At 38.9% G+C, this 1,153,433-nt stretch overlaps 12 protein-coding genes and 2 long non-coding RNA genes across 21 annotated transcripts; 6 read left to right on the forward strand and 8 right to left on the reverse strand.

The window, feature by feature from the left end:
• Positions 1-1,387: 1,387 nt before the first annotated feature.
• On the reverse strand, positions 1,388-60,579 carry UGT8 (UDP glycosyltransferase 8; the record flags this gene model as incomplete). The annotated part of the gene is made up of 6 exons (XM_083367978.1): positions 60,518-60,579; positions 26,947-27,770; positions 15,521-15,663; positions 5,658-5,734; positions 2,537-2,756; positions 1,388-1,751 (listed from the first exon to the last, which is right to left on the reverse strand). The coding sequence occupies exons 2-6, from the start codon at positions 27,766-27,768 to the stop codon at positions 1,388-1,390; spliced, it is 1,626 nt and encodes a 541-aa protein (XP_083224104.1). The 5' UTR covers positions 27,769-27,770; positions 60,518-60,579.
• Positions 60,580-182,658: 122,079 nt separating this feature from the next.
• LOC310642976 lies at positions 182,659-183,320 on the reverse strand. Its single transcript, XR_014492999.1, has 2 exons — positions 183,230-183,320; positions 182,659-183,051 (listed from the first exon to the last, which is right to left on the reverse strand). It is a non-coding gene; the product is annotated as an uncharacterized lncRNA (long non-coding RNA).
• A 9-nt stretch (positions 183,321-183,329) lies between these two features.
• LOC310643029 (general transcription factor II-I repeat domain-containing protein 2A-like) lies at positions 183,330-184,550 on the reverse strand (the record flags this gene model as incomplete). The annotated part of the gene is made up of 1 exon (XM_083367056.1): positions 183,330-184,550. The coding sequence occupies one exon, from the start codon at positions 184,548-184,550 to the stop codon at positions 183,330-183,332; it is 1,221 nt and encodes a 406-aa protein (XP_083223182.1).
• A 91,462-nt stretch (positions 184,551-276,012) lies between these two features.
• ARSJ (arylsulfatase family member J) lies at positions 276,013-303,704 on the forward strand. The gene is made up of 2 exons (XM_083367050.1): positions 276,013-276,634; positions 301,803-303,704. Exons 1-2 carry the CDS (start codon positions 276,327-276,329, stop codon positions 303,184-303,186), a joined length of 1,692 nt encoding a protein of 563 aa, XP_083223176.1. The 5' UTR covers positions 276,013-276,326; the 3' UTR covers positions 303,187-303,704.
• A 2,886-nt stretch (positions 303,705-306,590) lies between these two features.
• On the forward strand, positions 306,591-312,559 carry LOC310642905. Its single transcript, XR_014492985.1, has 3 exons — positions 306,591-307,063; positions 309,075-309,215; positions 312,303-312,559. It is a non-coding gene; the product is annotated as an uncharacterized lncRNA (long non-coding RNA).
• Positions 312,560-328,670: 16,111 nt separating this feature from the next.
• On the forward strand, positions 328,671-497,252 carry CAMK2D (calcium/calmodulin dependent protein kinase II delta; the record flags this gene model as incomplete). Of its 4 annotated transcripts, none has more annotated exons than XM_083367087.1 (19): positions 328,672-329,388; positions 330,853-330,947; positions 393,903-393,962; positions 406,996-407,050; positions 409,288-409,353; positions 411,571-411,643; positions 417,932-418,034; positions 419,424-419,507; positions 425,430-425,524; positions 427,808-427,930; positions 428,873-428,956; positions 429,734-429,776; positions 439,333-439,370; positions 441,462-441,494; positions 451,303-451,351; positions 465,065-465,140; positions 468,430-468,524; positions 471,264-471,492; positions 496,971-497,252. In XM_083367087.1, the coding sequence occupies exons 1-19, from the start codon at positions 329,324-329,326 to the stop codon at positions 496,987-496,989; spliced, it is 1,485 nt and encodes a 494-aa protein (XP_083223213.1). In that variant the 5' UTR covers positions 328,672-329,323. The 4 variants fall into 4 exon arrangements, with proteins under 4 accessions (XP_083223216.1, XP_083223213.1, XP_083223215.1 ...); XM_083367088.1 differs by lacking the exon at positions 496,971-497,252 and adding an exon at positions 473,218-475,273 and having other exon boundaries at positions 328,673-329,388; XM_083367090.1 differs by lacking the exons at positions 411,571-411,643; positions 496,971-497,252 and adding an exon at positions 412,638-412,710 and having other exon boundaries at positions 328,671-329,388; positions 471,264-471,496.
• A 465-nt stretch (positions 497,253-497,717) lies between these two features.
• ANK2 (ankyrin 2) lies at positions 497,718-832,082 on the reverse strand. The gene is made up of 49 exons (XM_083367958.1): positions 831,460-832,082; positions 649,537-649,638; positions 642,259-642,357; positions 640,906-641,007; positions 629,064-629,162; positions 624,084-624,269; positions 623,435-623,458; positions 622,359-622,457; positions 610,222-610,320; positions 603,718-603,816; positions 602,929-603,126; positions 598,335-598,433; positions 598,089-598,187; positions 597,068-597,166; positions 596,636-596,833; positions 595,055-595,153; positions 588,979-589,077; positions 588,013-588,210; positions 587,050-587,148; positions 586,857-586,955; positions 583,545-583,643; positions 582,360-582,458; positions 580,915-580,987; positions 575,258-575,402; positions 566,913-567,015; positions 566,348-566,451; positions 562,498-562,539; positions 561,311-561,346; positions 557,095-557,319; positions 553,835-553,989; positions 551,771-551,982; positions 549,309-549,513; positions 547,358-547,454; positions 545,760-545,988; positions 543,200-543,325; positions 537,491-537,613; positions 535,450-535,482; positions 532,497-532,518; positions 522,511-522,585; positions 519,224-519,355; positions 517,630-517,770; positions 515,250-515,529; positions 513,980-514,271; positions 511,395-511,487; positions 510,819-510,902; positions 509,638-509,802; positions 508,361-508,543; positions 506,728-506,819; positions 497,718-500,115 (listed from the first exon to the last, which is right to left on the reverse strand). The coding sequence occupies exons 1-49, from the start codon at positions 831,532-831,534 to the stop codon at positions 499,932-499,934; spliced, it is 6,120 nt and encodes a 2,039-aa protein (XP_083224084.1). The 5' UTR covers positions 831,535-832,082; the 3' UTR covers positions 497,718-499,931.
• Positions 832,083-840,686: 8,604 nt separating this feature from the next.
• Positions 840,687-862,124, reverse strand: LARP7 (La ribonucleoprotein 7, transcriptional regulator). Of its 3 annotated transcripts, none has more exons than XM_083367975.1 (13): positions 861,780-862,124; positions 860,783-860,998; positions 859,817-859,917; positions 859,644-859,727; positions 857,656-857,820; positions 853,569-853,677; positions 852,733-853,092; positions 851,877-852,015; positions 849,600-849,757; positions 847,078-847,199; positions 845,730-845,889; positions 844,065-844,156; positions 840,687-840,823 (listed from the first exon to the last, which is right to left on the reverse strand). In XM_083367975.1, the coding sequence occupies exons 2-13, from the start codon at positions 860,979-860,981 to the stop codon at positions 840,743-840,745; spliced, it is 1,770 nt and encodes a 589-aa protein (XP_083224101.1). In that variant the 5' UTR covers positions 860,982-860,998; positions 861,780-862,124; the 3' UTR covers positions 840,687-840,742. The 3 variants fall into 3 exon arrangements, with proteins under 3 accessions (XP_083224101.1, XP_083224102.1, XP_083224103.1); XM_083367976.1 differs by lacking the exon at positions 861,780-862,124 and adding an exon at positions 861,743-861,760; XM_083367977.1 differs by lacking the exon at positions 861,780-862,124 and adding an exon at positions 861,535-861,686.
• On the forward strand, positions 861,912-898,891 carry ZGRF1 (zinc finger GRF-type containing 1). Its single transcript, XM_083367963.1, has 26 exons — positions 861,912-861,993; positions 865,449-865,519; positions 865,643-865,723; positions 865,842-865,898; positions 867,031-867,204; positions 869,818-871,159; positions 873,872-873,948; positions 875,351-875,536; positions 875,903-876,008; positions 876,088-876,185; positions 879,047-879,179; positions 879,760-879,935; positions 881,101-881,288; positions 881,696-881,835; positions 885,472-885,618; positions 886,416-886,530; positions 886,677-886,933; positions 887,673-887,832; positions 888,817-888,894; positions 890,020-890,167; positions 892,375-892,502; positions 894,023-894,146; positions 896,163-896,339; positions 896,597-896,731; positions 897,128-897,389; positions 897,942-898,891. The coding sequence occupies exons 2-26, from the start codon at positions 865,499-865,501 to the stop codon at positions 898,091-898,093; spliced, it is 4,662 nt and encodes a 1,553-aa protein (XP_083224089.1). The 5' UTR covers positions 861,912-861,993; positions 865,449-865,498; the 3' UTR covers positions 898,094-898,891.
• A 13,413-nt stretch (positions 898,892-912,304) lies between these two features.
• On the forward strand, positions 912,305-913,126 carry NEUROG2 (neurogenin 2; the record flags this gene model as incomplete). The annotated part of the gene is made up of 1 exon (XM_083368030.1): positions 912,305-913,126. The coding sequence occupies one exon, from the start codon at positions 912,305-912,307 to the stop codon at positions 913,124-913,126; it is 822 nt and encodes a 273-aa protein (XP_083224156.1).
• A 26,480-nt stretch (positions 913,127-939,606) lies between these two features.
• On the reverse strand, positions 939,607-1,006,794 carry ALPK1 (alpha kinase 1). 2 transcript variants are annotated; one of them, XM_083367964.1, is made up of 18 exons: positions 1,006,546-1,006,794; positions 987,561-987,624; positions 986,796-986,897; positions 982,890-982,995; positions 982,405-982,521; positions 973,836-974,016; positions 969,859-970,013; positions 956,704-956,902; positions 955,040-955,099; positions 954,413-954,499; positions 953,367-953,443; positions 949,237-949,332; positions 947,732-947,836; positions 944,786-946,856; positions 943,374-943,527; positions 942,068-942,230; positions 941,755-941,941; positions 939,607-940,099 (listed from the first exon to the last, which is right to left on the reverse strand). In XM_083367964.1, the coding sequence occupies exons 6-18, from the start codon at positions 973,948-973,950 to the stop codon at positions 939,900-939,902; spliced, it is 3,669 nt and encodes a 1,222-aa protein (XP_083224090.1). In that variant the 5' UTR covers positions 973,951-974,016; positions 982,405-982,521; positions 982,890-982,995; positions 986,796-986,897; positions 987,561-987,624; positions 1,006,546-1,006,794; the 3' UTR covers positions 939,607-939,899. The 2 variants fall into 2 exon arrangements, with proteins under 2 accessions (XP_083224090.1, XP_083224091.1); XM_083367965.1 differs by lacking the exons at positions 982,405-982,521; positions 982,890-982,995; positions 986,796-986,897; positions 987,561-987,624.
• TIFA (TRAF interacting protein with forkhead associated domain) lies at positions 1,006,136-1,009,372 on the forward strand. 2 transcript variants are annotated; one of them, XM_083367982.1, is made up of 2 exons: positions 1,006,136-1,006,316; positions 1,008,392-1,009,372. In XM_083367982.1, exon 2 carries the CDS (start codon positions 1,008,414-1,008,416, stop codon positions 1,008,951-1,008,953), a length of 540 nt encoding a protein of 179 aa, XP_083224108.1. In that variant the 5' UTR covers positions 1,006,136-1,006,316; positions 1,008,392-1,008,413; the 3' UTR covers positions 1,008,954-1,009,372. The 2 variants fall into 2 exon arrangements, with proteins under 2 accessions (XP_083224108.1, XP_083224109.1); XM_083367983.1 differs by having other exon boundaries at positions 1,006,315-1,006,527.
• An 810-nt stretch (positions 1,009,373-1,010,182) lies between these two features.
• On the reverse strand, positions 1,010,183-1,031,749 carry AP1AR (adaptor related protein complex 1 associated regulatory protein). The gene is made up of 10 exons (XM_083367979.1): positions 1,031,429-1,031,749; positions 1,026,878-1,026,926; positions 1,024,366-1,024,392; positions 1,023,126-1,023,151; positions 1,021,470-1,021,566; positions 1,020,047-1,020,145; positions 1,017,369-1,017,421; positions 1,016,930-1,017,003; positions 1,015,263-1,015,391; positions 1,010,183-1,013,060 (listed from the first exon to the last, which is right to left on the reverse strand). Exons 1-10 carry the CDS (start codon positions 1,031,506-1,031,508, stop codon positions 1,012,795-1,012,797), a joined length of 900 nt encoding a protein of 299 aa, XP_083224105.1. The 5' UTR covers positions 1,031,509-1,031,749; the 3' UTR covers positions 1,010,183-1,012,794.
• A 25,971-nt stretch (positions 1,031,750-1,057,720) lies between these two features.
• Positions 1,057,721-1,067,799, reverse strand: FAM241A (family with sequence similarity 241 member A). The gene is made up of 2 exons (XM_083367984.1): positions 1,066,386-1,067,799; positions 1,057,721-1,060,541 (listed from the first exon to the last, which is right to left on the reverse strand). The coding sequence occupies exons 1-2, from the start codon at positions 1,066,572-1,066,574 to the stop codon at positions 1,060,296-1,060,298; spliced, it is 435 nt and encodes a 144-aa protein (XP_083224110.1). The 5' UTR covers positions 1,066,575-1,067,799; the 3' UTR covers positions 1,057,721-1,060,295.
• Positions 1,067,800-1,153,433: the final 85,634 nt, after the last annotated feature.

Here is a 1,153,433-nt window from a genome sequence, read left to right on the forward strand (position 1 = left end):
TGTTTTTATTCCTAACGCTGTCAGACATGGGATTTCAAACTGCAAATAAATATACACCCACAACATGTGCAGTGCAAATTCCAAGTAAACAGAATGACAAGGAAATTTAATAAACATATAGTTGCCAACACTGGTTTAACGGGACAGTCCTAATATTTTTAATGCCCTGTATTCCCATTCTGTTTAAAAACAGATACCTATATTGTTTGCAGTGATTGAAAAAGCATTGTGCAGAAAGATAATGCTATGAATGTAGGCAGAGGCACAGAGTTCAACTAGTTTATAGGTTTAATGTCATGCATGATATCAAACCTCTACAAAAACAGTGTAACTAACCAAAACATAGCCTCCTTTAGATTCATATAAATGATGTTGGCAACTAGATAACATGGATTACATGGACCAGATTACTCTAAAGATTATAGATAGAACTAAATGAACCTCTGAACCATTATGGTTTGGGGAGACAAAAACTTAATTGCAGTAATATAATAGTTAAGACATTCAACTTTATAACAAACCAGAAATGGTTTGATTCTGCATCGCTGAAGGGACAAGAACAATCCTTTTCCAAAGAGCAGTGCAGAATATTTATCTCTCTGCTTCATTTATTTTTATATTGATTTATTATATCCACATAGCCCTTGTAGTTATTGAAAGAGAACAACTTTACTATGGCATAAATGACGAATCTAGGGAAAGGTAAAGCACATAACTAAAATTTACATAAATATAAAATTACACCTTATGGTACTCTTGTGCAATTTCCTTTTCTTTAAAGAAATGAAAGAAAATGGAAAAGTTATGTAGTATATCAAAACTATGGTGTATCAGCATATTCTTCAATGCCTTTTAAGAATATGATTTTTATGGCTGCATTATAATTCTGGTTTGTTTATTGCTATGTACTGAACACTATGAAAGATGACTTTAATTAACATCATTGCCAGATAACAAATTAAACCTTAGATAAATAGAACCAAGATTTCTTTGCTAAAATATAAATGTGCATGAAAAAAGGGAAGAACCATTGTAAGTAAAGGAAAACCATTCCTTTTCTGAGACACACATATTATTCGCAAATTGAGCAGACATGAATATACCTAATGAATTACCTCAGAGAATTAAGGCTTCTAGAAAACTTCAGTGCCAGAATGACCTTTCTCCATCAGTATTAAGAATAAAATACATTTTGTATTTTAGGTTGTGCTTCATTTTTCTAAACATTTTTCTTAGTTCTGCACAATTTAATTGCATAAGATTACATACTGTAGGGGAGCATTAGAACTGTTTATTGTTTTACTTTAAGTAGGTGTTAGACTATGTTACAGCTATAAAATTTAATTATAGTACTGATTCGTTGCTAATGTACATTTGAGTAGTTGGCTCATTTCACCTTTTTTTCGTGTTTAATGTGACCATTTCTTCTATACTTGCCATTTGGTATCCCATTTTGGTAGTGTCCATTGATAGTAATATGTTCATCAGTGGACCAAAAATGTTTGCTTTGCTTGCAAATAAATTTTGCTATCCTGGCCAAAATGTAGCAGAGTAAGGCAGTACCCAGCAGCACAACAAAGGCAATATCCAATAAGAAATACTGATATAAAGAGACAGTGTAAACTGCAGATTGTAAATGCTGTGCTCCATTATGATGAAGGATGTAATTAATCCAGTAGACTGTTCGATTAACAGGATGAGCTGGTTGGTCTTTATGGATTTCAGACAGCTTCCGGGCCTGTCGCCTGTAGCTATGAAATAATAATAAAATAACAAGAACATTGCAGCATTTTCAGTTCTAGCATTCCCATACTATTTTATAATAATTAAACTTAATTTATTATACAGGTAATCCTCAACCTATGACCACAGCAAAGCAGTCATTCAATGAGATATTCCATGATTGTTTTGTTGAACAATTGCAATCCTGGCATTCCCAGTTGTAGTAATTAAGCAATCTCACAAGTCACTGAGAAAACAGAACCTCAGATAAGGAGCATGGGGTGACTAAGGGGGAGGCGGGGATTCTGGGAGATTCCACTCAGGAGCTGAAAATCCTCCCTAACCCTAACCCTGAATGGGGAGATACTTCCAAGTTGCCTGTACCTATCCTCCCAGGGCCTCCCCCTCCCCTGCGGCACCCCGACACTCTTTTTCTTACTGCTCTGCTTCTCCATTCATGAGCTGAAATTTTTCTCTGCCAAAATCTACTCAGCAGGCAGCATCAACTTGCAACCTTCTGTGTCAGCTTCTCCACTGATTTTCTGGAAAAGCTGGTAGAGAAGATTGTAAATGGCACATGATTGTGGAGTGCTTAGTAACCAATCATGAGTACAAACAGGTTGCTAAACTCCCAAATCGCAATCATGTGATTACAGGAGTGGCAATGCAACATTTTGTGAGAGTTAGAAGTACTTTACAAACCATAAAACACCCTTTCCAATACCATCATAATTCCAGACCTCCATTAAATTTATAAACTTTTATTTTACTAAAAATTTAGCAAGTTTTTTTTTTAAAAAAAGACAACTCTTACCTGGGATCATTAATAACTTTCACCAGTGCATTATATAACTCATCCTCTGTAAGAGTCTTCCAAGTTAGTAGTATACCCATGCCCTTGGCCTGCACTCGAGTCATGGTGTCATAATGATCTCCAAAAAGAGGAATTCCCACCACAGGAACACCATGGTACATGGTTTCAAAAATGCTGTTCAGACCACCATGACTAAGGAAGGCCTTAATATTAGAGTGACCTACAGTAGCAAAAGGTAAGGTACAGGAAACAAAAGTGTTTAATCATAATAGAGAACAAAACCCATGCATCTAAAATTGGTATGTGTATTAAATGTAATACTGGAATAAGCAGCCCACTCAGATTCCTTTGACTTTTTTTCTTATGGATGGTAAGCACATATGGAATTTCTCACTGCAGTTACCATAGATAGGATACAGAAAATTAAATAACTGTACTCATTTTGTTAGACTACAAATGAGATCAAAAACAAACTGACAAAAATGGCTTCACTTTCTTAATGACTATAGAGTTGACAATAATATATATTGCACAAAAAATCCATTCTGATTAAGATATTATATATTTATATTTATTAAACTTATATACCGCCCTTCTCCCGTAGGACCCAGGGCGGTTCACAAGGCAATTAAAACAACATTACAATACAAAAATTAATAGCAATTAAAATAGATTAAATTTTCCTTAATTAAAATCTAAACCTGTATATCTCTGATTAAAAACCCAATTACAATAAGTTAAAAAATTAAAAAATCCTCAGTCCTGGCCGGAAAGCTCAAAGAGCCAGGTCTTATCTTAATAAATAACTAATAATAAATAATAATAATATATAATAATAATTTATAATAAATAATAAATTATCTTAATAAATAACATTAATATATCTGAATTTAACAATCTTGCAAGCATTGTTTGAAACCAAGAGGTATTTTTCATTCTAGTAATTTATATTAATACTACATGCAAACTCAGGGAATATATTTTTACAATCAGACATTTTATTTATCTAAACCTGAGAATAAATTTAAGAAGAAATGTGAATCCTTAAATGCTATTTCTCCACAATGATTGGTTTTATGTTAATAAACTATTGTTTTTTAATTAAAAGTTAAATTGTTAGACTAGGATTAGGAAGATCCAGGTTCATGTTCACCTCAGCCATGGAGGTTCATTAGGTGACTTTTCACCTATCACTGTCTCAATGTAACTATCTCATAGGGTTGTGGAGGAAAATTAAATGAGTAGTATATACACTGCTTTGAGCTTCTGGAGGAAAGGCAGAATCTATAACTATCATAATATACTGTACATATAGTACTCAACAACTTTTATTGCCAGGGTGATGACAAAACTTCCTAAGATGATGTAATAGAATGTGAGGATGAGCTCAGTTCATGAAAAGAGATGCTGTTTAGGGAATGATCAGATAAGGAGAGAAGGGTGCCCACATCTGAATAACAGAAAGAGAAAGAAACTTGGAAAGGATTTGCTTTAATTTATCAGGCTGTACAAAGTGACAACAGGAGCTTGATACTTTTAGATTTGCAGAGTCTGTTAATATAGCCCTACAATAAAACAGAATTAGCTCATCCGGTTGTGTTTCCTGTCTGGTCTACTTGGGTGGCTAACATATGTGTACATCATCTTAAATATTTAATAGACTAGATATTAGTTCTCCTATAATACAGGTAATCTTCATTCAGTGATTGCAGTTAGTTCTGGCAAAAAGGTCACTAAATCTCAGTCGCTAACTAAGAGATTCATGTAATTTAGAGAGGGAGAGAGGCTGAAAATTGCTGATGGCTGCCATTTTATTCAGATAAAGTTTTATCATACAATGTCCTGTGCCTGATCCTTTGTTTGCACCCTCCCATGGTGGAGATTGGTTAAACAAGCTAAGCTCTGTGACCTTAATTAGTTGATTAGAATACTCATAGCTGCTATCTGAAATTGACTAGCCCTTAATCAGTTTTACAGTGAAGGCTTTTGATGTTGTAAATGTGTGCATTGGTCAGAAAATGAATCCTTTGTTACTATCAAATTTGCAAACAGTCACTATCTGAGGCAGTTCTAAATAAAGACTACCAGTACTTCAATATGAATATACTGCATAAAAATCTAAAGGTCTTTTGAATGTTCAATTGACACAGTATTTCAAATGTAATTTGTGTTTATTGTCTATCATAAAAAATAGACAGTTTAATCTGTAGCAACCTGTAATTTGGCTTCATTTCATGTAACTTGAATTTCAAAAGCTTTCTGAAAAAGATCACTTGAGACCTCTAGAAAGAATTACTTCTCTCTTCCTGGTAGTCTGTTGCTTCAAACATAGAAATGGGTGTCAGGAAGTGAAGTGGGGAAAAGGCTACATCAGAGAGAATAATCTGGCTCAAGACATTTGTGATTTCATTCCCATCTACCTCACACATTACCTCTGAGGGAATGTAAATCTTGATACAAAAAAACCGTTCAGCTCTAATCTAAAGCTAATACAAATGATCAGCTATCTAATTATCCATGTTAATGATATTCCTATACAGATTTAGAGTAAAATACAGGTAATCCTTGACTTCCAACCATTCATTTAGTGACTGTTCAAAGTTACAATGTCACTGAAAAAGGTGACTTATGACCACTTTCCACATGCAGCATTCTTGTGGTCACATGATCAAAATCCGAATGCTTGACAACTGGCTTACATGTATGATGGCTGCAGTGTCCTGGGATCAAGTAATTACTTTTTGTGATCTTCTGACAAGCAAAGTCAATGGGGAAGTCAGATTCCCTTAAGTGTGTTAGTAACGTGACAATGCAGTGATTCACTTAACAACTGTGGCAAGAAAGGTTTAAGGTAAATAGTAATAAGACCAAGATATTGTCTAAGAATATGTCTATGAGTGGGGATGTTTTGTAAAAAAATTTTTTGTAAAACTCTAATAAAAAAAAAGTAATTACTTTTTGTGATCTTCTGACAAGCAAAGTCAATGGGGAAGTCAGATTCCCTTAAGTGTGTTAGTAACATGACAAATGCAGTGATTCACTTAACAACTGTGGCAAGAAAGGTTATAAAATGGGCAAAACAAAAGGGTAAATTTAAATGATAACTTCCAACAATACTTACCTAATAAATCATTTTGTGGTAACCATTCTATAAGTTTTGTATTGTTACCTAAATTCCTGGGATTTTTACCTGAAAATCTAAAACACAAAAAAATTGAAACTTAAAACCACATTCCAAAAAAGAATACATTAATGTAGTGTTAGTTTTCAACATACAATTTATCAATAAAAAGAGTATATAACAAAATACTGGGATGTTTCTTGGATCCTCCATACTAGGACACAGCATGGGAGTGGGGAGAAGGAAAGCGCAATAGCTCTTTTTTTTGGCATATTGATTGTGGGGGAGTGGGTACCATAGCAGCTGTGTGAGAACAGGCTTGTTTCAGGTGTTTATTTATTCATCTTAATCCACTTGACTGACTATATATATATATATATATATATATATATATATGTGTGTGTGTGTGTGTGTGTGTGTGTGTGTGTGTGTGTGTGTGTGTACATATACACATACTGGGTCCATTAGTCATCTGGGACGAGGTGTTCAAATAGGCCCAACCTCCTTATGGAGAGTGGTGGCACCAAAGAATTGAAGATTACCACGGAGTGATATGACCATGACAGGGGAGAAATCAAATCAGTGCCTGCTGGCTGTCTTACCCTGCAAGATGACTTCACCCAGGACAGCGGCGCTCACCGCCTCCTGTGCAAACACCCAGGGGTTGGGCAGAAGCGGTGGGGCAGCCCCTCGCTGGTTCCAGGGCTGCCCTATGGATCTGGCTTTGATGGACACAACCAGGTTGTAGATCAGCGCCACCCTCCCTCCCACCAGGACCTCCATGGCCCTAGCCTTGCAGCCATGAGGCTTCCCTTTCACCAGGACCACCCCCGCCCACGTGGGATAGCAGCATGGCCACCGGCAGCGCTGGCAATCACCCCCCACACATCAGAAAGGAAAGGGATGGGAATGAGAAGTAGAGGAGGAAGGAAGGAAGGAAGGAAGGAAGGAAGGAAGGAAGGAAGGAAGGAAGGAAGGAAGGAAGGAAGGAAGGAAGGAAGGAGATGGAAATGTAAAGGAGGGAGGCAGTGAAGGAGGGAAGGAGAGAAAGAGGAAGGAAGGAAGGAAGGAGAGGCAACTTTTTTGAAGATGCCCCAGTTCACGCAGTTCTGCTTCAATCCTGGATCCATTGAGACTTGGGTTCAAAGGAGAAAGCAATTTTGTGTTTTATTTTGTCACAGACAGGACTTTGTTGGCAATCCAACTTAACATTGGTATTCTTGAATTGTGAGCTCTTAGGAAAGTATCCCCTCCTTGTGTGTTGCAAACAGCCAGTTCTAGTAGGAAAAACAGGACAAAGCAGAGTGGGCGAAAATATTTTCTTTTGTTATATTTCCAGTCTAAATTAGACCATAGCAGGGTCCCTACAGGAGAACCCTTTTAAGGATTATGTATTAATAGAAAAGCAACTAACTTACCTCTGTTCCTAAATGCTAAAGCTTTTGCACATAAAAACCAGAGGAGCTCTGATCAACTATCACAGCCACCATTTTGACAGTTTTGCTGTACTGTTGTCTGTGGATGCCCCCACTAAATGCAAACACGGGATAAAGTGAGCCTGGTTTGTTCTCAGTCTTTTAAGTGGCCACAGAGCACTAGCAAAAGTGGCATTTGATCACAAGGCAAGGAGGCATCGAGAAATGTTTCCCCTTTTGCATTTGAGCATCCAAGAAGGAAAGGAGAAAGGGAAAGAGGAAAGAAAAAGAAAAAGAAGGAAAGAGGGGAAGGAAGAAGAAAGAAAGGAGAATAAAGAGGGAAGGAAAAAGAAGAAAAGGGGGAAAGGAAGATTATAATGAGAGGGAGGGTCTGAGGGAAGTCCTGCCTTAACACTTGGCCATGAGCAGCCCTGCTGCCCTTTTGCCATCCCCTTGTCCCCTCCTCCTGACCTCTCCTGGTGGTCTCCCATCCTATCACTGAGGATGCTTTGGTTAAAAAGCTGGGTCTCCTCACAGAAAGAGGGAGTGGGCCTCCCTCTGACCCACACATTTTTCCCTCCCTCACATACCATGAGCAACTTGGCCAAGGAGAGCGAGTCAATCAGCAGCAGCCTTGAGGAGGAGGTAAGTGCAGCTGGGTGACCCCTTGGGAAAGGCTGGACTGGGTGCTTGCCCTCCACTGTCAAGGGTTCTGGGCAACCTGCATCACTGGGGGTACTCCGCATGGTCTGAGAGGGACAGCAAGGCTCCTCTGGTAGACAAGGATATGGTGCTTGCCCTGGTCTCACCTTTCTTGGCTGGAGACGATGGATCCCCCCAGCCCCGTCTGGGCCACCACAGATGCCCCCTGATACAAGTGATGTTGAGCTGGCCATGCCCACCCATTATGCCCACCCTGGCCACGTCTCCCTGCCCCCCGAGGTCAAGCACAACCCTGATGCGGCCCTCAATGAAATTGAGTTTGACACCCCTGTCTTAGCCCATTGTTCCCTTCCTCTCTCACACCATTCAACTAATCAAGGATTCTTAATGTCAGTGGCACTTTTGCCTAGCACTCAGCACCTCTAGGCAATTAATTTTAGTCATTCCAATATCAACTTTCCAGTACCCCCAGCTAATCTCCTCTCATTAGACTGCTATAGTATAACAACTACTCCATTAATCAATCAAAAATCTTCCGCCTGATGTTAAATCCACCCTATCCAGTCATTTTACAAGGCTTTCTTAATTGCATGAGTTTCCACTGAGATAATCCATGCAGAGAGCCTCAAAATGCCAGCCAGATGCAACTTGAGTGGAGGTAAAATAGCTATCAATCTAATGGGGGTAATAGTGCAGCCACATGGGTCTCAGTGGCCACAGCCAACCTAATCCATAGCAACTCTCTGTTTCCCTCCCCACAATGATAACAAATACGTAGCCATCTCTCATACCTCGACTGTTCTGCCACCTTCTTCCCTGGTACAGTCTTTGAAAGTCAGTGGAAGCCTTTTCTCTCCCACCCCTGGATTTCTCATCCCTGTGCTAGGCAATGCCACTGCCACCACAATTATCAGCATCAACCATCATCAGTCCAACGCAGCCGCCTTCACCACCAGCTCCAATCTTCCAGGCCCACCTCAGCAGTTAAGAGAAAAGGACTGTCATGCCACATACACTCCCCCCAAGCCACCAGACTGCCAAATCAAAATTGTTACTTGTTACATGTTCAGGCCAGATAATTCCCACTGCTTGGGAAATGATCTCCAGGGATTTTGTCACAGCTTCAAACACAACACACCCCACACCAAGCACGACATTTTAAAATTATCTGCTAATGCTTCTTTTCTACATATCCAGATTCAGTGTCATGATAGGAGGGGGGGGGGAAACCAACAGCAGCACTAAGGAGGGTAATTTCTGAAACCCTCCCCAAACCTAAAGCCATTCAGTTTTCCTAGGTTGAGCTGAAGCTTGATATTCCCCATCCAAACTCCCAAAACAGCTTCCAAACATCAAGAAGGACCTCAATAGCATCACTTAACTCACCAGATGTGGAGATGTACAGCTGGATATCAGCAGTATACTAAAACCTTGGACCATGGCAACAGATGAACCCACCCACAGCAACTTCATGTAAATGTTAAATAGGAGAACTGAACTCTGCATAACCCCACAAAACAGGGCTAAGGGTGGACCCTCTCACTCCTGATCAACACTACTGGAACCAACCACCGAGGAAGGAAGAAAAACAATGCAATACAATGCTGTCCATCCCCAACCCCTGCAACTGGTCAGTATTGAAGGCAGCCAAGAGATAAAGTAATGAGAGGATGGATGCACTACAGTTGGACTACACCAATCTTGCTCCTGCCACAGATCATCCAAAAGCACAGCCAATAGTGTTTCAGTCTCATGCCAAGTCTGAAAGCTGAATGAAAGTGATTGGCAAGCACTTATAAAGAAAGATTTTTTACTAGAAACCAGTATGTATTTGTTAAAAATAAGTACTGCCGGACCAATGTTACTGCTTTTTTTGACAAAGCAACTGGATTAAAGGACCTGGGGAATACTGTACAATAGTATACCAAAACTTTATGTGGCATTTGATTAACTGGATGGTATTGCTACTAGATGGATTTCCAATTGGTTGAATAACCATACTAAATGGTCCTTAATGAGGAAGAGATATGCTGTAGGGTACCTAAGGTTCTATCCTGGCCCCAATATTATTTATTTATTTGTATGTATGTACTGTATATATATTTAAATGAGGGAACAGAAAGGATGCTCAACAGATGACAGAAAACTGGGGTGAAATGGAATGTTGCTAGCGCCTCAGAAGTCAGGCTCATGGTTCAAAATAATCTTAATAGACTTGAACATTGGGCCTTTACTAACACAATCATTTTTATTTCCTAGGTACAGAATCCTAGATTTTACTGGCAAGAAAATTTCTGCACCTAAGAAATAAAAAAGAAAATATACAAGTATAAGAGAGGTGAGCCTGATTCAGTCATAGTACTTGTGAGAAATATCTTGGTGTCCTGACAGGTCATAGATTAAGCATAAGGTAAATATGAGAACTGATAATTCCATTTCACACTGTATTTGTCAGACCACACCTAGAATATTTTGTCCAGTTTTGGTCTTCCCAATGTAAGGATACTGGAAAGACTGGAGGCACCAAAGATGGCGAGGGGTTTGGAAGCTAAATCCTATGAAGAATAGATTTTTTAAAATTGGTATGTTTAGCACAGTGATGGCAAACCTATGACGTATGTCAAAGTTGGCATGCCATGATGTTTTGGAGGAGCCATCAGCATTCACCAACACCTAACAACTATTCTCAAAAACACACTCCATTCTCTAATTTTTGAAGGCTAAGGAAGTTGTGTGAGGTGTGCTCTCATGCAGCCTCTGGATCCACAGAAATTGCACAAGAGACTCAAGCTCTTCTTGCCATCCCTGGAGCCTTGAAAAACTGTGCAAGAATGGGGTATACTTTCTATTTCACACGTTTTTAAAAGCTACAGAGGCCACAAAACAGTATTCTCTGAAGCTTCCTCAAGAACAAAGGCCTTGTGTAATATGGAACAGCCTTGTGTAGCCTGCAAGGGCCTGTGAACAGAAAAAGAACACCACCTAAAAGTTAAGTGGCATGCTGCGGATCCTGGAGAGTGCTACACCATGGGACAACTGCACCATTCCCCAAGGCTCGCATACCTTGGGGAACAGCATGAGGTGGTCTTTTTCAGTGGCCTGGGGGTTGCTGGGGTTGAAGTTGAGTCCAGGGTCTCTACTTTGGGCCCAACCTTGGCGTTGCTGCTGAGTGTTGTTGTTCAGAGTGGCCTAGATAGAAGGGAGATGGAGAATTGTTTCCCTTTTGTTGGGAGGTGAGGGAATTCAAGTTAGCCTAAAAGTTCACCATTGCTGGTTCAGCATAAAACAAGAAGCTAATGGGAGATATAACAGTTTTTCTATACTTGAATGACTGTCACATGGAAGAAGATAAAGACTTATTTTCCACAGTGCCTGAGGATAGGACAAAAAACAATAAGTGGAAGCTTTAAAGAGAGGTATCCTAATTTGAAATTAATAGGAATTTCCTGATTGTGCGAGCTATAAAACATAGACTAGCTTGCCTACTTAATTATGGATGTCCATTATTGGAGGTTTTCAAACAAAGATTAAAACAAAGATTGCTTACTTTAGTTCAGCAGCTGGGATAGTTTTCATGGTGACCATGAATTATACTCCTGACATACAGTCCTGGCATTACTCCTTAATCACTTCTAATAATACCCCCAACAATGATAAGGCACCATTAGAAGATGAACTAATTTACATTAAAACAAAAATAGTGCTGAATCAACTGCAAAGGCAGCTCATTTCAGATACCTGCTTTATATTCACCAATTTTTAATTTTGAATGTTAACAGATACATATAAATGATATAATATATACACATTACATTTTCAGAAATATATTTTGTTTAACCTTGCATTATATTGTATCAATTTCTATTCACTTAGAGATTAAATGAACTATACAATTTGACCAGAAACATCCAAATATTACTATACTGTATATTGACTGACCTGGATTATGGCATTGATTTGTTCCAGCAGTCTTTCCATTAACAATATCACACTCAGCAAATGCACTAGGCATTATTAAAATCCAGCAAAATAATTGTTCGGGTAGACTACTTCATGAAGCAAAAGGAGCCAATATCTCCCTTGCCTCTTACTGACTCTAACCTGATGGAATGGGTGAGTACTGCATCTTACCCAGATGTCAATGCTGCTAACATCGGATGTTCTTACTTTGACAACATATGGGGATGCAGCCTTTTTCTTTCCTATGATTTACTTTTAGAATTAGATGATACTGGGGGAGGAGGAGGAATGTGATGGGAGTTAGTTAGACATAACGATATAGTAATATTGTGTGAAAGCAGGAGCTTTTGAAATAAGAGATGATAAGAAATGGCGGGTTGGAGAACAGGAGGGAAAACCTGCATTTCAAACTAATTGGAGAATGTGATTTACTGTATGACTGTTAATTAGAGGAGGGAATTGTGTTTGATACTATGTGCTAAGGGGAGGAGAATTCAGATTTTGGCTTTGACCATATACGTGCCAATGCCATGCTAACTGAATAAAGATTCTTTAAGGTAAACAATGCCTCAAAATTCTTTGAAGAGTTTCATCTGTCAGAACCATGACATTAAGCCAAAATCTACAAACTTTCCAAACTTTCTAGGGGTCCCAAGCCCCAGTCGCTGTCCCTAGACTTGAGGGATATGCTGACGAAGATTCGGAGAAGATTTCATCATGAAGAGAGACAAATTGCTTGAAGCCAGCACCTCGGCAGCAGCTGCTACCCAGTGGGGGAAGCGACAGCCAGCGCACAGGTGGAGAAGGAGCTTTTTCAAGTCTCCCAGCTGGGGAGAGCCACCAGATCGTCTGCCACTGAAGACTCAGTGAGTGGAAATACCTGTGTATAGCTCGTAGTCAGTCAGTGGAAAGATTTGAAGAGCTAGAGGTGAGAAGCAGAAATCAACTCCAGCCTCCAGCGAGAGAGACAACTCCAGTCTCCGGGACAGCCAATCCCCAGACCGGTGTGCATATCAATCACCTAGTCTGGGCCCCCTGCAGCAATAGGGAATATGGCAGCCCCCACAGGTGGAAAGTCAACAATCCTTGAGCTTGCAGCAGCTAACAGAGGCCTTACAACAGCTTGGGGTGGTGCAGAAGCCAGGAGATCAGCAACTGGTGGGAGGACGACCAGAGCAAGGAGGTTGGACACTGCCCCCAAACGTACAGCAACCGCTGAGGGGCCTGCAAATGAGGGAGATCCAGCAGCAACCCCCACCTATCCAACAACCATTGAGGAGCCTACAGCAGCAGAGGGCGCCACAACTCCAATCGGACACTAGCAAGGTGGCAGTCAGAGCAAAAGAACAAAAGTGGGGTCCTGCAACCCTGCACCTACACCTCTAAAAAAATTACTGAAAGCGAAAGGAGATGGACAGTCTGGGAGAAGGAGGCCTTCACAATTAGGTGAGGGCTATTAAACTGGTGACGCTATCTAGAAGGGAGCAAGGTGTCTTTTGAAGTATGGACAGATCACAAAAATCTAGAAGCACTGAAAACTCCCCTCAAATTGTCCCCAAAGCAAGTGTGATGGGCACAGTACTTTAACCGTTTCAACTTCACTCTAAAGTACATACCAGGAGGAAAAAACTTCCTAGCTGATGCGCTATCGCGATTGCCCCAGTACAAAAGCGAACGTGAAGAGGTTAATGAGGCAACTATCTCCAATCCACAAACTGCTGCTCAACTCACGCCCCTCAGAACCCCTAATCCTGATGACCCTGGGGCAAAGAAGATAAAACAAGAGCTCCTCAACGATCAATGATTCAAAGACAATTAAACCTCCCTAACATGCAGGGATGGTTTGGCTTACAAGGGGGGGGGAAACTGTATTTGCCCAAAGCCCTCTGTCTTAATGCTCTCAAACACAGCCATGATGTAAAACAGGCTGGACACTTTGGATATTTAAAAACTCTATACCTCATCTGCCGGCAATTTTGGTGGCCGGGGCTAAAATGAGATATGGAAAACTATGTCAGGAGTTGTACTGTATGTGCCACCATGAAAAGAATTTCAGGGAAACCCCCCTGGGTTACTGCAGCTGGTGGCAGACCCTTCTCAACCATGGGAAAAAATAGCTATGGACTTTATAGTAGACCTACCTGAAAGTAGAGGAATACTGTCATCTGGACTGCGATAGACCTGTTTTTGAAGCAGCCTCATTTCATTGCCTGCAAAGGACTCCCATCTGCCCAACGACTGACTAAATTTTTCTTGAAACATATCTACCGGCTGATGGCGCCCTTAAACGAATAATTTTGGACAGAGGGGCGCAGTTCACAGCGAAATTTGGAGGAGCCCTCCAAATTAATTGGATCATCTCAAGGCTTATCATCTGCTTTTCATCCGGCTACCAATGGGGCTGCAGAATCCGCTAACAAAATGGTGGAGCAATATCTCAGAAGCTATGTTTCCTACCAGCAAACAAACTGGATTGACCTCCTCCCTTTCGCAGAGGTGGCCTACAATAATTTTGTTCACAGCAGCACCGGCTACATGCGTTTCAAAGTAGCCACAAGAAAAGAATACCCTCAGATGCCCTCTGCTTCCCAGACACTTGATCAATGGGTGAGGGGGTGGGAAGAAGTTTGGAGAAACACAAAAACTGCTTTTAAAAAGATTCCCAAGAACTATAAAAAGCAGGCTGATAAAAAGAGGGCTCCCCAAAGAACATTCCAAGTTGGAGAAAAGGTTTATCTGTCGACTAAATATTTACGCCTCAAATTACCCAGTAAGAAATTAGGACCGAAATTCTTGGGGCTTTTCCCCATTGTAAGGATCATCAATCTGGTCACAGTAGAATTGAAACTCCCTAGGCTTTCAGGGAGAATTCACCCTGTCTTCCATTGCAGCTTGTTGAAACCTTTTCAGGGCTGCACTTTAAGACCTCCCTCTAAGAAGGCACCCGGGCCCCTCGTAGTGGCAGAACAGACTCACTATGAAGTGAAACATATTCTTGACTCTAGAACTTTTAAAGGGAAATTGCAGTATCTAGTACAATGGAAGGGATACTTGTTGTCTGAAGCCAGTTGGGTGAAATCCAGCAATGTGAAAGCCGACAGACTCATCAAAAGGTTCTATGAGAAACACCCTAACAAACCGAGAGACAGTCCCTAACATACACTTTTGTATGCGCTACAGGGTCTGTCCATTTTGTAAGGGGCCCCCGGATGTCAACGCTGCTAACATCGGATGTTCTTGCTTTGACAACATATGGAGATGCAGCCTTTTTCTTTCCTATGATTTACTTTTAGAATTAGATGATACTGGGGGAGGAGGAGGAATGTGATGGGAGTTAGTTAGACATAACAATATGGTAATAGTGTGTGAAAGCAGGAGCTTTTGAAATAAGAGATGATAAGAAATGGTGGGTTGGAGAACAGGAGGGAAAACCTGCATTTCAAATTAATTGGAGAATGTGATTTATGACTGTTAATTAGAGGAGGGAATTGTGTTTGATACTATATGCTAAGGGTAGGAGAATTCAGATTTTGGCTTCGACCATATACCTGCCAATGCGATGCTAATTGAATAAATATTCTTTAAGGTAAACAATGCCTCAAAGTTCTTTGAAGAGTTTTATCTGTCGGAACCATGACATCAAGATTTCACACTGCTTTTGAAATTGAAACTGTGAATGTTTTTCAAGAACGAGACAGAAACTTTTATGTACAAGTGAGAAAAGCAATAGACCCCAGGCTTTGGGATCCACAGGTTTCCATAAAACAAAAACATTCATCAATCTACTTTATTTATATTTTAAATAATGATATTAATATAACTTACCTCCAAATTACTCTTTGAGGAAGTCTAGCCAGAGCATGTGCCAATTTATCTGCTATTTCTTCAGGTAAGTATTTCACTCCAGCTCCAAATGATACAAGGACAAAGCCATTTTCATTAGCACCATTCACCCATGTTTGCAGATCCTATGGACATAATAGGCTTGCTATCAACAAACTTACTACTGGAAACACATCCAATAAGAGTGTGATGTCATAACAATAATATAGTATTTAATTGAAGATTCATCAATCAATAAATTGTTCAATTACTGTTTAAGATGCTCTTATCCTATGCTCAAAATGGCTTGACTTGGACAGAAAATAAGAAAATAAGCGAAATATCAAAGCTGAGCTACTGTCCCTTGAAGAATAAGTAGATTTTATGAACTCACAGGTGACTTGTAGAACTTCAATTATAGTCAAGTACCCAATTAGTCTTCAGTGTGGTATCTGATTCAGACATAAGAGTAACAAACTAGAAATATGGGTGAAATCTGGAAAATACTAAGGGATAACACTATATACCCAAAGATTGCAAAGTGGAATCTGATGTCTAGACAGAAATGGCTAATGAAAGTAAAAAGTTATCTTCAGATTGCTATATGTGAAATATCCCTCAATAGCACACCTGGCACTGAAACAATTATTAGTGATTGATCTGTCTAATGTGTGCAGATACCCAATTGCTAGGGATGTATTTTCAGATAGTAACAGAGCCTATTAGTAACCACTATTTTGACAGCTACTTGCACTTGCATTGTTTAATATGGAAGCCTATCCTTCCAGAATGAACAATAGACCTAACATATATCACCTACATATGAGTTGTAGAGGGCTTAAGGAAGAAATTACCGTAGGTAGAATTTGATCCTGCATAGATGAAAGCTCAAGACTACCTTAATAATAAAAAATGAACTATCTCAAAGAACTAAATACATAGTAAGTTTATCAATAAAGACAGTCTACTGTTCTGTCAAGCTGATGTGAACACCACTAAGAGACTATTTTCCAAGCAATCAAGAACAATTTGCATCTAGTGTGGTTTAAGGTGCGGGTTGTTACCTATAGACTTACAAGGCAGACAACCAGGTTACTTGTGGAGCCACCTCTCTCTCACAACATCTGCTTGGCTGATTGATCCTGCACGGTTAACATGTTCCCTGTTCCTTCAATTAAACAATGGTCATCAATTGAGAAGCTTATCAGTAGTAGCACCTGCAATCTGGAATGAAGTTTCCCCAAGGTCCAAATGACCCCATTCCGCTGTTATTTAGAAGAATTGTGAAGAGCTGGCTCTTTCCCCAGGGAAAGTGAAAGTAAGACATGTTATGTTATCATGCTGAGTATCTTTTATATTTATCTTTTATTATTTTACTATAATTTCTCTGACAGTTGTAAGCCATCCAGAATCACTGCAAGTTGAGCTGCATAAATGTTTAATAATTAATAAATTATAAAGTATAATAAAGTATAAAGTATAATAAAATATAATCACTTTCATGGAGAAAGTACTGAAACAAACTGAAAAATGAATGGCCATGATGTTGTTGTTAGCTGCGAAGTCGTGTCCGACCCATCACGACCCTATGGACAACGTTCCTCCAGGCCTTCCTGTCTTCTACCATCTTCTGGAGTCCATTTAAGCTCACGCCTACTGCTTCAGTGACTCCATCCAGCCACCTCCTTCTCTGTCGTCCCCTTCTTCTCTTGCCCTCAATCTTTTCCAGCATTAGGCTCTTCTCCAGTGAGTCCTTCCTTCTCATTAGGTGGCCAAAGTTACAGCTCTATATGGGATACATTTAGGTTTAGCAAACCTAGCAGAGTTATGAGAACACGCTGTCATCTTAAATAACGTTTTGACCAGCTTGGCAATCAAGCTGCAACATAACTAGACACTGGTGTCTGCAAATGAATTCAGACCATGCCACCATCCACTGAAATATTGAACACAGTGTTGCCATGGATTGCAAAATATTTATTTCTTGTATCTCCTATGTACAAAAGAGGCTACTAAGAACCAATTACTGTAATTAATTGACGCAGCTAGGAACATATGCCAGCACAGTCTTTCTCTGCAAGATGAATAGCCATAAGAATCAGGTGACACACAACCCCACAGCCTCAGCCAGAGGTTGAGTAAAGAGGGCAATTTCATGCCACTCTTCTTGTTTATGCACTCCACTAGTATAGAACTATCAAAGAGAAACTTCACAATTTGAGTGGTTGACTGAAAATGTGCAGCAGTCTGAATATTGTAAACAATTCGTTATTAGTATTATTTCTCCACTGGATTTGTATATGTATGCTCTAATAGTGGGCTTCCCAAAATGTTATATACAACTATACTCAACAAAAAACAGCAAATCTCAGTCTCAGAAAGAATGCACCACCAGTTCAGAAAGATGGAAAGTATGAAAAACAGAGCACACTAATTACAGAACTACAGTACCTACATTTGCAAAGGCACTCAGGTAGCTGTCGTCACAGGACGCAACTACAAAACTAGTAAGAATAATATCCAGCCAGGATATCCAAGAATGAATAATTGAATGCATGTGGTGACTAAACTCAACAATTTTTGTTTCTTCCTCTCTGATCATCTGGCAGACAATTAAGGTAGGATACTACTTTGTCATGTTGATATGTTACATGGCAAGTTAAGTAATTCACCACTCAAAGAGAAAACTCTAGATCAAGGGTGTCAAACCCAATTGCATCGTGGGCCATATCGTGACGTTTTGCCCTTGAGGGGCTGGGGTGGGGCATGGCCTGCATGGGCCATATCTGGCCCGCGGGCTGTGTGTTTGACATACCTGCTCTAGAGGAATAAAGTTTGCTACCATCATATCCAGCAAGTCTCTAGAGGGCAATACTGATATTTGTATCATGATGATTCTGCATTGACATGTCTATTGCTGTAACTGTGGAATCTTGGAATTGTATGGACCAGAATCATCTTGACCAGAACTATTTTAATGCTCAATTTTCTCATGATTCATAGGTAGAATTGCCAGAAATTCTGCTAGCAGAGCCTATGATGATATACAGTGACATTCCTGGGGGACTGAGGGTCTCTCTCTCTCACACACACATTTTGCTAAGTACTATCTGAAAAAGAAATGATGGACTAATTTTAGCTCACCAAAGATCCACTTCTGTTTTTCAGTGGTCCAAAAAACTCCCGAGTATTATGATGAATAATGCATCTTCTGAGACTGATTCAATAAACTGTAATCTAGTTAGGACATCCTCTTAGGCAGAGGTCCCCAACATTTTGGGCACCAGGGACTGGTTCTGTGGAGAGAGGTTTTTCTGCAGACTGGAGGGTGCATGGTTTTGTGTGCTGCCTGCATCTCGTAGATGGGGCTTTGCTTGTTTGTGAGGACCAGTTGCTGGCATGCCACGGCCCGGTACTGGTCCACGCACCAGGGGTTGGGGATCCCTGCTCTTAGGTTTTACACTTGAAGGCTAGGAATAGATAACAAAAGCAGCGGGATAGGGGGGCATAAGAATTGTAGGTTGCAACAGTGTGAGCACTGATGATGGCAATTGATACAAACAGAGGAAATCTTGTAACTAATATTTTCTAGCTTTCATATGACCTTCCTTTTTTGGAGTTTATGGGCCTCAACACTATTTTATCCAGATCCTCAAAATATTAAATGATTTGGCAAAATTAAGGCATCCTACCAAGCCGCTGCATAAAATAATTTGGAAAATGTTTTTCCAAATTTTCCATGGACTAGTTTCAGCACAGCTCAGCAATATCAGAATACAAAATTATTAAATAGGCTTAGTTGAAGTTTCTGAGATTTCTAAAGTGACATGTGAGGTGCTCAGAACATCTTCCCAGAGAATACCTATCAAATAGTCATAAAAGTCCTATAATTTAGCTTTGTTCTAATGAGCTGGGACTCCTAAATATATAAAATGGAGAATGAATAGCCAGTTGGGTGAAGTGGTTAAGGCATCAGGCTAGAAAACAGGAGGCAGTGAATTCTAGTCCTGCCTTAAGCATCAGATATGGCTGGGTGACTTTGGGCCAATCACTCTCTCTCAGTGAACTTACCTCACAGATGTTGTTGTGGAAAAAACAGTAGAAAAAACAAATATTGAATATATTCACAGCCTTTATTTATACAAATAATAAAAGATTAAAAAAGAAAAAAAGTATCAGATAAATAACAAAGAATTTATAAATGTGATTAAGTTATGTTCTGCCATATTTATTAGTGATTAAAGATACTTTGATATCTTCATTCTACAAGCCTCTGTTAAACTCTATGCAGAACATTAATATTAGAAAATGACAAGTAATATAATATGGTTCATACAATAAAATTATGAAATTATAAGTTGCAAAGATGTTTGGCTGAGAATTCTGGGTGTTGAAGTCCACCCATCTTTAAAGTTGTCCAGGTTGAGAAACATTGCGTAGAACACATTCTACCAATAAAGTACTGGTACAAGAACTATGAAAAACTAGGTGTCATCCACAATTCATAGACTTTTTAACAGCAAACTCTATGTTAAAAGGACTATGAGTATCACTAAAGTTTTTTTGAAAAAAGTAAAATATCACTACAAGATATCACTGAAATGAATATAGTCTGCTTGTTGAAAACAGTTCTGAAGGAGTTTGTGTATTCCTAAAAATAAATATGTAAAATGAAATGAAATGAAATGAAAACTTATACAAAATTATATTCTAGAAGTAAAAGGATGAAGTGGGTGAATGTGTTTAACTGAAGTTGTCGCTACTATTAGATGCTGCTCAGTGTTTTCACTATTTTAGTATTTTAAAATACATGATTACAAGACAGATATGGTATTGTACTTACGCTACTGAGTGTTCTTTGTCCTCCTTTTTTTGTAATTAGCTATTCTTTGCAGGCATAAATGCTAAATGCACAGCTGTGACTATATAGTGTGAGGTCCCAGCTGGCAGTAACCAGTGGTGCCTAATACTGAGCTTTGTTTCAGATAAACAACACACGCAAATACAAACATAACTGAGCTTCAATGTCTAAAACACTCTCTTGTTCAGCTCTTGGAATCAGATATGTAGAAGCATCAGTGACTATTTCCTAATACTTTTGTGACAAATCATTTATAGAAAAAGATACTTGCAATTCATATATAATTTAGAAAATAAACTGAAAATATTAAGTACGATTATAGATTTATATTATCTCCTTTAAAATGTACAAATAGCTACAATTTAAAATATGCTTGATTTTTCTATGGTTTTCTGGATTTATTAATGAAGCCCCGAGTATTCACCGCCCTGAGTCCCTAGGGAGAAGGGCGGTATACAAATTAAATAAATAAATAAATAAATAAATAATTTGTAGAGGTATATTTTTATACAAATTGATTCTGATTCATTGTTCATAAAAGGTAAAGGTTCCCCCCGCACATGCGTGCTATTCGTTTCCGACTCTAGGGGCCGGTGCTCATCTGTTTCAAAGCTGAAGAGCCAGCGCTTGTCCAAGGACATCTCCGTGGTCATGTGGCCGGCATGACTAGACGCCAAAGGCGCACGGAACGCTATTACCTTCCCACCGTAGTGGTCCCTATTTTTCTACTTGCATTTTTACGTGTTTTCGAACTGCTAGGTTGGCAGAAGCTGGGACGAGTAACAGGCGCTCACTCTGTTACGCGGCACTCGGGATTCGACCCGCCAAACTGCCGACCTTCTGATCGACAAGCTCATTGTGCATATAAATACATAAATTATGAAAATAAAGTCTAAAATCAAATTGAAAATTTAGATCAAATCAAACTTTTATTAAAATCCATTATCATGTCTCCATGCCTAGATCAATTATATACTGCTCAAAAAAATAAAGGGAACACAAGATAAGACATCCTACTATTAAATACAGTACATTGTGTTGTTTAAGTGTTCCCTTTATTTTTTTGAGCAGTATATATCAAACCCCTCACAAGATCATGGCATGAGTGCTGCTAAATTCGGTAAGATATCCTATGAAAATTAGTGCTTGTGGCTCATGGATGCTTCTGTTACAAGACTTAGAAATATTACAGTACATTATTACAGAAGGATTTTTTCATTATCTGTTTCCATGGAAATCTCACAGCGGAATATAGTGAACTATATATATATATATATATATATATATATATATATATATATATATATATATATATATATATATATATATATATATATATATATATATATATATATAAACCAGGACAAAGAATGCTGGTACCTGTAGTTGAGACCACATAGGTTCTCAAACTTGTATTATTTGGTATCATTTTTGATTCTGAAGTGCTATGCTTATTATTCCCATTAATGCAGCAAAATAGTGTGCTAATACATACACCGCAGAGAGACAGACAAATATAATGAATTGGCTTGCAAACAAAACATTTGCCATTCATTTTTGAAGCCATCTCATCTCACCCCACCCCACCCCTCCCCAATCCAATCTTTCCATTTAATTCTACACTACTCATATAGCAGAGCAAAATGCAAGATGAAGCTAAGAGGAGAGGCAAGTGATTCCGCTCTTCCCTCCTCACCTCCCGACAAGATTAAAAAAAAAATATGACTATTGGGAGTAGGCTAGAAGCATGTCAGCATTTTTGATTTTTTTTCCTAATAAAGTTTATAATCCTGCTCAAGCCCCCAAATAAAGTATGCCTTGTAAGTAAACTTCAATGAAAAATAACAGAATATCAGAGTTGGAAGGGACCTTGGAGGTCTTTTAATCCAACACCCTGCTGAAGCAGGAAACCTTATACCATTTCAGGTAAGTGGTTGTCAAATCTCTTAAAAACCTCTGGAGACAAGTCATTCCACTGATTGTTCTAACTGTCAGGAAATGTATCCTTAGCTCTACGTATCTGTTTTCCCTATATTCTGAAAAAGCAGTATTTATTCATGGCATAACTACAGTTTACTAGCCACTACAAGTTATAATAAATAACCATCCGCCCATAGAAACTATGAGGGTTTGTCTCTGAAGGGGTCTGTCTCTGACCAAAATTTAGTAACTGTCTAGCAATGCTGTAAATCAGACATGTCAAACACAAGGCCCAGGGGCCGGATCCGGCCCGCGAAGTGGTTTCATGTGGCCCGCGAAGCCATCCTGGAAACAGTGAGGGAACGGGTCCCACTGCATTGGCCCTGGCCCAGAGACCCTCCTTCTGCCAGAGACCCTCAGATCTGTCCCACTCCTCCCCAGGCCCCCATAGGCACCCTTGATGCGATGTAGAGCTGGCCATGCCCACCCAATAGGCCATACGCACTCTAGCCACGCCCACCCAGTAGGCCACACCCACCCTGGCCATACTCACCCGGCCCCTTGAGGGCAACCGCAATGCTGATGCGGCCCTCAATGAAATTGAGTTTGACACCCCTGCTGTAAATTTTCCTCAAAGTGTCACTTAACAGATCCCCTGGCTCCTCCTTATCTAGGAGGGATCTGGCCATCTGGAATAGGGATATCTGCAGCTCAATATTATCTGAGTACCCGTTTGGAATTTTTTTTATAAATGCCCACTTTACTTCTTTTTCAGATGCATGTAGTGGAGAAAAGACCTTAACAATTATATATGAGATATGTGCCTTGAGATATTTTAAATCCAATCTGTTCAGAATTGGCAGTCAGCATTAAAAACTTCATTTTTGGTTCAGAAAATATTTGTCAGCTATTATTCATTACATCAAAACTCACGAGAAAATCAAAACACAGATGAGAAAATAAATCACTGAATGTTTTCTTACAAAACCAATTCTTAGAGAAAACTGCAATGTTAAAAAGTAAGCTGAGATGGAAACCACTTGAACTACCAGTTTTCTGGGTATATTGATGTCTGTGGGAGAGGTGTTCTGTATTTCAAAAAACATTTTCTCCATATCTAAAACTGGCAATTCTATTATAACCCATGCTTGCAGTGAATTCTGGGAACTGTTCTACCAAGACAAATTGAAAGAATCAAGTTAGAAAAAGCTAAGCTTCACTGAGCTTGAAAAAATAGATGCTTCTCATACCTTGAGGGGATGGTGCAACAATATAAACTGAATAAATAAAATAAGTTAGTGCAGGTTTGCATCCCACCAGGCACAAGGTTGACTCAGCCTTCCAGCCTTCCGAGGTAGGTAAAATGAGGATCCAGATTGTTGGGGGCAATAAGCTGACTTTGTAATAATGCCGCTTGGGGGGCCCCAAAAGCCCTAATAAGCAGGCATATACATAGAATGAAGGCTATTGCTAAGCACATTGGTTTGTGCTTAAAATTGTAAGCCGCCCTGAGTCTTCGGAGAAGGGTGGGATATAAATGGGATTTTAAAAAAAAGTAAAACCCCTTGTACACAAGAAGTAAATATGAAAATAATATTGTCATTTTTCTATAATATCAACTTTCAAATATGAAATCATCCAGATTTTTTTTTGCCTTAAAACTGCCAACAAGCTGAACTGGTTTCATATGCACAATTTTTTACAGGTGAGAGTGGTGAAATAAATTAATGGGGATGACCAGCCAAAAACTAATCAATACAATATTCAATTCCTAAAAATTCCAAGCAGTTTTCCTCACTTTTGCTAACTTACTCAAAAGCACTACCTTATCAAGCACTCTTCAAACTTAATTATGTAGGTTCAGAGAAACACACCTGGATAACTATCAAGACATCTATAAAACTGCATTTAAAAAAATCAGCCTGATACAATTCTTATTATTAATCAAAGCACAGTATAAATGTTTATATAATTCTTGCATATTTGTTTTTCACTGACAGAAAGACATTGCCAGTCTCCTGATTTCATTTGACAAATGGTAACAATCCATGTGTCCTAGTAACAAACTACAGTTTTTGTGTTCATCACTGAACTTTATTCAAACCATTAGTTGGAGTAAGATTTTCACAGAGGGATATTTGTGTAAATATGTAATTTTATTGTTAACTTCCTGTAAAATAATAAGCAGACTATTCTTTTTTCTATAGCTAAGTAGTGATTTCTATCACTTCCAGTTTGGTGCTGAAGAAAACAGCATCTTCTTAGCAATGTCACTTTCTAAAAACTTGGGTTTTATGCAAAGAAAACAAGAAAAGAACGAAAAGAAAATATCTCCTTAATACACAGCTTTTTCCAAAAGCACAGTATGCTTAGTAAGGAGGAGTGCACTTGCAGACAGGCAAATAAAGAGCCTTTACAATATTTTATTCTCCATTTTTATTTTAAGCCTTGATCATCTCATGGCATTTGTTTTATTTGCTAGTATTTGATCCTCTGCTGCTATTGATGGAAAATTCTCAAGTACCCTAGCCCTTTGCATCACACTGAAATGTCAATATTTTGGAATTGTCCAACAGATTCATTAGTGCTAAAGGTAATAGCTATCACAACCATGTTCCTTTGGAGAGGGAAGGTGTTTGTTTCTAAGACAGGCAGGAGTATGCATATGAATAGTTCTGCATGTTTACAGACGTCATTTGTGATTTAACTTCCCTGGCTAAAAATATTACCCATGGATTATACTACAGCAATACATACAAGACAAACATTTATATCACACACACACACACACACACACACACACACAAACACACACAAATTCTATGTGATTCAATCAGGCTGTTTTTTCAGTGATTTCTAAAATGTTCTTATATATTCATCCATATTAATAACTTGTAATGATAAAAAGAAATGAATTCATGGCAGATGAATTGTACTAGATTTGAAATTAATATTAAGACTTTTTCCAAATTCAGATCTGACCAGGGATGTGGAAGACCCATCTCACAAGATTCATTCTCACAAAAATATTAGCAAAAGAAGAATATTCTGACAAATTTAATTTGACAAAGTGCTGCTTCCCCTTGTTCCATATGTTCAAACTCAGCTTAGTAAAATAAATTAACTATTTTATTAAGTGTGCATCAATCTTACTGAAAATCCTGTTGCCTTTAATTAGTTGTTTTATTATTACACAAAAAACAGGTGCTCTGCAAGCCACATGAATCCCTTAGCTCAATTTGCAGTCTAAATCCCTCTGACTTTGAACATTCTGGCTGTATATTTGCAATCACTGTATCATTCTGTCATAATCCTCTGTCAGTTAAAAAAAAAGAAAGACATTTTAAAAATATAACTGAAAGGCTGAAAAAATATTGACTTTCTCTTAATTTAGAAAATGTATAATCTTTAAATAAGTACTAATTTACAGTGAAACCTCAATTCAATGGAGTTTGCATTGTTTAATTTTTTCCAAACTTTTCCCCTTATATTCATATGCTCCATATTACTAGGTTTAAAAACAGAATTTAATTTATTTAAATTGTGATATTTTTTTTATTTTAGGATTCTGATATTTACTTATTATAATTTGGACTTCACCACTTTTAGATTGAAGAAAAAAATATCAGAACATTCAGTAACAATGGCAAAGTAGGGGGATTGAAGTATTTATTTCTCTTTCTCAATTTAGCACGAAGAATGAAGAGCAAGCACATCAGCAGCTGCTATTCACAACGGATGAAAGAGAAAATATTTGCAAGTGGGTTAAATGCAAAAAACAGGTACAGTAGGAAATGGCAAGAAAGGTATGATGGATAACTGCTAAACAGCAAGATTGCACTGATATAATTGTCAGAATTTTCTGGAGTTTATAAAAACTATTTTTTATATTATGTGACTATTTACCTCTAAAAGATGACTAAGAAAAATGCTTGTTTGCACCCTTAGACTGAAATGTTTTTCAGAAGTAGTCACATTATTATTTAAAAAGCATATACTACTGCAATTGCAAACAATGTCTCAAAGGGGACTCACACATCATTTTAAAAATATAAGATTCTTTTCTGACACAAACAAAAAAGCAGATCCAAAAAGCAAACAAATCCTTGTGACTTATATCATTCAAATTACAACTTACTGCACTATTTTGTTTAAGAGAGCTATATCTCTTAATGACAAATAGATACAGCATATATTTAAACAATCTTAAACTCCCCTTTCATAGATTTAGTGAACACCAATTAATTTTTACTAACTTTGCTTGAAGCTCCTTTGCTTTCTAAACTTACTGAAATAAGTTATTAAAATATCAAACAGTGTGACCTATCAGGTATTGATTAATACATTTGAAATTTGATGTTTCTTGACTTCATGTGTAAATAAGGTAAATAGCTGATTGAACAATGTATAACATAAAAGGTCTGTTCATTAGTTTCCTGATGTCTTGAATGTCATCTTCCTCCAAATCAAAATCCCTCAGATTCTCTGGAGCTGTTTACAAGAGGACCACAGAGGAAAGAAGGAATGTATAAGAAACAAAATAAAGTAGCATGCTAATAACACGATCCTGAGAATATGTATGAAAACTATTCACATATAATATTCAAGTTGTACAATCTTTCTAACAATAAAATTTAGCAAACCTTACTTCTGGTAGAGGACTGGCTGGTTTGGTCAGTATTCCTCCCACGTAAACAACATTTGGTAAAGTAGGTCTTGGAAACTCTAGTGCTACATCAGTACATAGCATCCACAGGCTGGATTCATGGACCAATTCATACATGGACCTTGCTGGCTGTACATTATACTTCTGCATTATCCTTTCATATTTTGGCAGAATAAAAAAGCTGACTCCAAATCTTGAAACCAGATAAACAATAGTGTTCTTAAATCTTTGTAGGAAATTCATATGGTCTGTGAGAAGTGAATTAAATTCAGGAACATATGCTAAGGGTGCAGGTGCACCTACTTCTGCTGGATACCAAAGGCCAGTAGAAAAAACAGCATATTTAATTCCTAAAAGATGGGCAATAACAAATCCACACATCTCATTAGGATCTACTAGTAGAAGGTCAAATTTTTCCTGTTTCAGGGCATGCAGAAGCTTCTTGTTGCCCACAACCATGTCACAATTCTTGGAATAGTGATCCAGAATATCAAACAGCTCCAGTGCCGTTAGTCTCCCAGAAAAGATATTCCTCATTTTGGATTGAAGAAATTCATCTGAGGTGGTTGTATTAAAGAGCCCTGGGTATCGCTGTAGTCTGTAATGACTTGATGGAGGGATTTCTCTGCCCTCAGACAGAAGGAGAACAGCCTGATGGCCATGTTCATACAAGGCAGAAGCCAGGGTCTTGAAAATATATAGATGGCTTTCAAACAAAATTGGCGGCACAATAACTATTTTGGCAGCCTTTGAAATTCCAACAGCACTCCACAGAAGAACGAAAAATGGAATGTAAGACTTCATAGCTGAAATGATAAATAAAAACGTTATTCAATACAACTAAAATGCCATTTAAATATTTTAAGAGCCATTACAATTGGACATTTTAAGCCAGTCTTTTCCAACCCAGAACTACGTATTCAGTTGTGTAACAATTCCCATAATTCAAGATGTTTTATTGAAGATGTATTGCAACATATCTGGAGGGCATCAGGTTTGGGAAAATTGTTTTAAACTCTAACAAATTGTCACTGAAAATGATTTTACTGACAATCAAAGAAAAAAATCTTTTAAATATACCTTTAGATGAAATTTTACGCAAAAAAACTATTATTTTCCTAGGAGCAAAATTATTATAGAAAAACCATGCTAGAAAGAGACTAAGCTATATAAAAATAAGGAACTAGAAATCATTGAAAGATATAGGCACATGCCAGAAATACATAATAGCTGTTACCTAATTTTTTCAAATCACATTTCAAGCTACAGCTTCATCTAGGAAACTTGCCAGTTGTTCATTAGCTTACAATATATTTACCTTTAACAAAGATCTTCAGATATTAATAAGGTGTGCTATTTATCTCCATGTCATAGTAACCTTCTCCAGCTGATATCTTAATATTTAATTATCATTAAAGGTAGATAGGGTGACCAGACCACTTTTTCCTATCACCCTCTCAATCGATCTTACTTCATTCCATAAATCCTAATGATGTATGAAGGTTCCAATGTGATACTCTGTAATCCAGTGCCCGGAATAGCATGCAAAACACTTCTCTTTCAGGCATTAAAGTAGTGACATTTTTCCCCCAAACTATGCACACAGAGAAAGCCAGGACGAACTTATGAAACTGTCACATGAACCTGGAAAAAGATGCCACTGTTTTAATTATTCAGAGAAGGGATTCATATGCACTTCTCCTTTTTGCAAAGCACCTCTTTTGGAAGATTTGCATACTGTAACTCTAATAAATAATGTACCATGAAGAAGAGATGGGACAGAGTTGTATACAAACAAATTGTTCAGCAACCATTCCAAGTTACAACAGCACTGAACCTATGGTATTTATACCTGGTCCTCAAATTATCACTTTTGGAGCAGCCCTATGGTCATATGATCAAACTTCAGATGCTTGGCAGCCTGTCTACATTGATGACAACCCCTATGTCCCCCATCTTTGTCTTTATGTCACCCTGCACTCCACCACCTTCAGCTAATCTTTGCCATCTTCTAGCTCCTACTGTTGATCAAGCATGCCTGGCCTGGCATTTTGTGAACAGCTGTTGGCCACACAAGGCTTTCCAGTTGTTTCCTCACAAGACCAGAAGAAGGCCTCACATGACTAGCAGCTGCCTCACAAACTATGTTATTATATGAAATAGCTAAACACATATTTAAAACCAGTAAATCACCAGCTAATGGAATATGTGAACCCTTATATCAAACAAACCTCTTAATCTATTTTAGCTCTCATTACAGTTCTAATAATTACAGTTAATAAACAACATTCTAATATAAATAGAAAAATTACATGTCAGAATTCTACTCTTGCTATATTCCACATTATGTTTTTGTGACATCAAATGACATCAACAACAACTTTATTGATTAGCCCTTGGGCCATATCAAAGTACAAAGTTCCAGCAACAAACCGTCACCAAAACTAGATAAAAGCAATTCGAAATGGAATTTGATAAAATACAATTTAAAATGGAATTAAAATACAATTTAAGTTAAAATAGTAATAAAATACAAATTTAAGATATAGATAAAATATGGTAACATTATATTTCGGAGTCGCCCTTACAATCTACCCCAATCAGTCCCACATATGCAGATCTTAACTGGATCATTTTGTTCAAATACTGTGCTACGTTGAATGTTATTTTCAAGTTCTGGCCGGACATAAGGTAAGTTATTTTAATATGGGGATCCCAATGGGTCATTCGTTTGGTATATAGACCAAGATACCTGTCTCTCACCCTCTTATACAAACAACAGTCAAATAGGATGTGAGCCAGGTCCTCTACCTCTGCCGCTCCGCAAATGCAGAGACGCTCACTGTACGGTATAGTTGTTTTTGTGATACTTTCCATAAAAATATAACAAAAAGATTTCTTGGTTTGTTACTCCATTATCAGAAATTTTAGTCCCAGGTGATAAAACTTGGTTTAATTTGCTTTGGTGGCTATTAAATACTAATAAATATTTTTCAGGATTAACCAGTGTTAATATAGAGTTGTGCACTTCATGCTTTAACAGGAGCCTGAAACATATATAAAATGCTGTGGTTCTAAAGAATCCTCTTGGTAACGTTAATGTAACTCTTAATGCAATAGCACTTGGGAAGGTGGGGAATTCAAACCCAAAATTATAAACGTTGGATTTTTTAAACACAACAAAAAGTACTGCACTCCCAAACCATTCTCAAGTATGCAGGGTCTTAATCCATTATAGAGATTTTGTATTCTATTTTGTGTAACATTTCTGGTAATTTTAACCACTGTTTAAATAATAATGATATAGTTTAAAAAATTATAATGAATTGTTAAATTATTTATTAGGAATTAGACAAGAATGAAGATAAATGCATATGTTAAATCAAACTCTTTTAAGAGATATTTTTAATAAAAAGAAAGGTTAAGAAATTAATAAGATACTGTCTTCTATCATTCTTATTCTTGTATTAAGACAACTTGAAAAATGGGTGTAGAATGAAAAATCAAAATAGTTAATTGTGATGTGAAATGATGTGAAAGAGAATACTTTGGAAGATGTATATGATAAAGAATTGAAACAAATCTCATCTGATGCAGAAATATTAGAATATAAAGAAATCGTTTAAAAATGTGGATTATAAAATAAGATGATAGTGAAAATAGAAATGACAACCCAAGAGACTGACCTGGATAATGACTATTACTTGATTTACAAGAGGCTTCCTAAAGCCTCAACAAAAAGCCTTTTAAGATAGGAGAAAGAAAAACTGAAGAGAGATCAATTCCTATGGCATACAAATGAATTAAACATAAAGACTGCTAGGGGCAAAAGGAAGGAGTGGAAAGTTGGTTGGTTTGACCAAGGTTAAACAAAGTTTCTATAAAATTCTGGGAACCTTTGTGGAATTTTTGCTGACACCAGAACTAAAGTATTAGTAATTTCTAGATCTGCATATGGGTAAGGGCCATAAGGTTAAGACGAAATGGAAGCAAGCTTATATATCTTGTCCAATTTCTTCAATGACCATTCAAAATTAAGATGGGGCTGAATGGAGGGACTTAGGACTCCTGCCTGAAGTTCTGACCTTTGTAATGCCCCCATGGTTACATGATCAAAATCCAGGCCCTTCATTGCGCATCTCCACACTCTTATGACAGAGAGACTCTGCAACGCCCACCACCACTGTGTGCCTCATCCAGCTAGGCCCACTGGTGAATGTGCCTCTTGCCTGCAACCCTCCTCCAGCACTCCCAAGAGGCATGGGCCTTCTCTCTGCCCCATCACACTCAAAAGGCCTTGGCTGACTTGGCCCATCAGTATGCAGAAATCCTGCTGGCTGATTTCCTGTTTCTGGCTAGCCTTGAGGAAGATTGCTGAGCCTTGCAATGGCTGGGTGCACCTATCAGCAGTACATAGAAAGAGAAAGGTAAGTGGAGCAAGTCATAGGGGGCAACGAGAAGGCTCAGACCTCTCAGAAGTGGCTGGGGGAAATAGGAGATCTCTGTGCTAGTGTACCCAGTTAGCTGGGCCTTCCAGTCCACAGTAGGTTTCACATGTTGGTGGCCCTAACTGGTTGAGGTCTTCCAGATGTGGTGGGCCAAATCAAAAGCCCACACCTCATGGGAGAGGCAGGGAGAGGGAGGAGACCGATGACCTAGTGGCCTTAGCAAGCTGAGGCCTTCTGGGGTCAGTGGAGCAGGCAGTCCCAGGCTTCTCGGGACTGGCAAGTGGGAGAAACATGGCACATATACTGGTTGACCTAGCCAGCTGAAGCCTCGCAACCTATAACTGGTGGGTACTATGCCTCCCAAGTCCTCCCACACCCCTTGAGGCACTCCTGCACAGTCATTTAATGACAGCAACAAAAAGAAATGGGATTATGGTCATTGAGTGAGGCAGTCATTAATGACAACAACTACTTGCAACTGCAAATTTCAGGCTCAATTGTGGTCATACATCGAGGAGTATCTGTACAGTATTTTATATTGGTTATTTTATAACAATATCCTGAGTGTCATAGTAAACTGAACATACCTTTTGTTTCTCTTAGATTTCTCAATGAGCTTTCCACTTCTACCTTAATCAGTTTCAATAAGAAGTATAAGGAGCTGTCACATCTGTGGTTATTTCCATATGGGATGTCACAGAGCTTGGCTCCTTCCCTATAGCTATTTAAAATCTTAATCTCTGGGAGAGGTCATACACTGATTTGAAGAGATGTATAATCAGTATATTAATAAACATATGCTAACAGAAAGTATGAAAAAGGACACTTGGTAAAATGCTAAAATAAAAGAGGCTACAGTTTAGAAAAATGCTGCAAAAATAGGGTGAGAGAAAGGTACTGAATAATGTACATGTAGAGAAAGATATAATAGCAAAGAATGTACTGAGAAAGGTTAAGATTAAAAAATTACACTTGGTGTCAGGTAAATGGATAAAATGACACAAAGCCTCCAGTAGATTTAACATAATTTAAAAAAGGAATGAATTATTTGGGATGGAATTAAAGAAAGAGAATGCTGGAAATATTTTTTAAATTTGTATGGGAACATTAATACGTTTAAGAATTGAAATAATTGCTACACAAGTTAGTATTCAAGAAAAAATAGATTAAAAGTAATTATATATTATTATTTGATGTATTCTATCTTCATTTTGTACAACTCAAATACAAATGCTGTGAGAATGTTGAAAAATGGTAAACTCTTGGGAATATTGAAAAATAATACAGCTTTAGGTGTATATGGTGATATCTAAGCAAATGTTAAAATATGGTTATGGTTCCTTATGGAATAGTTGACTTGTTTAACATGTGAAGATTGCACCAGTCCCTGATAATCAGAATCTTGTGATTATAGTTCCCTTGAAAAAATGGAAAGAAAACAAGGGCCAAACCGGTGCACTGGAAAATGAAAGGAAGAATTCAGATTGAAAGTGATATATAAAGTGAATAGGTGAAGTATGGAACCTTTAGGAGGGAGTAGATGGTCTGCTGCAATGTATGACTGTTTTAATAGTAGAGAATGGGTGTTCCTCTGATTTATATGTCTGGTACATTGTCTGTATAATGTTCCTGCAATGGATTCCTTTGTTAATCTTATGGTTCAAAATTCATTTGATTAACAGAACATACAAAAACCGAATTTCCCAGACTCATGGAATGTACCATCTTTGTCTCACCATTTATTTCCAATTCCATGGACAAATGTTCAAACAAGTCTGAGGAACTACCCTGGGATTACCCATCTCATTCAGAGCTAACAAGGAATAGTTTTCACCCATACAAAACCCCCTCATTAATCCATTATGCATGAATTTATATAATACTATAATAAGAAAGGAACAATTACAGAAAGTACAGGACACATACAACACTCTAAGGGAGTATGTACTATAGAAAACAGGTTACCCTTCCTAGATATCCTTATCAGCAGAGAAAACAATGGCGAATTACAAACACCATACTAAGCAACAACCCAAACTCCGAGAAGTGGAACTGCACAAGAACATTATTCAGACAAGCAAAAAGCACACTCCCATATCCCAGAACTCCAAAAAGAGAAAATAAGCTCCTGTACAGCACCTTCCAGTGCAACCACACCCACGTAACATTATAGAAAAGTGCTCAGTTATAGAAGTTATCGCAACCACAACCAACACAACCTATGAAAAGGATAACTCTCTTATACATTAAGAATATATCTGAGACAACCCCAGCCTACTACAACCTATTGGGATTATTGTAGCACAAAAAGCAGCAAAAGCTCTCCAAAACATCTTAAGCATACTGAAAGACTCACCAACAGGAAAAATATGAATCATCCACAACACCCAACATAAGGAAGGTAACAGTCACTACATAGAAGGCTGCTGAATATATCCATAAATATCAACTGGCAATCAGAAAAGATTATGAAAATTCTTTTAATTTCACAACACATTTACAAATTCAATCACAATTTCACAATTTCCATAACTACACTTCACTCAAGATTGTTTATAAATAGTAGCAGCAAAATTCAATCTCCCGTGTAACGATGTTATCTAGCCTGAATTAAAACATCTGCAGAAAACGAACAAGATTAGAGCATGACAGAAAAAGCAAAAAGGGTGTAAAGTGCCTTGACAAACTAGGTATGTCAGGAGAAATATAAAGGTAAACTGGATGCAAGATTTAAAAAGGTCATGGTGAAACAAGAATAGATAAATATCAAAAATGACTAAGTGCTGAATGAATGTATATTGAATTCAAAATTGACCAGTGAAAAAGCATTTTGGTCATTGAGATAATTAATATGGATTAAATATCCAAGCAAATACATGAAAACTTTAATGAAAAGAGAAATTCTAAGGAAGCTTTGATTGAATTGATTTGACCTGATCCTCAAAGAAAGGGAAGAAAGTTAAAAAAGAAGGCAACATGTTGAGCTATACAGATATAATAAAGGCAAGCAAGGTATGGGGATACACAATGTATGCTGTTTGCTTAATTTATCTGCATTTCCATTTTTTTCTTTATCTAATATTTTATTTTGTTTATAACACTGCTTACCCTGAAAGGGAAGTGTGATATATAGGTAGGTAGGTAAATAGGTCTCAATGCCAAAAATTATACTTTTTGCTTTTTTTCAAATTAAGATCTTTATTGTAGGAAAAGAAGAGGCAGAGCTTGGGGGCGAGGTCAAGAGAGGAATCAATCTGGATTCGTTACATTGGCACAAGCGATTTAAGTCAAGGTTCCTCTTCAATTCTGTTGACTCTTGTCTAGAGCCAGTTCAGTACTGACTATTGACTAGATTCCTATGTTGTGGTCTCCTGGTTTCTAACTTAGTGTGTGATCCTGATTCTTTGCACCTAGCAGTGATAAAAGCTTGGCATTTTGTGAAGTATCAGGTATTTGTCTATGGTTTTTCAATGGGATTATCCATGAAAGCCCAAATACATTCTTGCCAAATCATAAGATGAAATGAGATGAAATATTGCATAATCCAGCAATTGTGCAAAAAATGTTGCTTAAAACCAACCAGATCTGCACTGGTGTTAAAGGAATAAGATACTAAAATATTTCATGAGATACAACAACTTCAGTGTAAACTAAGATCATTTGCTGCTTTTAAAAATAATTGAAAATTTTTGAGGAAATCTAAGAAACCAAAATATAGCATAGTCAGTTTATAGATATTTCTAAAGAAAACATATTTTGTCATTTACCTTCAACTGAGAGAATTCTTAGTTGATAGCACTCTTAATAAAGCAAAAACATGGTTACATGATTACATGAACTAAATATATAAGCATATCTTATTGTCAGGTGTACAACTATGATCTATTTGAAATGAGGAAAATACATATAACCCTTATGTTACTGTAGCTAATCCCCTTCTTTTCCAAACATTGCCATTTCTAATATTATAGTTCAGCAAAAGAGAAAAGTGTATCAAGATAAGTTGGGACAATTCCTAAACTCTGCACAGTGGCTTTTAATAGTCAGTTAAATTTTTGATTTGAACAATTCCATTTTTTAATATAAAATTACAATAGTTGCTGTTTTGAATGAAAGGATTAAAAAACCCCAAGACATTATTAATGAAATGATATAAAACAGTTTTACAAGCTTTTTGTTTTTAAAGTATTATTAGGTGAATTTCCTTTCCCCTAGAAGCAGTGCTATTAAGTCTACCACATTATTTCCTAATTTTCTCTTTCCTAACTTTCCTAAAATCACCACCAGATGGATCTGTAGCTGGCTAACAAACTGTACTCAATGAGTAGCCCTCAATGGCACCACATCCACATGGAGAGAAGTAAGCAGAGGGGTACCACAAGGTTCCGTCTTAGGCCCAGTACTCTTCAATATCTTCATGACTTAGATGAGGGAATTAAAAAGGAACTCATCACATTTGCAGATGACACCAAACTGACAGGAGTAGCCAACATCCCAGAAAACAAACTCAGGATCCAAAAAGATCTTGGCAAACTTGAACAATGGGTCCTATCCAACAAAATGAGTTTCAATGAGGAGAAAAGCAAAGTCTTACATTTAGGTAGGAAAAACCAAAGGTACAAATACAGATTGGGCGAGACCTGGCTTAAAAACAGTAACTGTGAGAGGGACCTTGGAGTCCTAGTGGATGATCAATTGACTATGAGCCAGCAGTGTGCAGCAGCAACCAAAAAAGCTAATACAATCCTGGGTTGTATAAACAGAGGCATAGAATCAAGATCATGCGAAGTATTATTACCGCTTTATAAAACCCTAGTAAGACCACACCTGGAATATTGCAGCCAATTTTGGTTACCTTATCACAAAAAAGATGTTGAGAGTATTGAAAAAATTAAGAGAAGAGCAACTAAGATGATCAAAGGCCTGGAGAGTAAAACATATGAAGAACGGCTACGGGACTTGGGTTTGGCTAGTCTAAAGAAAAAAAGAAATAGGGGAGACATGATAGCAGTGTTCCAGTATCTGAGGGGCTACCACAAGGCAGAGGGGCGCAGGTTGTTCTCCAAAGCATCAGAGAGAAGGACGAGAAACAATGGTTGGAGACTGATCAAAGAGAGAAGCAACCTGGAATTAAGGAGAAACTTCCTCGCTTGCCGCTCCACTCACTGTTCCTCTAAAAACAGGCCGGTCTGCCCCTTTTATATTTTTTCTTCTCTTCGCCCTCCACCTTTTCTCTTCCGGGTGCACTGGAAGCTCCAATTAGCATGTCGCCACAGATCCTGGGGATGCTGGCAAGCTCTGCAGCTCCAGCTGATCTCCAGGTCTGTGTGACTGTTTTGACTTGTTCCCTCCCCCACTGTAATTAGCTAGGCTGGGCTCGCGTGCCACCAGCCAGGGGCTCGCATAACACTGGTGGTACGCGTACCACCGACTGAAAAGCCCTGATCTAACATACACCCAATATTTAAATAGCTAGCTTCTACCTAATAAACATTGTTTATTTCATATCCTAATACATCACAAGTTACCAATCGGAGGGTCTATATTTATCAATCTACTTCTACTTATACATAACCAAAATTTTAACATCAAACGTAGGATCCATAAGCCAAATTTCCATTATATCAATATATAAATTTATAACATTTGAAATAAGCTTAGTAAATACTTAAACACATTTTAATTCTATCTCATGAATATTTTCTATTTCAGATCCTAGTAAGTCACTAATTACTAACAAAATGACCTACGATAATTCTCTAGGAATTCATACTTTAAATCTAACTCTAGCTTTCTTTTTTTGCCAGTTGGGTTTCCAGACCCAGGGCTTTAAATTGCCAAGTAGGTCTTCATTTGCTCGCATGTATATTATTTGCACCAGAGGCGGCCATCCAACCATTAGCAATAAACAAAGGTTGAACCATTTATAGTCATTATATTGTTGCCATGTTAATTCCACTCTCTTTATTTGCTCTGACATCTTTGTCTGCGGTTCAGTCTGGATTCCTCTTCCATCTGGGTTAGTCTGTTTTGAGTAGAAAATCTTACCCAGTTTTATAGTTAGTAATTGACTGTCCAAGCTTTCCACAGGTTGTCTTTTTTGGTCTTTGGCTTCCTCTATATTGGCATCACTATCTTGGATGTAGTGTAGTTCCACTTCTTCTGTTATATTCTGTGCAGTTGGTTCTTTAATTGTAGTCAGAGTTTGAATTTGTACACCTGGGCTGACATCTTGTTCTTTTCTGTAGCCTCTTAATTCATCAGTAGCTGTAAGAATAGTTTTAATAAGTGCTCTCATAAAAAAAAAGAGTCTGTTCCTGGTCTTCATCCATGTTTTGGTAATAGTACGTAGAATTAAAAGCTTTACAGTCAGAAAAAAAGAGTAGTTTTATCAGTGTGTATAGATCACAGCTGGGCTTCTCAAAGCTAGTATCTTCCAAGTTTACAGGAGTCTTATCTATAGTCTGGGCTGCAAGCCAAGTCTCTGTTAAGCAATAACAAATTGTAATTTCTGGTTTAGCCACAAGGTGTTACCCATATCACTTAGGAATTGTACTTCTTTTTGTAGATAAAAACCCAAATCTTCAATAAAAATAGAGTAAAAAATGAATCTTTTAATCCTCAAACTTTAGGAAAATAAAAGTCCAGTTAAAATCAGTTAAAATCAGTTTATTCTTTCAATGTTTTAAACTCCCCTGGATAGTCAGTTGCCACTGTTATGAGAGGGTGGGATAGGATTTCCCTTCCCTCTGTCCACAAAGGGGAAAGTACTTTAGGCAGCTTATGCAGATAAAAAAGATAGTTGAATTTAAGAGAGATCTCACCCAGTCTCATCCACACTGCTTTGTAGGTCCCTGGTGGTAAATGTGACTTTGGCTGTCTGCAGCCTAGTGACGAGCCATATTTCTATGGCCAGTCTTTCATCCGCCAGTTTGGAGGGCTGCGCCGGGTCTAGTGGAAGAGCTACCGCTCACCCGTGATCCAGCGGGAGCCCCCCCTTGCTGGTCGCCCATACAGGGTGACTTTCGACCCTTTCCAGGGTCCCCCAGCGATGCGAAACTGGAAGTGGAAGACAAAGCTTGTCCTCCAAGTGTCCATGGTGGCCGCGTTGGCAAACCGGAAGTACCCCCCTGTGGAATATGCTTCTATACATGCACATACAGATATATAACTGTGATAATCACTATCACTATGTATTTTCAATAGATGTAATACATTGGAAAATAGAAATGTGACAATTATTTCTCATGGAAATAAATGAAAACAATATAAACAGACTGATATTACCTCACATCTTCCAATTTCTTTGTTCAGTTCACTGCTCTCTTTCTGATCACCTTAATCTTCATCAAGAAGAGTATCCGTAGCTATAAATATGCTCTTCTAACTAGTGAACAGCATTACAGGGTCACCAGTTGAGTAATCATTGCAACTTCAGTTTGTACCTCTCATGTTATCAGGAGGTTTTAAATTGCTTAGCTGTTATATTATTAAGAGATATTAAAACAGGGTAGAAATCGCAGCACTGTATTTACTTAACTCTCCTGAAACCATATATTCATTTACTAATGAGCACTTAATTAGCACTTAGTGTAGTGACACTGTATCATAGTAAGAAAAGATTGTAGAGTTGAAATATCCCCTAAAAATCTAGCTTGTCAGAGGTAGGACCTGCAAAATTATAGAAACTATTCTCCCTACCCCTGAGACCCACAACAGTAGGTTTATTTTCTCTTAGTTTACTTTTACTTTCCTTCTGCTTATCCAGCTCCCTTCAGCTAGCAGTCTATTCCTTTATGTATATGATGGAATTTCAGTTAGAATGTGGTGGTTTGAAATCAGAAAAAAACATTTCTGAAGAGTTCCAGCCAATAGGCTTCTGCTGTTCAGTTAGGTCAGAGACAGGGGAGATTATTAGGGCAAATATGTCACCTATGATGCTCAAGAGTCTTTATGATCTCAGGAAAGAATTTCAAATGTAGCTAAAGAAATATATTGTTGTGCCATATTTGTCTTGCCTTCAAGAGTGTCTGCTTACCCCACCTTATCAAGTAGGGAGAACATGCTTCAGGTCTCTTCCATCAAGCAGTGACATCTTTTTGAACTCAGGACTATCAGGTAGTATCTGCTCTGTAAACAGCATATCAAACTCCAGATAGCCCCAAATCTGTTACTTTTTTGTAAGGAATTGAAGACCTAACTATTCCCCCAAGCATTTGGATCAGCCAATTGGACAAGCTGTTTAAAAAAACCAAAACAGGGGCTATTGTTTTAACCTTGGACAATGTGGGTTTGGATTGTGGGATTGTTGCTGTTTAATTCTGTATGTTGCCCAGAGTTACTGCTGTAATATAAACAGTCACTGAAATAATTTAAATAAATAAAGTAAGTAAGTAGGACAAAACATTTTTGGAATACAAGTACTCTTTTGTAAAAGTATTGAATTATGCAAGTTTGGACATTTATGTGCATATATGTATGCATGTGTAATGTGTGTGTATACTCCTGATAACTTCCTGGACAAATATCTGCAGTTTTCTTAGCAAGATTTCAAAAATTATTTCCCATTGCCTCCTTCCTAGGGCTGAGAATGAACGACTGGCCAGTTGACTTTATGCTTAAGGAAGGACTAAAATTAAGGCAGTTTCTAGCCTGGTGCTTTAACCACTACACCAAACTAGCTCCCCCTATTTAACAATTTAAGAATAAATTAACTCATATTATTCTGACTCCGACTGTTGTGGGTGATATATCCCCTTGCTGAGACCCTTGTGCCTGGCCTGTATAATTGGATACTATCACTGCTGACAGCCTTTGCCAGATAGCAGAACTCATGAAATTACCTTTTTATCATCCACAAGGACCTTTATTTGCATGCAGAGAAGATTACAGCAGACAAGATGTAGTAGATGATGAAATGGATGGTATTTCAAGGTCAAAGACAGTAATGGTCCTACCCAGGGCTTTTTTTCCAAAAAAAAAAAAAAGGTGCCGGAACTCTCATATTGTTAATCTTCTATTTATATAATTTTATTTATATATTTATTTATATAATTACACAATTATATATTCAATCCTTAACATACATTTAATTTATTGTATTTAAGGCAAATGTTCATAGAAAATTCCAAACTTTTGTCCAATTCTCGTCTGGCAAATCTTCTTGACTCCTTTCCTTGCTCTTAGTATCTATGGCCAAATGTCGTCCTGTGAGTAACCACAGATCAACGTACTTTGAAGGATCGAAAAGTCTCAGAGGTGGTCTGACAAGTTGGATGAACAAAGTGCTGAAATTGTCTTAGTCTTTAACAAAGCTCCTGTTGGGGTGGCAATTAGATTCATCTGTGAAAACCCACATTCACATTCACTTGAAGAAATAGGAATGGTATTCAGAGTCCGTATCAAATGCAACAGTTTTTTCTGGATATGTCTTTTTGAGAATGTATTCACGGAATCCACAAATCATTTCTCTTTCATTTAGTTGCAGTCTGATTGATAAGTTTCTAATTTTCACTTCTCCAAATGTCATTTGAGTATTAACATCTTCAGGCCAATGTTTTTGATCAAGTACGTGAGACCAATACGCCAACTCATCGTCTTTGCTATCAAGTAATCTTTTTTCAATTGACTCTTTCAATTTTGTATAAAATATACTTGGGTCAATGGAAGGATTCTTTTTTGAATCTCTTTTGTGAAGTAAAACTCCACGAAAGCAAAGATCACTTACAGCAGCAACAGCACATTTATAATAGGGCCCAAAGTTCTGTCTTCTTTCTTCAAAAACTTGTACCAGTATTTTTATTTTCTTATTTGCCTTATACAAGTCGATGTTGAGGTCCTGTAGATCCAAACTTAAATCTGACAATTCTTGGAGAGCGTCACACATCAATCCTAGGTCCAATAAAAATTCTGTAGATGTTATTTTTCTTTTCAAGCCATCATAAGTGCATTTATCATTTTTATCTCTTGTAGGATCATGCATTGCTTGTTCAAAATGATACACAAGGGATTCAAAATTATTTCAGACAGCCAAAACTGTATGCAAACTAGTTGACACCCATCGGGTACTTAAAATTCTTCCAGTTTTCAGCAGCTCAGTCCCCAGCAATTCTGCACATGAATGCAACTCTCTGATATTCTTTGGTGAAGCATGGTATATGACATATAGTTTATCAATAAATGATTGTAATCTATTTATTCCTGAAGTTTCCTTGGCAGCATCACTTTCACATATTGTAATCCAAAATTCAAATTCTACAACTGATTTTTTTATTAATTTCAAACCAATCAAATCAGAACTCTTTGTTTAGCAATGGGGAATAGAACCTTTCAAAACAGACCAGGTCTGTTTTTCTTTAGCCTAGGTAAGACGCTTCTGACATTGTTTGTTGTTCAGGAGCGGCTTGACAAGAGGAATACGACATTTGAAGCCCATGTCCAGGATCCGTCTGTGTATGGTGGCTCTTGATGCACTGACTCCAGCCTCAGTCCACTCCTTGTGAAAGTCCCCAATACTTTTGAATGGCCTTTTCCTGACAATCCTCTCCAGGCTGCGGTCATCCCTGCTGCTTGTGCACCTTTTTCTTCCACACTTTTCCCTTCCACATAACTTTCTATTAATGTGCTTTGATACAGCACTTTGGGAACATCCGACTTCTTTTCCAATTACCTTTTGAGGCTTTCCCTCCTTATGGAGGGTGTCAATGATGGTTTTCTGCACAACTGTCAGGTCAGCAGTCTTCCCCATGATTGTGATTCCTACTGAACCAGACTGAGAGACCATTTAAAGGCTCAGGATCCCTTTGCAGGTGTTATGGCTTAATTAGCTGATTAGAGTGGGAAACTTTGAGCCTAGAATAGTGCACCTTTTCACAATATTCTAATTTTCTGAGATTGTGGATTTGGGGTTTTCATGAGCTGTAAGCCATAATCATCACAGTTATGACAAATCACGGCTTGAACTATCTTACTTTGCATGTAATGAGTCTATCTCATATATTAGTTTTCCCTTTTAAGTTGCATTACTGAAATAAATGAACTTTTGCACGATATTCTAATTTTTCGAGTTTCACCTGTACTTTATGGCTGATGTAATTAGCACACATATATTAATCATGAAGCAAAGAATGTTTCAGATTGCTTTTCACTAGTACATACTAATGCATATTAACTTTCACAGAATGACTGGTAGGACCTATCGAAACACCTGGCATGTTATTAGGAAAAAACCCTCCTTCAAGAAGAAATATATATACATTTATAGTCATTCAGATATTTATTAATAATTTGGAGTTAATGTTAAAGATCTGACTAAAAAAATAAATTAATTACCTCTTACCCTCATTATTTTTGAATCCCAACTGAGATATATGTATCATCAGTTAAGGATCCTGAGATACAGACAGGCATAACTCAGCAATAATTTGACTTAACAAAGGGCACGTTCTTACTTTCACATATTGCAATCCAAAATTCAAATTCTACAACTGATTTTTTTATTAATTTCAAACCAATCAAAATGGTATAATAATAATAATAATAATAATAATAATAATAATAATAATAATAACAATAATAATAATAATAAACCTTTATTGTCAAAGTACAACATGTGTATATTGAGATCAGCTGAGCCTCCCCCGTGCTCTCTCCCCCCAACACACAGTGACAACAAACCCTCCATCCCACCACACTATGTGAACCAACTACACCACACACTGGCCTCCCAAGTCAATTCTGCATAAGATTATGTTCCATTTAAAAGCCTAACAGCCCATGGATAAAAGCTATTTTTCAGCCTGTTGGTACGGCTGGCTATATTCCTATATCTCCTACCGGATGGAAAAATTCTTCAGAACTCTTTGTTTAGCAATGGGGTATAGAACCTTTCAAAAAAGATGCCAATTATTTTGGTAACATTTGTATTTTAGGTTCAGCCCGAAGACAAAAATGTGGATTTAATAAATATATTAATTATATAGGTGTGTGTGTTTATGTATATATACACACATATGGATATTATAATTAGTTACTAGAGTTCATCTAGGTCTCTAAGAAAAGAAATAAATAGCTGATTTTTATGTGTGATTTTAATCCTTGATTAAATCTTGATGAAAAATCTTAAAACTATTTTAAAATCTTAAGTGATCTGGTTTTTGACTAGGGAACCATTCGCTCTATTGGTTAAGGCACCTGGTTAGAAACCAGGAGATGATGAATTATAGTCCTGCCTTAAGCAGAAAAACTGATTGAGTGACTGGGTCTGTCAGTCTTTCTCAGCCCAACTCACATCACAGGTTTGTTGTTTCAGGGAAAATAGGAACAGAAAGGAGTATTAGTTATGTTTACCACCTTGAGTTATTTATAAAAATAATAAAGGTGGGATTAAAAAACCCTCTTTAAACAGTCTTCTCTAAAAGTTAATATTATATCTAGGACAGCTGCACCTTTGTGCCTTCCTCCAATCTCTAAAGAGAAACTTGACAGCCAGACAATTCAATAACTTCTTGAAAGAACCACGCTTAGCAAACATTGTTTTCCAAGTCATCTTGGGTAATTTAAGCCTTCCATAAGTAGTACTTCATAGCTTGGTGTTTGCATGCTGCCACATTGCTGGGAAGAAATAGAAATGAACATGCACAGAGACAATTGGGAGCAGACTCCACAGCAACAATATGAGACTTGAAAAGGCTGAGTCTATTTTAATATTTGAAAATAATCATTATCCTATAATAAGAAGCACTATTTAGTACATTGCATAGTCCAAACAAATAACAAATAATGTCTGTGTTTGTTATATTGTGTATGAAAAAGACAGAAAATGGATTTTTAATTTTCATGTTCATTAATAAATGCTCACAATCATTTCTAATTTAAGTGGTATAATATAAATTGAGGATTGAAGTACGCTTTCACATGATAAAGACATATATCAGTCCATGCAAATATTGCTAGTCATAAAGGGTAGTTAAGCAAACATAGCTTAGTGCAAAAATCACTTGCATAAAACTAGGAAAAGCTGTTTCATTAGATCAGCAGACAAATCTTTACATATTTCTCCAAAGAAGAGAAACAGTTGTACAGCAAAATTACCTTTACCTTATCACCTTCATGACATAGCTGTTGATTATTACAACTTATTCCACAATATATCTATTAACCTGTTTCACAAATTTTGGAGGGGAAGGGAGATATTTTTAAAATACTGCTTTTGCAAAGTAGAAATAAGAAATATATCCTGCACTGGCTTGACTTGAGGGCCTGACTAGGCTCTTCCAACTCTATGATTCTGTGATTATCAGAACTCAGCATAATAGTATTTTATACATTACTTCAAAATAATTAGTCAGCCACTATCAAACCTTTCTCTTAATCACAATCATCAGCTAATATAAGGTTAACTGCCATCTGTTCTAATAAACTGAGTCTATTTAGTTCACTACTATCATTTGTTAAGAGCAAAGCAAATAATACTATATCAGAAGAAAGACACCATAAGAGCACAACCATATTTTTTACCTGCTGAGTCCTGCAGTGTGCTACTAACAATGCAGCACTAACAAAATGGAAGTACTTCCTAATATGAAATCCCTCCAAAAGAAAAATTGGTAGAGAGAAGAAGCAAGCAGTAGAATCATCTAGAGACTCTCAGAAATCCACCAAGCAAAATTATGAGAGAAACTGAAACCCAATCATCTACTTGTGCTGAGGATTTGAGAACAAAGATATAAATAAGGAGATCAAGGCCTATCAGAAGGCTTTAAACATGAGACCTCCATTCTAGAGCATCAAGATGCCATATTGAAAGGAGAAAAGAAACTCATAAAACCAAACAGGTTTTGTCTCCCTCTGGAGGACAGAAGGACAAATGGCCCAAATTATAATTTAAAGTAAGAGTCTGTTTCTCTGTCTGTATTATAATGCTCCATCAAGTTCTTTGTTATATAACACATTTCTCAAAATGCACACGCTGTTGAGAGCTTTACAGAAGCCATTTTCAAGTCTACCCAAGACTTAACTAATAATTTATAGGACAGAAGTCAATGGTATTTCAGTAAGATTCCATGCAATACAAACAGTAGAAGCATTAATGAATTTTCTCAAATGTTATATTTTTGTTAGAATAAGCAAAAAACATGGTATGTTTTGTACGAACTTTACTGCAGTCTGTCAAGCCCCTGCGGGGTTTGACACTAACTGGGGGGGGGGTCTGTTGGTGGATGGAGCAACAGAAGCAATGGCGAAAGCCTTCAGTGGGATGCTGGGAACTCAGCTTGGCAGTGGAGGCCCAAGAGCCAGCTGCCGCCCAGCCAACATGCAGGATGATGGGGGACGCCTGGACCTTCCTGTTTTGCCAGTTCAGCTGATCGGTGGAGAAAACTGCAGGGGTTTTTGAGTCTGCTCCTGGTCCTTCTCTTTCCTTGCTGCCAGGCTTGTAATCTGCAAAACTGAGTTCCGGACAGGCTGCTTGCTAGACGAAGAAGAACGCTGCTGTGAGATGATTGCTCCTAATTGTTGCTTCGGATGGTGGTTATTTGGGTGGCGGCAGGTCCAGGCAGGGCACAGTACCTGTCTATTTAGGGTACTGGGAGGCAGTAGTTCCCAGCACTGACTTTACTTTGCTACTGCTGGTTAACGCTTCCTAAGCCAAAGTGTGCCTTTACTTTCCCAGCGTGAATAAACCAAGTTTTCCTTGGTCCCAGAGTGACTGTATTTCTGTTGGGCTCAGGTCTGGGCTTGGGACCTTTGACAGAGTCATTCCTGATTGAAAGCCAAGATTAGTGTCTTGGGACAGTCCATTTTAACGTTTATTTATTTATTTATTTATTTATTGATGGGATTTATATCCCGCCCTATCTCCCGAAGGACTCAGGGCGGCTAACAATAAAACATATAATAATTACATAAATCAAGATAAAATGAAATTGAGAACATCAGTGCAATAAAAATTAGAGAATTTAAAAATGAATTAAAAATACTAAATATAAATTAATTAAAATGCCTGTCAGTCTAGGTCAGCTTGGTGGAACAGGTGTGTTTTGAGGCCGCGGCGAAAGGATTGGAGGTTTTGGGCTATCTGAAGCTCAGGGGGGAGCTGATTCCATAGGGTTGGTGCTCCCACAGAGAAGGCCCTCCCCCTGGGGGTCGCCAGCCGACATTGCCTAGCTGACGGTACCCTGAGGAGGCCTTCTCTGTGTGAGCGTACTGGACGATGGGAATTTGTTCCCGGCAGCAGATGGTCCTGCAAGTATCCCGGACCTAAGCCATGTAGGGCTTTAAAGGTAAGTACCAGTATATATTAATGTATATGGTGTTTTGTATTTATTGGTGTGATTATCCACTGGTTGACCTGCTTTCTTAAACAGAGATGATAGCAATAGATGGAGGGCAGAACATGTCCACTAAGGGAATAGACAAGACCATGATACCAGGCTACTTAGGAATGCTTTTAGTGTAGGAATGTTATTGGTAAGGTAAAGGCAGGCATATACATAGAATGAAGGCTACTGCTAAGCTTGTGAGCCGCCCTGAGTCTTCGGAGAAGGGCGGGATATAAATGGAATTAAAATAAAATAAATAAATAAATGCCTTGTAACTTTTGGTTGGGATATGTTACTATGACTACTGAAATATAGGCAAGATCTTGATTTTCAGTATTGATTTAGAGTGATGTATGCACCCATGACTGGTTCATGGCAATGTACACTTTTCAAACCATATAAAAGGGGGAGGGCTCCACTTCAAGTGGGAGTGTAGCTCTTTGGGAACTTGTTTCTGGGCAACCTTTTATTTGCAGTTAAAAATCTTATTTCTTTCCACGTATCTTGTGTGGTTCATTGAGCTCGCATGGCCCAGGCAAGCCAAAACATTGGACACCCATATGCTAGATGAGAGCCACACTAACTTTTGTAGATTATTAGAACCACAAAGATAACTATTATGAAATCCTTGAATTCTATCAATGATGTGTTAGAAACAATAAAATGGGCAATAGTTGCTCAAGAAAAAACTTATGCCATCAAGCGGAAACACTGTTTCTTCATTCTGCATAGAGCAATACCATCATACACCCAACAATTCCTGTGGAAGCTTAATAAAATGTTTTCAGAATGTGGAGTGCAATGGGAAAAACCAAAAAGGAGAAAGTGTTGGGACAGCCCATTTTAATGTATTTTATGTTTAATTATTAATTAGCATACAGCAATAGCTTTTGGGGATGATGCTTTGTATCTATTGGTATGGTTATCCACTGGACAGCCTGCTTTATTAGACAGAGATGACAGAAATAGATGGAGGCCAGATCATCAGCTTTTCTGCTCCAGAATGCCTTTCTATTAAGATAGACAAGACTCTGGTACCAAGTTTTTAGTGTAGGAATGTTATTGGAAAGATAAACGTTAAGAAATACCAAGCCTGGAAGGGAGGTGGGGTCAACTGTGGGATTAGTCTGGAATCTGGAGTCACTGCACAACCACAAAAGGACTAGGACTGACACACACACCCAAGTTCCTCGGAGCCTTATCTAATTGTTTCCAGGACTAGGCTGTCAAACTGGGGACATTCGTGTATTACAGGTGGAACAGGGCTTTTCAACCTTTTCACCCATTGTACCACTTTTAGGATATGGCAACATCTGAGTACCACCAGTCACTAGCAAGGTGTCAAAAACCTGATGACCCAAAAAAAGGAAAAAAATGATGAAGTACAGGTAGTCCTCAACTTACAACAGTTCACTTAGTGATTATTCGAAGTTACAATGGTACTGAAAAAAGTGCCCCGCAAGCCACAGCCAAGCAAGACCACCTGCCCGGCGGTGCTTTTCCTCCTATCCGAGGTTTTCATTGTTGTGAGCATTTCTGTTGAGGATTGGTAGTGGGATGGGGTGGGGTATTTGGTTTTTATTCCCCCCATCTGCTGGGTGGTTGCAGCATGTTTTGGTCACTTCACATGACCCTGGGACACTGACCATCATAAATATGAATCAGTTGCCAAGCATGTGAATGTAAATCACAAGACCCAGCTGATCGGCGCTTCTTCTGAGCTCAGCAGAAGCGCCAGGATCAGCGCCGGGCTCCTGACAGCCCTGCAGCTCCAGCCATCTCTCACTCAGGCTTGTGTGGTGCTGCCACCAGTTCAGCTCATTCCCCTCCCCTGCTACCACTTTTCTACGATGGTCGCGTACCACCTGCCAGGTGCCAATGTACCACAGGTGGTACCCGTACCACTGGTTGAAAAGCCCTGAGGTAGAACATAATAAGATAGTTAGCTGAAACTTTGCACCTGTAGGCCTAGTTGTTTGCACCTGAAAATAAAGGTCTTAGCATACCTTGTAATCTTTGGTTGAACTATTTTATTATTACTACTGAAATGTAGGGAATATCTTGATTTTCATTATTGGTTTAGAGTGATATATGTTGCCATGATTGGTTTATGGCAATGTACACTTTTCAAAACTGTGTAAAAGGGGCCTTCACTCCGAACAGGAGTGGGCCCATTTTGGAACTTGCTTCTGGACAGCCTTTTATTTGCAGATAATTTTATTTGCAGTGTTATTCCTTTCCACCTATCTGGTGTGGTTCATTGGGCTGGCATGCCAGGTAAAAGGACCCAAGCTTTCTGGGACAAAAAAGAAAATCATTTTTACTCAATTATGGATAATTTACCAGTGTTTGACGATTCCTGAACTGAATTCTAGAAACATTAAGCAAAATGTGTAGCTTATTCTAATTTTAGCTTTTGATTAAATTGCTCTCATTCTGTAATTCGTGTTTCATAGAAAAACAAAGAAGAGGAAATGTAAATAAATGCAAATTGAGAAAAGAGAAAAAGCTACACAATTCTGAAGAACCCTTAAATCACTGGTGCGTACTTTGGCATTTGGCTGAAAAAATAACTTTTCCAAGATGATTCCTGCAAAAAATACTTCAGTAAGATTGATTGATAAGAAAGGGAAGGGGTGACGAACCAGTAACTTAAATTCTTCCCCACTTAAAAATCAGTATATCCAAAAGTACACTAGGGCACAACCTTTTTTATCTTTCTACTAACAGCTTTTCTGTCAACCTGCAAAGTGAAGGGTTTCTTCATTGGTAATACAGAAAGTTACAGCTTACAGAACTGTCTTCTGAAACTTTATCAGTTCAAGAAGTAACTGTTACAGCAAAGAACCTGTACAGTTCATGCAGATGGCACTTGGGACATGTTGCAAAGAAAGTATAATTGTAGTGTGGGAAGTCAGCCCCGCGGAGAAGGAAATATTAAAATGACAGAAAAATATATTTCCTCAAAGGATCTTAAAGAGGCAGAAAAAGCATGCTCAGTTTTTTTTAATATCACCAAGTCTGTCTCCCCCAAGCAAAAAACCAGCTCTGTAGAAAAGCAGATGTAAACCATTCAGGAAGGTTGAAGCTAGAAGATTAACAAGACAAAGACATCTAACATCTACATACCCCACCCAAACTCTAGGACAGGACATAATAGGATTAGCCCACAGATGACAAATGGCACACTCAGCCTAAAGTCAAAATACATGACACAGGAAATACAAAGCCTCAAACAGGAACAGGAAACAACCTCGAGAGCCCCAGAGGGTATAAAAACCCACTCCCTACATTTGCTCTCTCTTTTTCCTTTCAGAGCCATCTTTCTGTCTGGCTCTTCTCTTCAATAAACTGCAGCCTTCTTTCTAAAGCAGTCGTCATGTTGTTTATTCCCAGCTTGGACTGAACCATGATGAAGACTTTTCCTTCAACAGTAGTACACAAAAGGAAAATCATAATTAGAGGAATGTTTCTTTTTCTTACATTTCCTATAATTTACAAAAAAGAAAACCCCAACCTATTTGGAAACAGGGTATTTCTGGGGAGATGGGACAACTTGTCACAGCCAACTTGCTGTGGCCCCATTTCTGGAACTTTTCATAGGGGAAAAATGTGCTATAAATGTTCTGTACCAGCCTGCTACCGGCCCTGCAGATAAGGCAGGGACAACCCCTTTTACAAGAAGGCAAGAGGCTGGAACTAAGCCTGCCAAATTTATTAACATAAAAACATAAACAGAGCAAAGAGAGCAAAGAGAGCAAACACGAACCATGAAACAGGAACTATTCAAACGGTTGCCTTTAGCAAACCAGCCCTCCCACGCATTCCCCTTTTATACAGTTCAGGGCGTGGCTTCTCTCTGCCTCCTTCCGAGGTGCCCCATTGCCTTCCTCTGTTTACTCCTGATTGACTGCCTCCTGCGTCGGGCGTCCTTGAACAGGGCCAGCTGTGGGTCATCTTCATCCACGTTGTCAGGTTCACACAGCTGGGTCTGCGTCGTGACCAGGTGGGAGGGGCCTGGCTTGAGGGCTCTCATCAGCAAGCTCTCCAACCCCCTCAGCAAGCTCTTCAACACCCCCCTCCTCCTCTGAGTCGTCCGACCCAACTGCCGAACCCACAGGCTGACCCTGAATCACAACAGAAGCTAGGATTCATGCAGAAAGATAATAAAACCCTAGCACGTAACAGGATGTCCTGTAATAAACTTGAAGCTCCTCCCACTGGCTAGATAAGCTATAGTGACTAACTAACAACTAGACTACATTTCTCAGAAGCCATCTCTTAAGGAAACAGCATTAACCCTGTAAATGCTACATGTTCTTACATACAATTCTCTCAATGTTACAACATTAACAGTGTAAATGCTAAATACTCTAACGCAGTTCTTAACTCCTAAGCTGGCTACAATCTGGTCCAGCACAGTAGCTATTGAAAGCCCTATCCTATACAGTTAAACAGCTATATTTCAATAGCTGATAATTATTTATGGTATTTTATGGAGATAAATAGCAACATATTAAGCATAATTATAGAATAGAATAGAATAGAATAGAAGAGAAGAGAAGAGAAGAGAAGAGAAGAGAAGAGAAGAGAAGAGAAGAGAAGAGAAGAGTTGGAAGGAACCTTGGAGGTCTTCTAGTTCAATCCCCTGCTTAGGCAGGAAACCCTATACCATTTCAGATAAGTGGTTGTCAAAACTCTTAAAAACCTCCAGTGTTGGAGTTGAAGATAGAATGTCTCTCAGGAGGAAATCTATGAGTATCTTGCTGTAACAAATCCTTGGCTAAATACCCCTTTAGAGGGATGCAGCATAGCATATCATTTGTATTTGATTAGTGGTCATTATCCAAAGTCTCCAGCAGAGATTTTTCTAGTTCTCATACATGAGATCTTTTCAATTGGAATTGTGATCTTGTTCAAAATCAGTTTTGTCCTCTTTCCAAATCAGTAACCTCATTGATGCAGAAACAGGCATTTATTTGCCCTATTCTTGTCTCCGGGCCAAAGAGGTTTTGCAAAAATTTTAACCATTGCATTAGTATGTAAGGGCAGAGACAACAATGGGATGGTCATAAACAACACAAGCAATCATGCTATTTCTTACAAAACTAAATGATTATAAAGAAACATAGTTTTGTACAGTGCTTTTTTGTAAAAGAAAAAAGTGCCAGAACTCACACATGTCATACAACCTGCCTTGCCTACCCTACAAGGTTCCATCCAAAAAACGGTGCCAGAACTCCATTCTGAGCATTCTATGAGAAAAAAAGCCCTGGTTTTGTAGACAAAGCAGGAGGACAGCTATGTTAGTCTATGATAGCCAGAGAATCAAGAAAAGTTTGGAAGGACCTTTTCCAACTAATGTTTTTTGTTTAAAAGGCATAAGTTTGGATGAGCACAGCTTTAAAGATCTGGAAGGCTTTGAAAAAAATTAAAATGTTTGTGTTGATGAAATTCTATTGCAAAGTTTTAAGTTGCTATTGAATTTTTCATAAAATAACAAATGAGGCAAATTTTGAAGGCAATTTTAAAAAGAAATTTTAAAAGACAAAACCTATCAAACAAGATACAGTAAAGATTTTTTAAAACTCAAATAAATCATTCCTGACAGTTAGAACAATTAACCAGTGGAACAACCTGCCTCCAGAAGCGGTGAATGCTCCAACACAGGAAGTTTTTCAGAAGAGACTGGACAGCCATTTGCCTGAAATGGTATAGGGTTTCCTGCCTGAGCAGGGGGTTGGACTAGATGACCTCCAAGGTCCCTTCCAACTACTACTAACTACTACTACTACTACTACTACTACGTCTTCTTCTTCTTCTTCTATTATTATTATTATTATTATTATTATTATTATTATTATTATTATTATTATTATTATTATAGTATATCTGATTAATAAACATTCTGGCACATTTGTTTCTGAATATATAAAAAATTTGGTTAAGAGTCAAAGATAAGTTTGAATCTTCTGGGATGATCAGTGATTAGAGATACCATTTGCACTTCTGTTGTTTTCAGATTTCTTGTTATCTGAAACTCTTATGTATAACTGCATAGACTTCAGAAGCAACCAGATTCAAACCATCTTACCATCTCCATGTTTTATCTTCCCTACATTTATTATTTATTTTATTTATATCCCACCTGTATTGTTTTTATAAGCAAGGGAAACTTCCCCCTTCTTCTGTTGTCTCCACAACAACAACAACAACAACATTATGAGGTGAATTGGACTGAGAGATAATGACTGGCCCAAAGTCACCTAGCTGGCTTTCATAGCTAGGCCTAGATCACAGCCTTCCGGTTTTGGGCCTGGTGCCTTAACCAGAAGACCAAACTGGCTAGTTCAGTTAAATTTTTGCTCAGTTTTGTTATGCATACAAGAATTGCTAGATTTTACTCTGAATAAAGAAGTTCTATTTAAAAATAATGGAACTTAAGAATGGAAACAATTTTCAGCAAGACATTGAAGGTACGTTTCTGCTTATTTGAATGCAACAAATAAGAGAACCATGAACATCTGTTGTGATTATATTAATAATAATTATGAAATGTAACAAGTAAGGTCAGATGTACCCTCAACTATATTTAGCCATGACTGAAATGTATATCTTTAAAATCTCATCCAAGATACTATATACCAATTCTTTTTTAACTGGGTCTGAAGAGCTGTGTATTTTTCAAATTTATAAGTGACCAGAATCATAAAAATAACTCATTGGAATCATAAAAATCCTCTTGATGATACTCAATACTAAATAATAATACCAAAGACAAATGCCTTTCCTGCCTGAGCAGGGGGTTGGACTAGATGACCTCCAAGGTCCCTTCCAACTTTATTATTATTATTATTATTATTATTATTATTATTATTATTATTATTATTATTATTATTATTATTATTATTAAAAAGAACACATAAAAGCCTTCAGAAAAGCTATTTTCAACTGTTTTTTCAGGAAGCAGATAGCATTGTTAATCTGAGCTGCTTAAATTCTAGAATGCCAGCCCTTTCATAGGAAAAACCAATTTGCTGTAGTGGGTAAAGCACTAAGCTACAAACCAGGGGACTTGAGATGTAGCCCTGTTTTAGGCATGGAACTTGGCTGCATGATTTTTTCCAGTCACTCTTTCTCAGCCCAACTCACCACACTGGCTTGTTGTTATGGAGAAAATAGGAGAAGGAAGGACTATAAGGTATGATTGCCACCTTGAGTTATTTATAAAAGTGTCATAAAATAATTATAATAATACAAATATGGGATGAAAATAATCTTAAAAAATAATAAAAGAAAACCATCCTTCTAGGCTTCAACCTAATCTCCCACAAGTCAGAGCTAACCAACTGCTTTTCTTGGCATGATCAAAGTTGTAGGACAACTCTAATGGGAAGGTGTGGTCCTACAGATAATAATCCAGCAGGCAGACATCAAGGCCTTTATAGGTTAAAACTAGCACTTTAAGTTGCACCTAGACGCTGACAGAAAGTCAGTATACAGGCCCAAGACAGGCATAATAGTGCCCACAGTAAACATTTTTTACCAATTAAAACTTCCAGGGAGCCTTTAAAGGCAGGCCCACACATAGTATGATCCAGAAATCCAATTAGACAGACATGAGGGGGTAAGCACTGTAGTCAGATCTTACCATATCAGCCAAAACTGGGCAAAGCCCTCAGCCCCAGCCATGGCTTCCACCTGATGATGAAGTCCAGAGTCCAGACATCACAGATATACTTTTGTGGCAGTACAACCCCATCCAAGACAAAACAGGGAACATAAAAGAATTCATGTACTAACACCTTGCTAGGGAACAATTTAAGCTGTTCTCTCCCATCCAGACCCTCATAGTCTCCAGACATTGGAAAAAGTCTTTAATAGCATTTCCAACATACAACTGGTCATAATTATGATACCAATCTCATATTGCCCATTGTGGCTTCATGTGAATGTTCAATAACTAAGGGGAATGTGGGACAGATCTTGCTAACATTCCACATTAGAGCAATCATCAGCCCAAACCCTACACCAAAACACCTCTGACTTGAACCAGCCTCTGATGAAGGAGCAGAACCATGCAAATCAAGTTCCCAAATCCTCAGTCAGTCCAGAAAAATATCATGTTTGGTGTTCTGAAGGCTGCTGATAGATCCAGAGATCAGGACAGGCACAGTAGTTCTGTAATGGTCCCGACATACATCATCAATCAACTAATACCCATACCTAGTTCTGAATCCTGACAGATGAGGGTCAAGATAATCTGCTTCTTTTACAGCAAACCACTATTTCAATAAACTTTGTTAAGAAGAGAAAGGTAGATATTAGACACTTGTTATCTAACACAGGGCTTTTCAACCTTTTCACCCATTGTACCACTTTTAGGATATGGCAACATCTGAGTAGCAAGATGTCAAAAACTTGACCAAAAAAAAAGAGGAAAAAAGTGATGATGTACAGGTAGTCCTCATCTTGCACTGAGGCTTTCACAGCCTCCAAGATCTAGAGAACAACCTGCACAACTCCCACCCCTAGCTTTCTAAAGAAGCCAAGAGGCGCAAGGATCCAAGGACATCTTAGATCAGGGCTTGAGCTACAGGGTGTCACGGCTCAGTGGAAGTGCCAGGATCAGCGCCAGGCTCCAGTTGGAGCTCAGCACTGATCCTGGCACTTCTGCTGAGCCCAGAAGAAGCGCTGATCAGCTGGAATGTTGCAGCATCTCCAGGGTCTTGTGATCTACACCCAGCAGATGGGGGGAATAAAAACCAAACACCCGCCCACCCCACCCCCGCCGCCAATCCTCCACAGCAATGCTCACAACAATGAAAACCTTGGACATGAGGAAGAGGGCCGCCGGGTGGGCAGGCAGGTGTCTTGCTCAGCTGTGGCTTGGGCACTTTTTTCTGTGCCATTGTAACTTCGAACAGTCACTAAGCAAACTGTTGTAAGTCGAGGACTAGTTGTACATCATCACTTTTTTCCTTTTTTTTTTGGTCAAGTTTTTGACATCTTGCTAGGCGACTGGTGGTACTCAGATGTTGCCATATCCTAAAAGTGGTACAATGGGTGAAAAGGTTGAAAAGCCCTGTCTTAGAGAATATGCTATTCACTTTCTCAGGTGTAACAGGCCAAAAGAAAATGCAGGTAACCTGGCAAAATGCCTCAATAAATCCCAAATATAATCAAAATTAAAGCAAAACATTGAGCAAACTAGTTACAGAGGACAGATGGTGGCCACTTTCTAAAAGGGAATTAACCACCCACAAAAGGCTACCAAATGATAATCAGCCAAAGCAGTAAAAAAGTAGAAACAGGTATGCCCTAGAGTATGCTTAAATGTGGACATACACTCATGCTTAGTAAAATTTAGTCTACTTTGTTTTCTACCTATGCACCAGATATTGCTTCTGCCATTTCATGTCATGGAAGTTCTCAGTAAACAAGGGATTGGCCAGCAGGAAGAATGCATCTAAATGGGTTAGGCCCTGGCATCTAGATCAGTAAGTGATCTGTCCATGACAAAGGGCAGACAATAGTAACATCCATATCCAAATTACAGAATTGCTCAGATGTCAAACCTACGTGTAACACATGATGTCTATATGCATCAGAGCCAATATGACCTAGGATAGGCTCTTGGTTGTCATGGAAGCCATGAAATTCCTAGTATCACAAGACTCAGCCCCATCCACCTGGAGACTGAAGTTTCCCTCTATGGGAAGGGGTGAATCTATTTCCAGACTAGCAACCAGATCTAGTCACTTAGGAAGGGATCCTAAGGAAGTGCAAGGCAACTGGTACAACAAAAGGACACCTAGCTTGTCCTACTACTTAACTGAACAAGTAGACATCCACATCCACTCACATTTGGAATAGCAATCCTTGCTTCAGATAAGGCATCACAGTTGATCAATACTATCCCAGCCTTGACAATGAAGTTACTACAGGCCTGAAATCTGGCTGAATAGATTCCTGAGAAGACAACGGTGTTTTCTCTCAACTGGGCCTCAGTGATACAATCCAAATTGCCCATTTGTTCCCTACCAAATCACTGATAGATGCAGTCTAATTACAGCTGGTACTGGTATTAACTAGCACCAGCTTGAAGCCAGGTACCCAAAAATCTGGCTTCAAGATCCCAGATAGGAGCAACTACTTTTTGCCCTAAGGCTGTCCTATGACATCTCTCTTAGCCCAACAAGACCAGGATAGTGCAGTGTTTCTCCTCCACTGCACAGCTAGCTTTAATCTTATACATTATGGAAACTTTCACCACATTCCTCTCTTTTTCCACACTTCCTTGCTTCAGTCAGACATGTTCTACATTTTAGTATTTCAGCATTATGAACAAAGACACTATATGTATTAAGTAGGGTATGCAGGGTTTTTTTCTTAGCCTAAACTATTTAAGAAAATGGAAAGTGAAGAACACTATATCTTTGTCCCTTGGAAATAAAACATAACACACATACAAAACAATTATAACACTGTGACTGGTATTGCCAATTGACCATTAGCATACATTCAGGCTAATGTTCAATTGGCAATACTAGCCATAGTGATGATCTATTTATTTCTAGGCACTGTTGCTAAACAGAATTTGATGTGCGTGTTTCAAAGCAAAGTGAATAATGTGATGACCTAAAGCAAAAGTGCTAAAGAACACCAGACTGAGAGATGGACAGCATATAAATTTAATAAATAAAATAAACCAGACATTCTTAGAAAACAATAATGTTAAGTAACAGCAGTACTTTTTTTGAATAGTGCCTGGAACATAAAAAAGGTAAGTTGGGTCACTGAGGAGAATCTAAGTGGGATATAAGGGGGTGGGCTGGGAGACTAACAATGTTTGTATTTTTTCTGGTAAATTATTTTGTGCATTGGTAACTTTTCTCATGACTGCCCTTTATGAATATCTCCATATCATGTTCTCAATATTTCACATGTACTTATGGATTATTCCATCCTCTTTAACACAATTTGAGTTGGTACTATATCAGAGGGCAACTTCACCACACAATTTTTTTAATATGTCTAAATGGCTGCCTAAGCAGGCTATAACTATGTACATACAATTCACTTATGTCTGTTTTGTTATTTGATTTATTCTATATGTTGTTGCAATTAGCATATACTAGGTGCTGACATTTCACTATTCATGTTAGAATCATAACTATAACTAATTTCTCTCCACACAATTAGTTTAAAATTGTGATTAAAAGGGAAAGGCAGAGTTATTATTTTTTATCTCAGCCTGAAAATCTATTAGGAAAGTAATAAAGACCTTGCGTGACAAGTATTCTGAGAAGCACAAAAGGTGTTAAGACTCAGTAGCAATAAGAAGAAACAGATAGTAAGGAAATGATTACTGCAGTAGCACAGCAAAGTCAAACTGCACCTGACATTTCATCTTCCTAAAGTCACAAGGCCTTGATATTGCCTGATCCATTTCAGTATGTGTACAAATATATGGCCTTCCATTATCATTTTGTCCAAGGACCAGAACCAATTCCTGCATTATTAAGTACCAAATATAGCTCCTATATTTCACTGTAATTATATTTAATTTCTGGCATTAATAATTTCATATTCTGCTCCTTTTCTGCTATTCCAGACAGAAAAACAATACCTTTCAATGATCTTTCAAGGCTTGTAATTTCACACACGATTTTTAGGTTTAACTTTTGCCTGGCTTTAAGAAAGCAAACTTTGGGTGCTTCCTGCTTAAAACTATTTTTCTTTCAGCTCCCCATCTGACCCACTATTACACAGCTAGGCAACTTTCTCATTTTTCTTCTTCTTCCTTTAGCGACCTTAGTTTAGCATGGCCAGACTTATTAGGAATCGCCTATTTTCCCGTCCTATTTCTCCGAAATTCAAAGACGGGGTTTCATTTCTTCCTGAAATAACCACCATACATAAAAACCAACTTGCTCTTTAACGCCAAGGCAATACCGTGTATCCTCTTTCTGAAGCCCCGTTTCGACCAGGGGCTGGGTCGGCGTATTACTATATTGTTTACCTTGAATAACCTTGCCCTCCAGCGTCCTCATCTATTTTTTTTTTCTGTCGCCGAAGAAGCTAAGTTTCGCCTCAGCACCCCAAGCCCCAGAATAAGATTTTCTCCATTCTCCAGTTCTGCACTCCCAATCACCCTACAGTTTTCCTGACAAGAAGCCCTCACTCCCACCACCCCACCGGAGATCTCGGCCCTCAGTCCACTCCGCTATCGGCTGCAGCCTCCACCCGCGAAGCAGACTGCCCCCTGCAGGGCGTAAAACCCGGCCTGCGAAGGGACGGGCGCTTGGACTCGGCAAGGCAGGGGACGAAGCTCCGGGGAAGAGGAAGAAAAGGCCTCCCCGAAGGCTCAGTTCAGAGCACTTCTGGCTCTACCTCCGCGCCCAAGGCCGCCCAGTCCAAGTGACTTGCCAGCTGCGATTTAGGAAAGGAGAGGGCAGATGCGCTCGCGCAACCCGCACCGTGAAGAGGATATGCGCCTCTCCATATCACTCTCGCCCCCTAAGGCAGGGGTAGGCAACCTCGGCTCTTTGATGACTCCTGGACTTGAACTCTCTGAATTCCTGAGTATGCTGACTCAGGAATTCTGGGAGTTGTTGTTGTTGTTGTTGTTGTTGTTGTTGTTATTATTATTATTATTATTATTATTATTATTATTATTATTATTATTATTATTATTATTATTAATTCGGTTTATATACCGCCCTACTCCCAAAGGACTCAGGGCGGTTTACAAGGCAAAATTTAAAAACAATACAATATAAAATTAAAATTACATTAAATTAAGTCTAGCCCCCCCCCCCAAAAAAAATCACGATTTAAAAACATTCAAGTTGAAGTCCAAGAGTCAGCACGGTTACTGGTGGGACAATATTGGAAAAAGGATAGTTTGCCCACTGTAGAAGAATGGGTGTTTAAAGTTTCGAATCTTGCAGAAATGTCTAAGATTTCTGCTTATTTGAAGGATCATTCACAGGAAAGATATATTTCAGTTTGGAGGAGATGGATAAATTATATTCAAAACAAATATGGGACTAAAAAGTTCCATTTAGCGTATATGAGTAGATTTTAGTGGGATATTGTTATTGGTACGTTGTTTGTAGTTATGTTAAAAGAGAGTTAAAGCGCATTATGAATTTGGTTAATTGTATATTATGCATAATTTTTATTTAGAATATGATTATTGTAACTGTAATCCTGTATTTAGCTCTGGGAAGTGGGGGGGGGGAAGTGGGTGGGTTTGGGGTGGGAGGGATTTGGGGATATATTGTAAAATTTTGTTTTTGTAAAACTCTTTAATAATAAAAAAAAGAAGTCCAAGAGTCATAAAAGAGCCGAGGTTGCCTACCCCTGCCCTAGGGTGACCAGACCTCCGGCGTCCTTCGCTCCTCTCCCTAACCATACGTTCCCCCCTCATCACTCCCCACACCTTTCAGCCAATTCCTACTTCCACCCCAACCTCCCTGGGCTTCCCGCCCCCGCGAAGTCAAGTTTCTAGCCAACTGCCTTCTCCAGTCGGCCCACCTGGTTTCGGCGCGCGCCTAACTCCGCTTCCCCCCTCCCGCTTTCCTTTTTTTTGCACCTTTCGCACAGGCGCGCGCATCCTCTTCCAACTTTCTCACTTGCCCGACTTCCGCCCACCCCTCTTTCAGCGCCAATTACACCTTCGGCAACTCTCTCTTCGCTTTCTCGCGCGCGCGCTCGTCAGAGCAAAAGGTATCGCTGCTCTCTCTCCAGAGCCTTGCATTGGTCTGCTGCGCTTACCTAGGGTTCAAATCTGCTTCCCAAGCGTTGGATGGGTTTTTTCTGCAGCTAGAAGTCTTTATGTATTTATTTTTCTTCTGTTCCCGCGGCGATCGAGGGATTTTTCTCGTTCTTTTTAAACGAAGCGGGTGTTCTCGGCGCGCGTTCTCGTTTATCTTTCCAGGTCCGCTGCGGCGGGAGCGGCGCAAGGAGCGAAGAAGGTCTTCTCTTAAGTCGCTGCACCTGCTTGCGAGATTTCGCAATCGCCTCAGGCTCCGGGTAAAACGAGGCTTTCGGGTTTCGTACGACTTCTCATTCCCTGCAGTCGTCTACTGACTTCAGAATTGGCTTCTTGGCATCGGGCTCTGCCCGTGGACCGCTATGACATTGAGTTGGGGAGACGTTCGCCTCAGTCTCGCGCGCTGCCACAGCAAAAGTCCCCCGAGAGAGAGATGAGATCGGGCGGCGGTGAAATCTGTTTCCTTCCACCTCCCGTGCCGAAAGTGGCTCCCAGAAATCCCCGGACGCCTTCTGACCGCTAGCACTGGCCGGGCTGTCTAGATCATTCCGTGGGGCAATCCCCATCTCCACCTCCCGGCAGGCGGGACTGAGCCTCCCTCCCTCCAAGCCGCTTGGCCACTGAGAGAGTCTCTCAGGCGGGAGGGGTCTTCTGAGAGGCGACTTGCGACTGTGACACAAAGCAGCCTTCGGGAAAGGAAAAAAAAAAAGGTTAACGCGAAAACGGCACGTGGCTGCCAATGGGCGGGGACGTCCTGGATAGCGTCCAGGACTCCCAACACCATGACAACGGAGATGAGATTTACAGTAGCACCTTGAAGAGCAAAAGAAGGGGAAGATGGTGGCGATAGTTTAAGGTCTTGGTGAAACTAATTCTCATTTCTATACTTTACTGAACCTCGGCCATCCAAGCAAAATTTGCTGCAATACTAGGCAAGCTCTGCATCCTTCCACTTCCAGCTGCTCTTTTCCTCTGTAGTGTCCAAAGTGACACTTCAATACAAACAGTGTGCACTCATTTATATTTGTTCATGTCTAGGAGGTGAAGATATCTAGAAAATCAATTTAAAAGTACATTTGATTCCAAGATTGCTTTCTATCCCACATTTAATCTATTTAATTTATTCTTTTTAATCTCTTTTAATTTGTTTTAACGTTTGTATTGACTGTTTTTTAAATGCCCTGTAAACCGCCCTGAGTCCTTCGGGAAAGGGCGGTATATAAATCTAAATAAAATAAAATAAATAAATAGTTTACATTCACATGGGCAATTACTGAACTGGATGATTTCAGTACTTTCTATGAAAATCCCTGATTTTATAAGAAAATGCCCACTTCCAAGCAGGACCCAGGTAATTTTTAGACAGCTTATTTCTTTTTAATCTCTTAATTTGTTTTAACGTTTGTATTGACTGTTTTTTAAATGCCCTGTAAACCGCCCTGAGTCCTTCGGGAAAGGGCGGTATATAAATCTAAATAAAATAAAATAAATAAATAGTTTACATTCACATGGGCAATTACTGAACTGGATGCTTTTTGTACTTTCTATGAAAATCCCTGATTTTATAAGAAAACGCCCACTTCCAAGCAGGACACAGGTAATCTTTAGACAGCTTATTACGTCTAGGACAGGGGTAGGCAACCTTGTCTCTTTTATGACTGGTGGAATTCTGGGAGTTGAAGTCCACGAGTCATAAAAGAGCCAAGGTTGCCTACCCCTGGTCTAAGACATTTCCTAAACCTGGTTTGTAATTTTCTATTGCGATGGTTCCTCAGTCAAGAAGTTTTCTTTCATATTAGCAATTAATCTCATCTTGCTAAATCTGATGTCTAGCATCATATCTAATAATCATTGGTTAATTATAATTTTGAATACTACGTTTAATTAGACTCTTACAGAACAGCATTCTGGAATTTTACAGGCACTGGTAATATTTATCCAATGTTTTTATGAATTATAAACAACCGTAGGTGGCACCAATTAGACATCTATGATGAACTAGCAAATGATATGAATTATCATATATAACAACACTTTGTTCTTTAACGCCAAGGCTATATCTTCTTTCTTATGCTCCAATTCAACCAAGGGTTGGGGTGGTGTGTTACTGTACTATGCTATTTATCCTCAAGGCTTGGTTTTCTGCCCTCTCTATGCTTGGTTTATTTTAAACATGCCATTTGTGAGATAAATATAAGGTACCTGTTTATTTTGATATCATCATGGCTTGTCCTTGACATTGCTGGAATTACTCACTGTCTTAAGATTGAGAGCAGGATATAAACATTGTAAGAAATATAATGGAGATTGAAGATAAGAATATAAAATCTGTCTGGATCAAATTGAAAATAAAATCAGGCAGGCAATCTGAACAGGGGAAGAAAAATAAAATTGTTCCATCCTAAATTAATGTATGGGCTTGATATTATCGCCAATACTGATTCTGTTATTCCATTATCACATAAAGAATAACATCACCCACTTTGATCATTTTTGTACATCTATTATACCCACTTTATTTATGTTTGTTTTTAATGTTTGCTATTAATTCCTCTTTTCCAACTTATATCATTTATATCATATTCATAAATGGAATGTTTCAAACATTATCCCATGGATTCTGTCATCTCCCGAAGAGAAGAGGATAGATGTGTATTGAACCGGCAATAGGCATTTCAAAGGAAAGGAGAAGCCTTTTGAACTGGGGAAACAAAAGGGGGGGTTAGCATCTGGGTTTTGTCACGGTAGACAGCAATAAACAAAAGGGTCCTAACTTCCTCTTTCCCACGAGATGGATGATACGAGAGGAAGGATGGGGGGGACTGACCAAATGGGGATTAAGGGGGGTTAAACCGGGAACTCTTTATAAGGGTTTACATCGTGGAAATATTGAGCCCTGTCTCATTTCCTACAACCGAGCATGCCATAGTAAAGATTTCTTTTGGACTAAAATCCTGACTCCAAGAGTTTTTGTCTTCCTAAGACGTGGTTTGGGGTGGGTCCTGACATTAGACAGGGCTTGCAATGAAAGTCAACCCGGGAAGAAGAACCTTACCGGGGGACTTTGCAAATAAATATGATGTCTGACGATGAAGCAAGAAGGGAAAAAAGCCCCACGGAGAAGGAGCCTTCCCCCCAGCCGAACTCCCAGAAACATTGGGAAACTGAGGCATCATATTCCTCCTGGGAGGAAACGGCGGAGCAGCACGAACAAAAACCCCGGTGGTCGATGGGCGTTGGAAGGAAAAGTGAGTGGAAAAAGGCTTCGAGAGAAGTGACCCTGAGACGGAGCGACCACCAACCGGAATGGAAACAAGAGATGGAGAACTCCCTGCACGCCAGTGAGGAAGAGCGGATTCTGGAAAAAGCTATTGACTTGATGAAAACAACCCTGAGCTCACTAAGGGAGGAGAGAGCTGGAAACCACAACACCTGGGGTCGCAACTGGAGGGGTAACGGAAGGGACCCAACACCTGAAACCCCAGGGCTGTCCAATGGAACAGGAGCCGCTGACTCAGCGGTACCCCCCCCCAGACCCACAGATGGGGATCGAGATGAGGAGCGATACACTCCGCGGCGCAGACAACGATCCAGCCAAAGATTCCCACCCCTGGAAGCAAAATTCAAGGGGGAGCCATCACGACTGGGATTTTTCCTAACCCAAGTCCTCAGCTACATGGAAGAGTACGGACGGGACATCCCCAGTGACAAAACACGCATCCGAATTGTGCAATCTGCCCTGGACGGGACGGCCACAGACTGGGTGGTGAACCTGCATGACTCCAACGCCCCAGAACTCAACGACTTCAACCGATTCATGTCATCCTTGAGGCGACGATTTGAGGACCCTTTGGCTGACCGGAAGGCCCGGGAGAGAATCAAGACGGTGAGGCAGGGCAGGAGAACAGTGGCCGAATATACCCAAGAATTCCGAGCCATCGCCAGCAAGCTGAACTGGCCAGAAGACATCCTCCTCAGCCATTTCAAAGACGGTCTAAACTACGACCTGTATGAGGCTTGCCTGCCTCGGGGAGACCCCTACCATCTCGATGACTGGTATGTCCTGGCAGAGGAAGTGGAAATAGACCTATTAAAAAGACAACGCAGAGGAAAACCATGGGGCCGCCCGCCACTCGAGCAAACACGTGAGGGGGAAAACCCACCGGCCACGGCTAAAAAATCAAAGGGATGTTTCAATTGCGGGAGAGAGGGCCACCGTGCTGCAGAATGTCGTTCGAAAGCCCCTCCACGCAAAACAGAGGCACCATCTTCCAAAAAGCTGGGGAAGTCTCAAGGCAACCCAAAAGAATCTTCCATGAAGGGGACAGAGGCTGTAGAGTCCACAATTTCTGCCAAAACCTGGGATTGGACTCCGGCCTACACTGCAGGGGCGGTGGACACCTCGGAAGACAGCTCAGAGGGAGAACCTTTGGTAAGTGGACCTCTTCCACCCATACTTAAGACAGTAACTATATTAGCTTCTTCTGCACCAAAAGCAAATGAAATAAAAGCTTTGATAGACTCTGGCTGCATCCGCTGCCTCATCAGCCCAACACTGGTGGAGGAACTGAGCATCCCAGTGAGGAGGCTAAAACAACCAATCTCCTTCAGTCAATTAGACGGGTCTATAGCAGGGGGGGGACCAGCTACCCTAGCCACTCTACCACTCCACATGTCCCTGGGGTCCCATGAGGAAGACATAACATTTATAGTGGCCCCAGGCATGGCATGCCCAATGATTTTAGGACTGGAATGGCTGAAGAAATGGAACCCCGGGATAAACTGGAGGACTGCAGAACTCAACTTCCCAAAAGGGGAACAGGAAAACGTAAAACCCCCAAACACCCCCCCAACCCAGAGGGAGGAAAAAGCAGCAGTGGGGGAAGAGAAGGGGCTAACAGAGATACCGGAGGAATACAGGGACCTGGCTGAGGTTTTCAGTGAGGAAAGAGCAGATGAGCTCCCCCCCCACCGCCCCACAGACTGCACCATAGAATTCAAACCTGGGGCAAAACTCCCAAAACCCAGGATGTATGCCATGAGCCCAAGGGAAATGGCAGAAATGGAAAGATTCATAAAGAAAAACTTAGAAAGAGGATTTATTGAGCCCGCCAAACCCAAAGTAGCCGCCCCGGTTCTGTTCAGGGAGAAGAAGGATGGTTCCTTTCGTTTGGTTGTAGATTACCGGAACCTAAATACAATTAGTGAATGTAATCTATACCCCCTTCCCCTAATGAAGGATATGCTATCCCACCTATCGAAAGGAAAGATCTTTACCAAACTAGACCTGAGGGAAGCATACTACCGTATTAGGATTAAGGAAGGAGACGAATGGAAAACTGCATTCAACTGCCCAATGGGGTGCTATCAATTCAAAGTATTGCCATTTGGACTGCAAGGGGCCCCCGCAGTCTTTATGCAATTAATTAATGACGTACTGAGAGAGCACCTATATAAGGGGGTCCTGGTTTACCTCGATGACATCCTTATCTTCACAGAAACCAAAGAGGAACATATCAAACTAGTCAGAGCAGTCCTGAAGAAATTGCGAGCTGCCCATTTATATGCTAAATTATCGAAGTGTGAATTTCATAAGGAAAAAATCGACTACCTGGGATATCGCATATCCCCAGAGGGCATCGAAATGGACCCAGAGATGGTCAGGGCAGTACTAGAGTGGGCACCCCCCCGCACACGGAAGCAATTGCAAAGTTTCCTGGGGTTTGCAAATTTCTACCGCCAATTCATCCCTGCATTTGGCCAAATAGCCATGCCCCTCACAAATTTGTTGAAAACGAAGGGGGGGTCACCCGTGAAACCCAGCCAGCCTCTGAAATGGTCAATGGAATGTCAAGCAGCATTTGAGAGGCTAAAGAGACTCTTTTCTGCGGAACCTGTACTTAAACACCCAGATCCCAACAAACCTTTTGTAATACAGGCAGATGCGAGCGACGTAGCAGTCGGAGCCGTATTACTACAAGAAAATGATGAGGGGGCGTTGCAACCTTGCGCATATACATCCAGGAAACTTACAGAAACTGAACAACGATGACCAATATGGGAGAAGGAAGCATTCTCATTAAGGTGGTCATTATTAACTTGGCGTCAATTTTTGGAAGGAAATAAAATACCTTTCCAAGTCTGGACTGACCACAAAAATTTAGAAGCACTAAAAACGCCCAGGAAGCTCACTCCTAAGCAAGCCCGCTGGTCCCAACACTTTCACCGATTCAATTTCACTCTCAAACACTTACCGGGGGGAAAGAACTTCCTGGCAGATGCATTATCCCGCATGCCCCAATATAACAGCACAAGAGTTACTGACTTTAAACCACTTGTACCGGAACAACAACTGGCAGCACCAGTCACCACCAGGGCACAAGAAAAAATGAAACCGAAGGTAGATAGCCAAACTGGAATAGAATTCAGGAAATCTTTGGAAAGTGATGAATGGTTCCAGAAAAATAAACATGTGTGCACAATTAAAGATGGACTGCCGTGGGTGGGGGAGAAGCTATATATACCTGCCACACAGAGAATCAATTTCATGCAACTGTGCCATGATACAAAATCAGCAGGACACTTTGGCTTTGTAAAAACCTTACACTTAACTAAAAGGCAATTTTGGTGGCCATCTATGAAAAAGGACATAGAAAGCTATGTGGGTAGCTGTCAAATTTGCGCAATGGCCAAGAGGTTACAAGGGAAATCGCCAGGACTGTTACAACCAGTGGCGAATCCCTCAGCCCCATGGAAAGAAATAGCCATGGATTTTATTGTGGAACTACCAGAAAGCAACGGAAACACCGTTATCTGGACTGTTACTGATCTGTTCTCTAAGCAAGTCCATTTCATACCTTGCCCTAAAATTCCTACTGCAAAAACATTAGCAAAACTTTTTGTACAACATATTTACAGATTGCATGGAGCACCACTACGCATCATATCTGACAGGGGGGTGCAATTTACCTCAGCATTCTGGAAGGAATTTTTATCTCTGTTAGGAACCACCCAAGGACTGACATCTAGTCATCACCCTCAGGGTAATGGGCAAGCAGAAAAGGCTAACTCTGTACTTGAACAATATTTAAGATGTTATGTACATTTTCAGCAGAACAATTGGACAGACCTTTCGCAGAAGTGGCATATAACAACGCAATTCACTCCAGCACAGGTTACACTCCTTTTCAAGTAGCCACAGGCCAGAGCTTCAACCCCATACCTGACCTAACCCCAAAAGAACCGGTAATTGCAGAACTAAAGGAATGGATTGCTCAGTTACAATACACCTGGCCTATTGTCAGAAAAGCATTAACAGAGGCTAGATTAGCACACAAGACACAGGCAGACAAGAAAAGATCTGATCCCACACCGTTCAAGGTGGGAGAGATGGTATATCTGTCTACAAAATACCTTAAGTCTCTCCAACCCTGTAAAAAACTAGGACCAAAATACATTGGACCTTTTCCAATTAAAAGAATCATAAACCCAGTAACAGTTGAATTAGAACTACCTAAAAATCTTAGACGAATACACCCAATCTTTCACTGCAGTCTAATAAAGAGAGAACAACAATCTCCCCTACGAACAAAAATTCCACCACCACCACCTCCCATCATGGTGGAAGGAGAACAACATTTCGAGGTGAAGGAAATTCTGGATTCCAGGAGACATCATGGAACAACTCAATATCTAGTGGCTTGGAAACACCTCCCCTCCTCAGAAAATGAATGGGTCAGCAAACACCACGTTAAAGCACCAAAGCTGCTTAAGAGATTTCATACAGAATATCCAAACAAACCGAGTTAACATTTACACATGTTATTTTTTCTTCTCTTTTCTTTTCTCCCCCTACAGATGGACACATCCTTCTTCTAAGGAGAGCGGACTGTCAGAATCCATTTATATCATATTCATAAATGGAATGTTTCAAACATTATCCCATGGATTCTGTCATCTCCCGAAGAGAAGAGGATAGATGTGTATTGAACCGGCAATAGGCATTTCAAAGGAAAGGAGAAGCCTTTTGAACTGGGGAAACAAAAGGGGGGGTTAGCATCTGGGTTTTGTCACGGTAGACAGCAATAAACAAAAGGGTCCTAACTTCCTCTTTCCCACGAGATGGATGATACGAGAGGAAGGATGGGGGGGGGGACTGACCAAATGGGGATTAAGGGGGGTTAAACCGGGAACTCTTTATAAGGGTTTACATCGTGGAAATATTAAGCCCTGTCTCATTTCCTACAACCGAGCACGCCATAGTAAAGATTTCTTTTGGACTAAAATCCTGACTCCAAGAGTTTTTGTCTTCCTAAGACGTGGTTTGGGGTGGGTCCTGACACTTAGAATCTTTTAGCATAGAAACTATTATACTTGGTATTCATCTTGGTTTATGCATTTTCCCAAGATTCTTTTCCTGTTCTGGTATGCATATTTCTGTTTGTATAATCTAAAACGGGTGTCAAACTGCCGGCCCGCGGGCCAGAGCGTCACGGAGAAACCGCGCCATCCCATTGCCGGCAATGGGAAAAAGTTCCGATACATCGCACGACGTCACGAGTTTGACATGTCTGATCTAAAACATGTTTATGCTCTTCTCATAAGAATGGGTGATATGCACAAGAAGTACCAGGATTAATTTGTTAGAAGCACTGTTAGCCAATCTGGGTAACATGTGAAATTAAAAACCTGCACACAAGGCAGGGAAATACTCATGCAGTTTACACCCTTATAAAGCTATTTTTAATAACTAAATCTGTTGCAAGTGCACTTTGTAGGGTTTACTTTGCAAGTAAACAACAGATCAGGGTTTTTGTATTTTGAATATTAAACACTCATATGTCATACAACTATTGATTTAATGATTTCATATATCATGAAACTTGATTTAATGAAAAAATGACGGACTATGATGAATACTGGAATTTTCACTAATAAATTGGAGTATGTTGACCTTTGCAAGACTATAAGAAACCGTATCCAAGAAAAAATGTGTCAGTTTAACAGGAAGCTTGTGAAAAAGGCAATTGAAGAAAACAAAGGGATTAATAAATGCCTTCCCCTTCATGGATTACTGCCTTGTCGTGGTGAAGGGGCTTGCGTAATTCAATGAAGCTATGAGCTATGCAGGGCCACCCAAGACGGAAAGGTCATAGCAGAGAGTTCTGACAAAACATGATCCACTGGAGAAGGAAATGGCAACCCACTCCAGTATCTTTGCCATGAAAACCCTATAGACAGTACCAAAAGGCAAAACAATATGATGCTGGAAGATGAGCCTCTCAGGTCGGAAGGCGTCCAATATGCTACTGGGGAAGAGCAGAGGGCTAGTACTAGTAGCGCCAGAAAGAATGAAGCAACTGGGCCAAAGCTGAAAGGATGCTCAGCTGTGGATGTGTCTGGTGGTGAAAGGAAAGTACAATGCTGTAAAGATTTTTTTCTCCATAGGAACCTGGAATGTAAGATCCATGAATCAAGGCAAGCTGGACATGGTCAAACAAGAGATGACAAGACTGAACATCGACATCTTAGGAATCAGCGAACTAAAATGGACAGGAATGGGTGAATTTAATTCAGATGACCATCAGGTATACTACTGCGGGCAAGAATCCCTCAGAAGAAATGGAGTAGCCTTCATAGTCAATAAAAGAGTAGGAAAAGCAATACTGGGATACAGTACTGAGCAACAACAAAGCCAGTGGAGGTGACAGTATTCCAGCTGAGCTATTCAAAATCTTAAAAGACGACAGGGCTTTTTTTCTCATAGAACGCTCAGAACGGCATTCCGGCACCTTTTTTTTTTAAAACAACAAACCTTTTGCACAAGCTGTGCTGCTATTGGCTTAAGCCTATTGCAGGCTTTGCTCTTTTATGACTCATGGACTTCAATTCCCAGAATTCCTGAGTCAGCTATGCTATTGGCTTTCACAACTTGGCACATGAACCAAGCCCTGAGTTCAAAGATCAAACACTTTATTGCTCAGTCATTGGGTCGCTGCTATATATTAGTAGTTGGACTAGACCCGACATTGCACTTAGTGTTAATCTCCTATCACGACATGTAGGCAAGGCAAAACAGTTTCATTGGACATGTGTTAAGAAACTATTAAGATACCTAAAACACACTAAAAGCATGAAGTTATTGTTAGAATCCACACATACTGACTATGCAGAGTTATGCTGTTATGCAGATTCAGATTGGGCAAGTGATAAGAAATCACGTAAAAGTACTTCAGGTTATATGATGTTTTTAAATGGATGTCCTGTTTACTGGCATGTGCGTAAAGAGGATTTTGTTTCTTGTTCATCTGCTGAAGCTGAATATGCTTGTGTTTCAGATGCGTGTAATTCTCTAACGTGGTTTGATGCTTTAGTCACAGATATCTGGACACCTCCGATTCGACCAATCACTGTGATGGAAGACAAAGAATTTGTGTTTTATATATCTGAGAATCGCTTTACAGGTACCAGATCTAAACATATTGACATCCGTTACCAAAATCTAAGACAAGTAGTTAAACAAGGTTTTGTTAAATTGCAGTACGTGCCTACACATGACCAGATTGTTGATATGCTGAACAAACCACTTCCTACAGCCCAACACGAGTATCTGCGCAAAAAGATGTACCTTATCTGGTTTTCTGCTTCAGTGACAAAAGAAGGGGATGTCACTGCATGGTTTTTTTTAGTTTTGCCAGCTTCGCTCATTTCTGTTTGTACATTTTCCCCTGCTCTCTGCACCTGTGCTATTATCTTATCATGTAACCATAGTGAATCTCACATGTCCAGCTATGTTATGGTTTCAGACTGTTTTGTGCGCATGTCTAGAAAAAGTTTCTCACTTTAGTTTCTCCTCACTTTTGCTTTGTTGTCTGCCTGATGAGAGAATGTAGTCAGTTTAGGTCTTTTGTTTTCTCCTTAAAATGTTTTACAGTAGAATATGCTTCGGCTTTCTTTTTTTGATGTTCACCATGCATCAGATGAGCCACGGTCCATCCTCCTCTGATAGGAAGTTTAATTCTTCCGTGACATTGCTGAGCTTGCCAAAAGACCCGGCAGGCAAATGTTGCACAGGCAAGAAGGCAGGAACTTTGCTCCCCCACTACACCATCTCAACTAGGTAAGTAAGATATTATTTGCAAATAGAATATCCAAGTATGACTCGAAATTTTCCCTGCATGGAGGGAGTAGTGGTTTGTTTCATTTTGTTTTACTTTTCAAATTGCTGTAGGGAAAAAATGATGATTAGAAAAAAGGCAGGAAGTTATTTTTATTAGGAAGAATTCATTTATCCCATGCTAGATCTTTGGGAGCTTAGTACCACCAGCACAGAACATTTGCTTTTGTGAAACTTCATTCAAATTCAATTCCTGATAGGGGCATTTGAAAAAAATGTTATTTATTCAATTTAAATGCTGACTATCTCACCAGGATGACTCTGAAGTCAAGGAGAGGATTTGCAACTTCTGTTTGTAGTTATCCACGTTTCTGCACACTGAGATAATTGGCCATTAGAGCCTATCATGCTTTTATATTTATATGGAACAGATACATTATCTGAAATTTTTGGAATGTGTAAAAAATTTGAACCATCCCAGAAACTCATTTCCCATTGTTTGTGTATATAGAAAGTAAACCCTGAAATAGATTTGGAAAGAGCAAGGACTTTGATTAAATGGAAATGTTGCTAAGCATAGAACTGTTGAGTTAATTTGCAGCTGTTTCTGCTGTTTTCTTTTTATGTGCTTATGATTTTACATTACATTTTAAAATCAGCCAAATTGAATAGGAATAAGATTGTGACTGAAAGAATACTAATTCTGAAATATAGTAAATATCTTTAACAAGTAATGTTAAATTTAGCTTTAGTGTAATTTGCTTGTTTACTGTAGCTAAAACTGGAAATCATATTTCTAAAGCATTAGTTTGGATCATTGGAAAGAAAAAAGATTTAATATTTATGATTCAAAATATAAATATGTGAGAAACATGTTTTTAAAGACCTTTGCAGCTTGTTCTCATATATACCCTGCCACAAAGGAATAAGTAAAATTATGAAATTTAGAATCTACCAAGCTTCCCTCCCATGGAGAGAAGACAATCCATGGGAAATGTGAATCCATAATCCATAGCTTCAGCAGCAATAATAAATCTAATTATGCTATGTATATTATGTAAGTTAGCCAAACCCTGGAGCAGTAGTAGCAATCTTCTATCACAATGGCAAGCCTTTTAAGATTATATATTAATTAATCATATAAGTTAATCATATAAGTGAAGAAATGAGGAAAACTGTGGTTAAAGAAATTGTTTGATCCAATAATAAAATTTCATTGATAATTGATGAATCAACCACAATAAGCAAAAAACTACCCTCATAGTGTTTGTTCGATGCTGTATCAAAGGTATGGGAATGAATTCACCAGTAAATTTGTTTTTGGACTTGATAGAACTTGAAAAAGTAACAGCAGAAGGAATATTTGATTCCTTACTCCAATGTCTTTACTCTTATGGGATGACAGAAGATTATTTGAAAAAATATTTGATTTCTCTGGCATGTGATGGCACCGCTGTCATGATGGGATGTAAAAGTGGAGTGAAAAAATTGCTGTCAGAACGTTTTCCTTCTATTATAGTTTGGCATTGTGGTAATCACAGACTAGAATTATCAGTAGGTGATGCTGCCAAGGAAACTTCAGGAATAAATAGATTCCAATCATTTATTGATAAACTGTATGTCATATCCCATGCTTCACCAAAGAATAGCAGAGAGTTGCATTCATGTGCAGAATTACTGGGGACTGAGCTGCTGAAAATTGGAAGAATTTTAAGTACCCGATGGGTGTCATCTAGTTTGCGTACACTTTTGGTTGCATGGAATAATTTTGAATCCCTTGTGTATCATTTTGAACAAGCAATGCATGATCCTACAAGAGATGATAAATTTATTTATTTATTTATTTATTTATTTTTATTTTAATCCCATTTATATCCCGCCCTTCTCCGAAGACTCAGGGCAGCTTACAATCTAAGCACAAATCAATGTGCTTAGCAATAGCCTTCATTCTATGTATATGCCTGCTTATTAGGGCTTTCGGGGGGCCCCCAAGCAACATTATTAAAAAGTCAGCTTATTGCCCCCAACAATCTGGGTCCTCATTTTACTTACCTCTGAAGGATGGAAGGCTGAGTCAACCTTGAGCCTGGTTGGATGCGAACCTACACTAATTGCAGGCAGCTGGTGTTACTTAAGGAGGCATTAGCCCACTGCTCCACCAAGGCTCTTATGATGGCTTGAAAAGAAAAATAACATCTACAGAATTTTTATTGCTTTTTTCTACATTTGAAAAGAAGGAACATTAAGGTAAGATCTTTATTGGTCTGATTTTATAAATTAATCAATTTCTCTACGGTCATCTTCTTTTCCACTACTACTATCATCTCTCCAATAGTTTAGAGTCCCTGCCACCTAACATTTTAATTAAATCCCAAGAGAAAATATTATATGGAAACTCTTCCTATTGGACTTCTTCAAATCCGGCTGCCAGAAATGACAGCAAGGTGGAGCCCATTCCACTAAGAGGAACTGCAAGGTCTGTCATTGTTTAACAGTCAAACTCAAAATCAGCAATTCAAATGAATTCAAAAGAAGTTCTCAAGAGCCCTATGAACGAGATGGAAAACTGAAACCTCTTTACAAAAGAAGACTTTTAAAAATAAAATTAGAGGAGAGATTTCAGCAGGATATTTAAAAAAATGTTTTATAACTGGTAGATAAGCTATTGAAACGATGAATACATTTACCAGTTTCCTTTCTTCATGAATTGTATTATTATTACTTAAATGACTAAACACAAATGCACTAACAAAGACACATAATAAAATAATTCTGTTCCATAAGGTAGCTCTCTGCTTCTGTCTTCATGAACTCATTGCCCTGATTAACTGAATTTAGCTTGGTAGCTCATTAAATTCCCTGTGCAGTTTCACATTTCTATCAGAGGTCATGTTTGCAAAAGAGAGATGCCCTCTAGATAAGCTTGCAAAGCTTATAAAAGGCTTTGAATGTCATCAAAGGGACCTTACACAGGATTCTGTTAAATGGAAACATACACTGAAGATAGCAGTATTTAGTTTTGTCCATAGTGACATGGTTATTAAGCAGATGTGGTATCTTTTCTTTCTTTAAAGATGTAGCTTTGTCCTGGACTTAAACTGAGCTTTATGATACATGTCCCAGTCTGAGTTTTGCATAGGTTTGACTGAAACTCTATTACTTTGCATCACAAATTGCGGTGGCTCAGTGTGTTAGGACGCTGAGCTTGTCGATCAGATGGTTGGCAGTTTGGCGGGTCGAATCCTGAGTGCCGCATAACAGAGTGAGCGCCTGTTACTCGTCCCAGCTTCTGCCAACCTAGCAGTTCGAAAGCACGTAAAAATGCAAGTAGAAAAATAGGGACCACTTCGGTGGGAAGGTAACAGCGTTCCGTGCGCCTTTGGCATCTAGTCATGCCAGCCACATGACCACGGAGATGTCCTCAGACAAACGCTGGCTCTTCGGCTTTGAAACGGAGGTGAACACCGGCCCCTAGAGTTGGAAACGACTAGCATGCATGTGCGGGTGAACCTTTACCTTTACCTTTATAAGGGGATACCTCAGGTCAGCTGAATCTTGGTTTCTATCCAAATTAGCTGAAAGATGCTAAAAAAAAACCTTTGTAGCTTCAAAGTTCTCTTCATATGCTTTTGATGCATATAACATATATATATATATATACTTCCAAACATGTCATAGAATCATCTTCCTGCATATTTATTGGAAATAATTAATTTAGGCCAGTTGACTACTGTGAAAGGATGATGGAAAGAGAATTAAACTTGGAAAATAATCAGGTGATACAAAGGATATCTCTGTGCCAGAGAGAGTCTAAATTCTCAAAGTGTCCACATGTTCTTTAAAGGACTACGTTTGGACCTTAGAAACCTCAAGACAAAGCAAGATAACCCATCTTTTCTCTTTTTATTTTTTTGTCTTTCTGTCATTTCTTTCCTACACTAAAAATGAAGAGGCCTTCTTTACAGAGCATTTTTGTTTTGAGAGAACAAATAGCTACATCTTTAAAGGAATTTGGACTCTACCTAGGAAATTGATGCCCTTGCCTATTCTGCAATTGCTTTACCTTTTAATTTCCCTTTAACCTTTCTTTAACAATAGGAAAGTGTATGGAAATAGCTGGCTCTTAATAATAGAAATTGGAAATATTTTTTAGATCAATTTATTATTTTATTTATTTTTATTTTTATTCCATTTATATCCCGCCCTTCTCCGAAGACTCAGGGCGGTTTACAAGCTTAGCAGTAGCCTTCATTCTATGTATATGCCTGCTTATTAGGGCTTTCACACACACCCCAAGTGGCATTATTACAAAGTCAGCTTAATTGCCCCCAACAATCTGGGTCCTCATTTTACCTACCTCGGAAGGATGGAAGGCTGAGTCAACCTTGAGCCTGGTGGGATGCGAACCTGCACTAATTGCAGGCAGCTGGTGTTACTTAAGGAGGCATTAGCCCACTGATTATTGATTATCCAGAATATTTACATTTGTATTCATATTCTGATAAATAACTGAAATACAATAATAAGGTTTAGCTTTTGAAAATCACACCCTCTCAAACTACACATTATACCATATATTGGCAGCTCATAGTTCTCAGCTTTAAACCATACTTCATGTCTTGTGCAAAGCTGTTGAATGCTTCTGTTTTCCCCCCACTAACAAATGATTGACTTAATTTTCAGTTCCTAATGGCAGCATTGCTTTCTCCCCTTCAGCTACTTTCATTAAGATTGAAAAAGCAAATTATGAGTTCATTAGAAATAATGACATAGTCTGGCACATAGTCTAGGCACATTTGTTTTACAGGGGTAAATATGTGTTCTTGTATATTTACCCCTGTAAAGCAAATACCTGTGGATGAGAGAGACCAAGAAACCTGGATTAGAACAATTCTATAGGCAAAAATGTTAACACTGCCTGCAACTGGGCAGTGATTCAAATACCCCAGCTGCTTTCACCCTTTTAAATGAGTAAAAGGACATGTCAGTGATTTGATTAGCTTTGCCTTTACAGAGAACCAAGCTTTTACCAGAGATTTACAAGCTGGTGAAGTACACTGAAATAATTCATTTTGCTTTTATGATCATTGGTTTGATAAAAGTTAAATCTTGTAAATAGATTGCATTTAAGAAAGAGAAGGTTGAAGGATCATTTATGGCTAGTACATCGTTTCACTGAATTAAATATAAGTGCTATGTTGCTAAGGAAGCTAAATTGTTTGTTGCCATATAAAAGAACATTTTGAATATTCTGAAATTTCAAAAGATAAGCTATGGGTAGACTGTCTACCTAGGAATGTTTTATTCTTAAAGCTGCATGTGAAAGGAATAAAAATGAAGTCTTATTTTTGAGTCTGGAAGAAGTGAAGTATCTTTGGGCACAATATGGATACAGTAGGTTTTAGGATGCTTCTTTGAATGTCTTAGATACACCTCTGATCAATATGTTTTTAAATAAAAGCAAATACTATAAAATATCAATACATTTTCAAACCCCTCTATAAAAACTGAGCTCCTGAAATTTCTTTTAATTCACATGTAGTATCTTAAGGAAAGGACGAAGAGAAATACAAAGTTTAGCCCTCTTTTTGATAGCAGCCTTTTTATATCCAAGATTTGCAGAAGGAATATTTTGGAAAGCTACAATGGTGGCTTTTTTTTTAACTCTGTGATATGAAATGCTTAAACAAAAGGCTATGCTATAACAAAACAGTCATTTGACCAAATTCTGTTTTGTGGTCCATCAATGCTTCTTTGTTAGGGTGACATCTCTAAAATATGCCTTTGTCCTGAGTGGAATGTTTCTAGAGGCGTTCAACATAAGTAGCTTGGTAGGCAGTTGGTAGTCTCAGGATGAAATATGCAATCAAATCATTTAAAATCTAATTTTAAAATTGTGTATTTTCTGTACCATATCCAGTTCTTTACCTTACTGAAACTTAAGCCTGAACAGTACAGACTAAACTCTGTAACTCAAGACTTTCAAAGTATTTTACACATAACTTTATTGTCTTGCAAAGTATGAAAGAAAGGAGTATTCATCTTTTTCTTTTTCAGTATAACAAGTTATGTATTTGTTTGTCAGTTCCTTTTGGACTTTGTTTAGCTCCTTTTGGACTTCGATGTCTCTGTTCAGATATGGAAGTATTGTGAGAACTATACCTAGGAACTAAATTTGGAATCTGTTATGTATGGGGGGTTAAGCAACAGCTCGGCAAATACCACCAGGTGGCGCTGTACCATTACCGTATTGGCTGGTCAGCTTTCGGCGGGAGATTCAGACGAACGGATTGGCCAAGAGTGTACCTGGCTAGGTATATAAGGGGTACAGGTAACCCCCTTTGTTCAGTACAGTTCTACCCACAATAAAGAGCTGATGCTGTACTCATCTGCCTGCTGTCTTCCATGCGGTCCAGAACCCACTACACAATAGTGGCGATGAAGGTGGGATGCTGCTTCACTCAGAGCTGAAATCACTAGCTGAAATCACTAGTTGAAGTCACTAGGGAAAGGAGGAAAGGGGTATCTTTTCTCCGATTCCTTCCCTTTCGAAGCAGCATCTACAGGACCGGACACAGCATGGCAAAACTTGGTCAGATCCGCGAATTTGACGTCAACCATCCCAAATGCTGGGAATCACATCTGGGCCAGGTCAAGGGATACCTGCTGGTCAACCAGATCACGGAAGACCGATTTAAAGCGGCGGCTCTGCTGTGCGTTAGCGGGCCAGCCGTTTACGATATAGCCGTCGGGTTGTGCTCACCAGCAGCTATCGGAACTGTTTCCTACAGTGATCTCACGGCCAAACTAAACAAGCATTTCATGCCGCTGAGGTCCGAAATGTTCTGGCATTTCAGGTTCGTTCAGCAAATCCAGTTACCGGGCAAACCGATGGCCGATTTTATAGCGGTCGTGCGACAGGCCGCCTGTCTCTGTAAGTTTCCTGATTTAGAAGAGCGGCTTCGCGACCGGATCATTTTTGGTCTAAGTGAACAGCGGCTACGACAGGCACAATTCCTGTTAGCACAACACACCACACCTTGCATGGCTACGGGGAAGAGCCCAGCAGAACTTTGTTGGGGCCAGCGCCTCATCACCAAATTGGACAGGCTACCCCCTGACAGAGTGGCGGCAGAGACTGAGCAACCCAAGCCCATTAGAGAACTTCTCACCAATGACCTGGTTTGGGCACGGAACTATGGGCTGGGACATGCCTGGATTCCAGGGGTGGTAGTTGACAGGACTGGGCCCTTGTCCTACATTGTAGGGGTGGAGGAGGACCGTCAGATCAGATGACACATAGATCAAATCAGGAAGCGAGTTCCTGAAAGGTCACTGATCGATCAACCCCAACAACCGATATCAACAGGACGGGAGGAGAGCCGGTCCTTACAACAACAATGCCCTGGACAATCATGTCAGCATGGCTGCAAGGGCTGACCCTCATGACAGCATGGCTGCAAGGGCTGACCCTGGAATGCGTCAACCTGGAACTCTGAGCCAGGACTCAACCTCTGCTGTCCCAGATGGAGGGCAAACTCTGAGGCCGTCTTCCAGAGCTCACAGGCCACCTGCTTATCTTGCAGACTACGTTCAATCTTGAGGGAGGGACAGGCCAGAGTCAAGTCTTGGTTTGCCATTAACCATTGTAACAGCAGGAAAATATTATGTATAATGTTTTGTATTAGATATATTGTTTGTTCTTTTAAGGGGGAAGGGGTGTTATGTATGGGGGTTTAAGCAACAGCTCGGCAAATACCACCAGGTGGCGCTGTACCATTACCGTATTGGCTGGTCAGCTTTCGACAGGAGATTCAGATGAAAGGATTGGCGAGAGTATACCTGGCTAGGTACATAAGGGGTACAGGTTACCCCCTTTGTTCAGTACAGTCCTACCCACAATAAAGAGCTGATGCTGTACTCATCTGCCTGCTGTCTTCCATGCGGTCCAGAACCCACTACACAATAGAATCATGTAAGATTTGTCTTGTCCTTTGATGAAATTAGACAAGTGCTTTAACCAGTAGATATTTGAAGAATATTGAAATACAACAAATTGTTATGTATATGGTTTATGTATATTATTATTTAATAGCAGCAATAGGAAGAAGGATAATTTGGATCAGTTACCAAATACTTTTAGTCATTGTTACGCATTAAGATATATGAAGGCTTAAGCACCAATGTTTCACATGTCCCATTCTCCACATGTGACCAGATGGCATGGAAAAAGAACTTGATCTGCCAATAAACTTGAGCAGATCTCTGCAATTGATAGATGAAAATCATCTGATATCTCACTGCATATTGAAAGCACCTATCCACTAGCCTCATAACTCATCCATAATTAGAACAATTAGGGCTCTTTTGTTATATATTATAGAGCCACTTAGGTTTAGCTGTACCAACAGAAAGAATAGAGAAGAATTGCAGAGCTATTGTGTGAGAAATCAATAGTCTCACCTGGTTCCAGAAACAGTAACAGATCTACCCTTGGATGTAAATAATTGAAAAAATAAATGGCAGCTAGTTCATGTCCTGATTCTGAACCAGAAACACTGCATGGACAAGCAAGCATGATGATATAACAGTTAAACCTCATTATTTTTCAACAACGTCCTACACTACAGTACAACTTGTGCAATTCAACATGATCAGGTTATACATTGTCATGTTTCGAGAATCTGAAGAAATTACAGTAAAATGAGATAACCATGACTTTGAATAGATCTTTTGGAACTGTGTATTAGACAGAAAAAAACTTTCTCATAGATCAGGGGTGTCAAACTCAATTTCATTGAGGGCCGCATCAGCATTGCGGTTGCCCTCAGAGGGCCGGGTGGGCGTGGCCAGGGTGGGCGTGGCTAGAGTGCGTATGGCCTAATGGGTGGGCGTGGCCAGCTCTACATCGTTCGCATCAAGGGTGCCTATGGGGGCCTGGGCAGGAGTGGGACAGATCTGAGGGTCTCTGGCAGATGGAGGGTCTCTGGGCCAGGGCCAAGGCAGTGGGGGCCATTCCCTCACTGTTTCCAGGATGGCTTCGCGGGCCACATGAAACCACTTCGCGGGCCGGATCCGGCCCCCGGGCCTTGTGTTTGACATGTCTGTCATAGATAAATGGTCTAAAAGTGTATGTATGTGTGTGTATCTATATCTATATCTTTATCTACATCTACATCTACACACACACACACATGCGCGCACGCACACACGTGCACACACACACACACACACACACACACACACACACAGAGTATATGTATGTATGTATATATCAACTAACTTGACATGAAAAACCACTTGGAGAACATTATAACTCATTCCTGAGTTCTCAAGTATTCCCTATTCCTTATCGTAGTACACCAGTAAAGCTTTGTTGCCTATTTAGACATTAATGATAGCACACCAGAACAGGATAAATATAACTGTCAGTTGATTAGCATCAATAACCCATATTATAAATCGTCCACATTTTTTTTAAAAAAAGAAACAGTTCAATATTGCTCCTCTTATTTTGAAGAAAATGCATTTATAGGTCTCAGTTTAAATTAATCAAACTGAATCTTTTTTAAAAAAAACAACAACATTCTCCTCCTACAGATATTTTCCTGAACAGGGCCTGAACTGAGAATTTACTGAAACTGGAATAGAAAATAAGTTTAGAAATGAGCTAAACTGGTTTCTGCATTAAGATCACAATTATCCAAAATTCACTTTTCCTTTGAGAAACTCTAAAGGAAAATGTCCTTCACTAAACTGAAGGAGAATTGTGAGGAAAAGCTATGCCTGACATCACTGTTAATACTGATGTGTGAACAGGGTTAACAATCAGAGAATGTACACCGGTATTGTTGCCTGTCCAAAAAAACTACAGTGTTTCTCCAAAAGTAAGACCCACCCAGAAAATAAGCTCAAGCATGATTTTTTAGTATGTGCCTAATATAAGCTCTACCCCCAAAATAAACTTTAGTTAAGAGCCCGCCCATTACATCCCACCATCTGGCTACTCATTGCTGCAATGGGGCAGGAGGCTGCACAGCATGCTGGTGCTGCCACGAGTTGAGGCAAGGCAGGTGGTGGTGGGGGTATATGGAGCTGCCCCATGCACCCCATATCCGCTTACCTCATGGCCCCTGCAGCCAGGACACTCCCCGCTCAGCGAACTCCCCTGCCCGTTCAATTACCAGACTGCCCACCTGCCTCTTCCATCCCCTCCTGAGCCAAACTGCCATACAATGGAGGATGGGCGGGGGAGGCTCGGTCGCCTTATCCGGTCCCCCTCCATTGTTTTGGAGCCAGGGGAGAGTGATGGTGAAAGGCCTCTGCCGCCACTGTGCATCAGCCGCGGTCACCACTGGAGGAGCTTCGGTCCCTGCTGACCCCGCCTCACCTGCCCCACAGATCACCTGCCACCTCCTCTTCCACCACCTGCTGCTTGGGTCCTGCAGCGCTATGTTGCACTACCTGCTGCCCGTTCACCACCTGTATTGTGTGGTTTCAATGGCGGAAGCTCTGGAGGCCAGTGGTAGGCTCTCTGCATCATCCCTGGGCTGGCAATTTCAGCCACCGCCCCCCTTCATGGTTCTGCCCACTCAGCCACAGGAGAGTTGGTGGCTGGAGTCATGGCAGCAGGGTCTTCAGAGTGCCCCCATCACCAGCCTGGGTATAACTCTCCCATGGCTGTGTGGGCCAAGATGTGAAGGGGGCCAAGGGGCTGAAACCACCAGCTCAGGGATGATGCAGAGAGCCTATCACCATCCTCCAAAGCTGCTGCTATTGAAACCATAAAATACAGGCGGTGAATGGGGAAAGGGTAGCATGATACAGCGAAGCAGGACCCAAGCGGCAGGCAGAGGAGAAGGCAGCTGCCAGTGCCAGCAGGTGATCTGCAGGGCAGGGCAGGGATGGTGGGGACCAAAGAAAGCCCCTCCAGTAGCAATTGTGGCTGATGTGCAGCGATAGTGACCTTTCACCATCAGTCACCCCTGGCTTCAAAACATCTGAGGAAGACTAGGTAAGGCGACTGAACCTCCCCTACCCATCTTCTGTAGCATGGCCATTTCTCTTGGGAGGGGAGTGAAAGATGAGGAACTCATCAAATTTGCAGATGACACCAAGCTGGCAGGAATAGCTAACACTCCAGAAGACAGGCTTAAGATACAGGAGGATCTGGACAGACTTGAACACTGGGCGCTATCTAACAAAATGAAATTCAATTGTGAGAAAAGTAAGGTTCTACTTTTAGGCAAGAAAAATCAAATGTACAGGTATAGTATAGGTAGTACCTTGCTCAATAGTAGTAACTGTGAGAGTAGACAATCACATAAATATGAGCCAGCAGTGTGCTGCAGCTGCCAAAAAAGCCAACACAGTGCTAGGCTGCATTAACAGAGGGATAGAATCAAGATCATGTAAAGTATTAATACCACTTTACAGTACCTTGGTAAGGCCACACGTGGAATACTGCATCCAGTTTTGGTCACCATGATGTAAAAAAGATGTTGAGACTCTAGAAAGAGTACACAGAAAAGCAACAAAGATGATTAGGGGACTGGAGGCTAAAACATATAAGGAATGCTTGCTGGAATTGGGTATGTCTAGTTTAATGAAGAGAAGGGCAAGGATTGACATGATAGCAGTGTTCCAATATCTCAGGGTTTGCCTCAAAGAAGAGGAAGTCAAGCTATTCTCCAAAGCACCTGAAGGCAGGACAAGAAGCAACGCATGGAAACTAGTCAAGGAGAGAAGCAACCTAGAACTAAGAAGAAACTTCCTGACAGAACAATTAACCAGTGGAACAACCTGCCTCCAGAAGCAGTGAATGCTCCAACACTAGAAGTTTTTAAGAAGAGACTGGCCAGCAATTTGTCTGAAATGGTATAGGGTTTCCTGCCTGAGCAAGGGGTTGGAATTGTTGTTGTTGTTATTATCATCAGGGAAACATGCAGGGGAATTCATGCAGGGGAATTCACTGGAGAAAAAAAGTATGTTTGGAAGAATTATCAGTTAAAGGAAACCAGGCTGTCAAAGAACTGGATAGCTGGACACTATCAAAGCTGATACCAGTCAAAGCCAGTAGTGGGATTCAGCTGGTTCGCACCACTTCGGCAGAACCAGTAGCTAATTTTTTGTTGCCCAGGCCCAGAATGGACTTCCGGAAGCAGCATCCATACAGAGAACCAGTTGTTCACATATTTGAATCCCGCCACTGGCCAAAGCATAGAAAACCTGGCCCACAGAATTGCCAAGAATTGGACTTGACTGAATGGATAACATCACCATCAGTTAGGAAAACAAAAACACAAAGATGCATAAATGTTAATCATAGTGTGAATAAACTACAAAGTCAGACTGATTCTGATTAAGTAGGAACCCAATTAATTGATTGGAAACTGGGATCTTCTGGATACATTATGCAAACTTTCGAAGTTCTGAGTACTGCAGAAAGGCAAGCCATAAAATGCTAGACTTAACCTTGAATTTTTATTTCTCTTTAGAATTTCAGGATGGGATGTGGAGAAGACAGAAAAAAATAGATTGAATTTTAAAGTTCTGAATTAGATTTTAAAACCCAATAAATTAAAAAAATGATTTGATTTTATACATAAATGAAAATCTTCATGGGTAATACACAATGAAGTAAAATAATATCAACAAATTTCATCTAATGGTGTCAAACAAGCAAAATATTTTTAAACAACATAGTATTTGAAGATGCTAAGAATCTCCACATTTATTTCTCTGAAACAAGACAGATATATTAATAGATCTATACAAATTTATATCAGTTGTAACAATTAAACTATAAAGAGCCATAATGAGTCTTAAGAATTCCTGTTTTGTGAAGACATACATAAAACATAGTTTTGCATTGAATAGGTAATTATACTACCATATGCAGCCACATCCTATCTTTCTTTCTTTCTTATTTTTAGGGATGCATGGCAAAACAAAGAATATGGTCAGCTTCCCCAAACCATTGTGCTATTGCTGTGGACTACAAATAACTCCAATTGTCCAAGAACAACAGAGTTGCAGGGCCTTATTTTCTTTGGGAAAACAAACAGGTGGACTTGTGTTAAAGAAAATAAATATTGGGTAAAATTCACATTTTAATATAGAAGATCTTAAACTGAATATAAAAATTGAAGCAGAGAACTTTATTTTAGGCTTAATGAACAGAGTTTTAAAAGAAAATAAAAATCTGGGAATCTTGATTTATGCACAAAATCAACAGATACTTTGATCCCCACAACAGACAAATCACTGAAAAAAGTGATGGCTAAATTGACTGCTCTAATCGAAGTAAAGAACACATCCAACTTTATCTCTACTTGGAAACCACTTCTGGATTTTGTGGGAGAGATAGAAAAAATGCAATATTGACTTTGTGTTTTGCTGATTAGATAAGTTTGTTGTTAGAGAAATGACAAGGACATGTTACGTATGTAAAAAGACAAAGTTGAGGCTGTAATGTTATTGTGTTATTTTTCTGTACTAAAAAGAGTCAGAAGGTAAGGCTTTTCTTTGTTTTTTTCTCCTTTACTGTACACCTCTTTTTTCCCCCTTTTCCTCCCTCATTTTCCCACTATTTTCATTTTCATTGGTATTTTCTACTTTGATAAGTTTAATAAAAGCAATTAATTAGAAAAAAAAAATCAAACAATTGTTAAAGAACTTAATTCCAAGAAATAGCCTCTGCATTTTTGTTTCTCTTTTTTAAATGTAATAATGTTATTAAATTACATATAACTATTTAATAATTATAGTTACATTATTTATAGCAATTTAAATTTAAACAAACTTCTACAAATTAAAAAAGAAAAAATAGAATGGGCTAAAAAAGCAAATAGAAAAATATGTATATAGTAAAGAGAAAAAAAGAAGAAATGTTTAAAAAAACTACTTCCCCTTTCATCAGAAGTATGAACAATTTTAGTATAATTTATCACCTTTTCTTAAAATATAATTAAGGAGCTCTTTTTCCCATATCTCATCTGTTATGTATAAACCAATCCTTAAAACCTTTTCATTCAGTTCTGAGAGTAAAAATCCATTAAGAATTGGGTTTTTAACAACATTTAACTTTGATCAAGTAAATCAATTTTAATTCTTTTCCTTTACTTTTACCTATAGTAATCATAATTAGATATGTTTGTTGTTAGAGAAATGACAAGGACATGTTAAGTATGTAATTTTTTTTGCCCAAGATGGCGGCGGCTGCAGTTTGAGCTACGTGCGCTCCACAAGGGCTCTAAATGGGTCAGTTTAGGGAGGCCCAGCCGTGGCACGGTATGGTGGGGCGATTCCGGGGTGTGTGTGGATGCAGAGACGGCTGCTGGGTGCTGTTTTTGGTGGCGCTGAGCCCCCCCTTTGGATAGCGGTGCTTCGGATGTCGCCGGCCTGCTGGCCTGCCGGCCTGAAGAACAATGCTGTAGTGCTGCGGGCGTCCTTTTCCTGTCTTCTCATCGTGGATACCCTCTGCTTGTACGGAGGGGCAGCAGCGACGATTCCACCGGCTGGAGATTTGATCGGGAGTTAGGATTGTTATCAGCTGGCAGGCGCCGTTTTTGGCGGCGTGGAGCCCTCCCTCTCCTTCTGGATGGCGGCAGTGGATTGTGGGCCTGGACATCGGCCTCAGTGGATTTGTTGGGGAATGCCTGGATATTAGATTGCTGCCGGGAATGCCTTTGCTCGCTGCTGGATCATCATTTGTACTGGCGGGTGGATGCTTGGGGGAGAGGATGTTTTTTGCCCTCCCCCCCAGACTGGCGGCAGTGGCCGGCGGCCCAAAGATCGGCAGCGGCCTGGCTTGCTTCCTGTGCTGGCAGGCAGGTATTATGGCTATCTCAATGCCCGGCTGGAATCAAGACCTCCCCATTGACAGTCCGGTTTGGCCTTGGGACCTGACCGTGGTGGGAGGACGGTCTTGGACTGGTTATCGACCACCTCACTGGTGTGAGAGACCAGTTGGGGTGGGCTTGGCCCAGGACTCCCTTTTCTCTCCACCCCAGATTGGACTCCTCAGCCGGAGTAAGAGGACGGCTGGGGCTTCCTTTTTGATTACCATCTCAGGTGAGAGCTGAGCTGGTCTAGTGGATCGAGAGACATGCCTACCAGACACAATATCACTTCATCTGAATATCAATACTCCATCGAACTACCCATTGGAAATATTTGTAACATCTGCCCTATGTGGACATTTTATTGCTGCATGGTCTGTTTCCATTACTCTGGAGCTGATCTGTATGCCCTCAGGGGGGTTTCTCCCTCCTGGGCACAACCAGCCGCCTGTTTCCACACTCCCCTTAATGACGAGCCCAATTGTTGGGACTCCGAGAGGTGGCTGGGCTTCGATAGGGGCCTCGAGACGCGCTAAGAGGCCCCTGATACATTTTTTAACCGGTTATTTTAAAAGGTTAGGGAGGGGGAGGGATAGGAGGGTGGGGAGGGAATCATTAACCGGCACTCAGTCTGGGCCTGTTAGGGGTCCTGACGGGACGGGGTTGGGGGAGGTGGTTGCTGATTCTGTGAATGTTGGGGTGGGGCTTTATGCCCGCGGGAGACCACCATCGTCCAGATGGCCGGGAGTGAATCCCTCCTCCTGAGATGTGGCCCTCAGGCTCAGTTGGGCTTGTTGCTCACATATCTGGTGCCCAGCTGTGTGGCAACATCCCTGCCCGAGCTGCTCAACACTCTCTCAGGGTTGGCGGTGGAGTTCCCCAGGCTTATAGTTCTGGGTGACTTCAACCTGCCTTCACTGGGAGGGTCATCTGAGTTAGCTCGGGAGTTCATGGCCTCCATGACGGCCATGGGCCTGACCCAAGTAATTGAGGGCCCGACTCATGTGGGGGATCATACTCTTGACCTGGTGTTCCTGTCTGGACAGTGGTTGGATGATCTAGGAGGGGGTTCATCAACTATTGTTCCCCTGTCATGGTCAGATCATCATCTCCTGCGGCTGGTCTTCTGTTATGCCACCCCCCGCTGCTGGGCTGCGGAACCGACCAGGTGGTTCCACCCCAGGCACCTAATGGATCCGGAACGGTTCCAGATGGCGCTTGGGTATATACCCATTGCCCTCACGCACAGCCCAGTCGATGCCCTGGTGGATGCCTGGGAAAGGGCGGCCGCCGGGGCACTTGACTGTGTTGTACCCTTGCGACCTCTGACCCGGCACAGATCCCGTTGGGCTCCGTGGTTCTCTGCAGAGCTCCGGGAGATGAAGCGTCGGAGACGGGGTCTAGAGAGCGGTTGGAGGTCCAGCCGATCCGAATCTGACCGATTGCAGTTAAGAACCTTTATAAGGTCTTATCTTGCGGCGATAAAGACGGCGAAGTCTAACTACTTTGCTGCCCTCATCGCGTCCGCAGATAATCGCCCGGCCGCCCTGTTTAAGGTAACTCGCTCCCTCCTTAATCAGGAGGTGAGGGAGGATCCCTTACGGGGACGAGCCGAGGAGTTTAGTCATCATCTGGCGGACAAAATCCCTCAGATCCGGACCGGTCTGGACTCTGACTGGGCAGAGTCTGACATGGAGGAATCAGACGGTCTTGAGCATGTTATCTGGACTGAGTTCGATCCTGTTTCCCCTGATGATGTGGACAGGATCATGGGGAGGCTGAGCACCACCACCTGTTTGTTGGATCCGTGCCCCTCCTGGCTAGTTTATGCAGCCCGGGAGGAGACACGAGGCTGGTTCCAGGCAGTAATAACTGTTTCTTTGAAAGAGGGTGTCTTCCCTGCCGCCTTGAAGGAGGCGGTGGTGAAACCCCTCCTCAAAAAGCCTGCCCTGGACCCAGCTGTTTTAAATAACTATCATCCAGTCTCCAACCTTCGCTTTTTGGCGAAGGTTGTTGAGAGTGTGGTGGCGCATCAGTTTCCTCTGTTCCTGGATGAAACTGATTATCTGGACCCGTACCAATTGGGTTTCAGGCCCGGATACAGCATGAAGACGGCATTGGTCGCGCTGGTGAATGATTTCTGGCAGGCTCAGGACAGGGGTTGCTCCTCTGTCCTGGTCCTATTAGATCTCTCAGCGGCTTTTGATACCATCGACCATGGTATCCTACTGCGGCGTCTCAGGGGGTTGGGAGTGGGAGGCACCGTTTTACGGTGGTTCTCCTCCTATCTCCTGGGCCATTCGCAGTCGGTGTTGACGGGAGGGCAGAGATCCGCCCCGAGGCCTCTCATTTGTGGAGTTCCTCAGGGGTCAGTTCTCTCGCCCCTCCTGTTCAACATCTATATGAAGCCACTGGGTGAGATCATTCGTGGTTTCGGGGTGGGGTATCATCAGTACGCTGATGATACCCAACTTTTTCTTTCCACCCCGAACCAACCCAGCGATGCCCTCGCCGTGATGTCCCGTTGCCTGGAGGCGGTCCAGGTCTGGATGGGGAGAAACAGGCTTCGTCTCAATCCCGCCAAGACTGAGTGGCTGTGCATATCGGCATCTCGGGTTAACCAGACTATTCTATCTCTAACGATGGGGGGTGAGGTGTTACCCCCCGTTGATAGGGCTCGCAACTTGGGCGTCCTCCTGGATTCACGACTCAATTTTGAAGACCATATAGGAGCCGTGATCAGGGGGGCTTTTGCCCAGGTTCACCTGGTGTGCCAGTTGCGACCCTATCTGGACCAAGATGCCCTACGCACAGTCACTCATGCACTTGTGACCTCCCGTTTAGACTACTGCAACGCTCTCTATATGGGGCTGCCCTTGAGGACCACTCCGAGGCTTCAGATGGTGCAGAATGCAGCCGCGCGAGTTGTGATGGGGGTCTCCCGATACTCCCATGTAACACCTCTACTCCGCGAGCTGCATTGGCTCCCTGTTGCCCTCCGGGTGAGATTCAAGATGCTGGTGATGACCTATAAAGCCCTAAATGGCTTGGGTCCAGGATATCTGAGGGAACACCTGCTGCCGGCATCAAGCTCCCTTCGTCCTGTGCGCTCCCACAGGGAGGGTCTTCTCAGGGTGCCACCGGTAAGAGATTGCCGGAGGATGACACCCAGGGATAGGGCCTTCTCAGTGGGTGCGCCTGCCCTTTGGAACCAGCTGCCAGTGGAGCTTAGGATTGCCCCCAACCTCCGTTCATTCTGCCGGGACCTGAAGACCTGGCTCTTCGAGCTCTCTGGCCCAGGCTGAGAATTTTAATTTTAGTTTTAATTTTAATTTTAACTGGGGTTTTACTTATGCAGGGACGAATATAATTTTTTTTAATTTGTTTTTAACTTTTGTATTTTTGTTTTTAATCACCCTGTAAACCGCCCTGAGTCCTTCAGGAAAGGGCGGTATATAAATGTAATAAAATAAATAAATAAATAATAATAATCATCCCCCAGTGAGGAACTACCTTGACGTGGTTGTGGGGCTTGTGTACTCTGAGGAAGATGAGAGCTATGCCAGAGATTCAACCATACTGGACAGGTCTCATCAGAGGAGTCAGACAAAGCGTGTCTCTCCCATAAAAAATATGGTGAGACATAAATTTCGGAATGCCATACTGGCTCAGATGCCGCCTGAGTTAACAAGGTCCATGCTAGATGTTGGAGTTCCTGGATATCTGGTGAAAAATGGGTTACAGGACTGTTGGCTGAGCAACCAGGGCCAGCAACTGCAGAACTACTGGAAGAAAAGGTGTTTACCCGTCACAAATACACAGTGATTGAAAACTAAGAAATAATGATCTGTTATTACAGATAAAGTCCAACAAGAAGAGGATATCTAAAATGAATGCACCAGTTCTGGAAAGAACAACATCCAGAATCAGAAATAACAGAACAGAGACTAGCAGATCAACGCCGATTTATAATACAAAATAAAGTATTCACAGAAACAGAATTGGACGAACTGCAAAGGTTTACCCAGGGCAAAGAAATCAAAGCCTTGCCAGAAGTAATTCAAAATGTAGAGGCAAGCCAGGGGGAGTTGGCAGTGAAAGAATCCAACAGAGATATACAACTGTTCTCATTTGGAAACCAGGCACCTCTTCCTCAGGAAGACCAAAGCCCTCTAAAGAAATAAAAGAATTGAAACAAAGAATAACTGAGCATCTAGAACAGCACAAAAACAACAGAATAAGGCTGCCTGCATTGAAGCTTGTTCCAAAGAAACAGCTAGCACAAGCATTAAAAGATGCAAATACTGCAATATCAGGTATAAGCACCAATTCACTGCAAGAAACAAACCAACTAATGTACAGCACAGCTGCAGTTATAACTGAATACCTGGGATCCAAAATCAACAAAGAAGAAAAACAAACAAACAGTGCACCACAAAAATGGAAGGTTAGACTAGAAAATAAGATCAGCAAGTTAAGATCACACCTAAGCAAGCTAGAACAGATGAAAGAAAAGAAGCTGAAGAACAAGAAGACCAAAGAATACCTAATCAAGAAATACCACTTATTAACAAGGAAGATCAAGGAAGCACTGGAAATAATAAAGCAGCAAATAACAGCTATAGTCAGGAAAATCAGTAGATACGAAGCTCAAATTGCAAATTATAGGCAGAACCTCGAATTTCAATCCAATCAGAAACATTTCTACCAATCCATCAATGGAGAAACTGCAAAGAATCAATCAGTACCTGACATGGAAGAAACAGTGCAATTCTGGAAGCAGATATGGGATAACCCAAAGAAACCCAACAAGGATGCGGCTTGGTTAAAAGAGGTGGACACAAATAAAACAGCAGTTGAAATGAAAGAACTAGTAATAACAACAAAAATGGAAGAAAAAAGAGCAAGAAAAATCAAAAATTGGTCAGCACCAGGTGAAGATGAACAGAAGGTACCACCAGGTGGTGCTGTGCTGTGGCTGGATTGGCTGAAGGGTTTTGGGCAGGAGATTCGGATGGATGGATTGGCCAGAGTGATACCTGGCTAGGTATATAAGGGGTCCAGGTAACCCCCTTTGTTCTGTACACACCTACTACTAATAAAGAGCTGTCATACGGTACTCATCCGTTTCTTCCTTGCCATGCGGTCCAGAACCCACTACACAATACCCATGTTGGCTTTTAGCAATGAAGGTACTAAAGATTACAATTAAAGAAGACCACTTAAGTCATTACATGAAGGACATCCAGGAATAGTCAGAATGAAAGTGTTAGCAAGAAGTTATCTGTGGTGGCCCGGTCTTGATAAGGCTATTGAGGAACAGGTTAACAGTTGTTATGACTGCCAAAGATCCAGACCTGAGATGCCCCATGCACCAGTACTCAAATGTGAAGAGACACACACTCCATGGTCCAGAGTACACATTGATTACGCAGGCCCCTTCCAGGGACAGTTGTTCTTGGTGGTGGTAGACAGCCACTCTAAGTGGTTAGAAGTGATACCAGTCACTAGCATGACCTCAGCCAAAACCATCCAAGTGCTCAGGGGGCTCTTTGCCACAAACGGCCTGCCAGACGTATTAGTCTCAGATAATGCACCTCAATTCACCTCTGCTGAATTCCAGGCATTCACCAGGGCCAACTTGGTTAGGCATGTTACAACGGCACCCTTCCACCCGTCGACTAATGGATTAGTAGAATGCATGGTAAGAACAACCAAAGCAGCATTGCGGCACATCATCAATGGCGACTGGCATCAACGGTTGGCACAGTTCCTGTTAGCGCAACACACCACACCCTGCACTGCCACAGGAGAGTCCAGCGGAATTTCCTGTTCTAATTACATTTTTCTGTTTATTAAAAATGTTTAAGTTCTTGAACTTGTATTTAAATTTTTTTGCTAAGTATTGAAAGAAACATCCAGTGCTATAAATCCTGTCAATCCAAAGGTTCATAATAGCTAAAATGCAGTTAACAAGCAATTTCTGAAAGTAATTAGGAAAGGAAGTATGTGGATCCAGTGTCCGTAAAGGCATCAACAACACTTTGAGCGAAGCTGTCTTTCCCTTATCTTCCAGAACTCTAAAACCAACAGAGATCACTGTCTAGTGGTCTCTTTGTGAGGAGCAACTGACTGAAGCATTTGTGGGCAATCTCAGGTTCTCTCTTTATCTGAAGAAGAATTACAAAGAATCAGTCTACTTGAAGGCTCTTCTTTCCACTACTGTTGGCTCCACTTTTACAGAGCTGTCTTCTGCTTACCATTTCTTCCCCAGAAGTCTGGGGAAATTGGTTTTTCTTTAATTGGGAGGATACAGAGATAAATTTTAGAAGCACTCATTGGCCCAGCAACTTAATCCTACTCTGTCAATATTTCTTTGTTGTTGTTGTTGTTGTTATTATTACAGTACTTTGTGATTTTCTGATGCTAATCAGTGGGAAGTGCAAATCTCATTTCAAAGTTGACCTCTAAGTTTAGTCAGGCAATTTTATTGCATTAAAGTAGGCTAGGTTCTAAAACAACAGACCAGAATACAACTCCTGTAGTCAATGTATATCATTAGTGTTATCTAATAAAGCCTTAGTTGTAGGAAATAGCAGGAAGAACTGGAAGGCAGAGTTAAACATATTATCCCCCTTGAATTTCATTGGCCCTTATCTATCTAGCACAGATTCTTGTGTATAGGTGTGAGCAATAAAGCTTTCTGAGCTACAGCTCAACCCATGGTCCTGAGCCTTTGTGCCTGACAGTTGGCAATTTAGTACTGCACTATCTTAAGGGTTTTTTCTCTTTTTCTTGAGAACATTTTTCAATATCTAAATCCTTGCTTGGCTATTGCTAACACACTTCTACTTTAATTTATTATGGCAGTAAAGACCAATAGAAAGTTACAGTCTAAAATTTGGCACTAGATAAAATGGTTAAACAATTTAATAAATTATTTGATAAATATTACATAAAACACTTAAAATACCTATTAATTAATGCCTTTAAAGACCTTGCTTTTATAGCCATAGTTAAAAAGCTGGGTTGTTACATTTGTACTTTTATGATTTTTATTTGCAAGTAAAATGCTGACATATTCTAAAGTGTGGCTTCCTGTTTTTGATTTTTATAATAAGCCAGGTAACATCCTACTGAAGAATTTTATAAAATTCACAAAACAATAAAATAGGATCTGCCTTTTCAAGATCATTATCGTTATAGGGACAAAATGTTCGAGTGATGGGGAATTTTTCCAATCTACTATATAGAATATTTGATGTTGCTACCATAGTTGATGTATACTGATTCCTTCCATCTCCTAAAGAAACACAATTGCCCACTTAATAGTAACATAAAGTGAGAAGCTGTTGAGAAATGTAGCTCCAAATTCAGTACTTCTATTAAAATTGAAATGCATCTTGCTACTTCCAAAGACTATTCTAAAGGGGAGCACATGTCTTAGATTATTCTTGGTGATTGATCAGAGGACAGCAAGTGGGAATGTTCCCCGAATGACTATGCATGCTGATCCATGGATGATGATGATATTATTTATTCAGTCATTTCCAACTCTTGGCGATTCTATGGGCCAGGTCTCTCCACATATTCTGATCTTAACACTACTTCGAGTTGTTGTATGCTCTGACTGGTCAGCATTGCACAATAGAACTTATTTTGGAATAGACGTGTTTAAAATTGAACTCTAAATATACACTGCTCAAAAAAATAAAGGGAACACTTAAACAACACAATGTACTGTATTTAATAGTAGGATGTCTTATCTTGTGTTCCCTTTATTTTTTTGAACAGTATACAATGAAAAATCTAAACTTTCTAACACCAAGTTAGCAAATTCAGAATGATCTTATATTCTGCATACAGTAAGACTCTTAAGATTATGCATTGAGCTACATTATAAGAACAGTCTCAACACCAATAGTACAGGTGAAAATCAAAAAATTAGAATATCGTGCAAAAGTTTATTTCAGTGATGCAACTTAAAAGGGGAAACTAATATATTAGATAGACTCATTACATGCAAAGCAAGATAGTTCAAGCCATGATTTGTCATAATTGTGATGAATATGGCGTACAGCTCATGAAAACCCCAAATCCACACTCTCAGAAAATTAGAATATTACATGCAATCAATAAAACAAGGAGTGTACATAGAACAATATCAGACCTCTGAAAAGTATAAGCATGCATATGTACTCAGTACTTGGTTTGGGCCCCTTTTGCAGCAATTACTGCCTCAATGCGGCGTGGCATGGAAGCTATCAGCCTGTGGCACTGCTGAGGTGTTATGGAAGACCAGGATGCTTCAATAGCAGCCTTCAGCTCTTCTGCATTGTTTGGTCTCATGTCTCTCATCTTTCTCTTGGCAATGCCCCATAGATTCTCTATGGGATTCAAGTCAGGCGAGTTTGCTGGCCAATCAAGCACAGTAATCCCACGGTCATTGAACCAGGTTTTGGTGCTTTTGGCAGTGTGGGCAGGTGCCAAGTCCTGCTGGAAAATAAAGTCAGCATCCCCATAAAGCTTGTCTGCGGAAGGAAGCATGAAGTGCTCCAAAATCTCCTGGTAGACGGCTGCGTTGACCCTGGATTTAATGAAGCACAGTGGACCAACACCAGCAGATGACATGGCTCCCCAAATCAACACAGACTGTGGAAACCTCACACTGGACTTCAAGCATTTTGCAGTGTGTGCCTCTCCATTCTTCCTCCAGACTCTGGGTCCTTGGTTTCCAAATTAGATGCAAAAGTTGCTCTCATCAGAAAAGAGGACTTTGGACCACTGAGCAACAGACCAGGTCTGTTTTTCTTTAGCCCAGGTAAGACGCTTCTGATGTTGTTTGTTGTTCAGGAACGGCTTGACAAGAGGAATACGACATTTGAAGCCCATGTCCAGGATCCGTCTGTGTGTGGTGGCTCTTGATGCACTGACTCCAGCCTCAGTCCACTCCTTGTGAAAGTCCCCAACACTTGAATGGCCTTTTCCTGACAATCCTCTCCAGGCTGCGGTCATCCCTGCTGCTTGTGCACCTTTTTGTTCCACACTTTCCCCTTCCACATAACTTTCTATTAATGTGCTTTGATACAGCACTTTGGGAACATCCGACTTCTTTTCCAATTACCTTTTGAGGCTTTCCCTCCTTATGGAGGGTGTCAATGATGGTTTTCTGCACAACTGTCAGGTCAGCAGTCTTCCCCATGATTGTGATTCCTACTGAACCAGACTGAGAGACCACTTAAAGGCTCAGGAACCCTTTGCAGGTGTTATGGCTTAATTAGTTGATTAGAGTGGGACACTTTGAGCCTAGAATATTGCACCTTTTCACAATATTCTAATTTTCTGAGATTGTGGATTTGGGGTTTTCATGAGCTGTAAGCCATAATCACAATTATGACAAATCACGGCTTGAACTATCTTGCTTTGCATGTAATGAGTCTATCTCATATATTAGTCTCCCCTTTTAAGTTGCATTACTGAAATAAATGAACTTTTGCACGATATTCTAATTTTTTGAGTTTCACCTGTATATCTAGTCTTAAAGTTTTATTAAAAGACAGTCATTTTATTTCTCAAATACAGACTGTTTGTATGTTTGTAAAAGCTCCCCTCCAAACAAGTTAATGATTTAAGAACTATAGCAGTTAGCTACACTTTGTTGCCTTTTAAAAGTTTTTTTAACATTGTTTGTACTATTCCAGGCTTATACAGTACAATTATACAATTGTATAAGCCTGGAATAGTACAATTTAAGTCAATGAAGACTTATATTCTTCTGTAGGAATAGTATCAGCCTGAACAGTTGAAAGTATTTGGCCTATTTTAACCAAGCAATTCCTGGGAATTGGTTTATATTCATTTATATCAAATTACATCTTAGGTATGTACTCTACATAGAGAGAGATTTTTGCAACAGGTTTGGAAATTTTCATTTAGGAAGAGCTAATGTCCTCAAAAAGAAGCTTTTCCTAATTAAGATTTATTCTACATACTTGTCTAAGCTAGTGTAGCAGAATTCATCCTTTGATCTATTTACCTACCTCAATATCATATTAACAGTTTTTATGATGTATGGCATTATATCACTGAGGGGGAATCTGCTTGGGGGGGGAGTTGTTTTGAGATATTGGTCACAATGGCTGCAAAATCATAAACTCCCAAATCTCTTAACCGAAACTATTCTGTTCTCAGTTTCACAAACCAGTGGAGTTCATCTGAATTCTTCAAGGTGAACATATGAACCTGTTGCATATCACAGCCCATCGAATTTCACCATAACATCTCAAAACAGATGACTCATGAAAGCAACTGCTTGAGCCTTTGATTACTAGGAATGTATTCTTTGTTGTGTCATTAGTGTCATTCTTAGAATAAAATAGAGGTTACCACCTTGTGTCAGTGTGTTCACAGTCACCTTATCATAGCTTATTATTTTCCCTGCCCTACTTTCAAAAAAGTTAGCAGTTACAAACTAAAACACTGTTTTTTAGCATCACTGTTTACCAGTATATTACAGCATACATAAAATTTAGAGAAAATAGAAATGGTGACTGTAGAATGTCAACAGTTTTCAATTTTGTTTAGAAGTTTGCCTAGCTACCTGAGAAAATAGAAAAGAAAGGAGTTTGTTGGGATGGCAGGGTGCTCTATAGGAATTAGAAGAGATGGCAGGCATTTCTCTAATAATTCTGCATATTATTTATTTATTAAACATATTTTATGATGCCCAGTTCATGAAGACTTTGGGCAGCATACATCAATAAGCAGTCACAATTTTTAAAGCACAGAAGAGTTTATTATTGCTATCTTAACAACAACAACAACAACAGCAACAGCAACAACAACAACAACAACAATAATAATAATAATAATAATAATAATAATAATAATAATAATAATAATAATGAAGTTGGAAGGGACCTTGGAGGTCATCTAGTCCAACCCCTTGCTCAGGCAGGAAACCCTATACCATTTCAGACAAATGGCTGGCCAGTCTCTTCTTAAAAACTTCCAGTGTTGGAGCATTCACCGCTTCTGGAAGCAGGTTGTTCCACTGGTTAATTGTTCCAACTGTCAGGAAATTTCTCCTTAGTTCTAGGTTGCTTCTCTCCTTGACTAGTTTGCATCCATTGCTTCTTGTCCTGCCTTCAGGTGCTTTGGAGAATAGCTTGACTCCCTCTTCTTTGTGGCAGACCCTGAGATATTGGAACACTGCTATCATGTCACCCCTCACCCTTCTCTTCTTTAAACTACACATACCCAATTCCAGCAACCGTTCCTTATATGTTTTAGCCTCCAGTCCACTAATCATCTTTGTTGCTTTTCTCTGCACTCTTTCTAGAGTCTCAAGATCTTTTTACATCATGGTGACCAAAACTGGATGCAGTGTTCCAAGTGTGGCCTTACCAAGGTATTGTAAAGTGGTATTAATACTTTACATGATCTTGATTTTATCCCTCTGTTAATTCAGCCTAGCACTGTGTTGGCTTTTTTGGCAGCTGCAGCACACTGCTGGCTCATTTTTAAGTGATTGTCCACTAGGACTCCGAGATCCCTCTCACAGTTACTACTATAGAGCAAGGTACCACCTATACTATACCTGTGCATTTGGTTTTTCCTGCCTAAATGTAGAGCTTTACTTTTTTCACCATTGAATTTCATTTTGTTAGATAGCCCAGTGTTCGAGTCTGTCCAGATCCTCCTGTATCTTAAGCCTGTCTTCTGGAGTGTTGGCTATTCCTGCCAGCTTGGTGTTGTCTGCAAATTTGATGAGTTCCCCATCTATCCCCTCATCCCAATCATTGATGAAGATGTTGAAGAGCACTGGGCCCAGAACAGAGCCCTGGGGCACCCCACTACACACTTCCTTCCATGTAGATACAGTTCCATTGAGGACCACACACTGAGTACGCCTGTCAGCCAGCTACGAATCCATCTGGTGGTGATGCTATCTAACCCACATTTTTCTATCTTATCAAGTAGTAGGTTGTGATCTACTTTATCAAATGCCTTACTGAAGTCCAAGTAAATTATATCTACAGCATTCCTCTGGTCCACTAATTTTGTCACTTGGTCAAAAAATGCAATAAGATTTATCTGACATGATCTGTTTTTGACAAACCCATGTTGGCTTTTAGTGATGACTTTGTTTGCATCAAGATGTTTACTGATTTGTTGTTTGATTATCTTTTCCAGAATCTTCCCAGGTATTGAGGTCAGGCTGATAGGTCTGTAGTTTCTTGGATGTATTTTTTTCCCCTTTTTTGAAGATGGGAACTACATCAGCTCTCTTCCAGTCCTCTGGTAGTTCCCCAGTGCTCCAGGATCTTTGAAAAATATAGTTCAGTGGTTCTGAGATCATGTCTGCCAGTTCCTTGAGAACCTTGGGGTGTAATCCATCTGGTCCTGGTGATTTGAACTCGTCTAGGCTGGATAGGTGCTCACTTACCATTTTCTTGCCTAACTTAACTTGCATTTCTATTCTGTTTTTTATGGCACTGTTTTGGGTAGGTTGGACTGTTTTTTCCCTTTGTGTAAAGACAGATGCAAAAAACGAGTTAAATAGTTCTGCTTTCTCCCTGTTGCTTGTCACCTTCTTGCCACTTTCCCCCACTAATGGACCAATCATTTTCTTAACCTTTTTCTTGTTTTTTATATGTTGAAAGAAGCTTTTTTTGTTATTTTTGTCTTTGGTCGCAAGCCTTAGTTCATTTTGAGCCTTAGCTTCCCTCACTTCATCTTTGCAGGCACGGGCTGTTTGCTGATATTCTGCCTTAGTTATGTGCCCCTCTTTCCACTTCTTATACTTGTCCTTTTTATCTTTCAGTTTATCAGAGAGTTCTTTATGCAGCCATGCTGGTTTCTTTTGAGAGCTGTTATTTTTCTTCTTTGTTGGTATTGTGCTATACTGGGCTTTTATTATCTCACTTTTCAAAATTTCCCAAGCTTCTTGAGTTGTTTTCCCCTTTAGGATTCTCATCCATGGAATTCTTCCCAAGGTCTCTCTAAGTTTATTGAAATTAGCTTTTTTAAAGTCCAAGACTCTAGTTTGGCTGTGTTCTATTGCTTGTGCTTCCAGAATGTTGAATTCCAATATTGCATGATCACTTCCCCCCAAGGTTCCTGTGGCTTCAACACTTTCTATCATTTCATCTCTGTTAGTGAGAATTAAATCCAATATGGCTAATCCCCTAGTTCCCTTCTCTACTTTTTGGGAGACAAAGTTGTCTGCTAGGTTTGTCAGGAATCTGTTAGATCTTCCACTTGGTGCAGAGTTTGTCTCCCAGTTGATATCAGGGTAATTAAAGTCCCCCATTACTATTGTGATGCGCTTCCTACATACCTTAGTTAGCTGACTAGCAAAAAGTTCAACTATTTCCTCTGCTTGGTTGGGCAGCCTATAGTATACACCTATGGCAATGTCATTTTCCCCTTTTATATTGACCCCAATGCATTCAAGTTTACAGTTTTCGCCATTGTTGTGCTCTATTTCTGTAGAGATAAAGTTATTTCTTATATAGAGAGCAACTCCACCTCCTCTTTTGTTTAGTCTGTTTCTTTTAAATAATTTAAATCCCTCTAGCTGTGTGTTCCATTTGTGGGTTTCATCCCACCATGTTTCTGTAATGGCAACAATATCATATCCGCCCTCATTTACCTGAATTTCTAGTTCACCCTGCTTACTGTTCATACTCTGTGCATTGGTGTACAGACATTTGAGTCCTTTATGACTGAACCTGTGTTTACTTGCTACATAACTTGTGTGGTGCCTGAGTTCCCCTATTTTCTTAGATTGCCAGGGACAGTGATGTTCTGTATCAATTAACTCACTGTCCCTGTTGTTTAGTTTAAATATTCCTCCAGAAAAGCTGTGAATTTATTGCCAAGTAACTCAGTCCCTTTCTTGAATGGATGCAGACTATCTCTTTTATACATTTTTTTCATTGGACCAGCTACAGACATCGTGACTAATATAACCAAAGCCTTCTCCTTTACATCACTCCTTTAGCCACATATTAAATTCTGCTATACGCTGGCCTTTTCCATTTTGCTCCTTATACACTGGTAAGACCTCTGAAAAAGTGAGCCTACAGCCTATTCTGCTGAGTGCCTGCCCTAAGCTCTGGAAATCATTCTGCACAGAGAGTACATCCTTTTGGGACAGATCTTTAGTGCCAAGATGTACAATAGCATCCACATCACAGTCTTTGCTGGCATTGTTGACTATTTTGAAAATACGCTTCTTGTCCCTACTGGCAGTAGCACCTGGAAGACACCTGACCTCTTTTGAAACCTCTGTATCCTTTCCTAAATTTACATCCCTTATAATTGAATCACCAACCAGAAGGTACATCTTTTTGGATGCCTTTCTTTTCTCGCATGACTGATGTGTAATACCTGATTCGCACTTCTCCCTGTCAAAAACAAGTTCATCTCAGACCATGGTCCCCTGCTTATTTGAGTTATCATCACATTATTTATTAATAGTATTATTTTACTACTGTAGCATTGGGCTTAAGTGCAATTGTTAGGAGTTTAAGCCAAGGCATCTTTAGAATGCTTCTGTCAAAACTCGTCCTGCAACAAGCAGGGCAGGTGCCGAACACAGGAACGAGAGACTTCTGCTGCAGTCTAGAAGCACTTTATTCTTCAGAGCAACAGCCGCAACAAGAAACAAAGCCAGCGTTGGCCGCTATCCGCAGCCAACGCTATTATATACACACCTGAAACCCCCACCCATACTCCACCCAAACACGCCCACGCCCTCCCATTCCTTATAACTTCCCCACCTCACCCCTACAAGTCCCTTTGCCCGTCGCCCAACCAGGTAAGCCTCCTCCCGTGCGTTGCCGTCACCGTGCTCCACCCCCTCACCACCTCCCTGCCGTGCCCAACTCTGAAACCCCCTGTGGTCATCCACACCCGCAGCTCCTAGCCACCCAGGCACCGCGGCGGGAAGGGGCTTGTCTCCCAACGAACCCGCCGTAGGTCCTGAACCCCCCCAGTCCGCCGTGAGTGGGGCCGAACCTCCGCCGGTCAGCTGTGCGGAAGAAGACGACCGGGGCGGCGGCGCAGCCTCCCGAGCTCTCCAGGCCGCCGACGCGCCGCCAGGCAAAGTCAGCTGTTGTGCGGCGGGGAAGGAGGACGGCTGAAGCGGCGGCGTGGCCTCCCGAGCCTTCCGGGCCGCCGACGCGCCGCCAGGCGCAGTCAGCTGTTGTGCGGCGACGGACGAGGGCGGTCGAAGCGGCGGCGCGGCCCCTGGAGTCTCCCGGGCTGCTACAGAGCTGGCCCCAACCGGCACGATCCCAGGAGCCTCGCAGTCCGCCGGGGAGGCAGGCAGGTCGAGCGGGCGGCAGGCGGGGGTTGCCGGGGAGGTGGAGGGACCCCCCCTCGAGTGTCGGGCTCCCGAGGCCCGACATGCTGCCCCTTCTACCAAGGGCCCACCTGGAATGCAAGGAGAGAGAGGTGAGCAGTCTGTAACATGATCAGCTGTTCCCCCCTGGGTCTCCCCCGGCTTCCCCGGGTGTTTCCGGTGGAAAGCACGGAGAAGGCGTGGTGCACACACATCCCCATCCCGTACCCAGGTGGCCTCCTCCATGGGGTACCCCCTCCAGAGCACCAAGTATTGCACCCGCCCCCTCCGTTTCCGGGAGTCCAGGATCTCCTGTACCTCATAGTGGTCGCCGTGCACAGGCCCTGGGCCGCCCTCCCCCGCCGCCACAGAGGCAGTTGTAGCAGGCTTCAGCAGGCTACTGTGGAAGACGGGGTGTATCTTTCCAAGTAGGGGAGGTAGCCGAAGTCTGACGGTGACAGGATTTACTACCTGTATAACCCGGAAGGGTCCGAGATATTTGGGCCCTAGCTTTTTACATGGCACTTGTAGCCGAAGGTATTTCGTGGAGAGGTAGACAAGATCACCTACTTTAGGAGGTGCAAACGGCCGTCTCTTCCTGTCTGCTTGCTCTTTGTAAGACCCTGCAGCTCGCTCTAACGCTTTCTTAGCTATCCCCCACACCTCCTCCAACCGGTGCACCCACTCCCCAGGTGTGCAGGATGCCGGGGCCCCCTGGTCGCACCCCGCGATAGGAACGAACTCGTAACCAGAGACCACTTTAAAGGGGGAGAACCCGGTGCTGCTATGTACTGCGTTGTTGTAGGCTACTTCCGCGAAGGATAACAGGTCCACCCATTCGGACTGTTGGTATGATACATAACAACGCAGGTATCGCTCCACCGCCGCGTTTGCACGTTCCGCAGCTCCATTTGTGCTTGGGTGGTATGCCGAGCTCAGGCCCTGTGTTGCTCCAATATAACGCACGAAATCCCTCCAGAACCGGGCCGTGAACTGCACCCCACGGTCGGAGATGATACGTCGTGGCACCCCGTGGAGACGATATATATGTTGGACAAACAGCCAGGCCAGCCGACGGGCTGAAGGCAACCCCTTGCAGGGGATAAAGTGGGCTTGTTTCGAGAACAAATCTACTACTGTCCACAAAACGTTATATCCCCTGCTTTCCGGTAGCTTGACCACAAAGTCCATAGCAATGTCCTGCCAAGGTCGTACGGGGTCTGCCACCTGTTGCAGAAGGCCTGCCGGTTTATTAGTAGAGGGCTTAGTGGTTGCGCAAATGCGGCACTTCTGCACGTAGCTTTCAATGTCTCGTCTCATGGTCGGCCACCAGAACTGGCGGCGGGCCAGATGCAGGGTTTTCACGAACCCGTAATGACCTGCCTGCCTAGCGTCATGGCATTGATAGAGCGCTTGATCCCGTGCCGCTGCAGGCACATACAGCCTGGCCCTGTGCCAGGCTAAGCCGTCCCGCAACGAGAGGGTGTCGGGGTGCGCCTGCACCCATTCATCAGTCGCCAGTGCTCCCTTACAGGTCCGCAGGAAACCGTCTGTCACGGCGTTGGCCCTGTGCTCCGTCTCCTCCACCGGGCGGGGCGGCGGTACCAATGCCTGTACTACCTCCTCTTTCCGACAATCGTATTGTGGTAGCCGAGACAAGGCATCCGCCTGGAAATTTCTTCCCCCGGGCACATACTTGAGGCGGAACCGGAAGCGTTGAAAGTATTGGGCCCACCGTACGTGTTTCGGGGACAGACGGCGGGGTGTTTGCAGGGCTTCCAAGTTTTTATGGTCCGTCCAAACCTCGAACTCCTGGCTAGCCCCCTCCAGAAGGTGTCTCCAAGTCCCCAAGGCCCAGCGGACCGCGAAGGCCTCTTTCTCCCAGATGGCCCAAGCCCTCTCCGCGGTCGTTAGCTTCTTAGAGGCGTAAGCGCAGGGCCGCAATCCTCCCATTGCATGCCGTTGCAGAAGGACAGCTCCAACAGCCACGTCGCTCGCATCAGCCTGTACTACGTAGGGCAGGTCAGGGTTTGGGTGTTGCAGGACGGGCTCCTTAGCGAATTGCGCCTTGAGCGCCTCAAAGGCCCGCTGGCAAGTAGTGGTCCATGCAAGCTTCTGCCCTGGCCGCGGCAATGTTGCCATCTGTTTAGTGCGCAGTAGATCCGTGAGCAGCAGGGCCATGGAAGCGAAATGTGGAATAAATTGTCGATAGAAGTTAGCGAAGCCCAGAAAGCTCTGCAGCTGTTTCTGGGTCCGCGGGGCCTGCCACTGTTGGATAGCCTCCACCTTCCCCGGGTCCATCTCCACCCCGTTGGAGGACACCCGATATCCCAAATAGTCCAGTCGGGGCTTGTGAAACTCACATTTGGAGAGCTTCACATATAACTGGGCGTCCCTCAGCTTGGTCAGCACACTCCGAACTAAGACGACATGCTCCTCCAGCGTGGGCGTATATATGAGGATGTCATCAAGATAGACAAGGACCCCCCGGTACAAATGGTCATGCAGGACTTGGTTAATCAACTGCATGAAGACCGCGGGGGCTCCCTGCAGTCCAAACGGCATGACCCTAAACTGAAAGCTCCCCAACGGGCAGTTGAAAGCCATCTTCCATTCATCACCAGCTTTAATCCGGACACGGTAGTACGCCTCCCTGAGGTCTAACTTGGTGAATACCCGGCCCGTAGCCAAATGAGCTAAAAGGTCCTTCACCAAAGGGAGGGGGTACAAGTGCTCTACACATACCGCGTTAACCCCTCGATAATCAACGCACAGTCTTAGGGTCCCGTCTTTCTTCTCCCTGAACAAGACAGGGGCTGCCATCTTAGATCGAGCGGGCTGGATGAACCCCCTCCGCAGGTTCTTATCTATGTATTGACGAAGCTCCTGCATCTCCCGGGGTGCCATTGCGTACATGCGGGGTTTCGGCAGTTTTGCCCCTGGCTCCAGTTCAATAGCGCAGTCCGTGGGGCGGTGGGGTGGCAAGGCATCACACTCCTTCTCGTCGAAGACATCTGCGAGATCGCTGTACTCCCGTGGCACCTGTGTCTCAAGCCCAGTACCCACCCCTGCGGCCCCCTCTGGCCCACCAATCTCCTCCGGGCCCATGAAGGAATGCTTTTCAGGAGGCTGGGGCCCTGTCCCGAGGCGGAGATGTCGGCAACCCCCCTCCCACCAAACTGTGGGGCCCCACCTGTCCAACCACGTAAGCCCCAGAATGACCGCCTCCGTCATAGACGGCACCACGACAAACCGGAGAGTCTCCCAGTGTGTACCCAATTCCATTCTCACCGGTGCCGTTACATGCGTAATGGGTGCTCCGCCCAAAAGGGACCCGTCTACCTGCTGAAATCGGATAGGTTTGGGGAGCCGCTGAAGGGGGATACCGGCCTCCCTTGCCATCACCAGGCTAATAAGGCAGCGCGTGCTGCCTGTATCAACCAAAGCCTTACACTCCCTCCTCTCACCTGTTTGTGGGCTTATCAATACCACAGGCAGCACAAAAGGGCACACCGGAGCGCTTACCATCGGGTCCTCCTCGTACTCGTGATCCTCAGACCCATCGGATGTGTCAGTCCGTCCATCCGCTGGGCCCACTGGATGCACCGGTGTCGATGTTCGGGGTGTCTTGTCGGCCACCTGGTACGCTGTTCTGGAGCGTTCTGCAGCTCTCCTGGGGGTCGGGACCCGCGCCACCGGAGGGTTGGGCCCCGGTCGTGGCGGAGGTAGTGGGCAGTCCACTGCCCGATGGCCCGGTTGGTCGCAGCGGAAGCAGCGGATTGTTGGACGGGGCGCCGGTAGGGGGCCGGGTTGTGTCGCCGCCGGCTCGGGCTTCTGGCTCTCGGTCTTCGGTCCCTCCGGGGTCCTCCAGGCTCCAGGGCCCACTACCGGCCTGCCCCGGGTGTCCTGCAACCCAATGTCTAGCTCCACCGCCACCCGGAACCAATCCTGAAGCACCAACAAGCGCTCGGGCCACGAGCGTAACCTGCCCGCAACCCTTCGGAATTCGAGCACATACTCCTCTGCCGGTCGTCCTCGCTGCCTGATGGCTAACACTTCAGCTTCCGCACGATGTAAGCGGGATACGTCCTCGAAGCGGACGCGCAGGGCTTCCAGGAACAGCCCCACGTCCCCGAGCTCACGGGTGTGGTCACTGTAGAGGTCCGCTGCCCAGGTTGCAGCCTCTCCCTGAAGGCACGCGGTGACCGCCACCACCATCGCCCACTGTGATGGATAGGCATGGGCATACCCGTCCAGATGGTTAATCACCTGCCCTAGGAACATGGCCAGGCGGTCGGGATGCCCATCATAGGTTGTGGTGAGCGGTGGGGGTCCCCACACCACACCCGGACCCCAATGCCCAACAGGTGGACGAGTCTGAGCCTGGGACACCCCCACTGTCCTGGGTGCCGGACGCCCAGGGCCTCGGTCAGGTGTTGGCCAAGCATCACGCCCTCCTTGTGCTCGTGTGGATGGGCCCCGAACGCCTCCCTCCCCAGGCACCTTGAACTTTGGGCTGGCCAGTCGGAAACGGGACGTTGCTGACTGACTGGGTGCCCCCCCCAAGAGACCACTGTCCCATGTCTTCTTCAGGGCCCATGGCCACACAGGAACCGCCGTCACGTGCCCCGACTTCTCCGAACCTGTCGCGCAGCACGTCCATAGTCTGGCTCCCGGGTGCGGTTGAATAGCTGTATTCCTCGCCGTCGTCATCGGTCAGCCGACGCTCCCTCCAACCCAGTGGAGCCCCACCGGGCCGGCCCGTTCATCCTTGCTCGAGCCCCGTGCGCCCCAGGATCGAGCTCAGCCACCACTCCCCCCCCTGGGTCTGGCTACTAGCACCCTGGGACTCCACCGCAGGGTCAGTTGGTGGCACTTCCCGCACTTTAGGCCTTACAGCAGGCTGGACGTCCTCCACGTCCCTCTCCGCAGGGGTTGTCGCCTCCGCCCCGGCCACGCCAGCCTCCTCCGATGCAGTCTCCAAAGCGGCCCCTTGCACACCCTCTGCCATGGCGCACAAACGGAACACAGCAGAAAGGCAGTAAGGCCGCAATGCTAAGAAAACGCTGGCTTTCTGTCAAAACTCGTCCTGCAACAAGCAGGGCAGGTGCCGAACACAGGAACGAGAGACTTCTGCTGCAGTCTAGAAGCACTTTATTCTTCAGAGCAACAGCCGCAACAAGAAACAAAGCCAGCGTTGGCCGCTATCCGCAGCCAACGCTATTATATACACACCTGAAACCCCCACCCATACTCCACCCAAACACGCCCACGCCCTCCCATTCCCTATAACTTCCCCACCTCACCCCTACAAGTCCCTTTGCCCGTCGCCCAACCAGGTAAGCCTCCTCCCGTGCGTTGCCGTCACCGTGCTCCACCCCCTCACCACCTCCCTGCCGTGCCCAACTCTGAAACCCCCTGTGGTCATCCACACCCGCAGCTCCTAGCCACCCAGGCACCGCGGCGGGAAGGGGCTTGTCTCCCAACGAACCCGCCGTAGGTCCTGAACCCCCCCAGTCCGCCGTGAGTGGGGCCGAACCTCCGCCGGTCAGCTGTGCGGAAGAAGACGACCGGGGCGGCGGCGCGGCCTCCCGAGCTCTCCGGGCCGCCGACGCGCCGCCAGGCAAAGTCAGCTGTTGTGCGGCGGGGAAGGAGGACGGCTGAAGCGGCGGCGCAGCCTCCCGAGCCTTCCGGGCCGCCACCGCGCCGCCAGGCAAAGTCAGCTGTTTTGCGGCGGGGGAGGAGAACGGCTGAAGCGGCGGCGCGGCCTCCCGAGCCTTCCGGGCCGCCGACGCACTGCCAGGCGCAGTCAGCTGTTGTGCGGCGACGGACGAGGGCGGTCGAAGCGGTGGCGCGGCCCCTGGAGTCTCCCGGGCTGCTACAGAGCCGGCCCCAACCGGCATGATCCCAGGAGCCTCGCAGTCCGCCGGGGAGGCAGGCAGGTCGAGCGGGCGGCAGGCGGGGGTTGCCGGGGAGGTGGAGGGACCCCCCCTCGAGTGTCGGGCTCCCGAGGCCCGACAGCTTCCCTCACCCTTATTTTCCATTAGAACATACATTGATCTGTTGCTATCCCTTGGCTACTGCTGTATTTTCTGTATCTGCTCACCAACCTCACATATAACTTTAACTGCATGACCTCAATTCCTTTAGCCTGGGGCAATATGTTAATTAAAAAGAAAATAAGGAGAGTTCATTAAACTGCTGTTGTTTTTTTAAATCTTAATCTATTAACTTATTTATGTTCACTGTACTTGATTTTCTTCTTCAGACAACTCATCACCAGATGCAGTCTGACTGTAAACCTGACAATTCAACCCTCAGCTACAAATATTTTCCAGAGCTGAGACCTTCATTTCATGCACACTGCTGTTGAATCAATTTCCTCTTCAAGGCAGGAGGTCCTCCTTGGATTTCTGAGAATGAATTTCAGTTAGTATATAAACATACATGGGCTTATTTTGTAAATATTTCCTAATCAAGGTTCGTGCATTTGGGATTGAATAGGGGCTGTTTTCTTCCATTCCAGTATTTAAAGGTTGATTCTCTCCTAACTCACTCACCTCTTTTTGGCAATCTAGTGCTGGTTGGCTGCTAAAAAACAATGCAGTTTCTGTCAGGTAGAAAGAAAAGAAATTGGATGTCAATATATTAAAAAAAGAAAATAAGGAAGAACACCCTATCATGTTCTTTTTTTCTTGCTAATTGGGTACCTTTTAAAGTGCCTTTAAAGCTAAAGACTTATTATATTTATAAAAGTACCCGTATATACTTGAGTATAAGCCGACTCGAGTATAAGCCGAGACCCCAAATTTCACCCCCAAAAACTGGAAAAAGTTGTTGACTCGAGTATAAGCCGATCCGCCGTTCTGCAAGCCTCTGCCGCCAGCAGAGGCTCGATCCGCCATTTTGCAAGCCTGAATACACAGTCGCCGGGTCTCCGTTCCTCTGTGCCCTGCCTGCCTGCTTCTTTCCACAGCGGAAAGAAGCAGGCAGGCAGGGGGCGGAGGAACGGAGACCCGGCGACGTTTGGGGAGGTTTGGGCGCCTCTCCAAATATCCCCAAACGTCGCCGGGTCTCCGTTCCTCTGTGCCCTGCCTGCCTGCTTCTTTCCACATATCCCCAGGGCGCCGAAGTTTGGGGAGGTTTGGGGAGGTGCGCGCGCACCTCCCCAAACCTCCCCAAACGAAGCCGGGTCTCCGTTCCTCTGCGCCCTGCCTGCCTGCTTCTTTCCACAGCGGAAAGAAGCAGGCAGGCAGGGCTCGGAGGAACGGAGACCCGGCGACGTTTGGGGAGGTTTGGGCGCCTCTCCAAATATCCCCAAACGTCGCCGGGTCTCCGTTCCTCTGCGCCCTGCCTGCCTGCTTCTTTCCACAGCGGAAAGAAGCAGGCAGGCAGGGGGCGGAGGAACGGAGACCCGGCGACGTTTGGGGAGGTTTGGGCGCCTCTCCAAATATCCCCAAACGTCGCCGGGTCTCCGTTCCTCTGCGCCCTGCCTGCCTGCTTCTTTCCACAGCGGAAAGAAGCAGGCAGGCAGGGGGCGGAGGAACGGAGACCCGGCGACGTTTGGGGAGGTTTGGGCGCCTCTCCAAATATCCCCAAACGTCGCCGGGTCTCCGTTCCTCCGCCCCCTGCCTGCCTGCTTCTTTCCGCTGTGGAAAGAAGCAGGCAGGCAGGGCACAGAGGAACGGAGACCCGGCGACGTTTGGGGATATTTGGAGAGGCGCCCAAACCTCCCCAAACGTCGCCGGGTCTCCGTTCCTCCGCCCCCTGCCTGCCTGCTTCTTTCCGCTGTGGAAAGAAGCAGGCAGGCAGGGCGCAGAGGAACGGAGACCCGGCGACGTTTGGGGATATTTGGAGAGGCGCCCAAACCTCCCCAAACGTCGCCGGGTCTCCGTTCCTCCGCCCCCTGCCTGCCTGCTTCTTTCCGCTGTGGAAAGAAGCAGGCAGGCAGGGCGCAGAGGAACGGAGACCCGGCGACGTTTGGGGATATTTGGAGAGGCGCCCAAACCTCCCCAAACGTCGCCGGGTCTCCGTTCCTCCGCCCCCTGCCTGCCTGCTTCTTTCCGCTGTGGAAAGAAGCAGGCAGGCAGGGCACAGAGGAACGGAGACCCGGCGACGTTTGGGGATATTTGGAGAGGCGCCCAAACCTCCCCAAACGTCGCCGGGTCTCCGTTCCTCCGCCCCCTGCCTGCCTGCTTCTTTCCGCTGTGGAAAGAAGCAGGCAGGCAGGGCGCAGAGGAACGGAGACCCGGCGACGTTTGGGGATATTTGGAGAGGCGCCCAAACCTCCCCAAACGTCGCCGGGTCTCCGTTCCTCCGCCCCCTGCCTGCCTGCTTCTTTCCGCTGTGGAAAGAAGCAGGCAGGCAGGGCGCAGAGGAACGGAGACCCGGCGACGTTTGGGGATATTTGGAGAGGCGCCCAAACCTCCCCAAACGTCGCCGGGTCTCCGTTCCTCCGAGCCCTGCCTGCCTGCTTCTTTCCGCTGTGGAAAGAAGCAGGCAGGCAGGGCGCAGAGGAACGGAGACCCGGCTTCGTTTGGGGAGGTTTGGGGAGGTGCGCGCGCACCTCCCCAAACCTCCCCAAACTTCGGCGCCCTGGGGATATGTGGAAAGAAGCAGGCAGGCAGGGCACAGAGGAACGGAGACCCGGCGACGTTTGGGGATATTTGGAGAGGCGCCCAAACCTCCCCAAACGTCGCCGGGTCTCCGTTCCTCCGAGCCCTGCCTGCCTGCTTCTTTCCGCTGTGGAAAGAAGCAGGCAGGCAGGGCGCAGAGGAACGGAGACCCGGCTTCGTTTGGGGAGGTTTGGGGAGGTGCGCGCGCACCTCCCCAAACCTCCCCAAACTTCGGCAGGTCTCCGGACGGCGGTGGCTTGGGAGAGGTGAGCGCGATCCCGGAAGCTCCAAAGCCTCGGCCGCGCACAAGTCCTTGGTAAGTTTTTTTGTTGACTGGAGTATAAGCCGAAGTGGAATTTTTCAGCCCAAAAAGTGGGCTGAAAAATTCGGCTTATACTCAAGTATATACGGTATCCTGAATCTAAAATCAGCCAGAGTCAAAAGCATGCAGAATGCATGCCCACTATTAAGCTCAGCAGGCCATTCAGTTCAGTAACATATGAATATTTTGTGAATTTACGTTCCATTTACTTACTTGTGTAGATTATTTGCATGTACAAATTCACACATAAAGTTCAGCTATTTAGAGGATTTTTTTTAACAAAAAGCAATGCCTTACATTTTAGGCAGTCAGGCAATAGCATGATCAGTGGATGAACAGACAATGTTCTGTTAGAATATTTTTCTTCTGTGTTTAAAAATTGATAGGGAGTAATCATTTTATAAAAGGAAAAGGCTGTGTCTTAACATCTGAGACAAATGGGCACATCAGATAGCAAAATCCATGCAGACCTATGTAAAGGAAGACATATATCTTAAAAGTAAAGGTAAAGGTTCCCCCGCACATGTGTGCTAGTCGTTTCCAACTCTAGGGGCCAGTGCTCATCTCCGTTTCAAAGCCAAAGAGCCAGCGCTTGTACGAGGATGTCTCCGTGGTCATGCAGCCGGCATGACTAGACGCCAAAGGCGCATGGAACGCTGTTACCTTCCCACCGTAGTGGTCCCTATTTTTCTACTTGCATTTTTATGTGCTTTCAAACTGCTAGGTTGACAGAAGCTGGGTTGAGTAACAGGCGCTCACTCTGTTACGCAGCACTCGGGATTCGACCCACCAAACTGCCAACCTTCTGATTGACAAGCTCAGCATCCTAACCCACTGAGCCACCGCGTCCCTTCTACAGTAGATACAATGTCTTTAATTGGTATCTTTCATGAAGATAAACGATTATGACAGAGACATCTTTGGTATGAGAGCTGTCAGAATTTGAATTTAATCTGCAAAAAAACCTTTGAAATGCAGTTGAAGTACTCATCTAGAAAAAATTAAAACAGCGTTATCTTTTCACAAGATCTTGCAGCAGCTATGTCTGAGACAGGTGTCTCAAAGGAGCTTTTTTTTCTTCAAAAGGCAATTAGACTGGGTTTTTCCCGTTGAGGAAGAAGAAGAAAACATTTTGCTTCTCATCCAAGAAATTTCAGCAGTACTGGTGATGGGGGGATGGAAGACATGTGAGACAGGTGATACATGCACCGTCTAAAGCAGGGGTGTCAAACTCAATTTCATTGAGGGCCGCATCAGCATTGTGGTTGCCCTCAGGGGGCCGGGTGGATATGGCCAGGGTGGGTGTGGCCTACTGGGTGGGAGTGGCTAGAGTGCATGTGGCCTACTGGGTGGGCATGGCCAGCTCTACATTGTTCGCATCAAGGGTGCCTATGGGGGCCTGGGCAGGAGTGGGACAGATCTGAGGGTCTCTGGCAGGAGGAAGGTCTCTGGGCCAGGGCCAAGGCAGTGGGGGCCGTTCCCTCACTGTTTCCAGGATGGCTTCGCAGGCCACATGAAACCACTTCACGAGCCGGATCTGGCTGTGTTTGACATGTCTGATCTAAAGCAATCCTTGCCAATTACATCTGAAGTTTGTATTGCCCTATATTGCCCTCAGTCCTAACCCACTGAGCCACCGCGTCCCTACATATACTTTAGGCACAGAAAAACATATTATTTCTATTAATTCCATTTGCTTTTCAATAGTCATACTGTTTGTTAACATCATTGTCTTTTATTTATTAATTTTAAAGCCAACTAATATCCCAAAGTCTGTTATTTTTTCCATTAATATTTTTATTCTTTCCAGAGGGTCTTCCAAAGTTATTATCAAGTCATCAGTAAATGCTTGTAATTTATAAATTTCCCTTTTAATCTTCACTCTAGCAATTTTCTCACCTTGTCTTATATCAATACTTTAATACTTCAAAAACCATAATAAATATCAATGGTGGCAAAATCCTTCTCCAGTCTCCTCACAAGTTTTTGTTAATTTCTCATTCATAATTATCCATGCCTTTTGTGGAATGTAAATTGATTTTACCTATTTGATAAAATTCTTACCAAATTCCCTATCATCCAAAATTTTAAAGAAAAAAAATCGGTTCAAATTGTCAAAGACCTTTTCTGCATCAAGAAAAATCAATGCTGCTTGTTTCTCATTATGTTGTTCCAAGTATTCCAAAATATCCAATACATTTCTAATATTATCTAGTTCTAACCTATCTTTTAGGTAAAAACCCAAGCTGATCTTCATAAATAAAATCCTTTAAAATCATATTTATTCTCTCACCTAAAATTATCATAAATAATTTATAATCATTATTCAATAATTATATTGAGTGGTAATAATTTTTGATGAGGCAAAATCTTGACTTTCTTTAGCTACTAATGTTATATTAGTCTCTATCCAACTGTCCAATATCTTTCCAGTCTGTAAAATAGAGATCACCATGTGTTGCAATAGTTGTAGTAGTTTGTCTTTGAAATGTTTATAATAAGCCCTATGATGGAACCATGAATTAAAATGCTTTATAATTCTGATCCAGATAGCATAAACTATCAAGCTGCTTTAATATTAGGTAGGCAGCTAGCAGTTGAATATCAGCCAAAACTTCAAGGAGAGGAAGTACAGAAATAAAGTTAAAATGCTTGTCCTATGGTACCAGGAACTGGGTCATGGTTCACACATGGCAGCAGAGAAACCTAGAAAAAGGGAAAGTAAACTTGTAAAGTAAGGGGGGGGGGAAATCTGTTATTCCAGGTCTATTTTGTTTGTGTCTGTGAGGTTTAGGACACTGTTAGGGTCTCTACAAGAAATCCACATGTTGAAGGATACAATGTTGGACTACTGCAAAGTTTTCATCAATGCTTTCTCAGACTGTCATTCATGGGAGACCAGTGTAAGTCATGCCAGTGGCAAGCAGCCCTGCTCCTATCACAATATCCTCCCCTCCCTCTCCTTCTACCTTCTTCCCCTTTCCCTGTTCCCACCTATAAAGATTTTGTTTGAGATATTTCAGCTTCCCTGAGGAGCGCTCCACCCAAGGAACCACTACATCTTTGTTATGCCTTGAAGACTGGTATATCATGTGAGATGGTCTCATGAGGTCGATGGATCATTAAGGTGCTTCCAAGTGAAAAGCAGAACACAGAGATGCAATCATATGATCTTTATTTATCGATAGATTAGAGAGAAAGAATTACTTGGCATGGAGGCATCCATGCCTGCATGTGAGAGAGAACAAAAGAACAGAGAGCAAGCTAGCATAGCATAACTAGAACAGAACAAGAAGCAGAAGCAGAACAAAGAACAAAGAGCAGCCCCTTGAGCAGAGGTATTTATGGGGGGGTCTCAGGCCCTCCCTAACCATAAAACTCTCTCGCCAATGGGGTTGCAGGGGCCTGGGACCCCTGACTCATCAGTGGAAGCAAAGAAGCCTCTTTGCTCCCATCTGATGACCTTTTTGGGTAACTGCCATGGCTGGCACAAAAACATCTAACAATTCCCCTTCTTGCCAGCCAATGACAGGGACCAGTGAATGTGTGTGAGGGGGCGAGCAGGTGTCATAGACATGTATAAAAACGTTCAGAAGACCAAACACAAACGCTTACACAGAAGGTTGTTCCGGTCAATGGGAACAGGTTTGGTGAACAGATCAACTATCTGGTCAGTTGCGTTACAATGCTCAACATGTATAAAACCCTCTTTGGCAAGCTGCCTGACATTTTTATAGCGTATGTCTATGTGGCGGGACCTAGAGCCCACAGCATATGCCCCCGAGATTGCAATTGCGGCTGTGTTATCCTCTTGAATTTGGATGGGCAGAGGAGGAGATACCCAGATGCTCGTTATCAGATCATTGAACCAAATCAAATCATTGGCCGTGTCTGACAGGCTGGCATATTCAGCCTTGGCCGTGGAGCAAGAAACAAATTTTTGCTGCCTAACATGCCAATGGACAGGGCAGCCATTTAGCAATATGAGGAAACCAGAGGTGCTCTGTCTACTCTTGGTGTCACCAGCCCAGTCTGTGTCTGAGTAAGCGGAGAGCTGGGCCGTCTTCCCCTTCTCTGGTTCTAGCACAAGGAGAGCATCGGTCATGCCCCGGAGGTACCTAAGTACCCTCTTAACAGCAGTCCAGTGGAATTCCTTTGGGTGTTCCACGTGCCTGGACAATAGATTCACAGCTAAAGCTATGTCAGGCCTGCTCCAATTGCTGATGTATAGCAAGGAGCCAATCACAGATCTGTAAAGCTTATTATCTGTGAACTCAGGACCGTCCTTGTGAGTGTGATTGTAATAGTCACTTTGCTATGCGTTGGGTTAGATTCTGCCATTTTGCATTTGGCCAATAACTCCTCTATCTTTTCTTTTTGAGATAGAGCGAACCCCCCCCCCTTAGTGGCCAAGATGTGCACACCTAAGTACTTGTCAACTCACCCCAAAGACTTCAGAGTAAACTTTTCTTCCAGGGCCTTGGCAAATTCATCACACCCTTCCTTGTCAGGCCCTACATATAATAGGTCGTCCACATAAACTAACACCCGTTCTGTGGTACCCTTGGAGTTGCGTGTGAAGACACATTCATCTGCATGGGATGCAGTGAAACCAACTCGTTCTAAACTTTTTCTAAGGCAGTCATACCATAATTTCCCCGACTGCTTGAGGCCATATAACCCTTTGTGGAGCAACCATGTATTTCCCCCTTCTTGCTGGTAGCCAGGAGGGGCCCTCACGTAGATCTGCCAGTCCAAGTTGGCGTGGAGGTAAGCCGTCTGGATGTCGAATTGGAAGACTTCCTCCCCCAGAGCGGCTGCAGTTACGAGGGCGGCCTTGACGCTCTCTGCCCGGATGGTTGGAGAGTAGGTCTCCCCGTAGTCTTCCATGTAGCGTTGAGCGAATCCCTGAGCTACCAAACGGGCCTTATACAGGTAGAGGCCATTGGCAAGTGGTTTGGCCTTGTAAACCCACCTTGTGCCAATGACTTTTCTCTCCTTTGGTGGTTGCTGGGGGGTGAAGACCTTGAGTTTCCTTAGGCTCTGCATCGCCTTCTCCATCGCGAGCTGCCATTTCTCCTGTTCTTTGATGGGCAGCTCCTGGATGTCAGAGAAGGATTTTGGGGTGACCACAACACTGTTGACAGACGCGATGTGCCCAATGTCAATTCTCTTTGGCGGGATCCCTTTGTTGGACCGCTTTGACCTCCTTACCTTCTGCCACTCACCGCCCTTTTCTTCCGCGGGTCTTTGAGGCATCCCTGGGGGTGAAGACGGCGTGTCTTCCTCCATGGGACTGGATGCATCTTCGTCTTGTTCCTCACTTTCGTCGGTGGCAGGGTATGTGGTCGTCTCAGGTGATGTCGTGGTCGGTGTGTCCTGCTGGGTCGGTTGACATATGGGCTCAGATCATTCGAGTGGATCTGGGTCCAATTGGAGTCCTCTTCGAAAGAGGCAGATTGGGAAGTCACAGGCCTGCCCCCTTCTCCCAGGAAATGATAGGCCTTGGAGCCAGGAGCATAGCCCAAGAACCTCAGTCTCTGGGAGACAGATCTCCCCTTCTTCCGCAGCTGCTTGGGGATGTGCACCCATGCGTAAGAGCCAAAAACACGTAAATGTCCCAGACTTGGTTTCTTACCGTGGACCAGGAAATATGGGGTCTGGTTCACAACACTGCTCCAGGTGTGGTTTAAGGTGTAATTGGTGTAGTGCACTGCCTCTGCCCAGTATGATTCTGCGACCCCAGTGTCTGCAATCAGACTACACATCATAGTTTGCAGGATTCCATTTCTTTTCTCTGCTACCCCATTTTGAGCAGGGGTGAATGGTGCAGTAAGAAAATGGCGGATGCCTTTATGCCTTACCCAGTCCTGGAATTTTCGGGACATGGACTCAGCCCCGCGATCGCTCTGCAGTTGTGCAATCTTGGTCTTCTACTGGGTCTCTACAAAGTTGTACAGTGACTTTATGGCATCAAAGGCTTCGGATTTTTCTGTGAGGGTATACACGTGGCCGTATCATGAAAAATCATCAACGGCAGTGAGAAAATACTGTCTTTTCCCTAGGGATGGTGTGAAAGGCCCAACCAAATCAACATGGACTAGTTGGTACGGGTATTGGGCCTTACGCAGTGACATCTTAGGGATGGGGGCAGCCTTCCTCTTTGTCTTCTTACAAATGGCACAGTCCAGGAACACATCACAATCCTTGAGCTGGACTCCCTCAGCAAACTCTCCCATCTTTTTAACTACAGGGAAGCTCGCATGACCTAATCTTCTGTGTAAGAGATGGGCACACTTATCGTGGAGCGGCTTCCCCACTGACACCCTCTTGGCTCTAGTTGCCTTGGGTGGTGCTGTAGGTGCCTGCTGAGATTCGGGTTTCTTGCCCACATTGCCCTTGGAAAGCCTTGGGGCAGGCTGTGGGGGATTGGGTGCAACCGCTTCGGCCTTGCGCTCCTTAAACAGCCTTGGGGCTGGCTGTGAGGCTGGAATGCTGGAGAACAAGTTCCCATCCAGTGAGCTCAGCAGAGTGGTGTATGCTTGTCTGTGACGCCACTCTTCTCGGGGTCCCCAGGGGAGAGGTGGTGGGTTCTGAACCATCTCTAGAGTCCCATCCTTTAATAGACATACCTGCACATCTCTATTCCAACTGTTGTAATTCTCCCCCCAAGTTGGAGTTTTTTAAAGTCATTCGGGAGGTTAGAGGCAGGTGAAAAACAATTCTTGTCAGTCCCACTTGCAAACATTTGAGAGCTGTCCATTGAGATGAATGGTAGAGGAATCCCCCTGGTGGTAGTTAGTGGGATTTTTCTCTGATTATTGGATAGCTCCATCTGGGCATGCCCGGAAATCATGTGATCTGGGGGTGGGCGTTGCCCAAGTGTGCCAGCCGGCAGAAGCCCTGGAGATTTTTCCTGAGGATTGCAAGATGGAGGCTGGATGGCACATGGATTGCCCGGATTGCCTGAATTGCCTTGAGAAGCCCATCGCTGGTCCTGAAGACCTGAAGAGAAGGTGGAAGGCCCCGGGGGTTCATAGTTGGGAGGCTCCAGGCTGGACCCCTCCCGGCAGTTAGGCCCCGGGGAGAGGACAGGAGGTCTTGGGTGGTGAGGGAGGCTGGCTACCCCCGATGTTGGAGCTGCTGTCCTTTTGGCTTCCAGGGCTGCAACCAGGACCTGGATGGCTGCTTCAAGCCCTGCTGTAGCAGTTTAGGCTGGACAGGCTTTACTGCCATCATAGGACTTGAGGCTTTCTGGTGGGGAGGACCCAGGGGTTTACATGCCGCTTCGGCTGGATGCCATGGATTGCTGGGCCTCCAGGCTTAGTTGAGGCCTCTCTTTATTAGAACATGTGGGTGTTCTGGGGGCCGCCATGTTGTTTCCAGTATCGGGCCATGTGGTCATCCTGGGGGCCGCCATCTTGCTTCCGGTTGCCCCAGGAAGCTGTAGGTCACAGTTTGGCGGGAAATTTTGCACCAAAAGCTCTGGGGTCCCGGGGTCACTCAGGGTGGCGGGCGCCATATTAGGGGGCCTCGTGGGCGCTGGGGGAGGGCTTACCCAGCATCCAGAGTCCCTCTGCGCTGGGATCCCCCGTGGAGAGGCTTGTGGCGTCTTTTGTGTTGCAAGGAACTTTAGAAGCAGCTCTTCGTGTTCCTGTTCAGTCATCTGGCTCACGCGGCATTTGGCTTGAGCCAGGGCAGTTTCTGCTGCATCTGGGGAGTCTTGGACAGACTGCAAGCCTTCCATGCTACCCTCCGTGACGTACAGTTGTAGGGAGGCATGCGAAGGAGTCCCTGGTGCTCTGCTGGATCCTCTAGGGGAATGGAGGTCATCTGTGCTCTCACCTGGAGCGGAGTTCGCATCAGGGGCTGGATGCAGGGTTGCTGATCTTGATTGAAGACTTCTGGTCACAATCGGGGATCTCCTGCCATCCATTTTAAATGGGTTTGTGCTGGAACTCCCAGACATCTTGTAGTAGCCGCTGGCTTGGAAGCGTTGCCTTAAACCATCCTCTTGCTTCCAACTTGTGAGATGGTCTCACGAGGTTGATGAATCGTTAAGGTGCTTCCAAGTGAAAAGCAGAACGCAGAGATGCAATCATATGATCTTTATTTATCGATAGATTAGAGAGAAAGAATTACTTGGCATGGAGGCATCCATGCCTGCATGTGAGAGAGAACAAAAGAACAGAGAGCAAGCTAGCATAGCATAACTAGAACAGAACAAGAAGCAGAAGCAGAAGCAGAACAAAGAACAAAGAGCAGCCCCTTGAGCAGAGGTATTTATGGGGGGTCTCAGGCCCTCCCTAACCATAAAACTCTCTCGCCAATGGGGCTGCAGGGGCCTGGGACCCCTGACTCATCAGTGGAAGCAAAGAAGCCTCTTTGCTCCCATCTGATGAACTTTTTGGGTAACTGCCATGGCTGGCACAAAAACATCTAACAGATCAGGTTCTGACTAAAGTATTTCAGCAAGAATTGTTTAGCTCCCCGTTGAAAAGGACCGTTCCAGATTCTATTGACCACCGATACTGCTGTGAAGTATCACGATCGGGCTTCCTGGATGAAAGTACCAGCCCCAAGTGAGGAAGATATCAAACCCCAATCACCTGACTGCACCTAGGCAAAGATTGAAGCTTTGCCCAAAAGGAGAGCAAGTGCTAGTAACCTCTGCTCCCCACCAGCATGTAATCTCCAGCCCAGACAGCACCAACACCAAGTGAACTCTGATTTGCCATCCTCAGACAATTGAAAAACTTCACACCACCTTTTCCAACACAATGGCAGTCCAGAGGCACATGAAGGAAATGATCTGCATCAGGAAATACCTCATGCCTGCTGTATGGACTATAGTTGTGTTGTTGTTTATTGGCATTTGTATTTTCTTATTATGAGTCTTAAACCTACTGAGGTTGTATGTGTTTCCCAGTGAAATATCTTATTTAAATATCCCACTGGAACTATTGTGGACCCTTTACCCCAGAATCCCTCTAATCTGATCTTTTTGCTTATGTTTTGTGTTGTCCTTACGGACAAGAAGTGGGGACTGTGGGAGATGAAAATATATCCCCCTCCTCATATAACAAGATGAGTCTGGAGCAAACCTGTGATAAGCCCCACAGTAGTGATTTAAAACAAAGCTTTGAGTTGAACTTTATATTATTTCACAATACGAACGTACTATTTCTAATTGCTGAGGTTGTGCAATATGAAATTGTTTTTGTGTTTTTGTGCCTCACAGTGTAGCAGCAGCCTATTTTCACACCTTGAAGTGCAGCGGTGGCCCGTTTTTGCACCCTGTGGCATGGTGCATCCCATTTTCATGCCCCACAGTGCTGTGTTCTGTTTTTGCACCCCACAGCCATGGTGCAAGCATAAGTGGGGGAGTGCTACCAGGCCATGGCCCACAGGTTGGGGACCCCTGCAGTAGTGATTCCACTTGCAAAAGCTGCCTTTCTAGCCAGCAAAAGCCAGCAAGGCATCAGCTTGCCACGGCACTTTCAGGAAGTCTGAAAAGAGTTCCATATAGCAGTCTTAAGCTGTTTGTCCCACTGCTGATTCTGGCTAGAAATGAATAAATTGGGTGAAGAAATTGCTGTTCAGATATCAAGTTTCTCAATGATGCTGGCCAATATTTTCTCAGATAAATGGTTATCGTGGCCTCTACTGATGGATTCCCACCACCATCACCACCACTCAACTTGCACCAGGAAAGCAAGCACCAATTTCATTCCCTTCCTTCAATAGGTCTTTAAGGGCACATTAGTTTCTACTTGAGAGAAGTAAACAACATCTAGTACTCAGAGGATCTGAAACTCCAAAACCCTGTTCAGTGCCAAAGTTACTTATTGTAAGCATCTCCCCAGTCCATTGATGGGGCAGTGGGAACCATCTTTCCATCATTGTTGCTGTCACTTTCTAGAATGGGAAGCTGGAAAACTCTTATCAGTTTAGCTCTTGTCCTTCTATTAAAGTTTCACTATTTCTCAGTCCAGCAGCCCAGACAAAAAAGGCATGACTACCTCATCACACAGTAGCCAATTGGAGTAGATAGAAGAATTGCAGACAAAAAAATAAAGTATGGCACACAGATCACATAGCACCAAAGTGCTTGGCAGAGGCTGGCAGCAATTACATTTGAAGCAGATAAGACAAATAGAAGTTGCCTTTATAGCAGGCAAGTATAAGTTAAGGATATCATGCTATCTCTACACCAGATCAAGCAGGAAATGCAGATAAGTCTTTTATGAGCTTGATTGCAGGAAACTAGACATGACAACCTTTTACACCATAATAATAAATGATGCCTAAAGCATTTTGACATGAAAATGTTCCAACCTACCAAGAGCTGTTTTTAGTATGAAACAAAACATATGGATTTTTAAAAGTTTTAACAAAGAAACAAAATATGTTCTGTTCTAACTTCAAGAACAAAACAGCTGCTTTTAGTGTTGCTGTAATAAATGTTTTGGGTTGCCATTTTGTTGTTTATAATAAATTTGTTTCTTTAAAACTCTTTTTCAGTCTGGTCAATACAGTATCAGGATCAATCATGTCTCTGGTACTGTTATCTTAGACTGAACAGAATAATGTAGGAGTGGAAAGCTGGAAGCAGCTTACTTAATAAGTTACTATTGCTTTAAAAACACAGACACAAAAAAACAAAATACAAACCTCTGAAATAGGGAAGTTAGAATTCATGAGAGTGGTGAGGTGAGATGCAAATATATTGTGCCCGGCTTTATTTTCAAGGTAATTAATACAAAGGTTTATGCATTTGCATGCCCAAATATGCTTGACAGATAAATTTACTGATTTGTCAAAATTATACGGCCATCCATGGCACATGTTGTGACTTTGGGCAGCATACAATAAAACCAACATTTAAAACATTCTATAAAGCTGGTTAAAAATAATGAACATAAATAAAAAAGATCATGAGAGGGGAGATATTGCATATAATACAGCCAGTGCCCAGGCTTCTTATAACTAGGACATGGGTCGGCAACCCGCGGCTCCGGAGCCGCATGCGGCTCTTTGAGCCGTCTCCTGCAGCTCCCAGTCGCCCGGTGCGCACGCACCACTCCGAACGGGAGGAGGTGTGCGTGCACCACTCCAAAGGTTTGGAGAGCTGCACGTGCACCTCTCTCGCACCTCCGCCCGAACACTTGTGTCGAGACCTGCTGGTGTTCGGGCGGAGGTGCGGTTTGGAGACCTGCTGGTGCCGGTTTAGAAAGCTGCCGCGGCCTGCAGCAGCTTTCTAAATGGGCACCAGCAGGTCTCCAAACCGCTGTTCAGGCAGAGCTGCGCGCGCAGCTCTCCAAACCTTTGGAGAGGTGCGCGCGCAGCTCCACCCGAACACTTGTGTCGAGACCTGCTGGTGTTCGGGCGGAGATGCGGTTTGGAGACCTGCTGGTGCCGGTTTAGAAAGCTGCCGCGGCCCGCATCAGCTTTCTAAACCAGCACCAGCAGGTCTCCAAACCGCTGTTCGGGCGGAGCTGCGCGTGCACCTCTCCAAAGGTTTGGAGAGCTGCGCGCGCAGCTCCGCCTGAACACCCGTGTCAAGACCTGCTGGCATTCGGGCGGAGGTGTGGTTTGGAGACCTGCTGGTGCCCAGCACCAGCAGGTCTCCAAACGTGTGTTCGGGCGGCAGTTTGGAGGTCCCGGGGGTGGCTCCAGCGACGCCTGGCCTGAAGGCGGCACCGCAACCCAGCGCCCATCACCACGGAGACCCGTCGCCGCTGGCGTGCAGGTGCGTCCACATAAAAAAAGTGGAACCGCACGCGTGTATCCACGCATGCGCATGCGCAAAAAACAACATTTTGCGCATGCACAAAACATTTTGTTTTATGCACATGCGCGTGCGTGGATGCATGCGCGCGGCTCCCACTTTTTTTTTTATTAAAGAGTTTTACAAAAACAAAATTGCCTTTCTTTCCTTACCTGACTTCCAGCCCATGCCGTTGCTCCTTTGCGATCCACTGCCACTGCCGTGTGCAAGGAAACAAAGGAAGGTTTTTTGGGGGAAAAACAGGTCAATCAATCAATTCCAACTTCTCATGAAAAATAGTGAAGTTGGAATTGATTGACTTTTTCCCCCCCAAAAAACTTCCTTTGTTTCCTTGTACACAGTGGGGGTGGATTGCAAAGGAGAAGTGGCATGGGGCTGGGAGTCAGGTAAGGAAAGAAAGGCAGTTTCTTGGGGGAGCAGGGATTTCTTTCCTTACCTGCCCCACTTGTTCTGAGGCCGCTTTCTGCTCAGATGCATTGCTCTTTTGCCAATGGCTTGACCATCTACTTCAGCACCCTCCTGATGCTTTGGTGGCTCTGTGGGCAAAGCTGTAAAGATCTCTGACAGAGAAGTTCTGCCTATGGAGCCACCAAACAGCAGGTGCTGGGGCCGGGCTGCGGAGGGCCCAAATTTGCCCCCCAGGGGCTGTCCCAGAAATTGCAAGGGACTGGCCCCTTCTGCCCCAGCCCTGGCTCACCCCAACCTGGCTGGGCACCCTCCCAGTGCATGCACAGGAAACGGCGAGCACTCGGGGGCTGGTGGTATGCAGCAGCAGCTGCAGCTCATTTGCCTCACCCTGCCCCACCCCACCCCTCCCAGCCTCGCCCATCACACCTGGCCATTCCCCACTTTGCCGGGCCTCTTCTCGTCCAATTCTGCTGCACCACATCTTTCCTCCCTTGGGCCTTGGCGTTCTGTAAGCCTAGCGCCCCAGGGCACGCCCGGCCTGTGGGATTAAAGGCACGGAGATGGGAACACACAGTGGCACAAGCTGAGCATCAGCCGGCTCCCATTCACCCTCTCCGCCATTCGCCCTCTCCGTTGGAACTGCTGGCGGCCGGCAGTGTGTGGTGGCTGGAGAGAAAGGGTGAGAAGGAAGAGAAAGCAGGAAGGGTTTCTCTCTCTCTCTCTCTCTCTCTCTCTCTCTCTCTCTCTCTCTCTCTCTCTCTCTGTGTGTGTGTGTGTGTGTGTGTGTGTGTGTGTGTGTGTGTGTGTGTGTAGAGAAAGCCAGGAAGGGAGAAGGAGGAAGCCGAGGTGTTACAACAAAGGGGAGCCTCCCCCTTTCTTCCCCCCTTCTTTTTTTTTAACCTCCTCCCACTCCGTTCAAGTGCAGCTGGAGGAAAAGGGGGAGAAGGGGGAGAAAGCAGGAGGAGTTTTTGTGTGTGAGGGAGAGAGAGACAAAGAGAGATTGAGCCAGCAGGGAAGTGAAAAGTGTGGGGAAAGGAAAGTGTAAAGTCGCGTGCTTCACATAGAGACGGACACAGAGCTGGGGTAAAGATGAGTTTATTCTGAACAGAACGAACTGGAGAAACAGCGGAAACATGGCGTCTATTTGTACCTGCCCAGGTGGATAGCATCCAATCAGTTCAAACCTGGGCTTTATGCCAGTGCAGGTGACAATGGGTGTAGATCCTGGCTTCCCACCAGGCTGACCATGCCTGGGGCTGTCAACAGCTTAACTCATTAGGCTTATCCTGAGTGAGTGTTATCGCCCAGAGCTGTCCAACCCCTCTGCTGATCTGCACCATCAGCCTCCTGCTGTGCTGTCCTTTGTGTATGCTGGGAGGCATACACTGCAGAAAGCATAAGCAAACGTACAAAAAGGGGATCTGCCGGCAGTTCCATGCTGCCTTTCTTTATCTGGCATGAATGCTGCATCCCCCTCTCCAGTCCTACCAAGCGACGCTTGGCTTGTGCCTCCATGCTCTCCCATCTCCCTGTCTTTCATCCCACAGTAGCCTTGAGGAGGAGGTAAATGCAGCTGGGCACCCCCTCAGGGAAATGCAGGCAGGGTAGGCAGGGCTGTGGGGTCCTGGTGCTGTGGAAGCTCAAGGGCCGGGCTGAGCGCTTGACCTCTGCTACCCAGGGCTCCAGGCAGTCTGTGCCACTGTCCAGGGGCCCCTTGCATGGCCTGAGGCTCAGTGAGGTTGCTCCAGCAGACCATGCGCCAAGGATCATCCTGGTCCCACCCGCCCCTCTGCTGGAGACCCTCAGATCTGCCCCAGTCCTACCCAGGCCCGCACAAGTGCTCCTGATGTGAGTAATGCCGAGCTGGCCACACCCACCCAGTAGGCCACGTCCACACAGCAGCTATCCCATCCAGCACATGACGATAAATAAATGGGATTTGGGTTGCAGTTTGGGCACTCGGTCTCTAAAAGGTTCGTCATCACTGGCCTAGTTTAATGAAGAGAAAGACGAGAGGGTACATGATAGCAGTGTTCCAATATCTCAGGGGCTGACACAAAGAAGAGGGACTCAAGCTATTCTCCAAAGCGCCCAAAGGCAGGACAAGAAGCAACGGATGGAAACTAGACAAGGAGAGAAGCAACCTATAACTAAGGAGAAATTTCCTGACTGTTAGAACAATTAATCAGTGGAACCACCTGCCTCCAGAAGCTGTAAATGCTCCAACACTGGAAGTTTTTAAGAAGAGACTGGACAGCCATTTGTCTGAAATAGTATAGGGTTTCCTGCCTGAGCAGGGGGTTGGACTAGATGACCTCTAAGGTATTATTATTATTGTTGTTGTTGTTGTTGTTGTTGTTTACTGTTCCTAATATTCTTTTTGCTATTATCTTAGTGAAAATATTGTTATTATCTTGGTGAAAACCTTGCAGATATCTGAAAGGAGGCTTATTGAGCAACAGTTCATTAAATCATCTTGGGCCGCTTTCTTTTGTATAAGAATTAGTTCAGTGTTTTTCCATATGTCTGGTGTTTTTTCTTCTTTGAGGCATCTCAAGTATGGTTTTGCTAGTATCTTGTGTAAACTATGATCCCAAGCTTTCAGCATTTCAACTGTAACAGTCATGAAGATTTGCCATTTTTCATTAATTTTATGGTACTTGATACTTCCTCCGCTAGAATATCTGGCATTTCTCCTTTTGGGGTGTTGTTACTTTTGAGTGATCTTCATCTTTGTATAGGTGTAATAAAATTTTCCAATCATTTCTAACATTTCCCATCTTCATGTTTTAATGCAAAATACTTCTGTCTTGTATTTATAAGCTTGCATTTTGAATGATGATGATGATGATGATGATGATAACGATAACAATAACAATAACATCATCATCATCAGAAGAAGAAGAAGAAGAAGAAGAAGAAGAAGAAGAAGTTGGAAGGGATCTTGGAGGTCATCTAGTCCAATCCCCTACTCAGGCAGGAAATCCTATGCCATTTCAGACAAATGGCTGGCCAGTCTCTTCTTAAAAACTTCCAGTGTTGGAGCATTCACCACTTCTGGAGACAGGTTGTTCCACTAGTTAATTTTCTAACTGTCAGGAAGTTTCTCCTTAGTTCTAGGTTGCTTCTCTCCTTGACTAGTTTCCATCTGTTGCTTCTTGTCCTGCTTTCAGGTGCTTTGGAGAATAGCTTGACTCCCTCTTCTTTGTGTAAGCCCCTGAGATATTGGAACACTGCTATCATGTCACCCCTCACCCTTCTCTTCGTTAAACTACACATACCCAATTCCAGCAACTGTTCCCTATATGTTTTAGCCTCCAGTCCCCCAATCATCTTTGTTGCTCTTCTCTGTACTCTTTCTAGAGTCTCAACATCTTTTTTACATCCTGGTGACCAAAACTGGATGCAGTATTCCAGGTGTGGCCTTACCAAGGCATTGTAAAGTGGTATTAATACTTCATGTGATCTTGATTCTATTCCTCTGTTAATGCAGCCTAGCACTGTGTTGGCTTTTTTGGCAGCTGCAGCACACTGCTGGCTCATATTTAAGTGATTGTCCACTACGACGCCAAGATCCCTCTCACAGTCACTACTATTGAGCAAGGTACCACCTATGCTATACCTGTGAATTTGATTTTTCTTGCCTAAATGTAGAACCTTACTTTTTTCACCATTGAATTTCATTTTGTTAGATAGTGCCCAGTGTTCGAGTCTGTCCAGATCCTCCTGTATTTTAAGCCTATCTTCTGGAGTATTGGCTATTCCTGCCAGCTTGGTGTCATCTGCAAATTTGGTGAGTTCCCCATCTATCCCCTCATCCAAATCATTGATGAAGATGTTGAAGAGCACTGGGCCCAGAACAGAGCCCTGGGGTACCCCACTACACACTTCCTTCCATGTAGATGCAGTTCCATTGAGGCCCACATGCTGAGTATGGCCTGTCAGCCAGCTATGAATCCATTTGGTGGTGATGCTATCTAACCCACATTTTTCTATCTTATCAAGTAGTAGGTTGTGATCTACTTTATCAAATGCCTTACTGAAGTCCAAGTAAATTATATCTACAGCATTCCTCTGGTCCACTAATTTTGTCACTTGGTCAAAGAATGCAATAAGATTTGTCTGGGATGGCATGAAGACAAATCTTATTGCATTCTTTGACCAAGTGACAAAATTAGTGGACCAGAGGATTGCTGTAGATATAATTTACTTGGACTTCAATAAGGCATTTTGTTGTTGTTAGCTGTGAAGTTGTGTCCGACCCATCGCAACCCTATGGACAACGTTCCTCCAGGCCTTCCTGTCCTCTACCATCTTCTGGAGTCCATTTAAGATCACGCCTACTGTTTCAGTGACTCCATCCAGCCACCTCATTCTCTGTCGTCCCCTTCTTCTATTCCCCTCAATCTTTCCCAGCATTAGGCTCTTCTCCAGTGAGTCCTTCCTTCTTATTAGGTGGCTTCAGGATCTGGCCTTCTAAAGAGCAGTCAGGGTTGATCTCCTCTAGGACTGACCAGTTTGATCACCTTGCAGTCCAAGGGACTCGCAGGAGTCTTCTCCAGCACCACAGTTCAAAGGCCTCAATTCTTTTGGCGCTCAGCCTCTTTTATGGTCCAACTTTCACTGCCATACATTGCAACTGGGAAGACCATAGCCTTGACTATACGCACTTTTGTTGACAGGGTGATGTCTCTGCTTTTTAGTGTGTTATCTAGATTTGCCATGGCTTTCCTCCCGAGGAGCAAGCGTCTTTTAATTTTTTGGCTACAGTTCCCATCTGCAGTGATCTTGGAGCCCAGGAAAATAAAATATGTCACTACCTCCACTTCTTCCCCATCTATTTGCCAGGAATTGAGAGGGCTGGATGCCATGATCTTGGTTTTCTTAATGTTAAGTTTCAACCCATGTTTTGCACTCTCCTTCTTCACCAGCAACAAGAGGCTCTTTAGTTCTTCTTCACTTTCTGCCATTAGAGTGGTATCATCTGCATATCTTAGGTTGTTGGTATTTCTTCCGGCAATCTTAATTCCAACTTTTGATTCATCTAGCCCTGTCTTTCTCATGAAGTGCTCTGCATATAAGTTAAATAGGCAGGGCGACAGTATACAGCCTTGCCAGACTCCTTTCCCAAGTGGTTCCATGTCCAGTTCTCACTGTTGCTTCTTGGCCCACATATAGGTTTCTCAAGAGACAAATAAGATGGTCTGGCATGCCCATGTCTTTAAGAACTTGCTATATTTTCCTCTAATCAAATAAGTGAAATTTTCCATTTCTGCATGTTATGCCATCTTTAACAATTATTCTTCTATTGTGGGTATTTCAGTCTCTTTTCATTTTTCCTTATGCAAGAGTCTTACAGTAGTAAACATATGTTTGACTGTCCATAAATCCCAGCAAGAAAAGTTCTAGTTTCAATTGAATGTTGATCTTGAATATTTTCTATATCATTAGATGTATTGAATTCAGAAATTTCTGGCTTTTTTGACAGGTACATTAGGCATGATTAAAGGACTGCATTGTCCACATTTCCAACATAAACTTGAAGTACATTTATACATTAGACAATGTTTCTGGAGTCATATACCATCCATTTTTGTATAAATTCTCTTTTAGATCATAACATGATACATGTCTACGGACATTCTCAGTCATCCAGGTCATAGTTGTCTCAAAGGTGATTTTTCAAAGAGCAACTGGACTGTTTTTGAGGAAGAAGATGTTTCGCTTCTCATCAGTTGTGACTGGATGGTGGGGGGATGCAAGGATAGGTTCTGACAGGATTGGCCAGGGGGATGGAAGGATTGTATTTCTTTTCAGTCATCTGGTTGTTAGCACTCTCTCTGAGAGCCATTGAGGCCACTTGGGGGTTTACCTGTGCCCTCAGAGTCACATGAATCAAAGTGAAATGATTGTGGAATCTTCTTGGAACTGTTAAAAGGATTGTGTTCTAGATGTGAGAGAGGTGGTGTCGAATTCCTCCCCTCTGTTGAGGGGGGTTCAATTCTAACACAGATGGACTCTTTTATCCCTCTTTTGAACCAATAATCCTTTCTATCCAAAATGTGCACTAGGCTGTCTTCAAAACAGTGACTTTAGCTTTTTTTAAATATAATGAATGTGACTGTGCCATGGGTTTACCTGTGTCCCTCATTGTGGCCAATCTCTACATGGAAGAAACCAACGTCCTTCACAGGATTTCAGCCCACACACTGGTATAGGTATTTGAACAATATGTGGGTCAAGATTAAAACACAGGAGGTGGAATCTTTTACTAAACACATCAACTCTGTGGATAGATACACTAAGTTCACAGGGGAAGATGTTAAGGAAAGCAGTTTGGCTTTCCTAGGTTGTGCAGTGCAAATTAAGGAAGACAGAAGCCTTAACACTGAGGTTTACAGAAAACCCACACACAGAGATCAGTGTTTACATTTTGATTCTCACCACCCCACTGGAGCACAAAATGGGAGGGATCAGAACTCTACATCAGTGTTTTTCAACCACTGTTCCGCGGCACACTAGTGTGCCGCGAGATGTTGCCTGGTGTGCCGTGGGAAAAATTGAAAAAACACTGACCTAGGAGACAGTGGTGAGAGGAGGAGGAGGAGGAGGAGGAACAGCCGTGGGCGGAGCGGCGCTGCAAGACTCTCTGGCGGGGAGCGCTGGGCACCGGAGCCTTGGCTAAGCTGACAGCCCTACTTCGCTGGAAGCAAAAGCCCGGGAAAAGAAGTGGGCTCGACCTCTCTAGGCACCAGGGCTCCACGGCAGCGTAGCTCCGCCCCCTTCTCTGACTTCGGAGGGTCTCTTGCTGAAGAGAGAGAAGCTGGGGAGAGGCGACCGGCTCGCTTATCGGAAGAGGACGGACGGGCGGCCAGCCTGGCTCGCCTGAGCTGTCGCGTGGTTGGTTGCCTGCAACTTTCGAAAAAGCTCTTCTTCCCCAGCACGCGCCACTTACTCCTTACTCCCCGCGCGGCTGAGGATGCGAGACTCCTGCCTGGTCGGCTGCCTGGCTCTGCTTTCTTTGCTTGCCGTGATCCCTCGCCCCAGCCCAAAATAGAGGGATCTGACCGCTTCGCTCTTGGAGGCTTCGCTTGCGTCTGAAAAATTACATGGCTGATTTTTTTTTAACCTGTCCTTTTGAAACGTTGCGTAATAAAATGTCCTTTGGACCAAAGCAATTAAAAACCTTTGGGGTTCCCCCCCTCTGGAGTGAAGTGCTTTTGATGGTAAAGGTGAGAAAGAAAGAAAAAAGGAAGAGAAAAAAGGAGAAAGGGGGAAGGGGAAAAGGGAGGGAGAAAGAAAAAAAAGGAGAATAGAAAAGAAAGAGAGAGAGAGAGAGGAAGGAAGGAAGGAAAAAAGCAGGAAGAAAAATTAAAAAGAAATGCAAGTAGCTTCCAGTTTCCACAACAAGTAGAAAGCAAGAAATTGAGAGAGGGAGGGAAAGAAAGTGGGAGAGAGAAAGGAAGTAAAGAAAGGAAGGAAGATAGAAAGAAAGAAAGAGAAAAGAAAGAGAGAAAGAAAGAAAGAAAGAAAGAAAGAAAGAAAGAAAGAAAGAAAGAAAGAAAGAAAGAAAGAAAGAAAAATAAATGAAGGAGAAAAATGCAGAAAGAAAAATTAAAAAGAAATGCAAGTAGCTTCCAATTTCCACAACAAGTAGAAAGCAAGAAATTGAGAGAGGGAGGGAAAGAAAGTGGGAGAGAGAAAGGAAGGAAGGAAGGAAGATAAAGAAAGAAAAGAGAGGGAGGGAAGAGAGGGAAGGAAGGAAGGAAGAAAGAAAAGAAGAGAAAAAAGAAAATTCAGAAAGATAAATTAAAAAGAAATGCAAGCTTTCCTTTTCCTTCACAGCAAAAACAAACAAAAGCCCCAAAATAAAATAAAATAAAATAAAGAGGCTAATAATAATAATAATAATAATAATAATAATAATAATAATAAGAAGTTGGAAGGGACCTTGGAGGTCATCTAGTCCAACCCCTTGACAACACAGGCCATCCTCGACTTACGACCGTTCGTGTAGCAACCGTGGGGAGGTCCAACGGTGCGGAAAACGGTGGAGTGCCTCGTGATTTTTTTCATGAAACAAGTGTGCCTTTGCCCAAAAAAGGTTGAAAAACACTGCTCTACATCACCGGGCTGAAAGTTTGCTTACCAGTAAAGAGAGAAAAGAAAAAGAACTAAAATACAACAATAAAATCCTCACTACTTGTAGTTGTTCTAACTGAGCCTTCATCAAATCCAAAAAAAGACCCAGCAGGAGTTCCTCCATTACAAACAACGAAGAGATGACAAATGAAGCAATGTTGGCATTCCATACATTGGAGGAATATCTGAAAAACTCAGAAAGATTTTCAACCAACACAACATACAGTACATATAAATTTTAAATCCAAGACGTTTGTTCATCTCAAGGATAAAACACCCAGACACAAACTAAGCAATGTGATACATACAATGCAGTGAGACATGTGCAGATTTGTACATTGGAGAAACAAAATAACCATTTCACAAATGTATGGCACAACTTAGGAGAACAAACCTATCAGGACATGATTCAGTGGTCCATCTGGATTTGAAAGACAAAGGTCACTCTTTTGAAGACAACATAGTGCACATTTTGGATAGAAAGGATCGTTGGTTTGAAGAACTAAACATCCTCCCTTAATAGAGGGAGAGGAATATGACACCCCTCATCTCCCATTAGCAACACAGTCCTTTCAGCAGTTCCAAGAAGATTCCACAACCATTTTCACTCTGTTTCAGGTTACCCTGAAGGCATAGATAATACCCCCCCAGTGGCCTATCCTTCCATTACCACAACTTCCAGTCACAACTGATAAAGCTTCTTGGATGAGATGCAAAAACTTCTGCTTCCTCAAAAAAATAAAATAAAATAAAATAAAATAAAATAAAATAAAATAAAATAAAATAAAATAAAATAAAATAAAATAAAATAAAATAAAATAAAATAAAATAAAATAAAATAAAATAAAATAATAAAATAAAATAAAATAAAATAAAATAAAATAATAAAATAAAATAATAAAATAAAATAAAATAAAATAAAATAAAATAAAATAAAATAAAATAAAATAAAATAAAGGTCAGGTTGCCTTTTGAAAAAGCACCTTTGAGATAACATGTTATACTTTTCAATCCTTTTGACCACATATTTCAACTGTTCCACCAGTATGTTGTCTCCAAAGTTCTTTGCCCATTTTGTCATACAGTCTTTCACTTGTTCTTCTTTTGTTTCAAATTTTGTTAAGTTTACATATTTTATCAATTACATGTTCATTGCTTTATTTCAAATTCTGTCTTCTGCTGCTCAATTCTAATTGTCTTATTATCTGGCTTAAAGTTTTCTCTTAACTGTGCACATGAAAATCATTGAAAACTAAATCCCTCTGCAGCCAGTTGCTCTTTTAATTTTATATTGTCCATGGTCCTGTTCTAATAATTCTTACTAAATTAACCATTTTTCTTTACCTATTATTCCTTTCCTTTTAAATGCTTCTTGTGCTGAAAGCCTAAAGGCAATCTGGGTTTGTTCTAAATTCTCAGTATGGCATTTCTAATATAGTAATTCTTAAAATCTGCATTAACTTCATTGTATAAAACTATACCATCCAGAGCTCAGTTCATGCCCTTCTAATTCGAAAATTTGCAAGTTATATTTGTAACTTTTTCCACCTTAACATGTCCTTCTTAATTTCATTCCATGTCATAAATATTAATTATTGTGGTATAATGTACAATTCATGTTAGTCATATCAATACCCAAGTATTCATTTTTTTGTCAATTTTAAAACCATTTCCCCATCATATCCAATGTTTTTTCACTTCTATATTCTTTATTAATATCTTCATATTTTGTTTATAAATTTTAAAACCAGCTAACACCACCAAAATCCTTTAGTTTTTTTATTAGTATTGCTATTCCTTTCAGAAGAATTACCAGGTCATCAATAAATGCCCATAATTTATATGTTTCTCACTTAATCTTCACTCCAACTATTGTTTTATCTCATCTTATATCTCTGTTCAATATTTCCAACGCTAAAATAAGTATTAATGGTGACAAAGGATGTTTTTGTCCTCTTTTGTATTTTACAGGGTTTTGTTAATTCTTCATTCACAATTATCTGTGTCTTTTGTGAAGTATAGATTTTACACATCCAAGAAAATGAGAAGGAACAAGATGGCTGCAGTCATGCTCATTCTAAAGATGACAAATGCTTTTGAAAATATTGAAATATCATGATGGAAATATTGTAACTAAGCAGCGTTGTTATTTGGCCCTTTGAGGGATTGTCTTGGGTTGGGTTGTATTCCTTGAATAAGCCTGAAGGAAGCATCAAGGCTATTGTAATAATTAATATCTTGGCTCTGATTGTTTTCTAGGTATCATTTCTGAATAATTTGACACTATACTCCATTCAGTCTTGACCTCAGATCAGTTCTGAGATGAGTGGGAAGTGGAATAGCAGCTTATAATTCTCAGTGATGCAAACTGCATTAATAGTTCTGTTGTGAATCGTTTTTTCTGATATTATATGGATGTAATGGGATTGGCTCCCTCTAACTGACTTGTTTACATTTCCTGTGCATGTTTCTTTGGCTTGATAAACGCCTACTGAATCAGCTTTGATGTGTTTTAATTTCTCTAATCAATCATTTTTCCTTTGATCTAGAACTCCTTTAATGTTCCTCTTATATGTTGTTGATTGAGCTGTTCCTGAGGTTGACCTAGAATTTGTGGCTAGTGTAAACACTACGGCTAGAGAGATTTATCACAAATATATTTGAAGTATTGTGTTGAGTTGCAATTTCTTATGAATATGTGATAATATGTAACGCCTATGCAGCTTAGTACTTAGTACTTAGCTTAGTACTTAGTACTTAGCTATTTAACAAAGTATCTTTGTCATAGACACCTACCTTTCAGCTACCTCCCTTGTCCCACATAGCTGTTGTTTTTACAGCCAGTATAATAAACCATAACTGACAGACACCCTACAGGTAGTCTTCATTTAGTGGCTGCTTCTGTATTATATGTAAGATCGTTAATGTTATTAGTTAAACAATTGTATTATTCGTGAGGTAAACACCATGACAGCCGAACACGCGGGAGTTTTGACAACTGTAAAAACCTCCCCAGCGAAGGCGCAGGCGCAGCCAGTTGACAGCTCTCCGCTGTCAACACAAGCACAGAACCACGCACGCGCCCAGCCACGCGGACGAAGGAGCTGTCAAACACAGCTGACAGTGGATTGGCTCTGGAATCCCGGCGGGAGAAGAACGGCCGCTGATTGGACTAGCCGGCCGGCTGCCGGCTATAAAAGTACGAACCCCTAACACCTGTTTGTCCGATTCCCAAATAAACTAGTTGACGTTAGCCTGCTGTCTCTGAGTGGTCTGTCAGCCACTTCAGCTTCATTTAGTGACCTTTACATTTCTAGTGGTGGGGAAAGTAATTTAACAACTTTCAACCAATTCTCTCATTTACGACCTTTGTAAGTCTATAAATCAAAGAAAAACCAAAGCAAAATCATAAGCATGGTGACAGTTCCACTTAGTGACCACTTAATAATTCAATAACTGAGTTAATTGTGATTGTTAAAGGAGAACTACCTGTACTTCTTTTTGTCCAGCTGATTTTTTGCAACAGTATGTCACAAAGATCTGACTGAAAGATCTGTAGAAATTAAATGCTTGCACATTTTTTGTAACTTTTGAGTTAACACAACAATGCATTGCCCTTTGTGGATTTGAGGGAAAGGAAACTTACTTTTAACTGCTTAAAGAAAGTGTTGAGTTTGCCAATGCAAGGGGTGGACCCTAAAAAGAGCAGCTTGCTACAGGAGAGCCTTACAGATGATCTTCCAGAACTACACTGGAAATGAGCATCTTCAGAATGCTAGCTCCATATCCAGAAAACAAATGGTGGAACTGTAACAATTGAGGTTTTCTTGCTCTGACCATCCACCACGATTTACATGATGAAACACAATTATGTTTCTGTAACACGGAAACACACATGCTTGTTTCAAGAAGCTTATTCTAAGAAAATAAATATCCAGGATCAAGCCTGAATTCAGATTTTGGGGTACAAAAGCATAACAGTTCATAATTTATGATACCTGCCAATTTAAAAAAGTATATAGTCGGGGGGAAAGCCAAAGTGTTGGGAGAAAAACCCATAAAACCCTATAATTACTTCATGGCATAAACTATCCAGGAGGTAAGATATCTGTAATTAGACAGCTGGGTTAGATAGGAAATTAGAATGAAATGGCTTGAATTCATCTTAGAAAAAAATGTCATTCCAAATGTCATTTGATTCATACTATTTTTTTTAATTGCAAGAGCTAATCTAATGATCAGTAGCATGCTGAAAAAGTACGCTGTATATACCTTTTTCTTCTTAGGAGTTATTCAATTTATAAAAAACAACTCCTTTTAGAAATTATTTATAAAAAGAAAGAAAATAAACCTGAATGCCTTATGTTTTTGTTGCACAATTATCTGTCCACTTTTCCCGACTCCCCAATCTTCTATTAAAACCCCAGAGAAAACCTCATGAAGAAACTTTTTGAGTGAGCGGCCAGAGAGAGATTAGTGTAATAGAAACATATGTAATCAAAAACAACAAAAGGGACAGTATATTTTCAGGTAACACCAGTATAAAGTAAGCCCAAAAGTTCTTTCAGAAATTCTGCCACCAAAAAAGAAACACCTTCCAAATGCTAACTTAAGGAAATATAGTTTATCCTCCCCAAAATGATCTTTCAGTGAGGCTCTGAAGGCTTACCACAACTATCCAGGGTTATTAAGCCGCTATCACAAATTGGACTGAGAAGTGTGCAACAAGTCTGAAGCATATTTTATTATTACAGTATTTAGTATCTAATCTGCAGAACAGAAGACTGCACAATAGTTAGTGGCTCACAACAACCCTAAATCATAGCTCCGCTTATACTATTGTAAAACAGTGATGATTCCCATAGAGACTAGAAATACTATTAATATGTTCAAAACCAATTTAATTCATTTTGAATGACAAATTAATTACTATTACCATATTTAATAGTAATATATTATTAATGATGTGTTACTTTTCTTCATAGGATTTGTTTATTTATTTACTGGTTATTATTATTATTTCCTTGTTTTAGTTATTTTGAACTGCCATAGCTAGTTGAGAATCAGATGGCATACAAATCTGAAAATTTTCAGCTTTTACACATACAAAGAAAGATATTTTACAACATTTATTTATTGAATGTTAATACCAGTGCTTTTTTTGTAAAAGAAAAAGGTGCCGGAACCCACACATGTCATACAACCCGCCTTGCCTACCCTACAAGGTTCCATCCAAAAAAGGTGCCGGAACCCCGTTCTGAGCGTTCTATGAGAAAAAAAGCCCTGGTTAATACTGAAAATTCTTAGTAGAATTCAAGATTCATAGCTGGCTGACAGGCGGTACTCAGCATGTGGTCCTCAATGGAACTGCATCTACATGGAAGGAAGTGTGTAGTGGGGTGCCCCAGGGCTCTGTTCTGGGCCCAGTGCTCTTCAACATCTTCATCAACGATTTGGATGAGGGGATAGATGGGCAACTCATCAAATTTGCAGACGACACCAAGCTGGCAGGAATAGCCAATACTCCAGAAGATAGGCTTAAAATACAGAAGGATCTGGACAGACTCGAACACTGGGCACTATCTAACAAAATGAAATTCAATTGTGAAAAAAGTAAGGTTCTACATTTAGGCAGGAAAAATCAAATGCACAGGTATAGTTTAATAATAATAATAATAATAATTTTATTTATTTTAGGTGGTACCTTGCTCAATAGTAGTAACTGTGAGAGAGATCTCAGAGTCCTAGTGGACAATCACTTAAATATGAGCCAGCAGTGTGTTGCAGCTGCCAAAAAAGCCAACACAGTGCAAGGCTGCATTAACAGAGGGATAGAATCAAGATCACGTGAAGTACTAATACCACTTTAGAATGCCTTGGTAAGGCCACACCTGGAATACTGCATCTAGGTTTGGTCACCACGATGTAAAAAAGATGTCGAGACTCTAGAAAGAGTATAGAGAAGAGCAACAAAGATGATTGGGGGACTGGAGGCTAAAACGTATAGGGAACGGCTGCTGGAATTGGGTATGTGTAGTTTAATGAAGAGAAGGGTGAGGGGTGACATGATAGCAGTGTTCCAATATCTCAGGGGCTGCCACAAAGAAGAGGGAGCCAAGCTATTCTCCAAAGCACCTGAAAGCAGGACAAGAAGCAATGGATGGAAACTAGTCAAGGAGAGAAGCAACCTAGAACTAAGGAGAAACTTCCTGACAGTTAGAACAACTAACCAGTGGAACAACCTGCCTCCAGAAGTGGTGAATGCTCCAACACTGGAAGTTTTTAAGAAGAGACTGGCCAGCCGTTTGTCTGAAATGGTATAGGGTTTCCTGCTTGAGCAGGGGGTTGGACTAGATGACCTCCAAGGTCCCTTCCAACATTATTATTAGTAGTATTATTAAGATATGTTGACAACAGAATTAAACCATTCAAGTAGGAACCATCAAAATATGGTTATTCAGCTTTGATACTATTTATCAAAGCATCTGCTTTTATAATTACTACATGTATAGTAGCATATAGGGATGCAACATGAATACTATTAAACTCTCAAAATTCCTACATATCTGGTATGCCCCAAGCTGAGCTACTCTGCTTTAGGCTTTTAAGGCTGCTTTCTTTTTCCCAGGAATCCCAAGGTTCATTTATTCATTGTACACATACCTCCATTTTCTCTTGTAAAGCTCCCGGAGGTACACTCGGTGCTATCTCCATTAAAGATAAAAACATTAAGACTACAAAACATTCCAAAATGAGAGACCTCTGAATAGAAATGCTGAAAATAATTTGCTTTCAATAGAAAAATCACAAGTTGAACTGATATCTTTTTTTTAAAAATGTACGTTATGTTTCCCTGGAGGGATGGTGGTTACTATTACTATTTTTGCTTTTGTTGCCGCCCAGAGTCAAAATTAGGAGATAGATAGCTATATAAATCTAAATACATTGGTATTGTTGTTGTTATTATTTTTTTTTATTGAAAAGTTTTAGAGTACATTTTATCTTTAACAATCCCCCCAATTTGTTGTTGTTATTATTATTCATAGTAATAGTGGTAGTTGTAGTAGTAGTCTGTCTGGAAGGAGATAAAATTTTATGTTTTCATGTTGTTAATGTATTGGGAATGCAGAAATTCTTGCCAAACTAGGAGGAGAACTCTTCCACCCATGCTACAAATTTTTCTCCCTTTCTCAATTTACTTGGTTATTCAACTTTAAAAATGTGAATATTTCATTGGTTGGAGGCGTATTGAGTGCATTCAAGTATCTGTATTACCGTAGTTCCTGGTGCTTCCTTGTAGCAGGGTTAGGGGGCATTGTTCTAATTTTGCCAAATATTTAAATTCTAAGTATGCCAAGAAGCCTATGATACATTTAATCTCAAAAGTACTTATAATCTGGTCAAACCTGGATAAGGTCTTTATTAATGGCCAATGCATTAGAGCAAGTAAAAGTCTTTAGGAAGAAAGGGGACAATTGTTATAGAAAGGCCAGGCAGTGTGTAAACAATAAGTCCTATTATTTATTTTCTTTGGTAGAAATGTTTGAATAAAGTGTATTGTGATAGTGCTGGCTTCCAGTGCCTGGTTGCATGCTCGCCTTGACCTTCAGTGTAGACAAATAAAACTTGACATTCTAAAAACAGGATTATATTATACATATATTATAAAAAAGCATATAAAAACCAATCAATTAAAATAAAAATGGAAGGGACCTTGGAGGTCTTCTAGTCCAAACCCCCTGCTCAAGCAGAAGACCCTATACCATTTCAGACAAGTAGCTGTCCAGTCTTTTCTTAAAAACCTCCAGTGATGAAGCACCTACAACTTCTAAAGGCAAACCGTTCCACTGGTTAATTGTTCTCACCGTTAGGAAGTTTCTTCTTAATTCCAGGTTGCTTCCCTCCTTGGTTAGTTTCCATCCATGGTTTCTTGTCTTGCCATCAGGTGCTTTGGAAAATAAGTTGACCCCCTCTTCTTTGTGATAGCCCCTCAGATACTGAAATACTGCTATCATATCACCTCTAGTCCTTTTCTCTAGACTGGCCTATTAAAAGAATATAGGTAGTGCTGTTGTATAAACTATTTGGAAAAAAGAAAAAGATAAATAAGTGCAGCATAGAATATAATTCATGGCTTATCATAAGATAATCACACCAGAGAATTTCTATTTTCATTCATTAAACATACAGAACTATACATGAAAATGAATTTTATTCTGAGTCCTAAAATTGGATTTCCTGAGAACCCTTCTATCATATCCACCTCTAGTCCTTCTTTTCTCTAGACTGCCTATAAAAAGTATATAAGTACTGCTGTTGAATAAACTATTTGATGTAGTGATTAAGGTGCTGGCCTAGAAACCAGGACACTGTGAGTTGTAGTCCTGCCTTTGGCATGAAACTTGGCCCTGTCACTTTGATCTTGGGCCAGTCAGCCCCGCTCACCTCACAGAGTTGTTATTGTAGGGAAATAGGAGGAGGTTTGCCATCTTGAAATATATAAAGTAATAAAGGCAGGATAAAAATGTAACACAAATAATAAAACAATGTAAAAGTCTCTATTGTAGAAATATATATATATATATATCAACAGGAAATGTCATAGGCTTTAGAGCCATTATTGTGGAACAGATGTATGACACTTGCCTCAAAAACTTCATTTTGGATAAAATTAAAATTATACTTTCCAAAAACAAATTCCAGAAAAATTGGAAAGATTGAAGTAATGACAGTTTGAGGGAGGGGTAACTGTGACTTCTTGAATGTTCCTAAAAATAAGAACAAATTATCCTGAGGCAGCAAGTTTTCTTCAATATATATGAGTGCTTTAATTTGATTCCTGGATAGTATTCATTGAATTTAACGAGCCTTCTAAACCTATTTTTTATTTACTTTATTTAATTAAATTTATATGCTGCCCATCTCTTTATAAACTTTTATATACAAAGCACTGCAGGCAGAATATAGCATAGTGACATATATCAAGTCAGTCTATTTATCCATCTACTCAAAGACTGTCTAGAAAAAAATATCTAATCACAAACTATGACCTTCAGCATATACATCCATCACTGTAATCCCTTTCATTAATAGAAAATTAACAATTAGTAAAACTTTTTTTTAAAAAAATAGCACAAGTTTTTTTTAAAAAAAAATAGCACAAGAAAGAACAATGAGCAAAAAACAAAACTAAACCTCTGGCACCAGTGTCTGATCCAGATTGGATCTTGCAACATTTTCCTGAGACACATGTATTTGCCTTCATTTATAAAAAATGAATACTTAGTAAAGACACACTACATAGTTTGGGAGTATAATATTGTTACTCTTAAGAAAAAACAGAAAATGTGAAACATCCATATACAATTACAGATAATCCATATACAATTACAGTTATGATAGCAATTGGGACTGGAACAGCCATCACTGAGCAATATGCTCATAAAGCTCAACATCACATGACTGCATTGTTTAATGACAGCACTCCCCATTTTTATTGTAAACCAAATTTCACAGGTTGTTAGGCAAGCACCAGCCCGATCCAAACCATTCCTGGTTTGGTCCTTCTTAGCCCTGAGCCTCAGTTCTTTCAAAGTAAGGAATGCCTCCCCTTCAACTCCCACCCAATTGCCTATTCCCCCCCCCCCATCTCTGCCCTTTTGACTACCTTCTACCCTGCCTTGCAAGGTAGCAAGCAACCCCAAGAATCACACAGCTCTGGAACTGCTTTCCAAAATGTGGTTCCGTGGTTTCTTAGTGTATCATGGCTCTGGGGCTGCAAGACGCCTTGAGCCATAATGCCCTGCACTCAGACGCCTCTGTCACCCTGCACTCCACCATCCCAGCTGATCTTCACCATCTTCTTGCTGTTACTGCTGGCAAATCATGCCTATCCTGGCCCTTTGTGAGACAGCTGCTGGCCATTTGAGGCCTTCTTCCCCAGGTCTCATAATGAAACTGCAATGCACAACCTCAGGAAGAAAGCCTTGTGTGATCAGCAATGTGATGGGTCAGCAGTGAGAGAAAGAAGACGGCAATGGTTAGTTGTGTAGCAGAATAGAGGACAGCATGAGCTGTGGCATGCAGGGGGCCAAAAGGGCAAAGAGGCCAGGAGATTAGGCAGGGGAAAGAGTTGAAGTGTCACTGGGGTAGTAAGTGTGGGCCAGCTGCCAAGTGCCCAAAATTTGATCATGTGTCCATGGGAGTGCTGCAATGGCTGCAATTTCAGGGATGAGGCATAAATACCATTTATTCAACACCACTGCAACTCTGAACAGTCACTGAACAAATGACTGTAACTCGAGGTCTCTCTGTATCTAAAAAGATAGTGATATAGCTCAAGGTAATCAATTGGCTATTATTTTTTATTAATACATCAATTAGAATGGAAGTAAAGCATCAGTAAAACAATCTTCATAGGATTTTTCAAGTTTCTTTAATATTGTGCTGATTTTTCAATATATGCTGTTCCGAACACTTTAAATACATGCAATAATAATCTGGTGACTAATAATAACATTAATTTAATTTCTTGGTTGTTTCATTGCCTTTAGTCTTTTTTAGACCTCTTTTTTCAGGACCCAACACACACCAGGAGAATGTGGCAAGGAATCCAGGCCATTACAGATTACAAGGTGACTCCATTGAGATGCAAGGATGATACAGACTTCATACACAAACTGAATGCATTTTTTGGTAGATTTGAGGCATCAAATAGCACTCCTGCTAGGAAAGCTGTGCCCCATTCTGACAAGAAAGTGCTAAGCTTTGATGTCACCTCTGTCTGGAAAACAGAAAGTTAACATTTGCAAAGCTGCAGGCCCAGATAACATCCCTGAACATGTCCTTAAGGAATGCATAGATGAGCTGGCTTGTGTTCTCACAGATATTTTCAGTCTCTCATTGCAGTAGACAGTGGTCCCATCATGTTTTAAGATGGCCATCATCTTGCCAGTACCAAAAAAATCCACATTTACAGGCCTCAACGATTACCGTCCGGTTGCACTGACATCCACCATTATGAAATGCTTTGAGAAGCTGATAAAGGACAATATTGTATCTAGCCTCCCACCAACATTTGACCTGCTTCAGTTTACCTACCGACCAAATCGCTCTACGGAGGATACTATTTCTTCTGCTCTCCATCTGAGCTTGAAGCACTTAGAGAAAAGAAATACTCATGTGTGTTTGTTGTTTGTCGACTTCAGTTCAGCATTTAACACAATCATTCCCCAGCATCTAGTAGACAAACTGGGCCTTTTAGGCTTAAACACTCCTTTGTGCAACTGGATTCTTGATTTTCTTACCAGTTGGAACAAATACCTCTAATACCATTTTCTTGAGCACAGGTTCTCCTCAGGGCTGTGTCCTAAGTCTGCTGCTGTTCACCCTGTTGACCCATGACTGTTGTGTTAGGTTTGCCACCAACCATATTGTGAAGTTTGCAGATGATACAACAGTAGTGGGCCTTATTCATGATGACAATGAGGGTGCTTACTGCAAGGAGGTTGAGGTGAACTGGTTTAAGGAGAACAGCCTAGTTTTAAATACCGGAAAAACAAAAGTAATCATTGTTGATTTCAGAAAAGGCAGGCACAGCCACACTTCTCTGTGCATTAATGATTTACCTGTGGAAATGGTTACCAGCATTAAATTCCTGGGTGTGCAGTTAACAAGTAGGCTGGCTTGGTTGCTCAATTGTGAGACATTGGTGAAGCGGGCACAGCAGCGCCTGCATTTTCTGCATTGCACAAGAAAAACACATCTTCCTTCCCCTATCCTTACCACTTTCTACAGGGGGACGATCGAGAGCATCCTGTCATATAGCATCATAGTCTGGTTTGGGAGCATCACTGCTTCAGACAGGAAGGTGGTGCAGAGAGTGGTGAGGATGGTTGAAAAGATCATTGGCAGTTCCCTCCCTCCCATCTAGGACAGAGCACAGAAGCATTGCTTGAGCAGGGTCTGTAAGATTATCTGGGACACTACACATCCTCTTCACAACCTGTTTTCCTTGTTACCTTCTGGGAGAAAGCTTCATGGTATCCGTAGCAGAACATCCAGATTCAGCCATAGTTTCATTCCATACAGCATTAACCTTGTGAACTCTCAAGCTTCCTCCTTCCATTATATATTCAAGATAGACAGTGTTTAATATTTCTTATGTATATGTAGGGGTGTGGGTCTATACATATGTTGTGTATAGTATGTTTAGATGTGTGTCATGTATGTGTTCACTTTGAGTACTCAAAAATAACCTGTCAAAGCAATTAAACAGTTTTGTCATCAAAAATTTCAGTATCAGCTGGTCTCTGGAACTAGAAAGATTTTTACATTGTTTTATCACCATTTTAATTTTTAATGAGTTTTTTCCATAAATTACAAATTGTTAGGTTATTAAAGTAATGTATGTTGAGTATGTGATAATAAAATATCACCTACCAGTTATTTTTATACTACTAATTAAATTGCCTCATGTTACTTATTCTTACTTATTCTTTTTCTATTTTAAATAGTATTTAATTACTACTATTAATGGCATAAAGGATAAAGGTAAAGGAGTCCCTGTGGATTTTACTCTGTAGTTGTTGCTGACTAAAGGGGGCAATGCTCATCTCCATTTCAAGGCCATTGAGCCAGTGCTGTCTGAAGACATTTCCATGGAACTATGGCCAGCATGACATCACAAAGCACTGTTACCTTGCCACTGAAGTGCTACATATTTATTTACTCGCATTTGCATGCTTTCAAACTTCTAGGTTGGCAGCAGCTGGGGCAAGAACGGGAGCTTATCCTGTTGCATGGCGCTCAGGCTTTGAACCTGGGCTGCCAGCCCAGCATCTTAGCCGCTAAGCCATTGCACCACCCATTAATGGCATAAGTATATAATAAGAGAATTCCTTACTCCAAAGTACCTCAATTGCAACAAACCTTTTGAATCTTTTGAATATAGATTCCTTCCCTTAGGCCTTTTGAGAGCTATATAACAGTGATTTTTAAAACCAATTGATCTATATTGCTCAAGTGAACTTAGATTTCAAATAAGTAATTTGGAATACAGAATCAGAGAATCCAAATAAATGACCTCAAAGTTTGAGAAATGTCAAATATGCTTCTTGTTATTTAAAAACTTGGTTGTATTTTTGGGTTATATTGGGCTCCTTGAAAATGTTTAAAGAAAGTTAACTATCATATTTTCTGTGCTGGAAATGCAATACTGTACAATGCTCAAAAATCTTAGAGATTTTTGATTACAGATAATATTGTTGTGAATTAGATGCTTGGAGTAAACTAAACTTCAAAGATAATGATACTGCTAAACTTGTAAGCCGCCCTGAGTCTTTGGAGAAGGGCGGGAGATAAATGGAATTAAAATAAAAAAATAAATAAAATATTCCAAATATTTAGCATTTGTCCATGTAGGACAAGAGCTATATCAGTAGCAAAAATAATGTTGCATTCTTAGAAAGAATTTTAAAGTTGTTTAATTATATATGTCGTTTCTCAGCCTATGAAGTGGTCTTGTATTGATGGAGAGGCAAGAATATGATTCTGTGTGGTCTAACTTTAACTTATGTTCAAAACTGAATAAAACAATATACATTTTTATAGGCAATCGTTATTTATGGGTTCCATATTTGCAGATTCACCTACTGACTAAAATTAATTCATTCAAGAGGTAGTTACGTAACTTTATAGCACCAACAGTGCCAAAATGCCTTAAGGAATATCTCAATCATACTAATCTGTTCCTGGATTACATCTGCTCTCGTATTACATTTTTTGTTTTAAGTATGAATTATAAAATGAAGTGGATGTTTCTATAATATATATATAATTAACACAAAATATATTATACAAAGGAGCAAAATATGATTCATTTTTCATCTAAATATGTTATCAATAATAAGAAATCAGAACATTTTGTTTGCATCCTAATGCATATAGAAACTTTCCAGGCTAAAAGGACATTGATATATTTCATGAATGTATGAATTAATCAATATTCAATTACAAAACTAGTTCTTTCAGTTACTGTTTGAAATCCTGAGAAGAAGAAAGAAAAAAGGAATGTTTGGAGTATTTTGATGAGAATTTTATTTTAAAAATAAATAAATTCAAATACTCACTTGAGATTCCAGGAACAGTTTTATTGAGATTTAAAACTTTTGCAAAAGTTGGTGGTCTTAGTCTCTCACAGGAGATCAAGCCACACCAATAATAGTTAAAATCACATATTTATACCCTTTTCATGATGCTGGTTTCCCACCACCCCTATCGCACTCAAGCCCACCTGCTTCAATCAGCTAATCTGGAGCGTTTAAACATAATAAATTTTGTTCATATCCTCCCATTAAAAAGGCCCTTTGCGCCTGTTGTACATGCATCGTTTAACCATTTAACCATGACCTTTAGCTTAGCATAAACTCTATCTTTATTCTTGTGTTTCCTCTGCTTGCGGTTCTGCCTACCTTCTGTTAACCTACTTATGTAAACCACAACAGCTCATCTTGCATGTAGCCCCTAAAGTTAAAAGCCTAAGTTACTCCATTTTATAATTGGTAAATTCACTCCTGAAATTTTAGTTAAGATTATTAAGATTAAGCGTCATTAAGCAATTTCTAATCTATATATTTGTATATATACTTTTACCTCTTACAGGAGGAAGAAGAAATAGCAGAAGGAAATAAGTAGAAAAGAGATAGGGCAAGGCAAGTATTACATGGCCAGTACCTAAAAAATCTAGCATGCAAAGCAGATAACAAGGTCTAGCAATAGTTAAGAGAAGGAAAGCTGAAGAAAGAGACCAAGGGTTTAATTCTGGTTGCACAAGACCAAATGCATATAAAGCCAAAACTGAGAAGACAGCAACAGACCGCAAATTGCTAAGCACATTGATTTGTGCTTTAAATTGTAAGCCGCCCTGAGTCTTCGGAGAAGGGCGGGATACAAATGGGATTAAAAAAAAGCCAATTCTGCAAAGAAACTGGAGAAACAGCAGTCTATCTAATTAGCTGGTGCAGGTTCACACAGTCTGATTACAAACAATGACATGACAAAGTAACAATAATCATGCTTTGGAATATTGGCAAGAAATACCAGTTGCCTATGAGCAAAACAGACAAAACGACAGAAAAAGAAGTTCCGTGCTCAGAGTTTAGAATTCAAACAGATGATCACCAAACTTAACAAGGGTGTTAATTTTTCCAGGAAGAGATTTTTGATACAAACACAGAGACACTTATTTTTCTGAGCAGTATTTATTACCTTGAAGTTGTTTAATTTCAGAAGTTTGATTCCTTGGGAAAATAGCTTGCACACTTCCCAAAGAGGCAAAGCTGATGTAACTGCCTGACCATTATCACCAAGTATAGATTGGATGCAGCACAGCATTAGGGTGGAAGTATGGTAATACATATTCACCTGGCTTTGAAGATGGTAGAGATGCAATCTCTGAAACCTAAAGTTTCCCAGGAATTCACTAAATTTAATAACATTTAGTTGCCTTTTTTCATTTCAATATAAAGGATGAATTTCTACGTTAAGCCCCCCCTCCCCCAAAACTGCTGTGAATCACTGATTTGGAGACCAATTGGGAGGTTTTTAAGCATGGGAATGGAGGCAAGACATCTCTTGGAGATTTCTACTTCTACTGCTCAAGCCAAACAAATGCCTAAAAAGTCAATCCAAACATAATGATTTAAGACAGATTTGATGAGTTCAAATGGTGTGAATGGTCAGCAGATTGTTTGCCATGCTTTTATCCACATCCACCTCTGAAAGGGTGTCCAAGATGATTTAACATATTTCAGTCTTATTCTTTTCTGATGTCATTTGTCAGAAAATGGCTGCCACCCATTTTTATGTAATGCTTTCTTTGGATGTCTTTTTATTATCATATGAAACTAAAGACCTAGATAAACCCCTGGACATCCTGGTGTCAAACATTAAATAATTAATCTGAGAACTGATGTTATTTATGAAATGAAGAATTAATCCTGTGGCTACCTCAGACAAGGAATGTGAACTCCCATCAATTCCTATATGGAGAAGAGGAAGTATTCAGAATACAAATTAGAGCAAGACACAAAATGGGTAGGCTTTGTTGAAGGTTTCAGTGGGAGTGAAATTGAAACTATGGTAAACTAAGTCCAATTTATGAAACCCACATGCCTAATCTATTAGGTTAGAATTAAGAATTATTATGAACTGTACCCAGTGGGAAACCACCACAATTTCAGTGCAATTGCCTTTGTTGAAAGAAAAATCTTCATCAGGGTCTAGTCCAAGCTGGGAATAAACAATATGGAGACTACTTTAGAAAGAAGGTTGTAGTTTATTGAAGAGGAGAGCCAGACAGAAAGCCAAATGGAGCAGAGTGGTGGGCTTTTTTACCTTCTGGGGCTCTTGAGGTTGTTTCCTGTTCCTGTCTGAGGCTGTCATGTACTCTGACCTGAGTCTGAGTGTGCCCTTTTGGTATTGGTGGGTTAATCCTATTAATTTAATTTAATTTAATTTTAATTTAATTTTAATTTATTGAGATTTTTATACCGCCCTTCTCCCAAGGGGACTCAGGGCGGTTCACAGGGCATAAATATAAATAACAATACAAACATTAAAAACAATTAAATCAATGCCCAAGTTAAAACCAATAATAAAACAAGCCTATATAAAAAAAACCCATGTACCCCCATCAGGCCAGACCCGCTAGTTCAAATAAATGGGTCTTCAACCCGCGACGGAAGGATCGGAGGTCTGATGCCATCCGGAGCTCTACCGGCAGTTGGTTCCATAATGCCGGAGCACCCACAGAGAAGGCCCTCCCCCTGGGGGCCACCAGTCGACATTCCTTGACAGGAGGCACCATGAGGAGGCCCTCTCTGTGGGCGCGCACAGGGCGGAGGGGAGTCGACGCCGGCAGCAGGTGGTCCTCGAGGTATCGCGGACCCATGCCATGTAGGGACTTAAAGATCATAACCAAAACCTTGAACCTTACCCGGAAGACAACTGGCAACCAATGCAGCTCACGGAGCAAAGGTGTAACATGGGAGTACCGGGAAACTCCCAAGACAACTCTCACGGCCGCATTCTGTACCAGTTGGAGCCTCCGAGTAGTCTTCAAGGGAAGTCCCATGTAGAGAGCGTTACAGTAGTCTAGGCGAGAGGTCACGAGCGCATGAGTGACCGTACATAAGGCCTCCCGGTCCAGATAGGGTCGCGACTGGCGCACCAGGCGAACCTGGGCGAAAGCCCCCCTAGTCACGGCCACTATGTGATCCTCCAGAGTGAGTCGTGAATCTAGGAGGACTCCCAAGTTGCGAGCCCTATCCACAGGGGGTAAAAGCTCACCCCCCATAGAAAGAGGTGGAACGTCCCAGGTGTCCCGGGAAGCCGGAATGTACAGCCACTCAGTATTATGTCTCCTGTCCTTAGAATTTGGGTGGGGGTATGTAGATTTTAGGTGTCTTTGTCTTCCTAATTTTTAGCTTCTTGGCTACAACCTTCCTGCATGGATTATTACATCTGCATTTCTAAAAGCTGGTTTCTGCTGAGTTGTCTGGGGGCGGGGCGGGTGGAAGAAGTTTCTGCCTTTTTAAAGATCTCCATTATTCCTTTGGGAAAATATATTCTGCCTTTTTAATATTCCCCAAAATATTTCTTTCTCTGGATTCTTCCCACACATTATTTGCATTGTTCTTTGTTCTGATTCCTTTAACTCTGAGCGGTCCATGGTGCTTTGTGAGCTGGTTGTTTTCTTGCAGATATTTTATTATTCAAACATCACCATGCTGATGATGTTACCTAGTTTGGGTAATGAAACATATGCAAGAAAACAACCGAATGCAGATAGCACCAAGGACTCCTCATTTTAACCTTGTGCTACAAATATTCTCCTTGATTGGTCTTTTATAATTCTGCTTCCAAACTCTTGCCCTTAACTTTTAATTTATTTGTTCCTTTGTAACTACTCTTTGTCATAAATTGCCTATGGAAGTGCTTGTTCACTAGCGGTTGGAAGTCGCTATTGTATTAGTAATCTAATTACTAATGGGCATGATTTTAGATTCATACTGCCCGGAATTTGTTCCCCTGCTGATCAGTACATCCTAGATGATTAATCTAGTTTATATAATTCATACTACATATACATCCATGCACATACACATACAATATATGGTTTAGAAAAATAGAGATTGCTGAATCACCCATTTATAAGGGAGCATATAGCTATAAGATCCTTCAGAATTTATAAATACAATAACAATAAAAAACTTACATAACAGAATTGATGAAGAGAAAGTGAATGAGAGAATCTTTCTCACTCTCTTACTCTGTGTGTGTGAAAGAGAAGCTTTTAATAAAACCCACCCATTTTGCATAACATTCACTGTCACATTCTTAGAACTGTTAGACAAAAATTTACACATTATGGATAATAATAGACCTATGGATTACTAAGAGTAAAGAAATATTCCAATCATCACCTCCACTTGACAGTTGGCTTATCAGGGGTGAGATTAATATGGCTTGTAAATCTCCATACAATTACAGTATGGTAGATGTGTCATATATCTTCTATAGCTCGAGGATCACATGGCAAAGGTGTTCATAGTAGATGAATCTTTTATTGTAAAAAGATCATGATTGTAGTTATCTGAAGGAAAATTTTCTGAGTCTGTGTTATCAATCATAATCTCTCTGTTAACAATTAGAAGCAGTTAATAAACTCATAGATTTAAAAATAGTTGTAATAGAAAAGAGTTGAATATATCCTTTTCAAGGGGAAATTTAAATTAATATTATATACAATACTTTATAATATTAATTTGAAAAGGGATGGTGAAGCCTAGAAATGCACACAATGGCAAATTTAGGAAATTTTAACAGGTTGTTGGAAGTTTTCTTTCATTGTCCTTCTGTTGTAAAGAAAATCCCACCTAATCTGTATGTTGATAAATGTGATATAAATTATCCTTCTAATTTTGTTTAATAATGGCTCTTGTCTCAATATATTATAAAGATATTATGCTTAGCCTTTCAAGTTCCCACCGAGATTATTGCCATGGCTCACGTGTGAAATATTGCAGTGTTTGGGACCCTAATAGAGAAGGAAGAAAAAGGAGTATTCAGTCAATGTCAATGTTTAGTGACCACGTAGATAGATTTTCTCAGGAAGATCTGCCCCATATGTAGTCCTTCAGTTCTTTCAGTGTTTTAATACTCTTCAGACAAATGAATGGTACAATGTAGGCCCATAGTATATGTTATTGTAAAAAAAAGTGTTATGTATGCAGGCACCTGTATAGCAACAGCGACCAGGGGGTGTTGGCCTGAATGGTTTTTGGCGGGAAACCCAGTTTTGGCAGGAAACCTAGGGCCAACCCCATTGGCTGTCCGCTAGGTATTTAAGGAGGCCAGGTAACCCTCATTCCCCAGTTGGCCATCCCCTCCAATAAAGAGCTGAACTCACACTCTGGCTGGCGTCTCTTCCTTGCGTCGGACCCACTACACAATAAAAAGACTAGGTTTTTTTGTAGAACAGTAAGAACTATCATGTTTGATCTACATGCCTGAATATTTAGTGGAAAAGAAGGGAAGATATTGTCTCTGCTATCAGTGGGAAGTTGTGAGCAAAATTAAGCAATTTTAGGCTTGGTATAGATTATGTTTCTGATTAGTGTCTCCAAACACTAGTTTGGCGATTACTCATACAGTAAATGTACTTGGGGGGAGGGGAATGTTCTAATCCTATGCCACGTGGTTAATCACTGATCCTCACTTGGAAAGTATTAAGTTGCTCAAGTGTTTAGTTGAAGAAAACAAATTCTTTATTGGATTTAATTCCTCTTTCCAAAGAAGCAGTAATAACTGCTTCTTTGAAGGAGGGTGTCTTCCCTGCCGCCTTGAAGGAGGCGGTGGTGAGACCCCTCCTCAAGAAGCCTGCCTTGGACCCGGCTGTTTTAAATAACTATCGTCCAGTCTCCAACCTTGGCTTTTTGGCGAAGGTTGTTGAGAGTGTGGTGGCGCATCAGCTTCCTCTGTTCCTGGAGGAAACTGATTATCTGGACCCATACCAATCGGGTTTCAGACCCGGATACAGCACGGAGACGGCATTGGTCGCGCTGGTGAATGATCTCTGGAGGGCTAGGGATAGGGGTTGCTCCTCTGTCCTGGTCCTATTAGATCTCTCAGCGGCTTTTGATACCATTGACCATGGTATCCTGCTGCGGCTTCTCAGGGGGTTGGGAGTGGGAGGCACCGTTTTACGGTGGTTATCCTCCTATCTCCTGGGCCGCTCGCAGTCGGTGTTGACAGGAGGGCAGAGATCCGCCCCGAGACCTCTCATTTGTGGAGTTCCTCAGGGGTCGGTTCTCTCGCCCCTCCTGTTCAACATCTATATGAAGCCGCTGGGTGAGATCATTCATGGTTTCGGGGTGGGCTATCATCAGTACACTGATGATACCCAACTTTTTCTTTCCACCACGAACCAACCCAGCGATGCCCTCGCTGTGATGTCCCGGTGCCTGGAGGCGGTCCAGGTCTGGATGGGGAGAAACAGGCTTCGTCTCAATCCCGCCAAGACTGAGTGGCTGTGCATATCGGCATCTCGGGTCAACCAGACTATTCCATCTCTTATGATGGGGGGTGAGGTGTTACCCCCCGTTGATAGGGCTCGCAACTTGGGCGTCCTCCTGGATTCACGACTCAATTTTGAAGACCATATATTCTCAGGGTCCCACCGGTAAGAGATTGCCGGCGGGTAACACCCAGGGATAGGGCCTTCTCAGTGGGGGCGCCTGCCCTTTGGAACCAGCTGCCAGTGGAGCTGAGGACTGCCCCCGACCTCCGTTCATTCCGCCGGGGCCTGAAGACCTGGCTCTTTGAGCTCTCTGGCCCAGGCTGAGGATTAATTTATTTTAATTGGGGTTTTATTTATACAGGGATAAATTTAATCTTTTTTAAACTTGGTTTTTAACTTTTGTATTTTTGGTTTTTAATTACCCTGTAAACCGCCCTGAGTCCTTCGGGAAAGGGCGGTATATAAATGTAATAAAATAAATAAATAAATAAATAAATAAATAAATAAATAAATAAATAAATAAATACATCAAAAATCATGGTCACCTGCTCATAGGACACTGTAAAAAGCTGTAAAGGTGAGCTGATTGCTAAAAAGAAATCATGTAATCAAACAGGAAGTACAGCCAGTGTAACTTCAAAATCAGGTCATAAATAGCTTTGGGGATGTCTTGTACAGTCATAAGTTACAGGTCATAAGTCAAGGAGCACCTGTTTTGTAAGTTTTCTTAAAAATGTCTTTGTAGGGGCTTCTTTGTTCCACTTGGAGTGGTATCTGTTTTGGAGCAGAAGAACCTTAACAAATCAAAATTCTTCAGTATTTACAATACTATAAGGTTTCATTGAGGTACAAGTATTTTTCCCCTCTTAATTATTAAAACCAATTCAAATACAATTACTTTAGGAACTGTTTAGAAGTGATTGAAGTACACAATCTTTATAAGAGGATTCAAGTGCTGAAATATCCATACTAAAATGCATTGTTTTTTTCTTTGTTGTTGTTAGCTGCGAAGTCATGTCTGACCCATCGCGACCCTATGGACAATGTTCCTCCAGGCCTTCCTGTCCTCTACCATCTTCTGGAGTCCATTTAAGCTCACGCCACCTCATTCTCTGTCGCCCCCTTCTTCTCTTGCCCTCAATCTTTCCCACCATTAGGCTCTTCTCCAGTGAGTCCTTCCCTCATTAGGTGGCCAAAGTATTTGAGTTTTAGCTTCAGGATCTGGCATTCTAAAGAGCAGTCAGGGTTGATCTCCTCTAGGACTGACCGGTTTGATCGCCTTGCAGTCCAAGGGACTCGTAGGAGTCTTCTCCAGCACCACAGTTCAAAGGCCTCAGTTCTTTGGCGCTCAGCCTTTTTTATGGTCCAGCTTTCACTGCCATACATTGCAACTGGGAAGACCATAGCCTTGACTATACGCACTTTTGTTGACAGGGTGATGTCTCTGCTTTTTAGTGTGCTGTCTAGATTTGCCATGGCTTTCCTCCTGAGGAGCAAGCGTCTTTTAATTTCTTGGCTACAGTCCCCATATGCAATGATCTTGGAGCCCAGGAAAATAAAATCTGTCACTACCTCCATTTCTTCCCCATCTATTTCCCAGGAATTGAGATGGCCGGATGCCATGATCTTGGTTTTCTTAATGTTAAGTTTCAACCCAAGTTTTGCACTCTCCTTCTTCACCCGCAACAAGAGGCTCTTTAGTTCTTCTTCACTTTCTGCCATTAGAGTGGTATCATCTGCATATGTTAGGTTGTTGATATTTCTTCCGGCAATCTTAATTCCAACTTTTGATTCATCTAGCCCTGCCTTTCTCATGATGTGCTCTGCATATAAGTTAAATAGGCAGGGCGACAGTATACAGCCTTGCCGTACTCCTTTCCCAATTTTGAACCAATCAGTGGTTTCGTGGCCAGTTCTCACTGTTGCTTCTTGGCCCGCATATAAGTTTCTCAAGAGACAAAATAAGATGGTCTGGTATGTCCATCTCTTTAAGAACTTGCCACAGTTTGTTATGATCCACACAATCAAAGGCTTTAGCATAGTCAATGAAGCAGAAGTATCATTGAATTATGCAAGCCCCTTCGCCACGACAAGGCAGTAATCCCTGAAGGGGTTTTTCTTTTTACAATTTTAAAAATTCTCCAGAACTTTTCTGCTCCATATTCTCATTGCTGATATTTCTGCCTCTGCTTTATATTTACAGCTATTCTTCACTGGAGCTGAGACTGTAAAGAGAAACCATAAATGCTGGCAATATAGGAATATGCCTGTAAGATATCAGGTGTGCCATTTGAGCTGGTTATCAATTGTTAATTGCCTAGAGATCCTTAAACTAGATACCTAAATGGAAAAGACTGCTATCAGCAGCATATGCAAATTATATATATCCTGTAGGTCAGGGGTGTCAAACTGTCAACGTAACGTGACATGTCACAATGTATCGCGACTTTTTTTCCATTGCCGGCAATGGGATGGGCGCAGTTTCACCATGACGCATCCAGTCCATGGGCCTGCAGTTTGACACCCCTGCTGTAGGTGTTCAGGGCTTTAAAGGCAAGTGGGTTACTAAATTTTTGTTGCTTTTCTTTGCTGCTTCAATCTCACTTTTTCTCTTTGGTTAGAAAACTCACACTAAACTAGGGAAATAGTGCAATACAGTAAATACATTTCCTGTATTTTCATACCAAATGCAAATGCAACCAAATCCAATGTATGGAACCAACTTCCCACGGAACTTAGGACTGCCCCCGACCTTCGCTCATTTCGCCGGGACCTGAAAACTTGGCTCTTTGAGCTGTCTGGCCCAGGCTGAGGGGTTTTAATTTTTTATTGGGTTTTAGTTTTAAATTTCGGGGACTTGAATTAATTAATTGTTTTAACTGATTTTAATTTTTGTATGTTATGTTTTTAATTTTTCCTGTAAACCACCCTGAGTCCTATGGGAATAGAGCGGTATATAAATTTAATAAAATAAAAATAAATAAAATAAATAAATAAATAAATATAAGACAATAATTGTGATTTATGGCACAGGCTTGAATTATTTAAAACTGAAACTAGGATTCATTTATGATGAGTGACAAAGTGTATTCTACAAAATCTCTGCGTGTCAAATATTCGTGATAAATTACAGTTCTTAGGAATAATTAGAAATGAGAATTTAAGAAAAAAATTCTGTGCAGTTTAAAATGGCATAAATTTGTTGAAAGAAAAATCTTCATCAGGATCCAGTCCAAGCCAGGAATAAAGAAAATGGAGACTGGTTTAGAAAGAAGGTTGTAGTTTATTGAAAAGCAGAGCCAGAAAGAAATGTGGTTCTGGGAAAAGCTGACTACATGTTGCTGGGAGTGGTTAGTTTTTACACCTTCTTGGGCTTTTGTGTTTGAAGTTTTTCCTATGGCATGAACTTTGACCTGAGGTTCAGTGTACCTTTTTAGTATTCTGATGGTGGTGGGTTAATCCTATTATGTCTTAAAGGTCATATCCTGCTTCCCTGGGGCTGTAGCTGATGACTATGTCTTGTGTTGGTTTTTTGAGTGAGAGGTTGTTGCTTCAAGGGATCTTTGTCTTTCTAATCCCATCAGCTCTAAACTTCCTGGCTCCTGTCTTTCTGAAAGGTTTATCAAATGTGCATTTCTAAAAGCTGGCCTGCTTGGTTTCTTCTTGTGGGAGGGAGACTTGGCGCTGTCTTTGCCTAAGATTTTTTATTATTCCTTTGGGGAAATATAATATTCTGTCCTTTTTAATATTCCCCCAAATATTTCCTTCTCTAGAAGGGTGGGTGCTGACTTCCAACAAATTGAAATTATTAAATGTGAAAATATGATAGCTGTTCTGTAAAATCACCAATATTAGTATATGTTCTTCCTTCCACTATAAAAACAGATGTGTGCAGGACAACAACAGGAAAAAGAAAACACACACAATAGCTCAAGAATTTTCAAAATGGCCATAAACTCCTTTCAAAATTCACTGCAAATTTAGCAAAGTGCAAAAATACTCTTTTATGGATAATCAATATTACTGTCTTAACAGTAATAACCCAGTCCAGAAAATATACAAGCTTTAGTTATGTGCTTATGTATGTATACCAATCAATATACATGCTTTATTTATGTGCTTATGTATGGATACCAATCAATTTTTAAGCCACCACAATCACAATGTAACCTTACATGAAATATAAAACATTGAAAACATTAAAACAAGACAAGAAAAACAATGAAAGTAAAATAACCAACCTTAAATTACCATATTGAAAATGGAAAGCATTATAAAAATATTAAAATAATATTCCAATATCTGTGGTTCACAAATCACCTTGTCCTGAGCCTGGTGAACAAAGAAACATCTTTCAAGGCTTTATTAAAAGCAGGGTTAGGGCTGTGTGCACGTCAGAGGCAGATGCTTCTCCATAAGGCAGGAACAGCTATTGAAAAGGCACATCTTCAACATCCCATAAGATGACCTAATTTTAGCAATGGGACCTGGAGTATAAGTTAGATTTCTATAGCTGAGAATAAACTTGAACCTTAGTCTACCTACTTTGCTTCAACACTGTAATCTCTATACACTACACTGTCATTCAGAAGGACAATGGATTTCAGCAGAATGATGGACTGCTTTTCTCCAGTAGGCAAGGGCAAAATATTTCATTGGTCAAAAGACAGACAACCTACTGGACTTAATTGTTTTGTCATGAGGCAAAGGGTAATAAAGATGAAGTTTCAGAACTGCTGACAGATTTACCTCCTATCATTCATTTAATCTGAAAAGAACTGAATCAACAGAATAAAGATCCCACAAAAACTTCACTGCAATCAACAATGGCCTTCAGAGTGATACTTTTGTCCTTTGAGGGTCATTCAGGTGCTTTAGAAAAATGATAGCTTAAGGCCTTAAGCATTAAAAATAGCAGAAAACATGCAAAGGAGAAGAGAAGGCCATTGTTCACATAAAATAATATATTGCACAGCTTTCTTTTTTTCCCTTTCTGCCTCTTTATTGTGTTATGTTTTGTTTTATAGTAATTATAACCAAAGTCTGATTAAAGAGTAAATGAAAAGGATTTTCTCTGGTACCAGAAGCAATGTCTGTTCTTCTACATCACTAGTAAAAGTGAATTGCTAACTTTAGGTATTACTCACTACAGCTCTCAGCATCCCTCATTATTGGGTATGTGACTTGAACTGATTAATATGTGATTATTTCATAAGAAAAGAAAGCTTTAACACTGATTAAACTTCACATTTAAAAAGTGCATAAATGCTACATATCACCTTTGTAAAAGTAATTTCAGTCAATATCACTACATACTGTACTTTTCTAAAGCATTTTAGTAGCTGACAGGACTACTGTTACATGTAAATTAAATAAATTAAATATAAATGATATTACATCTAAATTAAATAAATGGCTTATGAGCTTCCCAATTTACTGCTTTTATTATTTGTTTAATGCATACATGATTTAGATCACTTATAATTCACTCTCAAAGTTTTGCTTCTTGAAAAACCTTTGGGAATTATTATAGACCCCTTCAAATTGAACACATATAATTTCAGAAATAATAATAATAATAATAATAATAATAATAATAATTAATAATAATAATAATAATAATAATAATAATAATAATAATAATAATAATAATTTTATTTGTATACCGCCCTTCTCCCAAAGGACTCAGGGCGGTGAACAGGGCAAACATATAAAAAATACAAGAGTACAAACATTAAAAGAGATTAAACAGGTGCCCAGAAACTAAGAACAATGAATTAAAATACATTAAAACAATATTAAAATCTAAACCCATCACCCATCAGGCCAGGCCGGCTTGTTCGAACAAGTAGGTCTTCAGATCACGTCGGAAGGAGCGAAGATCGGGCGCCATCCAGAGCTCAACCGGCAAACAGTTCCACAAGTCCAGCGCGCCCACAGAGAAGGACCTCCCCCTGGGGGCCACCAGGCGACATTCTCTGACCGGTGGCACCCTGAGGAGGCCCTCTCTGTGTGAGCACACAGGGCGGAGGAAAGTTGATGCCGGCAGCAGGTGATCCCTAAGGTACTCCAGACCCATGCCATGTAGGGCTTTAAAGACCATTACCATCACCTTGAATCTCACCCGCAAGGCAACTGGTAGCCAATGCAGCTCACGGAGCAAAGGTGTAACGTGGGAGTATCGGGAGACTCCCATCACGACTCTCGCAGCTGCATTCTGACTGTATCATGTAGCAGTCTTGAGAAATATGAAACTAATCTTTAATAACAACAATCTATTTCATTACATAATGTATCTGATATACTACATGAGTTCAAAAGGGCTAAAAGTATTTTGCTGCTGATTTGTACTCAGTGCACAATGCATCTCACTGCAGCGTCCAACAATAGTCAGCCAGCATTGATGCCCAGTTGCCCTGATAACTGTTTTTCCATTATGGCAATACCCTGATGAAAACTTTCAGGTTCATCAGTTTATCAGTGCTTTACAGGTGACTTTTCTCTGGTCCTACTAACAGATCTTCAAACCTTTTGTCATTGATAATATACCTGATCTATGGACCACCAAAAATGCCTTCCTTAATCTTGACATTAGTTATTCTTGTAAACATCTCTTCTAAGTACAGAGAAGAGCAGCAAAGATTATCAGGGGACTGGAGGCTAAAATATATAAGGAATGGTTGCTGGAATTGGGTATGTCTAGTTTAATGAATAGAAGGATGAGGGCTGACATGATAGCAATGTTCCAATATCTCAGGGGCTGCCACAAAGAAGAGGGAGTCGAGCTATTCTCCAAAGCACCTGAAGGCAGGACAAGAAACAATGGATGGAAACTAGTCAAGGAGAGAAGCAACCTAGAACTAAGGAGAAATTTTCTGACAGTTAAAACATTTAACCAGTGGAACAACCTGCCTCCAGAAACTGCGAATGCTCCAATACTGGAAGTTTTTAAGAAGAGACAGCCATTTGTCTGAAATAGTATAGGGCAGGGGTCGGCAACTTGAAACAGCAAAAGAGCCACTCGGAACCGGTTCCGTCACACACACACAAAAGTGGGAGCTGCAAAATGTGCGCACACATGCGTGCACACACGCGCATGCGCAGAACAAGGCAAAACGTGCACCAGCCCTACCCCCGACCACCTCTAGTATGGATGGTTCTGCTGTCCTGGCTTTTCCTCCCTCAGAAAAAACTGCTCTCCCCATGCCTTGCGCGCTCTCTCTCTGGGACTTTTTTCTTTCCGCCTTTTGTGAAGGTTCCAAAGAACCGGAGGAGAGGCTTTGCGAAAGAGGGAGGCAGTGGTGGGATTAAAATAAAACGGGAGGGGGGAGGTTGAGGATGTATGCTTGTCAGGTTTGAAAGCCTCCGTTTAAGTCTGTGCATGTGCACAGACATAGGCTGGTCTCCTTGTTTCCTGCCCTTGCTGCCTCTCTTGTCTCTACCACTTAAAGCCATCCTGCACTTAAAGCCAGACACCCTCCTTCTTTTCCCTTCTCTCTCTCTCTCTCTCTCTCTGTGTGTGTGTGTGTGTGTGTGTGTGTGTGTGTGTGTGAGAGAGAGAGAGAGAGAGAGAGAGAGAGAGAGAGAGAGAGAGAGAGAGAGAGAGAATGCCCAGCTCTTGAGGCACTGCTCACAGTAGAGCAGCCGCTCGGCACCTCTTGCCACATGGTGCCTTCCGCGGACAGCCCCCTCCGCTTTCCTCCGGCCAGGCAGAGCGGTTTCCCAGGATCACCACCTTTCGGTAGCGCACAAACGGCATTGCCCAGCAGCGGCTCCAAGGCCAACCGAATGCAGGGGGAGAAGGGTAGTAGTCAGGGGGAAGGAAAGGGTGGGTTACCGCAAAACAGGTGGGCCGAGCAACAAAAAGCCCACCCAGGGACACCGTAATTGCAAAGGGAGTGTGTGGGTTCCAAACATAAAACTGAGCGTAAGCGCACGCCCTGGGCACACTTTATTTTGCTTCTCGGTCAGAGGAAAAGGCATCGGAGGTGGTTCAGAATGGGGCGGCGGAGGCTTGCAGAGCTGCTGCTTCATTCAGGCAAGCCAGCTGAGAGAAGGAGACGGCCAAAAGGTGGGGTCCAACAGGGGAAGCTTCTGAGACCCCTGATGGGACCCCCCCCCTGAGGCTAGCAGAGGTGGCAGCAGAGCAGGGCAAGGGGAGACCTGCCGGGCAGGGAAGAGGCAGGCCCGGGGCACCCCGAGACTGGCCTCCCCCATCCGCGCAGCAGGTAGAAAAAGGGCCCACTCACCTTTCCAGTTCTCCCGTCTCTTCCTCCGCTGCCGCCCTTTGCAGTCCGAAGAAGCAAAGAGGTTTGTGGGCAGTCCCACAAATGGCTTGAGAAGTTCAACCAATCAATTCAAACTTCGGGAGATTTTTTTTGTGAGCATTTTGAATTGATTGATTGAACTTTTTTTACTCCCACTTTTTTTCAGAATTGCACATGGCAGAGGAGGAGTGGGAGCTGCAGGAGACAGCTTAAAGAGCCGCATGTGGCTCCGGAGCCACGGTTTGCCGACCCGTGGATAGGGTTTCCTGTCTGAGCAGGGGGTTGGACTAGATGACCTCCAAGGTCCCTTCCAACATTATTATTATTATTATATTATCATCATCATCAACAACAACAAAAACCTTCACCTTCCTCATTCATTGCTTTCACAAAATCTTTCATCAACCCATGTTTTCTTTGAAATGGAGGCAAAAATATCTTTGTTGGGTCAACCAGTGTTTCATATGCCACATTTTTTCTTCATTTTTTTTTTCAGAGTGGCCACCTCTTTTTAATGTACTGTGATTCTCTTCCATGGCTGTTGAATTTGCACATAATACAACAGTACTTAGTATATCCAAGCTACATTTCAGCAGCATAGTTGTTACTGTTAGATATCTCCAGATATTCTGCTTGGTGTACTGGATGTGCTTCAATAACAATTCTATGTTTCTATATGTTTCTTTCATGTGTGTAGCATAGACAACAGGTACTGAAGGGTGTAAATTGCTATTGTGTAAAAACTGAAGATTTCTATAAAATGGTACATGATAGATTACATTACAGGTTATTTTCCGGATTAGCAGCCCAAACTCTAGAAGATATATGCAAAAGTGTTCAGGAAGTAAAATCTTTGTTGTCCAGTGTAATTATAAAAGGTAAAGTTGGAAGGAATCTTAGAGTTCATGTTATCTGTCCCACTGCCCAAGAACACCTACTAAAGCATTTTCCCCAATGTAGGCCATTCAATCTCAATTTAAAGTCTTCTAAGGAAAATTTATCACCTCCCATGATATTTCCACTGTTGAATAACTGATTGACTTGGAAATCTTTCCTGATATCCTGCTGAATTCTGCTTCCTTATATTTTAAACAAACTCTCATGTTTAAATGACAGTCTTTCAGATACTTAAAAAATAGACATTTCCCCTGCAGTCTTCTGATTGCCACGCTAAAAATATGTAGTGTTTTCCACTATTCTTTGTAAGATCTTTCTTACAAGCCTTTTACCATCTTGGTTGCTCTTTCTCCACTTTATCAATATTCTTCCTAAGGTGTAATACCCAGGTATGGACACAATAATATTCTAAATATGGTCTGACCAATATGAATAGAGAAGAATAGTTACATCTCTTAATCTTGACTCATCTACTGTTGATGCACCCTAGGATTATATCCATGGGCTGTCAGGCTCTTGAACAGGAAATAACTTTATGTATGATTGACTTGTGAGGCTGGTGTTTGTGCAATTAGCTCACATGGTGTAACAAAGTGGTGGCTTTGTTGTCAGTGTGAGTTGGGGGGGACACGAGGGGAGGCTCAGCCAATCTCAATGTATACATAGTTGTACTTTGACAATAAAAGGTTCATTCATTCATTCATATTATTTGTAATGTATTGGGCCTAGTTTAACTTGAGTTGTACCACGTGGGTTTGGTTGCTGTGAGATTGCTTAAGCAGAGAGCTGGGTAACAGTCGCCAGCTCCTCAGACAGTCAGTCTCCAGGACCACCATTGGTTGGCTCTAGGGCGGCAATAGGTTGCTTTAAACCTATTGGCCGCCACCTAGTGGCCAGAGTATAAATAGCTGCATTGCAGCCCTGGTTCTCAGTTCAGTTCCTGGATTCAAATAAAGCATGTTCCTGCCTGAACTCTCTTGCTTCAAGGAAAGAACCCAGTATACAACACTGGAGACGAAGCTGGGATGCTGCTCCTTCCAAAGAGCTGAGAGTCACTAGGGGGTGAGGCCAGCAAGTGCCTGGCAGGGAAAGCAATTTCCCCCCTTGGTCTGCCTAGCACAGCCACACTAGCGACCACAAGCCCTGTGGACCAGTCCCTGGGCCTACAAAGGAGCAGGACAAGGAAGAAGACGAGCCCCAGCCGTGAAGACTTCCCAAGATGGCGAAGGTCGGAAAGCTGGAAAGATGGTCTTCATACATCTCGAGGGTCAAAAACTACCTCAGCGCCAACCAAGTTGACGAAGACAGCCTGAAGCTCCTGTGCATCTGCGGCCCAGCATCATTCGACATCGCAGAGAATTTGGTTGCACCAGCACAGCTGGAGTCCCTAACATTCGTGGACTTGAAGAAACGGCTCAGTGACCATTTCCAGCCCAATCTTTCGGTAATAGCTTGGAGGCATGCATTTGAACAGAGTGTTCAGCAGCCGGGTGAAACAGCCACCGAATTCATCGTGGCTTTGAGGCAAGCTTCACGCCTTGCCAGTTCACCGATTTAGAAGAGAGGCTTCAAGACCGACTCATCTGTGGCCTTCAGAGCAGAGAGCTGCAGCAGAAGGTCTTTGCCGAAGAGACTCTATCGTTCCAAGATGTGTTGAAGGACATCATGGTGGACGAAACTGCCACCAGGGCTCTAAAAGCCATGTGGCCTGCCAAAAGCACACAGCACAAGGAGGCCATCCACCACGAGGACACTGAACTCACAAAAGACACTGAAAGTAGCCACAAAATGGACAAACTTCAATGGCACAATGACCAATGATGGCGCAACGACCAACAACCGGGGACTACTTACAAGGCAAGTCCCTTCTCTCGATGTCCGGGTTGTGGCGGCCACCACCAACGCATAGACTGCAGGTTCTGGACAGCCATGTGTTGGGCCTGCGGAAAGACTGGCCACATCCCTTCAGTCTGCAGAGGTCACCAGAGGGACCACCAATCGGACCAAATCAGACATTCCAATCAGGAGAGGTACTGAGGCCCCAGAACAGTTTAGCATTGGGTTTTGCTCCAACCGCTGAAGCATTTGCCGCACGGGAGCTTGTCGCCCCCTTAAGCCAAAATTTCGACTTCAGGTTGAGCTGCAAGGCATCCCTTGCAGGATGGAACTGGACATTGGGTCAGCCGTGTCCATCATTTCGCTTGAAACATTCTGGTTCATCTGCAACCGCAGCAAGAGGTGGGCCAAGCTTAGACCATCCAACATCATCCTGACCGACTTCCAGTACACTCGAGTCGCCGTCAAGGGCGAGGCCACACTGGCCGTCAAATTCAAGGGGTTTTCAGGGCTTCTGGACGTTACTGTAGTGGAGGGTCAGTGAACGAGCCTGATAGGACTCGATTGGTTTGATGCATTAGGCATCCAGGTCACTGGAATCAACAGGAAACAAATGGCGAACTTAGCATCAGTATGCGAGGAGTTCGCAGATGTTTTTGACACTAGCCTTGGAACATACAAGGGCCCTCCGATAGCCTTTAAACTTGATCCTGCTGTAATGCCTATCAGGATCAAGCCCCGCAGAGTGCCATTTGCACTTAAACACAAGATAGATGCTGAGTTGGACAAGCTAGTTGAACAGGGGGTACTACAGCCCGTAGATGGGGGTGAACAGGAAACCCCAATTGTCACGCCACTTAAGGCCAATGGGGAGGTCAGGATTTGCACTGATTATTTAATTCGGCACTTAAGCAGCACGCGTACCCGGTGCCAGTCATGAGCCACATCCTGGCATCACTGCAGGGGGGTACGGTTTTCGCAAAATTAGATTTGGCACAGGCTTATCAACAGCTACCTGTGGACAAGGCCACAGCTGCTGCACAGACTATTGTAACACACAGGGGGGCTTTTAAGGTAAAGCACCTCCAATTTGGGGTTAGCGTAGCCCCTGGCATTTTTCAAGGTATTATGGAGCGTACACTCAAGGGCATTCCGGGTGTCTGTCCCTACTTCAACGATGTAATCGCCGGTGAGTCCACTGAGGTGCTTGTAAGGAGGCTCAAGGCCGTCCTTCAATGGTTCCGTGAAGTGGGCCTCAAACTGAAAAAGAACACATGTAGCATAGGGGTCCCCTCAACTGAGTTCCTGGGTTTCTGTATTGATGCCAACGGCATCCACCCTGCCAAGTCCAAGCTGAAGGCCATTCAGATGGCATCTAGCCCCAGGTCAAAGGGAGAGCTCCAGGCATTCCTGGGCCTCCTCAATTTTTACATGCATTCCTTCCTAACAAGGCTGCATTGGCAAAGCTGTTACACCAGCTCTCAGATAAAAACACCCCATGGAAGTGGACCAGGGTCCACGAAAGCAGTTTTAAGGCAGTAAAGTTACTACTGTCTTCCAATTCAGTGCTCACTCACTTTAAAGAGTCATTGCCAGTACGCCTTGCGTGTCATGCATCCCCTTATGGGGTAGGGGCTGTTTTAAGTCATTTGGAGAGTGATGGGTCTCAAGTCCAAATTGCTTATTACTCTAGGACATTGTCCACTACTGAGCGCAATTATGCTCAAATTGAGAAAGAGTTTTTGGCCATTGTGGCTGGGGTGAAGAAATTCCATGATTACTTGTATGGCAGGGAATTCACCATCTTCACAGACCATAAGCCACTACTGGGGTTATTTACTACAGATAGGCAGACACCCCAAATCTTGTCCCCTGGGATGTTAAAATGGTCCGTTTTCTTGTCAGCCTACACCTTCAGGCTGGTTCACAAACCCGGCCAAGACATGGGCCACGCAGAAGGCCTCAGGCAGTTGCCATTGCCACAGACCGAGCCAGATCTGGCTCCAGCAGCTCGTATTTTGTCCATTCAGGATTTGCCTGAGTTTCCCCTCCATGCAGGGGATGTGGCTGCAGAAACTGCTGCAGACAAGGTTTTAAGCAGGGTGCTATCCTGGATTCACACAGAGTGGCTAGAAAACAGTCCTGGACCCGAGTTTCAGAGCTACTTCACATGTAGACACAAGCTTTCAGCTCACAAGGGTTGTATTTTATGGGGGAGCAGGGTCATTGTCCCCACTTCACTAAGATACAGGGTACTTCAATCTCTACATGAGGGACATCCGGGCATTGTCTGGATGAAGGCATTGGCACGAAGCTACCTATGGTGGCCTGGGCTAGATAAGGCTATCGAGGCTCAAATACATGGGTGTTACAAGTGTCAACAGTCCAAGCCAGAAATGCTGCATGTTCCTGTTCACAGATGGGAGGAGACTCACATTCCCTGGTCAAGGATTCACATTGACTTCACTGGGTCCTTTCGGGGATAGCTCTTTTTTATAGTGGTCGGCAGCCACTCTAAATGGCTGGAAGTTATTCCAATCGCAAGTATGACTACTGCTAGGACCATCCAGGTGCTTAGAAAGCTTTTTGCAACACATGGGCTGCCAGACGTTGTAGTGTCCGATAACGGGGCCCAGTTCACAGCGGCAGAGTTTCAAGCCTTCTTGAGGACTAACCTCATAAGGCATGCTATATCGGCTCCCTTCCACCCTTCGACTAACAGGCAGGCCAAACGGATGGTGCACACCACAAAGGAGTCACTCAAGCACATAGTGACTGGGGATTGGCACCACAGGCTGGCTGATTTTTTGCTTTGCCAGCACACCACGCCTTGCACAGTGACAGGTAAGAGCCCAGCAGAGCTTTGCTGGGGGAAAAGGCTTATCAGTAAACTGGACAGGCTGCACCCAGACTGGGTGGCAGCAGACACCTCTCGCCCTAAGCTCCGAGGGGGTTGAAAGTGGGTGATGGGGTGTGGGCCCAGAACTATGGGCATGGGAACTTGTGGGTGCCAGGCAAAATTGCTAAACTCTTGGGCCCTCTCTCATACAAGGTGACTCAGGATGGCGGGCAAGTCGTTCGCTGCCATATTGATCAGCTGTGGAAACAGTTCCCAGAACGGCCACAAAGCGAGGACCTCGCCACAGGTCCGCTCCTAGAGCCAGAAACTGGCAGCCAAGCGGGACAATTCACATGCCCTGAGGATTTTAGCAGTCAGAACAATGGGGAGGTGGTCGTAGATGGACAAAGCCAGGGAGTGTAACATGGGTCCCCCAACGGGGAAAGTCAACCTGACCAAGACAGCCACTGTGCTAACTCTGCTCCAACAATGGACATTGGCTTGGGCCAACCCAGAATGGCCAGCCAGAGGGACTCGAGTCAGTCTGACTCTTGTGGACTCAAGAGTCCTGGTCTACCCAGCCTGGCGGGCAAGCTGGTAGACTGGGAGTTGCCTGGGTCCCCCAGGTGATCTACAAGGTCACATAAGCCTCCAGCTTATTTGCAGGATTTTGTCCTGAAATAATTGTACTATTGTTAATGATGTGTGACTGCTGTAATTGCTTCCTGTTCGGGAAAGTATCTGTATTATTGAAACCAATTGTACACTGATGTACTTATTTCTATTACTGTTTATACTATTGGAACTCTGTAAACTGCTGTACTTATTTTTCTTATGCTATTGTTTTATTATAATGTGTGTACATTCTAGGGGGGAGGGGTGTAATGTATTGGGCCTAGTTTAACTTGAGTTGTACCACATGGGTTTGTTTGCTGTGAGATTGCTGTAAGATTGCTTTAGCAGGGAGCTGGGTAACGGTCACCAGCTCCTCAGACAGTCAGTCTCCAGGACCACCATTGGTTGGCTCTAGGGTGGCAATAGGTTGCTTTAAACCTATTGGCCGCCGCCTAGTGGCCAGAGTATAAATAGCTGCATTGCAGCTCTGGTTCTCAGTTCAGTTCCTGCATTCAAATAAAGCATGTTCCTGCCGGAACTCTCTCGCCTCATGTCTTGCTTCAAGGAAAGAACCCAGTACACAACATTATTTATTTATTTCTTCTCTCTCTCCCTCTCCCTATCCTTCTGCAACTACATTACACTGTTGTTTCATGTTCACTTTTTTATCCATGAAGACACCTAGCTCTTTATGACATATACAATTATTCAGTATATTGCCTCCCATCCCTTCTAATTTTTCCTACCCAAAATTAAGATTCTGCATAGGCCTTTATGAAAATTGATCTTGCTAGTTGTTTCTCATTATTCTAATTTAACAAGAATCTTAATCTTGGCAATCTGTTGAATTTTAATATCATCTTTTGTTTACTAGCCACTTATCTATCATATCTAATCCTTTATCTGAGTCATATGCAAGGATGTTGAATATCATAGCTCAAGATTTTCAGATATAATTGGTATACTCCTGAAAACCTAATCACGGATTATGATCAGGCATTACTTTTTTTTTACTATTTTATTTTATTCAAACGGTTAAAATGCAAAATACAAAAGAAAAAATTAAACAGAAACAAAACAAAAATAAACAAAAACATTGAAAATAATGTGAATAAAAAAAGATACAAACATATATTATTTCCCCCTAGTTAAACACTGACAAATCGGTTGCAACAATAATAGCTTCCCCTCTCTTGCAAAGCAGGTCCAAAATTTATCTTGTATATCTATTTGTAACCAAGTGACCTGTCATACGTTACATATATGAAAGAAAAAATAGTTAACAGGTTAAACAACAGCGAAGTTAAAATTCAAAGCACTCTGTTAACAGTCTGTTATTGTAATTAAGTGATAGAAAGTCTACATGGAAAAAGAGAAAATATGTAATGGAAATAAAAATAAAAAGATGAATTTAGTAATATTTAGTGAACCACATACCTACTGAATTTACAGTTGATGGAGAAGAAGTGAAGAGAGTAGATCATTTGGTTCCCTTAGATTCAAACTGGAAAGGTTGGTGGTGGGGGGGGAGAAGCAGAAATTCTGGAAAAAAATGTTATTGACAATCTTTGCCTTTTCCTGAATATGACCTGGTGTTGCTTCTGTAGCACATTCCTTGAAAGAGCCACTGGCAATCAGGCCCTTTTATCCCTCTCCCAGGTGACCAGCCTGACCTGGCCCAGGAACACCAACACACCTTGGAAAGAGTTACAGGCTTTAATTAAAAATAATGGCCATTGACATAAATCATTTTAAACAACACAATAATATAAAACATTAAATATTATGATGAACAATGTTGCTCAAACTAAAAAACGTGCCAAAGATTGTCTGTCTTTGGCCAATTGGCCCCTCCCTAATCTGTTGTCTCATAAAAAGATTTCTCTAGCAATATTCTCCAAGGTCCTTTTCTGTCCCAATTCCAGGGCAAAGTCCCAAACAGGGAATGCTGATAATGGAGCAAGCCACATTTCTAAACTTTCAAAGGCACACATGAAATAGATTTCTCCTATCTGGAAAAAAAAAACCAAACATAAAAAAGATAAATAGGTACAAGGGACTTAAACTGATACAATATGTTCCCCAAATGAGTGCCTGGAATTGGTCTACTAGGAATCCTTGCAGTGAATTATGGTTTCATAATAGGTGAAGTAGAATGCTGCCCTACCGTATTCTTTCTGTTATCTATTGATACTCCTAAATCTTTCTGCATCTTATCTTCTTTAGTTCTGGAGAATAAAATGGTTTTAGTAGGTTTGTCTCTTTTGTTATTTTTACTTGCTGTTTTAACCTTAATATATAAGAAAGGTATAGAAAACTAATTAAATAAATAAATAAATATAAGCTGCCTACAGTTATTTCAGTGGCAAACAAGTTGTTAATGAATAAAAATTGTCTCCATATTTTTATCCTAAAATAAGATAGAAAAATGAGCCAGTTTGGTGTGTAGTAGTTGAGGTATCATAGAAAACAGAGACAATGTGTTTTGTGGCCTTAGGCACAAAGACAGCTGGATGACTTGAGCCAGACACCTTCTCTGAGCCCTAGGGAGGAGGCAATGGCATATCACTTCTGAAATTTTGTGGCAGGGACTTGTCTTAAGTAGTTGCCAAGAGTCAACACTTACTTTAAGGTGCATATGCGCACATATACACACACAACAGGAACGCACTTTATTTTGCTTGATTTATTATGATATATTATTAATATTGGCACATGCAATATGGCCAGGATATATTGTTCCGAGCAATTCAGTAAGTTCATCAACTAAGATTTTGTTAAAACAAGCCCCACCCCAAAAAAACCCAAAATCCCCAACCCAGTTTGTAAATACATAAACCAGAATATAACAATGCATCTGCTTGAACACAGCCTATTATGCAGTATTAATGGTTATTCTTTGGTTATTTATTTCTACTTGAAAGTATACAAGTGATCCAGAGTCATGTATGTGAGACAGGACACTATACAAATTGAACAATAATTCCTTTTATTCCTCAATACAGACATGTTCAAATATTTTCCAAATGACAGTTAATTTACATTCGTCTTTACTCCATCAGTTACCAGGACCTGTATCCTATAACCTGTGCTCATGCAGTCAATAGCCAAGGCTCAGCTACCTCTCCTCATGATCCCTTTGCCCTCCCTTCCAGGAGGTAGATAATTTTAACTTCAGCATCGAGTCTGACAATTGGCTGGCTATAGAAGGCTGAATTATTTAAGTTTGTGTTTAAGCCGGATTCCTAAATTTTAACCTGATTGTGATCTTCTGTTAAATTTATGCATGCGTGACTTCCCTGAAAGATGTTTTAAAAGATACCACATGAAAATGGTGCTAAATCACTTTTTGTTGCCAGGAAAACTGTCTGAATGCCTCAGTGAAATTTCCAGGAATAAATATTTTTTTAACCTTTTTATCCTTGATGCTTGCTGTCCCTTCTACTCTAGGCCAGGGGTCCTCAACCCCTAGTCCATGGACCGGTACCAGGCCGTGCATGCCAGCAACTGGTCCACACAAACAAACGGTGCCTCAAATATTGGAACATTGCTATCATGTCACTCCAATTATTCTTTTCATTAAATTAGACATTCCAAATTCCTGCAACTGTTCTTCGTATGCTTTAGCCTCCAGTCCCCGAATCACCTTTGTTGCTTTTCTTTGCACTCTTTCTAGAGTCTCAACATCTTTTTTACATCGTGGTGACCAAAACTGGATGCAGTATTTCAAGTGTGGCCTTATCAAGCCATTGTAAAGTGGTATTAATACTTCACATGATATTGATTAACTCTCTGTTAATGCAACCTAGGACTGTTTTGGCAGCTGCAGCACACTGCTGGCTCATATTTAAGCGATTGTCCACTGGGACTCCAAGATCCCTCTCACAATTACTACTAGCCAGGGACCATCTATTCTATTCCTGTGCATTTGATTTTTATTGCCTAATGAAAATAATAATTTTATAATTTTCTCATCATTGAATTTCATTTTGTTAGATAATGCCCAGTGTTTGATTCTGTCAAGATCGTTCTGTACCTTGAGCCTATCTTTTGGAGTCTTGGCTATACCTGCCAGCCTGGTGTCATCTGCAACTTTGATTAGTTTTCCTTTGTCTAAGTCCAAGTAAATTATTTTGTCACTTTGACAAATATGCAATACAATTTGTCTGGCATTATCTGTTTTTGAGAAACCCATGTTGACTTTTGGTTATGACTTTGGTTGCAGTTACTGTTGAAATTGCTCAAAAGTAAATACTGTTGCAAAAGGTAACCATACATAGGAAGTCCAAATGAAATGTAATCCTCCCACATTCCTAGGACTAAACTACCTGCAACAACCAATAAATGAAATATCTTCTGATACAAGTTCTGCCCTCTTATTTATAGTAATAGAACATAACATGAAGGAGATTTTGAAATTGCACATAAAGTAATGTGAAGGAAATTTGGAACTGTTCTTTCAAAATATACTGTTCAAAAAAATAAAGGGAACACTTAAACAACATAATGTACTGTATTTAATAGTAGGATGTCTTATTTCTGTTCCCTTTATTTTTTTGAGCAGTATATTTCAGAGAAACTTTGACATTGGATAGGCATTGCTTCCTTAACTATATTGCTGGTTGTTCTTAGGATTTTCAAACTCTTGACATTTATTGCAATAAGTAAAAGCCATGTATGAATGTTGTCCTATAACAGGTTTATTCCTCTTAGGAGGTTCCCATCTTTTTCTTCAGCATCATATATTTGACATGGGCCAACACGTTCTTCATGTATCTGTTTCCCTTTGCTGCCTAATGGGCATGCCACACAATAAATTCAATGTCTGTAAATAATAGTCCAAAAATGAATTAGGAATGACAACCTAATAATCTTAATGTGTTTTTAGATGTAAAGGATGATGACTACCAACTTTCAAAATGAATTCATATCAGTAAACTTTTTTTTGAGGTCTGTTGTAATCTGGTTCTTCTTAGTGGCAATCAAAATATCCAAACTTCTCCTGGAATTTTTTAATCAAATTTAACAATACCATGCAAATGATTAAACCGTAATCTTGTCTCTGAATTCAATCTGATTTAAAACATACCTGGCGTTCCTTGGTGTATTTGACAATCCAAGGCATAACAATAGGCTGTGCAAGTTAAAGAATTTTTTTACTTTGTTATAAAGGTGATAACTTATGTAATTTCATATTCATTGCACATTGGCATGTCCTAGAATGCATCCAGATACTTGAGCATGAAACCTTTTTAACATAAAACCCCTTTATTCAAACTTTATCTCAATAAGGTCAGCCATTTTTTTTTTGGTCTTCCCCCTCTTCTCAGCTCATCTACTTTTCCTTCATATATTTGTTTTGCAATTAAATCCTCATTCATTTTCTTTATATGACCATATCATCTTAATGTACACATGTTTGTATTCAGTCCATTTTGAGTATTATTTATTTATTTTTATTTATTTTAATTCCATTTATATCCCGCCCTTCTCCGAAGACTCAGGGCGGCTTACAAGCTTAGCAGTATTATATTCAGTCCACTTTGCATTATTGACCTGATTTTGTTTTACCAGACTTATTCTTAAATTACTCATTCCTCCTATTGTATGATTTCATAACTTTTCGCTAATTATGGTTATTAGACAAAAAAAGACAAAAAAAAATTAACATTGTTGTGTTTTTAAATTAAAATATTCCTTAGCTTTGTTCTCCATATACGGTTTTAAAAATATTTGAGCAGCACCTAGTTTTTGAGATGTTTAATTAGAAATTTAGTGACAGTTTCTTTTGGCTTTCTCACCTCAGATTTCATACAAATGCTACTTCACTGGTTCCATCAAATACTGTGAATACTGACTGAAGGTCAGGATAAGTAGTGGGATCTTATGGATGGATGGTGGGTGGAACATCTCCCACTCAGTGAGATAGAATTGGTGTGGTTGTTTTGGATATGATAATTTGTGTGTAAGAGGAAATTCTGTGTCGGTGTGTGTGTGTGTGTGTGTGTGTGTGTGTGTGTTAATTAGGGGTTTTTAGAGATGCTGAGATGTGCAAGCTGAAGGACCTTGGTATTCACAGTTGCCTTTCCTTGTTGTAGGATATGATGGCAATTAGTATGGAGTGTGGATCCCCTACTGGATAGGCTTTCTTAGAGATGAGGGTGGCTGATGAATGAAATGCTGGGAGATCTGGGATTGGCCAGATATCTCTGTGGTAATTGCTATGGGCAATTATGATGGGAGAAAAAAGGCAATTTGCTCTCAGGCAATGCATCCCCTGTGTTTACCAGTGCTATGCTCCAGCCTTCTGTGTTCAGTCCTGATTCCCAGTCATCATTAATTCCATCAGTGGCCCTGGCTTCCGGTTATTATTAATGAATGCCAAATCAATCTGTAAGGAACCCTCCCATATCAATGACTTGAGGGCTGACCTGGCATGTATCACCAAAACTGGTTGGATCCTGAGGGGTGGTCTCCAACAGTGTATCCAAATGTCCTGGTATTGATTTGTGACAGAAATATTAATTATGTTACATTTAATTGTCTTAATTGAAAGGCCAAAGCAATCTTCTGCCTGAGGAAATTTGTGTGTGTCTGTAGATTAGCAGATGGTTAATAGGTTTTTTTAAATCTCTTTCAAAAATAGCTTTTGATATGGCTACTTCTAATTTGGAACCACATGGGAAACGGTAGCCCAATTTTGCAAAATATTTAAAAATGATCCTATGATTCAAAAATATGATGTTTATTATATTTGTGAAATTTAATTTTGCCTATTCTATTTATACAGTAAGCTGTCTAGAGGCTGATTTCCATAAAACTCAAACAGTGCGTGGTATAATGTTTTGCATGTGGGTTTTGTGTCTGTGTGCATTTTTGTGTCTACTAACCAGAGTAGAGTGGGAGGAATGTATAGTCAAAAGTTTTAGATTAATCTGTATAGAATTTATGTTGTATTCTATTCTCATTAGCTAATGCAAAGAATGCTTCACATATTTTCATGATAACCACATTTATTGTACTTCATGCAAGTATTGTACTTCATGCAATGCATACCATGAGATGTTACTTGAAGTTACCAAAATTGTTGGCTTTGAGTGAATTCAATAAATTCAGCACTGGAGACGTGCAGATATACCTTTTGCAATGAATTTACTGCTTATTTGGTCAAAGGATTAAATTTTCTCCAGTAGGAGCAGTAAAGCAGGAGTCTAGTTCTACCATATAAGCAATCTGGATTCAGAAGTTTTTATTTGATGCCTGCCTCTAGACTTTCCTGATGTCCCAGTTAGTGTTCTACTAGCTACTTAGAACACTTGGTTGACCATACCAAAGTAGCCAGGGTTATCCAAGTAGCCAGTTCTGATATTTGTTGTATGATTGGAAACATAATCAATAAAAGCTTGAATATTCCTGGAGGTATAGTATGTCATTTGCTAATCATGAAAGTCTTTCTGTATTTTATCTGAAATCTCAAAGGTTTTTGTAATGAAGAAACCTTTCTCTTCATGTATACTGTAAATATGGGAAAGAACTTTTCAGTGGGCTAAACTGGAATTTTGCAAGCTAATGAATCTTGTCTGCTTGATATTCCAAGCAGGCCATCTATTTAGCACTGCAAAAGCAAAGTTACTTCCTTTGATGCTAAGCAATTAGATGATCTTAGTATCCAAAAATTGTTCCCAACAGCTGTGGAGGCTAAAAAATATGAAGAAATGTTGCAGGAATTGGTTATATCTAATTTCATGAAAAGAAGGACTAGGAGTGACATGATAGCAGTGTTCCAATATCTAATGGGAAGATGGGTCAATCTATTTTCCAAAACATCTGAGGGCAGGACAAGAAGCAATGGATGGAAACTAATCAAAGAGAGAAGCAACCTAGAATAAGGAGTAATTTCCTGTCAGTGAGAACAATTAATCAATGACACGACTTGCTTCCAGGAGCTTTGGAAACTCCAATATTGATCCAACAGAGATTGGACAACTGTTTGTCTGAAATTGTTATAGGGTTTCTTGCTTGAACAGAGAATTAGAAGACCTCCAAGATCCCTTCCAACTGTGTTATTTGGAAAAGTCTTTAGAACATACAAAATTGATATTTGCTGATGAATCCCTCTTTAATCCATTTAAAATAAAGAAAAATAAGTGTTTCCAGCTCTGTGTGATTTTATTTATTTATTTATTTGTAATATACAGCAAAGGGGGACTATAGTGTTGTTTTAGTTTTTAAATGCTAAGATTTGGAAGAAATTGATTTAAAGAAAGATGTGGAAGTGAACTAAAAATATCCTCTCTTGTGGGACAGAATGTCTGTGTTGATAAATTTGAACGCTACCCATTAAAAAACACCAGATGGCCTCCTTAGAGAAAATTTACAGCCAATGACCTTAAAGAATTGTGTGAGTTACTTAATCCTGCACTGCAACCAAAAAAAAGAAAAGCTCCTTTAAATAAAATTGAAAACGATATTATAGAGGACTCTGTGATCCCTAAGAAAGAGATGGAAATATTAGATCTACAAATGAACCTAGAGGACTACTTAAAAACAATAGAGATATGCAAATAAGATACCAAAAGAATGATGTTGACTATATCACTTGAAAAATGAGAGCTTTGTTTGAGAAGCTACATTGAAAGTACAAATTTAATTTTATGAAATGCAAAGAGTTTTGAGGACAATCATTCTCTCTCGGGTCAACCTATTTCACATGGATAAAATTGTAGTGGAAAATAGTGGATATTACCTATTTGACTTATGAGCACAACTGAGCTCAAAATTTCTGTTTCTAAGTGAGACTGTTGCTAAGTGAGTTTTCCCCCATGTCACAACCTTTCTTGCCTCAGGTGTTAAGTGAATCATGGTTATTAAGTTAGAACATGTTTGTTACATGAATCTGGCTTCCCCACTGACTTTGCTCATCGGAAAATTACAAAAGCTGATCGTATAACCTTAGGACACTGGAACCATTATAAATATGAATCAGTTGCAAAGCATCTGAATTTAGATCATATGACCAGTGGTCATAAATTTGAAGTGTGAAGTCATGTGCCATTGTAACTCCAGTTACTAAATGAACTATTTTAAATTAAGGACTATCTTACTAGTGTAAAAAAGAAATATCCAAGAACAATAGAAGAAAAATAGAACTCACAATAGGTATTTATGAGCTGAAATCTGTAAGCCTAAAGCCAACTAGATTTCATTGATTTTTCTTCCTTCATTCAGAGACTAACATTTCCCATTGTCTTCCCTTGCAAGATGCAGGCAAACAGGTACAGCCCAGATTAGCGTTTGATTAATTTTCAACTGGGAACATCCCAATTATTGGCATTTCTGAGGGCTGAAATTGCTACATGTGAACTTCATTCCAAAATATTTTCTGCATTATCCAGCAACCTAGACTTTTTCCAGACTGAATCATACCCAAGAAGGCCAAAGTATATCCTCTTCTAGCATTTTTCTGTTCCAAAGGCAGCCTGTTACTTACGAACCCTGTGAAACATATTTTCCTAATTCCTTGGATTCAGGAAAAAGTAATTCTGTTCTGAATTTAAAAATATGGTATTATTGGTGGAAAATCTCAAAATTAGGCCCTGTAGAAAATGTGGTGAGCAGATTAGTTAATTTATACAGAAATAGTTTTCATTCCCATCAATACACCATATACACTCCCACCCTATGATTATATAACATCCAATGGCATCAAGAAAATTAGCACGCCATCTTATATGCACCTGTAATTCAGACATTTAACCTCAAATAGAGCCTAACTCATCTGCCTAAAGCTACAATTTATTCCAGAATCTATCAGCCTTTTTATTGGATAGAAAAGATTCCATCTCACACTTTCTTTTTCTTCTCCAAACATCGGTTCTGGCTGCCAAATCTGGAGCCTGTCCTTCTCATCCTGTCAAAGAGGAATAAAATGACACTTGAGTAACAATTGCCCAGTATAGAAACAATGACAAAAACTCTATTTGTATTTTTTATTAAATTTATACCTTGCCTATGTGTTGTAGCTGCCATAATTCACTAAGCTAAAGCAAGCCTGAAATCATTGATCCAAGCCTTGAAACTCAAAATTATCTCCGTAATTGTCAGGTGTCTTAGCTCTCTTTTGAATTTGTAATATTTTCTTGGGTCATGTCCTCACTAGCTAGGTAAATACATTCTTGGATTATATAAGGCACCAGAGCAGAAAACAGCACACAGTGAGTTCTAGTCATGCTTAAGGCATGAAAGCCAGCTGAGGGACTTTCAGCAAGTTTCTCTTTCTCAGCTCACCTCAGCTCTCTTTATTCCACAGAAACATTGTTGTGAGGAAAATTGGAAAAGGAAGGAGTGTTAAATAAGTTTGCTGCCTTTAGTTATTTATAAAAATAATAAAGGTGAGATAAAAAATAATAAAAATCATAATGACATATTAATATTGCTGCAATGATGGCTATAAACGAGTAGGACAAAAATGTCCTCTGTATCTTAAAAATGCCATAGAATCAAAATTGATTGCCATTTGAGTCAAAGCTCATTTAAATAAACAACCAGATTGGATACAAGTTAAATATTTATGTTATTATATTTAGAAGGTTTTTGCATTGCACTGCATTGCATAGCATAGCATATAAAAATTCAAAAATTCAGTACTTGAAACCTAAAAGAGCAAATGGGCTAGCACAAAATAATCTCACAGGAATGCCTACTTTTCTTCACTAGCCTTTGATATCTAGTCAATGAAAATCTTTGCCTAGCTCTAATTTTTGTAATTAGAGAAGCTGTTCATGAATTGTTACAGGACTGTTTATTCCTATTTCTCAATTAGTATTTTGCAACCCTTTAGAACAAAATAATGCACGAAGATGAATTCCACCACCCAAACCTACTGGATTACCAAACACAGTCACACTATGTGTGATCAATCAAAGTTGGCATTTCTGCTTGCAGCATCCTAAAATGATATGAAACTTGTCCACAGTTGTGTTCTGTCAGCATACAAGGAGGAGTAGGAATGCTAAAATCTGCTGTGATTCACTAGTTTCAAATCCTGCCATAGTTGAAATAATGTAGGTTAATCTTGGCCAGGGGTGTCAAACTGCCAGCGTGTGGGCTGAATGTGTCATGGTGAAACCGTGCCCATCCCATTTCCGGCAATGGGAAAAAAGTTGTGGTACATCATGACATGTCATATGATGTTGCGAGTTTGACACCCCTGATCTAGGCAACTATTGTTGGCTGTGGCATTACAGGTTGTGAGTAAATCCATTGCAAGACTCTTTTACAAAGACGTGTCTATTGTCTGATACAGCAAGAAACAAGCCATAATGCTGAATGCTGCAATGTAGAAAAAGCATGAACAACATGTGTCATTGCACAGACTATTCCTAGACACCAGAATCAAATGGCCTTCATTTGATGGAACGTCAAAGCCTAGATGTAAGTTGTTTTTTTCAGTGCCACTGAATGAATGGATATTAGCCAACAACTACCTATAGAGATAGATACAGGAGTCCTCAACTTATGACAGAATTTACATCACTAGGCAATGCTGACAAAGCATGACTAAATTGTTCAGTAGTGGCAATCCCTGCAGTCACAACTGCTATTGTTAACTGAATCCCATGATACTTAAGAGAGGCAACCTCCTGCCAACTTTCCATAACCAAGTCAGTTGTAATTACCATTCATTCAACACCATTGTAACTTTGAATGCTCACTGAATGAATGGTCAGATATTGAGGACTATCTGTAACGAAAATTGTTGTTATTAAGTCTTCTGTCCTTTTTACTTCTTTCATGTCTTTCTCCCTTTTATCTGCCCTTTATTCCATTTTACAAGTTAACGGTTTTTATGTTTGCTGATACTTAATAAGCACAAAACTATATTTTTGCTAGCTGTAGTGAGTGGTATACTGTTATGTAGCAGGTTCTTCGCACAGGAAAGGAGACGAGGCAAGTGAATTCAACAAAGCTCATGGTTTATTGCTTGCAGGGTCTGAACTGAGAATTGGGCTGCAACTAGCAGCAATTTATAGCCTAGCCCCTAGGTGGCAGCCAATAGGTTTAAAGCAACCATTGCCGCCTAGGGACAGCCAATAGCAGCACTGGAGACCTGGAGTCTGGGTTGCTGGAGAGCCATTAGCTGCTCCAGCTAACCACGTGGTATAACAATTGAGCCCAATACATAACACCCCTCCCCTCTTAGATCAGACAACATCAAAGCAATAGTTGGCCTTAATATAATTAACAAGACTTAACAGCATAGCAACCTTAAATAAAAAACAATACAAGTTACAAGGGTTAACATTATAGCATCTGAATGAATAAGCTTTCATTGACAGCACACTAGACAGTTATCATAGCATCTGAATGAATAGGCTTTCATTGACAGTACACTAGACAGTTAACATCATAATTCCAATTTTCAGTACAGCAACGAGTTACAGTACAGACAACATTATAGTTCCTTATTTTACAACGTAATCAGCAAGATAAGAAGGAGGCTTGCGTGCCGTTGTGGAATGCCACGGAGTTCCAGTCACTTTGTGGTCTACCAGCTTACCCATTGGGCCAGGTAGACCATTGTCCTTTGATGCACCTGAGTCAAAGGAATTAGATGCTCTCTGGCTGGCCTCTCAAGGTTGGCCCACCCCAGAGTCAGACTGATCAGCAGAGTAGGCACAGTGGTTGTTGAAGTCTGGTTGGCTTGCTCCTTCAAGGGATCCATGTGGCATTTCTGGACTCCCCTCTTCTACGCCCAGTTCCTCATTGGTTATGAAGGAAGAGTCTTGAGGGTCCATGTATGGGCTGGCTTGACTGCAAGTTTGGGGACCTTGGGAGGAACCCATGATGCAATCCTCGCTTATTGGCCATTCTGGAAACCATTTTCTGAGTTGATTAATGTGGCATCTGACAACTCGCCCTCCCTCCAGCCCCACTTCATAATGATGATTTGGTAATTTTACCAGCAACCCACAGATTCCCATGTCCATAGTTTCTGGCCCATACCCAGTCACCCATTTGCAGCCCCCTAGGGGGTTTTGGTCGAGAGGCTTCTGCTGCCACTCTATCTGAATGCAACTTGTCCAGTTTAGTAATCAGATGCCTCCCCCAACGCAGTTCTGCAGGACTTTTGCCTGTAGCAGGGCAGGGTGTAGAATGCTGGCAGAGTAGAAAATCTGCCAATCTGTGATGCCAGTCACCTGTTACAATGTGCTTGAGTGATTTCTTTGTTGTCTTCATCATACGTTCAGCTTGACCATTAGTGGACGGGTGAAAGGGGGCAGACGTTGCATGTCTGATAAGATTTGCTCTGAGGAAAGCCTGAAATTCAGCAGCAGTGAATTAGGCCCCATTGTCTGAAACTAAGACATCTGGCAACCCATAGTCTATGTCAGGGGTAGGCAACCTTGGTTATTTTATGACTCATGGACTTCAACTCCCAGAATTCCTGAGTCAGCTATGCTGACTCAGGAATTCTGGAAGTCCATGAGTCATAAAAGAGACGAGGTTGCCTACCCCTGGTCTATGTGAATTCTAGACCAGGGAGTGTGCATTTCCTCCCACCTGTGAACTGGGGCATGTGGCATCTCAGGCCTAGATTGCTGGCATGTATAACTGTCACTGCATGTTTTTTTTTAAGTGTTTATCAGCTACGCACGTCTCACTCTGTTTTTCTGCCAGGTGCATAGTAATCTTATCAATGTAACCAAAGTGATTGTCACATGTCCAGCCATGTTATGGTTTCATGCCTAGAACTGCTATTAAGTACGCATGTCTAAAAAAGTTTTCTCACTTTACTTTTTTTCTCTTCTCTTTGTATTCTGTCTGATGAGAGGATGTAGTCAGTTAAGTTCTTTCTTTGTTTTTCCAATTAAAGTTTTATATACAGTAGAATATGCCTCAGGTTTCTTTATTTTTACCTGATGTTTACCATGCGTCAAAAGAACCATGGTTCATCACCCTCTGATAGGGAAGTATTGATTTATTTCTCTGACAATAACAACCATAGACTTGTGCCTCAATGTCCTTGTCAAGGCCAGGCCACCAAAGGTAGCTTCTTGCTAAAGCTTTCATTCTGACAATGTCTGGATGGCCTTCATGTAATGACTGTAAAACCCTGTCTCTCAGGAAGAGGGAATTATGACTGTTTCCCCATAATATGCACCCCTTGTGGACTGATAGCTCATGCCTTCTGACAAAGTAATTCTGAAACTCAGAACCTGGGCTTTTATCCAACCACCCCGTGTGTACCCAAGAAAGCACTCTACTAAGTGTTCTATCTGTACCTGTTTCTGCAGCAATGTCCCCAGCATGGAGGGGAAATTCAGGCAGGTCCTGTATGGACAGAATTCTGGCTGCAAGAGCCAGGTCTGGTTCCATTAGTGGCAGTGGAAGTCTGCTGAGGCCATCAGCATGGCCCATTTCTTTACCAGGTTTGTGAACCAATTTAAAAGTGTATGCAGATAAGAAAATAGACCATCTCAGCATTCTTGGGGAAAGTATGTGGGGGGTTTGTTTGTCTGTTGTGAAAAGTCCCAGCAGAGGTTTGTGGTCTGTAAAGACCATGAAGTCCCTGCCATATAAATAGTCATGGATTTTTTTTTATTCCAGCAACAATGGCTAGGGCCTCTTTGTCAATTTGAGCATAGTTACGCTCAGCAGAGGACAGTGTCCATGAATAAAATGCTATAGGGACCTGTGTTCCATTCTTTTCTAAATGACTAAAAACTGCCCCCACCGTGTAAGGAGATGCATCACATGCTAAACAGATTGGTTTAGATTCTCTAAAATGAGTTACAGTGGATTTATCTGACAGGAGTGCCTTTAAGTCCTGGAAGCTTTTTTCATGAATGCCGGTCCATTTCCATGGAGCTTTCTTATCTAAGAGCCTGTGAAGAGGCTCTGCCAATGCAGTCTTGTTAGGCAGAAAGGCATGGTAGAAATTGAGGAGGCCCAAGAATGCTTGTAGCTCTCCTTTGGATTTAGGACTAGGAGCCATTTTAATGGCCTTCACTTTGGATTCAGCAGGGTGAATACCGTTAGCATCAATTCGAAATCCCAGAAATTCTGTTGAAGGGACCCCAATACTACATTTGCTCTTTTTTTAATTTGAGGCCTGCTTCGCGAAGCCTCTGTAGGACAGTTCTGAGCCTGCTGGCTAACACTTCTGTAGATTCCCCAGCAATAAGAACATCATCAAAATAAGGGCAGATGCCCTGAATGCCTTTAAGTGTGCATTCCATGATCCCCTGGAAAATGCCTGGGGCAACGCTGACTCTAAACTGTAAATGCTTTACTTTGAAAGCCCCCCTGTAAATCATGATCGTCTGAGCCACGGGTGTGGCCTCATCAACCAGCACTTGCTGATAAGCCTGTGCTAAATCTAATTTAACGAAAATAGTACCCCTTACAAGGAAGCTAAAATGTGGTTGACCACTGGGACAGGGTAAGCGTGTTGCTTAAGGGCTTTATTAATTGTACATTTATAGTCTGCACATATCCTAATTTCCCCGTTGGCCTTAAGCGGGGTGACTATAGGAGTTTCCCACTCCCCACCATCAACTGGTTGTAAAACACCCTGTTCTACAAGCTTGTCTATTTCTGAGTCAATTTTATGTTTGAGGGCAAAATGGACCCTTCATGGCTTAACCCTAATGGGAACTATGTTGGGGTCTAGCTTGAATGAGATAGGCGGGCCTGTGTATGTTCCTAGGGCTGAATCAAAAACGTCTGCAAAGTCTTCACAAACTGACGAAAGGTTTGCAGCTTGTGTCTGGTTGATACCAGTAATCTGAATGCCTAAGGCAGGGGTGTCAAACTCAATTTCATCGAGGGCCACATCAGCATTATGGCTGCCCTCGGGGGGCCGGGTGGGTGTGACCAAGTGGGCGTGACCAAGTGGGTGTGGCCAAGTGGGCGTGGCCAAGTGGGCGTGGCCATCTCAATGCTGCTCACTCAGCGCAGCTGACTCGAGATACCTGGATCAGGAGAGAACAAGTTGCACCGGCTAATTTGATGTGGGGACATGTCATTGCCCCACAAGCTCTTCACCTCCCCAAACTTCTGCAGCCAAGCATGTGCACATACACACGCACTATATTCCACGTTTAGGGGCTTTTATCCACAGAGGATGGAAAGGGCCTTCTTCCCAAGCCCAGGCATGATTGGTAGTTTGTTAGCTCAGATATAGATAGCCTCCTAGTCTCCAAGCTTGAAGTGTGTGTGTGTGTGTGTGTGTTTGTGTGTGTGTGTGTGGGGGGGGTTTCCTTCTTCTGCCTTGACAGATCTCTGGAGAGCAAGAGGAGGCAGGGGAGCAGCACTTCCCAGTCCTGCATGCTCCTCTCCAGAGATCTTTCAAGGCAGAAGAAGTTGGAGGAAACTGCTTCCTGGAAACTTTCACCACATCAAGCATCATGGTTGCCTTCAAAGGGCCAGTTGCATGTAGGACCATTGTATCATATTAGTTCAGAAGTGTATTATGCCTAAGAGTGGGGCAAAAAGGAATAAAATTTCAAATATGAACAAATAAATTATTTATTTCAAATAAATCTGCAAAAACACATTTAAAACAAAGAAAAAAACAAGCTTTTTAGTTCTCATGCCATTTTGTCCGAACTGGATGTTTGGCATCTTTTCCTGGCTACAAGTTCATCCACGTTTGGGGATAGGTTTTGAGTGGTGGATACTCTCAGGATAGAGTGGAGGTGTGCATCCGTGAGCTGACTTCTGTGTGCGCTTTTGTTCACCCTCATGACAGAGAAAAGTTGCTCACAGAGGTATGTACTCCCAAACATGGAGAGCATTCGAGCAGCTTGTAGGCGGAGTTGGGGCATTGTTTCAGGGATGAACCTGGTGAACTGTGCGGGTCCTACAGAATCGTACTTTCCCTTCAGTGTGCTGTTACATTGGAGTTCTATCAACTCCATCTGGATATTTACAGGAGCACTCTCCACTTCAACTGAAAATGGATTGCTGAGCAGTCCAAAACTGAATTTCTGTTTTTCAAAATCAGCAAAGCGACGTGTAAACTCCATTTGAAGTGTGCTCAGTTTATTAGCAAACTCAGCATTTGAGAAGGCAGTGGTGGAGACCTGGTTTTTTATTGTTTGGCAACTGGGAAAGTGACTCAAGTTTCCTTGCTGCATGTGAGTCTCCCACAGTCGCAGCTTTACTTGAAAAGCTTTCACAGCATCATACATGTCTGATCACACGGTCCCGTCCCTGAAGCTGTAGGTTTAGTGCACTGAGATAATTAGTAATGTCACATAGAAATGCTAATTCACACAGCCACTTTTCATCCTTCAATTCTGTGCAGTCTTTTCCTTTGCTTTCAAGAAACTGACAAATTTCCATGCGTAATTCAAAAAATCTGTTGAGCACTTTCCCTCGACTTAGCCATCGCACCTCTGTGTGATAAGGGAGATCACCAAGTTCAGAATTTATTTCTTCAAGAAAAGTCTTAAATTGACGGTGATTTAAACCTTTGGCTCTTATAAAGTTAACTGTCTTTGTTACAGTGTGCATTACATGGTCCATTTTCAGGGCTTTGCCACATAGTGTTTCTTGATGTATAATGCAGTGATATGCTGTCAGCTCACCTGTGCAATTCTCACTCTTCATTTTGTCTCGCATCCTTCCTACTAGTCCACTCTTTTCCCCGCACATTGAAGGTGCTCCATCTGTTGTGAGTCCTATAAGTTTGTCCCAGGGTAGTTTCATGTCATGTATACTTTTGGATACTGCTTCAAATATGTCCTTCCCTGTGGTAGTGCCATGCAGTGATGTTATATCCAGAAGCTCCTCCATAATGCATAAACCTGAGTCCACTCCACGGATGAAGATTGTCAGCTGTGCTGTGTCAGAGACGTCAGTGCTCTCATCCACAGCAAGGGAATAAGCAATAAATTCTTTTCCCTTTTCAACCAATTGTCCTTGCAAATCAGTGGCAAGCTCACATATCCGATCAACAACAGTATTTCTGCTTAGGCTTATGTTTGAAAAAGCTTGCTTTTGGTCTGGACACATGACTTCGCACACTTTAATCATGCAGTGCTTCAAAAACTCCCCCTCTGTAAATGGCCGGGCTGATTTGGCTATCTCTTCTGCTACTATAAAACTAGCTTTCACAGCAGCTTCACTTTGTGATTTTGCTTTTCTGAACATATGCTGCCGTGACATCAGGCTCTTTTTCAACTCTTCCACCTTCTGTGCTTTCTGCTCCATGTTCAAGTTTTTGTACTTGTCCTGATGCTTCGTCTCATAGTGCCGTCTCAAGTTATACTCTTTAAATACAGCCACAGTAGCTCCACAAACAAGGCACACAGCCTTATCTTCAATGTCAACAAACAGGTACTCTGGCTCCCACCTCTTTTGAAAGCATCTTTTTTCAAAGTCCACTTTCCGTTTGGCCATTTTGGGAGATTTAAATATTGGCACGCAGGTCTTCTTCCCTGCAGATAAATTTATGGATGAGACTGGACAGAAAGCTCAAAGTCTCAGGTACTGTGTGAGGCAAGCAGTTGTGAGCACACTAGGTAGGTATCCTAAGATGCTGCAAGTCCAGATGTTTGGAGTAGGTTTAGCAACATAACAGCATCTGTGGAGAGAAAGCAAGAAAGCAGCCCTCTTTGATACAATTGAAATTATATGTTTTATGCAAGAGATCCTGTATGGATGGAGGAAAAAATCAGCAATCCACCATCACTCAGAAGCTGGTCTAGCAGCCACAAGGACTACTCAGCCTCCATTTCTGATCAGATTCTGATATTTGCAAGGGGTGGGAATCAAGACACATCCAGCTTTCCCAAATAGGAAACAAGGAACCACTTGCTCCATTTTTCCCCAACAACTCTCCTATGTCCATGAAGCCCAGAAATAGAGTTCAAAATCCCTGAAATATCTATCCAAAATTTAGCTTTTGCAAGCAATGCTGGTTAGTTCTCTCAAGGTCTGTCAGTCTGTCCTTTGGGGGAAACCCAAAGCACCCCTCCATTGATTTCAACTTATTTTCCACCAAGAGACTGAGCATAATGAGGTTTGGGGACCCAGGGGGCAAGGGGATGGGGCTCATGGGGGCACTGGCAGGGATGGTCCGCGGAAAAGGAGGCCAGTGACATGTGATTCAGGCTGGGAACATGCAGGGGAGGGGGAGAAGCAACTCCAGGAAAGAGGGATGGAGCCAGTCTGGGCACTGCCCAAGATTGCAGGAGGGCGGCTGCTGCTTCACTCTTGTGGCTCCGCAGAAGTGGCTCCGCTCCTAGGGGCGCGCGCGTCTGGGCTGGGGCGCTGCAGGATCGGGCCGGGCGCCTCGCCTCGCCCTCCGCAGCGCCCGAATGGAGAAATTAACAGCTCAGCTCCCCTCCCGCAGGCGTGTCTGGGCTGGGGCGCTGCAGGATCGGGCCGGGCGCCTCGCCTCGCCCTCCGCAGCGCCGGAACGGGGAAAGAAACAGCTCGGCTCCCCTCCCGCAGGCGTGTCTGGGCTGGGGCGCTGCAGGATCGGGCCGGGCGCCTCGCCTCGCCCTCCGCAGCGCCCGAACGGGGAAATTAACCGCTGAGCTCGGCTCCCCTCCCGCAGGCGTGTCTGGGCTGGGGCACTGCAGGATCAGGCCCGGTGCCTCACCTCGCCCTCCGCAGCGCCCGAACGGGGAAATTAACAGCTCAGCTCGGCTCCCCTCCCGCAGGCGTGTCTGGGCTGGGGCGCTGCAGGATCGGGCCGGGCGCCTCGCCTCGCCCTCCGCAGCGCCCGAACGGGGAAATTAACCGCTGAGCTCGGCTCCCCTCCCGCAGGCGTGTCTGGGCTGGGGCACTGCAGGATCAGGCCCGGTGCCTCACCTCGCCCTCCGCAGCGCCCGAACGGGGAAATTAACAGCTCAGCTCGGCTCCCCTCCCGCAGGCGTGTCTGGGCTGGGGCGCTGCAGGATCGGGCCGGGCGCCTCGCCTCGCCCTCCGCAGCGCCCGAACGGGGAAATTAACCGCTGAGCTCGGCTCCCCTCCCGCAGGCGTGTCTGGGCTGGGGTGCTGCAGGATCGGGCCCGGCGCCTCACCTCGCCCTCCGCAGCGCCCGAACGGGGAAATTAACCGCTGAGCTCGGCTCCCCTCCCGCAGGCGTGTCTGGGCTGGGGTGCTGCAGGATCGGGCCCGGTGCCTCACCTCGCCCTCCGCAGCGCCCGAACGGGGAAATTAACAGCTCAGCTCGGCTCCCCTCCCGCAGGCGTGTCTGGGCTGGGGCGCTGCAGGATCGGGCCGGGCGCCTCACCTCGCCCTCCGCAGCGCCCGAACGGGGAAATTAACCGCTGAGCTCGGCTCCCCTCCCGCAGGCGTGTCTGGGCTGGGACGCTGCAGGATCGGGCCGGGCGCCTCGCCTCACCTCGCCCTCCGCAGCGCCCAAACGGGGAAAGGAACAGCTGAGCTCGGCTCCCCTCCCGCAGGCGTGTCTGGGCTGGGGCGCTGCAGGATCGGGCCCGGCGCCTCACCTCGCCCTCCGCAGCGCCCGAACGGGGAAATTAACCGCTGAGCTCGGCTCCCCTCCCGCAGGCGTGTCTGGGCTGGGGCGCTGCAGGATCGGGCCGGGCGCCTCGCCTCACCTCGCCCTCCGCAGCGCCCGAACGGGGAAATTAACCGCTGAGCTCGGCTCCCCTCCCGCAGGCGTGTCTGGGCTGGGGCGCTGCAGGATTGGGCCCGGTGCCTCACCTCGCCCTCCGCAGCGCCCGAACGGGGAAATTAACAGCTCAGCTCGGCTCCCCTCCCGCAGGCGTGTCTGGGCTGGGGCGCTGCAGGATCGGGCCGGGCGCCTCGCCTCGCCCTCCGCAGCGCCCGAACGGGGAAAGAAACAGCTGAGCTCGGCTCCCCTCCCGCAGGCATGTCTGGGCTGGGGCGCTGCAGGATCGGGCCGGGCGCCTCGCTTCGCCTCGCCCTCCGCAGCGCCCGAACGGGGAAAGAAACAGCTGAGCTCGGCTCCCCTCCCGCAGGCGTGTCTGGGCTGGGGCGCTGCAGGATCGGGCCCGGCGCCTCGCCTCGCCCTCCGCAGCGCCCGAACGGGGAAATTAACAGCTCAGCTCGGCTCCCCTCCCGCAGGCGTGTCTGGGCTGGGGCGCTGCAGGATCGGGCCCGGCGCCTCACCTCGCCCTCCGCAGCGCCCAAACGGGGAAATTAACCGCTGAGCTCGGCTCCCCTCCCGCAGGCGTGTCTGGGCTGGGGCGCTGCAGGATCGGGCCGGGCGCCTCGCCTCTCCTCGCCCTCCGCAGCGCCCGAACGAGGAGATGAAACGCCAAAGCGTGCCGGCAGAAGTAACAGAGCTCTTTCTCTGGCCTCCTCAAGTCCGCCTTTCTTCCTGGGCGCCTCATCCCCTCACCAGAGACTGTCCACCCCCACCCGGACAGCAAGTAGAAAAAGGTCCCACTCACCTTTCCACTCCTCCTGTTTCTTCCTCCGTTGACTCCACGTGCAGTCCAAAGAAGCAAAGAAGTTTGGCAGTCCCACAAACCAAAGAAGTTCATTCAATCAATTCGAACTTTGAGAGTTGTTTTTTTTTTTGTGAGCAGTTTGAATTGATCGATTGAATTTTTTTAGTCCCACTTTTTTTTTGGAACTGGGAGGAGGCTGCCTGGGCTCTGGCCAATGAGCTGTCGAGGGGCTAACGAGCTGCAAATGTTGCTGGGCTCCACCAGCCCACGTGCACTTGCCTCCTACTGAGCAGGTGCTCAGCCGGGCCGGCGCCAAGGTGGTGGGGGCCGGACCTTTGTAATTTCTGGGAGAGTTGTGCGGGCCGGATTCAATCATATGGCGGGCCGTTTGTGGCCCGCGGGCCTTGTGTTTGACATGTCTGGCCTAAGGCATCAAACCAATAGAGTCCAATGAGACTCGTTCTCTGGCCCCCTACTACTAGGTACCCATAAAACCCCTTAAATTTTACAGTCATGGTGGCTTCTCCCTTAACTTTAACTTGAGAATTTTGAAAGTTAGTTAAAATTATGTCTGAGGGCCTCAGCTTGGCCCATTTGTTACTGCGCCTGCACACAAAATTGAAGGTGTCCTGGGAAATAATGGAGACAGCAGAGTCAGAGTCCAACTCCATTTTACATGGGACTCCTTGCAGCTTTACCAGCAGTTTGAGTTTAGATTTGAGGGGGTGTCGGGCCCCAGTGTCGCACACGCTTCTACGGCTTCTGCAAAACCCCACACTAAATGGACCCTGGGCCCTGGTACCTCTCCTGGTCGGATCTTCTGACTGGTGTTTGGGTGGCCGGTCCCTCTGGTAAGCTCTGCAGACCACTGTGATGTGGCCTGTCTTGCCCCAGGCCCTGCATGTGACTGACTGGAATTTGCAATTGGCGCAAAAATGATTGCTGCCGCACCCTTTACATCTAGGTAAGAGAACTGCCTTGTAAGTGTTCTCTTGCTGTTTTCTGCTGTGTTGCTGTGCATTGGTTTACTTGTGAAGCTTGTTGACTTCAGGATCTTCTTCCTCCAAAGATTCCTCTAAGCGCTTGGCAGCCTTGTGGTGGACTATTTCTTCATGTTTCATCGTTTTGGCAGGTTGGACTGTTTGGACTGCACCCCCAGCAGCTTCGTCTGCCATAACTTTGTCTTGAGCTTCTGAAAATGTTAATTTCAGTCTGACAAAAAGTTTTTGTTGGAGCGTTCAGTTCCACAGGCCACAGACAAGCCGGTCTCGCAGTCGCTCCTCAAGGCTCGAAAATTTACAGAGGCGTGCGGCCTGCCTCAAGGCCACGATAAATTCTGATGCTGTTTCACCAGGTTGCTGTACTCGCTGATCAAACATGAAGCACCAGGCAATCTCTGACATCTTTGGCTGAAAATGTTCTCCCAGCTTCTTCTTGAGGTCCACGTAGGAAATCGATTCTAGCAGTGTCAGAGGGAATAGGTTTTTGGCCAGGTCGAAGGTGGCTGGGCCGCACATGCAGAGCAACATGGCGGCCTACAGCCCCTCTTCTGCGATTTGGTTTGCCCTCTGGATGCTTGACGTCGAATTCACGAAGTCTTCCAACCTTCGGCATTCTGTCTTCGGCTGGTTCCTGTGGTTTCTGATCCTGCTTCCCAAGGCCTAGGAAATGAATCCACTGAGCGTGTGGTTTCTAGCATGGCTTGCTAGCCAACCGTGGGGGGGGGGGAATGCCTTTTCCCTCCAGGCATGAGCTGCCTCTCCCCTAGTGGGCTTCAGCTCTTTTTGGGAAGCAGGATCCCACCTTCATCACCAGTGTTATGTAGTGGGTTCTTCACGCAGGAAAGGAGACGAGGCAAGTAAATTCAACAAAGCTCATGGTTTATTGCTTGCAGGATCTGAACTGAGAATTGGGCTGCAATTAGCAGCAATTTATAGCCTAGCCCCTAGGCAGCAGCCAATAGGTTTAAAGCAACCATTGCTGCCTAGAGACAGCCAATAGCAGCACTGGAGACCTGGAGTCTGGGTTGCTGGAGAGCAGTTAGCTGCTCCAGCTAACCACGTGGTATAACAATTGAGCCCAATACATAACATACTTGCTCTGCCCTGGGTATATGAATTGATTAAGAACCTGCTAGGCGCAGTCTAAACTGAATATTACCCACTGAAACTTTCCAATGATTAATTGATCATCCTGATTTGTAAAAACCTCATAGAAGACATTTTCTCAAAACTGAATGCAAAATTATAGAAACACTGGTGTCTGTTGATAAAATATGTGACATCCCATAAATACCTTCTAAGAAGGCTTTGTCTACCATGACTTCCTATCTCACTTCACCTATTGTGGGAACCCCCAAAGAAGGTATTCAAAGAAGACTAGGTTGTTTAAATGTTGACTACTGTAAGAATAGGATGTTGACCTCAGTCATTCTCAATCACTCTCAAGGGAGGATGGTGGGTTTTGGTTTGATGTTGTTTGTTTGTTTGTTTGTTTTGGGTGTTGTTGTTTTTTGCTACATTGGATAGACATAACTTTCTTCTTCATTAGAATCAAGCACTACTTACTGAGGAATGGCATGGGAACAAAACACATTTGAGTAACTCCCCTGCTTGAAATATAATTTAATTTTAATTAAAAAGTTCAATTTTACAGACATATCTTGAAAACAATAAGCAATAAGCTTCCAACTCTGTTCCCCTTGATTTCCCGTACATTAAAATAAAGGATATATTAGAGGAGGATATATAGTACATGGACACTATATATCTTCACTTTCTGCTCCCAGATATTGTGATAAATATGCTTTATCAGCCATCTGCAAGCTGCAGGGCTATGCCAGAGTCCATGAAAAGAAAGTGGTATAGGCCTTGTAGTTTGGAAGTGGATAATGAAATGTAAGCATTTCTTTACTTAGTAATTGTAAACTCCTTTGCAAACTCAAATGCTTTGCTGGCATCTAAGCCTTCCATTTCACCTTTAACCTCTCCAAAGGATTCCATTTTTATCCACTTAGATGGCACTTAATATGTTGCACAAAGACTGATTCAGGTCTCAAGATGGTAGATGTTATGCACACTAGAAATTGGTAAGAGGATAAGAGAGGAAGAATGAAAGAAAGGGATTGGAAGAAGAGACCAGAAGGGGAAAAATACAGCACTGGAGAGAAGTAGAAACTGGAGATATTACAGTATCTAGGAGCTTCTTTTGACTCTCCTCTCCCTGAAAAGCAGAAATCATGGCAGAGAGGAGACAGATCTTTTTTTTTAAAGAAAATGTTATTGGTTTTCTAGTTTTACATTTAAATATTGGAAAATATTGGAAAAGCAATGTGGTAGTTGAGTTGGTCAATAATTCAATAACATACAAATATATTTAGTACAGATCTCAAACTATTACATTAAATGTTTCCCCTCTTTTCCCCTTAGTATTTACTGTCTCATCTTTAAATTAATACAATTTTTATTATATCAATTAAATAGAAAATACTGTAACTTTCTTGCATTTTGCAATAATTTTTAGTTTATACATATCCTAGTTGTTTTAACATTTAATCTTTTTAGACAATCAATGTCCTGGTTAATTTTTCCCAATTTTTGGTTTCCCATTAATATTTATATTTAATGTTTGATATTTATAATTTCCAAGTTTTAAATAACCCCAATTCCCTTTATCACAATTTATCACAAGATCTAATGTTCACAGTACACATTTTATCTATTTGAGTTCTCACCATCTTACATCAACTAATTAGTAATACAATATAATATTCTTATTTTCTGGTAATTTCTAGATATCTTAAATTTAGTAACCAAAATTCCTCCTATTTCAACGTTTAATACTTCCTGTCTTTTTCTCTTAATATCTACTATCTCATATTTAAGCTAATAATTTTTATTATTACTGCTAAGTAAAAAAAATTATTACATTCATTGACTGATTTTTAGCTTATATATATCTTAATTACCTTTACATTTAACCTTTATAAGCAAATCAATGTTCAAATTTAACTATTAATATTTATACTTCTAAGTTATAACCAAAGTTTTCTTTATCTCATCTCATAACAATATCTAATATTTCAAAGTACATGTCTTATCTATTTGAGTATATTCTATTTTAATTCGCACAAGTAAGTCAAAACACCAATTTTCTTCAGTCTTATTCTAACTTACTTTCTTTGCCAAATCATCTTCCATGTCCATGCTTTAGAGTCATTAAACAAATCTCCTTGTATTGTTATATAGATTGTTTGTCACAGAAAAAAACCATCTGGTCGCCATTTTTTTGAGAGGACTAACAAATTGTCTCTTTATTTTTTCATCTCAACGTAGTTGTCCTGAACTATTTATCTTCTCTTCAATCTGTTCTTCTTCTTGATCCTCAGGTTCTTTTTGATTTATGTAGAAAGTCTTTTCCTTTTTCCATATTGTCAGTCTCTTTTCTGGGTTTTCCATTAACTGTATTTGTTGATCAGTTGAATCTTCTGCCATAATCTTTAATTGTTTCACCTTTCCTGTTATATTCTGTGTAGTTGATTTTTTAGATGTAATCAAAGTCTGAGTTTGTATATCTGGGCTGACATTTTGTTCTTTTCTGTAATCTCTTATTTCAGCAGTAGCTGTAAGAATAGTTTGATGAATTGCTTTCAACATAGAGAGAATCTGTTCCTGATCTTCATCCATATTCTCTTAATAATGTATTAGGTTAAAAGCTTTACAATCAGAGAATGCAAAAAAAAAAAGATTTTGTCACTGAATAAGGAACACAGCTGGGCTTCTCTCAGCTGATGTCTCAAGGTTGCATAAGTCTTATCTATTGTCTGAGCTGCTGGCCAAGTCTCTTTTAAACAATAACAAATTGTAGTATCAGGTTTAGCCACAAGATGTCACCCATACCCTTAAAAGTTTTCTTTTAAATCCAAAGTTTTTATAATCTTTTCAGTTTTGCTTCTTTCTTATAAGTAAAAACCGCAATCTTCAATAAGCATAGAAAATCTTTTAGCCCACAAACTTTAAAAAATAGAATTCCAATTAGGATCAATTTATTCTTTCAATGTTTTAAACTTCCCTAGATAGTCAGTCACCGCTGTTTCTAGAGGGAGGGGTAAAATCTCCCTTCCCTCTCCACAGGGGGGAAGTACTTAAGGCAGCTTATGCAGGTAAAGAACATAGTTAGGATTTAAGAGAGGTAGATTAGACCCAATCTCATTCACGTGCTTTAAAATTGCCTGGTGGTAATGTGACTTTGGCTGTCTGCAGCTAGTGATCACCCATATTACTATGGCTGGTTTTTTGTCTGCTGGTTGGAGGGCTGCTCTGGATCAAGCGGAAGAGCTACCACCCTCACACGATCCAACGGGGACCCCCTCCTTGCTGGTCACTTCTATAGCATGATTTTCAACCCTTTCCAGGGTCCCCCAGTGAAGTGAAACTGAATGCAGAAGAAGGATCTTGCCTTCCAGACGTCCATGGCAGCTGCCTTGGCAAACCAGAAGCCAGGAGACAGATCTTCTCAAGGTGAGTCCGGGGCAGCAGGAAGAGAGGAGGAAGCAGTTGTGGGGGAGCACGGGGAGGGTACAGTGAATGTTGCAGAGCCTCTGCAGTCATTTGTAAGGGTGAACAACTGCCATGGTGCTGCAACATTTGTAAATTTGGGATTTTCTCATAAGGGGGCGCTTATCACATAACTTCAAATGAGTGTTAAGTGAACACTCGTAACTCAGGAATTACCTGTATTGAAGTTTACCTTTATATTGAAGTTATCTAGCAATGGGGGATATTTTGTGGTACCTCACACTTAAAAACCATTAAGTTGTAACAATTCTTGTTGTAAGTTGTTGAGAGCTTGACTGATTTAGTAGCATACAGATTTAATAGTGATAAAAATCAGACCCAACTATTTTCACCCTAATTCCCTTTAAAACAATGAATAACCTCCTCAGCAATCTTCTACTTAAATAAGCAGAGCATATACAACAAATATAACTTTTCTGGTTGCCCCACAGCTCTTTGCTGCAACTATCAGAAAAGTCTGCAAAGTAAACGTAATTTCCCCATTTGCACAGCCACTACTAATTATACCTTCTTTAATGACTTCCATACACCAATAAATAATCACCTAAAGTAACCTAAAAATCAAATTCTCCCCTCACAACTCTTTTCAGTTCTTCAAATGCCACATATAATGTTCTTCATATCCAGAAGCAATGTCCATGCACTTTCCTTGAATTTCAAGTTCGTATTATTTCTTCCTAGACCTGTTCACTTCTTTCATATTCTGTCACCCAGAATTTATGTCCTTCACTGAATAAGTAGAATACCTCTGTTAATAATTAACAATGGTAGATTACTGAGGTCAATAATTAGCTACAGTTCCTTTCCACCATAAACACAATACTTCCCTACGCCCATTTCCTACAAGCTAGTTACAGTTTATGATTTTCACAACTTTCCTAGTTCTTTTTTCCTTGTCCACCCACCCTTGACTTCACATTTATAATCTTCAATCTTTTCCCTGGTTCCCATCCTTCTTTGTTTCTTTTCCCTTTCCTTTCTCTCTTCATATACTATACACAAGATATACTTCCAGCAATTTCTAAAATTGCAGCAATTTCTAAAATCATACCAAATTCCAAAATAGCATTCAGAAAACTGCCCTGGCCATCTTCATATCTTCTAACAGGCAACCACAGTTCTTATTAAAAGAAAAAAGTATGCTTTTCCCACAAATGGCAATATGCATAAAATCTGATGTGCTTTGCTGTCCATTCTACTAGTGATGAGATCAGATGACTAACCAGGAACTTACTGGTCACTTTAAGTTGCTATGGACATTCTCCCTCTCTTCCTCCAACACCATTTTATTCCCTACCAAATGGTACCATTTTTCATAAAAGGCATATTCCATGAATCTAGGATGCTCTTCTCCCTCTGCCAAATGTTGGGGGCCTTGTTTTTTGTGACCCTTCATCCCTATTTTTTATACTGTACGGTAGATGCAAACAGGGCAATTAGTCGAATTGCAATTGTCTAAAACTTACCTTATAAATACTGATGTAAGGCTGCAGCTGCTGTGGCTGTTGTTGCATAAAGTAAAATTGCATAATGGTACAAGTGCTGCATTTTTCCTGCTTTTCTCGTGAGCGGTGTGTGTCGGTAGAAGTGAGGGAGAGAGAGAGGGAGAGAGATGATCCTATTCCCTTTTCAGTGTTTAATCTTTATTTATCAACAGAAAAGGCCCATGTCATTGTCACGACTGATGGAGGCTTTCCCACTTATTGTTGATATTCAAAGGGAAAAGCTCTGAAATTGCAGAATCAGAACTCCTACTCATAAGGAATTAGGAAAAAAAGACTTTTAGGATCCAAAACGAGAGAACAAATGCTGTGCAAGTACTGTAGTTTTCTGTCAATTCAAGAAAAGCTAGCTCTGCCGTAGAGAAAAATCCTTAGCAATTTGTGTCCTTGATTTCTTTCTTTCTTTCACCACTTTACAAGTGAGGACATACTTTCAAAAATGTAATGATTTTATTCTTTTCTAGGAGTTCATAAGGAAAATCATGCTAAATGTTTAAGGGACATTATTCACCGAATTGACTGGTCAAACTGGTTATATCCCACCATTGTACTCTTGTTCAGAGAAACACCCTTCTTTAAGGTTTGGTCATATCAGAACTTGGGGTCGCCTGTAGACTCACTGCTGGTCAAGCAGTGACCTCTACTGGTGTTGGATAGGAAGATACCTTAAAAACCTGGAAAGCTAAAATTGTTCCTTCACATTAAGTCCCATTTATAGATTTCTGACTCAACAGTTATGGATGAATAACATTAAAGGAACTTAAGTCGAATCTACCCTATATATGTCAGCATCCACAGCTTTCTTGTCCAATGCTTTATACATCCTTTAACAGATAAAAGTAGAAAAAAAATAAGCTTGACTTACTATGCTTAGATTCAGAAATGAACATACCAAAAAGCTTAAGAATTATTTCTCCAAATTGGGAAAGCACTTTCATCTTTTTTACTTTCAGTTTTAAATTGGGGAAGCTGTATCAAATGATGTTGAAGTCACTAGGGGGAAAAAGATTTTCAGTTCTTTTTACATTTGAGGGAGGGAATTGGGAATGTTTAAGATACAAACAGAGGCATCAAGGTGACTGTCAAAAAAATGGGCATGTTCTAGGGCTATGAAATAGGGCACTGGTTACAATATGTAGCAGAGGATTTGCTTCTCCTGTATAAGGAAAATACACACAAGAATGCAAATGAAGCTCTTGCAACACGTTTCACAGAATAAATGAATTTAGATGACAGACTTGAATGAAGCTGAGGTAGTGGAAGTTCTTATTTTTGTTATTAAGTTTTTAGTTGCATCCAGCTCTTTGTGACATGATGAAGATCAATTTGCCAGAATTGTCTGTCACTGAGTACTTCACTGAGTTGTTGTAAGGTCATGTTTTTGTCACCAATCATAGAATCTGGCCTCTGGCTTTTTGTCAGCCTCTTTTTCAATTACCTTCAATTTTTCAAAACATCAGGGTTTCCTCAAATAACTCTTCCAAACTACTTAATCTTTAATGTCATTATTATTGCTTCAAGTGAGTAATCTAAAGAAATGACATAAGTCTGTAAACCCGCATCTAATAATATCCAAGATGTTTCAGATACTATATTTGTAAAGTTGAACTTAAGTTTATTCTCAAATCTAAGGATCCAGGTTCAGTATATTTGGAGACCTAAATTTTGCAATGGGCCAGAGTATTTTCTTCAAACAGTTGCTTCCAACACAATGTGAACAATTATCTGAAGATCAGCTATGTTCAGCAGTAGTAGCAGAATAGAAGGTTCACAAAACATAAATCTATAAGTTGATTAATTGCATGTTTTAAAGCATTTATTTCTATTTCATTAGCTAATATATTCTCTCTCTCCCTTCCTCCCTCCCTCCTTCTCTCCCTCCCTCCCTCCCTTCCTTCTTCTGAATCCTTGTCGGCAACTTAATGCCATTGATACTCTGGCCAGCTGTTTTAAGGGATTTTCTCAAAGTATTGCTCTAAAAGAAATATTGTCCAAGCAACACTTTTGGGGCAGTAGACAAGATGGCAAGATGATTTAGAGAGCTCAGAGATCATACTGTAGGTGCAATAAAGCAAATTCTCCAGGAAGCATATCCAGAAAACAGTATGTGCAAGTTTGGATTTAAAGCAGGTGGGGTCAGGAGAACTCCAATCTTTCTTTTTAAAAAACTATTTTTTCTTTATACTGATAAAATTAACATGATCACATTTACTGAACCAAGCACTGTCTTATCTCAGTATGGGTGCTCTTTTTAGAATTATAAAGAGAAATAGTTCTGTTATATCATGCAAACTATTTCTTGATCAAAGGTTAATCTTAAAGGCCATTATCTGGAACCTTAGGTAATGCCACACACTTAAAGCTGAAGATGTTACACAGATGTGAACAGACAATGCTATAAAAAAATAATTGCCCCTTTGTTCTGAGTAAGGATTCATTCTATGTACCACTGAATGCACAATAAGTCAGCACTTGTAGGGCAATTTTCATCCTGAGGAGACGTAGTTGCCTATCTTGGGAATATCCCTTTATAAATGAATTTAAGAATAAATACAAACAATATTCAAACCTTTCCTATTTATTCTCCAAACAGATAACACTTGTAGTGAGAAATAGAAACTGGCTAAGGACCAAAACTAAAGTATGAAGATATAGGGTGCATTATAGGTTCAAGTTTTCCCAGGGCTTGAAGGAAAGTATAAGGGGATATTTTTTACATGTAGAGTCAGGCTCTTATCAATTTATTTCCACTGAAGTCAATTTAAGATACTACAGAACTGAATGTGATCTGAAAGATCTCAATGAAGGAGAGCTCTACACCCATCAGCTAAAAAAGTACCATGCATCTCATCTAACATTTAGATAAAATATTTATTTTCTTGGCTTCCTAAGCAACAACAAAAACTTTCATGCCATCTTTATTCAACAGTGAATCCTGAAAGATTTAAAATATCCAGTAGATGACACTTCAACTGCAGAGATTTATCTACATGATTTTTAACTGTTTGAATTTGGATTTATTTATTTAAATGTATATTAGCGCCAATGGATTTATAAAACAACAAAGTGACATAATAAAACCATAATTAAGTACCTTAATTTTTTAGCCGTGAGCACAAGGTTTAGGATGTTTTTCTAAGTGTGATTCAAGGATAAATCAATTTTAGACTGGTGGTACCATAAACCTTTGTAGTGGTGGCAGATAGATTATAGCTAGTCTTTGAGTTACAATTGAAGTTACCATAGACCCCAAATACCTAAAGATAAACTTATATTAAAATTATATTTCTACAGGCATCTGAATGGGTTCTTACCCAATTACACTTTTTGAATTGTCTTGGTAAATAATATTAGAATGATTAATGTCAGAAACTGTTTGAATCTACCAGTTCTTCTGGATTTCTTTGCAATTTTCTATTGAGCAAGGCAATTCTCTGGATTCTCTGTTAACGACAGGCCTTGTTGACAGTATTTTGGTTTCTATCCTTCCTAAAAAAATCACTTAGGTGATGATTCTAGGGAGCTACTGTTTTACACCTAAGACTGTGATATCCTGGGATATTTATCCTGCCCTTTATATTATTCTAATATCTACAAGAAACTGCTAGTTAAGCTATTTGACATTTTGAAGTAAGATTCTGGCATCAGCATGTGCCTTTGTTCTATTGTGCTGATTTGGAGAAATAAATCAGCACCCTTGAATGTTACTTAATTGTATGGGGTCTAGATAAGGGGGAGAAGGCTAACACTGAATCCAGGTACAATACAGGCACATTCTGTGAAAGCATTCCATGGAGACTGAAATGAAGCCCATTTAGATGTGGCAGCAGATTCACAGTTGGGAGCTGCCCCTTGATACCGTTGAATTGGCAAGGGATGACTATGACTGGTCTTAGGCTAGATTCATGGAAATTTAAACAGCCCAGTTAAAGATCTCTGGCTGCATTTAAATAATATTTGAAATGTGATTAATATTAATCTTTCTAACATACCCTTTTTCTTTTCTTTTCTTTTTGATAACTAGGTAACTTGTGCAAATATAATTTATGATAGCTGACTATGGATTCAGTTTCTATATGTTTCAGATCCAGAAACTGGATTAATTTAATTAAACATATTGTATCAAAAGTGCACTATAACTATGCACTTTTAACATTTTTTAATCCCAAAGTGCAATTTCATTGATTAATTTTGAGATGTTATACTACCCCTCTTCAGAATCCACAAGTTTTCTGGTAGACGTTCACAGTTATATAGAGCGCAATAGCAACATTCAAATTTGGATGGGAATTCAAGGTGACAGACATGGGAGCTGTTAAATAGTGGGCTCTGGACCACATGGCCAAGATGGACGACTCAGGACATCAGGGTTCAGCATAATCACTCTTTATTGATGTAGCACAGACTGGGCAAACAAAGGGGCAACTGCCCCACTTATATACCTAGCCAGGTATACTAGGAACCAATCCCATTATCTGGATTTCCCGCCAAAGACTACCCTGCCAATCCGGACAGGGCACCCTGCCACCTGGTGGTGTCAGTGGCTTATGTCTGTGTAACATCCCCTATATACATAACACCCCTTCCCCCATACAAAACAACAACAACAACAATGGAAAACAATAAACATATTGTTTACTAATGAAGAAAAACACCTGCAGTGTGGAGCTTGCTTATCACATATAACCCTAGCCTCAAGACCTTACATAGTCCTTGAGGTACGCTGGTGGCCTATGGATTCTTGCTGACTGTTTCACCGTTTGCCCCGTGTTCTGGCTGTCCGGGTCTGCCAGGTCTGCAATGGAGTCATCAATTGGGTCTCCAACTGGGCTTTGATTCCAAGCCCTATCCACCCCTATGTCATTGTGCTTCCCAGCCAGATGTTGCTCTGGAATCACAGTTTGTGGGTTTTCGGGGTGTCTCTTCCTCAACTGGTCAATATGTCTTCTGACCTCACGACCCTCCTCCACCTCTACAATGTATGATAGAGGCCCCATTTTGTCAACTACCACCCCCTGAATCCAGGTTTGCCATAGTTCCGGGCCCAAACCATTTCACCTATGTGAAGTTCTCTGGAGGTGTCCAATTGGGGTTGATCCACTTGTGTTGTCACTCTGTCAGGGTGTAGTCTGTCCAATTTAGTAATGAGTCGCTGACCCCAACGTAACTCAGCAGGACTCTTGCCTGTCGCTGCGCATGGTGTGGTATGTTGTGCCAACAGAAATTGAGCCAACCTTTGATGCCAGTCTCCACTGAAGATGCGCCTCAATGCGTCCTTTGTTGTCCTCACCATTTGTTCTGCCAAACTATTAGACGACGGATGGAAAGGCGCTGATGTGACGTGCCTAATCGAGTTGGCCCTGGTGAATGCCTGGAAATCAGCAGATGTGAATTGTGGGCCATTAACGGAGACCAACACATCAGGCAACCCATGAATGGCAAATAGTCCCCAGAGCACTTGAACTGTCTTTGCAGTGGTCATGCTAGATACTGGGACTACTTCTAGCCATTTAGAGTTACTGTCAACTACTACCAGGAACAATTGTCCCTGAAAAGGGCCTGCGAAGTCAATATGCAACCTAGACCATGGGGTGTGAGTTGCTTCCCATTTGTGAATGGGAGCCTGTGGCTGTTCTGGCCTTGATCTCTGACAAGTGTAGCATCCCGCTACCTGCTCCTCTATGGCTTTGTCAAGACCAGGCCACCATAAGTAGCTCCTAGCTAATGCCTTCATCCTGACAATGCCTGGATGACCCTCGTGTAGTGACTGCAAGACCCTTTCCCTCAACTTCTCCGGAATAATAACTCTAGTACCCCACAACAGGCATCCTTTATGAGAAGACAACTCATGCCTCCTCATGAAATATGCCTGGAATTCCGGTCCTGGGCTCTTTTCCTGCCACCCAGAAGCTACCCATGTGATGACCCTGCTCAGTACCTTGTGCGCTGTGGTGCCAGCAGCAATGTCTTTCACCTGGAGGGGGCAGTCTGGAAGATCTTGGATGAGTAGGATCTGCTCCGCCGGTGCTGGGTCAGGATCAGTGCTCATTAATGGCAATCTGCTTAATGCATCTGCATGGCCCATGTCCTTTCCCGGTTTATGGACCAGTTTGCAAGCATAGGCGGATAGAAAAATGGACCACCTAAGCATTCTTGGGGATAGAATTTGTGGTGTTTGTTTATCAGTTGTGAATAACCCCAACAAGGGTTTGTGATCAGTAAAATTGGTAAACTCCCTGCCATACAGGTAATTATGGAATTTTTTGACTCCTGACACAGTTGCCAGGGCTTCCTTGTCAATTTGTGCATAATTCCTTTCTGCCTTTGACAATGTCCGGGAGTAGTATGCAATGGGCCTTTGCTCCCCATTGTCCTCTATGTGACTTAATACAGTGCCCACCCCATAAGGGGATGCATCACACGTGATGCAGATGGGCTTGTTTTCTATAAAATGGGTGATGGTTGAGTCACTGGATAAAAGTTGTTTGAGATTTCTAAAACTCTGTTCATGGACCTTAGTCCATTTCCATGGAGTTTTCTTATCTAGCAGTCTGTGTGAGGGTTCTGCAATTGCTGCTTTGTGAGGTAAAAACGCGTGATAGAAGTTAAGTAACCCCAGAAAAGCTTGCAATTCAGCCTTATTTGTTGGGGTTGGAGCCAACTTAATTGCTTTTACCTTAGAGTCAGTGGGGTGAATTCCTTTGGCATCAATCCTGAACCCTAAGAACTCAGTGGATGCCACACCAATACTGCACTTACTTTTTTTGAGTTTAAGCCCAGCAGGGCGGAATCTGCTTAAAACAGCTTGCAGTCTGTCAGCCAAGATCTCTTCAGATTCCCCAGCAATAAGGACATCATCAAAATAAGGACATACACCAGGAATGCCTTTCAGAGTCCTTTCCATGACTTCTTGGAAAATTCCAGGAGCTACTGAAATACCAAACTGTAACCGGTTAACTTTGAAAGCTCCTGTGTGTGTCACTATTGTCTGAGCGTCAGCTGTTTCTTTAGTAACTGTGAGCTGCTGATACACCTGCGCCAAGTCAAGTTTTGCAAAACAAGCACCACCTTGGACAGCAGAGAGTACCTGCCGGACTGTCGGGACCGGGTAAGCATGCAGATTTAAGGCTCAGTTAACCATGGCCTTATAATCTGCACAAATTCTAATTTCCCCATTTGCCTTTAACGGTGTCACAATAGGGGTTTCCCAGTCTCCCCCGTCCATGGGCTCTAACACCCCTTGTTCCACCAGCTTGTCCAGTTCGCTCTCAATCTTATGCTTGAGAGCGAATGGAACTCTCCGGGGCTTGATGCGAACTAGTGGAACAGTCGGGTTTAGTTTAAATGTGATGGGGGGCGTGTACTTTCCCAGCCTGTCATCGAATACATCTGCAAATTCATTGCAGATGCATTCAAGATGTTTGGGCAGGATGTTATTTACTCCCCCCAACCAAATGCCCAGGGCATCAAACCAATCCAACCCTACTAGACTAGTTCTCCGCCCATCCATCACCAAGATGTCCAAGGGACCCTGGAATGCCTTAAATCCCACAAACACGGTGGCCTTTCTCCTGATTTTAATGGGGGGGGTGCTGGAAATCTGATAACTATAATTTGGTGGGCTTTAATGGGACCCTCTGCCTGCTCCAATCACAAATTCCTTTAAATGTCTTGTAGGAAATTATCGAGACTGCAGAACCGAAGTCCAGCTCCATTGTGCAAGGTACCCCTTGCAGATGGACCTGTATTGTTATTTTTGGTTTGAGCAACTGATGGATCTCCGTGTGAGACATGGTCCACCTGCTCTTTCCAGGGATGGAGGGTTTGTGCCGAGGTTTATGCCAAAGAAGAACAATACCTTCGAGTGCAGATGCCATAACTTGTAATTCATTCAGGCTGTCCTGGCTTCGATTCCGGCAGACAGCTGTGATGTGCCCCATCTTGCCGCAGGAGCGGCACTTCGCGGATTGGAACCTGCAGGTCGCTCGTGGATGATTTCCCCCACAGCTGGCACATTTCTGGTTGGATGAATTGGCTCCCCTCTGTTCCTTGCAGCTGCAACTGCACACTGTGCTTTTGCTGGCTGATGTGTATCTTCGGTGGCTTCCGTCATTGTCCCGCCGCGATGGCTGCTTCCTGGGTCTTTGCTGTACCTCATCTATCTCTGCCTCTCCGTCCGTGTTGCCGCTTCCACCGCTCGAAGCACATTTGTGATGAATGGTCGCTCCTGAGTTGATGCTAGGGTGGTGTGTGGGTTTGCCAGAGTCGTTGGCTGCTTCGTAAGCCATCACCTCATCTAAAACCTCTCGCAGATTCATCGGCAGCTTGGTGAGGATCTTTTGTTGGCACTGCTGGTCTCTCAGTCCGAACACCACCCAGTCTCTGATTCTGTCTTTGAGATCAGGGAATTTACACAGGTGGGCAGCCTGTCTCAGCACCGTGACGAACTGCGAAGTTGGCTCACCTGGTAGCTGGCTGCGCTGAATGAATTGGTACCGCCAATTCACTGGGGCTCTCGCTGGCATGAAATGCTCAACCAACTTCTCTTTGAGATGAGCATAAGAGACATTTGTGACAGGAGTTGGTGAGCACAGTCCCACGGCCACATCATACACGTCCTGACCGCTTAGGCACAAAAGCGCCGCTGCTTTCATTTTGTCTTCTGTGATCTTGTTGATCATCAGGAACCCTTCGATTCTTCCCAGATGCGCTCTGGTTCGTCAATGTTGAAACGGAATTCACTGGTCACTCTGAACTTAGCCATGTTGCACCGGTCCTTAAATGCTGCTTTGTTAGGAAGGTTTCAAAAAGTTTACCTTACCTGCTTCTGAGCATCTTCAGCATTAGGAAGGTTTCCTTGAGAAAGATTTGCCTTTCCTCCTTCCTTGTGACTTCAGCTCTGTTTGAAACAGCATCCCATCCTCGTCGCCAGTGTTAAATAGTGGGCTCTGGACCGTATGGCCAAGATGGACGACTCAGGACATCAGGGTTCAGCATAATCACTCTTTATTGATGTAGCACAGACTGGGCAAACAAAGGGGCAACTGCCCCACTTATATACCTAGCCAGGTATACTAGGAACCAATCCCATTATCTGGATTTCCCGCCAAAGACTACCCTACCAATCCGGACAGGGCACCCTGCCACCTGGTGGTGTCAGTGGCTTATATCTGTGTAACATCCCCTATGTACATAACAGGAGCTACTCTTTATTTTTATATCCCTGAGACACAGAGTGAAAATAGTTAAGAGGGACTGACTGCAGGAAATCCATTCAGCTCCAAGGTCAAATGTTATATGGCTATGAGATCTATACTTTTCTTGGCAATAAACCAGCAGTCTTAAGATAAGCAGCAACAAACAAATATAAACAGTCAACGCAGCATGGCAAGCTACAAATGCATAATTATTTGTAGCCAGGATCTTTTGGCATTAGATACAAAATTAAAGATAGCAATTGTAAGCAACTCCAGAAAGAAGCAATAAGGTTGTTTATATCTTCCAGTTTTTCAAGGATCCCTGCTGGTTTCAACCAATCACTTTACCTTAATTCCTTAATTCCTTCCTTTAGGACCTGAAGGAAGCACAAATTCTAACAGCTCTTCTTTTTTCCAACTGTTCCTGCTTTAAGAGTATTTGATTCTTTATCCTCCTATAATTCTGAAGCAGCATCACTTGCCCTTTTTTCTGTATTATTGTTATTTTATATAATTTTATTGTACTGTATATCTACTTTTTAATTTTATTAATTATGGATTTTTGTATTTTATTATAGTGCTTTCTGATCTAAAGGCCATAATAAAGTTTTTGATTTTTAATCTGACAATTCTATAACCTTATAAGGTCCAATAAATACATTTATGAATAGAAAATATTGTATTAATTTGGGAAAATAATATCCATCCTCCAAAGATACATTGCTTGACTTTTCACTGAAAAGTCACATTTTCACATTTCATCGTATTTCACAAATATATGTTTATTTGTTAGTTTATACCCCGCTTTTATTAATTTCACAAATAACTCAAGATAGAACATTCACATTTCATCTTTGACAGTGAATTTGGTCAAAATCCTGCCCTCTTTGGAGTTTGAAATGTTCTTACTCTATCTTAATCAAACTTGCTTTTAGTAAAATTACTTTCAAAATCAATACTTTCTAGATTCCATATTATTGCCAATACAGATTTCATAGTTTAAAGATCAGGCCATTCCATCACCGCTAACCCTACCATTTTGCTGAATATCCAGCAATGAAAAAAGTTCTACAGACATTATGGCAGTTCTTATTAAAGAAATTGCCTTAAGTAATATAAAGGATGCCAGTTTTTTGTTGGCAGCCCTTAAGGCTCACATTGCTTTTTTTCATTTTGAATGTTGTTGTGCAGCATTTTATCTCAGAAACTTGCTCCAGGGGTAGAGGGGGGAAATGATTGCTGAAAATTTGATATTGCAAAACTGCTTCAGGCATTGTTGAAACTGATACTTTTCTCTCCAATTTGCCTGTTCTTTTTCTAAGCTGTTACACCGATATATTGTGTAAAGGTACTAGTGGGTTGTCATTGCTGTTGGATCATGGAACAATGGTAAAATACCAGACATTGTGTTACATTCCAGTTTGCAATTGACATCATCAATATCATTCTTACTGTAAATCACTCAATTCAGAAAAAGTAGGGGTTATTAGCAAGGCATTTTCAGTGGCTCTATTATTAGAAATTGTAGATATAAATTCCTTTAGCTGCTTGTTTTATAGAAAATAGGAGTAAACAACCTGGTATCCAAAGACTTTTTTTGACAATTTCCACCATGCTGTTGCTTTTATGGACTTTTACTGTTTTTATTCTTTAAAAATATATCAATAATAAGTAAGCAGAATTTTCCCAGAATTATCATGGATTCTAAAGAGACCCAACTTATTGACTTAAAATGTTTATTTACCTCTGAGTTACGTGGATTGTATTTTTGTCCACTTCCAAAGTGTCCATTATCTAAAGATAATATATAGTATGATTAGTGTCATAGCACTGAAAGAACGTTAGCCTTCAGTCCAGGGATAATACCCAAAGAACCAGGACAATTATAGCAACAGTGCAATCCTAAATTGCTATGAGACAAAACTGAGGTAAGACTCTGGGCAAATGTCTTCAAATTACCCTGGCAGATTGGAGAAGATAGTTAAAACATGAATATTTGACGAGAAACAATGGATGAAAATTAATCAAGGAGAGAAGCAAGCTAGAAATAAGGAGAAATTTCCTAACAGTGAGAACAATTAACCAGTGGAATGGCTTGCTTTCAAAAGTTGTGGGTGCTCCATCACTGGAGGTTTTAAGAAGAAACTGGACAGCCACTTGTCTGAAATGGTATAGGATCTCCTGCCTCTACAAAGGATTGGACTAGAAGACCTCCAAGGTCCCTTCCAATTCTGTTATTCTGTTACTTCTGTTAAATGTAGAGAACAATGTTTTAAATTTGGTCTTTAAAAAACTGTATGGTCTAAAAACCCAACTATTCCAATTACAACTTGAGGTTCCATCTACAACATGAATTAGTTAGACAAACATTAATATGAAACAAGACACAAATAGGGTATAAAACTTACTTCAAATTACTAGAAAAAGTTACTAACAAGGTAATAAATGACTCATATCTCAAGGCGCAAAATCATTCTGAATTTTTTGCTTTAATGGCCATTTCATCTTAATAGTTTAATCAAAAGGAAAGCAAACTTGGCTACTAAATTTCAGTGGCCCACATCCAGCTTTGGCTTTCCGGGTGACCTAGCACTAATTCTCAGCCAAATCAAGATGTTTGCACAGCATGACTGAATTAATGCTATGAACAATCTAATAGTTACCAGAAATCCTCTGAATCTGAAGATGGAGAACAAACTTCCTACTAAGGTAGCTAATTCAGCGCTGCATTGTCTTTGACATCTTTCTAATTATGAAAAAGTAATGAAAACTAAAAGTGAAGATCTAAAAAATATCAGTGTTCCATTTCTAATAGCAATAGCAATAGCACTTAGACTTACATACTGCTCCATAGTGCTTTACAGGACTCGCTGAGTGGTTTACATTATCAGCATGTTTCCCCCAACAATCTGGGTCCTCATTTTACTGACCTCAGAAAAATGGAAGTCTGAGTCAACTTCAGCATTGAACTTCAGACTGTGGCCACCAGTGGTTAGAATGCAATGTAAATGGCCCAGGTATAAAATCTTCCCTTTTTTAAAAAAAAAATATTTTTCTTTCAGATGCACTAGAAAAAAAAACCTCAAAAGAATCTTCTCTACCCTTTTGTATCATTTTAGCTTAGACTATTCGGTAATGCTACAAAATGATTTATTTTAAACATTGAACATTTTTTATCCTACATAGCTTTATCTGGAACAGATTTAACTAAAATTAATCAGACTTACTTCTAAACAAAAGGCATCTGGGATGTGGGTAGAAATTATGAAAAAAAATACTTGATTGGTCTTGATTCATGCATAGGAATTCTGATTTAGAGTTTGGTGCAACATATTATTAAGGTGTAGTCCTTGCTTTCCCATCAAAGCTAAAAGGTTTTTTAAGAAAACAAAAAGAAGACTTCTACAATTAAAGGTATCTAATAAGCTCATTTCTTCTCTTTGTTCTCACTTGGTCCCTTTCAAAGCCAGTTGCCTTGGTAACTAGTTTCTGTTAGGTCATTTGTTGGTCTTCTCTGGAAATAAGTATGCAAGTTACCTGGATTGGGAATATGTCTTTCCCCTTTTCTCTAGTGTGGGTATACCTAACTTCAACACAGTTCAGCACAGATGTTCTTCTAATTTCTTAAACCCAAACTCACTTTGAACATCACAGAAACTGTGGTCTATAAAACTAAAAGATGCTAAGAATACAGAAAAAGACTTCTTCAGATGTATTTAACATTAAATTTTAAAATGCTGAGTAAAAGATAACAGAGAAAGAACAGAGCTACTCAAGTGTTATTCTCAGTGTTCTCTAAAAATAAGGTATGCACTCAATTAGGTAATTTTAAGAATTAGGGAGCAGATTCATACCTTGAATCTGATAGACATAGGCCTTTTGTAGAACACTATTTTTTTACCACTTCAATCACTGAAGTAATTCTAGGTGGCTTACATAGCAGAGTTAAGACCATCATAAAACCAATATAAATAACAAAAAAGAGTATACCACATAACCACACATCATTAGAAGAGTGAAGTAAGCAGTCAGTCTAGCAGCAATGTCTGGAAAGATTACAATCAGATTATAATGTGTTCAATATATAAGCACTTTGAAAATAATATAGTGATTACTAGAGGGCTGTTTATCATGAAACTTTATCAGTCTAATCTTATTTCAGTGGATTGTGGGAATGCTATGCATTTTATCCTGATCTTAGCAAAAATTTGATAAAATACCCATGATATGCTTTTTTAAAAATTGGGCTCTAATAACATATTAGATGGACACCCTGTTGACTTGAAAATGATATTTAAAGAGTTCTCATCAACTGTTTTTCATCTTCTAGGATAGATATAAAATGGGATGCCACAAGCCATTATTGTGAAACAATTTTATTAATGATTTGACATATAAAGGGGGAAATGTGTCAGATATGTACAGCACACAAAATTGAATGAGACAGTTAACAGTTTAGAAAATCAAAAATATCTTGCCACTTCAAAGAAGCAAGTTAAAAATAGCAATTTAAATACAGGCATGTGCAATTCCTTTTGCTTTATGCAAAATAAATAAAATGCACAGGTACCAACATTGCTGGGGATATGTGGCTTCCTAATAGTATACATGAAAAGTATCTTGAATTACAGTTGAAACTGAATATGAATTAGCATTTTAATTAGAATTTTAAGCTCCATAAACTCCAGTTCCTGGAGTCTGGATATCACATGTTTAATAACAATTCAGAGAAACTATTTCAGATACAAAGAAGGAGAAAAGGGATGATTAGGAAACTAGACATTAAATCTTCAACCCAAACTAGTTGCTAACTATGCCAAAGAAAATGATTTTTAAACCATGCTAATTATGAATGAAGGCAAATATACATGTCCCAGAATACTGTTGCAGGATTCAATCTGGGTCGGCCACAGGGACCAGAGGTTTAGTTTTCTGAGCTTTCAGATTCATGCTGGAGCCCATCCTGAAGGAAATGTCTATATAGATTCTCAGTCATCTAGGTCATGGTTGTCCCAAAGGTTTTTTTCCAAATGGCAATTGGACTTTCTTTGTCTTTCCTTGAAGACATTTCACTTCTCATCCAAGAAGATCCTTCAGTTCTGGCTAAGTGGTGGAGAATGGAAGGATTTATATTGATTGCAGTTGTCTGCTCATTAGCACTCTCTGAGAGTCTTTGAGGCCACTTGGAGGTTTATCTGTGCCCTCAGGGTCACCTGTACTGTATAGTGCAAATGAGTGTGGAACCTTCTTGGAATTGCTGAAAGGACTATATTGTAGATAGGTAGTGTCATATCCCTCCCCCTCTGTGGAGAGAGGGCTGTTCAATTTTAATGTAGATGGCCTCTTTGACCCCTCTTTCAAAGCAGTGGTCCTTTCTACACCGAATGTGGACTTTGCTGTCTTCAAAAGTGTGACCTGTGTCTTTCAAATGCAGATGGACCCCTGAATCTTGTCCTGATGGGTTTGTTCTCCTATGTTGTGCCATGCATTTGAAGTGGTTGTTTTGTTTCTCCAATGTGCAGATCTGCATTGTACTGCATATGTCACATTTCTCAGTTTGTCTGAGTGTTTTATCTTTGGGGTGGACAAGCTTCTGCCTTAGTGTATTTTGGGGTGTAAAGTGTGCATGTATATTGTATTGGTTGAAAATCCTCCTGAGATTTTCAGATTTTCCTGCAATGTATGGAATGACTTTGTTTGTTGTTCTCTTCTTTGTTGTGGAGGAGCTCTTGCTGGGTCATTTTATGGATTTGATGAAGGCTCATTTGGGATAGCTACAAGTTCTGAGGGCTTCCTTGATGTGTTTTAGTTCTTTTTCTTTTCCATCTTTGCTAGTAGTCAAATCTTCAGCCCAATGGTGTAGGGTTCTGATCACTCCCATTTTGTACTCCAGTGAGAATCAAAACATAAATACTAATCTCTCTGTGTGGGTTTTCTGTAAGCTTCAATGTTAAAGTTTCTGTCTTACACATTAAGAGCACATTAAGGAAGAATCCCTCTGTGAAGAAGATGGGTGGTTCAAAAATGTGATAAATAAAAAGAAACATATTTGCCAAATATATGAAATATACAATGTATAGTGTATTCAGAAATATGAAAACATTTCATGAGAAATATGTAAGAATAATATTGGAGCAAAGTAAAGGAGAAAAATATATATAAAACAGCTGTAGTCTTAATACTCTTTTAGTAGTAAATTTAAGTAGTAAGAGTTGTACGCTTAATAGGCTTGGTAGAGGAGCCAAATTCCTTGTGTGTCTAATCACACTTGGCCAATAAATTTCTTTTTTATTCTATTCTATTCTATTCTATTCTATTCTATTCTATTCTATTCTATTCTATTCTATTCTATTCTATTCTATTCTATTCTATTCTATTCTATTCTATTCTATTCTTGTCTTTAAAAAACACAAAAAATTGGGGAGGGGTAGCAGTTATTTTTTTCTTCTTTCTTTTGGAGACAGTATGTCTCCAAAATTAAAAATATAGGAAAAATGCTTTGGACCGCTTAATTTGTTTCCTCAATTGGGATTTTATTAAATTAGATTATTTTTCTTTTTTCTGTTTCTGCTCTCATTATGAACCCCAAATTAGACAAAAAAAACCAATTATACTTATGTCTGGGAAGGTTGTAGGATGCGATGTGGTCCTAAACTTCTTATTTGCTGTGTCCAAAAAACTGCTCTTTTACCTCGACAGAAGTACAAATTAAAAGACTTTTATGTATTTCTGTTTGATCTGCTTGGACTATATTATACTGAAATTGTGTATTTAATGTATGTTCTCCAGTCTTCCTGTACAAAAATGGTTGTATGTGTTAATGAATGAGCCATAATGTATTCCTTGCTTGTGAGTAATTATAGCAATCAAAATTACCTTTACCTTTACATATATCTTCTGACTCATAAATCTAAATGAAGATCTCTCATGTCTGACAAAAAAACAGAAATAAGAAAAAAGAAGTGGGGATTTTACCAACACACAGTAAATTAGCAGTACACCTGGAAAAGGGAAGCCAAGCCTCCCAGATTTCTTATTGTTATTTGCACAATTTTCTTGTGCTTCTTATTCCGAACAGTTTTTTATTGAGAAAAGGACATGGTGCAAATTCAAACCAGTTTCCAGGATGGCATTAATTCACTAAATGCTCTTTAGATGATCATTATTTAGGAATAATTTTTATTATACCCATAAAATCTCAAAATCTCAATAGGAGTAGCCAGTGCTTTTTTGTAAAAGAAAAAGGTGCCGGAACTCACACATGTCATACAACCCGCCTTGCCTACCCTACAAGGTTCCATCCAAAAAAGGTGCCGGAAATCCGTTCTGAGCGTTCTATGAGAAAAAAAAGCCCTGGGAATAGCTATGTTTTCAGGAGAGGAGTACATGTGTGATTTTCCATCGAACATACATTGATTATAGTTCTTGCACCAAAATATATTTCTGCACCCATAACAGGGAAAGTGTTTTACCTGTAAAAAGAAAAAAATTTGATAAGATATCCATATTTTATTCATTCAAAGCAAACAACAGCTATGAGGTTTTCTAAGTTCTAAATTAATAATAATAATAATAATAATAATAATAATAATAATAATAATAATAATAATAATAATAATAATAATAATAATAATTTTATTTGTATACTGCCCTTCTCCCGAAGGACTCAGGGCGGTGAACAGGGCAATAAATACTAAAATACAAAAGTACAAATATTAAGAAAAGATTAAACAAAGTGCCCAGTGCATTACAACAATAAGTTAAAATACGGTAAAGCAGTAATAAAACCCAAACCCATCAGGCCAGGCTGGCTTGTTCAAACAAATAGGTCTTTAGATCCCGTTGGAAGGAGCGAAGGTCGGGCGCCATCCGGAGCTCAACCGATAAACGGTTACGCAAATCCGGCGCACCCACAGAGAAGGACCTCCCCCTGGGGGCCACCAGACGACATTCTCTGACCGGAGGCACTCTAAGGAGGCCCTCTCTGTGGGAGCGCACTGGGCAGAGGGAAGTTGATGCCGGCAGCAGGTGCTCCCTAAGGTACTCTGGACCCATGCCATGTAGGGCTTTAAAGGTCATTACCAACACCTTGAATCTCACCCGGAAGACAACTGGAAGCCAATGCAACTCACGGAGCAAAGGTGTAACATGGGAGTATCGGGAGACTCCCAAAACAACTCTCGCGGATGCATTCTGTACCAGTTGGAGCCTCCGAGTGGTCCTCAAGGGCAGCCCCATGTAGAGAGCGTTGCAGTAGTCTAAACGAGAGGTGACCATACGCAAGGCATCCCGGTCTAGATAGGGCCGCAACTGGCGCACCAGGCGAACCTGGGCGAAGGCCCCCCTAGTAACAGTTACTATATGATCTTCTAAAGAAAGCTGTGAATCTAGGAGGACTCCCAAGTTGCGAGCCCTATCTACGGGGGGTAATAACACCCCCCATAGAAAGGGATGGAATATTCTGAATATCCCGAGATGCCGGTACGCACAGCCACTCAGTCTTGTCAGGGTTGACTCGAAGCCTGTTCCTCTCCATCCAGACCCGAACCGCCTCCAGGCAATGGGACATCATGTCGAGGGCATCACTGGGGTGGTTTGGGGTCGAAATAAAAAGCTGGGTATCATCAGCATACTGATGATACCCAACTCCAAAACCACGAATGATCTCACCCAGTGGTTTCATGTAGATGTTGAACAGGAGAGGCGAGAGGACCGACCCCTGAGGAACTCCACAAACGAGAGGCCTCGAGGTCGACCTCTGCCCCCCTGCAAACACCGACTGCAAACGTCCCAGGAGATAGGAGGAGAACCACTGAAGAACCGTGCCTCCCACTCCCAATCCCCTGGGACGCCACAGCAGGATACCATGGTCGATGGTATTGAAAGCCGCTGAAAGGTCTAATAGGACTAGGACAGAGGAATATCCCCTGTCCCGAGCCCTCCAGAGATCATTCACCAGAGCGACCAATGCCATCTCCGTGCTGTACCCGGGCCTGAAGCCTGATTGGTACAGGTCTAGATAATCCGCTTCATCCAGAACCAGAGGGAGCTGATGCACCACCATGCTCTCAACAACCTTCGCAAGAAAGCGAAGGTTGGAGACCGGACGAAAGTTGTTTAACACAGCTGGGTCCAAGGCAGGCTGCTTGAGGAGAGGTCTCACCACCGCCTCCTTCAAGATGGCGGGGAAACTACCCTCACTCAAAGATGCAGATATAACCGCCTGGAACCAGCCTCGTGTCCCCTCCTGAGCTGCATAAACCAGCCAGGAAGGGCACGGGTCCAATAAGCACGTGGTGGAGCTCAGCCTCCCCATAATCCCGTCCACTTCCTCCGGAGTCACAGGATCGAACTCCTCCCAGATAACATTGACAAGACCACCCATGTCCTGATCGTCAGACTCTGCCCAGTTGGAGTCCAAACCGGTCTGAATCCGAGCAATTGTGTCCGACAGATGTTGGCTAAACTCCTCGGCACGACCCTGCAAGGGTTCCTCTCTCACCTCCTGATTAAGGAGGGAGCAGGTTACCCTAAACAGGGCGGCCGGGCGATTATCTGCGGACGCGATGAGGGTAGTGAAGTGATTAGACCTCGCCACCCTTATCGCCGCGAGATAAGACCTAATACAGGTTCTTAGTCGCAATCGGTCAGATTCAGACCGGCTGGATCTCCAACAGCTCTCTAGGCCCCGTCTCTGATGCTTCATCTCCCGGAGCTCCATGGAAAACCATGGAGCCCGCTGGGATCTGCACCGGGTCAGGGGCCGCAAGGGTACAACTCGGTCAAGTGCCTCCGTGGCTGCCCTTTCCCAGGCTTCCACTAAGGCATCCACCGAGCTGTGAGCAAAGGAGGCAGGTGGGGACCCCAGTGCTGCCTGGAACCTCTCAGGGTCCATTAAGTGCCTGGGACGGAACCATCTAGTTGGTTCAACACGCCCACAGTGGGGAGTGGCAAAACGGAAGACCAGCCGCAGGAGATGATGATCGGTCCATGACAGGGGCGTAACAATTGGGAAACCCCCACCAAGATCATCTAACCACCGTCCAGATAGAAAAACCAAATCAAGGGTGTGGCCCCCTATATGAGTCGGTCCATGAATTACATGCATCAGGTCCATGGCCGTCATGGAAGCCATGAACTCCCGAGCTAACTCAGATGATCCTCCCAGGGGAACTCAAGTTTGGGGAACTCAATCACCAGCCCTGAGAGGATATCGAGAAGCTCAGGCAGGGCTGCTGCTGCGCGACTAGGCGAAAGGTACACCAGCAGCAAGCCCAACTGCGCCCTAGGACCACATCTCAGGAGGAGAGAGTCACACCCAACTATCTGGAGAATGGTGGCCTCCTGCGGACACAAGGTCTCCCTCATAACTACCGCCACTCCCCCACCCCTACCCTGAGCCCGAGGCCGGTGCAGCATCCGGAAACCTGGTGGTCAAAGATCAACCAGAGGAATACCCCCCTCTGGGCCCAACCAGGTCTCCGTGATGCAAGCCAGGTCCGCTTGCTCACCCTCAACCAGATCCCAGATGAGCGGAGCCTTGTTGACAATGGACCTGGCATTCAAGTACACCAGCCGGAGCTCAGGTGGCTGCACATCCTCGCTCCCAGAACCTCGGGGCGAAAACAGAGGGTCGGAGCGCCTCACCTCTTGGAGATAGTGGAGATGCACTCCCGAATGTCGATACGGCCCTCTGTTCATACACCTGCTGCCATTCCCTAACGTCGTGGGAATAGGTAATCCCATGACCCGCTCCAGAGCTCCGGAGGCAACTGACCCCCGCTCCCCCCCCATGTGATCAATCCCGGACCTGGCCTGAACAACGGTTGGTGGACTCCCCCCATTTCCAACCAACCACAAAATCCCACCCCCCTCCCTAACCCCACAAAAAATTTAACTAAAAAAGTAACCAGGAACCTCTTATTAAATTTGTACCGGAGGCCCCTGTCCCTGCCCAGCCATCTCTCAGGGTCCCAACAATCGGGCCCTTCATCAAGATGAGAGGTGGAGAGAAAGGCGGGTCGCACCCAGGAAGGGGGGCACGCCTGAGGGCGAACAAATCCGTGCTGGTATAGCAAAGGCGAGTCATGATTGTCCAAGCAAGTCCAGCAAAAGGCAGTCCCATAATTAATCAGGAGGATCTAAGACAGAAGGTAAGTGGGTATCCAGACCGCCAACCCAGCTCCACTGCCACTCAAGCTGGGTGAACCTCCAGAACAGGTCAACCACCATCCTCTCACGACGGTCGCAGCTCTGATCCAGGGAGTGGCCTGGAGCACAAGCCCAGGGTAAGGCATACCCCATAGATCTCTCACCTCTAGGGGGGACAGCAGATGTCAGTCTAAGCCACTCTCTCACCGTGACTTTATACCCGGGTCCTTCTGAATCCTTTGGGGGCACAGCAGACAAAAGAATTAAGCAGCTATACGTCCAAGGCATAAAAGCCTGATGAATCATAAAGTAGCAAAATATTCCGGCTGCAAATGTTCTTCTCCGTGGGAGGAAAGGGTCAGGCAATAAGTAGGCAAACAGGGGAGGAAACCAAGATCCCCGCCGATCTTCCGCTAGGCCGCAAACTCAATCCAACCAGCCTCCCAGAGCATGAGCGACGTAAACATGGTCTGTACCGCCCAACCGTCCGCAAAACGAACCGGCCGCACTCCATCACTGGGCCGCAGGTCTCCACGTCTGAGCGGCCACAGCACTCCAGCTACCTCCACACCAGCCGCTCCAGACGCCACCGCAATTCCTCCACCGCTCCACCATTCCAAACGCTGTTCCCAGCCATGGCTCCATAGGCTCCGAACATCAGCTGATCGGCACCTTCCAGAGCGTGGCTCCTCCGGGCCTTCCAGGCTCTTCCAGGCTCCACTGGGCTCCATCGGCACCAATAAACTGCTGCTGATAGGTGCCTCACAGAGCGCAGCTTTTCCGGGCTCCTCCGGCTCCTCCGGTCCGACCAGGCTCTCCTAGGCTTCACCGGGCTCACCCAAGGCCCTTCTGAAGGTCACCGGGACTCACAGAGCTGACGGAGGACTGCGCCGCCGCCGAAAACACTGTCAAAAATGCTGCTGCTGCTGAAAAACACCGCCGCCGCTGCCGCCGCTGCCACTGCCCCTGCCGAAAACGGCAAACTGACAGCCCCTTTTTCTGCCTCTCCTCACCCACCAACACAGAGGGCATAAAGCACCTCTGTGGGACTCCTGTGGGGACGCCAAGCAGCTGGAGCTCGCGAAGCTCAGCCAAGCACGTCCGCCATCTTGGGCATGCTCAGAAGAGACCTTGCAGGTCTCTTGTAGGTTCTCTCATTATCTCATTACTGCATATAAAATGTTTGATTTGTATCCTATCTGATATTTCTCCATCAAATCTGATTTACCACAAAAGAATTACTGATAATTTCTAGGAATCCAGAAATTTGTTCTCAATCAGTACTCAATGTTCTGTTATTAGTACTGCTTTTTTGTTGGCTAAATATAATAAAACATGACAACAAATGTTTGGAGATAGTGTGTAAAGAAACACATGGGAGGTTTGCATCCAAGCGTATGCGTAAATAAAAAAACATGCAGTGTTTCTAAAAATTGAAGTGTGGTTTTCATTAACTGATTCTTTTTTCTCATTTTGAGACCTTGAGCAATGAAAGTTGGCAATTTTCAATCTGTTTCTTTCTTACTTTGTAGCACTGAAAATAGAATTATATGGTTCAGAAGCTATACACATTTTAGCTTAAATATGTACCGTATATTTTGCAAATTTATACACAGGAAAAATTGTTTCATGCTCTCATGTAACATGGGCTGCTAATATCAGACAAATGCCTGAATAGAGTGGTTTATGAATTGGGCATAATTCTATCTATCAATGTGCTATTCATTGTTGTTGTTGTTAGCTGCGAAGTCGTGTCCGACCCATCGCGACCCTATGGACAACGTTCTTCCAGGCCTTCCTGTCCTCTACTATCTTCTGGAGTCCATTTAAGCTCACGCCTACAGCTTCAGTGACTCCATCCAGCCACCTCATTCTCTGTAACCCTAACCCTAACCCTAACCCTTCTTCTATTCCCCTCAATCTTTCCCAGCATTAGGCTCTTCTCCAGTGAGTCCTTCCTTCTCATTAGGTGGCCAAAGTATTTGAGTTTCAACTTAAGGATATGGCCTTCTAAAGAGCAGTCAGGGTTGATCTCCTCTAGGACTGACTGGTTTGAATGCCTTGCAGTCCAAGGGACTTGCAGGAGTCTTCTCCAGCACCACAGTTCAAAGGCCTCAATTCTTTGGCGCTCAGTCTTTCTTATGGTCCAAATTTCACTGCCATACATTGCAACTGGGAAAACCATGGCCTTGCCTATACACACTTTTGTTGGCAGGGTGATGTCTCTGCTTTTTAGTATGCTGTCTAGATATCCCATAGCTTTTCTCCCCAGGAGCAAGTGTCTTAATTTCTTGGCTGCAGTCCCTATCTGTGGTGATCTTGGAGCCCAGGAAAATAAAATCTGTCACTACCTCCATTTCTTCCCCATCTATTTGCCAGGAATTGAAAGGGCTGGATGCCATGATCTTGGTTTTCTTAATGTTGAGTTTCAAGCCCACTTTTGCACTCTCCTTCTTCACCCGCATCAAGAGGCTCTTTAGTTCCTCTTCACTTTCTGCCATTAGAGTGGTATCATCTGCATATCTGAGGTTGTTGATATTTCTCCCGGCAATCTTAATTCCAACTTTTGATTCATCTAGCCCTGCCTTTCTCATGATGTGTTTTGCATATAAATTAAATAGGCAGGGCAACAGTATACAACCTTGCTGGACTTCTTTCCCAATTTTGAACCAATCAGTGGTTCCGTATCCAGTTCTCACTGTTGCTTCTTGACCAACTTATAGGTTTCTCAAGAGACAAATAAGATGGTCTGGTATTCCCATCTCTTTAAGAACTTGCCACACAGTCAAAGGCTTTAGCATAGTCAATGAAGCAGAAGTAGATGTTTTTCTGGAACTCCCTAGCTTTCTCTATGATCCAGCATAAATTGGCAATTTGATCTCTAGTTCCTATGCCTCTTCGAAATCCTGACTGTATTTCTGGTAGTTCTTGATACACATACTGCTGGAGTCTAGCTTGTAATATTTTAAGCATAACTTTACTAGCATGTGAAATGAGTGCAATGGTGCGATAGTTTGAACATTCTTTGGCATTGTCTTTCTTTGGAATTGGAATGTAAACTGACCTTTTCCAATCCTGTGGCCACTACCGAGTTTTCCAAATTTGCTGGCAAATTGAGTATAGCACTTTTACTGCACCGTCTTTTAAGATTTTGAATAGCTCAGCTGGAATACTGTCACCTCCACTAGCTTTGCTGTTGCTCAGATTTCTTAAGGCCCATTTCACTTCACATTCTAGGATGTCTGGCTCAGGGTCAGTGACCACCCAATTGAGGATATCTGGGATATTAATCTTTTATTTTCTTTTATTTTCTTTTATTATTTTATTTTATTTTATTTTTTATTATTTTTTATTTTAATTCCATTTATATCCCGCCCTTCTCCGAACACTCAGGGCGGCTTACAAACTTAGCAGTACAAGCTCATTCTTGTATAGTTCTCCTGTGTAGTTTTGCCAGCTCTTCTTAATCTCTTCTGCCTCTGTTAGGTCCCTGCCTTTATCATGCCCATCTTTGCATGAAATGTTCCCTTCATCTCTCCAATTTTCTTGAATAGATCTCTGGTCCTCCCTATTCTATTGTTTTGTTCTATTTCTTTGCACTGTTCATTTAAGAAGGCATTCTTATCTCTTCTAGCTATTCTCTGGAATTCTACATTCAATTGGGTATATCTTTCTTTTTCTCCCTTGCCTTTTGCTTCCCTTCTTACCTCAGCTATTTGCAAAGCTTCCTCAGACAATCATTTTGCTTTCTTGCATTTCTTTTTCTTTGGGATGGTTTCAGTTGCTACCTCTTGTACAATGTTGTGAACCTCCATCCATAATTTTTCAGGCACTCTGTCTATCAGATCTAATTCCTTAAATCTATTTGTCACCTCTACTGTGTATTCATCAGGGATATGATTTAGTTCATATCTGAGTGTCCTAGTGCTTTTCCCTACTTTCTTCAGTTTAAGCCTAAACGTTGCAACGAGAAGCTCCTGGTCTGAGCCACAGTCAGCTCCTGGTCTTGTTTTTATTGACTGTATAGAGCTTCTCCATCTTTGGCTGCAGAGGACATAGTCAATCTGATTTCTGTATTGGCCATCTGGTGATGTCCTTGTGTAGAGCTGTCTTTTGGGTTGTTGGAAAAAAGTGTTTGCTATAACCATCATATTCTCTTGATAAAATTCTGTCAGCCTGTGCCCTGCTTCATTTTGTACTCTAAGGCCAAACTTGCCTGTTAATCCAGTTATCTTTTGGCTTCCTAGTTTAGCATTCCAATCACCCATGATGATAAGGATATCATTTTTTGGTGTTAGTTCTATAAGGAGCTGTAGGGTTTCATAGGACCAGTCAATTTCATCCTCTTCGGCACCAGTGGTTGGGGCATAGAGATGAACTACAGTGATATTTGTTTTGATCATATTGATCATTCTGTCATTTTCGGGATTGTATCCCAGTATTGCTTTTCCTACTCTTTTATTGACTGTGAAGGGTACTCCATTTCTTCTGAGGGATTCTTGCCTGCAGTAGTATACCTGATGGTCATCTGAATTAAATTCACCCATTCCTGTCCATTTTAGTTCGCTGATTCCTAAGATGTCGATGTTCAGTCTTGTCATCTCTTGTTTGACCACATCCAGCTTGCCTTGATTCATGGATCTTACATTCCAGGTTTCTATGGAGAATAAATCTTTACAGCATCGGACTTTCCTTTCACCACCAGATACATCCACAGCTGAGCGTCCTTTTGGCTTTGGTCCAGTCACTTCATTCTTTCTGGCACTACTAGTACTAGCCCTCTGCTCTTCCCCAGTAGCATATTGGACACCTTCCGACCTGAGGGGCTCATTTTCCAGCGTCATATCATTTTGCCTTTTGGTACTGTCTATAGAGTTTTCATGGCAAAGGTTTCCTTCTCCAGTGGATCACATTTTGTCAGATCTCTCTGCTATGACCTGTCCATCTTGGGTGGCCATGCACAGTATAGCTCATAGCTTCATTGAGTTATGCAAGCCCCTTCGCCACGACAAGGCAGTAATCCATAAAGGGGACTGGGCACTAGTTTAATGAAATATCAACCAAATGAGGAAGATTAAAAACTACAGTCACAGAATTTTCAAACATGTACTGTGAGGTGATCTCACGATGGACCGTTAAAGGTGCTTCCAAGTAAAAGCATCACGCAGAGATGCAATCATATTAGCTTTATTCAATGATAGATCAAAGAGAAAGAAATACTTGGCATGAAAGCATTCATGCCTGCATGTGAGAGAGAAATAAAATAAAAGCAAGCTAGCATTACATAACTAAAACAGAAGAAGGACTAGGAGCTAGGAGTAGAGGTAGAACTGGAAGGAGAAGAGGAGCAAAAAGCAGCCCCTCGTGAAGAGGTATTTATGGGGGGTCTTGGTCCCTCCCTGACCATAAAACTCTCTCGCCAATGGGGCTGTCGGGTCTGAGACCCTTGGCTCATCAGTGGAAGCAAAGAAGCCTCTTTGCTCCCATCTGATGACCTTTTTGGGGAACTGCCAATGGCTGGCACAAAACATTTAACATGTACAGTGTTCCTATCTTAAGGCTGCTGAAGTATATAATCTTTCATAATTTGCTTAATCAATATAATGATTTAAATGTTACTGATTTCTAATTTTTCTATTAGCAATTGTAATTAAATTCCTAACAACATTTTTATTAATACTGCTTTTAGCTTACATATTCTCAGTTAAGACATAGGAAGCACTTGCTTTATAAGCAACTTTTAATATTAGGCTTTGATGCTTAAAATTGTTTGCCAAATCAAAATCATTACTAAATGCTATTCAGTTATTCAGTAGTGATAGTATAATGTAATTTGGACTTGATAAATGTGTTACCAAAAAATCCTAACTGACAATAATGCATTCAACTTGTAAATGATAACTTGTAAATGAATTGAAAAATCTAGCATCTGAGCAAGTTAAATATTTGGGAATCTTGGAAACATCAGAATTTGCACAGCCAAATAAAGAGAAAATTTAGCTCAGAATATTTCAAGCAGTTAAGGAAAATTCTAGAGTCCAACCTAAATGATGGAAAACAGATCTGTTGAATCAAAGGAGATACCAATAATTCAATATACTTGAGGAATAATTGATAGGATACAGATAGTTCTTGCAAACCAGAAAATTGATGCCTATGAATAATATCATACAATTTATAGTTATCTTGTTAGATGATATCTTTGAAACAAGACTGGTGGGTACAGAGGTAAAACAAACTGTGGAGGAAGATAAATGACAATTTAATGATTATATTAAGACCACGGAAGAAAATTTTATTGAAACAATTTCATTTGTATTTGCTGAATTGTAATGTAAACATATTATAAAACAATCATTTAATATGAGATTAGAATTGGTAATCAAAGTATTTCATGAGCATTTTTAAAGAAAGTGCAGAAAATCATATTACACTAGAACATATTGCATCACACTCAGGTGAGGTGCTTCTTGATTGAAAGGATTTGCTGGTGAATCAGTGTTGCCCAGGTGATGCCCAGTTGGAGGTCCCTTTCATGTCCCTGGCAGGAGCTGGAGTGAATGACAGGAGCTCACCCCGTCCTACCACAGCAGTTGGATCTTGAATACAGGCTTGCTCCTTGTCAACCCAGTGTCCTAACCATGGGAGTCCCTGTGCTCCTTACTAGAACACATAATAGCTTAAGAATAATATGTTAAAAAAGAAAACAGGTTTTTTTGTTGCCTAAGAACATGCTACATGCTTGATGCCAATGTCATCAAGTCAAAGGTGCCATGATAAGGATGAAATAATGGATTATATAATAATAATGAATACAGCAAAATCTGACTGATTACACATGCACGCATACACACACACACAAAGAGGCATGATTGATTTGAGAAAATATACTGGTAAGGCTGAGGAGAGGCAATAGTGAAGGGGCAAGCTATACTGAATCTGTGCAGATTATTAAATCAATTTTTCTTTTCACGACCATTCTTATTTTCCTAGGAAAAATGCCATGTGGAAATTAATAATACACATGCTTAAAAAACAGCATTCCATTCTCTAGGTTAATCTAAATCAGGGGTAGGCAACCTTGGCTCTTTGATGACTCATGGACTTCAACTCCCAGAATTCCTGAACCAGCATGGCTGGCTCAGGAATTCTGGGAGTTGAAGCCCATGAGTCATCAAAGAGCCAAGGTTGCCTACCCCTGGTCTAGATCTCCCATATTCTCCATTTCTACATTTATTAGTAGAAATGGATGTACAAAAATGGATGTACAAAAAAGTCCTATAGGTATGGATGTACAAAAATAAATTTCTATATGCAAAGTGTATAAAGTGACATTAACCACTAGGAAGCACCGCTCCATTTTTATTGAAACTCTTCAAAGACAGGTAGCCAGATGTTACTCAGAGTCGTCTATCAGGAATGTGCAAATCTTCATGGTTTTGATGACTGTACAGTATATAGCACATATGTTTTAGGAGCTATATAGGCATTGTTGCTCAGTGGTTTCTAGAAGAAAGATCTAAAAGCACTTTAGAATGATATATATATTTCACCTTCTCTTGAGTACTCAAAAAAGACAGATACCAATGTCACATTATGTTATGCTGGCATTCAAGGGGTTGAAGTCATATAAAACCTATATATGGGAACATGACATAATGTAACATTTTTATCTATTTCCTTCTTAAGGTAAACTACATATATATCAATTCATAGGACTTCCATCACACTAATTTGAGGTGTTGTAATTAGTTACTCACTGAAGCAGTAGGCGTGAGCTTAAATGGACTCCAGAAGATGGTAGAGGACAGGAAGGCCTGGAGGAACATTGTCCATAGGGTCGCGATGGGTCGCAACTAACAACAACAAAAAATTAGTTACTGTTCTGTTTTGCAAAATGGAAACATCGACAGTCCAAGGTGCCCCATAATGGAAAACAGATAATTTGATTTACACAGAAGTCTAGCTTCTGTATTGAAACCAAATAGCACTTCATACTCTTGAGTAGTAAAGACATTCACCAATGACTGTATATGTTCTTTAGGCAAGATGAGCAATCTTTTAATCTCCAGACAGATTGATTGATTTTCCTGGCATAGTATGTAGACTGAATGACTTTCGTTTGTGCCTAGCACAATATAATTAAAAAAGAATAAATTTGCTCACACCAGCGGATTTTAGAGGGAAAATTTGCTTCATGAAAATAATGCATAGTTGCCAATTTCCTCAAGCAAAAGTCTAAGTTAGCCAAGCATCTATGTTACAAAACTGGGTGACTAAATATAACATATTGCAAGTTCTTCTTGTTCTATTCAAAATCTATTAAATTCAATACACTCAAAATATACTAAGAAAATATAACTAGTGAGAAAGAAGTAAATGTACTATTTAGTTGTCATTGCTATTTTTCAAAAACTGAAAGAACATTTAATCATTTATTTGTATGAAAATTGAAAGGCCATCTTTCTAATGCATACATAACATTCTGGATGGATAAGAATCATTGAAATAGTTTAAAATTAAAATCATTTAAAATAAGAACAAGATAAAACCACTTCAAAAATACTGAGAGAAATTATCTCATAAATGCAAACTGATGCAGCAGATAACATATGCAAATAATTTGTACAATATCTAAGAAATAAATGCTTTTAAAATTAGGAAGGCCTTCTCTGAAAGGAAATTCTATAGTTAAATCTGTGCCATCAGCAAGACCCTTCCTCTTTAAATAAACAATTACATTATAACAATGGGAGAACTGATGGAAAATTCAATAAAATTAACAGAAGCTATAATTATGGGGGGAGAGGTCATGTAGAAAACTTCAAAAGTACTGGAAAAAACCACACAGAATTAATTAAAAGGTTAAAAAAAATTGAACTGAAACCTCAGGATTTTTTTTCTACCAGAAAACTTTTCAGAAGAGTGATATTGTTGTTGAATGTCAAAATTTAATATGACATATACCAAACCGGGCCGTTTTATGGCCTGCAGGCCACATCCAGCCTGTATCGGGGTGGATTGAGAGAGGGCAGGGTGGTGGTGCAGCATCATAGGTGAAGTGGGGGCATCAGCAGCATTGGGAATGAGGTGCTTGCAGGGGCAGAGTGTTGGTATAGCGGCATTGATGGGTGGCATTAGCAGAGACAGCATCAACACTGGACAGGGTGTCGACATAATGTCAGTGGTGGGGGCAGGGCATTGACGGCAGCCCTCCACATCAGTCCCAGTTTCTCATGTGGTCACTTGGGAAAATTAATTGCCCACCCCTGATGTATAATTGGATGAGCAGGAGGGCAAATTTGGCGCAACAATGGAAAAGAGAAATGTGTCGATAATATCAGACTGGAAAACTAAATTTGAGGAATATGCAGCAATGACAAAATTAACAGTATGTATTCACAATGGAAGTTGACTAAATTTAAGCAACAACAACTTCCCCATATATTACACATCACACAACAAGGCTAGCCTGTAAGAATTAGCAGTGCCAATAAGCTTGCATCATTGCTGTGCAGTTATGGTTAATAGAGCACTCACCACTCATGTGCTATATAGCTTAGAATTTGGCGTAGTTCTACTGTCACATCAGTGAATTGCATCAGCTGGAATAATCATAACATTTGCCAGTAACAGTTCACATGGGTTCCAGATGTTTTCACAACATGTTTGATTCAGGTGTAACTGCTGTATTATGTTATCAATGCAGTATTTAATTAAGATCTTGGTGAGGTTGGTGGAAGTTCTTTCTTTGGCATCTGCATGACCTGTCCATCACATCAAAAGAGAAAGAAACAATACAGCAAAAATCTGGTTTGTCTGTCAATTCATTTAATGCCTGTTTTGGCAAATGGATATCTAATAATGAGATGAGCTCTGTGTGCTGAGATGTCTGAAAACCTGCAATTCATTTGCAAGATGTGGCTGTCTGGGGAAATGCTGAGTATTAGAAACAGACGTCTGCCTTTCCTTCTTTGGATAATATATTTTAGCAGAAAGTATTCAAAACAACAGACATTAAGCCGGTTGTAATTTTCAGTTAGTTTAACACTGTATATCCACTTTATTTTTTATTTTTTTATTAGTTTTCCAATATTGCAATAGTACGGTATCTTTAAAAAGTGTCTGGGTTAAAACAGTTCCATTTCAGACAAATACATATTATTACAAATCTCCAAATTGTTGTAACCAATACTTCCTCTCTCTTTTTTCCTTTAATACAGTACATACTATCTCTTATCTAAATTAACATACTTCTCATTGCTATCCAACAGTCATTTAATAGTTTTCTTATATTTATCAATACTTTAGTATATTTTATATTTTAACATTCCATCTTTAAAACATCAAACACCTTATATATTTTTCTAGCTTTAATTTTACATTGATATTAAAATTAAACGTTTAAAATTTCTCATTTTCATATTGCTAAATAACCTCCTTTCCCTTTACACATTTTTCTCCAATACCTAGTAATATAATACACTTCTTATTTATCTCATTTCCATATCAATATTAGTAGTACAATATTAGAATAGTAGTCATTAGAATACCAATTGCAAGGAGGAGAAAGAGGAGGACAATATAATATTCTTGTTTCTCATTTATAGTTTCCACATATTAAAAATTAACCAATTTTTTTTCCGTTTCAACATTTAATACATCCTGTCATGTCACTACATCCAAGTATATTTGTTACATTCTATCGTTTTTAACATAGGTAAAGGTAAAGGTTCCCCCGCACATGCGTGCTAGTCGTTTCCGACTCTAGGGGCCGGTGCTCATCTCCGTTTCAAAGCCGAAGAGCCAGCGCTTGTCCGAGGACGTCTCCATGGTCATGTGGCCGGCATGACTAGACACCAAAGGCGCACGGAACGCTGTTACCTTCCCACCGTAGTGGTCCCTATTTTTCTACTTGCATTTTTACATGCTTTCAAACTGCTAGGTTGGCAGAAGCTGGGACGAGTAACAGGCGCTCACTCTGTTACACGGCACTCGGGATTCGACCCGCCAAACTGCCGACCTTCTGATTGACAAGCTCAGCGTCCTAACCCACTGAGCCACCGCGTCCCTTGTTTTTAACATATATACATCCTAATACATATCATTTAAGGAACTCAATAGTTCAATGTTAGTATTCATACATCTGTGTTTTATTTTTATTTTTTTTAATTAGTCAGTATTTTTATCTAATCAAAACAATCTCTCGTAATCCAAGTACAATCCCATCTATTTTGGTATTATATATTTCAGGCCTCTTAAGAATGTTCATATTTCTTCAATCTTATTCTTGCTTTCTTCCTTTGCCATGTCATTTTTCGCTTCTTTGCCTCAGGATCATCAAAGCATTCTTGTGTTGTTATATCATATTGAAGTGGCCCTCCAATCTCCACTTTTGAAGGATTGAGGAGTCTGTTAACAGCACCAAATCTTCTCATTATTTTTGCCTCTTGATATAATTGTCCTGGTCTGAATAGATTTTTCCCCCACCTTTTTTCCATTATAATCTTCAAAAATCCTAAAATGAAGAACATAGAAATATGTCCTCACAAAGCTACCTTACCCAGCCCACCCTAACCTCAGTGCATTCTTTGAATATTTTAAGGAGAAAGGATTGAGAAAAGGTGAAGCAAGAATCTGTATAGCTTCTTTAAACCTTTAGCTAAAGGTTATTTTTTTTCCCTCAGGGCCTTGCACCATCAATCCTCCAAGATAAATTCTGTTCATGGATCAAGGCTATTGAGTCCAATCTTGTCAAACTAGGCTTTTCTCCCTGCTCAATACTCAAAATGGACTGTGAGCAGGTAAAACAAACCCTGAGACAAAGGGTAGATGATGTTTAGAGAGGCAAGCAGACTTAGAGAAAGCTCCATTGTTTCTGGCTCCCAATTCTACCAAATATACTGTCAGTTATCTTAGCCAGTAGACATAGCAAATCATTGGAAAGCCTTTTCACTTGCACAATGCCATGCCCTTCTATCAGCCGTCCTGGGCAGCAAATATAAAGGGATACCACTGGCTAAAAGGCTCTATCCCTGTGATTCTGGAGAGGTGAAAATCTATGGACATGTTCTTCTTTGCTGTTCTTTTTATAGAGACATTTGAACAAAATTTATCATGGTATAATTTATCTTATCTAATTAATAGGTATCCTGGCCATTCCAACACCATTATCTTCAGCAGCTGCTTAAAGAGGAATGGATCGTAGTCACAGTGTGGGTAGCTAGATTCTGTGCAGCTGCACTAAAGATTCGTCAGAACCTGATGAATAATTCATTATATCTATTTTGCACAATTAATGCATTAGGTCTTTTGGTATTATCACCTGGTTGCATTTTAGTATCTAACGAGCATAGGCCTTCACAATTTAAGGACTAATATTAGATTGTAGCTTAGGCTATGTTCTTGTTTATATACAACCAACAGAGAGGATGCCAAATTATGATTTTAACATAGATTTTATTTGTTATTGTTATTATTTTATTCTAGAATTTTTAACTACATCCTAGTTGAATTAATACACTCAAGCTCTTTTCTGCCAGTAGCACATAACACATTATGTTTGGTGTGTCACACTACATCCTGTAATTATTTTACCATATTGTGCCATAACAGAGGCTGGAAGACTACGATTTGTGTCCTCACTCTTTTGGATGAATTTTTTGAAATCTGTTACACTATAATTGGGAATTAGGACACAGTGTGATGATACGAGTAAACTCCTGTTAAGACCATGTATTGATGGACTCTGTTTAGGACATCATTTCAGTGTTATTTGTGAAGAGAATAAATTCACAGGGGACTGGGGAAGTCTATTTTGGTCTCCTGCTGCCAACCCAGATCTACTAGTGGTCACAATGACTTTTTCTAGGTAAATAATGCCATTCTTTAAGATATCTAATTTAGAGATAGATGTACAATTTCCTCGGGACAAAGGTATTTTCTTTTAAAATTCAGCTTCATATATACAGATTTTGCCTAGAATACAGAAAATAATGGCCAGAAATGCTAGCACCATTACAGATTCAAGCAAAAGGCATACCTGAAATAGCATAATTTTTGCCAGACTCTGCAAAACTGGCCTTAATAACATGTGCCTTAATTATTATGAAAAAGAATTTAAGAGGGCAAAGATGAAATCTGTTATTTAAATTAAACACACTGGTTTTGTAGTTGTGTTACCTAAAGGTAATAATAAGGTTTTTGTCATGTTAGATGTTCAAATGAGAGGTAATCAAACTGTCTTTTAAAAATAGTTGTATTATTTCATCAAGATTTAAACATACACGTATGCACACTGAATCACAACAATGCCAATAGACATTGGTATTCTCCAAATGTGACATAAACCGCTAACATTTCAAATAGGATTTATCTTTATGACCTTGATAACAGAAAGTCAGCAACTGGTTGTGAATAATATGTATAGTTCAACTTGTTAAATTGAATCTCTTGAGAAATGCATTGGTTTTGGAATGTAAGACCATCAGAAAAAGAATATTCCATATAAAGAATATTGTTGTAGATTGTGATGTTAAAGAAACCAATTTGATGTTGAATTTGATAACAGCAGCACGGTTACTGGTGGGACAATACTGGAAGAAGGATAGTTTGCCTACCATAGAAGAATGGGTGTTTAAAGTATCGAATCTCGCAGAAATGTCTAAGATTTCTGCTTATTTGAAGGATCATTCACAAGAAAGATATATTTCAGTTTGGAGGAGATGGATAGATTATATTCAGAATAAATATGGGACTAAAAAGTTCCATTTAGCTTATGAGTAGATTTTAGAGGGATATTGTTATTAATTTTAGTGTTAGTACCTTGTATGTATCTATGTTAAAGGGGAGTTAAAGCACATTATGAATTTGGTTAATTTTATATTATGGATAATTTTTAGTTAGAATATGATTATTATATCTATAACCCTGTATTTAGCTCTGGGAAGTGGGGGGGAAGGGGAGTGGTTTGGGGTGGGTGGGTTTTGGGGATATGTACTGTAAAATGTTTTTTTGTAAAACTCTTTAATAAAAAAAAGAATACAGGTAGTCCTCAACTTACAACCACAATTGAGCCCCAAATTTATGTGGTTAAGTGAGAAATTTGTTAAGTGAGTTTTGCCCCATTTTATGACTTTTCTCACCACATTTGTTAAGTGAATCACTGCAGTTCTTAAATTAGAAACATGGTTGTTAAGTGAATCTGGCTTCCCCATTGACTTTGCTTATCAGAAGATCACAAAAGGGGTGACATGACTCTGGGACACTGCAACCATCATAAAAGTGAGTCAGTTGTCAAACATCCAAATGCAAATCACATGACCAAGGGGATGCTGCAATGGTCATAAGTGTGAAAAATGGTTATAAGTCACTTTTTTCAGTGGCATTGTAACTTCAAATGGTCACTAAATGACCTATTGTAAAGATAAAACTATAACTATAAAACTATAAAAAATCACCATAGAAGCCATAGAATTGCAGTGTGATAGATATAATCTGATATCTCAGGAAGCTAATTATCAAACTGCTTCTGATGCGGTTGTGATGGTACCCACTTAAGAAGCTTTGCCTTAGTTCAGGCATGACCTGTCCTGATTCTATTCAGGTGGTTCTATATTTTTCGGGGCAACTGCATTTCTACAAATTGTTTTATTAAGTGGTTGCTTAATAAGAAATGTTTAGAAAATGTGTTCCTACTTGCTTTATTCAGAGAACTGAAAACACAAAGAGGAAAGGCTTGTTATCCTTGTCCCAAAGGTGCTTTTTCAAAAGGCAACTGGACTTTGTTTTTTGTTTGCAAAAAATAAAGTCCAGTTGCCTTTTGAAAAAATACCTTTGGAACAGCCATGTTCTGGGTGATTGAGAATCTCCATAGATATTTGTTATCCTTCAAGTATGGATGGTGAATATATAAATACTTAGATTTAGTTCCTTACTTTAACCCCTTTTAATATTGTTGATATGTTTAAATAATTAAAGTAATCTTATTATGGCTTTTATAGTTAAAAAGTATTTGCTATCCAAAATATATCAGCATTTCTGTGTATAAATCTAATAAATAAAATTAAATAAATAAATAAATAATGTAATATAATTGTGTGTTGAGAGAAATTTTCATCTTTTAACTGTATTTATGTAGCCTGAATTATAACACTGGAGCTAATACCGAGTTCAAGAGATGAATCACCGAGATATTTTCCAAGTAATTTCTTTTAGTTCCTATAAATTTTATTCTCATCAAACTTACTGCTGCACCCCTTTCTACCAATGGGGGCGATCTAGAGAGAAGCTTTGCTTCTTGCAGTAGAAAAGAATATTTCACTTCTGTGAACATTTAGAGTATTTGTTCATATAATTAGGAAAAATCACACAGGTAAATGAGCAGTATACATATGTGTACAATTAAGAACTTTAAGGTATTAAATGAAAAGTCCACTATCCAAACACCAGCCAACTGCTGAGTCAGTGATGCCCAAAGAGTGGTGGACCACCACCACTGTAAGGTAATAGGAGTGGGCTACTAGAAGTAATGACATCTCAGTTAGGCAAGGGACTCAGCTGAATTAAACCATAGCAAAAGAAAGGCTGCCTAAGGGTTGAAAGAATGTTTGTTATAAATATTTGATAGCTTTCTTTTTCTTGGGGGAAAATGTCAGCAGATGATACTGTGAAAAAGACAACATTTGAAATAAGAAAACTTAGATTAAATAATTTTAGAATAAATATTTGAAATCTGTCTTCATAAATATAGTACAGTAATATATTCTCAATTCTAGGACTTCCTTGTCAGCATTCATATCGTTTCAAAATATTATACTTAATGATTTAACGATATTGAAAGCATAAAAGAGGTAAATTTTGCAGCTAATTATTATTGCACATTTAGATAGCAGCATTAAATATTTGACATATTTCATATAAGTGAACAAGGAGAAAAAGACCCATGTTCTACCAGCAGATGTTGCTACAGCAAGCTAGAAGTGAATTATGCAGGCACCCATCAATTCTTTCGCTGGATGTGTTAGCCAGTGCTGTCTCTCTCTTGACTTCTGACACTGTCTTTAAGTACTCATGCAAGTGAAATTGCTTCAAAAAATCACATTTATCTTACTATCACTTTTGGTAGAAAAGTATTCCAGGACAGGATTTTTTTACTCTTTCTTTCTAAACTTTCTAAAATGACAAAAGCTTTGCAACTATGAAAAAAAATGGTCATGGATATATTTAGAGGGAAATTATTGATCTTGGCCTCATATATGAATGGTGTCCCTCAGAAAGTTGGATTCTGTTTTTAAAATATCCACATCAAGCAATGCACCCATTAATAGCTATTAAGCTATTTAGTTGAATATAATCCCAATAGTTATTTCAATATTTGGATTTCCCCATGAGTCCTATTTACCAAGCTATTGACTTAACAACTGAACAACAAAATCACAAGGATACAGTGAAATGAAAATGTATACAAGGCTTTTGAAATTAATATTCTGTTTCATATCACTGAGTTTTAAGAAAGAACAGAAATACCAGTTATTTCTCTTTAAAGCAGATATTTAAAACCAGGAAGTCTCTTTCGCACAGACTTCACACAAAAATCTGCTGGAAATAATATTCCTGTGAGCAAAATCTACTGAGAAAATAAGGCATATAAAGTATTCCAGACATTCTATAGAGCATAGATTCCTAGGAGAATGATAAACTAATTATATTGGCAGGATAAAAATGCAGTATAGGATTAAATAATTTGAAATAAAGGTAGTCCTCTATTTACAACAGTTCATTTAGTGACAGTTTGAAGTTACATCACTGAAAAAAGTGACTTGTGACCATTTTTCACACAATCTTCGCAGCATCTCCATGGTCACATGATCAAATTTCAGATGCTTGGCAACTGGCTCATATTTATGACCATTGCTGTGTCTCAAAGTCATGTGATCACCTTTTGCGACCTTCTGACAAGGAAAGTCAATGGGAAAGCCAGATTCACTTTACAACTGTGTTACTAACTTAACAACTGCAGTGATTCACTAAACAATTGGGGCTGGAAATATCATAAAATGGGGAAAAATTCACTTAACAAAGATCTCACTTAGCAACAGCATTTTACGCTCAGTTGTGGTCATAAGTCGAGGACTACCTGTAATTTGAATCAATAGATTCTGCTCAATTTTTAGCTGTCTCACACACATAAGTAGTAGAATTTTTCTCTGGTTTGCTTTCCTGATGTTTGTGCACAGTTTTGTAATTCAGCTACCTTATTTCACATTCTGAGCCATACTACATTCTTGCTGATGAAGTATACCAACAAATTATTGCAAAAATATCTCTATTACTTACAAGAAAATATCTCATGTATTGATTGATTACTCCCTGCATTGGATACTGTATTCAAAGTATCCAAATGCTCTTCTGTAACAGTGCAGACAGAAAAAAAAATAGTACCGTACGTGCTATTTAGACAGCTGTTCAGATTCTGCTTCTTGCCTCAACATTTTTGCTTTCTGAATACACTTCCAGCTGGCGCAAACATAGTCTGGAGTGGAATGAAGCCTCAGCCAAATAAATGTTGCCTGTGAAGTTCAGCAGAAGTAAAGAAGAGAATAGAAATGCATGCACAAGATAGAAGTGAAATAACGTCATCCAGCATCTGCTTTTTTCCCCTAAATAAAACTATAATTTTAACAAATATTTTAACATTTGGTGGACATTACAGGATTACTTACATAAAACTTGCAGATATTAGGAATCACCACTAGGGATTTTATAAAACATTGTGCCAAGGATGGTCATTGGGAGTAATCTCAGGCATTTCATTTACAGTGGATCCATGATAAGATGAAAGCTAATAGAAACAAACTCTGGTTCCTATGGTGATTTATGAGAAAGATTGGACTAATGAACTTACTTTTTAAATGTGAGAAATGCAACCTCTCTTGTGGTGCAGAGACAATAATTTGGCTCTCAACACAACTAAGACCAAGGGGCTTATAGTACAGGGGTGTCAAACTGCCGGCCTATAGGCCGGTTGCATCCTGCAGAAGCCATGCCCACCCCAGCTCTGGCAATGGGAAAAAAATCGTGATATGTCACGACACGTCACGTGACATGGCGAGTTGGACATCCCTGTTATAATAGATTACAGAAGGAATAGATTAGACATTCAGCCCCTGATGATCAGCAGAGACTGTGTGCAGCAGGTGGCAAGCTTTAGGATTCTGGGTGTTACCATAAAGGAGGACCAGACCTGGAGTGCTCATGTTGTAGCAGTGATTAAGAAGGCCCAGCAGAGATTATATTTCTTGAGACTTCTCAGGAAACAACAACTGAATGAAAAACTGCTGGTGACCTCCTACCATTGCTCCATGGAGAGCATTCTAACCTACTGCATTTGTGTGTGGTTTGATTGCTGCACAGTAACAGATAGGAAAGTGCTCCAGAGGGTCATTACCATCGCCCAGAGGATTATTGGCTGCTCTCTCCTCCCCCCCACCCCGGATGAACTGTACAGTTCCCACTGTCTTAGGAAAGCTCAAAATATTCTTAAAAACTCATCTCATCTCAGACATTCTTTTTTGAACTATTACCATCTGACAGATGGTACAGGATAATAAAAACTAAGACAAAAAGGCTGAAAAATAGTTTTTATCTCAGAGTTGTAACCATATTAAATATCACTGTAATTGTGCAACATTGAAGTGCAATATTAGGGGAAGCACGATGGTGAATAAAATGTGAAGGATGTGTGTGTATGTTCTTATTTGTGGTTTTTTACTTGTGTGTAGTGTGCACTGTGGACAGCACTTAATTTTGTTGGGAGTTACACCATGACAATAAAGATTATTCTATTCTATTCTATTCTATTCTATTCTATTCTATTCTATTCTATTCTATTCTATTCTATTCTATTCTATTCTATTCTATTCTATATCTTTCATCTTCTGTTTTCACACTATAAATTATCCTGCGTCTCTTACAACGGAACAAGATTTTTGACCCAAACTTCTGACTTTACTTTCTGGATTCAATGATAACACAATTGAATATAAAGGAAATTGGCTTACTAAGCCACTGGTTCTTGATATTTTTTTCCTGATTGATTCCAATTGAAGAACCATGGTGGCGCAGTGGTTAGAAGGCAGTATTGCAGGTTAATTCTGCTGACTGCAAGCAGTTCAATTCTCACCGGCTCAAGGTTGACTCAACCTTCCATTCTTCCAAGATTGGTAAAATGAGGATGCAAATTGTTGGGGGCAATATGCTGACTCAGTAAACTGCTTAGAGAGGGCTGTAAAGCACTGTGAAGTGATATGTAAGTGCTATTGCAATTTCTATTCTTCTATTCTTGCTCTCACGGTCAATTCAGGTTGCTGAATGTTTTCTTACAAACTGTCTTCTTAAGGAGTTCACAGGTGCTGGGGGCATGGTATCTCAGAGGTTTGGTAGTGAAGGCAGCTCACCTGTGTAGGAGGGGGTATAACACAATGTAGATTTAAAAGGCAAAAGCCTGCTCCCAAAAGCAGACACATAAATGGAGTGTATTTACTCTGGTTCACTTTACACTAGACATTATAAGAAAAGGTATATTTGCCATGTTTTTCCTAACCATTTGAAATCATTCTTTTAAATTTTAAATTGCCTCTTTTTAAATTTAGCATTTATTTATTGTCTGAATATCAATTAAGCTATCAAAACCAGAATAAAAATAGCTTCTTGTGTCTCTGCCTTTTTTGTTATGAATTTGTGCTTGTCCTTTGCTGTGCAACATTGAATGGACTGAGTTGTAAGTTGTCCAGTTTACAAAATGTGGAAAGGATATGCTTTGGCTGGAAATAGCAGATGGGGATTTTTTTATGTAGGATTTTATTTTTCTTGATCTTTTAATACCTCGTTTAACATATATTCTTCCTATATATTTAGAGGTGAATAGTCTGTAGCTTGATCTAATCCTGAAAACACACATACCAATTTCTATCACTTCTCTTAAATTTATCAGAGTTGGAGATAATAGATGTGGCAATAATTCTAGCAATGGATATAATGCTCCCATCCATATCCAAGCACTTGGAAGACTGGCTTACCTAATTAAGAGCTGAGCTAAGGGATCAGACAGGAGGGTGGAGATACATCCATTTCCATGGAACAGGACAATAGGAAGCTGAAAATTTGGCAGATATATTCATAGATGCCTTTCTTCAACTTGAGTCTGGGATATCTGTAGCAGCAATTTGCAACATTAGTCTCTAAAACAGGGGTGTCAAACTGCCGGCCTACAGGCCGGTTGCATCATACAGAGACCGCACCCACCCCAGCTCCGGCAATGCAAAAAATGTCGTGATACGTTGCGACACATCACGTGGTGTGGCGAGTTTGACACCTATGCTCTAAACAAACAAGTTACTAAATGGTTAATAAAACAGCTACTTTAGATTTACTAATTGATATTATGTAGTAAGTTAGTAATTTGTTAATTTATTTTAAATGGCGGCAATGGATAATTAATTGCTATGGTATGCCCACAAAGGATTTTTAAAGCTCTCTGGAGAAACTATTAATTTTACTAAGTGATATATGAAGTGGTGAGTGAGAGACATCCAAATGGTTTAGAAAATAAAATAAAATATGAAATACATCCACAATTTCCTGTTACGACAAAAGCTACTGAAATGTAGCTGCTTTTCTGCTTTGGATACTTGGTTATTCATGCAGAGCAAAGGAGATATTTTTGCAGAATATATACATTTAGAAGTGAATTTATGGATATGCATTCATCAGGAATTCAAGGTAGCTCTTTAATCTCTATGAATTTCTGATTTAAGAAATCCTTAGGCAAGACATAATCATATTTGTTCTTTTTCATTTGTTTTATACTGTCAAATGCACATCACAAGAGTAGCTAGAAAATGTTATTCCTATTGTCCATTCCTTTAATCTAAGATAAGATAATCTTTATTGTCATTTTTTTTACTGTGGGCACAATGGCGTACATCAAAAATGAAATTTAGTTGCCCGCTCTCAAAGTGAGACACATACACGACACCCCGCCAAAACATACTACATACAACCTATGTATAGACCCACACCCCTACATATACATAACAATAAAATATTAAATACTGTCCAACTTGAATATATAACAGAATATATAACCTTTGCTATTGGGAGGTGTGTTTTTAATGAGAAATTCTTTTAGTGAGGTAGGTTTTTAATCAATGCTGTCACTGTATACATCCATATTTACACTTTTCTGAGTTAATATTAAAACTGGATTCACAATTCTGACATGTTTTTTCTATTTACCACAGGATGTTTTTAGCCCTACATCCTCTTCTATGAAACTGAACTTCTAATAATAACATACATATAACAATATTGTACTTACTTACATTCTTCAATCCATAATCCAGAATTCTAGTTTGACAGAAATCACAGAGAACAATTTCGACAGGGAGAGATGCTAAGTAATAAATATGGGCAGGAAAAATCAGAGGCACAATTATTAGAGGTGGAGGGACCTGATTGGACAGCAGAATATATTGAAAGTACCTGCATGCAAACATAGAAATAAATATATTGGTGATATTGACATTGATAATACCTCCCTATTCTTTATTAATCAGCTGTTTATTTGACTGCATTATTAACCAGCAATATTTTGTAGCCAACACAATGGACAGTATTTTCAAAGGCAGGAATGAAGAGATGTGGCAATAGCACAATTTTACCAAAGAAGCAGAAGTGGAATTTTTTTTACCTTTTTTCACAATTTTAGAGCTTTTGATATATATTTTTTTAGAAAAAAAGTTTTTCTGCAAAAAAAAATTGAGGAGACCACTGGTTAGCCACTATTCTAGAGTTTACAAAGCTTTGAGGAAGTGCAAAAATGCTATTTCTAGAAACAGAAACACAATATTTAGATTATTCAGGCAGTACAATGAAAAGCTTCTTTTAAAAGAGAAGCTGGGAAAATATTGTTTCAGAGAACAATATAGACCAGGTTAATATATTATTGTGTCTGCCACAGTAGGTCAATCTTTTAACTGCATTCGCATCTTAGTCTGCTAGAATTAGTTCATTTTCCAACAGTTTCCAAACAGTTTCCTATTTATGGAAGAGCAGGGAATAAATGTCTTATTTATTAGACTTGATACAGGTAGTCCTTGACTTGCAACCATAACTGAGACTTGAATTTCTGTTGTTAAACAAGGCAGTTGTTAAATAAGTCATGCCAAATTTTATTACCTTTTTGCCATGGTTGTTAAGCAAATCACTGCAGTTGTTAAGTCATTACTTAATTGTTAAGCAAATCTGATTCCTTCATTGACTTTGCTTGTCATAAGTCAGCTGGGAAGGTTGCAAATGCGATCACATGACTCTGGATGCTGAAACCCATCATAAATACATTAAAATAAATGTTGGTCATGTGACAGTGGGGATGCTGCAATGGTTGTAAATATGAAGACCGATGCCTTTTTCAGTGCCTTATAACTTTGAATGGTTGCTAAAGGAATGGTTGTTAGTTGAGAACTACCTATAATTGATGCTATGGTGCTCAAGAATGTAGAATCCTTCATTCTGTTCTAAAACTGTTTTTATAGTGTTCCAATGGGTTAATATCCTGAAACTTCTAGGAGTGATATAAAGACAAAAAACTATAATGACCCTACCTCACAGCTTTTTTCTGGGGTCCAAAGTTTTCTTATAGACTTATGTCCACTGGAATCATTCTCTCTCTCTCCCCACCCCCCACTTCTATTTTGATCAGACACTCATGCTATATAACAAAGTGCTTTAAAATATTTGTGCATGTGTGTGCTTAAGAAACCAGAGGGAGCTTTTTGAGAAATGTAAGCTAAAATTTCCATCATTAACTTTACAGTACTTTAGATCCCAGCTTGTAACAGTAGAGGCAAATTTCAGCAGCAAGCTGCCAACATAAACCCACCCTTCTTTTTATATAATTCTTCTTTAAAAGATATTTCTTCAGTGAAATATTCTGGTTATGCAAGTATGCATTCCACATCTGAATAGCTACCACAATAAAAATGCACTTGAGAGTATTCTAAGAATATTTTATATCCATGCAAGAGGAGATAATTTTAAATAAGAATTAGTAAATATTGGCATGGAACCTAAATGTCTTTATTTTCATGCTTAAGCAATGCTTCATCTCATGATCATAATCTATGAATTAAAAATAAAGGAACAAAAATGAGAATGTAATGAGAAAAACAGATTTATTATGGCTTCAGCAGTTTGATGTCTCCACTTTAAAGGAATCATCTTTGGACGTGAATGATCAGGTATTCTTTCTACTGTGATAATTTTAATAAAGCATGGACTGACATTTTTTAACATTCCCTATTAGAAATTTAAAAAATCAAGACTTGTCAGTAATCATATACTATTGAAAACAATGGCTTTGCATGGATGAGGAATATTGGGCTAAATTTGAGCCTTTCAGAAAACATTTGAAATATTTTCAAAGATACTTCTCATTTCCTGTATACAATGAAGCATTATATCAATAGACAGGGAGAAATTCTTCCCCATCATTCAACATCAGATTTATTTAAATTACTTCTATCATCAGAAAGTTTGTATTACTGTTTGCTTTGTTCAAGACTGTGGCAGAAACTCATTTTTATGATGGTGCTGTAGCCAAGTTCTAAGATACTCTATTCTGGCAAAGGATAAATGCCCCTAAGCAGGCATAGGAAACCATTTGAAGATCATGTTTTTAAAAAGTAAGATTAAAACTAACTCATTAACTTATATTTCCCCTGTAAGATGGAAAGCTTATGTTGTGATTATTTCTTGAGGATTTAGCAAGGTTGATATTTAAAGAGGGCAGGAGTGCAGTCATATTTTGTATTAGTAGTCAATAATATATGACTGTTAACAGTGCTTTTTTTGTAAAAGAAAAAGGTGCCGGAACTCACACATGTCATACAACCCGCCTTGCCTACCCTACAAGGTTCCATCCAAAAAAGGTGCCAGAACTCCGTTCTGAGCGTTCTATGAGAAAAAAAGCCCTGACTGTTAATAAGAAGTGCTGATATCTCTAGTTATTGTAAATTTTAAAAATGTAGGAGATAACAGATCAATTGAGATAGATAGATAGACAGACAGACAGACAGACAGAAACTTTTAAGATTTATGTATATCTAGCCAATCTCCCAGCATATCAAAATCAGACCAGAATGGAGTAGCTGTGCTATGCTTCCAAATTAAAATATATCTAACCATTCAATTATAATATTTATAGTGGCCGAACCAGTTATAAATTTATATTTTTCCACCTAATCTATTTTGCAACTAACTTTTATTTTATTACTGTTTCTTATATTTCATGCTGTCTTTATTTCCAATATCACATTATAGCCTAGCTCAGACATGTCAAACTCGCAACGTCACGTGACATCACGCAATGTATCGGGACGGTTTTGCCATTGCTGGAAATGGGGTGGACGCGGCTTCTGTATGACACATCCGGCCCGTGGGCTGGCAGTTTGACACCCCTGGCCTAGCTATGTCCTTGCTTGAAGCAGGGAAGGAAGGAAGGAAGGAAGGAAGGAAGGAAGGAAGGAAGGAAGGAAGGAAGGAAGGAGAAGGCAGAGAAAGGGAAGGGAAGGAGAGAAGGGAAGGGAAGGGGAAGGAAGGAAGGGGTTTAAAAATTGTTTTTAAAAATTAATGCACCCCATGGTGCAAAATTGAGATATATACAATTTCTTACCAAGCTTTTGAAACACAGCTGTAGCACAACTTAATAGAACTTCTTCTTTTAAGAGCAAATATTTTGAGAGGTTTACTATAGCATGAATCAGAAAATTTTGAGAGCTAATTCCATTTCCTAATGAGAAGTTTAAACAGAAATTATACAACTGAAATATGAGGTGTTGCCACAGTATCCACTAATTGGTTCTCTCCTCCTAAAATTTCACTTCCTTCTGAATAGCTATTCTGTGTCTTAAGAGGGATGCTTGGAGGAAGTGTAAACTCCAGTGTAAAACTTCAATAGTATAATATTCAAGCAGCCAGATGCCTACTGAAATACGCTTTCAGAAAAATTGCCCTTTTTGCTTTCACAAAACCTCTAGCTATTTCCATTTACTCTTCATTTCTCCACCCAGTCTCAAACTTTTTTTCTCATTTAGTCATAGGGACAAGATACTAGGCTCCCAATTCTGCCTGAATGTACTTGATGCTGTTATTTCCATGAACAAAGTTAAAAATTATACACTGGCAGATTCATTTAGCACCTAAAGCACGGCAGTCTGGTATTAAAATATACAAATATGGAGAGAATGCCAATTTGATTGACTAATGATAAGATGATGTATATTTTGAAAATGACAAGATATATCACAAAAGGGAATAATTAAAGAATGAAGAATGGCAGCTGTTTGGCAAAACCTATAAAAGAAAGCCTATTCATTAAGCAAAATTCTAACAACACCAGAATGGTGTACCAGAATAAAACTAGGAGAAAACTACAGTAAAATAATTAGAAAGGCAATATTATTTTGAGAGTATGTACTATAATCACAGTACCTATGGTGCCCTGGAGACTACAACTAGAAAGATCAATTCTAAAAGAATCCCTGTCAGCAAATAATGGAAGGACCTTATCAGGCAGTAATACTGCCAACTGGTGGATCACACACTTGGGGAAGGGACGGTTGTATTCCTGTTCCCCACACTTTTTATATAGCACACTGCTTTTTTTTTTTTTTGCAATCTCTATACCCAAATCAGTTTCAGATGCACTTGAGGCTGCTTTACATTGCAGCCAGCAAGTAAAATAAAAAAGAATCCAAATTTATAGAACAAGTTAAATGTGGCATGGAGTCTCATTCATATCCCATATTAGACTCTAAAAAATGTCAAAGCCAGAACACTATTTCTTTGCTATTATCTAGTAGAGCAATACATACTTAGAATTCAGTGCTGTCCAATACCTGTATTTCTTTGGCAAATGGTCATAACAGAATTCTGAAAAGAATTTCAACACATTCTTAAAATGTTTGCCTTTGGAACTGTATTGCATAAACATAAATGGACTTCTTAGTTATCAATAATGTTTGTGTTTTTCAGGAAACTTAAAAATAAAACCAACAATGCACAGCTATTGGAATGGTGACATAGGACAATCTACATATTCTTGTTGTTAGTTGCAAAGTCGTGTCCAACCCATCGTGACCCCATGGACAATGTTCCGCCAGGCGTTCCTGTCCTCTACCATCTTTTGGAGTCCATTTAAGCTCACACCTACTGCTTCAGTGACTCCATCCAGCCACCTCATTCTCTGTTGTCCCATTCTTCTCTTGCCCTCAATCTTTCCCAGCATTAGGCTCTTCTCCAGTGAGTCCTTCCTTCTCATTAGGTGGCTGAAGTATTTGAGTTTCAATTTCAGGATCTGGCCTTCTAAAGAGCAGTCAGGGTTGATCTCCTCTAGGACCGACCGGTTTGATTGCCTTGCAGTCCAAGGGACTTGCAGGAGTCTTCTTCAGCACCATAGTTCAAAGGCCTCAATTCTTTGGCGCTCAGCCTTTATTATGGTCCAACTTTCACAGCTATATACTTCATGTCAATTGTTACTGTTACTGTAATGTATTGGGGTTTTGTCTTACTAACATGGGGTTAATTGCTGGAAGGTTGTTTAAGCAGGGAAGCTGACTAATGTCTCCCAGCTCCTCAGACAACCCGTTCCCAGCGCGGCCATTGGCTGCCTCTAGGGCGGCAATAGGTTGCTTTAAACCTATTGGCCACCATCTAGAGGCCAGGGTATAAATAGCTGCATTCGCAGCCCTGTTTCCCAGTTCAGTTCCTGCAACCAAATAAAGGATTCTTGCTGAACTCACTCGCCTCTTCTCATCAATCAAGCAATGAACCCAGTATATAACACTGGCGACGAAGATGGGATCCTGCTTATCCAACAGAGTGGAGAGTCACTAGGGGAGAGGCTGAAGGCACCTGGCAGGAAAAGCAATTTCCCCCCCCCCTATGGTTGGCCTAGCACAGCCATGCCAGCAACCACACGCCCAGAGGACCAGTCCCTGAGCATACAGAGGAGCAGGATAAGAAGATGTCGAGCCCCAGCTGCGAAGACCAGCAGAAATGGCAAAGGTTGGAAAGCTGGAAGAATTTGATATAGCTCACCCAGAAAGATGGTATTCATATCTATCCAGGGTTGAGAACTATCTACGCACGAATCAAGTCTCTGAGGACAGCCTGAAGGCTGCTACACTCCTGTGTGTGTGCAGCCCAGCCATGTTCGACATCGCGGAGAACTTGTTTGTGCCAACGCCATTGGAGTCCATAACGTTCACGGACTTGAAGAAACGGCTCGGCGACCATTTCCAGCCCAAGCTGTCAGTAATCGCTTGGTGCCACACATTCGAACAGAGGGTTCAGCAACAAGGTGAAACAGTGTCCGAATTCATTGCGGCCTTGAGGCAGGCCGCACGCCTGTGCCAATTCTCTGACGTAGAGGACAGGCTCCAAGACCAACTTGTCTGCAGTCTCCGGAATCGAGAGTTACAGCAAAAACTCTTCGCCAAAGAGACTCTGTCGTTCCCAGATGCGCTGAAAGAGATCATGGTGGACGAAGCCACCGGCGGGGTCGTACGAGCCATGCGGCCCGCCAAAACAGCACAGCACAAGGAAGCTGTCCACCATGAGGACGCCGAACACACGGAAGACCCCTAAGACAACACGGAAGTTGACAAGCTACAAAAACACAACAACCAAAAGTGTCACAGTGACAAGCAACAAGGGGCGACTTACAAGGCAGATCTCTTCCTTAGGTGCCCAGGGTGTAGGTTCCGCACAGCTATGTGCTGGGCCTGCGGGAAGACCAGCCATATCGCGTCCGTCTGCAGAGATCGCCAGAGGGACCGGCAATCAAATCGCCAGTTGGACATTCTGATTAGGAGAGGTACCGGGGCCCAGGGGCAGTATACTGTAGGGTTTTTCTCCAGCCGCAGAAGCATTTGCTGCACGGGAGCTCACCGCTCTATTAAGCCAAAGTTTAGACTTCAGGTGGAACTGCAAGGGGTCCCTTGCAAGATGGAGCTGGACACAGGCTCAGCTGTATCCATTATTTCACTTGAGACATTTAATTTCATCTGCAATCGCAGTAAGAGATGGGCCAAGCTGAGGCCATATGACATTATACTGACCGTCATTCAGAATGCCAGAGTCGCAGTCAAGGGTGAAGCCATATTGGCCGTCAAATTTAAGGGGTTTTCTGGGCACCTGGATGTTGTCATAGTAGGGGGTCAGTGAACAAGCCTGATCGGGCTCGACTGGTTTGATGCACTAGGCATCCAAGTAACCGGAATCAACCGGACGCAAGTTGCGAGTCTAGCGACAGTATGCGAGGAATTCGCAGATATGTTTGACTCAGGTCTGAGGGTGTACACAGGCCCGCCAATGACATTTAAACTAGATCCTACTGTAGTGCCGGTCAGGATTAAACCTCGTAGAGTGCCATTTGCTCTTAAACACAAGATAGACGCTGAGTTAGATAAACTTGTAGAACAGGGAGTACTTCAACCCGTAGATGGGGGTGAATGGGAGACCTCAATCATCACACCACTAAAAGCCAATGGGGAGGTCAGAATCTGTGCTGATGACAAATGCACAATTAATCGTGCATTCAAACAGCATGGGTACCCTGTACCAGTAGTAAGCCACATCCTGGCGTCCTTGCAAGGTGGTACAATTTTTGCAAAAAATTTAGATTTGGCTCAGGCCTACCAACAGCTTCCTGTAGATGAGGCCACAGCCACGGCACAGACAATTGTAACCCACAGGGGGGCATTAAAAGTAAAACGCCTGCAATTTGGGGTCAGCGAAGCCCCTAGCATTTTTCAAGGCATCATGGAGCGAACGCTCAAAGGCATTCCGGGGGTTTGCCCCTATTTCAACAACGTGCTCATCGCTGGTGAGTCCACTGAGATGCTGGCAAGGAGGCTCAGAGCCGTCCTTCAAAGGCTGCGCGAAGCAGGCCTCAAGCTTAAGAAGAATAAGTGTAGTATTGGAGTCCCTTCAACTGAATTCTTGGGTTTCCGTATCGATGCTGTCGGCATCCACCCTGCTGAGTCAAAAGTGAAAGCCATTCAGATGGCACCCAGCCCCAAAACAAAGGGAGATCTTCAGGCATTCCTAGGCCTCCTAAATTTTTACCATGCGTTCCTTCCTAACAAGGCCGCAGTGGCAGAGCTGTTACACTGGCTCTTGGACAAAAATACTGTGTGGAAGTGGACTAGTGTTCACGAAAGAAGCTTTCAGGAATTGAAGGCTCTACTATCTGTCAGTTCAACGATCATTCATTTCAAGGAATTGATGCCAGTATGCCTTGCATGTGACACATCCCCATACGAGGTGGGGGCTGTCCTAAGTCACTTGGAGAGCGATGGGACTCAAGTCCTGATTGCTTTTTATTCCATAACACTGTCCTCCGCAGAATGTAATTATGCACAAATTCATAAGGAGGCATTGGCCATAGTAGCTGGAGTAAAAAAATTCCACGACTACTTATACAGCAGGGACTTCATGGTCTTCACAGACCATAAACCGCTATTGGAGTTATTCACTACAGACAGACAGACACCCCACATCTTATCCCCTAGAATGTTAAGATGGTCCATTTTTAATTGGCTTACAGTTTTAAGCTAATTCACAAACCCGGCAAGGATATGGGCCATGCAGATGGCCTGAGCAGGCTTCCACTTCCTCAAATCGAGCCAGATCCAGCCCCAGCAGCCCATGTTTTGTCCATTCAGGACTTGCTGGAGTTTCCCCTACACGCAGGACCTAGCTGCAGAAATGGCAGCAGACAAGACTCTAAGCAGAGTGCTATCTTGGGTCCACACGGGGTGGCTAGAGAAAAGCCCAGGTCCTGAGTTTCAGAGCTACTTCACAAGGAGACACGAACACTCAGCTCATAAGGGTTGTATTCTATGGGGGAACAGGGTCATTGTTCCCACCTCATTAAGGGACAGGGTATTGCAATCGCTTCATGAAGGTCATCCAGGTATTGTTTGCATGAAAGCTTTGGTATGAAGCTATTTATGGTGGCCAGGATTAGATAAAGCCATTGAAGCTCATGTACACGGGTGTTACACGTGTCAGCAGTCTAGGCCTGAAATGCCGCATGCTCCTGTGCATAGATGGGAGGAGACACACACACCCTGGTCAAGGATTCATATAGACTTCGCTGGGCCCTTTCAGGGACAGTTATTTCTTATAGTGATCAACAGCCACTCTAAATCACTAGAAGTTATACCAATCACAAATATGACTACTGCTAGGACCATCCAGCTGCTTTGGAAACTTTTTGCAATGCATGGGCTACCGGACGTCGTAGTGTCCAATAATGGGGCCCAATTTACTGTGGCAGAATTTCAGGCTTTCCTGAGGGCAAACCTCATTAGGCATGCGACATTGGCTCCATTTCATCCATCTAGTGATGGGCAAGCCGAATGAATGGTGCGCACCACGAAAGAATCACTGAAGTGCATAGTGACTGGCCAACTTTTTGCTCTGCCAACATTCCACACTGTGCATGGCAACGGGCAAAAGACCAGCAGAGCTGCGCTGGGGGAGGCGACTAATCATGAAACTGGACAGGTTGCACCCAGACTGGGTGGCAGCAGAGGTGTCTTGCCAAAGACCCCTGAGGGGGTTGCAAGTGGGCAACGGGGTGTGGGCCCGGAACTATGGGCATGGGAACTTGTGGGTGCCAGGGAAAATCACCAAAACATCGGGCCCTCTCTCATACAAAGTGGGCCTAGAGGGCGGGTGAGTCATTCGTTGCCATATCGATCAGCTTAGGAAGCATTTTCCAGAACGGCCACAAAGTGAGGACTTCATCCCAGGTCCCATCCATGGACCTCAAACTGGCAGCCAGGCCAATCAATCCATATGCTCTGAGGTCCCAAGCAGTCAAAGCAACATGGAGGTGGTTGTAGAGGGGCAAAGCCCGGGAGTGCAACATGGGGCCCCTGATGGAGAAAGTCAACCAGAACACTACAGCCGCTGTGCTAACTCTGCGGAAGGATTAGACTCTGAGGTGGGCCGACCTGGAATGGCTAGCCAGAGAATTCCGAGTCAGCCAGACTCGCTTGAACTTATGGACCCTGGTCTACCCAGCCCGGCAGGCAAGCTGGTAGACCAGGGAGTGCCCAGCTGTCCCAGGCGTTCCACAAGGGTTCGCAAGCCTCCTGCATATTTACAAGATTTTGTTCCAAAATAACTGAGCTATAATGTTGTGTGATTGAATTGCTACTAGCCAGGAGAGTCTCTGTATTAGCAAATGGAAAAGGTGTACTTTGCATACTTCTTTTGTATCTCTGTAAAACTTTTAATTGCTGTAATCATCCCTTTTGTTATTATAATGTGTGTACATTCTAGGGAGGAGGGGTGTAATGTATTGGGTTTTTGTCTTACTAAAGAGTATCACATGGGGTCAATTGCTGGAAGGTTGTTTAAGCAGGGAAGCTGGCTAACGGCTCCCAGCTCCTCAGACAACCCATCTGCAGCGCCACCATTGGCTGCCTCTAGGGCGGCAATAGGTTGCTTTAAACCTATTGGCCACCACCTAGAGGCCAGGGTATAAATAGCTGCATTCACAGCCCTGTTTCTCAGTTCAGTTCCTGCAACCAAATAAAGGATGATTCTTGCTGAACTCACTCGCCTTGTCTCATCAATCAAGCAACGAACCCAGTATATAACAGTTACTATGTTGATTGAGGTTGTGTGTTCTATAAAATTATCTGGAGGTACTATGTTGAAGAATGTAGTGATTAGTTGCAAGCTTATTTCCAATCTTCAACAAGTTATGAAACTTGAAAGAGGTCATGATAATATTTCATTTTTATTTTAGCATTTAAATATATTTGCCAATGACATGAAAACATAGGGTGGAAAATCTGATTTCAAAATTAAAATTTAAAAGCAAATAGATCTGCTGAGGAAAAAAGATCTGTCTTGCTATCTGTCAATTATTTTCCTATAATATACAGTATTTCATAATCTTCTTAGGTGATTTCCAATGTGGAAAGATAATTTTAAGATAGTTGTAAGATAATTTTGGGTGGAAATGATACATGATAGTATAAGTCAGTTTGGAGAATATTTACTTTCTTTTTAAAAAAATACTTGTAACCATCCTCTTCTGATTCAGGGATGAACTCTTTCAGTATTTTCATCTCACTGAATAGTCCTGAACTTCCATTCTTAAAAGGCAGAGAAAATTTGCAGACTGGACTTTAGCTTGTTGTGGAAACAAGATCATCCTATTGTTTTAAGAGAACTCAGCTAACTCATTTGGGATTGTCCATCAACATATTTCCCTAAGCTTTCTGCAGAGGTGCCCTTTTGCTTTAATTAATCAAGAAACCACCCAAGGAGGAAATCACCATACACACACCAAAACGGGCAGGAAATAATGGAACTGACCCACCTGACCCATGCTGGCAGAGAAAGCATGCTGTGGAACCCATCAGTCAGGGAATTCCAGCTGGCAGGATCCAGGAAAAGGGCCTTCTCTGTTGTGGCTCCTGCAATTTGGAATATTTGCACCCTCAGGCGAGATTGGCTCCTGCCCACCAATCTTCCATAGGGGTCTGAAGACCTGGCTCTGTCAGTTGGCTTAGAGCCTCAATGGGGAAGTATGGTGGAGGTGGTGGATGTATCAATAGCAGATCCCACCTCCCCACTCATATGTTCTTCCTTCCTCCCCAACTTTTAGTCATAATCTGTATTTTTATTGTGAAAATATTATATATATATATATATATATATATATATATATATATATATATATATATATATATATATATATATGTATATATGTGTGTGTTAATTGTTAAGTATTTAGAATACCTTGCTAGGCCCCAAACTCGGGACAAATCTTATTTCCTGTTTCAGACTAACCTAAGGCCATCCACAGGCAGTAGTCACAACAGTTGACAGCTCATATTTGTGTAAATTTTTGGGGGGGGATTCCCTTTAATTCTTTGTTAGCAATCAAAAAAAAATTACATACACACACACACACACACACACACACACACACACCCACACACACACACAGACACACAAACATATATATATATATATATATATATATATATATATATATATATATATATATATATATATATATATATATATATATATATATATATATATATATATATATATATATATAATGATTTTATTGTTTTCAGTGTTGTAAGTTGCCCAGAGTCACATTGTGGCAAGATAGGCAGCAAACAAATTTCATAAATAAGTAAATAAATATAAACAGGTTGTCAAAGACTCATCCTGACGTGAGCGGCACAACAGCTCTTGCAGCAGGAAACGAGGACGACTTACAAAGGAAGCAGGAACAAATGCGCTTTATTCTCCAACACAGCAATCCAAAGCAAGAATCAAGTCAGCGTTGGCTGCTCGGAGCACCCAACGCTGCTTATATACATAACACAAATCACCACATCCTGCACCACGCCTTACAATTAACACCACACCCTCCAGACTGACATCCGCCCGCCCTCCTATAAATCCCGTTCCCTCCCGTGTGTCCTCTTCCCTACCCCAGCTATCCGGCGTCCCCTGTGTTCCTGTGCCAGGTATCTTTCCCCTCAATCCATCCCCTACCCAAGAAGCTCCTCTCTGCAACTGTGACCAGGGATACCGGCAGAACAAAGGGGCACACCGGAGCACTCACCATCGGGTTCTCATCATGGTCTTGATCCTCGGAGCTGTCATTGGATTCAGGTCCCCCGTCCGCCAGCAACTCTGGGCGCAAAGGGGCTGAAACCCTGGGTGCCTCGGTGGCCACTTGATGTGCTGTCCTGGAGCGCTCTGCAGTCCTCCTGGGAGTCAGGACCCACATCGCCTGAGGGGCAGGTGCTGCCCGGGATGGTGGCAGCAAGCACTCTGCTGCCCGGTGTCCTGGCTGATCCCACCGGAAGCAGCGGAACAATGTCTGTGGCGGCTGCACGGGGGTATGTGGTGCTGCTTTCATGGACCTCCGTTCCTCCGCTCTCGCCCTCTCGGTGATTCCTCGACTGCTGGAACCCACCTCTGGCTTCCCCTGTACCTCCTGTAAACCGATATCCAGTTCCACGGCCACCCGGAACCAGTCTTGTAATCGAGCGGGTATACCACGCACCACACAGGCTCTACGGAGAACCCTGTCGAACCCGGCCTTAAAATGGTGCACCATGAGACGCTCTGGCCAGGAATGTAGCTTGCCGGCTATGCTGCGGAAGTCGCTTATGTACTCCACCACTGGTCTGCCCCGCTGGCGGACGTTGAGGACCTCGGCTTCGGCACGATGCACCCGCAAAACGTCCTCAAACCGGACTTGTAGGGAATCCAGGAAAAGCCCGACATCACCCAGCTTGCGGGCATGCTCGCTATAGAGGTCCGCAGCCCAGGTCGCAGCCTCCCCCTGAAGGCAAGCGGTCACCGCCACCACCATTTCCCATTGGGACACGTAGGCCTGGGCATACCCATCCAAATGATTAATGACTTGCCCCAAGAACATGGCCAGGCAATCGGAGTGGCCATCATACGTCACCGCCAAGGGTGGTGGTCCCCACACCACACCCGGGCCCCAGTAGCTGACCTGGAGGCTGGGGCCTCGGGCACTCCCAGGTGGCCTTGGTGCTTGCCGCCGAGGTCCCCAATCCGGTGATGGCCATGGCTCTGGGCCACACGGCACCGATGTCATTGAGGGTTGTGCTGCGGAGACCCCTGGGTGAGATGTGCTCATTTTGGATGGCCCCTTGAACCTTGGGCTGGCTGGCCTAAAATGGGATGTTCCTGTCCGCAAGGAGGGGGTGCCCGCGAGAGTCCACCACCCCGTGTCTGGCTCAGGGCCTGTGGCAACCCAAGAGGCAGGCTCCTGGCTGCCAACTTCTCCAAACCTGTCCCGTAAAATGTCCAAGGTCTGGCTGCCAGGGGCGGTGGAGTAGCTCCATTCTTCGCCTTCGTCAACGCTGACTTACTGTCAAAGACTCGTCCTGACATGAGTGGCACAACAGCTCTTGCAGCAGGAAACGAGGATGACTTACAAAGGAAGCAGGAACAAATGTGCTTTATTCTCCAACACAGCAATCCAAAGCAAGAATCAAGTCAGCGTTGGCTGCTTGGAGCACCCAACGCTGCTTATATACATAACACAAATCACCACGCCCTGCACCACGCCTTACAATTAACACCACACCCTCCAGACTGACATCCGCCCGCCCTCCTATAAATCCCGTTCCCTCCTGTGTGTCCTCTTCCCTACCCCAGCTATCCGGCGTCCCCCGTGTTCCTGTGCCAGGTGTCTTTCCCCTCAATCCATCCCCTACCCAAGAAGCTCCTCTCTGCAACTGTGCTCCCATGGCTCCAGCGTTCCCCATGGACCCTTCACCCCAGCGCAGCCAGACGGCCCCAGCAGCCCACCATGCGCATGCCTTTCCCCCTTTGCCTGCCCAGCGATAGGCCCCTGCCTCCTGTTCAGGACGTCTGTCCGTTGATGCGAAGGGGGCTCCCAGTCCATAAGCTGCAGGCTGAGCGAGCGCAGCACTGGCTGTGTCAGTAGGGCCACTCTGTGCAGCCTCGGCAACGGTGGCAGGCTGCACGTCCTGCCGGGGTCGGGAGCGTTGGCGCGGCTGAAGCCCTGTACCTCCCAGGCCGGCAGGGCTGCTCTGCGCAGGCGCGGCAACGACGGTGAGCCGAGCGTCCCGCCAGGCTTGTCGGCGAGGCCTCCGTTGCGGTGCCGTAGCCCCAGGGCCTGAGCACGTAGGCCATTCCTCTGGGCGGGGCTGGGAACCGGTGGGACGCTTGTGGGCGTTGGCGATCACCGGTCCGTCTCCCCGGCCGCTGGAGCCACCGGTCAGCTGGGTAGGAGAAACGCGGTAGCGGGAGGGGTGTGGTGTGCCACCCCTCGTTGATTGTCGAGCCTGCGGGGCTCAACACAGGCAACCAATACCACACTCACTCACACTGATGAAGTTATCTAATGAAATGTTTGCAAGCTAACAACCAAGTTCAGCGAATATCAAGAACTCCACACATCAGTTGCAGTTGTTGCTATTATTTTTGTATACTGCCCAACTCCCAACAACTCTGGGTAGTTTGCAAGTATTTTTTTAAAAAAAATATAATAAAATAATACAGCAAAGGATAAGAATAAAAGATGACAAGATGGACAAGAGCCAAAAATAACTTGCACTTCCCAAGAAGGACTTCAATCATCCTTGCCAAAGGTCTGGGCAAAGACCCATGTCTTCAAGGTCCATTGAAACACCAGGAGGGGGAGGCCATCCAGATTTCAGAGAGAACCTCATTTCAGAGGGAAGGTGCAGAGACAGGGACAATTCTGCAGGCCTGAGAACATTCTGCTGACATAAATCCCAGGCAAAACTGTTATATTCAAACAAGCATTCTTTTAATTGTCATCTGCTTCAGCATATTTGTCTTTAAAAGAAATCTAAACATTTGTCCACATATTAGCTTAAACTAAGGAATGTGCTTAAGTATAACAACTCTTATAAAACACAGAACTTCCTATTTTTCATGTAATAATTACTTGATAAAAAAACACAAGTTCATGCAGCTTGTATGCATTCCAAGTTAATGAGGCATAGTGAATTGGTATGTGACTTTAGAAAATGGCATAGTTATAAAGAAAACACATGAACTTGGTTGCTGACACCCTGCTACCATAAGTAAAGCAGCAGTATTTCAAATATATTTTTCTCCTCCATTTCTCCCAATCTTGGCTGCAGTAAGTGTCCTATTAGTTAAATGATGATGTTTAATTTTGCATATCATGAATATGAAAGGCCAGGCCTATTTTGTTATGCATTGGATTCCACATGCTATGCAGGTAGAATTTATTACCGTACACAAAAGTTTTCTCTGCTGAAAGTTATATAGGCTATACCAGGGATCCCCAACCCCTGGTGCGTGGACCAGTACCAGGCCGCAGCATGCCAGCAACTGGTCTGCACAAACAAGCAAAGCCCCATCTGCAGGATGCAGGCAGCACACAAAACTGTGCCCCCTCCAGTCCACAGAAAAACTTCTCTCTACGTAACTGGCCCCTGGTGCCCAAAAGGTGGGGACCTCTGGACTATACCATTACATATAGCTCTCACATAACGTCTATTTCTTCAGTGACCATTCAAAGGTATGACAGTGCTGAATGGACAAACTTGCTACCCGTCCTCGAGATTCTGGCTGCTGCAGCTGCTCGTGGTCACATGAACAAAATTCAGGTCCACTCTGGCCCACTCATATTTATGCCCCACTTTTGGCTGCCTGTCTACCCATTGTACCACCTGCCCTCCCCCTCCTCTTAGGCCTGCCTGCTGCTGTCACTGCCCCAGTATGCAAACCTATTGCATTGGCTGGGGCCACTTTTCATATCACCTTCTTTTGCACCAATTTCGTTTGTGCCTTGCTTAGAGCCTCCATTTGTATGCCAGACAGATCTCCATTCATAGCCTGCCCAAGGTCTTCATTTATGAAAGAAGCCCGGCATGTGAAAGAACACTTCTACCAGTAGTTCTCTACTTAGGCAGGCCACATGCAAGTTTGGGGGTACTGAAGTGCAGCACGAACGTAGGGAGACTGGGGAAGGAAGTCTCTCTGGCTTAGGGGTTCTTGGCATGCCATGGCTCTGGGCTACAAGAACTCCCTGACCCACATGCAGCATGAAGCTATGGATTTATGTTACCAGCTAAAGCTAGTAATAAAATGTTTACTCTAAAAATGTTTCTGCCTCAGAGGTAAGTTTTTAATTTAAGAATTGTTCTTTCTGATTGAGCCTTTCAGTCTGTTGGTGATATCTCAAAATTAAACCATAAAATTGTATTTTTGATAGAACTGCCTATTGCCATGGAAATAATAATATTCATTCTTTGTCTTCACTAGGGAATCCAAACAAACCTATATGTTCTGTATAAAGATGAATTCATTTAATCTCACGTCATCCATGAGCACAAGGCTAGGATTTTACAGATGGGAAGTATTAAATACAGAGGAAGTCTGTGGCTGAATGGGGAATAGACTCACAGTGGTTTGCCTCTCTGACTTCTTCTTTAATCACCAAATTGTTGACTTATTATCCTACAAATTTAAAAGTCATGTTAATGGAGACTGAACATGAGAGCATGATGCTTGCCATCTCTGGACTAAAAATCAAAGGTGAGATCATTTTTAAAAGATGTGCTTGAATTTATTCACACATTTTCATCCTCAGAATGCTATTTATGATTTACAGTATGACAGCAATTATCAGTGGGATACTACAATTTGTAACTTTATTCCTCATTTTAGTTTCTAAAATCAGTTATCATTTATATTGGAGTTATTCATTGTGCTGATCTATAAGAATTTATTTTAGGCTCAATAAGCAGACAGTGCCTTACCACTTTCATAATTACTTTCAAACTTTACAAAATTGACCATTTCTTATTAGTAAGTTTGCAGAGGAAATTCACAAGTATAATTTTTCAAACTTTCCACTAAACTGTGGGTCTTCCAACCTTTCCAGCTTTGAGGAACAGCAGAGAGGGAGAAGAGATGGTTCTGCACGAGCAGCCAGTATGCAGGCAAGTGCAGGTCCATTTTCACAAGTGGTGGGTGCGTCTGCCCACAGCTCACACAAATGGAGCTTTGCTCGCAAGTGCCAGCACCTGCCAGTCATGCAAATGGACCTTGCTGCACAAGCACCCATCCCTCACATGAATGGAGCTTGCTCAGCCAACAATCAGAGCCAACAGCTGCAGGACTACTGGAAGAAACATTGTTTATTTGTCACAAATATATGAAGACTGAAAACAAAAAAAATGATGATCTGCTTTTACAAATCAAGTCGAACAAGAAAAGGATATCTGAAGAGATGCATAGTACTGGAAAGAACAATATCCAGAATTAAAAATAACAGAGCTAGGAAATCCATGTTGATTTATAATATGAAATAAAGAATTCACAAAAGTAAAATTAGAAGAATTACAAAGATCTTTCCAGCTGAAACAGCTGAAAACAAAAAGCTCCTAGTTGAGAAGATGATTTTGGAAAACTGCAAAAGATAAAAAGATCAACTTGAATGTGGCATGGATTGATTACAAGACATTTGACTCTCTGCCACATGATTGGATAATCAAATGCCTAGAAATAATAGGATTCAGGGGAAACATCAGAAACTTTGTGCAAAGATTGATGGCATATTGGAAGATACAGTTGCTGGTCAATGGTGATTGACTGCAGGAGGAGGAGGAGGAGGTGGAGGTGGTTACAGGAATGCTGTCTGTGTGAGGCATGAAAAAACTCCAACCTGTGTATAAAAATAATCATAAACGTTGATTTTGGCTTCAGTACAAGCTACAGTCTGTTAGTCATTCTAGAAGGATGTGGATATTTTCCTAGAATAGAATAGAATAGAATAAGACTGAGACTATCCAAAAATTGGGAGTATAATAATATCTGTGTATCATGTCAAAAATCTGAGAATGTAAATGTCTGTAGGGGAAAAATTCTTCTTGGAGAGATCATAGTTTACAATGACTTAATCTAAGAAAAATCTAAGAGCCATATGTTCTCTTGGCCTGGTTTTTATTTCATTGAATGCTTTTAGAATACTAATATCCTTGGAAGAACTGACTCTGAGCATATGACTGCAAAAATTCCTCTTCCTATATTTTATTTTATTTGTGCTAATAGTTATTTATTCACATCAACCATATGCTGGGAGCCAGATATAATGTCCCTGCAGACAGAGGACCTAATAATACAATGGGGGGAGGGGGGGGAAACACACACAATATTGGAGGATCCACTGTCACACATACAGACTCACACATTTCAAACCAATCCCCTACAATTTGCTTTTTTTTAAAAAAAAAAGCTGATTAGATATTATGTGCTTAAAATCTGAGATCAGAAAAAGAATATAAGATCTGAAGTCTGTTTTAAAGTATAATGATAAATATACTTCTTTGCTCCTTAACACATATGAGGAGATGACTCAAAAATGATTGTTACGGTAGTATGAGGGTCAACAACAGAAATATATTTTCAAATAAGTTTCCCCAAATTGGTTTCTGCAAATGTGCTGAATAATATACCAGTTTGGAGAAAGCTGACCTAAAGTTTACAGAGCAGACATGATTCATCAACCATGTTATCTAATCCTAAAAAAAAACAACTTCTACACAATGCTTGGTTTTTAAATACTTCTTCTAATGGCATGTGAAAATGAGCTTGGGGAGAAGAGATGCAGCCAAGGGAATGGTCAGATAAAAGGCAGCTCATCGCAGAAGGAACTTTCCCTAGGTTCTTGGGCTGTAAAGGAGACAGGGAGAGAAATATAGTTTCAGATTTGTAAGATTCTGTTAATATAACCTCATAATAAAGTAGAATTAGTTCATTCTGATTGGGTTTCCTGTCTGGTCAATTTCACAAGGCTGGCACTTGTTTAAATTTACATCAATTCATGATTACAAGAAATCTGTTTTCTGGCAGGATGTGCCTGTAACTTCAAAACCTAGATTACTGACTCATGTGCATAGGTTAATTCTGTACAATACCCAGCAAGATAAAAACAGTAGACAGACATAGTTCCTAAGCTGTGTCACAACATAGAGAAGTATTAAATCTAATATAAAAGGGGGGGAAATGACATTGCCATAGGTGTATACTATAGGCCGCCCAACCAAGCAGAGGAAATAGATGAACTTTTTGCTAGTCAGCTAACTAAGGTATGTAAGAAGCACATCACAATAGTAATGGGGGACTTTAATTACCCTGATATCAACTGGGAGACAAACTCTGCACCAAGTGGAAGATCTAACAGATTCCTGTCAAACCTAGCAGACAACTTTCTCTCCCAAAAAGTAGAGAAGAGAACTAGGAGATTAGCCATATTGGATTTAATTCTCACAAAAAGAGATGAAATGATAGAAGTTGTCGAAGCCACAGGAACTTTGGGGGGAAGTGATCATGCAATATTGGAATTCAACATTCTGGAGGCACAAGCAATAGAATACAGCCAAACTAGAGTCTTGGACTTTAAAAGAGCTAATTTCAATAAACTTAGAGAGACCTTGGGAAGAATTCCATGGATGAGAATCCTAAAGGGGAAAACAACTCAAGAAGCTTGGGAAATTTTGAAAAGTGAGATAATAAAGGCCCAGTCTAGTACAATACCAACAAAGAAGAAAAATAACAGCTCTCAAAAGAAACCAGCATGACTGCATAAAGAACTCTCTGATAAATTGAAAGATAAAAAGGACAAGTATAAGAATTGGAAAGCGGGGCACATAACTAAGTCAGAATATCAGCAAATAGCCTGTGCCTGCAAAGATAAAGTGAGGAAAGCTAAGGCTCAAAATGAACTAAGGCTTGCGACCAAAGTCAAAAATAACAAAAAATGCTTCTTTCAACATATAAAAAACAAGAAAAAAAGTTAAGGAAATGATTGGTCCATTAGTGGGGGAAAGTGGCAAGAAGGTGACAAGCAATAGGGAGAAAGCAGAACTATTTAATTCGGGTTTTTTTTTGCATCTGTCTTTACACAAAGGGAAAAAACAGTCCAACCTACCCAAACCAGTGCCATATAAAACAGAATAGAAACGCAAGTTAAGATAGGCAAGAAAATGGTAAGTGAGCACCTGTCCAGCCTAGACGAGTTCAAATCACCAGGACCAGATGGATTACACCCTAAGGTTCTGAAGGAACTGGAAGACGTGATCTCAGAACCACTGAACTATATTTTTCAAAGATCCTGGAGCACTGGGGAACTACCAAAGGACTGGAAGAGAGCTGATGTAGTTCCCATCTTCAAAAAAGGGAAAAATACATCCAAGAAACTACAGACCTATCAGCCTGACCTCAATACCTGGGAAGATTCTGGAAAAGATAATCAAACAACAAATCAGCAAACACCTTGATGCAAACAAAGTCATCACTAAAAGTCAACATGGGTTTGTCAAAAACAGATCATGCCAGACAAATCTTATTACATTCTTTGACCAAGTGACAAAACTAGTGGACCAGAGGAATGCTGTAGATATAATTTACTTGGACTTCAGTAAGGCATTTGATAAAGTAGATCACAACCTACTACTTGATAAGATAGAAAAATGTGGGTTAGATAGCATTACCACCAGATGGATTCGTAGCTGGCTGACAGGCCGTACTCAGCGTGTGGTCCTCAATGGAACCGCATCTACATGGAAGGAAGTGTGTAGTGGGGTGCCCCAGGGCTCTGTTCTGGGCCCAGTGCTCTTCAATATCTTCATTAACGATTAGGATGAGGGGATAGATGGGGAACTCATCAAATTTGCAGACGACACCAAGCTGGCAGGAATAGCCAATACTCCAGAAGATAGGCTTAAGATACAGAAGGATCTGGACAGACTTGAACACTGGGCACTATCTAACAAAATGAAATTCAATGGTGAAAAAAGTAAGGTTTTACATTTAGGCAGGAAAAATCAAATGCATAGGTATAGTATAGGTGGTATCTTGCTCAATAGTAGTAACTGTGAGAGGGATCTCAGAGTCTTAGTAGACAATCACTTCAATATGAGCCAGCAGTGTGCTGCAGCTGCCAAAAAAGCCAACACAGTGTTAGGCTGCATTAACAGAGGGATAGAATCAAGATCACGTGAAGTACTAATACCACTTTACAATGCTTTGGTAAGGCCACACCTGGAATACTGCATCCAGTTTTGGTTACCACGATGTAAAAAAGATGTCGAGACTCTAGAAAGGGTACAGAGAAGAGCAACAAAGATGATTAGGGGCCTGGAGGCTAAAACATATAGGGAACGGTTCCTGGAATTGGGTATGTGTAGTTTAATGAAGAGAAGGGTGAGGGGTGACAAAGATTCACAAAGATTTACTTTTTAAACTCTCCTATACTTGTCCTATTTCAAAATGTCCTTAAGGAAGAAATGGTTGACTGTCAGTCTTTTTACTGCAGTGTGAGAAAAATTTCTGATTACTACCGATTATTGTATTGTATTGAAACATTTTAGCTATGTTGAATTGTTAGCCATTTAGATAAAAGTGTACTTTTGTGTGTGTGTTCTGTTCCATTTCAGGATTGGCAAGGATTGCCATTTGTTCTGAAGGTTTCATTAACACCATTTGCCTAGGGCCTTCTGTCTTTGAATTAAAATTACTTCTTTCCTTTTCTAAATTAGAACAATTCATGAAAGTAGGGTGTGGTGCATCATTTCCTGGCTGGCAAAAACGAGAGAACTACCTGCCTGGGAGCAGTTGGCTACAGGCCTGCTTTTCAAACAATCATAAAGAAACTAGATAGAAAAAAAATGGCAGGCAAAGAGATTGCAACTTAGATTACGCCTCTCTTTATTTGACCTGCAGCAGTTGAAGGGGATGCATAATAATTTTTTTCCGGCCACCCACCCATCCTGCCTGCCTCCTTGCCTGCCTGCCTGCCTGCCATAATGGAATGGGCCAAAAGTCCAGCTAGTTTAATATCCTGTTCTTACAATAGCCATCCAAATGGAGATTCCACAGTACATCTCTACTTGTTTGTTTCTGGTACTCAGAACAATGGCAAATGGTGATAATATTTTCTAGGAGGAGAAACAGATATGTTAGGAAGTAACAGGCATAAAGCTGCAGCTGCTACATGTTTCTTACTATTGCTAGAGTTAGATAATGTAAGAATTGAGGCTCATAGTCAATGTTTATGCTGTAGTTTTTAATGTTATTTTTATGTACAGTTTTATTTTCAGGTAGCGAGTCATTACAATTTCTGTAGTCAGGCCACAGATACATTTAATGAATGGATAAATAAATAATAAGCACAAATGAATGTCAATACAGCACATGAGGGTGGCCATTATTATTTGATTTTTTCTCCATCTCTCCATTGTTATCCTACTCCGGCCCCAACAGTGAATCATTCTAAAAAGTTTCTGCTAAAGTAAATGAATATGCTCCAAAAAGCCTCTTAAGTCAAATTTTTGAAATGCTGCCTAATGAAAAGTATTATTCAGTTTTCAGTTACAACAAATAGTAATTTCTAAAGCTGCCAATTCTAACAGGAGGATTTAAAGGACCTTTTTGATAACTTTAAAGAAAAGCTGCAGCTACTGCTTTGTATTTCTTTCTGTGGCCCAAATTGTACCAGTATTTACATACACAAGGAATTTCACCATAAAGCATGTATTGCTATCTAATATAAGGACAACTTCTTAAGAATATTATTTCATCCCATCCATGACTGAATGATTGAATCCAACAAGATTTGTACTTTTAAGCATAAAAGTTATAAGTAAAATGCTCCCTTGCCCCCAAATGGTAAAATTAGATATGTGGTTTTATTCATTTTATAACATATTTTAAGGCATATCAATACTTTATTAATCCTAGTAGCCTACTTACATAAGGTTTCTACAATATTTAAGATGGGGAAAGATATTTCTAGAGTCAACAAAATACGTGTGTAGATATGAGGCAGCAATCGCTTTTATTACTACTGAACATAGCAGTCACATAGTTTTCCTCATAGAAAAGGTATTCTTTGTGTACTGGGCAGTAGACAGACTCAAGAAGGAGAACTCAGAAGGGGTTTTACAACAGTATTATAGATGAGTGGAGTACCTTTCTGAACAACCCAGTTCACAGAGACCTTAAAGAAGTATGGCAACTTCATAATTTGTAGCAAGAAGGGCCAACTTACACAGCCTCATAATCCCCTTGTATTCCTCTGTACGTTCTTTCAGCACAATATATGGGATAACAGTAGGCATCAACTGGGGATTATAAGGCTTGTAGAAACCACAATTGGTTCCTTTTCTTGAAATCTCTTAGGAACAGCTACTTTGAGATGGCAAAATCTGAGCATAAACATGGGTACAAGTAAGCTTTTGGTTCAGTTATGATCACAATCCAGATATTTAAATCAGTTGTTTTCACTCATGGTTTTCAACTCCCACAATCTTCAGTTCCTGAAGACATTATGTTGGGGGATGCTATTATAAACTTTAGGTAAAGGAACAAGAAAAGCAATGAGAGGTGGTTCCTCTAGATTACATGTCCTAGCAAGCACAAATAATAACAGTAATTGCCATATTCAGATATATATGCACTTTCTAATAACAGAAGCTTTTGAAGTTTTGCTTACTGAGTGTTTTCACACTATGAATAATTTTGCTGATTTAAAGCATCATTATTCAGAGTGTAAAGGGATTTATCTCTAGTGTACTTAACTTAATGTTTGCATCAGAAATACAGAGTTGGCAGTGAAGTATCTATTTGATAATAATTCCAAGACAGGAAACAAGACAACATGTAGTTTTCACTTCCCTTACTGCCAATCCTTACTAAGGAAATACTATCCCACAAAAGCTATCATATGCTTTTATTGTGTAATCAATGTCTATCTAACATGTTCTAGGATTCATCTTATATATAAGTAACTAATCTGTAGTGTTGAAATGTGGAGATAAATCTGTAATAAAGCAAAGGTCACAAAACCTCCTGGTATGGACAAGGAAATAACAGTTATCCACTGATATGTTCCAAGGTAATTTAATTGGAGGGGAGAGAAGGATGTTTACCAAATATACAGCAATTTAATCAGAATTACTTTTTTCACTATGATTATACAAAAACGCAAGAATCTTCGAATTACTTCAAATGAATGGGGAGAGGACTAACTTTATTCAGAGAACCCTATGAGATTTCCCATATTTGCCTAATCATATCTTCTTTTTTTCTTAACACATAAATTATATAAATAGAGAAAAACAGAAACGCTTTATCCAGTCCCTTGGTTGTTTAGTGTTGTGTCATGCAGAAGCACTTTCAACTACAAGCATAGTGTAAAAGAAGTTTTGATTGTTTCCCTCTTAAAAAACCTCTCATTGTGTACGATTCTTTGGGCATTTAAGAAAAAATCAGATAAATTGTTCATGGCATAATATAATGTGATAAAAATATTTTTAATAGAAACAGGTATATAAACTGAGGCCTGCAGGAATTCTGCTTTCCATCTAACCAAATAGAGCTTGTTGAGAGTCTGACTCTTTATTTAAATTCTGGGCTCGAAACATTCAAGATTGTGGTATACTACACTAAAAATATAGAGTGGCCTCTAAACATTGCGAACAACATGTTTGACCTTCTCACCATCCATTCTGAATGCTAAGAAGCTAGCTAACTAATCCTTTTATAGGTTAATGAAAAACAATCAGGATGGAGAGTAGCAATAAGCATTTTGGAAGGAATTATAGCCAAATGATAGCTTACTTCATAACTGGGTAATACTTTTAACAGAACTAGTCAAAATAAAAGAAAGTGCCAGGTTTTTTTTATTTCTCCAGAACCCTGATTTCTCCTGAACTGTGTAAATTAAATTGTTACATGGGGCTTTAGAAGAAGCAAGAAAGTCTATTTATTAGGCTAGATTAATGTTTCTCAAGCTTGGCAGATTTAAGATAGTTGGACACTCCCAGTGAAGCAAGGTTTGCTAGGGGATTCTGGAAGTCGAAGGCCACCCATCTCAAAGTTGCTAAGACTGAGAAGTAATAGCCCAGATGTTTCTACACATGGCAGTGCTGGATTTAGGCACAAAGCTAAACAAACTACAATTTAGGGCTTCACAAAATTTCAGATTTAGTGGGTAGGTGTAGCTTTTAGAATTTGATGTAGCTATTATGTGTAATGTAGTTTTTAAAATCTTATGTATCAAATTTTTATGTGCAGTTTTAAAATGGTTTTATATGTAATTAAAAGACTCTTTGGCCTGACTTATCTGCTTGAACTTTCTTAGTACTTTCTCAGCTTTTGCCAAATACTCAGCCTTTAGATTCAAAAAATCACTGGTGACAATAACCCGATGACAGATGTAAACAGTTTCAAATATTTGGGAAGCGTTGTCTCAAGTGATAGGCCTTTGAATAAAGAAACTAACTCCAAGATCAGAAGGCCACTGGGGCAGCTGCATACTAGTTGTTTGTTTGCTCAACAAACACAATATCTCTATCTCCATAAAGCTAAACATTTACAGAGCTGTGGTTATCCCTTCCCTCCTATAAGGATTCGAGTCCTGAGTTCTGTACCAAAAGCACATCAAACAACTGGAGAAGTTTCACATTGCACTCTCCACTCCATCCTTGGTATTTTTTTGCAAAACCGTGTCAGAACTGCTATCTTAGCTTTATTCATTTTCATTGCAGATACTGCTGCAATGCTAATTTTTGCCAGAGGAAGTCTTTGCATGATATTGGGACTCTGCAGCATCCAGATTGTTGTTCACGTGGAAACATGCATGCATAAAAGTCTTTCTTTACAGAGAGTAAGGAAAGTCACCTTGACAGAGATATGCATGAACCATTTCTTAAGCAAAAGGGGTTGAAATGTTTTTTTTAAAAAAATCTAGAACATTGAGATGATATTTAGGAATCTATCAGGTGAGGCTGATATTTTCGTCTGTAGGTATCAGTGCTATAGTATCAGACCTCAAGACATTTGAGCAATTTCAATGCTGATGACATATACTGGTGCCTACCATGATGAGTGCATCTTTGCAGAGAGTTAAGGCTCTTTCATTAATCTATTATGCATGTATTTATTTTATTAATTTACTAACATTTATATTCCCCTTCATGGATTACTGCCGTGTCGTGGCAAAGGGGCTTGCGTAATTCAATGAACCTATGAGCTATGCCGTGCAGGGCCACCCAAGATAGAGGTTCGCAACACTGTACGAGAGGTAGCAACTAAAACCATCCCAAAGAAAAAGAAATGCAAGAAAGCAAAATGGCTGTCTGAGGAAGCTTTGCAAATAGCTGAGGAAAGGAGGGAAGCGAAAGGCAAGGGAGAAAAAGAAAGATACGCCCAATTGAATGCAGAATTCCAGAGAATAGCTAGAAGAGATAAGAATGCCTTCTTAAATGAACAGTGCAAAGAAATAGAAGAAAACAATAGAATAAGGAGGACCAGAGATCTCTTCAAGAAAATTGGAGAGATGAAGGGAACGTTTCATGCAAAAATGGGCATGATAAAGGACCAAAATGGCAGGGACCTAACAGAGGCAGAAAAAATTAAGAAGAGGTGGCAAAATTACATAGAAGAACTATACAAGAACGAGGTTAACATTCCTGATAACCACGATGAGGTGGTCACTGACCTTGAGCCAGATATCCTAGAATGTGAAGTGAAGTGGGCCTTAGAAAAGCTGAGCAACAACAAAGCTAGTGGAGGTGACAGTATTCCAGCTGAGCTATTCAAAATCTTAAAAGACGGTGCAGTAAAAGTGCTATACTCAATTTGCCAGCAAATTTGGAAAACTCAGCAGTGGCCACAGGATTGGAAAAGATCAGTTTACATTCCAATTCGAAAGAAAGGCAGTGCCAAAGAATGTTTAAACTATCACACCATTGCACTCATTTCACATGCTAGTAACGTTATGCTTAAAATCCTATAACCTAGGCTCCAGCAGTATGTGGATCAAGAACTACCAGAAGTACAGGCAGGATTTCAAAGAGGCAGAGGAACTACAGATCAAATTGCCAACATACGCTGGATCATGGAGAAAGCTAGAGAGTTCCAGAAAAACATCTACTTCTGCTTCATTGACTATGCTAAAGCCTTTGATTGTGTGAATCACAAAAAAATGTAGCAAGTTCTTAAAGAGATGGACATACCAGACCATCTTATTTGTCTCTTGAGAAACCTATATGCAGGTCAAGAAGCAACAGTGAGAACTGGACACGGAACCACTGATTGGTTCAAAATTGGGAAAGGAGTCCGGCAAGGCTGTACTATACTGTCGCCCTGCCTATTTAACTTACATGCAGAGCACATCATGAGAAACGCAGGGCTAGATGAATCAAAAGTTGGAATTAAGATTGCCAGGAGAAATATCAACCACCTCAGATATGCAGATGATACCATTCTAATGGTAGAAAGTGAAGAGAAACTAAAGAGCCTCTTGTTGCGGGTGAAGAAGTAGAGTGCAAAAGATGGGTTGAAACTTAACATTAAGAAAATTAAGATCATGGCATCCAGCCCTCTCAATTCCTGGAAAATAGATGGGGAAGAAATGGAGGTAGTGACAGATTTCATTTTCCTGTGCTCCAAGATCACCGCAGATAGGGACTGCAGCCAAGAAATTAAAAGACGCTTGCTCCTCGGGAGGAAAGCCATGGCAAATATAGACAGCACACTAAAAAGCAGAGACATCACCCTGCCAACAAAAGTGCGTATAGTCAAGGCTATGCTCTTCCCAGTTGCAATGTATGGCAGTGAAATTTAGACCATAAGAAAGGCTGAGCACCAAAGAATTGAGGCCTTTGAACTATTGTGCTGGAGAGGACTCCTGCGAGTCCCTTGGATTGCAAGGCGATCAAACCGGTCAGTCCTAGAGGAGATCAACCCTGACTGCTCTTTAGAAGGCCAGATCCTGAAGTTGAAACTCAAATACTTTGGCCACCTAATGAGAAGGAAGGACTCACTGGAGAAGAGCCTAATGCTGGGAAAGATTGAGGGCAATAGAAGAAGGGGACGACAGAAAATGAGGTGGGTGGATGGAGTCACTGAAGCAGTAGGTGTTATGTATTCACATATTATTCACATTGTTATGTATGCATTATGCACATTGTTATGTATTCACATATAGAGAATAACAGGGCTGAGGTAAAAGCCACGGCAGCTTTTGACAGCTGTCAAAAGCTGCCGGGCAGAACTGCGCAGGCGCAACCGACTGACAGTTCTGCACGCGCCACCACTGACAGCTCCGAGCTGTCAAAAACAGCCGGCTCCGATTGGAGGAGACGAACGGCGCGGGAACCAGCTCAGCCCTGATTGGCTAACCTGTTGACAGCTGCCAGTATAAATAAGAGTCATGTTCTTCTGTTGTTTGCCTGGTTCGGAATAAAAGTTAAATCGTTCAACTTGCTGTCTCGCCTGCTTCTTGTTAAAGCACTGGCGACGAAGGTGGGATGCCTGCTTGCCTAAGCTGAAGTCACTACCTAAGGGGAGAAGAGATTTTTTCCCTTAGCCCGAGCTAGTCACTCGCTGAAGTCACTCGGAAGCCGAACTTCCGTACAACGCAAGCAGCTGCACCCACGGCTTACAGACAGCATGACGAACCATGGCCACATTCGAGAGTTCAACACCCGCCACCCAGAAGGCTGGGAATCTCATCTGGGCCAGGTAGAAGGATACCTGGTGGTAAAGAAGATTACGGACGACCGGGCCAAGGCAGCCGCCCTCCTCTGGCTCAGCGGGCCCACTGTCTATGATGCTGCTGTGGGAATCTTCACTCCTGAACCGATCGCCACTATCCCCTACACAGGCTATTAGATAAAGGCAAACCCTGGAACTGGTCATCTGAGCATGATAAAAGTTTTAATCTACTAAAAAACTTACTCACCAGCAATGCAACGGTAGCCCTGTTTAACGAACAGCTGCCCTTATGTCTGGCTTGTGATGCCTCCCCCTATGGCATCGGAGCGGTCCTAAGCCACTTAACTAAGGAACGCAGACCCCTGTAGCGTTCTATTCCAGAACGCTGTCAAAACCTGAGCGTAATTACGCTCAGATTGATAAAGAGGCTTTAGCTATAGTGGCTAGCGTAAAAAAGTTTCATGACTACCTATACGGCCGACCCTTTACCATTTTCACGGACCATAAGCCCCTATTAGGACTCTTTACAGTAAACAAACTAACCCCACAAATATTATCTCCCCGCATCCTGAGATGGTCTACCTTTCTGTCAGCCTATTCATACAACTTAGAATACAAGCCAGGGAAATCCATGGGCCATGCTGATGGGCTTAGCAGACTGCCCCAACCAATAGTCGACCCAGACCCAGCGCCAGCTGGAAAGATACTGGCTATCTCAGACCTGCCAGAATGCCCATTATCTGTTAAAGACATCTCTGCAGCCACAGCTGCAGACAAAATATTAGGCAGAGTCTTAGGCTATGTCACGTCTGGCTGGCAATGCACACCCCCAGACCCAGAATTCCAACCTTATATTTTAAAGCAAAAGGAATTATCCACCCATCAGGGGTGTCTATTATGGGGCAGCAGGGTAATCATACCTGACAAACACAGACTCAAAGTGTTAGAGAGCCTCCACGAAGGTCACCCTGGGACCGTCAAAATGAAGGCTCTGGCCAGAAGCTATGTCTGGTGGCCAGGATTAGACAAGCAAATTGAAACACATGTAGCCGGCTGCTATTCCTGCCAACTTGTTAGAGCCGCCCAGCCACAGGCTCCCATACACAGATGGGAAACTACAAAGACACCCTGGTCTCGTATCCACATAGACTATGCAGGTCCATTCCAGGGACAATCATTCCTAATAGTCGTGGATAGCTGGAGGTGGCACCAGTGACTAGCACAACTTCAGCAGCCACAATACAAGTTCTAAGGGGGTTGTTCGCAACACATGGGCTTCCAGATGTAATAGTCTCCGATAACGGCCCCCAATTTACTTCCTACGAATTCCAGAGTTTCACAACGGCAAACTCTATTAGGCACACCACCACGGCTCCGTTTCACCCATCCTCGAACGGCTTGGCAGAGGTGATGGTGAAATCAACCAAAGAGGCACTGCGGAAAATCATCTCCGGCAACTGGCACCGCAGACTGGCCCAATTCTTTTATCACAACACACCACCCCATGCACAACTACGGGGAAGTCTCCAGCAGAGCTCCGCTGGGGCAAAAGACTAACTACCAGACTGGACCGTCTACATCCTGACAGATCCCCTCCAGACCCAGAACTGCCCCTCCAGCAGAGAACTCTCAGCACAGGGCAAGCTGTCTGGGCAAGGAACTACGGGGGGGCAACAAATGGACACAGGGGGTTGTCATTGAACAAACGGGTCCCCTATCATACATCATAGACACGGGACACAATTCCCACATCCGCAGACACATCGACCAACTCCGGCGTCGCAGCCCACAAAATATAGGGGAAAGGGGGAACGACAAAATGCAGGCAGAAGCCCCACCGCAAACACTTTCACGTCACAACCCCCCCGATCAGAATGCACCACTTCAAGACCCCACCCCAAACAACGCTGAAACGACGGAACCATGCCCCACGACCCCTGAACCAGTCTACGACATGCCTGGGGAAAAGGAACAACCAGCCGAGACGACCCCCCGGCGCTCCGAAAGGATAAAAAGACCCCCCGCCTACTTACAAGACTTCGAATGGGGAAACCCAAAAAAGAAACAGTTGGGGAAAAATCAACTCAATCAGAGGGAGGGGTAAGGGGTGTTATGTATTCACATATTATTCACATTGTTATGTATGCATTATGCACATTGTTATGTATTCACATATAGAGAATAACAGGGCTGAGGTAAAAGCCGCGGCAGCTTTTGACAGCTGTCAAAAGCTGCCGGGCAGAACTGCGCAGGCGCAACCGACTGACAGTTCTGCACGCGCCACCACTGACAGCTCCGAGCTGTCAAAAACAGCCGGCTCCGATTGGAGGAGACGAACGGCGCGGGAACCAGCTCAGCCCTGATTGGCTAACCTGTTGACAGCTGCCAGTATAAATAAGAGTCATGTTCTTCTGTTGTTTGCCTGGTTCGGAATAAAAGTTAAATCGTTCAACTTGCTGTCTCGCCTGCTTCTTGTTAAAGCAGTAGGCATGAGCTTAAATGGACTCCAGAAGATGGTAGAGGACAGGAAGGCCCCGAGGAACGTTGTCCATGGGGTTGCGATGGGTCGGACACAACTTCGCAGCTAACAATAACAACATCAATATTTATATTGCACTTTCCCCCAAAAGCTCTGAGTTGTTAATATTAAATAAGAAAATCATAACACTTCCAAGAGTAATAATAATCAAAAAGCATAACAACAATAAGAACAATGACAACACATCTCAAAGGACATAAGGGCTAAAAACAAATCCATTGCATCTCCTCTAATTTTCAAATTTTTAAAAAGTAGGTTTTTAGTTGCTTTGCATTGCAACATTACAGATTGCCAGAGGCAGCATATTCCATAGGGACAGGACAGCTATATAATAAGCCTATTTTTATATCCATACTCCCTTTACATTCCCAGGAGGGAGAACTCAGAGCTCATGAGCTAATTGAACATAGAAGACTACTTACCTTTGGAGCTAGCAGTTTGATTGTGGTTCATAATTTCATGGTTCACTAACATGTGAATCACATTTGCCCCCTATTGCAAATGTTTCTTGTGTTCAGTACAGTACAGTAAGACTTTGAAAGTTCTAAGGTTTTAATCCTGCAATCCTCTTTACTTAGAAAATAAATTTTAAGTAAGCAACAACAGAAAAGAGAAGCAGAAATTAGCAGGTATATTAACTAGAATCCATAGAATGTGTCAGAGCTGGCTTCCCTCTGGAGTGAAAGGAAGCTGCCTCTCTTGTCTTTCTACCAGCTTCTGAAAACTGTTTCCAGAGCAGATATCTTGAAAGCCTAAACATAATAGACTGCCTTGTCATGCTTCTATCTAGCAATCCTGTTTCAAAGTTCTAATGGTCTATCTGTGAGGTTGACAGAAATTGTTTCATTTTCTGTGGCTCTCAGCACAATGAAGACTAGCCCTGACACAGGTCTGGTCCCAGTGTCCTGCTGACTAGCTTTGCAGCTGCTGCCTTAGTAGCAAAGCAAAAGGGAAGGGAAAAAAAAACACTGTCTCATTGTCAATAACAAACCATTTGCTTTTTTTCATGTAGTTGCTATGATTTGAACTATCTTCCCAAATTTTCAACAGAAAATTCATAGCAGCCATATTTCATCTCAATACAGCAGTGAATGATTACGGTACTCCAATAATTGTTACTGGGACACATGGACTACAACAGAGAAGGAAGAGATTAAATAAATTCACTCTTGGGCAGGGTTTTCTTATGCTTACTTGCTGTTTTTAAGCAATTTTGCATTCTGGTGGTAGGTTCAGGATTTCAGCAATGAAAGTACTAAAAGATCTGATCACTACTTCCAGTTAAAGGGAGGTTTAGACTCTCTTAATGAGAGAAAATGGGCTACTATAATTAATGTTCCCTTAGCAAACAGAACAACATGTGCATACAGATAAAGCAACCAAGGCTGCTTCTGTATAATTAGTTCTTACAAACCAATAATCAAGAGCTAATTGCTTTTATTTCTGTTCTAACAGCTCACTAAATGGCTCTTTCCCTGCCTACTTCCAACCCTCTAATTTATTTTTAAAATGCTTAATTATTTTATCATTTTATAAGTAGGAGATTGAGTAGATATATATTCAAGTTCAGAGCTGAGGATAGTGGAATTTCTTTATCATGAAGAACAGAGGTTTCATTGATTTCAATGAGTCTTCTAAACATGGAATTTAGACTGGAACAGAAAACTTTACATTCTTATGTTTATTGCACTGATTTTTTTTTAAAACCTTGGTTGCCCTATTATGCCTTCTATTCATTATAAATTTAGGATTCAAATACATTCTTTAAAAAAAATCCCACTCCTACAATTGATTCTTATACTTATATTTCCAATTAAGCCTAAAAAGCTAGAGATAAGAAGTTTTATACTATAATTATGGTGTAATCAGTAATTAGCATGGTTTTAAGATGGGAGGAACAAATATTAATATCTCTCTTATGGTAATACTATCCTAACAGCCAAAAATGCAAAGGATGTGCAAACTCTAGCAATAAAAGTCAAGAAGGAAAGTGAGAAAACGGACTATAATAAATAAAATAAAATAAAGTTCAAACTATTGACAACATGTAGATTAACCATTCTTAACATTAACAACAAAGATATCAAAGTTGTGCGTGCCTTCTGTCTTTTACGATCAATCATCAACAGTAAAGGAACAAGTGATTACAAAATACACCCAGACTAGCATTTGGTAGGATTGTGATACTCTTTTGACATTCTTTGGAAGAGAAAGTTAGACTCTGAAGAAGAAAACAGGATGAATATTACTGCTTTTGAACTTTGGTGTTGGAGAAGATTCCTGAGAACATCATGGACAGCCAAGAAAACAAACCAATGAATCATCAAGCAAGAGTTTTTACTCAAGCCACAACAAGGCTGACTTTATCCAACTTTGGATACATTATATGAAGATCTAGCTCTTTGGAGAAGGCTAATGCTGGGATATGTAGAAAGAAAGAGGGCATGAAGATGACCAGCAACAAAGTGGATGGATTCAGTTACAATGGTGGTGACCACACTGTAACTTGAAAGACCAGGCTAGGGACAAGTTGTCATGAAGAAAATATCTATCTGGTCATTAAGAGTGAACACTAATGGCACATAATCAATCCATCAATCAATGATTAAATTGTTTGTTTATAACTGTCACATGTGATCTTTCCTACTTTTTAAATTTCAGTTTGCAGGAATTCTGAAAAAATACCTGCCAGGTAAAACTGATGTAGGAAAAGATATAAGTTACTTGGAAGTATTTCTGTTGACTCATTCAGAAACCAACTGTTATGTTAATTTAGAATGAGTATTTATATGATTCAGAATCTAAATCAGTTTTCATTGTTTTTGTGAGTCTAAAACTGTTTAATTATAAGAGGAGTGCTTCACATATTCAGCAAATGAGCCCTTTAACTTCACACAGTTATAAGAGGAGCTGTTGGATCCATCTTTCTGTCTGGCTTTCCTCTGCAATAAACTACAACCTTCTTCCCATAGCAGTTGCCATGTTTATTCCCCGCTTAGAGGAACCATGATGAAGATTTTTCTTCCAACAGATAAGAATACAAATGAATGAATCAAAATAATTTCCACTTCATTGTATTTCGCATGTAGGCCAGGCCAAGTCTATATTTTTCATTTACTGTTTCCTGATAAACTGAAATTTGAAATTCCAGTTATTTAAAGCAGCAGAATTCATCATTTATAGCTCTGATCATGCCAGACCTTTTAAAACTGTGTTCCTTTTTTTCAGACAAAGTGGTAGATGTTATAATTCTTGTTTATTACAAGATAAGACAATTATGTTTCTACCTGTTGAATATACTGGTGTGTGTGTATGTGTGTGTGTGTGTGTGTGAGGGCAGAACCAAGTTGTTAGCCAGACTTCAGTGATATGATATCTTTATTACAAACTAGCCCCTGTATCCAGAATTCAATCCATAAAGAGCGTAAGAGAGAACCCAATGTCCTTATATTCTCAGTTAACTAATTTAGTTGCTGTTTTGTAACAGTTGCTGTTATCCTGGAGTAGGAGAAATGACTTTGGAAAGACTGGATATGAAACAGAGGTTACATGATGTCAGGCTGTAGAGTCTTTCCTGATAATTTTTAAATATTTTGCACCTTAGTCAGGATAGAGGACCCTGGAACTTGAAGAATGAGAACAATATATTGCATCTTTTTATCTTTTCTAATTGAAAGCGTCTTTGGAGGTTGATGCTTCCTTAAAAGTGAAATGTAATAAATAGACTGACTATAATCCTGCTAGAAATTTACATCAGACTGACAGCTTGGTACTAAAATAAATTTTGTATCATTAAATATAGGAAAAAATCTTAATGTTAATTTCCATTTTAGAGATATAGAGGCAAATCCAGCAACTCATATTTGTCCATATTCATGTCTCCTATGAAAACTTGTATCAAAATATAGCCTAAAAAGGTAAAGGTAAAGGTTTCCCCGCACACGCGTGCTAGTCGTTTCCGACTCTAGGGGGCGGTGCTCATCTCCGTTTCAAAGCCGAAGAGCCAGTGCTTGTCCGAGGATGTCTCTGTGGTCATGTGGCTGGCATGACTAGACGCCAAAGGCGCATGGAACGCTGTTCCCACCATAGTGGTCCCTATTTTTCTACTTGCATTTTTACATGCTTTTGAACTGCTAGGTTGGCAGAAGCTGGGACAAGTAACAGGCACTTATTCTGTTACGCGGCACTCGGGATTCGACCCACCAAACTGCCGACCATCTGATCGACAAGCTCAGCATCCTAACCCACTGAGCCACCGCGTCCCTTAAATATAGCCTACTGACTATATATTTTAATAGAATCTGTTTTAAAAATTCAGTGTATAGTTGTACTAAAATAATTGGATCAATGTAGTCATTTCATCGGTATCTTTTTATGAATTAATAATCAGCTTTAGCAATTATAGCACAAGCAATAAAGTCACTCCCATGAGTGTAAAAAATTATCAGTTTTTATTCATACTTCAGATGCATTTGCTTTGCAACAACTGCTTCATAGAAACCATAGTATACAGTTGGGAAATATACTTCTTATTAAGGTTTAATTTATGTAAACTTTATAAAGCAAAATTAAAATAGAGAGCACTGATAAAAAACTAGCAAAAATGGAGTAAGAGAAATCTTCCTAATTTTTTCTATATTTTTAATCTTTCCTAAGCATTATAATTAGGAAATAATCACTAAATATTATTGCTGCACAATATTCATTGAAACTTCAGTGAACTGTGACTGAAATCAAAAAGGTGTAGTTTTCCCTTTTAAGAGACATCTACCATAGGAGCTCATAGTTGTCTTACTAAGTATTCTAGTTCAGCCAGAGAGATCCTCCAGATTTCTTTGTTTCCTGGGAATTATTGACCTTATAGTGCCATCAAGTTGATTCCATGTTTTTCCTTCTTATTAGCGTTAAAAAATTCACCTTTGTTTAGATGATAATATGCTGTGTGTATGAAGGACTATCACCCAAAAGAAAGCCACAGCATTGTTCAGGACATGAAATTATAATCAGGAAAATAAAAGCCAGTTGATAATGGATACATTGGGAAAACAATGGGATCTCTTTTATTGCATATGATAGTCTGAGAATCTAATAGACATTGATCAGACATTTTAATTTAAATTCCTGCTCTGAGCAGAGGTTTGGAGCCTAAGACCTAACTAGCTTCCTTCAGCTCTATAAGATATGCTCATTTCATTTAACAAATAAATATATCAGGAAATATAAGCCACAGTTATTCTATCATATTAAAAAATCTACAGAGTAAATCTACATTAAATTATTGTATGCATACATTAAAATGAAATCCAGGTGGTATTATTTTAAACTTATATTTTGCAGGCATACTCTTCTATGGTACCACAATGGTGGCAATCAATCACATTACACTAGTATATAGTTGACAATAAATACTTTGTATTCACATTTTCTGTATCTGAAGCATTGAAAACAGTATTTTTGTAGTGAAATAAATTTCTACAAAAGGATGCTATAAAGGCTTTTCAAGACATACAGCACCATTACCAAGCACAAAGTAGACTAAAGAAAAACAAACTGAGTATGAATGTTTGGAAATGGGAAATAGTGATGGGAAAGTAGGAATAATAAACATGTCTTTCAAAATTAGAGACATGTGCAGTACCAGCAATACATACATGTTTAGTTAAAAGCAAATAACACTGAAAAAATTAAAGTAACAAGCATGAAGAATATTGTAAAACCACTTGCAAGTCTAGGAAAAGGATGAAAGTACAGTGGTGGTTATTATTGTGTAGTGGGTCCGACGCAAGGAAGAGATGCCAGCCGGTGTGTGAGTTCAGCTCTTTATTGAAGGGGGTAGTGAACTGGGGAATGTGGGCTACCTGGCCTCCTTATATACCTGGCCAGGTAAGCTAACAGCCAATGGGGTTGGCCCTAGGTTTCCCGCCGAAACTGGGTTTCCCGCCGAAACCGTCCAGGCCAACGCCCCCTGGTGGCTGTTGCTATGCAGGTGCCTGCATACATAACAGTTATCTCAATCAGTTCAAGAGGAAAACTAGTAAAACCATTCCCAAAATTGTGATTTATATCACTGTTTCCAAAAGTCTACATTTCCTTCCTTTCCTTTTCTTCTTTACCATCCCTTTCTCAGGTTTGTTCTCCACCACCATCTAACACTCTCACACACATTTGTCTTTCAAGACACTGATCAATTACTCTGTAATCCAAGAAAGTTTAATGGACACTAAATTTATTGTTTTTTAAGCTGATGCTGCCTTCAATTCCTGAATAAAAGCTTAAATATAAATCTAACAAACAAATAATTAATTGCAATAATGTTTTCAATGCACATTTGGTTTTCAAACATTCCTACTACAGGAAAGACAAATGCAAAGGATAGATAAAACTCTTGCACAATTTGCTGCTGAGCCAAAGGAAAAATTGCAACAGATGTAACTATTCTCACCCCTGAACTATAAATGATACTTGCCAAAAAAGCTTCTTCCAAATAGCTTCCTTCAGAGTTGAGAATTACAGATATTGGCTGCATCCACACATCATATTAAACTTCGTTATTTTTAAGCTTATCCAACTCCCTGGAGTTCTACAGCAGATTGCACCACAAATTAAACACATTACAGTATCTTAAGTTCAAACAAGATGCAAAAATATAAATCCTAGCCAAATTAGTTGAGAATGTTGGCCAAACCACAGCTGCACAAATCGCTCTATTCCTATCTAATGGTTGTTTCATTAAGTAGCATTAGAACAGGCATGTCAAACTGTCGGATGCATCATACTGAAACCACGCCCACCCCATTGCCGGCAAAGGGGGAAAAGTCACGATACGTCACACGATGTCATGTGTCGTCACGAGTTGGACATGTCTGAATTAGAATATTATTTTTCTGGTTTTGGGATTATACTAAGAAGCCATATAGGTTTCTAATGTATCTCTTGTTTCTAGCTGGTACATTAATAAAGTAATGTTTGCTTTATGCTTAGCTTTTGACATATTATATGAATTCTGTCATATACTATTTAACACTCCTTTGAAATCAGTAGGGGAGCACATGACACATATCCAAGGAGAGTCTGACACATATCTGACCTCTCTTTTTTAAGATGTACAGATGAGGCAATGGAAGGCTAGACCACAAAAAAAAAAGGCAGAGACAAGAAAATTTTTGTCTGTGAATTTGTGAAGGAGAAAGTCTTGTCAATTCCTTGGACCATAAGATGACATTACAATAGTCTGCTCACTGGTCTGTTAAAGCTTGAATAATCTGAACACGTAAAAAGAAAGCAAGGGATGCTGGAGAAGGCTCTTATGCTTGGGAAAAAACCCAGAGCAACAGAAAAACAGGCAACAACAACGCTGCATAATTCCTCTTCCACCTATGAATACAGGCAGTCCTTGACTTATGACCACAATTCAACCCAAAATTGATGTTGCTAAGTGAAACATTTGTTAAGTGAGTTTTGCCCCATTTCATGACCTTTCTTGCCACAGTTGCTAAGTGAATCTTTGCAGTTGTTAAGTTAGTAACACATTTGTTAAGTAAATCTAGCTTTCCCATTGGCTTGGTTTGTCAGGTGGCAAAAGGGGATCACGTGACCCTGTGACACTGCAACTGTCTTAACTATGAGTTGCCAAGCATCCGAATTTTGATCACCTGACCAAGGGGATGCTGCAACAGTCCTAAGTGTGAAAAATGTCCATAGGTCACTTTTTTCCAGTGCCGTTGTAACTTTGAACCGCGTCACTAAATGAACCGTTGTAAGTCGATGACTAACCGTACCTGTAATGCAGTCGTTCAAGAATTCCCCAACCCCTTAGTAAACGGAGTAAATTGATTCGATTCTAGTTTCAACCGTTTGAGTTGTATATCTCGTTCTCTTGGAAAAAAAAAGAAAAGAATTATTTTGGGATAGGCCCGGCGCTACTTCTTGGCTAAGCCGGCAATTCTCCCTTCGGTCACTTCTAGCAGGCGGAGGAAGGCGTGCGCGCGCCCGGGCCGAGGCAGGGAGGCGGCCGCTCGGTTGGCCTTTCCTCGCCAAGGGCGGGGCGGGAGCGAGGGAGGGAGGCGGAAAGGAAACGAAGCGGGAGTTCTTCGCCGGCGCTCCGGCTGGCAGCGAAGACCTGGCGGGTCGCTGCTTCTTCGCTCTCTTGAGAGGGAGAGAAACCCAATTTGGCTGGAAGCGATTCTTCCCTGGAGAAATCCAGGAAGTCGACCCAGCGAGCTTAGCGGGTGCGCGCGGGAGTTTTCCCCGAGCCTGTCCCGCCAGCTGTGGGACCGGGGCAGGCGGCGAGCTCCCAGTTTGCCTGCAGCAGGCTGGCAAGAGCTCCGCTGCAGCCTTCTTCCCAGGTTGCTGAGCCAGGTTAGGATGAAGCAGGGAGCGGTCGGTATGGGCGGCTGAAAGCTGCCGAGCGCGCCGTCGATGGCTGGAGATCGCCGGGACCGCCTCGACGACTCCTCTCCTATCCCCACCCTGGACACTCCCGAGCCTTGGCCGGGTGACGTCTGCCATGGGCTCGCCCTTCCTCTTTGGGAAGACTCCTTGAGTCCTAATTTCTCTCAACGCCGCAGGGAGCTTCTCTCCTAGGGAAGTGGAAGGGACGAGCGACGCTGAACCCGGCTCTGCCGAGGGAAAATGCGAGCCGGGTGGTTGCTGGCCGGTTTCTCCGTGCTCAGCCTCCTCACTCGAGGTTACCTGGCTGGGGCGACGGCAGAAGACTCGGAGGGATCGAACGGGACGGCCAAGTTGGAAGAACTTTCCCCTTTCCAGCCCCACCTCATATTCATTCTGGCGGACGACCAGGGCTTCAGAGACGTTGGTTATCACGGCTCGGAGATCCGGACTCCTACTCTGGATAAACTAGCCGCGGAAGGAGTTAAGCTAGAGAATTACTATGTCCAACCAATGTGCACCCCGTCCAGAAGTCAGTTCATCACTGGGAGGTAGGTGATGATATATATGGGTGTGTGTGTGTGATCATTAACTTGATCTCAGTGACCTTGTCTGAAAAAAAGATTTTTATTTTATTTAATGAATAGATTAGTCTTTTTTTAAAAAAAATAGTTTTTTATTTTTATTTTTTAATCCCATTTATATCCCGCCCTTCTCCGAAGACACAGGGCGGTTTACAATCTAAGCCAGGGGTCGGCAACCTCGGCTCTTTTATGACTCGTGGACTTCAACTCCCAGAATTCCTGAGCCAGCTGTGCTGGCTCAGGAATTCTGGGAGTTGAAGTCCACGAGTCATAAAAGAGCCGAGGTTGCCGACCCCTGACACAAATCAATGTGCTTAGCAATAGCCTTCATTCTATGTATATGCCTGCTTATTAGGGCTTTGGGGGGGGGAAGCGGCATTTGGTGTGCTTATGTCCTCTTTTATTTCCCAAGTGCTCTTTGACAACACCACACAAATTTGAGGACATTCTAAACATCAACTTAGCATAATTCTAAATATGACCGCTCAGAATTAAGTCTCATTAGATTTAGTGGGTGGGCTTACTTCAGGTAAACTGAGAATCTTATTTTGCTGATGAGAGAATCTTATGAGGTCGTTTTCTTTTTAAGGCATCACAACTCCACATTGTTTGTTACAGACTAACCTATCACACCTGGAAATGGGGACTTATTGGAAGCCCAAATCAATACCTGTACTTCATTAAATCCATTCTTTCTTAGGTAGATGTAACTTAAAATTACTGATTTCATAATATTTCGATAGCACCTAATTTATATAATTCCATGTTTTCGTCACTCTGTCCATGTCAGTAGTATCAGATAGCCCAGTTTATTTTTCTTAAACAGTATTCATTTTTAGAAAGTATAAAATTTAAGTAGTATATAACAAAAATACATAATAAAATAATAAAAAATATCAAATTAAACAATCCATACTATCAAAAAAGAAAGGAATGGAATGAAACAGAAAAAAAACTACCTTATATATTAAACTCACAATCATTACCTTACAAAAAAATTGACATAATCTTAATGGAAAACATTATTGTATAATATCATAAAACCTATGCCAAAGAAGGACATATCAATTCATTCTTTGATAAGTATGAAATAGATGTTATACATTTTCAAAGGCAGTCTTTACTATCTGGAATAATATCTCTTTTCCAATTTTTCAGTGGTACAATCATACTTCCTCGTGGACAGTTATTCCAGAGCTGTGGTATATAATTGAATATCACATCAATATCTTTAATATTTAAAAATTTCCCCATAAAACCACTTGCATACAAAAAATATAATTCCTCCCAAAGTGTGGAAAGATTCACAGGATCTTTCTTATTATTCAGCTGGTATCAATACCATTTAAATACATTTAAATACCAATACCATTTAAACATGTTTAAGAACATGAATCTATTGATGGGACAATATTGAAGATTTCAATTCTGTAGCCCAGGGGTCTCCAAACTTGGTAATTTTAAGACTTGTGGACTCCCAGAATAGGAAAGCATCACATATGCTTCTGAAGCAGCCAAAATTTCTGGCCAGAATGAGCCATTAAATGTGTTTAAGTTGAAAATATGGCCACTGTTGTGAGTTCAGATGACCCAATTCTCTTTAAAGTCAGGAAAAATCCTTAAAAATAGTCTTATATAAGAATTTACTAAAGTTGTTATCCAGGCCCCCACCCATACTTTCCAATAAAATATTTATCACCTAATTTTAAAGTAGAATTTTTCCAAAGAGTTAGATTCATGATCAGAACCCAGTCTACACAACAATATAGCCCAAGGATTTCTCCCAGCCTGTAGTCCTGGAAATAAGACTCCTTTCCCACTAGATCACAGGTCTGCAACCCGCGGCTCCGGAGCCGCATGTGGCTCTTTCAGCCGTCTCCTGCGGCTCCCAGTCTTCTGCTACGTGTAGTCCAAAAAAAAAAAAGTGGGACTAAAAAAGTTCAACCAATCAATTCAAATATGCAGGGTAGGTGCATATCTCGCCTTGGCTCCACTCTTCAGTCAAATCCTGTTCTGCGCATGTACACGCATGCACACACATTTTTTGTGGCTCCCAGTTTTTCCTTTTGTGAGGGAACCGGTTCTGAGTGGCTCTTTCGCTGTTTCAGGTTGCTGACCCCTGCACTAGATGTTCTAAGAACTTATATCATGATTGCCAAAGGTATAAATAATAATTTTCCAATGAAGGCCATGATGCACTAAATTTTGATTTACATATTTATGACTGATATAATTTAAGTGTAATGATATTTTTGCAAATCAGATAAATTAAACCATCTTTCCTCAAATTGTAAGTAGTTCACCTAATGAAAGCGTTGGTGGACTACCATCCCAAATAAATTTCCTAAGTAACCTATCAACCTGAATTTTTTTTTTGCTATTAATGCTTCTAAGATACTTCTAGATACTTCTAAGATCATACATCAAATAAGGGAAAATATACATTTTAATAAAATTATTGTTACTCTCAGACACAATGGAATTTTAATACATCAATTTACAGTTAATATTTTTTTTAAAGTTTCAACATATTTTTACCTATTTAGAAATCTTTTGGGGGAATATGCCATCCCAATTAATGAATATAATCAGTGGAACTCACAAAACTCAGATCTTTATACTCTTTACATACTGCAATGATCTGCTGAACAGGGGTCTTCAAACTTGGCTCTTTTATGACTTATGGACTTCAACTCCCAGAATTCCTCAGCCAGCATGCCTGGCTGAGGAATTCTGGGAGTTGAAGTCCACAAGTCATAAAAGGGCCAAGATTGAAGGCCCTGTGCTAGAGACTGAGGAAAATAAGCAAGATTTATCCCAGTTAATTTTATAGCCAGAAAATTTTCTAAACCACTGTACTACCTATATAAATTATGCTGTGTATTTATTGCAAAATATCATTGGGCTATAAAAATAATACCCCACCAAAGCAAAATCCACATTGCCCAAAGGTTCCCATATAATCCTAGCTAAAGGATCAAGGATTAAATTGGAAAGCAAGGATGGAGCGGCAGCCTGCCAGATACCACACTGTTGTGGTTTCTGATACTCTAATGTAGCATGGCAAATAATACATCTTAATCCAATGAACAAAACCCCTTAGAAAACCAGCAGAGCTAATTACTTGCTTCGAAAATTTAATCTGAACTAAATCAAAGGGCTTTTCTGAAACTATAGATATTAGTAAACTGAAGTCCCTTCTGTCTTCAGCTATATCTGATCAATTAATAAATATAAATTGCCTGTGGGAGGGAATTTTCTGAGGAATGGTAACGTGTAAATAGAATGGAAACATACAGTAAAAGAATGTAGCCTTGGAGTGTCCAGCTCACAGAAGTGTATCACAATATGCCTATGATAACCCACAGACATGTTTCTTTTTTATTAAGATATTTTTTAAAGATAGTAACAGTGCAAAGGAGAGAAATAACTTGAGATCTATTACTTAATTAATATGTATGCTTATATCATCTGAGTCTTCGGAGAAGGGTGGGATATAAATGGAATATATATATATATATATATATATATATATATATATATATATATATATATATATATATATATATATATATATATATATCTGTTACCTCTGCATATGTATGCCTGCATCATTTTCTTTCCTTTCTGAAATATATAAATATCAGGGCATCTCTTTGCAGTGACTTTCACTCTTCTTTTGTTAGACCCCCTTCAGTACATACTGTCGAAAAACCACTATAATGATCCTTGATTGTTTGCCTTGGGTTCTGCATTTAATGCTTGTTGATTTTTTTACAAGCCTTGACTGGGAGAGTTGATTGTCTTCTGTAACCACCTAACCAATAAAGCAGTTAAAATCATACTATCCATATTATTTAATGAAATAGACCTATCACTTATGTATAACTTAATATCTTTACATAGTTTTAAAATCAGCCTTAGATATACCCCATAGAACAACAGCATCATTCTTGACCTGATTTTATTTATCCTGCCTGTCTTCCTGGGAAGGAAGCATAAATCAAGGCCTTTGTGCACCATGAGGTTTTCACCTGCAAAATTAAAGTTTCAAGTGGATAAATGAAAGCTAAGATCATTTCGTTTGTTGCCATCTTGAAATCTTAACTCCTTTTTGTGGCATTATTTATGGATTATCTAATCGGAAATGTGTCATCTGAAAGATATATAATTTTGCCAAATTTCAAATCCAACAAAACTTGGTACAGGGGGAACACATCAAAATACAGTTTTAACATACTTGGCATTCTTTTCCTCAGGTTAAGTTCATTCCATAATGGTTATGGTTCTCTATCAACGAGGTTCAGGATTTCAAAGCAATTCCTGATGTTCTCCTTGAATTTCTGAAAATATACCTTTAGGTTTCTTTCTAAAGTATTTCATTTTGAACCAATTTCAAGGGTCATGTTTGCTCTTAAGATAATACATCATTGGAGATGAACTTATTAACTTTAATTTCTGATGATATTTTAAGTTGTAGAACATCTCCAAAGAGATTTTGCTTGAACAAGTCCAGAAAAGACCATAAGCATCTTCTAAAAATGTTTAAATATGCTTACTATCAAAATGTTATCTTCTATATAAACATCTATTTATTTACTTACGTATGTTAAAAGTAGTTCTGGTCTCAGTTGTAGAGAAAAAATATCAAAGTTTGACTACTTTTCTGTGATGTTCTCAGATCTTTGAAGAATGCTAGAGGGCATGCTTAAATATTCTCTTCATGTAATTAATATTACTGCCAGTCTTACACACAGATCTGTTGGAGTTTCTAATGCTTTCAATGTCATATACTACAATTTCAAATGCTTATTAGATTTATTACTAAGAAATGTATTCCCATATAATTGTTAAATTATAGTTGTAGATATCATTACAATCTCAAGGAGCTGCCTACTGATATGTATGTATAAATGTGTGTATTTATATTTAAAAAAGAGATTTCCTTTATTAAGATTCATTTAAATTTCTCATTCTGTGCCTACGTTTCTCCACCATACTCTTAACTATTTGGGTTAATGCCATTTCAGTGAGTTCTCATTACAACATTGTGCTCAGGTTCACCTTACCTGACCTCTCTTCATTTATTGTAATTCACAGATGGAACAAAAATATAAAAGAAATAGATTTATTAGCAGAGAAACATTTAGATGTATAACAATTGAGAAAGTCACTTAATGATACAAAAAGATTTAAGAATAATTATCTAAGAGCATAAAATCTATTGTAGTAATTGGATAACAAAGTAAGAAAAAAATGAGAAAATTGATGTTTCTTACATGAGATCTCTGTATCAGAATTGTGTGATTTAACGATTCATGAGCGAGCGAAATGTAAATGGCTCTTGAAATGTCAGCAAATATTCATAGCTGTAATATTCAAAGCAAACAGAAAATCCAGAATTTTAGTCAAAAGATGTTAGTGGAAATAAAATGATAGATGGACTCCAACCTAAGTCAATACAAAATAAGAAATGATGGGGCAAAACCAATAAACACTCCTGATTTTAGCCATAACAATGTTAAATTATAGGTGAGTTATAACAATGTTAAATTATTGGTGAGTTATTGGAGGGAGTTTTAAATTGGTTGGTTGTTTGATTGGTTATGCTCCATCAAGTCAGTATCTGTTCTTAGTGATCAAAAAGGTAAATTTTTATTGAGGAGGATGTGTTTCCAATATGATCATTCAGGTCTTCTAGTGATGCACCAGTCACTGTTGTAACTGAGCTCATCTTGCTGCTGCTTGTCCTCCCTATTTTTTTATTACTTTTTCCAAGGTTTATAGACACCTCTAAGAGGAGAAGTCTTCTCATATTATATTCAAAACATAATTTTCAGACTGGCTATTTGTGCCTGAAGTGAGAATTCTGGACTGAATTGGATTTTTTTCCCTTTGGTTGTCCATGATATTCTCTGGAGTCTTCTTGAACACCAAATTTCAAAAGTGTCAATGCTCTTTTTATTCTGCTTCTTCAAAGTCCAACTTTTGCTAGCATAGACCATTGCCTGCATGACTACTATTTGTAGGTATCGACACATTTCAGCATCTTGGTATCTTTCCCAAGGCCTTCAGGTCTGCTCTACCAAATAGTAGTTTGTGATGTATTTTTGATTGCTGGTTGATAGTTAATCCTAAAAGGCAATAAATCTCTCTCTCATACACTTTTAGTGCCTCCAATTAGTTCGATATTTATATTTAATCTACTCCCACTTTTTCAATGTACTCCATGGCTTTTTCTACTACTGCATTTCTCAAGAATGTTCATTTTATAGCACTTGGCAGAACACATTTTTCTCTGCTGGAAGTATACAATATTATGTCAAATGACAATTGTTAGTGCAAAATATGTGTTCACTTTCACATTACTTCCAAAATAGCTACAATTGAGTACCCTTTTGTAAGAATACCTCTGCTTACTTATAGCAAGAATAATTCATGCCTATCTTTTTTTGTCAGATGAAAAGTCTAACTTGACCATTTAACTTATTATTTTTATTTTATTTTTATTTTAATTCCATTTATATCCCGCCCTTCTCCGAAGACTCAGGGCGGCTTACAAGCTTAGCAGTAGCCATTATGAATAATGGACATTCAGATTTTTTTATAACAACATGCAATATAGTAGAAGTTCCACCCATTCTTCAGTTCCTAAGAAGTGTCAGTCATACAGTATTTGTAACGTTACAATTGTTGTTGTTGTTGTTAGTTGCGAAGTCGTGTCCAACCCATCGCGACCCTATGGACAACGTTCCTCCAGGCCTTCCTGTCCTCTACCATCTTCTGGAGTCCATCTAAGCTCACGCCTACTGCTTCAGTGACTCCATCCAGCCACCTCATTCTCTGTCATCCCCTTCTTCTATTGCCCTCAATCTTTCCCAGCATTAGGCTCTTCTCCAGTGAGTCCTTCCTTCTCATTTGGTGGCCAAAGTATTTGAGGTTTAGCTTCAGGATCTGGCCTTCTAAAGAGCAGTCAGGGTTGATCTCCTCTAGGACTTACCGGTTTGATCGCCTTGCAGTCCAAGGGACTCGCAGGAGTCTTCTCCAGCACCATAGTTCAAAGGCCTCAATTCTTTGGCGCTCAGCCTTTCTTATGGTCCAACTTTCACGTTACAATGGGTCCTTCCAATTCCTCTCATTTCTTTGAAGATGGGTGTCTTATAGTATTACCATGAATGGAATACTTGACAAAGTTCATTGGTTCTTCAGTTGTTGAAAATAAGGTGTCCTAATCAATTTCATGTTAAAATATCCCTATATATTTTCCTCTTCAATTTAGAAGTCTTCTCTTTAACCTGTCGTATATCATTTTGTCATTTTGTTTTCAGTTCCATTCCAGGTCACTGAATAACTCAAAATAGCTTTAGTATCTTAGCAATGTTCTCTTTTTTTCCTGACAGGTTTTTTTTTTATTATGAATACCGCAGAATATTTACTAGACTAGATTAGTTTAGTAATCTTATCTTGACAGTCTTTTTAATTGACTGACAGTCTGACATTTCAAAGGTCTTCAGAAAGCAGAAGTTTGAGTCACAGATACTGTATCTTATATTCAGATATGTTTATTTAGGTAGTTTTGTTGGACTTGGCTTGTTATACATGAGCAAGGTTCCATTAAACAGGGTGGAACGTGTCCATTTTATAGTACCAGAGCCATTTAAACTTACCATTGAACTCCTTTCTTCCTATACTTGTGAACTTTCCACCATGTGAAGCAAATTGTATTGCATAGAAGGGAACCAGATGTGTGTTGGATTGTGAGCCAAAGATAGTGTGCTTTCTGGATATAGCATATTTAAAATATAGTGCTTTATTTCAGATTTTTACTTTAAAAGGCTAGAAGATGTGTTAAATACAATTTCAGTATTCCATTGCATTAAAAAAATAATCCATGAACAAAAAACCACAAAAACCTAGTGGTAATATGTCAAGAAACAGGGAGATTAAAGAAATACAAAATACATTGTGAGCTTTGTTTTACAACTTGGGCACAAAAAGATATTTTTTCAACATACAATATCTGTTATTATGTACATCTCTCAACAGAATGGGAGAATAATTGGGAAGCATTCTTTTTCCATCTTTCCTCTGTCTACAACAGGGGTGTCAAACTCAATTTCATTGAGGGCCACGTCAGCATTGCGGTTGCCCTCAAGGGGCCGGGTGGGTATGGCCTAGGTGGGCGTGGCCTACTGGGTGGGCGTGGCTAGAGTGCATATGGCCTACTGGGTGGGCATGGCCAGCTCAACATCATTCGCATCAAGGGTGCCTATGGGGGCCTGGGCAGGAGTGGGACAGATCTGAGGGTCTCTGGCAGGAGGAGGGTCTCTGGGCCAGGGCCAAGGCAGTGGGGGCCGTTCCCTCAGTGTTTCCAGGATGGCTTCGCGGGCCGCATGAAACCACTTCGCAGGCCGGATCTGGCCCCCGGGCCTTGTGTTTGACATGTCCGGTCTACAACAAAAGTAAATCAATGTTTCAGCGGAGTTAATGATGGCAGTTGTCTCAGGACACACATAGGCTCCTTCCACCATTCTCAGGTAGGAACACCTCTTATAATTTCCAACAGAGCCTTGGGGCTCCCAGCAACCCTAGGAAAGTTGAGTGGATTAGTTCTGCATATTTATAAGCTCAGCTATTTCTCCAAAGGAAATATTGCATAACAGTTTTGGAATGTTCTTTTGGGAGATGCTGGGTAATGTAGCTTCCCATTGATGGGGAAGCTTGCCTTGCCTTTTTTTCCTGTAGGATTTCCTACCCACTTCCTGCAAGAGCCAAGACATTATGCTGCTTCTCATCCACCTCAACTGAACAGCTTTGCCACTTCCACAATAAGAGCGAATATGGTAGCTATTTTTATTTTGTACCCTACAAAAGACTAACGTAAACAGGTAAAGAGTAGAATTGGGATGCTGTCTGTCTCTTGTTTTTCCTTTGCAGAACAGTAATGGTTGCTGTTGTATCATCTTAAGAAATTACAGGTAGTCCTCAACTTACAACAGTTCATTTAGTGACCATTCAAAGTTACAAGGGCACTGAAAAAAAGTGACTTATGACCATTTTTCACACTTATGACCCTTACAACATTCCCAGAGTCACATGAATAAAATTCAGATGCTTGGCAACTGACTCATATTTATGACGGTTGCAGTGTCCCGGATCCCCTTTTTCGACCTTCTGACAAGCAAAATCAATGGGGAAATCAGATTCACTTAACAACTGTGTTAATAATTTAACAACTGCGGTGATTCACTTAACAAATGTGGCAAGAAAAGTCGTAAAATGGGGCAAAACTCACAACCAATCTCTCTCTTCACAACCTAAATTTTGGGCTCAGTTGTGGTTATATATGAAAGACTGCCTGTACTATCAACAAATTCCAGATGATTGCAGGTGGATATGAGCTGTTTTTAAAAGAAGTTTTCAATTTTAAAAAGAAGTTCTGATAAAATCAGTCTGACATCAATTGCATGAAAAGATTTCAGAGCAGATCATAAAGGGAGTGATTTGTAAACACCTTGAAAAAGTGTCGTAATTACCAGAAGTCAATCAGCATAGATTTCTTAGAAATCTTGCCAGACTAATTTTTTTCTCTTGTTTTTAAACAGCTGTTTGGGAATGCTGTAGACCTAATATAACTTGACCTTTACAAAATATTTGACAAAGTACTCCACAACCTGTTGATAAGAAAGCTTTGATTTTCAGATAACATAACACAGCTAATAGCCTAAAGATGGAAAGAATATTCAAAATAATCTTAATAGGTTAGAGAAATGGGCTAAAAGTAACTAAGTGAAATTTAATAAAGACAATTCAAACACAGAGATATGGGATAGATATATCCGGCTTGTGTTTTTTTGTGGGTTCAGTTTCTTTGGAATTGTTTAAGTGGAGGCTAGAAAATCATTTCTTTGGGATGCAAGCAATTATTTCTTGCATTCATCAGGGGATTGACCTCTATCAACTAAATTCTAATTTTAAATTTTAACTAAATTTTATACTAAATTTTAATTCACATACATACATACAATGGTTTATTACATTGCTTTGGGGAGGAATTGTTTAAGTGGAGGCTAGAAAACCATTTCTTTGGGATGCAAGCATTTATTTCTTGCATTCATCAGGGGATTGACCTCTATCAACTAAATTCTAATTTTAAATTTTAACTAAATTTTATACTAAATTTTAATTCACATACATACATACAATGGTTTATTACATTGCTTTGGGGACCGGAGAGAGACAGATATCTCATCTATATCCATATCATGAATGTATCTACATGAACTCCTACATGTGACCATGTAGGCTTCATCTATTCCCACCTTTTCTGCTGGATTTTTCAGCCATGGTGCTGAATGGCTGTATGCATTGATACAGTCATAGAGGTGATACTTCAAGAAACACCATTTTTCCAAGAATTCATATTGATATCAGGAGAAACATAAATTTGTAACAATTCTGACCATTCAGAAGTACTGGAAAGGAATATATCAAAATATTCAGGGAATTGCAAAAATAAAATTTCAGTTTAAAAGACTTTGTAACCATTTATTACAAATGATTCATGAGTATGAATGAAAAGTATCACAATTTATTGAAATAAATGCTGATAGCAGAAAGAAAGTGGAAAAACAAGAATCTTGCCAATCATATGATACTGAGGCAAAATTGGAGAATTTTGTATTGGAAGAGGAATGGGAGGGAAGAAAGGAGAGGAGAGAGGGAAGAGAGTAGAGGAGGGGGAAGGAAGTAGGAAGGTTGGAGGGAAAGAGGAGAAGTGGGGAGAAACGGGAGGGGAGTGGTGAGGGAAAGAGGAGAGGAAGAAGAGGGAAGTAGGAAAGAAAGGAGAAAGGGAGAAAGAAAGAAGAGAAGAAGGAAGAGAGAGAAGGAGGATGGATACAGTGAAAGGGGAAATGGACAAGCAACACCCAAACCTACGTGTATGTATTTATGTATGGTGATATATTTGTTGACTTGCTTGTGTAAGAAATGGGAAAATAAAATTGAATATTAAAAAAAATATGAGGTAATGGTGAAAGTGACAGTATATATTTATAACTGAAGACTAACCAAATTCAATAGGAATGGCTCCCTTTTAGACAACATATTACAGACCAAGGCAAGCTAAAACATATAAACATAGCTTTTGAACATAAGAAAGAAATTAACAAACAACTAAAAGACTTAAACAGACATAAACACCATCATTACAAGTTTAAAGACAGTATAGATATCTAAATAACAATTGGTGGTAGGGAAAAATAAAAGGAAGAGGGTGAAAATATTATTCATTTATTTAATTTCTATATTTGCTCATCTCAACAATTGACTGTGGGTAGTATCCATCATAAGACATTAAAATAATTAAAACAAGTCAGTACCAATGGTGAATGCTCCAACACTGGAAGTTTTTAAGAAGAGACTGGACAGCCATTTGTCTGAAATGGTATAGGGTTTCCTTAGCAGGGGGTTGGACTAGATGACCTCCAAGGTCCCTTCCAACTACTTCTTCTTCTTCTTCTTCTTCTTCCTCTTCTTCTTCTTCTTCTTCTTCTTCTTATTATTATTATTATTATTATTATTATTATTATTATTATTATTATTAAAAATATAAATGGCACCAAGTAAAACTCTTATCAGTAATAAGTCTATGAAACAGGGCCCTTAACACAGAGAAGTTGAATATTACTTTTTTACAATGTCCTTTTTTATTATACTATATCTTCTTACATATCTATTTTTTATTTCCCACTTCACTACAATATTTAAGCAATAATAGCACTAATAAAAGGCTTTTTATTTTTATATTTTTAGAGAAATTATGAAGCTCTTGCTGCTCTCTGAGCTTTGTTGTTTGCTTGCAGATATTTCATTACCTGGCTAAGTAATGTCATCAGTGCAACACTGATAAAGTTTGTTAGTTCAACCCTGAGTTTTATATATTCTGCCCTATTGAAAGAAAAGAGAGCAGAACTCTGTGTACAAAGAGCTCAAAGCTGCAAAGGTGATTCTTTTACCATCTGCATCTCCTTTCCTTCATCTTCATTCCTGAAATATTCTATTTTATTCCCCATTCGCAAGGGAAGTAGTTCTGTGCAAAAGCTGCTCTTTCTTAGCAAATATTGTATGTGTGTCTTTGAGAGTGCTTTATCTTTGGGAAATTCTCCCACTTTGCTATGGCAGGAAAGCTAAAAAAGGAAATCTTGGCTTGCTTCTTTCTTTCTCTTTCTTTTTCTTCCTACAACTGAACATTGCATAAAAGGAATCGCTGTCCACAGCCTTTGCCTTGCCACTCTCTTTGAACTACTGCTTTGTTGTTTCTTCACTCCGACTCTCTGAATTCCATCTGTCGCTGAAATGAATGTGCTAAAATCATCATAGATTGTCTGCTTATTATCTGATTGCTTGGAATACTACTACTTCAAGTATTATTTCAAATATTGTATCAATTGCCAACTATAATTTTATTTTTGACTTCTAAAACATGTCATCCAGTTTAATAACCTAAAGAGATCAAAGTCCCAAAAGAATTGGCACTACAAAAGACTCTAGTTCAGTGATGGAAATTTTTTGGGCTCAGCATGTCAAAAATTCAGGAAATGCCTAACTTGACTCTGCAGGTATGTCAACCCCCACTGAACAAAATGGAAGCAATTGTCTATCTCTTGTGGGACTTCCGGAGGGCCTGAAGGCCATGTGAGAGCACATCTGATTTTCACATGGCCTCCACAGCCTCCAAACATCACATGAAACAGGGCATGTTGTTAAAATAGTTGTTGTCAGGTCTTAATGAATACTGGCATGTCACCTAAAGTTTAATGGTGTGTTTCCTTTAACATGTGTTTCATAAATTCACATCAGTGTTCTAGATTACAGTATAGTATCCTAGATAGTAGAGCTACTGGGGCTTTATATTAATTCCTTTTTGCTAGCTCCATCTTTGTCAGATGTCTGGAAACCTTATTTATCAGACTCTTTCTTACCTTTCTCCCTGCCTTGGTTGTGTAGAACTGTGTGAAACAAAGTGCTTAGAACTCAGTTTCTCCTTGCTTGATTCTCTGTCCAAGAACATCATTCTTGTTGGATGAGCTTAAGAACTCATTTAATTTGCTTTGGCAACTGGCTTTGGAACTGTTCGATCATACTGAATATTCTATAGTGGTATCTGAATTGACTTCTCTCAACCATCAATCTTTGCTAACAGTGCAAAACTGTTTTATGCAGCTTTTTAAAAATAATGCTAAGAGTGGAGTTAGCAGTTCTGCAGCATGAGCTTTATTTTTTGGACTCTTTGTCAGGACCCACCCCAATTCACATCTTAGGAAATAAGGGCTCTTGGAGCCGAGTTGTCCAAAAGGGGAAAAATTTACTAAGGATAAGATTGGTTGTGGAGATATGAGACAGGATCTGGTCTTGAGTCACATTTCAAATCTATATAAGCATTCCCGGTTCAACCCACTCCCCTCAAAACTCCATTTGGTTAGGATCCCATCAATTTGGTTGTCAGGTCCTTCCATGGGAAGAAAGGAACTTTGTGCATTCCTTTGTTGATTGCCTTTTTCCTACAGCCCCAACAGACAGATCACTCCCCCCCCCTTTGTTCCCCCAGATCAAAGGTTCTTTGAAAGCAGCTACAGATAGACTGAATAAACCATCCCCCCCCTCCTTTTACCAGTATGGCAGAATCCTGGTAGGCACAATATTTTAACCATACATTTATGAATGTGATATCAATGGATTCTGACACTCTTTTTTATGCGATTGCTGTTTGATGACTGTAGAGAATATAATGAGTCTTAACACAAATGACACAACCCAGGAAGTAGGAAGTCTTGACTCACTCTTGGTATCAAAAAATGCAATTCACAGAATATTTATGCGCTGCTCAAAATGTGGAAAATGAAAGCTCACATGACTTATCAGAAAGCTGCCAAGTCTATATAAAATACAAATTTTTATTTCATATCAGCTATACAGTGATCTCTGCAATGTCTCTATCACAATTTATGAATATATTTAATAAGAATTTACATTGTGTCACCTATAAAGTTATAGACTAAGTATCTCACATATATAGACAGCTGGACAGAGCTAAGTATAAATATTCTGCCTGGAAAAAATACATATAACGCAAAGGTAAATTTTGTTTAATGACATCATGGGAAAATGAGCAGGGAAAAAGTTTAATTGAAGGCTAACTATGATGTCATTGAATTAAGAGGTGAGTATCTAATATTTATTAGATTAACATCTTTAATATTACTATTGTTCTTTATTGTCCAGGGATACACAACTCTTGCTTACTAAAAGCACACTTGCTTTTTTCTCCTTCTTAAATGCAAAATTAAGAGTGGAGGAGAAACTGAATAGACTTTTTAACTGATTTAGTAAAATGCCTGCCAAGTGATCTACTCACTGAGTTGTTAGAGTAAGGTGCCGTAATAACAAACAATGGTAGCTAGTCTGAGAGAATAGAAGGAAATATAATTGCATTTGCAAAAATTGTCGCAGTCCTAAGATTCATTTGGATGTTTGGATATTAAAGCCAAAAACCATTTATCTATCTTTCAACTGCTAGATTAATCAATATTTATTCGGTCAGTGACCAGAAAAGTTTAAAAGAACAAAAATAGAGCAAATCAATATAATAATACATGAACAACTAGAAAAGTAAATCATATTATAACTCTTTGATGTTCTATTACTATTTAATGCAATTCCACGGGTGGATATAAATCTAAAACATTGATCGGTATAAAATAGAAAACTGCTAGAGTTGAAAATCTAGTTTCCAAAACATTTGCAAAGCAAATAAAAAAGGAATTTCCAATTAATTTAATCTGTTTACCTTGTCCCTCCAAGAAACAATCCTCAATATAATTTGAAGGAGTATATCAGTCTGTTTGGGTAATGTACGGTAAATGCATACAAAACTGGGTCAGATGATTCAAGTACTTAGTCTTTAATGTCATGATACATTTCAGCTGACTTATTTCAATCCTTGTTCTATAATGATGTATTCAAAAAGGAAATAGATATTTCCAAAAAGTCAGTTTACTCTTTCTCTTTCTCTCTCTCAAACACACAAATACATATATAAATAAGTATATTTAATATTTTATTTATTAAAAAAATATGGCTGCACAACTTAAGGTGACTCCAGGAGGCTTACAAAAGTTAAATTCCAGTACAAAACCCAATATATGATACATTTAAAATTAATGTTGAGCTTGTTCTTGGAAATGAAGCTAATCTCCTCTGAGATAAAGTAATTTCATCTTGCATGCGTACATCGTGTTTGGACATTTGTGTTTTCAATAACAGAAAGCACCTTCTTTTATTATACCTGAAAATAAAAAGAAATTAGGTGTAAATCATAATCTTGTCCGCATATCACTTTTATTTTGTGATAATACTTTCCTAGCTTGGAATGCATCCTTACCCAAGAAATTGATTTCACAAATATTTCAAAAGCACATTGACCTAAATAGCTAATTCTACCACTGTTTCATGATCTAAATCAGGGGTAGGCAACCTCGGCTCTTTTATGACTCCTGGATTTCAACTCCCAGGGCTGAGACAGGAATTCTGGGAATTGAACTCCATGAGTCATAAAAGAGCCAAGGTTGCCTACCCCTGATCTAAATGAACCTGCCCACTCCCCATCTAATATTTTCTATTGGATTGCAACTCTCATCAATTTCTGCTAGCATTAATTATCCAGTTTTTCAGTTAGAAAATTCTGGACTTTAGAATAGTAGAGAATAGTTGTTTCATCAAAAAAAGGCAGGAGATAACCCTTGGAAATAAGGCCTTTTCTTGTCTTTACAATTCTTTTCCCATGATCTTTGGAACAGTCTCCAACAACTCCAGGAATGAGCAGAAAAAATATTGTCCCTGAATTCCTGTAGACTTGCAATTTATCAGTTTTGACAGCAGTAGGTTAGATGACTTGAGAATCTGACTTAGAAGGAAACGATCTCCCAAATGTCTTTTTTATAGCTTTTCAATTTTTTTTATTTTTAATATATCAGTTAACAATTATTTTATTTAAGAAAATAAATATTGGTTTCTTTTTATTTAAAAATGTTTAGCACTATTATGAATTTAATTGGTTGTTATATATTTTTTAAAAAGGCAATGTATTTTTATAAAATGTAAACAACTGCCATACATTGGTCAGGACCTAGAAAGTCAGTACTGCTAGAACAATTTAAAATGCACGATGATCTGGAACAAATTAGGAAATAGGTAAGAAACACCCCTGAACAAGATCATGTTGCCCAGGTAAGTTTCAGACAGAATAAGAAACCTTTCAATATCTGTTCAGAAAGTGGTAATTCACTGCAAGCAAAATTTTTCAACTTAATGCTACATTTGATAGGCCAGAATAAAAGTTTCTCCATCTAGCCTGAACAGTTTCTGATGAATATATATTGCAAATATTTCTTATAGTGCTAGTGGTTCTATAATGGAATACAGAGCTAATAGAATTAGCTGAATGATAGCTAATTATTAACCCATACAAAAGGTTGTTTCATGCTAAATCACACAACTAATTTAGCCCAGGTTCAGCTGTTTTTTGACAGTGGCTTTCCAAAATTCTGCTACGTTATAGTTGGCATTCACTGAACAACTTTCCCCAATTTGTTATTGGTCAGATGCACTGCCTACAGCCCTCATAATTGAAATTTAACTTAGCCATTTGCTGGAGGACATAATGTTGTGGAATTTTATGTGCAATGGAAAGGCTTTTAAACAGATTTTTTAATCAATTTGTAGTCGTCCAGTCTTTAAAACTTTAATCTTGATAATATGCTGTTGTTTTTCCTGGAGGAGCACTGAGCAGTTTAAAATTTTAATGAAGCCTACCCAAGGGATATTTCAGCAGAACATTCATATGTGCGTATAATAATTGCTTTTATTCTATCCATATTATGAAATTGTCACAAATAACATTTTTTCATTTGTAATATCTCGAGAGACCGTTATTATTTTAAATGTCTAAATGATTTTTAAAAATACTCTGATAACAGCTAACAGATAACAGCTAGTGATATATAATATGTGATTCAGCAATGGGAAACATGCTTAATGAGATATTAAAATAGCTGGCGGAGTCGTCCTTGCAGATTAGAATAAATTCCCAAATTAGACACTCTCTCTGAAGAGTATTCCTTCAGAAGATTTGTGCCCAGGAGATAACAGAACAGGGAAGAAAAACAGCAGCTGGAGTGATTAGGGCACCAGAACAGATCACCTGAAAAAATGTTACAGTATTTGGGGTGGTCTTTAATTAAAGGAAACACAGTAAAAGTGTACAGGCACAGGTAGTCCTCAACTTATGACTACTTGCTTAGCAGTTGTTTGAAGTTACGATCTACCTGAAAAAGGGCACTTACAACCCAGATCCAAAGTTTTGATAGCACTTTGGACACTCAGCAGCACAGCTGCCTTCATGGCCATTTGAAGTGTCCCACGATTACGTGCTTGCATTTTCTGCCAGTTTTGCTGAAGATCGGCACTGCCCAAAACCCATAGCAAACAATGGGGTCGCACTTATGGTGTCATTTTCATTTAAAAACCACAGCATTCACACTTATAAACACGTTTGCTGAACAACCACTACAGAAAACATTGTAAAAAGGGGTCGGTCACACATGACTGAACTGTTTTACAACTATCATGATATATGACCATAATGGGCAGGCTCAATTATAGTTGCACCTTGAGGACTATCTGTTGTCCTCCCTTAACGAACAATTCACAATAATTGTTTGAAAATGCAACAACCCTGGAAGGGGGCTTTATAGTCTATAAAGCACTTCCCCCATCACAGAGTGTCATGATACCCACTTTGGGCACTTATAACCAGCTCACATTTACAAGTGGTTGCAGCATCCGACAGCCACATAACTATGATTAATTATGGTCTTATTGTTGTTTTTCGAGAAAAAAAAACGGGGAAAAAAGTCCATTGGCTCTGCTGGATTTGGTTGCAAAATTAAGTCAGGACAAGTAATGACCACCTCAGCTTACAAGCTAAATTTCAGGCCCAATTGTGGTTATACGTCAAGGACCCCCTGTATGCAGGTCAGGTCTGGAATTAAAAATACAAACACATAGTTTTTGTCCCTTGTTTTCAGTGCTAGAATAGAGAGTCGAACGTTGAAAACAAGTGTGGGGAAATTTGGGGGCATAGTTAAATTTTGGGATGTGCTGCCATCATATTTGATGGCAAACAATTTAAACTAGCCAAATCCATGGGTATAATTATGCTATTTTTAAGTATAAAGGTTCTTTTTTGCCTCCTGAGTCTCAGGCAACAAACTTTTACCGTCCGCTGATGGAAATTATCAATGGAAGGTTACCATCCAGGGCACAGTGCTGCCCATGTTTTGTGAAATTCCTGAATGCATTTAATTCTTTTATTTAATGGTAAACAATAATAGACCCAAATTCTACATATCCTGTAAAGTTTTGTTTATGACTGGGAGGCAAATGGAACCATTACAGTCCTTAAATTACTGTTGCTTCCATTAGCTCATTATATCACATGAGTTATTACTCTTTAAAATATTTCAGTGCTCCAAGTACTCAAGCTGTTGCATATGAACTCAGAATAGAGTTTAGCTAGATTTGGTGTTGATAGGTAGGAGCACCTGGTGTTTTTTTTGTTTGTTTTTGATATACAGAGATTCAATACAATACAGCTGTAAAATTCCAGGAAAGATCAAGAATATATTACAGCAGTCCTCTTAAGACTGCTGCAAGAATTCCTTTAACCTTTTCAAATATTTATTTTTGACAAATACGTCATCTTATGTAAAAGATATCCATTTAAAATAACAAGATTACACAAATGGACTGCAGGACAGCCTTAGAGGAAAGAAATAACATAAATGACTTTTCAAAGCAAGACAGTAGATTTAAATCACTGCTTCTGCAACTTTTTGAAAATGTGGACTATTAAATACATTCAGAAAATGTGGGCCCTGCCTCCCCCTACTTTTATCTTTAAGAGCACGGACTTCATGCTTTTCAGTGAATGTGTTTGTATATTCCTTCCATTTTCAAAATGTTTATCAGGCCCCGTCCGACGAATCGCCCAAAGAGAGAAACCGGAACGGGAGCTGGTTCTTCCACGCTGTGTTTATTATCCGCATAAACGTTCGCTCAAAGACAAATGAAGTCAGCGTTGACTTTACAGCACAGTCAACGCTGTTAAATAACCGACAAGGCTAACTCCCACCACCACACCCTTAATTACAGCACCACGCCCCCACCCTACTTACACCCCACCTCCCATGGTTCCCTCCTTTTGGCTCCTGTCCCACCACCAATGCAGCCGGTAAGTTACCCCCCAGCCTAACCCTCCCTCCTTTTCCCCGGAGTTCTGCCTTGACTCTACGTTCCCCGCACCACCTCAGATCGCCGCGAGCTGCTCGCTAAACCCCTTCCCGGCCCACCGGTTGTCTCCAGCACCCCCTGACCCACCCAGGCACTCATTCGTGCCCTGCGGCTCGGGCGCTGGGCAGCCACCGCCTCGTTCTTCGCACGGCCCCTTCCCGGCCTGTAAGTAGCTTCTGGAGCCCGGCTGGCTGGTCCGCGGCCTCCCCAGCTGACAGGCGGCCCGCCGCTGCGCCGTTCTTCTCACTGTCCCTGTTCCCGATCCGTTGGAGCAGCGTGGGCGTGGCCAACCGTCACTGGAAGCTGGCAGCATGGCGACGAGACGAGGAGGCCTGTGAACGACCCTGCGGCCTGGTACGTTGCTCCGGGCGGTTACCGGGTCGCTGGGAAGGGCTGCGTGCTGACCCGGCCCTCCGGATGACGACGGGCGACGGCGGGAGGCTTCGGGGCCTGACAGGGTGTTTCCGGAGTGCTGGGGAGGGCCGAGTGCCGTCCCGGCCCTCCGGGAGACGACGGCCGCCGGCGGGAGGCTTCGGGGCCTGACGGGGCGTTTCCGGAGCGCTGGGGAGGGTCGGATGCTGTCCTGGCCCTCCGGGAGACGACGGCCGCCGGCAGGAGGCTCCGGGGCCTGACGGGGTGCTTCCGGAGTGCTGGGGAGGGCCGAATGCCTTCGGGGCCTGACGGGGTGCTCTGTGGGGGCCTGGCGGCCTGGTGAGCCACCCCGCGGCCCGTCCGAATGTCGGGCGTGCTCGGCCCGACATGCCGCCCCCCCTACCAAGGGTCCTCCTGCGGATGCAGAAAACAGGGTTATAGCATCATTCACTGTGCACACACCCCCATGACCCCCACCCCCCGGCCTGCCAGGGTGGGCTCGATGGAATGCCCGGATCAAACGTGGAGCATGGACATCTTCCCGCGACACCCACGTCGCCTCTTCCACCGGGTACCCCTTCCACCGAAGGAGATATTGTAGGGCGCCCCTCCGCACTCTGGAGTCCAAGACCTCCTGTACCTCATATTGATCGGCGTGAACCGGTCCGGGACCCTCCTCCCCTGCTGCCGCGGTAGCCGCCGGAGCAGGTTTCAGCAAGCTACTATGGAACACCGGGTGGACCTTACCCAAAAACTTAGGCAACCGCAGCCGTACCGTCACCGGGTTTATTACCTGCACCACCCGGAACGGCCCGAGGTATTTGGGTCCTAGCTTACGGCACGGAACCTGTAACCGTAAATACTTGGTGGACAAGTAAACCAGGTCCCCCACCCGCGGCGTAGCAAAGGGTTTTCGTTTCTTGTCTGCCTGTGCTTTGGATGCTACGGCAGACCGATCCAACGCTTCTTTCGCTGCCCCCCAGACAGCCGTGATCTGATGCATCCAGTCAGGCGGTGAGCTCGGAGATCCGTCGTCCTGGGGACACTCAGTGAAGGGAACGAACTCGTGACCGGTGACCACCCGGAATGGAGAGAAGCCAGTACTACTGTGAACTGCGTTATTGTATGCAACCTCAGCAAGCGCTAACAGGTCTACCCAGTCTGTCTGCCGAAAAGAAACATAGCTTCGTAAATAGCGTTCAACAGCAGCGTTGGCTCGTTCTGCGGCCCCGTTGGTACTGGGGTGATAAGCGGTACTCAATCCCTGGGACGAGCCAATATGTCGCAAGAACTCTCTCCAAAACCGGGCCGTGAACTGCACCCCTCTATCCGAAATCACACGCCGCGGTACTCCATGCAGTCGGTATATTTGTGTGAGGAACAACCAAGCTAGGCGCCGGGCTGATGGCAACCCCTTACACGGGACAAAGTGCGCCTGTTTAGAAAACAGGTCAACTACTGTCCAGATAACGGTGTGACCCTTACTCTCTGGGAGGTCCACAACGAAGTCCATGGCGATGTCCTGCCAAGGCCGAGTTGGGTCAGCTACCTGTTGCAATAACCCCAAAGGCTTCCCAACCTGGGGTTTTGTAGTGGCACAAATATGGCAACGCCGTACGTACTGCTCGATGTCACTTTTCATGCGAGGCCACCAGAATTGACGACGTGCCAGATGTAAGGTTTTCACAAACCCGAAATGTCCCGCCTGTTTGGCGTCGTGACACCCATGCAGAACGCGTGGCCGCACGGTTTCGGGCACATACAGTCGTGTTCCATGCCACGCTAAACCGTCCCGCATTGTCAAGAGTCCCGGATTACTCCGCAACCAGGCATCCTCCTGCAATGTCCTTTGGATGGCCTGGTTCAAAGTCTCCTCCGATACCTGCCTAGCACTCTCCGAACCAATCCCTCCGGTTGCCAGTGCCGGGATGAGTGCCTGCACCACCTCCTCCCTCTTGCTGTCAAACTGAGGCATGCGCGACAAGGCATCTGCCAGAAAGTTCCGACCCCCCGGCACATACTTCAGTACAAAACGGAAACGACGGAAGTATAAGGCCCATCGGACATGTTTAGGCGACAAGCGACGAGGGGTTTGTAGGGCTTCCAGGTTTTTATGGTCCGCCCACAGTTCGAACGGATGGGAGGCCCCCTCCAGCAGATGTCGCCAGGTTTCCAAAGCCCAACGGACCGCATACGCCTCCTTCTCCCACACCGCCCAGGCCCGTTCGGTGGGAGTCAATTTCTTAGAAGTATAAGCACATGGCTGCAGGACCCCGGCACTGTTCCGCTGAAGGAGGACGGCCCCAAGAGCAACATCGCTCGCATCCGCCTGCACGACATAAGCCAGTGTGGGGTCGGGATGTCTCAAAACGGGCTCTTTAGCAAAGAGGGACTTCAGTCCCTCAAACGCCCGCTGACACGCGATGGACCACTCCAATTTCAACCCCGGACGCGGGCGTGTCTTCAACTGTCCCCGTTCCCGAGTCGACCAAAGTCAACGCTGACTTACTATCAGGCCCCGTCCGACGAATCGCCCAAAGAGAGAAACCGGAACGGGAGCTGGTTCTTCCAAGCTGTGTTTATTATCCGCATAAACGTTCACTCAAAGACAAATGAAGTCAGCGTTGACTTTACAGCACAGTCAACGCTGTTAAATAACCGACAAGGCTAACTCCCACCACCACACCCTTAATTACAGCACCACGCCCCCACCCTACTTACACCCCACCTCCCATGGTTCCCTCCTTTTGGCTCCCGTCCCACCACCAATGCAGCCGGTAAGTTACCCCCCAGCCTAACCCTCCCTCCTTTTCCCCGGAGTTCTGCCTTGACTCTACGTTCCCCGCACCACCCCAGATCGCCGCGAGCTGCTCGCTAAACCCCTTCCCGGCCCACCGGTTGTCTCCAGCACCCCCTGACCCACCCAGGCACTCATTCGTGCCCTGCGGCTCGGGCGCTGGGCAGCCACCGCCTCGTTCTTCGCACGGCCCCTTCCCGGCCTGTAAGTAGCTTCTGGAGCCCGGCTGGCTGGTCCGCGGCCTCCCCAGCTGACAGGCGGCCCGCCGCTGCGCCGTTCTTCTCACTGTCCCCGTTCCCGATCCGTTGGAGCAGCGTGGGCGTGGCCAACCGTCACTGGAAGCTGGCAGCATGGCGACGAGACGAGGAGGCCTGTGAACGACCCTGCGGCCTGGTACGTTGCTCCGGGCGGTTACCGGGTCGCTGGGAAGGGCTGCGTGCTGACCCGGCCCTCCGGATGACGACGGGCGACGGCGGGAGGCTTCGGGGCCTGACAGGGTGTTTCCGGAGTGCTGGGGAGGGCCGAGTGCCGTCCCGGCCCTCCGGGAGACGACGGCCGCCGGCGGGAGGCTTCGGGGCCTGACGGGGCGTTTCCGGAGCGCTGGGGAGGGTCGGATGCTGTCCTGGCCCTCCGGGAGACGACGGCCGCCGGCAGGAGGCTCCGGGGCCTGACGGGGTGCTTCCGGAGTGCTGGGGAGGGCCGAATGCCTTCGGGGCCTGACGGGGTGCTCTGTGGGGGCCTGGCGGCCTGGTGAGCCACCCCGCGGCCCGTCCGAATGTCGGGCGTGCTCGGCCCGACAATGTTATTCAGTCATCCATTTGCATCTGTGACTTGTTCGAAATAATTTCACTTGTTTTTTTAAGTTTGTCCTTGTGTCATTGTATTGTCACCTCTTTTTTGCAAGCCTTTCATTTTTCTATGTATTCTCCCTTGACTTTTCCCTTTACATTATGCATTCAAAATACCGTATTTAACCTTTAGTTTCATTATTAATGCTTCTAGTGAGCATCCTAGTACTGAATAATTGGTCTTTCTAGCAGTCCAAGGTGATCTCAGACATTTTCTCCACCATCACAATTCAAAAGCATTATTTTACATTTTGTGTAACTTGTAACCAAAAATGCAATTGCTACATTGTCATCTGGGTGACATAGTGCTTATTCCATACAAAATAAACATGAGGATTCCTTGCATATGTTCCATATATTAGTTGGAATGATAACTGGGCTGTTTTTGATTAAAGATATAATGTATATTTATGCATGTGAATAATTAAAAACTCTGGAAGTTTTTTTTTTAAATCTAAATATTCCAAGCTTATTTTTATAGTTTTTTTTGGCAGTGGTATTTGTACAACTAGCTCATAAGTGAGCATATTCTTTCTCCGATTGCTTTGCTGGGGTTGGATGGACAGGAAGATCTGCTTTTATTTAAAGCTCTCATTCTACAGGAAATGAGCATGACAAGTCAGCATCAAATTCCATCCAGCTTTCCTTTCTAGTGTTCATATAGATGCCTATCTTCTGTAAATATAGTTTTTTTGTGTATTTGAAGATCCCATAATTATTTAGACTAATAAATGAAGTCACAGGGATTATTTCTTTTAATCCACCCAGTAAACAAAATGGTCTGCATGGATTACTATTATTTAAAATATTACAAAAATGTAAACACTGTAATAAATAAATAAAAACAATAAAATGCAAATTATACAGTAAGGTACAATTTTTAGCATAGGAAACAAAATGGCCACTATTCCAGTTAGATCTTAAAATCTTAAACCCATATTGGTTTTAAAACTGTAAAAATGCCTGAGAGAAGAGAACTGGCTTTGCCTGGTGTCTGAAAGACATTATGCCAAGCATACCATCTTGGAAAAAGCACAATATTGGTGAGGTTCCATAACTGAGAAGGTCTCGTATCTACCCTCCATGTTACTTGGCAAAGAGCCTTCAGAGGATAAAGAAGGAATACCTTTCTTGGCTAAAGTGTTTCAGCAAGAATGACTCTTCACACAACAGATCCAAAATCTCAGATCTGGAACCCAGTATTTAGCTTGAGAATCATAAGGAATGTATGTGGGCTTGCTTCCAGGTAAAGATGGATAGAACTGTGCTCCTAGCTCCATTGTGCATTCCATCCTGTTTATGATACCTGTTTACATTGTGTCTCCTTTATCTAAGGCAGACATGTCAAACACAAGGCCTGGGGGCTGGATCCGGCCCACGAAGTGGTTTCATGTGGCCCGTGAAACCATCCTGTAAACAGTGAGGGAATGACCCCCACTGCCTTGGCCCTGGCCCAGAGACCCTCAGATCTGTCCCACTCCTGCCCAAGCCCCCATAGGCACCCTTGATGCGAACGATGTAGAGCTGGCCATGCCCACCCAGTAGGCCCTATGCACTCTAGCTTCGCCCACCCAGAAGGCCACGCCCACCCTGGCCATACCCACCCGGCCCCCTGAGGGCAACCGCAATGCTGATGTGGCCCTCAATGAAATTGAGTTTGACACCCCTGATCTAAGGTGTATTTTCTTTCTTTCTTTCTTTCTTTCAGGTATCAAATCCATACAGGTCTTCAGCATTCTGTCATACGGCCCACCCAGCCAAACTGCCTGCCTTTGGACAATGTGACACTACCTCAAAAACTCAAAGAAGCAGGTTATTCAACCCACATGATTGGCAAATGGCACTTGGGCTTTTATCGCAAAGAATGTATGCCAACTCAACGGGGGTTTGATACCTTTTTTGGCTCTCTTTTGGGTAGTGGTGATTATTACACTCATTACAAATGTGACAGCCCTCGAATGTGTGGCTATGACTTATATGAAAATGACAATGTTGCTTGGGATCACGACAATGGAATGTATTCTACACAGATGTACACTCAAAGAGTGGAACAAATCTTAGCCTCCCATAACCCCAGAGAACCTATATTCTTATACCTTGCATACCAAGCTGTTCACTCACCACTTCAGGCCCCGGGCAAGTATTATGAACGTTATAGATCAATTAATAATATCAATCGGCGCAGATATGCTGCTATGCTGGCATGCTTGGATGAAGCTATCAACAATGTGACCCATGCATTAAAGCGATATGGTTATTATAGCAACAGTGTTATAATTTACTCTTCAGACAATGGAGGCCAGCCAACAGCTGGTGGAAATAACTGGCCTCTCAGAGGAAGCAAGGGTACTTACTGGGAGGGAGGGATTCGAGCCATTGGCTTTGTTCATAGCCCTTTACTTAAAATAAAGGGAAGTATATGCAAGGAGCTTATACATATAACTGACTGGTTTCCAACACTTATTACCTTAGCGGAAGGGCAGATTGATGAAGATATACAACTGGATGGCTATGATGTGTGGGAGACCATCAGCGAAGGCAGGCGGTCTCCAAGAATAGATATTTTACACAATATTGATCCCATATACACAAAAGCCAAAAATGGTTCTTGGGCAGCTGGCTTTGGAATATGGAACACTGCCATTCAGTCAGCCATACGTGTAAACCACTGGAAACTACTAACAGGAAATCCAGGATATGGTGACTGGGTCCCTCCTCAATCTTTTAGTAATGTTGGCCCCAATCGCTGGCACAATGAACGGGTTTCATGGACAGCTGGTAAAACTGTGTGGTTGTTCAATATCACGGCTGATCCTTATGAACGAGAGGATCTTTCTAAGAAATATCCAAGTATAGTCAAGCAGCTGCTGCGAAGGCTTTCCCAGTTCAATAAGACAGCCGTTCCTGTTCGCTACCCACCTAAAGACCCCAGGAGCAACCCAAATTTTAATGGAGGAGTCTGGGGCCCATGGTTTAAGGAGGATAAAAACAAGATATTAAATAAAAATAAACTGGGTAAAAAGCAAAAGAAAACCAAGAAGAAATCTAATAGGCAGCAAGGACATTCCTTGAATTGCCTTATAAATCAATGATTTCAGCTGGAGTTTTATGCTGCAATTCTTATCATACTTACCTTCGTCAAAAGCATTATAGGCTGACTTCCAGGTAAAGGTGTGTAGCCTCAGGATGTCACTACTGACATGAAAGTGAAATGTTCTCCAATATTTGTAATTGAAATATCAACACTAAAATGTCATTTTTGCATTCCTGCAGTTTTTGTTTAGGCTTTAATTGGAACAGAATAATCCATATGTAAGATGTGGTTAACATCAACACTTATGCAGAGAATTATAAAGTCTTAAGGACAAGTGATATGTTTTGCACTCATGACTAAATCAACCCCAATTTCCAGGACACTTGACTATAGGGTCTTGAACTCAGACCCATCTGCACATTTAATTAGATGTGTAAAATCTCCATTGGATTAAAGAAAATAGACCAAAATGAAAAAGATAAAATGTTAAAAAAGAGTTTGGGTTTATCTCCTAATTTTGACTGGATGAAGCAGATTCAGACATTGCTACCAAAGTAACTTAAATAAGTTGTAAAAAGGCTGCTTTAGATTTTACCTGGCTTTCAACTGGAAAAGAATTTTTTTCTTTTCTAGAATGTGCCAGGCTATAATTCCTTCCAATAAAAATAAAATATACACAAAACTTCGTATAAATGGTTATAATTACAAAAAGATGTAAACTGAAATCCTGGATTAGATGATGGGTGCATGAGTACACTCAAATTACTACATTATCCACAAATAACTTGGCAAAGAATGGCAGTCATATAATACACCAAGTACTGCTAAGGAATATCCTCTATGTAAACTGAATACACATGATGTCTGAGATCACTATTAGAGAAATCTGAGCATGTTTTCACTGAAATGTATGATTCAAGATTTAAATACAAGATTCTACTTGAATCTGTTAGACATTTAATTCAATAACCACACAGGCATCTAGTAATAACCACAACATAATAAAAAAAACTTACATTGTGATATTACAATGTAACTCCAGCCTTCCATAGTTGGTATCCCTACATGTAAGTCATGTGATTTGCACTGCATTATCACAACATATTATCGTTTACCTTCATGCAGATGTGTCTTTTGTCATGGAGAAAATCTAAGTCAGGGGTTTTCAAACTTGGCCCTTTTATGACTTGTGGACTTCAATTCCCAGAATTCCTCAGCCAGGCTGGCTGAGGAATTCTGGGAGTTGAAGTCCACAAGTCATAAAAGGACCAAGTTTGAAGACCCCTGATCTAAGTGGTTGCTAAGAATCAACACTGATTTGATAGACATTGTCCATTAATCTATGTGTCTACTCAGTAATAAACTCTTAAGGGGCAAGCATCAAAATGCCAGCATTTTGTTCAAACTATAAAATCAAATGAAAATCTGTGGATTCAAGGTTTCACCCAAATAAATCCTTGAGATATTTATATATATATCTTTAAGTCCCAAAGTAAAATGATAGCATCATACTCTCTCCATTGTCTATCAAAGAACATATAGATAACTATTTATATATTTATTATTGATTTATTGATAATTTTTCTTTCTACAGTTGTGAATATTTAAAATAGTTAAACTGTATTTATTTTAGATTTTTTTTAAAAAAAAATCCTACTTTTATTATTTTTATAAATAACTCAAGGTGGCAAACAGGTGGCCTAATAGTCCTTCCTCCTCCTATTTTCCACACACCAACAACTCTACAAGGTGAATTGGACTGAGAGAAAGTCACCTAGCTGGCTTTCATGCCTAAGGCAAAACTAGAACTCACAGTCTCCTGGCTTTCTAGCCTGCTACCTTAACCATTAGATCAAACTGGCCTATATTTAATAAAAAATAAATATTTGAGGCAACATTGCTAGTCCAACATTGTTTTTAAAATAGAAATATATCATAATTTCATATATAATGCACTACAATGTAACATTTACAATGACATAAAAATAGTTTGGATATATATGCATCCTAGAGTTCAAGCTGTAAACTCGGTCACTTTAGACTGAGCTAGGACAAGATATAGGAAATACAGGCAACAGCAGAAAAAAGATTTTATGTTGACTTTTGACTATAAATCAATAAATGTTTTAATCTGAGGGGAAAGTAGAAAAAGTAAGAGCATACAAACTGGATACAAAGCTGGGTTGGATTATACTACAAAATAGATTTGTCTGATAAATGGTATGATGTAATAAAAGGAATATAATGTAAATTTAGGGAAACATTGGAGGATCAAAAAGGTCATAGTAAAACTGATAAAAGGAGCAGAATAAATCCGAATCTCCCTTTCAACAAACCTTCCTAATGAATTCTATCAGAAGAGGGAAACAGACAAGGATAGCAAGGCAATTAAAATAATTGGCTTGCTACTCATCTCACTATCAGTTCATCACACCATTCAGCTTCTCTTTTCAGCTTTGAAAAACTGCAAGGGTGTTTGAAGATCTTACAAAGCCAAAATTTTCATTAACTCTCCTACACCCTTTAAAATCACTCTTGGCTGATTTGAAGAGACTGTTTCCCAGCCGTTTCAATAAATCTCATAGATTCAACATAAGCCAAGAAAGCCTGCAGCTAGGAGACCTTTATACTAGTTTTATAGTCATCATGTGAATTCATTTGGCAGAATTTAGCCACAAATATATCTTACTAACATATAAGGGAATTGCTTGTATGTAAGGGCAGTGGCTAAAAGCTAAACTCTCATGAACCAATATGCAATCCAGATCCAGGCTTTCTTGGTACTTCTTTATGTCTTGCTGGTTTTCAATATCTTGGAATTGTTTTGGAGAGTTGGGAATGAGAGACTATGCTTCAGTGGTTCTCCTTTCCTTTCTATTTGGTGCTGGGAAGGAAATAATAAACCTGAAGTCTTTGCTTTGTGGGATATTTCACAGTTGTCACTTACCCTGCTCTTTGTTAACATCTACCAAAAGCTGCTGTACATGATCATTGGCCAGCATGAGATCAGATAACAATATACTAAGTGATACAAATATGTGACACAATATGCTAAGTGATACAAATCCTATTCTGGATCAGTCACTGGGTGTGATTGGGGTCTAGAATTGGAGGAAATGGTTTAGATCTAACTAACAAAACTAGATCAGGGCTTTTCAACCAGTGGTACGGGTACCACCTGTGGTACATTGGCACCTGGCAGGTGGTACGTGACCATCCTAGAAAAGTGGTAGTGGGGGAGGGGAATGAGCTGAACCGGTGGCAGCACCAAACAAGCCTGAGCGAGAGATGGGTGGAGCTGCAGGGCTGTCAGGGCTCAGTGGAAGCGCTAGATCAGCACTTCTTCAGGGCTGTCAGGGCTCAGTGGAAGCACCAGGATCACCGCCAGGCTCCAGCTGGAGCTTGGCGCTGATACTGGCGCTTCTGAGCCCAGAAGAAGCACCGATCAGCTGGAATATTGCAGCACCTCCAGGGTCGTGATTTACATTCAGATGTTTGGCAACTGATTCATTTTTTCAGAGCCATTGGAACTTTGAACAGTCACTAAGCGAACTGTTGTAAGTCGAGGACTACCTGTACTTCATCACTTTTTTCTTTTTTGTTGGTCATCAAGTTTTTGACACCTTGCTAGGTAACTAGTGGTACTCGGATGTTGCCATATCCTAAAAGTGGTACAATGGGTGAAAAAGTTGAAAAGCCCTGAACTAGATGACTTTGGATTTAGGGATTCTTCATTAAGAATTCAGTAAGTACAGCTTACTGGCATGCAGTTTTGATGTCCTACCTAGAGTCCTACTGTGAGCAAATGGCAGCTGCAGCTGGAAAAAACTCTTCCACAGATTTATCTCCTGTAGTAATTGCACTCTTTTCCTGTATCAGAAGATCCTATTTCAACAGTCTACATGAGGTTGCCCTTCCTGGTTCTGGATCCAGAAGTATGAGCAGTTATTTCAGTATATCTTTACAGCAAGCCTTACCATTTAGATTTCACTTGCCATTCAAAGTGCTGATTGTTATCTAAAAAAAGCCCTCGATAGCTTAGGCTCTGTATATTACAGGATAACCTTTCTCCAATTGTTTCTACCTGTCCTACAAGAATTGGCAGGGTAAACATGCTCCAGCTCCCATCTAGACACCCTCCTCCTAATGAACCTTGGATTCTCAATAGCTTCTCTATACCTTCTATCCCTGGACCAGCATTATCCCATTGTCCATACAGTCTTTATCCTGAAGAAAGTTTTTTAAAAATTGTAATGTTTTTGATATTCTTTGTATACTACTTTAAAGGATTTGCAAAGTGGTCAAACAAACAAAAAGAAATAAACAAGACACCCAAATATTAAAGGTAGGTTTGCTTTTCTAATTGCTGCCATCAGCCTACTGCAGAACCATAATGCCTCTTGAGAGCTAAGCTCCATCCCATCAGTCTCTCACCTGTTATGGAGCTAATTCTCAAGTATGTTCTGATGTTACAAGGAGCTCACCAAGATAAGCCTGAATGAAGAGTTGTATAGTTTGCAAAAATAAGAAAAGAGAAGCAGACTGCCTCTTGCAGTACAAGCATGACATAATTAATTGTGTGACACAAGTCCAAATATTTTGGCTTGTACTTTATGGGTGGTTAGTTTGTTACTCCATTGCTATTCCTAAGAGAATGCTGTTTCATGTAGCTGTAAATCAGAAAGACCTCTGGGGAAAAAACTTACTCAGGTGCATCTCTTCACTATGTGCTTGCCTCCCTTGTTTTCAAGGTAATGATTGGACTGTGTAACCAATTACTCTATTTTCTTGGGAAAAAGAAGAAAAAGCTATGTGACTATATTGTATATATCTGTTAAAATAGTTTATTTTTATGAAAAGTTATACTCTGTTATGGCATTGACTTTTCAAATTTAAAAAAATATATATGTTGAGATGGCTTTATAAAATATGGTAAAAGAACAGCCCAGAAAAGCAAAAAATCCACATGGCTCCAATCGTCTTGTTGTAGCTGCTCCGCTACTCCAGAACGTGGTCCTGAGAAAGAAGAAAATGCCCTTAGCCACGGAAGAATAACCTACCCATGACTTAAGTCTTTTGGCAGGAGAAATGTTAACAAGTGTATGAAATGTGCAGTTACATGTACCGGTGGTAGTACAAGTTACTAGTTACTACTAACTGCCTGTTGTGCATCTTATACATTCTGCACAAAAGTTGCTTGCGTTAATTATAGAAATCCACACATACATTCTCTCTTGCTCTCCATACACACACATACGTGCACACTCATACATGAATACAAAGGAAATCTGTTGAAGAGTAACAATTGGCATAGCCTTCCCTAATAATGGGGAGGATTTCTGGACTACATAGTCTCAATATTGAAAGGTATGAGAGCAGAAAACACCACGGCCATAAGGAGTAGGGCTGGAAGTGGGAGAGACCCTATATTATACTAGATTTCTATACTAGGATTTCCATTTTTGTAAAATCATTGATGCTATTGTTCCTGTTGACACATTAAGGTTAAATCACTTATGCAGACAGATGCAATTATGTATGAGTAATGATATGAATGAATAACTAGAAAAATGTTCACAGAAAAGACTGAAATTAACCATGATCAGACTAGAAGACCTCCAAGGTCTCTTCCAATTCTGTTATTCTGTTATTCTAGTCTATTTTAACAAGCATCCATGCACAGGGAAGAGTCTCCATAAACAGAGCATACATATTCAAGGGGCCACAAAGACAGGAGGCAGCCTTCCCAATACAGGACTGTTGGATGCATTGGATCTGCATGATCCAGAAATCCTAGCCAATGTGGCTTGGAATTGTTTTACTGAAAACCGACTGTCCACAGTTACAAATGCCCATACTGTATGAGAGGGATGAAAATGCAATTTAAAACTGAATTTAAACAGTTTAGAACCAGCTCATTTGAAATATGATCTTTTCTTTTACAAGGAAAATAAAGAGCTTCATTTGACAATTTCCACGTTGTGGCACAACCACTATCACCACCTCTTTCCTCTAAAAAGACAAATTGTCCTTTAGGGAATCATTTTAAGAGGATTGAGATGCATTATGGATTCATGCTGAGCAGAGGTAAATTTAATATTTCTGCAAACTGTTTTGTTTACATTTTAGCATTCTTACTAAATACAAAAAGATATTTGGGCTCTAACATTTCTTCGGTCCTTCAGATTCCTTTGAAATAATTTTGTCAATATCTACAGGTATATCTTCATTGTCTTAATCCTTGAAAGATCCTAAAAAGAATCTGATTCTCAATAAATCAGCAGCTATTTATTGCCTATTAATATAATGTATAATAAATAATGCAGATGGCATTGCCAAAACAGGTGAAAAATACAGGTAGTCCTCCACTTACGGCCACAACTGAGACCAAAATTTATTTTACTAAGTAAGACATCAGTTAACTGAGATTTGCTCCATTTTACGACCTTTCTTACCACAATTGTTAAGTGAATAACTGCACTTGTTAAATTAGCAACACAGTTGTTAAATGAATCTGACTTTGCTTGTCAAAAGGTCACAAAAGGTGATCACACAAATCCAGGATACTGCAACCACCATAAATATGAGTCAGTTGCCAAGCACCCAAAGTTTGATCACATGACCACAGGGATGCTACAATGGTCCTAAGTGTGAAAAATGTCGTAAGTCACTTTTTCCAGTGCTGTTATAATTTTGAATAGTCACCAAACAAATTGTTGTAAGTTGAGGACTACCTATATTGGCCCAAACTTCTTTCACACAAAGGTATCAATTTCCCCTAGGCTGAGGTTCCTGTCCAAAATGTACCACATAAAACTTTGATTTACAGACTCCATATATACTGTTGCTAAGACTACATATATACATACATACACACACACACACACACACACACACACACACACACATGGCATTCAGAAAGTATTCAGACCCTCTTCACTTTTGTCAATTTTGTTATGCTGCAACCTGATTTTACAGTTGTTGAAATTCATTTTTTTCTCATTAATCTACACTGTTTCCCATACTGACAAAGTGAAAACAGAATTTTAGAAACATCTGTAAATTTATAAACAAGAATAAGATGATTTCATAACAAAAATAATAAGATATATATTGACTGCTTTAGCAATGCACACTTACCTTTGGGGACCATGATAACCTTCAATTTGGGATTAATCTTAATAGACAAATTCTGTTGAATCTACAGCCTCCCCTGCTGTTTGAGTATAGGAATTTCAGGAGGGAGGTTGCAAATCACACATCCTAAATATGATTTCTAAATTAGCAATCTCTGGAAGATCACATATCCCCTATTAATAAGAAGCAGCAATTCATATTGCTTCTTCAGTATAGATCCATATATGTTACCAAAAAGAAAAAAAAATATTGTTTTAAACTGCTGTGGGAAAATGTTTTATTTATCTTTTCTGAATGAAATAAACATTTGCATTAGACTGGAAAGTTGAAGAAACATTCTGGAAAAAGGCATTGGCAAACCACTTCCACAATGCTGCCAAGAAAACTGTGTGGATGTAATCATCTGGAATCGAGCTTGACTCAAGGATGTCTTTACTATTCATGCCAAAGCAGCAAAACAGAATTAGATGTTGGATATGGTGGATTTATTATGTTTCACGTTGGACCCACTTCAGCATAAAACTCTTGTTATATTTTGCTTGGGGGGGGGATCCAAAGGTGCTTTTTCAAGAGGCAACTGGACTTTGTTTTTCCAAACTGAAGAAGCTTCTTGGATGAGAAGCGAAGCATTTTCACAGAAAAACAAGAATGTCCAAGTTGCCTCTTGAAAAAGCACCTTTGGGACAACCATGACCTGGATGACTGAGAATCTCCATAGACTTGGGGTGGGGGGGACTTTCTCAGCATGTAAATTAATAAATAGCGAACATATAGGACTATACAGGTGTGGTGAAGGGCAAGCCAACACTTTGGTAGGCTGAAAATCATATTACAGCCTACTAAACTCAAACTTATTTTTAAGAAGAAGAAGGTAAGAAACAAAGAGTACAGCTTGATTCTTATCTTAGTTAGAACAGCAAGTAAATTTGTGGCATAAACAGTTGACTTCTCTGGAATTTTTGTGCAAGGAAGGAATGTAAATCCTTAATCATGTGTGATGGGCTAGCAAAAAGAAACCAAGATTCTTACAGATTCCCAGCACATAAAAGGTAAAAGTTTTTCCATTTGGTCATGTCCAACTCTAGGGGGCACTGAGGGAGTCAATGTTGTCAGAAGACATTTTCTGAAATTATGTGGCCAGCATGTCTGTATGCTCAGGGACATGGAGCACTGTTATTTTCTCTCCCAATGTAGACAAAGGCTGTTCTTAAGGAGGGTGGGGGAAAAAATCCCTTCCCTCTCTCCTCCCAGGGGGAAGCAAATTCAAGAAGCTTTTGACAGGGAAAGTAGACAATTAGGAAAACAAGGAGGCAATTCTCACCCAGTTTTCAAGTGCTTTCAAGTGCTTTGTTGCTGATTATTGATTATTTTAATACTATAGGAGAGGGGTATCCTAGTCTTTAATGCTGCTGCTGTAGGAATGATCCAGTCCAATCAAAAAAGGAACACAGAATTACTTTTCGAAGTGAGAGGGGCAGAATATAAATTTAATAAATAATACTGGATACATTCCATTTGGTTTTCCTAAGAACTGACCTAGTTAGAAGAACATGAAACAACAAAACCAGAATTTAGTTCCGCAGAGCCTTATTCCAAAATGAAAATTGCACTGACTTCTTTATAAATCCATTACTATATAGCCCTCGACATACAGCCTCAACTGAGCCCAAAATTTCTGGTGTTCAGCAAGACATTTGTTAAGTCAGTTTTGCCCACTTTATGACCTTTCTTGTCACAGTTAAGTGTAGGACTGCACTTGTTAAATTAGTAACATAGCAGTTAAGTGAATCTGGCTTCCCCATTGACTTTGTCAGATCACAAAAGGTGATCCCATGACCCTGGGACACTGCAACTGTCATATCAGTTGCCAAATGTCTGAATTTTGATCACATGACCATGGGAATGTCGTAATGGTTGTTAAGTGTGAAAAATGATCATAAGACACTATTTCAGTGGTGTTGTAAATTCAGCCACTAAACAAACTGTTGTAATTCGAGGACTACTTACATTCTTGTAATCTTCCCTTTTTTTCTCTAGTCCTGCCCATGTTATGCCAATAAGACAGATCCTGTGACCATCTAAAGAAATTTCCTTTTTCTCCTGAACAGTGCAACAGCAACAGTAGACAATTGAAATATTTTACACCTATGCTCTTATGTACCACTGTGTTCTGGATGGTGAAGGGAAGAATCATACAACTTAGGTTTCCATCTAGAAAAGAATGCTGACAGACCAACAGGAAAAGCTCTCCTGATGAGTCTCAGCAGCTGTCAGTCAAGCAGCAGGTTGACTATCTAGCACACAGGTCTGCAACCCGCGGCTCCGGAGCCGCATGCGGCTCTTTCAGCCGTCTCCTGCAGCTCCCAGTCCTCTGCCATGTGCAGTCCCCCCCAAAAAAAGTGGGAGTAAAAAAGTTCAACCAATCAATTCAAATATGCAGGGTAGGTGCATATCTCGCCTTGGCTCCACTCTTCAGTCAAACCCTGTTCTGCGCATGCGCACATGTACGTGCAGTTTTTCCTTTTGTGAGGGAACCGGTTCTGAATGGCTCTTTCATTGTTTCAGGTTGCTGACCCCTGATCTAGAATGTAAGGAATGGCTTACTCCTAAACAGTACTGAAGTTTTCTTTAAGAGACGCACCTGGTCCCTGCTAATAAAATGTGAATGATCTTTTCAAAATAAGGAAGTAGAACTTGTTGATCTTTGCTTTGACAGATTTGTATAATATGTGAAAATACTTAGAGCCAGGTACTATCCCTCCCACAAAACATGCCAATGATGGGCATTGGCAAAATGACTGTTGTATTTTTTTCCTTTTAAATGTTCATTAGGATACATGAGAGTGATGTGAACTTAAGTATGTGTGTAACTTTGGTGGCAAAAGTTTCCAAAATTCAGAGTTTTCCCCTACACGCAAAAGATGGGATTTTACATTTTCTATTGATATCTATTACGGGTAGTCCTTGACTTACAACCATGGTTGAGCCCAGAAGGTCGCGAAAGATGTCACATGATCCCAGGACACTGCGAATATGATAAATATGAACCAGTTGACAAGCATCCAAAGGTAAATCATGTGACTCTGGGGGGTGTGTGTGCTGCAACGGTCACAAGTGTGAAAAAAGGTCATTAATCACTTTTTTCAGTGCTGTTGTAACTCTGAACAATCACTAAGCAAACTGTTGTAAATCAAGGATTACCTGTATTTGCTCTGGATACCATTCTGTTTTATAGTTGCTTTTTGTTCCTTCCTTTCTTTTCCCTCTTGCATAAACATAAACAGAACTACCTAGGTCCAAAAGTAAAATTATTCCAGAATAATCTACCAAAGACATTTGGGATTTAAAAATTACTTTATGACTATAGTGGGCCTGAATGAATATGGTTATGACTGGTCCTCAGAGTTCTGGCTGCCCCAGCACCCCACTGGTCACATGATCACAATTTAGGCACGTGGCAACCTGTTCACACTTATGACATATTGCAGCACCTCATGATCACATTATCACTGTTTGCAGCCTTTCCTGCCAGCTCCCTCAGAGAGTCAATGACAAGCGGAAAGGAAATATAATATTCTGCCTTTTTTAATATCCCTCAAACTATTTCCTTCTTGGGGGGGGGACTGACTTCCTACAATTGCTTATCAACTATGGCTTAAGCAGATGGAAAAATTTTGTTAGTTTGCTTGCCAAGTGAGGTTAAAAAATTAAAATTCATGTTCTCACTTTAATATGCTTCTTAACAAATCTTGATGTCATGTCTTGCACTGAGTATCTATCAAAGCCTGAGAATCCACAGGTTGCTCCAATCACAGTCTTTATCTTAATACAGTCTGGAGGATTTCCATTTAAATCTTCATTATTACTTAATTCTGCCCCAAACAGAAACCAGCACTGTAGAAATGCAGATTTGATAATCCTATTCAGGAAGACTGGAGCCAGGAACCTTGGAGCTGATGGGATTAGAAAGACAAAACCCCCTAAAATCTACATCCCCTACCCAAAATCTAAAGACATGACCTTTAGGACATACTAGGATTAACCCACCACCATTAGAATACCAATAGGGCACACTGAACCTCAGGTCAAAGTTCATTGCAGGAACAGGAACAACCTCAAACAGGAACAACAACAACCCAAGAAGGTTTAAAAACCCACCACTCCCAGCTCCATTTTGTCAGCTTTCCCAGAACTGCATGCTGGTGTTGTTCAGTTCTTCAGTAAACTGAAACTTCTTTCCTAAGCAGCTTCCATTTTGTTTATTCCCAGCTTGGACTGGACCTAAAGATTTTTCTTTCAACACAATTTAATTTGCAAATTGAGAACATTTAGGTGATTTTATTCAAGACAGCCTAAAGCATAATTCTACAAGTGCATATTTTCAGATTATGATGTGAGCTTAACTTTATCCCTACATCATATCCCTACATCATCCTAGTTTTAGAGTTAAGAAAGGATTTTCAGAGATTAGTTGTAGGTTGCTTTCTCATGCTGGCAACTGGCCCTACTTTCTCTAGTTGGAAAACCTTTGATTTCTTTTTCTTCCAATTCTCTTCAACTTCACAAAGAATCTTTTGCCTGCAGTAAAGAAGTCCCTATAGCAGTTCCTCCTCTTCACATCTTCAGAACACTTTTCAGGATTGTACCCAACAACTCATTTCAGCAAACCTCTCCAGCACTCTCTCAGACCAACAATCCTTCAGCATGAAACATAGCCCATCCAACTTGAATTTACCAGCACATTTTGTTCTTTATTAAAGCTACATGTTTTCAAAAGCCAGAGATGTCAACTCCATTTTAGTTCCAAGGCATTATCTCCATACTAGTTCTCTTCCTTTCTTCTTCCCAAAAAAGAAGAAAAGGTGGCCTTTAAAAAAGGCTTCTCTATTCTCCTCCCAAAGCTTTTGTTGATGTTTACATTAAATATAGATAACAGATAAACTGACAAAAAGTTATGGTAATTGTAGGCATATCACAAGGTAAGTTTTCCAGTGTTAGAAGGTAACACATGCATTTTGGAGCTACTAAAGCCGTTGCTGGAAGTAAGTCACTCCTAAAATGCCTTCCAAATAAGACAAACCCCACAAACATTTGTCATCATGACTACTGATGATGTTAGCTGGGAAACAACTGGAGCCAAATTGCAGCAAGTTGTAAATGACAACAAAGTAGGATAAAAGGTAAAGGTAAAGGTTTCCCCGCACATGCATGCTAGTCGTTTCCGACTCTAGGGGCCGGTGCTCATCTCCGTTTCAAAGCCGAAGAGCCAGCGCTTGTCCGAGGACGTCTCCGTGGTCATGTGGCTGGCATGACTAGACGCCAAAGGCACACAGAACGCTGTTACCTTCCCACCGTAGTGGTCCCTATTTTTCTACTTGCATTTTTACGTGCTTTCAAACTGCTAGGTTGGCAGAAGCTGGGACGAGTAACAGGCGCTCACTCTGTTACGCGGCACTTGGGATTCGACCCGCCAAACTGCCGACCTTCTGATCGACAAGCTCAGCGTCCTAACCCAGTGAGCCACCGCGTCTAAAGCAATATTTTTGAATCAGTAGACACAAATGAAAATTTGTCATGGGTGACCTCACAAATTGGCTGCCCATCATTGGACATGACCAACACCCTACCCCAGCAACTATAAGTTCAGGAAGTCATTATATATGGCAGCCATAAAACTCCCCAAGATCAGCGCAAGAATGTGAGAGCACATACACATAAAATAAGCAAGCTTATTTCAGAAGCTGAAATTCCAGGCAGACAAATTGAAGATACAGGCAATAAAGATCAGCTAGGAAAAGAGAAATGGCACAGGAAATCAGGTTCAAGATGAGAAAGATTTGTGCCAACAAAAGTGTGACTCCCAAGCTCTTTTTATATGGCCCTGCCTCAAGCATGTCTATTTTACTGAATCGTCCCTATTCCTTTTAAGGAACTTCATTTAACATCTTTATTCTACTTGCTTGATCTTTCTGTGGGTCAAGGACTAAGATCTTTTCTTCCTCAGTCTCTGGAACTGCCAACTTAGCTTGTTGCTTGGTTTCTACAACAGGTAGCTAATTGTCTGATTGCACCAGAGTTGCAGGCTCATGTTCCGCAGATCCTAATCTTTCTAAGCTCCATCTAGAGAGAACTGGCTTCTGAGTTGCAAGGTTAGAACCTCTTAAGCTCTGCTCCTCCAGTTCAGTGTGTGACTCATCTGAAAGCCAAACAAGCTGAGTGATTCCCAGCTGTACTGTCTAAACATTCTAATAGCCTCTCTATCATTTGTTATAAATTTGTCTTTTTTATTGACAAGTGGCACTTTACCAAACAAAGCACTGGGTTACAAACACACATCATTTTTAATCTAAGAATGATTATTGGCCTATATGACACCTAAAGAATTTTTGCAGATAAAGATGCTGCTAAAATCTGGCACTTTACATTGCTATAGGTCAACCAACACTTGATTATGTTTACATTTAAAACATCTTTTGTTTAAAAAAATGAAATCATGTGAATGTGGGAACCTGCTGAGAATCAAGGGATCAACCCCTGCTGTAGAGTACGCTAAACTATTTTGCATGCTTATGCAGGATTTTATAAATCATAGGTAGTCCTCCTTATGTGCGTACATAAAAAGACAATATTTTAAACATAGGTTTTATTTTATCATGACACTCCCATGATTGCTGAAAACTAATTACATGGATAAATGTAGCTACTACGTCTCATACATTAGAAAAGGAACCTAAGGCGCTCCAGACCCATAACAATAATATGCAGACTATATTCTCAAAACTCTATGGGTCAAATACCTCAAGTGAACTATCACAGCTGAGAGTTGCAGTATCCACTAGGATGCCAGGTACAGGTTTTATCTAAACAGGTTCCAAAGACAGTAGCTTTTGTTTTAATAGAAACTAGAACTAACTTAGTTGTAATGTCATGGTTCCGACAGATGAATCTCTTCAAAAGAACTTCGAGGTATTGTTTTCCTTAAAGAATCTTTTATTCGAGAAACAAAGTATTGGCACTATATAGTTGAAGCCAAAAACTGAATTCCCCTCCCCTGGCACAAAGAAGCAAAGCACAATTCCCTCCTCCAATTAACAGTCATAAATCACATTCCCCAATTAACTTGAAGCGTGGGCTTTCTCCACATCTCTCCTGCCCGCCAAATTTCTATCAACTCTGGACCTAATAACCTTGAGTTCCCACGGCTGAGTTATTATTGTTATGACTAGCTGGACTCTCATCCACATTCCCCCTCCCAGCATCAATGAACTCTAAAAGCAATAGAGAAAAGATGGCTATGTTTCCATCTGTTGCCAAAACAAGAACATCCGATGTTAGCAGCATTGACATTTATCTGGAGTACACATGTGGAATGCAGGCCTTCAAAAGATGTTTGTTAACCTAGGCATGAATTCTATGTATTACAAACAGCTTTAAGATCTAGAATATTTTTATCAGTTTGGCAATGCTTATATATCATGTGCTTAGAGGAAGGGGAAGAGACTTAATTTAATTTAATTTATTAATATTTCTATACCGCCCTTCTCCCGAAGGACTCAGGGCGGTGTACAGGGCAAGAATAAAACACAGAGATTTACAAAAGATAAAAGGTAATTAAATACATGCCCAATTAAAAATACAGTTAATACATACTAAAAAACCCCAATAAAAATAGTAAAAAACCCCACCAATCCCCCCTCAGGCCAGGCCGGCTTGCTCAAACAAGTATGTTTTCAGATCGCGGCGAAAGGAGCGAAGATCGGGCGCCGTCCGGAGCTCAACCGGTAACTCCATAGCTCCGGGGTGCCCACAGAGAAGGATCTCCCCCTGGGGGCCACCAGTCGACATTCTCTGACCGGTGGCACCCTGAGGAGGCCCTCTCTGTGGGAACGCACAGGGCGGAGGGAAGTAGACGCCGGCAGCAGGTGTTCCCTAAGGTACTCCGGACCCCTGCCATGTAGGGCTTTAAACACCATTACTAGCACCTTGAATCTCACCCGGAAGACAACTGGTAACCAATGCAGCTCACGGAGCAGAGGTGTGACATGGGAGTATCGGGAGACTCCCAACACAGCTCTCGCGGCTGCATTCTGTACCAGTTGGAGCCTCCGGGTGGTCCTCAAGGGAAGCCCCATGTAGAGAGCGTTGCAGTAGTCTAGACGAGAGGTCACGAGCGTGTGCGTGACCGTGCATAAATCATCCCGGCTTGGATAGGGCTGCAACTGGCGCACCAGACGAACCTGGGCGAAAGCCCCCCTAGTCACAGCCACCATGTGATCTTCCAAGGTGAGCCGTGAATCTAGGAGGACTCCCAAGTTGCGAGCCCTATCTAGGGGGGGTAATAATTCACCCCCCATAGAGAGAGATGGAATATCCGGAAAGACCCGGGATGAAGGTATGCAAAGCCATTCGGTCTTGTCGGGGTTGAGTTGAAGTCTGTTCCTCCCCATCCAGACCCGAACCGCCTCCAGGCAACGGGACATCACGTTGAGGGCATCACTGGGGTGGTTTGGGGTCAAAAGAAAAAGCTGGGTATCACCAGCATACTGATGATACCCAACTCCAAAGCCACGAATGATCTCACCCAGCGGTTTCATGTAGATGTTGAACAGGAGAGGCGAGAGGACCGACCCCTGAGGAACTCCACAAACGAGAGACCTCGCAGTCGACCTCTGCCCTCCTGTCAACACCGACTGCGAGCGTCCCTGGAGATAGGAGGAGAACCACTGTAAAACCGTGCCTCCCACTCCCAATCCCCTGAGACGCCGCAGCAGGATACCATGGTCGATGGTATCGAAAGCCGCTGAGAGGTCTAATAGGACTAGAACAGAGGAATGACCCCTGTCCCGAGCCCTCCAGAGATCATTCACCAGCGCGACCAATGCCGTCTCCGTGCTGTGCCCGGGCCTGAAGCCCGATTGGTACGGTTCTAGATAATCCGCTTCATCCAGGACCAAAAGGAGCTGATGCGCCACACTCTCAACAACCTTCGCAAGAAAGCGAAGGTTGGAGACCGGACGAAAGTTGTTCAATACAGCTGGGTCCAAGGCAGGCTTCTTGAGGAGAGGCCTCACCACCGCCTCTTTCAAGACGGCAGGGAAGCTACCCTCACTCAAAGAAGCTGATATAACTGCTTGGAACCAGCTGCGTGTCCTCTCCCGGGCTGCATAAACCAGCCAGGAAGGGCACGGGTCCAATAAACATGTGGTGGAGCTCAGCCTCCCCATAATCCTGTCCACTTCCTCCGGAGTCACAGAATCAAACTCCTCCCAGGTGATATCGACAAGACCGCCCGTGTCCTGATCGCCAGACTCTGCCCAGTCAGAGTCCAGACCGGTCCGAATCCGAGCGATTTTGTCCGACAGATAATGGTTAAACTCCTCGGCACGACCCTGCAAGGGTTCCTCCCTCACCTCTTGATTAAGGAGGGAGCAAGTCACCCTAAACAGGGCGGCCAGGCGATTATCTGCGGACGCGATAAGGGTAGCGAAGTGATTAGACCTCGCCACCCTGATCGCAGCGAGATAAGACCTAATATAGGTTCTTAGTCGCAATCGGTCGGATTCGGATCGGCTGGACCTCCAACCGCTCTCTTGACTTCCCTTTTCTAAATTTCCATTACCACCCTGAGTTTTTGGTCTTTCTTTTTGTATCACACTTAGCAGGCATCCAGAACAAGTGCTCTGCAACAATCCCCTAACAGAAGCGCAAATCTAGAAGGCTACCTGACATGTGGTAGCTTACAACATTAAAACTTCTATATATAACCCAATACATAAGGCATGTAAACTAAGTCTAGAACATCATCAACACTAGGGTATTAAAATATACTTTCCAATTCCATTCTTTCAATTCTATTACATTTGTGCTTATGATGTACCATGGCAAGACAGCTGTACTGCCTAAGGAAATAAAGGGAAAGGGGGTCTTATAAATTTTCCAAATGACTGTAAGGCCAAGTTCTGTGTATGGTTTTAATATTCTTCCTTCTCTTTTTCCCAAGATGTGCCTCCCATACATGTTATTGGATTCTTGGCTTGTTTTTCCATTTTGTGGAATATCTTGCTTTCATTATTGTTTTCCTTGTGAGACAGTTAATGGCCTCCCCGCTGAACAAAATTCTATCCGTTTGGCTGACATCAAGGTGGCTAAAGAAAAAATGCTAAAATGCATTTCTGAGCCAGGAAAAGGTACAGACATTTGATGAATCTGGATGCAACACAGATAAAAGCCTGTGATTTTGATTTTGTTATAAATTTCATCAGGGGTGGAATCAGTCCAACATAAAAAGGCCTTTTGCACAACAATTGAAGAGCTGGCAGGCAAGTAGGAACATATTGCTAAAATCAATGGTGTCCTTCAAGAAAGAAGAAGCAACATAAAAATACTTCATTTCATTCTTCCATTCTTTTGCTAAACCCCATAATCCGTAGGCATCAACCATACTGGACACTGTAGTAGTTCCACTCAGTCAAACAGCATCTAGTTGAAGGAAAATAGTTTTAATTATTTGGTGTTATAAAACCCAACTTAAAAACAAAACAGGATAACCTTAGAGAAATGGGATTAAATAGTACCCAGATATGCTACATAAATATGTCAGCTCCTATAGCTAGCTTTGAAAGAGATTGTTGCTAGGGCAGATTAATATTAGCATTAGGATTACTAAGGATTTGGAGAATCATTGCAGGCTTTCCTTAAACTTGGTTAAATGGCACTCAGTGCCAAAGGTAGTGTCACATCTATATTTCTTTCAGAAATATTGTTGGTAATAGCCTCTGAAGTATGCCAGGTCTAAATTGGAAGAAATATTACATGGAGGCTACAGCATTTCTTATATGGCTACACAACAGAAAATCTACTAACCAGGAGCAATTTATTTAGGGGCAGCTTTGTACGTTCAAGCTAATCACAACCATTTTTCATCCTTCCAGTGTAGCTTTTAGACTTCTCGTCATTAGTTTTCTCTGCAGTGGCTTTCTACTTTGAGGCAATTTTAGGCCTCTTGAGATTCTATGCTCAGTATATTGAGCCATTGCTTTGCCTGATTCACATACACAGGAAGGGATAAATTCTGAGTTGGACTTCTTTCATCTATAATCTTTTTAGATTTTCTTTCTGCCAACTTCCTACTTTTTTTGTTCTGTATCACAGAAAATGTGTTACACAAGGAAGGATGTGGTGCAATGGCTTTTAATTGGTAGTCACTCGACAGCCGAGTGGCATACAAATTTAATCAATAAATAAATCACTCCAGAAGCTACTAGTATAATGCACTTGTTAATGTGCTGAACAACCAGTGGAATCATTAAGAAACTTGACAATCAAGCTCACTTGGTGATTTTGTGACCATCCCTCTTTCTGAGCCTGGCTGCCAGCCCTACACTAGGAAAAGTCTGGAAAAAGGCTCAACAAGTTTGCCAGGCTTAAACCATGTTTGCAAAGTTTCTCCAAGGCTCTCTATACCAAGCCATCAGATAATTGTAGTGGGGCTAACATTAGAAGAGCGCTTCCCATATATTATCTTGAGCAAGACTAGTTTTTAAACTAAAACCTTAATTTGCAGGGAAATCTGTTTTGTACCCAGTTCAGTATTAAGAGTCATCTTTCTCTTCTGTATAAACTTTCTTTCTAAAGCCTGCAGTTTGCATTACTTATCTAGGCTAGTCAGTCATCCATAAATGGAAAACATTTTCCAAAGGTTGAAATGACATGATTTTCATTATGCAATACTTCTCCCAACTCAACTGTTAAGATTGGAAGCTGCAAACATACTCATATTTCATCAATCCCTTTATGAAGAACTCCTTATTTCCAGCCTCAGGAAGCACAGAACGTGGCCCATAAAGAAAAAAGGCTGAGCAATTGTGGAGCTTTAAAAAAAAAACTAGTTCTTTTGTGAAGAAACTTTTGCTAAATTGAGCAAAATAAGGAGCAAATTTGCTTTCCATGATAAAGCAAGCAATAAACTACCTCTTTTGTTAATAAATCACTGACATTTTTGGAAAGATAGCCATACTAGTTCTTTGCCTCCTTGTCATGCTACATTAATTACATAGATTAATTATGTATTATCTAATACATAAATAAAAACAGACCTGCTGTGTCAAAGGAATCATGGTATTTTATGCCGTGCTAGTTCATGTGAGACTGGTCTTTTAAGTCCATAGTAGCATCTCTCAAATTAATTAGCTCTGTATTTTCCCTTAATTTGCCTTTCCCATGCCATCTTCCCATGACAATAGGTGCATGATGGCAGAGGTTTCTATCACGCTAAGGACTTCATGTGCAGAGGGAATTCTGCAGCATCCTAAGAACTTGAGAATTACAGGGTTGAGTATATGCAAAAGATAAATGAATTCAGAAATCAGTCAAATGAATACAGGATTTAATAACTGAAATGGAATGTATGTTCTTGTTTCTTGATTTCACTCCCTTATTTTGGGAATCCTATACTTATTAAGTGTTGTTTTATTAATGTATTTAAATTGATATCTTATGTGTCCATACTAATTGAAAAATTACAAATAACTTTCCAACTATAATTATGATCATGTATTAGGTAAAGGTTCCCCCGCACATGCGTGCTAGTCGTTTCCAACTCTAAGGGCCGGTGCTCATCTCTGTTTCAAAGCTGAAGAGCCAGTGCTTGTCCGAGGACATCTCCGTGGTCATGTGACCAGCATGACTAGACGCCAAAGGCGCATGGAACACTGTTACCTTCCCACCGTCGTGGTCCCTATTTTTCTACTTGCATTTTTTACGTGCTTTCGAACTGCTAGGTTGGCAGAAGCTGGGACGAGTAACAGGCGCTCACTCTGTTACGCGGCACTCGGGATTCGACCCGCCAAACTGCCGACCTTCTGATCGACAAGCTCATGTATTAACCATTACCAAAAAACTAAATTATTATACTGCTATGAAACAGATAATTAAAACTGAGGTCCTAAACTTATCTGCCAACTATATAGAAAAATAAGGATTTTTTTTAATCCTTGTGTCAACTGTCTAATAATGCCTAGGATATATCACAGCTATACTATAGAATGAAATACTACAGGAAGCTAGCCTTCCTTCCTAACATCAAGCATTAAATCACAAGCATTTTGCTTCTTTCTTTGTGATAAGCATTTTTCATTTTGGTAATTAGAAGGGGGAAAAAGGACAAGAAAGGCAGGCTAAGCACAATTTTGTGATATGTTTAAAGAGAAAAGGCAAGCAAGTGCACATACGTGACACTGATATAAGCAGTGCTGCTGGGATTATTTGGAAACATCATGAGTCATACTGATTTAATATTCATAAACTCCATTCAGCTTTATTATAGCTTGACCACCACCAAGGGATTTTAAGAAACAGGCAATAAGTGCTACATGTCATCTTGACCATTTGGATAGACAGCTTGCAGCTACCCACACCAATTAGATGGTAAATGGGCATCTTTAGGTTTGGATTATGTCCAGTAATATATGCCCAATAGCCCACTGTTCAAGAGGGGATAACTCAGAATGTATCATGGGCATGCCTTGCACATCTGTCTCTAGGAGGAATGCTATCCACACAATCTAGACTCATGACTGTTTATCAAGCCTTGTGATACTATTATGATCAGTGGCAATGTGTGAACATTAGACTAAAGACCTAGATATGATGGGGCACTTATCACCTCTGTCCTGCTGTTCTGGAACAGATATAGCATTGCATTTGCACATAACTCTCTAGATGCCACAATTATGTTAACATACCACATACATCAGGCTATATTTCTGTGTGATATGATGTTTGATGAAAGCTCATAATTTGCATTGTTTGTGTGATGACAACATCAGGCATTATCCACTGCTACCTGACTCCCCATATAACTGTTGCTTGCATTTGTGAACAAGTCAACTTCTGGCATACCCAATTCCATCATTATGGAAGAGCCGTGGTGATGCAGTAATTAGAATACATTTTAGGCTAATTCTGTCCACTGCCAGAAGTTTGATTCTGACTGGCTCAAAGTTGACTCATTCTTCCATCCTTCTGAGGTCAGTAAAATGAGAAGCCGGATTGTTGGGGGAAATATGCTGACTCTGTAAACCATTTAGAGAGCATTGCAAAGCACTATGATGGGGTATATAAAGTGCTATTGCCATTATTTGTTAGGAGATGTCTTCCTCTTCAAGTTCCTGAATTTGGAGCCTCCTTTAGGGTTTACCTGGATTCCCAATGAAAAGTTATTCATACACATTAACAAATGATACTCTAGCGCAGTGATGGCGAACCTTTTAGAAACCAAAGTGCCCAAACCACAACTCAAAACCCACTTATTTATTGCAAAATGCCAGGGGCGCATCAGGGAGGGTGGGGTGTGTGGCCCACTGTGGTTCCCTCAGGGAGGGTGGGATGTGTGGGCAGGGTGGTCACAGCAGACTGGGTGAGTGTGGCCAGCTAGGCGTGGCCACCTCGATGCTCTAACACCTCTACTTGAGCTTGCTAGCTGGCCATTTTGCCTGCTTTGTGCTGGGCAGGGCTGTTGCTCCAGGTGGCAACAGCAGCGCCCTAAGGGACCTGCGTGAGCTGCTAGTGGTGGCAGTGTGCATGCCCACAAAGAGAGCTCTGTGTGCCACCTCTGGCACGCGTGCCATAGATTCGCCACCACTGCTCTAGCACATCCAATGCCAAACAGATCATTCTTAGTTTTATTTTATTTTGAGATTATAAAACCTGGATTAACTTCATAAAATGAGATTCCTAGCTTTACAGAGAGATGTCGATGGTGATCTAAACTTTGACCAATCCCCAAGATTGTATGTACTACTAATATAGTAATTGTATCCTTTTCTCCAATATTTTCAACCAGATATGTATGTTACAATTACGGAATTGGTAGAAAGTGCAAATTAGTCTAAAAAAAATCAACCTATGGCCACTGCCATACAGCACTTGCTTATCTGAAATTGATAAAGCTAGAATGATCAATCAAATCTAATGACTCCCTAAGATAACTTTGGGTCTAAAATTATTTTTTTAAACATATGGTTATCGTGTTCAATACATTACAAAAATATTTACGAACACTAGCGTTTGCTATTTGACACTCCCAATTGTAGAAATTTACCCTTAAAAGTGTACAGGAGAAGCAGAAACATTAAAATGATAATGATTTAATACAGCCACCCACTTCTTTGACATGTTAGTCAATGCCAGAATTTATGATGCTACATAAAGGACAAGAAACTTCCTAAAAGGCATAAACCTAGTATAGGTTAATATTCATAAATCATTTGTAAATAGTGCCATAAATATTAAACAGTTGTTAATCCCAGAGATAACAAGCAGTAAAAGTTAAAGGATTTTTTAAACCTATGCCACCAAACTGGTAATTTCTGTAATTTAGTGCCCTTGAAATCTATTATATGTTGACATGACTTTTAGGGTCATACAAACTTAAGATAATTAAAGATTGCAGGTGTATTTCCAGACACAAGTCTGGAAAGTCTTCATAAGAATAAAGCCCAGAAATAAAATGTTGGTGCTTAGTCATAAAACACGTAGAATACATAAATCTTTGGAAGGGTTTGTTCTGGATACATACTTTAAAAACTGAATATTTTAATTGTAGTATTCTGAGAACTGGGGTTATTTTCACATTCAGTCAACACTCAATTATGATTGCAATTATATTGTTTCATTTTAAATTATAGTGAGAAGTAAAGATTTGAGGCCACTGAGGAGGCATTTAAAAAGCTTCTCACTTAACCAGTGCCAAAGTTTCTTTGAGATATTTCAAAACATTTCATCTCCTTCACATTATATTCTACTACCATCCTCAGAGAATGGTAGAGACTTAGCAGAAGGCATTTCATACCACAACTATTGCAAGCAATTTAGTTCTCAGGATTTGGGGGGGCTTTATTTTAAGAACTCCTTTCCCACCAGTTCACCTCCCGATGACCCTGATGTGATGTAACCTCCCCACAAGACCCATCACAAGCCTCTCACTGATGATTCACATCTGAACCTCACAAGACCCTCACTCGACATACCCACACCTGAAGCCCTTATAAACAGAAGAACACTGACACTGACATCCCCTATACTCAGCTGAAGATGTTACCTAGCCTGGTAACAAAACATTTGGAAACCAACCCTCAAGCTCAGAGAAGGAACTTTCATTCTCATTCCTCACTGGAGCTAGATATTCGCCACTATTGCAAACTTTATTTAAACATTTTATGCATGCTTATTTTTTTGCAACAGTATTTCCCATTTATATTTATTCTAGAGTTTTTGTTTTTGTTTATACTGCATCATCAGATACTTTATTTAAATTCTCTTAAATAACTCTCTGGATTTGGCTGGATCCATTTGACAATAAAAATAAGATCTAGCAAATGCTATCAACTTTAGTCTGGTAGATGTTGCTAAAAACATTCCTGGCAAAGCTTTTCTTTCTAAGCATTTATGGATTGTGTCTTCCCTTTAGTAACCATTTATACTAATGACTAAGAAGAGACAAAACATTTGCAAAATAAAATTATAATAAGCCTGAATGTCCTTTGCCAATTAACACAAATTATTCAAAAGTCATGGCCATTTAAGGCTACAGAAATAAGACTGTAGCTTAATGGTTTGCAATATTTTTAATCTATATATTTTCCTATATTTTAATTATAAGCACACATATAATTTACCACAATATTGAACAATGTCTCATACAAGCCCTAAAATTATCAAGCTGATGATTAGTCTCATAATTTGGTAATTAATACTCATTCTTTTTGTCATTATAGACATTCTAAAAATAAGTTCTGTATAAAACAGACACACTGTGTGAAACAATAACATTATAGTATGCTGCACTGAAATGGAAGTTTTCTTATAATTTCATATTTATTGGTGTTATTTTTGTGTTTTTGTAAATAAAATGTTCCTTTGATATCATCAGCTTGACATCATAAGCTGATGTCATTGGCTTTATTTGAACCTATGTGTAGAATCTACAAAGTATTTTTTAATTTTAAGAAGCGGTTCTTGCTTTGTATCAATGAAAGGCTTGACTTCAGTGCCAAAAGGAAGAGTTGCCATAATTCATGAAAATATGCACACCTCCCAACAGGAATGAAACCAGCAAGCTGCAAGTATAGATTTTTAAAAATCTTAATTAGCTACACAGTCATAATCACTCAAAGGCAATTCCCACAAATTAAATAACTCCAATAGCATATTCCTTATTCACACATGATGGCGTCAGTTGGAAAGAGAATGAATGGATGAGGCTGAGGAATTTCTATGTGAATTTTTGAAACGTAGAATACATTTGACTGAGCTCCGCTTCCTTAGCGAATAGCAGACATTGCAACTTTGAAAAGCATTACAGTATCTTAAATCAGGCTGACCAATATATAATTGTGTAAGCCCAAACCACATGTATAGGTAAATGGAAGGGCACTGGAATCCCCTATCTTTGTTCAAAGGACCCCGCTTTGTCCCTTACTCTCATAGACTTCAGCGAGATACCCCCACAATTACCTGCACCGTCGTTTGCACGGATTATGCGGAAAGCTTTTACAGTGTCACGTCTAAAAGCACACAGTGCCGGGATCACAGCCTTCTAATCTCATCTTAAAGACGTGACTCAGAATCCTTTCGAGTGGGAGGTGAGTGTTGTGTGCTTACCCTGACATGCTCTTATTCCTGTAAAGTATAATACATAACTTATTTTTTTTTTAAAAAAATACAATTAAGACTTCCAATTAAAAAAAAACCGCAGCAGCCGAGCATCCTCCCTAAACGTTCCCCAGAACCCAACCGCCCCCTCCATAAAATAGGCTGGGCTGTCTCGCGAGAATTGGAGAAGCGACGCTCGGCTTCCTCTCCTGCCTTTTTGTTTCCCAAACGGAGAGTGGCCGGATGGAGCGCACGAGGTTTCGTGTCGGTTGTGACGCCAAGGAATGGAAGGCGGAGGAGAAGGACGGGGCGGGGAGGCTTTCGCTCCTACAGCCTGGGAGCGGAACCTGCTTGGCTTCGGCTGCCTCTAAAGCTGGGCGATTTGGGCCGGAAGTCGTTCTAAAGCAGAAGCCCTGCGGTAAAGGCAGCCGTGCAAAAGATATCCGTGACCCGGCATTCTTTCTTAGCGCCCTCGCATCGCCAAATCTTTCCTTTCAGACGATCTGCTTAGAAAGCTTTACACGTTCGGCACATTCACACGTAGAGAAGGAAGGAAGGAGGGAGGGGCCCTCATGGAACTGGCCACAAAACCTGTTAGGGCGCTACATTCCGCAATCGGGCTAGAGACTTAAAGGAAAAGCCGGGAAGATCGGGGGGCTGCTTTGCTCCGCTCTGCCCAGCCAGGCAACGGGGCTCGTCCAGCCGTCGCTAGAGGGAGGTGTGGTATAGAGAGAAAGGAAACAGCCGGGAGACTCGCCAAGGCGACGGCTGCTGGAGAGCGAGCAGGAAGGACAAGCTGCCGATCGGGCTTCCCTCGCCTTGAATCGAGCGCAAGAGTCCCCGGAGGCGCCGCTGGCGAGGCAGCCCTCGGGAAAGGGGCGCTTCGGGGGACTCCCGGTAGAAAGAGGCGGTCCTAAGAAGGGGCGGAATATGAGGTTGCCCGAGCAGGGGCAAGGGTGTCATCCTCCCCCGCCTCTGCTTCGTCCCGTTCCCTCCTGCTAAAGCTGCCCGAGGGCTGCTGCTTCTCCCGCGTAAGCGCAGGCTCTGCTCGGCGGCTTGGGGTTTCCATTTTGGATGGGAGCGTTTCCGTAGCCAGCTCTACCCGGAGAGAGACCCCCGAAGCGTGCGCGCCGAGAGAGAGAGAGAAGTTCGCGGAGAAGCCCGCCCCTGCCTCCCCTCCGGCTCCCCTCCCAAACAAACAAGCCAGCCGGAAAGTCTCGAGAAGCTGCCAAGAAGGAGCGTGGCTGAGAGACTCGCCCGGAGGAAAAGAGGAGGCGGAGGAGGAGAAAAAGAAGCGCCTTTGCCCTCCCATCTTCCGTCCTGACCGCCTCCCTTTTGCTGAATCCACCTTCCCTCAGTCCTCTCCTTCCTCAGAAGCGCCAGGGGCTGCGAGAGCCGGACTAAGCATGGCTTCAACCGCAACCTGCACCAGGTTTACCGACGAGTATCAGCTCTTTGAGGAGCTTGGAAAGTAAGTGGCCGAAAAGCCGCGGAGCGGGGCTCGCCTTGCTAGCGGCCACCGGAGGGCTTTGGGCGGCGGGGCGGGGAGGAAGGAGCTTTGACAGCTGGGAGGAATGGCGCGCCAGCGAGGAGCTGCGCTCGGTCTAGCCCTGCCCTGAGGTCGCTCCTCGCGAAGGGGACAGCGCGCTTGTTCAGCGGCTCCTCCTCGCCGCCTTCGGGGCCAGCAGCCGGAGCTGCGGGAGGCTGAGCTGGGCTGATGGCTGGGCGGAGGGAGGGGAACGCAGGTGCTCGGATAAAGACCATCCGCTTCCCTCGCCTGTTTTGCTCGGCGTGAAGCTTCCGACCGTCAACTGCCGCGTTTATCGACGCGTAAAGTTCAGCCCGGGCTGCAGGGCGTGTTTCTGTGTTTGTGTGTGTCAGGTCTTCCCGCTCTGGTCTTGGTTTTTTACGCGGGCTGTAAGCTCTTGCAGCGGTCGGTCTTGTCGGGAACAAGATCCTGACGCGGGATTTTCCACCCTGCCCGCCTCTCGTAAAGTGGAGGGGGACACATGATCCTGGGAGAACCACCGATGACGAAATTGGCCCTTGGGCAGCGTGGGTGGCTTGCCTTCGGGCGTCCGTTCGAACGACGGCAATCGAAAAGAAATGTGGGCGGCAGGAGGCTTGACCTACGTTTAAGTACCGGGATATGTAACGCAAAGGTGCATTGCTAAGCACATTGGTTTGTGCTTAAATTGTAAGCCGCCCTGAGTCTTTGGAGAAGGGCGGGATATAAATGGGATTAAAATAAAAAAATAAATAAATTTTCTTCAGCGAAGATTGTAATTCAGAGTTAAATCATCGGGCTCCTCCTCTTGCTTCTTTTTATTACTGTATTTCCTTACCAAACAAACAAACAATCAATTCAGTCCCGTGTTAAGTCTGTTATATAAACGACTTGAAAATGCTTGACCAGTGGCAGGCAGAGTATTAGCGTTGGGAGCCTGTCGTAAAGAATAGCCTAATTTCCGTGCTCGCTCTGCAAGGGAATTGCACATGAATGCTCGTGCTTAAAACTGCAGGTAGTGAGATTTATGGCATCCAAGCCACTCCATGCAGGGTTGAGCTTAAATAGAATGGGTGTTTTGGTTGGTATATCTGAGAAGAGGAAAACGGATAAAATGTAAGAACATTATTCCCTGCAAAAAAAAAATATTCGCTCATATCTTTGAATCAAAGCATAGTAAAAACACAAAATGGGTGTGAAAAATTTACACAATTCTGGTGTTAAGGTAGCAACAGTACGTGCATGCATTCAATATATTTGAAGAAGATACCTTTTCCTTACAGTTTAAAACCATTGCTGCAAACCCAAATTAAGGCAGTATTTTTTTAGAAAAAAAATGTCTTGTTCTTGACACTGTTCAGATTATTAGATGGTTAAGTAGCCTAACCAAAATTGGCATTTATGTTACTCTTGTTTATTGATTTCCAGGGGAGCTTTCTCAGTGGTGAGAAGATGCATGAAAATCACTACAGGACAAGAATATGCTGCCAAAATTATCAACACTAAAAAGCTGTCAGCAAGGGGTGGGTACTCTTAAACTATTGTGAAATATACTTGTAGTAATGCAGATAGACATGAAGTAACTAGATGGGAATGAAAACAAAGATGTTTGCTTTTTTGTTTTAGAAAGCCATATATATTCTAATGTATTTTATGGGAAAATTTAAGAGTGCTTCCAGTGCTATTTAAATTAACTATTTAGATCTGTAATTTTGGAATTAGCTATTATATTTAGGTTTTCTGCTTTTCTTTGCTTTCATTGGAGAAATGGAGGACCAGTGTTAATTTACTAACACCCTTTTATCTACACACCCAAGTCAATTCAGTGTGGCATTAAAAAACAAAACATGTGGCATGCTTCTCTGTTAAAACATACATGGTTTAAAGTAAAACTGATAGTTGTCTTTCTCCATGCTGTAAATTAAATATTTTCAGCTTGGTTCAGTCAAATTTCCCCCCTTTACATATAACTTTAAGATTTGCAGTCTTCAATGCATCAGGATTATGCAAATTCAATTTTAACGTGTCTGGGGCACTCTCCAAAATATTACAAGTAAAATTTATTTTTCCAAAAAACCTCTGCTAAGTTGGTTGGAAGTTGCGTAGAGCAAGCTTTTCTCTGGAGCTTCAGTGTTATTATGTAGGAAAGGCTTCCAATGGATTATGCTCTCTCTGTGTATGTGAGATTGTCTCCTTAAATTTGTTTGCTCGTTCATGGTAAAGCCATATTGATGTACTTCCATGGAATATTGAGATTATGGATTATTTTCTGATGACATATATCAGAATAATGTATAACTTTTTCATGAGTATGTAAATAAATGGAGCCTTTTAGTATACAAACCCATAATGTATAGCTTAACAACAAAAGCTATGGGATTGGAACACAACATTTATCATGTATTTATCATTGATAATGAACTGTTTCTGTACATTTGTTTTTACACATATATTAAACTATAATATTTAGAAGATTATTAATGGTAAATTGGCAGGCAGTTTTTGTCTGAAGGATGTTTGCTTAAAATTGATACAACAGGTTTTAATAGAATATATGGCCTAATCCCTATGTATGTTTATTTTGAAATGTTACAGATACCTGGAAAATAGCAGTCCTAAATTTAAGGCAATCTTTTCTTTAAAAAAAGCAAGATTAAATGAAAATAAATAATTTGTATAACGTATACTAAATATTCTTTCTCATTGTTTCCTTTAGTATTACATCCCTAGCCTTTTGCCATCTGGAGTTTGAAGTGATACACTGCAGTAGCATTTATTTGTTTGCTTGTTTGTTTGTTTGTTTGTTTTTTCTATTAACCACCAGAGCTATCTTGTAAACTGAAAAAGATTTAATGTATTTTAATATTTTGCAGCTCACAAACATTTCAGCCAGATTTTTCATTTCATTATAAATTCAGTAATTAGGATTTGATGGACCAAATTGTTAAATATTGTGCAGTTGCTTTGTAGATAGTTAATTGCATATTTTTAAAACTGTGCTGACTTTAGTATTTTCCGTATATGGAGGAAATAAAAAATAATTTAAATAGACCTTTGGGAATTGTGGAAATGCCTAAAATAATCAACTATTATACTGGCTGTAGAAAATAAGTAATACAGACTTTTAAATGTTCCATATTTAATTTAGATGTGAATGAGGTGAGCTTTAACTCTCCACCTTAGCTATTTCCATTGTCCTCCCAGATTAATATAAGAATGGCTTAAATTTTTAAAAAAACATTTTTATCTGAGATAACTCTAAAGAAGTATTTTTCCCATCTGTGGTTTGAAAGGGACTTCTTTATATGTTATTGTTATGAAATATGAAAGTTCAGGTGTGAACAACACTGAATTTTATAAGTATACAGATTAGTGCTCTTAGGAACATTTAGCTTGAGAATATTAATATTATTTTGAATACCTACATTGTGTATCTAAATGTCCTTTGACATCATTTTAAGACTGTTTTATACAATATGCTATTCATTGGTGGACTTTCACTTTTGAGCATATTTATGTTGCTAACAGTTTGCTGTGATCCTGAAATGCTTTTTGTTATGAAAGAGAATTGTAACGAAGCAAAGGAAATAGGACCTATGATTCTTGTCACCCCGAGGGCATCCTTTCTGGAATACTAAGTGACTAAGAGGCTATTTTAGAAATAAAATGGATAAAGCGGTATTGTGAATCTGTTTACGCTTCTGTAGTCTAACTTGGGAACTTCAGACATCAATAAGTGATTTTATAACTCCTGGATTGTAACTGGAAGTGATGTTCAGTGCTTCTAGTTTATAACCTTGTTGGTCCAGTGCTTTCAGTCTGAAAATCAATCTTTTTCAATTCTTTATTTTCTTTGAAACTTTTTGTAAAACTGCAGTCAATTTTTGTATCTTTCAACACAGATACCAGTACTGTTTAATTTGTAATTTGAAAGGAAAAAAATAAGAACACATAGGGATGATTTCCTTAAGGTTAATATGGTTAAAAATCTTACTTTGGGGGGCTTAATGCATTAAATATGATTTACAAATCAAACATACAATATTGTTAAGCAGAAAAGACAAATTCCATGCACATCATAGTCTATTTTTTCCCTCTTTCTCATCTTTTAAATCCATTACTGCTGCTGTTTGATGTGTTGTAGCATCACCCTCTCCTCATTTCTTTTCCTCTTGTTTTGTTTTTGGAAAATGTCTTAATGCCTCTTTAGTAGTAATGCAAGAAGAATAGTAAGAATGAAAACAATGTTAGTTTTTTAATTTTTTCTAACTAAAATTAAAAAGCTAAAATTTTAGTTTAGTTTGTAGATAAGTGGTTGTCCCTGTTGTTTCAGAAGTAAGGGCTGGCCAAATCAATTCAGTTTTGTCTTCCTGGTATGATTGATGTGGAGCATAACCCATAGTGGTGCACTGGTTAGAATACAGTATAGCAGGTTAATTCTGCCGATTGCCAGCAGTTTGATTCTCACCAGCTCAAGGTTGACTCAGCCTTCTATCCTTCCGAGGTCGGTAAAATGAGGACCCAGATTGTTGGGGACAATATGTGACTCTGTAAACTGTTTAGAGAGGGCGGTAAAGCACTTTGAAGTAGTATATAAGTCTAAGTGCTATTGCTATCATTATAGGCAAAGAGGAAGACACCACAGGATGTACTTCCTCTGAGAGTAAACTAAACATCTGCTTAACTTTGAAGAAGTTTTACTATTCTTCTGTGTATCGATGTGAATGTATAGAGAAAGAGAAAATGAGACCTGCTGGATTATGTTCATCTAGTTCAGTTTCTTATTTTCACACTGAATAGCTAGATACAAATAGAAGGCTAGGAAGAACTGCAAGCTATGGCATTTAACATGTAGTACCTTTCAATATATAGATTCCAGACAGTTATTATGGTTTAGAAATGTCAACAAAGCTGTTACCATTTCATTTGTCTATTCTCAGTTTGTTTGGGCTTAAGGAATGCAATACAAGAAGCTTGTTAATTTTCTTTGAACTAAAAACTAATATCCACTTTGTGTTCTTTATTTTTTAATTATCACAATATGGTATATAATACATTTATTGTATAAATGCAAAGTCAATCTATGATGGTTTGGAGCTTTAACAGATTGGAATAGTCCTTGTTTTCCCTTGTGTACTAGTTCTTATGAAGTGTGTGCTTTGCTTTGTCTCAGAACTAGAACCATTGTCTGTGGTCTCATTCTAGTCCAAGTACAGGATGGAAGAAAGGGTTGAAAGGAAGAAGAATTTGCTAAGAAAATTGAAATAAAGCAATTGGAAGTAGTTATTTAGTCTAATACCTACTCAGTATAAACCTCCAAATTAAAGCATCCACAGCAAAGGTGTGCCAACTTCTGCTTCATGATACTGTATTTCCTGCATAGGATGCTATAATTTCCTTTGGTAATTGATTCTGCTATTTAGCTCTTCTTATTCATAAAACATTTTTCCATCCCTGAACTAAAAGCTGTTTTCTTGTAATTTAAGACTATTTAAAAACTGTTTTCTTGTAGTTTAAGACTATTTTTCCATGTCTTTGCTCTGGGATAATAAAGAGTAAGTTGTGGTTGTCTCTGGTGCCCCTCCAAGGTACTTGAAAAGTGCTATCATATTTTCACTTGGTCTTTTCTTCTTGGGGATAAGCATTTCCAGTTTCCTCATTCTGTTTCAACTTTTAGTCCCTTGTTTACTTTCATTTCCCTCTTCCAAATTGCTAAATCCTTTTTAGAGCATGGTGGCCAGAACCGCACATAGCATGAGAAGCAGAATCTGATAGTGTGGAAAGTTACTACAGGTAGTCCTCAATCTAACAACAGTTCATTTAGTGACAGTTCAAAGTTACAATGACACTGGAAAAAAGTGACTTACGACTGTTTTTCACACTTAAATAACCATTGCAGCAACCCCATGGTCATATGATCGAAATTCAGATGCTTGGCAACTGACTCATATTTATGACAGTTGCGAAGTCCTGGAGTCATGTGATCCCCTTTTGCAACCTTCTGACAAGCAAAGTCAGTAGGGAAGCCAGATTCATTAAACAACCGTGTTACTAGCTTAACAACTATAGTGATTCACTTAACAACTGTGGCAAGGAAAGTCGTAAAACAGGGCAAAACTCACTTTACAAATATCTCAGTAACAGAAATTTGGGACTCAAGTGTGTTCATAATTGGAGGACCAACTGTGTATAACTATACCCTGCTTGGCAGATTATCCCATATTGTTAATCCTTATTCAACCTGTGATCATTTAAAATTCTAAGATCCTTTTCACATATGCTATTATCCAATCAGGCATATTGCATTCCTCTGCCTGAAGTGAAGGCTATGCTGAAATATGTTTAAACCTCATGTTTTCCTAATTTGGCCATTGTGATTTGAGCCCTGGAAATGTTCGTCTGCTTCCTAAAAGCTTCTACAACAAGGGGTGGAAAAAAAAGAGCCATCTATTCCATCTGTATAACAGACAGCAATGAATAGGACCCATTTCTGTTCCAAAGTTCCTACAGTTTAGCTGTCAACAGGAAAGAAGGCATGGGACAACACGTGCTTTTGCACACATACACTTAATTATGAAACACAATTCTTTCTACAAGCCGGTCTCCAAGGAGAACGCAGTTTGTACCTAGCAGAATGTTTTGGTATATAGAATAATATGATGCAGAAAAGGATATTCCTGACTACGGCCTTTTGTTCTTATATAAACCAGGAGAGAGGAACACTGTGCTGTTACACTTTAATAATAAGTTTGGAATATGAAATCCCAGTTTTTAATATATGAATGAGTTAGAAAGCACTCATCTTTCCCTAAAACTGAATTTCAAGGTCATTCATTCAAACTGAGAATATTGCAGTTTGCTGTTCCTTCTGTTTTGGGCTTATATGCCTTACATTTCTTGAGTGAATGAAGGAAAGGACTTAGAGGTCAGTGGCTGTTTTTGGCATATATTCATTGAGTGCTGATATTGCCTTCAGCTTTTATGTAATTTTAATGAGTATAACTGGATGTCAACATCTGGGTCAAAAACTAAGCAGGGCTAGGCCAGTTTAATGTTTGGATGGGAGACTTAGAAATAATACTGGGTGGACTCTATGGTAGGCTTCAAAGCTGAAAAAGTCCTGGAAGAAGATAATAGCAAAACATATTGCTGCCAAATCTCAACCCGTCAGAATCTACACAGAGATGACTATGAAGTCAGTCAGAGTTAGGCTTGACTTGAGGCACTTTAAATTTTTTTTGCAGAACCAAAAGATAAGAAAGGCAAACTGAAAGCCTTTCTAGTGCAATGTCTTACTTTCCTACAATGGCTGCTACATGCATCAAAAAAGCCAATCAACAACCACAATTAAGAATGAAAACTAATATTAAGTTTTGGTATTACAAGTTAGTATGGTTTATGATATCAACCCTTGAGGTTAAACTAGGTTAAACATGAAGCAGAAAGCTCAAGAAATCCAGGAATGCTATTTGATTGCTGTAGGATATCAACAGAATATTGAGTGGAGTTTCCCTCTGCCTATGTTATACCAAACAGTGTCAAAGTGGGGTCCTTTTGAATTTCTTATTTCTTCCCTAGGACTGAGTTATCTTTTATTTTCTTTAATTTCTCTTGTATACCTTCATCAAGATTATATCCACATTCCTCTATGAATAACAAGCCAATAATGCAGACCACCCATCTCTTGTATTTGTCATGCACGGTGCAGACTTTGTGCCTTTTTCCAGACTATACACTCATTTTATCCCCTTTCCTCCTATTATTGGGAACCTACTCGATTCTTAACCTGGATCTGGCTTTCCTTGCTGGCAAATTGGTGAAAAATAGAAGGTCAGAGAGGTCAAAAATTATTACCCTCTTCTTTGCTTCCTCTTGCGAGGTAAACTAAACTTTTGCCACTGCCGCCAATGGTCCAGCTGCTGTGCATCCTCAGGGATAAGAGTCACGTTTAAAGCTGGAACAACATTGGTCAGGGCAAGCTGGGGTCACAGAGGATATGGAGAGGATGAAAAAGTGTCTCATGCATTTATCTAGCCCTGGGTTCTTTCTCTGTGCTCTGCTTACTAAGTGGCAGTGTGAGTGCAATTTGAAAAGGCCTGCAATAATTGCACACATAATCATTGAGAATTTCAGTGGACAATTTATGTACTTCAAGTGCTTCTGCATGTCACCATCCACTTTACATTCATGTTGAGGAGAGTTTGTTCCTCTTCATAGGATATCTCCACCACTACTCTTTACTTATTATATGCCTTATGGGCTGGAGCTAGCTATTGGACACCGTTAAATGTATTGCTGCAAATGTTAGTTAAAATTAATTATTTGTAATATATTAAATTAAATCTGAATGGTGTTCGTGGCAGCTACAGAAAAATTGTACACTGAAAATACTCTAATTTCTGTAGTCTATATTTATTCATCATAGTAAAATGATACATTTGTGGCATATAGGATCACCTCTTTAAAGTCATTCCACATACAGCCTTCCCAAAATGAGCTACACTATTTTTCTAAAATCAAAGGAGCTCCTTTTTCTACAATATATTAAAAATATTCTAGTTTCTTATTTTAAGCAAATCAGCAAACTTTCCTTCTTTTGTTAGATGTTCTTTCTTTTGTTCTTTTGCTTAGGAAGGCACATGAAACTGTTTCAGAAGTAGACTTAATTTTCCAGGCAGTCCATACAATGTTTTTAAAGTAAATCTTTAAGCCTAGCATAATATTTTAATAAGCCAAATGTTCAGGGATTTGAGATTTTAATCAGTTTTGATTCATGAAATAGTTCATAGTTATTAGTTTTTATTAATATTTAGTTACATAAGAAGAACAATTACTCAGTAGAATAGCTTGCCTATTGGAGTTGTCGATGCTCCATCACTGGAGATTTTCAACCATTTGACCGAGATGGTATAAGGTCTCTTAGTTTGAGCAGGGGATTGAGCTAGATGACCTCCAAGGTCCCTTCCAACCCTTTGATTCTTTGCCAACAGAAAGGAACCTAAGTTGTTGCTAGAGCAAACTAATATTTATGGAAGGGAACATGAGTGTATTTGAAACAAATGCATATATATACAAATTGTATATGTATGCATACATGTATAAGTATTCATACATATTCATAAGTAATGGATTTAGCTGGTTTGATAGAATATAAATATTTGAAAAGAGCTAAATTATATACATTTTTATTATTGAAAACCCTGATGTGTACTGAATGACAGTAACAACCTGAATAAACTGTCCAGAGAGAAATATCAGGACGGGATGAGAAAGGGGCATGTAAGTGCAAGACCTGACCCTTTTGTGTGTCTGAACATCTATCATTCTGTTAATATTAGCCATGTTATTTACTAAATCTACTTTGTTATATTCAATAGTACCCTTCTCTAAAATTTAGAAGCCTCATGTAGACATGTCAAACTCATGACATCACATTACGTCATGAGACGTATCGGGATTGTTTTGCCATTGCCGGCAATGGGGTGGGCGTGGCTTCTGGATGACATGTCCGGCCCGTGAGCCGGCAGTTTGACATCCCTGCAATGCAGTATTATAAAAATATCCCAGATCCTTAAGAGATGACACCCATCAACTTGCTCCCACCAATACCAATCCTACCAAGACAGTGGTATGACTAGTCTGCTTTAATTGAAAGACTATAGTGTTTTGAAATCTGTTGTAGTATTTAACATCTAACTAGCTTGAATATGTAAATCTAAATATATGTTCTTTTGCTCCGAATCTAAAATAAGGAATGGAAGCTTTCTAAGGTCATTTCTCCCTTATACAAAATTATTGCTTGTTGAGGTTATGAGAAGCTACACACAATACTTCCAGATTTTTCTTATTAATTCATTTCTGATGTCTTGGAAACTGTGGTGTGTGGTTGATGGTTCATGTATTCAGGTCAACGTTTTTTAGAAGCTATTCGGATATTTAAAATACCGTGTTTAAACTGCAGAAGCAGCCATCATAAAAGGGGGACAAAGTTCTTGCAGAATTAGACGTGGTGGGTTAAGACACTGAGCTTGTCGATCAGAAGGTCGGCAGTTTGGTGGGTCGAATCCCGAGTGCCGCATAACAGAGTGAGCACCTGTTACTCGTCCCAGCTTCTGCCCACCTAGCAGTTGGAAAGCATGTAAAAATGCAAATAGAAAAATAGGGACCACTACGGTGGGAAGGTAACAGAGTTCCGTGCGCTTTTGGCGTCTAGTCATGCCGGCCACATGACCATGGAGATGTCCTTGGACAAGCGCTGGCTGTTCGGCTTTGAAACGGAGATGAGCACCAGCCCCTAGAGTCAGAAATGACTAGCACGCATGTGTGGGGGAAACTTTACCTTTACCTTTTTATACCTAATTATGCATTGGAATTAAAGAATTTACACCACAGCTAACCAACATAAAGGTAACAGGAAGTTAGAATGCTGTTTATATGGTGGTACTAAATTACACATACAGAACACACAGAATACACATATTAAAAAAGGAAAATAAAATCTTATCCAAACTAAAATAAAGTAAAAATAAATAAATAATGAAAAAGTTAAGATGATACTGTTTTACAACAGTTGTAAGTACAAATATGAGATTCAAGGTGCTGTTGATGACCTATAAAGCCCTTAATGGCTTGGGTCCGGGTTATCTGAGGGAACACCTGCTGCCGGCATCAAGCTCCCTTCGTCCCGTGCGCTCCCACAGGGAGGGCCTTCTCAGGATACCGCCGGTTAAGGAATGTCGGCAGGTTATTCCTAGGGGAAGAGCGTTCTCTGTGGGCGCACCTGCCCTCTGGAATGATTTACCCGTGGAACTTAGGACCGCCCCCGATCTGCGTTCATTTCGCCGGGACCTGAAAACCTGTTTTTTGATCGATCAGGCCTGGACTGAAGGGGTTTTAGCTTTTTAATTAATTGGGCTTAATTAATTTAATGTATTTTAATTTTATATTATCTTTTATATTGTATTTTATGCTGCCTTGTAAACCGCCCTGAGTCCTTCGGGAATAGGGCGGTATAGAAATTTAATTAAATAAATAAATAAATATAAATTTACTTCTTGCTCTATGGTTATAGCATGACTCTCTTCCTTTATAGTCTATCCTGTCTAATCATCAAAACCATAGATCATAAGTTCATTTTTTTCTGTTTTACACAAAAAGTTTCTTGTCAGCCAATCAAAATTCTCCAATATACCATGAGCAATAAAAATGAAATGTATGAATTAATTTCTCATCACTAGGGGGAAACAGTAAACAGCAAGTTAGAAATGACTTTTCCAGATGTTTTTTTGTTTTACAGATTTATTGTTATTTTAGTATTATTTCACCGACTTCCCAGTTCTTTTGTTGTCATTCGTTGGAAGACAGATTCTCAAGAAAATGAAAACCACAAACTCTTCCGCTAACCAGGCAGCACCTGCTGGGTTCGCAGTCTGGTAAACTAGACAGATGGCCAAAAATATTTTTTTAAAAAAAATATTAATAATAACCCCTACCAACGAGTTTTGATATTTGCATATAAAAATATTACAGAGGAAAATTTATGTCAGTAATTGACCTATTTCTGGCTATGAACTTGTTCAAGTACACAACCTTTCAGGTCCTTTCCCTGAAATCTAGTTGGACGTTGGAAGTGTGCCTTTTCCATGGCTGTCCCCACCTTATGGAATATTCCCTCCCCTTGGAGATTTGGCAGACTTTTTTAGCCTTTCAGAAGACCATCAAGTCTCGCATTTTAGCCAGGTGCTGGGACAGAATGATGACATTCGAAGCTGCTTGCAGGCATCTTGAGATGACTAAGGCACCATTTTATGACGTTGATGATGATTTTATAGTTGTTGGTTTGATTGTTTGTGAACTTCCAAAGTTGTGTTCAAAATAGATTTAAATTTTTTAAGTAAAAAAATAAGCCTTCGTGCATTTACTATAGGTAGACTTTGTATCAATAATAGAAGGATTTTTTAAAAAAGTAATTCTACAGAAGAGCCATCGTTTTTTGGATCTATTAATTGCAACATGCAGAATTCAGATTCTTTCAGCAAGTAAGAACCTCTTTATAACTATTTTATTCTAGATTAATCATGTTTGAAGTTGAATGAAACATCTGCTTTGAGTCAGAAGGCCCCATCAGTCCAACTGTCAGTTCGCATTAGGAAATATAGCAAACCACCCTTGTGTTTATATTTAGGTATATATTTATAACTTTCTTCCTCTTCATGCAGTTGCAGTGTTACTGAAAATGCTTTTATGTTTGTTTACATCCTTTGCCACTTTGCCCTATCTATACAATAATTCAGTATCTGGTTTTATATTTTTCTCTTTTGTTGTCCCTCCTCCTCTTTTACTTGTGCTGCTTCTGCTACTTTTACCACCACCACAATTTACAAAGATTTAATGACAACTCACCGCAGCCAACTTGCCACGGCTTACTTGTCATGGTCAACTCACCATGGCCAACCATGGGACAAGAGTTACACTAATATAAAAGAAATAATCCAATAGAATCATTAAAGAAAGGATACCAAAGGAGGGACAAAATAAAATGTGAATGATAAAAATTAAAATATTTTTTAAATTATTTTAATTAAGTTGAACTGTTGAATTGTACTGCAGTGAGTTGTCCTGTGGTGAGTTGGCCATGACGAATTGTCCTGCAGCGAGTTGGCCTCAGTGAATTGGCCATGCTGAGTTGACTATGACAAATTGGCCGTGGCGAATTGGCTGTGCCAAGTTGTCCCATTCCACTTTACAAATGCCTTACCCAGAAACTGTTTGTAACTACTCTTGAAAGAGGTTGATTACAGAAAGCTGATTCGAACTAATGATTTTAATCTTACAGGTAGGAATGTCCCTATTAAGATGTAACTAAGTAGTTTAGATCATATTCCCAAATCTTTTTCAGATCCAAAGCCATACTTCTCCATTGAGTAACATGCTGGATATGCATTAAAAAATGGGCACAGTTACGAAAAATAAATGGTGGGGCCAGGACAAAAACTAAGCTTGATTTAATTTAACATTTAAAGGTGTAATTTAATATCCATTTGTACAATTATTTCTCAGGTTTTTAATAGTTTCCCTCATCTGTCACATTAAAATGTATAATTTGGTGAGAACCTTTTATGAAACTTGGGGAGGAGATAAAGGCTATGTACCTCTTCTCTCTACCCAACTGCAACTTTATTCTAATTGCAGATTTATTTATTGAAGAAATTCTCTAGACAGATGAGCAGTTTGCTTTTTCCTGCTAATGTTTTCATAAAATTTATTTTTGTTTTTCTCCTATGAGCTTGTATCCTGACCATCACAGTTGCATGTACAAAGGTTCCTTAGTAAACAAATCCTTGCTGAATATGCAGACATATTTGTAGACCACATGGCATTAGTGATCAGGTTCTTCTCCAGCACTCACTTAAAGTGTGTCTACTTTTATGTCTTTGTTCTTGGTCATATACAAAATTTACAAGCAGGTTTCTACTCACTAAACTGACTTTTTGAGATCATTTTCAGAGTAGTGCGTTGAATTGTAGATAGGCACCTTGTTTGCTGGGCATATATTCTGATGGTATGTGGAGCTTGACCCCTCCAAAAGCATCCATTAATCAAACAATCAACAGTCTCTAAGATGGTCTCTGCCATCTTAATGGAATTTTTGTGAAAAAGGCATTGCTTTAGATCAATAGGTTGATGGATTAAGACTGATGCTGTATGTTACAGCATGCCAACTCACTATTTATTTAAGTAAAAGACTCTTTTAAGCAGGAATATGGAACATATAGCTTGGATAGCAACAAGGGTGATATCTATGTAACCTCTAAGCTTTAAAACTCATTTTCTGATCCCAGTGAATAACAGTTACCCTGCAAACATAGTTTATATTATATAAGGCCACCACTTTCGAGTAATATTTCATGCCTTTAGCTAAATAGATTCTTCCAGATTAGAGATCCTAGCTTGCATAGAATAGTATGATCTGAGAACTCCCTATATATGAAAGAATATATGATTTTTTTATATTAGAAAAAATGTTTTGCCCAGAAGCATAGCATGCTAGTTTACTATGTATAGATTTTTTTATATGTATAATGTTTTTATGGATAAACATTAAGTTAACCCCAATGTGTGATCAGGAGTGATACAGAGGCATAAGTAGAATAATCTGGGGTGAAGTATCCATGGCCCGTATGAAATTCTGATGTCCCTGTTCTGTACATATCAGATGTCACCAAATTCAGCAGCAAAATATTGGTGTTGCTTGAGGATGGGAGCAGTTCTTGAATAATCTAAGCAAGTCTAGTTTATGGAAAGATAAGTATGGTGTACCTATTTTGATTGGTTTACTCTTTGAATTGAGACACTCTGGCTGTACTTCCTTCCTTGATGAAGCGGCTTACTAGTTCTTGCTATCATTACTTGTCCTGCAGAGGCATCCTTGTTTGTTTGACATTCTCAATCTTAACCCAGGTGAGTGAAATAAATAGGGATACTAGATCTTATATATTTTGTCAAGTAATAAAAGGATTAAAAAACAACTGATAAATTCTATAGTGCAAATTCCTGGCTCTGAACCTTGTGACTAAGGAAATCAGTCTCCTCTTGTTAATGAGTTAGCTCAATCTCAAGGGCTATAATTATACCGTAATCATCCTTTATATGTTTAAAAAGAAAAGAGCAAAGGTAAAAATTCCTTTGAAAGCTGTCACACTCAAAACAGTGGTGAAGGAGATATGATTGTTCACAGCATAAATTGCTTTTGAAAAGGAAAGATACAAGATTCTGAGCAGATCATGACATAGAATTACTCCTCATTTAGAAAAAAACTGTTCAGTTGTGCAAAACACACAGGAGTACTGAGTTAAGCATAAAGAAAATAAACATCAGAGACAATAATAGTAGAGCTTTATCACATCCTCATAGCTGATATCTTGCCCTTTTTTTTAACCACCCCTGGGTTGAGCCTGTGTTATGCTTATGAAGATCCTACTTGAGACATGATTTTGTTTTGAAGAAGAGTAATCTGTATAAGAGACAGCTGACTGTCTATTCTCTTGTCAAAGACAGTAGACAATAGTCCAAATTGCATGGCCCTGAAAAGAGACCACAATAATAATGAGTTTTGATCCTAATCATTTGAAACCAACTTGCTGTTAAAAAAAACACTTCGTTTTGTGATAGATATCTTCATATTTGTATTTGTACAGTGTTGAGATTTACCAATTCATTGTCTAATAATAGCTTTGATTTGATTCCATAGAAGATAATGCATTTTATCATTCTTACAAATCAAAATATGATGCTTGATTGAGAATATTTTTAGAAAACCTGCATTTCAGAGAAGATTCGTATTATTCTACTAGATTAACTTGATTGATCCTGCCACAAGAGGTGCCTTTCCATGAACCCTAATGATGATTCAGCCCAATTTCAGGAACCTAACAACATTTCCATTTAACTTGTTAAGGTAGGGAGAAGTTATGGAATCATCTTTAATGAATAAGAACCATGGATGACAATATATATTGACAATATATATATATATGAATAAGAACCATGGATGACTACTGCAATTCTCCCTACATGGGGCTGCCCTTGAGGACCACTCGGAGGCTTCAGCTGGTGCAGAATGGGCCGTGCAAGTTGTGATGGGAGTCTCCCAATACTCCCATGTAACACCTCTCCTCTGCGACCTGCATTGGCTTCTGGTTGCCCTCCAGGTGAGATTCAAGGTGCTGGTGATGACCTATAAAGCCCTAAATGGCATGGGTCCGGATTATCTTAGGGAGCACCTGCTGCCAGCATCAATTTCCCATCGTCCTGTGCGCTCCCACAGGGAGGGCCTCCTTAGGGTACCGCTGGTCAGGGAGTGCCAGCGGGTGATCCCCAGGGGAAGGGCCTTCACTGTGGGTGCGCCTGCCCTGTGGAACGATTTGCCTGTGGAACTCCAGACTGCCCCCGACCTTCTTTTGTTTCGCCGGGACCTAAAAACTTGGTTATTTGATTTATCTGGCCTGGACTCTGAGGGGTTTTAATTTTTAAACTTTTAAATTTTAAACTTTGGGCTACTAATTGTTATTTAATCTTATTTTAATTCTATTTTAACTCTTATTTTGTCTTTTAATTTTGCCCTGTAAACCGCCCTGAGTCCTTCGGGAATAGGGCGGTATATAAAACTAATTAAATAAATAAATAAATAAATAAATCATTGCATATTTGTACTCTATACCCTCTAAAGTTTATGTTGCCTACTTGAAAGCAAATTTTTCTTTTAAGTTTAGAGAAACTCAATATAGCAGTCAAATCAATACTATTTGTTTTGTTTTTTCTCTTTGCTGGTATATAAGGAATCAAGAAGCACTTCATTTATCAGCAGAGTACAAAACAGATTAAATAACCATGGCTTAGGCTTAGCAATGCAGTGTTTTATTTGATTACATGGGGTGAAAAGTACCTATCAGGAGCTTATAAAGTCCTAAAATGTGGTTGCATTTAAAACAAATTAAAAGCCACAAAATGTAGACTTTCAAATTCATCTTCGTAAAAAAACTATTGTTTTTTGTACATGCTAGGCATCATAATATTTAAGATCTAGCCTGTGACAGTTTGCTTTGAAACTTGGATTTGGTTATGGTTTTAACTTTTAAACACATTTTTTAAAAAATCTTGTATCAGTGGAAGTGAATTGTATGTTTCATTTTACTGTTTGGTTGTGATCTGGTTGTAGGTTTATTGTGACATTTATTTATTTATTGCTATTATTCGTATTCCTTTTTCCAGGATCAAAATTGTTTCTAAACAATTGTAATAAATACATTTTTTAAAAAAATAACATCAACAAAGTCCTGGGTTCTTTCCTACCAGCAATTGCTGGTTATGCTCTTTGGGTGAAAGAGGGAAGTGTCCTTTGAGCAGTCTTCTGGGATGGCCAGAAGTGTAGCCATCAGAAACAGAAAATACATGTTGGGGAGGCTATGGGGGACATGCCATACCTCCTGGTCCCCCATTAGCAGAAGCTGTGCTTTCTAGGTCTACATGATTGCTGTGCAGTCCCTGGAGAATACATGAAAGGAGACACTAACAGGGTACTACAAAAGGATTTGTAGCAAGCCTGGTCATTATGCTTTTTATGATATAGTTTGCAGAGGATGGTTGTCACAGTATTTTTGTGGAGGAGGCTGCAGTGAGCAAAATGACCATGGAAATTGGGCAAAGCACTGTTACAGATAGAAGTGGGACAGTGATTTTAGATTTAGAAGAGATTTCTTAATTTAAATAATAAGGTTATTTAACTAGGATGCAGTTTAAGTTTGGGGTCACGTCGTGCATGAATGATTTCTGCTTTCCTGGGATAATAGGCTAGTCAAATGGAATGAACTGTTCTCTTCCTCAGCATTCTGTAAATATTTTAAAGTATGAAGTTGGATCAATTTCATGAATAAGCAATTTAATTATAGAAAAAATAGAGCAATGCAATATGGTGCAGTGCTGATTATGATAAAATTATTGGAACAGTGTGGAGTTCCTATGATAGTAGCTTGGGAGTTCTTTTTACAGTTCACAGAGAGGGAATAGATTGGAAACTATTCATTAATGTAGTATGCAAATATTAAGTGGCCAAAAGCATTAAAATGAGTTATTTTTTTACAATAATTCTAACAGAATTGAAGCGGATGGATTGATGGACAGATGGCTGGATAGGAGAGATGGGGAGAAAGAGATATTATATGTCATCAAATCAATGTTGATTCTTAAGATCCACATAGATAGATTTTCTCAAGGATGATTTGTCACCATCCTGGTCCTTCAGATATTCCAACTGTGTACTCATTGCTGCTGTAATTGAGTCCATTCACCTTGAAGTATTTCTGCTTGTCCTCTTCTTCTCTTTCTTTCCAATGTTCCCAGTGCTATGGACCTCTCCAGAGAGTAGGGCTTTCACATAATGTGCGTGAACTATGATAATATACTGTAAGCCTGGCTATTTGTGCCATCAGTGAAAACCTGGAGTGGCCACCCATAGTATTCTCAGCAGTCTTCTCCAATTCAAAAGGTCAAAAGCATCAATGATGTTTCTGTGCTGTGACTTCAAAGTCCAACTTTCACTTCCATAGAGTGATACAAGAAAACCATTATCCACTTCTGATCTTTATAGGTGTAGACATATCCTGGCATCTTAACCTTTTACAAGGCCTTCATGGCTACTCTTAACAAGTGCTAGTCTGCAGTGTATTGTGTGATGGTTCCTTTATTGATTATAATAAATTCTAAAAGGCAGTATCTTCATTGTCAATTCTAAAGCTGATTGCTGTGGTCATTTGGTTTCCTTTAAATAAACTTAGTCCCATTTTCTCATTATGCTCCTTGACTTTCATTACTATAGCTTGCAGATCATTTACATTTTCAGCTATCAAAGTAGCATCATCAGCATAGCACAAGTTATTGACCCTTCCTCCAGTTTTAAAACCATGCTTATCTTCCAGTCCAGCTTCTCTCAATATGTATTCAGCATACTGGTTGAATAAGTAAAAGGAAGGTATACAGTCTTGAATAAATAAGGGGAGAGTATACAGCCTTTTGACCTGTGAATAGGTTTCATCTGGGATGAAAAGGTGTTCAGGGATTCTCACTTTTCTAAGCATATTCCACAGCTCGATGTGACCATATCAATTGAAAGCTTTTCTATAATCAATGAACTATTTTTTTTGTATTCTTTAATTTTTTCTCAATTATCCAGCATGCATTGGCAATAATGTCTCATTTCCTTGGCTATTTCTAAAGCTAGTTTGAACATTTGACTTTTCTTTTTCAATGTAATGCTCTGATCTGCGGTGCATGATCCTAAGCTTTATTTTGCTTGCATGTGAAATTACGAATATTGTATGATAGTTTACACACTGTTACTTTCCTTATTCTTGGTCTGTATGTTGACCCCTTCAAATCTGCTCTGTCATTCTCCAGATTTCCTGCCATAGCAAATAATGGAAGTGGCATTATGGAAAGTGGCTGTTTCTGGCTTTCTATTTTTTTTGAAGCTGTTTCTATGACCAAGATAGGTCCCATAGATGTTAGAAAACTGAAATAGTGCAGCCTAGTTTATTGATTGGCAATGTCATCTGGTTCTGAAGAAAAGATGCAAAAATGGGAGTAGTAACAATAATAGATGATCACTAGGGAAACTGGCATCGTTGAAAATGAAAACATCAAACACTTTGAAGGCAAGAAGATAAAAGGTGAGTACGTCGTGAACATGATGTTAAAATCCAAGCTCAGTGGGGATAGACCATCAAGCAATTAATACATGGACAATTCAACAGCTGGAATAGTGGACTGGACCAAAGCAGAACTAAAAGCCCTGTATAGTAAGACCAGAAAAATAATAACAATGTATCATGCTCTTCATCCACACAAAAATATTGACAGACTCTACTTACTAAGGAAAATGGACACTGGACAGTTGAAGAAAAAAAAGGCATTGGAAGAATATCTGAACGACAGTGAAAAAGATGCAGTGAAACTAGTATACCATGAAGGCTTACTAGGTACCGGAGTGATTAAGTGGCCTGTAAGAAAAAGACCAAGTGAAGAACAGAAAAGAGATATGCCGAGACAAAGTAATACATAACCAGTACATTAAAAAATGCAGGCAAAGCAGAAAACAACCTGGCAATGGTGAAGAGCAGGGGAATTGAAGAAAGAGACAGAGGCGCTAATTCTGACTGCGCAAGACCAGCCTTAAGAACAAATACATGCAAGGCGAGAATTGAGAAGAGAGCAATAGAAAGCAGATAAAATAGGGTAAAATTCACTTAACAACTGTTTTGCTTTGCAATGGGCTCAATTGTGCTTGTAAATCAAGGATTATCTGTACTGTACAACTGGATTCCATTGTTCATTTCCAGGGACTTTGAAGAATATCTCTTCTTCTCAGTTCACTGCATGCACTAATATTTTCCTTTCTCATTTTAAATGCACCCCTCTCCTCAAGCACCATCCTATTTCAATTAACCTTATTAAATAACTGCTATAGATTTTAAGACACAGAGAGAGAATACAGCATGAAAGGGTTTTACACAATACTGCAAGGTCCTGGAGAAATAAAAGGAGAGTCTCAGATTTCTGCAGCTGGCTGGGCATGTTGCTGCCAATACTAGATGACTGGCACAGTAAGGAAACATTTGTAATTGGACGCAGGTTTGAAATAATATGCTGCAGAAAGAGAAAAAGATTTCAGGCATAATAGGCTGCATCTACAAAACACTTGAATTATAAAATTTTAGTGCAGACAGGCTACTGATAATTATCAATTTTTTTTGGCAAAAGTGGTCTTTGCCAATTTGGTCCTCTCCATATCTCCTGGACCACTCTAATAATCCCTAAACAGATTGTCTGGGGATTATATGAAGTTGTTTGACATATCTGGAGGACACCAGCCTAGAAAAGGCTAAAGGAAGTGGTAGGTCTGCTGCTTGTATCACCTTTTCCAGTTGTGGCTTAAAATGGCCAGTAAACTTCAAAGAGGTTAATCTGAATTCTGGCATGGATAATTGGTGAATTGCAACTGCATTAGATTCATCAGGAAAAATGTAAACATTGCACTACAGATAGATGATATTTTAAAATTTAATGGCTGAATCCCTAAAATACTTGTGTTACCTAATACAGGTAGTTCTTGACTTACCAACACTACTGACCCCAAAATTTCTGTTTCTAAGCAAGCTAGTTGGTAAGTGAGTTTTGCCCCATTTTTACGACTTTTCTTACCACAGTTGTTAAGTGAATCACTATAGTTGTTAAGTTAGTAACACGGTTGTTAAGTGAATCTGACTTCCCCTTTGGCTTTGCTAGTCAGAAGATCGCAAAAGGGATCACATGACCCAGCATACTGCATCTCATAAATACATGCCAGTTGCCAAATTTTGATCATGTGACCACAGGGATGTTGCAACAATCATAAGTGTGAAAAATAATCATGTCACTTTTTTCAGTGCCATTGTAACTTTGAATGATCATTAAACAAATGGCTGTAAGTTGAAGATTTACACTGCTATTGGCAGAAGTAGTATAGATTGTGAAAGAATGTCTGCCTTCTTCCTACAGTTTTTCAGCACTTATTTGAAAAGCAATTGTGAGGGAACTGAGGGACAGAAGAAACAATAGATCCCATTACATTAGTTTAAATTCAGTAGGTGAACGTTAAATATTCTAAATTTTAATGTAAATAGATGTAAATATATTATATGCAACCTATCTCATTTTCTTATGGACTTCATGGTATCATACAATGAATTCTCAGGTGATTTCTGTAGCTGTGCATTTCTATGTAGCTTCTGCAAGCTCTGCAACTATAACAGTAACAGTATTGTTCTCTGCGAAATAAAACCCGGAAGCCATATCCATGCTACCTTGAGTTGTTCAAACTATGTGTCAAGCGCAGGGGAAATCAAGAAATCTGGGCAGTTCAAATGAATATAAAGATTTATTGCAAGTTTAAGCTCTCTACAACAATGGTCCCCAACCTTTGCTGCTTGGTGGCCCAGCTGTGTGTGTGGGAGAAAAGGGAACTGGGCCATATGTGTGATGGGCCGATGCGCACGCACATGCACATGCAGCTCTACAAGTTGAGTGCATGCATGTGCACCATCCTGCTGCTCGTACGAGTCAAGCTGTGTGCGTGTATGCTGGCCCACCACTTGCATGGCCCACGTGCATAGGCCATGGCCCGGTAGTCAGCCACGCCCTGGGGTTTGGGGACCCCTGCTCTACAAGAATCTGGACTACTAACAGTCAAAGCAAATTGGCGGCAGATAAGAGTTAATGGAATTCAAAATGGGCTGGACTTAGATATCTTGGTGGCATGAAGGGACTCATAACTGATAACACATTTGACTCCTCCCTTGAGCTCAGCCTGGTCGTCTCCAACACTATAGAGAGGGGGGAAGAGATGGAGGAGGATGTGGAGGACAAAGATGAGGATAATTTTATACATGCAGTTAATATAATAGTTGCCATTTTATTGATGGTTACCTAATTTAGACATGCTTTTAGTTATAACAGCTTGTATATTATGTGCTGTGAAAAAGATGTTGTATTTATAGATATGTCCACCAGGAATGTTCTACTATTATAATGTATGCCTATTAAAGCATATTTATATTTAAGTATTAATTAATATAAGAAAAGTTTGCATAGTAAAACTTCATTTTAGACAGTATCAGCTTAAGTAATGTAATGATAGTGTAATTATTTTTAAATAATTGTATTTTAAAATATGCTTATTACATTTTTATGCAAAAATATATTCTTCATTTCTACTTTCTTTGCATTACTGAAAAATACTTGGAAAAAATTAAATGTTAAGTTAAAGAAATATTAAAATGTTTTACAACCGCAGTACTATCAGTAAAGCTTAGCTTTACAAAAAAGAGCCAACTGTTTTAACAGGCAACTTCTGCTATATAAATTGTATTTTTTTGCCAGTTAGTAAAGAGATGGAGGCATCTGGAATTACATATAAGAAAGAGAAAAAAATTGCAGGTTTGGTACAGCTAGATAAATAGCTTTATACCAGCCAAAGAACTGCAAATAAATGATCAAGGAAGATTACAAAAGCCACACGTTAATACATTAGCAAAGGCCATCAGAAGCATGTTAGATTCATCAGAGCAGAATGTATTTTCAACCTATTTCCTGATGTTTCATTAACACAATCCATCACAGTTTATATGATAGCCTTCAAAAAGCCAATTAGTGCTACATGAGTGGGTGACTGTGTATAGGTTTTGTCTTACAAATTTGAGGTACTGTTTTCAAAGGTTCTCTTTCCCTTCCTGAGAGATATTACTTAGCAACAAAATACTTATTCTTTACAAGGTATTTCACAATTCCATCAATAGATAAATATATTGTGCTGGAAGAGCAAATCATATTCTTTTATGCAGCTTCTAAGGAAACCGGCACAGGCTGTGATTGCTTAAGAATGGATAATTCTTGGATCCTTCACTAATTTATCCTATTTTTCTATTTTCTAAATGGGAGGTATGTGTGTGAAGATACTTGAATGCCAGAAATATTAATGTTGGAAGATACAGACCTAGGTTCAAGGTCTTTTCTGGGCTTGGCAATTTTAATGTAGTTACATATTGCATTTACATTGTATTTTCAAGATTCAGTTGCTTAGAATTTCTTGTATTCAATAACAAAATTATTTTGTCAATTAGTCATTTATCCATATCAAGAATATAAACAGCAGCAAGAAAAAGGTAAAAACTCTAAGCAATGCATCTCATTCCATCCTACGGTGTTTTTCTGCAAAACAGATTCCATGAAACTTATTGTACTTTGCCTTAGAACTGAGTTGCCATTGCTAGAGTAAATGTTTTGTAAATTCTAAATGCTTTTTTATCTGGAAAACAGATATATGTTGTGCCAGACTTTTCAAGGACTTAGCACATTCAAGAGATGTGAGGTCATCTTAGGCAGTAATATCCAAATTTGTTTGAAACCTTATTTTACTTCCCTGTTTGAACTGGGAATGAAACTGAATCCATTATAAAATTGTAGAATTTGAACAGCCAACCTGTGAGAGGACTTTTTGAAGCTTTGCTCTTCAAAGCATAGCTTTAGTAATATAATTGAGTCCATTGATAGAATCTTCAAGTAGTAATTAAATTCTATAATTACATTAGGCTTAGGAGTATTCCTAAATCTATCCTAAATGCAGATGCTGGAGTGGATTTATCCAACATACACACAGACACATATACACAGAGCAATCTGTAATTTTAATTGTGTGAGGAATGACTGATTTACTGATTTACTCCTTGGACAATTTTACAACTTAAATTTTATTGAAATCTTTGCAGATCTGCCTACAATTTCAGTGGTCAGTGGTCAAAACGTTTTTGATAAACAAGTGCTTTGGCATTCTTCTCATTGCTTCTTTGTTATAATGATTGTGTTTATTTTATTTATTTATTTATTTTATTTATTTATTTCGATTTATATACCGCCCTTTTCCAAAGGGACTCAGGGCAGTTTACAGGGCAGGTTAAAACAATACAATATACAAGTTAAAATAAAAATTAAATTAGATAGCCCCAAAAAATAAAAATAAAACTTTAAAAACCTTAAAAACCCTCAGTCCAGGCCGGCAAGCTCGAATAGCCAAGTCTTTAGGTCCCGGCGAAACGATCGAAAGTCGGGGGCCATCCGGAGTTCCACCGGCAGCTGATTCCAAAGGGCAGGCGCGCCCACGGAGAATGCTCTCCCCCTGGGGGCTGCCAGCCAGCACTCCCTGACCAGCGGCACCCTGAGGAGACCCTCCCTGTGGGAGCGCACAGGACGATGGGAAATTGATGCTGGCTGCAGGAGCTCCCAAAGATAGTCCGGACCCATGCCATTTAGGGTTTTATAGGTCATCACCAGCACCTTGAAACTCACCCGGAGGGCAACCGGAAGCCAATGCAGCTCGCGGAGAAGAGGTGTTGCATGGGAGTATCGAGAAACCCCTATCACAACTCGCGCGGCCGCATTCTGCACCAGCTGAAGCCTCCGAGTGGTCCTCAAGGGCAGCCCCATGTAGAGAGCGTTGCAGTAGTCTATCCGGGAGGTCACAAGCGCATGAGTGACTTTACGTAGGGCATCTCGGTCCAGGTAGGGCCGCACCTGGCAAACCTGGGTAAAAGCCCCTGGTCACTGCTCCTATATGATCTTCCAAACTGAGCCGCGAGTCCAGGAGGACACCCAAGTTGCAGGCCCTATCTACGGGGGGTAACACCTCACCCCCCATAATTAACGATGTAATAGAATGGTCAATCTGAGATGCCGGTATGCACAGACACTCAGTCTTGGGGTTAAGTCGAAGACTGTTTCTCCCCATCCAGACCCGGACCGCGTCCAGGCAATGGGATATCACATCGAGGGCATCACTGGGTTGGTTCGGGGTGGAGAGAAAAAGCTGGGTATCATCAGCATACTGATGATACCCCACCCCCAAACCACGAATGATCTCACCCAGCGGCTTCATATAGATGTTGAACAGGAGGGGAGAGATACATCATTGATGTATCCATTTTTCATACATTGTAAGATTTAATGGAATGTCATTCAGGCCATTTGCTTTTCTGTGATGATCAAGTATTATTTCAAGGCCAATTTACTCTCTGGGAATTTAGTTATTACTCTTTTTAACTACCAGTAGCAACACAGAGAAGTTGGATGTATAATTTAATTAAGCTGCAGTTGATTTTTAAGGACATAGAATGTTAATACTTAAGAAGAAAGCTTTTTTCTAAATTTTGTTCATAGCAATGTAGCGTTGGAAGGAATTTATATATAGGGTTAGGGATAGTTTATATGTATAGTGCAATATTTTGACTTTTCAAGAATTGATAGTTGTAGTCTCTCTATTATTGTTATTATCTATAGTGCTGGTTATGGTAGAAGCCTCTTACTATCCTACTTTTCTGTGTTAATAATCAACTGTTATTTGGTTATGGATTATAGAAACAGCCTGCATCTTATCTACATGAAGAAGATAAGAACAACCAAAGGTTGATTTTTTTCTGGATTATAAAATTATATTATTTTCAAAATAGTGCATTTTTATCTAAACATTATGTTATTGTCTGTTGTTAATCTTTCCTAAAACACATATTCAGAGGTCTGTATTGAAGGTTGCTTGAGATTTATGGTGGAGCTCAGTCTATTACAAAATTTGAGAAGCTCTTATGCAAGAAATGACAACAATAGGCTTAAAGATCTATTTCATCCCTTAAGTGACTCTTTGCAGTTGTGATATACTGATAATTTTTGCCATTTCAGGTTTAACATGCTGTAATCTGGTGAAGTGATTCATAGTCCTCTCATTTTGTTACTCAAAGTGAAAGCAATGTTTAACTTATAAATAGATACTTCTTGTAAATCATGCAAATACATTTAGAAAGGGAAAACATATTGATGTGTGAATAATTTAGTCTGTTAAATTCATATAATGGCTGTTTAGCATAAACTGTGAATGATATTTAATTTTGCTGAAACACTAACATCCATTCCATATGATGCATAATAACTGCCTCCCCCCTAAAATTTTGGTATTCTGTCTTAAGTTATCAGAACTAAAACTGCTGTGCCATACTGGTGTAATATTTTTGTTTAATTAAGTGCTAACAAAACTGGTAAAGTACTTTGCCTTACAAATATGCATCTATATCAAATATTAAGTGTAGGATTGTATTAATTTTTCCCTTCATACTGAAATTATATCAACTTCTTTCTATTAATTGGTGAAGTGATTAATTTCTATGCTACTGCAGTTTTAAGATTGCTGGCAGTACACAACATAATCCAAAATAGTAAGGCAGTCAAGATAATAATTAATAGGAATAAAATCAGCATCCATTTTAAAATGAATGAAACACCAGTGAATGTGTGTATCTTAAACGGGAAGATTGATGTATGATGTTTATATGATAATGTCATTCGTTTAATCTATAAAGAAACTATAGAAGAACTCTTAACTGACTTCTAGACAGCATTTGGCACTAGGGAAAGTCTACCCTCTAAGGCAGGGCTGTCCAACCTTAGAAACTTTAAGACTTGTGGATTGCAACTCCCAGACTATCAGCAGTTTTTTTCCTGGTTATGCATATTAGACAGTTAATTATGGTTGGATAAGTGTTGTACGTTAAGACCCGCACTTTAAATTCATTGACAATCCCTTGTAACACCCATTGCTCAAGTATGATATGTTCCTGGGACCTTACACTAGTTAATAATCAGGCTGCTACAAGTTATAGCAAGACTGCCAATTTGTCCACCAGTTCTGCTCATCCACCAACAACTTGAGAAGAAGCAAAGTCTTACTATAAGCAGATTGGTGTTTACCACCAACAATTTGAAGCCAGTGAAATAGCCAGTGAAATAGCCAGTAGAGTCTCAACTTCAAGTTGAGAGAGCCATCAGATTGTGGATTTATCTTCTCTTCAGCTCATTCTCTTTCTGGCCCAGGGGGGCATATACTGCTTATTGCTACTATTCTGGACCTCTCTCTTGACATCTACATGGACAATAGAAAATCCTTGCAATCTTCCAAAATCATCCAGCCAATGGATGTGCTTACTGCTATCTTCAGAGATGATCCACCACTCTTGCTTTATTTGGCTGCTTGTATTCTTGGTACCAGCTTCAACATGAGCAAAATTGATCTGTATCAACAGCAGCTGTCAGGCCACATTCTTCACATTCCATTGACCATATTGACATAAACAGTTCACAAGCCTGCCACAAGGCCAACAGTTCTGACTTTAAATCTCATTTTAGAAGTGTGACACTTGCTGCAAAGCTTCTAAAACCACTAGTGGGCCCAACACAAAACTCAACACAAACTATGTCCATAAATCTTTGTTTCTGTTGCCCTCTTCCCCTACTATCTTCTGTAATCTAGCTTTCTACATATATACCAAGGAGGTAAATTGCCATCTCTGGTATATATAACCATCCAAAAACCATTAAAATATATATTTACAAATTACAAATCTGTCTTTCTAAAAACAGATGGTCCTTCATGGACAGATTTTTAATCCAATAGATATCTATTTTAATTTTTGGTGATTATCCCTTGTTATCTCATGCATTGTTGTTAAAGGATATCCAAATTATCTAAAATAGATTTTGTGGGAATATAGAGGATAGCAGGGTACATTAGTTAAAATCATTTTCCCTTTCCCATTTTCTTTGAGAATGTAAAATTTCACTTACACCCAAAGTGGGCAATTCGTAGCTGATTACATGAGATTTTCTGGAGCTGTTTTTTTTTCCTTTGAATATATTAGCGTGCAAAATTTTAGTGTGCTGGCATAAGAAATCCAGTTCAGTTTGACAATTCATAAAGCTATCTTGATTTAGGTGTTAGATTTGAGTAATCAGATTGATTCTGATTTTTTGACCCTATAAAAAGAAACATCCAAATCATTTGAATCAATTGAAAAATATTCTGTTCAGTTTAGATATTCAGTTCCGGGTTGTAATTTGACACAGCAGATTTATTTAACTTGGACATTGGTCAAATCAGCTTTCATCACAGTTGAATATCTGAAATGGAGCCTTAGAAAATACAACCTATTTAATAGCTTTTCAATCTTCCATGACAGGCAGTCACCTTATTTGATTTTATGATGCTGCTAGCCTTGCTTCAGTAACAGTTGCCAGATGATGTAGTGACAACTTGGTATTCCTAGGGGTGAAGAAAGGCATTGCTGATCAGGCAGACTTTTGAGTCTCAGTCTTGCCGCTTTTAGATTTTTTTCAAAAAATGTATGTTTACAAATATCTTTGTTAAAAATAAGCTAACTACCTTCCTTTCCCCCCTTCTTGCATTTCATAATTCATAACTTTAGTAAAAGATCAAACTTTATTACATTTTCATTGGACCTTAATCTTCTTTATGAAGTTTGAATTAATAATAATTAGTTGCGTGAAAATAGGGTTGAATATTTGGGGGTTTGTTGGGATCTTTTAAGTACCCTCCTTCAGATTTTGGTTAGAACAATATCTTAATCACCTAGTCAATTAAAAAAAATGAGCAGTTTAGGGATTTGAAATTTTAAGTATCTTGAAGTGCTCAAAATTGTGTAGTGTTACAAATTGTTTACATGATATGACCGTGTGCTCCAGTGCCTCCCTATTGGACAGAATTTGTTTCCCACATTAGATTTTTCTGAAAGACTTATTGGCTTTTATAGACACACTCTCAGCCCTAATCTTGCCAGGAAAACTGTAGGGCTTCAGTCCAGGTAATTGTCAAGAGTCAATATTGACTCAAAAGCATTATTTTTTTTTTTTAAATCAGAATAGTGTACTGCAGCTGTTTGCTTAGTTCTGTTCCTCCTTAGATGAAGAAGTCTGTCTTTGGAGAATTAAAGACTCCTCCTTTTCTGGACATTAAGTGCCTGAATTTTCCACCTGTAGTGCTTGCTATTTATTTTAATGAAATGTACTGACTAATAACAATAATGCCTTAGTAGAGCTTTTTATCCATGCATGCTATTCTGTGGAAAGAGAAAAAAAATCCAATCTTTGATTACAATTATTGCTTAGAGCTGAATGTTTTTTCCTGCATTCTGAATGGAAACATGTAGTTTTTGTATGGCATGGAACACATTTAAAAGTTGACACAAAGAATACATGGAACAGGAGTAGAGCCAAAATTAAAGCCTCATAATTTTCTGCTTCTTGATTAGGTTAAGAGGAAGATTTTTGTATAGTTTACTTCTACCTTCTTGGCAAAAATCCCTTTCCCAAGGATAAATGTTTATGTACTAGAGTACTGTAAATATTTGGCCACTTATACAGATATTTGAGCAGTGGAGAGAGGTCTCTTTCATAATAGATTGATGTGGATTTCATTTGCATAGCTTATTTGTGAAAATCTGTCTATAGAAACTAATCTAGAAAAGGTAAAGGCTTTTATAAAAAAAAAATTAAAATTGTTGTCATGGTAATGTGTTCCTGCACAGACAAAATTAAGATGCCAGAATAGGTTCTGGGTAGCTGATTACAGGTAGAGGATCACATGTCTAAATGAGTCCTCAAAAAGACAAAATGGACTTTCAAATTTCCATATATTATAAATATTTATAATAAACTCCTCTCTCTGGCAGATTTATGCAGGTAATCTTCGACTTACGACCACCACTGAGTCCAATTTTTTTTTTTAATCCCATTTATATCCCGCCCTTCTCCGAAGACTCAGGGCGGCTTACAATTCTAAAGCACAAATCAATGAGCTTAGCAATAGCCTTCATTCTGTTGCTAAGTGAAACATTAAGTGATTTCTGCCCCCCCATTGTACTACTCTTCTTGCCACAGTTGTTAAGTGAATCACTGCAGTTAGTAAGTTAGTAACATGGTTGTTAAGTGAAGCAGGCTTTTCCATTGACTTTGCTTGCCAAAGGGAATCACATGACCTAGTCCTAGGTCATAAATATGAACCAGCTGCCAAGCATCCAGATTTTGATCACATGTCTATGGGGATGCTGCAGTGGTTGTATAAGTGTGAAAAACAGTCGTAAGTCACTTTTTTTCAATGCCGTTTTAACTTTGAACAGTCACTAAATGAACTGTTGTAAGTCAATGATTATCTGTATCTGTTTTCTACACAGTCCAGTAATCTTTCTTATTACTGTTTTGTTTTTACTGCTAATGATACTCAATTATCCTCACTAAAACCTTTTGACTTTTTTTAAGTAGGTGATTTTTAAGTTCAGTGTCTGTTTGAGACATAATTGTCAGAATAGACCTTTGGGGGTTACGGTATATTTATTTATTTATTTATTTATTGATGGGATTTATATCCCGCCCTATCTCCTGAAGGACTCAGGGCGGCTCACAATAAAACATATAATAAGTACATAAATCAAGATAAAATGAAAATTGAGAACATCAGTGCAATAAAAAATTAGAGAATTTTAAAATGAATTAAAAATACTAAATATAAATTAATTAAAATGCCTGTCAGTCTAGGTCAGCTTGGTGGAACAGGTGTGTTTTGAGGCCGCGGCGAAAGGATTGGAGATTTTGGGCTATCCGAAGCTCAGGGGGGAGCTGATTCCATAGGGTTGGTGCTCCCACAGAGAAGGCCCTCCCCCTGGGGGTCGCCAGCCGACATTGCCTAGCTGACGGTACCCTGAGGAGGCCTTCTCTGTGTGAGCGTACTGGACGATGGGAATTTGTTCCCGGCAGCAGATGGTCCTGCAAGTATCCCGGACCTAAGCCATGTAGGGCTTTAAAGGTAAGTACCAGCACCTTAAATCTCACCCGGAGGGCAACTGGTAGCCAATGCAGCTCACGCAGGAGGGGTGTAATATGGGAGTATCGGGAAGCTCCCATCACAACCCGTGCAGCTGCATTCTGCACCAGCTGAAGCCTCCGGGTGGTCTTCAAGGGCAGCCCCATGTAGAGAGCATTACAGTAATCAATACGGGAGGTAACGAGTGCGTGGGTGACTGTACGTAGGGCATCTCGGTCCAAAAAGGGGCGCAATTGGTATATAAGACGAATCTGGGCAAATGCCCCCCTAGCCACAGTTCCAATGTGATCTTCAAAACTGAGTCGTGAATCTAGGAGGACGCCCAGATTGCGTGCTTTATCAATGGGAGGTAACATCTCTCCTCCTATAGTCAGAGATGGAACCTCTTGGACTAAACGAGATGACGGTATGTACAGCCACTCAGTCTTGGCCGGGTTGAGTCGAAGCCTGTTTTCTCCCATCCAAATCTGTACCGCTTCCAGACAACGGGACATCACATCAAGGGCATCACTGGGTTGGTTCGGGGTGGAGATGAATAGCTGGGTATCATCAGCATATTGATGATATTTCACCCCGAAGCTACGGATGATCTCTCCCAGCGGCTTCATATAGATGTTGAACAGGAGGGGCGAGAGCACCGAACCCTGAGGCACTCCACAATTAAGAGGCCTAGGGCTTGACCTCTGCCCTCCTGCCAACACCGTCTGTGAACGGTCCGAGAGGTAGGAGGAGAACCAACGCAGAACGGTGCCTCCCACTCCCAGCCCCTCAAGACGACGCAGTAAGATACCATGGTCGATGGTATCAAAAGCCGCTGATAGATCTAATAGGACCAGGACAGAAGAATAACCTCTATCTCGGGCCCGCCAGAGATCATTCACCAGCGCGACCAATGCCGTCTCCGTGCTGTGCCCCGGTCTGAAACCCGATTGGTACGGATCTAGATATTCAGCTTCCTCCGTAGACTGGGTGCAAAAGAATTTGTAGCTTACTTTGGGGAAAGAATGAGTGACCTGTTAAAGAGGGATTTGATAAAAAGATTACAGTCTTCAGACTGAAGAAGCTTAAAACAATTCTGTTTTGTTTAGTAGAAGGTGGGACTGAAAACCACACAAGGTTTCAAAAATTCTATATCTTATAGCAATAAAATAGTACTCCTGGAATTCCTGCCTTAACTTTCAAAATTCTAATTTTTAAGCTCTTGATATGTTATTTGTTAATTTTTGTTAGACTTTTAACAATAGGTCTCCAAGTTTACAAGAAACTAGTAAAATGCACATATTCAAATGAAAATAAAGTCCAGTGGAAACAATGGAATCTTTAGGAAATCAAGAAATAGTCTGTCATGGTTCCGACAGATGAAACTCTTCAAAAGAACTTCGAGGCACTGTTTACCTTGAATCTTTTATTCGAGAAGCATGATATCGGCACTACATAATTGAAGCCAAAAACTGAATTCCCCTCCCCTTGGCACAAAGTAGCAAAGCACAATTCCCTCCTCCAACTAACAGTCATAAATCACATTCCCCAATTAGCTTGAAACGTGGGCTCTCTCCACAGCTCTCCAGCCCGCCAAATTGTCTTTAGAGTGCATATTTTAAGACAGGCATTGTTGAGGGTTTGAAAGAAGTACAGACATAAATTAGATTGTAAGATACCATTGTGGGCAATCCCAAAACACGCAATAGAAAATATAAATGTTGGTTTTAAACATGATGTGACTACGTACAAGGAGATTTTAAGCTTGGAAAGAAATGTCTGGTGTTTGAAACCATATAGTCTCTTGCGAGATGAGAAGATTGTTCAGACTTGGTTTCAATATACTCAGCTACGGGCCAGGTGGAAAGAAGATCAGAAAAATGGTTTTACAATGACTGATGAAAATCTGATAAAGCAAATCAGAAATCAGGGTCCAGCACATATTAAACGGATATATCTTGCCTTGATAGAAATTGACTCAGAAACAGAACTCGTTAAGGATTGTATGATTAAATGGGCCCAAAATATCCAAGAAGTTATTACAATGGACACATGGGAAAGGATTTGGGTGAGGAATGTAAAATTCACACAAGCTCAAAATCTAAGAGAAAATTTTTATAAAATGTTTTACAGATGGCATTTAGATCCTAAAAAGCTGGCAAGTATGTATCCGAACTATCAGCCTAAATGCTGGAGGTGTGGTGAAGAAGATGCAACATATTTTCATATATGGTGGACTTGTAAAAAGGTTAAGGCTTTTTGGATAAAAATTTGGTGGAATATGCAGAAGATTTTTAAGCAAAGGATAAAGTTTTGTCCGCAATTGTTTTTGTTGGGAATAATTACAGACGTTACGGTTGTGGACACTAAGCTGATGTTGAATTTAATTACGGCAGCAAGACTCTTAGTAGGTCAATACTGGAAGAAGGAGGAACTGCCGACTATAGAAGAATGGACTTTAAAGGTTTCTGACCTGGCAGAGATGGCAAAGATTTCGGCTTATTTGAAAGATCACTCGCAAGAACGTTATGTTATGGAGTGGAGAAAATGGATTGAGTATATCCAGAACAAATATGGGACTAAGAAGTTTCATGTAGCATTTGAATAAGTCTTCCTTTTTTTTCTCCTCTTTTTTTTCTTTTCTTTTCTTATATATCTTATATTAATAGTGTTTGTAGTTATCCTATATGAGCTAGAGAGAGATGGATCTCAGAGTTTATGGTTGTTAGCATATGAATGTTTATGATTGGGGTTTTTTTGGTTTTTTATACCTTGTACTTAGCTCTGGGAAGTCGGGGGGGTAGGGGTAGGTAGGGAGGGATAGGGGAGGGCTAGGGGGGATTGTTAAAGATAAAATGTATGATAAAACTTTTCAATTAAAAAAAATTGTTGTTATGACTAACTGGACTCCCATCCACATCCCCCCCTCCCAGCATCAATCAACTCTAAAAGCGAAAGAGAAAAATGAATGCATTTCCATCTGTTGTCAAAGCAATAATACCTGAAGTTAGCAGCATCGACTTTGTCAGTATAACAAGACAAGTATCTTAATTTAAAAGGCAATATTTAGGAATGAATGATTCTTTAGATAGCACTTGTAACTCAAACAACCCTAAGGAACATCATCAAAATATATTAGCCCATGCTTAATTTCATCCTCTAGTTTCCTCTTTAAGAACCCAGAATATTAAAAATCTGAAAGAAACAACATAAAAATATGATAGACCGATTTGTGCTGGTAAGAACAGACAACACAGATGGAAAAGTTTACAAGAACAATCAAAGAATTCCAGCATAAGATCAAGAGCCTGGGCTCAGGAATATCTTTAGCCAGCTGAGACCTAACAAATGCATACTGAACCTCTAGACCTGGACTACAGGAATGAATTTGTCCAGTCAAATAGATTCAGAGGAATGATAAAAAAAACTCTTGATGCATAACGTGATTTCTTTGCCTTTTAAAAAACAATTCTGTTCCATTTTGCATCAGTTTATTAAGCAAAAGTCACAAGAGATATTACTCTTTGAAAGAACTCCCCTACACTTTGCATTCTGTTTCACTGTTTCCAAGTACCTATAGCAAATTGCCCATATGTCTTACAGATTGTTTACATTCTACCTGCCTGAAATACTGTCCCATTTAGATTTCCTGTAACTAATGATCTTGAGACAGACTGAACAGAAAAAAACCTGATCAGGTGTCATTATTACTATCTTGGTATCCAGAAAGCTATACCAAAGAAGGTGTTATTTGTTCTGTGCCTGAACCTAGAAAAGGACTCCTTATCTAGCAGTATTTCTGCTCTCTGAATTTGTACAAGAGACCTAATTTTGTCTTAAGTCAATCATATTTTAAGCCGTTGTGATTTAAATAGAATTCATATCTGCATGGTAGGCAAAGCATTAAAGAAATTTCTCACAGTGTAACTCTGCAAAGGAAAATTTGACATTTTCATTTGGAAATGAAATAATACAACATGATGAAAAAGAAATCACAATAGGTTTTCCAATTAGTTGATGAATCAGTGACTTCTTACAGGGATCTAAACTTCTAAATTAAATTGTATAATGAAAAATGTGGCTGTTGTATTGCTACCTTTGGTATAGAGAGGATTTAGATTTTGGTATCTCAGGGCTGATATTTTATAATGTTGGGATTCAGATCATAGCTCAGAAATGAAAATATAATTATACATACTAAACGGATAAATATTTAAGCAGAGAAAAAAGCAACAAAGAATATAGTATTGAATACCTTATTGTATTAGGAGTAATGTTAATTAATTGGTTTAAAGGGAAAGCTGTACTTAAAAAGGCACCAATTGATAATGTAAGATGATTTTTTTTCCAGAATACATTCCTTGTGATTACATTATTGTCTGGCTAAAAGTTAACAATAAAACAGGATATTGAACTATTTTATTTTCTGCCCAAAATGTCTGTGCTCACAGAACTAGAGCCTTCTCTATTTTGATGTATAAATTTTATTGCTTTAAAATACTGTTGACATATTTCAACTCAGCATCATTTAGTCTTTTTTTGCCATGTTTGTTTTTGTGAAAAAAGGATTCAGAATCTTTATATACAGTAGTTGGATAGATTAGCTATACTGGTAGTCTTCAGGTTATGACTGTTTGTTCAATGACTATTCAAAATTACAAACAGGATGAATTAATGGTACTTAGTTACAGCTGCTGCAGCATCCTCCTAGTCATGTTATAATGATCCCTGTGCCCTGGTCCACCTTGCAATTATGTTACAATAAGCTATAGTCACATGGTTACATTTTCTGACATTTCCTGGTGGCTTCTTTCAAACAAAGTTAATAGGAAACCTGATAGGAAGTCAAAAGGTCACACGTGGTCCTTACTTAACAACCCACACAGTCTTTTAATCATACTAAAGGAATTGCTGTTGCTAGGTGATGTGGTCACATAATGTCATGTTACAACAGCATTGGTTGCCATTGTAAGTTGAAGATTACCTATAGCGGGTGTCAAACTTGCAATGTCACGTGACGTGTCGCGACGTATCGTGACTTTTTTTCCATTACCAGCAATGGGGTGTGTGCAGTTTTGCTATGACGCATCCGGCCTGTGGGCCGGCAGTTTGACACCCCTGACCTATATCCTTCTAAGCAGGTCAGAAGTTGAAGGGTCGTAGAGAGGATATTAAAAGTTTTTCAGATGGTTGTCACTTACAGCAGATTTAGAATCCTAAACAGTGTTTCCCCCTTTCAGTTTGACCATCATTTCAATATTACTGGAAAGTAAAAGGTATTAGCTCAACTGTACCTAGAAGACATCAATTTACAGAAGCAATAGCACTTAGGCTTATATATCACTTCATAGTGCTTTACAGCCCTCTCTAAGCAGTTTGCTGAGTCAATATATTGTCCCCCAACAATCTGGGTCCTCATTTTACCAACTTTGTAAGGATGGAAGGCTGAGTCAACTTTCAGCCAGTCAGGATCGAATTCCTGGCAATGGGCAGAGTCAGCCTGCAGTACTGCATTCTAACCACTGTTAGGTAAGTTAAGAAGGTGGGTTAGCTAAATTAGATAGATAGATAGATAGATAGATAGATAGATAGATAGATAGATAGATAGATAGATAGATAGATAGATGATAGATAGATACACACACACACACATACATACATTTGAAAAATTGCAAGAAGGTTGCAATTTAGAAGAGCTTTAATGTTATTATGAGATTTAGGTTTGAGCTGAATGAAATCACAACTTGATCTTTCTATAATAAATAAACAGAGATTGAGGAAATGGTAGAATGGACAAGCTTAGTCTACCAAATTCATTATTTTATATATATGCAACTACCTATATTTCAGTGAGGTTCTGTCTCTTTTGCTAGCAACTTGGGAGTTTATATCTATATTAGTCCCAGAAATAAATCAATTTCCTTGAAGATTCAAACTCAGAAGGACAGAAATGAATCATTTTTAATATATAATATTTTGAAACTGATGGCTGATCTCAAAAATATGATAGACATTTTGGATTATACACTTGGAAATTAAACCCTAATATTACAAAATACTACATGTTACCTGCTGTATTCTTAAAAAGAAAGTGTAGGTAAGCACTTAAACATTTTATCTCAAGTGGAATCAAATACACAAATCAGTAAAATCTCTGCTTTTGCTCTACTTATTATGAAAGAGTAAAGCTTTCAATATTAAATGAGAACAAATTTGTAAATATTAATAAAAAGTTGTCAGACCCATGACCTATTTAACATTGTGTTGACTCTGGGCAGTAGCTAAATGTGATTTTTGTTTATGTCCTATACTGTGGCTGAGATCAGAGGTAACAGATAAGCCACAATGAGTATAGTGTAGAAAATCCTCTTTTGTATTTTCACTGTGATATATTGAATATATCACTTTGTTTTTCAGATACGTTTACAGATTTCTTCCTTCAGGAAGGCCTGGCTTCCTTTGTCCTGTAAAGCATGTTTCTTTTCAAATGTTGAAACAGAGCAGAAATGTGGATAGAATTCTTAATTGAGATTTGCTCCCTTGGAATTACTATATCTGACAGAGCTGTGTCTGTTGATAGTAACATGTAAAGACTTTGTGGAAAGCTTAAAGCTATTTGGGGATCTTACTTTCCACTAAGGCAGGATGGGTAATTAATTAGCTGAAGGAACCTGATAAAGCTCCAGTTGCTTAACAACATAAAAGCAAACAAGATCTGCCACTTGTTTTCTCACTAAGTTCATTTATATCTAACATTGCATATTGCATGTCAACTGGGGAGGACAGATAAATATAATTCAGATAAATTATAGAGTTAAGTAATGTTAGATTGAAATCAGGTGTTGTGTATATTTTCCAATTTATGTTTTGGAATATGAGTTATGTGTTTGCAAGGTTATGAGGAAGCTTTTATTTACACGGACTATTCTAGAAAAAGTAAAAATGAAAGGCAAATTTATTTTGGAAATACAATGGGTAGATACTTTTAAGAGAGTTGGATATTTTATAGGGTAGTAAGTCGGTTTGGTGTTGTTAAAGCGCCAGGCTAGAAATGGGGACATTATAAGTTCTAACCCTGCCTTAGGTTCAAAGCCAACTGGGTGACCTTAGTCTGGTTGCTGTCTCTCAGCCCTAGAAAGTGGAAAACCATTTCTGAAATTTTGTCAAGAAACCTGAAGGGACTTGTCCAGGTGGTCACCAGGAGTCAACATTAACTTAAAGGCACACACCCACACAAAAGTAATTCTAGGATTGCCATTAAGGTTTGACAAAAAGTTATTACTTTTCCTGGATTCCCAAAAAGTCTTTTTGAATGATATGTCAGTGCATTTTTAGGTATAGACTTCAAGCACAAAAAGGCACTTGAGTACCGTACTTTCTTTGTTGCAAAATTGCACACCCATTTTGTTTAAAACCACTTTTCATGATTTCCCCTCATTTATCCACATTGCAAAATGCCTAAAAACAACTTTTTAAAAATTGTACTACTTTTTTTCTAAAACTTACACGCCAAAGCATGTGAGCTTATAAAAATGCAGTAATATGAACAGATTTAGGCTGATTTATGTTAAATGCTATGTATGGTATTAAGGAATACAGTACACATACAATGTAATCCATGAATATTTCTACAATTTTCACTTATTTTTATTTATTTTATTTATTTATTTTTATTACATTTATATCCCGCCCTTCTCCGAAAACTCAGGGCGGCTTACAAGCTTAGCAGTAGCCTTCATTCTATGTATATGCCTGCTTATTAGGGCTTTCATACACCCCTCAAGCGGCATTATTACAAAGTCAGCTTATTGCCCCCAACAATCTGGGTCCTCATTTTACCTACCTCGGAAGGATGGAAGGCTGAGTCAACCTTGAGCCTGGTGGGATGCGAACCTGCACTAATTGCAGGCAGCTGGTGTTACTTAAGGAGGCATTAGCCCACTGCTCCACTTATGGCTACAATGCTTTGTTTCTTTCTTGTATTAATGACACTTAAGCCATTGTCTATAGACCTCACAGATATTCTTCACATTTGTTTTTACCCTTACTTTCTTTGAAAAAAAATGATGGTTTAAGAATGTATTAAACAATATATGCTAATGGATAATTGCAAAATGCAGTGGGTGAATAATTTTGAGGATTCTTTTTTCTGTGTGCACAAAATATAAACATCTCTATTCATGTATCATGTTAAACTATTTTTTGTAAAGGAGTCATTGAGACCAATAGACATCTTTTATTATAATCCCCTTGAACTGCTAATCTTCTCTAATTTTATTTAAAACTTTTACTTTCAGATTCAAATGACTCAGTTTCCTTAAGTGGGGCCAAATTTTGTCATGTAACATGTAAGATGGCCAGTCGTTTGTCTGATTGACATATTTACCTAATTAGTTACTGAGTATCATTTTTATGTACATAAGATGTTTTATGGACACTTCATTAACTACAGTGTTCTTCTTTTTGGTAGTATATAGAAACTTATACAAAATTGGACTCAAAACTGTTTTTCAGCTTCTTCTGATTGAGACCTTAATGGTTTTTAACCTAAGTACTGTAATTTTTTCAGGAAGAGAAATTTTCATCATGCATAATTCTCCACATCATATTGGTATGCAGGTGTTATTTCTATAGGTACAAAAATGTATCTATAGATACAAAAATGAAATTCAGTGCTGAAAAAAGCAAGGTTCTACGTTTAGACAAGAAAACCCAAATGCACAGGTACAGTATAGGTGGTACCTCACTTAATAGTAGTAACTGTGAGAGGGATCTTGGAGTCCTAGTGGACAATCACTTAAAATATGAGCCAGCAGTGTGCTACAGCTGCCAAAAAAGCCAGCACAGTGCTAGGCTGTGTTAACAGAGGGATAGAATCAAGATCATGTGAAGTGTTAATACCACTTTATAATGTCTTGGTAAGGCCACACTTGGAATATTGCATCCAGCTTTGGTCACCACGATATAAAAAAGATGTTGAGACTGTAGAAAGAATGCAGAGAAGAGCAACAAAGATGATCAGGTAACTGGAGGATAAAACATGTGAAGAATGATTGCTGGAATTGGGTATGTCTAGTTTAATGAAGAGAAGGGTGAGGGGTGACATGATAGCAGTGTTCCAATATCTCAGGGGTTGCCACAAAGAAGAGGGAGTCAAGCTATTCTCCAAAGCACCTGAAGACAGGTCAAGAAGCAATGGATGGGAATTAATCAAGGACAGAAACAACCTAGAACTAAGGAGAAATTTCCTGACAGAACAATTAATCAGTTGAACAACCTGCCTCCAGAAGTTGTGAATGCTCGAACATTGGAAATTTTAAAGAAGAGTTTAGACAACCATTTCTCTGAAATGGTATAGGCCAGAGCTCCCCAACCTTTTGGGCACTAGGGACTGGTTCCATGAAGAGAGGTTTTTCCGTGGACCGGAGGGTGCATGATTTCATATGCTGCCTGCATCCCGCAGATGGGCCTTTACTTATTTATGCGGACAGGTTGCTGGCATGCTGCAACCTGGTACTGGTCCATGGACCGGGGGTTGGGGGGCCCTGGTATAGGGTTTCCTGCCTAAGCAGGGGGTTGGACTAGAAGATCTCAAAGGTCCCTTCCAACTCTGTTATTCTATTCTACTCTAAATATAATTAAAAACTTGGCTGTAGTTTAATTTTAAAAATGCTGAAAATTCTGATGTATATACAAAAATATACCAATAAAGCATAACATCTTATCTTTTATAGAAAATAATAAACAAGAGAGGATAAAGAAGAGCTTGCTCCCTTACAGGAAGATAGAGTATGCTGGATATCATGTACAGGAAATATTTTTAAATTATGTCCTTGGGAGCAGCGATTAAAATACGACATTTCCTGTTTAAAATCCATAAAATCCATAATTTTAAATCATTTCTTTTAATTCGGTAATATTTATCAGAGGCTTTGGTTTTTACCTGGTTTGAGCTTTCAAAGCTAAAATGTTGAGTCAAAGGTTCAACTCAACTTACAATAGTTCATTTAGTGACTGTTCAAAGTTACAATAGCACTGAAGAATGTGACTTAAGACCATTTTTCACACTTACGACCATTGCAGCATCCCCAGGGTCACATGATCAAAATTCAAATGCTTGGCAACTGATTATAACAATTGCAGTGTACCAGGCTTATGTGATCACTTTTTGCGATCTGCTGACAAGCAAAGTCAGTGGGAAAGCCAGATTCACTTAACAACCGTGTTACCAACTTAACACCTGCAGTGATTCACTTAACAACTGTGGGAAAAAGGTCATAAAATGGGGCATATTTTACTTAACAAATATTTCTCTTAGCAATAGAAATTTTGAGTTCAATTCTCTTAAGTCGTGGACTACCTGTATTGATAAATATAATAACCATAATGTAATTTTCTTTTTTAAAGTGATGGCAGAAAACATTTCACATAATAATAGCTTTCAGTGCAACACATAAGCTTTTTTTTCTTCTTTGGCTTTTGCCTAATGAATCCATATGATGTGTATCTCCTAACTAGTGTTATGTGTTAGAGATGTAAATGTAGAGTCTCTTAAAAATTCTCATTAGTATTGAAATCTGGGAGGGAAAAAAATCATGAAATACCTTACTATATGATAGAAGCTTCATTTTCTATTCAATGTGATTATAATAATTTTTATTAAATTGTAGATACTTAGAAACAGTACCTTGTAGTGCTGTCTTTAATATACAGTAATATTAATGCAGCAAAAAGCTTCCCTTTTATTAGAGTTGGATGAGGAATATCTACATATATATGCAGAACAGACATAATCTGAATTCATTTCATAATATCGAATGTTAATTGGTAATCATTAACCAGACTTATATAAAACCTGTACAAATGCTATTCTGGCAATCCATGGAAAAGACTTCATAAAATGCATATTCATTTTATTTTAAAATTTTAGAAGCTAAGCTTAAATTTTGCTTGAATCAGGCATTGTGATATCTTGAAAATTTCATTGGTATCCAAAATCAAAAATAAAATGTTTTATCACCCAGTGATTTTATTCCTGTAAGAGAAGAAGACCAAGAGGAAAATTCTTCTTTTATATGCAAGTTGTACACCAGTACAGGGCAACAGTTACAGAGCAGTTCATAATTAGGTATTTGCATTTATCCAGCTATTTTTATCATCTGAATGCTTGCAAGCAATCGGGGCCCATAACAAGCTACCGTCACTTTTGTAAAAATGGGTTGTTTTTTTGAAGAGAAATTGGTGTTCTTTTTTTCCATATATTTTATTGAATTTTTAAAACATAAATCACTTAATAGCTGGTAAAGTGTGTGTTTTCTGGGTTTACATTTGTAAAGAAAAATCATTAACAATTGGTTTCTATAATCCATAATCCACATAGTACATTTAGTTGATTTCCCCTTTTGCCCAAAATATCTTCTTTGCCAACCTTGAAATAATACAGTTCTTATTATTTTGATAAATAACAGTTATATATATGACTTTTTCCCAATATTCCGAGAAATAATGATCACATCAATATAATATTTCTTTTCTATCTAATCATTCTGTTTGCCTCATCTTATATCCTGTTACAGTCCTTATTTAGATTTGTTTATCCCATAAAGTTCAAAGTATTCTTGCTGGTTAAGATTTTCTCAACAGTTAATTATACTTAAAGATTTAAATCCATTTTCCCATATAAACCATCTCAACACTTTTACATTTCTTAAAGAATAGGTAAACACAGTAAACAAAAGGGAAAGAGAGCAAGAGTAAAGAAACATAAAAAGTAAAATACTATTTAAAATATATATTCCTCCTAAGCTAATATATATTCATTCCCAAAATTTCTTATTCTCTTTAACCATAATTAAAAATATATTTTATTTTTAAATATTACATTTAATGTGACTAGTCATCTAATCCTTTAACTCTTATTCAAAACATTTTTTCTCTTATACATTATAATTTCCCTAAATTCAAACACATTAAATTATCTAAAACATTTCCTAAGCCATTTCAACAGTATTATACCAAGAAATAAAATGGAAAAGGGAAAAACATACAGTATTATTTAAGTAATTCGTCCCTCTTAGAATGACATATGTATTCAGAATCTTTTCTATTTCTTTAACCATATTCAAACAAATGTTTCTTTTTAAAATATTCTCTGGTAGATCCCATCATCTATTTTCTTAATTTTCACTTTGATCTTTTTCCTTTGACCAGTATCTTTCTTGATCAATGTGTTTTGCTGAATCAAAAAGTTTTTCCATATGTTCATGACTTGCTGTAGGTATAAGAAGTAAATCAAATAAAATGTCTTTATATGAGGTTTTTGCCTTTCCATGTTTCTTGAAAATCTTTTTCTTTTTCTCCTTCTTTCCTTTCTCTCTGATGTTTTCAACATCTCCACATTCCATTTTATCCAATCTGTTTTTATGTCAGATTTATTTTGTAGTCTTAAGGGATGAGTTGTTTTTTCCATTTCTTGTAAATTTTTCCCCACTAGGATTAAATCATGTTTTCTTGCTTTGTTAAGTTCCGTCTTTGAGTATTTTCAATTTTATGTCCACTTATTTGTTTTGTCTGCTCCTTCTCTGTTGTTTTTTCCTGGAAGTTTTTTTGTTGTAGAGTTAACTTAGAAATAGATTGATTTATATTTTCAAAGTTATTTTGGATTTCATTGTGATTTAAACTCAGTGTTATTTGAATTAATTGCAGTACACTATGTAACTCCTCCTGAGAGGTATTTATGTTTTCTTGGTGTATTCTATATACATGTCTCTGATCCATGATGGCCAAAAGTGGAAGTTTTCCTTCTTATCTGCAAATAGCTTTAGAGTCCCAATTAAATAGATATTTATACTCCAAAGAGTTCAAAAAAGATTTTTTTTCTAAAGTTTATAATTCTTTCTTTCTCTGCAGCGCAGATTGTTGTCTTTTTTTGTCACAGCTGTTCTTTGTTACTAAAGCTTTGAAGGTCACAAACACAGATTAGTTTTTCCCAGGTTTTGGCAAGTTCTCTATGGAAATCATAACTGTCATAATCTTCATCCACCACTAGGTGTCAGCATCTATTTAGTTTTCAATATGAACAATGGTCTTTAAAATGAGAGTCTTAACCATTCAACAATTTTAAACTTGTCCAAAGTTAAATTTTAGCTTTCAAGTTTATAAATTTATTTCACTACCATATATTTTGATCCTCAATGGAAATTTTAATTCACTGCTTCCGTTAGTATAATGGTGGAGCAGAAGTCCCCCTCCTTCACTTTCAGAGGTATTTTGCTTCTTGGGGATCTTTTCCAGGAAATTAAGTATAGAATAGAAAAGGGAAAATCAGATTCCTTACCTAGTTTCAAGCACGCTATTTACTGTTATGCTGGTTAGTTCTTTTGGACTTTGGTTGCAAGTAGCTTGGGCTGATCGATGAAATACAGCCTTTCTCTTTTCTGGTTAGAAGGCTTTCCCCAAGATAAATGAAGCGACCGCCATCATTCCAGAGTCATTGGGGCACCCTTCTTTCTTCGCTGCCTCTCCGGGGTGGCTGAGATCCATTAGGGTCTCCAGGCAGGATGAAAATTAGCTGCGGAGATGTGGCAGTTAACAAGCCCACAACCAGTCACTACCACACAAGATCGGAAGTTCCAGAAATTGGTGTTCTTTTCCTTCTTTAAGGTGAACCAGGAATCTCATCTTGAAGAATCAATTGAAGGTTCCATAGATGCAGAATGGCTGAGCAAGCTTCTTCCCTTACATTGTTTTATACTCTACATTTTCTGAAAAAGGGATGGGTTGAATACCTCCTGCTTTGAATATCAGAGCCCAATTTTAAATAGGCTGTTATGCTCTATATAGCAGGTTATTGGGAAAGAGTTGGTTTACTTTGGAAGAGCAAACTAAAGAAGATTATTAACTGTTTACATTTGTCCAGGCAGGGGAAAGAAAGGAGAGGAGGCTAAAAGTTAGATCAGATTATATATTGCTCATTTATAAAGGCTGACATTAATTCCAAGTAAATTTCTATAGAAAGAGAGTTGTGCATTATTTTGGTATTCGGCACTTTGATTCGTTCGGCAGCAGGAAGGTAATAACCCCCTAATCTCTTGGTCTCCCACAAAGGGTCACAACATGGCTCTGAGGCCTTGCATGGGGGAGCACAGAGGACTCCGCAACCATAAGTCTGGCTAGTCGCTTCTGAGACCTCCCCCCATGTAATAAAATAATGTTAAATGGCCATCTTAAGATTCCCCCCCCCTTTTTTAAATTCCATTTATATCCCGCCCTTCTCCGAAGACTCAGGGCGGCTTACATGCTTAGCAGTAGCCTTCATTCTATGTATATGCCTGCTTATTAGGGCTTTCACACACACACCCCAAGCGGCATTATTACAAAGTCAGTTTAATTATCATTATTCTATAATTTTTTAAAAAATAACCCTAATTTTAATGTTATTTTTCATATGTTGATTTGTTTATTGGTTATATTATATTATACACCACCCAGAGCCCCTCTTTGAGAGAAATGTGCTGTTTGGAAATATGATAGATAGACAGACAGACAGACAAGGAGCACACACCATTTGGAAAGATACTCACCATTATGACTTTTATCCTTTGTTTTTCACCTCAGCATACCCAGCCCACACCCTTGATTCCTTATCAGTAAAGTGAGAGCAATTAGTAGCACAGTCATTGAAAGATGTAAAAACTGTTGGATGTGTATTTTTCAAACTATATTTTCTAAAGCTGCTTTCTGATTTTTCATTTGTTCTTCTTCATATTGTAAAAAAAACCCAGCATTTTGTTGGATTTGTTTTCCCAACATTCAATCACATTGCGATGCTCTGTATTGGTTTCTTAGTTTGGTTTAGTTCCACACAAGTGGAATCTGTAACTATTTCAACCTCCATGGTAATACACTCTGATTAAGGACTCCAGCCAACATAAAATAGCAGTTCTTATGTGGAAATATTTCTTAAGAGGAAAAGCGGGAACAGACAACAGTTCTGTTTCCTGTCTTCTTATTTTCCCCAATATGCTGGAATGTAATAGGTCCCAAGTCTCCAATAAAGAGTCCATAGTTGTCACGCTGACATCTCCCTTGGTTTTTGCCTAGCTTTATGCTCTTGAGGAAGCCATGAGGAAGCTGCAAAGAAAACAAATCAGCCTTCAGCATCACTTTTCTTTAGAGATATTTCTGAGCACTACTACCCAGACCCTTGATATATATGGGCTCCTTTTAGTGCCAGGTATCATACTTAATGTTTTTTTAGACAAGTTTTATTGATTTTTTTAAATATTTACATATACATGTATTTGTGAAACAATATGGTGGTTGGGTAGTTAAAATAAGAAATAACCAGTTGTAAATAGTTCAGGTTACACCAACAGAGATGCCCTCTCTACTTCCCTTAGTTATTACATAATCAAAATAGGCAAGTTAGTACATTTCTAGTTGTAATCTAGTCAATCAACAAAACTTAAAATATATTTTCAGTAATACATATCAATATCCTGTTTTTAAATTTTATCTAATTGCAATAGGATATTCTAGAGTGGCCTATAGTATATAGGAAAAAGCTTAATTTTTGGGTAACCCACAATTCTCTATTTCAATAAAGAATAATTCTTTTGTGTACAAAACTTATATTGTTCATTACAAAGCATTCTTATGCTTTACCATTAAAATCTAATTTTCATCTTAACAAATCACCAGTTATTAGAAATATGTTTTTGCCTTAACCATTCAACAATTATTAAAATACTATCTTTTATATATAAAATTCTAGGTTCTATACTATGATTCAAAAGTGACCACTGAATATTCTATAAGTCATTTGACCATACATCAATTATTAAAATATGTCATTCCAAGTTCTAAGATATAGTTCGGAGTTATATTCTAAAAGCTTACATTTGTTTACCTTTACAGATCTAAAAGCTAAATGTAAAATCAGTTATATTTTTTAGGGATTTCCCTTAATCCATAAAAAAGATATTTTTATAGTCTATCTTTAGGAATCCCAAAAGAGAAACAAGTTCAGTTTTTTTTTAAAAAATCTAACTCTTGCCTTCTTTTTCTGCCAATCATGCTTCCCTCTTGGCATCTTTAAAATCTCAAATGTATCTTCCTTTCTTCCTATACCCCTTATTTGAATCCAGGGAGCATATCCAAACGTCAATTTTGCAAGGAAGATGTCCCCTTTGTAACCATTGTATTTTTTATAATTCAGTTTTTGATGGTTGATATAATATAGTTGTCATTAAATCAGTCAAATCTTTTTGTTCTTCCAATTCTATCTGGGTTAGGTAGAAAGTAGTAGCTGGTATTATGATTGTCCTTTGATTAACTGAGTTCTCAATATATTGTATTTGAAGGCCTTTAGTGTCTTCACGCTTGGTGTTGTTTTTTCAGGTGCTGCTGCTTTTTGGGTTGCAAGTTTTGTAGTTGCCATTAAAGTTTGGACTTTAAGGCCTTCTGTAGGTTGCTTTTGTTGTTCTTTGAAATCTCCTATTTTAGTGTTAGTTTCCACTTCTATTTGATTTTAGGTTATCTTTTCCTCATTTAAAATCAAAATTTGATTTGGTGGCTTTAAGTTGTCAGATTTTTCTTGCAATTTGGCTTTAATTTGCTCTGTCATTGCCAAAATCGTGTCTAATATCAGTTTATAATCAAGTGGTGGGATGTATTTATCCATTTTGTTGTTGTTTGAGGTTAAATCTTCCATGGAGGCTGTTTTAATAATAGTCAAAGATTTTCCACCTCCTGGAGAGTTATATTCAGTGCCAGGTGTTCCCACCCTTATCTTAGTGTCAAGGACAGCTCTATTATTCAGTGAGCTCTCACAAGAAAAAAAGGAAATTTACTTGCTCTACCAGGTTTTGCCACAAGATGTCATCAGTAACATATAACATGCAATGTAGGAATTTTCTTTTCTTTTTCCAAATTAATATAGAACTTTTGTAGGATTAGTCCAAATATTTTCCTTAATTCATACCTTAGAGAAAAGATAGGGTAGTGGATTCCTAGCAACAAATAGAAGCTTTTTTAGTAAATACAGATGAAATTACTTAATTTCTTTGCTGAATTAATTAAAGTTCTTTTGTAGCTTTGAGGCTTTAAGATTTGTTCCCAGAGTAGATATTCGCCGTTTTCTCAAAAAATGAGGAAGGAGGTTTTCAGGAAAGTCCCACAGGAAGATGGTTAGGGAATAAGAAAGGTAAAAAGCTCACACAGGTCCTCCAGGTTGCTTCTTAGTGCTAGGTAGTGCATTGGCTTTCAGCAGGGAGCGGCTTAATGATCGGCCATCATTATGGCCGGTCTCTACTTCTTCGGGCCAAAGGAGATGAGTCTGGATTCCAGCGGAGGGCTGCCAAAGGAGATGATTCTGGATTCCAGCGGAGGGCTGCCGCCCTTCCACGATCACAGGAAAGTCCTCATCTCGGTAATTGCCCCTCCAGGGCGATTTTTTACCCTTTTCAGGGTCTTCCAAAAAAGAAAAACGCACAGCAGGAAGCAGGCTGTTCCTGCACATCTGGAAGCGCCACGCGCGCAAACTGGAAGCCCATACTTAATGTTTCAATTATGCAAAATGAGTAAGGCAATGCTACATGATGTGCTCCAAGATTTTCTGTACATCTACTTTTGTTTGAGTTTTCTTTTTTTTAAAAAGTAAAGCTGTTTTAGTATTTATATTTGTGTGTGTGTGTCTGTGTGTGTGTTTCCTGTTTAGAATAATGGGTCACTATGTTGCCAGGTTTTGGCAGTTGCAGACCAAGAAGGGTCTGGAGGCCACGTAAATGGGATTTGGAGGCCATGTGTGTATTTGCAAAATGCACATTGTGCATCCTAAGCAATGAAATTTGGCTGAATTCATTAGGGTGATCCATTTTCCTTCTATATTTTCCTTGCTTTTTTCCCAATAGAATTTCTCTTCTGTTATTATTCAGAAAGGATCTATGTGTACATGCAAATGTTTTCTAGTATGATTTTTAGGCTAAATTATTTCAAGTATTGTACAATAATATGGTGTTTTGGAGCATTCCTACTTGTTAACTGGATAAATGATTGCAACGTTTTCTTTCCCAAAAATATTTTCACATATTCAGGTATTAAATTTGTTTTTCTCCCCTCCTTCCTAGGTTGCAAATTGACGGGGTACAGTTACAGAAGATCGGTTACAGTTTTAATGTAATGGCCATTAAAAAATCCTATAACTTTTACCATTTTGGTGGATTCAGTTATTTTCTGTGGTGACTTCATAAATACTAAATTTCTTTTAAAATTACCTACAAAATCAGCTCTTGAATTGTGGCACAACTTGCAGAAATGAAGACTAGCTAGGAATCTTATATTATAATCTCTAAATGAAAAGCAGGACAAAATAAATATAAAGAGTGAAATCCAAGAGGAATATTTGCACCACAGAATTATTCTGTCATCCTAACCAGGCATATTTCTTTATCTCCTGAAACTGCCTCAACATACTTTGAAAATCTGCCCTGAAGGGCCTCAAATCCTCCAAAGCAGATTTTAAGAATTATAGGCAGGAATAGGCAGAAAATAGGCAGAAAAGCCAGAGTCATGAAGAGAAGCCTGTTATTGTGACATCAGATTTTATCAGACGAAAACTACAACACAATATGTCTATATTATAAGTAGGGATATTGAGTTATGTAGATCCTGTCTGCAATTCTTTAAGACCAAATGCATCTTTTCCTGAGTTTGTGTTAAATGACACAGCCAAGCAATCCCTACCTATAAAATATACAGGGAGTTGGAGACAGATGTTTAAACTATTTCCACATGTTTAAAATCTGAAGCACTCCACAGCCTTAGTTATTAGAAATGATTATCATGTTTTTCCTTTGGATTGTAGGCTTTTTCCTTCACCACGAGTTAGCTGAAGGCTAAATAAGAGGATTTTGATTAAGCAGAGAATTTCTTTTAAAAGACTTAGGAACAGCAAGTCAAAATAATTTTTAAAAAGTATGTCTGCAATTTTATTCCAACCTTGGTAACCTTCAAAAATCCATAATAATTAGGAGAAGCTTTCAGGCAGGTATTTAGCTCAATTAACAATTATGTCCAAGTAGAAGAAAATGAGTCCCAGTTTTGTGAGATAAAAGGTTAACCATCTTCAGTTCTTTGTACTTGGGACTGTCGGACCTGCCAATAGGTGCTAACAAGTTTTGTGAAAATGAAACTCAATTCTATTTAGGTTTTCCTCCAGACTATTTAGAAGTGAAGTGAGGGGAAATCTGCAGATCCAATGTAAACCTTGTGTATGAATCTATTCCTTTTATTTTGTTTATTATACAACAGCTTTGTCTAAGCTCAGTAAATTTAATAGCTGGGAGTTTTAAATAAAGTTTAAAGAAATGATAAGGTTGGCTATTTTACAAAGGATGTAGTTCCAGACCTAGGCACTTGGTGTTCGCCAGATGTTTTACAGCTCCCCTAATCTGATCAATAAACCTAATGTCTGGAATTTATGGAAATTATCATTTAAGACATCTGGAGGTGCCAGTTTGTCTCCACAATGTAACCAGTGGTGGGATCCAAATATGTGAACAACCGGTTCTCTGTGTGGATGCCACTTCTGGAAGTCCATTCTGGGCCTGGGCAACCAAAAATTAGCTACTGGTTCTGCAAAAGTGTTGTGAACTGGCTGAATCCCACCACTGAATGTAACCCCTAAGAAATTTACTAGCATTTTAAAACACCTACAATTCCTTAGTAATTGTGCTTAGGCTGAAATTATAGTAATTTCAACAAGCATTTATAATAATATAATGACATTATACTAAATTCATTTTATACTTGAATATAGATTATTTACAGGGAAATTATTTTTCCCTGAAAGAAAATAGACATCTCAGAGTCATTTATATGCTGTTTTTGGAAACCACTTTGTATTTCTGAGTCATTTCTTGAATGTACTGAAGTGCTACTGGCCAAAATTTAGAAGGTTGGAATATTTAGGCAACAAAAAAGCAACAGAGCAAAGCTTCAAACATGACTCACCATTTATAAGCTATGAACTTTACTTCTCAATGGAACTTTTTGAGGATGAGGTCTAATGTCAAAAAGGAGACATGTCAGAAAGATGATTTAAATAGGACTTATTTTTATTCTAATACGTGATACTGAATGAAAGTTTGTCCACATTGTATATGCATTAGTGTTCAAAGAAGTCTATACCTCTTGACATAATGATTTCTTATGTGAGGGAAGATGCCTGAATGTTTTGAGATTCTAGTCAGAGGTCTTAATTCTAAAAATTATGTTGCCTCTTATTCATCCAATCTGTCCTTAGGATTCTCTGGTCCAAAGAAATCATTGTTATTCTTTGCAACTTAAGACATAAGAGAGTAAATGGCCCAATAGTGAAAAATTAATTTTGTTTAGTCAAACATGGTTAAAGAAAATTTGATCCATTTCCTTATCTGAAAGTTGAAAACAAACTGTCTTGACCTTTGTGCCCATTTGTATATGGGTGATTAGGAACTGTCTTGATGCTTTCTTCCCAATTTAGCACCTCTTTTTGGAGATATTTAAGGTTCTAAATGAGTAGCCATTTAATATATAAAGGATATGTATACATTTTACAGTATACCCCTTAAACAATATTTAAACAGTTTACACCAGTGGTGGTGGAACCTATGGCACTCAGAGCCCTCTCTGTGGGCATACATGCTGTCACCTCAGCCCTGCCTTCCCCCACAACCCCCTCCTCACCAGCAGCTCCCCCGGAGGAGACTGGGCAGCAGGGACAAGCACAAGGAGCCGGGCAGCAGGGACAAGACTCCTCCCTCGCACTCCATTGCGCACAGATGCTCCTGCAGGGTGTGGGCAGAGGGCATGGCCGCCTTGGCACTGCTGGGCCACCTGGGCAATCTACGGTGGGTTGTGGAGGCGGTGAGTGGCCCTGCGGACGGGCGGGGTGGGGGTGGAGCAGGCTGGGAGTGAGGTGGAGTGGGTGGGATGGAGTGGAGCAGGGTGGGGGTGGGTTTTGGGCACTCAGTCTCTAAAACCATCACTGGTTTACACCTTAAACAATTTTTTTAAAAAATAAGCCAGATGACTAGTAAGGAGTATGTTATTGAGCCTTACTTGAGTCTATCCCCTATCATGAAAATAATTTAGGGTAGCCTCAGTTTGAGATAGATGTAGCTTCTGTTTGTGGAACGAACCTTGAGTTAACTGCATTGCCTTCACATTTCTGAATTGTTCCTCCTGAACTGAAGGCATATTCCAGACTCTTGATAGTTAAGTGAAACTTAGTTTTATTTTGGGGAATATTATCTTTTCCCTTTCATAAAGTAGGATTACAATCTTAATTGCAAAAATTTGGATGACTGTTAGATGAGTATAAAGCGGTAGTCTGTCTCTTTGCTTCCATCTAGTGGTTCCCTGTAATTTTGCAACCCAGGACTGAGAATTCTGCATGAAATAAAGAGTAGCGGATGCAACATCAGTCTTCAACATTTCCATCCTAATTATAATGTTTTTTCCACAGTTATCTTTAATAAAATATTTACATTTTTAAAAATCCTTATCCTACTTCGTCACTTCCATCAACACAGGCTCAGAATTTTGTAAACCTATCTATAATATGTGGGGAGGGGAGAAAAAGATATTTCCCATGCTCTCAATAGCCACAACTTCATTGGAAGATATATTTTGTCTGGTGTAATCGTGAAACGTTAAGCTGAAGAGTTGTATCATTGTCAATAGAGACCACTAGACAATAGCAGAAATATAATCTAATCTAGGAATTTGAGGGGGTGGTGGTTGAATCCCATAAGAAGACAAGGGCAAACTGCTTTCCTGTTGCCTTCATGAAAAAAAACTATGAATTTTAAAAAGCAGTTGCTATTAATTGTCACCTACAGGCAAAAATACTGTTTTTTGCAGAGTTAGTTTTGGAAAGGTTACTTCACTAAAACCAATGATTGACAAGATTATCAAGATAATATTTTGGGTCACGTACTCCCATCTCAGGCAGTTATCAGGGAAACCTTAGCAAATGAGCCTGTTTGTCTAACTGTACTTTTCCTATCTCGTCCCCTTTACTTTCTTGGTTGAGACTTTTGCTCTGAAGTATATATAGCAAATTAACTATAAGGGAAACTTTTAATAAATAAGTATATAATGATCACTAATTTTCATTTTACTTAGACATGATCTGCTGCTTTCTATACACCTTTGGCTTTCTTACGGAATCAGTCCAGGGATGATATAAAAATATGGAAAGCACTTGATCACCAATAACTACAGCAAGATCCTCTCTTTCAAGAGATTTATTTCTAATAATTTAAACTACTGGAGAAAAAGTCATCTTCCTGTATATAAATTAGAGACCTATGAATCTTTGATCATGCTTGCCCTAACATCAGCCAAAAGCATGATCTTCAACTCTGCAAAGAAGTGATCACCTTCCATATACCAATAGATTGACAAATTGTATTTCCAGTTATCATCATAACATGCAGACAGTACATCAAATAATACAAATACACAGTGCTTTTTTTTGTAAAAGAAAAAGGTGCCGGAACTCACAAATGTCATACAATCCGCCTTGCCTACCCTACAAGGTTCCATCCAAAAAAGGTGCCGGAACTCCGTTCTGAGCGTTCTATGAGAAAAAAAGCCCTGCAAATACAAGATAATTGGCCAGGTATCTGAGAGCTATTTTTTTTTAGACAGAGTAAATACCTCCCTCCCACAGAGTATGAAAATTGAGAACTGTGAAAAACAGATCACAAGCCTGCACTCACACTGAAATACATTTCCATTTTCAGTTATGAAATACATCTTCAGTCTTGACTATTCTTTTTAGCCTTTTCTGAGATCTGAACCAGTTAATACTTGAAACTTTAAAGATTAGTTATTGGGAATGCTGTAATTGTTGGATATTCTTACATTAGTTGTTGGTCTTTTTTCTGCACAGGGGAGCAAAATAGATTTGTGTCTGTTGCTGGGGGAGATAAAATACAGATAAAAATCTCATTTGCTAAGGTTTTCATGTGCATACAGGTAGTCCTCGACTTAGAACAGTACATTTAGTGACCAAAGTTACAATGGCACTGAAAAAAGTGACATGACCATTTTTCATATGTACAACCGTTGCAGCATCCCCATGGTCACATGATCAAAATTCAGATGGTTGGCAAATGGTTCATATTTATCTATGATGTCCTGTCATCATGTGGTCAGTTTTGTGACCTTCTGACAAGCAAAGTCAATGGGGAAGCCAGATTCACTTAGCAACCACGTTACTAACTTAACAAATGCAATTATTCACTTAACAACTGTGGCAAAAAGTCAAAATGAGGCAAATTCATTTCACAAATGTTTCACTTAGTAATAGAAATTTTGGTCTCAATTGTGGATGTAACTCAAGAATTACTTGCATTTACTAAGATTGTCGCATCCTTATGAGAAAAATGTGAATAGTAGGATATTTTTCTTTACATAACTCTTTTTTTCCTCCCATCGTCTTCTTTTTTCCTTTCTTCATCCCTTCATTCCTGATACAGTGTTACGTATCAGATCTCAAGTTATTAATATGTAGGTACTACAGAATGCTCCTGTAGTAACCATATAGTTCCTAGATACACAACTGTGATATGGATTTTTTTTTTCTGCCAAGGCAGCTCTAAGCATTTCTCTTTTTTCATATTATCTTTTGCTGTTGCATACAAAAGTTTTTCATCTTTATTTTCCTATTTTCCTAAAAAGGAAATATTCATATAAGATATTAAAATAAATATATTAAGTGGTAGTTGTAACATTTACAACTTCATTAAGATTTTCATTTTCTTTTAAATATTAAATTGAAATAAGCTATAGTTTCAGTAACTAGTACCAGTCAAGAATCATTTTTTTTCCAATTGTAATACTATATGCCATGGGCAAAACCACAGAATTTGCATGTATGTGTTTCTGTGTGTTTTAATAGGCCAAAGGGAGTAAGTACAGAGCTTTTCATGTATGTAAGTCTCATTTTTAGAACCATTTTTTTAAACATAGATATTATTTCTGGAATTGAAAATTACATTAGTGTTTTTGAATTAGAATCTGAGTCTTCCTTAGAATGTGAATATGAAGATGTTGAATTACAGTTGAAAGCTATAATTAAAGTAGTAATTAAAAAGAAACAAAAGGATAACTCAGGTAAAAAAATATTAGGAACATAAAATAATGAAAATATGAGTGGATGCATTGTTAGCTAGATATGAATTCATAGGATGACTATTAATTTGGCATTCTGCTGTTGAAAAGAATGACTACTGTCCACATTGCTGCCCATACAATGAGATTGAAATTGAGTAGTCAAATTTATACTGTGAACATTGTAGACCTTCACAGTGATTAGAACTTTGGGGAAATGAGAATTCTAATCATAGGAGGACCTAGGTCAGCGATGGCGAACCTTTTAGACACCGAGTGCCCAAACTGCAACCCAAAACCCACTTATCTATCGCCAGGTGCCAGGTGGGTGTGGCCCACTGGGTGGGCGTGGCTTTGGTGATGGCAGATTGGGTGGATGTGGCCAAGGTGGGCATGGTCACATCAATGTTACTCGTGGTGAGGGACGCCTGTGGGGAGTGGGCAGGGATGGAGGAGATCCAGGAGTTATCTGGCAGGCAGGGCGGTAGGCAGGAGGCTTGTCCTGCGGGGTGAAGCGAGACAGGGCATGGGCGCCATAGCCATGGGGCAAAGCAAGGGCCGGGGCGGCTGCTGTTTGACACCATCAGCCCCTGCACACAGAGCCCAGCAAGCAGACGGGGGCCCTTGACTGGCACACTCTGGGGCTCTGCAGCCCACCATCAGCAGTTCAGAGAAGCTGCCTCTGAGCTGGATGCCCGGCTGACAGCTGAGGAGGCGATGCAGTGGGTTTTGCCCAGGAAAAGGAGAGCATGCGAGGCCAGGAGGGACGGGATGGAGGGTGGAGGGAAACCAGCCATGCCGGGATGCATCCAGCCACGTGGGACCTCAGCGAGTTAGCGGGCAGCTGCTTGAAGAGTGACGGTTGCCATCTCCGGGGCATGGTGAGCATGCCCACAGAGAGGGCTTTGAGTGCCGCCTCTGGCACACGTGTCATAGGTTCGCCACCACTGCTCTACCCTATCATTAGGCTCACCAGATGTCCAGCAAAAGAAGGCTACTATGTCTTTTTAGTTTGATGAGCTCCATCTGGCAAGCATAGCTTTAAAGTTAAATACTATCCGTCTTTTTGGGTATCTCTTCGAGCAGCTTTTCTTCAGGTTTTAGCACTTCTTTAATATTAACCATAAGTGAACAAGCTCAGCTCTGTGACTTCCATTATTTGATTAGTACCCTCTCAAGGGCTTAAGCTACAGTCTGAAATTGGCAAAATCTTAATCAATTACATGCTTTCGCCCCCTAACCCCGTGGTGGCGAACCTATGGCACACGTGCCGCAGGTGGCACACAGAGCCCTCTCTGTGGGCACACGTGCCGTCGTCCCAATCCTAGGCCTTCAGCTGGGTTTTATAAAATCTTTTTGCTTTAGGCCTCCTGTGCAAAAAAAAAAGGTTCAATCAATCAATTTCAACTTCTCACAGGAAAAAAAAAAGATCTCGCAAAGTTGGAATTGATTGATTGAACTTTTTAATCCTACCCAGTCTGCCGTTACCACCACAGCCATGCCCACCCAATGGGCCACACCCACCCAATGGGCCATGCCCACCCAGCACCCGAAGATACATAAGTGGGCTTTGGGTTGCAGTTTGGGCACTTGGTCTCTAAAAGGTTTGCCATCACTGCCCTAACCACTTCTCACACATCCCTTCAATTGAAGAGCCAGTCTTTCTGATAATGGAAATAGTAATATACGTGGGGGCCTATGTACTTTTTTCTTTTCTTTTCACAGTTTTTGTAGTTTGTACTTTTTGTCATGGATGCCAACAAAGTCCAACAGTCCTCTTTTACTTATTTGTCCTCTTTCCCAAGTGTCCGTGTCCTTCTTTGCCCTATTCAGATATTTGGTTACCCTATCTATCCCCCATTTGTATCAGTCGTTACAAAGTGTGTCAGATTAATTGAATATGTTTTGCCTAATCTTATGCAGAAGACTGAAGGAATGGCAGTGCCCATGCAAACAAATAACTTTAGGCATATTGTGTGTCCTCATTTAGTTTCCTTTCATCCAACAGGCCTTTAAAAATAATTGGCTCTTTTTATGGCATTGCCTACAAGAATCCATTATACTTTTGTAATCTCTGTGAGAGTTGTCTTGGCAATCATGGCTACCTGACAAGTATGTAAAAATAGGAAATATTAGTAAGACTGGGCTCTGCTGAAAGAGAAAAATACTTTTGCCATTGAAGTCTGTGATATATTAGAACCGGATCTTATTTGGGGGAACACCAGATAGCACTCCAGAGAAGTCATGAATAGAGAAGATAAATTCAAATGTTACCCTTGGAGAAGATTATGTTTCCTAAAGGATTTGGTTGGGGGAAGTAGGTTACTTTGAAAAGTCCAGAAACTAGCTCTGGCTTTAGAGAATTTTAGATGGATAGGGACCAAGGATTGTGTTCTTTCTCTTCAAAACTATTTGAACAGAATGGCTTCCTGGACAAGAAAGCCATGTACGATGTGACAAGAATAAGCAAGCTGTTTTTGAATTGTCTAGGTTTGGAAATCCACGTCTTGTGAAAAATAGCAGTTCTATAAAATGTCCTTGATTCTGAAAGAGAAAAATTAGAGTAGTTTCGGAAATGTTTGCAGTCTGGCATGTTTTGCTTGGATGTACTATTCAAATAAAAACAATTAGAAAACTTCCTTGAATACATACTAATTCTTAAGCATGTCCAAAATAAATTCTGGATGATAGCCTCAACACTTTAAATAAAAATACTGGCTTGTGGTATAATCTGTTGCTGCTTGAATGGATTGCATCAAATTATGTTCAATGGAAATGAAAAGGAAAGATTTTTTATTAAAAAAAACAATTGGTAGCAATAGAAATTATCAGAAGTCCGACATAGTTTACATTAGACATTGTTTTAATTCTTTTCACAAAAAAATGGAAAGATGTATTTTATTTCCAAAGTTCTCCATCTGCTATCCACAAAATTTGGTATCCCCAATGTTCTGCCATATTTAAGCAAATATGTATTTTCCATTTTTTCTATTGAAGGTATGGGGGTGGTAGAAACATCCATCAACATGCAGAAAAGAAAAGGCTGTTACTTATCGCCACAGTTCTGCTTCTACCCCACACAGAGAGGAAAATCTGTTCCCCTTTTAATCAATCAGTGTTACGCTCATCTGCAGATACTGTCAATATTTCAACTCTTGTATGAAGAAACCCAAAGATGAGATCCCTCTCATATATAACCTGTCCCAGTTTTATGTCTTGGCTAAGGGACTGCATCAGGTCTTAGCCTCAACTCTTAGCCAGCTCTTGTCCAGCTTCTGCCATCAGGCCACTTAGTGCTTGATGCAAGTGAAAGACTGTTGGTTGATAAAATCCATTTTAGGCTATATTCCTATGGAAAATTTTAGACATCCAGGTCATGGTTGTCTCAAAGGTGCTTTTTCAAAAGGCAACTAGATTATGTTTTTTTAAAATTATATATTCTTTACTATCTGCCTGATTCCATACTTGAAATACTTTCTTTTTCTTGTTTCCTGTGATGGTGGGCAGTGCAACGTCCCCTGACTCCTTTTACTTTATATTTCTATTTGGTTTAAATCCAATGTTAACCTAATTAGTTGCACTTTTGCTTAGATTAACTTGAAAATTAAGATCAGATGACACACTGTAACAGGATAAATAGCAGTGCTCTTTTTTAATATAAAGATTTACATTTCAATTGACTGTGTAAAAATAGAGAAATATACTTCCTGTTATATTACTTTTTATTATACCATTCAAGATATCATCATCAAATCTTCATAATAGTCAAAAATCAGCAAAATCAGATGATAACTGGAGTGTTTTCTCTGCCATAATACCTGTTTTGTTTACTGTTCATTATCAAGGAATATTTTAACAGCTTGGCATTAATGATTAGTATTGTGTAAAATGAGATAAATTATTAAGTGTGGTATAAAGTCCATTAGGTTGAGTAAACTTCATTTTAATTTATTTAGCGACTCTATAAGAAATTAAAATGTTTCACTTTTATATATGTCATTATGCAGGTGTTAAAATGTTTTGCTCATCATGGGTAGCCAGACTAATTGAAAACACCAGCTAAAACATCAGAATAATTCATTTTATTTTATTTACTTCCTTAAGTGTTCAGCCATGTCATATTTGTATGGTTATTCTTCTATTCAGTATGAGTAGTGATTCGTTATGAGATTAACACATATTCAAAGTTTTCAGGGCAAGGCTGTTAGGAACTGCAACATAGGGCTGACTATCTCTTCAGTTTCAAAGGCTGAAATACATTCTGGGGTGGACCATGGCATTTGTAAGAGCCAAATATGTCTTTTACTGGAATTGTGCAACAATGAGGGATCCTGGAGGGAAAAGTGCAGCTGCTTTAAGAAATTGCAGAAGGATGGTATGCTCACATCCTGTATGTGCAGAAGCATCTCTTCCCTTTGTATTCAAGTCCTACACAGCCCTATTTATCCCAATTATATTATAATAGTTGTCTTAGAAATTCAGTTCCAAACCTGGCCACTTTTTAGGAGCATTGCAAGATACTTTGTAGAATGTACAGTATTGTTTTGTTTGCCTCATGACTCAAGTTTCCAAAATACTCTATTGTATATTATATTTATACAGATACAACATCTGATTGCATACCTGCCTCACATACCTGCGAGAATTTGACTTATATAGTCCATCTGTCATGGTTCCAATTAATGAGACAGATCAAAGAACACTGCATGATTGTTTATTCCAAAAAAGTCTATAATAATGAGAATGGAGCATCGGCAGTCATGGATGGATGCCAGAATCTGAATTTTCCTCCCCTTAACCCATCATATCATACAGAATCTCCCTCCCTTAATTACACGTCATGAATCACATTCACCAATTAGTTTAACACACAAAGTTTCACTTCCCTTCTGAAGCGCACTCTTACCTTCTCAAAACATCCAGCTTGAATTCCTCCCACACTTTAGTGATTCAAAGCCAAATAGTTAAAGCAAAAGGATGCCTCTTGTATTGTCAGTGCAGAAATATGTCAGTGTTTGCAGCATTGACATCCAGCCCCCCTTACAAAAAGGACAGATCCTGTAATGTAAACAAAACACAAGTTAAGAGCTGGCTTTTGGTTTGTTGGGGTGTTTCTCATAAAATTTTTTGATAAGTCTGTCAGCTTTCACATCGCTAGATTTCACCCAAATGGCTTCAGACAATGGGTATCCCTTCCAATGTACTAAGTACTGTAATTTTCCCTTAAAGATTCTAGAGTCAAGAATACGTTTCACTTCATAATGGGTCTGACCCGCTACTACAAGGGGTCCAGGTGCCTTCTTAGGGGGAGGTCTTAAAGTGGAGGCCCAAAAAGTTTTCAGTAAGCTACAATGGAAAACCGGGTGAATTTTTCCCAAAAGTCTTGGGAGTTTCAATTTTACTGTGACTGGGTTAATGATTCTCACAATGGGGAAAGGCCCCAAGAATTTCAGTCCTAATTTCTTGCTGGGTAATTTGAGGCATAAATATTTAGTTGACAGATTAACCTTTTCCCCAACTTGGAATGTTCTTTGGGGATTCCTCTTTTTATCAGCCTGTCTCAGAAGTCTTTTTTAATGCCATTTTCGTGTTTTTCCAAACCTCTTTCCACCCCCTCACCCATTGATCAAGTATCTGGGAAGCAGGGGGCATCTGAGGGTAGTCAGGCATTGGGCTGAACTCTTTGCACCATTGACACCATCATTGTATATTCCACTGCCATATAAAAACCTCATTCAGAACACTTACCTACTACTAAAACTGAACGGTTGCTCAGTGGCAGGTTAACTCAGGCAAAACTATGAACTCTTCTCAAAGAAGCAGAAAATTAGATTAAAGTTCATGAAATAATTGGCTTATAAATTATTTGCTCCATTGCTAGTAATAGCAGCACTCCTTGAGGCCTCCTATAATAAGCCCAGCTTGGGGTTATGATCCAATGATGCTCAGTTTCAGCTGCCTGTGTTAGCTTTCTACATACAAACATTTTTAGCCTCAAAAGTTTTAATGTTAAAAATTATATTGCTCAATTTTTAGTTATACTTTGTTAGCAAAAATGATTATCAGTAGTAAATACTAATTGCTTTCCTTATCCATATAGGCACAGAGATCCTTTTTTTGGGTATATATTTTATTGGTATTTTTTTAACATAACATAAATCATTCAGTAATTTGTAAACAGTATGTTGTCTGGGTAACATTCATAAGACAATCTTTAACAATTGATTTCTGTAATCTATATTCCATATGTTAATTTCAGTTGATTTCCCCTTTCCCCAAAGTATCTTTCTTTGCAAACATTAGATTAAAACAATTCTCATTATTTTAATAAACAACAATTAAGTATATAATTTTTCCAATATTCCTATTTGTCATTTTAGTTGCCTTATCGTAAATCCTGTTACCGTGCTTATTTCAGCTTAATTCTCCCCCCAAATTCTAAATATTCTTAGTAATGACAATTTTCTCAACAATTAACTACATTTACATTTGGTGGATTTAATTCTATTTTTTCCATATAAGCCCTCTCAGACTTTTATATTTCTTAATCAATAGGTAAAAAAGTAAAAAGAGAAAAGAAAAGAGGAGAGAGACAAAAAAAGAAGAGGAAAAACAAGAAAGAAAAAAAGACAAAAGCACTGAAATACAAAAATAAACATACTACTTAAAATATATATCCCTCCTAATTTAATATATATTTATTCCCTCAATTTCTTATTCTTTTTTACCATAGCTGAGAGTGTATTTAATTTATTTAAACTTTAAGCATTCCATTCAATAGATCTAATCATCTAATCCAGGGGTGTCAAACTCAATTTCATTGAGGGCCGCATCAGCATTGCAGTTGCCCTCAGGGGGCCGGGTGGGTATGGCCAGGGTGGGCATGGCCTACTGGGTGGGCGTGGCTAGAGTGCATATGGCCTACTGGGTGGGTGTGGCCAGCTCTACATCGTTCATATCAAGGGTGCCTATGGGGGCCTGGGCAGGAGTGGGACAGATCTGAGGGTCTCTGGCAGAAGGAGGGTCTCTGGGCCAGGGCCAAGGCAGTAGGGGCCGTTCCCTCACTGTTTCCAGGATGGCTTCGCGGGCCGCATGAAACCACTTCGCGGGACGAATCCGGCCCCCGGGCCTTGTGTTTGACATGTCTGATCTAATCCTTTAACTCATTCAAAACACATTTTTATGCTTTTCTTATCGTCACATTTAAATAACTAAAACGTTTGCTTTGTTTAAATCATTTCAACTTTTTTTTACAGAAAGAAAAAAAAAAGCATATTGTATTAGTTAAAAAAATATTCATCCCTCTAAAAGTAATGTATTCCAAAGTTTTTCCATTTCTTTAGCCATATTCAAACAAATGTTTCTTATTGTATTAGTTAACAAAAAAAATCATCTCTCTAAGAGTAATATATTCCAAAGTTTTTCCATTTTTAACCATATTCAAACAAATGTTTCTTTTTTAAGTATTCTCTCTGATAAGTCCCATCATCTATTTTCTTGATTTCCATTTTAATCTTTTTTCTCTGGCCATTGTCTTTCTTAATCAGTATGTTTTGCTACATCATTCGTTTCCCTGTAAAGTATTTTTTCCTAATACAAAGTGGATAAGCCTAGCATGAACTGTATTTGTCTGTCTGTCTGGGTTATATTTTTGGTAAAAAAAATAGGGGAAGTAACATAATTAAATCTGGGTTTTACTGTATTATGGACTTGGATATTTTTTCCCTTAAATATACATAGTCCTTGACTTACAACCATTCATTTAGCAACTATTTCAACTTTCAATGGCACTAAAAAAGTGACTTATGACTGCTTGATACACTTACAACCATTGTAGTATCCCAGTGGTCACATGATTAAAATCTGGATGTTTAGCAACTGGCATGTATTTATGACAATTGCATTGTCCCGGGGCATGTGATCACCATTTGTAACTTTCCAGCTGGCTGGAAATCAACGGGGGAAGCTAGATTCACTTAACAACTGCAATGATTTGCTTAACAACTGTGACAAAAAAGCTCATAAAATGGGGTAAACAGTGAAAATGTTGGGCTCATTGGTGGTCGTAAGTCAAGGAGTACCTGTAAACTAGGAGTTATTTGGATTAAGGGAGTGAAGTTGAAGAAGTTAGGCATATCTAGGTGGCAAATACTGGAGAACCATAGAGGGCAACAATCGAAGCTTTATGTACATCATCTGGTGGGCATCTAGATTTTTGCCATCAAGATATGGTATACCTACCTCTTCATCTGCCTTCTCCGAATACATTTCTCTCCACTCATTAATTATGGTTATCATTCACTGAAATTCCAAAACTGGAAGTGATTTGTGTAAAACATAATTTCTGAAAGGTATTAATGATACTGTTCTGTTCCCCCCCTCCCGGGGTACAAACAGACAGACAAGCAGGCACGACTAGCAAGGGTTAATTCCTCAGGCTTTAGTAATTGCCTTCTGATAAGGCCTTGGCAGTCAGAAGCAGCTGCTGGAATGAGATAACTTCCAAACAATTACTCAAAATGAGTCCAAGCAAACAAGCAAACAGTCCAGAAACAAAAGTCCAGAAGCGTTGTCAAGAATTCAGGCCAGGGTTTCAAACAGGTAGTAAATCCGACAGAATTCCGAAGATGTGACCAGAAGTTAATTAAATTATTGTTCATCACAAAGTCCTGAGAGCAGCCACACCCCCTTTTGTACCTTGTGGGGTGTGGCTCAGTGACTCAGCTAATCCCTGAACCTCCTACTCTTCCTACGCTGCTGTAAATGCTTGGCTCTGTGCCGTTCTTGGGGATCTAGCCATGATTCATCTCTGTTACTCTCCATCTGCTGCAGCTGCTATGGCTCACTCCCAGCCTGGCTAATCTCAGGCTGCTCCTGTCGGCCTTCAGATGGAGATGGAGGCCTTGCCAGAGGGGAGGGTCCCGGAGAGGGAAGCCTTGCCAGTTCCTCCCCATCGTCCTCAGAGTCCTCTTCCTCGGGTAGGACAGGCTCGGGGGTCGGGGCCACAACAGACACTGTTAAGCTTTTGTAGAAGAAGAGCAGGCCTATCTATTCTCTGATTGGAGTCTCTTCATTAAAGTTGTTCACAGTTATAGTGAAAGCTTATGCTCATATAATATATTTTCTCCTAATTGTTATACTTTCAAATATCTCCCTTAGGAAAGGGAAGAAGAATAAAGAAAAAGGGAGAGAATCAAATTAGGAGGTAGAACTAGAGGACATGGAAAACGCTGCTTTATTGTCCATGTCCACAATTTCTGACTTGCTTTTCCTTGTCAAAGCCAGAGTTTTATACTGAAAACTGAACAGGATATGAAAGTGAAATTTTATACTTTCAATTTTTGACTTGAGTAGGTGTGATGATCGTTTCTTGTTTTCTTTCTGACAGGAAAACATCTACCTGGAATACAGAATTATTGCAATTTAAATTACACAAAGTGAATTATATATTGTATGCTCAGGTTATAATTTGTTTTGCCTCTGTTAAATCAAAAAAATATTTTTGTAAAATTATGTATATTTTCATTTCTTACAGATCACCAGAAATTAGAGAGAGAAGCTAGAATCTGTCGCCTTTTGAAGCACCCTAATATTGGTAAGGAAGGATACCTCCATTGAGAATCTTAGTAGCGCAATTATCTTGAAGATAGTTCCATAAAAGTAAGAGGGGAAGCAATAATATTTTTACTCTGGTGTAGTACTGTTGTCAGACATACTGTAAGTTCCTTTCAGATGAGGATATTGTAATAAATGGTGGTCAAGCCTAGCATCTCTATCTCACCTTTAGAACTCAATCTCTTCCTTTTATGCCCAAAATGAGGAACTTGAAGAATTGATGGTAATTAGTGTCTTCTACAAACTCTAAACTTGTTTTAGATAAACAAGTTTCATAAACTATGGTTTGCAGTTGGGTTGTTCAAAAATTGTAGTTATGATAAACAAGACTTTTGGTTGAAGCAGTATTATTTTAAAGTGGAGATGAAAACTTATAGTCTTCAGGGTTGTCCAAGAGGAAAAATGATTCCTTTTTATGACTAGGTTTGGAATCTGGCCTAGGAAAGCATTCTGTTTTCTCACAATGTGCTGTATATTTTTGGATATGCAAATATTTCCCAGTTTCACAGAATTTCCCTTTGCCATTCAGAGACAATGATATGGCATTTTACTATACCTTGAACAAGGGACAATGGGGAAGGTCTTGCTAGATTTGACCTCATTCTTTGCTATAAAGTTGAAAAAATTATAGCAAGTCAGATTCAGTTCTACACATTGTACAGGTAGTCCTTGACTTATAATCACTATTGTGACCAGCATTTCAGTTGTTAAGCAGTGTGGTCATAAGCATGATGTTGTATGACTGCATTGCTTAGCAATGGCAATCTTGACATTTGCTGTTGCTGTCATTAAGCAAAGTAGGCAAGAACCCACCCCAATCCAAGCCATTCCAGGTTTGAGCTGTCCCAGCCCTAAGATTTGGTTCTTCCAAGATAAGGAAATGCCTCCCCTTCAATTCCCCCAAGTACTTCTTCATTCCATCTCTTCCCTGGGAAACTCCCAAGAGCGTGATGCAAAGCCACAGCTTTACAGGAAGTATCCCAATCCAGTCCCAGCCATTGTTGCTCTCACCACTATGAACTCTGAGGCCCCTGCTGCTCCATCTAATCTTCATCTTATTCCTTTTGCTGCTGACAAGGTGTTTCTACCCTGTCTCTTCAGTAGGGCCACCTGAAGCCATATCCCCCTGGTCTTGAGAGAAGACCATTGTGCATGACCTTGGGAAGAAAGTCTCATGCAGCTACCAGTTACCTCAGGAACGGCCAGGCTAGCCAGGCTTATTCAAGACTGGGAACAAAAGGACAGTGAAGGTCAGCTAAAGTGGCAGAGGCCCTGGAGTACAGGGGGCCAGAAGGGCATATCTGGGGTGGAGAGAGTTGAAGTGCCCCTGTAGTCATAAGTGCAGGCAGCACCCATATTTTGATAATGTGACCACACGGGCATAGCATTGGTTTATAACTTCGGCGACCATTTCTGACTCCCTTTGTTCATTGCCACTGTAACAATCACTAAACAAATAGTTGTAAGTCGAGGACTACCTATACAGCTTAGCCATTCTTACATATGGTTGCAGTACTGCTCTGTTGCATTGTCCTGTCTAAACTGATGTTTTGGTGGTTCCTGTCAGTTTGAATATATTTATGGACATAGAAAAGCTATTGCTTGTCTTTGGGCCTCTGGCATAGAGTTCAGCAGTTTTTTTCTATAGTGAAATTCTGAGTTTCTTGGGCCTTACCATGCACCTCTGAAAAATACAGAATGTTAACATTATATAAGATTTGGCTATTTGGTCTGAGAAAATAATACCCACTTTCATAATGGTGAAATAAAAATGGTTTATTTTTCATTCTATATTATACTGTAGAAGAGAAAAATATGAAATAGGCAATTCCAGTGTGGCAGAGTTAGAAAAGACTTGAAGCCAAAAGATTATATTTTGTTTCTTGCATCAAAATGTTGGAGGTAATTTTCTCCTTGAGTTGCTACTCTTTGGGGAGGAAGGAAGTCAGAGACCAGAGTATTTCAAGGATAAAGGGCTTTCTGCCCGTTCCAGAATATATATCTCAGTATAATTAGTCTTGTAATTTTATCTTGCTTGAAACACTTGGTTTCCTTTTGTAATCACTAAAATTCAGTGTAATGCCTTTAATTATTTAGAAGACATGCATTTTAAAAAAGGGTTAAACGTATTAATCTTTAAATAGAATGACTTAAAACTGCAATTATATGCACATACACATTTTATATATATATCTTGATCAGTTTGGAAATTTATCTGCCTGCTCTGTTCTTCATTTTTAATGTGTAACTTGAAATTAGACACTCCACTCAAAGCATATCTGTCTTGATTTTTTAAATATATTCATTTTCAGACACAACTGTCTTGGTTTCTGATACCTTCATTTTCAGTTCAAGTGGTATGTTGCATCATTCAATCCATTTAGGATTTGCTGAAAATAATTTGGTTTTTCAGCCGAGACATAATCTGCATAAAAAAGTACACACGTTTAAATTCCAACCAACAAACCTCTGCCATCACCATGCACATTTGTTATACATTTAAGTATAAATACAGTAAACAACCAAGAAGAAATCACACATTCTAGGCTTCTGTCTTGAACCATTTGCCAAACATTGAATTTATTCTCCCACATATATTGCATTTAACAACTATCATTATTATCTCATTCAGCAACAATCTTTCATCTTGTAGATTTCTGACTTTTTTGCTCATCCTCCACCTTTCTCTTCATTGAGTACAGTTTATGTGTTTTCATTCATGCACTTTACCAGTTACCTCTTACATTTCAAGTCAAGTCAATCTTCCAAATACACTGACTTCAAGTCACGTTCATCTTCCAAATACATGAACCATACTAGGTAAGCCCCAATATATTCATTGTAGCCATTCATCATAGCTTTGGTAAATTATTTTCTTGTAACACAATTTGGCAAGCTGGAGGAGGAAGAGATAGGTTGCCACCCTTAAATATTTCATACAAAATTTCCTTTCAGTAATAAGGATTGAACTATAATACATTTTGACCAGTGTGTTATAAAGATAATCAAGGTCCAAATTTATTCCATGCACGAACACACTGTTTTCTAATCTAGATGCTATTGATTGCATCCCACCAATTTGGATATATTATGCATGGAATGTAGTGGCACATCCTCAGGATATAAAATACTGTACTAGGTAGATAATGATGTCGATCATTAGTTTCATTTGAGAATTGTAAGATGAAATTGATATATATGAATAAGTTATTTATAAGTACTATATTACTTTTATGTACATATTTGTGTCTCTGTACACAGATGCATAAAGAGAGAGAGATTATAGTATAAAACCTCAGTGTCTTTCTGACTGTTTTCTACCCATGTACAATAAATACATGAAAGCTGGATGATGTTTACGTATACAGACCCGGTGTGAATTTTTCTATACATAAAATCTGTACAAATAGAAAAGGAGATTGTTCCTATTCCTGCCATAGGCAGAAACCCAGCTGGGTAACCTTGGGCCAGTCATTGTCTCTCAGCTCTGGGAAGGAGGCAGTGGCAAACCACTTCCATAAAACTTTGCAAGAATGTTACAGGGACTTCTCCAGCCAGTCTCCAGGATCAAAAACTGATTCAAGGGTGCATATGCACCACCACAATATGCACACATTAAGAATGTGTTTCTTAACTTCTAGGCATCTTTGCACTGATTATACTAATGAGGAACTATGGAGACCACTATATAGGACTAGACAGAGAGAACCTGTCCATTATATACAATGAGCATAGCATATAGAAACGGTGGTAGTGGAGGTAGGCATATTAAATATATGGTTGTTACGTTTCACTTGTTTCTTGCGGTGCGTTTTCCATTTGTGTACAAACTACACATGTCATTGTGAAGATTCTCAATTGATAGCTAACAATTGGATTTGTTAGGAGAATGGCAACAATTCTAGGCATCATTGTAATAAACCTGCTAAAGTTTTCATTGATCAAATAAACATTCTTAAATCTTGGTGTCTGTCTGGGAAATTATTGGCACTTTAATTACCAGAGGAAGCATGTAAATCTTCAGAGGAACCATATGAAAGTATCAGTAAAGCAGTCATTGTTCCACATGCTTTTTAGAATGTCATTTGGTTCTAGAAGAAAATAGAGAAACAGCATTTAAAAATCCAAGAAAAATACAAAAAGCAACCCAGTTTTAAGTCTTCTGAAACGTCTTCCTTGTGTGTAGCTGGATGGCCACATGAAAAGGGCAATTGTGTCTGTGAAATGAATGGAATTTATGTAAGAGAGAAAGAGAGTTCGAACTTAGTTAAGGCTTCTTATGTAAGTTCTATTGAATAGCGCCAAATTTCCTTGGAAGTCAAAGGAAATGGTAGTGTGTGAGAAGAATCTGGGTCGTGAGGAAAATAGGGTCTGTCTGTCTTATCTGTCATTGCACACGTTTCCTGACAGCTTCTTTTTCTTTTGAATCAAGATCAGAGAATTTTCAGAAACTGATTTTATGAAGCTTTAGTCCATTGGCATGTTTTTTTAATGAAATTAATTATTTATGTAAAATGTTTTTATCCCACTTTTCTACATCAAAAAGCACTTAAAGCTTCATTTAACATGAGATTAAATATTTTTACTTCAACTTTTCAACTTCTGAACAAGTTAAATAAATATTTCAACTGCCATAGTTGACCAGGAAATATACTTCTCCCAAATTATTATTAATGAAAACCTTTGTATCTTTGGAGAATTTGGGAGAATTAAAACTTATTCTTTAAAATGCAATTAAAATATAATCTTCTGCCATGATTATCTATTCAAATAATTGGTACTGGTAAATATGTGCCATTCACCACTAGATGTATCTATAAAATTATTTCATCTGAAGAATATTTTATTAAAAAGAAACCTTTTAAAAACAACATTTCATGGTAAAAATAAATTATCTGTTTGGATTTTCTCTTTCATTTTTGAAAAAAGAAAATATAATTTTAAAAGTCAGTTGGATGTTTACAGAAAGGAGTCACAAAACCAGTATCTAATTCTCATCTAAAATATTATGAACTACTATTTAGAAGGAAAATATCATTACAGAACATTGCTGGGCAGGACATGAAATGCACATTACATTTTTCAAAGTAAATTTGTTTTTGAGGAGAATACTGTATGTTAATATATCATCTCTTTGTTGGTAGTTGCCTTATATGTGCAACTAACTAATTTTTAACTATTTCTAATGAGAAATGGCAGTATCACAAAATAATTATAAATACGGCTTTGTAGATGAATATGGAGATCATGTTTAACTTTTTAAATATTTTTAATCATTTAAACCTATACAAATAATAACAAAGATAATACAACAGTAAAAATTGCAAACAGAATTACTAAATTTCAGGTAAAATATTATACAAGAACTGGAGCCAGTTTGGTGATGGTTAAGGCATCAGCTAGAAATTAGGACACTGAGTTTCACATTAGGCACAAAGCCAGCTGGTTGATCTTGGGCCAATCATTTGCTGTCTGCCCTGTCAAGAAGGCAATGGCAAACTAGAAACTTTGCCAAAAATCTTGTAGGGACTTGTTCAATCAGCCACAAGGAGTCAAAAACTCAATATGGGACACTAAATAAATAATATACAACAACTACAGTATATGATAAAAACAAACTATAGAAGTATAAAAACAAAAAAAGAAAGGTTTCAAAATAATAATAATGAAATATACTATATAGCATTGTGTGCCTGTTATGCAGTGTCCTAATTCTGTTAGTGGGGCTGTTTTGCAAAATGTTGACTTGTAATTTTCACCAATCTATGTGTTATTGTTTATGTTGTAAGGGTAAGATAGTTGAGTAATTGCATAATTTGGAAAATGCACATTCTTAACACACTTTCGTGTATAAATTTGGAAATTGTAAAGAATTCAATCCTTTTTTGTGAGAGACTGAAAGAAATGAAGTTGGTTTGATAATTAGAATTATATCGGAACTATGGAAATAATGCATACAAATTTTAGAGTAAAAGTTTTTACTTGTATCTATAACAAAGAAAATTGGAAGTCAGTCTTTTTCTATTATTTTTCTTTTTTGTACCTTTACTTATTTTCTTCTCGGCCTTTTATTTTTTTCAATTTTTTTCTATTTGTCTTATCTTTTAACTTTGTATTTTTTTGAAAATCAATAGATATAGAGGGAGAGAGAGAGAGAGAGAGAGAGAAAGGGTTTCACCCATTTAAATAATAGCTTTATTGTAAACTAATAGTCACATATATGCAGATGATTATAAAATATAGGATTTCCAATATTAATGAGTGTGTGTAGGGGTAAGTGTGTCTGTCTGTGTGTGTGTGTCTGTGTGTGTGTGTGTATAGGTAGACTTTGACTTACAACAGTTCATTTAATGACCATTCTAAGCCACAACAGCAATGAAAAACAGTTGCTTATTACCATTTTTTGCACTTATGACTGTTGCAGCATCCCCATTGTCACATGATCAAAATTCATATGCATGGCAACTGACTCATACATATGATGGTTGCAGTGTCCAGAGGTCATGTGATCATCTTTTGCGGCCATCTGACAAAGTCAATGGAGAAGCCAGATTCACTTAACAACTGTGTTACTAATTTAACAACTGCAGTGATTAACTTAACAACTGTGGCAAGAAAGTTAATAAAATGAGGCAAAACTCACTTAACAAATATTTCACTTAACAACAGGTTTTGGGCTCAGTTGTAGTTGTAAGTCGAGGATTACCTGTATACATGTATGCCAACTCAAGGGTTTAAATCCTAGAGTCTTTCTGGCTCTCTTTTTGCTGTTCTTTTCTTAGAATACGAGACGGTGACACATTACAGTTTTTTCATAACAGGGTTGGTCTACAGCTCTTTCCTTCTGGCCTTGCAGGTTTTAGCCATCAAATTTTACAAAACCTGCAAGCTATGGTTATTTAACACACCTTGCTTAAATAAGATATCATAAGAGCCCTGGTGGTGCATTGGTTACAATGAAGTACTGCAGGCTGTTTCTGCTGATTCCCGGCTGCCAGCAGTTCAGCAATTTGAGTCTTACCGGCTCAAGGTTAACTCAGCCCTTCCATCCTTCTGAGGTTGGTAAAAAAGATTGTTGGGGGCAATATGCTGACTGTAACCGCTTAGAGAGGGCCGTAAAGCACCGTGAAGCAGTATATAAGTCTAAGTGCTAAGTGCTATTCACAATATGGTTGCAATTTTTATCTTTTCCTCATCTGGCTTTTTGATTTGATGGAGATTGACTTTTGGCAAATATATTTTTGTATATATACATATCTACATCTTCAAACCACTTATACATTTTTTAATCTATCTTTAAATATCTATGAACAAATATTTACTTTGAAGGGTAAAATATCTACTACTGGTGTCTGTTAGAGTGGGCAGCCCCAAATTGACAATGCAGAGTTTTGTTTTTTCCGCATTCCATCTACTATTCTTATAGAATATAGAGGAAAGTTGTTGTATACCCAGGATTGTATTCCTTTAGGTAACTATATTAAAGTATCGTTGTGATAATTCATTTCTCATAAGTTAAAAGAGTAATGAAAAGATTGAAAGCTATACCATTATTTCTGTGTGCACATAGAATTCAAGGCCACATATCTCAAGTGAAGGAACTGTTAGACACAATTCGATATATGTAATTGGAGAATAACGTATCATTTTTGTGGCTACAATAAGATTGCTTTTCTTGGATTCTATTTCCAGTGCAATTTACCTGCCTGTGTAGTTCAGGTAAAAATGTACATGATACTGCTAGAATTTTGCCTTTGCTGGTGCTTGAAATTACTCTTTAATTAAGCAATATATGAATCAGGATTAGTATCCATCAAATAAAGCTTTTAAGACCAATGACTCGTGATGTAATGTAACTCAATGACTGATGATATTTGGGCCCTTTAAGTTGACTATCCAGCTTTAATTTTGGATGGAGTTGAATAAGATTGGTGTTCAGTCTGGGGATAGTCTTAGACTCAGAGTTCGTGCTTGAAGAACATGTGACAGCTATGGCATGAAGACCTTTGTAAAGTTCTAGTTAATATGTATGTCCATGGATTGGGAGGCTCACTAGATAGTCATTCAAGATTTAATCACCATATCAGAATCATTCTGATTTCAAGCAGCCTTTAAATCTATCATCTGTCTGTCTAGCTATCTATTCTCTATCTGTCATCTATTTATTTACTATCTATATCTACACACACACACACACACACACACACACACACACACAATACATATATTTCTTTTAGAATCTCCTGTTTCAACCTGCTTGCATTTGGCTATACTGTACTATATTCTTACATTTATATCTTATCTGAAATACTGTCAAATAATAATAGGTTATTTGTTTTTGAAACTCGTCAGCCTGAGGAATTTTGTTGTGAAATTCAGATAGCTAGATGTTTGCATTAATAAGGCATTCAGAAGTTGTCTTTGTTTTCATCTCTGACTAAGTAAAAAAGATTTAGTGAGGAACCAGAAGATGGTAAAACTGATTAAATCAATTTAGAAATAAATATACCATGTTTCCAATAAATGTGTTAATTAGGGAAATGTAAATTTAGACAGAGTGCATATTCTTTGTTTTGAGGGATAACACAGTGATGAATCATGAATTGATCAGTAGACAGAATGGAAAATGCAGAATTGGGAGGTGCCAAATAAAAGTCAAATTTCATGTCTACCTGTGTTTTATTAATCAAAATTGAAATAGCTCCTGCCAGCCATCAGTTTGATTGATTTTAGGAACCTGGCTAAAATATTGAAACATTTCTGTTTCTAACAAAGTTGTGTGGAACTTGACTGCACAGACTTGACAACTGGAAGTGTAGTGCCAAATATAGCAGCAATGATTTCCTTCCCTTTCATTTCAAATGTTGTTTCTTCTGACCTCCTTCCCCTTTTCTTTCTCTCTCTCTCTGACATCTAAATGTATTTAATATAGTAAAGCAATTGCAGGCAATATGGAATGTGTAGGCAGTAGCATGACTATTTACCCAGTTGTCTAACCTGAATGAATGTTTAAAAGCTTCTTTTAATTATATAAAGCAGGGGTCCCCAACCTATGGTCCACAGCCTGGGACTAGGCCATGGGCTCTTGGCCAACGGGCCACAGAAAGGGCTGGCCAGTGCATGCATGCGTGGGTGCGCATTCCCCCCCACTTGTGTTAGTGCCCGCAGCCCTGTTTGCGCATGCATGCAAGCGCGAACAGGAATGCTAGTGGGGACAGGTGTTCGCAGCCCATTTGCTCATGTGCTGCTAGGCGCCATGGGGTTCTAGTTTCGCACCAGTGTGCATGCTCTCCTTTCCTCTGGTCCTCGAGCCCAGAAAGGTTGTAGACTTCTGATATAAAGCAAATAAAAAGGAAGCAGCATTCAACGAGGCAAAAAACTGTAGACTCCATCATATTACAACTTTTTTTTTAACAAAAGCCTCTGGGTCTAATAAGCATCTTTTAAAAAACAGATAAGATAGTTGGTTATAGCCCAATGTTAGAGAAATCTCATTTGTAAACACACTGCACAACAATTTAGGACAGGAAGAATTTCAGAACTGAATTTTGTCATTGCCTGTACATTATCATTTATAGCCATGCTTCTTCTTTTTTTTAAAAAAGTTTTTACTATTACCCTTTGCTTAGTTACACTAATAATATAAATTATGTCATTAGCTACTTTAAAATGGAATGCTCGTAGAGAAGGCCCAAGCTCTTATTTTGGTATATATTTATACCAAGAGCCGTGGTGGCGCAGTGTTTAGAATGCAGTATTGCAGGCTACTTCTGCTGATTGCTGGCTCCAGCAGTTTTCAGTTCTCACTGGCTCAAGGTTCCATCCTTCCGAGGTCAGTAAAATGAGGACCCAGATTGTTGGAGGCAATATGCTGACTCTGTAAACCACTTAGAGAGGGCTGTAAAGCACTGTGAAGCGGAATATAAGTCTTAAGTGTTATTGCTATTTCTTAATCATAATGAGCACAAAAAAGGAAAATAAATTTTAAAGCTTAATGAAATGTAAAACATTAGTTTACACAAGAGCAAATTGTTCTTGTTCTGAAATATTCCGAAGACAAAAAATGCTAATAGTTTTGTCATTGTTTTAAAATTTTCATAGTCTTAAGTTTTATTACCATGAAATAAAGCTGTATAGGCTAGTAGAAAAAAAATAGGGAAGATACCATTAATATTGATGCAAGGGCTACAGGAAGCACTAGCATCAGTCACAGTTAACATAATGGAGTGGTAATGAATTGATTTTGCATTTGCACACAAGGATGGAAAATAAATATTAGAAGCATGTCACTAATATAACAGCGCTCTTGGATTCAACTTAGATACATTTTTAAGGGGCCCCTTTAAAACTTCCATAACAGAAAAATAAACACAGTATTGATTTCTTTATTTATTAATCAAATTTGCATAGCAGACCATCTAACCAAAGGCGAGTCTATGTGTTTTGTTTTCATATGTTCATAGAATCATGCAGTCACTGAGGAGGTAATTTACGCTATTGATTCAAAACCTGTTTCAGTACTGAAATCTCAATAAAAACATGTTGAATGGATAGCTGTCTAGCATTCACTCATCCAGTCTAGAGGAAGTTATCACTGTCTTCATAGCTGGTTCCTCTATCAAACTGATCTACTGTTACAGATTTTTATTTCCTTAAAGGGTCAACGTATGCTGTTTCCTCAGACTCACCCTATAAAATTTAGTTTAGTAATCTGGTTATCCTTATTTCCTTTCTCTATACCTGCTCTTTCCTGAATCTGTGTTAAAATGCATTAACAAGAAAACATTAGTCAAATATTGCATAAAATTCCGAGTAACAAGCTAGTTAAGTTGGAAAGAGATAATTTAGACATTAGTCACATACAAAACTAGCTTAGAAATTATAGTGAAAGAAGCTAAGTAGTTCATAATATGATGCAAAGAAGCTTAATTTTCCTTACAGTCATGTGATTAAGGGAATATAGTATTTGGACTGCTGGAGACAGTAAAATGCCTGTATTCAAGACAGGATTTCAGTTGGGGACATAAAAGATAATTCAAAGTGACGGGTGAAAGGAAAGACATCCAGCCTACATTGCTTGCCACAGCATATTTCTTCCTTCTCCTTTTTTAGAAATATGTATAGTTGGGAGAGGGTGGTTAAATATAAGTTACAGGTTCTCAGAGTTTTATTTTTACTTTTAAAATACAGTGCTATTTTCTGAAACAAAATAGTACCTGTTCTGAAATAAGAATTTGGATAACTGAAGAGGTGATAATGATGGTGGTGGTGGTGGTGGTTAAAAGATCATCAGGTGCAGGATCTGAAGCTGGCAGTTATCAGTGGCCAAATGTTATTTATTGAAGAATCATTCACTATGGGAAGGTATGGCTATGAATGCATTGTGGGTCCAGCTTTCAAGAAACCAAAATGATTTTTTGTTAGTCCATAAATTCCACTGATCATAAAGAAGTAAAAGAGGTTTTTGCAAGTGAAATGTATGCATTTCTACTTAGGAGTCAAATGAATACATAATACAATTAGTTGTTCACTTACAACAGTGGCCCCCAACCTTTAGGGCACCAAGGATCGTTTCCGTTGAGAGAGGTTTTTCTGCGGGCCAGGGGCAGAATGGTTTAGTGTACTGCCTGAATCCTATGGATGGGGCTTCATTTGTTTGTGTGGTCCGGTTTCTGGCATGCCGTGGACCAGTGCTGGTCCACGGACCGGGGGTTGGGGACCCCTGACTTAGAAGGTCAGGCTACTGGTTTCAGCTATCAAAAATATGTTTTGAATCAAGGGTTATGTCATTTCAAGCTTGAACTTGAAAAATAGAAATATATGGTTAAACTAAACTACCTTTCTGTACAATAGATCTTCTGTCAGTATAAACTACCATGCCCTGACTGTAAAACAAAATATTTTGAGTTCCGTATCTATTCCTGTCTAGCTAGAACAAAGTGTTTTTGATAGATTGACTATGAACTATGAATGCAGCCGCGAGAGTTGTACTGGGAGTCTCCCGATACTCCCATGTCACACCTTTGCTCCGCGAGCTGCATTGGTTGCCAGTTGTCTTCCGGGTGAGGTTCAAGGTGTTGGTAATGACCTACAAAGCCCTTCATGGCATGGGTCCAGAATACCTTGGGGAGCACCTGCAGCCGGCGTCAACTTCCCTCCGCCCAGTACGCTCCCACAGAGAGGGCCTCCTCAGGGTGCCACCGGTCAAAGAATGCCAACTGGTGGCCCCCAGGGGGAGAGCGTTCTCTGTGGGTGCACCGGATTTATGGAACCATCTTCCGGTTGAGCTCCGGATGGCGCCCGATCTCCGCTCCTTCCGGCGCGATCTTAAAACCCATCTCTTTAAACAAGCTGGCCTGGCCTGATGGGACGGGGTGGGATTTTTATAAATGACTTCAATTTTAAATTTGTATTATTTATGGGCATTGTTTAATCACGTTTTAATAATTTTAATTTTTGTATCTAATTTTTATGTATTGCCCTGTTCACCGCCCTGAGTCTCTTGAGAGAAGGGCGGTATATAAATTAAATAAATAAATAAATAAGTGTGTGAAAGAATGAGCCTTGATTATTGTATTATATATCATTTGCATATTTTCATTTTTAAAGTAATGATTGATCAGCTTATTCTGTTTGCTACCCAGTATTTGCTGACACTTGAAACATTGTATGTGCTGATTTTTATTTAATGGATTCAAGAAAAAAACATTTTCTTTCTCTTAATGGATAGATTTCCTTACTCAGAGCCTGCATATAGCTATCAAAACTGAAATTTAATTTGCAAACATTTATGAATGTAAAAGAATATATTAACTGTTAATCTATAATATTTACAGAATTATGCTAAGATACTGTAAATGTATCTGTTTTGTATGACAGCATTGTTTTCAACTGAAGAAGTAATCCAAGGAAAAGAGTAGAATATTATATATTAACAGAAGGGTAGAAGGAAAGGATAATAAAATTATGAGTACCTAAGAAAAAATAGACAATTTTTTCTCTTCTTTCAACAGTGCGACTTCATGACAGCATATCAGAAGAAGGATTTCATTACTTAGTCTTTGATTTGTAAGTTGACTTGCTTGATTAGTTTGTCCTACATCATGTAATATATAAAATGAATGACTATGTCATATGATCCAGATAAAAAACAAAGAGAGCAGAGATTTCCAGAGGACCCCATAAACAAATCTCTAAACATATTTTTATATATTTAGCCCCAATAAGTTGTTGTTTTTGGCGTACAAAGAACCAGTAGCCATCTTCTATCTGCAAGGGAAGCCAGTGCCTTCCAGGCAAGTGTGGTTCACCATTTCCAGACAGTATCACTGTGAAATCCATGTTTATAACTACTGAAAACTATTTATGGAATAGAAAGATTTTGATGGACTTTCTTAGGGGGATTCTAAGAATGAAAAAAGAATTGTGAAAAACAACCCAAATTATCTAAGCATAGCACATAATATTGATGCTCGGCAATCATTATTCTAATAAAGAATAAAAGGAAGCTGTAGTCTGTACATTCTGATCAGTTCTTGATTTCTAGCTGGAGGTAAACTAGAATTTCCAGGTTAACAAAGCCAGGATGTTGTTTTCTGCAGCAACATTGATGCTATTTTGAAGAGAAATTAGAAGAAAACATATACAACTAACACAAAATTAGAACAGAAATAGTCTGTGGTATGTTTTAAATTGTTTTTGTTGCTTGGTATGAATTTCTCATTTTATCAAGACAGATATTTCAAATAAACAAAATTATTACAATTTAAGCAGAAATGATGAAAAATAAATAAACTGGAAATAATTCAAAATCTGTAAGATTTGTCAGAAAAAATGGGTACATTTTTGTACTGCAAACCTGTTTAGTTTTTCAGGCAACCTGATTTACTAAAAACATAATAAAGATAACTAAGCAAAAATATATAATTGCTGTTAAGTAAATGTAGTCAATAAATATAAAACATCTTGCCCCCAGGGGTAAGGTGGGCGCCCCTACTCTTATGGTCTTCCACATGAGCATTAAGACCACCTTTGCCAACTGGCATGGGCATTTAAGAAGGATATGCCACCTTGGGAGTGGTTTGTACCTTAAGAGCGCTCCCTCTGCCTCTTTAACTTTTTAACCTTTTAATTTTTAACATTTTAAAATTCTGTTTCTAACTCTGATTTTAATTACGCTTCTGCAGCAATGTGTGGTTTTTATTTGTAAACCACCTAGAGTTATTCAGGTGAAATGGGCAGTCTAGAAATTTGACAATAAATAAAAATAAAGCGTCCTTTCACCCAGTTATATCCAGCATTTAAGAATATTTTTTATAAAGAATTTGTCTTTTGTTTATGAAGCACATTTCTTTTTGCTGAAAACACTATTGGGTGAAATGTAAAGGTCATTAAGTGGGCTTGTTGTTGCCTGAACATTTCTCGTTCAGACTTCACAGAACGATGTGTTTTGAACTAAATAAAAAAAATGAAATGAAAAGCCTCATTTTATATAAATTGTTTTCTCTCGATTCTTTATTGGATGCTTTATTTGGACTTTGTTTAAAAAATTAGCTAAATGTTGAAAATTTTCAGTATTTAAATAATGAGGAATAAAAGATAAAGACTATATAAAATTCATCAAAATCATTAAAAAAAATAATGTGATTTGAGCAGATGAGCAGAATTATACTCTGTTTGCAATGACGTCATTGGAACGCAATCCTCCTTTTTATGTTGGAAAACCATCAAGTTAAGTGTTGAAGAATAGCCAAATAGAACTGGTATCTCATCCAAAGTGAAAGAGTGGCAGTTTGAAATGGTATAAGTCCTTGGAAGATAATCCTTTGCTATTTTATCAGCTTAAAATAGTGTCATTGGACAGTGCAATAAATTGTGCAGTTGATTTATGCATTATATTGTAAAGGTCCAACAACGAAATATACCTACTCATTCCTGGTTTTTCATGCAGTTTTGGAAAAAAAAAGAGTAAAATAAGCCTTAATTTGAGGACTATATGATTCAGGCCAGAACAGTGAATGGCTGAAAGACCATAATACTAAAAGAAGTTTCATACTTTATGTAGGCAAAACTTCACCTGTGCAGCATGTTTAGAAGTCAGTAATTTTTTTAAAAAAATGTGTACATCCAATAAATATGTATTTATTAAGGATATACAAATTATCTGTATGCAGAACCGAGTCTTGTTGCAGATCCTTCATTATATGAAGCAGCCATATAATTTAGCATTTGCAAAAAAGTTGGGTAAAAAATAAATTTCCAACTTCGTTTTTTTTAACTGTAAAAATGTTTTATATCATTACTAGAGTTACTGGAGGTGAATTATTTGAGGACATTGTTGCAAGAGAATATTACAGTGAAGCAGATGCAAGGTCAGTGGTATTTTTTATTTATTTTTAAAAAAATCATCTGGGTGGTCTTTAAATTTAATAAAATAAAAATAAATTTAGCCGATACCCTGCAACAAATTACAGTAACTTTTCTTAAATCTCAATCTTGGAAAACAGTATTCATTTAGCATATTGGGATTCCACCTGTTTGCCTTTACAGAGTCTATTTTTAGATATTTCTTTCCACAATGCACGTCTCATTGGAATATTACCATATGAGAATTTAGTTCTACAAAGAAAATGTGCCATTATTATTCTATGGGTTGTATCAATACTACTTTCCTCTTATATTACCTTTCCTCTGTCATTAGACTAGAGCAACATGATGGTAGTCAAGTACGGTTTTTCTTTCTTCAAATACCACCCAAAATATCATATTCAACTATTCCTGAGGGGAAAAAAGGAAAAATAGGTATGGCAGTGATTGATTTGCTCATGTAGAAAGTTTCATACTAGAGTTTTAAAAAGGAAAAGGGTGATACTTGTCTAAATAATTTGTGCCCATTAAAATCAAGGAAGCCAGCAAATTCTAAAAGATTCCAAAACTAAGGAGTTCCAACACCCCTAACTAGCCTATATCTGGAACCCAAACCATCAGCTTTTTTTTTCGTCCTTTTCCACTGCAGACAATAAAAAACAGTTCATGTGGCTTTATTCTTTGCCTGCCACTGTAGTGGTGATATCAGAATAATGTTCAGTCTTTTAATCATTGACATCAATAAAAAAGTTCGTCTGTTGCTGTAAAAGCAAAGAATTAGTCTTTACTTTCTTTAGTACTGAACTCAAGGCATCTAAAGGCCTATCTTTATAATTTAGTATCTATTTTTTCCATATTTAGCAAGTGTGTAATAAATATAATGGCTGAGGTAGAGAGAAAGATAAATAAATGAATGGGTTGAAGGGTGTGTCATCTCTAACACCAGAAAAGTAACGGTTCATAAGCAGTGTTATCTCTGCTGGAGAAAAGAAGTTATTTTTGCTGACTCTGCTTTCTCTAAAACATCATGGAGCACCTTATCAACTTCTGTGAAAGAGCACTGCAGGCATCTTTAGCAGAAGAGGAAGAAAAAAGAGATACCTCTTCTCAGTGCTTTTTTTGTAAAAGAAAAAGGTGCCGGAACTCACACATGTCATACAAACCGCCTTGCCTACCCTACAAGGTTCCATCCAAAAAAGGTGCCGGAACCCCGTTCTGAGCGTTCTATGAGAAAAAAAGCCCTGCCTCTTCTTCTTCAATGAGGTTATCTACTGAATTTTCCCCCTAGGATCCTACTAAATTAATTCCAGAGACTCCCTATTGTTTTTTTTAAAGATGACTGCTAGTAACTGACTGCTTCAAATGCACCTTTCAATTACACAAACTGATTCCCCCCCCCACCGTTTCCTGTTCTATTAAACTGTTTGGTTTTCAAGAAGCTTTGTGCTTTTTTTAATTTGCTTTGTTTTACTTGTTTCCTTATGCACCTATATAAAAATGTTGTATATATGTTGGAGTTAAACATGAAAGAATAATGCACATAAAAATAGGCATTATGCCATTTATTAATATGTGGAAAGCATGCATATATTAGAAGGATTTGCATTGTATTTGTTTGTTGTTCAACTAATATGCACTCTCTGCTCTCTTAGTCCCACTACAGAATAGAATATAACCTACACTGGTTAGCAAATATTCATGCTCTTCAGGTTGTAAAATACCCATAATTTCATATTTTTCAGCATCATTCCAAACACACTGACTAGTCATTGAGCAAAATTCTTTGTAGGTCGCTATGCATATTCTTGACAATCATGACCAGTGGTTACACAAGTTCTCTGTGCTACTTATGTTGTTGTTTACATTGCACAATAAGCTAGAATAAGCTTGTATTATTTACTATAGATCTATCACCTAGTATATATTTAACTTTTCCTCTCACATTTCAGCAAATATTCCACCAAAAGTTTATATCTAGCAGCATTATATGTTATATGTTAAATGTCATTTCTTTTGAGTCTCTTGACAGTTTTTCCAAAGAGAAGGAGAAAAATGCTGTGTTTGAGTTCTGTGTGTAATTAAAACCTGTCCAAAATGTGATTTGATTATTTTAAGTTATTGCTATTTTAAGTTATTTCATTATTATTAAATTATTTTCTGTAATGTGATTCTGTGCCTTAAAATGTTTTCCCCCCTCCCATTCTGCCCTTGTATCTTTGCAGTCATTGTATACAGCAGATTCTAGAAAGTGTTAATCATTGTCACCTAAATGGCATAGTGCACAGAGACCTCAAGGTCAGTATCTGATGCCCCGTAGGTTTGCTAAGACGTTTTTATTATTTTTTTTGTTTTTGTCTCTCTTCTGTCTCTTTTCTTTTTTTCTTCCTGGCTTGAGTTTTAAGGGTGGGTCGGCTGAGAAGTTCCCTTGGCTATCCTCCTCACCCTTAATATGAGAGATGGGTAATGCATGATGCTGCTTTCCACTCTGCAAGTGTCACAGGTTTAATGTCCATCACAGAAAAAGGTAGAATATGTACGGCTAATACAGGGACCTTCCAAGAGGTGTGGTAGGTACCATAGGTATCAGGAACTGTTTTGGAAGGAAATTTCCTCAGTCCTGTAGCCTGTATCTGTAACTGACCTTTGTCTGTGATAGATGTTAGCCTGCAGGTTTAAAACACCACTTCTGTTCGGAGACAATGGGTTATTGTAGCAGAATGACTGGTTATGCATTGCTCTGCTAGAGTAGGATAGATCCCTCAGGCAACAGTGATCAAATAATTGTTCGACTAAATGAAACCATGAAGGGTGAATAACTCATCTCAAATACAAAACTACTTAAAGTAAATTTACTTTCAGGGTTGCTGGTGCAAAAAGGCCTCCAAGGCGAGTAAGGGAGAGAAGGAACAAACTGCACCAGATATTTAACCCAACCATATCAAAGCAATGATATGCTCTCATTGTCTTCTTTTCAATATATTATGTATATGCCCAAGAATATTGCCTTCAACCCTTTCGTTGAGGTTGAGCCCAAACATATCCCTATCCCTCCCATAATGCCCTACATAAAAGTGGGCTAAAGCATGTGTGTAATTGCAGTGCACATTCACAGTGTTTGAGGAAATAGCTGTTCTAGCAGAGGAATGCAGGTCCCTACATTTTTAAGAGGTTGTGAATCACGATCTCAGCTTGTTCATCATTTTGCACTTTAACCCAGTCTCACTGAGGTTATACAGACAGTGAGTGTACAGCTTCGAACTAATATACGCCCCCTGGTGTTTGCATGCAGTCATTGCATTCAGCAGATCCTGGAGGCTGTGCTACACTGCCATCAGATGGGCGTAGTCCATCGGGACTTGAAGGTGAGTAATGCTGTGGGGGAAGATAATCATATATCACAGATTCAAAGCACTACATAGCTGCATTTTTGCATCTAGAAGCAAAGAGGCATCCACTGATTATTTTGCAAGTTGTTCATGGTGGCAAAAACTTTTTTCCTTGCAGATTTAGGATTCTTGTGATGCTTTGCTTACTTTATTCCCAGCTCTCTCTATATATATTAATTCAGTTATGCAAATATGGCTAAGGTTAATCAGCTTTCACATATGATTAGTTTTGTCAGTTTTTTCCTAATGTAACATTACTGACTAGCAGTTCCAACTGATTTTTTAAATCTTATTTCTACAATTAAAAAAATCTTTAGACCTAAAATATATAGTTAGCAAATGTAGAACAGTAGTAATGAATATGAGCAAATGGTTTGTCATTCTTTTGAAACTTAATTCAGAACTTACATGCACTTACACATAAATGCACATTTTCTTTTCATAAATTTAGAACAACATATTTTCTATTATGTTTTACAAATTGTAACAATAATTTCTAAATAACCCAATCTGAAAACTAAGCAGAATCTCATAGATAGAACATTTTAAAACAATTTCTTTCAGTTGCTTCCTGTTTGGAAGAGATCTGTACTGTAATAAATTATAGAACTGGCTGTTATTGTTGCAACACATTTTCAGAAGGAAGAGACTCAGTGGGGTCTCCGGAATTTAGTAATATATTTCATACTATGAACATTCATCAGAGCAAATCTGCATGGCTCACTTTAGATAACAGTAGTTCCTCTTAACAGTTATTTGGAATGATTTATTCCCAAACTAGATCATATTCTGCAGTCATTTATCCTCTGTATGTTACAGTATGTTGATGTATTTATTGCAATATCTTCATTGGCTAACCATAACAAATGTCCAACAGTACCTTACACTGGGTGAGGATAATTGGGGAGGTTGAGTGTGCATATATCCCTGTACATTATTTCTAATAATAGTCCTAAATATGCTTAAGGGACGTGGTGGCTCAGTGGGTTAAGACGCTGAGCTTGTCGATTTGGCCAAATACCATTTTTCCAGAAGAATCATAGAGAAATTACCCCTTGTGACTTGTGATTTTTTTTATTTTTTTTTTGCCAGCTAGGTTATCAAGTATGTGGTGGTAAAATATAAATTTAGATTTGTAATATTCTTTTAGGATACCATTTATACATACAGGTAAAACTTGAAAAATTAGAATATCGTGTAAAAGTTCATTTATTTCAGTAATGCAACTTAAAAGGGGAAACTAATATATGAGATCAGTGCTTTTTTTGTAAAAAAAAAAAAGGTGCCGGAACTCACACATATCATACAACCCACCTTGCCTACCCTACAAGGTTCCATCCAAAAAAGGTGCCGGAACTCCGTTCTGAGCATTCTATGAGAAAAAAAGCCCTGTATGAGATAGACTCATTACATGTAAAGCAAGATAGTTCAAGCCATGATTTGTCATAATTGTGATTATTATGGCGTACAGCTCATGAAAACCCCAAATCCACAATCTCAGAAAATTAGAATGTTGTGAAAAGGTGCAATATTCTAAGCTCAAAGTGTCCCACTGTAATCAGCTAATTAAGCCATAACACCTGCAAAGGGTTCCTGAGCCTTTAAATCAGGGATTCCTCAGCCAATATGCCTGGCTGAGGAATTTTGGGAGTTGAAGTCCACAAGTCATAAAAGGGCCAGGTTTGAAGACCCCTGCTTTAAATGGTCTCTCAGTCTGGTTCAGTAGGAATCACAATCATGGGGAAGACTGCTGACTTGACAGTTGTGCAGAAAACCATCATTGACACCCTCCATAAGGAGGGAAAGCCTCAAAAGGTAATTGCAAAAGAAGTTGGATGTTCCCAAAGTGCTGTATCAAAGCACATTAATAGCAAGTTATGTGGAAGGGGAAAGTGTGGAAGAAAAAGGTGCACAAGCAACAGGGATGACTGCAGCCTGGAGAGGATTGTCAAGAAAAGGCCATTCAAAAGTATTGGGGACTTTCACAAGGAGTGGACTGAGGCTGGAGTCAGTGCATCAAGAGCCACCACACATAGACAGATCCTGGACATGGGCTTCAAATGTCGTATTCCTCTTGCCAAGCTGCTCCTAAACAACAAACAATGTCAGAAGCGTCTTACCTGGGCTAAAGAAAAACAGACCTGGTTTGTTGCTCAGTGGTCCAAAGTCCTCTTTTCTGATGAGAGCAACTTTTGCATCTCATTTGGAAACCAAGGACCCAGAGTCTGGAGGAAGAATGGAGAGGCACACACTGCAAGATGCTTGAAGTCCAGTGTGAAGTTTCCACAGTCTGTGTTGATTTGGGGAGCCATGTCATCTGCTGGTGTTGGTCCACTGTGCTTCATTAAGTCCAGGGTTAGTGCAGCCGTCTACCAAGAGATTTTGGAGCACTTCATGCTTCCTTCTGCAGACGAGCTTTATGGGGATGCTGACTTCATTTTCCAGCAGGACTTGGCACCTGCCCACACTGCCAAAAGCACCAAAATCTGGTTCAAAGACCGTGGGATTACTGTGCTTGATTGGCCAGCAAACTTGCCTGACCTGAACCCTATAGAGAATGTATGGGGCATTGCCAAGAGAAAGATGAGAGACATGAGACCGAACAATGCAGAAGAGCTGAAGGCCGCTATTGAAGCATCCTGGTCTTCCATAACACCTCAGCAGTACCACAGGCTGATAGCTTCCATGCCACGCCGCATTGAGGCAGTAATTGCTGCAAAAGGGGCCCAAACCAAGTACTGAGTCCATATGCATGCTTATACTTTTCAGAGGTCTGATATTGTTCTATGTACACTCCTTGTTTTATTGATTGCATGTAATATTCTAATTTTCTGAGATTGTGGATTTGGGGTTTTCATGAGCTGTACGCCATAATAATCACAATTATGACAAATCACGGCTTGAACTATCTTGCTTTACATGTAATGCGTCTATCTCATATATTAATTTCCCCTTTTAAGTTGCATTACTGAAATAGATGAACTTTTGCACGATATTCTAATTTTTTGAGTTTCACCTGTACAGTTTAGTTATTAACACAAAATATGTTGTATGCTTCTTTTAACAGTATTTTAATAAGCTCAAAAATAATTGTTTTCTGTCTACTATATGCACATCTGCAGCTAAAGTGCAACTTTGTGATCCACACACTGACTTGTTCCTTTCTTGGATGGAGTCTCCAGATTCCATCAAATCCCCCATATTTTTGTCCAGTTGTGTTCATTTGCCCCAACCTATTCAGAACTCATGCATGACAAATCTATTGACATTTACATCATCCTGAAATGGCTGATGCATGTTTTTAAGGGCATAGTCAGTTGCCCAGAAGTCAGATGAGCTTGCTATTGAATGTATGGCTGTTTTGTAATTATTCGACCATATTTCTTTCCTTATGACTGCAATATTTGCTTCACATATTTATGTCCAAAGTTACTTGTTTACAATATTCAGTGTTTCTCATGGAGTGAAGAAGATTAGGTTGTTATCCCAGTTTTGTGTTGTGCAAGACCTAGGTATTTGCCTATCGAAATGTAGAAATGTAATACAATGTGCTCTAAATTGACTTTATGAGAATTTTTGAAATTCCATTCCCAGCCATCCAAAAAGTGCGAGTTTAGACAGAAGCTGGTTTAACATGACAGCTCTTGCATAGGAAAGTCATAGATAGAAAGCATTGATAATCTTACTAAGAACTAAGCTTTAGTAACTTTTTTCCTGCCTCAAAAAACTTTACAGATTAATTAGCCCGGCAAATTATTTGTAAAATTGATGACACTTCTTATAATACTTGTTATAAACAATCTTTTTTTTAAAAAAGTTTAGATTCCAAAATACAAAAATACAGGTAGTTTTTGACTTACAACAGTTCATTTAGTGACCATTCAAAGTTACAATGGCAATGAAAAAAGTGACATGACCATTTTGTAGCATTCCCCACGATCATGCGATCAAAATTCAGATGCTTGGCAACTGACTCAAGAGCCTTGGTGAAGCAGTGGGCTAATGCCTCCTTAAGTAACACCAGCTGCCTGCAATTAGTGCAGGTTCGCATCCTACCAGGCTCAAGGTTGACTCAGCCTTCCATCCTTCCGAGGTAGGTAAAATGAGGACCCAGATTGTTGGGGGCAATTAAGCTGACTTTGTAATAATGCCACTTGGGGTGTGTGTGAAAGCCCTAACAAGCAGGCATATACATAGAATGAAGGCTACTGCTAAGCTTGTAAGCCGCCCTGAGTCTTCGGAGAAGGGCGGGATATAAATGGAATTAAAATAAAAAAATAAAATAAAAATTATTACCGTTGCTATTTCCCAAAATAATGTGGTCACTTTTTGTGATCTTTTGACGAGCAAAATCAGTGGGGAAGCCAGATTCACTTAACAACTATAGCAAGAAAGGTCGTAAAATGGGACAAATCTCACTTAACAGAAATTTTGGACTCAATTGTGGTTGTAAGTTGAGGACTACCTGTAGTGTTGAGTATGTTTAGATATAATGGAATGTTGACATTTTAAGATGATCTTAATAATAATATAAGCTAAATCCTAGGACTATCATAACTGAATTGCAAGAAAGTTTTATTTGTATCTAGCAGTCATATAGATTTTGACAAGACAGATATAGGTAACATGTCTAGGTAATATTTCCTTTTTGTAATAAACTATGTTTATGATATATCTATTTTTAGCAAGGAAAAATATTTGAGGGTTGATCTCATATCAGTAATTGGTTATATGATACCTACAAGAGGAATGCTTTGAAGAGGTGGTTCTGTGGGCCACCTAATGTTCTCCAGAAGTGTTAAAGAGCTTGGAATTCTGGGAATTTCAGGCCAACTAATTTGATGGGCTTCAAGTTGGAGAAAGTTAATAATTCTATTATTGGGGGAAACTTCAGATTCCCGAATAAAATTTGTAAATACTTGACAGACCAGTTTTAGAGGCTTCTAAAAGGGTTTCTAAAGAGAACAGAGGGTTTAAAAATGTAACAGAATAAAACAGCCCTACTCTAAATAATTTGTGGATTTTGGATCCATTTAAAATTTCTTAGAATCAAACATTTATTAGTTATCTTTGAAAACAGGAAAAGCATGTTGTCTCTGTCTCCAACGTAATCTACATAAAGTAAGTACTGAATTAGAAATGCTGACTTATCTTCTACTTTCTTTTTCCTTCCCCCCCACTTCTACCCTACATAAAGCCTGAGAACTTGCTTCTAGCAAGCAAGTCAAAAGGAGCAGCTGTAAAACTGGCAGATTTTGGATTAGCAATTGAAGTGCAAGGTGAACAACAGGCCTGGTTTGGTAAGAAAACATTTTCAGTTTGTATTATGCCTTCCCATTTATCCCAACATCGCTACACCATATTAAATTTGTGTGCCTGCAAGTGGGACATTAAAGAAATCTACTACAGATTTGCAAAGGTTGTCTTAATTATCATTGTATTAATAAACCAAGCTGTTCTAGCATCCATTTTTGTCCAGTTAGAAATCTACATTAACCCTTGCTCCCAAATTAGTATAAAATGCATGCCTTTTTTTAAAAAAAAATCTGAAAGTTACAAAACTGACTATCTGTACCTATAAGCTTACTTTGGAGAAATATTTTTTTTAAACCTGCGTAAAAAGATTTTGAAAAAGTTCTCATATTTATATAGGTGATATTAAAAATATTTTTATAATTATACAAAATGAACAAAAATTCAGATGATGGAGATGTTAAAAGGGATGTGGTCATGCCAGAGGTCTTATTTACTATTGAAAAAGGGAATCATTAATTGGCTGCCCTTTTCTGTTTTCCAAAATATTCAAAAATCCCTAGAGCGGTGTCTCTCAACCTTGGCTGCTATAAGATATGTGGACCATCTCCCACTGTGCTGGCTGGGGAATTTTGGGAGTTGAAGTCCAACATCTTAAAGCAGCCAAAGTTGAGAGACACTGCCCTAAAGCATAAAACAAGTGGTAAAATGGTAAAAAAAAGGAAGGGTTAAAAAAACCCACATTGGTATAGGTTTGGAAATAATTCACAAATGTTTCTACAAGTAGTCCTCGATGTATGGCCACAATTGGGGCCAGAATTCCCATTGTTAAATAAGGTGACTGTTAAGTGAGTTGCACCTCTTATTACAACCTTTTTTGCCATGGTTGTTAAGCAAATCACTGCAGTTGTTAAGTAACAACTTTATTGATTAGCCCTTGGCCCATATCGAAGTGCAAAGTTCCAGCACAAATTGTTACTAAAATTTGATAAAAGCAATTTAAAATGGAATTAGAATAAAATACGATTTAAAATGAAATGGTAATAAAACACAATCTAAACTGAAATTGTAATAATGTACAATAATTTAAGATAAAGATAAAATATGATAAAATTATATTTCGGAGTCGCCCTTGCAATCTACCCCAATCAGCCCCACATATGCGGATCTCAACTGGACCATTTTGCAGTTGTTAAGTGAATCGGGCTTCCCCCAATAACCCCAGGACACTGTAATTGTAAATACATGCTGGTTGTCAAGCACCCAAATTTTGATCATGTAACTGTGGAGATGCTGTAACTCTCATAAGCATGAGGATAGCTAAGGTAGAATAGATGGTGACAATGTAGCCTAAACACAGCTACTTAAAAAGGGATTTTAGTATTTGCTTTCTTCCGAATAGCTTACTATAGCCACTAAGCAGACTTACTTTTCAGGTTTTGCTGGTACACCAGGATACCTTTCCCCTGAGGTGCTACGAAAAGATCCATATGGGAAGCCGGTAGACATGTGGGCCTGTGGTAAGCCAGTTATGACTTTGTAGGATGGGGAGATAAGATTTGAGAATGCATACATATCATTAAAGCAGGCAACTTTGTTGTCCTTCTCTGTATATTATTGCTAAGCACATTGATTTGTGCTTCTTAGATTGTAAGCCGCCCTGAGTCTTCGGAGAAGGGCAGGATATAAACAAAGTTGGCTGTTATATATGTGTGTGTGTGTGTGTGTGTCTATATATATATATATATATATATATAGAACTCATCTGACTACCATACCAAATTATCCAACCTACTCCGAGACTCCACATACAAACTCCTCAAGACAGACCCCACCACCTACCTGGAAAAAACCACAAAATCCAAAATAAAAGCCACCCCCATCAGTGAAGAGATCCAGAAAACAATCATTCCCAGAGAAAAATCATCCAGATGTCCCAAGCTCTATGGTCTGCCCAAGATACACAAAGAAGGAACCCCTCAAACCCAAACTCTGGCTCAGATACGTAGATGACACCTTCGTAATCTGGCCACATGGCAAAGAAAAACTGGATGACTTCCTCACACACCTCAATAGCCTGCACCCCAAAATACAATTCACCATGGAAACAGAAGCTAACAACCAACTTCCCTTCCTTGATGTTTTAGTCTACAAGAAATCCAACGGCTCCCTAGGACACACTATCTACCATAAAAAAACGCACACAAACCGCTATCTGAATGCACTCTCACACCACCACCCAGCACAGATCAACTCCGTAGCCAAGACACTCATCTCCAGAACAAAACAACTAGCTGACAAACAACACCTAAAAACCGAACTACACAACCTCACTAATGTACTAACAGCCAATGGATTCCAAAGAAACATGATTACCAACTTAATCCGAAGAGAGACACCCACAAAAACCCAAGACAGAGAACAAGAAAAAGGCAAAGCCCTCCTCCCATACTTAAAAGGGACCACAGACAGAATCAGCAAAGTCCTCCAAAAACACAACATCAAAACAGCATTCTACACAGACAGAAAAGTATCCACCATCCTAAGAAACCCCAAGGACATAATTGGGTTAGAAAACCAAGGAGTATACGAAATCCCATGCACCACCTGCCCCACCACATACATCGGACAGACCAACAGAAGAATAAGTGCACACATTGAAGAGCACAAAAACTCACTCAGAAAGGGAGAACAAACTTCATCCCTGGTCCAACACTTTGAAGCCACCGGACATGAAATTGATTTTAAAAAAAACCAAAACTATCGCCAAAATTGAACATTTTAACAACAGAATAATCAGAGAAGCCATTGAGATAGAAAAACGCCCCCACAGCATGAACAAACGAGATGATACCTCTCGCCTACCAGCTATTTGGAAACCCGCCTTGATTGACAGACGAGTCTCAACCACCAAGAATGATACCAGACCCAAACTCATGATAACATCACATGACATCACCACCACACAACTATTCAAAAAGCAAATCCGAACCCACAATGATAAAGAGGCACAACCACAAAACAGAAACCTAACTACAGCTGCAACATCAGCCACTTTAAACCCCTCCAAACCACATAATAAGCAAACTGACACCCACTATAAAAACATGGCACCACCACAAACACGAAGGCAAACAAAAACAGCACAACTCACCAGCTCAGGTCTAAGGCTGGCAGCTGAGACCAGCCCATCCACTCAAAACACACCCCCACCCAATCAGAACACCCCCACCATTCAAAACACACTCCCATCCAATCAGAACACACATAATCCCCACCCATATACATATATACACACATATATATATATATACATATATACATATATATATATACATATATATATATATATATATATATATATATATATATATATATATATATATATATATATATATATATATATATATATATATATATATGTATATATATATATATATATATATATGTATATATATATATGTATATATATATGTGTATATATATATGTGTATATATATATATATATATATATATATATATATATATATATATATATATATATATATATATATATATATATATATATAATGTTTGTTAAGTATTCAGAATACACTTGCTTAGTCCCAGACACAGGACAAATCTTATTTCCTGTTTCAGCCTAGCCCAAGGCCATCTACAGGCAGTAGCCACAGCAGTGGCAGCTCATATTTGTGTACATTTTTTGGCTTGCTAACAAAGAATAAAGGGAGACCGATATGATCATTTCAAACTTATTTGTTCTCATCAGTCAGCCATACCCTTCTGAGATTCAAACCTGGGCCGACTGCGTCTTAAGCAGTTGTTTTAACCCCTAGGCCACAGGCTCTCTCTCTCTCTGTTAGCTGAGAAGCAAGGAAGATATGTGTTAAATGTTTGTTAAGCATTCAGAATACACTTGCTTAGTCCCAGACACAGGACAAATCTTATTTCCTGTTTCAGCCTAGCCGAAGGCCATCTACAGGCAGTAGTCACAGCAGTGGCAGCTCATATTTTGTTGTCCTTCTCTCTCTCTCTCTCTCTCTCTCTCTCTCTCTCTCTCTCTCTCTCTCTCTCTCTGTGTGTGTGTGTGTGTGTGTGTGTGTGTGTAAACAAAAAAAGGACTATATATATTTCATAATTAGGCCTACTCTTTTCCATTTTGTTTTCTATCTTCTATTATTTTCTATCTTCTATCACCATGAAAATTTTGGCAACCCATGAGAGATTATAAAGAAACTGGGAAAGGAATGCAGTGGACATAATCAAGGGATAGTAGGCCTATCAGCTAACAGCTGATTGCCCAAAGAGCAATTTAAGCCATATAGGAAAAAAATGGGAAGATATCTTTCAGATCATTCAAAGACAGTTTGTCTTAACTCAGTACAAATGAGGGATGGAAATTCCTCTTACTGTTTCTGTCCTTCTGGCTTGGCTAGTAACCAAGAGACTGTGAATTCTAGTCCCACCTAAGACACAAAGCCTAGCTGGTGACTGTGGCCTTGTCACTCTTTCTCAGCCATTGGAGGAAAGCAATGACAAACCACTTCCTCCAAAGAAAACTGCAGAGACTTGTCCAGGCAGTGCAAGGAGTGAACACTGACCACCCCCAAAAAGTATTAAAATACCTTGTTGAAATATCTGTAGTTTTTGTTGATCTTCCCCAACTGTATGAAGCTTGATATTTATTAGTTTGTTTGTTTATTTATTTCCCACTTTAATTTTTTTTGGAAATAACTCAAGGTGGTGAACATACCCAATACTCCTTTTTCCCATGGCAATGAACTTGTGGATTGGACTGAGAGAGTGTGGCTGGTCCAAAGTCATCCAGCCAACTTTCATGCTTAAAGTGTGATTAGGACACCCAGTCTTCTGGTTTCTCATCTCGTGCCTTAATCACTAGACCAAACTGGCTCTCATACCCCTTGGGCAACCTTGGCTTACTCAGGAATTCTGGGAGTTGAAGTCCACAAGTCATAAAAGAGCCAAGGTTGCCTACTCCTGTGGGGCAATACATGCTAATAAGCATTATTATTCATTGATATAATTAATATATTGCTTTCTATCAACAAGCATTGGTCAGTTGCAAATTTTAGTGGTCTTGTGTGTATCCACCTTCAATTCGCACCTTAACTTGAAAACAATCTATCAGAATTAAAAAACAAGATAAGAGCAGTTGCAAAAAGAAAACCTACAAAATTTGTTGTAATATACTTTATTTAATTCATATACATTTGTATTTCATTAGTTTTCTGTAATATCAAGTGAAACCCTATAAACAGGTCAGAATGCTTATCAGATTCATGAAAATAGTTTACATTTCACACCAATGATGCTTTACATTTAAAAAGCTAAAAAATATAGTTAGAACAACATTAGGAATTCAGGGGACACATATTTCAATCTACTATAAGGATCAACATGATCTGAAGATATCAAGGCATCCATGGCATCCATGACACTTCTAGATAGTGTTCATGGAGAAATGGTTGCCAAATCTCCCATTTTTTGCACAGATATTTCAAGGTCTTAGGTTGGACAAACTCAACCTTGCAAGATTTCAGGTGAGATTATTTGGGAGGATGTAAGTTATTATATCACAGACGTTACTTGATGCCTGAAAAGTTTGCTAACCTCAGTGTAGCTTTTAAGGAAAGACATTGTCTCTCCATTGTCTCCTGAAGTGATTATATTTGTAGATTTTCCAATGTGCAAATTATATCATGTATCCTCTAAATTTCATGACAATACCAGCTTAGATGTTTGCTTGCACACAAGTTTTCTCTGCACACATCAACTTGTCAGTAAAAGGGAAGAATTAGTGTAACATGAGGCTATTGAGTAAGGTCATTCGTTTAGCCTCTCTCCTTTTATACGTGAAGAAATTGGTAACCCTAATGTTGTTTATTCTGTTTCAGACTGTGTGTGGGTAAATATTTTTCATATTCTTCATATCTTTTCTTTCTATCTATTTGCAGGCTCTACTTTGGGGCTCTAAACAAAAACATTTACTGTTTTCAGCAATTCCATTATAACACTGGGTGCAACTCAATTTGATATTGTAGATAACTACAAAAAAGAGTGGGGCAAGTTTTAAAACCAACTCTGATAAATAAAAAAAACCCTACTCTGCTGTGGCTGAATTGCAAAAATATACTTGAGGTTTGCACAACTGAGCAAAGGGAAAAAAATATCAGTCAAAGGAAACTATTTCTACAGGAAAATAGTTCCACCAGTCTATACTACAGGTAATCTCCGAGTTGCGAATGTTCCCTTAGCGAACATTCGAAGTTACGCAATAAGCGCCTCCTAGTGCTTACAAGCAAGTCCCAAAATTATGAATGTTGCTGCACCATGGCAGCCGTTCACACTTACGAACAACCACAGTGGCACTGCAACATTCACCCTGATTATTCTCTCCACCTCCACCCCGGGTCTCCATAGGCACTTAGGCCTTCAATACTCACCCTGCAAAGATCAAGATCCTTCACTTTCTTGGCTGCTCCAGGCCTTCATTGCATTCACAGAGAATGAGGCCTAAAGTAATGCAAGATCATGTGTGATCTCATGGTACTTTAGGCCTCTGTTCTCTGCAACAAAAAATGGAACTGAAACAGGGGGACACCTCCACAGCCCTCTGGAGGCTGGATCCAGGCGTCGGTGGCCTTTTCCAGGCCGCTGCCACCCAGAAATGGGCCTATAGAGGCATGCAGAAGCATCCCCCGGCCTCAGATTCAGGCGGCAGTGGCCTGGAAAAGGCCACCGACGCCTGGATCCAGCCTCCAGAGGCATGGAGAAGCATCCCCCAGCCTCAGATCCAGCCGGCAGCAGGAACCACAGTAGAGAGGAGACAGATCTTTTCAAGGTGAGTCCGGCATGGCAGGAAGATAGGGGGAAGCATGAGGTATCTTAGTGGATCAGGGAGGCCTTGGGGGCTTGTTCCATCACTAGGCCCTCCATGACCTTCCCCATGCTGTGATACCTCATGTGCAGTTAATGAACTGCACATTCGTCCATGCATTTGATTAGTGAATGCGTGGGCGAAAGCAGGGAGTGAATCGCGTTCAAGGTACGAGATTCACTTCCACGAATTTTTGAGTAACGAATGTAATGAGTAGGCTCCATTACATTTGTAACTCAAGGACTACCTGTAATAGTTTCCCTCTTCCACTTCTCATAGATCTGAAATTCAAGTCTGCCCCTAATTTCTGTGGCCAGGATGCTTATGGAACATGTATGCACCTGCATTTGGGTCCCTATATTCAGGAAAAGGAAGGTTTAGTGAAAGAAAATGCTGCTGATCTTTCTTCAGCATGCTAGTCTGATTAAAATTAGTATCCATGTGCCTTATGCGCTAGGAGATCTCATGGATTTCCCATGTATCTTCTCCCTCAGTTATTCTTTACGTGAGCTACTTTTACTTATTAGGTTAATACCATTTGCAGGTGTTATACTCTATATCCTCTTGGTCGGCTACCCTCCCTTTTGGGATGAAGATCAACATAGACTCTATCAACAGATCAAAGCTGGTGCTTATGATGTAAGTAACATAGGTCTCAATTTATGTTTGTTTTTATCATAATTATTTATTATCTCCAAAAACATAACACAATTAAGTATTTGTGATTCTGGCATTCTCCCTCCCTCCCAACCTCTGAAATTGTTCTGATGATTTATTTTTTTCCTTTGTAGTATTTTTTCTTCTATGTAGTATAACCCACTACTAGTTGGTACTCAAATAATTGTGCAGACTTGAGTATTTACAATATGTGCTTTCAAGAAGCACAATAAGAGTAAATTGATGCATGGTGATTGGCATGTAGTCCTATGTAGTAATATAATTTGATTTCTTTTAAAAGCAAAGTCAAAAATCTATTTTAGAAACAATAAATAAAGAATTTCTCACATAAGTATCTACGCAGCTATAGTTACATTTTTGGAATCAGGCATAGAGATAGCTAGTTTGCTGTAGTGGTTAAGACACCACGTTAAACCAGGAGATTGTGAGTTCTAGTCCCTTTGTAGTTAAAAAGCTAGCTGGCTGATCTTAGAGCAGTCACTCTCAGCCGTAGGAAGAAGACAATGGGAAGTCACTTCTTCGGAACTCTGTAGGAACTTGTCCAGGCAGTGTACAGGAGTCAACACTGACTCAAAGGCACGCATGCATGCACACACACACACACACACACACACACACACACGAGAAGTAGCTACAATTTTAAAAAAAGGATTAGACAAATTCATGGCCATTAATCTTCCAGGCAGCAAGCCTTAAATATCAATTGCTAAAGAGTGAGCATTGAAGTCTATCACCCCCCTGTTACCACTTGTGGGTTGCAGGAATGGGGGTGGTTTACCACTGTGTAATGCAACATGCTATAAACCACATAGGTCCCTGGTTAAGCTGACTGATCTCTTACATTTTAAAATCAACCTTCCAGAGCTCTGGCTATCCATATATTTCCCATTTTCCCTTTGAGATACGTACGTGCTCAAGTAAAAGCAGGACAGCCATCTGTTCATGAAGCATTTACTTCGATTCCTTGCTTGAGCACAAGGTTGAATTAGGAGGTCTGAATTGACCTGTCCAGCTTGAGGAATCTATTTTTCTAACCCACAGCCCTCCAGTACTGTTAGACTGCAGCTTTCATCATGCCAACCACAGTTAATGGGAGGTGTAGTCCAAAAGAGCTAGAAGGTAGCTAGTGATGCTGATGTAAATAAACATTGTCAGTATAGTTTTTCTGCCATCATATTGTGCCCATCCCTGACACATCACTCATTGACCACAGTTTATTACAGATTCCCACACCTGCAATCTGTATTGATATTTTTACAAGTTTGTGTATGTAGATCTGAGACAGAAAGATGTGAAATGAGCCATGAAGAACTGGTGCCGCCCACAATGTTTCCATCCTATTTTCTCACCACTCATAATTTTCAAGTCCAGCAATTGCAGCCACAAGAATCATTTTTTAAAAAAATGATAGGTTTTCCTCCCACCCTGCCTTTTAAGCACTGATGCCTATTGGAATGTATTTCCAAATAGACAAATATCTCTTCTGCAGCATGATTATCCTTCTTGCTATCTCAGAGGAGTCCATCATATAAATTGCTTTTCATAAAATAATAGCTTGCTTTCAGGAGGACAGCCAGTCTTACAGGCTTCAGCCATGCTGAAATGTACGTGAGTGATGGCTTTCCATAATCAACAGGCAAGAATCAGTGGCATGCAGTGGTCAATTCAAGAGTTGATTATCTTTCCCAATTATCTGAACCTATTACAGCTATATCCCTCTTCATATCTCATACAATTGAGTTTTCTTTTATCTAGTCTTGACTCAGGTTTTCTGTGTCTCAGTTCAATATTAATTAACTTGTTTGTTTTGATTAGTGCTACGCTATTCCATTCACCTTGTTTTTAATTGGTCAATTTGTGACAATGGGAAGAATTCGAAGTGAAGTGAATGGTGGAAATAGCTGTACAAATGCTGTTGTAAGTTCATAGGAAGAGAGGGAAGATTGCCATATTTGAGAGAGGGAGAAAAGTCTCATCATTCACCCGCCCACATTAAGACAACCTCAAAGTCTGTGCAAAATTATTTATTCCGTAGAAAAGAGGCAAAACAATCCTTGCCTTGTTTTCAAGGAGTAAAGATCTCTACAAAAGCTGCAGCTCTACTTCAGAATATGGCTAAAAGACATACTCATTTACTTGGTGTTTTATCAAAAGCCTTCTTATCGTAATTCACAAATTAAGACAGTTCACTTCCATCTTGGTTGCTATATTGGTTTAATTTTACCTGAATTTGTGTTTTTCAAGTTTCCTTCCCCAGAATGGGATACGGTGACCCCAGAAGCAAAAGATCTTATCAACAAAATGCTTACAATCAATCCTGCCAAACGCATCCATGCGTCAGAGGCCCTCAAACACCCATGGATCTGTGTAAGCAGTATTTACTTCATTAATCAGGTTTTGCCCAGCAGTCATGTGGTTGGAGGCAAAATGCAAGGTTAGGTATTTGGTTACACATGCACATATACATACACACCTTCTCTATTCATTTTACTATTTTGCAGCCTATTAACTTCCTCCTATAAAATCTTAACTCAGTATTGTAGCTTACCCTCAGACACACAGAATTTATACCACAGTGGTAGAAGAGATTGGACAATCATTTGTCTGAAATGATAAAGGATTTCCTGCTTTGAGTCGGGAGCTGGACTTGCGAGGCCCCTTCCAACTCTGCTATTCTGTTAGCTGTGTTTTTTCCTTTGTTCTCCAGAGTACTGGGTGTTCTGTAGTGCCAATACATGAGGTTTCTGTTAAAGGGACGTCTAAGATAACAGCTATAGGTTATCCTCATATAGCAACTGCCTCATTTAGTGACCATTCATAATTACAACAGTGATGAAAAAGTATATTTGTGTTCAATCATATTTACAACCTTCACATAACTGTAAGCAAAGGAAAGCTGAAGTGAGATTGTAAGTATTGTTGCATTTTCACTTAGTGACTGCTTCACTTAATGACCAAGTTGCCAGGTCCAATTGTAGTCACTAAATCAGGAATACCTGTACTTTTAATTAAGCAACTAAATTAAACTTACAAAGCAGAAGATATAAAAGCAGGATCTGAATAATATCTTGGAATTGATAATCTGTGATCAACTTAAAGACAAAAAGGGTTTAAAGATCAAAAAGTCCCATATGTAGCGGCAACACAAATTAAATTGATCTTAAGTAGTGGGAAGGAACATTGTTATTCTGACTGGGAACTCGAATTGTCACTGACTTCTGGATGCATCTCCAAAAAAAGAGTTATATTAAATAACAGTGTAGATAAAGCTGCTTGCATTGAAACATATACTCTGTTCTTGTCTTTCAGCAACGCTCTACTGTTGCTTCTATGATGCATCGGCAGGAAACTGTAGATTGTTTGAAGAAGTTCAACGCAAGAAGGAAACTCAAGGTAAGAGGGCAATTTTTTTACAAATCCTTTTGTTTTCTTTATTTATTGTTCTTTAAATAGCTGGCTGGGAAAATAGCATTCCAAAAATATATTCTAACTAATCCGTACTAATTAATTTTATATGTAAAAGTATCCAATTTACATGGATATCAGCTTTTATTCTTCTTCTTTGTGCAGATTTTGTATTGCCTTGTGGCAGAATTTGATGTCAGTACTCCTTTGTTTTAATATTCAAACTAATAAAATAAAGCCAGTTTCCCAATTTGTATGTGCAAATTCTTGCTCTCTGTGTGTGGGAGTACAGCATTCTCAAAATACTGAAGATAATGTAGCAGATACTGATTATCTGAAACCACATTTACATTGAGCCCTAGAGAGATTTCTCCTTTAATATTCCTTTTCCTCTCTTTTCTGTGTGGGGCTGAATGTGTGTTTAAATATGTGTACTTTGGAAGGGTGGAGGGAAATTTGTGTTCATGAGTGAAATTGAAAATAAATTGCAAGCATAACTCCCTTTTTAATATGATATTGTGATGCTTTTTTTTTAAAAAAAAGTACCAAGTATTGTCAGTTTATGTTTTTAATTGAGAATACAACTGACACATACTTTTACCATATTTGAAAACAAAACTTCAACAAATGCAAGAAGAAAAGTATACTGTCTATAAATACTATATATTATGATGAATAGATTTAGGAATCTATTTTGTATTTGATATTTAAAAAAAATCATAAGGTTTTATCTTCTAAAATATTGGCATTATGTTGGATTTTCAGGGAGCCATTTTAACAACAATGTTGGCTACAAGAAATTTCTCAGGTATGTGCAGTTCACTTCTGTGTCTCTGTATTGTTAACTGTAGATATGCATTCATGATTTTAAAAAATCATCAATTTGTTCACATACTATTTTGTTTGTTTTGCCAAATATATTTTTTTATTTATGCATTCTCCAGTTATAAATGGAATGGGATGAAATAACCATTTCTTATCATTTCATTCTTTCTACAATGTTTTTTCTAGCTTCTTTTGATATTACAGCTGAATATTCCGCAAGATTTGAAAGCATTTATTAAAATACACAAACTTGAGATTCACAACAAATCCTTTCCTAAATTTTGTTTTATATTTATATTGGAAAAGAATTCTATAATTAATTCTTGATAGACTTTATTAAAATATTTCTGTCAATTGTTGAGTTACGTTTTCCTTTTAAATGTGTTTGGAGGAATATTTGGGTACATGATACGAAGGATTTTTCTTCAGTATTCAGTCAGTCCTCCTTCTGTATTAGATTACATCCTTGCCATATGCAGTATGTGATGAAAAACCGCTTGTTCAAAATGTATGGTAGTTGTCTGCTAGACTCCTATGCTAGGTATATCAGTTTCTTCCATAATCTCTTCATTGTGCCAAAAATATAATTTGAGCAGAAGTTCTGTGATTGTAAGCTTAAAATGCTTCTGATATTTAAGTTTACTTATATTGTTCTAGATAAGACTTTTCCAGCTAGCATGAGAAATGACAGTAGGCAGTATTACAGGATTGTAATAAGTCAGCCAGATCTTTAGATTGGAGTTGACATTTTTGTCCACCTATCAAGTACCTTATACAGGCAGATGTTATTGTTTCGTAATATTAAAGGCATTCTCCTAGAATAATATAAGCTGTTCCAAACATCTGGCTGCCTTTTGCAATTGACTTATGGCAGTTTTGTCAATGTGAACGATGCACGAGTGATGCTATAGATTGTTTGGAATTACACCCAAGGTGCCGATTACTGTTGGTACTATCTTTGCTGTCTTTTGCCATAGTCTTTCTAAATTTTCTTTGCAGGTCTTTGCTATTTTGTGTTATGGTTGGTCTCACAGTCGGATGTTTAAAACTGGTTTTGGCATTTTTGTCCACCTATCAAGTCCTTCCCAAGGACTTGTATTATTATTTTTTATGGTTTGACGCATAGTCAGCCAGATGTTCAAACTGGATTTGGGATTTTTGTTCATTTATTTTCAAGGACCTGGGATAGGCAGATGTTTTTGTTTGATGGTGTTACAGACAACAGTGTGAAATCATAGCTGTCAGTTCTTTACTTGTTGTTGGTCTTCATATACATTGAGTTCTTCCCAAGAATATAAAATGTTGTAATGTATAAGTATAGTATATGTGCAGATTCAAGCAAGTGGTCAGTTTGATACTAAGGAGAACTTAGAACTAAGGAGAAATTTCCTGACAGTTAGAACAATTAATCAGTGGAACAACCTGCCTCTAGAAGTTGTGAATGCTCCAACACTGGAAGTTTTTAAGATGAGACTGGACAACCATTTGTCTGAAATGGTATAGTTTCCTGCCTGAGCAGGGGGTTGGGCTAGAAGACCTCAAAGGTCCCTTCCAACTTTATTATTGTTATTGTAATTGACAGGTAGAAATTTGTCAATGCACAGATTTTCTAAGTGCCAACCAATATTGTTTGGTATGATGCCTAGAGTGCAAATAACAACTGGGCTACCACAGTCTGTTTATGCCATAATCGTTCAACTTGGCTTTTCAGATCTTGATATTTTGTGCTCTCCAATTCTTTGTCTGCTATTCCACAATTCCCTGGTATTGCCACATCAATTATCCACACTTTGTTCTTTTCAACTACTGTTAAATCTGGTCTGTGATGAACTACGAGTTTTATAAACATTGTTTGCAAAAAGAATCAGTGCAGACTTCTTGCACAAGCTGAGTATATGATCCACTATCCACTGCCTCTTTGCACAATTTGCACTTTGATTCATTTGACAATTTTTCAATTCTGGCCTTGATTATATGAGTTTAAATAGCTTGCTCTTGAGCAGCCAAAATTAAACCTCCAGATTCTTTTTTAAAATCTTCCAGTCATAAGCCATTGCCAAATTTTATCTTTATCCACCATTCCCTTGATCTTTTGTAGAAATTGACCTTAGAATGCTTTTTCTTGCCAGCATTCTGTTCTTATTACATCATTTCAATATTCATGTTTTGTTTCCTGCACATTCAGTAAGTTCCAATTTTTAACCGGCAATAGTGCTTGTTCTTGGCTGTCTTATATGTAATCAGCCAAAGTTTGCTTTTCTTCTTTGACCATTTGTTTTTACTTGAAGTAAACATCTACCTCCATTTCTGTGGGGCAGGTATAATCTATCAATATAGGATGTAGTGCATAGTAAATAATCATTAACTTTCTTGTTTTTCAGTTCAAACTGCCTGGTTCAGTTTGTGTCTAGTTAATAATTCCAGGAGTGTTTTGTATCCAAGGTATAGTCCAGGTATTGATGGCTGTGATGGTGTCTCCACCATCCAGTTTTGTCTTTAGCACTTTTCTCTCTCTAGATGTATCCTTTACTAATCACATTTTTAACTTTTCCACATTTATTATTATAGTCATGCACTCCAATGTACTTTGGGCATCTTACAAAATATTACTGAATTTATCTGCTTCTGTCTATTTACATGATATATATTCAAGTAGATGGATTGGTGTTCTATAATAAGATTATAAAACAAAACTAAATACAATTATAATTTAAAAAGCCAAGTTTCAAGATAAGATGTAGAATAGAAATATGAAAAAGTCATATTTTCAAAATTTAGTCATTGTTTGCTCAGACGTCTTTTTCACTTCTCTTGTTTTACCCTTTGTTAATTGGGATTTTGAAAAATATGGAATTCGGCATATATTGTTTTTTGTATTCCTTTAGATTTTAAATCCATATTTGTACCCTACTACATGGAGACCTTTTTTAAAAAAAACAACAACTAACTGATGGAAATTATTTTGAACTTCGATGGAAACTACATAAAAAATACACAAATTAAATTTGAAAACTTAAAATAACCCAGTGATAATTGATTCATGTAGAATAAGAAAAAAAGCACAAATACATACAAGTGTATAATGAATTTATGTGTTATTTGGAACACCAGGATCAAGATCAATTCTTTTCTTTATTTCTTTGTATTCACTCTTTCTACAATTCCATTAGTGGCAGAGAGGTATACACCTCTTACATGTAAAAGTTTACTTTTTTCAAATTTGGTAATGCTACTCCATTGTTCAATCTAATAAATTCAAGCAGAGGTTTAATATAGAACAGCTTCCAAAGCATTTGGAGGGAGGATTGGCCCTTCATATCAAGAGGATCCCTACATTTATAATCTATAAATCTCTTCTATTCACAGAAGTTATGCAACCAAGAAAAATTAAGAATGTACAAATCTCCTAAATTTTAATAATTAAATATATTTATAATAATTTTGTCGGAGGAATTTAAACTTGCCATTCAGGTGGCCATTCACTGTTGCCTGTTTTGATAGCCAAAGGAAGCCCTGCTCTTTCATTTCGTCTTAATATGTATATTGAAGTCAGAACAATTTTATAATGATTTCTGAATAGATGTTCCAAATGGTTGTTTCACTTAAAAATGAAACTTTCGTGAAATACCTATTTCTGCTTAACTATAGATGGAGTTCCAGGAAAGATTCCTTATCATTAAAGATTTATAACAGTACCTATCATTTTCAGCACTTACTGGTCCACTATGTCAAATGTGATTCTGTATCTTGATTTAGCTCTTTACTCTTTTCTTAATCAAGAGTTCTGTAGATCAGTTTTTGGTATGAAACTAGGTCATCCCCTGGGGTACACCTTGGAAAGCTTGCAAGCGTAAACCAAATGGGCTAGTAGTCTTAGGCAGCCAAACTGCCATACACTAAATAAATAATAATTGTAGATCAATTCTTTCATTCAACGTGTGTTGTTTGTTAATACATGTCATGGTACCCAGTGTATGTAATTTAAGACAATGTGGCACCCAGATATCACAAGGGCATTTGATTTTAATTTATTCATTTTCTTTTTGTACATGTTGTATACAACATGCTACTCTCCCTTTTTTCTTTTAGTAATTTTTGTGCATTTCAATTTAGTTATAAACATATTTTACTTTTTCCCCCTTTTGATTCTTCCTGTAATGTAGAATATTTGTTTTTGTGAGGTAAGGTCTTAAGAAGCTGAAACTCCTAAGAAATGCTTGCTCAACCCATGTGATGTTCTCTCGCCCCTGTTCAACATCTATATGAAGCCGCTGGGTGAGATCATTCGTGGTTTCGGGGTGGGGTATCATCAGTACGCTGATGATACCCAACTTTTTCTTTCCACCCCGAACCAACCCAGCGATGCCCTCGCCGTGATGTCCCGTTGTCTGGAGGCGGTCCAGGTCTGGAGGGTGAGAAACAGGCTTCGTCTCAATCCTGCCAAGACTGAGTGGCTGTGCATATCGGCATCTCGGGTTAACCAGACCATTCCACCTTTAACCATGGGGGGGTGAGGTGTTACCCCCCGTTGATAGGGCTCGCAACTTGGGCATCCTCCTTGACTCCCGGCTCAACTTTGAAGATCATATAGGAGCCGTGACCAGGGGGGCTTTTGCCCAGGTTCGCCTGGTGCGCCAGTTGCGACCCTATCTGGACCAAGATGCCCTACGCACAGTCACTCATGCGCTCGTGACCTCCCGTTTAGACTATTCCAACGCTCTCTACATGGGGCTGCCCTTGAGGACCACTCGGAGGCTTCAGCTGGTGCAGAATGCGGCCACGCGAGTTGTGATGGGGGTTTCCCGATACTCCCATGTAACACCTCTACTCCGCAAGCTGCATTGGCTCCCGGTTGCCCTCTGGGTGAGGTTCAAGGTGTTGGTGATGACCTATAAAGCCCTAAATGGCGAGGGTCCGGGATATCTGAGGGAACACCTGCTGCCGGCATCAAGCTCCCTTCGTCCAGTGCGCTCCCACAGAGAGGGTCTTCTCAGGGTGCCGCTGGTAAAAGATTGCCGGCAGATAACACTCAGGGGGAGGGCCTTCTCAGTGGGTGCGCCTGCCCTTTGGAACCAGCTGCCAGTGGAGCTTAGGACTGCCCCTGACCTCCGTTCATTCCGCCGGAACCTGAAGACCTGGCTCTTCGAGCTCTCTGGCCCAGGCTGAGAATTTTAATTTTAATTTTAACTGGGGTTTTTATTTGTTCAGGGATTGATATAATTTTTTAAATTGTTTTTAACTTATGTATTTTTTGTTTTAATCACCCTGTAAACCGCCCTGAGTCCTTCGGGAAAGGGCGGTATATAAATATAATAAAATAAAGATGGCAGAGATGGCAAAGATATCGGCCTATTTGAAAGATCATTCGCAAGAACGCTATATTATGGAGTGGAGAAAATGGATTGAGTATATCCAGAACAAATACGGGACTAAGAAGTTTCATGTAGCATTTGAATAAGTCTTCCTTTCTTTTTTCCTTTTTTTTATATATATATTTATATATTTTATATTAATAGTGTTTGTAGTTATCCTATATGAGCTAGAGAGTGATAGATTTTAGAGTTTACGGTTGTTAGCATATGGTTGTTTATGATTCTTTTTTTGTTTTTTATACCTTGTACTTAGCTCTGGGAAGTCGGGGGGGGGGAGGGGGGGAGGGGTAAGGAGGGAGGGACAGGGGAGGGGTAGGGGGGTTTGTTAAAGATAAAATGTATGATAAAACTTTTCAATAAAATAAAATAAATAAATAAATAAATAAAATAAATGTTGTTGCCTTTTGTATGCTGCTTTAGAACAGAACAAAATCTTACAGAAAGTACATCATAGTATCATGTTCAATATCCCCTCCATTAAATTGTCTATTGCTTATGTGACCATGGAAGTTTATAGCAGGATGACATGTTTCAAAATCCTAGATATTGAGGAGGAAGGCTGAGGACGCTTCGGGGCACTGCTTGTCATGGCTCCCATAACTTCCAGTTTCAGCCTCATATTCAGAGTAGTTCGTTCAGTTTGGATGTACATTTTACACTTTGTTACAATATAGCTTTGATGTCTGAACAGAAACCCCTCTTCTGTGGCATCTGTAATAAGCTACAATGATATCAAAACAGATGCAGTATGATATTGCACACAAGTCACAACTATGTATTTGTGTTACGATGTCTGACACAATTATTTAAATCCAATCATCATGATGCACATCCTTATTTCCCATACTTGCTTACTTTATTTTTCCTCTTTAGGAGGAATCTTTCTTTAGTTTTATCTGTGTCAAATTTTTCATGGACCCATTTACATAGAATACAAGATTCTTTTAACAAGATTTATTGAACGGGATTATGAAGATTTCACAAATCTCGGTATCTGGATTGACAGCCCAGTTTTTGTTCCACATTCTAAAGAAAAAACTCAGTCTCTTATGGCTCTTGTGTGAACTAGTGAAAAGGCTGTTCCCTTACATGGTAAATGTACAGATACCATTTCAGTGTTCTTAGTATGACTGAAAAAGGGGGCTGTTTTAATATTTTATGTATCAATTTTTACTGCTAAGCTTGTAAGCCGCCCTGAGTCTTCGGAGAAGGGCGGGATATAAATGGAATTAAAATAAAAAATAAAAATAAAAAAATAAAACTCATATAAAGTATAGGCTTATAGGTTTTGATTAATAGACTAACATTTAACCACAGTTTCTCTTTTTGTACGATACATGCACAAGGCAATTTAGTTAATCAGGATTAAGACCATGAGGAGGCAAAGACTTGGAATGCATTGTCAATATCAGTCTCTTTCAATAAGATGCCCTTTAGATACATTGACCTGCAACTCCAAGAATTTTTAGCCGAGATGGGAATTCTGGGAAGTTATACCAATTTGGGTGGAGAAGGTTGGTGTAGATACTTTCAGTAATAAAAAGATGGGAAATATGATTACTAATTCAAAGCAAGTCCACAATTTTCATCACTGAGATAGATTTGGACTTTTGTGCTTGATATTGTAACCTAGCATTTCAGCCATTGCTCTACAACACTGTGAGTGTTGTTTTAAATGCAGTTCTTAAAGAAGGATGAATTCATTTGGATCCTGTTAATATTTCCTTCTGCCACAGAAGAAAGTTTTTGGAAAGTGCAAAGTCAAATTGTTTATGCAGATACAATCTTGTATATTTTTTTCTTTGCCATCTTGAAAACAGAATTCATATCCATAAAATATTTCTGTTCAGAGCAGAAGTTAATAGTGCCACAGATAATCCTTCACTCTCATTAAGATAATTGCATTTCTGTTTGGTAATATGATTTAATTTAGAAACCCATTTGCTCAAAATGGTTTGTTAAATTTCTAGTTCCAAATGCATTCATAATTTGAAAAGTTACTTATTTCACATGACAAGTAATGTTATTGCTATACAAACTTCATTTATATAGCAATAATGATATCTAAAGAATAAATTCTAACAATATTTTAGTTATATTATTAATGCTAATTTTTCATATATCTGTTAATGTTATGCTCATATAATTTCAACAAGCATACAAGTGAGGGTGGCACTGAAGAATAAGTCATATCTGCCCAATTTTCCAAATCTGATTTTCTCTTAGAAAAAAACAAAATAAATAGCTAGGTCATTTACAAAAGCTTATCAAATAGATTCATTATTCTTAAGTGTACAACTTTTACCTTTAAAAAAAATATATCCAAGGACATGCCACAGGGTCATAGGTGTTAACACGCACCATTCAATCTTCTTTTAATCTTTCTGCTTTGTTCCTTTTTGGAGGACAAAATGTTGCTTGATACTTCTTCCCATCTTCTTTTTTTTTATTCTCCGCTGCTGAGAATTCCTAAATCACATGATCCAGTTCTTGAAATCTTCCCCAAACCATTAGGTAGAAATGAGGAGGAAAGGAAATGAGCTTCTGGAAAATCTCAATTTGATCAATCCCCTTATAGCTTGGCTTTCAACACCATTTTGCCAAGCATCCTGATTGAAAAGCTGACTGACTTGAATTTTCCCCCCTCCATCTGAGATTGGATTAAGGGACCGGCTACAAACAGTGAGGGTCAGGTCTGTTTTATCCACCCCCCTGAAGCTTTGCACGGGCTTGCCACAGGACTGTGTGCTTAGCCCCTACCTGTACTCACTGTACACATACGATTGTGTATCGTCTGACCCGTCTACTGCGATCATTAAGTTCGCAGATGATACTACCATAGTGGGTCTTATTACAGGTGGAGATGAAACAGCATACAGGGGGGAGATACAAAAACTATCCATATGGTGTCTAGAGAACAACTTGCACCTGAACATCGGCAAGACAAAGGAGATGGTGCTAGACTTCCGGAGGAAAAGAGAGGCTTTACATTGGGGGGGCTTTGTGGAAAGAGTTTCCTCCTTTAAATTCCTGGGAGTCTACCTCTGTGAAGATCTTACCTGGAAAGTCAGTACAACCCAGGTGGCCAGAAAGGCCCAACAGGGACTCCACTTCCTCAGGGTCTTGCGGAAGAACAGGATAGAACAACGGCTAATGACCTTCTTTTAACGGTCTACTATAGAGAGCATCCTCTCGCACTGTATTGTGGTTTGGTATGTGGGTCTGACAGCCGCAAATAGGAAAATATTACAGAGGGTGGTGAGCACAGCACAAAACATCGTGGGCTGTTCCCTGACACCACTGGATGACATTGCCAGGGCTTGCTGCCTTGGAAGAGTGAGGAAAATTCTCAGGGATGACTCACACCCTGGTCGGTACCTCTTTACTGTCCTACCATCGGGTAAGAGATACAGGAGTATAGCCAGCCGTACCAACAGGCTGAAGAACAGCTTCTATCCATGGGCGGTCAGGCTCTTGAACGGGAAATAACTTTATGTATGATTGACTTGCGAGGCTGGTGTGTTTGTGAAATTAGCTCACATGGTGTAACAAGATGGTGGGTTTGTTGTCACTGTGTTTTGGAGTGGGGGGGCACGAAGGGAGGCTCAGCCAATCTCAGTGTATAAATGGTTGTGGCTATATTTTATCATTTATATAGTACTTTATAATAGTAACAATAGCCTAATCTTTTTATAGATGGAAGGATTTACAGTAAGAAAAGTTTTTAAACCATCAAACAATAATGTAAGATCATATAAAATTGTGACCTATAATTTTCTGCAGTTTTGTCTGTTTCTCCTTTTTGTGTACTTTACATATCAAAATGGCAACAGTTTTGAGTAAGAGCTGGATATTACATTACATTTGCTTTCTTTTACTAGCAACCAATTGGGATTGTGCTAGATGCTTGATAAAATCTACATTTAAAATGATCACAGTAACTGGCAGAAACCGAATCCACCCTCCATATTTTCCAAAAAGTTTTGGATGACTCATAATTGTTGTTTGTTTAAGAAAGATATCACACTATTATGAAAAACCTTTGTTAAGAGATGGTAGAAAAATGAAATGGCAAATTATGATAAATTCACAAAATTAAGAAAAATATTTTTCAGTTTTCTTGTTAAATTAGTTAACTGACACTATTTGTTTCCTTCTGATTTATAGCAGCCAAGAGTTTATTGAAGAAACCTGATGGAGTAAAGGTAAGTTACAAATATAAAGGGCAGCTAATTAGTGATAATTAGCTAATTGGTGATAATCTCACTAATTTTTCACTTGCAAATCACCTTCTGAATTCCATGCCTTTCGGCAATAACTGCTCCTGTTCTTCATTTAGAAGTCTATATATGTATGCACATACACAAGAACATGCAAACAAATGTGCACACACATATACACCCAAACACAAACAGGATGGTATCATCACTGCCCTGTTGTTTTTTACAGTGAAGGGACGCGGTGGCTCAGTGGGTTAGGACACTGAGCTTGTTGATCAGAAGGTCGGCAGTTTGGCGGGTCGAATCCCAAGTGCCACGTAACAGAGTGAGTGCCTGTTACTCGTCCCAGCTTCTGCCAACCTAGCAGTTCGAAAGCACGTAAAAATGCAAGTAGAAAAATAGGGACCACTACGGTGGAAAGGTAACAGCGTTCCATGCACCTTTGGCGTCTAGTCATGCCAGCCACATGGCCATGGAGACGTCCTCGGACAAGCGCTGGCTCTTCGGCTTTGAAATGGAGATGAGTACCGCCCCCTAGAGTTGGAAACGACTAGCACGCATGTGCGGGGGAACCTTTACCTTAAGAATACAGTTCTCTTTCTTTTTGCTTTTTTTTAACAGAAAAATAAGTTAATAGAGTATTTTTCTGAGAGGCCTTTGGGTCAGCAAGTAATATTTACATAGAAGTAGGTGAGGCAAGGATAAATTATAATTACTTAGTTCAAAAGTCACATAATGTGTTTTACTTGTTGAATTTCTTAATATTTCAGAGTTGCATATGTTTTGATTTTCCTTGTGGCCTGCTTAGAGTCTCATCTTAGGAAGGGGCAATACATGAATTAATGTGTTTTTTAATTAATTTACTTTCTAGTCATGTTAGTGACTTATCCCTTTCTAGCCATTAAAAATTATCACAAAGTTGGTCAATCATTGACCTGTATACTGCAAGAAAAAATCAGTGTATCTGGCCAGAAAATAATGCATTTTAGGATCTCAATTACAAGTTCTGATCGAGTAAGCAATATTAGTAAGAAATAGAAGAAGGTTGTGCTTTCCTATATGACATAGAATTTCTGAGCCTCTGGCCCTAGAATGGCATACAAGGAGAGATTGTTCCATGTATAATGTTTCAGGTAGTACATAAAAATTAGCTTAATCCAAGATTATTAGCATTAAATGAAATGTTTCACTTGTTGTTAGAAGTGTAATCTCTATGGATCTTTCTGTTTATTTGAACATTCTTGGAGTTAAGTTTCTACTCTTGAATTTTTCTTTTCTTGAATCTGAACCTTTGAGTAAAAGACTCGTATGTTTCTATTAAAGTTGTGATATACATACATTTATATATTTCATGTTTAAGCACGCTGGTAATCTTAAGCCAGCCACTTTGAAACAACCAAATTCAATATGATTTATTTCTGGACCCGGCCGGTGCATTTCCCAAGATTAGCTGGACCTATTGAAGAATGCTATTTGTGGTACTGATTCTACTCCTTTTTCAACTAACCCCAATAACTATGTCAGATTTCTCTGTATCCAAAATCTATCTCTTCCAGTGAAACGAAATGGCTGCTTCTTTCCCACTATTGATCAATTCAGTAGAAATGTCTTGCCTTAATGTATCTGTAATACTGAGTCCTTCGGGAGAAGGGCGGTATAGAAATTCAATTAAATAAATAAATAAGTATGCCCCAATTCAGGTAGTTCAATAGTATTTTTATTGCAAATCTCTAACAGTCTCGGGTTAAAATTGTTCTATTTAAACAGATGTGCTGATGATAGTTACTACCAGCAATTTGCATTATTATTTTTGGAGTGGGGGTTTTATGACAAGTATTCAGAATTCTTTCTCATAACTGTTCTGTTAGGGCACCGTGAAAGGAGAATTCATTTTTCAGTGCCTATCAAAGAGGAGATTCTATTCATATGCAAAATATTTCTCCCATTTCTGCAAATTGGGCATTTTTAAAATAAGCAGCCAAACTACAACAAACATGTTGTTCTCCATGCATTGATTCTTTAAATCCAACCAGTCATATTTTCTTCTTTTCCTTTCTCTCTGACTGGTCATATCAGAAAAGGAAGTCCAGTTCGAGTGTTCAGATGATGGTGAGGAACTTTATCTGCCAGACTTTTCATCCTATGAAATGTTCACACTTAGAAATGAAATAGATGTATTTATCATTGAGTTGGTAATGTAACATCAGAAGCTACAAGTCTTTTAAAATGCACACTTGTGACTTCTGTCATTGTAGTGTTACATCCTAAATAAATCATTTGCATTTTTTACACACTGTGCAAATATTGGCATGAAACTGATGGAATACTGGCCATGATCCTATTCCAGTATAGTAGCATTGTTATTTGAAAGCCTTCCATATTTGTCCTATAAATGTCTTGAACTTAAATCAGGTAAATTTCTGGAAGGTAAAGAAAAAAAGTGATTACATTCATTCCACTAGTCTTAGAACCTGGCAGGAATTTGGAGGTGTCAATTTAAACCATCACTGGAGCCACTATCCACTGGTGGGTATTGTGCAGTATTTATACCAAATAATACAGTTTCTGTTATCACATACTTGTTTTAAATATAATTGAGTGTGATAGATGTTGAATCAGATAATTCAATTGAGTTTATTTCTGTAATATTTATTTTATCAATACAATTACTCTGGTTTTTTTTAAAAAAATAAAAACTGTTTGAAAAGCTAGCTTTTTTTCTTTCTAGTGTTTTAATGTAGAACACCATGTTTACTATGTACTTAGAACTGCAAGCCTGTATTCATAGACATTTATCCATAAAAACAAGGAGCAAATAAAAACAAGTTATTAACAAATGTTGCAGAGTATCATAAATAGTTAACTCAAATTTTAAAAAAGTAAAATGACATTGGTGAACAGTAAATGTTGAATCCAACTTGACTATGCTTGTGTGTTTCCTGGGAGATTTTAAATCTTTGTTAAATTTTTAGGTGATTTAAATATTTTTATAATATTTAATATTGTGGCAAAATAGATTAGATGTGTGAATCAGTCAGCTAATATTGATTTTTCCTGTCAGAATAGTTTCCTTATTTTTCTGTTTCTATCATATTTGTAATACATCTGCAAAAGATGCACTCTGTCTAAATTAAGACAAAAGAAAAAGTATTTTTATCCTACTGATTCGTGGGATATCAGTCTTCACGAAAGGGTCTACAATTCCACATTCATTTTAGAAGGTATTGGTTAATATTACTTTGGAACCATAAAATTTTTAATTACGGTAGCTTCTAAAACCTTTTTCTAAATCTAAGTCCTTTTAAAAAAAGTATATGAGATTATATGCACTGAAGGTGATAACTATCATTATTAATAAAAATAATGCTCTTCATTGTAATTTCTGAATGGTTTGTATATAATTATAAAACGACTATGCAGATAAAACGCGTGTAAGTTCTAAAAGGTATTTACACCATTGATGTACAGATTTACATTGTAAAGTATTTTCTGTTGGCCAGATATCCTTCTTGAAATTAAAATTGCTTGACTAATACTTAATATTTGATTCCTGCTCAGGATTTTGATAAGCCACATTTTTCTTTTTGTCTGTGGATATTTTCCTCTATTTTTAAAGTACTAATTTTGTGGTATGCCAGCTTGTGTTCATATTAACTTTATGACTTTCTTTTATTATGAGCTTGCTTGAGATTATAAGTTACTTTCATGTTATATAGAAAAAAAAGCATGAAATTAGTTTTTTCACCCATCTGTTAATTCAAAGTAAATTGGTAATTTTAAAAAAATGGTTTCATTGAAAGGATACAAAAGTTCCTGAACAATATAGGAGTGGCACATTGTCTGTGGACATGTTTGTTATGTTTGTAGATTACTTAAATTGCCATTTACAGAGCTTAGCTAGTATGATTTTTGTCATACTGCAAGACCCCATTTCTAAAAAAATGATTACTGTTTATTATTTATACTGTATTTTTTGTTAAAAGCATTGTGAATATTTCCCATTTTAAGCATACTGTAGGTCAGGGATCCCCAAACCCCGGTGCGTGGACCTGCACGAGTCCGCAGCATGACAGAAACCGGGCTGCACAAACGAGGAAAAACCTCTCTATGGAACTGGTCCGTGGTGCCCAAAAGGTTGGGGACCTCTGCTGTGGATGGTTAACGACAAACATAGTTGATATATCCCCCCGCCACATTGTTATATCTCACATCTATGCAAGATAAGCCATCACACAGTTTCAATCACTCCTGTGAATTGATTTTTTTGTTTTATTTTTATGGGTGACACTCATAACTTCTTTTCGCCTTAAGCTATCCTTTGAATTCCAAATTGTTACCATCTTCCCTTTAAATAACCACTTCAGATTCATCATCTGTGGGGTTTCAATGTTTTACTCCCATTCGTGCTTTTTTAAAGATAGTAATGCATTTGACATCCAGTGTAGTCTGCCTGAAATATCACTTGCATAACCAATAATAAGTCTAAATGTGACATCATTAGCTGATCTGTATTCATATAATGTTGGTCAAAGAAGATGGGTGAAAAACAACAGTATTATTGTAAAAGTCTTCATTTTCTTTGTGTTGGTAGAAATAGCAATACAAAATATTCTGTGTTGCTAATCAGGTAAACCTTTTGTCTGTTCAGCTCTATTGTTTTGATGGTTGCTTCCATTCTCCAATCTCTATGTTTCTCTGTGTTTATGCTTGTATATGTGGGTATGCAAGCATACATATAGACACACATACACCTGAAGCATACATATAGACACACATATACCAGATGCCTGAAATATATATATATATATATATATATATATATATATATATATATATATATATATGTATGTATATATGTATATATGTATGTATGTATGTACATACCCGAAAAACCAAGGATCCACATACAGGCACCCGCGAAAACCTCAGAGAACAAATATGTATATATATATATATATATATGTGTGTGTATATATATATATATATATATATATATATATATATATATATATATATATATATATATATATATATATATATATATATATGTTTTCTGAGGTTTTCGCGGGTGCCTGTAGTATGTGGATCCTTGGTTTTTCGGGTTTTTCCCCGCGTAGAACTAAAGGTGTAGGCGCGAAACGTTGCGCCTACACCTTTAGTTCTACGCGGGGAAAAACCCAAAAAACCAAGGATCCATATATATATATATATATATATATATATATATATATATATGCATGATAGTTCTAAATTTTAATTTGCTTATATGATCAAGAAAAATAAGTCAAATTTCCAAAATTATATTTAACACGTGAGGCAGTTTTTTAAGCTGCAGATACAAAACATGCATTTAACACTAGTTCATAATGTGGATTAGACAAATTTTGGTTGAAATGATCTTCTATTAATTTTCTATGTAATTTACTTTAAAATTTGCTTGACAACTAAAAAAAATTATATATTCATTGTTATGAAAACTGTATGTTAATTATTCAACTGAGCAATGTTCATTAATTCAGTTCATGCCTAAAGTTAGATTTCAGGAAACCAATCTTTCTGACTACAATGTTTATTAAGGCTCAATATAGAGGAGATATTTACTATAGTACTTAAGTAATAATAAATATTTTATTATTGACTGAAGTGATTTTGTATCTGGAGAAAAAAATATATTGTGCTGAAAATTTAGCATGAACTTTAGATAAGAACATTTTTCTTCCTTGATACTGAGTTAACATAAGTTTTCATATTTAGAGATATTACTTAACAAAATAAAATTAATATTTTTCTGAAGAAATTGTTTTCTTATAAGTAACCTTGCCTGAGGTTGGATGGATGGATTCATTCATTTATTAAATGTTTATGCCACCCATCACCCTGCAAGGTGAGTCTGGGCGACAGAGTCTATTTAAAGGTAGATACTGAATCCATGTGATCAATAGCAAGAAAATATTGCCTTGTGTTTACAGTAGGAGACTGAGATATATGTCAGTCTGAAAGTGAACTCATACCTGAGATACTTCTTCAGTAATCAACAGCAAGCAATGGTTTGATTTTCAAATATTCTGAACTACAGTTCCCATATTTTTTAAATAATTGGCAATGCTAGCTAAGGTTGATGAGATTCGAACAAAACATCTAGAAAACACTTCGTCATGTTCAGTAATATCTCATATAAATGTGGAAAGTGACAAATCAGCTTTTAGAAATGTGGTCCTATCTAAATTTACATTAATAACACATTGCTTAATACAAAATATTTTTAAGAAGCTGCTTTGTAACATGTTTGAAATATAATCTGTAAACTTCCTCCTATACAGCAATGTTAAACTGGATTGAAAAGATGGTGCAGTCGTTTCTCTTCTTGCCATTTTGTTGCTGTAAATTCATCTGTTTATCTTTATCATCACAGAGCAGCTATTCAATAGCATTCTGTAGAAGACAGACTCAATAGCATTTTACAGAGGCAGATATATAGATATGATTATGTGAAGTGAGAGGTCTAAGGCTTGTTTTGTTTCTATTTTCTGCATATCTACAGATAAACAACAAAACCAACGTAGTAACCAGCCCTAAAGAAAATATTCCCACCCCGGCGCTGGTATACCTGGCTTTATCCTTCACTTGTTTTTGAGTTCCATTTCCATCTTTTTTCTCACTCTCTTTCCTTTGTCTTTCTTTCACTTGTTTGTTTTTTAATTGTCGAGTTTTCTTCTTTTTCTGTTTCTTGGGAGCTGGGGATTGTACTTCTTAGGAGGTAGCTTATTGTCAAAAAGTGTGTTTCTAATTAGCCGGTGTACCATGGAAGCGGATGCACTTATGCAGTAACATTGATCGCTGCCACAGTTGAGTTTTCTTTGCATGCTGTGTAAGAAAGTGAATAGAGTGTGCTTTTGTGTTGCCTTTAGCTTTTTGCCTGATTGCTATTTCAGTATTTACAAATTAGGTTTCAACCAAATTTCTTCAATTTAAGAAGAGTGTCAAAGTCAAGGAGAGCTAATGAGATTATTGCTAGGCAACAACCAAGTAGACCTTATTCAGCTTTTCATTCCTTTACTTTCTCTGCAGGACTTTGCATGACTTTGCTTACTGAGATCTAGAGGCATCGAATACCGAAAGCGTGCGATATACCACAGTTATCTTTTATTATATAAAAATCATTGTGCTGTAATAGCCTCTGCGGGGAATGTGTAACTAATGATTTGGCTATTTATATCATAACCTTGCTTCTTTTGTTTATTCTGATTTCTCAGGGCTATGTGGGAAAGCTTTAAAATTAAACCCTGTTTTTATTAATTGAAAGACCTATCTCACCTTGCATATTTCATAAGTTTGAAGAAATTTTGTTTTTGTCAAGTTTTGCAAGACACTCCTATTTACCTGGTGGTACTAGCTTGGTAAGATATGTCTCCAAGGTATTTCCCAAATGCCTTTGCACAAATTATGAAAACGCCTAAATCCATCCCAGATAGAAAATGTTGGGCTCACATCTAAAGATTGTGTGGCCCTTGAAGACTCTAAATGAAATGAATTAGAGGCTGTCAGCACTCCTTATTGCTTCTTGGGTTGTTGCAAACGTATCAGTGCACATGCAGGGGCTTAGCCTATTATGGTACCCTGTATTTTTGCAACTTCAATTGTGTCCTAGTTAATTAATATATTTTTCCCTCATGGAAACTGACAAAAAATAGGATGGTATAAATGATGTAAAGACCTGGATGGTCATATAATGATCAGTGCATTTGCTTGAAAAATTCAGTGCCTCTCTAGATCTCCAGAACTTCAAAGCCCTGTGAGTTTCCAGATCATCACTAAGATTTTTTGCATGCTGCTACAGTATAGATATGATTACCTTTCTAGCAGTTTGGCCAGTAACATCCTCTGGCAGCGGTTAACATTGCTTTAGCTCTTGTCCATACTTAACACATTTCATCTGGTCATTTCATTCTTCCTTCTCTTACTAATGAAAATCTATTGACCAAGAACTGTTTTTTCTCTCTATTTTACTCTCACTCAGGAGCCCCAAACTACAGTAATCCACAATCCAGATGGAAATAAGGTATTCAGTAAGGGGAACTCTGCTCTGCTCTTTTCAAGTTCCATGTTCCATTCAGTTTTCCAAATCACTATGTTAATACAAGTATTAGCTAGGAAATTAATTAGGAATTCATGAAGTCTGTAGAGCCCTGTGCCATTTGTAACTGGATCCTGATGATCACTTTTCCTCGACCCCAATAGAGGTCAGATAGGTTGAGAATCAAGAAATTGTAGTGCGAGCTGTTTAATTCTTCTAGTTTCTATTTCAGCTTCTGGTTTGGAATAGGAAAAAAAATGCAGTTTTCTTCAAATGCAGGATGGTCTTTTTTAATGCAGTAATTACTAAAATTCAAGGAAGACCCTTGGAGGTCTGTTTTGTCTTCTGTTTCTCAGCCTGGTCATTCATCTTTATGCAATCAAACTAGGGATTCTTTGACAAAGCACTGCTAATTTTAAATTCCCTGGTGGCCATACCTTTGTATGCATTTTAGCAGATGCTGTTCTCATAACATTGTAATATCTCTTTCTCCATAGAAACTTGAATACAGATTATCAACTATGTTTGGTTATTTATTTCTTGATTGATTGATAAAGTTTATATGGCTGTCTATCTCATAAGAAGTGGCTAGGCAGCATACAGCAAAAAGTAGAAAAATAGTAAACATATCAAAAGCAGTCAAATTAAAAAGTTAAAAATGCATCAAACATAAGAGATTGGATCAGGCAAGGGACCTACCTCAAGATATCACCAGTCGGATCATCATCTTAAACTTTTCCAGTTATGAACAGCAATTCTGTTGTTGGCAGTCAAAATAAATTTATGTCCCTTATGTTCCTCTTTGCCTTCCTGGGGATTCCAATAGCCCACTGCATATAACAGGTTGATACAACCCTTGAAAAAGATGTAGGACCAACCAAAAACAATATGGTTCATACAAGTAGCTTTCCCTTCCTAAATGGAAGAATTACTTCACCATTGAATTTCAAACTTCTTTCCAAAAATCAATCAGCTGCTCACACAATCAAGGACAAAATTGTTATTGTGGGTACTACCTGTTACATTTTTATTCTAATGTTCAGCTGTATGTGTAGGATTGAATTGTGTTAAATCTTCATTTTCTTTCTGTATAAACTTGAAAAGGGGCTAAGTGACTGTTAAATCCTGAGGTAAACAACTATCACTTTAAAGAAGAAACCCTGTGCTACAGTGTTTAATTTTACAATGTTTAATTCTACAATGTGATTATTGCTTCATAGTCCAGTAATTGCTATGTACTTTGTCATCAGTATTCTTGTCTGATTTAATTTACTTGTAATCATTCTGTTGTGTTTCTCGATGTTAGTATTAATACTATAATCTTTCCTCAAGCACATGTACTAGCTCATTTTATATAGATCTGTGACTTATTTTCATTTTATATATGTTAGATTTTTAAGTTTGTTTTGCTATCACTTCCTCATTATATCATATTTTGGCTTTGATATTATATGTAAACTATATGAAATTTACACTGTATATTTTCACTAATATCAAAATTTTACTTGGCCTCAAAGTCCATATTATGCAAACCATCATAACTCTCTTTTCTCTGTATAATTATATAAATGGTTATAAATCTGCCCCTCCTACTTCCTGTTAAACAGAAAACAAAATGAGTTTCAATATGGAAGAAAAAAAACATTTGTAGAGGAAATATTTGTTAAATATGCATCACTTACCCCTGCCCCCAATAAAAATAAAGCCCCATATGATGGGCGAATTCTATGTTTCCATGGAGTTGGCTTCAAAGGTGTTGCATGAAATTTCTTCTGCATATGATGTGTGTCTAGGTTTCATAAGCATTTCTAAGAGTGACTTTTATAACCAAGCATGATACAACTCTCTGTATGTATCATTTTTAAACCAGTCAGAGCATGATGGTTCATTTGGAATGGATGGACAAATATTTGGGATGGTGTGGCATTCACTGACACATTTGTTGATGTGCATATATCTTGCTGACAATACATGTTTTATTTGAATTAGCATTACAGAAAGAAAGGACACTACCAAGATCTGTTCATATTGTTTGTGAATTATGTTTATCCCAAACAATAAGTTAAGACTTATAAATCTCAATCACATAATATAGTGTTGTAGTTTTCCCACATGTACATTTGGGATATGAAAAAAAGAATTGTCTCTTAACCTGGTGATGAATCTTAGTTGCTTCAGTAGTTAAACTAATAGTCATATACAAGTCTATACTTTGTGGAAATCTTTATTTTAACCTGTTAACCTTATCCTTCAGTCATAAGAACTGTGCTTAAAAGGCTCTTAGTGCTCCATAATTCTTAGTCACGTACCCTTAATTCTTAAATGAAGTTTTATATGTCTTTTTTATTTTTTTATTTCTTATTTTACTTCTTATTTTATTTTTAATCTTATTTATTTTTCTGCTTTTGTTTTTTTCTCTTTTCCCAAGTTTCCATAAAAACCTTTGCAAAGTCATTTTTTAAAAAAATATAAGACTAAACTTTTTACTATCTTTGATAGTGTCCTTTTAACTGTTTCGACTAACTATTTTTTGTTATTTATAATCCACCAAACATCAGAGGTACTTGCCTTTTTGATACTAAAGTAGGCTTTTAAAATCTGCTGTCTGAGAAACTAGTAATTTTAAACTGGCAGAGAACAACATGTCTGAAAAGGATAGAGTCAAAATTTCACAAAAAACAAACATAAACACGGGCATTGTTTGAGCACATCTATATTATGTAATTTGCCAATAACTACTTCTCTATTGAATATATTTTTTAAAAAAATTGCAATAAAATAAAAAGTGTTATTTATATTTCAGCTATATTTGTACTGCAATATTTCTCAATACTGAAATATATAATATTCATAGGAATCCTTGTAAATCATCAACACCCACGTTGGACTGTCAACACTTTTAAATCCTACAGTGTCTCTGTAATTTTAGTCATACCTTTAATAAAACACACTTTTATTTATGCATTCAGGATGAAGGCCTATTATACAATATCATGCCTTGGAACTCCCCATTTTCATATTATCAGAGGAAGTGGGAATGGTAGGGTAAGAGCTGCTACTGTTTAAGAAGCACATGCTTAGCAGCCCTTGAGCAAGTAGGACCTCTTGGTTGTAAAGTACTCTGAATCCTAGCAATAGAAAGCCAGTTTGGTCTTGTGGTTAAGGCTAGAAAGCAGGAGACCATCAGTTCAAGTCCCATCTTAGCCATGAAAGTCAGTGAGTGGCTTTTGGCCAGTTATTCTCTCTCAACCCAACCCACCTCATAGAATTGTTGTTGTGGGGAAAATTGGAGAAGGAAGGTATTTTTGCTGCCTTGAGTTAGGTAAAATTAATAGAAAGGAGAACGCTAAATGTCAATAAATGCCACAGACTGAATTGTGTCAAGGTAAAATGGGAGGTTTTCTATGTCTTCAAAAGGTTGTAGATCGAGCTGCAGTATTGGCCTGTTTTTTTTACATGGACTATTTAGCTCTACATCTTGTGCTTGCCAGTCTTAAATGGCTAGTTCTGACAGTTAGTGTCCATAGGTTTGTTACCATTTGTCTAAAAAGTGTCAAAAGGGTTTAAGAAAACCAAATCTGTCCATTCTTCACAGTTGTATTTCCTTTTTGTTCCTATGAAGTCCAGCATAGGTCAATAGGAAATGCATCTCTTTCAATGTTCCTTTCAAACTGCCTGATATTTGACTTAAACTAGAAGCAGTCATTTTCTGTGATTATTTGTCCGAGTCTTAAATTCATACGGTCTGCTTCAGAGCTTTGCATGATTTGTTTAATACTGTACATCCAAAGCAGATGTTAATAGTGTGGGATCATTTAACGAATTACTCTTGTACTTCAACAGGAATCAACAGAGAGTTCCAACACAACCATTGAAGATGAAGATGTAAAAGGTATGATGTGAAGAGATGTCATATTTTTTATACAAATGTAACTGTTCGCGTTTGGTATTATTTGTTTAACGCATTAAGTAAAAAAATTCATTATACTAGAAAAAAATTCATAGAATAGGAATAGGAGGTGGGTTGCATCAATTCATCTGTCTATATAAGGGCATTTACATCACATTCAGAAGTTTGCTGACTTTAGAACTTTAGTAGTTTATTTTCCCAGCAGCTATAGGTTGTTTGTGCTGTTTTAACTATTATCCACCAGTCCTGAACACCCTATGTTAATTGGCATGTGTATTATAGAGAGGACTCCATGCCATAGTTGTGCTGCTTCCTCAGATTTCTAGGAATATATTTTGTCTGGTCATTTGAAGTTCTGATGGACCTATCTGGTGGATATTTATGACAGATTTGGTTTCCCTCCTCTGCCCATGCACAGTCACATGACTGCATTTTGAGTACTCGTAACTAGGCTGCATTTACAACTCTGCAGCATCCCATGGTCATGTGACCATATTTTATGATGGTTTTCTTGAAAACTGGCCTTTACTTCTGGTTTTCAGCAAAAACACATCCATAGTGAACTGGCAAGGCAGTCAGTAAACAGTGTCAGGTACAAGCTGAGAGATGAGACAGCAAGACGCAATCGAGTTTCACCCTTTATTTCCTTATACCTAATAGGCAGAATTTTGCAAACTAAAGCTATAATTCTTACCTACTAGATGCATCCTGAAATATTCTAACGCACAGTATGACTACCTTGAATCTCGGGAATTACCCAGTCCCCTCCCATCCAGCTCTGGACAGTACAATCTCTTAATCTGGACCTCCTACTGGGAAGGCTCTGTGTGGCCAAATGTTTCCTCTCTAGTCTTGCAAGTGCACATTCCATCAAATCAAGGACTTGTACAGATACCGATGCAGACATAGATATAAACATAGATGTAGCTATAGCTATATGGAGTATTTTAAAAAATAAAACCTGTTTAGATGCTAGTTTTTGTAGCTTTCTGGGTAATTGTTAAAAATTTTGACTGATTTTTTTCTATTATGATAGCATGTTTTCAAAATAATTCAGATATGAATGGAAGACTCTGGCCATTTGGATATTAGCACACATCCCTGATCAGGGAAGGATGGAAATCATAACTTAACAATTTAAACAGTCATCAGTTTCTTACATTTATTCTAGAGCTATGATCCCTCCAAAATTAAATGGCCGAAAAAGACTTTGCCATGTAAGTTCAAAGGCATATTTTTCTAAATAGAGCACTCCCTTGTACTGTAAATAGAACTAGATAGTCTATGGGCCATTGGGTCATTGTTTCAACAATGACAGAATTCCTAATCTACTGCCTTCACTGGAAATATTGGGATACATTCAGAGATGTATCTGCCATGAAAATAAACATCATTTTATATTATGTCATAAATTGTTTTATGATCATCTTTATGTCATAATTTTTTTTATAAAATTTGCCATATTTCATTTCCATGGGAGTCATTGATCCCAGATTTTGGACACATTTTGTAAATTAGCTCATTTGAAGTATGTTGGTTCAAAATATTTTGACCTACATTGCACCGTTTCGCCCAGGAAAAGGTTACAGGAGTCAGCGTTTTAGTAATATATAGATATACATTACAGGTGGCTAGTACGGAGACAAATTGTAGGAAAAGAAGAAGGCCTTCTCATACTGATAACATCCTAGGCGGGTTTTCATTTTTTAAATAAATTCCTAAATTCTGAGATATTGTACCTCACCACTTTTTATTATTGGTAGTTTCAGTGTAGGATTTATCTCTCTCAATAGAGAGATAAAAGTTATAAATATTAATGCTATTTAACTATCCTTAGTTAAATGTATGTTAGAAATTAGAATAAACATGTAAAAAAATGAGAGCCTTTCAGTATCTTCCTAAGTATGAAACAACTGTATAACACAATATAAACTATTGCATCAATTATTTGTTTTTCAAGTCCTGGTTTTAGCAATGCTTTTTAAATTTGTTTGATAAGGTTAATTTATTCTTTCAATATTATGCAGTGGACTTCTTCATTATAATCACACATTTGTTAGAAAGGACAATATAAGATAATAGTTTGGGACAAGATTTAGTGGTTCACAACCAGGCTCAAGGTTGACTCAGCCTTCCATCCTTCCGAGGTAGGTAAAATGAGGACCCAGATTGTTGGGGGCAATAAGCTGACTTTGTAATAATGCCGCTTGGGGGGGGGCGAAAGCCCTAATAAGCAGGCATATACATAGAATGAAGGCTATTGCTAAGCACATTGGTTTGTGCTTAAATTGTAAGCCGCCCTGAGTCTACGGAGAAGGGCGGGATATAAATGGGATTAAAAAATTTAAAAAAAATTAAAAAAAATTAGTTGCAGCACATTATGGTTCTCTTATTCTTACGCAAGATACTTCCGTGCATTTTATGGAATCATTTTTCAAATTGGGAATTATTATTAAAGCTTGTAGTTCTTAGGACTAATAATCTGAGATATCCTCATTAGAATATGCATAATTAATGAAATTTCTATATTAATTAGAGGTTCATTTACTGATTTACATTATTTGTAGTTGGACCACAATGTTATAAACAAACAAGTATATTGACCTTGTTTATTATGATAATCATTTATCTTTGTAAGATGACATATCATTGTGGGAATTTAAGAATATCTTTTATGCTACTGGTATGTAAATTGAAACCAAATGTGATTTGTCAGTCTCTTTTTTTCTTATATATTTTATTGATGTTGCAGTGTTCTTTTTTCATTTGTTTGTGTACTTAAATTATTACTTTGGGGTTTTATTCTGGCCCTCCTTTTCCTTTTATCTCTATCTTCCTCCACCTCCAGTACAGTTCTCAAAAAGGTGTTAAGTACTATTCATGTAGGTGTTAAGTACTATTCATCTTTCCTCTTCTCCTGTGGTGGAATCACAGGCTGAAATAGAGTAGAATTAGACAACTCAGCTCAGCCAACTCATTGTGGTCAACTTGCCACTGCCAACTCGCCGCAACCAATTACCATGGCCAGCTCATGGCAGAACAACTCACTCTGGCCAACTCGCTGTGGGAGAATTTAATAATTCAATTTAATTATTTAAAATAAAAAAAAATATTTAATTTTTTGTCATTCACATTGTTCTGTACCAGCCTGCTACCGGCCCTGCAGAAAAGGCAACCCCTTTATAAACGGCAAGAGGCTGGAATGACGTCTGCCAAATTTATTACTACAAAAAACAAACAAGACACGTACCAAGATACAAGAAACACTATCTGAGCGGTTGCTTTCAGCAAACCAGCCCTCCCCAAACATTCCCTTTATAAAGAGTTCAGGGCGTGGCCTCTCTCTGCCTCCTTCCGAGAAGCCCCACAGCCTTCCTCTGTTTACTCCTACTTGACTGTCTCCTGCGTCGGGCGTCCTTGAACAGGGCCAGCTGTGGGTCATCTTCATCCACACTGCCAGGCTCACACAGCTGGGTCTCCATGGTGACCAAGTGGGAGGGGCCTGCCTGAGGGCTATCATCAGCAAGATCTTCAACCCCCTCAGCAAGGTCTTCAACACCCCCCTCCTCCTCTGATTCGTCCGACCCAACTGCCGAACCCACAGGCTGACCCTGAATCACAACACACATTTCATTTTGTCTCTCCTTTAGCAACTTTTCTTTAATGATTCTGTTCCACCATTTCTTTGATATTATATAACTTTTATCCCATGGTGAGTTGGCCGTGGCAAGTTGGCTATTGCGAATTGTCCCGTGGCCAGTTGGCTGTGGTGAGCTGACTGTGACAAGTTAGCCATGGCAAATTGTCATAGATCTGAAGTAGAAGGAGCCCTTCCAGGGTGGAGTAAAGAGACATTCCAGCATGGAGTCGATTTGGGGAAGAAAATCTCCGAGATCTAACCCTGCTGTTAGATCTGTATATCTGCTTTTTCCTAACGGAGGGCAGTCAGTTTGGTGAGACTCTTGTAAATAGGTGTTCAACAAGAAAGGATAGTTTTATTCTATTCAGAGTTGTTCTGGTTGCTTGCATCTGACCTCTCCCCTTACTGTTTCATTTTACTGATCATGTTTTTATTGTCTTACTAGCTATTCCTATATCAATGTCTCCTGACGCTTCTCCTTATACTCTATAGTTTCATCTTTATTCAACTGTTGTGTTTCTTTCCATCAATTCAGTGGCAAGATTTAAGGATCTGACAGATTCACAGGATATCTTGCTTGAATGTGAGCCTTCTCAATCCACTCCTTCCTCTCCTTTGTGTATGTTGAGAGATATAGTACATGTAACTACTAATCCATTCCCAGTTGAAATTAAGAGATAAGTCATTTAAAAATACCTTAGAGGTGGAATGAAAATAGGTACTTACTAAAATTTGAAGGCTTAGTTCTTCTCTGTTGTTGTGGATGAATATATTTTCTTATTTCCATGATTTCATAATGAACAGGGACTAATACAATAAATCAGTGGTGGCAAACCTATGGAACATGTGCCAGAAGCGGTACTCAGAGCCCTATCTGTGGGCACGTGTGCCATCGCCCCAGCCCCGCCTCCCCCATGGACCCCTCCTTACCAGCTGCTCCCCCAGAGGAGAATCACCCCCGGGCGTGGCCTGTGCAGAGCAGCACAGCCAAGGACATGGCAGCCAGGCAGTTGACATGAGACTCCGCCCTCATGCCCCGTCACGCGCAGATGATGCTGCAAGGTGCAGGCAGAGGGTGTGGTTGCCATGGCACTGCTGGGGCTGCTGGGCCCCTTGGTAGATCTGTGGAAGGCCGTGGAGGTGGTGGCTGGTCCAGCGGGTGGAGGGGGGCAGGGAAGGGGCGGGGCAGAGTGGTGGCAGGGTGGGGTGATGGAGCGGTGGCAGGGTGGTTTTGGGACACTCGGTCTCTAAAAGATTCGCCATCACTGCAGTATATGAAAGAAAAAAAACTAAAGAATTATTTTTTCTCTGCAAAGTTAGTTAATTTTTAATTGTATAATATTGAGAATACATCAGGAAACATTTTTTCTAATGTATTATATATGGACACATATCAGTAAATAGTTAATGAGAAGACAGTTAAAGAATTTTGCTAATATTCTTGGATATATCATTTTGTCTTCTCTTCCTGAGTCTACTAAATCTAAGCTGCTACTGTTCAAGAGACATTCTCCTTGATAAATCCCATTGAATGAATTGGAACAACCCCATACTGTATCAAGCTTACATTCACTTGAACTTCCAGAAAAAGAATATTTGGGTTATCAGGCCATTAGGTAGAAATTGTAAGTCAGTTTTCAATCATATATATTTCCCAACCATTCATCTTTTGTTTTAAGCATCCTACTTGGTATTTCATGTGCTGTATGTAGTGATATCTCAAGTTTGAGGTAGCTGTGCCTAAAAATCTGTTCTTGAAAACCATAGTAAGGAATAAGGAAAAGTGAATGAAGAGAAGAGAAGACCATCTGGTCTCTGAATAGCTTGGGATGATGTATTTGTTTCTATCATTCGCAGCCTGCTATTTGTTTTCAACAAAACCCAAGCATTTGCTATTCATATTGTTGTGTAGTTAAGGAACTTTGTGGGTAGGAATAATCAGATATTTATTCATTTGTTTGTTGCATATTTTCCCATCTTTCATCTGAAAGCCGCATATATAAAAATAGACTTTTTTGTTATTGTTAGACTACTTTACATATCAGTTTCCATTCCTGAAATTTTTAAAAAAATATCCATATAATTGATCATACATTATTTTCTTTGATAGACAGATTAACTGAACTGTCCTTTATGGTATCTGAATCAGGATGGGTATTTTTACAAGCATAGAATGAAAGGAAGGTCATGTTTAATTCACATACAACTGCAGTAGAGAGTAATGTGCTGCCAAAAGCCAAAAGTGCTTATAGAATGAAGTATATGTAATTTAAAATTATAGAAATATATTCTTGAGGGAATGGATTATGTTATCTTTCTTCTTTGCAGACCTATGGTACTCTTGGCATGACATATTTTTGTTCAAATTTTAGAGTCATGATGACTTTAGATCAAGGGTGTCAAACTCTTATTTCATTGAGGGCCACATCAGCATTGTCGTGCCCTTGGGGGGGGCGTGGCCCACTGGGTGGGCATAGCTGCAGTGGTCACAGCTGATGTGGTTGGTGTGGCCACCTTGACATTGCTCATGGGGGGACACCTGTGGGGGCACAGCAGCTTGGGGGAGATCCAGGGGTTCTCTGGTAGGTGGGGCAGTGGGCAGGAGGATTATCCTATGTGGTGAGGCAAGGCAGGGGCCAGGGCAGTTGTTGTCTGACACCATCGGCCCCCGCACACAGAGCCCAGCGAGTGCATCGGGACCAATGGTGTCCGTCAGCAACCAGAGCCTGCCGGCCCCTCGACCAGCACACTCTGGGGCTCTGCAGCCTGCTGTGAATACTGGGTCAGCACAAAGGAGACAAAGCCGCCAGCTAGGAAGCCCTGAGTAGAGGTGCTAGAGCATGCCCAGCAACCAAAAGACCACCCTGAGCGGGGAAAGCTGGATCCCCATCAGCGCCGTTGTCCCCCAGTCCCAGCTAGGATTGCATGCCTCCCCACATCTCTGCTGGCCCTGGGTGGTCCTGGTGCCAATGGGGATCCAGCTTTCACCACTCAGGGTGGCCTTTTGCCTGCTGGTCCTGGGCGTGCTCTTCCACTTTTACTCAGGACTTTCTAGCCAACCGCTTCACCTCCTTCATGCTGGGAGGGCCTGCAGCTCTGGGCAGCAGTCTAATGGACCTGCATGAGAGGTTGGTGGCCGTGTTTGCGGCGGGTACCAAGGTGCATGAGGGGAATGCACACCACCCACAGACTACGGGCAAGACCCACGAGGGATTGAGGATATCACTAGTGGCAACCTGCTCTCTAACAAAAAAAGATGGGATGGATTATGCGTGTCTGGGAGTCTGCATCACGTGCTGCCAACCCCGACTCCACATGCTACAGGTGCCGCCGCAGCACTGTTGCTGGAGGGCCAGCCTGATATTCACAATGGGCTACGCAGCCCCTGCTGACAGATACTGTCAGCCCCCGCGCACTCACCACCTCTGATGTGTGCACCTTGGGGGCCACTGATCTGGCTGGGGCCAGGGCAGCGGGGGCCAGTCACAGCTCTGTTTTTGGAGCATTGGAAGCAGGCAACTTGATGGCCCCACTGGGGGAGAGAGGAGAACCAGGCTATGTGAGCAGTGAGCCAGTGTGCACGTGCAGCTCCACTCATGCGAGAGAGAAGATAAGCCTTTGGGGCACCGCTCACATGAATAGAGCTGTGTATATGCACCGGCCCACCTCTTGTACAGCCCAGTTCTGAATAGACCATGGCTCGGTAGTGAGACACAGCCCGGAGGTTGGGGAGCCATGTTCTAACAGGCTGATGTAAACCAGAGTAAATGCTAAATATTAATAATATGACTGCAGATACTTTGCTTAAATAGGAATATTATGAAATCGATGAGTGGGCCCATTTAAGTGGCTGCCTGGAAGTTCTCTGCACCCTGACTTGATTTTCACCCATAATTTTTAGTTCATTTGATAAAGGTGGCCCTGTGTCTAAAAACAGTAAAGCTTGAATCCCAGAACTAAAACAAATCTTCGTAAATAGGTGGGAATACCACATTAGTTCCTTATTATGAAACATAATAGAGTTCTGTATTGAATGTTAATTGCTGCTACAAACTTCAGAAATATCAGTGGGCAGGAAAATGTTAAGCATTTTAAATGAGAGACAGTGCGTTCAAGTAAGGGATTACAAGCATTCACTAGATTTGAGAACCAAAAGCATCTTGTTCCTAAAGTATATAGAAAACATTAGTATGTGACTTCTTACTAGATAGATATGTTGCAGCCCTTTTCTTTTCTAGATGATATTGTTGATTCCGAAAACGTGTGAAATGGATGGGGCTAATGAGGATGCTCTACGCAGCATCTATAACCAAACTTTGGACACAAAAGGAGAATGAAACCTCCCTCAGGAAATCAGGTCTGTGCCTTGCTTATCCGGAAATAATTGAGATGTGCCTCATTTCCCACGTATAGGCAAAAAAATATTGCAATGACTTCAAATGTAGGATTATTTGTTTATTAGATTTATATCCTATTTGTCCTCCAAGAGCTCAAGGTAACCTACATACAATCTCTCCCTTTGTGCTCCACACAGAAACTAACCCTGCGAAGTGGTTCTTCCTAAGAGATGCAGAGTCACTCAGGGAGCTTTTATGACTGAGGATACATTGGGTAGACCTCAGAATTAGGTTCCAATATCTGTTTTAAATCTTAATTATTTTTTTAACCTTCCCATTAACTCCTTGATTTCCTTTTTCTCCCCCGAAAGGAAAGCCTTGTACTGAGAATGAAAGAAGAGGAATAGTTGGAGGCTCTCTATGACTTCAAATCCTTCTTGATGTGTCTTTTTCCATTGGCTGTAAGCTGCAAGCCCCAAAATTTCTAGAAATGGATAACTCACGGGACATCCTTTCCCATCTTATTATTTTCCACGGTCTTTTTCTCAGATAAGGATTTCTTTGCTGGTACAATGGAGGGAAATAGCAGAAAAGAAAGAGAGAAGTGGTGCGATGCAGAGCCTCCCATTTTAATCACTCCTTGACTTGAATTCATTTAATCAGGAGCACGTTCTCGTTTTTCTGTTTTCGAACACGTCTTTCCCTATGTGTTAGAGTCTTAGACATGATGTGTTACAAAAAAAGAATTTTTTAAAAATTATAGTCAGTATTAAAAATACTGATCCCAGAAGTAACCCGCCCCAGAAATTCACATGCTGTGTGTTCTCACTCATAGTGTCACTAATTTAAAGACAGTGATAAAATAAATTGACTCTGCACTGCCAGCTAGCAATTTTATAGTATTATAGAATTTGAGGAAGTATAAATATTCAGTTTTTTGACTTCCCCAAAGTCAAGGCATCTAGTCTTGCTGTTGCTGTTGGACAAAAGTACATGGACCAGACGTTTTCCACTACTGTGATCCCATATCTCTAATCTATTTGTACTTCATACAATCTATACTTGCATATAAGCCCATCCCCGGACAATCCAACACTTGACTTTTTAACCAAGGTATCATGAAAAATGTGCCACCCATGCATAAGGCCACCTTTGAATTTTGGTATTTTTAATCTTCACATTTGTTTTATTCATGGGTACATTAGCTAAAAAATTGAAAGCTTATCCATAGATGGGCTTTCTGTGATTATTTTTAAAAAGCTTGAGGGAAAATACTATATACACTTATGTATAATTAATATTCTCTATTATCTGTGTATAAGCCAAACCCTATTTTTGGGGTATATATGAACACCTGAAAGTTTCAAGTATATATGACATGTGACAAGGATATTATTTACGTTACTCAATAAACATTACTTTTTCAGTTGCCACAACATAGTTCTTTCTCTATTTCTCTCCTTTAAAGACTGAGAATCATATTCCTTGGCCATGCATTTTCTCACTTTCTAGATCCCATATTTCAGTAGGTCCTGTTGCAGGTTGAGGTTGCTTATAAGTTCTTATTGGGTTATGCTTTTTTTAGGGGGGGAGAACCAATTGTTCATTGCTGATTGGTTGTAGCTAGTATACATCTTAGAATGCTTGTGGTTGTTAGGCCCCATTCCACCATAAGGTTTATGTTCAGTTTCAGTTCTTTCAATCAATTTTATTCAAAATAGAGCTGGAAGGGACCTTAGAGGTCTTCTAGTCCAACCCCCTGCTCAAGCAGGAGACCCTATACCATTTCAGACAAGTGACTGTCCAGTCTCTTAAATACCTCCAATGATGAAACACCTACAACTTCTGCCGGTGAGCTGTTCCACTGCTAGGAAGTTTCTCCTTAGTTCCAGGATGCTTCTTTGCTTTCATGCACAACTTGTTTCTCCTTCAGTTCTCCAAGTCAATTCCCTTTCTCTCTTTCATCAACACCCACACTGTGTGCCTTCAAAGTTTCCCTTCATCTCTCTGAAGCACAGGTGTGACCCACTACATTCTTAAAGTCCTTGTATTTCTTCCAAATTTTAATTGTTTTTCACAATGTTCATAAAACATTTTTTCCTGTTTGGATGATGGAGGAAAGTTCTCACTTTGCTGGATTTCATGCTTGGAAGTAGCAAATATAATTGTTTTGGATTCAGAATTCTTCTAAATATTGAGTGAGTTAAAGAACTTAACTTCTTGGTCAGCTCTATTTATCTATTTGGGTTGCAGTTGCTACTTTGTAAGTTTGAAAATTGTCCATGGATTGATAGACTTTCATGCCTTGAGATTGGCTTTGGTTTTGAGTCTTAGTTATTAATGATTAAATATAGATATCTTAAAGCCTTTATTTAAATATTTGTGTACATGACAAGTGCCTACATTATAAGCACTTTTATGATGCTGCTATGGGTACTATGTTGACACCAGATGGAAGGACAATGAGAGGGAGGGAGAGAACGGAAGTGAGGGAGGGAAGGAAGAAGAGAGAAGGAAGGAGAGGAAGGACAATGAGGGAGGGAGAGACAATGGAAGGGATGGAGAGAAGGAGGAACAGAAAGGGAAGGAAGGAAGGAGGGGAAGGACAATGAGAGGGAGGGAGATACAATGGAAGGGAAGGAGGGAAGGAGGAAGAGACAAGGAAGGAAGGAAGGGGAAGGAAAATGAGGGAGAGAAAGAATGAAAAGGATGGAGGGAAGGAGGAAGAGACAGGGAAGGAAGAAAGGGGAAAGAATGAGGGAGGGAGAGACAATGGAAGGGAGGGAGGGAAGGAGGAAGAGACAAAGGGAAGGAAGGAAGGAAGGAGGGGAAGGACAATGAGAGGGAGGGAGAGACAATGGAAGGGAGGGAGGGAAGGAGGAAGAGACAAAGAGGGAGGGAAGGAAAGGAAGGAAAGGACAATGGGAGAGAGGGAGTGAAGGAAGGCACCCACCCCCCTCCACCAGAGACCCACGGATCCCCCCCACAGGCCCCCGGCAACCTGAGTGATAAGCTGGCCATGCCACACACCCCCTGGCCATTGATCACATGACCCAGGGACACTGTGAATGTCATAAGTATGAATCAATTGCCAAGCATCTGAATGTAAATCACATGACCCTGGGGATGCTTGAACAGTCATAAGTGTGAAAAATGGTCATAAGGCACTTTTTTCAGTACCGTTGTAACTTCGAATAGTTACTAAGCGAATTGTTGTAAGTCGGGGACTACTTGTACTTTATCATTTTTTTCCCTTTTTTGGGGGGGGTCAAGTTTTTGACACCTTGCTGGGCAACTGGTGGTACTTGGATATTGCCTTATCCTAAAAGTGGTACAATGGGTGAAAAGGTTGAAAAGCCCTGCTCTATAAGAGTTGGGAGACCTCTACAAAATTATTTTTTATGGATAATTTAACTTTTCTTTAAGAAAGAACATTTCTCTAAGGTCTGATTAGAGGTCAGGTTGATGCAGAATGAGACACATTCCATGTGAGGCCCTTGGCTTTTAACATGTACGGTGGTCCAAACTCCAAATATTATGCTTTCTGTTCCTTGTTTATCCCAAATACACTTTTTCAAGAGGCAACTGTACTTTGTTTTTCTTTGAAGATGTTTTGCGTCTCCTCCAAGAAGCTCCCTTCCATTCTCCACCATCCAGTCAGAGCTGAAGAAATTTCTTGGATGAGAAGCAAAACATCTTCAAAGAAAAACAAGAACATCCAGTTGCCTCTTGAAAAAGCACCTTTGGGACAACCATGACCCAGATGATTGAGAATCTCCAGAGATATGTTCCTTGTTTATTTATTTTCTTTTTGATCATTTTTGTAACCTTTTATTTACATGTGGGGCTAATATAGCTACTGCTTTGAATATTGTAACTGTTTAGATTGGTATTAGCCTCACTGGATGTTTTACTTCTGTTCATATCAAAGCAATTAAATGTTTGATTGCTGCAGGATAGAAATATAAAAAATAAATAAATGGTGCATTTTGTTGGGTGGAAATGTGTTTATCTTATAGAGTCATACAATTTTATTTCATATGTTTTGTGTAAACCATTCTGCAGCTCGCAAACTTGCAAAGAATTGCAAGGTACCCAAAGTTGAATATATATATATATATATATATATATATATATATATATATATATATATATATATATATATATATGTATGTGTGTGTGTGTGTGTGTGTGTGTGTGTAAGTTACTAACAAAGAATTAAGGGAGTAATTTACACAAATATATGAACTGTCCGGTGTGACTACAGCCTGTTCGATGGCCTTTGAGATAAGGCTGAAAACAGGAAATAAAGATTTGCCCCATGTTTGGGGCCTAGCAAGGTAATCTAATAGTTAACATATGACACAGACATACATACACACACACACACACACACACACACACACACACACACACACACACACACACACACACATATATATATATATATATATATATATATATATATATATATATATCCCTCCTTTATTGTTTTTTAATAAATAATTACTAGTAGAGTGTATTCAATGTTTGCTTCCTCTCCTTGATTTACAAAATCTCTTCCACATAGGATCTTTTGAGCAAGTAATTTCAGCAATAACAATGTATTCCGTGTATTTTACTCTGTGAATGAATTTTCATTATTTAATAGTACTAGACACATTGTTTTACTCCTCCTTTTCTGAGACTGTTGGTTGTTGTTCTCCATGTTAGAGCCTATCTATCTATCTACCTACCTACCTACCTACCTACCTACCTACCTCATACATACAGTATTTCTTGACAGAGTTAAGTTCCCTGATCAAAAAATTGATTCTGTCTTCCTTTTCTTGTTTTTACAATAAATTGAATGAAAAAGAGTTTTGCAGGACTGAGGGGAGAAGGTGATCTGAAAACTAAGAAGGAATGGAATGTATGTGATTACACTTGAGGAAAATGTACCTTCACTTGAGAGTAAGAAAACTCACTATTAAAAATTGGAAAGGGGAGTAATAGTACTTTCTCCTGCTCTGGGGAAGGTATTGTTTGTGTGCTATCAGCAGCCTCAGTTTACATGTGAATGATTATAATCTAACATTATTCATATTTAAATTTAAAAATGCAAATGATTGCTGCAATTAAAGGGTCCCATAAAGTAAAGATTAAGGTTCTACAAAGTATTCAAATAGTCTTGTTCTATTTTGTGTTTTTATGTGATGGATAGATAGACAAACATCATGGAACGAGTTTAAACTACAATTAAATCTGTCCATATGATGTGAAATTAAGGACACTTTCAAAAGATGCCATACAACCCACCTTTGAAATTACAAGGAGAATAAGAATAAATAACTTGCATGTGTATCAGAAAGATATTCTGTCAAATGCACGGAACTCATCAAAGGATTATTCTTATTATATCCATGCTTCCTTTTACATCCTTTCTGAATAGTTTTGAAGCTGCAAAATTCACTGAAGGCATAAAAAGCCATAGATTTCCAATTCTTGCCTCCGATTTGTTCACACAGAAATATATATTACATAAAATTGGAAACAACTCAACTTGTAGCTGTTTTAACAGCAAAGGATGAACACAGAAGCTGTTTGAATGCATGACAATCAATTGATCAGAGAGAGACAACTCTGTGATTGTGACTGTTATTCATACAGTCTTTTGTTCTGTTGACTTTCATTATATATTTAATCTTGTCATTGTACATATTTTTCCCTTGTCTCTAGCTCGTAAACAAGAGATCATCAAGGTTACCGAGCAGCTGATAGAGGCTATCAATAATGGGGATTTTGAAGCCTACACGTAAGTTTCTTTCTACTCCCTATTCTGCTTTCTCTTACTTGGATATCAGTATAATGTTAGAGTATATTTCCATCAACTGGTTGTTTTAACAGAATGTGACTACAGTTCTCTTGATCATATTGAGGAGAAGAAGAAAGAATTTCTCATATTGGAGCTAGAGGACATTTTAATGGTCAGCCGGGTATTGAGGGTTATGATAAATCAGCTCATTATTTAAGTTTATATCACAGTTGTGGACAGAGATTGGGTTTTTCTGCTTTCAGGGAACAGAAGTTAAATTCTTCTTTCTTTTAACTGTTTGAAGTTTCCCTGTATTTTCTGCCTCAGATTGGTAAGAAACCACACAACCAGGATTGTTAGATGGTGTTCAGCATGAAGATTTTCATATGTTTAATATATTTCCAAAATGTACTGTAGACAGTGACATGTAATCTGTGCAGTGTTTATCTCAGCTTACACACATCATCAAAAATTAGAGAGAAAAGAGAGAAGTGGGTCAAAGGTGCAACAGAACATTCTTGGAACATTTTCATCTAGTAGCATCCTTAGTGCTTCCTGTTGCAGAAATGCATGCATTAATGGGAGCTGGAAGAGCCTCCTGAAGGCAATCTCAGCTGAGGACACTATCAGCAATCTCAGAACTGGCTTCACCTACTGTGTCAGGCGTGCGTGTGTGTGTGTGTGTCAAAGAAAGGAGGAGGAAAAGCACCAGGATAGCTCTTTTTCAAGGCAAAACTAGTGCCTTAAAGCTGTGGTTCTCCAAGGGGATCACAAGAAATTCAGGATTTAAGAGGCTTCTGGTTGGCACGTCCGGCGCTTCCGGATGTTCAGGAAGAGTCCGCTCCCTGTCGTCTGATCTTTCTTCCTTGGAAGACCCTGAAAAGGGTCGAAAGTCGCCCTGGAGGAGTGACCACCATGAGGAGGCCCTCCCTGTGATCGCGGAAGGGTGGCAGCCCTCCGCTTGAATCCGGAGCAGCTCCTTTGGCCCGAAGAAGAAGAGACCAGCCATTAAGATGGCTGACCATTAAGCCGCTCCTTGCCAAAAGCCAAAAGCACTACCTAGCACTAAGAAGCAATCTGGAGGACCTGGGTGAGATTTTACCTTTCTTATTCCCCTAACCATTTTCCTGTGGGACTTTTCTGAAAATTTCCTCCCTTTTTTTTTTTTTTTTGAAAGAACGGCGTTTATATACTTGGGGAATTTCAAAGCCTTAAAGCTTTAAAAAAATGACTCAGCAAAGAAATTAAGCAATATTATCTGTAATACTAAAAAGCTTCTATTTTTTTGTAGGGATCTACTATCCTATTTTCTGTTTAATCTGTGAATTAAGGGAAAAAAAGAATGGACTAATGCTACAAAAGCTTTATATTAATTTGGGGGGGGATTTACATTGCATTCTATATGCTCTTGATGACATCTTGTGGAGAAACCTGGTACAGCAAGTAAATCTTTTTCTTATTGTGAGAGCTGACTGAATAACAGAACTGTACTTGACATTACTTTCAAAGATAAGTGAGGGAACACCTGGCACTGAAAACAATTCTTTTGGGTGGAAAATCATTGACTCTTATTAAAATAGCCTCCATGGAAGATTTAGCTGTAAACAACAACGAAATGGATGAATACATCCCACCACTTAATTACAAACTGATACTGGACATGATTTTGGCAATGACAGAGTAAATTAAAGTCAAACTGCAAGATAAATCTGACATCTTAAAGCAAGGGTGTCAAACTGCCGGCCCATGGGCCGGACGCATCACGAAGAAACCGCGCCCACCCCATTGCCGGCAATGGGGGAAAAGTTCCGATACATTACGTGACGTCATGTAACGTCGCGAGTTTGACATGTCTGTCTTAAAGCCACCAAATCAAACTCTGACCTTAAATGAGGAACTGACAATCCAAAAGCAAACAGAAGAAGTGGACACTAACACTAAAATAGGAGACTTCAAAGTACAACAAATGCAACATACAGAAGTCCAAATTTCAACGTCAACTACAAAACCTACAACTCAAAAAGTAACAGCACCCAAAGAAAGCAACATTAAGAGTGAAGATATTAAAGGCCTTCAAATACACTATGTTGAGGATTCAGCTAATCAAATGACAACCATAACACCAGCTTCTACTTTGTACCTAACCCAGATGGAATTGGAAGAAGAAAAAGACCAGACTGATCTAATGACAACTGTATTATATCAAACATCAAAAACTGAGCTATTAAAGCAAAATTTTAATGGCTACAAAGGGGACACTTTCTTTGCAAAACTGATATATGGATGGTCTCCCTGGATTCAAATAAGGGGTGTAGGAAGAAAGGGAGATACATTTGAAAATTTAAAGATGCCAAAAGGGAAACCTGATTGGCACAAAAGGAAGGCGAGGGTTAGATTTAAAAAAATGAATTTGTCTCTTTTTTGGGATCCCTAAGGATAGAGTCTAAAAATATCTTTTAATGAATTAAGGGGAATCTCTAAAAAATATAAACTGATTTTACATTTAGGTTTTAGATCTGTAAAGGAAAACAAAATTAAGCTTTTAGAATATAACTCTGAACTATATTATAGCATCTGGAATGACATATAGAATATATTAGTTGTAATGATATAGACAGAAACTCATCTTGTATTCAACTTTTAAAGGAAAGTTGGTTATTAGAATCGATATATATTACAGAATTTGGAAAGGTATAATATAAGATATTTTGCTATAATTGGTGAATTGTTAAGATGATAAATAGACGTTACTGGTAAAAAAAATAAGAATGTTTTGAAATGAACAATGTAAGTTTTGTAGACAGGATAATTACTCTCTATTGAAATAGGGAAATGTGGGTTACCCAAAAAGTAAGCTTTCTTCTATTTATCATAGGCTAACCTATGCAATTAGGTTAACCTTGATTGCAATTAGGGAAAACCTAAAAGCAGGATATTGATATGTATTAGTGAAAATATATTGAAAATTGTTTTAATTGACTAGGTCACAATTAGAAATGTATTAATTTGATTAATTTGACTATGTTATAACTAAGGGAATCGGAGAGGGAATCCTTGTTGATGTAACCTGAGCTATCTACAAATAACTTGTTATTTAATATCGTTTACTTTTGATTACCCAACCACCGTATTGCTTCACAAATATTTGAATGTAAATATTAAAAAAAATAAGAAATTCAGGATTTAAGGAAAGAACTGAGATTTTGTAAGGTGTCCTGCATGTAGATAATGGCTTTTCATTTTTCTCACATAATGTGTATAGGAGATTTTTTTCCCCTTTACTTTGTAGGAAAATCTGTGATCCTGGTCTGACTTCATTTGAGCCTGAAGCTTTGGGAAATCTTGTAGAAGGGATGGATTTCCACCGGTTTTATTTTGAAAATGGTAGGCAGTTACCTGATGTTTATGTCTTTTGAGTCAAACTTTTTAGATTACTGTTACAAAGTTCATATACAGATAGTTCTCGACGTATGACCACAATTGAACCCAAAATTTATATTATTAAGCAAGACATTTGCTAAGTGAGTTTTGCCCCATTTTACGACCTTTCTTGCCACAGTTGTTAAGTGAATCACTGAAATTGTTAAGTCAGCAACACAGTTGTTAAGTGAATCTGGTTTCCCTGTTGACTTTGCTTATCAGAAAGTCACAAAAAATGATCACGTGTCCCTGGGACACTGCAACTGTCATAAATATGGGTCAGTTGTCAAACATTTTAACTTTGATCATGTGACCAAGGAGATGCTGCAACATTCGTAAGTGTGAAAACCGGTCATAAGTTACTTTTTTCCAGTGCCATTGTAACTTTGAACGGTCACTAAATGAAGTGTTGTAAATTGATGGGCATCTGTATAGCTAATCGTATCTACGGGAACATAAGCAGTTCCCAGCTGGATCAGATCCCTGCTCCATCTATTCTAGCACTATGTTCTCACAGTGGCTAACAAGCTGCAAAAAGTGATTTCCCAGCAGATGGCCTTCACATTGCCATCAGCATTAATACCCATTGATCCTTATGACTTCCACGAATTGGTCCAACCCGTTTTTAAAGCCAGCAAATTCAGATAATTTAAGGAATTAACTTATATTGGGAGGCAACATTTCTTTGATCAACGGCCACGGTTAGTTTCCCCAACCAACTGGAGGGTCACAAGTTACATCACTTGAAAAGGAATGACATCACCAGAAAAAAATAAATGTTTTTGTTTGGGTGGGTTCAGAGCAGAAGCATAGGTCTTCAGAGGTTCTTCTACTCTCAAAAAGTTGTTTAGGATGTGTCAAAACTGCTGCTTGAGTAGAAATTGATTTTGCTTACAACCAGAAAGGACTGTTTTTCTGATTGTAAACCACCCAGAATTACATTGAGATAAGAAGGGCAGCTAATTAATTAATTAATTAAGTGAGCAAATAAATAAATTATTACTTTAGGGAATGATTTCCTCTACATAAAGAAAAATGAAAACGATAGGACTGAGGACAAGATGAAATTTGACCAAATCTAATGCATAGTTCTTCACATAGGGAAACCAAGACAAGTGGAAAGATAAATGACTGAAGGAAAGCTGTGGGCGTAAAAATAATTTAGTTTTGGGAGATGGTGACTACATGTGCTACTCAATAAGCTTTATACTCATGTTCTGTACTCAGAAAAATGGATTATAATGTGAACAAACAAGCTCTTATAAATTAATATGTTCAGATAGTATTAGCAACGATTATATTTTAGTTTGATTTTTTTAAAAAAGATACTACTGCCCCTGATAATTGAAAAGCAAGATGTTATCTATCAGCAGCCTGAAGCTATTTGTAAACCAAATCATTTGATCTGAACATTGTATGTTTTGTATCTGTACTTTCCCAGTATAGACCTATTTTAGCAGTCAATAACTTTAGGAGAAATTCCTAACCACATTTTTTTCAAAAATACTCATGTTTTTCCTTAGCATTAAAACTAAGCAGTTATGTTTTCGAACTGGTAGAGCTGCATTAGGGCTTTTCATTCTTTTCATTGTGAAGAACATGATTCCTCTTGAAGATTTTGCCACAAAATTTCAAGCTCTTTTTACTGTAAAATGAAGATGTGAGTTGAAAATACACAGTGTTCCTTAAATGAGTTTGTATAAACTATAAATTATAATTTTAACACTTTGAAATATTAGAATAATGGTTCCATACAGGTGTTGTAAAAAAACTTTCATGTTTTACTGTATGTTGGAAGCAACCCATCAATATGCTACCGAAACTCTTTTCTTATAACCTTTACTTGGGCAAAATGGTGTGGCATAAACAAAACCTTTTGAACCAACATACCTTAAAAGCACTTATTAGAGGTTTTGTCATTGTTGGAAACATTGAGGAATTTGGTACGGGAATATCGCTGAAAGGATGACCCAAGGGTCTTGGGTTGTCTAGTTGTATATAGAATGGAAAACCTATGGCGTTGTCAGTGAAAACCAAACTGAGTTTAGTTTTATTGTTCTCTTTGCTTCTTCCAACTGCTATAACTCCACGGTTTGGGGGGGGGAACCCAGCTTCAGAATGGTAGTCACCAGATGTTTGGAATTTTAGAGCTCTAAAGTTGAAACCTATTTTCTATCACTTGCTGTATGTAAGTGTCCTAGAAAATAACTTTGGATTTTATTTTTTTTTTTGGTTAAGTTTTAAGTCTATACCAATCTCTCTAAAGGAGGACAACAAAATCATAAATAAATAAGATGGTAGGAACTGCAGACTCATTCAGCAGAATAATTTATTATTTGATGCAGTAATGGCATATTTCACAGCAAAAATACCCCTGTTCAGGGCATGTTTTAGGCTGCAACAGGTGGACAATATTTAAAATGTCATAGATCCAATTTTGATCCTCACCTAATTTGGTCAAGAATTGATGTTTTTAACTACTCACTATGTAATTAAGATCTCCTGTGCCAATAAACATACATTGCTGTGTGATATATTCCTTGGTGCTTTTACTCCGTGAACACAATCCATAGAATTTTAGAGGAGTTTATCGGTGGCTGCTCAGAATTTCTTTTTCTTTGATCCTAAGAGGGATCTGATGATCTGGAATGCAACTGTTTTGTGCACGCAGGGTTTAGTTATAATATGTCTTTCCTTCCATAGCTTTGTCTAAGTGCAACAAGCCAGTCCACACCATTATCCTGAATCCCCATGTCCACCTGGTAGGGGATGATGCTGCCTGCATTGCCTATATCCGACTGACTCAATATATGGATGGAAGTGGAATGCCAAAAACGATGCAGTCAGAAGAGACACGGGTTTGGCACCGCCGGGATGGAAAATGGCAAAATGTTCACTTTCACCGTTCAGGATCACCAACTGTCCCTATCAAGTGAGTAATGGATTTGTGTCCCCTCCTCATTGCAACTTTTCTACGTAACTGATTTATTTATTTATTTATTTATTTATTTAATTTGTATACCGCCCTTCTCTCAAGAGACTCAGGGCGGTGAACAGGGCAATACATAAAAATTAGATACAAAAATTAAAATTATTAAAACATGATTAAACAATGCCCATAAATAATACAAATTTAAAATTGAAGTCATTTATAAAAATCCCACCCCTTCCCATCAGGCCAGGCCAGCTTGTTTAAAGAGATGGGTTTTAAGATCGCGCCGGAAGGAGCGGAGATCGGGTGCCTTTGTTGCATCATTTCATTAGACCTTTGTTGCATCATTTCATCCATTTTATCTTTTGTATTTTTCTCATTCCACGTTTCTCTTTACCAATTCCACTCAAACTAATCATCTCTGGGAATTTGAAGTGATTTATTTTCCACCACCCAGCATCTGTATCAATTGGGGCAGTATAAAAATACTCTCAAATAAATAAAGCCCCATATTTACATCACCAGTGATTTGCATATTATTTTTTCAGTAGAACTCTGTCCTGAGCAGCTCACAACATTAAAAAAATTAAAATAAAGAGATTGTACTAAAATCTGGTATATTTGCATAGCATGAATAAGTATTCAGTGCCATTTTGCATAAAATAAACCACACCGAGACAGTGGGAATTAATGGAGTTAGGGGCATATTGGATGTAGTCAAGCAGAAAAGATCACAAGAATAATTTCCACTTTGTATCTTTCTTATATTTATCAAATCAGCTTTGGGAAGATGACAGATTGTTTCTTAGAATTTGCTTCAATGAACAGTCACAGATTCAAGAACAGATTTGAGTTGACTAGGCTGTAACAGATGAACGTTCTGATATTAATTTGGCTGTGGAAATAACCACAAATTATTACGCATTGTGTCAACAAATGAATAAAAATCTGAGACCTCAATCTGTTTCATAGCTTCAGACTAAAACAATGATTTAGCATGACATAACCATTAAAACCAAATCTCCAGATAAGTATTGCCAAAAAGTACCAGAAATAGGGAAAAACGGTTCAGAACTATGCAACAATTTCAGAATGTTGTGTCCGAGCTTAGGTAGTCTTGATTAGAGTACAGTGTTCTGTCTTTTGTTGAGTGACCTTCATGTTCATTCTTGGCTTGCTAAATAATGTTCAGGAAGGATTTAACCTCTGTTCACATGCTTTTAATTTCCTTCATTACAATCAAGAAGTGGTGGGTTTATAATACTATAATGTTCATACAGAAATCACAACACCAATATCAATAGAATTAAATCGGTTGTCTGAATATGATGTAGATTATTACCCAATAATTGTTAATAACAAGATGCAAAAAAAATCCTCTTGTACAAACTTAAATCAGTTTTTTTCTATTTTTTAAAAAAATAATATAATTATTTGAATATAAATATACTCAGTATTAGTATTTGAAGAAGAAAATAGGTTTGGCATTTGATTTGTTTGGGTCTTTTTAATGAACAATAAAAATAAGTTTGTTTGAAAAATATTCCCTAAATTTAGCACAAAATAATTAATGAATTAATAATTCATTCCCTCCTTTTTCTCCCTCCCTCCCTCCCTCCCTCCCTCCCTCCCTCCCTCCCTCCCTCCCTCCCTCTCTCTCTCTCTGTCTCTCTCTCTCTCTCTCTCTCTGTCTCTCTCTCTCCCTCTTTGCTTGTTGTTTTTTAGTTAAATGTCAGCGCCACCCACGTTGTGTCCACGCATTCTGCACTTGGTTGGCTCCCCTGAGCCATCCCTTGGCTCTCTTCATGCATGTTCTCCGAGTGCATGAAGCTGTGAAGTTTCTTCAAGTGATTGCATCATTTTGTTGTATATTCCATTGATAGCTTTTGTTTACCCTTCATTGAAGGAAATGTTTCATGGCAGTTGGAAAGAGAGGTACAAGAATAAAGTGTAAAGGGAAAAATTGAAATGTGAGAGTATATTCAGACTATACATCTCCAGCAAAAATACAAATATCATCTGCATGTGCACCCTATAAAAACAAAGGTTAAAAATAACTTTGTTTTAATTTTTATTCTTTTCTGAGTCATTTGTTTTTAAAGGTTATTGCCTAATCCTTGTGTCATAGAAGGATTAATAAAATTCCTACAAACAACATCTTTAATGTAGGATGTATGGTAGACATAATGACTTAGACCAAAGCATTTCTATAGGTTTGAGATCTTGGGAAGTTGCCTTTGCTGTGATTCACTATGTATAACTGGAAGAAGAAGAAAAAAGGACAACATTTGCAGATTTGACTTCAACAAGAATAATTTGTCACTGCAGTCATTTGTTCAGCAAATGTAATGGCAAATAGTTTTTTTCTTTCTTTTCTAATTGCTTATTCAGCATCATTTTGAGGGGGGAAAAACAGCATTTTTAGCTTTCAGAAGCCAAACAGTAAACAGATTCAATGTAGCTTCTGATGATATAGCTTATAGGTAAAATAAAACTTTTCTTAATCATTTTTTGGATGTACAGTACATTTATTAAAGCAAGATGTAGAGGATTTTTTAACTGATATTCTAATAAGATGAATAGAAATCTAGAACAATTAGGTCTTAAAAGGTTAGTATCAGAAATCTAAATTTACTTTGTATCAATTTATTACCAGGAAACACCTTTTTTCTAATAATGTCAAATTTATCAGTAATTTATCCACTTTTCATGGCTTGTTGACAGCCTTGAAAGTATGAAATACAACAGTAATTGTAGATTTATTATTTTTTTCCTACATGTCAAATGTCCCTTAAACGTCTATTACTCCATGTATACCTGCAAAACAAGCAGTTGAACACATTATTTGGATAATGTTTGTTTGCTTTTCTTATATAAATATAACATTATATTTCCAAAAGTACTGCTCCTTCTATTTCAGTTTTTCTTAAAAAATGTATTAATACTTTTCTTTCTTATTAAAATATTTTTCTTTCATTAAGTAGGGCAATCAATTTTCGTAACACTGTATAGCGCATGATATTTTGATTAATATTCTTTTTGGTAACTAAAAATTTACAACTTATAACAGCTTGAAGATTTTTAAAGACAGAGGAAAAAAGTCCCAATTTGTATAACTTTCATTTCTCTATACTGATTATTAATCAAAAGTGGATCTTATTCTTTATACCTTGATGTTGTAAACATTATGTTAGAAAAATTTAAGCTTTTCTGATGATAATTATTATATACTTTCAACCCACAGAAGTATTGAGAACAATCATCAGTAAATGTCTCAAGCCATATTAATCTGCTAGTGGGATCTGTGAAAAGATAATGGCCTCATGCATAATTTTTATTAATAAATTTCTTTTGTGAAGCAGATTTAGGTGGCATTAGTGTATTTTTATGTTATGGAAATATGGCATAGATTTTTTTTACTCTTTTACCATAGCATGCGGTGATGCCATATTATTCTAGATCGTCTGTCTTCCACACTAAGATGTGAGAAATACAATGTGAGTTAGTTCTCTGCACTCAACCTGAATTACACATCTAATTTTTGCCATTTTAATACACTGCAGTTTACTATGAGACAGTGTATAGCTGTTTGTGTGTTTATACATATATATGTCTCTGTGTGTACACATATATGTGTGTATGCATATATATGTACATATATGTGTGTGTGTGCACGTGTATCTATATATTAATATATTGATATAGATATATAGATATATATCTCCTGCCATAATGGTAAAGAACTGACAAATATATTTAAGAATTAATAAATTTGTGATTTATGCTGACATTTGATGCTTCATTGTTTTCCTTTGAGATTGCAGGCTTCATCATTCCTTACCTTCCATTTACTACCAAAATGACCATTATCCTAAAGCATTGCATATATTGGGGCTATGTGAGGTGATTTGTATTCAAAATATTTTGCACTGTAATAATAGTTGTTTCAAGTTTAAAACAGGATATTCCCTCTTCCCAGAAATATTTTAGCACCACTGTCGTATTTTACAAAAATATCTGTGGTGACACTCCAGTTTGTGGATAAAGAATCCAGACCATAGATGATTTTTCAAAACAAAACAAAACAAAACACCCTTGTTCATTTCAAATTGCTATTAGTGGTGTTATTATATTGTACCACCATCTAGTAGGCTATCTTCTAGTGCTGTTCCAAGAATTGGTTTCAGAGCACTATAAGTTTAAGGGTTTTTTTTTCTTTGTACTAATTATTCTGGACACTTTACTATATTAGCGACTTGTATTGAGGTTAATTTTGCATAACATAAATAATGTAGGGCATTTTTCAGTGCTGCAAACATATCTGTAAATGCAGTGACCTATTCAAATCTTGGTTCAAGACAAACAGCTACACCAAGACACAGGTAATTTCATATCAAAAGCTAATGAAAGCCAGGTTTCCTTAATATTTTAATTAAAGAGGTTGTGCTATTTTTTTTTAAAAAAGGGGGGGTTAATTTATCACATGAATTGTTTTAATTTACCTATTAATTATGTTTGTTACTTTAATTTTATGTTTGATATAGGAATAGTCGGTGGATGTGGGAAAGTATGTGGTTTGCTTTGAGAAGATGGATAAAGTCTTCTGGTTACTGTATTTTTCAGTTTTCAGTATAGTGTAGTGGTTCAGTGTGGTTCTAGTGGTGAACTGGCTCAGGATCAGGTTCATCCTTAGCCATGAAGACTCAAATGATCTAACAGATAAATTTTTTTTAAAAAACCATTATGCTTTTAAAAAAAAGGTCCTTTCCAAACCAGCCATTCAGTTTTTCCAACAGGTTGATTTATAGCCATCACAATTAAAAGTTCATTCACTATTACTATTCATTCCATCAAAATACCATCAAGTGTCCATGGTATAATGGTAGGCTGAATTTGGTTGGATACAATACATGCAGTCTGATCTTAGAATATTTCTCCAAGTGGAAATGATCATGATACTACATGCTGGCACATATGATCTATAAGATCATATAATAATAATAATAATAATAATAATAATAATAATAATAATAATAATAATAATAATAATAATAATAATAATAATAATATTATAATAATAATAATAATAATAATAATAATAATAATAATAATAATAATAATAATAATAATTTTATTTGTATACCGCCCTTCTCCCGAAGGACTCAGGGCGGTGAACAGGGCAATAAATACTAATACAAGGATACAAAAATTAAGAAAAAATTAAACAAAGTGCCCAATACCTTAAAACAATAAGTTAAAATATGTTAAAAGCAATAATAAAAACCAAAACCCATCAGGCCAGGCCGGCTTGTTCAAACAAGTAGGTCTTAAGATCGCGTCGGAAGGAGCGAAGGTTGGGCGCCATCCGGAGCTCAACCGGTAAACGGTTCCAAAAATCCAGCGCACCCACAGAGAAGGACCTCCCCCTGGGGGCCACCAGATGGCGTTCTCTGACGGGTGGCACCCTGAGGAGGCCCTCTCTGTGGGAGCACACTGGGCGGAGGGAAGTTGATGCCGGCCGCAGGTGGTCCCTAAGGTACTCCGGACCCATGCCATGTAGGGCTTTAAAGGTCATTACCAGCACCTTGAATCTCACCCGGAAGACAACTGGAAACCAATGCAGCTCACGGAGCAAAGGTGTAACATGGGAGTATCGGGAGACTCCCAACACGACTCTCGCGGCTGCATTCTGCACCAGGTGGAGCCTCCGAGTGGTCCTCAAGGACAGCCCCATGTAGAGAGCGTTGCAGTAGTCTAATCGAGAGGTCACGAGCGCATGAGTGACCGTATGCAAGGCATCCCGGTCTAGATAGGGCCGCAACTGGCGCACCAGGTGAACCTGGGCGAAGGTCCCCCTTGTCACAGTTACTATATGATCTTCTAAAGAAAGCTGTGAATCTAGGAGGACTCCCAAGTTGCGAGCCCTATCTACGGGGGGTAATAATTCACCCCCCATAGAAAGAGATGGAATATTCTGAATTTCCCGAGATGCCGGTATGCACAGCCACTCAGTCTTGTCAGGGTTGAGCCGAAGCCTGTTCCTCCCCATCCAGACCCGAACCGCCTCCAGGCAACGGGACATTACGTTGAGGGCATCACTGGGGTGGTTTGGGGTCAAAAGAAAAAGCTGGGTATCATCAGCATACTGATGATACCCAACTCCAAAACCACGAATGATCTCACCCAGCGGCTTCATATAGATGTTGAACAGGAGAGGCGAGAGGACCGACCCCTGAGGAACTCCACAAGCGCGAGGCCTCGAGGTCGACCTCTGCCCCCCTGCCAACACCAACTGCGAGTGTCCCAGGAGATAGGAGGAGAACCACTGAAGAACTGTGCCTCCCACTCCCAGTCCCCTGAGACGCCGCAGCAGGATACCATGGTCGATGGTATCGAAAGCCGCTGAGAGGTCTAATAGGACTAGGACAGAGGAATATCCCCTGTCCCGAGCCCTCCAGAGATCATTCACCAGAGTGACCAATGCTGTCTCCGTGCTGTACCCGGGCCTGAAGCCCGATTGGTACAGGTTTAGATAATCCACTTCATCCAGAACCAGAGGGAGCTGATGCGCCACCACGCTCTCAACAACCTTCGCAAGAAAGCGAAGGTTGGAGACGGGACGAAAGTTGTTTAACACAGCTGGGTCCAAGGCAGGCTTCTTGAGGAGAGGTCTCACCACCGCCTCCTTCAAGACGGCGGGGAAACTACCCTTACTCAAAGATGCAGATATAACTGCCTGGAACCAGCCTCGTGTCCCCTCCTGAGCTGCATAAACCAGCCAGGAAGGGCACGGGTCCAATAAACACGTGGTGGAGCTCAGCCTTCCCATAATCCTGTCCACTTCCTCCGGAGTCACAGGATCGAACTCCTCCCAGATAACATTGACAAGACCACCCATGTCCTGATCGTCAGACTCTGCCCAGTCGGAGTCCAAACCGGTCCGAATCCGAGCGATTTTGTCCGACAGATGTTGGCTAAACTCCTCGGCACGACCCTGCAAGGGTTCCTCCCTCACCTCCTGATTAAGGAGGGAGCGGGTCACCCTAAACAGGGTGGCCGGGCGGTTATCTGCGGACGCAATGAGGGTAGCAAAGTGATTAGACCTCGCCACCCTCATCGCCGCGAGATAAGACCTAATATAGGTTCTTAGTCGCAATCGGTCGGATTCAGACCAGCTGGATCTCCAACAGCTCTCTAGGCCCCGTCTCCAACGCTTCATCTCCCGGAGCTCCGCGGAAAACCATGGAGCCCGCTGGGATCTGCACCGGGTCAGAGGCCGCAAGGGTACAACTTGGTCAAGTGCCTCCGTGGCCGCCCTTTCCCAGGCTTCCACTAAGGCATCAGCCGAGCTGTGAGAAAGGAGGCAGGTGGGGACCCCAGCGCTGCCTGGAACCTCTCAGGGTACATTAAGTGCCTGGGGCGGAACCATCTAGTTGGTTCAACACACCCACGGTGGGGAGTGGCAAAACGGAAGACCAGCCGCAGTAGATGATGATCGGTCCATGACAGGGGCAAAACAATTGAAAAACCCCTGTCCAGACAGAAAAACCAAATCAAGGGTGTGGCCCCCCACATGAGTCGGTCCATGAATTACTTGCGTCAGGTCCATGGCCGTCATGGAAGCCATGAACTCCTGAGCTAACTCAGATGATCCTCCCAGGGATGGCAGATTGAAGTCACCCAAAACCATAAGTTTGGGGAACTCAATCACCAGCCCCGAGAGGATATTGAGAAGCTCAGGCAGGGCTGCGCGACTAGGCGAAAGGTACACCAGCAGCAAGCCCAACTGCGCCCTAGGACCACATCTCAGGAGGAGGGACTCACACCCGACTATCTGGAGAACGGTGGCCTCCCGCGGACACAAGGTCTCCCTCATAACTACCACCACTCCCCTGCCCCTACCCTGAGCCCGAGGCCGGTGCAGCACCCGGAAACCTGGTGGGCAAAGATCAACCAGAGGGATACCACCCTCTGGGCCCAACCAGGTCTCCATGATACAAGCCAGGTCTGCATGCTCACCCTCAACCAGATCCCGGATGAGAGGAGCCTTATTGACAACGGACCTGGCATTCAAGTACACCAGCCAGAGCTCAGGTGGCTGCACATCCTCGCTCCCGGAACCTCGGGGCGAAAACAGAGGGTCGGAGCGCCTCACCACTTGTAAATAGCAGAGACGCACTCCCAGATGTCGATACGGCCCTCTGTTCGTACACCTGCTGCCATTCCCTAATGTGGGAATAGGTAATCCCACGACCCGCTCCAGAGCTCCGGAGGCAACCGACCCCCGCTCCCCCCCACGTGATCAATCCCGGACCTGGCCTGAACAACAGTTGGTGGACTCCCCCCCCATTTCCAACCAACCACGAAATCCCACCCCCCCTCCCTAACCCCACAAAAAATTTAACTAAAAAAGTAACCAGGGACCTCTTATTAAATTGCCCAGCCATCTCTCGGGGTCCCAACAATCGGGCCCTTCATCAAGATGAGAAGTGGAGAGAGAGGCGGCTTGCACCCAGGAAGGGGGGGCACCCCTGAGGGCGAACAAGTCCGTGCTAGTATAGCAAAGGCGAGTCATGATTGTCCAAGCAAGTCCAGCAAAAGGCAATCCCATAATTAATCAGGAGGGTCTAAGTCAGAAGGTAAGTGGGTATCCAGCTCAACTCCACACCAGCCGCTCCAGACGCCACCGCAATTCCTCCGCCACCACCATTCCAAGCGCTGTTCCCAGCCGCGGCTCCATAGGCTCCAAACATCAGCTGATCGGAGCCTTCCAGAGCGCGGCTCCTCTGGGCCTTCCAGGCTCTTCCAGGCTCCGCCGGGCTCCATCAGCACCAATAATCTACTGATAGGTGCCTCACAGAGTGCAGCTCTTCCGGGCTCCTCCAGTCCCACCAGGCTCTCCTAGGCTTCACCGGACTCAGCCGAGGCCCCTCCGAAGGTTGCCGGGACTCACGGAACTCACGGAGGACCGCGCCGCCACCACCGAAAACGCTGCCGCCGCCACCAAAAACGCTGCCGCCGCCAAAAAATGCCACCCAAAAAACTCCGCCGCTGCTGTTGCCGAAAACAGCAAACCAACAGCAAAACAACAGCCCTTTGTCTGCCTATCCTAACCCACCAACACAGAGGGCACAAAGCACCTCTGTGGGACTCCTGTGGGACGCCAAGCAGCTGGAACTCGCGGAGCTCAGCCAAGCACGTCTGCCATCTTGGGCATGCTCAGTAGATCAGTAGAAGCCCCTGTTTTTATTAAGAGCAATGGCAGAATTATTTTACTTTCACACACAGCTTTCATAATTTAATATTAATGAATCCATCTGTTTTTCATTTCATTTTCCCTCCTTTTCCTGGCAGCTATTTGGCTCTTTTCTTTTGTTCTTGTAGCTTTGCCAAATGAATAATGAATGCCTTGTTTTATTTTCAGAATTTATGGAGAATTTCTGCAAACACTTCATATCAAAATAAGTACTTGTAATGGGTTGCATTCAGTTTATGGCTGACACAAATGTGGGGAAAATAACTTACAAGAAGGATCAGATTTGAGGAAAGTAAAGACAATAAGTGCAAAATTGCTTATGCTTAAATTAATGATACAGAGTCATATTTTTCATTACAAATTTACATGTTTCCTTTGGCCAGATAAATATGTTCTAAACATGTCAGAACCACTTTTAGTCTAGTGGTTAAGGCACCAGGCTAGAAACTGGGAGACTGTGAGTTCTAGTCTTACCTTAGACATGGAATTTTGCTGTGTGACTTTGAGCTAGTCAGTCTGTCTCCACCCAACTCATCTCAGATGATTGTTTTGGAAAAAATAGGAGGATATGGGAGTATTATATATGTTTGTCACCCTTGAGTTATTTATGAGGTAACGATGTGATAAAAATGGTCTTGTCCAGCAACAGGAAGGTAAAACACTAATCGCCAAAAGAGAATTATGATGATACTCAGGGTTTTGTTTAAGTTGTCTCCAGAAGCTGAATCATGTAATATTGAAGAAAACTTTTTTTCCTATGTTTCAATTCCACATCTCTTCAGAGGAAATATGTAGAATAAATGAATATAAATTATCCTACGCCAGACCACAGGCTGATGAAAAAACTTCCAGTGTGGTTCACCAGTGCTCTTATTTAAGTATGATTCAGTTGATATGATTTTTAAAAAAGGATGTGAAACCTATAACTGTCAGCCTGAGATAACACTTAAACTTTAATCAGTAGAAACAAATGTTTTATGTCTTAGTCTTACTTGAACTTTAAAAGGATGTTCTTTCAGAGTGTCTCCTGTCTAGGATGCTGCTCATTCTGCCAAATGTAATGTTGGGAGAGTTTCAACTTTTGCTTTCCGAATTTAATCGATACTGCCTTCCTGAATGTCCTGCTATTTTTTGGGCTTCTCTGACAGGCAATAAAACAAGAATGCTAAGGACATGAACATAGATCCTCAGGCATAAGGAGTCATATAATTCCAAACAAAAGCAATAAATATGGTAGCTAAAACAACCTACTGTCTCTATTCATTTCAGTAGGCTTCATTTTGATGGTACTTGCTTTCAGTTGGATAACCAAATTAACTTGTCAAAAGAGAATGATTAAAATAGGTCAATCATGAAAGGAAAAACTCATTTGAAGGATCACAAGCAATTAAACTACCGTACCTTGTTTTTTTTTGTTCTACCTGTTTATGCTAGGGCCCACTCATAGCATTATTTAGATGATGCATTGCTCTCCCGTGTGGATCCAGTTCTACATGCTTATCATAAACCCAAAGCCAGAGTCCCTTGGGGCCAGGGAAGAGGACGTTTTGCTTTAAACATGGATGGGTAGGCTTATTCTTGAATGGATATAATTTGCTAGATGCCAGTTTCCAGTTATTCGAAGAAGAAGCAACAATTACAATGTCAGAGAAAAATGTTCAATGGATGAAAAGTAAAAGGCTTTACAAAAATGTGTACACTGGGAAAAATATGTGCAAAGCAGTGTAATTGGATAAATGCACACAAACAAAGTTGTAAAAAATGGATCCAGGAAGTTACAGACCAATCAGCCTAACATCAATACCTGTGAAGATCCTGGAAAAGATAATCAAGCAACAAATCTGCAAACACCTAGAAGCAAGCAAGTTATAACCAGATGCTGACAAATTACACTCAATTTGTACATCACTGTGGTATGCAGACATACACAGTGGGGTACCCCAAGGTTCTGTCTTAGGCCCAGTAATCTTCAACATCTTCATAAATGATTTAGATGAGGAATGGAAGGGGAGCCCATCAGATATGCAGACAACACCAAGCTGCAGGGAATAGCCAACACTCTAGAAATTAGGCTTATGATCCAGAAGGATCTCAACAGACTAGAACATGACCCTATCTAATAAAATGAAATTCAATGGTGAGAAAAGTAATGTTCTACATTTAAGCAAGAAAAACCAAACACACAGGTATAGAATAGGTGATACCTGGCTCAACAGTAGTAACTGAGAGGGATCTTGGAGTCCTAGTGGACAACTACTTAAATATGAGCCAACAATGTGCTGCAGCTGCCAAAAAAGCCAATGTGGTCCTAGGCTATATTAACACGGATAGAGTCAAGATCGCATGAAGTTTTAGTATCACTTTATAATGCCTTGATAAGACCACACTTGGAATATTTATCCAGTTTTTTGTCATTATATAAAAAAGATTTTGAGACTCTAGAAATTGCAGAGAAGAGCAACAAAGATTAGGGGACTGGAGGATAGAACATATGAAGAACAATTGCAGGAATTGTACATGTCTAGTCTGATAAAAAGAAGAACTAAGGTTGACATGATACTGTTCCAATATTTGAGAGGGTTACACAAGGTTCATAGGTTCCTCATGGCCACTTTGGGTAAGTACTAAAAGACAAATTATTGTCACCAAATTGAATCAGAATTGTTAGAAAAGATACAAAAATCTCTGTTAGCATTTCATGTGTTTTTTTAACAAAAATGCATATATATTTTCTTGTCGTGTGTAATGGTTTGTGGATCAGAAAGACCCATGTTCAAATTTCCATTTGACTGCTTCAGTCAGTGGACATTTTTTGACAGTCCACAGTAGATGTTTTTCTGGAACTCCCTAGCTTTCTCCATGATCCAGCGTATGTTGGCAATTTGATCTCTAGTTACTCTGCCTCTTTGAAATCCTGCCTGTACTTCTGGTAGTTCTCGATCCACATACTGCTGGAGTCTAGCTTGTAGGATTTTAAGCATAACTTTACTAGCATGAGAAATGAGTGCAATGGAGCGATAGTTTGAACATTCTTTGGCACTGCCTTTCTTTGGAATTGGAATGTAAACTGATCTTTTCCAATCCTGTGGCCACTGTTGAGTTTTTCAAATTTGCTGGCAAATTGAGTGTAGCACTTTTACTGCATTGTCTTTTAAGATTTTGAATAGCTCAGCTGGAATACTGTCACCTCCACTAGCTTTGTTGTTGCTCAGCTTTCCTAAGGCCCACTTCACTTCACATTCTAGGATGTCTGGCTCGAGGTCAGTGACCACCTCATCGTGGTTATCAGGGACGTTAAGCTCGTTCTTGTATAGTTCTTCTATATAATTTTGCCACCTGTGGTTGGGGCATAGACTTGGACTACTGTGATATTGAATGGTTTGCCTTGGATTCAAACTGAGATCATTTTGTCATTTTGGGGATTGTATCCCAGTATTGCTTTTCCTACTCTTTCATTGATTATGAAGGGTACTCCATTTATTCTGAGGGCTTCTTGCCTGCAGTAGTATACCTGATTGTCATCTGAATTAAATTCACCCATTCCTGTCCATTTTAGTTCGCTGATTCCTAAGATGTCGATGTTCAGTCTTGTCATCTCTTGTTTGACCACGTTTAGCTTGCCTTGATTCATGGATCTTACATTCCAGGTTCCTATGGAGAAAAAAAATCTTTATAGCATCGGACTTTCTTTTCACCACCAGATACATCCACTGCTGAGTGTCCTTTTGGCTTTGGCCCAGTTGCTTCATTCTTTCTGGCGCTACTAGTACTAGCCGTCTGCTCTTCCCCAGTAGCATATTGGACGCCTTCCGACCTGAGGGGCTCATCTTCCAGCGTCATATCGTTTTGCCTTTTGGTACTGTCCATGGGGTTTTCATGGCAAAGATACTGGAGTGGGTTGCGATTTCCTTCTCCAGTGGATCATGTTTTGTCAGAACTCTGCTATGACCTGTCCGTCTTGGGTGGCCCTGCATGGCATAGCTCATAGCTTCATTGAATTACGCAAGCCTCTTTGCCATGACAAAGCAGTAATCCACGAAGGGGTGTGCTTCTTTTACTGTTAGTTTAATGTCTGAATCCTCGATGAATATTTTTTTAATATAAAGTTTGATGCTCATGGACCCTCACCAGCAGCATTTGCTCTCTCCAGTATTTCTGTAGCATATTGGAGAGAAGCAACAGCAAGAATATAGGATCTATCAATTCCATTTGCAAAATATGTGCTTGTGTTGTTGTGGTGTGCATCTCATTCTTAGCTGATGAATTTTTCAATTGTTCTCACTTGTAATGAGTACCCACTATAGGAAACAGATAAAGTCTCCCTCAAATCAATCTGGACATCTAGTGATTGTTGATTCATCCATGTAAATTTCTTGGCAACAACAAATAAATTATTTTCCATTGCTAAAATATTTAATTTTCCATTCTAGGCTACAAAAACAAATTTACTATTATTTTCCATCCAAATGTTTAGAGCTTTTACAGGTCTGCCAAGATCAGTTGCATCCTCTTGTTTTATTTTGTAATTTATTGTGAAAAGCCAAAAGTCTTTCTAAGAAAAGGAAGAATTGGGGCCTATGTAAATAATGCTGCAAAGGATCTGCAAGCTCTAGTATTAAAAAAATCAAAGGCCAAAACCCTAAAATTAAAGATCAAATTAAAAACAACTAGTACAACTGCTCTTAGGATCGACAATTATTAAATGATGGGTGGTCTCTTCTGTTTAGAATCAACTATCAGTAGTAAAGGAACAAGCAGTCAAGAAATATGCCACAGACTGGGACTCAGTAGAGCAACTATGATTGAAAAACATATTCAAATACCATGGTGTGTCTGTACCTACAGAGATCAGAAACATGCAAGCCATGGTATTCCTGTGACATGCTATGAAAATAAAAGTTAGACTTTAAAGAAGCATGATAGAAAGCGTATTAATACTTTTGAAAACAAACCGATGAATCATTGAACAAATCAAGCCACAGTTCTTGCTTGATATGCAAATGACCAGGATCACAATAACAGAGTTGGAAGGGATCGTAGAGGCAGTGGGGGGATTCAGCCAGTTCGCACCACTTTGGCAGAATCTGTAGCTAATTTTTTGTTGCCCAGGCCCAGAATGGGCTTCTAGAAGTGGCATCCACACACAGAACCAGTTGTTCACATATTTGAATCCCACCACTGCTTAGGGGTCTTCTAGTCCAACCCCATGCTCAGGCAGGAAACCTATACCAACCCTATACCAGGTTCAAATTGTCCTACTGCAGACAATTTATGCAAGACCCATCTCTCTGGAAAAGGCTCTAATGCTGGGAAAAAGATAAACAAAAGAGGAGAGGATGGCCAACGGCAAGTCAGATGAACTTAGTTATAGGTAAAGGTAAAGGTTCTCCCGCACGAGCATGCTAGTCGTTTCCAACTCTAGGGGCCGGTGCTCATCTCCATTTCAAAGCCGAAGAGCCAGCGCTTGTCCGAGGACGACTCCGTGGTCATGTGGCCAGCATGACTAGACGCCAAAGTGCATGGAACGCTGTTACCTTCCCACCGCAGTGGTCCCTATTTTTCTGCTTGCATTTTTACGTGCTTCCAAACTGCTAGGTTGGGAGAAGCTGGGACAAGTAACAGATGCTCACTCTGTTACGTGGCACTTGGGATTCGACCCGCCAAACTGCCGACCATCTGATTGACAAACTCAGCGTCCTAACCCACTGAACCACCGCGTCCCCCGAACTTAGTTATAGAGATGATGAATTCATTTTTGGGAGACCTGAAAAACAAGTGATTGTTTTGGAAGAAAAATTATCTGTGTGATTGCTAGGAATCAGAAAGCCTGGCACATAATCAGAAATACTAGTGATGTACATTTAAATGACATATTGGCAATTTCTCTGTTACTTCTCTTCTTCCCAAAATGTAAAAGAATAGAAGTCATTGAACAATGCTAAAATACCGGTCTCTTCTTTCCTGCTGACAGATTTTAAAGTTCTGATTTATCTCAGATAGACAAATTGGGATGATCTAACTGTAATGAAATAAGGAAGAAAATTTAATATGTGGACCAGCTCTTATTGCACAGAATAAAAGAGGTTCTCCAGAAAGAGCAGTCTAAATATGTTCATTCCCACTGGCCCAAAAAGCTGTTCATGGGAATGGTGAGTTTGATTTCAAAAACCTGTCAGGTCTGCTGCCAAATGACTGTTATTTCGAGGGAGCTGATTTATTTGGTGTTAATGGCTTTCACAAGACAAATGTGCTGCTGTTAACATTGTTTTAGCAATAAATGTAATTTATAATTGTATCACTCAATCCTCTGAATCCCCAAAAATGGCTTTAGGTTTCACTCAGTGATCTCATTTAATGATGTGGATGAAGTTGCAAATAAAAGGCTCATATAATGAATTATATGTTCTTAAAGGAACTAAATAGCCTTCTCCAATGCGTCTTACTCCATTTCTAATTAAATCATGAGGTTTAATGCTTAGTTTTTATGACTATACTACTATAATGCCTGAGATCAGAATTTCATATTCAGGTCTCTATGATGACAAACATGAAATATGATATTAGGAGTTGAGCAATTGAGATTCTAAACTGGCTTTAGAAACCATTTGTATGTATGTAAATATTTATTTATTTCAATTTACTGTATATATTTACTCATTGCATATCTGTGACTATATAAATGTAGATATTCTGTATTCAGTCTCATTGCATATATGCTGCTGCTTTTTCATTCTGATCAGCAAACAGAAAATACATCAGAAAAATTTCCTTCTGCAGCCAGGGTCTTTTATAACCAATGGTGAAAGTGATGCCAAAAAAGAAAAATATAATACTATAATTTATACGGATTTAATGCAGCGTGCCCAAATGCCATTTTTAACATTGTGAAACATCACTAAATTACTATTTGTCTTTATTAAAGGTTTTGCTTTTAATAAAATAGATCTTTATTTTATTTTTTAAAAAAATAGTGGAAAGAAACAAGAAAAATATTTTATATTTTTATTAACTTTGTATGCTTCTCAGCTCCTCTATAAGGTGACTCTGGGCAGCTTACAGATTATAAAAAGATAGATAGTAAAGTAATTTAAATAATAAAGTTGTAAAAAAAACCCACCCTGAAATATAAAGGACTGATAGCACAGAGATGAAGTGGCCTTATACTGACAACCACCTCCAACAGTGAGTGGCCACCTTAGAGCCCCAAGCCAATCAGCAAAGGCAAGTTTTAATACCAAGTTTTAACAAGGCCAAAAGGGTAGGATCAGTTCTCACCTCCGATGATAGAGTGTTCCACAGGGTCAGGGCCACAACAGAAAAGTTCCCACCCATTGAAATTCCTTAGCAGACAGTCAATAGCAAGCTTCTCCCACTGGCATGAATGGGAAGGGCTAATTCCATTGGGTGAGATAGCTCCATCAAGACCCTTTTTAAAGTGCCATATACCAGCAATACATTAATACATGTCTCAGTAAGAGTGACCTTATTTCATTACAATTGTTCATACATAATCAACCTGTGTAACTGACTCATTCATAAGTCACAAGTAACATCAGGTCTTCAATCCTACGAATAACAGGGGCCATATATTGAAGGACAAGTCTCATGGCAATCAGAAGATCAGGGAGAATTCATTTGCATTGTCCTGCCATCGGTTTCCAGTAATAGGTATGTTATACGGAACAATAAGGACATGTGGAAATATTAAAATTTGTCTCAAAGTCAAATTAATAAATGAAATTACTTCCTTCCAGAATATAACTTTAATATGTTTCAAAATAAAAGATAAAGGAGTCCCTGCAGATTTTACTCCACTAGTTGTTGCTGACTGGGGTGGGGGCGGGTGGTGCTCATCTCTGTTTCAAGGCCTTTGAGCCAGCGCTGTCTGAAAACATTTCCGTGGTCATGTTGGCCAGCATTATGTCATGGAGCTACTTGCATTTGCATGTTTTCGAACTGCTAGGTTGGCAGGAGCTGGGGAGAGGATCGGAGCTCACCCCATCATGTGGCATTTGTGTCTCAAACCTGGGCTGCTGCCTTTCCAGCCGAAAAGCCCAGCATTTTAACTGCTGAGCCACACGTTTCAAAAACATGCTTTAATGACACATTATACTGACTAACTCTCCAACAACACAACAGTTTAGTAATTCCTTTTCAGTACACATGCAATATTGTCCAATTAGTGCAGAAACTTTTTTTGTTGGAGAAGACATTGCTGCTGCATGGGGAGGGAGGTGTTACAGGTTTTTATGTTTTGGATCTTTGAATGTTGTAAGCCACTCACACCAATGTGTGAGTTGGGCAGCCATATAAATTTGTTTAATAAATAAAACTAAATTGAAGACATAAACTAAGATTTATTGGACTGTTTGACATTGACAGTTTTCTATTGTTTAACCAAATGGGGATCTCTAATCCATATTCCAATCAGCTTTAATTTTTGCAAATTTATTGATTACAGGTGTTTATAAAGACCTATTGTGGAGTGTTTGTCTTAGGATTTAGTGATCATATGTAACACTTTAGTAACTCTGAAAATTAAAGTAAAGCTGAAAATTCTGCTAGTCCAAATTGAGATATCGTTAAAAGTTTTAGCCATAAATACTACAAGTGGTTGTTAGGGATAAAATATATTTACCGTAACTTTTAACATGGAAAAGATTTTCATCCACCAGTTGATCTAAAATGAGCCTCCCTGCATCCATCCAAATTCTCCATATAGAACAGGGGTGTTAAACTTCTGGCCCACGGGCTGGATGCATCACGCAGAAGCCACACCAACCCAGCTCCGGCAAGGGGAAAAAAGTTGCAATACGTCATGACACGTCATGTGACATGGCAAGTTTGACACCTCCGATACAGAAGGAAGTGAGGGAGTAATAAATTCTAAGATAAATTTATCATTATTTTAACATTATGACTTTTAAGTTGATTTAAATCAGATATTCCCAAATTCAGTTGCCTAACATTGTAAAACACCACAAGACTGTTCATGTTTCCTTGACTACAAGAATTTTTTTGGTTGATTCTTTGGTTTTTGTTCAGGGGGCATGAGTTTTACCTAAAATTATAAATTAAAATTAAGAAGTGGAAAACTCGTCTTTCAATAATTAACAAAGCTTCTTGTCCTGGCAACCCATTTTATGTACCTGTTGCACAGGAGTTACACTCAAAAGTCAAATTTCATTTTTAGCTATCATTGTCTGTATACCTATGGAACACAGTTTTTATTGTATTTTGTTTTATTTTTTAAATACAATTCTCACTGAAAATAAATTTCAAGATCAAAACAACAGAAACATAAATTAGAAAAAAGAAAAGATATTAAATGTTAAAATATAAGTAAAAAACAGTAAAAGTCAAGACAAGAAAAGGAAAAAGAAAAATATCTAAGATGTTATTTTCAATTTTCTTGTTAAAAACATTATTTTAGCCCTCCAAATAATATATCATAGTTCTCTTCTTCCCATAAACAACCCCTTTTAATCAGTAAATCTCAAAATCATCAACTCATTTTTGTTCATTTTCAGGAAAAAAAAGTCCATAAAAGTCCATTCTTTGTAAAAAAAAAAAAAGTTGTTCCTTTCCGAATCAAACAAATCAATTTGGCCAATTCAGCAAGTTCTGCCATGCTCACAATCCACTCCTCTATTGTGAGTATTTTTATATTTTTCTATGTTTGTGCATATAATAACTTTGCGGCAGTTACCATATCTAAAACCAATTTTCCATTAATCTTAAAATAAATCAAGATTCATTATGAATCATGTCCATAAGTCCTAGTAAAAATAGTTCTGGTTTCAACTGAAAGTTTTCAAAATTCTCTGCATCACCTTATACATCTTTGTCCAATATTTTTCACTTTTTGCAAGTCCGGCATGCATGGTAAAATGTCCCTTCATGCTTTTCACATTTCCAGATAGAGATAGAAGTACTGTTATGTAGAACAGGGATCCTCAAGCCCCAGGCTGTGGACTGCTACCAGTCCACAGCCTGTTGGGAATCGGGCCATGGAAGAAGCGGGCAAGCATGCAAAGCTTCATTTGCACATGTGTGGCATCTAGGTTGCATGCACAAAACCATTCTATTTCCCCTGCCCACCACCTCTGCCACTGCTGCCAGGCAGTGGAGCCAGAAAGGTGGGAACTGAACTGCTGTCTTAGATTGATTTTCTGGTGCCAAATACCAATGGCGCAACATTTTATAGAAATTCTCTCTTAAATTGTAAGACAATTGAATTTCAACAGACTAAAGCTTTTTGAGAAGGCTAATAATTCAATAGTCATTGGTTCATTAGTTTCAGCTAAAGAATTAGCTGAAAAGCAAGAAGTGGGAAAGAGCTCTGCCTGAAATCCAGGAAAACACTATAATTTGAATTGGTAGTATGCTAGAAGAAAATCTTGCCAAAGATACAAGACAGCATTCTAGATTATTCATATCACCCCTTCCCCATGTGGATTTCAGATATGCTAATATACACATTGTGCCAGCCTTACAAGGTAGACCAGACAGGAAACATAAGCAGATGGATTAATTCTGCTTTATTGTAAAGCTACATGAACCGAATCTTGCCTGTTTGAAAATACAATTCTTCCCCCAATTCCTTTACCCCTCAGGAAACAAGGTGTTTCCCACATACCATTACACACTGGTATAAGCAATTTTTAATCTTTTATCTACATGAGGAAAATATTATGGATGAAGAGAGAAAGTATTGTATTGTTTTTGCTTTTCTAACAAAATGGGAACGTGGTTTGCAATTTGACCCATATTGCATGCATTTTGTCAGTGAAACAATGGGATGCGACTGATTGGCTTTTAGAAAGTTCTAGAATTGTTGTAACAGAGATGATGGAAGAATGAGAAATGGAATCATACTGAATGAATTAAAATTTTCATTCAGAAATGATTGTAGGAGGAATGTTACTATTGATTGATAGGGTTTTTTATAAGCCTACAATAAATGAGAGAAAAAGGAGAGGGGGCAGGAGACCAAAGGTTATATATCCAACAAAATGCATATTAAATAATGATCCCTATTATAACATTAAATCTGCCTGCATATATTTGTACTTGAATATAAATAATTCTAGAGAATTATTTTTCATTTCCTGTTATATATACTCATGTTGCTTGGTCAAAGGACAAAAATCTAACATTTACAGTTGGACATAAATAAATAATTAGGAACAAAACGAAGAAGAAAAATTCTAAAATTAGTATGATGTTAAAGGCATGGTGAACAACTTAAAATCAGTTTCAAAATGGAGACATTAATATTAATGCAATAGGTACTATAAAGTAGCAGATTAAATTTAGTACTTGGAGAAATACTAATTGATTTTCATTTTATTCATCTAATCCTATCCCTCACATAATGTTCTGATAAAAACAGGGCAATTTGAATGCGTTGTTTAAAATAATAAATCTATTGGAATAGGTCCCTGAGAATTAACTAGCATGCACAGAATTCAGCCAATACTTTCACAAAAGCTTGTCCCCAAAGATTACATATTGGCAATTGCTGGAAAATTACTATCTACTGCCCTCCTGTGGCGCTACAGTATAGTTATTTGCATGATTTGTTTTAAGGAGAATGAGGGCATTTTGACTGTAAACTGCAAAAAGGTTTTCCTCATAAAGAGAAGAAATGAAAAGAAGAAATAATACAGAAAAAATACTACAACTTTTGACAGCTTTCAACATTTAATGATGAATGTTGAATTTATCATTAATGTGGAATACCCTAATGTAGAAATGCATTGATTGCTGAAAATCAGATGCAAATTCCAGAAGTGTCCATTTTTTAAGGTTTCATGTGATAAAAAGAAACATTCTTAATTATATAGTTTAAGAGTTATCCTCTCAATTATATATTACAATTATTTTTGTTCAATGGGGAAAAATAACCAAAACCCAGGATGAAGCACACTGTTTTTTTAGAAATGAAAATATTTGGAGGGTCACTCAATAGTTTGGATTGCACTCCTCAGCCTTTTTAGACCATCTCTATTTAACAAGAATGAGCAAAAACTTAAAGGCAGTTTGGTTGAATCATTCCTAAACTTTTCAGATGATTTAATCTGTTCCTGCTATGTACAACTTTCAGCCACTAATCTTATAAAATCTGTCAGAGATTATCTTACCACAAAACTCCACCAATTTTACCAAAATGAGTGTCCTATGAGCCCTTGTCCCAGAAACGATAGCTGCAAAGCCTTGGGACATCACTAGTCCCCCAACTGATCAGTACATTTCAAGTTAGTATGAATTTGAGAGATGTGATCTGGGCTGAGAACTGAGTCTATAATGGAATAATGAGGGTGTGAGGAAAAACCAGGTGTCTAGCTTTTCCTGTAGTCTGGCTTTTATGGTAATATTGGTGTGCAATGAATCACAGAGGCTTCTTTGGTGCCCATCAACGTATCGTGTTTCCCTGAAAATAAGACCTGGTCTTATTTTATTTTATTTTGTCTCCAAAAGAGGCACCAGATCTTATTTTGGGGAGGTGTCTTTTCCACTCACCTCATGGTGGTGGCACCAACAGCCCTGCCCAGCCAGCCCACTTCCTCTGCGGCCGAAGGAGCAGCTTCATTCTGCAGCTGAGAATGGAGCTTGGGCCTGCATTTCGCAGTAAGAGGCCTTTCCAGAAGGCCTGCACAGCTAAAAACTGAGCTATGGTCCATAGCTTGGTTCTTGGGTGCACAGGCCTTCTGAAAAGGCCTCTGACTGCAAAATGCAGGCCCAAGCTCCATTCACAGCTGCAGAAGGAAGCTTCTCCTTCAGCCGCAGAGGAAGTGGGCCGGCGAGGCAAGTGTCAATCCATGGAAGGCCTGGCTGCAATGGTAAGCTCCAACCCACCTCCCCAGCTTGTTTTTTAGGCATGCACCTCGCCTCAAAACTAGGGCTTATTTTCAGGGTAGGGCTTATATTAGACCCATCCCCAAAAATCAAGCTAGGGCTTATTGTTGGTGTAGGCCTTACTTTCAGGGAAACATAGACGACTTGATAGGAGGACACTTGTATGCAAAGGAAAACAAATTGCCAGCCTGCAACAATTTCTTTATTTTCTATTATTCCCCCGGTTCTAAATGACCTTCATGAGCTTCTTAAATAATTAAAATAATGACTGCTTACAGTGTTTTGGGGGTCCACCTGCTCAAACAAGGACAAAGTAATAATGGGAAGCTTCAGCTGGAATGCTGGAAGGTGAGATAGGCAGCATTTTGGCAAACAGCTGCTGTGCAGCTATCAAAGTGCTGCATGTCAACAATTCGTGAATGGACAAGTCCCACCAGCAGACTTTGGGGGAAATACAATGTTAAATAGCGGGTTCTTTGACGCAGGAATGAAGACGCGAACAGAGTACAAGTAACTCATACTTTATTTCGTGCTGTGACTGTACCAAGGGAAGTGGCTGCAACCATCTGCAATATATAGTCTAGCCCCTAGGCAGCAGCCAGCCAATAGGTTTGAATCAACCATTGCTGCCTGGGGATAGCCAATTGCAGCACAGGAGACTGATAGTCTGGGTTGCTGGAGAGCCGTTAGCTGCTCCAGCAACCCACGTGGTATTCCCTCAATAAGCCCAGTACATAACATACAACATCTTTCAAAATTCCAAATCTGCCCACTACCCCAATGTTAGAGATCCCTTTGATATTTGGCATGGTATGTTATCTACTGTACATTTTAAACACCACTTTAATAATTTAATTACACCACTACATCTGCATATAAAATAACAGGATTAAAACTTCATCTCATACTTAACATCCCTCCAATTTTGTCATGTTTCTCTGTGGACCATAGTTTCCGTTCTGTGTGCATTCCACCAGAAAACATTGAAGAGTTTTTGGAATTCTTCTGACACCTCTCTTCTACTTAACAATGAATGGGAAAATTTGCCACATCAACTCACTGCTGCCAACTCGTCATGATCTACTTGACACAGCCAACTTGCCTTGGCCAACTCTCCATGGGACAATTAAATAATTCATTTTAATTATTTTAATTGTTGGCATTCACATTTCATTTTGTTCCTACTTTTTCATCCTTTCATTAACAATTCTATTCCACCATTTCTTTGATTTTAGTGTAACTCTTGTTCTGTGGCCAGTTGGCCATAGCAATTTGGCCATGGTGAATTGTCATAGACCTGCTGAAGAAGCTTGTATCAGGGCAATTTTTCTGTGTGTTGCCTGTCACCTTTGTTATCAATGGTATCAGTTTGTATTTGATTACAATAATCTATGCAATCTATTTCTTATATATGTATTTGGTGGCTTAGTCACCCTAGTTAACATTGCCTAACAACTTAGTGTATGCTGGGATTACAATATCTGAGCTGCATATGTTCACATGAACATTAGATGGCAGTGAAGTGAAGATACTAGGGGTTTTTTTGCAGGGGGAATGGTGCCTTCTAGTGTTTTGGATAATATTATTTATTCTTGGAAAGAGAAAGATAATGGAGATAAATATTGATAAATATTGACAGAGATATCACGTTAGGAGTGGCATGGTGGCCTAGATGTGGAGCTCTTGCCTCACAGTTAGGAGGCTATGAGTGTGATCCTAGGTAGCGGCAGTTATTTCTCTCTCTGGGCTCAATGAGTAATTGTCTGCTGCGAACTTCACATAAGCACCAGGAAGGGCATACGACCAGTAAACCAATAATAAAAGTAACTGAATGAAACAATTAATATAGCATTGAATTGTCCTGTGGCAAGTTGTCCCGTGATGAGTTGTCTGTGGTGAGTAGTCCAGCAGGGGAGTTAGCTGTGGCAAGTTGTCGATGGCAAGTTAGCCAAGGCAGGTTATCCCAAACCCCAAAGACAAGGCCTCAAAAATCTCATATAGTAGAACCAAGAATGGTTTTTTCTCAGCTCAATCCATGCAGTGAAACCCATAGAAATTGATTCTTATATTCTCCAACCTTATACATTTGGACTATAGCACCAAAAATTCTGAAGTTCTATTTCCAACCTGGAATGCATGATTGAGACAAGAAAATATGTAGCTAGAATGGGGCAAAGATTAGCAATAGTGTTTGGTAATACTGTTTTATTTCTGTGACTTTATTTTTATAAGCTGCCCAGAGATGTTGTTTATATCACAGGCAGCCTTATAACACAAATAATAAAATAAATAGAAAATATAAAATAATAAAAGGCAAAAAGCCAGTTTGGTCTAGACTCTAGTGCTTAAGGCATCAGATTAGAAACCAGGAGACCGAGTTGTATTCCACCTGAAAACTGGCTGGGTGACTTTGGGCCAGTCACTCTCTTTTAGTCCATGATGTCAGGCTGAAAAAAAGCAGGCTTTGCAGTTGTAGGTAAATACTAGGAAGAAAGAAGGAAGGAAGGAAGAAAGAAGCAAAGAGAAGGAAGGAAGGAAAAGATTTGAATGTATAAATAAAGCAATACTTCTATCCTTTTAAACTTTCTTCTTTGCCAGTCTTAGAATAGCTCTCTCCCCCTTTTAATTGACATGCACCATGAGAAAATGCAAGACAATGTTTTTCTCACATTACATGTTTGCTATTCATCATTGCTTGCAAATAAAAACAATCTTGGTTTTCCTGTATCCTGGAATAGATTTTTTTTAAACCTTGCCACATTTCCTTCACAATTAATCATTTCAGTTTGCCTGTTCTCTCCTAGCATTTTTGTTGAGGTGATTGAAACTGATCGATGTAAGAAAGTTTAGTCAAATGGCTTCCCTTAGAAAACAGCACACTCAGTATTCCATTTCCAATTGGCAAATATATGTGGTTTAGATTTTGATTAAAATCTTAAGAATTGCATAGTAACCAATAAGAGGCAGTGCAAGTATCTAATAAATCATTTACTGCCAAGGAAATCTACAATAGCAAATGTATTGATGTCACTATGTTTTTTTAAAGCATAAAAATATAAGGAATAGACAAACAAGCCCAAAGGATGTCAATTCTACACGTTAGCATATTTTAGCTGTCCAAAATTAGCAGCTGCTATCAAGTTATATTTCTTTAGAACTGACAAACAGTTGCTTCTAATGCTTCAGCTAGTATGCAAAAAGACTTTCAGCAAAAATCCAGTGTTCTGCTGAAAAACACAAATGTATGGGTGTCATTGTACAGGTATAACTTGCTTAACAACTGCTTTGTTTAGTGATCAAAATTACAACAATGCTGGAAAAGTAACTTTACAGCTAATCTTCGTGTTTATGATCACTGCAGTATTTTCCTAATCACATAATAGAAATGCAACTGGTGCATGCACTTACAATCATCATCGGACTGTCCTTCTGTCATGTGATCACCATCTGTGCACTTCACAACCAGCTTCCAACAAACAAAGTCAATGGAAAAGCCAGCAGTAAAATTTCAAGTCACAGTCACATGTCTCGCTTAGTGACATGTCATTTAGCAATGGACCTGCTGATCCCAATTGTGGTCTCTAAGCAAAGTTTACATATATGCCATTATATGTATATAATTATACAACCTACATCGGGTTGTCCAACCATGCAAAATAAATTATTAATTTTACTCTTGATTTTTATTCTATTAAGTTACTTTAAAAGAAAAACAAAAAAAACTAAAGCCAATAATGAAAAATCCCCTAATAACAACAGGTAGAGATAGCAGGCAACATGTTTATCTCATCTTTAGAGTGAAAAAGAGGTCTTGAGAAGTTGCCTTCTTTTGGAAGTTCTACATCAAGACGGACTTTTTCTTTGTTCCATCACATGAGCCTTTGCCATTGTTGGGACATAGAGAAAATTCTCCTCTCAGATTTGAAGATTTAAGATGGACAGAACGGAAGAAATTGACCCTGGGTCCTTTAAGACCTTTGAAGGTCAAACACTAACACTGTGTAAAATTAATCATAACAGTGCCAGGTTTATAATTTTGCAATTAAAGTTTTCAAATAATTTCCCGATTCTAAGTTGCAAAAAAGAGAGCATACTCTCATGCTACATTTAACACTTTTACATTTTTATTTAATTAAATCAGCCATTGTACACATTGCAGCTATGTATTGTTAGTGCTGTTGTTTTACATCTTTAATACATGCCCTCATAGATATATTCAGTTAAGTGTTATCACCATGGGAACAAGATGCCAATTTATCAACTTAAAATCACCTTCTCACAGTATTCAAGTTCTCTGATAACACAGCAAAAATCAAAACTGAAAAAAGGAGAATAGCCATTATGCTGTTACACAGAACATCATCTGCACCGCAAATAACACAACAGAAATGCATTTCTTGTAGAGCCCCAGTCTTGAAGGTTAAACAGTGATGTTCTTGACAATGAGAAATGAGCTATTGTGTATCCTGCAATTAGGTCTCCTTTCATTTTGGCAGTCATTTAGTGCTTGTGTCCTGCTTTGCCAACAAAACAAATTTGTATGGCACTGAGTAGGTTTTTTTTTAAAACCAGGAAACCGAAACCTCCTCAAATGTTTCCTTTCTCTTGACGTTGTTTAATGATGAGGTGCCATTTGTAACATTTATTTTCAATGTTCTGAGCACTGAGTCTGGTTGTTTTGTTTAAAGAAACAAAGGCTAGCAGGGTTTTGAAAAATATTCAGCCCTAGAGGTCATCATCATTGCTGAATATATTTTGTGTTTATCAAATAACTGACTCAAAATGTATATCATTTCATTATATATATATATATATATATATATATATATATATATATATATATATATATATATATATATATATATATATATATATATATGTATATATATATATATATATATATATATATATATATATATATATGTGTGTGTGTGTGTGTGTGTGTGTGTGTGTGTGTGTGTGTGTGTGTGTGTGTGTGTGTGTGTCTAATTACATATATATGTTAAAATGCTACAGAGCTTCAGACCATTATTAGAATTAGGTACAGACCACAAAATAATTCCAGGGTCATATATGCCTTCTTGGAAAATCAAAGTGCAGACATTTACATGAATAATGCTTGAAAGGTGGTTAAGAACTATAAATAAAATAGCAAGAAAAAAAACTAAACAAATGCTCGGTGGATTCCTGTCTCCTTATAACTAAAAATCCAGAAAAAAACCTCAAACACGATGGTAATGTCTGTTTGCTCAGTGCTAGGAAGGATGAGAAGCAATTGGCATGATTATAGAGAGGTCATGTTTTTATACTCCAATGCCACATGCATGTTCCAGATTAAGAGACAATCTTGACAGAATGTGATAAATCAATTTTTCCAAAAAGTAAAGGTTTCTTTTCCTCCTTCAAAATGTCTATAGTGCAGTGGACAGCATAAACCACCACTTCTAAGACAGCGTGGTTAAAGGAGTGATCAAAACAGGATAAAAATCAGAACTATTGAATGCACCCATTTCATGTCCCTGATCTAAAAGATTTAAATACAGTATGCAAAAGTGCCACAGATACAGGTGCTAGCACGTTATATCTAACTGGGTATATTTTTCTTCAGGAAATCTTGAAGTGGCTTTCCCAGGAAGCAAAGAAGCAGTAATGGCTGCAATCAACTGTCTTGTAAGGAAAACAGCTGAAATTTGAGGCGTTGTTCTGACTCTTTTTAGTCAAGTTAATTTATTACACTGGAAGTGCTATGAACACAGGAGGACTGATTTGCTTCGTTCTTTATAGAGCCATGTCCTAGCTGTAATGGATTGTTAGCAATATTACATCAATTATTCTTCAACGAATCTTACAGTCCTGATGCTAAAAGTATTTGCAATAGGCAGTGCTTCTTTCTTTCCCTCTTGTGAATCCACATATTTTCTCTATTTACAGTTTAAAGTTAATAATCTTTAAAAAAAACACACATGTACACTGTCATTTCAAGAGGCCTGTGGAAGAAACGTATGTGTTTATGGATCTGGTGCAAAAACAAAGAACAATAAAAATGCCAAGGTTGACAGACAGTTAGGAGAGCACAAAGTCTATGATTTAGTCGATAAAACCATCCAGAATGAAGGATGTGATCTTTGGTCACAAATTAGCTTACAGATATTTAGAAACAAAGAAAATGAAATGGAAAACCTGCCCTATATGCTCAAAGTAGAAACAACAGTGTTCCCTGACGATTATGTTAAATAATAATACCTATGATAAAAGAAAGTTGGATAAAGCTGGACAGTTAATGGATATGCGTGGTGGTCTATGGGTGAGATTTAGCAGCATCTCATTTGGCCTCTTTCTTCTGGTCATCTTTGCAGAAACGCCTTAATAATTGCTGAAGTTCATGCTGAAGGTCATCCTGGGGTAACGCTTCTGGTGTGTCCTCCAGCAGCTCCACATGAATCCGGTTTCCGTATTGATCCTTAACCACAGTCCTCTTCTGTGTACTAGCTTTACTCATTGTTGTCCTATAAGAAGTCAAAGGGGCAATGAGTGACGTCGTATGATTTTTTTTAAAGAAATTGCATTCTGTTTTTCATTTAAAAATTTTAGCATGAGTTTTGAGTTCCTCTAGGTGAAAAGACAGTGACTGCACTTAAAGAGCAAAGAAAGGTGCTAAACATTTATATATAAAATACCAATAACATTATTTTTTTAAAAAAGTATTTTCCTTTCTTATGCTACACTTACACAATACAAGCCTAAATTTACAATCAGATTTAAACTGGTAGATTTGTTAAAATGTCAGCAACTTCTTGAGAAATTTCTTGTGGCATAAATTTGCGCAGGCAGGGAGAAATAATTGCCTAAAGCAGACATGTCAAACATAAGGCCCGTGGGCTGGATGTGACCTGCGAAGGGCCCAGATTTGGCTCCTGGGGCAGTTCCAGAAATGGCAAGGGACCAGCCACTGCTGCCCCAGCCCTGGCTCACCCCAACCAGGCTGGGAGCTCCCCATCAGTGCACACACAGGAAACAGTGAGTGGTTGGGGGCTGGTGGTATGCAGCAGCAGCTGCAGCTCATTTGCCTCACACACACACACCCCGCCCCTCCTGGCCTCACTCTGTCATGCCTGGCCATACCCCGCTTTGCCAGGCCTCTCCTTGTCTGGCTCTGCTTTGCCGGGCCGCACCTCACCACGCCTGCCTCACTTTGCAGGGTCTCACCTCTCCTCACTTGGGCCATGGAGTTCTGTAAGCCTAGTGCCCCAGAGCATGCCTGGCCTGTGGGATGAAAGGCAGGGAGATGGGAGTGTGTGGTGGCACAAGCTGAGCGTCATCCGGCTCCCAGTTGCCATTTCTGCCACGTGGTAGGGCCAGAGAGGGGAACGCAGCACTCACACCGGATGCAGAGCCACAGCCTAGAACTGCTGGCGGCTGGCAATGTGTGAGCCTCTGTGGCAGCTGGAGAGAAAGGGTGAGGAAAAGGAGAAAGCAAGAAGACTTTCTCTCTATTTGTCTCTCTCTCTCTCTCTCTCTCTGTGTGTGTGTGTGTGTGTGTGTGTGTGTGAGAGAGAGAGAGAGAGAGAGAGAGAGAGAGAGAGAGAGAGAGAGAGAGAGAGAAAGAAAGAAAGAAAGAGAAAGGAGGGGAAGAGGAGGAGGAGGAAGCTGAGGTGTTACAAAAAAGGGAAGCTTCCCCCTTTCTCCCCTCTTACATTTTTTTAACCTCCTCCCACTATATTCAGGTGCCAACTGGAGGAAAAGAGCAAGAAGGGAGAGAAAGCACTGAGAGTTTTTGTGAGAGCGAGAGATTGAGCCAGCAGGGAAGCGAAAGTGTGGGAAATGGGGAGTCTTGCAAACAGAGTAAGAAAACTTACAAGAAGGGGACCTCTCTCTCTCTCTCTCTCTCTCTCACACACACACACACACACACACACAGAAAGAAACTCTTCCTGCTTTCTTCTTCTCGCTCTTTCTCTCCAGCTGCCACAGAGGCTCACACGTTGCCAGCTGCCGGCATTTCCAGGCTGTGGCTCTGCATCCGGTGTGAGTGCTGCGTTCCCCTCTCTTTAGATCAGTGCCCCCCATTAGCGCCTCCATGGCTCACTTACCTGCCTGGTATTGCAGCCTGTGAGTGCTTCTCTTTCCCCGCCCCTGCGTGGGAAAGCCAGACTAGATGCCAGGCAGTTTGCAGAAGGCCAGCAGGAAGGTGAGGCCCTTTGTGGGGGGCGGGTTAGTTGTGTTACGATTCTCAGAAAAGTGAGAGACCCGAAAGAAATATATGGAATTATCTGCAAAGGACTTCTGGGGAGATGGCTTGGAGCCATGTGCTGTATCGGGAAGGTGGTGTGTAGGCAGGAGAGAGAGCAAACTCGCAGATTGGCTTTGTAGTCTATTCTTGCCACCTCCCCTCCCTAAATTTCAGGCAATAATAGAATTTTTGGATTGAATGGGAAGTTAAGAGGAATTGGCGTGAGTTGAAATTAAAATGTCGAGTCAACTGCCCCCCCCCAATTATTTTGTTGGAGACGTGGAAAGTGTTTTTTGCTTCCACTTCCCCTCATCTGCTCTTTTATAATTTAATCCAGCCTTACCCAAACTAATGTCTTTTGGGTACCATGGACCACAGTTCCTATCATCCTGTGGCTATGCTGGCTAGAAATGCAATGCCTTATTTTCTCTGCAGTATGCGCCTAGGAGGCAGTAGATCTGTGGGATTTAGATGTGCTTAAACATTTGCTTCTTCTGCCTAATTTAAGTCAATGTCTAATTCAAAATTAAATGTTTCGGAGAAATTCAGGGTGGTTTACAAGAAAACTCTCAAAGACAGTTATTGTAAAGCATCACCAACACTGCATAAAACAATATTAAAAGTGTGTATTTTAAGAAAGAAAAATATTAGTAGTAATTTACTTAGTGCTGTTTGACCATAAAATGTGTTGTTCAACATATGCCTGGCTGAACAGTGTGTTTGGAGTTGTCTCTAAATGGGTGAGGGATGCACTGTTCATATTTTCCTTGGGAGAAAGTTCTATAATTGGGGTGCTGCCTCTGAGAAGGCTCTGCTTGTGGCCACTGTTCTATGAACCAAACCAGGGGGACCATCTGGCCTAAATGGATGGTAAACAAAGATGATTAGGGTCTGGAGGCTAAAACACATGACAAATGTTTGTGGGAATTGGGTATGTCTAGCTTAGTGAAAAGGACTAGGGGTGGTGACAGGATAGCAGTGTTCCACTATTTGACGGGCTGCCAAAGAAGAGGGGGTCAACCTATTTTCCAAAGCATCAGAAGGCAATAATAGATGGAAACTAATCAAGACGAAAACCAGCCTAGAACTAAGGACTTGTGAAAACAACTAACCAGTGAAAAGGCTTGCCTTCAGAAGTTGTGGATGCTCCATCAATGGAGGCTTTTAAGAAGAGATTGGATATTCCATTGTCTGGAATGGTATAGGTCCCCTGCTTGAGCAGGGGGTTGGACCAGAAGACCTCAAAGGTCTCTTTCAACTCAGTTATTCTTTGAGACAAGCGCTACCAACCTCTCTCCCTCCCCTTCCTGGGCACAGAGAGAGGGAGGGAGGGAGCAAGGGAAGGAAGGAGGGGAGGGAAACAGGAAGAAAGGGAAGGAAGGAAGGAGAATGGAATAAAAAGGAAGGAGGCAAGGAAGGAGAGGAGGGAGGGAGGGAGGGAGGGAGGGAGGGAGGGAGGAAGGAAGGAAGGAAGGAAGGAAGGAAGGAAGGAAGGAAGGAAGGAAGGAAGGAAGGAAGGAAGGAAGGAAGGGACAAGATTTGAATGTATAAACAAAGCAATACTTCTATCCTTTTAGACTTTTTACTTTGCCAGTCTTAGAATAGCTCGCTCTCTTTTTAATTGACATGCACCAGCATATTTCAAAGCTGTGAAACTAAACTCAGACAGGTTTGTAATGTTTTTATGATATATTGATTTCATGGAGGATAAAAAAGTATTGTTCTAACATACATATATAATAAAGCAAAGGAGGGAGATTGGAATGAGAGGGAGGGAGGGTATGAAGGAAGTCCTGCCACCAGCAGCCCTGATGCCCTTTCACCATCCCCTGGTGGTCTCCCATCCTTTTGCTGAGAATGTTTTGGTTACAAAGCCAGGTCTCTTCACATGGAGAGGGAGTGGGACTCCCTCTGACCCACGCACATTGCCCTCCTGCACCCACCATGAGCAACCTGGCCAAGGAGAATGAGCACAGCAGTGGCACCCTCGAGGAGGTGGTAAACGCAGCTAGGCACCCCCTCGGGGAAGTGAGCCTGGACTACGCAGGGCTGTAGGGTCCCGGTGCTGTGGCGCTTGACCTCCACAGCCCAGGGCTCCGGGCAGTCTGTGCCACCGTCTAGGGGCCCCCCTGCATGGCCTGAGAAGAACGATGAGGCTCCTCCAGTGGACCATGCCCCAGCACTCACCCCAGTCCCACCACCCCATCTGCCAGAGACCCTCAGATCCATCCCACTCCTGCCCAAGCCCATAAGTGATGCTGAGCTGGCCATGTCCACCTAGTAGGCTACGGCCACACCAGCCATGCCCACCCAGTAGGCTGCACCCACTCTAGCCACACTCACCTGGCCCCCTGAGGGCAACCACAATGCTGATATGGCCCTCAATGTAATTGAGTTTGACACCCTGGCCTAAAGGAACTGTAGGTGTAGACTGTAGCCTGTTTCTGACTAAGATCAAAAGTTGAGTTAGTGCATAGTTACAATGCTATGTAGAGTTAGAAGTGGATTATTTAAACTGTCCTTTAGTATGGTTTGAACTTTTATGTAAACATTTTATCAATCAGAAACTTTCAGTTATAAACATGTCTTAAGTTCTTTTCCTTCCCGATACTGGGAAAATTATTTTGAGAGACATTATTGCTTTGTAACATCAGTGCCTACATTCCTATGTTCTAATCCAGCAACACTGATTTTTGTATGATAGTCCTGCAACAAGGAATCATTAACAAGATAAATGACAGAAGGAGAACCATATCCCTCACTACAAACCTGCTCGTTTTTATCATTCCTGCCCATACTTTAACGAATCTCATTGATAGGAAGATGGAATACAAGTCAATAAATAAATAAATTTGTCATTCGGTAGAAGTCCTTCGGGAGAAGGGCGGTATAAAAATTTAATTAATTAAATAAATAAATAAATAAATTATACATTGAGACAAATGAAGGGACATAAGCTCTATTGTATACATATTTTTACTACTACTTCTCTTTAAGTAAGAGGTTTCTGCAGTGATGGGAATATACAGAATTACACCACAAAAATAATTTATTCAGTAGAAAGGACAGCTTTTTCCTTTGGGTTGTATTCCTTGAAAATTTCAGCCCAGGCTATGGAGGTAGCCTCTGCTGACATTTTAGTTCTTGGAGAGGAATATCAGGTTCATAGTAAGCATCAAGAAACAAATGAACTAGGCTGTTTAACTATTTGATAACCAAAAAAAAATTCATTCTATTGTTATTAAATTACTAAAACCCTTTTTATTTTTCCTTCTATTTCTGATATTCAACCCATGAATGCTACTAGTTATATTGCTAAAATGGTGTCATCCCCACACAAGAAGGAAGGCCCATGGCTTAGGAAATGTGCGTGCTATTATATGCACAGACACTCACACCTGTGGAAGTTTGTAGAAATAGAAAATTAGAAGTAATACACTAGATTTCTAATCAATAGCATTCCATGCTGCAACAAAAAAACCTTATCTTGTTGCCCTCTTCTTCCTAAATCAGGAAAAGAAATAACAATAAATACTATATCCTTCCCCAGAAATTTGGGCTGCATTCCCATCCCAACACATCTGCCTAGTACAAAATATGGGGAGGATATGATCTCATTGTCTATTTGGGGAGAATAGACATGTTCTAACTTCAAAGGTGGAAATGCAGCATCAGATTTTTCTTTGAGAACTGATTTTGATAATTCTGACATCAGAGAAGGAATGTGACAGTGAGAAACTGGAAATTTTGCCAATTATTGGACTGGCTTCACACGCTTTACAAATTATTGGCAGAAAAGTAAACAAACAGTTGAATCAAGAAAGGAACAGAAAGAATAATAGGTTTATTCCCTCATTTTGACTGGAGTATAATTTTTAATATTTTAATTATATAACACTGCCAGAGTCATTTGGGAGCTGAGGAGCCATAAATTAATCAAATAAAACACATTAACAGGATTGTCCTGTCCAAGAGTTTGATGTGAAAGAAGTACATTTGTCTGACTGTGCCTGAAGCACTTCAACTGTTCTCAAAGATCTAAGAGGGAATTTAAATATTGAAGAAAATGGGTATGTATTACATGTATAAAAGATAATTAAGATCATCTTCAAACATTATAGTCCTCTTCATGTTGCCAGAGCAAATGTATTTTGTTTCAACAAAATTTAGGTTCTTTAACTGTTAGATCTCCATTACAAAAAATGAAATTATTTGCAGCCACTCCCAGCTCTATCTCAGACCATCAGGCATTAAATTCTCATAAGGGCACAGATCCGTAACCTGTAAACTGCATGTTAGGAATCTATGTTGCGTGCTCCTTCTCCCCACACCCCCATCCATGGAAAAAATCCATGAATGCTGTCCCTAGTGCCAAAAAGGTTGGGGGACTGTTGCAGTATGGGGTATATTCTGCCTACATAGTTGTGGATATGAATATAGCGTAGCAATGGCAATGAAATTATAGTTAATCCCAGGTAATTAGCTTCAGTGACATGGACATTGACTGTGGGCTTTAGTTTAGCTCCCCTCCTCTAAAACCTGGGTCTTATGGTATATAGACCTAAACCCAAAACATTTCAATTAATTAACTATCCAGATCTTTTCCTGTCCTCATGACACTCTGACCTCCCCAAGGCATACTTAAAATATGTCATGCAAAATTTTTCTACAATGCTAGCATTTAGAACTTAGACTTATAATTTAGCTATTTCCCAAATAACTGTGTGTTCCATCAATTGATTCTCCCCTCTTCCACCAAGTGAGTTAGTTTCCAAGTAAAGCTTAAGACACTGAGACTGTAAGTTGACATTATTTTAGTCAAGTACTATTACAGTTAGTCTGTTAAATCTTTGGTCATTGCACAGGCTAGTGTCATGCCAACTCAAACCTTTTAATAAGCGACCCATCCTCTTTCATGACCTCTTTCTCTACTAATGGGGGGACTTCAATTTTCATTTTGTTACCTATGTAATTCAGGGCCTAAAGTAAAACAGGAAGCATAACTGTAGCATAAAAGACCCAAATAACAACTTAATTATATTAACCTGCTAAAATATCAGAATAACCAATGAGACAGATAATAGTTAAACATATAAGAAAAAAGTATTAATTGCATAATTTGCTAATTCTATACTCACTAAGAATTTAGAAATGTGTGACAAAACAATAGAATCTACTTTTACTGAGAATTCTTATGCTGAACTCCTGACAGAGACAAATGGCCTCTTGTGAAGAACAAGGACTTTTCTTCTTGAAAGATCCCAGAGGGAGTAGAAAGAGCCCCAGTCTTACTAACAGATGGGATTTTGTTCATTAGGAAGAAGATTCTTAGACAATAAAAGTGATTTGATCCAGGATTATCCTTGGAATCACATATACATTACAAATAGGAAAGCCATACATCATATTTCTTATACCTTGAGTAGCCTGCTCTTTGGATGTATAAATAAAATAACCTCACTTGCAAATTGAGTTATATTGTTAAGTATACATTCATATTGGATATTTCTTTCCTAAAGTCCTCAACTATAATGCTTTCCACTGTGGTCTTGCATACTATGTTTAAATGTATCCAATCTAAGACTGGAGCATCTTATTCAAACTGGAAATATAGTTAAAAAGAGGATGTGCTGACATCACTCCCATTTGAACAGAAATTATCTATTTATTCAACCATACTGAGTCGTATTTTTAATCAAATAGGATTTTACAATCCTGCTCCAAATGCATCTGGAAAACAGTTCATATTTACTAATCTATGATAAGCTTCCAAGACCTACTGTGCAATTAGTTCCAAATTGAGGGAATTTCATTCTCCTTTTGTCTGGAAAAATTGTCTGAAAGGTTCCAACTAAAATCACTGTATAATAATGAATTTCTCTATACAAATTGACCCGTTGACCTTGTCAAGAGTGGGGCGACATGTCTTACTGAAGCACTTTTGTTTCAATTGCTTTTTCTAGCAGATTCAGTAAGTAGAAAATAGTCCTGTTCCTGTGACTCTTCCTGTATCACTTCCTTTTAATGTGATACTGGAAGTAAACTATTGAACTAACAAGAAGCAGCAAAAAGGCTCCTGTGCATGCATAAAATATATGCAACCTCAATTTAGAAGCTCCTTCAAGATGACACCATCCAAGTGACAGTGAGTGAAGGATATGACAGTTTTGCTTTGTAGTCTAGAAGTGGGTGGCAGCACTCCCTTTTCAAAGCAGCTTCAAATGAATGCTTTCCTTAAAACATTATCAAAGCAAAGCAAAGCACTTTTTACAGCTTTGTGTAAGACCTAAAATTAAGACACCGAGTAATTCTGTCACTGGATTCCATTAGATATTCTCAGATGTTTTTGAGACTGAAAAATCATTCTTTGTGAGAAATATTGAGTTTCTCAAAACGTACTGAAAAAATAAGAATTCCATGTTTGCTTCTACAGTTAGCTATTTCCAATTTTTCTATGTGTGTTTCTGCCATTAGTACTATTGCAGTCTAACACTGTTGCCAAAACCATACAATTGTCTCACCTCTTCGAAGTCATCTTTGGCTGATGGAAGATTCACTGCTAAACTAGAATCTCCATGATGTTTTTCCAGTCTCTCCCCATGCACTACGGTAGTTTTTATAACTTTGCTGACCTTGCGGCCTTCTACTGGTTCAGCCTGGAATTCTGAGGCACTTGGTAATACACTTGGCTCAGAAAAGGTCACCTGTGAAAGATATTTCATGAATAATGAAATATTATGGAGATAATCATGGTTATTGGCTGAGTAGATAATGCCCAAAATATTATTTTCCTACTTTCCTGTGGAAAATTTTGCGATAATGTTACTGATTCATTCATTTCTTGGAAAATGATGTAGTTGGGGGCTACCTTGTTAAAAAAACTGCTCTACAATTCTTAATTAATAATAATAATAGTAATAATAGTAATAATAATAGTAATAGTAATAATAATAATAATAATAATAATAATAATAATAATAATAAGAAGAAGAAGAAGAAGAAGAAGAAGAAGAAAAAGAAGAAAAAGAAGAAGAAGAAGAAGAAGAAGAAGAAGAAGAAGAAGAAGAAGAAGAAGAAGAAGAAGAAGAAGAAGAAGAAGAAGAAGAAGAAGTTGGAAGGGACCTTGGAGGTCATCTAGTCCAACCCCCTGCTCAGGCAGGAAACCCTATACCATTTCAGGCAAATGGCTGGCCAGTCTCTTCTTAAAAACTTCCGGTGTTGGAGCATTCACCACTTCTGGAGGCAGGTTGTTCCACTGGTTAATTGTTCTAAGTGTCAGGAAGTTTATCCTTAGTTCTAGGTTGCTTCTCTCCTTGACTAGTTTCCATCCGTTGCTTCTTGTCCTGCTTTCAGGTGCTTTGGAGAATAGCTTGACTCCCTCTTCTTTGTGGCAGCCCCCGAGATATTGGAACACTGCTATCATGTCACCCCTAACCCTTCTCTTCATTAAACTACACATACCCAATTCCAGCAACCATTCCCTATATGTTTTAGCCTCCAGTCCCCCAATCATCTTTGTTGCTCTTCTCTGTACCCTTTCTAGAGTCTCGACATCTTTTTTACATCATGGTGACCAAAATTGGATGCAGTATTCCAGGTGTGGCCTTACCAAAGCATTGTAAAGTGAGTAAATGATCTTCCAAGATTGTTTAAACAAGACATGTGAACTGAACCTTATGAAACAAAGTTTACAATTAAATGTAATGAGCAGAGTAATTTATAATGGATAATTCTAGTGCCAATTTCAAAAAATCACTTCTCAACAAATAAACCTTGGCAGAAAACAAAATAATCTAACCTCGGATTGTTCACTTTCACTCTTCAACACCACCCGCTTTATGACTTTGGAGTAACTGTCTCCCTCTTCCACTGTGACAGGATGTTGGGGCTCTCCCTGCATCACCACTTCTTCTTTTTCTGTGCCATCTGGTAAAACGAATCGCCTGATGATTTTCCTAGTGACCTGGCAGGGCGACATGTTCATCAAGAGTTATGTTAGCATGTAGCTGAATTTTAAATCATGGCAGCCATATTTGTTCTTTAAAATATCTAGCATTCTCTCTCATGCGCAAACACCAGTAAGGCTTAACTTACTATTTCATTAGTAGGTAACATGAGGTACAATTTCAGTTAACAATTAGACCTTTGAAATGCTATTTCAAAGCAATTTTAATATATTCATTACATGATGTATATTATTAAATACATGACAGTTTATTTTAACATGCTCCTACTCTGAAAAGTTTACAAATGAAATAGAGAAACTATTTTATCAAAATGAAGAAAAAACCTCATAACAAATTTTGCAAAATATAGTTTGAACTATGCTGCTCCCAGTTCTCTTCTAAACTGAATAAGGACTTTCTATTTTTGTGCAACAGTTATATAGGATAAAATGTTTTCCTTTATCCCATGTGAAATAGTGTGAAATGCATAGAGCCTAAATCCTCACTTTCCACAAGAGATTTCTTGTTATGTATACAGGTAGTCCTCGACATACAACCAGAATTAAGCTCCAAATTTCTGTTGCTAAGTGAGACATTTGTTAAATGAGTTTTGCCCCATTTTATGACTTTCCTTACCACAGACGTTAAGTGAATCACTGCAGTTGTTAAGTTAGTAACACAGTTGTTAAGTGAAACTGACTTCCCCATTGATTTTGCTTGTTAAAAGGTTGCAAAAGGTAATCACATGACCCCGGGACACTGCAACCATCATTAAGTACATGCTAATTGCCAAACTTTTGAATTTTGATAATGTGATTACAGGGGTACTGCAATGGCCATGTGATAAATGGTCGTAAGTCACTTTTTTCAGTGATGTAACTTTAAAAGGTCATCAAACAGTTGTGAGTTGAAGACTACCTGTATTAAAGTATCCTAGAGCGGCACACACCTCAATTTAACTCTGAAAACCCTTGAAATGGGTCAAATATAATTAATGTACTAATTATATTCTAATGAATCATCAGCTGAATACCTTCTTCACCACAATATGGCCATGTTCATCCACATACTGTTCCTCCGTTACAGCTTCCGATGGTATTTCAGGCACATCATCAGCCTATTGAACAAAGAACAGAGTTCAGAAAAAATAACTAACTATTTTAAATAAACTGCATAACAGAAGTTAGTTTGGCTCAAACAACAACAACATAAATTAAGCAAGGATCACTGAAGCAAATTGCTCCAATGCTATTAAATGTTCTGCAAATGTCCTTTTTAAAAGCATGCAAACATGGAACAAGAAAGAATTTGGCTAGTATGTGGTGCTGAAGCAGCAAATTAAACTGTCCTCTCAGAGAGATAGTCTCTTTCAAAATGCAAATTAAATATCCACCATTTGGATTTACATTCCTTTAGTTTCCAAATAAAATTAGAAAAAATATTTATGTTAATCAATTGACATGCATTACCCAGGAACATGCCAAATTCATCAGTGCATTGTCAGCCAAGGGGGTGTTTCAGGAACAGGATTTTGGGAAAAGGGTGGGTTTTAGAGATATAACCAGGGCACAATTGCCACTGATACGTGCAATAGTTCATACTCCTGTACCTGAATAATTACCCGGCGGCGAACGACCCTGGTAGTTACCATCTCTTCCTCATCTGAGCTGACCTCCAGCTCACCTAATTCCTCTGCTAGCTCCTAGTGGAAGCACGGAAGCATTGCTCTCATCATACTGGTACTGTACATATGAATGAATAACTGGGCCCCTTTCTAATAACAGAACGAACACCATACAAATGCTTGCTGGAATGAAATACACTACAAAAATATCTATTTTGGGGCTGAATGTAAGAAATCTTTGAACATTAAATGTTACAATCTGAGGAAACCTGCCTTTAACTTTTTTTTAATAAGGTAAGGTAAAGGTAAAGGTTCCCCCGCACATGTCGTTTCCAACTCTAGGGGCTGGTGCTCATCTCCGTTTCAAAGCCGAAGAGCCAGCGCTTGTCCGAGGATGTCTCTGTGGTCATGTGGCCGGCATGACTAGACACCATTTTTACGTGCTTTCGAACTGCTAGGCTGGCAGAAGCTGGGACGAGTAACAGGCGCTCACTCTGTTACACGGCACTCGGGATTCGACCCACCAGACTGTCGAACCTTCTGATCGACAAGCTCAGCGTCTTAACCCACTGAGCCACCACGTCCCTTTTTTTAATACCATGTACTAAAAGCAGCGCATCAATTGAATAATGCAAATATGGTTACAGCTTTTTCTTCCATAAACCCATTAGACTAAACAGATAAGAGTTTCCAACAACTTGCTAATTATGAACTAGATCAGTTGTTCCCAACCTTTTCTTCACCACAAACCCTCTTTAAATACTTTTGTGGCCATGGACCATGGCCACGGACCACCAAGACTTAACTCAATATTTAAATCATATTTCTTCAAGCCTTCAGAAAACCTCTGTGACAACATTACAGCCCCCCACCCGTTGAGAACCACTAGACTAGATTATATTGCAATTTTGAGTTAGTTAATGAATAATTACTATTTTGCTTCTTTTAGCCAGTAAAAATATATATAATTCCTTTAGACTTAGAAAAGACAGTTAATTTTAATTTAAATAGTTCTGGGATATTTTCAAAATCCTTTTCACCTTTGCAACAGCAGTCTCTTCAGGTAAAGATCCTGGAAATAAAATTTGCTCACTACATATTTACTGTTATGATTCTTCTGCAATGGGACTTGGGACAGGTTTCTTAAATGCTCATAATGATGACTGAGTTGTCATGGGAGCAACTTTCAAAGTGCCAGGTAACTGTGAAAGACTATAGGTGGGATGCATTTAGGTTACTGCTATATTGGTCAATCCAAACATCATAACTGAGTTTTTCAAGGGGGAAAAATGAATTATTTTCTACAGATGAATACAATCCTTGAAAGACGTGGTTTGGTGAAATACCTCTTTTTATACAGTTGAAGTAGCCATTTCTTTTTCAGGCTTGGGCGGTAGCATCAAAAGATGCTCCTGGGTGTATCCATGTACAGGTAATCCTCAACTTACAACAATTGACCCCAAAATTTCTGTTGCTAAGGGAGACATTTGTTATGTGTTTTGCCCCCATTTTATGACCTTTCTTGCCACAGTTGTTAAATGAAATCACTGCAGTTGTTAAGTTAGTTGTTAAGTGAATCTTGCTTCCCCACTGATTTCGCTTGACAGAAGGTTGCAAAAGGTGATCACATGACCCAGGGACATTGCAACGGTCAAAAATGTGAGCCAGTTGCCAAGTGGCTGAATTTTGCTCACATCACTGTGGGAATGCTGCAATGGTCGTAAGTGTGAAAAACAGTGATAAGTTACTTTTTTTCAGTGCTGCTGTAACTTCGAAGAGTCACTTGTGGTAAGTCAAGGACTACCTGTATTTGTGCCTCTTCATTTCATTGTTTTCCAGCGAGTGCAATTGTTGTGCATAGTCAAGGATAGCTTCTGAAGCATCCATACAAACCTGGATAAAGCTGCTTTTCCATTTAAAGACAGCTGTTCCATGCATGCTCCTAAATGTTCCCAAACACTTCTTGGGAAAAAAGTGTGCAGCTCTATTATTTTCTGAAAGGTTTTGACAATTCCCAATTGCCATGGGACAAAAGTGCATTGTCATTCACAATCTAATTACTAGCACATTTTTTAGGAATTAAAGCATGAAAAGTGTGCAATTTCAATGAATTCTTATTTTGCTGCAAATATGCATGTTTGGAAAAACTTTTGAAATATTTCTTGCCTTTTTTCTTTCCATATAGTACAAGCATATTGTATTGTATAAAAATTAAATTATTATTATTATTATTATCTTAATCTTGCTAATATTTTTCTTTCAAAGAATTCTTCTTACATCCATTTCATATTTTTCAGTTCAGGCTTATTCTGTTCTTATTCAGCTGACAGCATATTTTTAGTTATATTTCTCTCTCTTCACTTCTGTGTTACTGCTTTACACATTTTTCAGTGTATCTGTCTTTCAATTTTCTTTTCATAGAATTGGCTTTTAATCTACAGTGTCTGAACTTCTGTTTTTATCTGTGTGTATTGTTCCAAGTATTAAATAAGATTATGTTAAAGATTTTCTTCTTCATAAATTCTTCAAAGGGCACCTACTTCACGAATCATATTATTGTTACAACTTACTTTTTCTAATAATTCTTCTTCATGTCTTTCTAATTCTTCAGGCTGTTCATCAGTGGATTCAACAATTACCAGGCTGTTTTTCCTCAGCTGTGTATCTTCTTGGTGAAAGTGATGGTCTTCAGGTTCTTCCACAATGGGGGAATCAGTTCGATCACTAGATGCCGAAGTATGAAATGGTGGCCTTTCAAGGTCTTCACATCCTGCGGTGGAATCCCCAGACTTGTCACTGGCAATGCTGGCTGTTTTCACACTTTGGAGCACTTGTGTCAAATCTGCTCCAGAAGTTGTGATACTGTTAATAAAGATTGGAGGAAACAGATGATTAGTTCTTCTAGCCTGTCTCTGAGGAATAAGATTTATTATAAAGCCACTTGGCTTGGTTTTGAAAAGTGGCACGTAACATTCTGAAATGAATAAATCGGGATACAGTTTACAGTTTACAGTGAGAATACAAATGAGAATTCAAAACCAATTGTCACGATTACAAATCTAATATTGTACAAGTTCTCCTATTTCTTTGGAAATATATTAGAATTTATTTTTAAGTAAACTGGGAATTATCAGACAAAAAACGGCATCTAAAAATATTTTGTATAGACAGTTGTGTTAAACCAAACCAGTCTAGCTTTCCAGTACTCCCTTATGATTTATTTTGATTACAAATAGCGGGACTTTCTGATAGAAAAGAGTCCCTCAATTTCCTCCCTCTTAAACGGTGCTCATCTCCGTTTAAAAGCCGAAGAGCCAGCGCTTGTCCGAGGACGTCTCCGTGTTCATGTGGCCGGCATGACTAGACGCCAAAGGCGCACGGAACGCTATTACCTTCCCACCGTAGTGGTCCCTTTTTTTCTACTTGCATTTTTACGTGCTTTCGAACTGCTAGGCTGGCAGAAGCTGGGATGAGTAACAGGCGCTCACTCTGTTACGCGGCACTCGGGATTCGACCCGCCAAACTGCTGACCTTCTGATCGACAAGCTCAGCATCCTAACCCACTGAGCCACCGCGTCCCTAATAAAATCTTATTGTAGATAATTCAATGATCTATTTTTATTTAAATTAATAAGTCCAAAAATATTTTAAAGATATGTTGGTCATATATTTGCTTTACCATAAAATTTTAGAAATTTAGTTCATTGTTTTTTTTCTTGACAAAATTGAAGAATTTCTAGTGTTGCAAAATTTAGATTTGTTCCTTGCTTAAGAAGCATGATCTCTATGCAATAAATATTTCCTATTGCTACATATGTCACCCTACTGTAGAATTCTTACATATATTCCTGTGTAGTAGGTGAATCTTCTGTCCATTCATGAGGCTTCCCTGAGAATTCAGCTTTCACATGATCTTTCTGTATTTGGTGTAGTAGTTCTACCACAGATACTTCTGCCTCAGCCTTAGATGTGCCTTCGTGCAAGGGTGAACAACTGAGAGAAAGGTCTTCTTCTGAAACAAGAGGAGGATGATCTGATGGCTCACTGTCTTTAGAAAAGGAATATTCTTCCTCTTTTTTATCTTTTGTGCTGCATAGATCTTCATGAAGTGCAGAGAATCCTGAGGGCAAAGTAAAACAACATTTAATCTTTATAAATGAAGTAATTGCTATCTAGATGCAGATTTGTAGTGAAGTGATCTGCAGCAAAGGTTTCATTTTAAAAGACCATATAACAAGCAACTAAGCAGTTTCAAAATATGAATTAAAAGTTTGTTATATTTAACATAAATAGCCATGCCATGTGTTTAAATATAAGAACTTATTAGTGATTTCTACGAAGCCTATCTATAAAACTCCATATAGTCAAAATTTCAATAATTTTGTAGTTTAGGATTGAAGTGAGGGGTCCTTAGTGCTAAGCTTGTTTTATTTCAGATGTTTCATTACACAAACTAAGTAACTTCATCAGTACTAGTAAAGAGTGGGGTTTGCTCTGAATTTATATTCTAGTGGCTTGCCCTGTCACTGTTGGTGGGAATGGTCTTGGAGTTCTTTGGTTGGGTTGTTTACTGTTAGCTTGTTTGAAAGTTGCTTGATTGGGATATTGATTACTTCTTGACTGTTGGGTTGATGTTCTAATCTGGGTGCTGACTGCTGGTGTAGGGGAGTGTTTTGGCCTTTTTGTTCCCTTTTTAGCTTGTTTATTGTCTCTTTCACAAATATGTAGACATTATTTCCATCTATATGGCTATTGATGGCTAATTTATCAGAATGCCAGGCTTCTAGAAATTTCCTAGTGTTTTTGGACTTGGTTTGGTCTAAAGTCTAGGATGGTCAGAGTTTCCCAACTGAAACTATAATTAGGTTTGTACATATGTTGTGAAATTAAAGAGTTTTCATCATGTCTTCTAACTGCTAGAAATTAAAGATTTTTCATCATGTCTTTTAACTGCTAGTTGGTGTTCATGGATGCATTCTGGCAGTCTTCTTCCTGTTTGTGCTATGTAGTGGCTTTTGCAGTCATTACACTGTATGTTGTAGATTAGAGTTCCCCAACCTTTTGGGATTGGTGGCCCGAAGCATAGGAAGGGAAAAGAAGGGACGGCTTTGTGGGGGAGTGAATGCACGCACATGTGCGCATGCACGAACACTCATTGCTTGCATGAGTGGGGCTGCAAACATCTGCGACACAGCGACACTGTGGAGCTGTGTGCACACGCACACACTGGTCAGCTACTCACATGGCCTGTTGGCCAATGGGGTGCAGCCCAGTAGTGGGCTGTGGCCCACAGGTGGGGGACTCCTGTTGTAGATGCCTCCTATTTTTTTATTTAATTTAATTTATTAATATTTCTATACCGCCCTTCTCCCGAAGGACTCAGGGCGGTGAACAGGGCAAGAATAAAAAACACAGAATTACAAAAGTTAAAAAATGATTAAATACATGCCCACTAAAAAACAATTAATACATAGTAAAACCCCAATAAAATACAATAAAACCCCACCAATCTTGGGGATATGGGTTTTTTGGTTTACTTAGGATGTTTTGGAAGGTTTTAGTTGGTTTGTGTGCTACACTGATTTTTTATGGTTTTAGTAGTTTGTTAATGGTTTCTGAGATGTTCTTGATGTATTGGTAATGTTCTGCTTTTGTGGTGTATTGGTTTGAATGGTCAGTCACTTTTTCTTAAAGTTGCATGGATACTCATTTTATTAGAAGACATTGTGTAGATGGCTTTATTTCTTTTTTCTGCTGTTCTGATTGCTGCAGTGAATTTGTCCTTGTCTAAATAAAGTTGTTACACAACTTCTCTTGTGGAAGGTTGTATTATATTGCTTTGGTAGTGGAGCACTTATTGGTATAGGGTTTTTCAGTACACTTGTGTTTCTAGTTTGCCATCATGGTCTCTGGTGATCAGGGTGTCCAGGAAAGATAGTGAGTTGTTTTTGTCTTCTTCTCTGGTAAACTGGATTCTTTTGAAGATATTGAAGATCATCTACTATTGATCTCTCTATATTCAGTGATATAGTATAGGATGATTCACTTCTGATTATCACTACTATAGTGTTGGAAAGCACTATTTATTACTATATAAACTGATAGGAATGCACTCCATGGTATAGAATCACTGGTAGTTATCTCAGTAATTGCTGATGGGTATTATTTTATAACAATCAGTTATTGAATAGTAACCATGCATGTGTAAGTATATTCTCACCTTCACTGTGATCCAGTACCATTGTCTGTTCAATTTCTGCATAGGTGCGGCCATGATCTCGAGACATTTCAATGCTACTTTCCATTAGATGAACAATATCCATTCGATTAATTTTTTTAAGACACTCTGTGAGACCTGAATCTGTGTTATGGAAGAAAGAGCATTTATTTTTAACAATCTGTACGTACAGAGAATGTCACCTAACTCAGTTTTTGGATAACTGCTGTGAAGTCAGCCAATAGGAGGGTAGAGTGTAACTGTGTCTCTAACCACTTGAAAAACAGTGGCTATTTATTTTTCTTTCTTTTTGACCCCTCTAGTTGTCCTGATACTCACACTTATATATGATTGATTATATTCCTGGGGAGGGATATGAATTGCCTCCTGAAAGAGCTTTAAAAACAATCTTCCAAGTAACAATTGCCCACTAAATATATTCAGATATATGAAAAGGGTGACCCTATGGTAGCTTTGTACAAGTTATCTACACTTTTGTGAAAAGCAGCCCCAAAGTTGCACTATTAGTGGAATGTCTCTTCATTCCAATAGTAAGTACTTAACTATGAGTCTATAGCAATATAGGTAGCCCTTGCTTAGTGACTGCCTTGTTTAGCAACTGTTTGCAGTTATGATGGTGATAAAAAATGTTTACCATCTTTTCAGATCTGTAAAGGAAAACTGAAGTGACATCATCAGTATAGTCACAATTTCACTTAGCAACCTCTTCAGTTAATGATAGAGTTGCCAGCCCCAATTGTGGGCACTAAATGTAGATTACTTGTACATAATAACAGAAAGATAATAATTATCTTGGTTGCTTAAATGAAATTATTTCTTGGGTTAAAGTAGCTAATAACAGTACTAGTACTGTTTGTGTTTTATTTATAAGCTGCCCTGCATCACGAATGTGAGATGGGTAGCTACAGTATATAAATTAGTTAAATACATTATAAATTAAAAAGGAAGAAAATAAGAGTTCTATCCTCTATATATTATCTACCTATCTACCTAAATACTGGAGGAGTGCTATTAAAGTTTGGCAACCATATTATCAAGGAAAGACATGTCTATTCATAGAGCTGTCTCATTCTTTTGAGTATGCACAAATACAGGATGTCCTGGAGAATACACAGGATTTATCTGGAAATTATGCAGATACAGTTGCTCTGAAAGTGACAATTGCACAGGAAAATAAATTTACCCTTCGCTATTTGAATCATTTTTTAGTTTAAAACCATACTACCTTCAAGTTATTACATGTCCTCCAAGAAAAGCATATAAACAGAATATCAGCATGTTAATTTATACCATTGGGATATAAACAGTTCTATATCACTGAAGACATAGAAAAAAAGAAACATTAGAAGTCCTTTTCATCAGTGCTGTAGACTGGTCTCAACTGTGTAGCTACATTTACAGACAGGAGAAAATTATCATCTATAGAAGTCCATATGTAGTATAGGTGTTCTTATTTGTATGTAAGATCTTTATATTGTTTTGGTTTAGTATGACATTTGCATTCTCTTATGTACATTGCACTTGGCTGTCAGAAAGGAAAAGGTGTGAGGGATGGTAACTGCTAAAACAAATATACCAGTGGCATGTTTTCCATCTCTTTCCAGCCAATATTTCAGTAATGCATGACTCTGATCCTGAAGGGAATTAGGATTCTCAATTCGAATTTGATGAATTTGTTCTTCAGTGAAATCCAGTTCTCTTGCTAGCTCTGTAAGCACAAAGTATTCAAATAATTTTGACCAGTTGCAATTCTTTATAAATATCACTTATTGCTACTATTAGATTACAATTCTATATTCACCTTAGAATAAACCCTAATATACCATGTTCCCCCGAAAATAAGCCCTAGCTTGATTTTTGGAGGACTAATATAAGCCCTATCCCAAAAATAAGCCCTAGTTTTAGGGCAAGGCACACACTTAAAAATCAAGCTATGGCAGGGGTATGGATCTGCCCCATGTGCCCCTCACCCACCTACCTTGCAGCCAGGCCTCTCCTTGCCAGCTCACTTTTTCTGCAGTGTCTTCTGCAGCCAGGCCTGCATTTTTTAGTTACAGGCCTTTCCAGAAAGCCTTTGCAGCCAAGAACCAAACTATGGATTCAATCCATAGCACAGTTCTGCAAGACCTCTGCAGCTGAGGACCATGGTATGGCTTGAATCCATAGCTCAGTACTTGGCTGTGTAGGCCATCCGGAAAAGCCTGACTGCAAAATGCAGGCCACAGTGCAGTGCAGAATGAAGCTGCTCCTTTGGCCCCAAAAGCAATGGACCAGCTGGGTGGGGCTGTTGGTGCCGGGAGTTAAGACACCCCCCGAAAATAAGACCTGGCCTCTTTTGGAGGCAAGCAGAAGCAGGAGGAGGAGGAGGAGGAAGAGGAGGAGGAGGAGGAGGAGGAGGAGGAGGAGGAGGAGGAGGAGGAGAAAAAGAAGAAGGAGGAGGAGGAAGAGGAGGAGGAGGAGGAGGAGGAGGAGAAGGAGAAGAAGAAGAAGAAGAAGAAGGAGAAGGAGAAGGAGAAGGAGAAGGAGAAGGAGAAGGAGAAGGAGAAGGAGAAGAAGACCCGGTTTATTTTCAGGGAAATACAGTATAAATATTATACATTCAGATACACAGGTAGTTCTGATAATATTGAACAGCTCTGTCGAAATTGGAGACAATATTTTTTCTTTTGCTCACTATTACCATAATGTTTATTTAATTGAAGAATTCTCAGTAGCTTCAGGATCAGGAGTGGCACTCTTTCTATCCCTCTTTTTCATTCTCCTAGGGTCTCATTCTACAGTCATCAAATTTTATTTATTTATTTATTTATTTTAATTCCATTTATATCCCGCCTTTGTGAGCAAATTGCTAATTATATGGGTGTGCAATTCAATAATGCATTGAGACTTCAATAAGTTTAATGCATCTACTTTTAATGTATTTTTAAAATATCTTCAGCATTTTAAATCAAGATAAATTGCACAACAATTTTCTTCTGGGAATATCATTGCGTTATCTCCATGCTCCCTGTAAAAGTGATAAAAAACAATAGAGTCCAAAGTTGTAAAAAAGTTGCTATCTCTTGTTCTTGGACTCATGAATTTTGCTTTCTTATGGGACTAGTATTCTATTGTTTTTATGGAAAACTTACACAAGTGTTCAAACTTCATTTAAGTATTTTTTAAAAATACAACCCAGTTTCTATTAACATTAATTCAAAGCAACAATAATGCATCTGCATTACTCCTTAAGTGCATAGATCAGCTGGTCTTCTATCAGCAAAACAGATCATTCACATTTAGTACATCTCAAGAAGAAAGATTTATTATTAGAATTATCTTCTTTGTGCCTTTTCTTTTTATGCTAACAATAAAAATATAGATTATATTTATGCTGCATTACAGTAGCCCAATTTTGTGAAGTGGTGTTTGTGTGAGAAATCAGAAAATGCTATTTTCCCCTCAATTTTTTTGTTTAGCAATTTTTAAAAACTATCCACATTCCTCACACAAGGATGATGAGGGACATGTAAGCCTGATCTTCGCAATGGCTTTTTGGGAATTACTAAATACTAAGCTTTTCCAGAAAGTTCTTAGGAAATGATACATTTCGTTATTTAGATCAGGGCTTTTCAACCTTTTCACCCATTGTACCACTTTTAGGATACGGCAACATCCGAGTACCACCAGTCGCTAGAAGGTGTCAAAAACTTGATGACCCCCCCCCAAAAAGGAAAAAAGTGATGAAGTACAGGTAGTCCTCGACTTACAACAGTTCACTTAGTGACTGTTCGAAGTTACAATGGCACTGAAAAAGTGCCCCCCAAGCCACAGCCGAGCAAGACACCTACCTGCCCACCCGGTGGTGCTCTTCCTCCTGTCCAAGGTTTTCATTGTTGTGAGCATTTCTGTTGAGGATTGGCAGCGAGGGTGGGGGGGGTGGGGTGATTGGTTTTTATTCCCCCCCATCTGCTGGGTGGTTGCAGCAGGTTTTGGTCACTTCACATGACCCTAGGACACTGTGACCGTCATAAATATGAATCAGTTGCCAAGCGTCTGAATGTAAATCACAATACCCTGGAGATGTTGCAACATTCCAGCTGATCGGCGCTTGTTCTGGGCTCAGCAGAAGTGCCAGGTTCAGCGCTGAGCTCCAGCTGGAGCCTGGCACTGATCCTGGCGCTTCTGCTGAGCCCTGACAGCCCTGCAGCTCCAGCCGTCTCTCGCTCAGGCTTGTGTGGTGCTGCCACGGGTTCAGCTCATTCCCCTCCCCCTCTTCTACTTTTCTAGGATGATCGTGTACCACCTGCCAGGTACCAATGTACCACAGGTGGTACCCGTACCACTGGTTGAAAAGCCCTGATTTAGATTTTCATTTATTTATTTAAAAATGCTAACTGATGTTCTCAGGTGTTTTTAAATGAACACATGGTGCTTTTTATTTACTATGCACATTTATAGTATTTTGGCATTTTGTGAACCACTGTGAGTCAGCAAAGATTGTTAGTAATAATAACAGTGAGTGCATATTTATTTTAGTACATATTTATTTTAGAACCCAGTCTTATAACTTCATGTGTGCATATCATATTTATATAGCAAGAAAGCATGCATAGATATACCAATTAAATCTGTACCATGCTAATAGCATTAAATCTTCAGCACATTTTACTGAAGAGAAGAGTTAAAATCAAGGGAGGGACTGGATTGCTATTAGCCCTTTTGAATTATAACTGTTCAGTCAGCATGTCCAATGATTCTGGAAGTTGTATTCAAAAAAATCAGAAAGTACCGGGTGGTATAAAATAAGCAAACATGTGAAAACTGTTGTTTCTGGCAAGAACACAAATTAACAACTGTGATCTCTCCTAGATTATACTTTACCTGTCCAGCTGAATCCAAGATGATCAGCAATATGTGCTAGTCTTTCTTCTATTCTTTCTTGATCATCTTGTTGTTCTAAAACAAGATTAATAGGACAGTTGTTTATTTGTATGAAAATATTTTTTTAAAATAAAAGGAGTCTCCATAAAATAGGCCAGTGTTTTTAGAACAGTGGCTGTTTTAAATGAATAAAAAGCTTCAGTATATGACTAGATTTAAAATATTCTACTCTTCAGCATTCATTAAGAATTTCTTTCAAAGATATGCATTAATATCTTATTGGAAACACTGTCCTAAATTTTATGTAAGTTCCCATCTATTTTAAAGAAAACAAAACAAAGGGAAATTAAATATTTTGCTGGGGCAGGGATTTAATTTTTCCATGCTACTTTGGTGTAACAAATTAAATGCATATTTGTGGTCTCTAGAATTATGCTCTGTGTCTTCTTCTCAAACACTGAACTAAATTTTAAGCCACATAACTGCAAACAGTTAAAACCAATTATGAATCATTATGTTAGGATGATATATTAAATCATATATTTATCTCAACATTTCTTCTTTTTTCCCCTCAATTTTTTTACTTCTTCACAAAAGTAGGCATGGAAAAGCAAGCATAAACTTGTTTGGAGAAAATATGCATAAAAGCAGCAAGAAAAATAGATATATTCAAAAGCCAAAGCAATATCAGCAGAGTTTGAGTTTTTGTTTTCCCAAAGATATATTTTAGATCTTCAAAAAATCTATTAGGAAATATATTCAGAATCCCACTATCATTTTTCCTTAGTACTCTACCGTACTACTGTAGGAATGGATTCTTAAGAAAAAATATACATGAACATTCCTCTCTAAATTTTAGAGGATTGAATCCATTTATTCAGCATTTGAAAATAGCCTTCATTTAATTATGGAAGCAAAGTTCAATATGTTTCTAGATTCTGATAACTTCGATAAATGGATCTACATATCCAGAATTATAGTAATCTTACCTGTCTTTTTCTGTGTCAAAAATATTTCATTAAAAAGATTCAAGCAGAGTGATGAAAAATCAAAAACTAAAACTTGCATTGGTCAGCTGTACTACAAGTGAGATAATGTTATAAGTTTATTAGTGTTAAAACAACATTAGACAAGTGTGTGTTTTTCACACAAGAAAGCTTATTTTGTTATATTCATGCTTTCCATGAACATTTGCATTGTGCAATCTTGAGATTGTTTCAGAGACAGTAAAATACATAAAAAACACAAAACACAAAGCACATTAATAAACATAGGAAGCTTTTAAAAACGACACACAAACCACACACCAAAAGCAGGGCAAGGAGTAAAAGAGAAGAAACAACAAGCAAAACCTTGTGATTTATGACATGCTTATCAAAGGGAACCCAGTGGCTGGCAAATACCTTCAACATGATCAGGGACATTTTCATCAGGAATACGTTCAATCAGAGTCTCAATAGACTCATCCCAAATGGGCCTGGTGTCAAAGATGTCCTCGGCAAGTGACTGCTGGGTTTCAATGGATGGCACATTTTCAATAACTGAAACTTCTAGGGCACTACTACTTTCATCATCTGAAACTAATTCTTGTTCTCTTTCTGACTGTGTAAGTCTATCGACTAACTTGGAAGCTTCATCGCTAATCTCCTCAAAGAATTCTATAGAGTTTTTGTAAAGGTCAAAAAAATGTTCCTTACTTTCTTTTGAGGGACTAACAGCATTTCGGGAAGCTGAGGCACTTCTGCTCTTAACAGGTAATCGTGAAGAAAATATCTTTGGTCGGGCAGTCATCAACTCATCTGATTCTACTTCAAGCTTCATCTCACCCACCCTGTCTCTGGTCTCTGCTTCTGCCTCAGTGTAACTTCTAGCTTTGACCGAAAGCTTAGCTTTTGAGTCTATGGAGGCACTGGCATCAGATTCAGATTTGCTCCTAATGTCTTGTTTCATAGGTACTTTGCTTGTTACATCAGAGACTTTAGATGATTCTGACTGCCAGGCAGGTGTTTCTGTCTCTGATGATTCTTGTTCACCTCTCTGAAAAATGGCCTTAACTGGAATTTTAGATTTTGGTTTGGAAGCATCATCCTGTGGTTCTTCCAAGTTGTCTATGAAGTCAACTGAAGGAAGGCTCTCAGCTTCTGACTTATCTGATGATAGAAATGTAGCTGGAGTATTCCTAATGGGGATTTTGGATTTGCTTTCAGTAGAAGGCACAGTCTCCATGGCAGCTGTGGGGATTTCAATCACAGATTTCTGCTCCTCTGGGGAGGAATCCGGGGAATCATCTTCTTTTTCAGCACAAACAGACCTAGTGATTGTGGAAAAATTTAAGTGTACATCAATCACTGTCTGCTCAGGATAGCTAGGACAAGGCATCTGGGAGCTAGCAAATGTATCACTAGAGGGGAGGTCATGATCAGAAGCTGTTGTTTCTTTCTTTGGTGATTTTGAAGAGGCTGAAATACCCATTTTAATAGGAATTCTAGATTTAATATCTTCTTTTGTACTATATAAAGCAGTGGCCTCATCCTCTGATACAGATATAAGGGAACTTTCCATAGCTGTTTCTGTTTTATTAAATTCAGAAGATGCAATGGAAATCAAAGATTGTTCCTCAGGGGAGCATTCTAGCCCTTCGGCTTCTCTCATTTCTTCAGATAATGACACTTCTTCCTGAGATGTCTCTCCCATCTGGAAAAAGTCTAAGCTTTCATCAGAATAATTCCTTTTAGTCATATCAATGGCACCACTTCTTGTCATTTCAAATAATTTTCCTTCCTGGAAAAGAAAGGGATTTGGTTCATTGGAAGGAGTCCCATCTTCAGTAGGTGTTCTGGCTGGTGTTGTATCAGGCGTGGTGCCTTGTGATCTCCTGTCTACCATTAAGCCAAATATTTTTTGTTCTTCCTCCTTCACCCTAGCCTCAAAAGCATCATCATCTTCACGAATTTGACTCCACTTGTCAGAATCCACATCTGTCCTAGTTATAATAACTTGGCTAATTATTTTTTCAGCTTCATCCCTGATACCTTGTAGAGCAGTTTCATCTAGTGATGTAGAGGCTGATGCTGATGATTCTGAAGCTGGTCTTTTCTGAAAATTGTCCATTTGCTTGGATTCTGTCTCCATACAGACACTTTCTGGGACCTGAACTTCAGAACCTTCAGATAGGGTTCTATAAAGAGAATTCATTCTTGTATCTTCAGCCATTTTATTTTTTTCTTTATCAGAATGCTCTTCCTCAGATAACTGATCTATTCTTGTTTTTAAATCAATTTCTGGACTAATTTCATCAGTAAAAAAATGTTGTGAAGGGACATTTTCGTAAGGGCTTGTTATAGGCAAAGCACTACTTTTGCCAAATTCTTCTACATCACTTTCATACATATTTTTGGGGGTTGTTGGAGATGAGTATTTTATGGCATGCTCTATGCTAGAAAAAGCCCTGTCTGTCATCTCTAACCTGTGATCTGTTCCAGCCAAAGGGGAGTGGTCAGCTGAAACATTAGTAGCCAATACATTATTTGGTGAAACACAGCAATGAGAAGTCCCAGGTATACAGGAGCCCTGTGAAGTTCCTCCCATAGTAATTACGTCATTTGGTAGCACCCCTTCAGATGCTACACTATCTTTTAAAGAATCATCCTGTTGGTATGATGCCACTGAAGTTTCATATAACTCAGATATTTTTTGAGCATCATCATCAGCAGAATGGTAGAAAGATTCCTCAGGTGGCATCAAAGGGCCATTAGGACTAACTGTGTCACTCTCATCTGTACTATAGCACTTTGATTCGCTAGCCTGTGCTATGATGCTGGCATCAGAAGCAAGAGAAGTATCACACGACATTTTGGTTTCCTCAGTTGGTTTATCAGATTCTGTGTTATCCTCCTCAGTACTGAATGCTTGCTGCTTAGACTCAATAGGCTTAAATCCTGTCTCTTCAGGACTAGAACTGGAATCCATATTGGAAAGATGAGATGAAGAAGGTTGTAGTCTCATTGTAGGTTCCATTAACAGCCCAGAATCAGCTTCTTTTTTCAGCTTTGTTAATTCTGGCTCACTTTCTGAGGACGAAGAGCTCTTTCTAGATACAACTCCAGAAGTCACTACTGTAGATAAAGTATTATCTTCTAGAGTTGTTGAAGGCAACCTTTCAGTTTCAGAAGCATCTTCAAAATCAGAAACTGAAATAATACCATCTTGTTTGAAATCCTTTCTATAGTCCCTCTTCTGTTTTGCTTCCTCTTCCATTTCGTCAAACATCTTAATTTTGGCCACCATTTTAAACATCTCGTCTTCTGGAGTGAATCTTCTCTTTGGTTCATCTTCTGAATCATCTTCTGGCTCTTCATTAACCTCAGGAATTACTGCGGACTTGGGTATATTTGCAAGAATCTGTGATTCAGTTATTTTGGGTGTGATTTCATAACTAATTTCTTCAGAGCTAGGAGTCTCAGGTGAAAGAGGACTTTTTCCTGAGCTCTCCAAAAGAGATGTTTGTTCTAAACTGTCATCTTCGGCGCTTCCATCAGGATCACGTAAGAGTCTAGACCGTACAGGGGCTAGTTCTGGGAAGTTTTCAGCTTTAGCAGGGGTAGCCTGAATTGGACCAGGACCTGGAAGGAAGCCAGCCTTTGATTTCTGTTCTACAGGACTACTTTCCAGAGAATCACGACAGGGAGATTCTTTGGTTGGACTAGGTTCAAGTGAATCAGGTGTTTTACGTGAAGAATTATCTTCCAACACTGGGCTTGCTTCCAATGAATCTTTATGACTTATAGCTATGGATTCATCTGCAGCTGGACTAAGACCTTCTCCCTCATGGCTAGGAAATGAAAGCTCTAGTCCTCTGCTAATGGTATATGGCTCAAAGGATGTATCCTCATCTTTTTCAATAAAATAATCATTTTGTTCTGCTAATTTAGTTAAATGTCTTTGATCTGGCAGCACTGATGACTTATCATGGAGAGTATCTTTATCAATCAGAGTTGAACTAGAATCTTGGCCTTTGGAGTGTTCTTCTGACATATGATGGGAATGGGATTCTGTGGTTTCTGTCATATCTTTTAAGTCTTTGTCACAAATAGTAATCTCCTTTTCTGTTGGAGAAAGCCCCCTTGGTGAATGTGTTTCTGATGTCCTCTGCACTGCACTGGCTAATACAGTTTCTTCCATCTGGTCAGCAGCTTCTGTTTTCTTTGATGAAAGGCTCTCGGGGCTTGTTTCTGGAGTTTCTGCCAAGCCCTCATGCTTATAACTTTCCTCAGAACTGTTCTGGGGAGTTCCATCAAGCAGGCTACCGATTGGAGAATCTGCTATGCCTTCGTGTTTAAGACTTTCTGAGCTGCCATCCAAAGGACCACTTTGCAAGGAGAGTGTGGGCAAAAACCCATCTTTCATATATTCTGATGGAAATGTAATATTGAATGGACTGGTTAGAACTTGATCAAAGTGAAGCTCACCTTCCTCTGTAATTGAAATATGCCGCAACTGTTGGTATTTATCATTGTCTTCCAGCTCTTCTTTTATGACATCAGAAAAATCAGTTGATGTCTTTCTGTCTGGACTAATCTGAAGCTCAGTATCCCCTTGCTCATCAAATGTCAGGGCTACATCTTTGGATTTTTCTTCAACAATGACAGGAGGTTCTTTTTTGCTGTCACTCTGTGATTCTGTGATTAAATCCTTCTTCAAAGTTATATGAGGTATACTCTGTGTGATTTTTTTAGATTGCAAACCTACCTCTGTCTGAGGTTCCTGGTTCTTTTTGCTTTTAGGACTGTCTTTTTTATGTGTGTCTTTAGAGGTTGATGCTAGCTTCTTTTCACTTTCTGCTTGAGTAGCTCCTTTTTTAGTTGTCACTTTGTCTGAGTCCTGTTGTTTCTGCTTTATAGACTTATGCTCAAAAAGTCCAGTTTTATGCTTTGATGGGTCTTGACCTGACTGGAAAGCTTTCATTAGTTCACGAACAGACATAGTCTCTTCAATTCTTTCTGTTTTGGAAGATGGTGACACAGAAGACTTCTTAGATGTAGGAGAAACAGGAGGCTTTTTAGCTGTAGGAGAAACTGATGGCTTTTTAATTGTGGGAGAAACTGGTGGTTTCCTTGATGTGGGAGAAAGAGCTGGCTTTTTTGTGGTAGGAGAAACAGCTGGCTTCTTAGTAGAAGGAGATGACAGTTTAGAAGGAGAGGAAGAAGCAGCAGAAGTCTTTGGGGAAGGTGGAATCTTTGTGGCTGATGGAGAAGCTGAAGTCTTTGTGGAAGAGGGAGAACCTGGAGGTTTTGTTTTACAAATAATCTTTTTAGTTTGCGATGGCTTTGTAACAGGCTTCTCGGATCCCTCTTTTCCTTGGAGTCGAACTGGCAACTTTGAACGGCCTTTCTGTTCATCTTCTACTCGCTTCTGAAGAGCTTTCACTTTATCTTTAATTGACCCAATAGGGGTTTCTTCTATAACTGGAGACACAGCAGTATCTTTCACAGGCTCTGCAGTAGATAATAGTTGCTCTTCATCTAAAGATTCCTCTGAACTGAATTTGTTTAGCCCTAAAGGTTTATCCTTTCCTTGGGTTTCTTCAACCTTTAGATTTAATTTATCTTTTAATTTCTTTCTAACAGGTTTTTTAACTTCCAGGGTAGGTTTGCATTGATCTTGCATCTTTTTGTCTTTTTTGTCTGCTTCAGAACCTCTGCTTACAACAACAGCTTCAAATCTTTCTTCTACTATGTCTTCTTGAAATGTCTGTGGTTGCATTTCATTCAAAGACACATAAACTTTTAGATCCTCACTGAGATAATCAACCATTCCTGTCATATCTTTTGTTTCTTTCTTTGATTTTCCTTTGCCTATTCTATTTTCTACACAAATAGGCTCACAAACTTCCAAAGGAACATTTTGCTTGGCCTCTTCAATTTCTTCATCACTTAAAAGAACCCAATCTTCTTCCACCAACTTTTTTTCAGAAGCAGATCTCTGCAAACCTGGCTTTTCTTTGGGGCAGCTCCCACTTCTTAGAATTTCATTCACTTTTTCCAAGTCTTCTTTAACTCTTTCCACAATTTCAAATGGTTCTCCAGGCTCTTCATCAGCAGCTTTTGTAAGGTCTTTTACTTTAACAGAATCTGTTTTTTCAGAAGAATCTGTTGTCAAAATTACAGTCATTTTTATCAAATCTTGTTTCATCTCAGAGACTTCAGACAGCAAATCTGGACTTGCTAGGACAGGAACATCATTGACAAGATGGCTTTTCAGGATAGATGTTTCTGTAGATTCTGTTTCGTCATCATCTTTGATGGAAATAGGGGAAAACATTGGAAATAAATGGAAATCAAAAATAGAGATTGTCAAATGTAATCAGGATTGAAATGACTGTTTTTGATTGCAGCAGTAGGAGGATCAACAAAATGATCTGGGAATGGTGGGTCCACAAATCTGATGGTGGAAAAAAAAGCAAAGCAAAGCTAATAGGGAAAACTGAAAAGGAAAGTAAGCAGGAAATAACTTGCTTAGTTTTTGCAGTCCAACACATCCATACACACAAACACCAAAGCTTTTATAAACCAAGACACCATAAAAACAAATTCAGGAAAGGAAAAGAAAGTGTGGAATTTACACAAAAATAGATATCTCAAGATTGTTCAGATGTTACAGATCAATGCTCAAATAAAAATAGAACAAAAGAAGGATTATAATTGGTTGAAAATTGATGTCCTCAAAGAGAAAGCCAGTGGTAGCAAACTTCAGAACCGTAATTAGTTATTATATAAACATTATTCAATAATCAAAAGTAAAAATATCTATATTTACATTTAATTCTACAATACTTTACAATAAATGAAATACACTGATATCTGAGGTAGCTGCAAACCGGCATTTCATCTAAGGGGAATCTTACATCCAAATAATGACACAGACACAACACTTATTTCAGGAGGCATGGTCCTACTTTGGAACATCCTCATAAATAAATAAGATGGAAAAATAAGGGGAGGGGGTAATTAAAACGCCACCACCACAGAATAGAGAATTCAAATGTTCAGGGAGAAAATGTAATGAATGGCAACCAGAAACATTCATACAAAGATAGACAGACACAAACATACACACGATACATACATACATACATATATATGTAAGCCAAGTTATTTCCATGCAAAGCAAAGCTGTTGCATACATTGCAGGGTAACTATTCTTACATTAAAATAAGCCCAATAAAACTTAAAGATTAAAAATTAAAATGAAATTAAATCATGTGGAAAATACTGTGGTGAAGTTTGACTTTCTAGTATACTTCATATCTGATTTGGAAAAACCACTGGATATGACAAGAATAAAAATAAAAAGTTTTGCAGTAAGGCTCCTTTTAGAGACATTAAGGGCTTTATGCTGTAGCTATTTGTAATTTAGTTTGTCAGTCTGTCTTTTTCTATGATCAGCCAGGTGTGGCTGTGAGCTCTGGATATTAGTGATGTGCCTAATGCTATTTGTATATACTCAACTTGTTCCTCTTTCTCTCCTTTCTGGGTGGCCATGCATCTTCTGTGGCATTGGAGAGTTCATTATATTGATGAAAGCTTACTAGTTTTCTGCTAGTGCAAGAGGCCATGGTTTATCAGGCACTTCCTGAATAAAGTAGGTAGGGACTCAGTATTCCCCAAAAAACAAGGTTTGATTTAGCTACTTCAATTGTCAAATAAGATTTGAGTGAGTTAGTGAGTTACTTTACTGTAAAGTTATCTTAACAAATTTTATATGTATATTTCTCTCCCTTTAAGTCCAAGAGAACTGGGGAGGGATTCTTTTGAGCCTTTAATCCAGACATGTCAAACTCACGACGTCACGTGACATTGCACAATGTATCGGGACAGTTTTGCCATTGCCGGCAATGAGGTGGGCGTGGCTTCCGGATGACACATCTGGCCCACAAGCCGGCAGTTTGACAACCCTGTTAATCCCACCCACATTTCTGCTGAAGGCTCAGCTGCCTTTTATCTGATTGTTCCCTAAATTACTCTCTTTGCCTTGACTCCCAAGATTGCTCCCACATACTACTCTATTACACTGATTGAGTTAGATAGGGTTGTTGGATTACTAGTCTCAATTACCTATTTCTGTAATGTGACTTCATTCTGTGTATACTTTGCAGCAGCTATCACAGGATATACAACATATATCTGGCACTATAGCACAAGAATGTTTGTTTCAAATAGCCATTTGTAGCATGAAGTAGAGAGCCAGTTTGGTATAGAGATTAAAGGCACCAGACTAGAAACCAGGAGACTAAATTCTAGTCCTGACTTAAACATAAAACCAGTTGGGTGTCTTTAGGCTAGTCATTCTCCCTCAGCCCTAGGAAGAAGGCAATGGCAAACCACTTCCAAACATGTTTCCAAGAAAATCGCATAGATTTGTACAGGAAGTTGCCAAGACCATTTGACATCTATCCTCATTTGTTGCAAAAATAATTCATTTCCAGCAAACAAAATTCTAAGGCATAAAAAACCTCACAGAAATACTTCACCAGAGTATTAAGACATAGATAGATGGTTTAAAGAACTTTTGTTACTTTCAACAGTATCACTTTTATACTAGCACCTAGACATTTCATGTGAGTAATTTCATGGTGAGTTTTGATAGTTTGAATATTTTAATTTTTAAAAGTGATACTGTAGTTTATGAAGTGAAATGAATTCAGGTCATGTAGTTAAAATAAGAGGGGGAAGGTATTATAGAGGGCTAACAGCAATAGCAGGGTTACCAGGTAATTAAAAAAGCCAAGAATACTTAAATGAACTAAATATTTTAATTTTAAATTATTAATAACAAATAACAGGTGTCATCTACAGATTATAGTTAGAGTATTATAAATTTATATTTATAAAGTTAATATGATCACCAGTGGCAATTAAAATTTGCAATCTCTTTCATGCTTTATTAGATAATTCATGCACACCATAATAGTTTTATTAAAGTCTTACGTTTTTCTGATGTCATGTCAGTCTGAAAAAGAACAAAGAATGGGTTATAGAAACATAATGTTACAATGGAAACTATTATCCTGAACTATGCCTAGATTATGATCTTTAATTTTATAAATGCACATGATAGTAACAGTTCAATTCTAAATATTCTCATTTAAAGAAAAACCAAACTGAATTCATTTTCTTCTTGATAGATATTCTTAGGACTACAGTTAAGTTAGTTACTCAGAGTGGTGGAATTAACCATGCTTTTAAGTTATTAGTGACCATGAATTCCATTTATATACATAATGCTAATAGTTAATTCACTGCATTTATACTGGATGTTAAAAGGTGAGGGCACTAGCCATTGAATTGGACAGGGAGAGATGGTAAATAATACAGAAATGGAAAGTGGGTTATTTTTAACCTGCACTTGGAAAGTATTTTGAGAAGTTAGTAGCAAAAGTGGGAACATATGATAAAGCTAGAAATAGTCCAAAGGTCTTCTTTTAAAATTCAAAGCATTTATATTTATATTTTTCCATCCGTTGCTTCTAGTCCTGCCTTTAGGCACTTTGGAGAATAGCTTGACTCCCCCTTCTTTGTGGCAACCTCTGAGATATTGGAACACTGCTATGTCATCTCTACTCCTTCTTTTTATTAAACGAGACATACCCAATTCCAGCAATGTTCTTTATATGTTTTAGCCTCCAGTCCTCTAATCATCTTTGTTGCTCTTCTCTGTACTTTTTCTAGAGTCTCAACATCTTTTTTATATTATGGCGACCAAAACTGGATGTAGTATTCTAAAGGTGCTCTTACCAAGGCATTATAAAACAGTATCAACATTTCACGTGATCTTGATTCTATCCCTCTGTTAATGCAGCCTAGAACTGTGTTGGCTTTTTTGGCAGTTGCAGCACACTGCTGGCTCATATTTAAGTGACTGTCCACTAGGACTCCAAGACCCCTCTAACAATTACTACTACTGAGCCAGGTACCGCCTATACTATACCTGTGCATTTGGCTTTTATAATCTCACTTTTCAAAGTTTCCCAAGCTTCTTGGGTTGTTTTCACCTTGAGAATTCTCATCCATGGAATCCTTCTCAAGCTGTCTCTCTAAGTTTATTGAAATTAGTTCTTCTGGGAAGAGGCTTCGTGGTATCCATAACAGAACATCCAGATTCAGCCATAGTTTCATTCCATACAGCATTAACCTTGTGAACTCTCAAGCTTCCTCCTTCCATTATATATTCAAGATGGACAGTATTTAATATTTATTTGTTATGTATATGTAGGGCTGTGGGTCTATGCATATGTTGTATATAGTATGGTTAGGTGTTTGTCATGTATGTGTTTCACTTTGAGAGTGGGTAACTAAATTTCATTTTTGATTGTGCCGTTGTGCCCACAGTACAAAACTGACAATGAAGGTTATCTATCTATCTATCTATCTATCTATCTATCTATCTATCTATCTATCTATCTATCTATCTATCTATCTATCATCTATCTATCTATCTATCTATCATCTATCTATCTATCTATCTATCTATCTATCTATCTATCTATCATCTATCTATCTATCTATCTATCTATCTATCTATCTATCTATCTATCTATCTTGAAGTCCAAGACTCTAGTTTGACTTTGCTCTATTGCTTGTGCTTATGTAAAGCTAAATTCCAATATTGCATGATCAAACCCCCCCAAGTTTTTTGTAGCTTCAACTCTTTCTAGCATTTCATACCTCTTAGTAAGAATTAAGTCCAATATGGCTGATCCCCTATTCACTTCTCTAGTTTTTAATTTAATAATTATTTTTGAATGTTCTATTTTTATTTAAATACCAATTTATTTATATGTTCTTTATTGGTCAGCAGCTGAAGATGTTAAGTGTTATTTAACTCATGATTTTATATTTACAGAGAATCATTTCCCATTACAATTTTGCCCATGCATTTTTTATTTTTTTACATTTCTGCTTTTAATAATTATCCATTGTCTGCATGTTTCTAGAACAGCCTTATGAAGAAAACTATTTCATCAAAATATCTCAATAGGGAACAGTTTTTGCTTACTGCAATTTACATCATTTTGCACTGTTTCAAGGGAAATTAAAATGGAGACAAATTACAATAGAATGACTCCAATTAACTGAAAAACTACACAATTGGACTTATTTTTAGAAATTATAAAAGATTTTAAGAAATTGATAAAAGTCATCCTTTCTTTCTAATTACTGTCTGCTTGCTTGACATTTATTCCTGGATAAAATTGCTAAAAGAACAAACTCATCTCAACTACAAGGTTGTAAAAAAAAAGTTTAATCAGTTGTATGTTGAATTTTCATTATCCTTTGAGGACATCATTGATAAATATGTAGCTTTCACTTCAGAATCAGTGGATGGACTAAGTTGTTATATACACTATGTTATTAGGGTTTCCTGCCCAAGCAGGGGGTTGGACTAGATTACCTCCAAGGTCCCTTCCAACTTTATTATTGTTGTTGTTGTTAAAGTAGCTTAGCTAATTTACAGGTATACATTTTATATATTTAGATAAATTACTATTGTATATGTGTCTTGTTCATTGGCAATATATATTGATTCAAATTAGCAATTAACATTTACTGCTTATAAATATAATATTTCTTGAAAATATTTTCATCTCATTTTTCACACTCCAGAGTTATTTTTCTCTTTCAGTTAATCTCCCCTCTTTCCAAAACAAAAAATGTAATAGAATAAATATGGATTACAGGGAGTTTATAACTGGATTGATTGCAAAGGGCTCATGAAACCTGGTCAATATTTACATGAAATTAATTTGAGATGGGGTCAATGCTGACCAATAGGCAATGAGTTATTCATACTTGACATGCAGTCATTTGGCATTCAACTAACTGCTCTTTCCCAATTTGGATCCTTATCATAGCAGTTTTACAGCACAATTAGCAAAGTTACCTCTTCTTCCTGTTCTTGATCTGATTCTGATTCCTTTAATCCAATATGTCATGCAAGAAAAGAAAAACAGAGCAAGGAAAGATAGGATGCAATTAAAGGAAAAGTATGATTTCTGGACACATTTAATTGGTAAGAATACTTAATGAATACAATTTTTGCACTTTCTCCTAAGAAGGAAAGAAAAGAGAATAGGAAAGTTGGTTCAGTTAAGAAAAGTGGAGATTCAAGTAAGTTCAAAGAAGAAAAGCTATTTTATGTTAGGATTTTGTTTGATTATTATGCATTAAACTTACAACACTTTCTCAAATATGCCAAAATTCAATCTGTGTAGAAAAGTTTCTTAAAGATATCTTCTTAAAGATAACAACAAGAAAATGTAAGCATTAGCAGATTTATTTTTATGTCACTAGTGAAGTTTCAAATGTAATGTTGCTACAGTATATTTGAATTACATTGAAAGTTAGAATACGTGCATGTGGTACCTCATGCAATTTTCCTAATCATTTAACTAACTATATGAGTAATCTATGACCAAGACAATGCTGGAAAATAAAACAATTAGTTTGGGGCTGAGCAAGAAAGCTATAAAGTTTTATTTTTTAAAAAAATGTTTAGCATTGCCCTGCTAATTGAGTGCACTATGTATGTAAATGCACACAAAAATGGCTTAATTATCATATGAGTGAGTGAAAACAATGTTGGCTGTTACCAATTACCAAATTTTCTGGCGTATAAGACGACTGGGCGTATAAGACGACCCCCCAACTTTTGAGATGATTTTCAAGATTTTTCGTCTTATACACCGGAAAATTAGCGAGCCCTGGAAGGCACGCCCTCCCCTCTCACTGTGGAGGAAGCAGGGCAGGCTGGCATCTGGCGGGAGCCGGCAGGGCAGTCCTGCGCATGCGCACGCTCTCCGGCTCCTAAGGAGTCCTCGGGGAGCCATGGCAGGCGCCTCACGCTCTTATTTTTTATTTTATTTATTTAATACTATTTCTATACCGCCCTTCTCCCGAAGGACTCTTGAGGCAGCATCGGCAGAGCCGTCCGGTGTCGGGCAGGAGCTGGCAGGGCAGTCCTGTGCACGCACGCACTCCCCGGCTGTTAAAGAGCACTCCTTAGCAGCCGGGGAGTGTGCGGGTATGCAGGACTGCCCTGCCGGCTCCCGCTTGATGCCGGACGGCTCCGCTGATGCTGCTTCAAGAGGGAAGAGCGTGAGGCGCCTGCCATGGCTCCCCGAGGACTCCTTAGTAGCCGGGGAGCGCGCGCATGCGCAGGACTGCCCTGCCGGCTCCCGCCAGACGCCAGCCTGCCCTGCTTCCTCCACAGTGAGAGGGGAGGGCGTGCCTTCCCGGGCTCGCTGACTTGCAGCCAAGCCAGAGCCGAAAGGGGCTTTTCCTTCCACCCACCCTTTGGAATAGACGCAAGAGCTCCCGGGGTCTGGCATTTGCAAGGGGGAGGGGAATGGGCTGAGAGGCTCTTGGGGGTGGGAAGGGAGAGTCACGTTGGAGGGGGGACTGGACTAAGGAGGCTTGAAGTTGCTTTGCAAGAACGGGGGCGCTCGATTGATTTATGTACTATTTTCCGGCGTATAAGACGACTGGGCGTATAAGACGACCCCCCAACTTTTGAGATGATTTTCATGGGTTAAAAAGTCGTCTTATATGCCTGAAAATACGGTATTGATAAATGTTGACTCATCCTAAATAGCCATTGCTTCCATATAGAACTGTGCATCACCTGACACTCAACACTCAAGGAAGCTAGAGAGCCTCTGACGGAAAGAATGCTACATAATTTACACATCCCAAATATGCGATATTAAATAACAGATATTTAAAGGTAAAGGTAAAGGTTCCCCCGCACATGCGTGCTAGTCGTTTCCGACTCTACTGAGCCACCGCGTCCCTCCTAACAGATATTTACATAATGCTATTAAGAATTTGTGAAAACTACAAAACTACAGAACAGGTTTAGTGCATTTTAAATTACAGTGTACAAGTGTAATATAAGAACAGGTTATATTTTAACTGGGGAATACCTTTGTGTATACTGGTAATGTGATATTCAGATTGCAGATAGCTTGATGTACCAGACCTCTTGAAGATTTAGGCTCTTTCATAAATGATAGACGTCCACAAGGTTCTTGTGTTGTATCCCGAACCTATTGCAGAAAAATAGCATGAGTTCAAACCCAAAACTCTGAGCACGTCAGTAAGGCACATATCTCTCTGAGGGCAGGATATGGGCAATAGTGTATTGGCTTCCAAAGTAATATCTTAAGGAGAAATCCTAACTTGCAAGGAATATACCTGGGCTTTAGTTGTAATATGCTAGCAAAAAATGTGCCAGAAATAATCAGTACTTTCCTTACTCTTAGCAAGTATTATCGCAAGTCACAGATAGAATTAAAGATAAAATCTTCAGTTGATCAAAGCATGATGAGTGGTCGAAAGCTCATCTGATGACAACCATTACTGTGTTGTCATTTAGTTTGTCACTTACTGCGACTTAGAATGAAGAGGGTTAAAAGCATGTCTATGAATGAGACTAGGCAGAATTAAATGCTATAGATCTGGTTGAAGGTAGTCTGATCTTATTAAGTAGAGTTGCTCCCCAAATTTTCATGTGCCTAAGACTGCAGGTCACAGTCCCCATATTACTGTATACAGATAACCCTGCAGTTATTTCTTGTACACCTATTAAGCTTAAAAGTGTAATGAGAACACTTGTACATCACTGTATCAAAATCAGTTTGGACACAGATTACTAGAGATCCAAACTCATGTTTTTTTTGCCAAAACCCTATAACAGCAAACTTCTATAATTTACCAGAACAGGACTGAACAGATATACTGCTTTAAATATGTAGTAGTAGTTTTTCATGATAACAGACCCTCGAAAGTCTATCATGAATATATTCAGCAAGTCAGGCTACATAAAGTTTACTCCAAATGATATGAACTGATATTTCTCATGATAAAGCTTTTTAAAGCTGAAACATCTAAATATTTTATGCAGCTCAGGTTTACCTACATATGAAGAAACACCCCCCCCAAATTAGAAACCAAGTTTTAAGATCATTCTACAGGATACCCCAGCAGGCTTGAATTGGGGATGCCCAATATTAGACAAAGAGCATGGGAGACGATGTGTGACATGTTGGAAATATTTGGGCTTCCTTTTTCTTAGAGTTGCTATTGCTAGTTTTAGCTACTGATTATTTCTCTTTATGGACCAAAGCAATAGAAAAGAAATTAAGAATATTTGTGAGGCTGTAGATTCCTTATTAATTTTGGACTATGCTCCAGTCAAAAAGCTAGTGTTAAAAATACTGAGCTACATCAAATAATGTCCAAAGTCAGTTAACTCTGTCAGAGTTTAGGATAAATGCTAGAGATAGGCTTCTGAGAACCATAAAGTATTTGCACACCCTAACTTCCTTTAGCCTGAGGAAAGTATTTTTCAGGGCCAGGCAAATCCTCCCATCCACATTCTCACATGATAGGTATACCAACATTCTTCAATCACAAGGAATTTGAACAGTAGATGCCACATATCCTTTTTTTCTGGTAAATTTTATAGGGATCTTGAAAAGGACAATCTCTTACTAACTGCACCTGGGAAAATGGCTGATTTTTATGCCCACTTTTTATTTCCAGACTCATATCATGAAACTACCTATATGGTAGCCAAAGGTAATGTTGCAGCTTTTAAAAAGAGGCAACAGTTAACTTCCAAGACAACCTGACAAAATTTGCTGTTTTATTTTTTCTTATTTTATTTGGTAATTTGTACATCTGATATTTGGAAATAAAATAATGCAACATTTGAGATTGAGTTAATAAATATTTACAACCAAGTGGAGGTGGAGGTTTAATTATGAATCAAAAGATAAACTGGTGTTATCCAGCTTGCTACAAGTAAGTTTGAGAATACAAATATATGGGTTGACAATGGTATGTCCAAAGAATGCTGATAATAAAAGAACTAGGGATGAAATCTGGAAAAATATTGTGCAGTGCTAGCAATCAATGCAATTCAGAGGAATGTGGTGGGAACTCTGCTAGGTTCCACTAATGGCTGAATAGGAACAAGTCAAGAGACTCCCAAAAGTGATTTGGCCATTCATATATCTAAGAACAAAAGAGTATTATCTGTATCTGCTTAGAAAGAGTTCTGTTTGTTTCAAAAAGACTTTAGAAAAGGATACAAGGGTAAAAAAAAAAGATTCTAAATGCGGGGCAGAATGTCAAGATTGGCTCTTGGAGAAAAATGGATATGCTAGAAAAGGAAAGAAATATGAGTGAACGTAAAAAGAATTCAGAAAGATAAAGTCTGTGGTCCATATGAAAGAATGTTAAAAGATTGGCTTCCGGTTCGCGCACACGGTGCTTCCGGACACGCAGGGACAGTCTGCTTCCTGCCATCCGTTTCTTTCTTTTTTGGAGGACCCTGAAAAGGATGAAAAATTTCCCTGGAGGGGCGATTACCAAGAGGAGGACTTCCCTGAGATCACGGAAGGGTGGCAGCCCTCTGCTGGAATCCGGGATCATCTCTTTTAGCCCAAAGAAGAGACCGGCCATAAAGATGGCCGATCACTAAGCCGCTCCCTGCCGAAAGCCAAAAGTACTACCTAGCACTAAGAAGCAATCTGGAGGACCTGAGCTTTTACCTTTCCTTTTTCCTTAATCATCTTCCTGTGGGACTTTCCTGAAAATCTCCTTCCCCTTGTTTTGAGAAAACGGTGAATATCTATTTTGGGAACAAATCTTAAACCCTCAAAGTTACAAAAGAAATTCAATTAATTCAGCAAAGAATTTAAGCAATTTCATCTGTATCTACTAAAAAGCTTCTTTTTGTTACTGGGGATTCACTATCCCATTTTCTCTCTAAACTGTGAATTAAAGAAAAAAATGGATTAATTTTTACAAAAGTTCTATATTAATTTGGAAAAAGAAAAAAAACCTTACATTGCATGTTATATGTTATTGATGACATCTTGTGGCATAACCTGGTACAGCAAGTAAATTTCCTTTTTTTGTTGTGAGAGCTGACTGAATAACAAAGCTGTTGAAGATAAGTCTGGGAACAACTGGCACTGATTACAACTCTTCAGGAGGTGGAAAATCATTGACTATTATTAAAACAGCCTCCATGGAAGATTTAACTGCAAACAACAACGAAATGGATGAATACATCCCGCCACTTGATTATAAACTGATACTGGACACGATCTTGGCAATGACAGAGCAAATTAAAGCCAAACTGCAAGAAAAATCTGACAACTTAAAGCAACCAAATCAAACTCTGAATTTAAATGAGGAAAAGATAACCCAAAACCAAATAGAAGAAGTGGAAACTAACATCAAAATAAGAGATTTTAAAGAAAAACAAAAGCAACCTACATAAAACCTTAAAGTCCAAACTTTAATGGCAACTACAAAACTTACAAGCCAAAAAACAACAGCACCTGAACAAAGCAACATCAAGAGTGAAGACACTAAAGGCCTCCAAATATACTATATTGAGAATTTAATTAATCCAATGACAACCATAATACCAGCTACTACTTTCTACCTAACCCAGATAGAATTGGAAGTTCAAAAAGACTTGACTGATTTCATGACAACTATATTATATCAACCACCAAAAACCGAACTATCAAAGCAAAAATACAATGGTTACAAAGGGGACATCTTCCTTGCAAAACTGACATTTGGATATACTCCCTGGATTCAAATAAGGGGTATAGGAAGAAAGATACATTTGAGAATTTGAGACACCAAGAGCGAAGTATGATTGGCACAAAAGGAGCCAAGAGTTAGATTTAAAAAACTGAACTTGTTTCTATTTTGGGATTCCTAAAGATAGACTATAAAAATATCTTTCTATGGATCAAGGGGAATCTCAAAAAAAAAAAAATCACTGATTTTACATTTAGCTTTTAGATCTGTAAAGGAAATATAACTCCGAATCATATTATAGAATTTGGAATGACATATCAAAAGATAGTATGTTAATAATTGATGTACAGTTAAGATGATTTATAGAATATTCAGTGGCTATTTTTGAACTACAGTATAGAATCTAGAATTTTAAGATGAAAACTAAACTTTAATGGTAAAACACAGGAATGTTTTGTATTGATCAATATAAATTTTGAAGACAAAAGAACTATTCTTAATTAAGCTTTCTTCTATATACTATAGGCTATTCTAGAATATCCTATTGCAATTAGATAAAATTTAAAAACAGGATATTGATATGTATTACTGAAAATATATCTTGAATTTTATTGATCGACTGGGCTATAACTAGAAATATACTAACTTGTTTATTTTGACTATGTAATCACTAAGGGAATTAGAGAGGGCATCTCTGTTGATGTAACCTGAACTATTTACAACTGGTTATTTTTTGTTTTAACTGACCAACCACCATATTGTTTCACAAATACATCTATATGTAAATATTAAAAATCAATAAAACTTGTATTAAAAAAGAGTGTTAAAAGATTGATTAATTTCCTAATAGAATAAATAGAAAGTGGGTATATTGGAAGAGGATTTGAAACTGCTTAGAACAAAATCAAAATAAACATATTACAAAGTGCCAAAATGTGTGTGGAATATTTTACATGTTTGAGTAAGAGCAATATGTCAAACAATGGAAATTAATCAAATGTTGACTGAGAACTTTAGTGAATCGATTCTGTACAGAGCAATATGGATGTGAAAATTATAGTATCAAAGACTAAGGCAGTTAAATATGATGGGAAAATGGAGTGAATAATTGCAAGTTATGTATACATGGCAAAAAACTAAAACAAGTAAGCGGCTTTGTATATGTTGATAGAATGCTAACCAGGAGAGAAAATTATAAACTCTACAAATGCCGATAATGAATAATATATAGTCTGTGGCAACAGTTGAATGTTTATTAAAAGAAGCAAAGAGTATAAGGATTGTTTCAGCCTACTTTTGTTATATGAAAGTGAGCATTGGTTGTGCCACAAAAACCACAATAAGCTGAACATACTGGAAATAAGATTCTTAAGAAATCTGTGTGGTAAAAATATGACATGTTACAGAATGTAGGGAAGCTGATTGAATGTGGACTGACTATAATAAATGACCAATAGTAACAAAACACACTAAGTTGGTCATAAAGGGATAATGACTGTGGATCAAACTGCAAAACAAATAGATGAAAGAAAAGTTAATTGTTCAAGAGGAACAGGGTATCATTCTGAGACTGAAGAAGAGAACCTGACAGATACATAGCTTGAAATGGGGAACACATGCCCAGTTCAGATGCAGCCTACAGACTGCCAATTCAAAGAACAAGTTTCTAAAGGGGACAACAAATCTATAATAAACTGGGCAGAAATATACACAACATTCTTAAAATAAACCATACTATTCTTTCCACTCAAAGCCTGTGTAAATAAGAACATTACATTATTATGTCTTGTAGAAAGTACCGAAGCTTTTGCAGAACCCTAAAGAAATCAAAACTCAGAACAGGTAACTAATTTTATATATAGGACATTATTTGTTAGCATCTAAATGGAATATATAGACAGTCTGCCTTTAAAAATTTAATTATCATGGTATTGGGATTTTTTTGTCACTTATTTCCCCCTTCTCCTGAGGGTAAACAACATAGACCAACACACTATAACTTTATTACTGGTATTGAAATAAAATAAAACCAAACTCAACATACATATTTATATCAAAATTACCTTGACAAACAATGGAAGTCTGTTTTCTTTGAAGGCATAAAAACTGAATATGTGATGTTGGCCACTCTTTGTTAATGGTACTAAATTCCCAAAGCAGTCCACAAATATAGGTTTTCCTTCTAATACCTACATATAATTAATAAGAAAATAAAATGTTCATGAATTTTGTTCTTATATTTATTTTGGCTGTTAAAATATATTGTTAGCCTTTAAAAAAACAACACTATTAATATAATGAAAAAGGTCCCAGTTGTGTCCAACTCTAGGGGGTGGTACTCATCTCTGTTTCTTAGCTGATGGAGCCAGCCTTGTCAAAAGACATTTTTGTGGTCATGTGGCCAGCATGACTATATGCCAACATGCATGGAACGCTGTTACCTTTCCATCAAGGTGGTACCTATTTATCTACTCGCATTTACATGCTTTCAAACTGCTACCTTAGCAGGAATGGGGCAATTAACAGGATCTCACCCTATTGCGATTACAAATAAACAGCAGCAGCAAAGTGGATTAACATGTATGCAAAAGATTCTAAATATATACAAATACATTATTATTTCCAGACAATCAACATTTCTTAGTAATTAAATCAAAGAATACATATATGCAATATGCCTCAATCCAATGCAAAATGCTGAAACATTTTAGGAAATTATTGTGTTTTTTCTTTCCTAAATTTTTACACAGTTTGTCAATGAAATCTTAAACAGATATAAATATCAGAGTAAGGAAAAATTTATTTAAATTTGATTAAATCAAATGTAAACAAAGTACCATAAATTAAAAAAATAATAATAGGATTACCTCCTTGTTTTTAATTCATGAAACTGCTTTATAATGGGCAACAACCAAAGACCATAGTAAAACACAAAAGAAAAAAAGAAACTGTCAAAAAGACAACTAAGATAAAATATTCAACTTCTGATGGGTTCTACATGCAGTAGAATAGATTTTGCAACATTTAAAGAGATTCTGTTTCAGCAATAAATACTAAGGATAGACTGAGAGGAACTTAATTAAAATGTGGAAGAATTACAGTATAAAAATAAAAAGAAAATTTACTGATATATACTCCACCTGAACAAAGGTGGGATGCATAATGGAATTCTCTTGTCCTTCAATACAGCTATTGGAAACACATCAAGTGTTAACTGATTACGCTCTTTAAAGGTAGCAGTCTAACTTGATTTCAATGATTTGTTAGCTTGATACTATAAACCTGTTATCTCTTGGTAGATAAGGTCCTGCCACATCTGTATACTGCTTTTTAAGAACAGATCAATCTAGGAGCCTTGGTGGCGCAGTGGGCTAATGCCTCCTTACGTAATACCAGCTGCCTGCAATTAGTGCAGGTTCGCATCCCACCAGGCTCAAGGTTGACTCAGCCTTCCATCCTTCCGAGGTAGGTAAAATGAGGACCCAGATTGTTGGGGGCAATTAAGCTGACTTTGTAATAATGCCGCTTGGGGTGTGTGTGAAAGCCCTAATAAGCAGGCATATACATAGAATGAAGGCTATTGCTAAGCACATTGGTTTGTGCTTAAATTGCAAGCCGCCCTGAGTCTTCGGAGAAGGGCGGGATATAAATGGGATTAAAATAAAATAAAAATAAAATAATTAAAGCCAAACCTAACAGAGATTTTTGCAAGAAATTGTCATAAAGCAAGTTATGCTGCAATGGTTTTATGACGTCTTAAAATAGTCATGTCAATAGGTATAGTATTAAAAAGTAATATACATCCTTAACCATAAAACAAAGATTCTTAACAATATTCTAGACTCTATTGTAGTAATATTACATTCTCAGATTTTTCATTTTATTACCATATAGTCAATAATTTTCCCCTGCCATCATACAGGAAAAGTTGGTAGGATTTTTAGAAAGATTCTTGGGGTTTGTATGTTTTGTTCAATAACTTATCCCATATCTTATCATGCTATTAATTGAGACACCTATTTGTTTGTTTGTATTATAAGCATTAACTACCAAGATTGCTATTAAAAATAGCCAGTGGTTCCTATATTCTCTTTCTGTACTCTTATTTTGAAAGAACAAAAACCATATTTTAATGTATTTAATTGCAATGCTTATCATAGCTATTTTTGAACTAACCCAAATCGTAATACCAATACAATTCCAACTCAATCTGAATAAAAATATGAACTGTAGGAAAGGGAGCTGATTATATAACTATGTATAAGAACATTTAATTTGAAAATGCTGTTTTGCAATAAAGATCCATCATTTGGTTTCATTACACTTTTTCCATTTAACATTTATTGTTCTATTTATGTTTGCAGCATGCTCATCTCAGAGCAAATTAAGCTACAGGATAGCCTGTTTTTGCAAAGAAAAGAACATAAATGAAAAGTTTAATCCCTTCCACTATGCTGTGATTTTGAATTAATGGATTAAATATTCATGTGTTTAATATTTCACCTAAGTTCTGTAAAATAATGAGATATTTTTTTCTGTTTGCCCTATTTTTTTTAACTCTTAAGACAACGGAAACAACATGTTTTAAACTAACATGTCCAAAAATGTAAACACAAATAATACCTCTACATCCCTGCTTCGAGCAACTTCAGCAAAGTTTTCTTGTTGCTCTAGTGTTTTATCCACTTTATCATCGGTCATGCAGAAACATCTTAGTCGGGCTTCTATGGGATCTTGAGATTTGGCAAACACTACAAATTTGGCCATGTAAGGTACACATATAATTTCTCTATATACTTGGGAAGCAAATGCTACAGATTCTTGTATCTGTCGACAATCTATCAACCAAAATCTGAAAATAAACAAACACATTAAATTATTACCAAAAAGAATCTAACAGGTGGGGAGAAAGCAATAATAAATGTGATGAAACTTCTAAAACTCTAGGAACTAGCACTGATTTCAAATAACTGATGTAAAAGACAAATTCAAATATTTACTTCATAATTCAGATTTAACAGTAGTTGAACTGCCCCCTGGACTTTGATGTGAGGGATGGATCAGAACTGAAATGAATCTGAATGTATTGCTAGTTTATTCAAGATTATAGAATGTTTTCACTGACCCTTGTACCTTAATTTAAACCAAAGTATGAACAAGCTTTGCCCCAATACATTATACCTTTGTTTTTCCCATTCTATCTCTTGCAATTATTTATTTGTTATTTATTTATTTATTAAACTGATATGCCACCTATCTTGTTATCCAAACCACTTTTGTTCCCCTCTGTCTGGAATCCTCATTACTATTCTAAGCAATAGACCAGAGGTCTTCAAACTCGGCCCTTTTATGACTTGTGGACTTCAACTCCCAGAATTCCTCAGCCAGCATGCCTGGCTGAGGAATTCTGGGAATTGAAGTCCACGAGTCATAAAAAGGCTGAGTTTGAAGACCCCTGCAATAGACTGTTTAAAGAAAGACAAAGAGAAAATTCTTATCAGCGTGCTCAATTTCTGAAATCAGGCCCACACTGTAATGCCTTAGAACAGACATGTCAAACACAAGGCCCGGGGGCCAGATCCGGCCCACGAAGTGGTTTCATGCAGCCTGCGAAGCCATCCTGGAAACAGTGAGGGAACGGCCCCCGCTGCCTTGGCCCTGGCCCAGAGACCCTCAGATCTGTCCCACTCCTGCCCAGGCCCCCATAGGCACCCTTGATGCGAACGATGTAGAGCTGGCCACACCCACCCATTAGGCCATACGCACTTTAGCCACGCCCACCCAGTAGGCCACACCCACCGTGGCCATACCCACCCAGCCCTTTGAGGGCAACCGCAATGCTGATGCGGCCCTCAATGAAATTGAGTTTGACACCCCTGCCTTAGAACAACAAGTTGCCAACACCTTAATTCTATGGAATCCTAAGGAAACAGTTGTTTAGAATTTAGTCGTAGGAGCAGCTGCCAGAGAACAATAAGTTTACTTGCACTGTTGGCATAAGATTTATTTTATTTAGTATAGCATTCAGAGTTAGTTATAATTTGATTTATCCCAGGATTAGATCAAAATTAAGGAAGGATCCTATAATAAATAGCATCTTTGCAATTTAGTAGGTGACTTATAGACAAGATTCATATGCATAATACATTGTCAGACTAAAGTTATGGTTCTGAAATGCTTTTTACAGTTTTATTAGTGGTTACTGCTCTGTATGGTGGTACCTGGCAGACACGTTTGTGGTGAAGGAAACACATTCATTTACATATGTTAATGGTGTTGTCCCTGTTATGTCTTCCCACTGAGCAGGTGTTGTTCCACCTGAAACAAATAGGGAAAAACAGTAAGCATTTCCGCAAAATTGTAAAATTGGATGCATAAAATTCCTTTTAGTTAAATTTCCAATCATGCAAAGTCTGACCGAAGGATATCCCTAAAGTTTTTTGTCATTAAATTGATTCTGAGATCTGCCAGTATGACAGTTAAATGTTTAGTTTAGAAGACTAATATACATTATTATTCAAATCATAGGAGAAACTTGTATCTTCATTCATAAGCAATTAAAAAGTCTGTGATCTTTGGGATAAAATTTTTTTTGACCAATACTTCAAAAGATTCTATTACCTCAGTACCGAACAGAATCCAGGATTTAATTTTAGGGTACAAAATGAAACAAATAAAATACATGCGGTCCTCAACTATGATCACAATTGAGCCAAAATTTCTGTTGCTGAGCGAGACATTTGTTTGTTTTTTTTTAAATTCCATTTGTTATGTGAGTTTTGCTCCATTTTACAACTTTTCTTGCCACAGTTATTAAATGAAGCGTTCCAATCGTTAAGTTAATAACATGGTTGTTAAGTGAATCTGACTTCCCCATTGACTTTGCTTGTCAGAAGTCCTCAAAAGTGATCACATGATCCCAGGACACTGCAACTGTTGTAAATATAAGTTAGTTGCCAAGTGTGAAAAATGTGCATAAGTCACTTTCTCAATGCTGTTGTAACCTTGAACAGTTACTAAGCAAACTACTGTTAATGACTATCTGTAGTAAATTATTTACATTGATACTGTGCTAAAATCTGCACTGCAAACTTAATTTCTTTTGTATGCAAAAATAGCTTTCAATTTGTCGAAGATGCTATAGAGTATGTTTTGATTTTCTTTTTTGGGTGATAGTTTTGAGATTATTTTGAATTATGGGTGGTAAAGACTGCTGCTTTTGTTTTATGTTACTTATTATTTATATTATTTCACAGCTACTTTTCTCACCCACACTTCCTAATTGGAAAAATCCTAATGAGAGAATTTCCTTATTATTATTTCTCTGAGATTTAATTCAAGCATGAGAAGCTAAGGAGACTGTAGCTTTCTGCCTAGATGATAAACAGAAAATATTTATCTCCTGCCCTCTTTGTTACCAACTGGAAAAAAACCCCAACATTATATGACCAACTTTCTTTATTTAAATGAATTAGAATTAATTTGAAAATAACAGCTTGTATATTTCCTCTTGACCTGATCCAATAGTGATATTCTTCTAACAGAACAGAATAACAGAGTTGGAAGGGAACTTGGAGGTCTTCTAGCCCAATCTCCCCGCTCAAGCAGGAAACACTATAACATTTCAGACAAATATTCTTATATTCTGACAATCTAAAACTCTGAAAAAATAGATCTGCCCTTTGTTTTACAAGGCAAATAAATTATTGATAAATAAAGAGTCAATGACTCTTTCCATTGGACAGCTCCTATTCTTAAACTATCCATTCTAGTCACTGAGCATAACTTTAAAAAAAACCAATACAATTAAATTGGCAATTCATTGGTTATTTTATTGATAGTATTCATTGTTTGCTTAGACAATGTGTATTTTCACTATAAACCAATGCTCTTAACTATGATCTATGGAAGACAGTTTACATAATTCTGCAACAGGGCTTTAATGAAAATTTTAACGACCTAAACCAGTGATCCCCAACCTTTCTGGTTCTGCAGACCAGTGGTGATGACAACAGCGGGGGGGGGGGGGGAGGGGACGGTTTTGTGCTTGCTCACCAGGTTCCCAACAGGGTGTAGTCCAGCACTGGATCATGGACCGGGTGTTGGAGACCCCTGACCTAAACCAACAATCTAGCATCATGTATGTAATTTCAGAGACATATGAGAGCTTACCTGTTATGCTGCATAGTAGTCTTAGAGTAGGAGTCTCAGCTCCATAACCATTTATCATCATATCACTGGAAGCTTTTGGAACAGGAATGGTCATAGTTATTGGCTTATGGAATTTTCTTCGCCTAGGTTCCAGTGTGACAATAGGGCTGAATGTGGCTTTGTTGCCTAAAATTTTCTTTATAAGTTCACTGTGCATAGGTTGGGCCTATTTAAACACAATGAGAAAATAAAATTTATTTTAATTAAAATTGCTTGTACTGTATAATGATTAACTACAATAATACACTTTGTTCTATGTGGTGATGATTTCTCTTGATTTGCTACTAAGTAAGATAAGATAACCTTTATTGTCATTTTTTTACTGTGGGCACAACAGCACACATCAAAAATGAAATTTAGTTGCCACTCTCAAAGTGAAACACATACATGACACACACCTAAGCATACTATATCCACGCCCCTACATATACATAACAAATATAAATACTGTCCATCTTGAATATATAACAGAAGGAGGAAGCTTGAGAGTTCACAAGGTTAATGCTGTGTGAAATGAAACTATGGCTGAATCTGGATGTTCTACTGCGGATACCACGAAGCCTCCTCCCAGAAGGTAACAAGGAAAAGAGGTCTTGAAGAGGATGTGTAGTGTCCCAGACAATCTTACGGACCCTGCTCAAGCTCACACTCAAGTAACTTATGTCTTCTGCTGATACACTCTCCCTTACTAATTGGTCACGGGTCGTTGCTAATAATTATCATTTAACAAAGCTCTGAGGTATTATGATTTCACAGAATTCTCAAGAAAAGAGAATTATGACAATTCTCTGAAAAATCTTTAAATCTATTTGAATTATGATGGGATAAATTCACTTATCTTTAGCCATTACAAACTGAATATCTTCGTGTTCTTACAGTCCTTTTATATTTTGTATATAGAATTCTTCCAGTGAAAAGTTTTAATTCTTTTGGATTATTTTTGAATTAAACTAGACCTACAGCATGCTAATCATAAATTTGATAAAAGACAAAACTAGGACAAATGCAACTAAATTCAATCATCTCAGCTCATAATTCAATCCTACACTCAGAAAGTAAGTTTAATGAGACTCAACCCAAAAAAGTGGGAAAATTAGTAGCCTAAATATTTTAAAAAGGAGACACATAGCTTTTATATATTACATGTGCATGCATGCACAGATACATGCATTATATATATGGCCATTACTTTTAAACATCTGCTGTAAACTCATAATAACTTTCCCTGAGTTTTTTCTTATACAACAATAAATACATTACTGTTTGTTGTACATCTTGGCTATAAAATGTAGATGATTGTTCTCAGTCCTTCTCCTTAGATTTTCTCACTAAAGTTTGGATATATGACTTATTAAAAGTTATTACTGAAGTTGAACCTATGCTTTAGTATTCTCTGTTTGGTTTTTATTCTAAATTCAGTATAACACTAAAGCTTAGAAAATATTACAAAATATTACAAAAAGGGGCACAATAGCAAAAGAGGAGGACTGAAAAAATCACTAGATGACAGCAAATAAATTTCTGGGTGTTCAATCTAGATTTTTGCCACCATGACTTGGTAGCTGTAAAAATAATTATTAATTGCACAATAATTTTAAGAAAGTGTTTTTATGTCTTTAGCATGTATGAATACATTTTTCAAATTTAAAAAAACCTCAAAGAATTTTTTATAAAAGGTACTACATAAAACTTTACTGTTTGTGTGCTATGGGGGGAAAGGAAGTTTCAAAAGTAATACTCTTTCACAAGGCCCTGAAGACCTGGTTTTGCCAACGGACCTTGGCAAAGCCCAAGAAGTTGCTTATTTGATTCCTTGTTGTCGCTGGGAGGTGGACAGTTATTGCTTTCATTCTTTTTATGTTGTTTTTTTTAAAATGTAAGTCGCCTAGAGTCACTGAAACCTCAGTGGGTGGCAATATAAATTCTCTAAACAAACAAAGAAATAAATAAATCTGGCAAGAAACATTTTACCTGCCTCTTAAAGAGGCCTCTTTATTTAAATAAATGTTTTGAATGCATTATCAGTTTTACATATAGTTATGAAGAAATTTGGTTCAAACTTTTGCTACAAATTTTGGATATATAACTTAGTTAATACTTTGCACATTATAATGAGGCCAGTTTCCTCCAGTGGTACTGGAATTCAGGAGACATAAAATGCAAAAACCAAAAAAATACCATAGAGCAGGGGGTCTTCAAACTTGGCCCTTTTATGACTTGTGGACTTCAACTGCCAGAACTCCTCAGCCAGGCATGCTGGCTGAGGAATTCTGGCAGTTGAAGTCCACAAGTCATAAAAGAGCCAAGTTTGAAGACTCCTGCCATAGAGGAATGACAATGAAATAGAATTACAGAAACTACTCTTATCCTCAACAGAAATATTGGCTTCAAGGATTATAATATTTTGATTTGTTTTCTCATACCTGAAGACCAACACGAATTCTCTTAGTTAATGCTCCCTCTGGAAAGACTGCTTGCACTTGTGGTACTACAGTACTGCTTAGTACACCACCCTCAGGTCCAATGAGGTTACTGTCTTGTTTAATCCGGGACACCACTGCAAAGTACTGCGGGAAATCTCGGGTGATAATACGGCAAATACGCTTCTTCTCCAGCTCTTCTGGGGTGTCAAGCACTGGGTGAAAAGAGAAAACATTACTTCAAATAGTAAACACTGGAATTGTTAAGAGAAAATCTTTATATTTATACACTTAATGCAGGGATGGGGAACAATGGCCTTTTATGACTTGTGGACTTCTGAAGTTGAATTCCTAAGCCAGCCATGCTCAGAAATTCTGGGAGTTGAAGTCCACAAGTCATAAAGGGGCCATCGTTCCCTACCCCTGTATTAATGTATGGATTTCTTAATGCTTCAAAAAATATTTTTACATGAATGAGACCTCCTTCAGATAACCTAATCTCTAGGGTTTTTTTTTCCTTTTCAGGATCACACAGAAGCTAGAAAAATATGCTCTAATGAACATCAGAAAGATGCTGTATTCTTCTGAGGTCAAAGTGCCTTTTCCAGATAAGCTTGCACAGTCCTAATATACATTTACACACCTTTTTGCTAATTGTACTTCTAACGTTAAGAGGTGGAACCAGAATAACTTTCTTAAAATTTGCTCTGAGTAGATTCAGGATTTGAATTTCACATGAACAGAAAAATTCATTAATTGCAGCTTACACACAGTTCTGACAGTTCCCTTTAAAAGCTGGTTATGGATGATCTCATCCATATATTCAGGATCATATTGGGTCTATTATTGGATCTGTACTGATGCATATCAAGGATCACATAATGAGCAGCAAAACATCTCAAATTTTGGGGAGGAAACACCTGAGGCAGGAGTTGGTACATTCCAGTGACTCTCTGCCTAAATGACGTGTTCTGACTAATGAAGCTGCTTGGATGAGCAACGAAATGTCTCAAAATAATAGTAAGAATTAGTCCAGTTGCAATGTCTCAAGCTTCAAATAATTCTACCTGGATTACTGAGAATCTTCACTGACACTACGTATATGTTTAGAGGAGCTTGGTATGGTATACAATGTGAATTTCATCACAGATTTCGTATTTGCTTCCTTACATTGCTTTAACATATAGTCAGTAATGCAAATTTTATCAAAATAGTTTTATATAAAACACTAGTTTAAAATATGTTAACTAAACTATCCATAGTACACAATCCATGTTACTCCTAAATTACAATTTATAATGGATAAATGCTCCATGTTCCATTCTCCATTTACTAACAATTAGACTTCAGCACTTTGTACCTGGCTGACTCCATAAAGCAAACAGGAACAGATCTTGTGAATACTAAGATTGGAAACTGTTAGGATAGCCCTGCACTGAGAAATCAAAATCATCCCTAAGAAATAATATTATGTAGTGTAGAAAACTACATGAATGCATTTACGGGTTACTACAGCACCTGTGTCCCACTGGGTCATTGTTTTAGAGTTATTTCCTTATCAGATTCTCAATGCACTCAACAATGCCAGAGCTTCTAATGAACTTGAAAAATTCTTAAAAATTTAGTAAGATATTCAGAGATGTACCTTCCTCGAAAGCAGCCCATGTTGAACATAAATGTTTTATGTGATTTTTATTTATAAAGTTTGCCAAATTTCAATTTCACAGGAGTCCTGTGTCCCAGAATTTGGATGCATTCTGTAAGTTAGCTCATTAAAGGTAATTCGTTTGAAAACGTTTTGCTTCATGGCATTTCATCCAGTTACCGACATGAGAGGTTTAGTAGATAAGAAACTTGGAATTTGTTTTATACTGCATTTTGCTCTCTTTCTGAAAATCTGTTAACATTTTACTATATAAGTATTTTCATTATTTTAAGTGCATAAGTAACTTACAGTAACTATAAGGCAAATTAGAATTGCTATTTCTTCCAGCTAAGTAAGCATAGGATTGCTACTTTGATTTCTTTTTATTTTAGCTTTAAGATCTTGTTTATAAAAATATGTACCTTCATCCATTCCATTTAGTATTTCATTTAACTCATCTTCTGTAAATTCACAGAAATGTTCTTTCCAGTTGTCCCCATTCTCACTACGCAAAATCACCAGCTCTCTTTCTTTACCACGTAATGCCGCAAAGTGAGGGATTTCAACAATCACAGGCCTATTACAGCAACAAATTAGGTTAAAAGATTGTGACAATAGAGAAACAAAGAGTTTTGTTTAAAGCCTGTAACAAAAAGACCTGGAACTCTGCCAGCTTCTTTATTATTCCTTGCTACGATTGCGAAAAAAAGCATACTACAGCAATAGTACCTTCATACTGTAGCTAAGGATTATGATCAGCAAGCGTCCAGTTTTATTCTATATAAATAGAACCTTGCCAAAGACACAGTATATATATATATATATTTGTTTTTAAACACTGATAAAATCCATGGAATTGAAAGTTATTTTGAAATATGGAACTGTATGCAGGAATCCTTATAAAGAATGTACTATGTGTGTGTAAATGTTAAAGAAAAATTATGTTTTATAATACAGAGAGTCCTCCACTTATGACCATGAGCCCAAAATTTCTGTTGCTAAGCAAGACAGTTGTTAAGTGAGTTTTGCCCCATTTTACAACCTTTCTCATTACAGTTGTTACATTAGTAAAATCATTGTTAAGACAATCTGGCTTGCCCTTTGACTTTGTTTGTCAGGTCGCAAAGGGTGATCACATGACCCTGGCACACTGCAGTCGTCATAAATATAAACCAGTTGCCAAGCATCTGAATTTTGATCACACGATCTTGGGGATGCTGCAATGGTCATAAGTGCGACAAACTTTTTTCAGTGCCATTGTAACTTCAAATGGTCACTAAACAAATGGTTGTAAGACGAGGACTATCTGTAGAGGATAAAAGAAACCACTTTAGGTAACACGATATTTTATTTGCATTGACTTTAACTGGCTCTTTATTTTCATTCACATTTTCAAAACCTTTTTTTAATATGGTGAATATATTGAAATAATTCATTTCAGATTATTTTATAAATGTAAAGGTTTATAAATGTTTATTATGCATATCTCTAATTCATTGTCTTAAAACACGCTTTCTACTTTTGTAGACTCTGTAAATACATTGTTATTTTAATAATTTCACAAGAAGAATTGAATTATGTATAGCTGTATTTATTGATCATGCTAAATGGTATATTGTATCCAATATGTAAGGTATCATACCGGGGACTATGGTAGCAAAATAATAATAGTAATAATGCAACAGATTCCTTTGCTTTCAGTCCAGGTTGCTTTGCTACAGACATCAAGCACATAACAGCAGAAGTGACTGGTACATTCTATAACTAATATTTTCTCATGCTAAATCAAAGGTGAGATCAAGGAACTTTAAGAAAAAGTAGAAACATATCACCAAAACAACAACCACATGTCACAAAGGCTAGAAATGGTCCACTAAAGGTTAGGAATACATAACTATAAAATCATAGAAAGGACAATGTCATGGGCACAAGGACATAAAAAATAATATTGCAGAAGGAGAAGAATGGGAAGGCCGGCATCCATCAATTTGTTTTAAGTCTCTCCTACCCAAGAAATTTGGTCCCTGGAGGCCCCAGCTGTAGGATTCGGCTGACCAAACTTTCTCCCTCATTAAGTGGGGGAGGAGCCGTAGGCAGGTGAAGTTTACTGAGTACATCCAAAGCAGCAGTGAAAGAAAGAAATAAAAAAAATACCTTTATGTACTTTTTTTTAACTGAACCCCAGTGCCACTGTCTGCTCAGAGTGGAATTAGGCTTACACTGAACAGGTTTCTGCCTTTGTTTGTTTGTTTGAAAATGACCCTCTTATCACAGCAATGCAAGAAATCAGTCTCCCATAATAGAGAAACTTATGGTTTATTAGTAGATCCAATGATACATTAGCATCACTTCTTGATATTAATGGGAGCCACTCAGAAATGATGAAAAAATGCACAACATGGCAACAAGATTTGGTTTGGCTAGAAGTGTTCAGTGTCTCTGATTTCACTGCCAGGACACCACCTAGGAAAATGACATGGTATAGGATATGGCCTTTAAGAAATTATATGAAAACTTTTCAATATATGCCAGTTTTCATAGACAATCCTCACAAGACTGAGAAAATAAAATAAACTTGGTCATTTTAAAAATGGAATTAACAGAGGAACCTAAAGTACATGATGTGCATAGGCACTTGATTAGGATTTGGTGCATTTTTTATTTAAACCTGTATGTAGTTTTGAATGAAGCTTCATTGAAATTCTAGCAGCAATCCTTCATTACTCATTGATTAAATTTAGGGATATTTTCATTTCCTTGCTAAAATACAGCAATAACAAAATAATAACTTGATAGGAGATAGATGCTTTGCCTAGTTATAATACATATTAGATTCCCTCTAAAAACCCCAACCTCTAAAACAAGATATTATTAGAAAACAACTCAGACTTAAAACTTGGTTAACGGTCTTAGATATGTCTAATTTGCTTCATAACAGATTTAAACTGTTCCTTTTACACCTTCATCCCTTGGTTTCCAGCAGAAGCCATCCATTCATTCTAAGCAGTGGGGGGTGGGTGGGGGGTGTCCTTTGACCATCCACTTTTGGATGCCACCACTGATAAGGGGAAAATGTCAGTAAAATAAAAGTATTGAAAAGGATAGTTTCAGCAAAAACAAATAACAAAAGGAAAACAAAAACGAAAATTGCTGAAACATTTGCAGCAAGTTTGATCTTTCTGTGAGGCCTTGCAATATAAGGATAAAATGCAGTCAGAGAAGTGGTTCTATTGCTTGGTCCCAGAAAAATCACTGGTTTCTGCTTCCCAGGAGGTCTCAATTACTGACAAAATACCTACTGAGAGAACACAAGTTCCTTGTGAAAGGAGCATAAGCTTGTGTTGCATTTTTCAACAGGTATTAACATCTGTATTGACAACATTTCTGCTGCTATTTTTATTTAACCTTAAAAGAGAATAATTAACTGATGTATTATAACAAAATGGGTTTTCTTTTACAGCTCAGCATGGCTTACACCAGTTGATTTCAGGAAGCGCAGTAAACCTGACTTGTTGCTTTAAATTAAAAGGTACACAAGCTGATTGAATTATCAGGTCCTTTTTGTGCACTGCAAATCTTTTCACTTCTACTGTTAAAATGCCAAACCACCCCACACTGCATCAAGTGAAATTATTATTTTCTTGTTAATTAGTATTTGGGATTAATAAAGGAAAATCCTTACCCAAGAAATTGAGCACCAGAAGGCCCAACTTCAATAAGGCGACTGGCAAGACCATCTCCTTCCACCATTGGAGGCATTGTGGCGAGTCTATGGCGTTTAACCAACCGGCAAGTAACTCGAGTTGGAGCAGTGCATTTCCGAGGTGGAATAATGATTCGAAGCCCATTGTGTCTGCAACCCCGCATAGCACCACCTCGAGCATCAACCATAAAACTGACCAGAAAACTGAAAATTGGGAAGAAAAATTAGGCATGAAAATGAATTATAATGTACGTTACAAAAAATATTTCAGAAGCAATGTATTTTAAATATGTGTACTAACCATTCTTAACAATCAAAATTAATATTTATGTATATTATGTACCTATAGTTAAGCTGTAGTTAGAGCTTTTAATTAATTGCACAGATAAAAAGCTCAGAAATATTTTTATTAGTTTTAGGGAGTCAAACCAATTAGCATAATACTAACAAAAACTCAGTTGATTAATTTGTACAAGTTGTCCTGCAGCAACATCTAGCTCTATTAGCTCTATATGCTAATAATGTTGATTAGAATATTGTATATAATATAAGAATACAACAAAATTATTAGCAAAAAAGAAAATATGAAAAATGGGTAGCAGTTTTCTCAGTGTCAACTTTTGTAGATGTTCTATCCTAGCAAGGAGTAAAATCTCTAGGATGTTATAAGACGTTGGAATTCTACCCATATAAGGAACCTGATGCACAATACCTGTTATTTGTCATCTGAAGTTTAAATGTAATAAGAATAATAAATGAATTTGACAACTAGCAAAATATAATGTAAAATGTATAGAAATATGGCCATGTGTGAAGTGGACATTTTTCATTGGTATCTTCTTGCAATTCTGTTCCCTAAGGTAAAACTAATAGATAATATAAATATTTTGCATGAAAAACAAATTCTGAATTTATTTCTTTTAAAGCATCTACTGCATTTTGATTTTTTCCAAGTCAATATCACATGCAAAATATAAATAAGCAAATCAATGTGGATGAAGATGAAGAACCATGATCTGCCATCTTGAAACATGCCATGCATCCTAAGTCTTTCTTATCCCTCATCTCCAGGGATGTCTGTACCTTTACCCCAAATCGTTGTTGTTCCTCAATAACAGTAAAAAAAAACATTAGCAGTTACAATGCTCAATGTTTACAGCTACAATGTCAACCACACTTTCTAATTTATGGTTATCATGTAGCTATAATTATCCAACAGTTAGCCTACCCAAAGGAGAGTGGGGAGTTGCCAATTCTAGATCTTACCAAATGCAATCAGAAATCCAGGAAGGGCATTTTATTTTAGGTTTCAAAGAGGGACTGTAGACAAACAGTTGGTAGTTTTGTAGTATAAAATTGCACAAAGAACAAACAACACAAAGTTATGGAAGAGTGCATGCATTGGTGGTTTCAACAAGGAAATAATATTTTTGTTAAAAAAATGTTTTATTGTTTAAGAGTTTTGGACTTTGGGGGGTTGGAAAGTAAGTCCCATTTTGACTAATGAAACTATTAAATGTGCATCGATTATCTTTTCCTAACAGTCAAAGTTATATAACTGTATGTCCTAGGCCTGTATCAAAATTGCATATAGTCAAATCCTTCATTTAGTAATTCTTAAACCTTTCTAAATAATTCTAACAAATATTATCTGACAATTACAGGATGAAAATAAATGATACACTTGTCCCAAATATCTACCCCTGTCTTTTATACTCCACTGATCCCTCAGTAAATAAAACAATATTTCAAAATTTTGTTAAATCTCAAAATCTCCTAAGATTCTGCTTGAAAATTTCAAATCTTATACAAATCCACTAAAAACTGACTAAGTTTCAAGTTTCAGATTAATTGTCATTGCCAAGTATAATATCCAAAGTCTGGAAAAAACTGCCCATAAATAGTTCAATTCAATAGTTATTGGAAGAGGACTCTGTGTGTTTTATTTTTTAGCAGAACATTTTCTTTGCCATGAGACGAAAAGGCCTTTTTTCATGGTATACAAATATATTATTAACATCCCAAAAGAATAAATCAGCAGGATGCTTCAGAATCTAAGGGAAAACATATCTTTCCCCCCCTTTTTGTAGCGAGTATTCAAACACCCTTAAAAAGTATACTCTTAGATCAAGAGAAAAGCTTAAATTTCACTATTTCTGGCTCATAGTCTAGATATAAGAGTCTATTTCTTTGGATGTACATCTTTTCATTTGTCTTCTTAATTCATTTAAGTTGCTCATATTAAAGGAAACAAATGATAAGATTATTCTAGGCAGAATAATTCTGATAAAAACACACACTTTACATAAATGGCACACTTTTGGATAAAGCAGAAAAGTTAATATTTTTTTAAAAAAGGTTCTACCAATGACTTGAGATTGTTCCAGGAAATTTCAATTTTAAACCTACAAAACATGGTCTTTTTAAAAAAATAATTATAAAGTATCTCATTATATATATACACCCAAAAGTGCCTATACAATTAAATATTTAATTTAAATTACTAACTTTCTCCCACAAAATAGCTTTTTGGGAGAATTATCCAAACAAAAGACTAAAACTCTGCACAGCTGTGCTTACAAAAGATATTGGATAAGGATGTGACATATGGAAAATTACAAAAAAGATTTATATTAATAAATATAAATTAGATGTTTTAGATGTCTAAATATGATTTTCATGCAACCATAGTCAACAGCCACAGTCAATTAACTGTGGATGCATATTTTTTTACTGGGGGAGATAGGAATAAAACACTCTGTGCATAATGAGCTCAGGTACAATAGTTAGTCAGACAAGTATATACTCGTCACCATAAAGATGGAAAGGACAATTCTTTCTGGAGTATTTCCACAATACCCCCCAATACCAGAATTGTACTGTATTGACCATGTCAGGCAGGGGAAAAAAGGAAGGGGCAGCAACCAGTTAGTCAAGAGTGTGAAATAACTAGTGTTTGAGTAAATAGGCTTCAGCATTTCTCAAACATGTAAATAGTGGTAGTAATAATAATATCAAACAGGACATTCTGCATTTTAAAATGAAATGAAATGAAAATATCACTAAAGTGCCCAATTAAAACCTAATTGTTGTGATTCAGGGTCAGCCTGTGGGTTCGGCAGTTGGGTCGGACGATTCAGAGGAGGAGGAGGAGGGGGGTGTTGGAGAGGTTGCTGAGGGGGTTGGAGAGCTTGCTGATGAGAGCCCTCAGCCAGGCCCCTCCCACCTGGTCACGACGCAGACCCAGCTGTGTGAGCCTGACAGCGTGGATGAAGATGACCCACAGCTGGCCCTGTTCAAGGACACCTGACGCAGGAGGCAGTCAATCAGGAGTAAACAGAGGAAGGCAATGGGGCACCTCGGAAGGAGGCAGAGAGAAGCCACGCCCTGAACTGTATAAAAGGGGAATGCGTGGGAGGGCTGGTTTGCAGAAGGCAACCGCTTGAATAGCTCCTGTTTCATGGTTCGTGTCTTGTTCTGTTTGCTTTTGTGTCCATAAATTTGGCAGGCTTAGTTCCAGCCTCTTGCCTTCTTGTAAAAGGGGTTGTCCCTGCCTTATCTGCAGGGCCGGTAGCAGGCTGGTACAGAACACTAATGAGAGCAGTTTTAAAAAATGAATATAATTCAAATTGTTTGTTAATAGTAAAGCTGGGTTTCCAGCTTATAAATATGTACTCTCTGTATAGTTACATTTATTTTTACATCAGTCAGATTTTAAAAGTTTTTACTAAACTTATTGGATATCGGCATATGCATGTTGGAAGAAAAGTTAAATAGGGCTGCTAGTTTCACATGAAAATCACTTCTTTTTATTGACTGAATATTTCACTGAAGGTCTATTTTTCTTCCTTCAGAAATGTTTCAAAACAAATATATTTTAAAAACAAAGTCAATTACTTTAAATTGCCAAATTCCAGTATCCACAATTCTTGTGCAGTGCAGACATAAAAACTAAAAGAGTGCATTTTGGTCCTTTGGAAGGCTTCCTACAGGAGTATTAGCCGATAATTGTATTGCTATTCTATGACATTAAATCTTAGCTCAAATGGTAAATATGAAGAGAATCAGTCTCCTACACTAAATAATGAATGAGCTCAAGGAAGTAGAGCATCGGAAAGTGAGTAAATTAAACGGATGGTAGAAGAAAGAAGGGAAAAGGAAGTTAGCATTAACATGAAATTATATATAAGTTCACCTGCTGTTTTCATGGTCAAAATATGGAGAGGTGTGGCTGCAACAGAAGAGACAATTTAGCAAAACAAAGTAAAAAAGAATGAATGAATGAATGAACAAATGAAAGAAAATCAGTCAGAAAAGATATCTATCTACAAATGGAGAAGATGAAAACATTAAACATACAATATGAAGAGCGTATGCAGTAGCTAAGGAAAGATGCATTCCTTTGTAACGTCTTTTAAATAGTACTCTTACCCCTAAAATCAACTAAAATCATCTAAATGTGGAACATTTCTTATGAATGTTCTAGGAAGTCAATAGATGTCAAGAATCTGCTTGCTAGCCATATTTATTGTGGACACGTTTCAGTCCACTTTCCTGGCATGCATGCATGTATATAGTTATAGAGCTGTTATGATAATCACATTATACAGCTGAACAATAATCATTTGCCTCCATATGATAAGCCAACAATGTTTTAATTAATCATGAAGTGTCTTGCTAAACTGTTCTGCATTAAAAAAGTTTTTTTTTAAAAAAAGAACAAAGCACAACTTTGCAGCAGCAAATTGTAAAGACCTTAACACTGACTGCACATATATGTGTGACTGCTAAAAATTCAAAGTTCAATTAAGTTTTCAATTAAAGTTACCTCTAGATAATTATATATGCTTGCAACTTCTCAACTCGTGTCAGTGGATATTAGTGAAAGTGGATTAAAAAAATTACCTTCAATCTTACATCCCTTTTTAATTTTTTCCCCCAAAAATCTGCTCACTAGTATTTAATTGCACATATCAGTTTCTTTTCAGGTTATCTGATAATATTTTGCATTTATTTTTCCACGTGCTTTTTCCTCCATAATTTTTAGCTCAAATGCTGTCACTATTTCCCTAATCATTTTCATTCTAGGTTTATTGCAACATATGATTTTCCTGTTGTTAGAAAAAAGGAACTAAATTTTTGTTTCTTTCTTCATGGTGCTGATCTAAAATTAACAAATATGTCATATATACTTTGTGCACTTATCTGACAAAACTAACTTTTAAAAAAAGTTTCAGAAACTATATAAGTATATTACCACTTCTTAAATGTATTCGATTTAATATTTTTTTTAATAAAGCTTGGTTTCTAGCTGCTAGGTCCTGTTTCTTATCAATCTTTGTGAAGATACTATATTAGGTAAAAGCAAGAAATATCATTTACCTTGTTAGCAATGATCCAATATCCTTTTTGGAAGACAGGCAGCTAAGAATAACAACTCTAATTACTTGTCAATTTTAAGTACTAGTCCCCTCCATACACCCCCCTCCAAACAAGAAGAAAGAACCAAAATATTAAAATTCTCTAAGAAAGTAATTCTTGAGCTAGTTTTTCTACAACTAAATATATTCATAAAAAGTATACACTATTTGAAAGTTACTGTTACAATAACTACTATAGATCCAATTTTGTAGCATACACACACACACACACACACACACACACAGTGTTGTTACAAAATTGAGGATCACTCAATCCAGAATCTTCTTGCCAAAAAAAAGAACTGACCAGGAATATCTGCATAATAGAGACTGTGCACATATCTTCATGTATATGCACAGATCGCATAGACCAGGGGTGTCAAACTCAATTTCATTGAGGGCTGCATCAGCATTGCGGTTGCCCTCAGGGGGCCAGGTTGGTATGGCCTGGGTGGGTGTGGCCTACTGGGTGGGCGTGGCCAGCTCTCCATGGTTCGCATCAAGGGTGCCTATGGGGGCCTGGGCAGGAGTGGGACAGGGGGTCTGAGGGTCTCTGGCAGAAGGAGGGTCTCTGGGCCAGGGCCAAGGCAGTGGGGGCCGTTCCCTCACTGTTTCCAGGATGGCTTCACGGGCCGCATGAAACCACTTCGCGGGCTGCATCCGGCCCCCGGGCCTTGTGTTTGACATGTCTGGCATAGACAAAGCCGATGCATAACAGCTTGTTATAAACTATAGAGACTACAATTCCAAAACATGGAAGACAATACTATAGAAGCAATTCCAATCTATCTCTAACATATTAATATAGTAATTTTTAATGATACAATTTTAATATACTTGAATATAAGTTTTCTTTGATCAAGTATTTTCTTCTAAATATAAAGTATACTATATGAATGCTGCTTAAATACTTGGAAAATGTTCTTCTCCCATAGAAGTAACTAACTTAAGACAGCATTGAATTTTTAATTGAATATATAAATCAATTGAATACATTGAATTTATATTCATATTTCCTATTCCATATCCCTCAAAAGATTTCTGTACAACTTTTCCAGTAAGTTAACATTAAATATGCATAGAAAGGACTTGTTAGACTGTCTACTGTCTACTGTCATGCTGTTCTAAGAGAAAACTTACAGCTGTAAGCCAAGAAACCGTTCACATTCAGCATTATATGTCAGTAATGTTTTTGCCCCTAAGCTTTGCTGCCAATCATTTCAAAGCAGGCATTTGTCTACATTGATTATAACTGCGCACCTATTAACTAAGAGCCTTGGTGGAGCAGTGGGCTAATGCCTCCTTAAGTAACACCAGCTGCCTGCAATTAGTGCAGGTTCGCATCCCACCAGGCTCAAGGTTGACTCAGCCTTCCATCCTTCCGAGGTAGGTAAAATGAGGACCCAGATTGTTGGGGGCAATTAAGCTGACTTTGTAATAATGCCGCTTGGGGTGTGTGTGAAAGCCCTAATAAGCAGGCATATACATAGAATGAAGGCTATTGCTAAGCACATTGATTTGTGCTTTAGATTGTAAGCCGCCCTGAGTCTTCGGAGAAGGGCGGGATATAAATGGGATTTTTTGAAAAAAAAATGTGCAAAAGATCAACCTGGAATTGCTAATCTAAACAATGTAAATGATTTTTTTTTTCAAAATGGTTGTAATATTTAGGTGAACCTGCAGATTTCTTACAAGTTTGTTTAAAAGGCCATAAGGTTATCTGTCTCTCACAATCCCCTACCTCCAATATTATGAAAACGTTTTATTTATTTATTTATTTGTTTGTTTGTTTGTTTATTTATTTATACCGCCCTATTCCCGAAGGACTCAGGGTGGTTTACAAGGCAAAATTTAAAAGACAATATAAAAGTTAAAATAGAAATAGAATTAAAATGAATTAAATTAATTAATAGCCCAACAAATTAAAACAAAGTTTAAAAACTTAAAACCCCTCAGTCCAGGCCAGATAGATAAAAGAACCAGGTTTTCAGGTCCCGGCGAAAAGAACGAAGGTCGGGGGCGGTCCGGAGTTCCACAGGCAGATCATTCCATAGGGCAGGTGCGCCCACAGAGAACGCCCTCCCTCTGGGGATCACCCGCCAGCACTCCCTGACTGGCAGCACCCTAAGGAGGCCCTCCCTATGGGAGCGCACAGGACGATGGGAAGTTGATGCTGGCAGCAGGTGCTCCCTAAGATAATCCGGGCCCATGCCATTTAGGGCTTTATAGGTCATCACCAGCACCTTGAATCTCACCCAGAGGGCAACTGGAAGCCAATGCAGCTCGTGGAGAAGAGGCGTTACACGGGAGTATCGGGAGACTCCCATCACAACTCGCGTGGATGCATTCTGCACCAGCTGAAGCCTCCGAGTGGTCCTCAAGGACAGCCCCATGTAGAGAGCGTTGCAGTAGTCTAACCGGGAAGTCACGAGCGCATGAGTGACTGTGCGTAGGGCATCTCGGTCCAGATAGGGCCGCAACATGTTTTATCACACACAATTCATGAAAATGTTTTTTTTTAAATACTTTAGCTTAAAATATATCTTTTAACTTTTTTGTGTTTAAATCTCATTTTAAAAGTTGGCATTGTGATACTTACACTAAACCCAATAAGAATGTTTTCATTTTCACTTCATTATAGAGCAGTTTCATATCCACACAGATACAGGTTATAAAGTTGCTTTATCTGCTTTGGTTTTGGTTTCAAGAATTTTTAATGGCTGCTGAATTAGAACCATACATTTTAACCATTTCCTTTCTGCTCCTATTAACTTTGCTTCACTGACCCTTCACCTTATCAAGATACCTGTACATGTCTACACATCAATACTATGCACAGTAGGGGGTCCTAACTGGAACAACTTTCTTGTCAAATAAAAGCTTATATCTGAAACGTTTATCACATGTAGGATCCCTCTAGATAGGTATGACACAGATGGAACCGGTGTCATACAAATCCACTGAGCTTAGTTCACAGTTTTTTTTGCATGAAGATGTCTTAAAGTAGAGGTCTCCAACTTTTCTGGCTTTGCGACTGGCAAGCAGGAGAGAAGGAATGGGTCCTTGGAAGCAGTGGGCAAGCACACTCATGCACACAGCTCAACTTGGGCAAGAGGTGGGTGCGCGTGCCTGCCGCTTGTGCTAATGGTGCTTCCCATGTGACTGCAAGCACCCATCACTTGCACAAATGAAGCTGCGCCGGTTCATGGGCCACTTGCATAGCCCAGTTCCAAATGAGCAGTGGGCTGGTATCAGACCGTAGCCTGGGGGTTAAAGACTCCTATCTTAAGAAATTATCTCATGGTTCTCTCTGTTTGAAACTTAAATTTAAAAATTGATCTGATCGAACCTGGTAGAATAATTAATACCACATCCACAAGTATTACAGCAAAAGAACCAGAAAACTAGATACCATTTATTAGCTAGCATAAAACTACCATTCCTATTGACAATTTAACTCCAAATATTTTCATTATTTATCAGTTGTGAAAAATAACCTAACACAATACCAATACCAAGTAATTTCAGAAGTTCATAACAATATTTAGAAGTTTGATGTCTACCTTATTGTATGTTCAAATTATTGATTTAAATCAATTTCAAATAGGTTTAAATGGGATGATCATAAGAAATAATGTTTTGTAACCATAAAGCCATTAGGATAATCAAGAATGACTTTTCAACAATTTTAAAGATATAGTGAGAAACATTACTGAAATTTAAAATATGGTTGAAGATTAAAATTATTATTTTTCATTAATGAAATAAATTAATAAAAGATGCATCAAAAGAAATTAGTTCTGAACACTTACCCAGAATGAACAGGGCTAGCAGAAAGTGTTATGTTGTCCAGATTATCGGGACTCCAACTTAAACGATATGAATTTCTCTCACCTTCTTTGGTTAATGCGGATATCTGAAAAAGCAGAGAAACATGTTTCCTTTTTTTTTCTTTGCATTGTCTCTAATCAATCCATTAAAATTTTTCTACGTTTGGATAAAATATATATTATTTTAGATTAATAAAACTCATGAGATAGGAAAAAAACAATGTTTTAATTGCATTGACTGATTACAATAATCCTAGGATAACAATATAATCCCATTCATGACTACTTAGACGGAGTCAAATGCGGCTTACTCCTAGATAAATGTATACAAGACTGAAGCCTTAAACGTTCAGAAAAATCCACTTTTAGATTCTCTTGGTAGGACTATTTTTAGAACTATTAATTTTAATACAAATTTGTTTTTAATAATCTAGTATGCTATTATTTACTATCTAATCTTATTCTAATACTCCTTTTCAACTTCCTTTCTGTATAACAAGGATTATTATAAAGCTATATATTGATTAGATTTGCAAAATAATCTTACCTGGTGACTTGGGATAATGACGGTGTCATCAATCATAGTGCTGTCCCTCAAGTACGAGGTATGGCTCAGTGTACGGGACCTGTCTGAACTGAAGGATCGCAGGCTGGTAGATTGGTATTTGGGCAATATTTTCAGCAGTTGTGATGGTGTGGTGTAGATAGGATTATGAAGCAAAGCACAGGAGTGGAAAAAAAGCATGCTATTAGCAAATAGTGTAACTTCCAGGGGAAATTATTTTAATATACCCTCCACTATTCCTTGGAGTTTGTCATTCTTCTGGGATTTCCATTCGAATGCACATGAACAGAATCACAATATGTTCAATTGTTTGCTTACAAATACATCATGCATGTTTTGTGACTAATCAGTCGTACATGTTCTTTTTTTCTGATAGAAAAATCCATTATTTGTTTTTTTTAAAACATGAGGGAATTTTTCTAGAAGAAAAGCAGAAAGGATCCCCTGGAAGGTACATAGAAAATGGCCAGCCAACTGCTTTTACTACAGTGCAAGGTTTTCTTTTATATGCCAACAGCATTTAAAAGCTTGCAACCACATCCACTACTTACCTCTCTCATACACAGACAAAACTATAGAAAACCATTTGCTGAAGCAATGAAAGATGCAAAGCAAAAAAAGTGATGTACACACAACTAAAGTCTGAGTCTAATTGCCCTAGGTTTTGTCATTTTGAAAACCAAATTATATATTAAGCCTTATATGATTTCCATATAATTATAGAATATACAGTATATTTCAAATACTGATTTTGACATTACTGTCATTGAAGTAATTGCCAGATGATAATTCTCATTTTTTCTAATTGCCTGGAATCATTGCAAACTTAAGGTTTCAAATACTGACAAGCATTAAAATATTTCTTAAGCAACATGATTTACTACTTCATCATGCTAAACTATACAGATTCTTCAGGGCTATATGCAAAGCAAAATTTTGCATAAATTGTAGAAAATACATATAATGCTTCTATTTTAATATTTCTTATACTGCATCAGTTGACCAACTCTGCAGCCAGTAATATGTACGATCATACATACTAATTTTGTTTAAATGAAACTAGACACAACTGAATTTAATAAGTGGATTAATTTCAGACAACAGAACACAATTCAAGTTCATGAAACCAAGTTTTCTTTTTTCTTTCCTCATCTTTTATTCCAGCATATTGCACAGCATATGGGAAACTGCTGCTAACATAAATCACATTTTTCCTTATGTAATAAAGCCAGCTAAATAAGTTTAGAATGGCAAGTTTAATAACAATCTGACTATAGCCAATGCAAAGGGTATTATCTTATATTCATCATTTTTTTCTCTGAAATATAATTTGTAACAAAAGGATATTAAAGGATATTAAACAGGAATAATAATGTGGCTTATTACATCACTGTGGCTAATTCCAGTCAGAAATCATAGTGAGAAAGGATTCTTTTTCCTGTCCCATGCTATGTTCTTAATACAGTTAAAAAGTCCCATGACTTTCTGCTGTTCTTTAAAATGAAAGATATGAACCATATCCCATTATTGTTCCTAAATCTATAAAAATTTGATGGGCAGTTAAATTGCCTGTGATAACATTCAATTTTACCCTTTAAATAAGCAAATTCTAAGTAACTGGCCCATTTTATACTAAATACTAGAAGCAGTGACATAAGTGGTTAGCAAAAGATTTGATAGCCCAAATTCATTACTTCTTTGTTAATAATCTATTCCAGTAAGTAACAAGCATTAGTACATAAGGATTTTATAAAACTAAAATTATGAGTTTTGGGGGACAGCGTTTAACTAATTCTAGTGTTTGTAAAACAAAGCCCATGTATTTGTTTAGTACTTATTATAATATGGAAAATGTAATTAAATACAGGATTCTTAGTACAAAATAGGGATTTTGCCACTACAAAGATAGTAGAAATTTATGATGAATTTGGAGTAAAAAAAGCAAGTACCTTCTTCTGTAATTAATTAAAAATGCACTATTATCATACTTGAGGTGAATTTGATCTGACAGAAAAACATTCTATTATTTTGTCTGCTTCAAAACTCACTATTACTTTACCAATCTTTCGCCTTTACAACCCATGAATTTTCCAGCTTTGAGGCAGCACAAAACAAGAACATAATTTACTCCTGCACTGACACAAGGACTTTTTTTTCTGCAGTCACCAATGTTTTCCCAAAGAACTCATTCCTATTCCTCCATACACAGACCAAACATGCTTTCTCTTTATTCTATTATTTTCTTATCTATTTCTGATACACTTCATTAAGTTAAGAAAAGTAAAAATAACTACAGTATATGGGAATAGAAAGTGACCAGAAAGAGAAGTATTATAGTATAGTACCTATCACTTCCCCCTGTAAGAAGTAATTTGGCTAGTAGTACGTAATAAGCATTCACACTGTGGTATTTTCTAAAGTTGATTTTCAATTAGCACTTTTCTAGATGTCATTATGGAGTGTGATAAAACTTTGGTTGAGCTATTTACTAACTGTAGTCAGAACAGATTTTAGTTGTCCTGTAAATTTCACCAACTTTAAAATGCTTTTCCTTGGCAAGCTTGCAAAATGGAATTGGGGAAAAAAAGATAGATGCCATAAGGAAGAAGAGAAAGCATTGCTTCCAGGCCTCATAATACCTACCTGGGCATAGTACTATTGAAAGCATAAAAAGGAAGGAAAGCAGAAATAAAAAAACAACAACATGGAACACTTTTAAAGGTCCTCTGAGATTCTTCTTAATAAAATGAAACAATTCTTGAAATATGGTTGTGTAGGTGGATGGTAAGTATGAAATGTCCCATAGCAGAAACCAAGTAGCTTTGAGAACAAGCTTTGTTATCCGTAATAATGATCCATTTTTAAAGCAAGGTCATTTGTCATGTAGTGGCTACATATCTACTTACTACTAAAACTCTTTGGTCTCTAACCTTCAATTGCATGAAACAATGCATCATAGAGCAACAATTTTTTTAATCAATAAACCTCAAAGGTGCAACTTAAAAAATGCATCCAAAATTTGGGACCTATTACTCCTGTGGGATTGGAATTTGAGGAGGTCTTCAGGCTCTCTAAAAGGGATGCAGTGGCTCAGTGGGTTAGGACACTGAGCTTGTCGATCAGAAGGTCGGCAGTTTGGCAGGTCGAATCCCGAGTGCCACGTAACAGAGTGAGCGCCAGTTACTCATCCCAGCTTCTGCCAACCTAGCAGTTCGAAAGCACATAAAAAATGCAAGTAGAAAAATAGGGACCACTACGGTGGGAAGGTAACAGCATTCCGTGCGCCTTTGCCATCTAGTCATGCCAGCCACATGACCACAGAGACATCCTCGGACAAGCGCCGGCTCTTCGGCTTTGAAACGGAGATGAGCACCAGCCCCTAGTCAGAAATGACTAGCACACATGTGCGGGGGAACCTTTACCTTTACCTCAGGCTCTCTAAGCTTGGTTGTTTTCTTGCAGATGTTTCATTACCAAACTAGGTAACACCATCAGTTTTAGTAGAGTGGAGTTTGCTCTCATTTTATATTCTAATGGCTCAAATCATCAGAATATAAAATGAGAGCAAACCTCACTCCCTATGTTACCTTGTTTGGTAATGAATTGTCTGCAAGAAAATAATTAAGCCCAAAGAATACTAAGGACCCCTCATTTCAATCCTGACCTACAAATATTATCCTCTATTGGATTGAAACTTGGGAAACTTGTACCTACTTCAGCCATAGTAACATGATCATAATTTTTCATAGTCCCTGGAAACTTCCCACAAGAAAAGTCAATGGGGAAGCTGGGAGGAAATCAGATGTCACCCCAGCTTCCACTGTTTGTTTGGTTTTTTTGCCTTCCTATTGTCACTTATGTAAGTTTAGGTAAGGAAGGATCTCTGAAACAATGACCCAATGGGTCATAGATTGTCTAGGATTAATATGAAATTCTGGGAAGCCAATCTTGGCTGAAATTTAAAAGGTGCAATGCCAGTATATCTGGAGGACATGGACTGTCTTGCCTTTTATGTATTCACTGTATATAGGATCCTGTAAAAGTGCTTAGATAAATATATTTGGGCTGTACAAAACATTTGAACAAGACGCTTCACAATATGCAGTAGCATAAACAAATTTAGAATGGTTAATCTAGCTGCATCTTTTGTAAAACTCACAAGGCTGTTTGGTATACTGGTCTTGTCTGTCTCCACACATCTGTGAATGCACAATCACTGTGATTCACTGGGAAGTTGATTCTAACTAATATGCCTAAAACATATTTGTAATAGTTATTTTATCCTAAGTAGTTATGTTTTTTCTAGAGTCTTCTCCAACCTGGAGCATCTTTTAAAAACCTGTGCTATGATTTGTTTTGATGTAATTTTGTTCCTTGGTGTGAAGGAAGGTTGACAAGGTGAAAAGTTATTATTCATGTTATTCTCATTCTCTTTTTTGCAATACTAGGTAGATGTTAGACCTTTTATCCAACAGAACTCATTAGAACTTATTAAATATGTAAATATTATGTCTTTTTAGTTGCACAATCACATCTTCATTTATAAACCTGTTTTTATTTATACAATGAAGTCACTGTTATACTTTCATTTTTAATATAACAAAGGATGGAAATTTATTTTAAAATCCTCTGCTCTGAATATTTTTGATAATTTGCATTAAGTCTAAATTCTTAAATTAAGGAATCTTGTTAGCTGCGAAGTAGTGTCCGACCCATCGTGACCCCATGGACAATGTTCCTCCAGGCCTTATTGTCCTCTACCATCTTCTGGAGTCCATTTAAGCTCATGACTACTGTTTCAGTGACTCCATCCAGCCACCTCATTCTCTGTCGTCCCCTTCTTCTATTGCCCTCAATCTTTCCCAGCATGAGTCCTTCCTTCTCATTAGGTGGCCAAAGTATTTGAGTTTCAACTTCAGGATCTGGCCTTCTAAAGAGCAGTCAGGGTTGAACTCCTCTAGGACTGACAGGTTTGATAGCCTTGCAGTCCAAGAGACTCGCAGGAGTCTTCTCCAGCACCATAGTTCAAAGGCCTCAATTCTTTGGCGGTCAGCCTTTCTTATGGTCCAACTTTCACTGCCATACATTGCAACTGGGAAGACCATAGCCTTGACTATACACACTTTTGTTGTCAGGGTGATGTCTCTGCTTTTTAGTGTGCTGTCTAGATTTGCCATGGCTTTCCTCCCCAGGAGCAAGCGTCTTTTAATTTCTTGGCTACAGTCCCCATCTGCAGTGATCTTGGAGCCCAGGAAAATAAAATCTGTCACTACCTCCATTTCTTCCCCATCTATTTGCCAGGAATTAAGAGGGCCGGATGCCATGATCTTGGCTTCTTAATGTTAAGTTTCAAGCCAACTTTTGCACTCTCCTTCTTCACTGGCAACAAGAGGCTCTTTAGTTCTTCTTCACTTTCTGCCATTAGAGTGGTATCATCTGCATATCTTAGGTTGTTAATATTTCTCCCGGAAATCTTAATTCCAAATTTTTATTCATCTAGCCCTGCCTTTCTCATGATGTGCTCTGCACATAAGTTAAATAGGCAGGGTGACAGTATACAGCCTTGCCGGACTACTTTCCCAATTTTGAACCAATCAGTGGTTCTGTGTCCAGTTCTCACTGTTGCTTCTTGACCTGCATATAGGTTTCTCAAGAGACAAATAAGATGGTCTGGTACGCCCATCTCTTTAAGAACTTGCCACAGTTTGTTGTAATCCACACAATCAAAGGCTTTAGCATAGTCAATGAAGCAGAAGTAGATGTTTTTCTGGAACTCCCTAGCTTTCTCCATGATCCACCGTATGTTGGCAATTTGAACTCTAGTTCCTCTGCCTCTTTGAAATCCTGCCTGTACTTCTGGTAGTTCTTGATCCACATACTGCTGGAGTCCAGCTTGTAGGATTTTAAGCATAACTTTACTAGCATGTGAAATGAGTGCAATGGTGTGATAGTTTGGACATTCTTTGGCACTGGCCACTGTTGTTTTCCAAATTTGCTGGCAAACTGAGTGTAGCACTTCTACTGCATCATCTTTTAAAATTTTGAATAGCTCAGCTGGAATACTGTTGGTCAGTTTTTTTAAGGCCCACTTCACTTCACATTCTAGGATGTCTCACTTGAGGTCAGTGACCACCTCATCGTGGTTATCAGGGACGTTAAGCTCATTCTTGTATAGTTCTTCTGTGTAATTTTGCCACCTCTTCTTAATCTCTTCTGCCTCTGTTAGGTCCCTGCCATTTTGGTCCTTTATCATGCCCATTTTTGCATGAAATGTTCCCTTCATCTCTCCAATTTTCTTGAAGAGATCTCTGGTCCTCCCTATTCTATTGTTTTCTTCTATTTCTTTGCACTGTTCATTTAAGAAGGCATTCTTATATCTTCTAGCTATTCTCTGGAATTCTGCATTCAATTGGGTGTACCTTTCTTTTTCTTCCTTGCCTTTCGCTTCCCTCCTTTCCTCAGCTATTTGCAAAGCTTCCTCAGACAGCCATTTTGCTTTCTTGCATTTCTTTTTCTTTGGGATGGTTTTAGTTGCTACCTGTTGTACAATGTTGCGAACCTCCGTCCATAGATCTTCAGGCACTCTTGTCTTATCAGATCTAATTCCTTAAACCTATTTGTCACCTCTACTGTATATTCAACAGGGATATGATTTAATTCATACCTGAGTGGCCTAGTGCTTTTCCCTACTTTCTTCAGTTTAAGCCTAAATTTTGCAACAAAAAGTCATGGTCTGAGCCACAGTCAGCTCCTGGTCTTGTTTTTACTGACTCTATAGAGCTTCTCCATCTTTGGCTGCAGAGCACATAGTCAATCTGATTTCTGTGTTGACCATCTGGTGATGTCCATGTGTAGAGCCGTCTCTTGGGTTGTTGGAAAAGAGTGTTTGCTATGACCATCGTATTCTCTTGACAAAATTCTATCAGCCTGTGCCCTGCTTCATTTTGTACTCCAAGGCCAAACTTGCCTGTTATTCCAGTTATCTTTTGGCTTCCTACTTTAGCATTCCAATCCCCCATGATGATAAGGACATCATTTTTTGGTGTTAGTTCTATAAGGTGCTGTAGGGCTTCAGTTTCATTCTCTTCAGCACCGGTGGTTGGGGCGTAGACTTGGACTACTGTGATATTGAATGGTTTACCTTGGATTCGAATTGAGATCATTCTGTCATTTTGGGGATTGTATCCCAGTATTGCTTTTCCTACTCTTTTACTGACTATGAAGGCTACTCCATTTCTTCTGAAGGATTCTTGCCCGCAGTAGTATACCTAATGGTCATCTGAATTAAATTCACCCATTCCTGTCCATTTTAGTTTGATGATTGCTAAGATGTCGATGTTCAGTCTTGTCATCTCTTGTTTGACCACGTCCAGCTTGCCTTGATTCATGGATCTTACATTCCAGGTTCCTATGGAGAAAAAATCTTTACAGCATCGGACTTTCCTTTCACCATTAGATACATCCACAGCTGAGCGTCCTTTCGGCTTTGGGCCAGTCGCTTCATTCTTTCTGGTGCTACAAGTACTAGCCCTCTTCTCTTCCCCAGTAGCATATTGGACACCTTCCGACCTGAGGGTCTAATCTTCCAGTGTCATATCTTTTTGCCTTTTGGTACTGTCCATAGTGTTTTCATGGCAAAGATACTGGAGTGGGTTGCCATTTCCTTCTCCAGTGGATCATGTTTTGTCAGAACTCTGCTATGACCTGTCCGTCTTGGGTGGCCCTGCACGGCATAGCTCATAGCTTCATTGAATTACGCAAGCCCCTTTGCCACGACAAGGCAGTAATCCATGAAGGGGTAAGGAATCTACTGACACACAAAGAAGAAAGTAGTCTGTTTTTATACTGTGTGATTGCAGAGTTCTGAAAGTTCTGTGTGATTGCAGAGTTCTGAAATTAAAATCCCTAAATACCTTAAAAAATCTGTATTTAACTATGTGTTTCTAATGCAAAAGATAAATACCTTTTTTGAATTTATAATGCAAGAACTGCATTACTCATTCTGTTCCTTAGTTGTTTCTTTTGTTCTATGGTGAAAAATGCTCTTTTATAACCCAATATTTAAAATCAGAGCTCTTGGAAGCTTATAAAGGAAGAAACTGACATTTCCAATTGTTACTGCTAACTTCTTTTCCAGCAGTGTTTATTTTTCTCCTTAATGAAGCATGTTTAGGTTAAATCTCTCCTGAATACTTTTTCCTAATGCCTTTTAAGAAATAAAAGAGATCTATTTCATCCGTAGTAGTCATCTGCATTTTGAACAGCTGCTCAGAAAAAAAGAATACAGATGCAGTAGGAAATTTCCTACATTATTCATAAAGTGGTACCTGTCAGAGCGGCCTCCTTCCAGGCTGTATCTCAGGTAGTTCATGCCATCTAAGAACTGACTGCTAGGTAAGGAATCATCACCAAGTTCCTTCAGATCTTCAGGTCTCAGATATTCTCCCCCATCTCCTGTCATTGTGTCATCACCTTCATTCAATACACAAATTCCCAAAACCAGTTAGCAATAGAATTATTTTAGCATTTGAATGAGACATATATACAACAGACATGGTTACTGTCATCCTTGAAGCACAGCAAGCACAAAGAATTAATACATCTTAAGGAAACACTAGTCAGTTTCATAGGATTAAATTAATATAAGCTTTCTAAAAAAATCACATGCAATCATTTGTCTTGTGTCAGGTTAAATAGTATTGGCAGAACTAATTTCATGAGTTTTACTTCATTTGTTCAACTTGGTGGGATTCTGGAAGAATTTCTGAGTATGTTCAATATAAGAAAACAGATATGTCTCTATAAATCTATAAATCAAAAATGATATAATAATGACTGAAATATGCATATAGTGTTATAATGCCATATTTCAATTATTATTTGTCACACCATTTTTTTGTCATCTTGATGGAACTTTATGTTTTGGCTCCTTCTCTTAAAATCTGGTTTTTAGGAAGACATTTGTTGTACAGAAAATGTAAATCTTAATCTGTAAACCAGCAGCTAACAACAATGTAATAAGTGCCACAATAATAAACTCTTAATTGACTTTGTATTATCTGTTTTAATAGTGGTTTTCCAAGATCACAGGATGTACTCTTTCCCATGGCTTGCTATCTAATTATTTAAATTGAAATGCCAGATATTGTTCCTGAAATTATGAAGACCATCATGTGTATAACTGCACTGTGGCTTCTTCCATAGAGAAATAGCCTGAGTTCTGTGAAATATTTTCATAGTTCCTAGCAGTGTAATAGATATATATTGTCTTCCAAATCCAAGTCTGAAAGCTTGGAATTCAAAACCTCTGGTCTCGGTGACCAATCCTGCAACATTAACCTGGGACACGTATATTTGCCTTCATTGATCAGATATATACTACATGCATTTACTGGGAAATTAAAATAGTCTCACTGACAATTCATCAATCTTCATGGTTTGATGTGATAATCATATTATCTTCTTGCCCATCAAGCAACTGGTGTTAATTAACAGCTAAATAGGGCATTATCTTCAAGACAGTGACGAGATTTCTATATTGGAAATATTACAAAAAGCAGTAGCTCTGGATTTGGGTATTTGCTTTCACTCATTTTACAGTGTTGTTCTTCATATAAAGTTTGTAACCATAGTTACTAATCAGCTAAAAGTTCTGAAAAATATTACCCTGCTGCTTTAAAGAGTCATGTTGTCTGGCTAAAGACTCAAAGAATTAGGAGTTAAGTAATTGCAGATGAAAATCATATCTTGTTAGTCATATATAACTCTGAAAGCACATCAGGAAACTAGGAAATTAAAAGCATGAACATCTGCTTTCACTTCATGACGAAAACTGAGACTGTCAAGGGCCACAGCCTACAAATGTCCATGTGGATATTTTGAAAAGCAATAAATTTAGGAATTGTCTATATTAAATAAATACATTGCATATTCTAATATTTTGCATGTGATAACTCTAGAATTTTTTAGAAAGCTATTTTACTGAAAATCTCAATAGTATGATTAGTTACCTGCTTTAATGCCAAATCTATCAAATCAAAAGTCTCCAGGAGCTACACAATCCTAACACTGCATTAAATTCCTTCCATTTCTCTGCCCTTTCAACTTTCTAACACAGTGTTTGGGCAATCTTTTCAGCATAGGCCTCAGCATTTTTGATCAAAAAACATGGTGGACGTGATCATAGGATCAAAACTCTACCCCTTTTTTATATGCATGAGTAGGACCGTATTGGTTGGAAACATGTGGAAGAGGCCTTCATCCTGCAGTGGATAGACAATGGCTAAAATGATGATGATATATGATATACATCAAAAGAGGGTAATGTTTCACTTTCACAACTGCCATCATGAGGGCTTTTTTTACCCCTCCCCTTTCTTTGGGATGATTTATTTCTTAGATCTGAAGTCTGTATGCTGTGCTCAGCGATGGATAGAAGACATAGAGAGAGTTGATGAAAACATCCATATTCCATTAGTCTCTTACAAATCATTATCGTTAGAAGGGTGGAAGAGATCTTTTCAAATACAGCTAATTTACCATTTTCTACTGCATGGGAATATATGCACGTATTGCACATATATCTAATATATGTATATATCTACCCTGCATATGAATATATTGCATAGAAATAGAGAATAGCATTGCTGCTTAGGAACCGCAGTCTTTTCTTCTTCCCTTCATGCTGCCTTCCACAGCTATTTCTGCTGATATTTAAAACTGGTTCTTCAGATAGCTCAAGCCTTGAGAGTATATAGAGCCACTCTGAGTGATTCTATGATCAATCATAGAAACCTCTCAGAGGACCTGCTAAGAGAGAAAGTATCAGAATTGAGCAGTTGTATGCCAGCCTTTTGGAGAATGCCTTATTACGTGATTGCCTCACTGCAGCTACTACAGTAGCTGTTAACTAACTCACATGCTCTGTGTGATTCTGATAGAAGCCACATTTTAGAGGAAGAAGAAATAAAAATACATATGGACAGCAACTGCAATGAGAGGGCTTCTATAGAAAATTCCAAAAAGAACCTGCACCTCTGACGGTCCTTGTCTAAATTGCTACCTTGCAACAACAGAAACAAATCTAAAACAATTATTAATTACCTTTGATAATATTTATTTTGGCTTTTCAAATCATACATTATGCACCTAGGTATCTACAGGTAGTCCTGATTTAGCAAGCACAATTGGGATGAACAACTTTGTCAGTAAGCGAAACAGATGCTAAGTGAAACTGCAACTTGGCTGATGATATTATTTCAGCTTTCCCTTTCTTTACAGACTGCAAATGTCATAAATACAGGCATTGGCCACAAAGTTACTTTTTCATCACTGTTGTAATAGCAAAGTCACTAAATGAGGCTGTTGCTAAGCAAGGACTACTTGTAGTCCATCACCAGGTACAAAGTTTCTAATGAAAACGTAGGAATTCAAGGACTAAAGGAACAATATTTCTTTTTGGAAAATATTTCTTTTAAGAATATATAATATTTCTGCTTTTGTAAAAAAAAAGTGGTAGTCAAATTCTTTTTATTATTTGAGTTCAGACATATAATGACTAGGGAGCAACCCCCAAAGATTATCAGTTAAAATCAAAAGCCTATCATTTTATTTTATAATATAGTTGGTTCAGTTGAATACTCTTCAACACATTGTGTGTGGTGTGCATGGTTCCACCTCATGTTACATGATAAAGTCTTGTAACTTCCATTCATCTCAATACAAATGGAACACATTGTACAATTAAACAATGATAAAGTAGGGTTTCCAATCCTAACATTTTATACTGATGTTCAAGCAATCATGATTAGGAACTCACTGCAGATGCCCTTACTCAATAATGTGCAGCCAGAGAAATTATGGACACTATTTGTAGATACTACTCTCTCTGTTCCTTACTTGTAGCAGCATTCTGTATTTATAATGACATCTTATAGCAGGGGTGTCAAACTGCCGGCCCATGGGCCGGTTGCATCATATAGAGGCTGCGGCCACCCCAGCCCCAGAAAGGCAAAAAAAAGTTGTGATGCATTGCGACACGTCATGTGACGTGGAGAGTTTGACACCCGTGCCTTATAGAATTTAAGAATGCATATCATGTTTAGAATAAATAAAAAGATAAAATGTTTTTGCTATGTATGAACAGATGCTCAATCGTTAAATCCACCAAGTAACTGAAATATGTTGATGCAAATTATACATAGAAAGCTGTGTTTTGCATATTATACAGTAGCGTATGTGCTACGTATTGCAGAACAGTGTAAAGCAGGGGTGTCAAACTGGTGGCCCATGGGCCGAATGTGTCACGCACAGGCCATGCCCACCCCAGCTCTGCAAAGATAAACGCCACAATACGCCATGTGATGCAATCAACTTTGACACCGTGGTGAAAAGCATAGCGAATAAGGTGACTTGTAACATTCCTACTTTGAATATGACATCATTTATTAAGTCACCTTTCTTCTCAGTCTTATTCTCATAACTTCATCCTTCTATATTAATCAGATTAATAATGCTGAACTGCTTAAAAATCCTGATATGTAAAAAAATGTTATGTTGTATCATTTTGTTTTAAATTAGTGACATGAAATTATAGGAATATTACACTTCTAATTAACATTGTAAGATAGGCACATTCCCAAGACAATAATCAAATTCATATTAGTAATGTTTTAAACTATTTCCCTCCATTTGGAGAACAGAGGGTGGGACAAATTGTAAACATGCACAAATGCACAATCAAATTTAATGCCTAATCAGTGTTAGATGGTCAAATGTATTTTTAAACAAGGAAATCATTGAAGCTAGATTAAAAATATTTTCTTTGTACTCCAACAGTTGTTTCCACAGTACCTGCATCACTAAAGGCTTCCTCATCAGTGGAATGGTCATAATCAGAATGTTTTAAAGCTGCATAATACATACATTAATTTTAGGGGAAAATTGTTTACAAAGGAACATATAAGGATCAATTATACCAAAGTTGTATTTATAGATAATCCTCATTTAGTGACTACAATTGCTTCCAGCGACTCAGTCATTAAGCAAAGCAATTGTTAAATGAAATTACTTGTCCACACTACACTTACGACTTTACTTCAGCAATCAAAAGCTGAAATTGTCAGATCTTGTCAGTTTTAGGCAGCAGCTGCAAGCAGAAGTTTCTAACCAACTAATTAAGGTCACTGAAGTGAGTTTGTTACTTGCAGTTAGCACATTTAGGGATGTGGCGCACTGCTGAGAAAAGCAGCTCAGGAACAGGATAGTGCAACACATCAGGGACAGGACAACACTGTGATACAATACTGACTGTAATGGTGAACACATGACTGAAAAACAGATGCTGTGAAGGTCTTAAATGCAGGCATTGGTCATAAAGTTTCACTGGCATTACTGTCATAATTGCAAAGAGTTGTGTTTGAGACAGTCAATAAATGAGGAAGACCTGTGATATGTTTCATTTAAAAATCATGCCATACATAAGGAACAACAATATGCGTATGCTTGCATGTAGGTAGTTTACACCAAAGAAGATGGCATTGGGATGGTTGATTTCCCCATCATTGATAATTGTTAGTCCATCTTAATCAGTATTGTCTTCATTTCCCAATTTTACATGCCATAGTCCAGGAACATCTGAAACAATGGCAATTGGCTTCCAAATGGCAACAAAAAATTGTGTAGGTACATAAAAGTGGTAGAGCTTTGCTTGCCTCATTTTGTTGACACTTTAAAGCCAATTATTGTCACTATGGATGCTAGTACTATGGCCCAGCCTATTCAAATCACAGATATTTTACTTTATCAGAAACAAGTCTATAGCTAAATATATATTTTAGTAAGCATGGTACGTTTTTCAATTTATATTTCTATTTTCAGTAAGATATAACTACTTTAACTTTTTTATAACTTTAGCAACTACCCATGATGAAAGCAATATGTTTTATAAATAGATACATTAACAAGTGGTTCATAATGAACTCACCTTCCTCATCAGAAACATCCAAAATTTCAGTCATAGTCTCAGGTACATTGAGCTTGTGCTTCTCTGTGACAGTCTGTAATAAGACAAAAAAGAAAAAGAAATAATTTCTTTCTCTGTCTGTCTGTCTGCATGATTACAGAAAGGAAGATTGTATTTAAATTCTATTCCCTCTCCCCCCCCCCCCTCTCTCTCTCTCTCTCTCTCTCTCTCTCTCTCTCTCTCTTAATTGGTGAGATGCCTGATTTTCTGCCAAAGCATAAAGCCACACCCAAAAGACATTCAAGTTGGCAGTAGATTTGTTCAATTATGACATTTTCCTGTCAACAGTAAATTCTTTTCCTAAACAGCAACTTTTTGGACATCACCTTAAGAATTGCTTGAAACTGCTTTATTTTTTAAAAAAAAAAGTTATAGAGCAAGATATTTTTATTAAAAATGTTTTCACTCCCATTTGAATACCTATTCCCTAAGATAATTTTAAATACAATGTTAAAGATATTTGTGAACCTTAACAGTCTGTTCTACTTAAAATTGTTTTTCCTTTACATTTTTCTGCTTCTCTATAAATATCAACAGTCATGTTACTGCCAAGCAAATGGATCTTGTTTGCATCTATTGTTAAAAGGACTAAAAGCTTAGTTTTGGGGAATTATTTGTAAATAGTAGGCTTCAGTGCGCTCCACTGTATAAGCTTGACAGGTAGAGAACCAAATAATTTCAATATTTTAAAATACTAACAATTATAAGACGAAGAACATTCCTGCTTTCAACCCATGCATTTCTGCCTCTAATTCCTTGTTTCTATCAAAGTGACTATTGTTTGTAAGCCTGATATCCAATAAATCCGAACTCACTTTCATGTAAGTATGAAAATAATCTTACTAACAACAAATATAATGTGGGAAATGGCAATCAAAACTTTAAGAGGGATATAGAATTACCTCTTAATTAATAAATAAAATATTCAAAGTAAGCAATGAATGAACCACCTGAAAATAGATTTAAAGTATGATTTAATTGGATCTGTATTGCCTTCCTAGTTACAAAATATTTATTCACTTCTTTTTTGCAATATGAAAATGTTTCAATAATCAGAGATACAGAAACTGCAGATTCCTATATTGACTGGCCATAGAACACTTCTTCTAAATATCAGAAAGAACAGATAATGAAAGGTGGCCCAAATAACTAAATCTGAAATGCAATGCACAATTGACAAGAAATTTAACTGGAAATGTTTGGAGTTCTGCAGAAAAGGCATACATTCAAATAACACTCTGGGGTATGTTTAATTACATTTATGAATATGCTTAATACTTCTCCATACGGATATGCCAATAAGTATTGAATTACACTGGACATAATTAATTTATCCTTTTTTAAAAAAAAGACTTCAAATAAGTAAAACCAGAATAAAATAATGGAAAAACGTCTGCTGTACTCACAGTTGTAGTGGTGATTACTTCCTCTGTTACAACCTTTAACGTATCTACCACTGAAATGTATCCTAGACGCTTAGCAATTGCTAAGGCAGTGTTGCCATTCTGAATGAAGAGAGAAGGAAAAGTAATACTGTGATATGAACCAATGAGATCACACCCAGAACTAAATGAACCAACACTTCCATCCAAAATAAGTCATTCACTATGGAAAAACCCTTTGCAACTTTGCTCAGACTATAGCAGCAATTGCCATGGTAACATAAACTCAGAACATCTGTTATACTGTATTTTTTTAAAAAAATGCACACTTTTAATAATTTAACCCACAGCTTTCTGTATCATATTAGATTTTTTAAATTTGCTACATGTATTCCTGTAAAATTTTGACAATGCTTTTATTTGGCAGTGATTTTGATAATAGTATTAATATATCCCAGATACAGCAGGAATTTAAGAAGTTCCAACTCAGTAATATTAGATCAAATACTGACATGGTGCAGCTGATACACACCCCAAAAAAAGAAGAATCAGTATACTTTAAACATGTTTACATACATTCTTTCATTAAAAAAAACAAATACACACTATTCAGATTCTAAAGTGGGTTTTTAACCTTAGGAAAAAGAAGAACTTTGGATTTAATTGCCAATGTAATAAGTTAATATAGAAGTGATAACTATTGTTCCTATCTATATTGTTTCAGTATCACAATATTATACAATCAAATCAGAATTCCTGTAAGTAATTCTCTAGGAATTCAACATTGTAAAGGTATAGATATATTTCATTAACATTTATAGAATGATCAGGTAAAACAAACCAATCAGAACTGGTTCTGTTGCAGTGATAAAAATATGTCTATGTGATAACATTATTTTTTCACTATTACCATTGCACTGTGTTATGTTTTTCAGCAGCCTCATGTTTAATCATAAGCATATATGTGCAATGATATCCATTCTATAGTTTAAAGTCTTCATGAATACAATACATACCATTTTTCTTATTAAATTATTAATTATAATTTCTCTTTAGCTGACTTGTGCATCTTACTACAGGTTCTCCAAGTAGTTACATTCGTTCATCTACTCCCAGCTGACTAAACCAATTTACTTTCTAAGACATTTTGGAGCTCAAAACTTAAAACAAATCATTGCGACTCTATCATTAAGTATCCTACAATCTTACCGCAGTGACTGCATTTGGTTTGGCCCCATGTTGAAGAAGAACATTGATGATGTGAGTATGGCCTTGCTGAGCAGCTTGGTGCAGAGGGGTGTATCCATTCTGAAATCAGTGGTAGTTAGCACGTTTTAGAATATAAGGGGACGAAAATCCTATAGTAGATTTATTTTAATATTCTCCCGATTTTACAAAAGTATTAATCACAGTGATGTCAGCTGTTTTCATCAGGCAGCAAACATCAATAACCAATCATATGGATTTTTCATGTAGCATTAAGGATAGAAGGTAGGCTGACACCTACCAAATTAAGGTTAAGGTTAAAAAATTAAGGTTAAAAAAGAGAATAAGATAAAAAAAAGACATTAGATTCCCATTAAATATGATTGTGTTGGTGTTCTGTAGAATTATAAACCATAACCCTTTTATTTGAGTCTAGGTAACTGTCCCTTCAAGTTGCTGATGTTTTATTTGGAGTGGGGGAGTGGAGATAGGAAAACTAAAGCAAGCATTTATATGTTTTGCTCCGTATTACACGTATTCCACATACCTACAGCCCTGCAATTCTCACAGCATTTTAGTCTTAAGCCTGCCACCAATATCCCTGTTAAATTCTCACTATACTGTAGTAACATCATTGAATTTACAGTATTCTAAATATTGAATATTTATTCTAATAATGAAGATGATTCAGATGAGCAAATGGGGAAGTGGCAAAGATAATTTTGTGGCAGCACATATTTTGGAGCAAATTAAACTAAAAAAGCCATTTTTTAAATTCTAGTTTTCTTATGCATATAGCCAAGTATTCCCTCCTGGACTGTTTCTCAACTCATGAAGCAACCAGATTTACATAATACAGAGGTAAAATATTAACCATAAATAACAAGAAAGTGAAATTTTGTGATTTTTGTGATTCTTGTACATTTTAAAATTAATTACTTAAAACTAATTAAATTATATCTACATATATTTATCTACAGTATATTTTTTACAATCATACAGTTGTTTTCCCAATTTTTTCTTGTAAATCTTTTCAAGAAGGCTTATCTTTTAAGGGTTCAGCACCTTAAACTGGTATGGAAAATTCAGAAATAAACACATATTTCCATAGAAGCAGCTCTACCAATGCTACAGTCCAGCATTTTATTTCTCACAATGATAACCCTGAGGTACTTACAAACCTTTCCTATGGTTATTCTCCTATAGCTAATATTTAAAAGCATGCTATTCCCAACCCAGAAGTAAACCTCAGTTAAGAACGATACTCTTCAAATAGTATAATGGATTTATACTATCTCCTTTTAATCTATTACTATACTTCATAGTAATCAATTTCACAAATTAGTTATGCACTATGTTAGGGGTCCTCAACTCCCAGAGTGGATCGATACTGGCCCCCAGCCCAATGGGAAACAGGCCGTATAAATATTGGGCAAACACGCGAAGCTCCATTTGTGCAAGCTGGTATGCCAAGCCAGAAAGGTTGGGGATTGCCTGTACTATGTGAAAAGGCCTTTTTTGTCCATTTCAAATCGCCTGCAAATCAACATTTCAGATGACCCCTGGTCCTGATTTTTAGAGAAGGAGAAAATATTTTCTATACCCACTTTCTCTATACATTCAAACTTATATACACCTCAGTCACGTCGCCCCCAAACTTTCTTTTTCCAAGCTCAAAACATTCTAACCCTTTCTCATGCAGAAGATGTTCAAGGCCTCCGATTATTTTGGCTGGTCTTTTTAGCACTTTTTCCAGGTATGTTATAATCTTTTTCTATATGAAGCCGCTGGGTGAGCTCATTCATGGTTTCGGGGTGGGGTATCATCAGTATGCTGATGATACCCAGCTTTTTCTTTCCACCCCGAACCAACCCAGTGATGCCCTCAACGTGATGTCCTGTTGCCTGGAGGCGGTCCGGGTTTGGATGGGGAAGAACAGGCTCCAGCTCAACCCGGCCAAGACTGAGTGGCTGTGCATACCGGCATCTCAGACTAACCAATCTTTTCCATCGTTAACTATGGGGGGAGAGGTGCTACCCCTCGTTGATAGGGCCCACAATTTGGGCATCCTCCTGGATTCACGGCTCAGTTTGGAAGATCATATAGGAGCCGTGGCCAGGGGGGCTTTTGCCCAGGTTCGCCTGGTGTGCCAGTTACGGCCCTATCTGAACCGAGTTGCCCTACGCACAGTCACCCATGTGCTCGTGACCTCCCGGCTAGACTACTGCAATGCTCTCTACATGGGGCTGCCCCTGAGGAACACTCGGAGGTGAAGTGAACGACGGTCGGGGGCAGTCCGGAGTTCCGTTGGCAGTTGATTCCATAGGGCAGGCGTGCCCACAGAGAACGCCCTCCCCCTGTGGATCGCCCGTTGGCAATCCTTGACCGGCGGTACCCTGAGGAGGCCCTCCCTGTGGGAGCGCACAATACGATGGGAAATTGATGCTGGCAGTAAGTGCTCCCTCAGATAATCCAGGTCCATTCCATTTAGGGCTTTATAGGTCATCACCAGCACCTTGAATCTCACCCGGAGGGCAACTGGAAGCCAATGCAGCTTGCGGAGAAGATGTGTTACATGGGAGTATCAGGAGACACCCATCACAACTCGCGTGGCTGCATTCTGCACCAGCTAAACCAGATAGCTCAAAGAGCCAGGTTTTTAGGTCCCAGAGAAATGAACGAAGGTATATAAACCGAATAAATAAATAATGGACTGAGATAAGGCCTCACCTTCTCCTGCGTGCACCTTGCTCTCTTCCTTGACATACTTTTTAATTTTTAAGTCAATTTATTAATATTTATTATTTTAACATTTTATCTTGTTAAGTTTGTATGGGTTGTAAGCTGACTAGAATCGCCCAAAGCTGAGGGCAGCATATAAGCTTAATTAATAAATAAATAGGAAAGTAGATTTTACAGCATGCACTAAGACTTTACACTTACCAATTTAAAATAATTATAACACTGTACCTTGGTTTATCATTCATAACACTTTTAATTTTAATTGAATATTTTTAGAATAGCTTTCCTCAGACTGATGCCAAAGGAATGCATTAGCACTGTCATTTACAAAAGTCCAAAATTTCAGAATTCCACGGCCACACTTATAATTATTGGCTATGCATTATTGTCTGTACATAATCCAATACATTATTAATGTTGCATTATTCACAGACTACTGCATTGAAAAATTGACTCCTTTCAAATATTGCAAATTTCTTGCGAAGATAATATTCAAAATTTCTTAAATACAAATTAACATCAATGTGCTTGTTTGTAATTGAAAATGGAAGGAAACAATTAACAAACATTTACCTTTGTCTTAGCATTGACATTAGCTCCTTGCTTCAGAAGGAAGTTCACCATCTTGATGTTTCCATAGTGACAAGCCACAATTAGTGGAGTGTAACCCAGCTAAATGAAAAGGACCCCCCAAAAGCGTAAGTAGAGAATGTGATAAGGCATTGGAAAGTTATTTTATTGTCTTGGAAGTTACTGTTTGTTATACCTTAGTCTGGGCATCTTTGTTTGCTCCATGCTTTATCAGCATATCAGCTACATTTACTTTATCTTCTTGAGCTGCTAAATGTAAAGATGTCAATCCGCTCTGAAAATTAACAACATAAGTATTTTAGTGATACAAATTAATAAAAGAAATTTATTTTACATTGCAATAATTAAAGTATTTTGACACCATTAAAGGTATCCCTTTGTTGCCACAAAATATCTCTGAATATAACCTGAGTAATAAGAGTCAAAACTTGAATGCCACAAGTTGTGATCACACTGCCTCATGGAACTGAAAGCTAGCAAAGGCTGTAATTTAGTATGATATTCCTTAATATGTCATTTGAGAAGTATACCCAATGAAATTCAATTGACTTTACTTTCAAATAACTTCTAACAATTATCATTGTTAAAACTCTCCAGACTGTCAATTCATTCAGTGTCTTTCCAATTCTTGTTATATATTGGAAGAACACAAAGGTTGTAAATGTGAACAAGACAAGAGAGGGAGGGAGGAAATAAAACTTGGTATTATAGAATTCAACACCATGACCAGTGGCCTCATACACATGCTGGAGAAGAAAGGCAGAAAAAAATGAAATATTCTGCGAGCAAAAAAAAAAAATTCAATTTGGGGTGAAATTTTGCCATATCTCAACTTCAGCATGATGGAAACCTCAAAATGATGTAACATATTTAACTGCAATTTCCAATTAACACTTAAGCAGAGATCAGAGCCACCAGAAACCTCTGTGGTTATATTATCTACTGTTTATATTATCTACTATTATCTACAATTATATTATCTACTATTTTTAATATTTAATATTACCCAAATATATTATTACACATTTTCCTGTTTTTAATTCTCTAATATAAATTAATATTTTGTATTGATTTGTTGAACACATCATTTTCTAGATCACACTTCAAAAGTTCATTCTTAATAGAAGGAGGGCATTACCTTTGTGGCCACATGAATATTGGCTCCCTTCTCCAAAAGTAAGTTCACCATATCAGCATGACCTTCTTGAGAGGCCAAGTGAAGTGGAGTCACTCCTTGTTTGGTCAAAATATTGGTCTCTCCTCCATAGTTCAGTAGAGTTGTGGCTATCTGCATCTGATTCTTCTTAGCAGCAATGTGTAGAGGAGTATAGCCATTCTAAAACCAGTTGCCTTGCATTAATATAGGTTTTAATTTTCTTTTGTTTTATAATAAAATATCAATAAATTGCCTCTTTAGAGAATAGTCATTATTTTTTGTAGCTTTCACCTAAAGAATAATACTAGCCTTAGTTTCTTGCATGAAATCACAGTTGCAATCCAGGCAAAGCGTATATTGGCACTGATAGTTCAAATGACCAATCTTAATTATAGAACACATAACCTTTACTAAGAAGAGTTAAAACGCTTTCCTTTAAATGTATTATTCTTGATTAGAATTCATATAATTTTTTTAGAACTAAAGGTAAAAATAAAGCCTTCTTTAAGAACATATGTATGGACATATCCATACATTTTCTAGCAATAATATAGTTGTAGTTTGCCTTTTTTGCTTTTTTTCACTTCTCTAGCTAGCCTACTGTCCTAGTATTTCTTCATATTCTTCTGTGCTGGTATTAACCAAGCCTTCTGTGATCAGACAAGGTCAGCTTAATGGAAACAATACTACAAATACATCTCTAACAATCATTCATACTTGCCTTCCTTAAATGGATTCCTTCCAGACATATTGGATATGCAACAGCTAGGGTGAAAGATAGCTATGATCCTACTAGTCTGGAAGGTTCTAGTTTGTTTATTTTAGAAGTGTTTTTCACACTTCCCCAACATACAAACTTCGGCAGACAACACATCTTAAAGTTGCCAAGTTTGAAAAACGCTGTTTTAGAACAACCATAACAAATTTACAGTAGACGCTAAATCTCACCTTGGCAGTAGCATGAGGAGAAGACCCTTTCTCCAGTAACAGAAGTGCCACTTTCTGATTGTCATAGTGAGCAGCAACATGGAGGGGAGTGAGACCATTCTGGAAAGGGCGGTTTATGTTAAGGCATTAAGTGGTGGTTAGCTTTGCTTAAACTAGCATTAATTACAAAACAACAACATAGATTAAATAAGCAATTGATCAGAAAAAATACAGCATTTTTAATTCAAAGTGAATTATTTCATATTAGACATGTTATTTAAATCAATAATAATATTAAGAATACTATTAAATCAATATTAGATAAAAGAATATTGCTTTTTTTAAAAAAAAAAGAACAAGCCATTTCAAATTCATTCAATTTTCTGAATTGATATATTGTGTAGCAGAGCACAAAATACTTTGGATTTAAAATGTTTCAAGCTTGAAATACCCTATTTTGAGTTCATACCAGGTGTTTTGTCCTTATTGAAAGCTTTCTGACATTCCTCCAACCACCATAAAAGTATCCTCTGCTTAAATCAGACCTGTTTTGAGCTCAGAGCACTTGCAGTGGAGACAGTTAGAAAAAAAGACTTTTCCAGAGTGGTCAGAATATTATGAGAAGATATCCTTCATTATGATTAGGACAGCAGTTTCAAACTCAAAATATTTTATACAACCTTAATATATTCCAATCCTAACTATATACTTTCATTAACAAATTGCAATCTTGGGTTCCGGTTTGCGTGCGTGGTGCTTCCGGATGTGCAGGAACAGCCTGCTTCCTGCCGTCCGTTTCTTTCTTTTTTAGAGAACCCTGAAAAGGGTCAAAAATTGCCCTGGAGGGGTGATTACCGAGAGGAGGACTTTCCTGTGATCGCGGAAGGGCGGCAGCCCTCTGCTGGAATCCAGAATCATCTCCTTTGGCCCGAAGAAGAGACTGGCCATAAAGATGGCCAATCATTAAGCCGCTCCCTGCCGAAAGCCAAAGCACTACCTAGCACTAAGAAGCAATCTGGAGGACCTGGGTGAGCTTTTACCTTTCTTATTCCCTAACCATCTTCCTGTGGGACTTTCCTGAAAACCTCCTTCCCCATTTTTTGAGAAAACGGTGAATATCTACTCTGGGAACAAATCTTAAAGCCTCAAAGCTACAAAAGAAGTTTAATTAATTCAGCAAAGAAATTAAGTAATTTCATCTGTATTTACTACAAAGCTTCTATTTGTTGCTGGGAATCTACTACCCTATCTTTTCTCTAAGCTGTGAATTAAGGAAAAAATTTGGACTAATCCTACAAAAGTTCTATATTAATTTGGAAAAAGAAAAGAAAATTCCTACATTGCATGTTATATGTTACTGAAGACATCCTGTGGCGAAACCTGGTACAGCAAGTAAATTTCCTTTTTTTGTTGTGAGAGCTCACTTAATAACAGAACTGTCCTTGACACTAAGATAAGGGGGGAACACCTGGCACAGAATACAACTCTTCAGGAGGTGGAAAATCTATGACTATTATTAAAACAGCCTCCATGGAAGATTTAACTGCAAACAATAACGAAATGGATGAATACATTCCACCACTTGATTATAAACTGATATTGGACACAATTTTGGCAATGACAGAGCAAATTAAAGCCAAATTGCAAGACAAATCTGACAACTTAAAGCCACAAAATCAAATTTTGATTTTAAATGAGGAAAAGATAACCCAAAATCAAATAGAAGAAGTGGAAACTAATACTAAAATAGGAGATTTCAAAGAACATCAAAAGCAACCTACAGAAGACAAAGTCCAAACTTTAATGGCAACTACAAAACTTGCAACCCAAAAAGCAGCAGCACCTGAAAAAACAACACCAAGAGTGAAGACACTAAAGGCCTTCAAATACAATATATTGAGAACTCAGTTAATCAAAGGACAATCATAATACCAGCTACTACTTTCTGCCTAACCCAGATAGAATTGGAAGAACAAAAAGATTTGACTGATTTAATGACAACTATATTATATCAACCATCAAAACCTGAATTATCAAAGCAAAAATACAATGGTTACAAAGGGAACATCTTCCTTGCAAAACTGACATTTGGATACACTCCCTGGATTCAAATAAGGGGTATAGGAAGAAAGGAAGATACATTTGAGATTTTAAAGATGTCAAGAGGGAAGCATGATTGGCACAAAAGGAAGGCAAGAGTTAGATTTAAAAAAAAACTGAACTTGTTTCTCTTTTCGGGTTCCTAAAGATAGACTATAAAAATATCTTTTTTATGGATTAAGGGGAATCCCTAAAAATATAACTGATTTTACATTTAGCTTTTAGATCTGTAAAGGTAAACAAATGTAAGCTTTTAGAATATAACTCCGAACTATATCTTAGAACTTGGAATGACATATCAAAAGATAGTATTTTAATAATTGATGTACGGTCAAATGACTTATAGAATATTCAGTGGTTACTTTTGAATCATAGTATAGAACCCAGGATTTTATATATAAAAGATAGTATTTTAATAATTGTTGAATGGTTAAGGCAAAAAACATATTTCTAATAACTGGTGATTTGTTAAGATGAAAATTAGACTTTAATGGTAAAACATTAGAATGCTTTGTAATGAATAATATAAGTTTCGTAGACAAAAGAATTATTCTTTATTGAAATAGGGAATTGTGGGTTACCCAAAAATTAAGCTTTTTCCTATATACTATAGGCCACTCTAGAATATCCTATTGCAATTAGATAAAATTTAAAAACAGGATATTGATATGTATTACTGAAAATATATTTTAAGTTTTGTTGATTGACTAGGTTACAACTAGAAATGTACTAACTTGCCTATTTTGACTATGTAATAACTAAGGGAAGTAGAAAGGGCATCTCTGTTGATGTAACCTGAACTATTTACAACTGGTTATTTCTTATTTTAACTACCCAACCACCATATTGTTTCACAAATACATGTATATGTAAATATTAAAAATCAATAAAATTTGTCTAAAAAATTGCAATCTTCAAGTACTTCATAGCAAAAATTAAAATAAAGCATCTATTTTATCTATGTGATTTCTGGCAATCCTGGAAAAAAGCCATCCCATTGAAATATTTTATTATTGTTGTTGTTGTTGTTGTTGATGATGATCATTGCACAGTCAGCCAGATGTTCAGACTGGATTTGGCATTTTTTCTCTACCTATTGAGTCCTTACCAAGGACCTGGGATAGGCAGATGTGGATGTTTGATGGTATTACAGATATCGTTGCAGGATGGAAGCAGTTCCTAGTAAGGCCGCCTTTTGCAATTGACTAATGGCAAATTTGTCAATGCCAATAGTGTTCAAGTGGTGCTCCAGTTGTTTTGGGATTGCACCCAAGGCGCCTATTACTATTGGTACCACCCTTGCTTGCCTTTGCCACAGTCTTTCTATTTCTATTTGTAGGTCTTTGTATTTTTTTATCTTCTCCAGTTCTTTGTCTTTTCTGCTGTCTCCAGGCACTGCCACGTCCACTATCCAGACTTTTTTCTCTTTCTTATCAACAATTGTTAAGTCTGGGGTGTTATGTTGCAGGTGCTTGTCTGTTTGAATTCTGAAGTCCCAGAGCAGTTTAACTTTACAATTTTCCATGATTTTCTCTATTCTATGATCCCACCAGTTCTTGCTTACAGGCAAATGATATTTCTTGCAGATCTTCCAATGCACCATTGTTGCTACTTTGTCATGCCGCTGCTTGTAGTCAGTCTGTGCGATCTTCTTGTAGCAGCTTTCCAGGTGGTCCACTGTTTCTTCAGCTTCTTTGCATAGGCGGCACTTACTGTCTGTTGCTATCTTCTCAATTTTGACTTTGTATGCACTTGTATGCAGAAAGTGAAGAAGAACTAAAGAGCCTCTTGTTGCGGGTGAAGAAGGAGAGTGCAAAACTTGGGTTGAAACTTAACATTAAGAAAACCAAGATCATGGCATCTGGCCCTCTCAATTCCTGGCAAATAGATGGGGAAGAAATGGAGGTAGTGACAGATTTTATTTTCCTGGGCTCCAAGATCACTGCAGATGGGGACTGTAGCCAAGAAATTAAAAGACGCTTGCTCCTGGGGAGGAAAGCCATGGCAAATCTAGACAGCACACTAAAAAGCAAAGACATCACCCTGTCAACAAAAGTGCGTATAGTCAAGGCTATGGTCATCCCAGTTGCAATGTATGGCAGTGAAAGTTGGACCATAAGAAAGGCTGAGCGCCAAAGAATTGAGGCCTTTGAACTATGGTGCTGGAGAAGACTCCTGCGAGTCCCTTGGACTGCAAGGCGATCAAACCGGTCAGTCCTAGAGGAGATCAGCCCTGACTGCTCTTTAGAAGGCCAGATCCTGAAGCTAAAACTCAAATACTTTGACCACCTAATGAGAAGGAAGGACTCACTGGAGAAGAGCCTAATGCTGGGAAAGATCGAGGGCAATAGAAGAAGGGGACGACAGAGAATGAGGTGGCTGGATGGAGTCACTGAAGCAGTAGGCGTGAGCTTAAATGGACTCCAGAAGATGGTAGAGGACAGGAAGGCCTGGAGGAATGTTGTCCATAGGGTCGTGATGGGTCGGACACGACTTCGCAGTTAACAACACCACCACCAAATGCACTTGTCCTTAAGGCTTGGCCTTGGGCAGACAGAATTAGTCTCTCAGTCTCTTTCTTCAACTTTCCTGCTCTTAGCGATTGCCAGGTCTTGTTATTATCTGCTTTCCCAGCTATTTTTTTAATGTAATGGCCATGTAGTGCTTTGTCTTCCCATTCCTCTATTCTATTCTTCATTTGGTCTTTCTTATAGGCCAGTTTGGTCTCTCCAGTAGTCAGTAAGCCTTCCTGATATACTAATTTCAGTGCATCTTCATCATTGTCCTTCAGATATTCTTCCAAAGCCATTTTTTCTTCTTCAACCATCTGATGTACTTGCAGCATTCCACGTCCACCTATTTGCCTTGGTAGATAGAGTCTGTCAATGTCACTGCGTGGATGAAGGGCATGATTCATTGTCATTATTATTATTATTTATTATTATTATTATTTACAAAAATACTCATGGTGAAATTACATGCGAGTGTACTTATAGAAAATAGTGGGATCCGCTCCCTTAATCCCTCATTGTACAATAATTGTACAATTCATTTCCAAGCAGTTGCATTGTTGCTGAAAGAATTACCACAAAGTTGCAGGTGAGGTCAAACTGGGAAGCAGAAGCAGTGTGAGGGAGGAAATTGCTGCAAGGTTACGGTATTTAAATCTCTGCCAAATAAATCCCCAAAATGTTTATAGAGAAGAAGGAAGCCAAACTGGGAGTCTCAGAATAGTATATTGACTGGGCAGGAAAGCAAGCTCATGTGAAAGCAGCAAGTTGATCAAGACTGAATTTGTAAGGAAGGATGGGCAACCAAGTGCCTCTCCTAGGCTATTTGAGCAAGATACACAACATGGAAGTATTGTTTATGGGATTCCATGTTAGCTTTAAGATAATACATCTTTCCTCCCTTTTCAACTCTGAGTTGGAAAATTAAATATGTATCTAATGAGGTAACAGAATATTGACACTGAGATTGGCACTGACACATTGCAAAGAACAGTCTATTGCTAAATGTATCAATTTCTTTATCTTCCCTTTATAATACCTATTTTTGTTCCACCTTTTCTTGTCCAACTGCAGATCATTAACTATAATTGGCATGAACATGTAAGACTAGATTTTACCATATTTAGTAGATCTTATGAAATATGTGTAGAAACATTGATATTGCTAACTATAATGTTCTGGGCTTTCTATGACATGGAAACTACATCTGAAAAGGAAGCCTTCACGTGATAGTCCTATAAAAAGTCAGTCAATGAAATCCATTGCCCTTTACAATAGGATATAAGCAGTATCTGTAACAAATAATAGTGGGAAAGCTTCTGTAAAAATAGAATAGACATTTTGTGTAGTGTTATAAATGATATTTTTATTTTGATATCAACTTCTTCCTATTTAATATTGAATGCAACATCAAAACTAGGGTATTTAACACTTAGAACAAAAATTTCTTGGTTATTAGTAATTCAAACTGAAATAATAATTCCTACCTTCCCAGCTGAATCAACAGGTGCACGACGCTGCAACAGGAGCTTTGCCACATCAAGACTTCCATACTTTGATGCCACGTGTAGTGGTGTGAATCCCTTCTGCAAAATACAGAAGTAGAAAACTGGAAAGGAAAGCCTGTGTCATGCTTTACCCAAGAACACAACAGCTTTCTTACCTACCTACCTACCTACCTACCTACCTACGTATGTGTATACATACATACATACATATTCCTTGATAAGATTAAAAATGCGAATCCCAGGCATATTAAAATTAACAAACTAAGCGAACACTGGGATGGAATGAGAAAAACTAAAACAGTTTTTATTGCTAAAAGATCAAGCTTTTGTTGGCTAACTGCCAACGTCGTCACAATGGAAATGCTGGAGTGGGGAGATCACGTTTATACTGTTGGTGTCTGCACTCCTCTCATGGAGCGCGTCACTGGTCTGTTTGTTGAGGCTGGCCGTATTCCTTTGAGTTGTCGTGCATCTGTTTTTGGGGGATGTAGTTGTCTCTGGGTGTCTGTTGTCAAAAGTGGATTGCTGATAGTTCCATGTGTTATAGCCATAGCTCTAGTCATTGCCCATGTTCTTATACCAATTTTGGCATGACATCTTGTACACGACCGAGGATTTTTCTTCATTGGGGGGTGGATCTTTAGGGCGCATGACACAAGCTTGTAAAGTCCGATCAGGTCTGTGGGCAACACCGACCTTGTGAGGGGCTAGTATGCGCGCTGTGGCCTCAGATACACCGTGGATATAAGGCAGTGTTATCCATGATGTTAAGGCTTTTTCACATTGATGGCGGGTAGGTTTACCTGGCCTGCTGTATTGTCTAATGAAATTAGGTGGATACCTGTTGTTTCTGCAGACATGATAAAGGCGGCGTCTTTCTTCCCTTTTTGCCTTATTCGTGCTGCAATGCATGTCTATACATCTAAAGATGGTCCTAATACAGCTGGCCTTATGAGTTGTGGGGTGATTACTTTCGTAATGAAGTATCCTGTCCATATGGGTGGATTTACGGTAGACCGATGTGTTTAACGAGCCATCACGTTGATGTCTAACCAACACATCTAAAAGGCCAAAGCCCCATTGGTCTCTTCTTCTGCAGTGAAGAGGATATCAGGATAGATGGAACTGAACTTCCTCATCAGCCTGTCCTTGTCCTGCCTTTTGACGATCACAAAGGTGTCATCCACGTATCTTACCCAAAACTTGGGGTGATATGTGGACATCACCCGGGTCTCTAACTGTTGCAGGACTGCCTCTGCAATGACACCAGAGATGGGGGACTCCATAGGGGTAGCCTTCACCTGTTCATAAATGGTGCCTTGAAACGTAAAAAACGTTTTCAGGCATAGAGACATAAGCTGAAGCAGATCTTCATTGCTAAGTGAATCTTGATTCTGTCCCAGTCCCTGCTGTTGCAAGCGGTCCCCAATTACAGCAAGTGCTAAGTCTTGTGGAACTGAGGTGACATCATAGGAAACCTTCCTATTCATAAAATTTGATAAAATTATAGGTGTTACTTGGCTAATATTGGAACATTAGAACCAAAACTTGAAAATTTACCTTGGTAGCCAAAGAATGTGCTGCACCTGCCTCCAGTAGAACTGATGCTACATCAACTTGGCCTTCTCGGGCAGAGATGTGTAGTGGTGTATATCCATTGGTCGTTGCAGCATCTGGGTGTGCCATGTGTTGCAGAAGTAGCTGCACAATTTCTGTTTTACCCAAGCGAGAAGCAATATGCAGTGGTGTCTGTTCCTCCTATAACTCAAAACAGGAAAGGAGTTATCTATCTATCTATCTGTCTGTCTGTCTGTCTGTCTGTCTGCCTGCCTGCCTGTCTGTCTGTCTGTCTATCTATCTATCTATCCATTCATGTATCTGAGTTCTTCTCACTGAAGATTGCTAGAAAAAAATGAAACCTGTTCATCATTAATACATCTACAATTCTTCCAGCTTTTTAAAAAATGTTGCGTGACACATGTGAATACGTACCCTGGCTCGTGCATCAACCAAAGCACCATTCCTCAGGAGACAGCGCACCACTTCTACTTGTCCTGCACGAGCTGCCATGTGTAAAGCAGTCTCCCCACGCTGAAGAAGAATGACTGGGTCAAATTTGCTAGCCATCTGAATAAAACCTTCAAACTCATTTCACATAAGTTAGTCTTGTACATGATAAGTACATATTTTCCACATAATGTGAGTTAAAGCTATTGTTTTAATGATACAATATAAAAACCGAAGAGAGAAATCTAATGTCAATTTTCCTCTGACAGAACTTTTTCCTACATGCTGCTAGACCCACGTTGGAAGGAAAATGCGAAGAACCATAGCAACAAGAATTACCCCCTCTGTTTCTCTATTCCTAGATAGCAGAAAATTGCTAGAAAATTAACAATGTTCTAACAAAAAACCAATAGCTGGACTCAATCCTTGGTTTATAACATTAAATATATACCTTATCTTCATATGCTACTTATGGACATCAATCTGACAAATATATTTAAAAGTGAAAAACAGTAAATAATATAGATGTTATGGTTGTTATTCTTGAACATAATGGCTGGAAAAAATCTAGTTTGTAGCAATTGTGCAAGGTTTAGTTTTCAGTCTACATACAATTTCAGAGAGCTTGGAATACTTATTTATCATTGGAAAATTATTATTACCACAGATTTTGAACATGTTGTATCATATATGGCCACCACTGGCACAACTCTGCTATTCCTATGAAGACATAGGAAGGTTGAGGAGTAAATAAAAACAAAAGATCCTGAAATTATTTATTTAGGATATTGCTTAGACATTGCTTTGAGATTTTGAAAATAAAAGTGTGTTTTAAAAATATTTACAAGACAAGCAGATGACCAAAAAAGGACCATATTACATTTTGAATGTATCCCAGTAAGAAAGCTGAATAGAAAAGGTTTACAAAATACTAATTTCTAGTGTAGCTTCTGGTTAAGACACATCACAGCTAGCCTAGGATTATTCAAATCCAAGCCATACTCACAATGTTAGTGACATCTGGAGAAGCACCATTTTGCAGTAGAAGGAGAACTATGTTCAAATGCCCCATAAATGCAGCCACATGAATTGGTGTCAGGCCTGACTGTGAAATAAAGCAATAGCAATTTTACTCCTCTGCAAAATGCCTTTAAATTATGCCTGATTTATATATATATAATATATATAAAGGAGAGTGTGAAGAAAAAGAAGAGATGGCCATAAGAGATGGCTCTTTGTGAAATTTCTCTACCTCTGTTATAGCTTGGATTGAAGCCCCATATTTCACCAGCAGTTCCATTACTTTAATGCGATTTTTCTTGCAAGCAATGTGCAGTGGAGTAAAACCATTCTGTGCAAAAAACAGTCATGTTAGTTAAAGCATGCACCTTCCATTGTCAAATAGATAGGTTATCTCCTTTAAAAAAAAGTCAGATTCTGGCATATTGAAAAAACAGGAATACCAGGGCCACTGGAACAGCTGCAGCAATGACTCCAAAAGAGTATTTGTGAATGGACATCTTAAGCAGACAAAATGTCTGATTGGCAATTTAATGTGTGTAGTATTCTTCATTCTTTTTGTTATAATAGTAGCTATGGAGACCACAGTAGTGCAGCATTACCCACCATGTGTAAATAATGCAAACTCACAATCAACAACATTGATATAGGACTGCACTGCACTAAAGTAGCTTCCATGCTGCTTAGAGTATGAAGAAGGACATTAAAGTAAGAATGTTTTGTTTATATTGCCACCATTTTCTACGGCTCAGAATGGAAGCCTTCTAATTAATACTAGACTGTGTTAACTATAATGGAATAATTACTTCAGTAGTTAATTTGACCTTATCTTGTATAAAGGTCTACATGTAAATCTATACATTTTGAACAATTGTAGGACAATGCTGAAATGTTGCTTTTTTTGCAAAGAAATAGAACATAGCAAGAGACCTCTGATTAATTATTGAGAGACCCTATGAGTCTTGAATAATGGGGTTTACAACAACCATAAGAAGTATCAGTCAATTTGTAATTTATTTTACAAGAAACCCAAATATGCATGATCCTACTCTCATTCATGCAGTCCTCTCTGCTCCCAAGAAGCTTTCTAAAAGTTCAGAATTGCTCTTGAATGCTCTGGTGGGATAGGAGGCGGCTCCACTGAAGGGCACTATTTGTTCCAAACTGGACAGAACTCTACAAATAGCCCCCCAGCACCCTTTATCTGTAGAAAGCCAAGGTTGACCATATGACATTATTCCAGAAGAGTCATGTGGCACAGAAAAGCCCCTTGGATAAAACAAGTAGAAAACTCAACATCCATGAACATCCCTGTCTGCATATTTTTTTTAAAAAAAACAGTCCACTTTAATCATCACTATGTACAAGAAATACAAGTTTTATAATGGGGTTTGAATTTGCTGTTATTGGCTCAACATACTTTATGGTATTTTAACGGTACTTCTGCAGAATCCTGTGAAATTAGTTTAATCCCTATGATATTTGTGGAAAATCGTAGATTATCTCCTAACTTGGTGGATGCCCATTACAGTAAGAGCAATCAATCCCTATTTCCTTTTCTTCAGTTTTTTAAAATGCTTTTCATTTCAGTATTGCCAATTACTTATTGCCTGAATTTTTAATAATGCAAGTGTTTCTAATTCTAGCCAGAATAAAGCACCAATGAATGTTTTTGCCACTCCCAAGATGCTCCCAAAATGAAGTTATTTGCAATGATACTACCTGACCATCTAAGACCATTTGGGAATAAGAAAAAATAGTCAGAGATTGATTTCTTTTAACATGTAAACTTGGCATATGGGTTTGGCACAAATAAAACAAGTCTTCTTTTAAGTTATTGGAATGCTTAGCAATTTCTAAGCTATTAGAAATGGAAAAGAAAGGAAATGTTCACTTTCTTGTCTCACATCTGAGACAAGCCCCCATTGTTTTTTGGCTTATCCTATTCTTGGCCCCAAATTTTCTCTCCTCCATCTGCAAATAAAGGGAATAAGCTGAGGATACTATTTCAGATCATTCTTAAAATTGTATCCATGATACCCAAAGGCAATTATATAGAACACAATCACAAAATACTACATTCTAGAACTGCACTGGCTAAGCTAAAAAAAAACAGTGCGATTTGTGTGCTACAAAAATGCACTATTTCAACAAAACAGGCAAGTCATGCAAAAACAAATGCATGGTAATTGAATTCATGTTCAAAATAGAAACATACAGAAGTATGGGCATTTAATAGGAAAGGATGGGTGTGTTTTGACATTATAACACAAATTCCATTTCTTCTACATTTGTGTGTGATACTGTATCAATAATATGAAAGGGCAAAACATATGTCATATTTATGTGATATTGCATATTTCATTATTAGGGCATTATCATGGTTAAGTAAGGACACTTATGCACAGAAGGCATATACTCAGGAACAAATTATTTCTTTTATGAAAAACAAAAAAGAGACTTGGGTATCTTAAATGTTAACAAATGTACTATGTTAATTCTGCCTAAAAGTGTTACATAGTGTATTTCCAAGCAACATCAAATCAAAAAGTGATTAAGGTTAAAACATGACTCATACATTGTGTATGAGTAAATCCGTATGTCATAAAAAAGTAAAAATTTCCTTTACGGGGAGTCTGATTTTGGTAACTTGGTTATTACATGGACACATCCATGTGTTTTTCTTAGCAACAGTTTGGCCATTGTATTTCTTTGCCTTCCTATCTGATCTATAGTTTTCTACCAAGGATTTAACGAAGTTTAAGCTTGCTTAGTGTTTGAGCATCTAAAGATTCATGGAAAATTTTATACATTATATATTTAATGGTGCTGTGAAGTAGGTAGACATGTACAACCAACTTTATGGAGGTATATTAGATAAGGACAGTGCAGTTAAGTTTATCAACTATATCAAGATATACGTAATCATTGTTACTTATACTTCATAATTGGTAGGTGTGGGCAACATTACACAGACTTGCAAAGCAGTCTCTAGAAGAGAATTTTAGCTTCCAAAGCATTACATTTATTTATTTATTTATTTATTTATTTATTTATTTATTTATTTATTTATTTATTTAATTTGTATACCGCCCTTCTCCCGAAGGACTCAGGGCGGTGAACAGGGCAATACATAAAAACAAGATACAAAAATAAAAAATTATTAAAAAGTAATTAAACAATGCCCATAATAAATTAATACAGATTAAAAATTGAAGTCCATTTATAAATCCCACCCCGTCCCATCAGGCCAGGCCAGCTTGTTTAAAGAGATGGGTTTTAAGATCGCGCCGAAAGGAGCGGAGATCGGGCGCCATCCGGAGCTCGACCGGAAGATGGTTCCATAAATCCGGTGCACCCACAGAGAACGCCCTCCCCCTGGGGGCCACCAGTCGGCATTCTTTGACCGGTGGCACCCTGAGGAGGCCCTCTCTGTGGGAGCGTACTGGGCGGACATGGACATGAATATCCTTGGAGGACATGAATATCCTTGGAGTAAAACTTGCTTTGGTTATTTTGTGGCATATTGGCCAAAATTTGCCTAACCAGGAATGTTCTTATCATTATCTAGGAATGGTGCAGGTGACGCTGATACAACTTAAAGTGGTGATCTAGACAATATTTCATTTCTTTTGCTAAAAAAAAACAAAAACAAAAAAACCTTGATTGACCAAAGTTGTGATGGGCAGAAAAAAGTGAATTATCTATGGATCCATACATAGAAGCCTATAAAATGTAAAGTGAGTGGTAAATGGTAAATAACATAAATTACTGAATAAGCTGAACAAAATACATATATTGGGTATCTGTGAAATTAAAAGAAGGGGGAAGGTGTGGCACCCACCCTCTGGAATATTCTTCCCCCTGAGATTACACTTGCCTGAACCCTAAAAACTTATTAAAACATATTAAAAACTTGGTTCTGGCACCTAGGCTGTGACAGTATGGTTCATAGTTGATTTGAATATTGGATATTGTTGATGTTCTCAGCAGTTATTTTATACTATTGGTTCATTTTTAAATTTTGTCTTTTTTATTTTGTTTTAATTGCTAGCCACATATATGAAATGGGTGGCCATGTAAGATGATAAATCTGAATGAATGATTTTGTGAAGTTGATGAATGCATGCAAGAAAAAGAGAGGAATTTGAAATAGAATGGGTTCAAATAGAGCAGCTGGAAGAAGAACTCCTATTCTGAAACAGATGAGTAAACTCTAGTATTCATATTCTGTATAGAAAAAACTATAAAAATGCTAACTTAGGCAATCAAATATATGTATCAAATCAGAATTATTAAGCAAATAAATATTGCTGACCATCTAGCAAACATATATTAGCTCAACCTTCCCCAAGTGATGGAGAAGATACAACACTCAGGTTTTGCAAACAGCATAAATATAATGGCTAGAAACTACTACCATATAGATTTCCACACCAACACATCTTCATAGCACCTATGAAGAAGGCTGCATCATACTGATGTCATTCACTACAAAATACTGCTTATGGTGAAGAATATAATGTAGACTGTGATGAGGAAACCCTTAATGTTTCAAAGTCTATGACTGTAATTCTGTGCAGAAGCTTCCCTTTCTCATGTACCATGACCATTCTATTTGCCTCACATTCTTATCACATGACACTGTACCCATTAGATATCTTTTAATGTTCGATTGTTTCATTAACTACATGGATTTGTGGCAGAGTTATAGAGTGTCCTACTGAAAAGGCCAGCAACTGTCTTTATGTAGCCAATGGACTGAATGTGTAGAATCAATATTCCATATCCCTTTACACTCCACCAGAAATCTAGGAAAAGTTTACCAAAGCACGGGCATTTGGATTTGCTCTCTTATCCAGCAGAAGCTTGGTGACACGATAGTGACCACAGTGTGCAGCAACATGGAGGGCAGTCAGGTAATCCAGTGTAACATCATCAACAGGAGCCTTGTGCTGCAGTAGGTGTTTGACACACTCCACATGGTCACCCTGAGCAGCCATATGAAGTGGAGACAGTCCATTCTGAAACAAACAATGCAAAACATTATGCAGTGACAACTTGTAAATGCATGTGCATGCGCACACAACAAAACTAAATTTAAGTCTTGAAAAACTGCCTATAAAGTTAGCAGATGCATCCATCAAGTTACAATAATGCATTGCCTAGTTATATTTCAAAGCTGATTTTCAAGATATACTGTACAAACTTAAGATTTGCTTATTTACTTGGAAAACCTCACTCTGTTTTAGAAACTAAATGGGTATTCATGCATTTGTGCTTTGAGTCCAACCCACTGTCTGCTGTAGTATATTAATACTGCTTTCCTTAAATGTGCATCTCATTTGTTCATATTTTAATTTTGTCTGCACATACTCTGTTTGTAGAAGTTTATGAATGCATTTTTACATAAAAAGCAATGAAAACAGTGCAGAAACAGAAGAGAATGAGAAAATAAAAAACTACATGATAAATATGAGAGCAAGGGAGTATGAATTTTAAAATATTTGATTACATTTTTATCAATTCCCCTACTAGTTATTATTCATTTTATTGCTGTGGATTTCAATAGCAAATAAACTCCCTTAAGATACTAGTCAGAATTATAAACACACCTTGGTTCTGGCAAGCAGTGGGGCACCTCGTTCCAGGAGAAGCTCTACAACTTGGTCATGTCCACTTCGTGCAGCACAGTGCAGTGGAGTCAGCCCATCCTTTGAAAACAGCAAAAGCAGAAACCCTGTTCTTTTATCTTAGAGTCAAACAGTCATTTGACTGTACTGTTAATACAAATCTTGAAGCAAAATTAGGTCTTTATTGAAGTGGCAATGATGAAGTATTTGCTTTAGGTGTGTGTTTGTGTGTGTGTGTGTATGTATGTGTGTGTATGCCAACTGCAATTTATTAGCAATGAAAAGAATAAGAACCATTAAGAATATGTCTCCTTCATAAATACCCACTCTGCCTATGTAATAGAAAATCATAAAAAAATCTTTTCAAAACATGTAATTATTTCTGAAGTGTGGGTTGATCAATTCAGGACATATGCATTCCAAAAATGATGCTGAGGCCCTGCCCTCCACGCAAGCGAAGGAAAAGAAGGCCAGAAGACTACGTGTTTCTGTCTGTGTTCCATTCCTTGTGGAATAGAGTGTGCTTCCCTGGCAGTTTTCAGGAAGCAAAAAAACAGAACTGATTTTCAGAAATTTAAATTAAAGTTTATGGAGTTGGATTCTGTTGACCCGAGATAGTTGTTTATTGTTATTTTATTATGCGTGGTATACTGTACAAGTAGTCCTTGGTACAACCATTCATTTGGCAACGGTTTGAAGTTATAGTGGCAACAAAAAAAGTTACTTACAATCAGTAGTTATGATCATCAACCATCACCTGATCAAAATTCAGGCAATCATCATGTATTTATAACAGATGCAGCATCCTGAGGTCACATAATTGCCATTTGAGAGCTTCCCATTTGGCTTGTGACAAGCAAAGAAAATGGGGGAAGCCAGATTTACTTAATGACTGCATGTTTCGCTTAACAACTATGGCAAAAAGGGCATAAAATTGGGTGAGACTCACTTAACAACTTGGTTAGCAATGGAAATTCTGGTCTTGTGGTTGTAAGTCAAAAACTATCTGTAACTAATTCTCGGTCTTCGGTTAAAATGCAAATTGCCCAGGAGGCCATGTGAAGTCAGCAGTATATAATAATGAAGAGAGACAGACATTTTGTTCCATGGTAACAAAAATTGTAAAAAGAAACAATAAAAAGGGATAATAAGAATGTCAAATGAGATACCCAAAATCTTAAAACTGAGATGGCATCAGAATGATGCTAAATAAATAAAAAATATAAAATAGGAAAAAAGATGCCAGCCAAGGAAGACTAAACAGCATTTAAGCATTGTTTGATAAACTTGTTATCAGAACATGATTCTTGCATTCTTTTCTTTTCTTTTTTCTTTTTTGTATAAAAGACGCTGTCTCAAATCACATCAAAGGCTTTTCTAGCATGATTGAAACTGTTTATTGTTAAAACAATATATTAAACTTTTTTTCTTTTTCCTTTTTTCTGTTGTATTTTGTCACCTTTTTTAAAAGCATTTGTTTTCCTTTTTTATTTGATAACGTATGTATTTTTATCATGATTATTTCTGTTTTATTCAGCTTTTATTTTTGTTATTTAAAAGCAGCAAATAAATAAGACCTGAAAGCTGTAACTGTAACTACCTTAGAATCCATTAATTTTAATGTTACTTTATTACCAATAGCTTGTGTTATGTTATATATGCACTTAAGTGGATGGTAGTCTTAAATGTCGCTAAAATTTCCCACCACAGAAATAAAGCAAGTCATTACATTTGAAAGTAGGTATCAGTTTCTAAATCCCAGAAATGGACTGAAGTATTGGATGACATAATAGCTTGATAATCCACTTTTAGCATCAATGGTTTAGGGCAGGGCTTCTCATAGAAGAAGAAACAGTAGTACAGAGAATTTTCTATTTCTAAATGGACCTCAACTGTTCCACATTACTCCTGCCCAAATGCTACATAAACAAACACGTCACTGCCCAAAGAATGACTAAAATACAAGAATCTCTCCCTCCCTCCCCCGCCCCCGCAAAATTTAGCTACTTTTCTGTTCCTTTGTGTGTGTCTGTAATGCTGAAGGAAGAAGGAAAAAGGAAAACCATATTGGCTGTAAGCCTGTTCATATAGATTGAGTTGCATATGTGAAGGAATTGACCTAAGCAGAAAGTAGGATTTGCATGTTATCTCTACCATTCTCTCACCAGCTGGAACTCTGAAGGAGAACATACTAATATTTGTTTGAATGGAAATACAGTTCCCCGTGTGTTCCAGGGCTCTACTTTACTGTAGACTTGAACTATACAAATGGATATGTTTACAATTCAGGCTATAGGCAGCAAATGTCTTTTTTGACCTCTAGCATAACTCATGGAAGACAAAGAATGTCCCTTTGAGCAGATCTCAGCCTAGAAAAAGTTGAATGCCTTGCTCTGGTGCATTCACCAGACACAAACACCAAAAGCCCAGGAGAAATCAATAGACACCATTATCACCATTATCACCAACTGGTAATATTCATACAAAAGGGCAATCTAGTAACCTTCTGCCAAAAATAGAGCACCTGGGGTCATCTCTTAATCCATGTAAAATCTGGAATTGTGTTCTGTAACTAAGTGAAACACATGCCAACATCTTAGCTTCTCAACTAACAGAAGTAATTTGTGCCAAGATCTCAGGCAATTTGATGACCTAGTCTAATTGTATGTCTCCAACCAGGAAGCAAAGGCTACACAATATTGTAATAAATCCCATTACGGCAGATAAACTTTGCATGTAACAGGCAGAACTTTTAATATGGTTAGTAATTACCAAATGTTTATCAGAAAATAAAATTGTATACAAAGAAGTAGAGAAGATAAACACAGCGGAAAAACCATTACTTGTATGACTGTTTTTTGTATATGTAGGCACTTTTTTTCACTGTGCTCCTTGACTTTTATTAGTAGAACTTCTAGATCCTTGTGTTTTCAGCTACTGTGATCAATGTAGTGTGAATTACTGGCACTTCTTCCAATTTCAAAACTCATTTTCTTCTGGTCCAGCTTCCCTTAATATATATATTCCACATACAGATCAAAAAATAAGGGGAAAATAAATAATTTTGTCTCACTGCTTTGCTGACCTGGAATCAGTCTGTTTCACCATATACAGTACTATGGCTTCATGACCTGACTTGTATAGGTTTTGCATGAGGACAGTAGAGATTTCCACTTTTCTAAGCCCATTTCACAGCTTAACATGACTGATACAATCAAAGGCTTCTCCAGAGTCAATGAAGCATATACTGACTTATTTTTGGTATTCTTCAGCTTTCTCAATTATCCAGCATGCATCAATAATAATATCTAACATCTTGTGTTTCTTAGCCTTTTTAAACATCAGCTTTCCATGTAGGGTCCTCTGTACCACACTTTACAAACTCTGTTAAGTCTCTGTACCATACTTTACATACTCTTGTTATGTAGAGTGACCTCTTCCAACCTACTGGTCATTGTATTATTCTCCAGATTTGCTGGCACAGTTTGGTTAGAACCCTTATATATTCTTCTTCTATTGCTTGCCATATTTCTACAACTATTTTGTCAATTCCTGTAGCCTTACAACTTGGTAATTATCAAGATAGTGATCTAACTTCATCTTTAGTACCAAAGATCATGGTCTCAAAAGGTCTGCTTTTATGAGAAATGTTTGTGCTGACCAGTGTTAATGGTGTTTTATCTTGTAGTTGACTTAGATAAATACAAGGGGTTTAGCACAGCGGTTCCCAACCTTTCTGGCTTGGTGAACCAGCGGGGGAGAGAAGGGATGGTGCCATTTGAGCAGCAGGCGCATATGTGAATGTGCGCAGCTCCGATGGTATGAGCAGCGAGCACCCACCAGTTGCACAAATGGAGCTTCATGCTTGAGTGCCACCATTCGTGCAAGTGGATCTGCATGTGTCCGCAAGCACCCACCACTTGCACAACGGTTCGGAATGGGCAGTGGGCTGCGGCCCAGAGGTTGGGGACCCCTGGTTTAGCAGGAATGATTAGCAGGTAACCTAGCAGTGTAAGCTTCACCTCTCTATGCTGGTCTAACCTTGCATGGAAGCTTGAAAGCATGACAATGTCTCTCTACCCCTAAAGTTGTAAAATGGAATCTTAAAAGCATGTAAATTTCTCTCTACTATATCTTAAACCAAACAAAACCAAGGGTTATTTTTAATTTCTTGCTCACACTTTCCTTTTTCCCTGGAGTGAATAATTTTTTCTCCTTCTTTAATTATTCATGTTCCTTTCTCCCTTCTGAGCCAAGTCTCTATTCGTTCACAATTTATTAGGTTTTGCCTTAATGATAGTATATTGATATTGTCTTGTTTTTATGGTTTTGTTTTAGTAGCCTGGTATCTTCCTGTCACAGAATAAAAATAATTTCTTATTTTCTAAGTTTTGGCTGTTGGAGTGAGGGAGGTTGCACAGTGACATGGCAAAACTGATTGTTCCAATACATACTTTTTGCTACTGCTGACTTGACCGAGTTACACTGAATTTTAGGGGCTCCTAGCAACAGTGATAAAACAGATATGAGACTCTTACTTGTTTTTTCTGTAGTTACTAATACAATCCATTTTGGCAATATGTACACTATTTTTCGACTCGACAATCATATCTTTACCTGTAAGGCTTTTATATTATAAATTATGCAAATCATCATTATTCACTTACATATAATCATGACAAAGTAGACAAAGCAAGGAAATGATGCAAGCTGAATCAAAGTTGGACACAAAGATATTGCACAGTCACATGACGCCGACAAATGAAACCAAAATTCTGGAATCTCCCACACTGAAAAATGTCTTGAAAAATACACTAAATTTATGCAAATTGGATGTCAGTCCTTTCAGCTGTCAATATCTCTATGCTGGCAGCTCAGAGGAACACTCATCTGATGTGGGTGATAAATTAAACAATAAAGTCATTTTAAATCTTTTTCAGAAGAGTAATCTTATGGAAATCATAGAATCTGTGATTATATTTTCATCAAGTATTGTTCCCTGTTTGGTAGAAGGAATAAAATAGACTATGGAATGTTAGAAGTGTTAGAATACTTTGATCTGTAATCATATCCAAGAATTTTGAATTAGAAAGGCCATTGATAGCTACCATATCCGGTTGCCTAAATAAATCTTTCATCTTCCTTATAGGAGTAGATGCTCCCTTGGTTTTTTTGTCTCTTCCAGCAGCTGTTTAGCTGGGTAGCTCAAGTTAATCAGACTTTTCTGCAGAAAGCTCTTCCTGAGCTTACTGCCCCCGCAACTTCATAAGCCACCTTCACTGTCAGCTTTTAGGAAAACTTTAAAGACCTGATAATTTTCTCGAGGCTTATCTTCAATGGATTCTATTAACCTCTTCTAGAATTTAAACATAATTGAATTTAAAGGAAACCCGCATTTTAGCAGAATTATTTTATTAAATCAAAACATTTGTATAGCAACCCATTTTAAAACAATTCTGGGCAGCTTGCAACCAATAAAATCATATAAAGTCAACAACAACAAATTAAAAAACAAACAGGAAAAAAAACCAGATCTTGTCATTACAGCCACACTTCCCTGATGCATCCATATTCTAATCCTACCCAGACCTCACTCTATCCCAATGCCTGGGGAGAGAGCCAAGTTTTTAAATATTCTAGGCAAAGACAAGGCAAAGAAGAGTGGGCCCATTGGATGTTAGCAGGGAGAATGTTCCATAAAGCAGGGGCTGAAATGGAAAAGGCATACTGCCAAGGTCTCACAAGCTGGCAATGTTTAAGGGAAAGAAACTGGAATGTTCCTATCCTATTCACTCTGGTGGTACAGAAAGAGACAGTCCCTCAGATTACTTGGTCCCATGCCATGTGGGACTTTAAAAATAGCACCCAGCACCTTGAATTGCACCAAGAGGAAAACAGAGAGTGCAGCTTTTGTTAGGAGTGCATTATACCACTGCATGCACCATTGCATTCTGGACCAGTTGTAACTTCCAGGTGGTCTTCCAAGGGCAGTCTTATGTAGGACAATTTGCCGTAACTCAAATTGGAAGTGATCAAGGTGTGAGTGCAAATTGTGCAAAACACTCCCACCCCAGGCTGTGATTATATTTGCTCATCAAGCAATAGCTAAATTGAGCACCAGCACTGTATAGAAAAGTGCAATCCCACCAGAATCAAAGATGACATATCACTTTTTCAGAATGATTTTCTGATAAGAACAAATGCTGCACTTGATCTTCACCAAAAGGCCCAAATTCTTTTTCAAAGTACATACAAGCGAAACAGAAATAGCATCTATTAAAAAAAAGAGTTTTCACTCATGAAAGGGGATATATATTCATAGAAGAATTTCTTCCATGAATAAAATAGCACTTTGTGAATTTCTTTCTGCTCACAAAGAAAAACAAATCTTCTAAAAGAATGTGTTTTGATAATTAGAGTTCTAACTCCTACCAAGCAAAAAACTAAAATGCATGAGAACATACATTCAGGGAATAAAACACTCACCCTGGTTTTGGCATCGATCTGCCCTCCACGATCCAACAAGAGCTTCACCATGTTAGTGTTCCCCCTTTTGGAAGCCACATGCAGTGGGGTGATTCCATTCTACACCATGAAAAGAACAAACAAAAGCATGATGGGGTTGGAGACGTTCAATGGGAATGGTTTTGCATTTTGACACAAAACAGTACAGAATATAAACAAGGATGCATCACAGAGCACATTAAACATTTAAAAACAATTCTGACTCATAAAGGCTGCCAATCAAAACCTGACTCTAGGCATATAGTGTGTCTATCTATACATGACACAGCATAAAAGTTGTTATGTTTCTGATGGAGATGTGTATTAGAGATAGTTACTCTCAAGTTGAACTCAGATCATGGCGATGATCTGGGTAGTTTTCTAGGCAATGTAGCAGAAGTGATTGCCACTGCCTGCTTGGCTGGTTAGAAAAACTCCAAGCATGGATCCAAGCATTCTGAATGTAGCTTTTATAAAAGAATGTGTTTTGATGAACAGAGTTCTAATCCCTAGTCCTTATACCTTTCCTTATACCTTGCCATTAAGTCCAAGCAGGTCCAACCCATTTTAACTTTTTGCAAGATCAATTGAGGTCATTCAACATCCTTCTCCTTTATTACAGTGTACAACTAGAACTAAGGTAATTTAAAATAAACCAAGTGTTATCCCAAAATATAAAATAGTGTTAAAACAATTAATTGTACAATCTACTTATATCTGGATGAGCCATGGCTTATGAATAAGGAACACAACTTAACAATTAAGAAGGTAGAGGTTTCCTGCTTGAGCAGGCGGGTGGCCTAGAAGGCCTCCAAGGCCCATTCCAACTCTGTTATTCTGTTATTATTTTAAATAAATAAAATTTGATCAGGGTAGCTGGACAACCTTTTCCATTAGAGGGAAAAATCACTGAAAGCATAGTTCCACGTAGAGTGTACACCTTTGAAAAACATAATCAGGGATTTGTTAGATGTCTAAGTGTTACAGAGTTTCCATTATTTCTGCCATCCATGACTGCATAAGGGAGGGCATTCAAACATACCCTGGAGAAAGCCCATTAGTAATGGGTGGAAGATAACTTGTAAATAATGTGCAGGTTATTAATGCTGCCACCTTTTAGTATTTCACCTACCGGTATTTTCAAGTCACTTGAGAGACATCTCTACCCAACTACCTCCCCATCCCCTCAGATCCAGCACTAGGGTTTGTTGTGGATCCCATCCTCAAGGAGGAGACCCTGAAAGAAACCATTTTCTCCTACGGTACCCTATTGACTGTTTGGAAGGTCCTTAAAATGTGATTTTGTCATCAAGCCTGAAATTCCAGGAAGTATGGAGCCCACTAAATGATATTGTTTGTAAGTTTGGAATGACCTCTCCTATGGTTTTTATTTTAGGATAGTTTTAACTGAATTTTAAATGTTGTTCTTAATTGTTTTGTTTTGATTTTTTTTGTTATTTTAATTGCGTGTACCTCCTAGAGCCACAAGCATTAGAAGGAGAACTACATAAACAATAAAATAATAATAATTATGGAGAACTAGAAAATGGTGATAATTTTGTCATTTAAGTGTGAACTCAGATTAATTAAATGAGTAAAGAAATAACCAGCATTTAGCATTAAGGCTTAGAGTAGCCTAGATTAAATGTAATAAAAGCAATGATATATGTCCACATGTTTCTATTGATTCATGCAAGTTTACCCATAATTATTACATGTGCTTTTAAATATGTTCTTTTATATATTTGTGTGTTGCAGTGCACTATTTAAAATTTAAAAAGATCAAAACATCAAAAGTTTGCTACAGACATACACAAACAATATGAAAGACAAAATGACCTTCATAGTCTATATTTATATTCTATCAAATGCCTAAATACATAGACAACACATTAGCGCAACAACAATGAAGCCAATTATCATAACTAATTGTTTGCATTAAAATGTCTTAAACAGGTCTGAAGATTTTGTTTTATTTCATATTCATGAATAGTGGGTAAAGATTTAGCATGATGGTAGGATAACAGAAAGAAAAAAGATTAAAAAGTACTTTAAATATATGAAGAAAACCAATCCTAATAAGATGTAGCAATTAAGCAGGGAAAAAACATTTAAGCTGAGCGTGTGCAGCCTATCAGCCTATCAGACATAGCTGCTCTATGGGGGAAATAAGTAGTGTCTAAATATGACTAATAAATAGTTAGATGGTGTTATAAGATGTTCAAAATTAACAGCACTTCTGTGTAAGAATATGTATGATACAGGAGAATTCCAGCTGAAAAGCTGTAGTGTTGTTCTTGTCTTTTAAAAAGTAAGGTTTTATTTACACGATTTCAAGAATTAAACAGAGTAGAAATGAGCACAGATTTCTAACTTTATATAAATAATCAAACAGTTTATTCAAACATTTCTAAATTTATTTTAGGATATTATTCTTTAAAGGCCAATACCTAATATATATATTTTTTAAAAATACAAATCAGTTTATCAAGAATAGTTAAAACATAAAAGCTTGGTCATCACAGAAATATAATTCTATAATTTCTAAGAGCTGCTGCAATAAGTAAAAGTTAACTTGATGGCCTAATGAGGTGAATTTGATCACCATGAAATGATTCATAGAGATAAATCAAGGATACAATTGTTTTCCCCAAAACATAACATTCTAGATAAAGATAAGTCTTAGTGGATTTAGAGCTTGTGCTGATGTAAAACAAACCAATCACTGTATAGCTTAGAGAACAAAACAAATTATGAATTGTCGGTAACATGACCCTAAAGGAGTAACATGATCCATATGAAGATCTATATGGGAAAAACGGGTTAATAAAGCAAACTTTTCCAATCTACTATCTTGAGATATGAGGGATTACAATTGACCCTATTCTAAGTAGCTAGATAATAATTGTTACTCTTGTGATGATATGTGGGAAAGAACTTGGGAGACTGGGAAATTGCTAGATTCTATCAAAGTAGCTTTACAATACAGTAGAATTAATTTGTCTGGTTGTGATTCATTTCTGGTTTATGCCACAAAGCCAATGATAATCTCTCAACTCTGAAAATGCAATCCTCCCATCCCCACCTGCTTCACAGCCAGATACACTATGGAAGGTGCCTTCTACATCTCTTGTCCAACTCATTATCCACTTGTGGGCAATACAGTCTCGTATTCCCATTCCCTTGGCATGATGCCTTGTCTTGGTCACGTTTCCCAAGGTCTTTCCCATATATCGTCCTAGTTGTGCTTCAATATATATGTAAAAATTTAAAGGAAGCTTTCATAAGAGAAAGTATGCTTCCATCTTCATCTGTCAGCAATGTGGGTGGAACAAGCAATACGATGATGATTGAGAGAAAGCAGCAGATGCATTAAAGTCTGTCGAGGTGAACATGCTACAGAACAGGGATCCCCAACCCCTGGTCCGTGGACCAGTACCAGGCTGAAGCATGCCAGCAAGTGGGCTGCAAAAACAAGCAAAACCCCATCTGCGGGATGCAGGAAGCACACAAAACCACGCCTCCTCCAGTCCGCAGAAAAAACTCTCTCCACGTAACCAGTCCCTGGTGCCCAAAAGGTTGGGGTCCTGTGCTACAGAATACTAAAGCTTTTGGTTTTGCTACCATATATTTTTTTCTTGCCCCTTCATGGATTACTGCTTTGTAGTGGCGAAGGGGCTTGTGTAATTCAATGAAGCTATGAGCTATGCCGTGCAGGGCCACCCAAGACGGACAGGTCATAGCAGAGAGTTCTGACAAAACGAGATCCACTGGAGAAGGAAATGGCAACCCACTCCAGTATCTTTGCCATGAAAACCCCATGGACAGTACCAAAAGGCAAAAAGATATGACACTGGAAGATGAGCCCCTCAGGTCGGAAGGCGTCCAATATGCTACTGGGGAAGAGCAGAGGGCTAGTACTAGTAGCGCCAGAAAGAATGAAGCGACTGGGCCAAAGCCAAAAGGACGCTCAGCTGTGGATGTATCTGGTGGTAAAAGGAAAGTCTGATGCTGTAAAGATTTTTTTCTCCATAGGAACCTGGAATGTAAGATCCATGAATCAAGGCAAGCTGGACATGGTCAAACAAGAGATGACAAGACTGAACATCGACATCTTAGGAATCAGTGAACTAAAATGGACAGGAATAGGTGAATTTAATTCAGATAACCATCAGGTATATTACTGCGGGCAAGAATCCCTCAGACGAAATGGAGTAGCCTTCATAGTCAATAAAAGAGTAGGAAAAGCAATACTGGGATACAATCCCCAAAATGACAGAATGATCTCAGTTCGAATCCAAGGCAAACCATTCAATATCACAGTAGTCCAAGTCTATGCCCCAACCACCAGTGCTGAAGAGGATGAAATTGACCGGTTCTATGAAGCCCTACACAATCTTATAGAACTAACATCAAAAAATGATGTCCTTATCATCATGGGGGATTGGAATGCTAAAGTAGGAAGCCAAAAGATAACTGGAATAACAGGCAAGTTTGGCCTTGGAATACAAAATGAAGCAGGGCACAGACTGACAGAATTTTGTCAAAAGAATACGATGGTCATAGCAAACACTCTTTTCCAACAACCCAAGAGACGGCTCTACACATGGACATCACCAGACGGTCAACACAGAAATCAGATTGACTATATGGTCTGCAGCCAAAGATGGAGAAGCTCTATACAGTCAGTAAAAACAAGACCAGGAGCTGACTGTGGCTCAGACCATGACTTTTTGTTGCAAAATTTAGGCTTATACTGAAGAAAGTAGGGAAAACCACTAGACCACTCAGGTATGAACTAAATCGTATCCCTGATGAATATACAGTAGAGGTAACAAATAGATTTAAGGAATTAGATCTGACAGAAAGAGTGCCTGAAGAACTATGGATGGAGGTTCGCAACATTGTACAAGAGGTAGCAACTAAAACCATCCCAAACAAAAAGAAATGCAAGAAAGCAAAATGGCTGTCTGAGGAAGCTTTGCAAATAGCTGAGGAAAGGAGGGAAGCAAAAGGGAGAAAAAGAAAGATACGCCCAATTGAATGCAGAATTCCAGAGAATAGCTAGAAGAGATAAGAATGCCTTCTTAAATGAACAATGCAAAGAAATAGAAGAAAACAATAGAATAGGGAAGACCAGAGATCTCTTCAACAAAAATGGAGAGATGAAGGGAACGTTTCATGCAAAATGGGCATGATAAAGGACCAAAATGGCAGGGACCTAACAGAAGCAGAAGAGATTAGGAAGAGGTGGCAAAAGTACACAGAAGAACTATACAAGAATGAGCTTAAAGTCCCTGATAACCACAATGAGGTGGTCACTGACCTCGAGCCAGACATCCTAGAATGTGAAGTGAAGTGGGCCTTTGAAAAACTGAGCAACAACAAAGCTAGTGGAGGTGACAGTATTCCAGCTGAGCTATTCAAAATCTTAAAAGATGATGCAGTAAAAGTGTTACACTTAATTTGCTAGCAAATTTGGAAAACTCAACAGTGGCCACAGGATTGGAAAAGATCAGTTTACATTCCAATTCCAAAGAAAGGCAGTGCCAAAGAATGTTTAAACTATCACACCATTGCACTCATTTCACATGCTAGTAAAGTTATGCTTAAAATCCTACAAGCTAGACTCCAGCAGTATTTGGATCGAGAACTACCAGAAGTGCAGGCAGGATTTCGAAGAGGCAGAGGAACTAGAGATCAAATTGCCAACATACGCTGGATCATGGAGAAAGCTAGGGAGTTCCAGAAAAACATCTACTTCTGCTTCATTGTGCTAAAGCCTTTGATTGTGTGGATCACAAAAAACTGTGGCAAGTTCTGAAAGAGAAGGGAGTACCAAACCATCTTATTTGTCTCTTGAGAAACCTATATGTTGGTCAAGAAGCAACAGTAAGAACTGGACACGGAACCACTGATTGGTTCAAAATTGGGAAAGGAGTCTAGCAAGGCTCTATACTGTCACCATACCTATTTAACTTATATGCAGAGCACATCATGAGAAAGGCAGGGCTAGATGAATCAAAAGTTGGAATTAAGATTGCCAGGAGAAATATCAACAACCTAAGATATGCAGATGATACCACTCTACTGGCAGAAAGTGAAGAGGAACTAAACAGCCTCTTGTTGCGAGTGAAGAAGAAGAGTGCAAAAGTTGGCTTGAAACTTAACATTAAGAAAACCAAGATCATGGCATCCAGCCCTCTCAATTCCTGGCAAATAGATGGGGAAGAAATGGAGGTAGTGACAGATTTTATTTTCCTGGGCTACAAGATCACCACAGATAGGGACTGCAGCCAAGAAATTAAAAGATGCTTGCTCCTGGGGAGGAAAGCCATGGCAAATCTAGACAGCACACTAAAAAGCAGAGACATCACCCTGCCAACAAAGGTGTGTATAGTCAAGGCTATGGCCTTCCCAGTTGCAATGTATGCATGTGAAAGTTGGACCATTAGAAAGGCTGAGCACCAAAGAATTGAGGCCTTTGAACTATGGTGCTGGAGAAGACTCTTGCGAGTCCCTTGGACTGCAAGGAGATCTAATCGGTCAGTCCTACAGGAGATCAGCCCTGACTGCTCTTTAGAAGGCCAAATCCTGAAGTTGAAACTCAAATACTTTGGCCACCTAATGAGAAGGAAGGATTCACTGGAGAAGAGCCTAATGCTGGGAAAGATTGAGGGCAAGAGAAGAAGGGGACAACAGAGAACGAGATGGCTGGATGGAGTCACTGAAGCAGTAGGCGTGAGCTTAAATGGACTCCAGAAGATGGTAGAGGGTAGGAAGGCCTGGAGGAACATTGTCCATGGGGTCACGATGGGTCGGACACGACTTCGCAACAACAAATTTTTTCTCAAATGCCAAATTCATAACAATTCTTAACTTAAATACAATTAGTTAAAAATGAAAGAATATATCTATTATATTAATACAGGTAATCCTTGCTTAAAAACAGTTTGTTTAGTGACCGTTTGAAGTTACAATGGTGCTGAAAAAGTGACATGATCATTTTCTACTTGACTGTTAAGGCATCCCCGTGGTCATGGGATCAAAATTCAGACTCATATTTATGATGGTTGCAATGTCCCGAGGTCATGTGATTACCGTATATACTTGAGTATAAGCCGACTCGAGTATAAGCCGAGACCCCCAATTTCACCCCCAAAAACTGAAAAAAGTTATTGACTCGAGTATAAGCCGATCCGCCGTTCTGCAAGCCTCTGCCGCCAGCAGAGGCTCGATCCGCCATTTTGCAAGCCTGAATACACAGGAATACCCTGTGTAGCCGCGGCTCGTCGGCAGGTCTCCGTTCCTCCTGCCGACCTTTGGGGAGGTTTGGGCGCCTCCCCAAACCTCCCCAAACCTCGGCAGGTCTCCGTTCCTCCGCGCAGACCTGCCGACCTTTGGGGAGGTTTGGGCGCCTCCCCAAACGTCCCCAAACCTCGGCAGGTCTCCGTTCCTGTTTGGGGAGGTTTGGGCGCCTCCCCAAACCTCCCCAAACCTCGGCAGGTCTCCGTTCCTCCGCGCAGACCTGCCGACCTTTGGGGAGGTTTGGGCGCCTCCCCAAACGTCCCCAAACCTCGGCAGGTCTCCGTTCCTGTTTGGGGAGGTTTGGGCGCCTCCCCAAACGTCCCCAAACCTCGGCAGGTCTCCGTTCCTCCGCGCAGACCTGCCGACCTTTGGGGAGGTTTGGGCGCCTCCCCAAACCTCCCCAAACCTCGGCAGGTCTCCGTTCCTGTTTGGGGAGGTTTGGGCGCCTCCCCAAACCTCCCCAAACCTCGGCAGGTCTCCGTTCCTCCGTGCAGACCTGCCGACCTTTGGGGAGGTTTGGGCGCCTCCCCAAACGTCCCCAAACCTCGGCAGGTCTCCGTTCCTGTTTGGGGAGGTTTGGGCGCCTCCCCAAACCTCGGCAGGTCTCCGTTCCTCCGCGCAGACCTGCCGACCTTTGGGGAGGTTTGGGCGCCTCCCCAAACGTCCCCAAACCTCGGCAGGTCTCCGTTCCTGTTTGGGGAGGTTTGGGCGCCTCCCCAAACGTCCCCAAACCTCGGCAGGTCTCCGTTCCTCCACGCAGACCTGCCGACCTTTGGGGAGGTTTGGGCGCCTCCCCAAACGTCCCCAAACCTCGGCAGGTCTCCGTTCCTGTTTGGGGAGGTTTGGGCGCCTCCCCAAACGTCCCCAAACCTCGGCAGGTCTCCGTTCCTCCGCGCAGACCTGCCGACCTTTGGGGAGGTTTGGGCGCCTCCCCAAACGTCCCCAAACCTCGGCAGGTCTCCGTTCCTGTTTGGGGAGGTTTGGGCGCCTCCCCAAACCTCCCCAAACCTCGGCAGGTCTCCGTTCCTGTTTGGGGAGGTTTGGGCGCCTCCCCAAACCTCCCCAAGCCTCGGCAGGTCTCCGTTCCTCCGCGCAGACCTGCCGACCTTTGGGGAGGTTTGGGCGCCTCCCCAAACGTCCCCAAACCTCGGCAGGTCTCCGTTCCTGTTTGGGGAGGTTTGGGCGCCTCCCCAAACGTCCCCAAACCTCGGCAGGTCTCCGTTCCTCCGCGCAGACCTGCCGACCTTTGGGGAGGTTTGGGCGCCTCCCCAAACGTCCCCAAACCTCGGCAGGTCTCCGTTCCTGTTTGGGGAGGTTTGGGCGCCTCCCCAAACGTCCCCAAACCTCGGCAGGTCTCCGTTCCTCCGCACAGACCTGCCGACCTTTGGGGAGGTTTGGGCGCCTCCCCAAACGTCCCCAAACCTCGGCAGGTCTCCGTTCCTGTTTGGGGAGGTTTGGGCGCCTCCCCAAACCTCCCCAAACCTCGGCAGGTCTCCGTTCCTCCGTGCAGACCTGCCGACCTTTGGGGAGGTTTGGGCGCCTCCCCAAACGTCCCCAAACCTCGGCAGGTCTCCGTTCCTCCGTGCAGACCTGCCGACCTTTGGGGAGGTTTGGGCGCCTCCCCAAACGTCCCCAAACCTCGGCAGGTCTCCGTTCCTGTTTGGGGAGGTTTGGGCGCCTCCCCAAACCTCCCCAAACCTCGGCAGGTCTCCGTTCCTGTTTGGGGAGGTTTGGGCGCCTCCGCAAACCTCCCCAAACCTCGGCAGGTCTCCGTTCCTCCGCGCAGACCTGCCGACCTTTGGGGAGGTTTGGGCGCCTCCCCAAACGTCCCCAAACCTCGGCAGGTCTCCGTTCCTGTTTGGGGAGGTTTGGGCGCCTCCCCAAACCTCCCCAAACCTCCCCAAACCTCGGCAGGTCTCCGTTCCTCCGCGCAGACCTGCCGAGGTTTGGGGAGGCGCCCAAACCTCCCCAAAGGTCGGCAGGAAGAACGGAGACCTGCCGAGGTTTGGGGAGGTTTGGGGAGGCGCCCAAACCTCCCCAAAGGTCGGCAGGTCTGCGCGGAGGAACGGAGACCTGCCGAGGTTTGGGGAGGTTTGGGGAGGCGCCCAAACCTCCCCAAACAGGAACGGAGACCTGCCGAGGTTTGGGGAGGTTTGGGGAGGCGCCCAAACCTCCCCAAACGTCGGCAGGTCTGCGCGGAGGAACGGAGACCTGCCGAGGTTTGGGGAGGTTTGGGGAGGCGCCCAAACCTCCCCAAACAGGAACGGAGACCTGCCGAGGTTTGGGGAGGTTTGGGGAGGCGCCCAAACCTCCCCAAACAGGAACGGAGACCTGCCGAGGTTTGGGGACGTTTGGGGAGGCGCCCAAACCTCCCCAAAGGTCGGCAGGTCTGCGCGGAGGAACGGAGACCTGCCGAGGTTTGGGGACGTTTGGGGAGGCGCCCAAACCTCCCCAAACAGGAACGGAGACCTGCCGAGGTTTGGGGACGTTTGGGGAGGCGCCCAAACCTCCCCAAAGGTCGGCAGGTCTGCGCGGAGGAACGGAGACCTGCCGAGGTTTGGGGAGGTTTGGGGAGGCGCCCAAACCTCCCCAAACAGGAACGGAGACCTGCCGAGGTTTGGGGAGGTTTGGGGAGGCGCCCAAACCTCCCCAAAGGTCGGCAGGTCTGCGCGGAGGAACGGAGACCTGCCGAGGTTTGGGGAGGTTTGGGGAGGCGCCCAAAGCTCCCCAAACAGGAACGGAGACCTGCCGAGGTTTGGGGACGTTTGGGGAGGCGCCCAAACCTCCCCAAAGGTCGGCAGGTCTGCGCGGAGGAACGGAGACCTGCCGAGCTTTGGGGACGTTTGGGGAGGCGCCCAAACCTCCCCAAACAGGAACGGAGACCTGCCGAGGTTTGGGGACGTTTGGGGAGGCGCCCAAACCTCCCCAAAGGTCGGCAGGTCTGCGCGGAGGAACGGAGACCTGCCGAGGTTTGGGGACGTTTGGGGAGGCGCCCAAACCTCCCCAAACGTCGGCAGGTCTGCGCGGAGGAACGGAGACCTGCCGAGGTTTGGGGAGGTTTGGGGAGGCGCCCAAACCTCCCCAAACAGGAACGGAGACCTGCCGAGGTTTGGGGACGTTTGGGGAGGCGCCCAAACCTCCCCAAAGGTCGGCAGGTCTGTGCGGAGGAACGGAGACCTGCCGAGGTTTGGGGACGTTTGGGGAGGCGCCCAAACCTCCCCAAACGTCGGCAGGTCTGCGCGGAGGAACGGAGACCTGCCGAGGTTTGGGGAGGTTTGGGGAGGCGCCCAAACCTCCCCAAACAGGAACGGAGACCTGCCGAGGTTTGGGGACGTTTGGGGAGGCGCCCAAACCTCCCCAAACATCGGCAGGTCTGCGCGGAGGAACGGAGACCTGCCGAGGTTTGGGGAGGTTTGGGGAGGCGCCCAAACCTCCCCAAACAGGAACGGAGACCTGCCGAGGTTTGGGGACGTTTGGGGAGGCGCCCAAACCTCCCCAAAGGTCGGCAGGTCTGCGCGGAGGAACGGAGACCTGCCGAGGTTTGGGGAGGTTTGGGGAGGCGCCCAAACCTCCCCAAACAGGAACGGAGACCTGCCGAGGTTTGGGGAGGTTTGGGGAGGCGCCCAAACCTCCCCAAACAGGAACGGAGACCTGGGGAGGTTTGGGGAGGCGCCCAAACCTTCCCAAACGTCGGCAGGTCTGCGTGGAGGAACGGAGACCTGCCGAGGTTTGGGGAGGCGCCCAAACCTCCCCAAAGGTCGGCAGGAGGAACGGAGACCTGCCGAGGTTTGGGGAGGTTTGGGGAGGCGCCCAAACCTCCCCAAAGGTCGGCAGGAGGAACGGAGACCTGCCGAAGTTTGGGGAGGTTTGGGGAGGCGCCCAAACCTCCCCAAAGGTCGGCAGGAGGAACGGAGACCTGCCGAGGTTTGGGGAGGTTTGGGGAGGCGCCCAAACCTCCCCAAACGTCGGCAGGTCTGCGCGGAGGAACGGAGACCTGCCGAGGTTTGGGGAGACGCCCAAACCTCCCCAAACGTCGGCAAGTCTCCGTTCCTCCGCGCCCTGCCTGCCTGCTTCTTTCCGCTGCGGAAAGAAGCAGGCAGGCAAGGCGCGGAGTTTGGGGAGGTGCGCGCGCACCTCCCCAAACCTCCCCAAACTTCGGCAGGTCTCGGACGGCGGTGGCTTGGGAGAGGTGCGGGCGATCCCGGAAGCACCAAAGCCTCGGCCGCGCACAAGTCCTCGGTAAGTTTTTTTTGTTGACTGGAGTATAAGCCGAAGTGGAATTTTTCAGCCCAAAAAGTGGGCTGAAAAATTCGGCTTATACTCAAGTATATACGGTACCTTTGTGACCTTTTGACAAGCATAGTCAATAGGGAAGTCAGATTCACTTAACAACCTTGTTACTAACTTAACAACTGCAGTGATTCACTGAACCACTGTGGTAAGAAAGGTCGTAAAGTGGGGCAAAGCTCACTTAGCAACTGTCTCACTTGGCAATAGAAATTTTGGCTTAATTGTGATCGTAAATAGAGGATTACTTGTATTAGATATATTTTTTGTTCATTTATAGTGGTACCCTGTAAAAATATAACGAATGTCTTACAGTCAACTATTTCTTTACTATGAAACATGATATTATTTCTAAGGGGAAGGGGGATGGAGAATCATTGCCTTTAAATAAACAAATCTGTGAATAAAACAGATGTGCTGCTTCCTTTCCTTCCTTATTTCCTTCTTTCCTTTTCAATGCATTTAATGAAAATTTCCTTGAAAATTCACTGTTATTTCTATGTGCAGAAGATGAGAAAGCATACCCTTGCTGTGAAGTCTACAACAGCTCCTCGGTTGAGTAGAAGTGTCGCTACATTAACATTTCCATAATGTGCCGCTATATGCAAAGGTGTGAAGCCACTCTGGAAAAATGAAATAATTCTAATTAGAAAATCCAGTTTGTGGTTTTTTTTTTCACAAGACAATAGTTAGCTAAAATTTGAAGACTGTAAACCAGAATTATTCTTCTACTTCTGGACTACTTTAACTGTACAAGAATTAAATGTAATGGTTTCTTATTTGCTCATTTCATTATTTATTTATTCTTCTTAGTTCAGATGCAAAACTCATTTTCTCTGTTTTCTGAGAAAAAAATTAATTTTTTTATACTTATCAAGTACTGTATCAAATTTTGCCATACTACTTGTTGATTCTCCATATGATTTAGAAAGAGAGGGATGTTGCTAACAAAATTTGGGTCCAAGGGCTAATAAACTATAGCTGTAAATGCTTAGCTATCCATCTTCTATGGCAAATTTCTACAGCTGTCTACAGACAGCAATTCTGTGAAATTAAGAAGTAGCTTCTGTAAAGTGCTTTTAACATCTAATTGTCAATATTTTTATCATTTTTTTCGTCAAGAAAATAGGATCTGAGCTCTGCTGAGCTGGGAATACTTTTAAATTCCACTGATTTCAGTATATTAAGTTGCCCAGAACTTGAAAACACAATAAATTATAAAGAGGGAAAGAAGCTGGAAAATTTTTAAAATGCCATCTGCAAGCAACAAACAATCCAAACCAATTGTCCAGATGAATATTTTGGAATGGATTTACACTGCTACAGAAATAAATTTATTTATTGTTCTGTACTTAATAATTCCTCTGCAGGCCCACTATTTTAGTTCCCTACACTACTATGAAAAACAGATACAAAGAGCATCTCAAAGCCATAAAACAAAATAACATAAAAAAGATGAGACAATATATATTTCTGACAAGAGTAGATAAAAATGAAATGTGGTACACTCTGAACTGTATGGAACAAGGGGAGTGGGAATGAAATGGTTTTCAGTAAAAGGCTGGGAAGAATAGGTTAACAAAACTGTTGGTTTTGGTACCTCAGTTGTTCTATTCACCATCATCTGTTGAAGCATGTTTTGGGAAAAAGAGGAAAGATATTACAGATTGGTAGAATCACAAAAAGCTCACTTGTTCACTAAAATGAATTACAATCTCGTTACTGGGGGGAAAACCCTGATACATATGATTAATTTCTAATGTCAGTGTATGGAATCCCACACTTCCAGGGAACACACAGTCCACAACATTCTCAACAACACCACTTTTTAAAAGTTGTTTTCCCCTACTAAATAATCAAAAATCTAAATTTTATATTTCAAAATCCAAAGCACAGCATTAATTGGATTATATTTTCAAAAGATATAAAGTACAGAGAAGCCACAGATAGTCAACACAAGAAAAAGAAATCTGAAGCATGAATTGTGCCATTAAGTCCATATCTTCACTGTAAGAAAAAGGGAGGGTTTGTTGATTCAGCATCCATGTTAGTAGCTTTTATAATGCTGTATGCAGGTTAAGATATTGTATAGATATGCTATAAACTATAAATTAATACATGAATCATGCAAAAAGCTGCAAATGGTTGCACTTCCAATCTCAGTGGAAAAACCATCCCTTTATCCTGCTCATTGGGGAAAAAATCATTGGAAACAGGACCGATCCTGATACAAAGAGGTATTTTTGTACCTTAGACTGAACATCAGCATTATGATCATTCTGGAGAAGAAGTGCTGCTGATTTGGTGTCATCTTTTCTGGCAGCAATATGCAGTGCCGGCAGTCGCACTTTCCCTTTAGTGTCGTTCTCCAAAAGAATAGCCACTGCCTGATTGTGTCCTTGCTGCAATGCAACTGCGAGTGGAGTGAATCCATCCTGTTAGAATGGAAAGAAAAGAGATGCTGCATTAAACTAGTTTGGTCTAGGCAGGAGTTTGGAAGAAAAAGGCTCAAGCTCCATTCAGTGGAATAGGCTTGCTTTTGGCTACCACATTTCAAAGCTGGAGGATCACTCAGGTAATATTGCCATTTTAAACACAGTGTTCCTTAGGAGACCATTCACTCTAAGTTTAGAAAAAAGATGTCTAAAAGAAAATGAAAGACAAAATTCATATGGCCTTTTTTGGTATAAAGAGTCCTCACACAAATCCCATCATTTATCAATAGGCAATATTTTTATTATATTCAGGGTGAGATATTCAGTTGTAGAATCCCACACCAAAGCACATTGTTGACTGCATCATGTCTAATATGGAACTGCATCCCCAGTGACTGACTTCTCCTGACAGTAAACCTAATTTGAAAATAAAGTATGAGGCATAGCTACATTTTTGTGGTAGTATATGAGGTATTGAAAATGTATAGCCAGCCTTTGTATTTATCATTTAGGTGGAACAAATATATTTGATCACTGTAATTAAGAATATCATTTTCAATGTACAGGATGTAGATTTGTCACATTTCTTAACTTTGAAATACTGAAATTTCAGGAAAGTTTCCTAGAAGGCCATCTAATAGAATATAGGCAGAGAATATAAGAAAACGTGGTAATGTTGAATTAGCCAATATAATGACTATAGTTGGAATTCATGTGACACATAAAAGGAGACAGTAAGAAAGTGGCGAAGCCAAAGTGCCTTGTGGAGTTGATGATGAAAGAAAAGGGCTTCCAGTTTTGCATCATGGTGACGCGGCCAAGGTATTGCGGAGCTCCACACCCCACAGATGGTTTCACCCTGCCAGGGGACCCTAAATGGATCTAAAGTCGCCCCGGAGAGGCAACGAAAAAGGAGGGCCCCCTATCAATTATAGAAAGATGGCGGTCGATCTGTTTGATGCAGGAGAAGCCCTCCAATCCAACAGGAGAAAAGCTAGCTGCACTCCAGTGACTAGCCCAAGCTACCAGCATCTGAAGTCCAAAAGAACAACTGTGAACAGCGTGTTTGGAACTGGCTGAGAACAAAGATCTTCTCTTCTCTATTTTGAAAACGATTTCCTCAAAAAGATCCCCAAGAAGAAAAAAACCCTTCAAAAGTGAGAAGGAAGGTGATTATAACCCTATCCCTTCCATAGATGGAAGTGGCGAATTAACTTTTATGGAGGACAGAAATATATTGAAATGGATGCATGTAAAGCTATAACCTTGATAAAACTGAAAACTATGGAAATTGTTAAGATTTTTCATTTGAAAGAATATTGAGAAAACTACAAGAAAAGATTTTTTTTTTCATTTTAAAAGTTGGAAAATAAATAGCTACTGACATCTAGTGGTGGATCAGAGTATAGAAAAACAGTTGCCCTGCCTCAGAAATTGGCAAGATGCCCAAAAATAGAGCACAACTTGTTCTTTTGATCCTCAGTGAATCTTAGCTAAACAGAGAATAGCTGGGAGTAGAAGAAAGAAAACACACTGGGCTATCTATTGTAGGATGAGAAACACAATTGTTATAAAATATGCTGACCTTCTCAGATTATAAACACTTACTGAGCTATGATATTTAAGTTCAAGAATCGTTTGCAGAGAAAGAAAAACCTTGACTTATTGGACACTTTTCTAGGGGGGAAATTACTGGATTGTTTTTAAGTGGTTAAACATTTTGGAATGTTCATAAAGATAAGAACTATATAAGATTACGGTGGAACTTAAGACTGGTTGGTTTGATGAAAATGGACGTTGAAAACATAACCAAAGTGGTAGGAAACCACACTCAATATTCCTTTCTAAAATCCCCAGTCTGGAATATCAGAGATCTGCAGGAGTAATACTTCAAGACAAGACAAATATCTTCCAGGAGGAAATGCATGCTATGTTGCAATTAATTCAAATAACAATTGTTTCAAATCATGATGAGATTAAAAATAATTTTAATTATATAAATGAGCACATCCTTGACCTAAGCTCACAATCAAAAAAACTCTTAGAAAATGATGACAAAGAATGAACAAATAAACCAGACAATAGAACAAAGACCAGAGGAAAGTGACCCAAAGATGGAGGCTACAAATGAAGAAAATCTCAGTTTAACACAGACAAAGAAAAATCTGCAAGATTCTGACATAATATTGGAAATGGAAAAGAGATTTTATCATTCAGCACTTCAAAATAAAACTGAGGATAAAAAAGAAGATTTGATAAAATGGACTATAGATCTGTCAGGAGAACCACTAGAGCTTGGGAGACAAAAGCTGAAAAGAGAAATTGAGGGAGAAGGAAAGTGGAAGCTTTTTAACAAATATAAATGGGTGAAACTCCCCCTCAAAAGCGCTTTACTCAATTTGTCTTTCCCATTTTTAACAACACTTATAAAAATACAGGAAGAATCCTCTGGCAAGCTGAACATACTGATTCGGAAAACTGCCTGGCTTTGTGAAATAAGTTGCTTAGAAAAGACACAACATATTGATATTATTCCTATAAATATTAGAAAAATCTTTATATTCAACTTTATATGTATTGAAAATGCTAAGAACTACATTTGCTCAATGTTGGTAAAAAGAATATTATTGAAAGAAGAGAAAATCAAGAAAAGGTATTTCTAGTTAGTATGTTGATTATAAAACCATAGAAATTAACTATTATTGATTGTTAAATATATGAACCCAGACAACATGTTGTTTATCAAGTACTAAAGATTGTTACTATAAAAAAAATAAAAAAAATATATTTTTAAAAAAATAAAATGATAAGAGTTCAGATAGTATCTCATCTTCAGGTGTGTTTCTTTCCTCCGGAAACTGTGAACAGAATATTAAAACAGGACTGGGGACCTAGGAACCATGTGAAAACACTGGAACCCAGAAGGTGGGATCAGAAATAGAAACGTGACGGAAGCAGAATCCTGATGCAATCCCTAGCATTTTTGAATGTATACTTATCTTTTGATGACAAAAGGAATGGGAATTGAATTGCAATGGCTGCTTTGATTACCTGTAACTTGTCTTTTTTTGATATACACTCACTTCCCAGCAAGTGCCATATTGTGCAAAGCCTTCCTACTACTCACATTCAAAACAAATTGCAATCTAGCAAAAAAGAAGTGTTGGGAAACTAAAAGTTAATAACGTATTCCTGGTTTGGGCCACAATTTTGTTTGGTTAGCTGGTATAGCCCAGCAAGCACCAGTATGTGTAAATCCTTCCTTATACTCCCATTCAAAATAAACTGCAATATAGCAAAAGAAGCTTTAGGACAACAGAAGCTAATAATGAATTGGTGTGGGGTTATAAACTTTCTTCTGTTTAAGAAGACAGAGAGTGAAATGGTTTCACTCCAAATTTAAAAACACTCAGTAATGCCTATTAATAAGAAGGTGGTTTTAGAGCTAACAGAGAAAAAGTGTTATCCATCTCATCCTGTTCCATGCAGTCACTTAAAATAGAATAACGCAACTGCTACTCATTCCTAGCATAATATGAGCGCACTTTCAATTTCATATCCTCACAAGAAATGAATGAATGTACGTGGGGAGACAACTGTGCAATATGTTATCATCATCATCATCACCATCATCAAATAGAGAAATGTAGGCATGAAGATCATCTACTGATTCATTCATTTGCACTCTTGTTTCTGTCCAGTTGCTTAGCAACCACACGATATTCCATATCCAGCAAAACTGCAATGGGAACATGGCTTCTGTCCATCCCAGCAACAAAAAGCTGCAATGTAACATGACCTCAATCTGTCCCAGCAGCAGAAAGGATTATTTTAAAAGCCACTGTGAAAATGGAACAGTATCCATCCAATGAAAAGATAGCAAAACAGCTGTTGACAAAGGCAAGATTGGCTCCTCTGTTAAATACCGTACAATCTTGGATTCCCTGCAGTGGGATTACTGCATACCAAGAAAGGTGGCAAATTAAGAAATCAGTAAGGGATTGCTTCACATTACACAAATGCTAAAGGTAGAAGATTATTTTGTAAATACATTTATTCATGAATGAGTACTTCTGCAATATTAAATGTTATAATTGCACTGTAGTATCAAAACAGTTGGGAAATATTTTACTTAGAAATTTGGGAGGCATAGTGAAAACAAGATGATTTGCAAGGACACAAATGGGGAGTTTTAAACTAAAGTTATCCATATTTATCTTTTTCTTCATGATGTTAATTACTTTGGCATACATGTAGTCCATTTAGTGATCGTTTGATGTTACAACAGGATTGAAAAAAGTGACATGATCGTTTTTCACACTTATGACCATTGCAGCATCCCCATGGTCACTTGATTAAAATTCAGATGCTTGGCAACTGACTCATACTTTTGATGGTTGCAGTGTCCTGGGATCACATGATCACCTTTTGTGACCTTCTGACAAGCAAAGTCAATGGGGAACCCTGATTCACTTAACAACCATGTTACTAACTTAACAATTTCTGAGATTCACTTAACAAGTTTGGCAAGAAACGTTGTAAAATGGGACAAAACACACTTCACAAATGTTTTATTTAACAACAGAAATTTTGGGCTGAATTGTGGTTGTAAGTTGAGGACTAGTTGTATAATTTTCTCTACTTTTGATAATGCTGCTTACTCTGAAAGATAACTCAATGTTGGGTATGATTTGCGTTATCAGAAAACTAGCATAAAGTAGGAACCATGATTTTAAAGAAAAGGACAAACAGAGGAGGAGGAGGAGGAGGAGGAGGAAGATTTGAGTACTGTACCTCAGTAGCAGTGCTCTGATTGGCTCCGTTTTCCAAAAGATATTTTACTACATCGATATGGTTCTCCTGTGCTGCCATGTAGAGAGGCGTGAAGCCATTCTAAGGGAAAGTAAAGTAATATACAAACCATAAATATTAGAAACCAAAGCAAATTACACACAAAATAATGTGATTTGTGAAGCAAACTTAAGTAGAATCCAAAGGAAAAACAAACAAAACATTCCACTGAACTCAGTTCTAAGAAACATCAGGTACTTAAAAAATCTTCTTTTGGCAATACTATTTTAACACTTGTACCTTTTTAAACATTTAATTTATAGAAGTAAATATCTTGTGAGCCCTATTAAATACGCATTAAGCATGAAACATGAGATTGAGACTTTATGTGGTTCTGTAAAGCTTAATATACCCTTCAGATTCTTTAAGCATTACTTAGGTTAACTTAGCATATACTGCAAGAAATAGGGTTTTCAAATAAATAATGTAAAAGTTACAAAATTTATGAAGAAAAGAAAAAAATCTATTATTTATTGCTTGTATTTAATTGAAAGTAACTCACTGTCCAACATAGAATAGTGACCTTAATCATATCATGGAAGATTTATGGGCTGGAACAATATATATTCCATGGCACTATAATATAAGAAAACCTTGTTGATTATAATTTTTATTTTTTAAAAAATTTTAATCCCATTTATATCCCGCCCTTCTCCGAAGACTCAGGGCGGCTTACAATTTAAAGCACAAATCAATGTGCTTAGCAATAGCCTTCATTCTATGTATATGCCTGCTTATTAGGGCTTTCGCCCCCCCCCAAGCGGCATTATTACAAAGTCAGCTTATTGCTCCCAACAATCTGGGTCCTCATTTTACCTACCTCGGAAGGATGGAAGGCTGAGTCAACCTTGAGCCTGGTGGGATGCGAACCTGCACTAATTGCAGGCAGCTGGTGTTACTTAAGGAGGCATTAGCCCACTGCTCCACCAAGGCTCACTAACAGAGCTGCAAAAGAACTTTTACAACTTGATAACCTGACCAGGAGACAAAAATGTGAACTCGGGACTTAAGAGGAGTGCAAGATTCATATTTTCAAGGAATACTTTGAAGAATAATAAAATTCATCCTAACCATCAGGTTTAATTCTTATAATGACATAGATTACAAAACACAGTTGTGAGCAGGCTATTAATATAATATAATTGTGAGCAGGCTATTAACAGAGTCAGATAAAATATTTGTTGCTTGCATTTTATATATATCTTTGAAAATGACACTGAAGCATCTCATTAATCAAAAATAGAAAATAAGTAACTTTTATTTTGTTTAATTCATCCAAGAATAAAAACCAAACAATATATGCAATACACATTTTATTAGTTTTGAGCATCTCATTAAGTTATATATACACAGTACTCTGTAGATGTTAAGATATTTTTATTAAAATGTGAATATAGTTTTAAATTATTGACTGTGTACAAAGCATATAACATAAGAATTCAGAACAGCTTAATGGATTTTATATTATGGTTTTTGAACACTAAGTCTTGCTATTTTTGTTTCAGGATTATTACATAGTTCTTCACTTATGTTTTGAGGTCAGCATGCATTTCCTGGAAATGTATAACATTATGGTAATGCAAATGCATCATTAAACAAATTCTGTTTGTCATGCCATTTCATTTTTAGCTACCATATGAGCTCAATTAAGAAAAAGTCATCAATCAGTCATAAAATGTGTGATATGAAGTGCAATTTTAATGCACCATAAAAAGGCAGATTTACACAAACATTCCCTTTTAATATATAAAATATACAAAGAAAATGTATTTGCCAACCAAACTAGAGTTCAAACAGTTTCAAATATGAGAATGCAGTAAGTCAAAGATCTATTCAAAACAGTATACTACCAAATGCTGAGCAGCACATGGTATATCTCAACCAGTAAGTTCGAAGTACATTATTATTATTATTATTATTATTATTATTATTATTATTATTATTATTATTATTATTATTTATTTAATTTATATACCGCCCTTCTCTCAAGAGACTCAGGGCGGTGAACAGGGCAATACGTAAAAGACAGATACAAAAGTTAAAATTATTAAAACATGATTAAACAATGCCCATAGTACAAATTTAAAATTAAAGTCATAATGCCAGGTCCGTGGTTAACAAAGCTCCCCTCGTTAGGGATTTAGTTGAGGGTGAGCATGCGGACCTGGCCTGCATCACGGAGACCTGGTTGGGCCCAGAGGGTGGGGTCCCTTTGGTTGACCTCTGCCCACCAGGCTTCCGGGTGCTGCACCGGCCAAGAGCTCAAGGTAGGGGTGGGGGAGTGGCGGTTATTATTAGGGAGACCTTATGTCCGCGGGAGACCACCGTTTCTCAGATAGTCGGGTGTGAGTCTCTCTTTGTGAGACTTGGTTCGGGGGCGCAGTTGGGTTTGCTGCTGACGTACATTTCACCTAGTCGTACAGCGGCAGCCCTGCCCGAGCTGCTTGATATCCTCTCAGGGTTGGTGGTTGAGTTTCCCAAACTTATAGTTTTGGGAGACTTCAATCTACCATCCCTGGGAGGCTCATCTGAGCTAGCTCGGGAGTTCATGGCTTCCATGACGGCCATGGACCTGACGCAAGTAATTTCTGAACCAACTCATGAGGGAGGCCACACTCTTGACCTGATTTTTTTATCTAGACGGTGGTTGGATGATCTTGGTGGGGGCTCTCCATTTATTATGCCCCTGTCATGGACCGATCATCATCTCCTGCGGATGGTCTTCCGTTTTGCCACCCCTCGCCGTGGGGATACGGAACCAATTAGATGGTACCGCCCCAGACGCTTAATGGATCCTGATAGATTCCAAGCGGCGCTGGGGTCCCCACCTGCCTCCATTGCTCACAGCTCGGCGGATGCCTTAGTGGAAACCTGGGAAAGGGCAGCCACTGAGGCACTTGACCGGGTTGTACCCTTGCGGCCCCTGACCCGGCGCAGATCCCAGCGAGCTCCATGGTTCTCCGCAGAGCTCCGGGAGATGAAGCGTCGGAAACGGGGCCTAGAGAGCTGTTGGAGGTCGAGCCGATCCGAACCCGACCGGTTGCGGTTAAGAACCTATATTAGGTCTTATCTCGCAGCGATGAGGGTGGCGAGGTGTAATTACTTCTCTACCCTCATTGCGTCCGCAGATAATCGCCCGGCCGCCCTGTTTAGGGTGACTCGCTCACTTCTTAATCAGGAGGTGAGGGAGGATCCCTTGCAGGGTCGTGCTGAGGAATTTAGTCAACATCTGTCGGATAAAATCGCTCGGATTCGGACCGGTTTGGACTCCAGCTGGGCAGAGTCAGGCGATCAGGACACGGACGGTCTTGTCAATGTTATCTGGGAAGAGTTTGATTCTGTGACCCCTGATGAAGTGGACAGGATTATGGGGAGGCTGAGCTCCTCCACATGTTTGTTGGATCCGTGCCCTTCCTGGCTGGTTTATGCAGCTAGGGAGAGGACACGAGGCTGGCTCCAGGCGGTTATATCTGCTTCTTTGAGTGAGGGTTATTTCCCCACCGTCTTGAAGGAGGCGGTGGTGAGACCTCTCCTCAAGAAGCCTGCCTTGGACCCAGCTGTATTGAACAACTTTCGTCCAGTCTCCAACCTTCGCTTTCTTGCGAAGGTTGTTGAGAGTGTGGTGGCGCATCAGCTCCCTCTGGTCCTGGATGAAGCGGATTATCTGGACCCCTACCAATCGGGTTTCAGGCCCGGGTACAGCACGGAGACGGCATTGGTCGCTCTGGTGAATGATCTCTGGAGGGCTCGGGACAGGGGATATTCCTCTGTCCTAGTCCTATTAGACCTCTCGGCGGCTTTCGATACCATCGACCATGGTATCTTGCTGCGGCGTCTCAGGGGATTGGGAGTGGGAGGCACGGTTCTTCGGTGGTTCTCCTCCTATCTCCTGGGACATTCGCAGTCGGTGTTGGCAGGGGGGCAGAGATCGGCCCCTAGGTCTCTCGTTTGTGGAGTTCCTCAGGGGTCGGTTCTCTCGCCTCTCCTGTTCAACATCTACATGAAACCGCTGGGTGAGATCATTCGTGGTTTTGGAGTTGGGTATCATCAATATGCCGATGATACCCAACTTTTCTTTTCGACCCCAAACCACCCCAGTGATGCCCTCGCTGTGATGTCCCGTTGCCTGGAGGCGGTTCGGGTCTGGATGGGGAGGAACAGACTTCAGCTCAACCCTGACAAGACTGAGTGGCTGTGCATTCCGGCATTCCGGGACATTCTAAATGTTCCATCTCTTTCTATGGGGGGTGAGCTTTGACGCCCCGTGGATAGGGCTCGCAACTTGGGAGTCCTCCTAGATTCACGGCTTACCCTAGAAGATCATGTAGTGGCCGTGACTAGGGGGGCTTTTGCCCAGGTTCGCCTGGTGCGCCAGTTGCGGCCCTATCTGGACCGGGATGCCCTGTGCACGGTCACTCATGCGCTCGTGACCTCTCGCCTTGACTACTGTAATGCTCTCTACATGGGGCTTCCCTTGAAGACCACTCGGAGGCTCCAACTGGTACAGAATGCGGCCGCGAGAGTTGTCTTGGGAGTTTCCCGGTACTCCCATGTTACACCTTTGCTCCGCGAGCTGCATTGGTTACCAGTTGTCTTCCGGGTGAGGTTCAAGGTCTTGGTTATGATCTTCAAGTCCCTACATGGCATGGGTCCGGGGTACCTCGGGGACCACCTGCTGCCGGCTTCAACTCCCCTCCGCCCTGTGCGTTCCCACAGAGAGGGCCTCCTCAGGGTGCCTCCGGTCAGGGAATGCCGACTGGCGGCCCCCAGGGGGAGAGCCTTCTCTGTGGGTGCCCCGGCTTTGTGGAACCAACTGCCGGTGGAGCTCCGGACGGCATCGGACCTCCGAACTTTCCGTCGTGGTCTGAAGACCCATTTGTTTGAATTGGCCGGTCTGGCCTGATGGGGGAGCTGGGTTTTAAATTGTCATTTTAGATTGCATTATTGTTTTTTAATTGGGCACTGATTTAATCTTTGTTTTAACTTTTGTATAGTATTGTATTTTTATTTATATGCCCTGTGAACCGCCCTGAGTCCCTAGGGAGAAGGGCGGTATATAAATTAAATAAAATAAATAAAATAAATAAATAAATAACAAACCCACCCCATCCCATCAGGCCAGGCCCGCTTCCTTAAAGAGATGGGTTTTAAGGTCGCGCCGGAAGGAGCGGAGGTCGGACGCCATCCGGAGCTCTACCGGAAGATGGTTCCATAAGTCCGGTGCACCCACAGAGAACGCTCTCCCCCTGGGGGCCACCAGTCGACATTCTTTGACCGGTGGCACCCTGAGGAGGCCCTCTCTGTGGGAGCGTACTGGGCGGAGGGAAGTTGACGCCGGCTGCAGGTGCTCCCCAAGGTATTCTGGACCCATGCCATGGAGGGCTTTGTAGGTCATTACCAACACCTTGAACCTCACCCGGAAGACAACTGGCAACCAATGCAGCTCGCGGAGCAAAGGTGTAACACGGGAGTATCGGGAGACCCCCGACACAACTCTCGCGGCTGCATTCTGTGCCAGCTGGAGCCTCCGAGTGGTCAAGGGTAGCCCCATGTAGAGAGCGTTGCAGTAATCAAGACGAGAGGTCACGAGTGCATGAGTGACCGTGCGCAAGGCATCCCGGTCTAGATAGGGCCGCAACTGGCGCACCTGGGCGAACGCCCCCCTAGTTACAGCTACAATATGGTCTTCTAAAGAGAGCTGTGAATCTAGGAGGACTCCCAAGTTGCGAGCCCTATCTACAGGAGGTAATGACTCACCCCCCATAATGAGGGGTGGGATATCCTGAATATCCCGGGATGCCGGTACGCACAGCCACTCCGTCTTGTCGGGGTTGAGACGAAGCCTGTTCCTCCCCATCCAGACCCGCACCGCCTCCAGGCACCGGGACATCACGTCGAGGGCATCACTGGGGTGGTTTGGGGTCGAAATGAAAAGTTGGGTATCATCGGCATACTGATGATACCCAACTCCAAAACCACGAATGATCTCACCCAGCGGTTTCATGTAGATGTTGAACAGAAGGGGCGAGAGGACTGACCCCTGAGGGACTCCACAAGCGAGAGGCCTCGCGGTCGACCTCTGCCCCCCCGTCAACACCGACTGCGAACGTCCCAGGAGATAGGAGGAGAACCACTGAAGAACCGTGCCTCCCACTCCCAATCCCCTGAGACGCCGCAGCAAGATATCATGGTCGATGGTATCGAAAGCCGCTGAGAGGTCTAATAGGACTAGAACAGAGGAGTATCCTCTGTCCCGAGCCCTCCAGAGATCATTCACCAGCGCGACCAATGCCGTCTCCGTGCTGTACCCAGGCCTGAAGCCCGATTGGTACGGGTCTAGATAATCCGCTTCATCCAGGACCAGAGGGAGCTGATGCGCCACCACACTCTCAACAACCTTCGCAAGAAAGCGAAGGTTGGAGACCGGACGAAAGTTATTCAAAACAGCCGGATCCAAGGTAGGCTTCTTGAGGAGAGGTCTCACCACCGCCTCCTTCAAGGCGGCGGGAAAACTGCCCTCACTCAAAGAAGCAGCTATAACCGCCTGGAACCAGCCTCGTGTCCCCTCCCGGGCTGCATAAACCAGCCAGGAAGGGCACGGGTCCAATAAACATGTGGTGGAGCTCAGCCTCCCCATGATCCTGTCCACTTCCTCCGGAGTCACAGGATCGAACTCCTCCCAGATGACATCAACAAGATCACTCGTGTCCTGATCGTCCGATACTGCCCAGTCGGAGTCCAAACCGGTCCGAATCCGAGCGATTTTGTCCGACAGATGTTGACTAAATTCCTCGGCACGCCCCTGCAAGGGATCCTCACTGACCTCCTGGTTGAGGAGGGAGCGGGTCACCCTAAACAGGGCGGCCGGGCGATTATCTGCGGACGCGATGAGGGCAGCGAAATAGTTAGATCTCGCTACCCTCATCGCAGCGAGATAAGACCTAATATGGGTTCTTAGTCGCAATCGGTCGGATTCAGATCGGGTGGACCTCCAGACGCTCTCTAGGCCCCGTCTCCGACGCTTCATCTCCCGGAGCTCCGCGGAAAACCATGGAGCCCATTGGGATCTGCGCCGGGTCAGGGGCCGCAAGGGTACAACTCGGTCAAGTGCCTCCGTGGCCGTCCTTTCCCAGGCCTCCACTAAGGCATCCGCCGAGCTGTGAGCTGGGGAGGCAGGTGGGGCCCCCAGCGCTGCCTGAAACCTCTCAGGGTCCATTAAGCGCCTGGGGCGGAACCATCTAGTTGGCTCAACAACCCCACGGTGGGGAGTGGCAAAACGGAAGACCAGCCGCAGGAGATGATGATCGGTCCATGACAGGGGCATAACAATTGGGGAGCCCCCACCAAGATCATCTAACCACCGACCAGATAAGAAAACCAAGTCAAGGGTGTGGCCTCCCTCATGGGTTGGTCCATAAATTACCTGCGTCAGGTCCATGGCCGTCATGGAAGCCATGAACTCCCGAGCTAACTCAGATGCTCCTCCCAGGGATGGTAGATTGAAGTCTCCCAAAACCATAAGTTTAGGAAACTCAATCACCAGCCCTGAGAGGATATCGAGAAGCTCAGGCAGGGCTGCTGCTACGCGACTAGGCGAAAGGTACGCGAGCAGCAAGCCCAACTGCGCCCTAGGACCAAACCTCAATAAGAGAGATTCACACCCGACTATCTGAGGAACGGTGGCCTCCTGCGGACATAAGGTCTCCCTCATAACTACAGCCACTCCCCCACCCCTACATAGAACCAACCCAACCCAATTATTTCCATAAATAAAGTGTCTTCCATTTCCTGGAGTTTTTTTTATTCAAAAGCTAATTGTTATTTTAAAACATAATGAATTCTGCATAATTGTACATAGAATATCTGAGAATTCTCATTTTGCCTCAGGAAATCATTTTAATGCAGTTATGTGTAGAACACAGATATATCTTCATCCCAAATAATCGCCACATTTGAATAGGGCCACACATCTGAAATCACCAGGTTGCTTGGACCTGTATGAATTACATATCTCTTAAAAGAGCTATGGAAACTGATAATAACCCCACATCTAAGTACTAAAAAACCAAAAATTCTCAACGTAGAATATGGGAGAATGTAATTCACGTATAACCACTGTTATGTCTGAATTCTCAAATTATTGATTTGCAAACAAAATATGTAAATTTTTGGAAAGCTTAATTGTTATCAAAAGTAATTACTATAATTTACTATTAAATCAGTAGGCAGTAAATTCCAAAACCAGGCTACATTTACCTGTTGATTTCTTCCTAAGAGGTCTGCATTAAATTTCATTTGCAAGTTCAATATATTTTTTGGCATATGGTAAACAAAGGTTAGTAATTAAAGTTTATTTAATTAGAAAATGAAAAGGAAATTCAAGTTTCTTGAGCATCAGTAAATTTATCATAACTTTCCCCAAAGAAAGAAAGAACAGAAGGATAAAATTGGACCATATTTACTTTCAAAATCTAAACCAAAAGCTGAAAAAAAAATTAACCACTTTGATGGTTATCAATTTGCTTCCAATGATCTGGAAAAGCAGATATTGAGAATTTTTAAAAAATTAGGATGTGGAAAAAAAAGGTTAATATTAGTAGATGTGTGTATATCCCATCTGGGACGTGGTGGCTCAGTGTGTTAGGACGCTGAGCTTGTCGATCTGAAGGTCGGCAGTTTGGCGGGTTGAATCCCGAGTGCCGCGTAGCAGAGTGAGCGCCAGTTACTCGTCCCAGCTTCTGCCAACCTTTACCTTTATATCCCATCTAATACTCTTCCATGATACTATGCCATGGAAACTATCCATAATATTTAGACATACTAATGTTGTGCAGGCATGCAATTAATATATTCAAGTATGTTGCCATTAATATATTTTAGCAGAAAACAAGTAAAATTATGTATCTGGAAGATGCTGCTCTGCTCTGTTCTTTCTTTCTTTTCTCTTCCTTTGTCTTCGATTCCTTTGCATAATATGAATCTTCAATTATAGATACTTTTTATTATGTAACACTGCTGCCTGTGAAGCAGCAAAAATATGTAGGATTCAAATCTAATTCCCATCTATGCATCATGGATTTGATACGTACATTCATACATATTTGCAAATGCAAAGTCAGCTACAGATGATGCTTAGGGTAGTCCAGCTGACCACAAGCATATTAATAAAGTATCATTAAAGTGTATATTTTTGTATTTTTTTCATATACTTTGTTTATAGATACATATATTTGTACACAGTGTACATCCCATACTAAATATACTATGTCAGTTTAAGCTCAGAAGCAGATAACTCATTAAAAATACAATTATTTCTAAATGTCACTGTTTAAACCTCATTGTCCAGACAACACACAATTTTAAAAAATCTGTTCATAAAATCAAGAAACATTGTAAAACAATAGAACATTTGAGAACCACATTAAAATTAAAATGGGACAAAATATAACACAGCCCTTAAAAGTTTAATTTACAATAATAACAAAGTTTCTAAGGTGAGAGATCTGTCTTGAATACCTACTAAGCTAGTTTCCATCAATGGTAGAACACAACTAACAGTAAACAGCACTTCACAAATATGGAAGACGCCATTCAAGTATTCCATCAACAAATGATTTAGGGATTTAGCAACCAAATAGCAGTTTGAAAACCATCCAAACTGGGAATTGCTTATTATAATGCCTGACCAAAATCTAGCTATCAGATTTTATGTAAGTATATTTTATAAATGTTTAACTGTTCAACGAAAGATTCTACCTAATGTGAAGTTTTGTTCATTTGTTTTTGAACCTTTAAGTCAGTGTTGACTCCTGGTGACTGCCTGGAGAATCCCTGAATTTTTGTTGGGAAGGTTTGTTTGGAGGTGCTTAGCCACCACTTCCTTCCTAGGGATGAGAGTGACTGGCCCAGGGTGACCCAGCTGGTTTCATGCCTAAGGCAGAATGAGAACTCATGGTTTCTGCTTTCTTTTATGTTGCTTTAACCATTACACCAAACTGGCACTATGGTCAACATTTTGAGGGCCAGAGCTGCCCTTAATGTTATATGAAGCATATCAGTTATAGTTACTGGCACAATATTATAGTCCCCAAGCTACTTAATTTTAACTTAATTTAAGAGCCAGCACAGATAATTTTTGGCAAATTGCACTAGTGAATTTTGGATAAAATTCCAAGGATGATACAAAAGAAGCCATCTGTAAACATTGGGTGCAACTTGCCCACCTCAAGTAGGCTAAGCAGAATCTAGTCATAAGAGTGAATGCAGTTTTTTGTTGTAAGAACTCTGATTCAGCTTTTAAAAATGAACGCTCCTTGATTAACTTTCTTGCTATTCCAACATTATGAAACAGCTTATCAACCATAAGACAAGAGGGGAGGGCTGAGCCCTTAGAGTTTGATGCTCTTTAGACCAGGGTGCCCAATCTTTCTGTCTTGGTGGACGGGCGGGGGGAGGGAAGGGGATGGTTCCATGTGAGTGGCAGAGCTTTGGAGTTTCATGTGCCACTCACTGCCTATCACTTGCACAAATGGAGCTTCACACGTGAGTGCCCCCAGCTCATGTAAGTAGAGCTGCATGCAATCTCACGCTTTCCTGCCACTTGTGTGGCCCAGTTCCAAACAGGCCGTGGCTCGGTAATGGGCTGCAGCCCAAGAGTTGGAGACACCTGCTTTAGACTATCCATACTAATATTATGCAGGCATGAAATTGGGGAGTACATAAGTTTGTTTATAAATGTATTGCATGCAAATGAGTTTGCCAATTTCCCAAGTAAATGCCAACCATGTGAGATTACTTGAGATTGCTTTGAATGGGAACATGATCATTGTAAATTAATGCTGTAAAAATACTGATGCATGTAAAAATGCCTTCATATATTTTGAAGGAAATACACACTTTATACCTTAAGGGCCTTTTGTATGATGAACGTCAGTAGCATCATGCACAGATTAAGAATTTTCATCTGATTGTAGATGCCACTTTATTTAAAGATTTGTCAGCTCCTTTCTGCTCTTTCCCTCCCTCCAGAACAAGGAGGCCTCTTCTGTTTTGCTGGTGTGAGTCAGCAATTACAAAAATAGATCAAAGAATATTGTCTCAGATACCAAGGCATTTCCTGAATATAAGGGGTGGGTGAGTAGGAAAGCATTATTCCAGATGCTACTTTGTAGTTAGGGCTTGTGGATTATCACTGCTCATTATTATGGTTATACTTTAGACTTTTAGAGAAAATAAAAACATAATAACACTATATTTTAAGTCTGTATTTTACATTTGCAAAGATTATAATGATTAAGCATGGACTAGTCCTTCCTAGGATGGAGAGGCAATAAATTAAAAACATATTCTTTGGTCACTTCTATTGGTAGTTCCTTGGTCATTAGACATACGGCTGTGTATGAACTAATTTCTAACATTTTTAGGAATGTTTAAAGATGTTATTGTGTTACTAAATTATTTTTAAACTACATCTAAAATTTAGGAAAAAAATGTGGCTATGTTATGCTTGGTATGTTGCAAAATGGTGACTGCAATTGCAGAAGGATGTGTGAATAACAGATCATAAAGGATGGCTTAAATAATCTGGACAATGATTATTTGATATTATTGATGACAATATGTATCACTTATAAAATAGTTAATTCAGCTGCAACTGCTGGAAATTGTTAACATCAATCATACTGAATAAAGTGTGTACTTCACTGTATATCTCACCAATTAACCTTGAGACCATTTTTATTTAGATTAAAGTGCAACAAAAAGTTGCACATATACGTCAACTTACCTGAGACTGTGCATTAATATTAGCTCCTTCTTTAACTAGAACTTTGACCACTTCAGCCTGTCCCGCCAGGGAAGCAATATGTAGCGCAGTATTTCCCTTCTGCTTTGCACGGAATAAAAATGCACACATTAATTTAAATTGTACCTATAATTCAGAGCAACATACAGTATAATCTCTGTAATATTAATAAAAATATGAATTAAATGTTGAAATTTCTCCATTATAAAATGTTCAGTATCTTCCATTTCCCTTATAATCTGATTTAAATTAAGATTATCCAGACACATTTCTAGGAAAGTAATATATTTATTCTTTTTTTTAAAAATAAAATCAGTACTGTTGATAGGCATTTTCATTAGCAAGCACCACAATTTGGGAATAATTTTCTTAAATAGTTGTTTCTAATTATGAAATTCTGTCAGCAACATGAACATCGAAATGTAGTTATGCATACCATTTCCTAATAAATCAGAAGAATTGAGCTACTTTAGCATGTCTGTTGAAAGAAAATGATGGCTCTAATCCATAACGAAAGAAATTATGAAACTAATTCAAAATTTGCTTTTGGTTTATTTAGCAATTGAATAGAGTTCATTTTGAACAGTTCTTGGTTTCTTTCAAAAATAATAGAAATTAAAAATTCTACCAGCTGCGCATAAGAAGGAGAAGGGAATGTGGAAACAAATAAGTTTATATTTGGTTCAGGTTTGCCCTGCCTATCTTAGTTAAATATTAAATCCTGATTTTAGCAAATCCAAAACAATAATTAGTTGCAATAAGTCTTGCAAAGTTTCACAGAACTAAAATTGTGACTCATGTGCAGATGACATTTCATTCAGGATTAGGAGAAAAAAGCAATATGTAGAAATTATATGGGAAATAGCCATAGTTTAGAAATATTGCCTAAATAAACTTTAAATAATTAAAGCCGTGGTGGCAAACCTATGGCATGCACCGTTGCCCCAGTCCTAGGCCTTCAGCTGGGTTTTATAAAACCTTTTCGCTTTAGGCCTCTGCCACAGTGTGCAAAAAAAAAATAGGTTCAATCTATCAATTTCAACTTCTTGCCGGGTGGGGGGGATCTCGCAAAGTTGGAATTAATTGATTGAACTTTTTAGTCCCACCCAGTCTGCCGTTACCACAGCAGCCATGCCCACCCAATTGGCCACCCCTGCCCAATGGGCCACGCCCACCTGGCACCCGATGATACATAAGTGGGTTTTGGGTTACAGTTTGGGCACTCAGTCTCTAAAAGGTTTGCCATCACTGAATTAAAACATTTACCAATACATTTACCATTCACTCTTTTGTGTTAATGATATTTTTCTAAGCACCTGGACAATGAATAATTACCTTCGTTGCAGAATCAACTGCAGATCCTCTTTCCAGCAATTCCTGAACCAAACCCACATGGCCTTCTTTGGCAGCCAGGTGTAAGGCATTAAGTCCATTCTGTATACAAATAAATTATACTGTTAATATGGAGGTTACATTGACATTTTGGAATATGTCATATTATGCATACTGTTTCTCAACTTCAGTATAAGTCACAGAGCTGGCAAGATGAGAGCAATAATTCCCAGGGTGGGAAAACTATTAAATCAGCATAGAGCAGGTACTATCCAATGCAATAAATAAAACAGTCAAATAACATCCATAATTTAGTGTGTTTATTTCATTTATATTTTTCTATCTTTTCCAATTTTACAAGATTTTGAAGAATTCAACCATAAAAACAATATAAATATAAATAGCATCTATGTAAACATAGAAATTAACTGATTGGTTGCCCACCATCCAACCAAAGGAGAAAGTCCCTTTGAAATAAAATTGTTTTCCGAGTTTTTCAGAACCACATCTTCTCTTTTGATTACATAACTATGCTTAGATTTGCTACATAGATCACCAGCTTTCTAGCACCATGCATCAAACATATTCTGAATGAACCTTTATTGTCAAAGTACAACCATGTATACATTGAGATTGGCTGAGCCTCCCTTTGTGCCCCCACCCCCAACTTACAGTGACACAAACCCTCCATCTTATTACACCATGTGAGCTAATTGCACAACACACCGGCCTCGCAAGTCAATCATGCATAAAGTTTATAAAATTATTTCCCGTTCAAAAGCCTAACAACCCATGGATAAAAGCTGTTCTTCAGCCTGTTGGTACGGCTGGCTATACTCCTATATCTCCTACCCGATGGTAGGAGAGTAAAGAGATACCGTCCAGGGTGTGAGTCATCCCTGAGAATTTTCCTCACTCTTCCAAGGCAGCGAGCCCTGGCAATTTCATCCAGTGGTGTCAGGGGACAGCCTGCAATGTCTTGTGCTGTGCTCACCACCCTCTGTAATACTTTCCTATCTGCGGCTGTCAGACCAGCATACCAAACCACAATAAAGTACGAGAGGACGCTCTCTGTAATAGACCGATAAAAGAGGGTCACTAGCCGTTGTTCTACCCTGTTCTTCTGCAAGGTAGAACAACGGCTAATGACCCTCTTTTACCGGTCTATTATAGAGAGCGTCCTCTCGTTGACAAGATACAAAAAAAGATATTCATTATGTTGAGACAAGTATGTGAAAGTTATACACACAGGCAAAGGTATGGTGCATTAAATAAATTAACACAATATGAAACATAAGTTTTGGTTGTAATGATCAGCGGAATCTGTAAAAGGTCAGTTGAGCACAATCAAATCTATTTAGAAGAGAGACTGGCTAGAGACCAAATACTGCTTAACTGATTAAATGGATCAAAGTAGGAAAAAAGACACTGAGGGAAAAACTCATGTTGATTTTTCATTATCCAGAGATTTTTCTAGGTATCAGAAAACAGAAGATTCAGTGTTTTTTTAACTTTACACTAAAGTGTTCTATTTAATTTTAAGAAAATACTGCTGTGAACCTACAGGAAAGAGATATTTATGAAAGGAAAATAGAAAAGCAGGCCTTAAATAGTAGTTTTGTCTATCACTAAAATTGTCTCTTAAAAACGTAGTTTTGCATTTCTTTATACAACCAAGAACCAGATTCATAATTAAAAGAGGTCACATAAAAGTGGGACAGGAATTAAATTAAACATGACTAAGTAGCATTTAGCATGTTCCATTACTATCAGAGTAATATGTGTAAATAAATTTGTTTATTTCTTTTGTATCTAAGGGGATTTGGAAGGGTTACGATTCATTTATGGTAGCTAGGACAATTTAAATTCAGAAAATTATAACCCTCTTGGTTTATGAAATTATCAGAACATCTGATTTTATTGACATTTTAATGATTATGTAATATTACTAACATTCTTTATCTTTTAATTTCTTATTTAATGACATACAGGGACATGGAGGGGGAGGGAGAAAGAGAAATAATAGTGCATTTAAGCATTTAATTTTCCTCACTGTTTTTAAAATGTAATTTTTATGACAAACATTTGCCATATTTATCCGAGAGGAAAGAGATTATGTAATTTAGGACAACTAAAGGAAAAATCATGTCAAAAATAACTTGTCTATTTCATTATCATGCTCTCAATAAATCTCAAAGTGCCCTTCCATTGTAGCATATATCTTTTGGCTTTAGATACTCTTCCAAATGGAAGAACACATTCAGTAGATGTTTTCTGAGCTGGTAAATATTTAACTGGTCAAAATATTCCCCTTGTTCGCCTGTACAGTTATTCCAGTAGCAACAATAGGGTCAGAACTTAGAGGGTCAGCAGAAGAAAAAGATCCTTCTACTGAAGAAGTAATCTGAGCAGAACTCTACTCAGGAGATTATTCTATTGATGGGACCAAATTTTGATTTTAACCCACTCAATTAGCAATAATTAGCAATAAACTAGCAGCCTTCGTATATAGTAAATATCTGTAACAAAAGACCTTAGCAAACATGTTGGAAAAGGCCGAAGAATCTATAATGTTTAATACATTGACTTGGGAGGCCGGTGTGTGGTGTAGTTGGTTCACATAGTGTGGTGGGATGGAGGGTTTGTTGTCACTGTGTGTTGGGGGGAGAGAGCACGGGGGGGGAGGCTCAGCTAATCTCAATGTACACATGTTGTACTTTGACAATAAAGGTTTATTATTACATTGTGTTAATCTTTCTTTTTGTGTTAATCTTTCTTGGAATGTAATCTCAACAGTAAGTGGATGGGCAAGGAAAACAGACGTTTGGTGTCCACCTTCAAAATCAGATACTACAAGTATATCTACCTACAATTTAAAGCTTTCTTAGGAGTTTGATTCACAGTTAAGGATTTAATTGTCTATTGAAAAACTGAGGCTTCCACACATACCTACACATAAACAAACCTGCCCCTTATTCACATGAATCAAAATCCTGTTTAGGTGGATTTCTCCACAGCCTGAAGAAGAGAATGAAAGTTTAAAATAATCTAATTCCTTATTTATATCGTCCTCTTTACAAAATATTTCAAAGCACACATACAAACTTTATGAGAAAAGTGGAACATGCTTCTAAAAGCTGCTGTTTTATTAATGTCACATACACCATGTTTTATAATGAAGAACCTGTGTAACTATTCTGATTGCCAGAGAGGTACATCAGCTTCTTAAATTTATTCTATCATACTTCAAGCTTTCCTAACAGAATACTTACTACCTGATATTCCATAAAAATAGTAAAGAAATCACATGCTTCCACATGTGGGATCACTAAACACCAGGTCCATTGTGGAGGAAGATCTGGGAGAAGATTTCAGTAGTAGAAAGCCAAAGATTATATACTATGCTATCTCACTTAACAACTATGAACTAATTAATAAAATATTGCTGCCTCCAAATATTTCTATTCTGACTTCATGTTATTGATTTGTAGAATACTGTATATGCCCATTTGTTCTTTGTTTTTCCTTTATATATTTATGTCTAACAACTGTATAGTAATAAGATACAAAGAATAAGTTTAACAGTTTCATGAGATATGGTAAATAATTTACTACTTAGATAAGTTGTATTTAAATGCCTTTATCACATGTGCTTATTTGTACAACTGGCTGGTTTATATCTTCCAGAGTTGGAGCATGGATTACATTTCCTTTAATGTCATAAACATCTTCATACAATTTCTGGGTACCGTATTTTCCGGCATATAAAACAACTGGGTATATAAGACGACCCCCAACTTTTGAGAGGATTTTCAAGATTTTTCGTCTTATATGCCGGAAAATACTTACATGCCAGTTGCCAAGTGTCCAACACAAGCCCGATTCAGACCCGTCTGATGCAGATGGTGCAAAGCCCTGCCGGTTCCCACCCGACGCCAGATGGCTCCGCCGGTGCTGCCTCGAGAGGGAAGGGCGTGAGGCGCCTGCCACGGCTCCCTGAGGACTCCTTAGCAGCTGGGGAGCACGTGCGTGCGTAGGACTGCCCTGCCGGCTCCTGCCCGATGCTGTACGGCTCCGCCGGTAACGCCTCGAGAGGGAAGGGCGTGAGGTGCCTGCCACGGCTCCCCGAGCAATCCTTAGCAGTCGGGGAGTGCGCGCGTGTGCAGGACTGCCCTGCCGGCTCCTGACCGATGCTGTACGGCTCCGCCGGTGCCGCCTCGAGAGGGAAGGGCGTGAGGTGCCTGCCATGGCTCCCCGAGCAATCCTTAGCAGTCGGGGAGCGCGCGCGTGTGCAGGACTGCCCTGCCGGCTCCCACCTGACGCCAGCCTGCCCTGCTTCCTCCACAGTGAGAGGGGAGGGCGTGCCTTCCCAGGCTCATCGACTTGCAGCCACGCCAGAGCCGAAAGGGGCTTTTCCTTCCACCCACCCTTTGGAATAAACGCAAGAGCTCATGGGGTCTGGCGTTTGCAAGGGGGAGGGGAAGGGGCTTAGAGGCTCTTGGGGGTGGGAAGGGAGAGTCACGTTGGAGGGAGGACTGGACTAAGGAGGCTTGAAGTTGCTTTGCAAGAACGGGGGTGCTCGATTGATTTATGTACTATTTTCCGGCGTATAAGACGACTGGGCGTATAAGACGACCCCCCAACTTTTGAGAAGATTTTCATGGGTTAAAAAGTCGTCTTATACACCGGAAAATAAGGTATCTCAATTTTGAGATAAAACATTCTTTAAAAAACAGGATATCAAACTGGCACAGGAAAGAAATAAAGATGGAGTCCATTCATTTAGTATGCCAGTATATAATTAGAGGAGAACAAGTATATACTAAGATGTCATTTGACCTCTTGTTGCAGGTGAAGAAGGAGAGTGCAAAAGTTGGCTTGAAACTTAACATTAAGAAAACCAAGATCATGGCATCTGGCCCTCTCAATTCCTGGCAAATAGATGGGGAAGAAATGGAGGTAGTGACAGATTTTATTTTCCTGGGCTCCAAGATCACTGCAGATGGGGACTGTAGCCAAGAAATTAAAAGACGCTTGCTCCTGGGGAGGAAAGCCATGGCAAATCTAGACAGCACACTAAAAAGCAGAGACATCACCCTGTCAACAAAAGTGTGTATAGTCAAGGCTATGGTCTTTCCAGTTGCAATGTATGGTAGTGAAAGTTGGACCATAAGAAAGGCTGAGCGCCAAAGAATTGAGGCCTTTGAACTGTGGTGCTGGAGAAGACTCCTGCGAGTCCCTTGGACTGCAAGGCGATCAAACCGGTCAGTCCTAGAGGAGATCAATCCTGACTGCTGTTTAGAAGGCCAGATCCTGAAGCTAAAACTCAAGTACTTTGGCCACCTAATGAGAAGGAAGGACTCCCTGGAGAAGAGCCTAATGCTGGGGAAGATCGAGGGCAATAGAAGAAGGGGACGACAGAGAATGAGGTGGCTGGATGGAGTCACTGAAGCAGTAGGCGTGAGCTTAAATGGACTCCAGAAGATGGTAGAGGACAGGAAGGCCTGGAGGAATGTTGTCCATAGGGTCGCGATGGGTCGGACACGACTTCGCAGCTAACAACAACAACAACAAGCCCCATAGTTGGTCCACTTGTCAATAGGTTCTCCCAACTACCGCAATCAACAATTGTTGACCAATTACTGTGATACTACTTTATTGAAACATATAGGGAGGCCATTATGGTAGGTATACTGTAACCTCCTATGAAAGCTGAGGCCTGTTTTTTGTTTATCATTATGCAGTCCTTTGGTTGTCCTCCTCTCTTTGAAATATATTTCTGGTCTATAGCTATCTGAAAGATGGATGGATGGAGATAGACTGATAGATGATAGAACATGGATTGATGGATATATAGACAGACAGATAGATTTCCCATTTTAAAAGCTGATATTCTGAAAGATAATGCTTCACTAAGCTACCTGTCAAAAATATAGATTTTAATATACATAGAGGAACTCTCTCATGTGATAAGAATTTATTATCCTACAGAAAAGCGTCAGCTGAAGAAAGTTCAATATTACTTCTTCAGTGAAACTGTAACAAAAAATTAATTGTTTCTTGCAGCAACAGCATTCAGAATGCAGATTTATTTATAATTCTTTTGATGGTCTCATGGGCATTTGAAATACAATTATCCAATCAAAGAACAAATTTACAGATAAGATCTACATTAAAAATACTATTTTTCCCAATGACACAATATCAAATTTTCACTCTTCCTTAAATCGATTCTATCCCAATCTGTGGTATCTCTGATAGTTTTTCAACGAACATCCTCTTTGTCACTCAATATATAACATTCTGATAGCTATCTATAGTTGCTATAATAGCTACATATATATGCATTATAATTTGCAAATTTTTCTAAAATTCTGTCAAAATATTCAACAACTAATTAATATTTGGTCCTACATTTTTGCAGAGAATTTGGAAAAGGTGTCAAGCCATCTTTGAAACAAAATAGATATACATTTTATTTAGAGCACTGTGGTAAAAGAGAATCTGTCGTGTTTGTGGGAATTCTAACTTTTGACAGCATGGTAACCTCCATATATATTTTTTATAACTGCAGTTCTCAGAATTCCAAGCCAAAATGATTTGAGGGAATTGTGCTGAATAACATTGCTTAAGCCCATACAAGACAACTTTTTTATTTGAAATATAATTAAGAACATTTACTTCACACCAGTAAACAATTGTATATTAAATATAATTATATGTCCCCTAATATTTTAGCTGTGTGATGCTGCGTACTGTAGACCAGGGGTCCCCAAACCCCAGTCTGTGGACCGGTACCAGTCCGCAGCATGCCAGAAACCAGGCCGCGCAAACAAACAAAGCCCCAGCCACAGGACGCAGGCAACACATGAAACCACAACCCTCCAAACTGCGGAAAAATCTCTCTCTACGGAAGCAGTCCCTGATGCCCAAAAGGTTGATGTCCACTGCTGCAGACTGAACTCAGTCCATGGACTGATCATCTAAACTGGCATTAATCAACAGGCATAATCAACAAGAATAACATCTGTAGATTTGTTCCCAAATTTGACAATCTAGCTGTAACAATATCCTATCTTCAATCTCTACATATAATGAACAATTCAGAAGACCATCTGTCTCACTTCTTTGGGAATAATTTCAGGTCTATGTATTTTTATCTATGATTGCCTTCTTTAGCAATTAAAAAACACCAGAGGAGGAGGTTCCCATTTATTCTTCAATATTACAGTACAATCTGGAGTTTATAAAACATAAGCCCACGTGTGGCTACTTATTTACCTGATTGCTTGTATTGATGTCTATTCCTCCTTTTAGATATTCCACTACTTTGTCCAAATTGCCAGCTCTGGCAGCTCGAAGGAAGCTTGCATTGCTGTCCGACTGTGAAAAGCAAAACAGAATAATTATATTATGTTCTGAACATAAGGAACAGAAACACATTACTATAGGAAAGTTTTTAGTTATGCTACTGATGTTTTACCCAATTTTTATTGATTCAGTTACCCCTCTGGAAAAATTACATGAACTTTTTTTATTTATAATACTTGCAAGTGGCTTTTTTAAAATATGCAGCACCACTATGTTCCTAATGGAAGCATCAATAATCTCCCAGATGTAATCATTCTTGCCCCATTTAGCTGCCTGACAATGTGAGGGGCATGGATCCAATACACAAGTTAGGACTATGGAGGACCCTATTGACTTCCTCAAGTTTCACAAGTAGAAAGTAACATCAGATCACATCACAAATGTTTTAGTTGCAAAGTATCCAATGTTGCATGCCTGGAACTGTTTCATCTTATCTTTCCCTAGAAACAGCTGTAAATGCAAAGAAGAATTGCTGTTTCACCAGCTTTATCACCATTGTGTAGGTTTGAACATAAACTCACAATAGTGTTCAGTCACATTTGTGATTGGTTTTTACCACTAATGCTATAGGCATCTTTTTTAGTCTTTTCCTTTTTTTGAGTTCTTTGTAATCAAGGAAATCCTTAAAGTTGAAAACTGTGCAAAGATCTTGCAAAACAATCTTATCCAGCACTCTGGCCAACTCTACACTCTGCAGACCAACAGGGCATTAGGGAATTGCTTGTCAACCTTAATTATGAATTGTTTAATTCTTGCTTCACTTTCTTTATTCCACAACTATATCCAAAATCAAGCCACAAAATGCATAATATATATGTAGCCACACAGGAAGACTATCGTTAAAACTATTGCCAGTAAATAGAGAAGACTTGATAAATAAGAAATTACTTGTTTTAATTATACAAAAGCAATATAAATTTGAGGAATATTCTATTATAGACTTGCAAATATATTAGCTATTTGGGATTCCTTCAAAAGATACTAATATAGCTGTATTATTTCTTATGCTCCATGTGAAAAATGAAAAATTAAGAAAAAATAGGAAAAAAACTTATGGATGTCTTGAGCATATATATAAGACCAACACTATTATTATTTATTTCTACAGTAAAATATAAACCAATTTAATTATTTCCTAAATATCTAGCATATAGAGTTGGAATATTTATACTAATAATGAATTCCTAATGGTTTAAAAGATTATTAGCTACGTGCATTAAAATACAAGGGAAGATTAATTCAACAAAATTATTGTTTGTAATGCTTTCTGGACATTCCTGATTATTTTTTTTAAAAAACTAACCTTTAATTTAATTAGGTCATAACAGTAAAGGAATTTTGCTCACATGGTATTTTATTATGTGCTCTATTACTCCATTTTGATTTGACACCCGTAAGTTTGCTAATATGCTATAAAGAGCAATACAGATGAAAAGTGTAAAAGAATTTTTAGAATCACAGACCAAAGGTATTATGTAAAGAATTATGGAAATATTAACAGTTGGGGCGGGGTTGGGATGAGGGATGCGCAGCAAAAGATCACTATTCAAAGTGGTAAAGTTAGAACTATTCCACATGTACAGGCTTGGATTACAGATATATGCTAATTTTTTGTTTATGATCAGGTTTTTTAGCAACAAAATGGAAAAAGTTATATTACTTTATGTAGGCAAGCTTAAATCATTAATTTAAAAAACTAGATTTGATATGTTTCATACATATCTTCTTTTTTGTATGATAAAAAACAAAAAAATTAAAAAAATAAAATTATATCTTCACCTATCAAGTATCCAAGAAGGAAGAGAAAACGTTAACATCATACATATCTACTTCCTTGATTTTTTTTACAATTTCTGTGTAATTTAATATCATTTCCTTAATTTTATCAAATGTAAATTCCTCAGCCTTTGGTATTGTAGTTTTTAGATTCATATTTTTTTGGTGACAAACAAAATCTGACATTAGCTATGAATCAATTGAGTTCTTGGCCAACACACAGTATAATCGTCTGTACATGTGATTTCAATATCAGCAAAGGCATTAAACAATCAAGAATAACCACACAGCCGAGTTTTATTCCCTGATCATCACTGGACCATTCATTCTATTCACTTCTTGTTTAGCACATGTCCCCTACTTATGGAATAAATTGTTAACTTACATTAAAAAAACCCTAACCAAATACTACTGAAAGATTGTCAAAACACAGAGAGCTAATAATAGTGTATTGCCTCCATTCTAGTTATACATTACAGCTAATAACAACATGTCTACTTCTCTTAGTAGCAACATCTAAAACTGAAAAGTGGGGCAAATAAACATAGCAAGAAAGGCCACAGTTCTTTGCCTTTCTTCCTATTTCCTGAGTTCTCATTGGTAGGATTAATTTGAACAAGTCAGTGAAGAATCCATATACATGCATATACTTCGACTCCTTTTGAAGAACTTTTGTTACATGACACAGAAGACAAAGGAGGCGGACGCCGAAAGGCAAAAAAAGACAGAGACAGAGACAGAGACTTGTCTTTAAGTTATCTAACAACCAAAATAAGCTGTTATTTATTCCTTTTGATAATGGCTATTAATATTTTCATTTCTATACTTTCTTTTTAATATATTAATAATATATTACTAGAATATTTATAATATTCCATATATTTCTAATACTGATAAAGAATCTATTAATGTATTTTTGTGCCACATTCAATCTGAACAGCTTATGTTAGCTTCCTTTCTTGTGGCATTAATTCACCAACGAGGTCTGTAGCTGGACATGAAAACTGTCCTTAATCCACCTTAACATGTTTATCTCTCGGTGTGTGCCTGGCAGTGAGGTCAGGCAGCCCTGAAGGATCTTTGGAATGTCTTAGGGTGCCCTTTGGATTTGGCAGTGGATATTCAGCCTTGCATCTAACTCAAATTAGTTTTCAGTCTGTATGTTCAAGGATGCATATTACATTACCAAATAGTCAGTTCACTTGTAGCCAGAATGCATAACATGATAATAAAAAATACTTAGCCAATCATATTCTGAATCAAGACTATGAATTGCTTTCAGTCAAAAGATACCGTAAGATAATACTTTAGAGTTATTGTTCTCACTTAATAAACTGCAAATGCTAATTAGGTTTTATTTTTAAAAAGTGATGCTAATTTTCTTCTCTACAGAATCACATTATTTAAAATCACCAAGAAATAACATATTTAATATTTTTTTAAAATGTTCAAATTATATTAATTTTCAAGCCAAAGGTACTTGAAAAAAATATTTTTCTTGATAAAAAGTACAATAATGACTTTCAACAAGACCTTAACTTACTTTTACTAGTCTTTTAAAATACAGTGGTTTTATGTTTCAATCAATGCTGCCAAATCCCATTAAATTAAATGACATTTTTGCAACTAATAAATAGTATCAGAGTAAATACAGTAAAATTGCAGTGGAAAAACAAGAGAAAGGCCTACTTTAGGGTACTTCTGGCTATCATGAAATGTTTGTACTGCAAAAGTTATGGCATCCACTGAAATTTTGCTTTCCGGTTGACTTCTGTTGAAAGACCAAACCTAAAGTGACCACGGTTGTGAAGCCAAGTTGGCTGGGCAGCTTTCAGCTGTCAGCTGAGTAGCTGTTCAGAATTCAAAAAATGTGGTGGGGATTGCGTTTGGCAGGAAACTGGAGGAAGGGATAGAAATAAACATGAAGTGATCAGAAAAGCATGAAACTACCTTTTAATTATTAGGTATTCTCTGCACCATTGGAAAAATGAAAGTGAGATTATAAAGACATATTTAAGTAGAAGAACATCAAGATTTTAATCAAATTCAGTATGGGTGTGCCTAATTATTGCTACAGTTTAACATTTACCTACTGTAACTATGTGACTAAGATAAATAACTATGTCCATGTATCATAGCAACTGCAAGGATATGTTATAGAGGAGCGTGACTGTAACTTTAACAATTTATAATAAAGTTTTTTAAAAAGACAAGGCATGGGGGTGTACTGAAGCAGATTTTTTTCACTGTTTATTCATCATATTTTTCTGCTGAATTTCAGAGTCAATGTGATTTCAAGATCTTTTCCAGGAAAACTACAATTAATGCTTTTAAAAAACAACAACAGTGATTGTAAAACCAAACACTGACCTTCCTAATTTATAAAGGTTTAGCAAAACTTTACGATTTCATACGTCTAAAATATGATACTGCAGAATTATCTGTTGTTTTATAGAGTGGGAATAAGTCCAGTGTGTAGAAGTGGTAAAGCAGCAGAATTTAAGTAAATATTAAAATAAACTTCCTAAGAGTTTTGTTTTGTTCTATTCTACATCAGAATTAAATGGTAAAGAAAGTATTATACAAAAACTAATTATGTCATTTGGATACTTTCTTGACAAGAAGTGCTTTATACAAATCAAACATAAATAAGTATTCAAGTTAACTGAATTTGCATTGTTTCATGTCAAATTTACAAAGGATGTTATTGAAAACAGAAAGTTACTATATATATACATATTAGAATGGCTAATATATAAAGTAGAAACTGACTGTCAATAATGAGGCTTTATGCTTATAAACATAGGAGGAAGTTCCTGAGGAACTGGTCCAAAGGTTCTTTGATGTTTATTCATTTTAAATCAACTATTTCCATCTGCATTTAAACTAAAGGATTAGAATAATCCTATGATTTCATAACTTGGTTCTAAACAATAAACTAGTCTCTAATGGAACAATGTATGGCAATGTATGGCAGTGAAAGTTGGACTATAAAAAAGGCTGAGCACCAAAGAATTGAGGCCTTTGAACTATGGTGCTGGAGAAGACTCCTACGAGTCCCTTGGACTGCAAGGCGATCAAACCGGTCAGTCCTAGAGGAGATCAACCCTGACTGCTCTTTAGAAGGCCAGATCCTGAAGCTAAAACTCAAATACTTTGGCCACCTAATGAGAAGGAAGGACTCACTGGAGAAGAGCCTAATGCTGGGAAAAGTTGAGGGCAAGAGAAGAAGGGGGTGACAGAGAATGAGGTGGCTGGATGGAGTCACTGAAGCAGTAGGCGTGAGCTTAAATGGACTCCAGAAGATGGTAGAGGACAGGAAAGCCTGGAGGAACATTGTCCATAGGGTCGCGATGGGTCGGACACGACTTCGCAACTAACAACAACAACAATGGAACAAGGATCAAGCCATGCAAGGAAAATTGTTTTTGTTCAACCATCTTTCTCATACACAAAACATTTGAGATATTGAAACATCTTCTGCATTTAAATACTATATGGACTTCCTACGTAGACACTGTAAACAGTGCAACCATTTATTTATGCAATTCCATAGGCAAGCATCTTCAGTTCATCCTCATGTATTTTTCATCAATAACATCTTTGTTTCTGCAGCACAGCAGCATACTGTATATAAAAAAGCAGTAAATCCCATTCCCACAACTGAAGGTGTTAACAGAGTTGATAGCAAAATGTCTGCAAACAACCAGATTCAGAGAGCAAATGCACAAAAGCACTTGAGGAGTTATAATATACTATATGGCAGGCTGACACATCTATATACTATGTAATTCTTGGCTTCCAGAAGACATTGTATTAGCTTATGTTAATTATAATATAGTTGAATTAATCTCTGAATTGCACCAGGCCCTATGAGAAACTGATTTTGTAAGGTTGGGTATAGTATAGATATTCCAGATTTAATGCTATCAAAACAATAATACAAAAATAACCTGCTTTGTTTAAAATAAAATAAAATAAAGAACTCTAATATTAGTAATTACAGTTTCATTCATTTTTGTGAAATTATTAGAAATTATAAAATCATGCATGTTTTTAAAAATATTGATACTCTCATACATCATAAGAAATTTCTGATTGATTCAGTGAACCTTGCTTGGTGTTAACCTTTGGATTAAAGAAAGCTCAAAGCTCATCTGTTACAGATGGTGTTTGGATTTTTTAAAACTAATCTATAAAAATCATGTGTTTTGTTTTCTCTGTCTTCATATGTCCACAAAAATCCTCCATACATATAGTTAAGCTATTTTTATTAAAATAAAATCAAATATTAACATCTCTTAGGAAATTAAGATTTACTAATTGAGATAAATTATACTTGAGAACAAACATATGCAAAGAAACCAGGAGAGAAACAATAGTGAATTTTGAACAATGAAGATGCAAACATACCATGTGAAAATTTAATGCAAAGTTTCTAACTGCAGATAAAAATATTCCAATTAAATACTAGTTCAATTTAAAAATAAAATAAACATGATTATTATAACATGCTGCAAAGCTATTCATTCTCAGAGTAGATTCATATTTATGTTTCTTTCTGTTAGAGATACAAAGATTGTAGCCCCAAGCAAACTGTTGTTTTACATTAAATCTAACTTAATTTACTGAGACCTAATTCCAAGCAAAATCTATATTATCTGTTAGCTGTACAGAACAAAGTCATCAGTCTATCTTGCTCCTAGTAACTATAAACATTGATAATGTTGACTTATAAAAGCAAAGTTTGCTTTAGTTTACTAAAACAAGAAAATGTATTTATATCATACTGTATTCTGTCAAAAGCAATTGTTGTTCTTAGATTCCCAACTGTGCTAGTCCTTTTTTTTAAAAGTGTAAAATGCCATCTTACATTTCAACTACACTTTATCAGGAGGGCTCTAGTATCTATGATGTTTATACACTTAGATTTTATACACACACCAAAACATTCTGTGAGCTACTTTACTCAATCCCACATTGCCTAACCAACAGCATCTTAAGACACAACCATCCTGTATTTCAGCAGCTATTAACCAATTCCAAATGGTAAAGCTAACTCAGTATTTCCACATTATCTTCTTATAACAAGTTCCTTGTTCTCTCAGCTGTATTCTCTTTAGACTTACCAACCCCTCAGGATCTTTATTCACTCCATTACTGCATCCATAATAGTCAGGAATTTTATCTGCATCTTGCACATTCCCTTGCACTCTTACACCCTTGTCTGTGCCGCAAGCTTGGCAAATGGGTGCATTGCCCATATCCTTCTGTTAATTCCTGTAGTGGGTTTGAGCTCGCAGAGTATGGAATATTCCAAAAGGGTAGATGAGTTTTGAAAATCGAGAATGATAGTTGTAACTTATATTATTTGCTCTCCTGAGTTTTCTTTGGTAAAGGTTTCTCTCTACTGGCCTAGGTTAAAAAGAAACTTTAACAACTATAGCCAGCATTCAGTGATCATTTCCAATTCAGGCTCTGCCTGTCTATTTTTACACCTACTGGCCCAACTATGCATGTAAATTGAATGGGGAGGGAGGCAGCCTGACTAGCTTTGAGTTAAGGCCCTACTGTGTGAAATGCCTTCACATACAGAGGTTATTGAATTACCCAGCTGCATGCCTTTGAATGTTTTGATTTTTTTTCTCTCCCTACTACATTATACATCAAATGCTTGCTTACAGCATTACATTAATGTTGCTCATTTCTAAGAGGAGGGGCTGAAAGCCTTTTACTGTAAAATGATAACTATTAGGAATTTATTATATAAACAATACCAAACTATATGGAGACACTTCAAAAAGTGACATTTCATGCAATTATAGCATATTCCTTCATACTGTGTGTTTTTTCCTTCATTGCATTTATGAGTCATTCTGTCCAGAATTCTTTTTTACAATCTGAAAGACTATGGCATTTGAGTAGTTTCTATAAATTAAACTACACAATAACTCAAAAATAAAACATGAAATTACCTATCTGATTTATGGTGATAAATATGTTTTTGGGAACAGTCCTAATCATAACTACCAGATGAAGGTGAGGGATGTGAAATTTTATCTAGTCAACTACTTTCTTCCATTTCCCCAACAGCCTTTTAAAAAACCCCACTGAATCTACTGAATGAAACCAATAAGAAATCTATCTTCACCCAAATTTGAAACATCTCTACAGGGAGTGCAGAATTATTAGGCAAATGAGTATTTTGACCACATCATCCTCTTTATGCATGTTGTCTTACTCCAAGCTGTATAGGCTCGAAAGCCTACTACCAATTAAGCATATTAGGTGATGTGCATCTCTGTAATGAGAAGGGGTGTGGTCTAATGACATCAACACCCTGTATCAGGTGTGCATAATTATTAGGCAACTTCCTTTCCTTTGGCAAAATGGGCCAAAAGAAGGACTTGACAGGCTCAGAAAAGTGAAAAATAGTGAGATATCTTGCAGAGGGATGCAGCACTCTTAAAATTGCAAAGCTTCTGAAGCGTCATCATCGAACAATCAAGCGTTTCATTCAAAATAGTCAACAGGGTCGCAAGAAGCGTGTGGAGAAACCAAGGCGCAAAATAACTGCCCATGAACTGAGAAAAGTCAAGCGTGCAGCTGCCAAGATGCCACTTGCCACCAGTTTGGCCATATTTCAGAGCTGCAACATCACTGGAGTGCCCAAAAGCACAAGGTGTGCAATACTCAGAGACATGGCCAAGGTAAGAAAGGCTGAAAGACGACCACCACTGAACAAGACACACAAGCTGAAACGTCAAGACTGGGCCAAGAAATATCTCAAGACTGATTTTTCTAAGGTTTTATGGACTGATGAAATGAGAGTGAGTCTTGATGGGCCAGATGGATGGGCCCGTGGCTGGATTGGTAAAGGGCAGAGAGCTCCAGTCCGACTCAGACGCCAGCAAGGTGGAGGTGGAGTACTGGTTTGGGCTGGTATCATCAAAGATGAGCTTGTGGGGCCTTTTCGGGTTGAGGATGGATTCAAGCTCAACTCCCAGTCCTACTGCCAGTTTCTGGAAGACACCTTCTTCAAGCAGTGGTACAGGAAGAAGTCTGCATCCTTCAAGAAAAACATGATTTTCATGCAGGACAATGCTCCATCACACGCGTCCAAGTACTCCACAGCGTGGCTGGCAAGAAAGGGTATAAAAGAAGGAAATCTAATGACATGGCCTCCTTGTTCACCTGATCTGAACCCCATTGAGAACCTGTGGTCCATCATCAAATGTGAGATTTACAAGGAGGGAAAACAGTACACCTCTCTGAACAGTGTCTGGGAGGCTGTGGTTGCTGCTGCACGCAATGTTGATGGTGAACAGATCAAAACACTGACAGAATCCATGGATGGCAGGCTTTTGAGTGTCCTTGCAAAGAAAGGTGGCTATATTGGTCACTGATTTGTTTTTGTTATGTTTTTGAATGTCAGAAATGTATATTTGTGAATGTTGAGATGTTATATTGGTTTCACTGGTAAAAATAAATAATTGAAATGGGTATATATTTGTTTTTTGTTAAGTTGCCTAATAATTATGCACAGTAATAGTCACCTGCACACACAGATATCCCCCTAAAATAGCTATAACTAAAAACAAACTAAAAACTACTTCCAAAAATATTCAGCTTTGATATTAATGAGTTTTTTGGGTTCATTGAGAACATGGTTGTTGTTCAATAATAAAATTAATCCTCAAAAATACAACTTGCCTAATAATTCTGCACTCCCTGTAGAAGAATACCTTGAAGGATGTCATCGAGATCTGCTGAAAGTTTAAGAGTTTTCAGGGATGTGATCTCCCCCATCCCATGCAACCCCATCCTGATAAGGGATCTTATAGATCCGTGATGGCAAACCCATGGCACGCGTGCCAGCTGGAGCCTGGCGCTGATCCTGGCGCTTCTGCTGAGCGCTGACAGCCCTGAAGAAGTGCTGATCCTGGCGCTTCCGCTGAGCCCTGACAGCCCTGTAGCTCCAGCCATCTCTCGCTCAGGCTTGTGCAGTGCTGCCACCAGTTCAGCTCATTACCCTCCCCCGATACCACTTTTCTAGGATGATCATGTACCACCTGCCAGGTGCCAATGTATCACAGGTGTTACCCATATCACTGGTTGTAAAGCCCTGATCTAAATTATATATCAATCTATTATACAATGAAAGCACAAACAATGTGAAACAGAAGTTTCTTTTTACTTTTGAAGTCTCTTGCACTTTTTTCAAAATACCCTAAGGGTCATTAAAAAGTGCAGGATATCTTAGATCTAACTGGTTTGTTGTACCATGAATGATTTGGTCCTAGGACTTTAACACTGTACCCTTTGGGGAACTAATATATTCTTAATTCCAGTTCTACATTAGATTTTAAAAAGTAACATTTGTTAGGATTCTAAAAACACCATTAGAAGATGCTTTATGCTTTATCATTGCTTATTTCTATTTAAAACTTTACTGAATTTGTATATGCTATTTCACAAATAATAGTACTCATAATAGCTAACACAAAGCTTGAAGCTATTCCATATATTGTTTCAATTATACATAACTGTATCTGCTCAAACTCTCAAAAAAGGTGTTCTACAGTTAGTCCTTGACTTAAGACTGGTCACTTGGCAACTTTTCAAAGTTATGACCAACCCATAAAAGATACATATTTGAAGTTTTGATTACTGGCCCCCTCCATGGTCACGTGATTGCATTTTGGACTCTTGGCAACCAGCCTGCATTTATAGCTGTTTGCAGCATCCCACAGTCAAGTGATCACAATTTACAACATTTTTGCTAGAAATGTGATGAGCCACTTTTAATGACCAGCATGATTTATGACTGAATTTCCAAGCTTAATTATGGTTCTAACTATAGGACTATCTGTATACATTTCTGTTCCTTTACATATCCTCCAAATTCTTTTCTACTGAAAGAAGTGCTAATGTCTAATATGTTTTTTTTTCTTTTTCCTTTCTGTAAAAAAAAAAGTTGAAATGATTTAACCAAAGCAAATGTTTTAGTTACTTAAATGTGACGATAAGAAAAGCATTAAAAATGTGTTTTGAATTAGAGTTAAAGGAGTAGATGATTAGATCTATTGAATGGAATACTTAAAAGTTTAAGTAGATTAAATATATTCTCAGCTATGGTTAAAAATAATAAGAAATTGAGGGAATAAATATATATTAAATTAGGAGGGATACATATTTTAAGTAGTATGTTATTTTTTGTATTTCAGTGCTTTTGTCTTTTTTTCTTCTCTTTCTCCTCTTTTTTGTCCCTCTCCTCTTTTCTTTTCTACTTTTTTACCTATTGATTAAGAAATATAAAAGTATGAGAGGGCTTATATGGAAAAAATAGAATTAAATCCACCAATGTAAACGTAATTAATTGTTGGGAAAACTGTTTACAAATGACTGAATGACTTATGTTCTGTTAAAAAATACCAATAAAATATATACAAAAAAGAAGAAGTGACCAAGTGTATTAGCATTTCACTAATACTGCTAAATATATCCAAGAGAATCTATATAAAGCAGTCCTGCTACCAAGGATGTAACAGCACTATTTTTGCATTTATAGAATGGATGACAAATATTCAAAGTGCTTTGCCTACATGATATTAAAAAAATATAGCAATTCTAACTTTGTAAGATAGCAATGCTAACCTTTTAAAAGACAATGATATTACCGGAAACACAAAGGAGATGTGAAAATACTGGCTGCCCATGTACAAAGAAAAGCAATGAGAAAATTATTCCCTGTGCTGAAAACCTTTTGAGCCTGAAAACTTTTCTATTGTTGATTTTTAAGTACATGCCAAAGATGTAGGTTCATAATCATGGGTTGCATTCAGCCTGCCAAAAGTACCCTTCCTGCAAGAATTTGCCTAGATTCTATTACCAAACTTCAGCGGCACTGAAAGCTTCCATTTCCTCTATCATCTACAACCATTACTAGTACTGTACCAATAGCACCATTTCCGCTTTCCTCAATCCTTCTTCACTTTATAGAATAAGATAAAGATATACAGTATAGATATATCTATGAGCCAGTTCGATGTAGTGATAAGGGCATCAGGCTAGAAACCAAGAGACCATAAGTTCCAGTCTCTGGAGAGCCTGAACCCAAGCCATCTGGGTCACCATGGGCCAGTCACTCTCTCACAATCTTAAGACAGTGAAAAACCATTTCTAAAATCTTCCCAAATTAACTCTAGGGACTTGTCCAGGCAGTCTACAGGAAGCAAAACTGACTTGAAGGAACAAAAAATAAAGGCAGTACGCTGTACACTGTACTGTACTTGTATTCTCTCTCTCTCTCTCTCTCTCTCTCTCTCTCTCTCTCTCTCTCTAATAGCAGTATGGATTTGCTGTCATCTTTAAAAAAATTATCAGAAGCAATCTAACTATATTTAAGAATAAGTTCATTGATTGTTAACATTAAAATGTATGAAAGTGCTATTCCTCTCTAAAGCCAATCATTTACTTAACAATGGCAGGCAATCCAACAGCGATTAGAAATTTTCCATTGATCCATATGTGCAAAATCCCTTCTCTTCTGCAAATCCTCTTACAGCAATTTTTTTTTGCTCTAGAAAACAGTAGGAGCTTTTATCCTACTAATGAGTTTATGCCATATAGATAAATAAAATACAGCAGCAGCATTTTATATCAGCTTTGCTATACTTGACATACATTTGGTGAAAACTGATCCATTTCATTTTTAGATATCCATAAACCTTGTGGTTGATTTGACAATAAGGATGAAATAACAATCTTGTGGAAAACAATCTGAGCCAAACTATCCATTAAAGTTTAATAATTAAATACTCAACCAATTAAAACTGCTTATTCTTAGCCATCTTTTAAAAATAATCCCCAGAAGGCTGTTCTTATATGTGAATTCATCAGTGCATTAATCACAATAATCCCTTCTTGCTAGTACCAGAGATAGAGCAAGCTTTTATCCAACATAAACATGTCTCTATATTCAGCATTCAGACATAAAAACACTCTATTCTAATATTTATTTATACGATTATTTATACAGGATTTCTGTCACATTGAATGACTCATAATAATCACATCATACCAATACAATATCACAATGAGAATACACATTATTAATTATCACAACATGACACTGCATGTTTACCTCAGTTTTATCACAACATGATACTGCATGTGAACCTCACCTATGCATGGATGGAATAAACTATGAACTGTGAATACAGCTGTTTTGCCATACTGCTCTAAACCAGAGGTCCCCAACCTTTTGAGCACCAGGGACCAGTGGCATTGAGAGAGGTTTTTCCGTGGACCGGAGGGGGCATGGTTTCATGTACTGCTGCATCCCGTGGATGGGGCTTTGCTTGTTTGTGTGGCCTGGTTGCTGGCATGTCGCAGCCCAGTACTGGTCCATGGACTGGGGTTGGGGACCTCTGTTCTAAACACTCAACTAGCTTGAAATAAAACATAAAGTTACACAATATTTTAGCTCAACTTGTAAAAACTTTTTAGTTCCATATAGACACAATTCAATATGTGTAACTTAAAACACTCTTTAAGTGTTGAGAGTGTTCTAAACAAAGAAAACAAAGGAGAATAGTAGTCTCCATTGGTGTAGATATTTGTCATTGTTTCAATCACATTTCAACAAAAATTAAAATCTTACATAACAGGAGAGCAACCCAAAAAAAGAGTTGCCCAAAGAATTAAGGATATAGAAGCACAAAATGATATACCTATCCCTGGTAAGGTGGGTAACTTGAAATGGCTGAGTAAATACAAACGTACTTTTCAAGTAGACAGTTATTTGAAGTTACAACTGCCAAAACATCTTAGGGAGATATTTATGTGAGCAAGATTCGAACAGCTTGACACAATGGTCAGATATGGGAGATTTCATGCTATATCCTACAATGAGCATCTCTGCATTTGTGGAGCGGCAGAGGTAGAAGACCTGGCTCACATCCTATTTGACTGTTGCCTGTATAAGAGGGTGAGAGACAGGTATCTTGGTCTATATACCAAACAAATGACCCACTGGGATCCCCATATCAAAACAACTTACCTTATGTCCGGCCAGAACTTGAAAATAACATTTAACACAGCACAGTACTTAAACAAAATGGTTCGGTTGATATCTGCATACTGTATGTGGGACTGATTGGGGTAGATTGCAAGGGCGACTCCAAAATATAATTTTATTTTATTTTATCTATATCTTAAATTATTGTACACTATTACAATTTCATTTTAGATTGTATTTTATTCCCATTTCATTTTAAATCGTATTTTATTCTAATTCCATTTTAAATTGTATTTTATCAAATTCCATTTTAAATTGCTTTTATCAAATTTTAGTAACAATTTGTTGCTGGAACTTTGCACTTTGATATGGCCCAAGGGCTAATCAATAAAGACTTATTGTATAAATATAATTCTCAGACTCCAATCTGAAGGTTCCCAACACTTGGGTATGTTACCGTCATGACATAGATCACATTAGAAAATTAACTCCACAAGAAGGCTAAAACTGTTTTTATTGAGATTGGCTATAACATAATCCTGATGGTGCTGTCCACCTGCTGCCATAGAAAAATGTATTTCCTGGGCCCAGCTAGATGGCAATATTTGTGGGAAGATACCTGTAGATAGGCATTAAAAGTAATGCCACTTATTTATTAATATTTTTCTGTATTCCCCAAGATAATCATATCAGGTCTATAAAAGTCCAGAAGATTACTAGATAACAACAAAACATAACAAAGCCAGACTAGATATGGTAGCCACGTAATTAATGCCTAGAATTAAAGTGCAGGTTTTTGTTTGACTGGACCTTTGACACATAGTACTTTTTGATAAAGGATTGTTAGTGTGGCCTTATGGCTTATACTGGATTTTGTTTAATCTTTCATTTTGCATCTTTCTGTTTTATATCTGTTTTAATGCCTTTTCCAAAGGTTGTTTATCTGTGAGCTTTGTTTTTAAAACAAAGTTAAAAGTTAATTTCCCACAATTTATTTATTGGGATACTTGCTTTAAATATACTTTAAAACATGGATGGTTGCAATCTATATTCAAAGGTATATTGTGGATCCAAAAAACCCTTTCTGTTATAACTTTTTCACCAGCAACTTAAATAGTCCAACCTTACCATTGTTACATATTGTTCTGAAAATAAACTTTATAGGAAACATAGGTTTACCTGGTGATTTTCATTACATGGCAGTCCAACAGTCTGCTGTCAACTTCAGAAATGTCAAGCAGCGTAAAATTGTTATACAACATAATAGAAAGACTAAATAATTAAGCAGTGTGTGCATTATTAAACATAAAACATCTTAAAATGTTCGTGACTGGCAACATAATGGGAATTACATGAAATAGTAAAATTCTCAAATGCTTAAAAATAATAATTCCAGCTTTTCTGGCCAGATTATGAAAAGACCACGTCACACCCTCTTTGAATTCAAAGGAATAAATTTCCTAAATTTAGAGATTTAGAATTCATGTGTAAACATTCTGAAAGGGTCCTACAGAGAATGCCTCCATTTGGCAAACAGTCCATGTGTGGCTGCTTTTCGACAGATCTGAAAATAATTTTAAAATGGTGTTGGTTTGTGCAAAGAAAAAGAAAAATCTTGAGCCCTGAACTATTGAACCATAATCAGATCACCAAAAGGGTGAAATATTCTAATGCTCTACACTCATCACAGTCTTTTGTGATGTTTTTAATACAAAATTATGGGCAACTTGCAGATACAAGAAAGCTGTAGCAAAACCTTTTGTTATTTCAAATCAACATATTTTCGTTACTCCTAAAGCTCCTGCTACATACAATTCTCGTTCCTATGTGTTCTGTCTTCCTATTTGCATTGTCTCTTCCAGCATACTGACTAAAGCAGAGTAAAATTAACTAGGCAGAATAAAAGGAATACCTTTAGAGATAGTGCTAAAAATAGCTATTTAATTTTTTTAGTCCTCCCAACTATGCTATACCCTTGGACTTTTCTGTGCAATAATCTTGTATTTCTCAAACCATCCTATTGCACACAGTGCATTATCCATATCCTAAATCTGATTCCCTACATGAAATGGGGAATGATGCTATTTTGCCCTTTGTGTTGAGAAACAAATTTCTTCAAAAGTCACTGAACTGAAGTGAGACAGACATATCTATTTTAAATAACTTTCGTCCTGTCTCCAATCTTCGCTTTCTTGCGAAGGTTGTTGAGAGCGTGGTGGCACGGCAGCTCCCTTTGGTCCTGGAAGAAACTGAGTATCTGGATCCGTACCAATCGGGTTTCAGGCCCGGGTATGGCACGGAGACGGCATTGGTCACGCTGGTGAATGATCTCTGGCGGGCCCGAGATAGGGGTTATTCCTCTGTCCTGGTCCTATTAGATCTCTCAGCAGCTTTTGATACCATAGACCATGGTATCTTGCTGCGACGTCTTGAGGGGTTAGGAGTGGGTGGCACCGTTTTATGGTGGTTCTCCTCCTACCTCTTGGGCCGTTCGCAGATGGTGTTGGCAGGGGGGCAGAGGTCAACCCCTAGGCCCCTTAGTTGTGGGGTGCCTCAGGGGTTGGTACTCTCGCCTCTCCTGTTCAACATCTATATGAAGCCTCTGGGTGAGATCATCCATGGCTTCGGGGTGAGGTATCATCAATATGCTGATGATACCCAGCTTTTCATCTCCACCTTGAACCAACCCAGTGATGCCCTCAATGTGATGTCCCGCTGCCTGGAAGCAGTACAGATTTGGATGGGGAAGAACAGGCTCCGGCTCAACCCGGCAAAGACTGAGTGGCTTTACGTACCAGCATCTCATTTAGTCCAAGAGGTTCCATCTTTGGTTATGGGAGGAGAGATGTTACCTCCCGTTGATAGGGCACGCAATCTAGGCGTCCTCCTGGATTCACGACTCAGTTTTGAAGATCATGTTGGAGTCGTGGCCAGGGGGGCATTTGCCCAGGTTCACCTGGTACGCCAGTTGCACCCCTTTCTGGACCGAGATGCCCTACATACAGTCACCCACGCACTCGTTACCTCCCGTATAGGTTACTGCAATGCTCTCTACATGGGGCTGCCCTTGAAGACCACCTGGAGGCTTCAACTGGTGCAGAATGCGGCTGAGCGGGTAGTGATGGGAGCACCCCGATACTCCCATATTACACCCCTCCTGCGTGAGCTGCATTGGTTACCAGTTGTCCTCCGGGTGAGATTTAAGGTGCTGGTACTTACCTTTAAAGCCCTACATGGCTTAGGCCCGGGATACTTGCAGGACCATCTGCTGCCGGGAACGACTTCCCATCGCCCAGTGCGCTCACACAGAGAGGGCCTCCTCAGGGTACCGTCGGCTAGACAATGTCGGCTGGCGACCCCCAGGGGGAGGGCCTTCTCTGTGGGAGCGCCAGCCCTATGGAACCAGCTCTCCCCTGAGCTTCGGATGGCCCCAGATCTCCGGTCCTTTCGCCGCGGCCTCAAAACACTCCTTTTCCATCAGGCTGACCTGGACTGACAGGGATTTTAATTATGTTTTTAATTTTTAACTTTAATTTTTAACTTATTTTAATTTTAATTTATTCTACAGGGGCCATTAATTTATTTTTCTTTTAACTTCTGTATTATTGTATTTTATTGTTGTTAGCCGCCCTGAGTCCTTCGGGAGATAGGGCGGCATATAAGTCCCAATAATAAATAAATAAATAATAAATATCTGGGTTATTCCATTTTAGAATGCACACAGAAAATTACCATATCAGAGAAAGATCCTGGCTTCTATTTAATTTCTAATGGAAAGGTAATGTAGCATGTTGAAAACATTTACATTTACAGCATTTTTCTTGTTTTTCACAGGATTCCATATTCCAATTCATTTTTTTAGCTTTTTCTTTTCTTGGCTTATAATTTTTAAGGCTTCTTATTCAGCTGCTCTGTAAGACTTGATCAACTCAGCAATAGCCTTCACTAGCTGAGGAAATTGTTTGTCTTATGTTTTTTCTTATCATTCTCAGAAATCTACTGATACATATATTACTTTATTTTACTACTTTGCTTTGATTCATAAAGAATTAATAAATTAAATGAATACATATACCACATTATGCCAGCAGTAGGAATTCTGCAGCCTTCCAAAGTTTTCAGAAACCACAGTTCTGAATATTTGCATATTTATGACTATTGATCCTGCTGACCAAAGCTCATCTGCAGAGTCTTCCCATCTCTATGTTAGTTTATAAATAGGCCAATGAGTTCCAAATTGAAACACTGAAATTGATCCACCTGCTAACATTGTGAATATTATTTCATTAATCATATATCATTTAACCTTCTTATTCAGCTCCTGTTTTATACTATTTCTTATAATTTTTGTACTAAGCCATGATTTGTTGGGTTTGCTATTGTAAAGGTAAAGGTAAAGGTTCCCCCGCACATGCGTGCTAGTCGTTTCCGACTCTAGGGGCCGGTGCTCATCTCCGTTTCAAAGCCGAAGAGCCAGCGCTTGTCCGAGGATGTCTCTGTGGTCATGTGACCGGCATGACTAGAAGCTAAAGGCGCACAGAGCGCTGTTACCTTCCCACCGGAGTGGTCCCTATTTTTCTACTTGCATTTTTACGTGCTTTCGAACTGCTAGGTTGGCAGAAGCTGGGATGAGTAACAGGCGCTCACTCTGTTATGCGGCACTCGGGATTCGACCCGCCAAACTGCCGACCTTCTGATCGACAACCTCAGCGTCCTAACCCACTGAGCCACAAAGAGATAAATCATGGTTTAAAAATATAACGATCAGGTTCAGACAAGCAATGGGATCGTATAGGATTCACCTGTATCAGTTCAACCACACAGATCTATGCATGCATTTGCTCCATAAATTTTAGGATTAGAGATCACTTCCTCTTCTATGTCCCTCTTTCAATATGTGCTTTCTGCATCTTCCTTCCTCCAAGATGAACTTTTTGGATGAATTACAACCCCAGTGTTTACATGAATCACTCCGAGAAAACATGTAGCTTCATTCTTTGGTGTCCTGAACAAAATGGTACACCAAACTGTTTTCTCTGTGCATACAGTGAAGGGATTCAGCCAGTTCACACCACTTCAACAGAACCGGTAGTTAATTTTTTGTTGCCCAGGCCCAGAATGGACTTCCGGAAGTGGCATCCACACAGAGAACTGGTTGTTCACATATTTGAATCCCACTATACGCATGATGATATCTCACATACAGCTTATCAGACTTAAACTCACATTTTTGTGTATAAATATCTATATAGGAAGTTTATACCTTTTTCTAAAGTTAAAAAAGAAGCCATCAAACAATGACAATTTCTCATACCAATATTTCAAGACACTTCATCTTTACCACAGCTTTTACAACCAAATATACAGCATATGTACAGTTCTGACAATTATTATGCATTTGTTTTCATTAATATATACTTCTGCAAGGAAAAAACAATAAAGTTAAACCACACTCACCTTATTAGAAAGGAAGTGTACCATACAGCTAAGATACCTATTTATGTAATACTGTATTGCTGCAGTAAAAGACAGGCATAGGGAAGCTGACGGAAGAATATGAAATGGAACAAAACAAACATAACTGTAATATGTTCCTTAAATATTCTGAACAGCACTGGCCTATCCTTATATCAGAACATCCTGATCTTTCCATCTTCTGTGGCCACTACATTAGTAACTTGTGCCTGTTCAATGTGTCTCTGGTTCTAATCAAAGCTGTGGAGCACTGTATAAAAAGGAAATGTCAGAAGATACTGATTTAATTATATCCACTTTAATTAAAAGCCCTAGCATCACATTTAAAACCAATTTAGAAAAGCAGAGAAGTACAATATCTTATCACCACAAGCTATCCAATCCTTGAGCATAACCTATAAGCATTTTTGAGCTCTATTCATATATTATGATAGATAGATAGATAGATAGATAGATAGATAGATAGATAGATAGATAGATAGATAGATAGATAACCTTTATTGTCATTTTTTTTCCTGTGGGCACAATGGCACACGTTAAAAATGAAATTTAGTTGCTTCCTCTCAAATATGTTTTAGTAGATCGGTTCACTGAAAGAAAATCACAACCAAGGGATTATTATTTCTACAGCATTCTGTTTGAAGAATTAGGATACTGAACACAATCTATCTGGGAGCATCAAGCTATGGCTGTACTCGAAATGATACTCATATTATGCTAAAGAAAATTCTATTGCAACTCAATTAACACAGCAAACAAAATATTTAAAGAGTCAGACATATCACTTCAGGTATCACAAAGGTATTTAGCAACATAATAAATTGGCAGTTTAAGAAAAAAATATTAACATTAATTCATTCATTTCACAATGCCAGTATAAGAAAATGAGAAACAGTTCAGGCATATACCAGTATAAGAAAATGAGAAACAGTTCAGGCATATACCAAACAAGAACAGCAGGAACAGTAATTCTGGTAATTTGTGAAAAGATCTGTAAATTAAAATGAAGCATGACTGGACATATTCATTTGGCCTTAAGCAAATTATACATGATAGAATGTGTGTGCAGCTTACTATGAAGTGGTATAGAACACAAACAACTTGTACAAAAGGTAAGGTATTAATAAAAGGGAGTTAAAATATAGGTATTTCCTATATATTAATGGTTTTTTCACATATAAAGATTTCTTTTCCATATGAAATTATACTTTTCTGCAAAATAAGCAGGGTGCTATGGACTAAACGCTCATATCTATTTCAACAAGCCTATGGAGAGATTCAATTTGCCATTACTTCACAACTAGTGAAATGCAGAAATAAAAACACTTATATAATTGGTATCTGTGACTATATATTTTTAAAATGTCTAGGCCCATAAACATCCCTATATTCTGAAGCATCTCCAAGCAATATAATGTCATAAGTACTTCCTCAATATGCTCATAATTATTATTTTCTCATTCAACATATGAAACAATTATACAACTGTTGTTAATCAGCAAAATGAACAACCTGTTAGTATTTGGCAATTTGTGAGTGTGTTTATTTTTTAAAAAAAACCCACAAATCAACTGTTACTTATTTTCCTGTGCCAATCGCAATTCAAAATCAGTTGAATTACAATGCTTCTGAAAGAAATAATCCAAGAATGGTTGACCTGTGAGAATAAGGCCAAATTTTATTTTCAACTGAATTTACTTTAAACAACAATATGCTATACATCATTTTTCTATGCCTGGGTTGAGAAACATGGGACTATACAACGAGTAGTTTACCAGAGTATTAAAATCTAATAGCCCATCATTGCAAGCAGAAGAACTTAAATTCGTTTACAGGATTTGATGTGAAACTGCATGCCATTTGAAGCAAAGAATAAGAAAGAGGAGAAACAGTGGTACAAACCTCAAAACCTAACCTTATTAAATGGAGCACAAAGTCTCTTTCTGCCTGCTGGTAAATAATTTTAAGTCAGGCCTAAGAAATACCTGCCTTAAAAGTGATGAAAACAGACTTGTTTTGGTTTGAGGATAAACAAAAAACAATGTATTAGTGCCACTATCTTTATTTACACATCTGCGCTGCTGTCAGTGTAGCAAGACTACTGAAAGCACAGAATCATTTTTGAGAAGCAAAGGCATGCAGATATTCTGGAATGAAAGAACAAAATTGTTGTTATTATCTTGCTGAAGGTATCCTATACTATGCAGTACAGTAAAGGGAAATAATGTTTGCTCATACCTTGCGCTTCCGATTTTCTCTAGATAATCTCCTCTGCCTTTTCCTCTCCTTTTCTTTCTCCTTCTCCCTTTCATCAATTTCTGCTTCTCGGACTTTTTTGATAGAAGCAGCAGCATGAGCCATTTTGCAGAGGGGATATCAGCTTGGAGTTTCCGTTCCGGTACCCAGATATCCAAGAGATTTGTTTATCTTACAAGGACACTACCAAGGTAATGCTGGAAGCCAGATATTCCCTGGGCAACCCTTTCCTCCTCCTCCTCCTCCTCCTCCTCCTCCTCCTCCTCCTCCTCCTCCTCCTCCTCCTCCTCCTCCTCCTCCTCCTCAAGCTGTCTGTGATAGGTCACAGCTGTGCTCTAGCCTCTGCAGCATCCATAATTCAGCATGATACCCTGAATCTCTTGTGATCCCCTTGCATGAACACGGAATACACAGTAGCAGAGGAAGAGTTCCTTGCAGCAAGCATGAAGCAACTGGAAATTTCTGTGACAGCTGAATGCAAAAATCCATCCAATATAAAAGATTTTCTTCACACTGAAAAGATCTATTGGGATTCCTCCAGATGGACTGTGCCTCTCAGAGGAAAGCCAAGATAAGCCCACCTCTGTATATCCGCTAGAAGTGGGTGGGTCCGTGGGTAGATGGGGGTGGACAGCTCCCTACCGCTGTTGCCACCATCACCCTCATACAGGGTGAGAAGAAAATGGTGCAGTCTGACTTAATTACTCGTTGCTACTGCTGCAAATGTCTCTGCTGAAGCAAGATGACAAGCTACACAAGCCACCATTCTATTTTTTTCCCCTTCCATTTTTCTACCAGAGCTATCCCCCACCCCAAAGCAAAGAAGTTATAAAAAGAGGCCAGTACTGCTACATTCAGAGCAGACCAGCTGCAGTCGGTTCTGTCTGCAAAAAGCAGCTTTCTAGCTAAATCTGTGCTGGAACTAAGAAGGGGAGGGAGGGAGATCTGGGAACAGTCGGGTCCTTACTGTGCCATTTTCAACTCCACAAGAGGCTGCACTAAGGGAAATGCGTTAAACAGTGAGCCTGCTTCTGGCTGGAGAAGGGACTTAAGGGGAAAAAAATATGCAGCATAATCTGGGCTCCTATTATGCTACTCAGCTGGACTCTAAGGAGGAAGGATAATAAAGCATAGAGTATCTTTGCCTGCACTATATTATACGTAGCTGAAGACTGTCACCAGCCATTTGGAATAATGATTTGTGAACTGATTATGTTAGGAATAAAAAAGCAGGATAGCAGTAAATGGAATTTAACAAAAAATAAAGAAGGAGGTGCCTCTTTTTAAATTATAATTACTCTCCCTCAGTGTTTTCATGATACATTAACTTGTTTTTATCTTAGATAGGTGGAATCTCTTTTCCTTCAACTGCAAAACCTATAGCTGAAAAGTGACCTAGTAAAACATCAAGATGACATTCCAAAATAGAATTTGCTATTTCAAGTATTTGAAATTGCAGACCTGTTGCTTTCTAGGTATCCTAAACAGGTTGATGGGAAATTGATCAAACAGCTGCTGATAGTATCTGATTAAATCCATCCAAAATGTACACTGAAAAATGAAATTATTTTACAGTATATATTAAACCCATCCAATGTCAGTGCTCCAAGACAGAAATTATGCATCTTAAAATAATGTTCAAGGTACTATATTTTAAAAGGTATTTTCCATGTATAGAATAGAATAGAATAGAATAGAATAGAATAGAATAGAATAGAATAGAATAGAATAGAATAGAATAGAATAGAATAGAAGCTGGAAGGGACCCTGGAGGTCTTCTAGTCCAGCCCCCTACTCAAGCAGGAGAACCTATACCTAACCCTAACCTATACCATATCAGACAGGTGAATGTCTAGTCCAGACATGTCAAATTCGTGATGTCACGTGACGTCGCGCAACGTATTGGAGACTTTTCGCCATTGCCGGCCATGGGATGGGCATGGTTTCTGGATGACACGTCCGGCCCGTGGGCTGGCAGTTTGACACCCCTGGTCTAGTCTCTTCTTAAAAACCTCCAGTGACAGAGTGCCCACAGGTTCTGGGGATAAGCTGTTCCACTGGTTGATTGTCCTCACTGTTAGGAAGTTTCTCCTTAATTCCAGGTTGCTTCTCTCTTTGATCAGTTTCCAACCATTGTTTCTCGTCCTTCCCTCTGGTGCTTTGGTGAACAACCTGGCCCACTCTGCCTTCTGGCAGCCCCTCAGATACTGGAACACTGCTATCATGTCTCCCCTATTTCTTCTTTAGACTAGCCCAAGGGTGGGGAATATTGGCTCTTTTATGATCTGTGGACTTCAACTCCCAGAATTCCTGAGCCAGGAATTCTGGGGGTTGAAGTCCACAAGTCGTAAAAGAGCCAAGGTTCCCCATCCCTGGACTAGCCAAACCCAAGTCCTGTAACCGTTCTTCATATGTTTTAGTCTCCAGACCTTTGATCATTTTAGTTGCTCTTCTCTGAATTTTTTCCAAACTCTCAACATCTTTTTTCAAATATAGTGACCAAAATTGGCTGCAGTATTCCAGTTGTGGTTTTACTAGGGTTTTATAAAATGGTACTAATATTTTGCGTGATCTTGATTCTATGCCTCTGTTTATACAACCCAGGATTATATTAGCTTTTTTGGCTGCTGCTGCACACTGCTGACTCATAGTCAAGAGATCGTTCACTAGGACTCCAAGGTCCCTCTCACAGTTCCTGTTTTCGAGCAGGTCTCACCCAGTCTGTATTTGTACCTTTGGTTTTTCCTGCCTAAATGTAAGACTTTGCTTTTCTCCACATTGAAACTCATTTTGTTGGATAAGGCCCATTGTTCAAGTTTGTCAAGATCTTTTTGGATACTGAGTTTGTCTTCTGGGGTGTTGGCTATTCCTGTCAGTTTGGTGTCATCTGCAAGTTCCCCTTCAATTCCCTCATCTAAGTAATTTATGAAGATATTGAAGAGTACTGGGCATAAGACGGAACCTTGTGGTACCCCACTGCTTACTTCTCTTCATGTGGATGTGTAGTGCCATTAAGGACTACTCGTTGAGTGCGGTTTGTCAGCCAGCTACAGATCCACCTTTTCCTAGCTTACCAAGAAGTAGGTTGTGGTCTACTTTGTCAAATGCCTTACTGAAATCTAAGTATACTATGTCCACTGCGTTTCACTGGTCTACTAGTTTAGTCACTTTATCAAAGAATGAGATAAAATTGCTTTGGCATGATCTGTTTTTAACAAACCTGTGCTGGCTAATAGTTATGACTTGTTGGCAGATCTGTTTTTAAATAGAGTTTAATTGATATCATCACTAGGATGTGAAGCAATATGATTTAATTTATGTGGAAGAGATTTTTCTGTGTCATTGCTTTCTAATGATTAGGGCCAGCAAAGCATTTGGAAAGGAGATTAGATAGGCTTTAGATTAGTATTTCTCAACCTCAGCAACTTTAAAGTGTGTGGATTTCAATCAGAATTCCTCAGCCAGCATGCTGCCCAGGGAATTCTGGGAGGTACATACTTTTTTAAAGTTGCTGAAGTTGAGATATTGCTTTAGAAAGCAAAACATAGATATGGGAAGTGAATGGAAGTTCCACTAAAATAAAGATTATGTTCTTCAGGGTGTTGGTGCTGAGTGCATCTGTTCATCAAAAGTGCAGGTTATCTGCCAGAAATCCTACCTTCCTTATTATCCCTCAAGTCACCAGAGCAGTGAGACTCTTTACACTTTCTGCACAATACTAGTGAAGCCTTAAGTCTTCCTTTCCATTTACTACTCTGCTTTAAATCTAGATCTAGATCTAGAAATAAAAGATTATTCCCACAATTAATCATGTGGGGTTTAGACATAGTGTTTATGGCATTTCCTTTCTAAGTTAGAAGATCCATGGGCATTTTGTGTCAGAAGAAGCAGTTATTTACAGTTTAATTTAGATAAGTGTTAGTGAATCACTAATATAGGATATCTCCAAAAAAACATTTAGTCATAGACTAATGAAATACTTTGGATTCCTGAAAGAAGCTAAAAGCTAATTTGACAGAAAGTATCCTATATTCTTTACCCTAACTCTGACTCTGGTACCTTGATGATATCATAACAGTGGAAATCAAGATATTTATCTAGTAATAAATGATGGTTTAATTTTAAATAGGCAGAGATCAGTGACTAGAAAAGATAAAAAAGATATTATACAAACATTCAAGATACTTGGAGGAATATTTAGCTTATGCAAATTTATTTCAGGAAATAAAAACTATAGGCATAGAGACAGACAGATGTTTGATGCAAGATTACAATTTGGATGAGATTATGATGATGGCTTATTACTATGATGCTTATTATGGCTTTTATGCAAAATTATTACCTATTAACACCAGCTATTTCTTAGGTGTAAACAGTTAAGTTTAAAACAGGAAGTGTATAAAAAGCAAAGTCATGCTGAAGGTACTTTCTCTATCCAGCTACCTTGTAAAATCATATCTTTTTTTAACATGTTTTTTTCAAAGAAACCTATTATCCTAATATGCTACAGTTTTTCATTCATAGCCAGTGTTGGCTATTTGTATGAATGCTGTCAAATCTAAATAAACTTTCTAAACTTTGCTACTTTTTTTACTAATTTAATCTGTTACAAAACTTTAGGAAACAGAAAAATAAAATTTGGAGATTTTGTTCTTTGTTGGAGTTTTTTTTCATCTGTATGTTTATGGTTGTTCTTCTGTATGTTTATGATCATAAAAGACATGTGTTAATAATATGTCTTTTTTTAAAAAACAAACAGAGCCATGCAGTTGGATGTTTTAATAAAGGGCAATTGCTTGGAAATTCGTAGGTATGGTGGGATCCCTACAGTAGAATTATCAGTGCAAATACATTTTGTTGACAAAATAAGAGAAAAAGTTAGAAATTCTATCAGAGAAGGATGAATAGCTAGTGAAGAACACTAGAGATCTGATTCTTCTGGGTTCCATAGTTAGAAAAGATGTCACATATTCATGAAAGGCAGACTGTATTAATCTAAACAGGTAATATATTCATATCTACCTTTCAAAGTCCTTCTTTTCATTTCTCACCAATTCATCTGGCGTTTGTCATCATTAGGATGTTTCATTATCATTATTAATGATTAGTTTGCATGTACCACATCATTTGTTCTTTATGTTTTCATTGCTAAGGTTTTTTTTCTCCTTCATTTCCTAAATCATACCATACCTCATGCTAATTTAGCACAAATCAGTTTTTCCATCATGCACTTTGGTATGCAAAACCAAACAGTATTTGCCATGTCAGTGTGAAATCTAATGACTGTTAGCTTTGCCTTCCATAAAGTGCTTTTTCATAAGCATCAATATACGTATCCATTTTTTCTTGGGGAAAAATAACAATGATAACAAATTGCAGCATGAGAGCTCAGAGAATTATTCCATCCCACATAAAATAAGGGGATGGTTTTTAAAGAAGAGATAAAACCGTATGCGCCATGTCACTCCACAGTTTATAACAATGTCCCAATGGGCCTTTGAGGCTCTGTGTCAAACGTAGAACTAACTATTATAAGATTGAAGGTTCTTTCTTCTTCTAGATCTAGATTCCAGAAGTATTCAGAACAGTGAATTTATTGTTTACTGTGGTAGTATTAGTCACAGGATTTTAATAATTATGAGTGGATTAGCTATGTTTATTTTTATGCTGATTTTGAAGTGTATTAGCTGTGCTCAGAACATTTTCTGGAAGGAGAAGGCCCTCAATTATTACTCAGCAAATATACATTATTTTCATGCAGAAGATCACCTGAGTTTCCACAGTAGCACTTGAAAAATATAGTGAATATTGCCAAGAAAGATTTAACTGAGTAGAAGAACCCATTTCAGTTTACTTTATTTGCTTGATGGGAATTTTGGTTCACCGAACTTAAGTGAAGCTTAGTTCTCAGACTCATTAGGAATTGGATTGACAATCAGTGTGTACCATAACCATTCAGGTGATTTGTCTACCGTTCATGTAATATGAATTGGTTCTGGGAGATTATGCTAGATTAGCACTTTAGCAGTTCTTGCTTTATTGGTAGTGTTAAAGTACAAAAGTACTATATAGGCACACATATTTAAATGCTTTTAAAATCAAGCCATTATGCAAGTAAGAGCGTCTACCTTCCATCAGTTTAAGGAGTACATCAAGAGACACATTTATAGTATACTTTTTGGAAAGAGAATTCATGGGTTTAAAGGTATAAAATAGGTATTCTGAGCATCAATAAGTTTCAAAATACTCATTTTGACCTTAAACATTCCAAAGGTTGGTTAGTTTGTTAAAGAAACAAAGGTTGAGCTCCATTCTGCAGTAGGAGACCATGAAAACAATATTATTAGTCCAAATACAGGACTTAAGCTACATTGTATGCATCACTGAACTACACACAATGTATACTGAAAGCTATACAGACTAAAACTAAATTCAACTTTCCTAATAACAACTGCTGCAGAGTAGGTTTGTTTGGGGGGAAAAAACTGTGCCTAAATAGCTCATCACAAGCAAGCGAATGTAATTGAAATGAAGATAGTAGGCTTTTGATAATATTGGCTTTAAGATGTTCTACATTACATTGGGGAAAAACAGTGCTTGTTTTATCAAAGTACATGAAGAAGTTAACAGCCATTATCCGATGAATACTGCCTCACAGGAGATAAGTAGCTATCATTCAGAGCACCAGGTATTCAACATCCTGTTTTTGAAAAAAAGAAATGTAATTTTGTAGAGCATTTTCCCCCTTTCTAACTATTTTTCTCTGGTTTGAGTGCACTGTGCAGCTGAAATTCTTGTACAAATGGCATGTAGGAGGTGAGTGGGAGAGGAAGCAGATGCACAGTGAGCTCAAAAGAACAGAAGATCAGAAGAAAATATGCCTCTTCTGACATTGGCTTATTGCAACTAATTGTGTAGAGAAAAGATAAAGTGCAACAGAATTCCTTCAAGGATACTCTGATTCCAGGTTCTTCTTTGCAGCATTTTATGTATATTCAAATAATCTTCAATTAACAAACATAATTGGGACTGGCAACCTCACTGCTAAGCAGTGCAGCTGTAAAGTGAAAAAAATGATTACCATGCTGACTTACGACAGTAGACTAGACTAGACTAGACTAGACTAGACTAGACTAGACTAGACAAGACTAGAATAAATCTGGAAGGGACCTTGGAGGTCTTCTAGTCCAGCCCCCTGCTCAAGCAGGAGAACCTATACCATCTCAGACTGTCTAGCCTCTTCTTGAAAATCTTCAGTGATGCAGTGCCCACGATTTCTGGAGGCAAGCTGTTCCACTGGTTAAGGGAATCACACATCGCTAGTAAGTTCAATGTCATATGATCACAACTTACAACCTGCTGCTGTCTTTCCCATTGACTTTACTTGTCAGAAGCTGGAAGTGAAAGTTGCAAATGGCAATCAAATGACTATGGGACACTTGACTGTTGTAATTGCACACTGGTTGTCAAGCACTCTAATTATTTTGATATGATTGCAGGGATGCTGTGATGGCCACAACCTCAAGAACCAATCATAAGTCTCCTCATTCAGCACTGTCATGTCTTTAAATGTTTGCTGAACAAATGATCAACAAGCAAGCATTACCTGTATCCTATAGCCGCATTCCTTTGGCTCTTAAGAAAATATAAGTTTGTTTTGTTCTAGATGCCTTAAGTAGGTCAAATACATGAGAATTATGTTCCTGATCTGTAGACGTCATGTTAAACATCACATTTATTGTAAATAATGATTACTGAGAAAAGGAACAATTAAGAACAACAAAAAAGCATAACTGAATGAAGTTAAGGATTTACCTAGTCCAGTGTTCTGTGTCACATATGGTCAACAGATGCTTTCAGACAGATGAAAAGTTTAAACAAGGCAGATAGTTTTTTTGTTATATTTTTATCCCATCTTTTTCCCATATAGAATTTAAAGTGGCAATACTCCTTCCATTCTATTTTCCCCACAACAGCAATTATGTGAGACTGAGAGAAAGTGACTGGCCCTAGGTCAGCCAGCTGTTCTTCATGCCTAATATGGAACTAGAATTTACATGATCCTATTTCTAGGTCAGCATCCTAACTACTACACCAAACTGTCTCTCCTAATGGCACTTTCCAGATATTTGTTGTTGTTAGCTGCGAAGTCGTGTCCGACTCATCGCGACTCTATGGACGTTCCTCCAGGCCTTCCTGTCCTCTACCATCTTCTGGAGTCCATTTAAGCTCACGCCTACTGCTTTAGTGACTCCATCCAGCCAACTCATTCTCTGTCGTCCCCTTCTTCTATTGCCCTCAATCTTTCCCAGCATTAGGCTCTTCTCCAGTGAGTCCTTCCTTCTCATTAGGTGGCCAAAGTATTTGAGTTTTAGCTCCAGGATCTGGCCTTCTAAAGAGCACTCAGGGTTAATCTCCTCTAGGACTGACCAGTTTGATTGCCTTGCAGTCCAAGGGACTCGCAGGAGTCTTCTCCAGCACCATAGTTCAAAGGCCTCAATTCTTTGGTGCTCAGCCTTTTTCATGGTCCAGCTTTCACTGCCATACATTGCAACTGGGAAGACCATAGCCTTGACTATACGCACTTTTGTTGGCAGGGTGATGTCTCTGCTTTTTAGTGTGCTGTCTAGATTTGCCATTGCTTTCCTCCCAAGGAGCAAGCGTCTTTTAATTTCTTTCCAGATATTTAACATATGCTATATTTAAGTCAGAAATACACATCCATCCAGACTAATAGCCATTGAAAGAACAGCCTCTGTGGATTTGTTCAGTCACTTTAAAAACTGTAGTATCCATTGGCCATCACAATTAATGGCAGCAAAGTATATATCTAAAGTCTGTGCTTTGTAAAGAAGTAAGATGGCTTTATCAGTCTTAAAAGAAATATTTATTCTTGTTGGTCCAGTACATATTGTACTGAAAAGCATTGTAATTCTAATTTCTTGGGGCATGCTGTGAAGTGACAATATCATCTCTTTTGGTTTCACAATGATACTTTCTAGATTATTCCATAATGACAGGCTCTTCAGATTGTCTAAAAGTAGGAAGAATAATTGCTGTATCCTGGATGGTAAGAAAAACCTTGTTCCAAACCCTTTGGCCTTCTGGAAGGGCATTAAAACCTGGCTCTGCAGTTGGCCTTGGACTATGACAGAGGTCCTCTACGCTGGAGATAGCTGGTGGACTAACAGAGAAGATGCTACCACTGTACTGATATTGCCTTTTGCTACTTGTCTCTGTTTAATATTTTTAAGTTTATTATTTTAAACTCTCGCTTTGCAGAGTTAGATGGGCAGAAAAAGAAAGAGAGAGAGAGAGAGACAGAAAGATCTTAGCCAAGTACTTTGTAATACAAGTTGTTCTTGTATTTTCTGATCTTACGAAGCTAAAGAGAGAGAAAAACAATATGAGGGAATCATTCTCAAATCCATTATTATGTGTCTTTTCTCTTACTAAATTGGTAGCCTCCAGGCAGAAAAGATTTGACATTGCTGACTGTTTCCTTTAACATTTAGAGGGGAATAAAGAAAATGTGCTAATATACATGACCTCTCTTAACATGTACAGCTTACTGTTCTATGCTCCCAATTATACATATAAACGACTTTTGCTACAAACTCAAGATGTTTATTGTAAATTTAAATCTCTAGTTCATAAATAAAGCACATTTCAGATATAACATTTCTTGCACATAAAACAAAGCTACAAGAGATAACTTTTCCAAATGAGTCTGGAGAAACAAATGACAGAGTGAAGGATCCACTAGTCAATGTCATATAAAAAATTCAGCACAGCTATGGAGCTTTGGGAAGTGGAGGATAGAATTTTATTTGCCACAAAGAGTCTTCATCCCTTTATAGATTTGACTACCAGTTTGACTAATTTGCTTCTTCTTTTCTAATAGAAAACATATTTCCTTTGCTCTACTTCAGTGTTTCTGATAGGTTGTTCAGCTTGGGACCTTCCTTAATTTGTGCTCTGGATCAGCTGACCCAACCTACAGCTTCCACCAGTGTATTCTTGTCAGTTAACTCCTGAGGTTCTTCAGCCTCTAAATACGAAAACTGAAAATGATCTTTAATACTTTCATGATTTAAATGCATAGGGGGAAAAATCCTGTATTTGCTAAGTTGGAGTAGAGCCACAAAAATCTGATTCCTTCATTCAAATGTTCACAAAGCTCACAATATTTTATTCACATGCAGTAGAAAATGATATTTGAGAGTTAACTATATCTGAAATGTATTTCAGACCAGTTTCATTGGTTCTGTCTCAAATCTTATTTCTTCAGAAATAACAATTTAAAGTTTTTTTACTAGCTTCCTTTTGAGTCTATACAGTACATTCCTAACATTTTAGTAATAAGTAAACCATTCTGTCTTCTAAAAAACAGATCACACTGTAGATCAATTCTATGAATTGAAACAGATGTTATAAAGTCTTCTGCCTGCAAGACTGAGCCCAAATAATTTTTTTAAATTTTACTCTTAATTGTTGTATTTCCATCCAATTATTATTATTACACTAAAATTGAATAGAAACACTGGAGTAAATTAACTATGTAGTAATTATGTGCCCTATTGTACCTATCCTATTCTTATACTGCACTAGCAATTAAAGAAAAGATATTAAGGGGTATATCTAGCCTATTAATTTTGAAGAACAGCCATAAGTATGAAGAATAAAACTTAATTTTTCAGCAAACTCGCTTCTCAAAGGAAACATTTCCCTGAAAATTGTACAGATTTATTAAATACTGTAATCAGCATGTTTTACTGAGTTTATCACCTTAAAATTTTTCTTTTGTTTCACACAGATTCCCCTATGTAACATATAGGTGTACAAACACACATACATGCACACAATATGATTTGCTATAAATGTAATGAAGTGAATGCTTTGATTTCTTTTCAAATGATTTGAAAAAAAACTAGCACCATGGACAGCACTAACTTAAAACCCAAGGTTTGGATTTATTTTTAATTTAATGCAGCAACAAAATATATTAATATTGATGGAAAAGCAGATGTTGTTAATTCCTGCAAAAAGAAACAACATTTACCAATATTATCCTACTTCATAGTTTACTGCTCAAAAATAGTGGTCCAAAAAGATTGACTCTGGCAATTTTTATTTTATTTATTTATTTATTAAACTTATATACTGCCCTTCTCCCGTAGGACTCAGGGCGGTTCACAAGGTTTTTTTTAAAAAAACAATACAACAATTACAAAAATTAAAAACAATTAAAATGATTACATTAACCTTGAATACATAAAAATCCCAATTAGAATCCAATTAAAACCCCAATTAATACTCTCAGTCCAGGCCAGAAAGCTCAAAGAGCCAGGTCTTCAGGTCCCGGCAGAATGAGCGAAGGTCAGGGGCAGTCCTAAGCTCTATAGGCAGCTGGTTCCAAAGGGCAGGCGCACCCACAGAGAAGGCCCTCCCCCTGGGTATTGTCCGCTGGCAATCTTTTACCGGCGGTACCCTGAGAAGACCCTCCCTGTGGGAGCGCACAGGACGAAGGGAGCTTGATGCTCCCTCAGATATCCCGGACCCAAGCCATTTAGGGCTTTATAGGTCATCACCAGCACCCTGAATCTCACCCGGAGGGCAATTAATACATTCAATAAGCATTTCAAATTTCAGATTCTAAATAGTAAATTCTTTTACTTCATTTCTGATTGCAGGGTGGCTTCAAATAAAGAAAGAAAAGTATTCTGATGCCCAAGAAAATTATTAGTAATTTGTAGCCCCCTGCTGGAGAAACAATACTTAACAAGTGCTAAGGGCAAATATAATAAAGGCCCAATATTTTAGGCTTAAAAGAAAGAGGTTTGCTACTGGGAGATATTGAAGTAATAAATGTTAATTAAAAACTGTAATAAGTGAGAAAATATGTTGTTCTTTTTCTATAAAGATTAAGAAAACTATCCTTAGCATCTTAGGCAGCTTTCAAAATAGAACCAAATGGATGGAAACCACCTTATATTAACAGATATTGCCTTTGTCAGGAAAGCACAATGTATAGTTCAGTGAAATGCTTTTTCTTTTTTAGGAAAAGAATAAGAAGACATTTTTTCCAGCACAAAGTTAGCAACCTGGCACCTGAAATTCTTGTCAATAGCAATTGTAGGCACTGTTGCAATGCATACTTCACTGTTTTCCACACAGTCTTTCTTTTCTGCCACTCAACATGCTATGATAAAAGCTGGCATTCTTTTTTCTGACCAATGATTACTTGGGTCATTGGGTGAGAAATTATTAATCCTTATTTCTTTGGTCTCAAGAGATTCCATACGGAGACAAGATTGTTTTTATCTTCATGTCAAGAAAAGAGAACAGTATTAAGCTGAAAACATCTTCCCTCTCCATCAAAAATCTATAGACTTACTGATTATATATATATACATATATACATATATATACATATATATACATATATACATATACACATATACACATATACAACATACCGTATACACATATACACATATACACATATACACATACACACACACACACACACACACACACACACACACACACACACACATATATATATATATATATATATATATTTATATATATATATATATATATATAATTATATATAAACTCGATTATGGCACAAACATTTACACACTGTCATTGCACGAATCTTATCTGCTGTACACCGGAAGACAGTCATTAAAAAAAAAAACCTCCCGAAGACAGATTTTTAAAGAGAGCAATGTTCCAAATCTCTATCATATCCTGAAGTTTTAAATAGAACTGCTGGCCAGCAATTACAAAGCAAATGCATCCTAAAAGATATTGATGCCATGGAATTATTTTGCTCAATGTACAATTTAGAAATGGCATGCTAGAAAAGAGCATCCCGATAGGCAGGACTTTACGATCTTTTGGAGCACATATAGATAGCAAATAAAAAGAGAGTTACATTTTTATTATTTTGAAGGCATTTAGGTTTCTCACTTTCTTGTGGATAGGAAAAGCATTCCAAGAGAGCAGAGCCACCTGATTTAAGTTGCAGCTACAGGTCAGATTAAAAACTCTTTCCCAATTATCACATTAAATTTCCTTCGCAGATAACCTGCTGTCATACCCAGTTGTGCTCTCCCCTCACTAGAAATAATATGGGGATTATTGAACGCTTATGGAAAAATAAATCTATTGTTACACCAATTTTGACTGGCTCCTTTCCTGAATGCTACTGAGCAAAGCGAAGCCATCTTTATCCATTCAGACAACAGAGGCCATCACATTCAATGGGACCCACTGACCAACTTGAGCTGAAGACATTGGAATGCCAATTCATCTTTAAAAATGAAAGGGTTATACAGAGAAAAATATTTTTTAAATGGAATAAGAAAAATATTTTAAAAGGTTGAAGCTGGGGACGGAGAATGAGAGAGAGAGAGAGGGAAGAAAAAAAATTGTCCAATTAACAATGGAGTTGAAGAGCAGAATGTTTACTTCTATTGCCAAATTCAATACTCATAGCAACTTCTGTTGAAAGACACAAGTTTATAGAAAATGGGTAAGATAAAATTACAATTACCACAACTACAACAATTACCACAAAGGTGGAGGATAGAGAGCACATGCAACTTCTCAGAGTCCCCTGCTGTTCATGACTTATGAAATATTATGGAGAGGTTAGGGATACCTCTACACTACTCAAATCCCAAAACCTAAGCTAGGACTGACACCTGAAAATCACAGAAGGAACTTCGTCTTTATGGCAGAAGTAACCAATTCCTATCATAATTTTACCCAGCTGGTGCATATGTGTTAAAGCCAAAACCGTTAGAATGTCTTTGAGTGAATGCAACCTGAAAAAATACTGAGCCAAATTTTCAGTCCGACCTATGATACGTCTTCCTAATGAGATCCAAGATGATAAAACCAGCAATAAAGATGGCAAGAAGGTGGAAAAATTCAACTCTCCAGCTGACTTGAATAGGTCCTAACATGACTTAGAGATTCCTGAGTGGGAGAAAATGTCACAGTTAGGTTTAATCTGGGTGCTGTGTCACATCATGCATTACTCAACCCACCAATAGGAGGTAGCGATTTCCAAATGTTTAAATGAGAAGAAGGAGGACACAACTAAAATCACAGTTCTAAAGAGATGGCTCAAGCAAACCAGGCTGAGTCTAAAATGCACAGATCAGAGAAACTTTCTGGTACAGTTTTCTCTAATTTGAGTAAGGCTGCTTTTTTGCTTATGAGATGAATGGTATAGTGGGTAGAGTGAGAGTGAAATCACAGTCTCTACTGCACACATCTCATTTGTCTAGGATCAACACATGCACAATGAAACTGCAAAAGGACTAAGAATTTATTTAAAGTTAAAGTTAAACCTTAAATTAAAAATAAACCTGTTCAGTAAACCTGGGTGGTGAACAAACTTTAAATGAAGACCACAATTAAAACCTTAAAACATACAGTTCTGATATATATTGTTTTGATATATAAATCAAAACAAAATGGCAGCAGGGAATAAAAAGCTCCCCCAAATACTATAATATTAGCTTACTGACATCACAAGCCTCATGCCTAGGAAAACAACGAGATTTTTAAGCACTTTCAGCAAGGTTAGCAGGGTTAGAATCCACCTGATCTCAGCTGTAAAATGTACCTCTCAGCCCAATGTGGAAAACATGTATGATACCCTCCCACACTAAGAGAAGGATCAAAGATCAGGAAAGATGGACCTCTCAGCCCTGACTTTGAAGGATCAAAATCCCGCTTGTAACACTATGATATCCCTGAAGGTGACACAACCAGAGCAGGAGAACCACATTCAACACCAGGTCAAGCAAGCATCATCTATGATTCAAAGATACTTCAGTTCCAACTGGTTTTTGCACAATGTTTAGCCATCACATTGGGCTGTACGTTTTGGGCTGCATATCTTCCTCACAGTGCTGAGGTGAGATTCTAGAAACTACCCAAAATTATCCAATCATAATGTCCAGTAGATAGCCAAACTGATCTATGTTTTGATTGAAATATTCTAATCTACATGATATTTTCTTCTTAGCAACTCTTGGTGGTCCCCACTGCAATAATTCCTATCTTGAAAAAAAAAGTCCATTTGTTTTCATAGTGAAGAGAGGGGAAAGGCAGCGGTTAAGGAAGCTGAACAAATACCTGCTTTTTAAACTAGAACATGGCTCTTTTTCAGCTTCTCTGAAAAACTTTCCACTACAAGGACAATTTGCTGTAAGTATTTGTATTGTTTTTGGATAAATCCTTTAGTTTCATATTTCTACTTTGTTATTTCAATTCTACCAATTTTCTAACTGGTAGAAAATATTTAATCTATCATTAGAAACTGTTATGATCCCTTAAGTCTAATTACAATAAAGTTATTCCTTAAATCATATTTTGTAAAACAGACAAGAGATCTTTTTTGTCTCTCTCTTGGTTTAAATTAAATGCTATTTGCCCTAGCTGTCAAAAGAGGTCACACTTATTGTTTGAAATAATACTTGACCTATAAAGCAAATATTGTGCCCAGATTAAAGGTATTTTGAAATATCATTTTTTCAAACACATAAGATTTCTAATACAGAAATCATCATTTTCATATATGCAATCTCTGGCTCCAGAATCTTGTTGGACTCCGACTGCAGTAATCCTTTGCTTTTCTCTATGATGGCTAAATCTGATGTAGGTTGGAACTTACAGATGTTCAAAAAAATCACATATTTCCTAAATTTGCTCTGAATCTAAATAATTTTAATCTAAATAATTTAATGATGTTCATGGAGAGATGTTAGAGATAAAAAGGAGTAATGAATTATCTGAATCATTAAGAAAATCAAGGTGGACTTCCTAAATTAATAAGCAAAGTTATTCTTCAAATCATATATTTTCCAAATTTTTCAATGTAGCTTTAATCTCAAAATAGATAGACACAGACAGACAGACAGACATATATGTGCCATATTAAGAAAAGTTACATAGAATGCCAGGTTAAAAAAATCTTATTACAATGAGTTATTAAATTCCAACTTACAAACAATACAGAATTTAACAGATTAGATGCAACAAATAATCTAAGTCTAAAAAAATACAATTACGAAAAGGACTTAAAACTTCAGGCAGTTTTAAGAAGAACTGAGGTGAAACCTGAAAGCACTGCTAATTTATAACTTCCTGGGCACTCTTTCTTTTTCACCACAAAATGGATTCCTGACCTATGAACTCAAAATTGCTGATGCAATTTGTTTTTCATTCTTGCTGCTTCATTCTTAGCTCTCAGTTCTCATTCCAATGATACATCTAAGTAAAAGTTAACCATACAATAGTATGACAGTTAACATCAATTTTTAAGTATTTATTTTTCATGCTAATAAAATAAAACTTTTGAGGGAGATGGTTGATTAAGAAATATAAATAAAATAAAATAAAATAAAATAATAAATAAAATAAAATAAAATAAAATAAAATAAAATAAATAAAATAAAAAATAAAATAAAATAAAATAAAATAATAAAATAAAATAAAATAAAATAAAATAAAATAAAATAAGGCATGTAGTAGGGGGCCTGAAACATCTACAGTGATGGTCTAAAGGAAAGCTGATATATCAATAAAGAAGCTCTTATATTTACATTCAGATTAATAGTATGAAGCCATGTGAACAATAAAGAAAAGCCATTCTATGGCCATATTTTGTTCTACTAGCAGCTCTAGATGCAAAAACAATGAAAGTGTCTCTAGTGAGAATAAATTATTTCCAGTTTAAAAGAATTGCTATAAAACACATCTCTTTACCACCACTAGATGTCACTCAGTCCATAGCAATGGTATCAAACTACCACACCTAAATTTAAACATCCCTATGAGACAAAAATAAGCATTTTAAAAATTGTGTACCAGGCAAAAAAAAAAATCACAAAGTTTTCTGCACTTGTGGATATTACTGTCTCAGTAAATAAGACTTGTTTCAAAGAAAAGCTAGTAACTCATTTTTATCATTTCTAAGGAGAAAAACAGCATTATATGAGCTCAGCCAGTCAAACTTTTAAAATCCAGTTTATAGCCTAGAAATTGGTGAATTATTGAACAATCCTAATTATAGCATGGTACAATGTACATTGTAGGTGTAACATGCAAATATTTATTCAAGCATTTGATGTATGTGCAAATTTTATATAAATCTGAGATGAAATTCCTTTAAACTCAGAAAAGCTTCTGAGTGAATCTCACAGAATTGGGATATAGATGTTTGTACAGTAGTACTTAATGACAGTAATAGGGACTGACAAATTCATCACTACACAACAGGCTCATAAAGCAAAAAATGAATGCACCAACTTATGATGGCAGTTGTAGCAAATCCTGCATGGTCATTAAGCAAGCATGTCATGTGCTTGTGACTTCCTGCCACACTCTTTCTTGACTGTGCTTGTGTGAAGTTGGCAGAGAAGGTTGCGAATGGCAGTCATGTGACTGCAGGATGCTGCAATGGTCTGTGATGCAGGCCAGTTGCCAAGTGACCAAATCACAACCATGTAATTATAGCAGTAATACAATAGTCAGAACTTTAGGACCAGTTGTAAGTCCCACTCTTTTAGCATCATTGTAACTCTGAACAGTCACTGAACGAGTGGTTGTTAAGTGAGGATTACCTGTACAATAGTTTCATAAGTCATACTTTCTGCACAACTAGCTGCCATCCAGGTTTAAAACTTTCTGTAAACCTATTTTTATGTATCATGAATTCTCACATCATTTCTATGATGGGTATATTTTATAACACTGAGAAATATACAGCTTGTATATATCTTTAATCATTTTAAATACTTGAATCCCAGATGTAAATATTTTAAAAATAATAAAGCTAATGAACTCTGGGATATAAAAGAGCCTTTTAATCACTGAGCTTTCGTTAACCTCCTGTTGACATCATCAAAGTAAGGGCTAAAGAAACTACATATATACCTATATGGCCATTTAACGGTCAGGTCATAGAACATGTAATTGGCTAACTACACGTTCTATGACCAGACCGTTAAACGGCCACACAGGTATAGTAGTAGTTTCTTTCGACCTTTAGCCCTTACTTTGATGATGTCAACAGGAGGTTGATGAAAGCTCAATGATTAAAAGGCTCTTTTATATCCCGGAGTTCAGTAGCTTTATTGTTTTTAAAACAGCTTGTATATGTATAATTTACTTATTTTTTTATATTAAGAAATATTGAGAGAAAAAAGCAGTAAATAAATGGGAATGAATTATGTATACCCTCTATATGATATCCAACTATTTAATTTAAACATCTGAAACTCCAGCAAGATGATATAAACATGGTGATCAGTTCAGATCAGGCTATTAGGGAAGCATAATAAATATTATGTGGCTTTGCACTAAGATACTAGCAGGATCATTTGCTCCAACTGAATACACATTCCAACTCACAGATCCTGGGAAAGCTCTTATTGGCCCCTCATTTTTCAAGGTTGGAGATGAGACTACAGGAACTTTATGCTGATGCATCTGCATTACCAAATAATCTCCTTCTGGAAAAAATCCCTTTATTATCCTTCTGGGTAGTATTAAAAACAGAATGATTTGGGGAGAATTATGGAATTGATATTGTATGAAATCAGGAAATCCAGGTAGTTCAAATGTGTATAAAGATTTGTTGTAAGCTTAACCTCTCTCTACAAGAATCTGAACTAACAAAAGTCAAGCGGGAGCTAAAAATAGAAGGAATTCAGGCTGGCCTGGATTTAGATCTCTTGTAGGTGTAAAGGGACTCATGACTGATGACATGTTTGACCTCTCTCTCAGGCTAACCTTGTCATCTCCTACAATACCATCTATTTTAAAGTTCCTGTTATTCTGATATATTAGTAATATGGAGGGAAAGGTCAATATTGTTAAATGCTTTTATTTAATTTAAATGCATTTACTATGGATAATTTAATTATTTATTATTTTTTGTGCAATTATTATGAACCACTGAAAATCTCATGGTAGCAAACAAAACTCTAATAAATAAACAAACAAACCAAAGAATTGTGGGGAAAAATATTGGCCAAAGAGAATATATAATCCAGCTGGTATGTCTGTATACAAATAAAAGTAAAATAAAAGTAAATTTTAAAAATACCAGAATGCAACACATTCTTTGTATATAAACCAGCAGCCAAAGGAATTTTCACGACAAAGTGTCATCTGTTTTCTCCTGTTTATCTCTACTTAAAACCACTGTCAGTGGTAAAAGCCAAGAATTAAATGAATAAAAGAAAGGTAACCAGTTGGAATCCCTGATACATAAGGAAGCATCAACCTAAACAGCTTTGGAATTTTTTTGCCTTCAAAGAAATGACTGATCCATAATTCTCTTCCTGAAAAGTGTAGCTGTGTTTGTGCACATGCTTTGATTTAGGTCTCTCCTTATGAAACAATACCATCCCTTCCTCCTGGTAACTGTGTTGTATGTCAAATGCTTAGAGTTCTGTGGCTCCACTTCACATTTTGTTGCTATTTCCAGCTCCATGCTGACCAGCACAGCTTGGTGTCCCAGATTTCCTTTTTATTCAGGCTAGTAGTTCTTGTTCTCTGTCTTTTGCCTTCTCATTAAACACCGAGGCCTTTTCTGAGGTCCATTTTATCTTGATTTTGATTTTAGAGATCTATGAATACAAGTAGTCCTTGACTTGAAACATTTCATTTAGTGACCATTCAAAGTTACAACGGCACTGAAAAAGTGACTTATGACCGTTCTTCACAGTTACAGCCTTTACACCATCCCATCCCCATGATCTTGTGATCAAAATTCAAATACTTGGCAACTGGTTCATATCCAAGACAGTTGCTGTGTCCCAGGCTCACATGATCCCCTTTTGTGACCTTCTGCCAAGCAAAGTTAATGGGGAAGCCAGATTCACTTAACAACCGGGTTGCTAACTTATCAACTGCAGTGATTCACTTAACAACCATGGCAAGAAAGGTCACAAAATGGGGTAAAACTCACTTAACAAATGTCTCACTTAACAACAGGAATTTGGGATTGAATTGTAGTCATAAATTGAGGATTACCTGTATTTTATTGACAGTAAAGCTGCACAAGCCTTGTGATCAATGTTCATATGTTTTTCCACTGAAAGCTCAAACCCCAAACATCTCCTGCTTACGTTTCCATGCTGTTTTTGTCTCATGATTCCTTCCATTCTCATTCAAGTTGTCTGTTAGGCCTGAGCTTTGAATGCCACACGGACATAGCAAATAGTCATATTAGGCTATATTTATCTAGCTACAGGGACGCAGTGGCTCAGTGGGTTAGGACGCTGACCTTGTCGAACAGAAGATTGGCAGTTTGGAGGGTCGAATCCTGAGTGCCGCGTAGCAGAGTGAGCGCCTGTTACTCGTCCCAGCTTCTGCCAACCTAGCAGTTCGAAAGCATGTAAAAATGCAAGTAGAAAAATAGGGACCACTACGGTGGGAAGGTAACAGCGTTCCGTGCGCCTTTGGTGTCTAGTCATGCCGGCCACATGACCATGGAGAAGTCCTCGGACAAGCTCTGGCTCTTCGGCTTTGAAACGGAGATAAGCACCGGCCCCTAGAGTCGGAAACGACTAGCACGCATGTGTGGGGGGAACTTTACCTTTATCTAGCTAAACTTGATTCTGTCTTGATTCAATATCTCATTTCATTCATCTTTAATCCTTTCTATTAACTTGCATCTGTTGAATATATCCGGACCTCTGCATTTCTTTTTTTGTTCTAAAATGCTGGCAGTTACCTTCTGTAGATAGAAAACAGATTTTTTTTTATCTCTGATCAAGGGTTTCTTTTCCTTATATATTATAAACTTTATGATTTAGACATGTCTTTAACAGGATATAGTTTATGAAAATGAACTGGTAGCTGGGATAAGGAGCCTGCCTAATGCACTGCTAAATGGTTAAAAAAATTAAAAGCCAAGAATAAGAGAAAACAGGCGAGAGAGTTAAGGTAGGAAGGAACATTTGAAGTTCCTCACTGTGGTAAGTTGGGATTAGTGCTTCTTAAGCCATTTAATGGTAGAGGACATACTGGAGGAACGTTGTCCATAGGGTCGCGATGGGTCGGACACGACTTCGCAGCTAACAACAACAACAAGCCATTTAAAAATTAACAACATAGGAATAAGAAGGAAACTTGTCAAGTTTCAGACTGTACAAAATTAGTCAGGGTGATAATTCAGTTAAATAAAATATAAAGTGGATATCTTTGGGACAAATCAGTATCTCCTATATTGTCAAACCCAAACTTCCTAAGAAACTTAACACAGCAAATCAATCTATACTGTAGATTGATTCTACAATAGCACAGAATCTATTTCCAGTAGTTATGCCTTACAGTTGACACCGCTCTACCACCGTAAACCCCTTTTTGCTTGCTAATCAGTCATCACAAGATAGCCTCCAATACTCTAGAGATGTGCAAGCTTTCCTCCTGTTCCTGCAGGAATTGAGAGGCAACAATCTATTAGGTTCTAGGCAAGCTTGAATGTAGCGATGCTTCCCAAGAAACTGAATATGGAACTTTTGGAAATCAATAATTATTGAAATACTAGCCTGGATACTATTTCCAGCAGCTGCTTCTGATAACTAAAGCTGTTGAGCCATTTTATAACTTTGGGTTAATTTTAGTGGCTTTCTTCCCCATTAGGTCTCACCATACTTACAAGGCTGAGCCATTTGGACAAGCTCACAAGTCCAGGCACTTCTGATAACTAATGGAAAAAAGTTAGGAAGCTATAACCCTAACCATTTCAACAAGTCATTTTTCAAGAAAAAACAACTGTCTATAAAACAATATTTAAACTCTCCTGCATATTTTACTCTTATCTTATCCAAGAAACAAACTATTTGCCCCCTTTTCATGCTGGCTGGTTTATTTCTCTCTGTCCTGTGTTTTTGCAACCATCAAATTTGTCATCATGTTGTTCTTCACTGTGTGAGAACTAATTCTAATGCACATACCGGTATTTTCCATAGCTCAAGTGGAATACCTGTGTTCTGCTTCCCACTTGGAAGTGGCAATTGGTTGTCAACATTTCCACATTCCAATCTGAAATGGAGGGGGTGGAGGTGGAGCACAGAGAGAATGGTGTATGGAAGAAACTCTTGTCTCCAATATATCTCGCACAATTTGTCTTGCTATATATATCCATATTCAGCAAACATATTATACTAATGCCTATTTCATAAACAGGCATTTCTGCCAAGATAGGCAAAAAAAAACTGCTTAAAATTATTTCCCAGGACTGTTAAAATATACTTTACTGTTACACTACAATAACATATAATAGTAGATCATTTGGGAGGGAGGGATGGGTCTTGATTATGACTTACAACTTATATCAAGAAATTGTCTTTGATTTTTCTTCATTAAGCTATGTTTCTTTGATATCAAATTGTGCAACTGTTTCAGCTTTTCCCTGCTATTAGTTCTAACTGTAGATTTATTGGTAGAATTTGAAGCTTAATATTTTCACCAACGTCCTTTTAAAGAAGGCATCTCCAAACTTGGCAACTTTAAGACTTGTGGACTTCAACTCCCAGAATTCCCCAGCCAGCATGGTTGGCTGAGGAATTTTGGGAGTTGAAATTGACAAGTCTTAAAGTAGCCAAGTTTGGAGACCCGTGTATTTAAAGCACTGTTATTTTCCAAATGATCAATATGAGGACCCCAGCATATACAGTATACAACCAAGCATAATTTATTCTTTGGTATAATAACAAATGGACACGATATGTTGTCTATGTAACCTCATCCTCTATGAATTAAACTGCCAAATCCTCTTATTATATCATCAAAAGACAATTCACAAGAGTGTTCTGCTTCAAAACATGCAAGGTTTCCAGTCATAGCCTCATGGGAAAGGCAGAAAGGATGACACAGGTGTTAATTCACACAAAGAAAATATATTGGCAAACTCCAGGAACAAAGAATGCCCCTATCGTATGTCTGCATTGATTGAACCAGATGGAACTGATTTAGATCAGTAACTACATTAGGATTTGGAGGCAGTTTGGTATCCCTTCTGACACTATTGCTTCTTGCTACTAATTATTCTTGCAGCAGGTCACAGTTACCATAGTAACTGGGTGTTTGATCTTCTAATCAGTGTTCAACTCTCCACTATTATATTACTTTACAGATACAAGCAAAGAAACATTACCTCTCTATACAAGCTCTTGCTTTATTTTTTTTCCCTTTCTTTACTTTTACAACATAATACTGCATTTAAAAGAGTGCCTTCCACATAAGTTCCTCCCAAACAGATTTCACTTCTGGTATAATAATATCAGATTCCTATATGAAGTCTATTTTTAAAGCATTTCTCTTTCAATCATGTCTGGAGGACATAATACTCTAACTGTCCAGAGGGACCTGCCACTGAAGAGACAGGATAACCAGTTGTAAAGAAGTAAAAAAGAAGAAACCGTAAGAAGGCAACAAATAAATTGATAGATTAATATCAGATCTCACCCACCCACCCCACTTATCATACTCCTTCCTTCCCCAACTTTTAGCCATTGTATTTTATATGTTTATACTTTTGAAGTATTATATTTATATAGCTTTATTTTTTTTAATATTGTAAGCTGCCCAGTTATCCTGTGGGAAGATGGGTGGCCAAGAAAGCAGACAGACAGACAGACAAGCTGGATGGGAAAGAATAGGAATGCTATGGCTGTTATCTTAGTATGACTCTGCTGGGAAAAACAGAAACCAAAGTAAATTAGAGGCTGTTAGTGGTTTTCAAACTACAGCAGTTTACTGATTTACAGCAAAGAAATATTCTTTCAAATTATTATGCAAGGCTTTGTTCAAAGTAAAGCCCATTTTTCAGGAATTATGAAATTGTAAGCTTCCCATTAAAAGATTAATTCTGACCACTATCTACATATTATTGTTTGCAAGAATCATTTAATTGAATTCTTCATAAGCTATATAGGCTTTGCCTCATTTTAACCATTTGATTGCAGCCCTAGGTATATTTAAAGGTAAAGGTTCCCCCGCACATGCGTGCTAGTCGTTTCCAACTCTAGGGGCCGGTGTTCATCTCCGTTTCAAAGCCGAAGAGCCAGCGCTTGTCCGAGGACGTCTCTGTGGTCATGTGGCCGGCATGACTAGACGCCAAAGGCGCACGGAACGCTGTTACCTTCCCACCGTAATGGTCCCTATTTTTCTACTTGGATTTTTACGTGCTTTCGAACTGCTAAGTTGGCAGAAGCTGAGACGAGTAACAGGCGCTCACACTGTTACGCGGCACTTGGGATTCGACCTGCCAAACTGCCGACCTTCTGATCGACAAGCTCAGCATCCTAACCCACTGATTCCCTTAGATATATTTACTAGAATATAAATCTCTTTGTGTTTACTTATCAATTGTTGTTGTTAGTTGCGAAGTCGTGTCCAACCCATCGCAAACCCATGGACAACATTGCTCCAGGACTTCCTGTCCTCTACCATCTTTTGGAGTCTATTTAAGCTCACACCTACTGCTTCAGTGACTCCATCCAGCCACCTCATTCTCTGTCGTCCCCTTCTTCTATTGCCCTCAATCTTTCCCAGCATTAGGCTCTTCTCCAGTGAGTCCTTCCTTCTCATTAGGTGGCCAAAGTATTTGAGTTTCAACTTCAGGATCTGGCCTTCTAAAGAGCAGTCAGGGTGGATCACCTTGCAGTTCAGGGGACTCGCAGGAGTCTTCTCCAGCACCATAGTTCAAAGGCCTCAATTCTTTGGCGCTCAGCCTTTCTTATGGTCCAACTTTCACAGCCATACATTGCAACTGGGAAGACCATAGCCTTGACTATAAGCACTTTTGTTGGCAGGGTGATGTCTCTGCTTTTTAGTATGCTGTCTAGATTTGCCACTATTGCTTATCAATAAATCTGCTTAAAACTCTGTTACAAGAGTTTATTTATGAGAAACTCAATCATCTCCAATAAATTGCCCAAATAAGCATGAGCTGAAATGGCTAGGAGTCCTGGCTTAGATTTCCCACAGAACTTCCACAAAGATAAATCTAGCTATTATGAAAGTACAATGAAGTGTTGAAAAGAAGAACATAAAATACAAATTGGATACATACAATGTTATTAATTTCAATTTAGCATGATCATGTAGAAACTCCTGCCCATTTTTTAAAAACTCTGGATATATTACTCAATTGGAAACACCTGTTTCCATTATCTCATTCCACAATTTAAAAAATATTTATTATCCTGTCCAGTTAAATTCTACCTACGACTCTATTCTTACAAAAAGTCTTTAAAAACTTCAAGTTATATATAATTTATAATAATAAGGCTGATTTACAGAAACCACAGAAATAAGGAACAAACTTTTAAAAGATGAAGAAAAAAGAGTATCTGAATTGTGAAATTCAACAAGTCTTGTACTTCAGATCTACAGATGCTATTTTGTCCACAATACAAAATATAATCAACTTTCTTATAGAAGACATCTATCTGTCATTAATAGGTAACTGCAAAATATTTGTGTTTTAAAATTGGAATATGGCTGCACAACCAACAGAGATACCTTAAGAATGTGCAAATGATTCTACATCGTGCCAGACAAATCTTATTGCATTCTTTGACCAAGTGACAAAACTAGTGGACCAGAGGAACGCTGTAGATATAATTTACTTGGACTTCAGTAAGGCATTTGATAAAGTAGATTACAAACTACTACTTGATAAGATAGAAAAATGTGGGTTAGATAGCATCACCACCAGATGGATTCGTAGCTGGCTGACAGGCCGTACTCAGCGTGTGGTCCTCAATGGAACTGCATCTACATGGAAGGAAGAGTGTAGTGGGGTGCCCCAGGGCTCTGTTCTGGGCCCAGTGCTCTTCAACATCTTCATCAATGATTTGGATGAGGGGATAGATGGGGAACTCATCAAATTTGCAGATGACACCAAGCTGGCAGGAATAGCCAATACTCCAGAAGATAGGCTTAGGATATAGGAGGATCTGGACAGACTCGAACACTGGGCACTATCTAACAAAATGAAATTCAATGGTGAAAAAAGTAAGGTTCTACATTTAGGCAGAAAAAATCAAATGCACAGGTATAGTATAGGTGGTACCTTGCTCAATAGTAGTAACTGTGAGAGAGATCTCGGAATCCTAGTGGACAATCACTTCAATATGAGCCAGCAGTGTGCTGCAGCTTCCCAAAAAGCCAACACAGTGCTAGGCTGCATTAACAGAGGGATAGAATCAAGATCACGTGAAGTACTAATACCACTTTATAATGCCTTGGTAAGGCCACACCTGGAATACTGCATCCAGTTTTGGTCACCACGATGTAAAAAGATGTTGAGACTCTGGAAAGAGTACAGAGAAGAGCAACAAAGATGATTGGGGGACTGGAGGCTAAAACATATAGGGAACGGTTGCTGGAATTGGGTATGTGTAGTTTAATGAAGAGAAGGGTGAGGGGGGACATGATAGCAGTGTTCCAATATCTCAGGGGCTGCCACAAAGAAGAGGGAGCCAAGCTATTCTCCAAAGCACCTGAAAGCAGGACAAGAAGCAATGGATGGAAACTAGTCAAGGAGAGAAGCAACCTAGAACTAAGGAGAAACTTCCTGACAGTTAGAACAATTAACCAGTGGAACAACCCACCTCCAGAAGTGGTGAATGCTCCAACACTGGAAGTTTTTAAGAAGAGACTGGACAGCCATTTGTCTGAAATGGTATAGGGTTTCCTGCCTAAGCAGGGGGTTGGACTAGATGACCTCCAAAGTCCCTTCCAACTTCTTATTATTATTATTATTATTATTATTATTATTATTATTATTATTATTATTATTATTATTATTATTAATAGAGGACTACATTAATTAATGGACACAAAAAGAATAGAAAAAATCCATTTAGGAAATTTATAGGTTTGTATAAAACATGCCATATATATAATCCTCAAAGGAAACAGAAGAAAACCAGTTACACCATTTGAAGCTATTATTTTATTTATTTATTTATTTTATTTATTTAATTTAATTTGTATAGTAGGCTTTCAAAAAGCCACTAAAAGGCAATTTTATTCAGCATGAGATGAATTGCAGTTAAATTGATTAAAGTATCTACATGCAAATGTCTGTACTCAATTAAGCTTAATTACCTAGTCAGGAATTGCTGGACTTGCTATTTAGCTATCCTATATGATGAACTATGAGCTCCTGGGTTCTGGTTCCTGGATCTCTTATAAAAAACTTGCAGTCCTGTCAGCAAATGAATTAAACTATAATACTTTGTGAATATGTTGTGCTGAATATAATGTTTTCAATAAAAATCACAGACCTGATTATAATCTTGCAAAAGTTTCCATCAGCAGTCAATCCATGAAGATTAAGACAGAGAGACTTTCACAAAATATTTTCCCAGCATTATTTTCACCTAAATTTCTCCTGCCTAATATCCTCTCTAGAGGTGTTGAAATTAAGACTCTTTGAAATTCCCACCCTGCAGGCACTGATTAAAATTATGTGAGTTGTGGCTCAACAGATCTGGAAGGCACTAAGCTGAGGAAGCCATAACTAATAAAGAATGACAAGGCACAACACTTTGGAGGCAAATTAAAATATCCATGGAAAGAGTCTGGCTACAAAAATGAAGTCATAACATAAGTTGTGATCTTTGTTCCAGGTCTCTTGTGTGATATTATAACTAGTAACTTATCCAAGAAAAGGAAAAGTGCTGCTATGAAGAAATCAGCATGCTTTGTTTGTGTGGGAGGTAGGCAGGGGAAAATACAGAGGATCCCCTTAATCCGTTTGTGGTTGCTCCTTAAAGGAGAGAATTACAACTACATTTATATGTGAATATATATGGTAACAAATATATCCAGTGCAATGCTTAAAACCACCTATTGTGCACCTGGGAGTGAGGCATCATATACATTTAATAATTTATTATTGCATTATCATTATCCTAAATAAGGGGACAGTCTATACAGAAATGGTAGAACCGAACAGCTTTGTCTGTGATTTGTAAAGGTATTTTAAATACTCTTATGTATTTTACAGCCAAGTGAGATGAAACATTTCCAGCAGCAAGAGACATTGAGTCCTACTGACTGGGTTGTCCCTGGGGCAGATACTTGCTAAGGAGCTCTCTGCATCAGTCTTTCATTTGTAGATTGAGAGGTGCTAAGCAATAGGGACTCCCAGGCTGTTATGCCTTTCAGGAACATTCATGGGTATAATCAATAGCATTATTTAATTCCAGCTTCATGCAGAAGCAGGCACCACAATAGATGTAGTAATAATACAGAGGACAAGGCTTATTACTGCTAATGCGATTCCACTCATAAAAAAAACAAAGGCATTAAAAGTATATAGAGGCTAACAAATACTTTCCACCATGTAGATTGTGTACATAATATTTAATTCCAAAATTAAAAGTGTTTGGACAAAATGAGTGCAGCTGAATATGCAGGAAACAATACACCTCTATAGTTGGCAAAATGTTGCAGCATATGAAGCCTGGGGTACAATGGAGGAAGGGACTCTAATCACAGAAGGAAGAAAAGGTAAACACAGTGCCATTGTCAGTTGAGATACTGCTCATTAATTCAGAGAGGGTGGACTGTCAGAACCCAGACTGCCACTTCCCACTGTTCTTTGTCTGCATAGGAAACACATCTCTTGCAGTAGGAAGACTTGATTGATAACAGTTTTAGATACCTTAATGGAAACTTAACAAAAACGTTCCAAGAGTCCTTGCCAATCAAGGGCATATGTGAAACAGAGAAAAGTCCCCTGCAAATAATATCAAGAAGGGCCAATATATTACCCTCATGACAAAAACCTGTTGTAGCATCATGAAGATCAGGCCAACCCTGCCACTTCACAAAATGATATAATTGCCTTGGGCAACTGATTTGGCTTTCCTTAAAATATACTTAACATTAGTCCTTTCTTTCTACATGTAGGAATTTCCTGCTTTACAGACCAAAATAACATGATAAATCAAAACAAGGATGCTACCCTGAAGGCATAATAGGTCACTTGTGTTAAGCAACAAAATTTTATGGCATAAGCTTTCATAATCAAGAGTCCAATTTTTTTAGCTAGCAGAAGTGTGAGTTTGCATGTTTGCAAGAGATGATCCTAAAAAGTCACATCAGTTCCTGGATCAAGAAAAAAAGGCATAGGTCCAGTGCCCCATCCTTCTTCCAAACAGAAGTAGTGAGAAGGGGAAAAAGGAATAAGGATTAATGCCATACTCCCAGAGCCATTCTGGTATATTGATTGGTTTCCTACTGTAAAAAACAACTGATTTTCTACGGAATCACTGACAAAGAGGAGAAACTCTCTTCTTCACAGTCTCTCTTTTCAAAAGCAATGGTTTCCTGTTTCTAACAACAGAAAACTATTGATCTTCCCTACCAGTCAGCTGGCTTAGTTTGTTTTCCATGGCCAAGTCAAATGTGAATGCTGTTTGAGGATATCTGATGGGAACTGGACTGTAAAGGTTGCAGAGGTGAGAAAGTACATTTGGACCAACCTGAAAACATAGTTGTCAAAAGCAAAAATGCCTACTCTCTGATGTTGATTTTAATACGGTTTTAAAGGCATGTTGATAAGATTCTGTTCTAGAAATTTATGATCCATGCTGCATAATATGTAATGGCATTGTGAAGATCCATTATAAATGAGTTCGATCCAAATCATTTTCATTTCTAGCACACAAACAACACTATGACTTTTAATAGCATGTTCAATAAAGTATTGGTGTCTTATACAGTATCACTGGTGATGATAAACTGGATGCTTCTTTTAACAGTGATTCAGCAATCAGAAAAGGTTCTTGTCTGATCTGTAAGAGGGAGCCTGTTATGATAAATGAGCCTGTTTTGAAAGCTTGAGCCTAATGCCACAGATTCCCTAGGTCTGAATTTCACAGCAAAATCAGAATATGTGGAGATTTATAGATCTTTGACTAGTAAATATTTAAAGCTAAGTGCAATTTTATTTGGATTTAAATTTCATATATTCACATTTTAATGTTCTCTTCTAATGCCTGAGAGGCATTTAATTTTTGATTATTTAGGATTGAGGGACTGAAACATATGATGTGATAAAAATAGTGAAAAATTTTAATTTGTTTTTAAATATTTAAATTTTAAATAACTCTACATGAATAAAGTTACAATGAAAAGCTTTACAACAATTCAATTACTACGTTATTAATAGAATTATTTACAGAGAGGCTACTACAGGACGGAAGGATAGAGGTATGGACATTAGTTACATTAGTCATGTATCTTTGTATCTTTCCTTTTTCTCATCCTCATATCCAGGAAGGAAATATGGAGGGCCACTATATACATACTTCCTGGAACAGGCTCCAAATAACCACAAATCTGATAATCACAAATTCTATGAACCACTGAGGCTCAACACATCTCCTCCACGGATTGATGTGAAGTGTTCACAGAGAAAAACGGATTCTGCCAACAGACATGATCCTAACCTTCTATCCAGCTTAAAACTCATATATTCAGTAGAACCTATGAAAAGTATTATTGATTCTTAGTAAGTCTTGATACATATTTATCAAGATTAAATATTACTACTGGTATGTAAAATTATATTTTACAACATTTCTGGAAAATGGAAATGTGCCTAGGTACTCTTGGGGAGAAGAACAAGGGAGACAAAGGGAACAATAACAAAACATGCATCACAATTTTACCTCTATACTATAATACTGTAGGAAGAAAAGTCTTCATCATAGTTCCATCCAAGCCGGGGATAAACAACATGGAGACCGCTTTGGGAAGAGGGTTACAGTTTATTGCAGAAGAAAGCCAGACAGCAAGATGGATACAGGAGAAGAAGGACTGACCACATGAGGGTAGTGGGTTTTTATACCCCCTGGACTCTATTGTTTGGAGTTATTTCCGGTTCCTGTTTGAGGCTATTTCCTGTGTGCCCTTAGTCCAGGTGGGCCCCTCTAGGAATCTTGCTGGTTGTATGGTATGTCCCAGCCCCTGCTTCCCTGGGGCTGGGGTATGTCTTTGTCTTTTCTAGCTCCAACCTTCTTGATGGCTCACATATGCATGTCTATAGAACTGGTTTTCTGCTTGGGGGAAGGAGACCTGAGACTATTAAGAAAACTGAGCATGCTTTCCTGGTTCTTCAATTTCTTTTTAGGAAATATATTTTTATACCCTTTTAATATTTCCTTCTCTGGGGAGCTGACTTCCCTTAATACAAATATAAAAAATGGAGCTTTCATTATTATATCATGATACATCTTTAAAATTTTTAGCAGCATTGTGATTAGCAAAAGACACCTATGCTGTTAGTCCTAATTATACGGTAACTCTTTTTCTCCATTTGCAGTTGATGAAACAAATATGAACTTTGCATTAATTGGGTGTTTCTGAGGTTGGGATGGAGTGAGGTATTAAAATGTTTTAGTGACTTTTTAATCCACCAAATAACTTGTATTATTGGGCATTTCATATCTAAAACAAACAGTTAAATAAACACATTTTGTACTTCAAGCTTTCTTTTCTTTCTTTCTTTCTCTTCCTTCCTTCCTTCGTTCGTTTATTATACTAGCAAAGTATTTCAGGAACTCAGAAACAGTAAAAATTACAGATAGTGGCATCAAATAAACTTCACACAATTGCTACAGTTGCTAAAAAAGAAGTAACCTATTCTTCTCAAGAAATCAATGAGAAGAATTAAGCCTTCCCAGAAGAACATGATTTAGTGGTATTTTCAATAAATAATTCATTGCCTTCACCTTCAGAACATATACAAGACACAAGAATTCTGCCCTTAAAATTCTGATGTTTAATTATGCCACAAAATATATTTAGATGAACATTTAAATGAGGTAGTTAACCTTTCATTGCTTTATTGAAACTGGGTAATTTTCTCATCGTTCTCCTCATGGGCTCAGGAGTTCCCAGAAGAAATCTGCTTGCTTTTGATTAAGCTTAACAAAATCAAATCAGATTCACCTTTGTATATGTTGTTTGGCACAATAATTAGCCTACAATAATATGAATGTAGAAAATATAAACAGATAAAAGTGCTTTTTTAATAACTCCCCACTTTATTAGCTGCACCTCATATCCTGTGACACTGTAAAACATTCCAGCACCAGTTTTTTGGTTGTTGTTTCAGTACAAAGGAAACAACACAAAGAAACAAAATGCAAGAAAGTCCCTGGATTCTAGTTCTATAAAACTAAGCAGTATTTGTTTACTGTTACTATTTATCTAAACAAATAGGCTAAATAAAACCTCTGGCTACATTTGTAAAATGCAAAACAGCAACTGTAGAAAAAGCAGTCAGATATATATGTATAACTGCTGAATTTATTTTGGCTTTGGAAAACATTTTATTCTATTTTTCCAATTACTAATTAATTAAGAACAATGTTTTGTGCAGGCTCAAGAATGGGTGGATAGTAAGTACTTCAATTCAGCACTGGGAAAAGACTTAGGACTGCCATTGCAAATGATCTCAAATATCTTTCCTTCTGGAGAAGAAACCTGTCCAACTTATGTAGCCAAAAAATAGACAACAGTATATCTATTGACCTTTTCTACATCGGAAACTTTCCTTTTCAAAATCGTCCGGCTTTCAAATTTCCTAGAGCAGTTCCAAGTGCAACCAATCCCTGTACTGAAGAAATGGACATATTTCCCATAAAATATCCTGATGGTCTTCTATTCATGATGCTGAATAGAAGATCTGTGTTCTCTAACTGAAGTATTATGCCTCTGATGAAGCGGTGACATTTGGAATAGGAACAGAATGTGTTTCTAATCTTTGCTCGCATTCTCACTCACTGGCAGTCACCACAGTGCCATCAAATGGGATAAACTGTTTAAAACTTAATAGAACTGCCAATTCATCAGTCATCTTTCTTCATTGTTTCAAAGTCAATTAGTTCGAATCACAGCTATGCTAAAGGCTGTTGTATTTCCAATAAGTGTACTTATAAGGTTTCCCAAATATCACATTCATATTTTACTGTACTGTTAAGTTGCCATAAGTTCTTATAGGTTGCTACAGTCACATAAATACAACTACTTAAATAGTATGAATGTATTACTTAAAACAATCTAATAGCATATTAAAGATACACTTTAATATTCAAATGTACAAAACAAGACTATCACATGTAGCTATTATGTACAAAAGTGTCCAAGCAACCATACCTAGTGAAATCTATTTCACAACACAACAGAGATTTTTTAAAAATAGGTGTTACATGCAACCCCATCCAGTAAAACTTATAAATATTACACTTTGTGCTTGCATTAGGACACTTGGATTGATTTGAGGTTACCTCTTATGAACTGTTTTTTACATCCAAACCCAAATGACCTATTTTTTAACCATAAACTATGAATTCAGGCAAGAATTTCCTAAATAGACTTCTTCAAAAATTATGCGTGGAACAGTCAATTTATAATTGGAGGTAGGGCTCTATGGCAGATATTACTATTACCTGATTGTGTGATACACAAAATGACAAGTTAAGTTTAGGGTAGTTAGTATTAGCAGGACTGCAAATGGCATTAGATCTGGGACAAGGACAGGGGAAGGTTCTTGCTACAAGGATTTTGCCTACCCAGAAAACCATCTTGGTGAGCTTTTCAGTGGACTGAAAGGCAACAAGAAAGAGTTAAAAATAATTATTGCCTAGAACTTGGTGGTGCCTGACTGGAGGAAGGCAGTGGACGATGGTAGTGGCAATAGGAAGCATTATTATACATTACACAACAGGAAGGGTGAAAAGAGGCTGTGGTTGCTGCCTGGGACTAAGTTATTCTCAGGGCTGCTTTTTCCAGCTTGAAACATTCTATTCAGTACATTCATCCCACAAGAAACTCTTGGTGCTTCCACACCTTCACATGTGGAATGAAGCCAAAGCCAGGAAGAATTCTTTATCTGAACATGGCCATAAGTGTACAACAGTCTCTGCCTGGAAATCAGATATAACATTTTAACACCCCTGAAAACACACAGATAGCTCCAAAGAGGGCTGCAGAAATGCTCTGCACAACATTTCCAAAAATAAAATTGCCAATGTCCAAAGCAACCAAGATGGGATACAAATAAATAAATAAAACCAGCTTTTCCATTAGAAACATCTGCAGCAAACCCTGGCTTTGTGCCCTCATGTTCCTGAATCCTGTTTGCTTCTTGAACCCCGTTTGTTTACTCCAAATCTGCTAAACTCTGTGATACCTGTACTCCTGCAGCATATTGCATTGTACTTTTTCATATTAAATATTGTTTGAGTGTGTGAATATGTGCACTTGCTAGTTTACTATCTATAACCATCTGCCAGGGCATTCGTGCAAAACAGTTCAGGGTGTGTTGTCACAGTTAAACAGGGCTGAGGAAGATAATAGTTAACCCTATTGTTACCCTGAAATCGCAAATTCTGCCTTCCTTTTGAAATGTCAGCTTGGCTAGAGAGGGCACAAAGCAGGAGCAAGTCACAACAACCCTATGAGGTGAGTTGGGCTGAGACAGTGTGACTGGCTTATATTTCTTTCTCCCTCCTTTCTTGGAATGTCACTGGGGTGTCTTCAAGGCAGAAAAAAAAGTCAAGATAGTGTCCATAATTCTATGATTGAAACCCCACACTTTTTATGTGTGTTGCATATACAATTGGAATAACCTTTACAATGATTACAATAACAATGTAGAGTCCAATGCAGATGCACTGAGCTAGTATACCATGAAGGCTTACTGAATACTGAGGAGACCAAATTGGCCTATAAGAAAGACCAAAGGAACAATAGCAAAGAAACATGACAAAGCAAAGTATTGCATGGCCAATATAAAAAAAAATCAGGCAAAGCAGATAACAAGATTTGGCAATGAATAAGAGCAGGAAAACTGGAAAAAAAGAAACAGAGGAGTCATTTCTGGCTGCACAAGACCAGACCTTAAGAATAAATGCATACAAAGCCAAAATTGAGAACAGACAGCAAATGATGCCTCTGCAAAGGAGCTGAAGAATCTAGTCCAGGGGTGTCCGTGACGTGTCGTGACATATCATGACTTTTTTTCCATTGCCAGCAATGGGATGGGCATGGTTTTGCCATGACGCATCTGGCCCACGGGCCAGCAGTTTGACATCCCTGATCTAGTCAGCTTCTTTAGATCACACAAATTGACTACAAATAGCAGCATGGCAGAAGTAACACTGAGGCACTGAAATATCTGCAAGAAATGCCACTTGCCTGTAAGCAAGAACTGATGGGACTACAAAATTCATAAATAGAAAATGAAAACACTAAAGTGGTCTGGATCTTTAGAATTCAAACATGCAAGCACCCACCACATAAAACTCAAGGTTTAAAAACTATTGGTAAAAAAATAAAGTAGTCTGGATAGTGTAATACTTAGAGACAACAGAAAGAAAGAAAAAAGAATTGGAGACAATTACAAAATACGAAGACTTGCAAGCAGAAGTAAAGTGATTGGGGAAAGGAAAGCAAACATAGCACCATTAGTAAACTTGGGTACAATCCGAAAACATCTGAAGCACCACTTGAACACCATCATGATTGACAAAATCACCATCAATCAATTGCAAAAGGCACCTTTATCTGGAACTGCTTACATCCTGTGACAATAACTTTAACAACATCTGCTTATCCCAGATTCCGGGGTGAATAAAAATGCCAAGTCTAATCTGAACATCTGGTTGAGTATGTGACCAATCATGATATACAAATAATATAGTATGCACCTTTTGAAATGTAAGCAAACATATACAGCTAAGGAATACACTTTGTTAGCACCTTTGAACTGATTGATATTGAAATATAAAGGACAGAGTTGTATGCCTAAAATTATCAGGAATGATAATGAAAAAAATACAGCTATTTAATATAGTAAATCTCACTTGGATCATTAATAAACATTTTCTTTAACATTGGAATTACTAATATACTTTAAATGTACTTAAAATAAATTGGAACCTAGTTTTTGTAAAGGGGTAAACCTATAATTTGTAATAAAGTGAGAAATACACTTTGATTAGATGTGAAAATCTGTAATTCCATGGTATACTACAATAATCTTCACGACACAGCAAGGTGGGGTCACAATATCTTTTGCTACTTTTGTTTTCCTCAGTTGGAGTAAAAAGTATTCTTTCTATAATTTATATTTAAATGTCTGTTTAAATTTAGGAAGGTGATACATAAGCATGGAAAAATTAATCTTCCCATTTTCAAGGCTTTTGACAAGTTTGTTTTTCTTATAACCTGATGTACTGAGTTCCTCTCAAGTTCCCATTTATTACAGAGGTTTATATTTTGGAAATCTTATGTTATAGCATTCTACACAAACATGAAACAAATGACTGCAAGATTTATCAGTGTTTATGTGCTGCATTTTCCCCCGTGGGTTATATAGTCTCTACCAAAACATAGCGTCTTCATTAAGATATAACTATGGAGTTTGATTATAGCTACTCTTGTAGGAAGATAGGAAAAGGTGATAGGCAGCATGCAACCTGATATTTATTCTGAAGTTAATTTTCACTTTTGCAGTCTATCTTTACACACCAATAAATGTAATCATGTAAATGAAATAGGTTTAAAAATAACTCAATATAAGGACAGATGAAGGTGCATGAAGATTCATTTTATAACACCGGGGATACAACCATACTCAGAAATATCTAGAAATCAGTCTCACTAAATATAATACAATTGCTTCTGAGTAAAAATGCATCTTTACTTATAGCCTGAAAATCTTTTAATAAATACACTCTTTCCCATAGAGAAACTGGCTGAAATCTGGGTGTGGCCATGTATTGTAGTAGCCTACTATCACCAGCATTTAATTACAGGCATTTAAAAAAGGGGAATAATTATTTAGCTTTCTGTAGTTTTACCTGCCTGATTAAACATATCTGAACTAAATCTCAAAAGATAAGAAAATACCTGCTGTCAGATCCAGAAAAAGCAAGGTGCCATGCCTAACCATTCATTCACAGTATTCTCCATCACAACGGTATTATCTTCTTAAAAACACAGAGCATGATACTACAAAACTAACCTTGCCAGGCATAACAATGGTAATTGAAGAAATAGCAATGTGTTTTTTAAAAGGCACTTTTGTTCACTGCAAAATGGGATTGATGTTTGTATTGTCTAACATTTAATAACACTCAAAGATCTGTGTTCTTTATCAGCAAATTAGCTATTTATCAGCAATGACAACAAATCGCTACTACAGCCTTTACACACCAGAGACTTCTACCCGCCATAATGCCTTTAATGATTACACTGCTGTTACTGCTTTCTTTATGCAAAATATCACATAGGTCCATCAACCAAAAACATAACCAGGATTTACACAGCATGAAATGCACTAATGATATGAAAATACAAAGGCTGAAGGGCTGCTAGACCCTACACCTTCGTTCTCAAGACTTCAGACCACTCCTACTGCCTGACTCTTCCATCACACATCTTGCTTTTCCCATCTACGTTACCTTCTTGGGTCTTTTCTTCCTCTGGTTACTTCCATTATACTTCTCCCCACCATCACTCTTCTGAGCTGCATCCTCATTCATCATTTTGAATCCTTCTTCAGAGCAAAGAGCTGTGCCATTAAACCCTTGCAAACATAGACTATCAGCAAATATGTCACTTACTGGATAGGAGGAGGGGGGGTGGACGGGGAGGGAGGGAAGAAGGAGGCAGAAAGGAAGGAGGGAGGGAAGAAGACATGAACATGATGACGTTGCTATGGTAGCAGCTAACACAACTGTATCTGATTGCATTGTTAAATCTGATTTATCCAATTACCGTAAGATCTTGGTTCTCTCACAAAACAAAATGTTTGAATTGAATGTACAGAATGTACAGAGTCAGAATGGAACTGAGAAATAAGTGTTATGACATATGCAGTTACAATAGAGGTAAAGAGAGACAGAGAAATATATAGATAAATATGATAAAACCTTCATACAAATCTGTCGCAATACTGAGGTCACTATAGCAACTTCTCTCATTTCTATAAAACAAATTATGTTTGCTATATTTTACTCTTATTATACCTGTTTAAAAATTTACTCTATTTTACTCTATTATACCTGTTAAATAAATTTTCTACAGTACTATCTTTTTGCATGAAATAGTAGCACATAACATTTGTTTTGTATTAGTGGAACTGGTATTCTGTAATGTTTTTATGTTATTAGTACATGACTGGAGTAATTATTTTATTTTGGTTTTTAAGTTCTTTAAAACCCACATTGAGCAATTACCATCTGTGCTTTCTCCAAGATAAAAATAATATAGAAAGCAGATTCTTACTTCTAAGTACTTTCCTCATTTTATTTCAGCAAAGGAATAATAACTGGAAAAGCTGCATTTCATCCAATATGTTGTACTGGAATTGTAGTTTCTATGACCTTCCAGAAACCTGGTTAGAAATTCTGAAAGATGATGCCAAACTAAATGTGGAAACTGTTTTTGAAGACAGCTTCTCCAGTAACTTCTGCTATTCTACTCAATAGCTGGTCTCTTCTTAAAATTGGTAGTATTTCTCTTGGTTACGTATTTAGAGAAGCAAATACACTGACCCAGTTCAGTCGATCCCAACATATCAATCCTTCAAAGTAGAAGGATTTTAGAAAATCAAAATTATGAATTCTAATACTACATTATGATGTTATAGTAACAGAATCTTGCAGGTCTGAATACATTTTCTCAATCCCTCCCTTTATCTGAAATTGGACTGTCAGCCTAGGAAACTAGAATGAAGGAGAAAGATTTACCAATTTGTAGCAATCCAGCTACATGCAGTCCTTGACTTATGACCACAGTTGAGCCCCAAATTGCTTAAGAGCACTGCAGCACTGAACCCATACTACAATGGCTTTTGTTTTATACTTTATAATAGTTTTTGTGAAAGGTTTTATAAAAAAAGACCTCAATAAATAAATGTAAATTTTGCCACAAAATGATGTATCTGCTGTTAATTACTTTGTATACTGTGAAGAATAATCATTATAATAACTGATTCTTTTTCTAATTAATAAATTGTAAAATTATTATCACTAGCAGTTTCCATGACTGTCTAGAAAAGGAGCTAGTTGCATTATTTTGAACAAAACTATGTCCAATTTGATAAGAAAAAATATATAAACTGGTGATGACATACAAAGCTCTACATGGCATGGGTCCGGATTACCTACGGGAGCACCTACTGCCGGCGTCAACTTCCCTCCGTCCTGTACGTTCCCACAGAGAGGGCCTCCTCAGGGTACCACCTGTCAGAGAATGTCGGCTGGTGACCCCCAGGGGGAGAGCATTCTCGGTGGGTGCACCAATCCTCTGGAACCACTTACCGGCTGAACTCCGGATGGCCCCCAACCTTCGCTCCTTCCGGCGTGATCTAAAAACTTATCTATTCGAACAAGCCGGCCTGGCCTGATGGGTTTGGGCTTTAATATTATTTTAACTAATGTATTCTTATTTTTATTGCCCTGTACACCGCCCTGAGTCCTTCAGGAGAAGGGCGGTATATAAATCAAATAAATAAATAAATAAATAAATAAATAAATAAATAAATAAATAAATAAATAAATAAACAAACATTACAAGTCATGAAATTTTGGAGTCTAATGACCAATACCTGGATGACCAATACTTAATAATTTGAAGATTAATTGGGAAAAATAGCATTTTGAACTGTCTGTTTAAGAAAATGAAATAGTGGTAGGGAAAAAATAAACCAAAACTAAACTAAAATTACCTCCAGGTTTTTAATTGGTCTTTTTTCCATCTACATCTATATATCTAATAAAAGTTGCCACAAAGCATATCTCAAAAATATTTATAGATGTCACAACATTTCAAAATAGGTTTGGTTTTTAACAACTGTTTTATTTAAAAAAGAGATATCAACATTATTAACATTTTGCCAGCAAGCAATATCCTGGTGAACTCAACACTATTTCTGTACATGTGAAGACCCAATTGTCATATATCAAAAATCTTATCAATAACCTAAAAATATAATCTGCTATGGATATCCACATTTTGTTCCTTACCAACGATTATTTTTTCTCTGGATTTTAAATAATTGCGCTTGGTGAAGAATCCTGGAAATTTACAATTATTCTGCAAAACTTTAAAACAATTCCTAAATGGAGATTTTACTCTTAGGAAAACTTTCTTAAAGAAGTTGTATGGTAGAGACTGAGGGAAAGAAGAGACCCCTCTAAAAATAACTCGAGTGGAGATTAAAGGGCCAAAATTGAGAAAATGGAAGGAACTTTTTGTGATTGGCTCCATAGGACAGTAATCATCGTTGTTGTTGTTGTTGTTGTTATTGTAATCTTCTAGGGGAAACAGTGGTGCAGAGGCTTAATGACGCTGTAATTACTAGCCAGAAATGGGCCGCACTCCGGCGGTTTGAGCCCAGTTTTGTAAGAAAGAATAAGATGCAAAAGGTGTTTAGGAAGCCCCCAAACCCATGTATGGTGGTAATGATTCTGATTGGGGCATAGCAGATATTTGAATTTTAGAGAGGAATCTCTGGGAAAAAGAAAAACAAGAAGTAACAGACTCCCAGTCTCCTTTGTAGTGGTTAGGAGACTTTCAAAGATGCCACTTCATATTCGAACATCTGTATTGTGTGCTACCATTACATGATGATAAATCTCTTTCTCCAAGGGAATAACTGCCTTGTTAAATGTGTTCTGTGAACACAACCAATATCTATTTCAATGAGCTGAAGTGAAGAAAGAGATGAAAGGGCAGCCTTGTAGAAAGTCTCTCTTCCCTCAAAAAGTATTGCTTGGCAGCAAATATTGTACCAAGGAGAAACAGGAATCAGAGGCATTCTAACATCTGAGAAACTATTTGCTTTCACACTTGACCTTTCTCCATTTGCTTGTTTTCTAAAATTTATATGCTGCCCAATTGCTAAGACTTTGGATGGCTAACATATATCAACATAAATGACAAAGCATGATTAAAATATATGCAAGGGTCAAAATAACTATGGCACAAGATCTTTAGCTCTAAATGTCTGTTAAAAGGTCAGGTCTCCATTGCAACATCCACAGAAATATGGCTTCCAGTGAAAATCAATCAGAATAGAGCTGGAAAGGACTTTGAAGGTCTTCTAGTCCAATCCCCTGCTCAAGCAGTAGACCCTATACCATGTCAGACAAGTCTGGGAATCGTAAACATCCAATGCCCTCAAATTCTCCTGTTTTTACTTGTGAAAAGGTTTACAATGTCTCCTATGCCTCCAGCCCTTTATTTTTACCTTTAATTTTTATTTTAAAGATTTGTTGTTTCCACCCTTTATCTCCCAAGCAAGTGAACTCTAAGCATCTCTTCCTGAGCCGATTAATGCTCATATTACAAATCTAGGGATAACAAATTGTAAGCAGTGTTTATTCAGGAGCTTCTTAGAAATATTGAGTCAGTTTTGAACTAAGATGATTAAACTGCATCCTGTCACCACTGCAAAAGAAAAGCTTGGCAAAATGGTTCAATTCTGTTCTACTTCAAAAGCAGCCCAGGGTCCGCTTTTCTGCAATGCTTGCACAACACTCTTCCAGTGAAACTTCCTAAAAAGGAAGATTTGGGCCTCAGCTACTGCCAGGGTAATCAAAGAATCACAACATGTATATGATTCTTCTTTCCAAATCCATCAAGAAATATCACCTTACTCTAGAACAGGGGTAGGCAACCTTGGCTCTTTTATGACTCGTGGACTTCAACTCCCAGAATTCCTGAGCCAGCATGGCTCAGCATGGAAACCTCTCTCTTTTCCCTCAGCATGGCTGGCTCAGGAATTCTGGGAGTTGAAGTCCACGAGTCATAAAAGAGCCAAGGTTGCCTACCCCTGCTCTAGAATGACTAACATTATTGGCTAGACAAGGCCCTTTTCTTAGCAATATATTTAAAATTAAAAACTATTTCTCAAACCTGGGAAGATCTCAAGCTGCAGCAGTGAGTAAAAAAAAGACACAAAATCCTACCACTGGTTTAAAAGAGACAATAATGGGACTGGAAAGAATGGCATGTTCTCAGACACTGTTAGAACATTCTGAATTCTCTCTTCACCAACAAAAGCTTCTTTTATAAGGAAGTGGGGGGAAAAGCCTTTTATTCTTTGGACTTTGATGGAATCACAGCAGGGCAAGGGCGCTGAGAAAACAAGCATTTGCTACACTGGTCAAATGGCTGTGAACTTAAGAGTTCCTTGAAGTGCTTTATCTGCATTCATTCATGATTACATGGTGTTATGGAGACTTCTAATAAAGGTTCATTTGAGATGAATAAAAGCAAAGGTCTTTCTGTTAAAAGTTATTTAGGATTCTGGTCTCGTGGGTTGCTAGTTGCTCCTACCAGGGTGGGCAGGATACCTGATACCGAGGTAATGGGAAAATGTTATGAGGAACAGAGTAAAATGCACATTTTATTTCTGCACACACTTGCATGTAATATTCACAAATGTATCTTCACTAAGCATAGGGTGGCTATTAAGCCAAGTGTTGTGCCACCTATAGGGCCCTTTTGTTGGGCTCTTTGATGTCATTTCAAAATGCCCACATGCATACTGTGGCTCTCATACACTGGGGGAAACAATGCTTTTACAGCCAACAATGAAGTAGCCCCAGGGACAGAGGTCTTTCTCTTTCACTATATTCCAGCCTCTCTTGTGTAGAATTTTCTGGAGACAATATTAGAGACATCTAAGTTGACAAGTTCCATCCTCACCAGTTTAGATTCAAACACAAAAACAAATTGAGATGGCAGAGCATAGTCCTTCACTTCAGTGCTTCGAGATACCCAATGGTGAGATTCAAATCCAGCAATTCCAAATACTTTTTAAAGACAACAACACTAAGATTGAGGTTATTTGTTGCAGCAAAAAGACAACCACACAGAAACCAACTCTAATAAAAAAGGGGGGGAGGAGGAAGAGGAGGAGGAGGAGGAGGAGGAGGAGGAAAGGAAGAATTTCAGGAAACATAGTTTCTTTCAACAGATGTACAACTCCAAATAAATAGATATACATTTACAATCCTCAACTTACCACCCCTCATTTAACAATGGGTAAAAGTTACAATGGCATTGGAAAAAGTGACTTAGGACCAGATTTGCCCTTATGATCACTGCACCACCTCCACTGTCACATGATCACAATTCAAGTGTTTGGTAACTGTCTTGCATATAACTGGTTGCAGTGTCCTGAAGTCATATGATCACAAAAAATACCCATTGGAGAAGCTGGATTTGCTTAACAACCTTGTGATTTGCTTAAAGGTTGTTGTAAAAATTGTCATAAAATCAAATTTGACTTGACTTGATTTATGACTACGAGGATTTATGATGGAAATTTCAATCCCAATTGAGGTTGTAAGTTGAGAACTATTTTATATGTACCCTGAATAGAGAGAAAAAGGTGATGATAATAAACAAAGGAATATTTACAAAGTTTGCCTTCAAAAAATTAAGATACAGGTCACAGTAATCTGTGGAAGCATGATTAACATCAAACATAAAAACCAATATTCATGGCTATGATTCATCCTAGATGATGGCTGATCAATAGTGCGAGTAGATACCTGATCATTTTCTAATATAAGTTACGTCATCAACTGTGAAGAGTATTCTTCTGTTACAGGCAGATCAATATATTTACAAGCATATTAGTGGAGATCAATCAGACTCTAAAATGATATTATTCAAAAATCAGTGAAGGATGTTTTCAAGCTCACAGACATTCTATAACAGTCCAAATCCACTTAAAAAGAAGCTTTAAAAGAAATCTCTCCAATGCACATTCACTAAACTGGAATTCATTGCAAATATGACAAGAAAACATGAAAAAGGAGACGCATGGAGGACTAAGAGGTTCACTTAATGACATTCAGTATCTGGTATTAGGCTCTTGCTATTCAAATCAACCTATTCCACATCCTTTCAATTAAAAAATATGGTGTAAAAAGAGATTATGGAAATTAACAACTGACTATGTAGTCAATGCCACCAGGAGGGACTTGGGTCCCTCCCTCATTGACTATGTTCCCTATACAAAGTTTATGGGAAAGACTGCATATATTTTATTAGCACATTGTTTTACAAAAAATTCTAGGAAAGTTGCCAAATCTGAGAATGTTAGTGAAAAATGCTGTGTCTGAGTTTTGTCTAAGACTAAAAATACCAACTAATTATATAATTTTTCCCTAAAAGGCTTTAGCAAGTTTTTCTTTCTATTAAACTTTGAAAATTCATATTTGAAGAAGTACTCCTATTCTGGATTTGCTATATTGGCTACCATAAAGCTTTTATTAAAGAATGCTGTAAGTTCTTTTATGGCAAAGCTCTCTATGCATTTATTTATTTATTTATTTATTTATTTATTTATTTATTTATTTATTTATTTGACTCAGGGCGGTTTACAAGGCAAAATTTAAAAACAATACAATATAAAATTAAAATAAAATTAAATTAAGTCTAGCCACAAAAAATTAAAATCACAATTTAAAAACATTAAACTCCTCAGTCCAGACCAGATAGCTCAAAAAGCCAGGTTTTTAGGTCCCAGAGAAATGAACGAAGGTCGGCGGCAGTCCGGAGTTCCGTTGGCAGTTGATTCCATAGGGCAGGCGCGCCCACAGAGAACGCCCTCCCCCTGGGGATCGCCCATTGGCAATCCTTGACCGGCAGTACCCTGAGGAGGCCCTCCAGGTGGGAGCGCACAGGACGATGAGAAATTGATGCTGGCAGCAGGTGCTCCCTCAGATAATCCGGGCCCATGCCATTTAGGGCTTTATAGGTCATCACCAGCACCTTGAATCTCACCCGGAGGGCAACTGGAAGCCAATGCAGCTTGCGGAGAAGAGGTGTTACATGGGAATATCGGGAGACTCCCATCACAACTCACGCAGCTGCATTCTGCACCAGCTGAAGCCTCCGAGTGGTCCTCAGGGGCCGTGAATCCAGGACGCCCAAGTTGCAGGCCCTATCAACGGGGGGTAACACCTCACCCCACATAGTTAACGATGGAAAAGATTGGTTAGTCTGAGATGCCAGTATGCACAGCCACTCAGTCTTGGCAGGATTGAGACGAAGCCTGTTACTCCCCATCCAAACCCGGACCGCCTCCAGGCAACGGGACATCACGTCGAGGGCATCACTGGGTTGGTTCGGGGTGGAAAGAAAAAGTTGGGTATCATCAGCATACTGATGATACCCCACCCCGAAACCACGAATGAGCTCACCCAGCGGCTTCATATAGATGTTGAACAAGAGAGGAGAGAGGACCGACCCCTGAGGAACTCCACAAACGAGAGGTCTCGGGGCGGACCTCTGCCCTCCCGTCAACACCGACTGTGAGCGGCCCAGGAGGTAGGAGGAGAACCACTGTAAAACAGTGCCCCCCACTCCCAACCCCCTGAGACGCCACAGTAGGATACCATGGTCGATGGTATCAAAAGCCGCTGAGAGGTCTAATAGGACTAGGACAGAGGAACAACCCCTGTCCCGAGTCTGGCAGAGATCATTCACCAACGCAACCAATGCCGTCTTCGTGCTGTACCCGGGCCTGAAACCCGATTGGTACGGGTCCAGATAATCAGTTTCCTCCAGGAACAGAGGGAGCTGAAGTGCCACCACGCTCTCAACCACCTTCACAAGAAAGCGAAGGTTGGAGACAGGACGATAGTTGTTCAAAATAGCCGGGTCCAGGGCAGGCTTCTTGAGGAGGGGCCTCACCACCGCCTCCTTCAAGGTGGCAGGGAAGGTACCCTTCCTCAAAGAAGCAGTTATTACTGCCTGGAACCAGCCTCATGTCTCCTCCCGGGCTGCATATACCAGCCAGGAGGGGCACGGGTCCAATAAACACCTGTTGGAACTCAGTCTCTTCATGATCCTGTCCACCTCATCTGGGGTCACAGGATTGAAGTCACTCCAGGTAACATTCTCTAGACCGCTCGATTCCTCCCCGTCAGTCTCTGCCCAGTCAGAATCCAAACCGGCTCAAATCTGAGCGATTTTGTCCATCATATGATAGCTAACCTCCTCGGCCCGCCCCTGCAAGGGCTCCTCCCTCACCTCCTGATTAAGGAGGGAGCGAGTCACCCTAAACAGGGCGGCCGAGCGATTATCTGCGGACGCGATGAGGGCAGTGAAGTAATTAAACTTTGCTGTCCTCATCGCCGCGAGATAAGACCTTGTAAAGGTTCTTAACCGCAATCAGTCAGACTCAGACCGGCTGGATCTTCAACAGCTTTCTAGACCACGTCTCCGACGCCTCATCTCCCGGAGCTCCACAGAAAACCATGGAGCCCACCAGGATCTGCGCCGGGTCAGGGGTCACAAGGGTACAACACGGTCGTGCGCATCGGTGGCAGCCCTTTCCCAGGCATCCACCAAGGCGTCAACCGGGCTGTGAGCGAGGGGGATAGGTATAGACCCAAGCGCCATCTGGAACCATTCCAGATCCATTAGGCACCTGGGGCGGAACCACCTGGTCGGTTTCGCAGCCCAGCAGCGGGGGGTGGCATAGCGGAAGACCAACCGCAGGAGGTGATGATTGGACCATGACAGGGGGACAATAGTTGGCAAGCCCCCTCCCAGATCATCAAACCACTGCCCAGATAAGAAAACTAGGTTGAGAGTGTGTCCTCCCCCATGAGTCGGACCCTGAATTACTTGGGTCAGGTCCATGGCTGTCATGGAGGACATGAACTCCCTGGTCAACTCAGAAGACCCTCCCAGAGAAGGCAGGTTAAAGTCACCCAGAACTATAAGTCTGGGAAACTCTATTGTCAACCCTGAGAGGGCGTCGAGAAGCTTGGGCAGGGCTGTTGCTACACAGCTGGGCACCAGGTATGTTAGCAACAAGCCCAACTGAGCCCCAGGGCCACACCTCAGGAGGAGGGATTCACTCCCGCCTATCTGTACAATAGTGGTCTCCCATGGACATAAGGTCTCCCGTATAACTACCGCCACCCCACCGCCCCTGCCCTGAGCCCGCGGCCGATGTAACACACAGAAACCTGGAGGGCAAAGCTCAGTCAGAGGGAAACCAGGTTTCTGTAATGCATGCCAGATCCGCGTGTTCCTCCTTGATCAAATCACGGAGGGGAGCCTTGTTCACAACGGATCTGGCATTAAAGTGCACCAGCCTGAGCTCAGGGGCCTGATCCCTCTCACCCCCGGATAAATGGGTACCAACCGGAGGGTCGGAGCACGCTACTGCTTGAAGACAGTGGGGGCGCGATCCCAGGTGTTGATATGCTCCTCCGTGTAACCGCCTGCTGCCATTCCCAATCGTCGTGGGGATTTGAAACCCCACCCCAATGCCAGGGAAACCAGGATACCCCAACCCCATCTTGCCGGGGACCATTTCAGGCCCAGACTTACAACCGGTTGGTGGGGTACACCCCAATTCCCTCCCAACCCTACCATTCCCCCCTAATCCTTTAAAACAGCCGGCTAGAAAACATATTAGGGGCCTCTTAATATATCTCCACCAGAGGCCCCTATCTATGCCCAACCACCTCTCAGGGTCCCAACAATTGGGCCCGTCCTTAAGGGGATTGGCGGAAAAGGCGGCAGGTCGTAACCAGGAGGGAGGTGCCCTCCTGAGGGCATACAGGTCAGCACTGGAGTAGCGCAAACGAGCCATATAATAATAAAAAATATCCACATAGGGCAGTTGTTAACAAATGGGTAGTCAGATGGTATTAAAATAATATCAAGATGACAAATTGAGTCTGGAAAGTACCACAGGTCCACCAATCCAGCTCCGCTCTCACCTGAGCCGGAACCAGGCAAAGAAAGCCCAACTGCCCTCTCACTACAGCTGGACATCCAACCTGGGGTGGACAGAGTACGGGCTACTGGGATAAACCTACCCCAACTGATCTCTCTATTTGAAATATTGAGATAAGAAGTTTCAATGGCCCTTTGGTCCTTTCATTAATTATAGGATGAGTATTTATTATATTATTATTATTATTATTATTATTATTATTATTATTATTATTATTATTATTATTATTATTATTATTATGGTTCATTGCACAGTCAGCCAGATGTTTAAACTGGGTTTGGCACTTTCCAAGGACCTGACATATGGATGTCTGGATGGTACAAATATCATGTTACATCTGGATGGTGTTATACATATCGTCACAGGATGGAAGCTGTTCTGATTAAAGCCATAATGATGATGATCATGATGATCATAATGATGAAGATTGGTTGCACAGTCAGCGAGATGTTTTAACTAAATTTGGCATTTTTATCTATCAAGCCCTTCCCAATAACCTGGAATAGGCAGATGTTAATAGTAATAACAATAGTAGTATGTGTTATGTGGATATTTGTATTGTTTTTAATTTTTTAGAGAGGTTAATATGATAAGTACACTGTCCTGAATTGTTCAGATTAGGTCAATTATTTATTATTGAAAAGAAATACATTAAAAATAAACAAGAGAATCACAAGGCAACAAAACAGAACATCATCTGATACAATACAAAGTATCTCTATTATTTGCTTTTGCAGAGTCACTTGCTCTTTTCTTCTAATAATTATTATGAACTCTTTGCCATTTGGGCCATATTTTTCAGTCAAGAATTTTAGCAATTTCAAAGTATTTATCGTCTGCCCATAAAATCTCCCTGACAAATAGTTCATGAAAAAATAGTTTTGCTGGGAGGAAATGTGAATAGTAGACTGTGATTACTCTGAGTGGAGTTATGCTCTCTTTTTCTTTTTATCTGTCAACAATTATAGTCACCCTTTTCTTCAAGAAGAATGCACTCTTCATAGACAAATGCAAAAATAAATGTTACTAGCTGTGAATTTTTCAAGCATGACAAAAATTAACCAATTAGCAAATCAAAATTATGTGAACAAGACCGATGTAAGGCTTTTCTATTCTATATGACCCTACAATTATTTTCGCCTGAATAACTTGTCTTGGTACTTATGACAAGCCACAAAGCTTCTCCAATTTAAAATATGCACAGTAGTCTCCCTAGAGAGTCCATTAGGGCACAGAGATCTACCTTCAAATGTTACTGGAAGGTTATTAAGACTGATGGATACTGTAGATGCTGTACAACAAAGAGGCATTCAGCAGAGAGTCTACATCTTACGAGACAAGGGGATCCAAATAGCATGTGAATTCAGCAGAAAATGCATAAGATGACAAAAATAACTGCAAAACCTTTGTGGCATCTTAAAAATAATGTTTAAAGTTTTATAAGACTTTCTGTTGTTTCTACCACAAGCAAGTAACATATTAGCTCATTGGAAGGATAACTAGTTTGCAAATAAATGTTGTTGGGATAAAAAGTTTCCTTTCAAAGAACCAAGAGAAAAATTCTGACCTAAGATTGAAGCTATAAATTCAATGCTTCACATTAAAATACATTTTCATGTATCATTTTACAATTATGATACTGTATCATTTCAGCTCAAAATGCTTCTCATCTATTTTCTCATTTTTAACTGTGCTGGCACTAAAGAGTTTGGTCATGCTTTAGATAATTAATAAGATTCCCTCCTCCACTGTTTCGCCCAGTGAGGTCAGGAGAGAGTCGGGCGAGACGGCAGCAGTGTGTTCAGAGGAGGGGAGCCCAAGGAAGTTGCAGCAGATGGAAAAAGGGCCAAACGGCCCTGCCGTGAAACAGTGGGGTGGGAAGAGAGTTGGGTGAGACGGCAGCGGTGTGTTTGGAGGAGGGGAGCCTGAGGAAGTTGCAGCAGATGGAAAAACAGCTGAACGGCCCTGCTGCAAAAGAGTGGGGTGGGAAGAGAGTCAGGCGAGACGGCAGCGGTGTGTTTGGAGGAGGGGAGCCTAAGGAAGGCGCAGCAGACGGAAAATGGGCCCACTCACATTTCCAGCAGTCCTCCAGTCTCTTCCTCCACTGCCGCCACGTGGAGTCCAAAGAAGAAAAGAGGTTTGTGGGCAGTCCCACAAACCAAAGAAGTTCAACCAATCAATTCAAACTTCACGGGGGTTTTTTTCATGAGACGTTTGAATTGATTGGTTGAACTTTTTTAGTCCCACTTTTTTTTGGGGGGTCTGCACATGGCAGAGGACTGGGAGCCGCAGGAAATGGTTGAAAGAGCCGCATGCGGCTCCAGAGTCGCAGGTTGCTGACCCGTGCCTTAATCCATTGAAAGGTATTTTTGTACTCTATCTTTAGGAATCCCAAAAAAGAAACAAGTTCAGTTTTTTTAAATCTAACTCTTGCCTTCCTTTTGTGCCAACCACTTGGCATCTTTAAATTCTCAAATGTATCTTCCTTTCTTCCTATAGCAATAATAATAATAATAATAATAATAATAATAATAATAATAATAATAAGAAGAAGAAGAAGAAGAAGAAGAAGAAGAAGAAGAAGAAGAAGAAGAAGAAGAAGAAGAAGTAGTACTTGGAAGGGACCTTGGAGGTCATCTAGTCCAACTCCCTGCTCAGGCAGGAAACCCTATACCATTTCAGGCAAATGGCTGTCCAGTCTCTTCTTAAAAACCTCCAGTGTTGGAGCATTCACCACTTATTTGAATCCAGGGAACGTATCCAAAAGTCAGTTTTGCAAGGAAGATGTCCCCTTTGTAAGCATTGTATTTTTGCTTTGGTAGTTCACTTTTTGATGATTAATGTAATATAGTTGTCATTAGATCAGACAAGTCTTTTTGTTCTTCCAATTCTATCTGGGTTAGGAAGAAAGTAGTAGCTGGTATTATGATTGTCATTTGATTAGTTGAATTCTCAATATAGTATATTTGAAGGCCTTTAGTGTCTTCACTCTTTCTTCAAGTGCTGTTGCTTTTTGAGTTGTAAGTTTTGTAGTTGCCATTAAAGTTTGGACTTTAAGGTTTTCTATAGGTTGCTTTTGTTGTTCTTTGAAATCTCCTATTTTAGTGTTAGTTTCCACTTCTTCTATTTGGTTTTGGGTTTTTTTCTCATTTAAAGTCAGAATTTGATTTGGTGGCTTTGAGCTGTCAGATTTTTCTTGCAGTTTGGCTTTAATTTGCTCTGTCATTGCCAATATCGTGTCCAGTATCAATTTATAGTCAAGTGGTGAGATATATTCATCCATTTTGTTATTGTTTGCAGCTAAGTCTTCTATGGAGGCTATTTTAATAAGAATCAAGGATTATCCACCTCCAAAAGGGTTGCTTTCAGTGCCAGGTGTTCCCACACTTATCTTTAAGAATAATGTCAAGGACAGCTCTGTTATTCAGTCAACTCTCACAACAGAAAAAAGAAATTTACTTGCTGTACCAAGTTTCGCCACAAGATGTCATCAATAACATATAAAATGCAATGTAAAAACTTTCTTTTCTTTGTTTTTTTTCCAAATTAATATAGAACTTTTGTAACATTAGTCCATTTTCCCCCCTTAATTCACAGCTTAGAGAGAAGATAGGATAGTGAATCCGCAGCAAAAAATAGGAGCTTTTTAGTAAATACAGATGAAATTGCTTAATTTCTTTGCTGAATTAATTAAATTTCTTTTAAAGCTTTAAGGCTTTAAGATTTGTTCCCAGAGTAGATATTCGCCATTTTCTCAAAAATGGGGAAGGAGATTTTCAGGAAAGTCCAACAGGAAGATGGTTAAGGGAATAGGAAAGGTAAAGGCTCACCCAGGTCCTCCAGATTGCTTCTTAGTGCTGGTAGTGCTTTTGGCTTTTGGCAGGGAGCGGCTTAGTGATCAGCCATCTTTATGGCTGGTCTCTTCTTCTTCAGGCCAAAGGAGATTGTCCCGGATTCAAGCGGAGGGCTGCCGCCCTTCCACGATCACAGGGAAGTCCTCCTCTCGGTAATCGCCCCTCCAGGGCGATTTTTGACCCTTTTCAGGTTCCTCCCCAAAAAAAAAAGAAACGGATGGCAGGAAGCAGACTGTTCCTATGCGTCGAGAAGCACCGTGTGCGCAAACCGGAAGCATACTGTAATATAATCTTAATAAGCATGTTATTTTGAATATCAAAAATGGTTTGCTTATCTCATAACCATTTTATATACATCTCATTACTATTTATATAATTTTTAATATTTATATAATGAAACTTAAGAAATATTTATATTTTTACCCAGCTATTATTTAGCTATCACCTAAATTCATCTATATTTTGCAAGCATTCACAGTTGTAATGACAATAGATCCTGTTCTGTCCGATGTGTTACTAATATATTTCTTGTACTGCATCTACCTAAGTAATCTAGTTAGTTAGTCACAAAAAAGCAAAAGCATGAAGATGTACTACTATGTTCAAAATAACCTTTTGGAAGGAGCTAAGCATAGGAATTGTCAAGTTTATCCCTGCTGAGACAAAAATAGGCTATCTATCCATATGATCTAAGAAGTGAGTCCATTAACAAAGGAAAATTGCCAACTGCTCTACTATAGCTGTGTCTGTTTTTTGAAGAAGAACAAAACAATCTGGTGTGGTCAGCATGAAGCACAAAGAAAAAGAGATGATTATACATAGCTTTATACACTTTCTTCAAGCTTTCATTCTAGTAAAGAAGGCTATTTTACTGTAACTCATTTAAAATTTGCCAGTTTGCAGCACCCCTGAACTATATTCTAAACCATTTTTTTTAAAAAAATAACCTATCTGTGCAAAATAAATAAATTATAACCTTTGTGCAAAGTGCTAGGGGATGAGAGTCCTATTTCTTTAGTGTAATATTTATGAGAATTGGGAATTAGGGAGGTAGCACTTATTTGAAATGCTAGGGTGAGGGGAAATAAAGCTGGTGCTATTTCTTCTTTTAATCTAGTAAAATAATCCAAATTTCAGATTATTTTACACCCATCCACACACACACACACGTGTGTACATACACAAATCTAATATGTAAAATAGTATTTTTATTAAAAACTCTTAGATGACTTTTTTAAAAAAATCATTTTTATCAGTAGTAATTCTACATACTGAAAGGAAACATGTAGAAAATTACAGAAATTTTATTCAGCAGCACATTAATTAAAGGAAATAAACACATTATTTATTAGTCTTTTTATAAGACTAATTTTATAAATTATTAAGCTAACTTGCAAGGTTATATTGTTACTATATTGAACTTAGTAGCACATAAGCTGAATAATACATTTTAAAAGAAAGTTTATTATCTAAATTAATTTTATCAAGTGATTTCTTACAATGAAAACATACTAAAAAGAGAAAGACAGGAAAAGAAATATAGGCAAATCTATTTATAAAAGCTAGGGATCAAACCTCTACATTTAAGCATCACACACTTTATTTCTGTTCATTGTGATAGTATAATAATCTTTAGACAATTTATTTTTACCAAAGCCACTCTTCCACTCTTTAATCTTAAGAAATAATTAGAATAGTTTTAAGATAACATGGAACATTATGAATAGCATTTATTATTTCCTATCAACTACAGCTAAGCACCTTTAAGGTTAAATATTAGTATTCCTTTGCTTAGACTAGCAGAGTAAAATCCACAGGGACTCCTTTACCATTACCTTCATTTTATTTTAAATGTTTTTCCTGGTTTCTGATTTTTGATTTTATAATACTGATGTTATGTCTGTAACTATTACATTTTAAACAGTTGTGTGGGATTTGTTCTAGATTAAACATGAATATACATCAAAATATATACATATATACACATAATAAATAAGAAAGAAAGAAAGAAAGAAAGAAAGAAAGAAAGAAAGAAAGAAAGAAAGAAAGAAAGAAAGAAAGAAAGAAAGACTAGAGATGTATCCTGAGACTCCTCAAGAGACATGAAAATATCTGAGAGGCAATGTATGTTATTATTCCCCAGGTCTGTTCACTAGACTGTAATTATAAAACTAGTCCTCTTTTCACAGATGGGGCTTTTGGATTCTTTCCATTCCATAGATTTTATATTTTAACAAAACAATTGTGATCATTTATTTGAAACACACTGGATTTTTTTACAACTAAAAATATTTTTAAATAATTTGAATTGTCTTTTGTTATTTGTTGCAGTACTGCTAACATCCTACATAAGTATTTGATTAAAGTTATGTAACCTTAAGTACTCATTTCTTATTATCAGCCCAGAAAACTGCAATTTTGATTTTACTAGAAGAAAAATTTCTGTGGGATTAGAATTTAACTATTTGTAATAATTTTTACGGTCCTGGCATAAGGACAGAAAAAGAGAAAGGGATGGAAGGAAGGGGGGAGGGGGAGGGGGAGGGGAAGGGAGGAAGATGCACACTGCAATGCTATTATTTAAACAGCTTTTCTGTTATAAAGATAATTCTAAAACCACACTTAAGTCTTGGGGATAAAATATTTTTAAAAGAATGTACTTATATTAATAATTCGTAATTTGTAAATCAATATGTTAATTTGGTACAGTATTTTGGATTTCACCAAATCATATTCTTAATTCACAAGAAAAGATTAGATGTTTAATAGATTCTAATGGTTTATTTCCACTGGCCAACTGTCCCATCACCAGAAAAGGCAGACAACTGTTTTTGGAGGGAAGAAACAGATAGTGTTACTCTATTCTAATTCCTCATATACCATCAAGGCAATCTCAGGCCATATTCCTCTGTTCCATTTTCAAACAATAGATCTTCATGTCATCATTTTAAGCACTCTTGTCCATTAACTATGAAACAAGATAACTTTATGAACATGGCACGGCTTTTTCAATGTATGATCTATGTGACTTTAACCATGTGATTGTAACCATTTTCTTGGCTTTTCAGACATCCTCCCCTTAGCAGGTACTCCAATTATCTATAATACAGTTTTAGAGCTACCCTTATCATGAGGGCTACAATTTGATGGAAAATTCACCTGGAGAAACAGTGGAGGGAGCAAAAAACTTCCCCAAAGAGCAGACAATACATTCCAGAGAAAAGCCTAAATTCGGAGACTGGGAAGCTCAAGCTGGATGGGAAGGGGGAAAGAGGTTTGTACCCTAGAATCTCTAAGGATATATCTATTAAAATAAAGAGATCTTGCTTTAGCTTAGCAAAACTCTGTCCATTAGGTGTACATAAATAAAGATTGGACACAAATGGATTTCATCTTTGTCTAGGGGCAGGGGTAGGCAACCTTGGCTCTTTTATGACTCGTGGACTTCAACTCCCAGAATTCCTAAGCCAGCATGAGAAGCGAAACATCTTCAAAGAAAAACAAAAAAGTCCAGTTGCCTTGTGAAAAAGCATCTTTGGGATAACTATGACCTGGGTGACTGAGAATCTCCATAAACATTCATGTTTATGACAGTTGCAGCATCCCGGGGTCATGTGACCATCTTTTGCAACCTTCTCACAAGCAAAGCCAATGGGAGAGCCAGATTCGCTTAAAAACTGTGTTACTAACTTAACAATTGCAGTGATTCACTTAACAACTGTGGCAAGAAAGATCATAAAATGGGACAAAAATCACTTAACAAATTTCTCACTTCAGGAAAGATATATTTCAGTTTGGAGGAGATGGATAGATTATATTCAGAATAAATATGGGACTAAAAAGTTCCATTTAGCTTATGAGTAGATTTTAAAGGGATATTGTTATTGATTGTTGGTACTTTGTATGTATTTATGTTAAAGGAGAGTTAAAGCACATTATGAATTTGGTTAATTGTATATTATGTATAATTTTTATTTAGAATATGATTATTATAACTATAATCCTGTATTTAGCTCGGGGAAGTGGGGGGGGAAGTGGGGGGGTTGGGGTGGGGGAATTTGGGGATATATTGCAAAATCTTGTTTTTGTAAAACTCTTTAATAAAAAAAAACAAAAAAAATTCTCACTTAGCAGCACAAATTCTGGGTTCCCTTGTGGTCATAATTCTATATATCAGATGTGCCGTATCATCCTTGATAATTTGCCCAACTCCTATTTTTGCTAGTGTTTCTGATCACTTTTATCACCGATCTTCTTTCAGAACATAAGGCAATGAATACATTTCATTGCAGCTGCTATTGTACCTTTTTTCTATCACCAATCTACCCCCCCCAATCTGTGGGTCAGAACAAAAGAACCAGAGGGTGACTAGATGACAAACAGTAGCAGATGGCGAGAAACTATTAGGGTATAGGCCAAGACAAATCAGTAACTAGGTAAAGCATCAATTCCTACCTGTAGTAGAAATGTTGTTCTACTTAAAGGAACATTAAAGTCACAGGAACGTTTGATTAATATACAAGTAGACCTCATTTAGCAACTACCTTATGTAGTGACCATACAAGTTATGGCTATGATGAAAAAGTAACTTTGCAACCAATCCTCACATCTACAATCTTCACAAACACTGTAAAGCAAAGGAAAGCTGAAATAAGATTGTAAGCACAGTTGTAATTTCACTTAGTGCTTGCTTTGCTAAACGACTGAGTTGTCACTGCCAATGTCACTAAATGAGGACTACCCAGGCCTTTTTTTCTCACAGAACGCTCAGAACGGCGTTCCAGCACCTTTTCTTTTTGCAAAAAAAAGCTTTTGTACAAGCTGTGATGCTATTGGCTTAAGCCTATTGCAGGCTTTGCTCTTTTATGACTCATGGACTTCAACTATCAGAATTCCTGAGTCACCTATGCTATTGGCTTTTGGAAGCCAATAGGAATTGCTGCTGAGCTTGCCAAAAGTCCCGGCAGGCAAATGTTGCACAGGCAAGTTGCAGCGAAGGCTCCCCAACTCCTCCCTGCTCCCCAACTCCACCATCTCAACTAGGTAAGTAAGATATTATTTGCAAATAGGATATCCAAGTATGACTCAAGGAAATTTTCCCTGCATGGAGGGAGTAGTGGTTTGTTTCACTTTGTTTTACTTTTCAAATTGCTGTAGGGAAGAAATGATGATTAGAAAAAGGCAGGAAGTTATTTTTATTAGGAAGAATTCATTTATCCCATGCTAGATCTTTGGGAGCTTAGTACCACCAGCACACAACATTTGCTTTTCTGAAACTTCATTCAAATTCAATTCCTGATAGGGGCATTTGAAAAAAAATGTTATTTATTAAATTTATATGCTGACTATCTCACCAGGATGACTCTGAAGTCAAGGAGAGGGCTTGCAACTTCTGTTTGTAGTTATCCACGTTTCTGCACACTGAGATAATCGGCCATTGTACAAATACAGAGCCTATCATGCTTTTAAATTTATATGGAACAGATACACTACCTGAAATTTTTGGAATATGTAAAAAATTTGAACCAACCCAGAAACTCATTTCCCATTGTTTGTGTATATAGAAAGTAAACCCTGAAATAGATTTGGAAAGAGCAAGGACTTTGATTAAATAGAAATGTTGCTAAGCATAGAACTGTTGAGTTAATTTGCAGCTGTTTCTGCTGTTTTCATGTGCTTATGATTTTACATTACATTTTAAAATCACCCAAATTGAATAGGAATAAAATTGTGACTGAAAGAATACTAATTCTGAAATATAGTAAATATCTTTAACAAGTAACGTTAAATTTAGCTTTAGTGTAATTTGCTTGTTTACTGTAGCTAAAACTGGAAATCATATTTCTAAAGCATTAATTTGGATCATTGGAAAGAAAAAAGATTTAATATTTATGATTCAAAATATACATATGTGAGAAACATGCTTTTAAAGACCTTTGCAGCTTGTTCTCATATATACCCTGCCACAAAGGAATAACTAAAATTATGAAATTTAGAATCTACCAAGCTTCCCTCCCACGGACAGAAGACAATCCATGGGAAATGTGAATCCGTAATCCATAGCTTTAGCAGCAATAATAAATCTAATTATGCTATGCATATTTAAGTTAGCCAAACCCTGGAGCAGTGGTAGCCATCTTCTATCACAATGGCAAGCCCTTTAAGATTATATACTGTTAATCATATAAGTAAAAAAGTGAGGAAAACTGTGGTTAAAGAAGTTGTTTGATCCAATAATAAAATTTCATTGATAATTGATGAATCAACCACAATAAGCAAAAAAAACTACCCTCATAGTATTTGTTCGATGCTGTATCGAAGGTATGGGAATGAATTCACCAGTAAACTTGTTTTTGGACTTGGTAGAACTTGAAAAAGTAACAGCAGAAGGAATATTTGATTTTTTACTCCAATGTCTTTACTCTTATGGGATGACAGAAGATTATTTGAAAAAATATTTGATTTCTCTGGCATGCGATGGCGCCGCTGTGATAATGGGATGTAAAAGTGGAGTGAAAAAATTGCTGTCAGAACGTTTTCCTTCTATTATAGTTTGGCATTGTGCTAATCACAAACTAGAATTATCAGTAGGTGATGCTGCCAAGGAAACTTCAGGAATAAATAGATTCCATATACCATGCTTCACCAAAGAATAGCAGAGTTGCATTCATGTGCAGAATTACTGGGGACTGAGCTGCTGAAAATTGGAAGAATTTTAAGTACCTGATTGGTGTCATCTAGTTTGCGTACAGTTTTGGCTGTATGGAATAATTTTGAATCCCTTGTGTATCATTTTGAACAAGCAATCATGATCCTACAAGAGATAAAAATGATAAATGCACTTATGATGGCTTGAAAAGAAAAATAACATCTACAGAATTTTTATTGGACCAAGGATTGATGTGTGACGCTCTCCAAGAATTGTCAGATTTAAGTTTGGATCTACAGGACCGCAACATCGTCTTGTATAAGGCAAATAAGAAAATAAAAATACTGGTACAAGTTTTTGAAGACAGAAGACAGAACTTTGGGCCCTATTATAAATGTGCTGTTGCTGCTGTAAGTGATCTTCACTTTCGTGGAGTTTACTTCACAAAAGAGATTAAAAAAGGATCCTCCCATTGACCCAAGTATATTTTATACAAAATTGAGTGTCAATTGAAAAGAGCACTTGATAGCAAAGACGATGAGTTGGCGTATTGGTCTTGCGTACTTGATCAAAAACATTGGCCTGAAGATGTTAATACTCAACTGACATTTGGAGAAGTGGAAATTAGAAACTTATCAATCAGACTGCAACTAAATGAAAGAGAAATGATTCGTGGATTCCGTGAATATATTCTCAGAAAGACATATCCAGACAAACTGTTGCATTTGATACGGACTCTGAATACCATTCCTATTTCTTCAAGTGAATGTGAACATGGGTTTTCACGGATAAATCTAATTGCCACCCCAACAAGAGCTTTGTTAAAGACTAAGTCAATTTCAGCACTTTTGTTCATCAAACTTGTCAGACCACCTCTGAGACTTTTCGATCCTTCAAAGTACATTGATCTGTGGTTACTCAGAGGACGACATTCAGCCATAGATACTAAGAGCAAGGAAAGGAGTCAAGAAGATTTGCCAGATGAAAATTGGACAAAAGTTTGGAATTTTCTATGAACATTTGCCTTAAATACAATAAATTAAATGTATGTTAAGAATTGAATATATAATTGTTTAATTATATAAATATAGAAATAAAATTATATAAATAAAAGATTAACAAGATGAGAGTTCCAGCACCTTTTTTATAGAAAAAAAGCCCTGGGACTACCTATATTATTGCTATAGGGTGAGAATATAATTATTTATTGGGCAAAAGTCTTGACACTGGTAATCCAGAAAGAAATATTAGGAATCAAGATTCTCTGTTGTATTTCTTATAAATTTCCTAATAATTCCAAATAATCTTTAAAGCATGAAACACAATGCATGAAATAATTCACTCCTAATAACTATTAGTTCTAAAACTAGCTCAAATTACAACGCCCAAGATGGCGGACGTGCTGGGCTGAGCTCTGTGAGCTCCAGCTGCTAGGCGTCCCTTAGGAGCCCCTCAGGGGCGCCTTTGGGCCCTCTGTGTTGGGGTTTAGGGTGGACAGGCAACGAGGCAGGCAATGAGGTAGGCAGTGAGGCAGTGAGGCTCTTACCACGCTGGTCGAGCCGTCTGCTGTTTCTGTCCGTTTGCCTTTTGCTCGTCCCTGCTTGCTTTGGCTGTTCCTGGTGATGTTGCCCGCAGCGTCTCCGGGCCGTTCTCGGGCCGTTTGCGGCCGGCGTCGGCGTATTATATTTATATAGATGTTCAACATCTATATGAAGCCGCTGGGTGAGCTCATTCGTGGTTTCGAGGTGGGGTATCATCAGTATGCTGATGATACCCAACTTTTTCTTTCCACCCCGAACCAACCCAGTGATGCCCTTGACGTGATGTCCCGTTGCCTGGAGGCGGTCCGGTTTTGGATGGGGAGTAACAGGCTTCGTCTCAATCCTGCCAAGACTGAGTGGCTGTGCATACTGGCATCTCAGACTAACCAATCTTTTCCATCGTTAACTATGGGGGGTGAGGTGTTACCCCCCGTTGATAGGGCCCGCAACTTGGGCATCCTCCTGGATTCGTGGCTTACTCTGGAAGATCATATAGTAGCTGTGACTAGGGGGGCTTTCGCCCAGGTTCACCTGGTGTGCCAGTTGCGGCCCTATCTAGACCGGGATGCCCTGTGTACGGTCACTCATGCACTCGTGACCTCTCGTCTGGATTACTGCAATGCTCTCTACATGGGGCTTCCCTTGAAGACCACTCGGAGGCTCCAGCTGGTACAGAATGCAGCCGCGAGAGTTGTCTTGGGAGTCTCCCGGTACTCCCATGTTACACCTTTGCTCCGCGAGCTGCATTGGGTACCAGTTGTCTTCCGGGTGAGATTCAAGGTTCTGGTAATGGTCTTTAAGGCCCTACATGGCATGGGTCCAGAGTACCTTGGGGAACATCTGCTGCCGGCATCAACTTCCCTCCACCCTGTGCGTTCCCACAGAGAGGGCCTCCTCAGGGTGCCTCCGGTCAGAGAATGTCGGCTGGTGGCCCCCAGGGGGAGGGCCTTCTCTGTGGGCGCTCCGGCTTTATGGAATCAGCTGCCGGTCGATGGCACCTGACCTTCACTCCTTCCGACGCGGTCTGAAGACCCATCTATTTGAACAAGCCGGCCTGGCCTGATGGGGGATATGTTGGGGTTTTAATGGGGATTTTTATATTGTTATTGATTGTTTTAGCTGGGCTACTATTTAATTCTTTTTTAATTTTTGTGTTTTGTATTTTTTATATGTGCCCTGTTCACCGCCCTGAGTCCTTCGGGAGAAGGGCGGTATATAAATATAATATAATAAAATAAATAAATAAATAAATAAATAAATAAATAAATAAATAAATAAAATATATTCATAAGAATAAAATGACCTTTCATGTTATTTCTGAAGGATTTTTTTTTACTGAAAGAACGGTTGCTTTGGATTTTCTGAGACAGCCTGATTTTTGGCAGCAGTCATCAATACTCTTCCTAAAAAGAATGTCCCTGGGTTATGGAAAAGCATATATTCTTACATAAGGAACAATTCAAGGTTTGTTTACAAAAATAAAGCCATGAGAATAATGAATTAAACTGTCCTAGTTTCATATTTGAATAAACAAGAACACTTTTTAGTTTTGAAGGAAGAAGGATAAATGAACTGCAGGGGACTTTTGTCTGAAATGTATTGAAAGAAAGAATTCATGCCACTCTTCTGTGCTGGGATCCAAACTGGTGTAACAATTGCTTTTATTTGGTATTTGCAGAGATGGGAAATAAAATCAAGTTTGAAAATTATGACAGAATATTTTAAACTATTTAAAATATTATCATGGAAAGTCTACCTCAATCTGTAACTGATATAATTACTAATATAGTTATTAAGACTTATATGGAAAATATCAATACAGTACAATGTAGCCTTAGTCAAGTGCTGTGAAGATTAGAACATCCACATGATAGGAGGAAGCATGAAATCATCTAGGAAAACAAAGTCAGAAATTCTAAAACATGCTCCCATCCTCCTTTCTTTGCTTAAAACTCTTCTGCTTTCTGATCACTGTTCCTATGACATTAATTTGCTTTGTGAATACAACTTTGTGTTAACGGTGACTTGGCTTTTGGCGATTTCTCTGGCTCTGACTGATGGCCTGTGCTTAAATGACCCAGCTTTCTGGCCTGCAATTTCTTTGAGCAAATAGCCTTGCCCAACTGATATAATTTACACAAGAACTCTGACTTTTATATTTTCATGTCTGTTGTGGTCTGTCTAATAACCTGGCCTTATATCTATCTGACCTGGCTCCTTTGAAAGATTTATGACAACCAGTTGAACAATCACAAACATATATCTGCCTTCCTTTCTATTTACCTCATGTCTTCCTTATGATAGCTAGTGAATGTTTCCCAGTATTAGCTTTCCTCAAACTAGCAGTCAGAACCCAAACCTATTTAGTCATAATACTTCATATATGGAAATGTTTATTGCATCTTGTAGCAGTAGATTTTGTAATTTCATTATAAAGTATATGTCAAAATACTTCCTTTTATCCACCCTGAATGGATTATCAGATCTATTTTATTGAGCTGCAGTATAATAAGGAAACAATTATCTGAATCCTTCACCCCTGTTATTGCTTGTTTGAAAAAAAAAGAGTGCTATTCTTATTTTTTCATTTCTTTACTTTTCAGATTTAAAAGCCCCAAAGAGTTTGTCCATTCTTAATAATAAGTATGTCCTGTGTCTTTAAATATCTTGATTGAGACTTATAAGACTTCTGCAAGTTCCAAATTTTTTGAAATGAGCCACAGAATGAGTTATGTACAAGAAAATGTTTATTTCCTATGTAAATACAGAGATCATAAAAAGTGATTTGCAACATAAGGGTTCAATTTCTGGCACTATGCTAAGGACTTGTATTAATGAAAAAGATAAATTCATAATTGATAAAGGCTGAGCCATAGCCAACATTCAGAGAAAAGTTTGAAATAAACATAGTAAAAAATATTTTGAGTCACCAAAACCATCTGGGCCTCTAGTGAACTTTTAAATCAAAAAACAACCCCTGCTACACATATGCACATGGGTGTCAAACTCGCCGTGTCATGTGTCGTGATGTATCGTGACTTTTTTTGCACTGCTGGAATTGGGGTGGGTGCGGCCTCCGTATGATGCAACCAGCCTATGGCTGGCAGTTTGACACCCCTGCATATGAAAGATCTCCAGAACAATTTTCTGCATCTAGACACAGCGTCTCCACTTTTCTGAATTTAGTTCTTTTAATTGCCTGTCATCCAGCCTATTACCAATTTAATTGAACTGCTGCATTAAGACATAAGCCCTCTGAGCTAATTCACTCTTGATGTTATCAGAGTATCATTTGCATATCCTACGTGGCAGAGTTCAGTTTGGTTCGTTGGTTTATCCTATTTGGATACTTCATCATCAATCAATAAAAGCTTACATAAATCCAGTGAAAATATACGACCAATTAAAGCGCAGTGGTAAACACAGTGGTAATCAAACCATGAAAAAAAAATAAAGATAACAATGCAAGACAAAATGAGCATCAATCAATTTTTACTATGGTCACAGACCAGTATTACAAATAAAAGCATTAAAACATTAAAAACAATAATAATAATAAAAAATAAGACAAAATACAAAACAACGTGAAATAGAAGTGTAAGATTACAATTTTAGAACAGTGACAATTAGTCGCCAAACTAATTGAGAACTAAGAATTCTCTCTTAAGTGGCTTCTGAAATATTACTGGCACAAGTCTTAATACAGGTAGTCCTTAACTTATATCACGATAAATTATAATATGATTTTGGCTCAGCATATTTTGTAAATTCAGTTTATATAATTTATAAACAGTAATTTATAACATAGATTATGTATGAATTTAAGTCAGTTGTAGTTTATTCAACTAATCATAGTTAATACCAACCTGTATTAGAGAGGTTGTTATATTATGACTGGGGATTTCCAAGTCAAACATTGATTCAGACACGAATCTAGTAGATGATTATCTACTAGATATTAGCTTCAAATCTCTCTCCCAAGTTCTCAGGTTGTTTTGAGGATCAGTTGGAACAGGGGTGTCAAACTTGATTTCATTGAGGGCCGCATCCGTATTGTGGTTGTCCTCAGGGGGCTGAGTGGGCATGGCTGACTCGGTGGGCATGACCCTCTCAACATTGCTCATGTTGGGGGCTGCCTGTGGGGACGCAGGCAGGGATGGGGAGATCCAGGGGTCTCCAGCAGAAAGGGGTGGGACCAGGGTAGTGCAAGGCCTGATCCACTGGAAGAGCCTTGTCAGGCCATGTGGGGGGCCCAAATGCCAGCACAGGACTGGGCCATGGGGTGCTGGGACCCCACAACCATGGGGTGCTGGGGCCATGGGGTGCTAGGACCCCACTTTCCCTCAGGAATGTCCGGCCATGCTTGCCTCCTCCTCGAGGCTTCTGCTCTTATGCTCGCTCTCCTCGCCCAGGCTGGGCTTCCTGGGCTGGAGGAGGCTTGCCTTGCCTTCCAAATAGTGTTGACTCCTGATGACTGCCTGAAGAAAGCCCTGCAGTTTTCTTGGCAAAATTTCAGAAGTGTTTTGCCATTGCCTGCTTACTAGGACTGAAAGAGGGATTTTCCCATGTTCCCGCAGCTGGCTTTGAATCCTAGATGTGTCACTGCGTTTTTGTAAGTGTTTGTCAGCTACGCACATCTCACTCTGTTTTTCTGCCAGCTGCATAGTAATCTTATCAATGTAACCAAGGTGATTGTCACATGTCCAGCCATGTTATGGTTTCAATCTGTTTTTTGCTATTAAGTGTGCATGTCTACAAAAAGTTGTCTCTCTTTACTTTTTTTGCTCTTCTCTTTGTATTCTGTCTGGTGAGAGGATGTAGACAAGATAGGTCTAGAATTCACAATTTCCTGGTTTCTAGCCTGCTCCCTTAACCACTACACTAATTTTTTGTTAACCCTTTTTGCTTTCTATGCTGTTAATGGATAGCTGTTTACTACAATCCATGACTAGGGAACAAAGCTAACCAAAACCTGTAACTACAGAGTTTAATGTATTTGGGAACTTTTAGTTACTTAGTTAACATTGTTTAATTTAGTTAACAAGCAAGCAGTGGAGCGCATAACATCAGACATGTTACTAAAAAGCAAGATTACGCAACTGCTTCTCAGTTACTTTGCCCATGTCAGGCAGGGAAATTCAGTGGAGAAAGCAATTACTGTATTTTCCGGTGTATAACACGACTGGGCGTATAAGATGACCCCCTACATTTCCTGTTAAATTATAGGGTTTGGGCTATACTCGCCGTATAAGACTACCCCTCTTCCAACTCACACCAAATAAAAACTAAAAAACATCAGATTTGATTTTAATATGGTAATTTTAATTCAAATTACCAACAAAGATGATTGGGGGACTGGAGGCTAAAACATATAGGGAACGGTTGCTGGAATTGGGTATGTGTAGTTTAATGAAGAGAAGGGTGAGGGGTGACATGATAGCAGTGTTCCAATATCTCAGGGGCTGCCACAAAGAAGAGGGAGCCAAGCTATTCTCCAAAGCACCTGAAAGCAGGACAAGAAGCAATGGATGGAAACTAGCCAAGGAGAGAATCAACCTAGAACTAAGGAGAAATTTCCTGACAGTTAGAACAATTAATCAGTGGAACAAACTGTCTCCAGAAGTGGTGAATGCTCCAACACTGGAAGTTTTTAAGAAGAGACTGGACAGCCATTTGTCTGAAATGGCATAGGGTTTCCTGCCTTAGCAGGGGGTTGGACTAGATGACCTCCAAGGTCCCTTCCAACTTATTATTATTATTATTATTATTATTATTATTATTATTATTATTATTATTATTATTATTATTATTATTATTTTATTATTATTATTAATTTTATTATATTATTATACATGCAGGTACTTAGTAGGAAAACTGTCACTTATAAACATAAGGCTGTTTGTCATCAAACATGTAAACATAAAACAGTGCGAGTGAATTAAATTTTCCTAATTCACTCTAAAGCTTTCCCTGAGCAGAGCCTTAAGTAACACCAGCTGCCTGGAATTAGTGCAGGTTCATATCTCACCAGGCTCAAGGTTGACTCAGCCTTCCATCCTTCCAAGGTAGGTAAAATGAGGACCCAGACTGTTGGGGGCAATAAGCTGACTTTGTAATAATTCTGCTGGGGGGGGGAAAGCCCTAATAAGCAGGCATATACATAGAATGAAGGCTATTGCTAAGCACATTGATTTGTGCTTTAAATTGTAAGCCGCCCTGAGTCTTCAGAGAAGGGCGGGATATAAATGGGATTAAAAAAAAAAGACCAAATGGGAGATCCGCTCCAGGTTTTCCAGCCAGCCGGCCCAGTTCCTAAGTCAAATGTGTCCTTAGAGCTAAGCAGCTGCTCTGGCTGCGGCATTCCCCACCTGCCTTTCAAGTTGGGATAGACTACAGCTGCTTTTCAACTTTAGAAGGAAAGACGCCCAGACCCCAGCCTGTAAAAAATCACAGACTGCAGCTTCTACTCCAATTGGTCACACTTTCCCTGCGCAGACTAAATGGGAGATCCGCTCCAGGTTTTCCAGCCAGCCCTGTCCCTAAAGTTTCAGCACCCGGCCTATAAGACGACCCCTGACTTTTGAGAAGATTTTCATAGGTTAAAAAGTCATCTTATACGCCGGAAAATACGGTATGTTTGGAAGAGTAAGCGGTAAAAGGAAACCAGGCCATCAAAGAACATAATGGCTGGACACTGCCAAAGCTTATACCAGCCAGAGCATAGAAAAACTCAAAGAAATAGTGCAAAATCAAAAGATGAAGAGAAACCTGGCTCACAGAATCACTAAGAGTTGGATTCAACTGAACAGATATCATCATCATCACTCTCATTTTAGTTAATAAACTGAAACATCTGTTGTGCCTTACAATGACAAAAGCAATAAACTAAACACTAGATACAATTGCTAGGCTTCGTTATTTGTTTCTTAGTAGCACAAGCCTTTAAAATGGAGTTTGCCATTTTAAAAATAATGTCATCATTCGAATTTGCCAGGGGATCTTAAATATAAATATATTTAGCAAGAAACCTAGCATTGGACCTATGTAAAAGAGAAGAGTATCAGTATAAAATTGGTAATATAACAAAACATGACCCTCAGATGTTCCTAAACAAGGCAGAACCTCCCTGCCAAGGGAATATAACAGTATCATGCTTCTGGTAAGGGTGAAGGCAGACCACTGAAATGGGCTGAGGTAAAAGCCCTGTGCCATTTTGCAGTACCAAGATTATACATATATTTAGCCTGGCAAAGACTTTAAATAGGTTTCCCTTCTCAAAGCAAAAAGGGGTCTTATTACTGTCTTTCCGTAAATCAATACCCATTATCTGCTGTCATACAGCTTTTTTAGCTGTGAGAAGATCTAGACTACTATGATCAGACCACAATTGTGTAGCTTCATCTCAAGTTTCCAACTTGAGTGAAACTTACCCAGTAGAATCAAAGAGAAAAGCTCTTGCTTACCCTTATCTACAGTTCTACTGAAATAGCTTGTCTCCATATTGAATGGCAATGCTGAAAACACAACGAGGTGTTCACAGCACAAGACAGCTGCATGATTTTTTATTTTAAAAAGCAAAATATTTTTTTCTTTTTAAATGTTTTTATTAAACCTTAAAAAAATAAACTGGTAAAGAGAAGAAACAGGATGGATGAAAAAGTAAATTGCAAACTAAAAAACAAAGGATTTACAAATATCACAGAGACTGTAATTTTCCAGTGCAGCTGGGTCTCCCTCGTCATGGCATCTGTATTCAGACAGATGTTCTTGTAGTGGCACTCCCGAAGTTCATCATATAAAAAGCTTGCTGCATTCAATTTGATGGTGGGACATATGCACCTTCAGTCTTGTGATGAGCAAAATCTGAGTAGATGAAGTGTGATCTTATGCTGGGCTATTTGTGCTTAAAATTGTAAATCTTAATTGGCAAGCTTCTTTTGTGCAGGGTCCAGAAACTGTGACACCACCACCATTTCCTCCTTCTCCACCTCTTAATTTGCCCAATTAATCTTATAGCCAAGGCTTTTTTTCTCATAGAACACTCAGAATGGAGTTCCGGCACCTTTTTTGGATGGAACCTTGTAGGGTAGGCAAGGTGGGTTGTATGACATGTGTGAGTTCCGGCACTTTTTTCTTTTACAAAAAAAGCACTGCTTATAGCCATGTGTCATTATACTTTAGAGGAACCATAATTTCTAATATTCATAAACCTACTTTTCATGTGGACTACATATGCTGCTATAATGAAATATAAGTTAATCCTTCCTACCTAGATATTTTACTGTAAACCTGTCTCCACTGTGTAGATATTCTAAAGCTTTAAGAAAAAGAACTAGTCTGATCAGACTTTCAGTTTCATATATACCTTTAGAAAGAAAATGGGTTGGGTATTTGAATAAAAAAAATAATGAATACCTTACTTGATTCCTGGAAACTGCAATATTGGTTCCAATATATAAATATATATTTAATATAAAAAAATTATGGACAAATAGCTACATGCAGAGAATGAGAATTTAGAAAGAAAACTATTGAATTGTGTATGAAAAATAATGTAAGTTATTTATTCTCCATAAGAGGGCACTATTGCTTTATCTTTTCTTTAAAATACATTTAAAAATATCCACATTCTACCTATTTGAAAACTGCTACATCTTTTAAAAGATATTAATTTTTAAGACAGAAATGTATAATTTATTAAGGCTAATTATTGAATCTCTAATTCATGGTTGGCCAAAAATACGATTTCATTTTATGAAGGTTGGAAAAGTATTCAGACATTGGGAACTGAAGTACAATATGATAAATATTAAATTAACATTAAATGCACCATCACATAGAAGATGAAGTACTGTGCTGTCAGTACTATAAGTAGAACAGACCAATAAACCAATGACATTTAGGTCTAAAACTATTTTTATAGGAACAGCTATAGTGACAAAATCTTGCAAGGCTGAAGCCCCTCTCCCCTTGCTTTCTCTACACGTGAGGGGCTAATTTGAGACATTTACTCAAAGTGGTTTCTTGGAATGGGCTCAAGCCTTACTTATCTGATTGTTGCTTTGGTAGTGGCTCTTCCTCCTGTCCTTCATGGCCATTAAGTATAACCTCTATACTAACTGTATAAGATTGATTTTGATGTATACATCTTTCAATTTTGAAAGCTCTTACATTGTTTTAAGCCTCTGGGAACTTATATGGAACAGCAAAAAAGCTGACTATTATAGATGCCCCGACACTATATTTGTTAAGATTCAAAATTATTTACTGAAGTTAGAATTCTGAAGTTTAAAAAGATAGTGTTGTCATTTTACAAATATGGAAAGAATTCTCACCAATTTATTTTCTCTATGGATACATTCTATAGCAGAGATCCCCAACCTATGAGCTGCAGTCCACTAGTGGGCCAGGAGAGGTTTGCAACCGGGCCACGGAAATGGCTGGCGAGCACGGGCACACACATTCTCACCTGCAGTGGGTGAGTGCATGCACATATGCTATTTGCAGAGTGACAGGCATGTGTACACACTACTCGTACAAATGCAGCTGCATGCGTGCTTGCCGGCTGCTTGTGCAGTACCATCCTCTCTCCTACCCTGCCAGTCCTCAAAGCCAGAAACATTGGAGAACTGTGCTCTATAGCCATGCATTTCCATATATTTTCAATAATTACGGTACTTGATGAAGAAAATGAAAATAGGGTATAGTTAATTTCATTATTGCACTTTTTATTAGATGATCAAAATTTAGAGTTCTATTTGCAACAGTTCTTTGCTTCATATTTTCCTTTATTAAGAATAAATCCTTCCTTATACCAGAAGCTAGAATTTATGCGAAAAGCTTGCTATATTTAACATTCATTCTGTAGGCAGAAAAAAACTTTGTTTTCACTTGATTAACATATTAATAAGGTAGCAGGCCTCGCTGCTGTGATGATGTGTATCATTATATATAACTCTTTTTTAGTATGCTTCTCTGTTGTTATGCCTAGTAGGAAAAATTCTGGTCTATAATCTACACTCCGTCCTGATATTTCTTCTAACCATATATGAATCCTTTGCCAATACTTTTGTGTCTTATTACAGGACCACCAAACATGAAAATAAGTACGTAATTCTTCAGAACACTTCCAACAGCTAGGAGATATTGTCTTGTACATTTTGGCTAATCGTGCTGGGGGGAGATGCCACCAGTAAAACATTTTATATAAATTTTCTTTATAAGCTGAGGCCAACATTATCTTTTTATTTCTATCCCAGAGAATCTGCCAAATATCAAAATCTATGCCATGTCCCAAATTTTTAGCCCATGTCGGCATTGGTTCTTTAACTTGTTCCTCAAACATTTTATACTCCAATAGCAAACTACAATTTCCTTATTTGTTTCTCATCTGGCCCCAATAAAATTTTATCCAATGCAGTTTCTTGAATATTTATCCCCCACTCTTTCTTATCTTTCCCGTATCGTGTTTGTATCTGTAAGTAAGCCCACCATTCCAATTTTATCCCTTGTTGTTCTAGCTCCTATCTAGATTTCAATTCTCCCACTTCATTCGTAATAGTACTGTTTTCCAAATTAAACAAATTTGGGTAAACTATCGCTTCAAGGGTGGACAACCAGACTGGTACTTTAATGTAATTTTGTTTTCTAATTTTATTCCAAATTTTAAGTAACGCTTGTCTAATCCGATGGTTTTGAAAATGTTGATATAGCCCTTGTTTCTCATTCCATAGGAATGTGTGCCAGCCTAATTGCAGATCATGGCCTTCTAGAATTAATAATCTTTTGTTCTTTAAAATTATCCACTCTCTAATCCAGGTTAACGCCGCTGCATGGTGATATGTTTCCCAGGCTGGTAGTCCAAAACCCCCATTTTCTTTAACATCCTGCAGATGTTTCATTTTAATCCTCAGTTTTTTCCCCTTGCCATATGAAATTTAATGTCAACATATTCTCTTTCTTGAAGAGCATTTTCCAGTCAGTTGATGTACCTGAGGCTGCCTCAGTTTCCTTGCCACTGACTCTGACATAACAGCTGCTTCTCCCTGAACAAATGGATATTTTGTCTTCACAATAACTAGTGAGTTAATGCCAGGCAGGAGTGGGACAGCCTGAAGGTGGGAGGAAAAAGGAATCCACCCGTTTTGAAATAGTTCATTGTTTTTCACAAATTTAAGTGGGTCAAGGAAACCTCAAAGACAAATTCATCAGCTCTCTGATTGCGTTCCCTGAAAACAAATGCTTTTAATGCTAAATGTTCGTTTTAATTATAAGGATGTTATTAATTCTCAGGATCCTAGACAAAAATGCATGGCATGGTGGGTGGAAGAGTGGGTAGAGGAAGAATGAATAAACAGACCGTGTTTATTTTATTAAGATTCAAGTTTTCCTATCAGTTGTGGATTTTGTTTTCTTTTTAATATTTCACAGGTGAATGTGGTTATAGACAAATAAGAGCAATATTTTAAGATTATGAAAGGAGCACCTATACAGGTAGTCCTCAACTTAAAACAGTTCACTTAGTGACTGTTTAAAGTTACAACAGCACCGAAAAAATGACTTATGACTGTTTTTCACACTTGTGACCACTGCAGCATCCCCATGGTCACATGATCAAAATTCAGATGGTTGGCAACTGATTCATATGCATGATGGTTCATGTGATCACATTCTGCAAACTTCTGACAAGCAAAGTCAATGGGGAAGTCAGATTCACTTAACAACCATGTTACTAACTTAACAACTACAGTGATTTACTTAACAACTTTGGCAAGAAAGGTCATAAAATGGTGCAAAATTCACTTAACAACTGTCTCAGTTAGCAACAGTAATTTGGGGATTGTAAGTTGAGGCCTACCTATATAAACATGCCTTGTGTGTGGTAAACTTTTTGTTTCTATTACTGTAATAGAACAATTCTGAAACAGAAATGTCAACCGGCTATTATTTGTTTTGGAATAGTTAATTTGGTTAGTAATCCTGGTGTTAATCTTTCTTTTTGCTATATGTATTGTGAAATCATGTATACTTTATTCAGTATTGTATTTAAATGGAACCAAACATGTTTCTAGTCTGTCCTCACATACATATAGTTCTACATAGCTGGAAAAGTAAATCAAACCATCTCAGTAAGTAATATTTAGGGTATACAAAAACAATTATAATAGTTAGAATCATCTTGGAGTTTTTCCAGACAGATTGCTCATTTTGTTATGTAAATGATCACGATAAACAAATATTTAAAATAGGTTCTCATTATGTATACCTTCTAGCATTCATATTCTATGTAGCACCCACTTCTGTGGGCAGAAAATGTTAGGATGTTTACTGTTTATGACAGTGTTTCCCAATGTTGACAACTCTCAAAATCTGCAGACTTCAACTCAGAATTCTCAACAATGATTTTGGTGATGAAGGAATTCTTATAATTGACAGTTACAAACCTGGGGGAGCCCATGTTGAAGGAAGTTGGATTATATCAACTAATAATTAATTTTCCTGCAAACTTGGCAATTATAAAAATTATTGCTTTTGTCATTTGTCTACAGACTCTCCCATATTTTAGTTCAGTTTAGTTATGCCCATGTTTTGACACTACAAATAACCTTTGATTTGCCGTATAAAGGAAAATAACCTACTAGCAGTTTGCTTTTGCAATTTTCTACCAATTTCCCACCCCTATTTGTTTGGTATAAACAGGATTATAGAGTAGTCTAAAAGGTAAAGGTTCCCCCGCACATGCGTGCTAATTGTTTCCAACTCTAGGGGCCAGTGCTCATCTCCGTTTCAAAGCCGAAGAGCCAGCGCTTGTCCGAGGACGTCTCCGTGGTCATGTGGCCGGCATGACTAGACGCCAAAGGCGCACGGAACGCTGTTACCTTCCCACCGGAGTGGTCCCTATTTTTCTACTTGCATTTTTACGTGCTTTCAAACTGCTAGGTTGGCAGAAGCTGGGACAAGTAACAGGCGCTCACTCTGTTACGCGGCACTCGGGATTCAACCCGCCAAACTGCCGACCTTCTGATCGACAAGCTCTGCATCCTAACCCACTGAACCACCGTGTTCCTTAATAGAGTAGTCTAGGAAGTAACAAAAAACAAAATCACAGAAGAGACAATAGCAAATCACTTGCAGAGTGTTGCCAAAATGACCACACAGTCATGTCCATGTCAAGCCTTTACCGTCAGCAATCTGCTAATTGATTGGATTGGAAGTACAAATGAATGAATGACTGTGCAGCGTTTGGAACTTAGCTATGTGTTTCATAATTATTTCAAAATAAGGAGGAGCAGAGCATATTTCACTAAAGACAAAAAAAGGTGAAGAAAAGTGGGAGATGTGAGGAAAATATACTGCATCCTTTGAAATCTGAAGGATGAAATATTTGGTCAATGCCTTTAAACACCATTGTTTACATGGACAAGGGTGAAATGGGTTGATTGATTAATGATACCACCACTAGGTAATTTTCTGAAGAAAATCCAGACACTTTGTTGCATGAGGATAAATTGGTGAATAGTGTGCTAGTCACAGAAAGGTTAATAAATTTCATTTAATTGGCATTCTGAAGAAATGTTCATAGGCAGTTTGTTGAGTTACACCATTTTTTTTTCCAAAACAAAGCCTGTGAATCATTCTAACCTTGTAGTATCCTCTATATTTTACAAGTAATGGACTGAATGTTACACTGTTGAAAGAATGGAAACTCAGCTAATGATCAGCATTAGTAATTTATTCAGTCTGATGTAAAATATAGATATACCAGTAGATGACTTTTGAAGGCTATCTGACTCTCAAAATTAGAGTTTATAAATGAGAATCAGACCTTAGAAACAGCTCTTTTTTGTAAAAGAAAAAAAGAACACTGCTAGCATAGCATCAAATTTAGATAAGAAATACAACTTATTCTTCAGTAAAGCACAAGAAAATCACTATCTTCATGTCCAAATATAAATCTATATTTGAATTTATTCCAAAACAGCATTTAACTTGCAAATAAAGAAATCACAAAGTTTTAATTACATCTCATTTAAAAGTTTTGGTAGAATATGTATCTTTTTATTTTAGCCACTAGAATCGACCTTTCCAGATTCTGCATTTTATTCCCAGTTCATCCTTATTTAGTTAACATGCTCAATTTTTGTTACATTGTTTTGGATTTTTCCCATTTGGATTTTCTTTCTAAGCTATTCACGCCCTCTAAAAATCTTGTGATTTCCTGAAGTTTTATAATACCTTCATCTTGTTCTTAGATTGTGCTGATTTAGCTATATAAAAATTCCAAATTAAATAATGAATTGACTATTACGAAAATACTTGGACTTAAAGAAAAAAAATAAAGATGAAAAGATTTTGCTATTAATATGCTACTGATTAAAATTACTGCTTCATAATGAGAACTGTAACTGTAGATTTGGGAGAAGAAAACTATATGCGCACACACAGGGGAGCAAAGGGGCAAATGATGTCATGACCTTAAGATGCAAACGCTGCCCCTTTTGTACCCAAGTACTGTATATAAAAGACAATACTTGCACTAGACCAGGGGTGTCAAACTCAATTTCATTGAGGGCCGCATCAGCATTGCGGTTGACCTCAGGGGGCCGGGTGGGTATGGCCAGGATGGGCGTGGCCTACTGGGTGGGTGTGGCTAGAGTGCGTATGGCCTACTGGGTGGGCATGGCCAGCTCTACATTGTTCGCATCAAGGGTGCCTATGGGGGCCTGGGCAGGAGTGGGACAGATCTGAGGGTCTCTGGCAGAAGGAGTGTCTCTGGGCCAGGGCCAAGGCAGTGGGGGCCGTTCCCTCACTGTTTCCAGGATGGCTTCGTGGGCCACATGAAACCACTTCGCGGGCCGGATCCGGCCCCCGGGCCTTGTGTTTGACATGTCTGCACTAGACCATCATGATAACATTTCATCACTTTGATAAAATCTCAGTTTGCTGCAGAGACTGTTGGGACTGTGAATATTTTTAAGACATGAAGCCCCACCAGAAAGGCAAATCAAAAGTTGTGTTTTATATGTCCAAGAATTATATAAATAATAATATTATTATTAATGTGGCTTTTAAGTTTCCCACAATACAGCTTACATATTAAATTATCTATGCTTAATCTAAACTACAATTGTTGGTCTTAACTAGTAAAAATAAATAAATATTTATAATTCTTGGATAGGTTTGTATCAACAATCATAGCAAAGATAATGATGCTGTAGGGCCTCGTAGTTAATTAAAACTGTAATTTACTTAGCAGTGAAATGAAAGTGTTCCTTCTTTGTCCCAATTATTACTGGTCTTGTAGAAAGTAAGATCCAGTGGGAAAACCATGCATTCAGCATTCCATACAACTTGTATCTTATAAACCATATGACTATGAGTTTCTGTACAAGAGCATTCCAAACAAAGCTGGTAGTGGAAACTCCTTTGGAGAGAAGATATTTTTCTGAAATATAATGCAATATACTGCAATTTCCCTTCCTCTGGATCACTTCAGAAACACTGGCATTAGATCTCCCTAGCCAGCAACAGATATGCCATTATTATAAATAGTGCTTAAATCATTTATATGGCCACTGATCTCATGGTAGCAGCTCTGGGTAGCATACAAACTTAAAACTATAATTAAAACAATCCAAATAAATATAAAAGACCACAAACAATGAACTTAATTTATAGTAAAATAACATTACGTGGCAGAACCTGATTAACCTCTAGATTATCTGAAGTAACAGCCAGATATTTAATGCCTTGTGAAAGGTTTGCAAGGTCGGGGCCATCTGGAAATCCCATCTAGAAGGTATGCTATTTCATAGGGCAGATGATGACAAAGCAACACTGCTGGACCCAACAAGACAATATTGCTTAATGGAAGGGGTCTGGAGTATGGTCTCCTTGCTAGATCTGTTGAGTCAAGCAAAGGCAACAGAAGATAGGTGATCCTGCAACAGGCTCGTCCTATGCCATATAGGTCTTTTTAGGTGATAAATAGCATCTTAAATCACATCCAGAAGCCCACTGGGAGCCAGTGCAGCTTCGCAAGCAGTATTGTGATACGGGTATAATGGAAAATATCAAAAACCACCCACACTACATTCTGGACCACCATATGCTCTTCAAGGGCAGCCCCAGGTAGGGTGCATTACAGTAATCTAAACAGCAGGTGACTAAGGCATGATCATTGTGGGTATAGCCAAGCCCCGGCAAATTGTGCAAAGGTCCTTCTGATCATAATTATTATCATCTGCCCTGCAAGCAGAAGTCATGAATTCAGAAGCACCCCCAGAAAATGAATTAATTATGATTGGAAAAGTGCAGCCCATGTGAAGTTAGATACAAAGTCTCCAGATCCAGGAAGCCATAGAATAGCCACTACATCTTATCAGGATTAAGCCAGAGCATATTTGCTCATATCTAATCCTTTCTATCTCACTTAGCCCACATCACAGAAATATACCTTGCATGGATGACATCACCTACCATTAGAAGTTCCATGTAGGTGTAAAACAAGAATGAAAGGTAGTTGAGCCCTTAGGCACACAAAGCAGGGGACTCAGGCTTGATCTTTCACCCAAACCAGTACAGACTAGAACCAGCCTTGGAGAAATGAGAAGAATTGACAGTGCAGAAGGATACCATGATTAATGGCATCTAAAGACATTCAGAAATCATGGACATGCAGAATGGATGAATTATCACCATCCCAAACCCACCAAAGGTCACTGACAATAGCAATCAGTGCTATTGTTGTGATTCAGGGTCAGCCTGTGGGTTCGGCAGTTGGATCGGATGATTCAGAGGAGGAGGAGGGGGGTGTTGGAGAGCCTGCAGAGGACAGCCCTGAAGCTTCGCAGAGCCCTCAGCCAGGCCCCTCCCATCTGGTTATGACGCAGACCCAGCTGTGTGAGCCTGACAGCATGGATGAAGATGACCCACAGCTGGCCCTGTTCAAGGATGCCCGACGCAGGAGGCAGTCAATCAGGAGTAAACAGAGGAAGGCAATGGGGCACCTCGGAAGGAGGCAGAGAGAAGCCACGCCTTGAACTGTTTAAAAGGGAATGTGTGGGAGGGCTGGTTTGCTGAAGGCAACCGTTTGAATAGCTCCTGTTTCATGGTTCGTGTTTTCGTTTTGCTCTGTTTGCTCTGTTTTGTGTCAAAAAATTTGGCAGGCTTAGTTCCATCCTCTTGCCTTTTTGTAAAGGGGTTGTCCCTGCCTTTTCTGCAGGGCCGGTAGTAGGCTGGTAAAGAACAGCTATCTCTGCAATAAGGCCAGGTCTCAATCCAGAATGAAAGACCATCTATTTAATCTACCTCCTCAAAGGCCCAGAGGAGCTAAAAGCCAACTACAGGGGTCCTCATTTAACAACCACTTGTTCAGCAATTTTTCTAATTTGCAATGGTGTTGAACAAGTCATACTTACAACTGGTCCTCAGAATACCAGCTGCCACAATGTTCCCGTATATCATTATGATGTCCAACATTTCCTGCTAGACAAGCAAAATCAATGGGGAGTGTGGTTGGAAGTCAGAAGTTGTGGTTATATGAGACCTTTGCTTAATCATCTGTGTAGTCCTGTTAACAATGCCAAATAGGACTGCTGTCAATAAACAGCACTGTCACAAAATCTTGCACATTATGACCAGGTCACTTAACAATGACAATAGCTACTGAATCTGGATTAATCTGAATAGCTACTCAATCTGGATTAAAAGCATCATGAAAAACCTTTCTATAATATATTTTCTCCTTCCCTTTCATTTACATTCAGCTACTGACTGCAATTTGGATATTAATGCTTTTCACTTTTAAGGTTAAAGATTCTTGGCAGTTTCTGTTTAAGAGCTAGAAAACTTATTCCAAGAAACCATATTCCTGTTTAAGTCCTAGAAACCATATTTTAATTATATAAATATGTCTTGCTATGTGATATGTTGTATATAAAGGAGCCATTCTAGCTTGAATTTGGTTAAACTTCTATTATACAATTTTGCCTTTGCAACATATTCTCTCATTTTAGTTTAATCTAAATATCGTCAGCAAGTTTTCTCTTTTCCAGTGTTGTGCCAAGTTTGTATTGCAGCTGTCAACATCTATCTTACCGTGTTTCCCTGAAAATAAGACACAACCAGAAAATAAGCCCTAGCATGATTTTTCAGGACACTCATAATATAAGCCCCACCCCAAAACTAAGCCCCAGTTAAGATCATCAATAGATGGACACATTTAATAACGTATTTCCCCTAAAATAAGACCTAACTGGAAAATAAGCCCTAATGTGTCATTTGGAGCAAAAATTAATATAAGGTCCGGTCTTATTTTCTAGGAAACACGGTAGTAAATTTGTTATATCTTTCATTTATGTTTTGGAATTATACCAAATAAAAATATATGTTGCTTCAATTCAAATTTTATTTTTAGAGTTTTCTAAATATTTTGATGTATTTCTTTCAAGTACTTTTGTGTTTTTTACATAACCACATGTGAGAAAATGTTTCTTTTGTTTCGTGGCATTTTCTACAATTGTTCTATCTTTAGTCTTTTTGGTAGTCGTTTATGGCATTATGTAGCAATGCCATATCCTCCTTTAAATTGTCGCTTGGAGTAAATTTTATTGATTTTGGTCCCATTAGTTTTCCCATTGATCCACAGTAATTGCTTCTTTGAAGTTTTTGCATTCATTTTTATCATGCAACTTTGTATTTGTGTTGTCTCTGCATTATTTTTCAGTAATAATTTTTAAATAATCCTAATAAGTGATTTGGGCTTTGTATAAGCATTTCAAATTCTATTATCTATTGTTGCTTGCCAGACAAATAACAAATAATTTTTTCCTGAAATTTGAACCAGCGTCCTTTAGAATAGAATGTTCATCTTAATGTTATTCAAGTATATTAATATTCATTATCTCAGTGTCCTAGACAAGAAAGGACTTTTTACTTCTCAAGGTAACCTCCCCCCAAAAGCTTCTACTACTGCATGAACTCAATTTCACGTCACCTCCCAAGAGATCTTGATCAACCAGGAGAGACAATATCTGAAATACAAATGGTGAACAGCTCTAATAGCCCTGTCTACTTCATTAGGGCCAAGTAGATAAAATAAACGTGGTGGCTCAGTGGGTTAGGACGCTGAGCTTGTCGATCAGAAGGTCGGCAGTTTGGCGGGTCGAATCCCGAGTGCTGTGTAACAGAGTGAGCACCTGTTACTCATCCCAGCTTCTGCCCACCTAGCAGTTCGAAAGCACATAGCCTTGGTGGAGCAGTGGGCTAATGCCTCCTTAAGTAACACCAGCTGCCTGCAATTAGTGCAGGTTCGCATCCCACCAGGTTCAAGGTTGACTCAGCCTTCCATCCTTCCGAGGTAGGTAAAATGAGGACCCAGATTGTTGGGGGCAATAAGCTGACTTTGTAATAATGCCGCTTGGGGTGTGTGTGAAAGCCCTAAAAAGCAGGCATATACATAGAATGAAGGCTACTGCTAAGCTTGTAAGCCGCCCTGAGTCTTCGGAGAAGGGCGGGATATAAATGGAATTAAAATAAAAAAATAAAAATAAAAATGCAAGTAGAAAAATAGGGACCACTACGGTGGGAAGGTAACAGCGTTCCGTGCGCCTTTGGCGTCTAGTCATGCCGGCCACGTGACCACGGAGACGTCCTCGGACAAGTGCTGGCTCTTCGGCTTTGAAACGGAGATGAGCACCAGCCCCTAGAGTTGGAAACGACTAGCACGCATGTGCGGGGAAACCTTTACCTTTACCTTTTAGATAAAATAAAAAGATTAAATAAAACACTGAATACTTGATTTATATGCTCTAACTGGGCTAACAGGTGTGGGATGCAAAAAACCAGACATCCTACTTGATTAGAGAATTTCAAATTTTTTTCAGGCCATGGAACCCATTAGTGAAAAGTTATCTTGAGCACCATTTGTCAAGAAGGACCATTCTGAATTTCTCTGACAACACTACTCCTGGGCCAAGCCCAAAGACAGTGAAATCCAACTGAGTCCAACTCTTTTCTTACACCTAATAGAATCTTGTTAGAGTAAAAATATTACCCTTCTAATAACAGACACAACCTCAGAGACTCTAGGGCAGGAGTGTCAAACTGCCAGCCCACAGGCCGGTTTCATCATACTGAAGCCGTGCCCACCCCATTGCTGGCAATGCAAAAAGAGTCACGATACATTGTGACACATTATGTGACGTGGCAGGTTTGACACCTGTGCTCTAGGGCATGGCTATCCTGAACTCTTCCTTCTTCTTCCATCCAGCTTGGGACTGTGGAATATCTTAAAAGCCAAATTTACTGCTCCCTGGGAAACTAAATTGGTGATGACCTATAAAGCCCTAAATGGCTTGGGTCCGGGATATTTGAGGGAACACCTGCTGCCGGCATCAAGCTCCCTTCGTCCTGTGCGCTCCCACAGGGAGGGTCTTCTCAGGGTACCACCGGTAAAAGATTGCCGGCGGACAATACCCAGGGGGAGGGCCTTCTCTGTGGGTGCGCCGGCCCTTTGGAACCAGCTGCCTGTAGAGCTTAGGACTGCCCCTGACCTTCGCTCATTCCGCCAGGACCTGAAGACCTGGCTCTTCGAGCTTTCTGGCCTGGACTGAGAGTATTAACTGGGGTTTTAATTGTATTTTTAATTGTAATTGGGTTTTTATTTCAAGGTTAGTGTAATCATTTTAATTGTTTTTAATTTTTGTAATTTGTTGAATTGTTTTTTAAAAAAACCTTGTGAACCGCCCTGAGTCCTACGGGAGAAGGGCGGTATATAAGTTTAATAAAATAAATAAATAAATTGTTCATGCTCCTTCATCATCCAAGTGAACATTCCCACATGCGCTTTTTGCTATGGAAGTTCCTGGTGCAATTTGTTTTGAATTCTTGTGAAATCTTAGGGTTCTATGTAACACAGAGAACTCTGATTTTTATAACACAAAAGTGCTTTCTGATTCCGGAATTCTCTTTGCTATCATATCATATCATGGCCATTAACAGCTGTACAGCACAAACCTAGTAACTCTAATTATAAAATGTTCTATTTGGACAAGATTGGGAAAGTCATCTAGATTAAATAAACTATTCCATGCATGAATATTTCTGTTCAGTAAAAAGTGGAAACAAACCTGATCTTCCTGACTTATGCAGAACAGTAATAACTCTCTTAAAGCTATAAATTTGCCAAAAGCAGCCAAGTTGTGATCTGCCTGACAACTCAGCTGCTACAAGCAAGGTAATTTATCAACCTGCAACCAGGTAAATGAAGTAGCTGTTGACATAATAGCATAAAACTTCTGAATAATTCATGTCAACAAGGAGCAATCATCATACATCATCTACCACAAACTAATATTCATGGGACTCTCTCCCATAGATTGTCATCATCAGCTTACAGTTTTGAAAACTAAGTCATCTAAACAAAATAAAATGTAAAATACATTGTAATTTGTTTTAACATGATAATTTGCTTCTGTTGACATATGACATGCCCTCAAAACCCACCTGTGACCTGTCCTTGCAACCAGGTCTGCAATCTAATGAGTCAGGATTTCATTACTCCTAGGGCAGTTCTATTTTTAGTTGATGACAATAACTATTTCTGGAGTAGCATAAGATATTGATAGGTATGAATGCTACAAGATATATCCAAAGCTATCTTGTTGTCATCATTTATATGTAGAAAAAAATTCTGCTAAGCACATATTGTAAAATGGGAAGAAGAAACATGTTTTTGGATTCATCTATTTCATAATAGAGAAACTGCAGAGAAATGGAGCAACTTGTAAATATAAAATCTGACCAAATGTAGTATCAGAAGTATTTATTGCTGCAAATAAAACCACACTGAACACTCAATGTATTTAAGCAGATGTTTATGGTCCTCTGTGGTTATGTATAGATTGATAGAATTTAAGTCTTTTGTGATCAATTTCACTACTGATTCAAAAGCCTTGAAAATCATGTAATAATACGAAGAGAGATATAAGCGTTAGTAATTGGGTTGGAATCTAGCATTTATGTGTTTCTTTTCATTTGATCTAAGCCCCTCTCCTCAGTGTGGTTTTATATTTTTACATTATATAAGAATCTTGCTTTATTTATAGGATGAATATTATAATTCTACTTGTGCAGATTACTAACTCCCATGGTGCCAAAGTTATCTATGAATATATCTTCCCACTTTCTTCCTGTTTGATTTCCTCAAGGACGGATTTATAGCTAACATAATAACACAAATTTTATACAAAGTGTAATAAAGGCATAATGGTGAATATAGATTAAGTGAGACCTAATATACATTCACCATTATATTCATGTCTGTTATTTTAGAAATATTCAAAATTGGCTTTCTCTACTGAATTAATTGTCCATTCCAGTACTATAGTTTCCATACCAAATCTGAAGTGGTTCACTCTCAATTTTTCATTTAAACTTGTGCTGTAGTCCCAGATGCTTGCACATAATCTTTCTATCTTGTTTCAGCAATATTGAATAACATCCATTTCTGCAATAGCATCCTGTGAGCAGGCTTTTAAATCTAATAATCTCAACTGAAGCAAGGCAATGAAAATGAGAAACTAATTATCATTGCAAAGTGGTGAGAGAGATGATAGTTTGGGATGATGCATTTCAAAAAGAAAGCTTTTTAGATTTCATGGGATTAGCAGTATGTCAGATGCATTAGATAAAATAGCTTGAAACAAATAAATATAATTTCATTTTTTGTCATTTAAGCTATCCCTTGCTTAATTCCCGAGTCATGAATTCTATTTCTAGATAAATTCCATACATAAAAGCCTAGAAAATATTGCACATAAAAATACTATAAAAAACCCTTAGAGATTTTAAGACATGAGTTTGAATATATTTAAAATTCCTTAGTAATATCACATTATCCTTTTTAATGCTACATTCAGGTATTTTAACCCGACTAATATTCTACGTACTGTATATCAAGAAAACTTTACCAAAGAAGAATAGCTGTTGTTATGCAATAAGCTTTGAGATCATAGGAAATGCTATGGCCACCTTGAGTAGGATGCACGATATCACGAGGGAAGCTTAACTCTAGGTGCCCAGATGGCTGTGTAAAGTTGTGCAGCATCCAGTCTTAATCAAGATTCTGGTGACTGGGATTAGAAGAAAAACAATGAATTCAATGTGCTAGAAATTAGTGCATGCACACCCTGAATGGGTACTGTGGGTATGCTCTGGTCTACTAGTTACTTTACCAAAATAAAACAGAGTAGAGGGACAGAACAAGGAGGATGGCCAAATGAAGTTTATTCTTAGTACAGTATTATTAATAATCTGGGTTAGGTTGTAGTTTTGTGCAGATGTAGACTATGGCTCACATCCTAAATCTTGTTTGTTTCCTGGCTTATAGTACAGAAGAGGAAGAAACCATTTTTGTATTTTTATGCCTCCCACACAGACGCCTTTGTGCCATTATAGTTGCCCACAGCATCCCTCAAATTGCTTTTCTTTCTTTCCTTAAAAGCATCCTGTGACTGAAATTTAATGTATCGGAACTGATTATCTAACCTAGTTCATTTTTTTAACACATCTTAAAATGCAATATTCTATTGGAGTTTCAACCAGGATGCCAGTTTGCCCTACACAGTTTGCAAAGCAGTTATTTTATTATCTTATCAGATAACAAAATAATAAGCTCTGAATAAATGTTTGTTCTGTATTTTTTTAATTGTTAGAGTGAGAAATCCTGAAACAAAATTTAGCCATGATTTTTTAAAGCTGCAAATCTCAGGAAAGCATATTACAGCAAGTACTTACATGCTGAAGCCATTTTCTGGCTGACACGGACTTATCAATCTGGAAAATAGCCAATAAACCTTTTGGGTTCTTCCAAGGTTATAGTGGATGCAATATATTGAGGAATCAGCTATGATGGTAAATCTGCTAATTTTATAAACCACTCTGAAGTATTGCTTTACATGCATAATAAAGAAACTATATGATAACTTTCCCCAATTGGACATTCTTGAAAAATATTGAGACTCCCAGATATTTCCAGATTGAAGAAAGCTGCTGTATGCCATTGAAACACAATGAAAATAATAAAAAACACTATTACAACTAAGTGAATCCAATCTCTATTTCATTATTTCTATATCTTTGTAAACTGTACATTATTTCTGGAGTCTGAGCAACAATTTTTTCTAAGGTTCTCATTTATGCTTTCAAATTTCCATCAATACCATCCCCTTTCATTTGGAAATAAACAGGACCATATTCTGTTGATAATGACCTTTCATATACTTACAAATAAGAAGAATGAAATTAAGTTTAGTCCATTAAGGAAATTAACACAAGAACTAGTTCGGGAAACTTGCTTAAATATGCTATTCAAATTAGAAAATTGCATCTGTGGCATTTTAAATCTATATTCATTTGTCCAGAAGGTAAAATAATATGAACAGTTATCTGCAATAATTTCAACCATGTTTGCTGAAGTTTCCTTCATGAAACTTTATGGCTGTTAAAGTAAAATGCCAGGGTACCTTTTGCAACATGGTGGTCATTAGAAATATGCCGATTCTTCATATCTCCATTCAGTACTTACCTAGAACAGAAAAGGCACATATTAGACCTTTATAACTTTGTTAGAATAGTCTCAATAAATATATACGTATTACAAACCTTAAAGAAAGGTGTTTTACAGGTAGTTCTTGACTTATGACCATAATTAAGCTGAAAATTTCAGTTGCTGAGTGAGAATGATTAAGTGAATTTTGCCCCATTTAATAATAATGAGGAGGAGGAGGAGGAGGAGGAGGAGGAGGAGGAGGAGGAGGAGGAGGAGGAGGAGGAGGAGGAAAGTTTGAAGGGACCTTGGAGGTCATCTAGTCCAACCCCCTGCTCAGGCAGGAAACCCTATGCCACTTCAGGCAAATCGCTGTCTTTATGATCTTTTTTGCCATTGTTGTTAAGTAAATCACTGCTGCAATTGCTAAGTTACTAACATGGCTGGCTTCCCCATGAACTTTGCTTGTCAGAAGATTGCAAAAGGTGATCACAGAACACTGCAACTACCATGTTTTCCCAAAAGTAAGGCCTACACCAACAATAAGCCCTAGCTTGATTTTGGGGGGTGAACCTAATATAAGCCCTTTCCCAAAAATAAGGCCTAGTTTTGGGGCGAGGCGCACATCTAAAAGTCAAACTAGGGTGGAGGTGGGGCTGTAGCACTGCCCCACCCATCCCGCACCCACTTACCTTGCAGCCAGACCTCTCCTTGCCGGCCCACTTCTGTGGTCTCTTCTGCAGCCAAGCCTGCATTTCTCAGTCACAGGGCTTTCTGGAAGGCCTGTGCAGCTAAGAGCCGAGCTATGGATTGAAACCATAGCTTGGTACTCAGCTGCTTAGGCCTTCTGGAAAGGCCTGACTGCAGAATGCAGACCCAAATGCGGCTGCAGAGCTACGAACCCAGAAGAAGTGGACCGGCTAGGTGGGGCTGTCAGTGCCAGAGGTGAGGTAAGGCCTACCCCAAAAATAAGACCTGGTGCCTCTTTTGGAGGAAAAAGAAAAAAATGTCTTATTTTGGGGAAAACACGGTATCATAAATACATGCCAGTTGCCAAGCACCCAAATTTTGATCATCTAATCATGAGGATGCTACAACAGTAGTAAGTGTGAAAAACAGTCATGAGTCATTTTCTTCAAATGGTTACTAAACAGTTACTGAACTGTTGTAAGCTGAGGACTACCTATATTGTACTCTTAAAATTGTTTTGTTTTTTTTTGCATTTATTCAATGCCCATAGTGGCAAAAACTATATACCTACATTTATTTGAATACAAGCCACATTCAACAGAGTTAGGCTTATTCTTAAGTACATACTGTATAACATTTCACATTCAGGCTTATTTCTTTAATGGTAATTAAAGTCAGTGAAATTTGAGAGTTAATATCACAATATTACAACCATCAATGTCCCATGTATCTTTCTTATATGACTTAAAGTCCCAAGGTATAACTTTTATAAAGCTTTCATTTTAGTCTCACAGTTCCTTTATTAAAAGGAGGAATAAAAGCTTTAATTAATTTCACTGGGACTATTTTAAAATTTCTTGCTGAAGCTACTTTGAAATGCAAATGTGTTGATGCAAAGAACAATTCTGAGTAATCCGGAAGAAGGCAGAAATTCCTCAAAAATTTTAAGATCTAAACACAGACTTTGTTTTCTCTACCAATTATAACCTGTACATATCTATTCCAGCCATGGATTCTTACTGGATCTGTTGGATTTTCAGTGATGCCTAGGACCCATTTCAGATATTCTAGAAAGGTATTTGTACAACTGTATCTCTTAGTGTAGTAGTGCACAACTAAACAATTCTAAGCACCATTTCAGTTGTTTGTTTGCTGTTAAATTTTCCACGTTTCTACTTCTCCACAATTCAGAGACTCTCACCAGTTCACATAAAGTAATCAAGTAATAAATAAATGAAACATCCACAATATATATAAATAAAACATTCACAATATTAGGAAAACAGTATAGGTAGTCCTCAACTTACAATTTATCATTCATTTAGCAATGGTTCAAAGTTGCAACAGCACTGAAAAAAGTTACTGACAATTGATCCTTCCACTTACAATCATTGCAGCATTCCCACAGTCATGTGATCAAAATTTGGGTACTTGGCAACTGGTGTATGCCATATTTATGACCACTGCAGCATCCCAGGATCATGTGATCACCAACTGTGACGTTCCCAGCAAAATCAATGAGGGAAGCTGAATTTAATAACTGCATGGTTCACTTAACAACTGCAGTGATTCACTTAACAGCGATGACAAAAAAAAGTCATGGGTGCAATCCACTTAAGAACCACCATGCTTAGCAAAGGAAATTTTGATCTCAGTTCTGGTTGTAAGTTGAGGATTACCTGTAAAACAACACAAAACAAACAGTAGATCTAGAAAATGTAAATGGCATAATACATAATATCAGCATTGCCATAGAAAAGCAGAACCTCCTTGCTTCAGCCCTGCCACACAGGGCAAATATACAGGATGAGTAACTGTTTCTCTGATTTAATTGGTATTGGTTGGTATTGGTTAGTTTGGTATTATTTGGAGTAGGTCATCCTGCAGATATCCAGGCATTATAAATTATAAACTAATTTATACATTAAAACCAGCATCTTAAATTGTATCTGAAACTAATTTGACAACCAATGCAGAATCTGCAAAATTAGTATTTGATGCTTGCAATGAAAGGAGCCAGAAAATATCTGAACTGCTGTATTTTGATCAATATTAGCTTCCAAGTAGTTTTTTTAAGAGCAGCTCCCAATAGTTACAGTAGCTAGATCTTTCACCTTGAAATGGAATCACAGCTGACACATTACCCAAAGCTGGAGTAGGCTCCTCTGGCCACTGCCTCCACCTGCCATTCTAGGAAAAGCGGTGAGTCCAGATGGATCCCCATATCATAAATCTGTTCACTAATACGTATTGTTTGTCTATCAAGCCACAACTCCAACGGCAACATAGAATACCAATATATCCACAGCACCTCAAATTTACTTCAGGTTACCTTCAGCCTCCCCTTCATGGATTACTGCCTTGTCATGGTGAAGGGGCTTGTGTAATTCAATGAAGCTATGAGCTATGCCGTGCAGGGCCACCCAAGACGGACAGGTCATAGCAGAGAGTTCTGACAAAACATGATCCACTGGCGAAGGAAATGGCAACCCACTCCAGTATCTTTCCCATGAAAACCCTATGGATAGTACCAAAAGGCAAAACGATATGACACTGGAAGATGAGCCTCTCAGGTCGGAAGACGTCCAATATGCTACTGGGGAAGACCAGAGGGCTAGTACTAGTAGCGCCAGAAAGAATGAAGCGACTGGGCCAAAGCCGAAAGGACGCTCAGCTGTGGATATGTCTGGTGGTGAAAGGAAAGTCCGATGCTGTAAAGATTTTTTCTCCATAGGAACCTGGAATGTAAGGTCCATGAATCAAGGCAAGCTGGACATGGTCAAAAAAGGATGACAAGACTGAACATCGACATCTTAGGAATCAGCGAACTAAAATGGACAGGAACGGGTGAATTTAATTCAGATGACCATCAGGTAGACTACTGTGGGCAAGAATCCCTCAGAAGAAATGGAGTAGCCCTCATAGTCAATAAAAGAGTAGGAAAAGCAATACTGGGATACAATTCCCAAAATTACAGAATGATCTCAATTTGAATCTAACGTAAACCATTCAATATCACAGTAGTCCAAGTCTATGCCCCAACCACCGGTGCTGAAGAGGATGAAATTGACCGGTTCTATGAAGCCCTACAGCACCTTATAGAACTAACATCAAAAAATGATGTCCTTATCATGGGGGATTGGAATGCTAAAGTAGGAAGCCAAAAGATAACCGGAATAACAGGCAAGTTTGGCCTTGGAGTACAAAATGAAGCAGGGCACAGGCTGATAGAATTTTGTCAAGAGAATACGATGGTCATAGCACACACTCTTTTCCAACAACCCAAGAGACGGCTCTACACATGGACATCACCAGACGGTCAACACAGAAATCAGATTGACTATGTGCTCTTCAGCCAAAGATGGAGAAGCTCTATACAGTAGGTAAAAACAAGACCAGGAGCTGACTGTGGCTCAGACCATGAGCTTCTCGTTGCAAAGTTTAGGCTTAAACTGAAGAAAGGAGGGAAAAGCACTAGGCCACTCAGGTATGAACTAAATCATATCCCTGACAAATATACAGTAGAAGTGACAAATAGATTTAAGGAATTAGATCTGATAGACAGAGTGCCTAAAGAACCATGGATGAAGGTTCACAACATTGTACAAGAAGTAGCAACTAAAACCATCCCAAAGAAAAATGCAAGAAAGCAAAATGGCTGTCTGAGGAAGCTTTGCAAATAGCTGAGGAAAGGAGGGAAACGAAAGGCAAGGGAGAAAAAGAAAGATACGCCCAATTGAATGCAGAATTCCACCTAATGAGAAGGAAGGACTCACCGGAGAAGAGCCTAATGCTGGGAAAGATCGAGGGCAATAGAAGAAGGGGACGACAGAGAATGAGGTGGCTGGATGGAGTCACTGAAGCAGTAGGCGTGAGCTTAAATGGACTCCAGAAGATGGTAGAGGACAGGAAGGATGTTGTCCATAGGGTCATGATTGGTCGGACACGACTTCGCAGCTAACAACAACAACCTTCAGCCTGTTCTCTTGCATTCATACCATAACAGTGTCCAGTCACTGGAAAAAAGACATCAATATTATCTCCCTCAAGCCTGTGGTAATCTTATACAGGTAGTGCTCCATTTACAACCATCTGTTTAGTGACCATTCAAATTACAACAGCACCAAAAAAAAAATACCTGTGATCAATTTTCAAACTTATCACCACTGCGATCAAAATCTGGATGCTTGGGGACTTCCGGTGGCTCCGCGGCGACGGAGGGAGCCTTCCCGGGCTGCCCGCGGCTCAGCTGTTGTTTTTTCGCCCGAAACAGCGCCGATCAGCTGTTCGGGCGAATCCGAAGCCCCCTCCTCGGGAGAAGAGGAGGGGGCGAGCTCCCAGGTAGGGGTAGAGTTCTCCAGGGCCGCCTGAGCTTATGGCTTGGGCGGCTGAAGGATTGAACTCCCCCGTAGCCTGGGCTGCTCCGAGCTGGCCGTCGCCTCTGCTCCTGACTTCTTGGAGCAGAGCCAGCCGTCTGCGACCACCCCTGCCTGAAGGAATGACTATGATTTAAAGGAGCAGGCAGAGCGATACAAGAGGAAATGGTAAAGAGGATTACTATGTTTTACTCTCCAGCTTGATGGACTTTTTTGGATTACAAATCTGAAGTGAAAGTGCGTCATATTTGGTAAAAGATGGCGGCTAAACCACCCCCTAAAACTCTTCGGAGTGCTGGAACTTCTCCCGTGCAACAATCATTATTGCAGGCGCTGCATCCTCCTGATGTATTGACATCAAAGGACTTACAAGATGCTCTTGAAAAACATACCCAGGTAATTTTGGAATCAATTAATATTAGATTTGCACAGATGGAGGAGAAATTGGAGAAATTGGAGGAGAGAATGGAGGAGAGGATGGAACAGAAGCTCAAAGCGATGAGGGTAGACATCTTGACTTCAGTGTTTAAAGTGGCTCGGTGTGTGGAAGAATTGGAGGAAAAGCTAGAAGACTTGTCTCAAAAGAATGCTATATTAGAAGCAAAACTATTGGAGAATGAAAATAAAATGGAAAAGGAACTGTGTCTTGCTCAATATTTCCAGATGCAGTTTGCCATTAGAATTAGAGGCTTAAAGGAGAATACTAAGGAAGATCTAAAGCAGCTGGTTTCTGAGGCTTTTGAAATAGTGTTGAAACAGCCAGCATCTGAAATAAAAGGAGGCATGGACAAAGTGTTTCGTGTGAATTCATGGATTGCCAGACAGAGAAAGTTGCCTAGAGATGTGGTGGTATATTTTGCAAAAAGGGAAACTAGAGATGAAGTTATACAAGCTGCTTATGATACTAAAGTTATGATTGCTAATCAAGAAGTTTTGGTCTTAAAAGAAATTCCTCCAAAGATTCTAAGGAGAAGGAAGGATTTTATATTTCTTGTGCAAGAGCTCAAGCAGCGAGATATAAGGTTCAGATGGGAGATCCCAGTGGGGTTGATGGTGACGCACGAAGGTAAAAAGTACCGTTTGGTTACTGTGATGCAAGCGCGTGATTTCTACAATAATGTTTTAAATGCAACGCCATTAACACTTTTGGAAGCTGGAAAGGGATCTGGAGAAGGAGTGCATCAAGAGGCCGAAGATGGTCAGATAGAAGACAACGGTGTTGGAGGAGATCAAGATACAACCTCGTCGGATGAATCTATAAAACAGAGGGTGACGCGTGCTGCTGCAAAACGATCTAAGAAGAGAAAGTAGCAGGAATTGCAGAAGTCTATGGAACTTTTACGATATAGTCAAGTAGTCAAGTAGGGGAGGGGGGAAAAGATTTGGGTGTAGACGCAATATATTTTTATATTTGGTGGTTCTGTGGAAAGGGTGAGCTTTTTTGGATTGTGGTACTGGAAGAGGAACGGCCAATTACAGAAGAGTTGACTTTAAAGTTTTTTGATTTGGGATCCTTGGTTAATTTGGAAAATTATTTGTAAGAATGTTATATCATGGAATGGATAAAATGGATGGAGTTTATTTAGGATAAGTATAGGGTTGAGAAGGGGTTTTTTTCTTCTTTTTCCTTTTTTTTTGTCTTTAATATATATTTAATACTATTAAGGTTTGTTCCATTCTATATAAGCTAGAGAGTGTCCTTTTCTTATTCTAGTTTTTTTTTATACATATATTTAATATTGTTAAGGTTTGTTTTATCCTATATAAGCTAGAGAGTGATGGATTTTAGAATTTATAGTTGTTAGTATATGGTTGCTTAGGTTTGCTTTTTTTATATATATATATATATACCTTGTATTCAGCTCTGGGAAGTAGGGGGGGGAGGGGGGAGGTAGGGGGGGAGGAGGGAGGGGGGAGGAGGGGAGGTAGGGGGGGAGGAGGGAGGGGGAAGGGGTTTTTTTTAAAGGAAAATTGTATTTTAAAACTTTTCAATTAAAAAAAAAAATCTGGATGCTTGGCAACTGGCATATATTTATGACAGTTGCACCATCCCATGGTCATGTGATCATCATTTATAATCTTCCCAGGTGGTTTCTGACAAAGTGAACGGTGGAAGCCAAGATTTGCTTAGCAACCGTATGATTCACTAAAGAACCTCAGTGTTTTGCTTAACAATCACGGCAAAAAGGTCATAAAATGGGGCATAACTCACTTAACAATCCTCTTGCTTAGCAATAGAAATTTGCGGTTCAAATGTGTTCAAAAGTCGAGGACTATCTGTACAGCTAAGCATTATGATACTCAGGGATGGCTTTATGCTAAGGCCAGGCACTGCCCTGTGGTGCTGAGATTTCAACAGTGCCAATACCACCTTCTGAATTGTTCTAAAAATGCCAATCAGGAGTGGTGCCATCAGTCATTGTGACCTACAAGCATCATCTACCTTTGAGCATTCACTGATTGTAACATACGTGAAATCATCAGCAGCTTCATATAAAGACACTGGGAGATAAAGAGCAGGTGGGGGACCTGAGCCCTGTGACACTCCACACATTGGAGGCCATCAAGCCTGCAATACTCCCATGCAACATATAGTGCAGCTGAGCGAAGTATTTGAACAAGGTGATTCACAGCATGCAAAAACACTAATGAAATGTCTTTCTTCAAAAAAGTTTAAAGCAGCTCTGTCTGATAGCTATTCTTGTGCATGTGTGTACAGCCACTTCAAATTGAGGTATGACATCAAATGCATGTATCATCAGTGGCAGTAGTTACATAGATAAGATTTCAATAGCTAGGACTAAGTTCATATATACTTTTCTGTGATCCCCAGAGCCAGTTTTGTGTAGTAGTTAACGCAGCAGCCTAGAAACCAGATGACAGTGAGTTGTGGTCCTCTCTTAGGCACAAAGCCAGCTGGGTGTCTTTGGAGCAATTATTCTCTCTCAGTCCTAAGAAGATGATAATGGCAAACTACTTCCGAAAGTGAAGCCAAGAAAACTCCATAGTTTTGTCCAGACAGTTGCCAGGGGTCAAGACTGTCTCGAACACACAGATACTCAAACACACACACAGACACACACACACACACACTCTTCCCCAGAAAATGTTTATCCTTGTGACAGTTCTGGGGATGACAAGAGATATCTTGCATTCAGATGTCCTGACCAGAATGGAAGGAAGAAGGAAAGGATCTGTAATAGCCCCAAAGGAATACAGTATAACAAATACAGGCAAAATAAAAGAACGTGAAAAATGTTCTTCTGGTGACAGGCAAAGTTTCTAAATTGAAAGAACTCTTATGCAAATAACCAAAATTTCACACCTACTGCACAAAAGCAGTAGTGCCTGTAAGACTGTCTTATTCAGGCTTTGAATGAGCTAACTTCCATTACTCCTTTTGGATTTTTTTTGTATTTGGTCAAACCTTTCAAAATTGCTATTGATCCCAAGTAAAACTCAGACTTTCTCTAGTGGCTTGGTCTGCTTTAAATTTGACCATACTGTTTGTGCATTAGTAATGCAACACACTCTCTTTACCAACAATTGAAATATATCTGTAATCTAACTGCACAATGCTACCTTGATATTTCATATGCTAATCAGCTAACATAATATATTGCACAATTTATTCTTTTAAGATTTTAAAATATCCCATATCTTAACATTTTTGCTTGATTCATTGCTTGTTTTATGTTTTCCTATTTGGGGTCAGTAACATTTCAGACTCTGGGTATGGCCAACCCAAGAAGGTCTTAATCTCAGCCTGGGATCTCATGGAAGAATGCTGAAATATTATGAAAAATGTAAGCAATCTTAGCAGATTCCTAAACTCATAGATGGTCAAAGGTTTCTGACATTTAGCATGTTTTAGGAAAACAGAATTCCCGTGGCATGCAGATAATGACTTTGTATTTATATACAATAATCCATTATGAAAAGCTGTGTTATCAAAAATGGAGCATGGATAACACATATTTTAAAACAAAGGTCTTTTTTTTCCCTTCTGTTATGTTTAATTCTCAGAGACTGCCTGGATAAGTTCCTGTAGTTTTCTTGGCCTGGTTTTTCAGAAGTAGTTTGCCATTGCCTCCTTCCTAGGACTGAGATAAAGTGATTGACTTAAGGTCACTCAACTGTCTTTATGACTAATTTGGGACTAGAACATATAGTCTCCCAATTTGTAGCCTCATGCCTTAACCGCTACACCAAACTGATGCTCTGAAACAAGAGTATATGTTTCTCTAAATCAATGGAATTAGTTCCACCTATTTCTATTTACAGCCAGAATTTGTAGAATCATTTGCACCCTGTGCAGTTATGTGTTTGGAAATTAATGATTTGAGGACACCAGCAGATATCTATTTTTTTATTAATCGGTACAAATTTTGAATGTCCAGTACGAAGACCAAAGGTGTGCCATATAATCTAACAGAAAAAAAATAAATGATGCTTCATTTGAATATCTTCTAATATAGGGGGGGAGGGTCTTCAAACTTGGCCCTTTTATGACTTGTGGGTTTCAATTCCCAGAATTCCTCAACCAGCGTGCCTGGCTGAGTAATTCTGGGAGTTGAAGTCCACAAGTCATAAAAGGGCCAAGTTTGAAGACCCCTGTTCTAATACTAGAAAAACAACTAATTCTAAAGTATTAATTCAAAACTCATAAGATATTGGAAGCTAAAATCTGTATCATGGCCCATAAAACTTTCATAGTTTATGGAATTACCTGCCTCATATTCAGATGTTGTGGGTTTTTGGATATACCTGTGCTCTATCATAGAGGACTGTTTATATATTTGTCATGAAAATTGAGAAACAACAACAAAAGCTGACTTTGTAATAATGCCGCTTGGGGTGTGTGTGAAAGCCCTAACAAGCAGGCATATACATAGAATGAAGGCTACTGCTAAGTTTGTAAGCCGCCCTGAGTCTTCGGAGAAGGGCGGGATATAAATGGAATTAAAATAAAATAAAATAAAATCTTTTCAGCTCTGACTTCACAAAAGGTTCAAAAGTAGAAGCTATTCAATGAAGCTCACTCTACAATTAATTGTGCCTTTAATTTTAATTAAAGGCATAGTAAGCTTTATCAAAGTTTTTTGAACTTTTTAGAGAAGAATGAACTGGTCTGTCTTACGGCTGGTGTTGTTTTCAGAGGCATCCCTCCACAGGGAAGATTAAGAAAAGAAAAGCAATGACAAAAGTAGCATTGCACCACTGCAATGCAAGTTTTGACTTGTTTGTATATGCATTTACATTTACATCACATGTGCCTACAAAAGGGGAGGGTCTAGGTTGTATTGAAATGGTGCAAAGCTGCTTTCATCATTTCGATACCATTGCTAGATCCTGCAGAGCCCTCTGGCTTACAGATTGTCATTTCATTCAGCTCCATTCAGGAATCCTTGTGAATATTTGGTTTCTGCTGGTATAATTTTGGTTTTGCTATCTATATCTTTGTTTGGATTTTTAAAATTTCTTTAGCATTAATATGTGATCTGTTTTCAAGGAATTGCATAGGTATAACCTGTCAAAGCAGTTCTGTTACAGAATTAAACTGTTTATTGCTGCATCTTCTTTTTAACATACATTTTGAAATAAGATGTCCACAATGTTCATAGATTTTACCTACAGATACAAAGCAGGCGAATTCAGTCTGATTATACGTACTATAGCTATTACAGGCCTTGCCCGTCAAGCAGAATTACCTTGTTTCAAATCTCTGCTGTCTTCTTTAATCATCATGATGCAAAGCAGGATTTCTGTAAATACTCAGCTCTATACAACATCATTTCTGGTCCTTAGCAAACAAATGTGCATGCAAAAATGTGCAGCCCAAACATTAATAGCTAGAAATTTCTATTGCAAACAGCTGAAAATAATTTCTAGCACATATTTGTTAGGTTTAATTAAGATAAGCCTAGTTTGATGAAAGATGTACTGTAATAATGTTGATAAAGTGAATTAAGTGTTAAGAATTAGTGGTGAAATAATTGTGGTCTTCCCTGATCATCATTTAATCTCCAACCTTTCTTGGAATATCAGTGGCAGAAAAATGACAATCATGGGTTCTTTTTTTTTAAAGTACTGTATCGCTAAAATGCAGTATAACAATATGTCATAAATTTTTCAAATCTCTTTAAAACTATTAGGACATAATAGATGAAAGATATAATATTTAATCTTTTGTTAGTACAAATTCTCAGTATCTTTTAATATAATGTATCTATAGCAGTTAAGGCCTTTTTAGACAACTAAGTTTTCCTAACTTATGACAAAACATATGCTATATTATATTACTGTTTATCTCTATGCCTATATGTTCCATCTAATTCTAAACACTCCTATGAACAATTCTGTTCTCCTTTGTTGCCTAAACTTATAAAAAAAACTCTCTAGCTACCATTTACCTATCTTCAAGTTAGTTGCTTCTATTATTGTCAACTGCTGTTCTAAACAGCTGCTGAAGCATTGGTTTTGCATTTTCTCAGCCTAAATTGTTTTCTGCTGCCTATAAGTTGGATCTAGATTGTGCTCTAGTGTAGCCTTTGAAATAAATAATTAATTTAAAATACATTTAAAATGATTTACTCTATATATCACTAATTCATAATTAATATATAATTGTAACTAACACCAAAATTTAACTCCATCAATGGTACATTTTAAACTAAAGTGGTATTTTAAAATGCTGCCCAATCCAATTCATGATGATTAATGTGTGAACCTATTTCAGGAAAGTGTGCATAGAACTACAGAATTATATATAATTATTTATGTGCTTATTTCAAATGTATTTCAATTATAATTGCAGTTTGTACTTTCATAGTTTACAAAATTATAGTATTCCGATAAATAAAATAGCCGATCAATATAACACTGAAGTCAACTAGATGCTAAGAAATATCTATCTATCATCTATCTATCTATCTATCTATCTATCTATCTACCTACCTACCTACCTATCCATCCATCCATCCATCCATGCGCCATGGTGGCACAGTAGTTAGAATGCAATACTGCAGGCTAAATCTGCTGACTGCCAGCAGTTTAGCAGTTCGATTCTCACTGGGTTGACTCCTCCTTCCATCCTTCCGAGGTCGGAAAAATGAGGATCCAGATTGTTGGGGGCAATATGTTGACTCTGTAAACTGCTTAGAGAGGGCTGTGGAGCACTGTGAAGCAGTATATAAGTATAAGTCTAAGTGCTAGAGATAGTCCTAGTGCTAGTGCTATTGTATTGCTATCCATCCATCCATCCCAAAAAATATCAAACACATATATAAGATCAAAATGGAACTATAATATAAAGAAAATAGTATTTAAAGAAAACAACATCAAATCACATCAGGGAAGGCTCGGTCTTCAAAGGCTTTTGAAAAAAACAGCAAAAGGTATTATAAGCTAAAAGATACTCTGCTTCCTAGTCTAGTGAGTCCTCCACAAAACCCTGCAACTGTTGATCTCGGACTGCAAACAAGGTGATTTAGGAGAAAGAACTCCATAGTGCCTTGCTGAGATTATTAGTTCTATACTGTACATTTCAATAGTGGAGTTTACCTTTCATCATTCAGTCAGCTGCATTTATAGTCAAAGCCCAATACATTTGGAAGAGGCATGAGACTGAAGGGCAAGGATGTACACATGTCTATTGACTTGAGTAATGATTAGTAGATTTCCGACCCCTCCCACTGGGGACTGGAATCTTCAAGACTCCCCTTCCCAGGTGGGTCCATAGCTGTCCAAAAGTCATCTTGTCATTCCTAAGCACTCACTGTGGCTAAATCCTTGGGAAAATCTAATTATGTAGCTGTTAAGAGTTGACACCAACTTAATGGCATATTGTTATAGGTCACTTGCAGTACATATTTTGATGAGTAACCTGCATTTCATTTATTTTGAAAACATGCAAATACATCCCAGAAATAAATGTTAACACTGCCATAGCTTCCATTTTCAAAGAGAACAGTAATCATATTTTCTAGAACAGTCAGCCTCTACATTTTACTTGCCTCTAGTAATACCAAAATTATCAAGTTTAATTTTTACCTGAAGAGAAAACATGGAAGAAAGCATAGGAAAAAATCATTATTTTCTTAATTAATATTTAAATAAAAGTGTAACCAGAAGAAAAAAAATCCTCATTATTTAAACTTAAGTTATCCGAAAGTATTTATTGTATACATGGGTCAGTTCTCAGTGTAAATCTAAATAAGCTGCACTTCTCCTAACTGTCAAACTATCTAGTACTTCCCAAAATCCACATATATTACTTAAAATATCAACTAATCATCACCATCAAAAGTTAATTCAATACAAAATGGCCAGTCTTTCTCCACCCAGAGGTTCCTCAGTTTGTTATTATCTAACCGTGCTGGCTGAATGTTCTGGGAATTGTAGTTCTTTATAACTGTAGGGCATTGCTGTTATGTAGTAAAAGCATTTGCATTAAGTCCCCTTCTGTGGATAACTACAAAAGGGCAATCCATAACTTAAATGTGATCGAGACATTTAAATGGACAGGCAGCCTGCCCAGAAGCTATAATAATCCTAAAAGGGTTTTGGCTCAAACGATGGACACATTAGCATGAATTTAAGACTGCGTATGTGAGGTAACTGCTTGTGCTTTCTGTTCTTTCAATATCATACCACCCCTCATACTTAACATTTTCAAAATGAGATTCAATTTTGGCCACACAGTTTAAAACTCAATGTCAAACAATATGCTGCCACTTATTTCTTTCTCCAAATTCATAAAGATCATTAAACTACTAAACAATCCCTCCTTTCCTTACATTTCCAACATGGGATTCAGACTATTGTACATTGCTTGGAAGTCTACTCTCTGTTTAAAATTTCACATTTCAAATCAATTTTCCATGTGGACTAGAAATGCTCCTTACATTTAGTGCAAAGGAAATATGAGGAATTATTTTTATTCAAAAAGTAAATGAAATTTTGATTTTTGTTACTCATGTAAAAGAGCAGAACTGGGAAACCATTAAACATTTCAAATTTAACACATTTGTATACCTTCAGACACCTCTGTGTCTACTATTCTTTCACACATAGCCAAAGGAAATAACATTGGTAATAATTTATTATTTCTATTATTTGTATCTCACTTTTATTATTTTTACATATAATTCAAGGCAGCAAACATATCCAACATTCCTGCCTCCTCCTATTTGTCTCACAACAAAACTCTGTGAGGTGGGTTGGACTGAGATAAAGTGACTGACTCAAAGTGACTCAAGCTGGCTTTTATAGTTAATGTGGGAGTTGAACTCATGGTCTTCCACTTTCTAGCCCAGTGCCTTAACTAACTCAGCCATGCTAAAACTAAATTAACCGGGCTAAAATTATATCTGCAGCAGCAGACCTGTCATTCATACGATGCAAGCAACCTTTCCTGATTAAATGTCATTTTAAAATGATATATAAATTTACATAAAGGAGAATATTTAGAATTCTTATCGGTATTTGCAATGTCATTTTGAAACCTGATTCTAGAAATATAAAGGGAGACACAAGAATCATAATTTTTTAAATACTGGCTTCTTAAAGTATTTGATGTTTTTCTCTCCTCCCTAGGATAAAAGCAATACCAGAAATGAAAACCTCCTAAAAAGCTGCAGGAGTGAAAGAATGAAATAAATCAGATCTTTTATGGACCTGCGATTCCAGCATCTTGACTGTTTTCTGAAAACTGAGTCTTTTCTACCAGTGAGTTCACTTAGCAGATAATTTTGTTTCTTGCTCCTGCTGGGACTCCAATAGAAGATACTTCCTCCTTGATACACACAGTTTTGCCAATCCACACCATAGAAAAGCCCTTGCAGAAATGCCCCCCCATCTCCATGTCCATTACTCAATGTTTTTCTATCTATTTACAGCAAAAGACAGATGCTTTAATTAGGCAGTCACACTGCCTAGGTAAGTGACATTTTAATTAGGCAAAGAACTGAACCTTCTTTTCATCCACTGGGAAAAAAAACCAAAACTTTTAACTTTTTAATATTTTAAATTCCATCATCCCAAGTCCAGCATGGCAATTCATTGTGACACAACATTAGGCTTCAGTTTTCTGATCTTTCTCACAGGGCCCTTTTGGTATTCAGGTTAAAGACTGGTATGAACAACACAGAACATCAATTGGGTTTGTTACTGGTGCCAAGCTATTTTAAATTGAATAGAATTAAACTTTCCTGAAGCTAATACAGTGGTACTTTGGTATTCATCATTAATTAGTTCTGGAAGGCACAAGGAGTACCAAAACTGATGAGTACCAAACAAATTTTTCCTATAAGGAATAATGTAATGAACCACAAGGCAGCCAACATCGACAAGTTATAGCTTGTGAGTCGAGTACCAAACAAATGAGTATTTTCACTTCCAAATGTGTTGAGTACCAAATTTGATGAGTTTCAAAGCAGTTGAGTACCAAGATACTACTGTATAACAATCCCAATTACAAAAGAGACTTCTATATTAGAAAGAAATCAGATTCATTTCCAATCCAGGAATAAAGAACACAGAAGGCAGGTGAAGTTTATTCTGAGCGCACAATACATAATCAGCTGGTTTGAAGATGGACACCCTGATCCCTCCTCTGCAACCCCCTTATTTAGAAAATCTTGTCTTTGTTCCTCAAAAGTGAGCAATACCACCCACCATCAAGAAATTTTAAAAAAGTGCAATTAGCTGGATTTCCAAAAGGGAGCATGCTGTGTTCAGCCATCCTGCTGAGTTTGTGATTTCTGCTTATTTAACACTGAAGTTGGAAATGTCAATTTCTTGGTGGAAAGGGCCTTTGGTTATTTAATTAGGAGGATCTTGGAAGGAACGATCACCTGAGGCTAGCATCTCCAGCTACAATTTTATCTTGGTGTTGAGCCCATTGCGGTTTCTCATATTTTAGACTGATGTAACTTGTAACTTTATGCCATGAAAATGGTAGAAAGACTCTATGGGCAGGGGGACACTAAATGGCGGGACAGTTTGATTTCCTTCCTATGGGCTCTTAAGCTTGCACATTTTATTAGTATTTATGACTTATATCTTATTACTGGTGTTATGGTTCTTCCAGCATTACTGTGATGTGCTTATTTATCCTGGCTTTATAATGTGTATTATAAAGCTGGATGAACTTTGTCTACTAGCTAATACATGAATAAAATTTATATTCTGGCTTTTTGATTGCTATAAAGGCAGTTTCTCCAATTTCTTTTAATATTGTGTCTAAAGTTACAGTTTCTGATTCTTTTGTTTTCAGTTTTTACATCAAGTTATATTGTCTTGTATATGTCAGTGCATGGTCTGTACATGATCTGTTCACTGACTGTTAAATGATCGGATTTGATTTCCTTTATGTTTTCATAAATTTATTTTTATTTTTCATTACAGGTAAGTCAGTGGTGGGATTCAAATATGTGAACAACCGATTCTCTGTGTGGATGCCGCTTCCGGAAGTCCATTCTGGGCCTGGGCTACAAAACATTACCTACCGATTCTGCCGAAGTGCAAACCAGCTGAATCCCACCACTAAGGTAAGTGACGTATAATATATACATGATTCTTGCAAACTACTCTGGATATTATTAAGCAGTTTCAAGATATTGAACATTAATCTGAATACAATACAAAAATTAATCAACCATGTCTTTAGGAGAGTCTTGAGTAACAAGCATCAGCCGTTTATCAGCCTTTTTTCAGAGTGGAGCTACACTTAGTCCTATAATAGCTCTATAATTATAGCATAGTTTTCACAAGCAAGTATTTTCTACAAGTGGTAATTTTTATACTACCCAATTGTCACTTAATGTGCAGATTTAAAAGCCAGAATTGCATACAGTTTACAATATTGCTCAAGCTTTGAGAGATAAACCGAATTTAGCCCATAGTGACATTATTCAACAACACGCTTTGTACCTACAAAGAATATGTAAAATTACAGGATTTTGCTTTTACAATTATCTTTGTAGCAAGCTTTGTGCCTAGTTTGTTCCAATTTCCAAATGCAGATTATGAAATCAGCCAGTTATGCCTTAGCACAAATTCATTTTCAAGCTCTATTTGGTTGGTTAGAAGACGGGCAGTTATATGCATGTTTTAAATAATAACAACTTTAATATTTTTGAGAGTAAACTTGAATCTGTACTACCTTTATTTTTTCAGTCTGTGTTTCTTTCATATATGGCTTTAAGGTAAAATATCATTTTTTATTTTACACACCTAAATCTTTTCTACAATAGTTCTTGTTTAAATTTTTAAACAAAATTTAAAAATAAGTTACTTGAGAAAAAATAAGCAGAAGTCTCAGATAAAGAGGCAGGTAATTCCATTTGGGAAGGAATTATCTTAAACTCATGATCGTTGTACTTTGTCCTTTTGGAAGAAGGATTATCTCTAAAAAATAAAGTTATGTAATTTTTGCAATTTTGCATTTTCTTTTTATAAATGAAATATAGAAGTAAATCTAGCCTAGTCTCATGAAGAATAATTACTGCTTATCCCAATGCATATTTACCCTGAATATTTCTACTGACCCCTGTGGGGATCACTGCCCAATAAAATGTTTCGGGCTCAAGCACTTCAGACAATCAAAATTCTGATTTGGCAGCATACAATATGGCGAAATCAGTTGTATTTATGAACTATCCTAGGCATTTTATAGAGAAAAAGTATTATCTATGCCTTATTAAAAATACAGGTTTCTATACAATAATAATATTTAGTTATCCCAAAAAGTTATTTGGGGAACTGGAAAGAAGGGTAGATGTGCTATATCAGCCACCTTCAAAGGCAGGTCAGTAATAATGGAATGGAAGAAGGGAAATTGATTGGAAACACATATCAGTTTTCTGGACATGTTCCACAATTGCAGCCAGTTTAATTTATTAATTAATTAAATTAATTTATTTATTAATTTATTAATTTAATTAATTTAAATTTAATTTAATTTAATTATTAATTTCTCTGTGTTGAATAACCCTCGGGAGATGAGACCTGCATTACTCATAGATGTAGCTAATGTTTCATAGGTTTCCTATGAATATCAGCTTTGTGTAAATTGTACTGAGAGGATCCCTATCTGGCAATTACAAACATAAAAACAAGATTTCTGGTATAAAATGTCTTGAATTATAAAATGTCTTTAAATTCACTGCTAAAGACTTATTTCTATCGTCCAAAAGCTGCTTGAAAGAAAGTGATATTATACTTAATCAGTTATTTAATCTAACAGTAACATATATATTCCCTTATAAAATACTGACAATAAAATGTAAATCTTCACAGGGTCAATAAGTAATAGATAATGTGAAAGAAGCTACTTTTATTGAATAAGATTTTGCTTTTCATATTTTCCTGAATTACAAAGAGCCTTTTATAAACATATTCTCTACGTTCCTCCAATCAATTTCTTATCCATCAATTGAAATAACAAATGTTACCTTGTTCATTCTGATTGCTTTTCTTTCTCACACAGCAAAATGTTGGGATTTAACCACCCCATCCTATTTTAACTACAGCTAATCAAAATTAACTACCAAATCACTAAATTCATAGCAATATCATATTCTGCACTATTTCTTAAAAGAGCAACCAAAAATAGGATGGAAATCATAATGCTATATTTATAAGCCATTTATAAGGATGTCATAGGACAACCTGTTGCTTTTCTATATTTTTTCAAATTCATATTTTAAAAGATAATACATGTGTGGCTACCACCTGGGAAATGAACTACTGGATATACTTAGGATGAAGCCCTGAATTCAGTGAAGCTATTTCTTTATAAACAAGTAACACTTCTTTGTTAGTCACCATTTTCTGTTCTCTTTCTCTCGCTTTAAACATATGTTTCATGGTATATTTTTAATTATCTTTCAACTGAAGTTATCCTCATTTCTGGCTACAGTGTACCCGCAGAAGCAAAACACAGACATAAACACCTATCTCCCAAATCAAAAATGCTTTTCTCTTCAAGAAAATAATAGAAATCAAAACATCTGATTTTTCTACAAGAATGTGTGGTACATCTGTACAAAGAAATACACAAGGAAAAAGAGATAGAATTGCTAGTCATCAAATGCATCATTCAGTTACTTAAAATAAAATACAGTTACTCACTGAAGAGCTTGGCCATTCTTCCCCACACCTCTTAGGAGAAGAGTCCTTCAGCCTTTCTTGCAAATGATGTCAAAGACAGAAAGCTTCTGTATTGCAGCCTTTTTACTGTAATCCATGTGTTTCATTCCAGCCAGTCCCTGCTGACCACACAACACTGCATGATATTCCCTTGTATATAAGAAATCACACCATCTTTTGGCAGTCAGTGATTCTGGCTCTGATCAACTGCATCTGGGAGGAAGCAGCCTGTCTGGATGAGAAAGCAAGTAGGCTGTTCCCTTTCTCTCCAGTTTTCAATTTGAGAGAGGAAAAAAACCCTGTGATATAAATAGGGATATTTATGGGCTCCAGTCTTCATGGATACCAGTTTGGTGCCTATTAGACATTCTCCCTCATCAAATTTTCACTTTTCATATATATTATACATGTGGACTTTTACTGGGCAAATTTCCACATAAAGCATTTGGGTGAATTCTTGCTTTTTCAAAGAAGAATTACTAAATAAGAAGCCAAATTTGGTATTTGAACCTGCTATGCTGTCCAGGATTATCTAAATTTGAATTGCATGGCTTGTGAAGCTGAACAATTGAAGAGTTTACTTATTAAAAGCTCCATTCATAGCATCATCACACAGACCTAAATGTAGCTCAGCCACAGATCCAGGAAAGTGCCCTTTGAAAACAGATTACCCCAGAGGTTAAAACATCTTCAGGTGTCAGGACTACTGTACAATTTTGTATAATATATAGTGGTGCCAAAATATATAAATATTGAATTACAATTTTAATGCCCAAATCTTGTGTGATGTCATGAGAGAACAATGTGTCAGGACATTTCAGTCATTTCATTCTTGAGTACCACAAGTAATCTCACCGCAGCCATGTTGCCGATGCTAACATGCCCTAAGAATTTGTTACAAGTTCCTCTTCAGTATACATGAGGCTTCCTTAGCAATTAAGCCTATGTAGAAAACATTTCCCCAAAAGCAAAAACCTTAAAAATCACTCTTCTGATTTGACGTTGTGGTTGACTAGGCAAAGAAAAGAACTTTGGAGAATGCCTACTTTAAAAAAAACATTCAGGCTTGCTCCATTTATATAAATGAAATCAGTGATGCTTTCATTTTCTGTGTTCATAATTGGATCCTAGTAAAAGATAGTAAGGAATGAATTCAGTAAGACTAGCTTGCCAGTGAACATAATTTAGAACTGTGCTATCAATTAAGAGCCAAGCAACTGCTTGCTTAATTTATTTAAAATTAAAAACAAATCTTTGCCATCTGTGAAATTGTGTGTATGCAAAACTTTTTATTGTTGCTAGTTTTCTGTTAAGTAAAATCAGCAGTGCAAATTTTTCAGAAATCACAAAAGTAAACCCTACATGATGTAATTTCTTTTAGAGACATTTAGGCTGTGCACATAGTGAACACTGTTTTCATTGGCAGCATCTGTACTATGAACCATTTTCATATAGAAAGCAGAATTCTACTAGAGGAAAGGACACATGATGATGTTTCTGACTATACAACGGTAGACCAAAATACATTATGCAATTTTTTTCCTAAAGCAAGTTCCATTGCAAAACAAATACCATTTTATTTAAAAAGAATTATCTAGGTATGACCACTTAAGTTGCTTCATATAACTTGATTCCAGAATTTTATTTTTATTTTTTTTTATTTTTTGTAATATTGGTTTACATGTTTCTAATGTTAAGTGGAAACCAAATGCATCAATTTGGACTAGAAGAGCTCTATTCATTTCTATAGCTCAGAAAGCTTAAAAAGATCCATTTCGCTGCATACATTAGCTACAGTCCTTCATGGAGAAGATAGATAGACCTTAACCATTACTTATCAACCATTACTCTCTTGGGGTCTCTTTAAGGACAGCTCCAATCTCAGGTGATATAAAAAACAATCACCCAAGTGTTAATGAGGATGTGATGGTACAACATATGATCTACAAAACCTGAATTGCTATCAGTACATTTCTGAGAATTTAAAAGATCAATTTCTAAAATATTGACTGCAATTTAAATTCAGGAATACACTTTTATTCATGCTTTCTTGCAACTGCTGAATTGTCTAAAATGAAGAAAAGGATTATTTCATTGTAGTCTAACAGTCATAGACTGTCTTGCCACATGAGTTTTAAGATACTTTCACTACTATCTTTTGAAAACCCAGTTAGCCAGATTTTCACCCATATCAAAAATGTGATTAGTTTTAGCATTTGGGAGATGTGTCTTAGCTTTTGGAAAAACTGCTTTTAAATGAGAACTAATATGATGTATTTTTTAGATGGACTAGAGCAGGGGTGTCAAACTGCCGGCCCGCAGGCTGGACACGTCATCCGGAAGCCACACCCACCCCATTGCCGGCAATGGCAAAACTCTCCTAATACATTGCGCGATTTCACGTGACGTCTCAAGTTTGACATGTCTGGACTAGAGGCAGAGAGACATACATCATCAGTCATGGAAACCCATTGGGTGATTCTGGAGCAATCTCCCTCATAGTGCCTATTAGACATTTTCCCTCATCAAATTTTCACTTTTCATATATATTATACATGTGGACTTTTACTGGGCACAAAACATTTTCTTGAGCTTTTGAATAAAAGATGAGGTCACAAGAAAATACATACTGGAATTGGGATGCCTATTACAATGAAGGGATTTTAGTTTTGTATACTGCCTTCAGAATGCTTTGCCATGAAAGCCTAGAAATATTTTATATAAATAAATCACTGTTGAATTTTAAAATGTTACAATTGAATTAAAATATAATTCCTGGCTAATTCTCTGTCTCCACAGTTCCAGGAAGCAATATGAGACAGAAATACAATTTTATGCCTTCATTTGTACCAGGACTTTTTGGGGGGGGGAGGGGGTTCAAGTCAGTCTTGATTTCTGGCAACTTCTTGTTCTAGTCTCTGCCAATTTTCAGAAGTGGTTTGCCATTGCCTACTTCCTAGGGCTAAGAGAGAATGACTGGGTCACGTTTACCCAGCTCACTTGGTGTCTAATATGGGACTAGAATTCATGTTCTCCTAGTTTTTAGTCTGATGCTTTAACTTATTTGTTAATTGATTTACCAGGATTATAGCTTAATTAATATATTTGGGGAATAGAGAGAGCAATTTGCTGTCCCTTTATACAGAGTTAAGTGTTATGCAATGTTTATGTATTTGTAAGTATGACCACACCCTCTAAGATTTTAGATATACTATCCATGAATTACCGTAGTTATCATTTTCTTCGCTAAGGATTGTGTATGTGTATATAAGGAGGAAACAGTAATAACATCTGAGGTTTTGATAATGTCTGAGCATTTGCACTTATGTTCATTTTTCATACTTGAAGGATTTAAAAGCTTATTAAGAATTCAACTGCATCTTGTAATACAAGCTTTTTATTCATGTACCAGTAACAAGAACAAAAATCCCATCCAACTTCTTACAGATTTTGAAGCATTTAATGGAATTGTCCTTGATGAGAGATATGGAAGAAAATTCATTTCCTGTTAGCCTGACTCATGCTAATGGACTTTTAAATGCAGCCTCTGCACTAGGTTCTTAATGACTTGTTGCAATGGAGATGGGAGAATCATCACACAGCAATGCCATCTTCTGGCATAGTTCCGGTGAGAAAAGGAGTATGCTGAATACAGCTCAAAGAAAGCTTATTTTGTTTGGAAAAAAACAAGCTCAATCAGCCACATAATAAATCTTGAGAATTGGGAGGTTTTTCTCTTCAGTAACATAATGTTGAGTTGTGATTGTTCACAGAACTGAAAGAAAACAGGGAAAGAAAACCTACAATACTGAACTTGAAAGACAAACTCACTTTAATGGAGAAATTCAAACTGAACATGCTTGCAAGAGTACAGAGTGCTGCCAATTTATACACAACAGCTATGGATAAATACACTAAAGGTTGCAGATATAACCCTCTAAATTGCTCCATGCCATTTACTGAACTACAATGGGCTAAGGATGGATGGTTGCTCCTCTTTATAAAAAAGAGTTCTAAAACCAGGGAAAGTTTTTAGCTTACTTCGGTCATTTGTCCCAAAGAGAAGAAAGCATTTTCCAAACAATAACATTTTATAGTTATATGTGCAAAGTTTACATATGCTACTTTAAATAGAATAGTTTTCAGTCTTAGAGGGTAGCTCTTGATTTAATTTCATGTGATCCCCAGCTTAATTTTAAAACTATACACAAGCAATTCAGACTTCTGGTAAAAGTTATTTACTGATTCTGTGACAACCAGCTGTGTGGGAAAAAAGAGGAAAAGAGAAGAGACAGAGAGGGCATTATGTGAACAAGAAAGAATAGGTAAAACTGTCTACTTTTAGCTCTGGTTCATGTTGGCATGTTGAGCCTAATTGGTGTCAAGGTAAAGTACTTCTAGCAGAAGTTGTAACCACCTTGAGTTAGTTTTTATGCATTAATATAAAATTGCTAAGTATTTTTATGGAAAAAGAAAAGCTACATCTTATATCAGCAGGGAAGACTGTGACCTGTCTGTTGACAAATTGCAAAATGGCAACAGAATTTCACAGTCTTAGTATCATTTTTTTTATTTTAAGTCTTTGTCTTTAAGACCAAGCGTGTCAAACTTGCAATGTCACATGACATTTCACGACGTATCGTGACTTTTTTCCATTGCCAGCAATGGAGTGGGCGCGGTTTTGCCACGACGCATTCGGCCCACGGGCCAGCAGTTTGACATCCCTGGAATAGACAATCCTTCCAGCAAAGAGCGATTTCATATAAATGTCTGTTCTCTAATAAGTTTTCAAACAGTACAATCTTATTTTAGAGGACCCTCCTCTTTAAAATAGTGTAAATTACATTAGGTTAATATAGTAAAATATATTTTGAATTCCTTGGTGTCAGCACAAAAAAAATGTAGTAAAAAGAATGAACCCAGTGTTAGAAATGGCTGTGTAAACAGAACTCAACCTTAATAACAGAGCAAATCATATTATTACATTTTAAAATTATGCCCCTATTCTAATAAAATTCCTCATTTGCAATTTTAAAATATAACATTCATTTAGTAGTATTTAAGGTTAGTCCTACTTACCTTTTTACTGTAGCCTTTATAAAAATTTATAGGACTTAGTAATCATAAAATAGTGCATGGAATGTTGGCTTAGCATGGTTTGTAAACAGAGTTAAATGAGGCTTTTTCAATCATCAACTATTTTTAACTGGTTTAGTATGATTTGTGAATTCAGGCATTGTGTAAATTTACTCCTTCAAAATGCTACTTTTTGATTTCATGGCCTTTCATGATATGACCAAGGTCCATAAAAGAATCATCTCTATTAGATCATGTGTAGTAGAAGTGAAAAGATCTTTTCTGTGGTGGCACCCTCATTGTGCAAGGCAAATAGATCTTCTAGTACATCTCAAATCAAGCTTAGCTCTATTTTTTTCTCCTTTAACCTCTGCTGTTTATGTAGTTTCATGTACTATCACATGTCACTGTTTTGTTACTGGTTTTACTTTGTTTGCTTTTATTTTATAAATCACTCTGAAAACTTAATGTTATAGAGCAACCTATAAATACTTTTCCAAAATAAAAATAAATGCTAAATATTTATTAAAAATCAATTTTTACTGAAAAAAACTAATAAAACCTATTAATATTTTATATATAATTTGATCTTTTATAATTCTTCATAATAGAATAAAAAAGTAAGGTCTTCTTCCAGTCAAGCTTACTTCCTAATGATTTCTTGGGCACATCCATGAGATTATTTTACCAACAAAATTAAAGTAATCTGTTTTATCATAGCTTTTTCCAGAATTGTTTTATTTCCCAGTCTATTTTATGCCCTTATAGCATACCAGACCAGCCCTAAAGATGTCAGGCCTTGTTTAACATTTCAAGATCAGTTAAAGTCAGCTGGGGATTCATATTCTGGCCTTCCTTAAATAGTAATCTTCAGATTTGTTGGGTTACCACTTTCCAACATGGCTAGCTGGAAGACACCAGGTTGGAGAAAACTGTGGTAAGTGAGAACAACAACAAAGTAAATAAGCATTTGATTAGGTAAAATGTACCTATAAGATGTTTGAAAGATGTCAGACCCAAAACACTGTCTAGCCCAGAATATTTTCCTGACACTTCTTGGAAAAATGAAATATGGCATGTTTTATTGAATTCTCTCCTTTTCTTCTACTTAAAAAAGTAGGCACAGTAGTCTCAATAAAACAAGATTACAATTGAAAAAATATATAGGTAGCATAAAAATAATCAGTCTTAGTTTTTTTAACCCCAAGCAATTAGTATTCAATACATGTGGCTCTGAAGGAAATTGCTCCATTTAACTTTTCAGTGAAATATTTAATAAAATTTGCTTTACATACTATATATTTAAAACTTCCCAGTCAAATAGTTGTTAACTGACATTATATTGTCAATTATTAAAATGTTTGGACATTCTTTTTTCCACCTTTCAAATACCTAAATTGATATACAAAGTTTAATACAAAAACCGATTCTTAGAAAAGAAATAACAGGCAGTGGATCAATCTTCCCCACGTACCCCCTCCACACATACAAACACAAGCTTGCATATTTAATACATCCAATAAAATTTTAATTCCTTTTTATTATCCAGTGTTCTATTTAACATTAAAAATAACAAAAACCTAAGTAATGTATTAAAATCTGCAGTGGACAGCTCAAGTGCATATATAATTCTGACTATTATTGATTAGAGGTTAGGAATGGTGTATTATTTTAATTTTTTTTAGCACTTTAAAAAATTACTGTATTTTTCTCACATTGTATTATCTTGGAATTTCAGCACAGTCCAGATACAGTACGGATCCATATGGCCTTTGCTTTATGTCTTTCTTGCCTTTTCTTTTAAATGCTATCAAATCACATTTTTATTAAGATCATAGACCAGAATAAGGATGGTGCAGTATGGTAATTAAGTATGAAGGATAATCAAAAATAAAAATAGAAATGTCTAAGGCCAATTTTTTTATTAGAAATTTAAAAAGCTGAGGTCTCCAAGCAACTGCAGCTAAGTATTTACCAATTATTTTTAAATGATCAATTGTGAACATCTCCAATTAGAAATAGTTTCACACAGAAACAAATATGCAAATTTGTCAGTAATGTGCGTATTTTCTCTTCCATTCTTTCTCAAAATAACAGTGTCAAATGGCAGAAGCAAGTAAAATGACAGAAGGCTCCAAAAAGTAACTACTTACCAAAAAGAGAGAGAGAGAGAAATTTACAGATTCCTAAATTAGAAATACTTATGAAAACAGTTTTCAGACAATTTTCTTCAGGAAAACTATTATTCTGCTTTAAAGAAAAGAACCTAAACAACTGTTCTTATCTTACACAAAAAGCATATCATAAATTATCACAAATTTTATGGAAAAAAACTATGAGGGACAGTTTGTAAATAAACACTGAATACTGCATGAATTATAGCTCAAATCAGCCTTCTGCATCTTGCTGTCTTCCAGTTTACTGAATTAAGGTTATAGCAATTTGAATTGTCAGCAGGCTGAGCTAATGGGAGCTGACATTCAAAGGCATCAATCTGGAAAAGGTTGATTTACAAGAAGTGCATCTTGCGAAATGTAGAAGTTGTATTCACCCAAAAGGCCAGTCCAGAGTTATCTTAAACCCATGATAAACTCACTTAGCCCTTTCATCCATTGATGTGAATCATATTTCAGATTAATTTCAAATAGATATCCAGAAAAACAAACAGAAATGTTCTTGTTGCAGTAGAATGATTAGAGAAATCTGAACTACATTAAATGTTTTATCAAAATATAGCCAACATTCATCTGTACACAACTAAAATTATGTTTGTCTGTTTGTATCATCGTTACCCCAAATGATTTTGCAACAATTTTTGAATTAAAGTTGCTAAAATCTCCTAGCCTATAGGGGGTGTAGGAGGTTACTCTTGTGGAATTGAAATTTTCAGTGTTCAGACTAGTGCTGTTCTCAAAGTTGTGACTGTTGCAACATCCCTGTGATCACATGATTGTGATTTACAACACACTCTGTCTTCTTTCCACAAGCAAAATCAATGGAGAAATCAAGAGGAAGTCAGATGTTGCTCTCACTCCCACTGCTTTTGTTTACCTGTGATCCTTCTATTTATATATTTAAGTTTTGAAGTATAATTATATACTTTTTCTATTTATGATATATACTTTTCTTAGATAATCACAGGATTGTTCAGCATTTGGGTAAAAAGAAATATGGTCACCAGGACTTCTGGTCTTGCACGGTATCAACTGGTAGCGGGCTAGCGGACCGCCGCACCCCCACAGCCAACTATTGTCCTGCCTGGAGACCCAAATGGGTACAAGCCGCCCCAGAGAGCCAGTAAAGAAAGAAGGGTGCCCCGGTGACTCTGGAATGATGTTCTGTTTGTCTTGGGGAAAGCCTTCTAACCCAACAAGAGAAAGGCTGTATTTCATAGATCAGCCCAAGCTACTTGCAACCAGAGTCCAAAAGAACTAACCAGCACTACAGTAAACAGTGTGCTTGAAACTGGGTGAGGAATCTGATTTTCCCTTTTCTATTCTATACTTAATTTCCTGGAAAAGATCCCCAAGAAGCAAAATACCTCCAAAAGTGAAGGAGGGGGACTTCTGCCCCATTCTTATACTAACAGAAGCAGCGAATTAAAATGTCTATGGAGGATCAAAATATATGGTAGTGAAATAAGTTCATAAACTTGAAAGCTAAAATTTAACTTTGGACAAGTTTAAGATTGTTGAATGGTTAAGACTCTCATTTTAAAGACCATTGAGCATATTGAAAACTAAATAGATGCTAACACCTAGTGGTGGATGAAGATTATGACAGCTATGATTTCCATAGAGAACTTGCCAAAACCTGGGAAAAGCTAATCTGTTTGTGACCGTCAAAGCTTTAATAATAAAGAACAGCTGTGACAAAAAAAGACAACAATCTGGGCTGCAGACAAAGAATTATAAACTTTAGAAAAAAATCTTTTTTGAACTCTTTGGATTACAAATATGTATTTAACCAGGACTCTAAAGCTATTTGCAGATAAGAAGGAAAATTCCAACTTTTGGCCATCATGGATCAGAGACATGTAGACAGAACACACCAAGAAAACATAAATACCTCTCAGGATGAGATATATAGTATACTGCAATTAATTCAAATAACACTGAGTTCAAATCACAAAGAAATCCAAAATAACTTTGAAAATATAAATCAATCTATCTCTAAGTTAACTTTACAACAAAAAAAAACCTCCAGGAAACAACAACAGAGAAGGAGCAGGCAAAACAAGTAAGTGGACATAAAATTGAAAATAGAGACTCAAAGACGGAACCTAACCAAGTAAGAAAACATGATTTACCGTATTTTTCGGACCATAAGACGCACCGGACCGTAAGACGCACCCAGTTTTTAGAGCAGGAAAACAAGAAAAAAAATTCTTTCTCCTTCTCTCTCTCTCCCTTTCTTTCTCTCTCTTTCTCTCCCTCCCTCTCCCATTATCCCTTCCTTCCTTCCAGTCGCCATTAAATGGATTGGACTTCAGGCAATGCTGAGCGTTACTCGAAATACTTTACATGGGTTATTGTTTGAATTATCCTTCACTAATCCCACAAGATGGGGTACCAGCAACTCTTTATTTTGCATCCCAGAGAAATTACGAGAGAGGATTGCAGCGGGGGTCTTATAGAGACAAAAACTATGGCTGGGCCACTAACACGTTTATAAGCAAGCATGGCTTGTGGTTTGTCACCATTGCAGATGTAACCTGAGAATTTTCACTTTGTCTGGAATTAAAGAAACAAAACAAAACCATGGATCCCTTTTTAAAGTTCACTTGGTTGACGGCTTCCTTCCATACTCTTCCCAGCAGAGAAAAGAACATGAAACTTAGCTAACTAGATTAGGGACAGTTTGGGAACTTTTTACCAGTCAGGCCCAACTTACTGAGGCTCATTTGTTTTGCTTGTCACTTAAAACAAACTTGTGGCTCCTTGTGATGTGCAGACTTCCTTCTCTCTGAATTGCAGTTCCAGATTGTTTACCAGATGTTAAACGGGATCTCTTCTCAGAAATGCAGCTGGCCCTCTGTTTGCTTTCACTCGTTTTCCCACTGAAAATCTGAGCCACTCACCTTGCTGGTCTTTGTGCAATAGGAAATGGTCCATGTGTGAAACGGAGTGAGGGAGATTGCCAGAAATGCGAATCGGCCGATCTCGCACTCCTGCAAACTCCCTCGCTCGGTTTCAGCTTCCCTTGCTACAAGAGAAAGCAGGCTGAAACGAGGCAGATTGCAGCGGCGCGAGATCAGCTGATTCGCATTCCTGGCAATCTGCCTCTTTCGGTTTCAGCCTGCTTTCTCCTGTAGCAAGGGAAGCTGAAACCGAGCGAGGGAGAGTGCAGGAGCGTGAGATCGGCATTTCTCACACATGCCGATTCGTGCTCCTGGCAATCTCCCTAACTTTCCACTTGCGGAGGTTGGGGCTGGCCATACGGATCACCTTCGGACCATAAGACGCACCCTCGTTTTCCCCCCCACTTTTGGGAAAAAAAGTGCGTCTTATGGTCTGAAAAATATGGTAATCCTAGTGGGGGGCAAATTTACAAGAAATGGAAAAAAAATTCATCCCTTAAGACTACAAAATAAATCTGAGGACAAAAAAAACCAGATTGGATAAAATGGAATGTAGAGATGTTGAAAACATCAGAGAGAAAGGAAGTGATAAGAGAAGCAAAGAAGGAGAAAGAAAAACATTTTCAAGAAACATAAAAAGGCAAAAGCCTCACATAAAGACATTTTATTCAATTTACTTCTTATACCTACAGCAACAGTGATGAATATATGGAAAAACTTTTTGATTCAGCAAAACACATTGATCAAGAAAGATACTGGTCAAAGGAAAAAGATCAAAGTGAAAATTAAGAAAATAGATGATGGGATCTACCAGAGAATATTTTAAAAAGAAACATTAGTTTGAATATGGTTAAAGAAAAAGAAAAGATTCTGAATACATATGTCATTCTAAGAGAGATGAATTCCTTAAATAATGCTGTATGCTTTTTCCCCCCTTTTTATTTTATTTCTTGCTACAAATAATATAATACTGCTGAAATGGCATAGATCAGGGATGGCGAACCTATGGCACGCGTGCCACAGGCGGCACCCGGAGCCGTCCCTGCTGGCACGCGAGCCATTTTGGGCCTCAGTTGCTTCCTTTGTCCTCTTTGTGCATGCCCAGCGTTTTGCGCACTCTGCGCATGCGTAGCTTTTGTGCTCATGCAGAGACCTGCGCAAGCACAGTCTGGAATAGGCAAGAGGATAAAAGCAGCAAATTGCGGAGGATGCATTTGCAACAGAAAGCGAGGGAGAGGACCAGTGGACAGTGAGCGAGCGAGCGACCAACCAACCAACCGACTGACCAACCAAGCGAGCCGACAGCAGTAAGTTGCAGCAACAGGGGCAAAATGTTAATGGTGGCCGGGGGCGGTTGGTGCTGTATTGGCTAGTGTCCCCCTCGCAAGGTCCCCCTCCCCTACCGGGGCCCTGCTTACCCAGGTGGTGCCTAATTTGCCCTGGAAGCAGCGCCCTCTAAGGAGGGACTCCATCTCCCTCTGCCTTGGTGGTTACGCACAGAGCAAGCTGGTACCAGGAGTTTGCCAGCAGCTTCCGCCCGGCGGGCTGACCAGGCAGTGCACTTGGTTTCCCGGAGTGCTGCGTGTGGTGGGGTGTGAGGAGGTGGTACCTGCCCAAAGTTGGTGGGGAGGGCAAAGATGGCAGCAGCGGGGATGGTAAACATAGTGGTGGCGGTGGGAAGGGCAAACATGGTGGCGGCGGGAGCGGTAAATATGGCGGCGGCAGTGGGAAGGCCAAAGATGGCGACGGTGGGGACGGTAAACATGGTGGCAGTGGGGAGGGGAAAGATGATGATGGCGGGGACGGTAAACATGGTGGCCGCAGTGGGCAAAGGGCAAAGATGGCGGGGGCGGTAAACATGGCAGGGGCGGTAAACATGGCGGCGGCAATGGGAAGGGCAAACATGGTGGTGGCGGTGGGGAGGGCAAAGATGATGGTGGGGACGGTAAACATGGCGGCCGCAGTGAGGAGGGCAAAAAATGGTGGTGGGGAGGGCAAAGATGGTGGGGGCAGTAAACATGGCAGTGGGAAGGGCAAACATGGCGGCGGCAGGGGCGGTAAACATGGCGGCCACAGTGGGGAGGGCAAAAATGGCGACAGCGGGGATGGTAAACATGGTGGCGGCGGCAGTGTGGAGGGCAAAGATGGCGGTGGCAGGGACAGTAAACATGGCGGTGGTGGGGAGGGAAAAGATGACAACAGCAGGGACAGTAAACATAGCGGTGGTGGGGAGGGCAAAGATGGCGGTGGCAGCGGAGACGGCTGTGGCGAAGCGCGTCCTCAACGCTGGCCCTAGCCTTTGTTGCATTGCTTTTTCTTTATTCGATCCAAGCGTGGCTTGGCAAACCAGAGGATTTGCAGCTACCTGCAGGATCTGAGGGACGGGATGGAACAGGACCCGACATGCCCTGCCTGGCAGTGAGCCTGGCAGCCTACGTGCTTAAAGCAAGGAAAGAAGAGAGATAGAGAGATGAGTGATTTATTGAGAAGAAGTTTTATTAATCACCCACCAGATCCCCAGAGGAGTCCTGAGCTGGGATCTTGATTAGCATAGCGCCCACACCTTTGTTTATGTTGTTGCAGAGCGCACGTGGGTGGAGAAGAAGAGTCCCAAGCAAGCAAGCAAGCGATGGAGGGGGAGAGTCAGGGGTGGCGGCAACATCCAATCTGCAAGCTAGGCACTCTCGTGTACTGTGGGATAGGACGGCAAGCTGCCGATATAATTGCCTTCCCCCCGAGCTGACCGCCAAGCAGCTGAGGCTCCTGGAGCCTCAGGACCTGCATGGCCAGAGGGAGGAGGGAGGCGGAGGCCAGCGATCCTGGCTGTTTGGATGGTGGGGTGGAGCTAAGGGGATTGCCTGCACTGGGAGCAAGTCACTCCCAGTGCTGACTTTATTTGCTGTTGTTTGCCATCAATGAACATTCCTGCCTAGCCAGCTACCTTGTTGATCATTATTTGTCATCTGTGGGACCAGGGCTAGCAAGATAATTCTTGTAAATAGAATTAAATTTATAATTTTACTATTTCTGCTGGGTTGAGCATTCTTGTTCTCCATTTAAGAGTTTCAGCCAATCATTTTTCTGTTAAAACTGGTTTAATTCTTCCATTTCTTTCTTTTTGTTCCCTTAAAACTAGTTTGATTCTTCCATTTAAAATTTAAAGTGGTTTGATTGCATTTATTTCCATTTATCCTCTTAAAGCTGGTTTAATTCTTCCATTTATTTATTTCTGATCCAGGAAACCTAACCTCCATGCCATTTCTCACTCTTCTTATTCCTTTCTGATTTGCTTTTTATTCCCTCTCTTTTATATATTTTCTTTCATCTTCACTGAAAGAAAATCCCTCCAGGTCCCCACTATAAAGTTCAAATGAAAGCAGGCTGTTTTTATTTATTATTTACTAACTCTGTATAATGGTGGGGTGGGGGGCTACCTTGCCTCAGCTTGCTGCCAAGCCTCTTTGGGTGGTGGCAATGGGGGGGTGCCTGGTGTCCAAAGCTGCCGAAGCTGGCCCCTGTGCTCAGCAGGCCCCAACAAGGCAGCATTCACACTCACTGGCTGCCCAGCCTCGTGGGCCAGTGGCAATGGTGTGTTTGGGGTGGCCTGGTTGTCTGAAGCTGCCTCAGCTGGCCGCTGTGCTCAGCAGGCCCCAACGAGGCAGCATTCACACTCACCGGCTGCCCAGCCTCGTGGCTGCCGCAAGGGGTGGGCGTGCATGCGGCAGAGTGTGAAAAATGGTCTTTTAAGTGTCATTGTCACTTCAAACCGTCACTAAGTGAACTGTTGTAAGGTGAGGACTACTGTACTTTATCACTTTTTTCCTTTTTTGGGGGGTCATCAAGTTTACATCAGGTTTTTGACACTGTGCTAGGCGACTGGAAAAGCCCTGTTACAGTACCCGGATTGCAGCTTTCTTGCAGGTATGTGGAATGGCCTGGGACCCACAGGGTTTGCAAAGTTAGGTGGGGAAGTTGGTTACAGCTTTTTAGGAAAGATAAAACAGACAATCAAGAATGCTTTATTGACCATTCTTTGTCCAGATTTTATATCAGTTGCATCTGCTAATACAAGCGTTCTGCTTCAGATTTCTCTGCTTTTTTCAGTATCTGTTAAAATGAAGGAGTACTTTTCCAACAACCTGTAAAATCCAAGACACTGCTTTCATTGTTTAATTCCCCCCTCCTAGATTGTTGATTCAGGGAATATCCATTTCTTTAGTGTTAACTAATATTGTTAGTTATTTAGTGATAGATTTGTATTGTTTGCTTCATATTTTTTTTTAATTTTGTGTTTTTTTAGATTCCAAGTCTTGTATACGCACCCAAAAATGACGACAGCCAAAAAATCCAAATCAGACAGTGGAAGATCATTCCAAGAGGCCTGGACACAGTCATTTGGAGTGATTGAACTCAGTGGTAAAGCGTTATGTGTCCTATGCAACGAAATTGTTGTGTGCCGCACATCAAGTATCAGACAGCACTTTGAAACCAACCATAAAAATGTAGCTCAACTTGGTGATAATGAAAGGAAAGAGTTTATTGAAGGGAAATATTAGTTTTTCCAACTATCTATCCAGAACCAATCATCTGACAGCTGCCAGTTTTAAAATTTCACTGTGCATAGCAAAACATGGTAAGCCCCTCTCTAATGGGGAGATTATCAAAGCGGCCATTTTATCTGGGAGTGATTCTCTTTTTCATGATTTCCCAAACAAGGATAAAATCATGCAATGCTTATCTGAGACACCCCTGAGCAGAAACACAGTTAAAGATAGAGTCCAGCACACGGCAAGTGATGTTAGTCAGCAGCTCACCCCTGACTTACAAAAGGCAGCCAGTTACTCCATGTGCTTGGACGAAAGCACAGATATCAATAACCATGCCAGGCTGGCAGTAATTTTGCGTTACGCTGCTGGTGACACCATGAGAGAAGAGCTGCTGAAACTGATATCTTTGCCTGAAAGAACACAAGATAGATATCTGCAATGCTGTGAAAGAAGCTTTTCTATCACAAGATGTAAGATCAGAAAAGGTGGTTTCAATTACAAGTGATGGAGCACCTTCTATGGTGGGGGCAACATCTGGTTTCGTACAGTTGTTTCTTCAAGAAAGAAAACACAAAGTAATTCAGTTCCACTGCATCATTCACCAGGAAGCTCTCTGTGCCAAGGAAAGCAACAAACAATTTGACAATGTCCTCAAAGACATCACAAAAATAGTTAATTATATCATGGCTTGTGCTCTGAATTGCCAGCAATTTCAAGTACTACTTGAGGAGGTTCAGGCACAGTATGTTAGTTTAATTATGTACAACAATGTCTGGAGGCTGAACAGAGGACGGGTCCTGGAGAGATTTGTGGCCTGCTTGGATGAAATTCGGCTATTTATGCACGAAAAAGGGCAAGAATATCCACAGCTCACTGATATGGCCTGGCTTACCAACCTCATATTTTTCACAGACTTTACACACCACTTCAGCCTGCTGAATAAACAATTACAACAGGTGCAGGGAAAACAGCAGACAGAATGTTTGGTTATATCAAAACATTTGAGAGAAAACTGCAGGTTTTTGAAAGAGACCTTGAAAGTGGGCAGAATGTTCACTTAGAAAATTGTACAACATTTGCACACAATCCTACAAGCCATCAGGAAATCTACAAAGAGTTTTCTAGCATTGTTGCAGCTGCAAAAGTAAATTTTAGTAATAGATTTTCACAGTTCCGAAAAATGGAGACAACCCTGTGTTTTCTTACTGTTCCAGATAAAGCCAAATTTGAAGAACTTGATCTTTCCTGCTTAGAGTGGTTAGATTTAGGAAATCTGGAAATGGAGCTACTGGAATTCCAAGAACATGCTATCTGGAAAAATAAATTCTGTGACCTGCGTGAAACATTAGAGAAGATGGAACGGATGACAAAGGACAGCACAGTTATGTTTGAGAATGAAATCTTGAAAATGTGGAATTCTCTGCCAGATAATTTTAAATGCATGAAAGCACTTGGGATTGCTCTCCTTACTTTGTTTGGATCATCTTACACTTCTGAGCAGCTGTTTTCAGCTATGAATTTTATCAAGTCAGACAACAGAAGTGGACTAACAGATGATCTGAGTGCTGCATGCGTTGCTCTCAAAATTACAGACTATGAGCCAAGGGTAGATAAATTATCAGCAGCCATACAACAGCAAAAATCACATTAATTCTTTTACTTTTCAATAAAAACTTGTTTGTATCATTGAAAGCTCTGTTATTATGTTTTTGGGAGGTGGAGTGAGTGGGGAATTTTTTTTTTATTGAAAAGTTTTAACATACAATTTTTCCTTAAAAAATCCCCCCTCCCCCTCCCTTCTCCCTCCCCCCCTACCTCTCCCCCCTCCCCCCCGACTTCCCAGAGCTAAATACAAGGTACCGTATATACTTGAGTATAAGCCGACTCGAGTATAAGCCGAGACCCCCAATTTCACCCCCAAAAACTGGAAAAAGTTATTGACTCGAGTATAAGCCGATCCGCCGTTCTGCAAGCCTCTGCCGCCAGCAGAGGCTCGATCCGCCATTTTGCAAGCCTGAATACACAGGAATACCCTGTGTAGCCGCGGCTCGTCGGCAGGTCTCCGTTCCTCCTGCCGACCTTTGGGGAGGTTTGGGCGCCTCCCCAAACCTCCCCAAACCTCGGCAGGTCTCCGTTCCTCCTGCCGACCTTTGGGGAGGTTTGGGCGCCTCCCCAAACCTCCCCAAACCTCGGCAGGTCTCCGTTCCTCCGCGCAGACCTGCCGACCTTTGGGGAGGTTTGGGCGCCTCCCCAAACGTCCCCAAACCTCGGCAGGTCTCCGTTCCTGTTTGGGGAGGTTTGGGCGCCTCCCCAAACGTCCCCAAACCTCGGCAGGTCTCCGTTCCTCCGCGCAGACCTGCCGACCTTTGGGGAGGTTTGGGCGCCTCCCCAAACGTCCCCAAACCTCGGCAGGTCTCCGTTCCTGTTTGGGGAGGTTTGGGCGCCTCCCCAAACCTCCCCAAACCTCGGCAGGTCTCCGTTCCTCCGCGCAGACCTGCCGACCTTTGGGGAGGTTTGGGCGCCTCCCCAAACGTCCCCAAACCTCGGCAGGTCTCCGTTCCTGTTTGGGGAGGTTTGGGCGCCTCCCCAAACCTCCCCAAACCTCGGCAGGTCTCCGTTCCTGTTTGGGGAGGTTTGGGCGCCTCCCCAAACCTCCCCAAACCTCGGCAGGTCTCCGTTCCTCCGCGCAGACCTGCCGACCTTTGGGGAGGTTTGGGCGCCTCCCCAAACCTCCCCAAACCTCGGCAGGTCTCCGTTCCTGTTTGGGGAGGTTTGGGCGCCTCCCCAAACGTCCCCAAACCTCGGCAGGTCTCCGTTCCTCCGCGCAGACCTGCCGACCTTTGGGGAGGTTTGGGCGCCTCCCCAAACGTCCCCAAACCTCGGCAGGTCTCCGTTCCTGTTTGGGGAGGTTTGGGCGCCTCCCCAAACGTCCCCAAACCTCGGCAGGTCTCCGTTCCTCCGCGCAGACCTGCCGACCTTTGGGGAGGTTTGGGCGCCTCCCCAAACGTCCCCAAACCTCGGCAGGTCTCCGTTCCTGTTTGGGGAGGTTTGGGCGCCTCCCCAAACCTCCCCAAACCTCCCCAAACCTCGGCAGGTCTCCGTTCCTACGCGCAGACCTACCGAGGTTTGGGGAGGCGCCCAAACCTCCCCAAAGGTCGGCAGGAAGAACGGAGACCTGCCGAGGTTTGGGGACGTTTGGGGAGGCGCCCAAACCTCCCCAAACAGGAACGGAGACCTGCCGAGGTTTGGGGACGTTTGGGGAGGCGCCCAAACCTCCCCAAAGGTCGGCAGGTCTGCGCGGAGGAACGGAGACCTGCCGAGGTTTGGGGACGTTTGGGGAGGCGCCCAAACCTCCCCAAACAGGAACGGAGACCTGCCGAGGTTTGGGGACGTTTGGGGAGGCGCCCAAACCTCCCCAAAGGTCGGCAGGAGGAACGGAGACCTGCCGAGGTTTGGGGAGGTTTGGGGAGGCGCCCAAACCTCCCCAAAGGTCGGCAGGAGGAACGGAGACCTGCCGAGGTTTGGGGAGGTTTGGGGAGGCGCCCAAACCTCCCCAAAGGTCGGCAGGAGGAACGGAGACCTGCCGAGGTTTGGGGAGGTTTGGGGAGGCGCCCAAACCTCCCCAAACGTCGGCAGGTCTCCGTTCCTCCGCGCCCTGCCTGCCTGCTTCTTTCCGCTGCGGAAAGAAGCAGGCAGGCAAGGCGCGGAGTTTGGGGAGGTGCGCGCGCACCTCCCCAAACCTCCCCAAACTTCGGCAGGTCTCGGACGGCGGTGGCTTGGGAGAGGTGCGGGCGATCCCGGAAGCACCAAAGCCTCGGCCGCGCACAAGTCCTCGGTAAGTTTTTTTTGTTGACTGGAGTATAAGCCGAAGTGGAATTTTTCAGCCCAAAAAGTGGGCTGAAAAATTCGGCTTATACTCAAGTATATACGGTATATATAAAAAAAACAATCATAAACAACCATATACTAACAACCATAAACTCTAAAATCCATCACTCTCTAGCTTATATAGGATAAAACAAACCTTAGTAATATTAAATATATATAGAAAAACCAAAATAGAAAAAGAAAAAAAAGAAAGAAGACTTATTCAAATGCTACATGAAATTTCTTAACCCTATACTTGTTCTGGATAAACTCAATCCATTTTCTCCATTCCATAATATAGCGTTCTTGCGAGTGATCTTTCAAATAGGCCGAAATCTCGAGTGGGGAATTTTTACTTTTTGCCTCGTGCTGTTTTAAAAAGAACACACCCCAATGGCCCCCTGCATAGCCAGAAGCCTTGGGCCATCTGCTGCTGTGCTCCCCCAGCCTCTCTTTCCCTTCCTTTGAAACAATCTGTCCCCCCAATCCTCCCCTTCCTTCTGAATTAAAAAGAGAGAAAGCCAAGTTTTTTCTTTTGTGGTCTTTACATATTTAACCTGCAGCTAGAAGGAAGTGGAGAAGAAAACCATCATGTGACATTCTTCTGTTTTAACTTTTTTTCCTTGTCGCTTTTTGGAGTTTTCATCCTGCTTTTGTGAGAGGGCAGCGTTTGGGAGGAGGTGTAGCTGCCCTTCTCCTCAAAGCTATCAGCTTAGCAAGGTGCCCGCCTGCCAGCGCTCTTCCCCCTCTCTGAGGCTTTCGCGGGGGGGGGGATATTTGGTTTGTATTCCCCTCCCATCTGCTGGGTGGTTGCATCAGGTTTTGGTCTCTTCTGTCGTGCTTTGAGGTTACCCACGAAGAACATTGGGGGGATACCCACTCTGGTTACTAAGCTTGCTTAAACCCTCTTCCACCACCTCAGCGGAGCCCCCCTTTATCTGCAACCCCAGCCCCTGACTCACCTTGCCGCACGGCAATGGCATGCCCTGCCCTACCCCCTCCCTTGCAGGAAGAGCCTCCTACACACTGCCCCACCCGCCAGAGAACACCTGGATCTGTCCCCAATCCTGCCTGCCCAGCCCCCAAAGGCATTCCTTTCCAGGAGCGACATTGAGGTGGCCACGCCCACCCATGCTACACCCACCCATGCTACCATGACTGTAGCCATGCCCACTTGGTGGCCACACCCACTTGGTGGCCACGCCCCCAGCACACGGCGATGCATAAGTGGTTTTCGGGTTGCAGTTTTGGCACTCAGTCCCAAAAAGGTTCACCACCACTGGCCTAGATGAAGGAAATGTTTTAGATAATTAAATGTGTCTGAATTTAGAGAAATTATAATGTATAAAAAAGAAAAAATGTTTTGAATAAGAGTTAAAGGATTAGGTCAGGGCTTTTCACAAATTGTAACACTTTTAGGACATGACAATATTCAAGTACCACCAGTGCTTAGCAAGGTGTCAAAAACTTGATAACTAAAAAAAAGGAGGGGTATTTTGGGTTTCATTGGTTAGATTCATTTGTTGTTATAGAAATGGCTAGTTTATAATATTATAGAAAAGTAAAAAGTTGAGGGGTTTTTTTGTTTTTTTTAATCCCGTTTATATCCCGCCCTTCTCCGAAGACTCAGGGCGGCTTACAATTTAAGCACAAACCAATGTGCTTAGCAATAGCCTTCATTCTATGTATATGCCTGCTTATTAGGGCTTTCACACACACCCCAAGCGGCATTATTACAAAGTCAGCTTAATTGCCCGCAACAATCTGAGTCCTCATTTTACCTACCTCGGAAGGATGGAAGGCTGAGTCAACCTTGAGCCTGGTGGGACTCAAACCTGCACTAATTGCAGGCAGCTGGTGTTACTTAAGGAGGCATTAGCCCACTGCTCCAACAAGGTTCAATGTTAATGCTTCCTTCTACTCCTGCAACAGAGGAAGTCAGAAGTCAGTGCCTTTTCTTTTTCCTTTCTCCCCCTCACTTTTCCCTTTCTCTCACCCTTTGCTTGCAAAAGCCCCCCCTCACTCACTCACACTTTGCTCACAAAAGCCTCCACTCGCTCTCACTCACTCCTCCGTCTCTTTCAAAGGCACCTTGCTCAATCTCTCCCCCACTCCCTCACTTACTGCCCCGTCGCTTCCAAACGCTTCCAAATGCCACTTGCTCATTCACTCCCTCACTTACTACCCCATTACTTCCAAAAGCTTCCAAACACCATTTGCTCGCTCACTCACTTACTGCGTTTCGAAGCGATGGAGCAGTAAGTGAATGAGTGAACAAACAAGTGGCGATTGGAAGTGTTTGGAAGCGACGGAGCAATGAGTGAGTGAATGAACGACCAAATGGTATTTGGAAGTGTTTAGAAGCGACGGGGCAGTAAGTGAGCGAGTGAACAAGCAAGTGGCATTTGGAAGCGTTTGGAAGCGATGGGGCAGTAAGCGAGCGAGCGAGCAAGAGGCCTTTGAAAGAGACGGAGTGAGTGGGTGAGAGACCGAGCAAAGTTCCTTTGAAAGAAATGGAGGAGTGAGAGCGAGTGGAGGCTGGGGCTTCACTTAGCAAGCAACATGTTTTCTGCAAGCAAGTGAGCTGGGCAGGAGCCCAAGATCAGCACCAGGCCACAGCTGATACAGCCGCCTAGAAGTGCGGATGTGAGCATGTACTCACCCCTTGTGCCACCATTGCTGCGAGTATTGAGGAGGCGGCAGCAGCGCCACTAGTATCACGCAGGTAGCAGTATTGACACAAACCTTGTGCAGGCAGTGTCACGATCCTTGTACCTGGTGACATTGCTGCGGGCCATGGCATGATCCTAGCATTGCCACGAGCCTGGTGGTGGCGGTACCACAAGCCTCACACAGATGCCGCTGACAGCCTTGTGTGCATGCTCACAGACCCGTTTTGCCCCATTTTACGAATTTCTCTTACCATATTTGTTCGGTGAATCCTTGCAGTTGTTAAGTTAGTCCCAGAGTTGTTTAACTGAATGTGGCTTGACTTTGCTTCTCAGGTTGGAAAAGTGGATCACGTGATCTCCCCGGGACAATGCAACTTGCAAGCAGCATGTTTTCCATGAGCGAGCTGGGCAGGAGCCCAGGATCGGCGTGTGCAGCTACAGCTGACCCGCACTTCTGGGAAGCTCTGCACAAGCGTGGGTCAGCTGTAGCTGCAGATGCTGATCCTGGGTCCTGCCTAGCTCACTTGCTTGCGCTTCTGGAAAACATGCTGATTGCTAACTGAAGCTCCAGGATCAGCACCGGGCTACAGCTGATCCATGCTTCTGGGTGGCTATATCAGCTATAGTCCCCAGTACAATTAGCTAGGACTCGCGTACCACTGGTGGTATGCGTACCACCGGTTGAAAAGCCCTGGATTAGGTGACTAGACACATTAAATGGAATATTTAAAGATTAAATATATTTTTAATCATGGTTAAAAAGAATAAGAAATTTTGGGAATGAATATATATTAGCTTAGGAAGAATATATATTTTCAGTAGTATTTTACTTTTTATGTTTCTTTACTCTTGCTTTTTCCTTTTGTTCACTGTTTTTACCTATTCTTTAAGAAATGTAAAAGTGTTGAGATGGTTTATATGGGAAAAATGGATTTAAATCTTTAAATGTAATTAACTGTTGAGAAAATTTTAACCAGTAAAAATACTTTGAACTTTATGAGAGAAACAAATCTAAATAAGGACTGTAACAGGATATAAGATGAGGCAACCAGAATGATTAGATAGAAATGTTATATTGATGTGATCATTATTTCTAGGAATAATGGGAAAATATCATATATGTAACTGTTATTTATCAAAATAATAAGAACTGTATTATTTCAAGGTTTGCAAAGAAAACATTTTGGGGGAAAGGGGAAATCAACTAAATGTACTATGTGGATTATGGATTATAGAAACCAATTGTTAATGATTTTTCTTTACAAATGTAAACCCAGCAAACACACTGTTTACCAACTATTAAGTGATTTATGTTTTAAAAAAATCAATAAAACATATGGGAAATAAAAGAAATATGGTCATCCTAAAATGTAATGTCATTTTGGTCACATCAGACTACACTACGTTTCTCTTATAGTATGACACAATGGATCACAGGGTGGGCTAGTGGTTACTAAATTTCACTGCATTTACAAATTCAAACATTTATAGGCACCAGGTTAGAAACCAGGAGACTGAGAGTTACAATTCTACTTGAACAAAGTCAAATTCTCTCAGGAAAAAGGCAAGGGCAAACCCTTCCAAATATCTTGACGAGAAAACCACAGGGACTACTGTAGTCCAGACAATCAAGGAATCGAGATTGATGTGAAGGCACAAAAAACAAAAATGAAACACATATACTCTAATATTATGTTTTATTTCTGGATCTATTCTACATATCCCCCACCACTATTTTTTTAGGTTTAATCTCTGTGATATTGTTATTCTATGTGGATTTTTGTTCATTAAAATTTAAGATAAAGACTACCTTCTGTTTTGATTGCTAATGAATTTAAATCATCCTCATATGTTCTGTAGAGAAACATGCGCCCTCTGGTGGGTATATATTATATATAATGTATATAGATAGATAAGGGACACGGTGGTTCAGTGGGTTGGGACGCTGAGCTTGTCGATCAGAAGGTCGGCAGTTTGGCGGGTCAAATCCCAAGTGCCGCGTAGCAGAGTGAGCGCCTGTTACACGTCCCAGCTTCTGCCAACCTAGCAGTTTGAAAGCACATAAAAATGCAAGTAGAAAAATAGGGACCACTACGGTGGGAAGGTAACAGCGTTCCGTGCGCCTTTGGCGTCTAGTCATGCCGGCCACATGACCACGGAGACGTCCTCGGACAAGCGTTGGCTCTTCGGCTTTGAAACGGAGATGAGCACCGGCCCCTAGAGTTGGAAATGACTAGCACGCATGTGCGGGGGAACCTTTACCTTTGCCTTTTTATAGATAGATAAAGATAGTTGTACCCCTTGGGTAGAGCTTTATTTCTGGACACAAAAATATCCAGTATCTTAGCAGTGCTATCAAAGTGATTGGTTATTGCCTTCTCAAAGTTTTCTGGCTTTTTTCCAGCTTAATGTACAACCCTGAGAATTTCCTGGTGTTTTCCCATCTAAGAACCAATCAGGTCAGATATTGCTTAGTTCATGCTTCAGAAAAGATCAGCCAGATGCTACCATCTGCTATGAAAAGAGATGCATATCAAATACAAACTTGCTTGACAGGCCAAGGAACATGAGATTAACTGTCATTCAGTAGGAGTACTGTTGTAGAAGGGCCTACCTTTATTTTTCAAAGCAATTTTGTTTAACTGGTAATATGTAGGTCTGTTGAATTGGTTGCTCCCTAGATCAATGGTCCCCAAACTTTGCAACTTGGCGGCCCAGCTGGGGGGACAGGAGATCTGGGCCGCTTGAAGAGAACACATGCACAATCCTTGTGCAAGTGGCGGGCCAGGGCACACGCATGCAGCTTGAGTTGCATAAGTGGTGGGCTGGCATGCACATAAGTGAGTTCCTGCTGGCCTGCTGCTCATGCAAGTTGAGTTGCGTGAATGCACTCCGGCCAGCTACTTGTGCAGCCCAATTCTGAATAGGCCATGGCCTGGTAGTGCGGTTGGGGAACCCTGCCCTAAATGTATTCTTTTTTACTGGTATTGTCCCATTATTTTCTCTCTTAAAGAGATTTAGTGCATGTCATTTGCAGTTCTGAAAAGGTGGGATAAAATTCATATACATATATTAAGTGTAAAGGAAGCTTAAATAGTATTAACTTCATGTTTTAAAAAATGTAAGAAGTAGAAGTTGAGTGCAAATAAAACACTGACATGTCCAAACATCAGTATAGCCAGAAGCCTTCAGGATTAGGCAGCATTGTTTGGTTGCACCATTGTTTTACTATAATGTACAAATCAAGATTGTACAAGTCAGAAAGTGATAGCTAAGAACAAAACATGGCTCATTATTCCAAGTTATTAGAAAGGGAATACACCTGAAATCTTGCCTTACATGTCACAATAAACAAAGAATGGAATTTTGTCCGTGTGGCCTCTCTCACTGGCAGAAATTAAGTAATATTCAGAACTGTATTATTTATTATTAGGCAGAATCAATTATGTTATACAGATGACAGAAATACACGCATATTGTTAATAATAACATTGAGCAAAGTGGATATAATCAGTGATTTAAAGGTGCATATATATTTCTATTTCTGAACCTCTTGAAATTAAGTTTGCTAGCAAGAGTAAACCTAATCAAAAATCTACTTATTTTATATGAAAAGTATAGTATACACATAAAATAGTAAATATGTTTGTCAATGGCTATTGTTCCAAGATTTAAGAAGAGAATAATCAGTAGGTGAGTCAAAGATCTTTTTAAAACTAGGAATATTTTTCCATGCATAACTAAATCTAGGGTTTCTAAGAAAACTAAAATGGGATTAGACTGCAAAACAGTCATACTTAATATCAAGATGTTTTTGAGGTATCTGTTACATCTAAAAACCATAGGATATGTAAGCAGATAACATTTAAGAAGCTTGCATCAATGCATCTTTTGCCTCCCTATACAGTGCCCATTATCACAAATGTCAGGAAAATTAAATTAAAAAGCTCTTAAAATAAAAAGCAATGAATCCACTGATTGTCAGTTGAGTACATTTTTTTCAGCCATCTCTTCAGAAATGTATACAGTGAGATAACCTACATGACTGAATATAAGCATATCAGATATATTTCTAAGTGGTTACTCAAGAAGTAGCTAACAGACATTTAGGATTTCATTCAAACATGCTATATTAATGTGGCAGCACAAATACTGCACATATGCAGAATTTCATCTGTAACTACCGTACTTATAATATAAAGGCTAAAACAATAAGGTCTACTTTTAAAACGCATTGGAAAACATCAAACTTATGGAGTATTATTACGGTACATCAATATGAAGTGAAACCAGAATTCAGTTAGAGACAAATTTGGTTTCCATACCAGAGCCTGATAATAATTAATCATTAATTTCTAGTTAAAATTATTTTTTTCCTGTATGTCTGGCACCACTGGTTTTCAGAAACCATTTTAAATCAATCTGAGTAACAAAAGCTCACAGCAAGCTCCAATCTTTAAGTCTCCCTTTGGAAAGCACTTGGCCATTAGGTTTTGAAAATGCCTGGAGACATCTTAAGCAGAGTACCTGAAATACTTATTTCCAGTGCTTTTTTTCTAAAAAAAAAAAAAAAAGGTGCCGGAACTCTCATCTTGGCAGGCGCAGGAGGCAGGGGGGGGGCAGTGCTGCTGCAGTCACAGGTGTGAAGGGTGCTGGCGGCGGGCTCCCCTCCCTGGGGCCGGAGCCAGCACGGCTGGTACTGTGGGAGCAGCAGAGCCCACTCTATATGGCGGGGCTGCGCAATGCGGGCAGCGGAGGCGATGTTTTAATGTTATGATTTTAGAAATATATTTTTTCTATTGTAAGTTTCCCCAAACCTCGCCATGTGGATTGCATACAAATATTATATAATTGGTAAATAAAGGTAGAACATATGTTAAATATACATCAAATGATAATATGCTTCCCTACAAAGTCAATTCTTGCTCAATGGCAGACCAAGGAGTTAACTCGGAAAGGCAAGAGGAAAATCTAGAAGAGGTCTGTGCAGCTCTTCAACATCTTCAACTATTTGGATGAGGGGATAGATGGGGAACTCATCAAATTTGCAGACAACACCAAGCTGGCAGGAATAGCCAATACTCCAGAAGATAGGCTTAAGATACAGGAGGATCTGGACAGACTCGAACACTGGGCACTATCTAACAAAATGAAATTCAATGGTGAAAAAAGTAAGGTTCTACATTTAGGCAGGAAAAATCAAATGCACAGGTATAGTATAGGTGGTACCTTGCTCAATAGTAGTAACTGTGAGAGAGATCTCGGAGTCCTAGTGGACAATCACTTAAATATAAGCCAGCAGTGTGCTGCAGCTGCCAAAAAAGCCAACACAGTGCTAGGCTGCATTAACAGAGGGATAGAATCAAGATCACGTGAAGTACTAATACCACTTTACAATGCCTTGGTAAGGCCACACCTAGAATACTGCATCCAGTTTTGGTCACCACAATGTAAAAAAGATGTCGAGACTCTAGAAAGAGTACAGAGAAGAGCAACAAAGATGATTGGGGGACTGGAGGCTAAAACATATAGGGAACGGTTGCTGGAATTGGGTATGTGTAGTTTAATGAAGAGAAGGGTGAGGGGTGACATGATAGCAGTGTTCCAATATCTCAGGGGCTGCCACAAAGAAGAGGGAGTCAAGCTATTCTCCAAAGCACCTGAAAGCAGGACAAGAAGCAACGGATGGAAACTAGTCAAGGAGAGAAGCAACCTAGAACTAAGGAGAAATTTCCTGACAGTTAGAACAACTAACCAGTGGAACAACCTGTCTCCAGAAGTGGTGAATGCTCCAACACTGGAAGTTTTTAAGAAGAGACTGGCCAGCCATTTGCCTGAAATGGTATAGGGTTTCCTGCCTGAGCAGGGGGTTGGACTAGATGACCTCTAAGGTCCCTTCCAACTTATTATTATTATTATTATTATTATTATTATTATTATTATTATTATTATTATTATTATTATTATTATTATTATTATCTTGTAGAAAGGAAAGGCCCACACTGATAAATTAAAAATCTTTGTGGTCTGCAAAGGAATGCTGGTGGGCTAATCAATGATTTGGTGACTAGAGGAGCATCTACAGTGTTGGAGCTTGTGGTCATGGTAAGCCATGGAGGCACTAGGCAACATGACTTTCAGGGCAGTGGTGGTGATTTTATTACTTTAAAAAAAAGTCTGTGCTCTGTCCAAGGGTGCTTGGTAGGCTGCATGTACAGGCTTGGTCTAGAATTTATTTTGGAGCATTCAAATATCTAGAGCAGGCATGTCAAACTCATTTTGTTTGAGGCAACTTTTTATAAAAGAATTGCCATTAATTTGTTTTAATAAAATAATTTAAATCAATTTTTCACTTGATTTCAAATTAAATGAATGAGATTTTTTTAGTACAATTGCCAAATGCAATAAACTGGTTTTAGGTATATGGTACTGGAAGGAAAAAGCAATCCCTGTTGCGTTACTGATCCCAGAGAAACATCTGCATGTATGCAGGTATCCTTAGGGTGCCATAGTTATGGATGAGAAATATTGGTTGCAAAGTTGGCATTTATGGATGTAATACAGATATTTTGGACTTATTTTTGTTTCTTTGCATGTTTGATATTTTTAAAAAGGCATATGCTACTGACTACACTTATGCACATATGTAACATGATCACTGCTTGTCCAAAATTTTACTATACAGATAATACCCCCAGAAATTATTTTAGCCTTTTTAATAAATGTTGTTATTGATGTTAAGCTCACCAGGGAAAACATCATATATTGTTATGTATATACTAGGTTAATTATTTAAAGAGTGAAGTGCAACATAACTAGATTCTAAATAATCTATTTTTCAAAACACACAACAGTCCAAACAGTAAAAGTAAAGTCCAAATTAAGAATATTTTGTTCTTAAGAATTGTTTAGATTCAAAATAGTTTTAAAGAGTGTACAAAAGATACTATTTTTTCTAGAATCAGCTAAATTAGACATATTACATTGAGAAAAATGTTTCTCATTTCTTTCCTGTTACCTTTGATTTCATTGCAGAGATGTTAACATAAGAAATAGATTATTTTGTTATCTAATTTTACCTTCCAAAAGACAGAAGCAGATGAAAAATGTGAGGTTCTTTCCTGTTGGCTTTTTTGAATTAGCTGTTTTAGATTCTAAAAGTTTAGTTCCTAAAGAAGTAATCCTGTAAATAATTTTAATGTTCTCCTCTAGTGCAGGCTCTTTTATGACTCAAGGACTTCCACTCCCAGAATTCCTGAGCCAGCATGGCTCAGCTTGGAAACCTCTCCCTTTCCCCTCAACATGGCTGGCTCAGGGTTTCTGGGAGTTGAAGTCCACGAGTCATTAAAAAAGAGCCAAGATTGCTAGCCCTGCAATAGGCTTAGAAAAACCAATAAGAGAGCAGGGTTGTTTGGGGTTTTGTTTTGCTTTTGCAAAAAAAAAAAAAAAGGTTCCGGAACGCTGTTCTGAATGTTCTATGAGAAAAAAAGCCCTGCTTATTTCCAAACCAGTCTAAGCTTTGTATCCACCTCATAGTTCTTGGGGTTTTTTTCCAAATTTGTTGTTGTTGTTAGCTGCAAAGTCGTGTCCGACCCATCGCGACCCCATGGACAATGTTCCTCCAGGCCTTCCTGCCCTCTACCATCTTCTGGAATCCATTTAAGCTCACGCCTACTGCTTCAGTGACTCCATCCTGCCAACTCATTCTCTGTCGTCCCCTTCTTCTATTGCCCTCAATCTTTCCCAGCATTAGGCTCTTCTCCAGTGAATCCTTCCTTCTCATTAGGTGGCCAAAGTATTTGAGTTTTAGCTTCAGGATCTGGCCTTCTAAAGAGCAGACTGACCGGTTTGATCGCCTTGCAGTCCAAGGGACTCGCAGGAGTCTTCTCCAGCACCATAGTTCAAAGGCCTCAATTTTTTGGCGCTCAGCCTTTCTTATGGTCCAACTTTCACTGCCATACATTGCAACTGGGAAGACCATAGCCTTAACTATATGCACTTTTGTTGACAGGGTGATGTCTCTGCTTTTTAGTGTGCTGTCTAGATTTGCCATGGCTTTCCTCCCCAGGAGCAAGCGTCTTTTAATTTCTTGGCTACAGTCCCCATCTGCAGTGATCTTGGAGCCCAGGAAAATAAAATCTGTCACTACCTCCATTTCTTCCCCATCTATTTGCCAGGAATTAAGAGGGCCGGATGCCATGATCTTGGTTTTCTTAATGTTAAGTTTCAAGCCAGCTTTTGCACTCTCCTTCTTCACCCGCAACAAGAGGCTCTTTAGTTCTTCTTCACTTTCTGCCATTAGAGTGGTATCATCTGCATATCTTAGGTTGTTGATATTTCTCCCGGCAATCTTAATTCCAACTTTTGATTCATCTAGCCCTGTCTTTCTCATGATGTGCTCTGCATATAGGTTAAATAGGCAGGGCAACAGTATACAGCCTTGCTGGACTCCTTTTCCAATTTTGAACCAGTGGTTCTGTGTCCAGTTCTCACTGTTGCTTCTTGACCTGCATATAGGTTTCTCAAGAGACAAATAAGATGGTCTGGTAGTCCCATCTCTTTAAGAACTTGCCACAGTTTGTTGTGATCCACACAATCAAAGGCTTTAGCACAATGAAGCAGAAGTAGATGTTTTTCTGGAACTCCCTAGCTTTCTCCATGATCCAGCGTATGTTGGCAATTTGATCTCTAGTTCCTCTGCCTCTTTGAAATCCTGCCTGTACTTCTGGTAGTTCTCGATCCACATACTGCTGGAGTCTAGCTTGTAGGATTTTAAGCATAACTTTACTAGCATGTGAAATGAGTGCAATGGTATGATAGTTTGAACATTCTTTGGCACTGCCTTTCTTTGGAATTGGAATGTAAACTGATCTTTTCCAATCCTGTGGCCACCATTGAGTTTTCCAAATTTGCTGACAAATTGAGTGTAGCACTTTTACTGCGTCTTTTAAGATTTTGAATAGCTCAGCTGGAATACTGTCACCTCCACTAGCTTTGTTGTTGCTTAGTTTTTCTAAGGTCCACTTCACTTCACATTCTAGGACAGGGGTCGGCAACCTAAAAAAGAAAAAGAGCCACTGGGAACCGGTTCCATCACAAATTAAAAAAAGAGGGAGCCGCGTGCGTGTCCATGCACGCGCATGCGCAAAAAGGTTTTTTGCGCATGCGCGGACGCACGCGGCTGCCATTTTTTTAAAAATGAGATGGAACCGGTTCCCGGTTGCCCGATGGCGACGGCCCGTCTGCAAAGCTGCCGCTTTCAGCAGCTTTGCAGACGGGCCGTGGCAGCTTCCTCAAAGAGCGGCGCCCCTGCCCATTTCGAGAGGTGCGCGCGCACCTCTCCGAACGACCGGAGGTGCGCGCGTACCTCCGCGCGAATGGGCAGCGGTGCCGCTCTTTCAGGAAGCCCGCCGCGGCCCGTCTGTGAAGCTGCCGAAAGCGGCAGCTTAGCAGACGGGCCGCGGCAGCTTCCGCAAAGAGCGGCGCCCCTGCCCATTCCGAGAGGTGCGCGCGCACCTCTCCGAACGACCGGAGTTGCGCGCGCACCTCTCCAAACGGGCGGTGCCACTCTCCATTTGGAGAGGTGCGCGCGCACCACTGCCCGTTGGAAGAGGTGCGCGCGCACCGGGTGGCTGGGAGCCGCAAGAGACGGCTCAAAGAGCCGCATGCGGCTCCGGAGCCGCAGGTTGCCGACCTGTGTTCTAGGATGTCTGGCTCGAGGTCAGTGACCACCTCATCGTGGTTATCAGGGATGTTAAGCTCATTCTTGTATAGTTCTTCTGTGTAATTTTGCCACCTCTTCTTAATCTCTTCTGCCTCTGTTAGGTCCCTGCCATTTTGGTCCTTTATCATGCCAATCTTTGCATGAAACGTTCCCTTCATCTCTCCAATTTTCTTGAAGAGATCTCTGGTCCTCCCTATTCTATTGTTTTCTTCTATTTCTTTGCACTGTTCATTTAAGAAGGCATTCTTATCTCTTCTAGCTATTCTCTGGAATTCTGCATTCAATTGGGTGTATTTTTCTCTTTCTCCCTTGCCTTTCGCTTCCCTTCTTTCCTGAGCTATTTGCAAAGCTTCCTCAGACAGCCATTTTGTTTTCTTGCATTTTTTTTCTTTGGGATGGTTTTAGTTGCTACTTCTTGTACAATGTTGTGAACCTTCATCCATGGTTCTTTAGGCACTCTGTCTATCAGATCTAATTCCTTAAATCTATTTGTCACCTCTACTGTATATTTGTCAGGGATATGATTTAGTTCATACCTGAGTGGCCTAGTGCTTTTCCCTCCTTTCTTCAGTTTAAGTCTAAACTTTGCAATGAGAAGCTCATGGTCTGAGCCACAGTCAGCTCCTGGTCTTGTTTTTACTGACTGTATAGAGCTTCTCCATCTTTGGCTGCAGAGCACATAGTCAATCTGATTTCTGTGTTGACCGTCTGGTCACATGGTGATGTCCATGTGTAGAGCCGTCTCTTGGGTTGTTGGAAAAGAGTGTTTGCTATGACCATCGTATTCTCTTGACAAAATTCTATCAGCCTGTGCCCTGCTTCATTTTGTACTCCGAGGCCAAACTTGCCTGTTATTCCAGTTATCTTTTGGCTTCCTACTTTAGCATTCCAATCCCCCATAATGATAAGGACATCATTTTTTGGTGTTAGTTTTATAAGGTGCTGTAGGGCTTCATAGAACCGGTCAATTTCATCCTCTTCAGCACTGGTGGTTGGGGCATAGACTTGGACTACTGTGATATTGAATAGTTTGCCTTGGATTCGAACTGAGATCATTCTGTCATTTTGGGGACTGTATCCTAGTATTGCTTTTCCTACTCTTCTATTGACTATGAAGGCTACTCCATTTCTTCTGAGGGATTCTTGCCCAAAGTAGTATACCTGATGGTCATCTGAATTAAATTCACCTATTCCTGTCCATTTTAGTTTGCTGATTCCTAAGATGTCGATGTTCAGTCTTGTCATCTCTTTTTTGACCACGTCCAGCTTACCTTGATTCGTGCATCTTACATTCCAGGTTCTTATGGAGAAAAAAATCTTTACAGCATTGGACTTTCCTTTCACCACCAGATACATCCACAGCTGAGCGTCCTTTTGGCTTTGGCCCAGTCACTTCATCTTTCTGGCGCTACTAGTACTAGCCCCCTGCTCTTCCCCAGTAGCATATTGGACGCCTTTTGACCTGAGGGGGCTCATCTTCCAGCATCATATCGTTTTGCCTTTTGGTACTGTCCATAGGGTTTTCATGGGAAAGATACTGGAGTGGGTTGCCATTTCCTTCTGCAGTGGATTATGTTTTGTCAGAACTCTGCTATGACCTGTCCGTCTTGGTGGCCCTGCATGGCATAGCTCGTAGCTTCACTGAATTACGCAAGCCCCTTCGCCACGACAAGGCAGTAATCCATGAAGGGGTTTTTCCAAATAGGCATGTGCTATCATCCTTCCTGTCCTTTATTATAAATCTAAAATTTCACCAGGGCTTCATCTTAATTAAGCTAACCATGACACTGATGTTTCTTCCTAGGATGCCCATTTGGTGCCTCTATTTGTTCTATCTATGTAGGAAAAGAGCTGGCAAAGTTGGAGTAGCAGAGTTAAACATGTGATTAGCTTAAGAGTCATTACACTGCTACAAGTGATCCAACTCCAACACCTCCTGAATTACATTGGCCCTTATCTGGCACAAATTTAGTGTAGACTAGATTCTTGTGTACAAACTTCAATAAATCTTCTATGCTTCAATCTAATGGATGGTCCTAATTCTTTGTGCCTGACAATTCATCTCATTTATGAATGAAGATTAGTATTATTCTTGGTTATTGCCACTATTATTTGTTCTTGCTTATTATTATTTTGTTATGTTATTGCATTGTATTTTATGCTTTTTATTCATATCTCTATGTATTATATATATATATATATATATATATATATATATATATATATATATATATATATACACACTTTACATATTTGTATCATAAAGGTTATAATAAGGGATTTACTTATAATGTATTGATGGTATGCATAAATAATCTTTGTATATACACACTGTAATTAATATGGATATCCTTAAAATTTGTGCTGGAATTTTATAATCTTATAAAGTTTTAAGTTTGTTTTTATATTTTTTATACTATTTTTATCAAGGTTTTTATTCCATTTTGTAAACCTTAAAAATATCAAGTTTTAAATTTATTTATTTATCATATTTCTATAGCCACCTCTCACATGAAAGTGATTATGGGTGGTGTACAACACTTTCTAAATAAAATAAATAAACTATGTTTACAAGCTTTATCAGTAGGTTGTGTGTGCATATGCACACGCGTGCATATTTGTGCCTTCAAGTCTAGTTCCTGAAGCTTTATGGGAGGAAAAAGGATGTATGTTAGCTCAGCACCACATATTTAATTTCCACTTTCATTACTTTCTACAAATCTTTTGTAAATCCTGAGATAATCATCATGATCAGAGATGGAGTAGGCTCCAAAATTTCTAGATGGTACATTTACCTTGCCGTAGGAAGTGACTGCACATACAGTATCTAATACTACCTGATCAAAGTATATTGGAGTCTGACCTGGTTAATATTTGGGTGGGAGATTGATACGAAAGGCCAGAGCCACATGTTGAACCAGGAAGTAAAAAATAAAATCAGGTAAAGACAAAGCAAACCACTACTATAGTGCTATCAAGAAACCAACATGGATATGTCTATATCATGGCTGGGAGTTAAAACTCATTAGCAGGAAGTGATACTTACATTTAATATAGAGTAATGCCAAATGAACCTCTTTCGGAAAGACACTACTTCATCACAGAAAAAAAGTATTTCTTCTCATGATACTAATTTTTTATGTAAGTGGGCCATCAAGAGAAGGACTTTTCGGAAAGATGTAATAAGATGGGCAAACCAATGAAGAAATGGACAAAATTTAATTTCCTTAACCATACTGATGTATTGTAAATTTGAATTACCTTAACCTTATGATGTGTTGGTACCAAGTTATTTGGAACACTGCAAATTGACACCAACATATTAAATTTAATTTGGAAATAAAGTAACAACCAATGTGAGCATTCAAGAAAGGGAGTAATGGGTTCATTTCACCAATACCCATGTAAAAATGCATCTTTGGGTCAGTATTAAATCATCTTTCAAGGTGAACCTGAAGATTCTTTGATTGGGTTCCTCTTCTGGCAGGGCATTACTCAGTGCCTAAATGGGGCATTCCACTTCTATGACTGAAAAGATAACATTCAAACAGAATGGAAAACTAATTGATAGAACAGTACAGTATTTCTGAAATAATTCAGAAAAGATCCTTTGGAAAATATAAGAGAACGGAGATAGCACTCACATGTAGCTCTATAAAGCAGCCATAATATATAGTGTGTTGAAGGACTCCTGCCCTCTTTTATTGTTATGGCTGTTTTTAGTCTGTACTGTATGTTTTTTATTTATTTAACTTTTAACTGCTTATTTAGAATGTATAAGCTATCCAGAGTTTATTGGACTGGGCAGCCATAAGAAATGTAATTAATTTTAAACATTTAAATATATTTTTCCTCTGCAATCACTGTATGAATTCTAAGACATATGAAACTGCCAAACAGTTTCAGACATGCAACTTTTCTATGTATGCATGCCTTTGAAATGCCTTTTGAAGCTGAATCCAAAGCATTACATAACATCATTTTCTAAGAAGACGCACAAATGGTGAAAACTGCTGAAAGATCATTTTTCCACAGAAAGAAATTAAGCTTCCACTGATCAGGATGAATCAAGGGTATTCCACAAGCCATAAATCTATTGCTAACAATGACATGCAATCTAGCCTATATAAATTTAATTCAATTCTCCATCAACAGTTACACAAAACACACCTGCCTTTCAGTTTGTCTGACATCATATGTTCTATTCCTGGCATAAATGATTCTCTCTGGATCCAACTAAATATCAACAACAGTAGACTTTACTCCAAATGGAACAATTCCAGAACTTCATGAGATGGTGAATAAAGGAGATCCTGAAAAACATGGCATAGATGCCTGCAACAGAGAATAATATCTTTAGCATTGCCATTGGAACCAGTTTGGCAGAAAAGATCAAGATTGCTAGAACTGATGTTCCATTCAAGACAAGTATTCCAGAAAATCATAAGTGCTATAGTCTGTTTTGATTCTATTGAGTCAGAGGCTGAACCATCTGATCCAACAATTTGTCAGCCTTGGAAGCCAGCAGGCAATCAATCACCTGAAGCACTGAAAGGAGACAATGAGAAAGAATAGCTAAGGGCAGATGCAGATAATGAGGGAGAAGGTCCTGGCAGGGAGCCTAGCCATAGGATGCACCATCAACTTCCAAGGACAGAGCAAAGGCAATCTACTTAGCTACTCAGAAAGCAAGACAATAACACTTCTAAGTAAGCCATACCTTCAGCTGTGGCTGCTTAGGCGCACCTACCAATCTCTATTGAAAACAACTGTCCAAAGTTGAATCTGCATTCCTCTATCGTTCTCAGACTGGAGCTTTCTGGCACTTTAAGCCTTGATCCCCAGACCACTTTTCTTTCTTGCCACTCTCTTATCCCACTTTCTTGGATCTTTATACTGTTGGGTGCCCATCGTCGAGCCGTGTCCTTTGTCTCTTATGGTTACTAGTCTGAACCTCTGGCTCTAGAGCTCTGAACTTTTAAGTTTTAACCCACATTAGCTACCAAACAAGATCTCACCATTCCAGTATTTCTCCTAGACTTTGTGAATGCTTAGTTGAGCATTCTACTAGCTTCTTAGTTGTCTGAATTACATACCCATCATGAAACCAGTTGGAACCTTCTACTGTTTGATTGCTCAGTCTTCTAGACCATTATTTAAAAATCCAAAGCAATCTTTCCCTACCATTTATTCTTCAGCATTGGTTATCAACCAGAAACAGCTATAATTAGATTTAGTCTTTTATCAAGGAAATGTAAAATAAAAGAGAACATTTAATAATGGAAGGATATACTTATTGATGTTTTCCTTTATGTACAATTACCAGAATGGTTTAAAGTGGATAAAAGATTTTATGGCTTTGAACAGTGTAAGGAACAGTTTGAAAAAGAGATATGTACAAATGATGAACATGTAATTGCTAAAGTATATAAACTTTTGTTGACATTTGAGACCTTAAGAGGAAGAGTAATAATTTATGATAAAATGGGATAAAAACTTTGATTATAATATACAAATGGTTAAGGGAAAATATACAGTTGAAAGGAATGAAATTTGCACTATATTCTATTTTATAAAATGATGTACTGTTGGTATTGCTTAATAAACAGACTGTCTAGAATGTATATCTATGCTGGAAATGTGAACATTATGAAGGGATATATTATGTTTGGTGGACCTGTAAGAAAGTGAAAAAATTGAAAATAAATATGTATACTAATTCAGATAATTTCAAACAAGTTATTAAACTTGTACACCACCCATCTCACCAAAGAGAACTCTAGGTGGCCTATAGATATTCAATTAAAATGCATAAAACATTAGAACAATAAGGAACATAAATTTAAATTCGATTAAAACAATTTAATTTGTTTTAATACAGGATGGAGAGGGAGGGAGCAAAGTACACAGAGAGTGGAGGTGGGTTATTATCTACGCCAAAGTTCCACACCCCATTGGGGCCCCAGGTTAGTTGGCACAGCCCTGCCTTCAAGACCTTTTGGAAGAACAAAAGGGTGACTATGGATTTCAACTGAAGGGGCATGATATTCCAGGGCAGGAGCCATGGCAGAAAAGGCTTTTCTTCCAAACCCTGCCAGCTGAAATTCCTTGGCTGATGGGCCCGCAGCATGCCCTTTTTGCCAGCGTAGGTGGGGTGGACTAATCCCATCAGGGTGAGCCAGTTTCTCAGAGAGCTGATTTCATGCCAGGCAGTGCTTTAAAAGTAATAATCAACCTTGAATTGGACCCCGAAGCAAACTGGCAGCCACTGTAGTTTGCGGAACAGCGATGTACTATAGGCCATCCTAGGACCCCCAAGAACTGCCCACCCTGCTGTGTTCCAGATAGTCTTTAAGGGTAACCCCATGTAGAGCACATTGCAATAGTCCAACCATAAGATGACCAGGGCTTGAGTGACTGAGCGCAGGAACTCCCAGTCCAGGAAAGGACATAACACACAAAATTGCACAATGGCTCTCCTAGCCATGATTGCCACCTGCTCAACAAGCAGGAGTGTCAAGTCCAGGAAAACCCCCAGATTGCACACTAGATCTGTCTGAGATAGTCCAACCCCATCCAGTCTAAAAAGATGTTAAAAGTCTGGAATGGGAAGCTCCACACACTCAAAGCCACTCAGTCTTACCAGGCTTCAGCTGAAGTCTGTTCCCCCCCATCTAGACTCCCACAGCCTCCAGGCACTGCAAAAGGCAAATGACAACATCACTTGTGTCAGCTGGGATCGAGATGTAAACTTGAGTATCATCCCATAGTAGCGAATGAGCTTACCCAGCAGCTTCATGTAGATGTTAAAAAGCAGTGGAGACAACAAAGCCTTATAGCACACCACAAAGGAGCAGCCATGCACTGAACTTTCACTCCCTATCAAACCAATTAGGACCAGCCTTGGAGAAAGGAACCCAGTCAGCTCAAGAGGCTGCCCCCAGCCCAATATCACAACCAGCCCAAAATGATGCCATGCTCAATTATACTGAAAGTCACTGAGAAGTCAAGGAGAGCAAGGATGGATGCTCATCCCACTCTCTCCAAGAAATTATTCACAAGTGCAACCAATGTTGATCTGTCCTATAATCATGCCTGAAACCAAACTGGAAGAGATCTAAATAATCTCTTTCAATCAGGATGCTCTGAAGCTGCTAAGCAACTATCTTCTCTATCATCTTCCCTAAGAAGAGAAGGTGGGAGACTGAACGGAAATTGTCCAGACATGTGGGATCAAAAGATGGGGGGGGGGTTTGAGGAGGAAGATGAACCAGGGCCTCCTCAAAAGATCCTGGAAGTATCCCCTCCTGCAGTGATGAATTTATCACTGCCTGAATCTACCTGGCTATCACCATTCTGTAGGCTTTCATCAGCCAGGAGGGACTGGGATCTAATTGACAGGTGATTGCACTGACAGCACTGAGGACCTTGTCCACATCATTAAGTCCAACAGGATCAAACTTTACAACCTTTCCCGAGGCATCATGCATGAACCTACACCAGACATGGGTTCCAACTGGGAACGAATCTGAGCAACTTTGTCCATCAGGTGTTTCACAAATTTCTCTGCACAACCCTGAAGGTCCCAGGAGGGACCCAGGTGATCCTGAACAGAGCTACCAGGTGACACTCTGCCGATGTAATAAGCGCAGGGAAACAATCACTGCTATTTCTGCCATGAGGTAGATCTTAATATCAGCTTTAATTGTATCTTGTCGGCTTCATCCCTTAGTCCTTTTCAGAACATGCAGCTCCTCTGTCACCGATAGGGAGCATTGGGAGCAATGGGTCAATAGAAGCCACACAGGCGCAATTCTATCCAAAGCTTCGGACACCTTTTTGTTCCAGGACATGATCAGAGCTTTGGCAGGACCATTACAGCAAAGCCCTGAGATATCCCAGTTCCAACCCATTCAGGTCCACTAGTTGCCAGGGGCAGATGCTCAAATGGGTCTTGCCACCCTGAGGATGGGAGCAGCATAGGAGAACCTCAGAGACAGCAGGGCATGATCTGACCATGACAGAAAGAGCTCACTCCCAGTGCCAACAGACAGCAGACACTCAGGTTTTGGGGTTTGGCTGCTGCTGGTGAATGCTAGGTCAGTCAAGAATAAAGATCTCCTTGTCCAAGAAGTTATTGGCAAGGAGCAAGTCAACCTGGCATACATCACCAAGGCCTGGCTGACTCCAAAAAGTGGGGGGTTCCCCTCTTAAAGATGTGCTCAGCCAGTTTTAGAGTTTGGCACCAGCTAAGGCCCCAGGCTGGGGTGATGGGGAGCAATGGTCATCTGAGAATCTCTCTTGGCCTTTTGACTAATGGACAGATAGCTAGAAAAATGAGCTTTGTTTATGTATATGACCACTACAGAGAGATTATTATATGCTCAACATTATCCATTAACAGAGGAATGTTCAGTGAAGATGACAGAATTTGCAGAGATGACTAAATTGACTTCCTTGGTCAAAGAAAAGACATCTACATTTATGGCTGTCTAGAAGTCCTTTATAAACTTTTTGCATAAAACAGAAAAAAAGGTACTTGTGATTTGTGGTTTTGATAATTAGAAGATTACAAAAAATGAGAGCTATTTTAGTAACCATAAAGTAAGAGATATCTTTGTAATACATAAATTTGCTGCAACAAAAATTGGAAGCTTCTGTTCCTTTTTTCTGCACTTGTTTTCTTTCTCTGATTTTTTTCTTTATTCTGCATTAGTTTTTGCTATTTTTATCTTCTCTTTAAAACTTTTAATAAAATTTATGCAAAAAAGTGTAGTTCTTCAACATTTACCTAGTTATCTCTTTGTTGCCATGTAGTGATGGGTAGATTGATAAATTTAAAAATTAATAATTTTTTGAGAAATTTTGTGGAAAGAAAATTCCAGAGCTAAGCATCTCTTTCAGGCACATGAAAAATTTTTTTGTTGAATTCTGGCTCCAAAAACCTTTGAACAGTAGGTGCAACTGAGCAACACAAAGCCAGAACATTACTACTTTGTAATTAAAAGAGATCAATTCTTCATAATTTCCTATTATCCTGTTGTGTATATTCTCAACAGACCAACATAAATATAGATGCTTTCTCATTTAAAAGAGCCTTGGTGGAGTAGTGGGCTAATGCCTCCTTAAGTAACACCAGCTGCCTGCAATTAGTGCAGGTTCGCATCCCACCAGGCTCAAGGTTGACTCAGCCTTCCATCCTTCCGAGGTAGGTAAAATGAGGACCCAGATTGTTGGGGGCAATTAAGCTGACTTTGTAATAATGCCGCTTGGGGGGGTGGGTGTGAAAGCCCTAATAAGCAGGCATATACATAGAATGAAGGCTACTGCTAAGTTTGTAAGCCGCCCTGAGTCTTCGGAGAAGGGCGGGATATAAATGGAATTAAAATAAAATAAAATAAATAAATAAATAAAACTAATACTAATATCAGACAGGAATTTACAAAGATCACACAACCAGATCAGTCAGATGCTGTTTAGCAAATATATACATGCACAGGGCCTGCTGAGGAGATGGGGAACACAACTAAAATTTTTATTTTGACTGCAGGTCTATCAAAAAGACCTAAATATAATTAAGAAAGATTAGAGTCATATAATTTCATAATAGTGGAATGGCATTTTAAACACATTTCAACATAAGCACCAAACAAAGGGTTAAAAACAATCTGGCTTCCAATTTACCAGCTATTAATCTTATGCTTCAAACTTTGGCTGAAACAGACATGCACTCTGTGACAGATTTGGTGAACAAAATGAAGAATCAGAAAATGAATTAACATGGTTTATTTAGCATAAGACAGGATTTGTATTCACTGTAATTTGTTGAGCAAAGAAGAGTCAAAAAGACAAGTAAAATAATCACCTCTTGTTTTATCAGCATCGGGTTTGTTTTTCCTCCGTTTGGTTTTTTTTTCTGTACCCAGATTTCAAAAGGAATAAAAAGAACGAACCAGAACTAAAATATGAATAAGCCACAATTCAGGATTCAGGCATAATATAAAGCCATAAATAAAATAAGTCAGGCTTAGTGAACCAAGTCCAAATTTTACTGTTGTTAAAAATGTATGAATTTTGAAGGAAAATAGCTAAACAAATCAGTGTTTAGTATGTGTTAGCCAGAGAAGAAAATGAGAGGGGAAACAAAAAGCGAAGAAATCAAGATAGGCAGCCTACACTTTAAGCCTTCAGTTATGCAACAGATTGGTAGAGACAGAGGCAGACACAAATGAAAAAGCAAAATCACTTACCACTGGCTACCGGTTAGCACTCTGCTTACCACCAGTGTTCAAGGAAATGCAACATGAAATTTGCATTAAAATGCAGATTAAAGAAGAGATGCTGTTATACATAGAGCCCTAGTTATAGCGGTATAGCTATAGCTTTGATTCCAGTATAGCTGGAATAAAATGGTTAACATAGCGTACACTCATCTCTAATCTTTTGCAAGCATTTCTGATGAATGAATCTTTTGTTACGTAAACAAAGATTCCTTTAGTATTGAAAAGTTTCAAGTCCTTGCTTCATTGTGCTCCTATATTCTGTGGAAGCAATTAAAGCATGCAGATAAGCCAGAGTACTTTACAACCATGCAGACTTCTCTTTTTAAAACTAAATTAGTTATACAATATGCAGTGCAAGATACTCGACAAAGTTCTCAGACTGCACAGTGTCAGGGTAGTCAGCTTTATTCCTCTTAGGGTGGGAACCACAGCCATATTGTTGGACTCAACCACAGCCATGATTTGATTACCAACAACAGAAAAATGTGGAACAGGCACATATAATTGATCCCAGCAGTTGGTAGGAAAAACAAAAACAGCTATTATTTTAATGTTATCAGACAAATTACAGAGAAATCTATATGTTAATTGCAAATTTGAATCTTCCAAATAGTTCATACATAAAGGAATTGACTCGTGCCCATATGTTGGCTACAATATGTTACTGCATTAAAACTTATAAACATCTACCATTTTTTTAATAGTTATGGATTATGCATTATATTCAGTAAGCCAAAATTTCACATTTTGTCATTAGGTTTTATGGCTATGACTGCAAACCTGTGGAATCTTACATAAGAGTGATCTGCACTGAATTCAGTGGGATTATATTGAGCATAGGTGTAAATAGTTTTTTAAACTTACTGTAAGAAAATGTAACTTTTCACAAATCATTCCAAAAGATTTCTATAGTTGGAACTGTTTAGATATAATATATTTAACTGTGAAAACTAATTGTTTTTACTAATTTGACTCACTGTTTCACCCTGAGCCAAAACAGAATAAAAATACAAACAAAATACTCACATACTTTTTAGTTCTTCCCAATGTTTCTATCACAATTTCTACCTTACATTAACCAAGAGTTCCAGGTAATCTTATCTACTATAATTTTATCCATTTAGTATAAAGTTATTTCTGATGGTAGTCAAAGCTTTTCCTTTCTAATAAAGAGCTTCTTATTCATCCAGAGTTAATGAAAATATTGTTCTTAGGTCAAATTAATGACAGGAGGATGGGCAAGATATTCCTACTTTAAAATATAAGAAATTTATTTCACATCAGAAAAAACTAGAAAATATAGCAGAATTCACTGGTAGATCTCAGATGATAAATAGGTCAGAAAAGATTTCTGATTTTCAGTTTTTCTATAATAATCACTGGTTCTATCCTAAATTATACAGCTGAAATAAATAACATAAATGAAACCCAAAGGAAATAATCCAGAATGGATTTATACATAGAGAGCAAGAAAAAGTTAAAGCACATGGTTCAGTCATATTTCTGAGCTCAGATGTCATTAATTAATGTTGTGTTTTTGCATAGGCTTATGGTTACTGTGCATTACAATTGTTAACAAGAAAATAATTTAAAAAAGATTTTCCAAACCCGAAGTCTGTCTTTGATATAAAAGAACTCATGAATTAGTTTCCCTACTTTTTCAGCACTGAAGCCTCTCTAACCACCTGAAAGCTGATTTTCCAAAACAATGTGAGATGTGACATGAAAACATGGAAGTTTCAGGGGGAATTCCTGGAAATTGTGGTATCTCCCAATTCTGAATAAAAAATTTTTCCAGGCATATAAGCAACTTTTTGAATCAATCCAGAGTTAAAAAACTAAAACAGAATAAAAGTGGTTTGAATACTGAAGTTGGAAAGTTTTCTCTATGGTCATTGTCCAGAAGGAATTTAAAACTTAATTTCCCACTTTCAAAAATCTCTTGGACCACACCAGCTCTCAAAAATTATATAACCCTTTGTCTGACAAACTATAGGATTTTAATCCTTTTATTTTTAGTGAAAAGCTGTACAAATGTTTACAAAAAGATAATCTTGCCTTAGATTTTTAATTATAAAGATACAATACTGAAGGAAACAGAATGGGAAAGAGAAGAAAAACTTAAATTTAATGCAATGATTCTTAAAATATTTTCTCAATAATGAGCTAAATGCATTTTATTATATAAAATCCTGACAGGCATTTCATATATTATTGATATATAGAGTATATTTCTGCTTATTTTGTAGGCTTTTGACCAATACTGAATTAGAGGGCTAACTGTTTGTCACCCCAAACAATGCCGGAATAACATGTACTGTCCCCCCTGCCAACCTCTTATCCTGTCTCTTCTGTGCCGTTTCTGAATCACTGCTGACTGATACTGTGCCACTCTTCATAGGAAAGTTTATTGCTTTTTTCCTCTTGCTCCGATACTGGTTCCGTTACCTGTTAATGAGGAAAACATCCAAAAAGCAGGACTAGAGTGGGCCCGGTTTCACTCATTCAGTTTATCTATCCCTTCTCCCACATCTCATTTTAGCATCTTCCAAGCTAAAATAAAGATATGGCAAGACAATAGGGCAGAAATATATCCAGAAAGAACACTTAAGTCCTGCCTTGTTTGTGCAAGTAAGTCCCAAGTTCTAAGAAGCTGGAAAATTGAAATTGACTAGCTATTGGTAAAGAATCAAAAAGTGAACTTGGGAAGTAAACTGGCAATTCAGTAACAAAAGTCTGATTCAACATCCCACCTTGTTTTCTGGAAGCTGAAATGAGTGGAACTGCTCTATTTTAAGGTAAAGATAGAGTTTAGAAAACAAAGTGGAATACCCCATATAAACTTATTTTCCCCAGATAAAATGATAAGTCTATCCTCCTTTCCTGGAAGCCTGGAAATAGTTTCAAAAGCAATAGAAGCAGTCAATAGATATGAAAGGAACTCAAAAAACAAAAGTACAAATGCTGGAAGAAAATAGTCAGTGTGATGGCATTCCCACCATTCCCAGGATTTGGCAAAGTACATCTGTAATCTCATTGTTTGGTTCAGGTAGACAATGACTCAGAGTGGTTCACAATGAAAGAGTTTATTCAATACACATAAGTCAACTGACAACTGTCAAATGTTTCAAGCTTTTATACTAGAACTGTTTAAACTGTAACCAATCATCAATCGCTATTTTCCCGCTTCTTTACAACTTTAACCAATAGTTACACCAGAATCTCCCGCTTCAAAGAACCTTCTTTGCAACCTGCTATTTACATGTTTGCAACTATCTACAGACACAACACCCCTTACCCCCCAGTTGTTGTTATTTATTGACATAGTCTCTTAAGTATTTGGGTGGCCTATGGATATCTTGATGGATATCTATTGCTTTGGATACCTAAGTCATCGCTATCAGATTGTCTGCTTGGCTGGCTTACACTGGTGGATCTGGACTCTTGAATAATTGGCTCAGATGCTTCTCTGCTAACAAGTTGTGATTGTTGTTGTGTTTGATGTTGATGTTCAGCTAATGCGGGCCTGCTCAAAGGGGGCAGCTCCCAGTCAATTTGACTGTGTTGTTGTTGGTTAGCTGTGGACGGACTGGTTTGAATTTCTGCTTCCCCACTAACTGGCAGGTTGTTATCAATAAGCCATGATGCAATGTTCCCCCCGTGTATACTTTGATCCCCATCAACTGGCATGCTACCAATAGTTCTCTTCCTTAGCTGATCTATATGTCTTTTGCTAACCCTATTCCCTTCCCCCTCAATAGTGTAAAACAAAGGTCCCATTATCTCAGTGACCACCCCTGGGACCCATTTGTCCCCTTGTGCATAATTCCTGGCCCAGACTAGGTCCCCAATTTTGAATGATCTGTTTGGAATGTCCGGTTCAGCACTTGATGGTAGTCTGTCAGGATGTAACCTGTCCAGTTTGGTGGTTAATCTTTTTCCCCACCTCATTTCTGCTGGGCTTTTTCCGGTAGCCGTGCAAGGGGTCGTATGTTGGGTCAGCAAGAATTCTGCCAGTCTTTGGTGCCAATCGCCACGGATGATTCTCTTTAATGCGTCCTTGGTGGTTCTCACGTTGCGTTCAGCCAAGCCGTTGGTGGACGGGTGGAAGGGTGCTGATGTCGTGTGTCTAATCAAGTTGGCCCTGAGGAAATCCTGGAATTCAACAGAGGTGAATTGGGGCCCATTATCTGACACAATTACATCAGGTAACCCATGAGTGGCAAAGAGGCCCCTTAAGACTTGTATTGTTTTACCTGAAGTCATTGAACTGACGGGTACTACCTCTAGCCATCTAGAGAAACTGTCCACTACTACTAGAAAGGTTAACCCTTGGAAAGGTCCAGCAAAATCAATATGAATCCTAGACCAAGGATTCCTGGCCAACTCCCACTTATGAGTACGTGTGTGTTGCAGCTCAGGTCTAGAACGCTGACACAAATAACAATTAGAAACACATTCTTCAATGTCCTTGTCAAGTCCTGGCCACCATAAGTGACTTCTAGCCAATGCCTTCATACGTACTATTCCAGGGTGACCCTCATGTAGTTAGAATAAAATTGTAGATCTGTGGATTTCAGGAATGACAACACGGTTTCCCCACAGAACACATCCCAAATGGGATGATAGTTCATCCTTTCTTCTAAAATATGGAATGTACTTGGCATCCGGGTTAGTACTTGGCCACCCACTAAGGACCCAGGCCATAATTCTTTTTAGGATATGGTCTTTATTGGTTGCCTCAGCTATATCTTTAGCAGTTAAGGGGCATTCAGGAATGTCCTGTAAAGACATTATTTGTCCCACAGGAGCAGGGTCTTCCTCAGTGTTGTTTAATGGCAGTCTGCTAAGGGCGTCTGCATGTCCCATTTCCTTGCCTGGTCTGTGTTGAAGGGAAAATGAATATGCTGAGAGGAAAATTGACCACCTCAGCATTCTGGGCGACATTATTTGGGGTGTCTGTTTATCAGTGGTAAACAGTCCCAATAATGGTTTATGGTCAGTGAGTATGGTAAAGTTCCTACCATAAAGGTAATCATGGAACTTTTTTACTCCTGCCACGATTGCTAATGCTTCCCTATCAATCTGTGCATAATTCCGCTCTGCTTTAGTAAGCGTCCTGGAATAATATGCGATTGGCTTTTGAACACCATGACTGTCCAAGTGGCTGATAACAGCCCCCACACCATAAGGTGAAGCATCGCAAGCTAAATAAATTGGTTTATTCTCAATAAAATGGGTTACTGTTGATTGGCTAGAAAGAATATTTTTTAATGTTTGGAAACTAACTCTATGTTTGTCAAGCCACTGCCACGGGGTTTTTTTATCTAAAAGTCTATGAAGAGGTTCTGCTATGGCAGCTTTGTGTGGCACGAATGTGTGGTAAAAATTAACTAATCCAAGGAAGGCTTGTAATTCAGCCTTGTTTTTTGGTTCTGGTGCCAATTTAATTGCCTTGATTTTATCAGGGGTAGGATGAATTCCATTTTTGTCTATCCTAAATTCTAGAAATTCAGTGGACTTAACCCCAATACAACATTTTTCCTTTTTTAATTTAAGTCCAGCCCTCCTAAACCTTTCCAATACCTGTTCCAGACGCTCTGCTAATATTTCTTCATTTCTTCCAGCTATCAGAACATCATCAAAATAAGGGCATACACCAGGTATGCCCTTTAAGGTCCTCTCCATCACCTCTTGGAAGATGCCTGGAGCTGCTGCAATACCAAATTGCAGTCTGTGGACTCGGAACGCCCCCTTGTGGGTAACTATAGTTTGAGCTTCAGCAGCCTCTTCAGAAACAGTTAATTGCAAGTACGCCTGCGCCAAGTCTAACTTGGCAAATATGGCGCCGTCCTGTATCGTGGCGAGGACCTGCTTCACCGTCGGGACCGGGTAAGCGTGTTTTTTCAGTCCCAGGTTCAGGGTGGCTTTGTAGTCAGCGCAGATCCTCACATCCCCATTAGGTTTAAGGGGTGTGACGATCGGCGTTTCCCACAAACCACCCTCGACTGGTTCTAGGACGCCTTGGCCTACAAGCTTATCGAGCTCGGCCTCGATTTTTTTGCTTAAGGGCGAAAGGCACCCTTCGGGCCTTAAGCCGGATGGGTTTAACCGACGGATCCAAATTAAAATTAATTGGGGGCCCTTTATATTTACCTAAAGACCCATCGAATACGTCTGCGAATTCATCGCAGACTGATTCGAGGGTCTTATTTTTAATAACTGTGTTTATTCCCCCTATCCAAATGCCCAGGGCAGGAAACCAGTTAAGGCCTATCAAACTGGTCCTATGGCCTTCAGTAACTATTAAATCTAAAGCTCCCTTAAACCCCTTATATTTAACACTAAGGGTAATTTTCCCTTTAATTTTTATTGGGGTTTTTTGGAAGTCGGTCAATTGGATTTTGGTTGAACTAAGTGGAATTTTTCTGCCACTTATTTGTTCAATCTTTTTAAAAGTTTCACTAGATATTATGGACACTGAGGCCCCAGAATCTATTTTCATTTTGCAAGGAACCCCTTGCAATTGTACTATAATTTTTAATTTTCCTTCCGGAAAATTATTAATTTTTTCCTTCCTACTATGATTGACTCGCGCCACCTCCCCACGGTTCGGAAATTTAGCCCACGGTCTAGGGGTCTCTTTGCCACTATAGTAAGGGGTTACCTTACCTTCGGGCCAAACGTCGACTTCATGTAGGCGATTGTCGCGTGCACGACCCCTGCAAATGGCTTGAATGTGGCCGGTCTTCCCGCACAATCTGCATCTGGCGGTACGAAATCTGCAAGTTTCACGGGGATGATTGCCCCCGCAGCTGCCACATCGGTTGTCATTGTTGCGCGGTCTCGTTGCGGTGTCTCTCCATTGTCGTTGGGTCGCGGTTGCTTGTCGTTGCGGTGTTGAGGTTTGGAATCGGCGGTTCGGTTCAGGCCCGTCGCTTCGGGATGGTTTTGCCGCCATTTTCCCAAACCGTCTGGTGACTTCGGCGATGTCAGCTTCCCATTGTTGGTCCACCTCCCCACAGTCCACAAGGCCTTCTTGATTAATTTCGGCAGATGCAGCCATGCTATTACGGGGGGGGTCGCGATACCCGGTGGATTCATAAGTTAATAGTTCGTCCAGTACTTCTTGCAAATCGCCGGTGGGCTTGGCGATAATTCTATTTTGTAGATGCTCATCTCGCAAGCCAAGTACCACTCGGTCCCGGATTCTGATTTCCAAGTTGTCATACTTGCATCGTACTGCGGCTTCTCTGACTGCAGCAACGAATTTTTGGATCGATTCGCCCGGTCTCTGATTTCTTTTTTTGAAAATACGACGCCAAAAGAGTTTGGATCTCCTGTTAGCTTGGCTAACAGATCGGCATACGGAACGCTTGAGACCGGCTGTGGTTGACAAAGTCCTACAGCGATCCGATACACTGGTGTGCCACATATGGTCAGTAAAGCTGCCGCCTTTTTTCGGTCATCCGTTATCCCGTTAACAAGCAGGAACCCTTCGACCTGTCCTACATATTCTTCCCAGTACTCTGGGAAGCTTGGGTCGAATTCTTTCAAGGACCCGATTTGCGCCATTCAGAGGATTGTTGATTCCGCCGCGGCCGCTTGTGGTTGACTGTGACTTCTTTTCAAATTTGCCGCCTATGCGCAGCTGTTCCGCCGAACCTACTCTGGTCTGCCGTCTATCCCACCTTCGTCGCCAGTTGTTTGGTTCAGGTAGACAATGACTCAGAGTGGTTCACAATGAAAGAGTTTATTCAATACACATAAGTCAACTGACAACTGTCAAATGTTTCAAGCTTTTATACTAGAACTGTTTAAACTGTAACCAATCATCAATCGCTATTTTCCCGCTTATTTACAACTTTAACCAATAGTTGCACCAGAATCTCCCGCTTCAAAGAACCTTCTTTGCAACCTGCTATTTACATGTTTGCAACTATCTACAGACACAACACTCATCGTCAGCAAGTCAGCAAGCCTCATTTACAGGTATATAAGTAACGTATAACAACGTGTAAGATTTTACACATCTTGAAGCCGTGGTGAGCTGGTATCATCTTAAGAGGAAACAACTACTTTAAATCTGGTATACCTAATGATAACTTACAGGGAAAAGAGTGGCATTGTCAGAGCATGATTGTGTTGTGGTAAAGTGCAAGTGAGGTCATGGCAAGTCACCCACAACATGAACTGTTAAAAGATAATACATCTTGACACCCTTTTTTTTAAATCTTCACAGTTTCATTTGCACCTACACCTTCAAAAAAGAATAAAATCTTCAGCCACATTTATCACTCTAGAAATTTTTCCATTTGGTAATAGGATGCTCAATCAATAGTACCAGAGGCTCCTCACATGATACAGAGTTCAATAGAAGTTTCTTCTTAGAAGGCCGACAATCAAATAAAAAAGGGTAGATTTATTAGATTTAGATTTTATTAGATTTATATACCGCCCTTTCCGAAGGACTCAGGGCGGTTTACAGGGCATTTTAAAATCACACCAATATAAAATACAAAGTTAAAAGAGAATGGGTGAAGGCTGCGTTAAGGTACATATATGCAAAACAATTCTTTCCAATACTATCTTCTATAACACAACTTAAGCAAATGCCCATATTTATTTTCAAGAAAAGTTTAATAAGAAACTGAAGAATCTGATTAATACGATTAATCATAAAGCTAATCCAATTCAGGATAGAATAGAGTGATTATTTCTAATTCTACATTCGCTAGTCAATTCATCTCTTAAAGAGAGCCAGTTTAGTGGTGAAGGCATCAGTCTAGAAACTGAGAATGTGAATTCTGATCCCACCTTAGGCACAAAACCAATTAAGTGGGCCAGTCACTTTCTCTCAGTCTTAAGAAGCAGACAATAGCAAACCATTTCAGAAAACCTTGTCATGAAAACTGCAGGGACTTGTCTACAGAGTCATCGAATCAAAACTGAAAGCCCACATACACAAATTTTTTTTAAGGAGCATAACCAGTTCAAACCTTACCATCTAGCTTACTATCCAATTACTTTATGAATGATAGCTCTTATATTAATAGATTAGGCAGTAGCCAGGAAAATGCAGGGCAGTATTTCTTGAGTATATTCCATATAAGACATCAGTGTTCTGCAAACAGCCTGCGGAAATGTCATGTGAAAGTAATTGTGTACCTGGCCCAACTCTCTGCTACTTGTTATTATACATGTAAAGTTGTACAAATCTTTATCAAAGCAATTTGATTATCAGCCCAGTCAGCACTGTAGCACCTCAAGCAATATTACTCTGCTGTTATGTAAACTTCCCTACCTGTGCAGAAGTTTCATTCAAAGCAAAGGTTGAGATGATGCTGTTGAGTTGTTCTAATCAACAAGCAAGATAAATGTGTGCATCACTAGCCAACAAGCATTGGTGGGCGTGATCCCCTGGTTCAAGTCCATAGCCACTGGCTTCAACTTCAGCATGTAGCCTTCAAGTGCGCCTTACAATTACCAAGCATTCCAACTCCAAATACAGCGAATAAAGCCTCAATGCCAAGTTCACAGTTCTCACCTGCTAACACTTGGCAACCATAAGCTAGCTAAGCAAAAGCAAGACAATATTTCTATTTTCACTTTTGAGCAATGTTCTACCTTGGTTTGTTACTGGACAAAAACCACCTGACTTTGCTGTCTTTATTACTGTCATTCAGCCACCTGAAAAATTCACCATTCGAGGCAAGTGTGTCCTCCAAAAGAGGTTACATAGCCACACATTTTAGTTATTTTATGAAACAGGTATGTTAAAAAAGCAAAGAAAACAAATTTTGGAGTCTTATAATGTTGAAAGGCTTTAGAAAAATTTAATTGATTGTTCCCAAAAAGAATAACAAATCCTTTAAAATACAGTTTTAAAAATACTAGCTTCCAGTCAGGTCATTCAGCATGTTTACACAAGATGTTTGAACCAGTATAAAGAAACTATGGATAAATTATTCGCTGCCAAGCAACTGAAAAAAATTCAGATTATCCAGCAGCTTCTCTGGCAGCATTCCAACCATCTTTGTATTGGCTATCATTTCATGTTGTTTAATCAGTTCCAAAATTTTTATTTTAATTGAAGGTAGTCCAGTTTGGCTTAGAAACTTTATCCATAATATCTTTGCTCCAAGTATGATACATATACACATATCTTAAGTACCTACAAAGGTGGGAAGAAAAATTGGAAACAGGTAAAGAGAAAATGAAGCAACTAAAGATAAGTAGACTAGAAACTTGCCCGGGATACAATGTGAGGGAGAGTATTTGCATTAACTATGGTTTATTCTAAGTTCAAGATTTGTGCAGCATACTGAATATTAATATGATTTAAATCCCTTTAAACATATGCTATGAAGAGACGCGGTGGCTCAGTGGGTTAGGATGCTGAGCTTGTCGATCAGAAGGTCAGCAGTTTGGCGGGTCGAATCCTGAGTGCTACGTAACAGTGAGCGCCTGTTACTCGTCCCAGCTTCTGCCAACCTAGCAGTTCGAAAGCACGTAAAAATGCAAATAGGGACCACTCCGGTGGGAAGGTAACAGCGTTCCGTGCGCCTTTGGTGTCTAGTCATGCCGGCCACATGACCACGGAGACGTCCTCGGACAAGCACTGGCTCTTTGGCTTTGAAACGGAGATGAGCACCGGCCCCTAGAGTTGGAAACGACTAGCACGCATGTGCGAGGGGAACCTTTACCTTTACCTAAACATATGCTACAAAGATAACATAAAGCGTCTGGGTTAAAGAAACCCAAGGTCAATGACCGAATGAGCAAATATCTGTATTTCAGTTATTAACCAGCAAAATGATAATCATGTTATGTTCAAATAACTTCAGTTAAAAGGTGATGTGACAAAAGGAATAAAAATAATGGCAGACAAACACCAATTAAGGTTTATATGGGAAGCATATAAATTTAATAAAACTATTATTATCATGTAACTATAATTCAATAATCCACGCTTAAGCAAATAAAGCCATTCAGAAAGAGTCAGATATGAAAATCAGCTTTTTCCTCACTGAAAATCTTATATTTGATGACTTTCTCATAAACAGTAGAGTCAAGGTGGACTGTTGATTAATATATATAATTTATGGTACAGCTCAGAAAGCTAGAGTCAGTTTAGTCTAGGTAAAATAAGATTAAGGTATCAAACTATAAAGTAGAAGAGACTGTGACTTCTGGTCCTGCCTTAGGCATGAAAGCCAGCCAAGTAACTTTCCGTCAGTTACTCTCTCTCAGCCCAACCTACCTCACAGGGTTATTGTTGTGGGGGGAAAGGGAGAAAGAAGGAGTATTAGGTGTGTTCATTGCCTTGAATTATGTAGAAAAAAATTTAAAGATGAGATTAAAAATAATACGTTTGCATCTAAAAGTGATAAATGGTTTGTCTATTTGCTTCTCTATTATAGAACAGGCATGTGATTTGATACACATAAACTTTTAAAGTCAATTATGTTAAACATTAAAATTAATGCTAATTAATTAGTCTCCAACCTCCTAACAAACTAGATGATGAACCTATTTTTAATAAATAGGTAGACTTTTGATAATGTGTCACTAGAGCAAGTCTATAAGAGGACTTCACCAGATTATATTAGTTTAAGAAGCAAGCCAGTTAAGGCACAAGAGGGGGAAATGCAGACAAATAGCATATTATATTACTAGGTATGAATTGCAGAGGTATGGATTTGAATATACTATACGATCCAGAGTTCTATCTGAAATTTGCTGCATGCTGCATTAGTAAAATGAAAAACCCATTGCACATGGAAAAATATATGCAGTATTCAAATGCAGATCTTTACCAGCAATTTAGAATGATAAAGTTGAAAAATTACTAATTATATAAACTGTCTCTCTTGTAAATTTTATGAAACTGAAATAGACACCAACCAACCAAGATCTTTAAACTCAGTTTTATACTTCATTATATTTTATTTCACAAGTCCTGAGACTGAAAAACAAACTCAGAATAAATTTTATTCAGTTTTCTTCTTACTAAAAATAAACTAGGAGTGACTTTATTGGAAGTAGAGTCTTTCTAGCTGACTCTGAAACAAAAAAAGCAGAGAAATAAAAAATGACTAGAGTTATGATTTTGACCTTCCGTAGAGTTAAATGTTCGTTATTCAAGAAAATATCTGAACTTAATGTCTGTCTGAATTTCAAACCTTTGCAGTAAGTACATTGTCAATAGTTTATTGTCAGATAGCATACAGAATAACTGTATATTACAAATTTCACTGCAAATGTTTTTAAAAATGTTTTACATGAAAAATAAATACTTCAGTGAATCTAAAGTAAACAACTGCTGTGAATGCAGGAAGGGACAACACCCTAAGTATCTCTATTCATTTCCAGAATATTCCATATTTTAAATTAATCTAGATATAATAAGAAGTGGGAGTATGCTTTTGAAAATCTGAACTTGGAAGTAGTTTTGGTATATGAAGTGACATCAGACAGGTAAACAATGCTAGCAAGCCCTTATATGTACATATACATACAAAAGCGATTGCAGGACTCTCTGAAAGGTATATGTCTTTCAGTTTCATGTACTGCAAAAGAGTACAGAATGAAAATAATTAATTGGTAATTCCAAATGTGCATCACTTTGCATAATTGTTCCTTAACCAAAAGCATACAATTTGATTAAGATTTTTATATGACAGATACATTTTGATAAGTGTTAATATATAGTACAAGTATACATTGTTCTACATTTTTCAGAATTTGATGTAGCACATTTTTATGTTACCCTTATTGGGGGGGAGGGGAGAGAGAGAGAGAGAGAGAGAGAGAGAGAGAGGGAGGGAGAGAGAGAGAGAGAGAGAGAGAGAGATACTAAAGCCATGTGGTTCCTATTAGAATCCTAATAGTATTTTGCAAGGTTTTGCTCACTGCAGCAGACAAATTCATTTTAGATAATTTAATAGATGGCACTGGAAACCAAATTCATTATCTCTCAAATCACATTGCTAGACATTACCTTTATCCATGACACAGCTTATCAGTCTAAGAAAAAAGCCAAAAGGAAAGTAAGACAACAGAAGGGTAGGTTCAGCTCATAATTTAGATATAAAACAGAATCAAATTTAGAGGCAATACAAATTTATGTACAAAGAAAATGAATTGTACATATAAAATATCTGCAATCATAAAAATTAAAAACAAACCCCCTAAAAAGTTCAATGCTGATTTTTTAAAAAAATAAATAAAAGACTAAATGACACTGCATTAATAGATAATCTTTGAAATTATTGTGCTAAACTTTTTAGCACCATCACTGAAATCATTTTAGCTTCCTTTGCTGATATTGCAGCTCAAGCTACTTGCTAAATGACATCCCTCTCATTCTTCACATTATTTACTGATGACTGAATCCAGGCTGAGATGGAGCTAGTCTTACTCCCTTGTATTATAAATGTATGATAAAATACATTTCAGGTGAACTATAACATGTGCTCCTTTGCATTTTCCCAGTGTGGAACTGACTTTTGGGTGCTTCTTCCATTTTCATACAAAATCACAATTCTGAAATGCTCAAACTGCAGCACTATTCTGCTCTATACAGTGGAACTGCATTCTGTATCACTCGGTAACACACCATGGAATGTATCTCTGTATTATCACACAGAGCTTTATGACAATTAAATGTTATATTTTCCTTCCTTCCTTCCCAGGGTTATTTATTGAAACTGTACCCTCCGGCAAAACGGTGTCACTTTCAAAATAAGGCTTTTATACCTCAATAACATATAAATATTATGTAACATCACATTTGACATACATGCTATCAATATTTTGTTGCTGGGAAAAATGTACTAGAATGTTGTCTCTTTGCTTACTAGGGGAAAGCAGTAGTAATATGAATTATGTTTCCTGATGAGATAAATGGAACTTTTCATATGTCATCACTGAATGTGATATGGTATATATATAGTATCTGTTAAGTATTTTAGAATACCTTGCAAGGCCCAAATATGGGCCAAATTTTATTGCCTGTATCAGCCTAACCTAAGGGCATCCACAGGCTGTAGTCACAACTGTGACAACTCATTATTTCTGTAAATTTTTTGGATTGCTAACAAAGAATTAAAGGGAGACTGATATGGCCATTTCAAACTCATTTGTTCTCATCAGTCAGCCATACCCTTCCCAGAAGAACGAAGCTGAAGTCACCAGCCTGAGGATGACAGATGAGATTTTGTCGAAAGGTTGCCCTGATACCTCCAATTTTACGTGGGGAAAAACCCGAATGACCAAAGATCTACATACAAACACCCGCGAAAACCTCAGAAAACATATATGTGTGTGTGTGTGTGTGTGTGTCTGTGTGTCTGTGTATGTATATATGTATGTATATGTGTGTGTGTATATATACACACACATATACACATACATACATACACACACACACACACACACACATCCTGTATTTTGCATAATCTCTGAGCTAGGCAGCAAATGTGCATGAATGTTATATAGATAAATGATGTCATTTAGATGGAGGATGCAGCAATTGCTGTGTGGTATTGCTGTATGAAATTCTGTACCTACATATAGTAAGTACATCAGTCTCTGCAGAAAAATAAGTAATACTAAATAACCAGGCAACATGTTGTCTAGAGATCTTTGCATACTGTTTAAATGGGGACATGTTCTGTATTGTAATAATGCAGATATGCTTGTATGACAGGGTGTTCCTGTGCACATGACATTTATAGGTTTTACTAGGGTAAAACTTCTCTATACTATTCATCTACAGCAAACAACATGGAATTTTCTCTCTCCTTAGTATAGGGTAGCATGAAGGCTAGAACACTCATTTGATATGACTGAAGGGCAGGGCATTAATTATTATGAAATTTGGCACAAAATGATGCCGAGAGGAATCTTAAGGAATTTTATATAAGCAGGGAGAGCTGAAACAGAAGATGGTCGTTTGACAGTTGATCTGTTGCAGAGTGCAACAGCACAAGGGAATAAGTGGTATCAACAAGCTTGTCTGATAACCTTGCGCGGCGAAGCGTTCAGTTCCTTCGCACTTGCGCGCACAAACCTGAATTGGTCATTCTCATTCCCCCGTGCAGCTGAAGAAAATGGACCTTTTTTCCCCCCTTAGCATTGGACTTGCCACCCGACATGGTCTCGTCCCAACCGCGCCTCCTTGCAACCCAATCCCCACCGATCGCAACGTAGCTTCTTCCAAGATGTAAATAAAAGCGGAACCCCGGAATGGGAAAGCGTGGATATTTACGCGGATTTGTGTATGCGTGTGAGTAAAGGGTGGGGTGGGTGTAGTAGTGCCTGCCACCCTCTGCCTCCGCGGGACCTACAGCGCGCACCCACCTGCCGAAGGCGTGTCTGGCTGGAATGGGGCGATGTCCCGCCTCCAGGAGGGCCAGGGGAGGAGGGGGAAGCCATCTTCCGTCCCTTGGCTGAGTCTCCGTTCCGACAGTCCGCTCCAGTCCTACGAAAGGGTCGCCTGGTGGCAAGTGCCAACAACCGCCGTCTAGTCCCTTAAAGCAGCGCTGAGCTCCTTTTGCCGGGCTTCTCTCTCTCAGTCTCTCTCACCTTCCTCAGTGACCCGTCGCCCTTCTTCCTTCCAGCCTCTGGCAAAAGAGACTCGGCACAGCCGTTCCAGAAAGCATGCCCGAATTCCCCACAACCGCTCGCCTCCGCCTGCGAGGAAGTGGACGGGGGTCCGAGGGTGGCGGTGCAAGCCGGGGCCGGGAAGCGCGGGAAGGGCACGCGACTGGTCAGGGAATGACCTTCCCCGGGAAAGTCTGAGGCGCAGCTGCCGCCGCCGCCGCAGCTGCTGCTTCCTTGCGCTCCGGCGGCGGACGCTGTGGCGCTCCTTCAGCGCCTGTGCTCAATCTGTTCCTCCGGGTCTTGGTGCGGCGGCGGCAGCAGCAGCAGCAGCTTCATCTGCGCGCGTGCGCGTGGGTTGACTGGGGAGAAGGAGAGGAGCGCTTTTCTCTCCCTCAACGACACGCGCGCGCGCGCGCGTTCACACATACGCGGAGCGAGAGGGAAAAGTTGGATCGGAAAAAAAGGGGAGGCTGCATTGGCGATGAGGTCATGGACAGCGCCTTGAAATACGGCCGGTGGCTGCCGCTGCTGCCGTGCCTTACCGGCTGGCGAAAAGCCAGGAGGAGAGGGTGAGGGCGTGGACACGGATATTAAGAATCCACCTACTTCACCCCCTAAATATAACGCTAGACAGCCGTATGGTACGCACCGGCGTTTCTGCTCAACGAATTGCAGGATTGTAGCCAGTCGGCACTCGCCACAAAGGCGGCAGAGGTGTGGTCGCGCAGGGTTAAGGTTTTGCTTCTGTGCTCGGCAGGACGGTCGTAGGAAAGCGAAAGAAAGGGGGATTGGCAGAGCAAGCCTATTCAGGTCACCTTAGTAATTCCCAATTCCTAGATTCTAGGTTAAAGCAGCCGGATTCCCCTAGTTGTCACTGTGGCCGAAGCTGAACGTGAAGCATGGTTCAAACTCTGCTAGGGAGCCTTCTTTGGCTCTGGGATTGCAGCCTAAAGCTAAGCAGGTTTTACATCACCCCAACTTATTTGGGGCTAAGCCCCTTTAGCTCCATAACCATCAGCAGGCAGGACAGGGTTGTGTGTTGTAATTTTTCAGCGTACTAGCAAAGGGGAACTTTCCTGATCCAAGATAATATATCTGTCTTTAAACAGGGTTTTAAGTGCCGTGTAAAATGTGATAGATGCGTGTTTATTTTGACAGCCTTTTCCCTTTATTTTGATGCAATGTTTTGTTGCTACGTTTATTTTATAATCTGTCTTGCATTCTAGATCAAAATAAAATAATGGATCACTGAAATCTCCCCGTTAGCAGTATAGTGGTCACCAATGGAAGCATTAAATAAATGCAGTATTTGTTCTTTTGAAGCAACAGGCACGATTTTGTAATCTTAGAGTAGTATATCTAATGGTTGGATGTTTTTTCTATATTGGAAAAGTGCAGGATCTTTTACATAGCCTCAGAATATGGGGTTTTAAAAAATGGGAACTAGCATCCCGAAGGAATAGCAAAATTCTTCTGGCTGGTTACCACCTTTTCCCTATGAACCTTGATTTTCAGATCCTTAGAAAAGTTTTTTCTTCATCCTGTCCTCTGTGGCAAAGCTGATGAAAACACAAAAAAATAAACCTTTTAATGGCTGTTCCTGCCAAAAGATAGAAACCTGGCTCCATATTTGAGGGCTTTCTGCCAGCAATCAAGGACATTTTATGACCAGACAAATAGATGTAAAAAAAAAGATCAACCATTAATTGATACAAGGTTGTTGACTGCTCTTTCCTTAAAATTTATTGATACATTAAAATGGAATTTTAATATATTTACTTTAATATAGGGAAATTGTTTTATAGACTACTGCCTCAAATGTCTCTCATTTTTCTGATTTAAATAAAAAGTACCTCCAGTTAAATCTGTTTAAAATTGAAACCTTAAAAGTGTAAAATGAAGGTAGGCAACAGGAAAGTGTTGGCTCTGCTTGGTTCAGCAAAAAAGGGTTCCCAGAATCACTTGGATCAAGATATTTTTAAAGATCACATCTAAAAAATTGATTCTAAAAAATCAATAGTCATTATAGTACTTTTGGTTATGTTGGGATGTAAATGGCTTCAGTTCCACAGACAGCTCACTTGATTCTTTTCTCTCTCTCTTATATTTCTCAATCAGAGCATATGTATATATTAATAATATACATATCACCCATCTATTAATCTATGTATCTGTCAGTTTCCTTAAAATTTTGGCAAAATTTGTCCACTAATATATACTTTTTGAAATAGTTTAAAATACAACTTGATTTGAACAACAGATCTTCTCAGGATCACATGATTCAAAGTCCAAATGTTTGTCATCTAGTTATTTGCGTTTCCATAGGAATTAAATGCTATTATCCATTTATAATTTCCTGTCTGCATTGCCGCTTAGTACTCCCTGTCATTTTTCTGGCTCCATCAATCCAGGTAGAGGTTTGCATGAAAAATTAACTTCCCTGACTTTAAAAATAGCAAGGTGCCAGTTCAGAATCAAGCTTAGCAGAAAAACTAATGTTTTTATCGTAACCCAGGGATCTAGAGTTTTCTTGATTCTTCCAAGTAAAACCTCCTGATTGGGCATACAGTCACCTTCAAGACTTTCAGATTATGGGTAGTTCTTAGGTAATTTAGGACTGGAATTTCCATCACTAAGCAATGCAATCATAAAGAGCAATGTCACATGACCATACTATTTAATAAAAACTTCTTGCAGTACCTAGTTACTGTAATTAAGAAAATCATGGGTCATTAAGAAAGATGACTTTCTGCTGGCTTCCCCATTTACTTTGCTTGTGGGCAACTGGCAGAAGTTGCAAATCACTATCATGTGACCATAGGATACTGCGACAGATGAAAATGTAGGCTGGCTGCCCGAATCACATCTGTGTGACCTTGTGGGTGCTGCAGCTGCTGGAATTTTGACATCCAGTTGTAAATACAGTTACAAGTTCATATCACTGAACTAGTGGTCATTAAATGAGGGACATCTGTACATCCAAAAGTTGTTGCAGAAAATTGTAGGAGAAACAATTATGTGTGGTATGCTGTGTTTTTTAATGGCCTGAAATAGTTGCTGTTGTGTTGCTATAAGTCAGCAAAAGGAGAAAAACAAGAAAGGAAGCTCACTTTTGTGACCACTGGCTGAAGGACAGGAGGCCCTTTGGGGAAATATTCTAGTTTAGAGTCCATTTGGGGAAAGAAATGTTTAAGGTCAAACTCTTCAATCTATATCTACCCAAGGAAAGACAAATAGTCTAAAGAGATCCTTGTAAACTGGTGATCAACAATGAAGAAACGTGGTTGACCCATTCTTGAGGCTGTTCTGTTTGCTTGCACCTGACAGTTCTAATCTTGAAGTACAGGTGTATTTTAAATACTTGAAATACAGGTGCAGTCTGATAAGTGGAACTGGCTGCTATCCAGGACTACTGTGGGGCAAATGTAGACCATGTCCCATACTGCCAGTCTAACCCAAAATTAGAAACAGGAGAGAAAAATAAGGACTATAAAAACTATTCTAGAAGGGAGTGGCAAAAGTGGGAAAGTAAAGTTGACATGCGTGTGTGGAGCATTTGTTGGTTCCCAGATTGCAGAGGGAGAAGAAAAGTCAACACATGGCTTCCCTAAAGGAAGAGATGCAAAATCCCAAAGATGGAATCTTCATCCAAGACCCAAGAGGGGAAGAAGAGAAATGGCTGGCTACAGACAGGGAGCTGGAGTCTTTGTTGAAACCCTAGTACTTTCTGGGAAAGGATGGAGCAGAAGACTCCTGAGAGAGATTTGTCTCCCAACGAAAAAATAGCAGATAGTGATCAGCTAAGAGGATTGATGGCTAGGAGATGAGTAGTACTGAGCACATGTAGGCTTAAATCCAGCATATTCCTTGCTTTTTACTCTGTTGGTAATTCCAGAAACTGGGAGAGAAAAATGAAGGTAGGAAGTTAAGCATTTGGAGAGTAAAAGGGGAATAATCTCCAAATACCCTATCAGCTGGAGATGGGAAGTTTCATAGGCACTGAATAAAATTTTGCTGGATACATTGGCACCATAAGTACTGGGTGAATTAATCCTCTGTTAGGATATGCAATAATTTTGTCATTAACATTCTCCAGTGTGGAGTAACCATTTACCCTTGCCAAATCAAATAGTCTATTTTCCAAAGCATTTTAAATTTGTCTGTTTTTCCCAATAAGTTATAATTTTGTTGCTTTTTAATCTTGTTTCCAGTAAAGGTTACTTGTTATAATGGTTTATTTTATTGTGCTTTTATTGCACATTGCACCATCAAGATGAAAAACAGGCTAACAAATTGTAAACAAATGAATAATATCCCAGTGTGCAATGCTTTGTCAAATTTGATTATTAGGAATGTTTACCAATATTTTGATGTAAATGTTATTCCAGATGTAGTAGGTTTTAGCCTACTTTGGATTACTCTAGTCGTTTTTTTTTCCTACAAGAGCTATAATTTCACACTCCAGTTGTTCTTTCTGAAGAAATGGCATTTAGGTTTTATATAACATATTTACTGTGAAATGTTACAACCATCCGTCCATAGAAACACTTGCATCATTACCATCTACTGCCAAATTATTTCATGCATAAAAGGTATTTACATAACACAGTTAATGTTTTCCTGATATTAACCATTTTTATTCCTTCATTTGCCTTTTCATCTCATAAAATAGGATTTTTCAATACCAATATACAGTACAATTCCCTTTGTGCCCTTTGCTTTAACTATATGTGGCAAGAATTCCTTGGGTGACTCTAGGTAATCGCTATAGCTCAGCACAATTTACTTCACAAAGATGAACTTACTGGAGGGATGGTGAGACATAAATATAATAAATGCAAATATCTTTTATAATAACATTTAGGATAAAATTCTATCTGCACACGTTCCACTGAATGAAGAGGGACTTAATTCTGAATCTCTATGCTGAATTATGCTGATAATATTGGGGTTTTTTTGTTTTTTTTAAGAAAGTCTTTCATCAAGGCTTCCCCATTACATCTAACAAGAGAACTTAGCTATAGGTCTGGGACAATGGTTTAAAAAATCAAAACACTAAAAGGAGAGATTCCTGTTATTTTGAAGATCTATATGAAGATTAATAGCATGATCCTGAGAAGCCCTAATTAGGAAGGAGTCCAACTGAGTTAGCCTCTGTAGAAAATGAGCCAAGAAATACAGGTTTAGTAATGGATGCTTTCTGGGCTCCTATTCTTTAAAGCGATGTTTCTCAATCTTGGCAACTTTAAGATGTGTGGACTTCAGGTCCCAAATTTCCCAGCCAGAATTCTGGGGAATTCTAAGAGTTGAACCGCCTGGGTGTTTTGGGGCCAGTCACTCTCTCTCAGCCCAATCCACCTCATGGGGAAAACAGATAGAGGAAGAAGTATTAGATATGTTTGCCACCCTATTTCTACTTATAAAAATAATTTGTGTGTGTCGCCAGGTTGGTGAAGAGTGGTATATAGGAATGCAATTTCAGCCATATCAACAACAAAAGCCAACCATAAGCAGGACATCACAGTAACTACAATTTATAGATACCTATTTCCATCTACATATGTTAATTTAATTCTGAACGTATATTGAAGATTTAATAAGGCAGAAAATAAAACAAATTTTGAAGGTAGTATAAACACTATTGGGAATAAGTTGCCTCTGCTTTTTTGTGTGAATAATGAAGTAATTCACTTTTTCTGATAAAATTTGTACCTTGCTGTTTTGAAATGTTTCTGAGACTAGGAATCTGCTCTTTTAACTAAATCACTGGATTATATACAGTCATTGATCAGAAAGTCTATTCCTACAATGATATATTATCATCCGCCCTGTGCGCTCCCACAGAGAGGGCCTCCTCAGGGTGCCACCAATCAGAGAATGTCGATTGGTGGCCCCCAGGGGGAGGTCCTTCTCTGTGGGCGCCCCGGAGCTATGGAATCGGTTGCCGGTTGAGCTCCGGATGGCGCCCGACCTGCACTCCTTCCGTCGCGATCTGAAGACACTCTTATTTGAACAAGCCAGCCTGGCCTGATGGGGGATGGGTTGGGTTTTTATTGTCATCTTTAATATATGCATTTACTGTCTTTAGTTGGGCATATGTTTAAAAATTTTTTTAACTTTTGTATTTTTTATATATCTGCCCTGTTCACCGCCCTGAGTCTTTCGGGAGAAGGGCGGTATATAAATAAAATTATTATTATTATTATTATTATTATTATTATTATTATTATTATTATTATTATTATTATTACCGTATTCCTCCTCTCTGATTAAAAACAACAAGTATCAAACAATCTCTGTTTGTGAATGTATAATTCCATCTTCAGACATGATGAAAATAAGTAATGGGTGGAATCCTTTGTGTTTTAAATGTCAGCTACTTAAGACTCTTCTCTAGTTTCTGATTCTATGCTTATCAATCATACAAGGAACACAATGAATTTGACATTAAATGCCCTATTAAAAAGTGGATACTAATTAAAGTGGGTATCTAAAATTAGCATAGTACAAAAATGTAAGGAAATTCTTATTATTTTCTATTTATTGCTTCTTGTATGCTACCTGTCATAAATATAAACATGAAGTGGGCTATCTATATCTTTAAAAGCATATAATACTCTGCCATATATCAAAATTATCTTTTGTAATTATCTTTCTCAAATATACTTTCTCAAATATACTCTTTCGACTACTGGCGTAAAAAGCTATCCAACCATTTTATTTGTTTCCTCTGAAATTATGTTAAATTTACATTAAAGCAAAATAGCCATTCCCAAATAAATTAGTGAGAGACAGTTCCCGTCATCTCCTTTGTAGGAAGCTTAAGGAAAACTGATTTCAAAAACAAAGATAGGGAGATGATAGACATAAAATAAGCTCAGGAAAAAATATGTTCATGGGCAAGTCAAAGACTATGAGAAAAAAGAGATATGTATCAAACTCCTAGTAAGAGAAAACAAGATTTTTACAAAGATTTTTAGAATCAGATTTATTGAAAGAGAAAAGATTACAAAAATGCCAATGACTAGGTATTTTTCATTTTTAAAACCTAGTTCTTGTTGCTAGGCCAAAACTTTCTTAATTCTCTTGTTCTTGCTCTTGCTAACTATCCTTAAAATGTGTAGAAGAAATGTCTATTTTCCTGATAAAGGAAAAATGTACAGATGTTAATTTTTTTCCCAACCCACAATTCTTTTTTTAAGTTCTGAGAAATCCATATCATGCTTACATCTCTTCATGCTCCCATAAAAGACCTACAATCTCACCCAAACAGCTTAGCTGATTGATTTTAAAGTTAATGGATAACCTAACCTAACAGATTTTATGATTTAAATTGGATAGTGTTGGAATAAAGTGGGAAAATATTCTAATCCATGTGCAACTATTGACAATTTAAGATTGAATCGTAGGTTGGAGATAAGAGCATGAGAACAGGAAAGGTTGTCTATGTAAAGCATGATTTGTCTATGGAGAAATGGAAGTATAGACTTTCTAAAATTACTTTTTAGAAGCAATTCAGATGAGTCTGGCACAATTAAATAACATATTCTGGGGGGGAAAAGCTCAGCATTCCTGTCATATATACATCCCACTTTGTGACTCTAAAAAGTTGACATGATAGACTGAAAGGTCAATAAAGTCCAAATCTTATTCTGGGGAAATAGATTTTAAGCTAAGACTGGATTGATATCTATTAGGATAACATAAAAGTTCCTTGTAAGGGAACTAATATTAAAGACCGTGGTAAATGTCACAAAATACAGGAGATTTACTTCTGAGTACCTCTTAGGCTGCTTGGTTGAAATCCTGGTCCCCTAAGGTTCCGAAACGTGTGTTTGAAAATATTTCCCAAAGGTCATGAGAAATAATTCATATCTACAAACTATCCTGTCATAGGTAGTATATGAGTAGATGGGTATGCCACTGTAAAAGTCAAAGTATACATATCTGGATTGGAGCCAGAAAAAAAGATTTTCTTCCTTGTCCACAAGAAAGAGGATAGAATGCTCTTTTACGCAAATTCTCTTTGTGTATTTCTTGCAATTGAATGAAACTGCTCCAGAGGACTGGCAGAAAATTTGTGCGAGATGACTAACGGGCCATAGGTAAAGGTAAAGTTTCCCCCGCACATGTGTGCTAGTCATTTCCAACTCTAGGGGCCGGTGCTCATCTCCGTTTCAAAGCCAAAGAGCCAGCGCTTGTCCGAGGACGTCTCCGTGGTCATGTGGCCGGCATGACTAGACACCAAAGGCGGAACGCTGTTACCTTCCCACCGTAGCGGTCCCTATTTTTCTACTTGCATTTTTTACGTGCTTTCGAACTGCTAGGTTGGCAGAAGCTGGGACAAGTAACAGGCGCTCACTCTGCTACGCGGCACTCGGGATTCGACCCGCCAAACTGCCGACCTTCTGATCAACAAGCTCAGCGTCCTAACCCACTGAGCCACCGCGTCCCTTAACGGGCCATAATAATTACTAAATATTCTTTGCTTATTATAAAATAGAGCTTCACAGGCTCCTTTATTATATACCAATATTAAAGAATTATTTTGGGTTACAAACAGAAAATATGGTGCTAAACCCCTGCTTCTTAATTTTGTAATTTTGATACTGCAAGTGGAATAAGACTGATGATATAAAACTTACATTCTACAATTTAGGTTTTCTTTAATGGAGTACATGGCGATACCTGGGTCACTAATTTCTCCTCTTCCCCTCATCAGAAAGCAAGAAAAAAATCCACTTTTAGCAGTCCTTTAGAATGAATTTTAGGATCTCTCATTTCAATTTATTTTAAGAAACAATGTTTCAGTTTTTTATTTCATTCTTACAACAGCTTATAAAAATTCAGAGTACTAAATATTTGTGCAAAAATACTTACAAGAGCTTGTTCAATGTATTCCTTCCAAACAAGCTCAAGTAGTATTCCATTCTACCAAATTCAGCACAATTTTATTTCTCTGATTGCATTACGAAACAATGAGATACTTTGTCATAAGTTTATTTCCTCTCTTCATAAGCATTTCATGCAAGTCATAAATTTACTCATCCTCAGAGAAACGGATATGCTTGCTTATCTCTTGAGTCTTTGCCAGTCTCATTTTTTCCGCTTTTGCTATCAGCTAGAAAAGAAAAAAATACATACTGTATTACCATTTTTAGAAAATATTAAAAATTATCCATAAAGCTATCATTTGTGACAAAAAACCTTTAAAATCAAATTTAATTTGGACAAGAACAGCCTTATGACCTGTAGAAAATTTTAATTTCCTTGATATTAATGAGTTATAAGCTCATTTTTGGCAATTTTATGCATTTGACTGTATTGCTCTTCAGATGTACCTCCAACTTAACAAAATCCTTTAAAAGGTTGAGCTACTTAATTTTATCCTCAAATATTTTTTAAAAGTTTTGCAGAAACTTAGTGGGCAATATGGATTTACCAAATGAGAAAATCTTATGAGCAATATGATGGAATGGGGATTCAAACCTGATTTATTTAGTCCCAATTAGTTCACCATGGTTTAGAATACGTTATTTGGCCAAGTGTGATCAGACACACAAGGAATTTGTCTCCAGTGCAGAGGCTCTTAGCAATTTCCACAAAGACTGAGGAGTTCTGGATGACGCAGTCTCAAATATTTTTTTCTTATCAGAACAATCTATACTTTGGAATGTAATCAATGATGGGATTGTAATTTGGATATTATACTATGAAAATAAATACTTTATTTTTAAACTTTTAATTTCTCTTTTTACATATCCCCAAAATCTACATTTGGCAATTGGGCAAGCATTAAAAAAACTGAAATTGAAGAGTACTAATAATCTCCAATAAAATGCCAGTTTATTGATAAGTCTTGGTTTCCACAAGCAGTTAAGTCTATTCCCAATAGGGTGAAAAGAAAAAGGCTGATATAACAATTTTATTTAATATAAGGGTATTAAGAACCTTAATGGGTTTTGTTACTTTAGTAATGATAGGTTAGAAGACAGGAAATTGAGGTCATACATGTTAAAAATTGAATAAAACTGATATTCAACAGAAACTTTATAAAGTAAAGAATATTATACAGATAGTTATATAATTAGATAGATAGATAGATAGATAGATAGATAGATAGATAGATAGATAGATAGATAGATAGATATTTGTATTTAGGCAAAATGATAAATAATTTTTCTGTATATATACAGAAAATTATACAGATAAATATACAGATGAATTATAAACCTTTCCAAATTTCTCCTCTGAAACATCAAACAAAAAGTCAAATAATATTATTAATATTAAACAGTTTATTTCAAATGAATATTTTGAGATTAATTTTTATCACTGAAAGAGGACACTGGCAATTAATCATTCACATTAATTTATTAGAATTGCTTAATTTTAGGCAAAATTGTTTACACAATTTTCCAGAAATTCTTAAGTTTTCCCTTTAAATCAGTTATGTAATTTCATGGAAAACAATGCTTAATATATTTGAATAATAGCAACCTATTTCCAATGGACCTAATTGAATTTCACTGAATAGCAACAGAAGATAAAACATTTCTTTCATTCCATATCAAGGTAGAAAATAGAAACAAAAGTCTAATTTTGCTGAGTAGATTCCATACCAAAGTCATTGTAAATCCACCTGGAATTTCAGCCAATTAAAGTGGTCCATAGTTATGCAAAATTTGCAAATATTAACAGCACAAAACAGTGTATCAAAAAGACCCTGGTATCTAAATGATAGTAGTTGCATATATTCAAAATGTAATTTGAATAGCAAGTAGGGTGCAGGATTCTTCGTATCTGAGTTTCATGATTATATATAGCTTTGAAAATATCTTTTAAATCAGACATGTCAAACTTGCGACGTCACATGACATCACACAACGTATCTGAGCTTTTTTGCCATTGCTGGCAATGGGGTGTGCGCGGTTTCTTCATGACACATCCAGCCTCTGGGCTGGTAGCTTGACACCCGTTTTAAATGTACTAATTCTAGCGTAGTCCTTAAAGCATTTTTAACAGAAAATTAAGTTAAGCTTTACTTTTGGACCCAGATCATCCATAAGTTTTAAACACAATCTATATTTTTAAAAATAATGCTTAATTCTGACTTAACATTAGAATTCTCTATAATTGTATTGCTAAGCGATATGGCCGCAAAACATGACACCAGGTTTCCACAACGCTTCATGATGGCAATCCCTGCAGTCCCCATTGCTATCGTTAAGTGACATTGGAGTCATTAACTAAGGACCTATTTGTAACTTTCTAAGGGCCTGTTTGTAACTTTCTGCAAGCTTCCAACAATTAAAGACAGTGGGGAAGGCAGCTTGCAAACAGGCTATCCTGCAAGTAAGTAGCTGCTACCACATAGGAGATGGTATGTGGTTGGCCAACAAAATATAGCACAAGTGCAGTGACAGTTGGGAAGGAGGAAAGTCAGGTAAGGCACGATGTGAACATGAGGTTCAGACAGAGTGTACGAGAATGGCTAGATATGTGTGGCTACCACACAGTGAGGGTGCAGGGAGGGTATGTGAATGGTTGTTGAGATGCAGGGATACACAGTGTGTGTGGTGTGAGTGTTTTTGGATGGAGGGTACTGGTGCAACTTGTGATCTTCCCTGCCAGTTTATACATTGACTTTGCTTCTGGAAACCAGCAGGGGAGGTTGCAAATGACCATGTAACTGTGGAACATTGTAACTACTGTAATTGCAATCTGGTTACCAGGTACCCAGATTGCTATCATGTGATTGTAAGGGTGCTGGGATGCCACAACCTGGAGGACTGGTTATACCGAGTAGTTGCTAACCAAGGAATACCTATATTAATATTAGACTAGTTAACACTGTTTTTTAGCCAAAATTCTTTTACCTTGATATAATCAATTTAGTTTGGATATTTGAATACCAATTCCCTTGTCCTGCTTAATGACCTCACTAAAGTTTTTTTGTTTCAGTTATTGGACTGCTGTTAGTATAGTTTTTCCTATATTTCTCAACAAAAAGAAGTTGAGATATATTAAAGACTAACAAATGTATTACTACATTACTACATTTTACAGCAGAATGTGATGATGGAAAATCTGTGTTGTAACAAATTTGTTCGCCTTTGAGATGGCACATAATTTTACTACAGAACCACTGAACTATCGTAAAAAATTTAAGCTGCTTTATATTGATCACTAGTTCTAATAGTGATAGATGGATCATTTATGTCTAGCTCACAAGACCTAATTCTGACTGGCATTAGGTCTCAAAAGTCTCAGTGCAACTGAATTTGTGCATCTTCCTTTGAATGAATGAAACCTGGGATTTTATTAACATCTGTGTATGAGTTCCAGATTATTTATCTTACTTTTTCTGTGCCCCGCTTCTTTTCTCTAGGTTGATTCAGTTTAGCTTGTCGGTCCACCAAGATCTTCTGCCAGTATCTTTGTTCATGATCACCTTAATACAAAAGTATTGATCCAAAGTACATAATTTTACTTAACTTTACTTAATGTCAATACATTATTATTCTTAAATTAGAAAGATGTACTTATCACATCTATAACAATACAGAAATCCGCACACATGAATAATAGGACTAAACTATGGTGGGAAACATGAGCAGAAAGCATGTTGATCCAAAAGCACATAAAGTCCTATGCATAAGCGGTACTCCTGATAAACCCATTTTTAAATCTCTACCTTAAGCACATATAGTAAAAATCATTAGACATGATATTTCGGAAGTAAAACTGTGATGTACAGCCATTTTCCTTATTTATTCCTACTTGGGTGAAAGTGACTGACATCTATAATTTAATTCTTAAAAAGAGAACATTTTATGCAAGAAAAGTCTGCAATTCTTTTCAAGTTATACAACATGCATCTTCTTTCTTTCTTTCTGTTTGTTTTGTGCTAACTCTGTACTGCATGAATAAATAAAATAAATACTGTCTTAAAATCCTACCAAAAAGAGTGGAAGAAGCGAAGATCAAATATAAGAACTCAAAACCTGTTCCTGATTTTACGCTCGTAGAAATATGACTAAGAGGGAGATAAAATACAGCACATACTGTATATAAATTTTAAAAATCGTAATTATAAAAGATAAATGAAATCTCTAATTATTTTAGTCCCTTCCATCAGAAATCATTTATTGAACAACTCCACTTTTACACATTTGTTACTAACATATACGTGGATATTAGCATTTTTGAAACCAAGAGCTAAAACTTAAAGGAAAGCAGGGGAAAGAATTTTTACTTGTTATGTAATAATTTGAAGGGTCAGAAAAAAAACTATAATGAGGGAATAAGGAACACAGCATTCTTAATCAGCTCATTTGTTTATATACTACTGGACTGCTCTCCATCATCCTAATTTAAAAGGGTGCATAGTTAGGCTTCAACTTATGACAACAATTGAGCCCAAAATTTGTATTGCTAAGTGAGATATTTATTAAGTGAACTTTGCCCGATTTTATGATCCTTTTTGACTCGGTTGTTAAGTGAATCACTGCAGTTAAGTTAGAAACCCAGTTGTTAAGTGAATCTGAGTTCCCCATTGACTTTGCTTGTCAGAAGGTCACAAAAGGTGATTACATGACCTTGAGGAAAGCAATGGTCATAAATATGACTCAGTTGCCAAGCACCTGACTTTTAATCATGTGACCATGGGGGGATGCTGGAAAGGTCGTAACTAAGAAAAACAGTCATAAGTCACTTTTTTCAATGGTGTTGTAACTTTGAGCGGTCACTAAATGAACTGTTATAAATTGAGGACTGCCTGTATTTAGCAACTGGCATTCTAGACAAATTGTAATCACTATTAACAGTGATTCTCTTTTTAACAAAGAGAAATACATGGTATAAGTTCCAGTCCCAAACATAGAAGTGATACCAGTTAGATTTGGAAAAGAAATTATGGGGAAAAAATACCAGAATACAGTCATAACACTGAACAAGTGTTAAAATATTCCCAAAACTGATATAACATGTGCACACCACATAAATGTAAAATGTATAAACCTCACCTGTAAGAACTTCAAGTTTCCAGTTGTTCTTTGTCTGCAGATCTTTATGTGAGTTTATTAAAATTTGTGCATCTCCAGGTGTTTTAAGCCGTACATGACATTCTGTATCTCCTTCCAGCAGATCAACATAAGCAACATCAGCTAGTGTTATCAGCATGTCCTATGATGAAATAGATGCACCACAGAAGATACATTCTATTACAATCTCTTCTTAACTTATTTACTTTTTAAGAAGAGAGAGGCAGGAAAATAAAAATATTTTTAATCACACAGTGGAGACAAAATACGTACAAAGAGAAAAATAAGCAAATGCTGCAAATTTAGAAAAATATAATTAACTGCAATATGATAATACTGAAGAAATGAGTAAGAATACTGTCTATGTCTTTATCTTTGTGAAATATATCTTACCTCCTTCACTCCTCATCTCTACCTCTGTCTTACATACGGTGTTGTAGCTCTCTAAAATCCAATTGATTAGGACACAGATTTTCAAGTTATTTTATTTATTTATTTATTTATTTTAATTCCATTTATATCCCGCCCTTCTCCGAAGACTCAGGGCGGCTTACAAGCTTAGCAGTAGCCTTCATTCTATGTATATGCCTGCTTATTAGGGCTTTCGCCCCCTCCCCCAAGCGGCATTATTACAAAGTCAAGCTTAATTGCCCCCAACAATCTGGGTCCTCATTTTACCTACCTCGGAAGGATGGAAGGCTGAGTCAACCTTGAGCCTGGTGGGATGCGAACCTGCACTAATTGCAGGCAGCTGGTGTTACTTAAAGAGGCATTAGCCCACTGCTCCACCAAGGCTCCACCAAGTTATGCAGTTCTAATCAATGTCCAGCATGAAAGACCAGGGCTACGTTAACTTCCAGTTAAACTGATTTGTTGGTCATGTCTATGCACAGGAATCTAGTCAACTAATGGTTAGCACTATTTTGGTGCTAGATAAAGGCTAACAGAATTCAAGAAGGGTTGGACTTAGTCCACTTGTGGAAATATAGAGATTCTAGGCTGATTCCTCTTTTGACCCGACTTTGCCACTACTTCTCTTACAGCCAGTAAACTTTTCATTTTCATGCTTTTTGCCAATTCAACTTGCTACTATAACATCACAGAACAATTCAATAATTTGATTACAAAATGTGAAGCAAGTCTAAATGCTATTGATATTGCTATTTAAATCATGTGCATCACTACAGTAGCTTACAATCACTTTATTAAAAGTCATAATCACAGTCCTCTATCTGGGAGAAAGGCAGGTCAGAAATATGAAAAATAAAATAAAATAAACAGATATTCCAAGAAAATGATAATTGCATCTCTAAGAGTACCAAAGCATCACCTTGATATGCTTCCTGCCTGGCAGTGGATCAGTGCTAAGTATTTTCACAATCACTCCACTCTCAAACTGGGGTCCCATTGGATGAATCTTCTCAGCAGGAGCTAAATCATTATTGCTGATACCTGTTAATTTGGAAAAAAAACATCAATGGAAATTCTTAATTTGGTCTCGCAATAAATAAACTTCTTATGATTTCATATATGGAATGGAATAGTATTGTTAGACTTAATTATGTTTCTTGTTACGGTTTGGCATACACAGATCACCTAATAATACTTAAAAGAATTCTAAATTCTATTGTACTAAATACATACTTTAATCAAATATTTTGAATTTGATAACATGTATGTAATCATAAGGGACGCGGTGGCTCAGTGGGTTAGGACGCTGAGCTTGTCAATCAGAAGGTCAGCAGTTTGGCGGGTCGAATCCTGAGTGCCGCATAGCAGAGTGAGCGCCTGTTACTCGTCCCAGCTTCTGCCAACCTAGCAGTTCGAAAGCATGTAAAAATGCTTTCTACGGTGGGAAGGTAACAGTGTTCCATGCGCCTTTGGCGTCTAGTCATGCCGGCCACATGACCACGGAGACGTCCTCGGACAAGTGCTGGCCCCTAGAGTCGGAAACGACTAGCACGCATGTACGGGGGAACCTTTACCTTTACCTTTACCTATGTAATCATAATCTTATTTTTAAGAGACTCCACATGTATTATTACCAAAAATATCTTGACAAAAAAGTTTACTAACATTAATTTAGCAAATTTTAACTTTTTAAATTTAATTGATTCTGTAAAAATATATCCGTGAGACACTTTCAGCCTTTTCTGAGTGATAAATAACTACAGATAAATTTGATTCTTCTCAATTAAATGGCCAGAGAATCAAGTTTAAAAAGTATCTGTGTAATCAATATATAAAGAACCGCTATGAATACAACACAAATTTCAGATTTTAATTACTTGAAAGTGGACTGGAAAATGGAATGTCTGATAAAGTATCATTTTCCCCTTCTAGAACTGCAAACTATATCAACTGCATCCAAATGAAAAAATAGTTATACGTTTTAAGATATATAGAGACAGACAAGAGACAGACAAATGGAGGATTTATGAGCATATGCTTAATCTAAGAATTTGTTTTCATTATCATAACACAACTCCAAGTTCTTTCATCTACAAACCATTGTAATGAAAGGAGACAATCAAACCAACTTAATCAACAGGGGAATCTTTTAATTTAAATCAACAAGCAAAGGACATATTGTAAATAATAAACTGTCCACGCTATTTAAAGGAAAATACAGACAAAACTGAATATTTTCTAGATGTCTTCTATAGTGCTTTGTAATGATTTCTAATTTCTAATTATTTCTATTGAGGCATAGGTAACACTTTGCTAATTGATTTCAAAACATGTATAAACATTGCAGACAAATATTGCCAACGGTAGTTTAGCAATATTTGTGTGAACAGAAAGGAACTCATGTAAAACATCAATATCTCTCTCTACTGTCTTCCCAAACATTTACAAATGCATTAGAATGTTGGTTTGTTATCTTTCTAGCCTGTTCACCAGGAATTTTGCTTTGAAAAAATACAAAAACCATGTGATAACTAAAGCAAGATTTATAGTTGGTGAAGCAAATCATAGAAATGTATTTATAAAGACAATTAGTATTTCCTGAAAATCCTGGAAGTACAGAAAGCGAAACTCACCAAATAATTTATCCTTTGGGGAAGGGGAGAATGGACAGTTCCAAGCCATAGTTTGTTGTCACTGTGAGTTGGGGGAGGGCAAGAAGGGAGGCTCAGCCAATCTCACTGTACACATGTTGTACTTTGATAATAAAGGTTCATTCATTCAATTCCAAGCCATAAAGTAGTCAACAGTGATTGACACCCACCAGTTGTGGTAGATTACAATGGATTCCATTCCTCACTAGTAGAACCTCTGGAAACCCCCCTTTGCAATTACATGAAATTTTTCCTGTTCTATCAGGAAATACATATTTTTCTGTTTTATTTATTTAATTCATATGCTTATATGGCTTATATCACAAAAACCCAAATATAAAAAGATTAAAATATTACAAACATCAAAACCTTAAAATTAACAAAAAATGAGTAAACTAGTAACCAGTATATGAGCAGAATGGAAGTGGGATTCCTCTCCCCTTCCTTCAGCATGAAATTCCTCCATAGGGACTCAAGCCAACCTGCAGAGCCAGGTTTGGAGTCCATTTTGGACAGCCAAGAGGGTGGGAGCAGTTCTCACCTCCAGCAAAGGTAGAGATTGCACTGGTTGATTTTCTATGCAATGTGAACATCATTTGTCAGAAGGCCCTAAGATGAATAAGTACTCCATATCCAAAATCTATCTTCACTCCATGGAAGTTGGTTTTATTTTATTAAAATAAAACAATTTTGTAATATAATTTTAAGATTAAATTCATGTTTCTCATCCTCTTAAACCATAAGCTCTTGTCCTTAAAAAGAAACACAAGAAATTCACAATTATATTTACATTTGCCATTTCTTGTTGCAGAATCATCTGCCATACAGACATCTCTTTTCATTGTTCCAACAGTCACAGTGTTTTCTTTGGTCATTGCTTTTTTCAGAGATGACATGCTGGCTTTCTGCAGGGTCAAATACTCTTGCTTGAGCTGCATCCATTCATTCCTACAGAATGGACATTGAAAAAAGGTAACACAAAGGTTGGAAATGATGGAAAACAAAATGATAAATGTAAAAAGAATGGAATTTCCTTTGTACACAGGGATGAAAGGTTCCTATTTTTTAATATGACATAACTGGTTGTACGATGATTTAAAAGAGACTAAAACAATGATTCATACAAAAGGTATATAGATAGATAGATAGATAGATAGATAGATAGATAGATAGATAGATAGACAGACAGACAGACAGACAGATAGATAGATAGATCTAGAGTCTCGGGTTTCTTCCCGCGTTCCTTTCATCTTCAGAAAGTTGTGGCGACGTTTCGACGAAATCCCATCCGTCATCATCAGGCCGGAGTGTTCCTCCTGCTGCTTTCAGAAAGCAGCCACGCCTCTACCCAGTCAGAACACAGCCCCACCGGCAGTTGGAAGGAAAGGAACAGCCAGACCACGCATTGCTCCTGGAAGCAGCAGGAGGAACACTCCGGCCTGATGATGACGGATGGGATTTCGTCGAAACGTCGCCACAACTTTCTGAAGATGAAAGGAACTCGAGAAGAAACCCGAGACTCTAGATCTACACATACAGACACCCACGAGAATCTACGAATATATATATATATATATATATATATATATATATATATATATATATATATATATATATATATGACTTTTTGTAGTTCAATAGAACATTTCGTTTATTTGAAGAGACCCGAATTTACTGAAAGCTTATATAGTTGAAAAAACTGGTCTATTTATCAGAATTCTGTGTCACCTATTACATAATTCTTTTCAACTTGTTTCTAAAATACTAAAAAAATGCATAATTCAGTTTCTAGAACGTCACCTAATATCCATTAGTTGCTAGAAGTCTTTCTAGGAATTCCAGGCTACATAGATTTTGGATTGACCTTGAAAACACAAGCAACTGTACATATTTTATGCCTCTACACAAAGATTAGTTATGCATTAACTGTTTAAGAAAACTTAAAAACTCTATAAAAGTTTGCTTGGATGTCCATCATTCTAGAGATCAGGAGATCAAAGCTTGAATACAGGTAGTCCTCATTCAGTGACTGTTAAAAATTGCTATAGTGCTGAACAAGTAATACAGGTCCTTGAAGCTCTGGCCATCTCAGCATCCTTATAGTCACCTGATCACGATCTGCTCACTTGGCAACTGGGTCATACTTATGAGGGCTGCTGTGTCCCGCAGTCACATAATTGCAATTTGTAACCTTCTCTGATGGCTTCCCATGACAAAAATAAATGGGGAAGCCAGCAAGGAAGATTGCAAATCACTCTAGTAAGTCACTTGCACTATGTTTCATCTTGTTTACTCCTTCCCACCTGGCAGCAATCTCCAGCAATCTCTCTGTGCTTTACCTGCCTGCCAGCCTGTTTGTGAGACACCTGGGACATGCTTAACAACCCACAGTCCTCCTTAACAATGGTAAGGGGAAGTGTTAGGATTGCCATCTCTAAGTGATCCCAATTACCATCCCTAACCTGTAGTCCATTTTTTTACTTACTATTATTGATTAAAGAAGAAATAAGTGATTTCTGAATTGCAGGTATTTTCTAGACTGAAAAAAATACCATTCAAGGAGGGGTTCCTGAACTATATTTTATTTAATATAATCAATTTTCTTTTCTTGCAACACAATGAACTATATTGCACATGACACAATTTGCAGTAGAGGAAAGAGAAATTTATATTTACACTATCAAGTTCTCCTTAGCTACCAAAATACTTTCTTAATATACATTTAAAAATCAAATGAGCATTTTACAGTAGTTTAAAAAAACGTTCAATAAAAATAGGTTACTGACAAGTATATGAGAAATTTTATGGGACAAGAACTATAGGAAGTTAAACAGATTAAATGTTTACGGTTGCTTGACTATCTATGACACTAACATTTTACAAATCATTAATTCAATCAGGAAAAAAGTAACATTATTAATTAATTAACAAGTCTTTTAACACTTGTTATTCCACCTTCCTGTCAACAATATAGGTAAACATACTATCATTTCATCAGAAACAGTAAAAATACGTACAAGCTACTCTTCTGTAATATGGCAAACAAATCAAATATATTTTAACATACTTTGAGAGAACTCTCAGTGGAATAACCTCTTCTCCCATCTTATGTCTCTCTTTATGTTTCTTCTTGTGTTTTCTTTTAGACTTTGAAAGAGAGGTTTCTTTCTTATCACCAATCTCTCTCTCTTCTTCAGTAGAAATTTCTAAATAAAAATGGATTAAAGTTGCTATAAATAACTTGCAAGGAGTTCAGGTCAGTTTGTCTCTCATATGCAATATAATTCTATATTGTAGTGTAACTGATTAAGGTTACCCAATGATTTTCATGATTGAACTTTGGTTTTTCCAACCCAGAGTGATGCATTCAAACTGGCATTTTGATTAGTTTAAGACATATCTGGCATCATTCTTCACTACACAGCAGTAAACTCCTCTTTTTAAATCTAACATTAAATTTCTAGCCTAAGACTCAAATGCAAACATCTTGAAAACTGCATGTATGCATTTGGAAATATAGAATTGCAAAGATGTACACACTAATAAATCTTTTCAAGCACACTTTAGATCACATAATGTATTTCCTCTTCCCTACTTTATCCTATCCTCCAGATACATAAAACACATTGCTATATATGGATATGAAAACTTTCAGCACTTGGTCCACTGTCAAACCACATTAAGGGAACGGTAACAGTGGATCCAACCTATAAATTATACTGGGAAAAAATAACAAAATTATTTTATTTCTCCTACTTTCATCATTCCAAGAAAGAATTATGCCAAAAATAAGATTTTCCTCCCTTTTTCAAACTGGAACAAATTTTCATTCTCTTCCACAAAAGAATCCGTATCACTAGAATTTTTTTCAACCCTATTCATGATTAGGAAATCAATAGGAAAAATTAGTAATATAAAACTACCTTTGGAATCCTCCAGCCCTGCTGATAGCATCTTTGCAGAGTGAACATTATCTTTCTGAGAAATTTTCTTCACTTTTACAATTGACATATCTCCATCACCAGAGCGATTCCGTTTCCTCTTTCCTGATCTAGTTTCTCCTAGGCTTGAGCTTTGTGTTTTATCAAGCTTCTTCTTTTCTTTCTTTGAAGGGTGTCGTTGGTTTTCTGACAATTCTGTTTCAGAACTCTCCGATATCGTCCTATGACTTTTGGTGCATTCTGTAAAACTGGCCATGTATAATTCTTTTGCTCCAGTATTTGACTGCTGGCTGTTTTCCTTCTTTGTTTTAGATTTTTTCTTTTTCTTCTTCTTTTTTTCTTCTACGCAAAATAAGAACATTTATCTCAATAGTCTGAATAAATAAATTACCCTTTTACTCTCTTTGCTTCCAAGGAGTCCACAGAGATGTTTATAGCTTTTTATTTATTAAATTTATTCGCCACCCAACAGCAGTTTAACAGTATAATAAACATGAAAATCCACAAATATAAAATAACAGAACAGACAAAACAAAATCATTAACACAAGATGGAAAAAGAGGGAGCTGGTTATACGGAGGGGTGATTAGCTTTTAATTAGTCAACCACCTCCAGTGTGAAACTCCCCCATTGAGACCCCAAACCATCTGGCAGAATCAGGTTTTAAGAAAGGAGGGTGAGAACCAATATCACCTCAGGAGGATATTCCAAACGACATCTTTTCCTCCCATGATTTTTCACAGCTCCCTTACTTGATGAAGATTAAGGAGTATAACAAAATCCACAGACAAAAATAAACGTATCAGGTTAATACTCACCAATTAGGGTAGAATCACTTGTAGGTAATGTGGGAAAAACTTTGTTTTTTACTGTTTTGGGAAACATACCAGGTTTTCTCGGAGCGTCTTCTGGTGGATTATTTAAGAACTAAAAATGCAAAAGTCAGTTATTATCTATTTGAACATATAATCTATGATACAATATACATAGTCCTCGCTTAACGATCATTTGTTCAGCAACCATTTCAGATTATGATGACACTGAAGGGAGCGTTTATGCCTGAAGTTATGAAAGTTAAAATGCCACCATGGTCACAATCAAAATTCAGGCATTTGGCAATGTGCCATCCCTTGCAACCAAGGGGTGCTGGAACTTCCCCCTGCATCTAAGCCATTCTGCACAGCAGCACTCCACCACAGAACCAGACCTGGCCCTGAAGTAGAAGCCCAAGATTGTCAGCTGAGTCAGCCAGCTGCAACCACTCCAGGCCATGACATCAGTCCTAGCAACCCCACTACCCCTCAAAAATATCAGTTGCACTTTTCCATAAAGCTCACCAGCCTTGAAGAATAGCAAGACTGCCCCACGCCCATCACTTCCAAGGATCTGCCACATGTCACTTACCTTCAGACATTTTTCTCCTACTGTTGAGAGGTCTGCAGAGCTTATCTTAACACAGCTCCCAGTTGTACCAGGCCTTTTTTTTTCCTGAAGCCACCTTGAAACCAGTTCTGGTGGGGCTTCAGAAGCAGGGGTGTCAAACTCAATTTCACTGAGGGCCGCATCAGCATTGCGGTTGCCCTCAGGGGGCCGGGTGGGTATGGCCAGGGTGGGTGGGGCCTACTGGGTGGGCGTGGCTAGAGTGCGTATGGCCTACTGGGTGAGCATGGCCAACTCAACATCGTTCGCATCAAGGGTGCCTATGGGAGCCTGGGCAGGAGTGGGACAGATCTGAGGGTCCCTGGCAGAAGGAGGGTCTCTGGGCCAGGGCCAAAGCAGTGGGGGCCGTTCCCTCACTGTTTCCAGGATGGCTTCACGGGCCACATGAAACCACTTCTGGCCGCCGGGCCTTGTGTTTGACATGTCTGAGTTAAGACATGCAGGCCTCTTGGACTTACGGGTGGCAAGGCTCCATCGATGGTGGTCATCTTGACCGTCAGCCCCGTTGACTCCGTTTAAATTGCGGAAACAGCGACAATCAGCTGCTTCGCGGTTTGGGAACCCTCCCCCTGGGAGAAGAGGGGAGGGTGAGTATTCAGGTAGAGGTAGAGCTCCCTCAGAGCCTGAATTAAACACCGGACTCGGGGACTCCTCTGTTTTAAAGCTTTAGAACAGAGCAGGACGCTGCAACCATCCCTGCATTCAATGTTGAACTTTGGACTACTCGGACGCAGGCAGAGCTGAGCAGGAGAAGTGTGAAATTGCAAGTACATGATCTTTAACTCTGGAGTGCTATTTTTTTTTCCTCCTTCTCCAAAGTTTAATCTAAAAGAAAGGGGAGGAAGATGGCGCCGGAAAAGCTGTAAAAGATTTTTTTAAAAAACATTTGAAGCTGGTATAAAAGAGATTTAAAAGATCTGGAGATTTAAAAGGAAAGTAACAAAGTTGTAACCTGGGTCTCTAAGTTAAATCGTGACCTTTATATAAGGATTGGGTGGAAAAGTGAAAGTGAGAAACGAAAGTTAATGGGTGTTAAAATGGCTTCTAAACCGCCTAGAGCTCCCGTCTCTAGAAGTGCGGGGGCATCACCAGTTCAACAACAATCTGCACTTCAGAACTTGATGCCATCCCCCACAGTATCCTCATCAACATTAACATTGAAAGATTTACAAGAGGCCTTAAAACTTCAATCTGAGCAAATGGCGGAGCTCATTAATGAGAAAAATAAGGAAATAAGAAAGGATATTTTACTGGCATTTCAGGGGCTGGCACTTCATACTGAGTGTTTGGATGAACACGTGGAAGAAGTTAACCAAAGTAATTTGATACTGGAAGCTAAAATGTGCGAAGCTGAGAATAAAATGGATAAGATCGATGATGAGGTGGTAATGATATAATATAGAGACATGGAGTTTGCTTTGAGGGTAAGAGGTTTGAAAGAAAATCCACAAGAAAATTTGGAAGAGATATTTGCAAATGCTGTAGCACCTATACTGGGATGGCGAGCTGAAGATTTTATAATGGAAATAGATAAAATATTTTGTGTCAACTCCTGGACTGCTAGGCAAAGAAAGCTACCAAGAGATGTGGTTGTTTATTTTACAAAGAGAATGATTAGAAACGCAACTATTCAAGCTTTTTATAATAATAGATTTAAAGTGGCGGATCAAGAGGTCCTGATTTTGAAAGAAATTCCACCAAGAATTCTAAGAAAAAGGAAAGAATTTGTCTTCTTGGCAGATGAATTAAAAAAACGACAGCTCCAGTTCAGATGGGAAATACCAACTGGGATGGCGGTGAATTATGCAGGTACAAGATATCGTCTTAATATAGTTTTGGATGCAAGAGATTTTTACTGTAATGTACTGAAAGCAGGTTCACCGCCATCCCTAGAATTCAAAAGAGGGAAGGAAGGAAGAGCACGACAGGCACAAATGGAAGGAATACAGCAAGATGAAGAGGTGACCCCGCTGACTGTAAAAGAAGTACAGCAAACTCTGGAAACTGTGCAGCCCCTGGTACCATTAGAAGAACCAAAGGTTCAGAGAATGACACGGGCTGCAACCAGACGAAAGGAACAACAAGAACAACAGAAACAGTACCCTAAAATCACCTCTCAAGAATCTATTATTACTGAAGCAGTGGGAGGAGTGAGGCCAAAGAGGCAGGTGCTTATGGATCTGCAAGATACGCTCCGAAAGCTTCAAGTTGCAATAGTTGGCGACAAGGTTTCTAACATGGAATGTTAATGGTTTAAACTCTCCGCAAAAGAGAAAGAAAATGACGTTATATGTTTGCAGGAAATGCACATTCGTGTATCAGATCAAAAATATTTGATAAACTTTAGATTGGGTAAATAATTTATTGCATCAGCAAGAAAAACGGAGTAGTTATTTATGTGAAGAAGGACCTAACAGTTAACTTAATTGAAGCAGATAAACAAGGAAGATATATTATAATTGAATTTTTAATAGAAGGGAAGAAAATACTTTTAATTGGAATATATGTGCCCAATCAACAGCAAGGAAAATTCTACAAACTTTTACATAATAAAATAATTCAATGGGATTATAAATCTTGTATTTTAATGGGAGACTGGAATGGAGTTTTGGACACAAAGAAAGACAAATATTGGAAGGAGGATCTGCCTACTATAGAAGAGTGGACTCTAAAAGTTTTGAACCTAGCAGAAATGGCAAAAATCTCAGCATATTTGAAAGATCAATCGCAACAAAGATACATTTTGGAATGGAGAAGATGGATTGATTACATTCAGAATAAATATGGGACTAAAAAGTTTCATTTAGCTTATGAATGAGTATTAGAATTTAATAACGTGTATTATTTAGTTATGTTTAATGGGAGTTAAAGTGTGATAGGATTTAAAATGTATTCAGTTAGTTAGCGTATTCTAGCTTAAGCTTTTTAGATGCAATACCCTGTATTCAGCTCTGGGAAGTCGGGGGTGGGACGGGTGGGCTTTATGGGGAGGTCGGGTCAATTTATGTTTAAAATGTACTGTAAAACTTTTCAATAAAAATAAATAAATTTTAAAAAGACATGCAGGCCTCTTAACAGCAAGGATTGCTGAAAGATTGACAAACAAGTTCTATAGTGCCAGTGCCAGTAACAGGAAACTGTTAACATTCATAAAGTATTTTTTAGAGTTCTAAATATTTAATTGACACTATTAAGACATTTTCAGTAGAGAACAGTATCTTTCCTCAGATAACAATTTCTGTATTTTCAAGGTCTACTGCAGTATGTCAGTGACTGAAAAATTCACACTGAAAGACTGAAAAGACTTGACATTGCAGCTACAAAAATTTTAACCACTGAAAGACTGATCACTGAAGGACTCACGCTATACTACAAAAGGTTTTATAAAAACAGTATTTTTATAAAAGCTAGAATTGTATAAATAAATTAAGAACAAAACAATGTTTTCAATTGTTTATAAATCACCTCTATAGCTTTTTCAGCTTGTTCTTTTGTTTCAAATTCCACAAATGCAAATCCTTTAGGATCTTTGGAGGTCTTATAGCGAGGAATGCTGACATAAACTACGTTGCCACATTTTCCAAATACTCGTTCAATCCAACTGTGATTCACATTTTTAGGAAGTAATTCCTACATCAAGAGTTACAACAGAAATAAAGCTACATTTTTATATACATATACACACAAAAAACACCAACTTTATTTGCACATTTATGCACGAATCATTATACTAATATTTTATAATTAAAACTAGCAATTAAGTGATGTGGAAACCCAGAAGTATCACAAATAAATATGATATCTATCGTTTATAAACAATTTTGGCAGAAAAATACATCCACACACATATAGGAATGCTCAGTAATAGGGTGGCAGCAATGGCTTATGATTCTGTATTTGACAATATAAGTAATCTTTTGTCCTATGTACAAAAAATCCCAAGTAAAAAGTTGGGAATTACCTTTATTAAAATAACCACATGCCATAAAATATGTACCGGCATGTTAAATGTTTCTACCAAAACTATAATATTTCTTGATGCAGAAGAAATCGTCCTACTTCCTACACTGTCCCATAATTGTGTACCCATAAACTATTAGAGAGCCTGAATCTATATAAATCTATAATTGGCTTAGCTAGATGGTTGCAATTGAAAGTCTTCTAGAAAGAGTTGCAGTTTCTCATTCAGGTATAAAACTGTAAATAGAAAAGTTAGACTTCGCGATCTTTCACAAGAAGTTGATTTCTTGCAGGGGGCAGCGGATTACGAAGTAGGAACAGCACGGGGCTGGAAGTCAGGTAAGGGAAAAAAACAATTTCTGGGGGAAGCAAGAATTTCTTTCCTTACTTGCCCCACTTGTTCTAAGGCCGCTTTCCACTCAGACATGTTGCTCTTGCCAATGGCCCGACCACCCACTTCAGAGCCCTTCCTCCCCGAGCCTCCGGTGCTCCACCTGCTGTTTCGGTCAGTCTGCTGGCCCCCACCTCAACAGAATGCAGCTGAAAGGCAGGTTAGTAAAAAAAACGCTTAGGGAGGCGGGGGTGGGCGTGGCAACCTTACCCTGTGTGGGTATTGATACAGGTTGCTCATGGGCGGGACTGAAGGCCAAGGACTGGGACGACGGCGCGCACCCACAGAGAGGGCTCTGCATGCCACCTGTGGCACGTGTGCCATAGGTTCGCCACCATGGCTCTAACCCAACTGATGAGTTGTAAGTGAAAAAAGTGATAGTACTAAAAAAAGTAACAGAAGATAAATAATAGGATAAAAATGATAAAAAAGCACACACACACACACACACACACACACACAACCACACATATATAAAATTATATATATATAAAATTTAAATCCACATTTTGTAAAATACATTTCATAAAAGTCTGGGATGGGTAAGCAAAGTCAGCAAAATATATATAGTATAAAGCTGATATTTCCACAGTTAATAGCTTAAAGTTTATGTAACCTAATTAAAATGAAGTTATAACAGCCAAAAGAATTATTGCACAGTTGTGCTAGTGGAAGAAGTACCAGTTCTGGTTTCATTGAATGGATTGACTGCTCCCTACCCCAATCTCAGAGGATTAAGAGAAGAGATTAAAGAAAGAGAAATCTTTCTCCATAAATCCTGTTCTCTCAGACAAACTCTTATCCAATTGCCACTTATCTACATATAGTTTCCACAGCACTCAGAAACTGAGGATTTTGCTTAAAAGGAGACAGAATGAGCTGGCAAACCAAGGCTCTCCTGGCTTATACTGGACAATGTTTATTGTTGTGTTAAAGAGATCCAAAAATATTGTGCCAATTGGCTGAAGTTCTAAACAAGGGCACTTGGCTAGCTAAAGGTGTTTTAAAATTCTACTTATATAAAAACTATTCAATATTTAATTGGCTGTTTCTAAGGAAATATTAAAAGTAAAAAAGTGAAAGAAAATAGGCACTATCTTACCACATATACAGTACGATTATCCACATCTTTTGGCTGATCACCCAAAGGTTGCCGCCTTCTGATCCTGGTTCCTTCTAAATCCAACTATAAGGTATAAAATTAAATTGAAAATCTATTCCAAATATTTCCTCCTTTTGGCCTTAAATAATAAAAAACAGGGCTTTCATACTCACTTCTACAACAGATGAACTTTTAACTGCTCGTGCTATCAATTTTCTGTCAGTGGTTAATTTTTTCATTTTGTTAAAAGAAATCAGAAGTGATATGTCAACATCTAAAATTAAAAGAATTACATTTAGTGCTAGAGATTGTAACAGGAATTGGGAAAAACTTGGTATATTGATCTTGGGAACTATTTGGTAAAATAAATGCTCCATTTTTCTGATTGAGAGAAAAGGGAAAAGAATAGTTGGTTTCAATGAAATATGAACTCTCGAAATGAGATGTTTATGGGCAACTCATCACTCATAAGCATGAGGTCACTATTTTCACTTTAAATAGCTTACTGAAACTAAAAAGATATATAGGACAAAAGTACAAAAATGTATACAATATGCTTCCTTTTGGGCCCTGTATGTTTAAGTTCTACAATAAAGCCTGGGCTTGAATCAATTCATAAATTACTCCATAATTGATTTTAAAGTTTCATTACAATATTTTAGATTTTAGATTTAGATTTTATTAGATTTATATACTGCCCTTTTCCCATAGGATTCATTACCTTTCAAATAACTATAGTCATAATGCAATGTAACTATGAGTTTCCAGGAAGAAATCAGATAAAAACAATTTTACCACCATGAATACTTTGTATTTGTATTGCAAAACTGATAAAGCCTAACATATGGTGTTCGTTCTATCATTTGGATGAACTATTATTTTCAAGTAAAAATATTTAAATTAGTCGGAAAAGGAGCAGAGGGCCAGTTGTGTTTAAATAAATTAAATCTGTAGTTGATACAGATATCTGTAATGTGTGTATGTGCATGTGTATATAACCAATAGAAACTATTTTTCAAGAATGTTCTAAGCCACCAGGGAGTTACCATGTTTGAATTGGGTGGCTATATAAATCTAATATATAAATGAATTTCAGTAATAATGTATTTTTACTGTTAGTTTAAAACAAGCAGACTTACATCCATCTCTAGATTTTTCTATTTGTTCTCTCAGAAATTTGTCTTTGTGAAGATTAACATCACCAAACCAGAAGTCAACTTGTTTTGCTATATCTGAAAGCACTTGCTTTACTCTAGATCTTTTCTTTTTTTCTCGTTCTTTTCTTTGTTCAGTAGTTTCTTTCTCCATAATTTTGCTTCTTGTATTTTCTGTCTCCATTCCTAGCCCACTGTCATCTGAAAATAAAGCATAATTGTCATTTTCAACATAAATCCATCTACTTTACACTTACATTACACAATATGTTAATTAGCAAAGTAATTTTAAGAATTGATCTTCTTCTTAGAAAATATATGTAGAAGGGAGCAAAATTGGAGATGGCTGCTCAGTGGGAAACAACAAAGGATTACATTTGCAAATATGAAGCTATTAAAAGAATAACAGCCTGGAAATTTTCAGTAGTAGTTTGCTATTCTATATTCCTCAGACCAACTGCATTTTATTTTTTTTTAAAAAATATAGCATTCTGACAAAACAACATGGCAATACTCAGCAGATAATGCATTTATTATAAAACACAAAGAAAGCAGTTCTTGTTATATTTGCAAGACACACGAGTATGTGAGCAAATATATATTAACTCCAGAGGAAAACCAGAGTTTCCCAAGTGGGCAAACACATACAACAGCGATGCAACTTTTCTTACTAAGATCTTTTACTTTTCAATACATGAATATGCAGCTCATTACATAAATTAATGTATAAAATTCACCATCAAAAAGCTAAGTCTCTGCTTCCACAAATGCTAAAGTAACTTTACAAAGTCTGGAAAAGCAAAAAGAGGAACGGCCCGTCGCCGTTGCCTCCTCCCGAGCAAGGACAGGGCAGAGGCTTCTTGTCTGCGAATGACGGGAACGACAGCACAACGTTTCCGGAGGACACTAAGCGAGGACTGCCAAGTCTAAACCTAAGAGGCTCACCAACTCTTCGGGTTGCGGGCAAAGCCCTCTACGGTACCTGGAGCTACTCCGCCGGAAGGCAGATCACAGCAGCAGAAGCCCTCACAACTGGAGCCACCGTTCCCCACAGCCCGTTGCAAGCGCGCTTCCAGATAACGTCAGCAGCGCAAGCATCTCGACGGTTAAAAGGGCTCATGCACGGGCCCGCCCCGCGCTCAGCACGCGCCTTGACGAGCTGGATTCAGGTTCTCGTGCGCTAGGGAAGCGAAGGAGTAAGTAACCCCCCCCCCTTCCACGCACACCCCCTTCGTATCCACGTGCTCTCGAAAGGACCTGCACCTCGCCAGGTACCAGGATGAGGGGTTCAGAGTAACGTCATAGTCTTGAGCCGCTGGAAGCCCCGATTCTCCGCCCCACCCCGTCAACCACGCAGGATTAAATGCTCGCTCTTCCAGGATTTCATTGGCTGACTGGAAAGCTAGCGAAGCCCGCAGGGGCGCACGAGAATCCATTTATATTGGATGCGCGATTTGTACCCGTTCCCGTTACGGATCCGCAGAGATACCAAAAGTTTAAACGTGTATCTGTATAGAAGAGCGATTTTTCGAACTTGGTGACTTCTAGGGGCGTGCCGGCTGGCGAATTCTGGGAATCGAAGCTAGACCTTTTAAAGTGGTCAAGTTTGAAAAACACTACTAAAAAAATCAATCGGTAACAAGGTGGCTTTTAGCGTCAATAATGCAAGCGCGTTGACTGTGTATCACTGGAAATTGGGATAGAATTCCAGCCAAAAAGATCAAGAGAATTGGGTGGCTTTCGCTCCCTCAAACAGACTCACTTTAGAGGGATGTTGTGTGGGTAAAATAAGAGAAATATTAGATACGTTTGCTTTGAAAAATACATGATAAACAGTATTTTCATCTACCACATGGTTAAAAAATGCATGAATTGATTGATCCTGGAAACTACGTAAAGCTGACCCAAGTAAGATTTGGATGGGGATTTCATGCTTTCACTAGGTTGAGAAATTTGGAATAAAAATCAGGGGGGGGAAAGGCTGTGGCAAAGACATGCTGCCACCAGGACTTGACCTTGAGTTCAGGTTAAATTCATCAGAGCTCCTTCCTAATACATAAGAATAAAACTGCAGTCCTCGCCTCCATCCGTCTACTACTCTAAGCTCACACTAGCACCACTCTACCCTTATCAACTTTATGGTTTAAAACTCGCCAATGCTGTACTTTAAGGTCCGTATGGGAGTCGGAGATCGTGACAGTGCAGCATTTTTGTCTCTATGGTATTTGTCGCATCCTAGAGACGTCATGGTGCTTGTGGAGCGGGAACTTTCGTAAGGTCAGACTGCTGAGAGAGGTTGGGGAGGGCGGGAGTGGTTGGGTGTTCCCTCCCCGGGGCTTGTGAAGGAGCTGAGTCGACAAGGTTATCAAGCCTCTGGGCTCCCTTTTGCCAACCCGGCTGAGGACTGTGGTGTATGGATTCGTCAGTAGGTATGATTCGTTTTATATTCTTCTAAAAATGGTGTAACTTCAGATTTGGGTGCTGTTTCTTTCTGTTAGCCTCTAATGAAGAAGAGCCAATGGATTCACCCCGTTTATTTTTTATTTTATTTTAATCCCATTTATATCGCGCCCTTCTCCGAAGACTCAGGGCGGCTTACAATTCTAAAGCACAAATCAATGTGCTTAGCCATAGCCTTCATTCTATGTAGTTATCCTATCTTCTTACCTCTGCAGGGTTCAAAGCTATGTTAGCTTGGGATGATAGTCTTTTAAGGCAGGGGTGAGCAATAAATGGTCCCCGCAGCCCCTCTCAGCATGACTGAATTTAACTCCAATAATTACTGAAAATCAGGGCTTTTTTGTCATAGAACGCCCAGAACGGAGTTCCCGCACCTTTTTTGGGATGGAACCTTGTAGGGTAGGTAGGCAAGGCGGGTTGTATGACGTGTGTGTTTGTGTGTGTGTGAGTTCTGGCACCTTTTTTTTTAACAAAAAAAGCACTGCTGAAAATCAATGGCGCAGTTTCTTGTTATGGTGTGATAGGAAGCCCCTAAACACTGTAGCATAGGTCATAAATAGGTTTAAGACGACTTTGTTTGAAAAGCCTTCCACCACCTAAAAAAAGAGAGGAAATTCTGTGATCTACACAGCATGTAATAGCTATGCCCATGTTCAGTGGTGGGATTCAGCCAGTTTGCAACAGTTTGGCAGAACCAATAGCTAATTTCTTGTTGCCCAGGCCCAGAATGAACTTCCTGAAGCAGCATCCACACAGAGAACCGGTTGTTCACATATTTGAACCCCACCACTACCCATGTTGCATTTGAGTCTCATTCCCATTGAACCTAAAGAAATTCAGTGTACGAAGGATTGCTGCCAGAAACTTGCCTGTTTCTCAGGGATTTAATTTATATAACTTAGTTGTTCCATAGAAGTATTTTGCAGTAGAAAAGACATTTTTATTTATTTATTTATATCTTGCCTTTATTATTTTCTCAAATAACTGAAGATGGTGAACATATCCAACATACCTTTCTCCTATTTTCCCCACAACAACAACAACCCTGTGACATGAATTGGGCTGAGAAAGACAGACTGGCCCAAGGTTACCCAACTGGTTTTCATGGCTGGGGTATGACTTGAATTCACAGTCTTTTGCTTTCTAGCCTGGTGCCTTAACCATTAGACCAAACTGCCTCTCATGGCATAAAAAGGATGACATAAACGTCATCCATAACTCCATGGGGAAAAAGCATGGTAGAAATGTAATGAATAAGTGTCAGAACTGTAGTTTAACGTCATATACTGTAATTTGTTGATAAGGGCAGAATGAAAATGAGATTAGCAAATTAAAACAGGGAGCAACAATGTCAGGCAAGTTTAAAGTTCAGGGTAAAATAAAAAATAGGTTGCAATAATGACTTGAATTATAGATATATACTGTTTATATTAATTTAGAAAGTCTAATCTCTAGTAATTATATGCTACTGGTATCAAGTTAGTGGTGACCCTTACTGATCACATAGGCAGGCCTTCTCCAGGATAATGTCTTCCCCCAAGCTGGACCTTCAGGCCTCCAGTGGTGCACCCATTGCTGCTGTATCAGGCCTATTCTCTTTTCTTCCACCTTTTCCAGCATCAAAGGAATGTGTCTGAAATATAATTTGAGCCTGGTCATGAAAACTGGATGTATTTGTTTTGTGATTTTTTAAAATAATTATCTTGATTATTAATCTCATTACATAATTACGAAGTTTTTCTGAGAAAGATTTAAGTGAGACATCTTGTGGTCATTACATGGAATTGAACATATTGAGGGAATGGATTAGATTACACTTGTTAAAAACAACAAAATTCAAAAAAATCTTTTCTAAAAAACTCAGAATAAATTGCAGTTTAAGAGATATCATATAGCTAAGGCTATATTCCTATAGAAATTTAAGTATCTTCATTTAAAACAAGATTTATTTCTGAAGAAGTCTTACGGTAATGCACTGCTTGGTTGCAATTTTAAAAATATTTGCTCTGGAATAATTTTCATTGAAACTGGGATTTCTAGATGAACACATGTAAATCACCTTCTGAACCAGAGAATTCATATTCCTTGTATATTGTTAAGCAAACAATATAAAATGAAATGTATAAACTATAATAAATATTTAGCTTAGAATCTGAGAGATGTTATTTTAACAGGATGTTTCCTTTTGCAGATGATGTGATGAAGTGAAAGCAGGTGGTATGATCTTAGCATGCCAAAATAATGGCTTATCAGGAATTTATTGTGAGTTTATAATCTTTTTTATTTATTTCAATAATATTTCATACATTAAATATATCGTGAAATAAAAATATAAACAAAATTGTGAAATAGTAATCAAGAGCATATTTTCACATATCAATATAGGTTTTATACACACATCAGAAAACTAAAAAATCTAAAGTGTGGCAAGATGGAATTTTGAAGGCCGCATTTGGAGGAAATAAGGTAAACATGTAGGTTCAGTTTGGTGGTATAGTGTCAGCAGTTTTGTATCTGTTAATCTATTTATATCTGTACCTAATGAAATATCTACCATCTGTTTTATTTTTCTCATTTAATACAGGCAAACTTATTTGATGATAAAGGACAGCTTTTGGATAGTATTTTCATAAAATTTCAGGTATTTGTGCTTTATTTTTATTTGTTCAGTGCAGATTGTTTTGAACTTATGACCACAATGGACCCCAGAATTTTGGTTACAAGTTGTTGTGATGGTAAGCCACCACATTATCATATCTGATTTTATGACCCTTTTTTATGTTGGTTGTAAAGTGAGTCATGATTTTTGTAAAACAAATATTTTGAGCGCGTGTGGGTTTTTTGCTAGAAACAGCAAAAAACATTGCAAACTGACTCTGCAAGTGTTAATAAGCCAGTTGTCAAAATCATGTGACCATTGCTGACCTGACACCAATCTGTTTCACCCTATTCCATCCAAATTGACTTTCTGTAAAGATTTCTTATTAGCCCAGTGAGATATTTTGGTATTTTAACTTTCTTAAGGAGATTGCCACTTTGATCAAGTCTATACCTTGGTTTTTAACTTACCTCAGTCAAAATGCATGATTAGCGTTGCCTGTCACATCCTTGTTTCTTTGTGTCCTATCAGCTCATCCATGACATTTTTGACTACCATCCTGGCTAATGTCATATCTATAATGTAAAGCCTTTGATTCCTTTCTCTTTTGACTCAGAAATTCCTATCTTCTATGTACTTCACAGTAAGAAGATTGGATTAAATTGATGTTACTTGAGGCGTTCAACTTTGAGGAACTGATCTAAGTTTAGTGGAGACAAGTATTAAATCTTGCCAACTCTTGAGAATATTGGAGTCATGACTCTCATACCTCTGCAGACACAATGCAGATGGCATTCACTCAGTAGGACACTCAAAAAAGTAATTTATTTTTCCTAAAAGACAGTTGAAACAGTGGCAGTTAGGCTTTTTCTAAACCAACCAATGCATAGTAAACTGTCTTTTTCCCATTCACACATTTTGCAGTGACCTAACTGAACAGCAAAAGTCTGTCTTTCAAACAAGTATATTTTCAGCAGTTATCACTAAAATTCAGCGAAAACAATAATGCATTAAATAATCTAAAAGATATAAATGTTTAAAATATTCAGCGAATATTATGTGTAATCAAGTTTACCTAGATATGCTTAAAGAATGCAGTAGAGAAGCAGCATTGACATACTGTGAAGTTATATAAATGTGCTGAAATTAAAAATATTTTTATCCATCTCTCTAGATAAAACCTGGTGATGACTTTGAGTCTGAACGATATTTAATCACTATAGAAAGTGAAAATGTTTCTAAAACTGATTATAATCAGTCAAAGAACACAGGACAGCAACAATTAACAAGCAATCCCTTGAAATCCCTTGCTACTTCATCGCTATGCTATCCAAAGCGAAAATATTCTGTATGTTGTCTTTTTCTTTGATACTTTTAACACTTGATAAGATCGTACAGTGATCTGGGTTTGAAAGAAAAAAGGTGATATAGAGTATTCAGGAATTCTCAAATAGTACTTATCAGATCTTTAAGGAATCATTACAGGTGGTCCTCAACAACAATTTGAAGTTATAACAATGCTGTAAAAAGTGATATATGATCTGTCTTCACACTTATGACTGTCGCAGAACTCTTGTATCATATGATCAAAATTTGGGCTCTTGGCAACCAGTATGTATTTACAATGGTTGCAGTGTCCTGAAGTCATGTGATGAACAATTGGGACCTTCACAGAGACATATCAATAAACTAAGTCAATTGGACACGTTAGATTTATTGAACAACTGTGTGATTCACTTAATGAACATGACAAAAAGGTAATAAAATCAGGTGCAACTCACTTAATGACCAGATTGCTTAGCGATGGAAGTTCTAGTTCCAATTGTAGACATAAGGTGAGGACTGTCTATATCTTTTCCTCTGTTTGTGCATTGCCTCCCACAAGATACATTTGCTATAAGCAGGTGCTAATAGGTGCCACATAGATACCATGCTCACTTCAAATCACCTTTTTTTTTTTTTTAATTCCATTTATATCCCGCCCTTCTCCAAAGACTCAGGGCGGCTTACAAGCTTAGCAGTAGCCTTCATTCTATGTATATGCCTGCTTATTAGGGCTTTCACACCCCTCCCAAGCGGCATTATTACAAAGTCAGCTTAATTGCCCCCAACAATCTGGGTCCTCATTTTACCTACCTCGGAAGGATGGAAGGCTGAGTCAACCTTGAGCCTGGTGGGATGCGAACCTGCACTAATTGCAGGAATTCAGTAGCAGATTTTGTGTTTGTCCTTATTGGTATTGGCAATTGAACTGGAATTTCCATTGCTAAGTGATGCATTTGTAAAGTGTAACTGCATCACTTAGCAACAATAATCCTTGCATTCCCAGTTGCCATTCCTAATGAATTGCATAGTTATTAGGAGAGGCAGGTTCTGCCAGCTTTCTCCAATCAAGTCAATGGAGAAGCTAGCAGGAAGTTCAAGTCTCAGGTGGTTTGCAAGCAGACTGGCAAGCAGGTGTAATTGGATGTGGGAGAGATGAGCTTTGGGACGGTTGGAATGCAAGAGTGGTGGGGAGAGTGTACAGAGCCGCACATGGCCAGTGTGGCAGAAGCACAAAGGAGCCAGTCGGAGTCTCTGGATGGTGGATACTTACCCCAGCAACTTGTCACCTTCCCTGCTGTTTTCCCCATTGACTTTCTGAGAAAGCTGGCAGGGAAAGTTGCCAGTGGTGATCATATGATCACAGGGTGCTGGGACAGCCAAAACTCTGAAGACAAGTTGTAACCACCGTTTGTTCAGCGCCATCATAATGATTGCTGAATGACTGATCATAGGTTGAGGACTACCTATAATCAGCCATGTGTGCACACCCTACACTTAGTGATTGACAGCAGACCCTGAAAAAGGGACATCTGACCCAATCTCAAAGTTCCAAAGTCGTTGAGGGGAAGATTGCAGTCATGTGACTGCATTTTGGATGCTGGGTAACTAGCCTGCATTTACTGCCACTTCTGATGCCTTGTGGTCACATGGCCACCAGTACGACGTTTTTGCGAGAAACCAGCATTTTTGGTTTACAGCAAAAAATGCCCCATTGCAAACAGTGGGTTTGCTTAACAACCAGCACCGAAAGGTCATAAAGTGGGTGTGCTTTACAAACCTCACAAGTTTTGGCTGTAATTGCAGGGCTCAAGTATGGTTTTAACTTGAGGACCACCTGTACTGCCAGTGATTTTTGTTCCCTGCCACCTGCAGTATCATTTATATTAGAAGTGAAATAATTCAAATAATCCACTGCATTTCATACTGCCAATAACCCAGATTATGAATGTTCGTAGCTGCAGGTATAATGTACATGCTGTTAGATCAGCAAAAGAAAATGAATAAAAGCGAACTGTAGTATGTTGTACGAGCTGTATGGATGCTACTGCATGTGAATATTAATCAGTTGTCTGAACTACTTTGCCGACAGTTAAATATGAAAAAATATATTGATTGATTGATGCAATATCATTGCTGCTATTGTATTAGTAATATTATTTCCGGTCACCTTAATTTGGCTTCACAGCTGAAACAGATACTTTCCAACTTTCATGAACTACACTTTATAGAAATATATGAGTGAATTGCACTTGGTTTTTAAAAGAAAATAAACCCCCATTTAAGTTCTGTTATTCAGTTATAAATACTCAAAAGAATTGAAGTTCTTTTGTAAAATACATTGGCATGACCAAAGTAGTGCCTGTTAAAGCACTGAGAAAAGATTCCCTCTGTGAAATTCATTGCTGCCACTATAAAGGTCTTTCTAATCTAGATGGTCTTTGAATATTCAGAGAAAATCTTTCCAGTAGCAATGTTGGACCTTCTAGCGGACGCTGTTGCCTCTGTGATTTGTGGAAGGTTCTTTTCTTTAAATACTTTGTACAGCTTTATTGTATAGTAAGCATGTTATAAGTGATATGTTCATGATTGATATTTCATTCATTAAACTTGCCGTACATACAAAATATTCTTCCAGGGTTTCCAACTACCACGTCAGGTGGAAAAGAAAAAGTTAGTGGAAGAACCTGCACTGCCATCTACATCTGACAGTCCTCGTTCATCCTTCCCCCACCAATTTTATGCATCTTCTCCTTTATTTTCTGTTCCTTGCCAAAATAGGGAAGATACAGAGCCTGTTAGTTGTCTGGCTTCTACTTCTTTAGAAGATGAACATGAACTAGTACAGAATAAAAAATGCAATAGCAATAGTTTAGCTGTTGAATATTTGAAGCCAAAATTTCAGTTAGAAAATGCACTGGTCAATTCAGGATATCATGCATTTTCACAGAACATTCGAAGCAGAGCTAAAATTATTGCACTTTTGAGTCATGACCAACATGTTTCCAAGAGACTAGAAAGTGAGACTACTGCCTCACTGAAAAATCTACAGTTTTCAATGATACAATCAGAATCCAACCCAGAAGTTTTATTGCAAAGAAAAAGCCGATGGGATGCTTACATGCCATCATGTTTATCTGATGTACATAATGCAGAAAACAACGAAGAAAATACTAGCAATTTGCAATCAATTCAAAAGGGCTTAAATGAGAGTGACTGTGTAAACAGAAGCCAATACAATGACCATAAAGGAATTCCACAAATGCCTTCTTCTTGTAAACTTGATATTTCTGCTGTTAGTGAAGGTTCTATTGGAAGTCAGCCATCTAACTTTTTCCCAAGTGAATCCTTCATGAATGAAACCAATAACTCTGAATTAAGTTCACATCATAATGTTAATTTGAGCTGTGGAAATGCACCTAAAACATTTGAAGACTCATCAGAATCAAGCAGACATGGAATCATTGGTAATTTGGAAAGGAGTTGCTCAGGTGCTGACTTTGCAAATCCAGGAAAACAGTTTACAGAGGTTAACTTTAATCTTTTAAATATGCTGGATTTTAGTGACACAGAAGACAATAACCCTAATGAAAACAGCATTGTTTCACAAGGTTCTGTATGCCTAAGGCGAGAAATTAAAAATCAAGTTGAGGTCAGTGTTGAAAAAAACTGTGATGTAACACCATGCTGTAGTGAAAGGAAAGACAATGTACAATTAGAATTTCTACAAGATCAGGATCTCGGGATCTCAGGATCACAGCCAGTACTTCTTTCTGATGAAATTTCTGCAAAGCCTGTCAACATTAAAGAAAAGAGTACAACTCTTTGGGACAAAAAATGGCAAAATTCAAAGGTTTTGATTAATGAGAAGATAGATACCAATACATTATATGCTCAGAATATGGATGTTCACCAGCAATTGCCTTGTGCTAGCAGAAACTTTGTAATGAAAAATGATGTGGACTATGAAATACATGATAGTGAGTATTACACTTAATTAACTTAGAATAGAAAGAGTAACATTCCATATATTTTTGCTGCTTCATATATTTGCAAATAAAAATGTTTATAAAATACAGGTATTGAAACATAGTTATGGTAACAAAATAATTCTTTTCAGTAAAATATTACAAAAGTTCTGATGTTTTTCCCCCAGTGCACTTCAAACAAACATTAAAAAATGTTTTTAGTTACTCCTTAAAAATAGCACATGCGTAAACTTTATAATTGGAAGATGCACAAAGTATTTTCAATTTTTTAAAAAACAAATCCAATGAAGAAAAAGATTTCAGTTTATATTACCCCTCAGCTATTGATTCTTGTCCTTCCTCACTTGATAAGTGGTTTAAGATTTATTAGTCTGTTTTTGAACATATTATGAACTTAGGAAGCCAATACACCCAGAGTGAGATTAATAGAAAAAGGCTGTTGCTTTTAATTCTGTAATATGATATAGTTTGAAGTATTTTTTCACTAATTTACCTACCTTTTTCCTACCTGAATTTTAGAAATGTTGCAAAATATCTTTAATGTGAAAGTATTTTGTAGAGAGAGGCTATAGTTGCTTTAATTCTCAGAAAACTAGATATGATTTGTGTAATATTTTTGCAATTTTGCACTGCTGATTAATAACATTTAAAATTAAAATCTGTTCACTAATCAGTTAACAATTTTACTTTTACTAAAATATTACACAAATCATATCTAGTTTTCTGAGAATTAAAGCAACTATAGCTATAATTCATTTTGGGAAAAGAACATTTCTTGTTTTATGATATTTTCTGTGAAATTACTCTTAAAGCGGCATATATCTGCTTAAAAAGTCAAAATACCTAATACTGGAATAAATTAAAAGTGTAAACTTTTGCCTACAACTGAATTTTTTTGTAGGTGCTGTTTTTGGACAGGTTTCTGTGTTTCTTACTTCATCCTTTTATTGTGACATGGTCATAATAATGACTGCCAAATTATTGTAAAAACTACTAAATTTCAAAACAGAAATAATAATAATAAGTTGGAAGGGACCTTGGAGGTCATCTAGTCCAACCCCCTGCTCAGGTAGGAAACCCTATACCATTTCAGGGAAATGGCTGTCCAGTCTCCTCTTAAAAATTTCCAGTGTTGGAGCATTCACCGCTTCTGGAGGCAGATTGTTCCACTGGTTAATTGTTCTAACTGTCAGGAAGTTTCTCCTTAGTTCTAGGTTGCTTCTCTCCTTGACTAGTTTCCATCCGTTGCTTCTTGTCCTACTTTCAGGTGCTTTGGAGAATAGCTTGACTCCTTCTTTGTGGCAGCCCCTGAGATATTGGAACACTGCTATCATGTCACCCCTCGTCCTTCTCTTCGTTAAACTACACATACCCAATTCCAGCAACCGTTCCCTATACGTTTTAGCCTCCAGTCCCCCAATCATCTTTGTTGCCCTTCTCTGTACCCTTTCTATGTTGCATTACTTATCAAAACATTTGCTGTAAGACTAAGTTCTATTTTTAGTTTCTGTTCTTTATTTATTAAATTACTACGTCACCCATCTCCCCAAAGAGATGATATAAAACCATTTTTCCCTGTCTCATCTGAAAAGCAGAGCACATGAAACAAATTTCTCATTTTTTTCTCAGGTTTCTCTGAAAGTGGTGATCACTAAAAAAGATTATATAACTCTGATTCTTAACATGAATTCAGTAGATATGAAAATTCTTCTTATAATTTGTTCATAAGATCTAAATCTCAATTTATGGAGGTTATTTTAGATCAGGGGTCCCCAACCTGTGGGCTGCGGCCCACTACTGGTCTGTGGCCTGCTGTGCACTCACCTCCACTCACACTAGCGTCATCAGTGCTACGCAAACGGTGCTATGCAGTGAAAATGGAGCGCTGTGCAGCAAAAAGGGCGGTGCTAGTGAGTATCGCGCAGGTGCTAGCACTGCCCCATTTACATCGTGTGTGCTTGCGGCCCATTTGTGGACATGCGTGTGCGAAATGGTTCCCCCCTCCCTTTCCCTCTGGTCCGCCAATCGAGAAAGGTTGGAGACCTCTGTTTTAGATATTCTCAAAGGCTCGTCTCACATCAAAAATACCAACAGATGTTGACAATAAGCTTTACTTTGCTATGTGGCAGAACTGAGCTGACCTAAATTTAGATGTTTATCATTGGACTGGTAGACATGAACTTCCTGGCTTCTGCTTCTCTGTAGCAGGCCTTCCACATTCTACTCACGGAAGATGAATATTTTTAGAGGAGAGGAATTGTCCTATATCTTAATCTTAATTTGAGGATCCCCAGAACATGAGATTCCAAGCTGAGAAAGCAAAAGGAGAGTCCTTAGTTTTTTCAGAACTACAAGGCCAAATTTATATCCAAGCTAGGGCTTTTTTTAAAAAAACGTACTTAAAAAGAGTTGCTCTTGGCATAATGTGATTGGTAATGCCATTTATAAGTGATTTTAACACTATTTGGTTTTTCTTAAGTTAATAATTGATGTTACATTTTTTTCAAATATATTATTGAAAAGTTTTTTTATTTCTTCTGTTTCTAATAATTTTTAGCTCTAGCAATTCTATAATTTTGAATTTAACAATTTAATGTGTTATTATTCTGATATGCAAAAACATTAATCCACAACAGACATACACATATTGATTTAGCCTGATGACTGAAGTTCATTGTTTCTTTCCCCCCTCCTCTTTGGTAGTTAAAGAAGGTTTTGCTGAAGCATTTTGTTCTGAAGATGAGCAGATAACTTGCCTGCATTCTGACTCACCAAATTTGGTAATCTTCTTTTGATGTTGTATCACAATAAAAATTCAAAATCCAGTTTGAAATATCTGGCTGACTGCAACCATCATCACTAATTATAATGGCTTTAATCTCTGTGTTACATAGGGGACTTTTCTATCTGCATTTTTCTTACTAACTAGTTATGGTCCTGCTTGCAGGCCTTTAGAGTCCTAAAATTCACTTCATTGTCGGGGGATTCTCCAGAGCAAGGTTTTGTTGATGAAAAAAATCTTCAATCTCCTATATGAAAAGAAGTGTTGGCTTGAGAGATAGGTAGGTAGGTAGATAGATAGATAGATAGATAGATAGATAGATAGATAGATAGATAGATAGATAGATAGATATTATTTCATTAGTATTGCTTACTAAATGTGACACTGCCAGATACTCCAAGTAAATCATAAAGTTAAAAGCATGGGAAAAAAATAAAGGCAAAGAGCAAAAAGACAGCAAAACTGAGCAACATTACACAGAAGGAGCTTCAAACACCATAGTCCAGTGATGGTGAACCTTTTAGAGACCGAGTGCCCAAAAACTGCCCCCCCACCTGCCTGTGGAGCCACCCACTACGTCCATGGCCCACCGCAGATCACCCATGCGGCCCAGCAGCGCCATGGCAGCCACGCCCTCTGCCCGCACCCCGCAGCATCAACTGCGTGAGATGGGTACAAGGGCGAAGTCTTGTCCCTGCTGCTCGGCTGCCATATCCTTGGCTGTGCTGCTCCACACGCGCTGCGCTCGGGGGCGACTCTCCTCCAGGGGGATCTGCTGGTGAGGGGGCCATGGGAGGAGGTGGGTCTGGGGCAATGGCATGCGTGCCCACAAAGAGGGCTCTGAGTGCCACCTCTGGCACCCGTGCCATAGGTTCATCACCATTGCCCAAGCCAAAAGCCTGGACTATGAAACACCAGTACGATAGGAGCCATCGGGAGTGGGGAGGCGGGGGGGGGACTTAACTGATAGTGAAGCTTCACTTCCGGGCTGTGACAGATATTAGATGAAATTGAGTAAGGTCATTGTTCCTCACAGCTCACCAATGAATGTAAGGGTTAACAAACATCAAATGAAAATTTTTGCAATTGAACAAATTAATAATTTATTATTCTTTAAAAGAATGAGACAATAAAACGCAAAATATACCCACATTCTGAAGTTTTAAAGGTGTTTTGCTATTTCTGAATCAAGTTTCAATATAAAATAAAATAAAAACTGCAACTTTGGAAATTTAAAAATAAAAATACTCAAATGCTTAAACCATAAGGCCAGTTTGCTATTATGGTTAACAGAATAAACAAATGTGACATATCCTTGCAAATTTTATTTTCCTTGGTGCTTGTTTTTTGGTCAGTGAATAGCATTGCTTTACAATATCTGTTCCATTAAATGCATAAAGGTAGTTGAATTTCACGGACACCAGGTGAAAGGCTCAGCAGCTAGTGAGATGATGACAAGAGGACGTTGCTCATATCACAAAAAGGATCCACCAAGTGATATGACCATGCCTGAAAGTGCTTCAAAGGATGCATTTTTTTTCTCAGCTCAACAACTGAGCTGTCCTGGGCTGCCTGAGTTTGTTAAGGTAAGATTTTTAAATGTATACATTTTTTAATCTATGAACATACTTTGAAAAAGTCAGTGTTATAAGGTATTTACCGTTGTATATGAAAGGAATAATCAATATAACTATCAGCAAATTCATAAGATAGAATATTGCTTGTAAGGATCAGATAGTTTAATCCTCATGGGGGAGGGAAGATCTATAAATATTTTATGCTACCAAATTTTTCAAGGGAATTACTGAGGCTCCTGTTTAGTGCCCTTGTTTTCTTTATTAATTATTTGCCAAGCTGACATACAGCAATTAATGCCCAGAATTAATCCAAAAACCAATGTTATCCTGGAATGCATTAAATGTGTTTATGGGGGGGGGGATATTTATCCTTAGTCTCTAGGTTCAGGGAAACTTTCAGAAGATGACCTCAGTAACAGTGGAACTAAAACATTTAGAAAGGAATTCAATGTTTTTGAAGAAAAAGGCAATACTAAATTTTGTAAGTATCAATAAGAACAATTAATGACCAAAATGTAGCATTAGTCTTCAATATTTTGTATGTTTCTTCCTCTTGATAGTAACGAAGACTGCATCTTTTAAACCTCCAAGTCAGATTGTGACAAATTCTTGCTCAAATCTAGACTTTACTGAATCTGCTTCCAAGGAATTTAATAAGGTAATAACTGGGTGGCTCATTTTGTTTTATTAACAAAAAAATTACTACCACAAAGCTGCCTTAATTCTAGATACTGCTAAGACATTATCCCATTAGGATCATATACTGTCCAAGAATTTTGAAATGTTTTTTTCTCTCATTTTTTGAAGAATAAAATATTCTTCAAAAATATCTTTTTCTCCCTTTTCTTAAAATGTTTCTCTTTCTCTAGAAAAGAAGGGATATGTTATGTATATATGTATCTAAACACACACACACACACACACACACATGTATACATACACATATATACACAGAGTAGTAATCAAGAACACCATTATGTATATCTGTTAGTAATTTTGAGTTAGAATTTATTTACGTACTAAGTGAATATTAAAATTCAGTTCATTGTTTTCTGTAAAATATAGGAATAAATGCTTAGAAATGTAGACATTCGTATCTATTTGTAACTATATTTTTGCTTTTTACATTCCTTCTGTTCAGCTGTTAACAAAACAATGGGTTTCTTCACAGACTACTGGCTGTCATTTTTTCCCAACTCCAAGTAGTAAAGAAACAATACAAGAGCAGGAATTGCTGATGTCCAAAACTCATCCAGACTTGTATATGGATAATAAAAAACCCTTTTTCAGTAAGAAAGGTTTGATTGTTAATGGTATAAATAACAGTTGTGCCAGATTTTTCTAAATGCTCGAGTTAGTGTTTGAGCATATTTAATCTAACAAAATGTAAGACATATTTTAAAAAATGTTGCTGAAATTTCCTCCATCCCTGCCTATTTCCCTGGGTTCATGATTTTTCTGCTCACGAAAAGGACCTTCTGTGTCTCCTGATCTCTGTGACTGCAGCTTTTCATTCATGAGTTATTTTGTATCCATGGACAAAATAAATGTACTCAGTCTATATCTATCACATCCCACTTATTTTCTATTTATGACATAGGTACAGAAAGTTCAATATTAAGGAATGGAGACATTACAAAATGCTTTGATGTCTTCCCAACTTATAATCTAATTGATTTTGTTTAGAGTTATAGCGAGCTACCACTTCGGCAGAACTGGTAGCTAATTTTTTGTTGCCCAGAGCCAGAATGGGCTTCCAGAAGCAGCATCCACACAAAGAACTGGTTTTTCACCTATTTGAATCCCATCACTGGGTATAGCTATGTTAATAAAAGTAACTAGGAACTCAATTTTTTCTTTAAAATAACAGAAAGACACACTTTTATTCTTTACTCTTATGAAACTTTCTCCTGTACTTTAAAGCTTTAACTGTATTAGTTTTGAAGAATATAGCAATTCCAAATTTCCAAGAGTGTGTAAACAAAGTTTTAAGATCCTTTTCTTTTAACAAAATTACTAGTGTAGTTTTATTGTAACCTTCCAGTAAGAAATATATTGTGCTGTATTAGTAAGGATTGCAGTTGAAGTTTTGCTACTGAAAATATTTAGAGAAAGGCAGTCCGTTCCAAAAAATAATACTAATATTAATGTTTCACTATATTATCAACAGAATTTTGTTTTCAAGTGTCCGCATACTGTACCCTGTTTTGTAGGAATGGGAGAGTCCACGTATCCAGAAAATGATATGTCTATCCTCTTACCTGCTCTTGGAACACAACCTCCAGTTGTTCCTGGACTTGTAGATAATCTACCTCCTGATTCCCAACTTTATTCCAGTGCAAAAATCTGTAAACAGATTCACCATCGTTGTGATTTCTCAGTAGTCAATACATATGACATGTCAGAAATGCTAGAGCCTAAGGACAGGATGTGTAAAATCTTTGTGGGTGAAAAGTACATAGGAGTAAGAGATAAGATAGCCATAGAGAGTGCATTGCCTAATGTGTCTGAACAAAAGGAACAAAGCAAATGGCAGAAATACCACAGTACAACTGGTTGTGATTTGAGATCTCAAAATAGCAACGAAGTTGCCATGGCTTCTGATATCAAAGCTGAGAGTTTTTTAGGAATGTCATTAGCATACAGAAGAGAGAATCAGAGTAATGTCAGCTATAAAAGCCCTCTGGACTCTGAGCATCTGGAGACAATAAAAAGCATGCTTTGTAAACAGCAGCAAAACTTTATCAGTCAAGATACTGTTTCAGAAAGAAAGAAACTTTTCCTGCACTTAAATCAACACTTTTCCACTGAGGAAGTTCTAAGTGACTTAGGTCACCCGAATTTCCCCAATATAACCAGAGATAGCAAGGTATGTAATTGTTCCCAATGTTAAGAAATGCTGTTAAATATTGTCCACCATGTGTAAATGCAGATTAGGTTTGTATGTGCCTAATGTTTTCTCTTGCAGGTTTTTTTAACAAGGTTTTCAAGAATACTGCGTTAACAGGTTTCAAAATATTTAAATTTAATACTCTCATAATCATATTATAGGTTATAAAATCAAGATATGTACGGTTTTTACTCATTCGTGAAACCATGACACCTTTTGATGCAAACTGCTAAAACGAGGAATCTAATTAACCATAATCTCTTAATTAGACTAAACTGGGGCCCTGTACTTGCAAACAGCACAACAAGCCGGCATCTTCAGTCATTATTTTAAGTCCTTAAGGTGATTTTTATGAAACTCACAAAGTCAAACTCACAAAAATTATACATTACAGTATACATTCTGGAGATAGGATATTTCCACATCATTTAACATTACAATTTAGCACTCAAATACTGTATATGTATTTTAAAAGACCCAGGTCTTTTATTTATTTGTTCATAAAAACTGGAAGAATAGTCATAGTCTTAATAAATCTATATTCAGTGGTCTTAAATATACAGTAGGTAATTTATATGCATATGAGATTAGAAAAAAGGAAATAGGAATTTGTTTATTTTGTTTTACAGGACACTTGTGAGCTGTATTTCCCTAGGGCAGATATGGTAAAGAATACTAATGTACCTAAAAGACAACAATGCATCCCAGTTGAATTTCAGTCTCCAGCACACTATAAGAAAGTTTTTACTACTGCATTGATAGGTATGGTCCAACTTTTCATTTTAGTATAGGTACTCAAAATTAATAAATAGTTCTAAAAATGCATTGCAGTCAAGATTTTTGATTAGACTTCTCAAGAAGTCAATTTTTACAGGACCAGTAGGATTTCTAGCCATTTGACTTTCTGCTTTATACAAGGTTATTATAGTTATTATCGTTTGCAAAAGAAAAATTACATACTAATTCTATCCTTGGCTCTTACTTTCAAAGTCTATCAGTACCTTTCATTTCCTTTCATTGGCATCATAGGTCAATGAAGGAATACTAGCAGTTGTATATGGTAGCCCATATTTAGCAGTAAAATACTTGACAGAGTTACTGATTATTTCCCCAAGATTTACCTCATCTTTTTTTTCTGAATGACAGTGAAATTAAGAAATCGTTAGTTTTAAAATTTTTAATTTAATTTTCCCCTTACCTAGAGACATTATTAAACTGGAAAAGTTGACCAGGTGACTGAAGCAATTTAATATTACTTGATATGAAATGAGCTATATTAAAATGCATGTTTTCCCCACTTTCTAATTGTAAAACATCTCATATTCCCTATTTTTATGTAAAGAACATTTAAACATATTATTATTTGAACTATCAAAAAAACTACATAAAGCTCTTGGGAAGGTGGATATATCCTTCTATACATCAGTGAAAGAAGGGCAACGAGAGAATTCTGCGCCTCTCTGCAGCCACAAAATAGCGACAAAGCTTGTAATGGTTAGAAAAGAAGGCCGAAATAAGGTATGTTGTTAAAGGCTGGTTAAAACAAGTTATTGGATTTTTTTTTAACCATGGTTTACTAGGATAGATATTCATGGCGCAAGGTTATGAATTGCATAGATCTACACATTTTTGTGAAATTGCAACTTTGGCTTGTAATTTGGGCAATAAAATAATTATACACTTTATCAGAATATTTACAGTAGCTGAAAAATATGGAAATTAATAACCATGACAAAATATTTTGAGTATTTTAACAGTAAGCTGCTGAAACAGCTCAGTTCTGTGCACACTGAGGCAAAGGGGAATGGCTTTCCTTTCAACAGAAAGTATTTCTGAAATTGAGTAGCCAGGGATATGATTCCTATCTTTGTTTTCGTAAGTGTAATAATGACTTGAGAAGTTTTGTCCCTGTCCAATTTTTTTCAGTGAATATCATTTTTTAACCTGAATTTGCTAGTACCAGTATGAAGGGAAGGGAGTCATTAAAAATTTTCAGTAATGGGGAAAATAAGTTTGTTTTAATAAATACCATATATTGGCTCAATAATCTAATATTATACAGGTAATCATCGACATACAACCACAACTGAGCCCAACATTTCTGTTGTTAAGTGAGACATTTTTAAATGAGTTTTGCCCCCATTTTATGACTTCTTGCCATAATTGTTAAATGAATCACTGCAATTCTTAAGTTAGTAACATGGTTGTTAAGTGAATCTGGCTGTCCCATTGACTTTGCTTGTCGAAAAGTCATAAAAAGTTGATCACATGACCCCGGGACACACAGTTGATCACAGCAACCCTCATAAATAGGAACCAGTTGCCAAGCATCTGAATTTTGATCACATGACCATGAGGATGCTGCAAAAGTTGTAACTGAAAAATGGTCATAAGTCACTTTTTTCAGTGCTGTTGCAACTTTGAATAGTCACTAAATGAAGTGTTGTAAGTCAAGGACTATCTTCACTTAGTTACAACTTTATACTGCAAGGAAAAAACCAGGTTAATTGAATCAGCATCTTTTGAGAGATTTGTTATACTATCCCAAAAGTCACTTGACCAATAATGTTAAGCTTTTTTTGTTCTCTCTCCCTTTCTCTCCTTCCCTCCCTCCACCCCCCCCCCTTGAAAACTAGTCAGGTTGTCTGTTCGATGGATTAATATGGCTTGGATTTTGTTTCAGGGACGTCTCTTCTATGCTTGTGATGCTGCTAAAGCAGATCGATGTGATTTTTTTAAGTGGGTTGAAGATGTAAAACCTACACAGATGGAGAGTAAACCTTGTATTAAACTTCATGATATAAAGAGTATTGGAACTTATCTCAGATGTCAAAGAATTTCTATCTATGAAGAATGCCAACTTTTAATAAGGTATGTTGAAATGTTAGATACACTTGAATAGTAGTTTATAACTGAAAAGAAGCGATGCTAATGAATAATGAAGGTAGCATCTACATTACTTAAGTTTCCTTTAGAAAGAGTTAATAAAAAGTATTTAAAGTAAAAAAAATAGTAGTAATGATCCCAATATTATAATTAATTTCAAACAGACTAAGCTGTTCTTTGGTCATGTATATCTCCCCTGCCAGATTTAGCACTTTCAATCAATATCTGTTACTGATATTAATATTGCTACTAATGAAGAGTTTATTCATTATTTTGAGTAATATTAAAGTTTGTGTCCCCAGTTTTGTTTTATTTTTTCATTTCATGAGAAATTATTTTTAGTATTTGGTTCTAAAAGCAAATTACAGGGTTCTTATATTTCATTTCTTCAGGAAAATGTTTGATACTCAAAGAAAACAATTTAGTAAGATGAAGAAATGTAATATTGCAAAGGCTAGCTTTAACTGTGATTCTAAGAGCAAATTATTTCTTAAACTGAACCGGAAGGAGCATTCATCTACATACAGCAAAGGTTGGTAACTTTGAAAATTTATGTTACATTTTTTTATATTACATTATGTTACAACATAATTTAACATTACATTTATTTGTTAACTGACTCAGTCTAATGACTTGATAGCCTACTATAACTAAAAATATATAAATAATAATGTAATAAATAACTTGCAATATAACAAGAATATACAAGTATGAAGAAACTCTCATGCTAGAATCAGCAGGCTGGGCATGTATTCTGGGCTAATTGGGGCTTCCTGGTTGTCTCCAAAGACAGTTCCATAGACAGCATATTACAATAGTAGACCAAATCTGTCGTGATCAGGTTGTGAGTTATTGTTGCCAAGGCATCTTGAACTAGATAGGGTTACATTGTATCAGTGAAAGTTGGGCAAAGGCCCATCCAGGCTTCTACCTGCTGTTTGGCAAAAGCCCTAAGTCCAGAAGGGATCCTAAGTTACACGTTTTTTGGGGGGCCGCATAGATAACTCTGGCATTCCTTCATCTCCTGTTCTACATATATGTGACTGCTGGTCCAGGTCATCTATTGCAATAAAATAATTATTGTAAAAGATGTAACAGATCATCAATAATTGATTGATGATTGATTGATTGATTGATTGATTTGGATTGATTCCTGTAGCTGTCCACAAAGCATCTGACTCAATTCTGCTGATACCAAGCTGTGTATCTTGACCCCCTAACTGATCAAATGATACTGTTGGGGTTTTGTCCCAGTACCTGATTCTGTTGGGGTCTGCATGGGGAGGAATAGGATTAAGCCAGACACAAGCAATGGGTCCATGAACTATCTGACTCTGAGGATTTTCTAATTTTAGTTCTGGATGGATTACACTTCCATAGACAGAACTGGTATATAGTTTGAATTTTTTTCTAGACTTGTAGCTCAAAAAGCAGATGGCAGCTATGGCCAGGAAAGTTTTTGCATGGATTTATCATTTGCACCTTTGCCAGACTAAGAGACCCTTCTTACCATCACTCTGCCTTAATCACCTCGTGTATGGACTATTGAATATGTTCTCTATGGGGCTACTTTTTAAGATCACTTGGAAGCTCTAGCTGGTTCAGTGTACAGCATGAGTACATCTTTCCAAATTGTTTAAAATCCTCAAAAAGGTGGCCTTAAAATTTAAATTATAGATATGCAAATAAATATTCTTATATTTTATTTAATTTTTAGCTTACCGTATATACTTGAGTATAAGCCGACTCGAGTATAAGCCGAGACCCCCAATTTCACCCCCAAAAACTGGAAAAACTTATTGACTCGAGTATAAGCCGATCCGCCATTCTGCAAGCCTCTGCCGCCAGCAGAGGCTCGATCCGCCATTTTGCAAGCCTGAATACACAGGAATACCCTGTGTGGCCGCGGCTCTCGGGGAAGCCCTGGCTGTCCGCTTCCTCGCTCCACGCTGCCATTCGGGGCCCGCGCGTTCCCCGGGCAAATCGCGGCGCCCAGCAGGCGAGGAAACACGCCCGCTCCAGTCGCCCCCCCTTCCCTCAGGAGACGCGAAGCAAGTGACCGCCCGGAGCTTACCGAGGACTTGCGCGCGGCCGAGGCTTCGATGCTTCCAGGATCGCACGCACCTCTCCCAAGCCGCCGCCGTCCGGAGACCTGCCGAAGTTTGGGGAGGTTTGGGGAGGTGCGCGCGCACCTCCCCAAACCTCCCCAAACCTCGGCAGGTCTCCGTTCCTCCTGCCGACCTTTGGGGAGGTTTGGGCGCCTCCCCAAACCTCGGCAGGTCTCCGTTCCTCCGCGCAGACCTGCAGACCTTTGGGGAGGTTTGGGCGCCTCCCCAAACCTCCCCAAACCTCGGCAGGTCTCAGTTCCTCCTGCCGACCTTTGGGGAGGTTTGGGCGCCTCCCCAAACCTCCCCAAACCTCGGCAGGTCTCCGTTCCTCCTGCCGACCTTTGGGGAGGTTTGGGCGCCTCCCCAAACCTCGGCAGGTCTCCGTTCCTCCGTGCAGACCTGCCGACCTTTGGGGAGGTTTGGGCGCCTCCCCAAACCTCCCCAAACCTCGGCAGGTCTCCGTTCCTCCTGCCGACCTTTGGGGAGGTTTGGGCGCCTCCCCAAACCTCCCCAAACCTCGGCAGGTCTCCATTCCTCCTGCCGACCTTTGGGGAGGTTTGGGCGCCTCCCCAAACCTCCCCAAACCTCGGCAGGTCTCCGTTCCTCCTGCCGACCTTTGGGGAGGTTTGGGCGCCTCCCCAAACCTCGGCATGTCTCCGTTCCTCCTGCCGACCTTTGGGGAGGTTTGGGCGCCTCCCCAAACCTCCCCAAACCTCGGCAGGTCTCCGTTCCTCCTGCCGACCTTTGGGGAGGTTTGGGCGCCTCCCCAAACCTCGGCAGGTCTCCGTTCCTCCTGCCGACCTTTCCAAACCTCCCCAAACCTCGGCAGGTCTCCGTTCCTCCTGCCGACCTTTGGGGAGAAGGTCGGCAGGAGGAACGGAGACCTGCCGAGGTTTGGGGAGGTTTGGGGAGGCGCCCAAGCCTCCCCAAAGGTCGGCAGGAGGAACGGAGACCTGCCGAGGTTTGGGGAGGTTTGGGGAGGCGCCCAAACCTCCCCAAAGGTCGGCAGGAGGAACGGAGACCTGCCGAGGTTTGGGGAGGCGCCCAAACCTCCCCAAAGGTCGGCAGGAGGAACGGAGACCTGCCGAGGTTTGGGGAGGTTTGGGGAGGCGCCCAAACCTCCCCAAAGGTCGGCAGGTCTGCGCGGAGGAACGGAGACCTGCCGAGGTTTGGGGAGGCGCCCAAACCTCCCCAAAGGTCGGCAGGAGGAACGGAGACCTGCCGAGGTTTGGGGAGGCGCCCAAACCTCCCCAAAGGTCGGCAGGAGGAACGGAGACCTGCCGAGGTTTGGGGAGGCGCCCAAACCTCCCCAAACGTCGGCAGGTCTGCGCGGAGGAACGGAGACCTGCCGAGGTTTGGGGAGGCGCCCAAACCTCCCCAAACGTCGGCAGGAGGAACGGAGACCTGCCGAGGTTTGGGGAGGTTTGGGGAGGCGCCCAAACCTCCCCAAAGGTCGGCAGGTCTCCGTTCCTCCGCGGCCTGCCTGCCTGCTTTCCGCTGCGGAAAGAAGCAGGCAGGCAAGGCGCGGAGGTCCGGAGACCTGCCGACGTTTGGTGAGGTTTGGGGAGGTGCGCGCGCACCTCCCCAAACCTCCCCAAACTTCGGCAGGTCTCCGGATGGCGGTGGCTTGGGAGAGGTGCGCGCGATCCCGGAAGCACCAAAGCCTCAGCCGCGCACAAGTCCTCGGTAAGTTTTTTTGTTGACTGGAGTATAAGCCGAAGTGGAATTTTTCAGCCCAAAAAGTGGGCTGAAAAATTCGGCTTATACTCAAGTATATACGGTATATAGTAAAACAGTTATGAATGACTTTTTCTGTTCATAAACAATTAAATGATGTATATGACAAAATTTAAAATACCCCCCAGAATAGGTAGTTTTTTATTTACTCAATACATTCCTGATTAAGAGAAGGAAAAATCTCAGTGTTTTTGTTTTTTCAGTAAGAAGACATAGGAAATAAAAAAAAGAAATTTTTTTCCAAAGTTTCAATTGTAGCTTTACTTAATTGCAAAATTGATTGCTTTGTGTAACTTATGCAAATGTATGTACTATGTTGACAGATGATCTTTGGGTTGTTTCCAAGACTTTGACCTTTGAACCCTTGGACACTTTCATTGCATATAGTGTTTTCTTTGGACCATCCTCTAATAATGAAGTGGAGTTGGAACCTCTCAATGGTTATAGCCCATCAAATTGGTGCTCAAATAGTAAGTTTCTGCTCAAGGTTTTTTTCCTGTAAGGTTTTAGAATAGATTATTCAAAATATGACTGCTTAATATGCCATAAAATGGAATTCCAACAGCTTTTACTGGAAAAATTATCACTGAATCAGATCAGCTCTTTAAAAGACAGTGGGAAACCCAGTTCAGGGCATTTGATAAGTAGGAAAATCTAAATAGTCAAAATATTTTACTTATCCATAGGATATTTTGCTGCAACTGAAATATGTTTGCTTGAAATTTGTCTTAATTCATGGTCAGCTTGAGAAAGTTAAATATTTGCACAATTTTGATTAAATCCAAGACATAATATGTACACTTTGAAAGGATTAGTGGGAAAGCAGAGGTAGAGTGCGGGGAATACATTGAACTGAAACACAATTACCTGCTTTTCTTAAAGAAATATGGATGTGGTATGTGAAGAGATGGGGGCGGGAATCTAAACATATCCTTGTTAAGCAGACAAAATTAAATAATCATAATAATAATTTAAAAAAAAAAACTTCAGTTCCAGGGAACACAGGAATGGGAATTTTTTAGAGACATGTCATTTCTGAAAAATGTTGCTTTGAGACCAAGGAAATACAATATTCCCTAACCCACGTGTCTTGATACAAATTAGAATGTATCTCCCCATGCCTATTATTTACCTAAAAAATTATTGTTATAATTGATATTGGGATGTATAGTGTCCTGTCTTTTTGGACTTAACTTAAGATTCAAATGGTTTTTTTTAGTTAAGTTCATCTCTAAATATCTATTTCTTATTATATTTTCTTTCTTAGTGATTGTTCATGCCTTGTTCGTGTGTAATGCTAGCACTGAACTTACAAATTTGAGAAATATACAGGAAAATGTCAGTTTGATCACTTTGCCAATCATGCAGCATCTACTTTCAAAGTAAGTAGTAATACTGTCACTTAAAAACAGAAACAGATTTGTACATTCATTGATACAAATACGTTTGAATTACTTGACTGGAAATATATTTTCATTCTAGTGCTAAGTTCTAAATAGGTTAAATCTTTTCTTTTCTTATATTTTAGGAGTTTCAAAGAATTATTTCCAGAAACCAAAGAAAGGAAACAAAAGTTTAAACCACCAGCACTAAATACAAATGCAATAAAATCTGAAGTGTTCAGCCCAGAAATAGTTATAAATCTTGCCAATAAAATTATTCAAGCTTTTCAGCTAAATAAAGATCAGGCCGCAGCAATGATGCAGATCGGTGCCATGATGACATCTCAAGAAATTAACACAGAAACAGGGAAGCATCCGACTTTTCCAATAACAATAATACATGGTAAATTATTTTACAAGAGCTTCATTTTTTGGCTTCTCCAGTCCTACATTCAGTCCATATTTTAATGAACTATCTTCAATTTTGTCTTCCTTCTCTAAACATTTTTTTCAGGATTTTAATTTAGATTTTTTTTTTACTACTATCAACCATTTATATTCAAACTGTTGAACTATGTACAATACTAGATTTATATTCCACATTGCAGCTTCCCATGTACCCCACCAAATCTACTCTGGAAGGTTAGGATTTTGCCATGAGCATATTTGGGATATGTAGAAGTGTGTAATGAGGAGGAAAGTAGGAATTACTTAGGTTTATTTGGGAGGTTTTATACTGAATAGGTTGGGTTTTTTTGTGCAAACTACTTTAATATCCACTGACATGCAGGTTAAATGGAAAGGTAAATTCTACATATACAGAATTAGGAGAGAATATTACCTGAATCTTCTCACTATTCTAGCAAAAATTCCAGGCTTCATTACAGCCATAAGTCAAAGACTACCTATATTGCAATCAAAGCATTAGTGGGCTTTCCACTCTAATTCCAATATTACATTTCAGCTAATTCGATGCAATCACTGTATGCACAGCTAAGAATGCTTAGTTGACGTTTTCTCATGATGAATGTCTGATTTCTCTAACTTCCTTACTGCTCAGCCCAATTTCAAAGAAAACACCTATTCAAAAGAACAATACATAATATGTTTAATGTTCCTAATTTATTAAACTCAACATGTAGGTGTATTTGGATCTGGAAAAAGCTTATTGCTGGCTATTGTTATTTTATTCCTGGTACAAATATTTGAAATCAATGAAGCAGTTAATGGCAAACAGTCAGTGCCATGGAAAGTATTGGTTTCTTCTTCCACCAATGTTGCTGTAGACAGAATACTGTTGAGGTAAGTAATTTAGAAATCATTTATGCTCAGATTGTTTCCATAAAAGATGTTTTTTTTACAATAATGCTGTATCTGCATATAATTCATCTTGGTGTATTCTTTATTTTTGCGAACTAATCAAATGCAGCTTTTTGTTTTTCTTTTGGATAGGAACCTAAAATGCTATTTTGGTGAACTCTAAAAGCACTTTCTAATCGAACTTTCACACGCATAAATACTAGTTTAATCTAAGATTAGAAAACATTTTAAAACCTTATAGCTGATAAGAATCAAATTAGAAAAAAAATGAAAAGAATGTTACTGAATTTTCTTTGGAAACTTGCAATTCTATGACGACCTATTGAAATTTGAACCAAACTCTGCCCCAAGAGCGTTTTTTCTGAGTCTCCTCTCCTAACTATTTAACCCTGCCACAGAGTGACAAAATGATTAATGTAGCAAGTTTCTACCCAAATTCCTCCAATTCGTAGTCCTTTTGCAGACTAAAAGGAGCATTAATATCCCTTTGTCCCTGGAGCATTCAGTGGAAAGACTCACTACTCAAATGGAGAAAAAGTGTTTAGATACTCGCTTCGCTCTCCTGACACATTTGGTGTCATGGTTAAGGCATCAGGCTGGAAACTGGGAGGCCACAAGTCCTGCCTCAGGCACAAAGCCAGCTGGGAGTCCTGGGCTGGTCATTCTCTCTCAGGAAGGAGGCTATGGTAAACTACTTCCAAAATCTTGCCAAGAAAACAGCAGGGACTAGTTCAGGTAATTGCCAGTAATTAATGCGGACTCAAAGGCGCGCACAAACACACAGAAAAGCCCCACCTCATGAGCCCTTGTAATTTGCTAAGGATATCCCAGTGTGATAGCTTCAGATTTGCACATGAATATTTCAATTTGTAAAGTGATGCGATTTAATGACCGTGACAAAATGTAAATGAAAGTATCAACATTTCTTTTAAGATATTTAAAATAATGAATTATTGCTTATTTCAGCCTACTAGACATTGGATTTGAAGACTTCATTAGAGTGGGAAGCATTAAAAAAATTGCAAAGCCAATACTTCCTTACAGGTAACTTGCTTAAAATCTTTAACCAGGTCCAAGAGTCGCATTTGGATCTACTAGAACAGGGATTCTCAACCCCTGGTCTGTGGACAAGCACTGGACCGCAGTATACCAGATACAAGGCTGCGCAAACAAGCAGAGCCCCATCCGCAGGAACCAGTCCCTAGCGCCCAAAAGGTTGGGAGCCACTGTACTAGGAGCCTTTGATCAAGCAGGTTTGCGTAGAGGTACAAGCATAGACTAGTATTTTCAGAAGAGAACCGTATAAGCAGCTGTCACAGTTGCTTTCAAACTACAGGAAGCTAAGTGGAAATTCAAAATAATTTTAGCAACTTATACAATTAGAATAATTATTTTATTGATTTCACCATAAACATTTTTTTCTAGATTCATTTACCATTACTCCCTATCCTCCAAAGGCAGCATGGGATAAGTGAGCACTGGGCATTCTGACAGTAGTTTTTATTAAAGGATGTAAGCCATTTTAAGTATTAGAAAGTATGGGACATAAATTAGCAAAATAAGCACTTGAAATGGATTCTTAATGAGGTTGAGATGTTGAGTACTTCTATATCACTGTATCGCAGGACATTTTATTTTTCAGAACTTTTTTAAAAAGTCACGTGAATTTTTTGATGGTTTTATTGTTAACTGAATTCTGCTGTTCGATCATTTTAAAATTATTTTTAAAAATTGGTTTTGATTTCTATAAGCTACTCTGGAAGAAACTGGTATAAAATGTTCATTTTAAAACATATGAGGTGCTTAGAATTGTGTTTGAGATAGTCCAATAAATCTAATAAGTAAAAAAAATCTTGCTGGCTACCATCTGTGTAAAATGTTTGAATGCACTCATATATAAACAAGTAAGTTCTAATGTAGGTTACTGCTTATAATTTATGATTTGGATGTAAATATAATTTTTTACACAAGGCTCATTCAGACAGATAATCCCTTCTTTATTCCATAAACAATATGCTAATGGTATCTTGTGACAATGTAACTGGGATCTTCTCTTAGATTTCAGCTTCTACCTAAAGTAGAAGCAGCAGTCTTTTGTGCAGAGGCAACTTTTCATAAATGAACTGTTCCATTCAGTATTATTCCCTACAATTATGCAATATGTTAAAGCTTGCATGCTGACTCAGGATCTCAAAATGAACAGCTGAAAGAATTACTTGCCTTGATGAAGGAGGATTTAAGCCCAGTGGAAAAAATGTATGTGAAGAAGACTATTGAACAACATAAACTGGGCACCAATAAAGCTTCCCTGAAAAAGGTAATGATGAAGTGTATTTGCATGTGCCAATAGGTAGCATAGATTTTTTGTTGTTATGGTTAGATGCTCTGGTTAAGTAATAGAATGTGGCAGACAAAACTAATTTAAAAAATCAATAGAAAAGTCATCTAGCCTAAAGCCAATGGAACAGTAAGAATACAATTAAATCTTATTTTAAAAGACATGCTGGAACTGTAAATTCCTGAGCAAAAAAGCATATATTCAGTTATTAAGAAAGTGAGGGAGCTGTTAGCATTTCCTTTGTGGACTCTTGCCCCAGTTATGCATTGATAGTGAAATGGAATATAATTATGGAGAAATCCTTCATTAGTAAATTTGTGGCGTAAACATCATTAGCAAACGCTTCTAGCAATATTAATGTGGAATTATAGACTCAGTAGTTCCAACTCAATGGTACTACAAATAAATAATTTGGAGAGGTATCATGATGAGCCTCTTTGGGAATTATGAAAATTACAGACAAAAAATAGAATTATTTGAATATAATATGCTTTATTATATTTTATTATATGCATTATAATTTTTTTATTATTTTATTATGACAAGCAAATTTTCCCTCTGCCAGTATTAATAAAAAGCTGCTCTGGAAGTTAAGTACATATAATGCTGTCTTATTTCAATTATATTATTAAGTAAAATAATGTTCATTTTCTAGTAAACAGTTTTTCTTAACACATATACTTCTTGATTTAAGGCCACAATTCACCTTACTAAGCTATCTGGTTGTTAAGTGAGTCATGCCCAATTTTTGCAACTTTTTTGTCACAGTTATTAAGTGAGTCACATAGTGAATAAGCAAATCTGGCTTGCCCCATTGATTTTGCTTGTTGGCAGTTGACTAGGGAGGTTCCAAATGGGGATCACATAACACCGGGATACTGCAACCATCATAAATACATGCTAGTTGTCAAACACACAAATCATACATAACCACGGGGATACTGTGATGGTCATAAATGCAAATTCTAATAAATCACTTTTTTTTTTCAACACTGTCATAACTTAAAATAGTCACTAAACGAATGGTTGGAAGTCGAGGATCATCTGTGATGAATTTGGAAACTGCATTTAGTGTTCTTTTTTTTAATGTGAAGCAAATTACTGTAAAAGTAAATGTTTAAGAAATACAGTAACTTTTCAGGTTAACAGACTAATGAGGCAAGGGTGTCCACTAAAACTGAATGTCTTTTAATTCAGAGTTCCCCAACCTTTCTGGTTTTCAGACTGGCCGGGGGGTGGGGGGAGAGAGGATGGTTCTGCGTGAGCAGTGGGCAAGCGTGTGCGTGTGCTCACCTGCTGCTCACACAAGTGGGGATACACACATGCTCGCCCACCACTTCCACGGCCTGGTTTCGAATAGCTCAAGGCCCGGTAGTGGGCAACAGTCTGGGAGTTGGATGTTGGGGAGGGGGCTCCTCGGGTATTCTTTTTATAGTCAAAAACAGCTCAGTGTTATAGCCTCTAATTTACACATGAACATGTTAGTTTGTAAAGTCATATAGTATAATGACTATGTCAATTTAAAAATAAAGGGATCAACATTTATTTAAAAATATTTCAAATACATTTGCAATGAGTTTGTCAAATGACAAATTCTTTGTGTAGTTATTATTGCCTGAAATCTGAACAAACTCATATCCAGCAGAATGACTGAACTACTCTCCCATAAGTTGAGCATTTATTATAACTATGAAAGAGACTGGGCTATAAATAATCACTTGTCAAGACATTCACCTGACACACTCACACCTGAAAAGCCCTTATAAATAAAAGAGCACTAACACTGAGGTCCCTTAAACGCTGCTGAAGGTATTACCCAGTCTGGTAACAAAATGTTTGGAAACCAACCTTCCCCCTTATAATCAATTGTTTTTATTGAAATCAGTTAGCAAACATGGCATCACATGAATAATCTGAAATGAAGTGACTTGCATTTTTAATCTTTGCATGTTTTATTATTTTTTCAAAGCAAACTTCAGGCATAGGGGTAATAGAACCAACATCATGGAGTCATATTTGCTCATTGGGTTTCATTATAAATTTGATATTTTTTTTATTGGCAGTACCATTTTTGAATATAAATGCATTGAAATACCAAATAAATAAATTGAATTTTGATTGTACAATTTGTGGTTCCTTATTTATATGGGTATACAGATTGCTTTATTTTTCCTCTGTTGATACAGGTGAAGGTAGTGGGATCTACTTGTGCTGCCTGCTCATTTCCATGCATGAAAAGTCTTAAGTTTCCTATAGTGATTCTAGATGAGTGTAGTCAAATGACAGAACCATCTTCTCTGTTCCCTATTGCAAGGTATGGCATCATTTTACTTTATTAGACTCCTTGACTTTTAACCAGTCATTTAACCATCATTCAAACTTACAGCCGACTTCCCCAGGACTACATATAATCCAGATTCAACATTTCAATGGACAGCAACCCCCCATGGTCACATGATCATATTTTGGGCACTCAGCAACCACTCTGAATTTAGGGCTGTTTGCTGTATCCTATGGTCACATGACCACAAAGTATAATTGTTCTGCAGGAACCTAGCAAAATCCAGACAATGGATTCCCTTAAGAACCTTCACCTTCACTTAATGACTTCCATATTTGCTTAACAACCATGGTGATTCACTTAATGACTGTAGAAAAGGTCTCAAAATTGGGTGCGGTCCCATAATGATAACAATCAGCATGATTTAGGGATGTAATTGCAGGCTTAGTTATGGTCAGAAGTGGAGGACTACCAGTAATTAAATTCAGTGTACTGATTGTTTTAGCTTATGATGTATGTAAGTTGCTTTAAGATGTAAGCAAGAAAATATTTTATAACCAACTAATATAACTTATTATTGCAACAACTCAATGACCACTTTGTAACTAAATTCTCAAAATGGAGTGTGAAATTGTGATGGCTTAGCTGACAGCAAGAATAGCTTTTAAATGCAATATATTATTTAGAAAACTAAAGCTGAAATAGCGAAAGAAATCTTCCAAGTATGGTGAATACAGCCAATATAGGTGAAGGTGAGAAACTCTTATAATTTCAGAATTGGGTCTCAGCAAGATATTATTTATCTTCAAGAAACTGGAAGCATTTTTTTCAAAGATTCTTGTTGAATCAGTTTGCTTTTAGCTGCTAGGTCAGGCAAATCCAGAAATACCTGATTAAGGTAGATTAGCCCTTTATCCATCCCAAAGTTCAGTATGTAGTTGTTAAAAGTGTAAAACACTTTACATTGGGTCAGTTTCAAGAAACAATTTTTTTTTTCTACAACTTAATTTTATCCTAAGAGAGAATAAATACTGGCCAGGCATTAGAGCTAAGTTCGTAATGAAAGCCAATTTAAAGAGGGAAATGCTATAAACAATACAAAAGTTACAGTATGTATTTGCTTTGCCAGGTTTATTGAGAACAAGTAATCAATTAGTAATGTTTATTCATTCTGTTGAAAGACAAGTAATATTTTAATATATTTGTATTTGGGCTTCTGTATTAACAGTTTCATAACATGCTCCAAGTTTTCTTGAACTTTGTGATGTGAAAGAAATTTAAAGATAATTGTTTTTAGCACAGAAGTGTGAAGCGTAATACAAGTTTAAGCTGTATGAACAGATATAAAGACATAATTTCAGCTCTGCGTTATCATTTACAGTTTACTAGGAAGCTGGTCAGGCAGCTAGAACTATCTGTCTATTTTGTCTTTAGACTTTTTTCGTCCAATGCTATGCTTTATTTATATGATATACGATTGCCTTTTACTGAAAGAAAGTTTTCCATTTTTTAAATATAATACGTGGTGTCCAAAAATATATTTCCATTTATAGTTTTGAATGTGAAAAGCTGATTCTTGTTGGAGATCCTAAACAGCTGCCACCTACCATTCAAGGTTCTGAAAGTGCACATGACAGCAGTTTGGAACAAACTCTCTTTGATCGACTCTGTTTGATGGTGTGTGCTTCTAATATCTAGAGACATAGACCTGATTATTTAATTTTACAAATATTTAGAGCCTAGAAAGTGAGTCAAAATCTTATCCAACAAAATGTGGCTTTCTTAATGTTATATGTTCTGTTTTTTATGAAAATATTTAGTACATACTGAGTACATATTTCAGTATGGAATACGTGTGAGTGACAGATCAGATGTCCATCGTGAACAGGCATTCACAAGGAAGATTATCATAAGGACTGGATAACTATCTTCTCTAAAAGTTCTTTCACGAAGAATTAGTGACACAGTTAAAATAAATGCTCCAATTAGAATGTTTCTAAAAATCACGGAATATATCATATTTTGAAGATTTCTGAATCAGGCAAGATCAATTTCAGTATCTGCGTTGAATAAAAAATGCCAGTGTACCATTTTCACAAATACTTGTGCTTCTTTAATTTTTGAAAATGTTTTTATCAAATAACTTTCCTTTTTTAGATCTTTAATGTAAGATATACTGTAGACTTGGCGTATTTGGTCACATTTGTAGATAAGATGAAACTATTATGTTTCTTTTCTCAAAGAGTGGGTTTTGCAATTTCTTTATTAAAATAGAAAAAAATACAAATACATTCTAAATGTTGCTAATTAATAATCTGACAAGATAGTTGCTTCAAGGAAAATATTCACAAATTATAAATAAAAAGATAGTATGTAAATATATTTAGAAAAAACAAAGTTATGTGACCAAATTATCTTGCTTCTTTGTTGAAAAAAAGACCAGTTTAAAAACATCATAAAGAACAACAATCTACATTTCAGGTTTGCAGGTAGATTTAGCATTCTAAGTGCATAAAACAATTATCTCAATTCTCCATAGCTATGGGTAAAAGGTTTATAATTCTTTGTATACTGAAACATGTTATAAACCAGAAGATAAGTATATTTTTCACCAGTATCAGTTATATAGAGTTAGACTAATAATCTTATTTATTTCATACACAGTATGATGATATCATGACAGCCCCAAAACTATAAATTAATATTCCAGTTCGTGACAGCAAGGATTTTATAACAAATTTACATATTTTCTGAAATAATCAGCGTAAAATAAAAATACTGTTTCTTACGACCACTTCTGTGGATTCTTTTCTGTAATGACACAATTGTCTGAAATCTGTCTGATAAAATTCCTAAGCATTTTGAATGATTGGATTTACATTTTTTTTAAATTACATTACTTGTACCATAGCACATATTACAACAAAAAGCCTGGCATAAAAAGAAATCTCAATATTGTATTATTATACAATAAGAGATTATAATAATAATAATAATAATAATAAACCTTTATTGTCAAAGTACAACATGTGTACATTGAGATTAGCTGAGCCTCCCCCCCGTGCTCTCTCCCCCCCAACACACAGTGACAACAAACCCTCCATCCTACCACACCATGTGAACCAACTACACCACACACTGACCTCCCAAGTCAATTCTGCATAAGATTATGTCTCATTTAAAAGCCTAATAGCCCACGGATAAAAGCTGTTTTTCAGCCTGTTGGTACGGCTGGCTATACTCCTATATCTCCTACCGGATGGTAGGAGAGTAAAGAGATACCGTCCAGGGTGTGAGTCATCCCTGAGAATCTTCCTCACTCTTCCAAGGCAACGAGCCCTGGCGATGTCATCCAGTGGTGTCAGGGAACAGCCCACAATGTCAGGCAGAAGGCATAATCTTTTATTGCATTATTATACAATATGTCGTTCTTCAAGTTGCAACATAGATTTATTCAAGCCTATACACAAAACTGGTCAACTAACAGCACTAATTTGTGCTAGATAAGGGTCAAAAGAATTCAAGGGAGGGAGCAATGCAAGGACTCTATAAAGTGGTGATGTGTTTAACTCCAGCCCCTCCTAGCTCTCCTGCTGTTTTCCTACATTATATAATTTGTAACATTAGTTATTTAACGGTGCTTTCAGTTATTTTTCAGTTATTTTTCTCTTTTTCTACTTGCTATAATCACAGGGATATGCACCTATATTACTTAGAATACAGTATCGTTGTCACCCTGTTATTGCTGCTATAACCAATGAGCTATTTTATGAAGGAATTATGTTGAATGGAATTTCTGAAACAGATCGAAGTCCTCTCTTGGACTGGCTACCAACTCTGTGCTTTTATAATGTTAATGGATCAGAACAAGTAAGTATTGCATTAATTGATGATAATTCCATTTCATACATTCAAGGCTAAAATAGTTAATTCATGCAAATGAACTTCCTTGAGCGTTGTACTTCTCTCAGTCTCATTTGATGGAGCACTCCAGTGGCAGCCATATGATAAATGTAATTTGAGAAACCGTCTTAAATTAATAGTACTACATTTCATTATTCTACCAAACCAATTAATTATCATATCGCTGACTTTTTTCATTATATAACTCAAAATCTGTTTTTTAGATTGAGGCAGACAACAGTTTCTACAATATGGCAGAATCATTTTTCATTGTCAAATTAATACAATCTCTGATTGCCAGCGGAGTAGATGGATCTATGATTGGGGTAATAACTCTCTACAAATCCCAAATGAGCAAGGTATGTTTTAGTCACCAAAACAATTCCAATGCAGTATTTTATTTTATTTTTGATATCATCATTTTGATCTTGTTCAAACAAAGACCCTCAGCTTCATTATGCTTTAAACTAATTAGGAATTTATCAGAGATGATTCTGTTTAAAAAGCACTATAAATTAAAAACCAAAAGTTTACAGTTCAGTAATGGGATGGCTTGCTTCAATTTTGAATATACTGTTTCTCGCATTACCATAAAAAATTTCCATTGATATTGTGTTTTATGAATCCTTCTTTTTTATTCAACCTGCTCCAATGGTAGATAATTTAGGAACATATATCATTACCCATAATTTTATTTTATTCAATCTTTTACAAAGCTGTGGAGTGTCAGGGACTTCGTCTGTTTCTATTTGCAGATCCATAACTTGTTTGGTGCTATACACATGGATGCAGCCCAAATAAAGACTGTCCAGGTGTCTACAGTAGATGCTTTTCAGGGAGCAGAGAAAGAAATAATTGTTTTATCTTGTGTGAGGACAAGACAAGTTGGCTTCATAGATTCAGAAAAGAGAGTGAATGTGGCTCTGACTAGAGGAAAGAGACATTTATTGATAGTAGGAAATCTAAACTGTTTAAGAAAGAACAAGTTATGGGGAAGTATTATTCAGCATTGCACAGGTAAAGTAAGATATTTTAAAATATAAATCACTCACTTATTCATTCATTATACTTATAAATGCAAGAAAGGTGGGGAGGGAAACACCCCAATATTACATTTGCAATAGTAATTTGTTGGCATAGTCTAATGAGAGAATGGCTGAGCTAAAATCTCCTTCAAGTTTTTATATCCACCAGAGATTTCACCCAAGCTCTCTCTGCTCAAGGTGACACCTTTACAACAGCGGTCTCCAACCTTTCTGGCTTGGTGGACTGGCGGAGGGGATGAGATGGTTCTGTGTGACCAGCAGGCGTGCATGCAACTCCATTTGTGCGATCAGTGGGCACACGCGCCCATTGCTTGCACAAATGGAGCTATGCATGTGCACAGTCGCCCACCACTTGCACAGCCCGGGGGTTGGGGGCCTCTGCTTTACAACTTTAAATTATCTCTCTTTAAAGTCATACTATATCAAGCAGAATTATCATATGGTTCCTTGTAGATAGGTCAATGTGTTTAAAGTTTAATTATATATAATATATACGGTAAATAAACTATTCTGCTATTTATAGGGAGAAAAAATGGATTACAACATGCTAACCAATGTGAGCAGCAACTGAATGATATTGTTAAATCTTACTTCAAGAGAAAGATGGAAGAAGAAGCCATCACAAAAAATAAAAAATCTAAAAATGAATCACTTTCTCAAAAAACAAACGCATAAATATACTGGATTATATCAATGATTTCATCTTGAAAATCAAAATTAAATTACAGTTTTGGTATTTTTAAGTGCCACCAGTAATACTGTTACATGAATTAAAGGGTTGTTTTTTTAAGTTTAAATATAATAAATAACTTTATAACAATTAATTTCTAATGAAAGCTAACTTACTAGAAACTCTGTACATTTCATGACAACAAACGTTTTCCTCATATATAGCTGTTTTAATTCTTGAACTGCTCTATAAATACCATGGCATTAAATAAACTTGTATTTAAAATATTTCTCATGGATTTTTGAATAGGATACAAATGTATTCATAAATAATGGATTGCAATTTTTGCTATTACAATAAATACCTACTTTCTGCAATCAGTTGTGTGACATCATTGTGAAGAAAAGCCGTACTTGGCTTTTTTTTCTCTCTTACAATTATATCATCACTGTGCCAGAAGTGACTCTTTAATCTATCCATTCTAGCTCCCTATTTCAAGCAGGAATTCAAACTAAGCTTCTCTTACAAATAGCTGTAGCTAAATTAGAATGCATGCAAAGGATGGGTATTATATCTACCTAATTCTACAGGTAATTGGTTTCACCATTAAACCTCATTTTCTTTTAGTAAATATTTTCACTAATCTGTCTTCTTGGAACCTAAATTCGCTATTTCATGGCTTCACCTTTTATATAGTACCCTGTCATATATTTCGGTGCCATCCTATCTCTTCTTCTTTTCTTTTCTGAACGCTTAATATAATATGTCCTTTACATTTCTATACTTCTGACTTAATTTATAAAGTGTTACTATTATAAATAAACTATAATTTATTAAGCTTCTCTAATTGTTTTGAAACATTTTTTTTAAAAAAATACTAAATATATCACAGCATATATTTTTGAATACCATTGTTCGCTTTGATCCTGCAATATCCTGAAATATTTACTTTATCAAACCTGTCATCTTTGGGATTTTAGGAGGCAATAAAATTAAAGTGTTATTTTAATAAGGATTCTGAAATTTATTAATATCAATATTAACCTATCTCACGCTCCTAAGAAATCATGATATTATACAACCCCCATGACTTTGTAATAACATTTTTTGATAATAATGGTACATAAAATACAGTTTTATTCATTTTACAAAAACTAGCAGCACAGAAGCTGTAGTTGCATGATCAGTTGAACATATATTCTCATTTTTTGTTTGTTCGAATTATAATTTAGAAACTGAATATCAAGATGTGTTGAAGTTAAAAGTCCCATCACATTAAGTACACATTTCAAAGCATCTAATGTATATGTGATAAGATGTATCAGCTTTACTTTAGATAGAAAAGTAATTTTAATTAATGGTTTTGAATAGAAAGAATTTAATTTTTTAAAAGAAATTAACCCTCCATTGTTTAGTCAGATATTACTGCTACTATATATCACAATGCTATTCCAGTTACTGTATGGAAAATAGTTAGGAATTTAAAATATTGCATTTTAGAAATATAAATTTTGTTTTTTGCAGTTAAGATTCTAGCTAAAATTTAAAAAAACTGTCCGTTAGGTGGTGCCAGTGTTCTCTCTGCTTTTCATTTCACAGCATGAAGATAGCAAGCAAAGGTCAGCTATTTTTTTCTTTGAAATAATGACAATTTGCATAATCTCACATGAATTAAGATAATTATTCAAATGTGATGCAAAACTCTTACCAACAGACTTTGAAGTTCTCTTCAGCCAAACGGAAAATTGCACTCTAAACTTTGAAGACTATCTACATTTCAAAAGTGAAAGCAAGTTTCAACTATCATATTTTGGTTATTTCTGAGAAGGTTTTCTTTTAGCTCAAGCTGTCACTAAACCCATGAATACACAAAGTGTGGAAGAAATAGTCAAGCGCTGAATAGCATCTTTTAAATTACTGGCGACACCCCTGTTCCAGCTCCCTAAAATCTCAATCAACAATCCATTAGAACGCAACAGGAGTAAAACTAAATCCTCGTTTAAGTGTATTTATCCGATCTCTTTTCTCTCTTTCAAATGCTAAATCCATTTCAGCATATGCCCCTTCTTTCTCTCGCCTTTCTCTAAAGGCTGGCAGCCTATACTTCTCTTGTAAATATGAAAGATGCTAATCATATGACATATCACGTCTCAGTCGGAGCTTGGAATAAAGCCTTGAGATTTGGGATCATTGCCTCCAGACAACAGCTTCATCAGCCGGAAAGTTGGGGTTTTTTTCTCCTTTCCTTCAACTCTCAATCCCTTCTTTGTCTAAGAAAAAAACGCAGCCAACTCAAGCTACCCTGGCCATATGGTTCACTCTGTATTTTCTTGATTTGAATTCTGAATTGTTTCTGTGACTCGCTAAGAGATTTTTTTCCCCCACTGAAAGTGCATATAAAGACATAGTCCTGCTATTTTATGTTAGGATGCCTTTCAATGCTACTGCTGCATGAACTTCCTATGTTGATTAAAATCAATGCACTCTTCATTGATTTTATTTAAACTACTTCCTACTCCTGAATGAATTCCCTCCTCTTAAGCATTCTTGGAAATAGAATCCCTTGACTTCCAACATTTGGAAATTGAATAAATAAATAACAAAATAAAAGTTAATTTTGTACTGTACTTTGAAGCACAGAATTTATTTTAATAGGGATATGTCAGATTTCTTTTTCCCCATTTTTTTTTACAGATATGTGTTTGTCTATATTTTCTCCTGCCCCCTCCTTCCTCAAGACCCTTTCAACGAATCATTAAATTCTACAGAGGTGGTCAAGCCAGGCTTGCTTTTCATGCATTTGGGAAAAGAAAGGAGTTCTTGAAGTTTAGAAGATACCCAAGGAAAACTCCTTGAATGACATCAAAAGAATGGGTTTCCATAGCTGTTGAAGCACGAGAGCCATGTAAGCTGCACAAAGGCAGGTTGGGGCAGTGGGACTGTCCCGCTGCTCTATCCCAGCACAATTGGGTCACTGAAATAGGGAATTAATTACCATTGGAGAGTGGGCAACCCATTCACCACTGCCTGAGTTTTATTAAACGCCAATATAAATAACAAAACAACTCTTGTGGCTGCACTATTCCGACACGCCAAAGGAAGGATTAGCTTGGGGATTAACATCTTAAAGTCTATGAGACTTTCTGACTCAAGGCTCAGAGCTGGTAATCGTATTTGTCTCCTGGTTCAGCGATTAGTGCTCCCTTACTCCAACCTTCGCATGCTACCCAGTATCCCTTTTTGCAGGCTTCTCTTTTGGGGTATCCATTCCATCTCTGCTCACAATCGGCTGTTCTTTTAGCCAGGGACAGTGGGGGGAGAAAAGAAAGAATTGCATCTCAACCATGCAATCTTCAAGTTTCTGGAAAAATGGAGGAAAAGAGCTTATAGGCTCCTGAGGCTGGGGTGGAGAGAGTCCACCGCCCTAAAAGAAGGAGGGAGGGAGGGAGGGAGGAACAGCCTGAAGTTTAAAAATCACTGTTGAAGCCTGCACCTGCCATGCAAATGGGGCAGACAAAACAATCAGAGGACCATCACAAAGAGCGAGAGTTGGAGAGAAAGAATAATTGCAAGCAAGGGATGCCTCCAGGCTACATGGGTATAGGCATCTTCTGATGAGACCCCTAAAGGGCACCCATCTGTCAAACCAAAGGAAGTACAGGGAAATTGTTGTGCCCTTTGGAGCTTTATTTAAACAAGATCAATTTCTTCACCCAGTGTTCTTGCACTACTTTCTTCAGAGTTTCTGAGTGCCAAGTCTTAACAATAACAATAAATAATATACCATTACAAACTCAAGTTTACAATTAAAGTGATATCCAAGAAAAGTTATGGTGGAAGGTATCTTATAAAACCTTTATGGATACTTCTTTCTGGTCTATTTGACAAAGAGTAACAGGATGAAGAAGGCGGGGAGAGACTGATCATTCTGATCATTAAAAATCCTACACTAAGCTTTCATTCCATCAGGTACAATGCCACGTAAGATAGAATCACTTGATGGAATGAAAACAGCAAAAGCATATCTGTACAGTTTTTGTGACAGTAATTCACACTTCTGAATCATTTTTATTAGCACCAAGGAAATTAACCTTATACTGCATTTCATTTGAAGAAAGATATTTTTCCTCTATGTATTTTTTTAGGTATTATCCCCATGGAGTATGATGTTCTTACAAGTATGTAGTTAGGGATTGCTCAAGGGATAGTGTGGACATCTTAGTTTTCATTGTATAGTACTCTCTTCAGTGACTTGCAGTTATGCTAACTCCCCACATTTCAACCCCATTCAAAGGAAAAACTCAGAGGGAACTGCCATGGGCTCTTTTACATGGCAGTTCAATTTTCTGCAGGGCAGTTCATGAATCAGAACTTTGTGAAATTTTATCTTCCACTGGAGAAGTTTAACTATTTTAAATTAATTCCAGAACAGGTTGGAATTCATACCATAAACCACAAATCTAAGAAACTACATCATGGTATAACATGACCTGTGAATAATCAACTATGCAGTTTAGGCACCCTAAGTAAAATTTAATTTATTTGCTTGGCAAATAGGGGTTAAATAGGAATCTGTCAGAGATTGCTAGTTGTGACAAACGCTTTGGAGAGTGGAGTAGACCAGAACGCAGATGCTACACTGAAAACTACAAAGAGTAAAGAGTTAATTGTTTATTTTTCTGAACTTGAGGGCTAAGCAAGATTGAGAAATGGAAAAATCACTTAGGGGGGGAAAAAATAAACTACTGCAATATTATTGGCTCAGGAAACTGCAGTGACTAGTCCATGGATTTACCAAATCTCAAGTCTGACCCGAATGCATCTTTAGGTGTGTGGAGATCAGTTAGCTAATTCTGGGATTACACGTTTAACCTGCTGGCGGGCTTGGGTGACCCTGAGTTCGTACATCGCATTATTGTAAACCAAAATATCATTAGACCGGATGCTTACTTAGCACGTGATCCCTATTGTTTGCGTCCACGCTTAGTGACCTAGCGCAAGGCGTGGATGGAGTCTCAGGTCGTTCAACAGACGATCGCCTCTTCCTCGCCCAGGCCAGTCCCGCTGTGTAAATGGGGAGGGGGAGAGAGAGGGAGGGAAGACGGGCGCCGTTGCGCCTTCCGACGAGATAAGCCCTCGCCCTGACCCCAGGACTTAACCTGAGCGTCCCACCGCGCAGCAAGCTTTCTCCCCGCCACGCCCCTTGCTGGAAACCTGCCGGCTGGCGCGTCTTGGGCGGTCGGCTTGAGCCAGCTCAGTCGCCTTCCCTTGGGCTCGGTTTCCCCTGCAACTTTTGGCCTCCGAGAGGTCGCCCCAGCGTTCAGGCGTCTTAAGCATCACAAAGGCTTCTCGCCAAGTCCCCCGGCCGATCCTGCCCGCTCCCTGCCCTTTCCCTTAAGTTACGGACGTTTTCCTCGTTTCTTGATCCGCGCCTGCTTTGGCCTTTCATTGTTCTCCTAAAGCTGCGCGAAAAAGAGCTGCGGTTGAACAGTTTGACCCTTGTTGGACCGATCGGATCCCGGGCCGGACAAGGATCTCCGGCCTTCTGCCCCCACCCAAGCGGTGCCACCCCTTCGCATAACAGTTCAGCCTCATTTCCTCGGCACGCACTTAGCGGACCACACAAGCGCTCTCAGTGCCCGCCGTCCCGGTTTGTCGTCACTCCCGCTGGGCTTCAAAATGAGAAGGGACGCAAAATTAAGGTATTTCCCCTCCCCTCCATTTTCCTGATCAGAATGGTGGACAAATTGGGTGAGGCGCATGAACAGTTCCTGGGAATAAGAAAAGTAAACTTCATTGTTGCTTAGTGCCTAAAAATTCAGATCTACAGGGGTTCCCAAGGAAAGAGGATGTAACTTACATTCATTCATTCTTTCATTCATAACTCTTTTTTGCCGCCCATCTATCAAATGACTCTGGAAGGCTTACAACATAAAAATACTACTGAAAAACATTAAAATCATCCGTTGTAGAAAACAGCAGATAAAAACATTAAAGAGATAAAATGACGACACAAGGTGGCAAAAAAGGGAGCTGAACACATGGGAGAGGGTGTTGAATTTTAATTAGCCAAATACCTCTGTTATGAAGCTCCCACCTTGGTTCCCCCAAGCCATCTGGCAGAGCCAGGTCTTAAAGCTCTTACAGGAGGATCAGAGCCAGTCTCACCTTAGGGAGTAACATGTTCCAGAGGACAGGAGCCACAGCAAAGAAGGCTTTTCTCCTGGATCCCAACTGGCTGACAGGATCCACAGTACGCCTCCTTCTGCTGGCACGGGTGAGGCAGGCCAGTCCCCATCAGGGTGAGACAGTTCTTCAAATAGACTGGACCCATGCCATGCAAGGCTTTAAAGGTGATGACCAGCACCTTGAATTGCACCTGGAAGTAGACCCGCAACTGATTCAATGGTGTAACATGGGCCTCTCTAAGGGCCCTAAGAACTGCTCATGCTGCCACACTTTTGTGCCAGCTATAGCTTCCAAATTTTATTTTTATTTTTATTTTTTATTTTAATTCCATTTATATCCCGCCCTTCTACGAAGACTCAGGGCGGCTTACAAGCTTAGCTTTTGTAGTTCCATGTACAAGGTGTTACAGTAGTCCAGATGTGAGATAATTCGGTCTTGAGTGACTGAGCACAGGGACTCCTGATCCAGGAAAGGCCGCAACTGGCACACAAAATGAAGTTGTGCAAAGGCTCTCCTAACTGCAACTGCCACCTACTTTTCGAACAGGAGTTGTGAGTCCATGAGAACCCCAAGTTGCGGACTGGCTTTGTATGGGTTAGTGCCACTCCATCCAGGACTAAAAATGTTAAAGTCCCAGATCTTGAAGCTCCATGCACCCAAAGCCACTCAGTCTTGCCAGGTTCAGCCAAAGTCTGTTTCCCCCTTCCAGGCCCCCACAGCCTCCAGGTACCGTGAAAGAGCAGCCACAGCATCACTTGGGTCACCAGGGATGAAGATATGAGTAGCATCAGTATACTGATACCTGTGCTGCCACCACGTGGCTGTTTTGGAGAAATTACAATGTGGGCAGTCAGACCCTCCTACCTTATGATGTATTTCCTCTTCCCTCCCCTTTCTGGGATGGACTTCCTCCTCCTTTGTCTCTGGAAAGAATCCCATCCTCCATTTTTACTCAGCTAACATGTGACAACAGCAGATGTGCAGTCGCTGGGAATATTACCATTTTCTGACTATTCTCTTGTTAAGACTTCTATGGTCTATATAAGCAGATGTCATTAACATTAATAGATCTCTCCAGATAGTTTGAACTTGTAGAAACACCTTTTATATAGAAATACCTTTATTGCATGTAGAATGGAATACAATAGGTGGATGCATTCAGATGGTATTCATACAGCATTTCCAAGATATTCTCAAGATGTTCCCAAGGTCAGAAAATGGTAATATTCCCAGCGACTGCACAACTGTCACATGATAGCTGAATAATAATGGAGGATGGGATTCTCTCCAGAGACAAAGGAGGAGGAAGTCCATCCCAGAAAGGGGAGGGAAGAGGAAATACATCATAAGGTAGGAGGGTCTGACTGCCCACATTGTAATTTCTCCAAAACAGCCACGTGGTGGCAGCACAATACCTAAACCCATGGTGATGGATGATCTCACCTAGTGGCTTCATGTAGATGTAAAGAAGAGTGGAGAAAGTACCAAGCCCTGGGCTGGATGTCTAACTCTCTATTAACACTGAATGGAACCAGCGTTAGAGAAAGGAGATGAACCAGCACAAGACTGTGCCATCTAGCACCAGCCCCTCCCCCCATAGCCGTTCCAAAAGGATACCCTGGTCAATGGTCTTGAAGGCCATTGAAAGGTCATGAAGAGTGAGGATGGTTGCACTATCTTTTCCCATTTTAGGGAGATTTCACACAACATGCTAAAGCAACATGTGCTTTGTTTAGTTTGGATTAGTGTTGTGTGAAGCCAGTCACAGTTGCTTCACACAACTAGTCTCCAGAGCTAGTCTTATGCGAAATAGACTTTTTGTTTTCAAAAGATTCTGGGTCTAAACTGCAAAATTTTCTGCATTGTGCCAAAGCCAGAAAAATTACCTCCCTGGCACATAATCTTCTGTAATCATATACTTTTCCATTTTAAGGATTTTTAAGTACCAGTTCTGGTCATTTTAGACCACCTGTGGAAAAGGTGTGCACTTCTGTATGCCTGCAAGTAAATCTGTCTGAAGGAAGTCAAAATAATGCTATTTGATGCAATGAAGAATCAAAACAGTCAAGAAAGTCTACGTTGGGCTTTGTCTTGAAAAGATAATTTCTCTGTGCTTTATCAAATTAATTTCATAGAATCAATTTCAATTGTAAACTGCAGGTGGAATTAGTCAATTCAATGCTGGTCACACAAAAGATAAATGAATAAACAAAGCCCTGGAATGGATGTGATGGAAAGAATAACTGGATACTACAGAGATAAACAAACAGGAGCAAACTGAGTGCAGTCTTACTGAAATAAATGTACTGATACAATTTATTTGGAATATAACTTTTATTGTCTGGGTTGCACACATGTACATTCATTGAATTAATGGAAGAGAGGCTGGTTGCATCCTGCTAAATCATCTTTAAGTAGCTGGGTTCATTACTGAAACTAAAATGTGATTTACAAATTTAAGTGGCTAAATTCATGTAGCCTTGGTGCCTGAAACCAAACTAATGGTGGGTGGGCATGAGACTGATACCTTGCAGTCTTTCAGAGGAAGAAAAACAAGTCCTTTCTTTTCTTCTTTCCTGTTGTTGCTATTACTCTCTAAAGTGGTGTGCTTGGTAAGTTGTGATTTTAAATAAATGTGCTCCAGAAGCCAGAACATTTTTCAGAACTTTTATTACAATTCAGGCTTTACAGAACAAGCAGTCTCCACTGAAAGCCAAAACAACCTCTCAAACCAAGGCAAAGAAGAATCTCTCCACACTCTGGCATTAATGTGTGGCTTATTTCCTTGCCAGGGAATCCATTCTTCTTTCATGCTAACAAATTCTGTGCAAATCCAGCCCCCTTTGCTTTCAGCTGTCCAAGGCAGACCCTTTGGTGAGTCCCCCTAACTCTGGATCAGAGAGACCTTTAGGACTGGTCACCATGGCCAGCTACTTGGACCACTGTAAAGGAGAGGAAAATCTGATGGGGAAAGGTAAATAGGATGCTTGCCTGTTTGGCCCAAAATCATTGTTACGCCAAGATCATCGTTTCGCCTCCAAATGGCTTTGACCTGGAGTCTGTCGGGTCTGTAATCCTCCATTGCCTGTTCTCTCCCTTTTCCTTTTGTCATTGCATTAAAAATAACAATGTGAGCCAACAAAGAGTGATGACAAGGACAACTATTTCCTTGTGTCTGCCTCAGAATGCCCTAGCAATACTAACGGTCCCTTTTAAACACATAGCTTGATCCTGCCAGGATTTAAATATATTTCTCCTGCATAAAATGGTACAAAGACATTATAGTAAGAAGGAAAATTCCATAATTTGGGGGCTCCATAGGAGGAGATACAAATGTTGGAGGAGGTTAATAGATTAGTATCAGATTCCCACCTCCCCGCCCCCGCTCATCCTACTTCTCCCTACCCATCTTTTAGCTATTGTATCTTGTATTTTTATATGTTTATAGTATTTTATACAGTTTTATATTTTTAATATTGTAAGCTACATCCTATGGTAAGATGGGCAACCAATAAATTAAAATAAATAAACACAAACAAACAAATAATAAATCTTCACCATCTCTTCTGGGAGGCCACATTAATGATCTGTGGCGAGAGGAATGCTTGGGAATGTGTGAATGTACAGTTTTACTAGGGCCATACAATCACTGATATAATTTATGGTGGCATTCAAACATTAGTAATGCACTATAAGTACAGTGAGGGCTAAATTATATGCTGAACTGTTAGTTAGAAAATCTTTTTCGAGGACAGGACATCATAAACTTTGGTGCATCTCAGAGGCAAGACTAAACTGAACTAACTAGAAGAAGGGAGTGGAGAAAGTGGGGAAAATATCATGCCCTCTCTCGAAGTAAGGGACTTAACTTATACAAGGCACCTCAGCAGAAGGATTCCAAGAAAGATTCCTGAATATCAAGGTTAATCATCAGGAGTGGCTGACTTCCACAAGATCTTGGATTGTTTCCCAGTCAGAGATCCAAGCCAAAATAAATAAAACAAGTAGTTTATTTGAGCTGAAACCATTCTGTTGGTGTGAGTCTCTGAGTGTGATAGTAATCAATAGCAGGACAAAATAATAAAATAATTAAAGGAAAGTTATTTGAGGATCATCAGGGAGAGTGACATCTTACTTGCTTATGGAATCATGCAATCATAAACTTAGAAAGGGCTGGTTAAGGTGTTGAGTCCTCCCCACATACACCCACAGAGCTCACTAACAAAATCCAATTTAAACCACCCTTAAAAACTGTCTCTTAACATCACCAGCAAAGTGGGCCTACTAGCTCACAGATAAATGCTTACATTCCAGTGATCACAACTTTAGTAAGTTTTTCCCCTTAACACTCATTAATTTTACTAGTACAGATAGTCTTCAACTTAGAACAGTTTGTTTAGTGACTGAAGTTACAACAGCACTGAAAAAAGTGACATGACCGGTTTTCACACTTTACATCTTTATGGTCACACAATCAAAATTCAGATGTTTGGCAACTGCTTCACATTGATGATGGCTGCAGTGTCCCGCGGTCATGTGATTACCTTTTGCGATCTTCTGACAAGCAAAGTCAATGGGGGAAGCCAGATTCACTTAACAACCATGTTACTAACATAACAAAAGTGATTCACTTAACAACTTTGGTAAGAAAGATGGTAAAATGCTTAGCAACAGACATTTTGGGCTCAACTGTGGTCATAAGTTGAGAATTACTTGTATTTTAGGAAATCACAGAATATCTAACATTTATACTAAGTTTCTGATCAGAGCATTCTGTGGTACATTGCCTTTCATCACTAAGGATTCTTAGTGTAACTAAACACTTGCTATCCCAAAATAAGAATGGAAAAATATGTTGTGTGCTGACTGGGTCCTGACTTTAGGATTTTCCTAGGGATTGTACCAATGAATGTTCAAGTTTGGTCTGTTCATCTGTTTCACAACTTCTCGAAAAGGAAAAGAGAAGAGGGACATATGCAGCGTCTACTAATGTTATGGATCTGTGGTGGCTTTAGTAGAAAAAATGACCATTAGATAGTTTAGGGCAGGCCAACATTCTCTGACTAAGGATCCCAACAGTAGTTTTTTGAAGCAGGTCCTAGTGATGCTCAAATAATTATAATGTGAAACAATAATTCTTTAAAACATAAGATGAGAGGAGAATCCATTGTTTGCAAAAGTTAGTGTTCTAGAATTCTGTTAGTCTTTAAAGGGCTAAAAATTCTATTTCTGCCACAATGGACAAGATAAAGTCCCCTGTAGATCCTGAATATGTATGTCCTAAAGATTTTGGCTTTATTTTCATTTCCAGATATTCATTAAATTGAGAAATTCCACTTAAAGGGCTAAAATATCCTGATTCTAATGTGGGCTATTAAACAACTAATATTAAAAGTCCAATTACACAAACAAATGAAGATTCCCCCCCACACACACATTTCTATATGCATCTCCTAAGGAATTAGGAAAGTTCATCTCAAGTGATGCCCTGTCACATGTCTTGAATGCACTTCTTCAACCAATCCTGTACAGTATTCAGAAGAAAGTGCTTCTGTATTATATGTTTACTTCTAATAAGGGCTACAGGTTGATTAAAGGATTTGTTTGTTTTACAGTAGAGTGAAATTGCAGCAGGCTTGCACTGAACAAGTAAATTATCCATAGAATAAGGCTTCAGCAGCCTTTTTCTGAAATGCAATTAGCCTTATATCCATACCAGGAGCCCATAGTTTAATGAAAAAAGATTTAGCAATCCTGGTACAAGTAGTCCTTGACTTACAATCATTTGTTTAGTGACCATTCAAAGTTGCAGTACCACTGAAAAAAGCATCTTATGACTGTTCCTCACATTTACCTTTGAAGTCATGTGATCAAAATTCATTTGCTTGACAACCTGCATGTATTTAAGAGGACTGCAGTGTCCTCACTGGCTTCCCAAAGCAATGTCAATTGAGGAAGCTGGATCTGGTTAATGACCAGGTGATTCATTTAACAACCTCAGTGATTCGCTTAACAACCATGGCAAAAAAGTCACAAAACTGAGTGTTGCTTAACAACTGCTTTGCTTAGCAACACAAAGTGCAATCCCAATTGCGACCCCACAAGTGAAGCCATAAACTGAAGTTTAAACAGGAGGAACAGCAATGGATGGGGCTCACAAGGAATCTACTAGTCTGGGGTGCAGCCTATTCCCTTCTTCTGAGAAGCAACTTTTCTGAAGTGTGGCATTAGGGAAACTTTGATCAATATGAGGTGGAAGAGACTCAGTGCCTTTCGTTATGCAAAAATACAACACACCCATGCTGTGCTCTTAAAGTACAAACACATATTTGTGGCTCTGGGTCTTTCTTTTCTGCTTTGAGCAGCCTCCTCTTTTCCGACCACTGCTTCCATTTTTGGCACACTCTTCTCTCTCCCCATTTGAAAAGGAAAGCAGAATGGAGCGCGGGGAGGTGCCCCTTCTGCTTGGGCTTGAGGAGTCACGCTTGGCATGGTGGAGGGCGAAGGCTGTGGGACAGACCCGCTTCCTCTCCCTCAGCGCAGCCCTCGGGCCTAATGAGTTGTCCGAAGGAAGCCGGTTCCAGCGCGCGTGGCTAAGGGGACGCTCTGATTGGCCAGCTGCGCCTCGCGACCCCCCCCCCCCATTCATTAATAAATTAGCGGCACGCTCCAGCCGAGCGCAAGGCACCAATCACACCCCAGAATTGTCCCGGTTGCCAACACACTTTCGGAGGGTCAGATAAAAGGGAGGAGGAGGAGGGGGGAGAAAGAGGAGAGCACGCACACACGCAAACCCTAAAAAGAAAGAAAAGAGATGAGCGACGATAATGAAATGAAAAGGAAAGCTAAACCTGGGGAGGGGGGGGAAGAGCCGAGGAGGCCCCCGGGGGTACGTTTGATTGTTTTCCATGGGGTATATAAGGGGTTTTAAGTAGAGTCGTGTGCCAGACACACAGCCACAGAAACACAAGCAGCTTCGCTTTAACTGGAGGGTCCAGGCGCGTGCCGGCCGCTTTCCCCACTGAGCTGCCCTGTTTCTTACACACTCGCAGGCCGGCGGCGAGGGGGCCATAGCACCAGCCCTTTAAAGACGTTTCCCCCTCCCCCCGCCGCCCTCCTCCGAACGAGGCGCCTTGGACCCACACCAACACCCAGCCACGGTGGGACCTTCTCCAGCAACAGTGAGGGAACGGCGCGGGGCCAAGCTGAACGCTGAAGGTTGCCCCACGGGGCGGGGCGGAACGAGACAGGAGCAGCCCGCCACGTCTTCGGGCCAAAAAAAAAAAAAAGGGGCCGAGCGAAAAACAATTCGGTTACTTCCAAAAAGAGCCAAGTAAGTTTCCTATTTTCCCTCTCTTTCTCTTCCCCCCCCCCATTTTCTCGAGGCGAACTTGGTTGGCTGAAAGCTGGTTTTTCCGAGCGGCAGCCAAAACTCCCGCTTAGCGCTGAGGCGCAACCGCAGTGGCGCTCTCTGCCTCCCCTCCCGGCCGCGGAGTGTCGGTAGGAAGGCCGAGGAGGCGCGGCTCGCTCCAAAGGCAAACCCCGCGGGTTTCTGCCATGCCTTGCCGAGCGGAGGGCTGGGAGCGCCCCTTCGGTTAGTTCGCGCTCAAGTACACGAAACCTTCCAAGCAAACCCGAGGCAGCGAAGTCAACGGCACTCGTGAGCCCGAAGCGATCCGACCGGAATCCCCGAGAGCCGGGTTGTAGACTATAAAGCTCTTAGGAGCTAGCCGGCGGAGTCTAACCCTTAGGCTTTGCGTGGACCTGAGCGTCGACGCGCATCGCCGTTACATCGGTTGTCTGTCGATGCTCCGCACGTGCACTAAAAGACGAGGCCAGGTCTCTCGGGGAGCAGACGGCTTCCCCTCTTTTGTAAGGACGGGCCCGTCCACCCCCGGGTGCCTCTTAACACGCGGCGGGTTTGCCGGAGCGCTCTGAGTGGGGCGGAGGAGGGATTGTCCCCGCAGGAGCTCCAACCGCCTTCCTTCGAGGTGACCGCTTGTCTGCTTTTGTGTTCTTCTTGCAGGATGTTCGGGCAGCCAGAGACCTTGGAAGTGAAGGAGGAAGAGGGGCTCCTCGACACCCGGTCCTTGCCTCCTTCCTCCTCTTCGTCGTCTTCCTCCCCCTCCTCCTCCTCCTCCTCTCTCGCCCCTTTCTCGTCGGGCTCCGAGGGGGAGGACGACGTGGAAGAAGAGCCGTCCCACCTCCTGTCCCCCTCGGGGTCAGCGCCCGAGGTGGCCGCAAAAGCGGCGGAGCACGCGCGCCTGCCCCTCCTCGGCTTGAGACGGCACGACTGTAAGAGACGCTCCGGCCGGGCTCGAAACGCCTCCCGCCTGGCCAAGACGGCCGAGACGGTCCAACGGCTCAAGAAGAGCCGCCGCCTGAAGGCCAACAACCGCGAGCGGAACCGGATGCACAATCTGAACGCGGCGCTGGATGCCCTGCGGGAGGTGCTGCCCACCTTCCCGGAGGACGCCAAACTGACCAAGATCGAGACGCTTCGCTTCGCTCACAACTACATTTGGGCGCTCACCGAGACGCTCCGCTTGGCCGACCATTGCGGAGGCGGCGGAACGGCTGCCGCCGCTGCCGCCGCCGCCGCCGCCTTCTCCGAGGCAGTGCTGGGAAGTATTAGCGGCGGCGGCGGAGGCGGCAGCAGCTGCAGCAGCGGCATCTCTCCAGCCGCCTCCTCGGGTTCCTGGAGCTGCACCACCAGCCCCGCTCCTTCGGCCGCCTCCTCCGCTTACAGCTGTACTTTGTCGCCCTCCAGCCCCGGCAGCTCCGCCTCAGAGTTGGACTTTTGGCAATCGGAAAATCCCGGCTATGTGCTGTCCAGAGATTTAATATGACGCCCGCTTGCTTCCCTCTCGTCCCTTCCCGCGTGGGCCGGAGGGTGGATAGACGGACGTGGCCCACCAATAGCGGAGGTCCCGTGAGTCGATTCCCGGGAAAGATTAGCCGTTCGCCGGAGCGGGCTGAGGCGCCCAGCAAGCGGCGCTTGAGGCTCAAGTATTAAGGGGGAGCGCCTGATCCCTGGGACGCTGACTGCGCTCCTCCGCCGGCCCTCTGTAGGGCCCTGAACGCTTCGAGTGTCTTCCTGTCCCCCGCACGATCCCTTCGGCGTTAGCGGTCTGGCCCTGGTGGCATCTGCTTGTTTCCCACTGCCTGCCTGGCGGCTGTGGGAATTACACCTGTCAAACCAAACTTTCTGTCACTGTGATGTGCACTTTCCCACAATGTCTTTTGTTCCTTTTTCTCTCTCTGCCTCCCCCGCTCACGGCGACGTAGATACCTCTTATTCCTTTCGCTTCCTCTGCTTTTAAGTCAGTTGTCTCCTATGATTTATGCGGAGTGAAAAGGAGAGAAAATGAAAAGCAGGGGGGTGGTTTGGTTTATCTGTTGATTTGCTTCTTTAGATTGAGTCGCCGTTAAAAGGCACCTCATAATTTGTAGGCTTTATCCTGATTAAACACAAGCGTGGAAATTTGGGGCGGAGGGGGGGGAATGAGAATGTAGAAGTGCAGTGGGGTGAAGAAGGATGGGATGGATGGAGCCCTTATGCAATAAGAGTCTCTTATGCATTATTTATCTCCACCTTTGATTGATGGAAAACGCCATTATTCTTTCAACAGACTAAAAATACAGACAGAAAAACATCGAAGAGATTATAAATTGTAATTAGCAACATACTTTTGCTTTTATTTATTGCAAAGGAAATATTTTTTTTTTGTAAGACACGGGGGAAGGGAGAAGAGACACATATATTTTTGTATATTTTACAGAGTTTATTCTAGTATGTATTTACAGTTGCAGAGCAAGGAGGTGGTTCTTAAACATAAAATATAAATAAAGTATATAATTTTTCATGAGAGACGGTGGTTATCTGTGGCTTTGCTAATAGATTGAAGATTGTTTCTGAGTTGTGACTGATTTAGTCGATGTCCTTTAGCTACAGTCTTGGATGTAAATCCTAATGAACGTAAACTTTCTCTTTTATTTATGTGCTTTGCTAATAATACATCATAGATCGGTTCTGAGGTATGGCTTTTTTAGGATCAATGAAATTAATACCATTATGAATATAACTGCATCCACAAGGGTCTAAAGAAAGTTATGGTTCTTTTGTTTTAAATCAATAGTAAAATTTTTGCTTCTTTATTTAAGTAAAGTATACACCTTACAGTGTAGGCAGGGATAATGTAATAATGATAATGACTGATGGAGGTTTTCTCTTCCTGATTCAGAAGGAAAAAAAACCTTTTAATTTAAAAAAAACACATTCCTTTAATACAGAAGGAACATTACCATGATGTTTGCAAGAAAATTAGTAATTTTTAAACAAATAGTTAAACCATGTCTGCATGAAATAATCTTCAATACTTCCCTTATATTGATGAAGCATCTATTTGTAAACAAAAAATGAAACTTTTGTGTAATCCAAGATTGCAGATGAGAGGTTGCACTGTCTTCCCAACATGGCAAACTGATCTTCTATGCTGTCCGCCATGCTTGATAAATCCATAATTCTTTATATAGTGATCAGTTCTAAGTTTGTGATATACAGTATAATTAAGAGCCTTAGCCACAATTGGTTAATATGGGATATTCCATTTCCTTATTCCAGAGTTCTTGTATATAAGTAATACCCAATTTACTAATGCTCCTGGTTTATAAAGCATGCTATAGACTTAGAGGCAATCAAAACTAAGCCCCGTGCTAATAGTAATTCAGGAGCTGTGACAGTGCAAATGCACCTGTAAGAATAGCCTGAACCCCAGTCCATGACAGATATTTGGTTATGTTTCACAAGAAAGAGGATATTTGGAATAAATCAATTCTACATCAAAGGAAATACTATAACTGGATTCAGACAAATTCTTGTTTATTTCAGTACTGATGCAAGGCTTTGCTCCAAAGAAAGTTCTAGTAATGTATTAAGACCTACTCCACAATTTAAGAATTGTGTCTTAAGATAACATTGAAATGGATCCTTTAGATAAGGATCAGATGGTTACTCCTAGTGAGCTACAATGATACCTGAAAGCAGCTTAAGAAGATTCAAAACGTGTTCAAAAGAGTATCACTTTTAATTAGTTTCACTGCACTGTTGTAAAGATGCGATGGTATTTGAAGAGTAAAACACACACACACACACACACACACCCTGTAAAAATACAAGACTGTGGGGAGGAAGGTGTCATGCAAATATTTTATTATTCATTTGATTGGAAAGTTGTAGGTTTCTCTCTTTTTGGATTTGTGGATGTACACAAAATCTAAGTTTTTGTCCAGAATTGTTCAGCACTTGATTCTATAAATACAGAGAAATCCATAAAGACACAATCTTTATCATCCTTGAAATACAATCCTATCTATGGCTATTTGGATACAAGTTTTATTAATGTTCACTTCCAAATAAATGGGTATAGAAACATAAGTTCATAAGAAGCACTAAGTTCCCACAGCAGAGAAATAATGATTTTAAGCCTTGTGTTGAACAAAAGTTGCTTTGTTCACATATAGTATTGTACCATAAATCACGGCTCATAAACCACAATAATTAGCTTCACATATCACACTATGCTCAAACAACATTATGATTTAGTTTAATATATGATCCAAGTAACTGCATGTGTAAAACAATAGGGATTAAAGCATAATACATTCTAGGCACACTTACCTGGGACTAAAACACACAATAATCAATGGAATTTATTTACAAATGCTCAATAAACCTCAACACGTTAAATAAGTTTATATCCAAGTAAGAATGCAGATTTTGTAACATGTTGGTGCAATTTTAAAAAGAGGTGGAAAAATCCATTCCATATTGTTCCTGCTTAAAAACAACGATCAAGCCATTTGGTCTTGTGGTTAAGGCATCAGACTAGAAGCCAGGAGACTATGATAGCTGGATGGGTGACTTTCGGTCAGTCACTCTCTCTAACCCACTTCCCAGGATTGTTGTTGTGAAGAACATTGGAGGAAGAAGGAGTGTTAAGTATGTTTTCCACCTTCAGTTTGTTTATAAAAATAATAAAGTTGGGATATCAATAAATAAATTTGAGTACAGTGCTTATTTCTTTCCTGGATTTATATCCCATTGGTCAACTAGCCAAGATCATTTCAAAAAACAAAATCTTCAATTTAATTTCAGATACAGTTTAAAACAAAACATTTTCCAAATATAAAAGACAATAATTGCTCAAATCAATCAGATCAACCCTTCAGACACAGCCTGCATTTTTAATATCCATTAAACAGTAGTGGAAAAACCCAAGAGAGAAAATTTAAAGTTGGGTTGGCATCAAATTGCAAAGTCTGGAGTCCAGGAACAGGTCTTCTGGGATTGAGTTGAGAAAAGAAATGTGGTGCTTTGCTTGCTTGTAGTTTAGCATCTTATGTAAACCAATGTTGCAAGCCATGTGGCTTAGTGTTTAGTGAGCTTGGAGACTTGTGAGGGTAGCAAACCATGATAAGAAGATACTGTAAAGCATCAGCATGAAACACAAAACAAGGGTTTGCTGGATACTTCACAGACAAGTAATTCTCCAGCTGTCTAGTGGGAGCCAGCCAAAATGAAAGAGCAGTATGGACGGAGCAGGGCAGAGGAAAAGCCTATTCCTCTGCCTTTCTTCACTCAACTTTATCCATTTGTAATGGGCTGAGTGACAGTTGGCAGACGCGCATCATGGGAGCCTTGTCTCAGCACGTGAGATCTGCCTCGGGGGAGCCCACCCCTTGCGGGAGGCAGCCAAGGATATCACCCAGCAGCCATAACTGAGGGGGACCCAAAGGGCAGAAAGAATAAAATCATTTACAGTACTATGAGGAAGTGAGAGTGAGCATCTTGGAGGCAGTGTACTTGCCTCAGCCAGCCCAGGGTGCCATATATACATGGCTGTGATATTAAATGGGTATGTTGAGTTAAATGGGCATCTTTCTCTTCTTTTTCCATCCTTCTGGTCTACTGAAGCAGAAAACACTGCATATGCATCTCACATCTGAGCAAAGTTTAGAATTATATATTAAATGGAGGTTCTTCTTCAGCAATTGTCTATGAAGATTCTCAGTCAGCCAGGTCATGGTTGTCCCAAAAATGTTTTTCAGTTCGAAGAACTGAAGAAGCTTCTTGGATGACAAGCAAAACATTTTCAAGGGAAACAAATCAAGAAAATCCAGCTGCCTTTTGGAAAAGCACCTTTGGGTTTTCCAGCAATTCTGTGTTCATGCACTGCATTAAGCAATGTATGGTATTTTAATCCAAACTGACTGGAATGGCAAAAGAGAGAAAATCACAAGTTAGAAATCAGAATAGCTGAATTTACCCATCACATTACTAAAGCTGTTTCTTCACTAGTGGTTTGCAGAGTCCTCCAGAATGATCCATCCATTGTTGTTAAATAAAGAAGATTGGTTTTATATTGCCCCATTAATAGTAAAGTCATTGTTTCTTCATCCCACCTTTTAACTGACTCCTTTGAGTCACCACTGAGGATGGGCCCTAAAACTAATCTTAGGCTGAGATGTGCTCCAATTCTGCGTATACTTGGCAATGAAGACTTTTTTCTTGGTATTTTAATATTTGTATTAACTAAAATACTAAATAAAAATCTACTGTACCTTGGAAAGATTCCAGATAACTTTATCACATCACAATACAATAAATGCAAAGTATCTCTAGTCTAGAGAAATTTGTTTCCTATTGACTAGGAATCAACTGTTTCCTTCATCAATAAAATGAGAGCCACTTGTTGTAACCTTCTTCTGAGATGTTTTTTTTTCCATTTCATATTTTGGACAAGACAAAAGCAGCCCAGCAATTTGGATCTGTGTTATCATTTCATGGGTAACTATTAGGGAATCCCACCAAACAAGAAAGCTGAAATGGCAAAACATGTCTTCTACAGTACATGGCACAACTTCTCACAAGTTTAGAAAATTACATTCCCCATTAAAAATGCAACAGTCAAACAAAACATCAATTTAAAAAAAACATGTAGAAAAGCAGCAGAATCAATTTTGTAAATGGAACTTTCACAAGATTAGAGGTGCTTAAAAATAAAGCTTTTATCTAATTTCAGAACTATGATAAAAAGTTGTTAAAAGATTGTGAGGGTAGCAAACCCTCTCTTAACATTCTTTACTGAGGTACTAAGGTAAAAGTAAAGGTTCTCCCGCACATACGTGCTAGTCGTTTCCGAATCTAGGGGCCGGTGCTCATCTCCGTTTCAAAGCCGAAGAGCCAGTGTTTGTCCGAGGACGTCTTCCGTGGTCATGTGGCCAGCATGATTAGACGCTAAAGGCACACGGAACGCTGTTACCTTCCCACTGTAGTGGTCCCTATTTTTCTACTTGCATTTTTACGTGCTTTCAAACTGCTAGGTTGGCAGAAGCTGGGACGAGTAACAGGCACTCACTCTGTTACGCAGCACTCAGGAGTCGACCCGCCAAACTGCCGACCTTCTGATCGACAAGCTCAGCGTCCTAACCCACTGAGCCACCGCGTACTACCACCTGTTACAAAGCATTATTTCTGTCCCCAAATTAATCCAAATGATACTAATTTATCTATCCACATGTCACTTTATAGACTGACTGAAGTTTAAAATCCAGTACTTAATTTGGCACACTTGAATTTATTCTGCTATTCCTGTCAAGGGCTGGATGCACACTTTTCTATTTCTTAGTCTTCTGATAAAACTGCGGCTGCTTATGCATTATGGACAAGACCAAGAACATAAAAAAATATTATGGGGAAATAAAAAGGTATCATCCTGTTGAAAGAAGGGGGTTGGGAGCTTCAAACTAAAGAGATCCAGAATCAGGAGAGAAAGGAGGAAAAAAAGGTAAGATACTAGGTTTCTGCTGGAAAATGCAATATTTTTCAAAATAAATATTCTAATTGTTATTTTGATCATAAGTATTGAACAGAAAGTTTTGTGGTATAATTGTGACTTTATTTATTAAAACGTGTGGTAGCTCTTCCAACATTTAAGCATATGCAGTTTGTGATCTATCTCAAACTGTCTCCATTTATTTTTAATTCTTTGAAAGTAGTTGATTTCTGTCTAGAATTGTAATTAGCTACACCTCTTGCACAAAAGCAGTCCTCCTTTCTTATGAAAACCTGAGAGTAAGCTTACCCACTCTTTTGTTCCTTCATTATTAAACCTATGCAAGTAGTTCTCAATTTACGATTACAATAAGGACCAGAATTTCCATTTCTAACCAAGCCACCTGATTTTATGACTTTTGCCATGATTGTTAAAAGAATCACCCAGTTATTAAGTGAATCACATGTTTGTTAAACAAATCTGGCTTCTTCCATTGACATTGGTTGTTGGAAACCAGCTGAAGAGGTCGCAAATGGCAATTACATCGCCCTGGGATGCTGCAGCCGTTATAAATATGTGCCGGCTGCCAAGTGCCCAAATTTTGATCACATGACTGTGGGGATGCTGCAATGGTTATAAGTGTGAGCACCAGTCATATGTCTTTTTTCCCCCAATGCTCTTGTAATTTCAAATGGTTGTAGGTCAAGGACTAACTATAATGACATTAACCAGCTATCGATTTTCATTTCTCTTTCCTCATGAGTCAGAAGAGGGATGAATTATACAAGGATGAATTATTGCCATATTTGTCCTAGGAACAGCACAAAAATTAGCATAAATTTTGAATTAATTCAACTTAATTGTTTTGAGGAGGTCTTAATTAGAAACTTTATTATGTATATTACTTAATAGTGGAATACCGCAGTAAAACCTTGGAACTTGAGCCAAGGAGCATAAAACTAACACATAGTATACAAATGTAGAGCCAGCAAACAACAGTGAAAAGTTACAACAAATTTGATTTGTTCCCCTAAGGGGCTGTCTGATTTTCATTTAGATTATTCATCACCAGGATCACAATTATTGTCCCCTTCATTTTTATTCTAGCCCTTTTTCTTTTCCACATTGCACACATAGAATACACTTTTTCTGCCATCTCTGGATATCAACACCTGGAAATAATTAGTTGGCAGCCAATTCTCAAATATCCGTTGAATAGGATGTGCAGCTCATGAATCTATCGGATTGGATCCTGAAAGGCAGGTGGGGAGGGGGTGAAGGGGTGAGAGGGATGCCTGCAAAAAAAGAATTAATGAAATTAGGTTAGCTCCATAAACCCCCCACCTTTTCAGCCTTGGGCTAGAAGTGATCAGCTCTATTGTTTCCTAGCCAAGTAGGGGGTTTATTGTGTGATAAATAATTCTCCCCTCTCCCACCCTTTTAAAAGTGTGTATTTACATAATCATAGCTTTGATTTAAGCAGCAATCTGAGGCTGAGAGGTCCAAATCTTGCAATTGGCTAGAAGGGACAAAACAAGAGCCAATCTTTTACTACCGTGACAGTGTGTGGTGCTGTGTCAGGACCAACTTTACACTTTGTAGGAGACAAAAAAAGGAGGAAAAAGAGAAGAGTGTCCCTTTTAATGATCAAACTTTGGGCATGCCAAAGCAGGAGGATGTTCTCTTTCTTTAGCTAAGAACTAGGTGAACATATGACTTTCCTTCCCATTTTAAAAAGGTGCTTACAAGGAACTTAATAGGAGTTTTGGTTTATCCTGTATTAAGAGCAGAAACATTTATAAATAAGTCTATTAATTAAGGTTTTGGGTACAACCCATGGTAAATTATATCTAAACTCTGTGAAATCACCGAGAGTTAAGAATTTTGCAATGTTCCAACTCTGCTCATGCATTTGACACTGAGCTATAAAACAAATTATTTGTTAAATATTCTAAATGTCACCTTTTTAAAAATTGGGGTAGACTTATGTTAGAAATCAGGGAAATGAAATAATTAAAATGAGTGGAGCAATCCAGTAACCAGGCTTATAATATTTGGATAAATAGACTTAATATCTTTTATTTCAGTAATTTGAATTCTATAAAGGAAGAATTATTTTGTCATAAAGAAACCTGGTCCACTTCCACATCTTCAGTGGAGTTCTCTTCTGAGTCCCATCCTTTTTCTTGCATTGTCAATATTGTTTCTTGGCTTTCTTTCTTCTCAGAGGTCTAATTGCTCAAATGTTGAGAGAAAGATTGTAAGATCTTGTATCTCTGAAAGAGTTCAGTTTTCCATATGTAGTATTACTTTAGGAAGCCTGGGAGGTCACCAATAGGCCTTTTGCAGAAGGGTAAACTCCAGCAGATGCTCAACAATGCAACTGCTTTGACAATGGTTAACTGAGATGCTAAGAAGTAGTGACTTATCAAACGCCAATTGGAAAATTTATGGATTGAATAATGTTTAAACAGGGGCTTAGTAGTTTACAAGCCACTGAATTATACTGGAGGGATGAGGAAAATGTTTGTTTGTTACTCCAAATATAATGGCACCAATACAAGGCTGTTGAGTGTGCTTAAACCAGAAGGGAGATGCATGGTTTCAATGGGGTGATCTTGATTGGGTTGGGAAAATTGGAACTTTGACTCATAATGATTGAGAGTGAGATCTGTTTGTACATATTATTCCTCACTTTTACCATTTCCAAATTAGATTTTCTTGGCTTTATTCAGCTTTAAAAAATAGAAAATTTATCTCTTTTCAAAAATGCAGCCATAATTTTACACTAACTTCTAGTTACAGCTTAAGCCAATCTTTACAGAGTTAACAAAGAACAAATTTAAGAACAAATACTTCTACTGCTACTAATGGAACCAGAAGGCCTCATTTATTACTTATTTAAAATAATTGTATACACCCTTTAATATATATTCTTTAAACATGATCTAGCTTATTTGGCTTTGATTTGTGCATCAAATGAAAACCACACATTGATAAATTAATCACTGTGGCTTATAAGCAATGTGATTCTCAGTCATCCAGGTCATAGTTGTCCCAAAGAAAAGCAATGTGAGCATTGAGAATCCCACAAACTTTAGGATGCTTTATATGCTGAAACCAGTGGGATATATATATAGCACAAATATCCATGACATTATTTTAATATGGTTTAATTTGGTTTATCAACAAAATGAGAAAGAATCCAATAGCATCTAACAAAGTTTATTCTAGCATAGCTTTTCATTTCATGAAGATTTGCAAAAGTCCTTTTTTCTGATTTCATGGCCAGCAGAGTAATAAAAATTATGCTTAATTAATAATTTCTTAATTAGAGTTATTTGTAGAGATGGGCAGCTATAGAAATCAAATAAACAAATTTCCTTAAATGTAGTAAGTCTACATTTATCAAGTTGGGTTCCACAAGAATGTTAATGTGGGTTATGTGGTGTGCTATGTAAACAAGACAACAAATGGACAACTGTCCATCCAAAATAAGTCAGGCAAAGTAAAAGCTGCTTGTTTCCATAGCAGCTCTTTGTCATAAAAGCTTAATTTCTCCTGACAAAAAGGTCATCTTCCTTGAAAACGTCTTTATGATCCCTGTGTGTATTGTGCTTTTAGTATAAAAGCATCGCTATACTATCAATGCTCAACTGGCAGTTCTATGTCTCTCAAGGGGGTTTATTGCCCTCCTTGGCATAAGAATAGCATTGAGAAGCCAAACCTAGTGCCAGTGTGACAAAGACTAACCCCAAGAGCCTATGTTTGCTTTCTTTGGGATAATGCATACTTCTCAGAGCATAGCACCATAATTAAAAAAGAGTGTTCCTGACACACAACCATAATTTGACTGTGTAATCTTAAACAAAGATATTTTCCCTGCCTCTTCTGGATGAATGTCTTACAACAAAGGGAGAAGCGACATGGATTATTATGGTGGTTGATCAGCTGTTCCTCCCTTAATTTTCTGTCATTGACCACAACATAAAATTCAAGAAGCCAAACATCAAAGCCTCTGGGGGATCAAAATTCTTTGCTTTTTTAAAGTTGTGTGACCATTGAAAAGAAAATTGATGATGCTTCAAAAATAGGAGAGAATGTAATCTCTGTCAAAAAAAACTTGTATTTATACTTATGAATATTTAAAAGCAATGTAGGTTTCTAGTTATTGTTCTTTAAAGTGTAACATTGTCATTTAGCAAATACCTGTAATTCTATAGTTTGCAGGACAGAGGCTAAAGAGTTAGAGGATATATTGATTTTGGGGATTGGGAATTCCCTTATGTTGGAAAGAGCTGGTGTGGCTGTGGTAAAGGTAAATAATAATAATAATAATAATAATAATAATAATAATAATAATAATAATAATAATAATAATAATAATAAGAAGAAGAAGAAGAAGAAGAAGAAGAAGTTGGAAGGTAAGCAAGATGACTTTGGATTTTAGCCTTCTGCAGATTGAAATGGAAGAAATATATATTTTTCTTGACAGACTTTCTTACAGTTGTTATTTTCACAGACTTGAACACTGGACCCTATACAGCAAAATGCAATTCAGTGTTAAAAAAAAATAAGGTCCTTCATTTAGGCAAGAAATACACACATCTGTAGAATAGGTAGTGCCTGGCTCAACAGTAGTAATTGTGAGAGCGATCTAGGTTTCCTACCTAGTGGGCCACAGTCAAGTATGAGCCAACAGTGTACTGTAGTTGCCAAAAAAGACAATGCAGGCTTAGGCTGCATCAACAGAGAGGTAGTATTCAGATCATGAAAAGTGATAATGGCACTTTATACTCCATTAATGTGAGACTACATACTAAAATGTATGATGAATAGTTGAGGGAACTAAATATATCTAGTCTAACAAAGAGGAGGACTAGAGATAACATGATAGTAGTCTTCCATAGATTCTTGAGGGATTCTAGGAGAAAAGGGGGTTGACCTATTCTCCATAACACATGAGGTAGGACAAGAAGTAACAGGTGGAATATCATTAAAGAGAGATCCAATCAAGAATTAAGGAGAAATTTCCTGATAGTGAAAATAATTAATCAGTGGAACAGCTTGCCTGCAGAAACTGTGGGAGCTCCATCACTGGATATTTTCCAGAAGAGATTGGACAACTATTTGTCTGGAATGGTATAAGGTCTCCTGCTTGACCAAGGATTTGGACTTGAGGAACTCCCTTTCAACCCTATTTTTCTATGTTATGTTATATACAAGCTGTAGAGTGGTATACATTTTTTCTCTCCTATTCAATCTCCTACTTCGGAATCACAGTTTAGTACAATCTTGATGTGAAATTAATGATGTTGAAGTGTTAAGGAAACAGAATAAAAAATGGCTATGCAAACAAATATCAATCTAGTGATATAGTTTTGAACATCCAGACTTTGGGGAACTAGTTCGGTCACTGCTTAACTCTTAAATGTGCCAGTTAATTAATATTGTCTACTTTGTTACATTATTAGCATTGAAAACAAAGAAGTAATTTTCACAACTTCTTGGATGGTGGTGATCCAAAACCTGCACTTTTCCAATCAGTGATGGTTCCAAGAGGATTTCTAGCATATGCTTACCACTAAGGCTGCTAAAATCCATGGAGCCACTAGATGAGAACAAAGAGTTGGAATTTTAGGTAACTCTTTACTTCTATCTAGTGTTGATACGATTATTTTCAGCCCAAGTATGATAGCTGTACTACCACAGCTTTAGCCATCCAGGCAATCTGTAGTTATGAGGTACCTACAGTGAAAATTCCTAGCTGGCAGGAATAATTCTGGCAATTTTTTGTCCCCATGTGTCTGGAAAAATCAGGTTGGGAAAAGCTGCTTTACCACCACACACCACTCAAACTACCAAGAAGTATGCTTAGAAGAAAAGTACAGTCACTTTAAATTTCATCATCCTGATGTAATATGGATTTTGTTTGTTTTTTTGCTTTTCCCCCCCAGCAAGCAAGAGATGCAGAGGGAATAGCAATTACACACTGATAATATGTGTGGGCTGTGAATTCTGGGTAATTTCGGGTCTTGTTGAATTTAACATTATTATTTAATGTTTAGTTTGCTTTAAAAACATCAAACTCATACTTCTGAAAATCAGAAAATTGCCATTGAATTTTGATGGTGTAATCTGCTGGAAGCCCTTTGAAGGCAAGCACACAATTCAGAGATGATAAATTATTAATTTAAAATATTTACAATCCGTCTCTCTTCCATACAGTTCTAGATTTCTAGTGCGTTATATTAAATCACATATGTTAATTTAGTCATTCCTTGGGCCATAATGATTTGAATTGATATGTTCCTCAAGTGTGGTTTAATCATTAATTTTACATAACTTTGTAAAAGGATAAACATCAATGTAATAGTCTTAAAGTTATGCATTAAGAAGTGGCATGTATTAACTCAGATGATGCAGTTCTTTGTTTCTTGAGACCAAAGATGAGAAGGTCTTTGAAATCATGGTATCAGCTATGTTATAGTTTTTTACTACACGTTTTAAGATGCTGCATGTACACACAGAGACAACTGTGGTTTGAATAGTTGTGCCACAGGAACTCAATGCACTATTTTTGTCCATTAGAAATTTCTTAGCTGATTCTTCTAACCAAGATTTGTCATGCTGTCCAAGTCATCTAGTGTAAGTCTTATTTATGCTAGCTCCAAGATTTTTAGTTTAGGAGCCAGTTTTCAGTCTATTAGAGGAATTAATTAATTAATTAATATGCCAATCCATGAGCAATTTCTTTATCAGTAACATCATGGTACTATATAAATACTTTCAACCACCTTCTGAAAAAGTATATCTCAAATTAGATAATTGATTTATGTAGTTCCAATATTTATGAAAATAAGTTTCTTTTCCCCAGAAAACTTTAATATAATAATAAGCATACAAACATGGAAAAAGAAACTTTTGAAAGACAGGATTGCTGTTTTTTCCAAAAACAATTCCAAAAAACCTTATATAACTTGATGATCTGATCATTTTTATTCTGACCCCATCCAATTTTGAAGTGTGTTTCTTCTAACATGGCAACCAGAAAGCTAATGTGATCTTATGTTGAAAATATTTGCACATCTTTCGTTTGTAGGACTGAACCCTCAGGCTGCAACCTAAACACATACTTAGTAAAGAGTCAATCCTATTTAGCATAGAGAGACTTAATTCCAAGTAAACATACTTTGGACTAAACTATGGAAATCTTTAGAAAGACATTGCGTGCACAGTTCAGCTTAATAGGGGCTAGTGCACAACAACACTTACTCTGCATTTGTTTGCATGACAGAAATGTGTATGGCACCAGCTCTATTCAGACCATCTTGGTGTTCCTCAGAAGCTTATTTCTGCCTGTTCATGAAATACTTGATGATCGTCTGCCACACATTTGACTGAAGCTTCACTTGACAATGTCAACTGGCCTTCTGTTTCACTTGACTGAAGTAATCAGATAAACTCAGCGTGAAGGAATAAAACGGAGCCAGGAGCAAGGCTGACAGTTAAATGGAAGCTAAGCCTGTTTTCTAGGCAAGCGTCATCAGAGCCTTATTGGGGAGATTTTGATTTGGTGGCAAGCAGCTCAGAACAGCTGCGCTCAGCAATACAATCACACTGTTGAAGGGCAGAACAGAACTGTGTCCCCTAATCGTATTTTCTTAGACATGGACAATAACATATAGAATTTTGCCCAATCAAGAAATTCAGAGCCAAAGAATGCTCTTAAGCTTTGCCCTTTAAAACACATAAGCAGATCCAAACATTATTCTTATTCTCAATTTCTCAATATCTTTCACAAGGAAAAACTGATTTGTGGTGTCTTTAACTGCCTCTCAGATTGGCAGGAACTGCCTGAATAAAAATATGGCTGAAATTCCATTTTGCACTGACAATTAATCCGATGCGGCTTTTATTTTCCCTTTCTGGTTTGTTTGTTTGTTTGTTTTTAAAAAAAGAGTCATCCAGTTTGGATATTATCTCACAGACTGAACGGAAAGAGTGGCTGAAGAGAAAGATTTCAAGATTTGCCATATTACTCTAGGTGACTTTGGGCATTTAAATTATTTTTCAACCCTTTACCAATTTTTATCTTGTAAGCACCAAAAGTTGTTGGATACGAGTATATCTCAGATTAGATAACTGATTTATGTAGTTCCAATATTTATGGAAATAAGTTCAGCAAACAAATTTCATAATAAATAAAATAAATAAATTTTAAAAGAAATCACTCTTGAACACTCAACGTATTTGGATGCATTGCTGCAATTTTCTAATGATCCAGAAATATTGTAGGAGCATTTATAGGGTAATTTGTGCATATTGTAACCACTGTAAATAATATAACCCTAAATTGAGACTATCTCCAAGGTATAGACATGAAAGCTGATGCTGAAATGAGGACTTATTTCATGAGTTACCCTTCCAAATGTGTGTAAGGAAGTAATAAGAGGACCTTTGTTTGGAGGTGATGGTGATGAGTGGTATCTGAACTATTACTTGACACGATCCCCAGAATCAAAGTAGTGGAAGATTTATTAGGCAGCAGCCAGTGGAAACTAAAGCATGGCAGATAAAAAGATACACAAAGATACAACTTGTCAAAAAAGCTCTGATGAGGGAAAATGTTTTTTCAAACATCCTTCCTTCCTTCCTTCCTTCCTTCCTTCCTTCCTTCCTTCCTTCCTTCCTTCCTTCCTTCCTTCCTTCCTCCCTCCCTCCCTCCCTCCCTCCCTTCCTTCCTGTATGCTACTTATTTCTGAAGGTACTAAAATTATAATAATGTCAGCATAAAATAGAAACTACCAGACCCCACATGCATGTAACAATAACATTTAAAAAATGCAAATGTCACATGCCTATGAACTTTCAGTTCCTAACATACTTTTCCCCTTGCAAGATGGAGCAGGTAGCTCTTTACCATTTTTCTGAAGTCCAAGACCTACGAAGCTAAAACCAGAAGAGTTTCAAAGAGTGGAAGTGGCTTTCAGTTTCAGCTTAGCAAAACGTGTGAACAAAATCAATGTAGTTTTTAATTCTGGGGTATATGTAGGATCAATATTGCGAATGACACTGTTGTTTAGCAGCCTGTAACTACGTATCTCCCACCCCCTTAAAAGAAAGATAGAGACTGGTAGGTGCTAAGTAAAGTATCAGTCTGGCGATTCAGGCCCTTGGGTCTTGCCTTTCTTAGTATCCACTCCATCTATGGGAAATTGCTTGCTGAAGCTTCACTAGAAGGAATGACAACTGTTCAAACTGAATGATGCTACACTGTATAAATGCATTTCTGGGTATTAATAATTGAATAACCAACAAATGGTTATGGTTATACAAAAAGTATCTTCCAGGAAGAAGAAGAAGAAAAAAGAAAACATGTCATATGGTCATTCGCATACGTATTTGTATGAAGAGGTATATGAAATTTTATTTATCTCCTAACCATTTTAATTACCAAGAATACTTGAGGGTCATATTTTTTTTAATTATTGTTGCATGTTTTCTGTGCCAGAATTTTCAAATGAGAGGATAATTGCATCAACTAATTGAGCATTATTCTTGGGTCTTGGAATCTCAGTAGTTATATTTTGCTCTTTCTTCCTACTATCTTTTGCTTCCTCTCTCCTGCTATTATTATTTTTTTTAAAAAAAAAGAGAGGCAAGGCAGCATGGACTACTGCTGATGGAATATTTACCTTCATGAGCTTTTTCTAAAAGTTAATTACTGCTCGGAGCAAGTTGATTTGGCTGTCTTGAGCTGTCTTTTATTAGTAGAGTCTTTCATTAATTTCCCTCGCTGGATTTGCTGTTAATAGCTGCTTGGTCTCAGGCAGCACAAAGCAGCATCTGTGCCATTGATGGGGGGTAGGAGGGGTGACGCCATTTACAAATCAGCTCTGATTAACATGATGCTGTAGTCTAAGGGGAGCAGCATCTCTCATCTACCACCAGCTTCAGGAACATCAGTCGCTGCTACTCCAGCTCCAGCATGATCAACTAGTGTCAGTTAGTAAAAGGAGGGGACAAAGCAACTTCTTACGTGGCAGCAGAGGGCAACTGGTGTAACGAAATGAAGATGCCAATTGATGCATTGGACAAGAAAATGATTAAACATACAATGAAGTAAACCGAATGCAAAAACAGCTGCTGCCACTGATGGCTGTTAGAGGAATTTATCTGACCTTAAAAACATTTGAAAATTAAGAACATAAAATCACAGCCATGACTATTTAGCATTGTGCTCCTAAAGGCAACTAGCCAGATGCCCAGATATCTGGAGTTAGACTAGTAGTTAGTCCTGTTGTACCCGCCCCTCCCTTTCATATAGTGGGCTTTATATATCACATCAAACCTTAATTTCAGTTAGTCATGTTTATTCAATACGTGGCTTGAATAACTCATAAAAGTTAATGTCCTAGTTTATAAACTAGCTGGATTAATATTCTGAGCTAAAGTCAGTCCAAATTAACCACACAAATTAACCACACATAGTCAGTTAATTTAGTATGACTGCCCCATATTCGACTCTGCTGCACAGACTTTTGAAGCAAATCATTCTATAACTGAAAACAATTCACACATCATATTAAGTCACGGCTTGTTGAGTAAGCAACCGTGACTGATTCCTACATTGTGTCAAGTTACAAAAATCACAGTTTTCAGCTAACTAGAAATTACCCACTGAACGATGTTCTAGAAAAGAAAGATCTAACTGACTATTAAGCCTCATCTATTAGGAATATTTGCCATTTTGCTCAATAAGAAACCAATTATTTTTGAGTGGCTGATCAGAGGGTCTAATTATGGTGATTCTACATTCTACAACATAGAGCAGTAGTCTCCAACTTTTTTGGATCTGTGAACAGACCGCCAGTGGTGGTGGTGGGGGGGCAGTTGTACGCATGCATGCACAATTCCATTTGTGCCAGTGGCGGACACTCACATGTAAAGCTCCATTTGCACAAATGGAGTTTTGCACGCTCACAACCGCTTGCATGGCCCAGTTCCCAATGGACTATGACCCAGTACCAGCCCACGGCCTAGGGATTGGGGACTCCTGACTTACAGATCACACATAAAGAGAAATGAAAAACTGTAACTATTGGTATGATTCATCCAATTCATATTCTTAAGAAAGATTAAACAAATAAGCCTTTTGTGTCTGTTGAAATCTAACATGGGTGAGCCTGAACTGAGTTTGGTCAAAATGTAGCAATAGCACTAGCACTATTGTTAGTCATATGATTATAGCCTAACTGGTTGGGTTGGCAATATATAAGCCATGATTTGTAATGTATTGTATCCCTTTAAATGTGTAATGATTGGCCAACACTGTGTTCTTTCAACAGCCATAAGAGGGAGCTAGAGACATAGCTTCTCTCTCTCTGTGTTAGTTACTCTGTTACATTGCTTGCTGATTATTGTTGATTGTGGTTTTGCTACTGTTTTCTAAACCCGAAGAACTGTGTTTTTCACTTTTGGACTGGTAAGACGACTTTGTATTGGATAACTCTTGAACTGTTGATATCTTCTCTGTACCTGTGTATGACCTGGACTGTTTATTCTTGACTTGTGCTACTTCTAAAAGTAAAGTTTTTTTTTTCCTTTTTACACATCTCAGTGTATCAGTGTAGTTGCTGTGCAAAACCTGACTACTCTCAGTACCACTTCTCCTGTGCATTCTCCTTGTTGGCTCAGGAGATATTCTGCACAAACCCTGTCAACTATGACTTATCGTCATAGTGCTTTACAGTACTCTCTGAGCAGTATACAAATGTCAAATATTCCCCCTAACAATCTGGGCCCTCAGTTTACCAACCTCGGAAGGCTGGAAGGCTGTCAATCTTGAGTGGGTCAGGATCGAATTCCTGGTTGTGGACAAAAATAGCCTGCAATATTACATTCTAACACTCTGCCACCACCAGTTTTGTTCCTCTACATGCAGGGGAAAAAAATATGCCATGGAGAAAATTTCAGTTCCACCCACTCTGATGACATAACATCCTCTGTATGTCCCCCAAACACAGAGGCCAAGTGGTTGCCCATCTCTGCTGTAACAAAAGATGTGTGTTCTGAGTCCTGGGAAAATTGTAGGACTCTGGGTTAGTGTTGGACAGTGCTATCATCCCCTGCAGTCTTCTTACAACCATTTGCCTGTAGTAGGGTATGACAAAGGGTTTCCTGCTTGAGCAGGAAGATTTCCAAAGTCCCATCCAACTCTGTTATTCTGTAATTCACTTTTTAATGCAGAACTTTCCCAATTTCCTTGTTTTCTTTTAAAGACTTAATTTCCTGTTTATTTTATTTATTTATTTTTTATTTTTTATTTTTTTATTTTAATTCCATTTATATCCCGCCCTTCTCCGAAGACTCAGGGCGGCTTACAAGCTTAGCAGTAGCCTTCATTCTATGTATATGCCTGCTTATTAGGGCTTTCACACACCCCCAAGCGGCATTATTACAAAGTCAGCTTAATTGCCCCCAACAATCTGGGTCCTCATTTTACCTACCTCGGAAGGATGGAAGGCTGAGTCAACCTTGAGCCTGGTGGGATGCGAACCTGCACTAATTGCAGGCAGCTGGTGTTACTTAAGGAGGCATTAGCCCACTGCTCCACCAAGGCTATCATCCTTACATTTCCTTAGGCCTAGTATCAATTTGTCTGAATATTTCTTAAATATGTTATCCAGAACTACATTTGGACTAAGTTGTAACTGAAATCAGTAGTGTATATTTTTTTTGAAAAAACTGACTTTTAAGCCAAATAAAATTATTCAAATTCTTTGTTTATAGCAAGGGATCAGCAATAGACATAACCAGATAAAACTTGTTAAGAGAAAAGAAAAATGATTGTCAAGTTATATTTGTGAGTTTTTCCTTATTTTTATTAGTTCAGCAATTAATTTGGCTACTATATAAGTGGTGAAGGTGTAGGTATGGGTTAAGTAGTTTTTCTGGGTTGAGTCTGAGAACATATGTATATGTATATGTATACACATATACACTCTGATTTCTCTTCAAATTATATAAATCTTTTGCTTTCTAAAACTATCACAGCTTAATAGCTACAGAGTTAATTAAACAGTATTTTTAAGAGTCAATTATAAGGACCATGCAGCCATAACACAACGAAGAATATGAACCTGAAGAATATTAAAAAATGGGGTACAACTAATTAAGAAGAACTATCTAATATTGATGCTTACAGCTTATTCAGATACTTTTTCAGAGCAGTACCTCATTTTCAAAATGCAAAGAAAACAATTACTAGGTTCATGCACTGCAGTTAGACCTAAGGCACAGTAAGGAATGACCTACTTTGATTTTGGCTTGGTGGGATATGCAAACTAAGTTAATTAGCAATAAAACATATTAAAAAAACATGGCTTACAGCAATGTGTAGTCTATCCCATGTGTTATCCTGTTGACTACATATAGACCGGTATACTGATGCTTAGGAACGCCAATTGGGCCAAGTTCCATAGATGCATGAACACGTTTTTCAGAATTATTGTAAATCCTTAATATTGCACTTTATAAATCTCTTTTGGGATAAAGGTAAAGGTAAAGGTTCCCCCGCACATGCGTGCTAGTCGTTTCCAACTCTAGGGGCTGGTGCTCATCTCCATTTCAAAGCCGAAGAGCCAGCGCTTGTCCGAGGACGTCTCCGTGGTCATGTGGCCAGCATGACTAGATGCCAAAAGCGCATGGAATGCTGTTACCTTCCCACCGTAGTGGTCCCTATTTTTCTACTTGCTTTTTTACGTGCTTTCGAACTGCTAGATTTGCAGAAGCTGGGACGAGTAACAGGCGCTCACTCTGTTACGCAGCACTCAGGATTCGACCCGCCAAACTGCCGACCATCTGATCCGACGAGCTCAGCATCCTAACCCACTGAGCCACCACGTCTTTTGGGATACACTGCTGTAAAATAATTATATCTACTAAACTATATCTGCTGAAAAAATATGGATTTATTTGAAATTGTTAAGCAAACATATCAACATGCAAGCCTATAAAATGAAAGAAACTACTATATTTTAGCTTAGCAGAATGGCTTGAAAAGAGTATGAGTATCTTCTTTCTATAGACAGAGCCCTGGCGCCTTGGTTAAATGTTGAGAGTAGATAGGTGTCTGTCTTTCTTAGCTGTGAACAAGAACTGGGATAATCTTCCCAGGAACACGTGAGCTGTCATGTATTGTTTTAATCTGCAAAACTCTGCAAGCAAATGTACTGTCACATGCTGATTTTCCTTTTCTTTGAGAAAGTAGCTCTGGGATCACTGATGGATTGTTTGCTCTCTTTTTAACACAGTCAAGATGCCGAATGCCCTTGAGCGATAGTGTGCAATACGAAGCAAAGCAGGACTGATGACCCAGTTCCAGTTCACCTTACAAAGCCTGAGCAGTCTTTGAGCAAGACTCCAGAAAAGGATTATTCACACTCGCATTATATTTTTGAATGCATTTTCTTCTTGTGCAGCTGCAAAAGTCCCAACACTGAAGATTTTGCACAGAGATTTAAAAGAGATTTAATTTTCTCCTCCTTTCTCTCTCCAGCTTTTTACTCTTGCTACCTAATTTCTTCTACAGCTCTGGACTATGGCAGAACATTTATGTTCTCAAACAATGCAGCACAAACATCATATTGGTGAGAAAAAGAGGATAAAGAAACGGCCGTACAAAATCTGAACTCTCTCTTCTTTGACAAAGAAAGCCGTTTCCTCTTCCTTAAGCTAAACTTTGTGGAAATCAGGCATTATTTTATTAAATATTCCTGATCTATCTCAAAATAACATAGATATTCATACATCTTTTAAAAAGGCACCTTCACTTAATTAACTGACCATACTTTCATAAAAAACAGCTCAAGGAAGTTTGTTAAAAGCTGCTATGCTCAGAAAATATTCCTGTTTTCTATTTTAAATAGCAAGAAAATTATATATGATCTCTATCACAAAATACATCATTTATAACAAATATATAGGATAATCTGCACATAAAACACTATGTAAGGGAATGGCAGGCTTGGTGCATAATACTGAGTTATAATGCATAATGCACAAAGCCTAGAACTAAGCAAATATATCTGAAATTTGACAAGTAACAGAACTCAGATTCAAAGAAAGATGAGTGAGATAGTTATTGAATTGTGCTCTATAAGGAGTTCATTTGCAACAACACAGATTGATTTGTTTCATTTTAGAACAGAACATCTCATCTTATGAAGCCTGAGCACAGACTTCTTTATGAAAAACAAATTGCAAATACTCTCTTCACTCTGTAAATATTTGCAAATACTGTAGTCTGTTAACTCTGATCCTCTCTTTGAGCAAATTAATCAAAAGGGGTCCAAAGAATAGTCTGACCATGACAACAGATGGATGTAAATATCTTGATTACTCTAACATAAACACTGCATTTAATGTTTCCACCTATATGTGTTAGGTCCAGTATAACTGGGACATCATTTGGTTGTGAATTCCTGGGCTGCTATCATAATCAGGATGGTAAGTAGAAGTTCCCCAAGAGTCAGAAACTCCAGTAAATATACTTCTCTTCAACAGAGGACAACAAATCAACAACAGACTTAGTCTGTCCTTGTCTGTGAATATGTCTAGTCAATGAAGCTACAAGTTATCTTTTTCCCCTGAAACTTCTTACCCCAAACTGCAGATGCTATCTCTAGTGCAGAAGATGTTCTGCTGCAGAGCAGCACCATAGGAACCAGTAATCCAGAGGTTGCTTCTGCTCCTGTCTGCTTTGCTTGCCTTGCCTCTAAGGCAGGGGTGTCAAACTCAATTTCATTGAGGGCCGCATCAGCATTGCGGTTGCCCTCAGGGGGCTGGGTGGGTATGGCCAGGGTGGGCGTGGCCTACTGGGTGGGCGTGGCTAGAGTGCATATGGCCTATTGGGTGGGCATGGCCAGCTCTACATTGTTCGCATCAAGGGTGCCTATGGGGGCCTGGGCAAGAATGGGACAGATCTGAGGGTCTCTGGCAAAAGGAGGGTCTCTGGGCCAGGGCCAAGGTAGTGGGGGCCGTTCCCTCACTGTTTCCAGGATGGCTTCGCGGGCCACATGAAACCACTTCGTGGGCCGGATCCGGCCCCTGGGCCTTGTGTTTGACATGTCTGCTCTAAGGCCTGGAAATCAGCCACAGACCTTGAATTCCCCTGCCAAGCTCACTGCACACTGCCATCCAATCTTGACTTTTTCCAACCTAATAGCCCTGGTTTCTTTAGCGGCTTTCCAGGTTTGACTCCAACTTCACCCTTCTACTTTTTAAATTTCCATACTAGTCCTTGAGCATTTTAAAATCTCATTAACTACAGGTGAAACTCGAAAAATTAGAATATCGTGCAAAAGTTCATTTATTTCAGTAATGCAACTTAAAAGGGGAAACTAATATATGAGATAGACTCATTACATGCAAAGCAAGATAGTTCAAGCCGTGATTTGTCATAATTGTGATGATTATGGCGTAGAGCTCATGAAAACCCCAAATCCACAATCTCAGAAAATTAGAATATTACATGCAATCAATAAAACAAGGAGTGTACATAGAACAATATCGGACCTCTGAAAAGTATAAGCATGCATATGTACTCAATATTTGGTTTGGGCCCCTTTTGCAGCAATTACTGCCTCAATGTGGCGTGGCATGGAAGCTATCAGCCTGTGGCACTGCTGAGGTGTTATGAAAGTCCAGGATGCTTCAATAGCGGCCTTCAGCTCTTCTGCATTGTTCGGTCTCATGTCTCTCATCTTTCTCTTGGCAATGCCCCATAGATTCTTTATGGGGTTCAGGTCAGGCGAGTTTGCTGGCCAATCAAGCACGGTAATCCCATGGTCATTGAACCAGGTTTTGGTGCTTTTGGTAGTGTGGGCAGGTGCCAAGTCCTGCTGGAAAATGAAGTCAGCATCCCCATAAAGCTCGTCTGCGGAAGGAAGCATGAAGTGCTCCAAAATCTCCTGGTAGACGGCTGCGCTGACCCTGGACTTAATGAAGCACAGTGGACTAACGCCAGCAGATGACATGCCTCCCTAAATCAACACAGACTATGGAAACTTCACACTGGACTTCAAGCATCTTGCAGTGTGTGCCTCTCTATTCTTCCTCCAGACTCTGGGTCCTTGATTTCCAAATGAGATGCAAAAATTGCTCTCATCAGAAAAGAGGACTTTGGACCACTGAGCAACAGACCAGGTCTGTTTTTCTTTAGCCCAGGTAAGACGCTTCTGATGTTGTTTGTTGTTCAGGAGTGGCTTGACAAGAGGAATACAACATTTGAAGCCCATGTCCAGGATCCGTCTGTGTGTGGTGGCTCTTGATGCACTGACTCCAGCCTCAGTCCACTCCTTGTGAAAGTCCCCAACACTTGAATGGCCTTTTCCTGACAATCCTCTCCAGGCTGCGGTCATCCCTGCTGCTTGTGTACCTTTTTCTTCCACACTTTTCCCTTCCACATAACTTTCTATTAATGTGCTTTGATACAGCACTTTGGGAACATCCAACTTCTTTTGCAATTACCTTTTGAGGCTTTCCCTCCTTACGGAGGGTGACAATGATGGTTTTCTGCACAACTGTCAGGTCAGCAGTTTTCCCCATGATTGTGATTCCTACTGAACCAGACTGAGAGACCATTTAAAGGCTCAGGAGCCCTTTGCAGGTGTTATGGCTTAATTAGCTGATTAGAGTGGGACAGTTTGAGCCTAGAATATTGCACCTTTTCACAATATTCTAATTTCCTGAGATTGTGGATTTGGGGTTTTCATGAGCTGTACGCCATAATCATCACAATTATGACAAATCATGGCTTGAACTATCTTGCTTTGCATGTAATGAGTCTATCTTATATATTAGTTTCCCCTTTTAAGTTGCATTACTGAAATAAATGAACTTTTGCACGATATTCTAATTTTTCGAGTTTCACCTGTATATTACATTCTCTTTAGCTTCTCGCTTTCATCTTTCTTTTCCAACCACTTACTAAAAATATCAATATTCTTCCACTGTCTATCATCAGTTGCATTTTAAGTCTAGATCTTGTCTTATTTTTTGTTTAGTCCTATGGGAACCTACTACTGTATTGGGGGTATGTGGAAATTTTCCTGTTTAATTGGGCCTTAGACCTCTGCCCCCAAATTCTGCCTTGTGAGCATCACTATTTTAATGTACATCCATATCAAATCAGGCATCACTCATCTAAAATGAGGTTCTAAATATTTTTTTTAATAAATGGGTTTGCGATGAAACAATCAGCCAATCGCTGATCCAAATTTTCTCAGTCTGAAAATTATCAACTAACATTTTGTTAGAAATTGCAAGGTCATGTGAAATGGCACACTCAAAGAAATCCATATCAGAGGGTGGTACAAAACAGATGTCTGCTCTATAGCTGAAATCCCACCATTGTTTAACATTGGGAAAGCTGCAGAGGTAATCACTACTTTTAAAGGAGAAAAAGGGTTGAGAACCCCAGCAGATTTAGAAATTCTTCTCCCCCAATCTTAAAAAATGAAGAGGAATCATGTAACAGCTTCAGTTACAACAATGCATTTGGTGCAGGAAAATGTATAGTACTGTTATCTGGCAGTCAAATATTCCCATATGAATATTTAGGAAATGAAACAATGTAATTCCTCTATTGCTTCTTTTTTAAGCTCTCCAGCTGACAAAAGTCCAGGAAGGTCACATCCATGAATTATAAGCTTTGATCAAAAAACACAAAAGATTGCTTCATAAACAGAAATAAATAAATAAAAAATAAAAATAAATAAATAAATAAATAAATAAAGAAAAGGCAACAGCTGCTTTTACCCAGTGCAAGAACAGCATACATATCACAAAACATTCAAAGAGGATGTGTATCAAATCAGAAGCAGCCTGAATATGTTAGATAACTTCGAGCAACATCCTCTGTTCCAGAATCTGTGACAATATTTTTGGTCAATGTAATAAAATGAGAGACCACTTGATTCAGGAATAGCCCTGGGAAAGGAGCTCTGAGCTTTACAATTAAGATTAGTAAACTAGCATAGAAAGTTAAGGCCCAATGGTTGTGAAGAATGTTTGCTGAAAACAGATGAATTTTATCATGCACCTAGCTCCCAATGCATTTCAAAATGATTTTGGGTAGCTGCATTCCACAACACTTATTCTTTCACTTGTTTTGGAAGAATCTCCATTTATTCCAGTCTGTATAGCTTTACATCAGTTTAACAATTTAATAATTCTAATATTTTAATTACACATTAAACACACACATGTCCAAACATATGTACATAATAAGTTCATGTACCATTAAGCTCTTAGATCCAAGCTCATTCCACAATTATATTTTTATTTTGAATTATTAAATAACACTTTTTATTTTTTATTTTTTTCAATTAGTTTTATTTTAAAGTTTGGTCTAGGTCTGTACATTCTTTAATAAACACTACTGAATAAATTAAGGCCAGTTTTAAATAGTTTTATGGAATCCATCTTTCTCACAAATCTGAGACTGGCATTAAAGATAATATTGCAGATTTTTGACACACTCACTTTTTAAGAAAAGAGTTAAATGTTGGGCTTAGTAATTGCTTTTAATTGTTTTTTTTTATTGCTTTAAGGTTTTAGGGTGTATTGGTGGTGTTTAGGTTTTTATGATGTTAGTTTTGTTTTGATTTCTTAGCTTTCAAGAAGTATATGATTTGTACCTCCGAAGATGCCAGACATTTGATGAAGAACACCAGGATACCAGATAATTAGACCATGACCTTCAAGCCCAGAATCACAACTGGGGAAAAAAGAGTTTCCACCTTCCTTGTGAATTTTTTTGGATCACTTTGATTCCATGATTATAATACGAGGAGTTGTTTTTAACATGTTGGGAACAATTATCATATTTTCCTTTTTGGTCCCTGGCTAATACTAAGTTGATGATGAATCAGGGTCCATGGCTCAAATTCAAAGCAGAGCTCCTACTTAATATATAACTCTAGGCAGTTGTTGAAGTCTGCCAGCTAATGAATTTAACAGTGCTCAGCTAGTTTATTTGTGTTGCAGTTTTAATACAAGAAGGGAGAAATGCAGCCTTTTGGAAGAATATGTACTTAAAATGCATGACATAAAGAGCATGAATGTTGGCTGAGCTGAGAGTCTTACCAAGCCTATTTAGCTTTGCTCAGCTGCATTAATAATCATTTCCAGATAAGGTAAGGTGGTGTATAGGCTGCCTTTTATATGTACTGACTTTCCTATCAATGACTAATTTGTATGATGCTCAGGCACAGAGCTGTTTCTGTACTTAGAACAACATTTCTGTGCATACAACACTGCAATTGTACAAAGAGTAAGATAAAAAGAAGCAACTAAATGCAAGCTCTCTCCTTATGGGTAACATCTGGAGGTATTTAAGAAGAGACTGGACAGCCATTTGCCTGAAATGGTATAGGGTTTCCTGCCTGAGCAGGGGGTTGGACTAGATGACCTCCAAGGTACCTTCCAACTTCTTCTTCTTCTTCTTCTTCTTCTTCTTCTTCTTCTTCTTCTTCTTCTTCTTCTTCTTCTTCTTCTTCTTCTTCTTCTTCTTCTTCTTCTTATTCTTATTATTATTATTATTATTATTATTATTATATTATCTCTGCCTTGTTACAGAATGAGCTTTTGAAATTAGAACACACATAACACAATTTAATTGGTATTATGGAATTTAATTGATATTAAAAATAGGACAAGATGTTTGTGAAAATTCACAGCAGGGACTCTTGGATATAGTACCAAGGATTACCTAAAATCACTTTGGTTTCTCTATTGAAGGTCTTGTCAATGAAAGACGGGAACAGATTTCATTGCATTCTGTATGCTGATTATTGAAGAAATAGTAGATTCCTTTCTTTCCAAAGTTTGTGAGGCCTGATGTTTCTTTCTTAGAGACAGAATGGATCTGGGGATCAGTAAGATAAATGAGGCCTTTTCCATTATCAGTCACCCAGCCTGTCCAAAGGAAAAAAACAAAATGCCATTTTCTTAATGTAAGCATTATATAAACTAGCATGCAATTTTCTAAAAACAACAAGGTCAGAAAAATTATGTTTCTCTTACTATATTTGGACAAATTGATTAAAGGAAGCATGAATCAAGATTCATCAAAAGGGTCAACCATACATTTTGTTCATAGGTGGCTATGCACATCTTGGAATGGGGATCTGCATATTTTTCAGGACTTTCGGCTTTTTCCACCAATATTTTTTTAAGTCTTCCTTGAGTTGAACTTACATTCAAACAGGATTTTTTTGCAGCATAATGATGGAATTGGTTTGCCATTATCTATTTCCAGGATTTTAAAAAACTTTTTAGTGTAGCCTTAGTAGCCAAGTATACCTTGATAACTTCCCATTCATGTACTAACCCGACCCTGATTTGGCTTAGCTTCCAAGCCCATACTAAAAATGAGGCTCCTCCTCTTTAAGCAAATATATATCATTGTCATAATAAAAAAAACAGCTCTAAATAATCCCAGACTTGCTGTCCAAAATGTCTCCTATCCTAAGCAAACGTAATAGTGAAAATGGAGAAAAAAGTATTTATTTATTAAACAAATTTATATGGCCACTCAACTCACACATGTTCACTAGTGATTTGTGCAACTTTGAAAATGTTTCCACTGATTAAAAGTTGTAATATTTTTTATTAGATTTATATTCCATTTTGATAGTATACGTAGCACTTCCTTATCCAATTTTCCGTGGCAACCGCCTTGTGTAGTGGGCTGGACCAAAAAAGAGTAACGGGCCTAATCACCAAGCAAGTTTCCATGGCTAAAGATGGATTGGAATCTAGCTCTATTTCAGTCTCTTAGTATTAAAGACGTATTTATTGGCAATGTAACAATTAAAAATCAAAGTACGAAGTACAGTGGAAGTAGAATTATATGCTCTTTTGATTCTATGTTCCTAAAATATTTCAGCAGTAAATACTAGTTCTGCAACTGGTTCAAAGGACAGAGGACCACAAGGCTAGAAACTGGGATTTTAAGAGTTTTAATTCTTTTTTTTTTTTTACAAAGGCAAAGGTGAGTTTGGGTCGGTCACTCTTTCTCAGAATAAGGTAGAAGGCAACAGCAAGCACTTCAAACATTTTGCCCAGAAAACTGGAGGTATAAGTGTCAGAAATCAACACTGATTTGAACATACCAAATAAATATTCAGTGTCCCTTTGCTTGAACAGCCATGACACCATAACAACTTTAGTAGAAAAATGTCTTCAGAGTTACTTCACAAGTGAGGATAAATGGAATCTAAATTATTTATGGAATCTACTGTATTTATGAGAAATTACTTATAGCTTATGTGAAATGGACATTAATCACTTATATCTTCTAATCAATCAGTTAAAAACCTGAACTGTTTTGCTGTTGTTGAGATACACTATTTCCATTTCATTCTACCTTCTGCCTGCCGAAATTTTTCTTCTACCTCTCATCTTCTTCCCATGTAATTATTTAGCATTCTATGGCCACTGAAATTAGAACTCTAAATAGTCACACAATGAAGAAGGTATGCCTGTTCAAAACAAACATCAGCTTTTAATAACCCATTGGCCTAATAAAGTGTTAGATTTTACCGCATAATGACTGAATGTTTACAAACCTTGTAAATCGACCACCACATCTGTGCCTTGGGAAAATTCATAGCAGAAATGACCATATGCAAGTCCATATTCTGTGGCTTTGTACTCCATTTTTACTACATTGGTGTTGTTGGATAACTTCACAAATTCTCCTAGAATGTAGGGTTCCACGGTTACACATCCTTGGATAGACTTGCCTTCTAGTATCTGACAAAGAAATAAGAGGGCTGCATATGAATAGTATTTCCATATAGATACTGTCCACTATGTTCATAAGGATATTTCTCCCTTGTCTGCTGCTGAATTCCTTATAGCCTTTTGTTTTCTCCTTACCAAAAGTACCACCGATGGAATGTAAAAGATTTGTGTAGAGATGTTTTGCTCATACAGTCTTTTGTTGAATTCTGTCACATAGTACTGAGCTGTCATTTGCCGCTCCACATCATTGAAATGATACATAATCTCTTTTTCTTCTTTGTATTCTTTGCCAACATATCTAGGGATAATGTAACACACAGCACAAATAATATTCTCCATTTAATGGGACTAATATAACATATGCCACAGTAATATCTCATGTTTATCTAGGAAATGTGTTCATTGCTCTTCTCCAATAGCAGCTCAGATATGACATGAATATTATATATTTAATATAAACACATTAAATATGATCTAGGCAGAATGACCCTATGAATGACCTGGAAGATTTTCCATAGCTGAGGAGTCACCATCTTATAAGTAGGTCTGGGTTCATAGTAGAAAAGGGAGCCATGGTTCTGAACCTCCTTCTGTTTTCCTTTATTTTCCCCTCCTCCTTTTCATTTCCCCCCCCCCCAAAGGAAGGAAAAATACTGTATGGCTGACTTAAGTTTTCCTCATGTTTGGAAAGTGTCTAAGGAAATAGGAAAGGATATAACTATATGCAATTGATGGGCTATTAAAATACTCTAGTAGTGGGAAGAGGGCTTGAAAAACATTGATAATATTGAACGAAGACTTCTCCAGGAAGAACTCTGGTTTTCCTGTGGAGGAGGAGATTCATGATAACATGAATCACTGAAAGTTCCCCACCCTCAGGATTCAGGTTGACCTCTCCTGTTTCAACTTCAGAAGTAAACTGGTCTGTCAATTGAAACCTCTGCAGCAGGGGTGTCAAACTGCCGGCCCGCGGGCCAGACGTGTCACAAGGAAACCGCACCCACCCGATTGCTGGCAATGGGGAAAAAATTCCAATATGTCATGCAATGTCACGTGATGCTGCAAGTTTGACATGTCTGCTCTACAGTCATCCTTTGATAATAGGTGTGCTCAGTACATGTGAGTACTTCAAGTCAGCAATACCTCTATTGCTGGGGAATTCTGGGAATTGAAAACGAAGTCCATAATCTAGAGGGTACTCAGATTGGGAAAGATTATCTCAGGAAGCAGATGTAGGAATCAAGTAGTGGAAGATTTCTTGAGATTGTGTTGTATTTGCCACTTATCCTAGGCTGCTAAAATAACATGTGGCCTCAGCAATAGAACACTTTACAAAGGCCAAAGAACAATTCTGCTACCAGCAGCTCTATATTTAATCAAATGCAACATAATATGGAGCTTGTGTGAACTTTTCCAGATCATATGTTAACTTGAGGCACACCTTCCCAGGGTTTCTTCTTGGTGCAGAAAGTGTATCCAAAAAGCATTCCTCTGCTTGCCTTTCTTTGCCACACTCAAGTTGTCTCCAATATATGCAGCTGTCTCCTGAGCTGTCCACAACCCAGATATGTTAGAGTATTTCAAAAGAAGAGCATCTAGAGAGAAAAAAATGGATGAACAGAGCTACAGTATGCCACATGTGCTTTCACAAACTGATCTGTAAAACTGCAGCATAATGCTATCAGTCTCATATGTGCAGAGAAAAGCAAAACAAGATGAATTGCTTTGGACTGAGAAGACATTTCTCAATAATGTCTTACCAATGACTACAGATTTAAAAAAACCCATGGTTATGCCCCCATGGAAAATATATTGTATATGATAACTACAAAAACACTAAAATCAAAATAAAGTCTTCTGCAGCAGATACAGAACTTTATTTGAAATATCTGAATATCAATATTTAGATTCTGCCTCTCATTAAATCTCATTAAAGTTTCTTTACATCTCAGATTTTTAAGAGTATAAATATGACACAAAATGCACAGAAAAAGACAATTGTATCAAGGATAATTGCAAGATATGACTTCAAAAGTCTTGATCTTAACTTCTGCACCCTCATTTCTTTTCCTTTATTTTTGAATGAAAAATACATTTTATTCAATTTTACACCAACATTTTGTTAAAATTCGCATTGGCAGGGTATGAAGCTTGTGTGTTTAATTAGCCTCAACATAGCCATAGGATGAGTATCATGTCCTTCACTGTAATACCCTCTTTCCCGCAACGAACTACAAGTTTCCATGCAATCATCTGACATCAGCAGTCATAGAACTTCTGTATGTGTGGTCAACTGCATCTTAACTTTGAAGAAGAGGACCCAGCAAAAAGAAGGGAGAGGCCCGTAGAACTACTAGCATTCTATCTGATGTCATGGTAGAATGGAAGGGATAGCATTAACTGCATCATTACCCCCAAAATGATTATGTGATTGGTTTTACATAATATGTAAAACTATCTGTACAATGTACAACCGTCTGCTACAAACAGTTCTAGTACCATACTGGATGCAGCCTGGATTTTGATGTTCATACATTAAGATAGAAATTGGGCAAGGAAAAAAAAATACAAATTCAGAATATTAACTGATATTTATTCCTCAATGTTTGGTGGTAAATATGTAAGAAAATAAGCATAGTGCTATCTGCTGGCCTTAGCAGTAGGACCTACTGAGCTCCTGATCCCAAACAGGGTGGATGAACAGGTAACCCTACCACAAGCCAAATGGTCCAAATTTATAAATCAGTATGAAAGTGTCAAGATGCAATCAACTTCTGTTTCTGCAAATAGTATAGATCAAAATTCCTGGAACAAAGATAATGGTTTAGAAAATGGTTTAGAGTTTAGACTTACAGTGTGTTTTATGCAGGAGGTTTGGTTTAAAGAATCCTGTATTCTTCATTCTGTCAACTAGCCAAGCATGTTCAACACCAGAAAGTAGCTTGTTATAATCATCGTTGCTCAGAATACGAGCTTGTTGCATTTGTTCTTTGACCATGCTAATAAAGGAAAAAGAGCTTCCACTAGAATTCATTAAGGAGGGACTTCCCAGTTCAGAAAAACTACTGGAAAAACTTGGTCCTTTGTACCATGATTTCAGAGAGCCTGATCTGGGGGAGCTGTTCAAAATGCCTATTATATTTTCACCTTCATCTTCTTCAGTTGTAGTACAATCACTGGAATGATTTGCAACTGGCTTGTTGACCCATCCTGATGAACAACTTGGGGCCTCAGTCCTGTAATTTTGTGGATCTTTTATTGTACCTTCATTGGTATGATGGTCTTTTAACTCTATTCTGTCATCAGAAACCAGTTCCCAGTCATCTACTGCTTGTGTTTTAACTTCAGATATTTTAGAGGAGCATCCGGTTAATATCATATTGGCAGATTGGTTAACCCAGTTTTGTACAAAATGGTCACATTCAGCTTTTAGTACATTGTCTCTTATAGAAGCAGGTACCGACTTTTCACTGAGTAGATCTGGGTTCATTAGTGAATCTTCTGTTCCATCTTCAGTTTCTCCTTCTAAGTCAACCATTTGCCAATGATTTCTATTCATTGGGCCTGAATCTCGTGCACAGTTTGCATTGTCTTCGATGCTTCCTTTTTTAATACTAGAAATAGTAGCATTGCTGCTGTCCTTGGTTCTGGAAACCTTCCCTAAAGAAATTATTCCAAAAGGATCTTTTTCAGACGTAATTGCTTTATCTTGTCTGGAGTTGCTAATACTAGCTCCTCTGAGTGTCTGCTTTGAAGCATCCACTCTTGCCTCCATATGCTTCTTTCTTAAGTCTGGGTCCAATTCTTTTGGTGTATTAGTGAAAGGTATACTCTTTGGAAAGGGATGCTTTAAAGAACCCGTGTCACTTTGAGAATGTTGAAGTGTGATTTTGTGTATTTTATTAGTTAATAAACCAAGATCACTCTCTTGAATTTTATTTTCAACATCTTCAAGCAACTCTGTAGTGTTCTTTGTTTTCTGCACCTTATCTTGGGGTAGATCAATTTTATTATTGACAATTTCTTCCCAACTAGTACTGAAGCTTGATCTGGACAATTTGCTCCAAGTTCCCAGGACACTAAAGACTTTATTCTCACTTTGAGAATCAACTGAAATCTCAGCAGCTTTGCTTTGATCATCAGAAGTTTCACTTTCTGTCTCTTCATCAAGAGAAACCTGCCTTGTAACAAGGTGAGAAATTTTCTTTCCCATTTGGTCTTTAAGACCATCATGTCTTTCCCTTGCTTTCTGTGAAGTTGGGATTGCTACATTGTGATTTTCATAATGAGAATTTGCTTCAGTAGTACATATGGTATCTGTATTTCTGGTTTCGGTCTTCAACGTTGTTATACAGGTTCTTGGCTTCCCTTTTCCTGGTCTAATTTTATGGTTCCTGCAAGTACTTTCAAAAACATCACAGACTGATTCATGATGCTGAAAATACATTCTGAGAACCTCCTCAAAGATCAAATCACAATTCAGAACCTGTTTTTTGACATCTGTTTTGTAGCTATCTGGAATGTAGGATTTGGCATCTGAATTAGGGAAATTTTGCACTTGCAACTGTTCTTTAACTGACATGACCAGGGACATAATGTCATTAGCAAGCAGTTCTTTTTCCTGCTCTTCATTTTGAAGTGAGTAACTGTAAACATAAAGCTTCTCCAAAGCTTCCTGGCAGAACTGATTCACCTGATTAAGGCTCTTGCTTTCCCCATAAAGCCCCTGATGTACTTTGGCGAGGGAAAAAGCTGCTTTGATAAAACTGTGGAGCTCCTGTTTGCTGGTGACTGGTTCTTTGTCCTTCTTGCTCAATAAACCAATTTCAAAGGACTCCTTTGCTTGTGATAAATAAAATGCTCTCTTTTCTGGAGGACATGCACTTGAACAGCTGTAAGTTAGCAAACATATTCCCCGGATATTCTGAAAAATAATTACAGTGGGAATGAATAGGATTTTGTCAAATTCATGCGTTAATATCTACTTCAACATGTAATCAGAATTGTTTTCATTAATTTTCAGTTGATTATTTTTTCTACACTTAGTGAAATATATTTGTTTTATTTATTTAACATACATTTATTTAGCATAACATTTTAAATCACTATTGATTTTTGTAGAAAATGGGGGAGCTTAGAGGAATAAGTAAAACACCTTGAAAAATATGAAAAGAACATAATCAGACTCAAATAAGAATTGATATAGTTATAACAGAAGCAGAAAAAAACATAGAAATGAAAGATACAAAACATCCAGATTAACAACCCATTTTGTACGCTGCCCAGAGTCATTTAGGTATGTTGGGGGGTATAAACATGTGATGAATGAATAAATTACATATGGGAATGATAGCCTTGAAATGCAAAATAAACTACATTTTCTACTCTAGCATCAAGTAAAGCAAGATTAATAATGTCTTGTTAATTTCAACTTACTGGTAACTAAATATGGATTCTAATAGAAGCTGCATTTATAACTATACTTACCCTATGGTAAATGTCAGTGAAATAAAGGGAACATGCTTTTATCTATCTTTCTGAACTGCAACATTAATTCAGGCAATAACAAATAATTGTTTAGAATAACTCATAACTGTTTAGAGTAAAAAACTTCAATCCCTAATGTATGGGGTGCAGTTTAATTTTTTGCTTTATATTTCATCTGCACTAGAAATTTAGATTATAATTTGAATCCCTTATATTGGCTAGGCAGGAGCATATTATATCAGTAGTAGACAAAGACCACTATAAAGAATTTTCAGAGTTGAAGAAAACAGTAACACTAATCACGATACTTACAACTGCAGTGAGCACAAACAATGGTGTGAACTGACTCAAGACTGCAGCCAGCTTGCAAGCTTCGGCAGCTGAAAGTAAACGATGATCAAATTCTTTAAGAAAGTTCTAATAAAATAACAAGAAGAAAATGTATATTGGAAGATACTCTTCTCATAGTTTGAAATGCATACTTTATATGACATAGACTCAGTCGCATCTCTTGATTCAGAGACAGTGTATGATAAAAAGAATAAGTTTGAATTACAATCTATTTTGCATGAATAAGAAACTAAAAATTGCTAAATGTGGCAAAAACAATACATGATAGCAATAAAACATGTGGAATAATGGAATTCTTACAAAATGATTCAATACTGAACTGGAGTAATACATAGGTGTATTATATCACCTGATTTGCGTAATGTATTTCTAGTCAAATAAATAAGGAATGCTGGTAGTATATTGGATGGGATGAGACATTAATGTATGTGTATTTTAGTAAGTAAAACATGCCATCTAGGTTGCTGACAGCCTGAATAATAATAATAGTGAATGTAATATAAGTGTGTCTGATGCAATCAGAAATATGGATTTGAAAATTAATTAATGGTTCTTGCATTTGCATTAGAAAATGGAGTATATAATGGAATGAATTAGAAAATGGAGTATATGTAACTGGAATAACTGGAGCAAGCATTTGTCTTTTTATATAACATCTACTATAAATGGAAAAAATGAATGGATTTTGAGTGATGAAAATGTTTGTAGAAAGGGAGTGGATACTATGTGGCTGGTTGTAAGGAAAGAATGTTGGCTGAAATAAGTGAAAAATAGCTATAGTAACAGCCTGCCTACTTTGTTATACAGAAGGGAGAGTTGGGTGCATGCAGATAAACATAAAAGGAAGTTGGACACAAGGGGAAATGGGGAACTTAAAAAGTGGGTATGGCGGGAGGGGGTTTGGGAAGGGGATAATATTGTAACCTTTTATAAAACTTTTCAATAAAAAAAGAGAAAGAACAGCACATCTAATAAAATTCTCATGGAGTGAAGTACAAAAAAAAGTGGGTATGGTGAAACAAGGAATACAACAAATGGTCATGAATGGATGGATGATGCACAAATGTGGTTTGAATACAAACATCAATAAATGATGTAAAAAAGATGTGTCATACAATGAAAATGATGAGCTTCAAACACAAAACAAATATATGAAACAAAGGTGGATGGTTTGAGACGAAGGTTGGATGGAGATAATGAAAGTCTTGAAAAGAAAGGTGAGAAAGAATAAAAGGCCAAATATTTGAACTGTATGGATGTGGTAGAAACAAGAATGGTTAGCAAGGAAAGACAGCTATAAAGCAATATGATGAATGATGTCGGCATAAATTAGTTTTAGCTAAGTTTAATTCCTTTGGTTTATATTCTTTAGTCCTTTTCTGTACTCTGCACAATGCTTGCTCCAAAAAGTATGTATATATGAAAAATAGTTAAATCAGGTTCATATTTGCTGTAAAAATAGTTACCAGGCCAAGCTGAGAATTGTTTTTAAATCGGATGTAATCATCTTCACTCATGGATATAAAGATGTCTGCCAAAATACCCAGTGAGGTAGCTATTCCCTAAAAAAGAACACATATGAACAACTATATAAATTTATTTGTTTGTTTCTATTTTAGGCTACTTCAAACATGTCAAAAGAAAGCAAAAATACCATCTAAGGCTCTTTATCTACCTAATTCCTAGTGGGACAAGGAAAGTCAGTTTTTCACTGATCAGGAAATATTAAAAGAATATTTGCTTTTTTCGAAGAAAATTTGCTTTTTCATTGCGACCAATTTGCAACAATCTATATCAGGGGTTGGCAACCTGAAACAGTGAAAGAGCCACTCGGAACTGGTTCCCTCACAAAAGAAAAAACTGGGAGCCACAAAGAAGGATGCGCATGTGCACGCATGCGCAAAACAAGAGGCTTGACAGAACAGTGGAGCCTAAGGGGAGACATGCAGCCACCCTGCCCCCTCCACTCTCATTCACTCACCTTTGCATGGAAAAGCTTCTCTCTTGCTCTCATTCACTCATGTTTTCTTTGCAAAAGCTTCTCTCGCTCTCTTATACCCTCACTTTTGCTCTAAAAAGCCTCTTTCACGCTCTCATTCACTCACACTGCTCAAAAAACATTTCTCTCTTGCTCTCATTCACTCACCAACTCAAAAGGCCAGCCGCAGCACCTCCATTGACTTCCATGGGGATGCTTGGCAATTAAAACCACTCCTGCTACTGCTGCTACTGTTAACTTTTTCACTTGCTGCTTGGTTCCGATTTAACCTGAGAATCCCCAGATGCCACTGCTGGGGGTGGAGGAGGCTGCCCAGGTTTGGCCGTAGTGGAAGCCAGCAACAGTAGCGGTGGAGGCAGCAGCGAGATGCTGGAGATCTGCCGCATCTCTGTCAGCCTCTGCCTCCCCCGCAGAAACAAATCCCCATGCCGGCCCCCATGGCAGCAGTGAGCCCCAAGGAATGGGTAATCGCTCCGATGCCAGCAGCTGCTGTTGGGGGCCCCTAGTGCGCTCACCGAGACGCTGGAGGATCTTTGGCGGCAGGAGTAGCAACACCTGCCTGCTGGGCGGAAAAAGTAGAAAGGTTGGCGGCGGCAGCAGCTGCTTTTCAGGCAGCTTAGTGCCCTTGCTGAGATATGGAGGTGCTCCAGGCCCACGCTCCGCTCCTCTCCACTGTTGGTGACTCTGAACAGCTGGCCCTGACCTCCACCAACTGGAGCCCATCAGCGGAGGTCGGAGCCGGTGGTACAGAGTTGTCAGCTGATCAACAGCCCTGTGTATGCATCCTCCCGGGCCCACAGGAGCTCTGGCGACTCCGTAAGGCCAGCCCCGAACTTCACAAGTGGAAATTGAGGGAGACTGCCAGGAACACGAGATCGGCGTTTTTCCGCGCATGCTGATCCCGCACTCCTTACAGTCTCCCTCTCTTTGTTTCAGCTTGCTTTCTGCATTTGGGACAAAGACTCGAGATTTGGTGTTTCTCATGCGGAGAAACACCAAATCTCAAGTCTTCATCCCAAATCTTAATTCCAACTTTTGATCCATCTAGCCCTGCCTTTCTCATGATGTGCTCTGCATATAAGTTAAATAGGCAGCCAGACTCCTTTCCCAACTTTGAAACAATCAGTGGTTCCATGTCCAGTTCTCACTGTTGCTTCTTGACCCGCATATAGGTTTCTCAAGAGACAAATAACATGGTCTGGTACTCCCATCTCTTTAAGAACTTGCCACAGTTTGTTGTGATCCACACAATCAAAGGCTTTAGCATAGTCAATGAAGCAGTAGATGTTTTTCTGGAACTCCCTAGCTTTCTCCATGATCCAGCATATGTTGGCAATCTGATCTCTAGTCCCTCTGCCTCCTGCCTGTACTTCTAGTAGTACTTGATCCACATACTGCTAGAGTCTAGCTTGTAGGATTTTAAGCATAATTTTACTAGCATGTGAAATAAGTGCAATGGTGCGATAGTTTGAACATTCTTTGGCACTACCTTTCTTTGGAATTGGAATGTAAACTGATCTTTTCCAATCCTGTGGCTACTGTTGAGTTTTCCAAATTTGCTGGCAAATTGAGTGTAGCACTTTTACTGCATCATCTTTTAAGAGTTTGAATAGCTCAAACTTTGATTTTGAATAGCTCAAAAATGAACTCTGTAGACACCAGTAAATAATAGAGAACAGTGATATCAGGTACTTAAAGGTTTTATGCCTGCTGAAGCAACTCAAGATTAATTAGACATATTGTTAATAAGAAACAAAATTAGAATGTGCAGAATGCCTTGTACAAGGCTTGCAATGCACAAAGGAAAGTGTACTGGGACCTTTAAGAAGCAAACAGTAAAAGGCAAACTAACTTGAGTTGTATCATAACAATATTTTTACTCAGACAATATAACACAAAACAAAAAAAAACACAATTACATATAGTCCAGTTTTCAATCCAAGGTCAGTAACAAAGAATCGCCGTTGAATAACAGTTCAGGAGTAAACAAAGTCAAAGTCAAAAATCCTTACCAGTTAAAAGTCAAATATCAATACACACAGTAACAACTCAGTCAGAGAAAAAACACTAGAGAGAGAGAGAGCATAAGTCTAACATCTGAAATTTATTTATGCTGAATAGAATTAGTCACACCCTTAGGCCATTTCTCTTCTTAAAGGTACACAACCATATTATATGTATTTCACCCAAACCAGGTTAGGACTTTAATACCTAACAATCTCCCCTTTTGTTGACATACACTTTTACAATCTTAAATTATATTCATTACATACAGTTTTATGTTTCACAGCACCCTGTGCCTTAGTAAACTGGTCAGCAATATTATCTTCTGTAGCACAATATTCAATTTTATTAAATTGTCTTTAATGCATTGTCTGACATTGAGATAACGTAGATCTCTGTGTTTAGATCTTTACTGCAGCGCTTGTTGCCAACTTAATAGCTGCTTGATTGTCTTCAAACACAGTTATTGGTTTCTTACATTCCAACCCCATATCAGACATTAACTGTTTCCAAACCAGTAGCTCAGTGCACAATAACGATAGACAGGAGAATTCAGATTCAGTTGTAGACAAGCTAACATGTTTCTGTCTGTTTGATTTCCATCCTATCAAAGCGTTTCCCAATAATATAACCAGACCTGAAGTGGACTTTCTGGTAACAGTATCAGATGCAAAGCTGGCATCTGCAAACGCTTTCCGTTCCATTTCCCTTGTTGACTCTAAATACAAATAATATTGTATGGTGTGCTTTAAATACCGTAAAACTCTTTTAGCACCTTGCCAGCATTTTACTGTTGGAGTTTCGCAATATCTTGCCAGGTGATTTACAGTAAAAGCTATATCAGGTCTTGACCAGTTACACAGGTACATCAAACTCCCAATTAATGATTGGTATATGTTTTTATCAAACATATCAATATTTTTTCCAGATCAGTAGACAGATGAAGAATACTAATAAACTAACTCACATCACAGATGCAAATATAGAAATAAGGAAATATATTTAAATTTCACAATTAATTCCCCATCCATACCACCTACCCTTCTTCACTTCAGTTAATTTATCTCTAATTAATTTTCCACATTGATCCTGTTTAAAATTAAATTTGCCTTCAATTAATCACCCCCTTTCATCTTAAACCAAATTACTTTAAGGTATAAACTGCAGAGTCATACTTTTGTTGTGATGTTGTGGTGACAAATATGCCTGCCTGGATGCATGAATCCATGAGAGAAAGAACAAAGTGTCCACATTCTTCTAGGAACTCTATTTCTTTCTTAGATGCATGCATCTATGTAAACCAGAGTCTCAAAACTTCAACAGCTATTTTACTTTTTAAACCAGAAAAGAGAGAACAAAACTGTTCCTTAGATGACAATGGTCAAGCACCAAGGGCTTCAGAGAACATGGAATCTTGCCTCTTCAAAATATTTTTATGAAGCAGTCTGTTTCTTTGTAATCATTTGAATGTATACAATCAGTGTATAACATGTCCATTTTTAATATGAGCTTCTAATAAGCACACAAAATGCTCCAACATAGGCCATTACTGGGTAGAAAATATTCAAGGTTTTTAAAAAATACATTTATTACCTTCTTATCTGGCTGGGGAAGCGTGAAATAACCCAAAATTGAGGCCCAAATCAGCTCTGCAGCTTCATACCACATCCCTGAAATACAACACACATAGAAGTTCATTTTTTAAAAGTTGTTTTATTTTTCAAAAAGAGTTTTACTAGTGATGAATATTGGAGTTTACAAATAATGACAGGGATTGAGCATTTCATGATAGGAACTAATACTCTTAATGAGTATTTATAATTTATTTCTAACCATAGTCAAGAAAATTTTATTATTTTTATTTTAATTCCATTTATATCCCGCCCTTCTCCGAAGACTCAGGGCGGCTTACAAGCTTAGCAGTAGCCTTCATTCTATGTATATGCCTGCTTATTAGGGCTTTCACACCCCCTCCAAGCGGCATTATTACAAAGTCAGCTTAATTGCCCCCAACAATCTGGGTCCTCATTTTACCTACCTCGGAAGGATGGAAGGCTGATATCTACATCTATTTTTTCTCTATATTAAAAGACAGTAATTACATTTCAACATAATGCAAAACAGACTGTGTATTAGAAATTATATCAAATCTTTATATTTTTGTTAAGAAATATTTTTCAGCATGAACATTTTTACTCATACTAGAAGATCCTTTTGTTTGTGAATGAATATTCATATTAGTGCCTTCAAATCGGTCCTGAGGCCTGGCAATGACATGGAATTCATGAAGTTTTATTGGCAACTATAGATGGTTTGCAACTGCCTACTTCCTACACTTGATTGGGAATGACTGGCCCAAAGTCATCCAGTTGACTTTGGTGCCTAAGGCAAGTTAAGAAATCCAGTCTCCCAGCTACTAATCCAATGTCTTTAATCACTACACTAACTGGCTCTCAAGAGATCATTGCTCTTTTGTTATTAGTGTTATTATGTGCAACTTCTTATCTCCTTAAATATTTATTTTTATAGATTGGGTTTTCCACCAAGTTCGTCCATATGAACAGTTATTATGCAATCTGTTCCAAAGTTATAGCTCACAACATCAAAGAAAGTAAGATTTTTGGATTTAACAAACCTACCCAGTTTCTGTAGAATCTGTCCTCTAATCTGTATACAGACAGATTGAACAAGAATACGATCACTTTCTTTATAGTACTTCCATACTCCTAAAAAACAAAAGGAAAAGGTCAGTAAAATATCATCCAGAGCTTTAAAGATGAGGAATAATAATAGTAAGACCAAAGTTTAACACTTGTTTGAAATTAATAGTTCTTGTTTTACAGCTAGTTGTTTTGTAATTTTAGCTCTGGGAGAGATTCAAATATGTAAATACATGATTATTTTATATTTTATTTAATTACCTATACTTATCATTGGATTATAATTACAATAGTATCTGCTTATATTATATATTTCTACAAAGATTCATTAACACACACACAGACATATTACAGTTCTTCAGTGAGCCAAAATACAGCTATTAAAAAAATAAAGATACATTAAAATTGGTTCCCAATAGACTTAATATGCAAGATGAAACATGAAAAATTGAAGACCAAAATGAAGTTTTCTCCCAACAAATTTCTTTATAACTTAAAGAAAATACAACCAAAATTATTTGCATATCGCAGTGTAGGCCATAATTATTAACAACTGGAATTTATCAATTAAAATGGAAAGAAATATAAAAACCATAATTTATTTACCTGTTGCACCATTGTCAATAATAAGACTGCTAAGAATATATTCAGCCTTCAATAATTTACCTAGAAATATTAAATATTTTTGTTATAATCAACATAACACGGCAATGCCACTTCATGAATAAGGTTCCTTGAGTTGAAATGATCACCAGGGTGAATACAGACAGCTGCACTACTTCACATACAACTGCACACACGCATCAACTTTGTGGTAATAATTTCTCACCATGCTTGACATAATGATAGGTTTTCTTTTAAATAAATGTAGCTTCCCTTTAGTGAAAAATGGCATATGGGGATCTATTTTGTTAACTTGGGCTGTAGTGTCTTGTAATCATAGTGTAATGATCAAGACCCACCTTAAATTAGGCTGAGACCAAGCAGCAGCCTTGGTTCAAGAGTGGCGATATATTGTAGATCAGGGGTCTCCAACCTTGGCAACTGTAAGAGTTGTGAACTTCAACTTCCAGAATTCCTCAGCCAGCAAAGCTGGCTGAGGAATTCTGAAAGTTGAAGTCCACAAGTCTTAAAGGTTGAGGACCCCTGTTGTAAATGGTCTCAGTCTCAGCCTGTTAGCTAAAGCTGTGATTTATTTATTTGGGAGTGAGCCCTGTTGAACACAGTGTATTAAACAATGAGACAATATACAACCTTGAAATGCTTAGTCGTATACATAGGCTCAGATTCATCCAAACAAATACTTTGTTCTCTTTGAGCTTTCATGCTTTTGATATGCTACTTTGACTGACACTGAATTAAAAGAATGAACAGAGACCCATCTCTCTATTTTGTTGACATATCTATTTTTCAGACTTGCCATGAGAATGCTAGAAAACTTAATATTTCTGCTTGTATTGTGTTGGAATGAAGTTATTTTAAAAAGATTATAATTTCATTACAGTTTACCAAGCTGCTGAACAAAAATAATTTTATTTTCTTCTTACAATAATCCTTCTTCCAAAAATAAAGAGCCAGTTTGACGTAGTGGTTAAGGGGCTGGTCTAGAAATCAGGAGACTGAGTTCTAGTCTTGCCTTAGGCATAAAATATGGTTGAGTGATTCAGGTTCAGTTACTCTCTCTCATCCCACCTCACAGGGTTCTTGTTGTAGAGAAAAAAAGGGTGAAAAAGGAGTATTATGTATGTTTTCTGCCTTGGGTTACTTATGAAGTAATGAAGGCAGGATAAAAATCAAATAAATCAAATAAATAAATCAGTAATATATTTGATATCTGAAAAACATCACAATACCATTTATGTTCTTTGCTGAAAGAAAATCCTCAGGTTAATTGCTCAATAGTATTTTTAACCTTAAGTATCTGCAGATTTTTTTTAACCCTATATAACCCAGAAAATATTAGAAATATGTAATCTATTTTAAGGCACTCTTGTTCCAAAAGACAGCAATTTATCCCTCAGTATTCAAAACAGCAGGGAGCAGCCTTCAGGTGACAAAAGCTCTAATTAGTGTTTTCCACATTCTTTCATAATTTTCTCCTGTTTTTCTGTCTCCATTAGAAACTTTGTGTCGGCAAAGTGTGTAGCATAAAGAAATGTCATCTTTAGAATGGGACAAAGTATCTTCTTGAAAGTCAAGCATCTTCTAATTGGAACTAGGCTAAGAAAATGGAGAAAGGGTCAAGGGGCTCGCAGACAACATTTCTTTACCTGAATTCACAGAGATGCGAGCCTGACGGATAACCAGCTGAGGAGCAATCGGTACCGTAGGCTCAAGCTGATGCAGCCTTTTGACAATTTGAAGAAGCTGGCTGGAACCATCGACCCAGTATAGAAATCGATCAACCAGGAACGCAATAGCTGTTGCTGTCAGATAGTCTCTGTTGGCAATGGAGATTTTTAAGTAAACCTGAAAAGAGGACCAAAAACATGTGAATAGAAAGAAGCTGCCCTAGGCCTAGGGAACTCTTTGCAGGGGACGATCCATACAATACATCATTCACCAGGAGATAGAGAAGGTACCAAGCTGTAATATTTGTTCACTTATTTGTCTGAAAGATGTTTACACTTCCCTTGAACTGCAGAAACTCGCGAGGCAAAGTTGGGAAGTATTGCATCCAATGCAGAAAACGAGTAGAAAAGGTAGAAACAAATTTAAATAAGACTTTACAAAGTATGGGATACCCTTTCAATATAGCAGCTGGATATTTTACCTTTGTGTGCAGTGACATTTATTTCTGTAATTTTTCTGATTCACTCAGCTTGTTAACCAAAGTTAGATTATTCTGAGAAACTTAATCATGTAAACAAACATACATTGTACTAAGCCATCATTGGTTTAGTTTGTTTTTTATAATATTTTATTAATTTTCCAATTTTACATTTAAGTATTTAGAAAGCAACATGGTGGCTGGGTTAATCAATAGCTCGATAACAAAATCTTTAGTACAAATCTTAAGTTACAACCTCAAATATTTCCTCTATTTTTCCCTTAACATTTACTGTCTCGTATTTAAGCTAATACAGTTCTTATTATATCAACTCAGTAAAAACATCATTATTACATTTATCAATACATTTTAGCTTATATGTATCTTATTTTTTACATTCAATCTTCATAAACAATCCATATCCTGTTATTAATTTTCCCCAATTTTTAGTTTCCCCTCAATATTCCAATTTAACCTTTGATATTTATAATTTTCAGGCTTTAGGTAACCAAGATTTCCCTTATCTCAATTCATAACAGAATATAATATCCAAAATACATATTTTATCTATTTAAATATAATCTTGTTCTATTTGCTAAAAGTAATCTATTTCCCACGATATTAAATCATCTACTTAATAATATAATATGCCCTTTAATAATTCAAACCATTATATATATTACCTGGGTTATTCAATAAATCAAACATATTCATAATAATTATTTTTAGGTCTAATTTTTAAATATTAAACAGATAAAATCCTTATTTTAACTAATTTCCAAATATTTTAAGTCTAATGACCAGAATTCCCCTTATCTCAGCTTCTTCCTTTAACCCTCTAATTAATAATATGGAATCTCCTCTAATAAATCAAAACCCCAATTTTCTTCAGCCTAATTCTGGCTTTCTTCCTTTGCCAACTAGGCTTCCATATCAGTGCTTTTAGATCATCAAATAGATCTCCCTCTATTATTATATGTGTTATTTGAAATAAAGGAGACCATTTAATTGCCATTTTTTTGGAAGGACTAGCTCATTTATAATGTTGTCTCCCTATTATTCCAATTCCCCATGATTGCCCTGATATGTTTATCTTCCATTCAATCTGTTCTTTTTCTTTCTCAAATTTCTTCTGATTTATATAGAAAGTCTTTTCCATTTTCAGTGTTGTCACTCCCTTTTCTGGATACTCATTAACTGTATTTGTTGGTCAATTGAGTCCTCTGTCTTAATATTTGATTGATCCACTTCTTCTGTTATCTTCTGCATTATTAGTTCTTTGATTGTAGTCAAAGTTTGGGTTTGTGTATCCAAGCTGGCATCTTGATCTTTTATGTTAGGTCTTATTTTATCACAAACTGAAAGAATGGTTTCATGTATTGCTTCCAACATGGAAAGGATCTTTTCCTGGTCTTCATCCATCTCTTTCACTTGTTTATAAATAGTCTTTATAGTAGAAATTGTTTGTCAAGCAAGATTTTATAGTCCAAGGTATTTCATCATCTTATATAGTAACCAATGTCCCTCAAATAAAGAGATAGGAAGGCAATTCCCCACATATAACTCTAAAAGTCAGTAAAGATTTACATTCACAGTTCAAGTAGGCCAGCTATGCTGCCCAGCTGTTCTCTTATAGCTGAGTTTCTCACAGGTGGTGCCAAGGTCAGAAGAGTCTTATCTAAGGTCTGGGCTTCAACCCAAGTCTCTTTTAGGAAATAACAACTTGTAATACCAAACTTCGCCACAGGATGTCACTGATGCCATTTAAGATTTTTTAACTCCAAAATTTTTATAATCCTTTTTCCAATTTTATTTCTTTTTTGTAAATAAAAGCAAAAGTCTCCAATAAAAATAGGAAAATTTTTGGTCCCCAAGTTTCAGGAACATATAAATCCAATTAGATTAAAGTTGTTCTTTTAATGCTTTAATTCCTCTGTGTGGTCAGTCGCCGCTATTCTTAGAAGGTGGGATAGAAATTCCCTTCCTTCTCTCCTCACAGAGGGAAAGACACTTCAGGCAGCTTTTACAGGAAAAAAAAGTACTTAGGGTAAAGAGAAGATTGGATCTCACCCAGTTTTATCCACAGTGCTTTCGAAGTGCTTGGTTGTAAGTTTGACTTCGGCTGTCTGCAGCCTAGGGACGGGCCATATTATTATGGCTGGTATTTCCTCCACCGGTTTGGAGGGCTGCCCCAAATCAAGTGGAGGGGCTGCCACCCTCCTGCAATCAAACAGGGGTCCCCTCCTTGTTCGTCACCCCTACAGTGTGACTTTCGACCCTTTCCAGGGTCCCTCAAAAGAGCGAAACTGAACACGGAAGACGGAGCTCGCCTACCAGCGTCCACGGCGGCTGCGATGGCAAACCGGAAGTCTTTAGTTTAGTTTATTGATTAATCCACTGTTGCTGGGTTCACAGATAATGCAAAGATATAAAATATAGTTTATAAACTACAGAGACTGAAATCACACCACAGGCTAAGCTAAGCCACAGTATAGTTTAAGTTTAATGTTCTAAGTTAGTTTACAGCTAAAAAAGTTAAGTTTGGTTCTCACTAAAATCAATGGGGCTTAAATTGTGTAGAATGTATTGTACAGATTTTAATCAGAACTAAAAAGGAAAAGCAGTACATATTCAGATAAATCAATCTATCTGTTATGTTAAATAATAGAAACAAAATGAAGTTTAATCGAGAGATAGATATACGTCCTCTTCCTGATGTATTTTGGGATGAACCCAGGCCCATTCCATCCTTACTCTCATTTATATTCTAGAATAATTTATTGAGATTTGTTGCCATGCATAATATATCTGCGTGGAGGACCAATGTTTTGGGGCTTCAAGAGAGAAGGCATCCTCACTGCCTAAAGGAACACAAATTCAGGGCACTTCTGAGATTACACATAGTCCTCGCTTGATGACTGATTGCTTAGTGACTGTGTGAAATTCCCAAGGACCTTCCCAGAGATATTTTTGACTGGATTTTAAAGTTGACAGCCACATTCCCCCCACCCCCACCATGTCATTGGATTTTGGTTGCTTGGCAGCCACCTTGCATTTAAGACTATTAGCATCTTATAGGCATGTGACTGAATTTTTTGGCATTTTTTTGCTGGTTTCCAGCATTTAGTTTTGGTTTTCAGCATAAATATACCCATATGGGAAAATGGGTTTGCTTTGTCCTGCTCCCTTAATGATGGCACTGTTTTCTTAACAGATAATTCTGTGCTCAATTACAGTTGTAAGTCAAAGACTCCCTATATTGTGCAATCCCTTGTCATGAAGGAGTTCTGGATAAAGCTTTCATACCTAGTTCAGAACATGTTATCTGTAGGAAGAACCTCAATGGTTTCAATGACGGTTGGTTGAGTTAGTGGGCCTTCAGACAAAAATTTAATTAGGAACAGTTAAAAGGAATTTATCTCAGCAGGCAGCCTCTCCTATCCAAATTTGGGCTTGGAAGCTAAACTGGGTAAGGCATGGTTATAACTAAATAAACTTTACAACAAAAGGTCCAAGAAAGAAAAAAAGCACAAGGATAGATTTAGTTTAAGCCTTTAATTTGCTCTAGAAACTTATAACTTTTGCTTAAGCATTTTTTTGCTTAATTTGATAAAACAAAATAAGGAGAAACTGAATAAAAAAATTAAAAAGAAACAAAAGAAATATGACAGAAGCAGCAGATATGTTGTTAATTCACCCAAGGACTCAGCTCAAAAACACAATTCAGAAATTTGAAAGCATCTTGACAATAATGTGGAAAAACTGAAGCTTCTTTCATAAAGGAATAAACATCCTGTTGTCAATTATTGGTCAATGACTGAAATAAAGTTTCTGTTGGTCTATCCTGTTGTTAATATTTGGACACTTTCCTGGCTGCCGTCTGCTTCTCTTGTATTGTCTTCCCTTAGGATTTAATTGATCACCAGAAGAAATGACAGAACAGTATCAGGGGGCATCCAGTTGGTCAGTCTAAAGAGAGTAGCATCATTCTGCAGACCCTACCTCTTTTGCATGTGCATTGTTATATTGCAACAAAAATGGTGGATCTTACAACATGACAATGTCACCCTTGCTTTTATTCTTTTAACAAAAGGACCCAGAATTGTGCACAGCCATCTCTTCACACAAGTGCAAGAACACTCTTTCAGTCATGAGAATTTCACCACATGTCTCTTCTCCTTCTAAAGAAATGTTGAAAGCAGACTCCCTTTCACTATAGTGAGGAAAATTTTCCTGCATGATATTAGCAGGAATGCAGAATATATATTTACTCACAAGATCAGGGTGTCAATTACTTTGAAGTGCTCTTCAGATGATTTAGGCAATAAAAACATTCTTTTTGAGGATTTTTTTTAATAAAATAAAAGGTGGCAATTGAAAAGGATTCCCCTTTTACTGGAACATACACTGTCCACTATGGGAGGAATTTCCCATCTAGAAGCACCTGTAAATTGATACTGCCTAGGTATAAATTCTTCACAGTGCTCCAGCATCTACCATATGTATAAGCATTGCCTTCATTGCCTAATATATTTTTCTCCTTTGCTTTTGCCTTCCTTTAAGAAACTAAAACACAAAAGCATGGGAGAGGGTGACCTGCCAGACAAAAGAGTCTTTGAGTTCCTAGGAAAAGGAGATGTGAAGAAGGGTAGGAGGAATCCAAGTGGCCCTATTATTTCCACTTGCACTAATTAGACATTTTTCTGTCAGCTATTGAGCAGTGCTGAGAGGCCAAACTCACTGAATTCATTTCTAAAGTGTTTACAGAAGTTTGCATCTGTTTGTGTCTCTTCAGGAGGAAAATAAGCACTTCAATAGCATTGTGAAAAAAAATCTATACCAAGTTTCCCTATTCTGGAAGGCTGGGCAGCTGCATAATTTAACTCTCTGCTTTAATGCCGAAACCTCTTGTAACCCTCTTCAAAATCAAGTTGACATAAAATAGGGCAAAGTCAAGACAGGGAAGAATATTGCCTATTTTTTTTCTTTTCCTTCAAGGTAAGGTGGCACTTCACTCTGATATATTTAGCTTGATATCAGTTGTTGATATTATAAAAAATTTTCTGGTGTCTCTCAACAACATGCTAATAAAATATGTGATTACTTCTTTGCCCATCAAATCATACAACAACATTTAGTCCACAAGAAAACTGTAAGACCTCTTCTCCCTAAAAAATATTTAAACATTATTAAAAAAAAGTCAGACAAATCTGAAACAATTAAAAAGTGTAACAATTATTTCATACTTGAAGCCTAATAAAGGAACTCATTTCTTCCTCTCAAAATCATTTGTAGAGATCTAATAAAATTATTTCTCACAGGGCAAGACACTAAATTCTGTCCAATTCAATTCTGTTGGTCTCAAAGACTATAATAAATACTTGGTCTGCCATCATTTCTTTAAAAAAATCTATGTGGTTTTGGAATCATCTTCTTTTGACAGATTACAGTAATGCTGAATTTTAGCAAAGTTACCTTCTCTTTTTGATAGCATGATGTAGCTGGAAGAATGGTACCCTAGTTCAAATGTTCCTATTCACCCAGATCAAGAAACTCTAAGAAGAGTTCATCTTGATGAAGCTAATGAAGAGACTGAAGTCTTCCTTTTAGATAACCTGGTCAATAAACTAGGATTGGATTTAACAGTTTAGGAAAAACAACCCATCTTTGCAAACTTATTTTTTCACTTTCTATAGATAGCTGTAGTTAAAACTAGCTATAATCTAAGAGTTTTGAAAGCAAACCAGTAATCATAACTGAAAGAAAAGCAATTTGTTGTGTAACAATCTAATAATGCCCATGTACAATGATACTGATAGAAAAAAGGGAGAAATATGCTGATCAATTGGAAATGCATGGTATATGCTTATACATTACATCAGTATAAATGATTTACATTATTCCTTCCACATATGCATAATATGTAAGCTAAGAATAGTTGGTTTCTATATGACTTTCACATGGAATTACTATAACTTTTAAAGTCCATCATGCAACAATCTATTACATGTTTTTCAAAACCCTTGAAGATAATGTCTTACAAGTTATGCTCAACTCCTGGAATCTATGTGCAAACATTCATACAATTTTCTTTGCAGTAGTACAGTAGTAGTACAGTTCTTATTGGCATCTTCCATGTTCCCAGTCTAGTTTACAGACTTAATATTTCTTGTAGTCTCTGATCTAAATATAAATCAGGTCTGACTCAGTTCAGCTTTGCCAAGTTAAGGCAGGTGCTGCCACCTGCTGTGGCAAAATAAGTTTCTACTGTTAATGATACCAAACTCCTGTCTTTTACAATAGTATCGTCCAGAGCACATAGTTGTCCTAGTGCTTGTATTTGAATGCTTCCATTCACTATATAAGCTCAGTGATTTTTTTTGCTAGTTTTGATCTTGCTGCTGCTTTTGTTTCCAATTCCACACATACGTCGCACCGCCACATAAAAAGTGACTGGTACATATAGATGCAAATAGTGCACCTCCACAAAATTAGTATCATTTCAAATAAACCAAATTTATAATTGTAATTGTAGTTTTTCTGTCAAATGTAGCATAGAAATAATTGATTCATAGTAAATGCAAGCAGCCCAACCTTTAAAAAATGTAAAGATTATGGATGGGAAAAAGAGGTTTTTGTATTCATCATGGCTACAGAGAGGAATAAGTGTGCATTTGCCTTGATCATCTATCTGCTCAATGTGTGTATGTAATTGAATTTAGGGTACAAAAGGGACTTTTATTTATTTTTATTTTTATTTCATTTATATCCCGCCCTTCTCCGAAGACTCAGGGCGGCTTACAAGCTTAGCAGTAGCCTTCATTCCATGTATATGCCTGCTTATTAGGGCTTTCACACACCCCCCAAGCGGCATTATTACAAAGTCAGCTTAATTGCCCCCAACAATCTGGGTCCTCATTTTACCTACCTCGGAAGGATGGAAGGCTGAGTCAACCTTGAGCCTGGTGGGATGCAAACCTGCAATAATTGCAGGCAGCTGGTGTTACTTAAGGAGGCGTTAGCCCACTGCTCCACCAAGGCTCATGGTTAGAGAACTGAAGAAGGTGCAAATGGAATTAGATTTGCAGAATTCTATATGTTTGCATCTGGGGATGTGTGCAGATTGGGGAAGAAAAAAATGTTTTCCCCAAGAGCATTTTCTAAAAAGTTCAGAGAGGATGAATGTCCTGTATTCCAGTTCCTTATTTTAGTGATTTAAATCTTCCCAGTTTTACAGGATTCATAGTTTCATTTCTAGCCTCAAGACCAATGCTATAAAATCAAGCATTTGCCAGAAAAACTCCTACTTTTTCAGAAACACCTGCTCCAGCAATTGTTATCAATATTACAAATACAAAAGTATTTTGTACTATGCTTGTGCTTGTCAGTGTTTGTCAACCTGATCAACTTTAAGATGTGTGGACTTCAACTCCCAGAATTTCCCAGGTGCTGGCAAGGGAAACCTGGGAGTTGAGCTCCACACATCTTAAAGCTGATCCATTTGAGAAATACTGGTCTAGTTTGAAAGTTGTGGCTCTAATCATGCATACCTTGTGGCTTTACCTTCTACAATAAGAAGTCTAACATTCTTATGCAATTATGTATGCCTTTAGCAGAATCTAGATTTCATACAACGCAATTGATAAAGTATTATCACAGACAGGAAATTAGCTGCACAATTTCCTAAAAAAAGACATAAAAAGAAAAAAAGGAATGTAGCTTTGGCTGCTGATTTATGCTAAAACATCTAACCAAGTTATCATGGTTAAATTAAGTAAAAAATGGACCTGCGACCTTCGGGAGTTATTGAATTCCAACTTTCATCACTTGCAATCAGATGATGGAATAGTTCCAATCAACATATAGATGACCATATGCACAGCTCTGCTTAAAACCAATAATTTGCATGAAGATGCTATTCTTACATGTCAGAATATTTCTCACAATGAGAATAATGAAGCCAGTTGGGCAACTAGGGAAAGCTCAAGCTGTTTTATTTAATGTAACAAAGGGATACAGCTGTGAACTATGGAATGGACCCAGGTCCGATAGTTTAATTTTCTTCCCCTCTTTTGTTTGAACTACTTCCTCTCTTAAATTTACTTCTTATCCTGTTTATGTTACACTTTTGTAATTACTGCCTTCTTCTTTTTCGGTTCTCTCTTTTCTTAGGAGCTCTTCTCTGTTTTATCTATTTCCAGAAACTAAGCAACAGAGCCAATGGCTCCTAAAGTCCTTTGCTGGTTCTGATTCTGTATGTCATAAGGGCAGCTCAGTCACTCCTCACTAAAGACTGAATCACCGTCACCAAGTCCTTTAGAATTTACAGCTGAAGTATTAAGAGTCAGCTGGTTTTTGCATTATAATTCTTCAAGTTATGCTTTGTCATTAAATACAAATTTTCAAAAAAATAAACCTGAATATCAATTAATGACATTGCAAATCCCAAATATTTTTAGAGTATCTAAGAAATCTTATTTTCAAAAGTGTGCAGATTCTATCACAGTACATGTAGCTTAGCTGCATCAAGAATGAGGCTGACTTCAATGAATTTTGGGCAACTCTAGCTTGTGATCACAAAACACTCAACTAGAATCAACACCAGGCTATCAGATATCTATATTCCCAAATAGGGGCATCAATGAAGTCCCTTCTGGCCTATCCTTTGAAGGGAGCTGCCTTCATTTTGTGACCTATTTTTACCTTCTAATATGGAGATAGGGTATAGCACAATGGTTGAGACATGAGACTTAGTTCAGAAAGATCAGGTTCAAACTCTTCTCAAATAACAAAAGTTAATTGGGTGACATGGGGCAGCTACTAGCTTTCAACCTAGCTAGACAACAGAACTGTTATAGGAAGAACTGGAAGAGAGAACCATATTTACACAACTTTGAAATCCTAGGATAAAGGCAGAATTACAAACCTAACAATTAAATAAAAACATGATTATGCTAGCCCTGGTGGATATTATCTGCTGAAGTGGAAAAACAGGCAAAAAGTAGGGGGGTGGGGGTAAGAGTTCAAATATAACAATTGAAATAGCAAATATGAGTAAAAAGTGAATGTAGAAGTAATTCTAAGTTGGTAGTTAAAATTCAAAATGTTTGGGCTTTTTTGAAAAAACCATTCAAATAACTTTAATAACTATTAAAAGTGTTCTTAGTGTCCAAAGGGACCATATTTTCTTCATTTTATTGAATCAACTAAACTTTTGTTATCGGATACATTGATCTGAATTTAAATTAATGAATGATGTCTGAACCACTTAAAGAATTCATGAACGATTGTGCTAAGAGTTACCATATCTTCTTTTCATTTCCAATTCCTAGCTAAAAGTTCCGCAGTGAAAATCATGATTAAGAGAAAAAAATATATATTGTAGGGTACACATCTCACTCCACCAATTTTTGAAGATTGATAAAACCAACAATATGGGGATTCTCTCTGCTCCCTGCCAGCTCCTCGGTGTCTTTTATGATCGTTCTCATTCTACTAGTTTTGTATAATAGGCTCCTGCAGCCAATGCCAAGCTGAACTGTTTAAAAGGCTGATGTAAGCAGCCCTGATTGCTTTGCATACTCAGCCAAGCAATGGTCTGCAAACAAAGCTTGGCTTGTGACAATGTAAAGCTAAGTCAAATTTTCAGACAGGAGACCCAAGTGCTCTCACAGAGATACTTTGAGATCAGGGAAGCTACTCAAGAAGTAAGATGCTACATGCTGTGAATAAGGACCACAAAATCTGTCCTTCCAGAATAATAAACACTTCATTCAAGGATCCCAGAGCATTTACAAACACTGGTTCATTCTGGTCGAGAGCTTATTCTAAACTCACCACTTTAGAATAAACCCAGACATAATGTGTTAACTGTTTTTCCCAACAATACCAACAAAGGGTTATTTGTGTTTTTGGGAGAATTAAAATAATTCCTCAAAACATATGAAAACAGGAAAAATTTCAATTTTTGCTGTCAAAAATTGTATTTTTTTTAAAAAAAATACATAGAATTCAATTGAAAATCTGATAATGCCTCAATTATTTAAAAGCAAAGGGAAAAAAAATCAAAGCAGGAAAGGAAAAAGCCTTTCTTGACTAATACTAATAATATGGGTCAAAATGTCAGTCAACGTACGATTAAAAGGAAAACAAAAAGAAGTGTCTCTTTTCTCCTGCAGTACAATGGTACTGGAATATAAATTACCAACGAAACTGAAATAATACTTCAAAGCTCACAGGGAAAAGAGCAGAGTATTTGGGAATAACGTCTTACGGTAGGACAAAACCACGAAAACGAGGGTAACCCACAAACCTTGGGACACTTGAGTGAATAGTTTCAAACTAGCATGACCTGGGGCCAAGAGATCTATAGCCTGTAACCCCAAGATCTGCTTTGTTTCACTGGGGCAGCTGCAGTTATCAACAGATGTTTCCACAATAAATAATTGGTATCATCCCAGAAATGGTCCATCTACCTGGGGTGAGAATATAATGTGTGCAAACATGGCTTTGCTATTACAGCCACATTAATCTCCTATCTATCCAGGTTTCTCAGTGAGTTTTACTGCAGGTGTTTTTCCAAGGAGGGAGCAGACAAATGCTTTTGAGTCTAGGGGCTTTGTGGGCATTGTCAAAGGGTCAGCCTCTACCATAAATTTCTGTCTAAGGCCACACACCAGAAAGAAAAAGAAAGGTTAAAAAAAAGAAAAAGGAAAAAAGGAGCAGGGGGGTGGTGGAGGAGAGAGGTAGAAAATAGCCAAAACAAATTCAGAATCACAATAAAACTCCACTTAGTGCCAGGAATTTGTAAAACAGCAACTGAGCCCTCCTCCTCTGTCAAGGCGTGTAAGTCACATCACACAAATTAAACCAACTTGCTTATGGTGGTGGAGAAGAATGACTTGGTACTGTTTCAATAGAACTTTAAATATTACAGCTCTCAGGCAAGCACTGCATGATGTCAACATTCTATTTGAGCCCACTTGGATTCCTACATTTAACACATTTTGTTTGGTTAATGGTGTTAAGGAATTTTGTTGTGCAGAGGTCTCCTTGTGCTACCAAAGAGTTGCACAGACAAGGAAGGGTACTGAGAGCAGTAAGAGTCACACAGTAAACACAAGAGTACACTGAGTTGTAAAAGCAAAAAGTAGTTTACTTTTGAGGTGGTGTAAAAACAAAAAATGCACAGTCAAAAATAAACAGTCCAAGTAGCAATCCAAATACAAAGTCTTCTTACCGGTCCAGAGGTCAATACACAGTTCAGGTTTATAACAGTAACAGAGCAAAAACAGTAATAGTAGAGAGCAGTGAATTCAGAGAGAGAAAGAAGCTACGTTACTAGCTCCCTCTTATGGTTATGAGAACACTTACAACACCCATTGGCCAATTAACATCTTAAAGACATAACATCTTGGTTAATATATTTTCAACTCAACATTGTAGGCTAACACCATATGCCTAACAAATGGCTCACAGTCCCTTGGATAAAGCTTGTAAATACATATCCATGCAAATACTTTAGCTGAATAGAGCAGGAAGTGGGCAACTATTTTAGCAGAAGATGCTGCCAATAGGAAGTTGGGTCCCTTGGATAGGAAGGGTCCAAATAAAAGATTTTGGAATCCAACAGGAGCATGCCAGATAGGAATATCTTCTCTGTATGCATTTATCTAAAGTGTAGTAAAGGCACAAATGAGCAAAAAGTGGAATTGTTTCATTAGAGAATTGCTCCAGACAATTTGTGGTACCTGATGAATTTTGGATATTATGTGAATGTTCAAGACATTCAAATTCAAAGGAAAAGCATCATTTGTATCCTGAGTGGGTGTATATCAAACATTTTATGGGACATCTTAAAGCAACTGCTTCTTTGTCTAGTCTTGTCTGGCTGCCCATCAAGGCTGTTGTTCTATTAAGGAAAAGATGTCTAGTTAAGGGTCCTAACAGGTGCTACATTGCACATGCACAGAACTTTAAGTCACATTTTTGCCCTTTGAATAGATTTGATTTCATTCTTCAGCATGAAATATTTCCTCTATATGAGGAGGCTTAATTAATCTGTTGGAGCTAATAGTTTGGGTAAGGTGGATGAAATAGGAGATAGCTACTTTCATGGGATATCTTAGTCTGTCTTCTTTTGTCAGCATCCTAAAATCTGATCCTCAAACCCTATGATAAAATAACCCAAAAGCACACTGGGATTAAAATAATAATAATAATAATAATAATAATAATAATAATAATAATAATAATAATAATAATAATAATAATAATAATCAACTAGGAAATAATATACAAATTTGCTTCCCAAAATACTCAAAATTAGCTACCCATGTCCTAGTAGCTTTGAGAAGAAAATCTCTAAAATGCTTTCAAATGGAAATACCCTTTTCAAAATTATAATCATAATATAAGAAATAAAACCAGTTTGCTGACCCTTATTCCAACAGAGATCTAGGCAAGTTCACTAATGTCATCGGCTTGAATAGAAGCAGGCTAGCAACTGTCATGGGGTAGAAGCAACAGTGAAAAATGGTGGTGTGTATGTCTGTGTGGGGGCACCGGTGTAACAAGGAACCTATACCATCTGTTGGGTCACTGTAAATTTAAGAGCTAGAGCAGGTTTCAAGGACAGGTGTCTTTGGTATCATACCAGTAAGTCATGCAGCCTTGCATTGATCATATCTTGCAAATTTGTTTTGTCTTCCAGGTCTATGGCTTGTTTGTATTGCCACCTTTCTGGCACAAAGGGCCACTTCATTTCCTTGGCCTCTTCGATGAGGGTCCTCAAATCAGCAGGGAGTGAAGCTGAAAGGGTCAAAGGGCAGGTAAGTGAGTCAGCCACAAAGGTTACAAGGTGATACCTTTCTGAAAGCATTCCCTTCCCCAGATTGCCTCTAAGGAACTACAAGCTGCCACTTCTTCCAGCAACAGACCAACAGGGAGAGAGGCTACCTGTCATCAGGTGACCTCTCATCCTTTGCCTGCAGCTAAACTGGAGCTGTCTGCCATTAAAGAAAAAAAATTAGCAGGACGAGAAAGACCAGATTGTTTCATGGGTATCAGGACAGAGCATAAGTTGGAAAGATATAGGATGTTCATAGAAAACTCATGAATTTGGATAAAAAGGGTTAGATCAACAAACGCAAGGCTTGATTGTTTACTTTTTCAATATTATGCACACTAAATAAATACAGGCCATTTCATTATTAACTGATAGATTTATACCCTTCAGAAGTTCAACGTAGCTTATATAGATCCCTATTCATTTTAACCTTGCAAAACAATTCTGTGAGGTATGTTGGCCTGATTCAAAGTCACCCTGTGGATTTCTAAGGCTGAAAGTCTTTGTCCAACTTCTTGAACCATTATGCCACACTGATTCTCAATAAAACTGTTAACTATGTTTAACATTTTGCATCCCAAGCTAAGAACTCAGACAAGTATCATAATGGATTGGATCCAGGTTTGAACACTCTTGTTCTCTAAATGGGGTTAGCGCAATGATTTTATTTTCTATCCTGCTAAAAAGTTGTTTAGAAGAAAGTGGGAGATATTGGGAAGACTGAAAAATTACCATCTCAGCCCAATTATCTAATGAATCCAAGTTCTCTTGGTGAAAAGCAGCTTTTCATGAAACACTATTCCGATATTAAATTAGGATAAGAGATAAATCTGCAACTATTATATGTGATTGTTAACTAGAATCTCAAGGAAAGCTAGTGATATATAGTAGTAAAGACAATGAACTAGTGGAAAATCCAGCTTTAGGTCCATCCTCAACCATGATGTTATTTCTTAATCAATGAATCAGTTGTTTTTTTAAAACTTCACTAGAATTATTGATCAGTTTATGCATTGGGAATATTTGAAAAGTGTATGAAAATGTTATAGAAAAGGAACTAACATGGGAGATAAGAAAGATAGTGCTGCTGCAAGGCAAGACAAAGCCAAAATATATTTATGAAAAATATTCATAATTTTATTTACCAATAATGAGCATTTGCATTTTATTTCAACAATCGGTGCTCAAGGTGATTTGGATGTTAATAATTTCAAGAATTATTTAATGGCTTAGGGACTTACAGACTGGAAAGAATCCTTCCCAAATCATCTTCTTCTCTCTTCTCCCTTTCATCTCCAAAATTCTGCCTCCTCTGAGCATCATAAAAGATAGTGATAACGGCTACTTGTTTTGAATTCACAAACCACCATAATATGCTGCACCATTCCTGTTACAAGCATGATACATGGTTTATGAATTAGTTGCCAAAAATGCATATTATAGCTTTGTGATGTAAGCTTCGCCTCTTAACTACCTCTGTGTGAAGTTTGTAACACAAGTACTAAATGGAAAGACTTGCATTGTGATTCATAATGCATGTTTTATCACTAGGGATAGAAATGGACACCTACAAATTTTAAATTATATCATACAGAAAATCACATTAGGCCATGACCCAACTAACTGCATTTTAAGCCTAGTTTTTCTACAATTTCAACCACTGAAGAATCTAAAGCAATAATCTCTGTCACACATTGTGACATTTATTAATATGCCCTATTTCACTGGTTCAGACAAATTTTTACCCTTATCTCAGCTGAGGATAATCGATCCTAGGAACTCTGAGTCTCAGATCCTTCACTTCCTGAAGCAGGTTTCACCTGGAGGGCCCTCTCTAATGAGGTGATTATAACGCACTGATGTAGCATATCTGGAACTAAAGCGATTGTTCACCAAGCTTTGCAGCATTTCACAAGGAAGGAAGCAAAGAAGAAGCCACCTGATTAGAAGCTGCACAGCCCATCTGAAGAGAAGCAATAAAGCTGAGACGAAATAGTGACAAGGAAGCAAAAGTACCCCTTATGGAATAAAAAGATTTATGCCTGCTAAACTATATTCTTAAATGAATGTGCACCGTAATGAACTATTGTATAATCAAACCTGAACATCAGCAATTCACAAACTGTAGTTCAAGAGGCTGTCTACACTCCCCAAGGGATATAGTTCATAGCACTTCAGTAAATAGTCACCAAAAGGAAAAAAATATTAGATACAGGTAGTCCTCGACTTACAACTATCATTTAATGACTGTTCAAAGTTACAATGGCATTGAAAAAAGTGGCTTACAACTGGTTCTTGCACTTATGACTGTTGGTCATGTGATTAAAAAGGAAAGGTATTTATGACAGTACTGACATCCTGGGGTTTTTTGATTGCCATTTGCAACCTTCCCAGCTGGGTTGCAATAAGCAAAATCAATGGGTGAAACTATACTTGCTTAACAAGTGCAGCGATTCACTTAACAATTATGGTAAAAAAAAGAGTGTAAAATTTTGCATGATTTGTTTACTAATTGCCTTGTTTCGCAATGGAGATTCTAGTTACAAGTCAAGGACTACCTTTAAGGAGGAGTCATCAAATTAAAATAATGCAATAAGTGTAAATTAAATGATCATGGATGAGTTATTACAAAATAGCAAGCACCACTAATGCCTCAGACTAGGTGGAGAGAAATCTCTGATCTGAGTGCCAGAAAAGATTGTTACAAAACCTGTTACAAGCAGAAAAACTACGGTACAGATAGGTGATTATTTGGAGACTTTTAATGAATAAGAAAGCAAACAAAATTCTGATTTCTGGTTTGATATTATATAACTTGAGCAAACAGTTATTCTTCTAAAGGGTATGATGGCAGTGAATATGGTAGAAAACGTGGATGACTACTTTGTAATCCAATACATCGTTAGTCATTTGAAATTAGGCATAGACTTTGGAAAACCTTGCAAGTATCAGTCGTTTGCAAGTTTCCCTGCTTTAGTTTCCTTGATTTCAAATAGACTTACATTTGATCAAGAGTGCATAAATTTGCACTGTAAAATAACTTAAAGTTTTTGTTAACATATTGGGATAGCTTTCCGGAATAATATATTCCAAAAGACTAAAAATGCCAGCTTTCTTTAGAAAGGGAAGAGCAATAGAATTTTGTTGTATTTTTATGATTCATAAACTGATCATATCATAACCTCTCATAGGGAAGATCTTGCTTCATCATATGGCACACTATATTAACTTTCTAATATTAACATAAATTTATATGTATTTATTAAAAACATATATATTATACTGTATATATTTAGCATTTATGAGCCTTTGTTCAAACTATCCAAATACCAGATAATGTTCTTCCATTAAAGCATCTTGCTCTACTTTATTTTCAACAATGACCCATATAATGAAAAAGCAATTAAAGAATTCCAAAATAGGGAAATTTGTCAAATATGTTTGTAACAGAATGATTTTCAGCAAATGGAAAGAAAGTAACAGGCAGTATTCAGGAGTTTCATTATTATTTTTAATAATTTAAATGTACGTGTACTACCAATCTTTGGGAACATTGTTTTTGTCAAGTGAAAACTGCTCCTGACAATCTATGTTCACTGAAGCTTGAAATGGAAACTGACAGCAATTCAATGGTATAATGTGGTAGAAGGCCTGCCTGCCTCTATACCCACATCCTGCTTGGGTTCTAGATGTTTTGACTGCTAGAAAGAATGGAGCACATTGGTGATCATACAAGTGCGGGTGGTCAGCCGTCTTGTATCTGATACTTAACATAATGATCTCACCACCGAAGAGTTGCTTCTTGCTTTCCTTGGGCTGGTCTTCCATAATAAGTGAGGGCTGCTCCAGCATTTGCTTGCATTCTTGCAAAAGACAGTTCACCATTTTCTGATTATTCATGTTGCACACTCCCGCACTGTTGGAATCAAGAGGAGGGGGTGTTCTGGTTGCACAGTGATCAATTACCTAGGAGAAGACACACATTTTAAATGAAAAGAATCCCTTTCAGGCTGACATACCTGGTGAACAAAAGAAGTAGTGGGGGAGGTGATTAACTAAAACATCATCAATTATCTGCAAGGCTCAAATAGGGTAGGATAATAGGATATGTATATTATAGCCTCCCAGGGCTTTATTAGAGAAGGGTATGAAATTACTCCAGGGTCCGCAAGACAAACTGAAGTACAACAAACATCTCCTTGCAAAGGGAGCACAAAGAAAGAATTTGCAATCCACAGTGTTTTAAAGCCCAAGCAGTGAAATGGCCAGTGACCTGTGAATAAGAGAATCACTTTACATATATACAACTTCCTGGGCTCAAGTGCTTTAAAAAATGGAAAAAAATGGGCAAGAAAGCATTCTGGCTTTGAATTAGAGGAAAGAGACAGAATATTATATATACTAGCTGAGTTCTACCATATAATAAATCAATCAGAATAGAGCTGTAAGGGATCTTGCAGGTCTTCTAGTCCAACCCCCTGCTCAAGCAGTAGACTCTAAACCAGGAGTGTCAAACTGCTGGCCTGTGGGCCAGTTTCATCATACTGAAGCCACGCCCACCCCATTGCCGGCAATGCAAAAAGAGTTGTGATACGTCATGACACGTCACGTGATGTGGAGAGTTTGACACCCGTGCTCTAAACCTTTTCAGATAGGTGGCTGCCCAGTCTTTTCTTAAAAACCTCCAGTGATGAAGCACCTACAATTTCTAAAGGCAAGCTGTCCACTAGTTAATTGTCCTCACTGTTAGGAAGTTTCTCCTTAATTTCAGGTCAATTCTCTCCTTGATTAGTTTCCATCCATTGTTTCTGTCCTGCCTTCAGGTGCTTTGGAAAATAATTGACCCCCTCTTCTTTGTGGCAGCCCCTTAAGTATTGAAACATGCGATCATATCACCCCAGTCCTTCTTTTCTCTAGACTGGTGATACCCAATTCCTGGAACTATTCTTCATATGTTTTTGTCTTCAAAAGTTGTTCTTCTTTGCACTTTTTCCAAAGTCTCAACATCTTTTTTGTAATGTGGTGACCAAAGCTGGATGCAGTATTCCAGGTGTGGTCTTACTAAGGATTTATAAACTGGTACTAGTTTAAATATATGATAAGTTCACTTTCCACACAGGAGTTGGAAGATGGCAACCTCCACTTTTCCCCCAGCCAATAAACAGCAATGGTTCCACTTCCCGCGTAATGATCACATTTATAGCCCTTTCTTAAAAAATAGAGCTGCCAATGAACTTGACATTCTTTTGTTGGCTGGAATTCTGCAAGATTCACGATTAATATATTATGATGGACTCCAGGTGAGGAAAAACGCCCCCAATTTTTAATGCACAGTGCTCCCGATTTGGCTAACTCCTTATGTGCTGAACTTCATTTTCCATGATTCTGTAAACAAGCATGACCAAAAATTGCAGGGTGATAATGGGAAGAGAACCAGGTTGAGGAAAGTAGTCTACAGATGCCCCCTTTGAGATTAGAATGCCATCCTGTTGTGAGTTTCTCCACCCAAGAGTGGGAGGGAGAAATGTCATAAATGTCATATGATTTTGGCAGAAACCTAAGTATTCTCCAGATGGGAGTTTCCTTCAATACAGTTTCTAATTTGTCTCTATTTGTTAATTTTTCATTTCTAAATTCAAGGTAGTTCATATAATCTAAAAAGTTTAAACTTCTGCACTCAGTTTATGAAGCTGCTGCCCCACGCAACCAAGTTTTCTAAAGCAATAAGTATGTGTACAATATCCAGGACACTATATTTAAAAAGAATATACTTTGAAGTAGATCATAAATAGTTCATAAATGCTTATGCCATAATTTATTTATCTACAAGCAAATACAGCAAAACTACTGTGTTTTTTTTTTGCAATATATCAACATAGAAAATTTTTACATTTTATATTGTTAGAAACTGGATTTCACATTCTGAAAAGCCAATTAGATTACTTGAGCCCTTCTATTCTTTTTTTAAAAATTACCCTAATTTTGATCTCAGGCTACACTATTTAATTCCAGAAGCCAATAAATGGGGAACAAAGACCTCATGAGTTCTATGTGGAGGCTGCATTTATGGATTAATCCCAACAGGGAACAAGTAAAGCTCCTCACAGGCGCCTTCACTGGGACTTAGTACAGTCAATGAGAAAAAGCATTTGTTATTTATGGCTACTGGTGTTTTGACTTTCAAATAAATATTTTAATTATTTTACATGCCACACCAAAAATTTCTTGTTCGCTGAATGGAGATCTGTGGTGGCCCTGAAATAGATGCAGCAGTAATTATACAAATCTTTTTGTTATGTTAGGATTCATTTGCGGAGCCAAACGGGGAATGAGTGATGCTTGAATTACTAGGGGATCTGGCAGCTGCAGGAAACACAAAGCTCATTATTACCATTAGGAGTTCCCTTATTTCCCTTTGGGGAAGGTAGGCTTCTCTTCTTCTTCTTCTTTAAAGTATTCAACTAAAGGATCTGGAAAAAAAAATGACTCTGGCTTTCAAGCATCAGAAAATTAATTATTCAAACATGGAGAGACACAGGCTTTCCCTACGTCCACTGAGTCCTTTCTTTGGCTGCTGTCTCCATCAGGAGACTTATCTTGAAGGATAATGCAGGCATGGAGTGAGAGTAGTATGGAACTGCTAACACTGTTCTAAAAACATTCTGAAATAACATAGTTTGTTTCCTGCTTTCTAAGTTGGTTTCTTTATTGCTTCATATAGCTTTATTTTTAAAAACATTTGACAGATGGTATACCACACAAGAAATGTTTGTTTTAGGGTGGTATAAAAGAATAATCGAAGGGACGCGGTGGCTCAGTGGGTTAGGACGCTGAGCCTGTCGATCAGAAGGTCGGCAGTTTGGTGGGTCGAATCCCGAGTGCTGCGTAACAGAGTGAGCGCCTGTTACTCGTCCCAGCTTCTGCCAACCTAGCAGTTTGAAAGCACGTAAAAATGCAAGTAGAAAAATAGGGACCACTAAGGTGGGAAGGTAACAGCGTTCCATGCGCCTTTGGCGTCTAGTCATGCCGGCCACATGACCACGGAGACGTCCTCGGACAAGCGCTGGCTCTTCGGCTTTGAAACGGAGATGAGCACCGGCCCCTAGAGTTGGAAACAACTAGCACGCATGTGCGGGGGAACCTTTACCTTTACCTAAAAGAATAATCAGTCTATCAGAGGTTTAGTTTCTCATCCAAGAAGCTTCTTGGATGAGAAACAAAATGTTTTCAAGCAAAACAAAGATAGTCCAGTTGCCTTTTGAAAAAGCACCTTTTGAGACAAGCATGACCTGGATGACTGAGAATCTCCATAGCCAATGATTCTATCAGTTTAGATCTGTGGTTTGGTGCAATGCACTGCATTCCCCTGCAATGGGAATCACAAAGCTTGAGGCTATTTTTCCTCAGTCCGACCTACTCTACAGGGTTGTTATTAGAATAACATTAGAAGAGTTCTTACAAAAAAAGCCTGTGTAAAGCATGGCTACTTGGTTCATGCGGATTATCTCGCTTCCAATAGCTAGAACTCTGTTTTTCAAACTTGGCAACTTTTGGATGTATGGACTGGAACCCTCAGAATTCCACAGTCAGCACAGAGAACTTTGACTGGTGAATTCTGAGGTCTGAAATTCACACATCTTAGTTGCCATGTTTGAAAAACACTGAGCTATATAGTCTACTTTGAGCTATGATATAAAGAAACAAGTTATTAAGGAGAACTACTGTGCTTTAATCAGCCATTTCACCAGAAGTGCCAGCAAAAAGAGTCTTCTGCCCCTGTCAGAAGAAAGAACGGAGCAGAACCAGCACAAAGATGAAGTATGACTTAATTTAATAAAATTAATTTCATAAAATTAAATTAGATAAAAATCACAAGTGTTTTATCCAAAGCTAGACATATTTTCAACTATCAGAAAAAGAAAAAAAAGAAAGGAAGTTGCAGTGAGCTGTATCTACCCATAGTATTTGCCTGGAAGGACCAGCCTTAACTATAGTATTGCTGTCAGGCACGGAAATCAGGAAAGCCAGGCAGTTATTGTAAGCTTAAGCTCTCTATAAGAATCTCTATTACTAATGGTCAAAGTAAATTGGCAATATGTAAGAGTCAATAGAATTCAAGGAGAGCTGGACTTAGATCTCGTGGGTATGAAGGGACTTGAGACTGATGACGCATTTGACCCTTCCCTTGGGCTCAGCCTGGTCATCTCCTACAATTGCATATTGCATGTTACTATATCAGAACCAAGCTTTTAATTTTAGAGCCAAAATTAGAACAAGTCAAGATTCTAAAAGTTTTTTATTACTTATGGAATACAGTACATTTCACATTTCTTTTTCTTAAGGACAGTCAATGGATAATGTAGATGCTAGGGTCTATTTGTTTGTGTAGGAACTTTTCACTGCTCAGACATCTGCACTATAACCAGGTTTTTCCATTCCAGTCCTGGTAACTCAGGTCTATATTGATTGTATTATCCAGGCTTGCATAAAGTAAATAAGCAATCTTTGTGACTGATATGCATCTACCCTCCCTAATTTAAAATAGTTAAAGTTTCACAAATTTATCAGTTTTAATACTGCATTTAGCCCTGAGTTTTTCAGCAAAAATGCTGAAATGTTGCATATTTTTTTGATATCTTGCATCAACCATGCATGAGTGCCAGAATATTATGAAATAAACATCTTGTTATTAATTTTTATTGTTTTATTTGGAGCTGGAAATGGTGTATGGATACCATCTAAAGACTGTCAATACAGTAGCATTATCCATGCATAGAGGTTATGTCAGTATTGTATCGGATAACAATTTTACAATCACATGAATAGCAAAACCAGGGTTATTTCAGTTATACACCAGTGGAATAGGTTAGAACAATATCATAAAAGCTTGTAAACATTATAACTACAGGAGATGGAGTCTATCATTAGGGACTGGCAGACAGTGTTGTAACAAACACAGAGCCTACTTTTTATTTGTTGTAGCAATACTGGAATGGAGGTTGCAATCATTTCTCTCTCCTCTGATATTAGTTGAAAAAGCATTTTTAGAGAATTATAAATGAATGCATCCAATGTTCAGCCTGACTGCAAATTATCTTCCCTCTCCTACTGCACTTTGAACTGTGTGCTTATTAAAGCTACTTTGAACCCATGCCATTACGCTACAGTGCATTTTGTCTCTATTCTTTTAAAAGGGTGGGCTTTGCTCTCTTTGGAATTGAATAGCAGAAATCCTGTGGTCCTGTCGAGGGGAGAAGGACTGAGCCCCAAACACACGGCCTTTCCAAAGGTCAGATTTCATTTTTTTTTATTTTCACGATAATGAGGCTTCTCCCCTTTTTGAAATCAGGAAAACCATATTTTATTTGCACTTTCTTCATTTTTTTTATCTGAAATTACATTTAAAGCAGGGTGGAGGGTGGGTGTGTGGGGAAAGGAGCTACCAGCTGTTTATTTTTGAAAGAGTTATTGAGACAAGTAAACATTAGCGTTGCTGGTCTCTCCCCATTTATTGCATTCTGTATTTTTGTTTTGGCTTACTTTGCAGAGTTTTGTGAAATAAATACCCAGCCACTCTTTGAGCTCACAGTTATAAGAGCAGAAGGCATGAAGCCTTCCTCCTTCTCCTTCTTTTCCTCCTGGCAATTTTTGTCGCTTTTCAGTCATGTAATAGACATAATATTCCACACAGCACAGAATCAGTATAACACAATGATCTAATGTGTGATGAGCCAGCCAATTTGCTCATAGTCTTATTTCCATCTGATTTGGGGACTGCAAGGCTCAAGGCTTCCTTTTTTTCTGCATTGCTCAGTACACCAAATGACCCCAGCGGCATTAAAATAAGGAAAACCCTGACCAAGAAAAGCCTCTCCAAAGACAAGCTTACTTGTTAATATGCAGCTACATGAAAGGCTTTCTTTTCTCCTATACAACTATTGTAGTGTGTGTGTGTGTATGTGTGCGCATGTGTAAATTGCAGGGGGCTCATTGGCATAAATCTTGGCTGCGACCTCTGAGGTAAACGGGATTTACATTACTTTCTGACAAGAATTAAATGAAGGCCTTGTGACTATATGAACAGCCTTCGAGACTGCAACAGATGGGCATGAATGCGCTCCCTAGGCAAACTATCAGTGACATCTGTGTCCCCCAAATTCTGGTGGTCTCGGCCAATTAACAGGCAAAATGAGGGAAAAGGGAGGGGGACCAAGAGAGGATGGTCCTACTCCACCCCCTTTCCTTAGCAAAAGCTGCAGCAGAAATACTTGTGTTTAGGAAGGAGATCAACAATAGTCTGGAGCAATGTAGAAATTGCAGAAATATAATAGAGATAATAGAGATAAACTTGGCATGAGGAGAGGAGTAAGTTTCATTAGATGTTAGTTCAGGACCAAGGTCCTTTTATAAAACAAATCTCCCTATCCTCAAGAGAACTATAAATTTATAGAAATGTGAAAAGATACAGAATTTAGTTTGGTAGGTTGAAATAGAGGTAGCTACACAACAAATATCTTGATTCTTCAATTGCCCTAAAATTTGCAGATTTCCTGCACTCCTATATTCATCTAGCATGTTTCCAGAAATTGGGTCCAGTTGTTGTTGGTCCTGATTTGACAGGAGTGTCCATCCTATGGTCCCAGAGCTACATGTGGTCAATGAAAAGCTTAGTGGGTGGCCTCTACAAACCCCTGCAAAGTTTACCATTAAAAGGCCTTTTCCAAAAGGACAGAAGGGGGGAAATAATCAGACAGATGAATGTACTTGAATAATTCAATTTTAATTTTGCTTCAATTACAGTAAGTTAAAGTTAGGCCCCTAACCCACCAAATTCTTTCTCATGGTCTCACAAACATTTTTGGTATATGGCCTCTGGCAAAGCATTCAACAGCCAAGAATGAATTATTATGCCTATAGCATTATAACATGATCCTTCCTCCTATTCATCCACAATAATTATTTATTAAGTCACCTACAGTGGGAGATAAGTAATCATTTAGTCATGTTCAGTTTTACTAAGTTATCTGAGATCCTATACATAAATCCAGATCCAAAACAAGCAGTCAATTTCACAACACTTTTCATATGGGAGGGAATTACTATATCATGGCTCAATCTATCACTATTTATCTTTGGGTCAAAAAAATAACCCATACAGCTGGTATATAAAACTTTATTATTATATATACACAAGTTTGGCCAACTATATATACAGTACATGGACATATTTGCTAGGCATTCTAAGAGGTGCAAAAAGTATTTTTAATACTGTATTTTACTTTTGAATTATAATGCAAATTTTCTTTAATAGAGACTACTTGAACTTCATGCTTTCCAAATCTGTCTCATTATAGGGATTATGCAAATTATAATCTAACAGGGAAAATGCTTAATATATATCACTCTATAATATGAGTTTTGATGGAGATGGTGAAGTGGAATAGATGACATGCATTCCCAGATTCCAAGCTTTCATTTTTTTTAAAAGTCAGTCTTAAGATGCAAGGTAAAAAGTGCAGGTATTATTCTCCTTCTTCTCTCTCCAAATATGTAACTGCTTATGATAAAAATATATTATACATTAAGTGTTGTTTGCTCAAAGAGTTGAAAATCTTGTTTTCCTTGGGATGGATGGTACAGCAGTCAGCAAGATGGACAGAACAGGCAGAATATGTTGCTATGTCATCACGCTATCTCAAAGTTGCATAACCTTTTGCCCTCCAAATGACAGGTTTCTAAGCTCCAAAATTTCCTTGCATGTTGCTGGATGCCATACAGGACAATTCTGATCTACATTATATGTATTATATTGCTCCTTAGCCCAGAGCAATATAATGTGCCAAAGTACAGTTCTCAGTTTAAAATTATTTGTTTAGTGACCATTCAAAATTACAACAGCACTGAAAAAAGTGTGACTTACAACTATTTCTTGCACTTATGGTTGTCACAACATCCCCACAGTCTTGTGCTGGACAACTGGCATATATTTACAAAGTTTGCAGGGTTCTAGGGTCATGTGATCTTCATTTGAGACCTGGCTTCCAATGAGCAAAGTCAATGGGGGAAGTCAGATAAGCTTTATGACCGCATGGTTGCTTGACAACCATGGCAAAAAAGCTCATAAAATTAGACATGACTCACTTAACAACTGCTTTACTTAACAATGGAAACCTTGTCTCAACTGCGTTCATAAGCTGAAGACTATGTGCATTAAATACTTAGTTCTCATAATGGAAAAATGAAGAAGAATGGAATTTTGCAGCAGAAATTCTGCTGTGCTCAACAATAAGAACAATAGTAACTATAACAAACACGGTAGTAATTATTCAGAAATATTAAGAATACTCCACTTACTTCTTTTATTTCCAATTAATCAATTGGTTCTCCTCCAAGTGAATTAGCCCAAGACAAGGTTGCATGAGCTAGGATAGGACCACTTGTCTTTTAGATCAGACCTACAGGCAGTGATTCCTTCAGGGGAAATAGAACAGGCACAATGACAGCTGTGGCATTGCAATCAAAGCCCTGCCCCTTTGTACTTATTTTTTTTAAAAAAATATTGTAACAAATATTTAATAGTATAGCCAGAATAAGTGAGTATACAGAATAAAAGGAATAAAAGGCCCAAGAACCCTAAAGTAATAAAGAAAGTTATGTATTGGATAAAATTTAATAAACATTTCAAAACAAAAATAGATTGATAAAAATAATCTTAACTGTTATTAGAATTTAGCAATCCCAATGAAAATGGTCAATAATTAATATAGTCAATATTATAAGAACCATTAATTATGCATTCCTCTTTGACTTGTTCAGTTTCTATTTCAATAACAACTTACTGTAGAAATAAGAGCCAAGAGATGTTCTGAAGTTTGTGTTGCAATGTTTTCAAATTCAGTCAGTGTTCTGCATTTTATGTAATACCTTTTGAGCTATATTGCTTATCTGAAAAAGATTGAAACCAGTGAAGTATTTGACCATTTTGTGGAGACAATGTCAAAGAATTCATCCTTTTTTTCAAGGATTAAATCTTGAAAATGTATCTGAAAAGTTATCTCTACATTATATTTTTTATACATTCACTTCTTGGAAATATTTAATACTGATGCAAGAAGTGATTTCTCTTTTTAATCCTTTAATTTAAGTACACACTTTGATTAATCTTTTATAGGTAGCACTTTTCTTTTATACCCAACTAAATAATATTTGTATAAGCATTCTGGTATCTGGTTGCTTCAGAAGAAGTAATCTAGACAGAAAATACAATAATTCTATGTACGATCCAAATTTTTAATCCTTATTTTCAAGGATTAAATCTTGAAAATGTATCTGAAAAGTTATCTCTATATTAATTATTTTTTTATACATTCACTTCTTGAAAATATTTAATACTGATGCGTTCGCTCCATAATGCCTTGAAAAATACCAGGGGCTACGGTGACTCCAAATTGCAGGCATTTTTCTTTAAACGCCCCTCTGTGGGTTACAATTGTGTGTCGTGGCTGTGGCCTCGTCTACAGGAAGCTGTTGGTAGGCCTGAGCCAAATCTAACTTTGCAAAAATTGTACCACCTTGCAAGGATGCCAGGATGTGGCTTACTACTGGTACAGGGTACGCATGCTGTTTGAGTGCACGATTAATTGTGCATTTGTAATCAGCACAGATTCTGACCTCCCCGTTGGCTTTTAGTGGCGTGACGATTGGGGTCTCCCATTCACCCCCATCTACAAGCTGAAGTACCCCCTGTTCTATGGGTTTATATAACTCAGCTTCTATCTTGTGTTTCAGAGCAAATGGCACGCTACGAGGTTTAATCCTGACCGGCACTACAGTAGGATCTAGTTTAAATGTTATTGGTGGGCCCGTATACGTCCCCAGACCTGAGTCAAACACATCTGCGAATTCCTTGCATACTGTTGCTAGACTTGTGACTTGCGTCCGGTTGATTCCGGTTACTTGGATGCCTAGTGCATCAAACCAATCGAGCCCAATCAGGCTCATTCACTGACCCCCTACTACAACGTCCAGGTGCCCAGAAAACCCCTTAAATTTGATGGCCAGTGTGGCCTCACCCTTGACTGCGACCCTGGCATTCTGGAAGTTGGTCAGTACAATGTCGGATGGCCTAAGCTTGGCCCAACTCTTGCTGCGATTGCAGACGAAATTAAATGTCTCAATGGAGACGGCTGAGCCTGTGTTCAGCTCCATCTTGCAAGGGACCCCTTGCAGCTCCACCTGAAGTCCAAACTTCGGCTTCATAGGGCGGCGAGCTCCCGTGCAGCAAATGCTTCTACGGTTGGAGCAAAACCCTACGCTATACTGCCCCAGGGCCTCTCCTAATCGGAATGTCCAACTGGCGATTCGATTGCCAGTCCCTCTGGCAACCTCTGCAGATGGACGCGATGTGGCCAGTCTTCCCGCAGGCCCGGCATGTGGCTGTCCAGAACCTACAGTCCATGCATTGGTGGTGGCCACCACACCCTGGGCACCTAAGCAAGTGATCTGCCTTGTAAGTTGCCCCTTGTTGCTTGTTGCTGTGACGCTGTTGGTCGTTATGCCTTTGTAGCTTGTCAACTTCCATGTTGTCTTTGGGGACTTCCACATGTTCAGCGTCCTCGTGGTGGACTGCTTCCTCGTGCTGTGCTGTTTTGGCGGGCCGCATGGCTTGTATGTCCCCGGCGGCGGCTTCATCTGCCATGATCTCTTTCAGCGCATCTGGGAACAACAGGGTCTCTTTGGCGAAGAGTTTTTGTTGTAACTCTCGATTCCGGAGGCTGCAGATGAGTTGGTCCTAGAGCCTCTCCTCTATGTCGGAGAACTGGCACAGGAGTGCAGCCTGCCTCAATGCCGCGATGAATTCAGATGCTGTTTCACCTTGCTGCTGAACCGTCTGTTCGAACACGTGGCACCAAGTGATTACCGACAGCTTGGGCTGGAAATGGTTGCCAAGCCATTTCTTCAAGTCTGTGAACATTACGGACTCCAATGGCAGCGCGAACAAGTTCTCCACAATGTTGAATGTGGCTAGGCCACAAACACACAGGAGCATAGTGGCCTTCAGGCCGTCCTCGACGACTTGATTGGCGCGGAGATAGTTCTTGACCCTGGATAGATACGAAGACCATCTTTCCGGGTGAGCTATATCAAATTCTTCCAGCTTTCCGACCTTCGCCATTTCTGTTGGTCTTTGTGGCTGCAGCTCGTCGTCTTCTTATCCTGCTCCTCCGTATGCTCAGGGACTGGTCCTCTGGGCGCGTGGTCGCTAGCGTGGCTGTGCTAGACCGACCAAATTGCTTTTTCCCGCCAGGCATGTTCCAGCCTCTCCCCTAGTGACTCTCGGTTCTGTTGGAGGAGCAGTATCCCACCCTCGTCGCCAGTGTTATATGCTGGGTTCTGTGCTTGATTGAAGAGACGAGGTGAGTGAGTTCATCCCACCAGGCTCAAGGTTGACTCAGCCTTCCATCCTTCCGAGGTAGGTAAAATGAGGACCCAGATTGTTGGGGGCAATAAGCTGACTGTAATAATGCTGCTTGGGGGGGCAAAAGCCCTAATAAGCAGACATATACATAGAATGAAGGCTATTGCTAAGCACATTGATTTGTGCTTTAAATTGTAAGCCGCCCTGAGTCTTCGGAGAAGGGCGGGATATAAATGGGATTAAAAAAAAAAGAATCATTCTTTATTTGCTTACAGGAACTGAACTGAGAAACAGGGCTGCAAATGCAGCTATTTATACCCTGGCCTCCAGGTGGCGGCCGATAGGTTTAAAGCAAACTATTGCTGCCCTAGAAGCAGCCAATGGTGGCGCTGGAGATGGGTTGTCTGAGGAGCTGGGAGCTGTTAGCCAGCTTCCCTGCTTAAGCAACCTTCCAGCAATTAACCCCACGTGGTACTCTTTAGTAAGCCCAATACATCACAATTTGTATAAGCATTTTGGTATCTAGTTGCTTCAGTAGAAGTAATCTAGACAGAAAATACAATAATTCTATGTATGATCTGAATTTTTAATCCTTGTTTTCAAGGATTAATTCTTGAAAATGTATCTGAAAAGTTATCTCTACATTAATTATTTTTTTATATATTCACTTCTTGGAAATATTTAATACTGATGCAAGAAGTGCTAGCTCTAGACTTACTCTTTTTCTCTTTTTAACTCTTTCATTTAAGTACACACTTTGATTAATCTTTTATAGGTAGCACCTTTCTTTTATATCCAACTAAATATATTTGTATAAGTATTTGATATCTAGCTGCTTCAGTAGAAGTAATCTAGACAGAAAATTCTATAATTCTGTGTATGATCCAAATTAACCAAATAAAATTATTTGTCTTTGCCACTTGTGTAACGCCTTATTTTCATTTTTTTTGAAAATCATTTGAAACTAATCCTCACTAAAACATTCCTTTTTCTTCCTAATCACAAGTTTAACTTTTTCCATCTTAAATTATCTACCGTTACTTTGATCCAAATCCATGAGCTTTAAAAATCTTTATTATATTTTATTAAGTAAAATTCTCAGGTACTTAGTTTTGCTAATATTAAACCTGTTAATTGCTGCAGATGTTGCTTTCCTTCTTCAGATAGATTTTTCATGATCACTTACATCCTCTTCTTATTAACCCATTACTGTAATCTCATACTGAATCATTCTATTGTACATGTTCCATGATCAATTCCATTCTTGTTATTTGTGATGCGTGAACAAAAGGGCAGGGTTTCAATGCAATGCTGGGATTGCTCTTACCTATTTTGATCTCTCTGCTGCAGATACTGCTGAGTGCACAGGCTGTTGCCTCAAGGAACCCCTCTCCAAGCCTAGAGGCACTTAGAGGCACTTCAAAAGTTTCTGCCAAATCATAATTTTTGAATACGACAATGAAGAAAATATTAAATAGATGAAGGATAATCTACTGCATATGTCATTCTTATTTATTTATTTTTAAATTGGTCCTTCCTACTTCCTTGGTCTGGCTTTTCCTTCTTGTTGGATGCTCCCATTAAGCTTGGTAGGCAGAGGCCAGTACAGTTCTGTGTCTCAAAAGACTTACGCTCTTCCCCCTTGCAGACACAGTTTTTATATGCTGACATATCCAGGTCAAATATCCATCTGTTATTTAGTGAGCCATTTGGGTTACTAGACCTTGCTAGGGATATATTTAGGTCTGGGTGGCAAATTTAAAACATACCCACTTTTCTTATGTGATGAATTATTCTATTCATGAGTCCTACATTCTAACTATCCTCTGTATACAACTCCATTCAGGCAAGAGGATTCTGTGGCCAAAGGCAGAATCTGAAAGGAGTCACATTTAGGAACAAAAGCACCTGTTGTTTTCCATGACTAATGTTCTTAAAAGTACAAGTTTGGACTGTTCCTCTCTAAATATGGCCATTTCAAAACTACGCTATACGTTGAAGAGAGGATCAGCAATAAGAGCAATAAATTTAAGGAGCCCATTAAAAAGACATAATGAATTTGGTACACTACATATTTCTAGATCAAAGGTACCTTTGAAGTGACCAAACTCCAATCTGTGAACAACTGAAACTGATTCCTTTTTGTTCTGATCTTGCTTGGTGGTGTCCAATAAAATAGAAGTTAAGGAAATTGTCATTATCTGAATATGGTCAGAAGAAGTCATCAGTGAATGATAGCCTTGTCCCCAACAACAATTGGCAAAATCATTAGGAAGGCAAGGCCAAGTGATGCAAGGATTTTTTCCCCCCCAGCTAATCTTGTCATTCAGCTGTTGTCTCCCACAACTCCCATCCACTTGCTGTGTGAAACCAGCTTAGTCTTTGTCAGCATTAACAGGGTCGGGAAAGACTTTCTCATTCATGAATATGTATCATCAGCTCACAAGTCTACAGAGACATACCCTTCAAAACTGCAATTAAAAAAAACCAACCCTCACCAGCCAACCAGCCACTAAAACCCTAAGCTATTGGGTTGAGAGAGCTGAAATGCTAGAGAGTAATGTGAGCTCACGCTTTTGAAATTAACCAGAGGAACTGTCTGTTTTAAACCTTTCTTTAGAGCTTGATGAGGTTTGTAGAATATTTCTTCATGTGCAAATTCTGTAAAACCTTCACAGTCTCCCAGGGGAAAAGAAACAATTACGCATTTTAGGGATCTAGTACCTTTTATGTATTTCAAATGGGTTTCCAGATGCACCGTGCAGGGGTTAAATATTTACATCTATGTCTAAAATTGATGGGGCCTTATTTTTAAAGTGGCAAGACACCAACATCAACATAACTGCAAAACAAATCTGGAGAATTTTTTTATATGACAAAAGACTCCTGACACATGTCTTACCTGATCATGAGTTATGAAAGCATTATCTAAGTCAATGTTTGATTTCAAAATCTTTATTATATTTGAGATTCAAATATAAAGAAGTTAAAGTCTGTCAATTATGGTTTTCTACTTGGGTTTAACTAATAATATAATTTCAACCTAAAATTATGAGACTAATTTTGAGCATAATGACTTTAAGTGTCACCAATACGTTTCAATACCTTGCTTTATTTTTAATGTTGACTCCTTGCATTTAAAAAAAGAAAACAGAGATATAACAATTACAAATGCAGTATTTCTGTAGAAGTGACACAACTTTAAATTTCTTCAATAAACAGGAGAAATAAAGCAAAGTCTAACATATCTTGTCCTACATAGACAAAATTTGTGAGTATTATTTAGACTATTATATAATATGGTACACTTTCAGCCTATGGAATGCGACAAAGGGTTTCAGATAAAGTAAATAGTGTAATAAAATAAAGAAAATAATAAGTTATGGTATGGAGTATGGAGAGCAGGTACCTACTGTACGTGATCAATTCAGGCAAAATGGGTACCCACAATCATTTGTCACAAGATGTGCATGCAATAAGATGGGGAGAGAAAGGAAGAAACAAGGTACAAGCCCAAACACATGGCACACCCTGCCATACATCAAAAACATTTTGGAAGCTGTAGAATGTAGCTTCCAAGATCTGCAAGTGGGAATCACACACTGCCCAGAGGCTATCATTCAAGGAAAAATTATGCATTGTAAAGATTCCTTGGAGGTGGGAGATACTTCGAATGTAATCTACCAGATTCTTTACATGGATTGCCCCTGTGACTATGTAGGACAGACATGGAGGAAGCTTACCACCAGATTGCAAGAACACAAGTAGTCAGACAAGGAGACCCAAAGTCATTGGCAGCCTCACACTGCAACGACAAGGACATACATTTAATTTTGCAGCTACTAAAGTTGTTGGATGAGCAGGTATAAAAATAGCCAGAGAAGTGATTGAAGCCTGAGAAACATGAATGTTGATTTACCACCAACTTATCAAGTACTTAGGAGGCAAGGGCTGGGCAGCAGAAACAAACAACTACCAACGACTTAATAATCAAATATCAACACCCCAATCAACATCTAAAAAGTCACATACAACAGGCATCATATAAATACTACACACAGAGAAGTTTTCTAAAGATGAGCTCTAACACGAGTCCGAAAGCTCAGAAGATAAAACCGCTGGTCCCGATTCCCGACCCAGATTGGATCCTGAAACAAATTATTGTTCTCTTTATATGGACATAGGTCTGAGAATAGGATACTTTGAAATTATATTGTAGTCTTTAAAATCTTAGGAGCATGCATCTATATTCTTATGTTTTTGCAAAGAGGTATGCTTGCTTTTCACCTCAGAAAAATAATTTCCTTATCATACCAAAAGCATGCACCTACACATATGCAACAACTTATATCAGGTTTAGTACTTCCTAAGGTGACTACATTATTCATGATATTTCCCTTTTGCAGCAGAACCTCAGACAGGATGTAATTCTGTGATAGAGTTTCAGAAGATCCCAGGGACAATATATAATGTCTCCAAAAGCCAGGGAGCAGCGTGAGTATAGTCCTCTGAATGAAAGAATATAATGCAACTGTTTGTACAAGTGATTCCACAAGAAGCAATATGGAAACAATCACTTACATATAACTTCCTTCTTGGAAATATATGGACATCTAGGGACCAGCAATCTTCATGTACTCCATATTGTAGAAAGGGTATTTCTTGAACTGAGAAGATTTGAAATGGGACTTTAGTTCTAGCCTGTGTATTCTGGATTATTTTTGACACAGCATATTCTATTGCATTTACTCAGAAGACAATGGTGCTTGTTCCTGGTAATTTTCCAGATGAGTTCCCCCCCCCCCCCGCAAAACTGGTCTTTTCCAAATGTTAGGGTAGATATCCAGTTGTCACTCCAGCCAAGTGGGGATTGTATATCAACTTATTGCATTCACAAAAGGGAAAAAGATATAAATTTAAACTAGATTTGAGTAGCAAATATTCAGAACTCCGCTGGGTGACAGCAAAGAGAAAGAGAAAATTCTAAATTTGTGCTGCCATCTACTGGTTTAGAATATATAGTCCAGATGTAGCAATCCTACCAACAAAGTAGAATTTCTGACATAAAATTTTCATGGTGAATCAATTCACCCTAAGACGTGTGTTACTATTATTCTAACTGAGTAAAGTAAAACAAAATAAAAATACAAGTAAGTTTTTGCTTTACTTAATGTCTGGAGTAATTTTTGCATCTCAGAAAATGTATTGTTGTCAAGAAGAAAACACAAATATATTTCTTTTCTTATCTTTATTCTCTTTGTCATGGTCAGATAATGCCCTGGTGATTTTTTTTAATGCTCTTCTTTTCTGCAGGGAGGTGACCTATTTGATTGGCCCACCCCGGCTATTGATGAACCCTGCTTATACTATGTCTAATATCTGTATTATGAGATGGTCCATAAATAACACACACTGATTACCACAGCACTGTCTGACAGATTCTCTTCAGACACCAGTGTACGAATTTGCCATATATTAATTCAATTACTGATACCACTTGGGATATAATTGTAAGTGGCAATTTCATGTTGAATGCATGTCATTTGAAGAACTTAACAATGGCAGTCAAAGTGCAGTACATTTTAAAATCACAATAAAAGCAGCTTTGGAATTCAAAATACTGGTTTCCTTACCTCAGATGATATTGTACCTTATTTCTATACATGGTACTGCCATTTAGAGAATGCAACCATTATCTATTGTGTTCAGTATTGATTACAATAGTAGATGCCTGGTGATCTCATGTATATAATCTTATTATACAGTCGAGCACCAGCTCTCTAGGGTCTGACAATGCAATGGATTCAATCTAGGAGATTTTATATATGAAACCTGTGTTCCAGGACACACCCTTCCGCTCTTCCTCTTCTCCTCCTGAGCAAATTGCCACTAGGTTTTATGCATTATAATTTATGCAATCAAACTAATTTAGTATATGTAAAGGGTTTTACACACAATATCTCAGTAATGTTTGCAATATTCTTTTTGAGTAGTTCTGTAGTAGTTTAAATGTTGTCTTCCTAATTACTTTCTCTAGGTATCATTAACTTCAGAATTTAAACTGATAGCAACTGGATAACGCAGAGGTGGGCAATTAATTTTCCCAGGAGGCCACATGACAAAATGGGACTGTTGTGAAGGGCCACTGTTCCCACACCACCTCCTCCCTTCTCACTGCCATAGACTGGACAGGGACAGTCAAAGGAGCAAATAAGGCCTTAGGGACATAAAATGCGTGGGTTTGGGTTAAAGACTTTGTCTATTGTCCCACTCTGCCATGGTGCCGCCTGGGCCACCATTAGTAATGGTCAATTACTAATTTTAAAGTATACTCTTTTAGTGCTGTTGTAATTTTGAATGGTCACTAAATGAACTGTTGTAAGTCGATGACTACCTATATTAGGTTTTCGTAGGACTGTTGTCACATGAAATTGGAATTCAGTCTCAGCCTACATTTTCTACCTCTTTCTATTCCCTCATTAATCTGGCTGCCAAAATTCTACACAGATATCCTAACTTCCAGTAAGCTCCCTCCAGAATTTAAGAGAACCAAGGTAATCGGCATATTAAAACCTGGAAAAGAAAGCAACAAGCCAGAAAACTATCGCCCCATTGCTCTGTTAAGTGTTTGTTATAAACTACTTGAAAGGTTGATACTTAACAGAATTGGACAGAAAATTAACGAACAAATACCGATTGAACAGGCTGGGTTTAGATCTTATCGGAGCTGTGCCGATCAAGTCCTTAGTCTTACTAGCCACATTGAAAGCAGCTATCAGAATAAATTGAAAACATCTGTTGTATTTGTGGATCTCACAGCAGCATACGATACAGTGTGGAGGGATGGTCTATTAAGCAAATTCCTCCACGCTGTCCCTTGTAGGACCATGGGCTGCCTAATAAATAACATGCTCTCAGCAAAGACCTTTCAAGTCATCATGGGCAATAAAATTAGTAAGCAAAGACAACTGAATGGACTCCCTCAGGGCTCTGTATTGGCCCCATCCTTATTCAACTTATATATTTCCGATATACCACCCACGCTATCAACAAAGTTCTCTTACACTGATGACTTGGTATTAGCATATAGCCACAAGGACATCGAAGTTACAGAAGGTGTACTTAACAGCCGACCTTACAACTCTGAGCACATACTTCCACCAATGGAGGTTAATCCCAAGCGTAAGTAAGACAGTCACATCATGTTTCCACCTTAATAATAAACTGGCAAAAAGATAACTCAATGTATACCTAAATAACAAATTGCTCCCATATGAGGCAACTCCAAAATATCTGGGGGGTCACCTTAGACAGGACCCTGTCTTTTAAAAAACATATTCAGAATATGGCTGCCAAGGTTAACAGCAGAAACAACATTCTGCAAAAACTTGGGGAGCTTCAGCTCCAACTCTTCGATGCGTAGCCCTTGGGCTTTGCTACTCTGTAGCGGAATACTGCGCACCTGTATGGATAAACAGCTCACATACAAGACTTGTTGATGTTCAACTCAACCATACGATGAGATTAATTACTGGGTGCATAAAATCTACACCTATTCACTGGCTACCAGTTCTTAGCCACATACTTCCCCCGCACTTACGACGACAAGAAGCTCTCATTCGGGAGTATAGTAAGAACCTGCTAAACTCCTCTCTACCCATTCATGCCTATACCTCTGATCTCTTAAGATGTCGATTAAAGTCAAGAAATCCACCACTCCTCACAGCGCTTAAGCTGCTGGCTGAACATCAGAGCACTATACAAAAGTGGATGGAAGCATGGAGTAGCTATACCTCCCAAGATATTTCTGAGCATATTAATCCTAATAGTATACCTCCAGGATTTAATCTACCCCGACACATATGGGTGACATACAATAGAATTAGAACGACTCATGGGGTGTGTGCTGATTCTCTGTATAAATGGGGAAAGACACCTTCAGCACAATGTGATTGCGGGCTCCCCGACAGACTATCCAACATATAGTGAGGGAATGCACTAATAGAAGATACCCAGGAGATTTTAAGGACTTCCTCTGCGTAACAACGGCAGCTACTGACTGGATCTCCAAACTCGACATTAAACTCTGAAATGTTATTTCTGTTTTCCTCTTAGGTTTTATAATTGCTTCTTTTTTTTTAAAAAAAATTGTTTTAACTGTTCTAACTTGTAAATATGAAGTGCTTTTAATTCTCTGTGTGACCAGCCATATGCTAAATAAATAAATAAAATCTCACTTTGGATCAACGACATCTTTGTGTCACACCTATGTTTCATATCCTTATCCTTGTCATTGGTTTACTAATTTTCTAGTTCTTTGTTTGGCTTCTTTGTGATTGCTCATACAACATTTCACTTATTATTCTTACCTTGGACTTTTATCTATGACTCCTCAATTCTAGTTTATTTCCTACTTTTGAAAACTGTGACAGCCACAACCTTCCTCTTGGGTTTGCTAGAGAATCAGGAGGAGGAGGTTTGTGATACTTCTCCAGTTTTTGCCTCTGCGCCTGTTTCAACAGCAAATAAAGGATTTCGTTTGCACAGTTATTGGTCCAGAACTTTTAACCCTGAACTTCTCAAAGGAAATGAACACAAGTAGAATAAGTCAGATTCAGTGAAAATTCTCATGTGCATAAAAGGAGTAATGTACAGACATTCTGATAGGATCAGTTTCTGCTGAAGAACTAATTTTTCAGAAGTAGAACTAACCCAACATTAATGGACTATGAACTAATAGAATATGTCTGATACAACACTGCCATCTAGGGATAGGAAAGAAAATGCAGCACTTTTATCTAAACCACACTCTAAATTTATACAGGTAATCCTCAACTTAAAACAGTTCATTTAGTAACAGTTCAAAGTTACAATGGCATTGAAAAAAGTGACTTATGATTGTTTTTCACACTTATGACCATTGCAGTATCCCCATGGTCATGTGATCAAAATTCAGATGCTTGGCAACTGACTCGTATTTATGATGGATCCAATATCCATGGATCATGTCATCACCTTTTGTAAACTTCTGACAAGCAAAGTCCATGGAGAAACCAGATTCATTTAACAACTTTGTTACTAACTTAACAACTGCAGTGATTCGCTTAACAACTGTGGCAAGAAAGGTTGTGAAACAGGGCAAAGCTCACTTAACAAATGTCTCACTTAGCAACTGAAATTTCGGATTCAATTGTAGTCGTAAGTTGAGGACTATTTGTATACAGAAGAGTGGCTGCAAAAAATCAGAAGGAATCTGGTATTACTTTCCCAACTAGCAATATTTATTAAAAGGAATAAGTATGTTAGTCAGCAAAGATGGTTCCATACTCCTATTTTTTTTGTCATCATATATTAACATAGCTCTTCTCTTACAATATACAATAGCATGAACTCTTTGAACTGGGCAATGCAATTTGTCAGGTAAATGTATCTGATTGAGATACGTGTTTTTTTCATTTGAGAAAATAATGTATGTGAATTTTTCTATAATTTTTATACTTACTCTATTCCTATTTCCTAATTTCTTCTCTATTTTTTCCTTTCTTATTTGACTACTACTTTGCTCATTAGCAGGAGCTCATAAACATTTTTCCATCTCTGTGGAAATTGTACAGGCAATTTTAAAGCTTATTACAAAATTTGAAAGCTTATTAATAAAAGCAGAGTCAATTTAACTGTGCATTTCAATCTTCCAGTGAAATTGAATCACTGTAAGAGTGTTGAATTTTGGTTACATCACATTCAATAATTATACTTAGACTATTTAGAATTTTTGTATTTAGAATAACTTGTGGTAAAAAGGATCTGTGACAGACCACTCAGCTCAATTGCTCCATTTTCTTATAAATATTTCTTTACTGAAAATTTGTTCCATATTTTCCCCAGACGTAGCTATTAGATGAAACTATTGGGGTTTTCCTATGCAACTCTGTAGGCTTAACCTCTTTTTTCTACTTCAAAGTAAGCCATGCCTTGCTTTTTTATTCAAACGAGAACACTGGAGTTTTATTTGCTGAACTTGATTTACAGACCAGGTTCACAGGTTTATCATTTTGGCCCTTTCTGTAAAATATGCATTATTTCTAGAACATGCATCATAGCATGGGAGAGACTTATTGGCATTACAGGTAGCCATTGAATTAGAACCATAATTGTAGAATATCTGTCGTAAGTCACTGTGGTTGTAAGTTACAACTGTGGTTGTAAGTCAAATCATCACCTGATTGGACCTGATTTTATGACCATTTTTATGATGGTCATAAGTTGAGTCACTTTGTTCGTAGGTCAAGTCATGTGGTCACGAGGAAAAACCCACCTTAACCAATGGCACCTAATTGGTGCTTGAGGTGCTGATTGGTGGTTACCATTCTGCATGCTTGGCAATCTGTTTGCAATTATGTAGTTGAGGTGTCCGATGGTTATGTGACTGCCTTTTGCAACCTTCCCTGATGGCTTCCCACCAGCAAAGTCAATGGGGGAGCTGCAGGAGGTTGCAAGCTGCTCTTGCAGTTTGTTCCCACTCTCCCACTTTTTCACCCAAGGAGCTCCCAGGAGGCATGGGGATCTCATGCTCCCTAGTGACCATCTGCCTGTATTACCTAGTTAGTGCCCACCTGTGACAATTACCTGCCTGCTCATACTCCACATACTCATTTGTGATAGTCATCTGCCCATAGCAATTGGCCACCAGCCTGCTTGCATGGAACACAGTTTCAGCAGCACAAGCAAACATTTCTGGATTCTCTCCTTTTCCCACATCATGGTCTCATGAGCTCATTGCTTAATGACCCACGTGGTCCTTGTTTAATAATGGTAATGGTAACTGCTGGGACTGCTGTTGCTAAATGGCACAGTCAGGTGATGTCGTATTTTATGACTGCATTGTTTACTGACAGAAATTCTGTTCTCAATTGCGAAAGAGGACCTGTGGTTTATTGCAGGTAATTGTCACTTACTCACAGCATTCTTCAGCAACAGTTTGAAGTTACAACAATGCTGATAAAGGTAGGTTTATGACCGGTCCTTGAACTTGCAGCTGTTGCAATAACCCCATGGTTCTGTGATCATAACTTGGGTGCTTTACAACCATCACACATTGACAATGATCTCAGCACCCTGTCTATCCTTAATTAAGCTGGATTCACAATTATGATAGCACTTATGACTCGACTTAGGACCACAGTGATTTGACTTACTACCTTTATAAAAATAGTTGTAAAATCAGAACAGGTGATGATTAGTTGGTTAGGTGATGACTCGATTTAGACCACCATGACCTACAATGTCAATTCCAGTTCCAACTGTGTTCATAACCTCTCGTTTGGACTACTGCAATGCTCTCTACATGGGGCTGCCCTTGAGGACCACTCGGAGGCTCCAACTGGTACGGAATGCAGCCACGAGAGTTGTGTTGGGAGTTTCCCGATACTCCCATGTTACACCCCTGCTCCGCGAGCTGCATTGGCTCCCAGTTGTCTTCCGTGTGAGATTCAAGGTGCTGGTAATGACCTACAAAGCCCTAAATGGCTTGGGTCCGGAATACCTCAGGGAGCACCTGCGGCTGGCATCAACTTCCCTCCGCCCAGTGCGCTCCCACAGAGAGGGCCTCCTCAGGGTGCCACCGGTCAAAGAATGTCGACTGGTGGCCCCCAGGGGGAGGGCGTTCTCTGTGGGCGCGCCGGATTTATGGAACCATCTTCCGGTTGAGCTCCAGATGGCGCCCGACCGTCACTTCTTCCGGCGTGACCTAAAGACTTACCTGTTCGAACAAGCCGGCCTGACCTGATGGGTGATGGGTTTGGGTTTTTATTGCTTTTTATGTATTTTAACTTATTGTTATAGTTCTTGGGCATCTTGTTTAATCTCTTTTAATTTTTGTATTCTTGTCTTTTAACATGTATTGCCCTGTTCACCGCTCTGAGTCCTTCGGGAGAAGAGCGGTATACAAATAAAATTATTATTATTATTATTATTATTATTATTATTATTATTATTATTATTATTATTATTATTATTATTATTTATTATTAATTATTATTATAAATAGAGGACTATCTATAACACCAGTAAGTCTCTCCTATCACATTATTGCCATTTGCTATTTTCCGAGCTGATATGTGATAAGCAAAGTCAATAGGGAAAGATGCGGTTACAAGACAGCTTGCTTAACAATGCTTAATGATGGCAGTGGAACTGAGGGAAGGAGAGAGAATAAAAATTATATTTAAGCAAACATGCAGAAATACTTATTTTCAGTCCAAATAGATTTAGTTGGAGGTGAATACTGATAATTACAAGTGTGTGTTTAAAAGGGAGTAGAAAATTGTGAATCTAATTTATTGGCAGTTCAGTAATAACACACACACACACACACACACACACACACACACACACAGAGAGAGAGAGAGAGAGAGAGAGAGAGAGAGAGAGAGAGAGAGACAGAGACAGAGACAGAGACAGAGCAAAAATTAGAGCAAATACACTAAATCAACGTTCTTTAAGTAATAAATCAATAATTCCTTGAATACAACTTTACTGAAACCTTTTCTTGTTTTATAGATAGCAATAAAGATATAATCAATGTTATTCAAAAGGAAGTTGTTTCATTCTGATTTGAAAAGCTTATGTTTCTTCTAAGACATTATTGAGAAAGAGAAAGCTAGTAGAGAGGTTTGCAGGAAATTCACAGTGAAAAAATTGCTCTTCAAACATTGCTCAAACAGGAATTTCCAGAGATGTCAGTGCCAAGTGACATCAAGTCCTTGTTAGATATTATAGACTAATAAGGTGTTGTTTGGCTTATACAAACACTTTTTAAAACTGCAAATGAAAAATAAATCTTGCAGATACTGTATTTAAAATATTTTCCTCAAAAAATGTTCTAAATGAGCTTAACTAGAAACAGTACATAACAGCATATGTTAAACATGAGTAATGAATAATAACAATAACAACTATGTAATTCATTAGTGGATATAACTTTGACAAGGCTGGGTTCAGAGTGAATTAAGCCATTGTTTGTCAAAAAAGCAACAGTTAACTGAATTTGCAAATTGATCATCATTTTATATAACATGCTAAGCCACCTACAAGCAATCAACGTTATGGCTTGTCAATACGAATCAATTAAATATGAAGAAAGCACTGATCATCATAAGAAATGAGATAAATGAGAATAGGTGTCTGTTCTTAACCACGAAACATGCATTGTGAGTGACTTCATGATGTAAGATACAAACTCTGCCACTTCTTTCTGTTGAAATATTGTATGCAAATGTGTAACAGACAGACTTAGCATCTCAATGTCATACAATACGAAGTTGATGAAATGTGCTTCCCTGGGGATGCCTATGTGAATGGGGTAGTTGGAATGGCTGAAAGGAAAGAAATGGTTATATGTGAATGAAATAATCCCATCAAAATGCAGAGCTTTTTTTCTCATCGAACGCTCAGAATGGAGTTCCAGCACCTTTTTTGGATGGAACCTTGTAGGGTAGGCAAGGTGAGTTGTATGACATGTGTGTGTTCCGGCACCTTTTTCTTTTACAAAAAAAGCACTGTCAAAATGCAACCATATATTTGGAATTATCTAGTGTAGGGAACCTTCTCTTGAATGAAGGAAAATATACCTGTCCCAGGATAACGTTGCAGGATCCAATCTGGGTTGGTCACTGGGACTCAGAGTTTTAGTCTTCCAAGCTTTCAGACTCATGCTGGAGCCTATCCTCAGGGAACTTCTCTCTAGCACTGGGGTCTGCAATCTTGACAATTTTAAGACTTGTGGACTTCAGCTCCCAGAATTCCTCAGCCAGCTAGCAGAATGCATGCTTTGGGGTATTCTCTCTGTGTTATTTATATAGTGCCTGGCTGTTTGTGGCTTTTTAGTTGCTGATTGGGGTGTTGATGGCTAGCTATTAAGTTATTGGCTGTTGTTTGCTTCTGCTGCCAAGTCCTCGCCCCCTAAGTACTTGGTAGCACACATTCCGCTAGAGAGAAGTTCCCTGAGGATGGGCCCCAGAACAAGTCCAAAAGCTTGGAAGACTAAACCTCTGGTCCAATTGACTGACCCAGATTGTTATCCTGAAACCTTCTCTGTTCTACAGAAGTTACAGAAAAGAAATGGCTTTATCAAAAATCATAAATATAGTTACCAGTTTCCTAGAGACAACTGACATTGATCTAGGAAATTCTCCGAGATATTTTACCATAATTATGTTTTTAAAAAAAAATTTTTTAGGTACTTCATGGGAAGATTCACATAGAATATTAGACCATGATTTAACATACATACATCAAAATAAACAAATCTCAGTCAACGTCTAGATGTTCTTCCACATGGCTAAGAAGACATATTAACAAGAATTCAGTATGAAATTCATAATTCTCACTACATGCAAAATACATTTTAAAATAAATTATACTAAAGGCTAAATAACACGGCTGCAATCTTGATTTGCTTAAGATTTTTTTAAATTTTAGACCACAACTCTAGATTTTTAACAAAGGCATCAAGTAAAACAAAATTTATTCTTGGTACATTCTTCCTACTCATTAAACATCATTTGTTTAATGCTATCTTAATTCTTAATGCTAAACGCTAATCATTTAGCATTCTGAACTAGTGCTATTACTTAGCATTAAGATCTACTGCTATCCAAAAGCACTTTTTTCAACATTATTTTATTTATTTATATCCCAACTTTATTATATTAATAAATAACTCAAGGTGGCAAGCATACCTAATATTGCTTCCTCCTCCTATTTTCCATACAACTCTGTGAAACGAGTTTGGCTGAGACAGTGTTTGGCTCAAAACCACCCAGCTGGCTTTCATGCCTAAAATAGGACTAAAAATGATTCCTCATTTTTCATCAAGATGGGGTGATTTCTACAATTACACAAAAATGGTTTGTACAGAATATTGTTACTGGAAATTGACAGCAAAAAGTTAGAATTTTCTTTATTGCTTGGCTGCATCTATTTGGTCACAGGAGTTTTGTAGCCCAAATCTAATAGTACTAAGGCATAGTAACAACCGCCTCAACAAATACATAAAATGAGCTCCTATGCAACAACACTATTGGACCACAACTCATGCAAAGATTAAACAGAGCCATTGAATGCAGAACAACAAACACAAGAGAAAAGAAGCACACTGCCCTGCAAAGCAAGCTATCCAGACTAACAACCAACAACCCCCACAACAACGAACAAACCTGGATCAAGAACTTATCCAACCTCCAACTCAAAGATGAAGAACAACAAGTAAGTCCTGACAAAAGGACAACTTCAACCACAAAGATACGCTAAAAACAGAATTCCTAGCAAGCCTCGAATATGCCTTAAAATTGAAAGAAGACAATTCAAAGTGCACGGAAGATGTCCCGTCCCCCCCTCCCCCAATGGAAATGAAACATTTGCAGCCAAATCGCCAAGCTTGGAGATCAAACCCACAGCCCAACTACCATCCCGAGCTACTAATATTCAAACATACCTCAAGGCATAGTTTGTTAATTATGATTTTTTTAAAAAAGAAATAGATTCTTTTTACAAAATGGTAAATGTAAACTGTGTTTTTACAAGCTACAGTGCTGGTGAAACCTTGATATGATATACTTAAATGACTTTAGCTTAGCACTGACACGCAGAAGAAGCACCAAGCTGATATTCAATGACAGAGAAATATTGATATTGTTGTTTATCAATAAAATTGACCAACTTTAGGTCAATACTATGTACTTTCCTGTTTAAGACACATTTTATGAACAGTAAATTTCCCTTGGGGATTTATGACTAGATGATACTAACTACATGGTTCCTAATGTCACCACACAAATGTTACGAATGTATCACAATTGTGTAAATTTACATATTACTCTTCCCAAAACCATATTAAAAAATTATGAATAGTGAACTACAATGGTACAATAGTGAGACAAATCCACATTATTTGCATCAATGTCTTCTAACCCATTTTATCAGAGACAGTTTGGTGTAGTGGTTAAGATACCAGACTGGAAACTTCACTCTAATCCCACCTTAGTCAGAAAGCTTTTAGGCCAGTCATTCTTTCTCAACCTTAGAAGTAGGGCAATGGAAAGTCTGAAATATTGCCCAGAAAGCTGCAGGGTCAAGTCCAGTCAGTTGCCAGGAGTCAAGACTGACTCGAAGGTACCCCGAAATGTGAAAGTTATAAAAAGTTATAAAAATTTAATTAATAAAAATTTTTATTCTTTGACCATGATGAACCAGGCAATCAACTCTTTTGAAATATTTCCGAATTTTCATCTACATGAAGGCCCCTGACCTTCGCTCATTCCGCCGGGACCTGAAGACTTGGCTCTTTGAGCTTTCTGGCCTGGACTGAGAGTATTAATTGGGGTTTTAATTGGATTTTAATTGGGGTTTTATATTTATTCAAGGTTTAAATGTAATTATTTTAACTGTTCTTAATTTTTGTAATTGTTGTATTGTTATTTTAAAAACCTTGTGAACCGCCCTGAGTCCTACGGGAGAAGGGCGGTATATAAGTCTAATAAAGATAAAGATAATAAAAATAATACTGTAACCTTGGTGCAGGAGAGCCAGGTCAATGAAGGTCAGGAACTTTAAAAGTAGCTTATGAGAGTCTCAGCTGAAATTATGCTTTAAATGGCTCCATAAAGTTCATTACAGGTAGTCCTCGACTTACAACAGTTTGCTTAGTGACCATTCAAAGTTATAACGGCAGTGAAAAAAGTGACTTATGATGACTTTTTACACTTATGACCACTGCAGCATCCCCATGGTCATGCGATCAAAATTCACATGCTTGGAAACCGACTCACGTTTATGACAGTTGCAGTGTCCCAGGTTCATATGATCCCTTTTTGCAACCTTTTGACAAACCTAGTCAAAGGGGAAGCCAGATTCACGTAACAACTGTGATACTAACTTAACAACTGCAATGATTCATTTAACAACTGTGGCAAGAAAGATTGTAAAATGGGGCAAAATTCATTTAACAAATGTCTCACTTAGCAACATAAATTTTGGGCTCAGTTATGGTCGTAAATTGAGGACTACCTACATTATTATTACCATTACCATTCATTTAGTGACCAAGTTACAACAGCACTGGAAAAAAAGTGACTTCTTTTTAAATAGTCTTTATTTTAATATTCCCACCTTTTAGCAACAGCACTTAGACTTACATGTCGTTTCATAGTGCTTTACAGCTCTCTATAAACCAGGGGTCTTCAAACTTGGGCCTTTTATGACTTGTGGACTTCAACTCCCAGAATTCCTCAGCCAGGCACGCTGGCTGAGGAATTCTGGGAGTTGAAGTCCACAAGTCATAAAAGGCCCAGGTTTGAAGACCCCTGCTATAAACAGTTTATAGAGTCAGCATATTTTCCCCAACAATATGGGTCCTCATTCTATTGACCTCGGAAGGATGGAAGGCTGAGTCAACCTTGAGCTGGTCAGGATCGATCTCCTGCCTTTATGGGCAGAGTCAGCCTGCAATACACTCTAACTCCTGCACCACCACAGCTCATAGATCTTACACAGCTGGTACATCTTTTCCTCAAACATCGCAAGCAAATAAGCATAGGCAGAATAAAATATGGAGAGAATGCCACTGAACTGACAGACTATAAAGAATTTGCTATTTGGAATATTTTGCTTTAGCAACTATTTCACATTTTAAAAATAATTTTATTTATAATATAAAATATGAAAATACAAAAGCAAATAGTAAGGAACAACAATAGGGAAAGCGGAAAAGGAGAAGTGTGGAAAAGGGGGGGAAAGAAAAAAAAAGGTGTTGACTTCTGACTCCCTCTGTTGCAGTAAAATAAGGGATTAACATCGAACCTCAACTTTTTACATTTCTTTAGTAGTATGAACTAGCTATTTCTATATGAAGAAATCAAACCCAGGGGTGTCAAACTGCCGGCCTGCAGGCTGGATGCATGACGCCGAAACCACACCCACCCCATTGCCGGCAATGGGCAAGAAGTCGTGATGAGTCGCGACATGTCACATGTCATTGCAAGTTTGACACCCCTGATCTAATCAATAAAATCCAAAATCATAGTATCATTTTTTCCACCTCAAGGAAAAAGTCCAGAAGTGGTTTCCAAGTAGAAACAAAGTACTTATATTCTTTTCTTTTATCAAAACAGTCAATTTAGCCATCTCTGCTAAAGTGACTTATGACTGATTTTTACACTTATGACCATTGCAGCATCCCCATGTCATGTGATCAGACTTTTGCCATTTGTGACCTTCCCAGCTGATTACTGACAAGCCAAGTCAAGGGGGGGAGGGACACAGATTCACTTAATAACTGCATGGTTTGCTTAACGTTAGCAGTTTGAAAGCACGTAAAAACGCAAGTAGAAAAATAGGGACCACTACGGTGGGAAGGTAACAGCGTTCCGTGTGCCTTTGGTGTCTAGTCATGCCAGCCACATGACCTTGGAGACGTCCTCGGACAAGCGCTGGCTCTTCGGCTTTGAAACGGAGATGAGCACCGGCTCCTAGAGTTGGAAACGACTAGCACGCATGTGCGGTGGAACCTTTACCTTTACCTTTGCTTAACGTCTGCAGTGATTCACTTAATAATTGTGGCAGAAAGATCATAAAATAGGGCACAAACTCACTTAACAACTGTCTTGTTTAGCAATAGAAATTTTGGGCTCCATTTTATTTATTTATTTATTTATTTTTGGGACTTATATGCCGCCCTATCTCCCAAAGGACTCGGGGCGGCTAACAACAATAAAATACAGCAATACAAAAGTTAAAAAGAATTAAATTAACAGCCCCAATAAAATAAATTAAAATTGAAATTAAAAATTAAAAAACATTTTAAAATCCCTGTCGTCAGTCCAGTTCAGCCTGATGGAAAAGGAATGTTTTAAGGCCACGGCGAAAGGACCGGAGATCCAGGGCCATCCGGAGCTCAAGGGGAAGTTGGTTCCATAGGGCTGGCGCTCCCACAGAGAAGGCCGTCCCCCTGGGGGCCGCCAGCCGACATTGTCTAGCTGACAGCACCCTGAGGAGGCCCTCTCTGTGTGAGCATACTGGGAGATGGGAGGTCGTTCCCGGCAGCAGACGGTCCTGCAAATATCCCGGGCCTAAGCCATGTAAGTACCAGCACCTTAAATCTCACCTGGAGGACAACCGGTAACCAATGCAGCTCACGCAGGAGGGGTGTAATATGGGAGTATCGGGATGCTCCCATCACTACCGGCGTGGCCGCATTCTGCACCAGCTGGAGCCTCCGGGTGGTCTTCAAGGGCAGCCCCATGTAGAGAGCATTGCAATAATACATACAGGAGGTAACGAGTGTGTGAGTGACTGTACGTAGGGCATCTTGGTCCAGATAGGGGCGCAACTGGCGCACCAGGCGAACCTGGGCAAATGCCCCACTGGCCACAACTCCTATATGATCTTCAAAACTGAGTCATGAATCCAGGAGGACGCCTAAATTGCATGCCCTATCAACGGGATGTAACACCTCTCCTCCCATAACCAAAGATGGAACCTCTTGGACTAAACAAGATGCCGGTACGTAAAGCCATTCAGTCTTGGCCGGGTTGAGCTGGTGCCTGTTCTTCCCCATCCAAATCCGTACCGCTTCCAGGCAATGGGACATCACGTCGAGGGCATCACTGGGTTGGTTCGGGGTGGAGATGAAAAGCTGGGTATCATCAGCATATTGATGATACCTCACCCCGAAACCATGGATGATCTCACCCAGCAGCTTCATATAGATGTTGAACAGGAGGGGCGAGAGTACCGACCTCTGAGGCACCCCACAACTAAGGGGCCTAGGGGTTAACCTCTGCCCCCTGCCAACACCGTCTGCGAACGGCCCAAGAGGTAGGAGAACCACTGTAAAACAGTGCCTCCCACTCCCAACCCCTCAAGACATCGCAGCAAGATACCATGGTTGATGGTATCAAAAGCCGCTGAGAGGTCTAATAGGACCAGGACAGAGGTGGTCATAAATCAAGGATTACCTGTACACATAAAGTTTTGTTGAATTAATCTCATCTTGAGATAATTAAAAAATATGCTTGATATTCTTTAAGTTTTCACTACTGGTTTTTTTTTTTGAGCATGAGTTTCCAGCTCCTTACCATAAAGTGTTTGCAAACCGCTATCTACTGTTCATTAATTGCCTATTAAAAGTTATAGGTTTGAAATTGTCCAAAGCACTTTTCAGCATTCACAGTAATTTAGAAGTTCGTCTAGATGCGGCTAATGTGTCTGGAGAAAATTGTGAAGTTAAAAAAAAAAGTTCAACCGAATACACTGCCATTCCATAGTATTAGACAATCCAAACTTCTCTTGCAGGATGTCAAACGGTTTAAAACTTGAAATAAGTTGATTACAGTATGAAAACACCTAATACCCCTACCAAATCCGATAAATCTCAAAAGAAATGTTCAGATATGGAATGAACTTCAAAATGGAAATATCTTTCGATATTGTTTGGTTGTGAAACAATAATGTCTCCAGAGAAAGAAGTAACCGTCTTCCAATCTTCTCGGTATCGCTGATAAGGAGATGAGTCCTTATCGACATTTTACAATCTTGTTTACCAGCTCGCATGCCCCACCCTCCTTCTATTTTCGCGGTTGAAGAAAAGGAGGAACTTTGGTTATGCACCACAATTGAGACAAATCCCCTCCCCTTTTGCTGGGCGAGAAAAGAAAAGTAGATGTTTTTCTGCAGTGGCAGCGTGGCATCCTTTCGCGAGCCTGGTGGATCCGTTTCTTCCAGTTACTTGCTCTCTCGCTCTCTCTCTCTCTCTCATTGGTGCTGCTGCTACTTATGAGATCACTTTGAAAAGGTGAGTCCCAGGAGGAAGGCAAAACAAATCGTATTTTGAAGCCGATCTACCGATCTGTTAATACTGCAGGCTTCGAATCATTTAAATTTCTAAGGCAGAGTTTGGTAGAGCCGACTCCCATTCAAACGATGGCTTTTGGCGCGAACCTACTCGTGCTACACTCAAAACCAGCAACGTTACAGAAAATGACGGGGAGAAGCAATCGATTAAAGTAAGACTGACAGCTTACCTGGGCTTTTGCCCCGTGGCAAAGTTCAGATCAGAACGGGGTGAAGTGGGAGGTCAGCCAAGAAATCTTTAGACCCGCTTCCTTTCAGATTTGAACGCCTGCCTGGATTTTTCGTGGGATGTTTCCGTAGAGTCATTACTTCCACTTACCACGCCGGAAACAGAAGCGAAAGTGCAACCCTCGTAGGGAAGGGCCTCCATTCTGTTTGCAAACGCAAGCAGAATTAAGGCAAGTGGGCGGGGAAGACTCCGCAGTCTGGTAACGCGGAGCTGAGACGCCTGCCTGAAAATAATTTAGATCAGGGGTCTTCAAACTTGGCCCTTTTATGACTTGTGGACTTCAACTCCCAGAATTCCTCAGCCAGCAAAGCTGGCTGAGGAATTCTGGGAGTTGAAGTCCACAAGTCATAAAAGGGCCAAGTTTGAAGACCCCTGATTTAGATGTTCGACAGGAACTCTTTTTCCCTTTGGAAGGAAAAGCAACACGAATAGGTGCCCCGGACCCCCTGTACATCCCCGGGTAAGGGATGAGGATGCTTGGTTTAAGCCTCAAACTAAATATAGTTTCGTTTTTTTTTTGTTTTTAAACTAAAGTTATATCTTCTGCAATAGTTTTATGCTGCCTTTGTGGTTTTACTTTTATGTGCTGCCATGACTTTATAATGATGATGGATAGGGGTTTTAAAAGCCATAACTATCCCTTTAGGTCTCCCCATAAATGGCAGTATTTGAACCAATCAGATAAATCAATACTTCCTATGTAGTAAAAAGCAGTAAATTGAAATCTAATCTGAAGATTTTTTTTTTCATATTTGAAGTTTACTGGGACCAAACCTTGTAGCTTCCATCCCTGTCAAATATTTATGATCCCCATCAAAATGGACTTTGCTGCTGAGACAGGACATAAAAGTGAAGGCAGGACATAAAAGTGAGGCATAAAGAAAAGGCATGTATAAGTTAGAAAAGAACAAGGAAATGGAAAATGCCAAACCCACGAGTTCATCTGTCTCACACCTATTTAGTCAAGCATGGAGCTGTGATACATCTAATCACGTATGTCTCGTTTGTAACTAACCACAAACACGGTGCTGGAAACTTAAGTGCTTCTTCAAGGAATCTGTGACTTCGATCAGTAAAAGGTTGCAAGATATTCAGCTAAATTCAGCATAGCAACAAGGGGGGCTGGGGGCTGTATGACAAGGGGAGTTGGGGGCTGTAATTCAAGTAACCAATCAATGCTCATAAGTTACATTTCCGTGTTTTGCTACTTTTGAAGACTATATATGTACTTGCTTTTCCATGAAAACGTGTTCAGACATTGATAATGCTTTTTGCTCTGAACCTTTTGCACAAAATAAAACAAACTTCTTTTGATTCCGGAGTCTTGAGTGTCTTGATTCTGCAACACTGCAGCATGTTTGCTTCCATTTTTGGTGGCAGATTTTTTTTTGTTCTTCATGAGCCTTGGTGGAGCAGTGGGCTAATGCCTCCTTAAGTAACACCAGCTGCCTGCAATTATTGCAGGTTCGCATCCCACCAGGCTCAAGGTTGACTCAGCCTTCCATCCTTCCGAGGTAGGTAAAATGAGGACCCAGATTGTTGGGGGCAATAAGCTGACTTTGTATTAATGCCGCTTGGGGGGGCGAAAGCCCTAATAAGCAGGCATATACATAGAATGAAGGCTATTGCTAAGCACATTTGATTTGTGCTTAGATTGTAAGCCGCCCTGAGTCTTCGGAGAAGGGCGGGATATAAATGGGATTAAAATTTAAAAAAATAATGAACATCCAGCAAGTGTGCAGCAATTTGATTTTAAAATGATTTTAATATATACATTGTTCTTTTAGGATTTCCTGAATTAGTACAGCCATGTCTGATTTTGAAACTGGAGATACTGAAGAGACTGTAACATGTCTGAAAATCACTATTTATCACCCAAAACAAGAAGAAAAACCAGTCTTTGGTGCTTTAAGATTCTGTCACCAACAACAGCTGAGAGCAGATGACACAGTGAAATTTGGAAGAGATTCAAAAATCTGTCATTTTCACTTTTTAGATTCACGGGTTTCACGTGTTCAGTTTGGACTTCAGTTTTTCAGGTACTTCAACAGCTCAGAGTTTGGTTTTGAGATTAAGAATCTGAGCAAAAAGGGAAAGTTAACTGTGGACGATGTTGAACTGGCCTATCTAAATAAAGTCGATCTACCAGATAACTGTATGGTTTGCTTTGGAGATTACCAGATGTTATTGCAAAAACAAGAAGGACAGTGTGAAGACTACTTTAACATCTGCTTTGAATTGGCCAGAACGTCACTGTTACAAGAAAGAAATCTAGTTTTGAAAAAACCAGTATGTGAAAGTAGCAGTTCATATTGCCACTCTCCAACAGAGATGGATGAGAGTGTATAAATTGGAAAATTCCATGAAAAACAATTTCAAACAATTGTGTATTCAGTGGTCAGCTTTACCTTGTGTGCTATGGTAGTTGAAATGATATCTGTATTGGATATATTTGTATCCTCACCTGCATTGCCAATAGATTAACATATTTCTGGAACTACCTGAGCCATTCGATGAATGGCCAGTCATAACAATTGAATAAATATTGTTTCAACATTGCTACCTTTTGGTATCTTTGAAAAAATTCCTTCCTTCCCTCCATCAACCACTCATAGCAGCTATTTCTCTGTATTTAGATCCAAGTTGTACTGATGTTTGTACTAGGAACTTAATGCTTCCATTTTTCTCTTCTTCTCTCCCAACATTTTCTTCTACATCAGGCATGTCAAACTGCCGGCCAGCGGGCTGGATGCATCACGCCAAAACCATGCCCACTCCATTGCCAGCAATGGGGAAAAAGTCGCGATACATTGCACGATGTTGTAGGTTTGACATGCCTGTTCTACATTATGTCTCTTACTTATAAAAGCATTTGATAGCTCAGTGTTTTAAATTGATGAACACAAGAGAAATATGTTTCTTTTTATAAATATCTTTAAGAAACATTTTGGCCAATGATGTGGTTAACACTTGGAAACCAATTTAATTTTTTAAAAAATATTTAAAGTCCTGAATTGGGGATTGCTTGAGTGGGCATTAAAGTCTGTAGATTAGGACTTCTTAAAAAGTGTAGTAATTTTAAAGACATAGATCTCAAAATCAAAAGATAATTGGACATCTATATAAAACAACCAGTAAAAGGCATCATAGAAAAGACAGTTCCTTGTTCTTCCTAAAACAAGTACAGGTAGTCCTCAGCTTACGACCACAACTGAGCACAACATTTCTGTTGCTAAGTGAGACATTTGTTAAGTGAATTTTGCTGAATTTTACAACCTTTCTTGCCAGTTATTAAGTGAATCACTGCACTTGTTAAGTTAGCAACACGGTTGTTAAGTGAATCTGGCTTCCCCATTAAGTTTGCTTGTCAGAGGGTTGCTAAAGGGGATCACATGACCCCATGTCATAAATATGTGCCTATTGCCAAGGATCCAAATTTTGATCACATGACCATGAGATGTAAGTGAAAAACGATCATAAATCACTTTTTCATTGATGTAACTTCAAACAGTCACTAAACAAACTATTGTAAGTTGAGGACTATATAATGGAACAATAAGACTCAAAAAATATAAGGCTAGTTATGAAGTGTAAAAAATTTATTCACAGCTTGATAAATCTAAACTTAAAGATTGGTAGCATAAACAAAAGTGACAGAAATCATGTTAAACCATATATAGGTCAAATGATGACCTTGGTATACATTACTTAAATTTTTACATATAAACATATAACTTTACTGTTGCTGACCTCTTTAAACCCATAACTCTGGAGATGTGAATAATGTAAACAATAAATATTCTGAATCTGGAATCATAACAACCATAATCTGTAAGTTAATCAAGCTATAAAAGAGTTAATGAATCAATGTGGCAATAATGTTTTTTACAGAGAAGCAAAGAGACAAATGCCAAGCACAAGCCTACCAAGTAGAATATATATAGTTATTAGTGTGCATTTTAGTGGTTTTAGAAACCACTACTGCCTTTGGTAGCAAAGGTACAGGAGATGTTCAGCAGATGGCAGCTCTGGTTAATTTTGTCAGTGCTTGGAACCCAATTAAAGTCAGATCTGAGTAGTACTTGGGACAGTGATTCCAGTCAGTACCATAGCTATAGACTGAGAAGTGGAAAAAAGACGGTAATGCAACTTCTATAGTGTTGCAAAAAAGAAAAGAAAAGAAAATAGTGGGTTTGGGAGAAAGTAACTTGTTTTTTTTTCCATATCCATGAACTTTTTTTTTTGGTCAAACCTGACTTGAAAGAGACAAACTTTTTAAAACAAAATAAATAATTTTCAGTATTGCAGTTTTGGTTTTCCTTTCTACTTGTAGCAGCAGCTGCTAGAAGGCATCATGTCTATATGTGTCTATGATATTTCATTGTAAATGCTTTGCAAGAAAACTTTTGTTAGAAGTTTGTTAAGTGCTTAGAGCATGACTGGTAGGACAAACTGAAATTCAACAACTCAAGGTAATGGAAGTAAATACTGCTGCTCCCTGATTTACAGTACTACATTGCTAAACTCTGAAAATGGTTATGAATCAGATACTTGTGAGGAAGACATGTCTGCTTTATCATACAAATGTAACCATCATTCCAAGGCAGATTTTGTCTCATCAGAAAAACAGCTTCATAAGAAGAGTTTTCTAATCCCAATGGTTAGAACCAATTAAGTACAGGAATTTGGGGGGGATTAAACCATACTGGTAATAAAAGTAACATTTTTGAATAACAGTATCATCACTCTATCCATGTTCAGAAGTTATTAAATCTGATAAACTGATTTTAATTAAATTACAACAGTGGAATGTTTCACATACCTCAGAAAGATTTGATTGTGCATTTGATGTGCATTTGCATTGATTCAGCCACAGAAAGTACTCATGCTTTCCATATTTTACAAATCAGAAGAGCACTCAGTTAACCATTAAACAATATTAATTTTACACAATTTAAAAATTAAGTAACTATATTAGAAGCATTTATAATTTTAATTTGGAAGAACAGTGGAACTTTAAAAAAAATGCAAATCTCTATTTTAGTATCCAATGTTTTTAAAGAAATAAAGATATCTTCAATACTTCCAAATTTCTGTAGTTACATGGCTCATTACTGCCATGATTAATTTTACTTATAATGCTTTAGCACACATTTTAAATGTAAGACATTGTGCTTGAGATTTAATCTGAATAAAACACTAGGAGGAATAAAAACACATTCCAAAATTTATTTAATTTTCAAAACAAGTTGAACTGAATAATGTAAAACTGTTAGGGATGCTTTAGCTGAACATGTAGTTTGCTGTCACTATGTCCAGTCCTCAACATTTCCAGATAAATCTGGAAATTACTTGAAACATCAGAGAACTGGAATGTTTGGAACATTGGGCTATATGGATCAATGGACTGACTCAGTGTAAGGCAGCATCCTATGTTTTTTGAGAAGCCATAGCAGAATTCTTATTCCTAGTTTCATACTTCAAGTACAAAGGTGCTGATCAGATTTCCTGCTAAAATTATGCTAATGTAGGTACAGCAGTATTTTGGTACTCAACTGCTTTATCGAATTTGGTGCTCAATGCATTTTGATGTGAAAATTTTGTCCTGGTACACATCATTTGGTACTCAATGCACAAGCTAGAATTTATTTGTGCTGGCTGATATTTTGACTCACTGTATTATTCCTTATGGGAAAAAATCGGTTTGGTACTCATCATTTTTGGTACTCATCGCACCTCCCAGAATCAATTAACGATGAGTACCGAGGTACCACTGTATTTAAAGAAAAAAGAAAAAGACTGAAATAAAATAATTGATTAAAACATTAAGCCGTAACACTATATTTAATGCAGGCTGCTGTATGCTTAAACCTAAAAACAGACATAACAGAATAATTCAAGTATAAACATTTCAAAGATAGATGATAAAAATTGCACTTACAATTCAGTTCAGAGAGCAAACCATATTGTTAACAAACCATATTGTTTAATGGACATAAAGTAGCATAGATTCCTTTCCCCCTCCCTAGAAATCTGGAGCTGAGTCACCAAGGCCGGTCACTGTGTCATTTCCTTATTATAAAAGGAGATTTTGCAGCAGCAGCAGCAGTCATTAGAATATTGTGCACAATACAGGTTTGTAGGTTTTTCAACTTCAACCATTTTGCTAGGCACCCAATGGCCAATTTCATTATCTCACTTGTTGATCAACACCAGAAGTTTTTTGGTCTGTTGCAGAAAGTTCTAAAACAGGATTTACAAATCCAGCATATTCTGAATTACCGTTATCATCCATTTCTGCACTAACAAAGTCATTCTCCCATTCCAAGCCAGTAGAATCATCAGATGTAGAAGTTGGGTTACTTCCAGTTTTCTTGCCATTAAATTTCAATGCTGCCCGGAGAATATCTTCTTCAGTTTTTGAACGTTCTCTCAAAGGGATCATTCTGTTTATACCTGCCATTAAAAAAATGTTTTTAATAGAATTCTTGAATGATTTAAAAGTTTTCTTTCCACGGTTCTTAGGTTTCATGTAGATACATCCTGAATCAAATAACTACAATTTATTTTGCAAAATATCTTAAGGTTCGGAGGCAAATCCATGTAGCAGCCAGGAAATGATACTTCAAACTTTTAGTGAATCAGCGTGGCACAAACTCAATCTAAATTAATATACCGTGTTTCCCTGAAAGTAAGACCTACCCAGAAAATAAGCCTTAGTTTTAGGGTGAGGCGCATGCCTAAAAATCAAGCTAGGGTGGGGGTGGGAGCTGCCCCACACCCACTAACCAGGCCTCTCATGAATCAACACCTGCCTCTCCTTGCTGGCCCATTTCTTCTCCAGTGTCCCCTGCCCTGCATTTCTGGAAGGCCTCTGATGACAAAATGCAGGCCGGAGCTCCATTCTCAGCTGCAGAATGAAGATGCTACTTTGGCCGGAGAAGAAGTGGGCCGGCTGAGTGGGGCTGTTGGTGCTGCCTCAAGGTGAGTGGAAAAGACACGCCACAAAATAAGACCTGGTGCCACTTTTGGAGGCAAAATAAAAATAAGACCGGTCTTATTTTCTGGGAAACACAATTTTAAGAAAATAAATAAACTCATAGAGTAAACACTATGACAAAAAATAATCTTAAGTCTCTTAAAATCCTACCTAGCTTATTTCTGCAGCTGTTATTTTAGCTTATGAAAAAACATTTGAAAACTGTTTTCTAACATTAAAGAAAGTTATTATTTTTTAATTCTGACCAAAGTTTCACAAGTGTACTTTCTCTTACCTTCCATGCATCAAATTTGTTCTTGTGTGATTATATATAAGCAATAGAAATATGCAGAACATTCTCTGTACTATTATATGTAGAAATATATATAAATATTTATTTATTTATTTATTTATTTATTTATTTATTTATTTATTTATTTATTTATGAATGGGATTTATATCCCGCCCTATCTCCCGAGGGACTCAGGGCGGCTAACAACAACAAAACTTAAAGGTCTCTGTACAGTAAATTAAAAATAAAAATTTGAAATAAATTAAAATAAATTAAAGAATAGAGTTAGAATTGTAAATATAATTAAAATCCCTGTCAGTCTAGGTCAGCCAGGTGGAAAAGGAGTGTTTTGAGGCCGCGGCGAAAGGATTGGAGATCTTGGGCCATCCGAAGCTCAGGGGGGAGCTGGTTCTACAGGGCTGGCGCTCCCACAGAGAAGGCTCTTCCCCTGGGGGTCGCAAGCCGACATTGTCTAGCTGACGGTACCCTGAGGAGGTATAGCCAGGCATTTATTTGCATGCTCTGTGAATCTAAGAATAAAGCAGCAACATACTGATTTTTCTAACAATATCTGTTTCAGTAGCAAAATTATTTTATGGTTGAGGAAAATTCATTTTTTTGCAATGCAGCAGGAGAATACTAGTAGTCCTCAGTTAACAAAAGTAATTGGGATCGGAACTTCCATTGATAAGCAATGTGGTCATGAAGCGCGACATCACACAACCACATTGCTTAGCTTCTGAGGCTTTCCAAAGCCTTGTGAGAATGGGGCATGCTATTCCACCAGAGCACGAGCAGGAAGAAAGCCTGGCATGGCCACAGCTACCTCCCACAGGGCCAGATCAGGCATGTCTACTTAGCAGCAGAAGGAAGACAGATAAGGTCAGTTTGGTGCAGCAGGACCGGTGGAGAGCAGGGTGGCAAGGCCTTTGCACTATGGTGGCTAGCCTAGCATGGGGCTTGAGGCTTACTCCTAGGTACTGGCTACACTGAAATAGAAATCCAAAGACAATGGTGGCCAGCTGAGACTGTTGAAGGTCCTAGGCCTCTATTCAACCTCAGCATTGCTGCCAAAAAGTGCCACAGGGAAGGGAGGTAGGTGGTGGTGGTGGGGTTGAAGGGACCCTGCAGTTCTAGGTATGGGCAATTTCAATACTAATATTACTTGTTTGTGCACATGCAAATATTCAGTCCAGTTTAAGATTACCTACTGCAATTTCTTCTTTGTTCATGCTTCCTTCAGAGGGATGGGAAACCTACACAGCTTATGAAATTTTAAAACAATAATGCAGTTCTGATTTTTAAAACTCAACAGTGTCCACTGTGTTGAATCAGTTTTGGATCACTTTAGATCAATTAAATAATTATTACAGGATAGAACACATACCTTCTTCATCTTCCCACTCTAAATCTAAGGAATTACTGTCATCATTTCCACTTGTAGATTTGGTTTTGGTCATTAAATCGCAACTGCTCTCTGTATTTGGTGTTAGAACAGTGGCATCTGATGAAAGTCCTGTAATAAAAAAATATTAAATATACTTGAAAAGAAGAGGAGGGGAATAGGAGGAAAAAGGACAGGAGAAATAATTCCTCATTTGCACACTGAAAAGTTCTCTACAAATTCCTTAGAAGTTATTTCAGAAAGTAATAGGATTTTTAGTAAAATCAATTAATTTACATTATTTTTCCATTTTTCAATTATTTCCATTTTTCAGTTATGATAAACAGGTAAATGAATGTTTTAGCAATATTAACATTTAGTAAACTAGTGGACTGGACTTCTTGAAAACAAAACTTGGTTCCACAGGTACTTCTGGTAAAGGAAAGCAATCTTTACTACCTAAAGCCATCTATAGTTTCTAAAAATTAACTATCGATATGTTGGGTGCAAAGAATCATGACCACATTTTATGTCCCAATTAAGCTGATGTATTACTCATACCTATAGTACTTAGCACTTAGACTTATATATCACTTCATAGTGCTTTACAGCACTCGCAAAGTGGTTTATAGAGTCAGTATATTGTCTCCCAACAGTCTGGGTTCTCATTTTACTAACCTCTGAAAGATGGAAGCCTGAATCAACCTTGAGTTGGTGGGGATCAAACTCCTAGCAAAGGCAGAGCCAGTCTGTAATACTGCATTCTAACCACTGTGTCACCATGGCTCAGAATCTAGTCAACTAATGGTCAGCGCAAAACTGGCGCTAGACAACAGTTAATGGAATTCAAGAGGAGGTTGGACTTGGACCACTCATGGGAATATGATGAATCCTCTCTTGATTCTGATCACAGGCTCTGCCTCTTGTTCTTCTATATCAGTGATGGCGAACCTTTTAGAGACTAAGTGCCCAAACCACAACCCAAACCCCACTTATTTATCCAAAGTGCCAGGGCCGCATCAGCATTGTGGTGTCCTCGGGGGTGGGGTGTAAAATGCTTCCCCCTCCCTTTTCTTTCAGTCCGCCAATCAACAATGTTTGGTGATCTCTACTTGAGCTTGCTAGTTGGCCGCTTTGCCTCCTTTGTGCTAGGCATTGCTCCTGCTCTGGAAGGTGGTGGTGGCCTGATGGACCTGCTGCTGCTGGCAGCATGCGTGCCAACAGAGAGGGCTCTGCCGCCTCTGGCATGCGTGCCATAGGTTCGCCACCGTTCTATATCATGGAGCAAGTGATCTTCTTGGAGAGGATATAGGAACTACAGCAGAATCTGCAAACATCTCTTTCCAACATTTCTTCTTTGTCAAACAAACCTTCCTAAATAAGGACTTCTGTCTTTCACTGCTTGTTTCGAAAAGAAATTGAATGGTTGTAATTCGTAATCATATTTTATGATTCATATGACATCATAGAATATTTTATGCTCACTGACATGTGGGTAAAATAGCAAATTTGTTTGTAATTTGCTATTTGTACCGTCAGTGAGCATAAAATATTCTATGATGTCTTATATGAGTCATAAAATATGATTACGAATTACAACCATTCAGTGAGCATAAATTCAACCAGTGAGCATAAAATATTCTATGATGTCTTATATATTGGAAACTTACTACTAGTGCGGAAAGCTTCATATGGTGATTTTACATTTCTCAAATAAGAATCCAAGTCTTCTTCTACCATGGAACTGTAAAAAGAAGTTATAACAAGTAGGCCAAGTTCAGAGAAATATTTTGGAAATGAAAACAAGTCTACTACTATGCTGACAAAATTTATTAACTTTGTTTTAATTTTAAGAAAAGCATGCTGCATAATTGGCTGCCAAAATTCATTTATGGATGATCATAAGTAGAACTGAAAACCTTATCTAGTACAACTGCGTTTCTGAAAAAAATAGGATTAGCTTTTGCATTAATGCTAGCAGACTTGCCTTTTTTCATATATCTTCTTTTAAACATGTACGGTATAAAATTCTACTATTTGAAATTCAAATTTTAAATATTTTCTGACTGTACAGATTTAAAATTCCTCAACTTTAGTTGTTCCTCTTACCTTTGGGCATCTCCATGATTTGCTTTCTGAATTATTCTCTGCAACGTTTGTTGCTAACAAAAATAAGAAAAACAAGAAACAGCCACTTAAGTGATAAGATCCTCCAAGAGCATAAGTAGTATTATCATTATCCTAAGTAGCATATTACTTTCTAGGGTCAGTATTCAACAAAATAACATATATGTTCCTTTGTTCTCCATGTCTGATATATTGTTTCTCATTAACACTGGAATGTATTTATGTTATGTGAATAAAATAACATAGACTGTCAGAAATTATCACATCAGACAATTCAAGTATGAGGATGAGTTAAAAATATCCATTATTTATTTTTGCTTGTAAATGAACAAAAATATTTTTTGTGACATCTCTGAGAATTCTATCTTGTAACAAATTAGGAATTAGAGAATATAATCCAAGATATAATCCTGATACTGAGATCATAGGACAACTCATTCTTGAAAAGGTAATGTTATATGGGAAAGGAAAAATAAATACCTGTTTTTGAAAGTGTAGAAAAAAGTATATTAAGACATTTCCTTTTGCTGAAAAAAATGCATTTGGGCATTTAAACACAACATTTCTCTAAATGAGTAATATGTAAAAGCAGCTTAGTATGTGGAACTGTTGTAGCAAGTTCTCATCTAATTCACTCTATGGACTGGGCTGTTAATATCTTCACTAAAGGAGCCTTTGAAACAATGGCATCTCTCACTTTTTTCTATATAAAGAGCACCATCCAACGAACTGTTTCAGATACCTGAGCACAATGTTTTTTTACACAGACGTGCACCCTCCATTGTTACTTATTCTATAGTCTTTCACATAGCAAATATAGAATTTCAGTCTTCATTTTTTGAGCATTAGCCTGCATGCTACTATTTCTATGACCTTAATGTGTTTTTGGTGTCTGAAACAAGTGATATAAAAACAGGCAAAATATATTATTTATTTGATAATATATTTATTTATTTAGACAATTTATATAGCTGCTCGCTCACTCTGTGACTCTGGGCAGCTTACAATCCGCAGGCCCGTTGGCAAAACCAGGTATTCAGGGCCTTGTGAAAGAGTGTCAAAGGGGAGGCCAGTCTAATGTCTGCAGGGATGATGTTCCAAAAGGAGGAACCGTTACAGGGTAGGCCCTTCTTGTGGGTCCCACAAGCTGTACCTCTTTAGGAGAAGGGACCAGCAACATTCCCTGCCTGCCTGCTCCTGTGGGTTGGGTGGATATAACTGAAGAAACAGTCCTTCAGATAACCTGGTCCCAAACCACGTAGGTCTTTAAAGGTGATAACCAGCACCTTGAATTGCATCTGGAAGCAAATAGGCAGCTAATGCAGCTCCCGCAAAAGAGGTGACACATGTGCACACCTGGGTCTGCACAAAATCATTAAGACCACTGCATTTTGAACCAGTTGAAGCTTTCAGATGCTTTTCAAGGGCAGCCCCACATTATATTCTTACACGGGCCTGGTGTTCCACTCACCTTTGATTTGGAGTCCTTTTCAATAAACAAACAAACAAATAAACCCCCAGATTTGTTGAACCTGGGCAAACAATAAAGACTTCTAACAATGATCTCTCTTCTGATATAGCTGGCTTTAGAGGAAAATTCCTAATTTATTAATTTCTTGTAGCTATCAATTCATTTATTAAACTGCCTTATAGGAGTTTTAAAATCAGCTAAACTGGTTTATGTTCCTGCTTTGTAGGAGAGTTAAATAATATTAGTCTTACAAGTAATCAGTTAGTGAATCAGAAAGGTTGAGCAAAAAAAATACTAGTAAAAACAAAAGAATCAAAGTTAAAAATTGTTTAAGAATCAAAACTAATATTTATTTATAGATGATTGTAATGACAATGATTTTATTCATATTCCAAACTGAAGAACATACATGGTTATTCCCTACAACACTCTGAGACAAATATAGTTAAAATATATTAATATTTGAGCAAGTTCTCAGTAAATTTCATAACTAATTGGATCTCATTCTATGTGTCCTATAATATGAAATGTCAATGACTATTTCCTGATGGTTTTCAGATTTATTTTATGGATATATTATATTTCCTTCCTTGCTTTCAATAATTTCCCTCTGCAACCTTAATATTCAAGTTTTTACCTTTCTTTTGGCAATGGGCCCTCTTGTTGCCAGTCAACAATTTTGAATAAGCCCATATATATCATATTTTTATACTAAGCTGTTAATGCTGAATTAAACATTTCATCTTATTTTTGTGAATTAAGAGTCTATATATAAATTCTGCAGAAGAGCTTTGTGTGCAAATATAGATACTGAAATATTATGATTTATCCACAAGTTAAAGCCAATAAATGCTGGAATTTAAAATAGGAAGAAAGCAAGGATCTTTGTATACATGTTATATTACACAAACCATGAACAGGACTCCTTTGTCTGTTCAGCAATTCTTATTGGCCAAAAGTAAAAACTGCAAATCAGAGAACATTAGCAACTTGTTTACGTGGTATGAACTATAATTGTAAAAACAAAATGGCTTAGCATTCTAAGCCCATATCTAGTGAGAGATTAGAAAAAAAAATAGAAACTGTTTCAAATCAGTGTTGATGTTGGATGTTGTTTAAAAAAGCACATGAATCTAAGAGGAAGATATAAACACTCTAATACATATATTTTGGGGTATTTTCCCCTCACCTCCAAGAACTTTCTTTGCTTTGCTGCCCTGGCTCTTTCACGCTGCACAGCATATAAAGTCTCCTCTTCTATTCTTAACTTCTCCTCTTGTATGGCTAACTGTATATGAACAAAATAATAATGGTTAACAAAAGAAAACCTAGCTATCTCTCCTATGAAAGTAAGTGCACTAAATTTAAAGTAAAGGTACTTATAAAGAATCTGAACATAAAATATACTGAGATTTTAAAATATTTCCATATTTAACACAACTTTTAATTGTACTATGCATGCTATTTTAAAATTCTGTTAATTTTTTTTAGTTTAGTTAGTAATGTCATTTTCTATTACACTTTTTATATGACCTGTGAGGTAGACATTTAAAGCATTTAAAGTTAATGGTATTAACATATGTAAGATAAAGGAGAAGACCAAAAATAGCCCTTGAATACTGATAGAGAATGAAGTAATAATTACTCCCATTCTAAAACTAACATTGATTTGAGCCTGTATTCAGGCAGCAACAATCATTTATCCATGAAGCAAACAACAGTTGCTTGGTCTAAATTGAAATGGTTGCTCTGACCTTAGGCAACTATTTTCAAATTTGAGTGCCTTCATATGCATGATATCAACTGAAAGCACAGTTATTTACTGTTGGAGTTACCTATTTAGACATGTTTTATGCTATCTACATTCATAGATGTAGTGTTCTAACTGCAATATATGGGAAGAAATTTCACCAGATTAAATTACACCGCAGGTATCACAAGACAAATAGTGAGAAACATTTTTGTTACACAATACATTTTCAGTACTTCAACTACTCAAAGGACACATTTTTGCATTATTCCTTGTGTTTATAGTGATTACTGTAAAGCAGAATAGTAGTAAGGGGTCTCCTGTTAAATTTGTTTTCCCATGCCAAGCAGTTTTATAATAAAGGATGTTCAAGTGATTATTGGTCTTATTTCTAACTTTCAGAGTGATACCGAAATGAACATCTACAAACTTTTTCACGGTGGCATATGCTGTTACTATGCTCCCCTGTTTTCTTAATATATTTCTAAATTACTCATTAACTGAAAAATTCCTGGATACATTATAGTACCTTAAAGCAAACAAAGTAGCAATAATCAATAAAGTATTTGATAAAAATAAAATTTATTGATAGGAAGTTAGCTGAAAATAACAAAAATTTTACAGAATGGGAAAATAATATTAAGCTGAGTATCTGATATATCTCCCTAGGAACATAGCTGCACAACTTTTCTAATGTTACTCTTCACAGAAAAATATACATTGCTGCTATTTGAACATGCTACCTGATTTAGACAATTATTCCAGACTCCATAAGCACCAACTGTAAAGCTGGGTCCAAAGTTTGAAGCTTTCAATGCCATCAAGTATAAATTATTTGTTCATCAACAGTTACTATGCTTACATCTGATTGAAGCTTGTCATCTAAAGTTCTCTGTTTTTCAGCAATGGAATTATATTGCCTTTCTCGAAGAGCAGAAATTTCTTCTTCTGTCAGAGGTCTGAAGAAAAAGAAGAAAGAATGCCATGCCTGTCATTCTACTCTCTTTAGAGCAGGAAAGTCAGTTTCAACATTTAAGAATTAGAATGATAAGAAATTGTTGGCATACAAATATGTACTGAGGCATATTTTCTGAGCACAGAGACAAGTAGTCATTATAGGAGCCATGATGGTGAAGTGGTTACAATGCAGTATTGCATGCTAATTCTGCTGACTGCCAGAAGTTCGATTCTTACAGGCTCAAGGTTGACTCAGTCTTCTATCCTTCTGAGGTAGGTAAAATGAGGACCCAAATTGTTGGGGGGAATGTGCTGACTCTGTAAACTGCTTAGAGACGTCTGTGAAGAACTGTCAAGCAGTATATAAATCTAAGTGATATTGCTATTGCTGCATTAAAAAAAACCCAACAATCCAATAGAGAAGTGAAGTTTTGCATCTATTTTTGTGTATATTTCAGTTTTACATCTTATTACTCAAATTATACTGAAACAGAGGAGGCTTTACAAAGAGTTAGTATTTTAATATTTTAGAAAGCATATAGTATACAACTGATTTTATACAGTGCAATTCCTTTTTGTTTTTTTTTACTAAATTTACTGTGATCCATATTCTTTTATCCAGTGCACCACCCTCTCCACTGTGGGACTCTAAATAAAAATATTTTAACAGAGGGCTGAGCAATCACATTAACTCATCCAATGAGAGGAATTCACCACAAACCAAAATGGAGTGTTTTGGATTGGATCATGTGCAGCACCACAAATCACTATCTGTTCTGGACAATATGCATAAGCCAACTTCAGAATGTTTGGATCAGTCTTGTTGAGGGAAAAACATAATGTTTCAACAGAAAGGTGTCACAGCTGAATTGCTCCATGCTGCACATCTGTATTCACCATCTTCTTTAGTTATTAGTTCCACAACTGTATTTAACTTCTTGTTAGCAAGTTTTTCCAAACACTCAATGGGAATCAATCTCCTTTTGAGACAAGAGAAAACACACAATGTTTTCCACCTCTTCATGCAAATCATTAATGAATATGTTGGAGAGCATTAAGAGAAGGACCAAATGCTATGAAACCTTACTGTACACTTCAGTCCACTTAGATTAGTTGCTGATTAATGTTCTTATCAAACAATTCACTAGGTTAATCAAGTTTTCTGAAATCCAATGTATGCATTTCACACTTAGCTTTAGTTTATGTTAATTTCAAGAATTCCACGATTAGACATTTTCTCTTGAAGTCAGCAAGTCTTCCCTATTAGTCAGAGATAACCATTTTATGCTTTTCTGCAAACCTGTGAAGAATAAACTTTCTAGGATCATAAGTAGCAGAATTTGTCTTACAAATGATATTCCAGTGATTAAAAATAACTTTCTATGAAATATATTTTCTTAAAAGAACAACACTACAATCAAATCAGTATTTTAAATTTCAAAAATGTCAACTTGCTGAAATGAATTAAGTTGAAAAAGTAGATGATTAAAAAGAATGAAGCAAGGAGCATATATAAGAGAGAGAAAGGAAAGCAAATCAATTCATAAATTTAAACTCATACCTTTGGTTGCTTCCTGGACTTTCACCCTGTTTAAAAAAAATGCTTTTTAAAAATGAACCTAAATATCAAGTTATTTTCAAAATAGATCTGAAATATATGATTTTAAACCTCCAATCTTTTAAAATATTAAATCAATATAAAACTTTGTCAAATTAAAATATTTAGAAAAAGACCTATTGATATATTTTCAGTCTATAATATCTAAATCCTTCTTCTATTCTCCCCTGAACTGGAATTGCAACTGTCTGCATTTTAAATCAAATCGAACAGCAAGTCTAAGGAAGGCAGATTTCAAAGCAAATATCATTTTTAATGGGATTATCAGTTGATCAACGGTATTATTTTTATCATCTTCAGATTATATCTTTAAGACTCAGAATTGTTTTGCCTCTTAGGGTTACACTAAATGTCACAGAAGCAAATCTGTTTAATCATAGGACTGTGGTTTCTCATGATTAGTGAGAAACTGGACATTCACATTTCACTCATGTCTTCTCATCTACAAGGATAGCTGTTAGGGTTTCTTAGAGAAGCACAAGATCATAAACAAGCTGTGAAATTTATCTTCCTTTACTAAATAAGAGGATTTATTATTATTAAAAAAAATAAAGATCTGCTTTACAAAGAATATCTTGGATGCCACGCCAGTCTCTTATACAGTACTTATATCTATATTGAATATATTATACATGTATCTATGATAAATTTATATTAAGGGTGCTTACAAAATTTTCCTTCAAAGTATGTCAGAGGCATGTTCAGCAAGCAAATGGGAAAAAGCCCATATAAAAGGCTTCTAAAATTGAATCCTTTCCTAGTATCTATACAGTATTTATATACAAGGAGGTGTGTAAAAGGATTGGATCTTTATTAGCATCTCTTTGGAAAAGCCAACACTATTATTTTCCCTGATCGAAAAGCTAAGTTTCTCACAAAGGATTCATTATTACATAACAATATGAACATTATATAATTTGTCTAAAAAGAACATAACTTAAATAACACAGAATTGTGATTATTCTTAAAGCATGGAGTATAACATTTTCCCATCATTCTGCCCTAATGCCAGAAACTAAAGGTTTCATAAAATTAATTCTAAGAATTAAATAAATCTTGTGCCACCTCTTCTAGTTTTCCAATTCATTACATTTTTAGTTGCTCTAATTTCAAATATCTTATAATCTAATTTGTATATATAAAACATCTACTGAACTTAATAAAGTCAGTATGAAGAACTTACTTCATCACTTTCCACTAGGTTCTCAAACTGAAAATAGATACAATAGTTCAATTAATCAAGTGTTTATTGAAATACCAAATACATAGCTACTTCAGACAAAATAAGTGTCATGTGTAGTAAAGCTTAGCAGCTATTTTATAAAAACTGTAAATTATCATTTTAAATCCGTACATAGTACAAATATATAATTTTGTTAATATATAACCTCCAAATATATTAGATATAGTTGTAAACAATATTGTAGAAAAATGTATTGCTCAGTTTTCCCTTTAAATAAATAAAAATCTGACCATGGATTACTATTGGTTTTAGGAATATATGAATTTATTCCACTCTGTATACAGACCATAAATTATATCAAACAGTTTTCATTTGCTTCATTTAATAAGGCTAATCTAGAATCCAGGACAACATTTTGCTTATTTATTTTCCTTATCTGAATACAAATTATTTGAATTTTTATATAAGACCACCACATATTGTATGTAAATATAATCTAATTTAGGTACAGCTTTGCAAAAACCTTGGGCGTATCTCTGGTTCTATTGAACACAATTTCCTTAAGGTTAGAGACTATGTAGTAACTACAATTAATGTCTCCTACTTTTAGCTGATAATGGTTTAAATTTGATTTTGCCCGTACAGAAGTTTAAAAACAGTTTAGAAACTTGATTTAAATATTTTAAACTGTCTTCAATTACTATAAAGTACCTGTAGATCCTTTGATCAAATCTCATTAAATTAGAAATTCAAGTCTTTTTTTTCTGATTGGTTTGGGGATAAAGTGTTATGAAACCCAAAAAAGGGTTTCAAGTTTTATCTTTTTTGGACAGTTATAAAACAGTAATAGAATATAATATTTAAATGAAATTTATATCTGAAAATATTCTGATGTTATAAATATAAATATTCAATCTTATTGCATACTGTATCATCATAAACTGTGAATATTTATTCATTTGCATTGCTGTACATAATTTTAGTCTCATGCCTTTCCCCCATGTGTACAGTTATTTATTAATCTTTTGCCACTATAACTACTTTATAAATAGCCAAATGAAGGCACTGAAATAAAAAAAATAAACAGAAATAAAAACAGAAATAAAAAATAAACAGGTTAGGGATTTTGATTAACTTCCCTAAACAAGATAGATTTAATGATTTCCATAAATTAACCTTTGAATAATATTCTTAATATATCCAATAAGTGTAATTTTTAAGAACCTCTTTAACATTTTAGATATGATTACCTTCAAATAACTGAGGTATTTTATTTTAATTTTGTGCCTCATAAGCTCTGTGATATATTTGTAATTGTTTTTCTATATTAAGATAAACTGTTGTCAATTTAGTAAGATTCATATGTATACCTGTCAAATCATCAAAGTTCTTAAGAAGATTAATTTTGAAACGGGCTAAGACTGGAATTAACAAAAACTAGATGGTCTTCAAACAAATTAACTTTCAAATGAATTATTTTAAACAGTATTCTTTTAGTATTCTTTGGGGTATTCTCTAATTTCTACAGCAATTTAATTTCTAGGAAAAGCAAAAATATTGGTGAGAGAAGAGTTTTATCTGCTTAGCAGCCGTTTACAATCACATACATGCAATAGTTCACTGATCTTTTGATGTTTTAAAGTCTTCTGGTAACTGGAAACCACAGATTTTCTTCTGCCATTTCTTAGCTTTTTTGATGTTTGACTTTTGCAATTTTGGGAAACTATATGAACTAATTCCTAGGGCAATCCTAGGAAAACACTATGTCAGGAAAGGGTACCAAAACCAGCAAAAACAGGACAGAAATGTTAAGGAACCAGAGAGCTCAAAGAAGCTGGTAATTTGCCACCGCTTTCCATCCCTTTTGCCCAGTCACATAATGGAACATACCCAGTTCATAGTTGCATGAATGTTATTACATTTATGTTATCCCAAGATTACAGTATTTTATGTTTTCTTTGCATTTTAATGATCATAAACCGTAGCATACAGTGATTTTAATTAGATTGTCATTCTTAAGAACAGATTGTTCCAAATTGATGTGATTGAAATTAGCAACAAATAATTTTAACTGCTCAAATTTATTTATTGCATGTTTCAGCCAGCAAATTTGCAATAAAAAACATACTAGTTTCATAATATGACTATAAAAAGGTAAAGTAAAGTTTCCCCCGCACATGCGTGCTAGTCATTTCCAACTCTAGGGGCCGGTGCTCATCTCCGTTTCAAAGCCGAAGAGCCAGCGCTTGTCCGAGGACGTCTCCGTGGTCATGTGGTCGGCATGACTAGACGCCAAAGGCGCACGGAACGCTGTTACCTTCCCACCGTAGTGGTCCCTATTTTTCTACTTGTATTTTTACGTGCTTTCGAACTGCTAGGTTGGCAGAAGCTGGGACGAGTAACAGGCGCTCACTCTGTTACGCGGCACTCGGGATTCGACCCGCCAAACTGCCGACCTTCTGATCGACAAGCTCAGCGTCCTAACCCACTGAGCCTTAAAATCTTTACTTACCTCTATAGTGAAATGTTCTCCTGTAGAGCATGTTCTGAAGTACTTTGATCTAGAATATAAACCAACAGTATCATAGCAGAATTACTGCTATATTTCAAGTCATCAGAATAATTTTTCCCTCATTAGAATTTGTTTAATAACCCTCCCATGTATAATATTGTATACTGTATTTTTTGTCATGAGAAGCCTGCACATGGTTACATGCCCTTTTTCACACAACCTCGGAAATACTCTTTTAATAAAAGCTTGATCACAATCTTGGGTATATTTAGCAAAGAAGGGCATGAAATTAGAACTTATGATTCCTAAATCAAAAGTTGCTGACATTAGGGTTTGGAAGTACTATGTACCGTGCTAAACATATTGAGTTTACATATCACAGACCATGTTTGTTTAGATATGATTTTCTGAATAAATTATGATTTATTACATTAATACAAAACCAATTGGACCTTTTGATGGTGTAAAGCAATGGGTGAGCCAAACAACCATATACAAGCCTTATTTGGAAACAATATTTATCTGAATAATTGAAAAGAATCACCTAGCTTTGCTATATTCCAATACTGTAATTTCTGCCAGCATATATTAGCAAGAATGAATCTCCTTTCCTATCTTTCCAGAAGTAAAGAACTAGGAATGGTCAGTCTATTTTGCAGAAAATTAATTTATCCATCTAGCATTCTAATTGCCATGTTCTCAAGTGAATAAGTAATGTTGCATTGACCCTGTAAAAATAAGTGGTTGGCACATGCATTGAACACAGCTAGATTCCAATGTGTGTTCTACACATCACTGTTATTATTTATATATTCTGGATATATTCAAGATTATACTATGGAAGACATTATTAAAGACAGCAAAGTCTGTCTTTAACTTATATCGTATGTAAAAAATACGTTTCAGCTATGAAAAGGGGGAGTCCTTTTTACACCCTACTCCTTCCTGGAAAAAACTGACCATCTGGAACATGTAGTGACATGGAGGGTGAATTGAAAAAATCCACTCTTCTTCCAGAGGAACCTCTACTGGGAGCCCTGGTGGCGCAGTGGTCAGAATGCAATATTGCAGGGTAACTCTGACCACAGCTAGGAGTTTGATCCTGACGGGCTCAAGGTTGACTTAGCTTCCATCCTTCTGAGGTTGGTAAAATGAAGACCCAGACTGTTTTTAAACAAAGTGTATGATGCCTATTACTTTCTACAAAATAAAGGAGCATTATAAATTTAGTTATTCTTCAGATAGGATAATAAAAGTAATCCCAAAGCTCTTATTATATTTATTCCCATAAGCACTTAAAGAATAATGTTGTGATTCCTCTTGGGGTGAAATGAAAGTTGACAATGAAGATGCTGAAATTACACATGCTTGAATTTCTAATTACACCTTCAGCACAAAGAAGGCTTCTTTACAACAAACAATTTAAGCCAAAGGCAGCTATAATAAGCCATAATTATGTTAAAATAAAATACATGTCATATCATACAAACAAGATGTGTTATGAAATCCGATGCATTTCCTTGTGGACATCATGGTATACATGTTGTCATTTATTCCCTTGAAGATATCTATAATTATCTTGAGAAACTATTTCAAATTTTACATCTTCAAAATAAACAGCAAAGTGAGATTTGTTTTTTGTTGCATTAATCATGAAATATGTAGTTCCAGTTTCAAAAGAAACTTGTGAACCTTTTTGGCACTAGAAAAATTAATCCTCAGCTTTGGAAAACAAAAAGATCCTGAGCGCAATAGACAATCAAAGAACGGTATTTATATATATATTTAAACTATCAGATTTGTTGTTTTATATTTCTCACAGCTTCCAGATTCCTAAGGGTACATTTTAGTTTAGATTAATATAAAAATATTGAATATTTAGGCATAAATGATCCTATGTTACTGCAAAATTGATGATGCAATCGTTTGGCCTAGTATAAATAATCTATTCATCCCAGCTTCATAATGGAAGGTATCTATTAAACCCATGAATCCAATCACTTGCTCAGTGCTAGAATCCAAATTAAAATATTTTGATAAGTGGATGCCTTTAAACATATTAGTGAAAGGAGAGACAGTTCTTCTGTGTAACTTGTTCCATTGCCAAATTGTCTCAAATTTGTAAGACTTTTTTCTACTACTCAAGAATCTATCTTCCTGAAATTTGTCTATATTTTTTAGTGTTCTGTTACCTGGAACCAAATAAACAGTCCTTAATGTTCTATGTGAAATCTTTTGAGATATTTTAAGAGAACTAGTGTTAAAGCATCAGGCTAGAAAATGGAGATTGATGATTTTGAGCCAGTCACTTTCAGTCACTCCTAGAAAGAAGGCAATGGTAAACCACTTCCAAAAAATTGCCAAGAAAACCACACAGTCTCATCCAGGCGATCACAATGAGTCAAGATTGACTTAAAAGCACTAAAATAATAATAATAAATCAATCTCTCTACTGGCTATAAATATTCCAGTGCTCTTCTCCTTTAATGTATTTCGATGCATTATGGCAGCAGATAAATGTAACCTATATACAGAGATATAGTAAACTGAAATACTGTTTAATGAGACTATATAGTACACAATACAGATGGAGATTGCCTTCAGGAAGAAGAGCCAGTCGATCCACCCATCTGCCTCCCTATAAAGTACTGAGGCTACATGGCGCCATTCCAGAAGCAAGCTCCATTTTGGAGTGGCCACAATTGACTGTGGCTGTTCCCAAAATGGCACCCACTTTCAGGACAGCACCATGTGTCTTCTGTTTAGGAAGGCTGCACAGCAGGACAGCTTCAAGAAGGGTTGATATGCCCTCAGTTTCCCTATAGAGTATGGACTGGCTGATTCCCAAAGGAGATCTACAGAAAATGTAAGTGGACTAAGCTGGGCTGAAGGTCTGGGGAGGAGTGTGTGGGACCCAGTGGGGTGGGAAGTGAAGCATGGGATACCTCACGGGGTGGGAGACACTCTGGGAAGCCATGTGTGAACTTGGGAGGTGCTGAAATGTAGGCTTGGGTATGTGATAGGACTGCCAGGGCCTTTCCCAACCGGAATCCTTCCGTGCTCTGCTCAATGACCCATGCAGTGACTTAAAGGGTGAGCAGGGATTGCAGTCATTAAGCAAAACAAGCACATGGGCACCTTGCTGGATGATCACCACAACTTATGACCACTAAGTCAAGAATTACCAGAACTACTGTACCTATATTAATATAGAGAGGTTAAAAGGGGGAATTAAATTCCTAGAGCAGAGGTGTCAAACCGCTGGCCTATGGGCTGGATGCGTCATGCCGAAACCATGCCCATCCCATTGCTACCAATGGAAAAAAAGTTGAGATACTCGTGACACATCACGTGACATTGTGAGGTTGACACCACTGTCCTAGAGCAGGGGTCTTCAAACTTGGCCCTTTTATGACTTGTGGACTTCAACTCCCAGAATTCCTCAACCCGGCACGCTGGCTGAGGAATTCTGGGAGTTGAAGTCCACAAGTCGTAAAAGGGCCAAGTTTGAAGACCCCTGTCCTAGAGGCTAGGTTCATTGATGGTTACTAGCTAGATACCTGGTAATTACTCCACACACAGAGGCAGATATAATTATTTCATCAGTTTTCAAAAAATCTTAGACAAAACAATGGAAGTTTTTTTTGTCTGCCCATGAATTATGAGGTTTTTTATGACCAAGCAAACAAATCTAAAGTGAAAGTAAGTTGTGAGGCTGAAGTCAACCTAAACTGTATGGTTAAAAAAAGTTAATAGCAATTGCCAACAGGGCTATATAATCTTAATTATTGTCTTTTTATCCGTAGGAGGCTATGAAAATATGGAAATATAACGTGCTCATCAAAACAAAACTGTTTATACTTCCTCACTCCCTTTTTTCTCAACCTCGGTATCGCCAAATAACACTGCAGCAGGGGCAAATGGGAAATGCTGCCACACTATTCATCATTTGTTCGCTCTGAACACAATGAAGCACATTACTTAAATTGGCCTGTAAGTACAGCAAATGAGACCAAAATCGTTTATTCACCCTACGCCATCAGACTTTATTTAAAAAAAAACAACCACGTGCAAGTCACGAGAACCCCAGTACACCACTGGATGACATAATTTTGCTAAGACAACCGTCACCGCCAACCGTTTTAGCCAGGGTGAGCTGATGGCCGCCCGTCTCTGGGGGACCTTCGAACCGCACATGGCTGGCAACCCATTGCAGCTCCACCAGGCTGAAAGGTCACTTAATTCTACGCCGCAGAGGCCAACCTGATACCTTGGGAAAAGGCCCACAGGCCTGGCTTGAAGACCAGCGCCTTCAGACACGCCTGCCCCGCTGTTAACTAGGATTCAGATACACTGCCTGTGAATAGGGAGGCTTTATTCAACCCTCCCGGTTAACCAAGCGCGGATCGAGTTTCCAGCCGAATCCCCCTCTTCCAAGGCACCGGAGGCAAAGCTCCACACGCGGGGAGGCTCTGCCTTTCAGTCACAGGCCGGCCTGTCTTAAATTCCCCCGGAAAGGCGGAATCGAAGTCAAACCGGCCCAGCGCTTACCCTCCTCCTCGCTGGAGGCGTCCCGCTTCCCGTCTCGGGAAGACCCAGCAACACCACTGCGCCGCCCAGCTGTTGCCCATGGCATGCTGAGAGTTGCGGCCGGGGGCGCTCGGTCACCCACCAACGTAGCGCCGGAATCGGTTACCACTGTCCCTCGGCGGCCGCGAGCGGAAGAAAGAGATGGCTGGGCAAGAGCTGGGACGGCTACAGCTCTCGTGCATGGGCACGGGAGGAGAAGGACGCCCGACGATCAGCCGTTACGGCGCGGCCGAGGAAAGCAGCGAGTCCGCTCCTTCCCCCGCCTCATTGCCCCCCCCCCACGTTGTGACGGCGAGCTCGGCAGTCGCGTGCAGCCGTCAGCCACGCCCTCGCCTCATTCATCGCCCGGGCCCCCGGTGCTGGGACTGAGCTGGCAGGGTAGCGCATGCGTAAACCGATACGTTGTGATTCTTCCCCTGCTTTTAGATAGGAGTGGGTTCTCCCGCTGGGAAGAGATTGAAGGCTGGTTTTGTTTGTTTGTTTGTTTTTTGGTGGAGGGGACGGTGGCTGTCGGATATCGGGAATTGAATGAATAAAATGATTATTCTAAATAGTCACAGAGGATGCCGGGATTTCCCTTGGCGGAGTCCCAAAACTTCTTGTTCCGAGACTCCGCGTTCAATCCATATTGATTGCTTTTAATCTAGAAATCCTCTTCCGGTTGTGATCATACGGGGAACGGTCTATATATATATACAGTACTGCTCAGTATTGCAGGAAGTATAGATATTCTCAGAAGCCTTAAGAGTGTTTGTTGGTTTGCTTTACAGCTGGGTATATTTTAAGGCGGAAACGACTAGCACGCATGTGTGGGGGAACCTTTACCTTTACCTTTATATTTTAAGGCAGTTCTGCCCTCTTGCTCTTCCCTGTGCTTTCAAACTTGAAATGCTTTATTGACGATGCAGTTTCAGCTTGGCTGCTGCTGTTTCGGTGGTCTAGCTTTGTTGTCTTCGCTGCTTTCTTCCCATTCCTACTTTATTTGCCATGAAGCAAGTGGCTCAGTGGGTTAGGATGCTGAGCTTGTCGATCAGAAGGTCGGCAGTTTGGTGGGTCGAATCCCAAGTGCTGCGTAGCAGAGTGAGTGCCTGTTACTCGTCCCAGCTTCTGCCCACCTAGCAGTTCGAAAGCACGTAAAAATGCAAGTAGAAAAATAGGGACCACTCCGGTAGCTGTGCGCCTTTGGCGTCTAGTCATGCCGGCCACATGACCATGGAGACGTCATCGGACAAGTGCTGGCTCTTTGGCTTTGAAACGGAGATGAGCACAGGCCCCTAGAGTCGGAAACGACTAGCATGCATGTGCGGGGGAACCTTTACCTTTAAGTAACAAAAGTGTTAGATCGTGGGCTCTGGACCGCATGGCCAAGATGGATGATGCAGGACAACAGGGTTCAGCATAACATTCTTTATTGATGTAGCACAGACTTGGCCAACAAAGGGGCAACTGCCTCTCTTATATACCTAGCCAGGTATACTTGGAACCAATCCCATTGTCCAGATTTCCCGCCAAAGACTGCCCTGCCAATCCTGACAGGGCACCCTGCCACCTGGTGGTGTCAGTGGCTATCTCTGTGAACATCTCCTATATACATATATACATAACACCCCTTCCCCCATACAAAAAAACAAATAATAATAGAAACAATAAACAACTAATGGAATAACAACCCTGCAGTGTGGAGCTTGATTTTTTTATAATACCCTAGCCTCAAGACCTTACATAGTCCTTGAGATACGCCAGTGACCTATGGTTCCTTGCTAATCGTTTCACTGATTGACCCGCATTGTGGTCACCTGGATCAGCAAGGGCAACTGTGTCTGCAATGTAGTCATCCCTTAGGACACCATCAGGGTCCTGATTACCAGCCAGATGTTGCTCTGGAAACACATTTTGTGGCTTTTCAGGTTGTCTCTTTCTCAACTAGTCAATGTGTCTTCTCACCTCGCGACCCTCCTCCACCTCTACAATGTAAGATACAGGCCCCGTTTTGCCCACTACCACCCCCTGAATCCAGGTAGGCCCTAGACCATAGTTCTGGGCCCAAACCTTTTCACCAATATGCAATTCTCTGGTGGTGTCTGGTTGCTCCTGTTGAGCTGCCACTCTGTCTGGGTGTAGTCTGTCCAACTTAGTAATGAATTGCCATCCCCAACGCAACTCAGCAGGGCTCTTGCCCGTGGCTGTACATGGAGTGGTATGTTGTGCCAAAAGAAACTGAGCTAACCGGTGATGCCAGTCTCCACTAATGATGCGCCTCAATGTGTCCTTGGTTGTCCTCACCATTCATTCTGCCAAGCCATTAGTCGACGGGTGGAAAGGCGCTGATGTGACGTGTCTAATCGAGTTGGCTCTGGTAAATGCCTGGAAATCAGCAGATGTGAATTGTGGGCCATTATCAGAGACCAAGACATCAGGCAACCCATGAGTGGCAAATAGTCCCCGAAGCACTTGAATTGTATTTGCAGTGGTCATGCTAGAGACTGGGACTACTTCTAGCCATTTAGAGTGGCTGTCAACCACTACCAGGAACGATTGTCCCTGAAAAGGCCCAGCGTAATCGATGTGTAACCTAGATCATGGGGTGTGAGTTGCTTCCCATTTGTGAATGGGAGCCTGTGGCTGTTCTGGCCTTGACCTCTGACACGTGTAGCACCCCGCTACCTGCTCCTCTATGGCTTTGTCAAGTCCAGGCCATCATAAGTAGCTCCTAGCTAGTGCCTTTGTCCTTACTATGCCAGGATGCCCCTCGTGTAACGATTGTAAGACCCTTTCCCTCAATTTCTCTGGAATAATAACTCTACTACCCCACAGCAAACATCCTTTATGAGAAGACAACTCGTGCCTCCTCATAAAATATGCCTGGAATTCCGGCCCTGGGCTCTTGTCTGCCACCCAGATGCTACCATGAGCTGACCCTGCTCAGTACCTTGTCTGCTGTGGTGCCAGCAGCAATATCCTTCACCTGCAGAGGACAATCTGGAAGATCTTGGATGAGTAGGATCTGTTCCGCCGGTGCTGGATCAGGGTCATTGCACATCATTGGCAATCTGCTTAATGCATAGACCAATTAAGTTAACCTCATGATAGGAGACCTGAAAAAGCCAGAATTATTATTTTTTATTTCCTAGAATGCTCCTTTAAAATAGTTTCTTTAAAACTTTTTATAGAAAGCAGCCAGAATTTTTATAATTCTATAGTTTTAGAAAGGTAGGTTCAGACACTTTGTAATTTTCAATTTTTTTTGCTTTATTTCTGCTTTTATACAACTATGCTCTAAAAAGAAAAGAATCAAGAGGAAGAAAGGAACCTATCTAACAATGCTACACAATAAACTCTATAGGAATTCTGAATCTCAAGAATTCCTGAATCCTAAGCAGGCAATATTAATTAAATTAATTTTATTTGTAATTTGGTATCAGTGATTCTAGCCTTCCCTTCTTTTTCCTATTTGGCCCTTTTTAAATTAAATGCTTTCTGTACTTATATATTAGATTATCAGTGCAGTAGTTCAAGACTGAGCGCCATGTGACGGGGTGATTTCTCATCTTTGTCCCAACTCCTGCCAAACCAGCTGTTCAAAAGCATGCAAATGCAAGCAGATAAATAGGTATCACTTTGGTGGGAAAGTAACAGCGCTCCATGAAGTCATGCTGGCCACATGACCATGGAAATGTCTTCAGACAGCACTGGTTCAATGGTCTTGAAATGGAGATGAGCACTGCCCCCTATAGTTATCAACAACTATTCGAGTAAAATCCACAGGGAGTCCTTTTCCTTTTATTATATTAGATTATTGTTTCAAATGAAATTTTTAATATTCTCTTGCACAGTAATGCAGTGATATACAGCTTCCCTTTGTATAGTGCAATGTTTTTTAAATTTTATATTTTTCGGCCCTAAGCAGGAAAATTCAAAGCAACTTGCTTTTTAATTTTTCCATAGCTGAAATAGTCTATTACAGAAGAATTATAAATCTGCAGTTGAATTAGAGCAGGGGTGTCAAACTGCTGGCCTGCGGGACAGACGTGTCATCAGGAAACTGTGCCCACCCTATTGCAGGAAATGGAGAAAAAACTCCGACGTCATGTGACATTGCAAGTTTGACATGTCTGAATTAGGGCATAAAGAAATAACCACTCAGAACCCAGCCCTCACCAACCTGTACCAATTGGGAACCATTTTGGCTAAAGACCAATCACAAGTCAGGACATCTGATTATAAAAACAGAATCCCAGTTAGTTTTTATTCAGTTGCCTATGGTCTGCAGAGCTAGCTATCTTATTTCCAAAGATGCCAGCCGCAGTTGCTAGTGAAATGTTGGGGAAACTTTGTCTAGGTTGGGGACACTGAAGCCTAACACTGCCAGGCTCAAGGTACATTATTCCCAAATAACTGAATAATAGAGTTTCTGCCATCTTAAACCAAATCAAACCATGTAACTGTGCAATGGTTTGGACTTTATTCTAAAAGGGCACTTTAGCGCATATAAGAGGATGAATGTAGAAAGGGGTGTCAAAATGCCAGCCCGCAGGCCGGACACGTCATGATGAAACGCACCCACGCCATTGCCAGCAATGGGGAAAAAGTTCTGATATGTTGTGCGATGTCACGTGATGTCGCGAATTTGACATGTCTGATGTAGAACATGTTTGCAATCTTTTGCAGCTTTTGTGGCATCTTTTCCTGGATTAGGAGGGCTGTTCTCTGTAGCTGCTGTGCAATTCTGGAAAAAGGTGTAGCTGAGGAATTAGAATGTACCTTTATACATTCTAACATACTTTTAAAATCATGAGCGTTGTGCAGTCCTATTGAAATGCACAAGTAGAATAAGTTAACATTGACTACATTTGCAACAACTTTGCAAATACATTTATTAGCCTCTCTCCTTTCTGACCTGTAGTTTGTAGCATATAAACAAAGTACAGGAAAATATATATTTATATGCTATATTGCACAGATCTGAATAGTACCAACATAGCTGTCTCACAAATTGCTTTGCTGGCTGTTGCTCAAACAAATAAGCTTTCAAGCTCCTTGATGTTTGGCAAACAACCAGTTTTAAATTGCAGATGAGAGGCAATAGGTTAAGTTACTCTTATTATTAGCTTTGCCTTAAATTGGATGTAACAAGAACATTCTTTTAGCACCAGAAGCAAAATGTATGCTCCTTCAGTAAAATGAGAATAGTATAACTCTGCCCCCAATAAATCCTCTGAATAGGTGAAATTAGTTTCTATCAAATATGTTTAAAATTATTTCATTTTAGTTGTTCAAGACTTGGGATTTTTTGTGGCCCGAGTTTGTTACTATAGTTTGCTTTTTCCTGAGGAAAATGTCTCTAAACCAAGGAACATGGTTACTTCATAATTATCAAGAGTTTGTTAACTGAAATATATAATAATTTCTTTTTACTAAGTTGACCCAGCTGCAGTTGATTGTGTTGCCCAAACGTGAACTAACCATTAATGCATGGTTAAACAGCAATTGTTCTTTCATGGTCCTTCAACAGTATCTCTGTTGTTTCCTTTTGTTTTTGAAACTTCACAATTGCCTGGGCTCTGCACTTTAAAAAGGAAGAGGCTGGAGAAAAGATTAGATTGGGAACAAGAGCCAAAATGTTAATCGATCCAGTTATAGTTTTTGCCTGCTAGGATTTGCCATAATAATTTGTAACCCAGGAACAAAACCATTGTACCGGTGGCTGGGATATTGATCAGAAAGAAGGCAATGGGCAAATTCTCTAGCAATGATTTTCTGTTTCATCTGCACTGCTTTCCTTGGCTGAATGCTTTGACTGTGATGGATTCCAAATCATGCTTAGGGCCTTTTCTCCACTGCACCTAACCACAGCATAAACGTTATTTTTTTAAAAAAATATTTCTCTTTTAGCAGTCAACGAAATGTGGCAGTTTAGTGAAAACAAACTGTCACGATATATCAAATATTCAGAAAATGTTGCCATCAAATAAAACCTAGGAGAAGGTATCAGCGGATTGGCCAGTTTAGACGGGATAGAGTGCCTCCTCCTTTATGGTTCCTGGTGCTGTCTCAAAGGCAATTCAGTGGTAAGAAAAGTAAGACCAGAATGGTAATAGGGAGCAAATTTTGCGCTGGCATAGTTTCATGCATAAGACTAGTCCTGAAGTGTCTAGGATAACTCACTGTGGGACAATTCAATGCTGTATTCATCATTTCAATCAATTATTATTGGTGACCATGTTTTTATCAAAATTTTTGTAACTTATATTTCTGAATTGACTTTGTTTTATTATCATTGGCCATGGTTCCAATATTAACTTTTGTATTTGTTGAATTGTCCTGTGAGGAGTTGGCTTGTGGCGAGTTGGCCGTGGCAATTTGGCCACAGCGAGTTGTCCCATTCCGTACCCTAAAAGTATTATGGTCTGATTGATGGTTGTAGTGTTCTTGCACATATTCCTGAAGATTTAAAAATAATAAAGAAAAGCAGTAAAAATGCTAGCACTCCTTCAAAAGAATATTGTACTAAACCCCCATGTTAAATAAAAATGAGAATAGCCATAAGCCTTTTAAAAGAACCTGGATAAGACATAATAAACATTATGGAAAGCATCGCTCTGGCATTATGCAGCAGATGCCTCTGTGGAAGTGAGGCATCATTTCTTTTCTGGAACCTGAGCAAAATTGGCCGTGGAGGATTGGGCCCAGAAATTACAGGGAAAGGAGCTTGTTCAACAGCAGTCTGAATGATCAAGGGGAGACTTTCCAATCTCTGACCACCTTAACAACCCAATGATTACTGAATCATGTGAGCTCTTATCCATGCCACAAAATGTGGGGCGGAAGAGCAAAGCATTAAAACTGAGCAGCTGACTTTAAAGATGTTTCAGATATGGACTGGGGATGAGATGTAGGCATGTGGACTTGGCAGAAAATGGCAGGTGCCAGGACATTTTCACGCTATGGTTAGGGCAGCTGTGGAAGTGCCCTTAATATGTTATATGAGTGCTACTGTGGCTTGAATTCACAGGCATTTATTAATGGTGCTTGTTGAATAAACCAGTTAACTGCATTCAAACATCACCAGAAGTGAATGTTTCATTGCAGCACAGAATGTTTTTTTTTACTTCTTCTAAAGGGAGCACTCAAAGCTTTGGATATGAGATAACTTTTTACTTCAGCAAATCTAATGTCCCCTTAGTAGCATTGAGTCTTTATAATTAACTTTTTTGCACATTAAGAAGTTATGTAAAGCCTTAGGAGTGGTGGAAAATTCTTTGTGATTAGGTACTATCTCTTGTAATGGTTTTTACTTCACAATGGAGATGGCAACCTCGTGGGAGAAAAGTTGAATTTTACAATGTATTTGTACATCTCAACAACTGGATCTATTAAGGAAATCTGGAATGCTTCCTTAGGGTGAATACTTTAAAATGATACATTTTAAATCATGCTTAGGGCCTTTCCCCAGATACATATAATCATAACATAAACATGGCCTAGCGACATTTTTTCTGCCATATTGTTATTTCTAGCACTTGTTTTTCCATGTTCCATGCATGAGAAAAATTCCCATTTTGTTTTTCTGGAAATCATAAATGGCCCCTGGGTGGCACCAAAACAATACAGAGGAAGTTTACTGTCTGTCCAATAAGGCAGTAGTAACAGAAACAGGGGGAACAAAAGAACAACAGAACATAGGCACAAAAAGAAAAGAAACAAGCAGGGTCTTCTAAGAAGATGTGAAGAGCCCTATTGTTTTAGCCATTGACCCATCAAATCCACTTTTCTATATTGTATTCAACAGTAGGCAATCAGATGCATCAAGATGTTTACAAAATATGGACATGAGGATGATCACATTTTCCATCAATGCATCTTAGCAATGAGCATTGACGGTGTGCCCTTTGGGATTTTAGAGGTAACAAGCTCCATCAAAATTATTAGCAATTGATGGCCGGTTATTCCAGTCCTATTTAAAAATAATATAAAGTAGTGACCGACATCATATCTGATAGCAGCATCAGTGTAAGTTTGCATTGGGTAAAAAGTACATACTTGTATTGGTCCTTACCACATTTAGGATAAGGCCTTATTTTAATATTGTGAGATGGAGAGAAACTTCTCTCACCCATATTTCTCCTTTCATACATGAGTTTATATACATACCACTCTTATCTTCCCAGTGACTGCCTTTGCTTAAAGTTAAAAAGAACCAGGCATTATTGTCTAGTACAGGACTTTTCAACGTGACCCCTAGCCAAGTGTAACGGAGGAGGGAACCAGCTAAAGCAGTCTTCCACAGACCTGGAGGAGATCAGCTGGAGCTGCAGAGCTTGGGAGAAGCCCCAAGATCGGCACACGTGGTGACATGGTAATTGGAGCTTCTGGCATACCTGGCAAAAAAAAGGAGGAGGAGGGCAGAGAGAAGAGAAGCATAAAAGGGGCAAGTTTTGGCAGGAGAGGGAGAGAAAGAGTGAGAAGAAAAGAGGCTTTTCTTACCAAAGCAGCGATGAGAGACAGAGCGAGCGGCCTGTTTTCGGGGGAAGGGCACATGACCGAGTGGCCTGTTTAAGTGAGCAGCGTGTTTTCAGGGGAAGGGTGAATGAGAAAGCAGTCTGTTTAGTGAGTGGCCTGTTTTCGTGGGAAGGGTGAATGAGCGAGCAGCATGTTTAGCAAGCGGCCTTTTTTGGGGGGAAGGGCGAGCAAGTGAGCTGGGAAGAAGCCCCAGGATCAGTGTGTACTTCTGCAGGGCTATGGGGGCTTGGCAGGAGCCCATGATTGGCCCGTGCAGCTACAGCTGATTAGCGCTTCTGCTGAGCCCCCCAGAAGCACTGATCAGCTGGAGTCCAGCACTGATCCTGGTGCTTTTATTGAGCCCCAAAGAAGCGCAGATCAGCTGTCAGGGTTCAGCAGAAGTACCAGGATCAGGGAAGGAAGGAAGGAGATGGGAATGAGAAGGAGGGAAAGAAGGAGGGAAGGAAGGAAGGAAGGAAGGAAGGAAGGAAGGAAGGAAATGGGAATGAGAAGACAGGAGGGAGGGTGGGGAGGGAAAAAGGAAGGAAGGACCCCTCCCCCCCACGATAACCACAATGCTAATGCGGCCCTCAATGAAATTAAGTTTGACACTCCTCATATAAAAGGTTGTTATGTGAATCTGGTTCCCCCACTGACTTTGCTTGTCAAAAGGATGCAAAAGGGGATCACATGATCTTGAGACACTGCAGCCATCAAAAATATGAATCAGTTGCCAAGCATCTGAATGTAAATCACATGACCCTGGGAATGCTGAAATGGTCATAAGTGTGAAAAATGATCATAACTCACTTTTTTCAGTGCCGTTGTAACTTTGAACAGTCACTAAGCGAACTGTTGTAGGTTGAGGACTACCTGTACATTATCACTTTTTTCCTTTTTTTCTTTTTTTGGTCATCAGGTTTTTGACACCTTGCTGGGCGACTGGTGGTACTCAGATATTGCCATATCCTAAAAGTGGTACAATGAGTGAAAAGGTTGAAAAGCCTTGGTCTAGTATATCAGCTACAGTATTTAACTAGGTTAGAAAGCTAACATAAAAACTCATAGGGCCAATCACTTTCTCTCATACCAACAATCCTATTTTACGGGATTATTAAAAATGTTAAATTGGAGATGGGAGTATTGCACATTGAGATCTTGGAAAGAAAGGGTAGGATATAAATCAAATAACCTTTCCTTGTTAGGTAAGTATTTTAGCTGTAAATTAAATAGAAAACAACTCATGAGTATTTGCAGAAATATTTCTTGCCCTTAAAGTAAATTATAGGTGTGTGTACACTATTAATTATTTGCCTCTTTCTATGTATATCATATATCATATTCTATTCTCTTAAGTGGCTTAAAGATATTTAATTATTTTAGAGGTTTTCTTGATTTAGTGGGGCATACCTACATAAGATCAAATTCTTCATCCTTTAGTGACTAAATTATAAATTATCTGGTATAAATGATCACCTAACAGTTTAAAGATGCAGTGTTAGAACTCCTAAAGAAAGAGACTTTCCTGTTTTTGATGGTCATCACAAGAATTGCTGTTTAAATTTAGTATCTAGTCTAGTGCTTATTTCCTTGTTTACTGCATCCCCTTTCATGTTTTGCCATTTTGCGCTAGTGTTTCATACTATAAACATGAAAGCAGATTTTGCTGATAGCTACAATGGGAACATTTTGGCTGAACAATGTTAAAAAAATAACTTTCAATAAATAAATATTGGGAAGACTTCTTAGTGCCACAACAAATGAAAGTGAGTTGGTGATAGACTTAATTTTTCAACATTGTATCTTTTATTTACAGAATTCAGATACATAAGATTGTGTGCCTGCCTTGCCCCCCCCCCCCCGCCATACTTTCTGAAAATACATTTAAGGAGAAAAATGTTTCTTAATGACTAGGTTCATAAATCATGTTAAAGCATAAGCCAAGCGTGTCCTACGAAACCAGACATTATGGATTATAAATGATGTGTCAGAGTGTGCACAGTCCTGTTGCCTGCGACAACCCAGGAGCAAACACAGCAAACAGTGGTTTGTAACAAATGGTGGTTTATGTACAATACCTACAATGCTATACAAGTATCACTAGGAACAATATACATACACGTGCTATGAGCAGAATCCAACCAACAGCAAATACAGCAGGAAAAGGAAAGGAGAAAAAGACACACTAGCAGAGCCTCCCCTTTTTACATAGGCTCTTAAAGAGACAACAGCCAAAGACCCTGCTGACTCATTCCCATCATTGCATCAGCTGGTCAGCTCTTAAATCATCACCTTGACACTCTTCCCATTTAAAGCTGAACAGCTGTTAACCCAAATGCTTTTACGTACTCTTGATGCTTGGCTGCATTTAAAGGCTTAGTTAACATATCGACTATATTGTTGTCAGTGGAACAATGCTGTAACTTTATCAGTTTATCCTTTACAGCCTCCCTGATGTTACAATACTTTATATCTACATGTTTACTTCTGCTTCTGATACTTTCTCCTGTTGCCATTTTTATACATGCAACATTGTCTTCAAATATTGGTACAGCTCCTTGTACATTGATATGTACATCCCTTAGCAATTGAACATACCAGGTTATCTCAGAACATGCCTCAGACAGTGCTATGAATTCAGCTTCAGCAGTTGAAAGTGCTACTGAAAGTTGTCTTCTGGATTTCCATTCAATTACAGTGCCGGCAAACAATGTCACAAACCCCAAGTTTGATTTTCTGTCCCGCGTATCATTTGCCCAGTCACTATCTACACAGCATTGTAATGATAAGTCACCAGATGGCTGTTGTGATTCAGGGTCAGCCTGTGGGTTCGGCAGTTGGGTCGGACGATTCAGAGGAGGAGGAGGGGGTTGTTGGAGAGGTTGCTGAGGGTGTTGGAGAGCTTGCTGATGAGAGCCCTCAGCCAGGCCCCTCCCACCTGGTTACGACGCAGACCCAGCTGTGTGAGCCTGACAGCGTGGATGAAGATGACCCACAGCTGGCCCTGTTCAAGGACGCCCGACGCAGGAGGCAGTCAATCAGGAGTAAACAGAGGAAGGCAATGGGGCACCTCGGAAGGAGGCAGAGAGAAGCCACGCCCTGAACTGTTTAAAAGGGGAATGCGTGGGAAGGCTGGTTTCCTGAAGGCAACCGTTTGAATAGTTCCTGTTTCATGGTTCGTGTCTTGTTTTTGCTCTGTTTGCTTTTGTGTCCATAAATTTGGCAGGCTTAGTTCCAGCCTCTTGCCTTCTTGTAAAGGGGTTGTCCCTGCCTTATCTGCAGGGCCGGTAGTAGGCTGGTACAGAACAATGGCCTTATCCTCAATCCTAGGTCCTTTTAAATATCTTAATATTCTTTTAATCCCCAACCAGCGTTGTTGTTTGGGTGCTGAAGTGTGCCAATTCAAAATGCTAACCACACTGATTATATCTGACCTTGACCACTGGGATAAATAGAATAAGCTATCTATAGTTGATTGGTACACTTCTTGGTTACATTCTGTGTTGTTTTCTGTTTCTACATCATTCTGGAAGCTTGGTGTCATAGGAGTTAATACACTGTTCCATCAGTGGTGGGATTCAGCCAGTTTGCACCAGTTCGGCAGAACCAGTAGCTAATTTTTTGTTGCCCAGGCCCAGAATGGACTTCCAGAAGTGGCATCCACACAAAGAGCTGGTTGTTCACATATTTGAATCCCACTACTGTGTTACATCCTAGCATATCATACTTTTCTAACAGCTGGTTTATTTTCTTTGGCTTAGCAGATATCCTCCTTGTTGTGGTTTTCTTATCTCCACACCTAGGTAATTCCTTATTTCTCCTAGGCTTTTTAATTGGTACATTTTTTCCAGTTGCTTGGCAAAGGAGTAAGCCTGGGAGCAGTTCTTAGCAATAAAACAAAGGTCATCAACAAATGCTAACAGCAAACACTCTGCACCCTTATACTGTGCAGTGTATAAACATGGATCTGCCTTGCTGCTTCTAAATCCTAACCTTGTGAGAGCAGCATCTGATTCCAGTTTCTTGCTGACTGTTTCAACCCATATATGGCTTTATTTAATTTATATACATATCCAGGGTGCTTAGTTTCATAACCTGGGGCTTGTGCCATATATATGTCTTCTTCTAACTCTGTATTTAAATATGCAGTGGTGATATCAAGATGATATATGGTATAACTGCATGCAGCTGCTAAAGTCAATGCTAGCCTTATAGTCTCGCCACTTACTGTGGTGCAAACACTTCGTCATAATGAACATTTTTTTCTGTGCATAAATCCCTGCACAACTAACCGTGCCTTGTGCTGCAGTTCATTGTTGTGTAAAACCTTATTTTTATATACCCATTTATACCCCATGGCCTTTTGTCCTTCTGGTAATCTCATTGGGGTAAAAACCTGATGCACATTCATAGACTTCATTTCTCTGTCCATAGCTTCCTTCCATTTGTCCTGTTTTGCCTTAGGCAACGACAACATCTCTTGGTAATTACGGGGTTCATACCTAACACTACACACTCTAATCCCACTTGCAGAGAACCGATCAGGAGGTACACCTTTATTGCTATGTTCAGACCTCCTTAGTTATATCTGTTCCTGTGATTCTGTGGCCTCTCTCTTTATCTCAGGCCTATCCTCTTCTATTTCTACTATTTCTGACCTGCTATCATCTTATCCCTTCATTAGGCTTTGTGTAGCTTCTCCTTCCTGAGAACTAGTGCTACACATTAGCATGAACGCTTCAGTGTCTGCATGCACCCTGTTCCAATTATTCTGTTCTGCAAAACTATCGGACCATGAAATTACTACCTTTTTTGTTCATCTGTGAATCTATAATCTTTGGAACCTGGCTCATATCCAACAAACCCAAGTTTCTTGGCCTTTTTCTGTCCATTTCTTCTGGTGCCTTTGGTAATATGCACCCAGACATAATTGTCAAATGTCCTTAGGTGAGCCAGTGAAGGTTTCCTTCCATATAACAGGTAATATGGAGTTTCATTTATGGCATCACTCCATACCCTGTTTATCAAATAGTTGGCTGTTTTCATGGCTCCCCCCCAGTACAATCTACTCATTCCTGCATCTGCTAACAGTGAGTCTTTCATGGTTTGCAATACGCCATTCCTTCTTTCAGCCACTCCATTTTCTGCTGACAAGTACAGATTCATACGTCTGTATGCCTAATGCCTAAATTCCTCAGCCACCTTTGGAAATTGTTAGACATGAACTCTGTTCCCCTGTCTGTTTGCAGCTGGCATACTTTATGGCCATATCTTCACTCTACAAAGTTCACCCATTGTCTGAACTGTTGTAATACTTCTGTCTTGCTTTTTAACACATAGCAAAACCCGTATCTAATGTAATCATCCACTATGACTAATGCAGTGATGATGAACCTTTCAGAGACCAAGTGCCCAAACTGCAACCCAAAACCTACTTATGTATCGACGAATGTCGGGTAGGCATGGCCCATTGGGTGGGTGTGGTCCATTGTGTAGGCGTGACCCATTGGGTGGGTATGGCCAATTGTGTGGCATTACCCATTGGGTGGGCATGGCTGCAGTGATAATGGCAGACTGGGTGGGACTAAAAAGTTCAATCAATCAATTCCAACTTTGCGCAATCTTTTTTTTTCTGTGAGAAGTTGAAATTGATTGATTGAAACTTTTTTTGGCACGTGGTGGCAGAGGCTTAAAGCAAAAAGGTTTTATAAAACCCAGCTGAAGGCCTAGGACTGGGGCGATGGCGCGTGTGCCCACAGAGGGGGCTCTGCGTGCCACCTGTGGCACGTGTGCCACAGGTGCCCCAGCACAGGACTAGTGCATACCTAGCTCCTCCTAGAGAGGGTGCCATAGGGCTAATTAAATCAGTGTGCACTAACTGCAAAACTCTGTTTGCCCTGAGCTTTTCTTACTCACAGGATATACACTGGACTTTGACTCTTTACAAACAGCACAATCTAAGTATTGCATTTCTTAATGTTTAGTCCCTCAGCTAGGTCTGGCATCTTTTGCAGCACTCTGAAACTTGCATGACGTAACCTCCTGTATAGTAAATGTACACAATTATCATGCTTGGGAGTGTTTGTAAGTGTTCGTGCACAACCATACTTTTGCTTCCCTTGTATGTATAAATTATCCTGCTTAACACCTCATGTACAAATCCTACCACCTTTCCTGATGGTGTATTGTTTTTTAGCAAACAGTATTTCATACCCCTTATTATCCAAACTTGAAATACTTAACAAATTATTATCTACGTCTGGTACATACAATACATTGTCCAATGTTTCCCCAATATCAAATACATAAATTTTACCTTCCCCTTTAACAGCGGACGATTGTCCGTTAGCCAAACTAAGAAATGTTTGCTTTAGCTGGTCTCAAGCTAGAAAATGTTTGTAGTTCATTTACAATATGCTGACTCGCCCCACTCTCCAACAACCAAGTGTTTTTACTGTTCTCAGTCAATGTTGCTGCCAGGGAAAATAATGAATCATCCTTTGTCAGCTGCATAGCTCCATGACCTTGTCTGTAGAACCACATCATCATCACCATCATCATCATCGTCATCGTCATCATCATCGTTATTATTGTTGTTGTTTTTATAATTATAATTATTAATATTATTTGGAGCACTGCTCTTCCAGATTCTGTCCACCATTTAAAATTTCAGACAGAGCAAATCAAAAGAAGTAGGTGGATTTGGCTCTGCTCTGCTGCCTATCTCTTTTTGTTCTTGGTTTGTTTGGCTTGCTGTACATAAAATTTCATTTTATCTTGCTCCAGAAATAAAAAAGATTAATTCTGATATTTTATATGTATTTGATCACTGTGTATCATAAATGTATTTGAGGTATTAGAAGACCTAAAGGTGAGCTATTTCTTTTTCTGCAAAAGAAATTAAGAATGACTGGTACTAAATTCTTAACCAAGAATGCACTAACTAAGGTGTGGCACACAGGCTTTGTTAATATAACTTCTTATATTTATTTGACCCAAAAGTTAAAAACTCAAGCCTTTTAACAGTCTGCATTTCAGAATATTTATTTATATGTAAAATAACAATCTTTTACAGATTGCTGATGCCATTTAAATACAATGCTTCCACTTTTCTGTTCTTTTTGAAATGCTGTTGCCTCAGAAACCATGACCATATTTAAATGAAAAGCAAGAAAAATTAATAGCAAAATCATGTAACTTTGAAAGCAATGGAATGCTTAAAGTCATTGGAAGATTTCTTTGTGATATATATTAAGACATCAAATTAATGATGTGTTACTTGTTCCAGTTTTTGACCTCTCTCACTGCAGACATTCCTTTGAAGCAATGGACCAGACATGTCAAACACAAGGCCCGGGGGCCAGATCCGGCCCGCGAAGTGGTTTCATGTGGCCTGTGAAGCCATCCTGGAAACAGTGAGGGAACGGCCCCCACTGCCTTGGCCCTGGCCCAGAGACCCTCCTTCTGCCAGAGACCCTCAGATCTTTCCCACTCCTGCCCAGGCCCCCATAGGCACCCTTGATGCGAACGCTGTAGAGCTGGCCACGCCCACCCAGTAGGCCATACACACTCTAGCCATGCCTACCCAGTAGGCCACGCCCACCCAGGCCACACCCACCTGCCCCCCTGAGGGCAACCGCAATGCTGATGCAGCTCTCAATGAAGTTGAGTTTGACACCCCTGCAATGGACTGTAGAGACAATTTGAAATAATTTAATAGAAATATTTGTTAGCAGTCTGAATGCTATCAGTCATCTGTCCCAAATTTTATGGTTTAATTAATATCCAGACTGATACTGTGATCCAAGTGATCTGTATCCAGTATAAAATGTGTATCATATGCCTACAGAATAGCCAAGTTAAAAAAAATGGTTAATTGTCTGTTTTTAATTATTGCATTTATTTTATGTACTTCTTGATTCATTTATCAAACTAAGTTTGGTATATATGCTGTTCTGAGATGGCTTATTCTGTATTTTTAATGTTTGTTTATACCATTTTTAATAGGTAAATATTCAGAAAGTCCTCATTTATCGATGGTAATTGGGACTGGGAACTCCATGCTTAAGCAACATGGTCACTGTCACACGATCATGATGACTGACAACAGAAGTTCGGACAGTCCCAGTTGCAGTCATTAAATGAATCCTGTCCGGTCAAAGCATCCTGCAGTCATATGATTGCCATTTGTGACCAGCTGGCTGGCTTCCTCGTTGACTTTGCTTGTAAGAAGCTAGCAGTGAAGTTGCAAATGCCAATCATATGACCATGAAATGCTGCAGTACCATAATTCTGAGCAAGTTGCTAAGTTCCCAAATTGCAATCACCTGACTGTAGAAATGCTGTGATGTTTGCAACTATGAGGACCCATTGTAAGTGCCCCTCATTGAGTGCTTATTGTAACTTTGAATGGTTGCTGAATAAATGTATATTAAACAAGGATTACCTGTAATAATGTAATTATAGCATTAATAGCATAAATAATTTAGATAGAATTACCATGGGTAAGCAAAAAAAAAATCACTGGGAGGGGAGTGGCTTCTGACTTTCTATCGGCTTCCCTTTTGTGGGAAGCTAGCAATGAACATCAGAAATCTTCACTTCTTTTCCCAGCAAGCAGATAAGTGCTTGCTGCTGGGTGGAAGAGGGAGGGAGTGATTGACTTTCCTTGCAAGCTTCCCACAAGGAAGGGGAAAGCAAGGGGTGTTGTCAGTCATATCAGTTCCTTCTGCATTCCCCATCAACTTGTGGGAAGCTGTCAGGAAACATTGAAAATGAGATCATGTGATTGCAGGTTACCGAGTCAGTAAAATGGCATTGAACAGCAGCAGCACAGTGGAGCTCAAGTGGGGAAAAAATTCCCAAATGTCATCACCTCAGGAGTAATAGATCCTAGCACTTATAATTTTGCCTCAGTTGAAGGTTACAAAGAATCAAAACAGACAGGAAAGATTTAGTATAGTGGTGGCGAACCTATGGCATGCGTGCCAGAGGCGGCATTCAGAGCCCTCTCTGTGGGCACGTGCGCCGTTGCCCCAGCCCTACCTCCCCTGCGGCCCCCTCTTCACCAGCAGCCCCCCCAGAGGAGAGTCGCCCCCAGGTGCAGCCTGCGTGGAACAGCGCAGCCAAGCACATGGCAGCCAGGAAGCAGGGACAACACACTGCCCATGTGGTTCCTTGCGCGAAGATGCTGCTGCGGGGTGCGGGTGGAGGGTGTGGCCGCTGCAGGGCCACCTAGGCGATCTGCGGTGGGCTGTGGAGGCAGTGGGTGGCCCTGCGGTTGGGCAGGGTGGAGGCGGGGCGGGCAGGTTTTGGGCATTCAGTCTCTAAAAGGTTTGCCATCACTGGTTTAATACTATATAGATGTGCTGTAGGTACCAGATAAATTATATAAGATGTATAAAAGTATTTCTAATCAATGTTCAAAATGTGAAAGACTTGAAGGGACATTTTACTATGCATAGTAGAAGTGGGGGGAAAAAGCAACACCCCCCCACTCCCAAACAAACAAACCCACCCTCAAACAAAACACAACCTGGATGTAAATTCATATGATGCTGCAAATAATTTTAAAAATTAATATTCTGATGAAATCTGAGCTTTTAAATTGATAGCCAATTAAAAAAAAGACTTATGGAAGATTAATTTTTTTATATGGTAACTGCAGGAGGCTATTATATTCACAAAGATGGAAAAACACTGAAATATCACAGTAGAACAGTAGATTGTAAATATAGAGGAATTTGCCTAGATGGTAAAGTTGACCTGTTTGATCAGGAATTAAACAATAAGTACTTTCACAAAATACTGAAAAACTCTATGGGCTTTTGCTGAAAAAATGGAAAAATGATTTGGTGTTTTATGGCTTTGCTGATTAAAAAGGGTTGAATACGGAAAGGGAAATGTAATCTTGAAGCGAGAGGATATTAAGTGTGTAATTGCTGGAAAGAAGATTGGAAGCTGCTTCTTTAGATTTTTCTAGTTAAATTGTTTCTTATATTTTTTCTTTTCTTTTTTATCTATTTCTTAATTTTCCTTTTTATATTTTTAAAAATAAAAATATAATATATATAAAATATATTTTGTGTTTTTTTCTGTTAAAATCTCTAACAAAAATTATATAAAAATATGCAGGGACAGTAAAAGCATTTTCCAGCTTTATAAGGTTCTTCATCCATCAACTTTTTTTTCCTTTCAATAAATCTCAGGTCATAATGAAACCTATAAAACAAAATTGTCCCGAGATAATGAGCCGAATTCATGCTCCAGGTTTCCACTAGCAGCATTATGATCCTTAAGTATATAATGTTTTTATTTTCCACAGGGACACTCTAATGCATTTTACAGGAAAGCTAATGCAAGGAGTTAATAATTACAAGGAGCTGCAGACAAACAGCATTCATTTTTGTTTTAAAATGACAATCAAAGGATAATTGAATTCTACGTCTAGTGCTGCCCTCAGTCTGCATAATATTGTTAGGCTATGCTTTCAAATGAAATACAGTAAAAACTATTTTAATTTTGTGAATACCTATTTAAACTCCCTTTTCATTTTATGTTACATGCACAATAAATGCTGAAAGAAATAAAGAAAGGGAGTTGCCTCCATAACATGGGGGAACAATATGAAAAACTTGCTCACCACAAAAATATGAGACAACTTGCTGTGGCAAAGTTCATGATGGAATTTTGGGATCACCCATCATTTTTACGCATCTTGCTTTAAAATTCATTTATGTTAACTCTTTGTGTACTTTAAAATTAGATTTTTTTAAAAAAATATGCTGGCCAGTTTACAAGACTGAATTATTCAGGCAATGCGATTGTTAAGGCCAGACTAAACAAAATTAAATCTCCTCTTCCTCCTCCTCCTCTTCCTCGAATCATATTCAGCTGAAGATAGCATACACTTTTTGCCTTAAGAGATGAATTAGATTTTATTTTACATTGCTATTTAATTATAAAGAAATATTGTTCTGCAATCATGAATATAATAGTTTTATTCAATAATATTAAATGTTACAATTTGGTAACTTTTGGAGATCTTTGGGGGCAGCATTCAAGTTATGCATCTCAATCCAGAATCAATTCTCAGCAGATTAGCAGAATCAGTTTTCATGCACATTGACCAGAGAAATTAAACTTTATAAACTGTATTTTATTTTTGGTCAGTAGCTTGTCTTAATGCTTATCATTGCCAGAGACTACTTTTCCTAAATCTGTTTTTCTTGTAGAAATATTTGTTAGTTTTGGATATGTTCAAGAGCATATGTGAATATATAGGAGCTTAAAATGTCATCCCAAAATAGAAAAATAGTTGAGGTGACTGAAATGACTAAAATAACTGGGCTTGGTCGCTTAACAGTGAGACACCACTGAAGCAGGCACAGCAGTGTCTGCATTTTCTGCGTCGCATGAGAAAAGTACATCTTCCTTCCCTTGTCCTTACCACTTTCTACAGAGGGACGAGAACATTCTGTCATATTGCATTACAGCCTGGTTTGGAAGCATTACTGCGTCAGATAGGAAGGCGGTGCAGAGAGTGGTGAGGACGGCAGAAAAGATTATTGGCCGTTCACTCCCTTCTATCCAGGATACAGCACATAAGCATTGCTTGAGCAGGATCTTCAGTATTGTCTGAGATGCTACACATGCTCTTCACGACCTGTTTTCCTTGTTACCTTCTGGGAGGAGGCTCTGTGGTATCCGAAGCAGAACATCCAGATTCAGTCACAGTTTTATTCCATACAGTACCAACCTTGTGAACTCTCAAGCTTCCTCTTTCCGCTATGCATTCAAGATGGACAGTGATTAATATTGATATGTATTTATATGAAAGGATGAAGATATATACATATGTATGCATATAGCAGGTTTATATGTGTGTTATGTATGTGTACATTTTTGAGAGCAGGCAACAGAATTTCATATTTAATGTGTGCCAGTGTGCTCACAGTAAAAAAAATGACAATAAAGGTTATCTAAAAAAAAATCTAAAAATTAACTAAAACTGACTAGAATCAAACTATCCTTGGGGAAAGTGACTGCTAAAATGTTTGTGGCCATTACTAATGTATGCTATTAGTTTTAAAGCCATAATAATAGCAAAATATCTGCAAATAGAAATAGAATGACTGTGGCAAAAGAAAGCAAAGGTAGTATCAATAATAATTGGTGCCTTGGGTACAATCTCAAGGCAACTAGAACACCACTTGAAGACCATCAGCCTTGACAAAATCACCATCAGTCAATTGCAAAAGGCAGCTTTTCTCAAAACAGCTTAAATCCTGCCATGTTACCTTTAACACCATCAAAAATCAACATCTGCCTATCCCAAACCTTGAGAGGAACTCAATACCTGGATAAAAATGCCAAATCCAGTCTGAACACCTGGCTGATTGTGAGACAAACTATACTAAAAGGATCAGGTGTTGCCTTCTCTTTTCCTCCATTGAAACTCACCAAGTTATATTATATTATTACAAGATAAATTGAAATATGATCAACTGAATGTTTTACCATTTATAGTTTTTCTTCACTGTAACAAACTGCAGATGCATGACTTGTTCTTGTTTTTTTCTTATTTGTAGCCTTAAATTGGCTTAAACTGCTACAGTATAGATTTTGGGATTTTTCTTCAACTAACAAGTATGTTAGTCGTCCCCTTTCTTTTTTATCCATATATATATTTCAAAATTATACATTGTGGAAATTAAATTAAATATTTATATTGTCTTCCTGAGAGGAGAGAAAGAGAAAATGATAATGATAGCTTGTGGGATATTATTTGGTAGAATTGAAGATTAAGACAAGGAAACTAAAGGAATTCAAAGTAGACATTTTGATTACCGTATATACAGTCATGCTCGAAATTGTTTGCACCCCAGAATTTTTTTCAGAAAATCAAGTATTTCTCACAGAAAAGTATTGCAGGAACACATGTTTTGCTATACACAGGTTTATTCCCTTTGTATGTATTGAAACACAACAAAAAAGGGAGGAAAAAAAGCAAATTGGACATAATGTCAAACAAAACTCCAAAAATGGGCCGGACAAAATTATTGGCACCCTTAACTTAATATTTGGTTGCACACCCTTTGGAAAAAATAACTAAAATCAGTCGCTTCCTATAACCATCAATAAGCTTCTTACACCTCTCACCCGGAAGTTTGGACCACTCTTCCTTTGCAAACTGCTCCAGGTCTCTCTTATTGGAAGGGCGCCTTTTCCCAACAGCAATTTTAAGATCTCTCCACAGGTGTTCAATGGGATTCAGATCTGGACTCATTGCTGGCCACTTCAGAACTCTCCAGTGCTTTCTTGCCATCCATTTCTGGGTGCTTTTTGACGTATGTTTGGGGTCATTGTCCTGCTGGAAGACCCAAGATCTCGGACGCAAACCCAGCTTTCTGACACTGGGCTCTACAGTGTGACCCAAAATCCTTTGGTAATCCTCAGATTTCATGATGCCTTGCACACATTCCAGGGACCCAGTGCCAGAGGCAGCAAAACAACCCCAAAACATCATTGAACCTCCACCACATTTCACTGTAGGTACTGTGTTCTTTTCTTTGTAGGCCTCATTTCATTTTCGGTAAACAGTAGAATGATGTGCTTTACCAAAAAGCTCTATCTTGGTCTCATCTGTCCACAAGACGTTTTCCCAGAAGGATTTTGGCTTACTCAAGTACATTTTAGCAAACTGTAATCTTGCTTTTTTATGTCTCTGTGTCAGCAGTGGGGTCCTCCTGGGTCTCCTGCCATAGCGTTTCATTTCATTTAAATGTCGACGGATAGTTTGCGCCAACACTGATGCTCCCTGAGCCTGCAGGACAGCTTGCATTCCTTTGGAACTTGTTTGGGGCTGCTTATCCACCATCTGGACTATCCTGCGTTGCAACCTTTCATCAATTTTTCTTTTCTGTCCACGACCAGGGAGATTCGCTACAGTGCCATGGGTTGCAAACTTCTTGATAATGTTGCACACTGTGGACAAAGGCAAATCTAGATCTCTGGAGATGGACTTGTAACCTTGAGATTGTTGATATTAGTCCACAATTTTGGTTCTCAAGTCCTCAGACAGTTCTCTTCTCCTCTTTCTGTTGTCCATGCTTAGTGTGGCACACACAGACACACAATGCAAAGACTAAGTGAACTTCTCTCCTTTTTATCTGCTTTTAGGTGTGATTTTTATATTGCCCACACCTGTTACTTGCCCAAGGTGAGTTTAAAGGAGCATCACATGCTTGAAACAATTTTGTTTACCCACAATTTTGAAAGGGTGCCAATAATTTTGTCCGGCCCATTTTTGGAGTTTTGTTTGACATGTCCAATTTGCTTTTTTTCCTCCCTTTTTTGTTGTGTTCCAATACACACAAAGGGAATAAACCTGTGTATAGTAAAACATGTGTCCCTGCAATACTTTTCTGTGAGAAATACTTGATTTTCTGGAAAAATTTCTGGGGTGCCAACAATTTCGAGCATGACTGTATATATGGAGAGATTCCTTTTGCTCTATTTCTTAAAGAAAGTGATAAATTGTAAAATAAGGTAGTTTTATTAGATTAAGGTTAAAATATTGTATTTTATTATTTCTGGTAGCTCTTAATAGACTTTTGCTTATTATAAATGAATAATGTTTTTTATACATTATTGATATGGGATGAGCCATGGGAAGAAAAGATTTTTACTGAATTATTAGAGAAGGTATTAAGATACTGAAGTTATTTTTACTTTTCTGGAAGTAGGGGGGAAGTAATCTTTTATATATCTTTTTCTTTTTTCCTTTTTTGGTTTCTTTTCACCTCTTTTTTCTTTACTTTTCATATTTTTTTAGTTTGTCAGACTTTTATTTTTGTATTTGTAAACTTTCATAAAACTTTTGCAAAAACATATTAGAATGTAGTAACCACGAAATAGATAGATACATAGTTTATCCAACTGTAGTCTGTAAGTGGAAAAAGTCTTCTAGGAAAAAGGCAGTGGTAAGTCACTACTGCATTGTTGCCAAGAAAACTATATGAATATTGTCATGAAGTCATTAGGAGGAAAGCTCATTTTGAAATAAACATTCTTAAAGAAAATACTCCACAACTTATCCATTTTCACAAATGTCCAATTAAAACAAAAATAAATGCCCTGAACAGGTATAACAATCTTGGTTGTCTTTTTTTTTTAAATTCCATTTATATCCCACCCTTCTCCGAAGACTCAGGGCGGCTTACAAGCTTAGCAGTAGCCTTCATTCTATGTATATATGCCTGCTTATTAGGGCTTTCACACCCCCCCCCCAAGCGGCATTATTACAAAGTCAGCTTAACTGCCCCCAACAATCTGGGTCCTCATTTTACCTACCTCGGAAGGATGGAAGGCTGAGTCAACCTTGAGCCTGGTGGGACTCGAACCTGCACTAATTGCAGGCAGCTGGTGTTACTTAAGGAGGCATTAGCCCACTGCTCCACCAAGGCTCTTGAATGCTTCTTGGTTGTTTTGATTTAGTTCAAAATATCAATATGCTGGACTTGGGAAGCATCTAAATATTTTGAGTGTGTGTGTAATACGGTATATAATTATAGTAATATATTTTTCCTCTTGGTACATAAATTTTCTTTAGATAGCATACAAATTTAAGGAATCTGCTGATTGTATATTTTATTCAAAGAAATTACCTTTCAACAGCTCAACAGATTCAGTGAAGTTGCACATAGTCACTCAAATAACTAAAATTTAACATGTGTAATATTAATCACATATTAGAAATTCTGACTTATGTTTATGCAGTTTTCCTAAGAAGCATGTTCACTGCATTTAATGAGATGAAAAGTGCATAAATACTGTACGCCTGGTTTTCCAACGTGACCATTCGATAACATAATATTGAGAAGATATCCATTGGAGTATTTTTACATGTAGTCCTCATTTAGCAACCACATTGTGACAGGCAACTTGGTTGTTAAGTGAAGTGGTTGCTACGTAAAACTGTGACTGTGCTTTGATCAGCTTTCCTTTGCTTTATAGACCTGCAAAGGTTAGGATTGTTCAGTTACGTTTTCATCACTATCCTAACCACAAATAGTCCCTAAATGAGGCAATCACTAAATGAGGATTACCTGTACGCAAGCAGAATGAGTTTTATTACTTATTCATTTCCTATAGAATCAGCAATGTAGTTCTTTTAATTTTTTGATTATATTTTTTAGAAAATGTTATTAAAGTTCCTTGTCTGACTACAAGTCCTCGATTTATGATCACAATTGAGCCCAAAAATTCTGTTGTTAAGTGAGACATTTGTTAAATGAGTTTGCCCCATTTTATGACTTCTGTTGCCACAGTTGTTAAATGAATCATTGAAGTTGTTAAGTTAGTAACACGGTTGTAAAGTGAATCTGGCTTCCCCATTGACTTTGCTTGTCAGAAGGTTCCAAAAGGGATCATATGACCTTGGGACACAGCAACAGTCTAAGTTTTAATCAGTCATCAAGCATCTAAATTTTGATCAAATAATTATGGGGATGCTTCAAAGGTCATAACTGTGAAAAACAGTCATAAGTCAATATTAATACAAATATTAATACAAGAAGCTGCCTTGTACCATTCTAGCTAATTTGTCCTTATAGGTCAAGGCAATCTTCTTCAACTAGAAGTTCTCCAAGGTCTCTGTTCATTGGAGATGTCATGTTTTTCACTATACAACAAGCTTACATTCTACTGCTAAGGTACAATCCTAATCCAGAATAAGATATAAGGATCTAAATTTTATTCCATTGCCATTGCATTCAAAGGGATTGGATAAGTGAAAAGAGTCAAATAGATCTAGAGTTATAAGTTCCCTCCTCACACCCCATGTTTCTATTAGAACATAAGTAAAATCATTTTGCTATCTTCCACATAAGATTTACCTCCACCCTTGTAGTCATTTTATAAGAGCTAAAGTGCGGTAGACCTAATAGTTCATTGTTGTTAGCATATGGTATTTTATGATTGTTTCTACTTTTATACCTTGTATTTAGCTCTGGGAAGTCGGGGAGGGGGGAAGGGGAGGGGGGAGGGTTGGGTTGGGAAGGGAGGGGGTGGGTGGGGAGGGGTTGTTTTGTTAAAGATAAAATGTATTGAAAAACTTTTCAATAAAAAAAACACGATTTACCTCCACCATTTGTCATGGGCATGTGTACCTTTCTTGGACATCTATATAAAACAACCAATAAAAGGCATCATAAAAAAGACAGTTCCTTGTTTTTCCTAAAACAAGAACAGGAAGTCCTCAACTTACAACCACAATTGAGCTGCAAAATTTCTGTTAAGTGAGACATTTGATAATTGATTTTTGCCCCATTTTATGTCCTTCCTTGCAAAAGTTAAGTGAATCATTGCAGTTGATCAGTTAGTAACCCAGTTGTTAAATGAATCTGACTTTCCCATTGACTTTGTCAGAAGGTTGCAAAAGGTGATCACATGACCCCTTGTTATAAATATGAACCAATTGCCAGGCATTCAAATTTTAATCACATGACCATGGGGATGCTACAGCAGTTGTAAGTGTGAAAAACAGACATAACTCACTTTTTCAGTGCCATTGTATCTTTGAATTGTCACTAAATGAACTGTTTTAAGTTGAGGACTACCTGTAATTTCTAGTTATTGGAAATAATGTTTTTTAACAAAAACCTTCAGAATACAACTATGCCTTTTGAAGGTCCTATTTTACTAAAGATATTTCATTATAAATCTTCATTAATTTAAAAAATCAGACAAAAGCAATGTTTAAACCAAAAGAAATTTTATTTTTAAAAACCTGAATTTGTAGAAGCATAATTTCATACAAACACTTCTGAGGAAATAATTCAATATTAAAACCATTCTAGGTGTTACATTTTTCAGAGCAAATCTTTATCTGTGATCAAAAATACTTTCAAAAGAATCTGTGAGGTTACCAGTTTCGATGCCTGGTTGCATCTTCCTGAACAGTATACCTAATCCTGTTCCCCCCACCCTCCCACCCCAAAATCTGGTAGCATATTTTGACATGTAAAGAGCTTCAGCAGGGATTATTGACAACTAAACCATAGTGCATGGCTCTTCAGTATACTGTACAGTCAAGAATTCATATAAAATAGTATTTGCTCCATTCCTTTCCAAAACATATTAGATTTAAAAATAGTAGAATGGTAATAATTGAAGATCAAAAGATCAGATTTTTCATTTAAGAACCATTTCAAAATCATTGTAAATGGGCCAAATGATGGGCTCTAAATAAACATTCACACACCCACAGTATATATTATATACACATGCTACAGGTTTGAACTGAGTAGTTATTTGAAAATCATTTGAAAGTCATTCTTAGGATACTTGCACTTAATTCATCACCAATAACAGTTTTTTTTAAAAAAAATTAGTTTTCTGAATACCTATAAAGGCATTCTTTAGGTTCTAAAATTGGAGCAAATCTTGTCCCTAAAAAAGGGTATAGAATTTAACACCCAGCTATACTGATTGCAAAGAGAAGCATCTTTGTATATGGTTTTTCTGCATATATTCTGACATTTCATTGAAACACATAAGCCTGCTTCTTCTCACAAAATGAATAAGAACTTTCAGATATCTATTAGTGAGCTGTAACAGCCATGCAGTATCAATAATCCTGATTCTGTACATTGTTTAGATAGGGTCATATCAACAGAACAAGTGACATTTTTAAAGTCTACAACAAAATAAATTGACAAGTTTTAATTTTAAAAAAATCTTTTCAATGAACTACGTGAATAAAAAGTAAAAACTGATGACTCATTAATGAAATAAAAATTAACTATTAAAAGAGAGGCTGGAATTTCTCTTAAATTTAAATAACGAAAGCAAATTTCAGCTACAAATATCCTACTTAGAACAGCTAAAGTAAAAAGGAAAATTATATTACCATAAATAACAAATATTATGAAAGCTAGTTTTTGTCCAGTGGTGATCTTCCTTTTGCCTATAAACCGTTGATCTAGGGTAGGATATTGTTGTGTGGATATTTTCCTACATATTTCTTCAAAAATCTGTACCCTACTGTGAACAGTAGAAAAATGACACAATAGTCTTGCAGATAAAAAGGAATCTCCAAATTTTACTTCTACATTGGATTCTTGCTATGGTAAACATGGCAAAAAGAACTTTTTATTTGTGGATTGAATTTGTTTGGCAATGCATTTCTATAGTTGTGATGGATAATTTATTATCCCAATTTTGCCCCACAAAAAATTCCACTTGGTAAATCAATGTAATCACCATACTTTTAAGATACACAAAGAGCTTCACTAAAAAAAATCAGTGGGGTTCTAGAGTTGCACAATAGATACTGACTTAACAGAGTAACAGAAAACATGGCTTTGAGGAGGAATTGTGCAAGCTGTTTTTATCAACTACATTCTCCATGGTTCTTAAATAACTTAAATAACAGTGCAGCATTTATGATCTAATAGGTTCTCTGCAGTGAATATTCACATTGTAAAGTAAACTTGATAAAGAATGTTTATAATATTTTTGGCTCAATACATATCAGTCCTTGATTTTATAACTAGAAAATGTATTTATTTCTTCTCCCCAAAATACTCATTTAAAAGGGAAGATATGGACAATTTCAGAAAAAATACTTTATGTAGCTTGCTCTTATAATGTGTTTGCAGAGACTGCACATAAAATAATTAAACTGAGATAAATTAGGAGAAGTCCATTAAAAAGAAAGGAAGAATCCTATTTCCAGAGAAAGCTTTTTTATAAGTACACACATAATAAAAAATGAAATTAAAAATCACCAGATTTACTGTCATGTCTAAGAATTTTTAGACTGACATTTTTCTGATACACTTACAAGTCATTAAGATGAGTTCCTAAAGAACTCACTAAAGAAATTTGCAAAGAGATTTACAAGGTGATAAAAAATCATACAACACAAGAGCTCATAAAATTGGCTTTTTAACCTTTAGTTTTAATATAAAAGGTATTTTTTGAAAACTGTTGTTGCATGAATATAAAAGCACCATTCATATAATGAAAAGTATGTTTGTATCTCCAAACCTCTTAAAATTAGAATTTTTCCACTTAGTAATAGGATTTACGGTAGTAAATGAATGATTTGACTACACTGCCTCATACTGAGAATATTTTACTCACTTATTCATGACAGATAAGAATGTTTTTTCTTTTTAAATTACAAAGATTGGACGAAAAAAACCCCATGCAAACATTTAATGGCTACATAATATTGAGCACAATAGTTAGTAGTAATGCCATTCTTGTTCAGCTAAATATGTAAATCCATGAATATATGAAATAGTCTATCCCGTGTATTTTATTGCTGAACATATATAATAACAAGGCACAGGACAGCCACTAATCCAAGAGCTTGTAGTCCAAGAAACCACAGCATAACCCAGAAGAACAGGATTATTACAGGTTCTACAATCCTTTCTCCAAAATACATCCTTGTGAATCCTATTCTTATGAGGCTTTTATTGAGTTCACCAAAGAGAGTCCCCATCTTTTTATAGTCATCAGTAACTGATTCAGTGTCATTTTCCCTTTCTTCTTGTAGCACCTAGAATTAAAAGAGAACAAAGATTACTAATCTATCTATCTATAAATAAAACCCTGTGATAGTAATTCTGCTTTTTAAAATGCAACCTTGCATGCAAAAATAGCTTTAATTTTTTTTCTAAAGGGTAATAATCTGAAATATTTTGTCAAGATTAACTAGCTCTGTTTTATATTATTAAACAATTATCTTTTTTCAATAGTATTGTTATGCTTTGTCATATAACCAAATACTTTATTAATATGCTATAACATGGCTCAGGGGTTAAAGACGTTGAGCTTGTCACCAGGAGCGGACAGCCCAGGTCCAAGGCCCAGCACCACACAATCAGGGGAGCTCCTGTTTCTTGCCCCAGCTCCTGTTCACCTAGCAATTCGAAAGTATTCAAATGCAAGTAGATTAATAGGTACCACTTCGATGGGAAGGTAACAACATTCCATGCGCCTTTGGCGTATAGCCCATGCTGACCACATGACTATAGAAAATGTCTTTGGACAACACTGGCTTTCTTGGCCAAGAAACAGAAATGGGCACTGTGCCCTAGACTGGACAGGGAAACCTTATATACGAAATATCTTTACTCTCCAATCTGTTTCAGTCATTTCAGCTCCTACATAAAGTACTAGCTTGTACTTGTATGGATATATTATATGAAATTTAATTCCTTATACAGTATTTATCTTTTTACTATATGAAAGTACAATATGGCTTTCCACCTTCTAGCAATAATGCTCAACTGTACCACATGGGTCATAGACTAGAAAGGTTCTTTTTATCTCATTGTCCTCTTTAGTCTGTTAATAGGACTATAAAGGTAAAGGTAAAGGTTCCCCCGCACATGCGTGCTAGTCATTTCCGACTCTAGGGGCCGGTGCTCATCTCTGTTTCAAAGCCGAAGAGCCAGCGCTTGTCCAAGGACGTCTCCGTGGTCATGTGGCCGGCATGACTAGACGCCAAAGGTGCACGGAACGCTGCTAGGTTGGCAGAAGCTGGGACGAGTAACAGGTGCTCACTCTTATGCGGCACTCGGGATTCGACCCGCCAAACTGCCGACCTTCTGATCGACAAGCTCAGCATCCTAACCCACTGAGCCACCGCGTCCCTTACTAATAGGACTATAGGACTGACTAATAGATGCAAATTTAATTGTTTCTTCATATAGCTAAATCCTATACAATCCTATACATTTCAATGGTAAGATTTTTTTAAATAGATGAGTAATGCAATCACTAAATGATTTTGGCTAATGTTTATCATTATTACTCTTCAATTAATCACTCATCCAGTGACCATTCAAACTTGCAACAGCACTCAACAAGTGGTACGTATGACTGCACCATGGTTCTGATTCTGGCCATCACAGCATCCTCACAGCACATGATCATGATTTGGATGCTTGGCAACTGCCTCACACTAATGATGCTTATAGTGTCCCGCAGTCATGGAATTGGCATTTGCAAACTCCTCTGTCAACTTCCCACAAGTAAAGTCAATGGAGAAGCTGGCAGGCAAAGTCACATGTCACTCCTTCTTCCCTAAGGAGTTGAGCTATGGAGTACAAGATACTCTGTAGCACATGCACCGACCTGCAGTATCCCCCTGCATTTTGTAGTACATGCCCACCTCCCCTTGTTAGTACTCTCCCCTGCCATTCCTCCTACAGTGCCACAGCACCCATCTGCCTACCTCCATAGCACTTATCTACCTACAAGCTTGCTTGCAAGCCTCCCAGGACTTGTGGCTTCCTGCCAACTATTCCATTGAATTTGCTTGCTGAAAGCTGGTAGGAAATTGCAAATTGTAGTCATGTGAGGTGTTCACTTCATGACAGAAATGAGGACTGCTGGGATTGCTGTTGCTAAGCAATGCAGTAATGTGACATCACATTTTATGACCACATTGCTCAGTGATAGAAATTCTGGTTCCAATCATAACTTGAGAACTACCTGTAGACCTTCCTTGCCATTTTGAACTAAAGTTTCTTCCTTAATGGCAGACATAAAACTAATATACCACTTAAACAATAAAACATGCAGATACTATCAAATCATTACAGTCATAGACCAACAAGAAAAACACAGACACACACTGGCACCGTTCCCTTTCTCTGCTTTGTACAGGACTAATGTAGGTAATTTGATCTGGCCCAAATAATTAGTATTTTTTTAACAGCTTTGAGTCAGAGTTGACTCCTAGCAACTGCCTGGACTAGTCTTTGAAACTGGCTTGCCTTTGCCTGCTTCCTAGGTCTCAGAAAATGACTGGCCCAAAGTCACCCAGCAGCCTAGTGCCTTAACCACTACATGAGATTGGTTCTCAGTTGGTTAACAGCATTGGACAACAAAGTACCTCTTTGAAGCTGCAGCTGGCTATCTCTGCATTACACGCTTATATAACTACTTCACTTAGTGGCTATCATGTACATGCACACAGAGATTGTTGGGAAGTGTCTTTTGAAGCAGACAAATAAAGCTTGTAAAGAATTAGACTATTTTAAGAATTTGAAAAGAGGCACTTTGTACATGCTCCTGTGTTGCAAAGCATTACTTTTTAAGACCGTTTAGAACAGATGTTTAATACTTTGTAATCAGTTTAAACAAGATGTTTCGGGGCATGTGGGGGGGCCACAAAAAGAGTTTACTGAAATCCAGAAAAGCAGTTTCCTATGTGTCTAAAGAATTTTTCCAAACTATTTCAAAAGAGCCCTAATTTGAAAATTCCAATTGAGTAATTTAAATGCATCTGCAGTTATGTGGGAAGTACTCAGAGAAAGGAAGCTTCTATACATCTAGGACACATTTAAGAGACCTTTTAGAGGACAGAGCAAAGGCAGGAAATTAATAAGAGAGACTTGGAAATAACAGTACCAATTTAACATAAATTACAAACCCATTGCTCCAACTGATTTCACGCAAATTTTGAATGAGTGTTAAGTGTTAGGAGCGTTAAGAAATAAGTTTTCCTTTTTATAGCTGGATATGTGGATATATGATATGGTACATGATTATTCTATTTTAAAACAAGTTCTAACAATGCAGTCAACATGCATTATTGTTAAAATTTAAGTCTTAATGTAAAAATTGAATAGAATACACTTTTTCTTTCTATATTAGAATATATTTTAACCACAAGTCTAGTCATTTTAGAGCTATCTTAAGATGTTTATTTTCGATATTGTGTAACACTTCTGCTTTCGAGACAAACCGTGCACTACAATTACCAAATATTGTGGTCAAATACACAGAAACTGCCTGTAATTGTTAGGTGTGAAGATATAATATCAAATGAACTAATTTAATTCTTATAAGCAACTCAAATGAAATCAGCACTTAGTCATGAAGATAATGGTCCAGTAACAGAATTGAGAACAAATGTAGGTCAAGGAATCTTGACCTTACTGGAGTACAGTGAATAACTGAATAACTGAAACATTCCTGTACAAATTTACTCAAACGTGTTAGGATTTCATATTCTTTATTCCAGGAAGGTTAGTTTTAATTAGTCTGCTAAAAAGAAAAAACAGAATAGGCCCTGTAATAACTTAAAATGAATTTTAGGTGTATACTATCCAGGATGCTTTTTATTTCAGTTTTACTTTACAAGGCTTCAGTAATTAAGGGTATATAACAAAAGATGTAATTTTGTTCATAGTAAATAGAAGTGTTATATACATTTGTGTAGCACATTGAGATCTAAAGAGCAAAAAGTAATACAAAGTTCCCTTAATTGTAGTAAATATCTATTTCCATAGGAACTGTGAAATGAAGCATGTACTTGGGAAATAATTTCACTTCCTGAACCACCAAGCTTGTAACATATTTATATTAATTTTATTTAATTAATATAAACATATTTACATTAATTAATTTGCAGTACTTTTAAAAATAAATTATTTAATAATGTCCTTGAAACATCTGCTCAGAGGTGGAAATTGTATCACAGTATTGTATAATTTTGAAACTACAGATGCCAGGTGTTTATTCTCTTTAATAAGTGCATTCTGAAAATTATAGCCTCAAAGAAAATAAAATCTGCTAGGATATTAAATAATTAAAATAGAAAAGTTTAGCTGGAGCAAGTACCATACTAACATAGAAATTAAATCTCTTTTAATTTGGGGGTGCTTTGTTTATTTGCAAAATTTGATGTTTTCTTCAATTTGGTAAGTGATTATCTTCCCATCACTTTGAATAAAATGGCATTTCAGCTCTTTGAGCCACTCGCTCTTGGGACTCGTACAAATTAAGGATTATAATATGTGGATGAAGATCTTTGCAGAGAAATTCTATTTCACATAGTCTAATTGTTTACTTTGCACATTGTATACCTCTGCCATTAACAGTGAAATAGAGAAACTTAACAAAAACAATATATTTAAGAGTATTTAGGAGTTTTATGTGAAATATTCTGTTTTCTAATGTTTAGGATCAAATAAAAACAGAATGAATTTACAACTGCTTTTGCTTAACTGTAATAACAATCTCAATCAAATTTTGGAGACTGTCACTCATGCACTTTATTGCTTCATGATTGACTTACTGCAGTGCATCTGTTTAGATTTTGAAGATTAGCCAAGGTCAGTGGGATGCTGGCACCTGTTTAGTGTGAGAACATTCCGAACTCTTAGTGTTATCTCTGTCCATTTTTTTCAAGTCATACTTGTGAGACTTAATTCTAATTATATGAGAATCTGTACATTCATTATTCAAATATTCATACTGTTCTTAGCAAAATATTCCAAGCACCCCTCCAGAAATCATAAATACAGATACCTGAATGATGTGGCATCTTAGCTTAGGCTTATTATTATGCTAAGCATTTCTTCTCTCTGTGTGTGTTTTATTCTTTTTAAATTTTTATGGACATGAAAACTCCCTTTTAAAAAGGTCAACATTTCAATGAAATTCTCATTGGCAAGTGTGGAATTCTTACACATTAGTCGTGATATGACTGTTTATTATACATTTCTTCAACAACCTACTGAATTTCTTACACGTGTATCTCCAGGGAAAACATCAGAGGCCTCCAGAGTGGGTAGGACAAGCTGCAAAAGGATGCTGAGGAATGATACAGTGATGGGTTACAGTCTAAGACAGCAACATCAAATATTCTCAAAGACATGAAATTTAAAGACACCTAAACAGGAGACTGAGAAGAAAAAAGCAATTAAATGTCAATACAGAATAGTTTTATAATGTGATGTTGCAGAACTTCCTGATTTTCTTTTTTAAAAAAATCAAATGTCCAGTCTGAGAAACAGTTCACAAGTAGGAAATAATCCTACTCCTACATAATAAAAATGTATCTAACAATATCAAAATGATCACGCTGTGCACGTTTTTCTTCACCCCCAAACTGGGCAAGAAGACAATTCCATTATGCTTAGACGGAAGTGCAACGTTTTCATGCTCTCCAGGAGCCTCTTCCCAACTTAACCAGGCAAAGGAGAAACTCAGATGCATCGCTGCCCTATTGTGGGGGAAAAATGCTTGCTCTCTTTCTCCCAGAATGGGAGGAAAAAACACTTCGCCGCCGAGCTACAACACTGCGGCTCTGCCAGAAGGGGAGGGGAAACTCCTACCTGCCGGAGCGGATTACTGGGTCTGGCTGCCTCGTGCAAGTACGGTAGGTGTGTCGTTCCTCACACACACAAGCCCCATTTCCCTCATGTCTGCACGGGAAGGCAAGAGCGGAACAAAGGCCTCGCGGTCCGGCTTCCCTAAACCGACTCCCCCGACCTGGTCCCCTTTCCCCAGGAAAGTGAGACTCCGTGACACACCACCCGGCGATGCTTGACACGCGTCTCCGGCAAGACGCCGCTTCTCACGAGAGCTCCTTGACGCTCACCTGCTGCTGCTGGTCCTCGTCCCCCGCCAGAGGCAGCGAGGAATGGGGGGGCTGTTGCTGCCGCCGCCGCTTGTGCCGGGATGCGCCCCCTCTGCCCCTTAAGGGCGGCAACGACGGCGCCGATTCCCGTTCCCATTCGCTTGCAAAGAGGTACTCGGGGGGCAGCAGCAGTTCCTCGGTCGAGCCCATGGCCGTCACCGCCCGTCCTCGTCCCGGCGGCTCCGAAAGCGGAGGGCCTCAGTACGGACACCCCGCGCGGCTGCGGGTCGCTCCGGCGTCGTCGCGCTTGGCGGGCGGGCGGGCGGAGGCAGCGCGCGGCTGACCCCCCCAGCCTGCCGGCAAACAGCAGCTCTGGCCTGGCAGGGCGTGCCTCAAAGACTGTCACGGGTTTGGCGGGAGGCAGGGGGAAGGAAGAAAGGAAGGAGGGAGGGAGGGAGAGACGGAGGGAAGGCGGGTAACGGATGTGTGTGAGGGAAAGAGCGGCGCGGGAACTGCGGCGTGGCAGAGGGGAGTTTGTCGTGGGGAAACGTGGGCGCTCGAAGACGAGAGAAAGACGCGGCGCACGTTTGAACTGCCGTTTTTCGTTGCACCTTTAAAGCTGCCTTTATAAAGTCCCCGCCCCTGGGATGGAAGGGTGGGAGGGGCTTTTCGCCTCTTGGTAATGTCGGCCCGCCTGCTCTTTGTGAGGGGAAAAAGCAGGTGAAAGTGTTTGTGTAAATGTCACGCTGTGGCTTTCTGCCTAGACTTTTATCTTTCGCTCTAATACCTCCGTTTCTACAGGCTAAATAAACCGAGAAGGGGGTGCAGTCAGGACTGGATTTGCAGAGTTTGAAGAGAGTCCTTTCTGCTTCTCTACCCAGAACGCCTGCCACGGAAGGCTAGCCTTTTGGCAGGCTTTGTGTCGATGCTAGATAACTGGAATGCAGACGGTAATCATCTGGAATAACTGGATAACTGGAATCCAGACGATCACCAACGTATTAGCTCTTACACCAATTAGTGCCAGGTAGGGAGCAGCTTCTAGGCAACCTTGGCTGATTTCTTGAAGCTACGCTGGCTTGAATCCGGATATCGCAGGACTCGGAAGTTAAAAAGAAAATACCTAGAAGAAAGTAATATCAAATCATTTCCATATCGATGTCTGTGAAATCAACCAGAGGTTTTTGTTTAACCAAATGCTGCACAAGGTTTCAGCTTCTTTAGGAGCAGAAGAGTGGCAAAAATAAAATAGCAGAAAAATCTCTGAGCACATGATCAATTGGTAAATATCTTACTAGAACTTTGGCATCCCAGCTTCTGCCAACCTAGCAGTTCAAAAGCAGGTAAAAATGCAAGTAGAAAAATAGGGACCACTACGGTGGGAAGGTAACAGCGTTCCATGCGCCTTTGGCGTCTAGTCATGCCGGCCACATGACCACGGAGACGTCCTCGGACAAGTGCTGGCTCTTCGGCTTTGAAACGGAGATGAGCACCGGCCCCTAGAGTTGGAAACGACTAGCACGCATGTGCGGGGCAACCTTTACCTTTACCAATAAATCTATGGCAATGTCAGCACTTGGTTTTAGAACAGGAATGGAAATGCTGATGTATTAGATTTATTTTGTTTGTGTTTTTTAATAACCATTATATTTTAGAGTCAGGTACATAAACATGTAGGCAGAAATAAAAAAAATGATGTATCCAGGTGTAATTTCTTCTTGTGAATGTTATGGGGGCTAAATTGAAATGAAACCTCACACAGATTTAAATTGAGCAAAGGTAATCAACTATGCATTTACAATGTATCAGTTTAATTTGCCAGGTATAAAAAAGTGACACCCCTTCATGGATTACTGCCTTGTCGTGGCGAAGGGGCTTGTGTAATTCAATGAAGCTATGAGCTATGCCTTGCAGGGCCACCCAAGACGGACAGGTCATAGCCGAGAGTTCTGACAAAACGTGATCCACTGGAGAAGGAAATGGCAACCCACTCCAATATCTTTGCCATGAAAACCCCATGGACAGTACCAAAAGGAAAAAAAGATATGACGCTGGAAGATGAGCCCCTCAGGTCGGAAGGTGTCCAATATGCTACTGGGGAAGAGCAGAGGGCTAGTACTAGTAGCACCAGAAAGAATGAAGCGACTGGGCCAAAGCCAAAAGGATGCTCAGCTGTGGATATATCTGATGGTGAAAGGAAAGTCCGATGCTGTAAAGATTTTTTCTCTATAGGAACCTGGAATGTAACATCCATGAATCAAGGAAAGCTGGATGTGGTCAAACAAGAGATGACAAGACTGAACATCGACATCTTAGGAATCAGCGAACTAAAATGGACAGGAATAGGTGAATTTAATTCAGATGATCATCAGGTATACTACTGCGGACAAGAATCCCTCAGAAGAAATGGAGTAGCCTTCATAGTCAATAAAAGAGTAGGAAAAGCAATACTGGGATACAATCCCCAAAATGACAGAATGATCTCAGTTCGAATCCAAGGCAAACCATTCAATATCACAGTAGTCCAAGTCTATGCCCCAACCACCAATGCTGAAGAGGATGAAATTGACCGGTTCTATGAAGTGAAGAAAAACTAAAGAGCCTCTTGTTGCGGGTGAAGAAGGAGAGTGCAAAACTTGGGTTGAAACTAAACATTAAGAAAACCAAGATCATGGCATCTGGCCCTCTCAATTCCTGGCAAATAGATGGGGAAGAAATGGAGGTAGTGACAGATTTTATTTTCCTGGGCTCCAAGATCACTGCAGATGGGGACTGTAGCCAAGAAATTAAAAGATGCTTGCTCCTCGGGAGGAAAGCCATGACAAATCTAGACAGCACACTAAAAAGCAGAGACATCACCCTGTCAACAAAAGTGCGTATAGTCAAGGCTATGGTCTTCCCAGTTGCAATGTATGGCAGTGAAAGCTGGACCATAAGAAAGGCTGAGCGCCAAAGAATTGAAGCCTTTGAACTATGGTGCTGGAGAAGACTCCTGCGAGTTCCTTGGACTGCAAGGCGATCAAACCGGTCAGTCCTAGAGGAGATCAACCCTGACTGCTCTTTAGAAGGCCAGATCCTGAAGCTAAAACTCAAATACTTTGGCCACCTAATGAGAAGGAAGGACTCACTGGAGAAGAGCCTAATGCTGGGAAAGATTGAGGGCAATAGAAGGACGACAGAGAATGAGGTGGCTGGATGGAGTCATTGAAGCAGTAGGCGTGAGCTTAGATGGACTCCAGGAGATGGTAGAGGACAGGAAGGCCTGGAGGAACATTGTCCATAGGGTCACGATGGGTCGGACACGACTTTGCAACTAACAACAACAACAACAACATGAAGCCCTACAGCACCTTATAGAACTAACACCAAAAAATGATGTCCTTATCATCATGGGGCATTGGAATGCTAAAGTAGGAAGCCAAAAGATAACTGGAATAACAGGCAAGTTTGGCCTTGGAGTACAAAATGAAGCAGGGCACAGGCTGATAGAATTTTGTCAAGAGAATACGATGGTCATAGCAAACACTCTTTTCCAACAACCCAAGAGACGGCTTTACACATGGACATCACCAGATGGTCAACACAGAAATCAGATTGACTATGTGCTCTGCAGCCAAAGATGGAGAAGCTCTATACAGTTAGTAAAAACAAGACCAGAAGCTGACTGTGGCTCAGACCATGAGCTTCTCGTTGCAAAGTTTAGGGTTAAACTGAAGAAAGTAGGGAAAAGCACTAGGCCAGTCAGGTATGAATTAAATCATATCCCTGTTGAATATACAGTAGAGGTGACAAATAGATTTAAGGAATTAGATCTGATAGACAGAGTGCCTGAAGAACTATGGACAGAGGTTCGCGACATTGTACAAAAGGTAGCAACTAAAACCATCCCAAAGGAAAAAAAATACAAGAAAGCAAAATGGCTGTCTGAGGAAGCTTTGCAAATAGCTGAGGAAAGGAGGGAAGCGAAAGGCAAGGGAGAAAAAGAAAGATATGCCCAATTGAATGCAGAATTCCAGAGAATAGCTAGAAGAGATAAAAATGCCTTCATAAATGAACAGTGCAAAGAAATAGAAGAAAACAATAGAATAGGGAGGACCAGAGATCTCTTCAAGAAAATTGGAGAGACGAAGGGAACATTTCATGCAAAAATGGGCATGATAAAGGACCAAAATGGCAGGGACCTAACAGAGGCAGAAGAGATTAAGAAGAGGTGGTAAAATTACACAGAAGAACTATACAAGAAGAGTTTAACGTCCCTGATAACCACGATAAGGTGGTCACTGACCTCGAGCCAGAGATCCTAGAATGTGAAGTGAAGTGGGCCTTAGGAAAGCTGAGCAACAACAAAGCTAGTGGAGGTGACAGTATTCCAGCTGAGCTATTCAAAATCTTAAAAGACGATGCAGTAAAAATGCTACACTCAATTTGCCAGCAAATTTGGAAAACTCAACAGTGGCCACAGGATTGGAAAAGATCAGTTTACATTCCAATTCCAAAGAAAGGCAGTGCTGAAGAATGTTCAAACTATCGCACCATTGCACTCATTTCACATGCTAGTAAAGTTATGCTTAAAATCCTACAAGCTAGACTCCAGCAGTACGTGGATCGAGAACAACCAGAAGTACAGGCAGGATTTCAAAGAGGCAGAGGAACTAGAGATTAAATTGCCAACATACGCTGGATCGTGGAGAAAGCTAGGGAGTTCCAGAAAAACATCTACTTCTCCTTCATTGACTATGCTAAAGCCTTTGATTGTGTGGATCACAACAAACTGTGGCAAGTTCTTAAAGAGATGGGAGTACCAGACCATCTTATTTGTCTCTTGAGAAATCTATATGTGGGTCAAGAAGCAACAGTGAAAACTGGACATGGAACCACTGATTGGTTCAAAGTTGGGAAAGGAGTCCGCCAAGGCTGTATACTGTCGCCCTGCCTATTTAACTTATATGCAGAACACATCATGAGAAAGGCAGGGCTAGATGAATCAAAAGTTGGAATTAAGTTTGCCGGGAGAAATATCAACAACCTAAGATATGCAGATGATACCACTCTAATGGCAGAAAGTGAAGAAGAACTAAAGAGCCTCTTGTTGTGGGTGAAGAAGAAGAGTGCAAAAGTTGGCTTGAAACTTAACATTAAGAAAACCAAGATCATGGCATCCGGCCCTCTCAATTCCTGGCAAATAGATGGAGAAGAAATGGAGGTATTGACAGATTTTATTTTTCTGGGCTCCAAGATCACTGCAGATGGGGACTGTAGCCAAGAAATTAAAAGATGTTTGCTCCTGGGGAGGAAAGCTATGGCAAATCTAGACAGCACACTAAAAATCAGAGACATTACCCTGCCAACAAAAGTGCATATAGTCAAGGCTATGGTCTTCCCAGTTGCAATGTATGGCAGTGAAAGTTGGACCATAAGAAAGGCTGAGCGCCAAAGAATTGAGGCCTTTGAACTATGGTGCTGGAGAAGACTCCTGCGAGTCCCTTGGACTGCAAGGCGATCAAACTGGTCAGTCCTAGAGAAGATCAACTCTGACTGCTCTTTAGAAGGCCAGATCCTGAAGTTGAAACTCAAATACTTTGGCCACCTAATGAGAAGGAAGGACTCACTGGAGAAGAGCCTAATGCTGGGAAAGATTGAGGGCAATAGAAGAAGGGGACGACAGAGAATGAGGTGGCTGGATGGAGTCACTGAAGCAGTAGGCATGAGCTTAAATGGACTCCAGAAAGGACAGGAAGGCCTGGAGGAATGTTGTCCATGGGGTCACGATGGGTCAGACACGACTTTGCAGCCAACAACAACAAAAAGCGACAAGAGCCCTTAATTCACATGCCCACTCAACCATAAACACCCACTTCCTTGGGTGAAAACTTCTATCTGCTAAACCAGCCTGTTCATGTATTTACATTAGCGCAGATAACTTTTTAATACAATAAAAATGATTCAATGAATCTTGGCTTAAGGGGCTTCTGATATGACAGAAGCCTGGATCTAAATTTTTTCCTAATTGCAAGCAGTAATAGACTTCCTCTCAAACAATGGGCAAAATTCATTGAACAATCCTTGCTGCTTCCCCTCAAAATGGGTTTTCTCTGGTATTGATAATAATATATATTGAGAGCCACTTTGGTATAATGGTTAAAGCACCAGGCTAGTATTCTGGAGATTGAATTCTAGTCCTACCTTAGATTTGTAGCCAGTTGGATTCCTGGGCTGCTTCATCACATACTAAGAAGCAAGCAATAGCAAGGCACTTCCAAAAACCTTGCTACAAAAAAACCCTGCAGGGATAAGTCCAGGCAGTTGTCAAGAGATAATGCTGACTTGAAGGCACTCATACAAAGACAGAAATCTCATATTATATATAAGTATGTTTTGAGGCTAAAAGTTCCAATTTTCATCTAACACACTAAGATGTCATTTATCCAGCTTTAAGGGACATCCTTCCTTCATTAATCTATTAAATCCAGGGTTTAGTGTACAATTCTTTTTAGCTCAATTCTTTTGTTCAAAATTCACATCTAAACTTGCTTCATTTCAACAAGCTCAACCCTTGCTGAGTAATTAAATATATAGACTTTGATCTGTTTGTATTATTTGTGAATTTTGTAGAAAACACTACTGTCATAAGAATCAGCTAATTTTCTTGGTTGTGTCATTTAGAATTAAAGCTCATCTAGAAATCATTGGGAAAGGAAAATGGCTATTTCTGGGATGATGAGCAAGCTATTAATATCCCCAGGATTATTTGGTTGTCACAAAATCTGCACCTGCTGGATGGGTAATCATGCTTGGATCTTAGTATTATCAGTGTATAAAATGTTGTATGGGATTACATATAAAGATATTCATAACATACGTTAGGATTCACCTGCAGACTGCATTGTGGTGAATCAAGCCCTTTGCAAGATAATCCAGGGTTCTCCCTTGTGGGTTGAAAGATAAGACCTCATGGATAAAAATGATTTCAATGCATTTTAAATTCTCTTTCCTCTTTGCTAAACATTTAGAGAATGTTGTATACAATTAATAACTTTTTATCATTGAGTGCTACACTGGGTAGAGGTTTCCTTTCCCTGGTTTACAATTGTTTGAAAGCTTAGCAACATGCTAGTCAGTGGGTTATGTAAACATCTTCAATAAAATTAAAATCATAATAGATAGATTCTGATCCAGTGGTGATACAATTAGCTTCTAGGCCATACGGTGGCTAAATTACATAGTTACAGAATGTACAGTAGTCATTTATTTTTATTAAAAATATCTATACAATTTTTATAATTAGTCTGTCATCTTTAAATTTTAATAGCGATTAAATAAGTAGGATAGAGGAAGAAACTGTAGTGTTGCTATCCACCTGGCAGAATCTGAGTACATAAAATTGAAGTAAGAGTAGTTCATTAGTAATTGTATTTTGAGCTAAAGAGTATGGAATCCACAGAGATCAGCTGCAAGCTGTTTCAAAAGTCTCTCAGATCTGGGGGTGTTGAAAAATATTCCTTCTGCTCATATTATCTATTTCTTCAGCACCCACAAGATAAAAATGTGCCCTTTAATTTTTTTTCCTTTGAAATTTTATTTACCGGTATAAATTATATCTTGGTGTCCATGTAGTCCAAGATACCTTTCTTGATAATATGATACACTAGTACACTATCTAGTATTATTGTTTTGTTCAGTTATTCATTCATTTCCAACTTATTGTGGTCTGGTGTACAACAATTTGCCAGAACTGTCTACAGTATATGCAATTACTTGAAGTCCTCATAAGCTCATGCTTACATGATAAAATCTTGCCACCTGCTAATTTTTTGTGTTGGATTTTTCCAAGCATACTTTGTGAACATTGTTTCAAAAGATTAGCAGTTATTTGCACTGGCTTGGGTGTAATCTTGTTTTTTGTTTAACAGAAATTAAGTGTCAGACTTGTTTTTGCACTTGGCTTTCACCTTCAGTAAGAGATAGATTAAGTCTTCCTCACTTTCTTCTACTGAAGCAATATCGTCAGCTTATATGAGTCTGTTAATATTTCTTGGAGCAATTTTTTTCTTCTCATCTCTGTTTCTTTCAGTCCAGCTCATGATATTTTATGCATATGTCAGATAGGATAGCAGTGTACAAGCTTGCAACACTGCTTTTCCGAATTTGAATTATGGAGTAATTTCATATTGTAACGCAGTGTTTCCTAAACTTAGGAACTTTAATTCTGGACTTCAAATCCCAGAATAACCTAGCCAGCTTTGCAATACAGTATGTCTATTCAGAAAATATTTTGTATCCTTTCACTTGGGGAAATGCTTTCATCTTCTAGAAACTGAATTTCATACTTGAAAATAACTTCTTTTTTTATAAATACAGCTGAGGATCTATTAAAATGCAAAGCTTACATTTATGAAGGAAACCCTTTGTTATCTAGTTTCATTCCTGTCAGCTGGCTCTGTACCTGATTTTTCCTTTAATAGTGACCCTTCAGAAGTGTACGGATAGTCCTTGATTTACAACCATTCCTTTAGTGACCGTTCAAAGTTACAATGGCACTAAAAATGACTTAAAACCATTCCTCGCACTTAGGACTGTCACAGCATTCCCATGATCTTGTGATCAAAATTTGGGCACTTGGCAACCAGCATGTATTTGCAGCAGTCTGGAGTTGTGTGTACTATTTGTGACCTTCTGACAAGCAAAGTCAATGGGGGAAGCCAGATTCCCTTAACAACCACATGATTCATTTAACTTCAGTGATTTGCTTAACAATCATGCCAAAAAGTCTTATAAAATTAGGTGTGGCTTACTTAACAACTGCCTTGCTTAAGAACCATTTCTGGTGTAAATTCTGACTTAGTACAAGAAACTGACCTGTTTTTACAGTGAGTGGAAGATTTATGCAGGAGGAGAGTGTTGTGTAGTGGGTTCTTTGGAAGCAGGAGGCGAGACGAGAGGGTTCAAACAGGAACATTGCTTTATTGAAGTAACAGGAACAGAACTGAGAACAGAGGCTTCTACGCAGCTACTTATACGGTTGGCCACTAGGCGGCGGCCAATAGGTTTAAAGGAACTTATTCCTGCCCCAGAGCCAACCAATGATCGTCCTGGAGACTGCATGTCTGGGCAGCCAGCGACGTTACACAGATACCCTAATTAAGCAATCAAGCAGCATTCAAAGACGTGAAAACAGTTCAAGTAAAAGGCCCAATACATTACAGGCAACATCATCTATAGAAGACTGGCTGGATTTTACTGTACTTCATATTTGTGCTGCACTGGGCATAGTTGGTATGGTGGCATTATATGTGTAGATTTTCTGCTTCTTTGTTGGGATTCCTGTGGGGAAGGGAAGGTTTGAGGTCCTTCTTGTTTTTAAAAATTACTTAAGCTTCATTATAAGCTTTTACAGGTTTCCTTTCCCTGTTCTACAGAGTAACTAGTCCCTGCTACTGATTCTGTTAACAAAGAATCCACTATCTTGTGCTTCCATGTGTTACCATTTACATTCATATTTATAACAGACTTTAGACTTAGCATTTGCACAATGCTAAGAAGTCTATCATCAACTATATGTGTGAATCCTCAAAGTACAACATATCAACAGCATCTATCTACTTTTGGATTTTTACACCTTTTGATTCTTTTTTATAAGCAGAATTGCATCTGTGGAATGACAACCCTAATTTTAGAAGGAGGAAACAGAGGAGAAAGAAAGAGAAAGAGGCCTAGGAATGAGTAGTACAAGAATCATAGAAAAAATTTGGAGGATTTGGACTTCTTATATTTATTGAATGACAATTACTGAGCTTAAGGAAGTTGTAGAATTGATTTCATGTTTTGCAGGACTGAGAATGCACTGTTTCTATTTCAGTCTTTTACTGGAAATAATAAAAATACAATATTATTATTATTAATTTTATTTGTATACCGCCCTTCTCCCGAAGGACTCAGGGCGGTGAACAGGGAAGTACATGTTAAAAGACAAAATACAAAAATTAAAAGGGATTAAACAAAATGCCCACCACTCTTACAATAGGTTAAAACACATTAAAAGTAATAAAAACCCAACCCCATCCCATCAGGCCAGGCCAGCTTGTTCGAAGAGATACGTCTTTAGATCGCGCCGGAAGGAGCGCCTTTATACTGCTACTGTGAATTTGTTCTTTTGTTTTATTGTAGCTATATTTTAAATTATTGTGATATATCCTAAGTCCTGTAGTTAAAGCAACATAAAAATAACTTAAATGTATTCATGAATGCATAAATGCTATGAACCAGGAAATCCTTAATTGAAGGTCATCAGTGCCTTACTAGCTCTTGTTAGATAAGCTGCCATTATTTTATCTTAGTGCCCTCCCTAACAAAAAGGAGTGTCAATGTTGTGAGGGTCTTATTCTTTTTCTTTGCATTAGTCCCACAATATCGCAGAGTCTGCAGTTTTTCATTTTGCCTGCCACTTGATCCAGTCCAAAGCATCGCTGGGGGCATATACCTTTGACTTGCATGTCTTCATGCAGGCAGTCACTTGTTTGATCATCCTTGGAGCCTCCATGTAAGGGTAAATGAAAAAAATAAAATTTGATTATACTGGTAGTCCTTGATTTACAACTGCTCATTTAATGACCATTCAAAGTTACCACGGCATTGAAAAAAATAACTTAGGACTGTTTTTCATAGTTATGACCTTTGAAGCATCCCCATGGTCGTGTGATTAAAATTTGAATGCCTGGTGATTGGTTCATATTTATGACAGTTGCAGTGTCCAGGGGTCACGTGATCACTTTTTGCAACCTTCTGACAAGCAAAGTCAATGGGAAAGTCAGGTTCACTTAACAACTGGGTTACTAACTTATCAACTGCAGTGATTCACTTAACAACTGTGGCAAGGAAGGTCGTAAAATGGGGTAAAACTCACTTAATAAATGTCTCACTTAACAACAGAAATGTCGCGCCCCGCGGCCCCGACGCTCATCGGCACCGCGGGCTCAACATCTCCTGGCGCCTGGCCCGACGCCTACCATCTGCTCTGACGACCACCGCCCTGCCCAGGCCGCATCTGCTCTACAACGGCTGCGGCGGCGACGGCGGCCTGCTAGCAGCTGGGCCATCGTCTCGGATGAAGCTCTGGTGGTGCGCGCGTGCGCTCTGCAGCCCGGTCCCGCCCTGCTGGCTACAGTGGCCTCGCAGGGTCTTGGGCTCACCGCAGCTGAGCCGGCAGATCGGAAACAGCAGACCGGGCCTGCCACAGCTGAGCGCACGACTCCTGGGCCGTCAGCGAGCTTGGAACAGCAGACCGGGCCTGACGCCGCTGTACGCTTGACTTTTAGGCCGAAGGCAGGCCTGACGCGGGCGTCCGGGCCTCAGGAGCTGCTATAACAGAAGCGTGGAGAAGCTAGGTCAGGGGAGCGGAGCCCGGCCAGGGGCTCGCTGGCTTTGTGACGGGGGGCCAAGCAGCAGGGAGGGGCAACGCTGAAAGTGTCAGGGAGAGCAGTGGCGACGGGTGTGGGGGTGGCGTCTGGAGACGACGGGGCGAGTAAACACGAGGGTGCTCACCTGGGGGGTGGAGGGTGCCGGGTGTCGGGACGTATTCCAAAAGGAGGTGCTTGGGAGGAACGGGCATTAAGTAAGGGAGGGGCGGATGTGGGCGCGGTTGGGTGGGCCGTGAGCGTGTGCATGCAATATGTATTTAACAGCGTTGGGTGCCGGTAGCAGCCAACGCTGGCTTCATTCCTTTTGGTGTTTGTTCGCGTTTGCAATAAACTGTTCCTGAAGAACTCAGCATTCGTCTTGGTTGCTTGTTTTCCTGCTCTCCGGACGAGGCTTGAGAGAAAGCCAGCGTACTCACCCTTACATCTTGCCTTCCGAGCGACAAGTGGGTGAGTTGTCATGGCGGAGGGATTGCAGGGGGCCGCCTCAGCGGTTGGTCCTGATAAGGAGGTCGGGCCTGTGACAGGGGCCAGGGCTGAGGTAGCCTCCTCCAGGACGGTGGATGTGGGAGAGGTGGTTCGGCCCAAACAGCGGCTGTCGTTGCTTGAGGACGGCGCAGTGGAGCCGAGGGAGGCTGGAAGCCAAAGCCACGGCAGAGGATGATGGCTGGGCCCTGCCCTGGGCCATGAAGGTTTTGAGGAGGCCCACGAACCCAGGCCGAGGGGACCTTCGTCGGTTTGGAGGGAGCGGTGCCTTATGGAGGACGAGGGGGAGGAGTGGAGTTATTCCACCACCCCAGGAAATTGGACTATGGACATACTGCGGACCAGGTTTGGGGAGGCTGGTGGCCAGGATCCAGGCCACCAATGGTCCCCTGCTGGGGCTCCAGCAGGACGGGCTGGGCCGACCCGTTCGCTTTCTAATGCACCACCATTCCAGAACCAACCTGGGCCTGGCGTGCCTCGTGAGGGCTCTGCAAGCCTCGGCCGAGGTGCTGCGGGGATGTGGTCTGGGACAGAGGATAGACCTGGCCAACCGACAACACGGCTAATTGGGGCCTCTCCCATGTTGGCGCCGCAGATGGGTTCTTGGGCACCCAGAGTGGTATGGGGGCCACCACCTTTGTCAGTCTCCTACGATGGACACCCCAACCGCCTGGCGATGTTCCTGGGCCAGGTGATAGGCCACATGGACCAGTACGCCCAAGCTTACGTGTCCCAGCGGGCTATGGTGGTGGCAGTAACATCCTGCTTGCAAGGAGAGGCAGCGGCTTGGGCGGCCGATTTATACAGTGACCACGCTCGGGAGCTGGGGGATGTTGGCTTGTTCTTGGAATCATTACAGGCCCGTTTCGAGGACATCTCCCGGGTGCAGCGGGCTGAAGCCGACATCCTTTCCCTACGACAGCGAGGCAGGCCCGCGGTGGAGTTCGTGAGGGAGTTCCGAAAGGTGGCGGGGAAATTGCGCTCATGGCCGGAGCGTCTCCTCATCCACCATTTCAAGGCTGGCCTGGACGGATCTCTCCGCCGGGCCTGTGTGGTGCGCGGCATCCCGGCGCGGCTGCAAGAGTGGTACCGGGTGGCCGTGGAGCTGGATGTGGGCCTGCAAGACATACGGGGTCGGTTCGAGCCTCCCTCTGGAAGCCGACGGCCAACCGAGAAGACAAAAGTGGACGAGCGGCCTGTGGGGGCATCTACGCGGCCTCCCACCCAGCCAGCACGGGCCGTCCTGAGGTGTTTCAGGTGTGACCAACCAGGGCACCGGGCAGCTGAGTGCCCACTGCCTCCTGCCCGGGCAGCCCCCTCTGTCTCCTCAGCATGAGGGACCGGACCCCGAAGGACCACGGAGCGGACACGAGCTGCTCACCAGCTGGGCGGGGATGTCTCCAGGTCAACCGCTCCTGTCCGGGTGGAGACGCCGGCGGAAACACAGCCCGCACAGTATGAGAGTCCGGAGGAACAGGACCTAGATGAGGACCCCATGGTGAGTGCTCCGGTTTGTCTCTTTGTGTTCCCTGTAGTGCTAGTCAGTCCCCGTACGGGTCAGAAGAAAGCATACAAGGCCCTTGTTGATTCAGGTAGTACTCGGTGCCTTATGAGTCAAGCAGTGGTGACGGGACTAGGGGTCACGGTAAAGCGGTTGGCCAACCCCTGCGCTTTCAACAGGTGGATGGGTCTCTCCTGGGGGGGCACCCATTACTCATGTCACCGAGCCGGTCCGGTTGGAGATGGGTGATCACTGGGAAACTTTGCGGTTTATAGTGGTACCATCCATGACCAAGGCGGTCATCCTAGGGCTCACATGGTTGGACCAGTGGGGCCCTACGATCTGGTGGGAGGGGGGTTGCCGCCATCTCCGGTTGGGGTTGGGCCCACAGCCTCCACGAGTGCACACGTTTTTAGGACCATCACACATGGGGGAACGAGAGAGGGTCTGTGCGGGTGGGTTAGCGCAAGAAGCTCAGGTACCCCGAGAATACTCCATCGAGCTGGAACCCGGTGCCAAGCTGCCAAAACCCCGGATGTACGCTATGTCACCAAAAGAAATGCAGGAACTCCGGCGGTACATCGACAAAAACCTAGAGCGGGGGTTCATTCAGCCAGCACGTTCCAGGATGGCGGCGCCCGTGCTGTTCCGCGAGAAGAAGGACGGTGGGCTTAGGCTGTGTGTGGACTATCGCGGTATGAACGCAGTGTGCGTTGAACACCTTTACCCGCTCCCGTTAATGAAAGACCTGCTGGCCCACTTAGCTAAAGGCCGGATTTTTACCAAACTGGACCTCAGAGAGGCCTACTATCGTATCAGAATTAAGGCCGGGGACGAGTGGAAGACGGCATTCAACTGTCCCCTGGGGAGTTTCCAGTTTCGGGTGATGCCGTTCGGGTTACAGGGAGCCCCTGCTGTCTTCATGCAATTGATTAACCAGGTCCTGCATGAATTCTTATACCGCGGGGTCCTGGTCTATCTGGACGACATCCTGGTCTACACAGAGACGTTGGAGGAGCACATCGCCTTGCTCAGGCGGGTGTTGACCAAGTTACGGGACGCACGACTCTTTGTCAAGCTGTCTAAAATGCGAGTTCCATAGAACACAGCTCGATTATTTAGGATACAGGATCTCCGCAGGGGGGGTGGAAATGGACCCAAAAAAGGTAGAGGCCATCCAGCAATGGCAGGCCCCGCAGACGTGGCGTCAGTTGCAAAGTTTTTTAGGCTTTGCGAACTTTTACCGCCAATTCATACCATGTTTTGCGGCCATAGCTCTGCCACTCACGGACCTCCTCCCTACACGACAGCTAACAGAACAACCGCGTCCCGGACTACGGGTGGGGTGGACTGCAGAGTGCCAACGGGCCTTTGATACATTAAAGGCTCTTTTCGCTAAAGAACCGGTTCTACGACACCCAAACCCTGCTCTGCCCTATATGGTCCAGGCAGATGCGAGCAACGTTGCTCTTGGAGCCGTCCTTCTGCAGCGAAACAAGGACGGGGTGCTTCAACCGTGCGCCTATGCATCGAAAAAACTGTCTCCCGCAGAGTGCGCCTGGGCAATATGGGAGAAGGAGGCTTTTGCAGTGCGCTGGGCACTGGAACTGTGGCGACATCACTTGGAGGGGGCTGTCCACCCATTTGAGGTATGGACAGATCACAAAAATCTGATGGCTTTGCAGACACCCCGACGGCTTTCGCCCAAGCATGTACGGTGGGCGCTGTACTTTCGGCGATTCCGCTTTACATTAAAGTATGTTCCGGGGGGGGGAAAACTTCTTGGCAGACGCACTGTCACGTATGCCGCAGTTTGAAGGAAAAAGGGAGGATGTAGTACAGGCGCTTGTGCCCACCGAGGGTCCAGTTCGGGAAGGGGATGTTGCCCTAGCAGTGCAGGACGAGTTCGGTGAGGTCCTTCGGAAAGCCCTTCAGGGGGACGACTGGTTGCAGACTCACCCGGAGCTTGTGATCATGCGTGATGGTTTGGCCTGGCACGGGACCCGGATTTACGTACGTGCCATTTTGTGGGAACGAGTGCTATATCGGTGTCATGACACCAAGCAAGCCGGGCATTATGGGTTTTTGAAAACCCTGCATTTGACACGTCGACAATTTTGGTGGCCTCACATGGCGAAGACGGTGGAGGATTACGTACGGCGATGCCACATTTGTGCCACTACTAAACCCATGGTAGGAAAACCTTTAGGCCTTCTACAGACAGTGGCCGACCCTAACCGTCCATGGCAGGACATCGCCATGGACTTCATTGTCGAGTTGCCCCAAAGCAAAGGCCATAACGTCATTTGGACAGTGGTGGACTTGTTTTCTAAACAGGCCCATTTTATTCCTTGTAAGGGATTGCCCTCAGCACGTCGATTAGATTGGCTCTTCGTAACCCACATCTACCGTTTGCATGGGGTGCCGCACCATATCATTTCGGACCGGGGTGTGCAGTTCACAGCGCGCTTCTGGAAGGAATTTGTTCGGTTTATCGGGTCAACACAGGGGCTCAGCACGGCATACCACCCAAGCACCAATGGCGCAGCAGAACGGGCCAATGCTGCCGTGGAGCGTTATCTACGTTGCTACGTATCGTACCAGCAAACCAACTGGGTGGACCTTCCTGCGTTTGCGGAAGTGGCGTATAATAATGCTGTTCATCGTAGTAGGGGTTTTCCCCCTTCAAGGTGGTGACGGGCAACGAGTTCGTTCCCATCCCTGAGTGCAGCCCGGGGAACGGGACTCCCTGTCAGCCTCAGGAGTGGATGAGGCAGATCGAGGAGGCCTGGGGTGCAGCGAAAAAAGCACTGGAACGGGCTGCGGTAACGTATAAGGAGCAGGCCGATAAAAAGCGAAAAGCGTTCGCAATCCCAAAAGTGGGGGACCTGGTCTACCTGTCCACCAAGTACCTACGTACCCATATACCCTGTAAGAAGCTAGGGCCCAAATACATTGGGCAATTCCGGGTGGTACAGGTAATTAACCCTGTCACGGTACGACTACAATTGCCAAAGATCCTAGGCAAACTCCACCCACTGTTCCACAGTAGTCTGTTAAAACCGGCCACCACAGCGTCAACAGCAGCAGGAGAGGGTGGGCCTGGGCCCGTCCACGGCGAGCATTACGAAGTCCAAGAGGTCCTTGACACCAGGGTCCATAGGGGGGTTGTCCAGTACCTAATCAGGTGGAAGGGATACCCCTTGGAGGAGGCTACGTGGGTAAGGGCAGCTGATGTACATGCCCCTCGGTTGGTGCGGGCATTCCACCGATTGCACCCCGGCAAACCAAGGGGGGGACCGGTGGAAGCCATGAACTGGGTGGACAGTTGCTTACCTCTTATGTCTTCCCCTTCAGGAGGGCCCCTGGTAGGAGGGGCGGCATGTCACGCCCCGCGGCCCCGACGCTCACCGGCACCGCGGGCTCGACATCTCCTGGCGCCTGGCCCGACGCCTACCATCTGCTCTGACGACCACCGCCCTGCCCAGGCCGCATCTGCTCTCCAACGGCTGCGACGGCAATGGCGGCCTGCTAGCAGCTGGCCCACTGTCTCGGATGAAGCTCTGGTGGTGCGCGCATGCGCTCTGCAGCCCGGTCCCGCCCTGCTGGCTACGGTGGCCTCGCAGGGTCTTGGGCCCACCGCAGCTGAGCCGGCAGATCGGAAACAGCAGACTGGGCCTGCCACAGCTGAGCGCACGACTCCTGGGCCGTCAGCGGGCTTGGAACAGCAGACCGGGCCTGACGCCGCTGTACGCTTGACTTCTAGGCCGAAGGCAGGCCTGACGCGGGCGTCCGGGCCTCGGGAGCTGCTAGAACAGAAGCGCGGAGAAGCTAGGTCAGGGGAGCGGAGCCCGGCCAGGGGCTCGCTGGCTTTGCGACGGGGGGCCAAGCAGCAGGGAGGGGCAACGCTGAAAGTGTCGGGGAGAGCAGTGGCGACCCTGGGGACGGGTGTGGGGGTGGCGTCTGGAGACGACGGGGCGAGTAAACGTGAGGGTGCTCACCTGGGGGGTGGAGGGTGCCGGGTGTCGGGACGTATTCCAAAAGGAGGTGCTTGGGAGGAACGGGCATTAAGTAAGGGAGGGGCGGATGTGGGCGCGGTTGGGTGGGCCGTGGGCGTGTGCATGCGATATGTATTTAACAGCGTTGGGTGCCGGTAGCAGCCAACGCTGGCTTCATTCCTTTTGGTGTTTGTTCGCGTTTGCAATAAACTGTTCCTGAAGAACTCAGCATTCCTCTCGGTTGCTTGTTTTCCTGCTCTCCGGACGAGGCTTGAGAAGAAATTTTGAGCTCAGTTGTGGTTGTAAGTTGAGGACTACCTGTATTAAAGAAAGGTATGCATGCCCATGACAAACGGTGGAGGTAGTTCTAATAGAAACATGGGGAGGGAGGAGAAAACCTATGACTCTAGATCTATTTGACTAGATCTATCCAATCCCTTTGATTGTAATGGCAATGGAATAAAATATAGATCCTTATATCTTATTCTGGATCATGATCGTAGCTTAGCAGTAGAATGTAAGCTTGTTGTATAGTGAAAAACATGACATCTCCAATGAACAGGCTAAGAAAGAGAAGTTCTGTTGCGCCTGAGACCTTGGAGAACTTCTAGTTGAAGAAGATTGCCTTGACCTATAAGGACAAATTAGCTAGAATGGTACAAGGCAGCTTCTTGTATTAATATTATTAGACATTCATGAAATATTCTATTGAAAATTACCGGAATTACTTACTTCCTAAATATTATTAGAAATAATATGAAATTTGCATTTTCAGCATATGTAGTCCAGTGATTAAGGGAATGAAACAAGACTATTATAGGGTAGGTAAGACAATAATGTTGACACAAAGGCCATTTTTTCTATTGTGTTTTTAATACAAAATTATTTAAATTTCTATTTAAATACAGAAATATTTCTTTCAGAAAGTTATGCGTTTTCCTATTCATTTTATTAACTGAAAACTGATGGGAATAGCAGTAAATCAGTATGATAATAAGATATTTTTCATTACAAAATGGATTTACTGTGAATGAAAATGTTCCATCTTTCATTTAATTCATATCCAATATGTTATTGTACCTAAATATAGTTACAACTCTCAACTCAGTATGCTTAGGGAAACTTGTCAGCTCGGTCCGTATAACCAGTAATGGTCATGTTTAGGCCTAAGCCTGGATTTTCAACTTATAAATTATCTAATTTTTTTCTGGTTTCTCAAGTGTGCTAAGAGATATAAAAACCATTTTCTGTGGTGATATTAGATATGATCTAGGAATTACTGAAATTCAGAAAGCAGCTTTATTAAAATGGTCTAGATACAACCAAAATGAAAACATTCGTTTGGTCACTTCTTCTATTGCTGCTACTACTTATTTTAATTTGAATATATTAAGAATAGCTTCTAGCAGCAATTTTGTTTATTCCATAAAATGCTATTTATAAGAACTCATGGGTTTAGCCCATTTGATAAAAGCATGATTTTTAAGCAGCGTAGAGAATGGGACAAACAGGAAAGGGGATTTTAACATCCATTTAATGCCAGTTGGTATGTGTGTCATCTTTTTGTATTATATATTTTAAAAGGCTGCTGTACAGTATACTAATTTAAAATGGTGATGTTTGTGTTGCTTGATACAGTGTCATAATCTTGCCAATGCTAAAGTGAGTAATGCTTCAAGAATTTGTCTTAGGGCACCCTCTCCAATCGTATATCCTACATTTTGATTATTGTTTCTATCAAATTCAACCTGAATGTACCTTGTCTGATTTGATGAAAACTATTACCAGCCTATCAGGCTGAGAGAGGTTGTTGAGTTTTCTCTGAACCTGACCCAGAGCTGCATAAGAGCCCTGCACCTGTCTACAAATGTCAAAAAAGAATCTGAAATTATCCCGGATAACTCTTGCTTCCTACAGACTAAAAATATGATGGTGATACATGTGAGGTACTTGGATACTGTAAGGATTTTTCCCTTGTGATGGATTTTTTTTTTAGAAAAACAAAGCTGCAAATTCTTCTCCAAACTCTTCTTTTTTCTTTTCCTCTGCTTTTTGCCTCTACCTTTTCTCCCATCTCTCCTCTTCTGTTGCAAGCTCTTTTTTCCATTTCTCTGCTGTCTTTGTCCCCTCCCACCTGCATATGTAAACCAGAGCAATTAATGCATAAGTCAAAAATGGCTATGTTTTTACTGTTTAAATAGCCTTTTAATTCTATCACAAAGACAACAATGAAAAGCCCACACCTAAAAAAGTTCATCTAGGAAGCAGGAAGTGAGAAATATTTCTTAACAATGAAATTTTTACACATAACCAAATATTCTTATTGTTCCAAACATGATGCTTGGAAGCAGATCTTTTTAAACCAACCTGTATCTTTTTCTATTGAGGTTTATCTAACCAAGCTTGGAATTCTGCACACAAATGAACTTTAGGGGATGAAGGAAAGGTAACTTGCATAAATTGGTACGTCACAAGCAGTGCTAATGTTTCTGCTGTTTTGCCTAAATATTATATTATCTTTTGTAACTTCATTAATATGGGATTGCATAATTTTCAATCTCTGGAAATCTGCCTAGAAAAAAATATTAAGCCACTGTTCATACATTCCATCAGCATAACTAGTGCTGTGATAACCAAAGAATGTTTTCAAATGTTCCTGTTGCTTGAAGTTGAATTATCAGTCCTAGAACTGTGGGAATCAGTATATTTACATGAAGGGATTAGAATGCTAAATTTGGTGTCCACATAAAGGTAAAGGTAAAGGTTCCCCCGCACATGCGTGCTAGTCGTTTCCAACTCTAGGGGCCGGTGCTCATCTCCGTTTCAAAGCCGAAGAGCCAGCGCTTGTCCGAGGCCGTTTCCGTGGTCATGTGGCCAGCATGATTAGACGCCAAAGACGCACAGAACTCTGTTACCTTCCCACCGTAGTGGTCCCTATTTTTCTACTTGCATTTTTTACGTGCTTTCGAACTGCTAGGTTGGCAGAAGCTGGGACGAGTAACACGTTCACTCTGCTACGCAGCACTCGGGATTCGTCCTGCCAAACTGCTGACCTTCTGATCGACAAGCTCAGCGTCCTAACCCACTGAGCCACCGTGTCCACATAAAAATCCCCAAATCCACATAGGAGGGAATTTACCAGCCTTACCTGGATCAGGACTACATGCCTCAAACGGAACAGCTTACATGACAGATGCATAACAAACTTTCTTGCTTTAAAATTCTCTATCCTGTCCTAAATGCCTTAAAGCCCTCAGTCATGGTTGTCTCATTCATAGTTTAACAATGTTTTCTTTCCAAAAATGATGGAAGAGAAATGAAAAAAGCCAGTAGCAAAAATAGCTGAAGGTGGTTGAGAGTGCCTACAAAACTGGCATTCAATCAATTCCAACAAGAGAAATAAAAGCAATAAAAGAATAACGTGATTGTGTGAAACTTTTAGCAAAGACCTGAAAATGAAAAGACAGAAATAGATGTAGAGAACCACAGAAATGACCTTGGCAAAATAGCAGGGACCGTTACAATAATCTGGTCAAAAACATGCTTCAAGCATGGGAAATAAAATAGTTGAAAGAAAGTCAGAGTGGCCCCATCCTACTTCTTCAGGGTATAAGAGGGATGAAAAGCAAAAATGCAATCAGGTTTTCAAGATATTGTTATATAGTCTATATCAGGGGTCCCCAAACCCTGGGCTGTGGCTCACTACTAGGCCATGAGTTGTTCAGAACCGGGCTGCCTGAAGTGGCAGGCGAGTGATCACGAGAGCATCCCCGCTTTCATGAGCAACAAGTGAGCACCCACGTGCTCCATTTGTGTAAATGGCGGGCACGCACGCACACTGCATGTGCAAATAGAGTTACATGCATGTGCCCACTACTCACACAGAACCATCTCTTCCCCCCCCCACTGGGTTGGGGAACTCTGGTTTACAGCAATAATATTTCACTCAAATTTGTAGAGGTGGTTTCTTGGTCTGGCCTATCTCAAAGGGTACGAAGTGAGAACAGGTGAACTAGGAAGAGAGCAACAAATATGGAAATGTAGATATATGTCAAAGTAGCAAAAGGTCAAAATGAGTTGTTGGTTAAGAAAAAAAAATCTGAAATAACTTGGATTTGATTCACTTAAAAGCTGCAGTGATTTGCTTAACAACTGTGGCAAAAAGCTTGTGAAATTGGGCATGACTCACTTAGTGGCCACCTAGATTAACAATGAACATTCTGTTCTCAATTGTGCTTGTAAGTCAAGTACTACCTGTTATCCTCTTTCATTCTTTATGGACTTAAAAGGAATTGGCTGTATGTTCAATTTTTTCTTTTTAACTGCGTTTCAGATTGGTTTTTCTTTAAAGTTTCATTTTTTTCCTCCTCAAGCACAAAGTCCAGAAGCGATTTCCAAGTAGAAAGATTCTCATAAATCTAAAAAGTATTTCATTGTTTTATTTTCTTATCTGTTTTCAAACATGCCAATCTCTAACATATATAATAAACATGAAATCTGCAGGGAGTCCCTGCAGAGGTCTCACATACCAGCAAAACTGTACACAAATAATGTGTAAAGTACATCACCGTAATGGGCAACTACAGATATCTATGGTCATATAAGAACTCACTTTAGTCCTTACCTATCAATTTGCATGTATTAAAAATGGAACAGGAGAAAGATCTCTCATAAAAGATCTATCTTAAACCATGCTCTACAAAAAATAATAATGAAAAGTAATTAGAATTTTCTCTCTCTTATCATGCAGCAGGCTCATTAATTACATTGTTCTAAGGGTAGAAATGGATTTCTAAGAAAACTAAATATTTTGTTCAACATCCACCATAAAAATGAAACTTTGACTATTCTGGCTATAAATTTTCACCTCTAAATTTTGGCATGTAACGTATTAAAATAAATGCAAAATTTCATTTGTCTTCATGTGAATGGTTAAATAAAGAAACACAATCTTAACAGGGAGTACACTAATTCTAAAAGCTAAACCTCTCCTTTCGTGCATATTCCCAGTCTAGATTGTATTTATCCTCAAAACTAATTTTAAGCTTATTGAAAGTTTTATTAATATTTTTGTTTTGAATTATTCACACAAGCATTACTAAAATGCTTAATTATATTTTGTCTAAAGTGGTGAAAGTGCAGTGTGGTAATTTACCTTAAAAATATTTGGACGGTTGCACACTAGGACCTACTGCTATGAAAATTTCCAAGTTCATATCTAATTATATACTGCTGTAAAATTTCTGTAATTCTTTATGGGGTCCTTATGCCCTTCACTATTTAGACATCCCCAATCACTAGATGAACTGAATTAAATAAGTTTCAGATTGGTATATATTTGGGATAAGTCCATTTTAAATCACCCATGTCCATGTTTTCATGTCATAGTAATTTTTTTAAAAAAATATATTGAATGACCCAATTATATATTAGGCACAAAGTTTTTCCTTCTAGCACGCAGTGATTAAGAACTCAAAAATGCTTTCAAGGTTTGTTAATGGAGTTGAAAGGTTGGCTTTATACCCTGATACAAACCGGATCCTAGTTCGGAAGCTTGCTTAACTACTCCTATTAAAACCACAAGAATAGTAATACTTCACAATATTTTATAAAAATGAAATTTGATTAAAGTGGCATCATATGCTTTTTAAATTAGAAATAAGATTTGCCATGTTCAGAGAATTGCAGTCCTGAAGAAATGTACTTAGCCTTTGAATTCTGTCATTAAAGTCATGTAGAGCGCCATCTACAGTTCCAATTCAGGCATGATAAAACTCAGAAATCTGACTGATTCTCATTCTTTGTTATTCCAGAGGTCCTTAAAGACCTGACTGTTCTCCTGGCTTTTGGGCTAGGGTGGCTGGAGCCTTTTGTGGGGTGAGTGATATATGTTTTTGTGGTGTTGGCTGGATTTACCATTATGTTTCATGTTTTCTCTTCAGACCACTTTTAAAAATCTGTTTGATATATTGTGAGTTGTCCACAATATAAGGTAGGCACTGACTAAATAAAATAACTAAACTATAATTATAGCTCTGTATTACATTTTCTAATATTTTCATAACTCTTGATGTTATTTTGTTGTATCTTAAATAGCTAACCCTCTCTCTCGAAGAACTAGGACCTGGGTTGTCATAGTGAGAACAATGGATAAGAGCCTGGAGAGGAATTGGAGTGGAAGGAATGAAAGCTCTATAGGGGAGACTTCATTAAAAGATGAAGATAAGGCTTCAAAATTAGGCTGTCCAAAATAACACCAGCTTTGCAAAGTTCTGAACTCAGTCTTAGAGTCTTAGACTTCTTATGGCATCAGAATTGGCGAAACCAGGGCTTTTTTTGTCATAGAACGCTCAGAACGGAGTTCCGGCACCTTTTTTGGATGGAGCCTTGTAGGGTAGGCAAGGCGGGTTGTATGACACATGTGAGTTCCGGCACCTTTTTCTTTTACAAAAAAAGCACTGGGCGAAACTGAACCATCTGTAGCTCCAGGCAGTACAAGTATTTGGAAGCCTATCTGTAAGGTGGACTTTGAGAACATAAAAAGTTTTCCCGGGAGTAGGTCCCCCTTTCACAAAGAAGGATTCTTTTCAGATGACCTTTGGATAGCAGTTGAGATTCTGTACTGCATAGGTCCCCAGTTGCTATGACTTACTCATTTGACACTGTAGAGCAGGGGTGTCAAACTGCCGGCTCATGGGCTGGATGCGTCACGCCAAAACTGCACCCAACCCACTGCCAGCAATGGGGAAAAAGTCACGCTACGTCGCGACACGTCACGTGACATGCTGTAGAGTTAAATTAGTGCTTTGTTTTCTTTAGAAAGTTTCTTTTAGGATAGGATTTTTTTTCTCTCTCTCCTAAATTTACATATGTTGCTGATGCTGTCTGGAGAGACTGTAAACTGATCCATCTGGGTGGTATCAGATTTGGAAAGGCAATATAAGAAGCTCTGGACCAGCCCTGCATAACATGTTGATAAAATAATCGTGGGCTACAAAAGAATACCAGCAGCTAGCAGAGGGGTAGTAGTGCTGGAGCTGGCAGTGGCAATGAGACCTGGGGATGTGTGAGTGCTTGGCAGGTGCCTTTCAGACTGGCAGTGGTGAATTTATTGACTTTTTAAAGAACACTGGCAGGCATGAGTTTATTTGTGGGCTGTATAGCATATTATTGTGTAGACAGTGTCTGCAGACAAATGAATAGGCTAGTGACATAAATTTTAGTTGCAGCAGAATGTAGAATATTTTAGGCTATTCTGTCCTAAGGAGGATATTATTTGCTGATCAATGTGTAAAAAGTTTCTCTTAGCCTTTTAGGTTGTATATCCACAGATTATAACTAGACCTTTACTGTATACTGCTCAGAAGTAATCTACCAGTGCTGAAAATGTTCTTCTTGTTGAACATCTAGAATCTAGATGCTTTTTTACTATTTTAGTGAATGATTCTTTTGTAAATTATCTCCTGTTTTCTTCATAAACCAAATGTTAAGCCGCCCCAAAAGTAGTTTGTTAAATTAGCTACAACAAATATGGTTCAAGATGGTAATGCACAATATATGTAAAGGAAACCAATTAACACTTTATTTTTTGCGTAAAGAATTGTTTTTGCTTTTAGTATATTTCTCCAGTGCCCTATTTCAGCTATGTGAATGTAAAACTACAGATCTAATAAGCTACTAGCATTCTTACAAAAAGGTGTGTGTGTGTGTGTGTGTGTATGTATAAATGTATTTATATAGTTAATGTGCATAATGTTCATTTATTCATAAAGGTAATTTTTGGATACTTTTAATGGAAAGAAAGAGATCACATCTGAAAGAAACTTTTGTTTTATCCTTCTGTTTAATGCAGGGGTTCCCAACCAGGGTTGCGAGAAGATACTCCAGGGGATGCGAAAACTTGGGTTTTCAAAATTATAGTGTATATGCATAATTCGTTGCCGTTATTTTGAACTTTTGTAAGGGATGCAAGAATATATCAGAAGTGTTCTAGGGGTGTGGGGTATAGAAAAGGTTGGGAGCCTCTGGTTTAATGTATGCAAAGGCTTACACCATCACGAAGTTTATGGGTGAACTTCTTGCTAGTGAAAAATTGGTTTTCTAATTTTTAACTTATATAAATCTAGCCAATACGTGAATCAGGGATCATGAAAATGGAAGCCCATAGATGGCAAGATGTAGAAGAAGGAGGATGCATGTAACTTTCCAATTAGGTTCTCTTCTAAGTAGTGTCTTTTTTTGTTTGATAGCACATAATCAATGATAGTACGCAATCATTTACAAAACTTAATTGATTGTCGGAAAAATGTTGAGATCACATTATGTTTTTAAGCTCGCCCTTTAAGCTCGTTTGAAGCTCTTTGTGAAACTATTTTTTTAGTTTTAGAGTCTATATCCCAAAACCATACTTATATATTCCTGCAAGTTTTCTTGCTTTTTTAGGCAGCTGTAAGTAGTGTGGAGAAGTCTTTTAAAATACATTGATGCGACCACCAGATGGCACTGTTTCTCTATGCAAACCAAGGTAGCAAATCAGCTTACATCAATTTCTGAAACTTCTCTCACTTTCAGTTTTATAGACGTAATAAATGTTATCTCAACATACTGCATATGTTAGATGTTTTATGCATGATATAATTCTTTAAAATTACTGCTATATAATTCTTTTGACAGTGTGAATTGTCTTGTGATTATTTTTCAAAGTTAATTAAGAAGGAATATACACTAAAATAGGATTAAAAGAAACATCTGATTAAAATGGACCTTTAGAAGCATTACTAATATAGCTGCCACTTGCTTGAATCATCAATAGATTGCTAGATTGACAGTCAGACAGGCAGACAGATCAATAATGTTTGTATCTGAAGGAAGTCTTTCTCTTTTTAAACCTGAAAGAGGTTGTGCTTTTCAAATTAACAATTTCAAATGAATGGACAAAAATACTTCTTTTGGGACTTAAATCCAGAATTCATTCCATGAAAGCCTCAGGAATCCAACCCAAGTGGTTTGAAGCCAGCTTTCCCTATTTTAGTCCCTTCCAGATGTTTCTGAACCACAAGTTTATGAATCCTCAACCCAGATAATCCTCTCAGTGCATCTGGATGGCATCAGGATGGAGAAGAATAGATTATCATGTTAATGATAATTAATGATAATAATAGGTTAGGAACCGTGGTGGCATAGTGGTTAGAATGCAGTATTGCAGGCTAATTCTGCTGACTGCCAGGGCTTCAATCCTTACCGGCTCAAAGTTGACTCCTCCTTCCATCCTTCTGAGGTTGGTAAAATGAGGACCCAGATTGTTGGGGGCAATATGCAGACTCTGCACACCACTTAGAGAGGGCTGTATAAAGCACTGTGAAGAGGTACATAAGTTTAAGTGCTATTGCTATGATCATCTATTTGTTGCCACTAATTCTTGGAGGCTATTACTTAATATTAAACATGCATTTGTTTTAATTTAATTTTAAATTTAAATTAATACATTTTAATTTATTTTAATCTAATTAGGTTCAAATGTAGGTGACCCACATCACAAAGTTAATTTCATCATACTCCTTTTCATAGCATTTGCGGAAAGACACTTCTTGGGTATGACAATAAAACTGCAGGAATCATGTGAAAGCCAGCTGAAGAAAAATTGGTTATAATTTACCAAAACAAAACAACAAACAGCTGATGAGTGAGTGATAGCAACTTAATGTTGTATTACAATCAAAATGTCTGCTCAATAGTGAAAAGAATGATGTCTAGACGTCTTGTCTCATTTCCAAACTCTGAGCTGCAGCCAGCTTCTCCAGCTTTAATGTTTTTGACTTTTGTGGAAGCCAAGAGTTGGAATTCAAATAACCTAAGAAATTATGTTTGAATTAAAGAAGAAAATTGGCAATGAAGATCAGGGTGAAATGCAATTCTGATACAATGTTGATGTGGACCCCCAGAATTTCTTACTAATTGTCAGATTTCTTTAGCAAATGGTAATTGCCACCAGCTTTTAATCCTGATTATTAAATTATTTGGAGTAAAACGAGATTATGTTTTAAAGAAAAAAAATAACAACAGTTTAACACATCAGCAAGTCAATTTATTATTTTTTCTGATTGGTTGATAAATGAAAATGTTGCCATTATTTAGAGAATTGAATTAAATGGAAGTGAACTTATTTAAAGGCAGAAATTTATGCTTAGATATATTATGGTTTATGCTAATTCTATCCCTGTTTTCATTTTACTCACTTTTTAAGAGCAATGCTTGCAGAAGACATTTCTCTAGGCCTTCACCCTGAAATGGCACCCTAAATCTCAAACACAAACTCAGACTTCAAGTTTCCAGAGAAAGGTCTGGTAGCATCTGTCAATAATCTTGATCCCTGTGCATATATTACAGACTTGAAATGAACTTGATCTAAAGCCCTAAGGCAGTTTAGGGCTTTTCAAAGCCATTGTTATCTCCGTATTTCTTATGGTAAATGAATTCCTGTTATTTCCTATTGCTACCGGGATCAATGATCTCAATGTAGTCAGCAGCTTGGCTTTTTCTTCCACCATCTTATAGCCCCCTTTCTTCAATATGAAATATTTGTATAGAATTTTTATATGCCGTATAAAATTCATGGTAAAAATGAAAAGGATATCCAGTTAATAATAAATAAAAAAGATCAATATCAAGCCGGAGGAGGGAAGAATTCTGATTGCGAATAAATGCTGGAGTCATATCAAATGAATTGGCTACAGTACTAATGATTACAATATGAGCTTACCATTTGTATGAAAGTCAATATAATTGCTGTAAAAAAAACTATTGGATTTCATACTGAAGAAAAGAGAAATGCAGTGTTTCCGAGATTAAGGATAAATATAATTGATTTATGATTAATATGTAGGCCTAGGCTTATTGAGCAAATATATTATATTTCACACAAATGAATATAAAAGCATTTTCCTCATTTCCATGTGAAACCCAATATTTTGCATGCCAAAGAATGAAGGAAGTTATTGGCTTCAGCTACTGGTGGATGAATCCTTGACATCAATTCTTGCCAAAGTCAAGTCCATCTGTTGTAGCATTGGAAAATGAATGGGAGTTCAGCACTCCAAAGAATAATATGAAGGAAACTCTAAAATAGCTATGCATGGAATGATCCAAATAAATGAAACAGAGCCACATTTTCAAATCAGTTTACTGAGAATTAATTAAGCAAACTGATATTCGACATATAATAAAATATAGGCATTTTAGGAATGAAAGGGAATCTGAAATTAATACTCCCCAAAACACCATGAGAAATTGAACAAATAAATAATACCTCTGTATTTTTCCAGCTGTCCACTAGTGTCAAGAAAATACTATGCCCCAAATCCATATATTACAACTCTTTAAAAGATCTAGTCTTAATTTATGCCTAACTACTATTACAGAATGGCAAACTCTAGCCTTTAAAGGTGCTATATCTTTTCTTTTCTTGTCTAGGAACTGACCTTAGTAGAAATTATGATTTCTTGACAGGCTAAAATTATCAAAGAAGCTTTAAATTATTTTAATCTCAATTATCACTCTGTTCAGGTCCCAGCTCAGGGATGGGAGTGATAGAGTTAAAAATGGTTCATTAATCCCTGCCATTTATTGGATTATTTGCAAAATAGCCTACATTTATACTAACAATCTTATGAATGTAGAAAAATCAGGAGTGAAAAATGTGGATGTAGAGTCAATTATGTTTCTTCATACCTTCATTGTATGTCAAAAATGTTTTAGCCAATGATATATTCATTCCTTATATTTTGGAACATGAAAAAAAATGTTTAATTCTAATTTGCTCAATTAAGGAAATGTCCGGTTATACAGCTTTATTTCTAATATGGCTGTTTTAGAGTTTTATTGTTACATCATTATTTATTGTTCATTAATTGATTCTTTATCATTCTTTATCAGCTATTTTGAACTTGACTGATGAATGATGAGTTTAAACCAGAAGCAGACAATCTTTTGATGATTAGGAGTCATTTTTTAAACTTTATTTTCATAGGTTAGGGCTGAAGGACATTGTAATTTTAGACAAATGGGCAGGATCAATTTGTCTGCTTTTAAAATAATGTCCTGGCATCTCTGGTTTGTTTGTTTTGCTGTTTAAAGTCATATTTGCTTCTACAAATCCTGCAGTCAAGAAAAAGGTATTTTCGAGAGTAACCTAAAACCCTTATCATCACATTGAGTTCAAAATGCAGCAGCTCAGTTACTCCGCATGGTGAGCAGGTTCAGTAATAGACTGCTGACTCCTATATTAGTTATTAAAAGTTCCTCCTCCTCCTCCTCCTCCTCCATATTGACATTTTACTTAGAGTGATCATTTGATGGTTGGGAATATTGTTTTATTATTTATTATTGCAAACTGCTTAAAGTCTTTGAAATTATCTTTCTCTGTATAGATAACATATAGAGACAGATAGATATGCAAATATATGAAGAGGATTTTGAGCCTGTGGCTTCAGTCATAAAATCTGACACTTATCTTGAATGTGTTTATCCCTTTGCTGTTGTAGGCAATAGCACAACTCAAAGGCTGAACAAATCAAGATATCCTCAACTGGTACTGGCTGTGAGTACAATGGAAATAGAGGCTGGTGTAGTAAATGTAGGATCCTCTCATTCCATTTTTTGTAGGCATGCTATTCCTAAGGATCTTGTCTAATAGAATCTTATCAAAAAAGAGTACTGCCCTGTAGAACTGTTACAGATATTTGTTGCAGTTTGATGTAGCCTTATGATCTTTTTTAGTTCTTTAACTTAGTTTAAAACTTTCCACCTCTGTGAAGTGTATGATTCCTCTTTGTGGCTGTGGCCTGAACTATCAGTTCTTTGTTGTCAACCTTTTGCTCCTATGTAATAATCATTTTTTTAATGTTTGGTATAGATCTTTTCTCTTCCTTTAGAGCTGTTTTGATTTAAATATAAAATGTTAGATTTGATTTAGATGTAAGGACCTGGGAGACTTTGATCTTGACTGCCCTAATGTTTAGCAATGTAGAAGTCTACCAATTAAGTTTACAACCCCTATTTTAAGCACAATCTGGCTATACTACGGAGCTAGCCTTTCAGTTGTCTTCTATGCTCCAACTGGGTTATGATGAATTTAAGATACTACACTTATACAGCTTTTAGCATAGTAAAAGCAAGATAAAGTACTTAGTCCACTTATTTGATAATCCTTTTTACTAATTTGCATCTTTAGAATTTATTTTCATTTATTTATATTTTGCTTTAATCAAAGTGGCAGACAATATACAAAACACTTTCCTCCTCCTATTTTCCCCACAATAGCAAACCTGTAAGTTGGGTTGAGAGGGAATGACTGACTAAGGTCATGGCTAAGATGAGATTAGAACTCAGAGTCTCCTGGTTTCTAGCCCGATGCCTTAACCACTAGGCCAAACTGATTTGTTTTCCCATTTTTCCTCTTTTGTAGTTAGCATCCAAATATTGGAAGTCAAATTCATTGGTGCCTTTCTTGGGTCAATGTATGGATTTTTTATGTATTTGTAGCTAGAAAATTGTAACCATGATTAATTTTTATCAGATTACATGTATACAATCATATATATTGTCACATCTTGATCATGTATAATAAGAGGTGTAATGGTATGTGGGAATGACTTTGGGAGATAGGAGAAAGAGTTGCAGACTAGACTATGGTCAGATAACAGGCAGCTTAGCCAGAGAAGGAATGTGGGCATGGCAAAAGTCTTTGAAGGGACCCTCCCTAGTTTCTTGACCTGAAAAGGTGAGGGGATAGTGATATACTTTCAGACTGACAAGATTCTGTTAATGTAACCTTACAAAAAAATTTAGAACTAGATATGCCTCTCATCTGGATTGCCCTGATATCAATCTTACCTGAAAGTTTGTTTATGAAATTGATGAAAAAAGTGTCTGAAGTATTATCAGTCATACTAACCTTAATATTGTCAGATTTTTCCTATTTGCTAAGCCATGCTATGGGTTGTCCTGTTTAGCATATTGTGTGAATTGAACCGTTGTTGTTTACTCTAGGACAGGCATGTCAAACTGTGGGCCGGATGCATCATGCCGAAACTGCACCCACCCTATTGCCGGCAATGGGGGAAAAGTCGTGATACATCCTGCGACATCACATGACGTCATGAGTTTGATATGCCTGCTCTAGGAACTTTGGTTCAACAAACCATGGTTTAGTAGGATATACCAAATCACAGAGTGATGTATACTAGGTCCTGTGCTATATCCCCAACTGGCCAATGACAAACCAAAGGTACCAAATCGTGTTATCCTGATATATTTAAAGACTTGCAGCAATACAGGTTTGATCTGTTTTCTGTGGTCTGATTTCAGCCCTGCAGGTGGCAGATTGGAAAGAGTTTAAATAGCACAGCTTGTGACATGAGCTTGGAGCCTGTAACATTTTGATGGACAATGGCTTAGTTTTGTATCTGTCACAGTTTCTCTTCTTGGTTGAATGAATCCTTTTCTTTTTTGTTTATCTTCATAATGAGAGGTGAAGAGATGATCAGGAGCAGTCAATCATGTGTCACATCCTCAAGAAGAAAGGATACTCTGAGTGCTTTGTATATTGCCGAGGCCAGATTTAGATTCTAGTTTTAAGTGCCAAAAGTCTGCCACTGAACTTGCTGGATGTGATGTAAAGTTAGAAAGCGAAATCTGTCCAGGCTCAAGAAAAACACAAAACAGGAGAAGAGGATCTTTCATCACTGCCACTGTAACAGATCACAGCGGCCATCACTAAATCTGCCTCGTTTTGTTGGTGCTGTGTCCATGCTGAATTAATTTACCTTGGCAGTTTCCTGATTGTTCCAATGTCCATTTGTTTAAAATGGAAACTGAGCTATGTTGTCTGCTCTCTCATTTTTTGGCATGTGGTCATATTGTGTCTCCCATTTTCATAATCAATCATCTACAGTATTATTTTCCATGGTGTGTCTCAGTTTTACAATATCTTTGGAGGCATTTTTATATAAAATTCAGACATAATGAAAAAGGAATATTCTTTTTTTAAAAAAATAGGGAAATATCAGATCCAGTAGACTCCAAATATGGGAAAAATACCTTAATACATTTAGATATTTGATTTGTGCATTTTAAAAACAATAGACCTTAAAATGTTGTTTCAGTACTTTTCTAAGAAATAAAATTTGCAGCAGTGAATGTAATAGGCTTTTGGCTCACACGTACCTCAGCTTTCCCTGTAACCTTCCTGCTCTTAGATTAAGGGCAAGCCAGAGTGCTGCCAGGTTGATTTTAGTTTTAACTGAGTTTAGCCCAAATCCTCATGCTGGTCACTCCAAAAGTGTTGTATTAATCTTACCCAACCCAATGCTTTCCAACTGTTTGAGTCTGACATGTGGAAACTCCAACCACTTGAGGCTACATTTAATCAAACACACTTAGAGGGTTCACATGGGATGAACAAGCATATACCAAGTGTAGACTGTTGATCCATTTAGATTATCAAAGCCATGTGAGGGGCCTGTGGTGTGGTGGATTTTGGCACCAGAATGCTTGTAACATTCATAGGTAATACTTGCAAAAATTATAAAATTAGTTGGTTTTTTTTAAAAAAAGAACATTGGTAAACATCTCAGAAGAATATTAAACGTAAGATTTCATGAAAAAATGTTTCTGCAAGATTTGAAGGATTATATGGCCAAAATCTCATGTGAAATGTCAGTCATTTTAATATTTTAAAATGTTGTTGGATATGCAATGGTGTCTAGGGCTTGAAAAGAATACTATGTGCTACACAGATTGATTATTCTGTTCCCATATTGTAGACAGGAAAGCTCTCTTCCAGTTTGCTAATCAAAAAGGTGGAAAGAAGAGTCCTGGATGGCAGTTCTTATAGACATTCTGATGTTATGTCTGAAATTAACCAGGACTGGGATGAATGGAATCTAAATTTTCCTCCTTATGTGTAACAGACAGTTCAGGAAATGGATTCTCCATGACCTTCTTACTGCTAAGAGACTAGTCCTTCAACTGTGGAAAAATAAATTTATGGTTTCAATTATTCAGTGGAGTGAAGACCTGATGATATTTGCAATTTACGATTGGGTTGCTTATAGACATAGATTATTGTGGGTATGAAATATGATTTTGATGAAATATATCTAATCTTTATTGAGATTGTTGTGTAAAATGTCATATAAATGTTATTTATTTATTTATATATTTATTTGATGGGACTTATATGCCGCCCTATCTCCCAAAGGACTCAGGGCAGCTAACAACAATAAAAATACAAGAGAATACAAATATTAAAATTAAAATTAAACTATATCTATAGCCCCAATTAATAAAACCTTAAAACCAGATTAAAAAACCCCATTATCATCAGTCCAGGTTGGCCTGTTGGAAAAGAAATGTCTTAAGGTCACGCCGAAAGGACCGGAGGTCTGGGGTCATCCGGAGCTCCAGGGGAAGCTGATTCCACAGGGCAGGTGCCCCCACAGAGAAGGCCCTCCCCCTGGGGGGTCACCAGCCGACGTTGTCTGGCCGACGGCACCCTGAGGAGGCCCTCTCTGTGTGAGCGCACAGGGCGATGGGAAGTCGTTCCTGGGAGCAGACGGTCCTGCAAGTATCCCAGGCCTAAACCATGTAGGGCTTTAAAGGTAAGAACCAGCACCTTAAATCTCACCCTGAGAGCAACCGGTAACCAATGCAGCTCACGCAGGAGGGGTGTAATATGGGAGTATTGGGATGCTTCCATCACAACCCACGCAACCGCATTCTGCATCAGCTGAAGTCTCCGGGTGGTCTTCAAGGGCAGCCCCATGTAGAGAGCATTGCAGTAATCAACACGGGAGGTAATGAGCGCATGAGTGACTGTACGTAAAGCATCTCGGTCCAGATAGGGGCGCAACTGGCACACCAGGCAAACCTGGGCAAATGCCCCCCTGGCCACGATTCCTATGTGTATATATGTATATGTGTATGTGTGTATATAAATTGCTTTTTTCCTTCCCTTCTTATTTAATTTTGTTTTGTCCTCTCTTTGTTCTTGTTATATCTTTGGTTCTTTAGGCATTAAGCGAGACAAAGTGTTGAAGCAGCAAACAAGCAAGCTAATGGCTGCTGCACAGCTATTTATATGGTTGGCCTCTAGGCGGCGACCAATAGGTTTAAAGTAACAGTTTCCCGCCCCAAACCTAATTATCAACCTGGAGACAGCAAGTCTGGCTCAGTAACAGCAACCGTTACATAACACAGAAAAAGTAGGTCAGACATTAAGCAAGTGATCAGACATTAAGCAAGTGATTTTAAACAGAAATGGCCAATATGTTACAGTTCTGTTTTATTAAATGAGCAGAGACTACTAAAAAAACTTTTTCTCATATAAACCAAATGGCTGAGAGATCATGGATGAGCCCCATGATGGTGTGGTGGAAGAAGGACAAGTCCAATTCAGAGGCGTTCAGGCCACACTTGACTTTGAGTGTGGTATACTCAGGCTGGACTAGGCCAAAAATTAAGTCAGTTGGGCAAGAACAAAAACTAGATTTGATTTAATCAAATGTTAATGTCATGAACAACTATTCAGTTTTTAAGTTGAATGTGGTTATTTCCAAAGCTTTCATAATTTTCTCTATTACACCAAAAGGTAGAGGTCAGAAGCAAGAGGTGGAGAGGCCTTCCTGGATACTCTTCCATGTCATTTGAAAAACAAAAAAGAAAAGAAACCTGGAAGCTTTAATTATTTTTTTATTTTGTGGTTGCTCTGTGCTCTACCTGGAAAAAAGGCCTATGGGCAGTGGTGGGATTCAGCCAGTTCACACCACATCGGCAGAACCGATAGCTAATTTTTTGTTGCCCAGGCTCAGAATGGACTTCTGGAAGTGGCATCCACACAGAGAACCAGTTGTTCACATATTTGAATCCCACCACTGCCTGTGGGTCATAGCTATCAATAGGAGCTGTGTATGTCTATGTGTGAAAATCTGCAAGATGGTGGATGTGGCACTGTGATCCAAGAACCCACCCCTTCTGTATGTGTATGGAGATTGAAGCCTCTATTCAGTCTTGCAGAATTTGACCTTTTTGTTAGATACTCCTGCCGTGGATAATAATTTTACTCATTGCTGAATAAGCATGAATAGGAATTATTATAATGTTATACTTTTTCACTTACCTTTTTTAATTCCCTAGTTGGCTGTTACCTCTCTTGTCAAAGCCACCTTCTTGGTCAATCCTGATAGTGATGTTTTGCAGATTTTTAATATCATAGGAAATGAAAAACACTACAACAATAATCCAACCATATTTGACATTATTCTTCTTAGAACATGGCTTGCCATTTTAATTCATAGGGTTGCAGTAAGCAATATTAATATTAAATGTTGTCTGGTGATATTTAGTGCACTAAACCACTGCATTAATTGTTTAAGTACAAAAATAATGTGAGAATCTCCAGGCACAATAACCATCAACACCCTTCTTTTTTTTGAAGCTTAAACATTTAACAATAAATATGGTTCTCTCTTAAATATGAACAGTTTTTGGAGTGCTTAGAAAAGTCTGTCATGTTAGCTGGGATGATATATTTTTTGTTAATAGGAGAGTAGATATAACTCTCGGTTATTTTGTTTGTTCCCCTTGTACTATTTGTACTATTTGTTGTCATTTTTAATGTAAATAATAAAGATTATTTTAAAAAAGAAAAGAAAAGTCTGTCATGGTGATTTTATATGTGGTTATTTTAAAGACATTTTTGAAACATATTTACTCCACATTCAGTAGCTGGAGACTTGCAGGGCCAAAACCTGTACAGAATTAGAATCCAAATGATTCAGATCTACATTTTAAATAAGACCACATGAGCACTGAGGCGTGCTTCCTCCAGTATCAGTACACTCATTTACAGAACTAGTTTCTCAGTCATGTCAAAAAGAGGGTGATCTGTTGAGATGGCTGACAGATTAGACAACAGGCCTCTTAAGGAAGAAAGTTGCTATGCAGGTGTTCTACCGGTTTGCCCTCCAGCAGTTGTACAAATCAGCTAAACTATGCTTTGGCCTGATATAACCTGGACTTATCTAACCTGAAAGCACAATTTCATAGAGCTCTAGAATACAGGTCAAACTAGTTGTTCACTGTCTGATCACAATAAAGATTGTGAAATAAGGGTAAGGTGGATAACAATATTTCCTGCTACTGAGGCTCATACCTTTCTAGAGTTTCCATTGCTCACCTTTCCAGACTTCACATTGTTGATCTTCCCCTTTCAGCAATATAGTTCTGCTTGATTTCATCTGGAGACATGCTGTTCCATGTATGATGGGTTAAAAACTTTGCCACTAGCAGGTGTATAAACATGCATGTCAAAACAAATCCAGGAGTTGTATAGATGACAATATCTCATCATTCCTAAATAGATGCTGTCCTTTCTAGTCACATTTTGAAATCATTTTAAAATCAGGAGTGGCAGACACCCAAGTAGGCTGATTTTTCTCATGTATGCATTACCATTACAATTTTTGAGTTATAGATGTGAAATTAAAGTTCATTTGTTAAACTGAATGCATTTTCACACATTCTGGAATCCTTGTAACTTCCTAACCCTTTTGACCATTAATAGTAAATTTTGTGGTCATAATAATCCATAACTGAATGAAAGTTTAGAATTTAGCAGACATGAAATAAACCTCATATAATGGAGATTGGCAACCTTTTCTTGGCTAAGAACTGCACTTGGAAAGGAGCCATGTGAGGGTTATTTTTACATATAGGTTTTCCTACACATATAAGTAGTTTAGGGGATTATGGACCCTCCCTCCCTCCCTCCCTCCCTCCCTCCCTCCCTTCCTTCCTTCCTTCCTTCCTTCCTTCCTTCCTTCCTTCCTTCCTTCCTTCCTTCCATATATTTTAATATTACTTTTCATGTATTCCCACCTCCAAATATCTAATTCTTATCAAATATTAGTAGTACTAACTAATATTGAGTATTTTTTTTAATATATCCACTTTCAAGTTGCAAGAAACTCTGCACTGTCACTTTTCAGCAGCCATTGTCAGTGAGCTATCTAAGAGTGATTACTGTAAAGAGTAAGCTTATGTCATCCATCATCTGACTAACAATGGATGGAGCAATCTATTCCTAGTCCCTATCACTTTCTTATATTGATATTTGACCATTCTATCCACTTTCTGCATTAATCTAACTTTCTGCGTATGAAAGTCTCAATTTATTCAGATTTACCATACTTTAAAAGTGAGAGATGCTCACCTCTGAAATCACAATGCTGCATTTTGAAGCTTATACAGAAGGACAAGTCAAAAGGTTATTACAGGGGGATGTATATGGAAAATCCTCCTTCTTACTCCCTCCCCAACTTACAGATAAGACATTTTGTACAGGTTTAATGTTAATGCTACTTATAGAAATAAAACTTCCACTGTAGAAAGATGAAGCAAATATATAGACATCCTGTTGAAAGAATTATAAATTTCATCACACTGAATGCAAATGGAAGAAGACATTTTGAAGGCAATCATTTAAAGACTATCAGTGCTAGGAAGCCCTTTTTAAATCTTGTCCATGGGTGAAAGGGTGATCCGGGGACCCCAATGAATAATCCATATTGGGAAGAGCAGTATCCAAATGCCCACACTCAGAATTGGGCTGGCCACTAAGTTCAGGAGAATCCTGGCTTTAGGAAGACAGAAAGCATGCTGAGCTGAAGCATACTCATGAACAGCTACTGATACACTACTCTCCTTCTGTTCCTATCATGAACCTCTGGATGCTCTAGGGATTACCAGTCTCTATAATAGCCAAGGGAAAGATACTATGGCCCTCCCATAGCTCTGATATCTGTCCACCTCCAGACAATTTTCTGTACCATGTAAGGTGTTATTTCTAGGTTGTATTTACAGTAACTGTGGGTGGAATTGTACATAGAGCAGACAGAATTTTCAAACATGATTCCAATAACACCTACAACTGTAAGTCAAGAGTGGAGGAAAAATTAGTGTCACTGGGGGTGCAATGAATGCAACTCAGAGTTTTAAAAAGAAATCTATTACTTTTCTCTGGAAATTCCATATGCTAACTAGGGAGAGATCATAAAACAGATCAATATATTTTTAAAGCATGCTAAGTTAAAAAAAACCTGGTAGCTTCTCAAAAAGTAAGGGATCCAATTCCATTAAAGCGAAACCAGATTTTTGGCATGGATAAATGACTTGGTTTATAAGATTATTTGAATTAGAAATTCAACTAAATTCAGCTGACATCTACTCAGAAAGAATGGGTGTAGGAAGAGAGATCTGCATAAGGTGTCAATTGTATTATTTTGATATATTTGTGATAGAAAATAAATTTTAACTGCACTGAATTTTAATACAAAGTAGTGTATCATCTTGGATTAGTATGCAACAGTTTTGTATTTCTACCAGTATCTTCAGTTAAAATCTTTCCAGATAGTCTGAAATTGTTCTTCTGCAGTATATGGGATATGGCATAGAGAATTAGACCTCCCATTTCTTGAATTCCATGTTTGTTTTTTAGTCTAGACATGGTACTCACAAGAGAATTATTTTGCATTTCAATTGTGTTTTATGCATTTCATAGGTTTTTATGTTTTGTAGAAATATTGCAGAAATTCTGTATAATATTGATGGCTAGCCTTACATGGATAAATTTCACTGCTCTGAGTGGCATTTCAAAATATGCATAAATATAGAATTATCTTTTTGAAGGTACTTCATTTTAATGTGCATTAAAAATATTACTATTTTACCAAACTGAATATTACTCAAGGGCAAGAATTTATACCAAAGACTGGTATTAAGAATATAACTGATGAATTATAGGACAACAATAAATCAAGATTGGCAACCTGCATCGTTAGGGTTGTATGTGAACTAATTTCAAAAGTCTCCTACAAGCCATTAATTCAGAAGTCTGGCAGATGTAATTTGTCTTAGTCTGCAGGGCTAGTCTTTGGGGAATGGGGACAGGACAAGGCAGAGGAGAAGTGGGTGTTGAGACTAAAGAACAAGCTAGAGAAAGTATGCGGAGAATGGCTTCTGAAATTCTTTTCAAGCCCTTTGCCTGCAGTGGTCATAGAAACTGTGTCTTTCCTTCTGAAATGTATTCCATCCCTCTGGGTATATGTGTACAGGCATGTGTACATGCATATTTCTGGTCTCCCTTGGGTGGCATCTTCATGTTTTTATGTGCATGCTGTGTATATTTGTCTCTCTTGTGCTGTGACTGAAATAGGAAGATACCACACAATAGGCATAACTTGCCATTTTAATTATACAGTATATCATCATTTGGAATTTATGCTTTTAATTAAATCCTTTTAAGTTACCGATTCTAAGAGATCAATCATCTAGGCTTTTTAAAAATTGTATTAGATACATTAGCATACTACATTTTTGTCTCTCTAACAATATGGTATGTACTTTCCTCCAGTCTTAACTGTAAGGATTTAATTGTTGTGTATATTTGATCCCATTATGTAGACAAAAATATGGTTTAAAGTTTAAAAAAATTAATACAGGAAGGCCTATGAAATAGGGTTCTTTGAAATAATACAATGCAACAAAAGTTAAGAATTTATTATTTTTTTACTCTAAAGGTAAAGCATGGGATTATTGTATATGACTTCTCAAATACCCTGTAAGTTTCTGATTGGTCTGTTTTCCAAGTTTTTCCTCTGGTTAATCAGTCTACAAGGAGAGACATATAAATTTTTTTCTATACAATTTCAGTCTCAGAATGAAGTTTCAGTGTGGACTATTTGTGATTACAGTTTGGTATTTACAGATGGAGGTATTCTGAATTAAAATAACCTTGAACTTTGAACTTGATTATACCTTCAATTCTCTTTCCAAAAAAGTATCAAACAGACCAATTTATAAGTCAGTTAAGGTAATTACATATAGGCAAACCCAATCAAACTGCACACTGTATTGTTAGCATATTTATAGATTTTAGCCTTACTAAGAGTAGAAAATGCTGAATCATGAAAATGGTTAGTTATTATAAATTGACTATTGCAGGGCTTTTCAACTTTTTCACCCATTGTACCACTTTTAGGATATGGCAACATCAGAGTACCACCAGTACTCGGTGGTACTGATGTACAGGTAGTCCTCGACTTACAACAGTTTGCTTAGTGACTGTTCAAAGTTACAAAGTGCTCCCCAAGCCACAGCCACAGCCAAGCAAGACACCTGCCCGCCCGCCCGGCGGTGCTCTTCCTCCTGTCCGAGGTTTTCATTGTTGTGAGCATTTGTGTTGAGGATTGGCAGCGGGGGTGGGGTGGGGTGGTGTTTGTTTTTTATTTCCCCTTGTCTGCTGGGTGGTTGCAGCAGGTTTTGGTCACTTCACATGACCGTGGGACACTGTGACCATCATAAATATGAATCAGTTGCCAAGTATCCCCTTTTACACTGAAAACAGCAAAATAAGTGATACTGGAAGAGTTGGGCTAGGTGCTAGGAGGCTCAGGAAATAAAATCTTTATGATTGGAAACCCCCAGGGTAATGTGGAGATTAGAATGTAATTCTCTTCTGGATTTTAAACATTCAATTTTATAGGCCGTTCTCAGTTCAAAAGCAGAATTTATGTTTAAAATGCAAAATTTAGAAATAACTGTATTTAGGAAAAAACCCGCAAAATACATGTTTTGCAATAAATTTTCAATTATTCAAAAACATGATTTTTTATATAGATTAAAACATTTTCAGTCGATGCAGACACAGGCTGATGTGATTTATGAAGAAATGAAACATTAACACAGACTGGAAATATATGGATTCCTGAAAACTGTGTAAACAAAACTTTTGTACTATTTCACTGTATTTAAGTCAGTCATATTCGTTTGACTTTGGTTCACTTTTCCAAAATGGCATTCAAGGAATAAAAAAGAAGTATAAAATCAGGACAAAATAATTAATTAGGCACACAAATATATCGATTAAAACACAGATAAATATATTATCAGTAAAAGGTAGACAATAGCTAGTAATTAAAACCCAACTTTGATATTTAAGAGAAATAATTATTTATAGATCACAACAAGATTCTGATTAATTTTAATGCACATACTTAAGATACTGTTCCTGAAAAATCCAGTGCTCCACTTATGCTGACATGTTTTCCCAGATAAGATGAAGAGTGTTTATAAGTACATAAATAAAACAGTACAGATAAAAAAAATCTAAGGAATGGTGGTCTGAAAAATACAGAATTCCCATATGTAATGTAATAGAGGGGAATGGACAGCGTTCCCATCATATATTGACATGATATAGCATGTGTATGACTTGGCAAAAAAGGAGAACTGGAAAACTTTTTAAATCTATAATGTGGTATGCTTGCTTAGTAACTTGTGTGAAATACCCAATATTTCTAGCTTTGCATCTCTATAATTTTTGGTTTTGATAGAAAGGTGGAAGAAATTTTAGCTTCTTTATATTTGTATAGCTGTTGGTAGGTCTGGCTTTTGTTCACATTAAACTGAGTGTATTAAATGGATGTCCGGCTGTATTTTCTTTTAATCTGATCAGAGTTTTTTTTATTAAATATATTACATTCTGGATGAAAGGCAACTTTGTTGTTGTTAAATAAATACTGTTTTATGCTGAATATATGTAACTAATCAGAAGGAATTATATTGCTTTTATGAGCGTGTATCAATATAATATATATATATATAATATATAAATTATAGATCTCTGTAATGAAAATAATAAAACTTTTTCTATTAGTTTACAAATGCATCTCAGATTTGCATATGTCTATGCTTCAATAAACCTGCTTTCAGATCTCGAGTTGTTGTGGTGATTGTACATTACTTTAATAAATAATGCAAAGAATATAGTATCATTCCAAAAAATAAAGATAAATTTTAAATATATAAAGTACACTTTCACTTTCAGGTTTCTGTAACAAGATTACTCATTTGTTCAACATTCATTTGTCATAACTTGGCTTTCTATGATCAACTGCAAGGAATTATTCAGAATAATATAATATCTGAAAGTAGGCAACAATTTCAAGAGAGTTCAATGAGAACAGCTGAAGAGAGCTTGCTGTGTGAAAACAGGAAAAGTAATGACATCAGAAGACTCCTTCTTCAAACAAAGTTGCTTACAGGGTTGAACAACATGAATGATGAATAAAGCTAGGGTGTGAAGCACATATGTCAGATCTTTTGTGTAAATAGTAAAGAGCTGCAGCCAAATGTTCTTTGTGTCCTTGAAGGTAGCTCAAGGTTAAGATCTCCCCAAAAAAGATCATTTCAGCTATGACATGATTGTGATATTCTGTGCTCTGCATGCTGACTAGCATGTAAAATAATCTGCTGGTACTGACAAAGTAGGTTTTAGGGTCCAAGAAAATAAAATTAATTCTTTTGCATAAAATATAATCCCATAATGGCTTTAATTTCTTCTACCTGGTGCCTTTTAAATGTATTAATTTCCTGGCCAATATTAATAATACCTGCTTCTCATGAGAACGCTTCTCATTCTTTGTGGATTCACAGACATTGGATAATATATTTAATTTACTTATTATTTCAGGCATCCACATTCCAGGTGGAATCACATTAGTGCACCAAAAACTCCAAAATAATTAAAACCATAATAAATCTTGAATTTATGTATAATGGTCTCTGGTCAGGTCACCCTTCTCCACATTTTTTTGATAACTGGACAGTGAACCCAGGCAACATTAAATCATCCCTTCCCTTAGCTCTTGGCTAGATTACTATAATATTTTTCCTATGGGCCAGTCCTAAATGATGATCCCCAAAATGCAAATGTACAATATGTGGTGACTAGAATACTAACAATTGTCACACCTTTTCTAGTTATTGCATGGGTCACCAAAGTTATCAAGTTATTCCATTTGCAGTGTTTTTACTCTATGTGACTTCAGAGTCTTTCCCCTTCAAATGGTTCTGTCCCATGTTTGCATTCAGAGGAGATTGCTAAGGATCCCATCCTTGCATCACATCAAGGAGACATGAAGACAGTTCTTTTTTGTAAATACTACATGTTGTGGAATATCTTGTCTCAGAAGCATTCTCCTTATCAACAGGCATAAAGCCTATTATTTAATTGGTCATTTTGTGAATTATTTTTGTGGCTTTCTGAAAAAAATTATAGAAATTGAGCAGCAATATCGTTTTCAGAATATAATTACTGTTTTTCAGTTCTGGTTGTTTTTTGCTTTAACTTTTGCACATTTACATTCACATTTATATACCTAGGTATAAATGGCTGTAAAGAAATAACTGATTGCTAATTACCTTTGCTATTAATACAGCTACATTAAAAAGTTAAATCTAGCTTTGGAAGAGACTTCCTTAACATTTTTCAGGCAAGACTCCATTAAAAAGGCTACACTATCATCCCTTTGAGTGTAATTTCAAAGGGTACATTCATCAATTCCAAATATATAGAATGTGCAGTTTTTATTCATTGAAATGCATCTCACCTTTTATGAAGTCATAATGTGATACTAAATATTCAACTTTAAATGCAAATATTGTATCAAAATAATATAATAATAAAAGAGATAAAAGAGAATAAGCAAAAAGAAGAAAGAAATGAGTCAGTATTGGAATACCATGGCAGGGAGGGAGGGAGGGAGGGAGGGAGAGAGAGAGAGAGAGAGAGAGAGAGAGAGAGAGAGAGAGAGAGAGAGAGAGAGAGAGAGAGAGAGAGAGAGAGAGAGAGAGAGAGAGTGAGTTCTAAAGTAGAGTGATAACTGCATAAACATCTTTTAGGGCATCCTATTATGGATGTCATACTCTGAAGATGCTACATTGATTGGTTTTTTGTCTGTTATTTCCTGACAGAATAATTAATCAGTGGAACAGCTTGCCTTCAGAAGTTGTGGGTGCTCCATCAAGAGATTGGATAACCATTTGTCTGACATGATATAGGAACTCCGGCTTGAGTAGGGGGTTGGACTAGAAGACCTCCAAGTTCCCTTCCAACTCTGTTATTCTGTCATTCTTTTATTCTGTTATTGGTAGGCAAAATCCTAGCAGGCACATGCACTTCTGATCACAGCTGCTACCTGAACATCCAGAAGGAATTCTTCATTGCAGTTCCATGTTGTGAATCCAATTATAGCTCTGTAATCTTAAATAAAATTGATATAGTACTCATTTAGTAACTATAATGTTCCTTACTGTGTAAGAAGTGAAATTTATGCATAATTAGCAAGACGTTTTGGAGATTTAATTATTTCCAACTTATCTATTGCATTTCTATCATTGTTTTTTCAAAAGAATTCTGGGAAATGTTGTCTGAAGTGAATGCATTCATTTTCTTGCTTCATATTATTACAGTTCCCAAGGTACCTTCTGGGTGTGTAGTTGGCTTTTGAACTAGTTGAATATGGAAATGAAGGTTACTACTACTGCTACTACTACTACTACTACTACTACTACTACTACCAACAACAACAACAACAACACCATGGGATAGTGAAATAGATGACAAAGAATTGTAGAACATCACAAAGTATCAAGATCTGAAAATCTTGAATGAAAATGGAAATATAAACTGGCTGTGGTGGTCCTACTGGTTATCAGCACACTGGGTACTGTACCCCCCCCAAAACCTAAAATTAACATTTAGAAGATGGCACCAAGAAAATCTGTGCATTAACAAAATTTCCATCAATCAGTTGCAAAAGGCCACACTGCTTGTGTCCACACATATGCTATACCAATATCTTATATCCTAGGTTCTCGGGAAGAACTCAATGCATATGAAGGCCAACATTAGCTAAGAACTGATAGCTGTAATTTACATTGTTTTGAACTGATAATAATATATTAAACTTGTATAGAAAATGTATACTTATCTTTGAGCAGATGGTTGATCAGGTATAACTTGTATGAAGAAAGCTCTCACTTCATTCACAGGAGATGTGATTTTGTTGGTTGTATTGTATATGCTTAAAATATAATGGAATTTTTGGCAGGTAAAAATTAGGAAATTCAGACAAGGCTATGCAAATAAACTGTCAGATTAAGCTCAAACTATATTTGTCTAAACATGCCAAATTATATTTAAGCTTGGGCATATTCAAGATCTTTATCTGACTGAACCCATTTTGAAAGATGATAGGATCTTGGCAGAGAAATATTTATTAGCATGAAATGCTTCCAGGGCTTTGGTTGTACTGATTATTCTACTTTGGTGCTGTGCAAATTGATGCATCTTCCCATAACCAAAAGATCAGAAAGGAATTATATGACATAACATTGCCCACAGCGCTGACATAGCAGAGGTGTGCCTCACAGGAACACAGTGAAACATTTGGATTCCTGCAATAAGTAGAATATAGATGTACCTTTCAAAATAGTTTATGAATAGCAGCAAATTCAGAAGAAAGTAAAAATCTTATTAGTGGGAACTGAGCATACACGAAGACCATTGCTTTATCAGTTATACAGGTTCCAGATTTGGTAGGCCAAATCAGATCAAATTTGCTGGTTTTGATTCTTAAAATCATATGTGGGTTTGGTTAAGATTAATCAAACTTTCTTCAATATTTAATTAGCTAGCCTTTGAAATCTCATCCATGTGAGAAAGAAAGGGCTTCTCAAAGATGGTGTCACTTTGGCTATAGAATATGTTCCTCAAAAAGGTTACTGCCACCAGATTAAAAATAACACATTATTTTTCCAGGAATCTAATTGCTTTTATTACAACAGGATTATAAAATTTGCATTACAGATACCATAAGAACAACCAAACCATATTATTCCAGTATAAACAAAGACAGGAACAAACAGAATATGGTGAGAGATCAAACCAACCAATTAAAATCCTTGGCCAACCAAAAGATCTTCAGTAGGTGTCAAAAACCTAGTATTGTTGGCAGCGGCATTACCAGAAAGGGAAGATTATAATTTTGGTGCTTCAGGCTGTCTCCACTAGTATATGGTGTATTTTACTTCTTGGAGAAGGGTTCCCTTTGATGATGAACAGGCTGGCTGACCTGGAAAGGAAGTTTTTTAAAACACTGGGACCTAAATGATGTAGAACTTCCAGAACCAGCACTATTCTATCAGAATTGCTGTAATATAATTTTATTTGTTTGTATTGGTTCCAATTCCAACCAGCAGCTACCACATGAGCTAAAGGTTCTGAATTGCCTTCAAGAGAAACCTCATAATGTACAGCCCTGTGGAACCAACTCCCCCTTGAGCTCCGGATGGCCCTGGATCTCCGGTCCTTTCGCCGCAGGCTTAAAACATTCCTTTTTCATCAGGCTGACCTGGACTGACGATAGGGTTTTTTATATGTTTTTTTAAATTTTGAATTGTTTAGTTTAACTTATTTATTGGGGCTGTTTATTTAATTTCTTTTAACTTTTGTATTGTTGTTTTTATTGTTGTTAGCCGCCCTGAGTCCTTCGGGAGATAGGGCGGCATATAAGTCCCAAAAATAAATAAAATAAAAATAAATAAATTATGGTAATCCAATTATCATGTCAGTAGATGATACAGTGCTGTTTCCTATCTATGTCTGCTGAACAGCAAGAATACTTGATGAGATGAAGCTAATAAAAGAAATTCCCAGCAATTGAGATCATATGCCTCAAATCACAAAGTAGGATCCAGAAATACTGTAAGCTATGTACCTAGTTTTGCAGGGCTAATTGCAACCCCAACTAGGACAGGTTGTACATCTAAGGAAGAGAGATAGAACTGCCGGTCCTTCAAGTTCTCTCTCCTGTCAGTTTAAATTGTCTTTCAGTCATATTCTGCTTCAAAATGTGCCCAGGTTATCAGTTTCAGCCACAACTGATTCAGTCAATCACCCAGGTTTTCTTAGTGACCTTATCCAACAACTTCTCTAACTATTAAAGATTACGTAGGAACCACATATAAAACCCTTTGAGTTTACAAAAGTATCTCTCCAAATTTCACTTCTTTGTATCACTATGATACTGTCATTTAAGTTGCACAGTTGATTTATGGTAGATTGTAACAAAATTGCTGAAAAAAATGGACCAACAACAGGCTTTGCAGAATAGACAGGAATTGTTTAACACAATCTTCTTCAAAAGTATTTGAAGGATAATTTTCTGCAAAAACTATATATGTTTACCTCTTATTCAAATCACAATAGGATAATGATATGATCAGTATAGGTTAGCATTAGGCTTTGTGTTTGTTGTCAAAAATACACTCAGCAACCCAAAGCCTACATGCTGGTGTGACATATTTTCCATGAGAAATATTACCAGCAAGTGAGTGATTAAATGCTGTCACTTAAGGCATCCAAATAAAGCAGTGGTGGGATTCAAATATCTGAATAACTGGTTCTCTGCATGGATGCAGGCCTGGGCCTCCAAGGCCTAGAATGGACTTCCAGAAGTAGCATCCACGCACTTCCAGTGGGCCGTTCTACACCTGGGAGGCCTCCTTACTCATTAGTTACTTAATCAACCAATTAATCAACATCGCAGATGAAAGGTAATAAAACAATCCTTTGGCATTTCAGACTTTTAATTTCAGATGCTCGGTGGGCTGTTCTAGGCCCGGGAGGCCTCCTCCAGGCCTCCGAGGCCTAGAACAGACTTCCGGAAGCAGTGTGCACTCAGCCAGTTCTCCAAACTCAACAAAATTTAGCTACTGGTTCTGCCAAACCAGTGCAAACCAGCTGAATTCCGCCACTGAAGTAAAGCTTCATGCTCACAACTAACCCTAACTTTATCTATAATCCTAAATGAATGCTTTAAGCAAGGATTACTCTGGCAGGCTACATCCAACAGAAACATTTGTAACTTCCTAGGTACATTAGGTTGGGAAAAATATTTTTTATACATTGTGAGATAAAGCAAATCAGCCACCATAATCTGAAGCTAGATTGCAAATGTCTTTGATTTCATAGTTAGTGATGAGAAGATTATGCAGTTTATGTTCAAATTAAATCATAGATAGCAATTACTAATTGCCATCACAGTATTATGTGGTCAAATTGTGACACTTTATGAATGTGGACATAAAACCTCTTATTTTTTAATTTGGTCCTCAAACCAACTTGACAATTAAACAGAGGTTCAAAGTATGGCCTTAGCTGCTTTTTATAAATCACTATCACTATCATCATCATCATCATCATCATTGCCATTGTCTATCCATTGCAGTATGTGGGTTTCTTCTTCATGTTTCCAACCAATATGGTCTTTTGGCAATTGATAAATAACTAAATATATATTTAAAATATCTACCGGTAAATAACTAATATAAATCACTATAAATCTTTCCAAGAGAATACTATGGTGATAGCAAACACTCTTTTCCAACAACCCAAGAGACGGCTCTACACATGGACATCACCAGACGGTCAACACAGAAATCAGATTGACTATATGCTCTGCAGCCAAAGATGGAGAAGCTCTATACAGTCAGTAAAAACAAGACCAGGAGCTGACTGTGGATCAGACCATGAGCTTCTTGTTGCAAAGTTTAGGCTTAAATTAAAGAAAGTAGGGAAAAGCGCTAGGCCAGTCAGGTATGAATTAAATCATATCCCTGTTGAATATACAGTAGAGGTGACAAATAGATTTAAGGAATCAGATCTGATAGACAGAGTGCCTGAAGAACTATGGACAGAGGTTCGCAACATTGTACAACAGGTAGCAACCAAAACCATCCCAAAGAAAAAGAAATGCAAGAAAGCAAAATGGCTGTCTGAGAAAGCTTTGCAAATAGCTGAGGAAAGGAGGGAAGCGAAAGGCAAGGGAGAAAAAGAAAGATACGCCCAATTAAATGCAGAATTCCAAAGAATAGCTAGAAGAGATAAGAATGCCTTCTTAAATGAACAATGCAAAGAAATAGAAGAAAACAATAGAATAGGGAGGACCAGAGATCTTTTCAAGAAAATTGGAGAGATGAAAGGAACGTTTCATGCAAAAATGGGCATGATAAAGGACCAAAATGGCAGGGACCTAACAGAGGCAGAAGAGATTAAGAAGAGGTGGCAAAATTACACAGAAGAACTATACAAAAATGAGCTTAACGTCCCTGATAACCACGATGAGGTGGTCACTGACCTCGAGCCAGAGATCCTAGAATGTGAAGTGAAGTGGGCCTTAGAAAAGCTGAGCAACAACAAAGCTAGTGGAGGTGACAGTATTCCAGCTGAGCTATTCAAAATCTTAAAAGATGATGCAGTAAAAGTGCTACACTCAATTTGCCAGCAAATTTGGAAAACTCAACAGTGGCCACAGGATTGGAAAAGATCAGTTTACATTCCAATTCCAAAGAAAGGCAGTGCCAAAGAATGTTCAAACTATCGCACCATTGCACTCATTTCTCATGCTAGTAAAGTTATGCTTAAAATTCTACAAGCTAGACTCCACCAGTATGTGGATCGAGAACTACCAGAAGTACAGGCAGGATTTCGAAGAGGCAGAGGAACTAGAGATCAAATTGCTAACATACGCTGGATCATGGAGAAAGCTAGAGAGTTCCAGAAAAACATCTACTTCTGCTTCATTGACTATGCTAAAGCCTTTGATTGTGTGGATCATAACAAACTCTGGCAAGTCCTTAAAGAAATGGGCATACCAGACCATCTTATTTGTCTCTTGAGAAACCTATATGCGGGCCAAGAAGCAACAGTGAGAACTGGACACGGAACCACTGACTGGTTCAAAATTGGGAAAGGAGTCCGGCAAGGCTGTATACTGTCGCCTTGACTATTTAACTTATATGCAGAGCACATCATGAGAAATGCAGGGCTAGATGAATCAAAAGTTGGAATTAAGATTGCCGGAAGAAACATCAACAACCTAAGATATGCAGATGATACCACTCTAATGGCAGAAAGTGAAGAAGAACTAAAGAGCCTCGTGTTGCGGGTGAAGAAGGAGAGTGCAAAAGTTGGGTTGAAACTTAACATTAAGAAAACCAAGATCATGGCATCCGGCCCTCTCAATTCCTGGCAAATAGATGGGGAGGAAATGGAGGTAGTGACAGATTTTATTTTCCTGGGCTCCAAGATCACTGCAGATGGGGACTGTAGCCAAGAAATTAAAAGACGCTTGCTCCTTGGGAGGAAAGCCATGGCAAATCTAGACAGCACACTAAAAAGCAGAGACATCACCCTGTCAACAAAAGTGCGTATAGTCAAGGCTATGGTCTTCCCAGTTGCAATGTATGGCAGTGAAAGCTGGACCATAAGAAAGGCTGAGCGCCAAAGAATTGAAGCCTTTGAACTATGGTGCTGGAGAAGACTCCTGCGAGTCCCTTGGACTGCAAGGCGATCAAACCGGTCAGTCCTAGAGGAGATCAACCCTGACTGCTCTTTAGAAGGCCAGATCCTGAAGCTAAAACTCAAATACTTTGGCCACCTAATGAGAAGGAAGGACTCACTGGAGAAGAGCCTAATGCTGGGAAAGATTGAGGGCAAGAGAAGAAGGGGACGACAGAGAATGAGGTGGCTGGATGGAGTCATTGAAGCAGTAGGCGTGAGCTTAGATGGACTCCAGAAGATGGTAGAGGACAGGAAGGCCTGGAGGAACATTGTCCATAGGGTCGCGATGGGTCGGACACGACTTCGCAACTAACAACAACAACAACATGCATACAAATAGAGACAACTTTGAAAGCAGTCACATATATGTATAGTTGCTTTAACATTGTGAGGAGGAGTTTTATGCTCATGATAAACTGCCCTGCTCAATATCCCTTTCAAGTCCTTTGCACAACTCTAGAATTTATAAACTGCAATTATGAAACTATATGTAGGCCTGTTGTGATACTTTATCAATCACTGACCATGTCTGAGAACATAAATGGTTATCTGTTGACATCACCAAAAACATTTTCAAAAATTGGACCATAATTTATGCTTGACTGTGTGACGGGAAATAAAATTGAGCAAGTTATTAAGGGAAACTCTTTTGGTACAATTCCCAAATGTATTTCTTTTCCCAAGCAGAATAATCGTTAGGTAGAATTCAAGTAATTTCAAAGTTTTACAGATTTATCTATTCTGTGCCTTGAAGTAATGTTTTGTTTGTTTGTTATATTTAGATTCTCTAGTTTTTCAGGAACTCAAGATTGGATAAATATAACTCTTTCCTCCAACTTTTTCTTTCGATTATCTTGTACAATAGGTTAAACTGAGAGAATGAACTGCCATGTCTGAAAATGGAAATATACTTGTCTCTTCTTGATCCAATAGTTTACATTTTTAAATATTTTCTCATGTTTTTCAATTATATGTTATTCATCTAATAGTGTCTATGAAATATTTCCAGTTTCTCTAGCTAGGTGTAGCACCATGACAATCTTGACTGATCTCAGCTAAGCAAAGAAACGAGCTTCTTAAAAGTTTTGATAACTGTTAGGACCAAGCTCTGATCTAATCCCAGTTAGCTCACACTGGTTATTTGAACATATTTCTTGACTGGGCCAAATACTGTTTCATCTCTAGCTATTTTTATCTTGTTTTGCTGTATTTTTTGAACTTGTGAGCTAGAATGCATGCTTGGAAAAGAGCATGAAAAAAAAGCATTATCCCAGTCTCCAGTTCTGAAATGTTGGCAAGTATGTGTTACTTTCAGTGTCAGGTGATGAACGCAGATATTAAACAGCTTGTTCAATTTCCTTGAAATAAATAAGTAGAAGTTTAAGAGGAAACTGTTGCAATAGTACTGCAATGCTAAAAAAAATATGTCAGCATAAAAAATAAAAGTGTTTGAAAGAACTCTGGAGAGGAAAGGTTTATGTCCATCTTAAGATGGGGGCCCACCTATAATTTCATAATTGCATATTTTTTTACTAAAAGTAGTAGGTAGGTAGGTAACACAGTAATATCTTTCTATCTGTGAATTGGAAAATTCCACTGACAACTTTTTAAATGTACATTTGCCAAGACGAACAGAACAGTACATGCTAACCTGGCTTGCCCTAGGTTACAAACCTTTTATCTAAGCATTGCTATTTCTTATAGGAGAATGGGTCATGAAAATTATTCTGGGCCTGTTTGCCAGACCAAAATGTTCCTGATAGTATTTGTGTATTAGTACATGAATTTGTAATCACATGTTTAAGTCTTACTTTTACACATTAAGCTATACTTAAGTCTTGAAGATAGGTTGGCTTGAAAGTGTTTTATTACTTATTATCCTTAAGAACCTGTATAGTTTTTCCATTTTTTATATTCTCAATTAGACTCATTTATTTGTTTGTTCATTTTCCATTTCAACCCCACTGCAATCCAGAGACCTTCAGCTGCTTATATAGAAATGGAGTTATATTGGTCTAGCTAAGCTAAATTTAGCTTGTATTTGGAAATAAAAGAACTGAATATGAATCTCAGAAAAAGGCAACAGCAAGTTACCTTTTGTTATTTACCTTTCATATTGTTGCCTCCATGGTCATGTATGTGTGGGTACCACGAGTCAAGTCTGTTGAGACGTTTATCATGTTTAAGGTATTTTGCAAGGGCAAATAGATGCTGAAAGCCCAGGGCTTTTTTTCTCATAGAACGCTCAGAACGGAGTTCCGGTACCTTTTTTGGATGGAGCCTTGTAGGGTAGGCAAGGCAGGTTGTATGACATGTGTGAGTTCTGGCACCTTTTTCTTTCACAAAAAAAGCACTGTGAAAGGCTGTTGTTATAAGGTTATAGTTTTGAGTATAGAATGACTGAATACTAAGCATTTTCAGTTTTGCTTAACAATTGTGATGGTTGCTTAACAATTGCTGCAAAAATTTGTTGTAAAACTGAGTCAGTCATATGATGATCTGCTTAATGATCAGCATGAATTAGAGAAGACAAATGAAATCTTCCATGTATGGGGAGAAGATGTTTACTTGTACAAAATGTGTCACCTGCAACATGATCAAGAGAGAACTGTAATTGAATGGGAAATAATATATTTCATTAAAATGTCCCAAGTTTATTCTCTAACAACTCCAGCTAGGAATAGAATTCTGGCCTGGAACATAGAAGGACAGTCAGTCATCAATGATGCTACCTGTTTAAAATTTTATCTTTGCAATTTTCTCTAAACTGTAGCAAATGCAAGTTTATTGAATTACATTATAATATACTGTATACAAGAACTGACTGAATATGAAATCATAAATGCCTGGGTTAAACAAGGAGCCAGAAGATAGCTGCAAATTACAGTAATATATAAATTTAATAAGCTGTTCAGGGGAGAGAGATGTGTACTAAACCCAAAGATTTCTCCCCCTTTTCCCAAAAATTGAAGACAGGCTTTTACAAAAAAGTGATTCAGTGAAAGACAGTTTGAAAACTGTTCTAAGGGATGTCATTCTTTATATCAGCCATACAAGGACTGTTTGTTTATTTAGCATATGGCGCTGATACATTAGTCAGGAGACTACAGCGTTAAAACACAATAGTTGTTTAGGTACCTAAGACTACTACAGGTAGTCTGTTTGGTTCACACTTGAGGGCTATCCAGAAGAGGGCGAACTAGCTCCACACTCAGAATAAGAAAGGAAGCATGATTTAAGCTGGAGTTGTAAAGGGGGAAAGGAATTCTTGCCGCACCATCTTTTCATTTTTTTTCTATCAACCCATTCACCAACCCATTGTAATCAAACCATCCTTCTTTCACCTTCTTTTGCTGCCTCCCTCATCCTGGTGTGCTTTCTGATTGAACTTAGCAGCCTCCCTCTTGATTTAGCTGTCATTGTGACTACCTGAAGCCGCTCTACATTTGCTTGTCCATTCTTACAATTCCTTCCTTCCTTCCTTCCTTCCTTCCTTCCTTCCTTCCTTCCTTCCTTCCTTCCTTCCTTCCTTCCTTCCTTCCTTCCTTCCTTCCTTCCTTCCTTCCTTCCTGTAATAGATTTTTAATATTACTTTTCATGTATTTCTCACCTCCAAATATCTAATTCTTATTAATTACTAGTAGTACTAATATTGAGGTTTTTTTTTTAAAAAAATATCCACTTCCTCCCTCCCTTCTCATCAAGAAGTTAATTATGAACTATGCATAGAAATATAATATTTATTTATTTTCTAAGGGAAGCAGTGACTTGTCTAAAGTGTTTTCTCAAATAATGGACAAATTCACTTAAGGGAGGATTGGTTGGTAAAAAAATATTATTTTTTGCATTGGAAGGGTCCTAAATCTAAATCTATTTCTGAGAACCTTTTGTGGACAGAACCTACCTAGAACTAAGAATTAAATTTCCTAATAGTTGGAGCAATTAATCTGGAACTACTTGCCTCCAGAGGTTGTGGGTGCTCCATCACTGGAGTTTTTAAGAAGAGATTGGACAACAATTTGTCTGAAATGATATAAGCAGTGCTTTTTTTGTAAGTAAAAAGGCGCCAGAACTCACACCTTGTTAATCTTTTATTTAAAAAATTATACATTCAGTTCTTAGCAGGACCAGTGGTTGAGAAGTAATTAGTATTTTTTTTTCATTTTTAAATTTGGGGTCACACTTTTATACTAAAGATTAAAAAAAGATTTTAAATTCACCAACGATTTTTTAAAATAAAGCAATTATTTACCTTTTGCTCGTAGTCAATCATTGTACACACATCTACACACGTCAGTTGTGTAATGAAACATAACGGTCGCCACCCACAGTAAGCACTCAGTGCACAACCACATGACCAATCATAAGCTGGGCAGTGCCACAAGCTGAGCAGCACCATCACAACCAGTGCAGATGAAGTACACATGCATCGGACTTGACACACAAGCAGCCTGCACGCACCATTTTAATGATTTTGCCACTGACCTGCTACGCTCGACATGGCGATTCAAGTCCATGTGGTCCAAACACCAAATTTTCAAGTTACTTTTAAAACTTGGAAAATCGGTCAAAAGAAGGTGCCAGAACACTGTTCCGGTGTGTTCTACGACAAAAAAAGCACTGGATATAAGGCTTCATGCTTGAGCAGGGTTTGGACTAGAAGACTCCATGGTCCCTTCCAATTCTCTTGTTCTGTTATTCTGAAGATTTCCTTCCCCCCCCCCGCCTTCAAATAGTAGATGTTTGAGTTGGCTGTTTTACAGATGGTAATTGCCTTTCCAATGCTGACTGTTTTGTTCATCTTCTCCTGTCTTTCTGTCAGGCTTAGACATGATTAGTTATCTAGTTCTTTAACTTTGCAGCTCCAACAGTTTGAGAGTCATCGGGAAAGATCTGATTCATTTCACTTTACTTGCGTGAGGATTGCACCTCAAAAGTTAGCAGCTGCCAAGTTTTATAAAGTGTATAAATAAATTATGAAACATGTTTGGCTTTGCTCCAGCTTTGGTTCAGATAGAAGTCATTCAGAATTTCTCAACTGTGAAAAAAAGGGCTATCAACAATAATTGTACTTTTTTTTTAAAAAAAAATCTATGTAGAATGTGCATACTCTTTTAGAGAAACTTTGCTGGTATAGCTGTAGAACAATGAAAATGAAGCTGTTTTCATTTATGTTCCAGATTAGCTCCATGAATCTCCACATTATTTTTGTTGCTGTTATTTTTTTTATTTTGAGCTGTGCTGCTCCTAACAGGTCAAATATGGGAAACAACATGGATCTAACTACAGGCAGTCCTTAACTTACAACTGTTCTTTTAGTGACCTTCAAAGTTACAACAGCACTAAAAAATGTGACTTACGAGCGTTTTTCAGCATTCAATGATCATGTGATCAAAATTCAAATGCTTGACAACTGGTTCATACTTGCTACGTCCCAAGGTCATGTGATCCCCTTTTGCGACCTTCTGACACGCAAAGTAAATGGGGAAGCCAAATTTGCTTAACAACGGGGTTACTAATTTATCAACTGCAGTGATTCACTTAACAGTTGTGGCCAGAAAGGTCGTAAAACAGGGCAAAACTCACTTAACAAATATCTCACCTAACAACAGAAATTTTGGGCTCTATTGTGGTCATACGTTGAGGACTACCTGTAATAGAGGAACTTCGCATGGCATCATTTCTCGCTTCTAAATTCCCCAGAACACTTTGAAGTAGACCCACCAACTGTTTTCACTCCTGCTGATCTCAGAAAGTTAAGAGCAAACTAAAAACTCAAGGCCAAAGTCAGGGCCTTCCATTTACTTCACCCTAACCCAAGTCTTCTTTCTGATACAAAGAATAATTAAATAATTTAATACTTAATCATCCTTTCTATTTCATAAAAAATGAAATGAAATAAATTTCAATTTCCACCACACTTCACATTGCCAGTATATGTTGCATGTGTTAGTACTTTGCAAAAATATTTGTAGCAATAACAGCTTGGTAACCAGGTGAATCTGTCCAACTATTATCGTTCATATACTACAAGTCCCACTGAAATTTTTGAGGACGGTATTTTTGAGGACGTGGTGGCTCAGTGGGTTAGGACGCTGAGCTTGTCGATCAGATGGTCGGCAGTTTGGCGGGTCGAATCCCGAGTGCCGCGTAACAGAGTGAGCGCCTGTTACTCGTCCCAGCTTCTGCCAACCTAGCAGTTCGAAAGCACGTAAAAAATGCAAGTAGAAAAATAGGGACCACTCCGGTGGGAAGGTAACAGCGTTCCGTGCGCCTTTGGCGTCTAGTCATGCCGGCCACATGACCACGGAGACGTCCTCGGACAAGCGCTGGCTCTTTGGCTTTGAAACGGAGATGAGCACCGGCCCCTAGAGTCGGAAACGACTAGCACGCATGTGCGGGGGAACCTTTACCTTTACCTATGATATTTTGTCATGAATTTTGCTTCTAAATGATGAGATTTTCTAACTTACTTTTTAAGCATTACCACATCGCCGCAGTGCAATTATTTCTATTTCATTGGAGTAACTCAAACCCCTTACCTACCCATTCCACTATTTAAAAAAAGGAAAAGGAAATTCAAAAGTTCAAGTAGTCTGATACTTTGGATACTCATTTGTCCTCTGTTAATAAGAAGAAAAGAACTTCGTTGACTTCCCTTTTGTTAAATCATTCCAGCATTGCTGTTAGGGTGGCTTTTGCTGGCTGTTCAGTGCTGTAAGTGTCATAGAGGTGATTAGGAGTCTGGTCAATCAGGAAGAAAAGTAATATTCCAGGATTGGTTTTAAAGGACACACTGCCTGATAACTGATGATATTTGGCCATGACTTTGCAATGCACAGGAGTATGCATGAAGTTTTTCTGTGATTTAATAAGGCAGCCAATTTTCTGCACCTCTTAAATGATCAACAGAATGTGAACTAAGATCCAGACAGGAAGTTAAGATTTAAATATATAAATGGGTTGCTAAATAATATTTCTAAATTTGGAATATTTTATCTATATTTGAAGAAATTTGGATCTATCATTTTTGGAGAATTGAAAAAGAGACAGGTGTTTATGGAAATGCACTTGTACCATATATCAAAAGACAACTTGGCCAAATGTGTATATATACAATACTTATATGGCCATTAACATTACGGAAGGATTGGATAATATGATCCTGTGTGGTCAAGGTTTAATTAGTTCAAACCAAAATTGAATTATTATATTTAGATTCACAATTTCCTTTTTTGTTATTTTATTTTCTTCTGTATCTTTTTGTGTGTATTATATATTGGTTTTCGTTTCTTTTTTCATGTTATTAAAGCAGTGTATTCAAAGCTATACACGAAAATGCTTCTATTAGCAAAAGTCCTATTTATCAGCGCTGTAGCTCCAATGTACTTTAAGTATTGTAAGTTCATAAAGGTTATAATGATGTATCCTGTATTTAACTGTATGGTATATATGGTAGAAGTGTTTTCTTATACTGTATACATAAAGAAAGTTATATACAGTGGGACACATTTAAGATGTAACTTATCTTTATAACAATTCATATATAGCTGAAAAAAAGATGACAATAACCACAAATGACTAATGATGATTTTAAACAGCCATCTCAGAATTTTTCCTTGTAAAATTCCAGATGCTGACATCCATATTTTATGGGGAACAAAACAATATTATTTGAACTGCTGATTGGTTTACCAGATGAAGCATATTTTCAAAATATAGTAATATAATATGTATCTTTCCTCTCTGAGAAATGAAAAAAGGAATAATTTGTAAATGAATATTTCCCTTTCAATCAGATAATTGTGTCAGATAATTAGACTATTTTTTTCCATGATAACAATAATAGCAATGACTGGAATAGTTAAATCTCGAATATACACAATTATGAACACAACTGAGCCCAAAATTTCTGTTGTGGTCATTTAAGTGAATCTGGCTTTTTCAATTGACTTTGCTTGCCAGAAACCAGCTGGGAAGGTTACACATGGTGATTACATGACCCCAGGACAGTGCAATTGTCATAAATACATGCCAGTTGCCGAGTGCCTGAATTTTGATCACATGACCGTGGGGATGCTGCAATGGTTGTAAGGATAAGAACCAGTTTAAGCTTTTTTCAGTGCCATTGTAACTTCAGTGACTAAACAAATGGTATAAGTTAAGAGCTACTTGTAACATAATTCTTGAGAAGTGATTTAAAACTTGTTGAAGATTGACAGAGAAAATCCAGCTCTTGTTAATAAGCTAATATTTTGTTCAGTTTGAGGGAGCAGTGGCAGCAGAGCCATGGTGGTGCAGTGGTTAGAATGCAGCACTGCAGGCTAACTCACTGCTCACTGTCAGCAGTTTGATTCTGACCAGCTCAAGACTGACTCCGCCTTCCATCCTTCCGAGATTAATAAATGAGAACCCATATTGTTGGGGGTAATATGCTGATTTTGTAAACTGCCTAGAGAGGGCTGTAAAGCACTATGAAGAGGTATATCAGATTAAGTGCTATTGCTATTGCTAATATATTAACTAGAACCAGTAGGTTCTAGAACTAGGGCCTTGGAATTTTGGACCATCTTTGACCATCCATTTAACCCAGCTATGTTTTGTCTCCTTGTCATGGAGGCATTGCTTCCCCATTATTTTCTATACCATAGTTTATTCTCCTGACCTGTCCATCAGAGGTTGAAAGGGGTAAAAGAGTGAATCGGAGCTGAAAAATAATAGGGCATGGAAATATTAAACTTCTCAAACCATTTGTAATACAAAAAGATGCCTTGTGCATAATCACATCTTGGTTCAGTTAGCTCTCAGTAGCTGTTTATCTAGAGTGAGATATCCTATAACAGTGGTGGCAAACCTATGGCACATGTGCCAGAGGTGGCACTCAGAACCCTCTCTGTGGGCACGTGCGCCATTGCCACAGCACAGTTCACCAGAGTAGCGAGCATGTGGCATTTGGAAGCGACAGGGCAGGAAGTGAGTGAGCAAGTGGCATTGGCCCCCTGGAGATGTCCTGGAGATGGCAAGGGACTGGCCCTGGCCACACTCACCCAATCTGCCATGACCACTGCAGCCACATCCACCCAGTGGGCCACCCCCCTCACCCCCCTGAGGGCACCACAATGCTGATGCAGCCCTGGCACTTTGTGATAAATAAGTGGGTTTGGGGTTGCAGTTTGGGCACTCGGTCTCTAAAATGTTCTCCATCACTGTCCTATAGCCTGCTGGTCAAATGTAGCCCTGAGCCCATTTTTAATATTCTTGGAGCCTCCAGATCATACTACCAAACTGACTGATCAACAAAGGAAATGAGAGCCAATTGGGTGTAGTGACTAAGGTTCTGGTCTAAAAACCAGGAAACAGTGATTCTAGGACTCATTTCAGGCCACTTGGATGACTGTGGGCCAGTCCCCATCGCATGGCTATTACTGTGGGGAACATCAGAGCCTTAGGTATGAAGGCTGCCTCAAACTGACCAAAAACAGGCTCATGCAGTTGGAGTTATAATGGATTAAAACTGGGTTAGAAAAACTGAGCTACAGAAACAGGAACATTTTCCCAAGTGGTCTTGTAAATACTAATCACTCTCAGTTGAAGTTAATTTCCAAGGCATGGTGGTGGACTGTTATGCAATAAATCTTTTTTTAATCTTAAAAAATGCTGAAATGGAACAAAGTTTTTGTAGTTGTTTTCCAAAGACAAAATTATTTTTCTCTTGCATTTAAGGTTAGGCATTGCCTCAGACATATACCACTAAATCCTGTGAACAATAACAGGCTACCACAAAATCATGAGTCTGTGATGTCTTTGGATAATAGTTCTTCCACAATTGCTCCCAAAAGAGTATACAATATGATAATACAAAAGGGAAACAACTTTATATTTATTATTATGGCAAAGCTGCTAGTAATAAATTATGGAGGAAAAAGAAAGGGCTGAAGGATAATTGAGTGAAAAACAAATGTCAGTCAGAGTAAACACAGCAGATTCTACTGAACCTATTTGCAAAATGTCAGAGGAGTTGTTTTCCCTCACAATATTTGTGCTGGTATAAAGGGACTGCAGTTTAATTAAATTTCCCCACTGACATTGGATATTCCACTTGATGTCACTTTGAGATCCTGCTAGAATGAAGTACAGCATTCTGATTAAAGGATGCAGCAATCTCCTCTCTGTATGAGGTCTAAATTAGATGAATGTTGGCCTATTTGTTCTGCTGAAAGAATACCAGTAATGTGGATAAGTTCAAAAATGTTCCTGCTATGACATCTTCAACGTCTGTTGAAAACTGCCCAAAAGTAGACAAAAGGATTTACCTCAAAGACTTAATCTCAAGTAACATATGGTATTTGGTGGTGTTCTTAGTGAACTGTGGCACATCCTATCTTAAGTTTAATTTTCCTTTAACAAATGGCAAATGGATTTAAAAAATAAAGAAGTTTCATCTTTGCAGTTCTATTTCTTAATATTTTGTTTATAATATTCAGACAGTCCCTAGGGAGTTTCTATCACAATATTTACAGGGTCAGTTAGTTCTGAGCAGCAGAACTAAATTGTGTTTGTAAGGTCTTTTATCTTTAAGTATCTTATAAATAATGATATAGAAGATTGTCTCGGTTTCTTTCTGCAGTCATGAAAGAGTGTGGTTGAGTCCATTTGATTCTACTGGTTGATTGGAATCTATGAGAATATTACAATTAAATTAAAGACTTGTCAGCTTCTTTTCCTAACAAAGAACAGGAACATGATCGCAAATGAGAAATGATCATAATTTCTAATGTCTACATACTACGGTTGAATGTTTTGATGGATTATATGTGGGGGCAAGAGGCTGAGAGCAAGAGAGTTAGCTTACTTGTTCTAGAAACACTTGCAAAAATGGTTCAACCCAATGACTGCCAACAAATATCCATTCATATCTAGTGGTCACCAGACTGAGTAAACTTGCTTTATATCTATTTGGTAAAATAGCAATATGTTGCATTAGTATTGGCCTATCCTCTGCTGGGGCACAGCATCCCACAGTTTCAATATGGCAGCCAATGTTACTAAAAGGAAAGCACAATGACCTTGATAATGTAAATTCTACTTTAATGTTTGAAAGCTCTTGGTAACAAGGATATTCTGAGGATAGGAAACAGTGCTTTGAAGTCATTTCTCATTTCCAGTAACTGTTTAGATACAATGCATAAAAGCATTTGATTTATCCCAACTGAAAGTAAACCAGTACTTAATTTAGCAATCAGTCATCTATCAACCAACCAACCAACCAACCAATCAGATTATTTGGTTGTAGACAGAGAGTAGAATACAGAAACCACAGTGTATGTGCGTGCATATGTCTAAAAAGGGTTAGAGTTAATACTATGGTGTACTGTGCAGACAATTTATTCAATGATAACATTTTGAGCTAAAACATATTGGAATTACCAGGATAGAATAGATTAGAGCTGGAAGGGACCTTGGAGGTCTTTAGTCCAGTTCCCTGCTTGTGCAATCTACAGCAAAAATTATGATTATTCACAAAAACATACATTAGATCAGACATGTCAAACACAAGGCCCGGGGGCCAGATCCGGCCCGCGAAGTGGTTTCATGTGGCCCGCGAAGCCATCCTGGAAACAGTGAGGGAACGGCCCCTACTGCCTTGGCCCTGGCCCAGAGACCCTCCTCCTGCCAGAGACCCTCAGATCTGTCCCACTCCTGCCCAGGCCCCCATAGGCACCCTTGATGCGAACGATGTAGAGCTGGCCATGCCCACCCAGTAGGCCATACGTACTCTAGCCACGCCCACCCTGGCCATACCCACCCGGCCCCCTGAGGGCAACTTCAATGCTGATGCGGCCCTCAATGAAATTGAGTTTGACACCCCTGCATTAGATGAAAAGAATAGGAGACCCATACCATGGACTAATGTTATTGAAATCAGTAGAATTTACTTTTTTTGAGTTAAGTTGCAAATTTATTATGCCATTTATTACAGAAAAGCTAGAATAATAGTTAAAGTTTCTTCTGATTACCTTTTTGACTTGCTGTTAAATGCTCATTAAAAATAGAAAGAATTAATAATAATATCTAATACCATACCCAGTATTATTTTCTCCTACTTTCAGAGGGCATGCAAGGTTTGTATAGAGAATAACACTGTTGATTATGGCTAAAGGAGCAGTGAATTAAAATGGAGGATTTTTGATATTCAGTTTTGCGTGGGATAATATTCATATGTTAAAAGGTCCATAAAACGTGGAGTAAAATTCTTTAGCTGATTTCAACATCAGGAGAAAAAAAGTTGCAGTGGAGAGAATTAATATCAGTTCAAAAAGCAGAATAAAACTAATAAAGGAATCTGATTTGTTATGTTTGTCCCCTGCCCCCCCTTCCATCTCCTCATTTGAAATTAACCTTCTGATATGCTGTGCTCAGCTGTTAAAATTATATGCAATAAACAGTTGGTGTGAAAATGTCCAAGAAAAGTTGTTTTCTTTTCCTTTTTTTTAAGTGTAAAGAAAGGAATATGCCGGTGCATTAAACATTCAGTGTTTTTCAGTGCTTGCCAGAATGGTATCCCCAAAGCTTTCACAAGCTGCATTCTGTTTGTGCAGTAAACAAGCAGCAGCTTCTGCACCTATGCACATTTGTTTACTAAATATAAAGAAACAATGGAGTTCAATTAAAAGTAGATTAGTCGCACATGTACCAAAGGAACGTGTACTTCACTGACTATGGCAAATCTGACTCCAATTAAATCCTCAGAGAGGCTGCTTCAGCATGCCTGTCTAGGCCTTGTCAGTAGCTTCCTGTTAGACCGAAGGCTGGGTGATTTTGAAATATGTTAAAATGAACATGTAATAATTGAAGGGCAGATGTTGTCTTAGCAGAGGTTTGCTGCAACTCTGCAGATGGGAGGGTGGAAGCACTGTTTGATGCTACATTATTGCCTAGTTGAGCACCATATGTGCCTCTGGTCTCTCCTGCTGGTTTTTCTGTTTATTTGTTTCAAGGGGCATAAATAAAATTGAAGTCAGGATAATAGCATGTAAAAATAGGGCAGCACTGTTCCAAAAGTCTTTTACTAGCCTAGCTGAGATTTGTGTGTTTCACAATACTCTTGAAAAACTGGACTGATAACCTGTTGGGAAATTTGGTACTTTAAACTTGATAAAGTTCAAGAGAAAAATCTACTCAGGAAGGCAATAATTAAGATTAATGTTTTGGAAGTTTTTCATTTTAGCAAAGTCTTGTTGGTCTTACCTTCACTGAGGCTCCTTAATTCAAAAATCAGTAGAGTACAAAGAATGCTTTTTAAAAAAATCAAGACAATTGTAGAGGGGGATGAAGGAAGCAAAAGGCTACATTGACTTTTGACATGCTGAGACTACATTTCCTAAAAAGAGCAAGGCCAGGACAAATACTTAATTTTAAAATAGACTTAAGTTTGAAGGAAATAAATACAACTAGTCCTATTATTTCAGTTTTTACTTCCTGCATCATATCAGAGTAGAAGTTGTCATCTATAAAACATAATTTTGTAGCAACTTTTGGAGAAGCTTTGAGGATTACATCTAAGGCTTTGGGCCCAAGCGCTACGCTGAGCCACAGGCAATGGATGCTATCTTGGACCATTAACCTAAGATACCATTCTGTTCTGTTTGATTTCTGATGCTTTGGTGCATGAATTCTGTGCATAAAAAGATAATTCTTAGTGGTTTCTATGAGATTATCTATATAACATTGGGAAAAAGGAATAAATATCCACCTGTCATCTAATATGAACTTATTTTTTTTGGTTTGTATATAACTTTTGGGCCTTTATATTTTCCATATCTGGTGCTGGAGAAGACTCCTGCGAGTCCCTTGGACTGCAAGACGATCAAACCGGTCAGTCCTAGAGGAGATCAACCCTGACTGCTCCTTAGAAGGCCAGATCCTGAAGCTAAAACTCAAATACTTTGGCCACCTAATGAGAAGGAAGGACTCACTGGAGAAGAGCCTAATGCTGGGAAAGGTTGAGGGCAAGAGAAGAAGGGGACGACAGAGAATGAGGTGGCTGGATGGAGTCACTGAAGCAGTAGGCATGATCTTAAATGGACTCCAGAAGATGGTAGAGGACAGGAAGGCCAGGAGGAACGTTGTCCATAGGGTTGCGATGGGTCGGACACGACTTCGCAGCTAACAACAACAACAAATTTTCCATATCAGAGAGCATGATTTTAAACTTGCAGATCTGAAAAACAAAACAAAACAAAATTAAATGCAAGAGCCTACGCCCTTCTAGGTTTTTGTTTGTTTGTTTGTTTCCTCCTTTTAACTGTGGCTATCCTTGGAGGTTGTCTGAACAAGTCCTTGCAGTTTTCTTGGCAAGCTTTTTCAGAAGCCTCCTCCTTCCTAGAGCTGAGAGACAGTGACTAGCTTAAGGTCACCCAACCGGCTTTGTGCCTAAAGTGGGACTAAAACTATAATCTCTAGGTTTCTAGCCTGATGCCTTAACGGCTGTACAAATTTTTAGCTACGGTAATTTAAAAATAAATCTAGTATATACTGGGTGAGACCTGAAGATGGGGCTGTTGGCAAAGAATTCACAGGAATAATGACAAATACAAAACTACATAGTTACAACAGAGAATGTAAATTGCTTTTCCCTATTGTATCCTTTATAATTTCAAGGAGAAGCATAGTTATATATACTGTCAGAGACTGTACAATCTCATAAGGTCCAGTTCAGAATGTCAGTTTTGTTTTCACTTTTCACATTATTTGAAAAGGTTTCTACTGGATTTAATTTTTATTTGTTATTTAATTTGATGTCTGTTCAAGGGGTGGGTGCCAGATAATTTTTCAGGCAGTCAATTTGAGGCTTTGGCCTGGCAATATTCTTGGAAATATATTTATTTATGTGTTATACAGATAAACTCAGCAGCCACCTTTATGATCAGGAATTCACATCCCAATTCTGAGAACTGTTCTAATATTAATAGTAGTTCGCAATAGGAACAACAAATGTGATTTATTGTAATTCCTTTCAGAAAATCCTTAAGATGGGATATAGCCTGGGGACAAATAGCATATTACATTAGATACATTTTCCATTGCATGTTTTTCTTCTAAAATAGCAGCTGTAGACAGGTCCCATCAGGATACAGTTCATAGTAAAAAAAAAGTTGATATTCTCCTTCTGTGCCACTACATTATCCACAGCTGATATTTTAAAGCACAACTAAGGAAAGCAATATTATGCATTTAACACAGAATATAATTTGGTCTTTGCATGTATATTTGTCCAAGCTGTGAGTTAAATTTTGTTGCAGAAAAAAAGATCTGAAAAACAACAAACAAGTTTTACCAAGCACAGAATAGGCACCAGAAAATTATATGTCCAAAAATATTTACAAAATATAGATTCACAAACACATTAATCCCCAATACTGAAATATTTCTCACCATTTGCATTGTTTAAAACCTAGATCCTAGTATAGTGTCCCTGCATATGCAACACTTCCTTGACCAAACTGAGATTTTGTTTTATTTGTTTCATTTTATTAAAATACGGTATATAAATCCATTGGAAGCTTGCAAAGGAAAGTTTCAGTCTCAGATATAACCCTTATTTTCACCAATGCTTCTAGGTTCCGGAGGCATTCTTAGAAAATAAAATGACAGGGGCACAAGCCCATTTTGCTTGAAGATGTGCCGTTGTGTCCAGAAAAAAAATGAAACACGTGATAGTAGATGGTAGTAATAGCAGGGAATATGTGTAGCTCGGGATTGAAATACTGGGAACTTGATGTTCACCGAGCTTGGCTCCTTCTTGCAAATGTTTCATTACAAACTAGGTACCGTATTTTCTGGTGTATAAGACGACTGGGTGTATAAGACGACCCCCTACATTTCCTGTTAAATTATAGGGTTTGGGCTATACTCGCCGTATAAGACTACCCCTCTTCCAACGCACACCAAATAAAAATTAAAAAACATCAGATTTGATTTTAATATGGTAATTTTAATTCAAATGCTTATGACATGCAGGTGCTTAGTAGGAAAACTGTCACTTATAAACATAAGGCTGTTTGTCATCAAACATGTAAACATAAAACAGTGCAAGTGGATTAAACAACAACAACAACAACAACAACAACAACAACAACAACAACAACAATAATAATAATAATAATAATAATAATAATAATAATAATAAGTTGGAGGTGACCTTGGAGGTCATCTAGTGCAACCCCCTGCTAAGGCAGGAAACCCTATACCATTTCAGACAAATGGCTGTCCAGTCTCTTCTTAAAAACTTCCAGTGTTGGAGCATTCACCACTTCTGGAGGCAGGTTGTTCCACTGGTTAATTGTTCTAACTGTCAGGAAGTTTCTCCTTAGTTCTAGGTTGCTTCTCTCGTTGACTAGTTTCTATCCATTGCTTCTTGTCCTGCTTTCAGGTGCTTTGGAGAATAGCTTGGCTCCCTCTGCTTTGTGGCAGCCCCTGAGATATTGGATCACTGCTATCATGTCACCCCTCACCCTTCTCTTCGTTAAACTACACATACCCAATTCCAGCAACCGTTCTCTATTTTCCTAATTCACTTTTTCACTTTTCCTAATTCACTCTAAAGCTTTCCCTGTGCAGAGCCTTAAGTAACACCAGCTGCCTTTAATTAGTGCAGGTTCGCATCCCACCAGGCTCAAGGTTGACTCAGCTTTCCATCCTTCCAAGGTAGGTAAAATGAGGACCCAGATTGTTGGGGGCAATAAGCTGACTTTGTAATAATGCTGCTTGGGGGTGTGTGAAAGCCCTAATAAACAGGCATATACACAGAATGAAGGCTATTGCTAAGCACATTGATTTGTGCTTTAAATTGTAAGCCACCCTGAGTCTTCGGAGAAGGGCAGGATATAAATGGGATTTTTTTAAAAAAAGACCAAATGGGAGATCCGCTCCAGGTTTTCCAGCCAGCACGCCCAGTTCCTGAGTCAAATGTGTCCTTAGAGCTAAGCCGCTGCTCTGGCTGCTGCCTTCCCCACCTGCCTTTCAAGTTGGGATATACTACAGCTGCTCTTCAACTTTAGAAGGAAAGATGCCCAGACCCCAGCCTGTAAAATATCACAGACTGCAGCTTCTTCTCCAATTGGTCCCGCTTTCCCTGCACAGACTAAATGGGAGATCCGCTCCAGGTTTTCCAGCCAGCCCTGTCCCTAAATTTTCAGCACCCGGCCTATAAGACGACCCCTGACTTTTGAGAAGATTTTCATGGGTTAAAAAGTAGTCTTATACGCCGGAAACTACGGTATCCTAGTTTGGTAACAAAATATTTACAAGAATAAATCCAGGCTCAACGAACATAGAGATCTCAACATTGTAGATAGTGTAACTAAGGTTAATAGGATAAAATGTCAGCAGATTGCCTTTTGTAAAGGTTGGCTTAATTTGCCAGGGCCATCACCGTATTTAATATCTATAAAATATAAAATTGAGAATGTCAATAAAATCCATGATGTCCCCATGGTGTGGGAATCCTGATTTAACACATTGTACAAGCATATAAATTAATCACTGAGATAGGTTCTATATGCCAACTACATCATTACCACTTTCTTATTGATTTTTAAGGATGCAGCTCAAAGAACATACTTTAGGTGATAGGATAATGTATAAATAGTTAAAACTCTCTAAATGTGTCAATAGGCAAAGTAACCATTCCTGGTTTTATACCTTTCCACATGGAAGAGGAGTTAAAGCCCAATATCTGAAACATTTTAAACAAAAACAGAACAACATGATTCTGGCAATCTAAAGTCATTGCACAGAGAGTTACCCTATATCTACTGTGTAAATAAACTATGAGCTTCCCTGTTATCTCTGGGGTGAGAAATCAGATACACACCTGAGTGTTAAGCATAGCCTTTCCTTCTGTGCACCTTGTGTAGTAATGAGTACCCAATGCAATAGATATTGAAAATAAATATCTTGCCTCTAATTCTATGGAATACCTCTATTGTATACAAGTAATTTTTAAAATGTATTTTTGGGAAAATGTTACATATTGTGCCCTTTTGGAAGATTTACAACAAGATAATGAGATAAAATTATCTCAATACAACATGACTAAAATCAGTTCTGAACAAAATCAACCATTATAAAACCAATTTAGAAGGACAATGGTGAATTATAAGCTACTCCCAATTTTACTGGAATAACTGGAATGCATGGTCTTAAAAGCTATACCAGAGCAAGCAGAGTGGGCAACCCTTGAATCTCTGGGAGTGAAGTGTTCCAAATTGTGGGGGCTACTGCTGAAAAAGCATATCTTTGATCCCTACTTGTTTCAACATCAGCAGTTTGACAACTGTGTAAACATAGTGTAAGAGGAAACTCCAATAAAGGGAGTGAATTTTTTTCCCCATTCAGCTGTTCAACCTTTTCTCATGAAGTATGAAATTTATTAACTAGAATACAAGTCTGACTTTTTGCCTAGGAATATTTTTTCTGTTTTCCCAAAGGTTGCACATACTCACTTAAAATATAACTAATGTATGAAGTACTAATTATCAGGCAATATCCAGCACAGTTTGTGGAAGTTCATGAACTGGTTACTAGCATTGCACTAACCAGTTGGTTTTAATTATGGTTTGTTGAATTAATTAATTGTGAGTTTTCACAAGATGCTAAATGGAAACCAAGCAGATAATTTAATGTGTAATGTGAAACTAGATTCTTCTCTCTGTGTGTCTCAGTCAATGGTGGGATTCAAATATGTGAACAACCTGTTCTCTGTGTGGATGCCGCTTCGGGAAGTACATTCTGGGCCTGGGCAACAAAAAATTAGCTACTGGTTCGGCCGAACTGGTGCAAACTGGCTGAATCCCACCACTGGTCTTAATGTATTTATTCATTCATAGAATATGATATTTTTGAAAAGCCCAGGAAGAATTTTGGTAGAATAATACCTTGTTCTAAATAAGTGAGAATAATATGGCATGTTGCCTGAAGGAATCCAGCATATTACTATTTTGGATGGATTAACATGTCAAACTGTAAGTGATTACTGTCTTCTGCAGAATCTTGGAAGTTTATTTAGTAAATCAACATTTTTCCTCTCCTTCCTCACCCATACACACTCACAGTTGCATGGATACACTGTAGGTTAGTTTTAATTAAGACATTTTAATCAAGTTCTAGGTCTAGTGTAGTAAGAATTAATCTTTGAATATTTCTGGATATAAAAATGCTGTCTGCTTTGTGATTAAATTTAGGTTTGAAAGAACTCTACATAAATAACATAAAAGATCATCAACCCCACCTCTAATTATAAGACTGAAGTAATTATGGAAGTTTTACAAAGTTTATAAAAAATCCATAGACAAATATTAATAATAATAATTAAAAGACTGTAAATTAAGCAAAGTCAATAAACTGATGACAAGGAATAAACTTTACTAAACCAAAATGCACACATCCTCACATCGTGCAGATATGTAACTACTACTTTAATTAAAAACAACTCAATTCCTATTATTGCAAAACAGTACCACAAAACTCATGGTCGATGCTCATAAAAATGGGTCCTGTGTCTATCAAACCATTGCGGCAGCCTCCTTAATTTTTTCAATAATATCCTGATCTTGGTCCTATTCAATGCCACAGAAAAAGACTCATTTAAACTGTAAATATGTACGGGTAACCATGACATTTGCACAAGAAATATATTATGAAAAGCACTGCATTATACCAGGATTTTATTAGCATGTTTTAAAACAGCCTTTCTTATCCTAAAAGTAAATATAGTACAGATCCAAAGTCCAGGAGATTACTTGTGAACCATTGGGTCTAGGGACTGTGTGGTGTGTGTGTGCAAGAAGGACAAGTGACAAAATGTGCATCATGATATGAAGCAAACTCTAAGAACTCACAGTTATAGCTAATTGGTTGAAGAGAGCTGGCCACTGCATGAGGTAATCTAAGCTGTGATTGGTTGCGTAAAGGGGGAATTTCCTTGTTTCCCACTTTTTCCCTCTGTGCTGCGTGTGCTCTGTAATTTATCTCAAGATGTTCCTGCTGTGTTGATTTACCTGATGATGGTGCTGTTTGTCTGACTATCTAGTTTGCTGTATATACTGTATAGTTGTAAAATATATTTATTGATATAAAACTACAAGTTTGTGTCATTGTCTATGACTCCATTTCAACACTGGCTGTGTAATTCCTTGACACATACTTCTAATTTGGGGCTTTGGTACAATACAAAAGGGTGAAGTTTTCATATGACATCACCATGCACTTGTCACTATTCTTCTGTCATCATAACTAGCATTAGATATATGGTGAATTTGAATTTTTGTTTTCATGTTCAAATTGTTCATTTACAGAATTTATCACCTCCCTTAACATTTCACTCAAAATTTCTTATATACCAACACTACATTACTTAGTTAATGTTTGTTTTTTGCAAGTTTTAGGGAAAAATTTTATACTACTGGCAGTTAGAGGAGACTTGGAAGAGGGGGAAAAATCTGCACCTCTGGATTAGACTTCTGTTCTTCTGCTGTCTTCCTTATGATTACATGAACTATCATGGTATGTCTGGTTAATTTTTTTTTCTCTCTTTTTCCTCATGATTTTCACTTGCAAACTTCTGGTAATAACCACCAAACATGCTGATATTTCATTTTCTTTCTTAAATTCCAACATTAGGAACGTCTGTGATTAGAACTCCATTTTATGTGCATTGCAGGTTCATTGGAACTTCCATCACACTACCATGGCTACCTTCTTGACTTTTCTGACCACATCCTCAGTTTAATAGAGGTTTTTGAATTAAATAAAAATTTCACTTTGTCCCATTGCTACTGATTACTATGGTTGTATTGACCTATTTCTTTCTGCAAGAATCCAGTGAAAGTTTCAGATGTGAGGAACTTCCTCTCCTTTTGCAAGAGCTTTTCTATGATGTCAACAGTACATCCTTCAGATATATCTTTGGATCTCAGCCGTGGAATTTCACAGGCATGTCAAAAGACACGATGACTGATTCACTTTAAGACAGTAATTTCTTCACAGATCTGTTGTTTTAATTAACAAGCTTCTGCTTTTCACCAGCTTACTCAGAGGCAGCACAATGACATGATCACAAATGGAGCAGATGAGTGAATGCTGATTGCATAATCACAATGTGTGACTCACATTGAATAGACATAGAGTATAGCTTATCAGGAGGAGAACATCCCATCATTTGTGATGTTCAGACAATTAGCTATTCAGTAAGTTCAAGTGAAGTTCTTTTTGGCCTGAGATACACTTTCCTGTCATGCCAAGACAGGTAGATATAATTGTCTTCATTTACAATAATGCTGTTGATTGGAAATCTGGTGCTAAATAGCGCTTTTCTGAAAATTCATCTTTATGTTTCTCCAAATTCTATGTATATTTCGTTTACTATACAACTAAAATCTGTCAGTATCACCAGCTTACTATTTCATCAATGGCAAAAGACTTGTATATCAGCCAGTTGATGCATCTCTATCTCTATATCATAAGTTTATCTACAATCTTGGCTTACATAATGTTGTGTAGTGAGTTCTTTGCTGGCAATAAGCGAGACGAGAGGTTGCAAACAGGAACATTGCTTTATTGAGGAAAACAGGAACAGAACTGAAATAGAGGCTTCTGTGCAGCTACTTATATGGTTGGCCACTAGGCGGCGGCCAATAGGTTTAAAGGAACCCATTCCCCCCCCAAATCATCCAATGATCTTCTTGGAGACAGCAAGTCTGGTAGTCAGTGACTGTTACACAGACACACCAATTGAGCAATCTTAAGCAGCATTCAAACAGACACGTGAAACAGTTCAAGTAAATCCCAATACATTACATCCCTCCCCGCTAGAATGTACATACATTATTTAAGAATATAATCTTGTAAATATTGTGGTGGTCTACGTGACCGTTCTGAATGCCTGGAGGATCCAGGCAACTTCTGGTCTACCAGCTTGCCTGCTGGGCTGGGTAGACCTGGGTTCTTAGGTTCACATGAGACGGATTGACTTGAGTCCCTTTGGCTGGCCATTCCTGGTCGGCCCAAACCAAAGTCCAATGAAGTACTTATTTATTTTATTTATTTATGGGACTTATATGCCGCCCTATCTCCTGAAGGACTCAGAATGGCTCACAACAATAAAACAGCTATAAAAAACAGTAATACAAATATTAAAAAAGAATTAAATTACAAAGCCCCATAATTAATTACTAAAACCAATAAATTAAAACAATATTAAAACCTCCCATCCTCAGTCCAGGTCAGCCAGTTGGAAAAGATACGTCTTTAGGTCGTGACGAAAGGACCGGAGATCTGGGGCCATCCAAAGTTCTCGGGGAAGCTGATTCCAAAGGACCGGCACCCCAACAGAGAAGGCCCTCCCCCTGGGGGTCGCCAGCCGACACTGTCTAGCCAACGGCACCCTGAGGAGACCCTCTCTGTGTGAGCGCACAGGGTGGAGGGAAATCGTTCCTGGCAGCAGATGGTCCTGTAAGTATCCCGGACCTAAGCCATGTAGGGCTTTATAGGTGAGAACCAGCACCTTGAACCTCACCCGGAGGACAACCGGGAGGGGTGTAATATGGGAGTATCGGGATGCTCCCATCACAACCCGCGTGGCCGCATTATGCACCAGCTGAAGCATCCTGGTGGTCTTCAAGGGCAGCCCCATGTAGAGAGCGTTACAGCAATCTATACAGGAGGTAACGAGTGCATGAGTGACTGTACGTAAGGCATCTCGGTCCAGATAGGGGCGCAACTGGTGCACCAGGCGAACCTGGGCAAATGCCCCCCTGGCCACGGCTCCTATATGATGATATAAGTCGAGTCGTGCATCCAGGAGGCAACACCTCTCTCCCCATAACCAAAGATGGTAAATCTTGGACAACACGAGATGCTGACATGTAGAGCCACTCGGTCTTGGCTGGGTTGAGCTGGAGCCTGTTCTTCCCCATCCAGATTCGTACCGCTTCCAGGCAACGGGACATCACGTCGAGGGCATCACTGGGTTGGTTCGGGGTGGAGATGAAAAGCTGGGTATCATCAGCATATTGATGATACCTCACTCCGAAACTGCGTATGATCTCACCCAGTGGCTTCATATAGATGTTGAACAGGAGGGGAGAGAGGACTGACCCCTGAGGCACCCCACAATCAAGGGGCTTCAGGGTTGACCTCTGTTCTCCTGCCAACACCATCTGCGAACAGCCCGAGAGGTAGGAGGAGAACCACTGCAAAACAGTGCCTCCCACTCCCAACCCCCGAAGACGTCACAGCAAGATACCATGGTCGATGGTATCAAAAGCCGCTGAGAGGCCCAATAGGACCAGGACAGAGGAATAGCCCCTATCCCGAGCCCTCCAGAGATCATCCACCAGCGCAACCAATGCCATCTCCATGCTGTACCCGGGCCTGAAACCCGATTGGTATGGATCCAGATACTCAGTTTCCTCCAGGACCACCAATTGAGCAACCTTAAGCAGCATTCAAACAGGCACGTGAAACAGTTCAAGTAAATCCCAATACATTACACATAACATGCTAGAGAAAGCTAAACAAGAACTTATATTGATTTGTTATATCCTTGATATATTAGATACCTACAAAAACATTTTCACCATACCTTTATCTTAGGTTATTAGATATAGCTTAAGATTTGATAAGTCTATCAGCCTAAGGCCCTAAACTGATATTGTGTCAGTTTAAACTATATGTTTGTGAAGTGCCAACTTTGAAGGAAAATTGAATTTAGATTGCAATTTAAATGACTTGAATGCAAGAATGAATAAATTGTGTTCCAATGAGAACCAGACTAATTTCTTCCCTTCACTTCAGGGGCATCAGTTTCATAGGAAGAAAAAAGGAAAGAGACAACAGGCAGTAAGGGGAAGGGATTTCCCCCTTTTGGCTTTCACTTTACCCAGTGTCATCATGAAACTACAGACAGGTACCTCTCAACAACAGCAGAAATTTTCTTTGCATGACATGCATACAGTATCTCATTGCAATAGGTATTACTGCCACAACATAGTTCACTTTAATGAAAAGGTATATTGAATAACAACTGTGCTATTGCCTTTATAAAATCTTCCCCTGCTACGGTCTGGGCTATATATTGATGGCCTATCTAGTAAAGAAGATGAGAAAACCAAGATAGTCCTGGAATAAATTGGGGAGTGATTAAAATGCAAATAAACCAGAGCTCCATTTGGATCGGTGGCTTCCCTTTACCAGAATGACAAGTCACTGTTTCTAATCTCAGGGTCATGTACAAATTCTTCTCTTAGTAATTGCTTAGGTTGACATCTATCTTGACCTTTATTTACTTTGTTCCTTCTGACTGAATCAGTGCAGGGGAAGAGGCCACAGAAGCACAGGAGCAAAAACTTATAGAATATAATGGTTAAAGAAAAAAAAAAGATGCAAACTATTTTAGCCTTGGCTAGAGATAGAAATACAATCTGAATTGAAGCCTAGTCTAGTAATCTTTCAGAGCACAGATTTCTTTCATGTTTTCTTGGAATTTTCCTTTCAATTTTGTTTTCAGTAATGTTAGTTCTCCCGTTACATTGCTTTTAATAAGGTCAGTAAAGTCACATCGTTACATATCTATGGATAACTACAAAATAATCAGACAAAATTTTCAGTGAGTGTTTAGGAACTGATAGTAAATCACAATGAAAGATGAAATAATAATAATAATAATAATAATAATAATAATAATAATAATAATAATAATAATAATAATAATAATAAACATCAGACGAGGAATCTTCCAAGGGGACTCACTTTCACCACTACTGTTCATTGACAATAATATTACGAAACACAAAACTGGGATACCACATCTCAAGGCAGCATGGCAAGCTAAACCATCTACTATACATGGATGACTTCAACTGTTTAGCAGTGACATCAGAATGGACTTTGGACTTGAATGGAAAAGTCAAAGAGTCAACACAAAAGGAACACATCAGAAGAGTCCGCAAAATACTAAAATCAAAGCTGAATGGTGGAAATATAATTAAAGCCATTAATACATGGGCAGTCCCAGTGATACGCTACCCAGCTGGAATTATCAACTGGACATTGGCTGAATTGGAACACCTAGAGCGGAAAATGTGTAAACTTTTGAACATGCACCATGCTCTACATCTACCAAGTGACATTGACAGATTGTACCTGCCAAGAAGTATAGGGGGCAGAGGGCTACTGCAAATCCACCAAACTGTAGAAGAAGAAAAACGAAGTCTGAATGACTATGTGAATCAAAGTACAGAAAAATTGCTGCAGGCTGTGAAAACAGAGAGCATTATCAAAATAACAGAAACAAAGGCAGAATATAAGGAAAAATGGCTGGATGATAGATTAAATAGATGGAAAACCAAAGCTTTGCATGGACAACATTTGAAAAACATTGAAGGAAAATGTGATAACAACTTGACATGGGCATGGCTTAAGGTGGGAACCATCAAGAAAGAAACAGAAGGCTTAATACTGGCTGCTCAAGAAAAAGCACTACAAACTAATGCCATGAAAGCGAAGATACAAAAATCTACTGACAATCCAAATTGCGAACTTTGCAACAACAAAGCTGAAACTGTTTCACATTTAATATGTGAGTGCAGCAAAATCACGCAAACTGATTACAAAGCTAGACACGACCGAGTTGCTAAACTAATCCACTGGGCATTGTGTAAAAAATACGACTTGCCTATGTCCGAAAAGTTGTGGGAACATAGGGTAGAAAAAGTTATCGAGAATGAGAGGGTGAAGATCTTGTGGGACTTTCGAATACAGACAGATTGCCATTTGGAACACAACATGCTAGATATCACAGTTGTAGAGAACCGAAGCGTACAGCTGATTGATATCGCTGTACCAGGAGATGCCAGAGTCGAAGAAAAAGAACTGGAAAAAATTATGAAATACCGCGACCTGGCCATTGAAACTCTGCGATTGTGGATGAAACATGTAACAGTGATACCCATTGTCATCGGGACACTGGGAACTATGTCCAAAAACTTTACAAAACACATCAATAAATTGCAACTTCCTGCAATAACTCCAGCAAAGCTACAAAAAACTGCTACTTGGAACATCTTACATTTTAAGGAGATACCTGGTTGATACCTAGGATGCTGGCAGCAGCCCGTGTCAACCATTAGTGCCAGTCAATTTGAGTGTTCAGTTGACTGAGTTTCATGTTTTATGAATAAAAGTTTTATAATAATACTGTTATCATCTCTTTATTTCAATAGGCATGCATATACATTTTTTAAAAAAAAGTTCTTAATTTTTTTTAAAAAATCATATTATTGGAGTAACATGCATGTATTGTTACTGTTAACATTTAACTTTATAATGGCTTTTATCTGCAAAGACCCCATTTTCTAATACTGCGAAAGGTAGAAAGAAAGAGATGAAAAGCCTGACTAGCAGGAAAAAGGATGGACAGGTGATGAATGCACTATTGGGAGACATGAAAGAGCAGGTTAGGTAGATCATCTTGAAGAAAATCTATCTATGTGGTTGCTAGGAGTTGAAAATGGTGTGATGACACATAATCAATCAATCAATTACAATAGCTACTGTTAATTTATTTGTTTATTTATAAAAATTTATAGGCTGCCCATCTTACCTCGAGGTAACTCTTAATATTAAATTACCACTGTCTATAGGTCTGAATTAAAACTCAAATACTTTGGCCACCTAATGAGAAGGAAGGACTCACTGGAGAAGAGCCTAATGCTGGGAAAGGTTGAGGGCAAGAGAAGAAGGGGATGACAGAGAATGAGGTGCTGGATGGAGTCAGTGAAGCAGAAGGTGTGAGCTTAAATGGACTCCAGAAGATGGTAGAGGACAGGAAGGCCTGGAGGAACATTGTCCATAGGGTCGCGATGGGTCGGACACGACTTCGCAACTAACAACAACAACAACAACAACATAGGTCTGAATTTCATTTTCCTCTGATTTCACCCAATGCTATTACATTTATGGACATATATACTTGTAATTTGCAATATTTGCATATATATATATATATATGCTTATGTATCTGATCAAGTGGTCCTCAGATCGACATTGTTGATTTGCAGTTTTTCTTCTGGTAGACCAAAGTTGTGGAGACAAAGATAGTAAGCTTAGGGCCATTCCATCTACTATTTATTAATGTGAACAAAAAGGGCCTAATCTTATATTTTATTTAAAGGATATGTTTTCTCAAGAATAAAGGGGCAGGTTAAATGTATGGATCAATTTTGTCTAATTTTGATACTAGGATTCTATTATTCATTTTAGCATTTTTTTAAAAATAATTCCTTTCTTCCCATTCACCAAATGATTTCCAGACATGTAGATTTGACCAATCTAAAATTTCTCTATATCCACATTTATGAATGAAATTCTGAGCTGCCAGTTGAATTAGTGTGAACAATGTCTAATAATGCCAAGTATTGGCATCCAAACAAGTGTGGAAAGCAATTATTCATACCCGGGCCTGTTCCCAAAGAACTCAGGACTCCTCCCTCCTTGTGCAATATGCCAATGCCTCTGACTTATTGTTCATAAGTATAGGTTGTCATTTTACTGTTGTAAATAATTCTGTAATTGATTAATCACTGCTCAAAAGAATAATTAACTCTTTTCATAAAGACACAATGTGACTTTTGTGTATCGCCATCTTTCCCTCCCACTCTCTTGTAGTTTAGTAGTGCTTTCACGATACAAGGATTCCATTTTGGCTGCAAGCATTTTTTACTTCATGCCACGGAAATGAATTGGCTGTAATACCTACTTTTTAGCTGTATATATGAATATTCTCTAATAAAGAGATAAATATTGTTCTAAGTACTATGATCTTCCTGAATCACATTTTTGTAGGTATGTAGTCAATCACAGTTGTTTATCTAATAGAAGTTTTTGCAGGGAAGGGGTTAAAAAATCAAGATGGCAGCCACAAGCATGGAGGTTTTCAATACAGTCCAGCAGAAGAGGTATGCTCCAGGTGGGTCCCATACCTTAGGGAGGAGGAGAACCTTTTCTCTTGTAGTGCCTGCAAATGGAACTACATCCCACTAGGGAATTGATTTGCCCTGACCCTGTTGGCTTTTTCTAAGACCTTGAAATCATCGTTTTGCCACTGAATTTGGGCAGCAAGATGATGGCACAGCCTGTGCAATGGTTGTAAATTTATGAGTGTTTTTAATTTTAATTTAATTTTTAAATCTTTATGAACTTGAAATGAGTTACCATACAATTTGAAATAATAAACAAACGGCTTCCGGTTCCGGAATTTCAGTGCTTCCAGACGTGCAAGGGATTCGCTCCTAGTGTCACCTGGATTTCTTCATTGGGGGCCCCCTGTAAAGGGGTTGAAAGTTGCCCTGGAGGGGCGATGAGCGGGGGAGAGGTCTCTCCAGTTGGTGGTAGAAGGGCAGCGGCCCTCCTGTCAGCTTGGAGCTACTCTCCGAACCGAAGAAGAAAGAATTGGCCACTCCCATGGCCCATTATTTAGCCATTTCCTGCCGAAGCCAAAAGCACAACAAAGCACTTGAAAGCACTTGAAAACTGGGTGAGAATTGCCTTTGTGTCTTCTTAATTGTCTACTTGTTTCCCCCTGCGAGGAGAGAGGGAAGGGATTTTTCCCCCCACCCTTCTTAAGAGCGGCCTTTGTTACATTGGGAGAGAAAAGAAACAGCCTTCTACTAAATTATACTGCTTTATTGGACTTACTGCCTTTCTACTTTTGGCCCAAAGTTCCTATATTTACAGAAATGGACTATTCTACCTATTAGTCTAAAAAGGGGGACAAAAAAAGAAATAAATAAAAAGATACTGTCTTTTGAAGTACTCTGAGGATATTTAGTGAATACTATTGGCAAACAAGCTTACTCATATTTTGGACTGACCTTGGCATTAAGATAAAAAACCTGAAACAGCTGGAGAAGAATTTGGCTTAGACTTGTGGAGGTGGACTCTTACTGATTTTTGTTTGAAAAATAGCCTCCACCAAGGACTATTTATAATTATTACAAAATAGAAAAGGATCAGCCACAAACCTTGCTTGATTATAACCTCATACTTGAAACAATCTACAGAGTCACTGAGTTGTCTATCTCCAGATTTAATAATTTACATGCCAACCTTAAGTCACAAATTGAAACCCAGACTGCAAATAAAGAATTTACACTTCAGAATATAACAAAATTGGAAGATATTACTATTGAGACAGAGGAATATAAGCAACAACTATCCAAAGAACCAACAACTTTAAAAGTACAAGGAACTATCACTATGGCTAATAACCTTAAGGACCAACAACATACTATGGGAAAACTTAATGTGCAAGATAGTGATGTTAACATAGAGGACATGGAAGATCAACAAAGACAGTTTCCTGAAAGCCTGGATAGCCAAGCATTAATTTCAAAATTGGATAAGAGTCTCTATTTAAAGCAGATAAACCCAGACAGAAGAGGAATCCAGACCGAACTGAAGATAAAGTTTTTAGAGCAAATACAGAGACTAGAACAGGGCAACAACATAATGATTACAAATGGTTTGGTTTTTGTGGACCACTGATGGCTAGATGGCCTCCTTCGATTCAAATAATATGTATTGGAGTGCAGGGAGACCTATCTGGCAATTCAAAGGCCTTGGTCTGGAAACCTGATTGGCAAAAAAAGAAAGCCTGAGTTAGATTTAAAAAGTGAGTTCTTAGAGAACCATTAAAGGTTATCCTTTTAGTAATCAGTGATCTATCAGGATCTAAAATAGAAAATGTTTATGAGATAGAACTAGAATTTGTTTATGTATTTATTAGGCTTATTTTAGACGTTATAATTTGTGCACTGACATAATGGAAATTTGGTTTATAGATCCCACGTTTGATATTAAAAGATGTTTGATTATTCTATTCAAGAATTAAGAATTAGCTAAAATTTAAAACAGAATCTGGTTGTGTATAAATAGTTTGATAAACATAGGCTGTGGTCCTGTCAGTAACGTCTCATGTATTAGGATGTGTAACAGACGATCTTTATTAGGTAGAACATAGCTACTCAGCCACTGAGTACATGTTAGATGCTATAGTTTTTGCTGTAATGGAAAAAGGGAAATTTGGGTTGTGAATATTATTTGGGATGTTAAAGGCTAAATTTGAATAATATAATTAAAATTAGGTAAACAGGACATAGATATATCTCAATGAAATTGAATTGACAAATTTTTCAGCTGACCATGCTATTTCTAGAAATTTATTAGTTTAAACAAATGTTAAGGGAAATTGAGAAAGATGTTTTGATAATGTAACCTGAATTATGTGCTGAAAACTCTGTTACTGAATCTCTGATTACCCAGTCATCATGATGCTTTCTAAATATGTAGATTTTAACTGAAAAGCCAATAAAACTTGTTTAAGAAATAATAAACAAACAAACAAAATTTATGCCAGTGTTCCTTAGACGAGTCATATACTGATTTCTCCCCAGCTCTTGACTTCAGTTCATTATTGGAAAGTGTAATATAGGAACCAGTTTGGAGTAGTGATTAAAGTGCTAGACTGGAACTGGGAGACCATGAGTTCTAGTCCTCTGTTAGCTACAGAAACTGACCGGGAGACTTTTTGCTAGTCTTTCTCTCAGCCTAACTCAGGGGTAGGCAACCTCGGCTCTTTTATGACTCGTGGACTTCAACTCCCAGAATTCCTGAGCCAGCTATGCTGGCTCAGGAATTCTGGGAGTTGAAGTCCACGAGTCATAAAAGAGCCGAGGTTGCCGACCCCTGGCCTAACTCATCTCTCAGCATGGTTGTTGTGAGGAAAAAGGACTCAGGAGCATTCTGTACATTGTCTTGAGTTGAACAAAATAAAAGTGGAATATAAATAAAAAAATAATTTTGGGCATGCTCTGATGTTTCTAATCCAAATAGATAATAACAGTTCTAGATTAAACAAACCTTTAATCTTTCCTACAGATCAAATAATTTAGCACTGTTCAGAATATTGTCCCTGAAGTAAGTATCTATGTCTTAACCATTGTTTTTATAGGTTTCATTTATTGCCCCTATTTGGCCTGGAATTTATTTAAGTTTTCTTGTAATATTTTTTATGACAAAGTATCTAGAGTGATTCACAAAATCCTATAAAATTAAGAATAAAAACATGTTCAAAATGTTTCTGAAACAAATGAATACAATACTTTTAAAGAACATTATCAACATTTTATTTAAATGTATAATGTATCCCACTTTTTAAATCTTTTTTATTTTATTCAAAAAAGTTAAAATTCTTTTTTGAAAGAAACAAAGAAAAAACAAACAAGACATTAAAAAAGAAAAAGTGTATTTTAAAAAAGACTAACACATATACACATATTGTTCCTCCAGTTGAATGCTGATTAATATATTACAACAATATTAGTTCCCACTCCTTGCAGAATAGGTCCAAAGAATTTTAATCTACTAAACTACTAATTATATTTGCAAAGTTGTTAACCTGTCATATATATATTATATTAATGATAAAATAGGTAATAGGAAGAACAATAATAATAAAAAAGACAAGATTAAAATTCCAAAACTTTCTTAATATCATTTCTATTAAATTGGTGTCTGAATAGTCCAAGCTCCAAAGCCAGTCTATCTTCCCCTAAAAGTCCAGATGAAATTGTTCCCAAGTTAAATGTGATAAATCCATTCCCCAATCTTCTTCAATCCACTTAACAAAGACCAATTTTATCCTTGAAGACAATTTTCTGTGGTGCGTAAGGGTCCAGGCTTGAACTTCAGGGAGGCATATGGAGTCAACTCTATTATTTTTAAGTCTGGGTCTTATTTCTTCTAAGTGAATTTACTGCTTTCAGATCACATTCCTTTTGTTGGTTTATTTACAGTCACTTGCCTCTGAATGTTTTCCACAACCTTAATGAGTTCATCAAACTTTTTTTAAAAAAGCTTTCAGCTAACAATCGCATGTTGCCAGTTTTTTTGAGTATCAGCCTCCTTCCCTTGTCTGTAATCTGATAAATTGTTGTTCTGTGTAGTAGATAAGAGAGTTCTTCAAAGCAGAATAAGAAAAAACACAAAGGAGCAGGGATGATATTTTTTGGATATTTCACTCCAAAATTAAAAGAAAGATTGAGAAAAATAAGCTCCAAATGTTTTTAAAATTGATAAAATACAAAATCCCTGTATTGAATGTCCAATAAAAAATTAATTCAAGTAAAAACACTTTCACCATCCAAAGATATGGCTTGTTTCCTTATAGAAAAGTGTAAGTTATTCAAAACAACAATATAAATCAAAGGAAAAAAGATTTAAAAAGATCGTGTCCAGTGGGGGGGGGGTGTTAAAATAAATCAGCATTCAGCCAAATGGTCACTTTTTCAAGAAAAAAACCAAAGTAAAACAGAGCATTCAAAAAGTAAAGTTAAAACCCAGGAATACTTAAGAAAACAAACTGCTGACAAGAAGATGTGTGCCCAGTGGCTTTTTGATCACTCCCAGAGTAACTAGAATCTTCAAGATTCCTCTTCGCACATCGGTCCACAGCTATCCAAAAGCCATCTTGGGTCATTCCTAAGTGGTCCCATTCAGATTAGGGAGCAGCAGCTTTAGCAGCAAAATCAATAGATCATCGGCGAAAGAAAAAAAAATCCCTTACCATAGGGCTTTTCAACTGGTGGTGTATTGGCACTTGTAGGTGATGAGCACGCAGAGCCTGGCATCCCTGGTGACTGTCCTGCCCCATAGGCTGACTGCATTCTGAGTGCTTCCTTTTCACTGGGGATGCCAGGCCCCGCGTGGTCACCGCCTCCTGTGCACGTGCTCAGGCAGTTTGACTTCTTGCCAGCTTTGCCTTGCCTGCCCTCAGGGGATGGTATTTTTCCTCATTCCTGGTGGAAGGTGACACCTCCCCAGCTGTGTTTCTTGCCTGTTTTTCTCCCTCCCGCCACTCTGCTCTTAAGGCTGTGTGGCTCTTGTCCAGGAATTTACAGTGGCCTTTCAAGCCACTGGCCACGCTGGCAACCTCTCCCCCTCCCCTTGTCCCTTCCTGGACATGGAGGGAGGGAGGGAGGAAGGAAGGAGATGAGAATGAGACGGAGGGAGGCAGGGAAGGAGGGAGAGAGGGAAACAGGAAGGAAGGGAAAGAAGGAGATGGGAATGAGAAAGAGGGAGGGAGGGAAGGAGGGAAGGGGGAAACAGGAAGAAGGGAAGGAAGGAGATAGGAATGAGAAGGAGGGAGGCAGGGAAGGAGGGAGGGAAACAGGAAGAAAGGAAGGAGACTGGAATGAGAGGGAGGGAGAGTCTGAGGGAAGTCCTGCCTTAGCACTTGGCCACCAGCAGGCCTGCTGCCCTTTTGCCATCCCCTTGCCCCCCTCCTCCTGGCTTATCCTGGTGGTCTCCCATCCTATCACTAAGGATGCTTTGGTTACAAAGCTGGGTCTTTGTGCATGGAGAGGGAGTGGGCCTCCCTCTGACCCACGCACTTTGCCCTCCTGCAACCATCATGAGCAACCTGGCCAAGGAGAGCAAGCACAGCAGCAGCAGTCTTGAGGAGGAGGTAAGCACAGCCTGGTGCCCCCTCGGGGAAGTGGGCCTGGACTGGGTTGGGGCGCAGGATCTTGGTGCCCCGGGAGCTTGAGGGCTGGGCTGGGCATTTGCCCTCCTCTGCCCAGGGCTCCAGGCAGTCTGCGCCACTATCCAGGAGTCCCCTGCACAGCCTAAGAGGGACAGTGAGGCTCCTCTAGTGAACCATTGACTTTGCTTGTCAAAAGTTTGCAAAGATCACATGACCCTGGGACACTGTGTCCATCATAAATATGAATCAGTTGCCAAGCTTCTGAATGTAAATCACATGACCCTGGGGATGCTGCAATGGTCATAAGTGTGAAAAATGGTCATAAGTCACTTTTTTCAGTGCTGTTGTAACTTTGAACAGTCACTAAGCCAACTGTTGTAAGTCTAGGACTATCTGTACTTTATCACTTTTCCCTTTTTTTTTGGTTGTCAGGTTTTTGACACATTGCTAGGCGACTGGTGGTACTCAAATATTGCCATATCCTAAAAGTGGTACAATGGGTGAAAAGGTTGAAAAGCCTCGCCTTACTGTTCAACAGCCATCTTGGGGAAGAAGACTGAATATTTCCCACTTTTGAAAAGTGGAGGAAGTTCCAATCTTTAAGACAACTTAAGTACCCCAAGCAATTTAATATAAATCATACATCTTGAAGAAAGTTTATTTTCTTTTTCATTTTAGAATAAAACATATAAAAACTAAGTTTAAAAAAGAAACTGAACAAAACTCAGGTTAAATGCTGGAAAAAACCTTATCCAATTAGAAGCAAATATAATAGAGAATTAAAAATTGGGGAAGACAAACATAATAGGATAGGTTTTAAAATACAACTAAAAAATCAACACTGAGGTGAAGGGAACCATATAATTTCTTGAGATATGCTCCTCCCCCAACTCCTGTATTTAAATAGTGTCAACATACTCTTTAATCTGTTATTCCCAGCGGATAAAGGAAGTTCAGATATGACATACAGGAATGAAGAGTTGAAAATAAGTGGAAGCCAAAGATTTGGCTGATTAAGTTGCTGGGATAGATGGCTTAAGATATACTGCTTGTATCTTTGCTAATGTTAATGATTCACTGCAAAGAAATGTTGTTAGCTCTTGGTTGTATTCATTTCAAAATATGATTCATGAAATACATAAGTTGCTCATCTGGGTGGGATAACACTATGCAGAGATGGGAACATTTTTGTGCTATTCTAATATAGGTCATCTGTAATATGTACACCAAATAGGGCCACCCATTTTCTGCCTCTCTTTTGAATTTTTTTTCTTCCCTATTAGCTAAGATTTATGAATTTCATCTCCCAGTCTTCCCAGCCTCTGCTTCTCAACCTCATCAACTTTCTCAGAAGAATAATTAGCATATGCTCTGGCATGCCTTTTAGCTTTCATATTTCCACATTTTGGCACAATCTGTACAATCAATGATATTGTTTTATTTCTTTATTTGTTTTGATTGATTATATTTTTATTTAGAAGATCTTAAAATGTTGCTTGCATGAAGAATTTGTACAATTGTTGTCTAATTTGGACATTCTCTTCCATCTCTATTCTTTTTTGATACGTAGGTACTACAAATAATCCATATTTACTCACACAATGATTGACATAGTGTAATAAAAATATATAGTTTTCCTGTGGCATTTTCTTCTATCTTTACTTGCAAATGGATGAGTTGCTCAGCAAATGAATTGTCTTGGCATTAAGCCATTCTGCCCAAAGGGATGAATTGAAATGTTCTCTGTGGGACACAGTTTCTCCCATTGACATAAAAACATGAGCATGCATGGAAGAATGGCATTCTCTTACTTCTTATTCTGAAATATATGACAGACTTTTGTGGTGGTAGAGACAGAGACATAACCCCTAGCAATGATTGACTGGGCTGTTGTAGTAGCAAACCAACCAACTAGCCAACCAATAAAAATGTCACTGATTGTATTACTTGTATCTTACAAAGAGATTAAAATAAACAAATATTTTAACTGGTAGTAGTAGAAATAAGCCCCCCAAAGAAGAAAAGTCTTAAGAACAAATTTAATTCCAAAATTTACAAAACAGTAATTGGAAGTCGCACATGTTGGGAGGTGGATACTGTATAGGTGGTTAGAGGAGCTGCCTAGGGATCAATTACTATTTTATTTCATTGAGGTGAAATAGAGGATAGAATTTCATTGTTATTGACTGAATGTAACAAACTGGAAAAGGACATTAACATTCTTTGCAGTAGGAAGCAAATTTCATGGGAAAAGAGGCTGGGTGAAAAGAACAAGGGGAACTGCAAAATAAATTTTAGAATGGCAAATAGATTAGGAAAAGAAACATATATATCTAAATGCAAAGAAGGATAAAAGTCATGTATGATTGACATGGCTAGCCCAAACCTCAACTGCAATCATCTAATATTATAATTATAGTTACTTGTAATGCAAGTAATTGTAAGATGTTTCATGTGTTGTGTGCCGGTTGTGTCCTTACCTGAATTGTGAGGCCCTGCACAGTCACTCATGACCTAGTCACCTCTCAGTTGGATTACTGCAATGTATTCTACATGAGGCTACCCTTGAAAAGTATTTGGAAGTTACAGCTGATGCAGAATGCAGTGGTGCACAGATTCTGGGGGCCCTAGGGTGGCATGTGTAACACCGCTACTGTACAAGCTGCATTAGTTATCAGTTTGCTGTTATCAGGGTTCATTTCAAGGTGTTGTTAATTACAGCCCTATATGGTATATGTCTAGGGTATCTGAAGAGCCATCTCATCACA

Source organism: Vipera ursinii, assembly GCF_947247035.1.
Source record: "Vipera ursinii genome assembly, chromosome: 7".
Classification (NCBI taxonomy): domain Eukaryota; kingdom Metazoa; phylum Chordata; class Lepidosauria; order Squamata; family Viperidae; genus Vipera; species Vipera ursinii.

What these genes read in the sequence shown, in the direction of transcription:
- ARSJ (XM_083367050.1), top strand. Translation starts at nt 276,327, where the DNA reads ATGCGAGCCGGGTGGTTGCTGGCCGGTTTCTCCGTGCTCAGCCTCCTC. An exon ending in AGTCAGTTCATCACTGGGAG is followed by an intron (nt 276,635 to 301,802) that starts GTAGGTGATGAT and finishes TCTTTCTTTCAG; the next exon opens with GTATCAAATCCATACAGGTC.
- ANK2 (XM_083367958.1), bottom strand. Translation starts at nt 831,534, where the DNA reads ATGGCTTCCCCCTCCTCCCCTGGCCCTCCTGGAGGCGGGACATCGCCC. An exon ending in GAAGGAGGCCGCTCTGACAG is followed by an intron (nt 567,016 to 575,257) that starts GTACCACTTTAT and finishes CCAATCTACCAG; the next exon opens with CCTGCGATCCTTCAGTTCAG. An exon ending in GAATTCGTGTTGGTCTTCAG is followed by an intron (nt 549,514 to 551,770) that starts GTATGAGAAAAC and finishes GTGTTTAAATAG; the next exon opens with GCCCAACCTATGCACAGTGA.
- LARP7 (XM_083367975.1), bottom strand. Translation starts at nt 860,981, where the DNA reads ATGGAGACAGAAAATACAAGAAGCAAAATTATGGAGAAAGAAACTACT. An exon ending in AAAGTTCATCTGTTGTAGAA is followed by an intron (nt 859,728 to 859,816) that starts GTGAGTATGAAA and finishes TATACCTTATAG; the next exon opens with TTGGATTTAGAAGGAACCAG. An exon ending in TGCAACAAGAAATGGCAAAT is followed by an intron (nt 847,200 to 849,599) that starts GTAAATATAATT and finishes CCAAATTAACAG; the next exon opens with GTATCAGCAATAATGATTTA.
- ZGRF1 (XM_083367963.1), top strand. Translation starts at nt 865,499, where the DNA reads ATGGCTTATCAGGAATTTATT. An exon ending in TGGCTTATCAGGAATTTATT is followed by an intron (nt 865,520 to 865,642) that starts GTGAGTTTATAA and finishes ATATCAATATAG; the next exon opens with GTTTTATACACACATCAGAA. An exon ending in ATCAAATTGGTGCTCAAATA is followed by an intron (nt 885,619 to 886,415) that starts GTAAGTTTCTGC and finishes TTTCTTTCTTAG; the next exon opens with TGATTGTTCATGCCTTGTTC.
- ALPK1 (XM_083367965.1), bottom strand. Translation starts at nt 973,950, where the DNA reads ATGAATAATCAGAAAATGGTGAACTGTCTTTTGCAAGAATGCAAGCAA. An exon ending in TCGCATCTCTGTGAATTCAG is followed by an intron (nt 955,100 to 956,703) that starts GTAAAGAAATGT and finishes TAATATTTCTAG; the next exon opens with GTAAATTATTGAAGGCTGAA. An exon ending in ACAATTCTCAGCTTGGCCTG is followed by an intron (nt 947,837 to 949,236) that starts GTAACTATTTTT and finishes TTATTTTATTAG; the next exon opens with AACTTTCTTAAAGAATTTGA.
- TIFA (XM_083367982.1), top strand. Translation starts at nt 1,008,414, where the DNA reads ATGTCTGATTTTGAAACTGGAGATACTGAAGAGACTGTAACATGTCTG.
- AP1AR (XM_083367979.1), bottom strand. Translation starts at nt 1,031,508, where the DNA reads ATGGGCAACAGCTGGGCGGCGCAGTGGTGTTGCTGGGTCTTCCCGAGA. An exon ending in ATGACAAGCTTCAATCAGAT is followed by an intron (nt 1,020,146 to 1,021,469) that starts GTAAGCATAGTA and finishes GTTCATATACAG; the next exon opens with TTAGCCATACAAGAGGAGAA. An exon ending in AGCAAAGAAAGTTCTTGGAG is followed by an intron (nt 1,017,422 to 1,020,046) that starts GTGAGGGGAAAA and finishes TATTTTTGTTAG; the next exon opens with CAACAAACGTTGCAGAGAAT.
- FAM241A (XM_083367984.1), bottom strand. Translation starts at nt 1,066,574, where the DNA reads ATGGGCTCGACCGAGGAACTGCTGCTGCCCCCCGAGTACCTCTTTGCA. An exon ending in ACGAGGACCAGCAGCAGCAG is followed by an intron (nt 1,060,542 to 1,066,385) that starts GTGAGCGTCAAG and finishes TTTTAATTCTAG; the next exon opens with GTGCTACAAGAAGAAAGGGA.